The 1153433-nt window shown below is 42.6% G+C and overlaps 7 protein-coding genes and 2 long non-coding RNA genes across 19 annotated transcripts in view; 4 read left to right on the top strand and 5 right to left on the bottom strand.

Moving 5' to 3' along the window:
- Window positions 1–54562, bottom strand: part of ST6GAL1 (ST6 beta-galactoside alpha-2,6-sialyltransferase 1) — a 140711-nt gene extending 86149 nt beyond the window's left edge. For 3 of the 8 annotated variants that reach the window (XM_050964085.1, XM_050964084.1, XM_050964081.1), the window contains exon 1: window positions 54155–54562. The gene's annotated coding sequence lies outside the window, so the exon portion shown is untranslated. The other 5 variants (XM_050964087.1, XM_050964083.1, XM_050964086.1 and 2 more) reach the window with 3 other exon arrangements.
- LOC127056380 (uncharacterized) lies at window positions 7655–9989 on the top strand. 2 transcript variants are annotated; one of them, XM_050964172.1, is made up of 2 exons: window positions 7655–8664; window positions 9431–9989. In XM_050964172.1, exons 1-2 carry the CDS (start codon window positions 8472–8474, stop codon window positions 9901–9903), a joined length of 666 nt encoding a protein of 221 aa, XP_050820129.1. In that variant the 5' UTR covers window positions 7655–8471; the 3' UTR covers window positions 9904–9989. The 2 variants fall into 2 exon arrangements, with proteins under 2 accessions (XP_050820129.1, XP_050820128.1); XM_050964171.1 differs by having other exon boundaries at window positions 9428–9989.
- A 19710-nt stretch (window positions 54563–74272) lies between the features above and the next one.
- On the bottom strand, window positions 74273–85163 carry LOC127056401 (uncharacterized). The gene is made up of 3 exons (XR_007775801.1): window positions 85056–85163; window positions 75491–75587; window positions 74273–74577 (listed from the first exon to the last, which is right to left on the bottom strand). It is a non-coding gene; the product is annotated as an uncharacterized LOC127056401 (long non-coding RNA).
- ADIPOQ (adiponectin, C1Q and collagen domain containing) lies at window positions 75036–91194 on the top strand. The gene is made up of 3 exons (XM_050964153.1): window positions 75036–75111; window positions 84250–84465; window positions 89062–91194. The coding sequence occupies exons 1-3, from the start codon at window positions 75045–75047 to the stop codon at window positions 89592–89594; spliced, it is 816 nt and encodes a 271-aa protein (XP_050820110.1). The 5' UTR covers window positions 75036–75044; the 3' UTR covers window positions 89595–91194.
- Window positions 91195–113285: 22091 nt separating this feature from the next.
- On the bottom strand, window positions 113286–118476 carry COPS9 (COP9 signalosome subunit 9). The gene is made up of 3 exons (XM_050964188.1): window positions 118327–118476; window positions 115850–115922; window positions 113286–114026 (listed from the first exon to the last, which is right to left on the bottom strand). The coding sequence occupies exons 1-3, from the start codon at window positions 118387–118389 to the stop codon at window positions 113989–113991; spliced, it is 174 nt and encodes a 57-aa protein (XP_050820145.1). The 5' UTR covers window positions 118390–118476; the 3' UTR covers window positions 113286–113988.
- Window positions 118477–121405: 2929 nt separating this feature from the next.
- Window positions 121406–139011, bottom strand: OTOS (otospiralin). Its single transcript, XM_050964186.1, has 4 exons — window positions 138968–139011; window positions 125092–125188; window positions 124734–124760; window positions 121406–121757 (listed from the first exon to the last, which is right to left on the bottom strand). The coding sequence occupies exons 2-4, from the start codon at window positions 125147–125149 to the stop codon at window positions 121573–121575; spliced, it is 270 nt and encodes an 89-aa protein (XP_050820143.1). The 5' UTR covers window positions 125150–125188; window positions 138968–139011; the 3' UTR covers window positions 121406–121572.
- A 109674-nt stretch (window positions 139012–248685) lies between these two features.
- Window positions 248686–893408, top strand: LOC127056332 (glypican-5-like). 2 transcript variants are annotated; one of them, XM_050964045.1, is made up of 9 exons: window positions 248686–249277; window positions 289944–290105; window positions 415333–416027; window positions 484217–484350; window positions 493017–493076; window positions 495420–495545; window positions 621626–621746; window positions 735924–736074; window positions 884648–893408. In XM_050964045.1, the coding sequence occupies exons 1-9, from the start codon at window positions 249085–249087 to the stop codon at window positions 884848–884850; spliced, it is 1845 nt and encodes a 614-aa protein (XP_050820002.1). In that variant the 5' UTR covers window positions 248686–249084; the 3' UTR covers window positions 884851–893408. The 2 variants fall into 2 exon arrangements, with proteins under 2 accessions (XP_050820002.1, XP_050820004.1); XM_050964047.1 differs by lacking the exon at window positions 493017–493076.
- Window positions 893409–1076113: 182705 nt separating this feature from the next.
- The window catches only part of LOC127056387 (glypican-1-like), a 240525-nt gene continuing 163205 nt past the window's right edge, over window positions 1076114–1153433 (top strand). For both annotated transcript variants that reach the window (XM_050964180.1, XM_050964179.1), the window contains exon 1: window positions 1076114–1076989. In XM_050964180.1, the coding sequence (XP_050820137.1) occupies window positions 1076833–1076989 (157 nt within the window). In that variant the 5' untranslated portion in view covers window positions 1076114–1076832. The remainder of the gene's footprint in view (window positions 1076990–1153433) is intronic.
- Window positions 1137029–1143036, bottom strand: LOC127056396 (uncharacterized). The gene is made up of 2 exons (XR_007775794.1): window positions 1142940–1143036; window positions 1137029–1137166 (listed from the first exon to the last, which is right to left on the bottom strand). It is a non-coding gene; the product is annotated as an uncharacterized LOC127056396 (long non-coding RNA).

Below are 1153433 nucleotides of genomic sequence, written 5' to 3'. Positions count from 1 at the left end.
ATTCTCTGCAACATGCTGGCCTCCACAGGCCAAGGATATGTTCCTGCCAACACTTTGGGAGTGCTACATAAAAAAAAGGAAATAGGTTATTTAACTTAGGCTCAGCACATGTGTCTCCCGTGAAGTAGCAGCTTCTGATGGGCCAAGTAGCTGTGTTGCCAGTGAGGAGGAGAACCCAGGAGAAAAGCAGAGGGCTGCTCCTCCACGACTGGAGCTTCCCTTTTCTGTTTATTCCCAAAGTCTGTAGGGTAAGGAGATAAAAACCCACTCCACAGTCCCATAAACCCTCCCGCTTCTCAGGGAAAGGGATGTTCACCTCCGAAGAATTTCATGGGCCGTTCTCCCAAATATTTCCTTGGGAGGATACAAAATGATCCCATGTCTTTAAGAAATCCTTACCTCTGTTATTTAAGACCTTGGAAATACTATAGTTTCTGCAAAAGGCTACTCTATTAAGAACTGCTGTAGCACTGTAAGTATGGTGCTTTATTTCTTCCTGGACTAGAACAGATGAATTCCAATCCATTGGGACCCAGTAGCAGTTAAAGGAATTAAGCCCCCACCACATTTTAGGCATGTCTACACATACAGTGCTCAGCGTATCTGGTAAAGAGGCTCTATGCCAATGGGAGAGAGCACTCCCATGGGCATAATAAACCCCCTCTGCGAGAAGCAGAAGCTATGTCAGCAGGAGAAGTTCTCCCACCAACATAGCGCTGTCCACACCGGCACTTATGTCAGTGTAACTTATGTCACTCGTGAGCTTGGTTTATTCATACTCCTGAGGAACATAAGTGCTGCATACATAAGCTGTAGTGTAGACATAGCCTTAGAGGTAGGGTGACCATACATCCCATTTTGGCCAGGACAGTCCTATTTTTAAGCCCTGTCCTGGCTGTTCTGACTTTTTTGGCAAAACTGGGTGCGACACTGCATCCCCTATTCTTCAGAGATATTATTACACGAATATGACATAATCGTAATGTACCTAATGCAAGATAAGTCATGTGAGGTATCATTGGAAAGGTTATGATTTACTGAATATGATTGTCCTATTTATATGCATGTATCATTTTTGTATCTGAAGTTGAAAATATTGACTATATATCCGTATTATAAATCAGTTTATACCTGCAGAACACCTACTAGGTAGAATGCACTCAGTCTAGATGGCTGGCTGGGAAAGGAAACCATTAGACCATTAGAGAAAAAAATAGGCCTTAGAAGAAGTTTATCTCCCAGGGGGCCAGGGCCTCCTAAGGATGCTACAAATAGCCTCTGACTCATGGCTGCCATGACACTACAGGCACACGTGACTAGGTCTCCATCTTGGAATACCAGTGTTTTTCCACTGACTGGCATGGGAACCAAGCTTTGAAACAAAGGGTTCCCATCATATGCAAAAGCTATATAAGGCAGGGGAGTGACATGATCAGGGTTCTTCACTGATTCCCCACCCAAAGAGACTCCTGGAAACAACTGATGAACAAAGACTGAACTGGGGGGAAGTGCTGGACCCAGGTTAAAGGGATTTTTTTAGCCTGTCAATGAAACACCTGGGGATTCCAAGCTGTAAGTTAGTGCAATCTGCCCCTTAAGAGCCTGCAGCCTGCTTGCATCATATTTTGAGTGAGAATTTGCTATTCATATCTGATCTACGTAGTATATTAAGCTTAGTTTGTGTGTTTTATTTGCTAGATAATCTGCTTTGATGCATTTGCTATCTCTTATAATCACTTAAAATCTATCTTTTTGTAGTTAATAAACTTAAACTTGCAGTGCAAGATGGTATAATTTTGGGTTTACACTCCAGAGAGGTGATGCGTGCCTTAGGAACTGGGAGGTGCCCTAGCTGTGCCTCCCCATACTGAGCTGATCACAGCATCTGTATGTATCCTCACCTGTATGTGTGCTGGTAAAGTGAAGGCTGTACAGCATACAGTGTAAAAGAAGCCCAGGCTGGTGGGTCGGAGGGCTCAGTACTACCCCAGTTCCAGGTGGCACTCCAGGGGGAACCCATCACACTGGGCATTTGTCCCATTTGTTCTTGCCAACTGATCAACTGAAAAAGAGCAAACTGGACAAATGCATAGTTTTCCCAAAAAAGTGGGGTTTGAGCAGCAACACCAGCTCTGCATTGGAGGGAGGGCTCAGGAGAGCAGCTCAGGCTGAGCCAGCCCTGTGGGCAAGGGGAGAGAAAGGGGGTCGGGCCAGCCCCATGCAGGCAGGCATTGGGGAGTTTGGGCCAGCTCTGGGCATGGGAGGGCTAGGGGAGCAAGGGAGCCTTGGGCCAACCCCACGGGCAAGACGCATGGAGGATTTGGGGGGCAGGCGGGGACCTCGGGCTGGCCCCGGGTGGTGTCCCATTTTCCTTTGGAGAAAATATGGTCACCATACTTAGATGTCCCCCTTCCTAGTTAAGCTTGTGCACTGGAAATAGCCAGTCTCTCTTTGCATTTGCTCCACTGTAATAATTTTCACTTAGCCTTGGGCCTACCCTGTACAAAGTTAGACAATAATCTGAAAAATGTGGAAGGGGACGGGAAAAAGTGTTAGGGACAGAAAAAAAAACTATATTTTTGGAAAAATAATAATTATATAATAATTGTGTAAAATCATCAATATCCATGCTTCCTGCTCAATTTATGAGGGATTCCTTTCATTGACTAACATCCTCTTCTACTGTGCTAAGCAAAAGGAAAATGTTTGAGGGGAAACTAGAGAGTATATCAGGTGTAGAGCATAATACTCCCAAATATTTAGTGCAGGTCCAGCAAAATGGGAAAGTTGGGTGCAATCTTTTTGTAAACTGGCTTGTGATATGCGCATTACAGCACAGATAAGCGAGTGAGTAACTCACATTATTTAACCCTCTTTTAGCCATAAGTATAACACATGTGGAAGGACAGAAAAGGAATATGTGCATTAGAAGTTATATCTATTTTTCAGCCATCCGAACTCATTTTCTGTAATCTGCATCTTCCACCCTTTAGTAATGCCGATGCAACTCCACTGCTATTTTTGGACAAGATGACATGGTGCTGAATTATTTAAACAAGCAAAGATTTAAGCTGCTGCTTAAATGTGTCTTAAATTATGAAAATACACAGTTTATGCAAGGATACTTATAAAATGGAGGGCTTGCACCTTATGCTAGAAAATCTTATTTCAACAGGCAGGAAGGCTTTTCACAACATTTAACAATAAGATCTTTTGAAATCCTCTTTTTCACCCAGAGCTCAGAAACAATCTTTACTCTATTATGGTCAACAGCTATGGGATTTTTCTGACACTTGTCCCTATCAGATGTTTTGTTTTTAATGCTAGCAGTGATTATATCAGTTTACAGTAAACAGTTATGTGAGATTATCAAAAACACTCCCTCTAATGAAACCACTAATTCCAGTAATTTATCTTTCATTTTCCCAATTTGTATTCTGTTGTGACTTCCCTTAAAATAGGTATGTGAGTAATGTGAACTGGATTTGGCCTGCCCCCCAAAAGTGACAAAGAATGGAGAAGATTTTTTTTTAAAATGTTTTAAATGGGTAAACTGATGTTTCTCCTAACTCTAGTCTGATTTTTAAAATAAACATATAAAAAAAATTGTCTAACAATGAAGTATCTACAGGCTACTGCAAATTGAACTATACTAGGAATTAAATAATCAAATACATAATTAACTCAAACGAGTGGCTTCATCTGAAAACAAATTACGCTTCTAGGAAGGTGTGGAAGAGAACAAAGAACCAAACACACTTCCAGGAAACTTCCAGGTCCCTCATTTGACCTTCTTTAATACTACTATAATTCTGGAGGGTGGAAAAATCCTAGATTATCTGCTCCTTTGCTAAATGCAAAAATAAAAAGCAACACAGATTAATCCTTCCTCTACTGGTTCTGCAGCACCTAACTAAAACCCTATTCCCAGAGTAGTATTGACATCAATAGATGAGACCTGTGTGCAAAGATGTTTTGGCAGGTTGAGGCAATTACCAGTTTGGGCTCCATTCAACATCAGGGGAAAATGGACTCAACATATGGCACTGCCAGAGGCCCCTAATCCTCCCCTTCTGTTGCTCTCCCAAAAATAATACAAAAAGAGGAATAAAAAAGATAGTGTTAGAGGTTGTGCTAGTGATGCGAAGGGTGGAACGTTACAAATAGGCATATACAGAAGATGGGGGGAGGGCAAGAAAGAGGTAGCAAAGCCACAGGAATACATAAGCATAGCTTCATTTACAAGCTGACATTCTGCCCCTTCATGTTTATGCTTTTACAAAGGGGGGGGCGGAGATAGAGAAAATTTAATATATAAAATTAATTGAAAATATTCTTTTCTGAAACTGAGATAGAACACTTCAAGATCAGACTACCATCTCTGTCTAGTACAGTCACACAGGTTCTTCTGGTGACTTTTGCCATCAAAACAACATCATCACCTTCACATTATAGAGTACAGTTTAACCCAATCGTTCTTTTCATTAATGTTATGGCAGCAATTTAAACCAGGGCCAAAGTCTGTGCTCCTCAGTTGAGCAGAAAGCCCATGGGACTTTTGTTTAACCAACAATGGAAGAATTTGGTCCAGAGGTGAAGACTTTCAAAAATCCACAAGCAGTAGCGTACTTAAACCCTCAAGTTCAACAAATTCAAAAATTCAGTCCACCTGCTGTCTGGCAACATCAAATGTTCCATCTGTCAGTTTCAAAACAAAATATCTGGAGTATACTTGTGAAGTGAAGTATTTGTAGGTAGCATTCTACTAACGTGAAATCTGCAAACAAAATCCAAAACTGTATACAAGCTTGGTAGCTGAGACCTGCTAGCAATGCATGCAATATGAAAATTAGAATCCCTATTGGTCTTCTTTAAGGTAACACACACACAGAGCATATTTTTAAAAGGAAACTGCTCCAGTACTAACAGCAGTACATAACCATTAAAATGTTCTTCAGAGAAAGAGAGAGAGAGAACATTTATATTCAAAAGGAGAAAATTACATGGAGATTATAGAAATGCAGTATTGATTTTTACATTATCTCAGTAGGTTGCTCTTTCTACATATTGAACTGATGGTCAACATTTGTCAACTTATTCAGCACATCAAATTTCATGGGAGTTTTTGCAACAGGAACAGGAGTTAGCATACAAGAAAGGACCCACGGATAAATACCAAACCCCTTTATTTAGGAAGTGTTTTGAGCAAAGTTTAAAGATTCAAAATCAAACAACATACATAACCAGAAAGATCAGGCTTTCACAGCAAAAATTCGTAAGAAACCACTTTCTTTGGATGTGCAAGTTGAAATGTCTATCTCAACTCTTGAAGATTATCTACAGTTAGCCCTTTATTAGTTTCCAAGTGGAAACTTGCAACTATACAACAAACGGCATCTTCTGTTTCTTTTGTTTTAATTCTTCATCTTTAAAAAATAAAAGAATTGCATTATTTTTAAAAAGCGCACACTTCTGCCACTAAAATCTACAGGGAAAATAACTGCTGGTTTTTTGGAAAAGCAACAGGTGATTACTCATTCCTTTTTTAGACTCTGTTGCAGCGGACCTCCTGATAGAATGGACTTTTTAATTTATTTATAGCAACATTTTATTTAAAAAGTACTTGATAACAACTAGGATTTCTCTCTAGGGAACTGCATGAGCTTTTGGGGGTGGGGGAGAGAGCAATGCAGTATCCAGAGTTGAACCTGAAGCGCAATTAAATGTTTGCTTACAAAAAATAAATCCCCTAGCAATTTCAGTGCCCTCCTTCCACCTCTGCAGAGAGGAAACAGCTCAGAATCAGACTCAACGTTGTGCCCAGAGATGTGCCCACTCTCTTCCCAGCCCCAACACCCTCGAGTCCAGGTCGGGTTCCCTCGGGTGTGCCAACCACACGCCTCCAGCAGACCCAGAAGTTGCTAGTGCTACTCACTTGGGGTTGCAGCTGCTGCGCTAAGCACGGCCTGGGCAGCTCAGCCGCTGGTCTCCGGGGTCCCTTTGTTACCGCCCGGCCACTTCGCAGCTATTCACAAGCCACAGTCCTCGCCGGCTGCTTGCCAGCGAGGGGTGGGGGGCCCGGGAGAGGAGACGAGATCATCCCCAAACCGACAGCCCGGCCCAGGGGGAGGAGGATGTTATGCGAAACTCGGAGGCCAGGTTGCTGTACAGCAACCCCGCGAGTCCCGGGGGGGAGGGGGGCCGGCGCTGAGCCTACCTGGTGAGGGGAGAGGTGCCCCACCGCTGCCCCCTCCCCACGAGCCGGGGTGGCCGGGCTCCCCGGCCGCTCCCGGGCGCTGCCCTCCCCGCAGCCCCGGCTCCCCGTCCCCGTGCGGAGAGGCACGACGGCCCCCAGCAGGGGGCTGGCGGCGGCAGAGCCCCCACGTGTGTCCCTCCCCGCCCCCCGTGGGCCGGCCGCCGAAATCAGAGCGAGTCCCAACGAGCCCGGGGAGCCAGCGCCCAGCCAGCCTCCGAGCCCCGGCCGAGCTCCCCCCCAAGCCCTGCCAGTGCGCGCGCGGAGAGACGGGCCGCGGGGCTCTGCAGCCTTTGTCTGAGCCGCTGCACACAGCGCGCCTAGAGAGCCGGGCGCGGGCTGAGGAGGGGAGTCCGCGCCGCCGGCGTGTGCTGCTCGTTCCGACCCCCCTCACAGGAGCCCAGCGCCGCCTGCCCCGCCGGAATTCCACCGCCCGGCTGCAGCCTGAGTCCTGACCTACCGCCTCAGTGCTGTGCGGTGGGGCTCCGGCTCCTCCTGCCCCATCCCCGGCCCCTGGGCTCTCCCCGCAACACTGCCCAGCCGCTGGGCACGGGCTGGGAGCACACGGCTAGCAGCGTGGTGCGGATCCGCTCCCCCGGCATAGCGGAAACCAGGGGGAGGAAGGCTGCAAACAGCAGCGGCTCCACGCTCCCGCGCACCGAAGCCTCGGGACCGGCAGATTTCCCGCAGGGGCTCAGCCAAGGCTGCCCTGCATGAGGCAGCAAAAGAGCTAGAGCCGCCCCTGGCTGCCAAGACTCCAGTGCCAATAACAAGGGGAGGCTTTGTGTGTGTCCGAGAGTCCAGGGTCGTGAAAGAAGGCGATGAAGACTAAAAGCTGCTAATAAGAGCTCAGAGTGTACTGAGGAGCCTTGAATGAAACAGATCTCCCTCAACTTCCCTTTCAGCGCTAACATAAACCCCCCCAGCCACGCTCTCATCATTCCCCCCTCCTCCGCCCGGACTGTTCGGGGTCTGGGGGCTGATTCTCCACTGCCCTGGCCCTTGACGTCTGTCACGATGGCAGCATTTTACTCCGCAGAAGTGTAATGGCTACACGAGGTGCAAGGGGGAGGGGGCGACATTGGAGGACTGATAATGCTTTTGTTACAAATGTACCTTCCAAGCCTTGCAGGAAAGAAGCTGTATCATGTGCAAAGTACTGAACTAGTACTTTCAGTACAATGCATTGAAACAAATAGCAGACTTGCACTACTTTTTATGAATCACCGTTCCCAGTTGGGGGGCAAGATACACACAGAATTGCACTGAGAATATTTTTTAAAATTCAGACTTTTCCTCCCTCTTCATCTTGTCCCTCAGACTTTTGTATCAACTATAGATACAGAGAGGGAACAGAAAACCCACTGTTCTGTTCCCTGCTTGGGGAGCAGGGAGTGTACTCATGCTATGAACTGGATTGTTATTGATAATGAAAACCCTGGTCTACACTACAGAGTTAGTTCAATATAAGGCTACTTACATCGACCTAACTCTGTAAGGCCTGGTCTACACTACGACTTTAGGTCAAATTTAGCAGCATTACCTCAATTTAAGCCTGGACCAAGAGCAACGAAGCCCTTTTTTTCGACTGAAAGGGCTCTTTAAATCAATTACTGCACCTCCGACAAGGGGATTAGCACTGAAATCGGCTTTGCTGGGTCAAATTTGGGGTAGTGTGGGCACAATTTGATGATATTGGCCTCCGGGAGCTATCCCAGAGTGCTCCATTGTGACTGCTGTGGACAGCGCTCTCAACTCAGATGCACTGGCCAGGTAGACAGGAAAAGGCCCGTGAACTTTTGAATCTCATTTCCTGTTTGGCCAGCGTGGCAAGGTGCAGGTGAGTGCAGATCTCATCAGCACAGGTAACCATGATGGAGTCCCAGGATTGCAAAAGAGCTCCGGCCTGGACCAGACAGGAGGTACGGGATCTGCTCGCCATATGGGGAGATGAATCCGTGCTAGCTGAACTCCGTTCCAGTAAACGAAATGCCAAAACATTAGAAAAAGTCTCAAAGGGTATGAAGGACAGAGGCCATAACAGGGATGCATAGCAGTTCCGCATGAAAATTAAGAGCTAAGGCAAGCCTACCACAAAACCAGAGAGACAAACAGAAGGTCCGGGGCAGAGCCACAGCCATGCTGCTTCTACTCTGAGCTGCATGCCTTGCTAGGGGGTGCAGCCAGCGCTACTCCAACCTGTACTTTGACTCCATCAATGGAAAATCATGTAACAAGGAAGCGGGTTTGGGGGACAAGGAAGTTGATGATGAAAAGATCTAAGCAAGGAAGCGAAGAAACCGGTTTCCCCAACGGCCAAGATATGTTTCTCACCCTGGACCTGGAGCCAGTCCCCCCCAGGCTCACCCAAGGCATGCTCACAGATCCTGTAGGCGGAGAAGGGCCCTCTGGTGAGTGTACCTTTGTAAATTATCACACATAGTTTAAAGGCAAGCAGGTTTAATGATTAATCTGCCCTGGAATTTGCGGCCAGTACAGCAACTGTAAAAGTCTGTTAACATATGGGGATGGAGCGGAAATCCCAGTGTTTGCTGGCATTCAGACAACATCCATTCCTTATCTCTGTGTTATCCTCAGGACAGTAATATAATTCATGGTCACCAGGTTGAAATAGGGTGCTTTTATTAAGGGGACATTCAAAGGTGCCCGTTCCTGCTGGGCTGTTTGCCTGTGGCTGAACAGAAATGTTCCCTACTATTAGCCACGCGGTGCGGGGAGGGATGAAGTGATCATCCCAGAGAATAGCGTAGTGGTGCAGGAGGTTATTTGGGTTTGCGCTGCATGCTAACCCGCAAACTGCAGCCCCTCCTTTTAAATTGCAAACCCATTTTAAATGGCCAAACCAATGGCCACTTGGTATTGGAAATGAGGACGCTGCTGTTTGAAACCATTCCAACATGTTATGAAAGTTAAAGAAGCCAAAAGGCTGTGGCTTACCATGGCTGCCTGCAAGCCAAATTCTGTTGCCTGGCACTGCGGGAGTGATCTCTCACACCACACCGGCAGGCCCTCAATATAATTCGAGGCAAAATGCTACCTTGTAACAAAAGCACATGTGCTGTGTAATGTGAACAGCAATGTTTAACAGGAAAGAGTGATCCTATTGTTCTCTAAAATGTGTCTTTTTCACCACCAATCTCCCTTTCCCCCCAGCAGCTGCAAATGTTTCTCCTTCGCAGAGGCTAGTGAAGATTAGAAGGCGAAAAAAATGCACTCGGGATGAGATGTTCTCAGAGCTATTGACGCTAGCCTCCCAGACTGACAGAGCACACCAGAATGCGTGGAGGCAGACGATGTCAGAGTGCAGGAAAGCACAACAGGAACGCGAGGAGAGCTGGCAGGCTGAAGAGGATAGGTGGTGTAAGCTTGCTGAGAGAAGGCAAGAGTTGATGCTCCGAATGCTGGAGCATCAAACTGATATGCTCCAGCGTATGGTTGAGCTGCAGGAAAGGCAGCAGAAGCACAGACTGCTGCTACAGCCCCTGTGTAACCAACCACCCTCCTCCCCAAGTTCCATAGCCTCCTCACCCAGACACCCAAGAACGTGGGGGGGGACCCTCCGGTCACCCAGGCACTCCACTCCAGAGGATTGCCCAAGCAACAGAAGTCTGGCCTTCAATAAGTTTTAAAGTTTTTAAGTTTAAGCTTTAAAGTGCAGTGTGGCCTTGTCCTTCCCTCCTCCCTCACCCCACCTTGCACTTCCCTCCGCCCTCACCCCTCCTGGGCTACCTTGGCAGTTATCCCCCGATTTGTGTGATGAATTAATAAAGAATGCATGAATGTGAAGCAACAATGACTTTATTGTCTGCAAGCGGTGATGAAGGTGGGAGAGGAGGGTGTTTAGCTTACAGGAAAGAAGAGTGAACCATGGAGGGTGGGGGTGTTCATCATGGAGAAACAAACAGAACTTTCAACCATAGCAGGCCATTCATGAAACTGGTTTTCAAAGCTTCTCTGATGCACAGCGCATCCTGCTATGCTCTTCTAACCACCCTGGTGTCTGGCTGCACGAAATCAGTGGCCAGGTGATTTGCCTCAACCTCCCACCCTGCCATAAACATCTCCCTGGTACTCTTACAGATATTGTGGAGCGCACAGCAAGCAGTAATAACAATGGGAATATTGGTTTCACTGAGGTCTGAGTGAGTCAATAAACTGCGCCAGTGCGCTTTTAAACGTCCAAATGCACATTCTACCACCATTCTGCACTTGCTCAGCCTATAGTTGAACAACTCCTGACTACTGTCCAGGCTGCCTGTGTATGGCTTCATGAGCCATGGCATTAAGGAGTAGGCTGGGTCCCCAAGGATAACTATAAGCATTTGAATATTCCCAATGGTTATTTTCTGGTCTTGGAAGAAAGTCCTTTCCTGCAGCTTTTGAAACAGACCAGAGTTCCTGAAGACACAAGTGTCATGTACCTTTCCCAGCCATCCCACATTGATGTTGGTGAAACATCCCTTGTGATTCACCAGTGCTTGCAGCAGCATTGAAAAGTACCCCTTTTGGTTTATGTACTCACTGGCTTGGTGGTCCGGTCCCAAGATAGGGATATGGGTTCTGTCTATTGCCCCACCACAGTTAGGGAATCCCATTGCAGCAAAGCCATCGACTATGACCTACACATTTCCCAGAGTCACTACCCTTAATATCAGCAGATCTTCTATTGCGTGGGCTACTTGGATCACAGCAGCTCCAACAGGAGATTTGCCCACTCCAAATTGATGCCCGACTGACTGGTAGTTGCCTGGCATTGCAAGCTTCCACAGAGCTATAGCCACTCGCTTCTCAACTCTGAGGGCTGCTCTCAGCTTGGTATTCTGGTGCTTCAGGGCAGGGGAAAGCAAGTCACAAAGTTCCATGAAAGTGCCCTTATGCATGCAAAAGTTTAACAGCCACTGGGGGGAATCATCCCAGACCTGCAACACTATGCGGTCCCACCAGTCTGTGCTTGTTTCCCGGGCCCAGAATCGGCATTTAATGGCTAGAACCTGCCCTATTAACAGCATGATGTGCACATTTCCAGGGCCCGTACTTTGCGAGAAGTCTCTGTCCATGTCTATGTCTTCATCAGTCTCGTCAGCGTGCTGCCGTCACCTCCTCGCCTGGTTTTCCTTTGACAGGTTCTGGTTCTGCATATACTCCAGGATACTGCGCGTAGTGTTAACAGTGCTCATAATTGCCGGAGTGATCTCAGTGGGTTCCATGATCCCAGTGCTATGGCGTCTGGGCTGAAAAAAGGCACAAAATGATTGTCTGCTCTGACGGAGGGAGGGGCGACTGACGACATGGCTTACAGGGAATTACAGTCCACAAAGGGGGTGGCTTTGCATCAAGGAGAAACACAAACAACTGCCACACACAGAATGGCCCCCTCAAGGATCGAACTCAAAACCCTGGGTTTAGCAGGCTGTTGATTTCACGGAGGGTGGGAGGAAGCAAATGAACACAAAACAAATCGGGTCTATTTCTTGTTTTGATCCACTCCATCTATCTTTTACATCTTTAGGGTGGCAGCAGATGGTGCAGTTTGACTGCTAGCCATTGTCAGCTCCTGGGTGCTCGGCAGAAAATGCTGCATTATGACTGCTAGCCATTGTTGTCTCCTGGGTGCTCGGCAGAAGGAGTCTGCCCAGGCACCTGTGACTGACCTCACCAAGGTCGATTAAAAGAGCACCCAGGAATATGACAATGATGGCTACTAGTCGTAACACACTGTCTGCTGCCAAAAGGCAAGGAGCTGCTTCTGTGTAGCAATGCTGTCCCACGTCTGCCATTTGCCCAGATGCCCCTCACTGAGGTCGGTTAAAAGAGCACCCAGGAATATGGCAACGATGGCTACTAGTAATAATGCAGTGTCTGCTGCCAAAAGGCAATGAGCTGCTGCTGTGTAGCAATGCAGTCCCACGTCTGCCAGCACCCAGGAAAGTTATGGTGACTGTCAGCTGTGCGGGTTCCATGCTTGCCATGGTATGGCGTCTGCACAGGTAACCCAGGAAAAAGGGCATGAAACCATTATCTGCCATTACTTTCACGGAGGGAGGAAGGGAGGGAGGGAGATGGGAACCTGACGACATTTACCCAGAACCACCTATGACACTGTTTTTCCCCATAAGGCATTGGGATCTGAACCCAGAATCCCAATGGGTTGCGGGAACTGTGGGATAGCTACTCACAGCTACCCACAGTGCAACTCCCCAGAAGTTGATGCTAGCCTCGGTACTGTGGACACAGTCCGCCGACTTAATGCATTTAGAGTATTTTTTGTGAGACACACACAGTCTACTGTATAAAAACGATTTCTGAAAAACCGACTTCTATAAATGCGAACTTATTTCGTAGTGTAGACATATCCTAAGTTCTACACTAAGGGTGTGTCTACACTACAAAATTACTCCAATTTTACAAAAGTCGAATTTTGGGAACAGATTGTATAAAGTCAAGTGCATGCATCCACACTAAACACATTAATTCGGCAGTGTGCGTCCATTGTACCGTAGTAAGCGCTGACTTTCGGAACGTTGCACTGTGGTAGCTATCCCACAGTTCCCACAGTCTCCGCTGCCCATTGGAATTCTGGGTTGAGCTCCCAATGCCTGATGGGGCCAAAAATTTGTCATGGGTGGTTATGGGTAAATGTCATCAGCCAACCCTCCCTCTGTGAAAACAACAGCAGACAATCATTTTGCGCCCTTTTCCCTGGATTACCCGAGCAGACGCCATAGAACGGCAAGCGTGGAGCCCGTTCAGCTCACCGCAGCAGTTATGAGCACTGTAAACACCTCACGCATTATCATGAAGTTTATGCAGAACCAGAAGCTGAAAAACCAGGCGAGGAGGCAATGGCAGCGTGGTGACAAGAGTGATGAGGACATGGACATAGAATTCTCTCAAAGCATGGGTCCCGGCAATGTGAACATCATGGTGTTAATGGGGCAGGTTCATGCTGTGGAACGCCGATTCTGGGCCCGGGAAAAAAGCACAGACTGGTGATCCAAGTAGCCCACGCAATAAAAGATCTGCTGATATTAAGGATAGTGACTCTGGGAAATGTGCAGGTCATAGTCGATGGCTTTGCTGCAATGGGATTCCCTAACTGTGGTGGGGTGATAGACGGAACCCATATCCCTATCTTGGCACCTGACCACCAAGGCAGCCAGTACAAAAACCACAAGGGATACTTTTCAGTGGTGTTACAAGCACTGGTGGATCACCTGCCCCCACATCCTTTTTTTCTGGGATGACCGCTTTAACCCTCCCACCACTGCACCGCGTGGCTTGTATCAGGGAAGATCCCTGCTAGCCAAATGCAAACAGCTCAGTGCCAATGCCCCCTGCCCACCGCTTGACTAACTCCAGGAAGGATTTCTTTTCAGCCACAGGCAAACAGCCCAGTAGGAACGGCCACCTATGAATGTTCCCTTAATTAAATTTCCGTATTTCAACCAGGTTACCATGAACAATATCACTCTCCTGAGGATAACACAGATAGATAAAGAACGAATGTTGCTTGAATGCCAGCAAACACTGGGACCATACGCTGCCAGGTTTTGTCATGCAATGATACCAGATTACTTGCTACTAGCATGGCATGGTAAAGTGTCCTATCATAAGGACTGCTCTCCCCAGAAACATTCTGCAAAGACTTTTAGAAGACCTTCAGGCAAGCTTCATGGAAATGTCCCTGGAGGATTTCCGCTCCATCCCCAAACACGTTAACAGACTTTTCCAGTAGCTGTACTGGCCACGAATGCATCCCAAGTCCTCAGCGCAAATTCATCATTAAAAAATGCTTGCTTTTAAACCATGTTTTATATTTACAAAGGTACACTCACCAGAGCTCCCTTCTATGGCTTCATGGTCTGGGTTACTGCCTTGGGAGGGTTGGGAGGGTATTTCAGTCAGAGTGAGAAAAAGATCCTGACTGTCAGGGAGAATGGTGTGATGTGTGCTCTCCTCAACCTCCTCCTCCTCCTCCTTCTCCTCATCTTCCCTGTCTGCAAAATCCTCAGGCATGGCGACTGAGAGTACCCCATCATCAGAGTCCATGGACAAGGGTGGGGTAGTGGTTGTGGCCCCCCCTAGAATTGCCTGCAGCTCAGCGTAGAAGCAGCATGTCTGCGGCTCTGTCCCAGAGCGTCTGTTTGATTCTTTGGCTTTCTGGTACGCTTGTCTCAGCTCCTTAAGTTTCACGTGGCAGTGTGTTGAGTCCCTGTTGTGGCCTCTGTCCATCATGGCCTTGGAGAGTCTTTCAAATGTTTTGGCATTCCATCTTTTGGAACAGAGTTCTGCTCCCTGGCTGGAGCGCTAGAGTGAGGCAAGCCTCAAATCCCACTCCTTGGCGGGAGCTCGAAGGCCGGATTAAAACATCTGAAGGGCCAGATACAGTCCCCAGGCCATAGTTTGCTCATGCCTGGGTTATTAGAACTGGTATTTAACTATGAAGAGCCAGGCCATTCTACTTACTGTTCCAACAATAAATGTAATTATTCCCTTGCAAGTATGTACTATAATAGGGTCTTTCTAGACGGTAATGAGGTTATTTAGGGTGTCTATTGTGGTGCAAAAGTTTGCCCCTCCCCTTCCATAGCAGCAGTCTTGGATCAATCCATTAAGCCTCCACTCCTGTCCCCCACAGGAAGACTTTTTGAAAAAGACTCTGCACCATTTCCCCCAGTTAAAGTGACCTTGTGTATACGACAAATACAACCATGTCAGGGAAACATTACAGCACAGTTGTCCTCTTACTTGATTGCAACTTGATTCTGTTTTGAAGTGTACCTTAACAGTATTTTGTAATCAGACTGCAGCCAAAAAACTTCCCTTGGCTTGTTAGTTTAGTGTGGACAGCCCCTTTTGTGGAGCTTTTCTGGCTCCCCTCTCTGCCAGCAGTGCTGGCTGTTTTGGCTGATGTTGGAACTGACAGTTCATGGTGTGGCAGAAGCTGTGGAAGTGGAATGCACAACAGGCACCCAAGAGCAAAATATAGCCTACACATAGCTTCATAAAGTGCTACTCTCTCAGAAGTGGAGAAAGAGGACAAAGCTGGTCTGAATCACATGTCATATGTCTTCCTCTATCAAGGTTGATACAAGCACAACTAAATATTATGATTATCTGCATAAATATATTTCCTAACCTATACATAAATTAGCCTCCAAACAAGCTGCTAATGGAGCAACTGTTGTCACAAAAACTTCAACTCTGGAACACAAGAGATCCTTGGCACATGATCAAAATAATGCCCTCACTCAGGCCTGTGCAATTCTTTCGAAATCTGCATTTTGCTGGAGGCAGAATTTGACTTGCTCTACAGCATGTCACCTCTATTAGAGAAGTGCTAGAAAAGAGGTACAGAACCTATGACATCCCACTGCCAAAAGTGAAGGGGGAAGTGTTAACAACCAATCGTAACCTAAAAAATGGGATAATTGAAAGGTTGAGTCTGTGCAGTTCTTCTGGCAGAAGTGCTTTTGCCTATCCCTAACTGCGTTGCAGATCTGCTATGAAAGCATCAAGGTCAGAATGAGATCCTTAACTGAATATTTTCCGAAACTCTTCTGTGCTTAAATCTCTGTGTTTTAGTAGCTCTGAGCCATAGCCTTCCTCCTATGAAAAGAGATGAGATATGACACACAGTTAATAGATGGCTCTGCACAATTTCACTGTTCATTCACTCTAGTCTCTCCTATGGCACCACTCACCATGCTCCACCAAGTATGCCAGTCTCAATAATGCAATTACCTGCTTCTTCCACAATTACACCATGCATTCCTACTCATCCATACATGGAATGCTCTCCTATCTCCAGACCACCACTACCTTTTCATCTTTCAAATTCTCCTCCTTCTATGCTGCTCAAAGAAAATGAGACAATGTACATGGCAGAGGGGTTATGAGTTATAAAAAAGTCTTGAAAAAGCTTTCGTGGGTAAAAACTCACTTCTTCAGATGCATGGAGACATCTCCATGCTTCTGAAGAAGTGGGTTTTTACCCACGAAAGCTTATGCCCAGATAAATCTGTTAGTTTTTAAGGTGCCACCAGATTCCTCGTTTTTGTGGATACAGACTAACACGGCTACCCCTCTGATAAAAAAAAGTCTTGAACTATGAAGAGGTTTGTAAGCCTAAACTGAGACACTGAATGATCACATTAGAGGTTACAGCAATGTACTAGTATTATTATTCATTGTCCTGCCACACCCCCTACTTTCCCTGTTGCTGCAGAGAGGCATTTGGGGAAAATATGGACTGCTATGGCATGTAGTTCACCTGCATCCCTTGCTGAGATGATGCCTATTTCTGATAGCAGAAATCTGTGCACAGGGGCTGTGGATGGGTCTATGGGCAGACAGAATGAGAGCAAGTATGAGTATTGATTTTGCAGAGTTAATTTGTATATAGCTTGTTAGCAAAGGGGAAAAGCTCTGAACTATGGTATTGCTTCTTAGCAGGGCCACATGGTGTTGGGCAAAGCTACCTAAGCACACAATTCATTATGCATTTATATTTCCTGTTTGTGGTTAGAAAGAAATTAAAAACAAGATATTTTGCAGGTTGCAGTAGCAGTAACTGATAGATAGTAACCTGATGTCACTCTGGTGCTGAATTATTCACATTATACACTCAGCAACCTGAGAGGATTAAATTGTCTCTGATTGCAGTTACAGATAGCACTACCTGATGGCGAGGCAGGAGGAACCCATCTATTGTTTATAAAATCTGTGTCAGTGAGTTGCAACACATTCATGGATGTCTACATCAGATGAACAGGCAGGGAGCATGATGCCAAGGTGTTCTGAAGGTCCAGCCTGTCTCAACATGGGCAAGGTGGTACACTGTCCGTCCCCCCCAATACAGTTATCAATGGGCTGACCTTCTCCACTGATTTTAGCTGACTCAGCATACCCTCTGCTGCCCTGGTTGACAAAGGGTTATTCTGATTTACACTAATAGGACAAGAGGAAGTTCACTGCACACTGAGCAATTGGTGGAATGTGCCATTGGCCAATACAGGATCTGTTACAGCAATAGTCAAGAAGGACGCCTTGTGTGGTCACATTCTCAGTCTGCATGGGAATACACTGGTTAATGGATGTGTTTGGCACACTAGGGCTGGTGCTACAGATAAAATATGTTTATGCATGCATTAAAGAAATAAACATTTCTTTAACTTACTTAAAACTTTATTGAAGCTAAACGTGGAGAGACCAGCTAATCTAGTATGGTTCAAAGATTATAGGCAGTATATTTCCTGTATTAACTTTAAGTGTGCAGGTTGATAAATTACTGTTAACAAGAGAAATCATTAGCTGCTGTAAAGCAGCACAACTCAACTGAAATCAGTCAGTTGTCACCACATGAAGAGCTCACCCTATGTTTTTAAGTATATGCCAAAATCCTCAAATGTGCCATGAGTTAACAGGGCTGTAGGAACTTTTTATTTTATTTTCTTACTTTAAAACACCTGTTTGAGTTAAGCTTTCATTTTAAAAAAATATCAGTTGAATAATATTTTGCAGTACCACACCAGAAAAAAATGTAGAAATATCCAAAGACAGTAGGACCATTGTTCTTCTGTCTAATGGAAAGACAGTGTTTTTTGGGAGGATTTTATTATTTGTTTCAGTAAGACATTAACAATCACCCATATGATATTTTAGTATTCAATAGTTAGCATTAACTAGTTAACTTTATACATTTCCAACACACTCAACAAATTCTAATATTGAATTCATATGTAAGATAGTCAAGTAGCTGAAATTTCATTTGCAAATTGCAAACTGTGAAAGTTTAGAGACAAATTCTGCAATCTTTACTCCTATTGAGTAACTTATTCATGCAAGACAGGTTTCAGAGTGGTAGCCATGTTAGTCTGTATCAGCAAAAACAACAAGTTTATTTGGGCATCAGCTTTCATGCACTAAAACCCACTTCATCAGATGCATGGAGTGGAACATACAGCAGGGAGGTAAAAATACATAACATAGGAAAAGATGGGAGTTGCCTTACCAAGTGAGGGGTCAGTGCTAACAAGCCAATTCAGTTAGCGTGGAAGTAAGCTATTCTCAACAGTTGACAAGAAAGGGTGGAAATCACTTTTGTAGTGCTAATGAGGCCAATGTAAACAAGGTGGCCCATTTCAAACAGTTGACAAGAAGGTATGAGTATCAGCAGGGGAAAATTAGTTTTTGTAGTGACCCATCCACTCCCAGTATTTATTCACGCCTAATTTGATGGTGTCCAGTTTGCAAATTAATTCCAGTCCTAAAGTTTCTCATTGGAGTCTGTTTTTGAAGTTTTTTTGTTGAAGAATTGCCACTTTTAAGTCTGTTTTTGAGTGTCGAGGAAGATTGAAGTGTTCTCCTACTGGTTTTTGAATGTTATAATTCCTGATGTCAGATTTCTTTTGCATAGAGACTGTCTGGTTTGGCCAATGTACATGGCAGAGGGGCATTGCTGGCACATCTACCAATGTGATATATGTCATCCTGTGCCAGCAATGCCCCTCTGCCATGTACATTGTCCAACCCCGGACTTGGTAAGGCAACTCCCATCTTTTCCCATGTTTTAAAAAAAGACACAGTTCAAAGTTATGACTGCACCAAGGCAGTCAAAACCAGAATGGGAAAAGATTCTGGATTTGGTTTTTGGTAACAAAATAGCAGATAAGGGATGTATAGTAAAAGAGAGAAAGACAGTGCCCAACACTGAGCCTTAAGGTGGCCTTGTGTAATTAAACTGTCACTTTGCTAAGGGTACATAAAAACTCTGTGAGCACAAAAGAAACAGTAACACCTTACGTAAAAATGGATATGGCTAATGTTATAGAAGTTAAACTATGAAAGGAATGTGCATTTTACCCAGAAAATGTGCAGTGTATACTGTAGAAGAGGTAAAAGAAATGCAAAAACTTATAAACTTGGTCTGCTGTATAAAAAGGGGAAACTGAGGCACAAACTCAAACATTAACAGAAAAAGTTTTGGCACTAATTCAGGAAACGGGGTTCAAAGTATCCTTAGACAAGGTTCAGTTGGTGCTACCTCACATTACACACCTGGGCATAGTCATTAGACAAGAAGGGGGACAAGCAGATCAGAGGAAGGTAAGGGCACTAGTAGAAATGCCAGCCCCTACCGAGGCCCACTTTTTAAGAGTACTGCTAAGATGATACAATTTTCTTAGCTCACACATTTATAAATATGCTGCAATAACTCATCCATTGTGGAAACTGCTAAAGAAAAAGACAAAATGGGAATGGGAAAAAGAGCAGGACTCTGCTTTAGCCCTGCTAAAACAGAAGGCTCTCAGAGCCCCGGTCCTGCATTTCCCTGAAGAATCACAGCCTTTTGTTATTCATTTGGTGGCTAATAATATGGCCTTGGCTTCCACACTATTACAAAATAGTAATGTAAATAGAAAATCAGGCATGTAAAAGCCCACAACAAGGGAGCAGGCAAGGAAGCCATTTGGGACAGTCGGGTAGATACAATAGCCCAGCAACATAGTATAGCAATTGTAACTAGAAGCCAAGCTAAAGGCACCCCCACCCAGGCTGATAATGGGGGGGGGGCTTTGCAGGGGAATTTTATACATCAATGTTACAAGCTTTAGGAATTGAACAAAAATTCCATATATCATACCGACCACAATCCTTAGAAAGCATTACGGGAAGTAGTAAGCCATACTGGAAAGGATTGACCAGACAAGCTGCCTCTGATTCAAGCAGCTGTCCGCAGCAGGGACAGGCTGAAAACCAAAATCCAGCCTTATTAAATCATGTTTAGACACTCAATGCACCTTATGATTGACCCTAGCCACCTAATACAAGATCAAGGAGAGACCTCTAATGTAACACAGCATGAATATTTGCAGTGGCTTAAACAACTGCAAGAAGATAAAACCACTCTTCAATATAGGGTCAATCAAGCTATCGAACAAATGAATAAAAAAATCCATGCAAAAAAGCATACCAAAACAGCCCTAGGAGAACAGGTGATCAAGTCATGTATCTCAAATTGGGGAAAAGGGGCCACTCCCTGGAATTAAAATGGACCGAACCCTATTCCATAGTGGACTACCTCAGCCCATTGGTATACCATATTGAAAAGAATGGAAAGTTGAAATAAGTACATGTTTCACAAATTAAACCTTTTGCATGAATAATAACACCTTGGACTTTTTACAAGAAAGAACTCCTGGCATTCGGAACATAAGATGCTGCTTAACCCCTACTACCCTCCAAATCCATGAAACCTCAGTATAAGGTTTGGCAGTCCCTGTTCTTGGGGCCTGTATGTCCCAGATATTTAAAAATATCAGGGGGGAGCACACCACAATCTCTTCCCTGGTCAAAGATAATTTCTTCCTAACTAATCAATCGTGGATCCCCTTCAGGAACCAGGAATCCTATTAGAATGGTAAGATAAATATAAAAATTGAATCCTGAGGCCGCTAGGAAATACCAATATTTATACCTGGGATGGGGAAGTGGGACTTAAGGTTCACCGTATGAACATCACAGGAACAGCTGGAATTGGGAAATAAAACTGCCTTAGCCATTGGATGCACTGAAATGCAGATTCTCAGGTTAGCATCACTTGAACATGAAATGTTCTGGATAATATCAGGAAATGTTAAAGTATTGGAACACCTTTTAAAACAATGAAAAATATCTTTGTTTGATGCATATAAGCATGAATGGATATAGTATGTCTCCAGCATGGTTAAGCCTGGACTATTACTAGGAAAAAATATCGTCAAAATTGCCCATCAACAATCTATGAAGGCGGAGCTTTGGAAAATCAGTCCACTATCAAAACTGGCCATGAGATCTTTCTGGTTACCTAGCATTATGAGTCAGTGGGCTTGGAAAGAGAAAATATTATTGGACACATGACAGTGTACAGAGTGGGACCCTCACAACTGGGTATGCCTCTCCCTGACAGCCAGCACAGAACCATGCAGTAGGGATACATCGCTAGGCACATGTGTCTGGGATGAACTAGAAAATATAACTTGTGTGGTATATAATGGACAATATGTATGTGTTGTGTCATGGAAAACAATATTTTGAGAGGTTTATAGTATTAGCCAGCCACCAGTGGATGAGGGTAGATGGTATGTAAGCATTTTATATACTAAACATCAGATTTATTACCTTCCCAAGCTAGAGAAAGTCCAAAGTACTATGATTGCCCCCTTGGTGAATTTCTTCATATCTCTCAGATTGGATTGGCAGAGTTAGCTGATCATTTGCTTTTAGGAGCCAAAGTAACACATTTTTTGCAAAAAGCTCAAAAAGATGTAGGAAAGCAAATTCTCCAAATAACACATACAAATGGAGATATGATTAAAATTGCTGACTCTGAAAGGGTCACATTATTGGTATGATGTTTTTAAATCCTGTTTGCCCACTTCCAAAGGCATATTGTCAATTATGCTTCATCTATTGTTAATTGTATTGGTACTACCCTGTATCTGCCTAATTGTGATGTTCTGTATGTGCTGTTGGACAAAAAGAATGTTTGTTATATTGCAACCGCAAGCTCGAATTGCCTCTCAATATGTGGCTATGAAACAATTATATAAGATATGGCCCATTCAAGAATTGTTATTGAAGGGTCTAAAGGGGCTATGAAGGAGCAGGATTTTATAATTGTACTATGAGAATTAATGTATGATTTGATTTCACCCTGCCATCCACTCTTTTTGAATAGCAGAAAGGAATGACCCTCTGGGACTATGGGATTCCATCTCCCATATGCATTACAAATTGGGACCATTTAGTTTTTTGTTTTAAGGTTTAGTTAGTAAGAGACAGGATCCTGTACTGTGTCTATGTTAAGTAAATTAGAGGAACTTTGAAGGCTTGGGCCTCAGTGTGAATTGTTTTGGTTATAAAATTTAGCAAGGTTTAATATGCAATGTCTTTTCACTTGATATGAAATCCTGATGTTTGTATTCTCACAGGTCTCTGTAAAAGACTGTTTGTGCGAATGAGGAATGCATGCATCAGGAAAAGATAAGGTGTGAAGGCCATTATTAGCCAGATGGTCAAGAAAGGAGGAGCGAAGACACTTATCGAGACTTATTGACACCAGAGAACCATCAACATGATTGAGGAAGGGCAGATTGACAAACCTGAGGTGGAGGCTGGCACCCCTAAAGACAATTGATTAAATAAAATCTGGGACAGAATGACCCTCTCAGAGATGTTTTGGAATGTTAACATCAAAAGAGAACACCAATTAAGGAGTAACCAGTCATAAACGGACACAGCAAAATCCATAGACTTCAACTGAGAAAAAGGACTATAAGAGCAGGGTGCTTTGCCATGGGGCTTTGGGTTCATCTTGCCAATACTCCAGGAGCATTGTATTGCAACCAACAGAGCCCGGCTCCCCTCTGAGACCAATCTGGCTGGCCACTAGATTGATCCAGTCTCTGGACTGGTAACTATAAACATTGACTGGCGGGACTGTGTGCATGGTGTGTGTGTGTGTGTGTGACTGCAAAGCATATGCTAACTGCTGCATTCTCAATAAATGTGGTGTGTTGCCTCCTCCCCTATAAAAGATCTTGTGTGCTTTCTTTAAGCATAACAGGGCCAGGAGTCCTGGGGTAGACTACAGGGCTTGTTACGCCTGTGGGAGGCAGGGACATTTGAGAGGGGACTGTCCCTACTGGGTTGGGGGCAAGGAGCCTCACCCAGAACAGGGGAAGGGACAAGACCCTGGGAAGGCCCGTTGGGTGAAGAAACCCAAGAGGAGATGGACGTGTTGGACATGTTGGACCTGTGGGCAGTGAGGTCACTTATGGAGGGATTGCCCACACTCAGGGAGCACAGCCCAGGGCAGCCTAGGGAGGGCTAGGCCTAGGAAGGAGTTGGAAAGGTCCGAGGCCAGGAGGAAGCAAGGAGTTTGCTTCTTGTCCCAGGGGAGGGGACATATTAAGAGGCACTGCCCCCATCCAGGGATGAAGAGTGCAGGGGAAGATACCTAAGGACCCCAGGAGGGTCGAAGGCTGGCAGGATTGATGCTGCAGTAATGGCAGTAGACCTGCATGAGAGTCCCCAACAGGGGAGGGCAGAAAAGGAGACTGGGACAGAGTGAGCCCAGCAAGAGGCCACGACCTAGACTGTCATGGAGCACGTTGCAGTAGGAACCCAGACTCCAAAGGAAGAGGGCCCGGGGGACTCTGGCCTGCGTGTGTGGCTGAAGGCTTCAGAGCAGACCCACTGCGAGGCTGAGGCATATGCCCTGGACCTCGCTAAAGAGTATGCGGCCATTGTAGAGGAGGAGACCCATCTGCATAAGCAGCTGGAGGAGTTGGAAAAGAAATGAGCCGCTCTGGAGGCACATGTGCGACTAGCCCAGGCGAGGAGACCCCCTTACCCTCAGAGGTGGTGATCTTGAGCGGGGGGGAAGGATTTAGTGGGGCAAGAGAACCCTACTTTGGGTGAAAAGGAGTTAAAACCAGTTCTGGGAAAGGTCTGCCCCGAGGAGCCAATCAGGCAAAGGCAGGTAGCAGCCAATCCAGGCCCGGTAGGGCTGGTATAAAAAGGGCTGTAAGATAGGAGACAGAGAGTCTCACTCCAGCCTTGGGATGGAAAGGACTGAGCTGCCTGGGAGCACAGGGTACCTTCAACACAGCAGGGCTAGGGAAGGGGCAGGCTGAGCTGTGGAGCTCAGGCCTGGTGACCTCCTAGGCTGAGGCCTGACAGGAAGGCCTAAGGAGGTACTGGGGCTGCAGGGAAAGGCAGCAGGTTTAACCCTCTAGCCAATGATGAGTGGCTACTTCAGACTGCAGTTTTCCCAGAGGGACAGGGCTAGATGAAGACTGGCAGTGGGTCACTGAGGCGAGATGGGCTCTGGCGAATGGGGTTCACTGGGTGAGGGACAACACTTCAAGGTAAGGGGCACCATAGTCTGTGAGGTACACGAGGCCTACACAGGGTGGAGAGAAAGGGACTGCAGAGGGGCAGGTAACAGCAGGGAGAAACCAGCCAGAAGAGGGTGCTCCTGAGCTAGATAAGTTAATTCCGGGACAGACCAGCAGGAGGCACTGCGCTGGTGAGTCAGCAGCCTTGCTACAGAGCTGCTTACATTCTCATGTCAACACATGGTTGTCATATCTGATGCACGTTCTCATGTAAAAGTAAGGTCTGATACTCAGATACTGAGTGCCTGCAGCTCCTATTGACTTTGAGCAGACCTATGGAGCTCAACAACTTTAAAAACCAGGCCTTAAACCCACTGATATTTTAGTGGGGGAGGGAGCAGACAACTCGTGTTGATGTATGGTTATTTTCTAGTCCCACAAATGAGAAATTGAATGTACTTAAGGTACAAAACAGAACTATTTGTGTTCCTTTTCTGCCTTCGCAGCTGGCTCTAATGGAAGAATTTGTCAAGTATATAGACTAGTGTATGAAAGCAAAGTATGCTCTGTAGACTGAGCACCAGGAGCACTTACTATAAAACACTGCACTACTACAGGTACTATAATTGCTTTTGAAACACATAGTACATTGGAAAAACATACAGCTGAGGCAAAAGAGAAGAAATGTTTGTTGCTAAAGGAAAAGTATGTAGGATTCTTGTCTGGGATCCTGGATAAACAAATAAGTAAAGATAATTAAAAAGTTACCAACAGATAAATATATATTTAGGAATTTCTTGGCCAAATTCAATACAATTACATGGACTTCAGTGGAAGTTTGCCTGAGTAACAATGAAGTTGTCACTCAACAGTGGGCTCAGGATTTGGATGTATAGCCCATATACATGGTTTGCTTTAACTGAGTTATAAGTGTTCAAATAATAAAGCTTATGCAGGCCTACTGCTCTTTAACAATAAGTGTCTGTTTCAAGTACCAATCTCTCATTGACCAGATTGCTCTGTGAACAGTGCTTAAGAAACCTGAGGAGAACTTTTCATTCAGTGTTCATAGGTTGATCTAACAGGAATATGCAATGAGGCAGGGCTCCAAGGAAGAAAAACAACAGGCCTTAACCAAAAGCAAACCAAACTGCCATTATAGTTGTAATAAATGAAGGGGTGGGGGGAGCGCTCCCTTTTGTGGACAGCCAGCCAGCCAGTTAGCTATAAAATCCCTCTTAGTAGTTGTTCTCTGCTTGCTTTACCTATAAAGGGTTAAAAAGTCTCCCTGCATAGGTAAAAGGAAGGGAGTGGGCACTTGAGCAAAAGAGCCAATGAGAAGGCTAGAACTTTTTAAAATTGGGGGGAAAACTTCCCCTTTGTCTGTCTATCTATTGTTCTCGGGAAGAAGAAGGGACAGAGCAGTGATGCTGTAAGGAGCTTTGGGCCAGGTCTGAAAAATCATCAGATCATAGCTAGAAACTACTCATTTAAAACCTCAGATATGTAAGTAGATCAGGAAATGTCTAAGACGACATGATTAGGTTTATCTCTGTTTATTTCTTTATGGCTTGTGGACTCCTCTCTGCTAACCCTAAATGCTTTTGTTTTCCTTGTAACCTTTAAGCTGGACCTCAAGAAGGTTATTCTTGATGTTTAATTCTTGTAAGTGGGTTTTTAAAATCTAGCAATAGCCTGAGTTTTCAAATGTATTTTCTTTCTTTTTTTTTTAAATAAAATTTTTAAGACCAGGATTGGATTTTGTGTCCTAAGATGTTTGTGCATGTGTTGTTTAATTAGCTGGTGGCAATGGCAGATTTCCTTTGTTTCCTTTCTCAGCTCTTCCCCAGAGCGGAGGTGAAAGGGTGTGAGGGTACTCCACAACTTCTTGGTTTCTCAAAGGGGTTTTTGCACTTGGGTGGCGGCAGCATGTACTGATCCAAGGTTGGAGAAAAGCTGTAACCTTGGGAGTTTAATAAAAGCCTGGAGTGGCCAGTATTAATTTTTAGAATCCTTGTTGGCCCCACCTTCTGCACTCAGTGCCAGAGCAGGGAATCAGCCTTGACAACAATATAGCCACAACCTGCCATTCTGTCAGGGTAAGGCAGCCACACCTCAGTTTCCCTCTCTAGTAGGATAATCTAGCCTTCTGGTCAAACCAAACCACATGTTCCAGGGTTTTAAGAACCCCATAGTACAAGAGCTGTCCCCTCAGCAATTCTCCACCCAGTTCCTCACTCTGGGCCACCAGCTTCCCTCCAAAACTCTGTGCACCCTCACACGGAGTCACAGTCCTCTGTCAAGGGTGTATCAGCCTTCTTCTCTCTCCAGGGTACAGTAGTAATACTCTTTCTCCACCAAAGCCAATGTAGAGCTCACTTACTCCTTTCTATGACTCCAGCACAGTGGAACAGTTGTCTGGTCTGACCTCAAACTACCCCAATACACTTTGCCCCTCCGCAGGGTATTCCAGGAAACCCTCCAGTTGCTATCCCCAGCCAAGCTCAGTACTCAAACATCACACAGTTTTCTCCGCCTAAGCATTTATTTTCCTTATGTGTGTGCACATCCTGGGCCTCCTTCTAGGCCCTTTTCACAGGCTTCTTCCAAAGTTGACAAAACTCAGAGCACTTGCCCATTTCCCAGTTTTCCCTTCAGTAGATTGTCCACAGCCAGTTCCTTCCTGGCTTATCGCAACACACAGCCAAGAGCAGGTCTTTCTTCCTCCCTAGTGATTGCCCTCACACAGCAGAAACAGACCTGCCTTTATAGTTTCCCTTCCCATTATGCCTGTCTTATAGGTCTATAGCGCTCATGTGGCCTGGGAACTACAACTCCCAGAATCCCCCTGTTCTGGATGTAACCAGAACCAGTATCATGCTCAGCCTGTAGTCTGCCTCAAAAGGCAGGCAATGTGCTATTATAGGCAACATATTAAAACAAGGAAGAGAGCTAGTGGTTCCAGGTGAGTCTTAATGTTAAATGATACTCAGTCCATTGACATGTATTTATATAAAAAAGAGCTATATTATGATTACACTGAACCTCTGCAAAAATATACAGTATTGGTGGTAAAGATGCAGATATTTGTTCTATTTAGATTGTAAGGTCTTTGGGGAAGGCACCATCATTTTGTTCTATGTTTGTACAATACCTAGCACAATGGTGCCTGACTGGAGTGCCTACACATTACCACGTATTAAAAAGATATTTCTGAGGCCAGATACGCAGCAGTATCTGTATGCACATTTTTATATTTAGATGACTGGGAATTCCCATGCAACATATGCTGGTGACCTCTGTGCCCAACACATCAAACAAGTTAAAATTGATTATTATTATTTGTATTCTGAGTTAAATGATGCATAGAGAAGTTCAAACCAACAACCCCTGGACTGGACCTTATCTACAGCCATATGATAAAGCACTTGGGCAAGCAGGCTAAAACCAGGTTATTGGACATCATTAACTAATTGTGGACAAAAGGGAGATATCTAAATGGTGGAAGTAAGCACTTATTGTTTGTCTTCATAAGACAGGCACAGATTCCTGTTCACTGGGTAGCTATTGACCTGTATCTTTAACTCGTCACCTCTGTAAGATATTCTGCATGAGAGATTTCCTATAGTACAGGAAAATAACAGTAAGAGTAAGGGGTACTTTTCTGAAGATAAGGCCGCTCAGGACAGAAGTTCCTCAGGGCTCAGTTTTAAGTTCTCTTCTTTTCTGGCTGAACTCCTCCAGGCTATTAGGCCACTTGAAATCATTTGTATGCACACATGCAGATGATACTGCACTGCCTATCACAGATCACGAAACAGATGTATTGAAGAATTAATTGAATGAGGCCTTGGGAATTGTAATTAGATGGGCAAAGAAACAAATTCCAGCTGAATCTAACAAAAACAAAGTCCATCTACCTAACCACAAACTGTAAGAGATGCAACTACAGTCTGAAATTGACATTGGCTGGAGAAGGCATTGCCAGTGAGAGGAACCTGGGATGCACAGAACTAAGGTTTGGACCAGAAGTGATAAAAATGGCAGCCATAGCAAAGAAGAGACTGAATCTTCTTCAATGTATTGCCAGCATCAGTTGGGGTTCGTGTGTTAGGGCACTGAAAACAACATAGTGCTTGATAGTTTGCTACATACTTGAATATGCTTCATCTCCCTGATCACATACTACTGTTCAGGAATTGGAAAACCAAATCAAGCCTGAGACATTCATCTTATTTCAAAAGGTGTGTAATGTCTACTGAAGAAATGGAAGCCTCTGAAGATGTTAGGGAGGTAGAGTGCATGAAGAAGCTTGTCTGGCATGTAACTCCTCCACATGAACATATTTACTTTAGTAAATCTCTCCCCCTTTTGGAATCTTGCACCAAGAGCATTTGGACTTGGCTACAATAAGGAAAATTGAGGAAAAGACCATCCGACAGTATCAGTCACAAGGTAAATAGATTCATGTGTACACTGATGTTTTGTCAGACAAATCTTTCAAGAATGGTGTGTGTGTATATATATAAATACTCCAAATGCTTGTACCTCCTTTGCATCATTAACAGCTTTACATATACATACATACACATACACACACAACATATATATATTGAGCTGTTAATGATGCAAAGCAGGTACAAGTGTTTTGAGTATTTACAACAGTTGGGACTGATCCCCTTTCTTTTCCAGCTACTGTTTCCTGCTCTTTCTGCTCTCTTCTTCCTGTAGGAGCCCACTCTCTTCCTTTAAAGTCACCATGTACTCCTTGCTTAATTCTGCCAACAGTATTGACAACAAGAAAAACACTGAAAATATTTAACTTTTCCTCTGAAGGTACTCAACAAAGGAAGGTATCATTATTCCTATTTTACAGATGAGGAAACTGAGGCATGTTAAATAAAGGGATGTGTCTTCATATAAGTTTATCTTTTAAAGTATTTATTCCTTTACAGAACTTAATATAACTTTCACTTGTATTTGTTAAAAAGCAGGTGAAGAAGCAGCCTTCTTATCTCTAATACACTGCTTTACAAAGGCCGTTTTTGCTAACAGTGGCTTTGCTGAAAAAGCACACTGCTTCAAATTGTCCTTACTGAAAAATGACCAATGTTCATCTCAAACTTTGGGGGAAACTTTTTTATCACTATAAGTTACTTTTATAAACCAGTTCTCTATGGTTTTAGTCTAAAACATGGGGGGAAACTTCTAAAAATTGTTTGTTACTAAGGGCTTATGGTTTTAACCTTTATTAAAGTACCTATGTAAAAGGGCTATATAGCAGGAAAGATGCTTGGGGTCTTTTTTTTTTTATAAGAATAAGGCACTTAGAGTGGCAGGGGGAAGGTAGGGGAGAGAGATGGCACTTGTTTAAAAATCTTGGGGCTATAGGACTGGTTCAGAAAAATGTATTCTATGATGCTGCCGTAGAACAGCATCTGATTGATCTGATCCGAAGGTGGAGATAACTAGCCTGAGGGGCTGTGAACCTGGGAAGTAGCCTCTTTCCCCAGGAACAGTTGGAAGGGTAAGCTCGATCTCTCTCTCTCTCTCTCTCTCTCTCTTTCTTAACCACGTGCTGTCTATCTTTGCCAGTTGCAAAGGGGCTTTCTTTTCCCTTTACTTGCCCTGTTCTCTCTTTTAACCTGTCTTTATATGTTTCTCTTTTATTTAATTCTTTTTAAATGCTCTTTTCTTAACCTACTTTTATATTTAATGGTTTAAATGCTTTTCTATTAACCTCCCTTTATACTTTTTACCATGTGCTTACTAAACAGTCTCTGCTTTAGTAAATTCCCTTTTTTGGCCAGATGTGTTCTTTTTTAGCCTATTTTTCAATATTATTTAACATTTTTAAATGCTCTTTTCTTCACCTACACTTATAAAAAGGGACCTTACCTTGATGGCAACCTCACAGTCCCTGCCTTCTTTCAAATGACCATTTTGACAGATTGGTTGAGGGTTATCAACCGTCTGCACTCTAGATCTCATGCTGCATGAAACAACTCTCCACACACCTTTTGAGCCCTCTCTCCACCATTTCTACCTGCTTGGGAACTCATCACATCCTATAGGTGGTTTCAATGGAATAGTCCATCCAATTCCATTTCATTCACTCCCTTCCATCTTGCTTTCCTATCCCTTTTCAGGGAACCTTCTCACAAGTGTCTCCTAAGGCAAGAGGTTCTATCTCGCCTCTTTCTGGGGGCAATCAAGCCAGTCCCCATACCAGATTCACTGGAGGAGGGTTCTGCTCCAGGTACTTCCTGGTTCCCAAGAGGAAGGGAGGATTGCACTCACCAGGGAATTGGTGGGAGAAAGGAAAAGGATAGGGGGTTCATGCAGGTACCCCATCTGGACTTCATACCTTTATCCTTTTGCAGCATTTTAGTATGATAACTTTAGCAATGATAATTCCATCCTTAGGTCTTGGGGATTGGTTCATTGCCCTCCAGGATGTGTACTTTCATATAGCTATGCATGCATCCCACAGATGCTGCTTACATTTCAGCAGCAGCACAGAGCATAATCAGTATCCTGTCCTCCTGTCAAGGTATGAACCCCCACTCTGAACCTTAGCGTCCAAAAGATGGGGTACCTGCATGAACCCCCTATGCTTAATTACTAGCTTAGAAATGGTAGAGCTGCCACCACCCAAAAATATAGTGTTTGGGGGCACTTTCTGGCCCCCAAACCCTTCTCTGGGGACCCCAAGACCCAAACCCCTTGGATCTCAAAACAAAGGGAAATAAACCATTCCCCTCCTTTCTTCCTCCCAGATTCTCCCCTCCCTGGGTAGCACTGGGAGATCCCTGTGATTCAACTCCTTGAATCTTAAAACAGAGAGGAAATTCACCTTCCCCCCCTTCTCTCCCCCTCCCAGACTCTCCCTGAGAGAGACACAGTAATCCTAACACAGAGAGAAATCAGCCTTTTCCTTTCTCCCACCAATTCCCTGGTGAGTGCAGACTCCCTCCCCTTGGGTCTCACACAAGAATAAAAAAAACAATCAGGTTCTTAAAAAGGAAAACTTTTAATAAAAGAAAGAAAAAAAGTAAAAATTGTCTCTGTAAAATCAAGATGGAAAATGTTACAGGGTCTTTCAACTTATAGACACTAGAGAGAATCCTCCCCCCAGCACAAGTACAAGTTGAAGCAACAGAGATACAACCCTTCCAGCAAAATACACACTTGCAAAATAAGAAAACAATTAAAAGACTAAACCACCTTTCTAACTGGTATTTACTAAATTGAACAGAAGAGGCTGTTTCAGAAACTTGGAGATATCTGCTTACATGTCTGGTCCCTCTCAGAACCCAGAGAGTACAAACAAAAAACCCAGAAAGCACAAACAAATGCTTCTCTCCACCAAGATTTGAAAGTATCTTGTCTCCTGATTGGTCCTCTGGTCAGGTGTTCCAGGTTTACTGCTAGTTAACCCTTTACAGGAAAAAGAGACATTAACCCTTAACCATCTGTTTATGACACCTCCACATTGGCCTTTCAACTTCCCTGCAGGTCTTTACAAAGGTCCTCTCTGTCATTGTAGCTCACCTGCATCAGTGGGAAATAACTGTCTTCCCCTTTCTGGACAATTGGCTGCTCAAACATCATTCTTTCCTCAAAGTCCAGTTGGCAGCCAGAAAGGCCCTCGCCTTCTTTCACTCCCTGGATCTTCAGCTAAACCTGGAGAAATCTACAATAACACCGGTACAGCACATAGACTTCATCGAAGCCACTCTGGACTCCTCAGCTGCCAGAGCCTACATACCTGAGGGCAGATTCACCACAATGGCCAGTCTCACCTCACAATCCACAGCAAGGGCTTGCCTTCAGCTAACAGGCCACATATTGCCCTGCACATTTGTAACACCCATGCAAGACTACACCTTCAGTGCCTTCAGGCCTGGCTCATGTCTGTTTATACCCCTAGCCAACACATTCTTTCCAAGTAAGTGACCGTACCTGAGAGTTCTCAACTGGTGGAAGGATCCTCACAAGATTTGTGTGGAAGTTCCCTTTTTGCATCTGCTGCCATTAAGGGTCACCACCCCAGACACCTCCTCCTGAGCTGGGGATCCCGTTCCCAAGACTCCACTGGGCAAATAGACTCCAATGCATCTCTCAATGTCAACATTCTGGAATGCAGGGCAGCTTGCTACAGGTATCAGTACTTCCTTTGCAACATCAAGGGCTGCTCAACAACAGGGCAACAATGCACTATGTAAATCATCAAGAGGGAGCAAGATTCCAATCCTTATGTGCAGAATCACTAAAACTGTGGAATTGGTATGTTTCCCACTGCATAGGCATCTTGGTAGTCTACCTTCCAGGTCTGCAAAGCAGCATAGCAGATTCCCTTAGCTTGATCTTTCAGAACATTTGCCTGTCATGGAGGTCTCCCAGAGATAGATCTCTTTGCATTGCCATCCAATGGTAAGTGCCCATGGTTCTGCTCAAGCAGGTGTTATGATTTAACTCTGTGGGGGATGCCTGCTCATCCCAAGGCCTTGCACCTCCTTGTACACCTACCCTTTACCATAGATTCTCAAGGTCCTGAACAAACTGAAACAAGAGCAAGCAGTAGCTATTCTCTTAGCATCACCCTGGCTAAGACAAGCATGGTGCTCAGATTTAATTCACCTCCCCCTGCAAATGACTCTCTGCCTTCCTCTCAGAGCAGATCTCCTGACACCAGCACTATAATCCATCCCAACCTCTGCACCTCCAGGCCTAGCTACTCAGTGGTTCTCAGTTATAGAATTGGACTTCTCTCACAAATTCAAATACTTTCTCCTGGGCAGTAGAAAACTGCCTCAGGGAAACTTACCAGCAAAAGTGGAAACATTTCCAGACCTTGTGTACCCAAAGATCCACATCACCTTCTGAGTCCCGCTTCACAAATATACTTGACTACCTGCTGAATTTAAAGATGCAAGGGTTGTCAGACAGCTCAGTTAGCTGGCTGCCACTACAGCATCCACCCACCCACTGAAGAGTGTTCTGTTTTCATGCACCCCACAACAACTCGGTCCCTTAAGGTCTTATCTACCTGTTTCCTCAAATCAAAGAACCTACCCTTCCTTGGAAACTTAACCTAACTCTTAATCCCTTAAGGAATCCTCCATTGGAACCTATGTGTAGCTATTCATTCCTCCATGTGTCCTTCCAGAGTTTGTTCCCTGTAGCCATATCTTTGGCCAGAAAGGTAGAAGAGCTAGAGGGTGTTCATGGCTGACCCTCCGCACACTCTATGACGTGCACTGATAAAGTGATCTTATATCCCCATCCTCACTTTCTGCCTCAGGTCTCCTTAGAATTCCGTCTCAATCAGGACATTCGACTGCCAGCATTTTATCCCAAGCTTCATTCCTCAAGGGAAGAGGCTATCCTCCATACCCTTGCCTCTCACCTCAATGGAACTAGAGTCCTTCGGGGCTTCCCCCAGATTCTATCTCCTTCGCTGACAGAATGAAGAATCAACTGATTTCAACTAAAAAACTCTATGTGGATTTCTGGATGCATTTCAGCTTGTTACAAAGCTTCTGGGGTGCATCCTCCTCCAACAGTAACTGTCCATTCCACCAGGGGTTAGTCCCCTTCAGTAGCCCTTTTTAAAGGCATACCCATCACAGACATCTGCAGGGCTGTGAACTGGTCCTCTGTTCACATGTTCTACAAGCACTATGCTATCCTACCTACTTCCAAGATGGATATGGTCTTTGGTGATGCTGTTCTCTAAACAGTGCTGCATCCAATTTTTCAGCACTTCCCTTTATGTTGAAATACTGCTTGGGTGTTCCCTACCATGGAGCTCTCATAGAGATAACAACTCAGAGGAAAAGGATGGGTTCCTTGCCGTCCACCCTTCCCTACATACATTTGCAGTGGAGCATGATGATATATAGAACACAGGCATGGCCACTGATGAAAATCTCCAATCAGGAGTGCATAGGTGCGCACACATCTTAGTGGTGGAGCACCCATAAGGACAAAAGATGTTGAACTGCAGTTGCTGTACATGTATGTAACCTCTCCTTTTGTGGCGCTGAGTAAAAATGTGAGGGCATCCAACCTCAGTAGCCATATCAGCAATCAGTCTTAAAGATTCTGTAATCACAGTAGGCCATCTGCTCAGCTGGTGTAAAATGGTAGAGCTTCATTGATTCTGGCCCTGTATTTGTGAAATTGATGAGGATCAATTCCTTCATTACTAGCTGGGCAGTCCAGATTACTGAGAGTTCTACTTTGGATATTCTTTTCCACAGATTTGCATTTGATGTTCAGATATTCATGGGGCTGATTCTCCTCTTACAATGGTAAGAAACATAAGTAACTACTTTGAAGTCAATGGGCCAGATCCTGAGCTGAAGCCAATGGAGCCAATTTACATCAGTTGGGGATTTGGCTCAAAGGAGCATAAATTCATAGATTCCAAGGACAGATGGGACTATTGTGATCATCTAGTCTGAACTCCTGGATAACACAAGCCATAGAACTTCCCCCAAATAATTCCTGTTGGAACTAGAGCATATCTTTAAACTAAACAAACCCCACAAGATTTACCAAGGTAAAACCTACTTAAATGATGGGTATTGGGTACATTATCTTTCATCTCAAATATATATTTATAAGACTCAGCCTCTCTAACACGCAAGCATTTTCTAATTAGGCTCTTCCAATCTCCATGTTTTTGGTTGATAGATATCATTTTACAAAACAACAACCTATTTTTTCATTCAAGCTTTTAGAAACAAGGCTTCATTTCCACATGTCTAGATGGCCACAGGGGCACAGCTTTATCTAAACCCTTGGTTTTATCAGCCGCAGGAGGTTCTCTTAACTGAAGGACGGATAACATGGCTTCTTCAGTTCCAGAGACCCTGAAAATCAGGGTCAAGGGAGAATTCCCTTGTCCCTTATATAATAAACACACAGGCCAAGAAGATACCTGTAAATATTGACAGGGAAGAAATAAAAAAGGTTAGATCAATACCGCTTGTCTCCTCAACCCACAAGGTATTTGTTTTCTGAAGATAAAACTTGAGTCCAACAAGGTAGCATTCTGACAAGTGCTGCTTCTCAGAAGACTCTTTTCCAGCCCCTATCCTTGAGCATCCTAGCAAAAAGTAGAGTTCATCTTCAGTGCTCAGATACACAGTCAGAACAGGAGCTGGTATCTACCCATTATGGAGCAGCACCTGTATCAAACCAAAAGTTATTAATGCTAGTGAACAGCTCATCAACTGAGCACTCCAACCAGCAGCAATCTCTGGGCTCATCAGAAGCACATCATACTAAGTGTATCCCTCCACAACACAGCAACAACTTTCTTATATTGCAACAGAGATCGTTTTAGTGATCATAGGCAAGGTCCTCAGCTGGCATAAATTGATGTCACTCCATTGACTTCATTGAAGCTACACTGACTAACACCAGGTGACGTTCCGGCCTCCAAACCTGTCAAATCCAAACCCCGAAGACTTCTGAGTAGACTAACAGATCTTACAAAATCTTACATATTAATTATCTTTGACATCTATGCTGGGGTTTGAGTCTTCTCTCTCTCTCTTTTGCTGGTTTGGCACTTGTGACTCCAATGATTTCAAGGGAGTTGCTCCTGATTCAGACAACTGTGAAAAGAGAATCAGCCTCAATGCTCCTTCTTTTAACTTTGGGCAAATAAAACTTTTGAAACACGATGCAGTTAAAAAGCTGATTACTAATGGGGGGAAAGACAGATTATAACAAGAAGCAATGGAAGTGAGATTAGCTTGAGAAGCATATTGGTGTATAAACAGAAATGACACAGGAAACCAGGGAGTGTGAGCTATGATGAGAAGCAGAGATGTCTTTTTATTTTCTTCATATACAATACTATGTCACCACTTCCTGTGTTAAAATAATTGCATCTTCGGCTTGCTTTTGGCAACAGATACAAGAAACTGTTTTACACATGGTTGTTCATCATGTCTGGAAAAGTGAACGTTATCAGCTAGAGAATTTCAGATCAATTGACTTGGTCAGAAAGCCCACTGTGAGCTGAATAATCAAGCCTGTTGAACAGATCTGTTCAAAATGAGGGCAATTCCATAGCAAAGCTGTGGGGTTCCTTTAAAGTTGAAGCAGCAAATTAAAGGGAAATCTCAACTTCTTCTCATTGTCCTAATAATTTATTAGCAAGTGGCCACCTGAAATTATTGACTTCACTCCTTCAAGCATTTGTGGATGTACATAAATTTACTCACACAAATACATTGGCACTACATCCACAAGGAAAGATACACACACACACACACACACACACAAGTGTTATTAGGATTGTGACAGTTGTTTGTATCTATAACTCTGCTTTGGGATGCCTATCTCACTTAATTTTCTTTGTTACAGCAACTGTACACAATTAAGAGAACTAAGTTTCGAGAATGCATTTGTTTTGAGGAGACAGCTACTCGATACAACTGCCATGGCTCTAACAGGAAACTTGAGATAGGGGAACTCATGTTGCATTCCCCCTAACAAAACAATATGTTTGACAGCGGGATTCGGGCTTAGCTGTTATTGGGTTCATGTTCTGCTTGGGAGAGACGCTGATAAAAAAAGGAAAAAGAAAAAGAATAAGCAGAGAGGGAAAAATCCACTGTGACTATAGGGTGAACAGTGTAGCAGACTGCAAGCAGAATGACAGCAAATACAGAGAAGCTGTGGAAAGTGAGCAGTGCAGGAAGGGAGAAAGAAACGTAATGTAAAAATAGCTACATTGGGGTCATTCTCTCACTTCTGCTGGTGTAAATGAAAAATCACTCCACTGAAGACAACAGAGTCACATTGGTGTAACACCAATGAAAGAAAGATGAAAATCAGACTCAGTTAAGCTACCAATATATAAAGGACTCACATGTGCCACTTTTGATGTTGAGGGTGTTCTGAGGCAATAAAGAAGAGATACACACCATTTAAGTTAGTGAATATAATTGTATTTATGTATGCAGCTTTAATGGCAGGTGTCTCTGCATGGGGGATAAGAGAGAAATGGCTGTTATGAACACTTATAATTATGGTTACTCTGGATTTTAGAGTGAAGTAATTAAGAAAAATGGATAAATATGCTAAACTTTGAAGGTTACTAAAGATGCAGACTGATTGTGCTGTCCCTGAAGGGAATGTCTGTTACTAATACATTGCAATCAAGATTTTTTTTTAATAGCTAAGGTGAGTAAGTTGTTAATAAAGGGAGAAAACAGTTTGTTGGGACAGCAGTAGACTCCTTTATTAAATTGCACCATAACACAATACTAAATATGAAACACCTGCTAAGGCGGAGGGGGCTACTTTTCTGTTTCAAAAGAAACAAAGAGTGACCAAACCCAGTTATTTTTCATAACCCCATTTCACAAAATTCCACACTTTGAGAGGAAAGTGGGAAACAATAAAAACAAAACTAATAAATGGAAAAAGGAGAGAGAGAGAGAAAGAGACAAGGCTGCGACCACAGAAGCTTCCTCATTATCTTTTGCAAACCTATGTCAATATTTCATCACAAATTGAAATGACAAATCCTTAAACAATTATTATGTTTCAAAGTCTACTGAAGATAATTGGAGAGCCAAAGCAAATGACAGGAAACAAACAATGATTTCAGAGCCAGATTCTCTCCTGAACAGCTCTCATAATTTGCTATCTGTCAATCTTTGCCATGGAAGTCAACGGAGAAATGTAGATTGACAGCTGCTGGGGACAGGGGTGAGGGTGTCTCCTTCAATGGCTTGCTCATGTACTATTTCTTTTGACTATTCAGTGGTGCATGGTTGGTTGCCTGCAGGAAATCAGATGGTATTATTGCTGACCCCTGATTGGATAACTGAAACAACAACAACAACAAAAGGGAGAATAACAATGAATCATGCACTTCCAGACTGACTTTCTAGGATTTGAGGACATTTTACTGAACACTCAGTGGTGGTCTGGAAGGGAGTGGGGCTGCATGGGCATAGAGATGAGTGGGAGTAAACAAATAAGGCAGTGGTTTGGCATGTGGCATGGACAGAAAGGTTGAGGAGGCGTAAAAAGCAAAGTTCATAGAGGAGTAGACAGAAGCTAGCACGAACAGAGCCTTGCAGGACAAGGAACATGAAATGGATTTGGAAGACAAGCTAAGCAGAAGCCAACAGAGGGATTCCAAGAAGAAGTGGAGCTGGTTGGAGTGGCAAGTGAAAGAGATGGTTTGCCCAGCATTGTCGTACACAGACTGAAGAGGGAGTGCACAGGAAGCGGTTCAGACAAGGCTTGACAGGCCTGCTCAGTGACTGCTCAGAGAGTCTCACCAACTACAGAAAATACTACGATGATTTCACTGCTCACACTGCAGTGCTGTGAGTTGTGGCAAATGAGCTTCATGCCAACTGAGAGCTCTGTGGTGATACTGAAGCAGATCATCTCTGCGGTTCAGATCCCTTTACACCTACATAAGAGTGCTGCTCTGACATACATTGTGAGAAGGCCTGTGGGCACAGAACTGGCAGTGCTGGCTCTGTGGCATTCCCCTCACAGCCCTCAGTGGGGAAGATGTCAGAGAAAGGGGCGTGGCCAGAGTGCTGTGTTTATTGGCATTATGGTTCAGTGGAAGCAGAGACAATTCACTCACTGTGGCTTTGATCCTTTAAGAATCGATGCTACAAGGGCCATAAGTACTTTGATGAGAACATAAGTGCTTTGCTAGATTGGGGCCAGGGAGGGCAGCTGCTTGCAGGGTCAAGTCCAAGATGTGCAGCTGGGCAGGTTTTGGTGAGTAGAGAGCACACATGGGTGCCACAAAAATTAACTATTAGTAGGCAGTGCACTCTCTAGTCAACCTCCATCCACAATCATTCCTTTACTGTCAGTAGTCCAAGGTTTAAAAAACAAAACTGTGGGCTGTAGGCATAGAACTTAGCTCCACATGCCTCTCTGCAGCCTTCCTCATGCTACTAGGCTAGAACAACTTGGTGATCCCAGAGTGGCATGCTCATTAAAATTTGAGGTCCCCAGAGCAGCATGTCCTGCTAATCCCTTTTGACATTGCATGTATCTATGCAGTGCTCTGCACCTGCACTGCATAGTGATCAAAACCTGGGTAGAATGGTTTTGTCTTTAATTTTTAAAAAAGGCAAAACACTGTGTAGTTCCCGAACCTGGTGATAGGTATATAATTTCGAAGGACTTTCCCAACTACACCTTCAAGATCTGTGGATGTGTCAATCATGTGCAGATGGAGTAACTGCATTTAGCTGCCTGTTGCACATGCATTTACCCAGTGCCTACATGCAAACATACACTCATCTGTAAATAGGGCCTTTGCAAACACAAACAGATGCAACTGTATGCCTTGTAGGTGAATTTTTAGAAGGCTTTCTAAATATAGGACCCTAAATGAAGTAACCTTAAGCACAGGCCAAATATCAGAGGGGTAGCCGTGTTAGTCTGGATCTGTAAAAGCAGCGAAGAGTCCTGTGGCACCTTATAGACTAACAGACGTATTGAAGCATAAGCTTTCGTGGGTGAATACTCACTTCATCAGACACAAAGCTTATGCTCCAATACTTCTGTTAATCTATAAGGTGTCATAGGACTCTTTGTTGCTTAAGCACATGTTGTGCAACAACAGGAGAGCAACCCCACTGACGAAAATTTTATTTTTTTCAATTGGAAACTCACAAATGGGTCACTTTGCTACTTCTCACTAGAAAATGCAGTAGGGCTCCTTCCTTCGAACTGTTGCTGCCAGGAATGGTCAATTACAGAAAGCACTGTGAGCTTGATGCACTGCTTATTGAAGTCAATGGAATCTCTTTCATGGATGCCAAAGGAGATTGGACGAGAACTTATGCTTGTCAGCGTTTGCAAAATCTGGTCTTTAGCTTTTAATTAAAAATCTTTTTGTCAGACCACAATGAGATTATGAAACAGTCAGAAATATGGATGATGTGCTCAGGCTATCTGTCTTGCTAAGAGACTGAAAAGCCTGCTTTCCAAAGCTAGTCAGATATACTATATTAGCATAGGCTGTTATGGGATTGGCAGTCCATTGGCTCCCCTTGTATGAAATTCTGTAACATGGACACAATAAAGGTTAGTTTAATTCCAGAAACAAAAACTTTGTAATTTAAATGCCTAAATTACAAAATCCAATCACTTAAAAAACAAGGACATAAATACTTAAGGGCATCATAAATCTTGCACAACCCACAGCCATAAACACAATCTTATTAAGCAAAAAGAAACGTTTTTAACATGGATTGTGTTTATATATATTTATATTATATTGTATATATATTATATATATATTTCTTTTTCATTAAATATGTATTCCTTATTCTTGATAAGAATTACTTACTAAGTGGGCAGTGTAAGATTTATGATGCCTTTTGCTTCATTTCCTTGTTTGAGCTACTGGATTTTGTAAGTGATGACATCCATAACAAAGCTCTTTGTCATTCAGCAGCTCACTTGATTTTTGGTTCTAGACACAGTTTTAAATAAATTGAATGGGACATGTCAGCAGATTATTACACTATAAAGGAGTGAGTAATACTGGTCAACCTAGTAGTGGCTCCTGCAGAATCCTGACAAGATACACATGTCCACATAGCTAAATTAACCACCCATGCTCACAGATCAGAGCCTCAACTTCACACTACAAAGAAGGTAAAAATCATTCAAAGTCTTGGGAAATTAAGTGTCAGACTCAAACTACAACATACATCACTTAATTTCACGGCCAATGCCCAGCCCAGTACTGCTTCTCCATAATTAAGATGCAGAAGAATCCCATTCTGTGAAAACATCACTGAAATCCCATAGTATATCACAGGTCAGACCTTAATATGCTACACATATTTTCTGAGGTTTTTTTGAAACCTTGTAAAAGAATTGAATAAAGCTGAAGTAAAATCTGAAACAAAGTCAGAGTCAAAATGTTTTGACTTTTATGAAATTTTGGATTTTTTGACCAAAACGATTTGACACATTTGACACAAATGGTGAAATATTTTGGTTGACCCAAAATCTGCATTTTTGGCACACAAAAAAGGTTGCATTTGAAAAGTTTTTCCCAGCTGTACTTGGGATGGCAGAGACCTGGCAAACTGGATCATTTGAGTGGGCTGTAACAATAAACGGCTGAGAGAAGGCCACTAAGGTGGCTCTTGTTGGACGGTTACTTCACGCCCAAGCCCTGGTGGTATTTGAAGATGGTGGATCCCCTTGTGAGTTTCACACAGAAGCCAGGACACATCCTTTTCAGAGGGGAGTGCAGTGTGGTGAATCCATAGGGAGTGAATCTGTGGCTGCTCTGTTCCTACCACTCAGGAGGCTCAGAGGGAGAGAAAAGCTGTGTGGCAGTTGGGGGCCACAGGAGTAGAGTGTGTGGGGCTCTGGAAGGGATCTGTGTGGGGCACTTGGGGAATGCATATAGGGACCACTAGGTGTTAGTGCCCATACAGCCTTAGTAGCAGAAGTGCTAGCCTAGCTGTGTGAGCCTGCATGCTACCAAGGAGTTTGTCACACTGGGACTAGTGAACTGCAGCATTCCAGGCGCCTCACAGAAGACTGTTTATTAGAGCTGAGTGAATTGATTCTTGTGAATCAACAGAATTGGCTTGTAAATGTCAAATCAGTTGCATGTGTGCAAACCCACTGAAAACAATGAGTTAATTTGTTCTGCAGATCATTAGTTACTGGTAGTGATCCAAGACAAGGAATAAGCCCAGCTTGACTCAGAGGAGCTAGAAAATACATGTTTTATTGGTAAAGTAAGCACATCAGATATGGAAATCAGAGGCTAGAGACATGGAACCTCACCATGACATTTTTACAGAGTAGAACTGTAATTACGTGCATAATTGTTTTTCTCTTTCATGTGAGTTTTTGGTTGATTGTTCAGTGCATATTGGGGAAGGGATGCTGAGTATTTGCTCTTGTTCTCAGATGCATTTAGACACATTCCCTTAGTTATGAATGATTTAATGATTTATTATACCCTTGTTCACCATTTACCAAGGCTTCCCAAGGCTTTCTGGCCTGGAAGCATTAATGCTAATAAGGATGCTAATGGGGGTGAAGGTCAGTCCGTCATGGAACATCATGGGATTAGCTTTTGAAAGACAGATTTAGCTGCATTTTCTTTTCGTGGGCCTTTCCTTGCTGTGGTGCCTGGGGTCAAATCTTAACATGAAAATACCTTGGATGGTCTCCTCTTAGTACAGTGCGCACATGTTCAAATCAATAAAGTACTACAGAAGCTGTCACAGACATTTCTATCAATCATTAAATGCCCTGAATAAGGGAGAGGAATGGCACAGCAAGACTGAGGTGCATTGGCCAAACTATCTTTGAGGTTGGGATAAAGGGTGGTCGGGGGTGGCTCTAGGAATTTTGCCGCCCCAAGCACGTGCCTGCGGGAGGTCCTCCGAAGCTGCGGGACCAGCAGTCCCTCTGCAGGCAAGCCGCTGAGGGCAGACTGCCTGCCGCCCTCGCGGCGCTGGCAGAGCACCCCCCGCAGCTTGCCGCCCCAAGCACGCGCTTGGTGTGCTGGGGCCTGGAGCCACCCCTGAGTGTGGTAAAAACAGGATTGAAACAGCTTTACTGAGCTAGGGGTGAGGACAGAAGATCCAGCCAGAGATCAAGTTGTGTGGGAGCCAGGGCTGAAAGTCAAGATGGAGGTTTTTGTAGAACATCTTCCCTCATGTGATGAGTCCTGTATTTTGATGAATAATTCATCCGACTTTATCCACTATTTGGTGGAGATGAAAGACCAGTGGCTTCTTGCCCTTTACAAATAGAAAAGAAATTAATCTTGTTTATTCTGTTGATAAAGGAGTCCAAAAAGCTATGGAGGGTGAGCTGATCATGTTCTTTTCCTAGTACATTAGTACACTGCAAGTGTAAAAGAAAAAGAAGCATTAGAAAGGAGATGTTCCTCCTTAAAATAAAAAGAATTTGATACCTATTCTTGCACTGACTGGGACATTCTTCACTAAAAGCTACAGAGTCTTGTACAATTTCAACAGAATCCGGTTATACAATACATGAGATCATTGCAGCAGATCTGAGTTTTGCAGCCATGTTACACAACTATGATACAGTAATTTATGAGGAGAAACTTAGAGAGAGACCAGTTCACTTAGTTTATTTTCAAAAGGCACCTTTTGGCACCTTTACCTGTTAATCTTGAATTTAGAGGTCATATTCAACTTCTGGAAAAGTCTTGTGGCCTAAAGTGGAGCTCAAATACAGAAATATATACTGGTTTTATATTAAAATGTATCACACTTTGAGGATATTTATTGATGTGACTGGGACTTTGATAAGATATTTAGCTTAAGGAGCAATATCACAATGCTTCATTGAATAAAATGTTCATCTCCCATATAAAAAAAATCACAGCCATTTTCCTCCAATATAGCTTATGCACCACCACAACCATAAGCTCTTCTACCTCTACAAGTGGAGACTTGGTGGTTTCGGACAACAGACTAAACAAAATCATATCCTCATTGTTTATTATTGATTCTCTCAGAGGGGAGTTTCAGCTTTGAACATTTCCTGCAGTATTTATCTATAGGTTGTTGGTTGCCCTTGCTCATTTTGCAGCTCAGGCATTATTGTTTCAATCATTTGGTGCCTTTGGTTCTCTGGGTACCTGAGATATTGTTGTTCCAGCTGTCATCTACTTTGTATTATTCAGTGATTGGCTTTATCTCCTTCATGGGATTCTTCCCACACTTCCTTCCCTCTGAAGGAGTTTGAGAATTGCCTTTTATGACACCTCCATGGAGACACCCCCCGCCCCAACAAGGCAGCAAAGCTCAGGAAATAACAAGCTCTTTCCAGGAGAACCATGGGATCATTAGAGGTAGTTCTGACTGCCACCAGAGAGTCCCTATCCAACCCCAAGCCATCTGAAACAAGCATGCTCTTCTCCAAAATTCAGCTGCATTTTCCTTTCCCATGCGTCTTTCCTTTCTGAGGGCTCAGTTCAAATCCTATCTGAAATCCCAATGAAAATGACTTTTATAGTCCTGTGCTTGCTCTATTATGGGCAAATGTTCATATTAATATGGCATTACAAAGGAGAGCAAATTTAGAAATTGTTATGCCCTGGTTAAGGCAGAGGGATGGACAATCAGGTCTGGGGTGTATTGACCAAATTGTCATTAAGGATGGGATTTGGTGATTGGGTGAGGGGAAAGATATACAATTGGAATTTCAGTATTAAGTTACAGATGAGGACAGAAGAGTCAGCCAGAGCAGAGCTATATGGGAAACAGGACTGCAATAGCAGATGTACTGTAGGTCAAGATGGAATTACTTGTATAAATATCTGCCCATGCTTGACAAATCCCTTACTTTCATGAACACTAAGTTCATCTGATCATAGCTCTTTCTGGGTACCTGTTCTGGAAGTGAATGAGCAGTGGCTCCAAGCTCTTTCCGGAGAGAAGACAAGTGAATCCTAGTTCTCCTACTGGTAAATATAATGAGGCATGCAGGCTGCTGTCCTGCATGTGCAAAGAGCACAGAAGCATTAGAAGGGAGCGATTAACTCTCCTTAGACAAAGGAGTTTCAAGACTAGCTAGCCAAAACCTCAAAAGGTATTAACAAAATGTTTTTTAAGTACATCAGAAGCAGGAAACCTGCTAAACAACCAGTGGGCCCCTGGATGATCGAGATACAAAAGGAGCACTTAAAGACAACGAAGTAATTACAGAGAAACTAAATTAATTTTTTGCTTCAGTCTTCACAGCTGAGGATGTTAGGGAGATTAAAAAACCTGAGCTGGCTTTTGTAGGTGACAAATCTTTGAGGAATTGTCACAGATTGAGGTGTCACTAGAGGAGGTTTTGGAATTAATTGATAGACTTAACATTAACAAGCCACTGGAACCAGAGGGCATTCACCCAAGAGTTCTGAAAGAACTCACATGTGAAATTGCGGAACTACTAACTATGGTTTGTAACCTGTCCTTTAAATCGGCTTCTGTACCCATGACTGGAAGATAGCTAATGTAACGCCAATATTTAAAAAGGGCTCTAGAGGTGATCCCGGCAATTACAGACCGGTAAGTCTTATGTTGGTACTGCGCAAATTAGCTGAAACTATCATAAAGAATAAAATTGTCAGACACACAGAACAACATAAATTGTTGGGCAAAAGTCAACATAGTTTCTGTAAAGGAAAATCACGTCTTACTAAACAATTAGAGCTCTTTGAAGGGGTCAGTAAACATGTGGACAAGGGGGATCCAGTGGACATAGTGCACTTAGATTTCTAGAAAGCCTTTGACAAGGTCCCTCACCAAAGGCTCTTACGGAAACTAAGTTGTCATGGGATAAGAGAGAAGATCCTTTCATGGATTGAGAACTGGTTCAAAGACAGGGACCAAAGTGTAGGAATAAATGGTAAATTTTCAAAATGGAGAGGAGTAACTAGTGGTATTCCCCAAGGGTCAGTCCTCAGACCAATCCTATTCAACTTATTCATAAATGATCTGGAGAAAGGGTTAAAAAGTGAGGCGGCAAAGTTTGTAGATGATACTAAACTGCTCAAGTTAAGACCAAAGCAGACTGAAGAACTTCTAAAAGATCTCACAAAACTAAGTGATTGGGCAACAAAATGGCAAATTAAATTTAATGTGGATGAATGTAAAGTAATGCACATTGGGAAAAATAACCCCAACTATACATACAATATGATGGGGGCTAATTTAGCTACAACTAATCAGAAAAAGATCTTGGAGTCATCGTGGATAGTTCTCTGAAGACGTCCACACAGTGTGCAGTGGCAGTCAAAAAAGCAAACAGGATGTTAGGAATCATTAAAAAGGGGATAGAGAAGAAGACGGAGAATATCTTATTGCCCTTATATGAATCCATGGTGTCATAAACAGATGGTTAAGGGTTAATGCCTCTTTTACCTGTAAAGGGTTAAAAAGTTCACCTAGCCTAGCTAACACCTGACCAGAGGAACCAACAGGGGAACAAGATGTTTAAAAGGAAGGAGGGAAGTTTTTCCTTTGTTTAGAGTTTCAGTTTCAGCCGGAGTGAAAAAGATCAAGGAACCAGCCTCTTATCAGAGTAGTAAGTTTTAGAAAGGAATAAATAGGTTTATGTTTATTTCTTTATAACCTGTCTTATGCAATTAGAGGTAGAATCAAATTGGGTATTTTTTGTGTAACTAAATTTGTGCCCAGGGGAACATCCTCTGTGTTTTGAATCTGTTGTCTGTGAGTGTAGCTGGTATGCTAATCTCTCCCAGAGGGTTTTCTTTTACCTTTCTTTTCTTTAATTAAAAGCCTTTTTCTTAATACCTGATTGATTTTTCCTTGTTTTTAGATCCAAGGGGATTGGATCTGGACCCACCATGGATTGGTGGGAGAAAGGAGGGGGGATGGTTAATTTCTCCTTGTTTTAAGATCCAAGGGATTGGATCTGGACTCACCAGGGAATTGGTGAAGGAGTATCTCAAGGCTACCCAGGGAGGGGAAGGTTCTGGGGGGAAAGGGAGCGATCCAGACACTGAAAATTCTGAATGGTGGCAGCGATACTAGATCTAAGCTAGTAATTAAGTTTAGAAGTGTCCATGCAGGTCCCCACATCTGTATCCTAAAGTTCAGAGTGGGGAAGGAAGCTTGACATGGTGAGCAGTGGTGAGGGATTTTTTAGGAACCAAAAGGCAGATTTTTTTTTCCTCCTTTGAGATGCTGGGGAAGCAGTGAAGGAGAAATACCCTGAAGGCAAACAGATAAAGGTTTTTCTAACAAGGCTTTGTTAGAAAGGATTTCCAGCTGGGCTTAGCTGAAGGGTAATTAACAGTTTGCAAAAGACAAGTTACAAACCAGTTTTTGTGGTTTCTTCTCATTCTGAGAAGTCCAGTTAAAAGCTGTGGGATGGTTTTTTTGGTTTCTTTTTTTGCCTCACAAACCAAGATAGCTCAGGCACAGCAGGGAAAAATGTCAGGCAAAGAGAAAAAAACCATACAACAACAACTGGAATTAGCCAAACTCCAGGCTGAGGAGATCCAAAAGGAACATGACAGACAGATGGCCAGAGAAGAGGCTGCCCACCAAAGAGAGAGAAAGAAAGAGAAGAGAAAGCCAAAGAGACTGACCACCAGAGGGTTATGGAGATCCAGAGAGAGGCCCAAAAGCATGCCCTGGAATTAGCAAGGGCTAGGCAGGAGTTACCAGCCAACCCTAACAACCCTTCTCCAGGTACTGTTTCCCATCCCAGAAAATTCCCCACCTACAAGGCAGGTGATGATACTGAGGCCTTCTTGGAAAATTTCGAAATGGCCTGCCATGGGTACAGCATCCCTACAGACCAGTACATGATAGAGCTGAAGCCACAGCTCAGTGGACCCTTAGCAGAAGTGGCAGCTGAAATGCCTAAGGAACACATGAACGATTATAAACTTTTTCAAACCAAGGCTAGACTCAGAATGGGGCTAACACCTGAGCATGCCCGTCGGCAGTTCAGAGCCCTAAGGTGGAAACCAGATGTGTCATTTACCCGACACGCCTACCACATTGGAAAGAATTGGGATATCAAGAGCAAGTGCTAACTCTCTGGAAGAGCTGTCCTTCCTAATGCAAATGTAGCAGTTCTTAGAGGGTGTTCTTGAGGAAATAGAAAGGTACATCCTAGATGGGAAGCCCAAAACTGTAACCAAGGCGGGGGAGATTGGAGCCAAATGGATGGAAGTGGCAGAAAAGAAATAAACTACTAGCAGTTGTAGCAAATATCAGAGGGGGCAAACCGAAACTAAACCCTATCACTGAGGGCAACCCAAGGCCCCACCGACAACCCAAGGAAAGCCTCAAGCACCTTATTGTCCCACCTCACCAGTCTCCAGCAACCCACCTCATCCCAGTGACCAGTCAGCTGGGCGATGTTTTAAATGTAATGAACTGGGACACATAAAGGCCCACTGCCCCAAGAACCCCAAACAATTACAGTTCATTACACCACAATCACACTAAAGATGCCCAGGCACAGATGCCTCTCAAATACCCTTGGAGAGAAGGGAAAACTTGAGAGTGGGCGGAAAGAAGGTTATCACGTGGAAAGACACTGGGGCACAAGTGTCAGCTATCCACCAGTCCTTAGTGGACCCCAAATTCATCAACCCAGAGGCCCAAGTGACAATTCACCCATTCATGTCAAAATCTGTAAACTTGCCTACAGCTGAGTTCCCTGTCCAGTACAAGGGCTGGTCAGGAATGTGGACTTTTGCAGTCTATGACAATTATCCCATCCCAATGCTACTGCGGGAAGACTTGGCCAACCATGTGAAGCTGGCCTAGAGGGTGGGAATGGTCACACACAGCCAGGTCAAGCAAACTTCCACACCCATCCCTGTTCCTGAGCCGTCCACCAAGGCCCCGTCTGTGTTACCAGAGACACAAACAGAGGTGGTGGAACCGGATCTTCTACCCATGAATGCTACAGCCATATGAATCCAGTCCCAGAACCGGAGCTGGCAAAGCAACCAGCACCAGAACCGTTGCCAGCACTGACTCCAGCGCTTGCAAACCCATCTACAACTCCAATGCCAGAGGGCACCAGCAGGCCTGAACTGGCAGAACCAGTGGACAACCCTACCGAAGAGGCTCAGCCAGAGTCTGAAATATCACATAGTGCACCAGCAGAAAGCGGTTCACAATCAACGAAAACAACCCCATCACCTGCATCGCTTCCAGAGAGACCAAGCCCAAGTCCGCAGTCTAAGGAGGAACTGATGTCTCCAGCCTCAAGGGAACAGTTACAGGCTGAGCAGGAAGCAGATGACAGCCTTCAGAAAGCTTGGGTGGCGGCACGGAACACCCAATCGCCTCTCCGCTCTTCTAACCTATCCCGGTTTGTTGTAGAACAAGGACTTCTATACAAGGAGACTCTTTCTGGTGGACACCAGGAAGACTGGTGTCCTCAAAGACAGTTGGTAGTTCCAACTAAGTACCGGGTAAAGCTCTTGAGCTTATCCCATGATCATCCCAGTGGTCATTCCGGGGTGAACAGAACCAAGGACTGATTGGGGAAGTCTTTCCACTGGGAGGGAATGGGCAAGGACGTTGCTAATTATGTCCAGTCTTGTGAGGTGTGCCAACGAGAGGAAAAGCCCCAAGACCAGGTCAAAGCCCCTCTCCAGCCACTCCCCATAATTGAGGTCCCATTTCAGCGAGTAGCGGTGGATATTCTGGGTCCTTTCCCAAAAAAGACCTCCAGAGGAAAGCAGTACATACTGACTTTCATGGATTTTGCTACCCGACGGCCGGAAGCAGTAGCTCTAAGCAACACCAGGACTAAAACTGTGTGCCAGGCCTTAGCAGACATTTTTGCCTGAGTAGGTTGGCCCTCCGACATCCTTACAGATTCGGGAACTAATTTCCTGGCAGGGATCATAAAAAACCTGTGGGAAGCTCATGGGGTGAATCACTTGGTTGCCACCCCTTACCACCATCAAACCAATGGCCTGGTGGAGAGGTTTAATGGCACTTTGGGGGCCATGATACATAAATTCATCAATGAACACTCCAATGATTGGGACCTAGTGTTGCAGCAGTTGCTTTTTGCCTACAGGGCTGTCCAACATCCCAGTTTAGGGTTTTCACCATTCTAACTTGTGTATGGCCACAAGGTTAAGGGGCCATTACAGTTGGTGAAGCAGCAATGGGAGGGGTTTACGCCTTCTCCAGGAACTAACATTCTAGACTTTGTAAGCAACCTACAAAGCACCCTCCGACACTCTTTAGCCCTTGCTAAAGAAAACCTAAAGGATACTCAGGAAGAGCAAAAGGCCTGGTATGATAAATATACCAGAGAGTGTTCCTTCAAGGTAGGGGACCAGGTTATGGTCTTGAAGGCGCAATAGGCCCATAAGATGGAAGCATCATGGGAAGGGCCATTCACGGTCCAAGAGCGCCTGGGAGCTGTTAACTATCTCATAGCATTCCCCACCTCAACCCTAAATCCTAAAGTGTACCATGTTAATTCTCTAAAGCCCTTTTATTCCAGAGAATTAAAGGTTTGTCAGTTTATAGCCCCAGGGAGGAGATGACACTGAGTGGCCTGAAGGTGTCTACTGCAAAGGAAAAAGTGACAGTGGCGTGGAAGAGGTGAACCTCTCTACAACCCTGCAGCGGCAACAGATCAAGGAGCTGTGCACTAGCTTCACACCAATGTTCTCAGACACCCCAAGATGGACTGAACGGGCATACCACTCCATTGACACAGGTAATGCTTACCCAATTAGAACCCCACCCTCCCGAGTGTCTCCTCATGCCCAAGCTGCTATAGAACGGAAGATCCAAAACATGATACAGATGGGTATAATCCGCCCCTCTAACATGCATGGGCATCTCCTGTGGTTCTAGTTCCCAAACCAGATGGGGAAATATGCTTTTGCATGGACTACCGTAAGCTAAATGCTGTAACTCATCCCGACAACTATGCAATGCCACGCACCGATGAGCTATTGGAGAAACTGAGATGTGCCAAGTTCATCTCTACATTAGACTTAACCAAGGGGTACTGGCAAGTACTGCTAGATGAACCTGCCAAGGAAAGGTCAGCCTTCATCACCCATGCAGGAGTGTATGAATTTAATGTGCTTCCCTTCGGGCTGCGAAATGCACCCACCACCTTCCAAAGACTTGTAGATGGTCTCCTAGCAGGACTGGGAGAATCTGCAGTTGCCTAGCTCAATGATGTGGCCATTTTTTCTGATTCATGGGCAGAACACCTGGAGCACCTGGAAAAGTCTTTGAGCGCATCAGGCAGGCAGGACTAACTGTTAAGACCAAAAAGTGTCAAATAGGCCAAAACAGAGTGACTTACCTTGGACACCAGGTGGGTCAAGAAATGATAAATCCCCTACAGGCCAAGGTGGATGCTATCCAAAAGTGGCCTGTCCCAAAGTCAAGGAAACAGGTCCAATTCTTCTTAGGCTTGGCCGGATATTACAGGCTATTTGTACCACACTACAGCCAAATTGCTGCCCCGCTAACAAACCTGACCAGAAAGACCCAGCCAAATGCAGTTAAGTGGACTGATGAGTTTCAGAAGGCCTTTAATCAGCTTAAGGCAACACTCATGTCTGACCCTGTGCTAAGGGCCCCAGACTTTGACAAACCATTCCTAGTAACCACAGATGCGTCTGAGCGTGGTGTAGGAGCAGTTTTAATGCAGGAAGGACCGGATCAAGAATTTCATCCTGTCGTGTTTCTCAGCAAGAAACTGTCTGAAAGGGAAAGCCACTGGTCAATCAGTGAAAAAGAATGCTACGCCATTGTGTATGCCCTGGAAAAGCTACACCCATACGTTTGGGGACAGCAGTTCCAGCTACAAACCGCCCATGCTGCGCTAAAGTGGCTTCATACTGCCAAGGGAAACAATAAAAAACTGCTTCGATGGAGTTTAGCTCTCCAAGATTTTGATTTTGAAATTCAACACATTTCAGGAGCTTCTAACAAAGTAGCTGATGCACTCTCCCATGAAAGTGTCCCGGAATTAACTGATTAAATTGTGCTTGGAATGTGAAAAATCTTGTAGTTTTACATAATTAGTAGTATATGTAAAGGTGTATATGTTTTATTAATCTGTTTATTCTAAAGTTCTAGGAAGAAATCACCGCCAGTGTGGTTCCACACTGTCTGAGATTTGGGGGGCGTGTCATAAACAGATGGTTACGGGTTAATGCCTCTTTTACCTGTAAAGGGTTAAAAAGTTCACCTCGCCTAGCTAACACCTGACCAGAGGAACCAATAGAGGAACAAGATGTTTCAAAAGGAAGGAGGGAAGCTTTTCCTTTGTTTAGAGTTTCAGTTTCAGCCGGAGTGAAAAAGATCAAGGAAACAGCCTCTTATCAGAGTAGTAAGTTTTAGAAAGGAATAAATAGGTTTATGTTTATTTCTTTGTAACCTGTCTTATGCAATTAGAGGTAGAATCAAATTGGGTATTTTTTGTGTAACTAAATTTGTGCCCAGGGGAACATCCTCTGTGTTTTGAATCTGTTGTCTGTGAGAGTAGCTGGTATGCTAATCTCTCCCAGAGGGTTTTCTTTTACCTTTCTTTTCTTTAATTAAAAGCCTTTTTCTTAATACCTGATTGATTTTTCCTTGTTTTAGATCCAAGGGGATTGGATCTGGACCCACCATGGATTGGTGGGAGATAGGAGGGTGGATGGTTAATTTCTCCTTATTTAAGATCCAAGGAATTGGATCTGGACTCACCACGGAATTGGTGAAGGAGTCTCTCAAGGCTACCCAGGGAGGGGAATGTTTTTGGGGGAAAGGGAGTGATCCAGACACTGAAAATTCTGGATGGTGGCAGCGATACCAGATCTAAGCTAGTAATTAAGCTTAGAAGTGTCCATGCAGGTCCCCACGTCTGTATCCTAAAGTTCAGAGTGGGGAAGGAACCTTGACACATGGTATGCCCACATCTTGAATACTGCATATAGATGTGGTCTCCTCATCTCAAAAAAGATATACTGGCATTAGAAAAGGTTCAGAGAAAGGCAACTAAAATGATTAGGGGTTTGGAACGGGTCCCATATGAGGAGAGATTAAAGAGGTTAGGACTTTTCAGCTTGGAAAAGAGGAGACTAAGGGGGGATATGATAGAGGTATATAAAATCATGAGTGATGTGGAGAAAGTGAATAAGGAGACGTTATTTACTTGTTCCCATAAGATAAGAACTAGGGGACACCAAATGAAATTAATGGGCAGCAGGTTTAAAAGAAATAAAAGGAAGTTCTTCTTCACACAGCACACAGTCAACTTGTGGAGTTCCTTGCCTCAGGAGGTTGTGAAGGCTAGGACTATAACAGGGTTTAAAAGAGAACTGGATAAATTCATGGAAATTAAGTCCATTAATGGCTATTAGCCAGGATGGGTAAGAATGGTGTCCCTAGCCTCTGTTTGTCAGAGGGTGGAGATGGACGGCAGGAGAGAGATCTCTTGATCATTACCTGTTAAGTTCACTCCCTCTGTGGCACCTGGCATTGGCCACTGTCTGTAGACAAGATACTGGGCTGGATGGATCTTTGGTCTCACCCAGTATGGCCGTTCTTATGTTCTTACACAGAAGTCTGTGGCCCCTAGACTTCTTAGGCTATACATGTGAGCCCCCTACTTCTGCATTCAAATCATCCCCACACACACACTTCTGCTTTCAAATCACCTTGCGATCAGGCTTCTAGGTGCTGTGCTGTTGAGATTGGGAATTCTCAATATGTGAGATGATCAAGCCTGTTCACTATAGTTATTTATAATCTCTGAGGAAATCATTACATATTTTTGGGACTTCCTGACAGAAAATTCAATTTCTACTTGCTCTATAATGTACTTGGGACTCTGATGTATGAATAAGATCTGTCATCAGCTTTTTGACTGTATACTATGAACTATGACATTTGGAACACAATACTGCAGAGTCACATCCACTCGCAAGAGGATCAACAAACTCAAAAGTGTACAGAACAAGTTTCCAGAGTTTCAGCAGCATTACACAACTATGATATGTTCATCTATAAAGATGAATTGGAAACAGGTTCAGTTAATTTATTTAAAAAAGGAGTTAAGGAGATTCTAACTAACATTGCTGCCTGTGACAATCTTGAATATGGGTGGGAGGATACATTCACAATATTTATTGGCCTGAGTGGGACTTTTGCTAAAATCTGTGGCTTAAGGGGCAAGATCCCAATGGATCTTTGACTAACATGGTCTTTCCCCATATCAAGATTACAGCCATTTTCCTCTGGTCAGGTTCACACATTGGCCAGCTCATGCATCACCAGGAGCAATAGTTCTTAAATACAGATCAGTGTCTCAGTTATCTCCATGAGTTAAAATCACAGGCACATTGTCCATGACTCAGTCTCCCAGAGGTGAGTTTTCACTTGTTACCATTTCCTGGAGACAGTTTGTCTGTAAATCATTAGTTGCTCTTACTCACGTTGCAGCTTGGGGCACTGGAGATCCAGTCTGCATCTTTTTCCTCAGCAATTTGGATTTTCTCTTCAGTGGGATTCTTTCCACAACTCCTTTTCTCCAGACTGTCCTAGAGTTGGATTTTAAGGCACCTTGATGTGCACATCACAGGGAGCAATGCTGAGATGAATGTGGATGGTGCCTGAAGAAACAAGAGGCTGCTGCCCTCCCCAGCAGTCCCATGATGGGACCACTGGTAGCCACCACTGAGTGTCTGCCCAGCCCCCAGAGATGAGAAGTCATAGAAAATGTTCCCTCTAAACAATATTCCCTCTAAACAGATACTAAATATCAACATCCACTGTTCCCCCAGTGCCTCCCTAAGGAGCTAGAACCATTCCATAGGAGAGCAAAGTACTGGTACAAGGGCTAACTCTCCTCTGTAATGTGGTGGCTTCAGAGGAATTGTAGGAGTCTAAACAAGGACAGAATTTGGCCCAGTGACATACAGCTTTGCAGCTGCTCTATATCCTCAGTCATCCACTGCTTCTCAGTTACATACTCCAAGAAGCAACATAAGTAGGAGCCAGGAAAGAAGGATCTGTCTTTATCAACCACATTTGAATGTTCTTATTTTTAAGAAGAGCTGGGGAAGATTTAATGGAGATCTAATGACTACTCAGGAGGGAAGATGGTTGAAGTACAGCAATTTGCCTTTGCCATCCTGATTCATAAGGGCTCTGAAACATGCACCAAAGGGCCATTAAAGACCATAACACTTAATACTAGATAGTATTTAGATCCCTGCATGTGAAAGCCTTTCACAAAAAGAGGCTAAGTTTAATAATCACCATTTTCTACTGTGGAAACTATTTCAAGGAAGCTCAGTGCTTCTCCAGTTCACACCATACAGAAGTGAAAGACCTGGGAAAACAATTCAGTTCAGCTTAAACCTGATCTAACAGACAAAGTAAAGTGAAAAAGGCCACTCAAACGAAATTAAGAGCATACACTCCAGGGTTTGCACTGGTTTAAATGCACACTTTAGTTAAGCTGGTGCAACACTCCACATAGACAAGGCCAACCTCTACGACTGTGCAGCTAACTGTGTGCAATATACATTGCTTCCTTGCATAGGATCTCTCTATGGAGAGAGGGGATGGATAATACTAGAGACAGGAAAGATGGACCCATCCAAAGTCCAGGCCTACATATCAGCAGCCTTGATGTTAATAAGGAGGTGGCAGTGGCAAAGAGTAGATGATGGAGCATATTGTGTAATCCTGAACCTGGGAAACAAAACACCACCAGTTATACCAAGGCCATATTTACTGTGCCTTTAAACTCTACAGTCAGCACTTGCAAACCTAGGGTGTCTAAAGTTAGGCTCTTAAATCCATATTTAGGCATCTGAATTAAACTACCTGATTGCCAAAGGTTTCCAGTTCCCACTGAAGTCAGTGACATAGGTAGAGGCTCAACATCTTGAAAAATCAGGCGGTTTACTTAGTTTCTTAGATGTAGATTTGAGTGTCTGACTTTCAGTACCCAAGTTTGAAAATATTGACCAACACCCTGTGTTGCCCTGTTCCTCCATGTGGCTCTACCTGGTCAGAAGGGAATTAGCAACATGGACCTATAATTCTGAGTATTTCAGGCTGCATGCACATCAATTGACCTTTAACACACAATGGAGAATGGAGGGCTCTTCATAGTGTAATGCAGACTGTTTGCCTACAGACCTGAAAACATCCAGTATGAACTGAAGCACTGACGAGTACCATACTGTAGATACTCAGGACTGGGTCTTCCTCTCAGCTGATATTGGAAAGGGATTTAAATCACTGGAAAACTCCCCAGCAGCAGGGACATCCAAATGGAGTTTAATACATTTAATTAAAGTTAATGTTTAAAATCAAATTTACACAAGTTAAGAAGGAAGGTACTGTACATTTGGGGTCAGGCTTGGGTTACGAGGGATTACACGTGTCGGTTACAAGATTCATAAGATATATACATAGTACATAACCATCATAGACCCAGACTGGGGTGCGTGAGTTTTTAAAATGTCAGTGGATAAGTGATCTCAGGTACGCCACCCATACAATGTATTTAGAGTCCAAGTCAGTATTGGGGTAGTGAATAAGTGGGATGTGTCACTTGGTTTGTCAGGGAAGGGAGGAAGTGGGTTATTTCCCTGACCGGTGTTCTCGATTATTTGACCTGGTATTGATAGTGTCCCATGATGTGCTCCGTGTATATGTCTCTGGACCACCTGATGGTGTCAGAGGCCATGAGCAGTCTCATGAGCCGGGCATAGCATCGACCGGTTCTGCATGCTTTCTGCACCGGCTTGTTGTGGGGGTCCCATGCGCCCAGGGGTCCCACAACCAGGGCATGGATCTGGACCTCATAGCCCTGGGCTCTCAGGGTGTTGGCCAGCAGGGTGTATTTCAGCATCTTCCGAGCTTGGGCCTCGTGGAAGGCCGGTGACCTGTTTTCAAATGGCACCGTGACGTCCACCATGAGTTGCAACAATTCAATCTGGCAGAATCCTTTATTTACATCCCATATTGAAATGACATTGCTGGTGGATTTGATCAGCAGTAACCACTAAGGGCCTGATCCAAAGCCCACTGGAGTTCCAAGTTTCCCATTGACTTCAAGGGGCTTTGGGTCACACCCTAAAAGAGGAGAGAAAAGAAACTGGAGCTGGTGAGGGCACTAAGCATTGTGCTAAAGATACTATTTACAAGTGGAATTCACTTTATAAATGAAAGAGACTAAGAATGGCATGACAGGAAGTGCATGCCCTGAAAAGGGCTGTTACACTGCAGACAGTCTTGCCCTGCTGTCCCCTACCTGTTCCAGGTGCAATCCATGAGAAAGGTCTTAGCCAAAACCTGACAGCTAGTTTTCACTGTAGCATTCCCGCTCTGTTGCCAGCTCAATAGCACCTGGAAGGCCTCAGAGATTTCACAATCATAGCTGTCCTTTAGGATTGTCAGAGCTGGTCCTTGATCTCATGTGTCTAGATAGGTTCTGATGTACACACTGCACTGCTGGAGAGCTATGGCACAAACAGGGGCAAAGAGAGAAAGAGGGAAAGATAACAGTGCTGATAAGATCTACTGATAACCCTCCATGATGCAACAAGGGAGATGAAATACAGTCACTGCACCCACAGATTACAATCCACCCTACCCTCAAGGAGGACTTCTATCTGATTGTAGAATATCCACAGCATGGGGAAAATATACAGCACTATGTGAACCAGGATCTAGCACTGCCCTTTCAAAGGCAGCCCTGCATGGCACCAACCCCACAGCAGAACTAGGGAAGTTCTGTTGCCAAGATGACGATGATAACAGCACAGCAGCTGGGAGCTGCCTAAACAATCAGATCTCAGCTTATCCAAATCAAACTACCTGCCACTTCATTACAGGAGTCTCCTGCCAGACCTCATGCGCAAGTCTCTACATTTCTTCTGCAGGATTATTTGGTCTTAAAGGTCCCATAAATCTCATCCTGGCTTTGGAAAAGAAGACCCAGCAGTATCCCAGTTAGTGTTTCTAAATGCATGGGAAAATCCATTACCAAGGAACCCACTACTGAGTAGGCACAAGCCTGTGGCTCAATGAATATTTATTTCCAGAGAATTGGAAAGAAAAATGAGTGGGATGGACATAAATCTCTCTCCAGTGCAACAGGAGACACCCTACTATCTGCAGACACCTGAGGCAACCAATATATACTACTGGATAGTTGCTGTTAGAAGAACAAGAATTAAACCGATTCCTTCATCAGGGACAACCCAGAACTTGTGGTGTCTCTTTGTGCTCATTGAACCAGCCCTAGCTGGGGTGCTGAGAAACTTGCCAGCTTGGTGAGGAGCCTCTGTAGCAGCAAGGTCCCTAATGGACTGTTGCCGCTGCTGTAGCTTAGAGCAGCTCTCTGTAGCCCCAGGACTGCAGGAGCTGAAAGCTGGTGTAAACTCAGCACAGCTGAGGATCTGTCCTCTGTGCAGTGTCCACAGTGAAGAAAGTTGTACACTAATTTTAAAATCCCCCACAGACCTGGTGTTGGCCCCAGGCTGGTAAAAATGACTCCTCCCAATGTCTGTCTATCTCAGTTAACCTGGCAAATGGGCATGGTATAAACGGCAAGAATTGTGAAATCCTGGTATTCACATAAACCAGCTGAACCCAACTCAGTGGTGCTACACTGATACCAGTCAGCTCTGTGTTCTTGGGAAACCAGTGTGCAGTATCCAGTCTGATTCATGAAAGAAACCCCCCCACCCCCTAGCCTCTGCTTAAACCAAAACCCATCAGAGGAAAAAACTTGCAGAGAGCAGTGAAGGGCATTGGGAGACACACCTAGACCCCTCCTGACAAGGGGGGACAAGATTAAGACATCTCCATTAGCATAGAGAATGAAGAACAGACACATGAAAGATGCATGAAAGATGGGACAGGGAGACATCTCAATTTGCATACCCAATGGAGAACAGAGAACCGCACTGAACTCTGGGACCAGAAAAAGCAGGGAAGTACTGGGAATCTCTGTTCCAGATGCTAATGAACCTATGCTTGCACACACCCAGCTCAGCAATTATCAGGTAATTAATGAATCACTGATTGATATCCAAAATACTGAAGCTGCCTAGTTGCATTGTGAGCTCCCTGGAAGAAAACATCACCCATAGCCAAGAGTGCTCAGCTCCTATTGTCTAGCCTAAAGAAAACCCTTGAGTCATCAGTTTACCCATAAACAAATCTAGTGTTCTCCCTTGAACCATTGTATTTTCTCAACAACACTCAGGATCAATTGAGCCCCATGAGTCACAAAATCTAGTTGGGAGCAAAGTCAGGCCTAACACTCAACTCAATGGGATTTTTCTGTTTGTCTGTCTGTCTGTAACATGAGACTTTGGGGGCTATTTCAGATCAGGAACAATACTGGCTGAATAGCAGTAAGGCAGGAGATTTGCACTGTGGCTCCTTCCACTCTATGCCTGGCACAGGAAAGATCATGCACCTTAGCATCTCTGATGCTAAGGGCTTGAGCTGAAGCCCACTGAAATTGGTGGGAATCTTTTCATTGATTTACAATGGACTTTGGATCTGGACCAAGTTTATACAGGGTCTAGCATACAGGGTCCCCAGCCTTGATTGGAGTCTGTACATGATACTATAATACAAATAAATAATATTTATCTGTGGTTATTCTAGCAATCTGACTGCTCAAGAAAAAAAACAACAACGAGGAGTCCTTGTGGCACTTTAGAGACTAACAAATTTATTTGGGCATAAGCTTTCGTGGGCTAGAACCCACTTCATCAGATGCATGGAGTGAAAAATACAGGAGCAGGTATAAATACATGAAAGGATGGGGGTTGCTTTACCAAGTGTGAGGCCATTCTAATGAGATAAATCAATTAACAGCAGCATACCAAGAGAGGAAAAATAACTTTTAAAGTGGTAAGAGAGTGGCCCATTACAGACAGTTGAGAAGAAGGTGTGAGTAACAGTAGGGAGAAATCAGTATTGGGGAAATTAAGTTTAGGTTTTGTAATGACCCAACCAGTCCCAGTCTTTATTCAGGCCTAATCTGATGGTATCCAGTTTGCAAATTAATTCCAGTTCTGCAGCTCCACATGTTTTTGAAGTTTTTTTGTTGAAGAATTGCCACTTGTAGGTCTGTTATTGAGTGACCAGAGAGACTGAAGTGTTCTCCTACTGGTGAATGTTATGATTCCTGATGTCAGATTTGCATCCATTTATTCTTTTGCGTAGAAACTGTCCGGTTTGGCTAATGTACATGGCAGAGGGGCATTGCTGGCACATGATGGCATATATCACATTGGTAGATGTGCAGGTGAACGAGCCCAGGATTGTGTGGCTGATGTGGTTAGGTCCTATGATGGTGTCCCTTTAATAGATACGTGGACAGAGTTGGCACCATGGTTTGTAGCAGGGTTTGGTTCCCAAGTTGGTGTTTTTGTTGTGTGGTGCGTAGTTGCTGATGAGTATTTGCTTCAGGTTGGGGAGCTGTCTGTAAGCGAGGACTGGCCTATCTCCCAAGGTCTGTGAGAGTGAGGGATCATCCTTCAGGATAGGCTGTAGATCCTTGATAATGCACTGGAGAGGTTTTAATTGGAGGCTGTAGCTGACAGCTAGGTGGCAATGTTACTTTCTTTGTTGGGCCTGTCTTACAGTAGGTGACTTCTCGGTACCCTTCTGGCTCTGTCAATCTGTTTCTTCACTTCACCAGGTGGGTATTGCAGTTTTAAGAACACTTGACAGAGATTCTGTAGGTGTTTGTCTCTGTCTGAGGGATTGGCGCAAATATGATTGTATCTTAGAGCTTGGCTGTAGACAATGGATCATGTGATGTGGTCTGGATGAAAGCTGGAGACATGTAGATAAGTATAGCAGTCAGTAGGTTTCCGATATAGGGTATTGTTTATGTGACCATCACTTATTAGCTCTGTAGTGTCTAGGAAGTGGACCTTTTGTGTGGACTGGTCAAGGCTGAGGTTGATGGTAGGGTGGAAATTGTTGAAAACCTGGTGGAATTCCTCAAGGGAATTCCTCCTTCCCATGGGTTCAGATGATGAAGACGTCATCAATGTAGAGCAAGTAGAGTAGGGATGTTAGGAGATGAGAGCTGAGGAAGCATTGTTCTAAGTCAGCCATAAAAATGTTGGCATACTGTGGGGCCATGTGGGTACCCATAGCAGTCCCACTGACTTGAAGGTATAAATTGTCCCCATATGTGAAATAGTTGTGGGTGAGGATGAAGTCACAAAGTTCAGCCACCAGATTTGCCGTGATGGTGTTGGGGATGCTATTCCTGATGGCTTGTAGTCCATCTTTGTGTGTAATGTTGGTGTAGAGGGCTTCTACATCTATAGTGGCCAGGATGGTGTTTTTGGAAGATCACCAAAGTATTGCAGCTTCCTCAGGAAGTCAGTGGTGTCTCAAAAATAGCTGGGAGTGCTGGTAGCGTAGTGTCTAAGGAGAGAGTCTACAGAGCCAGATGATCCTGCTGTCAGGGTGCCAATGCCTGAGATGATGGGCCCTCCAGGATTTCCAGGTTTATGGATTTTGGGTGGCAGGTAGAATACCCCTGGTCGGAGCTCTAGGGTTGTGTGTGTGTAGATTTGTTGCTGTGCTTCTTCAGGGAGTTTCTTGAGCAGATGGTATAGTTTCTTTTGGTAATCCTCAATGGGGTCAGAAGATAATGGCCTGTAGAATGTGGTGTCAGAGAGTTGTCTAGCAGCCTCTTGTTCATATTCCGAACCCTGACAGCAGGATTATCTGGCTATGTAGGCTCTCTCCAGAAGGACTCCTCGTTGTTTTTGCTGATACCGACTAACACGCCTACCACTCTAAAACCTAACTGCTCAAGATTTACCATAGAGCTGTGATTTGGAGGTCAGCCAGCAAGCAATCTGATTGGTTGACCCAGATTCCATGTGGTATACATAGAATAGGATTGTAATATTTAAATAATTTCAGATTTTCAAAAATGGATACTTGTGATTCCGAGAACACTCAAGGCCAGTTGCCACACTTGTCATGATATATACAAAAAAGGTAGCATGTGACATATCATTGGAAAACTAATAACTCACTAATGATTAATATTCTTGGTGTGATGTATGTACAATACATCCACAAAGGACTTTGAAGATATGTGCTGGAAAGATGTTCCTAAAACGTATCTGGCAAGCAATGCCTAAGTCACGCCTGCTCCAGACAAAGGCACGTAGTTCCGCCTGCTTCAATGGGTCTCAATGTAAATTAAGCAAGGTGTGACCAATGAAAGAAAAGCACATTTACATGCAAGGAAAACAAAGCCATCAGGAGAGCATGTGGGGAATGATGTCAACTCAATCTCAATGGGGGATGGAGACTCCATCCCCTGACCTCCAAAGCCTTCCTGCCTCTTGAAGCAGGGTCAGTGAACTTGGGGAAGATATAAGGAGAGAGAAAAAGCCATTTTGGCATCAATCACCTGAAGAGACAAAGGATCCGAGCACTTGGAGCTCTGTGAAGGGGCCTGGCGAGAGAGTCTGGTTAGCCATGCTGGAAAAAAGACTTGGTAAGAAACACTTCTTTGAACAAGAGACTCGTTTCTGAGCACAGAAGAGTATTGTTATGTTTGTTTGCTTGGAACCCTGTCTATCTTCATTCCTTATCCTTGGTGTCACTTAAACCTATTACTTTTTGTTTAATAAACTTGTTTGCCTGTACTACAAACAAGTTCAGAGCTTTGACCAAAACAGAGGGTTTGTTAAGGTAATAAACTGCTGGATACTGTCTCTTTAAGGGAGCAGCAAACTTAATAAAATCTGTAAGTGTTCAGGAAGAGGGCTGGACACTACAGGGCAGATGGTGTTGGGGAAATTCAGGAATGGCAGGATGTTTGAGTCAGCCTGCAAAAAAGTATCTGCACAGTGGAAGCCAGGGTGAGACCTGCATGCTTGCATGTTGGCTGTTGGTGTCACGTCTGTGTGCCACAGTACTAGAGCATTTAAAGCACCCAGATTTGCAGAGCAGGTGGTGACACAACCACTTACCATTCTGGGCTGAACCCCACAGTGTCACAATACTTTCAAACATACACCCAGTATTCCTGATATAACACAAGGAAATAGTTTCAGATGACCATGGCTGGGGCTGAGAGAAGTAGAGGTTCCCTCAGAAGTGTCGCCTAGAGGAGCTAATATTGCAGTGGCACTTCAAAGGAAAGCTAACATTTTTTCCGCCACCTTAGCTATGGTGAAAAGTAACTCCAATCTCCCTAGTAACTTGCTCCCTACCCATGAAACATCATGAGCCAAATACAAGGAGGTGCAGCCACTGATGCCAGTGGAGCTGCAAGTGCTCACATTATTGCTGAATGTGGCCAACAGTCATTGGGGTTTTTCTCTTGTTTTCAGTGATGAGGACTGGGCACCAGTGGTGCGTGGTGGTGTGTGGCTGTGACATGACCACAAGGGCCAGCGGGCCAGGTGGTATGTGGCAGGGCACACTCGGCAATCACAGCCAGAAACTAAGAACCCCCAGCAACCCTATGGCATGTCTCAGTTTGTTTCCATTTAGAGAGACAAGGTAGGTGAGGTAATATCTTTTGTTGGACCAACTTCTCTTGGGGAAAGAAACAAGCTTGCAAGCCACACAGGCTTCTTAGCATCCCTTTTATCTTGTACACAGAATTATATCCCTAGCGGTAAGGAGGATTTGTCCTTGTTACATTAGGAGCCATGTTTCTAAGGGTCTCAAACTTAGTCATGCAAGTTTGATCATGCCTTATAATTAGAACAGAATAATAATTAATAAAAATCTGTTTGGACATTATTGAATTCTAGGAGCAGACTCTACACTGGGCCTGCTTCCCAAATCCACTCAGTTTGCGGTGTTAGTGGTCCACACAGGATCCTACCTGCTGCAGGTATAGGGACTATTGCTGGAATCAGAAACACTCTTACAAACTCAAGGAGTTCTAGCAGTATGCCCACTGCAGAGATGCTCAGGCAGTGTAAAAAGAGCTTTTACAAACATGCCTGGCCTGATCAATTTTTACTTATGTGGGAGGAAAATGTGTAATGACCACTATCTGAATAGGAGTTTTTCTGCTGTTGTTGATTAATTCCCTCAGCTTAGACATCTGGAAATCTGAAGTCACTGCAAACCTAGCTTAGATAGGTCTAGTGAAAAGGACTGGCTGGATTCTCTGCTCCTTCGTCCCCATCATCACAATCACAATTTATTCCAGTGCAGAACAGCCACAACCACTTGATTGCCGAGGAGAGCCAGCACAGGCCAAAAAGTGAGTGGCATTAGCCAGAGAGGGGAAATGGCCTAAGTGGCCAGCGTTGCACTGATTCAGCAAATCCCCTCAGCAGCTTCAGTGGGTTGCTATGGAGATTTTACATCTGTCCCAGAAGGTAGAAAACCCAGGGATGGGCAGGCAGTGCCCTCTGCAGAGGGGAATCCTCCCTGTTTGCTGGGACCAGCCCAGCCTGGGGAAGTATAATATAAAGTGTCTCCCACCAGAGTCAGTGGCCCTGGAAACTTTTGCCAATAACAAGGCATCTCTAACATACCGATATTAAAAAAATCAAAGGCCAAATTCCCCCTTTCCTGATGTCAGTGGAATTACACCAGTGATGATTTAGGCTCCATGTAGACAGAGTATAGATGACATTGAAAGCAGTTTCATAGACTCATAGACTCATAGGTCAGAAGGGACCAATATGATCATCTAGTCTGACCTCTTGCACAAGGCAGGCCACAGAACCCTACCCATCCACTTTTATAACAACCTTAACCCAGGACTGAGTTATTGAAATCCTCAAAATTGGTTTGAAGACCTCAAGCTGCAGAGAATCCACCAGCAAGCGACCCATGCCCCACACTGCAGGGGAAGGCGAAAAACCTCCAGGGCCCTTGCCAATCCGCCCTGGAGGAAAATTCCTTCCCGACCCCAAATATGGCGATCAGCTAAACCCTGAGCATGTGGGCAAGACTCACCAGCCAGCACCCAAGAAGGAATTCTCTGCAGTAACTCAGTTCCCATCCCATCCAACATCTCCCCGCAGACCATTGAGCAGACTTATCTGGTGATAATCCAAGATCAATTGCCCAAATTAAACTATCCTATCATAACATCCCCTCCATATACTTATCAAGCTTAGTCTTAAAGCCAGATAAGTCTTTTGCCCCCACTACTTCCCTCGGAAGGCTGTTCCAGAACTTCACTCCCCTAATGGTTAGAAACCTTCGTCTAATTTCAAGTCTAAACTTCCTAATATCCAGTTTGTACCCATTCGTCCTCGTGCCTACATTAGTACTAAACTTAAATAATTCCTCTCCCTCCCTAACGTTAACCCCCCTGATATATTTATATAGAGCAAGCATATCCCCCCGCAGCCTTCTTTTGGCCAGGCTAAACAAGCCAAGCTCTTTGAGTCTCCTTTCATAAGGCAGGTTTTCCATTCCTCGGATCATCCTAGTAGCCCGTCTCTGGACCTGTTCCAGTTTGAATTCATCCTTCTTGAACATGGGACACCAGAACTGCACACAATATTCCAGATGGGGTCTCACCAGCGCCTTATATAACGGTACTAACGCCTCCTTATCCTTGCTGGAAATACCTCGCCTGATGCATCCTAAAATCGCATTTGCTTTTTTAGCAGCCGTATCACATTGGCGGCTCATAGTCATCCTGCTATTAACCAATACCCCAAGGTACTTCTCCTCCTCTGTCGCTTCCAACTGATGCGTCCCCAACGTATATCTAAAATTCTTATTATTAATCCCTAAGTGCATGACCTTGCACTTTTCACTATTGTATTTCATCCTATTACTATTACTCCAGTTTACAAGGTGGTCCAGATCTTCCTGAATAGTATCCCTGTCCTTCTCCGTGTTAGCAATACCCCCCAGCTTTGTGTCATCCGCAAACTTTATTAGCACATTCCCGCTCTTTGTGCCAAGGTCAGTAATAAAAAGGTTAAATAAGATCGGTCCCAAAACCGATCCTTGAGGGACTCCACTAGTGACCTCCTTCCAGCCTGACAGTTCACCCTTCAATACGACCCGCTGGAGTCTCCCCTTTAACCAGTTCCTTATCCACCTTACAACTTTCATATTCATCCCCATCTTTTCCAATTTAACTAACAGTTTCCCATGTGGAACCGTGTCAAACGCCTTACTGAAATCGAGGTAAATTATATCTACCGCATTTCCTTTATCTAAGTAATCCGTCACCTTCTCAAAGAAGGAGATCAGATTGGTTTGGCACGATCTACCTTTAGTAAATCCATGTTGCAATTCATCCCAATTACCATTGACCTCTATGTCCTTAACTACTTTCTCCCTTAAAATTTTTTCCAAGACCTTACATACTACAGACGTCAAGCTAACAGGCCTATAATTACCCGGATCACTTTTATTCCCTTTCTTAAAAATAGGAACTACATTAGCAATCCTCCAGTCATACGGCACAACCCCCGAGTTTATCAATTGCTTACAAATTCTCGCTAACGGGCTCGCAATTTCATGCGCCCGTTCCTTTAATATCCTCGGATGGAGATTGTCCGGGCCCTCCGATTTGTCCCATTAAGCTGTTCAAGTTTGGCCTCTACCTCAGTTGCAGTAATATCCACCTTCATATCCACATTCCCGTTTATCATCCCTCCATCATCGCTAAACTCCTCACTAGTCTTATTAAAAACTGAGGCAAAGTACTTGTTTAGATATTGGGCCATGCCTATCCTTAACCTCCATTCCATCCTCAGTGTATAGTGGCCCCACTTCTTCTTTCTTTGTTTTCTTCTTATTTATGTGGCTGTAGAACCTTTTACTATTGGTTTTGATTCCCTTTGCAAGGTCCAGTTCAATGCGGCTTTTAGCCTTCCTCACTTTATCCCTACATGTTCTGACCTCACCAAGGTAGCTTCCCTTGCTAATCCCGCCTTTCTTCCACTCCCTGTAAGCTTTCTGCTTTTTCCTAATCCCCTCTCTGAGTTGCTTGCTCATCCAGCTTGGCCTACAACTCCTGCCCATGGTTTTTTTCCCCTTTCTTGGGATGCAGGCTTCCGACAATTTCCGCAGCTGCGACTTAAAGTAATTCCAGGCCTCCTCCGCATTTAAATCCACAAGTTCCTCCGTCCAATCCACTTCCCTAACTAATTTCCTTAACTCTTTAAAATTAGCCCTCGAGAAGTCGAAAACCCTAATCCCAGATCTACATTTGTTTATCCTTCCATCTAGTTTGAACTGAATCAGCTCATGATCACTCGAACCAAGGTTGTCCCCTACCACCATTTCTTCTACGAGGTCCTCACTGTTCACCAAAACCAAATCTAAAATGGCATCCCCTCTCGTAGGTACTTCAACTACTTGGTGAAGAAATCCATCCGCTATCACATCCAGAAAAATCTGACCCCTATTATTCTTGCAAGCACTCGTCCTCCAGTCTATATCTCCCATAATCACACATTTCCCCTTTGTGTTTACTTCATTAAAGACATTAAAGAGGTCTCTATCCATTTCCAAATCAGATCCCGGTGGTCTATAGCACACCCCAAGCACTATCTCAGGGGAAGCTCTAGTTGCTTTTTTACCCAGTGTGATTTTTGCCCAGACAGACTCTGTTTTATCCATTCCATCGCTTCTTATTTCATTACAGTTAATCTCATCATTGATGTACAAGGCTACTCCACCACCTTTGCCTTTCTTCCTGTCTTTTCTAAACAGCATATAGCCTTCAATACCTGTACTCCAGTCATGAGTACTATTCCACCAGGTTTCTGTTATCCACTATATTTTTATTCACGTTCACATGACTTTAAAAATAACTTGCTGCTTAGTTTTTGTTTGTAAGGAATGGTCCAATCCAAAGCCCATGAAGTCAATGGGCATCTTTCAATTATTGCCACTGGGCTTTGAATCAGGCGCTAAGAGAGAAAATAGCATTAGAACCATACTGGGATCCCTAGCTCTGTTACTGTAGTGGGACCACTCTCCTGTGCTGCTGAATACATTGAAAGCAGAAAGTGCACTGAAAGAATACAGTTGGCTCATGGGCTCCGCCATTATCTCTGCATTGAAAAGACATAGCAACCCCAACCGGACCAGATGCCTCTGAGTAACATCTTACCATATGACACCACTGTTCTAGTTCTAATTTGGTGGAGTGATTTTTGCTTGTCACCAGGCAGAATGCAGAGCATTTCAAGTGCTTTCGCATCATGTAGCCAAATATAACTTACTGGATCATATAACATTTCACTTGGCTGATGAAAACAAGGGCTGGCTGGGTTAAGATCTGCACTGATTTGAAAATCAAGTGTATATAAAACGTAAATAATTGCAAATGTCAAAGGCTGCAGGAGGCTTGATCTGTTGATTGTTTCTCCAGACTCAAAACAGTCACACTGCTTTCTGCACGTCTTCTGCAAATTGGTGATAATATTCTGCAAGCTGCTGATAGCGTTTGATTTGTCACCACTGTGTTTTGCAAACAGCTGAATCCAAATGCCATTCCTTAAAAGAAAAACCAGGAATTAAACATATTGGGACCACTTTTAAGTATGGGTGCCTTAGTAAGATGTCCAGATCTGGCATTTCAGAGTTGAGTTTGACTTGTAGGCACAGAAAACAGGCCTTACTGTCAAACTGACCTGTGACATTGCACCCCATAAGGCTCTATGGAAATATGCTTATGAATGTATATATGACATAACTGGAATATGGTTTATGCTACATATGTCATGTAACATATCTATGTAAAGGTTATGATCTACTGAATCTATTCCTCCCATTTGTATGCATGCATCATTTTTGTGTTCAAAGTTATGAATACTGGCTGTGTACTTGCTTGATTTCTAAATAGCCTTAAGTAAAGCATTTAGTCAGCTTCTTGAGAAAGGAATGTGCAAGTTAAGTGCCTAGTCAAGAAGCACTTAATGGACAATGGATCTTGGAAGGCTTCAATCCACATAAGAAGTCTACTTGAGACGTTCAAGGCACCGTATGAACCGTATGACTGCTACCTGTAAGTAAGAAAGCAAGAAAGCTACTGTCAAGGGGAACGAATACCCCAGGGGGCACGCCGACCATAAACCCTACAACCGAGGACAGCCAAAGACCCCACATACAACCCAAGTAAAGCCCCAGACGCCCTATACTTCCACCTCACCAGTCTCCAGTAACTCACCTCGACCCAGTGACCCATCAGATGGAAGATGCTTTAAGTGTAATGAACTGGGACATATCAAGGCCAACTGTCCAAAGAACGCCATCCGAGTGCAGTTCATTACACCACCATCACCCACAAGATCCCCAGGCCCAGATGCCTCTCAAATACCCTTGGAGCGAAGGGAAAATTTGAGAGTGGGTGGAAAGAAGGTTACTGCGTGGAGAGACACGGGGGCACAAGTGTCAGCTATCCACCAATCCTTCGTAGACCCCAAATTCATCAACCCAAAGGCCCAAGTGACAATTTACCCCTTCATGTCACAAGCTGTAGACTTGCCTACAGCTGAACTACCTGTCCAGTACAAAGGCTGGTCAGGAATGTGGATTTTTGCAGTCTATGACAATTATCCTATCCCCATGCTACTGGGGGAAGACTTGGCCAACCAGGTGAAGCGGACTAAGAGAGTGGGAATGGTTACACGTAGCCAAACCAGGCAAGCTTCCAGATCCATTCCTGTTCCTGAGCCGTCCACAGACGCCCCGTCTGTGTTACCAGAGACCCAGACAGAGGTAGTGGACCCGGATTCCATGCCAACCACTGAAACAGCCACAGCGCCTCCAGTCCCAGGCCCGGAACTGGAACAGCAACCAGCACCAGCAATTGCAACCACATCTTCAAACTCAACACCAGAGGGCGCCAGCGAGCCAGAACTGGCAGAAGCAACAGACAACCATACCCAAAAGGCTCAGCCAGAGCCTGAAATACCCTCAGGTGCACCAGAGGAGAGCGGTTCACCAGCAACGGAAACAACCCCATCACCTACATCGCTTCCAGAGGGACCAAGCCCAAGTCCACAGTCTGAGGAAGAACTGGTGACCCCAGCCTTAAGGGAACAGTTCCAGACTGAGCAGGAAGCAGATGACAGCCTTCAGAAAGCTTGGGCAGCGGCACGAAGCACCCCACCGCCTCTCAGCTCTTCTAATCGATCCTGGTTTGTTATAGACCAAGGACTTTTATACAAGGAGATTCTTTCTGGTGGACACCGGGAAGAATGGCAAGCGCAAAAACAGTTGGTGGTTCCAACTAAGTACCGGGGGAAGCTCTTAAGCTTAGCCCATGATCATCCCAGTGGCCATGCTGGGGTGAACAGAACCAAGGACCGGTTGGGGAAGTCCTTCCACTGGGAGGGGATGGGCAAGGACGTTGCCAAGTATGTCCGGTCTTGTGAGGTATGCCAAAGAGTGGGAAAACCCCAAGACCAGGTCAAGGCCCCTCTCCAGCCACTCCCCATAACTGAGGTCCCATTTCAGCGAGTAGCTGTGGATATTCTGGGTCCTTTCCCAAAAAAGACGCCCAGAGGAAAGCAGTACATACTGACTTTCGTGGACTTTGCTACCCGATGGCCGGAAGCTGTAGCTCTAGGCAACACCAGGGCTAACACTGTGTGCCTGGCCCTAACAGACATTTTTGCCAGGGTAGGTTGGCCCTCCAACATCCTTACTGATTCAGGATCTATTTTCCTGGCAGGGACCATGCAAAAACTGTGGGAAACTCATGGGGTGAACCACTTGGTTGCCACCCCGTACCACCATCAAACCAATGGCCTGGTGGAAAGGTTTAATGGAACTTTGGAGGCCATGATACGTAAATTCGTCAACGAATACTCCAATAATTGGGACCTAGTGTTGCAGCAGTTGCTGTTTGCCTACAGGGCTGTACCACATCCCAGTTTAGGGTTTTCACCGTTTGAACTTGTGTATGGTCACGAGGTTAAGGGGCCATTACAGTTGGTAAAGCAGCAAGAAGAGGGGTTTACGCCTTCTCCAGGAACTAACATTCTGGACTTTGTAAGCAACCTACAAAGCACCCTCCGACACTCCTTAGCCCTTGCTAAAGAGAACCTAAAGGATGCTCAGGAAGAGCAAAAGGCCTGGTATGACAGACATGCCAGAGAACGTTCCTTCAAGATAGGAGACCAGGTTATGGTCTTGAAGGCGCAACAGGCCCATAAGATGGAAGCATCATGGGAAGGGCCATTCATGGTCCAAGAGCGCCTGGGAACTGTGAACTACCTCATAGCATTTCCCAATTCCTCACTAAAGCCCAGAGTGTACCATGTTAATTCTCTCAAGCCTTTCCATTCCAGAGACTTACAGGTTTGTCAGTTTACAGTCCAGGGAGATGATGCTGAGTGTCCTGACGGTGTCTACAACGAAGGGAAAAAAGACAGTGGCGTGGAAGAGGTGAACCTCTCAACCACTCTGGAACGTCTGCAGCGGCGACAAATCAAGGAGCTGTGCACTAGCTTCGCCCAATTGTTCTCAGCCACCCCAGGACGGACTGAACGGGCATACCACTCCATTGACACAGGTAATGCTCACCCCATTAGAACCCCACCCTACCGGGTGTCTCCTCATGCCCAAGCTGCTATAGAACGGGAGATCCAGAACATGCTACAGATGGGTATAATCCGCTCATCTACCAGTGCATCGGCATCTCCAGTGGTTCTGGTACCCAAACCAGATGGGGAAATACGCTTTTGTGTGGACTACCGTAAGCTAAATGCGGTAACTCGTCCGGACAACTATCCAATGCCACGCACCGATGAGCTATTGGAGAAGTTGGGACGTGCCCAGTTCATCTCTACAATAGACTTAACCAAGGGGTACTGGCAAGTACCGCTAGATGACCCTGCCAAGGAGAGGTCAGCATTCATCACCCATGCGGAGGTGTATGAATTTAATGTCCTTCCTTTCGGCCTTCAAAATGCACCCGCCACCTTCCAGAGGCTGGTAGATGATCTACTAGCAGGACTGGGAGATTATGCAGTTGCCTACCTCGATGATGTGGCCATTTTTTCGGACTCCTGGCCCGAACACCTACTACACCTGGAAAAGGTCTTTGAGCGCATCAGGCAGGCCGGATTAACTGTTAAGGCCAAAAAGTGTCAAATAGGCCAAAACAGAGTGACTTACCTGGGGCACCAGGTGGGTCGAGGAACCATAAACCCCCTACAGGCCAAGGTGGATGCTATCCAAAAGTGGCCTGTCCCAAGGTCCAAGAAGCAGGTCCAATCCTTCTTAGGCTTGGCCGGATACTACAGGCGATTTGTACCACACTACAGCCAAATCGCTGCCCCACTGACCGACCTGACCAAAAAGACCCAGCCAAATGCAGTTAACTGGACTGATGAGTGTCAAAAGGCCTTTACCCAACTTAAGGCAACGCTCATGTCTGACCCTGTGCTCCGGGCCCCGGACTTTGACAAGCCATTCCTAGTAACCACGGATGCATCTGAGCGTGGTATAGGAGCAGTTCTCATGCAGGAAGCAACGGATCACAACTTCCATCCTGTCGTGTTTCTCAGCAAGAAACTGTCTGAGAGGGAAAGTCACTGGTCAGTCAGTGAAAAGGAATGCTATGCCATTGTGTACGCCCTGGAAAAGCTACGCCCATATGTTTGGGGACGGCGGGTCCAGCTACAAACTGACCATGCTGCACTAAAATGGCTTCTTACTGCCAAGGGGAACAACAAGAAACTTCTTCGTTGGAGTTTAGCTCTCCAAGATTTTGATTTTGAAATTCAGCGCATCTCAGGAGCTTCTAACAAAGTAGCGGAGGCACTCTCCCGTGAGAGTTTCCCAGAATCCAGTAGTTAAAAAGTGTTCTTAAAATGTAGAAGTCTGTTAGTTATATACTTAGTGGTATATGTAAAGGTGCATGTGTTGTATTAATCTGTTCATTTTAAAGTTCTAGGAGGAAATTGCCGCCAGTGAGCTTCCCCACAGTCTGCAATTTGGGAGGCGTGTCATAAACAGATAGCTAAGGGTTAATGTCTCTTACACCTGGAAAGAGGTAACCTGAAGCACCTGACCAGAGGACCAATCAGGAAACCAGACTTTTTCAGGTCTGGGTGGAGGAAAGTTTGTGTCTGAGTTCTTTGTCTTCTGCCTGTCTCTCTGTCGGCTATGGGAGGATTTCTGTCTCTTGCTTTCTAATCTTCTGTTTCCAAGTTGTAAGTACCAATATAGTAAAGCAGTAAGGTTTCTATTGTTTTCTTTTGTATTTACATGGGTATAGTTGCTGAAATGTTTTGAATTGTATTCTTTTTGAATAAGGCTGTTTATTCATATTTCTTTTAAGCAAATGACCCTGTATTTGTCACCTTAATACAGAGAGACCATTTTTTATGTATTTTTCTTTCTTTTTACATAAAGCTTTCTTTTTAAGACCTGTTGGAGTTTTTCTTTAGTAGGGAACTCCAGGGAATTGAGTCTGTGCTCACCAGGGAATTGGTGGGAGGAAGAAGTCAGGGGGAAATCTGTGTGTGTTAGATTTACTAGCCTGACTTTGCATTCCCTCTGGGTGAGGGGGGAAGAGAGATTAGCTCTCGGTACTTCTGTTTTCCAAGTTTGGAAACGGGGAGGTTGGAATCCCTCTGTTTAGATTCACGGAGCTTGTTTCTGTGTATCTCTCCAGGAACACCTGGAGGAGGGAAGGGAAAAGGTTTATTTCCCTTTGTTGTGAGACTCAAGGGATTTGGGTCTTGGGGTCCCCAGGGAAGGTTTTTGGGGGGACCAGAGTGTCCCAAAACACTCTAATTTTTTGGGTGGTGGCAGCTTTACCAGGTCCAAGCTGGTAACTAAGCTTGGAGGTTTTCATGCTAACCCCCATATTTTGGACGTTAAGGTCCAAATCTGGGACTAGGTTATGATACTGGGGCACTGCCCCCTGGCAGTAACATTTCAGTCTTAGGGTCTCCCCCCCCCAGGGAACCCCCACACACTATCCCCACCTCACCTCAGTATAAGGCTACTGCTAGTCATTGTCTAGCCCCCACACCCTGGGGCAGACTGCAGTATCAACCTACTCATCACTGGCTAGGTTGGGTTTGGACCTGCTGCCTTGCCTACCCCTGGGCTGCCCTCTGCAACCCCTAGTACCTATTAGCCCAATGCTAGGCCACAGCCTGGGGCTTTCCAGGCTGGAATTCCCCAGCTCCTCTGCCTTTCCCCAGCCCTGCTCCACTCAGGTACCCTGCGTCTAACTCCCTGCAGCCAGGCCCATCTCCCTCTACAGCCAGGGAGAGACTGTCTGGGCTTCTGGCTCACAGCCTCTTATAGGGGCCAGCTGGGCCTGACTGGGACATGGCCACAGCTAAGCCTACTTTTCCTAATCAACCCAGGCTTCTTGACCCAGCCACAGCCCTCTCCTGGGCTGTGTTAAGCCCTTGAGGGCAGGAGCGGGGGACCACCCTGCTACAGGCACCTTTGAGGTCCTGGACCTTGCTGTTCAGCTACATCCAATTCCAACAGCACATGTATAATATTTGTCCTCATTCATTTTTATCAGTCTCCTAATTTACATTTAAGGAAGTTTTTGGCTGCATTCTGATGATGATAGAAGAAAGCCTAAGATCTCTTAGGCTTGAGATCTCTTAACTTCTCATCCTTTAAGAAAGGCCACATAGGACAAAGACTTATTTGTACCTCCAAGGCTGGTAGCAAGTTTCTGACATGTTGACCCATAAGCAGCTGCACTGTAATTACTCTGGTGACTGATGATGGGTTGGGTTGCCATATAGCTCAGGGTCTTTTTGTTGTCAAATTCTCTTAGCAACCCACACTGCTCTCTTCATCAGTCCATTCCCTCGTTGGTGGGGGGGGGGGTACAAATAATAAATTTGACATCACAGTGTATGTATTCCAGAAGATTTGAATGCCTTTTCTGTTAAAAAGCAAAAGAAACAAATGTCACACAGCCATTCATTAAGTAATACTATTGGAAACATAGAATTCCCATTCAGGATGTATTAATCAGAATCTGTGAACATATTTTCTCCCTGGACTACTAACAATTCTTCCTACTTGACATTATGCTGCAGATGTTGATAGTAGATTATAAAAGCCAAGCCTTTGACAGATGAAAACTTAAAATATAGACTTTTCTACCAAACAGTGAATTAATCAGTATAAATTGCAGTTGGCTTGAAAATTCTAAACATCAGCTGATTTTTTTTAATAAAGCATATCACTTTGTGATTACTATTTAGAAAAGTGGCCCAAAATTGAGCTGCAGAGAGGAAAACTGATGAGAAATACCACACATTAAATCAGCATGCTCAATAGCAAATAGAAAGGAGAGCATCTTAACTGACAGTTCCACATGCCCCCTGGAGATAATGATGTGGTGGCATGACTATTCTCTCGACTGCATTTCTAAACGGACTGCAGCGAACCATCCAGGACTCTAAAGCTGCTGGTAAGACCCATTTTTATTAAGGTTCTGGGTTTTATTTCTTCTGGACTGAATCATTCATACAGATTTTTATGTTTTAAGGAAACTCCATTTATTGCCATTAAGGTTAGGTATTGTTATTGTTGGTAAACCAAGTGATCATTTTAAAACCAAAATAACACATCTCTTTTAGGCAGTGAGTGATCTTTGCTTTCAAAAGCACTGCATTGAGTTAGCAACCAAAAAACTAATTCTAAGCAAATCTGGAGCAACAGAGAAAACAATGGAGCATTTAGGGTAATTACTACATTTAGATTTCACTCCTTTTTCTTAGAAGAATCATGAAAAGCTTGATTTTGCTCCAGTGATCTGTAAACTATGAGTAGTTCACATACTTACTTACCATACAGAAATGTAATGATTTACATAGTACAGCTTTGGGTTGTAAGGTCATTGGGGCAGTCACTGCAAATGTAGTTTGTCTTGTATATTCAGTCTGTCTGCATTTAATTCAAATAAATAATAATAATACCCACATCATTGGCCAGACTCCTCTGAAAGAAAATGTTTGAGTTTGATAATATAACATGACATTATTTCTAGGCATTGTGCAATATGCAACAAGGCTTTTTGATACAGTTTTAGCAGGGTTCAAAAATAATTATTTAACCACGGAATAATGGCATTGTTTCTATTAATGTTATCCAGACCAATGCAGATAAACAAATGCACTTTGTAAAATGTATTTTAATTTAAATTCTCTTGATAGCTACTAAATTAACTGAGACCCACTAAAATTAACTCATCCATTAGTTACCAATATTTATCAGCTCAGCCTTTCAAACTGAACCCCCAATATATTTCATATATCTCTGTATGGTTTTATATTATGCTGATACATGCTAGGATCAAAGAGGAATGGAAATGCAGACAGTGTAAATGTTTTATACCTAATTCAGAGTTCTGTTCTTCTTCATAACTGTTTGCAAATGTGCAACACACCCTAGAAATGTTTCTTTTGTGCAGCATAGGACATAGAAACATAGGACACCTGGAAGGAAGGAACATCCTAGGTCATCAAATCCAATCCATGCTATTGCAGGCAACCTCATCATATAACCCCATTCATAAATGTATCAAGCTCCATTTTCAAACTCGTTAGGTTGTGTGCTCCCACAACTCCAATTTACAGAACCAGTGATTCGTAGAAAGCTGCTTCTAATTTCCAGCCGAAATCTATTCATGCACAGGTTATATCCATTTGTTCTTGTGCCAACCTTGCCCTTTAGCAACATATTTACGGCCAACAAATTGGCATCTTTGAGAAGTAATGTACAAAGGATTTGGGACTAGAGTCAAGCATAGAATAGCTTTGTATCCAGTTGCCATGAATCTTCACTAACACATTGTGGCATAATGTTGCTTTTCATATCAGAGAGGCGAAAACCATAAAAATGTAGCCAGCAAAAATAGTTTTAACTACAATTGACTCTGCATGCTGGCTGCCAAATGCATACTTAATGCTCTAATCTTTCCATTTTATTTTTATATACTCATCCTTCTACGCTTCTATGTGACTCAACAGGGATGTCATCTGCACTGTGATTTGCCTTTCTGACAAGGAAAATAGATACCGTTCCCTGGGTTCTGCGGTTGGTGGTGTTTTGCTGTTAAATTATAGGACTTGCAACTGATTTCCTGTCCCCTCACTATAATCAGAAGGATCCTTGAAAGTCATTTGATTTCATTTATCTCAGAGTACCATTTTGGTGTAGTTTCAACAAAAGGATCCAGACCCTCAGCGGGTATAAGTGAGTGTTGCTCCATTGAAGTCAAATTGCCCCCACTGAGGAACTGGCCCAAGGGTTGTATACTATGACCAGCTTGTTAATATCACACAGAAATTTCAGACACATGAGGCTTGTGTGATACCAGAATATGGCCCCAATAAGATCATCAAAACATACTGCTTAAAATATTTAATTTTTTAAAACCTTGCTGTATTGAATTATATCATATTTAACAATAAAGCTGTGCAAGACAAGTGTCAGCAAAGCCGTTACTGATAGGTTGGACAGAGTACTTAGTTGGCATGCTGAAGATGCATGTGTTCTGAGCCTAGCCGGATCCTGAATATGTATTCCTGAAATAGCAAGCATACCAGCACTCCTTTGCTTATCTCAGTCCCCTGGGTACAGCGAAGAAGTGTTGCTAGACCATGCCCAGATATGTACCCCACCATTTGCCAAACATTCTCAGAGATGCCTTCACCCTGAAGATAATATTTTTTTGGCATTTACAGGCATCAGTTTCACTTGTCCGCACCTGCTCAGAAACCATTGCTGCGTCCCTTGTTCCAGTGGAACAGCAGACTTCTCTGAGAGAGGGACAAAGACACTTCTAACAAATGTTTAATTGTTTTTAATTCCCGTAGACCTGTCTAGCCACTGAGAGCTAGCTCATGTTATATAGTGCCTTACTCCTTGAAGAGGCCCATAAAAATCAATGGGATTGCTGGCAGAGCAAAATACTATTACTGTACTACTTCTGCTACTACAGCATGGCAGGATCTGGCCTTGAGTAAAAAAGCTTTAGAGCTTGCAAGTCTTGTTTGGTCCTTACAGGCCTTCAGTATAGAACTCTGAATGTTTGTTTAAACATCCCAGTTCCTACAACTGCACTATCCATGGTTTCTTTTATTTTTTCCCCTTTAAACCACGTAAACATATTTGTATCATAGCCGATAACATGTCATTCAAAATACGACATTTACATTTCATAAGAAAATCTATCCTGAAATGTGGAAGCAACTTTTATTTTTAGCAAGGAGAAAATGAGATGATTTATTGTAATGACCATCTGTGATGGGGTGGACTGGCCCCGCACTGGAGCAGAAGGGGTTAAATCAGTGCTCTCAGCAGCCAAAGCCATGCCTCCTCGACCCTGCTGGGCATGCTCCAACTGCTGCTGCAGTATAAAAGGGAGACAAGGGAAGTCAGGGGCACAAGTCACCAAAAAAATGATGCTAGAGCAATTCACCCAGATCCTCCCCAGTGGAGGGAAGGAAGTGGTCCAGCGGCATAGGCCAGCAACCCTCGTTGACACCGTCGAGTTAATGGAGGACTACCTGGTGGCAGATATCCCGGGGCCACAAGCCAGCTACCCTGAAGATGAAGGATGGTTCAGCTGGAGGGATCCCTCATCGCAATGAACTGGGGAGAGCACAGCGCCTATCCTGAACCTCAGCTACTAGCATGGGCCCCCAAGAAAGGCGACTAGCAGGCCAAGGACCAGCCTAGAAGGAAGGAGACCCATCGGAGGGAGTACCCCCACCGAAGACAGGTGCACCCTTGGGGGAGGCTGGGACCAGTGCTATGAGTGCAGGCAAGAGGGACACTTTCACCAAGATTGCCCATATGTGGATTGCAGTTATGGCTAAGTATGGGGGGTCAGCCCCCAGGCCCGAAGGAAGGGCTCAGAGAAACTTGTAGTCCCCATGAGGGTAAATGGGGCCCGACACTGGCCCTGGTGGACACTGGATGCAGCCAGACCCTCGTCCATGATGGGGTGGTACCTAACTCTGAGCCTACAGGGAAGGAGATACAGTTACAATGTATCCATGGGGACATACGGCTCTATCTCGCGGCTAGGGTTAAATTGGAGATCATCCCGCATGACGCAGTCCTCCAGGTTGCAGTCACTCCCCAGACTAACATGTCCTGTGATCCTTGGGCATGACTGACTTTGGTTCAAGGAGCTCCTAAGGGGCTACAGGCACTGAAACCCGGGCAGGGAGCAGGCAGCGACCCCGTGGGGAGGGCTACTTGGCCACTCGGTGGATCCTGACCCGGGGGAGGGCCCTTCTGACACCTCCCCAGCCTGAGATGGACCACCGCCCTAAGCAGAGACTTCCACAGAGGAGGCCCCGAGGAAACTGGAGACCAACAGGGACTTTTTCTGGGAGCAAAAGGAAGACCCAGCCCTAAGCCACACCTGGGAACAAGCAACAACCCCAGGCCCTGAAGTTGGGGCCTGTACCCGCCACCCACAAGAGCCACACTTTGAGATCCGGCAGGACCGTCTGTACTGGGTGGTCAAAGACCCTTAGGCATAGGAAGACCTCTGACAGCTGCTGGTTCCACACAGGCTGCGGCGTGACCTCCTTCACTTGGCCCATGCGGTGCCATGGGCAGGGCTCCTGGGGAGAGAGAAGACCCTCCAAAGGGTGGACCAATGACTTTTCTGGCCAGGCATCCACCAGAAGGTAAAGGATTTCTGTGCCTCTTGCCCAGAGTGTCAGCATGCCGGACCAAAGAGGGTACCCAAAGCACCTCTCATCCCATTACCTGTGAAGGGGTTCCCTTTGAATGTATTAGTCTCAACCTGGTGGGGCTGCTGGAAAGGAGTGCGGCGGGGAACTGCTACAACCTGGTGATAATGGACTAAGCCATCCCATTGTGAATGGCCAAGGCACCTATGATTGCCACCGAGCTAGTTAAAGTCTTCACCAGGGTGGGGATACCACAGGAAATCCTGATTGATCAAAGTGCCAATCTGATGTCCTGTCTGATGGCTGAACTCTGCCACTTACTCAACATCCGGGCTCTCAAGTTGTCAAGGTACCATGCTCAGACGGATGGGCTGGTAGAGCATTTCAGTCAGACGCTGAAACTGATGTTGTGTAAGTTTCTGGAAGAGGACCCCCGACACTGGAACACATTACTTCCAGCCCTGCTGTTCTCTGTATGGGAGGTACGCTAGGCATCAACCGGCTTCTCCCCTTTGAACTCCTCTACGGGCAGCAACCTCAGGCCATCCTTGACCTCGTTTGGGAGGAGTGGGAAGAGCAAATGACCCGAGTCACAGGGGTGATCCACTACGTGTTGCAGCTGCAGGAATGGCTCCATACTCTGGGAGCTTTTGCCCAGAAGAATCTGTTACAGGCTCAGCACATACAAGAACAGCACTACAACAAGGGAGGGCAGACTCTGAAAGTTTGAGCCAGGAGATAACGTCCTGCTCTTATTACTCTCCACAGACTCCAAACTGATGGCCAAGTGGCAGGGACCCTATGAGGTAACCTGACGGGTGGGACCAGTGGACTTATGAGATCTGGCTACTGGAGAGAGGGAAAGAAACACGCATATACCATGTTAACCTGCTGAAGGCATGGAAGGCCAGGGAAGACCATTACTTCTTTCCCTCCTGAGCCCAAACTGGGACCGCTGGTCGACAGAACCCTAGAGTCTGGGCCGGCCATAACGAGTGCCGAGCTGAGCCCTGAGCAGTGGGGACAGCTGCAGCGTGTCTTGCAGGCCTTTCCAGAAGTCTTATCAGCTTGCCCTTGGCGGACGGAAGTCATACACCAGCATATAGCCACTATACCAGGCCAAAAGGTCTGTGACGCCCAACGACCCCTCCCGAGGAAGATGTGGGAGGCCATCAGGAGGGAACTAGACAGCATGCTGGAGCTGTGGGTAGTGGAAGAATCAAGGAGTGAATGGCGTAGCCTGATTGTCCTAGTCCCAAAGTCGGATGGGACCACCCACTGTTGTATCGACTTTAGGAAAGTCAACACCATCTCCTGCTTTGATGCATGCCCCAGATGGAGGAACTCTTGAAGAGGCAAGGAGGAACTGTGTTCTTGTCCAGGCCTGATTTGACAAAAGGGTATTTGCAAATACCCCTTATGTCAAACTTGAGGGTGAAGACAGCTTTCCCTACTCCATTTGACCTATTTCACTTTGTGAGAATGCCTTTTGGACTGCACAGTGCCACTGCCATCTTCCAGTGTCTTATGAACTCCATCCTGCAGCCCCACAACCAGTACGCTGCGGCGTATATTGATGACATTGTGATATATAGCGCCAACTGGGAGGACCATCTCCAGCATGTCACCAATGTACTAGGAGCCCTAAAAGAGTCCAGGCTCATGGCAAACCCAGCAAAATATCACCTTGGTCAACAGGAGGTGACCTATCTAGGGTACATAGTGGGTGGGGCAAGCTGAGGCCCCCTAGTGGATAAGGTTCAAGCCCTAAAAGACTGGCTTGCACCCATGACAAAGAAGCAAGTGAGGCAGTTCCTAGGACTGGCGGGGTACCACTGCTGATCTGTACCCAATTTCAGAATACTGGCAGCCCCTCTCTCGGACCTGACAAAGAACTTGCAACCACAGAAAGTCCGGTGGTCCGAGATATACGAGGTGGCCTTCCAGATGCTGAAGGAATGGCTAGCTCAGGGGCTAGTTTTAACCCACCCAGACTTTATGAGGTCATTCATCCTACAGACAGATGCCTCACAAACGGGGTCAGGGCAGTCCTCTCCCAGCAAGTCAATGGGGAAGAACACCTGGTCCGATATCTAAGCCAGAAACTGTAACCCAGCGAGACTCAATATTTGACCATCGAGAAAGAGGCGCTAGCCGTGAAGTGGGTAGTGGACACCCTGCGTTATTACTTACTGGGGAACTCTTTCCAACTAATTACTGACCACGCATCCCTTTGCTGGCTTAATAGCATGAAAGATCATGCGTTGGTACCTCTCCCTACAGCCATATAATTTCCAGGTCTTCCATCGACCGGGTAAGGCACACGCCAACACAGATTTATTTTTGAGGTGGGATAGGGAAGAGGACAAGGAAGGACACCAGACAGGTGCCCTCTTCAGGGGGAGAGTGTGTGACAGCGTGGACTGGCTCACATTGGAGCAGAAGGGGTTAAAGCAGCACTCTCAGCAGCCAAAGCCATGCACCCTAGACCCTGCTGAGCATGCTCCAATTGCTGCTGCAGTATAAAAGCGAGCAGCATCGCTCAGTCTGGGTGCTCTTCCGAGGAGGAAGGACACTTGGTAGGGGCTCTTGTCCAGGAGCCGTTACAGCCATTACCTGTGGGAGCCAAAGAGCCAAAGACCTGCCGCTATCAGAACCCCAGGGAGCATCCAGTGCCGAGGAGCCTGGAGACCCTGACACCCTATGGACCACTGCTGCAGGAAAGCCAGTAGGAAGTGACCCAGGGAGGTTAAGGGAGTGATACCTCCCACTCTCATGAGGTTAGTGTGTTTCAGTGGGATTCCCCACTGACTCAGTGGTGGACCACTCCAATGCTGTTAGGGCCCTGGGTCGGGGCCTGTTGGGCTCGGCTGGGCCTGAGCCCTGCTACTGGGGCTGCCACCTCCGTGGTGATGGCTCCCAGGCACCAGCCACTAGGCCACCCTACCCTGCCTCCGAGGGTGGTTGTATTGACTCTGGCCATTAGGTCACCGTAACCTGCCTCCAAGGGTGATTATATTGACTGTGCCCACTAGACCATACTACCCTATAGTCAAGGGTGGTTGTATTTACTCTGGCCATTGGGCCACACTCCCTTACAGTTAAGGGGAGTCCTACTGACTCCGGCCTTTGGGCCATGCTTTCCTGCAGACAAGGGAAGCCCTATTGACTCTGGAAATTGTGCCACACTCCCCTGCAGTTAAGGGGAGTCCTACTGACTACGCAGCCCAGTGGCTGAGTGCAACCGTATTGATTTAACCACGTGGCCGCACAACACCATCCCTTTATTAAAATTTATTATCTGTCATGCCTCGTGATCATCAGATCAGGGATTACTTTTTGTTTCATTGTATAATCCAATGTCGCACTGCATAGAGATGAATTTGACCCTCAAATAGTGAATTTAGGATTTTTATTCTGTAAACCTGATCTTAAATACTACCCCAGGAGCTAATCTGAGAAGTCATACTGTTTGCTTCTAATATAAAAGCAACCAGTTTGAAAGAGCAAAAGTCTGGTAATACAACTCCCAGATATTTAGTGCATCAGATTCCATTTCCACATTGACAGATCTCAATGGAAAACAAAAAAAGCATTAAAATCTGATAGGATCACCTATAGGGCCTGGAAATCTGAATGTAGATTGCTGACAGTAGATGCTCCAAGGTTAGTGTACTGTATCTGTAACAATATATTGCATGGTGGCATATGAGATTTTGTTATGAGTTCTGCCAGACTGTATTTTGCATCAGCTGTTCACTCAACCAAGCAGAAAGTTGGATTGTGTCATCATCTAGTTGACTGGAACATTGCAAAAGAAGCTACACACTTGATGGCATGGCATCACCATATTTAACATAAAAATCTAAGGTCAAGATTCTGACCTCAGCTACACTGGTGTTAATCCAAAAAAACTCCATTAATGTCATTGGAGTTACTGGAGACTCTGTTGATTTCAATGGCATTAGTCTGGATTTACACCAGTAGTAAAGTCAGAATCTGTCCCGGAGGGTTTGGTTTTGGATTTCACAGTAGTTTTGCACCAGAAAAACTCCTTCGTCTAATTTAGAATAGGATAAGAGGGTCAGAATTAGGACTGTTTCTGATTAGTCATTGCTTTAAAACACTGAAGATACCATAAAGAGTGTGGGAAAATATATAAAAGTTATTGCCACTTGGTAAGTGACAGAAGACAAGTGAAATTTCCCCTGATGTTAACAAAATGTTTGCAGTGTTGTTGTAGCTGTGTTAGTCCTGCGATATTAGAGGGACTAACTGGGTGACGTAATATCTTCTATTGCACCAACTCCTGTTGGCAAAAAAGACAAGCTTTTGAGTTGACCTGGAGCTTAGAGAGGTCATGCATTGAGGGACAAATCCTGCTCACATCTCTTCCCCCACTCCATCTCAGGGTGCAAAGAGCCCCCTAGCAGGAAAAGAGTTCTGCAGCATAAAGCAGGAAAGGGCTTGGGAATGGCCATGCAAGGTCATCTTCTGTTTAGTGCAGAACCCAACTATGCAGGGGGCTCCGTGTGTAGCAGTGCATGGGAGTGGGGGTGGCCCAGATTAGGAGCAGGGACCATAGCCAGCATCATTCCAGCACTTAATCAAGATACTCAACCAGGCATTGGTGGGTACATTTGCTTCTGAGGGCCTGATCCTGGGATTTCAATGGGAGCTGAGGGTGCCCAACTCTTGAGTTGAGAAGAGGCATTTAAATGAATAGAATTATACCCTATTAACGTGTCAATCTCGAGTGGAATGGAGTTTCCCCAGGGAAGAATTTATGCATTCAATTGTTGTCCTCTGTCTCTGTTGGCTCAATGACCATCGCCACTTCGGCATTCAGGTTCCTTGGACTAAAATGCTAATAGAGTCATTGTCCATTTCAGAGTTCACAATGAAACTGGTGCCAAACCTCCTTCTTTGCTTGCTGCTACTGGTGAAACTGTATCATACTGAAACAGCAGATGAAGAACCACAGCCACCTAAAGAGCCTTGTGCAAATTGGATGGGAGGAGCACCAGGATACCCAGGCCACAACGGCGTCCCAGGCAGAGATGGAAAGGATGGGAAAGACGGGCAAAAGGGAGAGAATGGAGAGCCAGGTCTGTGTGAGGCTTTAATATTCTATATCATTTCAATCAAACATGACCTGACTTCTGCGGGAAGGAAGCCTCAGTAGGGACAGGATTCAAAGTTCATGGAGGTCATTGGAAAATTTCCACTGACTTCCATGGGCTTTGAATCAGGCCTAAAGTTCTTAGAGCTATTTGGAGGTAAATAATGTGTCATCCCATATTTAACAAATGAGAGCATAATGCACAGAATGTGTATATAGAAGAGGGGACAATGTCCTTTGGCTGGAAAGTTCTGAAATGTTAGGAGCCAGGTAACAGTTTAGAGGAAAGAATTTCCCTGGCTTCTTCCCTATAAACAAACCACTGATTCTGTGTCTATGTAATTATCTGCTCCTTTTGGTATCAGAATGGTAAATGAATGTTTAAGGATCTGATTGTTGTTTTTATTTCAATGCAGTGTGTAGTTATTTTGCAATACAGAGAAAGCTAGTCAAATTTGCCAATATTTGTTTGTATTTGAAGTCACTGTATGTTATTCAGCAGCAACAGCTATAAACATTGCCAGCATTTCCATTTTCAGCAACTATTTTATGTCATTTATAAAATGTAGTTCTCACCTAAAATTTGGCTTAGAAGGTCTCTTCCCAAACAGCTGAGAAGATGTTGAGGTTATCATTGGTTAACTTTTTGGTTAACTTTGTTTTTTTCCATGAAAAACTGCAGTTTATGCTTTTGAGGATTCTAGAAATAAAATGAAAAAATGACAATTATTTCAATTACCATGCACGTGCATTAACATTTCTAACAGCTATCACTAATTCAAAACTTCAGATCAATATCTGCTTACAAAATAAACTGGGAAAAATCAGAACTACTGGAAATCTCCTGGTTGGCAGCTAATGGGGCTTTCTCTCAATGGAATTTCCATAGGCAAATTGATGCACATGAGTACCTAGGTATAAAAGTACCAAGAAATATTAACAAATTAGTGAAAATAATTTTAGATTCTGTACTCTTCCAAATAGTTAGTGATACAAATAGGGGCCATCATCCATCCCTCAGACTGTGGGGAAGGGTTCACACAATTAAAATGTATATCCTGCCTAAACTCCTCTATCGTTAAAGGGTATGTCTATACTGTTTGGGCTCTAGGACCCTGCAATGTGGGAGGCTCCTAGAGCCCAGAAGACTACAATGCAATGAAACAGCTCCACAGCCCAAGCCCTGCAAGCCTGAGTCAGCTGGCATGGGCCAGCCACAGGTGTCTAATTGCAGACAACATACCCTAAGCGGCATATCTGTATATAGCCCTCTGGCTTATCTATATATATCTGTCCAACTTATTTTAGAAAATGTAATAGCATTATTAGAACCTTCCTGTAAGGCTCTGATCAGAGACCATGACTACCACCTCAAATTCCTTAAAGCCAACAAGCTTTGATCCTCCAGACCTACAAAATTAATATTATGCTTTTATCATAGAAAATGGGGAAGAAAATGGCAGATGAAATTCAGTGTTGATTAAATGCAAAGTAATGCACAGTGGAAAACATCATCCCAATTATCAATACAAAATGATGGAGTCTAAATTAGCTGTTACCACGTGAGAAAGAGATCTTGGAATCATCAAGGATAGTTCTCTGAAAAATTTGCTCAATGTGCAGCAGCAGTCAAAAAAGCTAACAGAATGTTAGGAACCATTAGGAAAGCGATAGATAATGAGACAGAAAATATCATAATGCCACCTTATAAATCCATGGGATGCCCACACCTTGAATATTGTGTGCAGTTCTGGTCACTGTATCTCAAAAAAGATATGTGAGAATAAGAAAAAGTACAGAGAAAGGCAAAAAAAAAATTAGGAATATGGAACAGCTTCCATATAAGGAGAGATTTAAAAGACTGTTCAGCTTCAAAAAGAGATGACTGAGGGGGGATATAATAGAGATCTATAAAATCATGAACAGTGTACAGAAAGTAAATAAGGAAGTGTTATTTGCCCATTCACGTAATACACAAACCAGGGGTCACTCAATGAAATTAATAAGCAGCAGGTTTAAAACAAAAGGAAGTGTTTCATTACATAATGTACAGTCAACCTGTGGAACACATTGCCATGGGGATGTTGTGAAGGCCAGAAGTATAACTAGGTTCAAAAAAGAATTATATAACTTCATGGAGGATAGGTCCATCAATGGCTATTAGCCTGGAGGGTGAGAGACACAACCCTATGCTCCGGATGTCCCGGAACCTCTGACTTCCAGAAGCTGGGATTGGCTGATAGGGAATGGATCACTCAATAAATTCCCCAGTTCTGTTACTTTCCTCTGAAATACCTGGCATGGGCCATTCGTCAGAAGACAGGATACTGAGCTAAATGAACCATTGGACTGACCGAGTATGGGCACTCTGATGTTCTTATCATGTCACAGATGCCAAAATGGTTCAGCATGCCAACATCCTTATACTCACATGGGTGGAAACTGACAGGGGCGGCTCCAGGCACCAGCACACCAAGCGCATGCCTGGGGCGGCAAGCCACGGGGGCGTTCTGCCAGTCTCCACGAGGGCGGCAGGCAGGCTGCCTTTGGTGACTTGCCTGCGGAGGGTCTGCTGCTCCTGTGGCTTCGGCGGACCTCCCGCAGGCATGCCACCGAATCTGCAGGACCAGGGACCTCCCGCAGGCAAGCCACCAAAGGCAGCCTGCCTGCCGTGCTTGGGGCAGAAAAATACCTAGAGTCGCCCCTGCTCTCATGGGTGGAAACTGAGCAGATATTAATGCATCTAATTCCCCAACAGGTCTCCTCTTTTTGTCCAATGGAAAAAAAAAGGTGCCTACAGTGATGGCTGCATAAAGGGTCAGGGCTATCCTAGCTGAGAGGTTCCAATTTACCATCATTCAAAAGCACTTATTTGGGACAACCGAGACATGCAAATTGGGAACAAACCTACAATTTGGAAGTACTAGCTGGGTATCGTATGGATTTCCAAATTAGTTAGTTATGAGGGCTTTGTCCCTTTTCTTACACTAAAACAAAGTTATAATCTGCTGATCTCAGCGGAGTGGCAGTACTTTCAGTTCAGACATTTGCTAACGTATCAATTTGGTCCAGATGACCTAAGACTGCCCGAGGCCCAGAAGTACTGAGAACCTTAAAACTACTCCAAAAACTCCCCAGGACCATGTCCATTATGCATACTTTGTTAATGAAGAGGAACTTGATTAGTCTGAAGCTCTTTGAGAAAGTGTGGGAAGGGGATTTATCACTGCCCTTAAAAGAACCCCAATGGCAGAGCATATTACAAAAAAATTAAAAATGCTTCGGTGGATTACAGGTGGCCCTTGCTGCAACAAAACACAGGTTGCGAAAGGCCGTATCCTCTGATGTTTGTGGGTGCTGTAATAAAGAAAAAGGAACTCTGATGCATATACAATGGGATTGTCCAACAGTCAGGCAGCTGTGGAAAGAGGCAGCCACAAGAGTTAAAATAATGCTCAGCTTCAGCTGAAAATGATATCCTAGGTTATTTATCTGCTAAGCTGGGTTTAACTGTGCCATAAAGTCATTGAGTTTTGAGGGCAGCAGTGATCATCAAGTGCATGATTTTACAAAAATGGAAGAATAGTCTTATGCCCAACATAAAGCAGTGGTGTTTGAATCTGTCTGAGTTAGCAGCCAAAGAAAGAATAGCTTATGGCCGTAGAGAGCAATTATATTGTTTTGAAAAAAATGTAGATCCCCCCACCTTTTTGGATAAAAATGTTGTGATGGCTCAAAATATGGCAGATCTTCATTCCGCCTAACCCCTCCTCTCCTGTGTGCCCTGCCCTTGTCCGGTCCCCTCCTTCCCTCTCCTTATTTATGCTTGGCTTCTCCTGTTTTATTACTGTTACCCCCACCTAACACGTTATGTCTATGCAGAATTGTCTGGTCAGGTCTTGCAGCTTTGATAGCTTGTAAAACTGTGTAATTCCATCATTCTATTGGCGATCCCATGACGCATGCGGTATTTGGAAACATACACTAGCTGTAAGTCATTCCCTTTTTGTCCTTTTCATTGTCTGTTTCTTTATGAAAACCAGTAAAATAATTAAACATAAAAAATTGTAACAGCAAAAACTTCAAAGTGGATTTTATGATGGGACTAAAAGTGTGCCATATATGTCCATGGAGGGTGCAAATAATAGTCCCAAAGAACACCAACCGACCACTGCAGCAGTATCCACTGCAACCAGAGGAGACGACTCAATGAAGCTAAGCATCAGATTTGAAATAGCTACACTCCATTGAAGTATGGGTGTGAATTCCGGCAGGGTTGAGTCAACCCTTTGTTTGTCTGAGATAAATTGAGCTCCATGCTGGAGGGGTTGTTTTTTTTTTGGAAGCCTTTTGAATAAGGATTTAAAATCTCATGGGCCTGTTTTCAATAGGCATTAGTAAGCCTATTAAAAATTGCCCAACTGGCCACCACTCAACCTCTCCCACTGTTCTCAAACAGGGATTTTATCATCTCCTACTATAGAACTATTATATCAGCACATATGCTGACATGAATCTGATTTGGTTTATTGTTGGAAATTCCCAATATGGTCATTCTAATCAAAATAATTTTCTCTTATAGGTGAGCCAGGCCCCAAAGGGGATACTGGAGAGGTAGGAGCTCCTGGCACTGAAGGCCCAAGAGGATTTCCAGGAATCCCAGGGATGAAAGGGGAGAAGGGAGAAGGTGCTTATGTTTACCGATCGGCTTTCAGTGTTGGGCTCACCAGCAGAGCCCCTGTCCCCAACATTCCCATCAGATTCACAAAAATCTTCTACAACGAACAAAATCACTACGATGAAACCACGGGGAAGTTCCGCTGCAGCATCCCAGGCCTGTACTATTTCACATACCACCTCACTGTGTATTTAACAGATGTGAAAGTCAGTCTGTACAAGAAGGACAAGGCAGTGCTATTCACCTATGATCAGTTCCAGAAAAACAATGTCGACCAAGCTTCTGGGTCTGTTTTGCTTCACCTGAGTGCCGGAGAAGAAGTTTGGCTTCAAGTGTATGGAGAAGAAGAAAAAGAAAACAATGGTGTCTATGCTGATAATATCAATGATTCTACTTTCACAGGTTTCCTCCTTTATCCAGACTTGGATCTTCATTAAAGTGTGAGTCCAGTACATGAGGGAGGAAAGGAAGGATTAGCCAAGGAATTGATTTGCGAACACTCTAGGTTTTCCTAAGCACTATTTCCACACTGTGATTACTAGCAAACAGTGTTTTGTAGGGCTTTAGACTAGGTATTATAATGACCATGAATGAAATCCTGGCCCCATTGAAATCAATGGGAGTTTTTCCATTGACTTCAGTGGGGCTATAATTTCACCCCACATCACCACTTCTGCCCTCTTTCCAAACTCTGAGCCCAAATATCAATACATTCACTAAAGAAATAGACAGAGATAACATAGCGTCTAGTCCACTGGGCTCCTGTTCCATGACAGAGGCTCCTAAGTGCTATGATAATTCAAATAATAAATATAATCATAAATAATACAGCTCCTTGAAATATTTTTGAAATTCACAGTTTTGACAAATTTTGAATGTCAATGACAAAATTCACAATTTAGAGCTGGCTGAAATTTTTCAAAATGTTGAACTTTTCAGTCAAAATTTCAATTTTTTATCAAAATAAGGAAGAAAGTATTTCATGAAAATTATATGAAACTTGTTCCTGCTTTCCACTCAGCTCCAATAAACACATCCCATTGCCATTGTAATCCTGCAGTTTACTCGGGCCTTTTAACTCCTCCCATTGTTTAGTGTTTTTCCTAGTAATGTTATGTCTAATTTAGATTGCAAGCTCTGTGGGCAGGTGGTGTGTCTTTTTTTATTTATCTGGAAAGCATTACATACACCCATCGGGCTACATAAATAACCATGAAAACAACTCATAGCTACTACCATCCTGAATATTAGATTGTTCCAGAAGCTTCACTTCTTTAGAGACCATATTTCTGTGACTGTTCTAAAATCATGGCATCCCCCTGCAAACAACATACAGTACCAGATATTTGGAGAATGGGAGGCACCAACAGGCAGCTGGGAAGATATTTAAATGAAAACACATCTCTAATTAAAACACTGGATCTGCACTGTATTTAAAGATGTAGCAGTTCAGCACTCATGCTGTAATGTGTGTTTGGTTTGACAGTATCATAGCTTTAATTTCAGCTGGAGGTCAGGAATGAATTGTTAATTCACCTAGAATCTTCTGTGCCTTCTTCTCTATGAAAAAGCCAGTAGTGCCTTCAGTTTAGCAATCACCTTTCCATCCTATAAATATACATCCATTAATGATTAGAACACCTGTGGGAGAGATCCTCATCTGGTGTAAATGAGCATAGCTCCATTGACATCAATAGAGCAACACTGATTCATGCCAGCAGAGGAATCGGCCCACTTATCTGCAAGACTAGTTCTATGTTGCTATGATTATTAGGATTGGTGATCTTAGTAACATTCCTACCATGAGCTGATCTCTCTCATAGTTTCTTGTTTGATTTTATCTAAAAGAAAATCAGCTTCTCTGATAGATTTAGAGATGAAGAATCTAGTTTTGCTTTGATAGGTTGGTTGTTTTGGTTGGTTCCTAAACTGACACATTACTCTAAATGTAAAATAGTATCACTGCTTCCACTAAAAATTGTTTTCATAGCAGTATTTTCTGCACTCCAATGAATTAATATATTATAAATAAAAATATTTGGCTCTCTCACTAAGATCTCCCTGTGGCTTTTTTATTGTTGTTGTTGTCATCGTGTTATTATTTGGGGAGAGGTTGACAAAGGACATTTTTTTCCTAACACAAATGGGCAGCCCAAAAGCCAGATGCTGAACCATTAGAAAAAATCTAGGAGGAAAACTGAAAGATTCTTAAGCTGTTTAAAAATAACATAAAGAAGGTACTCAGTCTTTTTTTGATGCACACTTGTTTTCCCCAGGAATTGAAATGGAGGGTGGGGAGGTTCGAATTTACAGGAGGGCGATGAGGGCCAAGAAATGAGACCATGAGGGCAAAGGTGGGCTTTATGGCACAATAGTAAAAACAGAAAAATGTTTCATGACCATTTTATTAGATTTAACTGATATTTTTAAATCATCACACAAATTAAAGTTGGCTACTCAAGCCTTTTATGAAATACTACACCTATATTCTTCTTGGTTTTTTTGGTTGTAATTTTGCACAACTCTGTTAATGCAATGCAGTACTTCCAAATGCAATGCAATACTTCCAGTCCTTCAGTTGACATGTTCATTAGTTCATTCACATGATCAGGCAGAAGGTGACTTCTTTCAGAACACAAAAATATATTTTGATGAAAAAGAATGTTCAGCTGTAGCTGTTGTGACTGGAAGTAGCAAGAGAAGAATTCCTCCTTCTTGCATCACAGGAAACATAGCACAAAGATCAGGTCAAGCCACTAGTAATGACAAAAAAGAAGCTGACGTCAAATTTTAATTCATTCTTCTTACGACATTCCACTCTATGCTTAAATTCTCTATTCTGCCCTAATCACGTGGCAGCCCCATTGCTGGTAGTACCTCCCTCCACTCAACTGTCGACGCTTTATAAGACAGGCGTTTGAAAAAGATACATCCAGAAGTCACGGTTGTAGTTTTGTGAGTGTTGGTTTAACAAACACTTCTTGTCCTCTTTATTTAAGGAATCAATATAAATTCCTTCATTAGTCAACTTCAAGGAGTGAAGTCCTTGCTTTTTCCAGTATGTTTTCAATGGATATCTCTCTGATTGATCCAAGTATATCTTTTATTGCTCGACAAAGATCTACTACTACTGTAGCAGATGCCTGGATGGCATTGTTTAATGACCCAAGTGGTTTCAACAGTAGACTTACATGAGACAGAATGGTGATTGTCTTCTCCAAACATAGAAGCAAAAGTAGTCAACCAGCCTCACTACCTAGATTCATCCCATCTGGGTAGATACTTTTCAAAGCCAGCAATAATGGTTGCAGTAACTTTAAGACATCAGCCAAGGATCGCTCATGAGAAAGCCAATGGGTATTCCCATGTTGGACTAATTTGAACTTCAGTCCCAGAGCATCTTCTATTTTTTCCAAGACGTTCAGTTTCTTTGGACTCTTTTTGAAAAAAGGAGTATAATATAATGAAGACATTAAATTTATGGCTTTTTTAATGTCTTTTGAAGATTCTGCAGCTCATACTAGTGCTAGTTGAGTAGATCGTAGAATCATAGGACTGGAAGGGACCTTGAGAGGTCGTCCAGTCCAGTCCTCTGCACTCAAGTCAGGACTAAATATTATTTAGACCATCCCTGACAGGTGATTTTCTAACCTGCTCTTAAAAACCTTTAATGATGAAGATTCCACAATCTCCCTAGGCAATTTATTCCCATGCTTAACAACCTCATAGTTAGGAACTTTTTCCTAATGTCCAACATAAACCACCCCTGCTTCAATTTAAGCCCATTGCCTCTTATAGTAAGATGAGGCCCTGAAACATAAACCCTTATTAGAGGCCCGGTATGAGGCCTAAGGCCTGAAGTAAAGTAATGGTCAAGACTTTGCTAACATAAAGCAAAGTTAAGCTGTGAGCCAGAGGCCGGCCCTGCTCACAGAAACTGGCAAGGAAAGGGCTGATACTGCAAAAAGAGACATACCTAAAAGGTACTGGACACCAGATATCAGAACATTTGCATACTTGTATACTCCACACAGATAACAAGGAACAAGCTGACTCAACCCAATGACAGGGCCAAAAGGGCAATATGATGGATAGAGTTGTTTTGTTCGAACCAACATGTACAAGGTGAGAGGCGGCCAGGGCTGGCTCTAGGTTTTTTGCCGCACCAAGCAAAGAAATGTTGGCTTCCCCCTGTCCCAGCCCTGGGCTCCCCCCCACACACCCCTGCTGTCCCAGCGCTGGCCTTCCCCCTTTTGTCCCCCACCAGTAGTGCTTAGATAGGGGGTGGAGTCCCAAGGGGCAGTTGGGGCAGGGGTCCCGGGAGGAGGCAATCAGGGGACAAGGACCAGCGGTGCTTAGATAGGGGGTGGGGTTCTGGGGGGCAGTTATTGGCAGGGGTCCCAGGAGGGGGTGATCAGGGGACAAGGAGCAGGGGGGGGTTGGATGGGTTGGGGTTTCTGTGGGAGGCAGTTGGAGGGAGTGGATGGTGGCAGGCTGGGACTACCCTCCCTCCCAATGGAGTGTCCTGTTTTTTGAATGTTAAAATATGGTATTCCTACCCTTCACAGTGCAACTCTCCACTCACAGCACACTGCAGCATGAGGTCCCTCTCCTTTCTTTCCAGTTGGTAGTGGCCAAGGGAATGCTGGGAAATGTAGTTCTTTCCCTGCTCCAGGGCTGGCTTTATAGGCAGGGAGGTAACCAAGGCACTACAGCTCCCAAAGCCCCCTGTTGGTTCTCAGCTCCCATGCTGGATCCCTGCTGCCCCTGCAAATGGGCTGCCCCAAGCAGGTTCTTCCTTTGCTGGTGCCTAGAGCTGTCCCTGGAGGCAGCACCTTACTACATAGAGAGGTTGCACCTCAATATATCAGGAGCAATGTGTAACTTGTTTCTACCTCTGTATAAGAATGCACCCTGCAGTGGATGACTTTGTCCAGCCTAGGGAGCAGTGGAAAGTCCTGCCACTGACTGAGCTGAGTCCATTGTCAGGGAGCACAGCTGTACTAGCTAGCAGCACCTCAGCAGTACTTCGGACATCTATGCCCGGGAAAGCTGGAGACTGTGTTTCTCTTCAACAATAAACCTGGCCCGACGTGCCTTCGTACCTTACTAAATCCTGTGGTCATTGGGGGTTCTCTCAGGGTCTGCTGTGTCAGGTATCTGTGCAGAGCCGGGGCAGCACACAGGGGGAACACGCATGCAGCCAATTGATATCAACATTGAACAGAGCAGAGCACCACAGCGGTAGCATCTGATGACACCTCTTGTCCTATCCTCAGAGGTTAATGGAAACAATTTTTTTCCCTCCTCCTTGTAACAAGCTTTTATGTACTTAAGACTGAAGGGGTACATGATAACAGTTTTCATCTTCTCCAGACTAAACAAACCCAATATTTTCAATCTTTCTTCACAGGTCATGTTTTCTAGACCTTTAATCATTGATCTCCTCTCCAACTATACACTCACACTTCCTATCTCGGGGACTCTTTTTCTGCCCTGCCACCTCCACTAACATGATACAGTTCTGCAGCGATCTGGAAGCCTACTTTCGCCGTCTCCGACTCAAAGAATACTTTCAGGACAACACTGAACAGCGCACTGATACACAGGTACCCTCCCACCAACAGCACAAGAAGAAGAACGCCACATGGACTCTTCCTGAGGGTCGAAATGACAGTCTGGACCTATACATTGAATGCTTCCGCCGACGTGCACAGGCAGAAATTGTGGAAAAACAACATCGCTTGCCTCATAATCTAAGTCGTGCAGAACGCAATGCCATCCACAGCCTCAGAAACCACCCTGACATTATCATCAAAGAGGCTGATAAAGGAGGTGCTGTTGTCATCATGAACAGGTCTGACTACCAAAAGGAGGCCGCCAGACAACTCTCCAATACCAAATTCTACAGGCCACTTCCCTCAGATCCCACTGAGGAATACACTAAGAAACTGCACCATCTACTCAGGACACTCCCTACACTAACACTGGAACAAATCAACATACCCTTAGAGCCCCGACCAGGGTTATTCTATCTACTACCCAAGATCCACAAACCCGGAAATCCTGGACGCCCCATCATCTCAGGCATTGGCACTCTCACTGAAGGACTGTCTGGATATGTGGACTCTCTACTCAGACCCTATGCCACCAGCACTCCCAGCTATCTCCGTGACACCACTGATTTCCTGAGGAAACTACAATGCATTGGTGACCTTCCAGAAAACACCATCCTAGCCACTATGGATGTAGAGGCTCTCTACACAAACATCCCACACACAGATGGAATACAAGCTGTCAGGAACAGTATCCCTGATGATGCCACAGCTCAACTGGCTGCTGAGCTCTGTGCCTTTATCCTCACACACAACTATTTCAAATTTGATGACAATATATATCTCCAGATCAGTGGCACCACTATGGACACCCGCATGGCCCCACAATATGCCAATATTTTTATGACTGACCTGGAACAACGCTTCCTCAGCTCTCGTCCACTCACGCCCCTTCTCTACCTACGCTACATTGATGACATCTTCATCATCTGGACCCATGGGAAGGAGACTCTGGAAAAATTCCACCACGATTTCAACAGCTTCCACCCCACCATCAACCTCAGCCTGGACCAATCTACACGGGAGGTCCACTTTCTAGACACCACGGTGCAAATAAGTGATGGTCACATTAACACCACCCTATACCGAAAACCTACCAACCGCTATGCCTACCTTCATGCCTCCAGCTTCCATCCTGGGCGCATCACATGATCTATTGTCTACATCCAAGCACTGAGGTACAACCGCATCTGCTCTAACCCCTCAGACAGAGACCAACACCTACAAAATCTCCACCAAGCATTCTCAAAACTACAATACCCGCACGAGGAAATAAGGAAACAGATCAACAGAGCCAGATGTGTACCCAGAAGCCTCCTACTGCAAGACAACCCCAAGAAAGAAACCAAGAGGACTTCACTGGCCATCACATACAGTCCCCAGCGAAAACCCCTCCAACACATCATCAGGGATCTACAACCCATCCTGGACAATGATCCCGCACTTTCCCAGGCCCTGGGTGGCAGGCCAGTCCTCACCCACCGACAATCTGCCAACCTGAAACATATTCTCACCAGTAACTGCACACCGCACCACAGTAACTCTAGCTCAGGAATCAATCCATGCAACAAACCTCGATGCCAACTCCGCCCACATATCTACACCAGCAACACCATCACAGGACCTAACCAGATCAGCCACACCATCACCGGTTCGTTCATCCACCAATGTAATATACGCCATCATATGCCAGCAATGCCTCTCTGCTATGTACATCGGCCAAACTGGACAGTCTCTAAGGAAAAGGATAAATGGACACAAATCAGATGTTAGGAACAGCAATATACAAAAACCTGTAGGAGAACACTATAGCTCTATCTAAGTTGTATTTCTCTAGTTTGTTTATGAGATTATGCGAGACAGCATCAAAAGCCTTATTAAAGTCAAGATATACCACGTCTACTGCTCCTGCCCCCCAGCCACAAGGCTTGTTACCCTGTCCAAGAAAGCTATTAGTTTGATTTGACACAATTTGTTCTTCACAAATCCATGGTGACTGTTACTTATCACCTTATTATCTTTTTGTTGTTTGCAAATTGATTGTTTAATTATTTGCTCTATTATCTTTCCAGGTACTGAAATTAAGATGGTCTCTGCAATGTGTAGAGGAGAGATTAGGGTTACACTTTTCATTGAGAAAAGCTTGTACTCCACCATGTCTTCCAGAGAAGTTTTCAGCTCCATCAAATGTACAAGCAGCCATTTGTTTGGGGTCCAATTTACAAGCATTTAACTCTTCTAAAATGTGGGTTGTCACAGCTGCAGCCAATATGTCTTCTATAACCTGAATATCTAGAAATGCGTCTATTGCCCTACTTCTTAGGATGTACAGTGTCATAAATTAATAATTCATCATTTTCTTGCACTAACAAATGACAGTGAGACATGTCTCCTAGGAGAAAGAATGGTCCTGCAGCAGACTGGACAACAGAGACCCGCCTCTTCTGTACCAGCAGCTGTAGGAAGTAGAAACTCTGATCAAGAGCGTCATGGGCCCAAGACAACAGCTCTATCAGGTGAATTGAAAGGGTGACTCCTTTTCAATGAACCATTAAGAGGAATATTAAGCTAAGTTCATGGGAAGTTGCTCTTTGCTTCCTGTAAGACAGGATTCTTCTCATCAAATCCGAAGGAGATTTACTATCCATCTGCCCACCCACCCTATCTAATCCAACCATACCTTACATCCAGGTTTTTATATCTCATGCACCATTGTAGTCTCTGTGCACCTTACAATGTATTTCTTCTTCTTCTCAAATGAGACAACCTTTAGCAACTCTATGATATGTTGTCCTATGATCAGGGGTGGTTCTAGGCATTTTGCCGCCTCAAGCATGGCAGGTAGGCTGCCTTCGGTGGCTTGCCTGAGGGAGGTCCCCAGTCCTGCGAATTCGGCGGCAGCCTGCGAGAGGTCCGCCGAAGCCGCGGGACCAGCAGACCCTCCGCATGCATGCCGCCGAAGGCAACCTGCCTGCCACCCTCGCGGCAACCGGCAGAGCGCCCCCCGTGGCTTGCCGCCCCAGGCACACGCTTGGCATACTGGTGCCTGGAGCCGCCCCTGCCTATGATTAGAAAATATTTCCAATGCTTCACTCGTTTCCACTAAGCACTTTTGTGTGGCATATGCAAAAAAAATTGGCTCTGTCTCTCTGCCCTGCCGCACACAGAGACCTCTGGTTACCTGCTTGATAGCCTTCTCATAAGATAATGAGAACAACTAGTGGAAATATTTATTTCCAGACTGTTTGTCCTAAGCTAACAATGAATCGAAATCCATCATGAATGGCCTCCCTAAGAAAGAATCCCCTAAGGGCCATGAGATTTAAACAGGGAAATGTCAATGATGGATTTAGTAACAATCAATCTGATGCTAGATCTGATGATGTTTAATGCAGCCAGCTTGAGAAGGGCCCCCTCTACTCCTCACTGCGAGGTATATTAATATAAAAAGAAAGGAAAAACAAACTAGTCTGTAAGCAAGAAAGGGGACAGAAATGTAGTGACTGCTGTATCTAACTGTATAAGAGGCTTAGACCAAATGCACCTAGGTTAGACCTTTTATAGCATTATTAAATTTTGAGGATCTAAAGTTTCTGAAAGGCATGAAAGTAGAAATGAATACGGTGCTTACAGATAACTGGACTAAGCACTGGGAGTAAAACCAAATTTAAAGATTCCCAAGCTGGTTTCCTAGAAGGAAACCAATGTCAAAAACCGCGTCAGGGCTGCCTACACAGCAGGTACAAATGTGCTTCTAGTATTGCCCCATATATCAGGAATGGATTGCATGCACTTCCAATAAGGAAGGTAGGATCATTCTGCAGTTCAGGCAGTAGACTAGGACTCAGAAGACCTGGGTCCAGTTCTTAACAGTGCCACAGACTACTTCTTTACAGATTTTAATGTTGTGTGCTTAAAATTTGGGGGACAAAATTCCCAACTCCCAGCCACACTGCAGATTTCTTATCCACACTGTGAATGTCAATTGCATATTCTGCACTTCTTCCACCTGCAGAACTTTTACTGAAGCTCGTGACAATTTGCATCCAAAACTACAGTAGCACATGTGATAGATCAATGCTACAGTGTGGATCCAAGGATAATTTTGCCCCTAATCAAAGACTGGTTTAAAAGCCTGAACCTTCCCATCAGCTACTTTCATCCTTTCATCTTTTCACTGTCACTAGTCTGCAAGAATTTACATCATTACGCACTTCTAAACTGTAGGGAAGAGCACAGGATTGGGAGTCAGGAGGCACTGATTTTAATCCTTGCTCAGCCACTGGCTCACGTTGTAGGCTTTCTGTTTCCTTATTTGTGTTCATGTATAATATCACTGGGGTATCGTGCGAGTTGATCAGTTAATGTCTCTGCAATACTCTGAACATATCAAGCACTATAATAACAACACATTTTATTAAATATAATCTCTTTTTACCCATCACTGTGTTTCATCACTTTTTTATTTTGTACATCCCTTGTCCATGTGTCACTTCTCTCTGAGCGGTTGTAACCAACTTTGTAAAGTTTAAGCTTTATTTTGCCTCATTACAAATTGTTTGAAGATAGTTAGTAATGAAGAGCACTATAATTTGCATCATGATGAACACATGAAGGAGCCACAGACAGCAGGCCCTAAACATAGACGCCACAGCTGAGCTATTTAGGTTTTGTTGGGTCTGAGAAGGGAGTTGACAGGCAGAATCATTTGCTGTAAAGATGTGAGGCAATCCTAAACAGATGAATTGGAGGCAAAATGTCAACAATTCCAAAACAACTTAGAAATTAAGCTGCAAAACAGAGGGATAAGTGTCGAAAACCGATTTCCCACTAGATGGCACTGCTGCTGCACTGGAACAATTCGACTCTTGAGCGTGATACACCAGAACGCCTGTCAGAGACAGAAGGCTTGCTTAAACCTGGTGTAAAGGGGTGCAACTTCACTGAGCACATCTGCTTACATAAAATTTTAAATTTGGCCCTTAGACCTATTAAAAGATTTCTGAGCTCCCTACAGAGAGGAATTACAAAGAAAATAAATTTGAACAATAGCACACAGGGCAAAAAAGACATATGAATTCAGAGCTGTTGGAGCTATGGTGATCCCAGGGTATTAGAGAGACAAGGATGGCAAGGTAATATCTTTTATTGGACCAACCTCTGTTGGTGGGAGAGACAAGTTTTCAAGCTTTACACAGAGCTCTTCTTCAGGCTTGAGACCTGTGTAAGCTCAAAAGCTTGTCTCTCTCACCAACAGAAGTTGGTCCAATAAAAGATATTACTGTGACCAAGAATTTGGCCTTAGTTGCCTGAAACACCTTGTAGAACTTTAAATGAAATGTTTGCAGAAAAGCCTCAGAAGGGGGTTAAATTTGGAGAACTTATAACTTGTTTAATTGGACGTAAAAAGAGTGGTGATAGTGCCAGAACCCTTTAGAATGCGTAGATTAGTAATTTATTTTAAAAATACAGACTTAATTTAATAATAATTTAAATTAGAAAATTCAGTAAGGATGGCCATAGGGTGATGTAATTTCACTTCCTGTGGGGAATGACTAAGCAAAACCCCATAGAAATACATTAGAGCCCTTAGGAGTATATGAGGATCTCACGCAAAAAGCAACTAGGGGTCATCTACAGGTCAGCTAAGAGAAACCCCATAGGAATACATTGCAGCCCATAAAAATTCATGGAACTTCTGGTAAAGTCCTAGGATGGTCTAGAACCTTGTAGATGGTCCTAGAACCCAAGATGGGGGCAGGGGAGGAGTTAACTTTGATGGACATATGCTAATACAGGAAAGCTGATTGGCTGAATTACAATTATAAATTATGTTAATAGCTAAGCTTGCAAAAGCAAACAGTATCTAAGCGAGAGCCAACAGGGTAACCTGTAGTTGGAGACAGTAGTGGGACCAGACCATAAAGAAGAACAGAAGCTCTAGTAGCAGGGGATCACAATGGGACCAAGACCTGAAAGGAGACTAGAAGATACACTTACACAGAAGAAAGCATCTGAGAAGCACCAACAAAACCCTTCAAGGCAGAGAGCTGCTTGAAGAGTGGCTATGGCAGCAGCAGCAGTAGCAGCAGCTCAGGGTTACTGGGGCAATGACTGCTTCTGCCACCCAACCAGGAGAGGGCTGCCATGGCAGCTCACAGGCCTCTGTTTTTCTCTCACTTGAGGAGCCATTTTACATCAGAAGCAGCCAACAACCGTAAGCAGATGGCGCTCACTAAGTACTAATCTGACATCAGAAGAACCAATCCAGAGATGAATCAGAGGGACTTTAGGAAGCCTCTGTAAGTTTAACCTTCTTCTGTTTAATATCCTAGACTGTATGGGTTACAAGTGTAAATAAAGCTGAATGTCTGTGGTCTGAGTGAGATCTTCCCCCTACCCATCTAGTAATTGCCCGGCCAGTGCTTACTGGATGTATAGTATTAAGTGTCTAGTGTTAAGTATTTAATGTTGAAAGTTTATATATTTAATGGCTATCTTGTTATATGTCATAAATTGAAAAGTTTAATGGTTGTATTGTTATATTGTTGTAAGGTTGTATTGTTAATCGGAGGGCTGTATCCGCGTCCTTTCAAGGGTCCTTTCAAGGTTAGCTTGATTTTCTGGAGATTCCCTTAGGGCGGTTCAACACCTTGATTACCAGGTTAGAAAAATTCACAGAGCAGCTGAATACAAATTCTTCTGGTAACCTTATCTCTCCCACCTTGTCTGTCTAATATGAATTCAGAGACAGTCATCAAATTGTGATTGCTATAGCAAGCAGCCTAAACTCTTGTTTTCTGCAAGTTCTAATTCAATCATTGAATATTTTACTTTTCATCTTGGGTTTGGGGTTTAATAGTGTTAGAGACATCAAGATTTTGTAGCCTAATTCAAGGGCTATCATTTGCATCTGAAACTCTGTAGAATGCCCCTAATGGATGGCGCAGGTAGCACTGCCTATAGTTAAGGTTGCCTGACACTTTCTGTCTGAAACTCCAGTTTTCAGTTGCTCGTAACTTTGTGGAACTTTAATTGTTTGGAATAAAATCTTAGCTATGTATATACTGAAGACTCTAAAGAGAGAAAAATATATTTTTAAATGTGAAAAATTTAACTCAATTTAAAAGTACTCCACAATTACTCATCAGCTCTGCCTAAGCAAACGTCTATGCATCTGTCCAGGTTAGAATAACACAATTCATTGGATTTCATTTGTTCCTATACTCCCCTTTTCTAATAGACATACTTTATTCACACGTTCTCATGACACATTTCTGCTAACTTATTGTACAATGCATTGTTTCCAATTTGCAATGCGGTTCTTCACTGTAGTCATGTTTATCAATGGCTTTCTGCCAAGTAGTGTTAGAGGACACTTAAAATACACTTGCAGCAAGTAACAATACTATAAAAAATACTTCATACAACCAAAAATAGCTTTCCCAGAAATCTAACACAATTGCAGGCGAGAAGAAGTGGTCTGAATGATGCAGGAGCGGATGCTCTTCAGGACAATCGCTGTATTAACATGCAGTCCACCCTATGAAAAGGTTAAAGAACCAGTGTCCTATTCAGTAGTTCGGAGTGCAATTACCATGTATGTCCACTAGATGGTGCAGAGAAATGAATCATTAGAGGGCCCACTTTTATTTAAGCGCTTAAAAGTGATCACAACAAATGTCACATTAAGAATTCCTGGGTGCTGCTGAGCTCATTTCAAAATCTGGCTCATATAGTGCACTATGACAGGCCTGTGGCATGGGGGAACTGGGAGGTGGTGAAGTGAGGGTGTTCTTTTCCTAATGAATCAAGATGCTTCCATTCTGGCTAAATCTCTGCCTCCCGTCCCAAGTTAGCATGATTTTATATGTATATTACACTTGACACTGCAGATTGTGCATGCTGTATGGTAAATATTTCAGATACACTATTGCCATGTCACAGATCTCCACTCCTGTAGCCATGTATTTTGGTAGTTTGTCCAAGAATAGGCCATTGGTCCCAATAATACTTTTCCTTTATATAGCCCCTCTTTCATCCAAAGGTTTTATGAACTGTGCTTAATTCATTGTTGCCCCACAGCTGCTTTGTACAGGCTGTGCGGGCACAAAGAGGCTGTAGAGCAGACATAAGCCCTCTGAGGAATAACAAGGTCTCAGGAGGCTTTTCTACTAAAGGAGCCACTGGTGCGGGGGCATGATAAGAAGTTTCCGGCTCAGTCAGAGACTGAGAAGAAGTGAACAGAAGGCTGGAGATGTAGGAAAGGCATAGCAGTGATTAGGGCAATGACAGTGGGTCTGAGGGACCCCCTACTCTTTGTCAAGGGTTGAAACAGCTTCCAGCCACCCCAAATAGGAAAGACACAAGTCACCTCCGATCAGTCCTTGCACTGGTCCTAGCACCCGGGACTGCAAAAGTGCCACAACTGAGTATTCCCCAGATGTGGAACTACTTTTACAGGAATACTCACAGGCTTGAAACCCAGCACATCCTTCAGTGCTTTGCTAAACTGGGGTCTCAGCAACTTGCCTGGACAGAGAGCCCATTAGCAATATATCTCCAGCTAGCAAAGATACATAGAGACAGGCCACATCTGGCAAAATTACATCCAGGCGGGGTCCATCCAGGATTTCTTTGTAGATTTTTAAAATGGTGAAAAATAAACTAGGAATCATTCACATATGTTTGCTGCACAATGATACAATGGTTTGTTAGCTAAGCGTAGGGCTTTATCCCAATCCCTTTGTTTTCTTTCATGCCTACAGTCCCTTTATAACAGTTTTAAAGAAAAACCAGCAGTGACTTTTCACTGTAGAGTATTTCCAAAGTAGCACAGCTCCTAGTCCCATTCCAAATAACTAGTGAGATCAGTGGTTGGCTGGAACTGATTGAGGGACAGTAATGATCAGTGAAAAAGAGCTTCCCCTACAAGAGGCACAAGCAATTTCACAGGTAGTTTCCTCACTGGAATGAAGAAGCAATTTGTGGCATTCTCCTTCCTTCTCATGCCATGTGTGACCTTGCTGCTTTTCAGTGGTTGCCACTACAATAGCTTTAATCTTGCCCCGGTAGGTGTTATTGCAAAAAAATTCGAATTGCTGCCTTAATCTCTATGTACTGTGGGCATCATACACCTAATAAGTGTGCAGTTCAATGAATGGATCCCTGATCCTTAGGGTACTTTTCAGGGCAGCTGCCCTGCAGCACAACCCATCATTAAAAACAGCCACAGAAAAGTGTGGTGACCAAATGGGCAGTGAAGCTAAAGGGGGAAAATGCCACTTTTTACAAGGAGGGTGGGAGACAGAGTCCCATGCCTGGTGCCTTCCCCTTTAGCTGTGATTTGTTTGGCAGTCGGAGCTACTCATAGGACATGGACCCAGGAAGTTCTGACTCCTGCTCCTGTAGCAATACATTAATTTCAACTGTAAGAGCATCCATTTTTAAACCTGATAACATCGGGAACTATAGAAAATGGGAGGGACTTATTTTTAATTGGCATCCATTGTAAGCAGAATTTGAATCCGGCATTACTTGGGCAGCACATGGTTACAGGTCCTTTCAGTATGCAAACACCATTCATAGAATAATGCTTGATTCTGATATAGCACTTTCCATGTTCAAAGCGCTGGATCAACATGAACTAATTAACTCTCTTGCATAGGAAAGGGTTACCCTATTGTACAGATAGGGAAATGGAGACATAAAAATGTCCCTAACTCACCTCCTCTTCCTCTTCCAGGTCCTCGGCTGGATTGTGGCCTCTTGCAGTAAACCCCGTGTGAGGGGAGCAAGGAGGGAAGAGGGCCCAGATCCTCAGCAGTATTTAGGTGCCAGACTCCCACAGAAATCAATGGGAGTTAGGCACTTAAATACCTTTGAGGATCTGGCCCAAAATCTCTGAGAGATTCAGCTCAAAGAGTTTCTCCAAATTCTTCTACTTGGAGCTTGCTCCAAACCCAGTGGAAGAAACCAGGGGTTGGCTCCAAGCTCTGACATTCCTCCAGGTTACCTCTGATCCATGGGATCCACTGGAAGCACAATGCTAGCCTTAGTGAAGTTGTATGCTTCTGTACAGGATCCAGGCCCCCATGCAGCTTTCTCCAGCTCATGGAGAGTGAAGTTCCCATTAAGCCATATTACTATGGTTTCCCCACCTGCTGCAGCTGTTTTAATAAACAGGTTTGTGTTCTGTCAATGAAGTGTCACATCTCCACTAGTGCAAAGCAGCCCTATAGATGGCACAGGTGGCCAGGCATAGATCTATCACCTCCGTGTAGGAGCAAATTCCAGGGGCTCCTACACTGCCCCCCTCCCTGCAGTCTGTGTTGGGGGCAGTGCCAGGGGGAAGTGAGTGTGGCTTGGGATTCCCTGCATCCAACAATTCCTGTATGGATCCCTTGGACCAATGTGCAGCTGTCTAAGCTGAAGGTGGCTGAAAGGAGAGCTGGCTGGAAATTTTCTAAATAGGAAATCCAGTACTTTAAAAAGGAACATGTTCTTCACAAGAAAGGGGCCTATTTGCCAATCTGCTGGACTAAAAACTGCTTTTAAAAACCACTGCCCCTTTGTCCCTAAGTCAGGCTCTGCCCACCTTGTCTGTAGCTGGCGCCAAGAGCTACAGCGGTGTTTAGGGAATTTTCACAATGCCGCCTGGCAAAGGTGAGATAAATTATACAAACTACAAACTTGGAAGATGAAAAACAGAAATACTCACATATTTTCTGCAAATCCTCCCCTGCTTAGAGAACTTCAGTCTAAACTGTACCTGTTTTTTCCAGGGACAGTGCTGACTTTACTTGAACATTTCACCTCACTTCCCTGATAACTGGGATTTTCAAAGAATAGTGCCACTGTGTGTGTTTTGATATGCTGAATAAATTTGTATTTAGAATGTGTGAGAAGGTAATTACCAGATTCCTCACAGACTGAGGAAGCTAGATTAAGTCAATTGATACATTTAGGCTTGGAAGCGTTGGATTTTCATTGGTAAATGTCGATAAACATTCACTGTACCCTCACATAGTGATGAAAAAATATGTCAATCAATAATAATCAAAATATACAGAAAAAGAAAAATGCTGCTTGAGATCCTTGAGCTCAAATCCCGTGATTTAGGCTTTTGAATTAGGCTTGTTACAAATGGATTAGAGAACAAATAGTAAAAACAGGTATAATTCGTTGATATAAGGATATTTACTTTATACATTTGGCATATTGATAATTTATGTTGACAGTTTATGAAGCTTTAGCTTTTTGAACAGCAATGTCTACTGTAATTCAATAATTGGCTGGACAACCCCCCACCAATCCCAAAATTTCACACAGCTATCAACATTTAAAACAATAAAAATCTAAAACAAAGATTAAAAGTAAACATTGATATTATCCATCAAAATTATAAACAAATGCAAGTCAAATTCTGCCAAGCCTTGATATATTGATCCAGATCAATTCCTTCTTCATTGAGAAACTACTGTGAAATTCCATTATTCATATGCAATATTTATGGCACAGCCTTTTCTTTTCAGCTTCAGAAATACTAACTTCAGCATAAAAGAACCAAACAAAGCTAAAACCATGACAAATCTAAAATAGATCTTGTTTATTAATCCTATGAGAGCTTGTCTACAGCCCTGGAACTTTAGGTTCCCCTGCTAAGCTGGTAGTCAGTTCAGAAGAGGTACTGCAGAAATACTGTACACAGAGTAGAGAGCAAACTCCCTGCAGCCTTATAACTGCTGCTTTCAAGTAGATCCTCACAATTATTTGACAAGATGTAGCCTGGCTTTTTTGTCTCTTTAATAGAAATGGAACTGTTAAATTTGAACCATATACATATTTACATTTTTCTCTAACATAACATATATTAGGTGAGAAATCAGATTCTTGGGAAGGGGCATATCACAGGACAAGCTGGATTTAGTTCTTTGCAATGATTTGTTTTTATCTCTGCACTACACTATCCTGCTATAGAGCATTAGCACTTTGGACCCAATCTGACCTAGACTTATGTATACGATGAATGTGCCCCATGCATACTTCCTTTGAAGTCAATGGGATAACTCACAGTGCATAAAGTTTAGCACCTGCGTAAGTCTTTTGATGAGCAGGACCTTTATTTGGAAACTGAGACCAAGATCCTCAAAGGTATCAGGGCACTTAACTCCCATCGAAATCGGTATCTCTGACTGGGCCCGACGCCTGACTTTCTACTGCCCCGCAGCCTGTAAAGTCATTTATACTGGTGCAAAATGAGTGTAAAATGCTACCTAATCAGATTCACCCTTTCATTCAGATACAGTTCGTTTGTACTGCCGTAAATAACTTCACAAGGTGCAAGACAGAGACTCAAATTGCAGGTAATTAAATGGTTGAGGCAGACAAAATGCCCTTTTAAACCAACCTCTGTTGGACAAGCTTGGACTCCACAATTATTTCCTGACAACAGGAAATTGCCTGCAGACTAACTAGACCAACAGTTCTCACACTGGGGGTTGGGACCCCTCGGGGGTCACGAGATTATTACATGTGGGGGTCATGAGCTGTCAGCCTCCAACCTAAACCCCGCTTTGCCTCCAGCATTTATAATGGTGGTAAATATAAAAAAAAGTGTTTTTCATTTATAAGGGGGGGTCGCACTCAGAGGTTTGCTATGTGAAAGGGGTCACCAGTAAAAAAGTTTGAGAGCCACTGAACTAGACTGAAAGGAGTCTCACCATGGGTTCACTTAGGATCAAGTGCATGGGGATCAAGTGCATTCTGTGCTTAAGTTAACCGATGCTTTTTAATATTATCCCCAAATGAATCTAAACAATAGGTTATAGTTCCTGATGAGAAATTTCACTGAAGAGTCTATAACCTTCCTGAAGAGCAGAAACTGTATTCCATTCTCACCCTAATAGGAGAGAGAAATTTTCACTCTAAAGTCAGCTTACAAAGGAGACTAAGTATAGATAGCATGTGTTTCAAGCCTTGGATAGCTTTAAGCCGGCTCTTGGTTTTAATCTTTGAACATGTTGTTGCGTAGAGAAGGAGCTGGAAAGGATAGCGGACAATTCATGTGATTCAGATTAACTACTGACATAGTGGGATGCACTGCTTTTTGACAGCATCCGTGTGCAAATATGGGAATACCTAGACATGCCACAGCTCTTTGCTGATATAAGAAAGACAGAAAATAACCTCAGAAGCATCAGGAAAAGTTACACAATCTAGATGAAGCTGGCGCCAACAGTTCCTTAGGTGAAGCAAGTGGCTAAAATGGCTGCCCCAAGAGCCAGCCAGCCACACACACACACCATCTCAATATTTGCTACCTCCTTACAACCCAGCAGCCTTTATCAGACTTGGAATTAGTTACATCCTGTAAACTAACACTTGGACTATCAGTATGATTGCAACAGCGGCTACTACTAACACACGTGCAGCAACTGAAGTCAATGAGGTATGTCTACATTGCACCCTAAGCCTGGGCTCTGACTCAGGTTTAAGCCTAAGCCCCCATTCCGTCCACACACAAACGTCTGACATGGGTCAGCAAATATTCAGGACTCAGGTCCTAGGACCTTGCTGCAGGGAGCAGGTCAGACCCCAAGTTCCAATTGGACTCGGGTCCAAGCCCTGTTATTTTGCAGTGTGGATGCAGCTCAAGCTGCAGACCTGAGTCAGGTCTGTGGCGGGCAGCATGGACATGTTAGCATGGCTGCGAGACCCAGCTCCAGAAATTGTAAGCCCAATTTCATAATGCTGTGTTGATGCTTGAGTGCAGGTTTAGAAACACTGAGTTCACCAGCCTGGGTCCTACTGCGCAGTAGTGTGCAGTGTAGACATACCCTGAGAGATTTCCTGTTGTTTTCAGTGAGGACAGGATTTGACCCTTCATCTTTAACCAGGGTGTGCAGGAGAGGAAGAAGAGAAGACACACTGGGTACGTCTACACTACAGGATTATTCCGATTTTACATAAACTGGTTTTGTAAAACAGATTGTATAAAGTCGAGTGCACACGGCCACACTAAGCACATTAATTCGGTAGTATGCGTCCATGTACCAAGGCTAGCGTCGATTTCTGGAGCGTTGCACTGTGGGTAGCTATCCCGTAGCTATCCCATAGTTCCCGCAGTCTCCCCCGCCCATTGAAATTCTAGGTTGAGATCCCAATGCATGATGGTGCAAAAATAGTGTCGCGGTGATTCTGGGTAAATGTCATCACTCATTCCTACCTTCGTGAAAGCAATGGCAGACAATCATTTCGCGCCCTTTTCCCCTGGATTGGTCTGGGAGATGCCATAGCATCGCAGCCATGGAGCCCGTTTTGCCTTTTGTCACTGTCACTGTATGTGTACTGGATGCCGCTGACAGAGGCGATACTGCAGTGCTACACAGCAGCATTCATTTGCCTTTGCAAGATAGCAGAGATGGTTATCAGTTGTCCTGTACTGTCTGCCATGCCATTGTAAATTGGCGATGAGATGATGGTTATCAGTCATTCTGTACCGTCTGCTGCTGTCATGGGTGCTCCTGGCTGAGGTCGGCTGGGGGCGCAAAGACAAAAATGGGAATGACCCCCCGGGTCATTCCCTCCTTTATGTTGTATCTAAAAATAGTCAGTCCTGCCTAGAATATGGGTCAAGTGTGCTAGAGAACCAGTGTACTAGAGAGCACAGCCGCTCCGTGTCAGATCCCACAGAAATGATGAGCTGCATGCCATTCTAGGGGGTGCCCCTGCAACAACCCCACCCGTTGCTTCCCTGCTCCCCCAACCCTCCTGGGCTACCGTTGTAGTGTCCCCCCCATTTGTGTGATGAAGTAATAAAGAATGCAGGAATAAGAAACACTGACTTGTTAGTGAGGTAAAATGAGGGGGAGGCAGCCTCCAGCTGCTATGATAGTCCAGGCAGGACATTAAACGATGCGGCGGAGAGGAGCCCAGCATCCCGCTGCTATGATAGTCCAGGCAGTACAGAATCTTTTCTTTAGACATGAAAGGAGGGGGCTGATGGAGCTCAGCCCCCAGTTGCTATGATGAAGACGGTTACCAGCCGTTCTGTACCATCTACTGGGAATGACCGGGAGTCATTCCTATTTTTACCCAGGCGCCCCCGGCCGACCTCACCTGAGGCCAGCCAGGAGCACTCACGGGCTGATGATGACGATGGATAGCAATCATATTGTACCATCTGCCACCGGGGAGGAGAGAGGGTGCTGCTGTTCAGTGCCGCAGCATCGCGTCTACTGGCAGCATGCAGTAGATATAGGGTGACATATAAAAAAGTCAGGAAACTATTTTTTTCCCTTTTCTTTCACGGGGGGAAGGGGGGGGTAAATTGACGAGCTATACCCTGAACCACCCCGGACAATGTGTTTGACCCTACAGGCATTTGGAGCTCAGCCAAGAATGCAAATGCTTTTCAGAGACTGCGGGGACTGTGGGATAGCTGGAGTCCTCAGTACCCCCTCCCTCCCTCCATGAGCATCCATTTGATTCTTTGGCTTTCCGTTGCGCTTGTCACGCAGCACTATGCTGAGTCCCTGCTGTGGCCTCTGTCTGGAGATTTTTTTCAAATGCTTTGGCATTTCGTCTTCTGGAACGGAGCTCTGATAGAACAGATTTGCCTCCCCATACAGCAATCAGATCCAGTATCTCCCTTATGGTCCATGCTGGAGCTCTTTTTGGATTTGGGACTGCATCGCCACCCGTGCTGATCAGAGCTCCATGCTGGGCAAACAGGAAATGAAATTCAAAAGTTTGCGGGGGTTTTCCTGTCTACTTGGCCAGTGCATCCGAGTTCAGATTGCTGTCCAGAGCAGTCACAATGGTGCACTGTGGGATACCGCCTGGAGGCCAATACCGTCGATTTGCAGCCACGCTAACCCTAATCCGATATGGTAATACCAATTTCAGCGCCACTCCTCTCATCGGGGAGGAGTACAAAAACCAGTTTAAAGAGCCCTTTATATCAATATAAAGGGCCTCTTTGTGTGGACGGGTGCAGCGTTAAATCGGTTTAACGCTGCTAAAATCGGTATAAACGTGTAGTGTAGACCAGGCCACTGTTAGTAATATCATTAGCTAAAAGAAACACTATAGTGACAGTGTGCAGCGCAGACGCTGGAACGTTCCTGTCATGCAGCGCAAGTGATGATCCAAAGGAACCTACTATGTCTGTGGGAATATGACAGAAGTGGCAGCCACAGAAATTTCTCCCCCATTTTCATCACATAAAGCTTGTCTGAGTACGAGCTTTATTTTAGAGTAGCTGACTCTACACATAAGCAAAGGAAAGGGAGAGAGACAGAGGGAGTACTTTATACCTGAGACTATTCTGCACCAAAAAATTAAGAATTCTGTGCAAATATTTTAAAATTCTTCAAGTTTTATTTGTCAATAAATAAATGCAGAGCCTCCAGTATGGCAGTGGGGAGCACAGGCCACTGGCTGTGTGAAGGTGGGAGATCACCCTGCAGACCCTCTTGCTCCCCAGACTCAGCAGTGAAACTGCACCTGATCTTGGCAACACAAGGCCTGGGCCTGCTCCAGAAATACCCTGGGGCCCTGCCCCTCTGCACCAGGTGTTGGGCAGGCACGCTCAACCAGGAATGATCTAAGTGTAGAGGGGATCAGTTGGGGAGGGGGAATTCAGGTGTTGTGAGAGGATTCTATGTGGGACAATCTGGGTGCAGGCAGCTCAGTGTGGGAGAATCTGGATGCACAGAGGCTCATTCAGGGGGTTTACAGGTGCAGAGGCAATGGGACTCTGCAGGGGCTTCCAAGTGAAGGTGATTGGGGCTCAACGGAGGGGTCTGAATGTGGGGGGCTCAGCAGACAAGCCTGGGTGCTGGGGGAGTGGGGCTTGATAGGGTGGGGGCCTGAGTGCAGCTAGTTGGGAGTCAGTGGCATGGGGGTCTGGATGTGGGGGCTCAGTCTGGTGCATGGGGTGGGGTTTGAGTTCAGGGAGCTCAATGGGGGGTTGTCTGCATGCAGGGGTGAGAGTCCAGAGGCAGGGAATCTGAGTGAAGGGAGGTGGTTCGGAGGCAGAGGGTCTGGGTGAAGGAAGGTTCCAGATGCAAGGGTTGAGGTTCATTGGGTTGGTGTTCAGGTATGGAAGGCTATGGGGTTCTGGATGTACTGGGTGAGGCTTGGCAGGAGTGTCTGGATGTATGGGAGGCTGTGTGGATGGGGGAGCAGCTCCCCATAGTGAACCCTTCTCCCCACCGTTGAGAAGCAGTGGGGGCAGGAAGCAGGGGAGGTTTCTAGGGGTGGGCATGTCACAGCCCCAGCAATTCCTTGCAGGGGAAGAGGAAGTTCCAGCCTCTCCTGCCTCCAGCCAAGAGGAAACTAGCAGCAGATCTTGGCTCAGGGCAGGAGCCATGGGCTGGGGTGTCCCTACCCCCGTGGTGATTTACCTCTCCGTTGGTTGCTCCGGGTTCCTGAAATGATGAACCTGCGCTGCTAGGGAGTGGTGCTCTTACAGCTTCCCTGTCAGAAAGTCATTTTTCTGCAGGGAAGCAAAGAAATCTGCAGGGGACATGAATTCTGCACACCTGCAGTGATGCAGAATTACCCCAGAAGTAGTACTTCAAGATAAAAATAATCAAACCATGCACAGAATAATGTGTGAAAAGCTGGAAAGACAGAATTAAGTAAACTGAAGCTTTATTATACAGTATGGTAAAATATCAGCACTTCTCAGTGATATAGGTGAAATTTAGGAAGTGTGGGGCCTTTAGTTCAACCTCCTCAAATCTTGTAAACAAGTGTCACATGTGAAAAGGAAATGAAAGTCAATAGCTGTGTAGGGCCCAAAGGTCCAGCTACAAAGGCCAGATAGGAAATTACAGCTGACATTTATACTTTCTTCATTCTGAATTGACAGCAGTATCAAAGAAGAGATGCCCAAAGGAGAATTTGAACTTACATGGTTTGGACATGCAAATGGAGCCAGAGAAGGCAAAGACACTAACTAGCTCTTCACTTTTTTTTAAACAAAGATAGCATGCTCTGTGAGAGTTTTGCTCAATTAAGGGCAAATATAAAGAGCAAGGTCTCACTGTAATAAAACGGGCACTGTCCTAGTCAGAGTGTGGGAATGTGAAATACAACAATTAGGGTCAAAATCCTGGTTACAATTAGGCCATGGGCAGTTATAACGGAGCAGCCTGGACATAATTTAGTCCAGAATAAGGATAACAGTCAAAGGTTAGTTCTTCTGATGAAAAATTATGGAATATAGTCAAATCTAAGATTAAATTAGGTAGCATTGAAACCACATATACCAATTATAAACTTCCAGTATACACTGAACTTAATTGGAAAACTCTGTATTTGAACACTGGGAGGAGAAGGCACACAAAAACATGCCTTTCTTAACTATAAATTGTACTAAGAGGTGGGAAATAAAACACATGCCCGGTACAGTCCACTTTAGCATACTTTGTACTCTTCAATAGGTTATATGCACATCAACTGCTTCAAGAGAGACAAAATATTACAATATACTCTGGCACATCAGTGAAGGAAGAATTTATTTTCTAACATTAAAATAGATCTGGGTATTTTAAATCAATATTCCTACAGTATGATCCAGGATCACAAAATGTGTTTCATTTTAGTATTTTAAGATTACATTATTGCTGTATTTATTGTTATTGAAAAAAATGTCCTGGACGGAAGCTAAAATAGCTATAGAAATTGGATATTATTAAAACCTGAAATTGTAAAATGCACACTCCCTTCATAGCGCCATGTGTAAAAACACAAATATATTCAATGTTTTACTCAGAGAAAGACTGGATAGCTTAATCCCACACAATGAGAAACAAAACTCATCCAGCAGATGGTAAATCTTGCAGTTTGTCTTTGCCTAATAAATAAAAGTAATGGTGAATGATTTTACAAAATTATGGCTCATCAGGGAATTTCAGTCCGTGACAACATCTATTAAACTGAAAGTACATCACAGGGAGAGATTTTGTTCATATTTTATTCAACACGCACATCAGCAAATAAAATTGAAGAAAATCTACACGTAACCTAGTGATAACAGTTCGCAACTTCTTTCTTCTGTCATCTTTACCAATCTTCTAGTTTCCAATGGCTCTTTAGAGATAACATACAGATTCTCTCTGGGTTTCTTTTTTAAAAAAGCAAACAAGCAACAATCCTACAGGAGGATTCCACACCTTAGCATTGCATAGCTGAACGAGTAATTTCATTGAATGTCATCATCATCAAAAAGATCTTCAAAATCTATTCAGAAAACAAAAGAAAATTAATATAGTACCCATGCATATGCTATTTACATACAGTTTTTCATCACTCTGGACTCAAGGCACATAAATTTTAAACTAAATTAATCTGAGGTATAAAAATTACAGCAAGTAATTTACTGTAGGAAAAGAGGAGGAAAAAAAAAGACAGACCCAAGATGTCAGCTGAGGTCCTTATCCCGCATCAGAGAACTCAGTGGGAGTTTTGCCACTTACTTTAATGGGAGCAGGATCAAGCCCTGAAGTTCTTTAGAGATCAACTGACTGAGCACTGTGTTCAAGAGGGCTCAATCCTGCCAAGTACAGAGCACTCTGACCCTACTCAGCAAAACAATTAAGTATTTAATTTTAAGCATGTAACTAGTCTCATATGCATGCATATACATTTTGGCAGGATTGGGGCGTTAGTTGATAATATACAACTCATTCAAGCTGAACTTGACACACGCTTAAGAGCTTTGCAGATTCATGACCCTGGGTTTCAGGTCATAGCTATGTCTGCTACTCCCATGTTCCTTTTTCTAAGAATACACTGTAATCTCACCACAATATGCTTCTGAACCCCCTAGCACTCTTTGTTCTGTTAAGAACTCTGGGGTTTTTTTTTATGATGTGCATTGAAATCTGGGGTTTGTACCTTGTCAAGGTTTCAGATACAGATGAACCTTGTCATTGAAACCTAGTCCTTGTTGGACACTTGCTTATGTGAGAATATTGTCATACAATTTGCTATTACTCACAATCTCTGTTTAGGAGAGGTCCAAGGTTAGACCCCCTTGCTATTCCAATGTCGTGACTTAAATGCACTGGGGGAACCTTATGGAGATGCTTGCATGGCACTTGTGCTTGGCTCTACTCTATGCAGTCACTCTTTCAGCTGTAAGACATATGCACTAAAAAACTAGGTCATTCCAAGTAAAACCACTTTAATTTATGGGTTGACTAACCAAATGTAAAAACTTAAACACTATGGACACAGGAACCCTAAATAGTCTCAAGACATTTTTGAGATCAACCATTTTCCATAGTTTGTGACAAGGATGCCTCAACCACAGCAAGTTTTAGTAGTATCATGGGTTTCTGTCAGTTCTTTGCTGTATAGCTGTCAAAGCTGTATTATTTACCAAACATGGAAAATGCATATTGCCCAGGCATACGTTGTATTTCCTGTCCAAAACTGGCCAAATATGAAGTTATGTTATTCCTCAACTATGCAACTGGCTATTCTTGAAAACAGTAACATCCATCCATTTTACCATGTAAAGGATTTGAAATACTGATATGACACAATCTCTTGTAAATAATAACTTGGTACACAATTTCCATATACTACTAAAGTTACTAACACAGAGTCAGTCATGCAACTATGATTGGGCAATTTCATTTGGAATGACCAAATCTGATAAATAAATTGATTTTGAGATGGTGGAGGCAGGCAAGCAATTTTTATACATTGCTCAGTTTTCTATTTAATGTGATTTAATTATTACAAATGTGACAAAGTACAAACTGAAATATCACAAAATGTAATTTTTCCATTCAAAAAACTGAAGTTCAAGACATGTAAAGATCACAACAACCTAAAAGCAGGTTTATCTCAAATATGGCAGAAGCTGTAATGCTACATTACTCGAGATAAAATCAAAGGTAGGCTGGTCTTGGCTATTCTTGCTTCCCAAACTAATGATTTTGCTTGTTAATTTCTAGTACCAAATACTGTAAACTATTAATAACTAAAATATAAAATAACTAAAATATAAAAATAAAGTAGCATTGGAACTGAAGTATGTTGAATTGCCTTACCATTAAAGAAATCTGCATGAACTGCCTTTTCATTAGCTGCTAAGTCCATCAATAAACCTGTACTTCCTCCTGCCTAAGAAAGAACAGTGTTTTGTCATCTACTGTTAATAGTTTAGTGGCAAATCATAATATTCACTATTTAAAGCTTTGTATATGTTTAATTATCTTGCTCATTCATATAAATATTTACATACCGATCAAATTAACATGTGAGGTATAGTACATTGCCCCATCTTCTTCCCACTTCTGTTGCCATCTGTACAACTCATTTGAGTGGCATGATTGTTTCTCCTGCTTCTGGAGAGCTTGAACTTAGCTTGTTTCATCGGCAATAACCTTCATTTTCTCCCAGCCTGTCATATGCTAAACTTCTTAGTGGAAGTGTGACAGAGATAACCAAGATCCCAATCCTGCAGTAAATTCTAGGCAAACACTGTGATGCCTACATAGAACACCACAGTAATGTACTGTTGGGGGGTGAAAAAAACAAAACAAACAGCTTTCTGGGATGTATTGGCAAGAGTGTTGTAAGCAAGACTCAAGAAGTAATTCTTCCACTCTACTCAGCATTTTACATAAAAAGAGTTACATAAAAGGTTGTTATAAAGAGGAAGGTAATAAATTTTTAACCACTGGCACGCAGAACAAGAAGTAATGGTCTTAAATTGCGGCAAGAGAGACTTGGGTTAGACATCAGGAAAAACTTACTAACTGTAAGGGTAGTTAAGCACTAGAACAAAGTGCTGTCTAATAACAAAATAAATACACTGATAATAGAGAAATGTTTTCTCTCCCAGTTGCAGGGATCTCTGGGGATCAGCTAACACTGTAGATGTAACACTCTAAATCACAGTTGTGTGGTTTCGGTCGAGGGTTCAGCCTTAGGCCAGATGCTTCAGAGGGAATGAACATAACAGGGCAATTTTTCAGTTAGCCATCCCCTGTTGTCCAGTCCCAGATTCTGGCAGTCAAAGGCTTAGGGATACAAAGAGCCTGGGACTGCATCCCTGACCATCTTGGCTAATAGCTATTAATTGACCTATTCTTTTTTACCCCATTTATACTTTGGCCTTCACATCTCCAGGCAAGGAGTTCTACAGGTTGACTGTGAATTGTGTGAAAATGTACGTCTTTAATTTTATCGTGTGACCCCTGATTTGTATGGTATGTGAAGGGGTAAATAACACTTCCTTATTCACTGTCTCCACACAGTTTATGATTTTATAGACCTCTATCATATTCTTCCCTCCTGCCCCCATCTCTTTTGTAAACTGAATAGTCCCCGTCTTTTTCATCTCTCCTCATAAAATGCTGTTCCCTAGTCCTAATAATTTTTGTGCCCTTCTCTCTACTTTTTTCCAATTCTAATACATCTTTTTTGAGATAAGGAGACCAGAACTACACACAGTATCCCATGGTGTGGGCATACCATGGATTTATCTAGTAGCATTGTATTTTCTGTTTTCTTCTCAATGCCTTTTCTAATGGTTCCAAACATTATTAGTTTTTTTGAGCCACTGAACATTGAGCAGATGTTTTCAGAAAAAGACTTCAAGATCAATCTGAGTGGTAACAGCTAATTCACACCCCATCATATTTTATGTATAACTCTTTTCCACTGTGCATTACTTTGCACTTATTAACACTGAACTTCATCTGTCATTTTGTTGCCCAGTCACCCAGTTTTGTGGGATCCCTTTGTAACTCTTCAGTCAGCTTCAGACTTAACTAACTTGAGTAATTTAATATCAGCTGCAAACATTTCCTATCTCACTATTTATCCATTTTCTGATGACCTACAAATATGCTGACAAGTACAGACAGTTGGAGGACCCCCGCAATTTACCCTTATCCATTTCAGCTGAGCGTTCAGCGCTAGGCCAGGGAGTATAGGGCTCTGAGGAGCAGGATCCCTTTATTGACCACGCAACAAGCAGGTGAACAGGACTGTCACTGGGCATCGCTTAATACTGGGGACATAAGGCTTCCCGCCAAAAGCACGTGGTGTCAGCTCAGGGCTCGGCCTTAGGTCAGGGATTGGGGGGGGGGCGCTTGGAGCAGGGCCCTGCATTTAACTGTCGCTGGGGAGCCCCCACGCTACGCGGGCCAGGTCTGGTCTCTCAGCGGCCCAGGGAGACGCACGGATCGAGCGCAGCTGGAGGGGCCACAGCATGCACCAGGCCAGCACAGCCGCCAGCGCCCCGCGGGGGGAAGAAGTGGGAGGGTTCCCGCGGAGCACAGATGGGCCGAGGAGGAGAACTGCCACCCCCCGGGGTGCCCCGCCCTGTAGGAGCCGCTAGAAACCAGCCAATCAGAGATCTGGGACCGCTGCCCAGACTCGCATCCTGTCAACACGTAACGCAACGCGAGCTCCTCGTCCGCCGCTCCCCCAGCGCCAGCCAATAACCGCCAGCTCAGCCCGCGGCATCCCCAAGCGGCGGGGCTCCGCGCGCCGCCTCCCCCGCTAGCATCGTCACCTCGTCCAGGTCCACGTAGGGCCCCGCGCCCTCGGGGAACATCTCGTCCACGGCTGGCTTCATCGCCTTGTCAGGTCCCCGGCTGGCGAGCGGCCCCGGCCGGTAGCGCCTTCCCCTTCGAACCACTTCCGGTCTGAGCCCAAGCCGCCACTTCCGGTGTAAGGAGAGTCTGCGCCGCTCCACTCTCGTGGCCCTTCTGGAAGGTGGGAGGACCGATCGCTCTGTGGTGCCGGGGTGGCCTCCTCAGGCGCCGCCCTGGTTGCCCCTGTAGCTCTGTCCCGCCCCCCAGCACTACCTTGCTGTCCCGGGGAGAGCAGGAGCTGAGGGCTCGTGCCCTCTGAGGGGAGGCAGCGATCAGGGCTCCTGTTGGCGCGAGTTGGGGCAGGGACTCCCTAGGAGGCCTAAGCTATGATCAGTCCAGGCGCTTGGCGACTGCTTGCACTATACAGGATTTCCCATGACCCTTTGCAGTGTGGCTAAGGCTTCCAGTGCACCTTACATGGCCTGGGGGAGTCGCTGTCAATAGCAGCATTTGCCAGATGCACACTTTCCCCCTGGGTCATCAGGCCAGAACCAGAGCCTAATTCCTGCCACTTCTTAGTTACCCCTCTGCCCACCAGCAATAGGGTTAGAAAAAATCCCCCCTTCACGTTGAACAGAAGAGCCACAGCAACATTTTCGAAAGCACTGAAGTGATTTAGACCTTCTTGGCACACCAAAGCTGTACCACTTTAACTGCCCTGGCATAACGCAGTATGATCTCTTGGTGTGGCTGCCATTATACAAGAGCACTAGGTTAATACCAGTATAACTGTTCCCATACAGGAACGGGGATAAGCTACACTGGTATGAGCAGTTTATATTGACATAACTGCACCCTCATTAGGGGCTGTGCCAATATAACTATACGGGGGAAAAGATCACACTCCTAACTAACAGTCCTATTTTCAAAAGTGACTTAGACATTTAGGTCCCAAAGATGTTCAGTGACACATAGATTCCTTAAGTGCCTAGGTCACTTTTGAAAATGGGCCTTTATTTTCTAAGAGTACGTCTACACTATAAGTGCTATGACTGCAGTGCTGCCACTACACCTCTGTAGTGTCGGCACTTGCTACAGTTGCAGAAGGGGTTTTTCCATCACTGTAGTAAATCCACGTCCTCAAAAGGCAGTAACTAGGTAGATGGGCTGTCACAGACTTCCTGTGTGATGTTGAGTGAAGTACTTAGTCTTTCTGTTTCTCATCAGTAAAATGGGAATAATAGCAATTCACTGCCTCATGGGTTTTAGTAGGGATACATATACTAATGATTGTGAGACACCAAGATGTTACAGTAATGGGTATATAAGGACCTAAAATAGGATAATCCTTATTGTTGAACTACCATAAATAATTTGCTGTGCTAGGCAGCTTCTGTTTAGGAGATACTTATACTGTGATATTCTGGTGATAGAGGTTCTATTTCTCCATTGCCCTGTAACTTTGTCAAGTCATTTACACCTGTGCAGGGTGGCTGTAAAAGGTAACCAAATCAGAATGGTAGCACTTTATGTCCATTCTGCCAAGGTGTAAATGACTACACAAGATGCAAAGCATTAGAGAACCAAGCCTTAAACTGTTTTTTGCCTCTAGAAAGGTTATTCTCAGTTTGCAGCTAATAGAGCGAAGCACTAATGCAAAGATAAGTAGAAGACTGGTTCAACTAGTGGTGAGAGTGTCTTCAAAACATCATTTATGGAAAAATACATTAATAGAAAAAGGAAGGGGATGAAGATGAATAAGAAATATAGATAGAAGGCACTCAGAATGCCTTTGGATTCCAGCCACCTGCAAGACTGCCTCCCTCTCTAGCTGCCAGCGTGACACTTGAGATTAATGGAGACTCGAACTAACAGTCCTAGATTGTCCATTCTGCTAAGGCCATTGCTATGCAGTCCAAAGTGGCCTTGACTTGGCTCGAGATTCCTAGCAGAGCATTCCCCCTGTGTAGGGGGGCTCTCTGCTTGTGTACAGCAAGTGGAGGAAGTGTATCTGTGTGACAAAGTGGGAATAGCCTTGGGTTAGGTCCCACTCTGCACACTTTGTAAGCGCTCTTGCAAAAGCCAAATTGGGAGATAATTCATAGAATATCACAGGGTTGGAAAGGACCTCAGGAGATCATCTAGTTGAACCCCCTGCTCAGATTTTTAAGGATTGAACTTATAACCCTGGGTTTAGCAGGCCAATGCTCAAACCATTGAGCTATCCCCAGTTAACAGCAATCAGCTCATCAGCTGGGGACTGTTAAATAGGAGACAGGAAGGGTGAGAGCAGGGCTAAAACTGGACAGAAGACACAGAAGTCCAGAGAAATGAGATCTCTATCCCCAGCCTCTCATCCTGTGGCTAGAGAATACACTGACTTGAGAAAAGCCTTATGGTACTGGGACATGAAGCTGCCTAAAATGTTGTCAAAAGTGTATAGTTTGAATTTATGTAAGAGCATGTGCCAACTGCTTGCAGAGAAAAATCCAGGGTGAGGAAGCACAGCCTGGGATAATCCCTCCCACTAGTGCCAAGAAGTATCCCCTGCCCAACGTTTGGTCCTCTGCTGGTGTAAAGGACTTTGTGTCATCAGTAGCAATAGCATAAATTAGAGTGGGATCTCTTCTGCACTAACTTGCACTGAATGAGGGAGCCAAGATCAACTCTTTGCTGTTGCGGTCAAACATAGTGGAGAATTGGGACCACAAATTCTCAATTTAAAAGTAGGAGCAGGTGGCAAAGCATTCTCAGTGGAGGCCCTTGGTGTAGAATTCTGTGTCCAAGATGGGTTATCAGAACCCAAGTGTACTGGTCAACAAGACTAAGACTAATCTCTTCTCTTGGTTTTTGCAAAAAGGGAGAGATTATGGGGTTGGAGGATTCTTATGGTGATTTGGGTCAACAAGTTTTTGATATTACTCTTTATATATTGGTCAAAGTCCAGAGACTACCCAATGGGCACTTTTATACATTTTAAAATACAAACAGCCAAAAACAGGATTGAAATCAATGAATTTTTAATTTTTGCACAAAAGAATACACTGTATTGAAAGAAAAAGCCAGACTAATTATCTGCCGTTTTACAAACATGGAAATGCTATACAATATGTTTAAAAACATTGAAACAACATAGACTGAATGGGCAATTCAGGCTTGTTTACTGGCAGCAGTAAATTCCTTTAAAGGTCTCAGCACTAGCTTTAGCAAAATGAGCAAAATTATTAGTGCTCATGGTAGGGAACATCATAACCAAGGTTATTTCCAAAAGGGTATTGAGCAAACAGGGTTCTGGCCATTTTGTTGATTCTGTTGTATGCTCTCAGGGTCCGGAAATACTCCACGTACGACCAAAAATCACTGGACCAGAAAGGCCAATATGGCAGGGCTGCAGGTTCCTCATATGGGTCTACAATAAAAATTGCAGAATTAGATTAACATAACATGAAATGTGTTGGTTAGAGCATGACCGGGAGCCTAGACTCCTGGGTTCTAGTCCTAGGTCTCACTATGAAGCAGGTCACTTATCCTCACACAGGCCTTGATTCTCTCTAGGGCTATGGCCTGGCTAACAGTGAATGTAAAAGCCCTACACTACCCACTCCTTTGCCCTTTGTGCGTGGGACATGATAAGTAGAGCAGGGAGGAGGTGGAAGAAGGCATGGTCCTAGTACACTGTGGTCTGGTATAATGGCCCACAGAGGGCTGTTAGAAGCTGGCACAACTTAGAACTGCGGCTGCTCTACTTTGTGTTGTGGGCTGGTTGGGGACTAGGCCTCATCCAAAATTAGGTCAGCCAAAAGTGACTTTAAGTCACCTTTTCCATCCCTCTCAACCACTTTTCCTCTGCCTGGGACAGGAAAGGAATATATCGTTAAAGGTATAGTCCTTGTGAACTATTTTACAGGGGTGTTGAAGTGCTTACCCACTTAGTGAATGTAAAGTAAAGTACGGCTATTATTAACCTAGCTAGAAGTACTCCAAATTGAGTAGGGTGTAACTGAAAATGCTGTGCTCAATATTAGGACATTTCATAGAGAAATGAAACCAATGGGAGCTTTGCATGAAAATTGATGGCCTTGTATGGCTTTATACAGCAAAGCCTTCCAAGACCCTCCCACCTTGAATTAATTATTCTGCAAATAAAGATGGCTTCTCCTATACACATTGCAAATGATTTTTATGGAATACTTTTCAGCAGTGCCCTGTCCTTCCTGCTGGGATGCCAGTCAAGTTTGATTCTTGATATCAGCTAAGAGGATCCCAAACTGGAACCATTTCTCCTTAAACTGTGAATAGCAGAGAACTCTTCTATACTTTTCCATGATAACATTATTGACATTTATTTGGCTACAGCTTCCAGCCTCGGGTACAGGCCACATTCTGAGACTTCTCATACACAGTGGGAGTACCAGCAGACCCACTCTGAGAGGTGATCATGCAAGTGGATTCATGCAGATTGACTCTTGCATCAATAGGGCTCTGCTGGGAGGGGGGCAGGGCGCGGGGGGGAGGCTTCAAATATCACCATCGGGGTCTAAGGTGCCTTGTGAAAGTCTGAAGCCTCAGAATTATGTCTCTTCCCTGTAGATAGTAGAAATCAAAGGCTAAAGAGATGGAAAAAGAGATCCAAGTAGGAAGTGTCCAGCAGCTGCAGACACTTCCAACTTGGCAAACAGCCGGTTTTTGGCTTGATTTTAAAGAGGACATAAAAAATAATCTGGATTTGAGTTGCCAATTCAATGAGCTCAGGGCCTGATGCTGCCAGGTTCTGAGCACCCTCAGGCCTTGATCCAACAAATCACTTCAGCATATGTGGAATTTAGCTGAAGAAGTACTTACAAAGGTAAAGTTAAATGTGTGCTTCAGTGCTTTGCTGGATGAAGACCACTGCTCCCCTAGTGTTTGGGCTACATCCAAACCCCAATGAAATCAGTGGTGAGCGTTTCTATTGACTTTGATGAGCTTCAGATTAGACCCTTTAATGGGAATTAGCAATTCTCTCCAATCCGGGATCAGGCCCTAATTTCATAAGAGAATTTGCAGTGCATAGTCACAGATGGTAACAAAACAAAATCAAATTAATTAGCCACTGTTGTCTGTGGAATAGAATATTAGCTGATCTCCCAGTTCATGCTGCAGTCTGCTCCTTGGCACAATGTGAAACAAAAAAACATTTGCTGTAAAATATTACCCCTGCTAGGTTTTTATATTGTAAAATACACACCGAGAAGAGATGTGTGGTTATTTAATTGTGATGTTGCATCAAAAAATATTTCCTGTGTTCAAATAAATTATTGCACACACATTTGTTAAAGCACAGAAAAAATTATCAAAAAAATTTGAGTTGTGAGGTATAATTAAAGCAAGCTAATGAGGCTTGTTGCATGGAGTTAAAAAAAGTGTTTGTTTTCAATTAACATGGTCAAATTCTTTCCATGCCACCTTCCCATTGTCCACTTAGGTTGATGTTTTGATAGGCACTGCTGTTTCTAGTGGAATGTTACGTTACTGGATATCAGCAGATCCAAGACAGTCTTCACTCTCATGCCAGTACACATCTCAGTGAACACCGTATAGTGTTTGTGTTCAGCATTTTTCTAGCAGTGCTAGAAAAATTGTCTAGCATTGCTGCTCTTTGCTCTCAATAAGAAATTAAGCAAATATATGGTCGTCACAATTTTCCCATGCTGTCCTCAGGAATAACTAGCTACCATCCAAAGCACCAAAACCTATCAATAAGACAACTGAAATGTTGTTAGGATGACTTTTTTAAAGCAAAAGCAAACATTGCATACTATGGATCAGATCCTCAGCTGATGTAAATCTGCATAGCTCCATAGATTATACTGATATTTACCAGCTGAGGATGTGTTCCTATTTTTTATTTTTTTTAATTGGCTGGCTGCTCATTTGTAGATTTTAAGCTTTTTATCTTGGAAGTTGGGATTTCTCACCAATGAGTAGACATGCATCCTGTAGTTCCTGCAAGTCTAATGTATTTAAAAGTCTGGTGTTTCTTAACTTATGATAGCACTGTAAAACACACAGTTTGGTGATCATCTAAGGACATGCCTTAGCTATCAGTTTTGCTGTTTTTATTTTAACTTTGCTAACACATCCTCTTTCTTTGTAAAGTTTATATTTTTAATCAATTGCCTACCAGCACTTCATGTATTTATTTATTTATTTCTTCTTTCATACTCTATCAGCAACAGATGAAAACATTTATATCAGGGGCTGATGCAAAGCCCACTGAGTCAGTGGGAGTCTCCCCACTGACTATAATGCACTTTGGAGAGGGCCCGCCAGTTACAAGTGGCTCTTCCAATTTTTAGGAATGGTGAGGGAGTGGAGGAAGGAGAAAAAGTCTGAAAAGCATTACCGTCTTTATGCTGTACTGGCCGGGCATCTGTAAATAAATAAGAAATAATCAGTAGTAGGTCTCAGATGGAAGGGTTTGCAGTGTACAAAGAGGTGCTGCGTAGCCCAGAAGCCGACTAGCTCTGCAATGCATTGATAGGAGACAACTGACAGCTCAACTTCTGTGTTTGAAACAGCAGAATAAAGAATTCTCTGTTTCCAGTCACTCCATGATACAATTTGAATACTGTTTGCTAATAATGAAGGCAAATGTGACCGGTGTATTAATAACATTTGATATCAAATGCAAGTCAACAGATCTAGATTAAAATATTTAAGGCAGATGGAAAAAAAAAGGATAAATATAAAAGTTAACTTACCTGTTAATGCATTCATCAGCATGCAGAGGGCAATTAAGCCAATAAAGATAAACCTCATGGTCTCTGCAAATTATTATTCCTGTTTCTGAAATAGAATCTATAAAATGAAATAGAGCAGAATATATCAAAATACATTTTTCTTCTATACTAAAAAGTTGGAATCATCTATTTTTCACTAAAGTGGCAATAAGATTTTTATATGTCTCTAACCCTCCAACTGCTAGAAGCACCTGGCACTGGCCACTGCCAGAGACAGGATATTGCATCTGAGGGACTATTGTTTTGACCAAGCATGGCTGTTCTTATCAAATTTGTTAATTGCAAAAAACTTTCAGTATATTAAAAGAACTGCAGTACTCAGGTTTGATGTACTGGATTAAAAAAAATTATAAAAGTTCACCTGCACTGACATGAAATTAAATGTCTTGGAACTATTTTGTTTTGTCGCTACTTTAGTTGCACTTTAGAAATTACTTTTTTCCCCACCTTTCTCTTAAATGAGTAGAGGTCTGTAGCTCTGAATCAGCTGCAAAAATCTGAATGGGTTTCTATTGCTATAAAATAGTACCACTGTTTAGAGAAGGGTGGGGAATAAGGAAAGGAACGTCACTTACTTAATACACCAATCTGATTTTTTCAGCCTAATCTAAAAGTGTGTAGTTGCACACATCTATAATATACTGCAGTGCCATCCACGGTCAGAAATGTCTAGATAAACTGGGAATAAAATCCCTATAGTATAAAACTAGAGAAAAAAATCCAGCAGCTAATTCAATAATTGCTTCTTACAATATCTCTCTAATTTGTATGCTTTTCTCTATGGGAGAAGGTCTTCTCAGGTTATTTTGGCTGGCACTTGTTGTAAATTTTGAGGTAATAACTCCGAGCCCCAACCTCCTGCCCCAGCCTGAGCCCCCCAAAACCTGGAGCTCCCTCTTTCACCCCAAACCCTGCACTCCCAGCCCAGAGCCTTCACCCCCTCTGCACCCCAACCTCCTGCCCCAGCCCACAGACCCCTCCCACACCCTGGACCCATCATCCCCAACCTCACCTCAGAGCCCACACCCATAGGCACACTCCAGGGCTGGAGCACCCACGGAAAAAAATTAGTGGGTGCTCAGCACCCGCTGGCAGCTCCCTGTGGCCTGCCCCCCTGCTTCGGCTCACCTCTGCCTCGGCCTCCTCCGTGAGCACGCTGCCGTGTCCTGCTTCTCCCCCTTCCCTCCCAGTGCTTGTGCTGCAAAAGAACTGATTGGCAGGGCAGGGAGGGAAGGGGGAGGAAGGAGAGCACGGTGTGCTAGGGGAAGAGGCGGGCCGGGGTGGGGATTTGGGGAAGGGATCGAATAGGGGCAGGGAGGGGGTGGAGTTAGGATGAGGGCTTTAGGGATGGGGTTGGAATTGGGGGAGGGCCAGGGGCGAGGATGGGTTGGAGTGGGGGCAGGGCCAGGGGCAGGGGGCATGGGCACCCACCAGCACCATAGAAAGTTGGCGCCTATGCCCATACCCGCAGCCCAAAGCCCACACCCCCTCCTGCACCCCAACCCCCTGCTTCAACCCACAACCCCCTCCCGTACTCTGAATCCCTCAGCTCCATTCCCCAGCCTGGAGCCCCGTCCTGCACCTCAAAGCCTTCATCTCTGGCCCCACCCCAAAGTCCGCACCCCCAGCTCAGAACTCTCATCCCCCCCACACCCAACTCCCTGCCCTAGCCCAGAACCTCCTCCCACACCCCGAATCCCTCATTTCTGGCCCCACCCCTGAGCCTGCACCTCCAGCTAGAGACCTCACCCTCCCTACACCCCAGCCCCCTTTCCCGGTCCACTGAAAGTGAGTTAGAGAGGGGGAGAGGGAGCCACCAAGAGAGGGGGAGTGTAGTGAGTGGGGGGTGGGGCCTCAGGGAAGGGGCGGGGCTAGGGTGTTCAGTTTTGTGTGATTAGAAAGTTGGCAGGCCTATTCACAACTCATGTTCCAGCCCCGCAGTCGTGGAGTGCAAGCTCCTTCTTACAGACTGAGAAAGCTATGACCATCATAACACGAGCTCTCCTTGCATTGGGGTCATCGTAGATTTACCTTCCTGCTGCTTAACAGAGAGCTTCCATCCACTGCGCCTCTCACTCTCTGCAGAAAAACACACCCACCAGTTCTGGGCATACTTGCTATCATGTCCCTTATCCCTCCATATGTGGGACTGGTCCATGCCCCCACTCTGAACCTGCTTAGGTGGAACAAGAGCACAGTTTGGGAAAAGTGGGGATGGAGAAGGCTGCATACTCAATCTTGGACCTAGTGTGTGTGGGCTCAATCAAATGGCTTTGCAGGAGGCCCCCACTTTGCTCATATGGGTCTTGCTACTGGAAATCATCCCCATCTATGCACAACATTAAGTCATTCCTGCTGGGAATGATTCTGTGGCCTTTGCAACAGGGTAGCTTGCTCTGTAAGTAAGGGCTGGAGGACCTAACCAACACGTATTACTGAAAGAGGTATACCTGAGAGGATCAGGTAATTTCCCTTCTAAAAGGCAGCTGGAAGTGGCAGTGAGGAGGAGTTTTCTTTGCAACCTGTATCAAGAACCCAAGGTAAAGGTGCAAGACTCTAAGTCATGACCAAGACACAAAGCACAGTGCATAGCGGTCATAGACTGTATCTTGAAGTGAGTCTGCTATGCCACAAAGCCCAAGAAGAAGAAGGGGGATGCTCAGGAATCAGAGACTGATAGGAGAGAATAGGCTCTAGCAGAGAGTCAGGACGTTGACCCCAGTCATGTAGGGCCTCAGAGTGGCCTGCCAAAGAAGGAAAGGCCCAAGGCAGGGAGGCATAGAAGGAGGAAGAGAAATGTTGTTGACTGGGCTTTAATTTGGGCATATGTTGTATTTTGAGTTTATCTTCTATGAATAAACCCAAGCCCTAAGAAGTGGTACTTTGACCACTGAAAAAGTGTTTGGAGTCTGTGTAAGGGACCCTGAACAGGGAGGAAACAGGCAGGGTGCTGCAGAGTGACCTCTGGCATGAGAGAGTACATAGGTGATGGCTGACCCTGTTACAGCCTTGACTCACAAAGGCACCTCTGAAAGGAAAAATCTCTGTGGCTTTAGACTACACCAAGCAGTTCCAAATATTGTGGATCTTGAAAAACAATCCTGAGGTAGAAGGCCCCTAATACACCCCATAAAGACATTAATCCTCTTTTTTAGTGGCCCTAAACCCAACAGATCCAGCCTTCAGGTGATCTCTTCTACATGGCAGCATCCTCAGGTGGCCGGGACCTGCTGGAGTGCTCTATGTGGCCAGCATACAGGACATGATTGAAAAGGGAGTATGGCCAGAGTATTGTGGTCCTTTGTGATCCCTGAGTCCCATAATGGCACCTTCCGTGCAACAGTGCCCTTTCTCACTTGGTCAGCTCTGCAGATGTGAGTCCATAAATTCAACACATTCGGTAAACTCACAAATGATAATGCTTTTCCCTTTGCCATCCAGTCAGTGTATTTCACTAGCAGAAGCCTCTAGCAGCTCTGACATTTACTAATGTATCCTTGGACTCAATAAGGGTTGAAATGTGTAGTTCTAATTAAATAAATAGCATATTATTGCTTCTGTATATATCCCTGTGATGGGTGTGTAGCCCCCGTCCCCTCCGGCATGGAAGGGGTTAAACCCAGGAGAGAGCAGTGGAGATGAGTCCTCTGAGCAGCCTAGAGTGGCTGCACTGGTTGCAACCAATCAGAGAGAGGTTGCAGGGACCATTCTGGACTTAGCAGGGCTCTTGTAAAAAAAAAAGGAGCTGCGTGGGCAGAGCCAGGCAGTTGTGGCCTTGGGCTTCAGGGGTAAAGCCTGGCTTCCTAGCTGGTAAAAGAGGTGCCAGCACCATGGACAGAGCAGTTGCTGGCAGGGATTAAGGGAGCAGAGGCCCTGAAGTAAGGGTGAAGCAGGTGCTGGACTTGTGGGGAAGTGGCCCAGGGAAATGTGCTGAACAGTTAGAAGGGATGGAGCAAGAGGCTGCCCATAGTGGGTCCCTGGGTTGGCACCTGGAGTAGTGGACAGGCCCAGGTCCTCCCCTCTTAACCACTGAGAGAAGTGACTGGGCAAATGGACTGCAATGTACTGACCCCCAGAAGGGGGAGAAACAGACAGTGACGTGGCTGAAGGACTGAGTCATAAAGAGCGTGCAGTGTTTCCTGGAGAGACTGCCGGTGGAGACAGAGCGATGGGGTGCAAACTATGGATGTGGGGCATTGTCCTTGAGCTAATACCCACAGCAACTAGGAGAAGGACCCAGTTCAGTGGTGAGTGTTGTGCCTTGTGACAACCCCAAAATATATCTTTTTATTCCAGAACACAATAAAAGAGTTTGGGTTAGGTGAGGAGATATAACTAGTATGAGATTATGAGAAGGCAGCATAATAGCATAGCTGAAGTAGCCATATACCTTAACTGTTCCTTTCCAGACTCTCACTTTTGAGTTATTTTTATTTTTAAGATAGAAGAATTATTATATGAAAATTGTAATACATTGTCTGGGTTTTAGGTAGACACCACAGTTAGTGTGGAACTCATTGCCACAGGATGTGGTTTGAGTTAAGATATTGGCAAGATTCAAAGAGGGATTGGGCACTTATATGGGTAACAAGAATATCCAGAGTTAAAAGAGCTAATGCTAACAAGAATGGGATTGGAAGAGTGACAAAAACACATTTCAGGTTTTAAATTAATCTCTAACAATTAGGGATTAGGATGAGACCTTCACTGGGGGCAGACTACCCCATATCTGCCTACAGTGGGGTTTCTCATATCTTCCTCTGAAGCATCTAGTGTCCACCAATGTTGGAGACAGGATAGTGGACTAGATGGACCTGATAACTGTGTTCTAGTAATACATGCTTTCAATCTTAACTATCTTATAAAGCTTTTCTCTTTACTAACAACAAATTGAAAATGCAAATAAATGTTAAGGATTTCCATTCTGTAACATTAAATGGAACCGGGGCAATTATAAACAGAGAACTAATAGAAAATTTAAAACAACTGTGTCTGCTGTAGATCAACCGAACAAGTGCTCTGAGTTGCTATAATTCCTGCTTCCTGACTGTGCCTGTCTCGGACTAAAAATGACATTGGAATACAGAAATATTTAGGAGTTTGATCTGATTTTTTAATTCAGAAGCTGTTGGATGGGAGAGGCTGCTTACTTGCTGGAGTAGAATAAATTGCATTCCTAGCACTGCATGCCAAACCAAATTCCACATTTTCAGGAATCTGCCCAACACATTCACTGTGGACTATCTTGCAGCATTTTTAATATGCTGCATGCCTTCTTATTTGGTTGTCCTCCCTTTGTCAAAGTTCATTCGTGACAATACTGCGGAAGCAATGATGCACTGTGCTCAATACAAATGCTTATACAGATCAATTAGCAGAACATTTTATTAATGGTCACTGGCATGCGTTTTTTCACACTACTGAGCAGTAATTGAAAATTCCATGTTGCACACAAATGCAAATTTGTTATAGCAGTGACTACCCTTTCCTGCAGATACCATAGCATTTAACAGCACAGCATCTGCTGAAAGAGACCAGTATTTTCTCTTCTGCGACTCTGGAATAAACAAGTATTTTATTTTTAAGTTACTTTCAAATATTTGTGCTCCTTTGTCAGGGAGGGTCATTAATTCAAAGGGCTTGTATGGTGCAAAGAGCAAGGCTCAGTTCTTCAAAGTCCACATTCCAAAGTTTGCTAAAGAATTTTTGCAGTAACAAAGTTTTCTGTGAATTAATGGCCTTTTTATTGCATTATAGAAGGGGCATGTGCTAAAGAGTCTATTCCCCTAACCTATCCTAAGAAGGTCGAATCAGTAAGTGCTTTTTGTAAATATCTCTCTGGGAAGCAAAAGCAGGGACATCAGTCATCTCTGTCTGAGGCCAGAATCAAAGGTAGCATTCCTGAGCTTCCCTTGGGAATAGGGGAAATACAGTTTGGACTGCATACTTGTTTATGTGAGTTGCTTCCTGATGGGGAATAGTTCTGGAACTGGCAGCACCTGGTGCCTGTCCCAGGGTGGTCCCATTTGGTGGCCAAGCAATCAATTTTGCACAGACCTAAGCACTGTGTGGTGTTCTTTAGAACAAACCGGGTCTCTTTTTTATTACTGACTAGTAATAAAGGTACATTAATAAGAATGCACATGTGGATGCTTTTGCCTTAACAATAGCACTGTTTGGATGGAATTACAATCCAAAACACAAAAAAAATGGGATGAACCCCTAGGGCAATGCAATAACCTGGACAGTTTGTTTCTGAGAGAGAGAATGTTTCTCATTTAATCAATAAAGAAACATTCCCCCATATAGTCATATAATATCCATTTATTGAAAAATAAATTGCATTTGTACTTTTACCATCACATCTAATTTAAAGTTTCTTGTTCTTTTTGACGATGTGGGGAAACTGCTTATTTACAACTTAAGAATTCCACTTTGATTTTATGAACTATCTGCATCTTTATGTCTTGTGGCTGTCTTCTACTGTGTTCTTACCTCACGCTCCTTGTGCTAAGGGACAAGGGAATGGCACCTACATGTCTGTCTATGAATAGGTTGGTTATTAAAGAATATTAGCACCTGAACAGATCTTGATAAGACAGAACAGAGGAAGACTGCATCCTAGATAAACCCAATTTTCTTCAATTTCTCTGCAGAGGGCTAGGGTTTGAAGGAATGGAATTTTCCCAGGAGAGAGAACAAAAGGCATAATTAGTGCCAGCCTTTAAAACCACAGAGGCTGAGCGAGAGGGGAATAAAAATGCACAGGTTTGGGGAGGAAAACATTTTTGCCAGGTGGACCAACTAGAGAGGGAAGAAGGAAGGACTGCAGAGGTCCAAGAGTGACTCCGTGATTTGGAGGAGAAACCAGAAAAGGAAGGAGCTGGGACTTCTTAGGGTACGTCTACACTACGGGATAATTCCGATTTTACATAAACTGGTTTTATAAAACAGATTGTATAAAGTCAAGTGCACATGACCACACTAAGCACATTAATTCGGCGGTGTGCGTCCATGGTCCGAGGCTAGCGTCGATTTCCAGAGCGTTGCACTATCCCATTTTTCCCGCAGTCTCCCCCACCCCTTAGAATTCTGGGTTGAGAGCCCAGTGGCTGATGGGGCAAAAATCATTGTCGCGGGTGGTTCTGTGTAAATGTCATCACTCATTCCTTCCTCCGGGAAAGCAACGGCAGACAATCATTTCGCGCCGTTTTTCCCTGGATTGCCCTGGCAGACGCCATAGCACGGCAACCATGGAGCCCGTTCAGCTTTTTTTTTTTACAGTCACCGTATGTGTACTGGATGCTGCGGACAGAGGCGATACTCCAGCACTACACAGCAGCATTCATTTGCTTTTGCATGATAGCAGAGACGGTTACCAGTCGTTCTGTACTGTCTCCTGCCAGTGTAATTTGGCAATGAGATGACGGTTATCTGTCCTGTGCTGTCTGCTGCTATCATGGGTGCCCCTGGCTGAAATCGGCTGGGGGCGCAAAAGCAAAACTGGGAATGACTCCCTGAGTCAATCCCTCCTTTATGGTTTCTAAAAATAGAGTCAGTCCTGCCTAGAATATGGGGCAAATGTACTAGAGAAGCAGTGTATCAGAGAGCACAGCTGCTCCATGTCAGATCCCACAGAAATGGTGAGCTACATGCCATTCATGGGGGTGCCCCTGCTACAACACCACCTGTTGCTTCCCTCCTCCCCCAACCTTCCTGGGCTACCGTGGCAGTGTCCCCCCCATTTGTGTCATGAAGTTATAAAGAATGCAGGAATAAGAAACAGTGACTTGTTAGTGAGATAAAATGAGGGGGAGGCAGCCTCCCTGTGCTATGACAGTCCAGGCAGGACATTAAGCGGTGCGGGGGAGAGGAGCCCAGCATGCCGCTGCTATGATAGTCCAGGCAGTACAGAATCTTTTCTTTACACAGGAAAGGGAGGGGGCTGATGGAGCTCAGCCCCCAGTTGCTATGATGAAGATGGTTACCAGCCGTTCTGTCCTATCTACTGGGAATGACCAGGAATCATTGCTATTTTTACCCAGGCGCCCCTGAGGCCAGCCAGGTGTATTCAGCAGTTATCAAGCATGTTGTACCATCTGCCACCGGGGAGGGAAGAGGAGCGGATACTGCTCTTTACTGCCGCAGCATCGCGTCTACCAGCAGCATTCAGTAGACATAGGGTAACATTAAAAAAAGTCAAGAAATGATTTTTTCCCTTTTCTTTCACGTGGTGTGGGAGAGGGGATACATTGACGAGCTATTCCCTGAACCACGCCGGACAATGTGTTTGAACCTACAGGCATTGGGAGCACAACCAAGAATGCAAATACTTTTCGGAGACTGCTGGGGACTATGGGATAGCTGGAGTCCTCAGTATCTCCTCCCTCCCTCCATGAGCGTCCATTTGAGTCTCTGGCTTCCTGTTACGCTTGTCACGCAGCACTGTGTAGCCTGGAGATTTTTTTTTCAAACGCTTTGGCATTTCGTCTTCTGTAACGGAGCTCTAATAGAACAGGTTTGTTTCCCCATACAGCGATCAGATCCAGTATCTCCCGTACAGTCCATGCTGGAGCTCTTTTTGGATTTGAGACTGCATTGCCACCCATGCTCATCAGAGCTCCACGCTGGGCAAACAGGAAATGAAAATCAAAATTTCGCAGGGCTTTTCCTGTTTACCTGGCCACTGCATCCGAGTTGAGATTGCTGTCCAGAGCGGTCACAGTGGTGCACTGTGGGATACCGCCCGGAGGCCGATACCGTCGATTTGCAGCCACACTAACCCTAATCTGATATGGTAATACCGATTTTAGCGCTACTCCTCTCATCGGGGAGGAGTACAGAAACCAATTTAAAGAGCCCTTTATATCGATATAAAGGGCCTCGTAGTGTGGACGGGTACAGCGTTGAATCGGTTTAACGCTGCTAAAATCGGTTTAAACGCATAGTATAGACCAGGCCTTAGACACTGACCCAAACCCCAAAGAATGCTGAAGACTGATAAAGAAACTGAAACGGGATGGTGTTTAGTTGTGTCTGACTTTACTTGGATCTGTATATCTCTTGTGCTTAGTAAATGTTTTAAGAAACCCCCTGCAAAGCCTACGTTTGTTCATGTCAACTATTACATGTCCCTGAAGTGGTAAACTGTAAACCAGAGAGCCCACAAGGTTGGAGCTCTAGAAATGATTGTGCTGGAGAGTCTGGGGGAGCTGGTACTATTCTCAGAGCCTAGGCAGTTGAATGACAGGGTCTCAGATCTCAGAAGGGAGTGTTAGATGGAGAATATGAACCCTGAGAATGTGCCAAGAAAGACAGAGGCAGTGCCTGGACTTGTCTCAAACTCAGTAAAGTGTGGAAGCACACTGGCCCAGTCCTGGGATCTGGACACAGCAAACTGGTGAGCATCCAACAAGGGAAACCTGATGAGGACTGTGACACCCTGAGCTTAAATAGACAAATCATTCTCCAAAGGGCTTTTTGCACAGTAAAAACACATAACAAAACTGATATATACAGAACTATCACAGAAAGCATGAATATCTGAGTACCGCCACCAGGAATACAGCCCAAATGCTACAGATGTAAAGGATACACAGGTGAATAGAGTCGTACTTATACTTACAAAATCTGAATTTGGCCACAAGGAATTATATATACACTTCTTTAAAAATAGCTATTTCCTTTTCAGTAGTTTCACAGCAACATTTTTCTTTGCTTTGGGGCTTTTCTTCCCTTTCGTGAAAATGTTGTACCTTTCCAGCTCAAATTGGGGCGATCTCTTTGTTGTTGGCAAATTGGCTACCGTACTCGAAAATTTCAAGCAATCAGGGCAGAGGAATTTTTACAGCCAGAGTGGATACATGTGAATACTTAGAGAAATAACTGCATAGCTATTAGAAATAACTAAATTGCAATTATTCAAATTCCTGTATGTTGATTGGCTAATAATGGTCGGGGTGATCCTGTAATTTGTGTAATGATCATGCTAATTAGCAGGACTCAATCAAAGGGCAGGAAAAGATAGAACTGTACACAGTATCCTTGTGAGGAGAAAAATAGAGGATCTGGTTCTACCTTTAATTACAATGGTTTTACACTACATTACATGGAATTCAGGGGAGTTACTTGGATTTATGTCATCGTAAGTGATTAGAGTCTAGCCTGGAATCTCTATAGTATTTCTCTCAGGGCAAAATTCATCGCTGTACAGAGAGCCCACACAGGGCCTATGAATAGGTCTGGTTTAAAAATTTTCTTTGAAACTGTTTTTTGACAGAAAATTGGGATTTTGAGGTACAAGTTTGTGGGGTTTTGTTGTTGTTTTTAAGAAAAAATGCCTGATTTCTGTGGAAATTCTTGACTTTATCTAAAAAAATAATATCTAAAAACAGAAAACTTTCAACCAAAAAAATTAAAATTTTGATTGGTAAATGTCATTGTGGTGCCTTATGAGAGGTGTAGTTTGGATACCCCATGCCTTTATTCACCTTTTTTTGGGCCAGGCTTCCCAGCTAGACTACATCTCCTATGAGCCCCCATGCTAGATCAGTGGTGGATCATAGTGCATCATGGTAAATGTATTCTGGTCAGAGAACCCAGCCCATAGAGGAGAATGAGGAACCTGAACTACAACACACATGAAGCACCATGGTAACATTTCCCAATCGAAAGATTTCAGTCAAAGTGTTTTTGGCTTTGGCTGAAAGTTCTTGGTTTATTTATTTTTGGGGGGGTCGAAAGTAATTTTCTGCAGGAAAAAAGTCAGTTTTCTGACCACTTTATCTATGTGTTGAACCAGTCTAGAGGAATGTCCCCCTACACACATCTATCATTGGGTGGTTGTTGTTAGCCCTTTAAAAAAAAAGGTAAACCAAAAAGGATCTGTGGGTGTAAACAACCAAAGTGTTTATTAAACCATCAACAGTTCTAAAGAAGGTAAACCAGAGGTAAACCAAATTAATAGGAACACAGGTAAAGCAAGGACCACCACACAGATGATAATAAAGGTAAGTAAAGAACTGGTAATCTGCTGACTGTGACTGAGGATAAGTTCCCTCCTTCACCTAGGACAGTACCTAAGTAACAGGATGAGGATCAATGAACCACTACCGTGTCTTGCAGCTCTGAGGACCCTCGCGATGACAGGACAGCTCCGAATCCCATCCAAGTAGGTGGAATCCACAGGTAGGGAGTGGACCTCAGTATCAGGCAATGACAGCTCTGCCCCAGCAATGACTTGGCTTGAGCTCCCCCTGTGATGTTGTGGGTGGGTGTTTGTCCTCAGTGAAAGAGTGGCAGCTGATGACACATTCTCTGTATGCAAGTGAGAATTACCCTCCCACAACCAGGTGAATGAGCATGGTGTTCAGCATACTCCACTGAGGCAATCTAGAGAGCTGAGGTGTCTGTTGTGCTTTCCAACAGCAGCAGCACCCCCAGACTCTGTCACTCGGAAGGGCAGCCCCTTCCCTCTGCTCTCCAGGCCCGTATAGGCCCTGCTGTTACTAGGCAGATCACAGGTCACATGATTTGCTTGGTTTCCCACCTTGTGGTAGAAAGGGTGGGAAACTACACCCGAGGAGGGGGGAGAAGGGCAGTCAAGATGGATTCTTAGTTGTTGTTTGGGCATTCCAAGATGGCACACCTATGATGTTAATCACAAAATTTTTCCCCCTACATATGAAGCATGTAAATCTACTTAAATGTTTAAAGGTTTAAGCCACCTTTGACCTCACCCTGATCCCAGGGCTATGCAGCACCAGTTTGGTCTCCAGGCTAAAGCTAGGGCAGCTTTGTGCTAGCAAGCAATGAAGCCTAAAAGGCCACCAAGGATTGTATGGCACAGATTGCTTTGACCACGCTACTTTTTCCCCAGCCATGCCCCTTTCAGTGACCACTGGAAGTGCTGTAGCAGCTCTATGCCACCCCAAGATCCTCTATGGGCTAGGTAAGCAGGTGTTAGGGCAGCTTTGCACCAGAGGTCAGTGCAAACTTTCCCTCATGTAATGCAGTTTGGGATCCGGCCCAGTAGCATCAACCCTTGATTTGCCCACATGGAACAGAAGTGCCAAGGACCAGTATTAACACTGTCATCCAGCCTTCACAAAGTAATGCCACTTCCATTGTCCATAGAGACTGATTGTAGCTCCCAAAGGAGAAGATATTTTCTGTAACATCACAGTAAGCTCCTTGCAGCAAAAGCTGAATGAAACCTTATTCATTTGATGTTCAGCCATTTAGTGTCAACCTGACATGGTCTTGCAGCTCCATTCTGCCAGTGCACAGACTTGTCTCCTCATGTCACTATTTGGGAGACCGGTTAATGAGGAACCATATATTGGCACTCTGTCTTGAATGTCAATGGGCCATAAAGATGGGAGATACCAATGGCTGTGTGCTCTGTGCAATCCCCTCTGGCAAAGCCTTTCTAAAGCCAGAGGACAAAGCAGAGGCATCTGCCATGCCGGTGGCCATTTTGGAAATACTCAGAATTGCCAGCATTGCACTTCTCATGTGCAGATTCTGGGACTGGCAGCCAGCCTCCCAGAAATAGATGCATGTGTCCAAAATCCAAACCTCACTTTTTGGATTTGGCCTCTCTTTATAATGGGCCAAACCAAAACTCAAGATCTGAATATCCCATATTTTCAAGGGATTGAAATCCAGACAGTTTTGCAGTTCAGGTTCATCTCTACTTAGAATGCACTGTGCATCAGAAGATGTTGAATGGGTGTTGGATTGCTGTCAGATTCTTATTGTACACATTTGGACATGGCTTTGAAGCATCGTGTGTGGACAGATTGATCGATATTTACTAAACTCACATTAATACCTGGCAACAAATCATAGTTGAGCCTAGCCCAGATGTAGTTAGTTGAGTAGTCGAGCCCTTAGAGATCAGGGCTAAAGCATAGTTTTTAAATTGGATATAACATAGCCTATGTCTACACTAGCACTTCTATTGGTAAAACTCTTATTGACCAGGGGTGTGGAAAAAACACCCCCTGACCAACAGAAATTTCACCGACATAAGTGCTGGTGTGGACAGCACTATGTCGGCTGGAGACTCTCTCCCACCGACAAAGCTACCGCCACTCACTGGAGATGGTTTAATTATGCTGACAGGAGAGCTCTCTCCCGTGGGCATAGAATGGCTACACAGAAGACCTTACAGCGGCACAAGTTCTGTAATGCAGACATAGCCATAGTTTGGCCCTTTCTATGCAGGCCAAACAACATCACAACCCCGTTCAACACCAGAAGACGTGGGCCAGATCCCAAGCTATGCCAACATACACCAGCATCATCTCTTCAGCTCTTGCTAATTTTGGTTGTTTTGGATGTGTAGACAGGCCCCACATTGCTTTCATAGCTGTCATCACTGGTAGCATTTGCACACCTAAAGAATCTGCAGCAGATGAAACAAGAGGCAGTGGTATTTGGAATTCTGGTGGGAAAGCTCTCATGAGATGTTCCTCCTTTCTGCATCTACATTAAAGCCTTAATCAAAGTTTTTTTCAGTTGGGCAATCCTGCACCTCATCCCTACTTAGTTATTCATCGCAGCAATGTCCCAAGGTGAAGTTAAGTCAATAATCTGAGAAACTGGCCACATAGCACTTTCAGACCTTTTTGAGTAAGATGTATTTCCATGTTCATATTACAGGTAAATGTGTCATAGCAATAATCTCCACTGCTTTGTAATATATTCCAATATGTTGTTTTTCAGATTGATTGAATGCTCCAGGTGCACTCTAGCTATTAAGCAATCAGCAGCTGTTCATTGTTTTCATGCCTCAAGACAATACAGATCATCCTTTAAATATAAGACTTACCATAATTACATCTTTGATGCTATCAAAGAGTGGACAGAATTTAGCAGCATGAACAAAAGTTTTCAAATACTCCAGCATCTCTTTTCCCCTTGATTCATGAACCTAGGTTCCTTCAATGCCAATGGGAGTTGTTCATCTTCATTGATAGCTCCATCTTTATACAGCAGCCAGCTACAATAAAATTGACCATAAAATGACTGGTAAAAAGAGAACACATAAAATGGCTTATATCTCAGAGGTCTGAGGAGGCAGTAGGTGCACTTAATGTCAGCAATAGCACACTTCAGAGGAAAATGTATCCGTGAATGTGCCGTGCATCAGTTTCAATATTGTGAGCCCTGGAGGCAAAATCTTGATTAGTCCAATGTTTACTCTTGTTGAATAGCACCTTGCTCCACTGGACTCAATGGGAGTACTCAGGCAGTCAAGGTGGCAGAATTAGGGCCTGCGTTATCAGCACATGGGAAGTGCTAGTATGGCATTCTAAAGCAGACTCCTAAAAGGGGTAATGGCTCTTCTAAAATCAAATGTAGTGTTCTAGGGTTGTATTTGCAAAAGTGCCTAGATGATTTAGGAGCACAAGCCCCATGGAGTTCAGTGCAGTAAGGACCATAGGGGACATAAGTGGGGATCTGTCCAAAGACTTTCCTTTCTGTAGAACTTGTGTTTGTAAATAACTTAAGCACTTTTGTAAATCCCACCCCTTAACCTTTAAACATTTTTGTTTTCAAATACATGTAGATGTTGAGAAGGTTTTTAATGAATTAATGAAATGGTAAAAAGCCTCTATTAATGCAGAGTTACGTTTGGCCAGGGGTATCCTTGTGCCCTTCCAGAATGTTGACTTCAGCAAAACTCAAACTTGTGAAAACATGGAAATACAGAGCTAAGGCACATGCCCACACAACCTTAACTCTTCCCCCCTGGAGCTGGCAATAACCACTGGGAATTAATAAAGTGAATACAGCTGGAGTTCATGCAGATAAATATAGCTGTACTGGACGGTGGAGGAATAAGTTGGAGCACTTGGAAGGCCTGAAATGAGATACCAGGTGGCCCTCTTGGTGTGTGTGTGTGCGCGCAAGCCTCTCCTCCTGACTCCTGTGTATATGGTCAAAGGAACAAGGTGCATGTGACTGTTGGGAGATCCAGTATGCCTCATGTCAGTGCTGCATTGCATAGGCTGAGTACAGGTCTTTTTGCCACAGGGATTGTGAACAGATAGGTGGGAGATGAGTGTCGTCTGTGAGTTTAATGAAGGGTAAGTGAACTATAATGTGAGTTGACATCATACACATAAGGATGAAGGTTTTATAAAAGGGGAGGACAGGGTTGTAAAATTCAGCAGATGTGGTATGTTCTGTGTGGCACTTAAGGATCTGGGGCAAAAGATCAGTACCTGGTCCTGCTAGTGAAGGCAGGGAGCTGGATTTGATGACCTTTAGGGGTCCCTTCAAGTTCTATGAGATTTGCAGGGGGAGGCATAGTTCAGTAGTTTGAGCCTGCTAAATCCCAGGCTATGAGTTCAATCCTGGAGGGGGCCATTTAGGGAACTGGGGTAAAAATCTGTCTGGGGATTGGTCCTACTTTGAGTAGGGGGTTGGACTAGATGATCTCCTGAGGTCCCTTCAAATCCTAATATTCTATTGTACAGACACCACATGGCCACTGAAGAATTTGTCATACACCCATCTGAATAACTAGCTTCCCCCTTCATGTTTTCTCAGTAGAGCTTTCACTTTTGTTGTTGTTCTGTTTGGTTAGATGCAGGAGATGGAACTTTCCTAATTGAATGAGTTGCTTCCAAAAGGCTATAAAGATCAGCATTTTTGCAGTTCAAAACCAAGGTTGTTGATCACCCTGTTCAGTCAATTTGTCTTCATTGAAAGGGAACTAGCTCCCTCTGCTGTCTGTGTCTGGCACGCATTCTTACTCTTTCCCTGTCCTCAAGGTAACATTCTCTCAACACCTAAGAAAGAATGGAGAAACAAATCAGACAAACTGACAATTCTGTTTGCCTAAAACCTATATCTGATGGGAAGAAGCTATTGGAAGTGGGCAAGGGGCCATTATCTCAAAATATATATATTTTTCCCCTTTAAAGCTGACGCTTCTGTTTGGCTAGCAGAAGGAAAAAGATTGGCACTCACGGTTTTCTTTATCTCAAAGCTACATTAACATACCGTGATGGTCATGCTGCAGACTGGAATTCAGAACAGTTTTTTCTTCCTGAGATAGGGCACATCTTTATCTTTGTCTTCACTGCAGTGTTAACTCAAGTTATCTAAACTGAGTTAACTCCTCTCAAGTTGGCCTAGCTCAAGTGAGAGCAATCACTCTGAAAAATAACATCAATCTGCAAAGCATGATTGTATCAGCAGCACAGGGCTTGTCTTCACTGCTAAAAAAGGTGAGTATGGTTTTTTTTTTAAACCTCAGGTGACTAATTCCTGTGAGCTATTGCAAGGGAAAAACACAGTGAAGACAGGCACTGCAGTTTTGCCACAAGTGACGTTTGAGGTCAGCCTCAACCTTGGTACATCTACATATGGCAAGACTACAGTGCCTGGTCTTCATGTTTTGGTTTCATATTTTTTTTAAGCAGTGAAGACAAGCTCTGAGTGGTCATGTTAGCAGCAGACAGCTGTACCAACTCAAGAATTGGCCTGTATCCCTTGTCTGGCCAGCTAGCTTGAGCTAAAAACACCATGATGCTCAGGTTAAGGGTTTCTCTGTGTGTGGACAGAACTCAAGTTAGGAGCAACACTCAAGTTATAACTCGAGTTAACTCTGCAGTGAAGACAAGTTCAGTCATCCTGTGCCTGTAACATGTAATTCATATCTGCATTCTCTGAAACTGACCATGCACCACTGAAGTTACTGGGAGCTTTTGCCTTTGAGTTCAGTGGATGAAGACTCAACCCACTGGGTAGGAAGGAGAAGGTGGGCACATTTTTATGTATTGAAGAGGCTGCAGGTGAGACAAAAGGAGCTCTGTGGTCCCTCTTTTGGCCACAGAGCGGTAAGACTAGCAGGGTCACAGAGAAGGCCAGGGAGATAGCTGGTCTTGAGATCTTCTCCTGAGTAATGTCTGGCAAGAAACCAGGAGCAACATGGAACTGCTCACTGAGGTGGAGCACACTCTGTTTGATGAACCTTGATTAAAGGGCAGGATCTGGACTTCTATGGAGAGAGTCCTGGGAAGTGTTCATCTAAGGAACAGAGCATGGGAAACTTAAGAGGAAGGGCAGAAGTTGGTTTAAGTTTGTACTTTTTGTTTGAGAATTTGTTGAGGGATTCCAGATGAAGGATGGAGGGGGGGGAATTAGAGGTTGTGGGAAGGGAGCCTGAAAAAAGGCTACAGTAGAAAGAAATCTAAGGAGGCGGCAGCAGCAAGGAGATGGAAAGAACAGGCCTTGGCTGCTGCTTATAGGGTCGCTGGACTGGAACTTTGTGTAGCAGGTGGGCCTGGATTCCCCCAGCAGCCACTGACACAAAGGGAAGCCTCCTAACATAAAGGGATGAGGAAGATTTAAAGCCCCAAGGGAAAAGGGTATAAGGACCTTGAGTTGGAGCAGAAAAGCAGGTGTTAGGACACTAGGGACAGAACTAAAACGTGACTGGCTGGTGGGCTATTTTGTAAGACCCCACCACAGGACCAGAGTGACCAGCCACAGGAGGTGCTAGAGAGGAAAGAGCTGCTACTCCATCCCCAGGCATGCCAGCAGTGAGTTCACTTTTCTACAGGAAGCACATTTAATATAAACTCTTTAAAACATTTTCAGTGGGCTGTCCATATTTCTCTGATATAGACACTGTAGGAGAAGTCTAATGGATAGCAAGTCTTAAATGTGAGTGGGAACATGTCTCTGGAGGACTAGCTCAGAGCAGATGGAATGTTAAGAAACTGAAATATCTGAAGAGGAAGAATTGTCAAGTCATTAGAGCGCTAGTCTGGGACTTAGAGGTTCAAATCTCTGTTCCACCACAGACCTCTTGTGTGATGTCGAGAGAATCGCTTAGTTTTTCTGGGCTTTAGTTCCCCATCTGTAAAATAGGGATAATACTTCCCTACCTCAGGGTGTTGTGAGGCTAAATACACTGAAGATGTGCAACTGCTACAGTAAAGAGGGTCCTATAAATACCTAGCACAGATACACATACATGCTTACCTTGATATTATCAAGAAAAATAAAATCAGGCTTTGATCTAAGCAGAAAAATAAGTTGCATACTGTATAAATGACCTGATCCTGAAATCAACAGCCAAACTTTCAATGGCTTCCCTTAAATCTGCACTAGGTGGTTTTGCTGGTCAATTAGAAGTAAGATTGTCTTTGCATGTACACACAACATTTCTATACCAGAACAAGCCCAGTGCACTTCCTTGTAAAACTTATTTCAGTTGAGAAACTGGGATAAGCTGCATCTGTACTAGGAGGGCCTGCAAGTGCAGCTATACAGTACCAGAAAACCTTTTCTAGTGTAGGACTGGCTTTCAATAGGAGCAGGAGAAGTCCCTATTAAGTGTGTAATTTGCATACAGAAGCTACTTCCTACATTCAAACTGAAATTCAAAGCTACATTCAGAACGTTAATCACCAACTGCTTTCATAGTCATGGTGGGCTAGGTGTCTTTGAAAGAGTGGGAATCAGAAATCCTTATTAATTAGAATGGCAGGCTTAAAGAAAACCCTGGAATTCCCAGGTTACCTACCAAGACATGCTTTAGGCAACAAGATTGTTCTAAAGATGTGTTTCTATCACAGGGAAAAGATGGTAACCAACTTACTTAGGTCTTTCTTCACCTAAGGCACTGGAGAAGGTCTGAGGAATGGTCATGAACATGTTAGAAGAAGATGGATGGTCTTGTGACTACAGCCCTACAGTGGCACTTGAAAAACTTGACTTGAATTCCTGCTTCTGCCACAGACTTCTTCTGTGACCCGGGAAAAGTACCTATCGCCCTGATACAGCTACACATGTTGCACTTAAGCCCTGTTGATTTTGATGAGACTTCAGCACATCTATAAATGCTTGGCTGAATCAAGGCCTGTATCACTGGGACTTCTTCATGAGAATGAAGGCAAAATACAGCCACCAAAGGCAGGTTCAAAGTAAGAGGAAAGAGTATTTCCTATGCTGCCAATAGCATCCATGTTTCCTGTTGTAAGCTTCTGTAGGTAACTGCCCAGTTAGTCTAGTAAAAGACACAGGCTATAAAGTAAGCATGGGTATCTGTGTAAACTACAATTATCCCTGCAATCTCTCACACAAAGCCCCCTGAATCTTTCCATTAACTTCAATGGGCTTGGAATCAGGCCTTTAGACTAAAACTACTTGTGGTTCCATTTTTATTTTCCATCTGCTTTTCAGAATTTTAAGGAGTGCTCATGGTGAGCCTCTTTCCTCATTGCTGGGATGAGATGGTAAGAATTTCCTTCTCTTGTGGCCTTCTTGCTTGTTCTTTGGCCATTGTATGAGGCTTTCCCACTCCACACCTAACACTGGGCAGCTCTAACCGGGGAAACTTTGTCTCCAATTTCCTTTGGCATCAAATGTTAAAAAAATAAGGGACTTCAAATTCCAACGCAAAAGGCCAAGATTTGTAGACAATAGGCTGGATTCACTCCTGCCTCTGTACGGGCAGTTGTGCTGAAGAAGGCGTACACAAATGCCAGGTACTACAACTCGCCTCCCCTGTGGATTCTGCCAGAGAGAGCAGTTTAATGTTCTAGACACAGATGGGGGATGCACTGGCCCCATTCTCTCTTCACCTGACCCCATCATTTTCTGTCTTGGGAGCCTTCTCCCCACAATCACACTGTGGCACTGTGTCCCCCTCTAGTGGTGGCTGCACCACATACAGAGATTGAAGCAATGACTGCCTTTGCTAGCCTTATTGGGGCCTTCAATTCAGGCAGCAGAGGCTTGTGCTTTAAGATCCCGAGTTCTCAGGTTCAATCCCAGCAGCTGACGACACATCTAGGAGCACAGCATTACATGCGCAATTGTGCAGCTGTACATCCACTCTGTGTACCACCCAGGAATTACATCTACCACATAAATGTCTTGTGATGCTGGCTACAACAGTGACATGTAAACACCTGTTCTCATTTTCAGGTGACAATGCAAACAAGAAGCAGGCAGCATTATCTCCTGCAAATGTAAACAAACTTGTTTGTCTGAGTGACTGACTGAACAAGCAGTAGGATTGAATGGACTTTAGGCTCTAAAGTTTTCCATTGTTTTGTTTTTGAATGCAGTTTTTTTTGTATATAATTCTACATTTGTAAGTTCAGCTTTCATGATAGAGATTGCATTACAGTACTTATATGAGGTGAAGTGAAAAATACTATTTCTTTTTTATAGCACAAATATTTGTAATAAAAATAAATATAAAGTGAGCACTGTACATTTCGTGTTCTGTGTTGTAATTGAAATCAATACATTTGAAAATATAGAAAATATCCAAAAATATTTAAATAAATGGCATTCTATTGTTTAACAGTGAGATTAGTCGCAATTAATTTTTTAAATTGCTTGACAGCCCTATTTAAGATCAATCAGTAGATGGGGACTGTCCTGCCAAAATGTCAGTCTTCAAACATATTGCTCTGTTGCTAAGTGGTTGCTATATGCTTCAGCACCAAATCATTCTTAGGACTGGATAAATACAGTTTTAACTACATAGTGGGAAGGAAAAGAATATGAGAAGTCTGCACTGTTATCTGTAACCAGGGCTGGCACTACCATTTAGGCAACCTAGGCAATGGCCTAGGGCGCCAGAATTTTGGGGGGGGGGGCTATTTTGTCGGAGGGTGGCACGCGGCTCCGGTGGACCTACTGCAGTCATGCCAGCGGACGGTCCACTGCTGGAAAGGCTCCGGTGGAGCAGTCGCAGTCATGCCGGCGGACGGTGTGCTGGTCTAAAGGCTCCAGTGGACCTACCGCAGTGCCTGCGGCAGGTCTGCCAGAGCCTTTAGACCAGCGGACCATCCGCCGGCATGACTGCAGCAGCTCCACCGGAGCCACGGGGGGCGGCGAAACGACCGTCCGCTTAGGGCGTCAGAAACCCTGGTGCCGCTCCTGTCTGTAACCCAGTGGGAAGAAGAACACTTCTGGCTAAGGTCTCTGGGGCAGTCCCTCTATGAGACTTGTCTAGTAATCTTGACTGTCCATCAAGTCCTTTACTAATAGATTGTTTTCTAAATGACAATTCCTCCCCCCTGGAAACTACATAGTTCTCAATGGATGTTCCCCATAGAAGGTGAAAGGCTGAACTGATGGTACTGGGATTTGAACCTTAGCTCCATAGAGAATGGAGACCAAAATCTCTGCTGATGTTAACTGGCACATCTCCTTGAACTTCACCAACTGCCACTTGCAGAAAATTTTGACCCCAGGTTTTTCAAACCTTCTATTTAGACTATTAAACCATCTTCTTTGGCTTAATTCCAGCTTCTAATTGCGAATAGTAGTTTACTACTCCCCCTGAACAATGCATCAGAAAATTCTTCACCCTTATCAAAAATGTACTCACTTATCCCAGTTTGTTTATTAACTTGGCTCTGGTTTAGAGGCAAAGATCCATGCTTTCCCTTCCAACACAGTGTCATTTATTTCCTTGTTATGTGAATTGCACATACAGGAGATAACAGAAGTCCCACAACACATTCTGAAAGCTTAAGACAGCACAATTTCTAATCCCTTTGAAACTGACATAGAAACATAAGCCCGACATGCATAATCAACTACAGGCCTAATCAAAACACTGTAAACATGATTTACTATTCCTATCAAGCACCTCCCTCCCATGCTCCTTTATAGCCAGCAATATTTCTTAACAAGCAACTCCCATTTCTGTAACTATCTGAGCCACTATCTCATTAATGTGAGACCACCTTCATATTAGTATTTCTCCTCTAATCTCTTTCTCTGTTGCCCTCCCCTCATCTCTCGCATACTTCCAAGTGTCCCTATGACAATGAGAAATTCGTATAGCTAATAGCGAATGCCCATTTTTATATAGGTTACACAAGAGAGTCCTGATATAAAGGCTAAAAATCCTTCTAGGTAACTTATTTTTCACTTTTCCGATGCAACCTGAAATGACCATAGCAGCTGTTTTTATATCTGGCTCCCAAAGCATCTAATATTTTAAATATTTGTTAGGAAAATGACACTTTTTCCCCTCAAACTGAAGAGTAATAGACTATCCATTGTGGCGAACCCAGGGCAAATAGCTACAAAGGGAGGGGTAGTAATTAGTCCCAGGGGGTTAAAAGGCCTATCCCTATCCACTGAGGAGAGAGAGCCAGGGGGAAATAAGGTTCAGCTGGAAAAGGAGTTACCAGGGAACTAATTAGGTTCAGCTGGCCCTAACTGCTAGAGACCTTTCTAAACCCTCCCTGGCATGGAAGCAGGGGGAGAGTGGCAGTGGCACTAAGGCTAAAGGCTCTGGCCTTGGCCCCTTCCAGCAGGGAAGAAAACCAGCACAAGGGACTGACTGAGGGAAGGATCAGCCAGACCCTGTGCTACCTGGAAGGATTTGCTTTGCCCAAACTGGTGTCTCTGAGGAGAAGCAGGTACTTTGCCACATGATTAGTCTTTTAGTTACATTTTGAAGTTAGGGCCTCTGAAAATCAGTTCTTCTGTCACACATCTGCAAGGGCATCTGTTTAGGAATCTGTTTAATAAATGTATTTATTTCTATTTTACATTTATATTTATATATTGCAGTGCCTTCCGTAGGGGGAGCTCAAATCACTTTATAGGCAGCAGGGGCTCAATCCTTAAGGAGGCTGAGTACTCTGATGCCGATCCAGCAAACACTTAGGCATGTGCCTAATTTTAAGCCTATGCATAGGGAGTCCCATTGAAGTCAATGAGACTACTCCTAAGAACAGTCTTACTGGGTAAGACCAATGGTCCATCTAGTTCAGTGTGCTGTCTTCTGACAGTGGGTGGTGCCAGATGCTTCAGAGGAAATAAACAAAACAGGGCAATTAGCTTCTGTCAGTCAGAAGTTTAGGGACAACAGAGCATGGGGTTGTGTCTCTGAACCTCTTGGCTAATAGGTCCATCAGTGGCTATCTTCCATGAATTTATCTAATTCTTTTTCAAACCCGGTTATCCTATTGGCCTTCACAACATAACCTGGCGATGAGTTCTACTCATAAGCTTACAGATAAATGTGCTGAAGTGCTTTTGCTAGATTGAGGTCACAGCGGGGGTCAGAGAGTGTCTCCCATTAGCTTTAATGGACTCTGGACCGTCATTGAGGTCCTGGTTCATCAAAGCACTTAAGCATGTGCTTAATTATAAGCATATGAGCAATCTCCCTCCCTAATAAGCAAAGCACTTAAAGTCATGCTTAACTTGCTTTGTACACTAGACAAGATCACTTCCCATTTGATGATGGAAATAGCTGTTGGCCCCACAATTATCTGATGCAGAGGGTTTCTTGTGCTCTCCTCACTGCTGTAGGTGGTGCTGGTGCCATCATTTATCACTGGCTTCTTCCACTTGAACAGCTACCATTAATTACTGGCCTGCTGGGTGACCTTGGGCAAGTCATGTCACCTCCCCATGCCTCAGTTTCCCCATCTAGAAAAATGGCGATAATAATACTGACCTCCTTTTGTAAAATGCAAAGTACTACCTAAGGGCTAAGACTTATTATTAAGACAAACATACACTAAATGGGAGTAGGGGAAGGAGGTATCCAGACTATGCTAGTCCAAGCAAACCTTGCAGGATTGTTTTGCTTAGGACACAAAACTGATGAACTACTGAGGGAAGCTCCTCTGAAGTTATGCAAGGGCACAAAAAGCAAACACTAATATGAGAGAAGGCCATGGCAGGCCCAGTCTATGTCCAAGCACCTTGTTGGCTTTAAATGTCAACTCATCTATATAAAAATAAGGCTGTTTCCTCGTAAGCACAATATGCAGGAAGTTTGTTTTTATAAGTAGAAAATAGAACCTTGTCTTAATGAAAAACACTTGTCCCTGGTCAAACATCTAGTCAGAGATAATAATTCTTTTGAACTCCTCAGTGCTTGAGACATCCCAAAAGAATTACCCTCTAAGAAACATGATCAAAAACTCCATAAAAATCATGCAAGGAATTTACTGGATGGGATTCAAAGAGCAGGGAAGTTAAAAAATGAAAATACAGTAAAGAGAAACCAATCATAAACTCTGCTAAGATATAGCAGGAAAAGCAGTATATTGATTCTGACATCAATTACTTAGGAAAGACTTGGAAAATGTTCACAATAGGAAGCCGTATGCTTTTCATTAGGTGGATCAGCCACTGGACAGCTGGAATGCCACCATGATTGCTTCTGTCAATGCTGATGTGAGCCTCTTTAGGAAGAGATGTGAAATAATCTGAATGTGTAACAAGCATTCAAAGTGAGAGACCCAGGACAGTGTGCTTCTCATTATGACTGGGGGACAGAAGGATCAAGTTTTCCTGACAGGTTTAGGATTTGATTGAGTTTGTATCCTAAAATCTTTCTGCACCAAAGCCTGTAACTGAAGTCAAATGGGAGGTTGGAATCAACAAGAAATCCAAGGCTGAAAGCTCTCTCTGGGTACTCACATGATCTAATCACTGTATTATCTGAGCAACTCACAATCATTCAGGCTTGTATCCTCACAACATCCCAGTGAGGGAGGGAAGTAGTGACTTGCCTGAGGTCACAGCTGGAGGGTATAGCAGAGCCAGGAATTGAACCCAGGTTTCCCAAGTCCCAGTGCAATACTTCATCCAAAAGTTCTACTTTGTATTTTGGCAGATCTCCTAATTCAGCCTGATAAGCTGTCTTTCCCCTTAGTAGCTATGCAGCCAGACCACTTGGAAAAGAGAAGTTTCATCCCATCCAGTCAGTTTCTAGTTTCATTCTTCACTCAGCCTCAGGGCACCTAAGCATAGAGCATCCCATCTGCATGTGGTCCTTTTGCCCATCACAGACAGGCATTTAGGCCACCTAGCTATGTTGGCGAATACTGTCACTGACCCCACAGCAAGGCATTGCTGTGGCTTGTCAGTCACCAGAGTGCGCTGGCTGTACTTCATGCTCAGAGGTAAGTGCTGTGAGCTCTCCAAGCACAAGACCCTTCAGGCTCTAGCCCTCAGGGGTTCCCAGGAACACTCACACTTCATACACAACAGAGGATTCCTTTGCTATGGCTGCCAGAACACAAAAGCTGCAAGCATGATGAACATTTCTAACATCCCCATGCCAGCCCCTCAGGGCAGTGCAGTCCAGAGAGAATAGGTGACAATATTCCATTGTAAACCTTCTGCATCATCTTCTTTACAGACCTCTATCTTCCCACTGCAGACACTGCTGCCCCCTGCCAGCAACAGGTGCATCTCAGCTGAGCTCTCAGGCTATGCAAACCCAGCTCGCAGGTGGCCTGCCATGAGGCCTCCCTTCTGCAGTCAGCTCCCAGGCTGCTGTCTCCTGCCTGCTGCTCTGGTGTCTTCTGAACGCTGGCAGTACTATCCTTTCCTGTGCTGGAGGGATTAAGGAGGCCTCTGCTGGCTGCATGTTGCACTGAGGGTTAAACTTCGAGTCCACTAAGGAGCCAATGGGTTCTTTGCAATACAGGGGCAGAAGTACCTGCACTGTTGGCTCTTCTGTGGAAGGATAGGGTGGAGGCCCAGTTAGTAGGAAATTCCCTATGTTTCCCTTTAGTGAGTTCTCTCCGACTTCCCAGGGGCCAGAAGGACAGTTGCAGGCCTGCAGAACTGGCCCAAGTCACTACCTCCTAAGGTAGTCTGGATGTCTGGAGATCTGCATAGATTCAAGATGGATGTCTGAAGATCTGCATAGATATAAGATACCCTTCATGTAGTCCAATGGCCACCATGCTGCTCCCTTGCCTCCCCCACCCCCAGTAGCTGCTTGGTTCCTAGTCTCCACCAACAGCTCCAATGAAATACCCTCTCAGGGAGGCTGCAACTGTGCAGAGTTTGTTACTGTGGGTTAAAACAGCAGTAACGTTGTGGTAGATTTCTCCCCAAGGAGAGAATATTGTGGGCAGAGTTGCTCCCTCTCTATTCTCCAAAGTGTGGAGCCCTAGTCTATGGGGTAGGAAGCAGAATATAGTGAAGATGTTGCTCTACTCCCTCTAGTGCTTCAGTCTCTACTGTATCTCATTATCATTCTCTGCATAGCAGAGCGTAGCTATAACTCAACTTCATAGCCATCTCCAGTCAGGTATTTTCTTGAACTCAAGTTGACCTGAATGGGGTTTGAGGAAACAAAAGTGCTGAATGTCCCAATCAATGGCTCTTAAATAATAAAATGTCAGTTTAAAGTTAGCAGACAGTACTGAATCAGTTTTTAAGTCCTCCATCGATTAAGGCCAATGACACAAGGCTGATGAAAAATTGGTTTGGCTAACTTAGCAGGTAGCATCTGGTTCTGCAAAGGGGCTGGACCCAATAGGGCAGCACATCAGACTAAAGGGAACCAGATGGAAAGTGCATCAGACGTGGAAAATTCTTCATTGGTTCATGCAGCTCCAGATGAGACATATATACTGGCTTGTAGGATTACAAGGATAAGAGATGCTGGCACCCCATAAATTTCTCTTACGAGTTTTAGAGATAAGACAAGAACTGAGTCCAACACTGAAGTTTATATAGATTGGCAGAAGAACTAGAAGACTTGGGGGCTGGGAGGAAGGAGGTAACAGCTGATGGTCTAGGAATCAATTGCATGACCCTTACTTGTGTGTTGCTTCCTGGATTCCTGTAGATGCCAAAGATATTCCAAAGAGCAAAGAGAAAAAATAGATTTTTTTCTCTCCAGATAAAAGCCATGGGCTTGTTTTTCAAAAGTACTGAGCTCTCCCAACCCCTGCTGATTTCAGCTAGAGAACTGAGCACTCAATACTTTGGGAAAAAACAGGCTCCATATTTTAAAAATAATGTTTTTATCTGTGTTGTTATTAATATCTTAGGGCTTCATTCTGCAAATGTATCCACTTGAGCAGATCCCCATGCCTCTGCGGAGCCCCTTTAACGTCAGTGAATCACAGATTGGGGCCTTAGATTGTTAGAACTACAAGAATCTCCAAAATGGAATGTACAGTCCACCACTGGAATTGCTGCTACCACTTGGCTGACTACATTTGTAAATAGTGCACACAGCTAGTCTCTACTAAAACACCCAGTTAGAGTTGTTGCCTCATCCTCCCTTCCTCTCGCCACCTTGTATTTTCACTCACTATGTTTTGTCTAGCTAAACTGTAAGCTATTTGGGACAAGGATTGTCATTTACTAGGGGTGAAATACTGGCCATATTTAGATGAGTGGGAATTTTGCCAGGATTATACAATGTATGTTTACACGGTGCTTAACGCAATGTGCCCCTCACCTGGTTAAGGCCCCTATATCCTCATAGTCTATATTTACATAAATTCATTACATAAGTAATGTAAATTAGCTACATATATTAATGGAGGAGGAGCTCATTGGTTTAAAGTTTTCAGTAACTGATTTGGCTCAGCTATAGCTATGACAAATAGCCCCACCATGGTAGGACATGACTTGGAATGATAATGAAACTGCAGTTCCCGCTGTGTCACAGTGGAACAGCCTCATTATTATTTCATAACTTACTCTGCTACACTGTCAATCAGTTTAGATAAACAAATACATGAAAATCAATCTGACTGCCGCTCAGACTCCTACACTGTGAAACATTTTAAAACGTAAATATCAAAGGGTGGGAAAACCATCAAAGGTTCTGACCTTTACTTCCAGGACCTGGGATCTGGCTAGGTCTGGTTAGACAGGGAGAAATGAGAAACTTCGACAACATGGCTTTAAAAATATTTTAAAAATATACATCTCTTTCCTGTTATGAACTAGATCAGAAGAGAAATGAACCTAAGCTGCAAAATTCATATTAGAATAAAAAAACTCTCAAAGTTTGGGGGGTGGAGGGATATGCACCAAGATCTTGGTTTAGAACTAATAATAAAACATAGTTAGTATGTTTTCAGATCTTAGTCTGGGTCCAATACTTAAAACACTTCTGCACATAAATAACTTTACACAGGAACTTAAAATGGCTTCATTGTGCCCCTGTATTTTCTGCATCCCACCACTCTGTCTCCTTATGTCTTCATGCTTCTCTTTCCCATTTGACCCTCTGCTGCCTAGCTGAAGTGCTCAGCAGAGACAGAGCTATTACAGCTAGCTGCTAAACACAGGAATGCAGTTGCTAAGTCATATCAAAGGCAATAATTCGAGCTCCCTAGTTTCATAATAACAGTATTTCAGAAGAACAGTTTAAAATCACTTGTTTTCAACAGTTACAGGAAAAAACTTCAGTGCCATGCAACAGGTAAACACGTAACATACATAGTGATTTGGAGCCTGAGGGACAAATCCAGACATGTCCTAAACACCCATGTTATGCTGGACTTAAGTGCTGTCCTGAATAGGAATGGACTTAACCACATGCTTAAGTGTTTTCTTGAATGGGGACCTCATGCTGCGGTTCAATTTGGTTTCTGGTTTTGGCAATATATTTAGGGTCTCTATGTGTCTCAAGTTATCATCTTTGTTTAAAAATTGAGGCCCTGATCCTGCAATGATTTAAGCACATGCTTAATATTATGAACTATGAATAAAATTGACTTTAATGGAAATATTTGCAGTGAAGAAGTCTTTGTAGGATCAGGCCCTGAATGATTATCCCATCCTGCAAGATGGATTTCTGAGTATTTCTCTTTGGATTTTTCATCTTTTCTATTTGGATATCTGATCAGCCTTCATTTTTGTCATGAAACAGGCCAGTAATGTAAAGAGTCTTCCAGATGGTGAAAGGCTATTCATTGAAGAAGCCAGATACCATGTTAATATATATCTATCGGCCTCTCTAGCTTCCAAATCTGTCATCTATTGAACTCATACGGGATGAACACGAGAGAAAAATGGGAGCTCTGCTGCAGTATAATACTGAACAGCTGTGGTCAGAGTCTGTAATTACTGTTCCATGTTAAGAAAATGGTCAGTTACAGTCTCTCACCTAAGCAGTTTTATTCCTTAGTGAGGATTATTTTATGGATGACAATATTCCAGAGCAAATTCAGTTAATACTGGATAATAGCAGTGTGTAATCTTTGTATGTGCTCCAGGTTGCAATGGGTTTCCAATAAGGTACCAAAGGTCAGTTGCTGAAAGTGCTTTTCTCTGTTTCATGCTGTTCCAAAACTTTACAGCTCTGTTACTTTAATTATGTTCTTACATGACAGTTCATCTGTGCAACGTATTGTACACATGAGTTGGAGGCCTGAGGCTTGATTCTCCTCTCACATACTCTTGTTTTTTACTCCAGTGTTACTCCCATGTAGTGATTAAGCAGGCTGCCGCAAATCCTTGTTCTTTTGTGCAGTTCAAGTAACCAGTATTCTCCTCCTCAGGAGCAAGAAGGGACCATTCACTGCAGGCCATTCCATGTCTGCTGCTTTAGGGCTACAAGTGCCACCATATCTGTCCTTCTTTGTGGAGGGAATGATATAAAGATCTGCTAGTTGCCCCATCCCCCGCACTGCAGAACTCTTCTAATGCAGAACAGGGAGCACCACAAGGTACAGCTGTTTTGTGGTCTCCCAGCATACTACGAGTGCTCTTATTTGTGCAGGGAAACTGGACTGGTTCCACTACTTTCTGGGCCTTCTGCAATCAGAGAATTTTCCCTATCATATATGTGCAAAGGTCAAGATCCTCAAAGGTATTTAGGCACTTGATTCCCAGCTGCTCCAGGCTGAGATCTTTTGAAAGCCCTTTAACTTTTGGCACCTAACTCTCTTGGGGCCCTTTGAAAATCTCCTCCTACCGTGTCCTTAGTTAGAAAGGAATGTTATGTCCATGTCCAAATACTTGTCCATTGCAACATGTCTGAAGTCAGTTGTCTTTCAGCTTCCAATGGCTCCGATCCCATGTGGAGCTCACTGCAGGATTGGTGATCCCCCTCCAATCCTTATTTCAGCATTAATGTTGCTTTGATCATGAGACAAGAGCAATTAGATCAGTGCTGAACTATGAAAGCTGTAAAAAATAACTTTTAATAAGAACTTATTTAAAATATACTAATCTGCTTTACTGGTATCATTTTATTGAACTGCTAAATCAGGTTAATTTAACAAACATAAAACTATAAATAGTTCCTATTCAAAAAATGTGCAAATCAGATAAATTGTTTTAACATAAAAGTACTTGCAAAGGTTGGGCCCATTCCCAGGCCTGAGTGATGTCAATGAGAGTTTTGCCCAAGTAAAAGCTGCAGGATGAAGCCATTTCAACAGATACGTCCTTGTTTAAAATCTTGTATTAACAAAACCAAACCAACAACAAATTTTCCAATGGAACTACTTACAAGCATAAAGAAAAGTAAGACCATATGTAAGTCTTTGCAGGATTGGGACCTTAGACCCATAAGGTTTTTGGAGCAGGGATTTGACCTCAGTGGGATTACTCAAGTGTGTGCAGTAAGGACTCTGCAGAAGTTTTTGGCGGATCAGGGCCTATATAGATAAAAGGTAGAAAACAAAGTAGTGTTGTCCCCATTTTATACCTGGGGAACTGGGATCTAGAGGAAGTGACTCATCCAAAGTCAACCAGGAAGCCTAGGGTAGAGCTGGGAATTCGGCCCAGATCCTCCCAGCCTCAGCCCCACTGCCTTGTTGACCACAAGAGGCAGGATAGGCTAGTGAATTTTGAACTAGCCTAGCACTTGAGAGACCTAGATTCATTTCCTTGCTCTGCCAGAGACTTCCTGTGTGACCTCAGACTTAGCATCTTTGTGCCTCAGTTTCCCATCAGTAAACTAGTAGCACTTTCCTATTCCTCTGGTGTGTTGTGAGGATAAATACATTACAGACAGTGGGATGCTGAGACGGGGGCCACCACAGAGAGAGAAAACCATTCTTACTTACATTCATTTCCTTTATTTATGATCTCTGTTCACTTTTTGCCCAATAAGATCCACTTTGCCAACCAGGTCTGCACCTAAGTACCTATGCACTTTAGGTGTCTGACTCTGACTCTCAGGTCATTTAGGGCCCAGTGTCAATGGGATGACTCACAAGCTTAAAGCTAAACGCGTGCCTAAGTGTTTGCAGGATCAGGGTCATCATTCAGCAAGAAGGGGATGAAGGACACAGATCACGCTGAAGGCTATTATATATAAAACTAATATATTTTTAAAGTTTCAAAATAAATTAACTCCTGATTAAACATCTTTACATAACTTCAGGAAATATCAGTTCAGGTTGAAATTATCCCTTCCAAGGAAATTCAGCCCTTAGAGGAGGCCTGAAGCCTGCTAAAGGTGCTGAAGATCAGGTCCACAATCTTGAAAATGGTTCCATGCATGCAGACAGACCCTTGTGTCTATGCAGAGCCCCACTGAGGTCAATAGAGGTCCACCCACATGGAGCAGTTTGCAAGCTCAGGGCTCCAATTTATAGCATCTTAACTATGTTTGCCTTTGATTTCAGCCAACCAGTCCTCTCCATGCTGCCTTTTAACACCACCTTTTTCTTTTTGTTTTCCTTTGTAGCATGTGTGTTTGGTTTTAATCATTAAAGCAATCTGCCACCTTAGCCCTCTCTGGTCAGTAGGAAGGAAAGAGGCCACCAACCGCAGCCACCTGTGTCAAGGCAACAGCAACAAACAAAAGGCAAATAAAAATAAACCAGATTTTTGCTGTTCTCCCCTCCCACACACACACTCACTCAACTCAATGAAAAGCTGCAGTGCTGCACCTCTCCATTGTATGCTGTTCTGTGATGCTATAAATTTAGCACTCCCGCCTTGCAAGTGATCCCAACCTGGCATCTTTCAGTGAGTACTGGTGACCTCTCTTGAATCACTAGAAGCAGAACCCTACAGGTGAGAGGTCCAGTCATAAGGGCAGCAGAACTCTGCAATGTGTGGCTAGGCGCTGCTTCCTTCTTTCTTTCTTCCATTGGGGTTTCTAAGTACCTTGCAGGGCAGGATGTTAATATACATAGTTTACCTTTCAGGGTTAATCATTTTAATGTCTTTCCTCTGCTTGCCTTCTGATCATCTTTTGTGGATTGATGGTACAACAGCCATGGCGTGCTTTTTTGATTGTGTATTATTTTGGTAGTCTCTGTCAAAACCGCAGGCAAACAGGAAGTGATGGACCTAATATTGGTGCTTATCTGTGCCCTGCTGTAGCACTTTCCCTTGATTCTGTTAGTTTTCTAGAAGTCTTATCTCATAGGCATATTAACTTGAAAGAACTGCTTATCTCCCAACCCTGCTTCACATCTGTATTTGTACATACGCCAGAAGAGTTGGTTCGGGGCTCATTTCTTTTACAATCTGTATTTCACAGGCCACAGAAATCATTAGGGCACTAGAATTGTTGTATGATGTTTCAACATCCTCACTCTGTCTTTATCATATACATATGAGATATTTACTTTTCCATACATTTTTCTCCTCCAAAGTGGATGTACATTAAGGTACCTGTAACTTTAATTACAACCAAAGAACAGCCATACTAGGTCAGACCAAAGGTCCATCTAGCCCAGTATCCTATCTTCTGAGTGGCCAATGCCAGGTGCCACAGAGGGAATGAACAGAACAAGTAATGATCAAGTGATCTATCCAGTCACCCGTTTCCAGCTTCTGGCAAACAGAGGCTAGGGACACTATTCCTGCCCATCCTGGCTAATAGCCATTGATGGACCTATCCTCCATGAATTTATTTAGTTCTTTTTGGAACCCTGTTATAGTCTTGGCCTTCACAACATCCTCTGGCAAAGAGTTCCACAAGTTGACTGTGTGTTGCATGAAGAAATATTTCCTTTTGCTTGTTTTAAACCTGCTGCCTATTAATTTCATTTGGTGACCCCGTAGTTCTTGTGTTATGAGAAGAAGTAAATAACACTTCCTTATTTACTTTCCCCACACCAGTCATGATTTAATAGATCTCTATCATATCCCCCCTTAGTCGTCTGTTTTCAAAGCTGAAAAGTCCCATTCTTATTAATCTCTCCTCAGACGGAAGCTGTTCCATACCCTAATAATTTTTGTTGCTCTATTCTGAACCTTTTCTAATTCCAGTTTCTTTTTTGAGATGGGGCAACCACAGCTGCATCAAGATGTGGGCGCACCATGGATTTATATGGAGGCAATATGATATTTTCTGTCTTCTTATCTATCCCTTTCTTAATGATTCCCAACATTCTGTTCGCTTTTTTGACTGCCGCTGCACACTGAGTGAATGTTTTCAGAGAACTATCTACAATGACTCCAACATCCCTCTCCTGAGTGGTAACAGCTAATTTAGACCCCATCATTTTATAAGTATAGTTGGGATTATGTTTTCCAATGTGCATTACGTTGCATTTATCAACATTTAATTTCATCTGCCATTTTGCTTCCCAGTTACCCAGTTTTGTGAAATCCCTTTGTAGCTCATCACAGTCTGCTTTAGACTTAACTATCTTGAGTAGTTTTGTATCATCTGCAGATTTTGCCACCTCACTGTTTACCCATTTTTCCAGATCATTTATGAATATGTTGAATAGTACTGGTCCAAGTACAGACCCTTGGGAGACGCCACTATTTACTCTCTCCATGTCTACCCTTTGTTTACTATCTTTTAACCAGTTACCAACCCATGGGAGGACCTTCCCTCTTATCCCATGATTTGGTGAGGGACCTTGTCACAGGCTTTCTGAAAATCAAAGTACACTATATTCACTGGATTCCCTCTCGTCCACATGCTTATTGACCCCCGCAAAGAATTCTAGTAGATTGGAGAGGCATGATTCCCCTTTACAAAAACTATGTTGACTCTTCCCTAACAAATTATGTTCATCTATGTGTCTGACAATTCTGTTCTTTACTATAGTTTCAACCAGTTTTCCCGGTACTCAGGTTAGGGTGACCAGACAGCAAGTGTGAAAAATCGGGACGGGGGTGGGGGATAATAGAGGCCAATATAAGTAAAAGACCCAAAAATCGGGGTTACCCTAACTCAAGTTAAGCTTACCGACCTGTAATTGCTGATATCATCTTTGGAGCCCTTTTAAAAAATTGGCATCACATTCACTATCCTCCAGTCATTTGGTACAGAAGCTGATTTAAATGATAGGTTATAAACCACAGTTAGTAGTTCTGCAATTTCACATTTGAGTTCCTTCAGAACTCATGGGTGAATACCATCTGGTCCTGGTGACTTATTACTGTTTAATTTATCAACTTGTTCCAAAACCTCCTCCAATGACACCTTGGTCTGGAACAGTTCCTCAGATTTGCCACCTAAAAAGAATGGCTCAGGTTTGGGAATCTCCCTCATATCCTCAGCCATGAAGACAGATGCAAAGAATTCAATTAGTTTCTCTGCAATGGTCTTATTGTCGTTAAGTGATCCTTTAGCATTTCGATCGTCCAGTGGCCTGAGTGGTTGTTTAGCAGGCTTCCTGCTTCTGATGTACATAGCATATTTTTTGCTATTACTTTTTGAGTTTTTGGCTAGCTGTTCTTCAAATTCTTTTTTGGCCTTCTTAATTATATTTTTACACTTCATTTGAGAACCAAGAGAAGAGAGACCAGAAGAGAACCAAGCCAGTTCTCTTCAAACCTAGTCACTGTATGCTTACTAGGATTGATTAATTACATGCAATTATGTAAAGGGTGCTGTGTGATGAATAACCTCTGAAAGAAATATTAGGGAAGTGATTTAGATTTTAAACTAATTTTAGATTTTAAAGACTTCATTTATGTCCATGAAACTTCAGTAGAGTCAATATAAGATTCATCTTAAAAGAGGGGAGAGGAGAGAGAAATAATTGAACAGCAAAAGGATCCAAAGCCTTTATTTTTCATTCCTTTGTTTTCTACTGTGGAAACAGTCTCCATATTTTATTACAAAGTCTGCAATGCCCACTCCCAGCAAGCAGCAACTCTCCAATATTTCTGCAGCCATTCCCTAGGAGAGCCTGCTCTTTAAGTCAATTGAAATGTAATGCTACAGTGTCACTTTTAATGTACCTAGTCTGACTGCAATTCCCCCGCCCCATTCTCAATGTCTTGAACGAAAGCAACGTATAACAAGGAATTTGCCCATTATCTGGGTGTGTCTCTGTTAGTGAAAACTTGTGGGTGTGATTTAATTTTCAGAATTTTTAACTGTGGATAAACAGTGTTTACACTGGTTTTACATGCATGAAACTCTGTTGACTTCGCTGGAGTTGCTCTTGATTTATACCAGGGTAAAAATCAGGCCCACTATGAGGCAAATTGTGCAATCCACTGGATCAAACTATTGCTAAAGTTTTCTGTGATCCTATGTATTTGCTTCATAACTTGACTTTTTAAAAAAGGTAGTGGAAAGATTATTCTTAATTGTCATATCAGCCAGAATGTATCTGTTTTAAAGGGGAGAAGGAATTACTTTCATTGAAGTCAAATCTAATATTAGAGCAGCCAACTTTCTTTGACTTGCTGACTCACAAGAACTGAGCAGCCAGGCTGAACAGATGGAAAGCATAACATATATAATGCAAGCACGCATACACATAACCTCACAGTTTGAAGAAACACAGAATGTTGGGTAAGATGTTGGAAAACTGCTCCTCAGAGCAGTTAATAGAGCTGGTTGAAATTTTTCAAATGAAATTTTTTTCCTGTAAAAAATAGTCTTTTTTTCCAAAACCAATTTTTTCCCCAACAATATTTACTTTTTCAAAATGTTCTTCCCTTTTCATAAGAAAATCATTGTTTTGCTTTGTTTTTCCTTTTCCTATTGTCTTGTTTGTTTTTTGACTTTTTTAACTTGTCCCCTCTTTTTCAGTGGCAAAACAGGGAGGCAGTAGGGAAAACTAGAACGCAAAAACTTACAGTAAAAACATATTTTTTTAAATTTTTTTTAGAAAATTCCAAAATTAAAAAAAATCACCATTTTTGAAAAATTGCATGCTTTTTTGTTTGTTCACTCCACTCTAGTAGTTAAATTTAGAGTCTGCAAATACTTATACATGTGCCTAACTTTACTAGCTGTAGCGATTCCAAAGGGACTTCTCACAGTAGTAAATTTAAGCATGTACATAAGTGCTTACAGTCATGGTTTTTGGGGAGCTTGTTAGATGTTTTAGGATCACAGAGCCAGCTGAAAAGATTACATTTGCAGCCTGTTAAAAATGACCATGTCCCTTTAATTATTGTTAAAGGAGATGAAGAAATAGGTTTGCAATTACATTGTATTACAGTAGAACCTCAGAGCTACGAACACCAGAGTAACGAACTGACTGGTCAACCACACAACTCATTTAGAACCAGAAGTACACAATCAGCCAGCAGAGACAAAAACAAAACAAATACTGTACAGTAGTGTGTTAAATGTGAATTACTAAAAAAAAGAAAAAGTTTAAAAAACTTATTTAAAAAAGATTTGACAAGGTAAGGAAACTGTGTTTGTTTCATTGAAATTCAAATGGTTAAAAGCAGCATTTTTCTTCTGCTTATTAAAGTTTCAAAGCTGTATTAAGTCAATGTTCCATTGTAAACTTTCAAAAGAACAACCATAAAATTTTGTTACGAATAACCTCCCTTCCCAAGGTGTTCATAACTTTGGGGTTCTACTATGATAAGAAATGTTTTCATTGATGACTTTCTATGCTTGACACCTTTTTGGTTAGTCATATGTTAAGTTAATACAAACCCTACCACCTACTTAAATTCCAGCGTGATTAGTTTCCAGTGAGGATGTATTGAGGATTCCCTCGGATGTTGTTAAATTTAGAGAAGTAAGGATACAGACAGAAATGTTTTTCAGTAGAGAATGACAGAGTAACTTGCCTTATAGAAACATGGGATGTCTGGCATTTCATATTCTCAGATCTGTGTCTATAACCCTCATTCTGATATTTTAATCTCTTCACCAAACTGCAGCTCTTGGTAGACTTACCATATTTCTTCCTATTCTCTAATACATATCCCCAGGTCTGTTGCTCAGGGAGGGTGGTCTTGATAGGATCTGCAGGAATTTCAAGGTGTGTTTTGTGGCGTGGCTTCTAGGAAAATGGAGAACAGACTTTGTCTTCCAGCTGGCTCTCTGAATTGCAGTTCCTCTCTCTCACTCAGGAATTGCTACTGTGTGACTGCTTAAATCTCTCCAGCCAGGAATGTTCCTTGCTTGTCAGTTGGCACCAAAGTCATCTCAGTTGGCATGCTGACAGGTGTTCCTCTTGACTCCCACCCTGTGTTGTGCAGCGTATGGCCAGACTGCTGTGCCCATTCACTTCAGTTGGGCTCCATGTGGGAGCAGCAGTGCACTCAGCCACTGTACAATGCAGGAGCAGGGCCTGGAGCATTAGGATATGTCCACACTTCGAGCTAAAGGTGTAATTCCAAGCACAAGGAGACAGTCACGCTACCTCTAAGATGCTCAAAGTAGTGTAGCTGCTGTGGTGTGAGTGGTGAGAGGGGCCAACTTCCCAGAGTACATACCTGTCTGAGATGCTAGGGGCCAACCATCCCGACTGCATACCTATCCAAGATGCTAGGCACGTACTTAGGACAGCTAGCACCTCCTGATGCTTGCATCATGGCTACACTATCTTTAGTGCTAGATCAGAGCTAGTGTGAGAGATTTCCTCAAAGCTGGAATTTACACCTCCAGCTCCAAGTGCAGACATATCCTTCATGTCCATTGCTGATGACCAAATACTCTTGATTGATGCTGTCTGATGCTGTGGCCCTGTAGCCAGATCTAGACTAATGTCCTATGAAACCCTGTTCTTGGACTTGCCATCTGCTAATGGGTACTCAGCACAGGACTGGGACATCATTCTCTGGGTATGTCTCTACTGAAATTAGAGATGTGACTGCAGCACATGTTGACATACCCAATCTAGCTTTGATATCGCTAGCTCGACTATCAAGAGCAGTGAAGCTGCAGCAGCACAGGCTTGCCACTCAGGTACATACCCAAGATCTCAAGCATGGCTGTGGCTTTGCTGCTATTGTTAAGATAAAGTGCTGAGAAGGTCTGACCTCCACCTTCTAAATTTTGGGTGTGGGAGGGTTTGCATCCAAATACCTAGATATGAATTCACTTCTCCCCATCTACTCCTTTGAAATTTCTGTGCCATCCCACCTGAACTCAAACACTAGCTATATTCCAGTCTCAAACCTGAACTCCCAACCTTAGCCTAAGCCTAATATGGATCTGAACATTGCCTTCTCAGCTCATCCTTGTATTTATTGTGCATCTAAAAAGATTTCTCTCCTCCTTTGCTGTAGTTTGCTATGGTTGGTTCTGCATAGAAGGCAGACCTCACTGACCTTGAGCACAGTCAGTTTAATGTTGGAGCTCAGAGAACATCTGGATGTTTCATAAGGTGTCTTACATCTGTGACTTGTGAAACAACACCTTCCTAAACAAAGGCCAGTTGTGCTGTCTATAGGCAGGGTCAGCTCCAGGCACCAGCATTCCAAGCTGGTGCTTGGGGCAGCAATCTTCAAGGGGCGGCTGTCCCTGTTGTTTTGCCCCCCAGCAGCGTGCTGAATTGCTGCTGCAGATGGCGGGGGGCAGTCCATGTGCCCTTAGGGCGGCAGGTGCCTTTCCGCAGAGGTGGCAATTTGGTGGCAGCTTCTATGTTTAGCTGTCCGTGGCGGCTTCAGCTAAACATAGAAGCTGCCGCCGAATTGCCACTGCTGCGGAAACTCACCTGCTGCCCTAAGGGCACATGGATTGCCCCCGCCGCCAGAGGCGCGCTGCTTGGGGCAGTGAAAACTATAGAGCTGGCCCTATCTATAGGGCTGGCCAAAGTCCATTGAAATCAATGGAAAACTTTTTCATTCACTTCACCAGACTTTGGATCAGACCTTTCACTACACTGTGTCAGCTAGACTTGGAGTCAGAATCTCGGATTTGATTCTATATGTGAACATAGGGTGACTGTTAATATTTCTGCGTAGTCAGAGGTAGGTGTCTGTGTGTGTGTGTGTGTGTGGGGCTGGGGGGGCTGATTAGTGGGCAGAGGAATGGGAATTAAAGGAGGATTCTTCCTTGAAATATTTCCTTCAGTTTTATGCCAATGGGGAGAGGTGGGTTTAGGAGCTCAGATTTCTAAAACCTCTGCGATGTAGGACAGAGTGAAGGGATGAGGCACTCAGCCATGATACTCCAACAGTGTAATCCACACAGCCAAAACTGGCATCTACTGCAAAGGGAGGAGCTGCTCACATATGCTCTTGGCCACAGGACAGGTATCTGAGTGGCAGTTATGTCTGAAAGAAGAGGGGGGCCGGGAACCAGTGAAAACAGGAACAATATGTGGGAGGAGAAAGAGCACTTCAGTTCCAAAGAGGAGAAAGATAATGCCTGCCTTGGTTCTGCATTTATATAGCACCTGGCATAGCGGGGTCCTGGTCCAGGATTAGGGCTCCTAAGTGCTAATACAATTCAAATAATAAATAATAGCCTGTAAGCTTAAGGAAAAACGTGAACTTGATTTCCCCAGCACTGGCATACTGGATCAGACCCAAGATCCACCTAGGGCAGTATCCTGTCTTGGACAGTAGCTGGTACCAGATGCTTCAGAGGATGAAACCATGCAGGTGACTCTTTTAGAATAACCCATCCAGAAAAGGAAAAGTTTCTTCCTAAGCCTCTGTAGTTAAAAGTTGACTCATGCCCTGAAAGAGGAATGTTTATATCCCTTCCAAAACTCTTGCTGGTGTCCTTAATAGTTATAATAATAACTCTCTATATATATATATTATCTTCATAAACATCTGATCCCTTCTGAGTCCTGTCAAGCTCTTGGCCTCAATAATAACTTGTGCCAGTAAGTTCCATTGGCTAACTGTGGGTTTATGTGAAAAAAAATATTTCCTTTTATTAGTTTTGAATTTGCCTCCTTTCAGTTTCATAGAATGGCCTCTCGTTCTTGTATTATATATTTTAAAGAAAGTCACCATAGAGTGGCAATTTAGAAAATTAGAATAGTTTTTGAAACACTTTAACAAGTGAGTAATATTTAATGTTGAATTGCTGTGAAAACCTACCTATGATCTCCATGTTAATTATTGTTGTAGCATTCACTGTAACTGTGCCACTCAGAGTTAATTGGTAATGAATATTTGTACAGCGCGTACAAAAAGGACTAATGATGATTAAGCCAATTGTTTTAAAGTGTTGCCAAGTTTTTAAATGAGTTATTTTAAAATGAACACAGATGTAGCTCTTTTTAAGCCATCTTTGTAATCAGTAGCTGGACACACGAAGCAGAGTTGAATACATCTCATGTCTGTTTCCCTACCTCACTGTCCAAGGCATGGCCAATTTTCAGGACACATTGTACCAATCATATCTTAATTTTACACTGTCAGAGTGAAGAACCTCATAATAGAGAATGAAGCTGGGGGGTGGGAGGGGGAATTAAAATAACATATTTTTTTTAATTCAACAGAATATCCTCTCTTTTGCACTTCTCTAATTTTGTAATATCCCAGTTGGTCCAGGTCTCTCCTCTCTGCCAATTTGGTTTAACAGCCAGCCACTCTAGGATCTTATTCAACACATTTTAGCATTGAGCAAATCTTTGGGGCTAAGCTTAGAAGTCCTGATTGAGTGATTATAAATACACGTTCTAAAAATGAACCTAATAGTGTTGCTATATTAATACCAGTAGAGGGCACCAAACATCAGTAACAACACCAGAGCTGAGGCCATTATTCTTTCATTGTAGAAATTATGCTTCCCCTCTCATAATAACCTCTAAAAATGAAAACAATAAACATTCTTATTACAACATAACTTGGCAGAGAACAAACTATGGTTCATTCAGAAGACCTCTCTTGTTTTGATATGTTTAAGCAATGGAACATAGGAACTCAGTATTCACGTACTAAGGGACAATATGTGCACCATAGAATTTAAGGCTGGAATTTTCAGAGGCATCTCAGATAGTTAAGAGTCAAGATCCTTGTGAAGTTCAATGGGAGTTGAGTGTCTAATTCCCTTAGGCTCATTTGAAAATCTCAGGGATGCACAGGCACAATACTATGTTGTAGCATCAATATTCATGTGACATTACAATGACTCCTGGGCAGATGCCTATATGCTGCGTAAGTGGTGCTGGCAACTTCTGTGCAGGGTTCTGTTTCACCGATTGATTATTTGAAACAGTGGGAAACAACTTACAGTGTATGAGATTGTGGAGTAGTTTTCCAAGCGGAAATGAGGGAAACCCTGTAACTTGAGGCAGTTAAAACTAGACTGGACAATGCTAGAATATCTACCGTAGGGAATGATCTACTGTGGCAGAATGGAGGAAAACAAGATCTCTTGCGCTTCTTCTTTGTGTGATTGGGCTTTTTAAAACTTTTTACTGTTCAGATGTGACCCTGCTCTGCAGTTTTCTCATTTAGCCTCAGTGAGGTACAGAAAATATAAATGTTTCTATACATAGTGATCAAGGGGTACCACAGTTTGAGAGGAAGAATGATCTCAGGAACAAGGCATGGGGGACTCAGGAGATTTTCGCCAGCTTGGTGAACTTTTTGCATATTTCAATCAGTGTCTTTATGGATGAGACAGAATGGAACTTAGAAACTTAATATTAAACTTTGTCATTCTGGATGCGCTCTCATTAATGAAGAGGGAGAGTGGCTCTCCTCAGAGACATATGCCATAATTAACCTTTAATTGTTTCATCTGAATGTTTATCTCATATCCTTCTGGTATTTTTTTTTCTAGACATTATAAACTGGAGCCTACTATTAACAATATTCACTAGGCTTCAGTAACTGTCATAGAGTTTACAACATCCTCTACTTTTATTTTTACTCCCCACCACCAAGCTACTAAACAGCAGCATTCACTGCCCTCTCAACTTCCTCTATGGTGTAGAAGTATTTACCAGCTAACTGCAGTGGGAGTACTGCATTGCAGGAATGTTTCTTTCCATTTGTGTAGAACCTGATCCTGTGAGTTTAGAAATGCTCCAACTCTCATCAGCGTCACTGGGAATTTATAATGCACAGCACTCCACAGAATTGGCCCCACCATTAATAGTTTATGCACTAAAATCCACACTTAGATCCTTAAAATCTACCTAGATGCCTAAATATGGATTTAGGTGTCCAAGGCTCTGACCCTGTAATGAAGTGGTTCTCAAACTTTTTGTACTGGCGACTTCTTTCATACTGCAAGCCTCTGAGTGCGATTGCCCCCATAAATTAAAAACACATTGATATTAACACTATTTTAAAGTGGTGTTTGTTTGTTTGTTAATATCACTTTTCACAGCAGATTTAGAGTCCCATTGCCAGCCTTATTTCTGTGCTGCTGCTAGCTGCGGTGCTGTCTTCAGAGCTGGGCAGCTCTACAAGAAAGGCATGTACTTGCAACCCACATGTAACAACCTCGTGACTCCCTGATTGGTCATGACCAATTGTTTGAGAACCCCTGCAAATGGCTTCTGCACGGGAACAAAGATCTGCTCACACTGAATCAGGTGCAGGGTGGGAGCTGGACTTGAACGTCCACATTCAAAAATTGCTCCCAAAAATATTTTGCACTTGCACAGAAGTCTTACTCCAAAAATCTCAGATCACACCTCGTTGCCAGGTTGCTATTCTAAAGGTATTGGTATATTGCCAACTATTTTGTCTGAATAGCAATACATTTTTTAAAAAAAAAAGGTTTTTGCCTTTATTAAATATTTTGAAATCTTTATGTTGCCCTTGTTGATAGGCTCAGATGTAATACACATTTCAGTTAGTTGCCTCATATTTACAATTGTGCTTCTGGGCTGGGTCTTTTGCAGCCAACAATCTCAAAGCGCTCTACATGCTTCACAGTTTCACTTTGTGGCAGGTTGTTGATGTTGTTTGCCCATCTCTGCTAGAACTGGGCCTAAATCAAAGCCCTCATCCTGCAAAAACTTAACATACTGAAGTTCACATAAGGAAATAGCCCTTGCCATGGGATTACAGCTTGTTAGGGGTCCCCCTCACCCTCCCTTATTTTTTGTCCTGAAGACAGAAAGCAGAAGGTCAGAGTTCAAAGTGCAGACAATGTGATGTTTATTGGGGTTAACAAGCAAGCATAACCACAGCTTTTTATACCAGTAGAGCTTCCTCCCTCACTCTAGTAGAGCTTCCTTCCTCACTTCCTTCTTAGTAGGCTTAATTATACCTGTAGTGCTTTCCCCTGGTACTATCCATTATAATTAATAGTCATAGTCTGTTTTGGAGGGTCTTGATTCTGGGGGCTTCAGTGCCTCCTCTTTTGTACCCCATGGGAGGGGTAGGGAGTGAGGTTGTGTTTTGGCCAAGGTCATTTTTTCTTTGGCTTGTAGTGTTTCTTATGCATCCCCTACTATCTCTCTTGCCCTTCCCAACTGGTGGCTTGACCTTGTCTTGGGAGAGGAGTTGGGGAAGAACTGTCGTTCAATTGTACATTCATATATTAAACTCCCACCCATAGCCAGCAACACTTTAACTCTATTTCTTATCTTTTCTTATTGTACTAAAAAAAACCATCTGGCTGTAGGCAGAAGCAACACACAGTGTCTTTGTTCCTTGTTCACATATGTCAATAAAGATATAAGACACAAACAATTGCATTTCTAAAAATTCTCAAAATTCAAATGGGCAAACAAAACCCAAAATTCTATCTCAGATAAATAAACAGGCCTAAATATTATATTGCAATCACTAACACTCCTGAGTGTAAAATTAAGCATGTATCTAAGTGGTTGCAGCAAACCCTGACTCCAAGCACCCACAGCTATGAGAGAAGCTGGGGTCCAGATCTGAGCTGTGCACTTCAGGCCACCTTTTACTTTTCCAGCTGGTTAGGCAGCAGGATACTGTTTTTTGGGTTGCTGTAGAATCTTAACTTCTGTCTTCCCCCCCCCCCCACCTACATCTTAGAGGAGCCATATGTCTTTGTGGCTGCTATGTCTTTAAGTGGGGACTTTTAGTCAATGTATTAAATGTATTTTGTGCCCGCTGTAATTAAGAACCTACATCTTCCCTCTGTTCTATATAAATTAAACTCAAACTTAGTGCAGGAGGCAGTATTTTCTAGCCACTGGAACTGTCCCATTCCCTAAAGACCAGTGGTAAATCTCTATTTCCCTGTTTCTCAGAACAACCAGGCAATTGTAAGGAGGCCTTTTCCTCACATAAACAGTCTGGTTCTGCATCTCTCTGGCCCCATGATTACAAAGTTCTGGTGCCACTTTTCTTACCCTGAGAGGGCTCTGGCTACATACTGCCCCAGCTTTAAAACAAGAGATAACTACCCTGATTTTAAATGAAAGTTCTGTCTCCACTCACCTTCTGACACTAAAATAAAGGGGTGGACCCATTCCTGACACCCCTGCTTCTCCCTTTGAGCTGGGATTTGTCATGTAGCTTGATCTTACCTACACTAAATAATAACATCAGTCATCAACCGTATAGTCTGCAACTAATAAAATATTCTTGGCTACAAGTTGCATGAAATACTGTGGAGCATCAGATGAAGGAATTAAATGAGCCCCCTGATTTGAAGTCCCTCTGTGAGTCTTTACATCAGGCATATATCTATAGAATATATAATTTATACAGGGTGACAGCAATTGTAGGAAATGGGAGGAAAATTAGGATTTCAACTGGATATAATTTTCCTAAAGAGGAGTAGAGCCAGATTCTGGAAGTCACCTAGTCTCTGATTTGTTACAGGTCAGAACTTTTCTCAGTGAGCTTTACGGCCCCTTTGACAAACCTGACCCAGGTTTTGCTCCACTCTTGTTTCCCCATGGGAACCCCCTTTCTCCAGCAGACCCCACACTCCCTCTCCCTCCCCCAGCTTTTGCTTGAGGGCTTCAGGAGAACACCAACATATTGGTGCCTTTTACTTCCCCAGCCTGTATCTCCTTTGGGGTGGGTAGCTCCCTCCTCTGTCCTAGGATCTTTAGGAACAGCTGCCTAGCATTTTCTTCCATTGCTTCAGATCCTTCAATGCTCTTCCTGACCTTCCCCCTGCTTGCTCTCCATGACCTCTTTGGGAGAGCATAAGGAATCCACCAAGTCCCAGTGCTGTCTCTGGACTGCACCCTTAACTGTTCCAGGGCTGAAGCACTGCAGAATGTACCAAGGTGGTAGGGGGAGATCCCCTCTTTGCTGTGTACTCTTTGGCAGAGGGGGTTCTCAGCCCCAGTGTAGGGCTAAAGGACCAATCGAGAAGCAGCAGTAAGGCCTGGCAAAATGTTTTTGGTGTTGCTCAGGGGCTGCTCTAGGCACCAGCAAAACAAACAGCTGCTTGGGGCAGCCCATCTGCAGGGGCTGTAGCTGGCAGGGATCCAGCGGTGGAGCTGAGAACTGACGGGGGGCCCTGGGAGCTGTAGCTCTTTGGTTCCTATAAAGCCAGCCCTGGAACAGGGAACAAACTACATTTCCCAGCATTCCCTTGACCGCTATCAACCGGAAAGGGAGGGGGAGGGAGTATGGTAGCTGAAACCTCATGCCGCCCTTGCTGTGAATGGAGAGCTCACTGCTAGAGCAGGGTGGCACTGTGAATGGGGAACAAGTGTACCCAAGGAGTAGAAGGCTTTGGCCCAGATAGCCCCTTCAGAAGACATCCCCAGACTGGAGTAGGGATACTGGTGTGACCTCACCTTGCAGCCCCCAAAGAAGGAACTGGATGGACTAAATAGACAGTGCCCCTCTCTATCTGAAGCCTAGCATGGGAGGTATGTGGATCCCACTAGAATTTAAAATGAAAAGTAAAGGAGGGGAGGCTCTGGATCTGGACAGCTTTAGATACAGTACCAGGCATATAGGAGGATTTCCACTTCTGAGCCATGGAAGCAGAAATTGACTTTTTTTGTCCAGATTTAGCTAATATTCAGAAAGGGAATCTAGCACCTGCCTTCCAGATTTGAACACCTCAAAATTCAGGAGTGCTCAAGCTCAATTTGGGCAGCTGTTACTTCATTTCTCCCAAATCAAATATACTGATCCACTGTAATTTGCTGTAGAAAAAGTAGGATAAATTGAGCAAGAAATGCTTCCCGGTGGTTTTTAGGACTGGAATTGTTATTTTCAACAGCCATTGCCTTTTTTTTTTAGTTTTATTTGTTTAAAAGGAAGACAGTGATATTGCACTGGCAAATTCCCCATAGGAACAAAGAGTGGAACAAAAGAATAATAAAGGTACCTCAACTTTTCCTCATTTATGGAGAACAGTTTTATAATATGCATCCAGATATCCTCCAATCACAGAAGCTGAAAATTGTTCCACTTTATTGCAGTTCTGTAACCATATGGGAACCAGTCCTGTCTGTGTTCTGTGCACATCCAAAATTCCTGCTGAATGACCTGCCCTAGGAGCAAGTTACCAGTGACTCAGGGATGGGGCGGAAGGAGGGTGCAGGTGGTGGTGGGGGAATCCAAGGCTGGGGTGTCAGGGGGTGCAGGTGGAGGGGGCAGAGCCCAGGGCTGGGGCGGCAGGGTGTGGATGGGTGGGGGGAGAGACGGAGCCCAGGGCTGGGACAGCAGGGGGGTGCAGGTGGGGGGGAGATCCCAGGGCTGGGGCAGCAGAGAGGTGCAGGGTGGGGGAACCCAGGGCTGGGGTGGGGGCGGACAAATTTTTTTTTTTTTGCTTGAGGTGGCAAGAAACCTAGAGCCAGCCCTGGTGTTGCTGGATAGATAAAGTGGGAGAAGGCAGCCTGTCTACCTCTTTCTAGCAAAAGAAATAATATATGATCCAAACCCACTGAAGTCAATTGGAGTAGTCTTTCCGTTAGATCCCGGAAGCATTAGAGGAGAACTGTGGAAGGTAATCAAAGTGACTGTGAATTCGGGTGTGTTGCTAGACAGCTAGGTTGTCACTGGTGGGTTTTATGTCAGAATATCAGTTATCCACTGTTTTAATACAGTAAGCCTATTTAAAATGGTAGATCGCTGAAGTGTAGGAGGAAAATGGATGATGAAAAGAGAAAGTTATGCTAAACCCTGGGTCAGTGCATTATCTGTCTAAGTGCTGATGTGGCCCTTGTCACTGTTACATGAGCGACTCACCATCATTAATAGATTTATCCTCACAACATCTCTATAAGGTAGATAAGTGCTATTCCTGTTATACAGATGGAGAACTTAGATAGAAGGTGGATTAAAATACACCATCCTTCTACATCAGGATATTCATGGATCCTATCATACCTCCACATAAGGGTCTGCAGTTTCATTTTTGTCCTCAACTGTTAAACTGTTTTCCACAGTCAGTTTAAAATCTCCTTGCATCAAAAAAGAGGGATGCTGTCACTCTAAGTTATCCGGGGTGGAGAGGGGAGAGGAAAGTCAGTTAAGCCATAACAAAGTAAATGTGGAATACGTTGTCTGAGGCCTCTAGTTGAGCTTTCTGATAGTATGTCCAGCAGCATTGCACAGCTATAGGCAACAGCTATTGGGGTGGGCAGGGCAGGATAACGGGGTGTCAAAGTCCAAGGCTTTAGTATCAATGGCAGATTCCAAGAGTGACACGAAAGACTGTTTTGCAGTTCCCTTCTCCTAACAACAGTCCTGCAGCGTGCACTCAGACTGTCTGCAGGCTCGCTGGAAGAATATTTTAAGTATGTTGCCCTTGGTATTAGTTTCATGGATAATTTTAGAAAGCATATGTCTGGATCTTTAATTTCCACACTCCTTCTGTTGTTCCATGTGTCAGACAGTATCTGACTCTTTCCCAGCAAAACCTTCTCATCATCATTACTGACACTAAATACTTTTGTTCCAATGTTACTACATTTAGTTGACAGGAAAGTTACAGTACTTTGTATTACACCACCAATTCTGATATGTGCTTAGTAACTAACATGGCAGTTAAAGAGGAAGCATTTCTTGCTATGTTCATCGCTTTTCTTGTCATTTCCACTTGATGAGAGCCAGGCTCAAACCTCAGAACCTAATAGCAGTGGACTTTGGGGGGTTTTCTAAAATTGAACCCAGATTTGGATCCAAATTTTGCAAATGGTCCTTAGATTTATAATGGGCAAAACCAACACTTGAGAGCTGAGTACTATTGAACCTTCAGGCTGTTCCAAATCCACATCCAGATGTTACAGTTTCAGCCTGTCTCTTATTTTCAATAATAATTAATCAAGCTGTTTGTTTGAACTGGGGGTTTCTTCCTTGCAATCCCATCTTGTTGCTGCCTTTCATCTTACATTAAAGTTGTAAGGTTGACATCATAATCACTTCCATAGCAACAGACTGTGGTGTTGTAAACAAAGGCTTATGGCTCCCCTTGTAAAAATGAACTGATGGAGAAAACTTTTTGCTAATAGTAATCTCTGATAATATGGGGAACAGCAAGAAGAATGCAGTGAAAGCCTTTTGCTTTTAGTTACTCTTTCTAAATGTGAGGGATATTAGGTGCTCTCTTTAAACCACTTTTCTTCAGAATTATAGGTGGAGCTGCTATTGCTGCCTATGGGTAAGGTGGCCCAAACTTCCCCATGATAAGACTTGTTTTCAGTTGCTTATATCTTTGTCAAACTTGAACTTTTTGGACTACATTTTCCATGGCAGGTGTCTGCCTTAGGCTGACTGTGTTTGGGAAGTTTCCGAAAAAATCAATTCAGCCACTTCCAGGAACGAGACTGGGCAAAATACATTGTTTTGTCCATGTTCAAAAAATTCTTACAATCTTTTCTTTGAGGAGCCCTAGTGCCTCCATGCTTTGGAGCAGGGACTTCAGATTTGGCAAGGGGTTGCCTTAGTAACAGCAAACATGACTCTCTCTGTCTCTGTGAAAAGCCACCCACATTTTGCCAGGTTATTTTCCCTTGAAAAATCTAAGTTTGCACATGCTCAGTAGAGAATTGTTAGCTTGATAGCTAAATTTTCAAGTTAATCCATCTGCACTGGACACACTACAGGCTAGGGCTAAGCAGGACTTTCCCTGTAATTGTTGCACCTGTTTGCAGTGAGCAGCAGTGGTGCCGGGAACTGAGAACAGGGAGAAGTCTCTCCTGTGTTCCCTATGCTGATGCCTAGGCAGTGTAAAGTAGGAGGCTGCATGACTGAAATGCAGAGAGGACAAGAGTTGTATCAGAAGACAGGGAGGGAATAGATTGGGACTAAGAACCAGGGAGGAGAGACACTGGCACTAGATGATCATGGATCTTGGATCTGGGAGGGAGGAAACTGGATTGGAACAGAGGATAGCCTGGAGGGGACACAAGCAGGACTGGCAGAACTTGGGGCAGACAGGTCTGTGATCACTAGAAACACTCCTCCAGAAATTTAGACTTGAGCCCACGATTCCCAAGTCTCGCCCTTCCTCTGCTGTCAGCAATTATCTGTGAAACCCTCTGGCAAAGTGCATCTCTTTCCCCTCCACTCTTGGCCTGCCTGGAAGATGACAGCTTACTATTGCCATCATTGCTCAAGTGGCAGAGGTCCATGCTGAGGCTCTAAAGGTTCCAGTTCTGTAGGGAAGAAATAATATACGAGCACGGAATGAAAGACTATATCCTAGTGCATGGTACAAGGGGGCTGAATGAAGAAGTCAGCCCTAGTTTTTGGAAGTTCCTACCTTTATAGAATGCTTGATTGGTGCAGCCTTAACCTTTAAATCTAGTTTTATGTTTAATATCTTTTAGCTCTAGCTGTGAGATTCATTTTTCATTTCTTAAAAGCTCCTGCACTAGTCAAATGTCTGTTTTTTCTACAGAAAGATTAAAATAGATTAATGGGTTGTCAAAGGGTGTGCCTGCCCTCTAGCACTCTCTTCTGACCAACCATGGCTTAGAAGACCTTGCCTCAATTCCCCTTGTACTCCTCAAAAACTCTCTTCCAGTAATATCCTGGTTTGTTATCATAAACTTTTCCAATCAAAATAAAATCATCAAAGTCCAAATTTCATTCTTCCCAGTCCTATCTAGCTGGAGTCATCTGCTCCCTTGGCATCTGCTCTCTGCTCCAGCCCCAACTCTCCTCCTTGGATCTGGAGTTGTACTTTAGGCCAGCTGTAGAACCTCAGCCAGCTTAGTCTCCAGCTGATCCTTTCCCCGAATCAGTCCTTCATTCTCAAGTTGAGGGTTCACCAGGCAGACCTCTCTTGTTTTCAGGGAAGAAATAGAATATGTATAGTCTTCTTCCGAAAACTTGTCCTGTTTCTCTGGGAGAGAGGGCAGTCCTACCTTGCTCTCTTGACAAGGATCCTGGTCCCAGGACCTTAACGACAGTAGCCAGGTCTTTCTCCAAGCCTTGACTATTCTGCTGGTACCATCTTCCCCTCTCCCTAGCTCTGCTTTCCTTAAGTCTTCAGTCACAGTTAAAGTTGAAGGGATGCATCTTTAACACAGAACAGGTATTGACTGATCACTAGTCCTTACTACCTTTAAGCAACACTCACCCTGTTACAGAGGGATTGTGACCGTATGCCTGGATGGGCCACGCTGAGAATGCTATATGCAGGACAGACTGCAAGGAAGAGGGCAGCCAATCCCCCAGACTGGTGGTTTATTCTATAATTAGATTTACCACACCAGTAGCAAAACAGCTTCTATAACACCACATTGATTAACAAGAAGCTATATACCATCCCCTTTAGATGGGGGCCAAGGGCTGGAATGCTTAGACAGTCAAGTCTTAATATAGTGAGGGGTTACTAAAAACCAGATTCACCATATGTGAGGTTCACCAATCCCAAAGGACCTGACACTTACCCCACATCAATATTAGTCTCAGATCTTACCCAATAATCACACAGATGCCAGTCCTTTAGTAACTAGTGGACTAAAGTTTTAATAATAAAAGGAAAAACAAGAAAGAGAATTGCAGTGGTTAAGAGATCACTATACATACAGATATATGTAAAGTTCTTAAGTCAGTTTCATATCAGAGATGGTGAGGCTGTTCATTTGTAAAAGTCTTTCTGGAATCAATTTAAAAGGTTATAGTCCAATAGGCAGTCCAGGTGTAGAGTCTGTTCAAGTTCTTTCGTGAGAATTTTGGGTAAACCTGGAGACCTCAGTCTTATAAGTTAGACCAGGGGTCGGCAACCTTTCAGAAGTGCTGTGCCGAGTCTTCATTTAGTCACTCTAATTTAAGGTTTTGCGTGCCAGTAATACATTTTAATGGTTTTGGAAGGTCTCCTTCTATAACTCTATAATATATAACTAAACTATTGTTGTATGTAAAGTAAATAAGGTTTTTAAAATGTTCTAGAAGCTTCATTTAACATTAAATTAAAATGCAGAGCCTCCCAGACCGATGGCCTAGACCTGGGCATTGTGAGTGCCACTGAAAATCAGTTTGCTTGCCATCTTTGGCACACATGCCATAGGTTGCCTATCCCTGACATAGACCTTCCCTGCTAAAGTTTAAGGAGACCTGAGATGGCAGGATCAGGCCTGGGACTTTCCTTTATGGCTCCCTAGCAAGCTGACAAGCCTCTTGTCACAGCAGGACCTCCCCCAAGGAAGAATCCGCAGTGCAGATTGTTGTTTTGACACTAATGTTCTATTTCCTATGCATACACAGATAAACAAGTTGCATTCATTTCCATAAGGCAACTAGCTGGTACTTCATTACAGCATAGATAATTAAATTGAATACAATATTGCTAATATTATTAGTTTCCTGCAATATCTTACATCTTTGATGTTAAGGTTTACGGAACCATCTACAAGCGTAATATTAAGACATGAAAGGGAATTAGCATCTACAAGCTAATCTGGTTACATTGTTAAACTTCTAACAAGATATAGGTAAACACAGACAAATACACTATCCTTTATTTCTGTTACTACATATAAATGGGTTAATGATTGCTGGTCCAGTACATCTCTTTGAAATTCACATACAAGTAGATTGTCTTGAATACATTTCAATGCCAGTTGTTATGAGTCATATCCAATGTGGCTGTTTTGCAAGGGTCACAGGGATATTTTCCAAAGGGCATTAGGAACATAAATCCCACTGAAATTCATTGGGACTTGTGCTCCTAAATCCCTGGAGTGCTCCTAAACTCCCTGTGTTTTCTGTTTGAGGTATCTATCAGGCCCTGTGGGTCTTGAGCGTGGATTTGTGTGAGTCCTGAGAGTCATCACATGTGGCCTGAGTCCATGAAGCTCAGCTGGGGCACAAGCCTCACCCCCTACTCTGATTGGGAGAGATCCAAGGCTCGTATTAGGCCGCAGCCCCTATTTCAGCCAGGGGAGGCAACACCAAGCTGTCTGTTAAACTGAGCTGCACCCTGCTGGGCTGGTGTTCACCTGCTCCTGCCTTCTGATCCTGACCTGTTGATACGGCCTGACCCTTGATAACTGGTTCCTGATTCCTGCCCTCCAGTTTGTCTGTTTATTCTGATCTCCTGGCATTCCAGCCTGGGCTGATTCCTGGTAATTTGCTCCTGGACCCAGCCTGTGCCCAACACTAACCTATAGGCGAAGCTGCCTGTGCTCCAGCCCTGACAGTATCCTGGTTCCACGGCCGCACGGGAAGGAGGGGGGCAAGTGGGGCAATTTGCCCCAGGCCCTGCAGGGGCCCCCACGAGAGAGTTCTGGGGCCCCTGGAGCAGGGTCCTTCACTCGCTCCAGGGGCCCTGGAAAACTTTCATGGTGCTCGAACCCCCAGAGCTGCTTCTGCTCCGAGTCTTTGGTGGCAAGTCAGTGGCGGGGGGTCCTTCCGCTGTGGGACCTGCCGCTGTTGTGCCAGGTCTTTGGCGGCAATTTGGCAGTGGAGGGCCCTCGCCACCGAGGACCCCAGGTCCCCTGAATCCTCTGGGCAGCCCTGCCTATTTCAACTCTATGCTATAGAATGATTAAGCACAAAGACTTACACTGAGCTAACAGAATGTCAGGATGAAATCTGCTTGCCTTCTCCTTCAAGCAACCTGCTGTGGTTACAAGGACAAGCTTTACTGCCAGTCTGCCACCCTACAGGGAGGGCAATGAAGGGCGTCTTGGCTAACAGAGCCTGTGCATGTGTCTCCACTGTCTCTGAACCCAGGCAAATTTGCCTTTCCCCAACCTCTTCCTCACTTGCCAATAACTCATGCAGCCCATACTGAAAAATGCCAAACCCCAAAATGACCCTCCCTGAGGCTCCCAGGCCACCTCCTCATTTGGTCTCTGGCTAATCAGTCTCTGTTCCTTTAATAGTGTTGCATATGTCTGAGAATGAATACACAGAAAGGGGAAGAAAACAGGACCACTTCTCTCAATACCCCCAAAATTAATGGGGATGCCACTCCTACTTTGGGTTTCATAAAAACAAAAGCCCAAGTAAAGGAGGGTTTGCAATACCAGCCACTCTGCAAAATCAAGGAAATTTCTAAAGTTGCATGGAATGTGCATAATTATTTTCCTTTTATTTAAACCAACAACAACATGCTATTGGGTGGTACATGTGCATATGCATGATTAAATCTCCTCAAGAAATAAAAAAAGTTGCACTAAAAATGAGCATTTTAAAGAAATGACACCAGCTGCTGCCTCTATTATAATCACAGAAAACCAATCATTTCTATGTTTCCATCCAGTCCCTTTGGTGAAATTGTAGCTAATGTTGCAATCTAATACCATTGTCGTTGTAACAGTTTCCTTTGCCTATCTGTCTCTCTTGAGAGACTCCACGCTTGTTCCAGAGCAATAAATCTCAATGATGCTGCTGAGCCATAATTAGCCTTACTATAATGTTTGGTGATGGGATAAGTTATATTGCCTACTGTTTTGGCTCAATGATGCAATTGGTCAATGGTCTGCTGACCACGGGACTGGGAATCAGCAACTCTTGAGATCTAGTTCAGCTTTGGGCAGATAACCTACTCTCTTCAGGCCTGATAATCATAGAATCATGGAACTGGAAGGGACCTCGAGAAGTCATCTAGTCCTGTCCCCTGCACTTGTGTCAGGACTAATTATATAGACCATTCCTGACAAGTGTTTGTCTAACATGTTCTTAAAAATCTCCAATGATAGAGATTCCACAACCTTCCAAGGCAATTTATTCCAGTGCTTAATCACCCTGACAGTTAGGAAGTTTTTCCTAATGTCCAACCTAAAGCTCCCTTGCTGCAACTTAAGCCCATTACTTCTTGTCCTATCCTCAGAGATTAAAGAGAACAAATTTTCTTTCTCCTCCTTATAACACCCTTTTATATACTTGAAAACTGTTATCATGTCCCCTCTCAATCTTCTCCAGACTAAACAAACCCATTTTTTTCAGTCTTCCCTCATAGTTCATGTTTTCTAGACCTTTAATAATTTAAGTTACTCTTCTCTGGACTCTCTCCAATTTGTCCACATCCTTCCTGAAATGTGGCACCCAGAACTGAACACAATACTTCAGTTCAGGCCTAATCAGAACAGAGTAGAGCGAAAGAATTACATCTCGTGTCTTGCTTACAACACTCCTGGTAATACATCTCAGAATGGTGTTCACTTTTTTTGCAACAGCACTGTTACACTGTTGACTCATATTTAGCTTGTGGTCCACAATGACTCCTAGATCCCTTTCCACAGTACTCCTTCCTAGGCAGTCATTTCCCATTTTGTATGTGTGCAACTGATTCTTCCTTTCTAAATTGAGCACTTTGCATTTGTCCGTATTGAATTTCATCCTGTTTACTTCAGACCATTTCTCCAGTTTATCCAGATCATTCTGAATTTTAATCCTATCCTCCAAAGCATTTGCAACTCCTCCCAGCTTGGTATGGTCCACAAATTTTATAAGTGTACTCTGTATGCCATTATCTAAATCATTGATGAAGATACTGAACAGAACCGGATCCAGAACTGATCCCTTTGTGACCCAACTCATTATGCCCTTCCAGCATGACTGTGAAACCACTGATAACTACTCTCTGGGAATGGTTTTCCAACTAGTTTTGTACCCACCTTATAATAGCTCAATTTAGGTTGCATTTCCCTAGTTTGTTTATGAGAAGGTCATGTGAAACCATATCAAAAGCTTTACTAAAGTCAAGATATACCATGTCTACCACTTTCCCCCATCCACAAGGCTTGTTCCCCTGTCAAAGAAAGCTATCAGGTTGGTTTGACTTTATTTGTTCTTGACAAATCCATGCTGACTGTTACTTATTATCTTATCTTCTACATGTTTGCAAATTGATTGCTTAACTATTTGTTCCATTATCTTTCCAGGTACAGAAGTTAAGCTGACTGATCTGTAATCTCCTGAATTGTCCTTATTTCCCTTTTTATAGATGGGCGGTATATTTGCCCTTTTCCAGTTTTCTGGAATCTCGCCCATCTTCCATGATTTCTCAAAGATGATCATGAATGGCTCAGATATCTCCTTAGTCAGCTCCAGAAGTATTCATTTCATCAGGCCCTGGTGACTTGAAGACATCAGATTTGTCCAAATAATTTTTAACTTGTTCTTTCCCTATTTTAGCCTCTTCTGTTCCCTACCTTATTTTCACTGGCATTCCCTATGTTAGATGTCCAATCACCACCAATCTTCCTGGTGAAAATGAAAACAAAGAAGTCATTAAGCACCTCTGCCATTTTCACATTTTCTGTTGTTATTTTTCCCTCCTCATTGAGTAACGGGCTTACCTTGTCCTTGGTCTTTTTCTTGCTTCTAATGTATTTGTAGAATGTTTCTTGTTATATTTTATGTCTCTGGCTGGTTTGTTCTCATTTTGTGCCTTGGCCTTTCTAATTTCGTTCCTACATACTTCTGTTATAGACTCATAGACTTTAGGGTCAGAAGGGACCAATATGATCATCTAGTCTGACCTCCTGCACAAAGCAGGCCACAGAACCCTACCCATCCACTTCTATAACAAACCCCTAACCTATGTCCGAGTTATTGAAGTCTTCAAATTGTGGTTTGAAGACCTCAAGCTGCAGAGAATCCACCAGCAAGTGACCCATGCCCCACGCTGCAGAGGAAGGCAAAAAATCTCCAGGGCCTCTGCCAATCTGCCCCGGAGGAAAATTCCTTCCTGACCCCAAATATGGCAATCAGCTAAACCCTGAGCATGTGGGCAAGACTCACCAGCCAGCACTCAGGAAAGAATTCTTCGCAGTAACTCAGATCCCATCCCATCCAACATCTCATCACAGACCACTGGACATACTTATCTGCTGATAATCAAAGATCAATTGCCAAAATTAAGCTATCCCATCATACCATCCCTTCCATAAACATATCAAGCTTAGTCTTAAAGCCAGATATGTCTTTTGCCCCCACTACTCCCCTTGGAAGGCTGTTCCAAAACTTCACTCCTCTAATGGTTAGAAACCTTCGTCTAATTTCAAGTCTAAACTTCCTAGTGTCCAGTTTATACCCATTTGTTCTTGTGTCTACATTGGTACTAAGCTTAAACAATTCCTCTCCCTCCCTAATATTAATCCCTCTGATATATTTATAAAGAGCAAGCATATCCCCCGTCAGCCTTCTTTTGGCTAGGCTAAACAAGACAAGCTCTTTGAGTCTCCTTTTATAAGGCAGGTTTTCCATTCCTCGGATCATCCTAGTAGTCCTAGTGTTGTTTGTTTATATTCATCCTTTTTAATTTGACCTAGTTTCCACTTTTTGTAGGATTTTTATTTTTTATTTTTACATCATTGAAGATCTCCTGCTTAAGCCAGGGTGGTCTCTTGCCACATTTCCTATCTTTCCTATGCAATGGGATAGTTTTCTCTTGTGTCTCTTTGAAAAACTGCCAGCTCTCTTGAACTGTTTTTCCCCTTAGAGTTGCTTCCCATGGGATCTTACCTACCAACTCCCTGATTTGCTAAAGTCTGCCTTCTTGAAATCCATTGTCTTTATTTTGTGGTTCTCCCTCCTATCATTCCTTAGAATCATGAACTCTACCATTTCATGATCACTTTCATCCAAGCTGCCTTCTACTTTCAAATTTTCAACCAGTTCCTACCTATTTGTCAAAATCAAATCTAGAAAACCCTCTCTCCTGGTAGCTACCTCCATCTTCTGAAATAAAAAATTGTCTCCAATGCATTCCAAGAATTTATTGGATAATCTGTGTCCTCCTGTGTTATTTTCCCAACAGACGTCTGGGTAGTTGAAGTCCCCCATCACCACCAAGTCCTTATGATCTCACTTCCTGTGGTGTAAGGCAGGATTAAGTTTGTTAAAGTTTATGGTATACTGGTGTACAACTGCTGTAAGCAAGAGCAGAATCAGGTCCATTGGACCTAATTTTCCACAGCCTTGTGCCTTCTATAGTCACTTACAACAATGCAAAGAGGGCATGAGATGCTACCAAATCAGAACTTTGCCTTCACTTTGTCCAGCTGTAAATGTCTCCAGAAGGTGCAAGGTAGGGGAGAATAAAATTCTCAATGTTTCATTTTCCATCTATAAGGAGGGGAGAGTTAAACTTACGTGAAGTCGATGGGAATTACATACATTTATCAGGAGTAGGGCCTGGTGGTGATCATAGTCTTGAATTCCTTCCTTAGTTTTTATGTGGCCTTCATTCAGTCAAATTTCCATTCACTCCACTGGATTGTGATGGGCTGTTCACCCCACACCAACTCTGAAAGGGTTAAAATGGTGTAGCTAGGACCAATTAACCTTATAGGCCACACCTGGTGGAGAATCTGGCTTGATTGAAAATGACTTATGGCTGATAAAGCCTAGCTGGAGAAGAAGTTGGCTAAGGTAATAGGCCAGGAAGTTTGCCCAGAAAGGGGCTTAGGAGGGAAAAGGAAGAAACCCAGTGAGAAGCCCTGGGATTATGGACCTGATGGAGGGATATACCCAGAAGGGTGGAGAAGAAAGTCTGTAGGAGGTGGAGTAAGAAGCTGCCCGGAGAAAAAGATGGGAGGCCAGAAGATAGATTGCACAATCAGGTGATTGTAGGATCCCTGGGCGGGAGCCTGGAGTAGCGGGTAGGCCTGGGTTCCCCTATCAAACACTGGGAAGTGGCACAGGATTGTGGGAGTTGCCTGCTGATCTGGAGGGACTTTGATACCCTGGAAGAGGAAAAACACATAGTAAGATGGCCAGAAGTCCAAGCCATGAAGAGGTAGCACCTTGTGTGATGAAGAGGGAGTAAACTGACTTGAGAGAGAGGGAGACTACAAGGTGAGAACCAAAGGAGGGAGGGTCAAACTGGTTGTGAGCTCATTCCCACATGTGATGCAAGGAAGTGTCCTAGCAATGAGTGAACCCTGTTACAGGGGAGTTTACCTGAATAAAAACTAGAGTGACAATCATTCCCTCCCCAAAGGAAGCCTGATGATGTGACTAAGGGACAGGAAAACTTTGTCCCAAACAATTCTGTTGGGTGGAACAGGTTTAGTGTCACCTGGGAAACTAGTTGTGGGGCCAGCCCCAAACACTGCCAAGCTCCTGGGATCTTCCTGACTCTCAGAGGATCAGCAGGAGGTCAGAGCCATCTGTGCAGAGACCCCATGCCTGGCACCAGTTCTGCCTGGGGATCTTCACCATGGAGGAAGGGCTCAAGGAATGGAATACCACCTGGACTATCCCATTAGCTCAGCAGAGCAGGTGGGAAATCCATATTTGCCCTACCCTAAACAGATCCACAGAACTCTACGTCCTTAGCAGGATCTGGAAGAAGGAGGAAGGATGTGTTCATGGAGGAGTCTGAACCCCGTTTACAGGTGTGGGAGAGAGGACAGCACACAGACAGACTTACCTAAGTAAGGACATTGGGATTTGGCCTGTTGTCAAGTGTTTGCTAAATACTGATTGCAGTACAGATTTTTTTTCTTTAGAAACTAAAGATGCTAGATTTTTAACAAATGTCACATATCTCTACTTGAAATAGAAAGCTGATCACTTGAAATCTCTTATTTAGTTAGTCTTTTATGCCTTTCTTTCTGCTGAGACATCCTGTATGAATGCGTTCCATTTCCAAATGATGTGGCTGGCTTGGCAAGGGCTCTGTAGTGTGGAAGGCTACAATGCTACTCTATCAGCCAGGATGAGCACATCAGAAAACATGGTAGGAGAAGAGAGCATTCTTAGTATTCTAGATTGCAGGGGTATCATAACTCTAGTCCCAGATTTGGACCTTAGCGTCCAAAATATGGGGGTTAGCATGAAAACCTCCAAGCTTAGTTACCAGCTTGGACCTGGTACTTACTGCCACCACCCAAAAAATTAGAGTGTTTTGGGGCACTCTGGTCCCCCCTGAAAAACCTTCCCTGGGGACCCCCAAGACCCAAATCCCTTGAGTCTCACAACAAAGGGAAATAATCCTTTTTCCCTTCCCCCCTCCAGGTGCTCCTAGAGAGATACACAGACACAAGCTCTGTGAATCCAAACAGAGTGACTCCCCCTCTCCGTTCCCAGTCCTGGAAACAAAAGCACTTTCCTTTTCACCCAGAGGGAATGCAAAATCAGGCTAGCAAATCCAATACACACACAGATCTCCCCCTGATTTCTTCCTCTCACCAATTCCCTGGTGAGTACAGACTCAATTTCCCTGAAATTTCCCAGAAAAGAAAACTCCAACAGGTCTTAAAAGAAAGCTTTATATAAAAAAGAAAGAAAAAATACATACAAATGGTCTCTCTGTATTAAGGTGACAAAATACAGGGTTAATTGCTTAAAAGAATATTGAATAAACAGCCTTATTTAAAAAGAATACAAATTAAAGCACTCCAGCACTTATATTCATGCAAATACCAAAGAAAAGAAACCATATAACTTACTATCTGATCTCTTTGTCCTTACACTTAGAAACAGAAGATTAGAAAGCAGAAACTACTTCTCCAAAGCTTAGAGAAAGCAGGCAGACAGAAAACAAAGACTCAGACACAAACTTCCCTCCACCCAGAGTTGAAAAAATCCGGTTTCCTGATTGGTCCTCTGGTCAGGTGCTTCAGGTGAAGAGACATTAACCCTTAGCTATCTGTTTATGACAAGGGGGAAGAGCAGTTAAATTGACAAGTGATGATGTCTCATCCCTCCACGTATATACCTTATGCACCAGAGATGGGCTTAATCCAAGCTACTCCAAACTTTAAGCAGACTCCAATATGACTCTTGCAGCTCTGCTGACTCTTGCAGCTGGCCCCTACCTTTATAAGGGCCAAACCACAGCCCAGATTGCAACACCTCTGATATTGGAAGTGTTTTGCAAGCCAGATCTGATTCTGAACCTTCAGCTAATGTCTAGCTTCCAGATAACATACTTGTGGGGCCTGATGCTCTTCTTATCCTGCTGTGAAAATTTGTATGTGAGAGAGGAGAATCAAATACATCGCTTGACATCCTCACCCCTGCTCTGGCTCCTTTACACTGGGTACAAGGGCTGGAGCAGTGTAAAGGGACTGTACACATCTGGCCAGGGCAAGGTTCCTCCAGAGCAGGCACTGCAGAGACAGTCATAAGGCTGTCCTCTGAAGAGCCCTGCACCAGCACTGGTGTTGGAGCTGGGCCCACAGTGCTTTGGAGTTGCTAGGCAATGCTGCGGCAGATAGAGCAGTCTGGCAAGGCTGCTCTAATTTAGGCCACCAGAGAAGTCTGTTACAATGGTGGGGGCTATTGCAGGCTGGCTGGCTCTTTAAGGCAAGCTGGGCTCAGCCTTGTCTGTGAGGTAGCAGCTGTTCCCCAGCTAATCCTGGTCTGGTGGCTTTGCCATAAAATATCTTTGCTGCAAAAGAGTCAGGTAGGACATAAAGAGAGACAGGTGAGATCAATGAGGGAGGAGACTCGGCAGAGAGGAACAAGGGTTGTTCCCAGTGAAGGCAGGCTGGAGAGAATCACAGGGAGCAGGTTAGGTTCCTGTGGGATGCTCTGAAATATGGCCTGTAAGAAGCAGGGAGGTCCTTGGGAGAAGCTGCCAGAGTCTCTGGATTGGGGAGACAGCAAGGAAGAAGGGCCTTCAGGGAAGCAAGACTCGGCTAAAGGAGCAAGGAAGGAACTCTGCGGTCCCTGGGAGGTCCAGTGAAGAGCAGGGAACTTCAGTGCAGCTCGAGAGGGAAAGAAGGAGCATTTATTTGGATTTTTGTCACACAGGAAGCAGGCTGAACTGAAATGTTCCCAGGCCCAAGGGCTGGGCCACAGAAGATGTAAACAAAGACAGACCATCATGGGCCCAAAGAACTGGTCACAAGAGGACGGTAGAGATGAAAACCTGTGTAACACCCTAACCTGATGCCAGGTGGCACTATGGCAGCCCATGGAACTACAGACTGCGCCTCTGCTGCCAGTATCAGGAGGGCACAAATGTGGCTTAAAGTCATCATAGCTTTCTTTTCCCTGGGCTGTGGGTTCTGTGCTGCACCTCTGAGTCACAGCCCTGAATCTCATCCGGGAAATCCAGAATGAGAACAAATCATGCTGACAGCAAAAAGGGAGAAGTTGCTAAACCCTAGCAGTGCATGTGGTAAAAATGGCTAGGATGAGGGCTTACAGGCTTTAGCATTTATTCGCTAAAAATGTTATCAATCTTGTTAAGGAAATTACATACATAGCTGAAAAGGCCAATTTTTGTGCCTGTTTTTCTGTGCTGCTCCCAGTAAGTGAAGTTCTGGATATCGGAGCTAAACTGCTCTCCAGTTTGAAATTGTCTGAGTGGCATGAAGCTGACCTGGAGTGCTTAAACCTGGTGCATCTGGAAAAAAGGGCTTTTTTCCAATATGATGAATATTTGCCAGTCTGTTTCTGACAGGTTTTTATTACCAGTAAATATAAGTTTAAACCTCATACTGGAATCCTTGACTACAATAACATAAAGACATGGATATAAAAGCATCTGTAAGGTCCAAGTCCAGACGTAATAAGTCCTTAAAAGTAATATGAAGTTGTATAATACAAGTAGTGTGTGCTGAGAATGGACTTAGCACTGTCTGGAGAACGATGATTTATATATTTTATTTTGCAAGCTTGTGTCTGCTCAGGAACCTAAGCAAGACCAGTAACCAGCACACACCTACCATGAGATGGTCAGTGGGAGCAGAAGTATCTATCACTAGCACAGTGAATCAATCCCTTGGATATGTATATCCAGGAATCTCATCTCTGTATAATTACTTGAACTTTTGTCACGTACCATGTACCTCTACTTTGCTCCCCATGCTTACCCCATTTCTCCACTTCTCCCCACAAATCCCCACCTAGCATGGCTCACTCCTTTGGGTAGTCTGAGGAAAATAGTAGTATCAGAATCATGAAGAATGGTCTGGGGAGTGGGACTCAGGAAATCTGGGATCAAGTTCCAGGCTCTGCCACAGACTTCCTGGGCAACCTCGTTCAAGTCTACTCTTTTTGTGCCTAAGGGGTCACTGATAGTAAAATGGAGATGATAATGCTTTCTTCCTCCCACGCTTTGTCTGTGACTACAGTGCCTAGCACTGCGGGTCCGTGACCTTGGCTGAGGCATTTAGGTGCTGTTGCGATATGATGAATAATATCAAACTCCTGCATTCTGAAACACAGTGCAAAACAGCAAGTTAAAATTAGAGGCCTTTAAACACCACAACCCTTATAAATATGAACTGGGTGGGGCACAATACCAGTCCACATTTTTGGAAGCAATACACTCATCTAATATCCTTTTCCTCTAGCCTTATTTTATCACAGCTGCAACTGTATCTGCTTAACCTCTGCCTATGGAGGTTGCTGCCTGAACTAAGATGAGCCTCGCTGCTTTATCATGGAAGAGTTCTTTGAAGTTTCTCTTCTGTCCATGTCTCAAGGTGATTACCAGTGAAATATAGCCAGCAGAAATAGACATCAGAGAACAAAGAACTGTGCAAATAACCTGATTTTACTCTCTGTATCTGGTTTTGGACCATAGCGCCTGCTCTAGATAATGCTCAATATTCTGTGGCCGCAAGTGTTTCATTAGAGATTAACTTTGAGCTGGCCTGGCTCATGCATCTAAAATATTTAGAAAGGAATATATTATTTTTAAAGACAAACTTCCAAAATCCAAGAGCTAAAAGAACTTCAGTGATTTATTGAGCTTCATTGGTGTACAGCACAGAGAGAATTCCTGTCCCAAGGAGCTCACAATCTAAATCAGACGTGCACGGTTCAGTTTAGACACTGAGAATAACATTATTTATCATTTTATATTTTAATGGTGCCTATAGGCCAATCAGGTTGGTACCCTATTGTGCCAGGTACTGCACAAACATATATAAAATGACAATCCCTGTCCCATTGAGCCTACAATGTAAAAGATAAGACATAACACGGGGGAGTAATTAGTAACAAAAATAATGGGTTGTGTGTAATTCTTAGCCCATCAAGGGAGGAATTGTAATACATATTTTGAAAGTCAAGCCTGCAAGTGACCCAAGCTTGTTAGGTATTCTGAAAATAAACATAAGAAAAATACCTCTGATTATGATCTCACAACATATGAATTTAAATTTCTTCCAGGTTTACACTCATGAACTGAGATCAGAATTCAGCCTCATGGATTCACACTGTTTTTACATCTGTGTTAATGCTGTAAGAATCTGGCCTTTTATTTCTAGGGTTGGGTTATTGCTGCAAGGCCTCCCAGGTGCAGTGTGTTTTTAAGGGGGGATTTTAATGAAGAGGAGGGGCTGATCTGGCACACAAGTCTCAGAGCAAAGGGGAAGGCACGAGGATGGGAGTGGGGCCTTATGGAGGGAGAATAGACAGGAGGAGGAGGCAATGGGGACAGAGGCTGGTGTCAGGGTAGGCAGGGATGGAGCAGTGGTGAGGAAATTACATTTGGAGTTGACACAGAAGGTGAGAGGACATCACTGTCAGGATTTGAAAAAGGACATGATCGTTCAGAAAAATTGCCACTTTGACAAATAATGGTCCAATTAGTGTTGCCTTACAGTGGAAAGCACTTACAAGAGCCGGCATTGGCATTATTACCAATTAAGGTTATCAAGATTAATGATATTATGCTAGAGACCCAAGGAGTTTAATATTAAGAGCCCAAGAAGCAACTAGTTCTTAGCATATGCACAATGTACCTCAGATGGCACGTGACCAGGATTCATCACCGAATTTGGTCTGCTGGTTAGCTTCCCCGGCCCAGGCTGGGTATTGACAGGGAGCACGACATGAACACTGATTCATGTCCCCAGCATCTAGTTGAGATCAGGGATCAGTGTCCATAAGAGTCATTTTTATCCTTAGATCCTCAGACCCTCTGTGATATTTCAGAGCCGAGCACTCTCATAACTTCAGCTGGAACATTCTGCACGCACAAATGTTACTAATTTTTTTTTAAACTTCTGCAGTGAGGGAAAAATTCAGCTTAACATTTTACCATGTAATCATTATTATTGTTGCTGTTAGAAGCCAACCAGACGAGGTGCCATTTGTGCTAGGTGCTGTACAAACAGAAGAGGAGATCAAAGCTGCCATCAACTTTAATAAAACTAGGGTTTCACCCATAGAATCTACATTGTGAGGAAACAAAGGAGACCTCAATGAAGAATATTAGACAAAGTTTGTTTTTAAGAGACTTTTGGCCCACAGTATTTTATTTGTGATACAAAATCGTGTTTGTATCACAACCTACAATCCTTTGCATAATTATTTCTGAACTATGGCATGGGTATCAGAGGGGTAGCCGTGTTAGTCTGGATCTGTAAAAGCAGCAAAGAGTCTTGAAAGGAGACATAGTCAATCAGTCACTGAGTCAGGGGCATGCCTGAAAATAAATGATGGGCAAACTCCTTGTGCTTAGCATTTCATTGTTATTTAGACTACAACATATTTGTATTTTGTAGGGTTTCATGTTTTAGAAATTCATCACTTCAGGCCTGATTCTGTATTCTATGGCAAATTCTATAACTCCTCTCCTGCCTGCAGAAAGACCTGTCTGCAATGATGATGCACTGGTCCCTGCACAGGTAGGGCAGACTTAGGTAAACTCAGAGGGTCTGTGGTGCACACAACTTGTATTTGGTGGAGCCCAGCATTGAGGTAGAACTGTGGGAGCTGTTACTTTCACTGCGAGCTACTGATTTCTTTCCCAAACACCTGTGGACCTCCTGGCTACTCAGATAGTGAATTGAGAGAAAGATTTGCCCCTCCTTGTATACCCAAAATTCTGACTGAAATGCCTAGGAGTTTTGGGAGCAGAGGGAATGCTGGATGAGACTGACAGCATCTCTTCTCACTAATCTGCTGAATGTATCCACAAATGTATTTGTTATACTGGGAGTGAGGTGAGGAGAGGAGAGGAAGGGATTATTTCTCTGTTTATGGGATTAAAAACATTGTAAGTTTTCTTCACTGGATCTGAAAGTTTTTAAAAGATACATGATGTCATAGTATGAGCGTCACTAGATGGCACTATTACAGCTGGAGTTCTGTTTAACCAAATGTATAGGCAATAGATCAAGAGAAATGCTTGTATTTGTTGTGATGCAGTTCTCATGTAAGACATTAGTAAATTGTTCACTGCCTGAAATTCCTCTAGCAATCTTTGTTTAAGTGCATGGAGTTGCCCATGTGAACTAAAAGTTTACATGATGCCACAATATTTCAGTTCAAAATATTTTAAGCATGAGCTGGAAGTGCCCTCTTCATTCTGGTCATGTGTTTTAAGGACATGTTGTGCCATTGTGCCTTCAACACCCATAATAGCCCTGTAGTGGGGGCAATACAGAGTTGCATAGGGGTTCTCAAACTGGGGGACGGGACCTCTCAGGGGTTGTGAGGTTATTACATTGGGGGGTCGTGAGCTGTCAGCCTCCACCGAAACCCCACTTTGCATCCAGCATTTATAATGGTGTTAAATATATTAAAAAGTGTTTTTTAATTTATAAGGGGGGGTTGCACTCAGAGGCTTGCTATGTGAAAGGGGTCACCAGTACAAAAGTTTGAGAACCACTGTAGTAGAAGTTCTGGGATCAAGCAGGTGCAATGCCTGCTGAAGGGTGCAGCTGCTCTCACCCCTTTAAAGGATGCCACCTGTATTGTCCTTCAAGCCCAGCCAGCTCTCTGAGCCAGTGCAGAAGGGCTGGGGAGTCATAATTCTGCTAGTGATGGTAGCCACAAGCAGAGACTGACTACAGTTGAATAGGGATTCTAGCACATCTGTCCAGGGGTTAGGCCCAATCCAGGCCTGAAGTCATTTAAATCAATATATTATTTTCTCTTTTAAAAAAACATACAAAAATGGTAACTTTAACTGAAACTTTGCCATCACCCCTGCCATGTTAAATGCTACTATGTACCAAGAGTCCTTCACCTTCAGATCTCAAATGTCTCTGAAAAATGGCTGAAGTGAGGTATTTTTAGGGAACTGAAATGCTTAATTTAGGCTCTGTGGGATTCTGCCATCCAGTAGCCCTGCTGCACAATGAATACCAGACCTGAGAAATAATCCACTCTCTTTTCAAAATTGCTGTGAAGAAATATACAGCTCAGAAGAAAAAAAGTTGTTTTTTTTTTCAAGCATATAACAATAGATAACATTAATATGTGACATTTGAATCCAGGCTGTTGTGTAGCTGTACATTTCATGGTATCTGGACTAAATGATGATAAAGCAACCAAACTGAATGTGGCTTGGAAGATTTTGCCTGCATCTGTAATTCATCTACAGTTTCCTTCTTCAGTATAAAGAAAGAAGGAACAACAAATGCTATAAGATCAGCCCACTAAGTATAGTGGGTCAGATCCTCAGCAGCTGTAAATTGGCATAGCTTCTTTGCAGTCAGTGGAGCTAGGCTGCTATACACTAGCTGAGGATATGGCCCAGACTGTTAATATCTCGAAAAACACATTGCTTATTAGTAAATTACATTGAAGTTTCTTCCCGAGTTAATTGTAGAATCAGCTAACCTGTTTTTGATATGGCAAAACTCACTGGAGGAAAATAAATGACAATTCTCAATAGTACCTGAGAGGCATGAAGTAGTATAATGGGCACCATTAAATTCTTGACATTTCCTGCACCACACTATTTACCTTTTCTACACTATTTGTGGTGTTCATTATACTTGGAGTGGGGAAATACCACAAAATCCACTGTAAGTTTAATGACTGTCAGTGGTAAGATGTCAAGATTATAATGGCACTGACTGCATAGAAATGTAAATCCATCCAACCTGTAGCACTTTGTAAATAGGTATTTCAGTTAAAGGACAATGTTGGAACATCTGTTTTTCCACCTGTTGAAGTCTAATGCTAACCCCCAGCTATTGGACCTGAATAACAATAATACAGAAAGTATCATTCATGTGTCAGAAGCTTAAGGAAGAGGCTAGGACTATGTCTGCTTAAAACTTCAGAGATACTGTTGGCTTAGCTGGAGAGAGGGATTGTGGACAAAGATGAGTGCTGGACTATAAGGAAAAGTGGAAACTGGACAATGCACAGTCTTGGCTTAGTATAATTCAGGACCGCTGGTATTCGAGGCTCCTGTCATGGAAGTGAGCCTTACTTGCATATGTGTGGTTAGGGCAGCAAAAAGATGTGGATGGTTGCAGAAAATGATGTTTATATAATATTCCTTTTCAAATATTTCCTTTCCAATAGTTAAATTGCTCCAAGCACGTAGAGTTGAGAAACCTGAACATTCCTTGCAGTTTCTCCACAACTATGTATTAGTGGCTCCAGATAGACTCAAGGTCTGTGGGTTTTCTTCAGTTCACTGTGCTAAGGCAGGAAGTTTGATCATTGCCATAGTTCTGAGGACAGAACTATTATATTATAAACTACATTCTTCTCTTGGTTAGAGCAGTCTAGTCCTACTGAAGCTAGTGAGGTTACACCAGTGTGACTGAGAGCAGAATTCATCTCGTATGCCTCTGTACAACACATCCCAGGTAGTAGCTTAGAATACGGGAATCTAAGAAGCAAAATGTTTCTATGTTCATTTGTATACCAGTACCCAGAATGCTTCTCTAGCTTACTCAGCTGTGTTATGATGACTCTCCTGGATCTGTATTCTTGAAACAAACTAATGAGCCTAGTTGGGATGGGTATTTAAGTTCCTCCTGAAAAACTGCTCAAAATTACTATATTTTCACTGCACCACTTCAATTCCCCCTAAAGCGTCGAGCAGTATGCGAAATGTTACATCCTTAAAATAGCAGAACTTCAAATATTTTCTGAAGTTTCACTCTCTTCATAGTCCTATTTAGAATAAAGTGTTTATCCATTATATATGCCTTCAGCAGAAGCCCATTTTACTCTTTTTTTTCCACCGAGTACACAATCCTTGCTATTTACACACAGCTGACTTTCAGCTCCTATGGTAACTGTTAAAGGAAGAGAAAGAAACTGACAGAGATGTTTGTGCTGGGAATACAGACTCCTGCTGCTTTCAGTTGCAGTCTTAGGCACACACAATGACAGTCAACAGTGTATAATAATAAAATCTTACAAAAGCAATAGTAATTTTTCAAAGTGAATTGTGCACACTTCCGTTTTTTTGGTCTATAAAATACTGGTGTTAGGATCCTTCGTTGCTGGAGAAAATTCCATCCCTTTGAACTAAAGAAAGGGTGGGATGTGAGAAAACAGAGAATGCTGGTAACTATCTACTGGGAGTGAAGAATAGGCTAGTAATTATTTTCACTGAGTGGCTGCTTGGATTGGTACAGAGCACACGGACGTTTTCATTGTAGTTTAGATGGCATACTTCTTTAAAACTCCCTGGTGCTTTTGCAACCTTGGTTAAGGGAACTAAGTTTACTAGTCACATCATCAGACCAAACACTTGACACTCTGGATATATGCTCTCCAAATGCGCTGATGCAGCTGTAGGATGCCTGGGATGCATTTGCCACTGACTTAATGCCCAAACCACCCAGCACCGAGTGAAATCCTGGGAATGAAAATACTGTCACAACATAGCAACGTCCAGTAATGACATTGACTAGGTTGCAGATGATTCCTTGAAGCTGTAGATAGGTTTAAGTCAGCAGCAGATGAACCACTTCTCAATCTGACCCCTTCCCCTTTATAAATAGTGCACCAGTTATCAGGTATGGCTTCCAAATAAAACATTCAGTTTGAATTGCCAAATCCCGAGTGGTGCCCAGAAACAGCAGCTCCCATGCAAGCCAGTCCTGCTGGAGAGCATCACTCACGATGGAATCACTCACAAATAATGGACAGATCCTGAATAGGGTGTCTTCATAATGCTTTATTTTAAGACCTGGGGTCTGATTGTTGCATCCTTTCTGCAGCGTGCCCTGCCAATTAAAGTGACTAATGGATCATCTAGCCAAAAAGGGGTTAAGCTGCTCAGAAGAGGCACTGGTGCTACTGGACACCTGCTATGCACAGAGAGCACATTCCTATGATATTCTAAGAAACTAGGGAGCATGGTCATAGAGAAAGTAGGCATGTGGAAAGAGGGCATGCCCACAGGAGCTGGGCCCTTGCCAGCATGCTCTTCCCATCATGCCGCATGTACCACAGGCCTGCAGTGAAGTAAATCAATGTCAGAAAATGTCACAATGCTGGGAGACAGGGGAGCATGTGCAGTACCAGCAAACCAGATATGGTTCTGGCACACAGAGGAAGTCGCTTGATTAGCTTACATGCTGCTGGACAGCCGTTCATCTGGACTGTGCTGGCTCCTCAGTGCTTTTGCTTGCCCTAGCAACTCATTGCCCCTGCACTGCTGGGACCAGTGCCAGATGGACAGCAGCATCTTGTTAGTTAGGGAAGTAGTCAGATCTGTGTGGCCACTATGAAGATTTTTATTGCACTTGGCAATCAAGATGGGATTACCTGTTCCATCCAGTCACTGCAGAGACTACCTGCAGTCATTGAACTGTAGAGGGAGGGGGGTTGGTGTGTATGTGGCAGGAGGGAAGCCCAAGAGAAAAATTAGTATGTGAAGAGAAAGGCAGTTTGCATGTAGGAGAGATCCAGAGGGTGGGGGTGGGGTGCACACAGGGGCTGAGCCAAAAGATCCCAGACAGCTAAATAGAATGGGACTTTGGAGAAGGACCTAGGGGATGGAGAGAAAAATGGTTAGAGAGAGAGAGAAAATGGAGTGGATATACAAGTAAATAATGAATAGGGGAAATGGAAAAAGCAAATAAGGAAATATTTATTGTAATAATGTATATTAAAGACACGTTACACTGATGCGTTTTATAGATTTCCCTTTTTTTGTTAGGGGAAAAAAGTCACACTGGACAATTCTCCTCAGACCGGCATCAGTCTTAGTGAAGTTAGCCTGGATTGACATTGTGAATCTAGAAGCAGAATTTAGCCCATAGCCTATAGTGCTGATCTATCAGTCACCTTTTGATGTCAAGCCAGCGGCGGGGTGTATGTGAAAGTATCACCAAAATATTGGAGGCCAACCTTCTTTTAGCCTGCTTCAGTTGTGGAAAGTACAGAGGGCTATAGTCTGAGTTACACACCGTCTCTGTAAATGAGGGAGCAGATATTCATGTTTATAGTTCCATATAATGGTTGGCAAGTGACGCCCACTAATGTATTAATTATTTTAGACGTAGTTGCCATTTTTCTAGCACAATAACCAGCAGCTTATTCATAGATATCTAACTTTAAATTGGCATAAAGCACTGTACCTCATAAATGGGAAAAATTCAGCCAGTCACTTTTTGTACAATAATAAAGATTTAAAATCCTATTACATCAAGATGTTATATGGAATGCATGCCAAGAAGTTATTTCAGTTCCTTGGGACTGCAAATATAGAGATTGGTATATATTTCCTAGTTTTAAATATCCTGTGAATTAAATACAAAAACTTAGATGAATGACATATTAAGGCTGCAGATTTAAACACTCAAGCCCAGGAATGAAAAGGTCAAGGTTCTTATTGTGTTGTTTTTAATAATTGTTTGTATTACAGTAGCACTTAGATGCTCCACCTGAGGCTGGGGTTCAGTTGTGCTAGGTGTACAAGCAAGATTATAAAAGACAGGCTCTACGCTGTAGAGTTTCTAATCTAAATAGATCAGACAGAGTGGGAGAAAGGAAATAATATTCCCATTTCACAGATGGGGAAATGAGGCACAACGATTAGGGGCCAGGTTTTCAATTGCTCAGCACCACTAGCTGGGTTCCGATTTTCAAAAGAGTTCAGCTCCTGTTTAGGCATCGAAACATAAGCCAAATTTTAAAATGTTCTTAGTTCTCACTGAGATGCTGATTCAAAAGTTGTGCGTTGCGCAGCCCTGGTCTAGTGCTTCTGACCACAGTAACCTGCCACAACACAACATCCCCACCCTTGTTTCAACCAGCTTTGGTTATACCTGCCACAATGACACCAACACACTTCCAGTCCCAAATTTTTCCTGATTTTCCATAATCATCTGCCCTGAAGAGTCCAGCCCTCTCCTGGACCACATTGAGAAATAATATGGTTAGTTTGCTCTTTAAAGAGACAGTACCCAGCAGCTTGCCACATTAACTGGCGTTAACAATTACTTCCATTCAAACACAGCTCTGTGTTGGCTTGGATTAAAATAAAACAAGTTTATTAGCAACAGGACATAGGTCGAGTGAAGCCAAGTAAAAGAACTAAATGAAGAGATGGCTACAAGCAAATAAAAGTGAAAACACACATCTAAAAGTCTCCAAAGTAATCTAGCAAGGTACAGACTTTGTTTTAAGACTCACTAGTTATTTTTGGTGCAGCATGGCTGGCTGGCTCTTGGTCAGTGCCTTCCACAGAAGGTCTCTGGGGTGCAGGAGCAGCCATGTTAATTTTCTGACTCCTAGACTTCAAGGTTAGAAAGGACTATCATGATCATCTAGTCTGACCTAGAGGCCACAGAACCTCACCCACTTACTCCTGTAATGACCCCTAGCCTCTGAGTGAGTTACTGAAGTCCTCAAATCATGATTTAAAGACCTCTCTCAAGTTCAGGATCAGGAAAACCCCCTCTGGTTTGCCTGATAGCTTTGATTACGGCTGATATATAAATTGAGGTAAACCCACGTTTCTTTGTCTAGGACAGACCTTTTTATCATGTTTACTTAGGCTAGGCTATCTTCTTAACACTCATTCTAATAACGCTATACAGAAGGAATTCATAACTTCACATATAAGTTTAACACGTGCATTTTACAATGATATTAAATGATCAGTGTGCTATTCATTTTCAAATGATACCCTACAAGGCAAATTTTGTACAATTATCTTTGCAGTAGTGTGTCCTGTGAACTGTAGGGATGCTTAGGATCACAGACCCCCCTACTTGCATGACCACATGTAAAGAATCATCAAAACAAACAAGGGACAGAATAATCTGGCATCAATTACAGATAAATGTATCGTTCTGCTTTTTAATGTTTTTTTTTAATTGGGTGACAGTGGATATGATAATGAACTGAGAGGGGAAAGGGTAGCACAAACATTTGCTAGCTTATATTTTCAGAAATGTAAGTCAGCTAAAGTAAATGTCTTTGTTCTCAAGTCCTTATCAAAGTATTTTTTCTAATTAATATGGTGCACGCGTTGAATTGTCTATGAAGTTATTATACCAGTGTACTCGTGTGCTAAGCAGTACAAGATACCTGTGGAACATAATGGCCTCTCCACAGTGCCTTTTGGTTTGAATTTTTGCCTTTATTTGTCTTTTACTTCCAAGAAGTTGGATGTATCCAATAAGAAATTAAGCCAGAATCCCCTAAGGAAAATTCCCACCCAGAAACAGTCCAGCTGCACTTGCTTTAGAACTCTGTCAAGAGGCTGCATTGTGGGCAGGCAGTACAACATAGCCAAGGATATTTTCAATCCTTTTTTAAAAGATATGCAGTGGTTACAATACCAAACAAATGTGGCAGATGCAGGTTGGAGAGAATCTGCCTAAATTTAAGAAAGGAAAAGATGATATAGTAATATTGAAAAGAGATGGAGGGGGAATGACCTCTGAATTCTGGAGCTTGTCAAAGCGCTTTGTTCCCTTCACTCAGGCGACTTGTCTAGTGATTATTCTTTAGTTGGCTCTGGGCCTCAGGCCAGACAAGGAAAGTTCTTTGCAAAATGTAGATCATTGCAAAATTCCAGATTTAGACCCCGACCCAGCAAACTGCTTAAGCATGAGCATGAAATTAAGCATGCGGCTGGTTCTGTTGACTTTCATGCGAGTGACACCTGTCACTTCAGTTGGATTACTCGCATGCTGATGTGTTTTCCTGTAGAGGGCTTTAATCAGGTGATAAATAGAAACTTAAAAAGCTCCTGGAGGGCATCTGCTTGGGAAGGGGGATTCAACAGTGCTCCATCCTCTGTTTTCCTCCCTAACCTTGGCCTGCAACAGTCTTACTGTTACAGGGTGGTGCATCCCTTTAAGATCCAGGAAGCCTGGGCCTAGCCAGTCCTGCTCATGTATCAGACTCAGCTGGGAAGGCTGCAAATGATTCCTATAAAGAACTGAAAGAGCTGCATGCAAAGGGAAGCTGCAGCCAGGAGATTGACTCCTGTGGCTGGCCCTGGAGCAGAGTGAAAGGCCTCTGGGCTCCTGCAGCCTGTACTGGTGAGGGGAAAAGCTTTTGTGTTGTGTTACTTTGTGAGTTTATTTGAATTAGAAAACCATGCCCTGAGGAAGGGCCTTAAAGAGACTTTGGAGGTGGTGTTAGTTCTTCCTAGGCTGAGGGACAGGCCAGGAGCCCTACACTCGCCCACTCTCTCCTGGCCTGTAGCGAGCATTTGCAGCTTTTCCCCATCACTGATTCCTGCCAGGCTCCTCAGAATCAGAGCCCCCAGACAGGACCGGCACTTCCATTTAGGCTACCTAGGCGGTCGCCTAGGACACTAGGATTTGGGGGGGCATCATTTTGCCACCCTTGGCGTCAATTCGGCGGCGGGGGGTCCTTCCGTGCTCCGGGTCTTCAGCAGCAATTCTGCAGCAGGTCCTTCACTCGCTCCGGGACCCGCCGCCAAAGTGCCCCGAACTCCGGGAGCCACGGAAGGACCCCCCCGCCGCTGAATTGCCGCCAACGACTGGGAGCGCGGAAGGACCCCCGCCTAGGGCACCAAAAACCCTGGTGCCGCTCCTGTCCCCAGATATCATGGAAGTTGTGGAGCCAGCTGTTCTGCCCTGCTCAGAGAATCTGTCTGGGCTAGGATATTATGAAGTACATCTTTGAGCACCAAACAGCCTTCTTCCTGAGAGACTGCTCTGTTACCATGGAAAATGGCCTCACAAGCAATAGAGGTAATGGAAAATGATCTTTAGAAGTAAACCTCTGTGATTTAGTTTTAGGAAGATGAGACATAAATAGTGCATGATAATAATTTGCATATTCCTGCAGAATGAGGTATAATTAGTATTAGCACCTTACAGTTCTTATGGCTGGTATCCTTCTTGGTTCAGGGGTAAAACTCTGCTGCAGCACCCTTGTCTATTTAATTTATATGCTCAACTGGTGGATAGTTCCATTGACTTCAGTGGGCTGGCTATTTCATAAGTCCAACTGCGGAGTTTCTTGGAAACAAACTAAATGTTTATAAATATAAGAAGCAGGTTGATTTTATACTGGCTGAAGAGCTGGCCCTTTAGAGAGCATATACAGTAGTTGTCCAAAATAGCACTGAGCAATATCTAGGACATTTAAATTTCCTTTTATTTGTTCTAGAATAGAAATGGTTTATTCCATTTTTCTTATCTTTAAATTCTTTCTTCTTTTCTATTTACATTGTGGGTTCCTTCCAGAAAGGATGAAATCATCTCATTTTTCTTTAATGCTAGAGATTAAGTAGTCTTGGATTATATATTATTATTTTGTATTGTGGTAGCACCTATGGGCTGTTGCTTCATTGTGCTAGACACATAATAAGAGACAGCCCCAGCTACAAAGGACTCACAATCTAAGTAATAGGAAGTATCAGTAGATTCCCCACACAGAGACCCCTCCCGCCCCCAATAACTGGTCACAAGGTTCAGCCCCAAATATCAGAGGTTCCCTGGGATCCTTGTGATTCCTGAGAACCAGAGGGAGGCCCAGCCAATTCCAAAAGAGACCTTTGTGTGTCTGCAGCAGCTCTGGCTCCAGCATCTGCAACCCTAGTGGTGTTGCCATGTTACCAGGCATTGTTCATGATCCTGGCTGACCATGGAACACATGCCCCAGCTCTATTAAAAAAGTATCCTTGCTGTGGAGGGGGCTCCACATAAAAGATATTGCAATCCCAGTCTGTGTTATCTTTCCTTGTAAGCTCTGCTGGGCACATAGAGGAAAGGGAGCACGGCTGGGGGCTTGTCTATGCCCTAGTCATCCCCAGCTGCTGTATTTGTTCCTCAGGCTCATTAGCAGCTGGTGCAAGGTAAGGCAGTTGCCCAGTATAGGCTGGGGACCAGAGCAGAATACATCCATCCCAGAACTGAAGAAATGCAAAAGGGGTTTAGAGCCACCTTTGCACCCCTCCCTCCCAAGAGACATTGTGCACTTACATAAGAATGGCCGTACTGGGTCAGACCAATGGTCCATCTAGCCCAGTACCCTGTCTACTGACAGTGGCCAATGCCAGGTGCCACAGAGGGAGTGAACCTAACAGGTAATGATCAAGTGATCTCTCTCCTGCCATCCATCCCCACCCTCTGACAAACAGTGGCTAGGGACACCATACTTCTCAGCTGCAGTTCAGGATCTAGAGCCTCGTTGAAACTCTCAGACCCAGCAAGGTGTCTGTTGCTGTGAGTGAGAGATAAGTGTGCTTATCAGTGCTGGAAGGAAAGGAGCAGACTGGGTCAAGGAGAATCCCAAAGATCTATCCTCTATGTGTGTTCTACAGTTAATCCAAAATATCTTGGTGCATCAGATTGGGTTATCAGGGCCACATCTTCCAGGTTTCTGCTGAACTTCATTTGCATATTTTCAACTATGTCCATTTAGATGTGATAAAAACATTTAATGATATGTGTAAATGGACTTTTTCTGTTCTATTCAGGCTAATACACTACATCCATCATCAGTGTATTTAGCACATTCTCATTGTAATTGCATGTATTAACGACTGCATGTAGTAGCATGTACACATGCAAACTTTCATGTATTAGCAGTTGTATTCACAAATACCGTAGATACAGTCAAATTTGGCCTTTGATAGCCAAAAATTGGCTCAGTCTCCAAATGATTTTAAGGCATAGCCCCATACAGAGCACATCATAGTAGTCTAACCCAGAGGTGACAAAAGCATGGATGCACTCAAAGCAGACTGTGGAGAAAAGTCTGCTTCCATTTAAGAACCCTGGCCTGCAGTGATTTGGTCACTTGTCCTCTGGAGAGCTCGCTTTGCAATGTACATAATATCTCTTGCAATACCTGTTCACTTCAGTACTGACAATAATATGCCGCCTTGGTGGGTTTTCTGTGTCTGGGCTTTGTCTAAATAAATCCATCTGTTTGGTCAAAGTTTTGGTTGAAAGTCTCACCTGTGTGTGTTTAAAAAAAAAAAAAAAAAAAAAAAAAAAAAGCACCACAGTACTCTGAATTGAACTCTTGCACTTCCAAAATGGGGGCAGTTTGACCAGAGATGGCTGGAACAGAATGGATTTGCTATGAGCAGCATTTCTAAGGATTTTGAACTGGTCTAGATACTACTAGCAATGCTATCGTTAATGAACCTCTAATCTGGTTCCTGAATGTTTGCAAACCTTGAACAGAATTGGATTACTAGTGGCAGAATGTGAAACATTAAACATAAATAAATAGGTCCTCATTTTTACCTCCACTTTCATGAGTAAGGACACTGTGACCACACATATCTTACCTATGAGTCATGGGGCAGAGGAGTATGATCCCAGAGCACAGAGGGAAGGCTGCACTGCAGAATTGGACTCCATAGGGCTGCAGTGCCTAGAAAGGTAGGAGCTGAAGGATAGGGAGGTGTTCTTTCTGGATCTGAAAGATCTCTCAGCAGCTGTAAGAATGGACATTAGTGGATTGGTATAGGGCCCAATTCTGCTCTTAGTTACACCAGCTTAAATACAAATTCACTGTGGATCACTTGCTCCAGCTTTCCCTGTGGCTCAATCCTGCACCATTGAAGCTACTGGGAGTTTTGCCATTGACTTCAATAGAGCAGAAGAAAGTTTCATGGCCAAGATTTTCAAAAGGGGGCTGATTTTCAGAAAGTGTTCAGCATCCACTCTAAGGAATCAGGCCCCTTAAGGTGCCTTAACTAGGGCACCCAAAAGTGATCCACAGAGAAGTATGAAAGATATATTTTGTTGTTGTTCCTTATTTCTCATTTACTGTTTGCAGGTGTTGACATACTGAAGGCCCAGAGAAACTTTAGGTAGAGCTTTCAGAAACCGAGAATGGTATCTTTTGGTTGCAGGAGAATATCTCATATAAAATCAAAATACATGGCATTCCATAATCAAGATTTGAGTTTGCATAGTCAATATCTTTGTTAAGCTGGAGATATGATAACAGTAACAGAAATTCTATTCTGATTTTTTTTGGTACACTGATAAATTAAATCTTGGCATGGCTCATTAAGTTCTCCGATGATTACCTCAGATGGTGCCACAAAGAATGTTTCCTGTCCCTGTCATGTGCATGCTTAGAGCCAAAGTTTAAATGGGCAAAATTCCCATTGACACCAGTGGCAGTTTTGTGTGAATTATAAGTATGGCAAGATTTATCACTTGCTGTAAGGAATAGAGACTCTGAGCTGCAGAAAAAAAGGTGCCATTGGGGAACTTCAATATTATATCTCTGTATGTGTTTCTACTCTCTTTTCCTCCCAATGTCTTTACACCTCCTACCCAAATATCCCTGTGTCTCTTTCTCCTGCTCTCATCTTCCTGTTCCCTTGCAGGGCCATTCCCCAGATTTCCACCCACGTCCCCTGGGGCTATCAGCAATGATCCAACCCTGGAGTTGGCCCCTTATCCTCTTCTCTCTTTTTACAGCATACTGTTGACACTCATAACTTTAAAAAAGGGGGGAAAATGTGTGTGCTGAAATCTAACCAGGCTGACTTGAAGGAGCATTTTCTTTCATTCAAAAAGGCCAATGAAAATGTTTCTGGTTTGTTCTAAGATGATAAGTGGGTTAGTTTGTTTCTTCATCTGAAATACGATCTATAAATCACAAATTCAGTCAGATAGCTCTTTCAGCAAAGGATGATCACATCCTAAATCAGTGTTCCAACAGGTTGAGCAGTGTCTGCATTCTAAATCTCAGTGCTTTAGCTAATCTGATTTCATTGATATGGCAACAGTTACTAATATTTATGGGAGGAAATTTAAAAAATGCAGAATCAAGCACATACTTTTCCAAATAATGTTTTGAAACATGCCTTTCATTGCTTAATTTTTCAAGTTGAAAACTTCTGGGGTATTTTTCTTTAGTTCTATGTAAGACAAGTACATTTCCAAAATTGCTCTATTTTATATTCTTGCCAAAATGAAGTTGATTACATCGACTGATAAAAATGTTGCAGGAGTTTATCTTAAAAGGCCAGAAGTTGCTGAAGATCTAGACATGCCAGATGATTAGCATTTGCCATTAGTTTGAGACAATTTCTTACCGTTAAAATGAATAAAACATTTTGAATCTGACTTTTACATGGTTGGAATGACATGCTTGATTCCTTTATAAACGGATGTTAAGCAGGTGTCTATATTAGTCATTTGGTAGTTTTTTAAGGAAACCCAAAGTGGAAAAGGAACCTTGATTGATGTGTAAAGGATTTTTCTCATCACTGAATACAAGCCCTGTTTTTAAAGTGGAGGGTCTGATCCAGTGAAGCATTTTAAGTTTAAGCTTGGTTGACTTTAAGCATGAGTCTAGTGCCATTGAGCTCAACTACCCCAAGGAGAACACAAATCTATTGAAAGTAGACAGCATTATTTCCCATGATATTACAGATGTTATGCTCTTTTCAGGACTGGATTAGGCAGTCAAGGTGTACACCATGACACCAGTCCCTGTGGCCTTTACCCATCTTGGAGTAGCAATGACAGGAAGGTGGTCCATCCCCCCCCACAAAGAGTTAGGGGCAGCAGCATGGGTCCCCTTTCTTCCCACCAGGAATGGCAACAAAGAGGCTCAGTATCTGCTTCTGTGGCTGGGCCAGCCCTTGCTGGCACTTTTCTCCTGCCACAGTCAACTTGTAGTAGTGTTGATAGGGTTCCTCAGAGCAGTGGGCATTAATGTTAACACCCCATTGAGATGCATGGGGCAGTTCCCCTTTCAGAGTTTTGTTTGAAGTGCTCTACAAACTCAGGTAGTGCTCTGCAAACTCACTGCACTGGTTACTCTCAGATCATGTGTTCAAGCTTTTTTTTTTTTTTTTTTTTTTGCAATCATAAGAGCTAGCAATGCACCTACTGAGAGCTAAGATTCTGAGGTAATCAGATGACTCCAAGAGCTTGATGCCTGGACATGGGGCTATATTGTCTATACCTTAATCTGTTCCTGGCTATAGTTACTGTAACCCTACCAAAAGTCTAATGCAAGTAAATTAAATAAACCCCAATATTTTTATATTTAATTTTCCTTAAATGTGAAAGTTCAGCAGACTTTAAAAGCTTAATTGCCCCTAATCAGAGTTTAAACTTTTGTCTAATATTCATGGTTGCTCCAAGTCATTGGAAGTGTAACAGAAGAAATGTTAATTGCTTATCCCCCTCAAGCTGTTCATCATTATCCTTATTCTCTTCTAATGGGACTTACTCCCCGTCATTCCATTCAAAGTCATGTGGTAATGGCTTCTTACAACCTTTTCTCTTTTAATAATGAGTAATGGCATGATAACAGAACACAGGTACATTGCAAATTCACCCAACATTAATTTTCTCCAACTATCGTTCTTTTTTGACCTTTTTTCCTATCTTCTTATATTCAACTCAGTGAGCAGAGAGAATGCATTTGATCATTAATTAACATTGCCTGTTCAGACAATTTTGTCTACATGTTAGGTTAAACCCTAAAAATTACCTTGTGAAATCTACAGCTTCTACATTTGTTAGGCTTTCATTGGCCCTTCCTGGGACAAATTCATCCCTGGAGACCATGCAATGCACCTTCTAACACCAGAGCTGAATCTGAGCTCCTATATTTATGTTGTTCAGTCTTACTGAGTGATAATGGGGTGTTATTAAAAGGCAATTTGAAATATTAAAATAAACGCTTATTTCAAGTAAATTATTGTTAATTTGTATCCTTGTATATTTAATAGAAAAGAAATGTCAGAGTGAAAGCTTTACAAACTAAAGTCCTTATCCACCAAATAGAACAGAACTGCCCTGGTAGTGAATGCTGCATATGTTTCTTTATATTGCCCCTCAACTCTGAGCTGAAGGGACCAGCTCTAGTGTCTATTTCCATTATGTTCTTGACCTTCTTATTGAGCTTGAAAACAAGCATGCCAGTTAGTGTCAAATGTAATGATACCTGCTCATTAAGAATTGGATTGAGACAACCAACTTGTTTCTTAAGGATGACCACCCAAGCAGCCATCAAATGGCAATAAATATTATCAGCCTGGGTCAAATTCAAATCAGTGACTCATAAGTAAAACTGAGTGCCCTATTACCAATTCCTTGAGCTGGCTAGTGCTTTTCATTTAATTAATATTTGAGTTAAGATGAGACACTATTCAGAAGCTGGGATCATTTTCAATGTTATTTTTCAATTTAGTAGTAAACTCAGAATTCTTTGGTGGTTATTGCAGGCAAAGAAATAGGAGGCAGTGCTTTAACTGATGTATCACACTGTTGAGTATTAAGGTCATACAGACATACAAAGCTTCAGCAAGGTTGTCCAAAGGTTGTACATCTGAGCAAATCCCTCCAGTCTGGTGATGTTCATCAGCAAGAGTCCTTAATTTTGGTCCCGATCAAGGCATTTGAGGAAACGCATATAGCAAAACAAACAACAAAAACTTCAGGCCTAATTCTGATTTTCATACTGCCCAAGTTTAACTGCATTGATTTTAATGGGCTTGCTCCTGATTTACTCCAGTGTGAGACGTGAATTGGAACCTTCATCATCTTGACTTGCCTGATCAGCCTAAACAATCTGCTTAAAATAATACCAGCAAGAGGAGAGACTGGCAGCAGGTTGGTTGACCTCCCTTATCTGGAAATCCCAATTTGCTTGGTATTATGATTGATTTCTGCACAGTTTTTAGTTTTCATTTAGTTCTCCATAGAGGGGTTTGTTTTCAGTCTGGATTTTACAGCACTAGGGCAGCTAGAAGATTAACAAGACAGATAAATCAAATCAAACTTTTAGAAGCTTCAGATATAAACAGTGTTTGAGTCAATGGCAGATGTTGTCAGATGTTAAGCTGTGTGTGCTGTGACACAGTTCCTCCTCTAGCTTGGTGGGGCCTGCACTTATTGGCAGATATGCTCACCTCAGTGATCTTCCCCACAGCCTGGGTCAACTTCTCCTGTGTCTGATCAGGAGTTGGGAGATTTGGGGGAGAACCCAGGCCCGCCCTCTACTCTGGGTTCCAGCCCAGGGCCCTGTGAATTGCAGCTGTGTATAGTGCCTCCTGTAACAGCTGCATGACAGCTACAACTCCCTGGGCTACTTCCCATGGCCTCCTCCAAACACCTTCTTTATCCTCACCACAGGACCTTCCTCCTGGTGTCTGATAACGCTCATACTCCTTAGTCCTCCAGCAGCACACCCTCTCACTCTCAGCTCCTTGCACCTCTTGCTCCCAGCTCCTCACACACACTTCCTCTCCTCTAACTCCCCCTTGCCTGATTGGAGTGAGCTCCTTTTTAAACCCAGGTGCCCTGATTAGCCTGCCTTGATTGGCTGCAGGTGTTCTAATCAGCCTGTCTGCCTTAATTGGTTCTAGCAGGTTCCTGATTACTCTAGTGCAGCCCCTGCTCTGGTCACTCAGGAAACAGAAAACTACTCATCCAGTGACCAGTATATTTGCCCTCTACCAGACTCCTGTATCCCACTGGTTTGGGTCTGTCACAGTGCATTCTCCCTGTGTGTTGTCCCAGCTCTGCTCAGACAGCTGACCCAGCAGATCTTGAGTGAACCGCCCAAAGACCACAAAATCCATTAAGGTTTGGTCAGGCTTATTGTCAGCAAAGCACAGTCCTTGCTCCCAGGATCAATGTCTACAGTGACACTAGCACATATATGCCCGTGACAATGGATACAGCTCAGTCAGTGGCAGGACTTTCCCCTGCCTCCTCAGCTGGACAAAAACACTCCCTCTGAGATACAACTTTATACACCAATACAGACAAGCTACCTATCACCTTTGATGTATCAGGGCACCACCCTCTGATGTATTAGAGTGCCACCCATTGCTTTGTACCTGTAGGTTTGATCAATACATCTCTATCCATCATGCTGTCATCCTGACCTTATCCTTAAGATGGGTCAGCATGTTCCTGTTATCTTTGGGGAATGTGTTTATCAGGGTGTTCTGGTACCACCCTTCTGCTTGTGTGAGTGTTTTGTGTCTAGCACTTCTTAGGAATATGTGTTTTTACAATAGCAACCCTATGCTCACCAAATTCTGTGAGCAGGGCCTGCCTCATGCTCACAACTTAACTTTGCTTTATGTCAGCAAGGTTTTGACTACTTTAGCCCAGGCCTCAGTCCTCATACCAGGCCTCTGATAGATGGGCTTATGTTTCAGGCCCTCTTTCTACTACAGCAGATATACTGCACGTTTTCCCATCTCCACAGGAGCTCAGCAAGGCTGTGTTCTGTCACCATCACTCGTCACTATTGGTACTGATCGGCAGCTATTGTGATGATGTTTAGCTGAACACCATTCTGCTTCAAGATCTCAAACGTGCAGATGAAATTGTCTTCTTGACTCAGTTTGGTGAATCCTAATGGCTGATGGCCAATCTGGTTGGGCAGGAAGCAGAATGCTTTAGTCTGGTTATTAATCTGGATAAAAAATTGAATTCCTGGCCATACCATCAAGTAGCCACCAACTCCAGATTACTACCAGTCTGGTATTAACCTCTCCAGATGGGACATCAAGGAGGTGGCAACTCTCAAATATTTAGACAGAATCACAGACAGTGCACGAGGATGCTCAAAAGATTTGGACGCTCATATAGAAGCAGCTGCTGCCATGTTTTGTGTGTCCATCAGCAGTCTTTGTGGGGGATAGCATTACATGAAGCTTACTATGAAGCTGTGGCTCTGTAGAACCACTATTATCCCAACTGTGTTGGACAGAAGTGAAACATGGATGCTCAGGAAGGCTGAAGAGCACTGGATTGAAGTTTGCAGTTCTCATCATCTTCATCAGTTGCTCTATATCAAGTGGCAGAAGATCAGCAATGAGGATATCTGAAACCAAACCCAGCAGCTGCCTCCATCGGCATTGGTTGAGTTTAGGAACTGTTTTCAGTATGGACATGTTATTACAATGGAAGAATGGCAAATTCCAGAGTGTGTGTACTAAGTAATGCCACTACATGGCCAGCAATTGTGGGGGCACCAAAAGCTTCAATGGCACAATAAGATTTCCAGCGATGAACATAAACTGAATATACTGTCAGACCATTTGAAAACCTAGCCAGAGAGAGAGAGAGAGAGATATCTCAACCTCTCTGGCGCTTGAGCTGAAAGGAGGCCATGTCCTTTTGGGATCTCCCATGATGATGATCATGATAAGTGGCTAGATCACACATAGAGGTTTGAGTCAGCTACTGTCTTTGAGCTAATGGACTGGGGGCCAGTTTTTTAAATGTATTTAGGTGCCTAAAGATGCAGATAGATACCTACTGAGATTTTAGAAAGTGCCTAAACTGGTTAGACACCTATCTCCCATTGACTTTCAGTGGAAGTTAGGCTCCTAACGTAGGTGTTTTTGTGAATCCTACAAGGTGCCTAAATATCTTTGTAAATCTGGCCCCTGGCCCTTGAGTTCAGGCAGTACGTGTTCATCCTTTTCTGTCTAGGGGTAGTGGATTCAATCCTTGCAGATGACCCATCTGGAGACATTGCTACAAGAGGGCCAGATTTTCAAAAGAGCTCAGCATCCAACAGCTCCCATGTAGGTGCTTAAATTAATGTCCAGATTTTCTAAAGAGTTTCTTTTCCATTTAGTCACCTACTTGATGGAGTCAGATTTTCAAACATGCTCTGCATCCACCACATGCCACCTATGACAATTATCTGAAGCACTTTTGAAAAAGTTGGTGTACAGCATTTGAAGGAGTGTGTGGAAAAATGTGGAACCTAATTGGAAAACCTAGCCACTGACCTTGGGATACCAGAGGTCTGAGCCGTACTGAATTGGTAGAAGAAGTGATTGCAGAAATTCTGGATCTGGATGTGGTAGATCCCATCATACAAGTGATAATACTAGGAATCCTGTGGCTGGAAGGCAACAGAAGAATAGTAATAATATTCCACTTATAATTTTATTATTGAGTTATAGGACACAGAATCTTGTGAGGGAAAAGTAGGAGCAGAGGAACAAAAAGCTCAAGAACGATAACTAAGGGGAAAAGTCTGGTTTGAACTAAGAAAGCATTTCTATATGACTGTACCACAGCAGCCATCAGTGATATATTGAATGCTTAGGTGTAAGCATATACAACTCATGACTGTACCTGTTATGGGACAGTATAACATTATATTACCTTGCCAAGTTTTTGTCTCACATATACAATAGGATAGACTTTCTGGAGGAAGGATTTTGCTAGTGATTTCTGGAAAGGACTCAGTATAGCAGACCCCAAAGTATGCATGCAGTAACTATAAAGAATATTATAGCAGTGGGCTCAATGTTTGGTAATAATAGCTGAGGCCTGGAATCTACATATATATGTAAGGTTATATCTCATTAAAATTTGTGGCAAAGTTAAATGTAAGTATTATATTTCTGAGGTTTCTGAATGTTTTTATTGGTGGAACATCCACATTATTTTCTTCTTGATGCAGTGGGTGAAATACAGACATAGACAAACTTAAATGGATCATAAATTGTGATGCTGACTCTTGTTTGAATTGGGGCATCTGTTTTCTTTCTTTTTGTTTGTAAAATACATTGCTTCATTTCTTGTTTTCAGATGTTAATGCTGTTTCTTATGCAGCATATTAGGTATATATCTGTATGAAATAAAGTGCCAAATTCGCCTTAGTGTAGCTCTGTTGACTGCCCTGGAACTGCACCAAGGATTAATTTGGTCCAAAACTTTTTTGTTTTTTTGTTTTCTTTTCTTAAATTGGGCCGCTGAGCTTCTGGAAAACTTAAACTGCTTCCAACGTGGAAGCCAACAAAACTTCTAAAACCATATGGTAATATTCAGACTGAGTCATTGTGACATGATCTCACCCTGAATATAATTTTTTGATGTTTGTATGTCAGCAAGAAAACAGAAAAGTAAGAGGAGGGGGAGAGAGGTGAAGATTCTGCATATTTTCCCAATTACTGACAACAGTTTGTACTGTGGAGAAACCCTGCAGCTTCTTCCTTTTCCCATCAGTGACATGCACAACAAAAAACAGATTTTGGATAAAATAAGCCTGTTCAGAATTTCTCAATTATTGCTGGTGATAATCTACCTAAGACTGTGCAATCACCAAGCCTAGCCCTAGGAGAAGACAAAGTAGAGAATTTATGAGCACAGGACAAATGCAGCATATTCAAGTGCATTGTTTTTTTGTTGTGTTTGGTCTCTATATGGGAAAGGGACTTTTTCATTTTCTACAGCAGTCGCAACTTGCCACACTGATTCCAAACAGTCACAAAATTGTATACTTAACTCACATTAGCATGTTCACTCTGAGTTCCATCCTAGGGGGCTACCACATGACTTGGAGGCAACCTAGTGTTACCGTATCCAGCTGGTTTGTACAGTATTACTTGCTTTCATTTCCTAGTGCTGTAAGTTGATTCCCTGCAACAGACATTAGCTGGTCTTTAGAAAGATGTTCGAAGGTTTAAGCATGACCTAACCCTGGTTTCAGTCCAGGGCGGCTCCAGGCCCCAGCACACCAAGCACGTACTTGGGGCGGCAAGCTGCGGGGGACGCTCTGCCGGCGCCGTGGGGGCGGCAGGCAGGGTGCCTTCGGCTGCTTGCCTGTGGGAGGTCCACTGGTCCCACGGCTTCAGTGGACCTCCTGCAGCCATGGGACCAGCGGACCTCTCGCAGGCAAGCCGCCGAACGCAGTCTGCCTGCCGTGCTTGGGGCGGCGAAATGCCTAGAGCCGCCCCTGTTTCAGTCATGTCCAAAGATATTTGCAGATTTTCTGTAACTGTCAAGTACCTAAGCTTGTTGCAGAATTACAGCTAGAGATACATATCATAAATTCAGCTTGTGCCTTACACCCGCCCTTCTGCCTTCTACAGATCTTTGCTAGTGTTTCTCAGGGTCCTTCTGTCAATGCTTTTTAGCTGCTCTTCTAGGCAGTTCTACTGGGGACCACTATTTATAGCCTCCAGTTGGCTTTCCCTGTTGGCCATTCCATTGGTTTAGCTCTGGCTTCCTTAAGCAGATAGATTTTAAGCAAATACAGTATTCAGCAGCATTTGCATTCCCAGCTGGCCATTCATTGGTCTATTTACAATCTATTTGGGGAAGCATCATTTCTCTCCCTGCTCAGAGAGCTCCTACCCTATCACTGTGCCCCAGACCAGAATTTATGAGCTGCCAGAAGAATTAAGGGCTGGGCAGAGCTTGCAGTTGACTCTCTCTGGACCTACCTTAACTGGCAAAACACAGGATGTTCTGTTTTTGGCCCTTCTTGCCAGACTGTTTTGAAGTTTTAAATAATGAGACAGGAATTTCATCACTACTAAGGGTTTGCGTCTTGGTGGAAGCTCAGACTCTAAATTTTCATATGGAAAGCACCTCCTATTCTCGATGTTAACTGCTGTTGGAATAGTCCCCACTTAACATATTGAAAACCATTTTATTGTCTCATTGATTTTTATTTAGGTGACATGTACTGCTCATGAAGGTGCTGGGGACAAATCCCACCTCCTCAATTACGCTGGTGCCACTTCAGTGACTTCAGTGGGGCTGCACCAGTGTTAATGAGAGGAGAATTTGGCACATGAGGGCAGATTTTTAACTGGCGTAAATCAATGTAGCTCCACTGACTGTAAGCTGAGGATCTATCCCTTGGAGTTTAAAATCCTCTGCAGCTGAAGTCTGTAGAACAGATAGAGCATGCCTGCTAGCTCTTTCAGATGAATCTCTTTGTTGTTTCTTCTTTCTTTCAGTTGTTAATTTTTATTTACATTAGTTCTTCAGCAGGAGTGAGTAAAGGGAAGCCATTGGCATATCCAGCATCTGTTACCTTGGTGTCTTTTGTCCACTATAGAGCACAACTTCAATTCATTCCTTTTTTTTTCCATCATAAAAACCTAGTCCTGTGTAATCTCTCTAAGGCTGGTTTGTGCTGTCAGCGGCTAATTGACTTTATCTCTTACAGTGAGACAGGCCACAACGTGTCTCTGTTATTGGGTGGAAACCCAGTCCAAGTCCATTCCCCAAAAACTGCAGCTAAAGTATTTTGAAAAACAAAGCTGTACATCAGCTGTTTCAAAAGAGAGTATTGGTTCTGAGTATCAGGGAAATGTATCTTTTCAAAGGTTTTAAACTATAGTGGATGGTAAAGCAAAGCGAGGGCAAATGGGGCTTATAATAAAACAAAATAAAGTTCCTAATCCTTAATTTAGTGCTTACTCATTGGACATGGTGTATTTATTGTGGGAGGGATTCTCGGAAGTCTAACTCTGCTCCCATTGAGGTCAAATGGGAGCTTTGTAGTGACTTCAGTGAGAGCTGAATTAGACCAATGCTGAGCACTTTGGAGGAAATCCTACCTTGTATTGATGGGTTCTTTTGGCTGTCTCCTCCCCCACACAGCAATACATGGATAAATAACAAGACAGTTGAAAACCACCTACTTGCCCGGTGAGGAGTTACTTACATGAGAAACCCTGCTGCCTCCAATGGGCCTGTTTGCGTGGGAATAAGCCTGTCTCAGTATGGCCTTAACTCTGCAAGCTAGCTTGTTTCCCCTGTATCTTCTCAGTGATTTGCCATGCCTGGGGAAGCTCTTACACAAATGTTAGACATCATGACAACATACATAAGCATAAAGAGGCAGAGAATCTCCAATTACACATGAAAGTGCACCAGAAAGTAAGGATAGCATGACCCCCATAGCACTCACACACATAGCATCCTGCTTTTGTGCACATGTAGGTAACACAAGCCATATGGTTCAATCATATTTCCCCTTTCATCCTTTCTCTGTTTAAATAAGGGGGAAAGGAACCACAACACAAATTGAAAGTGACACTAAATGCTGAGTCATATTAATTGAGGTAACTACAGCTTTCAGCTCACATAATGTTTCAGCATATGTAGTACATAGCATCTGTCCAGATTGCAGTTAGCCTTATGTTTGCTGATATGTTCTGAGTCATGTGTTAAATCCAGGAACTCTGAGCAAAGAAACTTAATAGTAAATATTTAGCATCCTTCTCACTTCAGCAGTTGGTGTGTTGGTTCAATCCAGAAGGAAAAGTGGTCTGCACACTGTCACTCTGTCTCTGCTTCCATCTACAGCTCTTCTCTCGGTTTCCGGAACTGCTGCATCTTCTTTGCGACTCAGCTCTCCGGTTAGGTCGCCATCTGTGTTTCCCCTTTCCAAGGGTGCGTACCACAGTCCTATTGTCCAGCCACTTCCCCAGTGGTGAGTGGGGGTGGAGACCTGGGCCCACCCACTAGTCCAGATCCCAACCTAGGGACCGTCTAAATAGCAGCCTCCTGCTGCGTCTCTTTAACTTCCGACAATTCTGCTATATTTCCCTGGGCCACTTCCCTGTGGCCCCAGCATCTTTTTCACTCTCACTTCAGGGCACTCAGTGGCTCAGTCCCGCAGCCAGCCAGGAGCTCCCCTGGTCCCTGCCAGCAGCTGCTCTGTCCAAGGTGCTTACAGTTCTCCCTGCCCTCCAGGGACACAGTCCATACTCCCTGAGCTCCCAGCAGCAACTGATCCTATGCTGCCTTGCAACTCTCTTTTATCTGAGCCTGCTGGGCCTACCTTGGTTGCTCCCTGCAACTCCTCCCTGATTGCTTGTGCTCCACACAGCGTCTCTGGGCCGCTTGGAGTACTCACCTCCGTTGTTCCTTCCAGGGCAGGGCATGGTTAACCCCATCTATGCCTGTGTGGGTTATGCACCTTCTCACGAGGCCATAGACAGTTTTCTGCATGTTCGGCAGCCACCTGGCTCTATGTAAAGTCCTTGCAACTGCAACTGTCTTCACTGGCATGATGACAAATCAAGCTCAGGGCTATTGTGCAGATGAAACTGACCTCTTGCAGAGTCTTGGAGTGACATTTTTAAAAGTACTCACCCCTATTGGTTTAATTCTGCTCCCATTAAAGTCCATGGGAATTTTACCATTTAATTTGATAGAGGCTGGATTATGGCAGTGCTGAGCACTGCTGAAAATTGCAAACATGAACAGTGTTATATTCTGCTCTTATGTACTCTTGGGTAATTCTGATAAGTCAACAGAGTTACTCAGGATGTAGGACAGTCAGATCAACACCTCCCCCTGGAGCTCGTGAAATAAAGGCAACTTTATACATGGCACTTGGACTCTAAAACACAAAAGCACAACTCAGAATGCCTTTATGCTGAGAGTTCTGCTGCACACGTAAGATGAAAGGTTTCAAATTCAGCCCTACATTTCTATCAAAGCTTATTATTCATGAAATTAAGTTTCATTGGGGGCCCAATGAGTCTTGTAAAAGAGCTTGTATTTGAACTCCTAGCTCTGGCAGACTGTGAAGTTGTGTTGTCACCCTCCCTATTTTTCTGCCGTCATCCTCAGTTAAACAAAAGCCAAAATCCCTTTGGCAATTCACCACCTGCTGCCCTGACAGCTTAATGTACTATATATATATTTATTATTATTTATTTATTATTTCTGGACAAAGTCTCCTGTCAAGTACCATGCCTAAAAACAAACCCTGTTTCAATTAAAATAAAAAAGATTTAATATGCATTTTTTGTGTTCCATTTAGTGCACAATAAAACCTTAATTTGAAAGCAGGGTATACAACACGCAATCAATCTAATCCGGAACTGCTGTTGAGAGAGAAAAGATCCTCACTAAAAAAGATGAGCCAATTTGATCTAGCCTACCACTTCCACATTTAAATCTAAGTTAGCTAATTCCTTCTCAAGTAAAATGGACTATGTTGACATAAAAGTGGAGAAAGTCAGTGGACATCAGTCTCTTAATTTTGATTTAATTAGTCCCCTGATTTTTTTTAGGCTACTTTTAGAGTACCAGCTCAGCAAATTCTTAAACAAAGGAAGAGTGATCAGATTTCAGACAGCTGCAGCATATCTCTTATGGGAGACACTAAGTGACACTGATTAGGGTTGGAATATCGATAAGGTTGTGCTCTCAGATCTGCAGGGCTAACAATAAAGCCTAAATCCAGGCCATTAGAGTTGGACAAATACTGAAAAAAAAATTCCCAAAACATTGTTCATTCAAATAATCAGCATGAATTTGCTTCAGTGATATTTGTAACATCTCATTCACTGCACCTCTGCTATCTCCAAGTGGAGATTCTCCTGACTGGAGAAGAGCTGAAAATTCCATAAAAGCCAGTGGAGACCTTCAGATGCCATGGTGACAAGTGCCAGTATAAAACCCTAAGAATGACAGACTCTCTTTTCAAATGTTTATTTGCACTAGTGAAATTTTGTCCAGAGGAATGTGTCACAAGTATTTGCACACACATGCTCGTGAGTATGTGTGTTCTCATGAGTTATTCATGCCAGAAGCATTCACTGGTCTATGTGGGTTTGGGAGTCCTCCAGTTAGGAAGCAGAAATAAAAGTATATGTTACAGGTGATCAGTTACACAACAGGAAAAGCAAATAGCAACTCCTCAAAGCAATAGTCATGGCACATAGTTCTCTATCAGCCCATTGCCTGGAATACCTTCAGTTTAAACAGTCAGCTAGCTTCAAATGACAAGAAGTTGGATAAGATGTTTGCTATGAATAATGCACTCAAGGTTTTCAGGCAATGAGGAAGACTTCAAGCTCAGCTAGCTTATTCCTTACAAAGACAAAAAACCTTTGTGATCTTGCTCTCAAGAAAACATCAGTTGGCCTGAAGGACATAAACCTGACTGGGCAATGGCTTGTAGTACAGTGACACCCAACTGAGGTGGGGGGACCATATATCCATGGCACCATATGTCAGTGTAGTAAGAGACAATCCCCTGACTCAAAGAGCTTAACGTTTAAACAGACAAGGCAGACAATGGTTGGAGGAAATTAGAGTATTAGCTCCATGTTGCTGATGGAGAACTGAGGCATAGAGAGTAGTCCAAAGACACAGAGGAAGTCTGTGGCAGAGTTAGGAGTTCAACTCAGGCTGAGATTCAGCCTAGGGCCTTAACCTCAGAACCACCCTTCCCTTCAAGAACAGTATTTCAAATATATAGCATGTGGGAGAAGTGAATGAACATTTGTACTGATAGCAGTATGGTGGACCCATTAAATGAGCTGAGTGGTTGCTTTCCAATTCCTAGTGATTTCTTGTCCAGACCCAGTCACCACCTGGGGAGTGCTGAGAAAAAAGCACAGGGGAGTTTGAATCACTGCTGACTATGTGGTACTTAGTCTATACAGATTGATAACCGCATTCTCTAGGGCTGAGTGTGGAGTAGCTCCATTGGAATCAACGTAATTACAGCAATATAAGTGAGATCAGAATCAAGCCTCACTCCCACTTAGAGCTGGCTGGGAATTTTTCTATGACTGTTTTTGTCTGAACTCTTAGTGGGAAAGCGTAGTTTTTGAAAAACTTCCTGATTTTTTTTTAATTATCAAAACATCCCACTCCAATATTTTTGAAATGAAGGGTTTTGGTTTGAATTGATTTTATATTTTGAAATTTAGTTAATTTATACTAAAAAAAAAAGTAAAAAGTAAAAATTGATTGAAAATTTGAGTGATCAGATCTGAAATTTTGTTTGAATTATCAGTTTGTAATTATTATAATTTTTTTTGAGATTTTGACTTTTTGTCATGATTTCACATGGGATATAGTTTTGAAATCTCAAAAATTCTCATGGAATGAGAAAAACATTTCCCACCCTGCTCTATTCCCATTCTTGGCTTCATGCTTTCTAACATCTTACCTCCTCTGCCTGCATCACTTTCCATGGCCACATCCACCAAGCAGCCTTTCTGTCCTCCTTCAAATCACTCCTTTAAACTCTGCCTCCTCAAGTAGTCCCTCCTTATTAGTCTCCACAACCTCCTTCTCCTGGATGGTGCTCCTGTGGCTTGTCATGTGTTTATTTGCCTCATCTTATTTAGATAGATAGCTCAAAGGGGAAGGACACAATAATAAATCACATTCTTTCCCCACAGTATGAACCACTAAACAGTCTCTTCTTCTAATAAGAATCCTTGGCTCCACCTCCTCCTTCTCACTCTTCTCTGACAAGATAAACCATGCTCAATATATTTTTCTCCAACACAATGTAAATAAAGTCAAAGGAATCTTGCTAATTTTTCACCACCTGAATCTTCAGGGGTGGATCCCTGTAAGAACAGCTTTTCCCTGGTGAGTCTTAATCAGCAGATCACATGGGTGACAATCAGCTCATGAAAACATGTCCTGGTGAGCAGAATATGCCCTTTTGATTTTCAGCTCATATTGTCGTCCTCCCTGCTGTGACACACACATCTTATTTTGGCCAAGCTAAGAACAGTTTGCACTTAAATGAAAACGAGTGAAATTGCCATGGCGGAGAGACAAAACTGGTTGTTTCTGCTTTTCCTGCAATAACATGGCACATAGTTGCGTTCTGGGGTCTAAGGAAACCGATGGGAACAATAGCACAACTGTATCCAGAAAGAGATACATCTTGCTAAGTGATCGAAGAAGAGGAGGAAATCATTTATGCAAAACTTATCATAAAAACAAATAAGTATTTTTAATATAGGCACATGAGAATTACATGGTTGCAAGAGGATAAATACATTAAAAGACTGAAATGCTTTGAGATCTATTAATGAAAAGCACTATGTAAACTAGGTATGACTATTATAAAACTGAATTATAAAAATGACAAAATATCATCATAAATGGTACAGTTAGACTGTCTAGCACAGTCTAGTAAATAATATTTAAACTGTCTTTGTGACTGGTGAACATATTAGCTAATACATTATTTAACGTTTCTGAATACTACATTATTCTGTGTAGACACAGAAAATAGTGGTTAAAAACATATTAGTTGGTCATGGTCAGACCTATTTTTAAAAACTATGAAAAACAGCTATTCCAAAAGCTTGTTTTGTTACCTAAATGTGCCAAGTTTTAACTAAGAAGGTCTCTTCAGTCTCCACCTGCCCTACCTGCAGATTTAAGCTATTTTACTAGCCATGCAGAACTCTCAATATAAATGTATGGGCCAAATTCTACCCAGACACATACCTTATACACCCTCATTGATGTCAGTGTGTTCCTAGGGACACCATTTGGCCTTATGGATAAGATTTTCAAATGTACCAAAGGCCCAGTCAGAGATATGACTGTAGTAGGTATAGACATACACGAGCTAGCGTATAGCTAGCTGGCTGGATAACCACAGCAGTGAAGCCACGTGATTGTAGGTGGCAGCACGGACTGTACAAGCTTGCTTGGGACCCCGGGTACGTAGTCATGCAGCTAGTTCGTGCTGTTACCCATGCTGCCGCAGATTCACTGTATTGTTATTCCAGCTAGCTCGTGTATGTCTCCATGTGCTGCAGTCACACCTCTGATTGCCATGTACAGTACACTTAGGCTCCTAAATCAGTTAGGTACTTTTGAAAATTTACCGTATGCTTTCACCGGGGATTAATACCCTGCAAAGGACTAGACACATATCTAAAAAACCTATTGACTAGAATATACACTGGGTGCCAGTATGTCAGCATTTACTTACAGTGACCCCCCCAGAGATGTCTGAGATGCCATGGTTGTTCTCTATTCTAAATCTTGGGGGGATATCGTGGTGTCTCAGAGGCTACTGCATGGTCACTTTCCATGACATTTTAGTGGCAATCACTGTAATAAAAATGTGCCTGATCATATCCCCAAATTCTATGCATTGAGAAGACTTTCCTTGCTTGGAGTCCTATGTGTAAAGAAAGAGGGCAAACACTATCTTCATCAGCAGTTCTTCTGTCCATGGACCAGGGATCTCTGGCGGATTGGTTGGATGTCGAGGGCTGCAGTGGATCCTCAACCTCAAAGTGGCTTTTTGTCCTGGACTCATACCTGTGATGGAATAATTTGGTGAAGAGATCTTCCATTCTTGTGATCAGCTCCAAGGTGACACTATAAGGCAGTTGTATAAGGGAAGGGATTCTACAGAAGAAAAAAAGTAAGATTGGCCAAAAAATTATTGATGGGAGTATCTCAAAGGGTTCAGATATGGACTGGATAAGGCCCAAATAGTGACTTTTCTGCCAGATGGGCACGGCCCCACTCAGGAAAATTAGAAGAAAATACCTTGGTCCCGATTCTATGTGCCCTTCAGAGCTGTTACTAGAATATGGTTGTGGTTATACTCTTTGATTTACTTTTCTGTACTTTTCCCCACTAATCCATCTCCACCAGGACTACATCTAACGTTTCATATGTACCCGAGAAACTTTCAGACAGCTGCCATTTTGAAAAATCAACCTCTAGAGAAATGCCTCCTCCTTTCCCATCAGATGTTGATTTCTCTCCCAAAATTATCCTGGCCTGTGGCCTATGATAGACAGTGTACAGCACCGATCCAGTGACTGTTTTTAAAATCCAACATCTCATGATGTGTCAGGGCTAGAAATGGGAACCACTAGACAGGCTATTTGTGTTTGTGTACCTGCAAGTGTGCAAGTGAGTGAATATTCATGTAGAGACAAACACACTCAGAATCACTTCATTCCCCACTGGAACACAGCAGTGAGCTGAGTTCCCTTGGGTATAGTATAAAAGCCTGCCTCTCTCTATCTAGAGGTGACCTCTTTAAATATTGTTTCTCATTTAGAACGATGAATTATTTCCTTCAAAAGTTCCATCCTGAATTGCACAGGCCACCTGGAGAATTGTCACAAATCAGATGAAGATATTAATCTAATGCTCCCAGCTGTTACTTCAGATATGGGTTTCCTTCCCTCATTGTAAACCTAAGGTGGACCCTATTTGGAATCATCTTTAATGTTTAACTTAAGTTCTGTGGGAAGCATATTATCCATGAATGTGAGCAAATCAGAATTTCCTTGATTTTCTGGGATGACAAACCTCGCGCACCATTCGTGGGTTTTCCAAATATTCAGTATAATGATTCTCCGCTAATCCACCTTTCATCAGTTTTCTGATTTAAAGGGTTTGCTCACAACAAATATTCTTTGTGGCCTCCAGTGATTTCATGTGTTGATTTGTTTTCTCGAGTTTGCCTTCTAGCTTACTTCACTTGGAAGTCAATGATACCTTGTGTTTTTGTTCTCCAGGGAAATGATTCTTATGTGTGATCACATTCGTATTACTGAGAATTTCAGACACCTCCTTTCATGGAATCCTTTCTCTCGATGACAAAGAGGAAGCTGCAGAAAAGGGAAAGCCCTTTTTTTTTCCATCTGGGAGATACGGGACTTAATAAAGTCTTTTTTCTCTGGTTTGTTATTTGCTTTGAACATTTTATGCTTATTTCAAGATATCCCTGCTCTGTGCATCATTACTACTGTTACCATGATTGATAATTGAAAAAACTGCTTTGCAATCATAGCTGTAGCAAAGGGGAATGAATTTTCCATAGGGCTCAGCTTTGCTGAGGTTACCACAACAGGGCTCATACCTTTTAACCTACCCTAGCATTGTTTACTTTATGGTAGCCTCAACTGGGGTTCAGGGCCATTTGTACTAAGTACTTTACTCAGAGATATAACAAAAAGTTACCCCCAAAACTACCCCAAATAATTTACAGTTTAAATATAAGATGAGAGACAATGGGTGGATACAACAGCACACAAGGTAACTGTGAGGTGATTAGTGTAAAAAACAGCAGTCATGGTGGGCCCACCCATTGTCAAATATTTTGACATCAGTGCTGCTTTGCTGTGTTAAATGATGTATCGGTGGTGTGTTGTGTAGTCAGGACTCGATCCAGTTTTTACTGAAGTAAATGGGAAGACTCCCATTGACTCACTGGGCTATGGCTCATACCTTTAGTTTGTAAAAACCAGACTCATAGACAAAGCTCCCAGAGAACAAGCCATTCTGTGCCCAGGCCCCTCAAGCCCAAACCTCCTTTATTTTTGGCTACATGAGAATGGTGTGTTGCTGACATTGAGCGGATTTTCTATACTTTTTTGCTTATTGTTGGATCCATCATCTCTGAACAGAGGATCCTGTAGATCCTTGGCTGGTGGGAGCTTGGAAGAAGGAGCCACTTTTGCTGCATAATACTGTCCTTTAGCTCCATCCTGCAAAATCCCCTTCGTGAGTGCTTGTAGCTTTGTAGCAGGTAGGGGGCAGACACAAGCAGGTACATGTTATCAGATTTGCCTGTTATTTTGGGGTACACTCATTTATTAGGGTTACTCTTTGGGGGGGAGGCTGTCTGTAATTCTATCAATGTACTGCTTGTGTCACTTGTGTTCCCTTCTGCAAGTCCCCTCCTAATGGAGCTATCCTGCAGGACCTAGGTTCCCCAGAGGTGGGTTCCTCCGGCCGCAGAACACACACACACATATTAACAGGGCAAGTCTGAGTGGACTGGGTCAATCAGCACTCTCAGGCTGACCCCTTATATGTCCCTGGATTCAGTGGGCTGGGTCAAGCAGGATTTCCAAGCTGCCACCCTTATATGCCACAGGTACCACCCTGGAACAGAGTAAGCCTGAGCAGGCTGGGTCAAACAGCACTTCCAGGCTGCCATACTTATATGCCCCTGGACTCAGTGGACTGGGTCAAGTAGCACTTTCAAGCTGCCACCCTTATATGCCCTTGGACTCAGCAGGCAGGGTCGAACAGCACTTCCAAGCTGCCATCCTCGTATGCCACAGGTTCAGCACGTCCCTATCCCCACTTTCACATTACAATTGTTCAGGTAGTAACCCACTTGATGAGGAAATCCCACAGTATTTTTGGACACTACAGGGATCTTTAGCTTAGGGAGGAGGAGCATTGCTGCAGAGTAAATGGGGAAGCCAAAACCACAAAAGAGTAAAGTTCAGAGAGAGAGGGAGGGAAGCAACCATCTTAATCATAAAAGTTATGTATTGAATAATAGCGATAACCACACAAGGAGAGCCTACACAAACATAACAGTTACATTATAAAGATTACAAAAGTCATATATAGAAAACTATACCTGATCAAACAAGTCAAGTCAGGGTTAAAAAGTTATATCTGTGTCATAACCTTAGTCCCAGATTTGGACCTTAGCGTCCAAAATATGGGAGTTAGCATGAAAACCTCCAAGCTTAGTTACCAGCTTGGACCTGGTACTTGCTGCCACCACCCAAAAAATTAGAGTGTTTTGGGGCACTCTGGTCCCCCTGAAAAACCTTCCCTGGGGACCCCAAGACCCAAATCCCTTGAGTCTCACAACAAAGGGAAATAATCCTTTTTCCCTTCCCCCCTCCAGGTGCTCCTGGAGAGATACACAGACACAAGCTCTGTGAATCCAAACAGAATGACTCCCCCTCTCCGTTCCCAGTCCTGGAAACCAAAAGCACTTTCCTATTCCCCCAGAGGGAATGCAAAATCAGGCTAGCAAATCCAACACACAGATCTCCCCGATTTCTTCCTCCCACCAATTCCCTGGTGAGTACAGACTCAATTTCCCTGAAATTTCCCAGTAAAGAAAACTTCAACAGGTCTTAAAAGAAAGCTTTATATATAAAAAAAAGGAAAAATACATACAAATGGTCTCTCTGTATTAAGGTGATAAAATACAGGGTCGATTGCTTAAAAGAATATTGAATAAACAGCCTTATTCAAAAGAATACAAATCAAAGCACTCCAGCACTTATATTCATGCAAATACCAAAGAAAAGAAACCATATAACTTACTATCTGATCTCTTTGTCCTTACACTTAGAAACAGAAGACTAGAAAGTAGAAACTACTTCTCCAAAGCTCAGAGAAAGCAGGCAGACAGAAAACAAAGACTCAGACACAAACTTCCCTCCACCCAGAGTTGAAAAAATCCGGTTTTCTGATTGGTCCTTTGGTCAGGTGCTTCAGGTGGAAGAGACATTAACCCTTAGCTATCTGTTTATGACAATCTGAGGTAGAAAAGAAAACAAAGAGAGAGAGAGAGGGTTCACCACTCCCTGAAGCTTGCACTGGTTGGGGTTCCCAGGTGATGGTGTTAGCTCACGGTCCTGAGTGCTGGAGACAGGCAGAGCCCCCCAGCATGATCAGGCAGGAGAAGATGAAGTCTCAGTAGAACTGATGCAGAGTTTGGATCCAGGCATCAGAACACTTACTTGAGCATGGGTAGGGTTTTTTTTGTAGGGAAACAACAATGGTTCAAGGGAGAACACTAGATTTGTTTATGGGTAAACTGATGACTCAAGGGTTTTCTTTAGGCTAGGCAGTAGGAACTGATCATTCCTGGCTTTGGGTGGTGTTCCTTCAAGGGAGCTCAAAATGCAATTAGGCAGCTTCAGTATTTTGGATATCAATCAAAGATTCATTACTAGAATTGGTCTGATAACTGCTGAGCTGGGTGTGTGCAGGCGTAGGTTCATTAACATCTGGAGCAGAGATCCCCCATCATGCAGTGCTTCCCTGCTTTTCTGGTCCCAGAGGTCAGTGCGGTTCTTGCCTTAGAATATCTGTTCTTCATTCTGTATGCCAATAGAGATGTCTCCCTGTCCCATATTTGATGCAGATGAGGCTAGGGCAGTTGCCTTGTCAGGAGGGGTTTAGGTGTGTCTCTCATCATTGCTTTCTGTAAGTTTTTCCTCTGATTGGTTTTGGTTCAAGCAGAGGCTGGGGAGGGGTGTCCATGAGTCAGACAGGCTGGATACTGCGCCCTGGTTCCCTAAGAACACAGAGCTGACTGGTATCAGACTGGCTGCGGGGTGGCCACACTCTGCTGGGTTCTGCCTGCCCCCACTCTTGTTGACACCACAGTGCAAGTTGCTGCAAGTAGCATCTGCGGCAACTTGTGAGGGTTCCTTCTCCCTTCTGTGGACCCTCCCCACTCCAGGGCCACATGGATTCTGGGAGAAACTACTCATTGGATTGTTTTAAAGTGACACTGCCCCCTATCAAGTGGCAGCAGGAAGATGGGGCAGTGTGGTTGTGTGAAGACACAGCATCTCTGGGTGAAATCCAGTCACCTCTAGGGAAGTGCTCAAGATCTGTGTGAATCTGAAGGATTCACAGAGTCTGGTGTGCATGCTACCTGGGAAAATTAGGAGCATGGAGAGCTGTGGTAAGAACTTGAATGATGACAATAAAGATGTACAGCTGATTTTAAGTGACAGTGAAGAGGATAGATCTGCATATGGGCTTGGAAAGTGTGAGACTCCTTTTGTGAAGTTTGAAGCATGGAGTTTGCCTCTCCCCAAGCAGGGAGTTTGAATCCTGAATCCACTGTGTTCCCTAGATCAGTTTACTTGTGTTTTGGTGCATCATCCTAGCCCCTTGCCAGTGAGGGCTTTCCACTGTGTGGCAGGGCTCCATTAGCTGCATTAACTCCTGAGTGGGTTTGCCAGAAGGCAAGGAAGGGGGAAAGATAACTGTCCCTTCCCACTCACCGATCTCCAGCCTTAATAAGGGTCATCTGCAGGGCCAAGGGAAGAAGGTACAGTCACAGAAGGAGCTGGCTAAGACGCAGGCAGTTAGAGAGCCATGGTTGAAAGATTCCCCTGTGTGTGAGCATTCTCAGGGAGCGATCTGACCCCAAGTTGTTTCAATGTGGAAGTGATTAGACTGACAAAGGTACAGTTGTTTGCAGTGATATTGTAGCCTTGCTGATCCCAAGAGATGAGAGGGGCAACATGGGTGATGTAATATCTTTTATTGGACCAATGGCTGTTGGTGAAAGAGACAATCTCTCAAGCTTCAGAGAGTTCTTCAGATCTGGGGAAGGTAACCAGTGTCCAAACTAAATACAAGTTGAGACAGAAGCATAAGGGGTTCAAGGAGATCACTTAAAATTAAGTGGACAATGAAGGGTTAGCAGGCAATAGGATGTGTTACAAAATGTTGCAATTTCTAACGAGTGTCTCTGTTAAATCCATGGTTTTTAGTGTTTTAACAGTTGTGAATGTAAGCTCCCAGGCTCATCATTTGAAGGATGTGCAGTTTTCCTTTGTGGATGAGGAGTGAGAAATCAGATATGTTTGCCCACAGGTGATATGGTGTTTTTGTCTTTTATCATTTTGCTGAGTGAGTTCATTCAAGAACATAGTGGTTGTGTAGTTTCAACCAAATAAAAGTACAGTTGTGTTAAAGGAACACAGAAAATATTTGAAATGACAAACCATCTAAATGTCTGCACCCCTTAAAAAAGGAAAAAAACCAAACAATTAATCCAACTTATAACAACTTCGGTTTTAAAAAAATATTGCTTGAGCACATATGTCAAATTTTAGTCCAAAGCCAATATTTATAAGCAAGTTATAAATCTTGAAAGTAAGGTTTTATTAAAAAAATGATATACCCTCTCAACCACAGCAATCCTAGCGGTGGCTGCTGCTGTGGTATGGCTTGAAAAAATAATGTATATAGACTATTAGAGGGGTAGCCGTGTTAGTCTGTATCCACAAAAACAACAAGGAGTCCTTACATCTGAAGAAGTGGGTCCTTTACCCACAAAAACTTGTGCCCAAATAAATCTGTCAGTCTTTAAGGTGCCACTGGACTCCTTCTTGTTTTTGTGTATAGAATAGTTTGTGTTAATTACACTTAAACCTGTTAGTATGTTATACCTGGCAAAATGTTTAGAATTCAGCTTTCTGCAACAGAAAAATGGTGCTTAGTTTTTTTGTCGGGGATGGGTTTCTGAAAAAAGAAAAGAAAGATTAGACAGTATAATGATTTCATGGTTTAAAATCTCTGTGCTGGAAACAACCCAATTAAATTCCTGACATCATCAGTTTTGTTAGTAAATAGTAACCATAGAAGCAGAAGAGTCTTGCATCTCATTATATCCAGCATAGGGTTTCAATGCAAGAGCCATTTGCCTTAGTGTGGAAGTCTAAAAACAAAGGAAAAGTGTGGGACACAGATTTCCCCCCGCCCCCCAAGCCACAACATGGTACTGTAAGAATATCTTTAATTCATTAGCAGGACTTTAGTGGAGAGCAGGGGTTTCTTTTACTGATTTTAATAAATAGCAGCATAGTACACAGGAGAAATTTAACCAGGAAAAGGTGAGAGAATATATAAATATTAACATAGAACTCCAGGAAATATACTATTATACATAGTATCTAAAACCAAATGCATATTTGAGATGTAGTCTGATTTGTGACCCTGAATAAAAATTGCAGGAACAGTGAGATCCAGCTGTGTAAATCATTTGCTACACCTGTTTCAGACTGTTAAAAAAAAAACAAGATTTATTTGGGTATATCCTGGTAGTGAGGCAGATTTAGAAAAGTGTGGATTAGCATGCAGACAGCAAATATGGACATAAAGGAAACAGACTCTCTCTTGCAAAAAACTTCTCTAAATTACTCTATGCCACTCTTTATTTAATATGAGATGTACAAGTTTGTTCTTTATTTAAAAACAAACAGAATGCCAACAAATGAACCATACTCTGTTTTTATATACATATATATATATATACACACACACATAACATTTCTGTTTTTAAAGGAAATAGGAAAGAATCAATGAAAGAAAGCAAAATCTGCTCATAAAAGGAGAGCAACCAGTTTTAGGATTTTGAATAAGACAGATAAATGTATTGCATGATAGATATAAAATACACTGGACCCAATTGTCCTTTGACTTAGATTCTGATTCTGCAAACACTTAACTTTTCCAAGTAGTGAGTTAGAATGACTCTAAATTAAGCACATGTGTAAGTGCTGGCAGCATTGGGGCCTTACACTGTTGATTTGAGTGAGTTTTTGTACATGTCACTAATAAATTTTAATTAATCAAATCATCATGAGTTTGTTTACAGTGACATAAACATGAAAATCCACCAATCTTGGTTTGGGGGGAAGGAATTATCCTTCAGTAATTGAATCAAATAATGTTGGGTCATATTATGACATCAGTTTCAATGGGGAGTTCAGCTGTAAAATCAATGGCACAGTATGGATCATTGTTTTTATTACATTACTCATAATGCTCTACTAGTTGCATAATAATATAGTCTCTAGGGTACAGAGACATAGCACAGAGGGCTCAGAAACCCCAACAAATTTCAGTCAGCACTGAAGATAATCATTCCACAGAGAAGGAGTAAAATTAAGCCATTTTTTGATAAAGTGGCCACCTCTAAATGATTTTCTTTAGCTATATGGACCTGATCCAAAGCCCATAGTTTTCAGTGGCCTTTGGGTCAGAGGCTATATTTAGCAGTTCTTTGTATAAACTGGTTTCAGAAGACTTTACATTTAGGCTTTTCCCATTGGGCCAGATTCTGCTACACATACTCAGAGTGAGTAGCCCGTAGATCAGTGGAAATACATGAATACGGTATTACTTAATGTGAGCATGGGTGTCAGAAGCTGGCTCTTATAATTTAGACAGCATTTTTAAAAGCAAGTATCCATGTTCTTAACTCTGCATGCAAAGAAAAAAAGCAAGCAAACAAACCCCTTTAATGTAATAATGAAATAAGTTAGGGAATAAAGGAGTCTGAATTGGAAATTACTATCAATCAGTGAGTATCTAGCAGATAATACGCTCTGGAGACCTCTTAACTGTGCTGTTTTGATGTGCAGTAATTTTACTACTGCAACATGTCCATTCCTTTGTTACACATTTTGAGGAAGGAGAGATTTCATTGCATATACTATTGATATATATGCTGATGTATAAAACATTATTTTCCAGCTGTATATATTTAACCTGTTTAATCATCAGTACAATTATTTGTTTGGGTTTATTTTTCTTTTTAAATGATTTAGAGTTGTATAGTAATTAGTAGTCATTGTATATAGTTTATAGAACTTATTCGCGGGTTGGGCCGTTGCCCTTCCCGGCGCCCGGCACCGGGCCCATGCCTGGTTCGCCGGGCTTCAAGCAGTGCTCGGCCTGCAAGAGGCCGATGCCAACTAGCGATCTCCATGACGCGTGCCTGAAGTGCCTCGGGGAATTGCATATCGCCGAGAAGTGTCACATCTGCAAGGCCTTTAAGCCTCGAACAAAGAAAGAGAGAGATCAAAGACTGCGGACTCTCTTGATGGAAGCGGCACTGAATCCGGTACCGTCAGCGCAGCCGGCCACCTCTACACCAGCACCGGACCGCGCCGGCACCAGAAAGACACCCCGGCACCGCCCATCCCCGGCACCGAGATCCGATCAAAGACCCTTGACGTCTGCGACATCATCTCGGCAGGCTCGAGTGGAGCGCCTGGCACCTACCTCTGCCGCGGCACCGCCTGCAGGGTTGCCATTGACTCCGGGCCCGGAAGGTCCGTCGAGTCCGGCCCCTCTTAGCTCCCCCTTAAGATCTGGGGTCGAGCCATTAGTCCCATCCACACCAGAGACCTTCGCTTCGGCGCGGGACTTGATAGCTCTGACTGAGCCATCCCAGCCTCAACCCCCGGTACCCCCAGTGTGGGTCATCTCCAGAGGCAAGCCGACGTTGAGAGTGCCGTCTCTGGAATCCAGGCATCGATCGCCTTCGAGGCCCCAATGACGTGGACGCTCACGCTCTCGGCGCCGCTCGCAGTCCCGGCACCGCTCTCCTAGGTGGTACCGGTCGCACTCGCGGCGCAGGTCGACATCGGTATGGTCCCAGTCTGGCTCTTCTCCATACCGGCACTGGGACTCTAGGAGTCGTTCGCGTCGGCAATCAACTCCCCGGTCGACCTCCCGGCACCGAGCCGGTGGCAGGTCCCGGTCCCGGTCGACCTCCCAGCACCGCGTCGGTGGTAGGTCCCGGTCCCCAGCGCCATCCTGGCACCGCATCAGACATAGATTGTGGTCCCAATCCCGGCACCGAGCTGGAGGCAGGTCCCGGTCCGGATCCCGGCACCAAGTACCAGACCGATCCCGGTCCCGGTCCCGGTCCCAGCACCAGTATGGCTCCCGGTACCGATCCTCGGCACCGAGAGGATCGTCGGCGTCGGGACTGAGGGATGCCTCTCAGCCGAGTTCGGCACCTCCATGGCCTTCGAGGCAGCCATCGGTCTCCTCTCAGGCGGACAGCGTTTATACGCTGGGCCCGGACAGACACGTGGCCCTCTTCCAGGACCCTCCGCCTCAAGACCAAGGGCCACAGCAGTGGGAACCCCCTGTGGAAGCTTAAATTTACAAGCGGAGGAGGTCGCTGAGATCGAGGATCCGGTGGTCAGCATCCTCTCCGCAGATGCTTTCACCAGGGTTGCCCTGCCTTTCATTAGGACCATTCAGGCCAACGCCACCACTATCTGGCAGTCACCGGCCTCCATCCCTCCTACTGCACGAGGCGTGGAGAAAGTACATGGCCCCCTCCAAGGGCTATGAATTCCTGCACATCCACCCGACACCGTGCTCCCTCGTGGTACAGTCGGTGAACGAGAGGGAGCACCATGGACAAGAGGCCCCGGCGCCCAAATCTAAGGAGGCTAGGCGGATGGACCTCCTAGGCCGTAAAGTCTATTCGGCGGGGGCGCTACAGCTCAGGGTCTCCAACCAACAGGCCCTCCTTAGCCGCTACTTGTTTAACTCCTTGGTAGCGGCGGACAAGTTTAAGGAGCTGTTGCCGCAGGAGGCACGTCAAGAATTTGTGGCGATTCTTGACGAGGGCAAGAAAGTCGCAAGGACCTCGCTGCAGGCCTCATTGGACGCTGCAGACTCAGCCGCTCGGACCCGTGCCTCAGGGCTTACGATGCGCTGCATATCCTGGCTTCAGGTCTCTGGCCTTCCACCAGAGCTCCAGTATACCATCCAGGACCTCCCCTTCGAAGGCCAGGGCCTGTTTTCAGACAAGACAGACCCCAGGCTAAAGAGCCTTAAAGACAATCGCGTCATCATGCGCTCTTTGGGGATGCATGCGCCCGTGACGCAGCGCAGACCCTTCCGGCCGCAGAACCAGCAGCAACAATGCCGGCCGTATCCCCAGTTCCGCCCACAGCAGGACCTTAATAGGCGCCGGGGCAGGAACAGTAGGCGCAGACAGTCGGGTGGCCAAGGGGGGCAGAACCAAGGCTCCTCCAAGGCCCCACCCGGACCCAAGCCTTCATTTTGAAGGTGCGCCCGAGGGCGCAGTACCAGTTTCCCCTTCGGATCCTTCCCCACAGTTTTCCAACCGTCTTTCGTTTTTCCTTCAGGCGTGGACCTGAATGACATCAGACCACTGGGTCTTATGCACTGTACAGGCCGGTTACCGCCTGCAGTTTTCATCGCCCCTCCCCTCCCACCCCCCACCCTCGTCCCTCTTCAGGGACCCCTCTCACGAGCAAGTCCTCCGTCAGGAGGTACAGATGCTCCTCGACAAGGGAGCCATAGAAGAGGTTCCAGAGAGCGAGAAGGGCAAGGGGTTTTATTCCCATTACTTTCTGATCCCCAAGGCCAAGGGGGGCCTCAGGCCTATCCTCGACCTGCGAGAACTCAACAAGCATATGGTGCAATCCCTGGGGACCATCATCCTGTCGCTGGATCCTGGAGACTGGTATGCCGCCCTCGACATGCAGGATGCTTACTTTCATATCGCCATATTTCCACAGCACAGGCGTTTCCTTCGCTTTGTGGTCGACCGCCAGCATTATCAATTTGCGGTCCTCCCATTTGGCCTTTATACGGCCCCGAGGGTATTCACGAAATGCATGGCAGTCGTCGTTGCACATCTTCGGCGCAGCCGCATTCACGTGTTCCCCTACCTCAATGACTGGTTGGTCCGAGGCACATCAGAGCTGCAGGTCCGCGACCACGTCCGCAGGATCAGCAACCTCTTTGCTGCCCTAGGCCTCATTGTCAACGTGGACAAGTCCATTCTGCTCCCCACGCAGAGAATAGAGTTCATCGGGGCGGTTCTGGATTCCACCTTGGCCAGGGCCTTGCTACTATTGCCCAGGTTCCAGTCGCTATCGGCCATCATTCTGCGCTTGCAGGCGGCCCCTGACCTCCATAAAAACATGTCTGACCCTCCTGGGCCATATGGCGGCCTGTGCGTTCGTGACAGCGTATGCTCGACTCCGCATGAGGCCCCTCCAATCTTGGCTCATCGCGCAGTACCGGCCGGCCAGACATTCGTTAGACACAGTTGTCACCATCCCCCAGGGGGTACTGGACTCCCTCCGGTGGTGGCTAGACCAGTCCGTCATGTGTGCAGGGCTCCCGTTCCATCCGCCTCAACCCTCGGCATCCCTGACAACGGACGCCTCAGATCTGGGCTGGGGGGCGCACAGTGGAACCCTGAGGACTCAGGGCCTGTGGTCCCCCCAGGAACTGGACCTCCACATCAACATACGGGAGTTGAGAGCGGTCCGTCTTGCTTGTCAAGCGTTCGTCCATCACCTTCAAGGTCGCTGTGTCGCGGTGTTCACCGACAACACGACGACCATGTACTATATCAACAAGCAGGGCGGCACCAGATCCTCTCCCCTATGTCAGGAGGCGACGCAGCTCTGGGAATTTTGTATAGCCCATGCCATTCACCTCACGGCCTCCTACCTCCCTGGAGTACGAAACACACTGGCGGATCGCCTGAGCAGATCCTTCCGCTCACATGAGTGGTCCCTTCGCCCGGACATCGCCCTCTTACTCTTCCAGAGGTGGGGTCGTCCCCGGATGGACCTCTTCGCGTCCAGGGAGAACAGGAAATGCCAAGCATTCTGCTCCTTTCAGGGTCGGGAGCCCGGGTCATTAGCGGACGCCTTCCTTATCCCATGGGCGACCCATCTATTTTATGCGTTCCCTCCGTTTCCGCTGGTCCACAAGGTCCTCCTCAAGGTGCACAGGGACAGAGCTCGCGTGATTCTGATAGCCCCAGCGTGGGCCAGGCAACATTGGTACCCCATGTTGCTGGACCTCTCAATAACCAACTAAGTTCCCCTGCCCCTTCACCTGGATCTGATCACCCAGGACCACGGCAGACTCTGTCACCCAGACCTTCGGTCTCTGCATCTCACAGTGTGGCTCCTGCATGGCTGACCAGCTCCGAGTTACGCTGCTCTACCCCGGTTCGAGAGGTTCTCCTGGGCAGTAGGAAGCCTTCCACTAGAGCTACGTATTCAGCCAAGTGGAAGTGTTTTTTCTGCTGGTGCTCGGAGAAGGGTTTTCTCCCTATAGAGGTTTCCATCGCCAATATTCTGAACTACATCTGGTCCCTCAAGGTCCAGGGTCTGGCGATATCATCCCTTCGGGTTCACCTAGCGGCCATCTCCACCTTTCATCCGGGAGGAGATGGCCGTTCTGTCTTCTCCCACCCTATGGTGGCAAGATTCCTGAAGGGGCTGGAACGTCTCTACCCACAGGTCCGTCCCCCTGCCCCTTCATGGGATCTCAACCTCGTTCTGGCTTGGCTCATGGGCCCTCCATTTGAGCCGTTAGCGACTTGCTCCCTGCTCTACCTCTCCTGGAAGACCGCCTTTCTAGTGGCCATCACCTCAGCTAGACGGGTGTCGGAACTCTGGGCCCTCACGGTAGACCCCCCGTATACGGTCTTCCATAAGGACAAAGTGCAGCTGAGACCGCACCTTGCCTTTCTCCCTAAGGTGGTCTCAGCCTTTCACATTAACCAGGAGATCTTCCTTCCCGTCTTTTTCCCAAAGCCCCATTCATCCCGCAGGGAGCAACAACTCCACTCGCTGGATGTCCGTCGGGCACTAGCGTTTTATGTGGAGAGGACCAAACCGTTCCGCAAGTCCCCCCAACTCTTCGTGGCGATAGCGGACCGTGTCAAGGGCCTTCCTATTTCCTCACAGAGGATATCCTCGTGGGTAATGTCCTGTATCAGGACCTGTTATGACTTGGCTCACATCCCTACGGGCCGTGTGACTGCACACTCTACCAGGGCGCAGGCGTCATCACTGGCTTTCCTTGCCCGAATGCCGATCCAAGAGATCTGTAGGGCAGCGACCTGGTCATCGGTCCACACTTTCGCTTCCCATTACGCCCTGGTCCAGCAGTCCAGAGATGACGCGGCCTTCGGCTCAGCAGTGCTTCATGCCGCGACTTCTCACTCCGACCCCACCGCCTAGGTAAGGCTTGGGATTCACCTAACTGGAATGGATATGAGCAATCACTCGAAGAAGAAAAGACGGTTATTCACCTTTGTAACTGTTGTTCTTCGAGATGTGTTGCTCATATCCATTCCACACCCGCCCTCCTTCCCCACTGTCAGAGTAGCCGGCAAGAAGGAACTGAGGAGCGGGCGGGCTGGCAGGGGTATATATCAAGCGCCATGGCGGCGCCACTCTAGGGGACGACCTGCCGGCCCACTGGAGTTGCTAGGGTAAAAAGTTTCCGGCAGACGTGCATGCGTGGCGCGCACACCTAACTGGAATGGATATGAGCAACACATCTCGAAGAACAACAGTTACAAAGGTGAGTAACCGTCTTTTATTTAGGCAGTCTTGTTGGAATCTATGAAAGGATTACGGTTAGATCTAATGGAAGAATTTTATTACTGTACTGTCAACATCAGCTATTTGTGTTTTTATTAAAAAAAAGATAATCTTAAGAGATTTTTTTTTATAACTATTGTTTACTTGGGAAAACTGCATTTTTAACAGAGGAAATACTAATTGGTTTCTAGAACCTTAACTAAACTATACCAAAATTCCTTTGATCAAAAATATGAAATAACACTTTCAGATAGAGCTGGTCTTTCTAATACATTGTCATCAGTTCATTTGCTACAGTTGTGCCTCCATCTGGAGGAAATCTTTTCTTTTAAAATAAAGCTCCGATTTACATCACATCTACCAAAATAAATAAATAAACCCAATCACCCTGCAGCCATAGTAATATTTGGAGTGGAAAATAAAGAGATTCTCTGAATAAGAGATGCTCAAAAAAGTGCAGATGACATTCCACTAGTACAGTGGTTTTCAACCTTTTTTCATTTGCGGATTCTTAAAAAAATTCAAATGGAGGTGCAGACCCCTTTGGAAATCTTAAACATAGCTTGTGGATCCCCTTGGGTCAGACCCCTGGCTGAAAACCACTCTTCTATGGTAATGATAACCTTTCATGGACCCCTTAGACATAGTCTGAGGACCCCCAGGGGTCCGTGGACCACAGGTTAAAAACTACTGCATTAGGACAAAGTAATTCACCGTTCTAAAATATTTAGGTACTGCTGTATAAACAGTGGGGGGGCATATTCTGTTCTCAGTTACACCAGCAAAAAGCCAAATTTACATTTGCAGTGTTTCCCAGAAAGGGAGGTGTGGGCTCTCTTACATTGTCAGTGCCTAAATAGCAAGGTGGTGAGTGACTATGATGGAGAGAAAAATGCCATCTCTGCCATGAGAAACCATTCAAGAAGAAGAAATGTGGAAGGAAGGCTCAGTAGCACAGGTTGCTTCTATCCATGTTTTTATGGAGAGGTTTCTCCAAAGAGACTTTTCTTGGTTGACGTTTACAGTATTACTCTTCTGTTTTCCATCACTCCCTACCCCCATGCTCCAAGGCCCACTGCTCCATTGTTTCTTTCCTCCAGAACAATCATACTAAACAAGAAGTGCCCTACTGCTGATGTCCACCTAAAAGGAACAGAGTAAACCTGGTGAAGTACCTTTCTGACCATGGGGCTGATGCAGAATCCAAGTGTCAGAGGGAAAACAAAGGATTTGTCAAGCTGTTTTTTTTTTTTCTAATCTAGAGGATGGGTATTCTGCAGTGCAGCCACAATTCCATTAAGAAATGGTTTCCTTATATTCCTGACCCTATGAATGCTTTGTGGCGCTATTGCTTAGTGTTGTCTAACCTATCACCACACTGGGTGCAGCATTCCATCCCCAGCTCTGAACCACTGTGCAGGTATCTGCTCAAAGCCTGTCTACCGAGTGACAGAGGGAGTTCCCCGAAAAACTCCTGGTAGAGGAGCCCAGTGCACCATCCCATTAATGGTTAACATCAGGGGTGAAAGTAATTTACAGGACTTACTGGTACTGCCAGAGTCCTGAGGGGGTGTGTGGCCTCAACTGGAAGAGGCGGGGCCTCTCAAGATTTAAAGGCCCTGACGCACGGGCTGTGGCTGGGAGACCCAGGGTCTTTAAATCATCCCGGGGCTGCACAGGTGGCTGGGAGCCCCCATGGCGAATTAAAGGGCCCTGGGCTTCGGCCACCGTGGAGCCCCGAGCCCTTTAAATCCCCGCCTCAGCTCCAGCAGCCGAGCTGGGGTGGGGATTCAAAGGGCCTGGAGCTCCCACGGCTGTGGGAAGCCACAAGCTCTTTAAATCTCGGCCCCAGCCCAGCTGCCGGAGTTGTGTTGGGGATTTAAAGGGTTCGGGACTCCTCGCAGCCGTGGGAGCTCCGGGTCCTTTGAATCCCTGCCTGAGCCTGGCTGCCGGAGCTGTGTGTGTGTGGTGGGGAGTGGTTAAAGGGCCTGGGGCTCCCCGCAGTGGCCGGAGCACCGGGCCCTTTAAATCCCCATCACGGAAGCTGGTGCAGTCCAGCACGGCGTACTGGCTCTTGCTGGTGCGTTGGACTGTACCGTACCGTACCGGCTTATTTTCACCTCTGGTTAACACCCGCCTATATCTTAGTAGTAGTCAGGTCAGTGGAAGAGGTGGGAATAAGACTCCTGCACTTGTGGCTTGCAGCTCAGTGCACATTCTCCTAAGCTACAGGGCATTTTGTGGAGGTGGTTCTCTAACTCACCCTTATTCAGTAGCTCTTGGTTAAGGCTGGCTCACCAGGCACATCCCCATCACTCCTGCAGCCAAATTCCATAGCTCCCTGGTTGCTATGGCAGAGTGTCCCTCCACAGCACATTTGAGGTTTAACTGCCCCCACTTGAAAGGGTGGACAAGTCCCTTTGTGCAGCCTGTCTCCTGCATAGTGGAACTGCAAAAGTTCTTCTTTTGCTTTGCACAAAGCAGGGGGCAGGATCTGGCCAGAAAGAGAGAGCGCTCTGGACTTACTTAGGTAAGGATTGCATGTGTCATAGGTAGATTATCCAAAATTTTGGCCTCATTGTTGGATCTATCATCTCTGTACTGTTTCAAACAGCACTACATTAAAGCACACTTGGGAACTGTTAGTTCCCCCCACCAGAGTCTACACAGACCAATTATTCGCAATACATTAGTGCACCTTAGAAATCACACCCCCATTGTCCTCATTACTGCAGCCTGCAGACAAGGCCTTAGATATAAGCCAGACAGCAGGGACATTGCCGGTATGAACAAACTGCACCAGGAAACTGGTGAAGTCAGTACAAACTGAGTAACCTTTTCCGAAGTTTGTTGGATAAACACCCATCCCTTTTTGTATGGGGGTGTTTGTATCAATTAAAACCTAAAATCAGCATGCAACAAGTATCCCTATCTTGAAAGTAATGTATCAGGAAAATAGTTAATGAGCTCAGCATATTCCATTTTGTTGCTGGCATAAACAAAGTATGTGATGCCTGGTTATAGGAGATTTACGTATGATCTTAGGCATCTTTCAGCCAGTGCACATATCCAAGTATAAAATCTAGCACACGGGGACATGAGATGGATTTGTATTGCTCTCCTAAGGTCTTTGACTCCATAAACCAGTTAATGGATTACACGCAGCCATGGGCAGCATTTCCATTTCTTACGGCTATAGGGTAATAGTTTGCATTTAATAACAAACATGTCAAATTCTGCAACTCTAAGTGCAAAATGTTGCAATGCTGGTCAGGCATATGGTAATACCAAGTTATGTATTATGTGTGACTGTGATGAGGGAATATTTAACATAGAATTTATTGCTGATGTGGATATTGACTAATGCTTTGGGCCAGTAGTTTCTGACAAAGATTATATATTCTTCATGCAGTCTTTACCTAAGGGCTGTATTCTGATATCCTTATGTAATGAGCAGTCCCACTGAAGTCAGCGGGATTATTTGCGGTGCGAGATATTATTCAGTGTCAGCATGTGACTCAAAATCTGACCTTAAATTACTATTATAGTTGTTGTATGTTGATGGATGTGCAATAAAAAAATGGCTGGATTGCACAGCTAGAACAGAGACAGGTCCTAGGTACTTGCAGACCATGTAGACATTTTCATTGTGGCCCAGCTGTGAAAGCAGGGCTGTCATTCTCATGGGCCCCAGTTTGACATAGGAAAGTCCCATCTTTAGCCACATGAAAGCATATGGGGCCTAATCCAAAGTCTAAGTCTTTCCATTGACTTTAATGGGACATGGATCAGGCCCATAATAAACATTTAAAAAAGCACTCACTGAATTTCAGTTTTCCTGTGTAGGGAAGAATGGGGGAAAGATTTGTTGGTGTAAATTTTGGCCCCAGGTCTAACCCGCCCCTCCCCCCCAAACCCTGTTAATTTTAGTGGTGTTGCATAGGGTGGATACCAGCATGCGGTCCGTCCCATAGCTTCCATTTTCGAAGAAAAGCCCAAACTTTGTGTAAGAATTGTACTGTTGCCACCACAGCAATCTGTACTTCAAAGTAAAACAAACCTCTGTTACATCAGGAAGTACTGGTAAAGGTTCCTCTCAGTTTGTCACTCGCCATTCTCTCTAAGAAGTCTTGCAAGTCAACAGGAAGAATAGATTATGTGTAATCTGTTCATAGCTTTATGGCCCCATGGTCCTGCAGAGTGCATTGTAAATCTCAACAATGTCTTCCAAGTGCTTGATTTGTGCAGTAGATGCTCTGATTTAGATATATATAAAAACTTACTTCACCAGGCAGCTCCCTATTGCCATCATGGAGACAAAGGCTCATGTCAGCATTAATTTACACTCACTAAGGGCCTCCACATTTTCTTGCAGTGTCAGAGGAGAGGGGATTACTTCCATACACTAGAAAAATTCTGTACTGGTAATAAGCCTTGTGTCTGTTCAGAACCCTAGACTGAAGAGTAAGCTCTGGAAGGAGTTAGAGGGGATAGTGGGAAGAGGACTTAGGCAGGAGGAGTTATCATCATATTTGTTATTTCTCCAGGGTCATAGATGTATCATGGAACTCTGGAGACAGATAGAAGAAATTAAGGTACTTGCTCCAATGAGCTTACAATTTAAGGCCCTGTTCCTAAGTCAAGATCCACTTGCATGGACCCCTGCAATGATGCAAAGTCTCATTAAAGTCAGTAGGACTCCATGGGAGTCTGTGATGAGATAGTGGATCCCAATGCAGGATTGGGGCTTACGGGTCAGTACTTTACTTCTGTGAAGAATCCCATTGACATCTCTGGCTTTACTGCTGTGAGCAAGCCCAGAAGGAAAATATAGGTTGAGTACATAGATTTAAAAATATCACGGGACTTGCATTTCACTTTGGCTAACATTTTTCAGTTCCAGGTTTTTAATAGTGGGTTTATAGCATCATTTTGTGCTGTCTGTTTTATATTTGTGTGGAAGGCAAGAAAGCAGGAGATAATGGTTAGTGGAAGGCTAGCCAGAAGAATTAAGTTGTAAAGTGCAATTCTTCTCAATACAAATGACATTATGGGGTTCCAGTATGATACACTGTTTCTCACTGATTTCTGAATCACATTTTCTCAGGTTGCAAGTAAAAAGATATAATTTTGAACTGGCAGTTGTGGAAACTCACCCCAGGGCTGTGACAGTCATGCTGGAACATTTTCATCTTGTGCATCGTAACCAATAGTAAAGGTTCTGCAGGCCAAATCATGGCCTAAAATACACACTTTCAGATTTATCTGTGTTAAACCTATTGTCTGCAGGTTATGCTTTCAGTGACACTTGTGCAAGCTCATTTAAGGCTAATGGGGTTAGCACTGGTGTGACTAGAGGAAAAATGTGAAGACAGTGAAGTTACACCAGTATTAAAGAATTTGATTTTTATTTAGTGAAAATAAAAGTATTCACTGGTTTCCCCAAAGGTGCAGATTTCTCCCCCAATAAGTACTTTTGCAAATATTGCGTGTTTTAAATGAAGCAGTACTTTGTTTAAAATCAACAAAACTGAATACTAATTAGAACAAACTCTTCCCAACATGCATATTTTACAAGGATTGTATTTTTGACAACTATGTGTTAATATTTGACTAGCACATTTCCTGGGCATTTTTCAGCATTTATTTGTGCCAGTCCTGCTCTGAGCACTCCCACATCCAGGCCATCAATCTGTCACTGCCCTTCATTATGTAATTAACTAGAGGTATCATGAAACAAACAGCTTGAAGTTTGATCAACTTTGTAAAGCACTGCATGTTTCTACATGTGAATCAGTATGATTTCATTTTTTTCAGTAGACTGCAACAAGTAAACACTGATCTAAAACTAAAACTAGCATTCTTTATTGTAATGCAACCCACCACCCTAAAAGAATAAAGCAATTCACAGGCTAAGTTCTTGGGTATCCCTACACTAAGCTTGGGTGTTTTGCCCAAGTGATCTCTGTGGAGGCCAGTTGAAACAGAATCATCCTCTACCCGTGGAGTGCAAACAAAACTTGTAGGAAGAGCTGGCGTCCCAATCCCTACGTGGTGGTTTTGGTCAATAGATACACTTACTGTTCATGTTATGTCCTCCCATGCCTTTCCATTTTGTGCTGCTACAGAGAAAGCTAAAGTACAGCTCTGTTTCCTGGCATGCACAGTGTCTAAAACACTCTGTGCAGCCTCTCTTTGTTTTGGTCACCTTCCCTTGCACAGTGGAATGGGTATGGGCAAAATTTGACCCCTGGAAACTGGACTAGTGTAGATAATATGGGATAACTTATAATGACATGTCCTCATGCCAAAAAATATAATCACTTAGGCAGATATAAGGTGTTTAAATATACTGACTTGAGCCCCCAGCAATCCTAGAAACCTGGCATTAAATCCTTCCCAGATGTAAAAGAAGAAAACTAGAAAGGAGAGCAAACTCATACCCACTAATGCTCATGGGCTTGTGATAGGATTCTGCCACTGCATACAAGAGTGCACTGGCAACTAACCTGGTAGTGTCATGATGTTCATTCCCTCTCTCTCCTCTCTTTCTCTCTTGCTCTCTCTGTTTCCTTCTAGTGGTTGAATCACATCCATGCTAACAGATCTACTACTACTTTCCGCAGACAGAGATCTACTTTAGCACAAGTCATATGCTAATGATGACGCACAACACACTACCATTCACGAGGTACATTCATTTGGAATGGTAGAAAAGTACTATTTTGCTAAGAATCAAAATGAGAGCAGAAAGTTGGTTTCTAGTATGAGCAGGAATATGAAATTTCAAGTGAGCTTATTTATCTTGACAACCTAGTTTTCTCATAGGAAGAGTTTCCATCATATGTTGATAATAAAGTGTTGATCCTAACTATGAACTGGCAGTACTGATGACCTTCTGCATAATGTAACAAGCTAGAGGAAGGACAAACAACTCAAACAATACAACTAAGGCAAAAAAAAAGAATTCAGCATGGGAGCCATCAGCACTGAGTAAATCCATCCCATGGTAACAGAGCTATTTGAAAATTCAGTGCATCACTTACAGTACACTGAGCAATTAATTTTAATTAAGTTCAAATTTTGACACATTGTTAAAAATCCTCTTTTGTGAGTGTCCAGCTTGACAAATGAAAGTTAGAGCACTTTGTTCTGCCAGAAAAAGCTATTACAAATATTATGAAGCTTTTTGCACTTCTGTTGTGTTATGCCATCTTTTAATTTTTTTAGGAATTAGTAATTTAGACGGTGAATTTCCTTAATGCAACAGACATCTGGTTTAGAAGCAATATTTTCTTTAGACAAATAGATTGGTTTTAGATGCTTAACTACTTCATAAACAACTTCAAACAAACTAATCCCAATGTGCTGCAATTTGCCTGTAAAAGGAACCAATTATTTTATTATATTATGGGGGGTTGCGGGGGGGGGGAGGGCGGTAAAAGGCAGTTCATTTGTTTTATAGGCTATCAGAAATTTCAGACAGATTTTTATCAGGTACATTTAGGGTTAAATTGTCCTGTGTTTTAAAAATGACATATTCAATATGGTACCATATGTCAGTATGTGTGGAAGTCCCTTCCTGAGATCAATGAACAACACAGATGTATATTTCTGTTTACATTTTTTAGGTCAGTTAAATATTGAATTTGGAGCTCACGAGAGGTGAATCCATCAATAACTGTGTCTTGGAGGAGGATGCACTTAAAATGAAAATACAGTATTCACTACTAATATACCAATTTCCACTATCTATAATACCATTCTCAGCAATGGTGTCTTTAGGAGGGGGAATTTCTGGCAGATCTTGGTGGGTCAGTGTTTTATCTGCTTATGAGGCCAATTCATATGATTAGTCCCATTGAAGTAAATGAAAATAAACATGGGTCAGATTCAGATACTTTTACTCATGTTGTATAGCCCCATATTCTACAAGTACAGTACTCTCAGTGGCTTCAGTAGGACTATTCAACCAATAAGGTGCTAATTAACAGAAGGAAAGGGATCAGCATCTAGGCCATGTTAATAAATGGTGTAGGATAAGGCCCATGGTTGTATTAATGCTTATTGGTGCTTGGAGACCACAGAATCAGGGGCAGCATAAGAACCTGAATAGAACAGACCGGTAGCACTTGTGACTGAACTCCTATTTATCTACTATACTCACTTTCCAAACCTATACATGCATTGCAGCTCAGCTCTGACTGAGACCCATGTTTTGGCTGAGAAGGTGGTTCAGTACCCATGGCCATTCAGAGCCTGGCATCTCTGGTGAGACTTACAACCAGAGTACCACTTGGGATGGTGTTTTTATGAAATAAGTATTCTTCTGCTGGTGGCCAGACTCAGATCCCCAACTTGTTTCACACAGGCCACCCATAGACCATCAGGTGATAAAGTCCTTTAGTCACTAGCAACCGGGGAGAGATAAGAAGTGGTCACCCAGAGGTGAAGGACTTCGTATACATACATTCTCCTTGTCTATCTCACCTTTGCCTGTTTGCGATCAAGACAGTAAGTCTTCATGGCTGTCACAAACACTTCCCTCCACCACATGGAGTACCCAGGCCCTTTGCTTGTCTCAGTACATGCCAACCTAATGCGATTCAGACTGTTCCAGGAAAAGTCTTATTCCTCTCTTGCTTTGTATCCCTTCCTTCTTTCTCAGCATCCACCACCCAATCGCCCCAATTGCTTGGCACTGTGGGACCAGGGAGGAAATGTTTGGGCAGCAAGTAGGAGAATTTGGCACACGAAAGCTGAGTTTTCATGTTCACCTTTGAGGATATGTGTGTGGAGGGTCACACAGGAGGAGCTAATAGGTGAGACTTAAGCTTAATAAGAGGATGTCCTGGCTGCTGGGTTTTTATGCTGTTAGAATTTCTTTCATAGATTTTTGTTGATGGTGCTCTAAATAGGACAGATAAGCCTTACTGAATAGCTAAGAGCTGTGCTTTTCAGGCATTGATTTTTCTTAACCTCAAAAAAGTGTAAATGCAAAAGCTGCTTTTCGTGCAAGCATTTGGCCAGGTTGGTCTGGTAATGCCCAGTAAAGGGAAATATCCCCAGAATAATATGAGAACAGAGTAACACTATGTTTTGACCATCAAAAAGAACTGTGCACATTTTTCCATGTGGAATTCATACAGCACAGGAAACAATTCATGTTATGGAAACACTTATTTCCATTATGCTCACAGAAGTATTGAAGGTAAATGAGAAGAGAAGGCAATGGAATCCCTAGCCAAAAGAGCACGACAGTTTTTCTGTTCTTTTAGAATTTCATGACATTCATCGTTTTTGACAGGATAGAAAACTTCTAATAAAATTACCAGACACAACATTTTGAGCAGTGCTTGCTAGCCTTGATATAGTTAAGGGTGGTTTTATGGATGAGTGAGTGCTTTTAATATTGAAAAGTCCATTTTGAGAAGTTTAGAACTCAGTCTTAAAATTTATCCTTAATTGAAACATGGCACTCTGATTCACTTCCAGAAAATATATATAACTTTGGGGGGTTTTCCCCTAAAAATCCTTGCTTACCGTAAATTATAGAAATGCAAAAAGAAAAATGTATCAAGCTTACTGATTGCTATAAACAGAGGTTTTTGGACTTCTTTTTGGTCAAAGGGCTTGTTTAAACAGAGACTTAATGTGCAGCAAGCCGGAGTGTGCATCTACAGTGCACCAGTTTGCTTCACACTAACTGGCCGTATGGACCTTGCTCTGACTCACTGCAAGTTCCATAGTGAGCTTTGATGTATGCATATTTTTAGTGTGGTTGCAGGGCCCAACTGGGCAGTTAGTGCACTGAAAAATCACGCTCAGGCTTGCCGTGCATTAACTCTCCACGTAGATGAGCCCAAAGACAACAGCTGTTTTTATATGAAAATTTTCCTGTGGTGTTCGCTCTCTTGGCGTTCAAGCCCTGATTCAGCAAGTTACTTCTGCAGGTGCTTTACTTTTAGTGTGTGAATAATCTCACTGAAGTCAGTGAGACCACTTCCATGCTCATCCTTTTTGAAATGGGGGTCTCTAAAAATAAAATAAGTTTATAATGGTTAGGTTATTCAGTTTTATGGACTGGCTAATGGACATGCACATTGAGGGCCTGATTCCCCAACTGAACCAGCATGGACAGACTCCTGTGCCCATTCAGAACCCATCCCACTGAAGATTCAGAGGTCCACCACAGTTGGATCCTGTCTCAGAATTGAGGCCTACTTCTAATGTTTTTAATGTATGGGAACCCATCCTGCTTTCATTGAAATCCTTGATAAAACTCCCAGTATAGTCAATAGGAGTACAACTGAGTCCATGGACATGCAGAACCTGATCCTGATTCTGCCTTGCATATTCAAAGTTCCCAATGAGATCACTAGTCATCTTAGATGCTCAGGCAATTCAGGATCAGGGCCACAGTGGACTGTTTTCATATATTCATATTGCTGTTCTAAGGGTTGATCTGATACTCTATGCTGTAATGCTTTGTGGTTAACTTAGTAAATATGCATTACACAAAAAACAAGAATGCCCATTGACAAGGTGGATTGTGATGGTTCCAAGCAAATGGCTGCGAAGTGACAGAATGTTATGTAAATTGGTTGGTTAAATATCTGTTTATAGTGTCTATGGCTCTAATCCAGAAAAGCACCTAGCTTCAAGCACCTGACTACTGAGGCAGTGTCACTACTCCTGTGTTCAAAGGTAAGCAGGTGCTTAAGTGCTTTGCTGGATCAGAACCTTATGTAGGCTTTATCCTGAAACACCTATGAAGTGTTGAGCATCCTCAGTCCACCCTCAGAGTCAGTGAAAACTGAGGTTCCTCAGCATCTCACAGGAAAGATTAGCAAATTACAGAGTCAAACCCCTGATTTGTAAGGCATTAATCACTTCAGTATTTAAGCACCAATATGATAGACTATTGTTGTAAACACTCATTGAGACTTATTGTTAGACTATCAACAAAATAATATCACATGGAGCATATAAACCTGGCTGTTCCACTGACATAAATTTAGTGGCTTTAATGGTGCTGCATCAGTGTAAATGAAAGCAAAAATTAAACTATATCAGCGCATATTACATGATAGTATTTATTATGCTGGTGATTATCACATCTCACTAGTATGCACATAGACTAATGACGTATATTTGTTTTCAATTTGTCAATTACATAGTTATATGTCTTCAAACAGTTAACCTAATGATGGTCTATGAGGTCTAAATATTGTCTAGGAAATGTTCATCTAGTATAAAAATCATCATACAATTTAAACTATTCTATTGTTTAAAAATACAATTTAAATCAGTGGCAAAAAGCTACATTCATATAATGTGTGTGAACTGTTTTTATCTGCAAAGAAAAGAAATTCAGATGTAAAACTAAATATATATATCTCCAAACGGACCATCTTTAATTCACCTTCTCCTGCTTAGTTATTATAAAGCTGTCAGAAACTTGAATGGTTTTTCATAATTTATGTACTGTAATAACCCAGATGACATATAGTTGTAACTCCAGCTCTGAATTTTCTTTGTCTTTATGTGTGTAATTCAGGCTTTTAACAGTATTTTCTGTGGTTTAATAGTAATGTTATGATGGGATGGCTTTATTATAACAAAAAGAGAATGTGTTTAGAAAATATATATCTAGACCAAGCTATTTGACACACCCAGAAAAAGACCATAAAACAGCCTCAACATATGAATATATGGCATTTTTTGATTAACAGCCATGTTAGAAAAGGATTAGTAATTTCTGTCACTGACCCCCTTTGAAGACAATGGCAAAAATTCCATGGAATTAGATGCCTCAGGCCCTTAAATAGAAAGGATCAGACGCTATTCATAGAGTATGTATATGGCACATAACGCTGTTATTTGTCAAGTAAATTATTGGACAGATCCATCATTCTGTCATCTTTTTTTTTCTGGGAGAACTCCCATTGAAATCAATGTGAACATTTCAGAATAAGGGTTCTAGGGATCAGTCCCAAAGTTAAGCAAAATGTAACTGTGGTTAACTCATTGCTTTTTCTTTGGGTTCATAAACCCACACACTTGATGATAACCATGCGGATGGGATTCTGTGACCTCAGGTTATTATGCTAATAATTATTTCACTGTTACTTCCAGCTCTGCTGCTTTTTGTTTTTTGTATGCACCTGTTGTCTCTCATCTTATATCTAGGCCCTGATCCTGCAAGCATTTAAGCATGAGAGCAATTCCGTTGAAAGCAATGGAACTACTCCCATGTTAAAATTAAGCATGTGCATATGTGTTTACAGCCCTGGGGCCTTAGATTGCCAATTCTTTTCATAATATGAGGTCCTGATCCCCAACTGGGGCCTCTTAGAGCTACTACAATTCAAATAAACAATTGGAGCTCAGAACTGAGGGGTAACCTATGCTTTTGTAATATGGCTGGCGTCATTTAAGTGGTTGAGCCATTCTTATTCTTACTTGATTTTAGTTTGTATGATAAATGTTTTAAATGAAATTGGATTTTACTTTACAAAAGTGGTAAGAATTAATCTATAACTGACAATGGGAAAAGTGAATAAAGGCAAAAAACTCAGACGATCTGCACTCCTCACCTTTGAAATATAACAAAGACAACTGATTTAGAGTATTAAGCTGCTCAGTCTTTCATTACCACCTGTGGAAATTTATACAGGTTAAATTAGCTACAGGTGGGCTACTCTATTGTTCCTTCAGAGCATTAAAAGCTTATTGAGAGTTACAAGTAATTTAAAAAAAAAAATCAAATATAATGGCCTCAAACAAAGCTAGTTCTTCTACTTTATAACATGCTCTGCGTGCATGGTCATGCAAATTAGCTCAATTTACTGGCTTTTTTTTTTTAATGCTTTGGGAATACCTATACATTTTCATGGGTGCAGAACACTGTGGGGCAATTCCTGCAACCTGACCAAAGCCTGCAGAAAACCTCAATGGCAGTGGAACTTGCTACTGCACACTAGGGACCCAGGTACAGAGAAGTCATGTATGGAAATGTACAGCCCCAATACTCTCCAGTGGGGCATAGGGGCCACAAGGGGCTGGGGGAAAGTCCCCCAGCCCACGAGCAGCAAAGGGGTAACAGGTTCAATGCTGCATCACATTACAAGACCCAGACTAGGGAGTGAGAAGGGGAGTAGCTGCAATGCTTGACTAGGGCTTCTCTGACTTATGCTAGGGACTCTTTCACACAGTAGCCACCTTCTCACTGCACCTGGGCTGCACCTTTGGTAGTGCAGCTCTTCAGAAACACACAGAATCTTTCTCAGCGTGTTTGGTGAATAGCAAGTTTCTAAACACAGAGGGCCAGATTCTAATCTCAATTACTCCATATTTACAAATATTTCTAATTCCACTGAAGTCAATAGTTACTCTAGATTCACTCCAGTAGGACCAATCCTATATTTGATACACTGGCAAAATTCCCATGGGGAATGGAAGTTTTCTGCCTATGTAGGTAATATGGGATCAGGACCTCAAACAGAAAAATTGCTTATTTTGGTAACATAGTCAGCATGTAAACTCTGTTCTAAAGAATTTATAAATGGATATGTACCTTTAGCAGGCAGAGCCCTTCCTGACATTTGATACATTTGCAGGCAGATTTATTGGTTTATGTGTTTTTAATACCTTCAGGCATAATCTAAAGCACCAACATTGCAATGTATTCTCAACGTTGTTTCGCTTGAGAAACTATATACGGTAATTGCAACAGAATTTAATTGCTGAGTTATTGCAAGAACTGACTATTAACAGTAGAAAGAAATGTATGGATTTCCTGGGTGTGAAAATAAAGGTACTCCTGTTTACAGTAGTATCTGTTGGTCATTTTTGTAAAGGACTCTCCTTTGACATTCGATGTCCTCTATATGGATTTTTGGAATATAAAACAAGCAAACCTGCCCAGGATTTTCCAGTGCAGTGTGCTTAGGTTTTCCTTCTTGTTGTTGTTTTTAAATCTAGTGATGTCATTAAACATGATTTCCTCCCTCATCTTTACATCTATTTTCTTTGGGAACCAGGCATTACTTTCCCCTGGGTAACTTGTCCCTTTTAGTATGGATTTCCCCCTCTGGAAGCCCTGCTGTAAATTGATCCTACTCAAAGGTCCCTGATACCTGTGTAGCTGGGGTTTTATAAACCACAGGGACTGTCAGATGTTATTCCATGTATCACTTCGCAATTTTTTTTAAAAGTTCCAGTGACTCTGAAGACCAGAAAGCCTTCCTCTTTCCCCCACCCATTTTTTTTTGTCTGTTCAGGGGTAGAGATTTGTGCCCCCCTGAACTCTGAGTTAAATTAAAGTGGAACTCAGCAGGAGTCAGACTTTGCCTGGTTTTAAGTGGAGCTATCTAGATGGTTATATGGCCCTGTTCTTGTATCTGAGTGCCATTCACTTTGCATGGGATCCAGCAAAACTCATACATAAACAATACTAAATATTTTGGTTTTTTTTCAGAGTTCCTTCCAGCTGAGGCTCTTAGAGTGCTTGGCACAGATTTTACGTTTCAAGTCGATTATGGTAATTCTGGAAGCTGAGGCAGAAAGCGCTGAAGTGGCGAACTGAGGGCTACCCAGGAAGTCAGTGGCAGCGCCAGGACACGTGGGTTCCCTTTCCCTACTCAAAGTCCCATGGCTTACACAGGATCAGGCTGCCTTGCCAAAGCGCTCCTTAATCCTGTGGTATCTGAAACTCTACCCAGTGTACAGAGGGCTTTACAAGCCTGGCCTGAGTGCGTTTCCTTTCTCCTAGTGTTGGGTTTGGTGCTGTCCCTTTCGCACAGATTCTACCCAGGCAGGAAAGCCCCAGGAGTGGGATCCTAGCCGCACTGAAGCCCAGCAGATCTCCCTTGGATTTTAGGGGGGCAGGAGTTCCTCTCTAGTGCTTCCTCTCCCCATGGCCCGCGTTTGGGTACCCTGGCTTTCGGACAGACCTGAGCCAACTGCAGGGCAGGGCGTGTCGCTCAGCCTTGAGTCGCCCAGCGGCCCACTGTGCACGCTCAGTGGGGGCTCCCCGCGGTGGCTAACACAGCGAGCGGGCTAGGCTGCGCTAGCGGCGAGCTTGCCTACTAGCTGCAGACAGTGCGGCTTTAAAGGAGACTCCCTCCAGATTTTTTTTAGTCTAATTATAGCACAAGCCAATGAGCAGATCGGCTCCTGCTCCCCTCCCAGACCCTGCCTAGTGAGCGGGGCTAGGCGGCAACAGCAAGAGCGCCCGGCGCCCTCCCTGAAGGCAGCCCGGCAGGAACCGAGCTCAGCTGGCCGCAGGATCGGACGTGCGAGGCTGCTCAGCTGGTGCCGGCGTTGGGAGGCTGCAGCGCTCGGTGCCCGAGCAGACTAAGACCCCCCCCCCCCGTCTCCTGCAGCTCGCAGCTTCGCCCAGGGGCCAGTCCCGCTCCTGCTCCTGGGCACTGATTAGCGGGGGGCGTGCTGCGGTCCCTGGCTTGGCTCTGCCCCCGGGGGGGAATGTGGAAATGGCCGGTGACAGGAGCCCTGGGGTCTTGAGCCGGCAGCGTTTCGGGTTCTTGCTGCTAGCTGCGGCGGCGGCAACTGGGCTGTGCGGCGGGGTCTCTGCAGTCAAGTCTCCCAGCTGCCACGAAGTGAGGACGGCGTTTCAGATCCGGCAGATCGGTCCCCTCAAGCTGGTTCCCGATGTGCCCACTGCCGGTCAGTACTGTCCCCTTAACCCTTTCCCCCTCCCCAGCCACCCCGCATTTGCACCAGGCTCCTTTGGGAGCAGGGACTCTCAAGTTTTCCCGCCTGGATACACTTTAAAACCTAAAGGAAACGTCTTTGGAAATCTGGACAGAGGCTAACCAGCATCCAGATCAACATCAAGACAAGGGGGAGACCTAAAGACCTCAAGCCAGAGAGAAGGAGGGTGGGAGGATGCAATGGAGTTTAAATAGATGCAGACAACAGCAGATGAACTTTCCTGTAAATAGTTCAGAGACATGAACGCATTCGGGGGTAGTGTCCCCTTTAAGAACTGGTTGAACTTTCCTCTTACTAGCCCTTGCACAGGTTAGGGGCAAAGTTGGGCAGATGATGCCAGTCCCATGCATTTTTCTCAGTGGAGGAAAGGGCAGAGATCACAGGCCAAATAGGGGAGACAGTGCCAACTAAAACTTAAATATACATACTTTTTTGCTACAAAGTTTCCTGAAAGTTCAGGAGTCATTTTCACTGTGAAGAGATCTTTACCCAAATCCTTTAGAAAGTTCCCTTGAGAAGAGTGTCTGACTGTTGTGGTCCATGTGGCTTTTAAATAAAAAAACAAAAACATCAACTTTTTTGGATGTCTGAGAAAGATTGAAGACCGGGAACAAAACAGAAATGTTTTCAAAATTGCCTCATAGCTAATAATACTAGATCCTCTTTATCCTTGACAAGTCTTAGTGTTCTGATATTTCCAGTTCCATTTTACACTCCTGTGTTTACTTCCAATAAGTTGTTATTGCAACAAATCTCAGAACTCAGTAAATCGCTGTGGCTCTCTGGATCTGAAAAGACTTCCAAAGTCTCTTGGGTCCCTGCCACAGAAGAGGACATACATTGCTCTATGCTGTATGGCTAGGAGCAGTTTAGGTTTATAGGGCCCATTTATTTCCTGACCTAACTTCATTGGAAAATTTGACCCATAGAGTTTTGTGGCTACGCTAATGCAAAGTGGAACATTTTATAGCACCAGATTTTAACTAGATCGCAAGTAGGACAAAATTGGATACATTTGGCACATATTAAAATCAAAAGAAACTTTTTTATATAATTAGAAGTCGCAGCTGTGCTTTTGGTAGTACTTTTTTTTTAAAGGTGTGCTAATATAGTTCATTGATTGTCTCCATATATCTGATTTCATTGAAATGTGTGAAAACAAGATCTGAGAATTTACTGTTCCTTACCATGTTTTTTAACTTAAAAAAAATGTTATAATGTCTGGGAAAACTTAAGACTGCAACATTTTCCATAATCCATTACCTAGAAAATGGATTAATACTTGAGTCAATAGGGAGCTCTTTTAAGGATAAATTATAGTTTGATTTTTTGTCTTTGCTTTCTCTAAGCAGATGTACTGTAATTTTCTAATTCAGAGGAAAGATGAATTAGGGAAAAGGTTAGGACTGTTCTGTTTAGAGAGGTGAATAAGAGGCAACATGGAAATATAGAATAATAAACTGAACCTAGCTTTTACATAGCTAATATTGTATCTAATATTTGTAACATGTAAATTAATGAATGGTGTGGAAAATATTGGTCAGGTGTTGCTATTTAGCTTTGCACACAATTCAAGAGCAAACCTATTAAAAGATGCTTTTTTTTACACAGTCCATAATTAACCTGTGGAACTCATCATCACCAGATATTGCAGAGGCAAAGAGTTTTGTAGTGTTCAATGATTAAACACTTAGATGAATTATCGTCTATCTATCTAGACACTTATCATATCCATGTCTATAGTATGCCTGTGTCTTAAGAATATAATACAAAGAGGTAGGATCAAAAGGCATAAGGACTATCAACCCTTATATTTCAGGTCGTCGGTCAACTATTAACTGCCTATGGTTAAGAAGTGTCTAAGGCTATAGACATGCAACTGTGTAAATGGCCATTGAAGTGGAAAGACTCCCATAATCTTAACTAGGGTTTGGATCAGGCCTCTGGGGCTGGCACTCTCCTAGTGAGAAGGCTAGACTAAATGGACTTTTCTGTTATTGCAACTCCTGTGTTGTATCCCACTGTGGAATCAGTGCAGATAATCATTTCCTTCTCCTTTGTAAAGCACTTTGAGATCTGTGGATAAAAGTTCTTGTGACACAAAGAGATTCATAGGAGCAGCGTTTTGAAAACCTGAGCTATTTTAGTAGTCTCTTGTGCTATAAAATAGTAGATACCAGGAGCAGGAAGGTGTTACAAAAGAGTCTGAGGGATACATATAAAAGCTGATAAAATGTGTGCTGAGACTTGTTTGGACACGACCTGTTTTCTTGCTTTCTAAAATATGCCAGGTTAGCTTTGCAAAAGAAGCATTTCTTATACCTCTGTTTCCCTAGTGCTAGATTGTGACTTTCCAGTCTGCCCCGTATAAAGGGTGGCTCACATCTGCTCCACCCCAGTAGTAGACCAATGAATGAATTGTGATCCGAAACACTCTAATTCTTCCCTTACTCCCTGCATGCTCTAGGGAGGAGAATATGTTACTTCACCCCATTCTGTGGAGCATCTTCTTCCCCCTGTGTGATACGAAGCTACTCTTTGGCTGGTGGGCACAGTGTCAGGGCTCCCCACCCAATTGTCTGCAATGGGAAGTATCAGCCAAGTAGCACCTGTTCTTCATGCTGTTGCCAGACATCTTACAACCTGGGAGGAGCCAGAATGGTAAGGGGTGGGATGTCTTGCATCTCAGCCATGCATGGGACTATCTAACCCCTAAGTATTTCAGAAAGTTTACAGGTTGGTGGATGACTGTCTCTGTGGGTAGAAATCAAAAAGCTGTTTCTGAAAGAAACTCTCCAAACTTAATGGAAAGCTTGCCTGTGAGTGTTCCATTCCCCCACGAAACTCCTATTATCATAGGCAAAACGGGAGAAAGGACATATGTTCAGAAGGAAGAGATGGCCTGTTGCTGTGCCTGTGCATGGCGAAGTTAGATTTCTCAGTGTAATGTCAAGTAGCAATCTGTTGTGATTTTTCAGAGGAGAGGTAGTCTCCTTAGTGTGCTAGTTGCACATAGAATGTTGCTATTGACTAGCAAACTGTCTCAAAAATAAGCGACATACAGAAGAGAATAGCTACAGATGTTTAAAAGTTAATGTGCTTTTAAACTTTGGCTGACATGGAGGTTTCTCTTTAATTAAGTAGGGGAGGGAAGAAGTGCACAAAGGGCAATATTGATATTCTCTGTGCATTAAGTGTTCCCAACTCCCCCAGAAGTCTAACTCTGAACCGCTTAGCAATACCTATTGTCAGGCTATAATGCCTTCTATCTTGTGTCTTTTTAATTAAGTATTAAACTATTTTTCAGTACATCAGTTCTTCAACCCCTTTATGGTTGTGGGGTTTTCTTCCCCCTGGCAGGAAACCACAAATTATTTTTACAGTGACCAGCTCTTTCTTCTATTATTTGACATTCATATTGTGGTAGCACTTTCAGGCCTCAGTGAGAATTGCGGGCCTCATTGTATTAGTGCCGTATGAACATACAGGATGACAGTCCCTTTTGCAAAGAGTTTACAATCTAATTAGACTGTACACAGCAGAGGATAACACACACTAGGAGGGAAAGGGGTGAGGTGAGAGGAACAGTAAGCTGGTCATGCAGTCATAGAGGCTTGCTGAGGGCCTGATCCAACATGTATTGAAACCAATGGAAAGAGTCCCCTCTGGCTTCAGTGGCTTTGGATCGTGCCCTGTGTGCACAGCTGGATAGTTCTGAATCATCTGAATTGGTTTTTGTTTGGTTTTGCATTTTAAAATAAATGCTGTCTCCCTTTTGGGCAGCTGTAGTTGGCTGATTTCTTGTAGGCAGCACTAAAGAGGTATGATGTGTTGGACTTTACAGTTCAGTTCAGGGAAGGTTCATCTCAATTATCTCCTCTTAGTAAGAGACAACCGTGTCATTTTTACTGGTACATATTTTTTATGAAGCTTGTAAAGAGATGTAAAATATGGGCCCAGTCCTGCCATATTCGGGTTGTCAAACATTCCCTACCAGTAGAAGGGAGAACCCTATCTGCCCATAGAAGTGTGATGTCAACACTCCTCCTTTTTACCCCTAGATCCCACCACCAAAACAAAACATTTCACTGTACGCACAATTTACTCCCTGTGGGGAAGATAAGAGAAGGAATAAGACCCATGTAACAGATGTTAGTCACATTGCTTAACCTACGATTGGAAGGTGCTCAGATACTACAGTGCTGAGGGCAGTGCAAGAACCTGAACAGACTAGAATAGCACTTAAAAATCTGGGATGCACCTTTGCATATCAGGCTAAGGGAAGGTGTGGGATGCCTAGGGGGAGCTATTTTCCCTCTACAGGTGGTGCCTGTTAAACTAATAATAAAACCAATTTTTTATATCTTAAAGCACTTTCCAGACTATGGGCCATATCCTCATGTAGTATAAATGGGTGTAGCTCCACTGAAGTCACTAACTGTAGTCCCTGTTAATGACTTCAGTGGAACTCTGCAGGCTTACACCAGCTGAGGATCTGGCCTTATACAGTATATGCAGTACACACGCGAGTTGTTTCCTGACTGAAATTCAGTTACATGTAGATTGTTGTGCAGCCTTGCAGGCTCCCTTCCTCTAGTGTGGAGAAGGGAAATTTTTGGCCAGGGACATCTGAGCAAACCAGTACCTTACGAAAAAGTGTCTTGAACTCCTTAAGGGCCATTCACTGCAGAGAGGGCTTCTGTTTTTAAGTTGTCATCTGAAAGACTCACTTGCAATGATCTATAGTAGTCATATTCTAAAGGGAGCTGTTGGGGATTTTCAGGAGCTTCTTATTCAAATTACTCCAAACTGAGGGAAGGTTGGGATGTTTTCCCTGCTACCAGTGGAATCCACTCACTTTGCTCCTAAAATTTGAATGAAGAGCCTATGATTCCAGGGCATCAAGATATTTCAAATCTGATACTTAGACCCCACAAAGTACCCATACCCTCCACATCTGGGGCTGCTAGTAAGTGATGTATTGTGAGACTAGGAATTTATTTTTAAATTCCATTTGCATGCATGCTGTTTTTTACATTCCCATATTTTATAAGCTTTTCTGTGGAGCTAAGAATCATAGTCTCTGAATGTCACCTGAACATTAATATCTTTAGTCTTATGAGGTGATATCCTTCCAGTTTTACAGGTGGGAAAACTGAGGCAAAAGATAAGCAACATGTCTACTTTCACATAATGAGTTGATGGCACAGTCAGAAACAGAAGCGAGATCTCCTAATTTCCAGTTCAGTCCCTTAGCCACAAGAACATCCTTCCTCTCTAAAGGCTCCCTTTTGTCTCCTTTAATCCTGTTGACTAGCATGTTATTATGGAAATAGTCCCATTGATTTCACTGGGGTGATTCCCAGAAAAAAGTACCGCACAGTGTGAGTAATGATGGAAGAAATGGGATCTAAATCTATATACTATTTATGAAAAGTACCTTTGGAGGTAATTTGTTACCTCCCAAATGGCTGTCTTGCTGCATGTTGTGAAGGAATATCTAAATATCTTCCTTGTCATGCTCACTCTTATTTCTCTATTACTTGTAACACACATAGGTTGCACAGCCCATGCTCATGGACTGATATTTGTCCTGATTACAACTTCTTTACCCTTCTGAGCCTGATCTTGCACCTTTAAATTGGTAAATTAGTCTATTACCATGGATATACACTGAGTATCCAATAGCAAGATCAGGCATGAGTTAACAATTTACTTTATGCATTCACATGAAAATTGATTCTCTTTCTGAATAGCTATAAGAAATACATAGATTTCTATCAATAACTGCTTGCTGCTACAGTACACACATTGGGCTGGAACAGCTTCAAGTGAAATCTGTGACAAAGCTTCCATTCAGTTAAGTGGGAGCAGGAGCTGTCTGAAAATATCCATTAAATGTACCTTTTTTTAAATTATAAAATGGGGCATGCACTGCTTTATTTTCCTGTTTGCTCCTTTTATTACTGCTCAACTCTTTATTTCTCTCATCTTAAGGAGAACTGTGTAATTTCCACTGCTAAAGGCACGGTACTGAAACACAGTTTGCTCACAGCAGCATTCTGCCAGTCACTTACAACTCTGGCATGTTCCAGATGCAAAATGTACTCATTTCATTGGCCCTGGAAAGCTTTGCCACATCAGAATGAGTGACTGAAATTATCATTTCTGGATCATAATTTATATTCAAGTTTATTCTTAACTCTGATATTTGATCCTAGTTGGGGTTGGTCCTGCTTTGAGGAGGGGGTTGGACTAGATGACCTCCTGAGGTCTCTTCCAACCCAAAACTTCTATGATCCTGTATGTCCAAATTCATCAATGATGTAGTGCCACTGAAATCAATAGCTTTGTACCAGGGATATATATGAGGAATTGTGGCTGGTGCTGAAGCCTGATTCCATTAATGCTTAGAAATGATGCAGACGTTTTAGGTGAATTTTATAAATCTTTCCTTTCTGTTTACTTACATGATCTCATAGTTTTCTGGAGAAAATCTCTGCAATTGCAGTTGACTAGCCAATGCTCCCAGCTGGTGCTTTGCTGTACAGTATGTCACCTTTTCCTAAAGTATGTAAAATTAATGTATACACTAGATACACAATTGGCTTCTTCCTAGTGGTTTAAGGCACGGATTCTGGCCCATACTCGTACCATAGTTGATAAAGCTCTGAACTGTGTCTCACCAGACCTGGTTTCTATTCTCAGCTCTGCTGCTGTCCTGCTGGGTGACTGTGAGCAAGTTGCTCTGTGCTTCAGTTTTCCCCACTGTAAAATGAGGGTAATGATACTTCTTTGGTGAAGTGCTCTGAGCTCTGCAGAGGAAAGCAGCTATAAAAGATCAAGATAGAGCTAGCTGGCAGGCAGGGTGTCTCCTGAGGTCTCTTCATTCCTCCAGCAAAATCCTTCTTTGTGCCCCATCTCCATAGCAGCCAGAGATTAGACTAGATCCCTGATCAATGGGAGGATGAATCTGAGGTCCTCCCATCCCCCAACTTTTCCACTTAGGTGGGAAAACAGCTCAGGTAAGGCAGCAATTATTCCAGAGGCCTCAGCAGTCAGCTTCAGATTACTGCTACTGCACCTGCTTCCCTGCTGCTTCAGAATGACTGCCCTTCAGCAGCCTAACGGACGTTTTGGAGTATGAGCCTTCGTGGGTGAATACCCGCTTCGTCGGATGCATGTAGTGGAAATTTCCAGGGGCAGGTATATATATGCAAGCAAGAAGCAGGCTAGAGATAACAAGGTTAGTTCAATCAGGGAGGATGAGGCCCTCTTCTAGCAGCTGAGGTGTGAAAACCAAGAGAGGAGAACCTGGTTCTGTAGTTGGCAAGCCATTCACAGTCTTTGTTTAATCCTGAGCTGATGGTATCAAATTTGCAGATGAACTGAAGCTCAGCAGTTTCTCTTTGAAGTCTGGTCCTGACGTTTTTTTGGTGCAGGATGGCCACCTTAAGATCTGCTATACTGTGGCCAGGGAGGTTGAAGTGCTCTCCTACAGGTTTCTGTATATTGCCATTCCTAATATCTGTGTATATCTGCCTGCAGCTCCTAGGATCCGTGATGCTCCTTCCATTACTCTTCTCAGCTAGCATTCCAACCTTCCACTAGAATTGCGAAGCTCACCAGGTTTGTTGTAGAAACAGGCAGGACTCCTGCCAGTGACAATATTTTCCTTTCTCTCTCTCTTCTTCCCCAACCCCTTAATAAATCTCCTAGCTGACCTGGGACCAGCTGCCCACTCTGTAATGTCTCCCCCCTAGCAACCCATGTGCAGTCCATAAGCAGAGAATCTGTTTGTATTTGCTTAGTTCCTCATCAAGATGGAATTGTTGTGCCACAGACAGATAAACATCTCCAGCCTCCTATCCCTGAGCCTCAGAAAAACAGCAATATCCTCAGTGATTTGTATGAACATTTGGTTCAGGTGAACAAAAAGTGACTCTGTTTTAGTGATTCAGATCAGATTCTCCTCTAAACATAATAAAGGAAATAAATCCAATATAAGACTGGATTTCAATCCTCTTTTATACTCAGGTTCAATCTTCCTCAACTTCAGCAGAAGCTGAGGAATTTGACAAGTTCCCAGTGTTACAGGAAGGAAAGAGCAAATGGTCCTATAGTTCAAGTCCATAATCCAAGAGTTATGAAAATTCCTCAAATTCTATAAAATTAAGTAATTTGGCTTTATTTATTTATTGCCTTTTGATGGAGTTGGGATCCCATCAAGGATGTTAATCAATTGGAGAGGATTCAGAGCCGAGCCATGAAAATTATCAAAAGATTAGAAAACATGCCTAAGAGGCTCAATCTATTTAGTTTAACACATAGAAGGTTAAGGAGTGACTTCACTATAGTCTATAAATACCTGCATGGGGAACAGATACTTTAAAATGGGCTCTTCACTCATTCTAGCAGAGAAACATTTAACATGATTCAATGTCTGTAAGCTGAAGCTAGACTAATGTAGTCTAGAAATGGAGTGTGCATTTTTAACAGTGAGTATAATTTAACCACTGGGACATGTTACCAATGGTCATGGTGGATTCTCCATCACTGACAATTTTTAAATTAAGATTGGATGCTTTTCTATAAGACCAGCTCCTAGGAATTTTTCTGGGTAAGTTCTATGGCGGTTTATACAGGAGGCTAGATGATCACAATGATCTGTTCTAGCCTTGGAATCTATAAACTTCCTTAATTCCTTTGAAATTTCCTCTCAAAACCAGTAAGAAAGCAAGTTCCTCATTCTGCAGCAGGTATACTTTGGATTTTAAGAAAGGAGCACTTTCTGAATTTAAGCGTGACTGTTCAGGGGACGATATCTGTAGCATCCATCCATATCCTCATTAATATTTGGAGTTTATCATTTAAAAATAGATCAGCAGCCTGGACATTCAACCTGAGCAAGAGCAACTGAAAGGAAAAAGGGTAAGAAAACCAAGGAAAGCAGCTGAATGGCTAGATAGTATTTCTCTTCATGTTCAGAAAAGGGACTTTGTATCCCTTTATATTCAACACTTCAAGCAGACCTAGAGGCTGTGTCGGATTGCTCAGTTAGTAGGGAAACCCAGAGGTTCTAGTCAGTGCTTGAAAGCTAATCAAGTGGTCTCTCTCTTTTACTAACCAGGGGTTGGAGTTGAGAAGTGCTGTTCTTACCTTTCTACTGAAAGATGTGATAGTCCCTTCTGTGGGACATTTCTAGCCAAAAACCTAAGGGATGGAAGGATGCATTTCGTAATGTCAAAATATGTGAAAGCACTGTAACTTACTGCTTTCACACCAGCAATATGCCTCACAAGAGCCAATTTCTCATGTATAGATAAACTTGCACAGAAGGTCCACATCCATTTTGCAGAAAATATCACTCGTTGTGCCCTTTGTTTCTGAAGCCTCTGTCTTTTCCAGTTTGCAGCTAGATTTTCTGCTTAGGCTCAAGTCATGGAAGGCTGATTCTCAAGCCAAGCAGTTAATGGCTTCACCTATCTACTGTGGAAGAAAGCCTCTGGTTAAGGCAGTTGTTGAAATGGTGGGAAAAGAACAGATTCCCTGCTTACCTCCAGAAAGTCACAAGGGGGAATGTAGAAAGTTCTGTAGAGGGAGGTAGACCTTTTAGGTTTGCAAATTTCTTGAGCCAAATTTCTCTGCTTCTTCAGATGAAGATTGGACATATATAGGCTTCATGTCTTTGATTAGATGGAACTTCTCTGTCAGATCCAGCTTCTTCTCCAGGAACAGTTACAGCAGATAACTTCAAGTCCATCCTGTCCAAGAATGACATGTCCATAGGCACTGGACTCCAGTCCTTTGTTCTAGATACTTAGCAACTACTTAAAACTGGTAGGTACTGGATATTGTCCAGATGTGGGAAGAATTCCTACAGTGTCTTTAATAACAATTTGGTAGGATCAGCTCAACATATGAAGAAATCTGTCTAGCACATACAGGAGATAGAAGCTACAGAACCACTATCTCAGCTGGGAAGATTTGGTGGAGCTTATTTATTTTGATTCTCCTAAGATCTAGTGGTTCCAACAGTGTACTGTATCGCAGACTCAAAACAGGTTTACTAAAAACCAGGGTTGAACAGCATGGTCCTTTAAAATGCTGGTAACTATCTAGAGTTCTTTCTACACTATCGTTCCCATGCCGAAGTTGAACCAGTGGTAACAATGGTAGGAAATGTTAGGGTTTTTGTTGTTGTTGTTGTTGTTGTTTGGTTTTTTTTTTATCTACAGACAGTACAGTAAGATGTTAGCCCTCTTTCTATTTATAGTAATAGGTTCTCTACAAAAGGGCAGAGCTAATAACAAGACATTAACATGATAAATGGAAACAAAGCTCCCATGGTAATAGGCGGTATGTAAATCAATAAAAGCAAAATTAGTAAGACCTTTTATAAGAATTAATCATGTAAGCTGGCATGAAGCTGAGGATCATAGAAATGCAAAGCTGTATGTAAAATGTACCCTATACAACAGAGCAGATTTTTCTCTTATCTGTACAAATGTGTATAAAACCCATAGACAACATTCAGTGTATTGCAAAGACTTTGTAATTAGATCCCCCTTACATGAAAGCATAAAATGACATAAAAAAAGGAATATGCTTAATAATACTTCATTAGGTACTCATCATTTATCAGTATCTAACACAGCATCTGCTTCTATGGGGAAAATGTGTTTTGATGGATCAGAATTAATTTCCTAACAGCAGCCAAGTCTGTGACACACTGAGAATTTATGCCGTCTTTCACTCTTGTCAGTCAGTTTGATTAACTATCCTCCTTTAATGTGATTGAATCATCCTGGTTTACATATATGTTCTCTAAATACCTCTTAAGATGTAATATGTTTCTTTCATATTATATAGAGTACTTCTGTAGGAAGCACCACTAGATGAAATTATATGCATGCCTCACCTAATATATAACAAGTTATCTTTTCTGTGTATAAAGACAACTGGAAGCAACAGATTGGCACCACTTCCTGCTAAGCAGTTGTGGCCACTTGCTATTTTTGGAGTGGGGGAAGGGCTTAAATTAAAATTGCAAAATGTTTCTGCATAATATTTTATATTTTGATTTTTTTTAAAGCAGCGATAGCACCAGTCCAAGAGCTCAGTCCAGAAGATTAGCTAATTGAGGCATCAGTGTGATGACACTACTCTGTTCATGTGCCATTTATGAACATTGGTCTCCCACTGCAGCTCCAGTAATGGAAGGGATGTATGGTAGTTTGTAAATCATTTAGGAAAACATGGTCATTTTTCATCCAATAGTTAGGTTCACCCTGGGCTAGATTTAAACATTCTTGTAATAATGATACTCAGATTAGCACTTTACATGTCCTCAGTATTTAGCAACCATTGATCTTTAAAACTGTGTGAGGCAGGTAAGGAAAGTATTGTTGTTCCCATTTTACAGAGAAGAAAGTAGAGCCAGGGAGGTGAATACAGTAACTCCTCACTTAACGTTGTAGTTATGTTCCTGAAAAATGCGACTTTAAGCGAAATGATGTCAAGCGAATCCAATTTCCCCATACAAATTAATGTAAATAGTGGGGGTTAGGTTCCAGGGACATTTTTTTTGCCAGACAAAAGGCGTTATATACATTTTAAACAAGCAATTTAATACAAGTATTAAACAGGCTGGCAGCCCCCATCAGCTCCCATATGCCCTCCCCTGCAGCGCCTCTCGCCTGCCAGCAGACCCCGTGGATGAGCGCCTGCTCCTCCTGCCTGTGGCCAGGGGCGGCTCTAGACATTTCACTGCCCCAAGCCACGACGGCATGTCGCAGGGGGCGCTCTGCCGGTCGCCGGTCCCGCGGCTCCGGTGGACCTCCCGCAGGCATGCCTGTGGAGGGTCCGCTGGTCCCGTGGCTCCACCGAAGCTGCGGGACCAGCGGACCCTCCGCAGGCATGCCGCCGAAGGCAGCCTGCCTGCTGCCCTCCCAGGGACCGGCAGAGTGCCCCCCGCGGCATGCTGCCCCAAGCACACACTTGGCATGCTGGGGCCTGGAGCCACCCCTGCTTGTGGCATTCAGGGGGCTGGGGGGAGGAGTGAAGACACGGCGCGCAGCCTCCCCTCTCCCTCCCCCCAGCCTCCTGTATGCCTTAAGACAGCTGATTGCCACAGGCAGGGGGAACAGGAGCTGCTGGCAGGTGGGAGGCACTGGTGGGGGGCAGTGTAGGGGAGCTAATGGGGGGCTGTCAGCCGTGGATCAAAGCAGGCAGCCAAATGACGTTATAGCAGAGCATTGCACACTTTAAATGAGCATGTTCTGTAATGGAACAAGGACGTAGCATCGAAACAAAATTAAACAAGAGGACGTGAAGTGGGGAGTTACTGTATTTGTTTAAGGCCACACAGTGAGTCACACAGTCCATTTGCCTAACCATTGCGTCACAGGGCTATAAATTGTGAAGCTCAGAGGTGCAATATACAAGACTTGATTGCATTGTAGTAATAGAGGTTTCAGCTTTTTGTGGCAAATGTATCATTAAAATGAGAAGCTTATCATTCTTATGCTTTTTGGCCATGGAAAGTCAGATGGGGTATTCCATGGCACTATTATTTTATTATTCAACATTGTAATATCACTCAAAGGCCCAATCAGTTGGAGACCCCATCATGTTAGGTGCTATACAAACACACAAGATGACATGATCCCTGACCCAGTGATCTTACGCATGGTATGGCATGCTAAATTGAAGCTACTTTGGGGCAGGAAGTGCCTTTATTTCTTGTATTGTACAGCACTAAGCTCATTGTCGGTGTTTGACAAAGTAGTAATAAAAAATGCTGCAACCCCATTTCACATTTTGGGTAAGCACTGTCCACTGGGTGTGTTAATTAAAATAAGACTGCATCTAATTTGCTCATTTAGGAAGATCAGTTTTAAAAGAGGGTGCCAAATTAATTATATTTTCAGTTTATTCATGCATGTGTAATTCATGTATAGAGAAGCTTCTCATTTCAAATTTTAGAGTACTTGTTTGAAGACTACACAAAGCACTCAAAATATTGGAAGAATTCTAGATTCTCATAGATGATGCTAGTAAATATATTCATTATTTTATGGACTCTGAACCCTTCAGGAAGTGTCTGTAATATTTGTAATGTTTCATCTCTGATTTAGCTGACACATGTAGTCAGGCAATTCCATTGTGACTCCACAGCTGCAGCAGAGAGCAAGTTGTTCCGGTAAAAGTCTTCATTAACTAGCATTCACGCTTTGCTGTTTGAACTACCGTTTTTCTGAGTGTATAGTATGACTTCTATTTGGTCTTTTTATATTTCCATGGGGTTTCCATTGAAATCAATGGAGACTGTATATATGAATTCGGCCCTTCTTGATGTTGTATTTCTCCAATTATTCCCTGACCACTGCTTTTCTAGGGTTCTTTCAGCACAAAATACATATGACAAAGCATTCTGGAGAGCCATTCTTTTCAGGGAAGAGGAGTGTAGCGCAGGGCCCTCATTTTGGTGTACCTGTGTTGAGTCCTTGTAAAAACAAACAAAAGACAAATTTGAGAAATCCACATTCACAATCTCACAGTATCAGATAGGTCATGGTAGCTATGCAGGATAGTTCGGCACATCCCTATCAACAAGGGCCCTATTTGTGGAAGGTCTATTTTCCACTCATTATGCATGCATAATTCCCATTAATGCTACTGGGGGTTAAGTGTGCATAGTGAGAAGGAGAATAAAGCTTATGTTTACACATCCATGTTTGCAATTAGGAAAGATGTTTTGTGTACCATGCACAAGAAATGGATCAAATTCTCACAAATTCCCTAACTTCTACAGTCCTTTTTTATTTAACTGAGTATTGGCTTATCATGGCAAACTTTGAAAGATGCAGTATTCGAGAGGGTATCCTGAGAGTCAGTAAATATAAATGTTGCTATGATGCTGTTAATAGGAGACCCACGTGGGAGTTGTTGGGTGTCCAGCACTATAAATAAGTGGCCTGTATTTCCAAATACCAAAATAAGTACCCAGGAGCCTAGCTTTAGGCACCCAGGTTTGAAAAATCTTAGAGAATATTAATAAAGGTAAAGTCTAGCAAGATTTTCCAGTTTATATACATTAGGGATACTTCCATATTAAAAACCTCACACATGCCTACATATTAAGATTCCTCATTCTTAGGGGCACATCAAAACAGCATACAGAAGCTACATGTTGCCTGAGAGAGCCTTTCAGGTCCCCCAAAGTGCTTGAATTCCTAAGGAGTTTCAAGTGCTCTAACTCTGACATGGGTGATGTGCAAAGACAGCTTTTTTTGTTGTTGGTGTTTGTTGCAAACATCCATACACATAGCATGTAGGAACCCTGACAAAGTAATTTTGCTTTTGAAAAGGGTTGCTTCTACAGCTACATGTTCATTTCCACTTAGTTCAAGTCTAAGTAGCAGGACATTGATACAGTCTTCCCTTTGTTCTCTATAAATAAGGAGCTAAGTCAGTGCTGTGAAATGAAAATGCTACACTCAAAAAAGTGTAAGGACCAGGTCCTCAGTAGATATACCTCAGTGTAGCTCCAGTGAAATCTATCTCCAGAGCTGTTTGCCATATACGTTCATGCTGGTAGATGCCTGGAAAAGAAGGGTAATCTGGCAAAAAGGAAGTGTGAGTAGAAACTTACAACTTTAAGGCCATTGGAAATCAATGGACCTTTGTTAATTTACACTAGCTGAGGATCTGGCCCTAAGGCTTTTTTTGATGATTAATATTAGACTATCTCTTCTTCATACCTTTTTAACATTGTAGATAGGGTATAGAACCATATACAAAAATGGTATATGAAATACCAGTAGAGCAGCCTTTCTCTTCACTCTAGGAAAAAGGAAAGATGGGGGTTCTATAGCTGGGGAGGACATAATGCCTCAGGTATGTGGTATTCTGGCAGCTGACTCTTCCCCCCCCCCCCCAGCGCTCAGCAAATGATAACTGGTGTTTTGTGTGGCTGAGCTATGGTTAGTAGTAGAAGTATCCCCTCACACAGTATACCTTTGCAGGATGAGCCAGAATATATCTGTCCCAAATGGAGCAACTTCACATTAAGGCTGCCTCCATCCAGAGTGACATATGGTCCTAGAGATACATGACATAGACTCTAGGACTGGAAGGGACTTCGAGAGGTCATTGAGTCCAGTCCCCTGCCCTCATGGCAGGACCAAATACTGTCTAGACCATCCCTGATAGACATTTATCTAACCTACTCTTAAATATCTCCAGAGATGGAGATTCCACAACCTCCCGAGGCAATTTATTCCAGTGTTTAACTACCAGACAGTTAGGAACTTTTTCCTAATGTCCAGCCTAAACCTCCCTTGCTGCAGTTTAAGCCCATTGCTTCGTGTTCTATCATTAGAGGCTAAGGTGAACAAGTTTTCTCCTTCCTCCTGATGACACCCTTTTAGATACCTGAAAACTTCTATCATGTCCCCCCTCAGTCTTCTCTTTTCCAAACTAAATAAACCCAATTCTTTCAGCCTTCCTTCGTAGGTCATGTTCTTAAGACCTTTAATCATTCTTGTTGCTCTTCTCTGGACCCTCTCCAATTTCTCCACATCTTTCTTGAAATGCGGTGCCCAGAACTGGACACAATACTCCAGTTGAGGCCTAACCAGCGCAGAGTAGAGCGGAAGAATGACTTCTCGTGTCTTGCTCACAACACACCTGTTAATGCATCCAAGAATCACGTTTGCTTTTTTTTGCAACAGCATCACACTGTTGACTCATATTTAGCTTGTGGTCCACTATAACCCCTAGATCCCTTTCTGCCATACTCCTTCCTACACAGTCTTTTCCCATTCTGTATGTGTTAAACTGATTGTTCCTTCCTAAGTGGAGCACTTTGCATTTGTCTTTATTAAACTTCATCCGGTTTACCTCAGACCATTTCTCCAATTTGTCCAGATCATTTTGAATTTTGACCCTGTCCTCCAAAGCAGTTGCAATCCCTCCCAGTTTGGTATCATCTGCAAACTTAATAAGCATACTTTCTATGCCAACATCTAAGTCGTTGATGAAGATATTGAACAGAGCTGGTCCCAAAACAGACCCCTGCGAAACCCCACTTGTTATACCTTTCCAGCAGGATTGGGAACCATTAATAACTACTCTCTGAGTACGGTTATCCAGCCAGTTATGCACCCACCTTATAGTAGCCCCATCTAAACTGTATTTGCCTAGTTTATCGACAAGAATATCATGCGAGACTGTATCAAATGCCTTACTAAAGTCTAGGTATACCACATCCACCGCTTCTCCCTTATCCACAAGACTCGTCATCCTATCAAAGAAATCTGTCAGATTGGTTTGACACAATTTGTTCTTTACAAATCCATGCTGGCTATTCTCTATCACCTTACCACTTTCCAAGTGTTTGTAGATGATTTCCTTAATTACTTGCTCCATTACCCATTACATTTACATGGGCAATCTAGAATAACTCTATAACAAGTCTGAAGGTCAGAGAGCCAAATGAAGAAATGGAACAGAATTCTGGAAGCTAAGAACTGTTAAAGATCATTGCCTTCAAATGAACCAGTCAAAGGAGTGTCTTCAAATTAGTGTTCTCAGAAGTGTTAGACTTTGGACTCTAAAAGTTCTTTGTTTTATTGAAATCTAAGGAAATGTATTTATTGCCGTTCAAAGTAGTTCATAGTTTAGTGGGCTAAAATATCACCTTCTTCGTTTTCAAGCTTTATGGATTCAAGCTTCAATAAATCAATTTTTCCCTTCCTAATCTGGGTTGCCCTAGATAAGTCAGGAAACATAAAAATATGCCTTCCTAAAAAAATAACTGTGACTTGACTGTACCTAGTTGTGAATTTAAAGCTTCTGGTATATTTTTCTGTCACTGAACACTAATCTACCATTCCCTGTATCCCTCCTTCACAGAAATAACCCCTCTTGGGAGGAGTTAATTAAAATGCTAATGTCCTTTCCTCTTAAAGGGCTGTTGATTGTAGACAAGAATCCAAAAGTTCATTCTTGGGATACTATCAGAGATGCTGATATTTTAGATCAATAGCGGAGGTGAAATTACGTCAACTTATGTCAATTTGGCACATTCGTATGTTTTTCTGGAGGCTGCAATATTGTGTTGGAAATGGAAGCAGAGTACAAGTCTCTAGCTTTTATGGCTGTGAAGACACCTCCCAAATGGGAATAGAGTGTAACCAATACATTGTCCTCTGCCTGAGTCTACAGACAGCTTAAAACAACAGCACTGAGAGGTTTGAACTGTCCCATCCACCTCCATGGTGTGTTAAGTCTGAAGCATAATAACAATAATCTAAACGTCAGTGTTGTTCGTTAGTTGACAAATAAACAAAGCAGGCAAGAAAGGAGACATGATGATCCGAAGATCAGCACAATGTATTGAGTGGTGTTTTGTTTTAGTGTCTCAGGTGGGAGAAGCATGGCTTATTAATATAAATTAATTATGTATATGATGCCTCACGGCCCCATTGTGTTAGGCACTGTAAAGAGATGCACACAATAATGGACAGCACCAGCTCTGAATTGCTGGCAATCTACATAATGAAAACAGATAAAGTATCAGAGAGAGGAAATATTATCCTCATTTTACAGATGAGGAACCGAGGCCCAGAGACATCATGACTTGCCAGAGGGTAATAGAGTCTTTTCCATCAGCACACCTGAAAGTGTTTCACAGATTTCCATGCTGGACTCCACATTTTTCTGATCTGTAGTCAGGGTGTGAAGGTTATTGGAACTATCTGAAGAACCCTTCATTTCTCCTATTCTTAGGATGAGGACATCTGTTAATTCAAGTCATCTCAGAAGACTCCCTCTCTTCAGAAATAGATCCTATTGCTAAACTCACGCAGTAGGGGCAGGAACCTACATTGGATACATTTAACTGTGTTGGCCCCAAGCTGGCTACTCCTAGCCCTGACTTTTGGAAGTGTGTAAGAGGCCTCTTCTGATGTCATTTCACTGTGGACTTTCTCTTACCCAGTCATAATTACTATGTTCTCATTACAACTGTCGTGAAGAAAATGCCAGTTTGTATCCAGAACAACCAAACAATTATCCACGGTCAAGGTGTACAGAAGAAAGGAGTGGGGAGGGGGAAGTGCAAAGACCTCCCCCATCACGCATTCAAAGAGCACTGCCAAAGAAAGTGGAAGTGCTCTCACTTAGTCTTCGTCTCATGTAATACAGTCTTCTCATGGGACCATGCTGCTTCCTGGACAGCTTGAAATGAGGTTAAATGAAAAGTCTCCTTTGCCCATCAACACTAATTGTTAGCCCCAAAGCCTACAAATTCTCATGGGGCCTTAGCCTATCTTCCATGAGGAGACTAAAAGAACTTGGCTTGTTCAGCCTAACAAAGTGAAGGCTGAGAGGGGATGTGATTGCTCTCTGTGAATACATCTGTGGGATAAATGCCAGGGAGGGAGAATAGCTATTTAAACTGAAGGAAAATGTTGGTGCAAGAACATATGGGTATGAACTGGTCATGAATAAACTTAGGCTGGAAATTAGTTTTCTAAGCATCAGAGGATCTGGAACAGAGGATCTGGGGGAGGGGAGGAGGCAGATAGCCTAGCTAGTTTTAAGACTTAACTTAATAAGTTTATGAACAGGATTGTATCACAGGGTTCCCTGTGATAGCAGGGGATCGGAATTGACCCACAAGGTCTCTGTCAGTCCTATGTCTTATGTGACCGCTCAGTGACTTTAATGGGTTCCATGCTGCTAAAATCCCAATCAACTCTGTGAAAGTATATGGGCGGATGTCATGTATTGTATCTTCTAAGTGACTGAAGAGATACTGAATCATAATTCTTAGCAGATTTTTTTTTAACAGTAACTTGGATTCTGTATGCCTAGGGTCTGTCCTATCGGTTTTCAGGGCCCTGATGATCTAATCCTCATTAATAGCCTGATCCAGACCCACTGAATTCAGGGCCATAGTAACCTGAAGTTACCTCTTCCTTATGGTTATAAATCTCAGAATTATATATAGCTAGAAATAGAATTATGAGTCTGATATAATGACTAATGAAAGTCAATGAGTCTTTCCGTTGACTTGAATGCTTGTTGGGTTAAGACCTGTGCTTCCAAAACCTCAGAAGATAAGAATATACCTCCCTCCTGTCCTTCATGTGAAATGTGTCTCTTACAACTGCTACAACACAGAGCAGGGGTTCTCAAACTGAGGGTTGGGAGGTTATTACATGGGGGTCGTGAGCTGTCAGCCTCCACCCCAAACCCTGCTTTGCCTCCAGCATTTATAATGGTGTTATATAAAAACGTGTTTTTAATTTATAAGGGGGGGGGGTCACACTCAGCGGCTTGCTATGTGAAAGGGGTCACCAGTACAAAGGTTTGAGAACCACTGGCGTAACGGCAACTGAGAACTGTGGTGGTTGCATAGTCATTCCTAAGAAACTACCAGGCTAAGTGGTGTTTCTAGGCAGTGGTTTATGATATTGTAGCAAACTTTATGGCTTTGCTTACACAGTAGTCTTCTGCAGTTGTACAGCACCTTTCAACATATCACAACCAAGAGCAAGGCGTTTTGCTCTGTCATCTCTACTCTTCATTTACCAGAGCTCTAAGGTGTAGATTAAGGTGGTGTGTCAAATTGCTGAGACAAGATTTGCAAGCATTTATTTATGTATTGTGTAGCCATTTTGAATGTCCTTAATCTCTAAACAACTCTACTTAGACTGTAAACTCTTGGGAGCAGAGACCATCTTTTTGTTCTGTGTTTGTAAAGCATGTAGCAGAAGGGAGGCTTGGTCTACAACTGGGGCTCTTAAGAGTTGTGATATTAATAAATTTATTAATATCATGAATGATCAAATTTATGCATGTTTGGGTGTGTGTTCACACATTTTTGTCTGATGTGGGCTTATGTTATCTTATCCACAACAGGCCCAACTCACCACTGCGTTACTTTAGTTTTACCTCATTGATTCCATCTGATCTCAGTGGAATTACACTAGGAAAACACTGAAATGATGCGGTGGTAAATCAAGCCCAGAGAGTTTGTCACACTGAGCCATTGTTACCTGCTATTCTAAGTAGTTACAGTGGCATGATCAACTAATTTTCAGAATCAGCCACATACAGAGAGAGTCCTTGAAACTTGTTTGTAATCAGCTGTGGATTTTTAGTTCAGTACTGTGTGATCGCTGATGTTATTGGTGTAGAAAGGTCCTGATTAGGCTCATTGGAAATCTGTGGAAATGCCCCCAGATTTTGCAGAATTTCCTCCTCCTTCCCCTCTTCCAAAAAACCCAAACAAACAGATGACCCCTAGAATTTAATTTCCAACTTTGGAAAATCTGGATTCTTTTTTTAAAGTATATTCCATCCAAATAAAACACGTGATTAAATTGTTCAATACATTATATATATCTTCGGTGACTAGCTTCAAATAACAAATGGCCAAGGTCTTCAAAAGTGGCTAGTGATTTGAGGTGTCTCAAATTTTGGGTGTCAAACTTAATCCCTTCAAAGGGGCCTCATTTTCAGAAGGCAGGTGCACAGCATTTTCTGAATATTATGCCTCTTTAAGGTTTTCACCAAAAGCTGAGGCCCCCAAAATTGCTAGCTAATTTTGAAAATCCTATCCTTAGACTTAACATCAGTGAGCTTTACCTTTTCTGGAAAAAATAGTCTTCCATCACTTCCCTAAGATCTGTCCTTTCCCCCTAGAGATCATTCTCCCCCGCTCCCCCGCGATATTCCAGTTGCTTTAGAATCATCTTCTGTGTTCACCTCCCTTTTAGTCCTGACTCTTCTCATAGATTTCCTATGCCGAGGACCAAAAGGAGAAAAAATGACATATATGATAGAACTTCAACTCATATGTAGCTTTAAAATTATTTTCCACCTCGTGCCCCCTCAAATGAATTCTATCACAGCAAGTTATGTTATTAGCATGGAGAGCCTGCTGAAATGATTGTCTGTCAGTGTTAAAACAGTGTTAACATCTGAATTATTATTTGGCTTCAGAGTTGAGATGAATGAAGCAGTTCACACCTCTCAGAGCTATTTCATTTTGTCTCCCTGTTGCACTAGAAAGACATACCTTCATTGATTTGCACTTGAGAATTTTCTTTGGAAGTAGAGGGACTAGAAATCTACTTCTTTTATTTAAAAATCAAAGCTTCGACTCTGCTATGAACACTAATCTGTGGAAAGAGACGTGTGTGCTTCAGTTTAGAATTTCCACTGCATGTATTTCCTGTGACACTTTTCTTAGTGCACTGTGATGGTGATATGCTTCCCACATTGGAGAGAGGAAATATAATGCCATTAGTTGACTGCAGTCCTAAAAAGCATAGAGAGAAAGAGATTTATTGTGCTGCTGTAAGAAACAGTGTGTGTGCTTTTTAAATATGTCAAAGGATAGGATTTCTGCTGTGGATACAGAGGGACATAGAGTAGCAAGAATGAAATTAGACTTTTTCAGTTGATTTGTCACAGTTCTGGGAATTTATCTCAAAACTTGTTATGGGAAAGTTAAAGAAACAACATCTTGTTATAATAATTAACATGCTGCTTTTTCTACTCACTTTGCACATGATTCCTGTTGCAATGCTTGTGTACATGGGGAGGGGTCTGCTCCTCAGCTGGAGTAAGTCACTGTAACTCCATCCAAGTCTCTCATGAGATCTAGGGTTGATAAGCCCTTCATCATCCACACAATCTTATCACTAATGAGTCACTTTAATTGCTCTGCACCACAAACGTTTGGCTGGCTGGCCCTGGTATTAACTCCTCTCAACTAGCCAGGGTGAAGCTATTCAGTACCAGTCTCTGGAGGTGGACTAACCCTCCCATTCCCCCTCAGGCTCACATGTAGGGAAACTCACTGGAGTGAAAATCCTTTGACTCTGTTTATAGGCAGCACTACCTATATTTCAAGGCTGTCCCACACTTCCCATTATAAAATACTCTTTTCAGATGCTTATAACTTCATCAAATGTTAACCATTCAGTGTGAGATTTTCTATGCCAGGTGTCTGCCTCAGGCTGCTGTTTTTTATTTTATTTTATTTTGGGGGGGGAGGGTGATTGTGAGGGGGGCGGGGCAGGATGGAATTTCAGCAAAAATGGTTCAGCCAATTCTGAGACCAAAGCTAAGGGAAAATGCATTGTTTTGCCCATGTTAAAAACAATTCTTATAAACCACTTCAATGAACAGCTCTAGGTGCTCCATGCCTTGGAGCTGGGAATTGAAATTTGGCAGGAAATGCAAAGATCCCAGCTCTGCTGCTGACCCATGTGGGGGTCCAGATTCCACATGATATGGGGTTTTGGTCCCCCCCCCCCAATTTTAAAGCTTTAGAGAATACAGAAGAAATCAGATCCAAAAACTTCCATTAGAAGAAAGTTAAGTGTGTGAAGCCAAGTGCTCAAAAATTAGAAATTCCATCATTAATGTCACATAGAGTGTGATGAGTCCTGTGGGAAAAAATAGTATGTGATCATGTCCTTTCAGACTGTGTGATAATGCCTATGTACAAGGGTACCTGAATAGCACAGGAAACCTTAATTCTGCCACTTCCCAGCTCTTGAATGCTGGCTTTTGCAACTTGTTCTTTTAATGTATTAATGTAATCTTTATATTGATCAGGTTAATATAGGAATTGCTTTTGCACAATGGTGGAAGTAGGTTGAAACAGATCTGAGAGCTCTCTGTACTGGTCCAGGAGAAGGAGGATCCATGGAAGAGCAGGCACCCCACTCTAATTGCCCTTCCTTTATTCTCTGCTTCGCTCATGTGTGAAATTTTACAGGTTTAGATCCATTTTGCTAACAGCAGTTCACAATGGATTTTCCACTCATTTTGCAAATAAAGAAGGTTGTCCAGTAATTAATCTGTTGTAATGACTGTTGAGTTTCCCTGATTACTTGTGGCACAGTGGATCCTCACAGAAATCACTGTGTGCATTTTAAACATTGGTAAGTCAACCATTGACTGTTAGATAATACAAACATGCAATTTGGCAGGCTTAATTTACTTTGAGAGCCTTGTCTACTTGAAAATATTGTTAAAATCCTTTTAAAAATTCATTAGTTCCAACTTTCCTAATTTGATTAAGAGTCTGATGATATTTGCTTTTTTTTCATAGAGCCCCAGCTCCTGGAGTCATGTGATTTACATGAAAATCACAGCATTTATCTTTTAAATTTGTACGTTTCTAGCTTTTGTGGAGGAAAACGTGAAAACATGAATGAGGCCTCAAAAAGCAAATAAAACTAACCCAAATTTATTATTATTATTTTTATTTTTAATTAATGATTTTTAAGTCAATATGGTATTTTGAGGAGTGAGCCTGCCTCATGATTTTTGATTACTGAGGGTTGGCAATGCTGAAAGTTCTAAGAATCTTTAAGGCTGATAGAAGAGTCTACTAAGATTGCAAAAGTGTTTCCACTTGCTTCTCTTATCTGCCTGCTTCGTGTACTCTTCAGACTTTAAATTGGGAGGCAGGGACTGCCATTTTCTGTATATTTGTACAGTACTTCTCACAATGGATCCTGGACTTGGCTGACTGGCTTGTAGGTCCTATCACAATACAAATGCTTAAATAAAAACCCTTAAGCAAGCTTTCCCTACAGTTCAGCCTGAAAAAGGCTGATCTTTCCACCTCCAGATTTGTTCTTCATAAGTCTGTGTGTCTGATGAATATTCCGGGGGGGCAAGGGGAAGAGAGAGCACACTAACATCAGTCCTTGGTGTCAACCAACTAGGTTTCTGTGATGCAGTCCAGGTCAAGCAAGTCATGGATGGCAAAGGGGCTTACTGATTTTAGATCTTGTGTTGATCAGCATGAGACTGAGATCCTGGGGTGGTGGGTGTTTTGGGACCATCAGAGGTAGCTGTTGATGGATTGGCATTTCCTGCTGGCTGATTAGCATATCCTATTTGTTTCTTATTGTTATGTCTAAATTGACCATGCATCCTGGTTTTTCCTGGGACAGACCCAATTTTTCATATCGTGTCTCAGGAATTTTTTCTAGGACACATTAAATATCCCATGTTTTATAACTACAGAACAGTTGTTCTAGGCATTTTGCTATATGGGTGCAATTTGTTCTTTGTTTACCAGGAACAAGCAGTCCAGTGGAATAAGTGTCCAGTGTAAAAACGTGTTTGTACTGAAGCAATAAGTTAAATGAGTATAGATGCTATCAAAGCTGTTTTGTTGCTCAGAGTGGCTGTTAATGGTACATGTTCAGTATTTCATAATAAACTGGGAGTAGTGACACTATTGGTATGCAGCTGATTTTTTTTAATGTACTTTTGTATAATTTGTTTCACAGCCCTAAAAAATACCTTCACAAAAGCATCCTGGTTGTGTTTTTGAAAATATGGTATGCTATGAGATGCCTGGGTGAGGCTGAGAGGTGTGGTGTTGCCTAATTGGCTGTCATGGTGATTTCATGATGTGACAGATATACTGTACAGAGAGTGAGTGGCAAGACTGCTCAATTTCCTGAGTGACTTTGTGGTGGTGAATTGTATGTGAAATGCACCAGATGTGTGTCACAGGGCTGGTTCAGGGTCCTGTGCCTGAAAGGGTAAACCCTCTCCCTCCCTCAGGGAAGTTTAGGTAAAAAGGAACAGGACCCATGAAAGGACTGATGAAATGGAGAGGTTCTTTGTTAAGACAGCCTTGCAAAACCTGGGAAAGTGTTATGCTCATACAAAGCACATGGTATCTTTATAGAGGAAGGTAAATACACAGCATTTATTGAGAATACAACAGTTAGCATATGCATTTTAGTCTCTCTCTCTCTCTCCCTCTCCCTCTCTCTCACACACACACACTCCTGCCAGTGATGTTCATAGTTACCAGTCTGTTGTAGCTCGAGGCAATCTAATGGCCAGTTAGATTGAGCACGAGTGTGGAGCTGTGCTCTTGTCGGTCGTGATCCGAAGCTCCTGGAATGTGGCAAGGCGAACCCAAAGTCCCATGGCCAAGCACCCTGCTCTTATAGGTTTTTTTCCTTCGTTGAAGTCTATGGATTTTGCTGTGTCAGTTTGTGACTGGTTACTTCTTAATTGCTGTAAACATCCCAATACATCTCCGAGAGGGTCATCCTGTCCTTTGTTCTAATTTAATCAATTGTCCTTAGGAGTGCCAGCCTTCACCTCAGGGTCGTCAACCTGCCCTTCATTATGGGTGTGCCTTGATGATTCTTTGATGTCCTTTAAGTCTCTTCACTCCTTCCTTGACTCTGGGTATAACAGTGGCCTTCACGCCTTATCTTTTCCTGATGCATGCATTCCTCATTCACACAAACAGATTGAGAATACAAACAGTAGTAGTTTATATGGAGCAAAAAGGCATCGCAAATTAAACCTTAATAAGTTTCAGTCAATAACCAAGACAATTTACACTGAGACCCGGGTCTTCAATGTTCCTCTAATCTACTTAGGATTCTCTATTGTGTCTATGTTATCTCTTATTTACTAAACCTTAAAACAAATAAATGTATGTTTAACTAGAGTGCCTAATTTGTAATACATATAGGAAACCATAGCAGACATTTATAACTTATCCTAAAACAAAAGGGTGACCATAATCACTCATAAGGATTGTTCTGGTCTGTCATTCCTTTCTGCGATTCAAAAAGGGTAGCTGGCAGGATGAAATCAAATCATACATGAATTCTCATAGTACATTATAGAATCCAGCTCCTACAAAAGGAGTGTTTATGGTCTTCATTGGGATTGGCCTTGGTACACCTGGGAAAGAGAGCAGAGTTATAAAGGAGGAAGTCCTCAGGGAGGAACAGACAGGCAGGCTGGGAAATGGGAGATTCGTGTGGAAGCAGGCTGAGGCTCCTGGCTCAGCAGAAAGCCTGAGGTGGGACAGCAGGAGGATTTAGAGCCCCAAAAAGAACCAGGAAGGAACTGAGAGACTCTCTCTCTGAGCAGCCTAAAATAGGCCCTGGAAGGGACTAAGTAAGAGATGGGAACAGGACTTTGGTGGGGTTACTCAGAGTGGGAAATGATTGAGTGAGGGGTTTATGTTGTGGGAAGCCCAGGAGGGAAAGCCTGTAGGCAGTGTGAGTACAGTGGTTGATATATATATTTTGGATGTGGGACTTAGGTACCATGAAAGAGGTGCAACAGTGTGCAACCTGGTTGTAGGGCCAAGTGTCCAGAAGAAGGGGACCACTGAATATCTAGAAGGCACACTAGCAAGGCAGAAACTTGGCTTACTCACACTTGGGAGCTAGGGGGCTCTCTAACTGGTGGGTGGCCCCATGACCTTGCCCCAAGTATGGCAAATTTCCACCACACCTTTGCTGTGGCTATGCTCTGGGACAGGAGAAAGCTAGTAAAGCTCTACTCTAGGGTAGTGGGAAGTGGAGTTGCAAATAGGGAGTCCTTTCCCCCCATCTTTTAAAGGCATGTTATGATGTTTTGGAGGCAGGGAGGTTCAGCCTATGTCTTGGAGCTTGTCTTCATGGCAGACTTAATTTGGGCTCAACCATGGGTTTGCCCTTAACATGCTCCATGGTCACACATCCGCACACCTCTGTCCATGCTACGTGGAAAGGTAGCCACCGCTTCGTGAGCTATAGCTGATAGGACAGACCTAGCAATAGTTGTGAAGGTGTATTGCTATCTCAGGGTACTTATGAAGATGTGCGGTCACGCTAGCTGGGACCTGATGGTCCTCCAATCTCTTCTCATAGCTCTCTGACTGGAAGTGGACTATAAGTGGCTCTTAGAGGGTTGGGAGACTGACTGGGCTTTACCCTCACCACCACAGACCTGTAGGGAAAAGAAGAATATGGGGGAAGAAGGGACATTCCCAGAGTTGGGCATCACTAATCTGGAATTTCCCAGGTCCTAGTGTCTGGAAAATAAGGGGTACTATTGGTTCCTTGGCAGCCATGCATGGGTGTGGGATTGGGATGAGAACATCAGTCAGAGTGTGGGTTTCTCCAGTAGGCAGAATGTTACAATTCAAACACCTTTGATCCAACGCTGATAGGGAACGTAGGGACAGGAGCCAAGGGCCATTGAAAGTGGGGAAGCAGAGGCACAGATCAGTGTTGTTATGGCCAGGATCCCGGCTGAAACTTGAGAAACTGAGGCATGACTTAATGTCACTGTGGCTCAGATCCCAGCTGAAAGTGGGGAAACTGAGGCAGATAATGAATACCACCATGTATTCTTATTTAATTTCACACCCTGGGTAGTGCCTTCAAGACGAGTATTTTGCAGTTTGCAGTCATCTGCCTCCTCAGTCCTGGCCGACCCAATTTATTGTTAACAGCAAAGTCTGAGATGGAGTTGTTTTGTGGGGCAGTCCTTGAATCTGTGCAATAGGGTGTCCGTGAAAGGAAGAGAATCGGATCTGAAAACTGACTTCAGTGCTTTGGTGGGAGGCGTTGCATCTAGCATGAAAAAGAATCATTGTCTCCACAAAAGGCTGCAGCTGTCAGTCCCAGTTATCGGGGTAAGTGGGATCCATCCCTAGGGCACATAACAGCATGCCAGCTTGGGTCCTGTCAGGAAATCATCTCCTCCCACAGTTCCTAGAGTGAGCAGCCAAGCTATCCCACAATACCCTGTGAATGTGAGCAGCGGCGCAGTGCAGTATTGTTCTAGAAATCTTGGGATATGTGCCCAATTGCCTGTATTGCTTGTCGTAGCCAGGTACAGCATCAGCGTGGACATGGGGTGTGAGAGCACCCCAATGTGGTCATGCTGGAATGGGTTAGGCTACCCCGGGTTTGCTTACCCTGTGATTGCTTCACCTGTGCTTAGCGTGCAGTGAAGACATAGGTTTGATGTGTGCTGGTTCCTCGCAGTGGAGTTGGGGAGGACACTGCTCTGCTTCTTTCTTTGGATGCAGGAGGAGTAGCAGAGAAAGTTTAAATCAGGGTTTCAAAGTTCCTAGACCCACAAAGTGCAGTGTCTGAGCTAGTGGCTGGGGAAGGACCCTGCTTCCTGTTGGGGGCGGGGGGGGGGAATTTGTTCCTCTGTGTGTTGGGTGCATCTCATGGGTGGAGTTGTAGTAGTTTGTGATGCCTCTGCCCATACCTTTGTGCAATTCCTTTGTCCAGTTTAACCTTTCTGCAGGCTCTAGTATGGGATGGTGGGGGTTGCACTTTCCATAGTGCTGCTGTATTAATTTGGGCTTTGTTCCTGTAGGAGGTAATCAGTTGAGGAGCTGTGTTTGGAAACTCTTTTTTTGTTTGGGTTTAGCCTCCTAATCTAAACTGGTTTCTCCTGATTGCTGACCTTTCCTGGAGCTGAGGCAACAGCTGCCCCACATGGATGAGTCCCAAGAAAGACACAACGCTGGCTGTTGTTCAGCCCAGCCAGATTTGAATGCAAGGTTCTTAGTTCACACCTTCCTGTATTACTAATCTTAGTCATTCTAGGAGTCTTTGGGGAAGTTTGCACAATATTAAAAGTTAGGCTTTGGATTAGGGTTTTGTTTGGAAATACTGCTTAAAAAGCCTGTCAAAATATAGCAGAACAGAGAAGTTACACTGAGCTTGCTTTTTGATACTGACGACACAGGAGTACTTTACACTGTAAAAACTATAGGTCTGAGCCTCAACTTGTGTAAATTGGCGTATCTCCATTGAAATCAGTAGAGCTAGGTCAGTTTACACCAACTGACGATCTGGCCTTTGACTTAAGAACACAGTTTTGCAGTATCCTCGCAGAGCACTGGCCGTTTCTCTCCTGTTGATGTTAATGAAAATTGTGTGATTAAACTCTTGTGCACCAAAATGAATATTCATATACCTTTCAGAGAGGGTGTATTTTGATTTAGATTCATGGAGATTTCATTCATAACTACGAGCCTTATTTTAGCATTCATGGACCTATTCATATACCTCTTAAAAACTGTTTCTGCTCATGCCAGTGGCAAAAATCTCTTCGAGTTCAGTTGACCTTTGGTCCAACTCCTCAACTGACATAAATGGTCACAACTCCTCCGGTTTCAATAAAGCTATGTTGATTTACACCAACTGAAGATCTGGTTATATAGCTTTAGTCTGCTGCTGCTGGGGTGTATTTTATAATAGCAGTTGCACATTTGTGCATGCTAAGTATTTTTAAGATTGCAGAAAAATGTCCAATAGGAGCCCTTGGTTTCATGACTTTCCAAAACATTCATATTTGGGGTTGAAATTTACCATAACTAGTCTCTGCCTGAAAGTGATTTGTTTTTCTTAAAGTTTGAGCAAAATCTTTTGAGCTATTTTTTATTTTTTTAGTTCAGCAAATGTGAGAAAAATGCTTTTCCCTTCCAAAAAAAAAACAAAAAAAAAAACAACCCCAAAAACAATCTAACCACACTTTTTTTTTACCCTGAATTGCTGCAAACCAGCTGTAGTTTGACATTTGAAGTATAGCATGTACATGGCACCCTGAGGACTAGTCACTCTGCTTGACTTGCAATACTGTACAAAACTGGTTTGTTTTTGGGAAGCTCTGAGCCCTTGACATCTGCAGCCTATGCGTGCGCAGTAGAACTGCCCTGTTCTATGGATAAGTGCACACCTCAGGAAGTGAGCACTGTGCATGCTTGCAATGTGCATGCTTTCCATTTTCTGTGGTAGAGTCAAATGCTGGCCTGGCACTTTCACCCACTTTCCTTCCACCTCGCATTCTGCTCACAGTAGAGATGAAGAGACAGGAACAGGCATGTGACGGTCTGGCTGGTTCCTGTTCAGCAGGATTGTCATGGTGTTTGGCATGGACGTGGTCCTCAAAGAGGGCCATGTGATATGTTTTAAATGAACTAAGTGTCTGAATGCTAAAATGTAAGGCAGTGATTAGAAAACAGTTCTGTCAAGCTGGGAATGGTGCGTATAAAGTGGTTAGAAGTACATGTATAGCTAGTAAGATGCTCAATTCCAAAAGCTGATTCCAAGATACTGAGGTTCTGTGATAGCATGGTGATCAGTGACCCTACAGAAAACTAGATGGGTAAGGAGATGAATTGCTATATTACTAGCTCTGTAGCACTCCTATTGTCCCTCTCTCAAGTGCATTTTCAGAATGGCTTTTGTGGATTGTACTGATCAAAGGTCTGCTGGCTACTGCTCAGCTCCTCAGACTCTGTTGAACAGCCTGACGGTGTATTGCCATGATGTGAGGGTAGCTCGAAGGTTTGTTGAAGGAGAATTGTGGTGCGGCTGGGCCGCACCTCGCTACAAATAGTCTTAAGCCCGGCCCTAGATCAGGGCGGGCAACAAACGCTGAGTTCGTATGCTCAGGCCCTCAGGCAGGGCTGAGCAGCGATAGCCTTAAGCCCAGCCTTAGGGCAGGGCGGGGCAACGAGCACTGAGTCTGTATGCTCAGGCCCCCAGGCAGGGCTGAGCAGCTATAGCAGATTTCGGCCTCTCCAGGCCAGGGAAAAGGGGGAGTCTGCCACCCTTGGAAGAGTGGCAGGGGGGACGCAGGCCCTCCCACTCCACTGCGTCCCAGCCCTTAGCCCTAGCAGCGACAGAGACTCGCTGCTGTCGGTAGGGATCCTGGCTGCAACCCACTGACATTGGTTCTGGCAGTGCTGCAGCCAGACTGGGATCGGCAGCCCCCGGGCTACTTCCAGTCTCCCCCTCGTCAGGTACCTGAGTTGTCAAGGCGTCACCCGCGGTCTCAAACACCATCGGCCCTCTGGGTAAGTGTTCGAGGGTGGGCTCAGTGGCTCCTCGGGGTAGCTGGCGCAGGGCAGGTTCGGCTAGTCGTCCTCGGGGAGCGGGCAAGCGGCAGGCTCGGCTCCTCCTCAGGGTAGCGGGCAAGTGGCAGGCTCGGCCAGGCCTCCCCGGGGGAGTGAGCAAGGGCTAGGCTTGGCCGGCCTGGTGCTGTCTCCCCAGAGGGAGTTCGGTCGCAGACGTCCAGCCTCTCTGGTGGCTGGGCCTCGATTGAGCTCTGCCAGTGAGCTTTTATTCTTCCGGGTCTGCGCCATGACCTCTGAGGGGCTGGCACAGGACCCAGTGACTCCGCCCATGCTGGTGTTAGGGGAGGTTTGTCCCTCAGCGGGGCTGTGGGGTATCCCACCGCCTTGCTACAAGAATCTATACACTCAATGAACACTGTTACACTGAAATTCAAAAATAGCTTTCAACAAATATTTTCTGAGAAATGTTTCGCATGGCTCTCCTGGGTCAGTGACTGTGCAGTATCCCAGATTGACTGACTGACAGACCATTTCAGAAGGATATTACCAACCATTGAGCAGCCCTGAAGAATCCATGCCGTAAGTGTAGCACAAGGCATGGTCTTTCTCTGTTCCACAGTGGTATGCAAGATGGTAGAGTAAATACACTAAGTATAGAGAAAGCATATATACCATCTAGAGAGAATTTAATGGGTGCTTGTCACTGAAATATCATCACTGATCAATTTTCTTCCTTTCTTTTACCTCCATAATTTGAAAAGAGCATCTTTATTTTAGTGACTGTTCACGATGCACTTGGAGGAGATTTTTTTAAGGAAGGCTTAGCCACCTCAGCTCTAGGAACAATCATGTGGCTGTGATGTCCCTTATCAAACAGAACAGATTGCTGTGTTTAGTAAGTCACCTGCCCAGCACCCTTGGCAGCTTTGGGTCTTAAATCTGATACGTATTCCTGAGCCTGTCTCAGCGGTGTTAATGCAGTTTGCCACTCAGTCACCAGGGTGTCAGTGCTTTCTTTCCCCACACATATGCCTTATTGATGGAGACTGTGTTTTGCATTAAGATGTAATGGGATGAATTTATTATCATATTTCCAGCATTATTAAAGTCTTCAGGACCGTGCTAATCATCTCTAATTAATCTCTGCACCAAGGAATGTAGAGTACAGAAAGCTTATATTAGAGTTCTATAACTGGGCTAAAGGTTCTCCCCTAAGGCTAATACTAAATAAGAGAGAGCTGCCAAGCTTGCTATATAACAATACTGACTTTAAAGTATCATTAGAAGACTAAAGGATCGTTTTGTTGATCTTTTAATACTCTGTGTTCTACATCAAATTCTTAACTTTCAGGGTCCTTGTGCTGTTGCTTTTTAAGAATCCCTTTTATATCCTTTCAGCTCTGAATCAGCAGACCTAATCATCAGCTTCCCGCAGCATTCATCCAGGAAGTTTACTGAGTCAGAAATTCCAGGAGAGCAGTTTCCCTTGGAGCTTCCTACAGCTTTCTTAAGGAGACATTAGATTCTTCCAGATAGCTGCTTTGGTTCAAATCCTCCGGCCTTTTGCATGGGCCTGTAAGGTGCATAACCTACAGAAATGCCATGTTTCAGTTTTATGAGATGGGCACAGAGGTGGCATGAAGGGTTTTAGTTCTCAAACTCCATACACTGTCAATCTGAGCCCTTCCAGGGCTCTCAGAGCAGGGGTTCAGAACACCTTTGCGTGGAGGGGCTATGGGAGCTAAGGGGAAGAGTCCAGAATCCTGAGTAACAACAGCTTGGAGCTAAGGATATTAGGTACAATTTTCAAAAGAACCCAAGTCCTGTTTTCAAAAGTGACTTACACCATGGCTACACTGGCGCTTTACAGCACTGCAACTTTCGCGCTCAGGGGTGCGAAAAAACACCCCCCTGAGCGCTGCAAGATACAGCGCTGTAAAGCCTCAGTGTAATCAGTGCCGCAGTGCTGGGGGCGCGGCTCCCAGCGCTGCAAGCTACACCCGTAAGGGATGTGGTTTACATGCAGCGCTGGGAGAGCTCTCTCCCAGCGCTGGCGCTCCGACCACACTCGCGGCAGCGCTTTGAAGTGTCAAGTGTAGTCATACCCTTAGTCACATAGGAACCTAAGTCCTATTGACTTTCAATGAGCCTTAAAGTTTGTCTATACAAACACTTAGGCCTGTTCTATACTGGTGGGTATCGATCTAAGATACACAACTTCAGCTACATGAATAACGTAGCTGAAGTTGACGTACTTAGATCAGGGCCGGCACTTCCATTAGGCAACCTTAGGCGATCGCCTAGGGCAACAGGATCTGGGGGGCGGCATTTTGTATGCTCCCCACAGAGCTCATGGGAGCTTCTGGTTCCGCTCCCTTCGCGCCACCGAAGAAGGACCTTCTGCCGACGTGCTGCAGAAAACAGCGGCAGGCAATTGAGCAGCTCAATGACTGCCGCTGTCACCTGCGGCATTTCGGCGGAGGGTCCTTCTTCGGCGGTGCGACGGGAGTGGAACCAGAAGCTCCCGCTCGCCCCGTGGGGAGCGCACAAAATGGTGCCCCCCTAATTCTGCCTAGGGCACCAGAAATCCTGGCACCGCTTCTGACTTAGATCTACTCACCACAGTGTCTTCACTACAGTGAGTTGACTGCTGCCGCTCCCTTGTCGACTCTGCCTGCGCCTTTCGCAGAAGTGGAGTACAGGGGTCAATGGAAGAGCGCTGGGGGGTTGATTTATTGCGTCTAGACTAGATTGCCTGCTGCCTGCCAATCCAGCGGGTAGTATAGATATATCATTGGTGCTCAGCAAGTAGGGATGTAAATCTACCCCACACTAGCTGGCTGCACACTGACAGCATGGACCTTGCTGCATGCAGTTAAAGTTTCCTGGTGATTTTTGATCTACCCCACTTTGAAGTGGAAGGAGATTAAAGTCCACTATGGGATTTTTAATGCAGAGTGGCAGGGTCCGCATGGATGCTAACTGCGTGGCAGCTAGAGCAGGATAGATTTATATGCCAGCCTGTTGCAAACTAAGTTTTTTTTTGTATGGACAAGCCCTCATGCTCCTAAGTAGTGCTGGGCAGCAAACACTTTTCCTGTCCCCAAGAATTGTTGAGATTTAAAAAAAAAAAATTCTCATCCCAAATAAGTACAAAAAGTCAAAATCTTAAACTTTTTTGCAAATTGATAATTCCCAAAACATTTACGCTCCTGTCAATTGAAATGTTTAATTTCAATAATTTCAAGCTTTTGTTTCAACCTAAATTTTTTAATTTTATTTTACCTTTTTAGTATAATCTAGACAATTTCAAAACAAAGTCATTTCAGACAGAAAAAAACAAATATTTTCATTCTGAAAATGCAGTAATGAGTTATTTCAACAGTTTCAAAATCTTTATTTCATTTTTTTTTTTTCAATTTGGGGGAGTCCTCAGAACCAGTTCTTTCCTGGAAATGGTTTTGGTTTCAATGAACTAGCATTTTCTGATGGAAAAAACATTGGAAAATTCCCAGCCAGATCTACTCCTATGTCACTTAGATATTTTGGAAAATGTTACCCAACTCTCATTCCTCAACCCTGCTTCCAATTACCTGTGTGCACAGCTGATTTTCTTGGCATCAGTATGAAGAATTGGCCCATAAATTAGTCATGTTGTTCATGAAATATGTGTAATCCATGTGTATGTGAACATGGGAGTGCAAAACAGATTTATTTTCTAAAATGATGGGAGTCACTCAATGGACTTTAGTATCAGAGGGGTAGCCGTGTTAGTCTGGATCTCTGAAAGCAGCAAAGAATCCTGTGGCATCTTATAGACTAACAGACATTTTGGAGCATGTATAGTGAATGCTTATGAGAAGAGGGTAGGTTTAGAAGAGAAAATAAGAAAAGAGCAAGTAAAAAATCACTTAGAAAAGTTAGATGCCTGCAAGTCACCAGGGCCTGATGAAATGCATCCTAGAATACTCAAGGAGTTAATGGAAGAGGTATCTGAGCCTCTAGCTATTATCTTTGGGAAATCATGGGAGACAGGGGAGATTCCAGAAGACTGGAAGGGGGCAAATATAGTGCCCATCTATAAAAAGGGAAATAAAAACAACCCAGGAAACTACAGACCAGTTAGTTTAACTTCTGTGCCAGGGAAGATAATGGAGCAGGTAATCAAAGAAATCATCTGCAAACACTTGGAAGGTGGTAAGGTGATAGGGAATAGCCAGCATGGATTTGTAAAGAACAAATCGTGTCAAACTAATCTGATAGCGTTCTTTGATAGGATAACGAGCCTTGTGGATAAGGGAGAAGCGGTGGATGTGATATACCTAGACTTTAGTAAGGCATTTGATACGGTCTCGCATGATATTCTTATAGATAAACTAGGAAAGTACAATTTAGATGGTGCTACTATAAGGTGGGTGCATAACTGGCTGGATAACCGTACTCAGAGAGTAGTTGTTAATGGCTCCCAATCCTGCTGGAAAGGTATAACGAGTGGGGTTCCCCAGGGGTCTGTTTTGGGACCGGTTCTGTTCAATATCTTCATCAACGATTTAGATGTTGGCATAGAAAGTACGCTTATTAAGTTTGCGGATGATACCAAACTGGGAGGGATTGCAACTGCTTTGGAGGACAGGGTCAAAATTCAAAATGATCTGGACAAGTTGGAGAAATGGTCTGAGGTAAACAGGATGAAGTTCAATAAAGATAAATGCAAAGTGCTCCACTTAGGAAGGAACAATCAGTTTCACACATACAGAATGGGAAGAGACTGTCTAGGAAGGAGTATGGCAGAAAGAGATCTAGGGGTCATAGTGGACCACAACCTTAATATGAGTCAACAGTGTGATACTGTTGCAAAAAAAGCAAACATGATTCTGGGATGCATTAACAGATGTGTTGTAAACAAGACACGAGAAGTCATTCTTCCGCTTTACTCTGCGCTGGTTAGGCCTCAACTGGAGTATTGTGTCCAGTTCTGGGCACTGCATTTCAAGAAAGATGTGGAGAAATTGGAGAGGGTCCAGAGAAGAGCAACAAGAATGATTAAAGGTCTTGAGAACATGACCTATGAAGGAAGGCTGAAGGAATTGGGTTTGTTTAGTTTGGAAAAGAGAAGACTGAGAGGGGACATGATAGCAGTTTTCAGGTATCTAAAAGGGTGTCATCAGGAGGAGGGAGAAAACTTGTTCATCTTAGCCTCCAATGATAGAACAAGAAGCAATGGGCTTAAACTGCAGCAAGGGAGATTTAGGTTGGACATTAGGAAAAAGTTCCTAACTGTCAGGGTAGTTAAACACTGGAATAGATTGCCTAGGGAAGTTGTGGAATCTCCATCTCTGGAGATATTTAAGAGTAGGTTAGATAAATGTCTATCAGGGATGGTCTAGACAGTATTTGGTCCTGCCATGAGGGCAGGGGACTGGACTCGATGACCTCTCGAGGTCCCTTCCAGTCCTAGAGTCTATGAGTCTATGAGCTTTTGTGGGTGAATACCCACTTCCTCAGGTGCATGTAGTGGAAATTTCCAGGGGCAGGTGTATATATGCAAGCAAGCTAGAGATAATGAGGTTAGTTCAGTCAGGGAGGATGAGGCCCTGTTCTAGCAGTTGAAGTGTGAAAACCAAGGGAGGAGAAACTGGTTCTGTAGTTGGCAAGCCATTCACAGTCTTTGTTTAATCCTGAGCTGATGGTGTAAAAATTGCAGATGAATTGAAGCTCTGCAGTTTCTCTTTGAAGTCTGGTCCTGAAGTTTTTTTTGCTACAGAATGGCCACCTTAAGGTCTGCTATAGTGTGGCCAGGGAGATTGAAGTGTTCTCCTACAGGTTTTTGTATATTGCCATTCCTAATATCTGATTTGTGTCCATTTATCCTTTTCCGTAGAGACTGTCTAGTTTGGCCGATGTTCATAGCAGAGAGGCATTGCTGGCACATGATGGCATATATTACATTGGTGGACGTGCAGGTGAATGAATCGGTGATGGTGTGGCTGATCTGGTTAGGTCCTGTGATGGTGTCGCTGGTGGAGATATGTGGGCAGAGTTGGCATCGAGGTTTGTTGCATGGATTGGTTCCTGAGCTAGCTAGCCAACTCTGCCCACATATCTACACCAGCGACACCATCACAGGACCTAACCAGATCAGCCATACTATCACCGATTCATTCACCTGCACGTCCACCAATGTAATATATGCCATCATGTGCCAGCAATGCCTCTCTGCTATGAACATCGGCCAAACTAGACAGTCTCTACGGAAAAGGATAAATGGACACAAATCAGATATTAGGAATGGCAATATACAAAAACCTGTAGGAGAACACTTCAACCTCCCTGGCCACACTATAGCAGACCTTAAGGTGGCCATCCTGTAGCAAAAAAAACTTCAGGACCAGACTTCAAAGAGAAACTGCTGAGCTTCAGTTCATCTGCAAATTTGACACCATCAGCTCAGGAATAAACAAAGACTGTGAAAGGCTTGCCAACTACAGATCCAGTTTCTCCTCCCTTGGTTTTCACACTTCAACTGCTAGAACAGGGCCTCATCCTCCCTGATTGAACTAACCTCATTATCTCTAGCTTGCTTGCATATATATATAACTGCCCCTGGAAATTTCCACTACATGCATCTGAGGAAGTGAGTATTCACCCATGAAAGCTCATGCTCCAAAACGTCTGTTAGTCTATAAGGTGCCACAGGATTCTTTGCTGCTTTCAATGGACTTTCAATTTAAATGAGCACCAAAAAAACATGTATTCCTGCAGACATGCTTCTGTATACTATGCACTTTTTATGTTTCTCATATTCATATCCATGCACTAATTAGTCTGTGAAATACTAACAAGTATTGCTTTCATTGGGCCTGATTCTCTAAAGGGATCCAGATGCACAGCATCCCACTTGAAATCTGTGCATATGGCTGGCTCCCTTTGGCAAATTGGAGTCCTATTCATTCATTATTTGTCAGATGAAATGTTAGTTACCCAGGGAGGGATTTCAAAAAGTGTGTAAATGAATTAGAAGCAAAAATCTTAGTGCCTTTTGGTCAACAATGGGTATGTCTATGCCACAAAGAGAAACCTGTGGTGCCAAGTCTCAGGTCAACTAACTCGCTGTGGTGGGGCTCGGACTGCAGGGCTAAGCGTAGATTTTCACACTCATGCTGGAGCCTTGGCTCTGAAGCCCAGCAAGGGGGAGGGGCTCCGAGCCTGGACTCTAGCCTGAGTGGGAATATTTACGCTGCTACTTTTAGCCCTGCAGCCCAAGCCAGAGTGAATTGACTTAGGCTCTGACACTTGGTGCCCAAGTTCTTCCTGGCAGGGTTGACATACCCTTAGGCACTTTTGAAAATCCCTACTAACTGTAGTTAATGACACAAATCTTCTTTTTTAATCTTTCTTTTTGTTCACTTGCTGTACTTTTAAAGTTAAACCATATTTATATTTCTCAAACAAGGTATGTATTGAAAATAATGCAGATGTTAAAGAGATCTGTCTTAAGGGTGTATCCTGCTGTTTACCACCATAGTAGCTAAGTGCCTTCTGTCACAATTTCAGGCCAAATGCACCTGTATTCCCTTTCATAGTCTTTCAAAGGTACCCACTCTAGTCTCTGGCTCCCAGCTGTCACTTCTCTTGAGCAGAAGCCTGCGTCTCACTCCCTGCAGAGCAGGATTTTAAGGCCACACAGCTCCCTGGATTTACGCTGTGATGGCCCCAGTAAACCAGGCAACCTCAATGCTCATCTGCACTTTGCTTTCTCCCCAGAGGCTGTGACCACTGTATTCCTCACAGTTCGAAGTTAATGCAGGCACAGTTATTCTTAGGTGAAAGCATATTTAAAACCTACGTACATGCTAATAAACTTACCGAAGGTCACCCTAACTGCTGTCTCTGGCTCTGAGAGGTGTCTGGTCTTGAAAACCTACAACTGGTTTTGCCCCGGCTACAAGTTCATGACTGTCTCAAAGTCAGGACCAGAACTGAGGCTGGACAGTTTGGCTGTCACCTTATACAGCTTGAGCCTTTGATCTCTGGTGTAAATCCACAGACAATGATCCAGTCCTCCTCATGTAGCTGGAAAATGCTGGGGTTTTGCATAACCAGGTGCGGGGACTTTGCATTCACCTGCCCCTGCGTATTCCCCAGGAAATCCACTTCACATGTATTTTCCCAAAAGTCCATTCTTGTCTGGAACATTTTCAATATAGCCCTTTGAACTCCCAGCACTCACTTCACATCTCTCCCCTAGAGAGGTTACATGCGATCCTGGCCCACAGTATTACATAAACTTTACATTTAATACAGCGGAGCCCAAAGGTACTTAATCTTAATTCAATAATGTCTCCCAAGGATATGCAGGAAATTGCCATATCTATCACACCTTCCAAGTAAAATCAATCGCAATAGCCAAGTCTTAATGGACTGGATGGAGTCTCAGGCACTTCTTCCTTTTGAGGTCAAAACTCTGCTTGGGATACAGTGGTGGTGGAGTGTTGTTGTTGTTTTTTTTTTTATTTTTTTTTTTAAAGATTTTTATAAATTTCATTTTTTTTTTTGGTTGGGGGTAAGACTAGGAAGGAGGAGTCAGTTTTGTGAGTGTCATTTTTATGGTGAAAAGGTGTTTTTTTTGAAAAAAGATTTTTTGCAACATTTCCTAAAGTTGGTCACACTCAGGATTTGCCTGATCTCCAGAAGTTTTATTTTTGCATTGAAAGATTACTTTTTGGTGGGGTGGGGGTTAATGCCTAAAACCACTCATTTTAGGCAGTTTTTCTTCTAGGGACTTTCTTAACCTTTTGAATTTACTTAAAAATTGCATACTTGAGAGGGAGAATGCGTCTCTCTTCGTAAAATGTTTTGTCTATGCACCAGTATTTTCTCTGTGTTTAGTTATTCCTCTTTTCTTTGTTCTTCCTTGCTTTTCCTTTGGAAAAATATATTTTATGAATCACCAAGATATTTTTATCTGTATTCTATTACCATTCCTTTTATTGACCTTTATGGCACCTGCTATCGCTATTAATACAATACATAAACTGTGAATATCCATCATGACTGTATATAGTGCAAATTCCATAATCAGGAATACTGAACTTGCATAAAATACACATAAAAGGATTAAAAAAATTCAGACAGATCTCATTCAGAAAAACCGGTATTTTTATACAAAATTTAATGAGTCATTTTCTCTGTGGTTGCAAAGCAAAATGCGACTTCAGTTTTGTTGCATTGTAAGGCAGGGCAAAATTTGTCCCTCAGTATTTAAAGTTACATTTTATTTAAATAAAACTCCCCCAAATTTATTATTTTATTAGTAAGGAGGCTTCTGAATGTAAGGCTGAGAGTAAAAAACAGGTTGTTTTATTTGTATTACAGTAGCACCTATGGGCCACATAACTCCTCCTCCAGCCTAGCAGAATTTGACACACACATTTCACACTTCTGGGCTGACACTTTGTTTCATGGTTTCGAGCGGAAATACTGCTCCTTTAAATATAGTGGGTTTAAGGTATTGCTGTACTATAATCTAGCTCTTAATATTTTAGTTCAGGTGATTTTTGTGCCTATTGTCTGTGCTGTTCTAGCTTGTTGTGATTTTTAGTGCTTCATCATGACACTCAGCATCAACCGATGATGGAATAAGTGACAAGCTTTTAACAGTGATATGACATAAGAGTGGGAGCACATGACACTGTGAAGTTATTCAGATCTAGCAGACACAGACATAAAATATAATAAATTAGAGCCCTTAAAGTGCTAATTCAATTTCAATGTTTCATTCCTTATGGGTTTTGTCTATTGTAGGACATCCACCTCCTAGGTTGTAATTTGACTGTAAGAAAATGCATTTTCTTTTACTTCTATGGTGTATGTATCTAGAAAGTAGTTTTAATTTCTTCCATTTCTGGTTTTGTTTTTGTTTTCCAAAAGAATCAGATTTGCAGATCTGCCAGCACAGAGCACCAACCTGTTGCACTAAAAAGATGGAAGAAAGCTACCAGACAGCTGTTCGGAGAGAGAGGACTCAGAACATCCAGGCCTTGAACTTTGAACTGAAATATATGATAGTTGGTCATATCACAGCTTTTCAAGGTAGGAAACACATGAAGCTTCATGACCCCACAAAATAAGTATGATGATGATGTAGACATTTATTTAATTTCTACTATATAATTGCAGGCAAGCTTCTCTCACTTGTGTTTTTATCATTTCTGCTAGATGTTGAGTCATTGTTTGTGCCTCAGCTTTCTATGGCCTTGATTCAGGAAAACATCCCTATTCAGGAGAGCACTTGAGCACGTGTGTTACTTTATGTGCATGTTTAAATTCTCTACTAACTAGACATGGATTTAAGCAAATGCCTAAGTGTTTAACTGAACTTGGGCCTACCTTCTAGGCTTGAAAAAGACAGACTGGGATTTTCCAAGGCACAAATGGCAGATGGACACTAAGACCTGAAAAGGAGCTGTGTAGCTCAGAAGCTTGTCTCTCTCAAGACATCGATCCAGTAAAAGATATTAGAGCAGTAAAGTGGGTGAGGTAATATCCTGGGACCAACACAGCTACAACAACACTGCAAACGTTTTTACCTACATTCTCCCACTCAATGTCAAGGGACGTAGAGACACAGAAAGTAGAATAAAATGTTTTTCTTCCTGATCACTGATACAGCTCAGAAAGAGAATTCTTATGTGACTAATGCCTTAAAATGTTTCACAAACTACTGAGTCACTTGAAGCCTGATTCCTTTTTGAAGAGTCGTGGCACGCAGTTAAATGTGAGTGCATGAAGGAAGATTATCCTCTGAGCTCTGAAGGGAGTGACAGTTATCTTAATAACAAGTAGATTTGTCTTTCATCTGGAGATTGCAATATAAATCCTATACAAGCATTTGATTTTCTTTAGTAATACTGTGACCAGAAGACACCAGCCCGAATAAAGCAAAGTGCTGAACACTGTTGGCAGTCCAGCAAAACACTTACGCGTATGCTTAACTTTAAATGTGTGAGTGGTCCCATTGATTTCTATGGCTCCATTGATTTCTATGGGACTACTTGTGCTTAAAAAAGAGTCTGTAATTAAGTGCTTTGTTGTATTTGGGCCCGAGTGCTCAGCATCTTGCAGGATTAAGCCTTTAAAAGAACTTAAAATATGCTAAACTAGACCAGGATTCATCTGATTAATAGAATGAGCATCATCCTATACTCAATGTTATCAGCAGATCTGTAGATCTCTTGTCTAGATGCTGCCTTTGGAGGGAAAAAAGATGATGTAAAATATATAGAAATTAGTAAATGGCTTAAAGCAGTGTGTTTCAACCAGTGGTCCATGAACTCTGGGGTCAACAGACTATCTAAGATTTCCTAAGGGGTCCGCACTCCATAAAAATTTGTAAGAGTCCTCAAATGAAAAAAGCTTGAAAACCAGTGGCTTAAAGTATGACCATAACAAATGCTGAAAGCTTAAAAAGACAGTCAAATTACAAACTAAAAGTTTGCTTTTACTTTTGGATGTTACAAGCTGGAGGGAGGTGAGAGCAGGACAGGGACCGCTTGAGAGACATGGTATTTTGCTTTATTTCACAGTTAATCTTGAAAAATCCTTCAAAATCGCACATGGCTTTAAAATCCAGTAGCAAGGCCCTTTTGAGCAGCCCTAAATCGGGGAAATACGTCGGCATTGTTAAATGCTGGTGAGTGATTCAAGTGATCTTTCAGTATCGTTTTAGAATAAAGATATGGTCAGAACAGATTAACCTATCAACCCCTTAAGTCAAGCCAGGAGTTTTATTCCTTGATGCTGATGCATCCTTTTGAGGAAAGGAAAAGAGTCTTTGGACATTTCAAGTAGCTTAAATTTCCAATCGTTTCTTAGAAATGGGCAAATATGTTGTTTATTGTAAATTATGGACTGTCTTCTATCTAGGTTAGGTGAGAACTTTTGATAATGTAACTTTGCTTTGTTGCACCGAGAGCTTCATTTGTTCTTTAGGCTTTCCTTTGCACAAAACCAAAGTTCCTTTCTTCACGTGACATTCTGTTGCTAAGAGTGGTATAATACAGGACGCTTACCAGGAGAGATCTTTGTATTGAATTAGTTCAGTCCTTTTTTCCATTTTGTTCTGCTGCTGTTTTGCATTATTATAAAAAGGTAGGGTTGCAAACAGATGAATCAACTTAGTCTCAACAAACCTTGTTTTAAAGGGCCTTGGGTCTTCCTCAGGCTTGGTGCTGTAGAAGCAATAGAGCATCAGTCAAGATAGAATTGCCACTTCTCCGGTTGCTTATTTTTGAGGGTGTCTACTGTTTGTGAAAGTTTCTTTGCCTTCTTCAGTGTTTTACAAGATCTCCCCCTTTTAGAGGGTAGCTTGCTAGTAGGCCTTGTTGCCTACTGTCAGGGAAAAATAAGCCTCAGATGCTTTTATACACTCCCACAAGTCAAAACCATTGTATCATGCACACTTTGTTAGCGTGATTCTTAAAACTATAATACAGCTTTTAGGATGAGATTTTCAAAAGGGCTCAGTGTTGGACGAACTCTGCTCCTGTTGGGAGTCAGTGGGAGTTGGACTTTAATGCAAGACTAGTTCAGCCAATGCTGAGCACATATATGAGAGCTAGACCCAAAAGTGATGTGCTGGGTTAAAATGATAAATGCATGTTTAAAAACCCTCCCAGTTGGGCAATGTCGTTTCTCATTTTGCTATGTGGAGGCTAAATCCCATTTACTTAGATGGCCATAATTGGGTTCTAAGAGTATTAATGGGAAGGCTTGGATATTTGATTAGAGAGGAGATTTTGATGCAAGCAGGGCAATATGAAGAGGGTTCAACTGAATACTCTCTCTGACATGCGTGTGAATCCCGAAAGGTTGTCTATATTTTGGACAGAGGAGACTTCATTTTATTTTTATTAAAAAAAACATACACACACACACAGGTATTTAAATTATTCTGCAGTCAAAGCTGAACTAGAACTATTTTTAACAGCTGCCAGAGTCACGCAAAATGATTAGTGTATAAAACTCAATTAAATGTATTACATCTGTGGACAGATCTGTTATTTTTGGATTAGTGCCCATTTCAGACATATGGACAGCTTTAGCACTACTGCTGAAGCCTTTTTTTCTTTAAATTTTGCAATATGAGCAAACCTGTGCTAGTGCAAACACTTAATAAATCAAACTTTCACATTCTGCAAATGTCTTAGCTTGTGTTCCTGCCTCTTATGTTGTTGCTGTAATACCTGAGTGGAACAGGAAAAGGGACCACTTGGCCTTGGCTACAGGTCTGGCAGACACCTCTCCTGGTAATGTTGGAGATGGATGGATGCTGGTAGGCTGATGTCAACTGGCCAATTGGATCATGAAAGGCACCACCAGTAATTGGATTCTACAGTGATAAAAGAGACAGACACCCTGTCATCTGAATCAGGCCCTGAGTATCTAAGATGATGCAAAATCAAAAAGTCTTTGTGTATATGGCATCCTGGATTTACTATTTAACATGTTATATCATGGAAAAGTCTAAAAGCCACGACTGCTGTGCAGACATATTGTTAATGATGGTCCCAGCCACAGTTCCTGGCTTACAGTCTAAAAGAGAAGATGTAGAAGGTGGATAGGACAAGCAAGTGGGCCAGAGTGGAGAAAACAGTGTAACAAATAAATAGAATAGAAAGTTTACAGGTCTGAGTTGTCCAGGTATAGGGATCACAGCATGCCAACTTCCTAGCCACTATCAGGTTGTACTTTACCATATGCAATATGAGAGAGTTCAGTCCATCCCATCTCTCAACCCCACTGTCCAGCAGATCCTCTTTCCCCAGCCTGAGATGACCAACTAGTCCTTTTCTTATTTTTAAATTGAACAGAATCTCAAATGCAACCTTATGACTAACAAAGCCTTTCATTCTTTAATTTATGCTGATAACAGAATATCCTTCCTTGAGCTAAGCATTCCTTTCTTCAATTTGCAACTCAACAGCTGAATTGCTGTAGGTTAGAGTACAATAGGTTTTGATTGTGGTGATACTACACATTATTTGACACCTTCCTGGCCACCACTACACTCCCCGCACTCAAACAAGATGACTTGGATTCATTGTTAATGGATTAAAAGCAGTGCGAGTGTGAAGACTGAAAGTTGCTGTCAGAAGAGGTATCAATAGTCTGACAATAAAGCTTTGTTGTGTGCAGACAGCAGAGAGAAACCTGCCCTCCCTCCTCAGTGCCTTTTCAATGGAGTGCTAGCAGGTGCTCTGTATGAGACCACAGAAGATTGGCTCTGCTCCTGTCATCTTACGGTGAGGCTAATTTGTGGTAATGAGAATCCAACTGCTAGTAATTTATTCATTTGGCTGATGATATCTGGGGAGAGGCAGGACAATGTACTTTGAAACCTCTACCAATTTTCAGCCCCCAAATTAGCAGGTGTTAGAGCTGCCAGAAAATGCTTTGTATGAGTTTAACGGTTTCTGACAAATTTGGTTTCTCACTGGCATATTTCTCTCATATTTTATTTACTTTTCCCAACAGACTATAGGAAATAGATATTTACAGGCGCTGAATGAAACCCTGTTGTTTGAACAAAAGGATATTGGCCGTAAAGCAACATTTTTATTCTGTGGGTCATAGTGTTAAAGCAGCCCTACTACTTAACATTTGGGTCCCCCCCCTCCAGATTTTGTGTGTCCCCCTTAGGGCTCAGTTGTCCTATCAGACACAGCTGTAAAGAAGGAGCCATTTGAGTCAACAGGTACAGTTCTTTCCATGGTGCCCTGACACACAGGGAATTCACAGCTGGTGCCATTCCCTGGCCCTTCCTCCCCTTTACCCCTGAGATGTCTGGAGGGGCTGTGAGGATAGCTTGCCCTACACAAAGTAGGGAAATGCAAGGTGGAGTGATTCACTGTAACTATTGTATTGCTAATACTAAGAGTGCCTAGATTCCCCACTGAGACTGTATGCATATTAAGGGACAGTCCCTGTCCCCTCCTCCCCCCCTCGGGTTTGTGATCTAAACAGGCAATAAGTGGGAGGGAAAATGGAGGCACAGACAGGTGGAGTGACTTGCCCAAGATCACCCAGCAGGTCTGTGGCAAACCAGGCTCAGACCTAAGGACTGCTGACTCCCAGGCTAGCGCTCTGCCCACTTAGACCCACTCTGCCTCCCACTTTATGCCCTTATTACAAAAGCCAGGTCTAGTCTGGCCTTTTCTCAGTGCAGATAGTAAAATGACTGACAGTGCAGTAATCAATGGGCACTGGATCTTCATGTCACTGTCGTCCCTGCCTGCATGACAGCTGGCATCCTAAGAAAGAAGTAATGTAACTAGCCAGCACCGCCAGCCTCCTGGCTGGCCTATGAAATGAGCATTCTACATATGAGTTTACTGAGTCACAGGGCTGCTGACACATATTTTACTGAACTTGGAAATACTAGCTTGAAATGTGGGCAACTGGTTAGCAAAGCTGACATGCAATGAAATTTACAAAACAAAAGAAGACTTGGCTGCAGAAATACATTCTGGTTTGTAGTTAATTACTATATGAAATGTAGGCACAGTGTGGTGAATGGATGCCATCCAAAATCAATGAGCTGTTTAAAAAAAAATCCTGCCTGTGGTTTCCATTATTTACTGCTGGATAATAGAGAAGTAGGAGTCTTGTTTTTAAATAGTTTTGTAATCTCATAATACTTGGTCTTTTATCCAGACAAACTGTTGCATGCCCCTTTCCACATGCATGACCCTGCTAAGCAGAGTCCTGTACCCTACTGGCCTACTGAGCTGAAAGTTGGACAGGATGTATAATTTTGTTTTGGCTTGTTGAACAAAGGACTCCCTACAGAGAGAGACCAGGGAGAGGCTCCATTGGAGTGTTTCTCTTCCCCTCCTGTACATGGTTCAATCCCATTCAAATGGGCCAAATTATCTCTGTTTGTAGCTGTGAAAGTTCTTATTTTTTTAAAAAATATTTGTCTAAAAGGAAGATTGGAATAGTCCTTTTAGCCTTGGCATCTTATGCATGATGAGCATACATAGTCTTTTGTCTCCTGTTGCCTTTGTGGTGTTCTCATGTTTACCAGTTGGGATGGCACTATATCTTCACAGGTATAAGATACATTTGCTTACATCAAACATCATATTGCCACTACTGTTTGTTTTATTATTAATAATAACACCTAGTTCTTTATAGCACTTTTAATTCATAGATCTCCCTTGACAAATATTAGTATCATTTCCCCATTTTAAAGATTGAGAGATGAGATGAAGTAACTTGCCCAAGGTTACCTACCCAGCAGGCCAGTAGCAGAGCCAAGAACAGACTCTAGGTCTCCTGAGTCCCAGTCTTGTCCATTATGAGACGCAGTGTATTACAATGGATTAGACACTGGCTTGGGATTCTGAATGAAGGATCATCTTCATTGAAGTTATTCATCCTCAGCGTTATGACTGTACCCCTCCTTTCTTCATTTCCTCCATTGGCTCCCTCTCATCCTGTGCATCAAGAAACAGACAGGGAATACATAAGCATTATGAACTTCCCATTACAGCTTCACTAACACTTTCAATTTAGTCTACATATGGAGAGTAAAAGTTCAAACTTCTTTCTGATCAGTGTCCTTTTCTCTGCAAAGTATAATTTGTTATGTTGCTGTGTCCAATATTCCCTGAAGTTCTAACCTTTTTATCTTCTGAACATGTAAAATTAAAAAACCTTTGAGCTGTGCCAGGGAGCATCACATTGTGAACGAATGATTATTGAGCTTGCCCTGCAGTGTGCATCTTGTGCATACTTGACCTCCAAACTCTTCAAATGGAATGAGGTGTTTGTTTGGCTGTGGAATGCAATAGGATTATTTTCTTGGAGCCTATGCAATACAGTACATTGTCAGAAGTTGTACATGACTCTCTTTCTGAGTTTTTTTTAAATTCAAACTGACAGATTTTCATATGAAAAACAATTGCAACTTCTGATGCCATAGAAGAAAAGTGTGGCTTGTCTACTCTGTGTTGCTTATTTTACAATGGATGCTGTGTCAGTGTGGTAATTTACTACACACAAATGAATGCAAGGAAAGTGTTTTAAAATACTGCATCCAGCGCTACTGAATATAGTGATATAAATCTTCAAGTAATAGGGAGGGACAATAACAAAACTGTAGTCTAGTACAGAGCAATAACATGTATTTAGATGGCTTATATGTAGTCCAAACTGGAAGAACTGAATATTTTATATGGTTTGGATGGTATTTTTTTATTTATTGGGGGAAAAAAAAGAATAAGTTAACACTACAAGTTGACACTCAACCAGTCAGGTTGTGTGTTGATAGTCCAGATCCAGAGAGCAGTGGCATTTCCAGAGCTCTGCTACAGTGGCTGGTAGAATATTTAATCTTCGGATAAAACAAATGAGCCTGGGTTTCCAACAAGACATGCTTCCCAAGCAGTTTGGCCACTCATTTTCTACATGATTCAGCACAAGACTCCCTACATATTTTAGCATGCAGTAAGGCTATCCGAACTGTGGCTAGAAGATCACTTGTATTGCTGAGGTCCTGATCTTCTTTTGTGAATATAAAATCGAAACTAATTTTGGGAAATCCATCAGCACCCGTGTAAAGTGGAGGGAGAGCAGAGATCCTCAGCTGATGTAAATTATCATAGCTCTACTGATGTTACTTACACTAGTTCTGAATTAGGCCCAACAAGCAGGATAAATGCCTGTATTAGTCAAACCTGCTACTTTTCACCATTCTAGTTTATTTTCCCCAGGCTTCGAGGAGCTGGAAGTCAGGTTCTCTTTTTAATTTTGTTTTCATTGACTACTTTCTAACTTTGACTCTTTTTGAACCTTGTTTTTCCTGAAGTTGTTGCCAGTCTGAAGAAGTTTTCTAGAATCTAACAGATTCTACTTAATTTTAAAAACCCAGAAAACACCAGCAAATCGTCTCTTTTCTAATATGAACAATTACAGCTTTCCTGATAGTTCATGTCCGAGTGGGATAGCATGTATCACATTATCATCATCAGACTGTCTCTCGCTATGAAAAAGTTCCTCTTGACTCAACTGTAAACATAAAATGGCACTGCAGGCAACTAGCGACTTATATCCCAAAATGTATAGGATGATTGATTTGTAGAAACGGGACACTATATAACTGCAGGAAAAGTGATATTTTAAGTTAAACTGAGGAACATTCATCAAGTCAATTTTTTCATGTGATGCTTCAAAATCCTCTTTCACAGTAATACTTGCTTTCCAAGCACATATCTTGGTCCAGTTGAATAACTGTCAGGAGACCTCTGTTCTGTGTCTGACTCTACCCCTGAGTTGCTGTGTGACCTTAGGCAAGAGCCTTTACCTTTCTGCCTCTGTTTTCCTCATCTGGACAATTGGGATAATGGCACCCTGATGCTTTGAGCTCTGTGGAGGAAAAACACGACACAAGAGTTAAATATTATCAAGCTGTCTCTTGGAACTTAAAGATCTGGATAGAGCAGGTGAATAAGGATGTGCAATAAGGAAAGCATGATGACATCTTGTGGCTGTGTAGCCATCGGATCAAGCTCACCGTGGCTAAGACACAGTTCTTAAGTTTTCCCTCCCCCACCTCATTTTTTGATCACTATGGACAACACCACCATCTTGACCTGATGCTCAGCCCAGTAACCTGAGAGATTTCTTTGACTCCAATCCCTCTCTAGGTCCTCACATCCAGATTATGTCCAAATATTTCTGTTCTTTAAGCATCACATAACTAAGAGGTGACCTTTCCTATCCATGCACATAGCTAAAACGCTCTCGCAGCTCTCGCCTTGCGTCTTGATTACTGCAACATCCTTTTCTCTGCCCATAACAGATGCAGTCTTGCCTATCTCATGTCCCTTCAGAATGGTGCTGCAAAGATCATTTCACTAGCCTGTTGTTTTCCTCATGTCACCCCTCTCTCAGAATCTTTGCACTGGCTCCCACTTCTCTATCAAATATAAGCTGCTTGTCTTCATTTTCAAACCCTTCATGGTCTATCCCCAGCCTACCTATCCTCTCTCATTCTCTATCAAAATGTTGACTCCTGATTCCATTTGGCCATGATGATGCTACCCTCCACAGCCCACTAGTTAAATTTTCAAACAAGCACTTTTTTGTGTTTTCTCCTATGCTGCCTCTTGCATTTGGGAGGCGTACCCCATAAACATCTGCAAAGCTACCTCACGATCGTCCTTCAGATCCCTCTTATAACTCTCCTCTGCCTTGATGCCTACAAAACACTTGGTAATGGTTATGGTGCAGATGTAGGGTGACCAGATGTCCCAATTTTATAGGGATAGTCAAGATATTAAAGGTTTTGCCTAATGAAGGCACCTATTACACCCCACCCCCATTCCGATTTTTCACACTTGCTATCTGGTCACCCTATTTGTTGTGTGCTGACACCAGTATGCTGGTCATGATGACCAATCTCATTGTTTCCTTGTACTTTCCTTTTGTTTCTGCCCACTGTCTTGTATTACACTTGGATTGTAAGCTTTTTAGTGCAGAGACCATCTTTTTGTTCAGTGTTCGTACAGCGACTAGCACAATGGGGTCCTGGTCCTGGATCCTAGTTGTTATGGTAATACTAATAATTAATAAGCTGTTGTTAGCCTTGGTATTTGTCTTCTGAGTTTTGTGGGGGTTTTCTGGATGTACTAGGAAAGAGCTATTTTTTTCTTTTTGGCATTTTGTTATGTTGACTGTGTGATTAAGAGAGAGAGAGAGATTTAAAAAACTGAAAAATCAAGAGGGGTAAAGGGAGGAAAAGGTATCCTAAAAATTCAGCTGATTTTCAGATAAGCATTCAAAATAGCAGCCTCAGATGAAAAATTGAACAAAAACCTAATGGGAACACTTAATCCTAGCTCTCGATTATAAATCACTGTCTTGCAAACCAGGTCCACTGACATAAATCATGTCCAAAGAAGTCATTACATGATCACTAAAACTGGTAACTGACTGCATTGCAAACATAATCTATTTCCTTTTAAATGTAGAGAAGACCCTTGTATCAGGTCTTACAATTAATTACACTGAAATAGGCTTATCTCAGCCAATCAGAGTACAGGGATGCTGTAGCAGTACTAGTGGATAATAGTACAGTGAGTCCTCTGTTACACTGTTTCATGAATCCTGTGTGCAAGTCTGCTTTGTGACCTCACTATGTGGTTATTTTTCAACTGTATGGTTTGCAGAACAGTGTACTCGGGTTGACTGACAACCATTGTAAGCCACGGAGAATCCAGGGACTTGCATAATAATTGCACTGTTATTTCTTAATAGCAGTGCTATGAATATGAAAATATTTCTCCTCTGATTGATTACTAGAAATGCACTGCTTGGACTCCTATACTGAGAGATTTGATTTTGATAACATCTGCATGTATTGGTAGGCTTCTTTTAAATATTCTAAATGTAAGTATTGAGAAAGTACACATTTAGGATCAGGACACTTAGAGGATTTGGTGACCTTGATTTTTAAAATTATATGTCAAAAGGTAAAACCCAATTCCATTAAAAACTAATTTTAGTTTAAAGTAAAAACAAATAAGATAAGATCAATTTAACCCATGTAGTTGTATGATTGTTGTTGGGCTTCCTTAGTCTGTCTGTCTAACTCCATATGTTGGTTCTCATCAGATTCCTAGATTGTAAGCAATTTGGTGCAGGGACTCTCTTCATTATCTACTTATCCAGTGCCTAACACAATGGGGATGGCAGTGGGACCTTTGCACATTACTGCAGTACAACTAATATGTGACATAATGTGTTGTTTATTCATTTTAAATGTTTGGGTTTCCCTATTTCAATCACCTATCATCACAATTACCATCTTGATTAATATTTCTGTGGGAAAACAGGAAAGAGTTAACTCTTGAAATCTGCTGACTGCTAAATTTGCAGAACAGTTTAATGGGGATCTATTGATCAGTGTGCGTGCCAATATTTTTAATGTAACTGGCTTTAAATGACTGCAGTGCATTTCTTCAACACTGTGAAAGTGCCCTGGCTGGTCATTGCCTCCTCCTGCCCAGTGTATGAATGCACAATGGAGGATTAAGTCGATAGGTAATGGATGGATAAGTCCCAAAAGAAGGGAAGCACAGAGATAAATGAGCAAACTGTCTATTAATAAAAAGAAAATGTGGAAAACCTACAAAGAGCAAAGCAAGCAAATAAGATTGAGGGCTTGTCTATGTGGGGAAATTGACTGGAATAGCTATTGCGAAGTGAGATATTCTAGAATAGTTCCCTTAGTGGACATTCTATTCTGGAATAATTAATACACTTTCAAAATAGGTCAGTTATTCTGGAATAAAATCACATTTCTTCTACAATAGTGTCTCTACATGGGAAGATATTCTGGTCACTTTCCTCTTGTAAACCACCCCAAAATCCTCTAGGCTTCACTGGGATACTAGCAAGTGCTTGCTGAATGGGGGCATTGACAAACACATTGTTCCTGAATGCTTTTATGAGTATATTAATAATGTAGTCCAGATTGCAATGGGCCTAATCGAAGTTTGTGTTCAGATTGAAGATCTTAGATCTGGCAGGGTTTTAGTATACTCCAGTTTTTATAATTGATTAAATCTCCTCCATGCCAAAAGTAGAAATTCATCCCAGTAATGGAAACTGGGGGCAAAATTTTTAAAAAGGGCTTTAGGCAGCTGCCAAAGACAACGTGCAATATATAACTAATAATATTTTAATAATGATTCAGGATTAAATTACACATCCCCTTCCCTGCCTCCTAAAGAAAAGTGATTAATTGGTAACTTGATTTTGATGTCTTATTAGTCTGTTATGAAATTGAAAACTGATCAAGCAAGCTCTTATACACGTTTTACATGCACAATTTAACATGTCCTTTGAGGAAGAATATATGTTATTGTTATGTATTATTACTGTTGGGCAATTCAATAAAAGTAGCCGTTAGAGGTAATCAACTAAAGATGAAAGATTTGGTTTGCAGGCAATTGTCACTTTACTCTCATTGTCACATTTTTATGCTTTTAAAAGAAAGTGAGTAAGTGAGACTGACAGGGTTAAGAGAGCAGCTATCTGAAAGGGAATGTGTTCTGCAGAAAATAATAGAAGCAAATCTTCGCCCTATAGCCCGGTAATAACAATGTTCCATTTCAGCTTGTGGCATTATATCATCTGCCCATTGCAAAGTGTAGATGAATGACTTGTAAAAGAGTAAAAACAACTTTTCAGGATAAAATGGCATTAGGAAGTATTTTTTTCATCACATCGAATATGTTCCAGGAGGGAAATGCACAGTGGTGGTTTAGATACTTCTAAATCCTTTTAGAGGACGAGTGTATTATTTGGCATTCCTTCTCTTAAGAACAGATAAGCAACAAATGAATTTTTTCTAGGATGTTTTTGTACTTTTTTAATACTTTTTTTTATAGGTTTTACTGATTGGAAGTATTGAGAGCATGTTCTCGGAGGATAGATTTTTTTTTTAACTGTTTGGAAAAACTGTTTTAAATTACAAGTTGTTAACAGAAACAGGTTATTTATTTGTTATGGGACCCCTATCACGGTAGGCACTGTACACAAATAGAATAAAAAGACAGTCCCTGCCCCTAGATACTTTGCAGACTAAGTATCACACAAGAGATATCGGCTACAGATAGATGGGAGAGTACAAGGAAAAAATGAGACAATACTGGTCAGCACACTAGGTAGAGGTCTCGGCACTTAAAATTACATTTTTTCCCAAACTTAAAACAAGGTAACGTTTACCTCCCCAGATCCAAGTTCGGAGTTCTGGGCTTGGGTTGCGACACTTAACATCATCTCCACAAAAAGCTTGTGCCCTTCAGGACACACTGTATGACCTGTTTGTTCCCAGGTAGGGGGGTAAGATTGAAGAGATGAACATGTTTGGGAATGTTTTCATTTAGAAAGGGACCAAGGCAGATCTAGGAAGGTTCACACTTGTGGACATTGGTCCCTAGATTAATGCATTTTAAAAGTTGTATGAATTAAAGGAAGTGGTGAAGCTTGTTCTGAAAGGAAGAAAGGCAAAACTGATTCTTTATAGATTTGAGCTGTAATTGTATATTTTACATGCAAAGCACATACAACATGTTGGGATATATGTGGTTTATTATTTATTTATTTATTTATTTATTTGTCTCCTTATTCCTTCTACTTCTCTCTTCTTTTATGCTTGTTCTCGAGATGCTCCTCTTGGAGGTGATGGAGAGAGCATATCTGCCTAGGGGCAACCCCCCCCACCCCAGTCCTGTGGAGGGTCAGCCTATTTTAATGGTCCTTGTGCCACGAAAATAACCTAATTCCTCTGGGTCTTACACTACTCTTACTGCAGTGTAAACTGGGAGGAGCACTACTGCTGCCAGCTGAGTTAAACAGGAGTGAATGAGAGAGACTCAGTCCCTTAAAACTTCCTTCCTTTGCTAACGTTTTCATCATTTAACAAAGATATATAAATATAAAATATTTTGAACGTGTATTGTGGCACATCATTAACACCTGGGTGTCATAAACAGATAGCTAAGGGTTAATGTTCTTTTACCTGTAAAGGGTTAACACAGGGAACCAAACACCTGACCAGAGGACCAATCAGGAAACAAGACTTTTTCAAATCTGGGTGGAGGGAAGTTTTGGGTGTGAGTCCTTTGTTCTCGGTCTGTTCTTTTCTCGGCTCTGAGAGTGACCACAGGAATCTCCAGGCTTTCTAATCTTCTGTTTCCAAGTTGTAAGTACAAGGATAGTAAGACAATAGGTTTATATTGTTTTTTTGTATTTACATGTGTGTAGTTGCTGGAATGTGTTAAATTGTATTCTTTTTGAATAAGGCTGTTTATTCATTTTTTCCTTTAAGCAATTGACCCTGTATATTGTCACCTTAATACAGAAACCATTTTTTGTCTTTTTTCTTGCTTTTTATATAAAGCTTTCTTTTTAAGACCTGTTGGAGTTTTTCTTTAGTGGGGACTCCAGGGAACTGAGTCTGCAGCTCACCAGGGAATTGGTGGGAGGAAGAAGTCAGGGGAAAAATCTCTTTGTGTTAGATTTACTAAGCCTGACTTGGCATACCCTCTGGGTGAGGGGGGAGAGAGGTTAGATCTCTCGGTGCTTGTGTTTCTAGGACTTGAAGCAGGGAGGGTGGAATCCCTTTGTTTAGATTCACGGAGCTTGCTTCTGTATATCTCTCCAGGAACCCAGGGAGGGAACACCTGGAGGGGAGGAGGAGAAAGGGAAATGTTTTATTCCCCTTTGTTGTGAGACTCAAGCAATCTGAGTCTTGGGGTCCCCCAGGGAAGGTTTTGGGGAGACCACAGTGAGCTAGGCACTGTATAATTCCTGGCTGGTGGCAGCAATTACCAGGTCCAAGTTGGTAACTAAGCTTTGAGGTTTTCATGCTAACACCCATATTTTGGACGCTAAGGTCCAGATCTGGGAAGAAATGTTATGACACTGGGGTTAGCTGGTCAAACACAGGTTTGCCCAGGCCTGTTGCCAAATGAGTATGTTAATATATGTAAACACAGTTGTCAGCAAAAAGTTACTCTAGATCAGACTCCAAACCATTTTGCTCATTTTTCCCCAGGTACAAAAATGTCCATACATTTATTTATGTGCAAGCTTGCACTAGTGTGAAACTAACATGGACTTCTACTTCTGTGCCTGTCTAGCTGTTGGATTACATTTCCATGTTTTTAGCCTTGCATATGGAGTGCAAATTCTTGGAAATGTAGCTATTTGAATGCAAACCTTCTTTTTATTTCTGTTTTGTTTCCTTTGGGCATTTGGATTTATTCAGTGTAATATTACATCCACAATTACCACCATCCCTACATAAAGCTTAAGATGTGCACTCTAAAATCAGATGTTTGACTATAACTACAAAAGAAGTTGGTAAGTAATCTGAAATACTTTGTAATTTATACTTAACTATTTTTGCATAAGGGAGTATCAAACTCTACATCAGCAGATGCAGAATGTGGCTATCCATGTATTAAATGGAGCTAACAACTGCTTCAAGCTCTACTGTGGGTTAATGTTCATTTCCAGTGTACATCAGGGTGTCAGTGATTTTATATTAAGTTCTATTGGCTGTCTCTGAGATTGTCTCCTCCCCTGTACTCCACCATGCCAGATATGATTGGTTGGAATGTTTTTGCTATCTGTCTCCAGGATGGAGCATATGTGATTTGTTTGAAGGAGTGGGTTGATTCTGTAGCCCTATTGATTGGGCTTTGAAATTTTGTATAGATATTCTGATAGGCATATTACAAATTAATGTATAAATAAATATGGGATAGCTTTAATCTCTATTTATCATCCTCTCTCTTAAATATCTGCCAGGTTGTGCTGCAAGAAAGTTACATGGTTTGGGGTCTGGATGAGTTAATAGCACACAATACTGCTTCGCTGCAAACTGCATTCCTTAACAGAGTGCTCTTGATGCAATTCCCTCCTCCTCTTCTCCCCAACAGGAGCTTTGTTGAGTGAAGAAGGCAGAGATGCACTAATGCATCCTTTTCTCTCACGCACAACCTTCTTGCACCCTGAAATGATGCTGAGTTCTCAGTCATCAGGTCTCTGGTGGAGAAGTTAGAGGGGTGGAACCGTGGTCGCAGGAGAAGAGCAATTCTATGGAAAAAGAGCATGGTGAGGAAGAGGGACTTTTGGGGGCAGAAGGATAATGAGGGGAATAAGAGTTCTTGCTGAGGCCAGAGGAAGGATGACAAGAGCAGATAGCATGCTCAGGTGCAGTTCAGAGGTGCAGCAGGAGGAATGAAAGAGAGGGACACTAGTAAAACAGTGCTGCTGCTTCCTCACTTCTCCACCCAATGTTCCTTTCTATGACTCAACAGAGGAGAGCTCTCTGGTTTGCTGCAGTGGATGTCCACAGGGAGCCACAAGGCTGGTGAGACCAGGGTTTGGAGGTGAAGAATTCGGGGGTATTCCCCACCCCACTTTCTGTGAACATTTTCCTATCTGCAGGAGAGGAGGGCCCCTAGCAAGTTGGAAGGGCACTCATCAGCCCCCACACTTGTGAGGCTAGTAACTGAGGTTCACATTTGAAAGGAAAAGGGCTAGAGAGACTGACTGACTAATGGATAAAAGCTTGCCTCTCTAGGAGTCACTTGACAGGTCATGCTAAATTCAGGATCCAAAGGGGTCTGCAGAAGCGCATTTTATGGTTTCATTTAAGTCATTCTCTGGTTGAAATGGGGAAAATAATGCAAATCGATCATGGTGATTCGATAACATAAATCAACATGGACTTTTACTGGAAGCAATAGGCATCAAAGAGCCATTAATTTAGTATCCTTGGTATTGCTCATTTGCATTCAATGGCTGCTGTTTCTATTTTGCACTTAAAAATCCTTGGGCTAATTATCTATGTCTACCAGAAACATGCTGACTGTAACTAATGTCAGATGGCAGGGGAGGGGCGTCGGGGGATCTTCTAATTTCTCTACCCATTCTTGTATTGGTGACTTTGAAGTCTGTTACTATACATAACTTTCAGTTTACAAAAGTGGAGGTTTACTATACAATCAACAGCCTCTCCCTGCTTTGTGGATTTCAGAGGAGAGAGGGGCCAAGCAAAGCAGGCTGCTTATGAGAGTCTCCTTTTTTGTGTCCCTGGCACTCTGTGCCATACATGAGGAGACAGATGTTGCACCGATATTGATGACTTATTCAAGGTTTAGGAGGCTACAGATTTTGGAGGATATGCTCCCTCTTGAGCATATGGATATTTGCTGCTGCTTCATTAGTCATACTACCTTCTGGCAGCAAAAACCCAGCAGGATCCAGGCTGTTCATTGATTGTGGCTGCTCAGTAGTAGCAGCGTTGGGACCTGGAGAAAGGTAATAATGAGTTGATGCTTCTGGCCTAAATTTATGGGTGGAAAGCATGGCAGAAAGAAGGGGATAATGTCTTTTGGGAGAAGCATCCCCGTTCCTCCATTTGCTCCCACCATCTGGACCTCCCTGAGGAAGGAACATCAGCATGGGGAAGGGGAGAAGGTGCCCTAAAGTTGTTGCTCCTTACTTCCCCTGCTTAAGGGGAGAGATACACATGGCGTCTCCTTTCATGCATGGCTCCGCAAGGGGACAATCCAGGCTATTCTGATAAGGTACTCCATTCATGTAACACACAAATGTTGATGATTTTCTGTCTAATAACTAAGAGGACAATCAACAGTCATCCTGAGTGTACAGATTATTTCCTTTGAAAGAGGACCTTGGAGTCGAACTCTCACCTGGTGTAGCTCCACCAGCTTCTGGGGTGATATGCCAATTTATACTAGTGGGGAAACCCATTAGACTCAAAGATTCTGATTCAGCAAGTCACTTATAAGGGCCAGATTTTTGAAGGTATTTGGGCATTGCTGATATTAAGAGTTCTATCTCATCTGCAAGAGGAACCTAAATTCTATTCACTTTCATTGAGACTTAGGTTCCTAAGTGCCTAAATTGCTTTTGAAAATGAGTTCAGTTACATGTTGCAATGCTGAGTGGATCAGCACCTAACCACCTCTATAAACCTGGACCATAAGCACTTGCTTAACTTTTAAACATGTATATAACTGCCATTGTCTTCATTGGGAATAAGCCCATGCTTATGTGCTTTGCTGCACAGGGGCCTATGGGCCCAGGACTGCAAGCCGTTACACATGTGAGTAATCCATATGTACAAGTATTATCCCATCCGACTGCATGATTGAGTTAAGATTTGCAGAATTGGGCCCTTTAATGGTATTTCTAGAAAAAGAAATGTCTAGAACTCCCATCTCTCAATTGTATTTCTAAAACTCCAGGAAGCAAGGCATGTTTTGAATTTTTTTTAGCTACTGCAACACAGTGTACCTTCTTCAGATTTCTTTTTAATGGAAAAAAAACGAATTGAATGTATTTCTACATAGTAAAATTTTAACCCTGCGGTCAAAACACCAGTCTTCAAAAGCAAAAGTGGATGTAAATGTACAGATACCAAGGACATTTGAGGAATGTTGCTTTTTACCTAATCCTTTAAATACTCCATAAAGATCTCATTCAACTACAGTCACCTATAAAACAGTACTTAGAAAAGATAATCTTGCCTAAATAAATGACCAACAAAGGGAAGTTTTAGGGGTACTACTAGATGAGTTTGAAATTAAAAAGACAATAAAACAACTGCAGGAAAAGAAATCCTCTAGCCCAAATTGCTTTGCTATTGATGTCTGCCAGACTTCTGCAGATCAATTCATTATCCTTTAAAAATGTGTAAGGTCTCTTAATGAAAGCAAAATACTTCCCTTGAGTAATTCATAAACTTGGAAAATAACTTTCTCTCTCCTCTTTTTCAGATGTGCATGAAAGCTAATCTCAGAGATAAATTCACATGCAACATTTATCTAAAATATTGACTGTCAGGTTAGACAGTATGTGGAACAACAAAACAGGCTTTGTGGAAGAGAGATGAGCCTCAGGAAATGCTATTTGTGCAGCAAAACCGAACATTGAAACAAAGATGATTTTGTTAGATGCAGAGCAGGTGCTTGACAATATGCTGTTGCTGTTCATATTTCAAGTTGTTGCCAGATTTAGCCTAGGTATGGAATTTCATTGTGGCTCAAAATACTCGATTTGATTGTCTGCTATTGCTATTAATGGAAATATTCCTTCTTCATTTAACTTAACCAGAATAACCAGACAGGGATGTCCCTTGTTGACCCTGTTTATTGTTACTGTTCTGAAACCCTTCACTGCTCCTCTTGGAGCAAATAATGAGATGAAAGGGGAAAAGACAGCTACCAAAGAACACAAAACAGCTTTATATACAGCTGACTTGGTGTCTTTATTCGTGATGGAGACAATTATTCCAGATTCTGATTGGATTAATAAAGGTGTCAGCACATAATCTGGTGGTAAAATAAATTTAATAAATCAGGATGGATTGCAGGAGAAGCGCCTTTTTAGCCCCAGTTTGCCTGTTCTGGGTTTCACTTGGGGATTCACATATAGGAATTAAAATTCTTTCCAACCTTAAGAAAATATGAACATTAAATATCAGATCCTCAACAGGTGTAAACTGTTAGACCTCCATTGACTTCAATGGAGGTCTATGTCAATGACACCAGCTGAGGGTTTTCCTTTACATATCAAGCCACTTATTCATGGAAAGAAGGCAGATATGGATAGATGCCTTGTCAGCACGGATCAGAGTAGCTCTTACCAAAATGAATATTCTTCCTCACCTGGTATAACAAATGAACATGTTCCCCTATGATTTAAAACTATTAAAAATAGTCTTTACACAACTGAATGAAGCATTCACCCAAGGCCTGAATCAAAGCCCATTAAAGCCAGTGGGAGTCTGTCCGTGACTTTGCATCGACCTTCTGGCTCCTCATCGGCATGAAACAAACGTGTTCCTCCTTTAAAAAATGACTAAGAAAACGAAAGGAGAGGCTTTAATTTCCCCAAACATAGATATGTTATTGTGAAGCTGAATGAAATATATATTTCTAAATGGCAAATGTGTGAATCATAGTTAGCGTGAGTCCTAATAGGCCAGTATTACTGAGAAACCTCCTCTTTGCAACCTGCTGCGTGACCCAAAAAAGCAGATTCTTGAGAGTAGAATTACTCACCCGCTCATGCAGGGGGCCCGCAAGAAAGCAAGAAGTATTAAAATAAAGTGCAGCATGTTGATGAGATTTTTTTTGTCCTTTGTGAAACTTCTGATATTTCATTTGAGTTTAATAATCATTTGAGTTTAATAATTTGCAGGAACTGTAATTATAAGAAGAACTAAAATCTAGCCTTGTGAAGGTTTAGTCCAAAATCAAATGAGATTATGATGCTATATATTTTATCACATACAAGCTAGAAATGTTAATTAAAAATACTTGTTTCACAATTCTAAGACTATAGGGTTGGATCCTCACCTGTAGTAAATTGGTGTTATTGCATGGAATGGGGCTATACTGATGTATAGTAGTTGAGGATCTGGCCCACATTGTCATTGACCAGGAATCAATTATATGAAATACTGGGAGGAAACCAGTACTACTTTGATACCAAAATGTAAGCACAGAAATTTACAAAGACTTTTGTGTATTGAATGATACTAACAAGTGTTGTCAGGAAACAATTAAGGTTGTAGCATCTGTGACGTAAAACTGATCTGCACAGTGGCCCCACTTTTTCATGGGGCCTTTGTGCAGAGAGCTCTGATCCTTAGCACCCATCGACTGCCAGAATTGGTTGAAAAACATTGTTTAGAAATTTTTCAATTGGAAAAGAAACGCACATTTTTAGTAAAAATGTTACAAACTTTCCAGGTTTTTTTATTTTGTTATTTTTTACTGGCTCTGATTTTTATTTCTGTACTGAATCTCCTTGATGCAAATTTATCCTCAGCAATATTTTAATGAATTTCGTATTTCAAGTAGGAATACTTAAGAATTCAAGGACAAGTACCAGAGAAATATAGGAAAATGTTAAGTATTTGGATATTTTTTTTAATCTACATATCTGAGAACAGCATGTTTCAAAATAGTCAGCTGATGCATGGCAAAGGTAGAATAAGACCAGAATGGCATAGGTTGAAGGAAATCGCAAAATAAATTTAATGAAGTTTCCTGAAACTTCTTAGTTATCTGTCATTCTCTAGAGCCTGAATCTGTTCTTACTCACATTGGTATGAATCTGGAGTAACTTGGCTGAAGTCCATCAAGTTACATCTGCTTATAGCTGGTATAAACAAGAGAAGAGTGAGGCCCGTCATAATTTATCCCGTAAAGGTTGACACAAATCTTATCTGAAATCTTTTGCCACTGCGCAGGGGAAAACGTTCATTTCCCTGTCATCACTCAAGGCAGTTAGTTTTATCTAATTTTATAATCCATCTGAAGGGAGTAGTCTTAGGGCTATAAACATTATTTAAGGATGTGCTTTTCTGTGAGTTTCTGAGTTATCATCAAGGTTTGCTTCTCATGCCAACATCTTGTCTTTGTTTGTGTTTGATCTTGGTTTATGATGGTTGTGGGTTTTGTCCCCACATTTTTTTGTCCCCACATTTTTCAGCTTATTTTGAAATCCGTGAAACATAAAAAGCCAGTTGCGGAGGGGCACAGAGCAGCTGGAGAATCCCCCCGCAATACCACTGGGCTTGTTTCCACTGCAAGTGGCGAAGCACCCAATGGGGCAGGAGTAGGAGTAGGTTTGAATGGCAGGCAGAGGGACACAACACCTTTCAGGGCTTGGGATTTGGTTAGAGGAAATGTAGCAATCTGATATTCCTGGGGGAGGTAGGAAATATTTCCTAACAAATATTCATGTATCCATCTTTATTGCTTTAAAGCCTGATAAGACCAAAATCATGTGAGATGGATAGGGAGACCACAAACCTTGTGCAAAGTGACCCATGCACACTTTCCTTTCAATCTGCCTTGTTGGGAGAGGGGATGGGGTGGGAGTTGGGACTCACTGGAACCCTCCAGCCCCAAGGAAGGCCTTCCCCTTTATGCCACTGCCCTCCTCCTCTTCTCCCATGCTGATGTTACTCAGCACTTAGCCAAATCCACCTTCTAATAGAGTTTCAGATGCAGACTCGCTTAATGCTGCTTCTGGGAGAGATGACTTAGCCACAGCTGTTCACCTGGATGTCTGCTGCCACAGGAGTGGTGGGGCATGTGTACGTGCTGAAGAATGTGTCTTCTGCAGACTACCCCCAAACACCAGAGGAGCCTGATCCCTGGAAAATCCATTGGGAAATAAGGAATTATGCCTAGAAGCCAACTGTTTCCTCTGTTCTATGCCCCTGCAGTTGAGAGCCATCCTTTTAGTTTCTCCTCAGGTCAAGGAAATGAAGTTTTGTCTCTTTCCTTGAGTCACCTCCCATTGCTCTCTTCCTGCTGATTTTTGCAGAGATGACAATGTTTTGAGTGTGTCAAATTTGAAATAACACTTCTGAAGATCAAAAGAATGTATGAGGAACAATTATTCCTGATGTGTTTATGAGAACCCCAAAGTGAAACAGAACCATCTAATTTTGGGGCAGATCCTCCACTGTGTTGAGGGTGGGGACCAAATGGGAAATAAGTTACAACTCCTTGATCTTCAGGTGGGGGGCAAAGTCTACTCACAGAGCTGTGACAGCATGACTAGGACCAAAGTGAATAAGATTCCTAACCGCAGAACCATCTTTCTTTCCCTAGGGCATGTTCCTATACTTTTTAATTTATGAAGGGAACAGCCATTTTATAACTAATGTGTGTCTATTGCAATATATCACCAATCAGTTGTACATCCTTGCTGCATTTACTGCTAGTCACACGCTAATATGACGAGTGTAACAGGTGCACTTTGGCCATGCTCTTTGGTGGTCTGGGCCACCATTCACCACAACTTGGTAACAGCCAAATTTTTGCTTTCTTGATTCATAGTTGAAGTAGTACCTTCCTCTGCAAGTAATCCCACTGTTTTCTGTGTAACTGCTCCTGTAATAAGCTACTACTCAGTATGGCAGAACTAGACCCTGTATGTTTTCCACAGATTTTTGCAGGTTAAACAGGAAAGGAATATATTTCTTAAATCTACAAAGCAGCTTATCTGCTGCCTATCTTCTGCAGTACAGTAATGCACTAAACTCTGTGTACATCTTATTTATTCTGCTGTTTTGAGTTCTTTGAGCCCTCAGCTCAACCGTTCTAGGCTGGTTTCCTTCTGCAGGAGATCCTCTGGAGGGTGATTTTACACAGCTGGGATGCAATCTTGACTTCACTGGGACTCTTCGTGTGCTTAAAGATATGGCTGGTTTGGAGTAAGATTGGTCCGTTTCCTCTTTCGTACACTTTTTAGTTTATTGTCCAGGAAATCAATTTTAACTGTTTTAGGGCATTTAAGATTTACAGATTAACCATTAGTTTTCTCAGATTCTTGTATATGATGATTTGTTTGATTAGTGATTTGGTTCAAAAAACGGAACAAAACCTTTATGGTGATGTTTAGAGTTATTTGGACAAGTTTTCATCTTGGCTTGTTTCAAACCTATGAGCAGCTACCAACCCATGCTTCAGATAGTGCCATTATGATCTAGTGGTATCTGGGTCTGCTTTAATGTTTGGATCATAATAATGTAAAGGCCCTCCACTCATTAGTCCTATTTTTGGCTTGCCTTTAACCCTGCTTGCAAGCATCAAGCACTGGTTTGTGTGGGTTTTTAAATCTGATTTCATTCACATTCCATCTGCGGATGTGTCGCCGGTCTTTTTCTGGAAAAAAGGGGACTTCTCACATTCTTATATATTTCCTCAAATTTATATAAAATTAATTCACTGAATATCTGTTTTATATGTTGGGCAAAGAACAATTGTGAAGGTTTTTTTTCCATTTTCCACAGAGAAAAAATAATTGTACCACTTGAAATACCATCCATTTATCTAGGTATTGACACTGTGTTTGTCGCCATGGTATCTAAGCACCTTTGGTTGGTTGGTTAAGATCCATTTAACTGAAGCACTCTTCTATAGAGGTGGCACGTCAGAAGCAGCTATTTAAAAGAAATATCTCCTTTATTATGGAGAGGTATAGTTTCTCCATGGCTGAAGCTAGCTTTGTACTATAAGCCTGATTGATGATTGATTGATTGTACCTCACCTCTCACTTCAGCAAAATCAAGACCATCCGCCTCAAATTTCACATGCTGAATTTCGTTCCAGGATAGATTTTTTTTTTTTCTGGAAAGCTTGGAACAAATCACACAAGGGGTGAAATAGGCCCCTGAGTCCCACCTTTATGCACTACTGGCATTCACAAAACCACTGCTCAGCTGCCGCCCAACTCTGTACACACTTAAAGTTCCCGCGGTGTCTAAGTTTCCACCATTTAAGTGCTCAAAGTGCCTGTGTTTGGCAGCTGGGCACGCCACAGCCATCTCATTCCTGCCATCACCTAGCAGCTCGGCACCTAAGTCCCAGCACAACTCACAAGTTAGGCATCCCAGTATCTATCTTGCCTTTTGTGCCTGATCTGGTAGGAGTGCTCTGAACATGCCTAAATCATACAAAAGTGGGGGTGGTCCCCTTATAACCTTTATCCCAGTGGTTAGGGCACTCACCTGGGAAATGGAAGACCCAGGTTCAATACCCTCCTCTGCTTGATGTGGAGAGAGGATTTTAAGTTGGGTCACTCACTTTCCAGTGCCCTTACTACTGGGCTATGATATATTCTGGGGTGAGTCTCTCTCTCTCTCTCTCCCCCCCCCCCATTGAAGCTGTTCTGGTGTGCATAAATAATTAACTATTCACTGAGGCAGACAGAGTGAGAGTGACACTATTACCCAGTGGTCAGAGCACTCATCTAGGAGGTGGGGAGATAGGCACCTAACTCCCTTGGGCCATGCTTCTCTCCTTGGCATTTTCTATTAGCTAGCTTAGACAGCTCCCCATTCAGTGTGCTGGTTTTTGAGAGTTCCATTCTTAGATGCCGAATTCTCCCCATGCATTGTACTGGGGGCCTAGGTCAGGGTGCTGAATTCCACGAAGTAACAGGGTACTGTCTTCCTCTTGTGAATCCTCAAGGATTTTTAGAGACAAGTGTACTTAAAATGTTCTCTCATTCACTTTTCATGGACTTTTTTCTAAGCCTTTTCAGCTTAGCATATTTTATTGTTTAATTAGCAGCAATATGTTTCCAGTGTTCTGTTCTGTACTGTTCTCGTACCACGCTTATCATGGTAGTACTTTTGCACTATCCAGTAGTCCATTTAGCAATGTGATTAACGTCTGTCGTGTGGCTTGTTCTCTCCAATCACTCCCTAGAAGGAGGATTGTGTGTTTGCAGTGGAGTGTTTTGTTTCAGTAGGGTTTTATTTTGTTTGTATGTATGAGTTGCTGTGTGTGTGTGTTAGAGAAGGCAGGTAGAAGATGCACGCCTTACATTTGGAGTTGAAGTTGATGAGGTTTGTGATGGTCCTCAATTCCTTTAATCCATGGTCTCAGACAAGCTTCTAAGACAGTTCTGTCTCCCGCACTGCTTTATTCTTGTAGGGTTCCAATGGGCCAGAGGAGCAGAGTTGTTGATCCCAGTCTTCATCCTGTGGTTTAGGTTCTTTTAGATATCCTGGGCCCAGGGCACTGAGTACCTTGAAGATAAGAGTCAAGACTTTGAATTTGCCTCAGTATTCTATTGTGTTGTGTGTGGATCCTCAAATTAAAATCCAAGGTGTCCCTTAGAATTATATTTCCATGACTGATGAAGACAAGTGTTTATTTCCACTAGTTGTTTCAAAGTTTCAACACTTATCTGATCAAAGCTAGCTCTTGCCATTAACACTTTTTAGAAAATGTGAGTGGGTCACATGTAAAGGGTTAACGAGTAAGGCCCCTGATCCTGAAAATCTTTAATTTCTATTCAGGTGCCGTAAGTTAAGCAGTTGTATAAGTGTTTGCAGGATCAGGGATAAATTTGTTTTAAAATATTGCAACTGAGAAATGACATTTTGTTAAAATCTGAAAGTTGATAAATGGGAAATAGTTCTATACTTATTTATCTGGATTTTGTATCTTTCTGTACATTGTAAAGACATCAACATATAAAGCAGGATTACAACTCCACTGTACAGTGGTAGGTCTGGATTCAGCTTGTGCTTAAGCATATGCTTAAATTGTATAAAAGTCAATGAGATTTAAAGTTGTGATTAAATGTTTAGTTTAATAGATGTGGACTTAATGTTGTTAAAGTTAAGCACATACTTAAGTGATTTGTTGAATCTGGGTCTCACTGAATATATTATGTTGAAAAAATGCATATAACTTTTCAATGCAAACCAAATGGTGATATGCATACTAAAACCAGAATGAAATGAAAAACCCAGAATTTAAATGTTTTTCCTACCACTGTTGTGGAAAATTATACAATAGCAGTTCAACAAAGGGTTCCAGGGCTGCTTAAGGAGATACAGTGCAAGCAGAGATACTTGCTAAGTTTACCAAAATGTTGGCATATCCCCTTTCCAGGCAAGTGAACCCATGATAAATACAGAGCAGAGAATATTAATCTCTATCCAGAGTATGTTAAATATAAAAGTTTTATAACATCAGTGCAGCTCTGACTCTTTGCATCCCTTGAAAATTAGGTTGCTGGCATCAATCATTTGTGCAGATGTGAAGAGGGTTTTCATAGAGTTTAAGATCAGCAGAGACCATTAGATCATCTAGTCTGACCGCCTGTATTTCACAGGCCATAAATTTCACCCAGTTACCCTTGTATTGAGCCCAATAACTTAACAGCTTGTGTTTGACTAAAGCATAACATGTGACTAGCTAAAGCATAACTTTCAGAAAGACATCTAGTCTTGATCTGAGGACATCAAGAGGTGACGAATCCACCGCTTCTTTTGATAGTTGGTTCCAGTCATTAATCACTCTCACTGTTAAAATATCTGTGCCTTATTTCCCATTTCAATTTGTCTGGCTTCAGCTTCCAGCCATTGGTTCTTGTATTAACCTTTCTCTGATAGATTAAAGAGTCCTGTAAAAGTCAGTATTTTCTCTCTCTGAAGATACTTATACATTGAAATCAAGACACCTCCTTATCTTCTTTTTCATTCAGCTAAACAGGTTCATTTCTGCACCCTTTCCAATTTTTCCACATTTTTTTTTAAATGTGGTCATCTGAACTGTATGCGGTATTCTAGCATTGGTCTCACCAATGCCACATAGAGCTAAAATGACTTCCCTGCTCATACTCATTACTCCCTGTAGATGAGCGGACTCACCCCTGCGGCACCTCCTGCTGGTGACTTCCGGGAATTAGCTCGATTCAGCTCTGGAGCGCCCTCTGCAGGCTGGTGATCTGCCTGTCCTCTGGACCCCGTGTCCCTCCCTGGACCCGGTGCCCTTTTACATGGGATGCTGCCCCCTGGCAGTAACCCCTTTCTCTCAGAGTCTCCCCTCCTCAGGGAACCCCCACCCTCTATCACCACCTTGCCTCAGTATATGGCTACTGCCAGTCATTGTCTAGCCCCACGCCCTGGGGCAGACTGCAGTATCACCCTACTCATCACTGGCAAGGAGGGTTTGGACCTGCTGCCTTGGCCTACCCCTGGGCTCCCCTCTGCAACCCCCAGTACCTATTAGCCCAATGCTAGGCTGCAGCCTGGGGCTTTCCAGGTGAGAGCTCCTCTGCCTTTCCCCAGACCTGCTTCACTCAGGTATCTTATGTCCAGCTCCCAGCAGCCAGGCCCATCTCCCTCTATAACTAGATAGAGACTGTCTTGGCTTCTGGCTCACAGCCTCTTATAGGGGCCAGCTGGGCCTGACTGGAGTATGGCCACAGCTGAGCCTACTTTCCCCAATCAGCCCAGGCTTCTTGCCTCAGCCTAAAGGCTGCTTTCTCCAGCCACAGCCCCTTCCCAGGGCTGTTTTTAACCCCTTCAGTGCAAGTGCAGGGGTCCACCCTGCTACACTCCCCTATTTATCCAGCCACAGATCGCATTAGCCTGTTTTGCCACAGAATCGCACTGGGAGTCATGGTGAGTTCTTTGTCCACTATGATCCCTGGATCATTTTTAGAGTTGTTGCTTGCCCAGGATGTAGTCCCCTATTTGTAGCTCTGACCTGTATTCTTTATTCCTAAATGTATGACCTTGCATTTGACTGCATTAAAATGTATTTTGTTTGAATTGGCCCAACTTACCAAGCGATCTGGATCACTCTGAATGAATGACTGTCCCCCATCATTATTTACTGTTCTGACATTCTTTGTGTCATCTTCAGATTTTATCAGCCGTGATTTTGTATTTACTTCCAGATCATTGATGAAAATATTGAATAGTGTTGGGCCTAGTACCAGTCCCTGGAACCTGACTAGAAACACCTGCATTCAATGATGATTCCCCATTGATGACTACTTTTTGAGATCTGTGAGTTAGTTGGTATGGTATGAAATTTGTTGACCTGCAATTGAATACTGGTATGTCACAGGAGTGATGAAGTTAACACAGACAGAGTGGCTCTCCATCCTCATGCATATCTTACCAACATCCTTCTGAAGAGAAGCAGAAATAATATGTTAGTACAATTGTGCAATAATGAACATAGCATAGATTAATATAATTTGTGAGGAAGAGTCAACATGGTTTTTGTAAAGGGAAATTATCCCTCACCAATCTACTAGAATATTTTGAGGGACTCCACAAGCATGTGGACAAAGGGGGGATCCAGTGGATATGGTGTACTTATATTTTCAGACAGCCTTTGACAAGGTCCCTCACCAAAGGCTCTTAAGCAAAGTAAGCTGTCACTGGATAACATGGAAGATCATCAGCTCACTATCATAACCTTAGTCCCAGATTTGGACCTTAGCGTCCAAAATATGGGGGTTAGCATGAAAACCTCCAAGCTTAGTTACCAGCTTGGACCTGGTACTTGCTGCCACCACCCAAAAAATTAGAGTGTTTTGGGGCACTCTGGTCCCTCTGAAAAACCTTCCCTGGGGACCCCAAGACCCAAATCCCTTGAGTCTCACAACAAAGGGAAATAATCCTTTTTCCCTTCCCCCCTCCAGGTGCTCCTGGAGAGATATACAGACACAAGCTCTGTGAAACTACACAGGAGTGACTTCCCCTCTCTGTCTCAATCCTGGAAACAAAAAGTACTTTCCTATTCCCCCAGAGGGAATGCAAATCAGGCTAGCAAATCCAACACACACAGATCTCCCCCCCTGATTTCTTCCTCCCACCAATTCCCTGGTGAGTACAGACTCAATTTCCCTGAAGTAAAGAAAAACTCCAACAGGTCTTAAAAGAAAGCTTTATATAAAAAGAAAGAAAATACATACAAATGATCTCTCTGTATTAAGATGATACAATACAGGTTCAATTGCTTAAAAGAATATTGAATAAACAGCCTTATTCAAAGAATACAAATCAAAGCACTCCAGCACTTATATTCATGCAAATACCAAAGAAAAGAAACCATAGAACTTACTATCTGATCTCTTTGTCCTTACACTTAGAAACAGAAAATTAGAAAGTAGAACTACTTCTCCAAAGCTCAGAGAAAGCAGGCAGGCAGAAAGCAAAAACTTAGACACAAACTTCCCTCCACCCAAAGTTGAAAAAATCCGGTTTCCTGATTGGTCCTCTGGTCAGGTGCTTCAGGTGAAAGAGACATTAACCCTTAGCTATCTGTTTATGACACGCCCCCCAAATTGCAGACGTGGGGAAGCTCACTGGCGGCGTATTTCCTTCTAGAACTTGAAAATAAACAGATTAATACAACACATACACCTTTACATATACTCCTAAGTATATAACTAACAGACTTTTACATTTTAAGAACACTGTTTAACTACTGAATTCTGGGAAAACTCTCACGGCGGAGAGTGCATCAGCAACTTTGTTAGAAGCTCCTGTGATGTGTTGAATTTCAAAATCAAAATCTTGGAGAGCTAAACTCACAACGAAGAAGTTTCTTGTTGTTCCCCTTGGCAGTATGAAGCCACTTTAGTGCAAGCATGGTCAGTTTGTAGTTGGAACCGGCCGTCCCCAAACATATGGGCGTAGCTTTTCCAGGGCGTACACAATGGCATAGCATTCCTTTTCACTGACTGACCAGTGACTTTCCCTTTCAGACAGTTTCTTGCTGAGAAACACGACAGGATGGAAGCTGTGATCTGTTGCTTCCTGCATGAGCACCGCTCCTATACCACGCTCAGATGCATCTGTGGTTACTAGGAATGGCTTGTCAAAGTCCGGGGCCCTGAGCACAGGGTCAGACATGAGCGTTGCCTTAAGTTGGGTAAAGGCCTTTTGACACTCATCAGTCCACTTAACGGCATTTGGCTGGGTCTTTTTGGTCAGGTCAGTCAATGGGGCAGCGATTTGGCTGTAGTGTGGTACAAATCGCCTGTAGTATCCGGCCAAGCCTAAGAAGGATTGGACCTGCTTCTTTGACTTTGGGACAGGCCACTTTTGGATAGCATCCACCTTGGCCTGTAGGGGGTTTATTGTTCCTCGACCCACCTGGTGCCCCAGGTAAGTCACTCTGTTTTGGCCTATTTGACACTTTTTGGCCTTAACAGTTAGTCCGGCCTGCCTGATGCGCTCAAAGACCTTGTCCAGGTGTAGTAGGTGTTCGGGGCCAGGAGTCTGAAAAAAATGGCCACATCATCGAGGTAGGCAACTGCAAATTCTCCCAGTCCAGCTAGTAGACCATCTACCAGCCTCTGGAAGGTGGCGGGTGCATTTCGAAGGCCGAAAGGAAGGACATTGAATTCATACACCCCCGCATGGGTGACGAATGCTGACCTCTCCTTGGCAGGTTCATCTAGCGGTACTTGCCATTACCCCTTGGTTAAGTCTATTGTAGAGATGAACTGGGCATGTCCCAAACTTCTCCAATAGCTCATCGGTGCGTGGCATTGGATAGTTGTCCGGAACGAGTTACCGCATTAGCTTACGGTATTCCACGCAAAAGCGTATTTCCCATCTGGTTTGGGTACCAGAACCACTGGAGATGCCCATGCACTGGTAGATGGGGCGGATTATACCCATCTGTAGCATGTTCTGGATCTCCCGTTCTATAGCAGCTTGGGCATGAGGAGACACTCGGTAGGGTGGGGTTCTGATTGGGTGAGCATTACCTGTATCAATGGAGTGGTATGCCCGTTCAGTCCGTCCTGGGGTGGCTGAGAACAATGGGGCGAAGCTAGTGCACAGCTCCTTGATTTGTTGCCGCTGCAGATGTTCCAGGGTGGTTGAGAGGTTCACCTCTTCCACGCCACCGTCTTTTTTCCCGTCGTAGTAGACACCGTCAGGCCACTCAGCATCATCTCCCTGGACTGTAAACTGACAAACCTGTAAATCTCTGGAATAGAAAGGCTTGAGAGAATTAACATGGTACACTTTAGGCTTTAGTGAGGAATTGGGAAATGCTATGAGGTAGTTTACAGCTCCCAGGCGCTCTTGGACCGTGAATGGCCCTTCCCATGATGCTTCCATCTTATGGGCCTGTTGCGCCTTCAAGACCATAACCTGGTCTCCTACCTTGAAGGAACGTTCTCTGGCATGTCTGTCATACCAGGCCTTTTGCTCTTCTTGAGCATCCTTTAGGTTCCCTCTAGCAAGGGCTAAAGAGTGTCGGAGGGTGCTTTGTAGGTTGCTTACAAAGTCCAGAATGTTAGTTCCTGGAGAAGGCGTAAACCCCTCCCATTGCTGCTTCACCAACTGTAATAGTCCCTTAACCTCGTGACCATACACAAGTTCAAATGGTGAAAACCCTAAACTGGGATGTGGTACAGCCCTGTAGGCAAACAGCAACTGCTGCAACACTAGGTCCCAATTATTGGAGAATTCGTTGATGAATTTTGGTATCATGGCCCCCAAAGTTCCATTGAACCTTTCCACCAGGCCATTGGTTTGATGGTGGTACGGGGTGGCAACCAAGTGATTCACCCCATGAGTTTCCCACAGTTTTTCCATGGTCCCTGCCAGGAAATTAGACCCTGAATCTGTAAGGATGTCGCAGGGCCAACCTACCCTGGCAAAGATGTCTGTTAAGGCCAGGCACACAGTGTTAGCCCTGGTGTTGCCTAGAGCTACTGCTTCTGGCCATCGGGTAGCAAAGTCCACTAAAGTCAGTACGTACTGCTTTCCTCTGGGCGTCTTTTTTGGGAAAGGGCCCAGAATATCCACAGCTACTCGCTGAAATGGGACCTCAATTATGGGGAGTGGCTGGAGAGGGGCCTTGACCTGGTCTTGAGGCTTTCCCACTCTTTGGCATACCTCACAAGACCGGACATACTTGGCAACGTCCTTGCCCATCCCCTCCCAGTGGAAGGACTTCCCCAACCGGTCCTTGGTTCTGTTCACCCCAGCATGGCCACTGGGATGATCATGGGCTAAGCTTAAGAGCTTCCCCCGGTACTTAGTTGGAACCACCAACTGTTTTTTGCGGCTGCCATTCTTCCCGGTGTCCCACCAGAAAGAATTTCCTTGTATAAAAGTCCTTGGTTTATAACAAACCGGGATCGATTAGAAGAGCTGAGAGGCGGTGGGGTGCTCCGTGCCGCCGCCCAAGCTTTCTGAAGGCTGTCATCTGCTTCCTGCTCAGTCTGGAACTGTTCCCTTGAGGCTGGGGTCACCAGTTCTTCCTCAGACTGTGGACTTGGGCTTGGTCCCTCTGGAAGCAATGTAGGTGATGGGGTTGTTTCCGTTGCTTGTGAACCGCTCTCCGCTGGTGCACCTGAGGGTATTTCAGGCTCTGGCTGAGCCTTTTGGGTATGGCTGTCTGTTGCTTCTGCCAGTTGTGGCTCGCTGGCGCCCACTGGCGTTGAGTTTGAAGATGGGGTTGCACTTGCTGGTGCTGGTTGCTGTTCCAGTTCCGGGCCTGGGACTGGAGATGCTGTGGCTGTTTCAGTGGTAGGCATGGAATCCGGGTCCACTACCTCTGTCTGGGTCTCTGGTAACACAGACGGGGCCTCTGTGGACGGCTCAGGAACAGGAATGGGTCTGGAAGCTTGCCTGGTTTGGCTACGTGTAACCATTCCCACTCTCTTGGCCCGCCTCACCTGGTTGGCCAAGTCTTCCCCCAGTAGCATGGGGATAGGATAATTGTCATAGACTGCGAAAGTCCACATTCCTGACCAGCCTTTGTACTGGACAGGCAGTTGAGCTGTAGGCAAGTCTACAGCTTGTGACATGAAGGGGTAAATTGTAACTTTGGCCTTTGGGTTGATGAATTTGGGGTCAACGAAGGATTGGTGGATAGCTGACACTTGTGCCCCCGTGTCTCTCCACGCAGTAACCTTCTTTCCGCCCACTCTCAAATTTTCCCTTCGCTCCAAGGGTATTTGAGAGGCATCCGGGCCTGGGGATCTTTGGTGTGATGGTGGTGTAATGAATTGCACTCGCATGGTGTTCTTGGGACAGTTGGCCTTGATATGTCCCAGTTCATTACACTTAAAGCATCTTCCATCTGATGGGTCACTGGGCCGAGGTGAGTTACTGGAGACTGGTGAGGTTGAAGGGTAGGGTATCTGTGGCTTTACTTGGGTGGTATGTGGGGTCTTTGGCTGTCCTCGGTTGTAGGGTTTATGGTCTGTGTGCCCCCTGGGGTAATCGTTCCCCTTGACAGTAGCTTTCTTGCTTTCTGCCAGTTCCATCCATTTGGCTCCAATCTCCCCCCGCCTCAGCGATATCTTTGGGATTTCCATCTTGTATGTACCGTGTGATGTCTTCAGGAACACCATCCAAGAACTGCTCTATTTGTATGAGGAGGTGCAGTTCTTCCAAGGTTTGAATGTTGTTTCCTGTTATCCAGGCCTCATAGTTTTTTGCAATGTAGTAGGCGTGTTTGGGAAATGACACCTCTGGTTTCCACTTTTGGGTTCTGAAACGCCGACGGGCATGATCTGGGGTTATCCCCATTCTGTATCTGGCCTTGGTTTGAAAAAGTTTATAGTCATTCATTTGCTGCTTAGGCATTTCAGCTGCCACCTCTGCTAAAGGTCCACTGAGCTGTGACCTCAATTCTACCATGTACTGGTCTTCGGGAATGCTGTACCCAAGACAGGCTCTTTCAAAATTTTCCAAGAAGGCCTCGGTGTCATCACCTGCCTTGTAGGTGGGAAATTTCCTGTGCTGTGGAGCAATAATTGGCGCCGGGTTGTTAGGGCTGGCTGGCACATGCAGCCCAGCTTTTGCCAACTCCAGTTCATGTTTTCTCTGTTTTTCCTTCTCTTCATTCTCTTTTTGTTGTTTTTCCATTTCTTTTTGTTGTTTTTCCATTTCTCGGCGGTGGGCCAACTCTTCTTCTGCTTGTTTCCTTCGGTAGGCCACCTCTTCTTCTTCTAGTTTTCTTTTGTGTGCTGCCTCTTGGGCTGCCTGTTCTCTTTGGAAGGCTGCCAGTTTCATGCTTTCTTCCTTTTCTTTCATCTCCATCTCTCGCCTGTGTTCAGCTTCTTTGATTTGTTCTTCGGCCTCAATTTTTGCCTTAGAAGTCATGGTTCCTGTTTTCTTGTGTTGGGGTGCCCTCCGGTGTTTATCTTCTGAACTGCAGGTTCTCTGTTGCCTCCTGAAGTCTGCCTAGCAACAGTGCCTTTAGCTAATTTTCAATGTTAAGTAAACCTGAAAAAACCACTTTATTTGCATTCATATAGTGCTGGTAATGACTCTCAATGGGAGTGCTATTGTGTGACAAAAGACCCTCAACAGTCTCTTAATGGCTTCTCGCTTAACATGCAAGCCACAAACTGCCAGAGAGAGCAGAAAAAAAATTCTCTCTGGTTCCCTTTTAAAACCAAACTGTTTCTCTCTGCTGAAAAGCCCTTAGCAGAGAAAAGAAAAATATAATATTCCTACTGGCTTCTGGATTCTGTCTATATCCCACCGCTGCTACACCATATCATAACCTTAGTCCCAGATTTGGACCTTAGCGTCCAAAATATGGGGGTTAGCATGAAAACCTCCAAGCTTAGTTACCAGCTTGGACCTGGTACTTTGCTGCCACCACCCAAAAAATTAGAGTGTTTTGGGGCACTCTGGTCCCTCTGAAAAAACCTTCCCTGGGGACCCCAAGACCCAAATCCCTTGAGTCTCACAACAAAGGGAAATAATCCTTTTTCCCTTCCCCCCTCCAGGTGCTCCTGGAGAGATATACAGACACAAGCTCTGTGAAACTACACAGAGTGACTTCCCCTCTCTGTTCTCAATCCTGGAAACAAAAAGTACTTTCCTATTCCCCCAGAGGGAATGCAAAATCAGGCTAGCAAATCCAACACACACAGATCTCCCCCCTTGATTTCTTCCTCCCACCAATTCCCTGGTGAGTACAGACTCAATTTCCCTGAAGTAAAGAAAAACTCCAACAGGTCTTAAAAGAAAGCTTTATATAAAAAGAAAGAAAAATACATACAAATGATCTCTCTGTATTAAGATGATACAATACAGGGTCAATTGCTTAAAAGAATATTGAATAAACAGCCTTATTCAAAAGAATACAAATCAAAGCACTCCAGCACTTATATTCATGCAAATACCAAAGAAAAGAAACCATAGAACTTACTATCTGATCTCTTTGTCCTTACACTTAGAAACAGAAAATTAGAAAGTAGAACTACTTCTCCAAAGCTCAGAGAAAGCAGGCAGGCAGAAAGCAAAAACTTAGACACAAACTTCCCTCCACCCAAAGTTGAAAAAATCCGGTTTCCTGATTGGTCCTCTGGTCAGGTGCTTCAGGTGAAAGAGACATTAACCCTTAGCTATCTGTTTATGACACTCACGGATCGGTAACTGGTTAAAAGAGGAAACAAAGGGTAGGAATAAATAGTCAGTTTTCAGAATGGAGAGAGATAAATAGTGGAGTCCCCAGGGGTTTGTATTGAGACCAGTCCTATTCAACATATTCATTGAATCATAGAACTGGAAGAGACCTCAAGAGGTCATCTAGTCCAGTCCCCTGCACTCAGGGCAGGACTAAGTATTATGTAGACCATCCCTGAAAGGTGTTTGTCCAACCTGCTCTTAAAAATCCCCAATGATGGAGATTCCACCACCTCCCTAGCCAATTTATTCCAGTGCTTAACCACTCTGACAATTAGGAAGTTTTTCCTAATGTCCAACCTAAACTGCCCTTGCTGCAATTAAGCCCATTGCTTCTTGTCCTATCCTTAGAGGTTAAGAACAACAATTCTTCTCCCTCCTCCTTGTAACAACCTTTTATGTACTTGAAAACTTACAATGTCTCCTCTCAGTCTTATCTTCTCTAGACTAAACTAACCCATTTTTTTCAATCTTCCCTCATCGGTCATGTTTTCTAGACCTTTAATCATATTTGTTGCTCTTCTCTGGACTTTCTCCAATTTGTTCACATCTTTCCTGAAATGTGGCACTCAGAACTGGACACAATACTCCAGTTCAGGCCTAATTGGCGCAGAGTAGAGTGGAAGAATTACTGCTTGTGTGTTGCTTACAATACTCCTGCTAATACACTCCAGAATGATGTTTGCTTTTTATGCAACAGCGTTGCATTATTGACTTATATTTAGCTTGTGATCCACTATGAGCCCCAGATCCCTTTTCACAGTACTCTTTCCTAGGCAGTCATTTCCCATTTTGTATGTATGCAACTGATTGTTCCTTCCTAAGTGGAGTACTTTGCATTTGTCCTTATTAAATTTCACCCTATTTACTTCAGACCATTTCTCCAGTTTGTCAGATCATTTTGAATTTTATTCCTATCATCCAAAGCACTTGCAACCCCTCCTAGCTTGGTATTATCTGCAAACTTTATAAGTCAATGACATTATCTAAATCATTGATGAAGATACTGAACAGAACCAGACCCAGAACTGATCCCTGCACGACCCCACTCATTAGGCCCTTCCAGCATGACACTGAATGAGTGATAACTACTATCTGGGAATGATTTTCCAACCAGTTATGCACCCACCTTATAGTAGCTCCATCTGATTGTGTTTCCTAGTTTGTTTCCCTAGTTTATTCATAAATGATCTGGAAAAAGGTGTAAACAGTGAGGTGGCAAAATTTACAGATGATACAAAACTACTCAAGATAGATATGTCCCAAGCAGACTGTGAAGTGCTATAAAGGGATCTCACAAAATTGGGTGACGGGGCAACAAAATGGCAGATGAAATTAAATGTTGATAAATGCAAAGTAATGCACAATGGAAAACCTAATCCTAACAAAAATATGAAATGATAGGGTCTAAATTAGCTGTTACCACTCAAGAAAGAGATCTTGGAATCATTGTGGATAGTTCTCTGAAAACATCCCCTCAATGTGCAGCGGCGGTCAAAAAAGAATATTGGGAATCATTAGATAATAAGACAGAAAATATCATATTGCCTTTATATAAATCTGTGGTATGCCCAAATCTTGATTACTGCGTGCAGATGTGGTTGCCCCATCTCAAAAAAGAGGTACTGAAATTGGAAAAGGTTCAGAAAAGGGCAACAAAAATTATTAATGTTATGGAATAGCTTCCATATGAGGAGAGAGTAATAAGATTGGGACTTTTCAGCTGGGAAAAGAGATAACTAATGGGGGACATGATAGAGGTCTATGAAATCATGACTGGTGTGGAGAAAGTAAATAAGGAAGAGTTATTTACTCCTTTTCATAACACAAGAACTAGGGGTCACCAAATGAAATTAATAGGTATCAGGTTTGAAACAAACAAAAGCAAGTATTTCTTCACACAATGCACAGTCAACCTGTGGAACTCCTTGCCAGAGGATGTTGTGAAGGCCAAGACTATAACAGGGTTCAAAGAATGAACTAGATGAATTCATGGTGGAGACTGTGGCGAAAACAGCGGGGCCAAGAATCAAGACCTGATCACAGATCCTACAGACTAACCACCTAGCTTTACCTTTCCACTTAAGAGATGGATCTCAGTGAATCCCATTAGAACCTCGCACAGGTATTGCAATTACCTACTATGCAAATGGAGGACAGCTCGATATGCGACTGTATAGAAGACACCATGTCCGCCCTATGCAGGACCAGAAGGGGTTAAGGTGGCCAGGTAGGCCTATTAACTCCACAGGCTGCACCTGGGGGAAGAGCCAGGGAGCAGGGATTGATCACAAGGCGTTTCAGATGGGAAGGAAGAGGTGGGACCTATAAAGCCAGGAAGTTACTACAGACAAGGGTAGCAGTCACTGCATTGGGGGGGAGGGGTTGGAGTTGGTACACCCAGAGAAAGGGAGCGGAACCAGAAGTTGTAGGAAGCTGTTCAGAGAAGGAGCAGTGAGGGCTGGGAGAATAAAGCCCAGAACTGCTGGGTTGAGGGTCCCTGGACTGGAACACTGAGTAGTGGGTGGGCCTGGGTTTCCCTATGGCCACTGGGGAAGTGACACCATCAGCGTGGTACTGGAGAAGACTGCCTGGGATTACTGGAGGAAGACTTTGGAACCTCGGAAGCGGGAAACACAGATAGATAATGACCGGCCCAGAGGGTCAAGTCATGAAGAAAATGCTGCAGTTCCCAGAATGAGAGAGGGGCTGCTGATCAGAGAGAGAGACAGGGTGACTGCATGCAACCACAGGAGGGGGCTTGAGCTAATCCCCAGAGTGACAAGGAGGCGCATCCTCCTAGCGGTGAGTGGAGCACCCCATCACACAGACAAACCTTGGAACATCTTGAGAATTGCTGCCTATCTCCAGAGGGGCAGCCTAGATTTATTCCAGGTCACCAGAAGCTATCAAGATGACAAACTTGGACATAGACCTTTAATGTTGCTTTCAAATTGTCATCTGAAAGAAGCAGTAGATAGTTCTTAATCAATTTAATAGATGCTTTAATGATATTGTATAGTATTTTTTTAATCATAATGTCATGAGGTACTAAGTCAAATGCCTTGTAAAAGTCTAAGTATATTACATCTATGCAGTTTCCTTTAACAACCAAACTTATAATCTCCTGACAAGACCTATTTTCCATAAAAGCCATGTTGACTGACATTAATTATATTCCATCCCTTAATTATTTATTAATTGAATCCTCTGTCAGCGCTTCTTTTATTTTGCCTGGAATTGATCTCAAAGTAACTGGCCTATAGTTAGTCAGGTCATCTAGCATGGCATTTTTGAATATTGGTACATATTGGAACGTTAGCCGAATAAATAACCGAAGGAATACTATACTGTTGGTATTATTTCTTTTTATGTTTAATTAGGTAAAAACCTCCTGTGATATCAGTGCAGTCACTTAAATCAATAAAATTATGCTTGGGCTTGAGTTTGCAGGATCAAAGGCCTTGGTGTACAAACTCATGTTGGCTAATTATAATCCTGATAGTTACGTGAATTGAGTGAACTTGCAAAAATATCTCTGGGAGTGTAACAGGTGAGATAGTTAGACTATACTCTGCCTCCTTTGACATGTACAGCCCATGGCCACATATTGCTTTGTTGGTTGTAAATGTCTAGGGCAATTTTATTACCTATAATCAGGTTTTGCTTTATAGTCCCTAATCCGTTTTCTTAAATCCTGTTCCTCCAAATCTGATCTGTGCTTTAGGTAAATTATACCGGGCAGCATTTGTTAGTGCTTTATTGCCTAGTTCTTCTGTTAGTGTTCTTGAGAGCCAGTCTTATCTTTGACAAGTTTCAGAGTAGCAGCCATGTTAGTCTGTATCAGCCAAAAAAACAGGAGTACTTGTGGCACCTTAGAGACTAACATTTATTTGAGCATAAGCTTTCGTGGGCTACAGCATCCGATGAAGTGGGCTGTAGCCCACGAAAGCTTATGCTCAAATTTGTTTGTCTTTAAAGTACCACAAGCACTCCTGTTCTTTTAGTCTTATCTTTAACCATTTAACATTGGAAAAAAATCTTTTATTGATATTTGAGCCACTCCACTACAGTGGATGGGTTTTTCCTCCATTCCTGTGGTCCCTCAGTGTTTTACCTTCAGTTCTTTTTAAATCTGGTCAGCCTTTTAAATATTTTAATTGTATTGCTTTATGCCTGAACCTAAGAGGTCTGTTTTTGATACTTGCATATTATCCTTGTAATATAGAGCAAACCACAGGGTTTAGTTCAGAAATATGCTAATCTGGGATTCTCTGCCACCAATACAAAAAAAAAGGGGGAGGGAGGGTAAAATGGGAAATTTTAAAGGATAATGGCCAAGTCTAATGGAACAAAAACATTGTAATGAAATAAGGCTAATCACAGTAAAACACAAGCAACACTAAGGAGAAGTGCTAGCAGCAGATATAATGAGTCCTTCCTCTTGGAAGGGAATAGCACAAGGCTTATGAACCATTTATGTCCTGTTTATTTGTTTTGAGGACTTGAGTGGGATTTAAGAGGTGCAATGGCTTTTGTGCTGGTCATATGTGGAGGTCTGAATTTAACCCTAAGCTGCTTGAGGCCATGATTCAGGAAATAAGCATCCTTTCAGAATAGGAATAAACTTTAAGCATGTGCGTAAGTGATTTCCTGCGTTGGGATCTTAATGGATTTCAGTTTGGCTCTGATTCAGCAAAGCATGTGCTCAGCTTTTAGTGTGTGAGTAATTTTGTCTCTGCTTCGAACGCATTCTTCAGCATATGTCTATGTGCTTTGCTGAACCAGGGCCTATGGGAGTCCTCTCGGCCTCAAGCCCTGCCCATGTTTGTGCTGGACTTTTAACATTTCTGCATTACGCTTCTATAAATAATCTTGGAACTTTGTCTTCCTTGCATTTTTTTTCTTCCTTCTCTTTTTTCCTTCACACCATTTTTTCTTTCCTTGCTTTATCTTTTCCTTTGTCTTTTTCAGCATCCTATTCCCTTTATTCATCTTATTCTGCGTTGTGTAATAACAGTTTCTGCTGTCCTCATCCGAGTTCTTCCCAGTCCTGTTTTCCTGAGTTCTACACTCCCACGGCCACCAGTCATGATGGACTAGATAACATCCATCGTGTAAACATAGCTCAAACAGATTAGTGTTGTCCAGAAATATGTAATGACTGACACTCATGGCAACTTGACTGTAAATGAATAGGGAGTGGACAGCTGTCTAACGTGCAGAATGAATACCGCCAACATGCCCCTAGGGATATGGTAAATAGCTTTATTCTGGCCAAGGTAAATACAAAGAAATTTTGATGCCTAGGTAGAGCTTTGGAAATACTAAGAGGTACATTGACTATGGAGCTTTAATTTGGCCCTCTTGTGTGTATGCATTATGACAGTCTTTGGTTACAAGATCACATACTATTTTTTCCATGGAATATCCCATCTCATTCACTGCACAGGATGAACCTGCTCCGGGGATGAATCAGGATTGTGTAGTGAATGACGCTGTTGTTTGTAGGATCGTTTCCTCATTCGTTGCAGAATTTGGAAGGTACATAGTGACTTGGGCAAGGATTGAAGGAAGGGAAAGTATTGTCTCACGGTTTAGCTCATTGAATGCTGCCCTGGAGAACTGGATTCTACCCCTGCCTCTGCCACAGAGTTCCTGTGCGATGCTGGTCAAGTCCCTGAACCAAGCTTTTCCCAGGTGGCCACTAACTGTGTGTTCTTCATTTTCTGGGGGCGAATTTGATACCATGAGGGCTGATTTATGTACAGAAGTGCTGACCACTGACATCGGCAATAGAAATCAATGGGAGAGCTGTGCTTTGAACATGTGAAATGTCATATAATACTAGATACTTAGAAAAATTAGGCCTTGGGTGTCTCGTGTTGGGCCCCCAAAATTAGAGGATACTTTTGACCTTAATCTCTGTGTCTCAATTCACCATTTGTAAAGTGGGGATAAATCCCCCTCACCTCCAAGTGGTGTTGTGAAGATAAATTCATTAACGTTTGTGAAGCACTCAGATACTGAAGTCATGAGTGCCATGCAAAAGCGCACGAGGAAATTAATAATTCTGTCTTCAGAGCAGGGTTGAACAGTGATCAGAAATAAGGCCTGGGACTACACATCAAACAGTGAAGGGAAAACAAAATACTGATGGTTGTTCTTTAAATGAGCCCCCTCCATCCTATGCACTGAATTGGGCAGGGGTCCTAGTATTGGGCAGGGAAAAATAGTATGTGATTGTGTAATTGAAGACTGCATCATGATACACATGCACAGGAGGGCCACATTAAGGTTTCAGAGGCAATTTTAATTCTTACATTTCATAACTTTTGATTTCTTGACTTGCAACTGTAATGCTCTTTTAATCGGTTTTAGTGTGTAATAGAAAGAGTTAGAGTGGGTACTGTATATTGTACATAATGGATGTTGCACCAGAGACACAACAGAGATTAACTCAATCCAAACTACTGCACCTGAGCAAACGTTGCCTCAGTGGGACAGGAGACTACGATTAGGTCCTGGATACAGTCCCACTCTCTAGATTAAGTCTTATGTAACTTTTCCGTTTAGTGTCTCTTTTCCTTACGTACATAGAAAATTTTATAGATAGTATTTGGTTTTAATCAAAGCGAACATTATTATGTATTATTTGCATGACTGTAGTACCTGGGAGCCCCAGACATGAACCATGACCCACAGTGCTAGGAACTGTACAAACAGAACAAAAAGATGGCACTGAACTCACAATCCAAGCATATAGAAAGTAAAATTGTAGTGAAATATTGGGGAGGGGAGTAGGGAGCTACGATGAAATCTTTGTGATTCAAAAATCTTTCAGATAGGGAACCCCTATTGCTGCAGTTTAGTTTTGAGGCCTACGAACCAGTGTCTGACTTCTTTGTTTGTTTTTGTTTTTATTCCAGAGTTGTCAGTTGATTTTTTAAAGTTTTTCAAAATTCAAAATGCATAAGGCTAGATTTTCAAAAGGCTCATTCTCCCAGGTTGCTGGTGCAATTTTCACCTACAAAATGTGAACCTGCAAAACACGTGCCCACAATTAGTGTTTTTGCACCAACATTTGAACTGTGAGTACAAACTGCAAAATGCAACCCATTAACTACAGACACCCAATGGAAAAGTATCCAACTTTTGATGATTTGTGCTACAGCTGGAAAAATACATCACTCTATGGCCCATAGGTTGAAGAGCAGAACTGGTTGAAAAGTTTTCATCAATTCTTTTTTTGTGGCTTTCATCATAAAATGAAACACCAAAAATGTTCTTTTGTTGTTTTTTTTGATGAAAACCCAAAACATTTTAGGACAAAATTTCATCAAAACTTTTTGGTGGAAGATTCAGTATATTCTCTGATCAGCTTTCTTGAAGAGTTTAATCCTTATGACAGATTCTACCTGACATGTCACAAGGGTATTGGGAGCTTCTTCTTGCCACTGTGTGGGATTAGGATGTTTACAGTTCATGGCCTAGAGTCAAATCTGGGAAAAATCAGTACACTTTGCCATGAATCTCCAACTCTGTTTCTGCTCTTGAACACCACTATCTCTGACAGGGGCGGCTCCAGGCACCAGTGCAGTAAGCATGTGCCTGGGGCGGCAAGCCACAAGGAGTGGCCTGCCGGTTGCTCTGAGGGCTGTAGTCAGGCAGCCTTTGGCGGCATTTCTGTGGGAGGTCCGCCAGTCCCACGGCTTCAGCAGCAATCCAGTGGCAAGTACACCGAAGGTGCTGGACTGGCAGATCACCCGCATCACTGGCGGACCTCCCACAGAAACGCCGCCGAAGGCTGCCTGACTGCCATGCTTGGGGCGGCAAAAAACATAGAGCCGCCCCTGATCTCTGTTTAGAATTGCATTGAGTGGGCCTATTGTTCCCTGTGGTAAGAACAGCATTTAGTACAGTTATATCTCACTTCAAAAGCAACCCTTTGTTATGCCAGAATTACAGATTAATATAATTGAAGAACCCACATGGGTCAGTGCTGGCAAAATTCAAGAGAGATTCAGTGGTTCATTCCAGTTTCAAATAGAAATTTCTTTATTCGGTACAGTAACAAGTGGCAAGCATTGCTTGCTAGCTCATTACCAGGATAAATGCAGTAGCAACTACATGTCTCAGCACCCTTTCAACAAGGTCAAAGGACAAATGTAAAATGTCACAAACTTTAATAAAGCTTTTCACTTTAGATGCAGCCTTGCAGGTGAAAAATATTTTTCCCTGTCACATTATTTATTAACCCCTCCAACCAGGATGTGTCTATCCAGAAAAGTATGAATTGACTCTAGCTATACAGCGTAACAATGAACTGTGCTAAAAATGTTTGTTAGTATTAGCAAAGGAAGCCAGACGCTGACTTCATCATAATTATAAAAATAAGTGTAAATGCAATGCTTTCATTTTGTCCCATTGGTGTAACTGTATCCAGCGTTTTGATCCAATACAAATCTCATAGTAGATCACTCTTTTAGCTTGAGGGACTCCTTGTTCTTTCCAGACCAATAAATCTCAGTAATGCTGCAGAACTAGCTTAGCATTCAGTATAATATTTGGCAATAGGAAAAAATCATATTGCCTACTGACAGTTGCTTTGTGTAGTCTAATACAGTTTGACAAAATGTTCTGTTTATTGGTTCAGTGTGAATTCTAATGAAAACAAGGGCAGAAGTTGCTGCTTGTTGATTTTAAACATCCATACATTACTAATCTGCCTTTCTGCAAACTTTTAGGTCTCAATGAAATCTAGCATACAAGTCAAGCAGGAAGAAGCTTGGAATAATTGTATTAAATTATAGGTCTTTGAAAACGGTAAATTGGCAGTGAAAAGTGTGCATTTAGGGCCTGCTCCAAATCCCACTGAAGTCAATGGAGAAACTACCATTGACTCCAGTAGAATATGGATCAGCCCTTAAGCCTCAATCCTGCAAAGACTTTAGAGGTGTATGCCTTTATGCACATGAGTAATTCCATCTGAATTCAAAGCAAAGTAGTGCTTGAGTGAATGCAGGATCAAGCCCTTTGCTAGCTACATGTGTAAATCTATTGCACGTATTCAGCATGCAATTTTTAAATGCTTGTAACTCAAACCATTTTTCCTCCTAATCAAGCAAAGTGACCAGACATCAGTGAGGATTCTGTCACATCTTGGCCAGATGTCATACCTCTGCTTTTTCTATGTAGCCCTCTTCCTAGTGTGGGTGATTTGGCATTTCTTTTTGTAAAAAAAAGTGTAGCCTTCACTCTTACTCAGCTCAAAAATAGCTGGTAGAACTTTGTCAGCATTTTGCACTCTTGGGGAAGAGTTGTCATATGCTGTGTGACTCTTAAGTTTGGTCCAGAGTACGGTGCCTTTAGGGCCTGAGCTGTACAACCAGTTGGAACAGGTCACAGAATAGAGCAGAGCTCTTACAAGCACCTTAAACACTGAGTGATCGCTGAGCACTGCAGTAAGCAGCTTTTGCCCTTTCTGGACCAAATTTTCTGATAGTGAAAATGCATTGACTTCAAAGGAGTTATACCAGCAGGAAGTGTGGTCAAAGGAAGTATACCAGCAGGAAGTGTGGTCTTCTGTTCTTAAGTGCCTTTGTTGAGGCTGGGTGGATACATTCTCTGGCAAATGGATGAGGAGAGCATCACAGTCCAGACAGGATATTTGAAATAATTTTTATCCTAGAAAACACTCAGCACTGGTAGTGAGTCTTAGCATTCACAGCCCTACAGGTAATGGCTCCAAAGGAGCTGAACAATTAGAGGCTTTGCTTCTGCTTAGTGAATGATGCAGAAATCTAAAGATCCCAAAGTGCAGTCTTACATGAAATAGGTGAAATGAAATCTCCAGTAGACAATGATGGCTGCCTTTAAAATCAGAATAGAGAATATGGAGGACCCAGAGAACATGAGAGCTTAGGAATTTAGAGATCTTAGAAAACTGGCACAAATCTCCTTTTACAGATGCAGGGATCTTGAAAAGAGGGGCAAGAGATCCAATATGTATGCTATTGGTGTCCCTGAACAGCAAGCAGGTGGCAAGCCCACCTTCTTCATTCAGAAACTTATTACTTAGAAGTTGTTAGAGCCACCTGGCAAGGAGACAGAGCACTGAAACCAGCACCTAAAGAACTCTGAGACTGGGGTTTTCAAAGGTGTGTAAAGGAGTTAGTCACTCAACTCTCATTCACTCTCCATGGAAGTGGGACATTTAACTCCCCTAAGCCCCTTTTGAAAATCCCACCCAGATTTCAAGACAAAGTTGACTAGAACACAGTTTTGTAGTTCTGGATGATGAGGGCAAAATGTTAGCAGAAGCTATTTCCTTATTGTTGGCAAACGCCACTATCATGTAATGGCCACTCAGGCAAACTGTCTTCAGTTTGATCTATCCACCTTTATTTTGTTGCTCATTTTATCATTTGGAATTTCTTGTATTCTTAATTTGACTGCTTTGCAGACCCCTTTGTATCATAAATTACCTGACTCTGCTTCTCCTCTTAGATTTATCCCTCTCTTATTGATTTGTCTGGAATTATTTATGGACAAACTTCTAAAAAGAATAAGGAATAGCCACTAGTCTGTTGAAGTGGTGATTTTTTTCTTTGTATAATTTTGCATTTATCAGCATTACAAATATCAGATGATAAAGCTAAGAAAGCTGATCTTATTAGCATAATCAATGTAACTGTGTGTGTTAAAAGTACTTTAAGAGTTTGCAATAGGACTCGCTACCAAGGAAAGTGAAAATCACTATAAATAAATTTCTTTATGTGAAACAGTTTCTGACAGTGACAGATGATCTTCAGTTATACAGCAGCAGATGGGAAACATTGATAGTACTGTGGTAAACACTAATGCACCAAAATGTGAAAGCTGATGTTGTCTTTTATAATAAAGACCACCCCAAAACTTGCTGCTTGACATCATGAATTAGCTGTTAACTTACTTGACTTTGTGGTTTTATCAGTAGCAGTGCCAGGAAATCCTGGCAGGGTGGCTGGAGCACTGGTCTGTTTGTTCAGTCACAGTAAATCTAAGCACTGCAGCAACCATGAGAGATTGTTCAATTATAGGATCTTGGAAGAGCTTTGTCTAGTCTTAGTTTATTGCCATGTTCAAACATGTTCAGAAGTACAAGGTGTTTGGGATTTGGATGAGGTTTGCAATATTGTGTGAGTTTATTTTTTGAAGCTGATTGATAGATTAAGCCAAGAGCTTTTCAGTAGACTATTCCTAAAACAAGATACATGCATTTACTTGACTACATATACTCTGGGTTTGGTGGACAGATTAAGCTTTCAGATGCTTTGTTACAGTAGAAAAAGACAATTTGTCACAAAATGACTTTTTATTTAATGCTGCTAGGAATAAACCCTATTTAGAGAGTGGTAAGTTAATTTTGGCCATTTTAACCTGTAGTGCCATGATAAAACGTTAAATATTTGACCTCACAAGAACTGATAACGTCTTTGTTACAACTGTAATGACCCTTCAACGTATCAGAGTAGGAAGGGACACTGTCAGTGCTGGTATTCCTCTATACTTTCCTCATACTTGGGGTCAAACTCTGATTCCCCTTACTCATATTGATTAGTACTTTACTCCATAAATTGTCTTACTCATTTTCAGTCAGCTTGCTCAAAGGGTAAAGGGGCAGAATCTCTTTATTGGTGTCTCTTTTTATTTTTATATTTTGATGAGCATTTCAAAAGAGTTGAAAATAGAAAATGTATAAAGGGAAGCACTTTCTGGACAAACTTTCTTAAGCTGACTACAGTCACCAGTACCCATTGTCATCACAAGCTGTATATATCATGTAGAGAAGCCAACACCAGTTTTATTCTTGACTCTAAGACTAGTTGCAAGGGCTCCAATTCTGCTGTGGCAGACCTTTATGCTCATAAGTCTCAATGAATCATTTCAATCAGACTATTGTCCATACCCTCCTATGAACATTGCCTACCTCACAACCAAAGACACTTACTGGAATATTTGGAGGGAAATATTTATACCCTTCAATACAGCCAGTATGCAGTATACAGTAGTATCACACTTTACTCTGTTACTGCCCCCCTCAAGGGCAAAAATATTTGAGCTGAGGGAATTTTGCCAAACTTGCACTGAGGAGCTCAGATCAGGATCCTGTTTGGAATAATATATTCAGTGAAGAAGAATTACAGGGTATTAATTTTTCTCTTTTTGTCTTTCCACTAACTGTTCCCTGCCTGTGTTCGTAGCGCCATTCTTGGTAATACTGTGAAGTAGGAAAGCAGAGGTCAGGCAATTAGACTTGCCTGTGCAGCACTAAATCTGATCCTGAGAGCAAATTAATTAGCAAATTGAACAGGCAGGAGATCGCATTAAAACACAGAGCTTGTTTCAAGATGCTGTGCTATCCCACTTACTGCTCACCCTGTAGTTTAAATCCTGCAAAAGGTCATGAGTTTTGTTTTGTTTTGTTTTTATTTTTTAAAAAGGTGGTTTCTCTCACTCTAATATTGAACAGCTAGTGGAGTAGTCATTGCAACATAACTTCCCAGCATGACTGGGCACTGCCAACTGTCCTTGCTCATGCCCAGGACTCTACACCTATAGTGAAGATGGATTCTGTATCTTGAAAGGGTTGTCTGTCAAACTCATTCTTGGTGCCTGAGTGGACTGTGAGGTGGCTTTTGTAGGATGCCTGACCATGCACCAAGAACACTCTCTGAAGTCAATGGAGAAAGCAAAGAACGCAGGACTGCGCATTGGATATTAGCATTAACAATGAACATTATTTCCACATTTCTCCATTGCAATAAATTGTCTCATTGAACAGAAAAAACTATAGGTTTGTATTATTCTCCACTTATTCACTCTATGATGTTATGAATGTGCTTAGAAAATCATAAGTATCTGCATATTAGAACCCCCCAATGTTACCTCTGTGTGATGTGTGAGGGGTGGGTTGGTTGGTTGTTTTTGGAGGGGAGAGGAGAGGAGGAGGGGGATTAGTTTAGGGAATAACTTAAAGGACTTTAACAAGAGCTGGTAATATAATTGGGGGTTATTTCCATGGAAGATTTAAACTTTTATTGAAAGACTAGAAAGTCAAAAGCCAAACTGGTTGGGTGGGTCGGGGAGGAAGTGGCCTCCAAATTGGCCCCAAAACAAAACATTTCAGCTGAAAACCTGAATATTTTTGGCTTTTAGGTTCTTGGTTTTCCAACAAAAAAATCAAAAATTTTCAAGGATAGCAGACATCTTGAAGAAAATTTTCATTTAATTGAAAACCCGATTTTCTGACTCCCCCCCTCCCCCCAAAAAATCAGCATAAAGTTTTCGACCAGCCCTAGGACTAACACTGACACGAATGGAGTTTATATTAGTATGCACACACACATGCACAGAAAATTACAAGTTAAGTTCTTTTCCTTCTACTCTCTCAGTGTTGGATTCAGAGTATAAGCATGATTATTCTTTGTGCTATTACTGACAAGTAGCTAGGACTTAGAGCTTAACACAAAATGAACTACCTAGTCTGGCATTTTCATTTTTAAAGAGTTCAATATTTTATATAGTTTGTGAAAAATATTTCCCTTTCCTCATGATACTGAGGGTATGTGTACACTACAGGATTATTCTGATTTACATAAACCGGTTTTGTAAAACAGATTGTATAAAGTCGAGTGCACGCGGCCACACTAAGCACATTAATTCGGCGGTGTGCGTCTATGGTCCGAGGCTAGCGTCGATTTCCTGAGCGTTGCACTGTGGGTAGCTATTCTGTAGCTATCCCATGGTTCTCACGGTCTGCCCCGCCCTTTGGAATTCTGGATTGAGATCCCAGTGCCTGATGGGGCAAAAATCATTGTCACGGGTGGTTCTGGGTAAATGTTGTCACTCATTCCTTCCTCTGGGAAAACAACGGCAGACAATCATTTCGCGCCCTTTCCTCCTGGATTGCCCTGGCAGACGCCATAGCATGGCAACCATGGAGCCCGTTCAGCTTTTTTTTAAACTGTCACCGTATGTGTACTGGATGCAGCTAACGGAGGCATTACTGCAGCGCTACACAGCAGCATTTGTTTGCTTTTGCATGATAGCAGAGACGGTTATCAGTCGTTCTGTACCGTCTGCTGCCATAGTAAATTGGCAGTAAGATGTCGGTTATCTGTCGTTCTGTACTGTCTGCTGCTATCATGGGTGCCCCTGGCTGAGGTCGGCCGGGGGCGCAAAGGCAAAACTGGGAATGACTCCCCGAGTCAATCCCTCCTTTATGGTTTCTAAAAATAGAGTCAGTCCTGCGTAGAATATGGGGCAAGTGTACTAGAGAAGCAGTGTATCAGAGAGCACAGCTGCTCCGTGTCAGATCCCGCAGAAATGATGGGGTTGTTGCGGGGGGTGCCCCTGCAACAACCCCACCCATTGCTTCCCTCCACCCCCAACCTTCCTGGGCTACCATGGCAGTGTCCCCCCCATTTGTGTCATGAAATTATAAAGAATGCAGGAATAAGAAACAGTGACTTGTTAGTGAGATAAAATGAGGAGGAGACAGCCTCCTGCTGCTATGACAGGCAGAACATTAAGCGGTGTGGGGGAGAGGAGCCCAGCATGCCATTGCTATGATAGTCCAGGCAGGACATTAAGCCGTGCGGGGGAGAGGAGCCCAGCATCCTGCTGCTATGATGGTCCAGGCAGTACAGAATCTTTTCTTTACACAGGAAAGGGAGGGGGCTGATGGAGCTCAGCCCCCAGTTGCTATGATGAGGACGGTTACCAGCCGTTCTGTACCATCTACTGAGAGTGACCGGGAATCATTCCTATTTTTACCCAGGCGCCCCTGGCCAGCCTAACCTGAGGCCAGCCAGGAGCACTCACGGGCTGGTGACAAGGACGGCTAGCAGTCCTACTGCACCATCTGCCACTGGGGAGGGGAGAGGAGCGGATACTGCTCTTCACTCCCACAGCATCGTGTCTACCAGCAGCATTCAGTAGACATAGGGTGACATTGAAAAAAGTCAAGAAACTATTTCTTTCCCTTTTCTTTCATGTGGGGGGGGAGGGAGTAAATTGTCGAGCTATACCCTGAACCACGCCGGACAATGTGTTTGAACCGACAGGCATTGGGAGCTCAGCCAAGAATGCAAATATTTTTCGGAGACTGCTGTGGACTGTGGGATAACTGGAGTCCTCAGTACCCCCTCCCTCCATGAGTGTCCATTTGATTCTTTGGCTTTCCATTACGCTTGTCACGCAGCACTGTGTAGCCTGGAGACTTTTTTCAAATGCTTTGGCATTTCATCTTCTGTAACGGAACTCTGATGGAACAGATTTATCTCCCCATACAGCGATCAGATCCAGTATCTCCTGTACGGTCCATGCTGGAGCTCTTTTTGGATTTGGGACTGCATCGCCACCCGTGCTGATCAGAGCTCCACACTGAGCAAACAGGAAATGAAAATCAAAAGTTCGCGGGGCTTTTCCTGTTTACCTGGCCACTGCATCCGAGTTGAGATTGCTGTCCAGAGTGGTCACAGTGGTGCACTATGGGATACCGTCGATTTGCAGCCAATACCGTCGATTTGCGGCCACACTAACCCTAATCAGATATGGTAATACTGATTTTAGCGCTACTCCTCTCGTTGGGGAGGAGTACAGAAACCGATTTAAAGAGCCCTTATATCAATATAAAGGGCCTCTTAGTGTGGACAGGTACAGCGTTAAATTGGTTTAACGCTGCTAAAATCAGTTTAAACGCGTAGTGTAGACTAGGCCTAAGATAAGAGGTTGTTCAATGATATTGAAAAGCAGCTAATTTAAAATAGAACAAAAGGAAATACTTTTTTACACAAAATAGTTAACCTGTGGAATTCACTGCCACAAGATATCATCATGGCCAGGAGCTTAGTACAGTCAAAAAAAGGATTTAACATTTTCTATAGTGAATGAGAACAGCCTCAGTTATATTAGTTAGGACTCTTAAAAATTAGAGTTAACAAATTTCTAATTGATAGGGGTTCTCCTGTGGGTAGCTTATTGTGTAATTGTTTGCTGCAGGGTTCCCTACACATTTTTCTAAAGCAATTGGTACTGGCCACTCTCAGACTGTCTGGACACAGAGACAGGAGACTGATGTAAATGGATCATTGTTCTGAGTTGATACGTGTGACGGTTTGGACCCTTCCCATCCGGGGTGCCACCTGATATACTGGGGTCCGACTGAGCCCACCCATTCCACCAGCCTGGGCTCCCTCACCCTGTCCTTGCTGTGCTAGGCCTTCAAGCCTTATCTAGCACATGCGCGCACATGCACACACAGGTAAGGCCACGCCCAGCTGCAGACACATAGTGAAATCAGCTCTGTGTGGGAGGATTCAGCTCAGGGATTTACCCAGCACTCATGTGCACATCTCCTTTGGGGTGTAAAGAGAGATCTGTACAGTGCAAGCTCATAAAAATCGCCCCCTTCCTCAATGTGGAGGGAGATATGCACAGCTCCCCCCCCAGATATGAATTGCACAAACTGGGTTTTGAAATCAACAAAAAATAAGTTTACTAACTACAAAAGATAAATGTTAAGTGATTATAAGGGATAGCAAACAGAACAAAGCAGATTACTGAGGAAATAAAACAAAACATGCAAACTAAGCTTAATGCACTAAAGAAACAGGTTACACATAATAATTTCTCAACCTAAGTGTTATTTTAGGCAAGTTGCAGAGTTTCTGCAGCTCAGAGTTCCAGGTATTTCTCTTCATAAGGTAGACCCCATCTCAGCCTGGACTCAGCCCTTGCCTTTCCCCAGCTTAGTTTCTTCGCTTCTTCTGTTGTTTTCAGCAATCTTCCTTCTTTGGTGGGGAGGCAGTGGAGAAGACTCCTTATTGACTCACTTCCCAACCTTAAATAGGATTTACATAAGGTGGAAATCCTTTGTTTCCAGTGGAAAACTACCAGCAGTGCCCAAGGGGTACTCTGTACCAGGTGACATTATCACATGACCTCACAGTGTTAAAGCAACCATGAGAAAAATGTATTTGTAATGTCCACAGGAAGGAGCGCTGGGAAAATGAGAGATCAGCATAATCAAAGACCCATTGTCTTTCCTAATGTTTCATCCAGGCTGATTGAATAGTGTCTGGTGGGCATTTCCCGGGTGTAACAGTTGTAATTGTTATATAATCTATTCCTTACTTCACATACAGAAATGATACCTGTGTCTTCGGCTATCCCTCAATGTGAGGATGATGTCTGCCAAGGGGGTTCATTAGCAGATCCCGGAGTTTTTAAGTGGCTGAGGAGCCCAATTCTTGCCCTGTAGATTTTCCCACAGAAGTGACAGGTGTAATCTTGGAGGAGACATAGTTGTTGGCTGGAGTGTTGTACCCTTTCTTTCCTCCTTGGTCGCTTCTCTGTCTTGTGAGCACATCTGTTCTCCTCAAAGTGAGCTATGGCTTGGCATATTGTGTGGCGCCACAGTGTTCTGTTCTGTGCCAAGTCCTCCCAGTTTTTTGGCTTGTTGCCTCCCTTTTTAAGATGTACTTTCGGTACGTCTTTGAAATGCTTCTGCTGCTCACCACTCACCCTTCTTTCCTGTCTTAGAGAAGAGTACTTGCTTCGGGAGGTGAGTGTCAGGCATACCTATGCAGTGGCCAGCCCAGCAGAGTTGGTATTTCATGACCTGCGCTTCTGTACTGCTGATGTTGGCTGCAAAGATAATGCTGATGTTAGTGCTTTGATCTTCCCAGCTGAACCTGAGAATCCTCCTGAGGCTGAACTGCTGGAACCACTCCAGCTGCTTGAGATGTCGTCTGTAGGTTACCCAGGTCTCACACCCATAGAGAAGGATGGGGATGACAACTGGCTTGTAAACCATGATCTTGGTACCAGTTTGTAGATCCCTGTCATTGACTCATTTGAGCAGTCTTCCAAAAGATGTGCTAGCACAGTGGATCCTGTATTCAATTTCTGTGTCAATGCTGGCTGTTTGGGAGAGGTGGCTGTCAAAGTACAGAAAATGGTCCACATTTTCCAGGGATTCTCTGCTGATGGTGATCTGTGCAGTATGAAGAGTAGTTTGTGCAGGTGAGGGCTGGTACAGTACCTTGGTTTTCCCAATGTTGAGAGAGAGACCCAGGCTGTGATAGGCATCTGCACAAAAAATGTAGGGTACTTTGCAGGGGTGTGTGTGCGCGAACGCAAGAATGACAGTCATCTGCATTCTGAAGGACAGTGATGACTATTTTCATGATCTTTGATTTTGTTTGGAGATGTCGAAGATTGAGGAGTTGGCCATTCATACGATACTCAATCCTGATTCTGTCGGGAAGGTGGTTGCAAATGAGAATCAGGATCATGGCAAGGTGCATGGAGAAGAGTGTTGCATCAGTGACAGTGCTGCTTGAGACGGGGGTGAATGGTGAATTGTTCGGTCTCTGAGCCCTTTGCACAAAATGGTGGCAGTCATCCCATCATGGAGTAGTCTGATGATGGAAATGCATTTCTGTGGACAGCCAAACCTACACAGCACCTTCCATAAGGCATCACGGCTAATAGTCAAAGGCCTTGGTTAGGTTGATGAATGCATGAACAGTTTCTGGTGTTGCTCTCTGCACTTCTCCTGAATCTGTCATGCCAGAAAGATCACATTGGTTGTGCTTCAGGATGGCTTGAAGCCACACTGTGACATCGTGTGTATACAAATAGGATAATCGTATTCAGTAAAACATAACCTTTCCAGTGATATCTTACATGACCCATCTTGCATAAAACATCTGAGTTGTGCCATATTCATATCATAACAATATTTCTATGAAGACTATGGAGTGTAGTGCTACAATATAATTCTTTTTGTTCTCAAGTTTCTGTTTTAAAAACCTGTGGAAGTTGAACTGTTCACTCTACATGTATTATTGAAATTATGTGGTGAAAAGTCTGAAAGCAAAAAGTCTGAAATCAAAGAATACAAAGAGTAATGAGCCACTGAGGTGATTTTATTAAAATAAATGACTTCAGCATCATACTTCTTAGCTTTCTGTGATAGTACTTCAGTGCTTTCTGATTAGGAAAATAGTGATGAACCAGTCAGGCAGGAAAAGGACAATGAAAATGCATATATGTACAGGGGAAAGGAGCTGAAGTAATATACCATCCTTCTGCAGACCTAATTGATCAGTAGATGAGTAATTATGGATGAATTCTTAAAGACATTGATAGACAGTCCCTGCCAGTGCTTTCCAAGTGCGCACCTTCTCATGTGAAAGCAAGTTCTACTGGATTGATAGGGATTGCATTACAATCCCTAAGAGATGTCTGAGATTTAGCAGAGATTATCAGTTGTACACATACATTTGGAAAGCTGCTGTCCTTAAAAGCTATGGCTTCTAACCAAGTCACGTACAGTATTGATCAAATGCAGAGAGAGTGCACAGGAAAGCACTTGCCTTGCACAGTAATTCCAGTAGCCTTTAAGGGACTAACAGTTTTTGAACAACCTTTCTTTAAAAAAAAGGAAAAAAAAAAAAAGCGGCCCTGGGCTGTCACCTAGAATGACCCCACCCCTGTGGGTGAAAAGTCTGAACCCCTGTGGGAGTTCATGTTGTACTCTGCATTTCTTTAGGGCCTAGTCCTCCTCTCTTTTAAGTTAGTAGAAGTTTTGTCATTAACCTGTAATTCCAACCCCAAACATTTCCAAAAAAATTGAGACCTACATTTCTTTTTAATAAATGGGTAATGTGAATAAATGAATATAATACTGGGTTAATGTGCATCTTCACAAACATAGAACTCAAGCATGCAAACATTTTAATAGATGCTCAACTTTAAACACATACATAGTCCCATGGACAACTTGAAATCTTAAAGTAAAGCATGAATAAATGTTTGCAGGATTAGTGTGTTAGATATGTAGCAAGCCTGTTCTGTAACACCCCCAGGTTAAACTTGTATTTTTCAGATCTCAGGAAAGTTGAAAATCCCAGACTTAATATGTTAAGAATTAAAAACAAATGAAAACAAAGATTTAGCTATAGAAGAGTGTGTGAACTGTATTGGCACAGAGAAATTAATTCCTTTTCATTTGAATTTAACATATTTGGATGAAAGTGTTTTGCATTATATGCAGTTTAATTCCGGTTGGGTTCCAGCTCAGGAAGATCTTTGATATATGATCAATTTTTATCACATTTGTCAAGTAACGTATCTTTTAGTTTCTATTCAGATTTGACCAGCAGATAAACTGCATGAAACCATTAATTGAGTGGATATAATATCTACAAGAATTTGCAATGATTTTACCATTTTAGTATGTGGTTTTCAGAGCACAGGATTTGTGAATTATCAGGCTGGTGGTGGTGATTGATTAGCCTAGTTGTTGAAAGGAAGCAGGTAATAGTATTATCCTGTACCAGAAAGTGGAATCAGGTTGCAAGGATTGTAGATACAGAGACATACACACAAAGTTATGTACTGAATATGTCAAAATGTTCTCTTAAAGCAATGTAGGGCTGAATTCTTTGATTGCCAGGTGTCACCAATTCAGCAAGACCATTTATAGGATTCTATTTGAACTGTTCAGCAGGCAGAAATTAAGTTTCCAAATATTGTCTTTTTTCCCCTGGTAAAAGTCTCTAATAGTGTAGTGACTAATGTTTTGATCTTGTACAGACTTCCGCACGTGCTTAACTAAGCACTGTGAGTGGTTCCATTGTTCTCAGTGGGGCTATTCAGTGCATAAACGTAAGCATATCTAAATCTCATCAGGATCAAGTCCTTATTTAAAAAGTTATTGGGAAGCATGAAATAACATCAGATCTAAAGGAATGACAATGAAATTTTGATAGAATAGCCAACGGTCATCCTCTTAGTAATCTAAACAACACCAAATGAATTCTTTGAAATAATCAATGTATGGCAGATGGCTCAACCTGGCTTCTTTTATCAAGTACCATTATCTTTTATAAACAATATCAATGCCTTTTGATATTGCTCTGCAAGCAGAGAAAACAGTAATTCAGTAATACTCTTATTCATAGTTCCATGGTACATGTGTTACAGCTGACATGGAAATATCCTGTTGTGTAGAGAAGCTTCTAATAGTAGTAAAAATCTGGTTCTGGAATGTGATTTATATCTCTATATCTATATCTCTTGTGACAAAGTTCCTCCTCTACCTTAGTGGGTCCTGTGCTTATTGGCGGATTTGTTCACCTTAGTGATCTTCCCCTCTTGAGGAACCCACAGTCCGGGTCAGATCCTCCTGTGTCTGATCAGGTTTGGGGGGAACCCGGGCCCGCCCTCTATTCCGGGTTCCAGCCCAGGGCCCTGTGGATCGCAGCTGTCTATAGTGCCTCCTGTACCAGCTGCATGACAGCTACAACTCCCTGGGCTACTTCCCCATGGCCTCCTCCAAACATCTTCTTTATCCTCACCACAGGACCTTCCTCCTGGTATCTGATAACACTTGTCCTCCTCAATCCTCCAGCAGTACACTCTCTCACTCTCAGCTCCTTGCCTTCTTGCTCCCAGCTCCTCACACACGCTCCTTCTCCTCTGGCTTCTCCCTGCCTGACTGGAGTGAGCTCCTTTTTAAACCCAGGTGCCCCGATTAGCTTGCCTTGATTGGCTACAGGTGTTCTAATTAAAGTAGCTATCTCTACTGCCTTTTAGAAAGATCTTAATTGGCCCCAGGTGCCTTGATTAACCTGGAGCAACTGCCATTTGGTTACCAGGGTACTAGGGATTTGTTTAGCCTGGGGCTAACATACCTGTTTCTCAGTACTTGACTGTAGCCATCTGGCCTTGCCCCATCATACTCTATATTGACTTTTCAACTTGCTTGGCATTGTAAACTATGCAAGTATACTTTATTTATTTATTTGTACTACCCCACAAGGTAGATTAAGCCCAGAGGCCCCTTGTTGGAGGCCTCAGGGTCCTTTCAGAACCCTCCCAGGAAAGGAGCAGTAGAGCTATGTCCTCCAAGTGGTCTAGAGAGACTGTGCAGAAAAGCAGTCAATCAGAGGAGGCTGCAAGGGGCTAGCTAATCAAAGGGTTGCAGGCTAGTATAAAAAGGAGCTGCAGTGCATAACAGATTCAGTTCCTTGTTGGAACCAGAGAAGTGCAGTTTTTGCTCCTGGCTGGCCAGAAGGAACTGTAGCACCACGGACAGCTCAGTGCTGGCAGGGACCAGGGGAGCAAGGAAAAGCTCCTGACTGGCTGCTGGGCCTGCAAATAGAAGAGCCCTGAGGCAAGAGTGAAGCACTGATGAAGACTGGGGCCACGGAGAATTGGTCCAGGAAACTGAAATCAGTTTCATTAAAGGGACAGTGGCTGCTATTCTTAGGGTCCCAGGGCTGCAACCTGAGTAGTGAGAGGGCCCGGGTTCCCCCCTAACCACACACACAGGCCACTGGGGAAGTGGCCTACAATTGAACAGCGATTAAATCCCCAGAAGGGGATCTGGACTGCTTAATGGTCCAGCTGGAGTGCTGGGGCCAGAAGAGCCCAGAGAGGATGAAAACATTGCCTCCAGGGAGTAAGGCCTGGGGGGTATCATCCAATACAAGGACTGGGACTGCTTAAGGACTGCAAACACACCCAACCAGAAAAGAGCACTTGTGAGAGGTGTCTGCCATGCTATTACATACACACATTGTGCTAGATGCTGTACGTACATACAATAAGAAACAATGCTTACTCCAGAGAGTTGACAGTCCGTTTCTGCAAACACAAAGCATGTGCTTAATTTATGCCTCTAAGTATTTGCAGAATCAGGGCACAAGTAGGTGAAACAAAGGAAGAATTGTCCTCATTTTACAGATAGAGACCACAGAGATATTAAGTGATTTGTCCAGGGAGGTCTGTGAGACTGTTGGGAATTGGATCTGGATCATCTGAGTCCCAGCCTGGTGCCATAACCACAAAATCGTCCCTCCTTCTACTTGCCTCAATGAGCTTCCAAACAATCTTTTTTTTTAGGACTGAGAGAGAAGTATTACAGTTGACTCTCTTCAGTGTCAGTAAGTTCTCTAGAAGCCCTGTTGTCAGCAGTGGTGTAGGTAGCAGAGAAAACTCTACTATTTCAGTGTGACAGCAACAGGAGAGGTCGTCCTTAGGAGGAAGCCAGCATTTATTAATGATGAACTTGAAATGGATTTTAAATTAATACAAAATTCTGTGTTAATATGCCTGGGTCACTAACATAATGCACCTATAGACTTAAAACTTTACAAACAAACATCTGTTTACATTAATCTATGCGGGGAGATAGAATGGCTTATGATGTTAGTAGTGAAAGATTTATGTCAAATCTTTTTTAAAATGACTAGTGATTTTTGAATATTTCAATTTCTAGATGCCGAGCCTCTGTGACACTTTGAAAGGGCCTGATTTGTAGAAGGCAGGCTCACAGCCCTATCTGGAAATCATGTCTTTTTAAAGTTTTCTCAAAGTTGGGTGTCCAGAGTCACTGGTCACTTTTGAAAATAGAGGCACATAGTCTCTAGGTTGCTGATTCAAATACAGCTGAGCTAGATAGTGACCTAAATATGTTCCTATATGATGACTTTTTGATGGCCTATGCAAAATGGCAAATATTTCAGTCTAGTTCCCAGAGGGTAACCACTAAATCCATCACCACATGGTTCTGTCTGAGAACCTGGCTTACTAGTTCAAGCTGTAGGGACTCATGCTTTCAGCTGTGGAGGTCCTCTGCTTAGTCCCCAGTGTCTGCCAAAATGGCAATTGTCACGTTTACATACATGATGGAATGCAGCATGTGGTCAGACTAGGGACTTTCCTATCCATTGCATGGTGTAGAAGGGAAATGCAACTGATAATCCCAATGACGAAGAGTGAGGAGGGCAAGGTGGCTGTATGGTATAGTTCCCCCAATACATAGCTGCAGTTAAACTCTTTGCAAGAATAAATGGTGAGCTTGGTAAGCTATAGAATTGGAAGGGACCTTGAGAGATCATCTAGTCCAGTCCCCTGCACTCATGGCAGGACTAAGTATTATCTAGACTAGCCCTGACTGATATTTTGAGATTTTTAAGAGCAAGTTAGACAATGACAGAGATGTGGTGAGGCCAGCAGAAAGGAGGCTGGAATCAAGAAGCAGTCACTCTACATTAATGTCAAATGGTTCCTGCATTGACACCATCTCTGTAACTTCCTGAACCAGCGCAGGGTGTGACATTCTGCTCAAGACACCCAGAACTATAAGCTGTTGTGTTGTCCTTCTACTGCAGCAGATGTGAGCTTTGCTGGTGATTTAGACTGTGTTCCATCTTCCTGCCACACCAGTCTGTCTGCTTCACCACTAATCTCTTTGAGACTCTGCCAGCATAAACCTGGCCTTGCTGGTAACATACAGTGAACCTTAGTTATCTCTGCAGTGTCCAGTCCCTCCTGCTGTGGCGCTCACAGTAATTAAGTTCGTTGCTTCCAAAGAGACAGGGCACACATCAACTTCAGTTTTATATGCAATGCTGAGATGGTTTTGTAATTAAACAAGGATAAGTTTATTAACAGTGAACGCAGATTTAAGTGATACTAAGCAAGAGGAAAAGACAGGTACGATTACGAACAAAATCATAACATGCTTTCTAGTGGTTAAAACTTTATTCTGGCAACTTATATCTTTGTCTGAAACCACCTCGCATGTTCAGCAAGTTAGCAGCAGCTCATGCCCTTCAGGCCAAAAGACTCCAACTTTCACAGGCTCGCAAGGAACATAAGGAACAGCACCTGAAGTGATAGATAGCTAAATGTCTTTTTGCTCACTTTATATTACCCAAAGTCCATTGTGTCTACCTCGAGCCAGGAAGGATTCCTGGGGTGCAGACTTGTCCCCTGGGTTGCTCACCAAGCAGCTGCTTGTTAGCTTGATGACTTTGTTTACCTTATATGTAAATGTACTTTCATTGACCTGTGCCTGTAATCAAGGTGGTAAAAAGGTGAAGCCCTGTTCTTTTGTCTAGGGCAGGCTGGGTATATGCACTGCCTTGTAAACACATTTTAATGACCTATTTCCAGTCCATATCTATAAACTTGGTACACAACCTGTACACACACAGCACAATGATTTTCAGGATCAGCATGTCACCAGGTACGATATGCCTTTAGATGTGTGTTATGACAACAGTATGATTGAGTGAGTGAGTGTGTAAGGCCTGGTATAAGTTACAGTATGGTGGGCCCCGTGCCAGTGGGCTCTGAGGGTCACAGAGGGTTCAGCACAATGGAACAGGTAAGATTCAGCCAATGACTACAAGGTTTGTTAGTTAGGGTTGGAAATGCTGGGAGGTGCATGAAGCAAAATCATTGTGAGAATCTGGCCACATGGTTTCAGCCGCAAGTCCCTGGCCTGTGCCCCTTTCGTAATCATGCCTCATGTGCAGCACAGGGAGAAAACTGCACCAGGCATTACAGGCTTTAATGCAGTGCAAGTGTAATAAATGAAACAGCATTGCCTTGAGGAAACCAATCAAATTTTAAATTTAAAAATGAACATTACGTAGTGATCTGAAGGAATTCAAGCTCTCTGTACTGTAGTAATAACACCCCACTTGTAGCGTGCCACTTAGAGCGCTGTACAAAGACAGAAAGCAGGTTTATCAGTGAATTGTTTATGGTCATACAGTGACCCAGTGGTAGAATATCGGTGTGCTGTAATCTACTCCTGTTTCAAAGCGGGATAGACCAAAGTGCATTAGTGAGTTGTTAGTGCATGTCCATGTAGATAGCAGGGTTGTGGCAGGCTAGTGCAGGGTAGATTCACACCCCGGCTTGCTGTGAACTAAATGTTTATGTAAACAAGCCTTCAGCTGTCTAAGTCAAAATTATCCCTGACTATTGCCAGATAATGTGGTGGAGATCACATCCTGGAAATTGGATTACAAATAAATTAGAAATAGATACTATTGCAAGACATTTTGACCTGTTTAATGGACAGATAATTTTGGAGGAAGCATCTGAAAAAGAAAGCCTTGAAATTAAACTCTTTGCCTCAATGCAGACAATGACAGAATAAGATCCAGTGTCTGTCTGGAAACTGAAGCAAGACAAATTCAGACTGGGAATAAGGTACACAGCAAGGGTTGTTAACCATTGGAATAATTTATCTATATGTGTATTCTCCATCACTTGAAATCTTTAAATCAAGATTAGATGTCTAAAAGATGCATGGTCTAATTCAACTGCAAGTCATTGGACTTGATACAATTTCATACAGTTATTCCTGTATAGTCTGTGTTATGGAACAGGTCCGAATATGTTCTCATAACTGTCCCTTTTGGCCTTAAATGTGTGAGATGCTCAGCTGATATAAATCATCATCATGGTTCCATTGAAATAGTCAATGAAGCTACATCAATTTACACCTGCTGAGGATCTGGCCCTACTGAGCAAACAATATAGTCTAAAAAAGATGAATTACAGACATGATTAGCAATGTGACATAACTAATTTATTCAACAGCAGAACATTTGTGGTAAATTGAATTGCTGAGGTGAAATTCCTTATCTTTTCATGAGTTTGAAAATTCATGTTCTCTTTCTAAAAATCTCTTATGCAAAACTGGCCTTATGAAAGTACGGGGTATCTCAGCATCACTTTCTAGGGCTCATTAAATAGGAGGAACTATTTTTTGTATTATCAAATGGGTCAGCTATATCAGATCAGTTTTACCCGGGGTTCTTTCAACCCAAAGCTCTTGGTAACAATTACTCTGTGCGAGGAGGTGTCTGGAAATAAATCAGGGGAGACATGGCCGTCCAACCGATAGATGGCTGGCATAAACAGGACAACACAAGAGTGCTTTCACTTAAAGCTAAACTTTACTAGTCTCAAGCACTTACACACGTCTGCAACAAGATTAGTAAAACACCCCCATCCCTTGATAATTACCAGAGCTGAGTGTGGCTTTCAAGTGACACAGCAGCAGCCCATCTGCCAGGTGGGGAAGACAAGATGCATCCAGAGGGAGAGACCAGTCCCGAAGAGTCCCCATATGAGTCCCACTATCTCAAGCTTTTTTCCCTTATTTATACATTTGTAATTGAATGACATGTCCCTTAAAGAAACCTTGTTAAGTAAGCATTTTAGTGATCAAGCAAGAAGTTCCTTCTGATTATTGATTAACCAGGGGTGGGTTTTTCCAGAGTCTGCAGCCTTGAGATCCCAATAGACATTCCTGGGGCATATCCTACTCTTTTAAAATGCATATATCAGCAATTTCAACACAATTCTTTCAGTGGCACCCAACCTCCTTCCCCTCCTGCCTTGGTCAAGCTGAGATTGCTGAAAGGCCAATTTACAGCTTGCTGACTAGACCGCCTTTAACAATAAGCCACAGTGGTTTGAAGCACTTTATTGGTTTGCCAGAGTCTCTCCATACAAATATTGTAAATCGAATTCGGCCAAATTATCCTTAGAATCTGTCAGATCCTCAAACTTTTCCTTGCAATCTCTCATATTGAACTCACGAAAGATAAATGTGAGAATCATTCCGAGTTGACTGAACGTAAGGGCACCATGTTCTTTACAGTTCCATGATAATGATGAATAGTCAACTCATCTCTGAGTTCCAGTAGATATATTTGTTTTATGTAAACTTAAAGAAAATGAAACACACATAATATACCTCTTTTCACACTCTTTTTTTCCATTTGCAAGGAAGGAAGCCAACTATCAGAAAGTCTGGCAATTCAAAGTGTCTTTGAACATGCACTGTCAGTGAGTGTTCTACATTTTAGCTTGTTCTTGGTTTCATAAAGTGAATAAAAACAGTGTCCTCTTCTTTGATTATATAAAAGGGACCAATTCAAGAGACATCCATCTGATGAATTTTGATCTCAGTCAAGCTAACAATGGAGCTTGTTAGTCACCTATATATATCCTTTTATGTCTGTGTTTCAGTGCTTTCCTTTGTACAATTTCAAACCTTGCCAAGCCAATGGTAGTGCTGTGCACTTGTCATATGGGAGATCAGAGTTCAGGTGTAATGCTAGCTCCCTGTATGACGATTTGCATGTTGCATTACACTTCAGTATAAATAGGAAACTAACTGAGGAACGGATTGCAGGTGTGTTGACAGGATCCCTCCTGGTCTCCGTGGCTGGGTAGAGTAGCACAGGTTGCAGTAATATTACTGGAAGCAGAAGCGACTAGTGGGAGGGACACAAAGGGGTCATCAGCTAAAGGTGGGCATGTGACCCTCCAGCATGACCCCTTCATGACTCCTCCACACGTGCCCCCCCATGCAACTCATCCCCAGCCTGGGGGACCCGCACTCTCCCTGTCCCCTCCCCATCCCATGTTACCTAGCAGGGGGTGTGGCTCTGCTCCAGTCTCCCTGGCATGTGGAGCCACTAATGCATGTCCCAGGCAGCCTCTACCATGCTGCTTGCCTGGGACTCTGCCCATGGTATGGCACACAGTGGAGTGACTGCACTCTCCTGGGTAGCCTCTGGCCATGCTGCATACCTGGGACACTGCCCATGGTGCAACACGCAGCAGTTGCTCTCTCCTAAGCAACCTCCGGCCGTACTGCATGCTGCACCAGGCAGCATGGCCGGAAGAGGAGAGGCTCTGGCCACGCTTCTTCCCTTCTGGCTGAAGCCTTGTCCCTGCATCTCCCTGGCCTTGCCCGTCCCTCTCTTCCCTGGCATTTTGGGGAGGGTCATGTGACCCTTCGTGGCCTCCTGCCCACGGGTCACCATTGCTTGGAAGGGAACCCCTTGGGAAATGTTATGTTGTTAAGTGTCTGAGGCTCAATCCAGATTAAAAAAGTGATGTTGGGGAAAGTGATTGGAAAATATGGCACAAATTATTTCCACCCTCTGAGGGTGTGTTGCTCATGTTCGCAACCGATTAGATTCCAGTATGGCTGGATGCTCACCTTTCAAGCAGTAGCCAATGTGTGTTTTTTCCAAATATGTCTGACCTTGAGCTTCTGAATTTCTTGCTGACATGGTCCTCCTATCCACCATGACTGTTACTAAGTTACCTCTAGATTGAACTACCCAAAGACACTTTACCTGGGGTTAGACCTTACATCCATTTGGCAACTTAAGTGAAAGCAGAATGTGGCAGCCTGCTGGTTAAGCAGAGTTTTCCACCATGAGTGTATTACACCATTGTTTTGTAATCTGTACTGGCTACGAGTGGGCTTCTGAGTGAAGCATATGATGCTGATATTGATCTACAAAGTCCTAAATGGCCTGAGATGTCTCTAGTTGTGAGATCTCCTCTCTCTCTCTCTCTCTCTCTCAACCATGCTGCTATGGGTCAGATGCATAGCCCGCTTGATATAGAAGATGGAGCAGTGGGCAGGGTATTTCATGCAGGGGTCTCTTTCCTTTGGATTACATCCCCCCGTCCCTCCCTTTGCCCTTCAGGGCACAAATCTTTTTAAGGGAGCTTTTTGGAGATGGAATTGCTGCTTGAAGGGTGGCGATTAGGAAGGGTGCAACATTTCTTTTATGTTATCTGCACAGTGCAGTTTGTTTAACTACTGTTTTGTCGGGATCCTACTGGCTGTCTCCTTTTTTATTGCTTGTGATTTTAAATAATTGTCAGGGACACAGAGAGGGTAACTAAAATAAACTCAAATGACACTGCTTAATATTGACACAGTGTGAGGCCAGAATTAATTCTAAAACTGCTGGTGAACAGGCTATTTTCAAGAAATGCATCTTTCTCAACTGGTACTAGGATGTATGCACTGCTGCTAAATTACAGGTGACAAAAATGTGGTGAATGCTTGCGTATATGGGGACCAATATCCTAAGTAAATGCTTGTGCTTGATTTTATATAACATGATAACAGCAATTAAGAGAGCAATTCCTTAAAACCTGTGGTCAGAGCTCTGCCCCTCAGGCAGTTAGTTAAAGGAGATGCACAAAGGTAAGTGACTGCATCTTTTGGAAAAGGGGACTGACAATGCAAACGTGACTACTAAATTGTTGGTGATTGTGGTGAGCAAAAATTGGAGACTGCAAATTCAATAGCACGGGATGTAAAATATGGCATTGTGTGGGATGGGCTACTTAGCACAGCAGTAAGACAATATTCCCAAGACCCCAGGAAGAGAGAGGAGTTGCACCAATATGGTCTGTACAGTGGGTGCGTGACCACTTCCTTTGCACTAAGAACAAGCATGTATGTGCAGTTAATGACTATAGTAAATTGCTTGATACAAAATAGAGCCCACTGGATTCAATCCACCACTCTTTAGTCATGAAGAATCCCAGGTATTCTGAAAAAGCTGGAGTCCATGTATGGAGCTGTAGTAGAGCGGTGCCAGGGCTCAACCCTCCTTGAGTGGGAAGGGGAGCCACACCGGCTCGCCTCACTCCTTCTGCCTCGGGCCCGTCCCTTGCTGCGGGGTTGAGCACGAGAGAACAGTATATAAGTACGCCCCGGCCCTTGGGCGGGGTGGGGCAACACACACAGTCTAGGCTCAGGCCTTTCAGCAGGGGCTGAGTGAATACAAAGTCTATAGTCCAGGCCCTTGGGCAGGATGGGGCAACAAGTGATTAGGCTCAGGCCTTTCAGCAGGGGCTGAGCAACAAGATAACAATATCTATATAAGCCCAGGCCCTTAGGCAGGGCGGGGCAGCACACAGTCTATGCTCAGGCCTTTCAGCAGGGGCTGAGCAACAAGGTAGCTGAGACGGCCTCCTCAGATCAGGGGAGGGGGAGTCTGCCACCCTTGGAGGGGTGGCAGGGGGAACGCAGGCCCTCCCACTCCACTGCGTTCCAGCCCGGGGCCCTAGCAGCTGTTAACACTGCTGACGGTCAGTGAGGAATCCTGACCAAAACACGCTGCTATTGGCTCAGGAGAGCCTGCAGCCTGACTGGGGTCGGCTGCCCCTGGGCCACTTCCAACCTCCCCCCCGCTGGGCACCTGCCCTCTGCCAGCATCGTCCGGGGCGTCCCAGACCATGGGTTCCTCAGGGTTTCTGCCATTGGGAGGTCCAGTCCACTCCTCGGGGTACTGGGCGTCGGGAGGTCCGATCCACTCCTCGGGGTACCGGGTGTCTGGAGGTCCAGGCAGCTCCTCCACAAGCCGAGCGTCGGACCGCTCAGTCAGCTCCTCTGAGTGCTGGCCCCAGGGGAGGTCAGGCCAGTACCCCTCCGGGTACCGGGCACGGGGTAGGCCGGGCCCAGCTGGAGCTCGGGCCCTAGCGTCTGATCTATCTGGCCGCCTCCCTCTAACTGGGCCCTGGGGCCGGGCTTTTGTACTTCCTGTCCCGCCCCTTGACTTCCAGGGGGCGGGGACAGGCAGCGGGGGCTCCGCCCACGGCCACGCCCTTTCTGGCCTGTTCTCCTCAGGAGCGCGGGGGAGTGGGGCCCCCTCGCTACAGGAGCCACATACAATACAGGAAAATGTTTTTAAATTTCTAGAAGTCCTTAAACCTACTCATCTTCTGCTCTCTCTTCCCCGTGCCCCTGAAATTATCATCATTCTTTCCCTGAGAATATCAGTGCCCAGTGATTCTTTAGGCACTTCTGTTTGTTCAGGTTAAGTGCAAAAGCAATCCATTGTGACAGGGATGGCCAATCACATAGCATGAGTATGGAGCACTCTAATGCATATTCACATTGAATAGTGTGCAAGCAATTCATAGGCTGAAAACTATCTTCCCCTGAGATAACACATAAGAAAAACTACCAAGGTTCTGATACAGCAGAATAGTTAAACATGTGAATAGTTCCACCGGCTAATCAGCTACTCACATGCTTAAAATTGAGCATATGCTTAAGCACTTTGCTAAATGAAGGCTCAAATTAGGAAATATCACAGACTATTCTTGGATTAGTCATTAAAAGAAAAAAGGGCTAAATTCTTCTCATGAAAGATTCATTCTGCAGTGTTCTCTCAGCTTTGTGTGAGAGACTTGCCACTTACAGTAGCTGAAATGAAGAAGTACATATGGGTTTGATAAAGGCACTTGAATAAATGAAGCATTCATTCCAAAGTATCTGTTCTCTATAATATTTTCCCAGTGAGTTTCAGACCATGATGTGACTTAGTTCAAACATCCAAAGGTTTCCCATAACAAATAAACATTGTTTCCTCTTCCAAATGTTCTTATTATAGTGTTGTTTTCCATCACAGAGACTGGCACAGCAAATGTTTAAGAAAATGACCTAAATTCCGCTTGGCGGAATTCTATTTTTTAATTTTTTTTTTAATCATTGTGATGGATGACAGTGATGTTTGGTTTTTTTAAGCTTTTTTTTTTTTAACTTAAATTTTCACAGTTGCAGGAAATTTATCAGAGAGGTTAGACAATTATTTAATAACAGTAGATGCTGCGATTAAAATAATTAAAGCTTTCTACCTGTTAAAACACACATTGTCAACATCACTTGTCAAAATATGCGAAGTAAACTGCCTCTAATCAAATTCTGATAAGTTCTCAGGCAGCATTTTTCTTTTTTTGCCAATCTGTAAAGTTCAATTATCATTACTAGAAATATTTTTTGTTGGTTATTACATGTATGGTGAAATAGACATTTACTGATTAAAAAAAAATTGACCCTTTCATGGCTACCTAAAAAAAAGTAACTCATTGCTCGCAATACGTTGCAAATCAGTTTTGGTTACAAACATCTTAAACAACACTTATGCAATATAACTCAAACAAGGGAACATGACTATTAATTGAGATTTTTGTTATTTGATCAAGGCTGAAGCATAAACCTATTAAAATATTTGTAATGGTCCATTTAAAAAAATCCAAACCAGAGGTAATCCCAAAAGCAGGGCCCAACTAGCAAATCTTCTTTAATCTGATGCCTTGGCTCTTATGCTGTTCCTCGGTCTCTCTTTTGGGGATACCGCCCGTATTATTCATGGACAGGCATAGAACTACCAATCTTATTAGGGCTGACACCTGTGTTTGGCCCAGCGTGGGGGGGGGGAAGGATCTTTGCAGAGGTGGTATATGAGGATCAGTTTATTTCAGCGTGTTGTCGTGTGTGAATCTAAACCAATAAGAGATCCACAGATGCTTGCATATATTGGGTGAATGTGGCCACACGTTTTTGCCAGAGTCTGCTTTCTTCACTCACGCTTCTCTTTAGCTGTTTCTGTTTGGCTGTTTCCAGTGGCTTCAGCTGCCAGCCAACAGGACCACTGCTATTGTGATCTGTTAGCGCATGTGGTTGACTTGGCCGGCTTTTAGGTGATCTTTGAGAGTGTCCTTGTCATTTCTGTTGTCCTGTCAGTGTACATGCTCCCATTTTCAGCTGTTCTTATAAAATATGGCTTTGAGGAGATCCATATGAACCAGGTTGACCAGTCCAGCAAAGTTGCTCCTTTATGATTAGAGATTCAACACTAGTCACGTAGCACTGCTTCAGGACTCTGATGTTTGGTATCCTGTCCAACCACTTGATGTTACAGAAATTTAATTCTACAAGTCCGTCCCTTCCAATGCACTAATGCCGGGAGGCTGATAATCCCTCCCTCAGAGAGAGTGAAACACAATACATGATGACAAATGCAAACATTATTTCTTAAAAAACGAGATGGCATATGTGAAAATTCTCTGGTTGCTTCAAGTGCCTGCTGTAGAGTGTCCATGTTCATGGATAGATTTGAAAATATGGATCACTGGTGTTGGCTGGGCAATGAATAAGGTGAGAGTTTCTTTGGCATTGTATTCACCTAGGTATTTGTGAATGGAAAATCACCTGGCTAATGAATTCTAACTTGGCATCTACTCTAAAGAAAAACAAAATATGCTTTACTGTACTATAGTACATGCATACATATTGTGAAATTACTGTAGAGTTCTGGACACAATTAGAGCTTTCTGATTGGTTGCCAAATATATGCCATGTATGATATGTTTGTCATATCCACAAAACGACTAACTTTGTTTCCCTTTCGATGTATAATTAGCAAGAAGGGACCATAAACAGTGCATTCCAAGGGGATGAACTAAAGTTCTTGGGTGGTTGAAGTGTCCATCAGCATTGCCTGCCTTTTGCCTCTTTCAGACACAAGCTGAGACTGTTTAAATCAACCATGACCTGGGTGGATAAAAATCATGATTTTTTTTTTAGGTTGTTTAAATGTAAATCACATTTACCTCTAAATCAGACTTTTTATTTATATGTTGCTGGTTCTTTCCTTTCTTCCCATTTAATAGTTGTAAATTGCTGAAGTGGATGTTTTGGGGTTCACCCAGATCAGTGGGGGGTTCTTTCGCCACCAGCCCTGTAACTTTGAGTGTCTCAATGCAGACCTTTTATGGCTCAGAGCCCTGGCACCAGTAGCCAGTCCTCAAGCACACAGGTATCACCCTGACTTCCACCAGCCTCGTTACTCTTCTCAGGATGATACCAAGAGTCCCGCCAGTCCAGAGTCTCCCCAGATCTGTCTACCTTAAGTTGCTCACTACCAGACACTCAGACCCCTCCTCCTTGATTTGTCACCCCTGAAGGTGTGAAAACAGTCCCTGGTTATCATTCACTGTGGCACGTGCATTCTATACAGTTTGCACACCAGAGACCTGCTTGGTGTAAAAATAAACTAAATTAATTTAATAGTAAAATCACAGATTCAAAGATGAACTAGTAAGGAAAAGTGAACGCAGACAAGTTACACAGAAAACAAACAGAATGACACAACTTCAGGTTCTGGCATGTCCCCAGTCATAGAGGGAATCCAGCGTTTCCCACACAGCTTCCTCTGAGAGGCTGCCCCTCATTTTCTGGTTCCCTCCCACTTTGATCACCTTTTAACTAGGTTTTCAAGATGTTTTTCTTTCTCAGATTATGGTTATTCAGTGTGTGTTGGTGGGGGGGACTCCTTCTGACCTTGATAGCTGGGGCAACTGTCTTCTCATTCACTGTAATGGCTCATCATTGGTCTTTTCCTGGGTTGTACCATGGTGTTTCTTTTCATCTGCTTTTGTGTAAAGCACCTGACTTGGGAGGAGTCCCTCCCTGCTGTGAAGTGTATTTGAAATTGTAGTACAGATCATGAGCATCGTGTTCTAAACACACAGATTCATAAGCACAGTCTGTTTACAGATCTCATAATGACCAAGTTCAGAACATTACAACCCTTCATAAAAGATCTTACTCTACATATTTGTATATACAATAACATTGTTTACAACCAGTTGATTCTATTACTTACTATTTGGGGGTCAGATCGCCTGTTCTCCCCTTGGGGTGTCTAGACCCTGATTGTCACAATTTTGTACTTTTTTTCTCTAATTAGTTTCCTCGTTGTTAGTAGAATATCGTCGTTAGTAGTTTTTTTTAAAGTTTCACACTTGAATTTCACATCTTTGCTGAAAAAGACAAGTGTAAGTCTTCGCTAACATCCTTTCTATGAGAACAAGACAAAATGAAATGCAAGACTGATAAGCAAGTAGGCTGTGCTCTATCTGTAGCTGACATTTGCTTCTGATATATTGATCTTCCACAAATCTAGAAAACTGGAATGCCGTAGCCAGGTTGTATTTCTTCATCAGCATTTGTTGTCTGAAGTCAATGAGGCAATTTTGATTTGAATTGACAAAGATTTTATGCCACAAAGAGAATGTTTTCAATAAAAAGTAATTTTAACCCCTGATTCTTCAGATTTCATGTACATGCCTAACTTTAAGCACATGGGTGAGCACAGTGCCTGCTTACAGGTTTAAGCATTATTTTTTTAATATTTTGTTTATCTACAGAAGTTTTATCAACTTCAGAGAAGATATCTTATCAATAGTGGCATTGAAAACAAACTATTTAGTTCATTATACATTTAAATAAAAAAATCACAATAGTACAGATTTTCAAATCAGTTTTCCAAAGACTCAACCTGTCTTAAATCAATTATTATTTTAAAAAGTCAAGTGATTTTGAAATTAATGTTTTACATCACCTTGATTTAACTCATGCCACCCTGACCAAGATGTGCATTGCACATAAAGCGGGTCACCTCAGGATAAGCAAGTACGGTTACAATGATTGTAGGGACCCCTTAGTGTAGACAGATTATGGAGCAGGTATGCAGCTGCAGTCTGCAACTTATATCCTATATGCAGAAGTGTTGTGGATGTTTTGAACTGGAACCTCATTGCTTAAGTTAGGGGTGTCAGACTCTTTTGGGGAGAGAGTGGACTTCCATGTTGAACTGTAGTCCATGGGTTAGAGTATAAATGTATATATCAATTTATTAATGCATTCACCGTCAGTATGATGTTTGCACGGAGATCACAGGGAGAGTATGGCCTTTATGTAGTAACTAAATGTTGTTGTTTATTACGTGGTATTTTCTCATTCATCACTTAGTGAGAAAATATGCTCCATTTTAGACCATCATTATTTCTGTCCTTTGTTTTTCTTCCTTCCCCAATCTTCTTTTTTCTCCCCATTCTCTCTGTGTGAGTCTCCTCCATTGTTTTTTTTCCTGCATTTCTTTCCTGCTGCAATTTCCAACCCAGAGTGTTTCAGTCCTGCCCCTTACCCCAGCAGCGTGATCAGTGATTAAATTGCTAATGTTGATATTGAAGTGTCATTGCTGGGTTTATAGATTTCAGAGAGTGAGGGAGTTCACACCTCTGAGTCATTGTTTCAGACATCAGTGCATCAGTTACATAGTTGATGTTTGGAAAGTTATTTCTGCAGTCATGAGGATTAGAAACTTACTTTAAAAATGCTTAGATTCTGGAAAATCTGGGTATGTTGCACAGGCCCCATTAATGTATCATAAGGGCCATATATTTGACATCTCTCTCATGAGTGAATTGTCAGTAGACAGCAGGAATCATCACAGAGATGCCAGCTTGGTCGATGCATATCTCACCAATTGCCTTTTTCAAAAGGATCAGTTACTTGTAACACAGTTTCTGCTACACTCCACCTAGGACTCTGGGCTTCTTTGAAGGCCCTTTCCCCTAGATCACTGTCAGGAAGGCTCCCTTCCTGGGGTTCTCCTGTGGGCTACTGATTCTTAAAAGCAGTCACATAACATGGAGGGGCTCTATTCTGAACTGAATATTGTTGCTAATATTCAGTACTATACCACAGTACTTACAATCCAAACGTGCACAAGATGATTTCACTAGATCAAAGTTGTATATAAAATTTAGTATACTACATACATGGAGGAAATGATGTTTGAATGCTATGAGCAATATAGCATATGAGGAGATCCTCCACAGTCCATCTGCTGTGTATCCTGAGTTATGTATTATAGCACTCCCTTGATAATGGCTAATGCCTTGTGTTATACAGGGAGCTAAACTAATTTTTATGTATTAAAATGTTGAATTGAGCAATTAATATGTCTCTTGAATATTACATCTATGAATCTTGTTCAGACAAATTTCTTCTGAAACCTCCCTCCTCTCCCCTCCCCCAAAAGCCCTCTAAAAGGAAATATCATACTGTGCTGAGCTATTTTATGCCAAGCTAATGGAGCTGCTGGCAAAGGGCCAGATCTCAGCTGGTGTAAATCAGTATAGCTCCTGCGAAGTCAATGGAGCTACACTGCTTTGGACCAGATGAGGATCTGGACCAAAGATTCTAAATGCATTACGTACATTTTGCTTCTGGTGTAATTATAGAGTGAAAAGATAAAATTATGATTCATAAATAGGTCTCATATTTGAAAAAAATATGGCTGAAATAACTTTGTATTATTAATCTAATCAATTTCATTTAGGAAAACTGATTTGTTTTTATTATACTTTAGCACAAAAGAAACAAATCTTTAAAAAACTGGACCTGTTTCCAATATATTTTTATTTCATAGTTTCATCTTCCAAATTTCCATTTCCATTTTTCAGTCTAAACACTACTTTTTACTGTATTTAATACTTTTATTTGCAGTCTGTATCAAGTGTTTTTTGAATTGTTCCCTTTATTACTATTTCTGTGCATTTTCCAGTCTAAGCACTGAGGTGTGGAAAATCCCCTGAGAAATCTAAGTTAGACATTTTAAAACCTTTTAAAAAATAAATTTAACATACTGTTCTCCAGACACTTGTAAATTTAAACATTTTTATTAAGTAATATAGAACAAATGTTGTAGAACCCTCTGGGTCATTTGTTATAGATTTCCTGTACCAGTGTTGGTGATGGGAAAAAATGATATGATGCTGAGAAATGTTGGAGGAGGAAATTAAAAATTTATTGTTTTATGTGAATCTTTTGGAAGTCTGAATTGGGTCATACTACTTTTGAGACTTTTGAAATCACTTTGGGAAATAGTTGCACGATATTTCAGAAAGGAATATTTCTTTATTTTTTCTCCAGCAATAATTGGATATCTATGCTAAGTGTGGATACTCTGGATTAACCTAATGTTAAGTTTGCACAGATGATATTTCAGAAGGCAAGGAAAGAAATGCAAAAGCCAATGTCCTCACAAGAAGGTTAACTCAGCAATATCTGTAAGAAAGCAGAGGGAGTGATGGAATTCATTGCAAGAGACTGGAAGCCTGGAGCAGGCTTGCTAAATAAGTCAACCAGAGACCCCTGGCACTGGGAAGGAACCTCAAGGAGCTGGTTCCCTATAAGAACTGATTCTGGGAAATCTGCAAGGGAGTCAACTCTGAGCAGGGCAGCAGCAAGCCAAACTCCAGAGTGGGTCATACCCTGAGAATGAATAAAAAGATCCTGTGAGGGCACTCTTTCACTTACCTAGGCTCTGAGATAGGAGCCATGCCCTGGGACAGACTTTGGGGACTTTGAGTTTACTCTTGAGGTCATTTTCTCTGAATAATCCCTGCCCAAGTAAGGGTGGTGATTGGATGAGCAGGCGAGTGGATTCTGTCTGAAAGGGCTTGAAACAGGGAGAATAAAGAGCAAGGTGATGCAGAGGCACCCTGGCCACAAGAGGGTGCAGGAGGGGCAGCCAGCTCATTTACAATCTGACATCCTGCATGTATTGCTATATTAATTTTGCAACATAGCCAGAATCTATCAAACTACATATTTATAAGATGATGCAGTGTACACACTCCTTGAGCAACGCCTGAGAAACTTTGTGGTTCTGCATTGTACAGCTGGTTGGAAAATGATCACGTTTTCTGTCAGCAAATACCGTTTTGATGGAACCACAAATTTTGTGAAGTATAGATTTTGATGAAACTCCAGCAAGAGGGGGAATAAAACTGAAACACAAAAAATGTAGTTGGTTTATGGAAAAGTTTCAAATGAAATTTTCATTTTGAAATTAATTCTATTTCATGTTTGTCACCATTATTATTATTTACTTTATAACATGACCCTGACATGTCATGAAATAGATGCCTATTACTGAAAAATGATTCCAGATTAACACAAGTTTATTGAATACTGTCGCTCCTCTAAATTAGTACGGGGAATTTTTATTCAAAGGGTCAGATTGTTTCATTACAACAGAAACAAAGGACACATTGAACTAGAAAATGAGAGTATAGGTTGAAATGCCTTATAAGTGGCAGCAGCTGCCCTTAAGTTAAAAAAAAATAACAGCCAAAATATTCCAATATTCTGTCATAATATGACATATTATGGCCCAACTTGACATATTATATGTAATATTGTGCCATGCTACTACTGACATGTCATGAAATAATATAAAAATTAAAAATAAATAAAAATTAAAAATAACATTTTAAACAAAAATTCATTTTGAGATTAATTTTCAAAAATGTTCCCAAGTGTAACATTCCAAATGGATTTTTTTCCCTCAGAATTTCCATTTCATAGGAAATTTTGAACCTATTTGTTTCCATTTTGGTTTGGAACAACTACAAATTTTGAAATATCATTCAAAATGGAAATTCTGAGTTTTAACCAGCTTGACTGCATTGCCTCCCTACTTGGGGCTCTGCCTAAGTGGCACAATAAAGCTCTCATAGAGGTCCTTGATTTTCCTCTGAATGTTGACTGGAGCCTTCAAGGCTCAGCTCTGCTATGCTGTTCCTCCCTGTACACCCATGGGAGATCTACAGTCATCAGATAACTAACTCTCAGGCTGTTGCTAATAGGATAGAGGCTCTGCATTGTCACACAGGGCTCTGAGGCAATTTTGATGTACATTGTGATTATATTTACAAAGGAAAATGATAGTTCTCAGAGCAAAGGGGTGTTTGGAGTAAGGGCCAGGGCACAGTGCCCAAAAATACGTGTTGGGTTTTTTATATGCATGTTGGGAATTTGCAGAAAAGGAATGAAGTTACAAAAGACCCTAAATGCCTAGATATGGTTATATTTTTAAAAATCTCTCTGATATTCCCCTATCTCTGATGCAATAGCTGGGGGTTGAGAGGATTTCCTCATGTATTTCAGTGATACATTTACAGTTACATGCAAATAACTACATTAAAAGGATGATAAAGTTGCGAAGTCAAGCACTCAAAAGTTAGGCAAGACCAGAAGTAAGTTGCCTGTGCAACCTCAATTAGCCCCCTTGTGCTTATGCATTACGATAAAGTCCTTAATTACATGATCAAAAGCTATTTTTTTTCCTTACGAACTTTCCCTCCTTCAGTGCACAAGATAAATAGTGCTGACTGACAAAGCAGCTATTTACTATTTTGTGGTGGTGTCATTGTTCAAAGTATGGCCCCATTATTTATATACTGTACCCCATCCAAACGCTACAGTGAATACAGAATTCTTCATTTCCTCCTGGATTTCCATGCCATTCATCACTATAGTGTAGTGTTTCACCAATATTCATGTATTTGTTTTCATAACACCTCTTTGAGGTGAGATGGTATAATTATCCCCATTTTATACATGATGATGCACAGAGACAGGAGTGGTAAAAGTATAAGCTAATTTTAGGTGCCCAGTATGAGATGTCTGTCATGATATTTTAGAAAACTTAGCATTTTAGAGCACTTATGTTCAAAGCAGAATTTTCATTGATTTCAGTTGCAGCAGTGAGCACTCATCACTTCTTCAAATGAGAAGCTGGGCTCCCAGAAAATGAACACACATTAGTAGCTACCTTCCAGTGTTGTTTCCTATGGGAAAGCAAAGTATAATACATTTAGTACTGTACTGTCCCTTTGATAGTGATTGGGTGACATTCACTATCACCTCATAGTGACATTCACAATAACAACAGCAGGCAAACAGTGATTGTGACCGCTACTCTAAGAGATAGTGAACATGAGATGCTGCCAAAGAAGGAGGCTGCACAGAAGAAATTATTTAATGCTGGGGTTTACAAAAAGTCCTAAGAGACTTGGGTACTTAACTCCCTCAGGCTCTTTTGAAGATCCCAGCTTAAATGGTTCCCTGCCATTTGGTTTAAATTCCCTTTGAAGTTTTTTAATGCATTTGTAAAGTAATGTGCAGTTTCAAAGGGTGACAGCTTTCCTTTATTCATGTCTTCCATTGTACTTACTGTGGGGTGTTATTTTCAAGGAGCAGTTGGTTTGCTGAATAAAACATTTAATAATTATAAATAAAGACCTATATGCTTTTCTATTAATTTTGGTTGTACAAAGGGATCTTGTTAAAAGGGTTCTAAAAAAAATTATACTTCCAGATTGGAAAGTAAGAATGATAAAGCCAGGTTGAAATGAAAAAAATATTTTCACTGCCACAGACACTCTTCGTAGTGTGAAATAGTAATAGTCATTGGTGTGAAATCATGGATGACTTATCTTTACTGAAGTCAGTGGAGTTACACAAGGGGTGACTCTGGTGTGATATTTTAAATGCAAAGGAGTTAGGTGCAGATTTACTGTGTAGAATTTGAATGAATACTTAACCATGGACATTTAACAAATTCATGCAGAGTTTACTGAAGCAGTTTCAATTTCTATATATGCAATTAATGCTTCGTACCATATGAACAGGTTGAGCCTTTTGGAATGTGCATTGTTCATTGCATTCCTTTGACCAATCATTTATTTTCCATCATTCTGTATAAGAGTAGTGTGCTTAGCTACAATAGCATATGACTTAAGATGTCTGCTTCCTGCTTGGTTGGCTTTTCTTTTATAAACTATTATCATGTCCAACTTTATTCATAAATTGAATTTTGTTTCATGATTAAATGCATCTTGTCTCTGGACCCAGAATTCATGTTTTCTCAACATTCGTATGAACAAATTTTCACTCAGCCAGATGCTCGTGAAAAAGTGAATAAAGAAAATGTGAAGATGGACAAAGGGAAATTCTGCTGAAAAGTCACCTAAATGGGTACCAATATCTTTCCTCGTTGTTTCCCCAGTATTTTGTCCATGACAAATATTGAGCAGAGCAGCTACAGATGGAGGGGCTTTCCATCAGTCCACTTTGCAGGTTCTTTAGGGTTAAAGACCTACCAGAATTGGGGAATCCATATGGTCGCATATAATCAGGCAGCAAGTATCAATAGGGGAGTTAAGGACATCTGCTGTACAATGCTAAAGCCTACATGGTGCTACATGGCTGATGATAGATCCACTGTTATATTGTGTACTCGTTATATACGTCCATTATAGTCAACTCCCCCATATAAATATATTTAGAATTAGGTGCTGATGTTTCACAGATGAGGAAACCTTGGATGCCATTTTTAATCTCATGCATTGTTTCTGTTGCAAAGTAGATATAAGGTGGCAGTTTTAACTTTACCACTCTTGAGCCAAATATTTCACTAGAAACGGGGGGGGAAGATGTTTATCTTACCAAAGAATTACATGTTTAGTGATAAATATTGCTGCTTTACTTGGTAGTTGTTCCGTTTCGATAAGTGTGTGACAATTTTTGGAACACTTTTTCTCCAGCAAGTGATCTAGTGTTGACCATAAGGAATAAAAATGAAGAAGGAAGTAATGAAAACACATATAGTATTGGTATTTGGATTTTGTTAGAACATCAGATACCTCCTGTTTAATTAATCCAGTCTAACTCAATAGTGATTAGAAAAGATTAGACATTGTTTTGTTCCTCTAATGAATTAATCTGGCCAATCAAGGACGATCAGATTAGACACCTTCCTTCTAATTGGTTGTCCAGCTTCATAACAGATGGCTTATATTCACCTTAATTAGGAACATGGCCATTTGTTTATTATTTTTGAGTTTCAGTAGCAGTTGTACTCTTGTCTGCTTGTTCTTGGACAGAAAAGATGACAAAAGCTATGTGAAGTTTTCATAACTGCAGGCTCATAATTTTTCATGAGTGACAGACTACATTTAGCATTCTGTTTTTTTTGTTTTTGTTGTTTTTTTTTTTGGAGGGAGTGACCCTAATTCTCTTACAACTTCCTTATCCTCAGAAAAATGTATACTGTGCTGGTACATGAAGATTTTTAGTTCACATTTTAACGAAAAGTCACTGTATGTCTGTGTTTCATGTGATATCCCAAAATTTACTTTTGGAATACCTGAAAGTTCCCAATTTTTCATTTAGCAGTCAAAATGTTGGGTCTTTTATAACTAAAAAAATGTTTGTTGAATGCACATTGTTATTCCAAATAGAATTTGCTACAAACAGTTCAGTGGAATGAGTGTTAAGTGTAATGAACAGTGTTTGGAGTGAGCAGTCAAATAAGTATAGACACAGTCAAAGCTGTTGTGTTCAAAGTGAATGTTAATGACTTCTGCTGACCAGAAAATGGAAATCCTTCCTGTAAAAAAATTAATTTTGGGGCAAAGAAGGGAGTTGGAAAAAAATTTCAGGAAGAGTTCTCAAGAAAAAATCTGTGTTGGGGATTTTTCAGCTTCATCTCTGCCAGCCCGGAAGGTGAAACTGACAAGAGCCTTGCAGCTCCAGTGTTGAGAGAGGCAGAGTCCAGCTGTTCCCCCTTCAAGTCGGGGACCCTGAGCACTCAGTCTCTGCACCTCCTCCCTCCCACAGTCTAACCCAGCTGCAGGAGCTGGAGTGCTCTGCTTTGGCAGCCCTCTTGGGAAAACTTTTGTCAAATTCCTGGTGGAAAGCACTGTGGAGAGGTGAAAATTGCATCTCTTTGCCTCAGTATGGCCTGCTTTGTCCTGGGGAGGATTCACTTGCCTGCCTGGTTTTCTACCCTGGAGGAGGACAGCTTTAATCTGCACATGATCCCTGCTGATGGAATCTGCCTGCTGGTTGAACTGAGTAAGAGCATAGGTCCTGCCCCAGCCAGTGCTGCCCAGTTTTTGTGCAATGCTGCTGGCAGCTGTGGATCTCCCAGGAGAGGAGCATGTTTGAGGATTCCTTGCTCCACTTCAGAACTCACTTCCAGATAGACTTTCTGTTGCTGGGGTCCCTCTGCTAGTGTCTGTCCTGGCCGAATCTAACCTATTGCAGTCAATACCTATGGGGCCAATATCTGCTCTCACTTATCCAGGTGTAAATCTGTTGGTTTCAGAGAAGTTAGTGTGGATTTACAAAAGTGTAAGATTATTTAATTACATGTCTTAGTGGTAGATGCTTATAAAGGTTTGCAGAATCCCTTTTATAATTCTCATATTGCACAAATTAAACCAGTAGTTTTCGCTAGGGACTGAAAATCTTGTATACCCAAGGCCAATTTCAAAGTGACCTCAAGACACCGCATAATGGTGACCTGGCACTCTTCACAGAGATATGTCCATGTGCTTCACAGTTGGTTTATGAATGTACCTACTGGTCTGAATTTCTTACTCTCTTCCTCAGGCAGAACTTTCCACAGAAGTCAGTAGAAGGTGTTGCCTGAGTCAAGAGAGACCATAATTGTATGTGGCCTACATTCTGTAGTGAAATTGATCCAAGAATGTTACTTTAAAGCAAAATATATTTGTTTTCAATAGGGAGAGACACTTCAAAGACACTTTTGTATTTATTGTATATACTTCCTACCAAAAGCTCTCTGCTTGCTAAATAGCCCAACTGTTGACAATAAGCACAAACATCAGGGGGAAAAAAATTCAGTCTATTATTTTAATAGTCTAACTGACTTTTGTTAAATCAAAGGAAGATAAAATCTTAGACATGGTCATTTTGTTGATTGGTCTCAATGCCCTCAAAGGCCTCATGCAGCCTGGTGCACAGGGCAGAAAAAGGAGCAGTAATGGGATGAATGTGATTTGTGGGTTGAGGAATGTGGACATGTTCCAAATACCTAATATATGATCAGGGTACAGGCAGAGAGAGGGGGTTGCGTGTGAGAGAGACTTATAGAGTACGTATTGCAATAACTCAATATCTGCTTTATTTTGCAACGGTTTAAAACCTATTGTAAATATAACTCATATTAATTTATAGAGTTCACTTATTTGCTCTGCGACTCACACACTTCTGAAGAACCATTAATACATCATTACCATACTATAAACCTTCAATGTACTTTTTTTTGGATGGGGCTTAATTTTTAGAATACAGATAAATTCATTTAAAAACTTTTTCTGTGCTTTTCCAAGTTTGTCACATAAGCAGTTTTTTCTAGATAATGACAAGTGTAATTTCTTTTGTACAGTGTAAGATTTTTTTCTTAATTTCCTTGAAACCTTTAAAAATGGTGAAAGATTTCAATTTCTGAGGACTAGTGTTCATACACCCTAGCTATTCATCTTTGGAGACCTGAGATGAAAATGTTGACTTGAGTCACAACTGGGAATGATTTTAGTGATCTTATCTTGTCTGTGCTGCAAAACTATCACACAATTTGATATTTATTTTGTATTTATACAGATGCTAGACAGAGAATCATGGAATATCTGAGTTGGAAGGGACCTCAGGAAGTCATCTAGTCCACCCCCCTGCTCAAAGCAGGACCAATCCCCAACTAAAGTCAGGGCTTTGTCGAGCCAGACCTTAAAAATTTCTAAGGAAGGAGATTCCACCACCTCCCTAGGTAACCCATTCCAGTGCTTCACCACCCTCCTAGTGAAAAAGCTTTTCCTAATATCCAACCTAAACCTGCCCCACTGCAACTTGTTCTGTCATCTGCTACCACTGAGAACAGTCTAGATCCATCCTCTTTGGAACCCCCATTCAGTAGTTGAAAGCAGCTATCAAATCCCCCCTCATTCTTCTCTTCTGCAGACTAAATACAGTAACTCCCCACTTAATGTCCTCTCGGTTAATGTTGTTTCGATGTTACATCCCTTCTCCATTACAGAACATGCTCATTTTAGGTTGTGCAATGCTCCGCTATAACGTCATTTTGCCCCCTGCTTTGTACACGGCTGGCAGCCTCCCTATCATCTCCCCTACTCCCCCCAGCACCTCCCACCTGCCTGCTGACCCCGCGAATCAGTGCCTTCTCCCTGCTCCCCCTGTCTCCTGCCCGTGGCAAGCAGTTGATTTGTGGTATTCAGGAGGCTCGGGCGGAAGAGCGAGGACATGGCGTGCAGCCTCCCTCCTCCCTCCCCTGCCTCCTGCCTTCAGCAATCAGCTGGTTATACAGCCCAAAATTCTGTTAGCCTTCTTGGCAGCAAGGGCACACTGTTGACTCATATCCAGTTTCTCATCCACTATAATGTCCTCTGTCACTAGGTTGCCTCCCCCATTCAGTAAGGGGCCCAAACTTTCCTTGATCACCTTCTTATTGCTAACATACCTGTAGAAACCCTTCTTGTTACTCTTAACACCTCTTGCTAGCTGCAACTCCAAGTGTGATTTGATCTTCCTGATTTCACTCCTGCATGCCTGAGTAATATTTTTATATGCCTCCCTAGTCACTTGTCCAAGCTTCCACTTCTTGTAAACTTCTTTTTCGTGTTTAAGATCAGCAAGGATTTCACTGTTAAGCCAAACCATATTTACTATTCTTTCTACACATTGTGATTTTTTTTCCTGCAACCTCAATAAGGATTCTTCAAAATATAGCCAGCTCTCCTGGACTCCTTTCCCCCTCATGCTATTCTCCCAGGGGATCCTGTCCATCAGTTCACTGAGGGAGTCAAAGTCTGCTTTTCTGAAGTCCAGGGTCCATATTCTGCTGCGCTCCTTTCTTCCTTATGTCAGGATCCTGAACTTGATCATCTCATGGTGACTGTCTCCTAGGTTCCCATCCACGTTTGCTTTCCCTACTAATTCTTCCCTGTTGCAAGTCAAGAAGAGCTCTGCCCCTAGTTGGTTCCTCCAGCATTTTCACCAGGAAGTCTGTCCACATGCTCTGGTAATCTTGAAATCACTTTCAAATTCAACAAAAATACTGCCCCAACATTAACTGGAGCTCAGTAGTCCAACAGTTCCAGGTAACTCACCATCAACCAACCAGATAACTTAACTTAAAAATTCAAACCACCACCATCCTACAGCTATTTCCCAGTCTGGCCATTTTTCTCACTTTTACAACATGCTTGAAAGTCGTCATATTTGGGCTATTTTGGATTAAGAGGAGGAAATTCCAAAGCCATCCATCTTCCTTTGTCTGTGAATACTCCTTTGTCTTTTATACCAGCTGAAGTCTGCTGATTTCATCTGTAGCAATTTGTCCCAGGGAGATAGAAGGTCCTAAATTTAGATCCTAAAGCCATTTTGGGGTATGACTGCTGCAAAAAGACCCAAAATAAAAGAGAGGTGTTTCATATTATTTCTATTCCGGTAACGCCCAGAGGCACCAGTCAAAACTAGAGCCCCAAAGTTCCCTGCCATAAGGAGTTTACAGTCTGAGAGAGATCAGGATTGAAGTGTATTAGCGGAGTTCTTTGGGGTTCTGAATAACTGTTTCCTCATCTAATTGGCAGAGTTCTTTGGGATTCTGAATAACTGTTTCCTCATCTAAGAGCACTACATTATCACATTCTGAAAAGAAAAGAAAAGTAGAGAAGAGAAAAAAATAGAAATGCCTTTTTCTAGCTCATATCCCATTTCTGTATTGAACACTAGAGAACCAAAATTCTGCGAAAAGTGGATTTGTGCCAAGTACACAAAGATTTATGCACTATACATTTTTACAGGTCATTTATTCACCATAGCAGTTTTATCAGGGGAATGATAAATTGATAAATGGAAAAATAAGGTGACAAAACAAAGAAATTGTCCATATAGCAGTAATGTTGAAGGAGATACCACTTCAGCATGGGGAATGCTCCCAGTGGCTATTATGGAAACATATCTAGGGGCTAAAATGGAAGATGAGAATTTGAGAGTTTTGGGGATCTCTTCCTGGGTTTGCCACAGACTTGCTGAATGGCCTTTGCCATGTCATTTATCTTCTCTTGATGCACCAGTTTCCTCACCTGTGAAGCAAGGATAACAATACTTACAGTAGAACCTCAGAGTTATAAACTTGATCGGTCACCCACACACCTCATTGGAACCACAAGTATGCAGTTGGGCAGCAGCAGAATTGTGTTAAACCTAAACTACAAAAAAAAAAAAAAAGGGAAAGTTTAAGTTTTTTTTGACAAAGGTAAGGAAACTGTTTCTATGCTTATTTCATTTAAATTCAGATGGTTAAAATCGGTATATTTCTTCTACATATAGTAGTAAAGTTTCAAAGCTGTGTTAAGTCAAAGTTCAGTTGTAAGCTTTCGAAAGAACAAACATAATGTTTTTTTCAACATTGCGAACATTTCCAAATAACAAACAACCTCCATTCCTGAGGTGCTCTTAACTCTGAGGTTCAACTGTACTTCGAAGGGTGTTGAATTCATTCACAGGTCAATATTTGGGATGTAGATGGGTGGAGTGTGAAGTAACTGGGAAAGTGAAATGCACCCGAACCACCCAAAACCAGAGTTCAGGCTACTTCACGGAACTTACTCGTAGGCCTCTAATAATGGCCACGGTATTTCTGTAGCTCACTTGATGTGTAGCCCCTGCCATTGCCCATCCTCCTGGTGGCCTACCATGATAGTATCTATGGTCTCTTCCTCAGTTTGAGGAAAGGCTTTTTAGGCTCCTGTGTGTGGGGACTCTGCCACTGGTCACCTCTACCATCCCATGAAAGTCTTAAGTTGATATAGACAGCTGTGCATTGGCATCTCCGTACCATGGCAAATATTACCCTAATGTCAGGAATGTGCTTTGTGACTTGTGGATAGCAAGTCCTAAAAAATAATGTTGTCATTCCCAGAATTAACATGTCTTGGAGAGTATGATAAATGTCAGGATTGATGGTTTTGAGTACAGCTGGTAGAATTTTTTCACTGAAATATTTTTTCAATCAAAAATGGCATTTTGATTTTAAAAAAAGGATATTGTATGGAAATTTTAAATTTTGGTTGAAAAATTCTAGTTTTTTTATGAAACAGTTTTTTCTGTTTTTTCTTTTAAATCAAACATTCTTACCAACTCCCAAACATTTCTAGTATAAATAGTTGTAGAAAATGTTTCTGGTTTTGTTTTTCATTGAAGAACCAAAACATTTTAGTGGTCTGTTTAGAAATAATATACTGAAATGTTCCGAAAAAAATTGGAATATTGCAAACAGCTCTAGTTGTCAGTGTCATTTTTCCATTTGAGTACTAAGTGGTTTAAACTCTTGCAGCTCTAGATTAGAGTTATTTGCTTTATTAGATCTTTTAAAGCTAAGTAGAGATTTTCATGGTGATCTCTTTTAATTTTTCATTCTCTTTTGCTTTCCTTTCCTGTTTTCCCACATTTCAAATGCCCAGGGGAAAATAAAATACTGAAGCTGAAATAATAACTGAAAAGATGCATATTTTGAAGTGAGAGTCTACATGACCGGGAGGGGAGAAGAATCCCAAACAGAAATTCTGCTGTTTCTAGACTTATCTCTGACACCAGGGATTAATCTTTCATATCTCACATTTTATTGTTTTATCCTTTGTTACTTTTTTATGGCAGCAGGTTAATTGCTAGCCTGTCAGTTTAAAAAAAAGCAATCTTAGCTGTCACTGTATGTCAGAGGAGCAGTCTTAGGGGGAAAGGAAAGAAAAAGCTTAGAGTCCTTTCTCGTAGCTATATGGAAATTTGAATAAAGGGTTAAATTCTGCTCTGAGTTCCAGTAGTGTAAATGAGGCATGCTCCCTTGAGTTAGTGAAGTGACTCTGGATTTGCATTGGTGTCAGAGGGCAGAAATTGGCTCACAATTCCACATCACAGTTAAACATTACAAATATAGCCCCAGACCTGCAAAAACTTAAGCACATACTTAATTTTATGTCTATGGGACTAATCATGTAAAATTAAGCATGTGCTTTTAGGACTGGGTCACGGATGTTTTTCCAGAAAGTAAACATTATAAAGTCTTAAGTTTTTAATTAAATTGGCGAGTGAGAAGCCCATATTTATGGCCAGCTCCTCAACCAGGCACACAGCCTTAGCAAATTATCTGTGTACTGGGAGGGTCCAGGTTGAAGGATGAGAAAGAAATACATCTCTCTCAGGTTGTGAAGTGGTGGTCATTTAAGGTCGGTGGCTCAGGGAACAGGATTAGTCCTATGATGAAAAATCTCAACTGTTGATCTGTTCAGTTTTCTATATATCCAAGGAAGTATACACAAATGATAATAGAACAGTATACACAAGCAAACCAATACTATAACTGCATTTTCAGAAGTATTATAGATATCAACAGTGTGTAATGCTGTTCAAATTCTAGATTATGCAGGCCCAGAAAAAGATAGCTTATTCTCAGTGCAACATAGCTATTGAGTGATTGGCATATGTTTTATACGCCTGTGTGGCTAGATATAAATTTCATGTTTGCTCTAAAAATCATCTATTCCACTACAGCTGACTTTTGGAATCATATTTCAAGTAAGTCAAGCTCCTTTCTGCATGTGTGGCTACGCTAATGATGATTTATATGGATGCACACTAAGGGGCATCGCCTTCTCTTGGTGCATTTACTTAACTCCCATTAATGTAAAAAGAGCTGTGAACTTGCATTGAGATGAGAATATACTACTGAGTGGGCACTTAACTTTTGACTTATCTATATTACAGTTTCTCATCTGAGAATACTTGCTTTTCTTTTAGTGCCATTTGTAGGTATTTTGCCCTTCTCTGTTTTCATCATCGTAATCTCTTGCAGTCAGCAGATACTGAATAACTCGTCTTTTTGGTTCCCGGTACTGCCTGTACCCTAAAAGCCAAGGAATTGTTAAAAGTCTCAAGGCTGCTAATGTTTGTGTTTTGAGACCAACCTTGGCAAGCAGCCTTCATTTATATTGTGCAGCAGCCTAGGTCTTGCTGCTTAGGAAGCCTACAGGATAATGGCCCAATTAATCCCCAGTGCAACTGCTTTAACTTAAGTCAGTGGTTCTCAACCATAGGTACATGTACCCCAGGGGGTACTTAGAAGTCTTAAAGGTCTTCCTATCTACTCATCTAGATATTTGCCTAGTTTTACAGCAGTCTACATAAAAAACGCTAGCAAAGTCAGTACAAATTAAAATTTCATACGGACAATGACTTGTTTATACTGAAATGTAAGAACAGTACTTATATTCCAATTGATTTATTTTAGTAAAAATGAGAGAATCAGCAATTTTTCCGTAACAGCGTGACTGTGACACTTGTGTTTTTATGTCTGATTTTGTAAGCAAGTAGTTTTAAAGTGAGGTGAAACTTGAGGGTATGCAAGACGAATCAGACTCTTTAAGGGCTACAGTAGTCTGGGAAGTTTGAGAGCCACTGATTTAAGTGTTTGTTTCATTGGAGGGTGAATTTTGTCCTTTTTTTTTTTTATTTTATTTTTTTAAATTTAGATCTCAAGGGTTTGCAGGATCAACCTAATGCCAATTTAGAAACCACATTGAGACATTAGGAAGTCAATGTATCTTTTTTCAAAGCTGATTTTAACATGGCTATTCCTGAGAATAACATTTACTTGTGTGAAATAGCGGGCCAGATCCAAAGCCCATTGAAGTCAACAAGAATCTCTTCATTGGCTTCATGAACTTTGGATCAGATTCCTATAGGAAGTTGAAACACAGTGCTCTGTTGGTTAACTTATTTTTGTAAATGTGTGCAGTGGCTGCTCCTCCTGTTGTGCCCTCCCTCTTCCCCCATCCACGTAACAGTCATGGAAAGAAGAGACCAGACAAGCATCGTGGGCACTTAGCCATGCAGAGCAATTTTCAGTATTAAAGGGACCTTTATAATACTTCTCATTAACACCATAACTGAGCAGTACACTGGACCAAAATGGAGCATGCTTGTTTCAGATACTACAATCCCGAGTAGAGAACTTATAGAAGTCTATTATGAAGTAGATGTGCATGCTGCCCTTGGAACATAAAACCAGCTTATGTAGACCCAGGCACGAAGTAATAGGCTGCAGACAAAAGAAGGGCCCAAGCAAAACAAATAAAATAGCTAGAATGTGTGGAGTAATTCTTAGGCTTGCATGGAAAGTGAGTTGATTTGAAGTCTGTTATGGAAGACTAAGTGGATCATGGAAAGGAATCACGTAATCTGTATTTACAGTGTTCCATCTTGAATGATCAGTCTGGATATTTGCTCTGGTCCCACTTAAACTGAATTGTTTTCATTATCGAAGTCATGGGTCTAAATTCGGCATTAACTGGTGGCATAAGTTACATGTGTTGGGTGAATGATCAGCAAGTGTGCACAAGTGCCAAAGTGCTCTAAATTGTGCCAGTTTGGGACTTATGGATGTCATAAACAGATAGCTAAGGGTTAATGTCTCTTTCACCTGGAAAGGGGTAACAAACAACACCTGACCAGAGGACCAATCAGGAAATAAGACTTTTTCAAATCTGGGTGGAGGGAAGTTTTGGGTGTGAGTCCTTTGTCTTTGGTCTGTTCTCTTTCTCGGCTCTGAGAGTGACCACAGGAATCTCCAGGCTTTCTAATCTTCTGTTTCCAAGTTGTAAGTACAAGGATAGTAAGACAATAGGTTTATATTGTTTTTTTTATATTTACATGTGTGTAGTTGCTGGAGTGTGTTCTTTTTGGATAAGGCTGTTTATTCATTTTTCTTTTAAGCAATTGACCCTGTATATTGTCACCTGGATACAGAGACCCTTTTATGTCCTTTTTCATTCTTTTATATAAAGCTTTCTTTTTAAGACCTGTTTGAGTGTTTTTCACTGGTTAAGGATAAGAAACGAAGTCAGGGGAAAAATCTTTGTGTTAGATTTACTAAGCCTGATTTTGCACACCCTCTGGGTGAGAGGGGAGAGAGGTTAGATCTCTCGGTACTTGTGGTTCAAGGACTTGAAGCAGGGAGGGTGGAATCCCTTTGTTTAGATTCACGGAGCTTGAATCTGTATATCTCTCCGGGAACCCAGGGAGGGAACACCTGGAGGGGAAGAGGGAGAAGGGAAGTGGGTTATTTCCCTTTGTGGTGAGACTCAAGGAATCTTGGTTTTGGGGTCCCCTGGGAAGGTTTTGGGGAGACCACAGTGCGCCAGGCACTATATAATTCCTGGCTGGTGGCAGCTAATTACCAGGTCCAAGCTGGTAACTAAGCTTGGAGGTTTTCATGCTAACACCCATATTTTGGATGCTAAGGTCCAGATCTGGGAAGAAATGTTATGAGAATGGAAAAGTAATGTAATTCCACGTAAAACACCCAGCAGTTCAGAAGAGGAGTCGTCCTCATCAATCAAAAAGACAGAGTCCCAGGGATGTCAGGGGAGAGGTTGCATTAAGACACACCTGCAGCGATGTTCGTGGTCAAAAGATGATAGCAGGAGGAAATAAGATAAAGCAGCTTCTCCATGTTATAGTCACACCAGTATTCCCACCAGCTGTTGTACACTGACCCACTCGAGCCTTTGAGTGTTCTGGGGATGTCTTTTGGACCAAATAGCACTGGAAATTATGTATTCTGAAAAGGTGCCTTTTAAAGTATGCAGTATGCTATATATTGAAATTATAAGAGGAATATATTCATAGCCAGATACGATGTAATTTGTGCATGTGTGATTTACATCAATACCATGCAGTATTAATTGGTTGACAATGCATTGTAACTCTTAATTATGAGGGAAATTCTCCAAAGCACCTGAGCAATTCTGGACTATAAGTCCCAGTAACTTTCAGTGAGAACTGTGTTCCTAACACCATTAGACAGTTTGGAAATCTACCCCTTGTATTCACAAGTCAAGATGTATTTTACAAAACAGGTGGCTCTGAATATTACTTCTCATATTTTGAATATATTGCATAATGCTTTGTGCCTTGAAAGATCAGGCCCTCAATGAAACAACTTTAAACATGGCAGAAGCAAGTAACATCCCAAAAACCTTGCAGCTGAGCATCTTGTCCCTGGCATTCCCCACCTGTCCGAGATGGTCTTCGGAATGAGCTTAACAGTGCAGTTCAGATGGAGCTCCACTTCCGGGGAGTTGGGGCTGGGGACCGCTGAGGTAGAGCTGGTGCAGCAACAGAGGGCCTCTGGCAGATAGCTCTAGTCCTCCTGCTGATCTGCCAGGTTTTCCATAGAGGGGACCCTGCTCCCTCCAACAGGACAACGTGGGGGTGTCTCTGTGAGGGACTCCTTATGCAGGAGACTTACCGTCTTTAACACCTCTACTTTGGGTGTTTCCATGGCAGAGGCTAGGCCAGGTCAGGGGAGTTTCCCTTAATGCCTGTGTGTATATTAGGAATATTTTACAGAGAAGCACAGTTTATTTCTTACCATCAAAGAACAAATCTGACTCTTGTGATTTTTAGATTGAGATTTATTTTTAAAGCAGTAAGTCTTTGCCTGGTTTTAATAGCACAAAACACTGTAGTGGCAGTAGCTGGCATAGGTCCCAATGAGCCATACATCAGCTAGAAATAGCCAGAAGACATCATGCTCCAGCCACTCCTCCTCCCCACTCTGGTGCCCTCTGTACCAGGCACTCCAGAGAAGGAGCTTGCTATGCTGGCTCAGTGCCTGCCTGTGTCTTCCCCCTGCCATGGCAATTGCCAGCAGGGGACATGTGGGTGATTTCTAGTCTTTTTGTGCCCCTGAGTGTTCCAAAAGGAGGAGAACAGGGCAGAGAATCTGCCATACAGTATCAATTGTTACCTTGTCCTTTAGATATAATGCCTTCTGCACACAGCTGGAATAAGTCAGACATCAGTGCTGTGACCAGTCAGTCTTTACTGTGCAGTTTTATTTAGCAGAGATGTATTATGATATTTTATTAGGTTAAAAGTCCTGAGTCACTGGAGAATTAAATGGTCAGAGGTGGTGTAAATGGATGTTGATGCTGATAAATGAATATAGAAAAAATAGAATGTAATGGGGGAAATTCTGCCTTCAGCTATGTCAGTGGAGCCTTGCTTGCTTAAAGGGGTTTGGATGAGTGTGAGGAGAGCAGAACAGGACTCGTTCTTTTTTCATTATGTTTCCGAAACTGGCCACTGAAATCATTTTGTTGTTCTTCTGTCAATATGGTATTGAAACTGACTGTCAAATGTTAAGTGCTGCTTATTTTTATGTAAAATATCTGATGGTAATGTGAAGCAGAGAGGCTATTTTTAGGAAGCACCCTAAAAGAAAATGGGGTTCTACAAAATTTACGATTTGAAGCTATTTTTGCAAACATTTTTGCAGGCAGTTGCTGTCACTGAATGACATGTGAAATGTCTGACACTTTGAGAATTCCTTTCAAAATGCTACTGGCATTTGAAGACAGCAACACAGTAAATTAAATCTATATTTGCATTTGTCATACAAACATGCCTATGCCCTACCCAACCAGTCACAATCTGCTATGGGCCAGATCCTCATCTGATGTAAATAAGTATAGTTCCATTCACTGTGCTGATTTTCACCGGTGGGAGTATCTGTCCCTAGAAATGCAAATCTGAGTTTGGAGTTTATGTGAGCATCGGTAAATACCATGGGCTAGATACGAAGGGAGTCGGACAATGACGAAATTTAGGAACAATGATGCAAGGAAAACAGAGGTGCAGGGAGTAGGATTTAATTTGATTCCAAAGAGATTTGAAATTGAATGCCAGAAAAAAAGAGTTCTTGAGATGAGACTTAACAGAGTCAGGGAGGCTGTTCCAAATTGTGACTGCAGCAGAGATGGAAGATACCATGGGCTATGAAGAGAGGGGGAGGAAGAAGTCAGGCTTTTGAGGAGCGTGATGAAAGGGCTGGAACACAGAAGACAATAATTCTGAGAGGTTGTATGAGGCAAATCCACAGAGGCTCTTGAAGGGGGATGACATACTGAGATTTACTTCTGTCATCAGTCAAGGGGTAATCGATCTATTGGTGAGGGAGACATCTGATACTGAATACAACGAATCTAGGGCCAGACTCTGATACCTTAACTCATGCTGAGGGGTTACCTTAATTTCAGAGTAACCCCATTGAAATGAATGAGATTGCTTGTCTAATAAGGTCCTACTCATTATGAGTAAGGGAATCAGAATCTGGATCTTCCTTATTGTTTATTGACAAAAGAGAAACAAATCTGAGATTCCCAACCCAAGTTCCTTGTATTTAGACACATTCAGTGGTTTATCAAACCATTTTTTAGTAGAGTTCAACTTTTTATACAAATTCCTAGCATCCCACTGGTGGCATCCTCATTTTATCAAAAAGTGTTTCTGAAAGTGTCACAGAGCTTTCCATGTCAGCCCCTTTATAAAATTCTGGTTTTGGTTTTCTGAGTGCAGGTCTATGGCTAAGACAATATGTTGCTGATCTTCACAGTGCTGATAGCCTTTGCAGGAGCTCTCACTTGCTCTCAACTCATAGCTCCAATACCTTTCTTCTTCTTTGGTTAATTTGAGGCTGAACCTGGATTATGAAGTCATATTGAAATGTGCAAATCCTCTCACACCCGCAGGACAGACAACTCTTTTACACTCGAAGTATAAACTTTTCAAACTCTTCTCATTCTATTTAGGCACCAGAGAAAACAACTGTGAGCCTATTTTTAGAGTAGCCGCCTGTTTAGCAGAGCGATATAAACTCTGCCAAAAATTCGCAGCATTTGCTTCAGTTTTAAATGAATTATCTTTGGCCTAGCTGGAGCCCTGCCTGGGTGACATTAACAGCCTATTGCCTTCTTCTGTGCAAATTTTATTTTTCCTTTTGCTCTTCAAAATGAGGGAGACCCTTGCTGTCACATTATCCATCCTGAAAGGATCTGGAGGTCTATAGCCATTTACCCTAGCAGGAGATGGTCACATGGTCTCACATGTGCTACAAGTGGCTAGAATGGGGATGTGGCAGTCATTGTCCCCTGCAATTTATCTGAAGTCTCAGTAGATACTGTTTTGTTGTTATACCTTCACAAAGACCCAATCTTTTATAAAAATTAAGGAGTAGAAGACTGATCTTGGATCTGAGCTTGGATCTCTTGCTTTCTGTCTGCCCATATGCAGATGCCTAGTTGCTGTTTTGAGAAGCTAATTTTGGTCTGAGTGGCCTGCTTAAGGCACTTACAGGAGGTGGTTTAAATGTGACTAAACCAAGAAATTAAAGTCCCTTAGATTTGGCATGGAGGCTGCTTCAGTGTACACAGCAGAGTCAGAGCAGATAAAAGAAGCAGAAAAGCAAGTTAATCCATATGGCTAAATGGCAAAGTTCAAGAGGTTATTTGAGCCAAAGAGGCATCCTTCAGAAAATGGACATTCAACCCTATTGAATCCAGTAGACAGGGACGTAATCTATGCTGATTGATGTGTGAAAAGAATATTAGGAGGGCTTAAATGGAATTTGAAGAGCAAACAGCCAAAGACACAAAAATAAACAACAAGGAATTCTTGCAGTATAAAAGGAGCAGGAAACCTGTGAGAAATTGGATAGGTCCCTACAAGCAAGTTACTCTATACCCCAGAATTGCTGTCTGCAGGGGGTTTTGTGCCGCCTTCTGAGGCAGCTGGTGCCAGCCACTCTCTGCTATAGGATGCTGGACTAGATGAATCTCTGCTCTGATCCAGTATGGTAATTCCTGTGTTTTGCATGTGACAATTACAATGGGCTGCAAAATCCCCATCCCCAAATCCTAATGCAAAGTGGTCAAATTCCCTGCAAATTTCATGACACTTCTGTGGTCTCAAGCTGAATCAAATCCCAAGTTTCGGGCCCAGTGCTGTATGCTTTGTGCACCCCAAACTCTTATTGCCGCCTGAGGCCTTTGGCAGGGGCGGCTCCAGGCCCCAGCATGCCAAGCGAAGCCACGGGACCAGCAGACCCTCCGCAGGCAAGCTGCCAAAGGCAGCCTGCCTGCCGTGCTTGGGGCAGCAAAATGCCTAGAGCCACCCCTGGCCTTTGGTCTCCTCTGCTGTTGTCAATAGTCTAATAACAGCAGCATGGTACTTGCTTTTGCAGCCTGAAAGGCTGCTTATGTACAGTATCCAAATAGAGTGTAACCAGGACTTGTAAATGGAAGGATCTGTCATTGCCAGGAATGTACCATGTTTCTGGACCTGCTGGAAGTTACCAGCAATACACAGAGAATATTAAACAAATCCAGGAACTTTATAAAGCTTTTAAATATTAACTCTTTCTGCACTGTTCAGAATCTGATTAGTGGTTGTGATCAAATGCTTTTCTGTGATTCTCCCCACTCCGCTTCCTTCATCAGGATGAAATTCTCCAAGTACCAAATCTCTCCCCTACTCTCTGACTAGTCCCCAAGGTCACCCTCTCCATAAACATGGAAACCTTCTCACCTGCCACTTTCTTTTTTAATGACTTGTGTCTGTGGGCTCACTCTGTTAGTTTCTGCTGAATTACTGTTTGGAGAATTCTCTCGAGCCCTGCCTCTCGAAATTTGCTTTTCAGCATTGATGAATGCCCATTTCAAGGTTGTTTTGACACTATCGTGAAATGGGAAGCTCTTGATTCTAAGAGAACCTCTTTGTATGGAAGTGTAGAAAGGCAGGGAAGATTTCCAACTTGTATCTCTCTGAGCATGTCAGTTAAAAGCTTGTGCTGAGGGGGACATCTGGCCTTCAACAGCACGACCATTGCCCTGGCATCAGAACCTGTGCAGTTCTATTCCTGGAGGGAAGGTGGGATTTGAGGGGATGCGTATGGGGCATCCATAGTCCAAAGCTCCATTGCACAGAGCTTCCGTTATGACAGAGTAATGGGAGGTGGAAGAGGGACAGAGTCAGAGCAAGGGTTAAATTAAATTCCCTCTCCTCTCCTGGGCTTGGGTAGGCAACCTTCTGCCCTACAGCTCTGTCTCCTCCTTAGTTGGTTCAAAGAGAGCTCTCCCTCCCTGTTTCAGTTTACTTTAATCACTGGGCAAGAGGATGTGTGTCTGAGGGCTTGTCTACATCACAAAGTTGCAGCGCTGGTGAGGGGGTTACAGCGCTGCAACTTAGGAGGTGTACACATCTGCAGGGCATCACCAGCGCTGCAACTCCTTGTTTGCAGCGCTGGCCGTACTCCCGTTTTGTCTCGGGTGTAGAGGATCCAGCGCTGGTGATCCAGCGCTGGTAATCAAGTGTAGACACTTACCAGCGCTTTTCTTGACCTCCGTGGAATAAGCAGGTATCCCAGCATACCTGAGGAAGCCTCTCCTTCAAGCAGGTCTCTTTCCCTGCGGTTTGCAGGGGGGTCCGGGGAACGCGAGAGCAAACCGCGGGGAGGCTGGTCTCCTTCCCCGGTTTGCTCTCGCGTTCCCCGAACCCCCCGTGCAAGCAGGTCTCCTTCCCTGCGGTTTGCTCTCGCGTTCTCCAAACCCCCAAGCAAGCAGTTCTCCTTCCCTGCGGTTTGCTCTTGCGTTCCCCGAACCCCCGTGCAAGCAGGTCTCCTTCCCTGCGGTTTGCTCTCGCGTTCCCCGAACCCCCGAGCAAGCAGGTCTCCTTCCCTGCGGTTTGCAGGGGGGTTCGGGGAACGCGAGAGCAAACCGCGGGGAAGCAGGTCTCCTTCCCCGGTTTGCTCTCGCGTTCCCCGAACCCCCCTTGAAGCTGCCCAACAGTGCTGCAGTGTGGCCACATCTAACACCACTTGCAGCGCTGGTTGCTGTAAGTGTGGCCACTCTGCAGCGCTGGTCCTATACAGCTGTACTAATACAGCTGTAACAACCAGCGCTGCAAAATTGTAGATGTAGACATACCCTGAGAGGATCCTCTGGTCTCACAAATGCCAAATGGGCATAGAGCTACACCAGTCAATAGGTGAAGTAGCCTCTTCTAGAGTTTCCTTTTGTAGCTCTTTGCAGTCTGCCTAGGTCTTAACTATCTTTAGTAATTTTGTATCATCTGCAAATTTTGCCACCTCACTGTTTACCTCTTTTTCCAGATCATTTATGAATATGTTGAATAGGACTGGTCCCAGAACAGACGCCTGGGGGACACCACTATTTACCCCTCTCCATTCCGAAAACTGACCATTTATACCTACCTTTTGTTTCCTATCTTTTAACCAGTTACCAATCCATGAGAGCACCTTCCCTCTTTTCCCGTGCCAGCTTACTTTGCATAAGAGCTTTTGGTGAGGAACCTTGTCAAAGACTTTCTGAAAATCTAAGTACACTATATCCACTGGATCTCCCTTGTCTGCATGATTCTTGACCCCCTCAAAGAATTCTAGTAGATTGGTGAGGCATGATTTCTCTTTATTAAAACCATATTGACTCTTCCTCAACAAATTATGTTCATCTATGTGTCTGATAACATTGTTCTTTATTATAGTTTCAGCCAGTTTGCCTGGTACTAAAGTCAGGCCTGTAATTGCCGGGATCACCTCTGCAGCCCTTTTTTAAAAATTGGCGTCACATTAGCTATCTTCCAGTCATCTGGTACAGAAGCTGATTTAAATGATAAGTTACAGACTACAGTTAGTAGTTCTGCAGTTTCACATTTGAGTTCCTTGAGAACTCTTGGGTGAATACCATCTGGTCCTGGTGATTTATTGCTCTATAATTTATCAGTTTGTTCCAAAACCTCTTCTAATGATACCTCAATCTGGGACAGTGCCTCAGATCTGTCACCTAAAAAGAATGGCTCAGGTTTGGGAATCTCCTGCACATCCTCAGCCGTGAAGACCAATGCAAAGAATTCATTTAGTTTCTCCGTAATGGCTTATCATCCTTGAGTGCTCCGTTAGCACCTTCGATCATCCAGTGGGCCCCACTGGTTGTTTAGCAGGCTTCCTGCTTCTGATGTACTTAAAAAAAAAATTGCTATTACTTTTTGAGTTTTTGGCTAACTGTTCCTCAAATTCTTTTTTGGTTTTCCTAATTGTATTTTTGCATTTCATTTGCCAGAGTTTATGTTCCTTTCTATTCTCCTCACTAGGATTTAACTTCCACTTTTTAAAGGCTGTCTTTTTGCCTCTCACTGCTTCTTTGAAGGAAATTTCAAAATGAGAAGTTGTTTGAATCAAAATGTTTTTTGTTTTGAAAATATTGAAGTGACATGTTTGGACTCTTTTTACATAAGCTTCTTTTACTTTGTTTAGCCATGGTGGCTCTTTTTTGGTTTTCTTACAATTTTTTTTTAATTTGGAGTATACATTTAAGTTGAGCCTCTGTTATGGTGTCTTTAAAATGTTTCCACACTGCTTGCAGAGATTTCACTTTTGCAATTTTACCCTTTAATTTCTGTTTAACTAACCTCCTCATTTTGTGTGGTTCCTCTTTCTGAAATTAAATGCTACAGTGTTGGGCCATTGTTATGTTTTTCCTGCCACAGTGATATTAAATTTAATTATATTATGGTCACTATTACCAAGCGGTCCAGCTATATTCACCTCTTGGACGAGATCTTCTGCTCCACTAAATCAAGAGTTGCGTCTCCTCTGGTGAGTTCCAGGACCAGCTGCTCCAAGAAGCAGTCATGTAAGGTGTCAAGAAACTTTTATCTCTGCATCCCATCCTGAGGTGACATGTATCCAGTCAATATGAGGATAATTGAAATCCCCCATTATTATTACTGTTGAGTTTTTTACTTCAATAGCCTCTCTAATCTCCCTGACCGTTTCACAGTCAGTATCACCATCCTGGTCGGGTGGTTGGTAATATATCTCTACAGCTATCGTCTTATTATTCAAGCATGGAATTTCTATCCATAGAGATTCTATGGTACAGTTTGATTCATTTAAGATTTTTTACTTCATTTGATTCTACGCTTTCATCCACATATAATGCCACTCCTACACCAGCATTACCTGTTCTGTCCTTCTGATATATTTTATATCCTGGTATTACTGTATCCCATTGATTATCCTCATTCCACCAAGTTTCTGTGATGCCTATTATATCAATATCCTCATTTAATACGAGGCACTCTAGTTCACCCATCTTATTATTTAGACTTCTAGCATTGGTATATAAGCACTTTAAAAACTTGTCTCCCTTTAGCTATCTGCTATTAGATCTCTTGCTTCAGCTGATCATTTTACACATGTAGTGTATTGAAGCATCCCATTATCCTTCCCCTTTTCTTTTCCTTCTGCATCTTTTGAGACCTAAGAATCCAGAATTTCTCATCTATGGATTTTTTCTCTTGGTCTTGTAGAAGTCATTTCTTTATTTGGTTTGATGAAGGAGTTGAGCTCATTACAGGTTACGTGGATGAGATTTCACACCGACTGATCTCTAAAGTGAACAGCTGCCTCTGGGGCTGCAGTGAGTGAAAGTTTTTATTCATGTGAGGTTTTTATTCAAATTAACTGAAAAATCCAGAAGGAGGAAAATATGAAGTTGACCATAAAAGAGTCTATACATTGTGGCTTCTTGTGAAAGCAAAGCAATGTGATCGCTGCCAGGTGTTGTATGATTCCTCTCTTCCTTCCTCACTCCAAAAGAACAAACAAAAGAAAAACCAATCCCACTACTTGTGCTTGCTCTTTGGGATTTTATTAGGGGCTAAACATGTGGTATCTAAACTATGTGTAGAAAAGTCAGTATATTTGTATTGATGTAATATAGATTGAAAATCAGGCTAAAGCATTTTAGGAGGCTTAATTGCTGCCTGTAAAAGATGTTAAATATTTTAGCAGTGTATGTGCACTGTTGCACATTACACACAATTTAACATACTATAATATTAGGTCAAAAAGGAATAGTCAAGTTCTTCTCCATGAAGTTGCTGTAATGTTGAAAAGATATCTGTACTATCCAGGCAACCCCACAGTGAGCATTAATCATTGTTTCTTATAAGAGTGAGAACAAATGTGATCCCCCAGGACAGACTTTACCATGTTGAATCACTGCATACATTGAAGTTCACGTTTGTATTGTCATGTGAAATTGGAAAGCTGGCATGTTTGAAACAATGTCTTGGCTATCTACATCTTTGAGATGATGGACTAAGATTCCTCCACAGCTCCGAGCTGTCAGGGAAGTTTGGACTTCAGTGACAGGTTATTTCCTGGCTGAGAAAGAAATGAGTTGGCACAGATTCCAGATACTGTATCCTAGTGATTTATGTGCAAGTATGTACACTATTGAACAGGGATATTAGATGGCAAAATCAAAATGCAGTTTATCAGTGAAAAATGAAACACCACCATTTCACCTCCTGTAAATGGATCAGTCACATTTCAGCCAGGCTGCTGCTGCTCATATTTCTCACAAATCTGTTCCAACTCTCTTCTAATTTTGAAAGATCCCCAAACTCTTTTCAGATGAGGATACCTAATAACATCAGATAGGTGAGTAAATTAGGTAATTCGTGAAGGGCATTCCATAGAGACAGAGCATCTTTGTAGAAATCTGTTTTGGGAATCTCTCTAGATTTTAGTTTGTGGAGAATCTCCAAAAGCCAATAAATAGGAGGAAAGCAGTGTCTAACCTGCTAAGAATAGCACCAGAGGGGTTTTGCAGTTTGTATTCCATTGTAGATCGTACCCCCTGCATCTACACTGTACATGATACCTCTGACAGACCAGGTCACGATATCCCCACTAAAGCAGTGCAAATAACTGATATTTTAGTTGCTGGCCATTGCAAAACTTTGAAGGAAAAATTCATGTTGGGTGGCCACAAAAAAAAAAAAAGAAATATTAGTAAACAAAACATACATTGTTTTTGTTTTGATTGCCAGCATTTTAAAAATAGTTTTCTTTATTCTTTAATAAAATGGAAGGAAATTTCAAAATGAAAAGTTGTTTGAATCAAAATGTTTTTTGTTTTGAAAATATTGAAGCAACATGTTCAGACTTTTTTTACATAAGCAATTTGGCGAAACAGACACAAACTTACAAAATGTTTTGGTGTCACTGAATCTGCATTTTCCTCCCAATGTTTCAGCCAAACAATTTCACCCAGCTTTCATTCTTACTCACTGTGAATACTACCTTACATTGGGGCATCCCATTTAGATCAATGGGACCACTGGTGGAAGAAGGTTCTACTTAAAGTGAGTGTCATGATATCTGAATCTAGCTATCAACAGTTCAGCATGTTAATCTGGTTTGAGTTCAATCTCTCAGCCAATTTTTAAAATCTTTGCTCTTTTGCTGCCTTTTATTCATTTATTTACTTTTGGGGCTTGTTCAAGCCCTTAACCTTTAATCTAACCCTTGTCGACCAATCCCTCTTCCTATATGGAGTGCTACTGACAATTAGGATACATCTACACTGGGATAAAAGGCCCGTGGTATGACTGCGGCTGGCCCGGGTCAACTGACTCGGGCTCTCAGGGCTCAGGCTGTGGAGCCCAAACATCTACACAGCAATTTTTTGCCCCTGGAGCCAGAGCCCGGGAGCCTAAGTCGGCTGACCCGGGTCTGCCATGAGTTTCTTATCTCTGTCTAGACATACCCTAAGGGCCGACTTGCCAAAATCAGATTGAGGAATTGGAGCTTTATTTAGGAATACTCATTAGCTTAAGTTTCATTAAAGCTACCTGCAAAATAGGTTCTGAACTGTAATTAGAATACAGTATTATCTTTCTGCAGTCAGTCACCCTCCAGTTCAATAATTCATGTTGGAAGTTTACTGGAACAAAATGTCTAATTTACTTCTATTGTCGAATTGATTTATCAGCAACTCTTATTTTTCATTAGATCATTGATTAAGTGAACAGAAAACATTAAACATGAACATAAAAACTACATGCAAATGAGAGACTTTAAAACTTACATATTAATGCCTCTGTTGTGACACGCATATTTGATATAGCCTCAATTCATAGGAGTATAGTAATATTTCTATAATTGAGTCTCTATCTCTGGTAACCCATAACTGAACTAAACAAATCAAATATAGGATGTGATCTGCAAAACGCTTCTAAGTAATAGAGAAGAAATGCATGGGGGACTTCTACCACACAGCTTGAGAAAGAAGGAGAGGAAATTATGCCCCAGATAAGCTGTTACCCCTGCTACCAAAGCTATCTACTGCTTATCTTTCTTTAGACCCAGATTCAGTGAGTTAGCATATGTCTACCTTTAAGCACATGAAGAGTCCCCTTGAAGTTAGGCTCATGCTGAAGTATCTTGCTTAATCAGGACCTTAAAAATTAAAAAAAAACCTTTTATTGAGAAGTGGGGAATCACTCCTTTCTGTGGGAAGAGGCTTGGAGGAAGGAAAAAATCCATGAGGTTTTCCCTTAGAGACGCTGTCCTACCTTCCCAGAGTCCAGAGGAAGACAGAGAAGTAGGTTCGGTGATGCCCCCTACCCAGCTTGCAATGAACCTGGAGATAGGAGCGTTGGTTTTAGGGAAGAAGAGTTTGGGGGAGGCATCAGAAAATCAGTCTGTGTACAAATGCTATGCTGCAACTGGAGAAGCTCAGAGCTTCAAGATCTGGTTAATAAAGAGTTTGCTCAATTTAATGCAAATGGAGGGATCTTGTGCTGTTGCCCAGAATGCTGCACATGCCAGTGTGGTGGCTAAGGTGACCAGACAGCAAATGTGAAAAATGGGGATGGGGGTGGGAAGTAGTAGAAACCTATATAAGAAAAAGACCCCAAAATTGAGACTGTCCCTATAAAATAAGGACATCTGGTCACCCTAGTGGTGGCTGCCTGTGGGGCTTCTTATACCGAGGCTTTCCACAGTGCAGAATGGGGGCTAAGAACAAGTAGTCTCAGGTTGGATTACCTTTCCTCTGGATTCTCTGCTGTGCTTCCCCCTCAGACTCCATTCAGATCTCCTGCTCCTGGAGAGGTCCAGGGGCGGGGAAGTATCATGGAGAGGCAGGGTGGGTACCACAAAAACAGCTGACTCCCACTCTGCCCCCGCCTAAACACATAATACAGCTTTTCACCTAGGAATGAAGAGGTAACACACAGGGAGGGTCCCCTCTGTGCCCAGTCCTGGGAGAACAATCCTGCACTACTACATCTGTATCGAAAATGTCAATCACATTCTCTAGAATGAAAGTACATAGTAAAGCTACTTAAATGAAAACACATCATTGACTCAGTGGTATCTCAAGAGAACTCAAAAGCCTCCCCAAACCAAAGAACCTCCAGCTCCCCTTTACGCTGGCCCTTCAGCCAGAAGCCTGAATAAATAGATAGCCTTTCAGCATACCTAGGAGGTCGACAAGCTTGAGCTCTATTGGACTAATGGGAAAATTCCAGCGTTAAGGGCCTTCCTCTGATATTGCCTTGCCGCTAGACTCTAGATCAGGAGTTGTCAACCTATGGCACGTGTGCCAAAGGTGGCACATGAGCCGATTTTTGATGGCACACAGCCACAGGCTGAGCTGCTCAGCCCCCCGCCACTCTGGGGTTTCCGCCGCCGGCTCCTACCAGCCGAGGTCCTGCCGCCAGTCCCACTCAGCGCCCGCTGCTGGCCTGTGTGAAGGAACCCAGGCTGACAGCGGGCTGAGACTGTGGCTGGCAGGAGCCAGTGGCCGAAACCCCAAAGCGGGGGGCAGGCTGAGCCGCTCAGGTCACCTCCGCTCTGGAGTTCCTGCTACTGGCCCCTTGCCAGCCGGGGTCCAGCCGCCGGTACCACTCACCTTCCGGTTGGAGTTCCAGCGCAGGTCCCCTGCCAGACAGGCCTCCGGCCCTGCTCAGCCCTACGAGCTGCCAGCTCCACTCACCTCAGCTGCTGATCTGGGGTTCCAGCTATGCACCTCCTGCCAGCTGGGGTCTGAATCTCCAGCCTTGCTCAGCCTGCTTTCCAGCCTGGAGTCCCAGCAGGCCACTCTGGGCTCTGCTCCTGGCCTTGGATCAGTGCTCTTCAGCCTCCCCGCTGTGGCCCACTGTCCCCAGCCTGGGACTGTGAGGGTTGCACATGAGGCAAGAGCGGGTGCAGCTCAGCACCCCTATCTTAAAATTGCTTATATCAGACGATGCTGCATTTGATCTTGTGCCTGCCTTCTATCGCCATTTTTTTTCCCACTGAGAGCAGAAGCGAACATTTTGAGAAAATGGCAGCTCCTAGGAAAGCAAAACTAGATGTCCAATCATTTCAGCCTGCTTGGACAGAAGCATTTGGGTTTATTGAAAAGAAGGACTGTGCTATTTGTACTTTCTGTTATGAAAGTGTTGTTTGTCACACATCAAGTGTTCGACATTTTGAAACGAAGCACAAGAAACCCTTTCTTGATAAGCAGACAGGATTGAATTGATCAAAAAAGCAATAGTAGCCTATGAGAAGCAAAGCAGTGTTTTAAAAGCGTAACTGTAAGTAAAAATCAAGCTACAGAAGGAAGTTACAAGACTGCAGAATGCATTGCAAAAAATGGAAAACCGTTTACAGATGGGGAATATATAAAAGAAGTTTTTCTCAGCAGTTCAGAGATTTTGTTCAATGATTTGCCAAGTAAAGATACAATCTAATCTAGAATAAAAGAATTCCCCATCTCTGCGAGAACACTTGAGAGACGCATAAGTGAAATGGCAGAAAATATTAAGGAAAAGCAGACAACTACATTGAAAGACCCAGCAGTGCTTACTGTTGCAGTTGATGAGAGCGTGGATATAAACGACATTCCACGTTTGGCAGTTGTTGCAAGACATTGTGCTTCTGATGAAATCCAAGAGGAACTTTGTTGCCTAAAACCCCTGCATGGCACAACAAAGAGGGAAGATATACTGGAAAGTTTTGTAAACCATTTTGAACAACGAGGAGTTGACATCAGAAAAATATTTGTGTGACGACAGATGGTGCTCCTGCCATGGTCAGAAAACAGAAGGGATTTGTATAGTTGCCTGAAGATCAAATTGGCCGTCCGACAGTCAAATTTCACTGTATCATCCATCAAGAAACCTGTGTACTAAAATTTCTAATTCAGAGCGTAATAATGTGATGAATACACTGGTGTGAATTGTGAATTTCCTTGTTGCTTGATCTGCTTTGACAGACAGACAATTTCAAGCACTGCTAGAAGAGATGGACAGTGCTTATAATGACATCCCACTTCACAGCAGCATTCAGTGGCTAAGTTGTGGCAAGATTTTGGTGAGCTTTGTAAACTGTTTTGATGCAATCAAGGCCTTTTTGTTGGAAAAAGAACAAAAGTACCCTGAACTGGATGATGACAAATGTATAAGCTCATATTTCTAACTGTTATCACTGCTCACCTAAACGAACTCAACCTCTGTCTCCAGGGTGCAGGTCAAACAGTTCTGGATCTTTATGAAGCCTGGAAAGCATTTGTTGTGAAACTAGCAGTTTTTTCCAGGGATATTCAAACTTCTACTTTCTGTTACTTCCAACTCATAAAGGAGCTATCAACACATTGCACTGTCAATGTCGATGAGATTGGAAAGTACATGGAAGAACTGGAATCAGAATTTTCTGACATTTCAAGATTTCCAATGATTTTGCCCAATGCTTTCTTTTCTAATTAAACCTGAAAAGTTCAACGAAAGTGACTTGGATTTGTCTGTATTTCAGTGGATGGGTGTTGAAGACTTCAAAATGCAACTCATTCAGTTAAAAAGCTCAGAATTGTGGACATCAAAGTTTGTGGATCTGTGGAGTGCACTTGAAGCTACCAAGAGAGATCATGGGGCCTCTATTCTGACCTGCTGGATGTCCCTGCCAGTGAAATTTAACTGAAGAAAATTGTGTTTGCAATGCTTTCAGCATTTGGATCCACATACCTGTATGAACAGGTATTTTCACACAGGAAATGTGTCCTCTGTCCCTCTCGGAACCAGTTAACAAGTGATCACTCAGAAGCCTGTGTGCAGCTTAAAGTATCCAAATACGTGCCAGACATTGGAAAACTCATCAAGGAAATGCAAGGGCAAGGATCACACTAAATTAATAAGATCTGCATTTTAATTTAATTTTAAAAAAGCTCCTGAAACATTTTGAAAACATTGTTTACTTTACATATACCAGTAGTTTGGTTCTATAATATATAGACTTATAGAAAGACCTTCTGAAAATGTTAAAATGTATTACTGGCCTTAAAGTAGAGTGTAAAAATGAAGACTCGGCACAGCACTTCTGAAAGGTTGCTGACCTCTGCTCTCGATGTACAAATCTAAGGATACCCAATGAGAACGTCTCAACTGATCTCATTGGTCACGATGGAGCGTGAATCAACTCGCTTAGACCTAAACCCTATGAGTTTGTTTTTGGCAGGGAAAAGTTAAACAAGAATTAATCAAAAGCCAGTTTTATATATCAAAATGTTGACAAAGCTTTTCTTTATGTTCCTCTCCCTCTGCTCTTTCAAAATTCATCCGCTGTGGTGGTCAGTTACTCAACTGTGGCATCAACAACAACAGAGTGTTGCTTAAGTATATGACAAATGAATAAGCATAGGCCATGGTCCTGCAAATTCTTGCCATTAGGCAAACTTCTGTGACCTTGTGGAACCCTGCTGGCTTCACTGGGGTTCTGGCTTGTGATAGAAGTATGTAGCATGCTGTTGTGATGATTTTATTATTTTAAAGTGTTGGGGGTTATTTTGTGTGTCTGAGAAAAACCCTATAATTGTTTTTTGACTGTGTTGTTATTGCTCTTGTCCTATGCTATCCTCCAGTAGTCAGTGAGATTGGAAAACCTACTCTAAACTCATCTCTCTCTCTCTATACATACTGTGATGGGGCAAGGACAGATGGCTACAGTAAAGTAGTAAGGATCAGGTATGCTCCAGGTTAATCAAGAGACCTGAGGCCAATTAAGATCCTTCTAGAAGGCAGTGGAGATAGCTACATTGATTGGGACACCTGAAGCCAATCAAGGGCTGGCTGGAACTAGTTAAAAGCCTCCCAGTTAGTCAATGAGGTGCGCGTGTGAGGAACTGAGATCAAGAGGCGCAAGGAACTGAGAGTGAGAGGGTGTGCTGATAGAGGACTGATGAGTACAAGCATTATCAGACACCAGGAGGAAGGTCCTGTGGTGAGGACAAAGAAGGTGTTTGGAGGAGGCCATGGGGAAGTAGTCCAGGGGATTGTCGCTGTAGCTGTCATGCAGCTGTGACAGGAGGCAGTTTAGACAGCTGCAATCCACATGCCCCTGGGCTGGAACCCGGAGTAGAGGGCTTGCCCAGCTTCCCGCCCAAACCTCCCAACTCCTGATCAGACACAGGAGGAGTTGACCCAGACTGTGGGTTCCACCAGAGGGGAAGATCACTGAGATGAGCAAATCCACCAATACACTCATGACCTATCAAGGTAGAGGAGGAACTTTGTCACAATACATATATAGGCAAAATTATAATAGAGAACTATAAGTTCATTGATTTATTAGCACTAATGGACTGTGCATTCTCTCTGTGGAATAACTGTAGCTGATTTCTCAAAAACATCTGGCTAACTATAAAATCACCAACACCTGTACCTCTGCCAGTGCAGATCCATATGCTGAACACATGCCAGTCGTTTTACTCAAAGGGAGTTGAAGATAAATTAAGGAGGAAATCTTTACCATAAGAAAAAACCACATAGAAAAACATATTAAATTTATCTGCAACGTCGTTCAACTTTTAATCTCTCTACTGAGTTTAATTACATTCTCCCTAGGCTTGTGAACATGTCACGCTTTTAAAAGGCAAAGCCAGTCATGCTTTCCCATATTCATGATGGACCTGATCCAACACCCATTTAAGTCTATGCGAGTCTTTCCATTGACTTCAGTGGCCACTGGATCAAGTCCTTAGGGCTGACTGAAAACAAAATTAATGGATACCTGCTGTTTTTAAAGCAGAGAAACCTGCTGGTGCTGGAAATTCCTTTTAACTTTCTTGTGGTAGTTTGACAGCAAACAAGTTCTGATAAATATGTGTGGGTGAATGTAGTGAACTCTCAGTAGGGAGCGTCCACTTCATATTAGCCAATTCAGAACCAGGAGAAATGGTCAAAAAGCATTTGTGGTCTACACTTTTGAAGAGATGAGGAACACAGTGATTGTGAAAACTGCCATTCAGTGTCTAGCTGCCATGGTGAATGATGATCCTTTTTCCTCTTGCAGCTGAGAGCTGAAATCTTGGCATGTGGGCACAGAGTTCAGTTTCCAAGCCAGCTGGCAGTTCTGGGTTAGAAACTCTCCATTGTGGAGCACGCAGGGTTGCGTTATTGCTGTTCCCTACATAAAAGATTGTTTTCTTCAGCTTAAAGTTGTTGATAAATGTGCACTTAATCTTTTTTTTTTTTTTAAGTTGTGGGGTTTTTTTTATTGTCCATCCCCATCATGGCCCCAGTACTCAAACAGGACTCAAAAATATATGGCATATTTCTATTTCGGGAAATAAACAATGGCGCAAAACCCACTTTTTTTTTAAAAAAAACCTTTAGCTTAGTTAAACTTAGTACTGTCTCGGGTGGTTATTATTTTTCTCATAGATTTTAGGAATAGGTCAATGACCTAACCAATTCAGCTGGAAATCATGAAACAGTTCATGACCTTCTGAAGCAAACGTATTAATTTTCCTACTGCCAGTTGAACTGTCTAATCAGAGGGTCAAGAAAAGTCTCTCTCTAGAGACTCGTGTCTGGCTGCTAATCTCTTAATGAAAAAGTTCCCAGAAGTATTTAGAAAGTCTTATATCTGTGCAGATCAAATTCCTGCTTTGCCTTGATGGGCTTTACAAGGAAAAAACATCATTTTAAACCAACTATAACCTTTTAAAATACTTGCCATTCCCTTTTTAATAGCTTACAATACACCAGAGGTATACAAATAAAATACCTCACTTTCTGCTTTGCCCCAAAGTTATTGACAGCTGTAAAGAATTTCCCACTAGAAAACACACAAATATATCATGTCACAATGTGTCAGACAGCAATTATATAAAGATTACTCAATACTGTGGTGGAGGATGCGTTCAGATACTAAAAGACTCTAGAGGTATAATTTAGACTCACTACTTCTCCTTTTATCCATCTGCAACCAATACGATGCTCAGTTCCTTGAGGTTCTTCATCAATGCCTTCTGTGAATCGGACAACAGAGAGCACTCTGCAGTGCCTCTGGAAATCCCAGCTTGCTCTCTCTCCAAACTGAAATGTGTCAAATTTGCAGTGCCTTTGAGCTCTCTCTTGAATGGTAGCATCTTTTCCTGTCCACTATTAGTACCTGGCACTGTGTGTAGTTAGCATAATTTTTACTTTCTCCATAGTTTTCATTTGAATGAAAGCTGCATAAGCAATTTCAGGCATTCCCCATCCCCCACTTTGTTTTTGGAATATTGCCCACCTTCAGAATAGTATGGTGCAATAGTGCCATAATATGTTTACATTTTACCTACTTCTTGATGTAGCCCCGGCTTATCACATTTTTCTTTACATTGCTTGTATTTACATTGATGTAACTCACGGTGAAGTTGGAATGGAATTCGGCCCAGAATCTCTATCAGTTCTCTCTGTTGCACTACAGAGCTCACGATTAACCATTGTGGACTTCGATAATGCACTGTCTTGTCTATAGAGATTGTAAGCACTTCAGAGCAAGGACTGCCTTGTACTCTGTGAAGGGCCTAGCACAGTGGGGCCTGGACAGTGGTTGGGGTTGTAAAGTGAGATTACAATACTAACAATTAGGGATGCACAAAAGAGGCAAAATTTAAAAAAATGGTTGTGATTCATTTTATTATGCACATTTCAAAGAACTGGGATGAATGACCAAACTACATCTGGTCTTCAATGTGTGTCCATATTGTACTGGAAAATATCTACAAAGGTTCAGGGGTGAATGCTCCGTGCTATGTCTCTGAAATATTTTAAAAACTCTAAGTGTGTATACTCTATAGAAGGATAAGATGGGTGAGGTAATATCTTTTATTGGAACAACTTCTGTTGGTCCCCTGTATCCTCAAATCTAGCTCTCCCCTTGGGTTTCTCACCAAATGGAAATCCCTTAGAGCTGCACCTTTGAAAAGTTTTTTTGGCAGCAACTGAGTAAAGTTCTTAACAGTGTGTTAGAATTTAATAGTCAGACTGTTAGAGTCTAGAAAAGCAATGGGAAAACTGTGCAAAGCCACTGGAAGCTGTGTTCACTCAAATGAATTACAGCTGTAGATATTTAAATTCACCATCAAGCCATCTCAGATGTGATGACACAACAACCCATTCTAACTCCAAAACACCGTGACCTTCAAGAAGAGCAGTCAGGGCAGACTTAGTTCTTCTAGGGCCTGATCTAACACAATGAAATTCATTCCATTGTTGGATCAAGGACTTAATCTTTCTAACTAATTTTTAAACATTCTACCCCACCTTACCTAGAACCTCAGCCAGGACCTGATTTAAAGAGTGACTGGGAATGATGTGCTGGTCTAATCCCATGGAGTAAAATTGCCTTGGGCTAATTTTTATTTTTAAAAATATTCTGTAGGTTGTTGCATTTTTTTTTTACCAGAATTTGTATTTCTAAAGTCAATGGACATTTTCTTCACTTCCCCATGCAAACATGCATCTGTTCATATAGTTTTAGTCTTGGGGTCCAGTTAGCTCAAATGCTGCCCTTTGCAAAAACTTCCCTATCTCTGAAAATATGCCACCTCATGCTCCCATATGATGGCAAAAAGGGAAGGATAGCAGCATCCCTCCCTCAGTTCCCTTTTATTGATGGTGGCAGAGAGACAGAACCCAGTGAAGGTTCAACTCATTAGTCTGTTCAGAGACTCTAAACTGGTTCTCTTTCAATCTATTTGATGAAATTTTATTTTCATACTTTTTTCTCATAATGGACATTCCTTAAAATAAAAAGAAATTGATCATTTGACCATCCCCGGATACCTCTCTGTACAACAGTACTTTATGCCATCCTCCATGCCTCATGGTGGAGTCCAAACCCTTAGCGTTCAAATCCTGAAACAGACTGATCTCCACCAAGTATGTGTTATGCTTATAAGAAGCATACAGGATCTTTTTCAGGGGAAAAGGCAATATGCTACATTTATTGAAGATAGAACAATTAGCATATGCATTTAATTACAACACACAACACACACACACACAGACTATTGGAACTAATGAGTTTTGCACCATCATTCTGTAATTAATAATTGTTTGAGTGCTTGTTTTTTTTTAGTTGTTTTCATTTTTTTTAATTATTTTTTTAGGGAGTTATTTTATGCTGGTTTTGATTACAGCTATTTTGGTACCATTGATAGGTGCCTGTTTTATTGTTAGAGTCATTAATTTGCGTATTGCAGCCTCCTGGCACCCTTGCGTCTGTCTCTGGTTCCACCCTGATACATCTGGTTCAGCGATGGCCTTTACACTTATTTTTTAACACATATATTCCTCGTTCACATACAAAATAGAATTAATTTACACAGAACATTTTGAACAGAAACAACAAATTGCAAAGCAAAAGAAAACAATTATGGCATTTTTTTACTTATTTGAAAATGCTAAAACTACAATGAATTGGTGACCCTCAAAAGTCTGTTAGTGCTTTGAAATCAGTCCAGACACAGATTCTGGCTGATGTATTTTTTACCCATTGGCCCATTAGGCTATTCCTTTGTATTATTCAAAAAGGGTGGCTGTCAGGATACGATCAAAGTCTACACCAATACGTTTAATACATGCTACATTATTATTTTTATTCTTTATTTTAAATTATATAAAATACAAACATAAAATTTTACTACATATGGAGCTAGGTGAACTCTTTCAGCAACCTGTCTATTCAATGCATTCTGCCTGTTAAATTAATTTATCTGCAAACAGACTTTGATTGTTACAGATTTGCTCATCAAAGTTATTGGACAAATGATTTGTGTCAATGTATTTCAGCCAGTGGATAGCTCACAGATTACTCACTGCTTCAGATATTTGCTATCTGTGTTGTGTGGTTGGTCAGCTAAATCAAATGGTATTGTGTCCGCTTCCTGACTTGAATGGCTACCAAACCCACAAAGAACTTCCATCCTAGCCACATGAACAGAACAGATGCCTCTGAATACATGTATACAGGACTATTTGTGTGCAAATATGTATTTACAGCATTTTCCTTTTCTTGCACATTCTTGAGAACATATTTTTCTAACACAGACATTCTCAAGGAGTAAATAATAATGCTCGCAAATACCGTTGAAGCACATTTGTAGTTTTTATTTGATTGCACTTGCCCAGCTTTGGTTAATACTAATGAGCTGAGAGCATAAAATAGTAGCTACCTGGCTCAAATTCAGCTGGTTTAGATCATGTGAATATTTTGATTGATGAAATAATATGGATAGCTGCACAGTCCTCAAGGCTTTCGGTTCATCTAGCTCATCGTCCCATTGGAACATTAGAAGTCCCTCTGACTCCTACTGAAATAGGAGAACCATTTGTTTTATTTTTCTGTCAGCAGAAGCACACTAGTGTCATTAAAGGTTACAGCACATCTGGACTTAAGCTTTTTCACCACTCTCATGAACTAGTTGTACTCTTATCTGCTCACCTTAAAAGGAATAGACAAGTACCATCTCCAATTACAGCATATAAGAATAATATACAATTATATAGAAATGCCTTGTAGCAAAATAATACAGTTCCAATTTAATTGTTTAGATAAGCAGTCTTGGTCAGTGTTTGTATTTATCAGAAAAATGAAGATTGGCTAAATAGTGAACAGTTTTTAAAAAAAAAATTGCCCTAAGCGCATAATCTTAGAGAAGAGTTTTTGGATAAACTCTTCCATCCAGTGTTTTCTTTAGAAATGATGATCACGACATAGCAAAAAACGCTGGCAGACAAAGCTTGGCACTGAAGTATATGCAGTTTCCCTTGACTGTGTCTTTGATTAATATTTTTGCAGCCAATAGTGACTTCATTGTATATTGCTGTTTTATTAATCGTCAAGCAAGAGGACTCCTAAAATTGGCAATGATGTATTATGATGACTATATGCAGCAGTGCAGAAATATTTCCAAAATATGGACTGCAGAAATTACCATTCGATTTCACGTGAAATGGTTAAGTCAGCACCAAAGAAGCTATATATCTGGATCCAAATTGTTTTTGTAACACGAGTGCCTCCTATATCTATATGTCTAGCCAATTGTTTCTCATTGTGCTGCCAACCTGGAAGGCGATGGATCTGTCTTTGGCTGGGTAATATCGCTTCTGTCACTGTCATGTGCCAGCGTCAAATACAGAAAAAACAAAATAATCTAACGCTAATTGTTTCAAATGTTTGTCAGTTTCACCAGAAATTGAACCATATGTTTTTCCTCCCAGCACCATTTGTTTGATTTCATATTAAACCCACAATTAAAGTTAGAGTTGAAGAAAACCTGCAAATTGACTGACTGAAAAAGAGATGTGTCCCCCCATATCCAAAAATACATGGAGATTTATATGCCTAAACTGGGCTTTTCCGTTGCCTAATGGAATTGCTATCCAACTCCTGTTGAAAATCGGTCCCCTTACAATCCTGCTGAAAACTCACTTCAGCTGAAGAGCCTGGGCATTCACTGGGGAATCATCAGATATCACAGAACTACTGTAGCAGTGCCCCCACATCCAGGTGCTGGTGCAAGGGACATCCCTAAGGAAAGGGGACAAGACGGGGTGTGTCTGTGATCTGGCTATCTCTGGTTGCCAGAACTTTTAAAGAACTTGGGCAGCTGGTTATAAGTCACAGCAGCCTCAGGGCTAGTCTAACTTAGGCTGGGGACCAACTGCAAAGTAAATGGAGCATAGGAGTAGCTTTATTTTATTAAGTATTAAGCACTGTAAAACTTCCACCCCTTGGTGCTGTACTGAGTACAGGTTGGCCAGACTAGAGAATCCAAGGGCCAATGTCTATTGAAAGGAGTTACCACATTCTGATGTGCTCTTATGAAGAGCAATATTGGCCATTTCATCACAGGGACTTTGGCTGATGTTAGAGGTAAAGATGGAATCCTAGAGCAGTTAATGGTATTACCTATAAATTCAACAGCAGATTCCTGATTTGTTTTTTGTTTTGTTTTTTTTCTCCCAGGCCATCTGTAATTGAGTCATACAAGATGGTCTGCTGTATAGGTTTATTAGCTCCTGGTGATTGAGCACTGGATTGCTGTTTTGTGCAATAGGTATGTTTATGGCCAGCTGTCACACCCTGGCTTTGTCTGTCTATGCAGGATATGGCTGTCATTAAAGTTCAGAAGACACTCTCTTGGCATAACTTCAAAGTGTGTTGCCTTCATTTAATCCCTTTTGCTAGCTGATGCCAATATATTTTGGTTTTAGCTTTGCTCCTTTTGAAGCAACTCAAGACCCCCAATATGGTAACAGCCTGTTTGGAAGGAGCAAGTTGGTATGTATGGAGCCAAATAAAGTGATCTTGGGGATCAGATGCAGTCACCAGTTGCCCATCCCTGAGGGAAGCAATAGTGTCCTTTTAAATGCCCAGACCAAACATCCACAAACCATTAAAAAAAACAAAACAACCTAGCTGCAGAGAATATATTCAAATGAATTGATTTTACAGCTAGAATAAACTCATGTATATCACTAAATCTGGCCTAATTCTGATCTCCCTTCTAATGAATTTATACCAGTTTAACTATTGACTTCATTAAAATTACTCCTCATTTAGCCAAGTGTGTGAAAAGAATCAGACCATCAGTATCCTGGCTAAATAGCTGAACTGATGGTAAATTAATAATGAATAACAAGATAAAGTGCCCATTAACTCCTGTTTTCCTTGTACTCTCAAGGGGTGTCTGCACTGCATTGTAAGCTCATGGTTCGAACTCAGGCTCAAGTCTAACCTCCCTTCCACCTACACACAAATTGCACTAACTCAGGGCTCAGACCCAAAGTCCCTGGACCCCATAGAGGTGAACGATCCGAGCCTGAGTCAAACTAGGACCTAGGATTCTAGCCTTGTTGCTTTGCAGCATAGATGCAGTCCCACTGGTCTTGTGGTCTGGGAATCCTCCAAAAGTATTCTACAATCTCACAGGCCAATTGTCTTTGTCCTCTGGAAAGTCAAGCTTCATGGACAGACAAGTTTTTTCCCACACTGCACCACTAACAAAAGGCGTTAGGAATTCTGGGATGTGAGTGGTGAGACTCAGGCCTGCATAATGCAGTGTAGATGCTGGAGTCCCAGGTTGGGACCGAGGGGTATCAACAATTCCTAACCTGGGGTTACAAATGAGTGTAGGCACTCAAGGTTAACACACCCAAGGTCTGCTAACTTGAGTTCTACTAATCCTGGGCTCACACTACAGTGTGGACATACCTGAGGGCTGGATTCTGCACTCTGTAACACTCTGATTTATGGCAGTGTAATTCCATTGTAATCATTACAGTGTAGTTGCACTGATGTAAAACTGGTGTAAAAGTATGATGAGTTGAGATATATGAGAAGATTGTCATATACCAGAATATCCATTTCTAAACTTGTGACCTTTGAAAAGAGACTTGTAACTACGCATTGTCCAGGGGCAATGCTGACCTCCTGTAAGAAGCCATTTTTTTTCTCCAAACGATTATTAGAAGTACTAGGCCATATCCTCAGTGCTGTAAACTACACAGTTCCAGTGGTTTCAGTAAAGCGACACTAATTTACACAGCTGAGGATCTAGCCATTCGGCTTATGGCCCCTAGTTTATGCTATTAGAAAATTCAGGCTGATAACTAAACTTGTTTTAAATAAAGAAAAATGAGGATATGATTTCTCTACATTTTTTCTCTTCTATCTTGTTCGAGTCCCTATTTTCCCTACTTAAGTGACCTGAGTTGTGGTCACTTTCCCGGCAGCAGAAGAGATTGGATGTAGCACCTGTCAGGGTATGTCTACGCAGCAATTAAACAGCCACAGCTGGCATGTGCTGGCTGACTTGCATTTGCAGGGCTAGGGATGCGTGACTATAAAATCACAGTATAGATGTTAGGGCTTGTGCTGGAGCCCAGTCTCTGGGACTCTCATTCTTCACATGATCCCAGAGCTCAGGCTCTAACCCAAGACCACAACTTTACAGCCCTGCAGCCTGAGCCCTGCAAGCCCAAGTCAACTGACCTGGTCTGGCCATAGGAGTTTAAATACAGTGTACACATACCCTTAGAGTCTCTTAGCTCCATTCAATATATGCCAGAGGAGGTCACTAGAGAGCAACATAAGGGCCTTCCTCTTGTGGAGTGTGTGTGTGGGGGGGAATGGGGTAGGGCCGAATGTTCGCAGTTCCTATTGGCCTCAGGGCTTTGGGAGCACACTTGCAACTTGAATTTCCTGCCTTATGGGCATTTTGCTGCCACAAGATTGCTGATATAACCCTGTTCTTTACATATGTTAATTGTTTCTGCTGTCAGCTTCATCAAGAGCAACTACATCCATATGGTCCATATGGCCTGCCAGTGTAAAACTAATAACATACATGATGATTTAACGTGAATAAAGAGCTTTCATCCTTCACTCAAGATAGAAAATCAGGCAAAACTTGAAATTAAAATTCCATTTTTTTTTTAGATTTATTGCTGTTAGCAAAAGTTCTGTAAGTCTCAAGTGAGAGCCTGATCTCTTGAGATTTCCAAACGATAGCTATCCATATACATTTGGATGACACCCCCGTGAACTTGGATAGACTGATTTACATCAAGGAAATTTAAATAATGATGTAAATTGCCAAGTGAAAAGCCTCAATTTAAATAAAAGCAGCAAAGAATCCTGTGGCACCCTATAGACTAGCAGACATTTTGGGGCATGAGCTTTCGTGGGTGAATACCCACTTCATCAGATGCAATTTAAATAATTGATTTTAATCAACTTTGCCATTTGCACTTCAGTTATTTTCTACAGGAAGATGCATTCTCATTGGTTGATATAACCATTAAATCATTGATTTACAACTAAATAGAGCTTTACACTAGATTTGGTACATCTTTTTGCTATCCAGGAGGATACACTATAACTATATACATTTATTTAAGCAATTATGGAGCTTAATATTTTCAGATTCTTATTAATTGTACATTTTTATTATGTTAGGAAAAGATGAATGATATATTGCTTATTTACTACATATTTAACTTTTTGCTCATGATTTGTGTCAAGCTTCATTAGGATGGGGGCAGGGATAGCTCAGTGGTTTGAGCATTGGTCTGTTAAGCCTCAGGTTGTGAGTTCAATCCTTGAGGGGGCCATTTGGGGAACCAGGGTAAAAATCTAGGGATTGATCCTGCTTTGAGCAGGGGGTTGGACTAGATGACCTCTTGAGGTCCCTTCCAACCCTATGATTCTATGGTAACTGGAGTTTGCACATAGCAGCATATAACATTTATTTTAATAAAACAAAACAGCCCCTAATACAGTATATGACCTATTGTGTCATATTTATAAAGCTTGACCACAAAAGTTACACATTTGTGCCCTGATTCTCCCTTTCTGTAGAAAAGCAGCTTTTAACTCAAAAGGTTGTGATAAAGACTCATGAATTCAAAATATTTATTGTTTATTTGACTGTTTTAAAAGATTATATGAAGTGTAGGCCTTAGCATATTTTGTATTAGATTCAGATTTAATTTTAAAGATGTTTATTTTTAAAAGAAAAACATGTTATAAATAACAAAATACAAAAATCTGATTTAAAAAAAAAACCCAATTTTTTTAAATGTCAAAAAAATCATTGATTTTTATCTACCTTGCTGTGAACCAAATCGAACATCCAAACTTCAAGAGGTTGGCTCATCCTTTATTCTTATCAGTAATTCTCATTGCCAGATAACTGAGGGTTGTAGGTGTAACTCCACTAGCTGAATTTGTCTTGCATACAAAAAGCTCTGTGTAAAATCAAGAACAACATTTTGACTTGTAATCCTGTTGCTGAAGGATGTCTAGATGTTGTACTGTAACTTAGTAAACATTGTAAGGATCACAGAGAAAGCTTGAAGGACCTAAAAGAATTCCAGAGCACCTAGTCTACATATTGTGGTTTCTGTCAGCTTGCAGCTTTGTAATCAGTGCAAAGACTCAAAGGCTAAAAAGCCAAATATTAGTGTGGCTTTAAGAGACTATATATTAGAGCTAAACAAATAACAGTGCTACTTGAATTTGTCACATTTGCTTCTTTATGCTACACTGTATGTACATTTTACATTTATAAGTATTTCTGTATTCTGTTGTTGCTTGTGTTTTTGCTTCTGATGGCTACTAAATATGCTTACTAGAGTTAGTAACATGGCTTGGTGGTTAAAAGGATTGTTTTTTAAATAACTTTGCTTAAATGCAACATCTGTTCAGTTAATGCATCGTATAATGAATTATCAGTGTTGTGGAGAGCAGCATGCACTGAAACACTGATACATCATTTTAAAAATAACACGAGAAATCACAACAATGGGTCAGATCCCCAGCCTGAGTAAATCACCATAGGCCCGTTGTTTTTAGTGGTGCAACACTGATTTATACCAATTGGGGATCTGGCTCAATTTGTGTAAATGATACATTTTGTTTACATCGTTACTGAGGGCCCAATTGCCCCCTTCCACAGGAAACTGACAGAAGAGGGTTAGGGTGTTCTCTGGAAGGTGGTAGCTCTGCAGTGATGAGTGGGTTGGTACACATTTCCTGAATCTGCCTCAGCCATCTCGTGCAAATTCCAAGACTGGCAAGTGCATTCTGCACAAACAGCTGAACCCTCATTGCTCCCTTTGTACTTGAAGACTAAACAGAGATCCCAAGATATGTGGACCTGATTGTGATTTTGCTGTGGAATAAATCAGTAGTAGCGCCACCAAAGTGAATGGAGTTACACCAGCATACAGCTGGCTTGAGGTCGGAATCAGACCTACTCTTACAGCATTTGATGTGTGGAATCTACCCCAGTGCAGAGGACCCATGTGAGGTCCTTTGCATGTCTTAAATAGTGAATTTCCTTCTATCAGAAGTAATGCCTGACTCTAGAATGCAGTGTTTATTGCTAAAGAATGGGCCCCTGGGATGGACCTGCCTCTCCAGGTGCTGCATGCTGCTGAGGCAACAAGTGGGGAGGCACGCAGGGTCACATGCCCTCCTCCCCAGATTTCTGCCAGTGTTCACACCGGTATGTGGCCAACAGCAGCCTTTCAACACTGTGCGGGAGGGAAGGGACGGGAACTGATTCCAGCCACAGGGGGGAAAGGGATGACCTGGCCCGTGTCTTTGCAGAACTCATCTCTTTCCCCCCACTCTGTGACCGGAAGCAGCTTGTCCCTTCCTGCCCACACAGTGTCAAAAGGCAGCTAACATCTCAGGCTGATGCTGGCTACCGACTATAGCACGGGTAGGAAGGAGTTAAGCCCTATGGGTCCATTGTGCACCAGGGCCAAGGGAACCTGACTGCAGGGGCTTCAGCAAACTCGGCCAAGAGGTGGTTCAGCAGGGGAGGGTGCCTAGGAGATGGAGCAGCCCAGGGCAGGCAGGGGAAGAGGGTGCTAAGCAGGGGGCTGCTGTGGAGCCTGCAGATTTGGGGCATGAAGAGGCTGGAAATAACTTCTCTGCCGCCACTCCAGGGCTTAGCCTAGGCTTCCCTGTGCCAGCGCTGTGTGGGGCTTTGGCACATGCAGAGCTCAATCCTCATGGCCAGCACCCTGGTTGGGAGGATCTTAGGCTTTCCAGAGGCATCGGCCCAGCCAGAGGCAGAGAGGGAAGAAAAGAGCCTGCCGGCCAGGTTGTTGGTGAGCTGAGCACTCCGACCATGGGCTGGTTCTCTGCACAGCTCTGAGAGAGGGACGTGCCGTGCCGGGGGATATGTGGGAGCAGCAGAGCTGGAGATGGTGAAGGGACAAAGCATGGAGATGACAGCAAGAGGGGGAACACGTAAAAGGCTGGGTGGGCAGCAGGGGTGATACATAACTGGCTGCTGCCTGGCGCCTGCCCACACTCACCAGCCACCGCAGCTCCCTGCACGCAGCCAGCACCGGCCAGAAACAGGATGGGGGTTGGGGCCCTGCTGTCCGAGAGCTGACATGCAGAGGGGGCTGAGCTAATGGACCAGCAGGGGGGAGCAGCTGGCTTTGTGTGCTGCATCTTCACCCTGCCACCAGTCTTGCGCTCTCACCCCCTTGTCAGCCACTGGATCCCCTCCCCCCCACTCACCGCTGGTGGGTGGGGGCAGCTGGCGAGCAGGGATCTAACCAGCAGCAGGACCGCCACAACTGATTGAAGGTGGAGAGACAGCAAATACGGGACAATTTGCCTGTTTTTAAAAAAAGTCAGGACACCTGTAAGAAGGCTTAAATATGGGACTGTCCCTTTAAAAATGGGACATCTGGTCACCCTAGTATGCAGTGTAGTTGCAGCCATGTCAGTTACAGAATATTAGCGAGACAAGGTGGGTGAGGGTACTGTGTGGCTTGAAAGTGTCTCTTTCACCAACTGAAGTTGGCCCCATAAAAGATATTACCTTGTCCCTTTCAGTAAAAGTTTGTTCTTTTTTGTGCCATGCATCAAGTGTTATTTCTTATTGTGCATTAACACTAAGAACCAGCGGAGAACCCTAGTGTACAAAATAATCAGCTGCTCAGCATTGAGTTTCTATACCGACAGTGCACAAGCAGAGACAGTCTGGAATCTGTAATGACTTGGCCGATCTCCAGAAGCTAATTTTAAAGGACCAGCAATTCAGATGGGAAGTTTCCAGAGGTGAGCTGTGTTTGATCAGCTGTGTTGGGCCATCACAGACACAACGTCAACCCCCACTGTCAAGTACATTCTGAGCATGATAAACAACTTGAGCAAAACTCTCCCCATGGAAGATGTCATTGCTTGGCTTTCATTAAATAGTCACCAGTGAGCTCATATAGTTTTAAAATTCAAAAGTTGGCTGAAAACATCCTGAGTTTCACATTTCACATGGGCTCAAATTGAAATGTGCAGGTAATGAACCTGAAAATAAAGCTAATTTCCCCTGCATATTTTAGAATGAGAGAGAGGCCCAAGATACAAAATTTGAGTCAATTTGAATGTCCCCCAAATTCAGGGGCATTCCATTCCAGGAGTCTGCGTCAGGCTCATCTCTTGTCATAATAGAAACGACTAGTAAAATTGTGCTGAACTAGACATTGCTATTAAAGGGCTGGATCCAAAGTCTGATAGTGTCCGTCTTTCTGTTGACTTGAATGAGCTTTGGATCAGGCTTAGAATGATCTTTTGCAAATCTATAAATGTCTCCAACACTTTCTATTAGTCTCCACAAATGAGTATCCGCTGCTTCAGATAAGGGGAAAGCTTTGTAGTAATTTTTAAACGTCATACAACAAACTTCACAAAGTGAATTCAAAGTATATCATTAAAAACTTTTCAAACAAGATGGTCAGCTTGCTTCCTTTGTTCAATCCGAGTGGAAACTGTCCATTGTCACAGAACCCATTCAACTGCATGAGGCCCCATTATTCTTAATTAGAGAGCTAAGGCTATTCAGCCACTCTAAGTGCTTTCACAGTGTTTTATAACAATGGAAAAAAGCATGCAGATTTCCTTCCTTCAAGATTCTTGAGTGCCTGAAAGTGACAGTTTTCATTTTTGTTGTTGTTGTTGTTGAATCAAATGTCATTTCATATACTTATAGCCCTTCACCACAAATCTAAAATGAACAAAAATATTCTTTTCATACTGTGAACTTGGCACATTTCAGTTTAGTTTCCAGGAGGTGTGATCTACAATTGACTTTCTTCCCATCACACTAGGAAACAAGTGGCATTGTCAGAAACATTTCTGTTTTATTACATTTTAATTTTTGTTTTTATGGAGTGCAGAATTTTCACAATAAAATAATTAGAAACAAAGTGTATTGTCATCTGCTAACAACCTACTGTCCAAATAAAGCTGGTGAAAGCTATTTTATTAGTTGAGACCCTTGGGGCAGGCATTATCATTTGCTGTCTATACAGCACCTTGTACAATGTGGCCTCTAGTCAACATGGTAATTTCAGTGTTAAATAAGCTCAGTTTCAGAAGAATGAGACTGTATGGCAATAATGATGTGAACATTAGAAGCAGATTGATAGTCATAGCACAGTGTCAACATATTCCACTACTAACCTTGATCATAAACTTATCTTTAAAGTGCAAATGCAGGGGGAGATTTGAGGAGTTACGTGCTCAAATCCCATTGACTTTTAATGGGATTTAGATGCCATTTTGCCCTTTCTGACTTTGAAAATCTCCCTCTACTCACTGCTGTCATTTTTCATACACTGTCGTTTTAACAGAGGCTTAACCGCTTGAGCTACAAAAACTGCAACTTAGTCCTAGATATTTTTAAAACAACATTGTTGTGATCTTGTAGCATAGTGGGTATGGCCCGGATCATTCAGTGCCTTAGACACATGCTTAATTTTAAGCCCATGAGCAATTTCTTTGACTTGAATGAGCCTGCTTATATGCTTAGTTAAGCACTTGCATAAAAGGTTGCTGGGTCAGTACTTGTGTTGTGAAGTGTCCATGCTGGATGCTTGATTTTTGGTTTCAGTCCTTTGTTCTTCATGCTGGAAAGGCCAAGGGTATGATATAGAGGTGAGGGGGCAGGAAAGGTGCTATTTCATTCAACTGTAACTTCTTAGAGATGCCTTAGACTGGCTCTTAAGCATGTCTCATTCAGTCCTGTTTGGAGAATGGTTGCAATACATGATTAAGGGTTAGATATGTAAAGTGACAGTGTGGGAATCTATTGGTGCTGCTATGACATGGGAGAACAAGCCTTTTTCCCCCATACTGCAGATATAAGGCTCAATATCATTAATAGAAAAGAACACAAATGGGCCTTAATGCTTTCCACATTTTCTTTTATTAACATATTTGTTTTGAATGTTTTCAGTCAAATAAAAACTGTTCAGATTTCCACTAGAATAAAATAAAGCAAACAAAACACATTAAATAGGGGTGTCTTGGCAAAGAAAATATATTTTATTAGCACAGTGCTATGTAGTTAACTATGTTAGAGTTAAGATTGTGTCAGTATTTCCATTATAAACCCCACTTGTAGAATTTGGTAACATAGCTGTAAAAATCTGCTTCAGGCTGAAACTTGGCAAACCAGGGCTCTGCCTGAGAGCGGACTTTTTCTTTTTAAACCAAATTCTAGCTGGATTCTTAAGTTCTAGGATTTAAAAAAAACAACAACCTTCCATGATATTAGTTGCTGTAATACCATGAAGATGGCTGGAGTGATTCTGATGCAGTTGTTCCAATCTGTCAGATGAAAGACAAGCCCATGTTTAAAAAATAGTGGCTAAAATACTGATTTACACAGTGTACTGTGGGACACCTTGAGTTAGCAGCCTAGTTAAATTGTACCCTTTGCTGTCATGAGCATTCAAATCCAATCACCGAGGGAGTAGTAGCACAGGCAGCCATAATACGGAAAGGCACTGTGCAAGCTTTTCAACATAGTTCTGCAAATGCATGTTAATCCTGGCCTATACCACCTCGGCTACACCTCTACCAGGCCCCCCATAAGAGAAAGTGCAGTTTGTTCCAAATGTTACCAGACTACATGGCGCTGCTATGATGAGGCCAATAAACTTGTTAAGGCGAGAGCCTCAGCCCTGGTGTAAAGTGATGTAGGGAAAAGATCAACTATAGAGTGTTTTAATTGGATGTAATTTTGTTTCCTTGGTTGTGATGTGCAGCAAACTTCTCCCCAAATCCTTCCTCATCCCCCTCCCAAACAGCAGCTAAAAGGCAAGTCAAACAGAGGTTAATATTGAGAAAGTAATTGTCAGAGTGATAGCTGCACCTACATTACTCCACTACTCGTCTGCTGGGGCCCTCTGTAAGCCCTGGTCTACAATGCGGGAGGGGAGGGATCAATCTAAGTTATACAACTTCAGCTATGTGAATAATGTAGCTGAAGTCGACGTACTTAGATTGACTTACCGTGGTGTCTTCACCATGGTGAGTCGACGGCTGCTGCTCCCCCATCGACTCTGCCTGCGCCTGTTGTGGCGGTGGAGTACAAGAGTCAACGGGAGAGGGCTTGGGGGGTCGATTTATAGTGTCTAGACTAGAAACGATAAATTGATCCCCACTGAATCGATCGCTGCCCACCGATCTGGTGGGTAGTGTAGCCATACCGTAAGAGCAGTTTGTGCTTTGATTTTATTCTTTAACCCTCCCGTGAAGTGTTGTTCTGCAAGAAGCAGCACGCTAGTCATTGCGAAATAGAAGCTTTAACATTTACCTCTCAAACGCTCTTTGAGCTACTGCCCAGGCTTATCCAAAGTTGTTTTTTATATGCCAAGCTTCATTCAGTTTTCAGAGTGGAGAGAGGTAAATAGTGGTGTCCTCCAGGGACCAGTACTATTCAGCATATTCATAAATGATCTGGAAAAAAGGGTCAACAGGGAGGTGGCAAAACTTGCAGATGATACAAAACTACTCAGGATTGTTAAGTTCAAAGCAGACTGTGCAGAGCTACAAAGGGATCTCACAAAACCTGGTGACTGGGCAACAAAATGGCAGATGAAATTCAGTGTTGATAAATGCAAAATAATGCACATTGGAAAACATAATCCCAACTACACATATAAAATGATGGAGTCTAAATTAGCTGTTACCACTCAGAAAGAGATCTTGGGGTATGTCTTCACTACTGGCTGGATTGGCGGGCAGCGATGGATCTAACGGGGATTGATTTATTACATCTAGTCTAGATGCAATAAATCAATCCCCGAGCACTCTCCCGTCAACTCCTGTTCTCCAGCTCCGTGAGAGGTGCAGGCTGAGTCAACAGGGGAGCGGCAGCAGTCAACTCACTGTAGTGAAGACACCACAGTAAATAGATCTAAGTACATCAACTTCAACTACATTATTCACGTAGCTGCCCCACTAGTGTAGACCAGGCCTTGGAGTCATTGTGGAGAGTTCTCTGAAAACATCCACTCAATGAGCAGCAGCAATCAAAAAAGGGAAAAGAATGCTGGGACTAATTAAGAAAGGGATAGATAATAAGGTAGAAAATATCATATTACCTCTATATAAATTCCATGGTATGCCCACATCTTGAATACTTGTGCAGATGTGGGTGCCCCATCTCAAAAAAGATATATTGGAATTGGAAAAGGTTCAGAAAAGGGTAACAACAATGATTAGGAGTATGGAACAGCTTCCATATGAGGAGAGATGTATAAGACTGGGACTTTTCATCTTGGAAAAGAGATGAATAAAGGGGGATATGATAGAGGTCTATAAAATCATGACTGGTGTGGAGAAAGTAAATAAGGAAGTATTATTTACTCCTCATAACACAAGAACTAGGAGTCACCAAATGAAATTAATAGGCATCAGGTTTAAAACAAGCAAAAGCAAGTATTTCTTGCACAATGCACATTCAACCTGTGGAACTCTTTGTCAGAGGATGTTGTGAAGGCCAAGACTATGGCACGGTTCCTCAATGGCTGTTAGCCAGGATGGGCAGGGATGGTGTCCCTAGCCTCTGTTTGCCAGAAACTGGGAATGGGAACAGGGGATGGACTGCTTAATTATTATCTGTTCTAATCGTTCCCTCTGGGGTACCTGGCATTGGCCACTGTCAGAAAATAGGATACTGGGCAAGATGGACTTTTGGTCTAATCCAGTATGGCCATTCTTATGTTCTTATTTAATCTTCATTCTAGTACATATTCACTTTCCACATCAATAGTCCAAATTATTACAAGTGTATGTTTTATAAACCTGAATAGTGTTTAGAAGGATGTAAATGGCTTGTTTTTCTGTCTTTTTAATGTATGATTTCAATAGTAGCAGCTAGATTATGTGAGATGGGAAGCAATTTAAACACTAGCCCAGCGATTGGCAACCTTTGGCACATGGCTCACTAGGGTAAGCACCCTGGCGGGCCAGTCCTGTTTGTTTACCTGCTGTGTCCACAAGTTCGTCCGATCGTGGCTTCCACTGGCCACAGTTCGCCACTCCAGGCCAATGGGGGCGGTGGGAAGCAGCGGCCAGCACATCCCTCGGCCCGCATCGCTTCCCGCAATCCCCATTGGCCTAGAGTGGCAAACCGCAGCCAATGGGAGCTGCGATCTGCCGAACCTGAGGATGCGGCAGGTAAACAAACCAGCCCAGACCCTGACAGGCTGCGTGCCAAAGGTTGCTGATCCCTGCACTAGCCAATGGTTATGTATCAAGGAGTGCATTAGTCACATGGCATAGAGTTCTTAAGTTATTTGTCAAGTCATTTCAATATGGTAATATTTGAGAAGTGAAGATGTGGTCTAAGATGGGAGTCTCTATAGACTGAAATATTTAGTCTTTTAAGTGATTCTTACTATCAACTTGGTTTTTTAGACTTAATATTATAAAGCTTCATCACTGAGTCTGATAATGATACAGAATGCTGAATGACAAGACTGAGAGCGAAGTGTGAACAAAGATACTATGAATTAGTGAACAAGAATATTCCCTCTTATTAAATGAAAATATTATAAAATTTCTTATATTGCATGGTAAAGCAATTATTGTAGAACAGGGTTCTTACAATTGCAGTGCATTTCATCATAAAGCAATCCTACCAGCTTGCCTTACTGTCACATAACAGCAAGACATAGGTTGCATTGAAAGGTGTTTTGCTGATTCAGGAATTTGATGCTTAATTTCTTGGTTCACTTGTACTTGTTACTAGAATGTCAGACTGTTCATTGTAAGGTGGAGATATGTCATTTATTGGTCAAAAAGAGTGTTGCTTTGGAAATGTGCCAAATGGACCTGCCCATGTACAATAGCAGCTACTAATACTGTGTGGGTTTGCCCTGCCAAGTATTGCCCACAGGCCTGAAACCAAAGCCCATTGAAATCAACGGGAATATTTCCATTGACTTCAATTGTCTGCGGATCAGGCACTAAAGAGTCAGAATCTGGTAATCTTGTTGGGGAAATCTGCGAGAGTCATATAATTTTATTATCTGTGTCCCTGTGCATCAGTAAGTTATAAACTACTTTTCTATCAACCTCTAACGTGTCTGTTTTGCAGAGGCCTTTGAGTCATTGCTTCGCTTTGCAGAGAATCATACAACCTCCCTGTTTGAGACGGCTTACAGAGCCATGGCAAAAGAAGCTGCAGAGCCTGTCAAAGAACTTTTTACAGACCTCTCTCTGTATATTTTGGGTGCTGAGACTACAGTGGAAAATGCAGTTTTACGGTTCTTCGACAGTCTCTTTCCTTTGGTTTACAGTCGGCTAATAAACCCTGGAATTATAGATTTATCAGAGGAATATACCGAGTGTCTACGACTAACAAGACAAGACATAAATCCCTTTGGACGTTATTCTAAAGAAGTGGTTACAGAGCTGTCAAAATCTCTTTGGGCAAGTAGGATGCTAAACCAGGCCCTCAATATGGGCATTGAAGTGATAAACACAACTGAACATGCCGCTCTTACAAAGGAATGTAGCAGAGCACTAGTGAAGATGCAGTACTGTCCACATTGCCAAGGACTGACACTAATCAGACCTTGTGTGGGATATTGTCTAAATGTAATGCGAGGCTGTTTGGCCAGTGTGTCAGAGCTGGATACTCAATGGAGGGAGTATATCTCCACACTGGAATATTTGACTAATGAAATGGCTGGGTCACATGATCTTGAACTTGCACTTCTGGGAATCAGGAATTCAATCAATGAAGCCATCCTGCATGCACAATTGAATGGGCCACAACTCTCTGCCACAGTAAGTACTCCTTAATTGTTCTGAAGTTCACTTTTTGACTTTCCTTATTTGATGAATAAACATCTGATCATTTGATGTTTTTGTGTCAATTGGCAGTCAACAAGAACGTTGTCAATAGTACATGCATATATCACAGATAATGACTATGGGATTTAGTAGCGACTCACTTACAATGAAATTAAGACAATTGTAAACTTTCTGTGGAATTTGCTAAATAGAGAATTTAGAGTACTTTACAAATCTGGTCAATGTGTGCTGGGACTTCAGCTGCACATTTGCATGCTAGAACTCCTAGCAACATTTGCAGAAGTTACATATCAACTGAGGACTTTTTAACAAAAAGACAGGGAGATTACAGTGTGGGGTATTTAGGAAAGTAGGATTGTGAGTGTAACTATCTCTTTTTGCTAAGAATTCCTAAAAGCACTTTCTTTAGTGCTAAATATCAAGCTATCAGTAGAAAAAACCCAAGAAAGATGGGGGTTGGGGGTGGGGGAAACAGTAACATGGTATGATGACAATGAATAGAAAATGGATGGAGAATGGAAGAGTAGTGAGATTATTAAAAACGCTATTTAATGTACAACATTTACATGAGTGAGGCTAAAAATATGCTGACAGTGGATCCATCTTGTATGGCTGGTAGGATTAGGGAGGCGGAGCTAGGGTGTTAGAATTACACAATAAATAATGGCAACACATAACTGACAAGCCTTCTGATAAATTGTTGAAAACTGGGCCAGAAATTATTGAAATGACTAATGATGCAGCTGGCTACGCTTGTATGAAGCCCAACATCACCGTCAATAAAGAATCATGGCAACTGTGCTCAAAACAGGGTTGAGACTAAACTAGGAAAATTCAGATTGATCCCCTTGACTTAGAAGAAAAGGAAACCATACTGAGGACAAGTGAGAAGGAAATGAGTTGCAGAGCTTTAGAAGGTTAATTCCTGTGCTGAACTTGGCTTACCATATGATTTAGGGGGAAAATACTTGAGAGATTAAAGAAAGGGGAGGCATAAAGAATGCAATTCCAAACCAGGAAAATTTGTGCCAGATGGACATGTCAATGTGGCAAAGCTAAGTGTTTATAGTTTAGCGCAATAGTAAAGATATCAAATTCAGCAACATTTTCAATTTTGAGCAGATGATAAGGCAAGACAGGGAGCACAAATGAAAATGTAAAAAATAAGAATATACTATATGATTAAAACATTTCTTTAATATATACTTCGAGGCATTGTTATGGTTCATGTTGTCTTAGGCTCAAGAATGTTCTTTCTTCAGTCATACTTGAATTTGTGGAGACATTTGCTGCTCTGTTTGGCATAAAAGGATAAGCTCAGAACATTAGGACAAGGTTGTGTGGTTTCATGAAATGATCCATGATGGTGCTTTCATAGGCATCTTGTGCAGTGTGCATGAGCCATGGCACTTCCTTCCATTTGATGATGAGTCCATGGTAGCACCATAGGGCATTGTATGCTTAAAAGAACCCCACCCATACCCCAGATACTTGAAGAACAAATTATCCGTGTTAGATACTCATTCCACTCCTCCATCCTGATGCCATTGTTGTGATACATTAGAGGTAGATATGGTGATCAAGATAATTTGTATATTTCTATGTATTGTATAAGAGGCGCATCTGGTTGCTAGGAGAACTACAGTACATAGACCAAAATCTTCCCTCAATCAGATCCATACATCAACACTGACTTCCAAGGGGGAAATGAGAGCAAACTTAGGCTTTCTAACTATTGCAGAAAAAATGACTTGACACATACATTGCATTTGTTGTAGGAACTATTATATTTTAGCATGCATTTTTATGTCATATTGCATTGCATTCATCAGCACAATAATCAGCATGCTATAATTTTGATGTTTAATGTTGGGGAGGGGGAAATACATAATGCAGGTGAATATCAGATGATCTAGGGTCTTATCTTGCACCTTGAAGTCAATGAGAATTTTACCTTTGATTTCAGTGGAAGCACAGTTGGGCCTTCTGTTAATCCTTATGTTAGTGTCTCATCTGAGTCATACATGATTCCCTTTCATTAAATTTAAACATTTTCCTTCAACTTTCCAGATGACCTCAGCTAGATAACTACATGGAATTCTTTATTCTGCTTTTCGAAGATCTTCTCATTTGCTTTCACTAGGGGAATCTCAGTGTACAAAGAAGACTGTGTATTCTTTTTCTTTATTATTTTGTGGACTGATCTTTAGGCTAGCAGAAGAAATGTTGTGTTTTGAAGATAAAAAGTATACTGCAGTTCGTGTTATCCTTAGTCATCCACTCGTTTTAGTTGTCAGTAGGGTGACCAGATGTCCCAATTTTATAGGGACAGTCCTGATTTTGGGGTCTTTTTCTTATATAAGCTCCTATTACCACCTACCCCCATCCTGATTTTTCACACTTGCTGTCTGGTCACCCTAGTTGTCAGATTTCTGTAGAGTAAGATAATATTTCTGTGACAGAGCACATTCTGGTATTTTGAGTAAGCATGCAGTCTGATATTGGTTTAAAACTTTCACGATGAGTTACAGGGGATAACCATTATTTAGAGGATTAAGCCCAGTTATGCTCTGTTTCCTTTAGTCAGGCTAGCTTCTCTGAAGAAGACATGGACGAGAGTTCTGGCTACGATTTTAGAACTTCCAGCTGGGTGATGGCTGATTAGAATCCTGGGGCCTGATCCTCAAATACACTCATTCCCCTTGACGCTGCTCTGACAGTATTTGTATCTGTTATATTGATTTATTTGAAACATGCTTTCACATACATACATGAACTACCCATTCCTTTTTATATCACAATGTAGTGATCATTTCATATTTAAGCAGTTTATTTTTCAGCTTCAGGAAACCAGGAGATGTAGATCTTTTATGACAGCAGTGTCTGTAACAAGCACAGTACTTCATTCAATAGTAAATACTCTAACCATGGAAAACTCAATCCAGAAGCAGAGCGCTACTAGTCAGTTTCACTTATCCTGAGCCAGCCTTAATTAATTCACCTTCTCTTTTAGGAAACATTTACAATTTTTGAAATAGCCCCATGGAGCTTACATGCTAAAAAATAAAGTTTCATATTAGTGGATTGGCTAATTTACAATGAATAATGGAAAGCTGGCTATTTTTTACCATGTGAGGAAAGGGTTAAGTAAACCAATAAAGTGCTTACTATACTTTTTGCTCAAGAGAAACTTATTTCATACGTGTAAGAAAAAAAATCTCTTTTCATGAATGGTGCATAACTTTCTTGAGAGTGGCCTATAGTGATCTGGTTCATTACAGCTGAAAGACTTGTCGGATTCACCTGGATGGCATGTGTGACAGGTCACCGTTAAGCTATTCGTACTCTCTTTCTCTTCAGATTCCTACAGAACAGGCAGTGCCATTTGTGCAATGAGGCTGGCATACACCCAGCTACTTAAACTATTGCGAGTCTGCCATGGGCTTCAGCATCAGCAATCATAACCATTATTTTCTGTTTCGTCTGCTGGAATCTAATTGTGTGTCATATTGAAAGGAATGCTGACTGCCTCATGGTGCCAGATATGTAGCCCTAGCTTGTACTCTTGATATCACTTTGAGTGAGGGTTTCCTCTTCTCCCTCTCCCTCCCTTTTGTTTTTGCATTCTAAAGCTAGACACTTTTTTTTTAATACATAAGATCAACCTTAGTTTTGTGGTCCAGTCCTTGTATTTCATGCATCAGTAAATTTTTATTATTTCCTGCAAGGTGGAAGAAAGGTACCCCTGAACAAAATGCTAATTAAGGTGAAGCAGGACTGAAATGCATGCTACCACTGGCACCTGTGAGAACTGTACACACATTGCTTATCCAGGGATAAGTCAAATTCCCATATTCACTGACAGTAAAAGGTCACTGTCCCTAAAAGATGATGATTAAAGAAATAATGGCTTTCAACAAAGCATTTAAAATGTGCTTTTAGTCTATTCCTATTCAGCAAAGTGCATAAGCACATACTTTAATTTTAAGCACGTGCATAGTTCTGTTTACTCCAGTGAAACTTAAGCACGTTTGTGCATTGCTGAATGGATGCCACAGTCACAGCTGTATATCCATTTTGAGGTTAGTAATTCTTGGAAATAAATCAAACTAAGGTGGTATTGCAGCTGTTTGTGGGGGACTGATAGGGGCTTGGTTGTGGAATCCTTCCTCACATTGGTGAACAGTTACTCATGCAAATCAATATGTACATTTCATACCTGCAAATGATGCCACCAGAATGACTCATGAGTAAATGCTTACCGAGGTGAATGAGGGTTCTGCAGTTGGGGCCAATGAGATTAAAATCTCATGGAACAAATTCATCCCTAGTGCATCTTCACTGATTTAGAGTGAATTCAACCTTATGCCTTTTTTTTGATCTTTCTGCACATCACCTTTGGAGTGTTCAGTCTGATATAATATTTTTGGCAGGGAAGAGAATATTTGCTAAAGGCTTATAAATTGAAAGTGTAAAGTAGTAGGGTAGTAATAATTCAAAGGTTCTCTCCTTTTGAGGTATAAGGAGAACATCAGCATTTGCTTTTCTCTTGAGTCTGCTCACTTTCGTTCCAGATTACCACTACTTATCCTTCTCTCATTTGCAGCTGGGTCTGAATGGAAGGATGGTCCAGTGGCTAGAATACTAGTTTGGGGCTTGAGAGAGCCAGGTTCAATTCCTTGTTCCTCCTTAGACTTCCTGTGTGACCTTGGGCAAGCCACTTCGTTTCACTGTGCCTCAGTTCCCCATTTGTACAAAGGGAATAATAGCTCATAGGAATGCTGAAAGGATAAATACTATGAGGATTGTGGAGCGTTCAGATACTACAGTGATAGAGACCGTATAGTATAGATAGATTTTTGCCCAGATGAACATGCTGTGCGTTTGCTTCCTGTAGAACCACTATGGAAGGAGGAGGTTGGGATGGGGCTGCCCAGGTGGGTCCCAGGATCAATCACTCATGAAGCTGATGGGACCTACCATATGCTGTCTCATACAAAGGGATTTTAGGGATGGGATGGACTTAGGCTACACAGGTTAATGCAGTATGTGGACATGGGAGAACTTGCCCAGCTAGAGGTTTGACCTGGAGTTCTGAAAGATGGTACTGTCTTTCTCTGTCATTGCTCAAAGTTAATAGAATCTGTGTAGATTATAAACAGAAACAGATATATCCTTCATCTGCATCCATTCATGTATTGCCCAAGAAAGTATTAACTCTGACCAGGAGTCAGACTTCCTCCTGCAGGTGCAGGATGTGGGGATCATTGGGCCAGGGGAGGTCAAGATTCTGTGGAGTTAAGGCTCCTTGTATTCTTTGTCCCCCACATATGTCCTTCTGCAGGGCTAAATGCAATCTGGCCCTTTTGAGTATGGCTGGACAGTTTAATGGAGAGTTCTGATAATATTCAGGAGTTGAAAATAGAAGTAGAAAATATTTGACAGCCTTTAGAACTGTAAAATTTGTCTAGGGCAAAGTTCTGCAGTCTCTGCACAGGCAAAACTCCCACTGATCTCAGGCAAAACACCTATTGACGTCAACAGAAGCTTTGCCTGACAGCTTGATCCTGTGTGAATGCTGATAAGTAATGTGTTGTAGCATTCATGGGTCAGGCTACTGAGCCATGGTGGCTTTTCTGTTCACAGTCCAATAAGGTGGGCATTGCAGGCTGGTGGGCTGGCAAGGACTCTGTGTCTCATCGATCTTGGGAAGCATTGAGCTGCTTGCTGTGAATATAATGTTTTCTTAGAGCCTTTGGACACATTTCTGTGCCAGTGGCTGGCTCTCATGGCTGGCTGCCCAATTCTCAGATTTTTCTAAGTGCAGCCATTAAGCACATTTGAGTGAACCAGCCAAGCAAGTTAAAACAGGCTGGTCAGTGCATCATTTGCAATCACTGGATTGCATGTAAGTGCTTAAGATTGCAAAGTTGCCAACTGTTATGTTTGGTGATTTTCTTAAAGCTGCAACTGCTGGAGTCATATAACTACATGAAAATATCAGCTTTCATTTAAAATAATAATAAAAAACTCTACAACTTCTAATGCTGCTACTCATCACTGCTCATTTCATTGGTGCAAAGACACAAATGAGTTAGGAACCCAACTCCCATTGATTTTCAATGGGATTTGGACACCTAATGCTCTTTATGCCTTTTGAGAAGCTTGCCAGTGAGGTCAACAGGTTGTCACATTGCTGAGCACCAAGCATGTTTCCCTATGCTATCTACAAACCTCTCTGCGTAAGTGTTGGGCAAATGCTGAGTGCTGGTGTCACAGGATCCTCTCACCACTATGGACACCTTCTCTTGGCTGCTCTGAGGATTAACTCCTTCCAGGGGCTGTGCCGTCCTCTGATGGTCTAGTCCCCCCATTGTCCTCGCTCACTCTGCGGCCCCTCTCACTCCACTATGGTCCTACCCTTCCAGGGTATCAAAGTCTTTTGGAAGAAACTTTCTCAGGCAGTCCACTCTCCTCTGCCTGGCCTGTGCTACTTCACCAGTGGCTAGTAGGGAAACCCAGGCGCACCCTCTACTCCAGGTTCCAGCTCAGGGATCCTCTGATCAGCAGCCACGGTCTGCACTATCCTGTGCTTCACTGCTTTTCCCCTGAGCCTTTCCTACCTTCCTGGCTTCCCCACTCTCTGAGTTTGCCAGTCCAAACTCCCTCTTCTCAGGGAGTGACTCCATAGTCCCAAACAGCTCCCTTCACCTATCTACTTCCCTTCAGCCCTCAGCTGCTCTCAGATACTGGGCTTTATGCGGGCACCTCCTGTTCCTGTCCACCTGAGCATCTGCTATAATTAATCTCTGCTGCCTGGGACCTCCTCAAGGTGGAGGCCACCTTAACCCCTTCAGATCTTGTGTGAGGTGGCCACAGCTGGGTGTCAGTGCTTTGGCTCTTCACTTCTTGCAAAAGCATTCAGTAGCATGGAAGACCAAGCCCTTCATAAGGAGTGCAGGTTTTTGCCCATAGAATGTCATTGTAAAATTGAAATAATGTGGATTTATTGGATCTAGTTATTCATTTCAGTAGACCTGTGCATAGGCTCATGGGTCCACCCTTAAGGTTTTCTTTGTAGGATCAGGGTCTTAAAATCCAAGATTCAAAAGTGTTGATTTGTACAGCTATATTAGGTTTATTTTTAGAAAGGGGAAGTTGATAGAATGTGGGAAAGACACATATTCCTATGTCTGGATTGTTCTTTGTGCTTCATAAAGATTTTATATGGATACTTGGGTATTTTCTTCTTATCACTACTTTAATACCTGAAATTGGTGTATAGGAGAGAGATTGGATGAGATTCTAAGGCGACACAAAGAGCCATAGCTCCATTGACTTCAGTGTAGCTCTACTGATTTAGTCCCTCTGAGGATCTGCCAAATTGTATTTGCTGTGTTGTAGTAAAGAAAACAGCAGCTGACAGAGAGCCTGATGGAGTGTGATCATAATATCTTAGGTCAAATATTGTGAGAAGGCAGAGGGATCTCTGTGACCTGAGTTAATTAATCACCTGGAGAAGGACAGGCACAATTAGAGGCGCTGAGAGTGGTTAGGGAGGTTATGCTGGGAGAGTTGTGAGAAAAGAGCTAACCTTGCTGGGGGGAAAAAATGAGAATGGAGATAGGATGGTAGTTAGCAAATGAGAGATTCTTCTGAAATGTAAGTGACAATTTTAAGGTGTCAGGGAAAGGTCCAGTGAAAAAAGGAGTAGTTGATAGTGGTGATATAGGAGTCGATTCAATGTCAACGGGAAACTTTTCACTGGCGTCAGTAGGAGTTAGGTCAGGTGCATAGTGAACAAGAGTAAGAAAGTAGGAAGGGTGGATAATGGAGGTTGACAAGGGATCTAGTGAAGACTGGGTGTATTTTAGATGAGATTGGGTTGACTTCAGCAATGACAGAAGGGGAGAAGTAAAGATCTTGTAGTGAAACAAGGATGTGCCTGGTTTGGACTAATCATTTCAGTAGTGTTTCTTTACTTTCTTGAAAGGGAAGTTAACAATCTTCTCCTGTTGCTCCAAGCAAGGGTGGGAGGTGAAAGTTGTTTTAGGCATCGGTTCCTGAGGTCGTGATTAAGGAAAGAAAGTAAAGTGAGCATTTAGCTAGTGAGCTGGGCTTTCCATGTTCCCCAGTGGACATTCATTCCCATTGTACTCCCCATCTCTCCAGTCACTTGCAGGTGGACATCAGTTCATAGAGGTGGTGGCCCAGTCAGCAGATTGTGCAATTGAGCGTGTGAGATCAGAGACTGTGAACTGATCGCAGGCTGAGCAAAGTATAGCCTTGAAATGATGGATAGATAAATCTGAGCAAATAATGTCAATGAGAATCAACAGCAAGATATAATTTATAGGAGAACAACAAGGGGTGGTGGTGGTGGGTTCCTTAGTCTCCTTCCCTTCTACGTAGTTTTAAAAGTGGCATTCATCCTACGGATGAGGTAGAATGTCAACCCAAGATACATGTGCATCAGTCTTCTCTTTTTCTAAAAACTTATCCATAAGGGTTTTAAAAAATATTTACCTGGCTGTTTATATGACATCATCGCTAATGTTTCACTTTTGAAATTGCCATAGATGGATGTAGCGTAGCATTGGCACTAAGGTTCTAATACATAGGAAACAGAAATACCTTGGCACAGAGTCAATGATACCATTAAGGGACAGGCATGGGAGATTAGTGATGCATGAGGCTGATAACAAAGAGAACCCAAATAAAAATAAATCTTTGCCTTCTGCTATGCAGTCACCTCCCAAAATCTGTGATACGTTTTCCTGAAGGTGAAAGGGAATTTAATTACCCCAGAGAATAGAAGCCAGATAGAATTTGTACAAGTGAGCAAGGCATTTAAGATCAGATTAATTACTTCCCAAAATATTAAAGGGAAAATAAGGGCTTGTTAGATTGGAAATCACTAGGGAGAATGCCTGATATACAGGGCTGTATGTGAAAGGTGATAATCATTTTTGGATTTAAATCCAAAAGTCACGCACACAAAAAAAGAATTTGTCCATGGATGATACTTCATCTACAGTCTAAAAGAATTACACAGGATCTGGGTTGTAAAAACTTTACATGTCAGCCACCCTTCAAGGAAGAATTTAGAAATTTTAGAACATACATAAAGTACATCATTATGCCATTTCCATTCTGGGGTTTCTGAAAGAAAACTAGAACTGTGTAGATGCACACTTCATTTACTGCAGTGGTATAAGAGCCCCATCTTTCAAACACGTATTAGTGGGTGTAATGTTTACCACCATGATGACTTAACTTTGCATCATCATTACCCATAGAAAAGAGAATGTAGACCAAGATATATTCTTACTGAAAGAAACTATATTGCCATATGTGCCCTTAGAGCTATGTAAGTTATGTCAGTTTCCCCCCAATACCAATCATACTAAAGTTGATCAAGGAAAAAATAAGTATGTTTTAATAATGGCATATGCAGATTTATATGTGGAGGCATTATTATTGCTTTCAGTCAGTTAATTCTGCTCTTCTTGGCCAAATTAATATTTTGAGAGTTTCTTCTTGCAAGGTGATCTCAATAGTCCCTTCTGGCCCTGAGTCTCCCCAAATCCATCTTCCTGAGTTCTTAACTACCAGCCACATTGACTTTCTACCTCTGGTTCATCACCACCAAAGGAATGAAATCTGCACCCAATTATGAGTTCACTTTGGCACACACACTCCACATAGTTTGCACAACAGATACCTGCTTGGGATAAAAAAACAAAGTTTATTTCATAAAACAATCATGGATTCAAAGATGAACTAGTAAGGAAAAGCAAATGCAGACAAGTGAAACAGAAAAAAACCCCCATAAAGATGCCTCTCAGGCTTAACACTTCTCCAGTAGCTAAATTCCCTTCTCCAGTGCAAGTTGCCTATTGCCTCTGAATAGTTTCCCAGCATGTCTCTGTCCTAGAGGGAATCCAGTGCTTTATAGATAGCACCCCGCTTAGATGCTGACTCTCAGTTTCTGGATAGCTTTCACTTCAAACTCTTTCTCTTTTAACAGGGTTTGCAGGTTTTTTCCTTTTTCTCAGGCTATGACCTGGTCTGCATTCCAGGGTTAGGTCAACGTAAGCTGTCTTGTGTCAGCCTCGCTGTGGAAGAGTTGTCACTTAAATTCAATTCCTGCCAACATAAGCGCCTCCCTATGCTGATTAAATAAGACCACCTCCCCGAGAGGCATAGCGTCAATGTAATTAGGTTGACACAGTGTCAGTATAGACACGGCATTGTATACACTTACTGTTACTGGCTTTCAGGAGCTGTCCCACCATGCCCCACGCTGACAGTACAATCAATACAAGTGCTCCTGGTGAGGATGCAAACTGCCGGCGTAAGGAGCCCAGTATGTGCACACTAAACAATTTAATAACTGTGCTGGCTGCATGGCGAAGTGAGTTAGGTCGACCTACTTTTTTATTGTAGACATGGCCTGTGGTAATTCATGGCTACAACAGAGCAGGGGGTTTTCCCAAACTGGGGTTTTCTTTTCAGTTTCAAGTTGTTTCAGTGTTTTCCCATTAACTTGAATGGTCTACCATCGTCTCTTCCTGGTTGCACAGTGCTAGCTGCTTGGGGCCAGTTTTGTGTGAACATCTGCCTGGGAGGTGCCCTTAATGCCTGATTTTCTCACAACACTGCTACGAGGTGATGGTGTAGTTAAACTGTAGATTCAATTACAATTTTCTATACGTATTCACATTCCTATATTCATAACCATAACCTGTATACAGATCTCCTAGTGACGATCAAGTTCAGGCCATTACAAGCTGTCATAGAAGATCTTCCTTAACATATTTTTATACACAATAACGTTATCTACAGGCAGTTGATTCAGACCTGCTTGTTCTCCCATTGGAGTGTCTGATCCTTGATTGTCACAAACCCACCCCCGGGCTGCAGAGGAAGGTGAAAAACTCCCAGTGTCCTGACAATCTGACCAGGGAGAAAATTCTTTCCCAGGCAATCAATTAGACCCTGAGTATGTGAGCAGGGGACACCAGCCAGGCATCTAGAATGGATTCTCAGTTTGTAAGGTGTCAGGGGAAGAAAAAAACGAGGAAAAATGATGGGCCTTGCAGCTTTCTTAATGGTTTAAAGAGATATATAAACTGAAAGAAACTATAGAGAGAGCTGGCTTCATTGCTGTTAGCACATAGCTAAGCATATGAATTCCATTAAGTCTTCTTACTGATCATGGCCTGAGAATTATCATCTTGATAATATTTAGCATTTCCACACTCATTATTAGCAGTATAATAGCACCTGGAAGACTCCACAAAGATCAGGGCCCCATTGTGCATGGCACTGTACAAACACACAGTCAGGGTACGTCTACACAGCAGCCGGGAGGTGTAATTCCCAGTGCAGATACATGTACATGGGCTAGCTGTGGTCAAGCTGGTGCCTGAAAACAGCAGTGTGACTGCAGAGGCACGGGCAGTGGCTTAAGCTAGCCACCCATGTACAATCCCACCCAACCATCTGGTGGCTTCACACCCTTGTGAAGTACTTACTGTAGATAGGTTTCAGAGTGGTAGCCATGTTAGTCTGTATCAACAAAAACAGCAAGGAGTCCTTGTGACACCTTAGTGACTAACAAATTTATTTGGGCATAAGCTTTCATGGGCTAGAACCCACTTCATCCGATGCATGGGTTCTAGCCCACAAAAGCTTATGCCCAAATAAATGTGTTAGTCTCTAAGGTGCCACAAGGACTCCTCATTGTTTTTACTGTAGATAGGTATTATCACCAGTTTACAGATGGAAAGACAAACCCAGAGAGACAAAGTGACTTGTCCAAGGCCACACAGTGAGACAGCTGCAAAGATGGAATTTGAACTCAGGAACTCTTCCTGGTTTCCAGCAATGTCCTCAAGGGACATGTTCTTTTCAAAGAGACTGAAATGCCTGAATTAGAGAACTGGTTTTAGTTTGGCTGCAGAATCAGAACCTGCTAGAGGGCAGAAAGTTGGAGGTAAAAATGAAATAAATTTCTTAAAGCAAATTCAGCAAAGGACCCAACGTTTTTGGAGACAGTTATTTGGAAGGTCTGAAAGCAGTCAGGGACAGAAAAGAAGAAACAATTGTAGGAGAAGATAGTGTTGTCAAAATAGTCACTTTTAGGATAATGAGTGTAGAGAAAAAGCTACCAAACATTCAGCAGCAGGAGATGACTGCACAGTACCTTTATACATTTGAAGAGGAAATGGCAGTACTGTGAATAAAGTAACTTTGTGCTGAGTAAATTCGTAATAATGAAGGGTAATTGGCAGTCAGTAACTAACTGCTTGGGTAAGTAGATTGAGCAGTGTCATAAAACAACTTGTGGAGACTGTGGAGAACACCAGGAACTGACCCCAGGTGCTTCCTTCCTGAAAGTTTACCAGTGTCATAGGATCAACACCAGCTGTCAACAAGTGTAAAACCACACTGTATGTAGTTTAAAATATCAGATTTAATTTCTTGTCGCTAGATTGCTGAAAAGGACAATAGAAACATGCAGGGAATGATATGTTAATGCAATACCACAGGGAGGACACCCACTACGGATACCGTAAAAGAACTAATGTTGTAATTCTTTGAGGCCTTTCTTTCTGAGGAACAACCCGAGAACCCAGGAAATAGAAGCAATGTCCAGCTCCGAGTGAGGAACCCACATGTGAGTTATGAGGAACCAGAATTTTTTCCCTGTAAGTTCTGCCTATTAAAATGAAATAACTTATTTAAATGAATTTGTGACAGCTACCAGCTTGGCTGACGCACCAGGGATGTCCAGAACTGAAAGCATGAGCTGCTACATCTTGAGCTAAAGGGCCAAGACTAAATGAGCCTTTTACAACCTGAAATTCTCTGCAGATCAGGTGCAGAGAGGGGACGTGTGAGACACTCACCAGTGGGTTACACAGTGAAGGCTCTTTTGCACGGGTACTGCATGAACCCCTCAGAATGGAATGATTGAACTTTTTACTAAAGGTCAGGGATAGTATTCACCCTGCATGCAAACCAGTCTTCTAAATCAACATTAAGCTTTTTGTTTGTTTTTGTGTTACATACTTGTTAAGACACTATTCTACTGTGATAGTCAAATAATGAAGAGTGAGATTTTCAAAAGGCCCCAAGGGAATTAGGTGTCCAACACATACTGGGATTTGTTGGTAGCGGTCACCTAATTTCCATTATTTTCTTGGTTTACAAGCATTTTGAACCCTGAATACTCCGGAAACTTTTCTGGAAATTAGTCATCTGAATGGTTTGGTATATTTGCTCCATTCATTTCGCTCCATTTTCAGAAACATTAATTGAACCAGGAGTTACTGCCACAAATGTTTGCAGAATGTGAATTATGAGTTTTCACAAAAAAAAATTTTGAATTTGTAAGTGGGAGAGTTCTCATCAAAATTGTTTGGATGCTTATCCAATCGGAAAATAGATGCAGTTTTATTTGATTTACCTGACCAATCACAATTAAGCAGCATGACTCAAATGTGCCTGCTATTTCCAGAAAACTGCATCTGCTCTATTCTTTGCTTCTGTATTTTGTTTGGTGGTGGTGTTATAAAATTCACATTCATTCTATATGTGGTCCACTAAAAATATATGAGTGTTCCTCTATATTACAGAGGATCAATTGACACACAAAAAAAGAAGTATGCATCTTTTATGGAGCTGACCCTTTTTTTTCTTTTTAAGGCTGCTGTAGTTTATTAAAAATGATGGATTTCTGTGGCTGCAGTAGTTTGGAATTTTTGGCACTTCTGCTTGTTGTGGTTAATTGTTGGTCTTATAAATTAACAAGGCCTCAGACAATGAAGGTAGAGTGTTGCTGGGTTTGGGTCCAGTCCCTGGTGAAAAATGCAGTTCCAGCATATTGGCAGCTAGACTGCTTGTTATTCATTGTAAGGCGTCTAGCTATGGGAGTGTTAGATGTTTGACAGCATTGAATAGATTCCAGTCCGCCATACAAACTACCTCCACTGAAGTGGAAAGGACCATAAAATTGTTTTAGCAACAGCTAATTCTCTTGGGTCTTTTAGGGCTTTTTTTAACTGTTTGGTTGCCTGTAGATGATTTGCCAATTCATATAGTAAACATTCTCAGGTTGTTTGTATGGGCTTGTCATTGACCTCACATCTAATCTATCTTAGATTTTTTTGCAGGAGCAAAACCTATATTTAAGCATATTTCCCCCTCTTTTATTTTTTCTATTCTTGATTCTCTAATTATGTAGCATTAAAAACTAGAGTATTTTTTTGTTTTTGTTTTTTTTTTAATTGTCCTGGTATGAATAGCTCTCAATCTCGTTGTAATCAAGGAAAGATTCAAGCAATGTGGATATGCTATTTTTCTCACTTGTAGGTATATAACAGGGGTTCTCAAACTGGGGGTCGGGACCCCTTAGTAGGTCGTGAGGTTATTCCAGGGGGTTTGCGAGCTGTCAGCTTCCACCCGAAACCTCGCTTTGCCTCCAGCATTTATAATGGTCTTAAATATATAAAAAGTGTTTTTAATTTATAAGGAGGGGGTCGACTCAAAGGCTTGCTATGTGAAAGGGGTCACCAGTAAAAAAAAGTTTGAGAACCACGGGTATATAACTTCCTGCCTCTGCTTGTTTCCTGGCCATTGAAAACCCAACTAAGCCAGATGCCCCAGGACCTTTTAAAATCAGACCTGGGGAGAAATTTTATCCTCTTCGACCACTGGCTAGAGGTATAGATGAGTCCTGTTGTTGTCCTGACTTACTTGAGAGTCTAGAATGGTATAGGCGCTAGATGTAAGGTAAAAAGGAGACCTGGAAGGAGCAGCCTATCATAGACTGAGATGAAAGCTGAGGACAGCAAAATCTATAATAGCCAAAACTATAAGAAGGAGCACTAGGAAGAATCAGGGTGAAATAGTCTTGTGGCTGCTGGAGCAAACTATAAGGCTGGTAGCAAGGACCTTAGAGAGGACAAGCACATGCTAGAAGCAAGAGAATCCAGGCCTCAGGGATGTTATTGCAGGGATGGAGAATGAAAATGGTCCAGACAGCCATCCAGATCCTCAGCTGATGTAAAACGGTATAATCCACTGAAACACCAGCTGAAGATCTGGGTTAAGGAAGTAAAAGGAGGCCAAAGGCCAATAATGAATCTATGGGTGCAAGATTTGTATCTGCTGGGGTAAGGTGACCAAGTAAGCTTGGGACCATAAGCAGCATGAGGTGATTCTTCCCCCATCTGCCCCAGCTAACATTGTCACCTGTACCAAATTTTTCTTCCATGTAACGAAAAATATTTTAATTATTCTATATTTGGTCAGAAATTGGTTTCCCTCCTGTTTTTTATTTCATTATGTCAACATCAAGTTGATTAACTGAAAGAAAAATGGTCTTCACCAGCAACTAGCCTGAAGGTAAAAATACTAGCTGCGCCAGCAAGACCTCAGCCAGCTGACAGAATCACCCCATCCTCTGTGTGCTGCTGGAACTGAACAAGTAAAATAAAGATGGGTACTAGAAAGTGTTTTAACTTAACAAACTATATTACATTCAGGCAAAATTTCTCACCACACGCTTTCAGCAAGATGACTGACCAAACTCTTCAGGTCAGCTCAGGAGGAACAGCTGTTTCCTTTTGTCTTCTCAGGTACAGCGAATGCAATGTGCAGTGCGGGAGGGAGTCTTGAAATGTTTGCCTGCCTTTTTTATAGTTTCAGTCCACCTCTTGAAAAATATTTCTAGCTGAGAACCAGGAGACAGAGTCTATGTGGAAGGATGTTCACAGCTGTCTTTTTTTCCCACATGCTTCCTTTGTTTTTCCTTCCTGCTTCGTGACTCTGTTTACTGCTTAAATGAAAATTCAGGCACATATTCCTTTGTTTAGAACACACCTGTTTGCAGACATCTGCTTGGGTGGGGCTGTGGGATTTGGAACATGTATTAATGACATCATACAGGGGAGGCTTATAACTTCACATGCAAAGTTCCCACACACATTTTATCAGGACAATACTGACCAGAAAATTATGAGTTTGCAAATGCTACCTTACAAGGCCTATCTTGTACAAGGATTATTACAATAGTGTGTAGAGTGTGAATATGGGCAGTGTATTCTGTCACACATGCCCACCAAAGCATCCCAGTCTTTTTGCGTAGAAATGGCATAAGGATTATTCAAATATTTTCCCCTAGCAACCTCCCTGAGATCTCACTTCAAAGCACAGCTATTATCTCTGTTAAAACTCAATGGAATTTCATCAGTGGGACTTGCAGTGTAAGTAAATTAAGCTGGATTTGACCCTTATGGTGTGGCCACATCTTTTTTTGATGTTCAGCTCTTCATTGTCAGCCACAGATTCTAAGAGTATTAGAATCTGACTAAACAAAGACATTTCTTTCAGAATCTGCGCCGAATGCTGACTATTCTGATCTTTTAGTTTCCATGTCTGGTCAGGGATTCCTCCCCTGAACATGAGCAGATCTTCAAGTTGGCATTGCTGTGTCTTTCCTGTCTGAGAATGGGGTATCAGTCAAACAGAGGTGTAATAGGTTGGTTTTATCTGTGAGAGCCCTCTGGACAGACTTAACAGAATCTCATCGAAGGTCTCGTGGAACTATTCACACTGGCAAATACAAACTGGAGGTGAGTGTATAATTCCAGCAGCCATTAATAATATGAATGGCTGAATTCACCTCTGTGTCAAAAATCTGTGGCACTGGACTGCCCAGACCACAGAACAGTATTCATCTGGCACAAACACCAGTGCTAATACAGATGTATGAAGACCGAAGGGTCTACTCCCCTATAGTATTTGATTCAAGGCGGTATAGGGAAAAGATCTTCATTTTCAAGTGTTCCAGGTGCTATATTAGGCTATCGTTAAATACTCCCAAGTACTGTATGTGACAACTGGCTGGAATGGCAGTAACAGTCATACATGGATCAAGATGGGATAATTGTCAAGACAGTTATTTAGCTGGAAAGGTTGACACTGTCTTGGTTTCATTAAGAATTAATTCCTGCAATGGAGACTAAGTGGTCAAAGTATGCATGTCTTGGCTGAGATTCCCTTCATTCCTATGGAAATCACTCCCTTTGTCAAAAATACAGATGTCATCAGCATATACTTCTTGGACTGCATTTCAGGAAGGTCATGTGTGTATATATTGAACAAAAGGAGAGCCACTGAGAAGAGATTTAAGGTGACTAATTTTCTCCCAGCTTGCAGGATGAAGCCTCAGTTGCTAATCACTTCTCAGATGAACCACATCACTGGCATTCAGCCCAATGTGCCACTCACTGTTATAGGCTGCCATCAGATCAATAAGGACTGCATCAATAGTCAAATGTATTATCTGTGTCTTGAGTCGAGGTACCTAATCTTGAGTTCATTATCCCATCCTGAATCCAGCCGAAATGTGAGGCATCCGAGCATTGGCTGGCTCATTAATCTGCATCAGGATTAGTCTGTCTGCAAGTTTATAGGTAATATACAGTAGGGAAATTTGGTCAGTAGCTTTTTGGGTCTGACAGTGGTTTCTCTGGCTTGGGAACAGCTAAGACCTTTACTCTCACCAGACATTTGGAATGCAACAATCCTGGGTACAATGATTCAGAAATCAAAGCTGCCAGCTTTTGATGATTGGCCCAAAATGAGATACAAACTTGGTTGTGGATGTTACCTAGATCAGGAGGAGCCTTGTTCGGTTGCAATTGATGTATAAAAAGGAGACATTAGATTCATGTACACCCTTGTTCACTGCCATCTTTCAGCAGCAATCATTTTAACTGCACAACTGAAAATTTTATCTCGGTTAGGAGCTCTGTGTTAGTTACCAGCTGGGATGTGATGGAGTTTCTGTGATTGTGTATTTCCTCTTGCCCAGATTAGAATCTCTGCTTAACCTCTTAATTGTTGGTCAGACTTTGCAACTGGAGTGTGTGAAATTCAATTTGGAGGTAGTTTCTTTCCATCATTCTTGCCTGAAAGTGAAAAAGGTCTCTGTTTCTGTTGGTCATTCTTGGAGAATTTAAATTCCTGATATTGTGTGGTTGCATCAGATACTATCCAGAAATGAATTGATGAAATCCCCAAGATATAGATTTCTTTGCATTGGCTACAACTTTATTGCAGAAAGCTTGGTAGATGATGTTGATATTGTTCGGAATATCTGATTCCGAGTCTTTAGCCACAAGAGACTCTAACCTGGATTGGAACAGATCCTATCTTGCCTTCTGGAAATTCCATGGACATTTCTGGAAGCCTGCTGTAGTTGGAATTTGCATGCCTGTTGTGATCAGGCATGGCCGATGCTGAGATCAAGGAAATATTTCAAAAACTTTATTCTCTGTGATCACCAGATGGTGTAGTCCAGTTGGAAAAAAGGGAAAGTCAGAAAAAGAACCCAAGGTCCATCTTTGCTGTGGAAAGTGGGTGGCTGCTTAAGATCATACAGAAGCTGCAGGTTGACTGTCAACACCCACTCCTCCAGTCTTACTTCATTTACAGCATCATCAGGGTATCATCGGTGAGAGTGGTGTGACCACAGTAGATTAAAGATTCTGAGAAGAAGGGTAGGATAGGAGTTGGCCAGTTGGTAGATGGAGGATTGCAGACATTGATCAGAGTCAGGTCCTTCACTTTTATAGCCTGCCATTCATGAACATCATTTAGACCAGATGATGAAACAGTGAGTAGGCTGAGAAGGATAAGAACACAGAAAAGATCCAGGATAGCAGCAGCAGCCTGGGGTCCGACAGCAGTTTAAAGGGCCCAGGGCTCGGCCCCCGCTACTGCCCCGGGCCCTTTAAACCGCTGCCAGAGCGCCTAGCTGCCACTGCTACCCCAGGGCTCTGGCAGCAGCGCTCCAGGGGGTATTTAAAGGGCCGGGGGATCCCCTGCCTCTACTGCCTTGGGCCCTTTAAATAGCCGCTGGAGCCCTGGGATAGTGGCAGCAAGGCTCCGGCGGCTATTTAAAGGGCTCAGGGCAGTAGAGGCAGCGGGAGCCCCAACCCTTTAAATAACCCCCAGAGTCCCGCTGCCGCTACCCCAGGACTCCAGATGGAGGGCTCTGGCAGCAATTTAAAGGGTCTGGAGCTCCAACCGCTGCTGGGATCCCCAGGCCCTTTAAATTGCTGCTTGCGGAAGCCGGCTTATTTTCACCTCTGGGTAATCCTCAGAAGAAGAACCCATTTCAAAGAGGGACTGGACTATAAAAGTGAGGTACACAACCACCCAAGTCTACCTATTTGTTTCTCTCTCTCTTTCCCCGAAGAAGACAAAGGAACCAGCCTTTTTTAGTTTGAGGGCAGATCCTGACTTGAAAATTTGCTCAGCTATGTTGTTGGAAATATGTAGTAAGATTTTTACCTTGAACCAAATCCAGTATGTTAAGTCTTAGCTACGAGGAAGTGTTTTATCTTTATTTCTCTTGAGCAAGCAACCAGGGAGCTTTGCGAACAGGGGCCGCTAACACGGAGTTTCGGGAGGGAGTGCTCCAGGTGAAGGAGGAGCAAATACAAGACTCTTGGGGTAAGTAGCTGTCTGTAGCGTGTGTTTGTGTTTGAGGGTTACTTGCTCTGTGCTGAGCTTGTGTTTGTCTGTCTGTCTGTTTGTTTGTTTGAAGGACTGTATACTGTGGTTGGCAGTTGGAAGCTGTGAGCTTCTAACCAAGGTTTGAAATCTAGAAGCCTCTGTTAATTGGCTGAGCCTTAGTCAGAGGGTGGGGCTGTCAGGAAGGCCAGGGCTTTATAAAGCAGGGACAAGTGACCAGGGAGCTTTGCGACCAGGGGCTGCTAACAGGGAGTTTTGAGAGGGAGTTTGGAAGGGGAGTGGGAAGGGGCAAGGTACACTTGCCATTCTTTAAAACCTTTAACCTAAACTACAATCAGATCTTCTTGATTTAAACAAAAACCCTATCATTAACCTAGGTAGCTGTAGGAGAGAATGCAGGCAGAAGCCCAGTAGCAGCAGATTGGGGACTATCCAGTTTATTGCGCTGAGTGCAGCATGTATGATTATCTGCCCGGTGGGTGGGTGGCGTATGTATGCAGTCGGTGCAAGGAGCTCCTGGCCCTCAGAGACCGCGTACGGGCTGTGGAGGCCAGGGTGGTGGAACTGGAGGAGCTAAGGGAGGCAGAGAGGTATGTTGATGAGGCTTTCCGGGACACTGTAGAATTGTCCCACTTCTGGTCAGACAGCTCCTGCGCTGTTGAGGAGGATGAAAGGCTCAGGGAAGGAGAGCAGTCAACGGGAGCAGAGGGAAAGCGTCCCATAGTTGGGACCCTCCTTCCAGATGATGTTGGGGTATCCTCTCACCCTGAGGTTACCTCTCAGGGGAAGGGAACTCCAGTCATTAGGAAAAGGCAGGTGTTAGTAATGGGAGATTTGATAATTAGAAAGATATATAGCTGGGTTTGCGATGACCGGGAGAACCGTATGGTGACTTGCCTGCCTGGTGCAAAGGTTGCGGATCTCTCGAGGCATCTAGATAGACTTGTTTGCAGTGCTGGGTGGAACTGGTGGTTGTGGTACATGTAGGTACCAATAACAAAAGGAAGGGTAGAAGAAACGTCCTGGAGGCCAAATTTAGGTTGCTAGGGAAGAGACTGAAATCCAGGACCACTGTGGTAGCATTCTCAGAAATTCTTCTAGTTCCATGCGCAGGGCCAGGTAGGCAGGCAGAGCTTCAGTGTGTCAGTATGTGGATGAGACAATGGTGTAGAGAGGAGGGGTTTAGATTTATTAGGAACTGGGGAAACTTTGGGATGGGGGGGCCTATACAGGAAGAATGGGCTCCACCTAAACCAAAGTGGATCCAGAGTGCTGGCACTTAACATTAAAAAGGTCGCAGAGCAGTTTTTAAACTAAGAGATGGGGAAAAGCCGATTGCTGCAGCGGAGCACGTGGATCGGACAGAGAATTCTCTTAGAGGAAAGTCTATTGATGGAGATTCTCTAGGTTCTAGTCAAGAGGAGAGGATGGAAGAGGATAAAGTATGGGCCAGATCAGACGAGAAACATTCACATTAAAGAATCTGACACATCAGAAAAGGGCAGACAAATAAACAGGGACAAGTTTTTCAAGTGCTTGTACACAAATGCTAGAAGTCTAAATAATAAGATGGGTGAACTAGAGTGCATCATGTTAAAGGAGGATATTGATATAATAGGCATCACAGAAACCTGGTGGAGTGGGGACAGTCAATGGGACACAATCATTCTGGGGTATAAAATATATTGGAAGGACAGAACAGGTCGTGTGGGGGAGTGGCAGTATATGTGAAAGAAAATGTAGAATCAAATGAAGTAAAAATCTCAAATGAATCCACATGTTCCATAGAATCTCTATGGATAGTAATTCCATGCTCTAATAAGAATATAACAGTAGGGATCTATTGATCACCTGACCAGGACAGTGATAGTGACGATGAAATACTAAGGGAGATTAGAGAGGCAATCAAAATAAAGAACCCAATAATAGTAGGGGATTTCAATTATCCCCATATTGGCTGGGTACATGTCACCTCAGGACGAGATGCAGAGACAAAATTTCTCACTACTTTAAATGACTGCTTCTTGGAGCAGCTGGTACAGGAACCCACAAGGGGAGAGGCAATTCTTGATTTAGTCCTGAGTGGAGCGCAGGATCTGGTCCAAGAGGTAACTATAACAGGACCGCTTGGAAATAGTGACCATAATATAATAACGTTAAATATTCCTATGGTGGGAAGAACACCTCAACAGCCCAACACTGTGACATTTAATTTCAGGAAGGGGAAACTATGCAAAAATGAGGAGATTAGTTAAACAGAAATCAAAAGGTACAGCAACTAGAGTGAAATCCTTGCAAGTTGCATGGACACTTTTCAAAGACACCATAATAGAGGCCCCACTTAAATGTATACTCCAAATTAAAAAACACAGTAAAAGAACTAAAAAAGCGCCACCGTGGCTTAACAACCATATAAAAGAAGCAGTGAGAGATAAAAAGGCATCTTTTAAAAAGTGGAAGTTAAATCCTAGTGAGGTAAATAGAAAGGAGCATAAACACTGCCAAATTAAGTGTAAAAGTCTAATAAGAAATGCCAAAAAGGAGTTTGAAGAACAGCTAGCCAAAAACTCAAAAGGTAATAACAAAATGTTTTTTAAGTACATCAGTAGCAGGAAGCCTGCTAAACAACCAGTGGGGCCCCTGGACAATTGAGATACAAAAGGAGCACTTAAAGACAATAAAGCCATTGTGGAGAAACTAAATGAATTCCTTGCTTCAGTCTTCATGGCTGAGGATGTTAGGGAGATTCCCAAACCTGAGCCGTGCTTTGTAGGTGACAAATCTGAGGAATAGTTATAGATTGAAGTGTCATTAGAGGAGGTTTTGGAATTAATTGATAAACTTAATAGTAACAAGTCAAAGGGACCAGATGGCATTCACACAAGAGTTCTGAAAGAACTCAAATGTGAAATTGCGGAACTATTAACTATGGTTTGTAACCTGTCCTTTAAATCGGCTTCTCTACCTGGTGACTGGAAGATAGCTAATGTAACGTCAATATTTAAAATGGGCTTTAGAGGTGATACCGGCAATTACAGACCAGTAAGTGTAATGTCAGTACCGGCAAATAACTTGTTGCAAACGTCAATATGGTTTCTGAAAAGGGAAATCATGTCTTACTAACCTATTAGCATTCTTTGAAGGGTCAACAAACGTGGACAAGGTGGATCCAGTGGACATAGTGTACTTAGATTTCCAGAAAGCTCTTGACAAGGTCCCTCACCAAAGGCTCTTACGTAAATTAAGTTGTCATGGGATAAGAGGGAGCATTCTTTCATGGATTGAGAACTGGTAAAAAGACAGAGACAAAAGGTAGGAATAAATGGTAAATTTTCAGAATGGAGAGGGGTAACTAGTGGTGTTCCCTAAGGGTCAGTCCTAGAACCAGTCCTATTCAACTTATTCATAAATGATCTGGAGAAAGGGGTAAAGAGTGAGGTGACAAAGTTTGCAGATAATACTAAACTGCTTAGGATAGTTAAGACCAAAGCAGACTGTGAAGAACTTCAAAAAGATCTGACAAGACTAAGTGATTGGGCAACAAAATGGCAAATGAAAATTAATGTGGATAAAGGTAAAGTAATGCACACTGGGAAAAATAACACAACTATACATACTATATGATGGGGGCTAATTTAGCTGCAAGATCTTGGAGTCATTGTGGATAGCAGTGTGCAGCAGCAGTCAAAAAAGCAAACAGGATGTTAGGAATCATTAAAAAAAGGATAGAGAATAAGACGGAGAATATCTTATTGCCCTTATATAAATCCGTGGTATGTCCACAGCTTAAATACTGCATACAGATGTGATCTCCTCATCTCAAAAAAAGATATATGGGCATTAGAAAAAGTTCACGAAAGGGCAATTAAAATGATTAGGGGTTTGGAACGGGTCCCATATGAGGAGAAATTAAAGAGGCTAGGACTTTTCAGCTTGGATAAGAGGAGACTAAGAGGGGATATGATAGAAGTATATAAAATCATGAGTGGTGTGGAGAAAGTGAATAAGGAAAAGTTATTTACTTGTTCCCATAATATAAGAACTAGGAGCCACCAAATGAAATTAATGGGCAGCAGGTTTAAAACAAATAAAAGGGAGTTCTTTTTCACACAGCATATAGTCAACCTATGGAACTCCTTTCCTGAGGAGGTTGTGAAGGCTAGGACTATAACAGGGTTTAAAAGAGAACTACATAAATTCATGGAGGTTAAGCCCATTAATGGCTATTCGCCAGGATGGGTAAGGAATGGTGTCCCTAGCCTCTGTTTGTCAGAGAGTGGAGATGGATGGCAGGAGATGGATCACTTGATCATTACCTGTCAGGTTCACTCCCTTTGGGGCACCTGGCATTCGCCACTGTTGGCAGACAGGTTACTGAACTAGATGGACCTTTGGTCTGACCCAGTATGGCCGTTCTTATGTTCTTAATCATTTCTGACTTTAATACCTTGTACTTGTACTCACTTAAAACCTATCTCCTTGTAGTTAAATAAAATTGTTTTATTCTTTAATCAATACTGATCCAGTGCTCTGTTTCAACTGAACTGTTTGCTGCTTTAACAGGAATTACCCAAACTGTTGGATATTGACCCCTTTCAGGAGCAATGGACTTATAGTAATATCTGAACTGTCCAGGAGAGGGCTGAACAGTGCAGAACATATGTTTTGGGGAAAATTTGGAATTAGGAGTGTGTTGGGATTATCCTGAAACGCAGGCTGCTGGATGCCAGTGTGTGGCAAGTGTGTTGCTCACAGGTTGCTGGGGTCAGAGCTGCTGGACTAGGACTGCAGCTATACACAGACAATCAGGATGTGACCTGCATGCTCTTTGTGAGCACCCCAGCGCGGTAGCTACAACAGCAAAGCATTGTTGGGCACCCAAGGTTGTGGGGTAGTGTGGTCTGGATTGTGCCCTGGAATATGACAGTCCCACCTCACTCCCTTCTAATTGGTCCAAAATCACGCTGCAAAAAGTAATTTTACTTTTCTGCTACTCATATTTTCTACTCATATTTGCATCTCTCCATTTGTGAAGCAAAGTCACTGTACCTCTTTTGTCATCTAAAACTACCATATTTTGACCTACCTTGGGGCTCCATCCTCAGTAGAATTTAGAGTATGTACTTAGCACCTAGCAGGGTCTGGCCGTGACTGCTGCCTGTTGCTGCACTAGATATTTCAGTCTTAACTCAATTCTTCATAAAGATTTAGATTTAATGTTCTTCCATGGTTTGAAAGTAATACTGAATGATTTGTTAATGTTATTGAAATTTGAAAATATATAGTCAGTGAATCCATGAACCGGCATTGAAACTACACTTAGTGGCCCAGCATTCTTTTCTTGTAAGAAATGTAATGCATTTAGAAGTCTTATAGGTGTGAGCCTCCTCCATCATAGCATATGCATTTACATGTGTATTGCTAACTGCTTTTCTACAGCGTAGCTAAGCTATATTTAGCCCCACCGACTCAAGTGGATTTGTGTTACAAATAACATTGAAGTCAGTGGCTAAATTCTTCGTAGTAGGTTAACCTGAGTCTTCCATTGTGTTCATGCTGAAAGCTTTAATATTTTTTAATATGGAAATTCATGGCAGCAGTGGGAACTAGTCAAAGAATGTATAAATGCTATGGGATAGATCCTTAGCTGGTATAAATCCTCTTAGCTTCACTGACTTCAGTACAGCTATGCTGACTTAAACCACCTGAAGATCAGGCCAAATAGTTTTATTTGTAACCTCTTGTGTACAGCCCCTGCCTTCTGAATCTTACAAAATAGATAATACCAGGAATATAATTAGTAGATTCAGCTTTAGCATTGTGTCAAGTATCGGAGGGGTAGCCGTGTTAGTCTGGATCTGTAAAAGCAGCAAAGAATCCTGTGGTACCTTATAGACTAACAGACGTTTTCACTCACGAAAGCTCATGCTCCAAAACGTCTGTTAATCTATAAGATGCCACAGGATTCTTTGCAGCTTTAGCATTGTGCAGTGGGCCTGTGAAACAATTTTTTTTTTCAGTATCGGTTTCCTGACTCAGCAATCTATCTGCCTATTTTTAATATATCTGCCTTATCTTCCAGTTCTTCTAAAGTGACTTGGATCACAAAACCGAAAACAAACAATGCCTGAGATTGTAAATGCCCCTATGTTTTTTGTACTTCGTAATTTTATGTATACAGTGTTCTAAAGAATGCTAGGTGTTTCTAATGCTTCTCTCTTGACATTTTGAATCTGGTAGGTTAGGAAAAGGTTAAGAGATTTAAATAAATGATCTTCAACTTCTTACTCTAAATACAACACTTCTCTCCATATTTATAGAGGACTGTGGTTATTGACCACATAATATTAATGGTACATTTTTTAATGCAAGTTCAGAACAGGACTTGTGGTGTCAAAGCTGGTGATTGTGGCAAGGAAGCAGGTTAAAAAGGATGAAGGGAAAGTGACCTCTATATGGGGATTCTGCTTTTTTGGGTAGGAATGGCTTCAAGGATGGCAAGAGATGGCAGTGGAAGAGAAAGGAGTATTTCCAATTTTTCAATCAGACATGAAGAAAAATTATGTAAAAAATGTTGGTAGAACTATCACCATCGCCAGTTTTCTTTTTCATGTTTTGCTGAAAATACTTTCCCACTTTCTATCTGACTCTTCTCTAGAGAATACATTCTCCTTATCCCAGATTTATGATGAAGGTTAGTTCTAAAAGGGTTAGTTGGATTAATGTGGGGCACAGTACTCAACCCTTTAGATCTATGCACGGGGAATGTCCCTGTGGGTCTTTGGTCCATGCTAGGGGACAGATGAGAGACTGGGAATGAGCAGGGCTACTGAGGGAGCAGGGCTACAAACACCATCCACTCCCCACTTGCGGCCCCACAGAGACCCCCCAGAAAAAGAAAATGCAGCCCACTGGTGTTGCACTACTGAGAACTAGAAGGAGTAGAGCCACTGCCAAGGGTTTAGTGGACAGGCCAGATAGCCTATTCCATGGGGTTTCCCATCTCTCTCCACAGCACCAACAGAACTGAGTGCAAGCATCATTATGGAGATTTCTTCCCCTAAAATCCTCTCCCATGAGTTCCCTAAGGAGGCAGGAGTATCCCTCAGGAAGGGGTGACCCACATTATGACACCTTACAATTGCTTTACAGTAATATTACTGAACAAAGAAAGATATTGTAGCAGGTGAAATCTGCAGGGACAGTAAATTGATGCTAAGAATAGAGTTACAATGCAGTAAACAATAACTGAAGGAAAGGCGTATTTTAAGAATACCTAATTTTAAGTAGTGTGGATGTTAATCCAAGTCTCAGTTTTCATCTTCTTTTATATCTTAGGGATGTGAAGATATAAATGGTGATAACATAAAAACAGTCTAGGAATAGAGAAGATGTACTTGTTCATGAGATAATTATGAATGTTTTATGGCATACCAGACAAAAAGAGTTTATGGAAGAACCTGGGTCATTGTAAATATAGTTGTAGAATACCAATGGAATTTTGATACACTTGTATAATAATAAATTGTAACTGTACTTTACACGTTCACATATTTTAACACTGTTTATTTTCAAATGTGTTCTAATTGAGTCCCCAAAAGCAGTTGGTGCTTTGGGTATATATTATTCCAGCTGTGTGCAAGCAGTCTCCTAGTCAGTAATGAATTCTATTTCTTGTCTTGGGGTAGACTTCATGTACAATTGCCTTTTGGTATTGTTGCTATCTTGTTCCATATGAGCATAGAATAAATAATGTGTGAAAACGTGACTGTTGTTTAAATAGCCCAGTTACATTTACTTTTGTTGGTTTAGATTTACTGGAAAGTTTCATGCATCCTTCATCTCTATGACCCTCTCTGCTTTAAGTTCTCTTCACTCACAATTATTCAGCTGTCTCGATCGACAAAGAAACATTTTGAATGATAAAAAAGCACACCTTACAGTAGGATTCAAGTTGGAAATTTTGTCAAAGGCCATATTGTATCTCTTTATCATGATCTTAATATTAGGTTCATTGATTGGTTAGGTCCCTGCGTTTTTCCTGGTCAGTGAGTTCTATGAGTAGACTAAAGCCAGCTGCCTTCCTGAATCTGTCATAAACCGCATAAATCACTAATGATTTAAGTAGAATTCTTATTGCTTTTTCCTGATTTATCTTCATGAATTTCCTAGTCCTTGGTTTAAACTTAAAACTTTTAAATATGTTTATATATTAAAGTCCAAAAATACCTGAAGATTTTGGGACTACAAAGAAACAGGTTAATCCATCCCCTGAGATTTCTAAAATATGACAGATTGCAGAGTGCTTGTGTTCAGGACATGAGTGGTTTCTCAATGGAATACCTTCTGGGAGTTTGATTTAATACAACTTTTTGGGACTTATCGCCTGCAGAGGATTTCCACTGGCAGCTTTATCCTCCTTAACCTATTCTACAACTCATTTGGCAGGATTTATCATCCTCCAAGTATCTAAACTATGTTGAATTCTCATTGCCTATTTTAGAGGTGGATCAAGGATCTGCCTTGCAAACCGGTGGGTTAGAATAAGACTGCTTATTGGAATATAATCATACAGGTTTTACCCAGAGAGTCTACATGACTCTCACCTCTGGACATTCTTGAATTGTATCTTCTTCCTATGAACAAAAGGAAGGTAAATAAGCAGTTTCTAATTAGATCAATTTTAAACATTGATAACATGCAGTGCATGGTTCTGCTCTGAATAGTGGCTGTGTAAAAATGGTAACATTTGACTCTACAGCGTCCAGTTTACTGACATTAGTTACAAAATAAGTTTTTGCTCCTTTTAGTTTTTAAAACTCTTTTTGCCCTGCTGGGGCCAACACAGATGTGGCAGAATGAGCTGAATTCTATTTCTTCTAGTAAATCAGCCGTGGATTTTTTTCTAAGTTCCAATCGGTTACACATGTGCAATACCAATTAAATCAAGAGTGTAGTACAGATGCCAGTGAGACAATGGCTTGTAGACTATGGTGTTGTACAAATGTTGCTGACTTGACTTGAAGGATCTTTGTTACTGGCTATGGGTAGGAAGGAGGTCTAGTGGATTAGGCAATAAATTGGGGTTTACTGCCACACTTTGTGACCTTGGAAAATAGCCTAATCTACTCTATGCTTTAGGGTATGTCTACGGCCTTGTCTACACCACAAAGTTGCAGCGCTGGTGAGGGGGTTACAGCGCTGCAACTTAGGAGGTGTACACATCTGCAGGGCATTACCAGCGCTGCAACTCCCTGTCGAACCTCTGGTGTAGAGGATCCAGCGCTGGATCACCAGCGCTGGTCATCAGGTGTAGACACTCACCAGCGTTTTTCTTGACCTCCGTGGAATAAGCAGGTATCCCAGCATATCTGAGGAAGCCTCTCTGGTAATCAAGCAGGTATCCTTCCCCGCGGTTTGCTCTCGCGTTCCCCAAACCCCCCCCGCAAGCAGGTCTCCTTCCCCGCGGTTTGCTCTCGCGTTCCCCGAACCCCCCTGCAAGCCGCCCAACAGCGCTGCAGTGTGGCCACATCTAACACCACTTGCAGCGCTGGTTGCTGTAAGTGTGGCCACTCTGCAGCGCTGGCCCTATACAGCTGTACTAATACAGCTGTAACAACCAGCGCTGCAAAATTGTAGATGTAGACATACCCTTGATCTACAATTTTGCAGCGCTGGTTGTTACAGCTGTGTTAGTACAGCTGTATAGGGCCAGCGCTGCAGAGTGGCCACACTTACAGCAACCAGCGCTGCAAGTGGTGTTAGATGTGGCCACACTGCAGCACTGTTGGGAGTGGTGCATTGTGGGCGGCTATCCCACAGAGCACCTCATCCCATATCGGCGCTGTGGCTTGTGGGAAGGGGAAGGAAGTGTGATTGTCTTTCCGCTTCCTGTTCCTGTTCCAACGCCCCGTGTTGCTTTGGTAGACATTCGGAGTAGTGTGGCAGCATTGTGATTGTACAGCGCTTTTTCTGCGATTTTTTTTAATGAATGGATCCTGAGCAGCTGATGACCTTATTGATGAATGTTGCCCGCACTGTGTGCTGAGCTCGCCCCTACCCTGCGGCGCAGGGACACCGCGTGGCTGCCTCCGTGCTGGGGGGGGTGGGAAACACCGGAGCACACCGCGGGGAAGGAGACCTGCTTGGAGGGGGGGTCGGGGAACACCAGAGCACACCGCGGGGAAGGAGACCAGCTTGGAGGGGGGGTCGGGGAACACCGGAGCACACCGCGGGGAAGGAGACCTGCTTGGAGGGGGGGTCGGGGAACACCGGAGCACACCGCGGGGAAGGAGACCTGCTTGGAGGGGGGTCGGGGAACACCGGAGCAAACCACGGGGAAGGAGACCTGCTTGGAGGGGGGGTCGGGGAACACCGGAGCACACCGCGGGGAAGGAGACCTGCTTGGAGGGGAGGTCGGGGAACACCGGAGCACACCGCGGGGAAGGAGACCTGCTTGGACGGGGGGTCGGGGAACACCAGAGCAAACTGCGGGGAAGGAGACCTGCTTGGAGGGGAGGTCGGGGAACACCGGAGCACACCGCGGGGAAGGAGACTACACTACAGCTGAGCATTTAAAGGAGGGGTCAGGTGAGCACAGGGCAGTGGAGTTTTCTTGATTACCGGAGAGGCTTCCTCAGGTATGCTGGGATACCTGCTTATTCCACGGAGGTCAAGAAAAACGCTGGTGAGTGTCTACACCTGATGACCAGCGCTGGCGATCCAGCGCTGGATCCTCTACACCCGAGGTTCGACCGGGTGTACGGCCAGCGCTGCAAACAGGGAGTTGCAGCGCTGGTAATGCCCTGCAGGTGTGTACACCTCCTAAGTTGCAGCGCTGTAAACCCCTCACCAGCGCTGCAACTTTGTGGTGTAGACAAGGCCTTAGTTTACTATCTGTAAAATGGGGATAATGCCTCCCTGTCTCACAGGCATATTGAGGATAAAAATCCATTTGATGGACTGCATCCAGTGATGAGGGCTATATAAGTACCTGGATAGATGAATGAGCAGGAAACAAGCCAACTTGACTTTTAGAGCCTAGACTGAATTTTTTTAAAATGTAAACTGAGCTCACTTGGTCTGGAAATCATTGCGAGATGATAAACATAGAAACTAATGCTGGCTGAAATTTTTTTAATTTTTTAGTTTTTTCTGGAGAAAAAAAAATTCTAGGTCCAGTAACCACACCAAAACACACCAAGAAATTGTTATCTACAGCCAGGCACTCAGACATCACAGAATATGCTCTGAGGAGGAAGTCAAGGATATACACTTTTAACACATTCAAAACCACTTTCACCAAAGAAACTCAACCAGACAGGTAGATCGTATCATGGAACGGGCCTCCTAAATGCCCTGAGAAACTGCTTCAATACAGAAATAAAGCCCCCTAGTTGTCACCTACCACCTCATGCTCGAATCTCTATGGGGTATCATCAAACAACTACAGCCCATACTCAATGAGGACCCCATTCAGAAAGAAATATTTTCTGAACCCCCCCTTTTTGGCCTTCAAACAACCCTACAGCCTCTCCAAGCTCATCATCAGAAGCAAGCTCCCTGCAGACCAGGACACAACAACTGAAAGTCACACCAGACCCTGCCAGAACAACAGATGGAAAACCTGCAAACATATCTCCACTGCTACAGTGGTCAGTACTCCTCATAACACACTTTTCAAGATCCATGCCTACACATGGCTAACACAACACGTTGTGTACCTCATCCAGTGCACTGAATGCCCCAATAGCAACTATGTGGGTGAAACCAGACAATCTGTATGCTTGCAAATTAACTCTCATAGGAAAATGATAAAAGATAAAAAGACCATATCACCTGTGAGAGAACGCTTTTCACAAGTGATCACTCTATATCTGACCTATCAGTCCTCATCCTCAAAGGAAACCTCCACAGCACTTTCTAAAGATGAGCCGGGGAGCTTAAATTCCTAACTTTGCTAGACACTGAAAATCATGGTCTTAATCAAGACACTGGATTTATGGCCTATTACTACAATCTGTAATTCGCTAACCCTCCTTTTTTCCCTATGACTACAGCGTTGTTAAAAGGTCACTTCACCTTGAATAGTCCCTAAGGTAGGAAAGCCTTCTGTAGTGTCCGTTACATGAGGAAAAACAACAGATGCCTGAGTGAAAACTTTGTTGAGCTTTTAAAGCTTGTCTTCAGCATGAGGAATGTTGGCTGAGGGAGGAGAGATTTCTTGACCACAATGAGTAATATCATATCCTTTTCAATATACCCTGAACATCTGAATTTTCAGCAGAGCTTCATTGAGCTCAGGTGTACTCAGCTTAGCAGGTGAACATACAAAAGTGTTGAGTCTGTAGCTTCTGGTCTCAAAAGATTTCTACATTAGTGTTACTCCATTGATTTCAGTGGCATTACTTCAAATATACACTAGTATGGATGAGATCAGAATCAGACACACTATCAGATGTTCTGCAAATTGAAGCAAAGCAATCATTACTTCTCAGTTCATATCCCTAAATCCTATTCTTTGTTCCCTGCTGAAATGTACTGTGATCTGTTTGCTGTTGTAGTAGCAAATAATGTAATGAGACTCCTCTTTGGGTCAAAGTTCCCTGTTTAGAGGAAAGTGATATACACAGAAATCACCAGTTTGAGAGTAAAACAGAAGTGGCTGCAGAACATACCAGTACAAGAAACATCTTATCCTTCAGTGGGTGTGGTTAACTCACTATATGTCACAACCAACAGCAGCAGAAATACTGCTGGGAAGGACATGTAGCAATGTGTAAAGCACAACACCAGATCCCTATACAAAAGGAGCAGGAGGGCACTTGCGCAGAGTAGAGAGAGACTTCTGGCCATGCAGCATCACCCCTCACTGAGTACTAACTCTGCTGTAACCCAACCACCTGGGCTTTTGTGTTGTGGAATGGTAGGTGAGAAGAACTTACTTTTGTTCCATTCCAAAGTCAGTGCTCTTTGAGTGGGGACATGTGGAGCAAGTTAAAGTTACGTGTTCAACCATGACTTGGTCTCTCAAACTGAATGCAATGCCAGGTTTGTGAGGGCTTTTATGGCACGTAATTTCCCACTGCAAGTTTATCTGAAGCTGAATCGCAGTTGTTTCACTTTATAGTATTTCAACCTTTTAGAGACATGCCCAAAGACAGTAAATTTATTCTATAATAAATCAATAGTTTCTCATCATTTTCCTTAATTTAATTTCTGAGAGCAATCCTTCAAGGATATGTGTATGCTTTAATACGAGGAGGGGACCAATAGTTATTAAGTTTACTTATGCCATGACACTTTTTTAAATACCCAGCATAACCATTGGGTGGAGGGGGAGGGTTGGCGAGGGAGAATTAAAGATAAGATGGCTTATTGATTAAATTTCACAATATAGAATAATTTGTCCACTTGGTTACTTCTAAAGTGATAATGTCTGAGGTATAAAGGTGACAGAAAAGGCATATTCACTTTTGGCATATTCCTCATATTTTATTTTTATTTGGATATATAAATAAGCTAGTGCTTTTTTAATCTTTTATCCCAACATTTCTGAAACATTTGTTCACTGCAGATTTGTATCCATTCCATTTTAATTTTAGTAAAGAATATAAAAAAATTTAAAACAGCACAACACAATCTCTCAAGTCCTGTTATTCTGTTACAGAAATAAGTGTCTGTAATTCGAGTTAAGATTATGGCCCATTCAGTCAGAAACGGAGGACCTGATTCTCATGTACATCAATGCAGCTTTGCATCACTCAGACAGTGAAAAGGGACCTTAAAGTGGATGTAAGTTACAGTTATACCCACTTGATAGACACTTTGCTGGCAGAGCAGTGTAAAATGGCCTCCGCATATAGGAGAATCCAACCGAGCATGTATAGCCTTTAAAAGAAATTGGCTCAATCCTGAAAAAGTAAGCACACCTTAAGTTAAAGAGCTTTGCTTGCATGAAAGTCTCAGCTAACACTGTGGAGGCAAGGCCCAGTCTGTATGGTGCTGATCATTCTGGCCTAGATCCAGCAGAGCACTTACACAGGTGCTTAGCTTTACAGCATCTGAGTTGTTCCATTGGCACCTGGCAGGCTCAAGCTGATAATCCTCAGCACTACAATGGGAGTCAGGTATATGTCACTTACCCTGCTGGGCCACAGCCAGTTTTTGCTTCTAGCTGGAGAAGGCAGGGGTAGCAGCCCTAAGGACTGCTCTACATCACAGAGGCTAGCCTGGTCCCCTCGTGACTGTCCAACTGGCAGGAGATTGCTCAAGTACGGTGTAGTCCAGCTATGCTCCTCAGCCTGCCTAGGAAACACCTTATATACAGGGAGGCAAAGGGGAAAATGAGCGGCAATGGTGTTTTTACCTGACACAGGTATTTCTCTTCACCTGGAGAATCCCTACATGTCCTATTGGGGCAGTTTTATACTCCTTTTGTGTCAGATGCAGCCCTCTGTTTCCCTAGATAAAGTCCAGTCAATAACCACTTTTTGTAGATATATGCCCATGGGGAATAACCATGTTGTATCAAAGAGTTTCTCCTACTCTTTGGGAGAGGAGGAAGGGCTAGCCTGTGGAAGGGCTAGCCTGTCAATCAGCTGTCAGACATCCAGGCATTTTCATGATGAATTAGGCTCTGTGGATGCTTTGTGGCTTGGCTGATGAAAAAGCAGATTTTTTTTCTTTACCAGATTCCCCAGTGTCACTCTTCCAGTACACCACTTTACCAGTTGTGTTTTTTTAATTAAATAAAAGTCATATGAAACCATTTTGGAAAAACAAAGTTTTAAGCTTAATTTATGCAAAGTTTTAAGTCTTTAGTTCAAAATTATAAAAATTATACTCTTGTTATATAAACTAAGTTTGATTTTTTTTCCACTTATATGCCTAGTGTTGTATGTAAGTTCTATTCAGAGACCAAGATGTAGCAGTGGTTTTTTTGCTTTACATGGTAATCTGCACGTGTATTTTATGGTTTCATATGTATATGCAATATATAGAGAGAACAAAACATAATTCTCTGTCATTCACATTATGGATGTTCATCCCCCCAAGAAATATTTCTTTATTCATAGAGTAAAACTAGTAGCCTGATCTTCAATCTTTCTTTGTTTCTCTTCATATGTTTTGTGCTATCATGAATACGCTGATGTTTAATATGTTAATTTTTTAGAAATTGATTTAGTTTTGGCATCTACTATAGTTGTGCCATGCTACTATATTTATAAGCAATGGGAATCTGTCTTCTAGTCTGTGATTTTATACTAGTCTGCAGTATAATTTTTCAATTACATTATCTTAGATGCTTTGTTTTCTTTATATATTACTGTATATCTAGCACTCATAAAGCATATGTGACAAAATAAGGCTACATTGTTCTGCCTCACATGATAAGTCCTGAATCATCTTCCATAAAATGATGAATCTTTATTGGCCCTGAACCAGCATGGAAGTGAATTATCTAAAAGACACCAAGGCTTCAAATGTATAAAAGTATATTTTCCTGGAGTGTGTCCCTATGGGCAAAAGTTGCAAAGAAAATATTTGGAACAAAAGGTTAGTTCTGATTCGATAGACATGTTTAGCATTGCAAGTACACTTACCTCCCACGCTGCATAGCAATGAGAAGAGAACTTGGTGAGAAAGTTCAAACTGCTGAAGATTATCCTTTCACAAATAAACTTTTCTAATAGGTCACTGGTGAAAATTGTCAGATTATACCTCTGAGGAGAACTGCTTTTTCCACGTAGACATTTTGGAAACTTCTACATTCTCTCAAATAAAAGTAACAACCTTTTAAATAAGATACACATTTTATGTCAAGATAATGTCTTCTAATGTAAATTACTTGGAGAAATAATAGCCTTTGGAAAAGGAAAACAACATTACTGTGAGTCGCATAGTAAAATATTAGCTTTTCTTTTCTTTGTTATTACTGTTAGCGTTGACGTCTGCCTCCCTTTTCCCTCCAATCTTGAATTTTCTGCAGCTTCTAACCCACAATCTAGAATCCCTTTTGAATTCTCCCTACATCTTTTGAAAATAAACTTGCAGGCTGCATTCCTGTGTCAAAAAAAACATGTGGTGTTATGAAGTTCAAATTGTCAACAACTTTCTCATTTGGAATTTCCAAAATAAATTGCTTTAGCTCATGAAGATGATCTGTCTGCTAATCCAATGTAAATGTATACACTTTTTATTTGTCTTCTCTTTCTGAAAAAATTAAAAACACATGTAGTTTTTCAGGATTGTTAGCATATCAGTTACTACATTAACAAGATCCAAAAAAAAATCACAAAACATGGTGGTTTTGTAATCCTCCATCTTTGGCTTAATATGAACACAGTATCAAGAGTAATTAGTAGATTTTTTTCAAAAACTGTTCTAGATGGTTCTTCCAGGAATGTAGTTACAGTGCCAGAGTGATACACTGGAAATTGACTAGTATTAACTTCCCATGTAGCCAGTTAAAACAGGGCCCAGTTCTGCTCCAAATTATGTCAGTAGCAAAAGTCCCATTAACTTCAGTGGCTCAGGATTTGGATCCTTAGGGGTTGTCTACACTACCGCTTAAGTGGATGCAACTTCCATAGCTCATGGATGTGAAAACGCATGAGCGATGTAAGTTACATCGACTGAGGGCTTGGCTACACTCACACTTTACAGCGCTGCAACTGGGGTGTGAAAAAACACCCCCCTGAGCACTGCAAGATACAGCGCTGTAAAGCGTCAGTGTAATCAGGGCAGCAGCACTGGGAGCGCGGCTCCCAGCGCTGCACGCTACACCCGTAAGGGATGTGGTTTACATGCAGCGCTGGGAGAGCTCTCTCCCAGCGCTGCCGCTCTGACTACACTCACACTTCCAAATGTAGCCATACCCTTAAAGTGCTGGGAGAGCATCTAGCTTCCATTTCTTATTGAGGTGGAGTAATTAAATCGATGGGAGAGTGCTCTCCCATTGGCATGGTGCATCTTTACCAGACACGCTACATCGGCACAGCTGCATTGATGCAGCTGTGCCGATGTAGCGTGGTAGTGAAGATAAGCCATTGGAGGGGAACATATTTCCTCGTACATTCAATTTGGAAAGGAACTTGCGTTCTTCCTTGTGGGTATGTGATGGGCATTAAGGAGTGTATAGGGGGGTCAAAGAGCATCTATATTTGTAAGTAACCAATTATTTGTGTATATATCAGTGACTTTTTCATGTCCATGTTTATAAAACAGTGTCTTTGGGAGATATGACACTAATTCCCTATAGATGAGGTGAGATGGTTGAGAGGTTTCCATAAAAAGATTTTTATGTTGAAAAGTTTCCTCTTTTCAACAATGAATTTTTATTACGAGAAACTGTCAACATTTAATCTTTTGTGACAGATTTGTGTGCCTTTAAAAATGGTATTGAAAACATTATCAACGTACTTTTCAATTTGTTTTATTTACTGAAAACTGTTTTGCTTAGGCTTTTCATACAAGGCCTACAGTCTCTCAAAAAGTTCCCAAGCCAGATTCCTGGAAGCTTTGACGTTGTTTTGAAATAATTTAGTAAATAAACCCTGACAAAGCAGGTTAAGTAAAGTTTTCATAAACCTTTTTTAATGAAAACTCTTGAAAAACCTGGGAAAGCCTGCTGAATATTCCATTAACCAAGCTGCTTCAGAGTCAAGAGTGCTTCCCACATGTCTGCAAAGAGTAAAGCAATAATCAGTCAAGAACCACTGTTACCTCTGTGGGGATCAGGGAACACTGATTACATTATGATTATCTTAGGTCTAATTGCCTAAGTTTCTTTTTAATGATACTCAATTTGCAAGTGAAATGGATGCAAGTCATGGGTGGCAGGGATGGAGGGGGTGAATTTTGTGCAATATAACGAAGGAATAACTCTACTGCTAAATGGTATCAGTGAGGAAGAACAGGAAATCTTTGAGAGAAGTCTGTCTGGATCCTGAACTGGATGTTCATTCTTATACTAGTGAATTCTTTCCTCTTCTGACTTTCTTTCCAAAACCAAATATCAGTGAAGAACACTGATCCGCTAGTATTTATCCTCTTTCAGCTTTGTAATTTGTTTGGACCACATTAAAAAAGAGTATCTTAAATTATATTTTTGGTCTTGTTTTGTTTTAAATTTTGTTTGAGCACATTTCTCAGTGGTAATCTTCTCATTTTGTTTTCATACGGAATAGTAACTAAGGTACTAGTTATAAATGGGCAATTTGTTGGATCTAACGTAAATAACTATTTTGCTTTGTCCAGCTGAAAATTGATCTACCATTTTTCCAGTATTAGCCATCATTTTAGCTATCTATCTTTTAGGTCACATAGCTGGGAGAATTAAGGTGTATTGCCCATGTTTTGTAAATAACTGCATCCTCCCTCATTGTCTCCTTAATGACAAATCTCTGTCTTTCCATTGCAAAGTGTTGCAGTGATGTGCTAGATGTGCAGATGTTAAGATGACATTAAAACAGAAAGCAGGGACTGTGTGATTTCATGGGAATAATCTTTGCAAAGGTTGAAGGGAACAAATATCAAACCTGTTCAGGCAAATGTGATGATGATAAGGTAGCTTTCATTCATTTGCAGAAGAGCGTGCTATATTTGAAAATAATTTTATTGCAGCAGTATTTGTGCATTATAAACATAACAGGCCATATCCTCCGCCGATGCAAAGCTGTGTAATTCCAGAGACTTTGATAGAAATAAACCAATTTACACCACCTGAGGATCTGACCCCATAAATCTTCCTCCAGTGTTTTTACAAAAAATTGTTTGAAGTTACATTTTGCTGCTTCTATAACTGGTGTCACTCTGCATACATGCCTAAAAGAAGGTCCCTTAATGTGGGATGAAGGATAACTTTTAGTCATGTATTCTACAAAGGAATGTTTTAAATTTTGTGTTGTCACTCGAGTAACTACAAAAGAATCACTCAGAATGATGATTTAAGATTTTGATAGATACAAAAACATTACATGAATGAAAATTATTGCAAGATCAAAACTCTCTAGAGTACATTTTGTTTCATATCTCTTGTTGAATTTCTCCTAAATCCTACAGTAGTGTTGGACCAGAGAATACTAGGTCAGACGCCCAACGAAACAGCATTTAAAAGTTTATTCAGTTATAAGCATTTCCACTCTGACATGGACAGCCTTTGCCTCATAATCAGATTCCTAAATGGAAGCAAAGTCTATACTTTTTTGTACACTCTGGCTTGCACTAACGTATATGAGCAAGAATATCCCAGTAGGGTAAGTGGAGATTACTCCTCCTGCATATTTCTCCTGTCTATTAAATGTGTCACGACTGATTACATGCTACTTGTTGAAGGGATGTACGTGAATCCTTCAAAATGGGAAAATTCAGTTTCAGGATATAGCATATTTTGTAGTTTCAGATTGATCCTGGGCTATGGGAAGAATAATGTGCATCTTGGTTAATGGGTCCTTCTTCCCTTGGCGGTTAGGTACAGGGAGTGGATTAACCTAGTTAACCTCAGTGACTACTGCATGTCTCTAAGCTCCATTTCATTGCACAAATGCAGCTACAACAAACAAAGCATTTATTGGGCAGTTTAAACTTTGATGTTGGTGGGATTGGCAGGATGAGAGTGTAATTTTGAATTGTTTGACAAATGTCTATAAAATCACGTTGGCTTAGATGAACACCAGTAAGAGCTACTGTAAATTGCTTTATATTGAAATTAAATCTACTGAATGCCAAGGAAGTTTTAGAATAAGCTGAAACAAAATAGCCAAAAGCAGCACATATTCAGATGGAATTTTTTCATGCATGTTTTCCAACAGCTGTTTTTATTTTGGGTTTAATTTAAAATATATTCAACTTAATTCCATGTTCAGTTTCATCAAAGCCCGCCAAAAATCCTCAGATTTTGTTTCACAAAGATCATTATCAGGTTCTGAGCAATTGTATGCTTATTAGTTTCATATTTTACATTTCTGGGGTTTCATATACTACCCAAGGGCATGTCCTTACTCAAAAAGTAACATGAGTTGGCATGCTTTTCATTTACCCTTTTTCATTATTACAGACATACTATATTAAGACCAGTTTTAGAAATGAGCCCATTTTATTTTTTAACCTACCATGTTTTATGTTTGTCTGCTGAAAGAAAAAACAGGCTTTTTGGTTAAGAGAGAGAGTGTGTGTGTGTGTGTGTGTGTGTGTGTGTGTGTGTGTGTGTGTGTGTGTGTGTGTGTATAAAATATAATTTTGAGGTCGGTTCTCACTTTCATGAAGGCCGTTTTCCAGTGTGCTGTCAGTGTAAAGGGAGACTTCAAAGTAGGTATAAACCGGTCCCTTTACATGGCTAGAACAGCATAAATCAGAATCAGGCCTTTTGTGTCTGAATGTATACCTTAGACTTTTTCTTTTGAGGGTGCTGGGGCACTCTCTGCAAACAGCTATACACCTTCAACTCACATTGATTTCACCACTCGTTCATGGCACATCGTGTATCTCATTAATCATTTAATATCTTGTATGATAAGGATTTTATTGCTCTGAATTGACAGCTCAGAATACTGAAGACCATATGGACAGCACACGTGTAGTGGCAGTACACATTTTACATGACAGTCTACCCTCACTCTATTCCCAAATAGTTCTTAACTCTGAACAGGAGGGATCACATCTAGGATACAAAAAGCATTCAGTCTTCATAACCATTCAGTACATGGTCTCTCTGGTAAGGCTGAGTTTGATGGTGATGGATTTTGTAATGTCAACGCATATCTCTTGGGAACTAGGCTAACATCATCTCCTTTCATATAGATAACTGAATAGCCATCTAATAATATCCATTTCCAGTCACTAGTGCTGGATTTGAATGAATGACCTGGGTGAAAGTCTCTGGATCTCATTACCAGTCCCCTGAGCCAGCCAGTCCCTGCACTCTAATATCTAACCTCTGTTTGTTTGCTCACTGAATGTCCATTTTAATATTTGCAACAATTAGGCGTATTCTGTATATTTTAACATTGTTCCCAAAATTTATGATGATAAACTGAGTTCTGTTACATTGGTGCATTGGTATCAATGGGGCAACATCAGTGGAAATGCAGGATTTGCCCCGGTGTCTAGAAGAAATTAACGACCTTGTACAGATAGCAATAAAAATAAATAAAATCTGAGTGCAGGGAATTGAAAATGGGAAATAAATAGTATTGTATTATTATTATTATTTCTTGGTAGAACATTGCGTGTTTTTACAACTAAGCTACTTGCTTATGTCTAGTACTGCCTTGCAGGATACTGACATTGAAAATGGAATTAAAATGACAGTGTCTTCTTTATACAGCTGTGAGAGGTTTAAAATGTATGTATCATTTGCAGGAGATAATGCTGCCTGCTTCTTGTTTCCAATGTCACCTGAAAATGAGAACAGGCATTCTCATAGCATTCTTGTAGCGTAGCAAGATATTTACATGTCAGATGCGCTAAAGCTTCATGTGTCTTCATGCTTCTACCACCATTCCAGGGGACACGTGTCCATGCTGATGGTGGGTTCTGCTCTATAACAATCCAAAGCAGTGCAAACTGACATATGTTCATATTCATCATCTGAGTCAGATGCCACCAGCAGAAGGTTGATTTTCTTTTTTTGGTGGTTTGGGTTCTGTAGTTTCTGCATTGGAGTGTTGCTCTTTTAAGACTTCTGAAAGCATGCTCCACACGTCGTGCCTCAGATTTTGGAAAGCACTTCAGATTCTTAAACCTTGGGTCGAGTGCTATCTTTAGAAATCTCACATTGGTGCCTTCTTTGCAGTTTGTGAAATCTGCAGTGAATGTGTTCTTAAAATGCACAACGTGTTCTGGGTCATCATCCAGAACTATTATAACATGAAATATATGGCAGAATGCAGGTAAAACAGAGCAAGGGACATATAGTTCTCCCCCAAGGAGTCCAGTAACAAATCTAATTAACACATTATTTTTTTAATGAATGTCATCAGCATGGAAGCATGTCCTCTGGAATGGTAGCATGAAGAGGCGTACAAATGTTTAGCGTATCTGGCACGTAATACCTTACAATGCCAGCTACAAAAGTGCCATGCAAACGCCTGTTTTCACTTTCTGGTGACAAATAAGAAGAGGGCAGTATTATCTCCTGCAACTGTAAACTAACTTGTTTGTCTTAGTGATTGGCAGAACTAGAAGTAAGACTGAGTGGACTTGTAGGCTCTGAAGTTTGATGTTGTTTTGGTTTTGAGTGCAGTTATGTAACAAAAAAAAAATCTACATTTTTAAGTTGCACTTTCATGAAAAGAGATTGCACTACAGTACCTGTACAAGGTGAATTGAAAAATACTATTTATTTTGTTTATTATTTTTACAGAGTAAATATTTGTAATAAAAATAATATACACTTTTTGATTTAAATTACAACACAGAATACAATATATAATAAAATGTAGAAAAACATCCAAATATTTAATAAATTTCAATTGGTATTACATTGTTTAACAGTGTGATTAAAACGGTGATTTTTTAATCATGATTAATTTTTTGAATTAATCGCATGAGTTAACTGCGATTAATCAACAGCTCTAGTGGTTGGTGGTTTATACTTAAATAAAGCATGAGAGAGCGAGAGGACAAAACAATAAACCCTACACACATTTTCTGACTCGATTTACTTACCGCTCCAGGGCATTCGATGAGGTGGAGTCAAAGTCCCTTGGGAGTCCTTGCGGCCATCTCTCTTGGAAGTCAGGCAGGGACCATTCCTCATGCAGACGTTACATGCTGGGTGGCTTCTCCCTCGTGGAACATCCTTTCCAGCTTGTGTGACCTTGCTATCTCCTACCCACTTCTGCTTCTCCTACCTGGGTCCTTATTTAAACCCTTCTGGTCACTTGGCTGCTTTTTGTTCTGCCTTTTGGTAACTTTCCACTGCTTTCCCCTTCCTTGCTCCCCACTCTCTCCGAGAGGGTAAGAGAAAACTGGTTTTCCAAGGATGTAGGAACTCTGGGATTCAGGAACTCAGAGGCTTGGATTCCCCTCAGAGCATTATGGTGGGTAGCCATCGAGGGGGCACCAGACCAAATCTGTGACAGACTCCTGCTCTAACCACTAGGAATAACCTGCCAGATCATAGTCTCTGACAACAGGTGGTCAGAATGCTTTACTATTAGCATCATGTGCCAGCAATAAATTGACTTGTCAATGGATTCTATCATATGGTGGTATATATAGGAATGAGGTGTAGCTGCTGATCTGGCCAGAGTTGCAAGATCTGAAGCTCAGGTAGGAATTACACTAGTCAAGGATATTAATGCCCCATCAAGAAAAGTGTTAGCTGAAATAAATGGTCAAAAGTTCCTCAGATTCTCATAACATCCACTGTTGTGAGATTGCAAACAGGGCATAACACAGCAATGAATATCAACAGACATGAGACCAAGATATCTGCTCTGTAAGTGGTGTTCAGAGCAGGCTTAAACACCTGTCCATGCTTTTGACTGTCATATGGTAAGAAAAGTGTTACTCTTTGAGTTTGACACCTTGGATTGGTGCCTTACAAAGGATCTTATAAGAGTCGCCAAATTCATTCTCAAACTTTGTGGCCTGGCCTGATCTGATCTGATTATCACGGGATAAGGTGACAACAACAATATTAACATTGGGGCGAAGAAGAAATGCATTCTTTCTATTTTTAATAAAATGTCATTTTTGTACTTAGCAATAAACAGAAAATAGCCTTCAGGTTGAATATGTGTTGAATCTCGCATGAAGCAAAAGAAACCAAGGACAGAATTATAAAAAAGCAAGAAATACAAAACCCAGAGTGAAATCGTAGCATGTATTTATTGAGCTTGAAGGGCTTTACCGCAGCTACAAAATAAAATAAAACCTCTCTCCCTCCTCCTCCTCTTCCCTCCGGGTTCTTGGTTAGTGTGAGCGCCAGTTTGTCAACTCAGGGAGGAGATCACAGACCGGAGATTGGGGTTTCACGATAAGCCAGGGAACAATAAATTGCTCTTTGTTTGCCTGTGTTTTACATTACTGTGGACCTGTACTTTGAGGGCAGGAACTCTTGGCATTGGTGCCGAAAGGCCAGTGGTTTAATTAGCATAAATTTAAGCCAGGGGGTGTGTTTCAGCTGCTGGCGAGAAAGAGAGAAATTAAACGCTTCTTTGTGTGTTGTTGCTGGAGGAAGTGTAGGGATATCTGTTATTCATGAAGAATTCCACTTACATGTTTTACAAAGTAAAATGGCTGCAGAGCATATAAAGGTGGCTGGGGAGGCTATTCTGAAATGGATCACTTTTAAATCCATGAAGTGCTTTCAACTCCTATTTCAATGCAAGGAAAACAAATACTGAGGAAAACAAGTTTGTGTATTCAGAAAACTTTAATTACAATCAGCAGTGACAATGCTTGCTGTTACACTATGCTGATGGGTGGCCATGGGCATTAATTGGGTACATTACGCCTTGAGAGGGAGGTTGGTTGTTGGAAGGAGAGCTTTTGACTCACAAGAAATTTGCGAGCACTTTTTGTTGTGAGATTTGTTCTGACTGTTTCTCTATCTGTAAAATGGGGATGATATAAATGCTTACCTATGTGATATGGGGTGTGAGAGGTAGTTATAATAATTAATGTTGTTGTAAACCACTGAGAGATCTTTCCATGAAAGACCATAGGACTGGAGGATAGTGGTATTACTAATTGCCAGTGGAGATTGTTGCAAAAAGAGGTAAGGAGTGGGCTCCTTTCCTCTCCGCCACCCCAAAAAGCTACAACAGGAGCCTAATTATCCTATAATGCAATTAGATAATGTACACCTGTGATGGGATAGTAAAGTTTGTACTTGGAACCTTAACTGAGCATTTTCTGGACTCTCTATCTTTAAATAAGCCACCTTAACTTTCCATTAATCAAGTTTTTTTGCTCTGGGAATTTTCTTCTTTGTTTTTGTTATGCATATTAACACTATATAAATATATTAAACAATAGCACTTGGGGACTTGCATTTATTTACTGAGGAGTATAAAATATTTACTAGCTGCAGTGATTATAAATACAGTGATGCAAAATTTCTGTTGATTTAGGTACTTTGATGACCTCTGAGCCATACCTGGTACCCGAGTACCTCACAAACATGAACAGATTTTAGGTAGGAAATACTATCCCCATTTTACAGATGGGGAATTGAGGCACAGAGGGCTCGATCCTGAACCATTCACTTCAACGGGAGCTGAATCAGGCTCCTAGAGGTTAAGTGATGTGCTTTAAGATCACACAGGATGCCTGTGGCTAAGCCAGGAAGAGGAAATAAGATCTTCTCCTAAGTCCCAATCTATACCCACCAGAGCGTTCTTCCTTGCAAGCTTAGGTTCCCCTCTGCACAGTACATATCAGACATATATCTTGTTCTCCACAGCTTGTTAGGGCCTATCTAACTCTCCTGTAGGCTCCACACATTTACTTTGCCACTTTGTAAATGATTGTGTGTTGTGTAATGTGTTTACTGTGTGCTTGGTTGCTGATGCATAATCAATGCCTCTCAAAGCTATTGACACATATTTAACATATTGCCAGAGCTGGTGGCTCATACCCTGTCAGTTTGCACTGAAATGTTCTAACAATTATTGAATTTTTATACTATTTTTTTTGGGGGGGGAACTATCACTAGTTCTTGGGAAGGACTGAGACACGCATATAACTTTAACATACGTTCATTATCGACTCAGTGCCTGATTTCAATAGGACTATTCACATGCTTACAGTTATGCAAGTGCTTTGCTGGATTGGGGTCTAAAAGCGTTTATCTGAGGTATGATTTGCTCCCAATGATATACATGTAATTTTTAAGTCCAACATTATTTTTTTTATAACCTCTAACTCTGAAACAGCCTGTCTGATCTGCATCACATTTTCCACAACAGTTTTTCTCAGCTTTTTGACTGAGCATGAGAATTTTCAGGTCAAAAGGAAGAGTCTCCCTTCCCCCCATCCCTGTACACAACTTTACCAGAAATTGGCCAGACAAGTACATGAATGGACTTAAGAAATGTCTCAGTGTGCTACCAGTGAAGAAATGGTGTATAGACTGAGAAATAATGACAGGACTTGGCTAGATACAATGGTGTGAAGTGGACCCTTTTGTTGTTTTTGTGTTAACAAAGAATGGGTCAGAGATAGAGCTTGGAATGGAATAGACCTGACAGTCACAACTATGGAACCACAGTCATGGCTCCATAATAGACATTTTCCTTCCTTGTTTCCTGCTCTGTTGGTTTTCATACTGTTTCTTTCTTCTATCACCAAACTTTGCCATACTAACAACAGTGCCTTATAGCTCTTCCAGCACAATCAATCAGAGTTCTGCAGGAAGCAGACAATTTAACAAGACACCTCTGTTAGCCTGTTTTTCTTAACCCTGGGTTTCTAAAATTAAAGTAGGAAAAATACACAAAAATGCCTTTTGCTTAATATATTACCAGGGCGAGCTTTTGCATGATGAAGTCTAAATGTACACTATTACAAATTAAAGGCCTGATCTATAGTTCAGGTTTTAACAGCAATATTATATCCTTTTTTGTTCGTTTGTCTAGCCAGTGTATCAACTATTAAAGAGAAGGTCAAGCAAGATAAGGCAGATTATCAGAGCTCCCTAAACAACAGCAAAGCTGGTAGGGGAAGGCAGGGATGGATCTTTCCACAGTTGCCCTGTTCTGTACACTCCCCTGGTCTGTGACTGGATACAGGGCTAGATGGACCATTTGTCTTACTCAGGATGGCTGTTCATATGTTCTTACCAGATTATTTAACAAACAATAATAATCCTGAAATAGAGGCATCCTCTCACCACATATAGAGTTAGTGACTTCCGGTTAGGAATGGGAGCTGCCAGGACCATGTACATTTGGAAACCAGAAGCCTGATCAAAATGCCAATGTTTCCATTGACTTCATTGGGGTTTGGATCTAACCCCCAAAAGAGGTCAGGCTTTACTTTCTGTGCCATGGCCCAAACCTCTTCTAATGAAGTCAGTGACACAACACCCATTGACAACAATGGGAGTAGGATCAGGCTGGCAGTAAAGAAAGTAAGAGTGCTTTCTTTGCTCCATTGTCGCCAACACAAGGATAGTACATTGGAAGAGAAACAGTGCATTTTGTTTAGGAGAAACTAGAGGAATCTTAGAATTAGCTTTAGAATACATTGTATCTTGTCACCACTTTAGAAATGGCTTGTAAGAATATTGATCACCACCTGAATTTCAGCTGCTGCTCTGCTTCTTCATATTACTGCTGTAAGTTGTTATAATACCTCTGACAGTTCTTGAGTAAGTTATGCTTTTAGTAGTGTTACCCTAAAATGGCTTAATTTGTGTTCAGACAAAATAAAAGAAAGAGGAAACTCACTAAATATGTTTGCTGTCAACAAGTAGTAGTAACTGAAAAAAAATACAATTTCATAGAAAAAACTTAACAAATGTCTTAATAGTTTTCTACGAAAAAGGAAGATCATACTGACTTTGAGGGAGCTGAGACCTGGTTGTTACTGACATGTTTATTTAGCAACCGCAAAAACTTCTAGGGTTATTTCAGCTAATTTGATGTCTGAGCTTAATATCGCCCCTTCTTTACCTCCTGCACAAATTGTCTTTACTAGGCAGTGTTCATGACACTTGGTGGAACAGAGGGTTTAGGGATTGGTACTTTGTGTCTTTCAGTGCTTCTCAGCCAGGGGTGTGTTTACCCCTGGGGGTATACAGAGGGCTTCCAGCAGGGACATCAACTCATCTAGATATTTGCCTGGTTTTGCAACAGGCTACATAAAAAGCACTAGCAAAGTTAGTACAAACTAAAATTTCACACTGACAATGACTTGTTTATACTGCAATATATAATACACACTGAAATGTAAGTATAATATTTTTATCCCAATCAATTTATTTTATAATTATATGGTAAAAATGAGAAAATAAGCAATTTTTCAGTAATAGTGTGCTGTGACTTTTGTATTTTTATATCTGATTTTGTAAGCAAATAGTTTTTAAGTGAAGTGAAACTTGAGGGTACACAAGCAAAATCAGACTCCTAAAAGGGGTACAGTAGTCTGGAAAGGTTGAGAGCCACTGTTTCGAGTGATTGAGTGGATCCTGTGAGCAGAAAGACACTGTTTTCATTGTCTAAGGGAGCTGTCATTGTGCTGCTGTACAGGGCCAGTGCAACCATTTAGGCGACCTAGGCGGTCGCCTAGGGCACTGACATTTGGGGGGCACCATTTTCTTCTGCAGTGACTGTGGCGGCTGGATCTTCAGCCGCCCCAGTCGCCGCCGGCATTTAGGCGGAGGGAGCTGGGGCAGGGGGGTGCGGGGAGGGCCGCCTGCAGCAAGTAAGGAGGAGAGGTGGCACGCAGGGGAACTCCCCGCCCCAGCACACCCCTGCCCACCCTCCTCCCCAAGCACCCCGTGGCTGCTTCACTTCTCCCGCCTCCCAGTCTTGCGGCGCCTAAGCTGATTGGCGCCACAAGCCTGGGAGGCGGGAGAAGTGAAGCAGCCATGGTGTGCTCGGGGAGGAGGCAGGCCAGAGGTGAGCTGCTTCACTTCTCTCGCCTCCCAGGCTTGCAGCGCCAATCCATTTAGGCGCCACAAGCCTGGGAGGCGGGAGACGTGAAGCAGCCATGGCGTGCTCGGGGAGGAGGCGGGAGAAGTGAAGCAGCGATGGCGTGCTCGGGGTGCTCATGCTCGTGTGCGGAGCAAGGGTGAGCTGGGGCGGGAGGTGCCTCAGGGTAGAGGGTGGGAGATGGGGAATTGCCGCAAGGGGAGCGCCTCAGGGCGGAGCGGAGGGAGCTGCTGGGGGGGCGCCTCAGGACGGGGGCGCGGGGGGAGTGCGCAAGGTGGAAGTTTCACCTAGGGTGCGAAACATCCTTGCACCGGCCCTGCTGCTATAAAGCCAATTAGAAACACTTTGTTAAAAAGAGAGATGAAAATTTTGGAATCTCAGTAACGCTGCCCTTTGTATTCTGTTAGAATTTCAGGTAAAAGCTTGTACTTTATCTGAACTAGTTAACAGCTCAGGAATGGCAGTTCCTGCTGGAGAAATGTTAGGCTAGATGTTTTGGTCCTTAGTCTTCTTGAGGAATATTCCCCCCATTTATTTTCCTGAAAGTTGCTTCTTAGTTAAGAAAGTTGCTTCCATAATGAAAAGTTCTGGGGTATTTTTTTTCATTGTCTGCTCTGTGAAGGGCAGCCCACCAGTTATGCTGTGTCTTGCCTTCCCTTACCATCTGGAGACCAGAACTTTGCCTAAATAGATTAACAAATTCCCATGTGAAAATAGGCCAAGCATGCAGTACCCTGTGGTTTACCAATCCTACCCTGCTTCCTCTTCCAGTGCGATAGCTGAAAAGTGCTTTATCTGAGCTCATCAGCTGACCAATGTATAATTCCTCTAGCAAATATGGCAATCACATGAGGATTGTAGGTGCTCATAATATTGCTGTTCTGTCTTCAGTTGGCTCAAGGTAAAAGGGTTATGTCGAACATATGAAAGGTCAGAGTCTGCCTTTTTCTGTGTACCGCATGGTGAGGCCTCTCTCAGGACATTTATAGTAGGACGCTTTGATCTGATTTTTGTGGGGAAGGTTGCAGCACCCTTTTAACAGGTTACTGTATTGGCTTCCAGGGTGTCATTTGACTCCACTGGGGATGATGAAGGCAGTTCTTTCCTTGTGAGACTCCCTCTCATCAGAGTTTAGCCCCCATTTCCTCTGATCAGTAGACATGACTAGCATCTCTTCTGTTGATCCTGAGGGAGATTTCCTTCTGCCAGGAATCTTGTTAATCTGTGGTCCGGCTCTTTAAGAGAGATGGTCTGGCCTCACTTAGCTCAAGTAACTTGATTTATAGAGTGAATTGTATTATAACAACATAATTCACATCATAGGATGTACTATGTTTATGCATTTGCGTCAGTGCATCCATACAATGTATTATCAAACATTTTTTACTGCATTATCTGATATGTTGTCCTTAAATGTAGGGCCAGATCCTCAGCTGAGATAATTTGATATAGATGGTTTACGTGGAATTATGCTGATTTACACCAGGTGAAATTTTGGCCAACAATGGACATTTTGAATATGGTGCTGTATAATTTAGCACAGACTTATGATGATCTGATTCTGGGCAAAGTTAAGAATGGGGAATTGCCTTGTAACCTCTGCATTGTATATCTTCACTGGGGATACACAATTGGATTTCATTCTCTAGACGCTCCTGTGATTTAATCTTGAGAAACACAAATAGTCCTTTCAGATCAAACCAGAAGGGAGTCCCTTGCAGATTATATAAACCATTCTGAGAGGCGTGATGGGTCGGACCCCCCTTCTGGGATTCCACTGGGATTTCACTGAGCCTCTCCTGCTCGACCAGCCTAGGTTCCCTCTCCATGCTTTGCTGAATTAGGCTCTCTGGCTTCTTGCAACACACACAGAGGTAGGGCCACACCCCACTGCAGACACAGACTGAATTCAGCTCTGCATGAAAGGATTCCCCCAGCACTTACGTGCATACCCCTTTTGGGAGATAAACCCAAAATAATACATCTTGCACTGTATAGAAAAATCTGCACAGCTCAAGCTCATAAAAATCTGCCCTCTTCCTCAATGTGAAGAGAGATGTGCATGACTTCCTGCCTCCCCCTCCCCCAGTTAGAAATTACACAGACTGGGTTTAATAATAAACAAAATAAGTTTATTAACTACAAATGGTAGAATTTAAGTGGTTAAAGGGATAGCAAACAACACAGCAGATTACATCAGTAAATAAACAAAAGCCACAAACTGAGCTTAACACACTAGCTAGGTAGGATACAAATTAGAAAATTCTCAACCTGCGTGATAGACAGGTTGGTGGATTCTTAAGGCACAAGTTGCCTTGGCTTTCCCAGGTTTTCTTACACAAGCTAAAAATCCTTCCAGCCTGGGACCATCACTTCCCACAGTTCAGTCTTTGTTCCTCAGGTGATTTCAGATGTGTTGTTGTAGGGAGAGTGAGGTCCCCTCATCCCCTCAAGTTGTCATTGTCCTCTTTTATACCTTCCCCCCACTTGCTGGAAAGCATTTTTGCTGTGACCTGGGTCCAACAGTTTCCATTGAATAGAGCTATTTCTGAGAGGTTTCTATTGCCCATAGTTCTTGGGGTAATCCTTGTGCTTGTGTGCATTTCTTCAATATGCGACCAACATTGTTTGGCCTCATCCAATGTAGCACATTTGAAATAGAGATACATAGTCAATATTCTCAGCTTCCCATACAAAAATGATACATGCATACAAATTAGATAAACACATTCAGTAAATTATAACCTTTCCAGTGATATCTTACAACAGCCATCTTGCATAAAGTATATCTTAGTTATATCTTATTCATATCATAACCATATTTACATATAGAATATGGAGTGTAACATCACCAGAGGCATTTCCAATTACCTATAGTTTTACAAAACAAGAAAAAGTACAGTAGTGTTGTTACAGTGGCAATAATGTAACGGATGAGCAGTAGTTTTCATTTTAAGCTCCACGGTGCAGTGTGTGTAAAGAGAGACATATATTCAGCTAAACCAATTTCAAAGCTTGAAGGTGAGAGCAAGTTGTTCAAAAGCAGATAACAATTACCATAGTAATACGCGGACAGTGAAAGTAATGCAAGTCAAGGAGTGAGCTAGCAAACCCTGATCCAAGTGCTATTGCTTATCGCCTTCAGTTAGGTGTATTGTATAGCACTGAGCATGTTGCTGCTGCTTACGGAATAATTCTCATGAGTGTGCTCTGGATGCCAGACCTAAAAAGTGGTGACAAGATGCATCAATTTAGAGGTATCTTTGGACTAATCAGTGCAACAATATTGGCATCAGTCTTGCCAGTGAAATAATTGCTTGTCTACTCTCATAACCAAATGCAAATCGGCATAGGCTTTGATGGTATCCACAATGTGTGGGTGTGTTTTGGGCAGAGAATTAAGCAAATATTGAAACTTTTGCTTCTAAATCACCTTTGGGTCAAATCCAGATCAGGTTCACAATGAGCCGTTATAAACTGTTAACTGTTTATGTGTGAAGTTGTGGCTGCAGTCCACTTATCTGATTCACAGAAATCACAACTGCATTGTCGCTAATTGGCACCCTTGTTGGTGGTCCCAGAGAGGCCAAGAAATGAACAACAGTGAAGACTCCACCATAAAGGTTTCACATTCAAATTAGTATTTCTGAGACCACGTGGGTAAGCTTTTAATGGTACTGTCCAAGCTGCAGCTGTTCTGTAGATAAATACAGGAATTTAAGTCTTCAGGTCTCATTGAAAGAGCTATCAAAAACAAGCCTCAGGGAAGGGGAAATATTTTAATAACAGAAAACATCTTGCATGTAAATAAACTGCCCAGCTTCCCAGTGGTGATCTCTGGGTCAAATCTATAAGGTATTAGTATCACAGGGCTCTAACCCCAGCATAATTGCAGGAAACCATCCCCTTAGTATACTTATACTCTATCAGTAATACGGGGTCTACCTTTAGAACCACATTCTGTCTGAATTTCTCACTTTTGAGGGGTACCTTATTCTTCAAGTGGGTCCATTGTTTTCCATGAACTAGACTGGAAACCCTTTGCTCACATTGATGCGCCGTTAGTGCCATGACTAGTCCACTGAAGTTAATGGGACTGATCATGTGGGTGTGGGATCACACATTTGATGGAGGGGTTAACAGTCTGTCTCACTGAAATCAGTGTACCTACTTAAGAACTAAGGTACTATGCAACATGAGTAAGTGTGGCGGAACCAGAGGCTTATCTATGTGGGAAATTATATCAGTGTAGTTAAACCACTATAGTTACACTAGTATAACTTCCTTGTGGGGGCACTTTTATTCTGGAAGAAGAGTGGCTTTTATCATTTTCACTTAAACCCCTTCCAAAGTCACAGAATCTAAACTGAGAAGAGGCACTGAATTAGGACTGTCCATGTGAGGAGTTATATTGTATAACCATAGCGGTTTAAAGTCGCGCCTTTTTATACCAGTATAACTTTCCAAGCAGACAAGCCCAATGTGTATGTGTGTGTGTTTCTGATGTTTAGTTTTAAAAAGTTCTGCAATATGCATTTTATTTTTCTTGAGAGCATTTTACTCTAATACAGTTACTAGACTGGCCTGTTGGAAGAACAAGCTTTTATGAATTTTATCCACATTAATATTTAAGTTTGGCATGATAGGAGAAACTTAAGTAATATTTTTAAAAGGTTTTCATTTCAGAATGAAAATGAATAATAAAAACGCCATGTACCATTACATTTCTGGTTTAATGAAATTAATTTCATAAGCGATAAAAGGAAATCAAATGAAATTGAAATCTTTTAATAGATTCCTTCTTATGTTAACTTTAGAGAATTATCTAATTTTTTGGAGAGCTTTTAAAGTGATTCACTTGGATTGATTCCCAATAGAATTCCCTTTCATTACTAGATTATTGTAATTAATTATAAAATTAGCCTTCTCCTTTCCAGGTTGTCAATATCTAAGCACAAATGTCATCACTAACAAGGGCTGACTGTCAGAAATGATCAGTATGTGATCTTCGGTGCATTAGTAGGGAGAAATCAATCATTGTCCTCTTCTGGTACTTGTATATTGTTTTATTTTTATACTAGATAAGTATTTATCAGTCAGGGTTACTGAATAGCAATAATTTTTTAAATCACTAAAGAAATGCTGAAAAACTGACCAGTGAAATGTGTGCATTCAGATATCTTGTAAGTTGTTTGATACACTGATCTATGTGCAATTTGAAAAGCAAATGAAGGAAAAAAAGAATTGACTGTCAGATTACATGAAGTGCCATAAAAGTATTTTGTTTAGATGAATGTGCCTTTTACCAGTCCACAGTTCTGCTGTTGAAAAGTCAGAATAATATACAGCTGGTTTCTTAAATGTTCATATAAATAAGTGTCACAGTGACTTTACATGAAATTTCCAAAATATATGCTAAGGCCCAGTTCAGCAAACTATACTTATTCAGTGACGAATACGAGTATGAGCTTCACTTTCAGTATATGTTTAAATCCGAAATCAATGGTACTTCAGTTGCATTCGAGCATGTACTTACCTGCTTTGCTTAATAGAAATAAACAAAAGCACATTCTGAAGTGTGTGGCTGATTCTGGTCTTAAATCCTCTCCCAAATCACTGTGGGGTAAATTTTGCATTCTTTACTTGAGCAAAATACCTGTGGAAAATGTTGGGAATTTTGTTCAAGTAGCAACTGCGGAATCTGACTCACTGTTTGTGTATGAAAGGGTGTCATTGAGTGTGTGTCTTTTCTGCCATAGGAAGGACATGCAAAGGAAAACAATATATATTCATATAAGCCTAAAAAGCCCTAACTGGGCATTTACTTTTTAATAAGCAATTTCATGGCAGATTTGCAAACTACACTTTGCTGTCATACTTTGTGAAGTGCTCATCTTTTCCAATAAATAGACTAGCTTGAAAGCTTGACCCTTTTCTCCAAAAGGAAGATAGATTAAACCTTTTTTGGATAGATGGACAGATTCATTACGTGATACTTTCCACAGAGATATCCAGAAACATAACTTGACCTCAACGTTCATCAGGTTAAACTGTTTTTAATATATATACACACACACACTGTAATAGTGGTCATTAAAGTTTTCACTTTTCGTTAGAGTTCATTAAAGATTTATTCACAGAGAAGTTCTAAATACTTGAAACCTGTTCCTTTGGAGTTCATGGAGCTTGCATTTCTTGTGCAAGGTTAATATTGCAACTAAATTGGGAACTGATTCCCCCCCCCCCCCCCGCATTATCTGTGTATCTGTAAAAATTTCAGTGCAGCTTTTTGCAAAACATTTTTTAGTTTCAAGATAGATTAGTTAGTGCTGGTCACAATGCTATTAGTTCTGATTCCCTGACTGGCTGAGCCTGTCCCACACAGTTAGGAGCATCACTAGAGGCTATTTTGGCTCTGTTTTGCTAATGGAGAGGCAATAGTTAGTTTACAGTTTGTGAACTTGAAATAATAAGAAGACTTTGTCTTTTAATTTTTCCAATTCAAACAGTTTAGGAAATGCTCAACTATTGTTTGATAGGCTAGATTTGCCCAGTCTATTACTGGATCCTACAAGGCAACTTCCTTCTGAATTTCTCTTCTCTTGAATCTGTGTAATTAATAGTTTCCTAGCACATCTGTCAAAGGCTTGAGGTCTAACTACTGCTTTCATGTAATCTTCCCATAACCTTAAAGGAAATGACTGCCTGAAATTACTGCCCCATTTTTAGCCAGGGAATTTAGTTGTGCTTTCTTTGATTTACTGATAATGTTCCAGTATTTTGAGATTATAAATAGCACTCATTTATTATGATTCCATTTTATATATGAGACATAGTCCCCTGAGAGGAAGACAAGGAGCCTGGATTGTAAGTCTGGGGCATCTCTGTGACCCTAACAGCATCCCAGTGCAAGAGGGGAAGGGGCTCACTGGCATCTGCTGTTTCAGCTGGCCTGACCATTCAGTTTACCCCAATTCAGTAATGTCATAAACTGTATCAGATATGTATCATGTAAGGTATCATTGGAAAACTAATAACACACTGATCATTAATATTCTTTCATGGTGCATGTATCATAAACTCCCAAGGGACCATTCAAATATGAAGGAAATGCGGAACTAAAATGTGTTCACCAGACAAGCCTGGGTAGTGAGTAAATAGGTTTCTCCCAAAGGACAAGCCAGTGCCTCCTGCCACATTTCACCAGAGTTGATTAGCAATCACATATCAAGTGGCAGTTCATTTACATTGGAGAGGGCAGGAACAGATCAATTTGCATTCAGCAAACCCCAGGGAAGAAGAAACCATCATGGAACTTCCTTTACTGCCAGACTCCATGTCCAGGACTGGATCTAGGCACCAACAAAGCAAGCACAATTCCAGGGGCCACCTCACTGTTTACCCCTTTCTTTAGATCATTTATGAATAAGTTGAAAAGGTTTTTTTTCTTGGGCAGTTGCGCTCTCGGAGCTTGAGGGCGGCACATTTTTTGCTTGGGGTTGCGGAAAACCTAGAGCTGGCCCTGTCCATGTCTCCTTCACAACTTGAATGAACTTTATTTAGGGGGTGTAACTTTCAGAAGAATCCATTTTAAAGGTTCACTAGACTATAGAAGAGAGGTGCAAAGAATCCCTAGTTTTCTTTGACCTAGGAAGAAAAGGGGAACTAGCACCCTGTACTTTGGTTGTCGGTCCTGACTAAGAGACAATTGGCCATTCTGGGCAAAGTTTGATTGATGAGAGAAACCATCTGAAAGGCTTACACCTTGCTAGATTAATTTTTGTACTTTTAGATGCATGTTTTCACTTTTATTTGCTTGCAACCATCTCCACCTTTGTTTCTTTTACTTGGCATCATTTAGCCTAGTTCCTGTTGTTAATAAATTTGTTTTATTTTAATCTAAACCAACCCAGTGCTGTGTTTGAATCAAAGTGATTGTTAACTCCAGTTAATGTGGCAAGCTGATAGGTGCTGACTCTTTAAAGGAGTAAACGAATCTTATTATTCCTCTCAATGGCCCAGGAAACGGCTGGACATTGCAATGATCAGGTTTTTGGGCAATTTGGGACTAGGAGTGTGTTGCGGTCACTTGGCCAGTAGTAACTAAGACTGGTGGGTATCAGAGAGTGGCTGGGACGCAACAAGCCGGCTGCTGGCTCCAGGCTGTGAGCCACAGTAGCAAAGTACTGAAGGCACTCAGGGTACAGAGCATGCAGTGACATGGTCCCTCACTGGTCTGGATTGCATTCCAGAATGTGACAGCCTCCCGAGACATTCTGCCTTCATACCTTAGACACCTGATGCCCAAAAGCTCACAGTACAACTCACTTGCCAAACATCAGTGAGAGGACTGAGCACCAAGCAGGGAGCTAGAGCCAGGTTTCCCTGAGCAGCAAGGTACTGACAAAAGAGAAATCAGCCAGTGTTTTAGCAGCCAGGAGGAGACTTTGGGTGATAGTAAAAGTACCTTATGCCTCTGGATTTTCTCAGGGTCAGTGGTTCTGTTGCTCTGAGTACAAAGCAGTAGCGTCATAAGCACCAAAAAATTGCTGTAACCCATAGGGGCCCTTTTCAGTGAATGGGGTTCAATGAGAATGAGTCGGGGAGGATTTAGCATAAAATAATCCAATTATTCGAGGTTTAAAACAGCCTCTGGTGGATGTTAGCACTCTCAGTAAAATGGTATTTTATTGTTTGCTGGGAAGGAAGGGAAATTAATAGAAGAGTATCATGTGAAATCATATGAAATTGTGGAACTATTAACTATGGTTTGTAACTTGTCCTTTAAATCAGCTTCTGTACCCAATGACTGGAAGATAGCTAATGTAATGCCAATATTTAAAAGGGCTCTAGAGGTGATCCCAGCAATTACAGACCGATAAGTCTAACGTCAGTACCGGGCAAATTAGTTGAAACAGTAGTAAAGAATAAAATTGTCAGGCACATAGAAGAACATAACTAGTTGGGCAAAAGTCAACATGGTTTCTGTAAAGGGAAGTAATGTCTTACTAATGTATTAGAGTTCTTTGAAGGGGTCAACAAACATGTGGACAAGGGGGAATCCAGTGGACATAGTGTACTTAGATTTCCAGAAAGCCTTTGATAAGGTTCCTCACCAAAGGCTCTTACGTAAATTAAGTTGTCATGGGATAAGAGGGAAGATTCTTTCATGGATTGAGAACTGGTCAAAAGACAGGGAACAAAGGGTAGGAATAAATGGTAAATTTTCAGAATGGAGAGGGGTAGCTAGTGGTATTCCCCAAGGGTCAGTCCTAGGACCAATCCTATTCAATTTATTCATAAATGATCTGGAGAAAGGGGTAAAGAGTGAAGTGGCAAAGTTTGCAGATGATACTAAACTGCTCAAGATAGTTAAGACCAAAGCAGACTGTGAAGAACTTCAAAAAGATCGCACAAAACTAAGCGATTGGGCAACAAAATGGCAAATGAAATTTAATGTGGATAAATGTAAAGTAATGCACATTGGGAAAAATAACACCAGCTGTACATACAATATGATGGGGGCTTATTTAGCTGCAACTAATCAGGAAAGAGATCTTGGAGTCATCGTGGATAGTTGTCTGAAGACATCCACGCAGTGTGCAGCAGCAGTCAAAAAAGCAAACAGGATGTTAGGAATCATTAAAAAAGGGATAGAGAATAAGATGGAGAATATCTTATTGCTCTTATATAAATCCGTGGTACGCCCACATCTTGAATACTGCATACATATGTGGTCTCCTCATCTCAAAAAAGATATACTGGCATTAGAAAAAGTTCAGGAAAGGGCAACTAAAATGATTAGGGGTTTGGAATGGGTCCCATATGAGGAGAGATTAAAGAAGCTAGGACTTTTCAGCTTGGATAAGAGGAGACTAAGAGGGGATATGATAGAAGTATATAAAATCATGAGTGGTATGGAGAAAGTGAATAAGGATAAGTTATTTACTTGTTCCCATAATATAAGAATGAGGGGCCACCAAATGAAATTAATGGGCAGCAGGTTTAAAAGAAATTAAAGGAAGTTCTTCACACAGCACACAGTCAATTTTGGAACTCCTTTCCTGAGGAGGTTGTGAAGGCTAGGACTATAACAGGGTTTAAAAGAGAACTAGATAAATTCATGGAGGTTAAGTCCATTAACGGCTGTTAACCAGGATGGAGTAAGGAATGGTGTCCCTAGTCTCCATTTGTCAGAGTGTGGAGATGGATGGCAGGAGAGAGATCACTTGATTATTACCTATTAGGTTCATTCCCTCAGGAGCACCTGGTATTGGCCACTGTCAGTAGACAGGACACTGGGCTGAATGGACCTTTGGTTGACCCAGTATGACTGTTCTTATGTACAAAGGATTGTTTCAAGAGCATAATCATCTCTCTTGTCTTGATTTCCCCTGTCTGTTTATTGTATCCACCAATTATCTCTTCTCTTAAAATTAGATTGTAAACTCTTTGGTGGAGGGACTTTGTTGTTTGCTTGTACAACGCTTAGCACAATGGGGTCCTGATCCCTGACTGCAGTCTCTAGACACTACCACAGTGCAAATAATTAAGTTAAAATAATCCCATAGTTAACATATACATTAACAGCCAAATTTTCCCCTATAAGATCTATAGTTATGCTTTTGTGTTTTTCCAAAAATGGACTGATTGTTTTTAATGGCTTGTTTATAATGGATCAAATTTAAAGGGCACATTTGCTCTGTTGAATTTTAAATATTAGCTTCAGTGCTGTTTAAATATTTGCAAAATAGAAAGAAAAACTAGATAGGGAAAATGTAGTTTTCATTTTTACTTCAATTTTTTTCCACAGTGAAACTCAGGATGAAAACTGTTAAGAACTTTGTTACAGTTGTTACTATTATGTATTTCTATTACAATAGCACCCATAGGCCCAACAGAGGTTTTGCGAGGCATTGCACAGACACATAGTGAGAAGCTGTCTCTGCCCCAAAGAGTTTACATGCTAAATAAACAAGGCAGAGAGACTGATTTGCCCAAGTCACATAATTGGTCAGTAACACCGGTGGGAATGGAACCCAGATCTTCTGACTCCCAGCCTATTGCCATAGCTACAGGACACTGCTGCTTCCTGAGAGATATAATAATAACAATAAGTTTTTACCTCCAGATCAGCAGTTACCCTTTAGGGGAGCTGGCAGTTCCTTTACTGAATGAACTTTTGTTATAGAAGTGCAGTCATTTAATTTAATTAAAATAATTTCCTCATACAAACTGTGGACTAAATCTTGTTATCCTATAACTGTGGACTAAATCTTGTTCCCATAGAGGTGAATGACTATATTGCATAGGAACATAGGAATTGCCATAGTTGATCAGACCTGTGATCCATCTAGTCCAATATTCTAGTGGCCAGTACCAGATGTTACAAAAACAAAAAGCAAGAAATTCTATAGTGGACTATTATTGAATAATTTGCCAGAGGGGGAAGTTGCTTCTGCTGGTTTATGCCTTGGAGCATATCAGTTTTTATCCCTTTATTTAAAAAAAAATCCTAATATAACAGCAGATGTTCTGATTATCCATATAAATGTATAATACTTTTTAGTACTAAACTCTTGACTTCAATGATATCTAGTGGCAATGACTTCACAATTAATTTATGCATTTAGTTATGACATTTCACCTCTCCCCTGTGCCTCAGTTTTACCATCTGTAAAATGGGGGCAATGATACATACCAACCTCCTTTGTAAAGTGCTTTGAGATTTACTTATAAAAAATATCAATAATTTATATAAACCATTGTAATTTTCAATATTATTTTCTATTCCATTCCTTATCCACCCTATATTTTGTTTGCTTTTTAATTTTTTTTTATTTCTGCTTCACATTGAGCAGTGGTTTTCATTAGCTGAGCTGTCCACAATGTCCTGTTCCTGAGAAGTCATAATGAGTAAGGATTTGCAGGATTTGGCTCTAGCTTACCTAATGTGAAAATTGATCTCACACATCTCTTTTGAAGGGAGAACAGTATTTTAACCTGCAATTCAGCTAAAGCTGAATGTCTTTATGATTTTTAGCACTTGGGTGGGGGGCACTCCCTGTTGTTTCTGAGACAAGTTTAGGATTCTGTGTCAGGCACCATCGGAGTAGCAGAGAAATAGATGGATATAGTGATTGAGTGTGGGCAAGACATGCAAGGCAAGGTTTAGGTAGGAAAAAAAGACAGCTGAATGGTCTTGAACCAATCAATGACCTCTGAGTCAGCTTGGGAAGACCTCCAGGGAGCCCAGCATGAAAAGAGTAACTCTACCCTTATCACCATGTGACCATACTAGTCAAAGCTGTGCTCTTGTTTATACCTGGTCAACCCCCTGGAAGTCACTGGGATTGTGAAATTTGTCAGGGCAGACATTGGACTTGATTTCACAGGGTCTGCGTGGCTACAGCTAAAGGCAGAAAGCTGTTTGAAGGGGCATAAGGGCTTTACTAGTAACTCCAGTACTAATCACATGAAAATCTCGTATTTTAAAATTTCAAAGCTTCCCTCTGTGGAATCAGAGACCGCGGTGTTCTGAAATGGGAAAGGTCTCCTGACTTAGGGAAATAATAATCCCTCCAAGTCTAGAAGGGCATGACATTTTCTCCTTGTTTGATTATATTAAGTATATTAAATATGACCTAATTTTTTAAGGTTGCTCAAGCTGAGAGAGTTCAAAGGATTTTGAATGACATTTTTTCAATTTATTTTTGTTAAGCCTTTGCAATAATTGTAAATAATCACTCTTATAAAGGACACATGGCAGCGGTCAAGTAATCCTTCATGTACATGAGTATATGTTTCCGTGCTAAGGAAATGCACAAAAGAGAAAGCAAGACAGACAGTTAGATCAAAACTTAGCTAACATTTTTCAGATAAACTAGGATTTAACAGTCCTTGGCGTTTAAAGCAAAAAGCCCAAGAAAAATATATGGCATCATAAAAGGTTATTGATATTCAGGTGGCAACAACTTATCAGGAATATCAGCTTCTCAATGTAGTTCTTCACCATTAGAAAATAGGGTTCCGTTTTTATTTTTATTATTATTAAAATGAGACAATAGGAAGGGCTTAGCACTATCATAGGTGACAGAGACGTAACTTTTCATCTATTAGTAACTGAAGTTTGGCAGGCTTAATGCTGAGGTCTGGAAATTTAAAGAAGCAAATTTGAAAGACTAGATTGTTAATAGTCTGTGTTGACTATGAGATTATTACACAAATATCTGAGGTAACTGAAAAATTAGTTGTGTAAAATCCCAAGCTTGCTTTATCCTCCAGCCTTCCTGATGATTGGTTCTTATTGCAAGTGTTGCCAACTCTCGCGATTTTATCCCATCTCACAAAAATTGATGTTTTCTTTAAAGATCCTGCTCCTAGAGTCAGGTGATTAGTTGTTTGTTTGTTTGTTTTTTAAAGCATACAAGCGCTCCCAACCCCCTCCATGTTTCTAGCCCTTATAGTGGACCAGAAGATCTTGAAATTATGAAACATAAAGTCTCAAAAACCAGAAAACAAATATCAATATTTTTTGTTTGTTTTAGAACCTAATTTTTAAGCCAATTTCATTGTATTTTATAACTTGAGGTTGGCAATACTGTTGTATGTTATGAAAGTGACACCAGAGAATTAAGCTCTCAACTTTTTTAGCCTCTTTGACAGAAAAATCATCTCTACTAGTAAATTTCAGGTGTTCTAAAACCTGAATGTCTGTTTTTTATGTTTTTTAATTTACACTCTTTATCTTGTTATTTTTAGTGGTGTTCTGAAAGTGAACATCCTTAATCTTACCATCAATCTCACTAGATTGTTTTTGGTTTTTATGCCAAATTTTTATTGGTTGATAAATGTATTATTTTGTATGAAACAATATGATTTTTTACTCCCAGGAGTCAAATATAATTTATTGGAGAAACAACTCAATAAAAACTAGATGTTGACTGCAGAAAAATGTCTCATCCAATGGACATTAGATACAGATGTAGAAATTAAAGAATTAAAATCAGATTACTGGCCAACTAATCCAAATGTTCCTATTATAGAGATCAAGTATCAGAGGGGTAGCCGTGTTAGTCTGGATCTGCAAAAGCAGCAAAGAATCCTGTGGCACCTTATAGACTAACAGACGTTTTGGAGCATGAGCTTTCGTGGGTGAATACCCACTTCGTCAGATGCATGTAGTGGAAATTTCCAGGTGCAGGAGCTTCAGTTCATCTGCAAATTTGACACTATCAGCTCAGGATTAAACAAAGACTGTGAATGGCTTGCCAACTACAAAACCAGTTTCTCCTCCCTTGGTTTTCACACCTCAACTGCTAGAACAGGGCCTCATCCTCCCTGATTGAACTACCTCATTATCTCTAGCTTGCCTGCATATATATACACCTGTCCCTGGAAATTTCCACTACATGCATCTGACGAAGTGGGTATTCACCCACGAAAGCTCATGCTCCAAAACGTCTGTTAGTCTATAAGGTGCCACAGGATTCTTTGCTGCTATTATAGAGATGGCTAACAGGAATCATGGAAGGGCCTGAGGATAGAGTCAGGGGGGTGGTCTACACTGGGGGAGGGGATCGATCTAAGATATGCAACTTCAGCTACGTGAAGTTGAAGTATCTTAGATCGATTTACCTCTCATCCTCACGGCGTGGGATCGACATCCACTGCTCCCCCTGTCAACTCCACTACCGTCGTACGCGCTGGTGGAGTTCCGGAGTCGACGGGAGCGCTTTCGGGGATCGATACATTGATCCCCGAGAAATCGATCGCTACCCGCTGATACGGTGGATAGTCTAGACGTACTCAAAGATACAATAGGTCTAGTAGATAGGGAACTAAACAGGGACTTGTAGAGATTATGGAAGGAGGAGGCACACATCAGAGCCCTGGGGGGGCTCCTGTTAGGGCCTTAGTGGGGCTCTGGGTGATCGCTACTTCTCACCACCCAACACAGATGTAATGATGTTGAGTAGTGTCGGCAAAAGAGAAACTAACAACTAATTATTCCTCAAGAAAAGTTTTTAATGACTTATGACTATAAAGGCAACACAGACAGAATGTGCCTAATGACAATGTGCCTAATGACTTTACGTGTACTGTAACCATCCCCAACCAACACAAGTTCATATGCAGTACTAATACATTGATTAACTATATTTTAGTAGCCTTAACCTATTTATAACTTTATCTAATCAATTTATAAACTCTTATTGACTTTTATGATAGCTTGATGGTAACTTATACTGAAGACAGGCACAGCGGCTTACAAAGGTACTATGATTTATAAACTACTAACTTTACCAATGACGTACCTGTTTCCAGCAAGGCACAAACATATACAGTTACTATATATTGATTAAACCTATAGTTTTAATACAGACTTAAGATTAACCAGCTCCAGCATCACCAGACCGTTTTAGTTCATATCTCACCCTGCATTTGTCCAAAGATGCATTACCTTTCAGTTGACCATTTCCTGCGCTGGCCAGGCACAAATTGTCAGTGAAGCTATGTCCCTTTGGTTCAGGGGGTGTATCTGAGCCTGACAAAGAGTGATTTTTTTTAGGTCCACACACACACACATACACACACGCCTCTGCATCTTATTTACACGGTGTTTGCTGGCTGTGCTTCAAAACAAGTCAACCAATCAAGGTGGCCAAATATTCCAGAGTGGCAATTGCGGTTGTTTTGAGCTAATGAACTGTGAACCAGTGCTCAGCTCAGCTCTTCTCTATTTGGCTAATAGTGGTCAATTTGCTAGACTCAAATATGCTCGATTCAGCTTAAAGAGGTGTCTGGTTGCAGAGCATCGTAACCGCAAACCTGTATCAACCTTTACAGAGTTTCCTTCTTAGTCTATAAAGCTTCCTAGATAGATTATGCTTATGCTTACAAGATTCTACTGTACTCACTTCTTACAGCTTCTGGAAGTTTGAGGCCTGACAGTACTTAGCCTGATACTACTTGACAAGGCTTATGCACATTAATCACAGGACTGAAGACCAAGATTCTCTTCTTGGTTCTGCCACTAACCTGCTGCGTGATCTTGAGCAAGTCATTCACCTCTTGGTGCCTGTTTCCTTTTGCCTATCTGATCTATTTAGGTGGCAAACTCTTCAGGGAAGTGGCTGTCTCCTACTCTGTGTGTATTCAGTGCCTAACACAATGGAGCCCAATCTCAGTTGAGGCCTCCAGGCACTACTGTTATACAAATAATAAATGATTATAATGTTCCTCATCTTGTTCGTCCCACTTGGAGTCATGGTAAGAGCTGTGTAATATGCTGATTTATGTAACATTCCTCCCCTTTGGTGCCAGAGTGGTGATGAGAGAGAGAGAGAATAACCCCCTCACCCCGAACCAATAAACTATCAGTGAGATTTACCATCTCACTGCACAACCTATCAACTCATTAGTAGAGTTGCTCAAAATATTTCATGGGAAAGTTCTCCTGCTGAAAAATACTCTTTTGACAAAGCTGATTTTTTTTTTAAATTTTGGCAAAAAAATATAGGCTTCAATGTGATGATTTAAGTTTTTCCTTAGGAAATTTTGGAAAAAAAAAGTCACTTTGATTTAAAAAGTCATTTTGATTTTTTGAAATGGAAATGTTTTAAGTAAAAACAAAGTGAAATTTTTTGTTTTGTTTTCTCAAAATGTCGATTCACAGACAAGGTTTTGTTTGGGTTTGAAACTTCTCAGGGGCAAACCAAAAAACCTCAAAGAAAGATTTTTTTTTTCAACTGAAATTTCGCAGAGGAAAAGTTTCAGGTTTCCCATTAATTCTGCTCGTTAGTTAAGAACCGCCTTAAAACTAATCCACAGTCAGAAACTAGCTCAGTGGTTTGAGCATTGGCCTGCTAAACCCAGGGTTGTGAGTTCAATCGCTGAGGAGGCCATTTGGGAAACTGGGGTAAAAAATCTGGTGATTGGTCCTGCTTTGAGCAAGGGGTTGGACTAGATGACCCCCTGAGGTCCCTTCCAACCCTAATATTCTATGACATTTCTGAATCTATGACTTGATTTGGCAGGTCTAATCTTTAAAGGAAGTGTCTCCTAGCTCTTCTGATGTAGTGTAGTTAGAGAGGTGTTTGCAGTAGCTTGTACTGGGATGTTGGAATTTTGCAGTGTCTGAGACCTGAGGTACAGAGCAAAGGATGCAAGAAACACTTTGCCAGAATGTGACTTAGCTGCTTTTACACCCATCTGCCTAGTCTCCTATAGGTTTAAATGGGATTTTTGGTTTATGTTTCCAATTATGTGGTTTTAATTTTTTGCTCTCTCAAAGGATTGGAAGAGACTGAAATAAAATATTTAATTCACAAAGCTCTGCCTTGAGCATATTTAAAGCTATGCCCCACACGCAGTGAGGCCAAAGCATATGCCACTGCTGAGCCAGGTGCATGGCTCCACCTCCCGTTGCCATGTGAAATGTTAGGATTAATCCAGTGCATTTAAATCAGATTGCCGTAATACAAATTCACTGCAGTACGTTACACTGGAACAGGCAGTAACTTGTATTCCTAGCGCTGTTGGTCGGCATCTTGCATGTGGCCTCCCAAGTGTTCATTTTCAATATCTACAGTGTGCGTACTTCTCAACTGAAAGTGTCCCTTCGGCTTATGTAGCAGTAACTGTCCTGGAGTGAGCAAACGGAGGTGGATTTATCTGTTCTGCACCTGTGCTGAGGAGAGAGAGACATAGCTCACTGGTGTGAAGAGATGAAAGATGGAATATCTGAAGTTATCTCTGGTCAGGAATGCTCAGCAAGTGGCAGAGAGAAAGACATGGCTCAGCAGGGTTTTTATAAGTGCAGCAGAATGCACATTACAGCAAGAATCCATATAATCAAATGGCATAAGCAAGGAGACAGAGGCAATGGCCCCCAATACCAAATTAAATGCTATGCTGAATGATGGATTTTTCAGTATTGCTTTTCATGTATATTTAAAGTTTTTACTGTAGAAATAAATAAATATTGAAAGACGCTAATTTTCACCTTATAAAGTGAGGGCTGTTGCCCTATTATTAATAGTTATCTGTAGTATAGTATTGAAGTATATTAGTGTGATAACATGTAGGGGCAGTACTTGGACCCCAGTACACAAGGAGTTAACACCAACTTCACTTTCCCCTCCCCTTGGAAAATCCTCCTGGGAAGGGCTGCTGGAAAAAGAGCAGAGGCGAATGTTTATGGGTCGGCCTGGGAACTGAGTGATTCCCCAAGGTTATTTTACTTATGGAAACGTGCACTGATTTTTATCGACAGAGATTTACTCCTGCTGATTCCTACTTGTTTAGTCCTGCTGTGACACCCTCAGCATACAATGGTGTTGTGTTCACAGCGTATACACAGAGAAGTTAGTTAAAAAACAGAAATACTCTTGCTGGAAGGATACAGTTAACACTGCTTTTTTCCTTAGAAATCAAAACAATAATGCACAAGAACCCCCAAACAGAGGGAAAAAACAGGCTGTTCCCTAAGGCAGAGAGACACAACTCACCCCGCCTTGCTTTAATTGGCTCTCTTCAGACTGACTCTGCTTGTACGCACCACACTTTGCAAGCAGGACTAGTATCTACCCCCGCTTCCCCTTCCACACTCTTAAAGTGATAGTTTCCAATTCCAACAAACTCTTCCTTCCTGGAAGAAGCTAGTTTACAATAAGCAGTTTAATTTGGGTCAAATTCAGATGTTGGCTATTTTAATTGGGAGGGAATAATCTGGAGACAAAAAAATATATGGAGACTAAAACTTTGAAACTCGAGTGCCCAATAGAGCCTAGGCACTGAACTGAGAACCTGTGACAGCTGTGAGGGCTCACTAAAAGTCAGGCTGCCTTTACTTAAATCTCTAAATGTGGATTTAGCTGTCTAAACTTTAGGTAGCCAAAATTGAAAATTTGTCCATAAATCCCAGACAAACCTTAGTTAAGACTGAGTTACTATTGGAAATATCACCCTTAAAAATTATGTTAACAGAACACTGTGCAGCAGTTAAAAGAAACAAAATGTTTAAAAGTCAAGAAATTAATTGAAGATTCATTATCATCCTTAACTCTGACCCCTGTATCACACCCTATGCCAGCTGCATTTTCTTTGTGGGCCACAGGCATCACTAGACTCACCTACTTCCTGTGTCTTGACTGGTAAACAACACCCGTGTATGGGCTAGAGGCTCAATCCTCCCCCAGTTCAACCAGCAATTCTGAACACAGACACCAATACACTTCTTACTATCTCATACAGGCCAGATGTACAACTGTCCCTCCACCCATCCTTCTGCTACAGACTAGAGCCTACATAATTTTGCACCTTAAGTTTTAACGCCCAGTAAGGTCCGAGGACCCCAATTTTACCCCATCCACCCTCCTGATACAGGCTAGAAAAGCTTCTGTAACTAGCCTGTTCAGCCTCCAAATAGGGGTCTGAGCCTCTAGATACAGCCCAGAGATCCACCTTACTCCATATACCCTATACCTGCTGGCCAGATTGCCGGGCAAACACAAGTGAGTGTGGAAACATTTTCTTCAGCCCCTGTCCTTTGGAAAGGCCCCGCACCAATGTGTAGTTCCTGCTAGGCAGCTTCCTAATGCCCACTGTCCAGACACATTGCACTTCAGGTTGGTCACCAAGTAAAGTGAAATTGTAATGTGGGAAGAGGGGATTGAGGCTCACTCTTGGAGTCCATCTCCAGGTGTGACACAGTTGGGACACTGCATGATGTCCTAATAGCTGGTAAATTGTTGGTAGCAATCATCTATGCCATGCCTGTTGACATTAAAACTCTAGTGCAGGGGTTTGATCCCAAGAAAGCAAGGATCCATCCTTACTCTGCCTCGGACAGCCTCTTGTGTGTGGTGCAGAGATTCCCTCTTACACCACGTCAGCCAAAAGGGACAAACTTGCTCCTGTGCTATTTATAATCTTCTTTTTATTTCAAACAACAGAATTACATTTGTTTTTTCCCCTCCCTCTTTGTTACAGGTTGACAAAGTGTGTGGCCAGCCCCAAGAAAGAGAAGCAAAACCTTCACCAGATAATATAGTGCAAGCAAAGGACATGTCTGAAACACAGGCCCTCACGATGGCTCACTCTGCTAATCTAAACAATAAAAGGAGGTAACCCTATGTAAAACATATCTCTAAGTGCATTGAAATAAATCTTATTCCTCATAGTTTGCCCTAACTATTTCTCATACAGGAGTGTTTAAACCCAATTATGTCTTCTGATATCCACCCACAACAGCCCTAGGCTTTCCTCAGAGGCGGTGCTAGTCCATTGGGGGCCCTAAACAGGAATCTTTTGGGGCTCCCCCCCACAACACATAATAAAAAGCAAATAAGGGGCCCACTTGAGCTGCTCGGAGGCCTAATCAATTGTTTAGTCTGTTTAGGCCTAGCACTGGCTCTAGCTTTCCTGGTAGTTGCGTAGATGTATTTGAGGGAATAATTGGTCCCTGTAGTGCTTTCCAGTTGAAGCCTGACAGTATTTGTTGCAGGCCAGTCCTGATGTCATTACTCAGTATTGACTCAGTCTTTAATTTGGCAAACTCTTACTGTAAATAATGGGAGCATGGTCAGAGTAAAAACTGGGTGACTTCAGGACATTGCCCTATAGGAGTTTGTTTGCTCCAGGTCTTTAAGGAGGAGCAAATGGAGGAAAGATTTTTGGCATACCTCTCCCAGTGGATTAGACAGTGGGCTTCTGGTGAATTTTCAGGGATTAGAGCAAGGCCAGGTCCATCTGCACATAGGCCCTGTGCCTCCACATTGGCTCTAGCCTTCCAGCCACCTGTCAGTGCAGCTACAAAGGAGCTGTGCTATTAAGGTGTTCCTCTGCCATGATTCTCTTGTGCCTAAATTATGTGGTGGGGAGAGGGAATTTTGTGGTGCACATCCTCTCTGGCCCCTCCCGGCCTATGCACTCCTGCCCCCAAGTTGCCTGGTCTTCACTCCTTCCTCCACATGGACCTTAGATTAGGGTTTGGGTGGGGAAGGAGGATGTGCCACAGAAGGGAGTGCATCTCTCTGTGGAGTGTCTCTTCCATCTGTGCCTTAGGGAAGCTGATCCTACCCAGGGTTCGTTTAAGTGAATTTCATTATCAGTGTACAAAAGAATTCCAATTGCTTATTACTGGCTAAGTTAAATCCTGCTACATCAGTATAAATCTGGAATAACTTCGCTGAAGTTAGTGGAGATGGCTCTGGATTTACACTGATGTGACTAAGAGCAGAGTTTGGCTTTATTCCATCTGGGTGTCTGCATAGATGAGTTCAGGCTGTAAGATTTGCACCCACATCTATTTTGATTCTTGTCCAATTCTACATACTTTCTGAAAACCAAATATACTGTTTAAAAAAAAAAGTTGAGACCACAGTGTACTTATCTATCACATTCTTCTGCAGTTTGCAACCAAAGCACAACATTTTGTGCTGGTGTTTGGGGATAATTGAGTTTCATTGTACAAACTGCATGAGATGTAAAAAAGCAAGTAGCATGGCTGGTAAAAAGTAAATTGGATTTAAAAAAATCAGTGGTAATAATCTGAAGTATAAACTGAAATACAGTTAACAGAATTTGTTTTTTAAATGTACGGGTCCGGTTCTGTCCCCAATGAGATCTATCGCACTATCTTCACTCAGAATTGCATTTTAGCAGAATTGACTATGAGCCAGATCCTGAGCTGGTGTAAATGAGCAATGGAGTCACACCAATTTGTACAGCTGAGGATCTGGCCCTGAGACTTTTAATTAACCAGAGAGCAGCTGTTTGATGTTTAGTAGTATAGATACCAAAGAAAATATAATAAAACGAATATGCCACTAATTATAAAATGTTGCCAAAAGCTGGTGTATGCATCATAACATCAACTGAGCAGAGCACATCCTTACATTTCACGAGTTAGTGTGATGTTTTATGGAAATGTAGTGAGAAAGGTGTGATGAAGACCCAGCATACTAGGAGTTAATGTGTGAGCTGGTGTTGGTAAATATGTGGGAGATGAACTTCATCTTTCCAAGACCTGTGGGAAAACGGTCATATAAAATTTGTGCTTTGCTTTTGGAAATAACTGGAGAGCTATAAATATCAAGAAATATACAGTGATGGACTTACTATCCTTCATATGTCATTTAATCGCATATGTTATCAATAAAAAGCAATTTTAGCTAGTATAAAATTTTATAACTGATGTATGAAATCCTAAGTGCAGTGAGTTATGTTAAAATATATTTAGACAGGCAGATATCTTAACTGTTATGGAGAATCTAGATTATGGGATTAATTAATTATAATGCTATGTGGTGCCATGACTTCTGGAAATTTAGAATACAAGGAGCAAGATTTTCAGTAGATATAGTGATTTGCTGAGCCAGGAATAGGATCCAGGTCTCCCGAGTCCCAGTCTATTGCTCAGCAAATGAGACTATCCATCCTACTCATCCTGAATTCAATGGAGATACATCCACCAGTGTACATCAGCTGTGGATCAGGCCCGTAACCTTTGCAGAATTATCCTGAGTTCAAAGACAAGAATTAATGTAGTTTCCCATGTTTCTTTTCCCAACACACTGTGGGAATCACAGTGATCTCTGGTACAGCTCCTATTCAGACAGCCTGTATTTAAAAAAAAAATAGAGAGTGAGTATCTAACAGTTGTTTGCCTAGCCCACCATTCTGTAGTAAGCTCCACAGGGGTCTATCTATGCAGAGCCATATACAGAATCATGATTTTCAAAAGATGCTGCACCGCAACTCGCTTCAGTGGGAGCTGAGGGTGCTTAGCATCTTTGAAAATCAGGCCATAAAATGATTGATGAATGGCTAGTGGATTGAGTGAACATTTCCCCCCCCTCTGTTCCTCTGAGACAGTTACTTATCAGCCTAGCTGCTCTGCCTTTCCATTCTCATTCTGGTAGGATCTGGTTGGGAACAGGACCTTCTCAGTTCAACGTTCCTTTTCATGGAACTCCCAGGCTGTCCGCTCCTTGCTGCTTTATGATCGCCAAATGGCCCTCTTGTGTGCCAGTGACATCCCTTGCTACGCTGTTTAAAGAATCTGTGACCACTTAAATTTAAGTTCCCTTTCCCCAGCTCTGGATATTCCCTCTCCCACTCCCCTTTCCCCGTAAACTTCTCTCTTGTTTTTGTATGCTCCATCTTCTTTTGTTTGTTCAGGGAGTGACTCTCTCTGCTTTGTTCTGTCTCTGGCTCCTCCCTTCTCATGCTCTACAGAGCTAGAAGCAGAACAGTGAGTTTCCCAGCTCATCAGCCATGACAGGTTGCTTATTGGTTGTCCCCATAACTTGTTCATGTTGAGAGAAGAGAGTCAGTGGGGATTCTGCACAGCTGTGGCTCTCTTAATGCAAACACACGCTGTTCCATGATTCTTCCCCTCTCTCCACCCCAGCCTAGGGCCTGTTCCTTCTCTCTCCCTCCCACAGGGACCAATTCTGTGTAGCTTGTAACCTGCACACATCCTCTGTATTGATTCTTTTGCTTTAAATCCCACCATGACCTAAGCCTCAGCAGGCAGAACACCCACAGCCTCTTCCTCTTCCTTGGGGTTTCCCTGTGACCAGTAAAGCAAACTATATTACATCACATACCACAGTATGAGACTTCTGGCTAAACAGTACCTTTTAACAGAGGCCACACTACTTTTACTATGTCAAAGTGAAAATAGCAAGTTTTATTGATACGGATTTGACTTAGTGGTCCAAAGAGAGGTTTTCCAGTAGAGTATCTACTGAAGCTGCTTCAGATGCATGGAAAGTTCTGAAGACAAATATGTACAATGTGGCAATCAAGAGCTTTGGAAAGAATACTAAAAAAAAGTCAGCTGGTTCATAGATCATTTAGAGATACTGTTGAGAGGAAAAGATCTGCCCTGATCACCTACAAGTATACTCCTACTACTGATTTGCACAACAACCTAAAAGAAGCTCATAAGGTTATTCAAATAGTTTCCAGGAGATGTGCTCAAGAATTTTGGCTGGGTCTCTGTGACAGCATCCAACAGGCAGCTGATGCAGGTGACAGTAGATGGTTATATGAGGGCATCAGAAAGGCCATTAGTCCGATAAATAACAAGACAGCTCCGCTGAAAGATCTGGATGGCAATATCATAGCTGATAAAGGGAAGCAACTGGAGAGGTGGATTGAGCATTATGGACTGATACACTCAAGGGAGTCTGTAGTAGACCAACATGTGTGAGCAAAATTGCCTGGGTTTGAAGTTATGACTTTGCTGGATGCCAAACCTACTCTAAAGGAACTTGAATAAAGCATCAAAAAGATTCTCAACCACAAAGCTTCAGGACCTGACTGTTTACCTGCTGAAATCTATAAATGTGCAAACAAAGACTTGCTGCAAAGATTGCACAAGGTACTGCTACTCTACTGGAAGGAAGAAACTGTTCTGCAAGATTTTAAGGATTCTTGTTTCATCCAACTCTATAAAATTAAAGGAGCCAGAAGTGATTGTAATAACCACAGAGGTATATCTCTTCTGAACATTGTGGGAAAAATCTTAAGCCATGTTCTTTTACCTAGACTTCAAACTTTAGCTGAGAGAATCTCTCCTGAGAGCCAGTGTGGCTTCAGTTTGGGAAGGTCCACCATAAACATGATCTCCTCTGTAAGACAACTGCAAGAAAAATGCAGAGAGAAGTGTATTCCACTGTAGATGGCTTTTATAGATTTAACAAAAGCCTTTGACAGGGTTAGTTGGTCAGGGCTTTACAGTGTTCTGAAGAAGCTTACATAATGAAACCCTTACACAATGGCATGAAGGCAACTGTAATGTATGAAAACCAAAAATCGGACTCGTTTAACATCAATAATGGAGTGAAGCAGGGTAGCATACAGGCTTCTACATAGTTTAACATTTACTTTTCTTTCCTGCTTCCACATGCATTCTGTGATGTTCAAGAGGGTGTCTATCTTAGCACCAGACATGATCGAGGTTTGTTTAACATTGCAAGGATCAGAACTAAGATGAAGGTGAAGGAGATCATCATAAGGGACCTGTTTGCAGATGATGCCATCCTTGTGGCTCAGAGTGTTTATATGCCCCACAACATCTTATTACCAAGTTCTCTGAGTCATGCAAAATCTTTGGGCTATCAATAAGCTTGAAAAAGCATATCATGCATCAAGGCTCTTCAGAACAAGTTCTAGATATCACCTTAGATCAGGGATAGACAACCTATGGCACGGCTGCCGAAGGCGGCACGCGAGCTGATTTTCAGTGGCACTCACACTGCCTGGGTCCTGGCAATCTGTCCGAGGAACTCTGCATTTTAATTTTAAATGAAACTTCTTAAACATTTTAAAAGCCTTATTTACCTTACATAGAATAATAGTTTAGTTATATATTATAGACTTATAGAAGGAGACCTTCTAAAAACGTTAAAATGTATTACTGGCACGTGAAACTTTAAATTAGAATGAATAAATGAAGATTCGGCACACCACTTCTGAAAGGTTGCCGACCCCTGCCTTAAATGGTATTCATCTGGATGTTATTTACCAGTTTTGCTACTTTGAGTCGACTGTTACCAGCAGTGTAGATCTTGATGCTGAGCTCACTAGTAGAATCAGCAAAGCATCCAAGAACTTTGATCTTTTGCAAGACAGAGCCTAGAACAATAACAAATTGTCAACTAAAGTGAAAATCAGTATTTATGACTGACACCAAATATGCCATAAGACTAAACAGCTTTCATATAGATGCCTGCATAAAATTATTTGAATAAGAAAGGTGACAAATGTGGAAATGTTAATTTGGGCTGGTATGTCATTCGTGGGAACATTTGATTTGTAAGAAAAGACTAAGGAGGCTTGGACATGTCAAGTGAATGCTGGATTACTGGATCCCAAAGAGTGTGCTATACTCTGAAGCTCGCAAAGGGACTGGGAAGAGACCCAGACTACTGCACAGATTTTGGGATGCTTGCAAAGATCACTTAGTATCTGAGAATGATTGGAAAAAGAATGCAGAATGCTGCTCTGTTTGCTGGAATCAGTTTGTAGATGGATCAAGGCAGACTGGATCAAGCTTTTGTGATGACCAGGGACAGAAGAGGAAAGAATCTGTTGCTTGGATTCAGATTATTGCTAGTGCATAGGTGTGCCCTACCTGTGGACTGGATTGTCACGCATTGGACTCAGCAGTCATCAAAAAACTGATCAGCACATACATCATGCTCTGTAAAGAGCGTCAGTGCCATTAATCTACTGAGGGATGCCAGTATACTGTAAAATAGAGTAGATGTTACTCAGTTAACTAATTCAAAATGCTGATACTCCATTCCTGATCTGGCAACCTCCTCAAGTACATACTTAAGTAAAGCACAGGACTTCAGCAGGTGTCTTACTATAAACACGTGCTTTAATCCCTTTGAGTGCAATGGATTTAAAGATGTGTTTCAAGTTCAGCATAGGACTTAGACATGTGCTTAATAGAGAAGTAATGCTGAATTAAATCTGTAATCACATGCTCAGCTCTGGGACTACTCATGTACTTAAAATTAAGCTCATGTTCTAAGTGCTTTCCTGATATAACATGTTTGTGTTTTGCTAAACTTTATCTCTCACTAAAATAGATTCCCTAATTCATCTGCATCTAAATTCAGTTCCTGCACCTTTTTTTCTTAATTCTGCTAAATCTGTCTGCTTTGGGACAATGCACGATAACTGAAATTTGTACAAATGCTGCATGGTCTTAGTAAATTTCTAACTCTGAATGTATTTACAGCAATACATCATGAAGGAGATTTATAGATTTAATTACCTTTTTTTAATTGCACAACACTCTTCAGAGATTAACTGAAACTGGCAACATTGCTGTTGTAGTCGTTTTTAACCTGGAGGTTACTGTGATGTATAGCAGGAATGTCAGGAAAAGTGAAGCTCCATGGTGATGTAGGAATGCAAACAGCATATATCTCAATCAGTAAATTGGGATTTTATTGCTGATTTCAGCACAAAACACTCTTCGGGCTTGGATCAGAACACTTGGCAAAGCCAAAATACCCTTCTTTAATATCTGTTCTGTAATATATTTTTCACTCCACTAAACACAAACTGGATACAGATCTACCTACAAATATAGAAATACATTCTGCTTAGCAAGGAAATAAAACACGGCATTTGGTCTCTGATTGGAGAAGGCAGCAATTGAAATCTTACTATGTTAAGGTTTCATTGTTATTTTGTGACCTGACGGTCTTTTATTCTTATTAAAATAACTAATTTTGAGTTTCTTAAGAAATGAATGAAATCAATTCCACCTATTTGATTTGAATTAAATGCATCTGTTGGATCCAACTGTAGGTGCTCGAATTTAATCAAAGAGGAAGTACAAAACATGTTAATGCCAACTGCAAAGCAAATGGCTATGGAGAAGATTAAAACATTTCAGACCAAGTGTTGGTAGTCTGACCATGCACATAGTCCCCATTGGCCGTTGTTCCCCAGCGTAAGGTCTGCTTTGTGTTTAGCTGGCCCTCTAGGAGCATCACCCCAGCGCAGGGGGGACCCTGTAGTGGCCAGCATGGAACTGGCGTAGCAGTACTCCCATGCCACCATCCCTCCATGTGGTCAGTATGGGGGCATGGTGGGTTAAAGAGGAAGTGATCAGGGCATCTCTGCATGTTGACAATCCATAGCTTTTTGGGGCCATTAGCAGCCTTAGTAATTTAGAGCAGCCTTCCTCTGCCATCTTTTCCCCCCATTCTCTGACTTCTGCTTTGTGCTGCTCAGTGCTGTTGAAAATATAGTCCATTTTCTTCAGTAAAGCTTCACTAGGTATGTAAGGTGCACGAGGGTCTGTGTTGCCTTTTACATGCATGTATAGCTCCTAATGAAGCCATTGCATTATGCAGAAGTATTGAGGGGAGATTAGCCATCCAGAGACTGCTCTCACATTGACTACTCCTGATTTATTCTGGTGTAAATGAGAGCATAATCACGCTCCCCACCATACGAGAAATATTAAGCCAAATGTTTCTATACAGCTCAGGATGGCAGAACCACAAAACACATATGTTTACTTGAATCTGGACTGCTAAAAGAGCCATTATCTTGTGGAAATGAGGGCTTTCCTAGAGCGATCTGTTTGAGCTGTTTCCTCTGGCATGATCCTGTGATCTGGCTTTTCTTCTTTGGAAGGTTCTTCTTATGCACATGAACCTGTCTCATTCAATGCTATCAGTTGTTGGGTCCCAGAACTGAACAGCACAAAAATCTGTACTTGCATAACCATGAAGAGATTAAACAAATTGCTCATTACTCTGAAAAACAAAGACTTTCCACTTGTACTCCCTTTTTATGTGGTGCACATTCAAAGCCATTTTCCTATTGTTTTCTCACATACATGACAGCTGACCTGTATTCACAACTTTTCATTCTGTATATGAATATGGTAGATTTCAAGTCCATAGAATTTATTTTTAGCATGTTGTTGTATTTGCTGTATTTGTAATTGTAATTTTTGTTTGAAGCTATCTTAGGAAAAAGCTCTTCAACCACCAACCTGTGATGTTTTTCAGTAATGCATTGACATATTTTTAATTGCATTTATACTTTGGAAAATCTCGTGATAGTTTTCCTCATTTGTTTTCTGAGATAATCCTATGCATGTGCTTGGTGACCTTTTCTTTCAAATAATTTTTACTTTTTTCTTTGTTTCTCATTTCTTTCCCTCATTTGCCTGAATTCCTGCTTCTCCCCCACCCCCAACCTCTTCTGATTGATGCTTATTCTCCCCGGCCTATTCCAGTTCTCTGCCTCTGAAAGCTTCAAAGAATGACAAATCCAGAAGTTTGAAAAAAATCTCTCGGTAAGAATGAAAACAAGGTGACATATTTTGTTGTCTCTTTGTGTAGCTCATCCAAATTATAAGGCTCTTGGTTCCATTACTAACTCTGATCTAGGAAAGACAGACGTTTGAATACAGCTACTTTAGAAATCAATAATGGTTTATTATTGGAAAATACATTTTTCCTATTAAAATTTAAATAGTGTGCTTTTGTAAGAAATGAAAACAGTAGAAATCACACATCATTTTATATTTGCTAAGATATTATTTTGAGACTTTCTGTTTATGTATGTACATACATAACTGAAATCTTCCAAGAATACCAAAGGACTTTACAGCTTTGGGAAAACAGGGTAAGATGAACAGCACACTCTTAGAAGAGTGCATTTTGAGAGAACAGTATGTTTGGTAGCCTGGCCAGCCTTAAAGCTAGGCATCTCTGCAACCTCCATAGAATGGATAGCCCATAAGGCGATCCCGTGGGGGCAGGTAGTGATGTATAAGTCATAGGTTTACTACTTAATTAATTACTGCACCAAGCAGAGAGAAAATTTGGGAGGAGGAAAGAGAGAGGCAATTGTGGTCATTCCATGCTTGTGAACACAGAGTAGCTGCACAGTTCTGCTGAAATGACATGAATAAGGTCAATTCACACCTTCCTTAGGATGGCCATCATGTTAAAACTACAACAGCTGTGTCCACACTAGGATTTAACCATGTGTTAATTACCACATAGTAGCTAAAACTTGGTGATAAAACGCCTTATTACCTAATGAAAACGAGGCCTAAGAAGGGCTAGAGGAAAAGGAATCCATCCCCCAACCCATGGTTTGACAGGAGTGGGTGTCTAGCTGCTCTGCTGTGTTTGCTACATCCTAGGGAGATGAGTATTGCTAAGGGCCCCCTTTGTCCCCAACATAGTAACAAGTACATTGGCAACTCCCCTGCAGCACTCCCTACCGTATCACCAAACCCCTCCTCCATGGAATGTCCCCCTTTACAGCCTGCACCCTGGAAGCAATTGAACCAGAATGGTTTCATTGCCTTTCTATACTGCAGTGTTGATGGCATGGGAGAGCAGGAATAGCAACAACTGACTTTTTTAGAGCTCTAGTTTCAGTCTTTGTGCATGGCTTTGCTTCATGTCCAGAATAGTATCTTCATAGCACCAAGGCTTAGGGCTAGTCTACACTGGCAACGCCAAAGTGCTGCCGCGGCAGTGCTTTAACATGCCTTGTGTGGTCATGGAGCAGTGCTGGGAGAGAGCTCTCCCAGTGCTCTAAAAAAAAACCCCCAAAAGCGGTGTAGCTCCCTGTGCTGGAATTATGGCTCCAGCACTGGGGCACTGTTTACATTGGTGCTTTACAGCTCTGCAACTTCCTGTGCTCAGGGGGGTGTTTTTTCACCCCCCGAGTGAGAAATTTGCAGCACTGTTTATTGCCAGTGTAGACAAGCCCGTAGACATCATGGGTACCAGTTAGGAGTACCTAAGGTTACAGAAATACTCCCTATAATCTCACTCCTTGGTATTCTAAATACAGAGAAGTACTCTGGTATCTGAGGTAAAGCTGTGATCATGTTGGTAATTATTTATTTTATATGGTCACCTCAGTAAAACAGGTGTAATCATGTATTAGGACATCAGCTGGTTGCCCCGGGAAGGAATTTTTCCCTCCATGCAACATCAAACAGGCTATTTGCGCTGTCCAGACTTTTTATTTTCCCTCCAAAACATGAAGCACGGGCCATTACTACAGGCAGGGTACCAGACTTGATGAGAGGGTGCATCCTATTTAAGACAAACCTTACATGGATGGTGATGGTGGGGTGGTGCTAACCCCCTCACAACTCAAAGAGGTTGGCTTTTCTACACTCGACTTGTATGCTTAAGTCACTGAATGGAGGATTGCATGGTTGGTTATAGGTAGCCTTTTCCATCCAGTAACAGCACTGACAGCATCTTTAATTAATCTCCCCCTGGCTTGGGGAGGGGGGAGGTAAAAATATTGACTTTTAGTTATAGACAGAACACATCCATTTAACAGTAGAACCCCCAAATAATGCTTTCTTTGCTGATACAAAAGCTTTAAATGAAGAATTTTTCAATCCGTGTGGGATGCACTAAGGCTGTTTGTTAACACTACCTTTTAAACACAATTTAATCTATTAATGCTGTGGTGAATAGGGACAGAGGATACATCAACAATAGGAATCCACTTTAAACAAGAGCAAATTAACTTTGCTAGATTTTTTCTTTTTGAAAGAGATGCAAACTTTTAATTTTACAGAACCATGAACCAAAGATTTAACTTACCCCAGGAATTCACTGCTCTGCTGTTAATTTCTTCTCTTCCTAATTTATAGAGAGTTCATCAGCTACATGAAACGATCCCGAACCTTTTATGCCTCTATAGCAGAAAGGCTGTGTGATGGAGACCTGGTGATGCGGGACAGCTCGACTTGTTGGAATGGAGAGGATGTTGTGGAAAGGTAATTGTGAGAGTCAAATTTTGTACTGAAGATGGACATATCTGGGTACACAAAACTGGCTTTCCAGATTCTCCTGGTGCTTTAAAAAGTGTTGTATTAGATATGATGTATTGTCTTGAAATGTCATATTACTTTATATGCTATAAACAGTTTAATGACCTTCATGATCTTAAATATCTGATCATTTTTAAACACATGAGATTACGATAATGGGATCTTCAAGTAGTGTTGTATAATCTCTATAAGGAAAAAAAACATTTTGAATTATAAAGAATTCTACAGTGAACTGAAACACTTTCTAAAGAAGACTAAGTAACGCTAATTTTGCACCCACTTTTCACACACTAAAGCCCCACAGTAACTTGCTGACCCACTCGCAGATCCTCCTTGCTGGAAGAATAAGGGTCATGCTTTTAACAGTAAGGTGGGGACACTCTAGGTCCAGAAGTACCAGATCATGCTGTCTTGATCTTTTTTTAACCTGCATACCAGTAAAGTTTTTCAGTGATGTTAAGTTGGTTGCTTTGCGTTTTGAAAGAAGGAAATGGAGCAGCTATGGAATAGGTCGTTCTGAGTGTGCAGACTCCTTAGTTTTATAAGCAAAATGAGAGGGCAAAGAGCATGTACCACAATTGTTAATTAGACTCCCAAAGTATGTCTACACAACAATAAAACACATGGAACTGGCTCAGGTCAGGTGTCTCAGACTCACAGGGCTCAGGCTGCAGGGCTGTAGAATTGCAGTGTAAACATTCAGGCTTGGAGTAGAGCCTGCGTTTTGAGACCCTCTGCCCTCATAGGATCCCAGGGTTCCAGAATGTCTACACTGCCATTTTATGGCCCCACAACCCAAGCCCCGAGGGCCTTAGTCTACTGACATGGGCCAGCTCTGGGTGTTTCATTGCAGTGTAGACATACCCCTAGAGTTTAATGAAGTTGATAGAGTAGGAATGGAACTTTCAGTTGGATGCTCTATTTCTCACCTTGGATCCTTTCATACTCAACCTGCCCCCTTCTGGAGACTAAGTATGTGCTGGTTTGACCTCATAAATACTATGGCCCCATGAGTTTGTGTAAAACAAAACAAAACAATACAAAAGCCTTATCAGCAGACAACAATGTTCATTTCCTAGGCACAATAATTGCTATAATTGCTGAAGCCTGCACTGGCTTCTAGGAAATGGTGGATCCAAGACTTTTGTTCACACTACAGAGAGGACATGAACAGTTTTAGAGGTAATGAGGGTCCAGATGGAGGCCCCAACCCTGCAATATGTTGCGCCTAGTCATTTTTCTGCACCCCTGCAGACTATGTTGAAGCCGGTCATAAAAGTCAATTCATCCATGTGCTTCACACTGCAGGATTGGGGTTCACAGGCTCTATTTTGCCACTGTGCTAGGGAGGCAGTGCAGCTCCAGGCAAGATGCAGCTCGAAGAGTTACTGTGCCTATAGCAGTCAGTGTTAACTGGAGCTTCCAGGGAATGCAGAGGGAAGAGCAGCTGCTTCATCACCCATGAAGAGAATGCAGTGTCTGGCCCTCTTTGTGCTTGGCTAGTGCTAGTGCTACTGGTGTGTGTGTGTGTGTGTGTGTGTGTGTGTAGAAGGAGGCAATGCATGGTCACTCTGGACTGGCTTCAGCTCTAGCTCTGTGTAGTAATTGAGGTCGGGAGTATGAAAGGACCATACTTTGCCCTGTTGCTGCGTGTGTGCACAAAGCAGAGGTCCTGTGTGCCATCTTCTCCTCGCTCTTCCCAGTCCATGCAGGGCTGGGTGTAAACTTGCCCACACATTTAGTGAAAAAACTTCCAAACCAATGAAAGCAAATAACCTGAGCATTACAGAGACTGGTTGATTGAAAGCATAAAACCAGTTTCATTTTGGGTACTCTGTGAGCAACTGCGTAACTAAAGTAAGAGGAGGCCATGTTATGTTTCAGATGAAGCTGAGATACTGGTATCACCAGCTACTGTCAGGGGACAGGCAGACTAATGAAGATGGACTATTTGTTTCTTTGGTGTATTTGACATTGCATGACATGGTTTGGTTTTAATCTGAAATATGAGTGGTCCAACCCGCAATATGACAAATGTGACAAATTCAGTTATAGAAATCTAACAAGCATCTCACACTGAACAAAATGACTTGCTATGGTTGTAAAGCACTTTTCTGTGCTGCTCTCTGATGGCATTTCTGTACACACACAAATTCAGCATGTTGATATATGGTACCTTAAAGACATGTTTTCTTGCTTTTTTTTTTTTTTTTTTGCGCTTCGGCAGTTCGGGCAGCAGTCCAAGCAATGTTTTTTGTTTTGTTTTTTTTGCTTGGGGCAGCAAAAATGGTAGAGCTGGCCCTGATTAGGAATTTGTAGTTCTTTAATGCTCTTCATTTGTTCCTCAGGTAATATGAACCAGTCTTTGTACTGAAATTCAGAGTTGGAGATTTAGTTGAATACTGCATTCAGATGTGGTTGCCACATCTCAAAAAAGATTGGAATTGGAAAATATTCAGAAAAGGACAATAAAAATGATTAGGGGTATGGAATGGCTTCCGTATGAAGAGAGATTAATAGGACTGGGACTTTTTAGCTTGGAAAAGAGATGATTAAGGAGGGATATGATAGAGGTCTATAAAATCATAACTGGTATGGAGAAAGTAAATAAACATCATCATGTTCCTATTACACCTCTGGCATTTAGGGCAGCAACAAAGCTCCTCCACTTCTGTCTGTTTCTGGAAAGTCTTTCAGTGGCTCCCCAGCTGTGCCCCAGGTTTTTCAGGTCAGCTTCCACAGTTCTTCGTCATGTTGTTTTCAAGCGGTCTCGTTTTCACTTGCCTTCAGGTATCCATCTTATTGCTAATCTGGTGATGGAGTCAGTTTCCATCCGAAGCACATGACTGATCCATCTGCAATGCCTCTTGGCAATGATGGTGCTCATGTCCTCTTGGCTGCACTGTGTCAGTAGATCTTGGTTTGAGATTGTTCTGGGCCAAAAGATATGGAGGATTTTTCTGAGGCAGGTTGTATGGAATGAAGACAGTTTGGACATGTCATACTTTCTCATTCCCCAGCATTCTGCATTATAAAGTAGTGTTGAAAGTATGCAGCTCTGATAAATCTTCAGTTTGTTTTTGGTGATGTATTTCAGTGATTTCCAGACTGTATTTAAACTCCTGAAAGTGTTTCTGGCTTTATTGATTTTGTTACGGATGTCCTGGCTTGTTCCACCATCCTGGCTGATGGTGCTGCCCGAGTATGTGAATGTTTCTCCATTGGTGAGAACATAATCCTCTATCCGTACTGGTGATGGTGAGGCAATATTAAGGGACATGATATCTCACTTATTGCAGTTGATTTTCCGTCCAATTTGCTGGCTGAAAGCGTTGAGTCGAGTTGTTTTTTCTTGTATATGGTGTTGGGTATGTGACATCATCTGCGAAGTCCAGGTCTTCAAGAGATGCGAAGTGTCCATTTAATGCCTCTTGGTATGTCTTCTGTTGTACGCTGCATAACCCAGTTGATGATAATGTTGAAGAGGATTGCAGACATAACACACCCCTGACATACTCCTGTTTTGACTTCAAAACTCAGCTCACTGTGATCAACACTACATATGAAGTTGAAATAGAAGCTTTTGATGATGTTGATTATACAGAAAGAAATTCCATTTGTCTGCAGAATGCATCATAGGCTGGTCCTGTGAATGCTATCAAAAGCCTTTGCAAAGTCTTTGAAATGTATTGTGACAAAGTTCCTCCTCTACCTTGGTGGGTCCTGCGCTTATTGGCGGATTTGCTCGCCTCAGAGATCTTCCTCTCTGGTGGAACCCACAGTTCGGGTCAACTCTTCCTGTGTCTGATCAGGAGTTGGGAGGTTTCAGGGGAACCCGGGCCTGCCCTCTACTCCGGGTTCCAGCCCAGGGCCCTGTGGACTGCAGCTGTCTATAGTGCCCCTGTAATAGCTGACTGACAGCTACAACTCCCTGGGCTACTTTCTCATGGCCTCCTCCAAACACCTTCTTTATCCTTACCACAGGATCTTCTTCCTGATGTCTGATAACGCTCGTACTCCTCAGTCCTCCAGCAGCATACCCTCTCACTCTCAGCTCCTTGCGCCTCTTGCTCCCAGCTCCTCACACATGCCCCACAAACTGATGTGAGCAACCTTTTAAACCCTGGTGCCCTGGTTAGCCTGCTTAATTGATTCTAGCAGCTTCTTGATTGGCTGCAGGTGTTCTAATCAGCCTGTCTGCCTTAATTGTTTCCAGAAAGCTCCTGATTTTTCCGGAACCTTCCCTGTTACCTTACCCAGGGAAAGGGGACCTACTTAACCTGGTGCTAATATATCTGCCTTCTATCACTCTCCTGTAGCTATCTGGTCTGACCCTGTCACAGTATGTGGAGTTGCCGTTGCCATTCTAAGCACTGTTCTGTTATGTTTTGTAGAGTGAAGGACTGGTCTGTGCATCCACACCCTTTCTGAAAACCAGCTTGCTCTTTTCTGAGAATGCTATTAAATAAGGAGGTGTTATTTATTCCTTCTCATAACACAAGAACTAGGGAGGCACCAAATGAAATTAATAGGCAGCAGCTTTAAAACAAACAAAAGGAAGTATTTCTTCCCAAAGCATACAATTAACCTATGGAACACTTTGCCAGAGGATGTTGTGAAGGCCAAAACTATACAGGGTTAAAGAAAGAACTAGATAAATTCACGGAGAATAGGTCCAGCAAGGGCTTTTAGCCAGAATGGGCCAGGATGGTGTCCCTAGCCTCTGTTTGTCAGAAGCTTGGAATGGGCAAAAGGGGAAAGGATCACTTGATGATTACACATTCTGTTCATTCCCTCTGGGTCACCTGGCACTGACCACTGTCGGAAGAGAGGATACTTGGCTAGAGGGACCTTTGGTCTGACCAAGTGTGACCGTTCTTATGTTCTAGTTTGGTTTTTGCACTGCTCAGCCATTACTAGAAATATGCGAGTCTGCACACAAAAGTGTCATAAAAGTAAAGTGATTGGGATACAGTTTTTTAAAGGAGCTCATGAAAGCACTTTTTAATTCCAGAAAGAAAGAATCAGGTGAGCCCATTTAAAGATCTCATCCAGCATGGAAACAGGCAGAGAGCTATGTCACATGACAGTGTATTTACTTTTGTTAACTGACAAAGAGATGATAAAAAAAATAGTTATTTTAGTCTTTCCCACCTTGTCCCAGCCCAGTGAAATCAATGCTGCAGAATGTGCTTCACTCTCTCTGTGGGACTCTTTCCAATGTCATTTCTAGTGCTCTGTGTATGAAGATTTTACAGCAGAAGATAACATCTACTCTAGGGACAGAAGAGGGTCTTAGAGTCTAGCTGTGTCCAATACTGTTATTGACAAAATGTGTTCCAGTGCATTATAATTCAGGCAGACCAAAAATTTTCCAGATTAATGTTTCTTCCATCGGAAAATGCCAGTCCACTGAAATCAAAACATTCAGTGGGAATGTGTAGATTTTGACAAAATTATGTTTTGAGCTGTGTTTTATTTTATATTGTATCATAGATTACAGTGATATATTGTTTTATCAAAACAATACAATTCAGTTGAACTGAAACAATTTTTTTTGTGTGGACATTTCATTTCATTGGAAATTTCAAAATGAGATATTTTTGGTCCAATCTGGAACAAAAACAAAATTTGAAATCACCATGTTTCCCATAAAACAGACATTCCAGGTTCTCAACAGCTCTATTTATAACATTATGTGTAAATAGCTTCAACGTAACTGAATAAAAAACTATGTTATCTGGAGATAACCTGGAAAGTTAATATTTAAAGAGCTCCATGTATAACAAATGATTGCATGCAGGCTAATTTTGGAGATGTCAGCAACAGTGTAATATTCTAAACAGTAGTTTATAGTGATATAAAAAGAGTCATGCTCTTCACTGATTAGCACTGGTAGGGTTATAGAAACAGAAACGTAGGAGTAGAAGAGAATTCAAGAAGTCAACAACTCAAGACAGTCTATCCATCTGTGATTCTGGCCAGTGCTGCTGTTCCAGGATCTTGCAGTGCATGAGGCATACTGCAGGGTGCACATTAAGTACCTGTCAAAATTTTTCAAACAAAATAATTTTCTGCCCCCAAAGTGAGGCCTCATAGAAAATTGTTAAAGGAAAACTTTGTATTCAATTACTTGTTTTTCAGTTTTTAGTGGAGGGTTTGTAAAATAAATGAATTGTTTTGTTTGATTTTAAATCTGAATTTTTCCTTTGGTTTTTGATAACCCCTCCAAAGGTTCCAAATACTGGAGGATAAGAACATTTGGAAAAGTTATATGGTGTAAAGGTGCCGTGATTCATTTTTCCTCTTGCCACTCTCTAAATTTTGAAAAGTTGAAAGGGGGGAGAAAAGAGGAATAAGTGGGGGTCAAAATGGGAAAAGAAAAATCTGAAATATTGAAAACATTTCCTTTTCAAAAGCCCAAGTACAATGGAAATTTTGATTCATATCTAAAATGTCCGCCCCAAAATGGAAAAATTTCAAATGAAAATTGTTAATTCAAACATTTTTTCCCTGCCAAAAATAGTTTTTCAACCAGCCCTGTGATGCTGACAGTGTGTGCTGCTGACAATGCTACATGTAATAGCTGGTTGGGGGGTTGATATGCCCCCTTGCTGGCAAATACAGCTTCTTTGATAACCTGTTTAACAGCCTAGTGTAGTAGCCAGTTCTTCCTCCTCATGCCCTTTTCAGCCATGAGTAGAAATATTGCCTTGCTACTTGCCTAAAGATTCATTTCTCTAATGCTCTTTCTCCCTTCCCAGTACACCAGAACTCCCAGGGTAAGATTTCTTCAATAATAAATAGCACTGATCCCAAAATATAGACTTACTGCTGTGTCAGAAAATAGAGCTCCAGTATTAATATGGTGGGATCTCTTGTGAACCTTAGCTTGAGGTTACTCAGCCTATGAAAGCGGCAGCCATCCCAGTTTTTATTTCCTTGTCCCTTCTTGTATTTCATATGGCTATCTGGAAACTGAGCAATATTTATTTATGGCATACACTAATTGACATTCAGGCTCTTTAGGAAAAACAAATACAATGCTTACATTATTTATAACACACAAATGCAACATAAAACGCCACGAGACAGTCTTCAAAAATAGGCTTGTACTGTACATCAGTCAGCAGATATAGCTGATTGTTAAGTTCTGCCAAATGATCTGGTGTGCAACATTCGCACTGTAATGTCTCATTCTATTGTAGCTTTCTAAATCATGTCTGAGACTTGCAATGACCATACCATGATGGAATACGAGGGCAATGTAAAAAAATTGATGTTGTGTCGATATTTTTTCTTTGATTTTTTTATGAAGAAAAATTTTTGAAACTGAGTGTTTTGTGACTAGGCAAGGACATGCCGTTCAGAGGAGCAACAAAAGAGATCCCCACAAATGACCTCCAAATCAATGCACTAGGGCTTCATGGACTATGGAACGACACCAGTGGCAATAAGCTTTCCTGCCCTCACTTGCCACTAACACTGTCCTGCCTGTGAATAGAGGTGTTTGTTGTGGGAAGGAAGGTTTCACTATTATTTCATGAAACTTTGTAGGGGAAAAGAGTCATAGGGTATTTGTATGCCTCCTGACCCTTAGTGTAGTACCTCACAACACCCCTAGGAGGAACATTCTGTGATGTGCAAATGCTTCTTCGTTGCTGCTGTTTGAAACACAATCCCTTTGTTCTTTTTAGGTATGGCCTCTAATCAATCACTAGAAGAGTCTGCTTCTCCTTGCCCCACTTACCAACCAGCAGAGTAAAAAGTCTCAATACATCTTGAAGTGGATTGTAAAGGCCCAGTGCTGCAAAGGGGCTGGCTTCCTTGGGAACTGAGGGCGTAGATTATCAGGCTGTGTGTATAGGCCTTGTTATTGTTAGTGAAGAGAGGGGATCAGAAACTTGAGCAATGATTTTCAGCACTGGATGCCTAAAGTTCAGCTCTTGAGTCCATGGGCATTCACAGGGAACTGCCATGTGCTCATCTGTTATGAAAATTGTATTTGTGTAGGTCCCTAAGGGCCTTATCTAAAGACTCAGTGGGAGGTTTTCCATTGACCCCAGTGGTATTTGGATCAGATCCCAAGAGAAAAACCTAGGTTCCTATGGCCTTGATACATAGCAGAACAATCTTTTCTGATGCAGTCTCTTTCCTGTGGCTGGCAAAAGGAAAAGTAGTCCAGCTGCTACGCTCTTGGTCCAGGTGTACTGTAGAGATTCTCTGGTGATACTCACTGAGGAATTCAGCTTTTTAGCAAGAGATGTACAGGTACTTAGAATAGGTTCACTATACTGAAATTAAACAGTCTGTAACCTGATCTTAGATTATGTGTTAATTATATTGATTACTTAAGAATCTCCAGTTATCACTTTGAGAGTTGGCAGGTTCTTGCCCCAAGATCATGCCCAGCATTATTTAAATTATTATATAGTTAGGAACCCTGATGTGCACAGTTGCAACACTCACAATGTAGGAGCTCTTTTATATTTACAAATATAGTTTATTAATACATTTAGCACAGTCACAAAGACCCCAGCTTAGTAAGATAGATAGAGATACTACAGAACATACATCCACCCACCCATATACTCACACCATCCCTTGTAGAGCAACTGAAATGTTAGCCATCATCTTCCTCGTCACCTTCCCCATCATCACCAGTGGCCATCATTCTGACATCTCCCAAGGACTACATCTCTCTCTCCTACTGTCCCTAGGCTGGGATGCCACTTCTATAATATGTTACGCTGATGCCATTGTGTTCAATGCATACTCAGTAGGGGATTTTTCTCTTCTCCTTATTTGTATTTCCTCACCTCTCTAATGTTGGAGTGTCTTTTTCCTAAAGGTTAGTATTTCAATTATCTCAATTTATTATATACATCAATTCGTTACCATGGCCCTTTTGTGGTTAGATATCACATTTATTATTTCTGTCCTAACTGGTTATTTCGGTTCTTTCCAAGTTCTAAGTTGTGGTGTACCTGTTAAGTTTAAAAGGGTATGAACTTAGGAAAGCCCCTATGCCAATCTGCTTTAATGCATCCTCTATGTTACAGGTCACAGTCTGTGACAAAGTTCCTCCTCTACCTTGGTGGGTCCTGTGCTTATTGGCAGATTCTCACCTCAGTGACCTTCCCCACAGTCTGGGTCAACTTCTCCTGTGTCTGATCAGGAGTTGGAAGGTTTGGGGGGAACCCAGGCCCGTCCTCTACTCTGGGTTCCAGCCCAGGGCCCTGTGGATTGTAGCTGTCTATAGTGCCTCCTGTAACAGCTGCATAACGGCTACAACTCCCTGGGCTACTTCCCCGTGGCCTCCTCCAAACACCTTCTTTATCCTCACCACAGGACCTTCCTCCTAGTGTCTGATAACACTTGTACTTCTTAGTTCTCCAGCAGCACACCCTCTCACTCTCAGCTCGTGTGCCTCTTGCTCCCAGCTCCTCACACGCACTTCCTCTCCTCTGGCTCCCCCCTGCCTGACTGGAGTGAGCTCCTTTTTAAATCCAGGTGCCCTGATTAGCTTGTCTTGATTGGCTGCAGGTATTCTAATCAGCCTGTCTGCCTTAATTGGTTCTAGCAGGTTCCTGATTACTCTAGTGCAGCCCCTGCTGTGGTCACTCAGGGAACAGAAAACTACTCATCCAGTGACCAGTATATTTGCCCTCTACCAGACTCCTGTACCCCACTGGTTTGGGTCTGTCACAAGTCATACATGGACCTTATGCTTTAGCTCCATTTATCTAGGTGAAAGAGCCCAGACACATGTATGCTAACTTGCTGAAGCTAATGTCTTACAGGATACAGGCCCGGTGGTTTCTTCCATTACTACTGAATATAATGCAAAGCCGTGAGTATAATGAAGACAAGCTAGCCCACTGGGCTACAAGTCATTTTAGCAATGTGTGTGCAGTTTCCATTGATGAAGCAGTAATAAATAGTAATCAAACACAATTAATCTAAATCTAGAGCATTTGAACAATTGTGAATAAATTTGGTGTTCATTAAAGTGAGGTACTAATACAGCTGACTGAGCCAAGCATAATACAGCGGGCCTCAAAATGTCTCTGATTCTAGGGCCAGACCTATGTAGAATAATGAATCATGCAATGTTGTAACTAATCGTGCCATGTCTTTGATGTGATGAATTGCTCCGAGGAGGATACAACCTGCCTCTTTTTCACAACTGATCTAAACTGATTAATACACTGTTGATATTCATTGTTATTACTTAAATATTGCAGTCTCGTGGATTAAAATGCAGGATTTGACAGGAACCAATGAGAGCTGTGAAATTACTGCTGACATATTGGATTTCCAGCTTTCACTGAACAAGTCCTTGTGGCTGCTTTTACAATTAAAAAACCCACCACGTAATTACCATTTTCTTATAGTGACATTGCAATAAGCTAAAGAACAGCGTTATTGTTCCTATGCAGAAAGAAAACAGGAGTAGGAAAAAAAACTAATGTAATTGGCTTCAATGGCAGCTGCAGATACTCAGCACTGCTGAAAATTAGGCCACTTGTATTTAGGTGCCTAAATATGTCTTTAAATCCCTAACTTAGGCACCCAAATTTGAAAATTTTAGCTTTAATTGCTTCATGCTTCAGATAATACAGATTTCACAAGGGTGTTGTGAAGCTATAATTAGTGTTTGCCAGGCATACAGAAATCCTGTATCAGATGCTGTGTAAATTAGTTCGTATTATACCCTGGTAGAACTCCAGCAGCACAGTGTCTCCTAATGCCATGTTTGTGCAATGATTCCATGGCACTCTGCCTCTGAGACAGCAAGGCATCATGGACAGCCCTCCCGGCAGCCCCTAAGTACTCCTTGGAAATCTCCCATCCCAGTACGGATGCATCTTGACACTGCTCAATTTGTGAGCTCTAGTGGGATCACAGCATGTATTGGCATGGCTGCAGGTTGTAACCTAGATCTAGACTACCTCTGTGGCTGCTTTTGAAGCTACTTTTTCAGTTACAAAAGCTTATTTGAAAATAGTCAACCTTCAGATAGGTCTGGGTAGTAGAAATGAAAGCTTTAAAGTTCTACAGGGAATTGTTGCTCAGAAAAAGAAAATCCATAATCATGGGCATGATGTAGAGTCGTTTTGTATGGCCTTTACTGATCAAAGTGATGTGGTATTTCTGTGTCAAACCCATTTTTAAACTAATGTCCCAGTAGGAGAGTCATGACTGTTAAGGTGTACATGATTAAAGTTCAAAATGAACTGGAGAAATAGTCCAAAGTAAATAGGATGAAATTCAATAAGGACAAATGCAAAGTATTCCACTTAGGAAGGAACCATCAGTTGCACACATACAAAATGTGAAATAACTGCCTAGGAAGGAGTACTGCGGAAAGGGATTTGGGGCTCATAGTGAATCACAAGCTAAATATGAGTGAACAGCATAACACTGTTGCAACAAAAGCAAACATCATTCTCAGATGTATTAACAGGAGTGTTGTAAGCAAGACACTTTGACATTTTGCAGAAGTCTCAAGTAAATGAAAGGGAATTTTATGGCTTTACTAAAGTTTATGTTTTTAGTTAAAGATTAAGAGTAATTACGATCCTGGATCCTGCGATTGTTTCCACTAAGGCAGAGCAGGTATCTGCCTGCACTCTGTGCTAGTGGCTCCAACTGCAGGATCAGGGCCATAATCCAACTTGGGATATAAAGTCCTGCTACCTCTGAATCATGGCAAAACTCCCATTGACTTCAATAGGAATAGGCATGGCCATCATTTAGGAAAATTTGCTGTTTAACTTGTTGTACCCTTCTGATGATGTCAGATCTTGCTTACATTAGTGAGGAATGAAACTTAAAAGATCCCAGCAACTTGATTCAATTTGCTTCTCTTTTTTTTTTAGTGTGGAAATTGGGTTGGAAAAAAACAGGTTCACTCAAGATTTTTCAGGGCTTCCAAGTTTCAACAAGGTCAGAAATACCCAGAGAATCGTCTTTCGATATTTTCATGTGTCTGCCTCTAGGTCAAGAGAAGACAAGGGAGTGCAGATGGGTTTTGTTTTTTTGGTTTTTTTTTTAATGAGTTTCTTTATATCAACTTTACACATGGTTTGATTTTGGACAAAACTTAGGCCAGTTTGAACCAGTTTGCCCACATCATGGGCATATGAATCCCACCCTGGAAGTGACAGGGTAAGGGGGAGCCAGAGAGCCATTCTCTGAAGGCACCTGGAGGGGAAGAAGACAAGTAATTAAGGATGAGACCCAGCTGGAGAGAAACAGACTGGGTAGTTGGTACAAAGGAAGTGTTGCAGGTCCAATAAGGGACGACTGAGAGCAGAGAGAGCTTGCAATATAAGTTCATACTGGTTCCAAGTGGTGGCCCAGCAGGCCAGAGCCACCCTGAGAAAGCTTCTCAGCCACAAAGTGAGAAAAGGGGCACAGAAAGACAAAAGTACAGTGAGGGGGGCAGGACAGCACAGCTCCATGACAGATGGTGAATACAGGCAAAGGTAAGAAACAGCCATGGGAAAGATCATAAGAAACAGACTCTACTTGCTTATCACAAGGGCTTCAGGCTGGAACCTGAGGCGAAGGCAGGCCTGGGTTCCTCTTATGACCCTCCTAATGATGAGGGTGGTATAAGCCTCTGGAGTAAGGGGACAAGGGCTCTGAAGCCCAGATCAGGGCTGAAGTCCTGGTGCATAGTCACTAAGACATCCTGCTCTGTTTGGAGTTTTTGCTACCGTGGAGGGGATGAGGCTCTGAACACCCAGTCCAGAGGACTGTCAGTGGTGAGAAGGAACAGAGTAGCTGCCAGCAGGGGCGACAGACACAGAAGGGCTGCTACACTATGCCTAGCCACGGGAGGGCACACTAGCTAGTGAGTGAACCTTCTGCAGTCCATCTCTGATTTAAAGGGACACTGTCAACTTGACATGTAGTCAATTAAAAAGTGTTTAAAGCATACTATTTTCTAGGTAGTGCACCCGCCTGCCCTGCAATCTCCTTGCCAATCATATTTTCCTAATATTTTTCAAATTCTCTCCCCTGTTGCGGTGTGAAAGACAGACACCATCAAGACAAACAGTGAAACTGACTATATACAAAGGATGGTCAAATAAACAAAGCGAACCAAATGAAAAAGTGAAGAAAATGTGAATCTCCTCCCACCATCTCTCGCCCCGTCCCCCAGTAATCTCTTTCTGTTCTAGGGATCTTAGGTGCTACTCATAACAATAGCAGGTAAAATCCTTTCAGACGTGCTTTCTGAGTTGCCCATTTCCAGTTAAATCCACCAGGAACAACTAGCTTCATTACTGTTTTTATCCTGAGATCAGTTCATGTGTATGCTACAGAGCTAGGTAGTGTGCCTAAAGTATAAATAACCTTTGTAAAAATGCTTAAAGCTTATATATTGTTTTGGTTGTTTTTCTGTCTATTTCTCCAGGCTCCTTTCATCTGCCAGGCTCAACAGAAGTTTCAAGTTGAAGCATCTGTTTAAATAGCTAAATCAGGAGCTTAAAGTTTGTCTCTACTCAGAAAAGTGATTATTGAATAATGGCTTGGGGGTAGGGGAAATCCACATTTGTTGCTCCTCAATAATTTCAAGGTGAAATTTCCCGAGTTCATAGTTTAAGTGATGTCTTTTCTAACAGCCAAGCCCATGCACACTCAGCCTGGAATCTAAAAGTTAAATTGAGCTTTTACAAAATTATGCATCATCACCAGTCATAAAGATTATGCAGGCCAAATTCTGTGTTGACTTAAAACATATGTCAATGCCACTATGTCTCTCCGGGGTGTGAAAAAATGACACCCCTGAGAGACATACTTATGCCAACCTAAGACCCAGTGTAAACACTGTGAGGTAGATGGAAGAATTAGTCTGTCAACCTAGCTACTTCTTCTTGAGGTGGTGGTTTTGCTACAGCAACTGAGAAACCCCCCTCCGTCACTGTAACAAGTGTCTACACTACAGCAGTGTAGCTGCAGGCCTGGTAGTGTAGAAATGCTCTTAGTTACACCTGTGCAACCCTTCAGCCTTCAGTGATGTAGTGACCCTGTCACTGGAACCTATTTAACAATGTACAAGCCTGGCTAGTATTCTGCTTCTCATTCTTCCATCTCTCTATTAGCCCTGTAGTGCAATCAGGAGTGAAAAGTAGTAAAAATGTATTTGTCACTTCAGTCAGCAGTTTTGACTCTTAATACCTCTGAATTGTAGGCAGAAAAGAGGCTATTTCTACATAGCCATTTTTCAGAGTAGACTCACCTTCAATGTGCTCCAGATGTAACCACTGGAATAAAAATTCACAGAAAAACAGCCTTGCTGCCCAGTCACTGATGATAAATGGAGGGGAGCAATATACCATCATGATGGCTTCTGATTGCTCTTTCCTTTTCACATACTCTCTCCCCTCACTTTAGTCCCTCTCTTTGGAATTTTGTATGTCATGGAGCCCTTGAGGTTTTCCTGATTACAGCTGTCTATGGATCATTGCATGGGCTATTAGAACCCTTGTGGGGGAAGAGGGCATGATGCATGCGAGAGAAGGAACTGACAAATCAGGGTGACTTTCTTTTCAAAGATTCTGCTTTTAAAAATGCTGTGATTTTTTTTGTGATCTTAGAACTTGCCTTGCCCCTCCTGTAATTTTTCTAAGGCACTAGCAAGCAGTTGCCTGCATAGAGAAAAGGGAGACAAAATCCTTTTAAGCCTCCGTAGCATCACAATATTTAAAATGTGTTAAGCCTGTTCTGCTCTTCAATGCTAGCAATTTCTGGTGATTGCCTATTGGTGGAAGCTGCAAAATACTTTATTTATACTTTATTTATTTATAATGTTGCTACCTTGTATAGCAGAAAGAAGCTACCGCACAGCCTGTGTTGGAAATGAACACTGAGGAATACATTTGCCTAATCAGACTGAGAGAATGATGCAGAGCTGTGTAATTCCAATATTCCTTGGACAGAATGCTGTGCTACCTTTATACTAATCCTTCCATAGAGATAAACAAGGAGCTGGAGAAAATATATGCACTTTATTTTAAATAGCCAAAATTGGATTGGAGCTCTAATATACCATGGTTTAACCACATTTTCAAGGTAGTTAAGGGACATCACAGTTTCTCCACTCCCATTTTATCAGCCTTTATTGGTTTTAAGAGGCAAATCCTCAACTTGTGTAAATCAGTGGACTTCCATGGGCTTCAGTGGGCCGGAACTGGTTTACACTAACTGAGGATCTGGCCCTGAAATTCCAAAGAAACTGAGGAGAATGGCTAATAGTATTTTGTGCTACTGTGCTTGTCTTTAACCAGTATGGTGCAGAGCAAAGCTGAGACCAGGGCAGGAACTACTACTGAATTACAGTTTGTTCTCTGGCCTGCTCCTGGGGTAGTGGAACTGTGCGCTGCCCCTGAATCAGGGCAGATGATACAGTTACAATCTAGCCCTTTATGTATGATTATAGCCTTTAAAATGTACAGTCAGTCCCAGTTAGGAATAATTAATACAGTTTATGTGACAACCTCTGACTTATTACAGTTTATTAAATATAACTTTGCATTCTCTTTGGGCAGGCCAAATTCAGATCTGATGCTAGTGAGAGGTACTCCAGGGAAGTCAAACCCGCTAATGCCAGATCTGAATTGGACCCTGTCCCCCGCACCCTCCTCCCTCCCACACTCTCTGTTAGAAATTAATCTTCCTTGAGCGTGTTTTAAATATGAAATTTATATGTATATAAAGAAGTTTTTAGTCATGGGCACATTTTTTTTGAAGAGAGAATGTGATAATTTGCTCTTGGCAAAGCAGATCTTTTAGAATAAGGGATCAGATGCTGTGTGTCTTGGCTCTGAAGGGCAGCTTGTCAGTGGAGGCATATTAGAATTGTCAGGGTCACTTAAGTATCTAGAGAATACTGCTTTCTCTTCTGCCTGAACTGATTTTTTCACTGATCACTGCAGTGGATCATTTAAGTAGCAAAAGACAACACAGGGCCCTGTTCTTTCTTTCTCTGCATGAGTAATGAAGGAATACAGGCTTTCACTTGTTGTTTGATTGTATTTTCTGTTTTTAAGCGTGAATATTTGTTCGTGGTTGTACAGCACCTAGCACAATGTGGTCCTGCTCCATCACTGAGGCTGCTGGATGCTGCCACAATGCAAATAATTAATAATCATCATAATAAAAATAAATAATTCTATCAATTTGAATGAGAATTTCTTTGTAAAAAATATTGGAGCTTTCAGGTGGCCTATTTGTTGTCAAAATATAACTTTAAAAAGTAAGAGCCAGGTCCTAAAGATTGTCCCACCAAGGTTTTCAGGCAAGTGTACGTGTGGGAATGTACTGTCTGCACTATAGTTCAATCTGTTTGGCCCTCTACGCCCTGCAGTGATGCGTGTCCTTAAGGGCACATGGAGAGAGCACAAGGACTGCAGTTGCCCCTGGTCCTTGCTTGGGGTGCACTGAAGGTAGTAGTGGAAGGCTCCTTGTGGCCTTTCCCCCGTGCATCTGCATAAGAGCAAAAGAGAGTCTGATCCCAAATTAGCCAGATACATAGGAAAGTTGCACCAGTTTAACTTGAATTGATTTTTAAATCACTATGATGAAACCAGGGCAAACCACTGTGTGGACAGTATTATTCCAGTTTGAGAGGCTTTGTTTTTCAGTTTAGTTTAAACCTGTTCTCAATTGACTTAAGCTATATTGAAAAACCCCACTCATAAACTGAAAGAAGAGCATCCATACAGGGGTTTGCATCGCTTTATCTGAACGGGTTTAAATTCACACCTAAGGCTATACCAGCAAACTTTCCCATGAAGACAAAACCCTACAATGTGAAGAAAACAGAGAAAGGAACAGGGTTGAGAAGAAAGTTTTCAAATAAATATAAAGAATGTCATATTACAGAGGGAAGAAACCTCCTGAGTTGTGATATGTGCACATGGAGACTGAGGTAAGGCAAGAGGAACTGGGAATCAGTATAGGGACGGAAGCTATTGGTGAAAAGCAAACCATTAAGGTGGGTTTTGAGGTAGTCTTGAGCAGTGCATGCTGAGATGCCATATACTGGGAGCCAGCTCATCTGGGCCAAATTCTGATGTCAGTTACACTGGGGGTAAATCCACAGTTACTCCAGTGAAGTTACTCTGGATTTACACTGATGTAACTGAGACCAGAAATCTAGCTTGGGGAGTTTAGGACCATTTTGACAAGATGACCAGGGTTAAATTAAGGATATGTTGAATGTCCCTCTTACCTTCCTTATGTGGGGCATTTGGCAAATTATTCCGAAATGGCATACTTTAAAATGATGTATATTTTCTGGTGACCTTTAAGCTTTTGAAGATCATGCTGCCAGCAAGCTACCAAGTTTCAGTGCATAGTTGAATTACTTAATAGCTGTCAGATGCACTGGAAAAAGTAGAAGCCTGCATTATATTCCATTTTTACAAGGCAAGAGACTTCACTGATGCCAGAAAGCGACAATTACATTTTAAACCCAGAGCTTTATGCACAGTGTGGGATTCATCCTATTCCTTACTTTGGATTAATAAACTACAGTACTTTCATTAAAATACATGTGGTATAAATACTGCCATCACAGAGCGCTGTTTTAATTTGCATCTCCTTTTAAAAGAAGATACTTACAAAGTCAGCACTCATCTAAAATATAACTTTTCCAAATAATCGTATCAACACTAGGAAATAGATATGTGGACAATGTGATATATGTGTCTGTACTTTTTTCCAGCACAATAGAATGTGCCAAGTCCAAACCGAAACAGGATTTAATAGAAAGGCATGTTGCAGCTTCAGGTTAGGAACAGAAAATATGGTCCAAAATGTTATTTTAAAATCACAAAAAAAGAAACTGTTCCTATACATTTCACTTACAAACATATAAAGAAAACAATCAATTAGCAGAGGATGTTTATATATAGCACCTACAGTAAATAAAGTCTTACTTATAAACAGGGGCGGCTCCAGGCCCCAGCACGCCAGGCGTGTGCTTGGAGCAGCATGCCATGGGGGGTGCTCTGCCGGTCACCAGGAGGGTGGCAGGTGGCTCCGGTGGAGCTCCCACAGGTGTACCTGAGGAGGGTCCGCTGGTCCCACGGCTCCAGTGGACCTCCCGCAGGCGTGCCCCCCTTGGGGCGGCGAAAAGTCTAGAGCCACCCCTGCTTATAAAAAGAAAGCACAATGACTTCAACTAACAAACCACATTCAACATACAAGTTATTAAAAATCCATGTACTGACTCCAAAGCTGTCATCCTTTCCACAAGCTCAGAAAGACAAATACAATAGACTGATGTAAACTGAAGGATTTAGGTCCTTATGTTTAAAAGAGAGTATCCTGAGAAATGGGGTTTGAAATCTCCCAGAGAATTATACTGACCTTCGGACAACTATGTAAGGTGAAAGGTCTCTGGTCTTTTGAGCTTTGTGTCAAGGTAGGGATCTGTGATATTTGCTTATAGAAATAAATAGATTTATTAGGACACTGTAAGTAACAACTCCAGTACACAGGAAGGACTCAATTTTTTTCCTAGCCTCCCCCAACCAAGACAACACAGTATCAAAACAAAGCAATCACTTAACACTAAGATAAAGATACAGCACCACCTGGTGGATGCGCTGCCTGCTTTGATTACTACAGATCCTCACTTCAACTGTGTTTTGATTGCTCTGTTGCCTATAGTTTAAAGCCTTTAAAATGAATAAAACCATGTGTAACTATGATAAGAAATGTTGTATGGTTTTGACATTTGACAGCTGAGTTTTGCTACAAGAGTTTAGGTTCATTTGAACTCCAAATCATAAGAAAACTTGGGGGACATAACTCCGTAAGCACCCAAGCAGAAAAAATGCTTAAATGAAACTGTCATAAACAGATAAGAAACGTTAATAGCACAGAAGTACTTTATATCTCTTTGACTGTAAAGGGTTAACAAGTTCAGTAAGCCTGGCTGTCACCTGACCAGAGGACCAATCAGAGGACAGGATACTTTCAAATCTTGAGGGAGGGAAGTTTTTGTGCTGTGCTGTTAGTTTTGGTGGTTGTTCACTCTGAGGGCTCAGCGGGATCAGACGTGCAACCAGGTTTCTCTCCAATCTCCCTGATGCAGGTTCTTACAGATCCAGAATAGTGAGTACTAGGTAGCTAAAGCGAGTTAGGCTTATGTTTGTTTTCTTTATTTGCAAATGTGCATTTGGCTGGAAGGAGTTAATTGTGTATTTGGCTGGAAGGAGTTAATTGTGTATTTGGCTGGAAGGAGTTCAAATTTGTATTTTTGCTGAAAGGATTTTAATTTGTACTTGAATACTTAGGCTGGGAGAGTATTCCCAGTGTCTATAGCTGAAAGACCCTGTACTTATTCTATTTTAAATTTACAAAGATAATTTTTACTGTTTTTTCTTTCTTTAATTAAAAGCTTTTCTTGGTTAAGAACCTGATTGTTTTTTTTTATTCTGGTGAGACCCCAGGGGACTGGGTCTGGATTCACCAGGGAATTGGTGGGGAGAAAGGAGGGAAGAGGGAGAGAGAGGCTGATTTCTCTCTGTGCCAGGATTACTTTCTCTCAGGAAGAGTCTGGGAGGGGGAAAGAGAAGGAGGGAGGAAGGTGAATTGTCCTCTCTGTTTTGTGATTCAAGGAGTTTGAATCACAGTGATCTTCCAGGGTAACCCAGGGAGGGGAAGCCTGGGAGAGGCAACGGTGAGGGAAAGGGTTTACTTTCCTTCTGTTAAGATCCAGAGGGTCTGGGTCTTGGGGGTCCCCGGGCAAGGTTTTGTGGGGACCGGAGTGTACCAGGCACTGGAATTCCTGGTTGGTGGCAGTGCTACAGGTTCTAAGCTGGTAATTGAGCTTAGAGGAATTCATGCTGGTACCCCATCGTTTGGACGCTAAGGTTCAAAGTGGGGAATTGTACCATGACAGAAACCCTTGATAATCATAAGCCGTTGAGTTTTGTGCAAGTGTAATTAACAACCACAGCAACTCCTTTTGGCTAGATCAGGCTTGCAAATATTATTTCAGGCTGGTATCTTAAGACTAGATAAATATATGAAGGAGAGGGATTAGGGTGGGGAGTTATGTCAGTATGAATTAATACAAAAAGATGTTGCAGACATTGGCAAGAATACTACAGAAAAATATGCCCTAAGATCTGTACTGGTTTCTTTTGAGTTCTGCTTTTGAAGTTCTGATTTATATTTAAGACCAGATGTTCCAATGTGCACCCACAATTGGGGCCAGATTTTCAGAAGAGCCCAACCTATTGGGTTGCAGTAGGAGATGCTCAGTACTGAGCACTTTTGCAAATCTAGTCCTGAGCTCTGTTAAAAATCTGTCCCTTATTGGTAAGAATGTGTATCTAAATCATGCGCTGTATTTGTCTCTGGTGTTTCATTTAAAATCTCTTTTCCTTCATCTTTAGCATTATTTTATTTCATTTGTTTATTTGCTGTTTAGCATATTTATAATACTGAGAGTGCAACAGAGGTTCACTGTGGGAGTGGGAAAGACATTTGCAGCCAGGTCCTCAGCTGAAAAGCAACTGCTTTACATCAGACACAACCACACTCTGCTTCTGACCCTAAAGCTGGCACCTCTAGCCCTGGTAAGATCATTCCTGTACAAGGGGACACAAAGCCAGCATAGAGGTGCCTATGTCACTATCGCCCAACTTGCAATGGGCATCAGTGAATGGCCAGATGGGGCATTGCAGAGCACGTCATTTCTCCTGGCGGGGGGAAAGAGGGATAACAACAGTATTGGCTTGTTGGAATGTTAGCAGATACCATCATCCAGAGTAGCCCTTAGCCTGCACTACCTTACAGTGCGGATGCAGTCAGCTCTACATGCAACAGCCTCAGGATCAGGTGAGGGCAAAACGAGTTGTGGGGGCTTTACCCCGGCTTTGTGCCCTGTCCCCTGATCTGTGTTGGGTGTAGCTTGAAACTGACCCAAGGAACTTTACCTCTTAACCCTCAAGGCTTCAGAAAAAGAAGTTTCTATGAACTGCATAAAAGTAATCACGAGTTTCAAGATGTAACCAACTTTCAGTCCAAGCAGAGAGAGCATTAGACATGTAAGGAGCATTTATCATTTTGTTCAAACTTCTGAGTCAAAGAAAGCAGGTTCTCTTTGAAGAATGTTATTCTTCCAAGAAATGTGCTTCATCCAGACATCTATAGCTACAGACTCCCTATAACTACTTCCTAGCCAACATCTGCTCCTGATCAAAAGAGTGTACAGGTTCACAGTATGTGCTCCTGGCCATGGGCATGCATAAGATTACTTGAGATCTAGTTTCCTCTTCTCACAGAGGCAACAGTTTTCATGAGCATGGTCATTGCAATTGAGATCCAGAAACTCACTGTGATAACATTGTCATTACTGCCTACTGGGACTTGAGCTAATTGAAGTGAAGTGAACTGAAGTGAAAGCAAAGGCTTGACATTCTAGCACAAAGGTGCATTGAGCCAATGTGCTAGTCTACCTACACGGCTTTCATTGTTTTGTTCTTGGCTGGGAACAAGCTGTGCCCCAAACCTACTGGAGCTCACTATTGTACATTCAAGAAGAATGATCAGCAAAGTTAAACAGGACTATTTGTTATAGTTTTGGTCTAGCTGATTCTTTCCTTTGTTTAGTAAATGAACTGGGGTGGGATATCTGAGGGGTTGCAAGGCTGGAAACTGTACATAGAATAGAATTATCTTCTGTGAAAGGAATTTTTATTTTTTTAACCAGAATTTCTTGCCAATACTTGAGAGAGATGAGCGAGCGGAGAGAAGGAATGAAATGCTTAATTACTCTTTGCCAGGTGTAAAGTGGCACTAGCAGGAGAGGATGCAGTTCACATGATGTGTAATTCAGAAGGTTTGCAAACAGAGTACCAAAGGTTTGATTCTGCAAACACTTAGGCACATCAGTAACTTTACCCAACTGAATAGTGCCTCTGAGGTGAGGTGAGCAGAATTACTTGTGGGCACAAATATTTGCAGGATCAGGCCACAAGAAAGTGCAAGGGAGTTTGTTGTTGCCTTGGGAATTGATGAGGAGAGATGGCATCTGCTACTCCATTCATTATGTGCATGATGCCTGCACGAGTGACCAACCGCTGCACTCCTCAGTCCGGTATTGGGTCACTTGAAGGAATGGCTTGGCAGCCTCACCAAGCCACTTGGATCTCATCTTCTGCAGGCAGTTGGGCAGCCTCCTCCCAAGGTTTAATAATCCTACCAATGGGTCTTTCTCATCTGCCACTTTAGGATTTAAGAGAGTAATGTAGCTTACACTGCACAATGCAATGTAAAATAATGAAATCCATCCTTGCACATTATTTGAGGGTGCTATGTGTGGACAGTTGAGCTAGTATCCACTATTAAGGAGTGCTCCATTCTTTGACTAAAAATGATCTAGCTGTTGACAGCAGGAAACATATCTATCATTCATGTAGTGCTGTAGAAAGCTTTTATCCTGCTTTATGAATATTACTATCATGAGATGCCTACATGGTATATGCTGATGGCACAAATCAATAATTGTGATGTGCATTCTTTCTACTAACTCCGAATCATGGTTCAAGTAGCAAAGGCCTCCTTAAGACATTTTTTTTAATACATCAGTGCTTGCCATTTTTATGACGTTGTGAGGATTGACTAAGCCATGGGACAGGGTTTGAAAACAGTTTGGAGAAAAGTAAACCTATGTGGGCAAATCCCAAATCCACTAAGTCAATAGAATGGCTCTCATTGATTTAAGTGTTGTGTGGGTCAGGTCCATCCTGAACAGAATGTATTATAGAATAAGTCTTGCTGTGCAATCCTATACATAGCTGCACTGCAGAAATATACTGTAGATGCAACTGTAATAAGTGCTATTTTGATATCGCTGTGTGATACATTTCGTTCTGGCAACTGCAGGGCCATCTCTGCTGGAGGGTGGTGAAGAGGAATGACTAGCAGGTTTGCTTTTATTTTATATAACATTTTTCCTACACATTCTTTTGCTCAGAAGAAATAAAGAACAGCCCTTGTTTTGTAAGAAAAATGAAACTTCCCAATTAAAATAATGCAGTAATAATATAGCAATGTTCCAGTCATTGAAACTCCTCTAAGAAAAACAACATCGGCATGGCTAAAATCAACATTTTATTTTTCAATGGAAAACATTCAAGCTAAAGTTTATTTTCTTGCTCTTAATTCAACATAATGACTTTCCACTCATTCCCATTAGAAAGGTCAAAGTCAAATTTCCATTAGAAAGGTGCATGGAAAGGGAGAGCATTATTTGATTTCTGAGGCTGCCTAGTATATTTGCTTTCTTAATCGATGGCTTTTCCAGTCAGGAGATTTAATTTTATTTTCATTTATTTGCAATAGCTATGTGCATATGGTGACATCAACAAGAAAAGGCAAATCTTACTTTAATCCAGGGCTGTGGAGTTGAAAACTCATAAAATCTGCAGCATATCAGTCAAGTTAAACAAGCATATTAAAATAAGGTTTAATATTCTACCCAATACTCATACCTAATTTACCAGTCTGCTCCAGTTTGCCAATTAAAATGGGCTTACTGCTGATCTGCATCACCTGAAAGGTCCAAAGCAGCTGGAACATGCAGATGAATCAGTTATGTGCTTTTATCATGCAATTGAAATGGCAGGAATATCTCCAGAAACTTTAGAATCATTCTTATGACGATTGTGTTCTAAGCGAAGAATCCATGAATTAAAATCCTGGTTAAACAATGCAAATTTGACACATTAGAATGAGTCCTTACCTCTTCAGGTGATAGCTGGGTACTATGCCCAGAGATGCAACCTGTTACCAGCCATACTACCTTGGGGTGAAATTCCATCAGATTCTCAAGAGAGTGTGATATTCCCAACTGATGACCCAGAATGGTGTTAGGTGCACCTGTACCTTTGAAGAGGCTGTGATGGCAGAAGTAACTGGTATCTGCCTACACAGAGGAATAGAATTTCCAGTTTTATGCACACATCTGCTAGGAACAAATATTGGAAGAGTGAATGTAGGATGTAGGACGAGGAATGCATGTTAAGTAACTTTCAGATGGGTTCCCTTTCTTGGAAAGCCACATCTATGTTCTAGTCTGATTAGGGTGACCTTTTATATTTTCAGCTTTGCATCAAGAGATGACCTAAACTAAAGCAATTTAGCTGAATCTCTGTGTGTAAAAACAGAATTGAATATGTACTTGCCTATAATATTATACTTGGGTTTGCCACAGTTGGGAAAAGTTACTTGGAAGGAAGGAAAAGCAGGGGATGTTTATTAAAGTTTTGCTGTAGCAATGGGAAGTATTAAGACAATTAGAAAAAATCACTGAGTAAGAGAAAGAAGCTGTCTCTTAAGCCAGGTTTTAAAAACAAAAGCAGCAAGTATACAAGTGCCATTTCAAAGAAGGAACTAAGTTCTTGGAAGAGTGTGCTCATGCTCTCTCTTTTTCAAAAGTTTGATAGAAAAATATCTGGGCCCAGATCCTAGAAGTGTGTAGCCACCTAACTCCCAGTACTTTTGAGGGTCTGGGCCTTAGCCCATTCAGGTCAATGACAAGGTGTTCATTGGGCTTTGGGTCTGGACCTTGGAGAGCATCCAGGCAACATTTTAGTATGACCTGCCAAGTAAAATCAAAGATAATCAGTTTGACATTTTTCAAAATAAGGAAAGATATTATCCAAGAGAAGACCTGTTGGGCCAAGTTTCATTTCAATGCAAATTAAATATGATTATTTATAAATGTGGCAATAAAGTAATGTTAATAGAAATGCCAGTACTCTCACTAATCACTAAGCCAGCAAATGCTACCTAAAACATTTCCATTGGTTGTATGAATTGTAATTGTGTTTTTGACAGTCTCATCTTGGTGCTTGGCTCAGGTAGTCAGTTCCACGTGTGTCACAACATGGTGGTTTCCATTCAATCTCCTCCAAAACACACAGTGTAAAGCAACATGTACCACTTGCTATTTAAGACTGATTCAACAACCTCCTTGAGCATGTGCCTGACTTTAATAACATGAGTAATCCCCCTGAAGTCAGTAGAACTGCTCATGTGCCCTGAAGTTAGGCACATCCAGTGACTCTTCCTAGGGGTACTCTAGACAGTGAGCCACATGGCTACCATCTGCCTTTACAATGAGGAAGCCTTCTCTGTGCCTGTCTTGGGTAGGGTGACCAGATAGCAAGTGTGAAAAATCAGGACAGGGAATGGGGGCATTATAGATGCCTATATAAGAAAAAGCCCCAAATAGCGGGACTGAACCTATAAAATTGGGACATCTGGTCACCCTAGCCCTGGGTCAGCTCCCCATCTCAACCATTAGGCCTATATGGACCCCACTTTTTCTCCACAGGTCAGCCAGTAGCACCCTGCAACCCCTGAGCCCTCCAAGCATATCCTGGAACATCCAACCCCTATTCCACTGGGACACTCACCATATTTATAGATTCACTGCTTCCAAAGAAATGGTAAATACCAGTTTACCAGTTCTCCCTCAGATCACCACTCTGCTCAATACACCACACATAGATAAGGTGAAAGCAAGTAAAAGTTTATTTAAGGAAGAATAGAGATTCCAGTGATAGAAGTATTGGTAACAAATGAGAGCAACATATAAAATCTAGAGCCTAGCAACAGTGTATCCCATCTGGTATTTAGCTCTTACACTCTGGTTACCTTTACCAGACCTGAAAAAGAGTTCTGTGAAGCTTGAAAGGTTGTCTCTTCCACCAACAGAAGTTGGTCCAATAAAATATATTACCTCACCCACCTTGTCTATCTCAGATCCTGGGACCAATATGGCTACAACACTGCAAACAATATACTTTCATGTCCCGTGCTTTCCAACCAAGGATGCTGGGATCCCTTTTTCCGGAGACAAGGTATATTGTCAGCACCTCTGCTAGGTGAAGGATACAGGGTATATCTCTGCACCCTAAGATATACCTTTGCAATCCCGGATCTTTACTTATAAAAAGAATCCCCTCTTGCTGTTCATTTCTACCTGTACATTTTGTCTCTTGGAGATTTCACAATCTTTTGACTGGTATCAGGCTCAGTATGCAAACAGGCATACATTGTGAGACATATCATTCCCAATACAAACATGAGCAGACAGAAATAAGCATCTGTTACCTTCTGCTTGAAAGAAACCAGTCTAGGACATGTCACCTCCTAGTGACCTGCCTTAACTCCAAGACTTTGGGTACATGATTTCCAGGATAGATGGATATATAGCTCCTTGAATATTAGCCATACATACATTTTGAAATGATTATGATGGCCAGGGGGCTATTGGCTTTTGATTGAGACCTCACATGCCATCCTTTGGTGAACTATTATGTACGTATCTGACCTAGGGGATCCCCTGTAAAACTCTATATGCCCCCTGTGCCCTCTGTCAGTTGGCACTAAGTCGTCCCTGGATCATATGTGCATAAGTAGATTGCTGAATTGGGATCAAAATGATTAGAAAGAGGCCTCTTGACATTCAAATATCCTCAGTCAGTATGACCCAAGTCCTACTGCCTCAGAAATCTGATAGAGGGAATATTATTTTGCTGTAAAGTATACCCATTATAAAGCTTCATCAGGCATTCACACTGCTTCGATTTGTTCATCAGGTATTATAGTTTCCAGGGTAGGCTGGAAATCTGTCCCATACTTTCCAATCTAGAGGGCCAAAATATAGGGTTTTTTTTTCTCATTTTGCTGCTTTGTTCCCTCTGTAAGTTTATTTTCATTTTCATGGCATGGCAGTGGCTTTAAATGAAAAGCTTGCTTTGATTGACGTCATTGACAAAACTCAGCATCGCTATATGTGAGACTGAACCATGGAAGAGTGAAGCTTTTTTTTTCCATTCATTTTCTGTTGTCAATCTTGAATCCTGTGAGGTGAAAGATTCAAGAGGCGTAGATGTTATTTGAATCCTAGTGGTAATTTAGCGAAGTGGTTACATTGATGACACTGAGCAATTATTTCACAGCACAGTTGTGAGCAGATGCACGTATTTTTGCTTACTATAATGAATCTGTGGTTGCCCATCATAATCATGAGCTAAATTGAACATTTGCAACATCAGGGATAGAACCCACGTTATTCCATTCCAAATACACAGTCCTCTTTTACTTGAGCTAAAGGACAATTTCTGTTAGCTGTCATAGTATTCAGGATCATATCCTCTATAGCTCAGCCATTAGAAGATGACGCACCCTCACACAGATAAGTGGGTCTGACATTCCATCCACTAGAAGGCAGGGGTAACACAATGCTGGACTAGCAAGTACATTAAACATCAGTAAAAGAAACTTAAGCTATATGTTGTTCATTCTACAACCTCAGTAAACTACCGCTGTATAAACATCTTGTTTTAACTTTGAGTATCCTCTGTGTACTTTTACTGACCTTTTTTGATTGATTTTAAAAAAAAAAAAATCAGATCTGTTTTTGTTCTGGAACCACTCAGTTTGAAATGCAAACATTTCAATATAGCTACTTAAAGTACCATATGGATTCCCAATGAAAACCTGAACTCTATGTTAAAGGGGTGAGAAAATGCAAAATATGTTTTTATTTTCAGTTTTATGGAATTAAGCCAATGTCTCCAACGAACTGATGTGAAATATTTGATTCACGGTAATTATGTGGATATGCTGTATTCCATAGTACTTCAAGATTGCACAACAGATTTTCCCCTCCCTCTACTTTGCATTGCACAAGTGGTGAAAGGGGGCTTGAATCTGGTCCTGACTGCCCATCTGAGAACATCCCTGCCATGGTGGGAGTTCTCAGCTCTCATGTAGCTGGCAAACTCTGGGGAAGGTGTCATGGGTGGGAGGAGGTGAACTGAGGAGAAGACGGTGTTACAGTTGCCCTTGTGTATGATCCTTTGGGTTTGACTGGGAGACTGATTTAACTGTGTTGGAGGTCTGTGATACAACTTCACTGGAGGAAACCAAGTTTTGGTGACTTACATAGAGTTGCAGCAGTGTGAGCCCCTAATGGGTTTGTCCTTCTGCCTCTATTTAAAAGATGTAATAATGGGCTTTTATCTTCTTAGTAACTCTTTATTTCGGGAGGGAGAACAGCTGTGGGTATGTCCAGATAGACATGCATGTTTATGTGTAGCAAGAGCAGGGCTGAGCTTCAAAGTGAACTCTTAATTGCTATTGGAGGGAAGGCTGTTCAAGTATGTCTACACTGTGGAAGGAGAAAAGTCTTTGTGTGAGCTTCTCTAGAGGGAAATTGCTGAGTTTATATATAGGACTTCATAAATGCTTTTCTCTTAATTATAAAGGACACAGGCTGACTCAAGGGGAAAAGAGGAAGATATAGGGCTTTTTATAGTCTTTTTTTCATTCCATTTAAATATCCCATATAATAATGACCTCCCTGCCTCACAATGAGATTTATTTACCCACCTGTGTTTCTGTTATGTTATCTTTGTGGTACTTTTTAGAGATGCAAAACAGCAGGGAACATTATTCATGAGTAGCCATGACTGCTGGCTATTGTACCAAACATGATCCCTTCAGTTCTACTTTGTCGTCCCCGTTTCCTTGTTTGTTATACTCCACATGTTGCATCTAATCATATCTTTAGATTGTAAGCACTTTGGTGCAGGGGACTAACTTCTGTATTATATGTGAATGCAATGGCTAGCCCGTTAGGTCCCTCAGCTGAGCCCCTCTCTGTGCTATCGTAATACAAATAACAAAGAATAATAATAAAAATAACACCACTGCCACCATCATATGGGGGTAATTAGAGGATATGTTGGAAATAGATCATACATACAAAGCAAACCAAAATGACAAAGAAGATTACCCAAAACAACTGAAACATGGGACTAACAAGTGGCAGTCATCACCCTGATCGTTCTGCTTGTGTGTTGAATCCTGTTCCCCACCCTTTGTAGAAATGTGTCTTCTAGATTGTACTTTATTCTGCTCAGGGGCTACACTTTTCTGTGTGTCTGTACAGTCTTACGACAGATCTGGGATTGGCAGAGAAAGGACAGGATTCCCCAGTTAGCAGGTGTTAGAACTCTGCAGAGAGCCTCAGATTGATGATTGCTAACTCAGGGGAGCAGATGTGGCTCCTCAGACTTGACTCTAAATATAAGGGAAGTGAGAGTAGCCTTCTTGAGAGAGGGCTCTGGGACAGATACGTCCATAGAGAAAGAAACCCTAGGAACAACCAAGCATGAGGGAAAAGATTTATGCTGCAAGCTCTTAGGAGCAGCCAGGCATGGAGAAAAGAACCTTCAGGGTAGCACACCTGGACACAAGACCCAGGCCAGGATTCATGTTTACTCACATGGAATTGCCCTTTATCATCAGTAAAATGAAGCCCAAGAAGTGGGTGACTTTTTGACCAACTCTTTACAAGAAGTGCCTAGTCTGCTGGAATTACCTGGGGGCTCTTGTCAGATGACAAACATGCTGCTCATTTTGACCAGATCCTAACAGAAATAAATCAGAGAAATCAAACTTATTTCTGGCCAGTAGTTGACAAGCCGTTTGTAACTGAGTAAAGTAGTCAGGTTATGAGAGGGTGGGAGCAGTAGGCTTCCTACCTTTGGTATTCAGTTCATAGAGACGATTTATCTTTCTTTGTGGCACATCTCCTTGGTTGGCTATTAGCCAAAATGTCTGGAGCAACAATGAAGCTGTTAGTGGTGCCCCAGTTAAGAATGTCCCCCCCCCACAACATCTACACAAGGCTTTTTGCACAGCCTTTTCTCCAGCTACTGCTACCTTTCTGGTTCATTGTCTATGCTGATGTCCAGAAAAATCAGTTACAAATACAGCAGTGTTTCATTAGCCCAACAGAGCGGTGCTTTCCAAGATGTTCCCCAATCCCCTGCCCAGCGTGCTGACAAAGGGCTTTCTTTAGAAGGAAACTTAATCATGTTCAGACATGATTTTTAACAGTCGAGTTAGCTGACACAGTGATGATTGCTCAGTGCTGTCAAGGACAGATCATGTCAACTAACTGTGATTAAACCTTGTTCTCAGTGGGTTTGCTCCATGTCTGCCTGGCCTGATGTTGAACATGACCAGTCAGCATCATGTCAACGAACTCAATTGTTAAAAATGGAACTGAAGAATGATTACATTTCCTTGTGAAGACAAGGCTTTAGAGGCTACAAGAAACATTTAACATATAAGAAACAGAACCTTAAGGGCCACATTTTTGAAGGTATTTAGGTGTTGCTGCGCATAGCATTACAATACATAAATCCTTATTTTCAAAAAGGATCTTGGTGCTTAGGAGCCAAAATCCCACTGGCAGTTACCACATGCCTAAATCGCTTTTGAAAACGATTTAGGCCCCTAAATTACTTAGATGATGCGATGCTGAGTGCAACAACACCTAAATATCTTCAAAAATCTGGGTCTTAGAGAGCAATTCATGAACAGAAAAAGTCTCATTTGTCAACTTGTTTACTACAAATAGTTCACCTGCTCTAGCAATTATCCAGTTCATATACTAATGTTGACCATTTAAATATATATGGGTTTCAAGTGTTTTGAATGTACACTAAAAACTTGAAAATATATAAGTGCTCTGATCCTTTTTACTGACCATATTCAGTCTTTTATCTGACATGGATGCTACTATAGACTATATTAATTTTTTAAAATTTTTTTTGCATTTTTTGATTAAATTTGTTGCCTTTTGACATAGCTTTATATTTATTTTTAAGAATAATTGAAAAGCTCAATTTAGAATAGATTCAATGTTGTGAGGTATTTTTGGCAGCCCTTCCAATTTCTGTGTGTGAGAATTATGATTAGATCAGGAATAGGGGACCTTGAGCTTACAAATGTCCCAGAACTTATTCTCTTGGCAGCTGTGGGTGCAGTAGCAGTTGAAACACTGTTGAAAGCTGTTCCAGTGCTGAAAAAATGTCTAGTGCAGGAGCAAAATTTACTGAAAAGCAATTCCATCCCGTGTGGTTGTGCTGATACTAGAGCTGGATTTAAAAACAAACAAAACAGACAAACGAAAAAAGGTAGCTTCCTTTCCAAGCCACAGTAGCCGGACATCCACTTTTTTGAATACGACCCAAGAAATCTTGGTGTTGAGCATTTACCTGCTGCGTCCACAGGTCTGGCTGATCACGACTCCCACGGTCTGCAGTTTGCTGCTCCAGGCCAATGGGAGCTGCTGGAAGTGGTGGCCAGTGCGTCCCTCGGCCTGCACCGCTTCCAGCAGCTCCCATTGGCCTGGAACAGCAAACTGCAGCCAGTGGGAGCCACGATTGGCCAGGCCTGAGGGTGCAGCAAGTAAACAAACCAGCCCGGCCTGCCGGGGGCTTTCCCTACACAAGCAACGTCCCAAGTTTGGGAAACACTGCTGTAGACGGATTGGTTCTTACAAAGTGACCAAGCCAAACCCCAAATGTGTGATGCAATATATAGTTAATGTATACAAAGAAAACGTTTGCTGTGTGACTTTGGGTGTGTGGTATGCCCTAAACCCAACTTCTATGCTTGAGTCTGATCAATTTAGTATAGCTTTGCTCTATGCCAAAAAAAGGAGCCTGAGTGATGATACTGGAGTAGGAGTAAGTTCTTAGGAAACTAGATGGAAGAGGTTAGGAGAAACCCCAACGTAGTTGTGCTATGACATAGATCCACTCATCTGTAGCAGGTAATATATAGAACTGGAGGGTTAGAAGGGACCACAAGGGTTATCTAGTCTAACCCCCCGTCAAGGTGCAGGATTAGTTGTGTCTAAACCATCCAAAACAAATGGCTATCCAGCCTCCTTTTGAAAACATCCAGTGAAGGAGCTTCCACAATCTCCCTAGGCAGTCTGGTCCATTGTCCTACTGTTCTTACAGTTAGGGACTTTTTCCTGAGATTTAACCTAAATCTGCTGTGCTATAGTTTGAACCCATTGCCTCTTGTCCTGCCCTCTGTGGCAAGAGAGAACATTTCTCCATCTTTTTTTATGGCAGCCTTTCAAGTATTTGAAGACCACTACCCTGTCCTCCTCTCAATCTCCTCTTTTCCAAGCTAAACATCCCCAGTACCTTCAGCCTTTGCTCATATGGCTTGGATTCCATCCCTTTGGTCATGTTTGTCACTCGCTTCTGGATCCTGTCCAGTTTCTCCACATCCTTTCTATATATTGGTGACCAAAACTGGACAGAGAACTCCAGCACCAAGCAGAGTGGTACTATCACCTCCCATCACAGGCGTGCTGTGCCTCTGTTAATGCAACCAAATATTGCATTTGCTTTTTTTTTTTTTTTTTGCAACAGCATCCCACTGCTGACTCATGTTGAAATTGTGATCCACAAGTCCCAGATCCTTCTCAGCAATGCTGCTGCCAAGCCAGTTACCCTCCAGGATGTATTTGTGCATTTGATTTATTTTCATTAAGTGTAACGCCTTACTTTTTTTTTTTTTTTTTTGCTACTTTTCATTTTGTTGACTATAGCCCAGTTCTCCAATTTATCAAGTTCCCTCTGAATTTTAGCTCAATCCTCCAAAGTGTTGGCAGGCCCCTTTAGCTTAGTCTCATCTGCAAATTTGATTACTATGCTCTCTATTCCTATATCCAGGTCATTAATAAAGATGTTAAACAGCACTGGACCCAGAATAGATCCCAGGGGAACCCCACTTGAAACCTCCCTCCAATCTGACATTGTTCCATTAATAATTACTCTGTTTGCAGTTGTTTAATGGTTTATATATCCACCTCATGGTAGTTCTGCTGAGCCAGCATTTCTCCAGCTTACTTATCAAAATATACACTCTTATTGCCAAGGTCACAACCTAACATTAAGAGGAGTGACACTGGAAAGGTTTAAGGGTTTAATTAGGAGGAATATAGTATGTTTAGAATGTTGGAGAAGTGAGTTAAATCTAAAGGCGGACCTTATGGACTCCCCAGAGAAGTATTAGGTGGAGTCTGAGATCAGGTGAAAAAGGAACTCCACAAAGTAGTATTAGATTTTTTTTTTAAAAAAAGCCCCCTCAATACCCTCTCACCCCTAAATCAAAACCAAAGAATTCTTGGGACATTGGTAAAGTAAAAACTGCCTATACTGGTGATAAGTATAGTGTAGGGTCTGAAAAGGACCACTTCTGGTATGGACCCAGGAAATGTTATTTTAACTGGCCTATGTTCGGTTTCACACCTAAATTTCCTGTGCTGATAAATGGGAAGATTTTTATATTTTCTGCTAGTTTTTTATAACATAACTAAAATAAAAACAAAGTTAAAATTGCAGACAGTTGCTTTAAAGCAAAGCAAGTTTATAACATGGGATTATACCCTGGTGAGCTATATCAGAGGAGGTGAGCTTGCACCCCATGGTTTGTACTTTGAGCCTAATATTAATGGTGGTTCAAATGATTACAGCTTCCGTGATCTTGGGACCATGTGCTTAAAAAGAGCACAGAGAGACAGGAATATAATGCCAATGAATTAACGTTAATATAAAAAAAGAAAAAGAAAAGTGGTATGTAGGCCTGGCTTGACATGATTTAAGCAGATATGGGTGAGGTCTTACTTTTTATAAGACTGTATTATGGAGGTAAGCGGGCCAGCACTGGAAACAGAATGTCTGTACTAGGTAAAATAAGGGGAGACACCCAGGGAACCATTTACGATGGACAAGATAATAATGAAGAAGATACGATTGGAACACAGGATGAGAGAAAGAGTAGGCTGTGCATGGACAGTGCACGGACAGTGAGTGCAGTACAGGGATTGGTCCCTACAAAGCGACTAAGCAAATTCCAAAACATGTAATGCCATGAATAGTAAATGAAATGTAATGTGTAAATGTATATAAGGGAAGAGTTTTTCTGTGTATCTTTTTATGTATGGTACACCCTCGACCCACCCCCTATGCTTGAGTCTGATCAATTCAGCATAGCATTGCTGTATGCCAAATAAAGGAATCTGAGCAACAAGGCTGGACTGAGTTCTGAGGGAACCAAGTGGAAGAGATCTCTGGGGAACCCCAAAAGGTGGGGTCCCCAAACCCCTAAGGGTCCCCTGTATGTTATGCATGAGTCTATCCCTCGAACCAGGACCAGAACAGCCTTCTGGTGCTTTTGCCACATGGAGGACACCATTTTGTTCTCAATACTTAATGTGCATAGCGCACTGTATGCGAAAGGTCATGCAGGCCAGGATATTCCCATTCTGGAGAGAGTGTTCCTGTAGTACTGTAAATGAAAGGCGTCTGAGATGTCTAGTCAGATGCCAGAGGAGATCTGGGGGGGGGGGGTTGAAAACCAGTGCCCTATTGTTTCATCTTGGCCTGTGGGATCTCCAATACCCACTGCACAGTAACAGTTGGCAAATGCTGCTTTTTAATTGTTAGCACTGTATCTAGCATTTATGAGAACACAGAGCTGTCTTCATGGTAATATCTTTTTAAAAATGTGTCTGCTCTACTAATTCAAACTAGATGTGGAACTCCTTTAACTTTGTTTGATCAAAAGCATTGAAAAAAACTTTGTTCCTGACTTGGTACAGCTATACTTCTAAGAAGACTGTCTCATATTTTTCAACATGAAGATAAAGGAATGTTCAAACGATTTTTCAGTTTTGATAAGCAGGCTTTTGCAAGTAAGAATTCAAGTTTAATTATGAACTATATCCATGCTTTAATCACTTCATTTTTAATTCTGGGGACTTCATTAAATAGTGTAGTCTCTTGGGTTCCTTTGTTACTTTTTTCCCTCAGCAATAAGTAATGTTCATAAAGCCTGTCAAATAGGATTCAAAATTATATGCAGTGTGCTTCAAAAATGCAAAGTGAGAGGGCTGTATAATGAATGAACTCCTCAAAATCCCCAAGATTTTCAAAACTGGCACGATGGTGTTAGCCACATAACAAAATTTAAAAGGAAGATGCTCTTTGATGAAATATTCTGTAACTTTAAGAAACCTGAACATCAGTAATCTTTTTAGATAAATGCAAAATAGCACACAATCAATGGATATATTTTAGTGAAGTGATGGTTTCCCATTATCCCTTTATCTTTTGCATTTGTTAAGATTGGGATTTCTAAAGGAGCCTAAGGGTGCTCTGCTCTCATTTCAATTCACTGGGAGTTGGGGGCTAAAATGCCAACCGAAATTAAATGTTGTTCATATGATTATGTTGTATTTTTTGTATCACAGTAGCACATAGAGCCCTCAACTACCTTTGATGCTCCATTGTGCTTGTAGCTGTACAAACACTGAGCAAGGCGCAGCCTCTGCCCTAAAAAGCTTACATTTAAGGTAGACAAAACAGACAAAGTATTATACTGCAGAAACTGAGGCACTGAGAGATTAGCAGAGTTGGGAGCTGAACTGAGGTCATCTCAGTTCCAGCCCTTTGCTTTAATCACAATATCAACCTTCTTTATCCATTAATGTTATGAGAAGCTGAATATTATCTGAAATTCCAAATAATTTATCTTCAATTTTGTTAAGTGCATTTACTGCTGCTGAGCGAGGGGCAGGAGGGCTGGAGGTGTTTTCCTCCAGACAAGTGTTATGCATAGGCCTGGATTGGATGTGTGAGGAGTCAGATGTGGAGAACGTGAAGAACACAACCAGACAGAGGAGTGGGAGAGTTTTGTGGGTTAAAGTGACGTGGGTCTCTTCTTTCTCCTGCCAGCACCCTCCCAGGTCCACCCTATGAGCTAGGGGTCCGATTCCCACGCTCGTGTACACATAGTCTTGCTAGCTTTCATCGAGCTGGGGTGAGCATAAATAGCAGAATAGCTGCAGTACTCAGGATAGCAGCGGCGGAGGCATGGATGAGCTGTCTCGAGTACATACCCACTGGTTTCAGATGGGTTTGTCCTCAGTATGGCTCAGAGATGCCTCTGCTGCCGCTAGCAGTGTTGCCTCAGTTACTCTGCAATTTTATGTGTGTGCTGGCTCAATGAGAGCTAGGGTGAGTTTGTGTACATGAGCAGGGGAATCACTCGCCAGCTAGTAGTGTAGACAGAGCCTTAGCGTATCTAGTACTGCTGAGAGTGCCAGCGCTCCCCTCTTGTACAAGGGCCAGGACTGTAAGAATCAGGGGTTTGCCCACCCCTCTGTGCAGGCAGGGCCAGCCTTAGACCAAATGCACCCAGGCAAGGAGCGTCTTCGGCACCCCCCTACATTAGTTAAACTTTTGAATACCTTACAACACCTAGAGCCCAGTGCCCCCAGTCCCGGCACTGCAGGCGGTTGCCTGGGTCACCTACTCCTAAAACCGACCCAGTGTGCAGGTGCTCCAAAGAGGTTAGGAACAGGGCTTTCAAAAGCCTTAACAGACAGCAAAGTAAACTGTCTAGTATTTGCAATAGATTCCATATGAACTGAGCTGAGTGCCAAAAGCTACTGACTGATCCTAATCAGTTTAGCCCTGCAGCACGAGCAGAATGGAAGGAATTAGAAGTTAGATTCTTAGTGCCTGTCTACATTAGGGATATTTGTACTGGTCTAGATGCATCAGTATAGCTACCCTAGTCCAAAGCCCCTGAGCATAAATGTTGCACCAGAGTAATGGGGGGTTGCACAAGTGCAGTTTTCCCCTGCCAGTTCAAGCTCCACTTTAAGCCACTGAGGTACATCTGCAAAGAGGAGTTGGGATGGTTCTAGCTATGTTATCAGGCCCTTCATTAACAGTTTAATTGTTTGGTTTTTTTAATTGAAAAATTCCCAGGTTTTACAAAAGCTGCTATTTGGTTTTTGCTGATTTTTTTTCATCTGAATTTTGAAGCACTCAAGTATATCAAAATACTGATTATGTTAAGAAAATCCAATACATTTTAGTAGGTAGGTGTGTTTGTGTTAATAACAAATTAGTCTAATGTAAATACAAGGCTGTCTGTTAAAGAAAGGTAATGTAGTAGAAGATAGACAAATATGTATGTGTGTGCATATATGTACCTACTGTTAATGTACAGTGCGACGGGATCCCCAGGTGCGGCCTGGAACTGTGGAACTGCTGTGCTCCTCAGAACTCTCCTCAGCCTGGGCTGTCTCTCACAATATCTTGCTAGTGACAAGCAGCAAGCCCCTCCAGGCGCTGTTATCACTCAGCACAATAGCACATGAAGCCCCACACCCAGCTAGATTGCATAAATGCCCCAGAGCCACTCATGAATCACACAGAGAAAGGCACCAGCCAAATCCCCCTCCAGTTCCCAGCACTGTATCTCAGGAACATACCATCTTGCACTGCTCAAGACAAGCAGTGCAAATCTATTGATTGGTTCACCACTTCATCAATGGAAAGTGGACATACACCATCTTTTGCTAACCTGAGCAGATTTACCACACACTTCAGGCAAGCTCACTGGTAAAGATAAACAGTTAAACATATTTATTGACTTCGAAAGATGGATTTTAAGTGATATTAAGTAATAGGCAAAAAGTGAGTTACTTCTCAAAATAAAATAAAATATCTAAACACGCAGTCTAAACTCTCAACCCTATTAGACTGGGCAACAACTAGACTAAGCAGTTTCTCACTCCACTGGATATTGCAGTTCATAATGCACAGATTTCGCCCTTGACTCTGGGCCGGGCTAGTCCCCTCAGTTGGAGTCTTCAGAGTGTCCTTGTTGCTTGCAGTGTAGGTGGGTGATGGGGAAAGGCCCAGCATGTGGCCACTGTGTCTATTTTATACCTTCAGTCCTATGTGCTTGGGGAGCACAAGTCCAGGCATGTCTGGGGGCACTGCTGAGACCCCAGCCAAAGTTGAGCAATTCCCCTGGTGTGGCCTCATGCAGGCGAGTCATTGAATTGTAGCTCCCTTGCTAGACAATGGTTGTTGATGGGTTGTTTGAAACCCCATCCGGGTATTGGTTACATTCCTTGCTGTTGCCTATGGAGAGCTAATATCTGGTTGATTCCCCAACTTACAGCATGTTTTAGTGACCACCATCCAACACAATTCTCATAACTTCATATGCATTAATGATATACCTATATGGATAGAGAAATGACTCTCAGCAGATTATAACCTTTCCCCTGATATCTTACAAGGCATGTGTTATATGTAAAATCATGATTATAGGAAAATGAGGAATATGGGTGTTACGGTATGCTCCCCCAAGGTATAAAATGTTGCATACAAGTTTCTGTAATAGACCACAGCATTTAACTGCCTTTTCTTTCACTACTCTTATTTTTCTCTGTTTGCTGCCTTTTTCTGTCCTCTCACCTTCCAGTATTAACCCCAATATTTATCCAGAAAACTTATTTTTTTGGTACTGATTTTCACCCAATTTTAATTTTTTATAATAAACACTGATACATTCATGGGAAATTTTAAACAAAAGAACAGAAAAAGGGTCCTACTATGCTGATACAAAAATTCCTAGTCTAGACAACCCCTGGAGTGTGTTTTTCTGGAGGCTGTATTCTTTGCACATTTTAAACTGCATCTGGTGCTGACCCCATACAGTCTATGAAAGAAAAGTAGAATGTGCAAGAAAAAAAAAAGCCACCCCAAATGACACAAACAGGGTAAAAATAGCTAAAAATACAGCAACTGCAAAAAAAGAGAAAGAAGAGAGGAAAAATAGCAACAGTCAGGAAAAGAGATTTAAAAGGCGATCAAAAGAAGAAAAATGCAAAGAAGGAAAGAAACATTGAAACAAGGAGCAGGAAAGACAAACTCAGATTCACCCCAGGATCTTTTTTGCTAGCTGCAATGGCACACACCAGCCTTCGTGTAGTGTATTTGGGTAAGGGGCACAAAATCCTATTTTCACGAAGGGCACCAGCATACCACGTTTGTGAAAGGTGCAGGACTGATTTTACTCTGCTGTTCCACTGGACAGGTACTGTGAGCTTCTTGGAGTGCGAGCTTCCACGGACTACCCACCAGTGTGCCTCAGCCTCGGGACCCCCACTTCATTCTCCATAGCCATCCACTCCTTCGCTTGTCTGAGTCCACTAGACATCAGCTGCTCAAGTGCTGAAAAACAGCTTTTTGAATTGAACCCGTGTTTATTCACTCTTTGCGAACCTGCATTCAAAGAGGCTTGTGTCTGTTTGAATGTTTGGGGAATGGCTGTTTTAATTTAAACATGTTCACATACAAAAACATACATAGGTGCTAAAACTGCGGGTGCTGGGGTTGCAATAGCACCCCTGGCTTGAAGTGGTTTCCATTGTATGCAGGGTTTACCGTTTGGTTTAATAGCTCTCAGCACCCCTGAAAAAGTGTATTTGTTTGTGAACGTGCATCTTTCTTATTCACTATTTGTTATACTGTACTTGTTTCAGGGAGCAGAAGCAAAACAATGTAATTTACGTGGCTACTCACATATCCCAAGTAGAGAACTGCCTGCGAGCGCTCTCTGGGATGCAAATTCTTTGATCAGAATGTTTGATAGATACTTACAGCTAACAGCTACATTCACATTCACAGAAAGCCAGGTCAGTTTGCAAACAATTCTTAGAAGAAAAGAACACTACATTTGCCAGACAATCACAGAAAGTAACTTGACTAGCATTGTCTCTCAAACCACCTAGCAGCCTTCAGATAATAACTTTTAGCCATTACCAGGCTGTACTAAATTTGAACTAGAGATTTAATTATTTTATGCAGGTAGTTTCCTTTCAAACCAGTGATGGAATTAACACTGAGCAAAATTGTCTTTCAGGACTTAAATGTGAATTGAATTAAGTTAAATTAAATTAAATCTATAATCCAAGAGAAATGTAAATTAATGTGACAGGGTTTTTTTGTTTTTTTTTAAACTTTGTTTCCTTATCCAACAAGTTCCTTGGAAAATGAGGCATCTTGTGAATTCCAAGGGCACTGAGTCAGTTTCATCCACTGGCCACACATTGAGATTTGGCAAAGGATGCTGAGCCTTGTGCCTACAGAGGACTGCTGATTGCAAACAGACTTAGAACATAAAAAGGATTCCTTACTAATAGGAAGATTTTTTTCAATTACATCCTCACAGACTGACATGAACTGTTTACAAAGCCTGTATACCCTATATGTACAAGGACTTGTATCAAAAACAGGCCCTCATCCAGCTTAAGAATATAAACATCCTTCCAATTTCTATACTATGGAAACCTTGGCATTTTCTGTGTGGTTTCTACAGATTTACAAAGGGATCTACACTATCTAAATCAAAATTTTAAATTAATTGAATTTCTCCCTTTGTATTTACAGACTGTTTTTTACAATGCTACTGTCAATACTGTATGGTATTTTTTGTTAAGTTACAAGAACAATTAGCAATAAAATAAGCATCAGATATGGATTTTCTATGAAATTTTCCTCTAGATAGTAGTATTTGTGTCAGTAATAAAAGAGGAGAGAATTTGGGATTTATAGGGGCTCAGTTCTGGGAATAAGCAATGCCACATTTGAGCAGAACACCCACAGGGATAAAAAGGTTTAAATACTTCAGGTACTTCATGCTGACTGGCCGTAACACAAAGTGGGAGTGTGAAATTTCATTGTTCGATTGTGGCAATGGAAAATTGAACATCTGTTATGCAATACCAAAAATAAAAAACATGCTATTTAAATGCCATGACTTGAGTGTAAGTTTTGATGTACTAATTAACTCATGCCATTTAGAACATAGTGTGATCCAGGACACCGACCAGCTAGTGATGATTTAGGCCACAATTTAGTAAGGTACTTAAGCATGTGCTGAACTTCAAGCTACTACTTAAAGGGATAAATCATGTGCTTAAAGTTTGACACATGCTTAAGTGTCTTTACTGAATTGGTGCCTTAGTGACTTGTAATATTTGTGAATATCTGGGGGAAATGACCATTTATATAACCAGCCAATTAGAATTTGTCAAAAGCAGGCTAAGGGTTTGTCTTCACAGGGAGTTATTCAGGATTAGCTGTTTGTGTAGATTAAGCTACACAGGAACAAAGCACTGCCTCTCCAGAATAATAAGAGCGTCTACAATTGGAATGGTTGTTGTGCTTTTAATACCCACCATACCTTCATCTGAATCTTAATCTGAAAAATAGAAAACTCAGTAATAATGAGGGATTTCAATTATTCTCATATTGACTTAGATAGAGGCACCTCAGTACAGGGTGCAGAGATAAAATTTCTAGATACCACTTATGACTACTGCTTGGTGCAGCTAGTCCTGAATCCCACAAAGGGAGAGGCAATTCTTGATTTAGTCCTAAGTGGCACGCAGGATCTGGTCCAAAAAGTGAATATAACTGAACCGCTTGGTAATAGCAACCATAGTATAATTAAATTTAGCATCCTTGTAAGGGGGAAAATGCCAAAGAAGCCCACCACAGTAGCATCTAATTTAAAAAAGGGGAACTAGTTAAACAGAAATTAAAAGGAACCATCACAAGAGTGAAATGCCTGCAAGCTGCATGAAAAATATTTTAAACATCTTAATAGAGGCTCAAATTAAATGTATACCCTAAATTAAAAAAACAGTAAGAGGACCAAAAAAATGCCATCATAGCTAAATAACAGAATAAAAGGCAGTTAGAGGCAAAAAAAAGCATCTTTTAAAAATTTGAAGTCAAATCCTAGTGAGGAAAATAGAAAGAAGCATAAATTCTGGCAAGTCAAGTGTAACAGTATAATTAGGCAGGCCAAAAAAGAATTTGAAGAACAAGTAACAAAAGAGACACTAACAGCAAAAACACATTAAGTACACGAGAAGCAAGAAGCCTGCCAAAACATCAGTGGAGCCACTGGACAATCTATATGCCAAATGGACACTCAAGGAAGGCAAGGTCATTGTGGAGAAGCTAAGTAAATTCTTTGCGGTGGTCTTCACTACAGAGAATGTGAGGGAAATTCCCACACCCAAGCCATTCTTTTTAGGTAACAAATCTCAGGAACTGTCCCACATTAAGGTGTCGATAGAGGAGGTTTTGGAACAAATCAATAAATAAAACAAGAAGTCACCAGGACCTGAAGGTATTCACACAGGAGCTCTGAAGGAAATGAGATATGAAATTGCAGAACTACTAAATGTGGTATGTAACCTGTCACTTAAATCAGCCTCTGTACCAGATGACTGGAGGACAGCTAATGTAATATAGATTTTTTTAAAAGGCTCCCAGTTACAGGCCGGTAAGCCTAACTTCAGGACCAGACAAATTGGTTGAAACTAAAGTAAAAAAACAGATCTATCAGACACGTAGATGAGCACTCTTTGTTGAGGAAGAGTTAACACAGCTTTTATAAAGGGAAATCATGTCTGACCAATACATTAGAATCCTTTGAGGTGGGTCAGCAACCATGTGGACAAGGGTCAACCCATGGATATAGTGTGCTTGGGCTGTCAGAAAGCCTGTGACGAGGTCACTCACCAAAGACTCTTAAACAAAGTAAGCAGTCATGGAATAGAAAGAAAGGATCTCTCGTGGATCAGTAACTGGTTAAAAGATAGGAAACAAAGGGTAGGAATAAATGATAAATTTTCACAATGCAAAGAGGTAAATAGTGGGGTCCCCCAAAATTCTGTACTTGGACCAGTCATGTTCAACATATTCATAAATGAAATGAAATAGGGTAGGATCAGTGAGGTGGTAAAATCTGCAGATGATACAGAATTAGTTAAGTCCAAAGCTGGCTGCAAAGTATTACAAAAAGTCTCTCACAAAAGTGGGTAACTGGGCAATAAAATGGCAGTTGAAATTCAATGTTGTTAAGTGCAAAGTCATGCACATTGGAAAACATCATCCCAACTATACATACAAAATGGTCTAAATTAACTGTTACCACTCAGGAAAGAGATCTTGGAGTCACTGTGGCTAGTTTTCTGAAAACATCTGCTCGGTGTGTCATGGCAGTCAAAAAAGCTAACCTAATGATTGGTACCATTAGGAAAGAGAGAGAAAATAAGAGAGTAAATATCTTAATACCACTATATAAATCCATGGTACCCACACACCTTGAGTACTGTGTGTGCTGTTCTGGTTGCCTCATCTCAGAAAAGATGTATTAGAATTGGGTATAGGGAAGGGCAACAAAAATGATTAGGGTTAAGGAACAGCTTCCAATGAGAAGAGATTTAAAAGACTGGAACTGTTCAGCTTGGAAAAGAGATGAATAAAGGGTGATATGATAGAGGTCTATAAAATCATGAATGGTGTGGAGAAAATGAATAAAGAAGTGTTATTTACCCCTTTGCTTAACACAAGAGCTGTGGGTCACCTGATTAAATTAATAGGCAGCAGGTTTAAACCAAACAAAAGGTAGTACTCCTTCACATGACACACAGTCAACCTGTGGAACTCATTGCTAGGGGCTGTTGTGAAGGCCAAAAAGTTATAACTAGGTTCAAAATTAAAATTAGAGAAGTTCATGGAGGATAGGTCCATCAATGGCTATTAGCTCCATGCTCTTGGTGTCGCTAAGCCTCTAATTGCCAGAAGCTGAGAGTGAACAGTAGTGCATGGATCACCCAGTAATTGCCCTATTCTGTTCATTCCCCCTGAAGCAGCTGGCAATTGCTATACAGGGCTAGATGGACCATTGGTCTGACCTAGTATGGTCATTGTTATGTTCTTAATTTACAAGTGTAGACAAGCCCCAAAACAAGACTAGCACCTCTAAATTCAGGAGTGTCTGTGTTTGCCCATTGAAACTGCTTTTTCCAAATCATATTGTTGGGATATGGATGCCATTTTAGACTTGCCTAGTTCAATCATGACTTTAGTGGAAAAATTAAAATGTCAGCATTTATTAAAGAAGTTGGTGACATTGCTTCTGTATTCAGTCATTCACAGCAAACAGTTTTTGTAACTACAGGGTTTCTGAATACATACGTGGCATAACGTTTCATCTCCTGTATTTTACAAGTTTCATCTCCTGTATTTTATTACAAAGAGTTTAAAGACACTTGTTTGGGATGCAGCTTTGTATCACTGTAAACATGTGGACTCACCCCCACGGCGCCTCCTGCTGGTGACTTCAGGGAATTAGCTCGATTCCAGCTACGGAGCGCTCTTTGCAGGCCAGTGATCCACCTGTCCTCTCCTGGCCCCAGGCCCCTCCCTGGACCTCAGTGCCCCTTTAACTGGGTCTCCCCTTCTATCCCCACTTTGCCTCAGTATTGGCTACTGCCCAGTCATTGTCTAGCCCCCACACCCTGGGGCAGACTGCAGTATCAGCCACTCATCATAGGCAAAGGGGTTTTGGCCTGGCTGCCTTTACCCACCCTCTGGCTGCCCCTCTGCAAGCCCAGTACCTTGGAGGCCTAGAACCAGCTCTGCAGCCTGGGGAGTTGCTGGCCTAGGGCTTCCCAGCTCCTAAGGCCTTTCCCTAGCCCTGCCTTCCTCTAGGTCCCCCAGGTGAGTTCCCAAGCAGCCAGGCCTATCTCCCTCTCCAGTCAGAGAGAGAGACTCTCTGCCACTTCTGGCTTCTCTGCCTTCTTATGAGGACCCGTTGCTCAGTTTGGGGCATGGCCCCAGCTGCCGCCACTTCCCCCAATCAGCCCAGCCTAAAAGGCTGCTTTCTCCAGCCCCAGCCCTTATCCAGGGCTGTGTTAACCCTTTCAGGGCCGGAGCAGGGGTCCACCCTGCTACAACCACATAGTGGAACACATTTACTATGTGAAGAAACTCAGTTTGGTAAAACTAATAGGTATAGTTCCCTTAGGGATAGCAGAATTCCCAGGGTTAGTTATCTTCATTGCAGCAACATCTAAGTTATCTTCATTGCAGCATGAAACTGACAGGACGTATTCCACTGTAAAAGTGTCGTCTTTTGCCAGAAGACCTCAAAGAAATTAATTTCTCAATCTCAAATTTTCGACAAAGCCTGGTAAGGGGCAATTGGTTTTCAGTAGAAATGCTGGGCCAGGTTCTCATCTCAGTTACATTGGTATAAACCCAGAGTATCTTCTCATTTTTTTCGTCCTCTCCATGCACCGTTCACTTTTGGTCATCACCACTCATAACTCCATAATCCTTCCTGTCTCTGAAACTTGCAGATGTAAGGTTATAGTTGATTCTTCCCCCTCAGGTACTCATTCATAGAATTTAGTTACTTCTCCCTGTGTACTATTTCTAAAATCCATCTTCTTGTCTCCATCCCCATTCTTAACACTCTGCTTCATGCTGTGGTTATATCTCATCTGGGGTATTGCTACATTGACCTCAATAGCTGCACTGATTCACACTAGCAGATAAATATGCCCTTTTTAATAAGTGATTATAGTTACTTAGTAGCTGTTTATTTGACAAAATGTAGCTTGTTTTATTCCCCACCTCCCAAGTATTCCAATGTTTGTAGTTCACTACAAATGCTCATGGCCTAAAATTTTTCATTTCGATAACCCAAACACTTCATGTTAAAAGAGTTCTGAAATGCACCTGAGACCCCAAACATCTCTTTTAGTGTTTTGGCGCTCCTGATAAATTAAAAATGGACAAACCAAACGCTTTTCTTCAAATGCAGCTCATTCTTGGTGGTCCTTTCCAACTCCCCCCTAAATCTCTGCTGTATGCTATTCGGAGTCACTCTGAATGTTTCTAGGTTATCTGCCTCTGTTCTTGAACCTTACAGTGAAGCTACAAAAAATAGCAGCCTGGTAAATGGTTTTTAATTTCTTGTCTCTAGACACCACCAAACCCTACATAGTAAACTTTGAGAAGTTTTTGGTGAAGTCACACACAATGTAAACTCATGGTTAGATTTGTGGAGCAGTTTGTTGGGGAGTACAAACATAGCTGAAATGGTGCTATTATCCAAGTAACTATACCTAACTTCAGTGGTACTAATTAAACTTCTCAAAATGTTTTTTAAAGAAATGAAACAAAGTCAAAGTCTGCATCAGTTTATCTAAAATGTAAAATGGCCCAGCATATGATGGAAACATTGTGTGACAGAGGAGGGGGGCTTATTTTTCATAACCTCAAGTTATATCTTTGGGCTGCCACACTGAAAGGAATACCATACTGTCACAGCATGCCCTTCCCACCAAGCACAATGCCACCAGGGCAGCAATGGAAGAAAAGTGGCTAGACGTGTCACCAATGAATAATGCATAGCTGAATGATTCAGTGAAGCCATCATAGATAACAGCTGGCTCACAATTCAGTGATACTTTGAAATGAAATTTGCCAGAAAGGGGATATATGAGGCCTATTATTTTCACCGTCTCTTCCCCTCACTTGTGCCCAGTCTTGGACTTCAGTGAAGGAGGGCTACTGTCTAAAGGGGAGCAGCTCCTTCTCCCTGCCTCCTGCAGCTTGAGTGGCTGGGTTCTGCAGCCCAAATGGGGGCTCGGTTCCAGCAATCAGTCTTGCTGCTCCATGCTGACAGCTTTGCTGTGATTGAGGTATTAGGGTTTTAAAATAGTGGCAGGAGCCAATGACTGGATTCCCTCCCGCAGAGATCTCATATGTTAGGATGAGATTGGGACTGCCTTATGGGGGAAGATGTCATCCTGATGGCTATGCAATAGTCTCAGAAAGGATGGGAAATCTTGCTTCTTAAAGACTTTCACAAATACCAAAATAATTATGATTGTGACACTTGCTGGATAAAACCTTTTCGATAAGGGTTTGCAGCAAGGGTCCACTGGCGTAGTCAGTCTTTAATATTACTTTTCAGAGCTAAGTAACAGCTTTTTTAATCTCATATCAGGATCTCACAATTATTTACCCGGCTAACATTTCTGAGTCTAATTATAGACATTGTCTTCTAAACCAATAGTTGGTTTGACTTGTTTTTGCTTTGCTATATTTTACCTGCACTGTACTCTGTCAGAATTATCCTTTTTCATTTTCCCTTCTTTCCTTGCTAGCAGAGTCATTGTGTAAAACATGATAAAATCTATGTGTACTCTTCCTCTACAAGTTGCTTTGTTGTCAGAGAAACCCAAAAGCTCATTCTGTAGTGCACACAACAAATGTTTTAATGCATAATTTACAAATTGTTAATCGGTGCCTATTCCCTTATGGTCAGTTCTGTGATTGCAGCAATAATGCTCAGCCAGACATCAATCTAAGAGGGAGCTAGTCACATTTAGTGTCTGGGGTACAGACACTATGACCTGAAGTTGATATTGGCTGTTTGGGATTTCCTAGATTTAAAACCCTGCACCTCAATATAGACCATACAGACTTCCTTGGGCGCTCTTTACAATGATGTTCAGAAACCAGTATTACCCAATTACAGTGATCAGCATACATTGTGTGTGGCATTTTTAATGTTTGCAGTGCTGTGATCTTTCCAAACAGAGACATGTCAACCCCTGTCTGTGGGGACTTACAGTCTAAAGATAGACAACTACAGAAACATAAACATTGTCAGCCAGTGTGGCTGTGTGACGGAGATGGCTCCTTGGGTGGGATTTGAATGTGAAGAGGGCTGGGAGCTTGTGGATAAATTCAGAAAGAACATCTCATGCCTAGGGGAACAGCATGGAAGAAAGCAATAGAGAGGCTTGTGTGAGAAGCTGATGGACGAGGCTGGAATCAATGAAGTACTAGAGCTAGTGGAGGTCAATGGAGAGGGGTGGGGAGTAGAATTGTGCAGAGCTGTGAAGCTGTGCACAATGTTCTTAGAGGAAGGAGAGCCAGTAGAGGAACTCCAGTGTGGGTGGGGCAACATGGCCAATATAAGGACATGGGCAAGGAAGACTATCTTAATGGTAGTTTTGTGTATGAAATGGAGTGGGGCATGTGGGTGTCAGGGAGGCCAGAGAGGAAGAAGTTGCATCTGTCAAGCAGGGCTTGGGAGAAAGCTTCCATGGGATGGAGAGAAAAAATCAGATCCTAGAACTGTTGAGGTGGAAGAAAGTGCAGGATTTGGATGTGCTGTGTGTCCTGGGGCAAGGGGGAGAGAGAAGAATCTAAGATGACCCCCACATTACAGGCCTGGGGAATGGGAAGATGGTGGTGGTATTGAGGGCGAGGGCTTGAGAAAGAAGATCAGGAACTTATTTTGGCCACGTTGAGTTCAAGTTGTCGGTGAGACATCCAAGAGGAAATGCAAGTGTCTTCAAGAGACAGGTCAGGATATGAGATTGGATATATGGAAACAAGACAAGAGTACAGAGATTTGTAAGTCATTGTAGACACGATAGTTGGAACCAGAAAGTATATTAAACTATTCAAATAAAGTATGTAGAACGGTAGAAAAAGGGAGCCAACGTAGAGCAGTTTGGGACATCAATGGTCATTGCCAGAAATAAAGGATTTTCAGACCCTCCTAAATGCATTTATCTTACCTCCTATTCGTTTTTTCCTGTCATCTGTAAAGCATCCACATATACCCAGTTAAGTGTCAATAGTGACAATGTTATTTTTAACAATGAGATTTTGGAGTGTTTGATTTTCATTTATAAGATGACAGTTGTGTAGCAGTCTTCACAAGAACTCCTAGCTGTGACTATGCTATGCTAAAGTTTATTCTGTGTTTGTTAGAACTTCAACAACTCCATGTAGTTAATTGGCCCCCCGAGTCATTGATTTTCACTTGCTCAAATAACAGTGAAGCTGAACATTGTTGTAGGTTCTTGCACTGCATGAAATCTATAGCTGCTTCTATCTAGCATTTCCTACCCCAGCAAGGGCCCCTAAATCTCATCCTTTGCTGGCAACCCTTGCCCTGTATTCCTCAAAAAGAAACTATTGAAAAAGATACATTTCTTCCTCCCCCCCAGCCCCAGCACAGATTTACTTCCTATGGGAACTGCTGACTGTAGATCATGAATAGCTGGTTAAAATGATCAATGGTTTCCTTCATTGAAATGAAAATCTAGTTATAGGAATGAAGAGTATTATTGTTAGATTTACTATGGTGATAACCCACAGAAATGTTTAAGAGATTGTTATACCAATTCATTTTCCTTTAAAGCACAACCTTGTGTAAGTTGACAGTTACCATGGCTTCACATTGCTCAACATTAGTTCCCCTGGAAAAAAAAAAACTTGTCTTGTTTTTTTCACTCTGAAAGAAGTATTGTTGTGTAAATTGAAATTTACACAGACAAAGGAATTTGAATTTAAAAGGAATTTCAATAAAAGCATTAAAAACCTCAAGAAGGAAAAAAACATGTCAATTTGTAGAAACAAACACTCTGAGGGAACTGAGAAATCTAAACGTCAATAAATTCCTCAGAGTAGCGCAGATGTGTTTACAATGATGGGGCTTTCCCACCCACTAGCTGTCAGGTTTGAGAGCGCTTCTGACTGAGGTATGACATTCGAGGGGAAATTAGTGCTGCAAGGAATTACTTGATTGAAAAGACTGCAGTGTGTTTGATGTCTTCATTGGAACTTTCTTCCATAAGAGAATAGATGTTCCACCACATGCAGATATGCGATTATTTATATACTTAAAAAAAAAACCCTACTCAGAGAGAAAATGCTTTACTATGTGTGGGGTCCATTGCCTGGCTAGCCAATACATTATGCAGCTGGTTGGTTGCTGTTTGTCTTCTATCATCTGATCTAGAAGACTCAGGGCCTGTCCTGTAATTTCATAGAGAGATGTGGGTGCCCACCATTGTATTGGATGAGGCTCTTCATAAGTTCATAAGGTTTAGATCTGCTGAGAAGGAAACTGTCTTCCTCTGTTTTATCCAGCACTGAATATGTTGATAGCTGGCAGGGAGCAGATGAGGCCTTGGCTCCATTCCCAGTGCACACATATGTCAGGGTGGAGGGGAGTTAGTTATCTGCTACAGGCAATGGTCAAGTTTTCCTTGCACTGATATCCTTGATAGATGCAGTTTATCACTTGGGGCAAGAGGTAGCTCTCCTAATAGAATTCCTGACTGGGCTTATTCAGGGTGATGGGTGATATGTGCAATGTTCTAATGAGGGCACTAATGGCTCAGCCAAAGGGAGTGAACTGCGCCCCACCTTAAAGAATCACCTGTTTTTTTTCCCTCTTAGACATTGTTTTCTTTACAGGCTATGCCTCACAGAACCTTACAGCAGATTTTTGCTGTCAAATGATAAAGTTGGACTGACAAGAATGTCTCATCATCCATCCACCATGATGAACAGCCCGATTCCCCTTCCCAACCTTATTAAAAATATTATATTAAATACAGTTTGTTTTCATTTATATATTAGATTTAGATGCACATCAATGTTAAAGGCTGATTTTTGTGTGGACAGATCTGCGTCAGCACTGTTTTGATGCCATTTACACATAACTGTGACTGCAAATTAGGTAATTAAAAGTCTAAATGACATCAGATATGCTTGTGTACTGTGTAGTTGTAGCTGTGTTGGTCCCAGGATATTAATGAGACAAGATGGGTGAAGCAATATCTTTTGTTGGACCAACTTCTGTTGGTGAGAGAGACAAGCTTGTCTTATTTGTACTGGTCTTATTCACCTTCACAGCATTAATACAAGATATTATCTCACCCAGCTCATCTATCAGATGTGCTTGTAATTATGGGAGGGCTGGCGAAGCGCCTGTCAAAATCAGGCCTCTACTCTATTTATTGTCATTCATTCAGATGGTTTTTATTATACATTTCCTTAGCATAGGTAGCTAATTCAGTTTAATTATTTGACTAAATTACTGTGTGTATGGGTTCTATTTTTTATCTGTGCTAGTTTTTCCAAGGGATTTTAAAATCCATTTATTTATTTTAAAGGAGCATAGGTAGATAGATATACAAGTTAGTTGATGTGTAGCTAGGTAGGTCAATGTAAACATACATTCTGAGTGCTAATTTGTTCAATATCAGTTGGTTCACAAGAACATGATTTAGTTGGGGCTTGGTCCTGCTTTGAGCAGTGGGTTGGACTAGATGACCTCCTGAGGTCCCTGCCAACCCTGATATTCTATGATTCTATGACAGTTGTAGGGAGTATCATTTGTAATTGATACTGCAATATCATTTGCAAGCATATGTCCAGTTACTGATGTACCATTATACATGGCTCTAGGTGTCTTCGGTTTGGTATATGTTTCATGTAGCGTGGTCATGCATGAGTAGGATGGTTTATGTATGGATTCATGTTCCTTTGTATAGGTATAAGTAGTTGGCAAAGCAGGATACAGTAACAGATAGCAACACGTGTTGTGTATACAGTGTGAATTCCATTTACAGTTAAGTCCCTGGTTGCTGCAATTGTTTTTGTAGGAGTGTTCTAGTTCAGGCCTGAACTTGTTTGGTTTGTTTTTCACATACCATCAGTGTCTTAAGGCCCATGTTTAATGCCTCAGGAAGCAGTATTTGAGACTGAAGTAATACAGTATTTCAGCTCCTAGAGAGTAGAAATACCTTCTGAAAACCAGCTCTTACATTTTTTCAACCCCATAAGCTATTCCTGAAGGCCAAAAAGCCCATAAGAAATAAAAACACAAATATAGACACATATTGTGGTATATCCTTGAATAGGGATTGTTCAAGTTCTCATAGCCCAGTCCTAAAGCTAATTTTAATTTAGAGGACAACTAGTTTGTCTTGATAATCTTTGTGAAAACATAGGCAGAAAATGTGCTGTCTTTGCTCATTACTACCCACATAATCTCAGTGCAACAGTAGAACAGGGATTGCACATATATATTGTAAATGTAAAATAACTAAAAGAATTTACTGTATCTGTGTCCTCTCATTTCTCTCCAAAAAGGAATAAATTCATTTCTTGGTTAAGAACATGCTTGAATGCTGTTCTGAACAGAAATGCTGTCCTGAGTCAGGGCCTTAGTCAGTATGAACAGATCTTGAGAAAGACATTCTCTCTTTCTCAGGAACACTCTTCTATGAAACTAACCAGCTCTTGTCGAATTATGAAGGCTGTGCTGTTCCCCCAGATGGTTACAAAAGGGATCTGTTTGTCAATATTTTAAAACTGCATTCAGGATACAATCTGGATGGCTAAATGCTGCCAAGGTACAAGTGACTGATGACATATTTTGAAGGACATCTGGCATCCATCCTTGTGCTCTTAAATCAGTCTAGAAAAATTCTTCTCACCTGGCAGGACTTTTATAATTTGCTATTTTGAAAAGTGAGTAAAATATTATTAGGGTTTTTTCATTTTTTTTTCATTTATTAAATGTATCTGGGATGGTAAACTTTGGTAATCATTTTACAAGACTGGCTAAACTAAAAGCTAGAAGAGAGTTTTGACAGTTTTTTACTGCAGACCCACGATATCCTCTGACTGATGCTTTTCAACACTGCACTGAAGGAGTAGGCCTGAAGTACAGAACTGACGGGAAACTATTCAGTCTGAGACGACTGCGTGCCATCACCAAGGTGAAGGAAACTGTACTTCGAGACTTTCTCTTTGCCGATGATTGTGCTCTGAATGCTAGTACAGAGCCAGAAATGCAAGCCAGTATGGACAAGTTTTCATCTGCATGCGACAACTTTGGTCTTACCATTAACATCAAGAAGACTGAGGTCATGCACCAGCCAGCTCCCCACGCTCCGTACTCAGAACCGTTCATCACTGTAAAAGGACAGAGACTTCAGGCAGTGGACCACTTCATGTACCTGGGCAGTACCCTTTCCCGAGCGGTGTCAGTCGATGATGAAGTAAACGGCAGAATTGCTAAAGCCAGCTCTGCATTTGGCCGATTGCACTCCAAAGTCTGGGAACGTCAAGGGATCAGCCTGCCAACGAAGCTGAAGGTCTACTGAGCAGTGGTGCTTCCAACTCTGCTGTATGCCTGCGAGACGTGGACTATCTATCGGAGTCATGTACAAAGGTTCAATCACTTCCACATTTCCTGTCTGCGAAAGCTTCTAAAAATCAGATGTCAGGACAAAGTGCCCGATACTGAAGTCCTTACGAGCCAGTCTGCTGTCAGTTCACACACTGCTGATGAGAGCCCAGAACAGATGAGACGGACATGTCATGAGAATGTCAGACAAGTGCATTCCTAAACAGCTCTTCTACGGAGAACTCACCCAAGGAAAGCGCTCCCATGGAGGACAAAAGAAGCGGTTCAAGGACACACTGAAGACCTCTCTGAAGTTCCTCGAGATCAACATCGCCACATGGGAAACCCTCACACTGAACCGTCCAGCCTCATTCATACAGGCAGTAATACCTCTGAGGTGAGGCGTACTGCTGAGGCTGAAAGAAAGCGTGAGCTGTGCAAGTCCAGAGCTGCCCGCACATCATCGACAGTGCCATCACATGTCTGCCTGACGTGTGACAGGACGTTCCACACCCGAATCGGACTGATCAGTCATCTTCGGATGCACAGAGTCCAGTCATCGAACGAATGAGTTGTTGAGGTCTTCATCGACAACGATGGATGAACATCACAGAAGCATTTGTTCTGCAAGGCTATTTGCAAATTCTTTCAGGTTCTTTAATTCTTTTAATCCTTGTTATACCAATTCTGTCTTTTTCTATCCTGCTGGGAGCCAGTTATTGACAGCTTTGTTGGTTTACTTCGTTGGCTTTATCTAATGCTATGTAGATCCAGATTTCCACTCCGGCATTTTATGTATGTAAATGCACACAAAGATGCACGCTTCTGCCTGAAGAGGTCCTAAGAGTACATGCGTATGGGACAACCAACAGGTTCTCTCATTAAAGTTCTTGTCCTTGCTCAGATAATGCAATGCCTAAATGCAGCCTCTCCCACTATGCGTTCAACTTGCTTGCTCTATCCCAATGTTAATGTTGCTACATCCATGCTAGATTGCAATGTCTGCTTTATATAGATAGTAAATTCTTTGAGACAGGGACTGTATTATTATGTGTGTGGACAGGGCATTGAACAGTGGGGCCCTGATTCCAACTTGGGGTCTTTAGGTGCTATAATAGTATAAATGTAAATCTCAGACATCAAGTTAGCTGTGTTCCTTTCTTTTCTTTTTAAGACTAAATATTGAATTAATGTTGCAAACTGTGTGACTATAATACTCTGGAGAGTATGGTAACAGTATTAAAAATCTAAAGTCTGTTATCAACTATAGCATATTTACACAGTGAAAATTTATGCAAACAAACACAGCTGAGTATAAAATTGACGAATTTGAAGTAACATGCTTTATCGACCCTATGCACTTTGAAAGTAGGCATGCATTTTCCTTTCTTTATTTTCCTTAGGGAGAACTGTAAAATATAGTACTCAGTGTTTCCAAGGCTGACTTCTCTTAAAATTTAATTGAGGAAACAGTGATCCTGTAAAAGAATTTCCCGCATTAGTCGGTCATTAAAACTAAATTTTATACATCTGGAGAGTACTATTCAGTTTTTGTATTCCACAAAATTAACACATCATCTTGTTGGAAAAGAAAACAAGGGGTGATAGAGTCTGTCAATCGTATTTTTATTTTACTACTTGTATCAAATATAAGGAAGAGAACTTGTACGAATATGACAAATGCAAGAGTAATAGACCATAAAAACTGCTCTAACTGCATTCATTGCTGGAATCTGTTCTGGAAAATATCAGATTTCCCAGCAAAGGGTATTCCCTTTCTGACTCACATTCCTTCAGAAGTTATGGCTATTTGTGTGTAAATCTTTTCACATGTCTCACCCAACAGGTGCGTGTTGCAGTGGAGGTATTTATAACATGATTTCCATTAAGTGAGCATCATCTGCTTGTGTTGCCTATTGTTTATTTTAATGCAGTGAAGCTGAATAAGGAGACCAGTACGAATAAGCCTGGCATGAGAATTACTCAGCACAATCCTAGCATCTGCAATTCCTGTTATATTGTTAAAAAAGGGAGGGCAATTTTTTTCATCTAGCTAATTCCATATAGCTAATTTAAAATAATTAAGCCAGACCCTCAGCTAGTGCAAATTAATTTCAACAATGTGATGCCAGTTTATACTTGTTGAAATTCTGTGTCACGTGTGTAAAAGATCATAAAATTGAAGTCACATTCCTATAACTTAGGGGATAAGTTAGACTTTAGTGGGTGGTGGGTACAGCTCACCAGGGGTTTTCATCTTTGTTCCTCTGTGCAAAACCAACTGCATCTTGGTCCATGGGCTCTTGGGGCACTCAGATTCTGACTGCAGTGTTAGAAACCTCATGCAGAGCAGTTGCTGCCTTTGCATGTGCTCCCCCATTGGTCCTAGAGGCCTCAGGCACACCGCCTCCTGGCGCCGGAGTTAGGAGATAGCTGTTTCTTACCCAAGTCCCGCATGGGCAGTGGCACACAGAATGCCAAAGTGTACCAATGTAGTTTGAAGCAGGGGTTTAAAATGAATGTGGTTTCTCTAGAGAGGAGAAAACAAAACAAAAAAAAATATGATTGAGTGATTCGTTCTGTTAGTTTCTGCAGTTCCTAAATCTAATTGCCCTATGAGCAGTGGTGAAGTCAGACTAAACGAGTCTCCAATCCAATGCACTTTACAGGGTGTCTTCCTGCAAAAGTGCTCCTGATGCTTCTGCCTTGTCAAAACTATTAGACTTGAGAGACCTGGATTTCTGTTTCTGGCTCTGCCATAGATCTGCTGGGTGACCTTGGACAAATCGGTCACCTTTGGGCCTCTTTCCCTCCCAACCTTTGTTTATTTAAATTGTAAGCTTTTCCAAGGACTCTGTGTGTGTGTGTGTCTGTGTCTGTGTCTGTGTCTGAACGTGTACAGTGCCTAGCACAACTAGGGGTTGGAGCCTCTTGGCACTGCCATAATTCTAATACTATTGCTGTTACTACTTCTAATAATAATGTTGCATGATCGCAGAAGTTTAGCTATTTTTTCCATCCTTGCTTCTAAATCAGAAACTGCAAAAATGTCAGTCAGCTGCTTAAATGAATGTTTCCTGCTCCTGTGATGAATAGTAATTTCAAAGTTATCAAAGAAATTATCACAAACCTGCATCAGAAGGTGTCAACATAAATCTCTCAAGATACCACAAGGTAAATGCTATTGCTATGACAGTATGACATCCCTGTATTCACAGCAGTGATATTTCAAAGGGAAAAAAATTATATAGAAGGGAAGTACTTAATTTTCTATTAAAGTTGATGAATTTCAAAGGAATGAAATAAAAACTGTAAGAATTGGTAATGGTGTTTAATATCTCATGTTTTACTGTAACATAAGGAGTATGAGAGAGCTTGAGGGTGGAATTTAATAAAATATTGGAAGTGTCAGTCTTTCATTCAAATTTGTGATTGCCTTGAAGAAAAGAAATGTGTACTGCTTTGTGACACTTCACTCTATCTGAAAACACCCTTTGTGTCAATGGATGAGAAAAACATAATTTTATTAGTGGAATTGTTGTGTAACAGAATAGAATTCTCAAAGGATGGGGTGTTCTGATTTCCAGCAGGGATTCTGCTGAGTGATTTTAGGAACCCTGCTGGTCCTTTGCTACTCAACAAATGCTGACAGTGAGAAGGGAGTCAGCATGGCATAATTAAAAGACTTCTCAGAGTCCTTTAGCAAAAGCAGAGAATACTAGACTTACTGTAACACAAGAACAGTGCAGAAAGATGTTTGCCATTCTGTTGCACTTCAGCTGTGTCTCTTTGTAAGAGATTAATTTTATTTCACACAGAGAGGCCTCATGAATGTTCCTATTATTTTTTCATTTTATAGGGGCACCTGCAAGGGAGGCACAATTTATAATGCAATCCATAGTGAAATGTAAGAATGAATGCCTGGGAACATTTGGCAGGAAATGTTTGAACTAACATCTCATCATATACATTATGCTAAGAGTTTACTTACTCTCTCTCTCTTCCCCCTCCCCACTTTGTTCCTTACCACTAGTGTAGTTTCTCCTGTATCAGTCTAATCCCAGTTGAGAAAAGAGGATATTGAAATGACAGAGTAAACCGGATTCATCTCTTAAAGGCAGTGTGCTCTTGTCCTATAGCTAAGGCTGAAGTACTTTAGTACAGTGTCTAGCATCGTGTTCCTCAGAGACCAAGCAGGTCACCCCATGTCTACCTAGGAGTTACAGGGCATGAACCTCTGCTGTCACCCTACCAAACCAACAAAAACGAGTGAAACAGATGAGAGCCTTTCAGCAAAAAAGAAGGTGTATTATTTGCTCTTCTTATGTCAGTCAAATCTCTGTGAATATAAAAAGTAGTCCTATTATAAAGAAAGATTAGGGCAAAATGCCACAAAAGCCAAAAAATGTAGAATTAAGGTATTGTCTAGTATAGACAGAGTGCTGATTAAATGTTGTCACTGCGGCATTATTCATTGGGGAAAATAATTTTGTTGTTTCCGAGCTTATGAAATGTCTGCAAAATGCAGCATCTTTGCAAAATATTTTGCATTTCCAATTTTTGTTTTCAGTAAAATAGTTTTCCAGTGTCTGGATGTATCTGAAATGCCAAAAGTTCCTTTGGCTCAAAAAACCGCACTTAGAGTGTGCCTGCATAGCTACTGGGAGTGAGTTTCACAGCCAGGTCAAGAGACTTGTGCTAGCGCACTAAAAATAGCAATGTGGATGTTCCAGCTTGGACATCTGAAGCCTAGGCAAAGGGGTAGGCTTCAGAACCTGAGCTCCAGCCTAAGCCCAACATCAAAGCAATGTCTACAGTGCTATTTTTAGCTTGCTAGTGTGAGCCCCATTAGCATAAGGCTGTGAGACTTGCTCCATGTAGCTGTGTAGACATACCCTATAGGTAAGTGTGTGTGTGTGTGTGCGCGTGTGTGCGTGCATGCACCTGGTGTGTCCTCAGCAGGAAATCTGTCCCCTCTCTTGCAGCTATGCACCTGACTAGCCTTGTTAATACTTAGCACTTTATAAACTTTAGGAATGCACCTCAAGATTCCTATGAGGTAAATAACTATAATTTGCCTCCATTTTATAGATGGGCAAATTGAGGCTTACAGATGTGTGTATTAAGGACTGTTGTCTAGTAGTATGCCTTGATCTAATCCTATTTCCAGCAATGATTTTTATATGGCCCTGCTGACTCTGTTTCCCTATAAACTCAGTTAATTATTTTTACCTGCCTCATGGATGTGTTGTGAAGTATAATTAAATAGTCTCAGTGCAAAGCTAATTAAGGGCAAAGTGTTAAGAACAGTCAATGGCAGTCATGAGACTAAAATTCAGAAATGCCTGGCCCACAATTTAATCCACTAGAATTCATTGCCACTCTGCAGATGTCTCCACCACCGAAAAGGATTGCTTTCACTTCAAGTGTTTGACCACAACCAGCAAAACTAGTGTGAAAAAAAAATCATATTCTCTTGAAATTTCATGAAAAATAAAAACTTTCTGTATGCAAAAATCTGGTAATATGAACTGGTGAAAAAGTGTGCAATTTTTTTCATCACTTTCATACAGCTAATGAACAAATACTGTTCTTCAAATTCATGGTCCGCCTGAGAGGGGTTCACATGAACTACAATTCCCACCAGCTGTTCTTACCCGGGAGTACTTCTCAAATGAACCAGAAAATCTTTAGCCTCTGAAAGGACAAAATAAAATTAGCTAGTAGAACTCTGCATTAGTTTTAAAGACACTGGAAAGTTATTTTTTCATTATAACTTTGTGTTTTATCAATACATGTGACTACTTTTAATAAAAGTATGCTTCAGGCAATATATTTTATCAGAAATCTTTTAGGCATGATATGGGTGCTAATAATGTGCTAAGTTCAACAAGAAAAAAAAAACTGACCTTGGACTGCAGGAGGTAGATGAGATCTGCCAGGGAAAAGATTGACAGTTTATTTGTTGCTAATGAGAAGTCCCTTGGAATATCCTAACCAAAATAGTGAAGTGAAGTTTTGAAATTGTAGCTATGCAAATTTTGCATCTAATTATCAACCTGATGTTGCAATGGTTATTTAACATGCAGAAGAGCTGGAAAGCCCAGCAACACAACCCTGCTGCAGATTGTCAAATTCTCACAGTAGGAAAGAAAAAGGCTCTACTCAGTGGATCTTCTGGCAACCTTTCCTTCTCAACTCTACCTTCATGGGGTTAGGGCTTGCACTGCCAAAAAGAAAAAAAAATTAGTGCTACTATGACATTGGGGCCATTAGTTAATCCTTTTTGCTTGTTAGCATGACCATCTTCCCATTTTCATTCTCAATTAAGTACACTTTTTATTTAAGCAATGTGCACTTCATGTTTCTGTGCTAAAGCTCTGAATAAGAAATCCTATCACTGTCAAAGCTCCTTATGAACAATAGTTCCAAAAATTTTGCTCTCGCTTGTAAATGTCAAGTAACTCCATTGGCTTCAGCTACTTTGATTGATATCAGTGACATTGATGTGGCTTTACACCACCATAAGTTGGAGCCGAATTTTTGACTGTTGGAGATATTAACACTTGATTTGTTGACCATCTTACTGATTCTTCTTTTCTCAATGACGATTTTGATTCAGGGTATCCATTGGTCATTTCTGTGCTGAATGGTGTACTGGGTACAGCTATCAAGTGTGCTTGTCCAGGGCTGCTGGTAATAAGTTGTACATCCTGCTGTCCTCTTCATTTGAATAGATGCTCAATTTAAGACTTAAAAAGTGTATTTTTCAGTGGCAGTGAAAAAGTTAAATTACACAATTATGTCTCATGTGAAGTAGGATTTGCTATGTGGAAGGCAAATGTTTTTCTTGATCTAAGGACATATACAGGTACTAATAGACATACAGACTTATTTCACCATTCACTATTCTCCATGATCAGCTGCCTCTTGCAACTTCGAGGGGCAATGACTGGCTAGTGCCAAAGATAGTTCCTTGAACTTCTTACTCATTTAATCCTCTTCTGAAAACTTAGGAAATTGGCCAGAAGAACATAAGGTCCATCTAGCCCAGTATCCTGTCTTCCAACAGTGATTAATGCCAGGTACCCCAAAGGGAATGAACAGAACAGGTGATTATCAAGTGATCCATCCCCTGTCTCCCATTCCCAGCTTCTGGCAAACAGAGACTAGAGACACCATTTGGCTAGTGCTGTAATTAACCAACCTCCAACAACACTTTAGGAGGCCCTGCTGTGATATAACATCCTCCAGGTCAGCTTCTACACATCACACATGAGCAATAAGGTCCTTATCCAGAAGTGAGTGGACCTTCTCTTCAAATTATTAGTTAGATATTACTTATAAGCGCTCTGGATATGAAAAACCATTATATATGTAGCCCACTGTAATGCAGTGTGGCTATCTGGCCCTCACAATGCCACACATGCACCGATCCAATAGAAATTCAATCTTATATATTCACCAGACCACCAAAGGGCACATCTGTGGTCTAGGGACTCTGCTCAGTTACACATCTGTAAACTCAGAGTAATGCGTTCAAGTCAATGGTGTTACTCTGAATTTACACTGATGTAATAGGTTGTGGAATGTAGCACTATCTCTGCCAAATTTCCAGTTTCTACAACCTTCCACTGAACCACTAAAGATCTTAATTAAAAAGTTGCAAAAAATAGTTAATAGTGTGTGTTAGAGAGTTAAAGCAATTTTTCTTATGCTTTCCAAAAATATAAGCTTTTCGGCTGACAACCCCTGGGCAAAATTTTAGCCTTCAAGGTAATATTTGAGAAAATGCTAAGCCACTGAAAAAGGCCTTTTAAATGGAAATACTTGTGCAACTTCAACTCTCTCTGCATTTATTAAGTTGCAACCTACTGACCAACGCACTGAAACAGAGTAGTTTCTTATGAGCCAAGGAAGGTATATGACGTTCATAAATCTGCAGAACAGCATTTGCACTAAAGGAGTTTTACAGGAACCAAGACTTTTTGGGATCTTTAGCTTCAGCGGTGTCTGACTTGTCCAACATGATAGATCACACAACTGACTTGCCAGAAGCCAGAGAGCCACTTTGGTTTATTACAACACAAAGAGCACAACAGTGTGATGTGAGAAAATTAGAAAATGTCAGATGACTTCTCCTGTATTAATACAAAACTGGAGAAGTCTTTGCTTTTTTTTTACTTTCATATTTCTGGTATGTGTTGATTTTCTCTCTGTTACCATGCGTGAAAGGGAAAGTTTACACTGAAACACTGTGTTGAGGAACACAAGAAGGGAGAAAATGCAACACGGTTTGATATCTTTAGAGCTTGTTCTCCACCTTCGTCAGCCAACATCCATTCTTGACTCTCTCTGAAAGGGATGAGGTGGTTAAAAGAAAGGCCCTTGAATCTTTTCCACCCTTCTACACCTGGTATTTCTCTGTGAAGGCTGGATTATAATTAACATTCCGTATATTAGCTCCCTGGTTCTCATTTGTACATACAGGAACATTTTATTGTAATATCTATATAAACAAACAAATACATACTGCTGATAGAAATCAACTTATTTAATCAGCTTCAAAGGGATCTTCAAAACACATAACTGTCCCATATGTAATTTTTTTTTTTCTTTATTACTGGCACTTTCACATGCTTTCAAGTGTCTCCTGAGTGTGTAATGCAATTGGACTGTGTCATATTACCATTTACAGTTTTCTTGTATATTTAGAAAACAAATCAATGTCTTATTCATGGTTTTCACTTTCTTATAGCCTTTAAACACATTATCTTTGAATTTTCTTCACCTCCATTTTTTCATCACCTCATACTGTCAACAATTAACATAGCACATTTCTCAGTTCCAGAAATGGGTCAGTTTTTCAGATACACACGGAAGAAGCTTGAATAGAAGCATTCAGTTCTCTTTTGTCTTTTAACCTTTTCTTTCTGATCAGTTCAATTCCCATGAGTGTGGTAGAGAGAGAAATAGATAGTTCTTTACAGCACTAAATCAAGTTGTTCAGAGGAAAAAAGTGCTAAGGCATTAGCTTGTCCAAAATTTTATTTAACAGATTAAAAAGAAAGTTATAAATTTAATACTGTATTTCATCATGTTTTGCAGAGTTTTCCATTGAAAATATGAATAGAGGCAAAGACTTTTTAAATAAAAGAATATGAAAGTAGGTTCTCGTTTTAGATTACACAGTATATGCTAATTCTGCAAAAGATGCAAAATCATCATTTTCTACATGTGTTTAATATGAGGTTATCATCTGGTTTAAAGATTTTTATCAACAGAGTTTGAGATGATTGCATTATTCACTAGTGGAGAAGCCAAATGAGTGTTGAATAAACCTTTATGCCACAGTGCTATCTGCATCCTGCCAAAAAAAAAAGAATAGAAAAAGAAAAGAGTGTTTCAGAGAATTCTAGTGAGGCTGTATCTTGTACTGACTTTAAAGCCGGATGCTTTAGTTTTCCTAGACTAGATCCTGAGCTAGTGTAAATTAGCAGAGCTCTACTGACTGCATGCTGAGAACCTGGCCCAGTTAGCCCAATTAGGCAGAGAGCAGGTGAAGCTAGAAATGAAAATTAAGTCTATATCACTTTTAAATAATGACATTACACGACTTTTCTATCTATGAAAATGCTATGACATTTTTCAAAGTCTAATATCATAGGCCCTTCCAGAGCTGGGAGTCCATTCTGGTTCCAGTAGGAAGTCAAGGAATCACCTTTCCTGACAGAATCAAACTCAGATTTCTAACCAGGCAGGGCCGTGGGGTTTTGGACTTAAGGTTGTGATATTTTTCTAGATAAGCTGGCAGTGGGTTTGGACTAAGTCTTTTCCCTTGACTGAAGCCATGGAAATTTGGGAAGAAATCCCACATTTTTTGCTGGGGAAAGGCAGACATTATTTAGTAGGTTAGTTACTATTAGGAAAAAACATTGGCTATTTAAAGGTACGTCAGGGTTTGGAATGTTGGAAAGAATCAGTGGGAGATGGATTAATGGGCATGTGATAAATTACCTGTGCAATTTATCACATGATTATCACCTCCGGATATGGAGTGTATGTACAGAATATATTACTGGAGCTTGCTAATCACTCTGTAGGTATGGTTGCATTGAGATTTGCACTTTAAGCAGGACTGACTTGTCTCTATTAACTTCCACTTTAATCATTTAATTTAGTATCAGAGTTTGACTCAATAACTCTTCGAGGGCAGAAGGGGAAGGGAGACGTATGTGTGTGGAAGGGGGGACCAGCAATATGTCCGGAGGTGGCAGGCATGGTATGGGTGGAGATAGGGGGCCAAAGTGAGAGAGATTGCTCTTGAAGAGCTCCACCCTTACACACGGTTTTGGAGGGAGATATGTAATGTGTGTCTGTGATATATGCATATAATGTACATGTATGTATATATTGTACATGCATATGTCCCCTGGATCTTGCTTTAGAAACCTGAATCAAACATATTTCAGGGCTTAGCACTGCAGCTTATTTTGAGGTAGATAAAAGATAGACCTATTCAAATAGCTTATTCAGAACTCTCCAAATGGCAGGTGCTCAACAACTAGTTTATCAAATATAGATTAGGACTGAAAATGTGATGTCTTTACAACTCCATTGATCAGTTTTTCTACTGATAAAGTATATTGCAAAAGTAAGAAAGTAATTAAAAATCCATAAACTAGTATAATTTTTGTAAAAGAAGGATATAATACAAGGAAACTACTAATAAAACACTTCCAGTTGACAGACCACTGATTCATGCAACTTTGTAATGTATTTCCCAGGTTTCCAGAAAAGTTTTGATAGACCTTTAGTTAGAGCACATCTGCTAGGTAAATGATTTTTGCTGGTTCACTGAATGGTTGCTTTAGACAGATTTCACCGTGTAAGAAAATAGTAATACTCATGGCTCTCATGTTTATATCCAAAGTTATCTCATATTTGTAACAAATTTATTTTTTAGTTAGACTGTTTTTGTCTATGGGGACCATTCACTTGTTGAGTTAATGCTGACCCTTTTGGAAAACTTCAGTAGACTGGCTGAATTCTTTAATCAGACCCTGGAATTGCTTTTTCAAAACTGAGGTGCTTCATGGACTTGAATACTTGGCTAGAAATCCACTGGATTTTGCTCTCATAACAAATGGTGTTTTATATCAGAATGGTACCTCCTTCTAACTGAGGGTAATGAATTCTCCACACAGAAAGTGAGTTTGCCAAACAGGGTACTGGTAGCTCACTGCACCATTGAATCAAATTCTGCCTTGTTTAAAGGAAAGAACAATGTAAGTGGAAAAAGTCATTCTAGCTTTCAGGTAGAATAATTGGTGCATGGCAGCCTGCAGAGATGGAGCTACTAGTGAGACATAAAACTTACAAGTATTTTCACATATACTTGCAAAGTGGAACAGGGATATTAGAGGGGAGCCTACTATTATTAATGTCATGGAAGACACCTACAAGTCTCAAGAAAATTAGACACCCATTTCCAATTGACATTCATTGGGGTTTGAACACCTAACTCCCTTAAGCCTCTTTGAAAATCCCTCCTTTCATGACTACCCCAAACAAGGGAGCTCAGCAGAGGAGAGTGAAGAGAGCTCTCTCCTCTGGTGCTCAATTGATCCTGATCACAGGACTGAAGCTCTACTTCTCCTTTGGGACCCTTAAGCTTCTGGTATCAGAGTTGCAGAAAAGTTTTGCATGGAAGCTCTGCAGTCCTCTGTTTTCCAGAAATGGCCAACCTTGTTGAAGCCCCACCTAGCTGGCAATCTCACTGCACTGTTGTGGCACTGCCACCAGAAAGCTCTTGAGAAGAAAAACTGCAGTCACACTGCTACCCTGTGGTTTGTAAGTGACTGTTAAGTTTTACCTCCCACTATATATACAAGAACAGAACGCAAATGATTTAACTGTCATGTGAGGGAAAGAGGCAGACTGTTATGGTTTGCGTGTCAAAGAAAAGCAAAACAACTGTCATTTTTTTTGGCTTCTAACATGACAAAAAGCAAATGTATGGCATGCCTTTTCCTTCACAGACATGTATGCCAAATGAGGAAAAATTCTAAAATCGTTACCACTTTCTGTTGTATCTAAGCTCTTCCTGAGTAAACAGCATGTGACAATGAATTCATTCATGGGGGTTGCATGCTCTGATTTTTTTTGGTCACTTTTTGGAAGAGAATTAATTTATATTTATTGGGGGGGCTAATCTATTTTGGAACAAGCTCTCTGATAATCTCCTATGACCTTAGGTCCTCCAACAAAAGTACTTCAAGTAACATTAGTCTGAGTATGAAAGTATTATGTATATATGTAAGTAGGAAAATAATAAAAATTCTGCTCTGTGTTGGGCAGCAACAAGGCTTGGTTTAATTTAACAATACAAGACCAAAGCCCTGTGAAATCTTTTGTAGAAGTTAGTCACAGGCCCATGCTTGCATTTAGATTTAAATATGGCTACTTGGAAACAACCAAATTGTCATATCTGGATCAGACCAGTGGTCCACCCAGTCCAGTGTTCTATCACTCACAGTGATAGGGGGAGATGCAGGAAGCAATCATGGGGGAGACCCTCCAACTCCTAAGTACTGTAGCAAACATTCTGAGGTGTAGACAATTTTTGCAGTGCTCATGAAGAGACCTTCACTTTAATAATATAAAGCTTGGTAATTAACTTTCTAATAATTGTTGTCAATGCAGGAGACTTCTGTTGTGTGCTAGTTAAACGACAGGCACCTGATTTTAAAATATCCAAAACAGACTTGTAAAATGGTTATACAATTGCAGAGCATAGTCTAAGCTTAAACCATGCTTCCTATTAAAATGGTCTTTGCATACACAATATGTATAACCACCCAGGGCTGGCCAACAACATTTTGGCACCTGAGGCGGGGAGCTCAAATGACGCCCCCATATCCTCTTGCTTGGGCCAAAACTTTGAAAAGTCTCAATTCTACCTTCTTCCTGTTCTTCTCCTCTCATGGTACTGCTCTGCTACCTACCCAATAAAGGAGAACTAACAACTTAAAATGCCTTGTTCAAAATTTGTAAGTAACACTTAACTTTCAAATGCCTGAACAGCAAATGTAACTTTTCTTGTCTGCATAGTGAACACTGGTGTTTTTATCTGTTTGAATAATCAAAGTGGTGCTTTCTGTACCTTCTTGGTTGCAAAGATTTGAACTGCTTCCTGCTGAAGGTCCACAGTCTGGGCCAGCTCATGCTCTATTGAGATGGTTGCAAGGCCAACCAGCCTCTCCTGTGTCATTGTGGAGCGTAGATGTGTTTTTATTAACTTCAGCTTGGAGAAGCTGCGTTCTCCACTGGCAACTGTTACAGGAAGTGTTAGAAGTATGTGCAGAGCAACAAAAGCATGTGGAAAGAGGGTGCTCCTCTTATTTGTGCACATATATTCCAGAACAGCCTTGAAATCCCTCATCTGACCAGTAAGACTGTAGATATGACAATTGTTCCATTGCTCCAGATATATCAAGGTCAACACCTTGGAGTCTCTTGCTTACAACATTTATTTCAAACAGTATGTCATGCCACAATGCTAAGCCTCACAAAAATTTGAAGTTATGTATGTTTCTGGTGATTCCATTTAGGAGGTGCCACACAGTGCTAGGTTTTGGGTAGCAAGTATTCTCAGAATGGCAATGAGCCTTTTCAGGACATTTTGCCAGTAAAGAGACTGATGCAATCTTCTCTTGATGCTGATCATCTATGGTGGCCTTTAACCTTAGTCTCATCTCAAGCTCTTTCCACCTATGGAATGCTCTCTGGCGATTTGCTGCCTTCTCATGGCATGCCAGATTTCTAGCCAGATTTTTCCAGTCCTTTATTCCTATAGAATCCAATGTGGGTGGAACATTAGACTGGAAGAGTTTTTGCAACAAAAACAGTATGCAGCATTCTGGATTTGTAGTACATAAGCCATGGCCTCTCCACTTTGTCACCATTGGGAATTTCACGTCAGTAATATGTTGGATGGAAACTTCTATTTTCATTGTCTTTGAGGAACATGAAGTTTTTCACTTGCTGTGGCCCAAGCAGTACAAGGAAGTCCCTCGGGCTACTGCTCAAGTGGGTCCACAGTCCTGGATCATCTAGACTTAAGGAACTGAATTCAGCAGCAGCTGTTTCTTGCACCTCCACCACACTCTTCTCTGATCTACACTTTTCTTCAGGAATGTGCATGGTTACATCCATTTGAGATGGAGATATGGATGCTGCAGTAGCTGCCAGGTCACCTGCATTCTGACTAACAGAAAGATCAGGCATCTCCTCACCACTCACATCCTTACAGGGACTGGAAGGCTCACTGTGAACATTGTGTCTATGTATCTCAGGAGAGCTCCTTCCTGCTTAGATAGAAAAGCTTCCTTTGCTTTCTTTCTTTTTCTGAATGCTGCCCCAGAGGGGCGTTTTCTTCTTTCACTCATGACTGCTGTTCTGTGCCAGCTTTAGTGGCTCTCAAAACTCAATTAAAGGGGACAAATAAGCAGGCTAGTATCAGGGCCTGAGTGAGGGAAGATATCAGCATCTTAAGGGCCTAACTGGCTCCTAGTACTTCAGTTGACTGCCTCTTCTCCGCAAGTGGGCTCAGGGAAACAACAGGAAACAGAAGCTCCCTGAGAAGCTGGTGTTAATCAGTGAAGGCTCCTGGGGGTGCTAGAGAAGTACATAAGAGGTTCCTCCTCCTCTTTCTCCCTGTAGCTCTTGCTGCTTTCTGTTATTCCCTCTCACCTTTTCTCCTGCCTGCCTCTCGTGCCCTTCTTCCTCCAGCACAGCACTCCACCATCTCTAGAGCAGAGCTAATACATATACACCAGCATCAGACACAATTTTCTACACTCTGGGTCCTAGTTGCACCCCCCCACAGTCTGGCACCTGAGGCGGCAGCCTCAGTTTGCCTCATGGTAAGGCCAGCCTTGTAACCACCACACCCTGATGTGTGTCTAATTGTACTGGGTAGAAAAAGAGGGCTGCAATTCCAGAGGGGTGGTGATGTTTTGTTGTTGCTTCCATGATTGTTTCCAATTATATGGGAGGTCAGACCAGATGATCATAATGGTCCCTTCTGGCCTTATAATCTATGGATCTCAAGCAGGAGAGGCTACTGGCATTGCTTAATACCCAAGAAGGGGTATACCTGAGTGGATGTGTGGGGGGGAGGAAAATTCACATTATTCCAAAGGTATAATAGGGCTGTTGCTCCATGTGATCTTCCAAGCACACCGGGAAGCATGATGTCTATTCTTGGTCTCTAGCCAATGCTTAACATATGCTAGATGGTATTAGAATTCATTTTTAGTAAGATTTGCATTTTCTGGCTTTTCTCTAAGCCAAACATACTGACCTGATGAGCAGCATATGACAATCTAGAGAAGTTTGAGAGGTGGGGTGCACCTGCCAGGAGTCAGGGCTTCAGCAACTTGGGAGGCGCTTGCTGGGGCTCGAGGTTTCAGTCCTGCTCCTGCTGCTGAAGCCTTGGCAGGTGCACCCTGAGGGGCTGAAGCCCAGAGACCCCCCTTCCTGCTGGGCAGAAGCCCCTACCCCACCACCCCACGACAAGGCAGAGGTCCTGGTTTCCTCTCCCATCAATCTGGTAGGTGGAGAATGGGGGAGGGAGGAATGGGGGCTGGGGCAGGCAGGGAGCCTGCCTTAACCCCACTGTACCACCGACTAACAGCCGCCCAAGGTAAGTGCCGCCCAGCAGGAGCCTGCACTCTAACCCCTTGCCCCAGCCCTGAGCCCTCTCCTGGAGCCAGCACCACGTACCCCATCCTGCACCCCAACACTCTGTCCCAGCCTGGAGCCCCCTCCTGCACCCAAATTCCCTCCCAGAGCCCACATTCCATACCCCCTCCTGCACCCCAACGCCCTGCCCCAGGCTCAGCCCAGAGCCTCCTTCCACACTCCAAACTCCTTGGCCCTAGCCCAGAGCCTGCATCCCCTCCTGAACCCAACCCCCTGCTCCAGCCCAGTGAAAGTGAGTGAGGGTGGGGGAGAGCAAGCGACAGAGGGAGGGGGGATGGAGTGAGCAGGGTGGGGCCTCAGGGAAGGGGCGGGGGGCAGATCCTGGTTTGCACTTACATTCAAAAAGTGATCTTGTGCATAAAAAGGTTGGAGAACACTGTGCTAGTGTATTCCGCTGACACACTTGAGTCCTGGTTAAAAAAAGTTTTTTTGTTTTGGAATAACAGCTTGAAAGTGATATACTAAGCAGTTATTTAAATTGAGGGCAAGTTAGGATTTGAGCTACGTTCTTGCAGAAATGTTAATCAGGATTTTGTATTCCTAGTTCTAACACAGAAACAGAGAAATTACAGCTTTTCTTTTTGAGAAACCCAGAAGAACTGCCTACAAACTCCCACAGGAAAGAAAAAGATTACATATTAGTCCTGTGCTTATTGCCTCTGTAGCAACTCAACAATCCCACCAGGACTGCTAGGTATGAAAATGATATGGAAATTAGGCAGCTGGTAATATTTCACAGAGATGTTAAGCACTAGTTTAATAGTAAGTATTCAGACCTGAATTGTGTGAATGTGCCATCTCAAATCAAGTAAGCCGTTTCTGAAGAGTCAGTGTGGAAGATGTTTGGAGGAGTTAGTATAACATTCTGCAGAAGTTCCCTCCCCCCCGCACGTTACTCCCTCCAGTAAGCTTGCCATTTGGTATTAGCAGTGTTGCTTCTTGTCAAGGGAATGCACAAATGAGGACAGACCATCTGAACTTTCAAATAGCATTTGGAAAAATTTCCCAGCTCTGTTGGTCTCTAAAGAGTCATGGGAGATGTTGCAGGCAGGGAGGTGATGGCCTGCCCCTTTAATTGTCACATCCTTGATCCTTTTCCCATACCAGCGATCAGTCCCCTATGCCACATGGGGCTACGTTAATTGAAGTTCATGGGAGACGATGGTGCTATACACCTGACAGAAATGCCCATCATCTATAATCCAGATGCTCTCAAGGTTTGAATGTGGAACTGCAGTCCTGGGGCCAGATATGACACCAGCATATCACTTTCACATGTAGCCTGGTTTATGGATTGGGCAGCAGCATTTCTTGCCAGTCCCTCATCCTGATAAAGCTGTGTGGAATTGCCTTGCAAACAGGCTGGGAGAACACCATGACTACTTGGAAGCTGTATGGCTCTTTTTGCAGGACCTCGGCAAGCCACAGGCTTGAAGGCTGAAGCAAATTCTATTAAGTTTTCTTGTGCTTTGTTGGGAAAATGACAGCGTATTTGAACAGAAATCCTAGTTCAGCAGTGCATCTCCCTATAGCCTCTTTGAACATTGCAATTTAAATCTGAAGGCAGTATTTCTTTCTGTCAGTTGCTCCAAAGAATAAATATACACAGCAAGCATATAACCATGGCAGAGAAATGGCAATGGAAATAATTTCTGAATAGCCTCCTTGTTGTTTTTGTTTTCAGTAATTTAAGTTTAATATCTTTGGCAGATTGACTTAATATGCATTTTTATTTTTATCTTTTTTTGTAAACGGATGTTAGGTAGCACCAGTGGATCTTTCATCCATAATGCACAGTTAAAGTCCGTTTTTCATAAAAGCTCAGTATCCACCTTCCGTTGGTTGCATTGCAGAGCTTGCCTTTCTGTTTTATTTCCAGGTTTTTGCCTGTCTCTGAAAAGCTTAGGCCAGGATTTAAGAGTCAATATTCAGTTGTGGTGGGGTGTAGAAATCTCACACCAAGCAAGAAGGGGTTAAAGAGCAGCTTTGGGCTCAGGCAGCCCCACCCACCACACCTGTAAGGCGTGCCAGTCTTGGAGGGGGAGCCTTAAAAAAGAATGAAGCTCAGTTCAGAAGGCTCGAGCCTGGGGAGGTGGACAGACCTCTCATGCTCAGCTCCCAGAGAGAAGCACAGCAGAGAGACAGGCTACCTTCAGAAGTTTGTGAGCACAGAGCAGTAGGACAGACAGGTGGAGGATCCTGCTAGGAATGAGAAATTCCTACCACTCTTTATTTCTCTTAATTCCCTTTCCTTTCTTAAGTTGAGAAATGGAACAAGTGGCTTGACCCTAGGACAGAACCACACTGAGAATACGAACCCCCGAGGAGGAGATCGACCAGCATAGGAAGTAATCCAGGGAAGAAAACAAGCTGTCTGATCAGACAGACCTTAACCACTTGGGTTTCAGCCCAGGGACCCCCTTGGTATTGCAGGCACTACAATATCAAGACGTTAGAACTCAAGGCAGTCCTCAGAGCCCTGTTAGTTTTCACAGATCAAATTCCCAACCTTGTAATCTGGACAGACCATTCTGCAGTCATGATCTACATCGACAAACAGGGAAGGACACAGAGCAAGAGCTTGGCATGGGAAAATAATGAAACAGGTCTTTTTCATGCATCCTAACATCCTATTTGCTTTTCTGACCACAACTGCACACTGAGCAGAGGTCTTTACTGAGTCTATCCGCAGCAATGCCAAGCAGTGTCTCTTTCCAGTCAGTACAATTAATATAGAACTCTGCAAGATGTATGAGTAGTTCAGTTGTTCCACTTCAGCATGCATGACTTTGCATTTATCATCATTGAACCTCATCTGCCGTCATATTGCACATTCACCTACCTGGGTGCATTTCATTACACTCTTCCTGGGCTGAATAAGAATTTTCTTCAGTTCTAAAACCTTACCAGAAGCACATGTGACATTCAGTTACTATTTTCTCAAACCACTATAAGTGCCTCCTCCAACTCTGCTTTCTGTCAAAGGATTTAGCGTGCTGTGGTCTGTTGCAAATGAAATTAAGGGTGTTTAGCTAGTTGTCAGGAGCCTGTCCCGTGTTGCTGGACAGACCCCATTAGTTCTAGATTAGGACATCTTTCCCAGAAACTGAAATGTTGTTCCTTGCTATTGTTTTAACAATACTTCAAAATATGCTACACTCCTCCATGAAAAATGTAAGAACACTTGGTTCTTACCCTTATCTGCAAAAGGCTAAAACATACTATTTCGTTTATCAGCAAGAAAATCTGTCTGCTCAATTAAGATGTACCCAGTTACTAGTTTTTGTAGGGGGTCATTTTATTTTAAGTTTACTAAGAAAGAATCATTTGTTGCTCTGAAGCCACTTTCAGCCCAATTAGCACACATCTGCAGCCCATGTGACATCCTCAGAGCCATACTGGTAGTATTTGTATTGTGCGGATATGGCCCACATAACACACCCAGAGCTGCATATGCAGCTCACAGTGTTAAACGGGTCTGAAGGGTGAGCTGCTCCCAGTGTGGATGATTCTGCCACAAAATCCTTCTCTCTGGAGGGCTCCAGCTATCTTTAGAGGGCAGAGAAAAAACAGCCATTAATTTTGCATACTTGAAGTCTCTTGCATGAATCCAAGGAACTCCATATTTTTTCTTTGACTATATACTTTTTCATGAAAATATAATGGGTAGGTGTCGTACATAGCATCCTACTTCACAAACAAGCAAACTAGATAAATATGCAGCCTAAGCTATTGGTAGCTAATTATACAGCATATATAAATGACACACACAGGAATTTTGGACCAGTTTTAACACTTTTTTTAAAGCAATTTCTATTTGTAGTTTGCAGTTCTCTCTTTCAATATGGATTGCTTCAGACATCTAACACCACTGTTAATGTGAAGGCTCCAGTATTTCATCAGTGTGTGTGTCTTTGAATGGTCATTGAATAAATGAAACCAATTGTCCATTTCCCATGTGAAAAATTCATGTCCCACACTCTTCAACTGTGCCTTGAAATTACAACTACACTCTTGCCATTTACATAGAGTCTTCTCCCCTGATGTACAGCAAAAATATAGTGTAGAAATCATTCCACTAGGGTCTGTAACTCTTGTTGCACTAAATTCATTAAGTATTCCAAAAGAGCAACTCATTTCAAAACCCATAGACTCCATCTGACGCTTGGCTGTCCCGGTCGTTAGGTTACTGCTGAATCAGAAATTCCACATTACTGTTATGGTAGGACATTCAAACATCCCTTAACAGGGCTTTGGTCTGACAAATTGGCAAACAGCCTGCTGTTTTTACTTCTTGAGATACATTCCACTCCCCTCTCAGAGGAAAGGGAGCCCAATATCTTGTCAGTGACTGGATTTATGATTAATTGTTAAAGGACCAAATTTTCTGCAATAACATAAAACTTGGGAGCAGAGTTATAAATTGCTGTATTGTTTTCTTTGACAGAAATAGCTACTTTGACTTCAGAGAGTTGTATCTTGCAGTGTTTTACGCCTTTTAATCATACTAGCAGGCATTTTTTTCTTCAGAAGAATTATTATTTTCTCAATGATGTAAAAGATGACAAAAGTTTAAAGGAAAAGCAAACCTCACTTCTGTTTTCATTGGGGTTTCAAGCATTATTTCAAACAATACTCTGGAAATCTGCATTGAGGAGTTGTGAAAGCTGATGCCGCTGTTGAAGTTTTACACACAAACTACTGTGATAACAGTTTTAAATTACTTCCATTTTAAAGATTAGCATCGTCTAATTGACAGTGATTTCTTGTTTTACTTAAGCACTCAAATTGGGGGAAATGCACAGTGAAATGGTACATTGGACAGATGGAGAAATTGCTGCAAGATTCTCTTTCTCACACTGAGTAGCATTTTACTCAGCGAGTAGTGAATAGAATAAAGTCCTACTCGGAAGGGTATCAGAATCAGCCCTCAAATAAGAACTGACCCAGACTTCTTTCAACATTCAGAAAAATGAATATAAATATTTTGCACCCTTCTTGGGATCTTTCAGTTATTTCAATGGATGCAGCATTTGAGCCTCTACTATTTCTTTTAACTTATAACCATTGCATATGAGATACTTTTGAAGTGTCAACAGTAGGAACTATGACTGTTAATATTAAGAAGGCTTCATTTTAAAGAAAGTCTGGAAGGCTGTGCTGAAGGGCATGTCCAGAAGGATAATGGAAAGTGCTATTGACAGAGCTAAATTACTGTTTGTGCCTGTTTTCGGCATCTCTCGCTATTTGACATCATCTTAAGGAATTTTGTTCAGCTTCATGCGTTGAAGAATTATTAATAATTGCTTTCTATGGCAAGTGTCAGAATGTAGCAAAATTCAGTGCCTTCTGGATGTGCCATGAGTAAAAATGTGAGGAGGAAAATTTACCAAATGCAAGGATTAAGCCGATTCATTCTACCTGATGAAACAGGATTATTTTGATAAATTAATCAGGAGTGACAGACTCCTTCCTCAGGGATATTCATAGTCCAAGTCCTGTATAACTTCTTTGAAACAATCCCAGAAAATGTTTGGCTGTTGGCTTCATCACACTTCCTGCCAATCAGCAGATTTCATTCCAATACATTAATTCCAAACACTCCTCATTGGCTAGGTTGTTCTCTTTGAAGCAAGAAGCTAAGATCAGTATTTGAATATTAAGATTGTTTCAAATGTGCAAATCTCTGTTCAGCATGGACAGATGTGCTGGATTTTAAGTTTATTTGGTTGTGTTTGAATTCATCTATGTTCCTTTTTAAGAGAACCCTTCTTTAACATATTTGTAAACTGCTGAACATTTTAAAACTTAAGAAGGATGCTTAATTAGATACTCTTTCATGACCAAATATTATTCCACTATAATGTGTAATCTAATTTCTTTTCCATGTGTTAATGCATAGAGAACAAAGAACTCCCAGCAAACTAAAATGTCCTTAGAACACTCAAGCAAAGGAAAGATGGGATGAGTTTTTATCATCTTTTGTTAAATATTTAGTTACTTCCTCACATAATGACATTTTCAGTTTTACTAGTGGCCCAGAACATGGATTTAAACAGAATTCCACCTTTAGCCAAAGAAATCAGTTTTACATACTTAAGGGAAAATTAGCCTGGGTCATATGCTTTTTTCAGACTAGCGAAGAGAGCACCTCAAAAGGTTTACCATTATGATGTGCCATAGGCGTAGGTGTTCTTTCCACCACCAATGCTCAACTTCTTATGCTGCATCCATTTTCTGTCACAGGCTGTCAAAGAACTCTAACAATTTGGGGGGGCACTGGCATTGGATGATTAGATATTTGAGTCACATATCTCTACAGTAGTTATCAGGGAGAGGTCATGGTGCTTCATTAATTCTTCTCCTTTACATACTGGTTGGGTGCAATTAGCTGTAAGTAATTTTTGGATTTTGACAGAGAATAAAGTTTTATGTCCAGTTGGAGAGAGAAAGTGGTCTGACCAGGATTGGAGGTATATGGCTAGCTCTGTGTGTGAGTCCAGAGATTGCCTATGGGGAGTCTAAAATGAAGAGGTCACATTTTGGGCTATTACATCAAAGCAGTAATTCATGTGAATGACCTCGTATCAGATCGTGTCTCACTCAGTTACTCTGAGAAGACTTTGGTGTCCAGGGTTTTATGTCTTAGCAGGGCAGGAAGGATGATCTAGTGCACTGCTTCTCAACTGGTGGATCACAAAAGGCAGTTGGGGGTTGTGAGGAATTGAAAATGTTATTACAGCTAAGCAAAGAAAATCTTGCTCCTGCGCATATATATGCCCTTCAACGTCAGGTATTCTCTCAACCTCTCGCAATACACACACCAAAAATTATATAGACTTACCACTGATACTGTAAAAGTAAGAGTAAGAAAATGTGCATGGCAGAGGGCCACCAAAAAGTTTTTTTTTTTAATAAGGTAGTCACTGAGCTGAAAAGATTTAAAAACACTGGTGGTGTGGACAGGGCACTGGGCTTGCAGTCTGGAGAGCTGTGTTCAACTCCTAGCTCAGCCACAAGCTTCATGTTTGACTTTGGGCAAGTGACTCAATCTGCCCTGTGCCTCAGCTTCCCCTCTGTAACACGGCAAAAATAGTTCCCTGCTTCACAGGGTTTTTGTGACGATCAAATCCATCAACCATTCAGAAGAGCTCCGATGCCAGGTTGCTCTTCCCTCGGCTTTCTGCTCAGGCAACCCTACCTTTACACAAAGTATTTTATCTTAATTGACTTCTAGGCTTTTGACATTTAAATTAAGTTGAATTATGTTTTTCTTTTTAGATTATAGTAACTATCAATTCCTTTGAATGTTACAGATCCTAACAATATTTCTAGATCAAAGTACAGGTGTTAAAATCCCATCAATAAATTTGTATTAAAAGATGTTAACTGCAGTTAGGACCAAAAGGCCAGAAAAGGGACGATATGGTCTACCTGATTTATATAATTGATTCCATAATGGTGGATGGCCTGATTACCCAGTAAAAGGATTTGATTCTGCTCCCATTGACAGCAGTGATGCAGAAGCAAACTCTATACCAGGAATGGCATCACTGAAGTCAATGGTGTAAACTAATGGAGAATAAGGCCCATAAAGCCAGATCTCCCACAGGTGTAAATCAGCATAGCTCCATGAAAGTCATTTGAGCTACACCACTATTCAGCAACTGAGGATCTGGTTCTAAGCTCAAGATTTTAAGCAAAGCTATAGATTAAATAATGACAATTTAAAAGAACCTAATGTTTTCTTTCTTCTTACTATTACAGTAAGAAATGATCTATTATATTGAAGTGAAGCTCTCAATTAAAAATTAAAACCTGGATTTTCTTTTGTATATATAAGGGACATTTCTGAGCTCTTCATGATTTTATTTGACTGTCCAATGACTTATTGAATGGAAAATTCTGTTCCTCCTCTATAGCTGTAAATGTGCCCAGATGCAGCAGAACTTATTTTAATGTAATTGTTTCAGAACACTGTCTCTGAGAGCAGACCACAAGAAGAAGGTTGATTAGACATAATGGGCAATATTGAGCTATACTTTCGTACAGTGAATAACACCTTAATCCACACAAGCAGTGCCATTGGCCTCAGTGGAACTACTTGAACTACTTGGGCAAATAATAACATAAAGACTTAACATAGGAAATAACTGGGGTTTCATAAGCACTCAAGAAAAAGATCTTGGAGTCATTGAGGATAGTTCTCTGAAAACATCCACTCAGTGTGCAGCAGTGGTCAAAAAAGTTAACGGAATATTAGGAACCATTAAAAAGGGATAAATAATAAGACATAAAATATCATAAGCCATTATATAAAGCTATGGTAAGCCCACACCTTGAATATTTCAGGTGGTTCTGGTCACCCCATCTCAAAAAAGGTGTATTAGAATTGGAAAAAGCACAGAGAAGGGCAACAAAAGTGATTAGGTATATGGAACAGCTTCCATACCAGAAGAGATTAAAAAAGACTAGGACTGTTCATTTTAGAAAAGAGATGGAGAAGGGAGAATATGATAGAGGTTTATAAAATCATGCATGGTGTGGATAAAGTGAATAAGGAAGTGTTATTTACCCCTTCACATAACACAAGAATCAGAGGTCACCCAATTAAATTAATAGGCAGCAGGTTTCAAATAAAATGAAGAACTTCTTCACAGATTGCACAGTTAATCTGTTAAACTCATTGCCAGAGAATGTTGTGAAGACCAAAAAGTATAACTGGATTCCAAAAAGAATGAGATAAGTTCATAGAGGATAGGTCCATCAATGGCTATTAGCTAAGATGGCCAGGGATGCAATCCCATGCTCTGGGTGTCCCTAAACCTCCAAATGCCAGAAGCTGGGACTGGATGGCAGGAGATGGACCATTCAATAATTTCCCTGTTCTGTTCATTCCCTCTAAAGCATCTGGCACCAGACACTTTCAGAAGACAGGCCCCTGGGCTAGATGGACCATTGGTATAACCCCAGTATGGCCGTTCTTATGTTATAACTGTATCATATCTATTTGTAATCATTGGATTTTTAATGGCAAACCCTATGCATTAGCTACATTAAGTTCATCCCTACCCAAAAATATTTCAGCATAAATATTCAAAAGGCAAAGCGTTGCCTGATAACAGGTTACCTACACTTACGTAATTATCTGAATCAGCACATACTTGCTACACATCATATAGTTTAATCCCAGAAGCAAAGATTTTTCTAAAAGGGAATTTCTCTTTGAAGCCAGTAAATTTGTTTTGCTTAGTTGCAAACATGGACATTTTTTGCAGTTAGTAACATAGTATTATTTATACTCTGTGAAGGTTAATTTATCGTTATTTATTGTCCCCTAATATAGAAGTAAAGACACAGTATATTTTTGGGTAGACAGATTTTGAAATTATGGTGTTTGACTTTTCTAAGGTCTGTGAAAAATTATAGTAACACTGTCTTCTGGAACAAGCAGTAGAGAAATAAATGGTGCCTGATAATGGCCTGTATCTTTGATCCTATTAATATATCTCCAGGGCAGAGGAGCAAGAGAACCAAAACTCTTAACGACATTGCCTTACAGGCAATAGTTCTGTCCCCAACTCTGTGTATCCTTTGGAATCCACAAAAAGATCAAAACCATGTGAGCCCTGTGCTTCTGCACCAACTCTAGGCCCTGCTAGGTCTGTTCCAGTTCATATCCAGCATGATTCTATCAAAACCAGGTGTCAGAGGCTTTCAAGTCAGGAGCTTATGCTGCCAGAGATGCTTGAGCTGCCACTGGCCCAAAAACCACCCCATACATGGTTGTCCAAAAGCAGAGGGGGCACATTACTAAAGGAATACACCAGAAAGCTGTACTTTCGGTGGTGTGCATTTCCCTCAGGGCTGCAGGGAAGTGGATATGGTCACCCACCCTTCTCAGCCTGTGGTCCTCTCCTGCTGTGCTCTGCACATGCAACACTTGGATATTTCATTGAAGGCTTTCCTTGAGGTGCTAGCAAGGTAATGTTGAGTGGGTGACTGGTACACCTCTACTTCCTTGAGTGATTGCCAAAACTATGTGCAGTAGGTCCCCTCCAAACATAGATCAGAGGAGCTTCCATGTGTGGTTTACTTTAACAAAGAGAGCTGGCATAGAAGAGTAATGGAAAGATAATGACAGAGTATAAACTGAAGGGAGAACAAGAAATAATGGGCTTAAGCTGCAGCAAGGGAGATTTAGATTTGATATTAGAAAAATATTCTAACTGTAAGGATAGGTAAGCACTGGAATAGGCTAAGAGAGATTGCGGAATCCCTATCATTGGAGGTTTTTAAGAATAGGTTAGATCAACACCTGTCAGGTAGGGTCTAAGTATACTTGGTCCTGCCTCAGTGCGGGGAGCTGGACAAAATGACCTCTCAAAGTCCCTTCACCCCCTGCTCTTCTATGATTTATTGCTCACTCCAGGGACCTGAGAGACCAGTGCTGCTTGTATGAAGTCTAGGTAGAAATTTCAGCTACACACATGGAAAATATGATTCATGTGGTGTAAAGAATAACAGAACATGAAAATAACTGATTATTCTTGCAAAACCAGCTCAAGTGCTCTGGTTACACACACTTATCTTCATGGGCTGGTTTGCAGTTGCTTTATGATGATGTCTAAACACTGTCCTTTTGTCAAACTTAACAAGTAAAAGCAATAGCCCATTAATAATTTGCCATTTATCAGCTCTATAAAGTACTAACACATGTCACCGTTCCTCAGCCTGATCTGCTTCTTCATGTTGAACATTTAGTTTAAAACAAATGCTCCCATAGGAAAATATGGGCTTTTCACAGCCTCTTGAAAACGGATATGAGAACATTTCCCAAAACTCCCCTTAATGAGTTGTAAAAATGTTTTTTATTTACCAGATCCCAGCAACCTAACCACAGACTGAACAATGTAACCAACTCCCTTCTCTCTAGAGCTTTGATGTTTGCACTGTGTGTAAGAAACAGGTTCTTCAGAGAGAACTTTTCACCTTCTGCTCACTCAGGGCTAAACCCTTCTCCTGCCCCTAATCCTATGCAAACGCAAATATCTGGGCTTTAGTGCAAAGGGGCTCTGTAGGGTCAGAAGAAGGATAATGTGTTACCTTGGACACTGAGCACTAGTGGGTCTGTTGTGCAGTTGCTACTTTGACCCTGAGCCAAAACATTTAACTGAGCTAAACAAAAGTTGATCCCTCACTTTGATTCCAAGCTCCTACTTGCAGCTTTAGGAAGAAATTTGCAACAAATTGTGCCTTGATATACATCAGTGTCTCATGAGAGTTGCATGACTGTAAGTCACAATGGAACAGAACCCTTGTTTCTGGCTTAACTTGGCCATTCACATGAGCAGCTCTTTCTTAATGCCACTCTTTTGGAATATATGAATATCCCCTGCTCTGCTTCTTCTGTAATCACTTAAACCTGTGTAAAGTGAGTGTGCAAGATTACCCACTTCATACCAGTGTAAATGACCATAAGGCAGTGGAGAAGCAGACCCATCACCTTGATGTATCAGAACTGTTGTGTTTCTAACTTGGCTATATATTTTTACACTTGAAATGTTTTATCAGACACTTCAGGGTCTGGTGCTTCTTCATAAATATGCTGTATAAATACATGGTGTTACTTTTATGGATCATGAAGGTTGCTCTGCTGGTGAGATGTGTGTGCCAGATGCAAATATGTTTTCTTTCTTCTCAAACATAAGTGATCTTCTAGTTCTCACAAGTCTACTTGAAATTCAAGATGCCTTCTCCTCCCTCTACCTCCTCCAGCATCTCTTGAAGAGAGGGCTCTTGTCTGATTTGAGCTGTTTATTTAATACAGTCTCCAAAGTAAAATGCTGAAAACAAATAATTTTTCAGTGAAGCAACAGGGCTGTGGAAGCTTGCAGCTCTTATGGCTCTGATCAGTCTAGGGGGGGGAAGAGTCCCATTGTTAAGCTGGAAAGAGTTCAATTTATAATGAAGTATAAAAGGGTTTAGACTAAAAAGACTCTTTAATACAATTGTGCTTGTGATTGCAGTTGCTCACCTGCTTTTGGCTTTAGTTTATAATGTGCAACTGCCTATGAATTGCTAAACTTCTAATCACTGATGATTCCTTTGTATCCATTGACACCTTCTTCCTCACGCCCTCTGCCCAACAATCTGTTTGAAATGGTTATGACAAGCTGTCACTGTGAGGATGACGGAAGCACTAAGGAGCATGTACAAGTGGGAAGCAGAGAGAGGAGGTGAGGGAAAACTGTTTTGCATATGTGGCTTAGCAAAGGTGGGGAAGCAGTGATAGAAAGCTGCTGCATTCCTGTGGAAAAGGTAGGCACAGAACAAACAAAAAGGGGTGTGGGCTTTTTTCCCCTTCCTTCTATTTTTCTTATTCAAATGAAAGAAACCCTAGGCTGGCCAGCAACAGGGCTTGCGCTATCATTTAGGCAGCCTAGGCAATCGCCTAGGGCGCCAGGATGATTCGGGGGGCGGCATTTTGCCGGGGGGGCGGCAGGCGGCTCCGGTTGACCTGACGCAGTGGTGCCTGCGGAGGGTCCGCTGGTCCACTGGTCCGCAGCAGCTCCACCTGAGCCATGGACCAACGGACCCTCCGCAGGAATGACTGCGGCAGCTCCACCGGAGCCGCGGGATCAGCGTGGGGGGCGACGAAATGGCCGTGTGCCTAGAGCGCGAGAAACCCTGGCGCCGGTCCTGGCCAGCAGTCCAGGCTGACTGTAAAGGTGGGCCAACCGCTGCCAGCACCAGCACCCTGTGAGTTTTTCAGACCCTTTAAATGTCGTGGGTAATCTCTGAGGTATCTGACCTCACTTGCTGCAGTCATTTTAAATCAGTACTCAGAAAGCATGGGACTAAACTACAGGCCAGAGAAAGGAGGGCCTTGTGGTTAAGGTGCCAGGCCAGGTTTTAGGAGATCTGGGTTCAGTTCCCAGCTCTTCTACAAACTCAGTGAAGACAGTTCATTTAGCCTCTCTCTGCCCCACTTCTACATCTGTGAAATGGGGATAATGATCCTTCCTTTGTCTTATCATTTTAGATGTTAAGGTCTTTGAAACAGGGACTGTCTCTTACTATTTGTACAGTGCCTAGCACAACAAGGTCCTTATCTCATTTGTGTCCCCTAAGTGCCACTGATACACATACAAAGAGAGATTTTCATACGTATCTAAATGAGTTAGGCACCCAACTCCACTAGAATTAATTAGGAGTTGGGCACCTAATTCTCTTAGATCCTTTTGAAAATCCCACCCGTAATAACGATAATAATCCCACTGAAATTAGTTGTGTCACATCAGTGTAAAACCTGTGGCAGGGTCAGAATCTGGCATTTTTCATTAAGGAGTGGTTAGGGGAGAGAAATGGAAATATGGTTGTAACAGAGAGAACAGACTAAAAGAAACGAAAGGGGAGGAGTCAGCCTAACATTGGAGAGATCAAGGGGGATGAATAAAATCACAGGTAATGATGGTCTTAGAGACAACTGAGATGGAAAGTGTAGGAAAAACAAGACTAGCTAGATGGATGGACAGATGGAAACAGAGGCGCTGACTTCTGTTTTTGCCAGTGAGTACTTTTCTCTGCCCTCTTCCCCCGCCCCCCGTGCGAGCAGCAGGCGGGGCTTCAGAGGGAAAAGACTGAGCAGAGGCAGGGCCTGGGGACAGAGCATGGGTGAAGCCACAAACTGAGCACCGGGGGCCCACAAAAGATTAATCTGGCCCTGCAAGTGCTGAGCACCCCCTATTTTTTTTTCAGTGGGTGCTTGAGCCCTGGAGCTCCCACAGAGTCAGTGCCTAGGGATGGTAAATTTAGAGAGGGAGTGAAAGGCAGCCAACCCAGAAACTTCTCTCTAGCTGTTTTCTTTGTTTGCAAAGCCTCCCCTCCGCGGACACTTCTGGTTTCTGAGTCCTAAAAGAGCCTCAGTTTGGTGCTGCCAGCTCTGAGAGCTGTGTATTTTTTTTCCCAGCACAGGGATACATTACTGAAGTAAAACTATCTATGCTGTCTGAGCCATTACACAGCACATATTAGCCAGTAGACTTGCTCCAGCAATTCACACTTCTTTTGAATTGCTCTAAATGACTCTGTTCATCATTTAAGGGACTTATTCTTGGAACTAACAGATGGCCTCTTCCTAATTTAGTAGAGGGCTGAATTAGCAGCTCTGAACTTTGCTGTAGTTTTTTTTTTCTTTCTTTCTCCGAGTCTTGCCATCAGTTAATTTTTCTCCTGTGCATTTGAGTAGGTTGAACTGCTCACTCTTTTTGGTGTGACCTCTGCCAACATAATCAACAAATGTTTTCAAACACTCACTCCTGCACCTTTACTTGGAAAAGAGCCACAGAGTGATCTGCTTAAGAGAGTAGAGTACCCCAGAGCATCTCGCATTTCCCGTGGACACACTCTTCATGCCAGCCGTTCATCTGTGCTTGAGCAAGAGACTGTGAAATATTTGCATTTGGATCACTGATCTTGCCTGTCTCTGACTGGGGAGACAGTTTTTTTCAAGGAGAAATGGGATGTTAAAGTTCTGAGAATAAGAGCTAGTTCTAGAATCTAGGGGCAAATTCCTCTTTCTCTCTCCATTGCCCTTTCAAAACAAAGATGCTAACATCTGAAGGGCTTGATTCTCTGTTGTAATACAGTCATTTCTGCCAGTGCAATGTGAGGATAAGGTGCTGCTATTCTGCTTTACACCTTTTTCTCACTAGGACCAGCATAAATTACTAAATGTGGTACAGGCCAATGGAGAATTGGGCCCAGGATTTACCCTGGTGTAACTGAGCCTTCAAACTTCATCTTTTAACTAATGCCTCCTAAAAGTCAATGTCACCAATTCAGAAATTCACAACTACAGAACAATAGGAAAAGACAGGGGTTCTTCCTTTTGTAATACCAACGGTACAGGCAGATTGAGGCTACCCTAGGTGTGGATCAACCAAATGTTTGCACCCTGAAAATTCAGGCCCCTCAAGCAGACATTTTCTCCCAGGTGAGCCCCCTTGCCCTGCCACAGAGACAGGGACAGTTCCTAAGTAAAGTTCCATTGAAGCTAATTTACTCCACTTTAGGACCTGACCTGATAACTTTCCCTACCAAACCCAGAAGCCCCCTCACTTCATCAACTCTGGTCCACGCTTCTCTTTCAGACCCCTTTTGTCTTCCTAAGCCTCCACATTGCCCATCAACCTCCCCCATCATCCTTCCAAGTGAAGGGGAGCAAAATCAATTGGCTTTAAAGTCACTTCCCTCCATTCTGTCTGCTCCTTGCTGCTGCTTCTACTCACATCAACTAAATGAGGGATGTCTTGTGTGTGAAGGGAAGTGACAGGCTCAGTGCCTGCACTTGGCCTAAAGCAGTGAGGGGTTTGGAGAGTGTGGGAGGGCTTGGGGGGGGTGAAAAATAGGAGGAGGGAGGGAAGTTGTGGCAAGGGAGGGTTGGGGTTTAATTTGGAAGTTGGGGCTTTTTCCCTCTTATTCTATAGCTGTATTTCTTTTTCCCTCTCTGCTGTCAGTGCCTCCTCTCTCTATGTTGCACATACAACTTAGTAACAATTGATTGTGTGGCACATTAGTAGTACTTAAATGGATTACATTATAGGGGCATTTCCATCCTATTAATTCTCTTCCTTTTGTCTTCATAGACTGAATGTTAGTTAATGTCCCAATTGATGAAGTAAGGGAGAAACTTTTTCAAAAATGCTAATACATTCTCGCTGCTACTAAACGTATGGAACAAACATACTTTAAAGTACACGCGGAAGCAGCGAGGTGTGTGAAGTGCCCACAGAGTGGTCTAGCCTTTGCCTCATAAGAAAAAACATGTTTCTGTATTAAAAGTTGTCTGTTAGCTATTCTGAGTTTCTGTGCCTAGCTATGATGCAGCTATTCAGGGAAGTAGGAAAAAGTAAGGATCTGATTGGTGCATGTACACAGCCTGGATTACAACTCCTGGGCTCAGGAAGTGCAGGGACTGCACTGGAAATGCTCCCCCTTTTCCCATAGGAGCTAGTGAATGGGGAATGGGCAGAGAGCCAAGGTTCCATACTCCCTTTGCACTGACCAGAAGTGCTTGATAGACATACAGGGTTAGGAGCTGCACCTTGCAAAGGAACACTGCAAATTCAGTTTTCCTCCTCATAACAGGAGATTCCTGGAAGGAATTGGATCTCCCAGTGCTCATGATGCTTTCTGGTGCACCTCCTTGGCAGGGGGGTCTATTCATCACTGCCCACTGAAGCCTGTGCCCAATGGCCTCATCTGGTTCTCAGTTTGGAACAGGATCTGCCACCTTTCCTCATATTGAGTCCCACCCTGTTGCACAAATCCTTGCGGAGTAACCTTTTCCTATTTTCTAAATCAAAGTACCTCCTGGTTGCGTTGGAACAAAACGGTCTGAGACTTCATAAAATCTAGATAAGAGAAGATGTTTCAATCAGCACTAAGTGGCAGCTGCCTATAACAATTTTAAAAATAATAGACTATTTCAGCTACTATATGTCACATTATGACATGTCCTGTGAAGTGGACATTATGCACCACATGTCATGAATAAGAGGAAAATAAACAAACAAAAATTAAATAAAATTTAAAGGGAATTTGAAAACAATTTAAAAATTTTCAAAACCAAATTTTTTCCAAAATGTGCATTTCCCCCCTGTGAAATATTTTTTTGCCATGGGAATTTTTATCAAAATATACATGGTTTTTCAAAACATTTCAATTTAGACAAAAATGGCATTTTTCATTGAGAAAGGGTTTAGATGAAAAATTTCCAAGCAGCGATATTAGCAGTGACAATAACCGTATATATATACGGATAAATCTTACCCACAAATGTGTATTGCCCTCTTATTTGTAACTGCAGTTCTCACAATCCAAGACATTTGGGTTAGCTTGCATCTGGACAGAAAGACTGTCTCTATAAATGCCTTTCTAGTTCTGGGAAAAGCCCTTCAGTTTTCATGGTCTTCTCTGTGGACTTGTGTAGCAGGACAGCAGACATGCTCTACTTGGGAAAGGAGCTTTATTTTATTTTGCTGTTTACTTAAAAAGTGTTTCCCTTGGCCAAGGGACCATACAGCATAATCAAAACATCATTAAGAAAACAGGCACTTAAAATTCAAGGGAAAGGTATTTGGGGAAGATGATAAATACAGGGTCAGCCAACAATGTTCATGAGTTACCAAAAATAAAACTTTGAACAAATAAAGTAATAGGCTAAGATTTTCAGTGCTGCATAAAGTATTTTGATGCTCCGTTCCCATAAAATTAGCAGAAATTGAGTGTCCAATATTGATAGGTGGCTTTGAAAATCCTACCCAGAAAGTCTTTGAAGAGAGGAGATGGACACAGGGGAGCAAGGTCCACACTCAAGAGGCCATCACAGAAAAAAATGCACACAAGGCCCTCAGTTTAATTGGATTTGATTGAAAGAATGAACTAGAATTTTATTACTTAGCCAGCTGCTTGTGTGGAGAGATGGATTTAAATTGCGTGGAGTTGTCAACTGAATATCTAATCAATAACTTTTAATAGGATGTTCTTGTAGAGACAGTTAAGTATAGAATTCCTGTCAATCAAAAATTTATAGATTCTGTATAGTTCTGCAGAGAGCCAAGGAAAACCTACGTTCACAAAGCATTGTTTCCTGACCACAGCAGGGTACGGTGCTGTGCATGTTGCTACATTATATTCTCCATGAAGAAGCAGGTCAGCAGGTGTTCTGACTGAACCCAATCAGCACTAGAGTAGTGCAGGATTCTTGGTGCTGTTATAATTTTTTGTAGCTTCCTTAATCATTCAAGACAAAGATATAGAGAGCTAAATTTTGCTCTCTTTAACACCCTTGGAATGCCATTGATTTCATTGAGGGCAGATATAAACAGGAGCAGAATTTAGCCCAGAATACCAAATGGAAATGCTGCTATTTTTTCCATTTCCCAGAAACAAGCTCAACACAGGATTATATTTACACACCTGAAGAAATGGGATTACCATTGTTGTTTTTACTGTGTTACTCTCTGAGTCTGCAGTCAGATAGCGATTCAAAGAGCTGTCATAATTCAGTGTAAATTAGTTGCTTGATGTTTGACATTTGAGGGGTCAGCATTGCAGTCCTTCCTCAGGCAGAGCTCCTGTTGACTTCAGTGGGAGTTTTGCCTGAACATCAACTGCAGAACTTGGCCCTAGGGTAATACAACTGGAAAAACATCTGAAAGAAAATGTGTAATCTCCTCTTCTAAAATTCCTGTCAGTTACATAAGATCTCTTTTATTTCCTTTATCAGGGGGTTAGTGCCTCAGAGGTCAAATCCATACACACTGCACAGGTTGAGTTTGGCCCTGAGTTGTCACCCTCTGACCCTAAAATACTCCCAAACACATAACTGGGTTGCAAGCCAAGTTCCTGGGTGGCTATCTCCTCCTTTCTGGAACAAGAGATGTCCTTTGATTCATCAGGGATCTCCCACATAGTTTTTTATTTTTCAAACTCGTTCCTTCTGACTGCCTTTTGACCATAGCTAAGCAAGTGCCTTTTGAAGCGCATGAAACAATTTTCTGTGTGTAATCAAAGATTCGTATATTTCATGATTTTTCTCCCCCCTATGTATCACGCCCTATGGAAATATTTTTCCCCAGAAGGGATCTTTCCCTTTTAATAGCACAAAGGTTTTTTAGATTAGTTTTAAGGCTTCACAGATCACATCAGAATAAGACAGGAGTATTGTTTTTGGTTCCCAGAGTGCCTTAGTGGAAATCTTTTTTCAGAGTACTTGAAGGCTCCTTCTGTAAAACTTGTATGTTTTAAAGACACAGGAAAGAAATGAAAACACAAGTAGCCAGGAGAAAATTCTTCTACAGAAACAAAAATATATTATTGAATGCTATTATGTGCAACTATTTTGAACGACAGGGTTTTTTCTTCTTTTACTGGTAGGTAGACAGATGTATTATAAAGAGAGAAGGAAGAGCATAACTAACCATCACAGTGAGTTTAATTGTGCTAAAGTATAAGCAGGATGTCCCAGTGTGTGAGAATCTATTAGTAAAGTGAGAGACTCCAGATAATTCTTCCATGCCCACAAGTTTTCTTATAATACTAGGTTTGCTGTCATTCCCTTGGTAGTTGGGTAAATATAATAGGTCAAATCCTGAGAGCCTCACTCAGCTTTTATTTAGCCTTTTCTCAGATAAATTTCATGAGGATCCAATCTACACATGGAGGCGATACTTTGTGACAATGTTCCCCAAGACTCCATGGAAAGATCTTGTGGGGTCCCGGGGTTCTTAAATTCTTTATATGATAGTGGGAGGAGCCCCCATTGGCCCTATGGAAATTTCTCCCGAAATGTAGCACAATCAGGTTTTTTGTTAAATTTCTACTTTCTCCTTCCCACATATGATGGGTTTCCTCTTTAGGAAGAGTCCTGGGGTCGGATGCCCAATATAGAAGCCAGTGAATGGGGAGGGAAGGTTCCTGCTGGAGGCACAGATGTGAGGCACAGCACTTGTCTCCATTTATCTCCTGGCACGCTGATCCTCCCCCCACAGAATAATTGGCAAGATTAGATCTAGAGTACAGTGCTAGGATTTGGTCATTACTTCTAAGGAGGTTGAATGTGATAGACCATGTTACTATAATGCTTGTACTTTAGGGTTTCTTTGGTAACATATAAAGTAAGTTAGCACAATTGAAATGGTGTTGTTTGATAGGCAAACATCTTAGTAGCTCTTCTATCTTATTTTCAAAACTGCCATCTTCCCCGCCATCTCTTCTCTGCCTGTCCCAAGTGCTCTAATAAAGTCTACGTAAACAGTCAGAAAGTGTCCATTAAAGCTGCCACTTCTGTGCCTCGTATCCAATGATAAACATATTGAATTTAATGTACTTGGTTGGAACATCTCTTTTTTCACTTCTATAACCATATCTTTATACTAATAATGTCTGGTTAAGCAAAGTTCACTATATTTATGTGACTAGGGCAAATTTGCCCTGTTCCTAAGATTTTCAGTAGCTTGTTCGTTTTTGAGCAAAAATGCTCAAAATACTTTTGTTGACATTTATGTGGGAATGGCTTTTGTTTAGGATACCTTGAGAGATATTATGAGATTGTAAATCCAGGCTTTTGTTTTAAAGTGGACCAGACTCATTCTTTGGCAGCCTCCTTTAGTTACAGATCCGGACTGAAATCAAATTTATTCTCATTAGAGAATTCTTTCTTGAAACTTTGCTGAAACCAACATTGAAAGAATGAATAGATCTTAAAGGGGTCATCATTTATAGTATGAGACTAGTCCTGTGGTGTTCCTGTAGAGACCTCAGTTCTCATGATCTCAAATATTTTCACTCATTTTGCAGGTTCCAGAAAAATCATTGGTGTTCTGTATGATGTAAGGGAACCTCACATGGCAGCCAGGTATTAATACACCTTCCCTAGAATGAGTTATCTTGAATAATAACACTGCAACATGTTTTCCCATCCCTCAGATACCCTAGTCACTAGATTATAGTGTAGCATTGCTGCTGACCTGTAATTCTAATGAATACAATCATATAGCACTAGCAGGCGTCCAAACTGCATAAACCAGCTAGTATCTCTTTATAAATAATATTAATATTTTGAAATACTGCCATCTTCTGTCTGTGGGGGGAGAGAATATTCAGACCTATTCTTGGTGAGAGCCATTATTGGAGATCTGTGGAATGAAAAAGACAACTCTTGCAAGTTAACTTTGAAATTCACTTTCAAGTCCTTGTCTACAGGGACTTTGATTTCAAAGAATCGTAGCTACAGGTTCCTAGCCATGTGTTCACATCACAGAATATTGTTTTGTGCCGGCACCATTTCATTTTCCAGCTTTCCACCAAAGTCATTTGGTTTAACAGCTGCCTTGAGTTCTCACCAGTGTAATTTGGAAGGTATCTCCTCCTGTCCAATGCTATAAAGACAGATATCATTCATGTATATAATCTTTTAAATGTAGCCTGAGCTCAAGAATTAGCAGTTATAACTCCTTTCCAATTGTACCAGTCTATTAACTTGAATTAAGTAATAATATAATCAGCCATTGGTTTAAATCCTAAAATCATCCCTGAGACATGTTTCCAGTTGTTAGATGTCTTCAAGGTGCAGACTGACTGGCCTTTGCACAGGTGTGCAAAGAAGTAAGGGATGAGGATTCAGTGTTAATGTCTCCTCCCCATTCTTCTGCTTCTTTATCCAACTTGTTATTCCCTAAAGGGGGTCTGTTGCCTTATGGGTGCTAGCTGCCCCAAAGTGGGTGGAAAGAAGGTGGAGCCATAGCTCTCTTCCCCCCACCCCAGTGGCCACATGCTGCACCCCTTGATATACAGTAAATAACCAGAGCTGGCTGAAAATGTTTACATTTGATGAAATAACTAAACAAACATTTTAGCAAAAGTTCCTCTTTTTTTGACCAGAACAGCTCTATAAATAGAACACTTTAATGCTGTTTGGATCAAAGTTCATACTCTAATGAAGGATTATTTTGGAGGAAAGCTAACACAAAAACTCTCTGTATCTCAGTGTACCATAGTCATATTAATATTTAGCCCTTAAATAGCTACTTTTTCTCCACAGGGTCAAACTGTGTCATTATCCCAATTCACAACAAGGAACCTGAGATATGTCGAAGTTAAGTAACATGCCCTAGGTCATATAGAAAGTCCCTGGCAGAGGTGACAATAAAACAGATGTTCTGACTCGCAGCCTGGCACTCTATACACTGTGTCATATGGTCTCTGTGTAGTTTAATATTAGTTCAGTACAGTAATAATATGTCTGCTCAAAACATGGTGGTATCTTATTTTATTGTATTTTAATAAAATATGGAAGCATCCATCTGCACATAGAATGCACAGTTACATTCCTAACTATTTAAACACAGAGATTTTTCTAATTCTGAAAGATTGTGCAACATTTTAATATTAGTTGGACTGGAGATTTTGCCTACACACTTGAACATGAATGTTTACTGTGTAGCAATCTGCTGTATTTTAATAATCTTGCTGTCATCATCGCCACATAATAATATATCCACTGAACTAATAAAATTTGGATGATTAAGTTAACTTTCAGTGCTGTTTAGGCATCTTATCAAAGATGTTTAATATTTTCTCAAAGAGAGATTGAGTAATGACATTTGGATCCTGTAAATGTGCTGACTCTGTAAAAGGTGCAGGTCCCTACATGGATAATTAACAGCTAAAGAAAAAGACATACAGTAGGAAACTAATTATCTTTATTCTTCTCTGACAATGATTAATACATAGTTGTACACATGCTACACAACATTAAACTGTAATAAATTCCATCCTGAGCTGAGGGCCAGCAAGTGACCGAGACAGATACAAAGTGAGTCCAAGTGAAAAAGGAGTGTGATCTCTTTTAAAATCCAGTGCCTGTGAATTTGTGAGAGTCATGGTTCAAGCAAGCTGAGATTCAGCACTAGACAGAAACCCAGAAAAGCGGCTCCATGAGCTGATTCAAATACACAAAAAGCAGAAGGGCTTATTTTAGCCACAAGGCCAAATTCTTCCCTGACTTACACAGGTGTAACTTCTGAGTGACTCCATGCATGGATGCTGAATTTACATCAGTGGGACCAAGAGCAAAATCATTCCCATCCTCTCTCCTTATCCCAGAATCAGTCTGGTTCCTAGATTCTTCCAAGCCCCCAAAAGAAGAGAGAGAGTGAATTACAAACACATTCCCTCTTTGTAATTCCTGGTTTTCCTTCCCTTCTTAATCGAGCAGTTAGCCCCAGTTGAACAGACACATAAAGCCATCAGCGCTCACAGGTTTTGATTTGGTTTTGAAGAGATTTTTTTATTCAGAATCTGGCCACAATTCAACAAGATACTTAAGCATGTGCCTAACTTTTAGCACATTCATAGTCTCACTGAAGTCAATGAGACTATTCACAGGCATATGATGAAGTGTTTTGCTGAAATGAGGTCTGTCAGAACAGTTTGAATGAACGGTTTAAATGAGACTCGCTGTACTGTACACACAGATGAGTTCTGAATTAGTTATAACTTCCCAAAAACAGGTCTTGTGAGTAGCTATTAGTATTTAGTTGAGATTATTTACATTGCACTATAAATTTACAATGTATCTTGTTTTGTTTGCAAAAGCACATTCTGGTGCATCTAGTTTAAGATGTATCAGACAAGCCAACATGAGGAGAAAGAAGACAAGGGAGAGGTTATTTCTGAGGGGTGCAAGGTAGGAAGAGATGGCTGAAGTTGAGGTAAGAGCAGCAGAGAGAGCCAGAGAAATAAGAATGGTAATGTTCTTGTGGTACTGAGCAGAGCAAATGTAACCATAGTCAAAGTGGACACCAGAACCACAATCAGGTACTCATTGGTTTCCACATAATTTGTCTCTGAGTGAGGGTTTGACCTCATGGATATCTCACTTGCAGGCAGGGGCCTCTCTAATTTTTCTCATTGCAGCTGCGCAGGCCCTTTGAAACACCATCGAACAAGAACAAATCTGTGAGTAGTGTCTGCCAACTCTGCTCTGAACCCAGGCCCCATCAGAGTGAAAAATTCCTTCTGAAGGTGACTGAGAAGAGGCGGGGAAGAGAGTAAAACAAACCTGGACCCTCTCTGTGGGGGTAGAATAGGTTATAAATTGGGCTTTGTGAATAGGTTCAATATCTCAAGAACAACAGATTTCCCAAAAGAAAAGCATCCTGTCATTCACATGTAGTGGAAATATAGATACTGTATGAATGACCCGCAGTTGAGCATCCCCTTCATTTGTAAATCCACTGTTCACTGCTGCCCTGTTACCAGTGGTGGCTCCAGGCACCAGCGCTCCAAGTGTGTGCCTGGGACGGCAAGCCACAGGGGGTGCCCTGCCAGTCGCTGCAAGGGCAGCAGTCAGGCAGCCTTCAGCAGCTTGCCTGTGGAAGGTCCCCAGTCCCGTGGATTCAGCGGCAATTTGGCGGCAGGTATGCCGAATCCATGGGACCGGCGGACCTCCCACAGGCAAGCAGCCAAAGGCAGCCTGCCTGCCATGGTTGGGGCAGCAAAAAAGAGCCACCCCTGCCTGTTACATTGGGTTTGTTTATATAGAGCGACCAGAAAAGAGAGGTGGGAGCACATGGTTTTTCAATACTGAAATGAAAGCAAAAATCTAATGATAAAAAAAACTCTTGAGAATGAAATCTGTCTGAAATCAGCTCCACCTTTTTTAATAAAACTCTGACTCTGCCCTTGGGACAAAGGAGAAGGCTTATTCTTCTTTTGATAGATTGACTTTTAGGGATTGTCCGTAAGTGAGATTGCATTATTGAGCCAACATACCAGTTGCTAGCAGGACTCTACTTTATCACTGCCTGCAATTATTAACAGATATCACTGAGAGCAACAGTAGAGAGGAGCTCAGAAAAGGGAGCGAGAGATAGACAAGAACAATACAGGAGAAGGCTTATAGAAGATGAATAAATCATAGCTAGAATATTTTATTTTAAGTTTGAGTTTTTCAGATGTCAATTTCCTGGTGGAATTTTGTCCTTTTTTTCTGCTGTTCCAGTAACTTCTTTTTAACTTCATACTAAAACTATTTATAGTACTGCCTAGCATAAAATAGCAGGACATCATGTAAAGAATCATACAAACCTTAGACTCCACACTCTCCATTCATTCATTATTAAAGTGTGCAGGGTAAAGATTCTGTTCAAACTTCTCTATTTTCCATTTATTTTCACTGTAGATCCTGGCTTCGCTTAGACAAACTATGTAGGATTAGCTACCCAAGAGTAAGCATTCTGCGCACTAGCAGTTCAAACTGATCAATAATTGTTTTCTGAGACAATGAGCACCTAATAAATTCAGACATTCACCAGCTGCAGTAGATTTAATGTAGAATGGTGGTATTTTCCCTTTTAAAGTATAAAGAACACTCTGATAAAAGGTGAAAGTATCATGGAGCAGTAAAAACATGTTTTAGTAGCACCCGTTGTATGACTGCATGTTTAAAAAAAACTCATCACAATCTCAGATACAAAATGTAAAATATGTAACATAAGAGTGAGCTACCAAACTTACATTTGAAAGGAATATTCTCTGCCCAGCACTGTGGGATTTAATAATGCATCTTTCATTATTCTTCTTTTGAAATCTATGACTAGAGCTGTGTGCACTGAGCTGAGAATATATTTCATAAATCATATTTTTGGTAGTGATCCCTCACAATCAAGCTTTGGGAGATGTATTCTTTTACTTAACAGGAATGATTTTCCAACTGCTCTATTTGTGTGGTAAATTGTGGTGTTCAGTCGAAGTGGGTTAGCAAAATTAAGAGAGATGACAAATCAACTCTGCTTTATTACAACATGTACTTTTCTCTTGCACACACTCAAAACTAAGTTTCCTCAATTTAATTTTCCTGCAGTTCATTCATAGGTGGTGATGACATAATTTTTAAAACAAAACATGATTAATTTGAGGTCCATCTGAATCACAGTGCAGATTTAAGGACCCCTTGACCCTGATGAGCCACAGTCACACCGCCCTGCACTCCTTTACCTCGAAAGGAACAGAAATGGAGATGAAAAGAAGCAACAGCAAGACAGAGGGTACAGATGGAAAGAATAAAAGAGGAATAACAGGGTTTTAGGGAATTGTCCAAAATATTTTAAGTAAATTGAAAAATTCCTACCGTGTTTCAGCTCTTTTTATCCCCTTGTTCGCTCATTTCTCTTTTTTTCCTCCTGTTTTTTCCTGTATTCTCTCTCTCTTGCTGGTTTGTACATTCCTGCTCTTTTCTCCTCCTTGTGTTCAATTCTCGTCTGTTCCCCTTTTCTCTCTTGCAGACAATTCCTCCTCTTCCACCTTCCCCTCAATCCTTAAGTTCCTCTTTTCCCTTCTTAAGTACCAATGTCCTTCCTGGGTGTCCCTTTCCTCTCTACATCTCCTGAGTTCCCAACCCCACTCCTCTTAGCATGCCCTTCCATCTCTGGCTGCAGCCTACTTATCTCTTCCTCCCTATCTCCAGAGACAAGGACTCTTCTCTTCTTCTAGTCCCAGCTTCCTCTGCCAAAGAGTCTTCTTCTGCTCCCTCCAGCACTAGTTCTCTTAGTTCAAGAATACCCTTTCCCTTCTCCCTTAGCCAGCCAGAATCCAGAACTCATGTTCTGTTTCTAGAAAGCTAGACCTGTTGGAGAAACAGTAGCAGTAAAAGGGGAGGAAAGAGAAGTTCTGACAGCCAGAGAAGTAGTCAGTTGGGATGGACAGTGCAAGATGGGAGGAGGAGACTGGAGCCAAAATTCTTGTAGTTTATGTGTAGACTGTCAATTTTCAGTACTTCTCCCATTGAGGCAGACACAGCTGATTCTGGGCAGCTCTACCCTGCTTCAGTAACCTAAGAGAATCAGGCATCAGAGCAGGGGAGAGGGGCAAAAACAACAAGAAGCCAGGAGCCCTGTGATCTGAGCCCACTAGCAGTTCTGTTTTTGCTACCAATGGTGGAGCTGAACCTCTCCAAGAGGAACAGTGGGAGGGTGCTAGTCTACCAAGGCCAAAGTGAACCTGAACTACATTCACAGGACTGTGATTTTATCTTTATATTAGAGTAAATACAGCAGGGTCAAGGGGTCTTTAAATCTGCACCCTGATTCAGATGGACCCAAATTAATCATATTTTGTTTTAAAAATTATGTCAACATGTTTGACAAGAGTTTATCCCCAAAGCATCACCCCTATAAAGGTGTGTTTATCCATTTTGAGATGTTGGTGCACTCATTTACACTGGAGGTGCCCAGACACCTGAGGACCATATCACCTGGGAACCCAGGTGAGAGAGAGGCCACATTGTGCCAGACACTGTACAAACATAGAATAAGAGAGAATCCTGCTCCAAAACAATTGGTTGGGTTATTTTTATGTTTTGGGTGGAATTGTGTTGGGAGGGGAGGAGCTAAACAGAGGGAGGGAGAGGAAAGAGTGAAGAAAGGGGCTAAGAGTAAAGGAGAGATATGAGGGGAGATGGGGATAGGTGAAGTGAGGGCAAAGTGAGGAGACTGTTAGGGAGGGGGCAGGAAGGAACAGCAGAAGAGACAATGTCCGGGATAAAAAATTGTAGAAAGTCACAGGGAACTGATGATATAATCAGAGGCTGAAGGTCCCTGCTACAGCTGCTTCTCTCTGCTCGAACTGGCTGAGTTTCTGGCTGGCTGCTCCCAGAAGTTTTTCTTCTTCTATCTGGCTGGGAACAGGGCTGAGGCCACATGATCTCTGGTGCCCCTGCAAGGTTCTGGGCCCAGTGGAGGGAGAACTCGGGCTGGATCTCAGTTTCCCGTTTCCCTTGAAATACCTAGATAGCTATTGCAAGCCCGTATTGATGGCTGGGTCTATCAGTCATGCGTATCAACAGAATTGGTTTCTGAACTTCCCAATCAATTACTTCTGTGTGAACCCACTAAAGACAATGGGGGTCGTACAGGGCCCAGGGTCACTGAGGACCTAATTTAGCTTCCAACACCTTTATTACTGGTAAAGATGTGTGAGAAGGAATGAATTCAGCTCTGCTTATAGATCCCAATCATATTTTCAGAGTTTGCCAGTTCAATCATCACTTTTTACTTGCAAATGGAATGCATTTACTAGATAAATCATAAGTAAGACAGTAAACATGAAACCCCAAGATGCCAGTTTCAGAGTAGAACTGAACTTTAAGGTACTAAGGAATGTCATGACAGTTTTTAATGACATATTTTATTATAAATAGAAAAAAAAAGAAAAAAATTACAGGGGCTTATCCCATTAATGGATCTTCCAAAATGCCTGCACTTTTAACATATGTGATACATGCCCGTTTGTCACGCTGTATCTTAGACGCTGCATCTTAAAACACTTATGCATATCACTGCGATTCTCTACAGGAGTGCAAACTTTTGGTCGTATCTTGCTCTCATTGAAGTCAAATTTCCTCATTGGCTTCAGTAGAAGCAGTACTAGGCACAAGATAGCCTATGTCCATGTGCAGGAGTGATTACTAATACATTTTGTGGGATTTTATCATAGCATTTTGTGCACACGTTCATTTGATTTCAAAGAGAGGTCATTTTTAGTAGGCTTTTATTTGCATATGAGCAAAATTCAGTTACCAGTGCAGCTTTTCTCCAGGGGAATTTTGTCTTCCTTTCTCCTGGGGAAATTTTATTTATTTTTCAGAAATGTTTCTCTGTTAACTAAATAGAAAGCTGCCATTTCTGCAGTGCTCAGCTGTCCATTTTAATAGACCCCTGTATTCTAGTCACAGTGCTAACCAAATTCTTTCATTCAGACTTTACATGTGGGCTAGTATGACAGGATCGAGCTCAAGGAAATGCCTGCTATTTTGGTATGGAAGGGGAAGGCCTGAAAGATGGAATACAATAGTTGAAATGAAACACTCTCCTTAGAACTGGCTTAGCTTAGTGACTAGAAAATTTGGTCTGCAGTTTTTGCTGCATGTAAAGCATGCAATATATATTCTGATTTTCAGAGCCAAATTATCACTTTGGGACTGAGGCAGCAGCAGATTATGTTGCATTTCCATCTTTGTGAGGATTTTTTTTTAAACGGTACCTATCAATCTAAATCAAACCAGGAAGATGTTGAGGTCTTGGTCCTACAACTCTGTGTGGAATGTACAATATGAACCCCAAGAATGATCTGTTTGAATGGAAGTGTGAATGATAGATTCACAAGAGGGCCAATAAAGTTGATCTCTAGTTAAAATCCATAAACAAAAAGGAAACCTCGTGCACCAGTTGCCTTTATCTCAAGAACAAAGGGGAAAAATGGGACAAGTGCAGGCATGTCTAAAGAGACAGAAATCTGATTCAGGCTTCAGCATGTGAATGAAGACAGTGTTGCCAACTCTTGCAATTTTATTGAAAGTCTCACGGTATTTGGTGTTTTCTTATAGCCCCAGCTTCTGAATTACATCAGGATCTCAGCTTTAGTTTTTTAAAAAGTAAGTTTCTAGGCTTCATTAAGTGCAGAGAAAATCCTGAAAATATGAATCCTAAAGTCTCAAAAACCAGAAGGCAAAGAAAAAGAATACAATGTATTAATTATAACAAATCCCATGATTTTAAGGCAATCCCATGTGGTATTTTGTTTGGGGGAGGGGAGCTGCTAGTCCATTGTTTTGGGGTTTAGCAATACTATGCATCGAATACTATGCATGCTCGCCTCTTTGGTCTGATTTCTGCTTTTGTATGGGAGTAACGGGCCACGCAGCAGGGGTCTAATTCATGTAGTTTGGTCCCACTGTGTTTCCTATTTGGCTCATCAATTTTTACTTTGTACTGACACGCACAATGCTCCACAGTTGCACTGGATAGAACCAGCTACAGAAATGAATGCTTGCATCCACTGACCGACGGAAAATCCAATAAACTTACTGGTAGTTAGGTTACTTGACACAAGGGGGAGCTCGAGGTTCAAAAAGTTGCTAAATACTCATTGCAATAGTTTATTTGCCAAACTCAAGTTTTGTAAACTGTTTAGTGCATTAGAATCCACTATAAATGGAGATTTTTCTAGAATCTGGTACTTGAAATATTATAGGTTAATGCTATTGAGTGTAACTATATGACTACTTTGTTTTTTCAACATAAATGGCACTAAAATAGGCTTTTCAATCATGCATTTTCTTTCGTTGCATACACATTATTCGTATGCACATATAACAATTGTGCCATCAAAACAGAGTTACTAACCACACTATAATATCTACATTACAGCATCCTTTGAGAGTCAGTAGAGCACCCTTAGGAGCTTTGTAATATAAGTGAACTGATACAATGCTGCTTCTGTGGCGGCAGTTCTGAATTGTACCACTAACTTTTCATGGTAACTTGGCAGTAATTGTTCTTTTGCAATGGATATGCCATTATCCTCAATTATATTAAAATTGAAGCGCAGTTCTTAGAGGATCACTTTTGTGACTGGACTGTCCTATGAGCACATTGAAATGATAGAAAATGACTGCACAGTCTTTTAAATTAGAAATGAAAATTCTTAAACTCATTTTCTACAGAAAGTCAGAATTTAGTACAACTATAATTAAAACCTACACTGGTTTCAGCATGTTAAAATAACTCCCCCACACTTGCAGTACCTCAGATGCCATGGTGATGGGCATGATATAAGAACCTAATAGAACAGAATCATGGACCCACGTATTCAAAGTTCTGTCAGTGCAGTTTTCAAAATTATGCTGATGCCCTGCCAAAACTTGCTAGAGGTGGCTGTATCTTTTATTTCAAATGTTTGCCAAATTTCCTTGTTGATTTGTGATGCTCAGAAACAGGAATGAACAAGCTTTTTCTCTGCCTGTACTAAAAATAAAAATATAATACACACTTAAGGAATAAAAAAAGTTTAAATTAACTCTTCAGTAGATAACAACAGTGCTATGTAGAAATTTAGGTAGACATGCTGTGCCTCTGCTTTGAATCTGTGCATAGCTGCAGTAACTCCTGGGGTGGAATCCTGGCCCCAGTGAAGTCAATGGAATGATCAGTGGATTTCACCCCTGGTTCTGATTTGGGTAATTCTCTCATCCTTTTATAGGGTAAGAGGTTGCTTTCCCCTCCTGGAGTGAAAGTATGTTTGTGGGGATGGGATGGGATAAGAAATCCTCCTTTACAAATAAATCTTAGATGATGATAGTCCACTTGGAGTAAAAGCGTAAAGATGCAAACTAAAATAATCTCATGCTTGAGGCTACAGGTTGGTAACTGTGATTGAGGACAGCACCTTTTGCTTTTCTTTATTTATTTTGCTTTCCTGTGAAGCATCAAGTCTTGGCTTGCTGTAGAGGCAGGAATCCAGGATAACTGCTTTGCTGAGCTATGGCAATTCTTATGTGCCTCCTGCAATTGTAGAAACTAGAAATGAGGCAGGTAGCACTGCAGGAGACCAGCACTGAAAAATTGCAAGAACAAGTTAGGCAGCTAAAACCTCACACATTTTGTATGTAAGAGATTGCTTTTGCCCGGTGTTATAGGGACACCGCTATGCCATTGCATTTCCAGCTTGCTATTCATTTAGGGTCTGATTTAACAGATTTTAAAACAGCTGTAGGAAAAGCAATGAATTTGCCTCCTATTTGTAAAATAAAAATTGGGGGCAGTTATGTCACACCCGAGCCTAATTATCATTAAACAATGAGGATGCCAGTAAAAGGCTTTTCATTTCTGCTCCGCTAGTGTACAGCTGTGAGATTAATTACTCCTCTTACTGAACATACAGCACTCTTAGTCCTGAGGTCCTCCATGGGAACAATGGAATGAAAGCAAGCACTGATATTCACTGTGGGGGAAATTCACGCTGCCACAGAGAGACTACATGCAGAACATAACCCTTGTGTTTGTCCTGCAGAAGTTAGTCTTGGCCAAGCAGCCACCATTGGGTGTTTTTTGTACCAATTACCTGCCAGAGGGAGTGGGCTCTGCACTGCCCCAAACAGGTGGCACTAGGAAAGGGTAGGGAATATTGGCTCTGTCTTTACGTGGCTCTACCAGCCTTAACAACCTACACAAGTAGAGCAGAGAGGCTGTGGCCACTATTTCAGCTAGGATGCTGGAATAGCAGACACAGAAGGGGATTATATTGGTACAGCTCGTGGTGGATTGTTTTAATACAAACCGTAAGTTTTTCCACAAAGGAGAACTGAACTGCACAACTGTTAATATCAACTTGCAATAATGCCCCCCTCCCTGCCTTGGAGCCATTGATAACACTGCCCCACAAAAGGAAATAATATGGGAAGGCAGTGCTCATTGCATTACTGGGGAGGCGCTTCCATCTGAGGTTTAGAAAAAAAATCAGATTTCTAGGATGAATTTATCACCTCTACTCTGGCCTCTGTATGTTGGGTAAAGGGACACGAGCACCATAAAGGGGTGATAAACACACAGATTCTTTCTGGGGAAGCAGTCCCCACTCAGGAAATGAGAGAGGCAGCTGCAGGCCATCCACCAAGGGCCTCTTTATGTAGGGGCATGCCAGGGGCTGGGCTGGTGGTGGAAGGGGTTGGAACTGCAGCGCACTGAGCTGTGGAGATTCTGGGAAATGCTGCTGCCCTAGGGCAGCTGGAGACAGGCTGCCATAACTGTGGAAATAATCCAGGGCTGTCTATATTATGCCTGGAGCATCCCAGAAGTAGCAGGTGGTGCTTCTTACAGGCACAGCACAGAACCTCAGCCGCTTGGCTGCTTATTAATGTGGATCATGAGCTGAAAGTCTGTGCTTTATAACAAAGTCTGATAATTTCTGATCACTGTGTGTTCATCAATAGCATTTACTGGATTACTGTGCTAATGGATTTCATGTAACTGTGACTGCTTGCTAACTAAGATTCCAATCTTGCAAACACTTATGTATGTGCAACTTTAAACACGAGTAGCCTCATTGATTTATGTAGTCCCAAGCATAATTGTTTGTAGAATTGAGGCCTAATGCATCCTCTAGTCTGGACATCTGGATCTGTGTCAAGCCCAAAAACTGAACCGCAGGGCGCTTCCAGGATCCGCAGCGGCAAAAGGAGCAGAACGTGGCGCCGCCACCCCAGGAGGCAGCTCCCCATGCTGGCAGCATCTCTGGCACGGCTGTACCGGTACCACCCCCAGCCCTGTCCTCTGGCGGGGCTCTACAGACCCCACCCCAGACAGGAGATGCAGCTGTATGGAAGGCCTAGGGGTGGTACCGTTGTGCTGGAAAAGCTGCTGTCAGGGGGCTGCTCGATGGCCTCATGCTCTTCTCCTTTCGCTGCTGCTGGTCCCATGCAGCAGGAGGACAGGACACCCCCCCCCCCCGGTAACATGGGGATGGGGAGAACGCGGGGCTCCCTGGGCTGGGGGCAGGGTGGGGAGGAGTCATGAGGGGGTCACGTGCCCCCTTTAGCTGGTTCCCCCCTTTGTGTCCCTCCCATGAGTCGCCCAAGTGGGCTAGTCATTCTGATTGCAGGATTAGAGCCTGAATACGTTCTGATAAATTTGCTGACTTGAATACATGGGTGCATGCAGTTAAGGAAATATGATTGGCTTTAATTCTTGGTGAAAAATTGAAAGTTTGGATGCAGTTACAGTTTATGTGTAAGACTTGTATGGACTTGTTCTCACTTCTCTGCAAAAGGAGCACAGACATTCAGCTACATAGCTTTGATCATCTAGCCTGCTGAAGTTTTGTACTGGGTATAAGTAATCATCCAGTAATTTCATCTATTTCTATACCTTTCCTTTTGATGTGAGTACTGTATTGCTCCTTTCGAAATGAAAACTAATAAAAAATTGATTAAATTTTTTTTCCCCACAAGCAGTTCCCTCTGCTTGCACTATATGCCTGAAGGAGAGCTGTCATGAAGGTTTTCAGCAATGCTTTGGAGAAATGTTTTTAGAGATCATTATTGCTGACCATAAGTGGTTATATGGAGGCTATTAATTTTTGATAATAATTACTCTCGTGCAGGGCAAGATCCAACTCAGGAGTTTCTAATGTACATAGAGCTATATGGATGCAAATGTGCTGACCTCAAAATTAATAATGCAAACTCTGCATTCTGTGCATTTTTTGAAATATCTGGATCCCAATGGTTGGATTTAAAAGCTGAGTTCCTAATGCTTAGGCATCAGTGTAGAAGTTATTTTTCTGTCCTGATTAAGGTCTGGAGCTTTTGGAAGCCTGGCAGCCCAACCTAAAGGCCGCAGGTAAAAATTTCAAAAATACTGAATTAATGTAGGAGCCTCATTGACTTTCAATGGGACTTAGGTTCCTAAATCACTATCGGACTTTTGAATATTTTACCAAGTTCCAAATGGAATAGGAACAATCAAGGACAAAAAAAAGTTTTCTCTAGTCTTTAAGCAGAGCCGTCTACTATGAGTTTAAAGAAGAGAGATTCCAATAGTAATACCACCTGTATTTTCATTTTAATAAGACCTAAGATAAAAGGCAGCACAACATGAAGTGGGGCCATATTCTGCTCCTAGACACACTTCATGAAATCTGAGGTAGCTTCTTTGACTTCAGTGGAGTGAATTGAAGCCAGTGTAACCGAGAGCCGAAATTAGCCCATTATAATGTATAGATTTCCTACCTTCTTTTTCCTTGCCATTTAAGTGAAAGGACTGTTGTAGGGGACCCCGGAAGACATTGTTACGGTTTAAGCTAGGGCCTACGCTTTCTCAAGGAGAGGTTATTAGCGGACAGAAGTTGCTAGCAGCTGCTGCTTCTAACCGGTTAAAACTGCCCTGTGTGGGAAGCCTCGGTTTTGGGGAACTGCAGAAAGTCTGCAGAAAGTCCCTGGCCCGAGGCCAGGGGAGGCGGCCATTTCTGATGGAAAGTCCTTTATTGCATATGTAAAGGCTAGTTTGCATGCTATTAGCATGACGGTATAATTGCTGAGGGCTAGAGCTTGCGCATTGAACTTCGCACCTGACCGAGCTGTTCAGATGTTGGACTCCCCAAGCCAGTGGCAGGAACGCGTGGAGTTCCCATTGCGGGTGTGTCACTTAACCTTCATTAAAGCCACTTAATTCACCTGTGTGTGTGGGCCTCGTCCTTGCAGAGCATCCAGGCACGCAACAACTATTGAGGACAGTCACCAAAGTTGATAAACAGCATGTTGGTCCTTCCCTGCCTCCTCTTTTTATTTCTGCATAGCTGCGCAGGTAGTGGGACTGGTGTGTAGAGATTTTTTTCTCTCCCCATGAATCAGAGCAAAACAGCTTCAGATATCATTTCCTGGCCACATCTCCAGAGAAGAGTCCTCAACCAGGGAAAATGTTTTGTTAATGGTAGCAACCCTGTTAGACTTTTGAATTTCAGCTGCCTACTGAAGAAAATATCATTGGCTGTGCCACTGCTGTATGCCATTTGGAGGCCTTTTGCTGTCAGCTTTGGCAGGAAAACCATAGTGGTTAAGGTGGTTCCTCCCCCACCCCCAGGTAAATGTCATTCAAATAAAAATAGTGATTCATGATACAGAGGCCACTCTTAAAAAATTGCCAATCTGCCTTTAATAACTAAATAGTGTTGCCACAGTATTTAGAGTATTCCCTAAAGTAAATATATGGAAGCACAGGCCATGTCTACACTACCGGCTAAAGCAGCACCGCTGCCATCGATCCAGCAGTGTTGATTTACCAGGTCAATTGCTAAGTCAATGGGAGAGGGTTCTTCCGTCAATAAGTGCAGTATAGACACCACTGTAAATTGACCTAAGTTACATCTACTTCTGTTACGTAACTTACATAATTGAACAAGCGTAACTTAGATCGACTTACAACGTTAGTGTAGACCAGCCCATAGATATTAAATGGGACCTGATTCAAAGCCTACTGAAGTCAATGGAAAGATTCCCACTGACTTCAGTGAGCTTTGGGTCAAACCCTTATTGAGTTAACTGTATGTATCTAAGGTGATGATGGATTGGGGAAGCAGCCCAAGGAGAGGGTGGGGGTAATGTCAGTCTCCTTGATGCTGGGGGCATGTCTCTTAGTTACCAAGGTTTGCTACGTAGAGGTGATTCTAGACCCCCAGCTATGTGGGGTCAATCATATTACGGCAATGACCAGTCAGTTAGTTACCATCTGAACTGGACCAGAAGATTGCAACCTTTTCTCTTGGTCATTATTACCCATGTCTGTGTCATCTAGGGTATGTCTACATGGTACAAGGTCTCATGGGATAACCTACCCAAGGTAGCTTGAAGGCAGCTAGTGTGGGTAACAGTAGCAGTGAAGACAGCAAAGTCAGGCTTCTAAGTGGACTTGAAAACTGAATATGTACCCAGAGTCTGTGCTTGGCTTATGCTATCTGTACTGCACTGCCTTCGCTGCTACTGTTACCCATATTAGCTGGATTCAAACTAGCTTTGGTAGACATCACATACCCTAAAACTACTGCAGTGTGATTTACATGGGGCTGCACTTTAAGGCCATTCAGAGACTGAAACAGGTGCTGAATGTAATAGCTTGCTTACTGAGTGGGGCATCTCACTGGTAACACATGACACCAGTGCTCTAGAATCTGCACTAGCTTCCTGTTGGTCTCTTGGTGAGTTTAAGATATTGGTCGTGACCTATAGAGCCCCAAATGTCCTGGGATTGGCTTACCTGAGGAATGATCTCTCTTCCTGTGCCATACTGCCATAGCTGCAGTCAGAGGGGGCTGCTGGCAGGGCATTCTCTGAGGATATGTCTACACTACAATTAAAAATCTGTGGCTGGCCCATGCCAGCTGACTCAGGCTTGGGCTAAGGAGCCATTTAATTGGATGCAGATGTTCGGGCTGGGGCTGCAGCCTGAGCTCTGGTACTCTCCCACCTTGCAGGGTCCTGGAGCCCATGCTCCGGCCCAGGGCCAAATGTCTACACCGCAATTAAACAGCCCCCTTGGGCTGAGCCCCATAAGTCTGAGTCAGCTGGCATGGGCCAGTCACGGGTTTGGGTTTTGAATTGTAGTGTAGACATACCCTGAGAGCTCCAGGACCCTGGAGCTTGCTTTGCCCAGTATGGTCCAAAATAGCCCATTTGTCTGACAGGGTTTTTGCAGAGGGGTCTTTTTGGCTGGCTAGCCGAGCTGAGTTATTTGCTCCTGTTGGGAGGTTTGTTTTTAACGTTGCTGCAAGTGTTTTATGATTGCAATACTGAGTGAACGTCAGGGCACCTCCTGCTTTTGGATAGGTGTTGTTTTTACTATTTACATCTAAATAAATAAATAAGGCAAAACCGGTACATTTTGAGAATGACCAGTGTAGGCTTCAATAAGATAATTTCACCATTTAACACAAGGCAGTTTACTACATTTAGGCTTATGATTTTTATCATATAAGAATCATAATGTGAATCTATAACATTATCAGTAGGTCAGCAAAGGAAGCGTCATAGATGCCTGTCACTGCTATTACTTGAATTGTTCCTGCTGGCACATGTCTCTCTCAGAACGAGGTGCAGAACTGGTAGCACTTTTACCTCAGATCCAGAAAGGGATGAGTTCAAATACCATATCACATCCAAACTTACATCCACTGCTGACAGAGTACAGCGCTTGCAGCTGCTGGTCTGTCAGAGATACCGTCCTTTGAACAAAAGTTCTTTGTCTCTCAGTAGTTGCCATTTAAGTTTAATTTTAAATTAATTTAGTTTCCTGAAGGAAACAATTGTGCTCTGTTTGTCTTTCAAAAGTTACAAACTTCCCCACAGAACTGCATCACTGCCCTACCAGGCTGCTTGAGGAATGGTGAGGCAGCTCACTGACCATGTCCATTCAGTCGCTAGGCATTTAGCATTGACTGCCAATAGGCATACCTTATGGACAGGGCCTAAATCTTCAAAAGTGACTTGTGATTTTGGCTCCCTCAATGTTTGGCTGCTGCGATGGGGTGTCTATCCCACACAAGGCCTGAATAGGTTGAAAGGGCCAATTAACCCTGTGACAGTTGCACCTGGAGTAGAGTCAGGGCTGCTAAGCTCTAACTGATGATGATGCGCAGCTGGGCAGAGACAGACTGAGCAGGTAGAAAACCAGGAAGTGGTGAGGAAGAAGGGGTGGTAGAAAGGAAGGCTGCAGTCATTCCCTGGAGAGGAGAGGCCCAAGTAAGAGGTGAAGAAGAGTCATCCTAGGGAGTAAACTCTCTGGCAGGAACCCAAGAGAGGGTGAAATAGCCACAGGGAATGGAGGATGTTCCAGTGGTAACCCAGAGATGGGCTGGAAGACAGAGAAAGGAAGGCAGGAAAGAGCCCAGGGAAACTGTGACAGTGTCTGGGATTTCTTAGATTATGTTGTCTGGACATAGAGTCCCTGGACTGGAATTTGAAGTAGAGGGCAGGCCCGGGTTTCCCTGCCAGCCATTGGGGAAGTGGCATAGTCTGGGCAGTGGTATGGCAGACTGCCGGGGATAGTTTGTCCAGTGGGATTTTGATACCCAGAAGGGGAAAGCTACAATGATCTGGTTGGAGGGCCAAGCTATGATGAGGGAGCACCTTCAGTTACAAAGAGGGAGAAATCAAGTCCAGAGAGGGGGAGAGGCAGGGTGAGAAATCAAAGGAGAAGGTACCAGATTGGACAAGAGCTAATCCTCAGACATGGCCACAAGGCAGTTCCACTGCAGTGAGTAGCAAATCCTATTACAGGTGCCCAACTTGAGATACTTTAATATTTATTTAAGGTCTTGATATATAGAAAGTGCCTCTCTGTCAGATGACTCCAGTTGGACACCCAAAAAATGGGACTCCTAAAATCACTAGTCTGTTTTGAAAAGTTTAACGCAAGATGTCCACAAGGAAATGAAACCTTTAACATGGACTGCTGAATAACCATTGAGTAGTATTGGTACTCTAACATAGATATAGGAAAATTTGAACCAATGACTTCAAGGGAATGGTAGCCTATTCCCAACTTCCTTGTACGATCCAGTCACACTTGTTCAAGGTGGCAATTAATGTTCCTGTGGAATCTTTGGGAGGAATTGTGTGATAGCTGCAGAACATGCAAGTTTTTTTTCTTTATATTGAAAACAGATTCTAACGTCTTTGGCTGTTTGTGAGCAGCTGCTTCAGGAATAGTGGTTGCTCCAGCAGACTGTGCAGTCACTGCACTACCAGACTTCAACACATTGCTTTGTAAAGCTCTTCAAGATCTCTCCAAGATGAATGATGCTATAGAAAACCAAAGTCAGTTCAAATCTTATTGTAAATGTTGAAATGTCACAAGTTTTCTATTTTTGTTTTAGTGTCTCTACATCATTCATTCTCTCATCTTTTATTTCGTTTTTCCTTCTTCCTTGACATTAATCATAAATTGTTTTTTTGTGAGTGGATAACAAATGCTGCTTTGTAGCTGACTACTGTGGCACAACAAACTGCCTGCTATTCTTTCATTCCTTTTGTCTTGTGTTTGGAAAGATTTCAGTTTGCTGTGTTCATTTATTATCGCACACATTAAAAATCTGACTTCCTGTCAGTGTCAAAGTGGCCTCTTTATTGCTGGTTTTAGCAGGAAATCAGATTCACTCCTCCACTTGGTTTCTTTTCTTTCTGATGTTCACAGACCTTTCCTTACAGCTGAGTGCAGCCACATACATTTTCACCGTCCTGAGTCCCATGGCCTCCAATGTGTGTTTTGGTGTCAACAATTCTCCGAATCTCTAGGAAGGCTTGAAATAATCCTCTCCATCCAGAAAGCAGCTGTGATCTATGAAAGGTTCCTGTTGCCCCTAGATCATCAGAGTAGCTTAAAACTTCCAGTTCCTTTTTGATATGCATTGCCATCTTCTATTTGTGAAATACTCTGGATTGCACCTTAACATTAAATATCCAACAATGAGATGTTACTGGATAGTTTAAGGCAAGATTATAGTCTAAAGCTATGGTTTGCATTGGAGAAAGGCAGCCAGAGCTAAACTCCTGAGCATTTTGTATGGAGTGCCAGTGCAGGAAAGCCCTGTGCTGCACTCTAACAGGTTATTGTGTGCATTTTTTGCCCCATTCAGCTCAACTCCCTACCAGAAGGGCATGTTCTGTTTGGGCAACCTATCGCTACTATCCAGGCCTTGTGTGCTGGGAGTGTGCAGGCAGAGAATTTCCCTGGCACTTGCCATGGCCACCCAGGGGGGTGGGGGTGGGGGCAAGTGGGGCAATTTGCCCCAGGCCCCGTAGGGGCCCCCACGAGAATATTGTATTTTATAGTATTGCAACTTTTTTTATGGAAGGGGCCCCCAAAATTGCTTTGCCCCAGGCCGTCTGCATCCTCTGGGCAGCCCTGGCACCTGCACAAGGGTGTAAATGCCCAGGGAAGAAAGCTTGAATATGAGCCTACTCCTTTGGAAGTAAATAACAAAAAGTCCATTGACTTCAGTGGAGGCAGGAAGGTAGGCCTTTTGTGCCTGCTCCCCTGCGGTGAAACTGTGGTGCCATTGACATGAATGCTAATTTTGTCATTGACTGTAAGCAGGGCCAGGATTTCACTCTTAATGTTCACCCATGCAGGGCTATCCACCAGGTAGCCGTATAAATTTGAGAACACTTTCCCTTTCTAATTGCTGTCTTTGTTCCGGTTAGTGGTATTTCTAGCTAGGGTTTTTTCTTTTTTCCTATTGCATTTTTCAGGTTGTTTTCCCATCTGCTTCCAGGTGTGTTTTCTTGGGGCAGAGTCTGTGGGCATGCACTGTAAGAAGTTCATTTTAGTTTATCTATTTTTTGTTGAGACAGTTTTGCTGCTTGGTAGCTTATTTACTTGTCAGCACATAGGGATTGTTGTCAGAGCATTTTGACTGTATCTAAAGTGAAACTGACTAAGATCTTAATGCTCTTATGGTGTGCAAAAAGAAGTAGATTAAAAAAGTGGAGAAACACTAGGCATTGGAAGTCAAGGCTATCAGGAAATGTGCCATAAGGGTTAACACTATATGTGATTATAAACTGAGGCTATCATGGAACCAGCAAGTAAAGCCTGTGACTATCAGGAGATACCAATGGGTGATGTCAGTCCAATGATATTCTGGACAGAAATACCAGTTAAGAACCACATTCTGCCAGTCCTGCTCATGTTGAAAGGATCTTCTTCACTGAGTAGGGATGGCGGAATTTAGCCCTAAACTACATGAATCTTAAGGAGGGTTTTCATAGTAAAAAAAACTAGTCTTCATTATACTTTAATCCATTTTCTTCTACCTGATTTTCTTAATTTTTCCTGTAAATATGTTAACAATTAATGGCATTGTATTTAAATAAGAGTTTTCTCCCTAGCAATCCAAACGTTGCCCTACTTAATCCTGCAATGAAATTATAGTGTTGAATTTGTGACACCAATCATGTTGTGCCAGCAGACTGTGAAATCATAAACCTAGGATTATTACTTTACTTCAGGTAGAAGTAGAAGCTGAATTGTGATGGAAAACAAACTAAATCAGACATAAATCTTCAACAATATCATCAGGAGAACTGAAAAGTACAGGCTAAGTAAATTGATGTTTGTATAAATGTTCTTGCTTTCAAATTTGTCGTAGCACAAAAGTCACTTTGTCGGACCTCTCTTTTTTTTAGTAAATTTAGTGGTTGTGAATGAAGCCCTTTATTTACACAAAACAGCTGCAGTGTGGACAGGGCAAGCTTCCCCTCAAGCAGTGATACTCAGACTGAGGCTTACAAGTCACAAGTGACTCTTTAATATATCTCCTCCTCTTTGCAGCACATGATATTAAAACACTGTGATTTAATTATTAACCAGTCATGATGCTTTTACTAATTATTAACCAATTGTAGTTGATAAAATAATAATACTGGGTCAGTCATTTTGCTATGAGAATAATATATAAATCGTAACTGAAACAATGAATTCACACTACTGTGGCTTCTTTGGGTAATGTTGATCACTAATTTGGCTCCTGAACCACTGAGGTCAGTATCACTGCTCTGAAGTATTTCAACCATGAACTGGATGGTCACCCACGTTAGAGAGAAGAATCTCTATATACTTACATAATCCTTGCCTTACACTGAGATTGCCAAAAGGAGGTAAGAACAACCTTTTCCTAGATGCTGGACAGAGGATAGTTTATTTCACACAGGATATCAGACATCACCTGGCTACAAATTTCAGTCATGGCTTACCTGAGTTGGACCTAAACCTTTAAACTAATCCTGAAAGTATCCATATTCAGTCCACAGTCCCTCTGAGCTTGTTATGGAAAAGGTTGGGATGTCTGTAAGGAATTCTAGCAATACAGGGTGCCTATGGGATTATTCTAATAGTCATGGACCTGATCCAAACCCCGTTGAAATCAACCAAAGATGTTTGAGTACCATAACAGAATTTTTCCTGTTTTGATCCCTCAACTAGTAGATCACACAAATGCTGATTTTTTTCCTGATCTATGCCCAGTAAAAAAAGGAATCAGATGTATTTTACAAAATAATTGTAGAATACATGCCACTCCCGCTTTCCCAGCAAAGTGTCACTTTCTCTACATTGAGAGAACTTCATTGCTGTAGGGTGACGTTGCTCAATGTCTGCTGAAAAGGATTTAAGAAGAGTAAGAGGCTGAAGAACTGTAACTCAACGAGATTTCAAAGTGAGCATGCCTAATCTTTCTTTTTTGTTTGTTTTTTGGGCAACCTTTAGCTGTCTTGTTTAAGCATTTGGGTTTTTTTCTTATTATAGAAGTGTGTGACACAGTCTTGATGAGAATACATTTGACCAAAATCTAATAAATTTTCAGGTTAAATATGGCATATGGAAAATACATACCAGTTTTGAATACAAATGGTCTTCTTAATTAACTTGCTTTAAGCTTTTGTGTATATGAATGAAAAGACTATACATTTTTAATTCAGGCCTTTATCATTATTATAATAGCTATGCTGTTATATAACAAATGGCTTCCCTCTAATGTTATAGCTGGTCCTGTCAGAATTCCAGTATTTTGATTTGTTTTAAAATGTATTTCTTCAAATTTGTTACAAAATGTGGGAAAATATAAAAAAGATTATAGTCAGAACCTTAACTAATACCTTAAGTCTTAAAGGTCCATCTTGGTAAAAGTAGTAGTAATATTTAAGGTTCTCTTACTTCTGGCTATTCTAAAGGGTTGATTCTGTGAAGGTACCTATCACAGTGAGCTCACAGTTTAAGTCAAGCAATGCAAGTGGGTGAAGAAAAAGGATAAAACAAAAGATTGTTTTCCTCTAATAAGTATCAACTATTCCCATCAGCCCATCACAAACCATTATCAGTTGGCAATTTTGTCTGGACATCATGATAAAAGAAGGTCTTCTGAGTGATCTGTAGGAAGCGGTCATGACTGAACTTAGCGACTAGGTCAGGGAGGGTATTTTGTGAGTGTGAGATGGAGTGGAAGAAAGCAAGGAAGTGTCTGTGAGAGAAGTAGACAGAAGCACAGCTGTGGTCACAAATGGCAGAGTGGAGGGGGTGACACAGTGAGAGAGTGAAGCAGAAAAGTAGAGTTGGTCACAGTTATGAGGAGCTTGGAAGAGGAGAACAAGAGGCTTGAACTTGATGCAGCAGAGGAATTTTAGTCCTTGATCCTACCCCATTGAGAATAGTGGGGGCTTTGACTGCAATGAGCAGAGGATCAAGCCCAAAAAGAAAGATAATCTGTTGTGTTTGTGTTGGTTAGAGGAGATGGGGATGATGTGAGAGTTGTGGAGGCTAGAGCATGCATGAAGGGCCCGATCCAAAGACCACTGAAGTCAATGGGATCAATCCCTGAGTGCACAGAATATTGCAGTTCATATATTCCCTGTTGATAGCTCTTACTTAATTCCAAAAGTTTAACCATGGTCTCTTTTGAGCAACTGACTTCTAGAAAAAGCAGGTGTTTTGACCTCTCAGAACAAATGTCTGTTTTGTTTTTGTTTTGTTTCTGTATGAAGTGTAGCCAATATCCTATCCCTACGCCATATATCTGATGATATAAAAATTCTGATGGTCCCCATTATGCTTTCTAACTGATTCTGCATTGGGATCATAAAATATCTTTCTGTACATCATAGGTCACCTTTAAAGCCTATTTTTAAAATTTCTGCAACTACGGCTTTCTATAAAGGGAGTTGGATCCCTGCCCTCGTTCCATGCCAAAAGTCCTATCAGCCAAGTATTATGGGATCTCACTTGATCTTTCAGTATTTTTCCACTGTTGTGAAGTTTATTGCTAGTTTGTTTCTATTTTCAGAGAGTTCAAGAACTCTAGTCTCCTGAGGTTGCATCTGCTTGTATATTGCATCAATCCTGTTTTCTACCATTGTCATCCAGCTGCCCAGGTTAAAAATTTAGGCTGTCAAGTGTTCCAGTTTGTGTCCAACATTCCACATTTTTGTCTACAACTGTTGAGAAGGTTTACATGATGTCAGGCTTCAAATGTAAAGTCTCCTGGAGATTTTGAATAGAATTCTGTGTCTAGCTTTAGCTCTTTTGTGATCTTACTTGTCCTAGTACTTGAAAGAATTCCATCTCGAGGTCTAGGAAACCAGTAGGGTCTTTGAGGAAAACGGTATTCCTTTTCTGTTTTGAACTGTCCCTTGGCATTGCTGCAAATGTTTCCTTGACAGATGTTTGCTGTGTGTGTTTGTTTTGTCCTGTTTCCTGGCTTATTTTTCAATAATCTTTTAAAAGGGAAGCATATCTGAGCCAGATCTCCAAGTCAGTGCATCATCCTTTCATTTTGTATCACATTCATATCCTGACCCCATTATTTTGGCTTTGATGCATTAAATGTGTATATGGAAATATCAGAACTCATTTTCAGTCCCCTTGAAAAGGCCATATAACTTTAAATGGAAGATGCATCCCAACTGATGTTGTTCTAAGAAAATACATTCCTTCGCTCAACACAATACAACCTACTTGGTTAACATCTACAGTTCTTTTTGGCAATCTACCTGACAGCAGTTTTTCACATACCTAGAAGAAGGTAAGCATTATTAAGGGCACATCTCAAGCATTTTTCAAATGCATTTCATAGCCCAAATCAATATTCTCCTAGTAACACCAATGAATTGATTTGGCGGATGGTAGAATAGTAGGTTTGCTTTAATCAGTTGTATACAAATGCCAGTGACAGAGTTGCATTGCATTAAAGTTTTCAAAGTGTACTTTGTATGGTATGTGCATCCAAAATGTCTTTAGAAGGTGGTGTCATCAAACCACTTAAGTCTGTCTGCCAACATGCCTTTATACCAATTTTTGAGAGGCCTTCCATTATAAACTAGACTGTAAAAAGTCCCTTGAGTTCTACATGAAGTGGATAAAGATAATTAAAAAGGATATTTAGTTCTGTGTTCCTTTTGACACCATCAACTTAGTCCTGTCAAAGAACATTAGCAAACTGTATTTCTCCTTGCATTTCCCTTTGTTATTTTTGAGTAAGGCTATTTTGTGGAAATCAAAGCCTGTTATAGCAGTTCTGCCAGAGACAGTATCCACCTCAAGTCATTTCTGCCTCAAGAGATCTGTAGGGCAACCACATGTGCTTCACTCACTTTTATTTTCATTTACTAGATGTGGTTCCCTAGACATTGCATTATGTACTGAAGCTAGAACTGGACTGTCTGTGCTGCAGTCTCTCAGGCATATCACTTAAATTTGCATTCATTATCCCTTGTCCAAAGTTCTCTTTTTTTATATATAGTTATTTGCTCTTAGAGAATATTTTTAAGGGTTTGTGCCTAGTTGTGTTAAATATTTAGCTCATGTTAAGATTTTCTTTGGTGCCCAATGGTCTGAATGTCTTATCACACACCCTGCTTTTACCCCCAGTGTAACTCCACTGATTTCAGTGGAATTACGACTGCTTTACAAGGTAGAAAAGAGAGAATTGGGGGCAGAGGGCTTGGTCTTCTATATACTCCTCTAGCTCTAGTGTCAGGGATGATATTATCATCCTTTTCCTCTAGAGAAAGTGTAAATTATGTGTAAATACCTAAGTAGAGTACCCACCATTATTTTTTTTTTAATTTCATTATTTTGCAGGTACCCAGCAGCGTGCTAGGTGCCTTGCCAAACAAATGGAAAAAATACATTCCCTGCCCTGAACAATGCCATCTAGACTCAACATGACTCAGTGAAAGTCATAAACAGACAGCAAGTGTGTCCCTACTAGGCTGACAGATAGTAGTGAATACTAGTAAAATCTTAGCATGGACAAGGCAGTTGTAGTTTTAATATGTTAACAAGTAAATATCCTTTTTCCTGATCAAGTCTCCCAAAGGGAGGGTAGGCAAGGACAGAGATGGGGAAACTGCAACTTTTGCAAGATCACACATTTATTCTGTAGGATGAGTACAAATTCTGAAGGTACCATTAAGTTTTACTGTGTTACCACCTTTCCATGCCTATTAATTCTCTTAGGCGGGATGGCAAACGTGCGCTTTAAAGAAAAGATTTGAACACACTGAGGGTGGCAGCTCTGCACAAAGGTTTAGGGAAGGCCATCCTAACAGCAAGGAGTAAAGTGATATGTATGAAAGCAGAAGAGTTTTCTGACATGAAGGCATAAAAAGAGTATGAGGCTGGCATCATTACCACAGCAGAGAGGGCTGGGTTGCACCCTACTCTGAGATGCAATTGGGCTGCATGATATAGGATCTTGAAAAAAAGAACAGGGCTTTTTGAGCTTGCAGTGCAACAGAGAGCCAATGAAATGAAGGTGGCGGTGCCTTGCACAGATCCACACCCACACACTTGAGAACTGAGGCAAGTTAGGCTAACTCACTTAGTACGATAAGCCAAAAGGAGGCTGTGGAATGTGGTTTATTCCTTTCCATGCACACACAATGGCTTCTGTGACATCCTAAAAATGTCTGGAACTTTTCAGCCTTCCAAGTGCCATGTGCCAGTATGTGCACAAACCAAGACCATGAATCTTTGCAGGAAGGTCCCACTAGAGAACAACTTTGCCAGCTAATTATTGGAATTTGACTCTTTTCATTGCAAGTTTCGTATTAGAAATGTGGGGTTTGGGTGTCCTTTCATTTTTACGCTGGCATAAATCAGGAATATATTAATTTAAGTCAGTGGAGTTACACTGATGTAAGTGAGAGGAGAATCAGGCCCAACTAATAAAATGTATAGTCTGAAGTTCTAAAAAAATTTACTTTAGCAAGCATTTGTATCATGGGAAGTGTTAAGAGTTTGGCAAAAGAGAATAGGTTGGTTAAATATATATATACACAAACTGGTGCATTATTTTATATCTCTGTTTGCTGGAGCTCAGACAACAAATTTATCAAGATGTATTTCTTGTTTTTTATTAATTATTTTTTAATAAACTTTTCTTGAACATTTCATCTTAATGAAAGGTGATACAGCTGCTTGCTAAGTGTCAGTAGATTAATCATTCCTCTCTTGGAGACGTCTCAATTGTCTTGCACAATGGCTCAGTAATCCAGGTAATAAAGAAATGAGAGAGATCTTTGCACCAAGAAAAAAATATAACACAAGGCAAAAAAAGTACATAACAGGTTTCACTGGATAATAGTACTGATGGAATTGTTATTGCATGAAGCACAGTTCTGTCAGTCACAGTCATGAATCTGTCATTCCAAAAGGATCACTGAGGGCCACCAGCTGGTAGTGTCATCCTGCGGATCAGTAGATGGTAGCCAAGGAACTGGTGTTTTAGTAATTGGTACCACATTAAGTAGAAGGTCTTCACTGTGACGCCATGATGTTGGTTGGTGAACAGCCAGTAGGATACCGTGATCGCCATCCAGGTGGTATAAAATACCTCTCCATTTGGTATTCCTGCCCATTTTTCAAAGGCAAGTATTCAAGGTTGTTAAGACATAAGTTGATAAGGCTGATGGCTTATTTCACTGCACTCTTTAGCAATACAGTTTTCTTGCTTTTGTGCATATTGTACTATGTACCAACTTTATGACATCTGCCTGGAGGGAAAAATCACTCATTATACTGTCCTACGGTTCATAAGGCCAGATGTGCTGAGATTTGCATTGATAAAACACAGAAGAGACGGTTAAAATGGAAAATTTGGGGCATAATGGTGTGGGTTAATGGTTAAGGGTAATTGCATTTTAGGCTAGTCATAGGAGCAATGGAAGGAAAATGAGTGAGGGAATTTGCTCAGCATATTAGCTGTCTATATTCGAATTGAAGGAGTATGGAGAATAAACAGGAAGAACAGGAAGTATTAGTACGTAAGCTAAATTATAACTTAATTTGCACCACAGAGACTTGGTGGGATAAGTCTCATGAGTGGGAATATTGTTATAGATGGACTTAGCTTGTTCAAGAAGGAAAGGGTAAAAAGGGAGGATGGGTGCATTACACAAGAATATTTACACGTGTTCTGAGGGCCAGAAAAAGGTAGGAGGCAGACCAGCTGGGAGACTCTGGGAAAAGGTAAAAGGGGTAAAAGTTAGGAGTGATGTAGGAGAGGGTCTATTATAGACCATGGCATCAGGAAGAGGAGACAGACTAGGCATTTCTAGAACAAATGACAGACATATACAAAACACAAGACCTGATAGTAATGAGGAACTTTAATTACCCAGACATCTGCTGGAAAACTAATATGGTAAAAAACAAAATTTCCAAACCATTCTTGGCATGTATAGGAGACAGCATTTTGTTCCAGAAAGTGGAAGAAATAACCAACCATTTTAGACTTGATTCTTATGATCAGGAAGGAAATGGTAACGAATCTGAAGGTGGAAGGCAATTGGGGTGAAAGTGATCATGAAATGATAGATTTCATGATTCTAAGGGAAGGAAGGAGTTAGAGCAGCAGCAGAAGGACAACAGACTTCAAAAACACAGACTTTTACATACTCCGACAATGGCTAGGTAAGGTCACATGGGAAGAAAATCTAAGGGGAAAAGAAGTTTAGGAGAGCTGGCAGTTTCTCAAGGATTTGCTATTAAAGGCACACCTGCAAACTATTCTGATGCAAAAGAAAGAAAAAAAGTAGTAAGAGGTCAAAATGGCTCCATCAGGATGTGAAAATCAAAAAGGAATCCTATAAAAAAGTGGAGACATGGACAAATTGCTAAGAAGAGCACAAAAGAATAGCACAAGCATACAGGAACAAAATCGTAAAGGCTAACACACAAAATGAGTTACTCCTAGCAAGGGACATAAAAGGCAGGAAGAAGAGGTCCCTTAAATAAATTAGGAACAAGAGAAAGGTGAAGGAAAGTGTAGGTCTCCTACTTAGCGAGTCAGCCAATAACTGATGGTAACAAGGAAGTTGAACTGTTTAATGCCTAGTTTGGTTCAATCTTCACTAACAAAGGTTAATGGTAACTAGATACACAATATTAACAACAGTGGGAGAGGAATGCAAGGGAAATATCAGGTTGAACAATATTTAGGTAAGTTAGGTATATATTCAAGTCAGCAGAGTCTTATGAAATTCATCCTAGGGTATTTAAGGAATTAGCTGAAGCAATCCTGAAAATTTTGCTATTAGCTTTGAGAACTCTTGGAGGATGGGTGAAGTCCCAGAAGACTACAGAATGGCAAACATAGTACCTATATTTAAATGGAGAACAAAGAGACCCATGGGAATATAGACCACTCATCCTAACTTCAATAGAGGGAAAGATACTAGAACAAATTATTAAACAATGAATTTGTAAGTAGCTGGAGGACAAAAAGGTTATAGGGAATAGCCAGCTTGTATATGTCAAGAACAAATCATGCCAAATCAACCTACATTTCTTCTTTGACAAGGTTACAGGCCTGGTGGTTAGGGGGAAGCAGCAGATGTGATGTATCTTGATGTTTTGTAAAGCTTTTGTCATGTGGGAGTGTGTCATTCTCGTAAGCAAACTAGGGTAATGTGGTCAAGATGAAATTACTATAAGGTAGGTGCATGATTGATTGAAAGACCAAACTCAAAGAGTAATTATCAGTGGTTTGCTATCAAACCAGAGTTTTGAGGGGCATATCTAGTGCAGTCCCACAGGGTCGTCCTGGGCCCACTATTGTTCAATATTTTCGTTAATGACTTGGATAATGGAGTGGGGTGTATGCTTATAAATTTGCAGATGACACCAGGCTGGGAGAGGTTGCAAGCGCTTTGGAAGACAAACTTAGAATTCAATCAACTTGACAAATTGGAGATGTCAATAAAGACAAGTGCAAAGTACTTCACATAGGAAGGAAAAATCAAATGCCTACTGCAGAACTACTTTTGAGAAGAAAATGAGGGCTTAGTTTTTCAAAGTGGCCTAATGCAGTGGTCCTCAACCCAGGGTATGTGTACCTCTGGGGTTATGTAAAGGTCTTCCAGGGGGGTACATCAAGTCATCTAGATATTTGTCTAGTTTTATAATGGCTACAAAAAATTCACTACTGAAGTCAGTATAAACTAAAATTTCATACAGACAATAACTTGTTTATATTGCTCTATAAACTATACACTGAAATGTAAGTACAATATTTATGTTCCAACTGATTTATTATATAATTATGTGATAAAAATGAGAGTAAGCCATTTTTCAGTAACAGTGTGGCTGTGACACTCTTGTATTTGTATGTCTGATTTTGTAAGTAAGTAGTTTTTAAGTGAGATGAAACTTGGGCGTACACAAGACAAATCAGACTCCTGAAAGGGATACAGTAGTCTGGAAAGGTTGAGAGCTACTGACTTAAAGAATGTAGACATCCAATTTCCACTATAAATTAATAAGAATTGGGCCCCTGAATCCTGTAAGCAGCTTTGAAAGTCCTAACAGAGATAGTTTACATCAGCTTCTGAGGTTTAGATATATTCAGCCAAATCCTCAGACAGAGCAAAATAGGACTGAAGTCAATAGAACTAGACTGATTTACACCAGGTGAGTTCAGTGTATTCCTTGAAAAGACCTTGCTATAATATCAAGTTTGCAGTACACTAATACACCTCTACCCCAATATAACACTGTCCTCCGAAGCCAAAAAATCTTACCGTGTTATAGGTGAAACCGCGTTATATCGAACTTGCTTTGATCCACCGGAGCATGCAGCCCCGCCCCCCAGAGCTTTACCACGTTATATCTGAATTTGCGTTATATGGATCACGTTATATCGAGGTAGACGTGTATTATTTTAAAAAGAAATTGAGAAATTCAGCGTACGAGACTGTGCATATGAATTTTGATGAGGTTTCCATGTTGCTCTCTAATCCCCACTTTAAGTATATGTGGAAGCTGACTTCCTTATTCAGACTGAGTTCATTCAGGCTGGTCATCTGAGTGCAGAGTTTCTTTTTGATCCTCGGAAGAGCATAGATCATTAGCCACCACAGATCAGAGCACTGGGGTGCTTAATGGCATATAGTGGCCCTACTCAGAGTAATAGCATCCTGAGGGAAATGGAGCAATGGAAATGGTCTCCCAGCTGGACATGATCAATAATACATGGAACTGCTGCCTATAAGAGCTTTGATCAGATGCTTGTAACCAAACTAGTACTGTCTCCTGTAGGGAACAGGGAAGGGAATGGTGTGATAATGCCACCCCCATTTCCCAGTCTCATGTGGCTAAATATCATTACTACTGTATCTAATGCAGCTTCTGCAGCTGTCTATCTGGAATCTTTTAGTTTTAATGTTTGTTCTCTGAAACCTTTAGCTATCTAAAGAGCCTGTGGAAACACTGGGTTAGTTTTGGACATTGCATAGGCAGCATCTTTCATCTCCGTTTTTCTTCAGTTGTTTGGGAGCATCTTATATTTTGTCCCCTTTCAGATTACAAATGAAAAATAATACAGTGTGTTTCAAAATCACTTGTAGAGTTCTGACTTTAAAAAGAACTTCTAAAGGTAAAATATTTTTTTAAAAATAAGGGAAGAAATGTATATTTATATTCAAAATATTATCCTTGCTGGTGTCTAGGCAACAGTTTGTTTCTGACTCATTTCAAGCTTAGGATAATTGTGTGAGCTAAAAATCATCTAAACTATACTTCTGGAAAGCTGTTAAGATTTTTTTAAATAACATTTTTAGCTTTTCCCAGTAGGTCAGTAGAATAATGTTACTATTAAACCCACAGTTTTGAAATCGATTAGTAATTCTTCCTGTATTTGCTATTCATTGCATGCTAGGAGAATGGTTAGTTCAGAATTGCTGCATATAGATGATGTTTTAATACACATCTCCTGGTCTTTTTAACCTGTAGGTTGTTGATACAGACATTTCAGGGTCTAGTATGAATAAAGTACTGCAGGAAATAGAGTGTAACTTTTTAATAATTAGAGTAATTAACTGTTGGAACAATTTACCAAGAGACATGGTGGATTCTCCGCAACTGACAATTTTTAAATCAAGATTGGATGTTTTTCTAAAAGCTCTGCTCTAGGAATTGTTTTTGGGTAAGTTCTTTGGCCTGTGTTACACAGGAGGTCAGACTAGATGATCACACTAGTCTCCCTTCTGGCCTTGGAATCTATGAATCACTGGCATTAACAATTCTGTGCTACTATTTTTCAGATTATTAGATAAAGTCAGCCAATTTCTGACTATTCTTAATGTATATTCTCAGTAATTCAGGATCTGTTGTCAGCACACAAAAAATGTGTTACATAGTGCAAAGAAGTAAACAAATCAAATTACCTTTCAGGAAATGCATTGTTTATTCAAAAGTACACCTCTACCTCAACATAATGCAACCCGATAGAACACGGGTTCGCATACAACACAGTAAAGCTCTGACACGTTGCTCTGAGCAGTGTCTTAAGGGTGTTGGGCCAGGCCGGGGCTGAGGGGTTTGATAAGGGGCAGAGGGTCTCGGGGGCGGTCAGGGGCTCCTGGGGGCAGGACCTGTGGGGTGGCACTTTGGGGGACCCCGCAGTCCCAGAGTGGCCCTGGGGATTAGCAGGGGGCTGGGAGCAGCCAGTTCTGCTTCTCTCACCCCAGCCATGTCACTCGGGGGAGGGGGCTGGGGGGAAAGGATTTCCCCGCCCTCACCGGCAGCAGCGGAAGCGGAGCAGTCCAGCCCCAGCCCACTCCACTCTGCCACCTCCCAGCCACGGCGCTCTGCTTCCCGCCGCAGGTGAGTGCAGGGGCCGTCCTTTCCCCAACCTCCCTGCACTCACCAGCGGCAAGAAGCGGAGCAGCCCAGCCCCAGCCAGCTCCACTCTGCCAGGTCCCAGCTGCAGCACTCCACTTCCCTCCGCAGGTGAGTGCAGGAACTTTCCTCAGCCCCCTTCAGCAACATGGCTGGGGCCGGGGCAAGGAAAGTGGAGCAGGCTGGGGCCGCGTCGCTCTGCTTCCCACCACGGGTGAGTGCAGGGGGACGTCCTTTCCCCAACCTCCCTGCACTCACCGACAGCGGGAAGCAGAGCACCGTGGCTGGGAGGTGGCGGAGTGGAGGCTGGGGCCAGGCTTCTCCACTTCCTGCCGCTGCCAGTGAGTGCCTGTCAGGGTGTGGAGGATGTGGATAGAGGTCGGAGCACTCAGGGAGGTTGGGTAGGGGATGGGGTTCTGGGGGTGATTAAGGATGGGGGTCTTTGGAGGGGGAGGTCAGGGAGCAAGGAACAGGGAGGGCCAAAGCAAGTTCCATATAATGTGGTCTCACCTATAATGCAGTGAGATTTTTTGTTTCTTGAGGACCGTGTTATATCGGGGTAGAGGTGTATATTAGACCTGATACAGAGCCAACAGGTTAATTCTGTGCTTACAGGATAGGATTTCAAGTAAGATGTATGTATAGCTGCCTCCTGGAACAAGTTATCTCCAGTTGTGGCAGCCTGCACGTAGTCCTCCCTCCTCAGTGGCTCTGTGACTCACTTTGAGTTGTTAGCGTGCCTTCTCTCTGTTATGTTTGACAACATACACAGAGAAGTTAAATAAAAATACACAATACTCTTGCTGGAAGGTTGTAACATAACACCGTGTCTTAGAATTGAGAACAATAGTGCACAAGACCTAAGAGAGAGACAGCAAGTTGCTCCTTAAAACAGAGGCACAATTCAACCCGCAGTACTTTAGGCTGGTGCTCTGCACTCTGACTCTGATCACACGCATCCCTACTTAGCCTCTTCACCTGCAAGTTGGTCCAGGAAACCCCTTATAAGTTCAAGTGATAGTTTATCATGTTAACATGGTTTTCAATACTCCCCATTCTCCTTCCCCTCAAGAGCAACCAAGGGGGCCATATCTTCTCTTATTGCTGGAACCCACCTCCCTACAGCTAATGGATTGAACTCAGTCCATTCTCTCTGGAGTGAGTCTCTGTGGACTCAGTGTTGTTGTAGTCATGTCAGTTCCAGGCTATTAGAGAGAGAAGGTGGGTGAAATAATATCTTTTACTGGACCAGTTTCTGTGAGTGAGAGACAAGAATTCACATCTCAGGTCAGCTGCATGTAAGCTTGAAAACTTGTCTCTCTCACTGGCAGAAGTTGGCCCAATAAAAGATATTACCTCACCCACCTTTTCTCTCTGGACTCAGTTTGTTAGAGAAGTGTTCTATATGTAAGCAGTTAATGGATAGGGTGCCAGTAAGTGACACACAAGAAGATGGACTAAAGTTCTTGGGTTTTCTAGAACCAATAGTTGTTGTGCTCTGCAAATGGCTTCCTCTGGCTGCACTTAACATCAGCTCCTGTCACAGTTCATATGTCTGGGTAGTCCCAGCCACTTTTGGGGGCAGCAGTTGGCTGTCCAGGCATGTCAGCCATGCTATTTGTATGACCCCTACAGCCATTCATGTATCAAGCATGTGAGTAAGCAGACCCTGGAGGTCCTGTGGGTCCTGCCCTCTCTCCAGAGAGCAGTTGGCTATAAGTGTAACAGATTGAATATGAATATAAATAGCCCTAGAAGATAGAGCCACCAAATTTGATGTATGCTTTCCCTGATTCCAAGATTAAATGATGGGAAATGACAAAAAGGGAACTGACTGCCTAGGAACAAGTACTGTGGAAAGGGATCTGGGGGTCAGAGTGGATCACAAGCTAAATATGAGTCAGCAGTGCAATGCTGTTGCAGAAAAAAGCAAACATTATTCTGGGATGTATTAGCAGGAGTATTATAAGCAAGACACAAGAAGTAATTCTTCCACTCTACTCTGCACTGATTAGGTCTCAACTGGAGTATTGTGTCCAGTTCTGGGTGCCACATTTCAGGAAAGATGTGGAGAAAGTCCAGAGAATAGCAGCAAATATGATTAAAGGTCTAGAAAACATGACCTATGAGGGAAGATTGAAAAAACTGCGTTTGTTTCATCTGGAGAAAATAAGACTGAAGGGGGTTATGATAACAGTTATCAAGTACATGAAAGGTTGTTACAAGAAGGAGGGAGAAGAATTGTTCCCATTAACCTCTGAGGATGGGAGAAGAGGCAATGGGCTTAAAATGCAGCAAGGGCAGTTTAGGGTGGACATCAAGAAAAGCTTCCAAATGATCAGGGTGGTTAAGCACTGGAATAAATTGCAGAGGGAGGTTGTGGAATCTCCATCATTGGGGAATTTTAAGAGCAGGTTGGACAAAGACCTGTCAGGGATGGTCTAGATAATATGTAGTCCTGCCTTGAGCACAGGGGGCTGGACTAGATGACCTCTCGTGGTCCCTTCCACTTCTGTGGTTCTATGATATCTAAATATCAAACACTAATAATGACTTCGGCAGCAGACGGATTTGAACGTTGTCGTGGTGTCTAGGGGCTCAGTCCTACAAACACTAACATACGTGCTTATATTTAAGCACACAAATAGCCCCATTGATCTGAATGGACTTTGGACTCAACCAAATATAGATAATGATGGTTATGCCATTTTTCTTTATCTAAATTAAGTAAAAGAGGGTGCCCATGTAGCAACAAGCAATATAATAACATTGGGTGAGATTTGTACCTCCAGGCATTGGAATCCATCAGGGGATCATTGGCATAGAAAATGAATAAGGCTCACTGGATGGGGTGGCTAAAGGCATTGCTTCTGGTTGGATCATATTTACACAAAATCTGTATAATGCTATTTGCCTTTAATGCTGCTGAAAAGCATTGAATGGAGGCTTGTGATTTGCAGAGTTAAAGCAATATCATTTGTAGGTGGAAAAAAAGCTTTTTTACCTTCTTTATCATTGTGATGCCTTGAGTATCTGGAGAAACTCTGATAGCTATAGCAAGTGATAAAAAGCATAGAGCAATGAGAATAGGTAGCAAAGCATTCTCTTGCCTTGTGCTGCTGTTTGTGATGGGAAGATGTTCAGCCAAAGGAATGCCCATGGAGAATTGTAGAACAGTTTGATGGAGGCTGTAAATTGATGTCCATAACTGAATTCCTCCTGTACTGCAGGATGATCCCGAAGAGTTGCATCAAATGCATTCTCTGCATCTAATACAAGGAGACAGGCTGCTGTTGGTTGTGTATTTTAACACAATGAATGTTTTTGCTTTTTTTTAAAATCCATTATTTTGCACTTTTTATTCTTATCATCTTTCCTTTCTCTGCAAGATTAAAGTCATTGATAATTTTCCTTAAAAACTGACCATGCCACCTCTTCTATTCTTCACCAGAATTTCAAGCATACCCTTGAACTGAAATGTTAAACAGCAGTATGTAATGTTTTTATTGTCAGGTTTACTTGAAGTCTAACTTTATTCACTTGTTTGGTTTTAATTAAGATAGGACAAACATCCTAGTAAAGGTCCAATTATAATTTGCAATTCTGTTTGTCACTGAGAGAAGAGAGAATTTATGCTGCCATTTCCAAAGGGTATTAGGTGCCTGACTCTAATTGAAAGCCAATACAAGTTGAACGCCTAATTCTCTTAGCCCCTTGTGAAAGCCCCATCCTTAGTTTTCCAGTCTTAAAAAGCTATCAAGGGAAGATTGCTGACAGACTGAAAGAAAATCTGAGTTATCATGTAGAGAATGTAGCTGTGGCTAAGGAGAAAATTGTAACAGGACCTTTCTCTTTGAGTTCCAATCCAGAAGAATGCAACCTCCCTCTGCTAGAGTTTACAAAGGCATACATTTGGTATGATGATTCACAGTTCCCAAGCAGATATGGGTGCATAGGAGAAGCCAGTTGTTGAGTGACCTTCCCCATCAGTCCCACTGCCTACCTGGGCCATGAATACCTCCTTGTCCAGTTTTGCTGCAGAGGAGGTGCAGGAAAATCAAAGTAGTTTGCATAGGATCCCCAGAAAAATGGGGACCCAATTCGTTCCTTGTATTTAAGGATGCAAAAACAAGTAGAAAGAACAATATCTTGGTGCTGAAACAGAACTACAGCAATGACTGAATGATCAGTTGGTGTGTCGCTATAACTTTGTCCATGGTGATAGGATGAGGATGCTGATAGAGGCAGGCATTTACTGTTTTAGAACAGCTGATGTTTTTCAGATCCAAAGGTCTAAGGTGAGATTGCCTAGAGGCGTGCTCTATGTATGTATATATCTGAACTGCTCCTAACAAAGTCATAATGATAAAGATAATGCATGACTGAGATGAAGACTGCTGATGTATCAGATTGTGCCGCTTGAAGGAGTTCTTACAGTACATCTAAGGCTGAAGCCCAGCAGGCAATCTCATCTTCTCAATTGCTGACCTCTCCTGAAAAACCTCATTTCACTGAGTGGAACATTTCCCCTGATGATTGAGAAATTGTACAGCATTGCCAACTGTTGCGATTTTACTGCAAGTCTCGCGATATTTGTTGTCTTCCTTAAAGCCCCTGGATTCCAGTGATTATCTGAGAATCTCAAATTTGATTTTTAAAGCAAGTTTCCAGCCCTTAGAGTTGTGCAGAAAAGCTTGAAACATAAACCTGAAAGGTTCAAACACCAAAATACAAATAAGAAACCTGAAATGTTGGGTTTTTTTAAATCTCTCATGATTTTTTTGGGTACTGACTTGTGATATTGGAATGGTTGGAGTTGATAATACTGCAAGAAATCATGTCATTTTATGCAGATTTGGGGTGATGAAAGAATTGTTTGCACTAATTACACTATTTACAAACGTGTTTGCTTTGTAATATGTTTATTGACCCTGACACATTGAGGAAAACTTGTGTATGTTCATTATTCTAATGAAAATAGCCTGTAAAATGTTACCCTCTCACTTTCAGTGTAAATATTTTCTCCCTGGTTGATCTTTTGTTCCCTTTTTTTAGTTACACCAGCAGAGTTGTTTCCAATGGACTGAAGGCACAAATTAATAACCCAGAATTGAAAGTCAAAGGATTAGACCCTCTCATCAGTCATTTAATTGACAAACTTCATCATTTTAACCAAGTAAGTAAGTCTCACAATTAAAAGCTTTTCCACGTTGGGTCTTAGAAGGGATCTGAAGATGAAAACACTGGGGTACAGTAATTCCTCGCTTAATGTTGTAGTTATGTTCCTGAAAAATGCTACTTTAAGTGAAATGATGTTAAGCAAATCCATTTCCCCATAAGAATGGGGGGTTTAGGTTCCAGGGAATTTTTTTCACCAGACAAAAAATATATATATTATATAGATATACACACAGTATATGTTTTAAACAAACAATTTAATACTGTTCAGAGCTGTGATGATCGTGAAGCTTGGTTGAGGTGGTGAAGTTAGAGGGTGGAAGAGAGAGGGATATTTCCCAGGGAATGTCTTGCTGCGAAATGATGAACTAGCACTCGGCTGAGCCCTCAAGGGTTAACACGTTGTTAATGTAGCTTCTCATCAAGGCATCACGAACAGGAGGAAGGGGAGACAGCATAGCAGACAGACACACACCGTGTGTGTGTGTGTGTGTGTGTGTGTGTGAAAGAGAGATGCACACTCCCCTTTAAGTAAGCTGACCCATTCTTAAGTCCATTGTCTTTTTAAGTGGATCAGGAAGTTGAGACAGCAGCTGCTGCCCCAGGCTCTCTGTCTCTCTCCATCAGTGTCCGCTCCCTGCTCTATATGGAGAAGGGGTAAGCGGGGTGCAGGACCAGGGGGAGGGGGATGCCCTGACATTAGCCTGCCCCTTCCTCCCCCCCTGCACAGCAAGCAGGAGTCTCTGGGAGCAGCTCCCAGGCAAAGGGCAGGAGCAGCACATGGCAGTGGGGGGAAGGACAGCTGAACTGCCCAGCAATTGATAGCCTGCTGGGCGGAACTTAGGGAAGCGGGGAGCTGATAGGGTGGCTGCCGGTCCACCCTCATTCCAAGCCCCCACCAGCTACCTCCAACAGGCTGCTCTTCCTGCAAGCAGTGGACAAAGCAGGTGGCTGCTAAACGACATTAGAAGGGAGCATTGCACAACTTTAAATGAGTATTTTCCCTAATTGATCAGCAATGTAACAATGAAACAATGTTAACTGGAACAGCTTTAAATGAGGAGTTACTGTATATTGTATACTATACTGAAGCACAGAACCAAAAGAACAGCACTGTGGGATGGTGGCATAACTGGGCTATAAACTACTTTTGTGCCTCAGGAACTGGTCCAATTTATGGCAGCCTTCCCACAGCTGTCAATGGGCTGCTCTACAACCCAGAGTCACTGAGGGCTGGGGAGATGCCTCCTTATCCGCAGCCCCATTCATTACACAGGGGTCTGTGACGAGTGTGAAGCTGCCTATGCCATCCTATGATGTTCCTAGGCTGGTGGAATTTTCCCTCAGCCTGGAGCAGACTTGTTTTCTGCTAGAGTGGATCCCCAAATCTGTGGTGGTTGAATTCCATAGAATACCATAGTTAGAATACAGAGTTTGACTAGGTCAATTAACCTTGTGTGCAACTTTCAAAATGTTTCCTTGCCTGAGTGTGATTTCTAACCTTTCCAGCCATAAAAGGAAAGATGATCTGCCAACAGGTTTACCAGAAACATGGTTAACCTAGTCTGCGTAAACTCTCAGCTCATGCTCCCTTGGTTATACTTGCTGTCCAACCCAAACTGCTGTGTTTCAGTGCTGAATCCATCATGATTCTATTGTACTATTGCTTCAGCACAACTCAATGCAAGTTGCAGAAATAGCATCAGTCTAAATTAGCTAGAGCTAACAGATTTAACAGCAATGATTTTCATGTAAAGTAGACATGTTTTCTTGTCCAGTTGAAAGAATGTTTACAGCTTGTGTCTTTGGAGTCTGCAGTGTTTATACATGAACTCATCCCTAATTTTTCACCATAAGAGAATGGTATAGCACGAGACTGAAAATAGGCAGTTTATAGGCAATGGTTATTGAACCTAACCTCATCTGCTCTGGAAGGTATGTAGGAGAAAGTAATCTGCACCAGATAATGTGCAAGGGTGAATTATTTTCTTCCTGGGTCCCAGAGGAAGCAAGGAACTGAGTAGCTATGACTCTGTGTCAACAGTTTGTTCTTAAGAAGCACAACTTTGTACTGCTCCTTACCTAGGGCTTGTGGCAAATCCACAATCTAGCCATCAATTAGTACTACTATTAAATTTAAGATGGTTCTAATATTTCTGTAGGCTGAAGATTTAGAGATTCTGTGTATTGATTTAACTTGCCATTGGGAATTATAACTTCCAACAGAAAGTGTTATTTAATATTGCAGTGAAATAAATATTATTAAGCCAGATTGGGTAAAGTGATTATTCATTATTTATTGGCTTTTGCATGTTATCAAATAGTGTTAATTTACTTTATAAATAGTAATTATAATTGATCTGTGTAATAGTTTTCTATAAACTCTGACAATTAAATGTAATTAGAAATAGATTGTCTGAGTGTCTGTGTATAACCACAATGCTGGTCACGCAGCTCTGACCCCAGCAGCCTGTCAGCAAACTCCAGACATGCTCTGGCTTCCAGCAGCCTTGGTTCCTACTTAGAGAGTAATTCCAATACACTGCCATTCCTGGATTTCTCCTCCTCAGCCCCTGAAAAAAAAACAGAGTACTCTGCACTGTCTAGCCCTTTCCTGAGCAGCCCAGATATGAGGTCCACTGCCCCTTTAAAGAGATCAACATAGAATCGTAGGAATGGAACGGACCTCAAGAGGTCATCGAGTCCAGTCCCCTACATTCATGACAGGAGCAAGTATTATCTGCACCATCCCTGACAAGTGTTTGTCTAACCTGCTTTTAAAAATCTCCAATGATGGAGCTTCCACAACCTTCCAAGGCAATTTATTCCAGTGCTTAACCACCTTGACAGTTAGGAAGTTTTTCCTAATGGCCAACTTAAACTGCCCTTGCTGCAATTTAAGCCCATTACTTCTTGCCCTATCCTCAGAGGTTAAGGAGAACAATTTTTGTCCCTTCTCCTTGTAACAACCTTTTATGTACTTGATAACTGTTATGTCCCCCATCAGTCTTTTCTTCTCCAGACTAAACAAACCCAGTTTTTTTCAATCTTCCTCATAGGTCATGTTTTCTAGACCTTTAATCATCTCTCTAGTTTATCCACATCCTTCCTGAAATGTGGCACCCAGAACTGGACACAATACTCCAGTTGAGACCTAATCAGTGCAGAGTAGAGCGGAAGAATTACTGCTTGTGTCTTGCTTACAACACTCCTGTGAATACATGCGTTTTTTTTTGCAGCCGTGTTACATTGTTAACTCCTATTTAGCTTGTGATTCACTATGACCCCTTGATCCATTTCCACAGTACTCCTTCCTAGGAAGCCATTTTCCATTTTGTATGTGTGCAACTGATTTTTCCTTCCTAAGTAGGTTACTTTGCATTTGTCCTGATTGAATTTCATCCTATTTACTTCAGACCGTTTCTCCAGATCATTTTGAATTGTAATCCACCAAAGCACTTGCAACCTCTCCCAGCGTGGTATTGTCTGCAAACTTTGTAATTGTACTCTCTTTGCTATTATCTAAATCATTGATGAAGATATTGACCAGAACCAGACCCAAAACTGGTCCCGGCAGGAACCCACTCATTATGCCCTTCCAGCTTGACTGTGAACCACTGATAACTACTCTCTCGAAATGGTTTTTCAACCAGTTATGCACCCACCTTATAATAGCTCCATCAAGGTTGTATTTCCCTAGTTGGTTTATGAGATAGTCATGCAAGACAGTATCAAAAGCCTTACAAAATTTAAGATATACCACATTTACACCCGCCCTGCCACAAGGCTCGTTAACCTGTCAAAGAAAGCTATAAGTTGGTTTGACATGATTTCTTGGCAAATCCCTGCTGATTGTCACTTATCTTATCGTCTTCAAGGTGTTTGCAAATTGATTGCTTAATTATTTGCTCCATTATCTTTCCCGGTACAGACGTTAAGATGACTGGTCTGTAATTCCCCAGATTGTCCTTATTTTCCTTTTTTATAGATTTGCACAATATTTGCCCTTTTTCAGGCCTCTGGAATCTCTCCCATCTTCCATGACTTTTCGAAGATAATCACTAATGGCTCAGATATCTCCTCAGTCAGCTCCTTGAGTATTCTAAGATGTATTTCAGGTACTGGTGACTTGAAGACATCTAAGTTGTCTAGGTAATTTTTAACTTGTTTCCTGTTTTAGCCTCTGAGCCTTCCTCATTTTCACTGGCATTCACTATGTTAGATTTCGAATTCCACTTACCTTTTTTGTGAAAACTGAAACAAAAAGTCATTTAGCATTTCTGCCATTTCCACATTTTCTGTTATTGTGTCTCCCACTTATTGACTAATGGGCCTACCCTGTCTTTGGTCTTCCTCTTGCTTCTAATGTATTTGTAAAATGTTTTCTTGCTACCCTTTATGTCTTTAGCTAATTTAATCTCATTTTGTGCCCTGGTCTTTCTAATTTTATCCCTACATACTTGTGTTATTTGTTTATATTCATCCTTTGTAATTTGACTTTGTAGCAGTGCGCAGTGCCTCCTGCTGGTCATCCTGGGAATTAACTCTTCCAGCCCAGAGCGCCCTCTGTAGGCTGGAGTCTCATCTGTCATTGTCCCCTGTGTCTCTGCTGGACTCCAGTGCCCCTTTATCTTGGGATGTTGCCCCTTGGCAGTGCCCCACTCTCTGGATCTCCCCTCCCAGGGAAACCCCCACTCTCTATCCCCATCTTGCCACAGTGGCTACTGCCAGTCATCATCTAGCTCCCGCTCACTGGGGCACACTGCAGTCTGTAAACTTTTCATCATCAGCAAGGGGGTTTGGACCTGCTGCCTTTGCCTATCTCAGGACTGCCCCTCAGCAGCCCCAGTACCCTTTTTGGTCTTCTAGCAAAGCCTGCAGCCTGAGGTTTTACTAGGCTGGAGCTCCCTCTGCCCTTCCCCAGCACTGCTCCACCTCAGGTACCCTTCTCAGCATCCAGGCAGCCAAGTCCTTCTCTCTCAGGAGCTAGAGAGAGTCTCTTTCTCAACTCCTGGCCCCCAGCCCTCTTATAAGGGCCAGCTGGGCCCTGATTGAGCTGGCCACAGCTGTGGCTGCTTCCCCAATCAGCCCAGCCTTTCACAACTGCAGCCCTTTCCAGGGCTGCTTTTACCCTCATTCTGCAGGAATGGAGCAGCCACCCCATTGCAGACCTAGTTTCCACTCTTTGTAGGACTCCTTTTTGAGTTTCAGATCACTGAAGATCTCCTGGTCAAGCCAGGGTGGCCTCTTGCCATTCTTCCGATCTTTCCTACACATTGGGATAGTTTGCTCTTGTGCCCTTAATAATGTTTCTTTGAAAAACTGGCAACTCTCTTGAACTGTTTTTCCCCTCAGACTTGCTTCCCAGGGGATATTACCTACCAGCCCCTGAATTTGCTAAAGTGAGCCTTCTTGAAATCCACTATCTATATTGTGCTGTCTTCCCTTGTACCATTCCTTAGAACCTTTGTTTAGGAGCTGCTTGCCCAGTCCTACCAAATCAGGGCTACGTAGGTTTGAACATGTGTCACCAACACCATTCAGGGCAAATTCACAGCTTCACTTATCATGGGAAAATGTTATATTACTGATCAGCAAGTTACTCATTTTCAAATGATACCTCACAAGGCATATTTTGTACAAAGATTATTACAATGGTTTGTAGGGTGTGAATACAGGGGTGCATTCAGTCACACAGGTGAATTGAATTTAAAGAATAATAATTCTCTTTTATTTTTTTCCACAGACAATATAAAGGGTGGAATTTAAAATGTGACAAATAATATTATCTTTGTTTGTTCTTAACTATATGAAATTTGCTACCTTGCTGTGTGTAGTAACTTCAGGTTTTCTTTACAGAAGGGATTCTGGAGGAGGATGGGGTTCGGAGGGGAAAGGGGAAAGGAGGAATGTGTTTTGTCATGAGTGATTTGAAACAGTGACAATGGTAAGCGAGCACCTGTTTGAATGATATTGCTTAACTGTAGAAACACAAGTTCCTCCATGGAAGGGGAAGTGACATAGATTTTAAGAGCGCGAAAGAAGCAGGCTGTGTGTCTGAAGGATCAGTTAGGGAACACGTAGGGGAGAGAGAATAAGCTCTGACATGTAAGACCTAAATTGGGCAACGAAGGAGATATTTAGCCTCTATAGAGGAAGAGAAAGTAGGTGGAGTCTGCTGACCAAATGATGCCCACAGTCACCAATAGAGTTAAGGGGCTAAAGTCCCTGACCTAAACAGCATCACCTAGAGATTTGCATTGGTGCTGTACCACAACAAGTCCATGTTCATGCAGAATGTGTGGATGCCTGTGTACTCTCTGACTCATTGATTCTGCTCTGTTGAGGTGCAAATTTTTAACCGTGAGGGTAATCAACCATTGGAACTACTACCCAAGAGTTGTGGTGGATTTTTCATAAGTGGAAATGTTTAAATCAAGAGAGGATTTTTTTTGTAAATAATATGCTCTAGGTGAAATAAAAATTAATTCAGGGAAGTTCTGTGGGCTGCGTTATGTAGCGGGGTCCGGGGGGGTGGGGGTCACACTAGTTGATCACAGTGGTCTCTTCTGGCTTTAAATTCTCCCACTCTGAACATGTGAGGCTCTTTGATGTAAAATCGTTATTCCTTTGTAAGTCCTTGGGGGGTGATTTTAACCTCCAATGCTAAAGAGGAGGCCAGTGTTTATATCCTCTTGGTTCCTAAACCTTTCATGTTTGCTATTAGTTTCAGGTGTAGAAGCTGGGCTCATTGTAAAACTGCTGTGGTGGTATATCTCAGCCGGTACTTCACAAACAATCTCTACTGTACAACTTGTTCACTTGTAACCTGCATGTAGGGTGAAATCCTGTCCCCACTGAAGTCAAGGGAAGCTTGTCCATTTTCTTCAAGTGGAGTCAGTATTTCACCTCTAATATTTTTGAATAGCAAATAGAGTTGCAAATAAAACGGATTCACAAATGCTTCCCAGAACCAAAATTCACTAAATTTTGCGTTCAGTTAATACATTCAGCCCATGCTATTGTTTGCTTGACTGACATTTACTATTTTAATACTCTTTACTCCAGTTATAGAAGCAGCCTCACATATCAACAGAATTATTAATTGAGTTACAATTGCAAAATCCTTATTACTCTTGATAATGCACAGGCATCAGATCAGATGAAACCCCAGATTGATTTTGAAGAAATAGCAGTAAGAAATAACGTTTTCCACTCTTTTGTAAACAAAGCTGACGTGATCTGGGATTCACTGAGAAATGATAACATGAAATCCCACATGCCTATTTTTAGAGCCACTTTTCAGCAAATAGTGATACTTAGATATTTTTAATGTATTTTTTCACTATAGCACATTTGCCAAGTTCAAACATGACAGACTTTGATACTAGAAATCCTAAAGGATCAATTACACTGGAAAGTTGATGAGAATGTTAGGAAACTGACAAAGCATTTACTGTTGGCATTCTCTAAGATTATATGCTCTCCAGTTTAACTCTCCACTCTTTTTGTCACGCTTGTCCTGTGTAATAAAACATAACTTGAGCCCTCTGACATTTCTGAGACTACAAAGATTGTAAATGTTGCCTGGAAAAGATGTGAATATTCGAAAGTCTGGTCCTAATTCAGCAAGGCAATGGGACTTAGGTTAACTAAGAAATGCATAGACTGTAAATGAGACAATTTTAGCAAAGATTGAAGTAATGACACTGAAAGATTTGTTAGAACTAGTGTGAGCCAGCAATAGCTGAATCTTCAAAATGTATTAAATCAGGTTAAGTACAGGACAATTCAGTAAATTAGCTTACCTAGTGCTTAACTGAAATGTAGGTACTGTATATGCAACATTTTCAGGCTCACATAAAATTGGCCACCTCGGCATGTGTGTTTTGGGATTTTTTCTATTACATATCAGTGTAGAATTGCATGGCAGGCTGACGATTGTGGAATTTACTCCCATAGAAACTAAGGGTGACAACAAACCTCATCACTTTCAGATCCAAATATAAACTATAGAGGAAACAATACACAGAAACTATATGCATGCAAATCTCACTAGTAGTTTCATAAATACTAGCAGGAAACTTACACTGCCAGTGAGAGCTAAAGATAGACTTAATGAAATCTTACATCTATTCTTTCAAGTTCTGATAACATCAAGAAGCTTGAGAGAGATTATGTGACTTTTTCTGTTTATTCTTTCTGTGCTCATTTCCACTACCACCACAGGGAGTAATGATGGCTGATCTCTCACTCCAGATAAACCAATAAGCGGGTTACCAAATTACCTAATCAATTTTGCATAGTCATTTCCGCCTCCCCTTCTCCTCCCCACGTGCCCCAGTGCTGGAAGTCAGACATCTCTCTGTTTATGGGATGGAAACTTAATGCTCCCAGCCCTGAGATAATGTATGACCCTTTTTCATAACCCACTTGAAATGAAGAGATTCATCTCAACACTTAACGCCGTCCAGCCCCCTTAGAGACAAAGACTCCCAGGTTCACATGTAATTTTCAGTTTCTCAAGAAATATACATGCACAAGTATAATTAATATTTCATAACACGTACTTGAGGAATCAGATCTTGTCATGTCTGTCTCAGAAAAGATGCCACCATCAGTTTGACCCCAGTATAAAAAACAGTCTAGCTGTAATTTAGCACTCTTTGGTTTCTTTGTGGAAGCAAGCACGTTTCTGTCATATACAGTTCTCAATGAGGCATCTTTGTTTTCATTGCTTTTGGCTTATCTAATGTATTGTTACATTGCCCTGTCAATCAAAGCTGAGACAAAGTGCCCTGCATTCTGTTGTTGGACACCTTTGACTATCCCACAGGAATTTTTTTCAACACTCTTTCTCTGTTAAGCAGTGTATTACATAGCAGTGCTGCCTTGAAGTGGCAGACTTGAGGCTTTGTGGTGGCACTTAACTGCAATACTGTCCATATATGAGCGGTAATGCCTGTAGATTTCAGATGAGAATACTCACTGTTTACCTATCAGTGTTACTTAGCACCTTATATTTAACTCAAATGTTCCAGTGGGAAGTGAAAATAAAATCACAGGAAACCTGATGCATACATTGGGTTGGGCCACATAGAGACCTACCCATACAATGTAGTCATGTTAGTCTCTAAAATGCCCTGAGAGAGGAACAAATTTATTTGAGCATAAGCTTTTGTGGGCTAAAACCCACTTCATCAGTTGCTTGCAGTGGAAAATACAGTAGGAAGATATATATACACACACAGACACAGAGGACATGAAAAAATGAGTGTTGCCATACTAACTATAACAAGAGTAATCAGTTAAGGTGGGCTATTATCTGCAGGAGGAAAAAAAATTTTTGTAGTGATAATCAGGATGGCCCATTTCCCACAGTTGAGAAGAAGGTGTGAGTAAGAGTAGTGGGAAAAAAATTAGCATGGGGAAATAGGTTTTACTTTGTGTAATGACCCATCCACTCCCAGTCTTTATTCAAGCCTAATTTAATGGTGTCCAGTTTGCAAATAATTCAAATTCTGCAGTTTCTCATTGGACTCTGTTTTTGAAGTTTTTTTTCTTGGAGTATTGTGACTTTGAGGTCTGTAATAGAGTGACCAGGGAGATTGAAGTGTTCTCAGACTGGTTTTTGAATGTTATAATTCTTGATTTGGTCCATTTATTCTTTTGCGTAGAGACTGTCCAGTTTGGCACACCAATCAGATGTCAAGAATTATAAAATTCAGAAGGACATTTTCTAGATGAAATGACATGGTCCATTTAGAGACCAAATTTTGACATTCCCCAGTTGGGATTTTTCCATACCTCAGATAGGATATGCATCAGCTACGGGTGGGAGCCCTAACAATGGTAGGAGACCATGTTACTGGGGTTCTGCAATGTAGGGAACATGGAGAGATGTAGATCCTCAGGAATGAGGAACTGGGCCCAGGCCTCCTGCAGATCTCTGCCTTTCATAAGAACTAGTGGTCCTGCCCATTGTTCTCTGCTACACATCCAGCCCTCCTCAGAGGTAGAGCAGCAGCTGACTGTGAGTTGCTTTCCTCCTTTAGTGAGTCCTCTTTTTTGTGGCTTTTAATGTCAGAAGGGAGTGTCTTTATTCTCTGACAGGTAAACCCAACATGTCAATTTTTTAATCACTGTGATATCTATATTTATGATTTCTGCTGCTGTATGTCTCCTCTGAGCCTTACAGCTACTTTAAACAATTGAGCTATGCTATATGACAATGACCTATCTTCATTTTATTGTTAATGAATTTCAACAAAAAGTGTATCTGTGAACCTCTCCTGGAGGCAATACAGAAAGCCAGCAGCTTTGTTTAGCAAAAATATCTGGTCTCCTTTGAAATGAACAAAAAATGATTATGTAGATTTAGAAATATACTGTTACAGATTGTTATGCAATTTCAAAGCACTGTATACCAGGAAGAAGGAAACTATAAGAAGGATTTTTTTTATATGAAGGAAGGGATGGTTGCCCCATAACTGTTGTTTCAGCACTGTTTATGGGAGCCAATCTATCCCTGAAGTTCATGAGTATCTTTCCACTGGTACATTAGGACCTGGATTGATTCATAATTATGGTTTGTAAAAACTGACAGCTCTACATCAAAACCATAGGTTTCCATATAGCTCTCTGGAGATGTAACAGTAGGAGGTTTCAGTGATAGTCATGTGTGCTGATCCCTTTTCCTGATATTATTGTATTACTAAAACTATTTATTCAAAGCCCATCATCATGGTATCTGGATGCCTTGCAATTTTTAAGTTAAGACAATGAGCATCTCACTAATAGAGACTACTCTGCCTGCTGCTTTACCAGTCAGGTATGAAACCAGGAGTTAAGCGATTGGGAAGACCTGTGCAATCAAGGTGCTTGTGGTGACTTGGTTTAATAGTGACGGTTTAATAGTGACACTCTAATAGTGACTAGGTTTGCACTTAGTCTGTAGTCCCACACAGAGGAAATTCTAAGTATGTATATTGCTTTTAACTTCCTTTCTATGTAACTAAAGGTTAGGGCAGGGGTGACCCTAGACTAGCTACCAGCAACTGGCACCCTAGGCGAATCATGCAGTCGGAGCCCCCACCCCCAATCCCCAAGGGCAGATCTAGGCTGAGCTTTTTGGTAAACTGGGAAACATTTTGCCCTTCTTTTTTTCCTTTTAATGTTTTTTAAGCTCTTTTAAAAAAAAATAGAGGCTTAATTATTCAGTTTGTCTATCCATCCGTCTGTCCAACCAATGTTTCTGAGATCAGATAAAATAAAGACACAAATTTTTCAGAATAGATTTGTACACAACAGCTAGATGATATTTCAGTCTGATTTCAAATAAAAATGCATTTAAAAAGTTAATTATAATTTTTACTATTGCCAATCCAAAACCATCCATTACACTATCCTGCTCTAACTGCCATTACCACCACATCCAATATAGAAAGAAATAAGAAAACTCTTCAATAAACTTTAAACCTGTATTTACAAAACACTCAGAATAAAAAATACTTTGTGCTCTTAAAACATGACTTTTCTTGCTTTAAGTTTTGAAAATTCAGTCACTAGTTCTTTTAGATCCAGTTTTCCAGCTATTTTTTGCTCTATTGACATTGTGGCAAGTCCAAGAAGTCTCTCTTGCACCATTGTTGAAGGCAGATATATGTTTTTATCAATTTTAACTTTGAGAAGCTACATTCCCCATTAGCTACGGAAACTGGCAAAGTTAAAAGAATGTGTAGAGCTATAAAAATGTTAGGAAAACTGTCCGTGAATTTATTTTCACAAACAAACTTCAGCACTTCTTCAGGAACGGAATGTTTCTTAAGTCTTCTTGAAAAAGCCTGAAGCTCACTACACAAATCTGTAGCATCAATGTCTTCTGAATTTTCATGAGTCAGTGCTGACTCGTTTTATACAAAATTCTCTTATCTGTTTTGCTGTTTTCTTTTGCAAGCTGTGGATATCATATAGAGAGCCAAATACTGTCTCTAGCTGCTGCATCTGTTGAAATCTTTCGTCAACTGAGTGAACAGCAGTATCAAGGACTGTGAAGTAGAAATTCACTTTGAACCTTTGTTTTGGGTTCTGAAAGGGTGTGTCTCATCCTTCATAGGAAAGCTGCTGTTTCTTTTACCAAATGTGAACTGGCTGTGGTTCAAATTCTGTCGGAAAGTCTATTTCTTCAGCAATCTCGAGGAATCTACCAGTGTTCTTTCGAACCCTTCGTCACTTCTGAATTCCTCCAGAATATTTTTAGCTTGCTGCAGTTTTTGAATAGCAGAATGTATGTTCAAGTTCTTTTCCTGAAGCTGCTTACTAGTGAGGTTAATCTCGAAAAGGATATTATACCACAAAATGAGTGAAGTCACAAATTTGAACTTGCAAAGGCCATTTGCAAGAGCTTCTGCATCTGAAAGTGCTGTATTGCCAGATGATCTTGTAAAGGTAATATCATCAGAAATTTCAATTAGGGCATCATAAATATTTCCAAGTTCATAATGAAGAGGCTTCAAAGCATCAATGCAACTCTTCTATCTTGTCTGACTAAGTGGTTTCACAGTTAGAGAATTCACATAGCGAGTCAGAATCTCCCAATGGCATGTTGAGCCTGAGAAAAACACGTGAACGTGTTGCACCAAGTAAAAAAAATTACTTGCCTCCAAACGGCATCTAGCAGCATCATTGACAACCAAATCCAGAGAATGCGCACTGCAAGGAACGAAAAAGGCCCTAAGATTGATTTCCATCATTCTTCTTTGCACACCATTGTCTTTACCCTTCATATTACTCCCACTATCATAGCGTTGGCCACTTAAGTTTTCAACAGATAATGACATTGTTTCAAGCTCTTGTAGAATAGTTTCAGTCATAAATGCTCTAGTCGTCTCCTTCTGTGGTATGAAACCCAAAAAATGTTCCTTTATGAGCACTTCAACATTATCTTCATCTGCAGACTCTTCCATAACCACAAAATGAATGATTATCGTCATTTGTTCTACATGACTCAAGTCTGGTGTACAGTCCAGTATTATTGAAAACTATTTTGCAGAATTGGTAGCTTCTACAATTTTCTTTTTAATGGCATTCACTAGAATTTGAATTAGTTAATTCTGCATCTTTTTTTCCCTAAGTAATGAACATGTGTTTCATGATCAGTTATTTTATGCAGATGCTCCTTCATGACGGGATCAAACAAAGCTAGGTAGTCAACAATTTTTTAAAAGTTTCCATTATCTAGAGTGTATAACTTTTCATTTCTGCCACGGAATGCTAAATTTTGTCCACCGAGAACTCTCACTAAAGCAATTTAAACCACATTGCAGCCATCTCAACACATCTTTTCACTGCTTAAAGGTTCAGTGATTAGTAACATACGCTCACTTACCTATTAAAATAGTTACAGCGTTTACACGGAAACAAAGTGACCTTTTTCGACATTATAACCTGACACCAGTTGTTTGGAAAGTAATCCCATTCCCCACAGTTACCCGCTTGGAGTGTGACATCATAACTTTCATAGTCATTGACAACCAATGCTGTTACTTTTCTTTTATGCACCTTATTTACTACATGTGAACCAGTTATAACAAAGAAAAGTTCATAATTTTACAGCCCGATAATAATCCTAAGGTTTAATAATGCTTAAAGATACTCACATTTTGGATTTATAATGCTTAAAGACGTTATTCTTTATTCTTTGGCACCAAGAAACACAATTTTCCATAGTATTCACTTGATTCTTAACCATCTACCTGCAATGTGTGTTAAAATGACCATTTGACATATATCAACTCGCGATATCTCTGCTCTACATGAATTTCCGGCTGTGCAACCTTGATGTATATTCGAGTTAAGTGTCACTAGCATTGCAGTTCTTGCCACTAGCAGATGTGTTTAATTGTGGCTGAGTTATTGCGTATCAAAATTGCGGAGTGGGTCATCTTGATGTTGCAAATTGAAAAATAAATTGCTAAAATATTATTTATTTTTGCAGTAAATAAAAGATTTGACATATTAATACATTCTCAGAAATGTAGAGAAATTAATTATAAATCATAATCCCTCTGTGTACACACAGGAATTCAAATAATGACATCTTTGTTATTTTGTGGGGTTTTTTCATCTTTTCCATTTCATTTTTTTTAAATTTGATTTTTTTTTCCTCGAATTTGGTGCCCCATTTAACTTGGCACCCTAAGTGACGGCCTAGTTCGCCTATATGGACGGGTCGCCCCTGGGTTAGGGCCACTAAAGGGAAATTCTCATTGTATTCATTCTCATGCATTTAAAAGAGAACTTTTATTTTCCTTTTCCACAAGTCCATGAAAAAAAGGTGTGTGTGTGTTTGTTTAATGCATATTGAATTGAGTTTTGATGGTTATTTGTTTGAGTAATTTATTTACTGATGCCCTATAAAAGACTGTAATCTCTCCAGAAGAGAGGCAGAGACCTGGGAATGTGGCAGCCTATGTATTCGTCAAAGGCATTGTCAAGGCTTGTGTCTTTTCTGTTTGGGCACAGCAGCAAACAACTTCAAAAGTACAAGCCACAGTGGCTCTTAAAGAAGTCCAAATTAGTTAGAATAAGTTAGAAATGTAGCTGGTTTTACATGTATTAAGATTGCTGTACGTACAGTATTTTGGTATAACCAACAGTCTCAACTGGGGACCAACACACCCTTTACAAAACCTGCACAGGGGATCATGAAGGGAGGAAAACTCCATGAGAAGTAATCCAAAAGTAAAACCCCAGCAAAAGGGGTCGGTGTATGTGATGGAAACTGCCTAACATTGCATCTCCGGGATATCTGTCAAGGAGACACTCTAGAAATGTTAGCAGTTTGCATTTCAAATCCAGATTTCTCACATTCCCTTTGAATCTTGATCAAGCTTCTAGGGACAGATAGTCATTCACATGGTTGTGCACAGATACTGAAGGAACAGCATCCAAATTCACTAAGAAACTGTACTAGTGACATTAATTAGACCAATGCAAACCCCTGTGCAGGCACAGAATGGGACTTCTACTGGTGTAGCTAAATTTAGAATGTACAAAAAATAAGCTGCACCAGTGCAGCCCATCCCATCAATGGAGTGAAACTGGTGCAAATTTCCTTAAAGTAAACAGACCTCAGAAGTCATGTGTAGTAAACACACAGTTGAACTGTGTGAAGATTTATTTAATCTCTGTTTAATGTCCCACTGGGCCCAGTTATAATTGGTTACTTTTTTAGTTTTTTCTAAACATTTTCAAAGGTTGTCCAGTTTTTCCCCCTCAGAGATGTGTTCAGTTGCAAAAACACCCCTGGAGCAAAATTTTAGGGAGAGTATCTGATAACATTATAATTTATAGTTAATTTAGGACCTGAGCCAACAGGTATTCACAAGTCCCACTGAAATCAATGGAGTTTTGTTTATTTAAGGACTGCAGCTTCAAGGCTGCTGTTTTTTGTAAAATGCATTGACTTGAGATATAATTAAACAGCTAATTATGAATTAGGAACATTCTTCAGAATTAAAATAGTATAAAGATTTACCAGAGACAGAGATCATGTACTGACTCAATTAAAAACTACTAAAACAGGGTTTAAATAAGACAACTCTTAATCTCTACTAAATCCTGCATATCTTATGTGCTGGCAAATATATAATTCTAAAATGCCCATTTATTATTCATGTGTTGTGTCCTAGTATACCATTTTTCTCGCAAGTATTGTCAATAAATTATATGCCCAGGCAGGTCATTGTGTACATTTTGTTTTGTTCATTATGGAAAACTAATCGTAAATCAAAATCATGTACTGTACTAACTTATTGTAGTGACTTGAGCCAAATGCTGGAAAAAGTACTACTGTTTCCATCTATAGCAGAGCCAAAACATTTTACATATATGAAAAACACAGAAAAGGAATATCTCATCCTTGTAAAGAGACAGTCTGCCCTAGGATGTGCATGTGTGGCAGTACTCAACACTAATTAGCTGGATCCTGAGCTGGTGTTAGTTGGCATAGCCTCATTGAAATGAATTGTGTTTCTTGTGTGATGAGCGGAAGTGGAGAAGAAGGGGCAGGTTTCCAAAGGGATCTAATTTGTTGTGACACCAGAAGCCCAGGAATGGAAAACAGGCCTGGGCTGGTATCTCTGAAGCTCTAGGAATTCATATGTAACACTGGGGCCACTCAGGATGGTTACTGATGATTGCTTTCCTATAAATCTGCCTTCCACTTAGCTTATAGACAACGAAACAGAACTGGCTGCAGAGAGTTGTACAGAAGCATTTGTCATACCAATGCCATTTGTATTAAACCATCCATGTTAGGAAAGGGTTAGAAAAGCACTCTGAGTTAAGCAAGGCCTGCAGTTAGGGACAATTCTTTAAGGGGCTCATAAACCTCCACTTGGGAGCTCTGAATTAAGTCATACTAACTAAATCTTCATCAACGATTTAGATGTTGGCATAGAAAGTACGCTTATTAAGTTTGCGGACGATACCAAACTGGGAGGGATTGCAACTGCTTTGGAGGACAGGGTCAAAATTCAAAATGATCTGGACAAATTGGAGAAATGGTCTGAGGTAAACAGGATGAAGTTCAATAAAGATAAATGCAAAGTGCTCCACCTAGGAAGGAACAATCAGTTTCACACATACAGAATGGGAAGAGACTGTCTAGGAAGGACTATGGCAGAAAGAGATCTAGGGGTCATAGTGGACCACAAGCTTAATATGAGTCAACAGTGTGATACTGTTGCAAAAAAAGCAAACATGATTCTGGGATGCATTAACAGGTGTGTTGTAAACAAGACACGAGAAGTCATTCTTCCGCTTTACTCTGCGCTGGTTAGGCCTCAACTGGAGTATTGTGTCCAGTTCTGGGCACCGCATTTCAAGAAAGATGTGGAGAAATTGGAGAGGGTCCAGAGAAGAGCAACAAGAATGATTAAAGGTCTTGAAAACATGACCTATGAAGGAAGGCTGAAGGAATTGGGATTGTTTAGTTTGGAAAAGAGAAGACTGAGAGGGGACATGATAGCAGTTTTCAGGTATCTAAAAGGGTGTCATCAGGAGGTGGGAGAAAACTTGTTCACCTTAGCCTCCAATGATAGAACAAGAAGCAATGGGCTTAAACTGCAGCAAGGGAGATTTAGATTGGACGTTAGGAAAAAGTTCCTAACTGTCAGAGTAGTTAAACACTGGAATAGATTGCCTAGGGAAGTTGTGGAATCTCCATCTCTGGAGATATTTAAGAGTAGGTTAGATAAATGTCTATTAGGGATGGTCTAGACAGTATTTGGTCCTGCCATGAGGGCAGGGGACTGGACTCGATGATCTCTTGAGGTCCCTTCCAGTCCTAGAGTCTGTGAGGGCATGGAACAGGTAATTGTGTTAGCTCTAATTGACACTGACCATGTAACTTCTAACCTCCTTCTGGTACATCTGCTTTTTTGGGTATCACATTTGTGTAAAGAAGCAGCATTCACTTTCTCATGGGTGCTTTAACTTGTGAGCTATTTTCAGTAAAATCTGTATGGCCAGTACAGGCTTTTTTCCTTTCCTTTGATAATGCTGCTGTTCCATTCCTGCAGCAGCACAACACTCCCCGTTTTGGGGAGTGGGGTCAGAAGTGAAGACACAGCCTTTTTGAGGTGATGAAAGGAATGTGGCCCTGCTCTCTCTGCCCCAACTTATTACCACCTTGTTGTTGACTCCCTCAAAGCAGACGCATGCATTTGCACTCCTGTTTTGTTTTCAAACACGGTTTATGTGGTTGCATTTCTACCTGGGAGCTCTGGTCTGTCTACCAAAGGATGGTGTTTGCTACTATGGAAGAATGGACAGAGGCAGGAGCCAGGAGGGAGGAAACTGCTGTAGGATGAGACAGTGATGGAGACCAGTTATAATTCCCCCCTGTGAATAAGGGGGAAGGGAACTTGTTGTGGGAAACTTGACTGTGGGTATCAGAAGATAGCTGGCTCTGTGTGTTGAGGAGAACTATCTGTGTGAGGAGGAAAGAGCTAGGGAGAACCTTCTTTCACTAAGGGCCAGACTGTGACACCTTTCCCGCACTGACTATTACTCCATAAGCAGTCCTTTGTGATGTAAGGTATTATCCAACCTGTGTTAAGGGGCATCAATCTCAACTTGTCGGAGGACATCATTGTCCTTGACCAGAAATCTCATATGAGGTGGAAAAGGAGGGCATATCTTTCACAGCTGTATTAATTTATTTTTAATTGTAATTAATGATTTTTTTAATATGTAGAGTATGGAACAATTATAACCTACATAGGGACATGTGGAGGTTTATTAAAGTTACGAAGTATTTCATTATTTTTATTTCATGGTTGAAATTATTGCATTAACCCAGGGTAATGTTCTTGTCACTTTAACACATGACAGTGGTATGTGACATATTGGAATATTGCCACTTCTTGGGTGGTTGTGGCTGCCAGTGTTTGATCTCATTCTGAGCAATGCATCCGAGGTATGGCCATATATTTATTTTGGGAGTTGACTTAGATCAGAGTATTAACATGGAAAAGTGGAAGGGAGAATTTTGTGGAAGATCATAGTTCATTTGGGGCAGAGAAAGGGCCATCAGACTGATCATGGCCCAAATGTCGGGTTCAAGCCAGGCTACCAATTTCCTTGTTCCCAGTTCAATCACTGAATGAAAAGGATTAATAACCCCCCTCCACAAGCACCACTCAAGTATTTGGTTATTTCATACACTTTCAGAAAAGATGTTCTAAGCAAACAATGTAAAACACATTTTAATGAAAACAAATTACAAGTTATTCAGAGCCCGAAGTTTTAGTGTCCAAAGCTCAAACCATTAGATATTAGCTATGTATAGTGAATGGATTATCATTATTTATCATTTGTGTTCCAGTAGCACCTGGAGACTCCAGCTGAGATCAAGACCTCCTTATGAAAAATGCTGCACACATATAGAGTGAGAGATGGTCCCTACCCAGAAAGGCTTATAACTAAATTCCTAATCTTGCAAACTGTAATGGTCTGCCTGTGCAGCATCCCACTGAAGCCAGTTACAGGCATTACAACTTGCAGGATCACCACCTAAATAGATAAAACTGACATGGTGTGACAGAAAGGATGTACCATACAAACAGAGCAGTGGTTTAAAGACTCAGGGGAGTTCCATGATAATCTTTGGGTGGGTTTTATTTTAATGTATTTGTATGTATTTATTATACATTAAATGCATTGCAGGGCAGAGTGGATGAGGAGAGGGGATGATAGAGAAGATTCTGGGGGCCATTGTACTCCACAAGACTGGAATACAAATAACTATCTGGATAAACTTAGCTGTATGGTAATGAGTGCTTGTTACTTTTTACTATTTCTGATCCAGGAGTGTAACTAGAAACTGAGCACCAGATGTGATACTCTTATTTTCACAGCCTTATCCCACAATAGTCCCATTGATATTAATATGACTACTCTTTACATAAGATGCTACTGAACATGAGCAAGAGTGTCTGAATCTGGATGTGAATCAGTGAATTTCAGGAGGTGTATATGTGCCAGGAATGCAGTATCCAGCCCCAAACTGGCATGGATACTGGCAAATGGAGGAAGTCATGGTGCCATTTAGCAGAGACTCCTCTATGACAATATAATATAAAATAAGTTTGAGTTCTCTACCTACCCAAATATCCTTTTTAAATGTCTCATAACTATAGCTAGAGGATATAGAGAAGCTAAAAGCTATGAATCAGTTTCATGCACTTTGTATTTGGGTAATAAATCATGTATTCCTTTTTTAAAAAGCATATGATGTAGGTGCAAGAAAAACTCAAATAGACATCCTAATATCATAGTCTAAAATCTCTAAAAGAAACTAAGGTCCAAGAGCAGGCTTCAGAGGAGTGCTTGATCTACATGTTTTTTATCAAAGTTACTTATCGTTGGATTTCAGAAAGAAAAGCCTGATTTTGAAGAGTAATAGTACCTGGAACAAACATGGCAGTCTTTCATTTTCACTTCAGGAAATAGTCACATGTTATTCTTATATGGTAGGAGCAATTCCTCCTGTTTTTTAGAGACAGAATCACTCCAGTGCACTTGTGTCATTTGTCAGTTTAGCAAATACTGTCCTATAAGACAGGTTTCAGAGTGGTAGCCGTGTTAGTCTGTATCCGCAAAAAGAACAGGAGTACTTGTGGCACCTTAGAGACTAACAGATTTGTTTCTGCATAAGCTTTCGGATGCAAGAAGCGAGCCCATGAAAGCTTATGCTGAAATAAAGGATATAAGGACTTCAGGAACTTTGTCTTGCAAATGCTGACATTAGTTTTTGGATGACCTTTGCCAGCAAAGTGTGTACACATATAGCCAAGTCAATATACCTGAAGAAATAATGGACTATGATGATGTATGAGTTTCTTTTCTAGAAAAAGAAATCTGTGACTACCCACTGTCAGGATCTGTCAGGTAGCTTTGTAGAGGGTAATGGTCCTGGTGATTGATTGATTGTTTGTTTGTTTTTCCCTTGCTACACATGTTGCAGCTGGTTAAGGTCTGAATTTGTCTACTCAGACCAGACCACCATACAGTTTGTTGGGCTCATACCCTGCATTTGTCCCACATGAATTTTGGAGACCATCCCTTTCTGAAGAACTGCAGGGATAAGAATGCGTCATCCTTTCAGAATTAGGCCATTGGCCATTTGAAGGTCATTTTGGTCCTGCCAATATGGTAGCAGGTCTGTTGGAAGTTGACTCCTTTGACTCCGCCCTCTTTGGCAAAGCTGAGTCAGTTTCTGGCAAGTTTCATCCTTCAGTTGTTTGTCTCTAATTTGCTGAACTCAGCTGGCAGATGCTGGAATTGCTGCCAGAACAAGGTCATTGTAGATTTTGACATCTTTCTTTAAAATCTTTTTTTCTTCCATTGGTAGCTGCTCAACTGGGGATCTAGACAGAGTGTCTGTTGCTATAGGTGCTTTCCCTAGTATGCATTCAGTGTTGAAAGAATATCAAATCAGCTGGTGTCTAAATCTGTGAATCCTAGGTTGAAGGTCCCAAATTGGGTTTTGAACCCAATAGTGCCACTAAGGCCTTGTGCTCTGTTTCTGTGTTAAAATTCAAGTCAAACTGAAATGCACTGAGCCATTCACAGACCCAAGTGACTGCTAGAGCTTGATTTTCCCACCTGAGCATACCACTGTTTAGTTTCTATGAGACTACTTGATATGAATGCAATAGATCTCTAGTCTACTTCTGGCTGCTTTTATTGTGAACACTGCTCCTAAACCATATGAAGATGCATCTGCTGATACTGTTGTTGGATAGTTTCCTGAAGAGTGTTTTAAAGGTGGAGATGCCAGTAGTTCTTTTATTAAATGTGTATTGTTGTGAGCTACCCCAGATCCATATATCTCATGAGGAAATCTCATAAGGGTTTTTTTTATGATGAGTTAACTTTTGGAAAAATTCCCAGAATGGTTTGTTATGCCCAAGAATCTTTTTACAGCAGAAACATCTTTGGGTTTCTGCATGTAAAGTGAGTAATGCCTTGACTTTGTCTGCATCCAGCTGAATTCCTTGTTTGCTAATTATGTATCCTACAGATTTTATCTGCTCCTTTACAAATTCACATTTCTCTTTCCAAGTGAGGCCAGTCTGTTGGAAGCATATCTAAACTGCATATGGTCACTCATCATGTTCATTTGTATTTCTACCAGATACCAGCATAACATCTGCACGGCCAAGGATGCCAGGCAAATCTAACATGATGTGAGAGATTCTTTTTGGGAAGTGTTCTGGTGCAGAAGGTGTACTGAATAGGAGTCAACTGAAACAGTACCTTCCAAATGGTGTGATGAATGTAGTTAATGGTATAGCTTCTTTAGCAAGGAGGGTTTGCTAGAAGCCTGCTGTAACTTTAAGTGGTCTTTGGCTTCTGATCATTGATAATTGAGCTAATGTCCAGTCAGCTCCAGGAAGCAATGTGTCTTTCTCTGCACACACTTTTATTAAGTTGTGTCAGGTCCACACAAATCCAGAGCAAGGGCTTGGAAAGCAAAGAGGGTAACTGATGGCACCAACTTTATTTTGTACTCCCCTGACAGCTCTTCTAGCCCTGTGAAGACATGGTCATATATCTCATGTATAGTTTGTTTTTTTGCTATTAATGCATTCCAGTCTCTCAAGTAGGTGCAGTCCTTATATTACTGGCAACTCTACTAGGGGAGTGGTCAGTCCTTTTATTACATATATTATTTGTTGAAGAACTTTCTGTCCTTTCTCCAGTTTCCCAAAGAACTGGCCACAAACATCCAATGTATTGTTACTAGCTCCATGTAGAAGTTTATTAAGTCTTTGCAAATATGAACATCTTTTTTTGGAGTTTCAGCGATTGCTGCCTGTAGCGAAGCAAGACTCACTGGTGTGGCGCCTCCTGCTGGTTGTCCTGGGAATTAGCTCGATTCCAGCTTGGACCACCCTCTGCTGACCGGTGGTTCACCTGCCTCAGGCCCCTGTGTCCCTCCCAGACCCCAGTGCCCCTTACCCTGGAGTTCTGCCCTCTGCAGTACCCCTGCTCTGGGTCTCCCCTCCCAGGAGAACCCCCATCCCTCTTACCCACTTTGCTTCAGTGGCTACTGCCAGTTGTCATCTAGCCCCCACTCACTGGGGCAAACTGCTGTCTGTAAAGGCCACTTATCATTGGCAATGGGGTTAGACCAGCTGCCTCTGCCTAACCCCGGGCTGCACCTCTGCAACCCCAGTACCTGCTTTGGCCTTTCACAAGGCCTGCAGCCTAGGGAGTTGCCAGGCCAGAGCTCTCCAGCTCCTCCTCTCTTTCCCCAGCACTGCTCTGTTTCTGGTACACTGAGCTCCCAGGCAGCCAGGTACTTCTCTCTCCAGAGCAAGAGAGAGACTGCCTCAGCTCCTGGTTCACAGCCCTTTTAAAGGGTCGGATGTGGCCGCAGCTGTGGCTGCTTCCCCAATCAGCCTAGCCTTTTTCAGGAGCGAGACAACTGCCTCACTACACTGCCCTAATATTAGTTTTAAATTTAGGGGTTTTTTTACCATTGAGATTCATGTTTGTATACCAAGAGTGTTGTCTGTTCAGTTGAGGTTAACGTCCATAGAAGTATGGTCTCATTGTTATCTGATGATAACACTCCCTCTTAGACTGTTTCCACTACTCTTGGTGTCCTGCTTTAGGCCAATTCCCCCAAGAGGGCCCTGCGCCGTAAAGAAGAGTGCCTAACTTTTTAATTTTTACTCACCCGGCAGTGCTCCGGCGGCGGGTCCTTCACTCACTCTGGGTCTTCGGCAGCATTTCGGCGGTAGGTTCTTCAGTGCCACGGAAGACCTGGAGCACCGCCAAGTGAATCATCCCTGCCATGGCCCCTCTGCAACTATTTGAATCGGGCCCCACACTTCCTAAAGCCGGCCCTGCCTGCACAGTACTGCAAAATATCCCATTTTGTGGTATTTCCTACATTCTCCTTCTTCATTGGTGTCAGCTGCAGCTTGGTGTCTTGCTACATCTTCCACAGCTTTTCCAAGCTTCCCTCCTTTTAAGGTTGTTTGGTCTCCCACTCTCTAGTTGTGCACTGCTCTTATGTTGGAAATTTTGTCTGACTGCTTCTGTCACATTCTCTTCACTGTGTCGGTATCGTCTGATGCAGTCTCCCTTATTCTGCTAGCATGTAAATCACACTGCTGTTGCCTTATGGTTGCTTGCAATCTTACTTTTCCTATAGCTTTTGTTACTGTGAGATCTGGGTGTAACTGATGCTGTGCTGAAAAATTGGTGTCTCTTATGCCAACAACTGTCCCCTCTCTTATTAGTTCTTCTTTTAGCATTCCATATTTATAATGTTCAGCACAACTGTAAATTCCAGTAATAATAGTCTCAGTTGTTTCCCCTTGTTCCTGTACCTCTTATTAAGTTTGGTCCTTTTATATATAATATTCTATCTGCCTATTACATGGGATCAAAAGCCTCTTTCACTTTGGAGTAGTCTGTCTTTTCCTCAGTAGTGTGCGGTTACAGTATATAGGATGTCAGCAGAGCATCACCAATGGCACGGATCAAGGTGTGTATTGGGTGTTCTTGTGCTTTCTCTGTTAAATCAGAAGGCATCCAGAATCCTCAGATGTATGGATCCAGCAAGGCCAGCTGCCTGAGTTAACAAAATCAAACTTCTTTAACAGAGACATTGGTGCTATGGGCTCCGTTGCAGCAGGCAGAGCCCTGTCTCAGTGCAGCATCTTTCACTGGTCTCCTTCCTGATTTTCCACTTACCTCACTCACTCACCACTCTGGCAGTCTGGGGGTCTCTCTTCTTCCCTTCACTCCTTATTTAGAAAGAGGGATCCACTCACTTCTGACCCCATGTGGTAAGAGGACATAAGTACAAAGAGTCATGCCTTAAGCAGTAATTAGAGACCTCCAGTCCCTATCCAGGAAGTTCCTACATTTATTACATCCCGGTTATCTCTGGTGTCTGTGGAGACCCAGGGATGCACACCACATAAGGGCTTGGGATCTGTCTCTGTGAAAACACCTAGGCCCTAGCCTCATGCTTCCAAAACACTTCTGTGGTTATTATAATTGATGATTCCTTCCTGTTGCCAGCACTGCAAATATCAGGTGTTTACAATGGACTGTATAGGGACACCTACAATCCACTCTGCATGCTGAGGTTGCACGCATGTAAATAGGATGATGTTGCATTTATTTGTCTTGCCCTTTCATGTGCATCTGAAGTCAAAGGTTCCCTCAGTGCAATCGTCTTGGGAAGGGGGACTATTTGGGTTTGAGTGCACAGGGATCAAGAAACAAAGGGTGCCCTTTAAATTATGCAGAACATCATTTTGCCCAGAAACTGATAGATTTTGCACTACATCAAAACTAATAGCTAAACTGAAAAAATGAGAGGTAGTCAGTAACAACAGGGCTGCTTCATCTACAGAGATTTTAGGTTTTCATTGCAGCTTTCCCTACTTCACCTTAGAACCGTGCAAAAATGCCAATGTTCACACAGGATGAAAGTCATCTCAGTGCTGTGGATCTATGCACCATTTAAGTCTCACTAACGTCCTATAAGTACTGACTCTCTGTACAGAATGAATTTCACCCAATGTCAATAATTATGTATGAAATCTGAGCTTTTCACAAGTTGTTCCAGATGGAATTTCACTATTGTATAATTTTAACATTTCTTCAGAAAGAAGATTTTTTTGTTAGGAAAGTGATCGAAACTGGTTTTTGTCTCCTCCAAAAATCCAAACAGTTCCCACAAAACTATTCATATATTCCCAGAAACATAATCTGTTCTCCTATTTGGTTCTGACTGAGGCCTTGATTCAGCAAGGTACTTAAACATGTGCCTAACCATGAGCATGTGAGTAGCCAATGAGACTATTCGAGTATTTAAAATTATGCACATACTTACGTGCATTGCTGATTTCTGGCGGGCCACAGGCCAAAGGTTGCCGATCCCTGCTCTATACAATCAGCATTCTTCTAATAACTAATTCAAATGGATTATGTTTAAATGCAGCTTTTTAATGTCCAGAAGCAAATAGATTTCAGTACAGACTTTTGATAGGTACCATACAGTGTTTCAGGTGCAGCCATATGTCCCATTCCATCTCAAACTTGCAGACATAACCAAAGGGTGTTCACAGTGTCATTTCAATAGTCTGTGCCTTACTTTGTTTGTTCCTCCTGGTATCTCTTAGAAGAGCCTCTCCCGGTAGAGTTTTTCAAAATGACATGTTTATGGGAGTGAACTAGCAGACAAACAATGTAATGATTGGATAATATAGTGAAATATGATTTGTGCTTCACTGCAATAAAATGATGCAGGACCATATTTGATGTGGCATTTGAAATAGGAGAATCTAATCATACAAAATGGATTTCAGAATGGTAATTGGAAAGTTTTTAGAGTTGGCTGTCTTAGATGATATAATTGGGCCTGGATGAAATCATAAAGTGAGGTCTCAGTGCCTTGTGGAGATGAAGCCTCTTTGAAATTCTGTATAAAAATGACCATTTGTGCCAGGGACTTGAATAAAACTTTTATATTAAGGCGCTTTGTTGCATGAAGTTTTAGTCTCAAAGGTAATGTTGAGTCATGTAGCATGATAAAGGAATTTTAACTGAGGTGCTTAAAAATGAAGCTCTTTAAGTATAAAAATCAAATTTTGGACTTCATTTAGAATGTTTATGAACCATACAAATGATATTATACTTTCTTATCTAAGGAGTATCTCAATTATTGGTTAGAACACTTTTTTTAAAGGATTTTTTTCCATTCAATTTTACTAATCACCTCCAATTACTTTGTATACTGAAAAATTACAAAATGTCTACCACATGTGGAATTTACCTTTGGCCTAGTAATTTGATATATTACTGAATAATCCAAGCGAAAGATGACAAATGGCTATTCATTTCGGAGGTACTCAAGCACAGCTAATATATTAAGTTTATTTTGGAAAACTGAATAATTATGGTTTGCAGTAAGAAGTCTTAATTTAGCACTGCAATGTTCTAATAATTTAAGATACAAACTAAGTTTGAAGGCCCAGAATTGGATCTATAATACACTAAAATAACTATAATTTGATAGGGGAAAGTCCCTTTGGATTTTGAATATCTAACTGATGCCTTAAAAAAGCTGCTTCTTATTATGACCTATAACTTTTTATTTTATGCTCTTTTTACTTCTAATCATCTAGTGACACTTCCAATGCTGTGCTAAGAACAATGATGTTGGTGCATTCATATTTTTAGTGTGTGTGCAAATTGGTGCAACTATAATTGAAATAGCTTTTTATGGATCATTAAATTAACTTCAATATCCTACAAAATGCCACACTTTGCACAAGAGTAAGAGGGTATGAGAGAATAAAAAAACCTCTCTCTCAGAAGACAGGTTCAGGTTCCTGGTGCAACCCACTGGTGTGTGTGTGTGAGAGAGAAAGGGAGAGAGAGAGAGAGAGAGATGTCTCCTGTAACCCACTGGTGAGTGTGTGTGTGTGTGTGTGTGTGTTACTGATCCACAGGGGGTATGAGTCTGTTATATCCCCAGCTAGAGAATTTTGCCTCTTTAGTTCAAGCTGTAGCAGCTCATGCTTTTAGCTCTGGAGTCTCTGGGATCTTTCTGTGCCATCCTCCCCTCTTGTGAAAATAATATTGATCACTTCCTCTCCCCTGCCCTCCTCTACAATTTCTCTGGCTTTTGAGGAGAGGAGGAAGAGCTGGACCTGATTCTTGCAGCAACCTTGATGGGCTGTTTTTTCCTAGGGTGACCAGACAGCAAATGTGAAAAATCAGGACGTGGAGTGGGGGAGGTAATAGGAGCCTATATAAAAAAAAAGACCCAAAAATCGGGACTGTCCCTAAAAAATTGGGACATCTGATCACCCTAGCTTTTCCCTAGGTGACACATAGGAAAGAGAGCCAGTCAGAGGGGGGAAAGGCTAATAACCATGTGCCATCTCCAGCAGAGCTGAGTTGGCAGCACTGGTCCCATCCATATTATGGCCACTTCCCTGGGCTGTCTATAGACCAGAGCACTGTATGGAACCTCTGCAGCATGTGTACCATGGCCCACTCCATCTCTGCCCTTCCTGATCCAAGCCCTTTTTCCTGCCTGTCCCTTGCACCAGGTTTGCAAAGAGATCCTTGGGAGCTAGCATAGCATTCCACCATGTCTGTACTGGGAAGATCTTCCCCTGGCTGGATATGGGGCTTTTAGGGCCTGTCATAACATATTCTCAGATTTGGACCTTAGCGTCCAAAGTATGGGTGTTAGCTTGAAAACCTCCAAGCTTAGTTACCAGCTTGGACCTGGTAAAGCTGCCGCCACCCAAAAAATTAGAGTGTTTTGGGGCACTCTGGTCCCCCCAACAACTTTCCCTGGGGACCCCAAGACCCAAATTCCTTGAGTCTTACAACAAAGGGGAATAAACCATTTCCCCCCCCTTCTCCCTTCCAGGTGTTCCCTCCCTGGGTTCCTGGAGAGATACACAGAAGCAAGCTCCGTGAATCTAAGCAGAGGGATTCCACCCTCCCTATTTCCAGTCCTGGAAACACAAGTACTTCCCTCTTCACCCAGAGGGTATGCAAAGTCAGGCTTGTAAATCTAACACACACAGATTTCCCCCTGACTTCTTCCTCCCACCAATTCCCTGGTGAGCTACAGACTCAATTCCCTGGAGTTCCCCACTAAAGAAAAACTCCAACAGGTCTTAAAAAGAAAGCTTTATGTAAAAAGAAAGAAAAATACATAAAAATGGTCTCTCTATATTAAGGTGACAAATACAGGGTCGATTGCTTAAAAGAAATATGAATAAACAGCCTTATCCACAAAGAATACAATTTAACACATTCCAGCAACTACACACATGTAAATACAAAAAAGCAAACCTATGGTCTTCCTATCTTTGTACTTACAACTTGGAAACAGAAGATTAGAAAAGTAGGAGGCAGAAAAATCTTCTCATAGCCGAGAGAGTACAGGCAGAAGACAAGAACAAAGGACTCGCACACAAACTTCCCTCCACCCAGATTTGAAAAAGTCTTGTTTCCTGATTGGTCCTCTGGTCAGGTGTTTCAGGTTACTCCTTTCCAGGTAGAAGAACATTAACCCTTAGCTATCTGTTTATGACAGGGCCCCTTTACATGGTGAAAATAGCTGGATTTGGGGTAAGGATCTCATCCCTGCTAATTTACATAGGCTGCACAGCCTGCACATGGATGGACACAGATTAAGGGCCACGTGCACTCTGCTTTTGTACGCTGAGGGGAGCTGAAACCTCTGGGTCTGGCAGCAGGAGACAGGGAGAAGCTGGGTGAGCTGGATAGTGCACAGTTAGCCCCTTATTCCAACCTAAACTCAATCTCTTCAGGGAGATCCACGAGTGAAGCTGGCTATGCTTTGACAGACACTCAATTCATCTCCCTGTGCAAATCAGTGTATGTTACTGCAGTGACTCTCACATGTTTCCTCCGTGCCATGAGCACCCCAGAGATGAGCTGCAGGAGAGATGGCAACTGATAGGGGAGGTCTCTTATCAGGGTGGCTCCTGTGGGGGAAAATGCAGTCAAGGCTGAGAAGGAGGCAGACGGCAGTGATTCGCCAATGAAGAGGAAATGTGGTGGATTTAACTCTGCATTTCCACTTCCCAACACAGGAATAATCAGCGAGCAGTAGCATAGGGTGCAAGAGACAGTGAGCTGAGGAATAAGGGGTTCGGTGAATTCATTTGCAAGAGCTCTCTGCCGTCCCTATCTCCAAGTAGCTCTGCAGTATCCATGCACACAGGGCTCTGTGGTTGTGGTTTGGCTTCTTGATGTGATGTTTCTCAAGTTGTTTGGCCTGCGTATGCTGTTCTGAGTATGGCTTAAAGAGCAAAATAATATCACAAAATGACCTGAAAGTGTACTTTTAATAATTGTGATTCCCACTTTATCTAGATTTTAGTGTCCTTCAGAAAACTTATCAACTGAAACTCTGTGTGGTGATGGGGAGTGAGGGGTTGGGTGGCTAATTACCATCATTACTATTTGCACATATTGCTTTTGTAGGCATCAGGTTCAAAGGCTGTGAATCTGTCAGAGATAACCATCTGCCTCTCTCAGCTATTTCAGCTGATTGTTCTGCTGTGTTTGTCATATTGGTACTTGTCTTTGCCCCCCTCCCCTCCTAATCTGTCATGTTGGACTGACATTTTGGTGGTCATCCATAAAATGAAACTATCCTGTCCTCCTCATTACCAGTGGCATCAGCTTCCTACATGGAGGATTTAGTGCTGACAGCAGCATTTTCATGATGAATTTTAAGGGACAGATGGACTCTCTGAACTGAAATTCAAGTAAAGGATTCCTCCTATGGATGAGGCCTGTCTAATCGATTGTCATTCCTCATGTCCGGACTAGCAATGCCCTTCTCTTCAAACTTTGAATGAAACTTTCTGTCTGGCATGGAAGAGCTCACCCAGATGTTTTCACTGGACACCAGCTTTTGGAGCAGCAGGGTTGGTATTTGGGGATAAGGAGCTGTGACTAATGTCTTTCCCTGTGTCCATTACCTGTCAGACTGCAGATGAGGGCCATGTCCTGGCACTCACTCTGAGACAGTGGCAAGATTGTCAGTCTGAGGTTTGGACTGAATCATTATTGGCCTAGTGGTATTTTATTCAATATTGATTCTGTTTAACGTCTGTCTGCAGGCAAGGCGTCTGAGCACTCTGTATTTGTGTTGCTCTACATTTCCAGGATGAGGGTTTCTAAATTCACCTATTCCTTCAATTTGTCCTTGGTTAAGGATGATCATTTCAGGGAGGCAGATGTGAAAAGGTTCTGTGTCCTTGAAGTTTAGTTCCTTCATGTCTCTGAGAAGTTTTTAGATACCTAAGTTTTGAGGGGGGTAAAACACAGAAGGACCATTTTTCTTTGTTGACTTACTCTTTTCACTGTTTATTCCACAATAGGATTGCACTCTTTAAATTCTGTTTTATACAGTGTCCTTCAAGTTGTCCCCTCTGCAAAAGTAAATATCTTGGGAGTGGGGAGATCTCTAAATAATGGCTGTCTTGTCATTTATCTTTTTTGAAGATTTCCATGCACAGGATTTCCACCCACCTCTCTTCAGAAGTTAAGGTACTATCTTTTGCTGTGTGTTGCTTTCAAATGGGGGGAGGGGGAGTTCTTCACACCATTGGTGAATACTTGTAGATTCTGTGGATTTTGGAAAATTGACAGTCGTGGGTGTTAGGGGAGCTCTTGCTAGCTGCTCATTCAGGAACTGACTGAGAAGATTCTAAAAGGAGCTGAGGTAGAGGCATTTGGATTGGAAGACGGGTGAAGGACATTTTTTTCAACTGCTAATCCCTCAAGGGACCAAAATATTCTAAGAGTTTTAGCTAGTTCTTACGTCTTTTATGCTAGGTAGATGAAATTCAGGAATGGAAAATGCTACCTTCAATGAAGCAGATTTACAGATGATTTTCCAACCTTTCCTCCATAAGGTTTTGTAATTAATTTGATTAAATGTGTTGTTTCCATATATTGTCACATGGAGGATAATTACAGGCCCTGTGCTCCCTCATTTCTACTAGCAGTGCTCTGTCTGCTTTTCGGGTCTAAAGTGGAGATCAGATTACCACTAAAATGATTTAGGCACCTCTGATTGTTGATACCTGCATTCCACACTTGTCTGGCTGCTTTTGGGGCTACCAGGTTTTTAGCCTCTTTCCTGGAAATTCTGCCTTTCAAGGCCAAGTGCCTTGAAGAATGGCATCTGATCACAGGTTGTGCACCACACAGTTAGTACCAGCGTTGAAAGACATAGATGTGAATACAAGGTAGTACAGTGACAGCCAGCTCAGCTGTCAGTAATGAAACAAGTTAATCTGTGATTCAGTAAATTTTAACATAACCATCTTAAATGGCTTATGCTGTATCTGCGTTTAATATGTGCTGTAATGATAATGCTGTCATCTACAGTAAATACTAAAATTAAGGCTGCTGTGCTGTAAGGCATGGAGTGGAGCAAAACTGAGCAATACATGGTTGAGAGGCCCCTGAATCCATGGAAGAGGGGACCTGCAGAGCAGAGCCAACATAGTAAGTTCCCCCTTTCTGGGGCCTGCAGAGTTGGGTGTGGCATGATATGGCTAAGAGGTGGCCCAGGAAGGAAGAATAGCCATTTTATGCTGCAGACTCACCATAGGACCCAACAGAAATACCATCAGCGGAACATAGAGTTGTCTCCAGCATCTTCTCAGTAGACTTCTGCCCTGTAGATTGGTCACAGCACAGGAGAGCAGAGGTGACGTTCATCTCCTAGCACTCCCAGGGGCCACCTTTGTCCTTCTATTCTTCCTCCCCTGCCTTTTTTCACCTCTCTTCACTTTGTATTTATGTTTACAGTGTATTCTGTTTTGTTTTCCCATCCCCAGCCTCTCCCTATTCCTACTGGGTTGGTCCTTGGGAGTGTAGCTCATACTGAAGCCCAAAGGATGGAAGATAAAATCAAACTTATATTATTAGGATATTTGCATAATAAGCTAACGTAATTATGAGTGAGAAGAAGGATAGATTGAAGACATTGTTTTATTTTAAAGAAAAGAGAGGATGAGCATGAACACATTCCAGTTCTGCCTCACCCCCCCCCCCACCCCCCGCATGCCCACACAAGAAGAAAAAGCAGAATTTAAGCTAGGTTCATGCACGGTACACAGTGGCCAGTATGTGATCTCAGCTCAGTGCTGTGGTTAATAACTAGTTGCTGAAAGTTAGTGCCATTTCAGACGGGCCTTGCTGTGCTGAGAACTGCAATACCCCATGCGTCCAGAGAGTATAAATTAAGTGCTCAGGAGTGACATTTATACTGGCTGTCACCATTAAGTTTCAGTGTTAATTTCATCTTGGATGTTTACTTTATTACTGAACGTTTCATTAAATCAGAAACAATTAAATGGTATAATTGAGGGGTAAATCACAAAGTTGACAGCTTTCAATCACATGATGTGTGTTTGGACTGAATAACTCCAAATAAATGTCACACACGTGAAGGAGCTTTGTTTTTAAAGAAACTTAAAATCTCCAACTATAGTTGCTGTATCTGGAACAGGTCAACAGTGTGACCATGACTAACTATGCTTAATTGTTACTATAGCTACTTAAGTAAGACCTATAAAGCTGCCGCTGATTAATTGCAGGCTTGTAATAAACCAGAGCCAAGGTGTTTAGAAGGAAAAAAATGTGTCTAGTTAAAGCATGCTATTGAAAACCTTATGTAGCTAAATGGGCCCAGACACTGAGCTGAGCTTCTGTTCCAGGAGTTAGTTATTATGGTTCTCTGATTCTCAGGGTAGATTCGTACTGCAATGAGCCAAAACAGATTTTAGAGCAGCCTGGGGGCTGCTCTATCTTCTGCCATCTGGCTGTGGTCACCAAGAGGCCATATACCAGCTGAGCATAGCTGGCGTGCAAAGTGTTCCAGCTACATCCTTGCCCTGACATGCTTCTTGCAACAACCCCAAGTAGGGAGATGGTACACAGGCTAGCTATATTAACTCTGTGTCAACTGAGAGCTCCCCCATGCTGAACAAATTCTCAGCCATGCAGATCTGGCTGCTTTTCAGCCTATTTGTGCCATTCAGGTAGCTCCATCTTCTAGCAGTGCTGGGTGTTTGTCTGAACAAAGAAAAGTCCATTTTGACATCCACACAGATGATAAACTTTATCAGAACAGCACGGGACTCCCATTCAGCAAGAGCATTCCTCCCCAGGAAAAGATTTCAGATACAAGCAATCTGATAGCACAGGTTACTCACAGATGAAAGAACTATGGTCAAGGTGGGCCTTTCTCTTCTAGGTCACATGGCTTCATGCACTGATGTGACACCATTCACCACTGCATACAGGCCTGGCTCTGGTCTGACTAGTCACCAGACAAAGATCATATCAACACCAGAGTGACTGTTCCCATCAGGGCCATGTCATGGTATAATTAATTCCCCACTCTGAACCTTAGCGTCCAAAAGATGGGGTACCAGCATGAATTCCTTTAAGCTTAATTACCAGCTTAGAACCTGTAGCGCTGCCACCCGCCAGGAATTACAGTGCCTGGTACACTCTGGTCCCCCCAAAACCTTGCCCGGGGACCCCCAAGACCCAGACCCTCTGGATCTTAACACAAGGAAAGTAAACCCTTTCCCCCACTGTTGTCTCTTCCAGGCTTCCCCTCCCTGGCTTACCCTGGAAGATCACTGTGATTCAAACTCCTTGAATCTTTAAACAGAGAGGAAAATTCACATTCCCCCCCTCCTTCTCTCTCCCCCTCCCAGACTCTCCCTGAGAGAGAAAGTAATCCTGATGCAGAGAGAAATTAACCTTTCGCTCCCCCATCCCTCCTTTCTCCCCACCAATTCCCTGGTGAATCCAGACCCCATCCCCTGGGGTCTCACACCAGAATAAAAAAAACAATCAGGTTCTTAAACAACAAAAACTTTTAATTGAAGAAAGAACAAAGGTAAAAATTATCTTTGTAAATTTAAGATGGAATAGGTACAGGGTCTTTCAGCTATAGACACTGGGAATACCCTCCCAGCCTAAGTATACAAGTACAAATTAAAATCCTTTCAGCAAAATACAAATTTGAACTCCTTCCAGCCAAATACACATTTGAACTCCTCCCAGCCAAATACACATTTGCAAATAAAGAAAACAAACATAAGCCTAACTCACCTTATCTACCTAGTACTTACTATTCTGAGCACATAAGAGCTTGTATCAGAGAGATTGGAGAGAAACCTGGTTGCACATCTGGTCACTCTCAGAATCCAGAGAGAACAACAACCAAAATCTAACAGAACACACAAAAACTTCCCTCCCTCAAGATTTGAGAGTATCCTGTCCCCTGATTGGTCCTCTGGTCAGGTGACAGCCAGGCTCACTGATCTTGTTAACCCTTTACAGGCAAAAGAGATATGAAGTACTTCTGTTCTATTAACTCTTACTTATCTGTTTATGACAGACCATCACCTCTCTTACCTAGTGGTCGAACCCAGATCAAGTAAGAGTTGGTGTCCCCTTCATTACTCCCACCTTCAGTGCCACCATTGTAACAGATTCATCTTTTAGGGCTGGGGTGCTCACCTGAACTTCTATACCATACAAACTCCCTGGACCTCACCGGAGGCCAGACTGCCTCCGGTGTATGCTAGAGTATACTAGAACTAATGGTTGGCATGCAGGGCTTTTCTCCCACTCATAATTCTCTCCATGTCCAACTGATGTCAGAAAATATCACCGATGGTCCTTTACTTAAACAAACAGGGTGAAACAAGATCTCTTCCCCTATGCCTAGAATCAGTCAGGCTCTGGAACTGGTGCATCAGAAACCGGATCACCATCCAAGCCACAGCTTTCCAGGTGCTCAAAACTCTTTAGCAGACAACCTGAGCAAACATTTCTCTGCAGACGACAAGTGGGAGATACACAGCTCTGTCCTGAGTGAGATGTTCACTCAATGGAGAACATTTCAATGGCATTGTGACAGGCTGGATCCCCTGGGATGTCACCTGGTGTGCTGGGACACTACTCAGCCAGACTGTTCTGCCAGCCTGGGTCCCCTTTACCTGGCCTTTCTGGGTTAGGGTCCTCAGCCTTTTCCAGACAAGCACACAGGCAGGGCCACACCCAGCTGCACAGAGAGACAGAGATCCGCTCTGGGAAGGCTCAGCTTAAGGGGCTTGCCACAGCACCCAGATGTCCACCCCTCTCCCCTTGGAGTACAAACCCAAAACTATATGAAATTTGCCTCTTCCCTCAATGTTGCGGAGGGTGTACACAACTTCTCGCTCTCCCACCCGCAGTCAGGAAATCACATAATCATTGTAAACCAGAAACAAGTTTATTAACTATAAAAAGTGTATTTTAGGTGGTTAACAAGGTTGCAAACAGAACAAAGCAGATTACTAGGAAAATAATACAAAGCAGGCAATCTAAACCAGATTCACTAAAGAACTCATGACAAATAATAATTTCTCACCCTAGTTCTTGTTCCAGGTAGAGTCCTTCACAGGCCAGGTAACTCTTAGCCTGGGTCCAGCAGTTCTTTTCCCCAGTTCAGTCATAGTTGTTTCCAGCAGTCATCTTGGGTGGGGTAGCAGGGGAGAACTGATGACCTGGATTATCTCACTCCCCACCCTTAAATAAGATTTGCATAAGGCGGGAGTACTTTGTTTCCCTAGTTTGACTCCTCCCCTTCCCTTACAGTGGAAACTTACAAGAAGTCCCAGGTAATATTTTAGTATCAGGTGACAAGGCCACCTTACTCTGTAGGATTACAGCATCCATGAGTCAGGGGCAGTACGGAGGTTCCACAGGAAGGCCAAGCATTTCACAGTCCATTGTCCTCGCTGATGGGCCATCCGCTCTTTCTGTCTTTTCCATTGTTGAACCTGAAGTGTTAGCATTGGGCGTCACCCAAAGTAGCATTCTTGAAATACAGATACATAGTCAATGTTCCTAACTTCAGATACAGAAACAATACAGCCATACAAATTGGATAATCACATTCAGTAAATCATAACCATTCCAATGATATCTCACATGAGACGTCTGGCATAAAGTATATCTCAGTTATGTCATATTCATATCATAAGCATATTTTCATAAAGAATATGGAATGACACATCACAGGGATCTCTTCGTTTCACAAACAAACAAACAAATTTCTTTTGACCTGCTCCAGAGGGGCTATGGGTCATGACTCCAGGGCGATGCTCTCTTATTGTCATGGACAAATAAACTCCAGTTTGCCTTTCCTCCTATTCCCCTGTGGATCTGTCATGATAGGGCCAGTGTCACTCTCCTAGCACCCAACTAGCTCAAACAGTTTTGGTTTCTCGAGTTCCTTAGGAGCCTCTTAGAAAAATTCACCCTCCTCAGGTCTCCTTGTTCAGAAAGGGGGAAGAATCAGACACCCCAATCCAGACCCACTCCACCTCATGGCATGGTGTTTGGATGAGATTCAGAAATAGAATGTTCTTGCTCAGCACATGTCCAAGCTACTCCTACTCAAAGTAGGAAAGACTCAGCTAGTATCTGCTACCTAGCTAGGTGCAAATGTGTCTTTCCTGGGCTCAGCATCATCAACCTTCTGCAGGTATCATTTTAGATTGTCTCCTGTTTTTAAAAACTCATGTCTTTTCATTAGCTCACTGCAGGTCCATCTTGCAGCAATCAAGGCCTTCCTTTCTCCAGTAGAAGGATGTTCTATTTTTGCTCACCGCCCTATGACAGTGAGATTCATGAATGGCCTAGCCAGGGTTTCTCTGCATGTGATCAAACCTACAGCTCAACGGGGACCTCAGTCTTGTCCTGTCAATGCTCACCAGAGTATCATTTAAATCCTTTAAAAGTAAAAATGCTCCAGTCCCACCTATCCATGAAAGTTTCATTTTTATTTGCTATCACCGCAGCCAGAAGGGTGAACAACATAGGAACTTTCGTGGCAGACCCATTGTATACTATTTTTCACAAGGAAAAGCTGTCCCTTCACCTCCATCCTAAATTCCTCCCTAAAGGTTATTTCTGAATTCCACTACCCACTTACCTGTTTTCTTCCCAAAATACCATGACTATGCTGAGGAGAGGAGACTTCATTTCCTTGATATCAGATTTACCTTGGCATTTTAACTGCAGAGGACCAAACTTATCAGAATCTCACCCAGGCTATTTCTAGCAGAAAGGTCACAGGGACAAGCTGTATCTTCTCAGAGAATCTCACCCAGGCTATTTCTTGTCATAGCAGAAAGGTCACAGGGACAAGCTCTATCTTCTCAGAGAATCTCACCCAGGCTATTTCTTGTCATAGCAGAAAGGTCACAGGGACAAGCTGTATCTTCTCAGAGAATCTCTAAATAGATTTCTGGGTGGATCATTATGTGTTACCACTTAGTGCCTATCCCTCCACCTGACAGGTTAAGGGCATATTTCCCCAGAGCACAAGCTGCCTCTACAGCATCTCTGCAGGAAGTACCGATACCAAATACATGCAGAATGGCTACCTGGAATTTCATTCACATGATCACAAACCATTGTGCACTAGGTCAGCATGCAGCAGTGGGAACTGCAGTACTACGAGCATCTTTGTTGCTGGCATCTTTGGACCCCTCTGCAATCTGAATATTGCTTGTCAGTCACCTACCTGTGGAATGCACATAAGGACCAGCACTCGAAGAAGACATGGAGGTGACTTACCTATAACTGGCAGTTCTTTGAAATGTGTGGTCCCTATCTGTATTCCACTATGTACCCTGAATTCCCTCTGCTCGATTTGTGGTAAGAAATGGAACTGGAGAAGCATTGGGTCACACTGCCTCTTATGCCCTCGGTCTGCAACACAAGGACAACTATTGCACATATGCAGGCCAGCGGACACTACTTGCTAGAATTTCCAGACTTGATCATGTGCTGTTCATGTGCAGCCACCTGCAGAATACAGATGGGGACCACTCGTCTCAAAGAACTGCCAGTTACTGGTGTGTAAGCTCCATTTATCAAACGTGGTATGCGAGACTGACTATAGGAGCTAGAAGACGCTGCAAAAAGCAGAATGCTGTCAATTCAACTGTTTTTAGGTTTAAATTGTATTTATTTAGAAAAGAAATGTTTTCAATCAAGCTGGAAGACAGAGTCCTGTGTTCTATGAAATAAAATTTAAAAAGGAAAACTGAACTTGGCTATAATTACATTTTAGGGTGCCTGGCATTTGACAAGGTTGCCTACCAGAGCCTAATGGCAAAGATACAGTCATAGGACTAGAACATAGGTAAAATAGAGATAGAAAACTAGCTTAGAAACAGGAGGCAAAAAAAAAGCAAGCTTTTTCATGTGTGGGGGAGAGTTCTGAGCTCTAATGAATGAGCATTGCAGGAGTTCAGTTAAGATAAACACTCCAATTTTGCAAGTGTGTCTAAGGTTTCTAACCCTTTTGAATCTAAAAGATTGCATTAGAAATCTTTGCAAGAATAGATGTCTTTGTGCTTCTGCCAGCACTGGGAATTGTGAGGCATGTAATGATGATATATACATTAATACATTTTTAACCTTTAAGAAAAGTTTTCACTTTGGTTTGGCCTGAGTTTTAGGTGGCTCTGGTCTGCCTTTGAAAAAAAAAATCTGGCTCTGTTTGCCCATCTTTTGTTCTGAATGGAATAGGAATCAATTTTAGGACCAACCTTTCTGAAGCCTTGTAACTGAACCTATCTCACAGGAGACATTCTTCTTGCAGGGTGCATACTATTGACTAACATTGAGTACTATTTTTAAACGAGGATTTAAGGAGGTTCCCCATTTCTTTCCCAGGACATTGCTACTTAAAGTGTGAATCCAGCCTTGGTGTGGAGCACAGGAGACTACTTGCCAGATAAGTCCCCCAGGGGGAAGAGGTTAGGGGCGGGAAGGACCCAGTTCTGCTTTCCCTTACTGATTAGTCAGCACAAGAGGGAGTGAGCTGCTATGGTGGGACATGCCCAATCCCACTGATAGGAAGGCTAATGAGTGTTTTGAGACTCAGGCATTGCCAATTAGCTGCACCTGCAGAACATGCTCCACCTGAAGAAGGGGAGCTTGAAAAGGTGACACTGGCTGCCCAAAAGGGGGAGGTTTGCCCAGGAGGAGAGGTTGCTAGGGCCTGCCAGTGAGCTCCAACAGCAAGGGGAGCCCAGCTCCGAGTAGTGGTTTGTGTTTTCTCCCCATCCTTGTTTGTGGGGTAGACTGACACTGCAGCCTGATATGGGCGAGGGCCATGGGGGACTGCTCCCAACCAACAACTGGTGGCAAGACCTTTGGAATGCCACCAGGAACTAGAAGCAATTGGACTCAAAAGGGACCCCCTGGAGTGAGCTGAATCCCTGCCAGGAACAGTGAGATTCACCAGGGGCAAGAGACTGAAAGAGACCAATGGTGCTGGAACAATTTGTGTAGTGCAGGTGCTGAGAGCCATTGAACCAAAGTGTAAACCCTGTATATGATGGAAACCACTTCAAGCCAGCACCAAGTTACACCTAGATCACCCCGACAAGTGTTTGTCTAAGCTATTCTTAAAAACCTTCAATAACAGAGATTCCACAACTCCTCTTGGAGGCCTATTCTAGTGCTTAACTATCTTTATAGTTAAAAAGTATTTCCTAATATCTAAACTAAATCTCCCTTGCTGAAGATGAAGCCCATTATTCCTTGTCCTTCTTCAGTGGACCTGGAGAACAACTGATCACAGTCTTCTTTATCACAGCCTTTATGTTTGAAGATTATCAGATTCCCCTCAGTCTACTTTTCTCAGGACTAAACAGGTCCAGTTTTTTTAACCTTTACTCATAGGTCATATTTTTGTTGCTCTCCTCTGGACTCTCTCCAGTTTGTCCACATCTTTCTTAAGTGTGACACCCAGAACTGGACACAGTATTCCAGTTGAGGCCTCACCAGTGTTAAGTAAAGAGGGAAAATTACCTCCCATGTATTACGTACAACACTTCTATTAATACACCTCAAAATTACATTAGCCTTTTTTGCAACTGCATTGTGCTGTTGCCTCATCCAATTTGTTATCCATCATAAACCCCAGATCCTTTTCAGCAGTATTGCTGCTGAGACAGTTATTCCCAATTTTGTAGCTGTGCATTTGAGTTTTCCTTCCTATCTGTAGCACTTTGCACTTGTCTTTATTGAATTTCATCTTGTTGATTTCAGACCAATTCTCCAGTTTGTCAAGGCCATTTTGAATGCTAAGCCTGTCCTCCAAAGTGCTTTCAACCCCTCCAGCTTGATGTCATCTGCAAATTTTATAAGCATACTCCACCCCCTTATCCAAGTCTTTAATGAAAATATTGAATAGTCCCAGGCCTAGCACTGACTCCTGCGGGACTGCACTAGATACGTCCTCCCAACTTGACAGCAAACCGCTAGTAACTACTATCTGAGTACAATCTTTCAAGGGATTGTGCACCCACCTTATAGAAATTTCATCTAGACTACATTTCACTAGTTTTCCTAGAAGAATGTCATGTGGGAATGTCAAATGCCTTACTATAGTCAAGATACATCACATCTGCTGTTTCCCCCTAACTATGACCAGTAACCTTGTCAAAGAAGGAAATTAGGTTGCTTAGGCATGATTTGTTCTTGACAATTCCATGTTGGTTATTACTTATTACCCTATTATTCTCTAGGGCAGGGGTCAGCAACCTATGGCACGTGTGCCAAAGACGGCACATGAGCCAATTTTTAATGGCACACTGCTGCCTGCCACAGTCCCAGCAGGCAGCAGCATGCCATTAAAAGTCCTGCCCAGCCTGGCCCGGCTTGTTCTTCTCCGCCCTCCTCTCCCCCCGTGGGGGCAGGGCGCAGAAACATAGGCGTGTGCATGGGATAGGCACACCCTAATGCAGGAGTGGACATATGGCCCTACTCTCCCGGTGTGGCAAGCCGTGGGGTCCACGCTCCTGGGCCAGAGCGCCGAGCCGAGCGCAGCAAGCCACCAGTCCCTCCCCCGTCTTCCGCCCTCTCTGGAGCCATGCCACCTTGCGCGCTCCTGCGAGGTAGTGTTTGGCTCTGTGAAGAGATGCTTCCTGCTCATCTGGAGCCATGTCGCCGCGCGTGCAGCATTCTGAGGGGCGGGGCTGCCCACTCCTGCAGGGCAGCATGCCTGGCTCCGCAAGGAGCAGAACATGCTGCAAGGAGCCTCATGGTAAGGGGTCCAGGGCCGGGGGGGTTGGATAAGGGGTGGGGGCAGTGAGGGGACAGAGGGCAGAGTAGGTTGGATAGGGGGTGGGATCCCGGGTAGGGTGGTTAGGGGTGGTGCGGGTCTCTGGAGGGGGCAGTCGGGGCAGAGGAGGTTGGATGGGGCATGGGAGTCCCAGGGTCTGTCAAGGGGTGGGGAGGTAGATAGGGATCAGGGCAGTCAGGGCACAGGGAGCAAGGAGGGTCCTGGGGGAGGCAGTTAGAGTGAGGGGTCTCTGGAGGGGGGTGTTCAGGGGACAAGGAGCCGGGGGAGGTGGATGAATTGGGAGTTCAGGGGCGGGTGTCAGGAGGCAGGAGTATGGAGAGGGGTTGGGGCAGGCAGGGAGCGGGAGAGGTTGTATGGGTTGGGAGTTCTAGGGGTCCTGTCAGGGGGCGGGAGCAGTTGGATAGGCATGGGAGTCCCAGGAGTCTGTCTGAGGGTGGGGGTGTGGATAAGGGTCGGGACAGTCAGGGGACAGATAGGGGGTAGGATCCTAGGGGGGCAGTCAGGGGACAAGGATCAGGGAGGCTTAGATAGAGGGTGGGATCCTGGAGGTAGTCAGGGGCAGGGGTCCCGGGAGGGAGTAGTCAGGGGACAAGGAGCGGGAGGGTTGGGCATTCTGAGGGCGGCAGTAAGGGGGCGGGAAGTAGGAGGGAATGGGTGGGGGCAGGGCTATGCAGGGCTCCCTGAGTGCACACCCTAATGAAATGTGCTGCGCATACCTATGGGCAGAAGCTTGGTCCTGCCAGCTCACCTGCCCCAACCCTGAGCCCCTTCCCTCATTCTAGCTCCTGGCCAGACCCTTCATCCCTAGCCTGTGCTCAGTACACTCCCACCCTCAGCTCAGTGCAGAGAGAGGAAGAGAATGGGCCATAACCAGGAAGAAGGTAGGTACCCACTGTATGTGGGCAGGGCGAGGACCCCAGACCGGCAGCAGTCTGAGCAGATCTGGCAGCCAGGATCCCGGCTGGCAAGAACCAGCGGATGGAACCCCTGAGCGGCAGTGGGCTGAGCCACTCAGCCCACTACCGGTCTAGGGTCCCAGCTGCTAACCCCGCACAGCCCGCTGCCGGTCTGGGGTTCTGACTGCCGGACCCTTGCCCGCCTGGGTCCTGGCCACAGGCCCTGCCTAGCCCGCTGCCGGCTTAGGTGAACAGAACCCCAGACCAGCAGTGGGCTGAGCGGGCCGGTGGCATAAGATCAACATTTTAATTTAATTTTAAATGAAGCTTCTTAAACATTTTGAAAACCTTGTTTATTTTACAAGGCAACACTAGTTTAGTTATATAATATATAGACTTATAGAGAGAGAGAGACCCTTCTAAAAAACATTAAAATGTATTACCGGCATGCGAAACCTTAAATTAAAGTGAATAAATGAAGACTCGGCACACCACTTCTGAAAGGTTGCCAACCCCTGCTCTAGGGGCTTACAAATTGAGTATTTAATCACTTGTCCCAATATCTTTGCAGGTATTAAAATTAGGCTGACTGGTGTATAATTCCCTGGGTCCTCTTTGTTCACCATTTTTAAGGCTAGGTGCTAAGTTTGCTCTTCTCCAGTCCTCTGGGACCTCACCCATCCTCCTCCATGAGTTCTCAACTTTTACTTGTAATTTTAGTACAAGGAAAAAAATTAAACTAAAAGGCATCTATCAGCATGGTCTACTATAGAAAACAGACAGAGTTGATGAAAATGATTGCTTTTTACAAGAAATTGTAAGATGAAGAATTTTTAAGTAAAACCTTTTGATATTTTTCTGTTATAGGTAGAAAGGAGCTGTTGCTAAATAGTGACATCTTTGAAACCACCATTAAAAGCCGTTTGTCTTTGTAAATGTGCTGTGTATCAGCAAAAAATAGTTAGATATCTGTACTGTAAGAATATAAATTAGCAAATATATATTTGTTAGTGAAAAAATCTTATTTAGCCAAAAAAACCTGAGCTTTGATAATGTTCTACATTGCATACGATATTTTTGTCTACCTTAAAATTTTCTCCTGATTTACTTTTTCTCAATCAGCCTTATCCATGGCGGTGATAATAATACTTAGCATTTCTATAGTCCTTTTCATGGTCAAAGCTCTTCATATAGGCAAATATTATAGTCTTCACAACAGCCCTGCAAGGTATCTATTGTTCCTCAGTTCTATGGCAATCATCCTCTTCAGAAAACATTTGATTTAAATAGGCAGAGCATAAAAGGTTCTGATTAGTTCTCTCTAAAGTGTTGTACTAGATGACTTAGGTCCTCATCTGAAGTCCATTGAAGTCAGTCAACAGGAATCTTTCTGTTTACTTTGGGGAGCTTTGGATCAGGCCCTTGCAGAGAAATCACTCTTTGGTTGGGAATTAATTAAGTTTGTCAGTTCTTCCAGCATCATAGGTTAATCCCATTTGACATTCATGTGCTCCTCCAGACAGTATAATTGTAGCTGAGAAACTGGAGCTATCTCACATTGCTTCCTTTAATCAAGACCAGTTTCATCATAATTGTTCCTGTAGTTGGCAGCTTAATTCTATGAGATTTTTTTCCCTGATGGACTGATCCTGTTTCTACCGAAAGCAGTGGCTAAGCTCTCACTGACTTCAGTGGTGGAGGATCGGGGCCTGAAACCACATTGATAATACCAGCTGAGGAAATTTTGGCTGACAGACTTGATTGAAATGTGCTGCAGAGTATGTGGTGCTTGCCCTTCAGCCTAATCTATTACAGCAATGCCCAGTAAGTTACCTTGGAGTCAAATTGCTAAATTTAATGGCATTCACATTGAAAAAGCCAGGGCCATCCGCCATTACAGTATTATCTGGACATAGTCAACATTTTTCTAGATCAAGGGAACTTAATTACATATGGTTAGTAGAATTAGAAGGAACATGAATTTATTTATTAATTTTATTCTATATATATAATATTATTGTAGCATCCACAGGTAGAGATGGGCAAAAAAAATTTGAATGCAGATTCAGGAAGGCCAAAATGATTTTCAAATTTGTATCAAATTTTCTGAATTGTTATTGTGGGAGGGGGGAAGGCACAATTTTTGTTTTGACATTTTCAAAATGAACTGTTTCAATTTTTTTATTCAGAATGACTTTTTATTTTGAATTTTACTTCAATTTTATTTTTAAAAGGTTAAAACTCTGGGGAAACTAAATGTGGTTTCTAGTCAAACAAAACATTTCATTTCACCTGAAATTAAATTTATTAATATTTTTGGTTTTCAAAAAAAATCGAAAGAACATTGTTTCAGGTTGACCCCCCACCGCCACCCCCACCCCTCCACTTTTTGGTTTGGCCAGTAAACTGAAAAAGTAAGTTGTTCACACAACTCTAATTGCAGGCCCTACTCAGGATCGGGACTCAATTTTGGAAGTTGCCTTTTAAACAGACATGAAGATTTAGTCCTTGAAATGATGAAATCTAAAACAATTTTGACTGTGTGTTTTTATTTTTCATCCATATGTGATTGTGTTCTTAAAAATATTAAATTTAAGACCATCGCATACAAACATAATTAGAGGTAGGTTTACCATGTTTCAGGTTCCCCAAAAGAGGACACTGTCAGAGGGTGGGAAGCTTATTTAAGCATGTGCTTAAAAGTTAATCAGATGGCTAGAATTACAGCTGTTTACTAGTAACCTCATACAAAATGCACTAAAGTCAATTGAAAAATATTGACTTCAAAGGGCTTTGAATCACGTCCTTTACCTGCAAAGATGAAAGTAAGCCTAATGTCAAATGCATAAACCAGATTGATGAATATAGTGAATGGAAGAAAAATTATTTAAGTTTGAAGCTCTGCATAATATTTTAGAATTTGAATTTTGATTGATATTAAGGATCTAACGTAATTTAAAATGTTTCCTAACTCAAAAAAATTGACTAATCTTTTAAAGTTCCTAACAAAACATAAATGTAGCCTAAGAGCAAACAATTTATCTCTGTTATAAACCTAGTTTGTTAGCTAATACTTTCTATCACATTCCATGCTATCAGTCTTACAAGTTGCCTGCACTTCAAAAGGAAGTTATTTCTCTGTTCAACTTCCTGAATGACCTGTCTATGTCTTAAAAAACAAAAAAAGTCAAAGTCTGCAAATATTTCATGTTTCAAATAAATTAATATCGGAAAACAGCTCTAATATCTTTCAGGGATATTCTCTTTACGTCAGTTACCATCAGCCATGGTTTGCATCACTTTGAACTGTTACCTTGATAAAATTGAAGCATTTATCATTCTTCTGTCAGGTTCAAGTTCATTTTTCATATAGCAGTTTTAGTTAAATGCTAATATTTGTTACATCCAATTTCATTCTTCCCATCCATGCAATGAGAATAATATTTACTTACAGTGCCTATCTCACAGGGATAGCTTTTGGATTAATTAATTAATATTTGTAAAACACTTAGATAGGGCCTAATTCAATTTTCAGCTTTTATTATATTGGTGTAAACTGGGAAGAGACAGAACATAAGATTGTAACATAAGAACGGCCGAACTTGATCAGAACAATAGTCCATCTAGCCCAGTGTCCTGTCTTCCGACAGTAGCAAATGCCACATGCTTCAGAGGGAATGAACAGAATAGGCAATTAGCTAGTGATCCATTCCCTGTCATCCATTCCCAACTTCAGGCAGTCAGAGGCTAGGGACAGCGAGAGCATGGGGTTGCATCCCTGACCATCTTGGCTAATAGCCATTGACGGACTTATCCTCCATGAACTTATGTAGTTCTTTTTGGAACTCAGTTATACTTTTGGCCTTCACAACATCCTCTGACAAAAAGTTCCACAGGTTGAATGCGTTGTATGAAGAGGTACTTCCTTTTGTTTGTTTTAAATATGCTGCCTATTAATTTGGGTGTGTCATAAACAGATAGCTAACGGTTAATGTCTCTTTTACCTGGAAAGGAGTAACCTGAAACACCTGACCAGAGGACCAATCAGGAAACAAGATTTTTTCAAATCTGGGTGGAGGGAAGTTTGGGTGTGAGTTCTTTGTTCTTTGTCTTGTGTCTGACCCTGTCGGCTATGAGAGTGATTTTTTTATCTTCAGCTTTCTAATCTTCTGTTTCCAAGTTGTAAGTACAAAGATAGGAAGACCATAGGTTTATATTGTTTTCTTTTGTATTTACATGTGTGTAGTTGCTGGAATGTGTTAAATTGTATTCTTTTTGGATAAGGCTGTTTATTCATTTTTCTTTTAAGCAATTGACCCTGTATTTGTCACCTTAATACAGAGAGACCATTTTTATGTATTTTTCTTTCTTTTTACATAAAGCTTTCTTTTTAAGACCTGTTGGAGTTTTTCTTTAGTGAGGACTCCAGGGAATTGAGTCTGCAGCTCACCAGGGAATTGGTGGGAGGAAGAAGTCAGGGGGGAAAATCTCTTTGTGTTAGATTTATTAACCTGACTTTGCATACCCTCTGGGTGAGGGAGGAAGAGGAGAGATTAGCTCTCTCTCGGTACTTGTGTTTTCCAGGACTGGAAATTGGGAGGGTGTAGTCCCTCTGTTTAGATTCACGGAGCTTGCTTCTGTATATCTCTCCAGGAACCCAGGGAGGGAACACCCGGAGGGGGGAAGGAAAATGGTTTATTCCCCTTTGTTGTGAGACTCAAGGAATCTGAGTCTGGGGGTCCCCCAGGAAAGGTTTTGGGGAGACCACAGTGTGCCAGGCACTGTATAGATTCCTGGCTGGTGGCAGCTTTACCAGGTCCAAGCTGGTAACTAAGCTTGGAGGTTTTCATGCTAACACCCATATTTTGGACACTAAGGTCCAAATCTGGGGAAAATGTTATGTCAGGGTGACCCCTAGATCTTGTGTTATATGAAGGAGTAAATAACGCTTCTGTATTCACTTCCTCCATACCATTCATGATTTTATAGACTTCTGTCATATCTCCCCTTAGTTGTCTCTTTTCCAAGCTGAAAAGTCCCAGTCTTTTTAATCTCTCCTACTATGGAAGCTGTTCCACACCCTTAATCATTTTTGTTTCTCTTCTCATACCTTTTCCAATTCTAACATCTTTTTTGAAATGGGGCCCACCACAACACACCATGCAGTACTCAAGGTGTGGGTGTATCATGGATTTAGATAGTAGTAGTATTATATCTTCTGTCTTATTTATCTCTTTCCTAATGGTTCCTAAATTCTGTTAACTTTTTTGATTGCTGCTGCAAATTGAGTGATTGTTTTCAGAGAACTATCCACAATTACTTCAAGATCTCTTTCTTGAGTGGTAACAGCTAATTTAGATCCTATTATTTTGTATGTGTAGTTGGGATTATGTTTTCCAATGTGTATCACTTTGCATTTATCAACATTGACTTTCATCTGCCATTTTGTTGCCCAGTCACCCAGTTTTATGAAATCCTGTTGTAATTCTTCGTAGTCTGCGTTGGACTCAACTATCTTGAGTAATTTTGTATTGTCTGCAAATTTTGCCACCTCACTGTTCACTCCTTTTTTCCAAATCATTTATGAATATGTTGACTAAACCTGGTCCCAGTACAGATCCCTGAGTTACACCCCTGTTTACCTCTGTCCCATTCTGAAAACTGACCATTTATTCCTGTCTTTCAGTCAGTTACTGATCCATAAGAGAGCCTCCCTCTTATCCCAGTGTGGCCTAGTAGATAGAGTGCTGGCCTTGCACTTAGGAGACTTGTGTTCTATTCCCAGCTCTGCCACAGGCTTGTTGGGTGACCTTGAGCAAGTCACTTCCCCACTCTGTGCCTTTGTCTGTAAAATGACCTCCTTTGTAAAGCACTTTGAGGTATGCTAATGAAAAGTGTTGCGTAGTAGCTAGCTGGCATTAATATTATTATTCAGATGTGTTTCTACAGCATCTAACACAATGGGTTCTGATCCTGACTGAGGCCTCTGGGCACTTCTATAATGAAAAATATTTATAATGTTCAGAAATCGGGGGTGGGGGAACAATACCAAAAAACCCTAGGCTGGGTTCTTTTCCTGAAAAAAAAAAACAACTTATTTTTCTTAACCCATTGGAAGCTACATTAATTAGAATGTGCTAAAACCAGACTGGAGAAACTTGAGGAAGAGATGGATTATGTGCAGGGCCGGTGCAACCATTTAGGCAAACTAGGCGGCCGCCTAGGGTGCCTAGTGGTTGGGGGCACCTAAAAGTCCCCTCAGGCGAGGAGGTGGAGTGGAGGTGAGCTGGGGGGGGCAGAGTGCGGGGAGGGCCACCCACAGTAGCGGGGGGGAGGCACAGGGGAACAGCTCCCTGCACCAGCTTACCTCTGCTCTGCCTCCTCCGGTGAGCACACAGCCCAGCTCTAAGTCTCCTCCAATCAGCGCCGTAAGCCTGGGCGGGGAGGAGAATTAGAGAGTGGAGGAGACGGAGCCAAGGTGAGCTGGGGCGGGTTACCCAGGCAGAGTTAGCTTCCAGGGAAGGGGGGAAGTCTCCCCAGGCAAAGTTAGCTGCCATGGCGGGTGGGGAGAGGGGGGAAGTGTCCCCAGGCAGGGTTAGCTGCCGTGGCAGGGTGGGGAGAGGGGGTAAGTGTTCCCAGGCAGGGTTAGCTGCCGTGGCAGGGTGGGGAGAGGGGGTAAGTGTCCCCAGGCAGGGTTAGCTGCCGTGGCAGGGTGGGGAGAGGGGGTAAGTGTCCCCAGGCAGGGTTAGCTGCCGTGGCAGGGTGGGGAGAGGGGGTAAGTGTCCCCAGGCAGGGTTAGCTGCCGTGGCAGGGTGGGGAGGGGGGGAAGTGTCCCCAGGCAGGGTTAGCTGCCGTGGCAGAGTGGGGAGAGGGGGGAAGTGTCCCCAGGCAGGGTTAGCTGCCGTGGCGGGGTGGGGAGAGGGGGGAAGTGTCCCCAGGCAGGGTTAGCTGCCGTGGCGGGGTGGGGAGAGGGGGGAAGTGTCCCCAGGCAGGGTTAGCTGCCGTGGCGGGGTGGGGAGAGGGGGGAAGTGTCCCCAGGCAGGGTTAGCTACCGTGGCCGGGGGGGAGAGGGGGAAGTCTCCCCAGGCAGGGTTAGCTGCCATGGCGGACGGGGGGAGAGTCTCCCTGGGCAGGGTTAGTTGCCGTGGGGGGAGGACGGGGGGAGAGGGGTTAGCTCTTGCAGTGTGGGGGGTAGCTGCTGCGGGAGGGGCTCCCCAGGTCAGATGCTGAGTTAGCTGCCATGAGGGGGGTGGGGTTAACTGGGTGGGGGGTGCAAGGTGGAAGTTTCGCCTAGAGTGCAAAACTTCCTTGCACCGGCCCTGATTATGTGAGCGAATAAAGACATTCAAAATCCAGATTAAAAACAAAAAGTAAGGGCAAAGCCACATCTATGTCATAGTATTTAAAGGGAAACAATATTTCTGCATAATGGTGAGTAGTGTTCTGATTCCTACAAGTGTGTGATAATTAATTGATTTCCTTGGGACTCCTCCTGGAATAAAATACCACTCAGAATCTGGTCCTAACTGATTTGGGGCATTTATCCTACAACAGAGCAGATTTTAAAATGTAATTTTAGTGTTTAGTTTTAGAACACTACCATGATGCTTTCCAACTGCAGAAGCATGAAAAGCTGTTCTGTGGAAGTTATTTAGAAACAGTTCATTTGGCTGTATAAAAGCTGGATATTATTATTGTATTATAAATTATGTTTACAATACATTGTCTAGTGACACTCAACATTCCCTGAAATTACATGGTGTCGGTCTTCTTTTTAATGAAATAAAATACACTTCTTGTAGAGCAAATTAATTGGGAGCCTAATTTTCAAACTAACAAAAGTCTATATCCAACATTTGACAGATACAGAAATGCCCATTTATGTGTCTGAATTTTGATATGAGCAACTAGAAGTCCTATCTAGGCACCAATGATTTCAAATTAGGCCTTAAAATTGATTATTGAATTAAGCAGAATGTCAACATTTATTTAAATCTTTGAATTGTGCACTCAGTCATATGAAGTTTACCTCTTATTTCAGTGGGGCCATGATTTCACCCATAATGGCTTATTTTTTATTTTGTGACTCTTGGACTCAAATATTGATAGACCATAACTGAAAACTAGTCAAATGTGCTCATTGTGGTCTGTAATGGACATTTGTTCCCATCACAGAACTTCCATACAATTTGACCTAATTTCTGGTGTCATCTAAAGAGAAGATCAGGGTGGAGATGCAGTGGCAGAACAGTGTGGGAAAATTTATACAATGCATACCCCCCCCATGATATGTTTAGATCTAGCCAGTGCTATTAATTCTTGAGGTTCAGGAGCTGAAACGACAGAATACTTGAAGAAAAAATAATGTATCTTATGAGAACAGCCTTCCATAACTTTCTCACGGTTCTAGATTGGAATTAGGAAGCATTTACTTTGGAGATTGGATTAGCTGAACGTATCAAAAATGCCCCCTCTCTGTTTTTCTTTCTTTCTCTATCAAGATCCTGATGCTGAATTGTCAAGGTTTTTTTTTCCCCTCCAAGGGCTGCGTGCATTTAAAAAAAAATACTGAACACCAATTAATTTGTCTAATTTACATGAAAAAGTGCAGAAGATGTCTTTTTCCATAATTAACTATATTTTGCAATTCATTAAAATTCTACAGCCCTTCACATAATGGAGCCCTATTCACTACATGAGAGATGAGTGCTTAATTCCAAAAGGGGCAGACGGAGAAGGCAGAAAGGAAATGGAGGAGGGCAAGATTAGCATTTTATACATTAGTTATGCATATTCATGAGGGAAAATAAAGCAGTGCCGATTCATGTTGGTTTTCAGGTTATTTCAGAGTAATTCACAACAGTTACCTCAGCAAATGGTTTATATGGACCTTTGCTATTTTAATTGAGCAGGAACAGGGTCCTTAACAGACCAAAAGCACAGAGAAAAGGCTGAAGTTCCATATCAAGGCTTGGACCACTCCCCAGTGCTTAAGCTACTGTTGTGTACTACAGTGATGCTGCACTCTTAGATGTGTCATCAGACAAATGAACCCTACAAAGCAATTTGGTAGAATGCCACATGCAGATGAAGACCAACTATTTTCTGGAAATACTTTCTGTCAGATTAGCAGTGGTTTTAATACGTGCTTTTGTAGCTCATTTACAATATACTATAAGCAAAATTTAAATAGGCATAGATTCTATTTTTTTTTCACAAAACTGTCAGATAAGTATTTCCTTTTTTCTGACAAAAGTGATCTTGATTTAATTAAGAATCTACAGCCTATGCAAAACAAAACACCTATTGGTTCCACCTCTAAGGGTTGTGTGTTCCCAGAAAAGGTAGAGAAGCCAACAGATAATTCATGTGACTCGTTTGACTCATAAAATATACAAACTCCAGGGGAAATGTGTCACTACATTTAACGGAAGATGCATATGCTAAAATTTGAATAATATTAAAGACACATGTAATTCATTTTAATCATAGAGTCAGTAACAGTAACATGTCTGCATTAACATATACCCATTTCAAGCAAGTCAAAATAGTATCTAAAGTCTCATACAAGAGTTCTCAAACTTTTTCCTTGTGTGGGCCACATCTTAGATAGGCAGACTGTCTCATGAACCACTCATGCTACAGGATTTTTTCTACCAAAAATTCAACCAGTTGTTGTTGAATTTCCAAAATTCAGAAAATTTTAACCAACAAATCAGATTTTTTTAATTTAATTTTTGCAAAAAAAGATTCCTTTTTTTGGTGGTGGTATGGGTGAGAGAGAATGAGGGAGGGTGTAAAAAAAAGCCCTGTGTTTCTATGTTTTTGTTATTCTCAGTGGCAAAGTATTTGTCCTTTTAGCTGGTTTTGGTGCAAGAAGAGTCTTGTGTTTGAAAAAGTTAGTCACACCATCTATTTCAGCTGTTCCTTTCACATCTGTTCTGTTTTTTTCATTTGTAAACCAAAAGAAGAGCCAGTGCTATGGACACCAGTTTGGGAAGCACAGATGTAATTGATCTATATGAGTTATTCGTTTTGTTTCCAGAACCAGAGTTTCTACATTCCAATATCAAAATGTTAATATAAAAGAGAATCCAATATGAAACAGTTCTGATTATCTTCAAAACATAAAACGTGGATGATAGAAGTTCATACTTTGACCTTACAAAGAATCATAAAGCCACATATTACTGCACATCCACCCTACAACATCTGCAGGCATGAGCGCACGTGGCAGTGAATGTATAGTTCTTTGTCATTAACACAAACACTTAAAAGTTGTAATTAAAAAATTCTCCATCAAGACACCTATGTTCAGAAGGGTCAAGATGTAAATAGAGCTACAAAGTTCTGCTCTAGAAATGAAAGCTTCTTATGTTTGGGCTTGTATGAAGCCAGGGTTTTGGTTCAGGGCCATTTCTAATGGAAAACAAGACATCACAAACACAGTAATTAGAAAACATAGGTTTAATCCTGAGTCCTACTTAGAGCAGTGAAAAGGAGCTAGAAAGTTTCCCAGTTGGAGTTTGCCTGGTGTGAGGGACTCTGGATGGTGAAGAACTGGCATAGCCAGCTTCTAGGCTACCCCTTTCTCAGCAAACAATATAGGGTGCTGGCTAGGACCATTCCCATTGGGAGGAGGCATGTTCAGAGCACTGCTTCACTCTGTTGTCCCCAGCTGGCAGACAGAACCTTGGGAGCATTAGCCAATCAGATATAGTTTAGAGGAGCCTTGAGGCTGCTCTTAATTACATGGGGGTTGAGCTGGTTCCCAGCTGACCCCAAGATTGAAAAGCTGTAAATATCTGATTTGTGCCTCCCCACATCTTGACTGCAACCCAGCGGATACCTGAAGCTGCTGAGGTCAAAGCCTAGTGTCAACCACTCTTATGTAGTTCTTTTGTCCCAGTATTCCTTGTTCCTCTTAGAACCTTAAAAGTAATATTGACTTCCCTGCGTGTTTGTCCTGTCTGCATAGCCAACATTTATTTTTCCCCACCTCTGTTTCTTATGGAGCACAAACCAGCAAGCCTATGTGTTTACTTCCTTCTTTTTGTAAAGAGCAGGGATGTCATTAACAGTGCTAGTACAGTGCTGGACATAGGGTTTCTTCTTTAACTTGTGCTCACTCTGTTGATGAGGAGGTTGAATTTCCTATATGAATCACTGAAGTGCCAGAGGTCAAATGTACATGCATTTATGGAGTCATCTACAAGTACTTAAGTCTTTAAAGTTTGATTGAGCTGGTTTGGGCCCTGATTCTGTATCCATTTCCACACACAGGTACCCAGGCATACAGAAAAAATCCCTCTCAGTCCCTGAGGGTATGTCTACACTATGAAATTAAGTTGATTAAGTTGATCTTTAGAAAGCTATTTTATACAGTCAATCTTGTGTGTCCCCTCTAAGCACACTAGGCAGAGTGCATCCTCAATACCATGGCTAGCATCAACTCACAGAGTGGTGCGCTGTGGGTAGCTATCCCACAGTCCCCGCTGCCCATTGGAATTCTGGGTTAAACTCCCAGTGCCTGATCAGACAAAAACATTGTTGTGGGTGGTTTTGGGTACATGTCATTAGCCTCCCCTCCCTCCCTCCTTGAAAGCAATGGCAGACAATCGTTTTGTGCCTTTTTTCCTGGGTTATCCGTGCTGACTCCATAACACAGCAAGCATGGAGCCTGCTCAGCTCAGCCCTGCTGTTGTGAGCATTGTAAACACTTCGCATATTATCCTGCAGTATGTGCAGAGGCTGGCTAGAGCCACCAACACAAGGACGATTGTGAGGAGGACATGGACACAGACATTCCTGAAAGCACGGGATGTAGCAATTGGGACATCATGGCAGCAGTGGGGCAGGTTGATACAGTGTAATGCCGATTCTGGGCCCGGCAAACAAGTGCAAACTGGTGGGACCGCATAGGGTTGCAGGTATGGGATGATTCCCAGTGACTGCAAAACTTTCACATGCTTAAGGCCACTTTCCTGGAACTTTGTGAGTTGCTTTCCCCTGCCCTGATACACCAGAATACAAGATGAGACCTACCCTGACAGTTGAGAATCGAGTGGTGATAGCCTTGTGGAAGCTTGCAATGTCTTGACTGCTACCGGTCAGTTGGGAATCAATTTGGAGTGGGTAAATCTACTGTGGCGGGCTGCTGTGATCCAAGTAGCCAACGCAATCACTGCGCTGCTGCTATCAAGGGTAGTGACTCTGGGAAATGTGCAGGTCATACTGGATGGCTTTGCTGCAATGGGATTCCCTAACTGTGGTGGGGAGACAGACAGAACACATATCCCTATTTTGGGACCGGACCACCTTGGCATCCAGTTCGTAAACCACAAGGGGTATTTCTCAGTGGTGCTGCAAACACTGGTGGATCACAAGTGACATTTCACCAACACCAATGTGGGATGGCTGGGAAAGGTGTATGACACTCACATCTTCAGGAACTCTCGTCTGTTTGAACAGCTGCAGGAAGGAACTTACTTCCCAGACCAGAAAATTACTGTTGGGGATGTTGAAATGCCTATAGTTATCCTTGGGGACCCAGCTTACCCCTTAATGCCATGGCTCATGAAGCTGTACACAGGCACCCTGGACAGTAGTAAGAAGCTGTTCTACTATAGGCTGAGTAAGTGCAGAATGGTGGTAGAATGTGCCTTTGGACCTTTAAAAACTCGCTGGCACAGTTTACTGCCTAGGTTAGACCTCAGCAAAACCAATATTCCCATTGTTTTGCAGCTTGCTGTGTGCTCCACAATCTCTGTAAGAGTAAGGGGGAGACATTTATGGCAGAGTGGGAGGTTGAGGCAAATCACCTGGCAGCCGATTACGCACAGCCAGACACCGGGGCAATTAGAAGAGCACAGCTTGCTGCGCTGCACAGCAGAGAAGCTTTGAAAACCAGTTTCATGACTGGCCAGGCTACGGTGTGAAAGTTCTGTTTGTTTCTCCTTGATGAAAACCCACCCCCTTGGTTGACTATACTTCCCTGTAAGCCAACTGACCTCCCCCCTTCGATCACTGCTTGCAGAGGCAATAAAGTCATTACTGTTTCCAAATCATGCATTTTTAATTAATTCATCACACAAATAGGGGGAAGACTCACAAGGTAGCCCGGGAAGGGTGGGTAAGGAGGGAAGCACTGGGTGGAGTGATGCATGAGGGGAGGAGGGAAGGACAAGGCTACACTACAGTTCAAAACTTATTGAAAGCCAGCCTTCTGTTGCTTGGGCAATCCTCTGGGGTGGAGTGGCTGGGTGCCTGTAGCAGCACCACCCCATCCCCACATTCTTGGGCATCTGGGTGAGGAGGATATGGAACTTGGGGAGGAGAGAAGGTGGTTATGCAAGGGCTGCAGCGGTGGTCTGTGCCTTTCCTGCAGCTCCACCGGACTCCTGAGTATGTAGGCCTCAGCATTGCATCCTGCCTCCTCTCAGCATGCTCCTCCCTCTCATCGCATTCATTTAACACTTTCCTGGACTCTGCCATTGTTTGCCTCCACACATTCTGCTGAGCTCTTTCAGTGCGGGAGGACTGCCATGAGCTCCAAGAACATGTCGTCGCAAGTGCATTTTTTTCACCTTCTAATCTGCGCTAGCCTCTAGGACAGAGATGATAGGGGAGCGTAGAAACATTTGCAGCTATGGGAAGAAAAAAAAGGAGAGTAGTATTCAGAAAGATACATTTTAGAGAACAAAGGGAAGACTGTTTCACACTGAATCATGTGATTCACATTACACAGCACATGTGCTTTTGGTGCAAGGTCACATTTTGCCTCTTATATTGAGTTCCTGCCGGTTTAGTGTGAGAAATCACACACGCTCGGCTGAGCAACAGAATTCAGCTTACAGGCAGCCATGGTAAGGGAAAGGGTTTCGGCTTCTTCAGCCTTCATAACATGAGGGAATGGTTTCAAACAGCAGCACCCTTATTTCCCATACCAAGCAAAGCCCATTGAGTTGGCCATTTAAAAGGAGGGGCTGTGGTTTTAGGGCAAATGTGCAGTCCAACAATCCAACCCCTGCCCCCAATTCTCTGGAATGATCGCTTCACCACCACCTCACTCCCCACTGCATGGCTAGTATCAGGGAAGATCCCTGTCAGACAAACGCAAACAGCTTAGCATGAATGGGCCTCCCCCCACCGCACAGCTAACAACGGGGATGTTGCTTGAATGCCATCAAAGCCTGGGCCCATTCGCTGCAATGTTTTGTTCTTCAGTGATTCCAGACTACTTGCTACTGGCTTGGCATGGTAAATTAATCATTAAACATGGTTGCTTTTAAACCCTGTATTATATTTACAAAGGTACACTCACCAGAGGTGCCTTCTCCGGCTTCATGGTCCAGGAGCCCGCCTTGGCAGGGTTCGGAGGGTATTGACTCCAGGGTGATGAACAATTCCTGGCTTCTGGGAAGAAGAGATTCTCCGCTTGCCTGCTGTGCGCTGTGCTCAACCACCTCCTCCTCCTCCTCATCCACAAATTCCTCATCCCTGTTACATGAGACTCCCCCCTTGCAGGTGCCCACAGGCAGTGGTGGGTAGTGGTAGGGGCCACACCTAGAATTGCATGCAGCTTATCATAGAACCATCATGTATGGGGCTCTGACCCGGAGCGACTGTTTGCATTCTTTGTTTTTTGGTAGGCTTGCCTCAGCTCCTTACTTTCACGTGGCACTGGTGTGTGTCCCTGGTGTTGCCTCTGTCCATCATGCCCTTGCAGATTTTGGCAAATATATTGGCATTTTGTCTTTTGGAATGGAGTATTGCCTACACAGATTCTTCTTTCCATACAGCGATCAGATCCAGTACCTCCTGTACAGTCCATGTTGGAGCTCTTTTGCGATTCTGGGACTCCATGGTCACCTGTGCCGATGAGCTCTGCATGGTCACCTGTGCTGATCAGCTCTCCACACTGGCCAAACAGGAAATGAAATTCCCAGAGCTTTTCTTGTGTACCTGGCCAATGAATCTGAGTTCAGATTGCTGTCCAGATCATTCACAGTGGAGCACTCTGGGATAGCTCCCGCAGGCCAATACCATCAAATCGCGTCCACAGTACCTCAAATTCGACCCAGCCAGGTAGATTTTAGCACTAAACCCCTTGCTGAGGAGGAGTACAGAAATCAATTTTAAGATCCCTTTAGGGCGACAAACCAGGCTTGGTTGTGTGGACGGGTGCAGGGTTAAATTTACCTAACGCTGCTAAATTTGACATAAACTCATAGTGTAGACCAGGGCTCCCCCATTAGCCTCAGCATCTCCTCCTGCGTGTTCTGATCACGCTCACTGTATGCTTTCCTGGCCTCTGCCACCGAATGCCCCCATGCATTAAGCTGTGCCCTATCAGTGTGGGAGGACTGCATGAGCTCAGAAAACATGTCATTGCGAGTGTGTTTTTTTCGCCTTCTAATCTGCGATAACCTCAGGGACAGAGTTGATACGGGGCGCATAGAAACATTTGTACCTGCAGGGGGGATAAAAAGAGAGAGTAAAATTTAAGAAGATACATTTCTGAGAACAAAAGGGAGACTCTTTCACAGTGAATCAAGCAATCCACAGCAGACAGCACATGTGTTTTAGGTACAAGGTCGCATTTTGCCTTTTATATTGAGCACTTGCTGTTATGGTAACACATCACACATGGCTGGGCAACAGAATTTGGTTTCCAGGCAGACATGATAAGCCTTTTGGTACGCAGGGTTGGCTTCTTCTGCCTTCATAAAATGTGGGAATGTTTTCAAACTGCAGCGCCTTCCTTTCCCATAGAAAGAAATGCCAGTTGGGTTTGCCATTTAAAAGGAGGGGCTGTGGTTTTGGGGTGGATGTGCAGCACACCTCTCTCCCCACCGCGTAACTCTTCTCTGGGATGATGCCTTTCAGCCAAGTGAAACAGCCCGGCATGAACAGGGTCCTTTTACTGTTCCCTTGCCGTAAAGGATGAAATAAGGCAAAGGCTTTCAGAATACCTCGAGGAGAGCTTCATGGAGATGTCTCTGGAGGACTCCTGCTCCATCCCCAGACACATTAACAGACTTTTCCAGTAGCTGTACTGGCCGCGAATGCATTCCAATGCTTGAAAATCAAACATTAAACACATTTGCTTTTAATCTCTGTAGTGTAGTTACAAATGTGCACTCGCCAGAGGTGCCTTCTCCACCTTCAGGATCCAGGAACCCGCCTTGGGGAGGGTATTGGCTCTAGGGTGATGAAAAGGTCCTGGCTGCTGGGGAGAACAGATTCTCCACTTGCCTGCTACGCATTCTCCTCCTCCTCTTCCTGATCCACAAAATCCTCCTCCGTGTTGCATGAGATTCCTCCCTTGCAGGTGTCCATGGGCAGTGGTGGGGTACTGGTAGGGTACCCCCTAGGATGGCATGCAGCTGATTATAAAAGCGGCATGTATGGGGCTCTGACCTGGAGTGACTGTTTGCCTCTTTTGTCTTGTAGTAGACTTGCCTGATCTTGACTTTCACGCTGCACTGACTTTCACTCTGCACTGCTGTATGTCCCTGGGGTAGCCTCTCTCCACCATGCCCTGTGCGATATTGGCATATATATCAGCATTTCTTCTGCTGGATTGGAGTTCTGCCTGCATAGATTCTTTGTCCCATACAGCAATCAGATCAAGTGTCTCCCGTTCACTCCATGATGACACTCATTTGCGATTCTGGGACTGCATGGTTACCTGTGCTGCTGAACTCACCACGCTGATAAAACAGAAAATGAAATTCAGAAGTTCCCGGGGCTTTTCCTGTGTGCCTGGCTAGTGGATCGTAGTTGAAAGTGCTGTCCAGAGCGGTCACATTGGAGCACTCTGGGATAGCTCCCTGAGGCCAATACTATCAAATTGCCAATGCTGCATCTGCACTACCCCAAATTCGACCCAAGAAAGTCGATTTTAGCGCTACTCCCCTTGTCAAGGAGGAGTACAGCAGTCAATTTTAAGAGCCCTTTAGCTCGATGGAACGGGGTTGGTTGTGTAGCCACATTGCTTATAAAATCGACCTAATCTCGTAGTATAAACCAGCCCTGAGACTACTCCCATACACTGGGATTTGCTTACAGGCAAATTGCAACTCTCTTACTAAATGTATGATCTAAAATTAATTTTAGTTAAATCAGTGCATATCGACCTCTCATATTAATGTAGCTCAAGTCAGTTAGGAACTAATTTAATCTAAACCCAGCTGAGACACTCCTAAGTCAAAATGAAGAGTGTCTATGAAGGTTAGGCACTGATTTAACCAAATGGGTTTTGAAATAGATTTAAGTTAAACCAGCGTAACTTCTATGTGTAGATAAGGCCTGAATGTTTGTGGAAAAGTGTCTTTATGTAGCAACATGCACATTATTTAATTTGGGCCCAAAGTGGGCATCTGCTGCAAAATTGCGGGGGGCAAAATTAAAGAACCCTCCAAAAATGTGGCGGTCAGTGTTGCTCAAGGTATCCACTGCAAGAGAAACCGGTTATTCATGGAAAGTTACTAGAGCTCTCATAATTTCACTGTTTGTTTTACTGTACATTTTGCAATAAAATCAAAGTAAACTTAAAAAAAAATTGCAAGCCCAGGGACTGATTTAGGAAGTGTTAACTACTGAAAAGGCTGATTGCCTTAAAGGCAGCTACCCTTCTGTATTAGTTGGAGCTGATGGATGACACCGTAGGGAGTCCTGCATAAATTAATTGCAATAATGAAATAACATGACAAAGGGACCCACCAATATGTCTTGTTAAACAGTATTCTCAGCCCAGGCAATTACTCAGAGGAAGGGTGGTCCAGGGGTCAGGACACAAGCCTATGACTTGGCAGACCTGGCTTCAATTCCCTGCTTTGCTGCAGACTTCCTGTGTGAAACTGGTCAAGCGACTTAAAGTCAGAGCCTCATATTTTGGCTCCATTCGTTTCAGTGGAAGTTAGCCCTAAGTACCTCTGAGTATCTGGGCCTGAGTCTTTCTGGGCCTCAGCTTCCCATCTGTAAAAGGAGAATAATAGCACTTCCCTACATCACAGACGTGTTGTGAAAATAAATGCGTTAAAGAGGAGATGCTCAGCTGCTACAGTAGTGGAGGCCATATATGCACCTAAGATAGGTAGGGTTGTGACTTCAAGCACATCCTTAAACTGCACAAGAAGGGTGGCCCAGGAGGTAACTCTGAGACACAGTTTCCTTGCTTGGAGGAGGAATATCGGGAAGGGTTACTTCACCTCCTTTTGTGGAGCAGCATACTTCTCCCTATGGACCCAGCCAGCTGCTCTTGCTAGCGGGGAGATGTGGAGCAAAGATTTTTCCTCCTCCCACTCCCATCCCCTCACCATAGGAAATACCAGACAAGTTCCTGCTTTCTCTACGGTAACCAGAGGGCTATACTCCCTCTTACTCCACTGCACAGGCAAGTAAAGGCTGTGACAACTTAGCCCTATGTGACTAAAATCTGTGATTATATTATATAGAGATGATCTTCAGAAAAGTGATTGGACTTCAAAAAGACACCAAGATTTCTAATAACCTGGACAGATATGACTAGTATCAAGAGACGTGGATTGAGCCAACAGCAAAGCCATAGCATTAGATTACAGTCTGAGGTACTCAAACAGAAGAAGGACTGCACATTGATATTTGGTAGGAAGAATCTGGCAGGCCTGGGTATCAATCACCTACTTATCAGTGAAAACATGGGCCGTTCTGATCTGAAGTGATTCCAGATTGCAGCATGTAAACACAGCAAGATAAATGGAAATTAAATGATAACCTGTACCATTACACCGAACAAAGTATGGGGAAATCAAAATGTTCTCTCAGGCCTGGTCTACACTGGGGGTGGGGACCGATCTAAGATACTCAACTTCAACTTTGAGATTAATGTAGTTGAAGTTGATGTATCTTAGATCCAATTAAAATTACTTACTTTGCATCCTTGCAGCACTGGATCAACGGCCACGGCTGCCCCGTCAATTTTAGTTCCGCCTCTCTCACTGCTGGAATTCAGCAGTCAACGGGAGAGTGATCGGGGATCGATTTATCACGTCTATACTACACGCAATAAATTGATCCCCAATAGATTGCTACCTGCCAATCCGGCAGGTAATGTAGACATACCTCCAGAGATCTGTACAGATCATTTGGATTACCCACGTTCATTTCCCACAGCATAAGGAAGCAGATTTATTTGGTGCTTGCTGGTTAGCTCCATCATGAAATATTAACCAGATATTGACTTGCATTGAGGAGAACATCAAGACTTATTGACCCAAGAATTAAATACTGACTGAGACAAAAGCAAGTTCAATATTTACGACCTGGGGCAGTGTTTTGACCACTGAAACATTAATTTAGTGCATGTGACCTACATTCTGAATATCTTCAGAATTAAATATCTTAAAAACTCTCCACTACAACCAGCAATTGAAAGGTGTTTTGAAAGCACAGCCATGCACACAAAGTAGCACTGGTGCTGGGGGTGCTACTGCACCCTCTGCCTTGAAGTGGTTATAGTTTGGTTGAATGGCTCTCAGCACCTCTGCAGTGTAGGGTAAGATGACATTGATGGTCTTGAAAAAAAAATATTATTCCATAAACAAAGGGCACAAGAAGAAAAATAGGTTTCAGAGTAGCAGCCGTGTTAGTCTGTATCCGTAAAAAGAACAGGCATACTTGTGGCACCTTAGAGACTAACACATTTATTTGAGCAGAAGCTTTTGTGGGCTACAGCCCACTTCATCGGATGCATAGAATGGAACATAGAAGAATAGTATATATATACATACAGAGAAGATGCCATACCAGCTCTAAGAGGCTAATTAATTAAGATAACCTGTTATCAGCAGGAAAAAACTTTTGTAGTGATAATCAAGATGGTTAATTACAGACAGTTGACAAGAGGTGTAAGGATAGTTATCATAAGGAAATAGATTCAAGTAGTGTAATGACTCAGCCATTCCCAGTCTCTATTCAAGCCACAGTAAATGGTATCTGATTTGCAAATAGAGACTGGGAATGGCTGAGTCATTACACTACTTTGAGAACATACCAGAAAGCCTTGCATAAATAACTCAACTTTTGCATAAGTCAGAAATGTATACCTGTACGTTACGCAAAAATTTCCTCAACTCGAAAATTCTATTTCTGGCTTATGAAACTTTTTCCATAAGTGCGAATTTGCATAAGTCGGGTCTTGCATAGCCCGGGGAGCATTTATACTATAAAGTTTGTGGATTCTTTGTTCTCAATGGCTCTTTGTAACTCAGTTTTCTAGATACTGAATTCAAAGGGATTCCATCACAGTCATTTAAATGGCCTTGTGACTTTCACTTGGTTATTTTCTCTCTAGTATAGCTTCCTTTATGTTTTAGTTCAGGCCGGAACGGTTGGTAGAATCTTTGTCTCTAGATATTAATATATATTTTGTTTTGCTAAGGAATGAGCCACGTTTACAATGTACTAATGTAGCTATCCGTTTTACTGTTTTTTAACGAATGCTCAATACATTACACATGATCTTATGCTTTATCATCTGTGATGTACAGTATGCATTAATGTCTCAAGCCAGCATCCTGTGAGTTTTGAACATGCTCAGAGCGCATCCAAAAGTTCTTTCTGTGTGACATCTGTAGCACTGATAAATGTGGCTTGTATTTGTGATGACAAATTACTTTTCATTTGGCTTGCCCAAAAAACAAGAAGTAGCTGTGCCTTTTCTGTTTGGAACTTCCTGCTCCAAGTGCTTTACAATTCAACTGTCAAATCTCACTCAAAGCAGAAATTAAAGATACCAGGTGTTAACAACATTTGAGGTGCTTATTTCTCATCAGCAAGCCTACTTCTTAAGTGGAGTAACTTTCTTTCGGAATATGACTTTCATTTCCACAAATTCTGAGACACTGCTTAAAAAAAACAACCTTTGTTACCTTAAAGGCGCATCCACTAGTCTCCTACATTAATGCAAAATCAAACTGTTCTTGCCCTTTTCTAACCCTTCATGTTTGTTCTTTGTCTTCATTTAGGGTTACATTCAGACTAACCCTTATATGGCTGCATTAGGGCTGCTCAGATCACTCCTCTCAGCACCCAGAACTAAAAAGCTCCTCCCAGATGCTCCTCCTACAGGGAGAAATTGGGCCAGGAGTAGGTGGAATCTGGGATGCATGCCCTCTTTGCCAAGGGCACCAATTGTGGGGGGGGGGGGCAGGGGATGGCAGGATTCTTCCTCCCGCACCCACCCCGAAGTTTCACACAGGAGGTGTGCAAGCTTCCACGTGGAGCTCTTAACTACAGCAAATGTAAGTGTGAAATGTAAGTTCTACAGAGGAGAAGTGCCCCTGGGGCAGGGAGTCAGTATTTTGTTTACAAACAGAGGCAAGGTAATTAAGATAAGAAACTTAACTTAAGGATATGGAACTTTAGCCTGTTAAAGAGGAATCCCTCTGTGGAGGGGGGAAAGGGAGGAGGGGTTGTTTTAGAGCAGGGGTCCCCAACGCCGGGCTATCTAAACGCACCCGCGTACTGGCCGGTGGACGAGCATCATCCAGAGTCGTCACTGCCGAAACAAGCATCATCATCCAGAGGCAGTGCATTTCGGCGGTGATGCCTCTGGATAACGCTGCTTGTCAGCAGCATTTCGGCAGATGCTGGTCCACTACCATGGTCCTCCATAGCTCGTTGTCTGGCACCCGCCAGTTGAGGACCACTGTTTTAGAGAGAACACAAAGGGGACTCAGAAAAAATACAGCAAAGCACTGAGCCTAGGTTAATTTCAGAAAAGGGGGAGTTTGGGAACATAGGTGAAAAGAAACTGTCATAACCAGGGAAGGGCAAGCAGTGTATAGAAAAGTTCCCACTCTTACTGTGTACTTATGTGGCCCCATTATCATGATATCTGAGGCTGAGCCTCACAATATCTAACCTATTTCTCCTCCCAGCCCTTCAGTGAGATAGAGCAGTGCTGTTATACCCAGTGTACAGATGGGGCACTGAGGCATACACAGACTAAAGACCATATTTTCAATAGTATTTAGGCACCTAGTGAGATTTTCAAATGCATTTAGAAGGTTTGGTGCTTTGTAAACCCCACTAGATATCTAGCTGCATCTTTGGGTGCCTAAAAATCTTTGAAATTCTGTCCTTAAAGCACAGGCCGGGGATCAGAGAGGAAGTCTATGGTGGGAGTAGAACCCAGGTCTTTCAGGGATAGCTCCCTATCCAGCAGACCAGCCTTTCTCTCTCTCTGCTGCATGCTGCAAAAAAAAAGAGAACTCTGATAGGTGGGAGCACAACCAAAGTGGCCAGTTCTCTGAGTTTCCAGCAAGCGCTCCAGTCCTAGGATGGATGTCATTGTTGACAGCATGAAAAGCAGCACAGAATTTAGGAAGGATGAAGAATGAGAGTCAGATGAGAGGAGATTATTGTCATGATTTGTATTATTCACTGTGCACCATGTGTGTACTCAGGACTGTTCAGAATATGCCAGAAAATCCAGTCCCTGAGCCAATGCATATAAGATGTGTAACTCTGGATAAGATGGCTCAGATATTTAAGTATGACCTGTATAGTTATTGACCTCACATGTGATGTGTATATCTATGAGTAGAGGCATTGATGGCAATAGAAGTTTTAGTTGACTAAAGACTAGAAGATTTGACCCTCCAACTTTCTTTCTAAAGGAAGAGCTGCCCAGAGCTGCTGTGCCTGTTTATTTTCCTTTCCTGCCTGCAGTGGCCCTGATATATCTCAGAAGTCTCTGTTTTTTTTTCTCAACTTTAAAATATATAATGTTCTTGATGTTTGGTTTTAAATATTCTCCTGTGAGAACTGCAACTCAATTGCTGTAGAGTTGTGTTTACGATCCTTCTGAAAAGTAACTAGCCTTTAAACAGAAGTAAAAGCAGTGTTGCCAGCTTTCATGATTTTGTCTTGAGTCTCTCATAATTGTTTTCCTTAAAGCCTCAGCTCTTGGAGTCAAATGGATATGTGATGATTTCAGCCTTCAGTCTTAAATTAAAAATGAAGTTTCTAGTCCTTGTGGCTGTGAGGAAAGCTTCAAAATGTGTACCTCAGTGCACCCTAAAGGCTCAAAAAGCGGAAGGCAAATAAAAAGAACCCCAAATTTGTTATTTTTACATAATCTCGTGATTTTTGGTGAGCCTGATTCATGATTTCTGAACATTTGGGATTGGCAATACTATGAAAGTGACCTGAAAGTGTCAGTTTTGCTCCTGTTTAATAACCTTTCTAGTATATTATTTGTCCTGAGGTAACACCTCTAGAGCCCCAGGCAGGTGCAGTATAAACTCATGGGGCCTTGCCATAGTAGGAAGTTTTTAAAGTTAAATGATCTATTCCAAGCTTGGTGAACTGCAAAAAAGTGATAGAAAGTAATCTAGATTTTTCTACAATTGTTTCAATTGTTATAATCAAGAGTTAGCAACAAAGAATATACATTAACATTTTAAACTTAACCAGTGTTCCTTAAGTGACTTGGCACAAGATGTGAGAACATGTTACTATTAGAGCTGAGTGGATCTAATATTTATTAAATCCTCTTTTTTTAATATAAGAATTAGATACAGTGCTCCTATCAGCTACTTTCTAAATTATCTGAAAAAAAAACCCCAAAGAGTTTTTAGGTACCTAAGTAGACCTTGGAATCTTGGTTAAAATTGCCACCCACACCACCAAAATCTGAAATGGTGCCCCTGCTCTTTACCCCCCTCCCCTGTGCAGAAGGGAATAAGGACTGTAGCAAGTTATTGTCTTCTCTAGTGTACTCAGAGTGCCTCAGCCTCACTATGCTTCTCTAAATCCCAATGCCTCTTAGGGTGTTGCAGCTACGCTGTGCCTCTGACTCAGGGCTGTGCAACCACATAAGCATATGTTTTGACTTCAGTAGGACTACTCACATGCTTAAGACGAAGCACACACAGACTTTGCTAGAACAGAGCTGAACTACACAATCTCGCCCTTATTACGTACAGTCTTTGGGACAGGAAATCCAGCTTCGTTTGTTATGCATATTTATGGCACTATAAAAATAAATAATAATAGGAACCATCTTTGCTCTATTTGAAAATGTTGTTACAATGACCATTGTAACCACAGGCTGCAAAATTCCTGTTTAGAGCATGGAAGTAACCAGAGAAGTTATATTGTTTGCTCAAACAGAGGTAATTCATCCTTTCTACTGCTCATCTTCTATATGCTCCATAGAGCTGATTAGAAGCTTTTACACTGAGAGAAATCACTGTTAATATAATTAAAATTGATTTATATTTTAAAAAGTAACCCAATGATATGTATACATAACAGTACCATGCGATAGCAGCATAAACCCTACAGAAGGCCCAGAAGAGCAAGTTGAAAAGAAACTCTATACATCAGAAAGGAAAAACTCACTTAATGTCCCTGTGAATAGGCTTCATCTTACAGGAGCTCTAGTATATGGATAATTCTCATGATCATTCTAAATAGATGCACTCCGCTTTGAGGCTTATAGATGCTCTAATCAATTGAAAATTACACTATTATTTGTCAGCATAATGAATTCTTAAATCTGGATGTATCCTGCATGCCAAACTTTCCTGGCCATAACCTCCTTTCCCCATTCATAACACTCATGGTGCTGAGCATGTGGACATAGATATACAGCTAGTACATTATTTTCTACCTTACTAAAATATAAGTGAAGGCCTACTCAGTGATGTTCACCCAGAAGGGTGCTTACAGGACATTTTCACTCTGCCTTGATGATGTATTCTGAATTCAAGATTCGTTTCATGCACTCTGATTTAGAATTTCCTCCCACTTTGTTACAGTTTACTGTGTAAATCAGATGGGTGGTCCCACAGATACAGATTAAAATGAGATTTGGGGAAGAAACTGAAAAGCAACAAAATCTCACAGTTGCTTTTAACAGTCAGCTGTATTCCAATGAGGTCCAGTGTGGGGAAAAAATGTGTATGGTTAAGATTTAGCCACTCAGCAACTGGGAAAGGCAACTCTTTAAATATTTAATGCTTACAGCTGTGCTGCAGCTGGCAAAGCATCTAGTTGTAAAATATGTTTAATATTTAGAGTCACTCAGCAACTTGTTAAGTAACTTTATATTAGAGCCCTGAGAACCTTGAAATGCCTTCTTTGGTGAGCATGCTCTTCCTACTTAGAAAAAGAATCCTGCAGGCTCACAAGCCTAGGACAGTTTTAAAAAACACTCAAGGCTTTCAGGCCCAAATGTTGTATTCCCTTATGGAAAAATCCTATAGAATATAATAGGGATGAAACTTACATGGTGCTGTGGTATAGGATTCTATAGGAATTCTTCTGAGCAAACTGTATAACTCTGGAGAGAATTATAATCTTGCTATAGAATTGCATAGGCTGGTTTAAGGATCCTGTAGAAAGGTTATCATTCTGTATTAAATTGTTTGATTTTTCCATGAGGAGTACTGTAAAAGATGTTTTACATTTATGGGGAAAGGCATTTGGATTGTAAATATGTAGGGCTGGATCATGTGCTGGTGAAATAAATGGTGCTATATTGATACCAGCTAAGGTTCTGGGCCCTAGTTTTCGCCTTCTTTTAATCTACTATTTCATCATTGAAAGATTAAAGCTATATGTTTTGTTTTGTTTTTATCAGAAGGAGGGGGAAAAAGGAGGCTCGCCCAAACTAACACTGTTTTGATCTCTGTTAGCAGACAGCATGTTGTTTTGTACTGTCTTTGCACCAGTGATAGTTAACAATCAGCATTCCCATAACTGACCCGACAGCTAGTGATGTTGATGCAAAAAAGGTAGTTGCATCCCTGGCCACGTATTCCTGGTCTCACCTCACATGGAAGGTGGCCTTCCTTGTAGCGATCACGTTGGCCTGACGTATCTTGGAATTTAGGACTTTAATCTCGGAACCCCCCATACGGACTTCCACAGGGATAAAGTCCAGCTTCACCCACACCCAGCGTTCCTCTCGAAGGTGGTCTCTGCCTTCCATATGGAACAGAGCATCTTTCTTCCCATGCTGTGTCCTAAGCCCCATTCCTTGAACAAGGAACGCTGCCTCCACACACTTGATGTGCATAGGGTGCTCGCTTTTTATCTGGATCATTCCAAGCCGTTCCGGAAATCCTCGCAACTCTTTATTGCCTTAGCCGAGCGGGTGAAGGGGCAGCCTATCTCCACCCAGCGGCTTTCCCGCTGGATCACTTCATGCATTTGCACGTGCTATGATCAAGCAGGGGTGCCCCCGGCACTGATCATTAGGGTTCACTCTACGAGGGCTCAGGCCTCATCAGCGGCCTATGTAGCCTATGTCCCTATCCAAGACATTGATAGAGCGGCCACTTGGGCCTCAGTTCACACATTTACTTCATATTACGCAATTGTCTCCCAGTTTAGGGATGACGCTGGGTTCAGCAGGGCAGTACTTTATCCCAAGCTATCATGAACTCCTAGCCACCTCCTGCAGATATTGCTTGGAATCACCTACTGTGGAATACACAGGAGCAATCACTCGAAGAAGAAAGGACAGTTACCTGTTCCATAACTGGCATTCTTCGAGATGTGTTGCTCATGTCTATTCCACACCCTGCCCTCCTTCCCCTCTGTTGGAGTTGTCCAGCAAGAAGGAACCGAGGGTGGGGGGAGCCCGTGGCTCCCCTTATAGCACGATATACAAGTGCCACTGCAGGGGTTGCCGCTGTGCTCCCCCAGTATGGATATTGCTAAGGGAAAAACTTCCAGAACCGGTGCATGTGGTGAGCACACACATCTACTGTGGAATAGACATATATTCATAGATTCATAGACTCTAGGACTGGAAGGGACCTCCAGAGGTCATCGAGTCCAGTCCTCTGCCCTCATGGCAGGACCAAATACTGTCTAGACCATCCCTGATAGACATTTATCTAACCTACTCTTAAATATCTCCAGAGATGGAGATTCCACAACCTCCCGAGGCAATTTATTCCAGTGTTTAACTATCCTGACAGTTAGGAACTTTTTCCTAATGTCCAACGTAAATCTCCCTTGCTGCAGTTTAAGCCCATTGCTTCTTGTTCTGTCATCAGAGGCTAAGGTGAACAAGGTTTCTCCCTCCTCCTGATGACACCCTTTTAGATATCTGAAATCTGCTATCATGTCCCCTCTCAGTCTTCTCTTTTCCAAACTAAATAAACCCAATTCTTTCAGCCTTCCTTCATAGGTCATGTTCTCAAGATCTTTAATCATTCTTGTTGCTCTTCTCTGGAACCTCTCCAATTTCTCCACAGCTTTCTTGAAATGCGGTGCCCAGAACTGGACACAATACTCCAGTTGAGGCCTAACCAGCACAGAGTAGAGTGGAAAAATGACTTCTCGTGTCTTGTTTACAACCCATCTGTTAATGCATCCCAGAATCACGTTTTCTTTTTTTGCAACAGTATCACACTGTTAACTCATATTTAGGCTGTGGTCCACTGTGACCCCTAGATCTCTTTCTGCCATACTCCTTCCTACACAGTCTGTTCCCATTCTGTATGTGTGAAACTGATTGTTCCTTCCTAAGTGGAGCACTTTGCATTTGTCTTTATTGAACTTCCTCTGGTTTACCTCAGACCATTTCTCCAATTTGTCCAGATCATTTTGAATTTTGACCCTGTCCTCCAAAGCAGTTGCAATCCCTCCCAGTTTGGTATCGTCTGCAAACGTAATAAGCGTACTTTCTATGCCAACATCTAAGTCGTTGATGAAGATATTGAACAGAGCTGGTCCCAAAATAGACCACTGCGGAACCCCACTTGTTATACCTTTCCAGCAGGATTGGGAGCCATTAATAGCTACTCTCTGAGTACGGTTATCCAGCCAGTTATGCACCCACCTTATAGTAGCCCCATCTAAATTGTATTTGCCTAGTTTATCGATAAGGATATCATGCGAGACCATATCAAATGCCTTACTAAAGTCTAGGTATACCACATCCATCGCTTCTCCCTTATCCACAAGGCTTGTTATCCTATCAAAGAAAGCTATCAGTTTGGTTTGACACGATTTGTTCTTTACAAATCCATGCTGGCTATTCCCTATCACCTTACCACCTTCCAAGTGTTTGCAGATGATTTCCTTAATTACTTGCTCCATTATCTTCCCCGGCACAGAAGTAAAACTAACTGGTCTGTAGTTTCCTGGGTTGTTTTTATTTCCCTTTTTATAGATAGGCACTATATTTGCCCTTTTCCAGTCTTCTGGAATCTCTCCCGTCTCCCATGACTTTCCAAAGATAATAGTTAGAGGCTCAGATACCTCCTCTATTAACTCCTTGAGTATTCTAGGATGCATTTCATTAGCCTGGTGACTTGCAGGCATCTAACTTTTCTAAGTGATTTTTAACTTGCTCTTTTTTTATTTTATCTTCTAAACCTACCCCCTTCCCATAAGCATTTACTATGTTAGACCTTCCTTCAGACTTCTCAGTGAAGACCGAAACAAAGAAGTCATTAAGCATCTCTGCCATTTCCAAGTTTCCTGTTACTGTTTCTCCCTCCTCACTGAGCAGTGGGCCTACCCTGTCCTTGGTCTTCCTCTTGCTTCTAAATTGATAAAAAGTCTTCTTGTTTCACTTTATTCCCATAGTTAGTTTGAGCTCATTTTGTGCCTTTGCCTTTCTAATCTTGCCCCTGCATTCCTGTGTTGTTTGCCTATATTCATCCTTTGTAATCTGACCTAGTTTCCATTTTTTATATGACTCCTTTTTATTTTGTAGGTCATGCAAGATCTCGTGGTTAAGCCAAGGTGGTCTTTTGCCACATTTTCTATCTTTCCTACCCATTGGAATAGCTTGCTTTTGGGCCCTTAATAGCGTCCCTTTGAAAAACTGCCAACTCTCCTCAGTTGTTTTTCCCCTCAGTCTTGATTCCCATGGGACCTTACCTATCAGCTCTCTGAGCTTACCAAAATCTGCCTTCCTGAAATCCATTGTCTCTATTTTGCTGTACTCCCTTCTACCCGTCCTTAGAATTGCAAACTCTATGATTTCATGATCACTTTCACCCAAGCTTCCTTCTACTTTCAAATTCTCAACGAGTTCCTCCCTATTTGTTAAAATAAAGTCTAGAACAGCTTCCCTCCAGTAGCTTTTTCAACCTTCTGAAATAAAAAGTTGTCTGCAATGCAGTCCAGGAACTTATTGGATAGTCTGCGCCCCGCGGTGTTATTTTCCCAACATATATCTGGATAGTTGAAGTCCTCCATCACCACCAAATCTTGGGCTTTGGATGATTTTATTGGTTGTTTAAAAAAAGCCTCATCCAACTCTTCCACCTGGTTAGGTGTCCTGTAGTAGACTCCTAGCACGACATCACCCTGGTTTTTTACCCCTTTTATCCTAACCCAGAGACTCTCAACACTTCCGTCTCCTATGTCCATCTCCACCTCAGTCCAAGTGTGTACATTTTTAATATATAAGGCAACACCTCCTCCTTTTTCCCCGTCTATCCTTCCTGAGCAAACTATACCCATCCACACCAACATTCCAATCATGTGTATTTTCCCACCAAGTTTCAGTGATGCCAACAATGTCATAGTTGTATTTATTTATTAGCACTTCCAGTTGTTCCTGCTTATTACCCATACTTCTTGCATTTGTATATAGGCATCTAAGATACATGAACAACACATCTCGAAGAACGCCAGTTATGGAACAGCTAACTGTCCTTTTGCCATCAGAAATTACTTCATATCAACTGAGACTATTACATAACACAGCCATTCAAATACAGGGAGGCTCCTCAGCAATTTCCAAATCCTCAGGGGAAAAATCAGAAAGTAGGGAGGCCAATTCTGTACCTTCATGTGATGCCATTGCATGCAATGGATATTAATTTAGACTCACAGTGGTTCTCAAATTTTTTGTATTCGCAACCCCTTTCACACAGCAAGCCTCTGAGTGCATTCCCCCTTATAAATTAAAAACACATTTTTTATATTTAATACTATTTTAAATGCTAAATTTATAATCCTATTGTTTTAAATGAATTTACCTTTTCCCATTTATTGATTTGTTGTTATAAGCAGAAAAATTATTTTATTAAAAAGTTACTGGGGAGGGGCACATGAAACTTTGTCAATGTCACTTTTTCACAGGCGACCTAGCGCCACATTGCCACCCTTACTTCTGCGCTGCTGCTGGCTGCAGCACTGCCTTCAGAGCTGGGCGGCTGGAGAGCCACCCTTACGTCTGCTTAACGTTTGATCTTTGCGCTGGGAGGGTTGGCAACATGGTGTGCTAAGGCAAATTTTGGGGTGGCTATAGCCTCCATGATCCCTCCCTTAGTGCCACCCCTGCCTGTGTGTCTGACTGTTAAATTATAAATTTCTTTTTTTTTTTGACCCATATCAGTGTTCTGATTGGTCTGCGGTTTAATGCAGCTCTTCAGCTGCTGAGCAATCAAGCCCTCTAATGTTATCTCAGTCCCAGGGCCAGCCTTAGGGAAAATGGCACCTTGGGCAAACTTCTGTTTTGGCACCCTTTCTTTGGAGGCAAAGTGGGCTGGACAGGCTCAGGCTGCCAGACAGGCTCAGGCTGTCAGCGCCACCAGGCGCGGAGCCCTGCCATTCGTGGGGCTGACAGCTCATGACCCCCACATAATAACCTCTCAATCTCCTCAGTTGATTGTAGACCAAATTAAAATCACAGCAGTTTTCAAAGTGAGTAAACTTTTTGCAGCATATTGTTTGCCAGTAGTGAAATTCTACGTGCTTCCTCACTCTTTCATTTGCCAAACTGCCTCTTCAATCTTCAAATAAATGATGAAGATAAAAAAAAATGAAGCTGATCCTGAAAAACTAAATGATCCTTTCAACCCCACAACAGCTTGAAAGTGCTGGACCCTTTTTTCCCCTGAAAGAGCTAGACACTAAGTTTATAAGCAAATAATTTTACCAACAAATGTGTGCTTCAAACACAGTTGCAAACACCTAAGAAAGTGCCATATCTTCAAATGATGTAACCAGCATGAAGTGAATGATGAGAATCTGTCTGCCAGCACAAATGCACAAATTTACATGACCACTTACCCTATCATCCAGGCATTTCCTGCACTACTATTTTTTTTTAAAATGGGAATGTAAGGAGGCGCCCTGGCTCCCCGCCGCGCCTGAGAGGGACGAGCCAGAGCAGGTGCCTCAGTGGGCGGAGTCAGCACGGCCTGTCCCCGCCCCTCGGAAGTCAAGGGGCGGGACAGGAAGTATAAAAGCCCGGCCCCAGCGCTCAGTTGGAGACAGGCTGCCGGAGAGGACAGACACTGGTGCCCGGGCTCCCGCCGGGCCCAGCCTGCCCCGCGCCCACTATCCAGAGGAGCGCTGGCCAGACCTGCCCCGCGCCCACTATCCAGAGGAGCGCTGGCCGGACCTGCCCCGCGCCCACTACCCAGAGGAGCGCTGGCTGGACTTGCCTCAGACCCGGTACCCGGAGGAACGTTGGCCTGACCTGCTGTGTGCCCGATACCCCAAGGAGTGGCCTGAGCTTCCCCACGACCGGTACCCGGAGGAGCCCATGGTCTGGGACCCCCCAGACGACGCTGGCAAGGACCAGGTACCCAGAGAGGGGGAGGTTGGAAGTGGCCCGGGGGTAGCCGACCCTGGTTTGGCTCCTGAAGAGCCCGAACCCATGTCAGTGTGTTGTGGCCAGGATCCCCACTGACCGCAGCGGGTCTTGACCGCTGCTAGGGCCCCGGGCTGGAACGCAGTGGAGTGGGAGGGCCTGTGTTCCCCCTGCCACCCGTAACCGGGTGGCAGACTCCCCCTCTTCCCGCCTATTGCCACTGCTCTGTCCTGATCCAGAGGGCCAGAGCTAACTAGGCTTGTGTTTGGTGCCCCGCCCGAACCAAGGGCTGGGCCCCCTTTGACTTTGTCACTGTTCTGTCCTGATCCAGAGGGCCAGAGCTAACTAGACTTGTGTTTGGTGCCCCGCCCGAACCAAGGGCTGGGCCCTGTTGACTTTGCCACTGCTCTGCCCTGATCCAGAGGCCCAGAGCTAACTAGACTTGTGTTTGGTGCCCCGCCCGAACCAAGGGCTGGGCCCCGTTGACTTTGCCACTGCTCTGTCCTGATCCAGAGGGCCAGAGCTAACTAGACTTGTGTTTGGTGCCCCGCCCGAGCCAAGGGCCCGAGCTGATACTGTGTTTGCTCAGCCCCTGCTAGAGGTCTGAGCTTGAACTGCTACTGCCCCGCCCGAGCCAAGGGTCCGGGCTGATACTGTGTTTGCTCAGCCCCTGCTAGAGGTCTGAGCTTGAACTGCTACTGCCCCGCCCGAGCCAAGGGCCCGGTCTGATACTGTGTTTGCTCAGCCCCTGCTAGAGGCCTGAGCCTGAACTGTTACTGCCCGCCCTGTCCAAGGGCTGGGGCTTATTTACTTTGAGAGCCTCGACCCCGGCTAGAGGGCCGGGGCTCTACCTTGTTTGCAGACCCTGTACCCCCCTCAACACCTGCGGAGGGGCTAAGCCTACCCGGACTGCAGCGTGCTAGGAGGCACCCTGGCTCCCTGTCGCGCCTGAGAGGGATGAGCCCCGACATGACCGGCTTACAGGGAACCATCAAGGATTACTAATGGACAGTGTCAGTTGCACTTCCTCTCAGCTCACAGCAGCATGCTCCCTAAGAAGTCATTAGCATATCTAAGGAATCACTTTCACTGGTGCTCAGTGCATGCTCACAGTGTCCTGTGGAGGGTTCTTTGTAAGATCATACATGGGGTTATTTATGTGTCATGAATTCACAGAACTGTGGTGGGGAGGGAGTTGTTTTCCCCCCATGATTATTGCTCATGGCATTATTATTCACACATTCAGACTCACCAACATTTAAAATCACAGCACTTGACTCTTAAATGATTGTCTTATCTAGGCGTGTATCCTTTCAGGGTTGAGCAAGTTATCCAAGCCCTCACTCTGCAGCTCCTAGGACTCTTAACGTATTACCTTGTCCTCTAAAATCGACCCAGAGAGGATGTGGTATTGCAACTGTAAATCAGAAGATGCTGTTGGTTTTCCTTAGAAGCTGATGGCATGTTGAATAAGCTTCCTACCTGAAAAGTTGTGTTATATGACTCTTTTTCCCTCCCCAGGTGCAGATAATGTCTCCTGTGTGTTTTACAGTTCCAGTCACTTGCTGCGATCCAAACTGGGTTTTGTGTTGTACACTTTGGGCCAGATCCTAGGCTCTATGAAGGTCACTTTGCACTACTGGAAAGTGATCTCAAAGGTGCCATATAGGGGTTTCCAAGGGATTCCCCTAGGCACCAGGCCTTCCTCATTGATCCCTCCTCCCCAGTGCTTCAATTATGTGGGGAGGGGTTGAAGGGCTTGGCCTCCTTAGGGGCTACCTCACGTCTGTCTTTATTCAAAGTGGGGAAGGGAGTGTTTTTCCTTTATATTTACTTAGGCCATGTCTACATCTAAAATTTTGCAGCGCTGGTTGTTACAGCTGTATTAGTACAGCTGTATAGGGCCAGCGCTGCAGAGTGGCCACACTTACAGCAACCAGCGCTGCAAGTGGTGTTAGATGTGGCCACACTGCAGCGCTGTTGGGCGGCTTCAAGGGAGGTTCGGGGAACGCGAGAGCAAACCGCGGCGAAGCTGGTCTCCTTTCCCGGTTTGCTCTCTCGTTCCCCGAACCCCCGAACAAGCAGGTCTCCTTCCCTGCGGTTTGCTGGGTGGTTCGGGGAACGCGAGAGCAAACCCGGGAAAGGAGACCAGCTTCGCCGCGGTTTGCTCTCGCGTTCCCCGAACAAGCAGGTCTCCTTCCCTGAGGTTTGCTGGGTGGTTCCGGGAACGCGAGAGCAAACCGCGGCGAAGCTGGTCTCCTTCCCCGGTTTGCTCTCGCGTTCCCCGAACCCCGAACAAGCAGGTCTCCTTCCCTGCGGTTTGCAGGGTGGTTCCGGGAAACGCGAGAGCAAACCGCGGCGAAGCTGGTCTCCTTTCCCGGGTTTGCTCTCGCGTTCCCGGAACCACCCAGCAAACCTCAGGGAAGGAGACCTGCTTGCTCGGGGTTCGGGGAACGCGAGAGCAAACCGCGGCGAAGCTGGTCTCCTTTCCCGGTTTGCTCTCGCGTTCCCGGAACCACCCAGCAAACCTCAGGGAAGGAGACCTGCTTGCTCGGGGTTCGGGGAACGCGAGAGCAAGCCGGGGAAGGAGACCAGCTTGATTACCAGAGGCTTCCTCAGGTATGCTGGGATACCTGCTTATTCCACGGAGGTCAAGAAAAGCGCTGGTAAGCGTCTATACTTGATTACCAGCGCTGGATCACCAGCGCTGGATCCTCTACACCCGAGACAAAACGGGAGTACGGCCAGCGCTGCAAACAGGGAGTTGCAGCGCTGGTGGTGCCCTGCAGATGTGTACACCTCCTAAGTTGCAGCGCTGTAACTCCCTCACCAGCGCTGCAACTTTCTGATGTAGACAAGCCCTTACTGTCATTAAGCCCCCCTTTTTCCCCATAATTCAAGCATTGCCTGCCTCCCTGCAACACAGGAGCTTGTCCAGGCTGCTGGGGTTAAGGAAGGGGCTTTCTGGGGCAGGGAGGGTACATTACAGGAACTGGAGAGGGTGGTGGTGGAGCAAAATGTTATGTGCTGAAGCCTAACTGATGGACCAGTCTATAGGGAGCTGGTCTAGACAGAGTAAGCTAGAGCAGCACCCTGGCTATGGGGAAGGAGAAGGGAGAAGAGGACACAGAGGAGAGGTGTGGTAAATTCATTTGGGTGGTTTATCAGATTGTCTGAGAGAGAACAACTAAACCTCTTGGCCCTGCCAGAGCCATTCTGTGTGGCAGTGCAAAATGTAACATAAGTAAATGGTTTAGCATGTTCAGACTTTGAAACTGTCAGACGCTGATGACAGGAGTAGAGGCCAATGGTGTTCTGCAGTACATTAGTTCCTCTCAGAGCAATATGAAATATTAATCTTATTAAGTCATGTATCAGAAGTGCAAAGATTAATGCTGTAATAAGGGACCAAGTGCTTGTAAAGGTAATTCACTGAACAGCAATGCATCTTTTGTATTGTAGTAGAGTCCCCTAAGAGTGGTTCTTTCCTAATAGTCCTCCTTGGTTGCCTTATTAAATCTTTCTTACCAATTTACAACCTATAAATATAGAACATATTTTAAAATGAAATGTTGAGTTTTTCAGAATTGTCTCATATGCAAGATATTAGTCAAGCTTAAGTGTATATTGTCAGCAAAATACCAATGCTCTGATATCACAAATACAAATAAATACTGTTACATATATGTTTCATTGGAAGATCATGGCTGTAAATTATAGAGTAGAGTAAAGGAATCTTTCTTTGTTTCTTTTTAATAGAGATCCTACTAACCCACTCTCTAATTGTGACATGCTACACAAAACTGTTCATTCACTGGGACATTGTAGAATTTCTGGGTTGGTATGACCCAGTTTATTCACTAAGACTTGCAAGAGTATCACTGGTTACTAAGATCTCTTTAAATTAGGGCATTGAGACTTGATAGTAGGATGCATTACTACTGTGGGAGTGTTATTGATTGTCTGGCATACTTAAGAGTCCCACTGGCTTCTAGGTTGCTTCCTGTGATCATGATATCCTTATCAGAGACACCCATGCCTGCCTGTAGTGGAGGGGCAGAGTGAGGGCAGTTGGCTTCAGCAGTGTTACTGAGCATGCTCAGTCCATGCGAGCATGCTCTGTACAAGCCAAGCAGCAAATCCGGGCTGCATCCAGCATCCCTTCCCTCCCCTGCCCCCACCGCCCATGCATCATCTCTGATCCTTATATGTAACTAGCATCCTATTTACCCCAATCCTGCTCTGTGGAATCCTGGCAGGAGAGTTGCAGAAGATAAAGTCTGGCTGGGCTCTTGCAGCACCAGCCACAGTAGTATCTATAACAAAGACTTAATATCCATATAACTCATTGAGGGCAAGTTTGATATGTTTGAAGACAAAGGCCTGGACTCATTAGAGTCAATGGCCTATTGATTTCAGTAAATGCAGGATTAAGCCCCAAATGGAATGATTGAAAATGACATACTGGCAACATACGATCCACCTAATGATGTTCAAGCCTTGTATATCTACTAGCTGAAAATTATCTGGAACATTTAAATAACATATTGTATACGGTTTCTTGACTGATCAAAGGTTTAGAAATTTCATATGAAGAGTTTTTGTTTGCATTGGAAATGTGTTATCCAAATGTCAGGTGTTAACAAGATCCCCATAATCAAATCAAGAGGGTCCATCTCTTTGTAGACAGCAAGTTGGGCCCCATGACATTTTTACAGATATGTCATTTTGCATATGTTTGTTACAGTCCATGGTATAATTTATTCTGAAGAACTGCAGTTGGACATCAGAAGGAAGCCATGCCTGCATGTGTTGCTGGAATATATGAATTGCTTTTGATGGGAAGAACAGAGTTAAATATAATGTGCAAAACTGTGAGAAACAAATCTGACATCTCAATAGAGGATTAATGGTTCCTATTAAGCTTGCTAAATCTGTCTCTCTCAGAATACCCAACATAACCTCATGCACTTTTCATATTAACAGACTTTATACTCCATCCCAGCTCTGTAAATATAAGGCTAAAATATTTAAAATATTTAACAGATGTGGAACAGTAGAGAAACCTCTATTGCATGCAATATGGGATTGCTCCAAATTAAATACTGATCAGAGGTTTTTAAATATTAAACACAGATCTGGAGGGAGACCATTATCCCTCATCCTGTATTGGGCATCCTGGCAATTCAATCAGAAACATAAAGATGAGGAATTCTTGGCTAAAATAATTGCATATGGTCATACATGGGAGTGGTATACAATTTATCTTCAGAGCACTCAGTTCTCATCTTGCAAACAGTGGTTAATGCCATTGTGTGAGATCAGAATCATGCTCCAAATATCAATAAATACCTGTGCAAATACCAGGCATACCTCCATTTTGAGGAGATTAGAAGGGGCACAAAATACTTCCTTTTTTATCGTTGATATGGCAGAATAAAAGGACGGGGGACTTCCAGTTAATACAGCAATTAAACTGCGGTAGTGGTGGGTTTTCAGAGTGCCTGACCTAAGCAATCACCTATGATTGAGTTTGAGCAGGCTAAGAGATTTGTATGAGATCAGTCTGAGTAAGGATACCAACATCAGCCCCAGGAAGTACAGGGGCAGGCAGAGTTGGTCAGCAGAATGAAGAAGAATCTGATTAGGAAGCAGTAGGGAAGAGGAGGAGAAGGGAGACTGCATAAGCGTTACATAAGCGTTCTAATTATGAAGCTACTGAATTTCACCCACCACTACTTAGAAACAATGAGGAGTATAAAATAATAACTACTTGCTGATCTGGACTTGCCACTTTATGTGATTATTGCTGCTGCTATGAAAATAATAGATAATGCCATTAATATCGAAGTATAGTTTTCACAGTGGAGTTCTGTGCTCCAAAGATATTCGCATCCATATGGAGAGATGATTGGTAATTTTTAGTAGTGGATTTTAAAAGAATAGAATAGCTACATTTGGAAAGAAAATCAAAGAGAGTAGACCATTATTACTGAAGATCCTACTGTGTTTACAACATTTAGAGAAATGTTAGAAAGAGGCCACTAATATAAATCATCTATTGCAGAACCAAAGAATATACTTATCTATTTCTAGAGTGAGTTAAAAATAACACACACATGCATGTGTGCGCACCCATATACACAGCACAGTTTACTTGGCTGCTGTCATAAACTGACTTTATCCTTGAAAACTGTTATATGGGTAATTCCTAAAAGACAAATTCCTAAGTCCCAGTTATTGTAAGGAAAAGAGTTAAATAAAATAAATTAATGTCACATATTATCACATCTAATGGCCATTGTCTCATCCACTTTTCTTCTTTTGTTAGTATTCAGACTTCTTCCTTTCATGTCCCATTCTTAAACATTTAAATATCAGCAACTCTACCATCTGACACAAGACAAAACATTTCTGCATTAGAAGACATAGAAGAGCTCATCAGGAAAACGCCTACCATGCCGAATACCTTCACAAATAGATCCAAGAGGCACAACAGATTGTGGCAATTAAAAGAGTCTCTCAAGCACTTCAAAACACAGATACCTCAGCTGTGTTTCATGTTAATGCAAGCCTCCTAGAAGATAAATTTGACAAGGAGATCCTTTATTATGGTTCCATATTACCATCTCCTAGCAAAAAACACCTGAAGCAAATGAGAATTAGTGGGTAGCTATATTTAAATATTCATGATAAGATTCTCAGAGTGTATAGTTATGATATAACTCTTCTGGGGTTGTAAAACCTGTCAAATTAGAAGGACTTGACCGTAAAAATGGGCAGAATTTTAAGCATTGTTCCCTTGTGAAAATAGAGTGATTCGTTAACTGCTGTATATACACTGTAATGTAGAAGTAGTTAAATCAGACTTTTAAAATAAAAATATACCATCTGTACTTTATTGAAAGAACAAAAAGGAAAGGAGATTCATAATAATAAAAACAATCATGTTTGTTACAGTAGGACCTAGGGACTGACCCAGAACAGAGCCCCAGTGTACTAGGTATTGCACAAACACAGGTTATGTCTACACTGCAATCAAATGTGGCAGCGTGGGCCGTACAAGTGCACCTGAACCTTTGGTAGGTAGTCTCGTTCCTAGTCCATGCTGGGGTCTGTGCAGCCTTGTCTTCACTGCTATTTTTAGGCACACCAGCTAGATTAAAGCTAGTGTGCGTGTGCCTAGCCGAGTGCAAATCACACCTCCAATTGCAGTGTAGACATCCCCACAGAGTACTAGATAGTCCCTGCCTCAGAAAGTTTACAATCTAAATAGACATAGCCATACAAAGGGTAGGGGAAAGGGATATGACACACAAGCAGTGAGCTCAATGTAATGGTGGTAAAACTCATGTTAGTGCCACAATTTTTTAAAGTGTATTCTGGAGTGTGCATTGGGTGGACATTCCATGTTTCAGATTTGGATGAGAGTGAGGAAGTTAAGATATAATTTACTCCATTCCTATGACTTCAATGAGCATCAGTACCCTCCCCCCCAAAATCCAGACTTCCCTGTCATTAAGAAGACTTTAGCATGTGTTTTACCTGGGGCAAGGCTAATCTATTCCAATAACACATTTCTGAAACTTCCCAGTGAGATGCATAATTCATTTTGTGGGGGCTTCATAAGGAAATCCCACAGTAGTCCATGGGTTGGACAGATTGGTAGTCCCAGGCAGCAGACCTAGTGCTGAAGTCCTGATCATACGGAAGTGAATGGCAAAACTCCCATTAACTGTGGTAGTGTCAGAATTTCACCCCAGATGTATAACATGGAAGCCATTGACCACAACAGCAGAATGATCTGAACAAGTTAGCAACAGCCTGTCACCTAGAGGCCATTAGAGGAGCAATAAGGAAGCTAAACATTACCATTCTTGATCCTTGCTAATCTCTTAGATTTCCCATGGTAAACGTGATGCTGCTGTAGCTACTTCTCTTGTAGGTCTAATCACAGAAATGTCTCTTCCATTACCAAAAATGTGCTGAAATCTTGATCGCAAGAGAGAGGCTATGCTACCCTGGTCATTATCCTGAAGACTGATTATTTCTTTCCATAGGTTAATGTACAATTAGTGTCAGATGACAGTATCTGAGGGCAGTGTTATTGCTGTTGATCATGTTATGCTACAGCTGTAGTACCTCAAGAATTCCTAAAAACAAATGTAGCAATCATGCTAATGGTTCTTTGAGCGATCTCGGCACCTTCAATTTCTAGGATAGTCAGAGCTTCTATGTTTGGCTACAGTGAGAATAGAGTCTCATTCATGGGTGCCAGGTTTGTATAACTTTTGGTGGTGCTCAGAATGGGTCCAAGCAGAGTTGTCCCATCCATAGGATGCACCGGGGCAACCACGCCGGGCCCCGCACTTTCAGGGGCCCCACATTTCAGGGGAATGCGGGGTCCAGGCAGAGCTGTCCCGGTGTAACGTTCCCCTCTGGGATTACCTGGACTGGTGAACTGCTAGGCCTCTCCAATCCTTGACTCTGGGAGCCAGCCTTACCCTGCTCTGCTGTGAGAACCCTCACTAGCCAAAATCTCCGGTCTCAGACACAACCTAGGAACCTCCATCTTGCAGTGTCCAATTATGCCAGCTGGACACTGCAGGCTTATATGAGTTTGTCAATTTAACAAATATATTGATATGTACCAGGCTTGTTATCCCAAGAGGAGCCTCTGACACACTTCAAACCAAACGCACTGTTTCAGGTAGAATAAATAAACAAATTTATTAACTATAAAGGTAGATTTTAAATCAAAGCATAACAAGTCAGATTTGGTCAAATGAAATAAAAGCAAAATGCATTCTAAGCTGATCTTAACACTTTCAGTGTCCTTACAAACTTAGAGGCTTCTCATCACTGGCTGACTGGTTGCTCTTCAGTTAGGCTCTCCCCTTTGATCAGTGCTTCAGTCGCTTGGTGGCAGGGCCGTCCTTAGCCATAGGCAGAATAGGCAGCTGCCTAGGGCACCACTAGGTCTGGGGGCACCGCTCTGCCGGGAGCCCGGACAGACGGGAAGCAGTGGAGCATGTAAGAGCAGGGCTGTTGGGTCCTAGAGAGACGAATGCAGCACAGTCTGAGGCAGTATCCTTTGTTGTCCTCCATAACATCTGTTCTTCTTCGAGTGCTTGCTCATATCCATTCCAGTTAGGTGTGCGCGCGCCGCGTGCACGTTCGTCGGAGACTTTTTACCCTAGCAACACTCAGTGGGCCAGCAGGTCGCCCCCTGGAGTGGCGCCGGCATGGCGCCCGATATATACCCCTGCTGGCCCGCCCGCTCCTCAGTTCCTTCTTACCGCCCGTGTCGGTCGTTGGAACTGTGGAGCACGCCTAGCCGTTCTCCACCTCCCTAGCGTTTCACTCTTCTGTAGTTTAGTGTATATAGTTTAGTTATTATAGTGTTAGTTGTAGTTATAAAGTTAAGTAAGTATAGTGTAAATAGTATTCTGAGGATCGGGGGTTCGCCCCTTTTTTCTCCCCGCGGTGCCGGGGCCCATGCCCGGTTCACCCGGCTTTAAGCCTTGTGCGGCCTGTCATCGGCCGATGCCAACAGGAGACCCGCACGACTCCTGTCTGAAGTGCCTAGGCGAGTCCCACCTTGTGGACAAGTGTCGGATCTGCAAGGCGTTCAAGCCCCGAACTAAGAAGGAGCGGGACAGTCGCCTGAAGCAGATCCTGATGGAGGCAGCGCTGACTCCCCCGCCGTCGGCACCGACTCCGGCACCGGGACCAAGTGTCGCCTCCGCTCCGGACCGCCCGGCGCCGACGAGGGCTCCAACTTCCCGCTCGGCACCGGCCCGGCACCCTAGCCGGCACCGCTCCCTCTCCCCGAGGAGCAAAAAGCACAGGGCTCCTGCGGTGCCTGCAACTGCACCACAGTCAGAGCATGCCTCAAAATCGGACCGCCCGGCACCGTCATCTGCCGCGGCACTGAGCGTCGCTGCACCGTCGACTCCGGCCCCTCAGAGGCAATTGAGTCCGGTACCATTCAGCTCCCCAGTGAGGACAGGGGTCGAGCTCGTCGCGCCCTCCACGCCGGAGGCCTTCTCAGCGGCACGCGACATCATTGCATTGACAGAGCCCGAGCTGCCCCAACCCCCGGCACCGCCAGTGCGGGTTATACAATCGCTGGGCAAGCCCGCCATGGTACGGCCGCATTCGCCAGGTACTACCGAGCAGCAGTCCCGATCTAAATCGAGGGACCACTCACAGCGTCGCCGCTCGAGATCTAGACGCCGCTCGCAGTCCCGGGACCGCTACCTGCGGCACCGGTCCTACTCGCGGCACCGTTCCAGATCCAGGTCGCCGTCGTACTACTCTCGGCACCGGTCTAGATCGCGGCACCGACGTTCATACCGCAGCCGATCCAGGCACGGCAGTGGCCGGCACCGGTCGACCTCCCGGCACCGAGCCGGTAGCAGGTCCCGGTCTAGATCACGGTACCGCCATGACTCCCGGTACCGTTCACCGGCACCGCGCAGCGACGTCAGGATGCGCAGAGGCCTGCCACAGTCATCGGCGGCTCCTCCCTGGCCTTCGAGGCACTCGTCTGCTTCGTCCCATATGGACAGCGCCTCTTACGGGGGTTCAGATGTGCACACCCGCACGGACCAGGGTCCACCTCAATGGTCCTTTTGGACGCCCTGGGCATACCACCAAGCCCAGGGCGAACCCTCGGGACAAGCTCGCTCCAACCCACCGGAGCGTCGTGCACCAGAGGCCACACTCAGTCGGCCCCCCCCCCTCAGGTACGGCGGAAGACCCCACGGACACCATGGGGCAGCAGGATTCCCAGGAAACGGAGGCCCCTCTGGAGGAGGCTTCAGTGCAAGAACCGCTTCTCCCTGGGGTGTCTTCATCCTCATCCCCGGATGAGGCGGTAGTGGGCACGTCTTCATCAGGGCCCCCGCCGATCGATCTCCGGGCACATCAGGACCTGTTGAGGCGAGTGGCCCAAAACATAAACCTTCCCGTAGAGGAAGTCCCGGAAGTAGAGGACCCGGTAGTAAGCATCCTCTCCGTGGAGGCACCGACCAGGGTAGCCCTCCCCTTCATTAAGTCGATCCAGGCCAAGGCGGATACCATCTGGCAGTCTCCGGCCTCCATTCCACCCACTGCCCGCGGCATGGAAAGGAAGTATATGGTACCATCCAAGGGGTATGAGTACCTCTACGTACACCCAGCTCCCTGCTCCTTGGTGGTACAGTCAGTCAATGACCGGGAACGCCACGGCCAACAGGCTCCTGCCCCAAAATCCAGGGAAGCCAGACGCATGGACTTACTGGGACGTAAAATCTATTCTGCTGGAGGCCTTCAGCTCCGTGTGGCGAACCAGCAGGCCCTCCTGAGCCGTTACAGCCACAACACCTGGGAGGCTGTCGGCAAATTTGCAGAGCTGCTCCCTCAGGACTCAAGCCAGGAATTTTCATCTCTCCTGGAAGAGGGCAGGAGGGTCGCCAGAACCTCGCTACAGGCGTCATTAGATGCCGCAGATTCAGCAGCGAGGACTCTGGCGTCGGGCGTAGCCATGCGCCGTATATCGTGGCTGCAGTCTTCCGGACTACCGCCGGAGCTGCAATACACGATCCAGGACCTGCCATTCGACCAGCAGGGCCTCTTCTCTGAGAAGACGGATCCCAGGCTACAGAGCCTAAAGGATAACCGAGTCATCATGCGTTCTCTGGGAATGCACACGCCCCAAACTCAGAGAAGGCCATTCCGCCCCTACCATCAGTGCACTTACCCCCCGCCTCGCCCCAGACAAGACTTCAACTGGAGGCGAGGCCTGCCAAGTCGCAGACGACAGTCAGGCCCTCAAAGGGTTAACACTTCTGGGTCCAAAAAGCCACCGCAGGGACCCAAGGCGAACTTTTTAAGGTGCGCCCGAGAGCAGCTTACCAATCCCCTCCCTGGATCCACTTCATTTCCTCAACTGCCTCTGCCATTTCCTACCGGCATGGTCCCAGCTGACTTCGGATCGTTGGGTCCTGAGCACGGTGCAGTTTGGTTACCATCTTCAGTTTGTTTCTCCACCCCCCTCCCATCCTCCCTCCTCGTCCCTCTTCAGGGACCCCTCTCACGAGCAACTTATCGTCCAGGAGGTTCACAAGCTCCTGTCCATTGGGGCTATAGAGGAAGTACCAAGGGAGCTAAGGGGCAAGGGGTTTTATTCCCGGTACTTCTTAATCCCCAAATCAAAAGGGGGTCTACGACCCATCCTGGACCTGCGAGGCCTGAACAAATTCATCAAAAAGTTCAAGTTCCGCATGGTATCATTAGGAACCATCATTCCTTCCCTGGATTCAGGAGATTGGAACGCTGCTCTCAACATGAAGGATGCGTACTTCCACATTGAGATCTTCCCCCCGCACAGACGGTATCTCCGCTTTGTGGTGAATCAGGACCACTACCAGTTCACGGTCCTCCCCTTTGGGCTCTCCTCAGCCCCCCGGGTGTTCACCAAATGTATGGCGGTCATCGCTGCTGCCCTGCGACGTCGTCGTATCCATGTCTTCCCTTACCTCGACGACTGGCTCATCCGAGGCACGTCGGAAGAGCAGGTGACCGGACACATCGCCATCATCACGGGGCTGTTTGCGAGCCTAGGCCTGACCATCAATCCGGACAAGTCCACTCTGGTGCCTACGCGGAGCATAGAATTCATAGGGGCAGTGCTGGACTCCAACCTCGCGACGGCCAGCCTCCCCCGGCACCGATTCCAAGCCATAGTGTCCATGGTCGCAAGCCTGCGGGCCTTCCCAACCACATCTGCTCGAACATGCCTCACTCTCCTGGGGCACATGGCAGCATGCACCTTCGTCACCAGACACGCAAGACTCCGCATGCGCCCGTTGCAGACCTGGCTAGCGTCGGTCTATCGACCACACAGGGATGCCATAGACACAGTTGTAACGATTCCACCGAATGTTCTAGGCTCCCTAGGCTGGTGGACAATGCCCTCCCAAGTGTGTGCGGGCCTCCCGTTTCTCGCCCCACAGCCCTCAGCGTCCCTGACAACGGACTCATCATCTCTGGGCTGGGGGGCGCACCTGGGGACCCTGCGTACACAGGGCCTGTGGTCTCAGAGAGAGTTGACTCTTCACATCAATGTGCGGGAGCTACGGGCCGTTCGCCTAGCATGCCAGACATTCCAACGCCATTTGCACGGTCGTTGTGTTGCAGTATTCACGGACAACACAACGGCCATGTATTACATCAACAAGCAGGGCGGGACCCGGTCCTCCCCGCTGTGTCAGGAAGCAATACGTCTGTGGGACTTTTGCATAGCCCACTCTATTCATCTAGTGGCCTCCTTTCTCCCGGGAGTGCGGAACACCCTGGTGGATCACCTGAGCAGATCCTTCCTGTCCCACGAATGGTCCATCCGTCCGGACGTCCTCTATGTCATTTTCCGGAGGTGGGGGTTTCCCCAGATAGACCTGTTCGCCTCCAGATCGAACAGGAAATGCCAGGTGTTCTGCTCTCTGCAGGGCCGCTCCCCGGGCTCCCTGTCGGACGCATTTCTCATACCGTGGACGGGTCGACTTTGCTACGCCTTCCCACCCTTCCCTCTCGTCCATCGAGTACTGATCAAGGTCCGGAGAGACAAGGCCCGCCTCATCCTGATCGCTCCGGCGTGGCCGCGGCAGCCTTGGTACACCATGCTGCTCGATCTCTCCCTGGCAAATCCGCTTGCCCTACCTCTTTGGCCGGACCTGATCACACAGGACTTCGGCAGGATGCGCCATCCGGATCTACAATCCCTCCATCTGTCTGCATGGCTCCTGGCTGGTTAAGCCAATCCGAGTTACGCTGTTCCGATGCAGTACAGCAAGTGTTGTTGGGCAGCAGGAAGCCTTCCACGCGTTCAACCTACCTAGCGAAATGGAAACGCTTCTGCTGCTGGTGCAGTCAGCACAACCACGATCCACTCGCCTTGCTAGTCCCCACCATCTTGGACTACGTGTGGTCTCTCAAGCAGCAAGGCTTGGCGATCTCCTCTCTACGCGTCCACCTCGCGGCTATATCCACCTTCCACCCAGGCGAGGCTGGCAAGTCTGTCTTTTCTCACCCAATGGTGTCAAGATTTATCAAGGGCCTGGAGCGGCTATACCCCCAGGTCAGACGGCCTACCCCTACTTGGGACCTGAACCTGGTTCTATCCAGGCTCACGGCGCCCCCCTTCGAGCCCTTAGCCACATGCTCGCTGCTGTACCTGTCCTGGAAGGTGGCCTTCCTAGTCGCTATTACATCGGCCCGGTGAGTCTCCGAGCTTCGGGCTCTGACCGTGGACCCTCCGTACACGGTGTTCCATAAGGACAAGGTACAGCTGCGACCGCACCCGGCGTTCCTCCCTAAGGTCGTGTCCTCCTTCCATATTAACCAAGACGTCTTCCTGCCAGTCTTTTACCCAAAGCCGCATTCCTCCCGAAGAGAGCAACAGCTCCACTCCTTGGATGTCCGAAGAGCTCTCGCGTTCTACATTGAGAAAACAAAACCCTTCCGGCGTTCACCACAATTGTTTGTGGCAGTAGCAGAACGCATGAGAGGCATGGCAATCTCCTCCCAGCGTATCGCATCCTGGGTCACGTCCTGCATCAGGACATGTTACGACTTAGCCGGTGTGCCAACGGGACCCCTGACCGCCCATTCTACCAGGGCTCAGGCTTCATCGGCCGCGTTTCTGGCTCATGTCCCCATACAGGAAATCTGCCGTGCGGCCACATGGTCTTCTGTGCACACCTTTGCATCACACTATGTGCTGGTACAGCAAGCTAGAGATGATGCCGCTTTTGGCGCAGCGGTTTTGCAGTCCGCAACGTCTCACTCCGACCCCACCGCCTAGGTAAGGCTTGAGAATCACCTAACTGGAATGGATATGAGCAAGCACTCGAAGAAGAAAAGACGGTTACTCACCTTTGTAACTGTTGTTCTTCGAGATGTGTTGCTCATATCCATTCCACACCCGCCCTCCTTCCCCACTGTCAGAGTAGCCGGCAAGAAGGAACTGAGGAGCGGGCGGGCCAGCAGGGGTATATATCGGGCGCCATGCCGGCGCCACTCCAGGGGGCGACCTGCTGGCCCACCGAGTGTTGCTGGGGTAAAAAGTCTCCGACGAACGTGCACGCGGCACGTGCACACCTAACTGGAATGGATATGAGCAACACATCTCGAAGAACAACAGTTACAAAGGTGAGTAACCGTCTTTTCTTCTATCCCCTGCCCCACGGAGCACCCCTCTCTCCCCCCTCCCCTCCCTGGCTGCCTACTGAGGAATGAAAGTGAAAGTAACTCACTTCCTTGGCAGGCAGCCAGGATTGGAATGGTCACACAAGACTGGGCTGGGGATAGCCAGATAGCATGTGCAAAAAATCAGGACAGGGGGTTGGGGTAGGGTGAGCAGATGTCCCACTTTTATAGGGCATGTCCCAATTTTGGGGTCTTTTTCTTATATAGGCTCCTGGTGCCTATATAAGACAAAGCCCCAAATATCGGGACTGGCCCTATAAAATCAGGATCTCTGGATCTGGTCACCCTAGCTGGGGAGCGCATCTCTCCCCCAGGTGGAGCTGCACAGGGCAGGATGAGCTGCTGTGGCTCCATGGGTGCCCCGTCCCTGAGATCAGATGCGGTGCTAACTTCACCATGGTCCGTTGGGCTGGCGGTGGTGCCCATTGGCGTATGATCGGATCTGAGTGTTTGCTGCTGCTGTTGCCACTCTGCATCCCAAGAGGTGGATTTTGGGGTCCTGCAGTTTTCCACCTATCTCCTCCTCCTGCAGCTGTTGGACCAACAGGCTGAGGGGTGAGCCAAGCATGAAAGCAGTGCTGTGTTGCCATTTAGATTGTCATTTAACAAATTTGTTTGCCAAAAATGCTTGCTAACAATCCTGAATTCAATTTCAATTTTTAAAAAAAAAAAATCAGTATCTTAGCCAAAAACAGAAAGTTAAGTTGTTGACAATTATTTGTGACAAGTTTGGTATGGGGAAGGGAGCGGGTCAGTTTTCATCAGAGAAACAAAAAATGTTGACTGACTTTCCTATATCTCTGTTACTGCTAAATAGAGCCCTCCAACAACTGTAATATGCTCCTCTCCTTACTAGTGTATAGAGCAGCGGTTCCCAAACTTTAACAGCTTGCGAACCCCTTTCACTAAATTGTGAAATGTCATGAACCCCTCCTAAAAATGAATATTTTCAGGGATTTAAGTTTAAATTTCCTCAGTGTGATGGATGCCCCAACTGCCCGCCCCATTCTTCCTGGGGATCAGGGTGTCTACCCTGCAACCGGGTCCCACCTGCTGTCTCCAGCGCCCAGGGTCCTCTGGCCACCATTAGTGAAATTTTTCTGGCGAACCCCCTGTAACGTTCTGCAAACCCCCAGGGGTTCACGAACCGCAGTTTGGGAACCAGTGGTATAGAACAGGGGTCAGCAACCTACGGCACACATGCCAAAGGTGGCATGCCAGCTGATTTTTGATGCTCTGGGGTTCCGACTGCTGCCCCATTGCCAGCCGTGGTCGCAGCCACCAGCCCCACTTAGCACCCGCTGCTGGCCTGGGGACCCCCAAGGAACCTCAGACTGGCAGTAGGCTAAGCAGGCCAGTGGCTGAGACCCCGGCTGAGCCACTCAACCCACTGTCGGCCTGGGGTTCCATTCACTCAGCTGGCAGCAGGCTGAGCGGGACTAAATTCAACGAAATAGGAAAACAAGAGCAACTAAAGACAAAGTGCAAGAACCTAGAGAGCCTCCTGAAGCACAGTGATAGTTTTGATTTAAATGGACTTGAACTGTACATTGAGGACACTGTCATTAGTGTTGCCACATGCAAAATCGATGATGGACACTGTACAGTTTATTCATACCAGCAAACTTGTTGATATATATATATATATATATCCCTAATGTGTGCATTGCCACTCGTATTCTACTGACAGTTTCTGTAACAGTAGCATCAGGAGAACAGAGTTTCTCAAAACTAAAGCTCATTAAAAACTGTCTCCGCTCTACAATGAGCCAGGAACGCTTGACTGATCTTGCTATTCTTGCAATCAAACAAGACATCACTTTGTCTTTGTCATACGATGACATTATTACTGATTTTGCAGCCAAAAAGCCAGAAAGATTGCTCTTAATTAAAAACAAATCCTTGTTTCAATACCTCTTCATATAAATTTCCAATAAAATGGTGACAAATTAAAAAAATTATTTTATTTGCATCATTCTGTCAAATCAGAATTTTTTCTATAGTGCTACTTCTTTAGTGCTAGTCCATCAGCATTACAGTGTGCTTAATTAAGTTAAACTGGTTTTAATAACATGCATGTGGCAAGTTTTCCAATACTGTAAGCTTATGTTTGTGTTGCTCAGAGCAAGTAAGGCACAGGAGCGCCAGTTTAATAATCCCGCCTAGGGCACCATAAATCCTAAGGACAGCCCTGCTTGGTGGTGGTACTGTCTGTACATGTAGGTGGAAGAGAGAGAGAGCATGGCAAATGTCTCTCCATTTTATCGTGTCCTCTCTTCCCTCTTGGCTTTATCCCCCCACCTTCAGAGAGAGATAAGCATTACTGAGGGCTAGTGTACACTAGTGATGCTAAAGCGCTGCCGCAGCAGCTCTTTAACATACCTTGTGTGGTCGTGGCGCAGCACTGGGAGAGAGCCTCCTCCATGAGGGGAGAGCCACCTCCACTTGCTGCGCTCAGGGGGGTGTTTGTTCACACCCTTGACCCAGAAAGTTGCAGCACTGTTAATTGCCAGTGTAGACAAACCCTGTGTCTCTCCAAGCAAGGTTCCGCTATTCCTCTGGTGTGACCTCATGCAGGTGAGTCATTGCATTGTAGCTCCCTTGCTGGACAATAGTTGTTGATGGGTTGATTGACACCCCACCCCGGCGTTGGTTACTTTCCTTGCTGTTGCTTCTGGGGAGCTAATATCTGGCTGATTTCCCAACTTACAGCATGTTTTAGTGACAACCATCCAACACAATTCTCATAACTCCATATGCATTAATGGATAGAGAATACATATGGATAGAGTTTATGGACAGAGAAATGAATTTCAGCAGATCATAATCTTTCCCCTGATACCTTACAAGGCATACTTTATACATAAGCAGGGCCGGCTCTGGCTTTTTTTTTTTGCCAGAGCGGCAAAGCGGGGGGGGGAGGAGGGGGGAAGCTGCAGCGCAGCTGGAGCGGCGAAGCAGGGGGAAAAAAAATGGTGCGGCCAGAGCAGCAAAGCAGGGGAAAAAAACCAAAAAACTATACCTGCAGCGTGGCCGGAGCCAGGGTGCATGGGGACTCCCTGCTCTGCAAACGTGCCCTGGCTAGCGGAGGGGAGGGGGAGGGAGTGGGGGGGGAGAGAGAGAAGTAGGGGCCAGGGCTTCAGTGGGGCGCTCACCACGCGGCCCCAGCCACTGTGCCGCCTGCCGGAAGGGCTCTGCACCACTCTGGTCGGCTGGGAGGAAAGGACACGGGCTGCCCTGCGGAGTTTGCTGCAGGGCGCTGCCCTCCTCCGTGCCACCACCCCCTACAGGGCAGCTGGATCAGCGAACCAAAAAGAAAGAAAACAAAAAAACATGGCTGTGCCGCCCTAGGTTTGGGCAGAATGCCGCCCCGTAGAATCTGCCGCCCCAAGCACAAGCTTACTCGGCTGGTACCTGGAGCTGGCCCTGTACGTAAGATCATGATTATATGAAAATGAGGAATATGGGGGTTACAGCATGCTCCCCCAAGATATTGAATGTCACACCTGGCCATAGGATAGACCAGGGCAACTGCCCTAGGCCCCATGCTTTGGGGTGCCCCATGCTTCAGGGGGACGCGGGGTCCAGGGCACCATGGGGTGTTAGTGGGGGGCCTGGCACTAGCAGCAGCGAGTGACCCGGCCCCAGCCTGCCCCTGCAATAACAGTTGATATTGAGTACCCCAGGAACTGACAAACTCTGATCCATGAAGCACTTACTAATGGACCATGGAGAGCTAGCTGGTCTCGTGGTGCTTGCTGCTCCTCCTTGCTTCCAGGTGCCTGCTCAAGCAACTCAGTATAAAGGAGAGGCTAGAGGCATGTGAAAGCAACTACAAACAAGGATGGGGAAACAGCTGAGCTTCCTTCATTAGAGGCCTCACCTGTATAAGAGAACTGAGTGAAATTCCATGAGCTGTATTATGCAGGTCAGATTAGATGATCATAATCGTGTCTTCTCACTTTAAAAACTATTAATCTATGAAAGAATGAGTGGAGTCACCTAAGGCCTGGCCTATGAGTGGTACTGGAAGCCACCAACAGAAGAGGAACATTCACAGGTAATAGCTAACTGTCCAGGGGAGCTGGGGAAGGAGAACATCAGGTGGCTGTGCAACATGTCCAGGGGCATAGAGGACCAGGGAACTATGTTCAGGAGGGGAACGGGATGGACCAATAGAAGCATGAGACAGGTGACAGAGGAGCAGGATGGGAGAAACAGACAGAGGGGAGATGAAATGAAGAGCAAACGTATCTTGCTGAAAAGAGGAAAAGATTGAATATCAATTGATCGTTTTATATCTAAACTGAGTATTCCTCAGGCCTGGTCTACATGGGAGGGGGAAAGGGGTGGGAATCAATCTAAGTTATGCAGCTTCAGCTACGTGAATAACGTAGTTGAAGTTGACGTTCTCAACTCAAGTTAGATCTACTCACCACGGTGTCTTCACTGCAGAGTCAACTGCTGCCGCTCCCCCATTGACTCTGCCTGTGCCTCTCATGGCGGTGGAGTATATGAGTCAACAGGAGAGCGCTAGAGGGTTGATTTACCGCGTCTAGATTAGACGCGATAAATCGACCCCCGCTGGATCGATCGCTGCCTGCTGATCTGGGGTAGACATACCCTCAGTATTAGTAGTAAAGTCTTTTGCTGGGAACACTTGGAATCGTTGTCATTTGCCCATTCCAAACTAAATCTCATTACTCTAACAGAAGGTGTCTCAAATGGGACTCTCTCTCCTGTCACTAGTAGAGTTGACCATTATTCTTTGCTCATCTCCAGCATTGCTTGTAACCTAGTTAAAATCTGCAACACTATTCAAGAGTGGAATCCAACTCAGGCCCATCATCAAAAAGGAGAGGGAATTTGTTTTAAATGTTGTGATGACAGATAAAAATACAGAAATGGAAAACTTCAGAAGTCTCAGTAAGCATGTTTCAGTGAAGGTATTGATTTATTTAATGGGAATTTTAACTGTAGAGCAAATGATCTGAAATAAAATATACAGCAGTAGACAAAACAGCAGAAGCGATGAATGTTGCATATATACACTAAGGCTGCTTGAATGAGTTCCCTGTGCTAAGTGCTGGTAGTGCAGCCAGTGCACTATACTCGAGGTTTCAATCCTCTTCTTTAGTGCAGTAGCTCAATTAAGCAGCTTGAATGAGATACAAAGATGATAATTGTTGGCTTTCAAAACATTTTATATATATTGCAATTTGGGTTAATTTCCATCTACTGCTGTATAGCCACATTCTGCCTTGTATGGTATATGGCTGTCGTTTTTCTTGAGTATATCATCTGATAGCTTTCGATCTTTGTAGCCAGATAATCTTGTTAGTGGTTTTCTGAAAAGGTAATAGGATAGGATGATAGACTGTGTGCTAAAAGAAAGATTGAAGCATCAGAGCTCATTTCACATACCGTGCTTGTTTTAGGCAAGAAAAGAACCCAAATATTTGATGTGAAAGGCAAAGGTGATAACTATTTCAACATGTACTCTTGCTCTCTTTAATGATCTATTATGGGAGTGTGTGGTTGAGCCCTCAACCTGCCTGTTCTCTCTCCAGACCCACACACGTGTATTATTTTAATGAAACTGATTTGGCAAAGAAGTTCTTCATCATGTGTCCTGGAAAGTTAGAATGCAGTCATGATGGTACAACACAGAGGAAATGTGGTTTTTATATATATATATATATATATATATATATATATTATATATATATATATATATATATATTATATATATATATCTATATATCAAACCCATAGCAAATTAGAAAGACTTCTCTGTTGTACCAAATCCTCTGTGATTTAGCCTACTAAATATTCTGGCCACAATCTTCAGCTGGTGACAATTGGAGTAGCTCCATTCTAGTCAATATGCTGATTTACGTCAGTGGAGGATTGGGCCTTCTGATCTGGCACATTAGTGTGATGGAATCATGGAAGGATGGGTTGAAAGGGATCTCAAGAATTCATGAAGTCCAGCCCCCTGCACTGAGGCAGGACCAAGTAAACCTAGATCATCCCTGACAGGTGTTTATTCAATCTAATCTTAAAAACCTCTGATGACGGGGATTCTACAGACTCCATTAGAAGCGTATTCCAAAATTTAACTACCCTTATATTTAGATGGTGTTTTCTAATATCTAACTTGAATCTCCCTTGCTGCAGATTAAGCCCATTACTTTTTGTCCGACCTTTGGTGGGGAATAGTAGATCACCATTCTCTTTGTAGCAGCACTTACCATATTTGAAGATGTATTGGATCCACTCTCAGTCTTTTCTCAAGACTAAACATGAATAGCTTTGTTAACCTTTCCTCATAGGGCAGGGTTTTCTAACACTTGCCATTTTTGTTGCTCTCCTCTGGACTCTCTCCAAGTTAGCCACATCTTTCCCAAAGTGTGGTACCCAGAACTGGACATGATACTCCAGCTGAGGCCTCACCAGTGCTGAGAAGAGCAGAGCAATTATCTACACCCCTCTCCACATCTTACATACAACATTCCTATTTTTGCACCCCAGAATATTTTTTTCACAACTGTATCACATTACTGACTCATTCAGTTTTTCATCCACTATACACCCTCCCCATCCTTTTCAGCAGTACTACTGCCTACCCAGTCATTCCCCATTTTGTAGTTGTGCAATTGATTTTTTTGCCTTCCTGTGTGTAGTACTTTGCACTTGCCTTTATTGCATTTAATCATGTTGATTTCAGACCAATTCTGTAATTTGTCAGTGTCATTTTAAATTCTAACCGTATCCTCCCAAAGTGCTTGCAGCCCCTCTCAGCTAGGTGTTATATGCTAATTTTATAAGTATACTTTCCACTCCATTATCCAAATCATTAATGAAAGTATTGAATTGTACTGGACCCAGGATTGATCCCCAAAAGGGCGCACTAGATATGCCCTCCTATTTAACAATGAGCCATTGATAACTATTCTTTGAATACAGATTTTCAATCAGTTGTGCAACCACTAGTAATTTCATGTAGACCGCATTTCCCTAGTTTGTTTAAAAGAATGTCATGAGGGACTGTGTGAAATCCCCTCGTGGATTTATGCACCATAGAACATATTTGTAAACCTGTTTCTTTAGATGTCTTAGCAGCCAAGTGGCACAGGGATGTTATGATTGATTTTAGATTTTTCCTTAAGTGCAATTGTAACGCCAACAGATTCTGGTTGTCGATGGGTGGGATCGAACCTGGGGCCTCTGGAATTTAGTGCATGAGCCTCTGCTTCATGAGCTAAAAGCCATCTGACTCTTAGCTAAGGATGTAGAGCAGACTCATTAATTGCTCTTTCTAAGTGGTCTCAGTGCCACTAGATGGACACAACACCACACCCAGAAGGTGTGTGGGTTACATACTTCCCGTAGCTGAGGAAGCGTGTCCCAAGTTTCAGCAACTTCCCAGTTGAAATCCCGGATGAGCCCCCACTTGTAATGGCAACAGACCCTGTTCATCGGTGGATGGGATCGAACCAGGGATCTCTATAAATTAGTGCATGAGCCTCTACAGCATGAGCTAAAAGCCTTCTGACTCTTAGCTAAGGCTGTAGAGCAGACTCAGTTTATATCTCTCTCTAAGGCCACGTCCAGACTAGGTATTAAAATCGATTTTAGATACGCAACTTCAGCTACGTGAATAACGTAGCTGAAGTCGAATTTCTAAAATAGAGGTACTCACCCGTCTGGACGGCTTGGCATCGATGTCCGCGGCTCTCCCTGTCGATTCCGGAACTCCGTTCGGGTTGATGGAGTTCCGGAATCGATGTAAGCGCGCTCGGGGATCGATACATCGCGTCCAGACTAGACGCGATATATCGATCCCCGAGCAATCGATTTTAACCTGCCGATGCCGCGGGTTAGTCTGGACGTGGGCTAAGTGGTTTCGTTGCCACTAGATGGGACAGCACACTACACCCAGAAGGTGTGTGGGTTACACAATACTAACTTTTTGTACTTCGCTTGAAGTGAGCGGTAGCTGTATTACAGCTAGTTAGCTTGGATAATTAATACATAAGGTTGTTTGTGTTAAAAAACCACAAACACATCTTTCTTACTGCTATTTTTCCACAGTCATATGCATAGAATGAGATGAATATTGCAACTGAAGGACTCAGTTGATGGCATTTATTTCGAGGAAGCTATTTCAAGCCCTATGTATGTTTTAACATTTGAGACATCACATTCAAAACCTGAGCACAGTGAATGGCAGCTTGTAGTGAGATGTTTGGATTGTTCTCTAGTCTTCCCAATGAAACATCCAACTTTTCATACTGTGATGAAAATGATCTTCACTAACAGAGAGCTTGAAACTAGATAATTATCCAAGAACATGGAACAGAATTAACATGCAGTGGAGCATGGCATGAACATTTCCTTCAGCAAATAAAAAAGGTAATTGCTGTCTGTGTATAAAGCAGCAAAAAAGGTTTGGCTCAGTTCCTTCAGCCAATTTAGAGAGGCCACTGTTTACTTACTTAACCCATAAAAACATGCAGCTTATCAAAAGGGTGCCATTCAAGGATTGATGGAGTGCAACCAGCCTGCTGATTGCAGGCACTTCTTATTTCACACTTCCTAAGTCTGATCAAATAGAATGTTCTCGTCCTATTATTAGAACTCTAAAACCTAACAAGTCTGAGCTTTTAGTTAAACAGGGCAGCCATATCCGAGGTTAAATGTGAACAATAATTAATAAATGTTGAGTAAAATTCTGCCCTCCTGTGAAATCCTACTTATTGCAGTAGGGTTACACAGATGTAACTGTGGACATAATTTGGTCCTGCCCACACAGAAATTAGGCAGTCTTGAAAATATCGTTCCAGTAGATTAAGCTAATCTGAATGGTTCTGGTTTGTGATTTTAGAGGTTAAAAACAGTTGCAGAATAATAAAATCTAGCAAAATATGGAACAGATGTTAAAGAAAATGAAAATTGTAAAATAAACATAAAAAAACAGTTCAGTCAGGAACAAGGAATTGGCAAGTGTCACCTTCCAGGATGACATGAAATAAATACACTACACTTGTCCCTGTACTGAAGTTGTCAGTTTACAATTTTATCACAAATGTTACCCAAACATAACAGCTGATACCCAGCTGCAGCAGTTCCTCCAGTTTTCTCTCAATCAGTGCAGGGTAGAGTGTCTCTGTGTCCCAATCATCCAACATGGTAAGCTGATCAGGCATTCTCTGGGGTGCCTGATTGGGGTTGCCAGATGTTCAGTACTGAACAAACATCAAAAGTCCAGTTGCCGCCTGGAGGGTACTAGAATGGGAGTTGCTACCTGCAAATGCCACCACCAGCCTGTCCCCCGTCTCTTACAAGCCTGGCCCAGGACATGGAGACTGGGAGGCGCCAGTGCAGGAGGCAGAGCAGCATGAGGCGGAGCGCTGGAACCTATGCCAGCCCCTTCTCTGCCAAAGCTACTTCCCAACTGCATCTCATGGGCAGTCAGGTTCTGCATCAGCTCCAAGTTCGGCTCTGAAGGTGGCAGGTGAGTCCTGAGGGAGTGGAGAGTAGGTGACGATCAGGGGCATGGGGGGGAGGGGGCTGTAATGTCTAGTTTTAAGCAATTGGAACGTTGGCAACCTTATGCCTCACACTTGCACCCAGGAATAAGAGCTACCTCAGCCAGTGATATCAACAACATCTGTCTAGCACAGACAGGCATTTTCTCTCTCTCTCTTACACGTGCGCACTCACTCACAAATTGGAGATGCTAACACCCTAGTTTTGAAGTCTTTAATCCTGTAATGCATTTTTGTATGACCTATAGCAGTCTGAGCACCATCCACCAGTAGCCTGGATTTTGGTGCACTGTCACGGGGACTTCTGCTCACAACTTGGTGGTGCCTCCTCTTGGCCACTCTAGGGATTGGCTCTTTTAGTCTGATGCCCTTCTTGTGGTTCCTCATCCTGTCATCTCACTCTCCTGGTCTGTGGCTCCCTTTCTTGCTTCTCAGGAGCTGCAGCTCCTCATCTTCATGGCTTAGCCCTCCAGCCAAGTCACAAGAGTCCTCCCCTCCTAGGGTAATAACATCTTCCTTGCCGTCCCAGGCAGTCCTTAAGTCCACTACCCTGGCTGGTTCACGCCCTCAGTGGCTAAAACACATTGTCCCAGACAGCCTTCAAGTTCACTGCCCAGATTATGCCACTCACCCAGTGATTGGTGGGGGGAACACAGGCTTGCCCTCTACTCTCGGTTCCAGTCCAGGGCCCTATCTCCAGCAGCAAAGGTCTGGGCAACCACAAACCTCCCTGCCACTCCCCTGGACTACTTCCTACCTTGCCTATTCCAGGCTCCCGTTCTCCACCCTTCTAACCAACCCCTTTCCTCTGAGTCTGCTACACCAGTGGTTCTCAAAGTCAGTCCGCTGCTTGTTCAGGGAAAGCCCCTGGCGGGTCAGGCCGGTTTGTTTACCTACCACGTCCGCAGGTTCGGCCAATCATGGCTCCCACTGGTCACGATTTACTGCTCCAGGCCAATGGGGGCTGCAGGAAGTGGTGCAGGCCAAAGGATGTGCTGGCCGCCACTTCCCGCCATCCTCCTTGGCCTGGAGCAGCAAACCGTGGCCAGTGGGAGCTGCAATCGGATGAACCTGCGGACATGGCAGGTAAACAAACCAGCCAGATCCACCAGGGGCTTTCCCTGAACAAGCGGCAGACCGGCTTTGAGAACCACTGTGCTAGACAAACCCTTTCTCTTGGGTCCAAATCTCTTTCTCTCTCTTGTCCTGGGGGAGTGACTGCAGCTGTCCTCTGTGCAGCCTCCTTTCTGCTACCAGCTCACGTTGTTCCTGCACAGGTGAGCTTCCCTTGATTAGTGTTTTCTCTCAGCCTAAATGTCCTCAGGTTTGTAGCCTAACAGGTTAATTGGCCCATCTGGCCTATGTTAACCCTTTCAGGATGTGTTTGGGGAGCACGCCCCATTGCATACATGCACCCTTATCATCGCTACTGAGGTGATAGCATCGATCCTAAAGGAATATGCTCGATGCACCCCCTTTGCTCCCTTCAGAGTTCTCCCTGGTACAGAGCACACTCTTGTGCCAACACAACTCAAGCACCTTGATGACCCAGAATTCCCAATAAAAATGGTATTGTGGGTATGGCCAACAAATAATGGGCACATATGCACAACCTGACACATAGTATCAGCATCTGTACATCAAGGGACCTAGCTGGATTATCCCTCAGGGAAGAGCTCTTAGCCCAACTAGCATCTTCTCACAGGCATCTTTTGCCAGGATCAGGGGACCAGGCTAGCTGTCATCAAAATGTTGTATCTGTGACATGAATCAAGGCCACTGAGTGGGACAGTCACAGCTAAAAGCAAATACTGAATGGTCTCCTCTTGGAAGGAAGAAGGATATGTCTTATTTCTTTTCTGAGAATCCCCGTTCTCATTTCACCAACACTCTGGTTCTTTTCCCAAGTTCTGTCACACTTACAGAAAAGTGGAATCACAAGATCATAGTTTTCTGTGTCTTTTAATATTGGATGAATTTCACCCTCTACAGATGTAATCTATGAGTAGCTAAGATGTAAAAAAGTATATCAGGTGCTTATTTCTTCTTTTGAGACATGACTATTAAACTACCAACCAAATCAACCAAAATATGCCAGGTCTTTTCAAACTCATAGACTTTAAGGTCAGAAGGGACCATTATGATCATCTAGTCTGACTTCCTGCACAATGCAAACCACAGAATTTCACTCCCGCCCCCCAACTCCTGTAACAAACCCCTAACCTATGTCTGAGTTATTGAAGTCCTCAAAATATGGTTTAAAGACCTCAAGGTGCAGAGAATCCTCCAGCAAGTGACCAGTGTCCCACACTGCAGAGGAACGCAAAAAACCTCCAGGACCTCTGCCAGTCTGCCCTGGAAGAAAATTCCTTCCCAACCCCCAATATGGCGATCAGCTAAACCTTGAGCATGTGGGCAAGACTCGCCAGCCAGCTCCCAGGAAAGAATTCTCTGTAGTAACTCAGATCCCACCCCATCTAACATCCCATCACAGGCCATTGGACATATTTACTGCTAATAATCAAAGATCAATTAATTGCCAAAATTAGGCTATCCCATCATACCATCCCCTCCATAAACTTATCAAGCTTAGTCTTGAAGCCAGATATGTCTTTTGACCTCACTACTCCCATTTTTCCTGCTCATCTAGAACTAGTGATTGTTTAGAATGAATAGTAAAGTAACAGGAGATAAAATGTTCACTTCAGAATTAGTGAATTACAGGTGATAGTTTGTAGTAATGGAGAGCACAGCTATTACAGAGCTTTTGTTAATAACTCAAGAGATGCACAGAATTCACATTTCTATTTGTCTTCCACAGTGTAATCTATACATTTGAGTAAATATATTTCAAGGGCATCCCAAGATTTTTAGCTCATTAAGCTAATGATACTATAAACACTCTGCAAAAACATAGCATAAACATGGCCACGTTTAATAATGATCTGAGAGGAAAAAATTATAAAGCTAACCTCAAAAATAGAACTATCCTGAACTGTAGAACCAGGTAAAACTTCAAAAGCCAGTTTAGATTCCTAATGAAATACGCCTATTACATCTGATCGAAAAAGTAATTTTTATTTAACCTGTTTTACTCTGGGATGTAGGTCTCCCAGGGTACATCTACACTACCTGCCGGATCGGCAGGTAGCGATCGATCTATCGGAGATCCATTTATCACGTGTAGTGTAGACACAATAAATCAATCCCCGATTGCTCTCCTGTCAACTGTTGAACTCCAGCAGTGCAAGAGGCGGAAGCAAAGTCAACGGGGGAGCCGCGGCTCCCCAGTGTAGACCAGACTCCATTGACTATGCATATTCTAGAAGACTTTGGGAAGTGAAGTAAAATGAATGGACAAAAAGCAAAATTAAAGGAAGGACATGGGGTAAATGGAAAATATTCAAAGATAAATTAATGTTGCCACAGTGGTAAGTGTTTTCTCTAGCAATCAACATACCAGAAAGTCCATTTGCATACCCCGGGAAGTGCAAAAGACTAATCACAGGTAAGAAAGACATGAAAGTCCAAAACCTTAAGTACAAAGGATTGAATAGATTGCAAAGTGACTTTAAAGTTGTAAAACAGCAAGGAAGCAGTTATATGTGGAGAATGAAAGAGAGATTACAAGAGAGATTTGAAAAATGATTAGGAGCTAAAATTAGTTGAAGGAATCAGAATGTCCTTTAAAACATGAGAAGAGTAATTTAAGGACTTATGATAGACATAGTTAAGCAAAAACAAGAACATCAAAAAAAGCACCACAACTAACTGAATCCATTATTTGTCCTGAAAATGGGGAGAGAAATGCAAGAAAGATAACAAATTTCCCAGGAGGTGAATAAATAGTGTTGAAGGGACTCAGAATCACAGCAGAAGAGTTGATCAAGTCATAAAAACACTTAAAATTGACAAAAATTCTTAGCGCAGATTGGACCCTTTCTAGAATTCTTATACGGGAGTAAGCAAAAAGATGGGAAGAAGAAATACACAATATACTTTAGGAACATGTCTTGTGGTGTTTTACTGGTAAATAAGAGACAGGCAAGAGAGAAATAATTTCAGGCCCGTAACCTTCACTTAAGTACTGAGAAAAATGTTGGTTTACAAATCAAGACAAAAATGCCAATCTACTGCAAAATAATGAATGTATTTACAAAAGGGCTGAGACCAAGCCTTCCTTTTTTTCATTTATGTCCCGGCAATATCAAATCTAGGTGTAAATGTAGGAGTTGTTTGGTCACTAACATGCAGATTGTACCTACAATTAGATAAAGATACACAATTGCCACCATAATTCAACTGAGGGTACAGGTTGGATTCCCTTTTGAAAGTTTATCCTTAATTCCTAATTAAAATTCATTACCATACATTTACAGAAGGACAACCATTGACATAAAATTCTTTAGAATTGTTTAAAGCAATAACAAAAACATGAATTGGTTGAAGCCAAAATTATGAATTATCTATAGCTTAGTAAAATGTGGTCACATGCAATGTTAGTAAATAGGTGAAGGAGGAAAGATAAGAATATAAGAATATAATATTGTGTCAGACCAAAGGCCCATCTAGCCCAGTATCCTGTCTTCTGACTTTGTCCTCATCCACAACTATTTCACGTTTGGGGACTATATATACCTTCAAGTCAGCGGCACTGCTGTGAGTACCCTCATGGCCCCACAGTATGCCAACATCTTTATGGCTGACTTAGAACAACGCTTCCTTAGCTGTCGTTCCTTAACGCCCCTACTCTACTTACGCTACATTGATGACATCTTTATCATCTGGACTCATGGAAAAGAAGCCCTCGAGGAATTCCACCGTGATTTTAACAATTTCCATCCCACTATCAACCTCAGCCTAGACCAATCCACACAAGCGGTCCATTTCCTAGACACTACTGTGCTAATAAGGATGGTCACATAAACACCACCCTATATCGGAAACCCACTGACCGCTATGCTTACCTACATGCCTCCAGCTTCCATCCAGGACATACCACACAATCCATTGTCTACAGCCCAGGTCTAAGATACAACTGTATTTGCTCCAATCATTCAGACAGAGATAAACACCTACAAGGTCTCTATCAATACCCACCTGCTGAAGTGAAAAAACAGATTGACAGAGTCAGAAGAGTACCCAGAAGCCACCTACTACAGGACAGGCCCAACAAAGAAAATAACAGAACTCCACTAGCCATCACCTACAGCCCCCAACTAAAACCTCTCCAGCACATCATCAAAGATCTACAACCTATCTTAAAGATGATCCCTCACTCTCACAGATCTTGGGAGACAGGCCAGTCCTTGCTTATAGACAGCCTCCCAACCTGAAGCAAATACTCCCCAGCAACCGCACACCCAGGAACACTAACCCAGGAACCTATCCTTGCAACAGAGCCCGATGCCAGCTCTGTCCACATATCTATTCAAGTGACACCATCATAGGACCTAATCACATCAACCACACCATCAGGGGCTCATTCACCTGCACATCTACCAATGTGATATATGCCATCATGTGCCAGCAGTGTCCCTCTGCAATGTACATTGCCAAACTGGATAGTCTCTACGCAAAAGAATAAATGGACACAAATCTGACATCAGGAATCATAACATTCAAAAACCAGTGGGAGAACACTTCAACCTCTCTAACCACTCAGTGACAGACTTGAAGGTGGCAATTTTGCAACAAAAAAACTTCAAAAACAGACTCCAAAGAGAGACTGCTGAACTCGAATTAATATGCAAATTAGATACAATTAACTCAGGCTTAAACAGAGACTGGGAATGGTTGGGTCATTACACTAATTGAATCTATTTCCCTATGTTAAGTTCTCCTCACGTCTTCTATGGGTCATCTTAATTATCACTTCAAAAGTTTTTTTTCTCCTGCTGATGCTAGCTCATCTCGGTTGATTAGACTCTTCCTGTTGGTATGCATACTTCCACCTTTTCATGTTCTCTGTATGTATAAATATCTCCTGTCTGTGTGTTCCATTCTATGCATCCGAAGGTGTGGGCTGTAGCTCATGAAAGCTCATGCTGAAATAAATTTGTTAGTCTCTAAGCTGCCACAACTACTCCTGTTCTTTTTGCGGATACAGACTAACACGGCTGCTACCCTGAAACCTGTCTTCTGACAGTGGCCAATGCCAGGTGCCCCAGAAGGAATGAACAGAACAGTGATCCATCCCATTGCCCATTCCCAGCTTCTGGCAAACCAAGACTAAGGACACCATCCCAGCCCATCCTGGCTAATAGCCATTGATGGACCTATCCTCCATTAATTTATCTAGGTTTTTTTTTAAATCATGTTATAGTCTTGGCCATCCCAACATCTCTGGCATAGAGTTCCACAGGTTGACTGTGTGTGTGTTGTGTAAAGAAATACTTGCTTTTGTTTGTTTTAAACCTGCTGCCTATTAATTTCATTTGGTGACCCCCTAGGTCTTCTGTTATGAGAAGGAATAAATAACACTACCTTATTTACTTTCTCCCCACTAGTCATGATTTTATAAACTTGTATCATATACTCCCTTAGTTGCAGGCCCCCCAGGGGAGGGCAAGTGGTGCAATTTGCCCCAGGCTCCGCAGGGACCTCCATGAGAATATAGTATTCTATAGTATTGCAACTTTTTTTTATGGAAGGGTCCCCTGAAATTCCTTTGCCCCAGGCCCCCTGAATACTCTGGGCAGCGCTGCTTAGTTGTCTATTTTCCTAACTGAAAAGTCCGAGTCTTATTAATCTCTCCTCATACGGCAGCCATTCCATATCCCTAATCATTTTTGTTGCCCTTTTCTGAACCTTTTCCAAATCCAATATATCTTTTTTGAGCTGGGATGACCACATCTGCACACAATATTCAAGATGTGGGCATACCATGGATTTATATAGAGATAATACGATCTTTTCTGCCTTATTATCGATCCCTTTTTTAAAGATTCCCAACATTCTGTTCGTTTTTTGTTTCGTTTTTTAATTGCTGCTGCACATTGAGTTGATGTTTTCAGAGAACTATCCTCAATGACTCCAAGATCTCTTTGTTGAGTGGTAACAGCTAAGTTAGACCCTATCATTTGATATGTATAGTTGGGATTATGTTTTCCAATGTGCATTACTTTGCATTTATCAACATTGAATTTCATTTGCCATTTTGTTGCCCAGTCACCCAGTTTTGAGAGATCCTTTTGTAGCAATTCGCAGTCAGCCTGGGACTTAACTATTTTGAACAGTTTTGTATTATCTGCAAATTTTGCCACCTCACTCTTCACCTCTTTTTCCAGATCATTTATGAATATGTTAAATAGGACTGGGCCCAGTACAGACTCCTGGGGGACACCACTATTTACCTCTCTCCGTTTTGAAAACTGAGCATTTATTCATACCCTTTGTTTCCTATCTTTTAACCAGTTACCAATCCATGAGAGAACCTTTCCTCTTACCTCATTACTGCTTACTTTGCTTAAGAGCCTTTTGTGACAGACTTTTGTCAAAAGCTTTCTGAAAATCTAAGTCTAAAGATGCTTGAATAGATAAAGAATTGGGTTTGTTATTGAAGACTCAGGTCAACTTGTAAGTGGAGCAATTCAGGGTGAATTGAGGTGAATAATGGAGCCCACAAAGATCAGCACTAGAACCAGTTTTGTTCACATTTATCATCCTAAATTGCCTAGAAGAGGGAACATTTGATGAAATTTGCTGATGAAACAAAACTAGTGGGGAAAAAGTTAAATAGAAAGGAAGAGGGATCAAAATGCAAAATTACTTGCATGAACTAGGAACACTGGAAGATAATTGACTTACAAAATTTGCCATAAACAAATGAAGGTGATTAAACTGGGATAAAAGCTAAGAAAAGAATATCAACTCACAGTGGTCAAAACACTAAGCAGAAGGGCTTTGTGGGGAGTGGGGAGAAGACATGAATGAAATTCTAAAACCACTGAACATGCTCAACCAAATTTCATGAAGTATGCATAACAATTTGACTAGATTAGTATAGTATCATATAGGTGAAGCCAGATTTGTTTTGTCAGGGTTATTGTAAGGAATTGGGTAAATAGAGCAGAAGGAAACCAGAATGGTACTTAGGAGTCTCCGTTGTTCAAAAAAGTTATACATTTTTATTCTTTAGGTAAAAATGAACATAAAAGGGCCCCTTATTGAGGTATTCTCATCTCTGAAGGGATTAGAGATGGGAAATGCAACAAACCCTTTGGAGTTAGTGTGAAATACAAGCATGAGGGAAGCAGACTGAAGAAAATGCCTGACGAGATGGAAGAAAAAGAAGAGTTTTGCTTCTTTATGCCGAAAGAAAGAAAAGGACCACACGGAGTGAATGTGAAGGGCAGAAACAAAAGCAAACAGTTTTAAGAGTGGATTAAGTGCACATATGGAGGGAAATTGACTATAAATGTCATCTCAAAGGAAAAGGCGCACTTAGAATAAGTATATGTGGCTGTTATGTCCTAAAATTTCTTAGGTTCCTATTGTTTTGTGAATTGACTGAGCATCTGCTTAGTCACGAGGCACCAGTAAAATCCAGCCCTTTATGTACAGCACTAATTTTGTCAGTTCTTATGAAAAAATACAATTGTCTAAGGAAGCAGAGTATGGTTTCATTCTGCTGTAGTCATTTCTGACCTAATAAGCGTTTAGAAAGGACTATTTTTAAACACTGAGCAGGCTGAGAAAAAATACTTGTATTCTAACGGGAAGGATTGAGTCATTTGTGACTTTATTTTCCAGAGTAGGCTTTTTTACATTGTTCATGCATAATCCATTGTCTCTGAAGATAATAATACGTATTTCATCAGAGCAGTTTTGAAAGAAAATTGTTCGTCAGCCTCTTTAGAAAGGATCATGTTTTGCCTTCAGTTACTAAATGCATATCTTATGTCTGTCTTGATGTCTATGAAAACATTGCAAGTGAGAGATGTCTCAACTCATGCTCTTTGTAATTGACTAACAGGTGGACTACTCTCAAGTGATTCAGTTCATAGCAATGGCTATCTTTTTGGAATATAAAAATATTCATACTGAAGTACATTATAGAGGAAACTAACAGACCACTTGGGAAACAATTAGCATATAGGAGTCATCTTTGAATATTCCAAGCACTCACTTTTAGGAGACTTAATCCTGTGATATCCATATGGTATCCTCGTAGCTTTTCCATTGCAATGTTCACTGGTCTGATAAACTTGAAAGTATGGTGCAAAATATAATGTAAAAAAACCCCCTATTTTCTGATAAAATGAACTCTTGTTATTCTATTTTGCTGAATTCTTAGCTTGGATACAGTAGTTGCACTTTTACAGAATAGTATCTCAAGGAGCTATACAGCTATTAATTAATTAATCTGAAGGGGCATTCACAAAATTGATGCTCAACTGGGAATGCTGCTGTTGTACAAAAAGTATATGAGAGTAAATTTGTATTCAACCATGCCCTATGGTCAAAGATCAAGAGAATGAATTAAGGTTTGGCCCATAATGGGAGATTTGGGCCCTATGTGTCACATAGCATTTGGACAAGCGTAGTGAACCACATTTCCTGCATATAATATACTTCAGACGTTTGCTGGAATAAATAGTATGCGTGCACCTTGTCAGCAGTGTGTTTAATTCAGAGCTGTGTGGTTACATGTGATTTTACACACATTTCAGCTAAATCAAATGCAAAGCAATCTATTCAGGAATTTTGTGTATGTTCTCTACACTCTTTAGAAGACCATGGGCTTGGTCCAAAGCCTACTTCAATCAGTGGAAAGACTCCCATTAATGTCAAGGAGTTTTGGATTAGGCCTTATGTTGCCTTTTAATGAGTAAAAGATATTATATGGATGTTTGTACCTACCCGGTGGTGGTCAGTCTGTCAATTCTCATAAAGCAAGCAGGACTGTTTATTACAGCTTTGGTCTATTAATTAAATCAGTACCGAACCAGTGGCCCAGCATAGCATTAGAGAGCACTATGCTTTTGGAAGTGCTATCTTTTGGGTGAAAAAATTGAAGTCCTAAAGTCCTATGCTCCTGTTAAAACTCCCATGACGTTTTATACAAGGGTAAAGATATTAGCTCCAGTGCTCTGGCACAAATACAAAGGGGTTATTGCATTTCTTCTACCAAAAATCCAGTTCTGCTGTTTCAGTTGGATAAGGTACTGCATTCTTCTCTTCCTAACTACAGTGCAGGGCTCCTGTTCACTGTTTAAGTGGCCAGAGGTGGAAGTGGTTGTGTTTCTGTGATGAATGAATTGATCTGCAGGTGTATTGATAGATAGCTAGTACAGTCAGTAAAGTTATACTGCATTGAACTTTTTTGTTGAAAGTGTGAAATAAATGCCAGTTATTGATCCAGATCAGTCTCTTCCATGGTAACATATGGGAAGGAGACTATGGCGGAGCATCCATTTGGAGAAGTTCTCTCTCTGCTTGTCCATACAAAAAAAATGGGAGTTTGTGCCTCAAAATTTGCAGGATTCATCAGGTTCCATTGCATGTCAGGACCATCAGTGCAATAGCCTTAGTCCTTCATATTAGCTCTAGCCCCTAGTGGAAGCTCCTCTCACAGCCTGGCAGCACAGCTCCATTGGAACAAAGTGCAAGTGACCACCCCTGACCTGGCTGCCTCCAGGACCGACAAAAACACACAAAAAGATAATAAGACTGTATAATCCTTTTTGCATAAGATCCAAAAGGAGGATAATGTCGGGGCTGGACTAGATGACCTCCCAAAGTCCCTTCCAACCTTATATTTCTATTATTTCTATGGAAAGTATAACAAGTGGGGTTCCGCAGGGGTCTGTTTTGGGACCGGCTCTGTTCAATATCTTCATCAATGACTTAGATATTGGCATAGAAAGTACGCTTGTTAAGTTTGCAGATGATACCAAACTGGGAGGAATTGCAACTGCTTTGGAGGACAGGGTCATAATTCAAAATGATCTGGACAAATTGGAGAAATGGTCTGAGGTAAACAAGATGAAGTTTAACAAAGACAAATGCAAAGTGCTCCACTTAGGAAGGAACAATCAGTTTCACTCATACAAAATGGGAAGAGACTGTCTAGGAAGGAGTACGGCAGAAAGAGATCTAGGGGTTATAGTGGACCACAAGCTAAATATGAGTCAACAGTATGATGCTGTTGCAAAAAAAAAGCAAACATGATTCTGGGATGCATTAACAGGTGTGTTGTGAGCAAGACACGAGAAGTCATTCTTCCACTCTACTCTGTGCTGGTTAGGCCTCAACTGGAGTATTGTGTCCAGTTCTGGGCACAGCATTTCAAGAAAGATGTGGAGAAATTGGAGAGGGTCCAGAGAAGAGCTATAAGAATGATTAAAGGTTTTGAGAACATGACCTATGAAGGAAGGCTGAAAGAATTAGGTTTGTTTAGTTTGGAAAAGAGAAGACTGAGAGAGGACATGATAGCAGTTTTCAGGTACCTAAAGGGTATCAGAAAGAGGAGGGAGAAAACTCATTCACCTTAGCCTCTAAAGATAGAACAAGAAGCAATGGGCTTAAACTGCAGCAAAGGAGGTTTAGGTTGGACATTAGGAAAAAGTTCCTAACCGTCAGGGTGGTTAAACACTGGAATAAATTGCCTTGGGAGATTGTGGAATCTCCATCTCTGGAGATATTTAAGAGTAGGTTAGATAAATGTCTATCAGGGATAGTCTAGACAGTATTTGGTCCTGCCATGAGGGCAGGGGACTGGACTCGATGACCTCTGGAGGTCCCTTCCAGTCCTAGAATCTATGAATCTATTGCCACCCCCATCCCAGCCTGTCAGTTCCCCCCAGACTCTGCCTCCTTCCATTTCTCTTTGCATATTCTCAAACCTCTGAAGGAGATGGACTGGCACTGCAGAAGCAGCTAAGACCACTTCTTTGCAGTAGGGGAGACCTGCATACAGAAGAGGCCCTACATGCATGCATCTAGGGGAGATAATCTGAGTCTTTATTATGTAATAAGTATTTCGGGAGTAATTAAAGTTGCTACTGCTGTACAAGTTAAACCTATTCTTAATTTTAGTTAACTGTGCCAGTACACCAACCATAGTCCAGTAATATTCAATATTTTCATTAATGACGTGGATAATGAAGTGAGGGGAGTATTTTTATAATATTTGTGGATGATATCAGGTTGAAAGAGGTTGTAAACACTTTGGAAGACAGACTTAGAATTCATGGGCAGCGTGTGGCTCTGGCATTTGGGGGCGTTGGTGCGAGCGATGGAAGCTCCCCTGGCACCCGGACTGTGGCCCCACCCCTCTCAGCCTCCTCTGCCTGAGGCCCCATCCATGCTCCGCCCCAGGTCCCACATCTACTCCACCACAGATCCCGTTCCCACTCAACCCTCTCCCCACTCGGCCCCCCTGCCTGATGCTGTTACTCGCTCCTCTCCTCTGCTCCAGATGGGGCCATGGGAGAAGAGTGAGAATGGGGCCATGGCCTAGATGTACCCTCCACACTCTCAAAGGTGGTGGGTTGGTGGCTGTTTGAGGAGTCTTAGCCTCCCCCTGGCCTATTATACCCATGTTAGAATTCAAGAAGACCTTAATAAATGGTCTGAAATCAACAAGATAAATATAGTGCTTTGTATTTGTCTTTACTGAATTGTCAAAAAGAAAAAAAAGCAATTGCCCAACCTCAACATAGAGAATAACTGGCTAGGCAGTAGTCCTGCCAAAGAGGATCTGGAGTTATGGTAGATCATAAATTGAACATGAGCCAACAATATAATGCAGTTGCACAAAAGGCTAATGTCATTGTGGAGTGTATTAACAGAAGCGTAATTGTTCCACTCCACTTGACACTAGTGACATAATTGTTCTGCTATACTTGACACTGGTGAGACCTCAGTTGGAGTATAATGTCCAGCTTTGTGTGCCACTCTTTAAGAAAGAGGTGGACAAATTGGAGAGAATCCAGGGGCGAGCAACACAAATGATAAAAGGTTGGAAAACCTGACATATGAGGAAAAATTAAAAAAATAACAATTGGGCACGTATAGTATTGAGAGAAGAAGACTGAGGGAGGGACCTGGTAACAAGCTTCAAATATATTAAGGGCTGTTATACGGACATTGATGATCAATTGATTTCTGTGCCCCCTGAAGGTAGGACAAGAAGTAATGGATTTAATTTGCAGCAAAGAGATTTGGGTTAGATATTATGGGGAAAAAATTTGTATAAGCTAGTTAAGCTCTGGAATAGGCTTCTAAGGGAGTCTGTGGAACCCTCATCATTGGAGGTTTTTAAGAACTGACTGGACAAACACCTGCCAGGAATGGTCTAGGTTTATTTGGTCCTGCTTTAGCATTCGGGACTGGACTAATGACCTCTCAAAGTCCCTTCCAACCTTATATTTCTATGATTTCCCAAAGCATGGGACATGCAATTGATAGGTAGGGGCCAGGGCCATGAAAATGTCCTTGGGTATATGCATGTTTCCTAGTGCCCAGTTTCAAGGCACTGAGTCAGGGGACCAAAGGTCACATGGCAACAGCCCAGAGGTGGGGCTTACTATAAGAGGGATCCTCTTCAGCCAAAGGAAAAGGAGACTTGGCTGGGGTCCTTGCTACACCAGCTGGGAGATACTGTAGGTGTAGAAGTCTTTGCTGGGAAAGACTTTAGGAAAGAGGAGGTTTAGGGGAGGAACTGTAGAATGTGGGGAAAAGGGCTAATAGATGTGTATATAAGTTGCCATTGAGCTGTTGTCAGTAGTCTGGGAAATGCTGCAGTGCGCCCATGTTTGAACACAGAGCTCATTTCTCTGGCCTTTTCCAAGACAGCTGAACACACATTGTTTGGTTATTCACTTTTGAGTCATGAGTGATGAATGAAATCAATTTGAAAAAGAGTTATTACCTTAACAGGCAGTAAACATTTCTGCCTTGACTGGCAAACAATCATTAAAAGCCTTTATTAAATTTTGCATCTGTTCTGTTCACCACTTAGCCATTTCTTTTCATTCTGAAGGATTATAACGAAGAATGAATGAGTCTCCTCCAAGACAGTCAGGACACAATAAATCTATGAAGTAACCGAGTAATCCTTTCCTCCACATACACAAATTTATTTTTTACGTTTGCTAAAAATACTTGCTCTCTTACTTCCCCATGACATCAGGCTTTCAGCCTGTGAATAATGATGCTCAACACCAGGCAGCTTGTTAAAAAACAGCAACCCACCAACTGGACAGTGTTCAATGCCTTTCCCAACTAAAATCCATATTCCTCTCCCTCACAAACTCATCTTCCCGCTGCAGTGCAGTGATGTGTGCATCTTCCAAATGACCAAAACAGACAATTTCAGATAAAGGGTAAATTAGCCAGGTTCTCCCCAGTACGAGTTAGCAACTATTGTTCAATAGAACAGGACCCCTAGGCACAGTGAGACATGCATTTGTCATCTTCAGACTGCATTATTATGGAAGCTCACTGTATTTGAGGAGGAATGTGAAAGCAATTCATGAATTTCTGGTGGTGCAAAACTTTGCTGCCTGCCTCTTCTACCATTTAGGTCTCTGTTAGTGTATCAAGCCTGAGCTCCAGTTTCTCGGCTGGCTCTCACTCCATTTCTTCTGTCAGATTGATCTGTCCTGATCTTCAAAACTGTAAATATGTTGGATCAGGTCCCAGCTATATTAGCTGTTCCATCTTCAAACTGCCAAAACCACAACCCAGAATGATGTATGTGAGCGCTAAGGACAAGGCATTCTCAGTTGAGGGGATCCCACCATGGAATTAACTAACTTCCAAGAGGAGATTAGAGAAATCTAGAGTAGCCAAGTTTAGGAAATTCTCCCAAACTTTCTTATTGTGAGAGCTTTTCCAACATAACCAGAATGACATACACAGCATCATCTATAACCTTTTTCCCCTCTAACTACCAGTGAAAAAGCCCACCCCCAAACAGGGAGAAGAGCCAGCCACTTAGTCTGCCATTGAAAACAAGTTTTAATGGTGGTCTGGACCTCTGTGATGATACATTTGTGTTTCTTACATTGTAAAGTATGACAGCTCACCATCAACCACTGCATACAAAAAATGGGGATGGCATATAAAGCTCAAAAAAGATTTATTTCATAGCAAATACAGTACTTCAGCTAGCGTAAGCTAATGCCGTGAATTCAGAGTGACTCCAGAAACATCTTGTTCTTATTCTATAGTAATTCCAAGAAATTTGTTTCAGTCAAATGTTTTGCTGATTCAAGTTAAAGTGAAATGCACAACTTGCAGCCTGCACAGGCTTTGGCCCTGATCTTGTCAACTGCTCAATGCCCTAAAAATCCTGCCTTAAGGCCTGATCCTGTAAGATACTAGGGCCATCATGTATACCTGAAACACCTCTCTGATGACACCCTCCCCCTCCTCATCCAGGAAGCTTTACTGTTGACTTCATATGAAAATAACCCGAAACATTGCACTAACCATATGGTGAAATATAACATTTTGAACAACAGGATCAGACCCACAGTATTTCAGAACCAAGGGTCCTAGGCCCCCTAGAACCAGGCTCTTTGTCACTTGCATCTTGAATTGTTTGAAGACACTACATTTCATTGTGACTTGTTTTCTTGTCTTTTAGCTGGATACAGAGAAGACAAAATTGAAATTGGAACGATGGGCTTCAAGGGAAAGTGGCAGTGGGGGCGGGAAAAGTGAAGCAATGGAATCAAGTGGGGACTGTGATGATGAGGATGGATGTCAAGGATCTGGTGACAGAATTCACACAACAGGTAAATGCAGGGGAAATGTTCTCTGAATATTCATTCACATTTTAAAGCAGGTTTCAGCTGAGAGATGTTTTGGAGCCTTTCCATGAACATGGGTTAAAGAAAACATAATGCTTGTGGAAAGTGAATTTAAACTTATATCTCAAATATTTACTGAAAGTGAATTTCAAAATTCCATATTGGATTGTAAATCTGAAATTTGCATTGTGTTGGTGACAAGTTTTTTTAAAAAAAGAAGAGGCATTAGGCAACTAACCAAAACAACATAACTTGCAAAGTTGAAATACCGAACATTTGCAACTGCAGCAGGTTGAAAAAATGTCAACTTTTTTTCTGTGGAAACTAAAACCTTTAGCAGAAATGTATTGATTTTGACAAAATAAGGGTTTTCATGCCTGGAGAGGGAGCTGGAGGGGAGACGAGAGAGACCTCAAAAAAGTCAATAACCTAGCATTTAGAAAACTCGCCTGAGATGTAGAAGACCCAGATTCAAGTCCTTGCTCTGGTGGGTTGGTTGTGTCTGTGTGTGTTTCTCATGTCTTTTCACAAAGAAATTTCAAAAGGTCTCATTTTTGTTCGTCAGAATGAAAATAAATTTCAAAACCTTTAATTTTTTCCTGATACAAAAATTGATGCTTTTAGCCAGCCTTATTTCCAACAAATGTTTGTGAGGTATTCAGACGTGGAGAAAAGTGTGTTTATGAAAATCAGAAATAATTTTGAATAACACATAAATTTAGAAATTTTCCACATTCTTCTCACAAACATTGTATAAACAAAGGTTGGGAAACATAGAGGAATACATTATCAATTAAAAATTATTTGCTCATCAATTAATATTTCATTGTTTGTGTATTGTATCTGACTTGTGAAAAGACTTCTTCTAGATGCCCCAGACGCAGGAGATTACAGCGATGCAAGTTTTAAGTAATATGTTTTTTGTCTTCATGTGGTACATTATAAACAATAGCCAGGTGCTAAATCATTTTCAACTGACAATTAAATGATTTATATATTGTAGTATTATACTGCCAAAATATACAATGGCTCTTTTGTAGTTAGATTTCAAAAAAGAAAAAATAGAAGAAGTTTTTGAAATTTGTTTTATTGTTAACTTTAGTAATGTGAAATAAGGAAGCAACATAGTGTTGCCTCCTTCTTTTTTGCAGTCGGTTGAAATAAAATTATTTATGATGAGACGGTTGTGGATTAAAAAGAATTACATTTGCATAATTAGCACTTCCATTGATTTAGCTGGGATTATATCAACTAAAAATATAATTACAATTAATTTGACCAAATGCTTTGGATTCAGAACAGTAAGAGTAGCTATTCCTTCTTGTGAAAATTGTAATAGTGTTTTATAATTAATATATTATATTGTATGCAGGTTACTAGCAGTAAATTTGTTTTGTATATCTAGATGCAATTAAGAGATAAAATGAGATTACTCTCATTACAAAATGCCTTTGCTTTAGTAGAATGTTAAAATATAACAACACTTCAATTTCATTTAATTTCTTCTTGGTATGTGTCTATAAACTATGGTGCTTTTTAATTGCAAAGTTACATTACACAATTTGAGATCTGCCAAGGGTGCTCTGATTATTGCTTTGTAGATATGCAATGCAAGAAATTTAGCTTACTTGAAGTGAGAACTTCTGAAACTAGTGGCTAAGCACTAAATAGGACTCTAATCCAAAGCCCACTGCACTCAGTGGAGATCTTTCAATTGACTTCAGTGGGCTTTGGATCAGACCTTAAATGACAAGTCTAAAGTATCAGGCTCCATGAGTGTTGTTGCATGTGATTAAATGTAATAAAAAGGCTTTCAAAGGGTAAACATCTTTGGCATAGCAATAACAATAATGATGATGATTTTAACACCAGGACTATGCAGATTCTCCCTAAAGAGGACATGGCTAAATATCTGACTCTGAAATGATGAAACCAGAATCCAGCACCGTACACTAAAATAGTCATCATTTATTTAAAATTGATATGAAAATAATTTACAAACATTGTGCTTACAGTCATGCTCTATGGATTGAGAAGCATTGCTGCTGTGAAGCATAATGTATGGACTGTTCTCAGTGGTAGCAGGTGACAGAACAAGGAGTAATGGTCTCAAGTTGCAGTGGGGGAGGTTTAGGTTGGATATAAGGAAAAGCTTTTTCACTAGGAGAGTGGTGAAGCACTGGAATGGGTTACCTAGGGAGCTGGTGGAATCTCCTTCCTTAGGGGTCTTTAAGGTCAGGTTTGACAAAGCCCTGGCTGGGATGATTTAGTTGGGGTTGGTCCTGCTTTGAGCAGGGGGTTGGACTAGATGACCTCCTGAGGTCCCTTCCAACGCTGATATTCTATGATTCTATGATTACTTGCAACTATTTTTTTCAATATTATTGAACCATCCTTCTCTAACTTCCTCCCAACAAAAACAATAAATCTCCAAAGCAGATGGATTTCACCAGCATCTAGATTACCTGCTTCAACATATTTAACTATAGGCCCATTAAAAGTCTTCCTGACCAAAAGTCATTATCTTCCCCAGTTTCCACTTTCTCTAGAAAGAGCGTTAGAGACAAGATCCTGATCTGGTTTAAATCAGTGTATTTATATTGATTTTGATTTACAATAACTGAGGATCTGATCCCATGCTTGTATATTCCAACACTGCACTCAGATATTCATACACAGCTCCTCAATCTTTTACTCACAACCAATATCAATATATTTCACAATAGTCTGTCCGCACTTTTCAAATCTTGAAGTTTTGTTTGCCATTTTCCAGCTATCTAGAATATTTTCTGAATATCAATTAAATTCACCAGTTCCCTTCATCTCTTCCATTAAGATCTGTACCTGAATACAGTAGTATGTTGTCTTGTGTTTTGTTTTTGGCAGTTGCATATAAGTCTTTTATAGTCAAATCCACTAGTAGCTCTAAAGACCACTACTTATACATTTAAGCATACTGTACTTAATTATAGAGCCTGTGCCACATGTGTTTATTCAGATGATTTCATACCACTGAGATAAATAAGTTCTGAAGAATTATATATGGTTATGAAGGTGAACACTGACCACAGGTGCCACCTAGGTGTCAGGCAGGGTGTGGCAGGTTCTCTCTTTCCTGTCACCGCATATTAACAGCTGCTTTGATCCTGCAGTGTCCTGCCTCTTCTGTGACTCAGCCCTCTGAGCAGGTCCTGTGGTTATGCCCACCCCTTTTAGGGTATATAAAAAGTCCAGCAACAGGGTAGCCCTTTGGGTTAGGCAAGGGGTCTCTGTGTCTCCGCCTAGATTGAGGTCTCAGGATTTTGAACCTTCTGTCTTCAGGGCCTTCTCTCCTCTAGACTCCCAGTATGAGGGATAGGCTTCTGCCTTCGGCACCTCCTAAGGATTAGTAGGGGAACCTGGTCCCACCCTCTCCTTTGGGTTCCAATCCACCAAAGTGCCGCACTGCTGCCTCCGTGGAACACTTCCTACCAGACCCTCTTCCCCAACTGGAAAAGTAAAGACATTAAATAGCTGGAATCAAAGAAAGCCTCAGACCTTCTGAGAATCACCAGTCTCTTCTCTGTGGGTTTGGCAACATCACGACAGCCAGGACTCCGGAGCTCAGGGTGCAGGTCAGTTCATCTCCATTAGAAGCAGCAAAGAGTCCTGTGACACCTTATAGACTAACAGACATTTTGGAGCACGAGCTTTCGTGGGTGAATACCCACTTCGTCGGATGCATGTAGTGGAAATTTCCAGGGGCAGGTATATATAGCTGCTTGCATATATATATCTGCCCCTGGAAATTTCCACTACATGCATCCAACGAAGTGGGTATTCACCCACAAAAGCTGATGCTCCAAAACATCTGTTAGTCTATAAGGTGCCACAGGACTCTTTGCTGCTTTTACAGATCCAGACTAACACAGCTACTCCTCTGATATTCATCTCCATTGTCTGCTGCCAAGCCACATTGACCTGTTCGTCTTTTGAACTCTTCCTCCAAGCCAGGCATGCTTTTCAAGTGGGTGGGGTAGGGCTGCCTGGGTTCACAGGAGCTGCTTAACCTCTTAACCCCCCTTGACCTCCTTACTGGTGCAGGATCACAATGATGAAAGCCATTAAAAAGTTAACATTTTCCAACTGTTACCACTTACCACAGGTATCTCAGATTCCAAGTATAGGGGAATGCTGTGGAAATAGCACTGTGACTCAGATAACACCATATAGTAACTGTTGGCATGTACTGACACTTTAAAGACAATGCCTATTGATCGTTTGTGACCAAGACTTTGTAAAGAAAGAATTAGAAAGAAGAAAGTAAGCCATGTAAATGTCTGATAGGGAGGGGAAAACTTACTGTCAGGTATGAGACGATTCAGATTATGTCGGTTTCTAGGTGTAGGTGTGAACCAACATCCATCTGACAGGTGTTCGGCACTCTGTCCCCAGTCCAGCAGTGCAGTGAGCTTTAAGCATGTGAGTAGTCCTATTGATTTCAATGCAACTACTAATAAGGTTGTAGTTCGCACATCTTTAAATGCTTTGCTGCATTGGGGAGAGAGCTTGGCACCTTGTAGAACTGAGTTACAAAAGTGCATATCAGAGGCTGGACTAGCCCCTGGCAGTCCAGCCCGAGTAAGGGACACAAGAGTGACTATGCAAGTCGCAGTCTGGTCCTTCTTTTCCCTTACTTTGGGGAGAAAGAAAGATGTGTCTTTCCTTGTGCTAGTGGAGCTGGGCTGGCCAGCACATTCTGGGGATCAGTCAGCCAAGGCTCCACCTATTCTCTGCACACCTGCTTGGATGGGGAGTAACAGCTGGTGGTGGTTGCTCTCTCCTGTGTGCAGGGTCTGGCAATGCAGGGGACTGAGGGGACATAAGGAGACCCTCTCACTCCCCTAAATAGGAATCTGAGCAAGCTCTCAATTGAGTCTTACAGGAGCATATAAACTCTAGTCAGAGTATTCATCAGCTTGTTACCCATGAAATAAGACTAACCTGTTCAGTCCCTGCACATTGGAGCCTTTGGGTCAGATTGCTCCCTGCATGGAAATAACCCACATCAGGGCCTGGGAATGCCGGTCCCAAACAGAACAAGCTAGATGTTCACTTCCACCTCCCAAAAAGCCTTGAAACACTGGATCTCAGAAATGAAGTCATATTGTGCCTTTGCACTAGCTGTATGCACCCCACAGACCCCTCTTCCAGAACTGTGCTTCCCCATCAATTGCTACCGCTGGAGCTCCTCCCCAAAAATGAGGGGGTCATGAAGTGCAAGGGGAGGAAGAGCCTGAATAATGCTGTCTCATAGGAATGACAAATGTTCATCAATAAGCTAAAATTGTATCTGATACAGCAAGCTTTGAACAAGTGAGCAAATGCTTCAATATCTGGATGGTCAGCAGGCTTTCAACAGTGAATAGAGAGTGTTCAATGAGTTTTTTCACCCAGCAGTCTATTTAAATGATTTTGACAAACATTTATCAATCCAATACTAACCATTTTCTTTCACAACTCTTTCTTACTAACTACTTGTGATACTGCTACACTTCTCTTCTTCTCTTCTCCTGGTGGTATATCCTGCCTGTTGTCACATTTTTTCTTGTCATCTTAAAGATACCTGGCATTTGACTTCATTATAGCATTCAGGCTGGGTTATTATCTTGTGATGTAATTCCAGTCTTTGCTTCCTACATGACTGTTTAGATGGAGGCACCTTGCTCTCTCCCTTCCAACACTCACTCTCTCTCTCTCTCTGTCTTCTCCAAGTATTACAACCAGGTAGCTTATCTGGCTATATATTTCCTCCTGAGGGCACATGAGCAGGTTTTTCCCCCTGAGAGCATCTTTTCTTTTTAAATGCAGAGAAAAGAACTTGCTTTTTCTCTTTAACTTCTGCCTGATTTGTATCAGATCTCAACAGCTGTTGAAGGTTAATGTATTTTTCTCATTGTTCATGAATTCTCTCATCATCAGATTTTCTTTTGCATATCAGGATCCTTTTGTCCTTTATGATGTCCTTATCCTCCTTGTTTATCTCTTTTCTAAATATCAGTGTACTGTACAAATTGTCATCTTAATCATACTTCATTCCCATTCACCACATTATACTTGTATTTATCTAAATACGTAATTCTACAGCTACTGATTTGTGTAATTATTATGATCATCTTAGAATATTGATGAAATATCTACTGGCAGCCAGCCCACACATCAAATACTCATCTTCACGTCTTCAGTTCCATTCCTGATTATCCCAGATGGTGTCAATATTGCATTTTCTAAGCTCTTCTGTTCTCCTGTCCTTTGAATCCTCTACATTACATACCATCCCTATGTTAATGGCTTTCTTTATCCATTTTAGGTATTCTTTATTACATGAGATATTGTGTTTCCTACCTGAGTTTTTACTACACTCACTAATTCCTTTATTGTTATACCATTCTAAGTGGCTCATCCGGTTCAAAAAACAACAATTTAATTCTCCACTTAATATTTATTTTGAGGAAGGCTCACTGGTTTCAAACTTTTATTTTTGTCATCTTCGTGTGTTGGTAAAGAGGGTTACCTGTTTCTAACTACAGCATAAGCAGGGCCCACCAGTTGGCCTTTATAACACCATGTATTGAAATGTTTGTCAGAAGGTCAAACACAACTGAGTCTGTATTCTGCTTAGGAGAGACTTGAGAGAAGGGGGAGGAACAAGAAGACGCAGAGAAAAAATGCATTAAAAATAGTGTGAAAAAAATGAGCCAAGATGAAGGGAAATAAACAAATACAGAAGATCAGATTCTGATTCCAGTTACTTTGGATTGACACTGTTATAACTTCATTATCTCAGTGGTGTTCATCAGAGAGCAATTCTGAGAAAAGGAATGGAAAAGAGAAATGAAAAATTCTAATGAAAAATCATTTTCACATACAAGCTTTCCCCAGGCCTATTTGTGAAATCTATGTTAAAGTCTGCTAAATTATAGTAAAGATAATTTGTTGTCATTAGGGAAACATTCATAAGAGCCTGATTTATACTGAAAAGCATGAGAATGGCGGTGATCATTCTTAACTCCTTTTCCTATGTTAACATTCACATAACTAGGGATTTGGAGACACTGGGAAATGAAAGTAATAGTGTCTGATTCACTTGCTTTGGATTTACAATGGTGTAACTGAGATCAGAGTTTGCCCCATAATAGCCCCTTTCATATCTGGACCAATAAGAGAGACATGAATAGTTGCCAGGCCAAATAAATTGAGTTACTGAGTGATTTAGATCCTCTTCTCTAATAATATCCCATGTTGCAGCTGATTGAGTGACCATGTCTTCTCATAGTTTTCTCCTAACTTTAGTTATAACAGTGGGTAGAATGAGCTGAGCCAAAAAGGACTAAAGCTGCTACTGTTAAATAACTTTGGCATCATCTTTGTTCAAAAAGGCACAAAGGTAAATAATGAAGTTTAATTTTCCATCTCATCATATAAATATAAATCACAGCAAATTTGTGCTCACTTTAGCTGGGTTTAGGAATAAATAAAAGGTAAGAAGATCTCAGGTACTTACAGTGTAAACCTTCAAATGCACTGTAGAACAAGGGTGAAGTAAGCACAGGGGAGACTGAGGTCAGGATATTTGGGGTTTGTCTATTTGGAATAACTCTGTATAACCAAACAGTGATCAGAGGCAACACGGTAGGTCATTTTGAAGACTTTCTGTCTGAAAATAGTACCATTAATCCTGAGTCCATTGAAGACTTTATATTGCAATACATTTTACTAACTTTAGCTTGTCACTGATACTTGATTTGATTACTTTACACGGAAATGATTATTTAAGTATATACATGTCAGGGGGTTGTTTTGTAAATAGCCCTATGTTGGAAGCTCCCCAAACTAATTTTCTGCTCAACTCCCTATCACACATTTTTTACAGTGCTCTTTTGCAAATACTCATTTTTAAAAGAAAAGTCATCTTGACACTGAGCTATGAAGCTACTGATAGAAATGATGGAGCCAGAGTGAGAAGGCGCATGCACTGAGAAGGCGCAGCCTGTAGCTAGAGATGTGTGGAAGCCAAACTCTATAGTAAACTAATATTACTAAACATCAGAGGCTGTATTTTCTGCTTCAGGTCAATAGAGTTAGGTCAGCAGAGAGTTTAACCCTAGTTATTGAGAGTGTCTACTCCCATAGAAGTCATTTGCAAGTGACTTGAGTGGAGGAAGTACCAGCCCCAGAGTTTGAAAGGCAGAGTATGCAAGAGTGAAAACTCTGTTCCTTGAATAACTTCAGTAAGCTGTATGTGATTTAGCTCCCTCTGACAATAGCTGTAATAGCTCAGTCATGCTGAGTAGCAATGGGATAAATGTGAAGGCTAAGGCAATTTGCCTCCAAAAACACCATAAAGCCAGAATTAATTAGGAAGAGCTAACAATACAAGGGCCTTAGAATTACTCCCAAATAGATAACCATATAACTTAATGGAAGCTGAATCTAAAATGTTAATGGCATTGTGCTATACTGTACATGTAAAAAAAAAAAACCTTCCTGCTTAAGGAAAGTGTTTTCCATTATGAATTAGGCCTGATTCCACACAAAGGTATGCTGATCTGGTGAACAAGCAGGCAAGCAGCATCTTAGTGCTTACTCCATGTGCTGCACTACATTGCTCATAGCCTGTGCACCCCTTAGCCTTGTCCAGCAATCCTTGCAGAGCAGGTAAAGAGGGCATGTTACAGGTAGAGGGAGACAGAGTTAGGACCAAACCAGAGTTAAGAAGCATGACAGCTTGTCTTAGTAGAACCCAGAAGTCAGGCAATTGTTGCTGTTTAAACCCCTGCCCCACTGGCCATTTGTAACTGCCTTGATTCACTTAATTCTGATGGAGGCCCCTGCAGCTGTGGGAGGCAATGTATATGTACATGTGGCTCTCTACAGTAGTCCCTCTCCCTGAACAGAAAGATGGCAAAATCAGATCCAGAGGTCTTATAGAAACTATCAGTTTGAGTTTCTCTAGCCAAACTGAGACAGGTTCCTAAATGATAGGTGGCAGATGACCTTAGATTGACCTAAGTTCTGAGTCAAATTATGTTGACAGCTAGACAGTATCACTAGTCAGATGGTATCACAGGGAGTCTGTCACCGGCTTGGCACTGGGCATCCAAGAACTTGAAAAACAAGTAGAACCCCTGTTTGGAGTGTCCCATAAATAGAACTTACCTTACCCCCTCATTACTATGCAATATATTAGACCTAGCTACAGAAAGAACTTCTGTATGTACTTAAGGCTTCCTTGGATCCATAGACAAACACTGAAAACAAATCAAATTTGTGACTGGAAGATGACAAAGGCTGTAAACTTTGTAATGTCCCTATTAAAACCTCCTTCATCTACAGTTCCTCTGACATGCAAGAAGTGATAGCCATGCAGAATGGAAGGTTGGTGGTAGAGGTAGAGTTGAGCTGCCAATGAAAGAAAACTGTGGCTTTTTTTTCTTGTTTTATTATTTATAAATATGGCCAAAAGATTTTTTGTTGTTTTTAAAGCAGGGGAAGGGTAATCTTTGCTTATTCTCCCCGCTCCACAAGCTCTCCGCTAGGAGCTTTTTCCTAATGTCCAACTTAAACCTCCCTTGCTGCAATTTAAGCCCATTGCTTCTTGTTCTATCATTAGAGGCTAAGATGAACGAGTTTTCTCCCTCCTCCTTGTGACACCCTTTCAGATACCTGAAAACTGCTATCATGTCCTCTCTCAGTCTTCTCTTTTCCAAACTAAATAAACCCAGTTTTTTCAGCCTTCCTTCATAGGTCATGTTCTCTAGACAGTTAATCATTCTTGTTGCTCTTCTCTGGACCCTCTCCAATTTCTCCACATCTTTCTTGAAATGACCAGAACTGGACACAATACTCCAGTTGAGGCCTAACCAGTGCAGAGTAGAGCGGAAGAATGACTTATTGTGTCTTGCTCACAACACACCTGTTAATGCATCCCAGAATCATGTTTGCTTTTTTTTTTGCAACAGCATCATACTGTTGACTCATATTTAGCTTGTGGTCCACTATAACCCCTAGATCCCTTTCTGCCATACTCCTTCCTAGATAGTCACTTCCAATTCTGTATGTGTGAAACTGATTGTTCCTTCCTAAGTGAAGCACTTTGCATTTGTCTTTATTAAACTTCATCCTGTTTACCTCAGACCATTTCTCCAATTTGTCCAGATCATTTTCAGTTATGACCCTATCCTTCAAAGCCGTTGCAATCCCTTCTAGTTTGGTATCATCTGCAAACTTAATAAGCATACTTTCTATGTCAATATCTAAGTAATTGATGAAGATATTAAACAGAGCCAGTTCCAAAATAGACCCCTGCGGAACCCCACTTGTTATACCTTTCCAGCAGGATTGGGAACCATTAATAACTACTCTCTGAGTATGGTTTCCAGCCAGTTATGCACCCACCTTATATTAGCCCCATCTAAATTGTATTTGCCTAGTTTATCGATAAGAATATCATGCAAGACCGTATCAAATGCCTTACTAAGTCTAGGTATAGACATCTACCGCTTCTCCCTTATCCACAAGACTTGTTATCCGATCAAAGAAAACTATCAGATTGGTTTGACACGATTTGTTCTTTGCAAATCCATACTGGCTATTCCCTGTCACCTTACTACCTTCCAAGTGTTTGCAGATGATTTCCTTAATTACTTGCTCCATTATTTTCCCTGGCACAGATGTTAAACTAACTGGTCTGTAGTTTCCTGGGTTGTTTTTATTTTCCTTTTTATAGATGGGGATGATATTTGCCCTTTTCCAGTCTTCTGGAATCTCTCCTGTCTCCCATGATTTTCCAAAGATAATAGCTAGAGGCTCAGATACCTCCTCTATTAGCTCCTTGAGTATTCTAGGCTGCATTTCATCAGGCCCTGGTGACTTGCAGGCATCTAACTTTTCTAAGTGATTTTTAACTTGTTCTTTTTTTAATTTTATCTTCCAAACCTACCCCCTTCCCATAAGCATTCACTATGTTAGGCATTCCTTCAGACTTCTCAGTGAAGACAGAAACAAAGAAGTCATTAAGCATCTCTGCCGTTTCCAGGTTTCCTGTTACTGTTTCTCCCTCCTCACCGAGCAGTGGGCCTACCCTGTCCTTGGTCTTCCTCTTGCTTCTAATGTATTGGTAACAAGACTTCTTGTTTCTCTTTATTCCTGTAGGTAGTTTGAGCTCATTTTGTGCCTTTGCCTTTCTAATCTTGGCCCTGCATGCCTGTGTTGTTTGCCTATATTCATCCTTTGTAATTTGTCCTAGTTTCCATTTTTTATGTGACTCCTTTTTATTTTTTAGATCATGCAAGATCTTGTGATTAAGCCAAGCTGGTCTTTTGCCACATTTTCTATCTTTCCTACCCAGCAGAATAACTTGCTTTTGGGCCCTTAATAGTGTCCCTTTGAAATACTGCCAACTCTCCTCAGTTGTTTTTCCCCTCAGTCTTGATTCCCATAGGACCTTACCTACCAGCTCTTTGAGCTTATCAGAATCCGCCTTCCTGAAATCCATTATCTCTACTTTGCTGTACTCCTTTCTACCCTTCCTTATAATTGTGAACTCTTTGATTTCATGATCTCTTTTACCCAAGCTGCCTTCCACTTTCAAATTCTCAACGAGTTCCTCCCGGTAGCTTTTTCAACCTTCTGAAATAAAAAGTTGTCTGCAATGCAGTCCAGGAACTTATTGGATAGTCTGTGCCCTGCTGTGTTATTTTCCCAACATATATCTGGATAGTTGAAGTCCCCCATCACCACCAAATCTTGGGCTTTGGATGATTTTGTTAGTTGTTTAAAAAAAGCCTCATCCACCTCTTCCACCTAGTTAGGTGGCTGTAGTAGACTCTTAGCATAACATCACCCTTGTTTTTACCCATTTTAGCCTAACCCAGAGACTCTCATCACTTCTGTCTCCTACGTCCATCTCCACCTCAGTCCAAGTGTGTACATTATTAATATATAAGGCAATTACTTCCTCCCCTTTTCCCCTGTCTATCCTTCCTGAGCAAGCTGTACCCATCCATAACAACATTCCAATTGTGTATTATCCCACCAAGTTTTGTTGATGCCAACAATGTCATAGTTGTATTTATTTATTAGCACTTCCAGTTCTTCCTGCTTATTACCCATACTTCTTGCATTTGTATATAGGCATCTAAGGTACTGATTTGATCTTGCTTCCCAGTTTTTCCCTGACCCTCCTTTCTCTCTGCCATTATAGCCCACACTTCCTCCTATTTCCGACCCATCTCCCAGGTCTCCATGTTCTCCACGTACCTGTGGGCTTTGCTCACCTGTCCCTGTCGAACCTAGTTTAAAGCCCTCCTCACTAGGTTAGCCAGTTTGTGTCCAAATAGGGTCTTTCCCCTCCTCAAAAGGTGAATGCCTTCTCTGCCTAGCAGTCCTTCCTCGAATAACATCCCGTGGTTGAGGAAGCCAAAGCCCTCCTGGCAACACCATCTTCACAGCTAGGCATTCACCTCCACGATGCACATGTCTCTGCCTGGGCCCCTACCTCTGACAGGAAGGATTGAAGAGAATATCACCTGCGCTCCAAACTCCTTCACCCGTACTCCCAGAGCCCTGTAGTCACTCTTGAGCCACTCAGGGTCACACCCCTCAGTTTCATTTGTGCTCACATGGATGAGTAGCCTGGGGTACTAGTCAGAGGGCTGAATAATCCTTGACAATGCCTCCATAACATCTCGGATACGGGCCCCCGGCAGGCAGCATACCTCCCAAGATGAAATGTCAGGGCGACAGATGGGCGCCTCCGTCCCCCTCTGTGTTATAAGCTTTCATAGCCCTTACCTCACCACAAATTTGTACTACTCTGAGATCATTTAGGAATGCAATGATATCCCAAAAGAAATCACATTTTGATTTGTCATTTTTCCTGTGGAACTAACGTATTGCTTATATATTATATTCTCTGGTCACCTGGGAAGAACAGAGGCTGAGGCATGCAACTTAATAACGGTGAGCATAATCTTACTGGGTCAGATCCACTTGTGTCAATCATCATAGGTCAGTTGAGATCCATGTACTTAAGACAGCTTAAACCAGCTGAGGGTCTGGCTCACTGTTGGGTACCTTTCCTGCAAGGAAGTCAGAGATACGGCACTTTTTTCGCCCAAAAGAGGATTTTTACATCATATTTCTGATTTGATCCACAATGCCCATATGTGTCTTGTTTTAAAACTGCTTACTTGCCTTCCTCCATCTTGAAAGCAGGAGTTAAATAATATTTTTCTGTAAATATATATTTTGGAAAGATTCTCTGACAGCAAAGCTGTATTTTTGCTTCCATCATCCAGTCTTTGCCCAGATTCCCAAGGATCATGAAGGAGTTTTTTAGGAGTAAAAGTCTAGTGTAAATGGCTCATAAAAAGATTCGGGGCATATTTACACCTGTCCACCATAATTTATGGCAGTGCTACTTATGTATTAGGGGAGCAGAAAACAGGTAAAGAAACTGAACTGCAAAGTTCCTTGATCAGAAATTCTGTAGCAGCTTCATTTATAATGAAAAATAGAGGGTTTAATTAATAAAATACAGAAATAAATAATGCAGTTGGTACAGTAGCCCCTGCATTATTTATTTTGATGCTAAATTCAGTTTATTTTAGGCTGTTCCTACATTTTTTTTTAAGATGCTGCAGATGTGTTGTGCTGAGAATGCAGAATTGCACTGGAGCAGTTGTTGGGGGAAGCCGGAAGTTTTAACAGCTGAGTAGGACGTAGCTAGGAGTTTTGGCCCCTGAGAAGGCATAAGGAAGGCTGGGGAAATTGCAGGATAAGCACATTATCTGGATATTTCTGCTAAAATTATCATCAGTGAAATAATTAACAATGTGAGCATTTAAATTTCCATCATTAGGTTTCAGACTGAGATGTTATTGAGATAAACGGGGTAGTTCACATCTATCAGAGCTGTTATTTCAGGATGTGTGCAGACTCAAGAAGGCAACAGTGCATCTGTTTACATTCCATTCATGTTTTCAAGGTTCTCTTTAAACCATGAGAGAGAAAAGCACAGTATTTATATAAAAACTAGGATTCTATAATATAATTCCATGGGTGGTGGTGAAGTCCATAGCCACAGAATTATGGAACACATAGTGCCTTAATCATAAACATTAAGGATGGAAAAGAGCTGATGGATCATTCGGTCTGGATGCAGGATTGCTTCTAATGGTATCTCTCATACTGTCATGTAGTCTAGTTTTACAGTGCTCAAAAGATTGAGTTTCTACCACTTCCAGTGGGAGGTTGTTACATGGATCACCTGGCAGGCTGCTGGATAGAGTCCATGGCTTCTAGGGTCCATGGCTGTGGAGCAGCCCCGCCAGCCAGACTGCCCTGTGCTAGGGATTCTAGGCCTTCCCTGCTATAGAACCAGCAGCCTATAAACCCTGAGGTTTCTCAGGCTATCTAGGTTATCTGCTGCTGAGTTGGGGGCATAGAAGTTCTTGGGCGCCTGGCTCAGTTTCATTTTGAAGCTTTTGAAACAAAATGTTTTGATTATTTTCAAAACTAACTTTTCTGGATTTTCCCTTCCATGAGAAATTTTGAAATTTCTCCTCTTTGTGCCAGAACTGAATGAATTTTCAGAATTTCAGAATGTCCCATGGAATGGAAATTCTGATGTTTGATGAACTCTGTATCTCACATGAAATATTTTTTTTCCATCGTTTAGACTCTCAGTATGGTCCCCCGCCCCATAGTCATTTTAACTTTTAGCCTTTTCTCTCAAGTAAATTCTTCCAGTCCCTAATTAGTTTGTTGTACTTTTCTAAACTTTGTGAAGTTAGTAGAACCATGTGAGAACTGAAAAACTTTGAACTTGATTCAATTACTCCACAATATCAAGATAAATCCTGTTTTATTACGTCCAAGTGTACTATGTGAACTTAAAGTTTGTTCATCTCCCAAATGAACATCTCTCTAAAAGTTTACAAGCTGGTCTTCACTTCGGGTAAATAAATGGCTGCTTCCCATTTTTATATGTGTTCTGAGAACACAACACATTTTCTTTATCTACACAGTGCTTTTACTAGCAGATATTACCTGGTTAGCATCCCTGCACAGTAGTGAGATCTAGTTCTATTTTAAAAAGAATAACTGTATAGGTAGGACTTAGCAAGAGGTGAGAGCAATAAATGTAATTCTGGTGAAAGAACTTCAGGTTCTGAACAAGCGTATAGTAGGATTTCTGGCAGCTCTCAGATCATAAGCTCTTATGAGAAATAAAGTCAAGATGTCAGCAGTGATAAAACAAGCCTTGAAGCATGAATGTTAAACAGAGATGATCGAGAAAGCATTCAAGGGTAATAACTAGTCTTTCACTTTATTCAATGTACTTGTAAAAATCATTAAACATTCTCAAAAAGGAAGTTTTAGCCCATTTACCAGTGATTTCTTGTCCACAGCTGGCAGTTCATTCAAAAAGATAAGCAGGATTAGATCTGCATGGGGTTGAAGAAATCCTTTGAATCACTAAAAAGTAGATAGATTGAAGTGAATAGATTAAGGGGAGAAATTCTCCATTGTGCTTGCCCATAAGTTATCCATTCTTTGCATAGAGAACTTCAACTTTTCTCACCTTTCAAAACCATTTTCTTCTTATCCCAGATTAAAGAGACATGAGTTAGCCATTGCAGTGTAGAAATTGCCAGGTAATAAATTATTGTCTGGTATTTATAGACCAAAAATAAGTTTAGTGACTCAGACATGCTACTGTCCATTCAATAGTGAAGTTCTAATCATCCGATCTGTGGCAATGTGGAAGGGAAAAGCTTGCTGATGTGAAGTCAAACAAGTAATTTCCTATTTAAAATTTGATTAAATAAAAATATTTTGAAAGATGCTTGTAAAAGACCAGACTTTAAATATGCATACTGCTGCAGTACGTACTGTACAATCCTATAGATTATAGCCAGGGCAGAGAATTAGCTTTATTAACCTGACAGTGTTATGGGATCTGACTCTCTCAGGTTAAAACAATAGCAACATGAGTCTGTCATGCAATAAAATCATTAGAACTGGTTGAAAAATAGTCAGTGCCCTGTGAAAAGTTTCAGTGTCAATGAAAATGTATCATTTTCAATTAAAAAAAAACAGCAAAAAATAAAATCAGAAAAATTGAGGAATTTCAGTTTGAGTTTTCAGTTTTTGTATGAAAACCTAAAAACATTAGATGAAAGTAGAAATTCTCAAGTTCTATCCAAAAGACACTGTTCATCAGGTAAAATGTCTGGCTAGTTCCAATAAGCATAATACATTCATGCACAAGCCATTCTCTATTTAACAACAATTGTGTAATAGTATATGAAATAAGTATGTGAAATGTCATTCATGCCCCTGAAGACTCAGACCGGTTTGAAAGGGAGTTTAAGAGCTCAATTCTGGTCCCAATAACATTGATGAGAGGTTTTGCCTTTGCCTTCAGTGTAATGACTATTTGGCTCAACAAATTAAAGGTCAGAATCTGTCTCCCCTTATAATAATAATAATGAGGACCTCACTCAGTAAGTTGTTGTGTTGATGTCAAGAAAGCTCCTTGCAAAGTAAGGTATGACTCAGCATAAGTAGTAATGATGGAATCTGTCCCTGATATACGAATGATATTGTTTGTTCCATGTTAAAGACTAGTGAAGACATGATACTGTATTTATCACATTATTATTTATAAATCCATTGAGCTGATGGCAGCATTTCAAGATTAGCTGTTGGTGATAGAACAAGTGTACAGTCAAGACTGAGATATTGTCCCATCCCATGGAAAACTATGAAATCCCATTACAACAATATAGTATTATGTCAGCCGAGTTAGAACATTTTTAACACTCATCATAAAAAAAGACTTGCATAGTACATCTGGAGACTGAAAAAATTCTTCTTATGTTCACACACCATTTTTATTATTTCTCTGGAAGATGCCCAAGTATCCAGATTCATTGGGAGTAGGTTGTCTTTCTTTCACCTCTTCAGTTATATTAAGGTGTATCTGTATGCATGTTAAAGATACGAGTGCCACATACTTTGGAGCAATAATCTTCTTTAATGACTTTTGAACAAAATTAAAAAATCTCTAGGGATGCTAGAGATGAAATGATTTATTTTATGTTTAATCTAAAGAGATACTGACACCATCTTTCTTGCCACTGTACCTATTCCTGCTAAGTGGCAGCAGGGAAATGGCAATTCTGCATATTGTTTGTCACTGGAAACTAATAAAAATAAATTTTAGGGAGACCAAGGTTTGAAAAATGTAGTCTATCTTCTAGCCTCTTGCCAGTAGTTGGCTGATAAATCTGAAGCCCCAACCGCAGATCTTGGAAAAGAAACACTGTGTTTTAGTTTTTAGTTTTTTCTTTTTAAATGAAGTTGATTCCTCAGAAATTGACATCACTTCCCTGGGAAAACTTTGTGCTCAACAAGTTTTAAGGAAACTCACTGTCCTCTAAACATACCCATTGCATACCTAGAGTAAGTGATAGTGCATCTGAAGAACACACATACCCACACCAATGCAGGTTGGGTGGATGCAGTTAAAATTGTCCTAAATGTGGCCCTATATTATCTTGAGTTTGAGGCTTTGGAATGTGGCAGCTGAGTAGAATGAGAACATTTCCTGTTACTATAAGGATGGGATTCCCAGTCTGTGGGATGCATGCCAGACGCCTCTGGGAATAGGGTGTCATGACCTATGTTAACGGGGCTTGGGGGAAAGTGGGGAAGCAGCAGAGTTATCACTCGCAGGTATTCTCTCAGCATTCTCTTCGGTAAAAGGCAGCTTGCACTGTGTAAAGCTGACAGCTAGAGGAGGTTGCACAAGAATGTACATTGACAGTAGTGGCCGCAACAGAGGAAGGACAGAAATTGGTGGGATGTGAGGGAAAGAACGGTATGTTGTGAGACACAGGGATGGGAGATCTGGGAAAAGTGTAGGGAGGGAGACCTAGAAGGTAGAGCAGAAGAGGAGGAACAAATAAAGACACCTATAAACATAAGCCAAAAGAAGAGAAAAAGTAGAAAGCAGAAACGAGGGAAAGTACCTGGACAAGAAAAACAAACAAGAAATCAAAGAGAAAGTAGCCTGTAAACAAATGAAACTAGGCAAGCTCACCTGGGCATGGGCACAGATGAAAGTATTGCATTGAGTCCAGAGAAGGGCAATGAAAATGATCAGGGGGCTGGGGCACATGACTTATGAGGAGAGGCTGAGGGAACTGGGCTTATTTAGTCTGCAGAAGAGAAGAGTGAGGGGGGATTTGATAGCAGCCTTCAACTACCTGAAGGGGGGTTCCAGAGAGGATGGAGCTAGGCTGTTCTTAGTAGTGGCAGGTGACAGAACAAGGAGCATGGTTTCAAGTGGCAGTGGGGGAGGTCTAGGTTGGATTTTAGGAAACACTATTTAACTAGGAGGGTGGTGAAGCACTGGAATGGGTTACCTAGGGACATGGTAGAATCTCCATCTTTAGAGGTTTTTAAGGCCTGGCTTGACAAAGCCCTGGCTGGGATGATTTAGTTGGGGTTGGTCCTGGTTTGAGCAGGGGATTGGACTAGATGACCTCCTGAGATCCCTTCCAAACCTAATCTTCTGTGATTCTATGAAAGGGACTGGTACAAATGCAGTTGGAAAGGGCATGTCTCCTACCAGAAAAGGTTGGGAGACACTGGTATGAAGGGAAAGGATGTCTGCAAGAAGAACATACATATAGAAGGATCCTGTAATGGCTCATGCTGGCAAATACATGGCTGGATTTCTTTTCTGAATTGTAGTTGGTATTGGTACCAGATACATCCATGTCATTTGGCAATAAATTAGTGTGAATCGATCCAGTCTACAGGTATTCTGGTGTGTATGCAGCTCTATCTAATTGAGTAGGAAAATGCAGACTGTTCTAAGATCTTTGACTCTCTCTCATCTGATATCAGCTCTGGTTGTATATTAAGATAGGGCAGGGTTTAATCAAAAAACCTCTTTCATCATATTCCATGATCTTGTGACATCTCAACAGGCCCTTGACAAGCTGTCAGTAAATTACAAAGATGCATGACAGTAATGGGGACATACTGTGGTTCAGCAGCATCATACCCAAATACATCACCAAGAAATGCCCAGTGGGAATCTCCTTAATAGTCTCTGACAAAGAGTTATCTATGCTTATACATAGGAATTTAAAAAATCCAAAATCCTGTGATTTAATACACAGAACTAGATACAGTCAACTAAACTTTGTAGCTAAATCCCTACTTTATAATCAACTTGCATATACTCTTTTGTCAAGACAATTTGCATAATCTGTGGATTGGAATTACTTGGTACTCAAGAAGATTTGAAATTAATTTTATATATTTATATATATTGTATATATTGTATATATATAATATATATATATATATATATAATATATATTATATATTGTAGATAAAGCAAACTTATTTTGCAAAATATCTGAAAATATATTGCCAACTAGGAAGAAGTCTGTGCTGCAAAAGAGCAAATATGCAACCAACAATAAATATTTATTTACACAGAGAGAGAGAAAAGCCATCAATCTACAGAATGTCAAATGAAGGTTTCGTAAGAGAGATGCAAATTATAAATTGCTAGAACAATAATTTTCTCCAAAAGATTATGCAAACATAATTCATATGGCTTGAGTGCAGTTGCATTTTTAATAAAATGCAACTTTGGATAAAAAGAGAAAAAATGAATTGAACTAGCGCAAGTGTATTCAATATGCATGAAATTTCTACTTAGTCTGTAAAATGCAGAACAGATAGATAATAACCATTTGCTGGAATTATAATTACTGTGTCACCATTTGTAAAGCATTTACGTAAAATACTACACTATTGACTAGCCATGTGCGAACTCTCTGCATTTTATTAAAAATCAAATCATCAATTTAAAATTCTTCACACAGTGCCAGTCATGAATGCTACCTTAACCCATTACTGCATTTCTTATTTGTGTTTGTTCTTCTTGCATAGAATTGTATCAAATGTACACTACCTAGATTTTGCAATTTCCTTAAAGATGATCTGCAAATTATTTTTTAATTAGAATTGTGCTTATTTTTGTTTCTTTATGACTTAAAGGATGCCTGAAACTTGTACTGTGTGTTTGTTTGCTTACGTGTTCTTTCTGCTTAAAAGTATCAGTAATGTACTCATGCGTCTCTGGATATCTTTCTAGATGTTTATTGAGCACTTGCAAAAGAGCCAGGGTGTTGGATTTTAACAAAGAAGTCCCTTATCCAAAATGTTCATTAGTTATTGAAGTTAGCTAGGTGTTAACAAAACACAGGATCCTTTCCTTTCCCAATGAGCTTTCAGTCTCTTTGGCCTTGTGTGCTTGCTATGTCTCCCTTCAGTGGTACAGAATCTGGCCCTGAAAGAACTTCTAAGGCATAGGGCCCTGTTCTGCAAACCATCACCATGTGAATGGTCCCATTGGTTTGGAGGATCAGGCTATTAGTTTGGTTGGGAAGGTTTATTTTGTTTCTCTATATTTATAATAATCTGCAGTTCTCAGCACAGATGCTGCAGGCAGGTCTTTGCATCCACACAGAGCCTCAGTGAAGTCAGTGAGCACATGCTGTAAGGAGTAGTAGCTCAAAGGCTCATGGCAAAATACACATTAATGGTAATTCTCACATCACTTCTAAAATGTATAAAATGTTTCTCTTGGGGTTGTGTACAATATATAGTAACAATAGACGTGTTACATGTCGAGTAGGTTAACATTAAAGTTTCATGATGTAAGGTCTTTATTCTTGCAAAGTTTTAAGATATTATGTGCTTAAGGAGATTTATACTGAAAAGAAATTAGAGAAAATTGTCAGTGTTAATGCCATCTGCATGACTGCTAAATTCTCAAGTAATATAAGGCAAGGGATAGTAATAATTGGTGAACCAGTAGGAAGCCCACATCTTTTTTCTAAAATTATCTTTTTAGATAATGTGCATGCATTATCACAGACTTCAGTAGCCTGTGATAATGCATGCACATTATATACTGCTAAGCAAAACTCATTTCCATATCTTACATATATGCTAAGTAAGATTTCAAGTATTATGTTAATTTAGTATCTTTTGATACAGAAACAAACATTCAAATTAAATGACTGCAAGCTAATATGTTGCACCAAAAATATTTTTGTTGGGCTTTTTTTGCTTATATTTATCATTTTATGATATAAATAAGTAGCTGATCTAAACAAATGTATCACATCAAAACAGACAATAAGATTTCTTTCTCCAAAATCTTAATGGCGTCTATAAACCAGGGGTAGGCAACCTATGGCACACGTGCCAAAGGCAGCACACGAGCTGATTTTCAGTGGCACTCACACTGCCTGGGTCCTGGCCGCCAGTCCTGGGGAGCTCTGCATTTTAATTTAATTTTAAATGAAGCTTCTTAAACATTTTAAAAACCCTTATTTACTTTACATACCACAATAGTTTAGTTATATATTACAGACTTATAGACAGAGACCTTCTAAAAACATTAAAATATATTACTAGCATGCGAAACCTTAAATCAGAGTGAATAAATGAATACTCGGCACAGCACTTCTGAAGGGTTGCTGACCCCTGCTATAAACAAACAAAGCTCCAACATCAATAGAATCACTTTAGATGCTAAAACAATCTGCTATATAGCTAATGGATTTCTTTATTACTTTCCAATCTAAATATGGCCTGTGAAGTTACTCTGGGCAAATGCTAAAAACTGCAGAGGTGTGTTTTTAGAGGGGCTCTTGGGGAACCTTGGATTAGAGAGTTTTATTTTCTCTGTAGGAGGAGCAGAATTTGGGATCTGTTGCAATTTTTCTTTTCCTTTATTGTATTGAGACCAACTGAACACTGAATATTTTCCTCAAGGCACTGAAAGCTCTTTGTATACAAAATAAGTCTGCTCTCATGAGTTAACTCATAGGAGTTGCCTGTTAGTTCTCCATGGGAATTGCAAGTGCTAAGCAGGCCTCAGGATTTGGCCTTTGGGCCCAGTTCTGATCCAGTATCAAAATGGTCCCCCCATAGTCACAGGTTCAGAGGGCCAGCACCAGCCATATTCACAGTCCCTTAATGTATGATCCCTTCCCAAAATTACTCCCCTACTCCCGCACAGAATCTGCCACAGGTCGTGTGGCAGAGCCTCTCTGTGGATTTTGGAGGGAGCTAGAGTTAGGATGGAAAACTTCTCTGAGTGCTTCTCTTCTTCCTGCCAGAAGACACTCCTATACTGTGTATTATCAATAAAAACAGAGTCCATATCCTCAGCTGATGTATATCTGCATAGCTCCACAAAGTTCACCCATGCAAATTTACAGTCTCAGAGAAGGTGCTCCTTAATATTCACTTCATCTGTTTCTTCTGCACATATATTACAAAGGATCACCATGTTAGATTGTGGACTCAGTACCGTAACTTAGCAATAAAACTATTTACAGTGTGCAACCAAGAATCCTCCTTTTCTTTAAATGTTGTATTAAATTGAAAAAAAAACTCCAATTTTAAAATAAATATTTGTAAAGGAAAAACAGGCAATGTTTGACCATGAACAGAAAATAGTCTCTTGCCAAAAGAACAATTAGGTTTTATGTTACAGAATATGTTTTGAACTATAACAAATTTATTAATTATCAATTAACACTGCTGAGGGGGGTCCCCCGGCATCTCAGCTGTTTTGAGATTAACAAATTGCATTGTGTCCTCTGATTAAAATGTGAAACCTTCAGACTTGCTGAAATTAAAATATAATTCTATTAAAAAAACTAGAGACAATTTTAACAGGCCTACTTTCTTTCATTGCTGAGGAAGTATATAGTAATATTTTCTACATTAAAATCTAACATCAAAATAATTTTATTACCATAAAAGTTCAACTTTTAATGTCATTTCTCAGGCTACATGAATAAATGCAGTTATAAATTTGCTATTCTCCCCACTGCTCTAGTCTGTTCATCTCTCAGAATTAAGGTGATTAGCTTTAGACAAATCTCACATTCTGTTTGTAATAAACTTATTTACATGATCCTTTTTCACATTTTGTAGTAAACCCATCACCTGCACATTATTCAGACCTATTTTATTGTTTCTTGCTACTTCATGCCACCTAGGGGTATGATCTTATCAGATCTTAAGAGCTAAGTAGCATCAAGCTTTGTTTCTCTTCCATTAGAGACTTCTGAGGAAAACAGGGGTGGTGCAGGGAGCACTCCTGGCGAATCAATAGGTGCAATATTTTCTTTCCAGTCAACACTTGGCAAATATTCTATCATGATATTGGCTCTAGCATTGCACTCAGTGGGAAGGACTCTCTTTTGGTTGGGAAATGTAAAACCAAAATCTCAATCTCTCTTGCTCATTGAAGATCCCATGGCACTTTTTGCAACAATAGATATGTTAATCTTAGTGTCCTGACCATATGTTAGAAGCCATGGGTCTCACATGGTTTTTGATGCTGGTGCATGCAGCAGGCAGGCAAACTATTGTCAATCAGGGCACAACATGAAAAGGGGGTGGGGAGATGGGGGAAATGACTAGCATGCTCCTGTTGATCCTCACAAATATAAAGAGATACTGTTGTCCCCGACACGCACACACACACACACCCTTATCCAGGCCATCATCAGCTTGGCAATTCTGCCCTTTCCCTTCCTGATTTTCCCAAAATTTCTTTCAGCTTCCTTTTTTCTGCTCCCCTCCTGTTCAAAGTATCTCTGCAGGAAACATGCCTTCCTCCTCCTTGCTCCACTTGACACATCAGCTGAACTTTCCCAGTGTCCTGAGAGTCTGCCCATTCTACCTAGTAAACCTGTAGTGGGATTCTGTCCCTTGGGTTTGCTAAGAACTCTTTCGTGGTTTAGACACTTTCTTGACAATTTCTACGTGATCACAAATAGGACCATTTACAACTATAGCACAATTCAATTTAAGCCTACATTTCAAGTGGCTATTTATACGCTTCTAGTCTCGATCAGAACTACCTTCCAAATGTCCTCAGTTGAGAGACGTCAGCAATTTAAAAATGTCTAACATGTCAGCAGCAAATCAAACCCTCCCATCAGCAACACTGCATTCCAACTCCACCATTTTCTACCAGGCTGGCTTGTTCTGCAGCTACTCCTGCCAAAGCTCAGTTGTAAAGAGCACTGTCAAAGGGATCTGACTAGTGTAGCAGACTTAGATTGATACAGGCTTAATCCCTCTAACATAATAGCATTGTGTCATTTTCTCATCATGATGGTAATATAAAATAAGAGTAATAGCAGCAAATTTGTGTAGGGGAGAAGGTAAGGAGCCAGTCTTGAAATGGATGAGAGGGATCAGAATAGCTCAGTGGGATGAAGTAATTCATGTGCGTAAGTGTTTATAGAATCAGAGCCTACATTTGGATATAAATGGGGGATGGCCTTCAAAGGCCGAATTCCAGGAAAACACTTAAGCATGTGCTTAATTACATTAGAGCAAATCGTGTTTAAAGTTAAGCATGTGCTGAAGTGCTTTGCTGGAGCAGGACCATTGTTAGGGATTATCCTTTTCTATTCTGATTTTTCCTGGCATTCAGATTTTCAAAATATCTCTCTCTCATTCAGTGAAAACAACCCAGGTTGTTTTCTCCAGCTCCCACCTTCCTCCAGCCCCTGGCACTATGCCAGGTCTTCTAGAACATACTGTCCACCACAGACCTGATTCTTCTCTCACTGACACTGGTTTAAATCAGGAATAAGGACAGAGGAGAGAGAGAAGTTATTTTATTCAAGATTTCGGAAGCACTCAGAATCGTACAACTATAAGTAGAGTCTCTTAGTCAGTGCCAATCTTGTGTGCATCCATTATGGTCCACGTATAAGACCAGAAATCAAATTATCTGTGCAAACAACCTGTTTTTCTGACTTCTGGTGAAGCTGCTCCACTTCGGTGACTTCAGCTGCAGCTACAAGCCTCTTAGGTTGCAACCCCACAACTCTGACTTTTGCTCCCCCATTTATTCAAAAACTACCATTCCAAAGAAAATAAAATCCATCCCCCACTTCTATTCAGGTGCCCCATTTCGTGCCCCATTTGGCCACTTCTACCAACTATTCCCAGCTGTGTCCTCCAGTTGATTCACATCATCCTTGCTTTCTTAAACCCATGCCATGCCCTCTGGCTTCTGTAACTTTAAAATAAAAAGTTATACTTGCTTTAGTTAAAGAAAGCTTCCAAACTCTAAACTTTAAGAGCCAGAAGTTCTTAAAAACTCCTTTACAACAAATCTCTATATAAGTAATCTATATAAGAGAGTCACATCTCTTTTCTTTTCTCTTCTGTAAAAGCATCCAACAGTGACCAAGAGAAAAATTAGAAACAATAAGCCTCTGGGGAAAAAAAAAGTTCGGAAAAAGAAGCATTGACAAATATGTCAGCCTCCGTAGGAGATGGCATAAAAAGTCATAAGTATAACTGTAAACCAGGTGGATATAAGTGCTGAGTGTCATATTTATTGCTCTGTCATATATGAGACTATTATTAATATTGAGAAAGCTATCATAAAAGCCATTTCAGTACACAGCAACCAAGGTAAAATACTTAAACATGGCTATGAAAGTCAAAAATTGATTTTCCATAAAAGTTGATTCTCGGAGGAATTATGGCCCTTGTGAAAATGGAATACATTTCAGCATGCTAAAAGTGTGTTACCTGGTAATGTGCTAATATCATATTTAGAATGCATTTTCTTCAAGCAGTGGACAGAAGCCTTTAGGCAAGCAGGTATCAGATTGCTATATGTAAGAAATATCCCTTGTGTAGGCTTCTGTGTAGTAGGATAAAATAAACTCACTTCACCACATTCAATTTATCTACTTATCCCAACACTGAAGTAGTAGCAGGCATTTTTGATCTCAAGAGACGATGGCTATGTGCCCCTGAGAGGTGAAGTTTTACGGCAGTTGCAGCTGTGACTGAATAGACCCACTTGAGAGAGATAATCTCTGCCATATCTGTCACATTTAAAGGTGGTGTTTTGACCCTTTGGGCTCTGCCTTCTGTGAGCTCTTCTCTCCTCTGCTAAGCTAAATTGCTTCCTCTTGTAACTCCGGACACCTTTGTTAACCTCTTGTTTCCAAAGGATGCAGTCCTGAGTGTGATCTTCCCAGTTATCCATATCCAGGTCCATTTATTTGGGGTTGTGCTTGTACACATCTTTGAAATGCAATTTTGGGCATCCTTTGGGTCTTTTTCCAGATGTCAGTTCACCACAGAGAATGTCCTTTGGGATGTGCTATCATTCAGTCGGCACACATGCCCAAGTCCGCGGAGATATCTCTGTTTGAGGAGCGTTTGCATGCTGGGTATGCTGGCCCACTTGAGCACCTCAATGTTGTTGACTCTGTCCCTTCAGGAAATTCCAAAGATTTGATGAAGGCAACACATGTGAAAGCTGTTGAGCCTTTTTTCCTGATGAGAGTATAAGGTCTCACTCCCGTACAAAAGTGTGCTGATAACACTTGCACAGGAAACACCGATCTTTGTGTGTGCTATCAATTTGTTGTTTTGCCATACCCTCTTGCTCAGTCTAGATATTGTTGTGGCAGCTTTTCAGATGCGGGTGTTGAGTTCCATTAAAAGTGTGAGGTGTACTGCGATAGTGGACCCCAGGTATGTGAACTCATTCACCACTTCAAGTTCATAGATGTTGATCTTGATGAAGGGTGCTTCCTCAACTCCCTGGCATATTATGTTCATCGTTTTTAGGCTTATGGAAAGTCCAAAGTCTTGAGAGGCTTTGGAAAAACTGTCCATTAGACTTTGGAAATGGGTTTCTGTGTCGATTGTCACTTCTACATCATCAGCAAAGAGGAGGTGTTGGATAAGGGCCTCCCAAGTCTTGGTTTTAGATCTGAGTCTTGCAACATTGAACAGCTTTCCATCTGATCTTGTGTGCAAGTAGATTCCTCCAGCTGAGGAACCAAAAGTTTGTTTCAGTAGCAAGGAGAAGAAGATTCCAAACAGAGTAGGGGCAAGTACACAGCCTTGCTTAACTCCACTACGAATCTGGAAAGCATCAGAGACTGAGCTGTTGTATGAACCAGACTGTACGTGTTTTCATGGAAGGACAGAATCATGCTTAAGAGCTTGGGGGGACATCCAATCTTTTCTAGAAGCTGTTATAGTCCACTTCTATTGACAAGGTCAAAAGCCTTTGTGAGATCGATGAAGGCTATGTAAAGGCTATGCATTTTACTTGGACAACTAATATTTCAACTTCTTTGCATCGAATTCAGCACAACAGATGTCTAGCAAATTTGGGGACGATTCCAGGATCCAGCACAGTAACTCACCATGTTTTTGTTATGTGTCTCTTCTCATCTAAGCTGGGCAAGGGAAGAGATGGATGCTAAGAAAAAATAATGCTAATATTGCTGTAGGGGAGCAGGACTCCTTGTGTTAGATACAATATAAAAGGTACATGGTAGTTCTGGGCATTAACTCTGTCACTATCCTGTAATTCATACACACTGTTAGTTGTGTCTTCAATAAGCTCTTGTTTGCCAAATATAATTTGACAGTTAACTTTTTGTGTTAATTGAGCTTGGGATGCTGTAATTACAGTGAGGACCTGAAAAAAGAAATTTCTACACTGCTTAGATCAACCTGAAAAAAGCATCCCCCGGTACTGGAAATTGCCTCATCTTATCCCTCTATCAATCTGTCAGGGGATGGCATTAGAGCTGCACTCAGCAGCATTCCTGGCATGCAAGAAGTGACTCAAACCAGAGAAATATGTAGCAATATGATCTGTCTCTAGTGACCTGACCTCTCGAGAAACCCATTTAAATAAATCCAATTCTTAGAGCTATATACTCTCCTTGGTCTACAGCAGAAATCCCTCTGGTATCTACCAGAGTTTTGCCATTAGCTTAAATTCAAGTAGGATCAGGCCAATAGTTTGAATTCTTTTGGTTTATCATTCAGTTAGCAAATGCATTAGTATAGATTGCCATTGATGGGAATCACTATCTCCTAATGTTCTCAATAGACAGGGCATGTTACTTCGGGCCTTTCCATTGCATGCTGCCTACTAACACATTTCCATCCCCAGTTACTCAATTATGCATATGTACTAGAGTTACAGCAGCATAAACCTGGTGTAACAAGAGTGAAGTATCAGGCTCCATGAGTGCAAACATAGGCTGATATCCTGATTCCATTGAAGTTAATGGTAAACGCTCCCAGTGATCTCAGTAGGGCCAGGATTTCATCCATGATGGTTTGAGGGTCATTGTGGGAAGGATGATTAAGGCACTGGCCTGGGACACAGGAACTCAGGAGTCAGTTGCTTACTCTGCTGCAGACTTTCCTGTGTGACCTTGGGCAAGTCACTTAATCTCTCCAGGCCTCATTTCCCTGTTTTTTAAATGAGCATGATAAAACTTACCCACCTCACAGGAGTCTTGTGAGGATAAATCCATTAATGTTTGTGGAACTCAGATAGTAAGTTTATGGGTGCATATGAGTAGAGGAGTATACATTGCTTCTTTAGCCCTTCTAATATGATGAGAATTCCAGCCCCAGCTTAAACAAAGTTCATGTACAGTGCTAGATGTTGTCCTGGAACACTGCTTTTCTTGCTGTCCAGAAGCCAATAAAAACAATTGGGTTTTTATTGTACAGGGGCTTGAGAATTTGGGTGAAAGTCCAGCATATTTCTTCTCAAGATTCTGACTCCCTTACCACACCTAGAATCATAGGACTGGAAGATTTCATTTCAGTCCAGTTTAGGTCTTATATAATCCTCCCCATCTCCCATTGGACAGAAAGGCAGATTTTTCCCCCCTGAAAAAAACTGTATTTGTTTCATGAACGTAATTTGAGTTTTATCTGAAAACATTTCGCATTTCACAAAGCTGCTGGAAGAGAATGGGGGGAGGGGGGCGGTGAGAGATGGGAATTTGCTAAGTTTTCCAGTAGTGTGATTTCCCCCCACACACACACCTCCTGCTGCTGTCAATTAGATAGTTATTATTACTGAAATATATTTATCATGTTAAAAGCATAATAGCCTTAAAAGAAAAACGTTTTGGTTCTCTTAAAAAGGCTGTTTCAACCTGATAATAACAGCAGTGGAGTTTTAGTGCATTTGAGAAACAAAGTGCAGTACTGTATCAAAGAGAAAAAAAACAAAAATAATTTTCTGATTTTGTAGACAATGGGAGATTTTCCTTTGTAAAGTCGCAGAATGTGACCTAGCTCTGAAAAGGAATCCTTCATCTGATATGCACTGAATTTAAAAGAAAACAAACACGAAAAAACAAAACAAAAAATAATTTAAATAGCTCTTTCACAAAGATCTATTTGATCTATTTAGTAGAGTGGACTGGAAAACTGTTTTCCTAACTTGTGAAACATTTTGAGATATCAAAAAAGGTTTCTGAATTGATATGGAAAGTCAAAATTTTGAAAATTTTCACCAATCAGAAATCTGAAAGTAAATTTGGTTTAGGTCAAACAAAAATATTTTGTTTTGATTTCAACCATTTTTTTCCTTTTTCTTTTTGTTTTTACTGTTAACTTTTCTTTTTGAAATTTAAACTTATTCTGAACTGGAAAACTGGATTTTTTGTTGCGAAAATGGCAAAATGAAAGGTCAATTTAAAAGAAATCAAGTGACCCCTTCAGTTTTGACAAATCAGCTTTCTGGCAGAGAAACATTTTGTTCAAGACTTCCCAGCTAGCTCTAGTATTTAACCATCTTTGTTTCTTTTTTTCATGCCATTGGTGATAGAGACCAAAAAATAGTATAGTTCACCTCAAGCTACGGTGCGTTCAGTCCTTGCAAGCAATATCTGTCAGTGGCACATTCTTTCATAAGAATGAATTTCAGGAGAGAGATGCACCTTCATTCCTGCAGGGTGTCTCATCAATCTAATAGCTTCTCCTGTTATAAACTAAAGATGAGTGAAGTGGTGTAATGGACTGTATTTATGTAGCGTAGCTGACAGTAAACAATGACAGCCTCTCTTGTTGGCACTGAGAACCAGCAGTCACCTGCCAAGTTTTACCCCATTATATTTGAAAGAGTCTTTGATTCATATGCGTTTCAGAGCCATACTGCAGTAAAGAACCTAGCCAACTTGCTTGATAAAATGTGTACAAAATGTTTGCAAGGGTGGTTCTTCCAGCAATTTGATATGCTTCAGGATCTGAACACTGAAGAATATGGCCTCTTCCCCTAATTACCTTAATTAACAAATTACCTTGCAAAACAGTACGACTTGAAAATATGTCACTGTCTTGCTATTACAAATTGTTTAGCAAACAGAATGCTTGCAGTTTCTAGCGAGTATGGCAATCACGAATAACCTATATTTGTTGGTATAGCTATATATTTTTAGATATAAAATACACAATGTGCTCCCACATCAGGTTTCAACCTTCAGTCCCAACCATTGTGGCATTTCTTTTCAAACTAGAACAAATCCTGTTATCTCAACTGTCTGTCTGTCTAAGGTACTTATATAGCCCCCCTTATGAAGTATCTGAGTGCCTCATAGTCTTCAATTTGTTTATCCTCACAACACCCCTATAAGCTATGCCTGCTCTGTTATCCCTATTTTACAGATGGGGAACTGAGGCAGGGAGACTCTAACTGACTTGACGAAGTCACACAGAAAGTCTGTGGCAGAAAGGGGATTTGAACCCAGGTGTCCAGAGTCACACACTAACTATTGCACATACCTTGATGTCACACTGTGCTGTAAGGACACTTCTGTGCCAAGTTGAGCTCACACCACGGCCCTCTTAAAGTTAACAGCACTGTTTGTATGTGTAACCAGTGTATTTTTAACCTAACTTCAGTTGCTATACTCATTCATATACATGTGTAATCTTTTTTTAAATTTACTAAATTGCTTGACTAACTACATTCCGTTGGTGAATCATATTACATAATACTGTTCTTATATCTGTTTTAAATTCATAGCTTTTTAATATAAATAGGTGCTATATTATTCCTAGATTAATTTATCCATTTAATTATATAATGGTTTTATCTTTTCTGTATTATTGCCTGCGCCAGTGGTTCTTAAACTTCATTGTACCACAACCCCCTTCTGACAACTAAAATGACTACACAACACTAAGGCAGGGGGTGATTTCAGGATTCAGCTTCAGCCCCAGGCCCCAGCAAGTCTAGCCCTGGTGGCCCCATTAAAATGGCATCATGACCCACTTTGGAGTCTCAACCCACAGTTTGAGAACCCCTTTCTGACTACACTTTTCTATTATATTTATTTGGTAACTACTGCTGGACACTGAGCATGTGTCTTCATTGAGCTGTTATTTACTATTTGTATTACAGTTGCTTCTAAAGGGCTCCAGCCATGACTGGGGCCCCTTTATCCTTGGCTTCATACAGTTGAGAGAGAATCCCTGCCCTGAAGAGCTTCCAGTCTAAACAGACAAAGGAGAAGATGGGAACCAGAAGCACGGAGAGGGGTCACTCAGCAGATCAACACCTGAGTCAGAAATAGAACCCAGGTCACCTGACTTCCTGTACACTGTGCCCTGTCCATTAGACCATGATGCCACCCCTAGGTACCTAGGATTTGGGGGGACGGGAGGGAGTGGCAGAGAGGTTAAAGTTTGCAGAGGACAAGGGCATAATAGGGAGCCAGAGTGTGCCAACTCATCAAGTCTGGGTAGGCTGTTAGGATTCCATGGAAGAAGAGAAGGGGGTCAGGAGGCGTGAATGTGCTAATTCAGTCTCTTAGAACTCTGATTGCAGGTGAGTAACCTCCATGTATACTTGTGTAGGATACAAGTACTTAAACTACCTTGCTCTAGCCATGGTTGCCCAGTTTTAGATTTGTTAAATTCTTCGGGAGTTCCTCACACAATCCTCCCTTGTTTTAACCAAGCCGAGCAAGCAATTTTGCCCATCTTGTTATTTAGCCTCCTTGATAAATTACCGATTCATGGGATTGTGTCTCAGCCAGTTGGACTGTGTTTGGTAATCTAAAGCAGTAATAGATCTATTTTAAAAGTACATTTGCACTGTACTTTAAATAAATATATATCAGTTTGAATTAACAGAAATAAATGTGAATACTAATACACATTTCAGGCTAGGATTTCAGCTGATGTAAACTGGCATGGCTCCACTGGAGTCAATGACCAATTGTGAATCAGGTCCATATACTGTTGCTGAAAGATTATACTGTACAGTGTAAACATTGATTTAGGTGTATATTCATACAGTAGATGTCAGGTTACATTGCACTACTGTTTCTGGAGAATAGCCAACATATGGAGCACTCTCTGGCTTAGTGACTCTTACTTTAAACTTGGTGTACCTGGTTTTGTGTTAGGGGGTTGATTTTTGTGCACATTTGATGAGTGAGGGTTTAACTACTAGGTAAAGATGCTGACGAACAGATCAGTTTCCTCTATAGATTCTTTCTGTAAACCTTAGGTTCTGACCCCCCAAAACAAAGAACCCTAACATAACTGCTTCATCTGTTTGGAGCGGGGGATAGGACTGCAGTCTGAAGGATTTGTAACATGTGGTTATTAAGGATCTTTTAAAGAAGAGACTAAACAAATCACTCTTCCCCTAAGACACTCCATGTCCCATCATTTTTTTCCCCGAACAACCACCATTTTTTATATTTTCTCCTCTTCGCACTGTTTTAATAGGCTGTGGGCTAACTTGTGGCATTAGTATGAGCCTGGTATATAGGGAGCCAAGTAGCTGCAAAGCCCCTGAGGTAGCTGTGAAGTCAATTATAACTGCTCCTGAGGTGAACTCTGCACCAGCCTGCCATGTAGCACTACATAGGTCCCCAAGCATGCAGGCACAGCTGAGGCTCGTGCATTGTGGAGGTGTAGCCAACTCTGTCCATTCTCCACCCACTTTGTGGGAAGGAATGTAGAGGTCCCACAGAGTCTATTCTCCCCTTCAGGCAGGTACCCACTATGGCAGCATAATGGAGGAAAGGGGCATCTTATGCCCTTTTGCTGCCCTGGATGGGTACACAGAATGAGCCAAATATTTTATTTGCAAAAGACAATTTCCCCAGCTCTTTTTTTTTTTTTTGTGGTGGTGGGTGTCACGCTGTCTGGAATAGCTCACAAGTGTGAGTGCCAGCCTCAGGGCTGACTGTATAGAAGCAGGCCACAAACCTCAATTTGGCTATGCTTAGATTTCACCAACCAAATAACAAGTGTGAATGCCTCAAGCACTATAGCAGCCTAACCATGGAGTCACAGACAGTCCTTTCGGGCACTCTGGTCTATCTTGCCACTACAGTTACCCCCTTTCAAATGCAGAAAAAAATGGCACACACACACACACACGGAAAGCCCATGGCAACCCCAACCACAAGGCAACTCCACAATCCCTGACTTCAACAGCCACTTATAATATGTAGAGAGATAACACATATAGATAAGATTCATAAGATTGCACATCTCCTCACTCTCCCATGACTCAAACCACACACATGGAGTCAGGGATGTCCCTAGCGAGGTACAGGGCCCGGGACTTAGGCACCGAGTTTCTAATCTGCTGGGGGGGTGATGCCCTCTCGGCCCAGGCCCCGCCCCCACTCCACCGCTTTCCCCAAGGCCCCACCTCTTCCCACCCTGCTCTACCCCTGCCCCACCTCTTCCCGTCCCTGCCCCACCTCTTCCCTGTCCAGTTCTACTCCCTCCCCCGAGCACACTGCACCTTTGCTCCTCTTCCCCTCCCCCACCAGCGCCTCCTGATGTCATGGGCAAAACATCTGATCCATGGTAGGCACTGAGAGGGAGGGGAAGTGCTGATTGGTGGGGTCCACTGGCAGGCAAGAGGTGTTGGGGGAAGGGGGAGGTTCTGGTGGAAGGTTTCTCCTTGCACCACCCACCCATCTGCCAGCCTGCCGCTCATCTCTCCATTCGTCTCCTCACTTTGCTCACCCTCACACCTCACCTCCCCACCTGCCTCCTGTGGGGAGCCCCCAAAGCGCAGGGCCCGGGGCGGTCACCCTGATTCGCTGTACCTTAGGCACAGCTCCACGTGCGATGTACTTGTGTGTTTGGTGGGCACACAGCTGCTGTATTTTCAACAATTTTGATCTGTTATCACTTAAACTGGCGAAGTGAGACCACTGCAGCATCTTTAGTTGGACATAGAAATATGTAACATTAGATATCCCAGTGTATTGTGATAATAATGCAAATTTTAGACCCACATGAAAAAAAATAGTAGATTAATTTATTTTTCTTGCAACTGGCAAATTCATACAAAAAACGGCCAGGGCACTCAAATACTGGCCAGGTGGTAACCTACTTGCCACCCAGGCAAACTTGCCTTTGTGATAGATGGTCCCTTACACCAAAAATCACAACAATATTCAGGTTACTTCCAGTCCCAAAGGATCAGTCACTTACCGCAGGTCAATTGCACCTTAGACTTCACACCAAAGACAACACTTGTAGCCAATCCTATAAAAAACTAAGTGTTTATTAACTAAGAAAAACAAAAAGGAGAGTGATATACAAGGTTAAAGCAGGTAATATACATACAAAATTGAGTTACAATCTTAGGTAATGCAACCATTTTTATATTGCAGCAGTTTCTTTCTTTGTCCTCTATAGCTAAGCCAAACAGTTTGGAGATCCCTTGCTTATGCTTGGAAATGCCTTCTCAAATTTCAAGCAGCATAATGACATTATGACAAAATCCCTTCTGCTCAGGGATTTTTATTCCCTTCCCCTGGAGTTCAAACTGATGTGATAAGTGTTTGTGTCCCACCCCTTTGTGACGGGTTGGATCACAGAAACCTCTTTGGGACTGCCACCTGATGTGCTGAGACTACCTCTAAGCCCATTTTCCCTGGCAGTTTGGGACTTCAGTGTCCTGCCTGGTTTGAGCCAGACATGCTAGCCTGCTACAAACATAGACCCAGGTTTGAACTATGTCAGGCTTAACTGAAAACAGCTTAAGAAGTGCTACTGTCTCCAGCACTCAGATACCCAAACCCCAAATAAATCCATTTTACCCTGTATAAAGCTTATACAGGGTAAACTCAAATTGTTCGCTGTCCATAACACTGATAGAGAGAGATGTACAACTGTTTGCGCCCCCCCTCCAGATATTAATACATACTCTGGGTTAATAAGTAAAATGTTATTTTATTAAATACAAAAAGTAGGATTTAAGTGGTTCCAGTAATAACAGACAAAACAAAGTGAATTACCAAGCAAAATAAAATAAAGCACACAAGTCTAAACCTAATACAGTAAGAAAGTGATTACAGATGAAATCTCACCCTCAGAGATGTTCCAGTAAGCTTCTTTTACAGACTAGCCTCCTTCTAGTCTGGGTCCAGCAATCACTCACACCCCTGTGGTTACTGTCCTATGTTCCTGTTTCTTTCAGGTTTCCTTTGGGGGTGGAGAGGCTCTCTCTTGAGCCAGCTGAAGACAAAATGGAGGGGTACCCAGGGGTTTATATAGTTTCTCTCTTGTGGATGGAAACCCCCCTGTCCCCTGTGTAGAATCCAGCTACAAAATGGAGTTTTGGAGTTACATGGGCAAGTCACATGCATGACTCAGTTTTCTACAAGATGTTCACAGGAAAGCTCAGATGTAGATTGGTGTCTATCGAGGTCCATTGTTAACCAAATACTCCCAATTACTTGAATAACCCCTTCACACTATGCATCCGACTATGACATACATCCAATGAAGTGGGTATTCACCCACGAAAGCTCATTCTTCAATACGTTAGTCTATAAGATGCCACAGAACTCTTTACCCCCTTCACACTAGGTTGACCACATCTGCATTAGGTGCTTTCTACAGCAAACACTTTAAATATAAGCATAGAGCCAACACTCATAACTTCAGATATAAAAATGATACATGCATATGAATAAGGTGAATATATGCAGACGAACATAACTTTTGCAAAGATATGTTACAGGGCATATCTAGCATAAAACACATTCCAGTTATGTTATATTTACACTCATAAGCATATTTCCATAAAGCATTATGGGGTGCAATGTCATGGGTGTACAAGAGAGGGGGAAGGAGGTGTAAATCAAAGAAGTCTTTGTCCTTTGATCTTTCACGGTGGCTTATTTGGTTTCATTGGGCCTTCTTGTGTGCAGTACCAGCCCTTTACATTAATTAATACTTCTTTCCTGTTTGAGTTACGCAGTTACAGTGGTTTACGAGGCGCACACTCAATATAACTTTATACCATGGAATACAGAGATTGTAAGTAAGATCAATACATGCAGCCTCCTACAAGCATTTTATGAAGTCTAAACACATGTTTATAACTTAACATCTATTTTTAGAATGATAACACATAGGTGAGTCAGACTAGTTTCCAGCTAAGCATTTGTCAGTGTCCAATGAGACCTAGGGGCTTCGGCATGCGCTGGCATCTGGTCTGCCAGCATCACAGGGAGTGTCAAAATAATGTTTTAAAAAATGAAAATAGGGCTACAGGTTGTGGCAAATTATCACCACAATGAGTGACAGAAGTGTGTGCCTTGCCCCTTATTGCTTTGTTTCTCTAGCCTGTGTCAGAAAGTGTGGAGAGATCCTTTAGCAATGATGAGATCTGAATAGACAAGGACCATCAATGCTTTGTAGACATAGGTGGAAAATGTTACACTAGATTAAAAGCTGCATTCATTTGCATGCCTGCAGCCCTTTGCTCACACTTGGGTTGTGTAGGGTTAATGAGGGTACCATGTGAACTTTTGGTTTATTATAAATTAATAAATGGGTTGTGGAACCCAGTGGGTATGTTTTTAATATGCTGTTTGGTCAGAACAGTTCTGTCTGGACTCAATTGCTGTGAAGTAACAGCAGCACTAAAACTGTTATATGTGTAAATATTTTCCAGATATCAAATAACCCTTGATGGCTGAGAGAAGGTGTTTTTCTTTTTTGAACTAATATCCTGGAGATAATGTGATAAAGTGCACATCAGTCTTTTTTGTTGTTGATGATCTACTAAAACCATCCCTTTGAAACCAGTTCAAAATTATTAACTGACCTAACCATTCAAGATTCTTTTCCTAACAACTCTTACATAATTCTTTGTATTGGATTTGAATAAAATCTCAGCTGAACTAGACTGCTGTTTAAGATTAGTGTTGTGCAAAGTATCTTGCTAAAGCAGAAGTGTCAGTTCATTTTAAGCAATATAGGGGAGAAGATTCTAATTTCTGTTTTCAAAAGACTTTTGATGCTACTCGCATTTGTTACTAATTGTTAGGCATTGAGTTATCTTTAGCAGCTCTGAATGTTATCTTTTATTTTTGTTTCTTTCTATAGTATATGCACGAATGCACCAACTTTCTTGACTTGTGTTGCAGTTTTTCTGGGGATTTGTCAATACAGGAATTTAAGCTACTGTGTTTTGGATGCTATAGATGAGGATTGAACATGCAACCAGTCAGGACTGGAGTCCTTATCTCTGACTCAGACAATGAATGAGAGTACTTTTACCACTCATCCACATACTCAATTTGGCTATCAGTCATTGACAACAAATGCAAAGTGTTGATGGGTTCATGCTCAGTCTTCAGTCTAGATTTCTAGTCAGAGACCGAACTTTACTGACTCAGGAACGAAAATACACACAGACAGCTTCAGAGAGAGTTTGGAGAAAAGAAACAACTTAAGAGTAAGCTGGAGAAGTAACTCCAAACTAAGTTATCGCAACTGCTGAGTTAATTTCTGATTAATGTATAAACCTATATATAGTTACAGGGGGCGCCATTTAAAACTGGATGTTTACCACCAGAAATAGTTTAAGTTGCTATAATATTTCCCATTCTACATATGGAGGAAATTGCAAATATCTCTGTAGACAGGTTCCGCCGGGGCTCGACTCTCCCTGAGGGGGAGGGGAGCCATCCCGGCCTCACCGTCGTCCCTGCAGTTACAATCAGCTCTGGCCCTTTGGGGCAGGGCAGAGCAGTGGCAAAGTCAAAAGGGCCCAGCCCCTGGTTCGAGCGGGGCACCAAACACAGTACAATCAGCTCTGGCCCTTTGGAGCAGGGCAGAGCAGTGGCAAAGTCAAAAGGGGCCCAGCCCTAGGTTCGGGCGGGACACCAAACGCACTACAATCAGCTCTGGCCCTTTGGAGCAGGGCAGAACAGTGGCAAAGTCAAAAGAGGCCCAGCCCTTGGTTCGGGCGGGGCACCAAACACAGTTACAATTAGTTCTGGCCCTTTGGGGCAGGGGAGAGGGGGAGTCTGCCACCCGGATATGGGTGGCAGGGGGAACGCAGGCCCACCCACTCCTCTGCGTTCCAGCCCGGGGCCCTGGTAGCGGCTGTCACCGCTGCCGGTGGTCAGTGGGGGTCCTGACCGAAACACACTGACATCGGCAAGGTTAGCTCTACAGCCTGACTGGAGTCAGGTGCCCCCGGGCTACTTCCTAGCTCCCACTCTACTCCTACCTGGTCCGGGGCCTCTGTTCCGGGGACGTCCAGGACCATCGGTTCCTCCCAGTCTGGGCTGGGCGGCGGGTCCGGTAATGTTTCGGGGAATGCGGGCCAAGCCTGGTCTGGGGGCTCCTCGGGGCCGTAGTAGGGGCGAGGCGGCTCTGGCGGCTCCTCGTCGTAGTAGGGACGAGGCAGCTCTGGCAGCTCCTCGTCGTAGCGGCCTCGAGAATGCTCCGGCGGCTCCTCGTCGTAGTAGGGGCGAGGCAGCTCTGGCAGCTCCTGGTCTCGGCCTCTGGCTTAGGCAGTCTCCCAGTTACGGGCGTTGGCAGACACATCTGCTCCTGCCGGTGACAGACCTGCAACTGAAGGCTGGGGCCCGGCTTTTATTCTTCCCGGTTGCCGCCTGACCCTCTGAAGGGCGGGACTTCCGCTCAGCGGCCCCGCCCCCGTGGATGACTGATAGGGCTCGACCCTCCCTGAGGGGGAGGGGAGCCACACCGCCTCGCTACAACCTCACTAAAGTTAATTACCACAGCGAGATAAATATGCATTTAGGCATTGATGGCAATCTTCTCTCAGATCTCCAAAGCAGCATTCATCTTTGGTATTCTGTTCTTCCTAGATGTGCAGGTCACCTGTTGACATCAAACAAAATCACTCACGTGGAATATTCTCTTTTCCCTGTGGAGTGTATCTAGTTGAGAGCTGTTGGGGAGGTCTGAGGGAAGAATCTTGCCATTTGTAATTTGAGCACTGGTAATTGGAATGTAATGAATAACTATATTCAGAAGCTAGGTATTCATTCTTTATGCAGTACAGTATATTCTACCCTATTTTATTCTCCATGTCTGAGGTTTCCGAAGTGTGATCCGTGGTCCGCAGAGCACTTTTTAGTGGCCATGGAGAACTGGCTAGCCATATGGTGCTGGCTCCAAGTTTCCAGCTGCTGAATTACATTTCAAGAAGCTAAAAATGCATTAGATAATTTAACATTCTTTGGCATGCTGAAGTTGCCAGAGGGATGTCATATGACTGTTAGTGGGAAGGGAAGGGATTCATGCAATTGTGAATCAGAGGGGTGCAGGTCTTCAACATAACTTCTCTACTGAAGCTGTGATCCATCTTATTATGAGAACCAGGACCGGCACTAGGGGTTTGAGCGCCCTAGGCAGATGGGAATTTCACCACCCCGCGCGCTGGTCCGCGGCTCCGGTGGAGCTGCCGCAGTGGTGCCTGCGGAGGGTATGATGCTTCGCGGCTCCGCCACAGTCGTGCCTGCGGGAGGTCCACTGGAGCCACGCGAGCAGCTGACTGTCCGCAGGCACCTCTGCGGCAGCTCCACCGGAGCCGCAGAGCACCGGACCCTCCGCAGGCACCACTGTGGCAGCTCCACCGGAGCCGCCTGCCGCCCCCTCTGGCAAAACGATGCCCACCATTTATTCTGGCGCCCTAGGCGATTGCTTAGGCTGCCTAAATGGTAGCGCCATCCCTGATGAGAACCAATGTGTGTATTATACTTACATTAGCAAATTACTCTTCAGCTGCAGCAATCCAGTACCCTGCCTACAGTGTGGATTGGAGAGAACTCTGGTGTGCCTACGGGTGCTCTAATTTAGTGCTAAGCCCATATTCAGCCCTGCCAATATATCACTGTTTAAAGAATAGGTCCTTGGTGGTTTTTAAAGTTGTAACTTTTATTGATTTCAATGGGAGGCATCATTCTGAGTGCAGAATTGTGCCCTTTGAAATTAGAGTACCAATACAACTTTTAAGTGGGAGTTGAAATCAAGGTCCATGGTACCAGAAGCCGCAGTCCTGAAAGCCACAGCTGTAAGACAGATGCAGCCTCAGAAACCCAGGATCCTCTTGGGATTCAGATGGGAAAGAAAGAACAATTAGGGACAGTGGGTGTGATTTTCAAAAGCACCTGAGTGAGGTAGGGGCAAATACAAGTCCCATTGCCTTGAACTGGTGACTCAAAGAAGACAGTAGAAGTTCATCATGTGATGCAACCATTGGGCAGATTCCTAACCAAACAAAATCAACAAACAAACATACATAGAAATATGGTTAATTTTGCACTGCTAAGATATTTTGAATGCTGGCAAAGGTTGCTCTGGAAATGAGCTATTCCTGCATAGTCTTCTGTATGATTTTCCTTATTTAGACCTTTGTACTGAACAAGTTTGATTATTGCCTGAGGAAACATTTAGTCTTATTAGTTTAGGTCACTTAGTTGCAATTATATATTATGATGCAGCTCAGTCCTTGTCCTGGTCTGAGGCATTAAGTTACATCTCATCTTTTAACGCATGAAGTGCTTTTTAGATGCAACAATAGATATGACTGGAAAAAGGCACTCATAACCAGGTGGGCTTAAAATATACAATGAAGGAGAGACTGTAACGTACAATAGCCACACAGATGCCTTATCATTAATCTTACATCAGTGGAGAATATTGTTGCTGTGCAGCCTTGTCAGCTTGCCAAAGGGTGGGATTTTTGTAAAGGTATGAACAGGGTCAGATTAAGGGCATGTGCCTCGGGCCCAAGCTCCTAGGGTGACCAGACATCTTGATATTAGGGGCTTTTCCATATATATTACACTATATCCACCCCTCCCCACTCCCCCAAAAAGTACTGATTTTTCACACTTGCCATCTGGTCACCCTACCAGCTCCTGGAGTGAAGTGAGGATCTCAAAATCTCAGCTTTCATGGTTGTTTCTAGCTCTCCTGTTTGTGAAATTGACCTTGGAAACATAAATCAAGTGATGCAGTCATATCCGCCTGAGTCTGCAGACAGCTTGAAACAGTAACTGAGAGGTGTGAATGGTCCCATTCATCTCAGTGAGTTGTTAACTCTGAGACCCACTTTTCTGATACGGTCTACACCAAGACCACCCCAGCACAGCTCTCTGTGGGTGAATTCCTGGCATTGTTGCAATCAATAACAAAACTCCCCCTGACTTAAATGGGCTATGATTTCATCCTGGGTGTGGGTTTGTGCAGGGGACCTTTGCTTCCGCAGCTCCATTATGGCTCTGCTAAGGTGGTGCTGTAATGCCCCATTCCCCCCCATACAGAGACCTATGCTCACTTGGGTGGGAGCTAAGTCTTCTCTCCTGTGGACAGATGGCAGCTTATCTGAAAACAGTGATGGTCTAGGGAGCAGGATAGACCTATGTGTGCCTGAAAAGGAATGGTAACAGCTCCCAGAAGCAGCTGAGCAGGCAACTCTTCAGTGGATGACCTCTGCCACTTCCACTTCAATGATGTGGTGTGGAGGGGGGAGACACCTTGGGGTCCCCATGTGTAGCGCTCCATACTTAAAGCAATACGGTCTTCCTAGTGTGGCTGCAATTATACCAGCATAAAGGCACTTCTGTTAGGATCACTTATTCCAGCACAGGATGGAGAATAAGATAGACCAGTCTAAGGCACTTTTATACCATATAACTGCATCCACGCTAGAGCTGCAAAAGTGTAGATATTTTGGTATAAAAAAAATCACCGCCAACTGACATAGTTATACCAGTACAAAAACCGTGTCAAGACCAGGCCTGAGAAACTCCCAAAGCCAATAGACAGAATCTTCCCTTCCTGATGCAATATGTGCACTGTGGGGGGAAAAAATCTCCATTCTGTCACAATTACTGCATTTTACAATAATTTAAAAGCTCAAATTACTTACATGTGGAGTTAAAATCACTCTAAGTGCATTTTTATTGCCTGACTCTGCAGCTGCCGTTTACAGGTTAACAGCCCTAATGGTTTTACATAATAAGAGAAGTAGTATACGCACCACACGCTGTTAGAAAAATGATATATGCCCTGTTATTTGGACACAAATAAAGCACTAAAAGCCCTGTTATGTTTTGTACCTGATGTTTTGTTTTGAAGTTTCCTTGTTTTTCTAAGAAACAGCCTGTTGGACTAGTCACCATTAAAAGGCTGTCAATGTGTTAAAAGGCTGTCATTGAAATTTTACGATGAAGAAAATCAAGCTCGTTGCAAGTGGTTATGTTTACAGTGGATTGGCAGATGGGTATGATGGACTATAATGTCCAGTGTCACAATTTTTACACAGTGTAACTCTTCTCTGTTTTCTTCCTCCCAGAAAATAACCAGCTGTTTTAGGATTTAAGGATGTATTGAAGTCCTGCAGTAGAAAGTCCACCTGTCTGAGGTGAACAGAAAGTGCTCTTTAGGAGATGTTCTAAAAGAGCATAGGTGGCAGAGTGACAAGGAACAGGCTTTTCAGATCGTTGAGCAAATAGAGAGCAAAGTCATACCGGTGAAATTCATCCTCATATGAAGAAACGATGTCCTCTGTGAATAAGCTTTTCCACAGTCATTTTTACTCATAGATCTCAAAGTGCTTTATAAAGAGGCTCACCCATCTTTCCTTAGAACTTTTCATCTGTATTTTTCAATTGCAAGCATCGCTTCCTACCTGGCATTGATCAGAAAAATCAGTGGGGAGGAGGGGTTTCTATGGAAACTTCTGATGAAGAATCAAAAGTTAGAATATTTCTGCCAAACCCCAAGATATTTCAGCCCAAAACTTTGTGTAAACTTGAACATTTTGATGTGGAAGTGTTTCTATAGTGCCTTGTGGCTGTTGTAGCTTGAGGGCCCACAGCATCCCAACATTGCCCTCCTATTGACTTGAGAGCATTTAGATGAGTTAGAGCAGGTGTCTCAAACTCAGTTTACCTTAGGGCCAGTGCCAGTCCTCAAATCCTCCCAGCAGGCCAATAATGTCATGCATGCCACCCAAAACTCCGCCCCCCTCCGCCTAAGCTTCTGGGAGGGAGTTTGGGTGGGAGAGGAGGTCTGGGGTAGGGGATTGAGGTGCATGGTGCAGGCTCAGGGAAGGAGATTGTGTGCAGAAGGGGTGAGAGGTTGGGCTCTGGGAGGAGGTCTGAGGTGCAGGCTCTAGGATGGAGTTTGGGTGCTGGGTGCAGGCTCTGGGCTGGGGCAGGAGGAGGGGGGAGGAGTGCAGGCTCTGGGAGGGAGTTTGGAGTCAGGAGGGGGTATGTGGGGAGGGGGTGGGGTGCAGCGCTTATCTGGGGCTCCAAGGCGGAATGGGACGGGGGGCCTCCATGTGCTGCTGCCCCCAGGCACCGCTTCTGCAGCTTCTCATTGGCCGCAGGGGCGCTCGGGGCGGGGACAACATGCGGAGGCACAGCCCCGCCCTGCTCCAGGGCCATGGGGTGGGCTGGTAGCCACATGTAGTGAGCGCGCAGGAAGCTGCTCAGCTCCACTGTGCTGCCGGTGGTGGGTGGGGCCCCAGGCCATTTCAAATCACCCAAGGGATGCATGGGGGGGCGGGAGGAGAAAGTGTCCAGGGGCAGCAGGTGGGGCCAAGGGAGAGACCTAGCACCAAAATTGCTGGAGCCCCACAGGCCACATTGGGGAGGTTCTCGGGCTGCAGATGGCCCGCAGGCTGGGAGTTTGAGACCCCTGAGTTAGAGGGTTATCCGGCATCTCTACCAATTCAGTCCTTGCTGAGATTATCAGGTAGTGTGCCAGCAGTGGTAGAGAGTGGAATTATTTCTGTCCAATAGTGACTTTTGATTCCCAAACCATTTAGGAAAATGTACTTACATGTCATAAGGGCACCCACAAACTCTAGCCTCCTTAGGAGATGCTGGAATCCTTGTAGTTTGATATTATATTATTGTGGCACTATGAAAGCTTGATTTTGCTTTGCACACGCATGCACTTGAGTCCATGCTCTCCCTTTTGTCAAACATTGCTGCTTAGCAAGTATGCCAAGACCGAAAAACATATTTGCTCTCAACTGTAGGTTCTTTCTCAGTTTATGATCGATCAAATTTGAGAAAATGGAGGGCCAAATATTCTACTCGCTTACATCCTTTGCAACCCTAATGGAGTCAGCGAGCTTAAACTGTTCCTGCTGGTTTTGGTGGAGCCAATGAGATTGCATTAGGTGTAAGTCAGGAAATAATTTGACTCCCGGTGTTTAATATTTAATTTCTATGAGCATTTCCTAGTATGCTCAGAGAGAGCGAGAGCATGCATGCGCTCAAGCTAAAATTAGCATTATGTGTGCAATCACTTTTGACCAAAGAAATGAAAAGGCTTCCAAAATCTTTGATTTTTTTTCCAGACCAGCTTCATACTATTCACAACATTGAAGAACAAAATAATAGATACATTTAGTGAAAGTCTCAGCTCCTCAAAATTTTCACTTTCTAAGGGGAAGAAGCAATGGCAAATCAGGTATCAAGGTTACCTGTAAGAAGCTATTTCATTACAAACAGAAGTGGTTGGAAAGAGTCTTATTTCATCTCTACTCTCTTCACCCTGTGATCCACCCCCAATGCACTACACACATACCCTTAACCCTAGGAACTCTCACAAATATAATTCCCCACAAGCCTATGATGTACCACCAACATACCTCCAATTTCAGTATGGATGTCGGGCATTTATGCGTAAATGCTTTATTATTTTCAGACAAGAAAGTGATCTGAATCCAATTGTTAATTTCTCAAATGATAAGTCACTGTGCAAGAATACACATTTGCATTTTACAGACTTGTACAGAGAGGATACGTGATGGGCTAAATTAAGATGTCATATTCATGCCTTAAGTGAACACAGGTAAGAATTCACAAGGGGCAAAGTCCACTCAATGTATATTTTATTTATGCACTACCTATGCTGTGCTGAGCAGAACAGATTGGAATTCTATTCTCTACTTTGTACTTTTAAATCTTATTGCAGCCATTACTGTGCAATGAGGTAGTGTAGCGATTGCAGGCTGGGCCAAATTTATGTTGAGTGTAAGCAGGTGCAATTTAGTTAGCTTCAGTTAAGTTTCATCTGTTCATGCTGAGTTTGAACTTAGTTTGTTTTCCATTAGATTTCTTCATTAACCCCTGTTTTTTTCTGAGACACAATTTTTCAAGCCTTGACCCTTTCTCAAAGCCTTTTTTTTTTCTGGCCCTCCTGCCTTTCACTCACTAGTTAGTACTTTAAAAATCCTTCCTTCCCCGCTTGGCTCTGTCTGTACTATGACAGCAATTAAGTTCAATAACCATTAAAATCAGAGAGAGATAATTTTGGCCTGAGTAGAGTGAGCATAATGCATGATAACATGTTTGACCCACAATCATATTTCATACCATCATGTGCCAGCAATGCCCTTCTGCCATGTACATTGTCCAAACCGGACAGTCTCTGTGCAAAAGAATAAACGGACACAAATCTGGCATCAGGAATCATAACATTCAAAAACCAGTAGGAGAACACTTCAACCTCTCTGGCCACTCAGTAACAGACTGTAAGGTGGCAATTTTGCAACAGAAAGACTTCAAAAACAGACTCCAAGGAGACACTGCTGAGCTTGAATTGATTTGCAAATTAGATACCATTAACTCTGGCTTGAATAGAGACTAGGGGTATGGCTACATTTGGAATTTCAAAGCGCTGCCCCGGCAGCGCTGCGGGAGCGCTGCCGGGGCAGCACTTTGAAGTGTGAGTGTAGTCAGAGCGGCAGCGCTGGGAGAGAGCTCTCCCAGCGCTGCATGTAAACCACATCCTTTACGGGTGTAGCGTGCAGCGCTGGGAGCCGCGCTCCCAGCGCTGCTGCCCTGATTACACTGACGCTTTACAGTGCTGTATCTTGCAGTGCTCAGGGGGGTGTTTTTTCACACCCCTGAGCGCGAAAGTTGCAGCGCTGTAAAGTGTGAGTGTAGCCATGGCCTAGGAATGGCTGAGTCATTACACTACTTGAATCTATTTCCTTATCATAACTATCCTTACACCTCTTGTCAACTGTCTGTAATTGACCATCTTGATTATCACTACAAAAGTTTTTTTCCTGCTTATAACAGATCATCTTAATTAAGTAGCCTCTTAGAGCTGGTATGGCATCTTCTCTATATGTGTATATATACTTTTCTTATATGTTCCATTCTATGCATCTGATGAAGTGGGCTGTAGCCCACGAAAGCTTATGCTCAAATAAATTTGTTAGTCTCGAAGGTGCCACAAGTATGCCTGTTCTTTTTACGGATACAGACTAACACGGCTGCTACTCTGAAATCAGTTTTTATAGTGCTGATGGGATCTTCAAGAACTGATTTCCTTGGTTCCCCCTTAAGCAGCCAGTTTTTTAGGTTCCCTTCAACATTCCCCAGTCCCACTCCTGATAGGTGATTTCTGAAGATTCCTCCACCATGGAATGCTGATTCCACAGCATTTTATTCTCTGCTCCTCCTTGTCTCCCCTGCTACTCACATAGATAACAACTCAAGCTCTCACCCATCACCTGCAACTGTCATTTCTGAACCTTACCTTTGTCTGAATCAGGTAACTACTTTCTTTGCCCCAGTTTACATCTTTACAGATGGTAGAAGAAACCTCCTATAAAACAGTCCTCTTTTCATCACTCAGGTTGTGGGCTGTTGCTTGTGTATGGTGGTCTTACTCTGGCAAAACATGACTTCAGTAGGTAAGCTGTCTAAGTTAAAGGGAAGAACGTGCAGGAATTTAATGTTGGTTTATGAGCAGCAGCATTAAACAGCAGGAGGGGCACACGCCTAGTTTATATGCATATATTAAACACAAAATGAACTCTCATTCCAGTAATCCCAAACTTTTCGTCTATACAAATGTAAACTCTCAGGTTGTTATAACACCTTGGAAAACAGACTGTAATGTGGAAAGTGGAACAAACCTTTCTCTCTGTAGCACGGATTGTATATACTGTCTGTGATTTAAGACAGCAGGCTTTTTGTTTTCCATTCTCGGTTAAATGTTAAAAAAACAAGTTCTGAATTACCTTTACCTAGGGATTACCTGCAGCTTTAGTTAATGCCGTGTTCTGTTGTAATAAATGTGCACTCAGTTTTGCAAGGTGTTTTAAAAATTCCATAAAGAGCACAGTGATGGAGAGGCAATCCTTACTGTACCATATGCTATAAAAATGTAATCACAGGACTGATTACAGAGTAGTATTTGTAATGTACAAAGATGTTCTTTTCAGTCCACTTCTGAATGGAAAATGTTAGAATTATGTCCTGGTGCTTCAGAAGAGCTGCAGACATTATGTCCTCAGCCTAAAACACCTTCCCTCACTTCCATAGGCTCTAATTCATTCAAGAAACTGTTGGTTCACAGAGCAGAAGAAAAAACATTCACAAATACTCTGTGACCTTAGCACTCATTTTATTTGAGCTATTGTACAGGAAAGCAAATATTCTCACCTCTTCACATCCTGTGGCCAAAACAGATGATGCAAATTTAACTGAATATTTTCTGTTCTATAACTATATGGGTTTATAATGATATAAGAATCTGCCCAGAAAAGTTGATTCCAAGATCGAGGTCTTAATTTAGATTTCCAAGAACTTAGCATTTGTTTCACTGGGTCAATAGCAGTTTTAAAAGAACCCCATGGAAGATTCAGATATTCATTGTTCAGTTAAGTTTCACACTGCTTCTTTCCTTTGTAACTGTTGCCTTGAGACAGCAGGAAAGGATACTCAGGATACTTGGCCGCAGGATTGAGCAGCAGGGTAGAAAGGCAGCAAAATGCTGCCTAGGGTCTTCTGCAGCTGCAGCCCACCTGAATATTTGGTCCACAGACTCTGATTCTTCTCTTATATGCAATGTGTAAATTAGACAAACTCCATTTAAACCAGTGGAATTAGCTGTAAAACCACTGTTTAAAGAATCACGCACACATAGAGACCCACAGTATTTGAATGCAGCAGATTCAATGAGCAAAACAATCCATTTCTTCACAAGGTCTCATTTTTAATGTCTTCAGAATTTGTGTGAGGGAGCAGTTTTTGGTGGCTGATATGAAAGTAGTGCTATGCACATCCTTGCAGCTAGCTTTTTTTTCTATTTTGGAAACTGGAATGTTTGCAGAACTTAAGTTATATTGCACTTGAAAATTATCTCCAAAAAGCTTTCATTTCTGGAAACCCTATTTCACATGGAAAGCTCTATGTGTATTTCAGGAGCTGTCACTCTCAGAAGTCCTGTAGTTCTTTCATATACACATTCAACTATGGGCTTGTGAATACTCAGAAATAAAGGGTTTGGGGTGAATTGTTTCATCTTTGAAGTAGTTCACTACTGCTGAGCCCTCTGGGGAAAATGAACATATAATTTTCATGCTATTTTAAACTACATGAGGGCTAAGCAAGATAATGATTCATTTATTGTGCAATAAGTTGACTAACAAGCAATTAAAGTTTTATAGCATTCTCTCTTTTATGGAGTAACAAAGGCGAATTTAACCCTTTTATATTAGTTTATGCTAAGTGGGCCAAATTCATCCTTGGCATAGACAGGTATAATGCTGTTGAAGCATAGAGTTGTACCTGTTTATGCCAGGGCTGAGTTTAGCCCAGTTAGCTCAAAAATTGGAAAGTTGGAATGATTCAAAGCAGCTGGCTGCATTATAGTCAATCCATTCAGACTAATAGGAAATTAAAAGTTGGATAAAATTAAGTGTTAATTTCAAAGTATTTTACCAACATGTATTTACATTATTATGATCATGATAGCTGTCTGTGACCTGGAGCAGAATCATAAGAGAAATACTACAGTAAGCATTTGTTCAGGACAGAGGATATTAATTGAGTATAAATCTATGCAAAATGCCCTTAAATTGTTCCATATAAAAGAGTGGATGCATTTGAAAATGGACTTGGAACCATTTCATTTATCTAAAGTGTATTTCCTTTTCAGTTTAAAAACTACCACAGCTCTATAAAATTGTATTTGCTGAACTGCAAAATACCCTGAAGAAAAAGAGTTCCATCATACCAGTTAAGATCATAAAGGAAACAATATTGAAGGAACTTGAAAAGCACTATGATATAGGGCACAAATAGGAGGTGCCTTATTTTCTTTTCCAGCATTTTATATTTTGGGCCTGGACCGAGCTACCATTCCACAAGGTACATGTGGGCTTATTTGTAACAGAATGTGGGAGTATTTGAATTAATACAGGAACTTCCCCTGCAATGTGAAGGTGAACACCATGTTTTCTACATTGCACATCTGATTTAACATCCCTAGGATATAATTGAAAATTGCCTTGTGTTTGTAACTCCTTTAAGTTTACTAAACATCTGCATACATGTATTTATTGTGACTAGCCTTGCGTAAGTGCACAAAGTGGAGGAGAGTGAGCAAGATGTCTTTCCTCTCCCTTTCTGCAGCAGTTAGTTACAACATATTGCAGTTGGATCTGATTGGCTCTTCTGCATGAAGGCACTTCTCCACAGCAGCTCCGAGGTGTATTTCTCAGCTCGGGTAGATATACATGAGCTAGTTCTGCTCAAGTTAGTGGCTAGCTATAGCAGAGTGTCCATGGCAGCATGGGCAGTGGCTCAGGCTAGCTGCCAGAGAGGATACACAGTAGGTTGCCTGGGGCTGTCCTCAGCTAACCCAAGCCACCACCTGTGCTGCTGTGGGTACACTGTTAGCTTGGTCAGAGCCTGCCACATGTATGTCTACCAGAGCTGAGACTTGCACACACACACCCAGCTCCTGTGTAGATATCCCCTATCAGGAAGTCCATTTACAATGTTTTTCCCATGAGTGTGTGCCCGCCCGTGTATGAGCTTATCACCATGATCAGTCCAAGGACCATGGCCATATCTAGACTCCTCCACAGGAGAGGAGCAAATGCCGGGCCATGGCTAGGCCAGCATGATGAGCAGCACATAGTGCAGCCTTTGAAAAGAGGGCAGGCCTGGAGCCCTGGAGCACCCCATGGTTGTATCTCTGCTCCAGTTTCCGTTAGCATGCTTTCAATAAGTTCAGTGAGACAGAGAGAGAGAGAAAGAGAACTGTACCACTTAAGGCTTCCTTCATACAAATAAGCCTCCACCCCTGAATCCTAGCTGGAGTGGAGTCAAAGGAGAGATGGGTGCCAAGTTAACCTTAGTCCATCAACCGCACTGAAGTCCATCTACCTCCTCATCCAGGTACCTTACCAGGACCAGAGGAGACGGGGCCTCTTGTCAGTAGGTGAGGAAGGATTCCTCATCTGGGTTCAAAGTGCCTGCAGAGTTTAACCGTGGCAACCTTTCTCGGGAACATCATACAATTTCTCTGTGAGATGGAGCTTTTGCTCTACTCAGTGAGGGCCTCCCACAGGCACTGGTTTTAACTAGGGCTTGGCATTCACAGCTCTTCCTCAGTTTCCTTTCCTGGTGAGCTCCCCTGAGAAGCCCTCACCTTTAGGAGCTCTCTCCATGCTGTGCTCCCTGTCTGAGCACTCATAACCCTTTCTAATACCCAGGTGTTCCTTAACTTGTTCACTGACAGGCAATTAATCATCCACATTTGGCTCTGAGATGGCTCATTCTCCTTAGTGGAGTATATCAAACGTAGGCTGGATGCCTGACCTCCCTCCACAGGGCCAGCTACCCTGTGGCAAACTATCTTGGTTAGTGCCCCTGGCAGCATTACTGGTATAGATGGCACTGTGCCTCTCTGCACCTTCTTTCTCATGTGCCAGCAACCAATAATGGATCAGAAATTTTCCAGTGAAACATGTCAGAATTTTTTTGTTGGAAAATGCTGATTCATCAAGCCCAAAATGTGTCACCTGAAACATCAGGGTTAAATGAACTTTGGATGAATCCAAAGCAGGGTCCCTGGTGGGCTTCTGTGAATATTGGTACTTCCAGGGTCTGCAGTTTGGGGCAGAAAACCTGCCAGGGTTTCCAGGCTCCTAGCTGTGGAGCTGGGAGCCTGGAAACGCTGGGAACCCTAACCCTACCTGGGGCTCAGCTCCTGGCTCTGCAACAGGGAGTCTGGAAACCTTGAGAACCCTGACAGGAGGGCTCAGGCACCCAGGGTCTGCACCTCTGAGGCAGCCATGCCATGCAGACTGCCCCAGGGCCGCTGTTGGGTAAAATTGGCTTTCTTCTGCACTTCACCTGGCAGCTGCTCGTCTCCAGGCAGCAAGTTTCATTTTGGAAACATGCCAAAACAAAGTTTGTGTTTCTAGATTTCTCATTTCAACAAGAAAACCTGAAACATTTTAATTTTGGTTTGATCCTAAACTGATCCAAAGTACATTTCTGTTGTTGTTCACCCAGCTCCTGAACAAAACCACACCAATTATTCACTCATTCTGTCCCTATTCTGCCTGTGCATAATTTACAGAATTTGCACAGAAAAGGATAGATTCTAACTCCTGTTGACATGGTTCATGCCAACATATAGCTCAAGGTGCAAGTAGGCTGGCAGATATATTTAAACCTACTTGTTTATCTATACCAAACATTGGAGCATAGAATCTGGCCAGAAATATTACACACTACTACCAGATGCATGATGTGCTTTATACTAAGCAATGGGTTGACTATAGGTCTTTAATAAATTAATTTCTTTTGTGCCATCATTATTTTCATCTTTATCCCCATTTCATGTGAAGTATTAACTTGGCACTGCAGCATATGCAGTAGTTTAACATAACCTCTATAAAGTAATATAACTGTTTAGGTCCTTTTTCAATTCTGTTTAGGCAATAGGCCACCGACAGTTTAATTACTGTGCCACAAGTACTCCTCGTTCTTTTTTCTCATAGTAGTTTCCAGATCAAACACAGGTTATGAAAATAGCTGTCTTCTGGGAATGTTAGGTGTGCAAAAAAGACTAGTGAAACTCTAAGGACACTGATGAGGCTAACGGCAATGCAAGCAAAAACTATTAGGATACCAGTACCATTTCTGAGGCTAGAAAGCATACAGCCTTCATTCTTCAGAGGTACCGATAATACTTTGCAGATATATGAACTTTTTCATCCATAGTTTCAAAGCATTTTTACAGAGCGGGTGAAGTATTGTTAGTTGCATTTTAGAAGCAAGGTAACTGAGCACAGGTAAGTTAAGCAACTTGCCCAAGATAGGCCTGCAAGTCAGTGATGGAGTCTGGGAACAAATCCAGGTCTTTTTCCCCCATGTTCAACCCCCTACAATGATTGCAGCAGAGAAAACACACTCTATTCAATTTGTTTAAATCATTCATTTGCTTTAATTATAAACTACACTACTCATCATTTGCATTGATCACCAGCACCCACACCCATTGTAATTTCTATTTATACTCAGTCATTAATTATTCACCTGCAGTGGTTTTATCCTCACACAACTCCTCTGTAGCTTTTAACCAACTCTCTAGGGCTTTTAGAACAGTAGGGGTAGGGAATGGTTGTACTATTATTATTACCACAGGCCTTTTCTCAGCAGCCATGGGTTAGGTGGTAGATGAAGTGCCCCAGAGTATATAAAATTCCTTGATGTTCTCCCCCGGCTTGTGGAGGCCAAGGACAGCCTTGTTGAATCAGGCCTGAGTGGAAACGTTACGCCATTATAATAAATGAAGAAAGGATTTCAGCACGTAGGAAAATAAGATAATGGTTGCAGGAATGTCTCTCAAGATGGTTGGTTGGGCTTCTTCCTTGTGGTAACGGTAGTTGGCTATTTGTATCTCTGAGTGCATTAGAACACACTATTTATTTTTCTAGGTTAGTAGGTAAGATCCCAGCAAATTGCACATGAGAATATGCATGCACTCCCCATGCAGGAACAGAGTGCTTTTTCATGTCTATATTTAGCTTTTCTTTTTTTTTTTTTTTTTTTTTACAAACCCAGGCAGTTCCTAAAACCCAGCATGTTTCTCTTTATACAGCCAGTGCTGCTGGTAAGGTGTCCAGAGAAAGCACTTTCATTTACCACAGTGTTTCTCTAGCCATAATATTTCTAGAGACATTTTTTAAAGGCAAATGCACAGAAAGCTGCAGCTACTTCAGACAGCCTCATTTTAAAAAAGATTCTGTAATGTGAGTTCAAGAATGAATTTTACAGTATACTACTTTTACTGTCACACCTAAAGTGAACAATTGAACTGAGGACTATAATTTACATCAAAATATTGCAGGAATCATTTAGAAAAACTTGGATGAAATTTAAATTAGAAATAAATCTAGATTAAAACTCTGAACCTTATGTTCCAATGCTAATTTTCAAAATAATGAACATATTTCATCTTGTTATGCATGTTACACAACATTAATCCCCAAGGCAGAGTACATTGTGTCAGCACGGCTCTGCTAATTCTGACAAGGCTACCTCTTCTGTCATTTTTATAGATAATGGGCACTTTTCCAATGCAGATTTCTGTGTGAATGTAATCTACCCTGCATGTATACATAATTAAATAGGCCTTTTCTCATATGCATAACTACCTGTGCAGTTAAGAGAGAGACTGGGGCTCTGAGACTAGATCAACAAAATAATAAGACATGGGGCAAAGAAGCTAGACTGTAGTTTGTATATCAATAATAACTGTGCAGAGGAACACTGTAGACAAAACATAGAGCTGCTACCCAAGGTCAATCCCTATTTCTTACACAAAAAACAACACAGCAAAGCTGATTGAATTATTGTTGAATTGAGGCAAAAATAATCTTGTCACAGTGATTTGTTCCTGTTGGTGTGGTTCTCTGCATAGCAGCAGATGCCATTTCCAGTCCTCCTTTGCTTGCCAAAAACATCTGAGTGGCCTGGATCTCTCTGAGAGGGATTTTCCAGTTTCACAATCACCCCTCACAGCTGCTGTTAGGCTGGAGTTTCTTCTTGATTCAAAGTGTCCTGTGGTGACCAAATGCAGATCTCATGTCACTCATCCTAATGATCTGTTCACTGACTAGTCACCTTTATGTTTGGTCAGGTAGACTTGAGCCACAAGAATTAACCTGAAATATTGTTCTGCAGTGAATGATCCGTGACAATGTTTTCCCAAGAATGTTCTAAATAACATCCAGGAAACAAATTGGCCATTGGCCCCTCTGTCAAATTGTGTTTACTTTCACTTGGTTCCCAAAGAAAACAGTATGAAGTGCTGCATTTTGGGTTGTGTTGCATATTCATGTGAGTGAAGTGTAAAGAATGTAATACAGCAGGTGTGTATTTGTGATTTGGCAACCAGCTGTAGTGTGCCTGGGAAGGGAGACTCACTCACCACAGGCACCTCCTCATGGGAAGGCAAGGTTGTAGCAGGCTCTCCTTTTCAAGCATCTGCTGTTGACAGTTGCTCCAGCCCTGAAGTGGTCTGCTCCTTCAGTGACTCAGCCCTCCAGCCAGGCCACAAATTGTGTCAACTCCTTTTGTGTTATAGAAAGAGTAGCCTCACTGTCAGGCAAGGGGTTCCAGGCCTCACCAGGCCAAAGTCCCAGAGTCCTGGCCCCTGCTCTTCCTGGTTCATGTTGCCCATATCAGGCATAGGTTTTCCACCTTCTGCCCCCATCTAAGGGCTGGTAGGGGAACACAGTTTCCGGTACAGGGACCTGTGGTAAACAGCAAGTTTCTGCATCCCCAAAGGTGCTGTGGAGCTGTTCCCATGGATTGTTTCCTATCAGCTTCATTTCACAAAAGGGCAAAGCAAAAATATATAAATAAAATAAATAATGAATAAAGCCCAGACCTTGAAAGTATCCAGAATCCTTTTTCTCTCAGCAGATCAGGTAGGTTCTCAATAGTCAGGGGCCCCAGGTAGCAAGGCCTCCCAGAGTACTCCCTCCAAGGAGCTAAATGTTGTGGATCCATTCACCTTCACTGTCTGTCTGCTCCTCAGTTGCTCTCCTCTCCCTTTTAAAATTCTCCTCTAGCCCATGTAAGCCTTGCAGGTGTGGCAGGGTGGCGCTCACTGGGCCCAAAGTATGTTTTTAACTCCTTCCTTTCCAATGGATGGTACACTCCATCACAGTGCCACAGGGTGACTATAACTTGGTGAGTGTAACAACTAGTTGCATGTGGAAGTCACAGATCAGTTATTTTTTTCTTTCACTTTCCTATATACCTGCCACATTTACCACCAGTGTGTCAAGTAGTGATCCCAGTTTGGATGAACTTTGAAATTAGGTGGTTTCCTTCACAGATAACTTTTGACCATGCTTATTGATGATGGAGATTTGGCTCATCATTGAAGCTTACATTTGTAAAGGATGAGAAGTCATTTCACTCTGTTTCTAAGTCTCTTCATGCTGACAGAGGAGACTTAGATCTTTCCTGAGTTCTGCTTCAGGGAACAAGGGTATTATTTCCTATGGTTCTACATGACCTAGGGCTTGTCTGCATGGGGAAATTGCTATAACTGTGGTTGATTACTCCTCTTCAGAAATCACTTTTATTCCAGAATAGTGTGTCCAGAGGGGGAGTTGTCTGGCATAGCAATAGCTGAATAGATTATTCTGCTATAGCTATGCTGCTCGATTTCCCCATGTAGGAGAACCCTCAGGTGGAAGTATGTCACCTCTTCATAAGCATCACTCTGGTTTTTAGGGTAGCAGATCACATGTCTGCATGCAGATAGCATCCACAAGCAGTCTGATATATTTGGATGGCTAACGTTAGTGTTGTGGCTTTTACATTAACAGATCATTATGTTTGGATGCATATATGTCCGTCCATTTACTAATTGTCTTGCATCTTAGGCTACTACTGTGATCAGCCTAAAGAGTGGAATATTTTTTCAGTCTCATAAGTCAGAAGGGCTGCTGTCCTTGTGCTATCTGGAAGCTGTCCGAGACACAGGTTATATAAAGGGTTGCCATGCTCTGTTCTGTCATTCTTTGGCTTGATTAAAAGAACAATGTTGATTTATTTAGGCTCAGTCTTTGTCAGACGCTGTACAGGTTAATTGTCAATAGTTCTCAGTTGCTGTTTTACAGAGGGTATTGGGCAGGCTCATGGAGAACTCAGCTTGGGGGCTCAATGCCTTGGCTAGAACTTGTGGCTCTCACTCCCTTTGGTTACAAAGGGGAAGAGGAAGGCAGAGGTGGAAGAAAAATGTTTCTTTGGTGTTGTCCGGGGTGACATGCTGGAAAAAGATAAACTGAAGATTACCAGATGGATTTTTAAGTACTCCTGAGCATTGGGGGCTACACAGTAGGGTCTGATTTCTCATCAGAGAGTGCCGTGCCAGCGGGATTGGTATTTACAATGAGCAGGAGAGGCTTGTTGGGTTTCGAAATGCAAAAATAATGTTTAGTAAAAAGAGCCAAATTGAGACCAGCTTCTGCCAGGAGGGAACCAGGATGCTCTTCCCCCGTGTATCCCTGCACAGCAGTGACACACAGTTGCAGCTCATATGCTCTTAGAGTGCAGGGATTGCTTCATCTCTGCACCCCATCCAAAGACAATGAGGAGGGAAAGGTTGGAACAGCCTGAAGGGGCTGAGCTGGGAGCCCAGGCAGAATTCCTCCCTGAGCTGGCTCCACATCACCCCCGAATTCTGGACTGGGCCTTAAAGGCACAACTGTCCCCTCAATCAGTGCAAGGAGGGAAAGGGGTGACATGTGTCCTGGGATGCAAAAGGGATCAAGAATCCTGCAAAGTCTGACAAGTTGAGCTGCAAAAAAAGCCTGGCGAGTCACCCAAGTGAAACAAACAAAGCATCTGTCCAAGCCAGTGGGTGGGTCAGGCCCTAACAGCACAATCTAATGGTAAATCAGAAGGGGGTGGCTACCATAACCCACTAACAAAACAGCACACCTTTCAGTTTAACTTCAATGGAAGTTTTTAAAGTAGCCATATTGGCAGTGCTAAGTCCTTGTTTCACCTGCTAGCGCTGATGCAGCCCTTAGCCAGTTTTATTATGCAAAGCCCTGGATGGAAGTGTGAGTCCCACCTTCAGAATGAAAGCCTTTTTACTTTAGAGGGGAAATATATACAGAGAGATTAACCCTAAATTATCTGAGAGAAATCTTAAACTGGTAGAAGGAGGCTCCCAAACAATAGACTTTTAAAAAAAAGGCTAAAATCTATTTCTTTAATTTGTATTTAAAATGTATCCAAATCAAAAGCACATTTGTTTCCCTTGGGCTATGCAGCAGTATTATTATTAAAAAGGAAAAAAGGCTGAACACGGCTAGGACAGAAAACTCGGCAACATCACAAAACCCCAGTAATTTCAAATATAAAGTCTCCCCTGTGGGAAAGGTAACTAAGGATCCAAAAGAGATCAAACAGGCTTTCATGGACTTTGGTAAAAAGCTGTCTGCCTCATCCTCTCCTTATAACCCATAGTTGATTAGGGAGTTCTTGTAAGATATCAAATTGCTGCACTTGGATGATACAGAGAGACATGAAAAACCCAGTCCCAGAAGAATGTGAGCTTGCTCTAAAAGGCTGGTAAAGGCAGATCTGGAGACCATGGGTACAGGTATGAATTCTATTGCCAGGATCAGCAGCCAGACCCTATGTTCCTAAAACTCCTTAATCGTTCCCTGGAAACAAGATCTCTGCTGCAGCAGTTAATTCAGAAAGCTGTTAGAAGACTCAGGGTATGGCTACACTTACAGTTGTACAGCGCTGGGAGTTACAGCTGTCTTCGTACAGCGGTGTAGGGAAAGCGCTGCAGAGTGGCCACACTGACAGCTACCAGCGCTGCAGTGTGGCCACATTTGCAGCATTTGCAGCGCTGTTGGGAGTGGTGCATTGTGGGCAGCTATCCCAGCATTCAAGTGGCTGCAACGTGCTTTTCAAAAGGGGGGTGAGGGGCAACGTGGGGAAGAGAGAGAGAGTGGATTTTTATGTGTCAGCTCCCTGCCTTGCAAGTTCTAAGGACTGAAACATACACATCACCAACCTGCAATCAATTTTAAAGTTTTGAGCCCTTCCCCCACCCCTCTCTTATTCACTAATGCAAATTATGCACTCCTAAATAGCCTTCAGACCACATAAGCAGCTGCTCAACACAGACTCCCCCCTCCCCCTCTGCCGTGTGACTCCTCTCTTCAAGCAAACAGCTGTGAACCTCCAAAGCAATTCCCCTGCCTGCCTCCGCTCAATCAAGCAAACAGGAGCTGTGTTTGTTTTTTAGATAAGCAGCTCGGGGGAGCTCGGAGTTCAGCCATTTTTCCAGTTTGTTGTGAGCAGGCATTCTGGGATACCTCCTAATACCCTGGAGGCCAATAACAGCCCTTTTGGTGGCCACACCTGCAGAGCAGCGCTGCATCACCAGCGCTGCAATCGTTACACCCCAAGCAGACCAGGTGTACAGCCAGCGCTGCAGCCAGGGAGTTGCAGCGCCGGATGTGTCTTGCAGGTGTGAACAGTTACTAAGTTGCAGCGCTGTAAACCCACCACCAGCGCTGCAACTCTCCAGTGTAGCCAAGCCCTCAGAGACCTGTAGGGGTTAGTCTGGTGTCCTTGCTTAATGCAGATTGCAGGTGTGTGGCCACACTGCAGGCTAGCAGGGGAAGCTTCAGAAATTAGTTAACCCTGGCCACATGGGCTTTGTCAAGGGGCACCTATTAATAGACAACACAAGAAAAATTTGGAAAATGCTGTAATTCAACAAGTAACTCTGCGCGTCTCCAAGGACTGCTTTTGTTCTCGATGTAGGAAATGTATTGGATATGATTGAAGGCATTCTGCGTACTCCAGATCTGAGGTGAATCAAAATTCATTCATCGGATTGAGCAGATAGAAATGTCCCACAGTGGCTGTGTTTGTAAATGGTTCCTCCTAGGCAGCTTTTCAGCTGTGGAAGATGTGGCAGAGCTGCCTGCCAGGCACTACCTCTTTATCCTCTTATGTTTCCCTTAGATATTGCTACATCGGAAAATTCAAGTGTGTAGAGAAACTCCAGGAATCCTGTGCAAGGATAAACCAGTCGCTCACGGTATATAACCTGTACTGACCCATCCGGTGTTTGTTAAAGAAATGATTGGTTTTAAGACAAACACTGAGATATCTGAAGAGTTCAATGAAGTGCAGAAAGGCATTGTCTTAAAAGCTGCAATTTAAAGCATTGAAACACTCCTTGCTATATTTGGGGGCTAATATAGATCATAATTTCAACAAATTGCACTTCCCCCATGTTGCTCCTTTGGCCATGCTTCAGCTGTCCATCCCTGGGCAGCAAGCACTGAAATACATGCTTGATTCCCATTGACTTCAGTGGGACTTAATCACATGCTGAATTGGAGCCTTGGTGAGAAATCTCAAAGGGGGATATAGACCCATATACTCTCTTCTCCACTTGTTCTAATTGAAATGGGAGTTTTAGCAAAGATGTGATTGTTTCTGTGTAATTGTTACCCAGATTACCATCAAAACAGTTTGAAGATTGAGTGTGTTTCCACTCCTCATTTAGGGCCTGGGGTTCCAGGGTGCTGTACACATCAACTACCAATTGAACTGGAATTTAAAGGCACTTGGAAACAGATTTTTAAAGATATTTAGATACCTAAAGATGCAGATAGGCATCTGGTGGTATTCTCAAAAGTACCCAGGTGTCTAATTCCCAACAGGAGTGAGGTGCCTACATGCTTTTCAAAATCTCATTGTGCCCCTAAAAATCTGGCCTTTGGTACTTTGCAAGATCAGGCTCTTATTTGATAATATGAAAAACAAATAAGAAGTTTGCCAAAGAGCTTTAGTAGCGTAGAGAGGAATAGTATTAAATTGTCAAACCAGGAACACTGTTACCTGGGATCCAGCTGGAAATTTCCCATGGAGTTAGACCTTCAGTACTGATGCAAAGCTTTTCCCATGGTTGCTGTATCCTTCCATACTCCAAGTGTAACCATGTAATTACAGTTTGTATGACTTGTATTTTAGATGAATGAAAAAGAAGAAAAAAAGAACAAAATCAAATCTCTGTGAGGTTACGCAGTCTGTGTGTTCCCCTGTGGCAGGCTGCATCCAGCAGAAAGCAAAATGGTTGCTTCCCTCTTTCGAGAGCAAATTGCTTAGAAATTTAAAGGCATTGTTGATAGAGAGGTGGTAGAGAATATTGGGGCAAAACATGTTTCATCAAGAAACGGTGATTTGTCTTAAACAAAAATGCTCATGAAACAAATTACCCAACTTGAAAAATGCAGAGAAAAAATGTTTTGAAATTGTAGAAACATTTCAATTTGTCACTTTTGACAACTCTTGAAACAAGAGAGAGAAACAACTCTTTTCTGGTTTGAAATGACTGTTTGTTTTGAAATTTAAGCTAATGAGACTGACAGAAGGTTAAAGAAAAAAGAAAAAGGTTGAAATTGAAACAAAACATTTCAGAATTACCAAAATGAAACGTTTCAATTGACCTGAATGGGGAAAAAAGGGGGGGGCAGTTTGTTTTTGTTTTTATTCCAGTTTGAGATGGGGAAAAATGAAACTCTCAAAAATATTTGCGGGAAAGAAAAACCATTTCCTACCGAGCCCTGAGTATGTAGTACAATGGTCTGAAAGGGACAGATATGTATTGATTGAGTAGTTAAATATTTCACAAGGGATATTTTAAAAAGCTTAAACACACTGTGCAAATTGAGAAACATAGAGGCTGATTTTGAATTTTTTCAATGTTGTTAATAAAATAAGAACAAGCATCCTTCTGTGTTTATCATATTTTTTTACATAAAATGGTGATAATGGAACACAGCCCTTTTTATTCTATCTAACCTCAGGAGTATCATACAGTTTATAATCTTACACATGGAAATTAGGGAAACATTCATTTTTAAAACCATCAGCAAAGAAAGAACTTGTTTTCTAATCAAGCTATTATATGTCCCTCTGAATTTATGGCTGCTAAAACAATTCCATTACCTTGCAGATTAGATTAGAATTGTAAAAATGAAATAAAATGTCCTCTAGGTAAATGATCCATTACCACAGGTATTGAAAAACAATCCTGAGCAAAAATGGGCTTGGCACCAAATAAATTAAATTACAATGATAAAGGAGAGTTTAATAAGGTGATACTTATGAGGCTGCTCTGTAGCTTGCAATTTAGAGTATTCGCTGGCAACGTTTTGAGGGAGACGATTGATATGCAGGAGGTAAAATGTGACTTCCACTGGGCTGCTGTCAGTAATCCATGTCAAATAGTGTCATTTGCTCTCTGTAATATACTATGTGAAGTCATCTGGTTTATCTGTCTTTATTTACTTTCTGATTTCCTTACAATCTGAAATCTTAGTTTTTGCAAATTGTCATCGTTGCTTGTGAGGAAGATGGGAGAGGGGGAGAGTTAACATTGTAGAGGGTTTAATAGTATCTTGTTTTATCCTTCATTGATATTCAGATTTTAATATGTAGAAAGGCTCATGCTGGGAAATCAAATCCTGGTTCAGACTCTCATTTTGGCTATCTATGGAAGTTGGCAGATTGACAACTTTAGGGACTGATCCAAAGTCCACTGAAGGACTCAGGGGAAAGACTACATTCCTTTATTTATCCCCAGAAACACTCCTGGTGAATAGCCGACGTAATCAACATCCCACGCTGAGCCTTTAACTCTGAATTAGAGGATTTGACGTAGAAGTAAGAGGGTGATCCAGCTATTGGCCTTGGGGCTGGGAAGGGTACCCTGCCAACAGGGACCCATTGTGATGATGGAAGTTTTGTGGCATGGATCCTTGTTCCCTAGAAATTGGGTTTAGACTAGAGCACCAATCCATTTTACACAGGGTACTGAATACCCATCAGATAGTAACAGCCATCGGACACTAGCAAGCTGGGCCAACATCAGACTGACCGTCTGAAAGAGAGAGATTCCCTGACCCACCATAGGTCCCTGAACTGAATTGTCTCCGGTTGCTGTATGAGACCACGTGGCAAGGAAAGTAAAGAGGCTTATTTTCAACACAGGAGACATTGGTCCTGTGATGATTTTCTATTGGAAAAAGGCCAAGATTTTCAAAAGTGACTAATGATTTGTGGTCCCTGACATTTATATCCAAAGCATCACCTATAGTCATGGATATTGGTTTGTGTGAATGGGTGAGAACATGATACAGCGGAGACAGTTGTGTTTGCATGAATTGATCATAACAGTGGCCTCAGGAGTCACAAGTGGTTTTCAGATGGTGGTGAGTTAGAGACATCACAGCAGAGGCAGGTTTGTGTTTGTGAAACGTGGCTTCACTGCTTTGCTTTGCTTTACTTTTGGAGGAGAATTTCTCTGGGCTGATGTATGGCTCTGCTTGATATGATTGTAACAGGCAGAAGCACAGAGCCCTGAACATTAAGGCAAATGTTGCAAGCACTGAGAGCCATCTGTAAGGTGATACAGTAATTATCACTGATTTTCATGAGATATATCGCCTCAAGTATTGAACATATCAGTAGGTATCTCAAACACACTGGATGTTAAAATATATCAATACAGGTCTCAAATGCCACTATGTAATAGCAGCTGCTGCTATAATTTTGGGAATCTTTATTATGTCTATTTAGTAAATTGGCTGCCATCAGTGTTAATGTTTAAAAGGTGAATTAGTGCATCCGCCATCAGTAAAAGGGGAGTGAGACAGCAAGATATAAATTCAGTAAATATGATCTAAATACCTTGAAGCCTGCAATTCAAAATATCCCATATGCAAGCAGTTGATTACTATGGGTTTTCTATAAATATAAAATTGAGCCTTGATGTGGGAGGGATGGCTCAGTGGTTTGAGCACTGGCCTGCTAAACCCAGACTTGTGAGTTCAATCCTTGAGGGGGCCATTTGGGGATTGGTCTTTCTTTGAGCAGGAGATTGGACTAGATGATCTACTGATGTCCCTTCCAACCCTAATAATCTATGATTCTATTACTTTTTAGAGGATGGGATGTAAAATGGGGAAATTCATCATGAAAAATAATTTTGTGGGGAAAAAAGTAAAAGGGATAGGAGTGGATGACAGCAGGGAAGACTATGGACAAATCTGTGTATCTCCTAATGCTGTAGTCCACCAAGATGCTACAGTAATGAATACTTGGAAAATATACATAGTTTAGTTAAGAAGAAAATTCTAAATCATGAACATGAGGTGGTAACAGCTATGGATATTTTTTACTTTGGCCAAAAATTTCAATATTTAAGCACCTAACGGTGGGAATTTCAAAAGCACCTAAATCCTATTTTAATAATGACATAAGCAGTGCCTCTTTATGCTCACTATGCTGGTGTTCAGAGATCATTAGCTCCTCTTTCAGAGTTTGCTCTAGTTTGTTCCAGTGACTGCCATGAGACAGCAGTGGTGAGGGCCAACACCCCTGCTCCTATTCAGCAGCAATAATGTCCTGCTGCTCTTCTCCCCAGTTCTGATGCTGACACTCACATCAATGGCTCAGCTTGGCCCACTGCCTTTCCAGGACTGATGCGGGATCTAATGGATGTGGGAGAGGTTCAAAGCGCTGCTGGTCCAAAAGTTGGGATGAGGCAGTGTCTTCCTTTCCCTGCAGGGCTAGGATACCAAGTTCTCTGGCACAGTCCCACTACCATGGCCTCTCCAGGAAAGTGTTACCAGGCAAGAGGCCAATTATAATTTTTTGCACTCCCCTATACCTCTGTCTTCTGTGTTACAAACCAAAACTACCAAAAATGCCACAATGTTTCCACATGACATCTGGCAAGTACAAGATTTCAGATTGGAAGTGGAATTGTCACACTAATAATTTGGGGAAAATATGAGCAAAAGGAATTGACAAAAAATGAATGAACAATGTTGCACCTATTTTGCACCATTCTAAAATAGTATATTCTTCTTCCCTTAACACACAGCAGCAGGGATTGTTGAAGGTGATCAGAAAAGAAAGAAACATGCCCAAAATGTTAATAATAAAAAGATTGATTATGCTTCTTTTGACTTCTGTAGTATTCAGCTTCCCTTCTTCCCAAGCTTCATTTAAACTGGCCTCCTGAAATAGAACTCTATTATTACAGAAGTCTGGTAGCATGGGTGAAAATCCTGGTGTAGATTCTATGGTCCTATCTTCTCTAGGGACATTTTCTAAACTATTCCCTGCCATTTCTGACTGGTGGTGGTGATGCTAGCTGCATTGGGAACCTTAGAGTAGATGGAACACCAATGTGTGGAGCAGATCAGCATGATGTTAAAAATTGCTGCTGCAGCCTGTCAACACTAGGGCTCGCACAATTGCTAAAAGATAGGTGGATCTAAACCAGTGTAAGCAATGGATAGACGGAATTTATCTTATTGTGAGGTTAAACAGTACCAAGATATCCACTGAATGCCGCAGGTGAGAAAAAGCAGCTCCACATAAACTCCTTTGAAAACTCCAGCCTCAAGGCTTTGAGTGTCAGTCAATAAAACAGTTGTAACTATTAGCTCTGTGGTTAGACACTTGGAGTGTTTCCTCTAAAGTCGTTTGTTAACCGAAAGGTCAACAATTTTGAATATACCCATCTGAGTGAAAAAACAAAACAAAAAACCCTCAATACAATGAAAGTTTCTCTGTCTGGTCTAGAGGTCATAATTACTAACATCTTACCACTTCCGAGTGTCAACAATTTCCAAAAGCAAAACCTTTGTTTAGATGAAAGCTGAAACGCAGAAAATCTATAGTTTGTAAGAAGCTGAAATAATGTTTCCCTGAGTACTAACCCACCTTTTGTCATTGTTAATACTGGTTTTGCTTGCCTGACACATGTAGTGGGTGTGTGTAGATTTTTCCCATCTGTTAAAGTCACAGTACAGGGACTCTCACTCTTTCATCACGATGTGGCTAGCACAGAGACACGCGTCATTTTGACTGAGTTTTGCCAAACATGCTTACTATATCACAGTGGGAAGCCACGCAATTTACCAGACCTTTAGTCACTCATGAAGTAACCATCATTCAGTTTTCAGGCAGAGATCAAGGGGCTCGCAAAACTTATTCTCGTACTTTGATGAAAGACTCAAAACATCTACCCTGTTACTACAGGCCATGTTTATTTCTTTTTTAAGAAGCACTGACATTTAAACTAAGCCATTTTGTTGAGCCACTGCATCATAGACCTATGGACTTTAAAGCCAGAAGAGACTATCATGATCATGTCATCTGGACTCCTGCACATTGCAGGTCACAGAACCTCACCCACCCACTCCTGTAATAAACCCATAACCTCTGGCTGAGTTACAGAAGTCCTCAAATTATGATTTAAGGACTTCAAGTTACAGAGAAGCCACCGTTTACTCAACTTAAAACTTGCAAGTGACCCAGGCCTCACACTGCAGAGGAAGGTGAAAAACTTCCAGAGTGCCAATCTGACCTGGGAACAAAATTCCTTCCAGAGCCCAGATATGGCAGTCAGTTGGACCCTAAGCACATGGGCAAGACCCAACAGCCAGACACCTGGGAAAGAATTCTCTGTAGTAACTCAGATCCTTCCTCATCTAGTGTCCCATCACCAATGGTTGGGGATATTTACTGCTAGCAGTCACACATCGGCTACATGCCATTCTAGGCAGTCTCTCCATACCATCCCCTCCATAAACGTATCAAACTCAGTCTTAAAACCAGTTAGGTTTTTTGCCCCCCGGCTCTGCTTGGAAGGCTGTCCGAAAACTTCACTCGTCTGATGGTTAGAAATCTTCATCTAATTTCAAGGCTAAACTTGTTATAGCCAGTTTATATCCATTTATTTTTGTGTCCACATTGACTAGGGTGACCAGATGTCCCAATTTTATAGGGGCAGTCCTGATATTTCGGGCTTTTTTTTTATGTAGGCTCCTACTACCCCCCACCCTCTGTCCCGATTTTTCACATTTGCTATCTGGTCACCGTAACATTGGCACTTAATTTAAATAACTCCTCTCCCTCCCTGGTATTTGTCACTCTGATGTTTTTATAAAGAGCAATCATATCTCCCCTCAGCTTTCTTTTGGTTAGGCTAAACAAGCCAATGTCCTTGAGTCTCCTCACATAAAGTAGGTTTTCCATTCCTCTGATCACCCTAATAGGCCTTCTCTGCACCTGTCCCAGTTTCAATTAATCTCTCTCAAACATGCGAGGCCAGAATTGCACACAGTATTCCAGATGAGGGCTTGCCTGATGCAGACTAGGATTGCATTAGTCTTTTTCACAGCCACTTCACATTGGCAGCTCATAGCATCAGTTCAATTGCAATATGTACAGTATTCTGCATTTCCCTGAGCCATTTAGGTATGATGCACTCTACTATAGTTGCTGCCATCCTAATCTTTTACCATTCTCTCCCATAAAAAGACTGGCATAACATAGGTTCTGTCTCTTCCAAATTCAATAAACAGTGCTAAGAATAATTCAATGTATCTAGCTTTTTCTGTTATTTGAAAATAACACTGTGATATGTCCACTCTTTGGGCCTTCCTGCTACTGTTTCTATTATTTCTTTTAATGTAAGAGAACATATAGACATTGGCTATAGGATGTCACTCAGTTTGCACAAATGTATTTATGCAAGAGGCTTGGTCACAGTAAAAGGTATCCCCCAGTCAAGAATTAAAGTATGCCTCAATCTTTTCCACACCTTGACCCCAGTTAAAGTGGAAGAATATTTCAGGACCCTTCGCCCTCCCCACATCTAACCATAAAGAAAGGAAAGGTGGTCACGTCTTCCTGAAAATTGGTTGTGACTTCCCCGCCACTCCCAGGTTGAGAACCCAGGGCTTAAATGGCCTTTTATTCATCTTCAAATGGACCTCTCCATATTCCCACTGACAAAATATATGTCAGTGGTTGGTACATATCCCAATAATAGGATGTACAGAGGCTCATCCCAAAGAATTCTGGCTACTAATAAGTAACCTTCATCTACCTTTAGCCCTATCCCAAAAAAAGTATTTCGAAGAAATGGAGTTACATGCTATTCTTTTCTTGAAAAGTAGTTGTATATAGTCCTTTATATTGCAGCAGCATCACCAAAATTATTTATACTAAATTAGAGCCTAAAAGTACTTTAGCAAATGTATTTCCCCAAAGTGCTTGAAAAGATCATTGCATTGAACAGCCAAAGAAGTGCTAAAGGGGCTTATCATCATTGATTCATTTCCAAATACCGTGTTTCTAACATATCTTTTGAAGTGTAAACTCATTTGTATAATTATGTAAAACTCAGTTGAGAAAAAAAACATTCCTTTCTTTTATTTAATTCTTCTTCAAGAAAAAGTGTAACCATGTGCCCCTGAGGCAAAATCACAGCATATTATATGGAAACGCTAGTTCAAGTGATATATTTTATACCAGTAAACAATCCAGTTATAATTTTAATATGAGCATCAGATTAATAAGGGTTTTGCTTCCAAAAATATCTGCTCAGTTAATTAAATTTAGACTCTTAAAACTCTCATAATAATTCAAGCATCTGTAGTTCTCTCTTTCTCCCCCTCCTCCATTCTGTTTGCCCAACCCAGTTGGCAGTCTTTCCTTGGTTCTCTGGTGACTAAACTTTCTGTAAGTGGTATGAAATGACTGTAGCTCTGTCTGTTTTCTCATCCTTGAAGGTTGGGAGGGACATCTCACATTGTGACTAAGTGACATTTACCACATCACATATAATCCATCTTATCTTTTTGAGCTGGCATCACTAGAGATAAGAAGTCCCCATTGTACAAAGTGTCTTTCCCACAACAATATGCTACCTAGAAACATTGAATTGGGCTTTATTTAATATATCTGCTTTAAAATGACATTGTTAGTAAATGAGATTCTTGTTTGAATTGCAGGTTGTGTAAAAAGTCTTTGTCGGTTCTGCTCCATGGCACTGCAGATTTTTGTTACGGGTACTGCAGGAATAAAGTTATTACTGGCAGCTCACACATCTCAAAGGAAATAGAGTGGGCTGTGCTCTCATGAGACCTTTAACAGTTCTTCCCACACCCTGCAGGCACCAATCAATACCTACTTCTCTACTCTTGGTAGAGGGTACTGCACAGGATATTGGCAGCTTCTCTTGCAGCAAGTGCTCATTAAGGAGATATACAACCCTTTCCTAATCAGGCTTCCATTCACACAGCATATTGTGGTCTGATTAATTCATCCTACTTAGCATTTTCTAGGAGGAAAAATAAGGTTGCAGTATCAGTCAGTTGGACCTGTGTACTCACCAGTAAATTTACCCAGGAGACAACAGGTATCAACTAAACCCAACTCATATCACGAGTGATGTTTATGATTTATTATTCACATAGTGCATATGTGTAAAGGTCCCTTTCCAGCTGGTAAAATATACAACAGAGAATGAAATGAAGCTCTTCTTCAAAGGTATAGCTAAGGCAGTACAAGATAATGGACTGGGGGTGACGTGTGGATTAGTGGGATTTCAGAAATTATTTAGAGGAGAAGGAGATAGTAGAATCAAGTCCATCCTCTGTATCTCAAAACATTTTGAGCCCTGTACTGCTCTCAGTTACACCAGTTTCAATCCAGTAAACTCCATTAAAGTCAACTGAGAGCAGCTTGTGACCTTCTACAGTGATAAACTATCCAGTTGGAGAGCTAAAATAACAGAAGGTATGAGTCTTCTTTAGCTGCTAGAGCTAGAAATGGGTAGATCTTTGCTATCAAAGTGTCTATGTCCACTCCTAAGTGAGGTACCAGTATTTTGGTGGACAGAATCAAGGACCTTTTCTTGACATTTACAATAAAGCCATGTGCCAGCAGGAGATTTAGCATCAAGAACACGGCTGTTACAGGGGTTGAGCCTCTGATTAAGATATCATCATGTGGCAGGACAAGATCAGCAATGAAGATATTCATTGCCGAATCCACCAATAGCCTCCATCTGCCCTGGTTCAAATTTTGCAACTTTCTCTGTATGGATATATTAGCATGGAAGACCAATGAATTCTGAAGCATGTTTACCAAGTAATGCCACTACGCAGCTGCACCAAAACTTCAGTGGTGTGATAAGATCACAAAAAAAGGGACATAACCCTAATATCCAGTCAGACCATCTTACGGACCTTGCTAGAGATCGATCTGGGAGGTACTCACTATGCAAGGAGGCTATGGAATTTGCCATGATGATGATAATGAAGAAGGAATAAAGAACTGTGCATGGGGGAAAATCACATTTTCAGGTAAAATTTTAATGAGGATGGAGAATCACGGAGGCCGACAAGAAGATTCTTCCATGTGGTTCCGAACCTCGCAGTCACAATATGTAATTTAGCACAGTGCAGCTTTCCATGACAGGTAATCCTAAAAATAAGCTGAATTGTGCTCTTGGTGTTAGGAGCCGGCATAATCCCTGAAGCTTAGAGATTTCTAAATGAGTCAGGAACACGTAACATTGGGATCAAGAGATATTAAAACATGTTCAAAGTCAGAGTACAAACTATTTTTCTGCAGCCCAGCATCTCCCAGAATTCTGGAGGTCTGAGCTCTTCCCTTCATCTCAGCAGCTCGTGGATCCAAGTCTTGGTGTGGCGAGTTCTGGACTTGCCTGTGCTCTCACTTGTCAACAGGGTCTTTGCCTCTACAGCAGCATGTGGACAGGGATTCCGTTGCTTCCGTCTGTTTTCTTCATTTCAGCAAGTTATGAGCTACTTGGTGGGGAACAGTTGTGATCAGTGTTTGCCCTCTCTAGCCCTTTTATCCTCCCTGGATTGGTTTACAGGCAGGTGACTTAACCCCTATGAGCTTCCGTTACAGAATCTCCCTGCTGACTTCTCTCCACCACCCAGGCATGGCAGAGCAGCCTAAAAAACTGCAAAGAAAACCCAAGCGGTGCTCTATCTGTGAGAGAACCCCCGCGTGTGCTCAGCAGACAGTGAGTTGTGCCCAGCCTGCACTCAGCTTTCTGTCCCTACTTCTGTTAGGTACCGGGGCTATGAGTCAGACAGGCATGCGAGGTTCCCTACCCACTGCAGCAGCCATGTACCAGTCAATCAATTTGGGGGATAAATCCCAAGGAGTCCCTGGAGAACAGAGACTTGTGGGGCCACAAATTCACCACCACCACCACCACCACCATGTCTTAAAGTGGGTCCTGAGTGCCCTGGGGAAAGAAGCAGGGCTCATAAACATCCCATCTTCTTCCCAATTCAGCTATGAGTTCTCTGGAATCCTGTTGCCTTTCTCCCTTCCAAGGGGAGTGGAACCCAACCAGGAGGACTCATAGAGAAATCTCTCCAGAGGGTTTCTGGCCCTAAAGAAGACTAGCCACACAAGCCCTTACCAAAGTGGCAACAGAGCTCACACAATCTCAAAGTATACAAAAACATCAGAGAGAGGAAAAAAGCCGAAGAAAAAGCACAAAAGATCTCAGAGATATGAATCTTCCTCCTCCACTAAGAACAGTGCATTGTTGGACTCTGAATCCATACAGGACTGGGAAAAACTCCGTAAAGATATTTTTCCCCTGAGAAATTTGAGACCAGGTGCAGCAAGGTTGTCTCCACAATTCAGATTCAACATGAACAGACCCCTGAGAGTAAGCTCTAGAGTAAATTCTCTCCCTTCAAATCATCCCCTGAGGTTGCCATTCCCCTACACTTCTTCAAGTGGGCACACTTAGTGCCATCAGGAGAGAGTTAAGACCAGCCTTCACACATAGGTGCTCTTTTCGGCTTTCCTTTTTGCAGAGATACCAGCTAAGGGGCAGCAGGCTCGCCAAAGGAAAGCCATGGAACAGAGGTTTGGCGGGGAAGTACAGGAAGTACAAAGCCTCTTCCAGACAAAGACCACATGGGCTTCCATCTGGAGTTGAAGAAAGGGGGCAGAATTTCCCACTTCCTGGAAGAGCGGGTTGCATTGTCCATTTATAAGTGGACCAAGGAGATGGTGGGTCAGGGATACACCCTCAAATGACAAGCTGCACCCTGTCCATTCTTCATCTTGTCCCCCGTCTTCAACGACCATGTGAAGTGCAATCTGATCTAAAATGAAAGGATCTCATCTTTTAGTTATGGGGGTAATAGAGAGAAGATTCTCAAGATTCCACTTCATCTTCTTCATTGTTCAGAAATACAAGGAGTGAATCTGAGCCATTCTCTGCCTCAAAAGGATCAACAAGTGGATGAAGAAAACAAAGTTTTAGATGGAGACCATGGCCTCTGTGGTGTTGTCCTTGTCCCAGGGGATTTTATGACATCAATACATCTGGCAGATGCATACCTCCATATCCTCCTCATACCATGGCACCGCAAATTTCCAAGCTTTGCTTGAAGCAGGAAGCAATATAGTACTGAATGTTCCCATTTAATTTGCCCTTGGCCCCCAGAGTCTTTACGGAGACGGTGGTGGTAATCACAGCCAGACTCACAGGGTCGGCCCACAATATTTTGACACCTGAGGCGGAGAGCTCAAGTGATGCCCCAATGCCCCCTCACTTGGGCCAAAACTTTGAAAGGTCTCAGTTCTGCCTTCTTCCTGTTCTGCTTCTCTCATGGTACTGCTCTGCTACCTACCCCAATAAATGAGAACTAACAACTTAAAATGCCTTACTTAAAATTTTTAATCAACACTTAACTTTCAAATGCCTGAACAGCACGTTTAAGTTTTCTTGTCTGCATAGTAAACACTGGCATTTTTTTTTGTTTGAATAATCAAAGTGGTGCTTTCCATGCTTTCTTGGTTGCAAAGATTTGAACTGCTTCCTGAAGGTTCACACTCTGGGCCAACTCATGCTCTATTGAGATGGTTGCAAGGCTGACCAGCATCTCCTGTGTCATTGTGGAGCGTAGATGTGTTTTTATTAACGTAGCTTGGAGAAGCTGCGTTCTCCACTGGCAACTGTTACAGGAAGTGTTAGAAGTATGTGCAGAGCAACAAAAGCATTTGGAAAGAGGATGGTCATCTTATTTGTGCACATATATTCCAGAACAGCCTTTGGAGTTGATCCTGCTGAAATATATCTTGAAAGGGCTTCAGTCCATCACCTAAATCACTCGCATCAATATCACACATGTCATCATGTGTCAACACTGTCTCTAGTGCCCTGCATTGCTGGTGCAGGTCTTCTTCAGATATAGTCAGGAGTTTTGGAATATCATACAACATCCCAAATATACTGCTGCGTTCCTTGAGCTGCATGAAACATTCTTCATCTGACTGTATTGCACAATCTAGCACCTGGTTAAAGAATTCAACTTTGAATTGTTGTTTGGGATCTCTTATGGGATTATCCCATGCCTCGCAATAAAAATGTCATCTTCTTTGGTGACTCTTGTATTCTTGAATGGGTGGGAAAATAGCTTCAGTGTGAAGTTCCTCTGCCAACTTCTGTGCACTCTTCAGATCGTTTTGAAATCCCTCATCTGACCGGTAATACTGTAGGTATGACTTTGCTTTGTCTAGTTGTTCCATTGCTCCAGATTTATCAAGGTCAACACCTTGGAGTCTCTTGCTTACAACATTTATTTCAAACAGTATGTCATGCCACAACACTAAGCCACACAGAAATTTGAAGTTATATGCATTTCTGGTGATTCATTTCCCTCTGCCACTGTTCTCCCACAAACAGTTCCTGTCTAGCTTGGGGGATGGGGTTGGTGGCATGCTTGAAAGCATTGGTTGCCACCAGTTCGGACAATAATTTTAAGCAGATAGTGATGCAAAACTTTCTATGTACTTCAAGAACAAGCTTATAAATGTATCAGTTACATGACTCCAGTCCAGCTGAACAAGAGTCGGAACAGAAAATTTCTCCCTGATAATTTCCTTTCTGCTAGCAGCATCTCCCACAATTCTGGATTCCTGGGCTGCTGCCATCTTCTAGGCAGTTTACGGAGGCCGATCAAAGTCTCGGTGACACGTGCTCTGGACACGCCCGTGTGCTTGCTGCCAGATGATTTATTCCAAAGCTGTAAAAACTTGTATAATAATATTAGTAACAAATGTGGAAATTAGACTAACTATGTAGAGTATACCCAAAATGGTCATATAGTAAAGACCCCACTCAGCATTTGAGCTTCTGGCTTGTAACCCATCCAGGATGGGTAGAACTGTGGGAGATGCTGCCTGCAGAAAGGAAATTATCAGTAAGAAATTTTCTATTCTGCTGCCCAGCATCTCCCACAATTCTGAACATCTGGGAAGTTACAAGCAATGAACAGATGTAGAGAAGGTTATAGAAAAGGTAAGAAAGAGAGAAAAATATGGTGCCCCTCTCCATTGATAAGATTTGCTCAAAGGAAAATATTCTTTCTTGGCCTCTGCCTGGAGCACCTTCTTGCCAAAGGAAGCCTCTACAGGTGACAGGAAGGCCACCTTATAGTGCTTGATAAAGATAGTAGCTGTTGACCTGGTCACCACCTTACAAATTGCTGATGTGGATGCATTTGCTCTTTCTGGCCACAGGGTGGCCAGGGATCTTGGGAAGTGTGCCTTGATGCCTTCTTGTATCAGCATCTCCAAAGCCGTGTATGCCGCCACAGTGTATTGGAGTACCTGGACACTGATTCCTTGTCATTTTGGGTGAAAAGATATGAATAGAGTGCCAATCTTCTCGTGAATTCTGTATGTTTGAGGTAGATTTTCACAGCTCTTATGACATCTAAGTTGTGTCAGCTTTTCTCAGTGGAGTGTTGGAGAGAATGAAGGAAGAAGCAAGGAAGAGTTCACCTTAGGAATAAATAGTTCTGAGCACCACCTGGTCCTCAAGGAACATAAAGTAATGCTTCTGCATAGTAAGGCTGCCAGCTCTGACACTTGCCTGGCAGACAAGATAGCTACCAGAAAGCAAGTTTAGATGGGCAAATAGAATGCTGACACTAACATCAGTGGTTCAAAAGGATGACTTGTCAGGGCTGTCAGTGAGAGCGGTAGGTCCCATTTTGGAAAAAGCAGCCTAACTGCCGGTTTGGCTAATCAGATTGCTCTAATAAATCTGCCTACCTGGGGTTTCTCTGCCAGGCAACCCAAGGATTCTGCAAACATTATACCACTAAAGGCAGACACCTGATGTGCTATGGCACAGGGTTGGAGACATTTGTAAAAACCTTCTTGAAGAAAGTCCAAAATAATCAGAAACCCTGGTTTCCTGGGATTTGCCTTGTATTCCAGGCATCAGTCACAGAACCTGGTCCAGATGGAGTGCGCTTTTAGTGTTGGTATTCTTACAGATGAAAGAAGTCTTGTTACTTTGGAGAACAAACCCAGAGATACTAGCACTTCCCTTTCAATAGCCAGGCTGTTAGATTCATCTGGTTTGGGTCCAGATGATGAAGAGTATCATACAAAAGACTGTCCTGTTGCTTTCAAAGTGAAAAATAGGGTCTCCTTAAACAATATGGAATTATCAGCATCACTGTTGCTTGCTTTTGCTTAATGTTCTGGACCATTGTCTTTCGTAATGGGAAAGTGGAAACGTGCAGAGGAGACCCTGCTGGCATTTGTGCAATAAGGTATCTGGACCACAGATCTGGGGTCCACCTCCCTGGCAAAGTATTTTGGTCCCTTTGCATTCTTATGGTTCATGAATAGGTCGACTGAAGGAAGGCTGAATGGTTGGTTGATTCAGACACCACTCAGAGGTTGTGGCTGGCCTTAGGCCTGCTGAGCCAGTTCACTTTTCAGTTCAGGTCTCCTTTTATTTGAATCATTCTGAGGAATAGGAGAATGGTCCATCCACTGCTTGATTTCTCTTGTTTCATCTGCAGTGGTGGGTTCCTTGTTCGCTCTTGGTTGTTCATGTTATCTGATTGAATCAGCACATGGTTCCTCTCTAGACAGGACTGGAACATCACAGCACCCACTTGACCACTCTTAGCTCCGGGAGCTTTACGCTGTGAGTCCTTTTCTCTGTGCTCCAGATGCCTTGAGCTGTTTGGGACCGAGAGTCTGAGCTCTACCTGACCATATACCTGAGTCTGCAGGGCTGGCCTTACCATGAGGCGAACTGACGCGGCCACCTCAGGTGCCAGACTGTGGGGGAGGGGGATGCCACTAGGACCCACAGTGTAGAAAATTGTGTCTGCTGCTGGTTATAGGTATGCGCAGCACATTTCATTAGGGTGTGCACCCAAGGACCCCTGCCCTAGCCCGCCCCTGCCATGCCCTAGCCCTGCCCCCACCCTCCCCCATCCACTTCCTCCTACTTCTTGCCCCCTGACTGCCCCCCTCAGAATCCGCAACCCCCTCGCTACTTGTCCCCCAACAGCCTCCTCCTGGCACCCCTGCCCCTAACTGCCTCCCAGGACCCCACCCCCTAGCTAAGCCTCCCTGCTCCTTGTCCCCTGACTGCCCCACTAGGACCCTACCCCATACCTGTCCCCTGACTGCCCTGACCCTTATCCACAACCCCGCCCCCAGACAGACCCCCAGGACTCCCATACCTAGCTAACCGCTCCCTGTCTGCTAACAGGACCCCCAGAACTCCTGACTCATACAACCCCACCCTGCTCCCTGCCTTCCCCAACCCCTTTCCATACCCCTGTGGCATGGCTCTGGATGAGTGGGGAGCATCTCCCCGCGGAGCCAAACACTGCCCCATGGGATCACACAGGGCGGCATGGCTCCAGGGGAGGGGAGAAGGCGGGGAAGGGGTGGGCCGCTTGCTGTGCTCAGCCGGGCGCTCTGACCTGGGAGTGTGGACCCTGTGGCTTGCCGCGCCTGGAAAGTGGAGCCATTTGCCTACCCCTGCATTAGGGGATGCCTGAGCACACCCAGCATACCCTGTGTGCACACACCTATGCTGCTGGTGCATATGTATTCTCTCTGCTCTAGATGCACAGAGATGGTGGAGTGCTGTGCTGGAGGAAGAAGGGCACAAGAGACGTAACATACAGGCAGGAGAAAAGGTGAGAGGGAATAACAGAAAGCAGCAGGAGCTGAAGGGGGAGAGAGGAGGAGGAGCCTCTTATGTACTTCTCTAGCACCCCCAAGAGCCTGGAATGATTAACACCAGCTTCTCAAGGAGCTTTCTGTTTCCTGCTGCTTTCCTGAACCCACTTGAGGAGAACTGAAGTAATAAGAGCCAGTTAGGCCCTTAAGACCAGGGCTGCCCAGAGGATTCAGGGGGCCTCGGACAAAGTGGGGGAGCTGTGGCGCTTGTACTCACCCAGTGGCGGTCCGGGTCTTCAGCGGCATTTCGTCGGCGGGGGGCCCTTCAGTCGCTCCGCGTCTTCAGCGGCACTGAAGGGCCCACCACCACCGAAATGCCGCCGAAGACCCGGGCAACCGCCCCACTTGCCCCCACCTCTGGGCAACCCTTCTTAAGATGCTGATATCTTCCTGCTACCAGCCTGCTTATTTGTCCCCTTCAACTGAGTCTTGAGAGCCACTATAGGTGGCACAGAACAGCAGTCATGAATGAAAGAAGAAAACGCCCCTCTGAGGCAGCATTCAGAAAAAGAAAGAAAGCATAGGGAGCTTTTCTGTCTAAGCAGGAAGGAGCTCTCCTGAGATACATAGATACAAATGTTCCCAGTGAGCCTTCCTGCCTTAGTGAGGATGTGAGTGGTGAGGAGATGCCTGATCTTCCAGTTAGTCAGAGTGCAGGTGACCTGGCAGCTACTGCAGCATCCGTATCTCCATCTCAAATGGATGTAACCATGCACATTCCTGAAGAAAAGAGTAGATCAGAGAAGAGTGTGGTAGAGGCGCAAGAAACAGCTGCTGCTGAGTTTTGTTCCTTAAGTCTAGATGATCCAGGACTGTGGACCCACTTGAGCAGTAGCCTGAGGGACTTCCATGTACTGCATGGGGCACAGCAAGTGAAAAACTTCATGTTCCCCAAAGACAATGAAAATAGAAGTTTCCATCCAACGTATTACTGGCATGAAATCCCCAATGGTGATAAAGTGGAGAGGCCGTGGTTTATGTACTCAAAGACCCAGAATGCTGCAAACTCTTCCAGTCTAATGTTCCAGCCACACTGGGTTCTACAGGAACAAAGAACTGGAAAAGTCTGGCTAGAAATCTGGCATGCCATGAGAAGGCAGCAAATCGCCAGAGAGCATTCCATAGGTGGAAAGAGCTTGAGATGAGACTAAGGTTAAAGGCCACTATAGATGATCAGCATTAAGAGAAGATTGCATCAGAGTCTCTTTACTGGCAAAATATTCTGAAAAGGCTCATTGCCATTGTGAGAATACTTGCTACCCAAAACCTACCACTGCGTGGCACTCCCGAACAGCTGTATGTGCCCTTCCCCCCCCATGTGTCCCAATATTTTCTTCATCTCATCTGGTCACCCTACTATGAACCCACTTCCTGTAGGATATATGTATAGTCCAAAATATACTTAAGATACTGTAGGACGCTTGTGTAGTAACATTGTTCCTTTGCCTCCTGACAACTATCTAATTCAGTACATTAACCTTAAGCCATGATGAACTGGTAAAAAGGAAATTCCATTCACATTTTGTATTGAAAAAAGATATTCTCATTTGACAACATGAATGTGCCTTCTTATTCTGTCTTTGTCATGGAGTGTGAGACATCCCATATCAAAACTTAATGTGAACTTTTTCTGTAGTTCTTCCTAACTTTTTATTTCTTCCTTAGTGCTTATACAATTATATTGATAACATCTTTTAGCCTGTATTGTGCTTTTTGTACATGTCAAATATAAAGTCAGAACCAAATAAAGTGTAATAAAAAGAAGCCATGAGCACATTTTGAGCCATTAAGTATTTTTTGCAGTACATGTTTTATAGTATCCTCAATTAGAGTAATATCTCCAGACCCTAACACAACACTGGTGTTCATGGTTTCTCTGAGCTTCCACTGCCCAGAAGATGGGTAGGATTTGCATTGATCTGGCCCTTTTTACTGATGCATTGTAACAACTCAATGCACTTTCAATATCTTGAACAATTTCCTATATTGCATTTGATTTGGGTTTGGGTTTAGTGGCTGTATATTGAGCTACCACATCTAGAGCCACAGACGTTTTTTTAACACAACCTGCAAAGTACACTTGCATTTATTTGTAAATCAATATATATTTATTTGGGTTTCCAACTTATGTTACATCCAACCTTGGTCCAAAATAGTCAGGGATTGTTGATCTTCAAGGTATGCTGCAAAGCCCATATTTTTGTCCAAACGGCTGTAAAGGTCGAGGCCTTACATGGATGATTGTTTAAGAAAGGTGGAGTTTGGTAAGGAAAGTATCACCCACTGGCTTGTGTCGGGGTGGAGTTTTGCTGGAGTGTTTCCAAAGACTGGGGCTTCTGGCAATTTTGTTTTGTTGTATTGTTCTTTTAAATATCTAGGGCTTCCAGTGTAGCAGAAGGTGCTGATTTATAGGTTGTGTTAAATTTAAAGGAGCAAAAACAAAGATATATAATTTGTGGATGCAAATATGAGACTTTAGATGGAAAACTTGAGCTGATTATTTCCACAGTGGGGCTCACCTGGGTTGTAAGCATATGTAATATTGTCACAGGGATTGAGGACATCATTTTAGACTCTGACACATCTTCTTCCAGGTCCCCAAGCTTCAACTCATTTTTAGACCTGAATTCAAACTAGTACTTTTTTCTTCTTCATTTTTGAACTCCTTTAATATTCAGGGTTCAGATATGAGCTGCGACTGCCTTATATATCTGCACAAGTGAGTAAGGGGGCATAGGACCACCCCTTTTCTCTCTTGTCCAGGCTGCATCACAGGTAGCAGGGTTGCAGGGGTGGGAGAACAGCTTTTCTCAAAGCTGCAACTCTCTTTCTTGCACCTTGGCTCATTCCCTCCCATCTCTGCCATAGTGTTGGCCCGCTGTTTTGTCCGGAGCCCCAGAGGATGCAATCTACCCCAGGCAGAGGGCTGTTGTAGATTACTTCGCCCTCCTCCAGGAGTGGGGGGAAACAAACATGAACGTTTTGATCTGGAGACTCTGAACTCCCTCTTGGCGCTCCGATGTGAGCCACTATAGAAGGAGCAAGGCACTGGAGAATCAAGGCCCACGATGTTTAAGCAAGTGAACCTCCACATATGGAATCTGATTCTGATTCTGTTGTCTTTCCATGAGCAGAACTCTCTTCAAAATCAATGGGATTCTCATGTGGAATGTCCCCTAATTAAGTGCTATCAAGAGAGCCATCCACGGATTGCCACAAGATATAAAAAAGAATTTGGGAGGCCTTCTGAGAATAAGGGAATCCCACATTCTAGACATATAAACCCATACTCAATAATCCCTACTCACAAATTGAGTTCCACTGAAGTCACTATTATTCACCTCAATCAGGCATACTCCTCTGAGATGAGGATTGTCAAGATCAGGCTCCTTATATGATTATGAAACACCTGCATCAAAACCTTGCAAGTTATTAGTAGGTTGGGCTACCTGAGGAAAAGCAGGTGGTTCACTGCCTACATATTTCTAATATTAGTCTAAGGTAGGTTTGTAAATCACAAACAAACCCTATGTTTGAGAAAAAAAAAAGGCAGTGTAAATAACAACTCTTCATACTTGCAAAACCAGTGGATTTTTTGGTGTGATTTCCAAAAAGCTCCAAACAATTTTTAATCTCATCTCAATTTTTTTTTCTTTGCTTCTGTTGGAGAAAACAGCTGGTAACTTCTGCAGGTGGAAATGTGGTATTTTGTACACACAAAGGAAGTTTGTTTCACTGTGAAATGCTTCCTTTAATCGCTGAGGCAAATTTGTGATTAGCAACTTCCAGAATGTACTGTACTCACAGCCATAGCTGTGTCTAGTGATGAAATGTGATCTCATATCAGTGGTTTTCAGCCTGTGGTCCATGGACCCCTGGAGGTCTGCAGAAGGTCGTTGTTACCATAGATGACTGGTTTTCAACCTGTGGTTCGTGGCTCCCTGGGGGTTTGCAGACTATGTCTAAGATTCCCAAGGAGGTCTGCATGTCCATTCAAATTTTTTAGGGGTCCACACAAGAAAAAAGGTTGAAAACCACTGGCAAAGATCATTTGCAAAGTATTTATTTTTTCACACATGCATACAGGCAAAACAAAAGATACTTGGTTTGTACAGTTCTGTTTCAAAACTTCCCTGTGTTTCCAAAGGTAGTATAGTGCAGTTAAGTGTCAAAGTATGGGACTAGACCTTTCATTATTTCTTATTCCTGCTGTTTTGTATTCTGACCTAGAAGTGGGTAACATGTTACAGTGGGATATTTCACACTTCATTGCTGACCATATTAAGATGTTTTAACACTCTTTAATTCCTTAATGAATATTAATGTATAGTATTCAGCATTATCTGTCCTTATTCATTTACTTGCCCAGTCTTTCTCCTTGTAGTTCAGCTGCTTCCCTTTGTCATATGGTGTTATAATCAGAGGCAAATCCAGTTGTTTTAATAATCAGTTTTTTATTATTCCTCCAGGGAAACTGCACTGCAGAGATATGTCATTTGAGCCAAATATTAATATGCTTCTATAGCAATGATTAATTTAACCTTTTTATAGAGTGCAAGAATTAAAAACCTATAATAAATCAGCAGAGGTTTATTATACTGACTGATGTATGTAACCATTAGCTGCTTCAGTTTGTTTTATTTGTACAGTGTTAGCCACAATTTCTTAAAGTCATTATTTATGGGCGTGATCCTAAATCAATGGATCAGTCCCCATGAGTTGCATAACAGACCAGAGTGGATAAAAATAAATGTTTCAATGGAATTTTATTTAAATCAAATAATTATTATGTAATCCTTATTATTATTATAATTATTTAAAATTAAATTTGAAATTGATGATCTATGATAAGCCCTAAAATTATTATGATCTATTATAATTATTTAAATACAAAAAATATTATTAAGCAGTATATATTTGCTGCCAAGTTTTAAAGAAAGTCAAACCACTGAACTGATGGAAGTCACTGGCTAAGTATCTGGAACCAGGACTTGATGAAGTGCTAAACCAGCTTCTAACTTGCAGTAGCCTCTTCTACAGTTGCAGAGGGAATTTTTTCTTCACTTCAGTTTTTTCAGTGACAAGTTCATTCAAAGTTGAGAAACTGACTGGGAGTTGAAAAGCAGGAAACCTTGTTTTCTTCTTCTGATCTGTGAATAAAGACTAGGTGTGAGAGGATGAGATCTACTAATTCTAAAATCATGGAGGATATGGTGAGCAAAAACAATCAGTTCAAGTTACTAAGTACAGATAATACTTTCTTTGTTTAATAAATCAGTTTGTTTTAAAGGCAAAGCTTTTGGATAAACTTTTTTTTCTTATATATCCAGCACATTTAAGGTAGTTCCCTGGTGTGTACTGACATACTCCCATTTCAAAACAGAGTTAGATCAGAGTGCACTAGGAAGCTTTTAGTGCACAATAGCAGGGTCCACATGGATTGTGTGTGACAGGCTAGTGCAGTGTAGTTTACACCCCAGCTTGCCACTCACTAATTGGACAAGCCGACATGGAACTACTAAACTGTTGAAACTGTGCCATTGGGGAATAGTGTTCGCAGTGCTAAAAAAAATGGAGACCAGTACCTAGAAACAATGCACTTGGCAAATATATGGACTAGAGTTCTTATTTATGAGCAGGGGTGGGGCACAGTTATAAGCTGGGAGTGAGACAAGCCTCCGGAGCCAAAGTTCTTGCTCTGAAGTAGTTAGTCATATGGGACACACACAAACAGGTGACTGCAACCCTCATAACTGGGTCTAAACACACACATGTGACTACTGAATTGTTGGTGACTGTCAGTGATTATAGAAAATAGTGACAGAAAATGGGAGTTTGGAAAATCCAGTAAAACAGTTGGTAGATATATGAAAAATAGCCGTATAAGGGACACTTAAATGGCAGTAAGATAGTGTGTGAATTTGAACCTGAACATATGGGACCTCGCACTAACACAGCCAATACAATGAAACTGATAAGAGTATGTGATCATAGTCTTTGCAAATATTGTTGTGCACATACACATGACTGGTCATTCTGGTGAATGGTTGATGGTAGTGTGATGTAAAACGAAGACCAGTGGCCCCAGTTAATAAACTTAGCAGATGCATATAATAGCATGTGTTGTATGTGAGATGGGGATATACACAGCAAGTCCCTGAGGGCATCTTTGGCATGGAAATTGAGCCAGATGAGGATCTGTCCCAACTCTCAGTAGATGTTTTATAGTAGAGCAGGTGGAGAAAATGGAATTTCCAGCCTGCGAAAAATGTTGAGTTTTCAAAACAAAAATTCCAATCCTGAATCCGGATTAAGTCAATTCATGAAAATTATCAGGGGACTGAAATTCCAAAATATTTCATACAAAAAATACTGAAACAAAATACGGTCTCCAGAATTTCTGGCATCCCAATGGCCTACCTGGTGGGCTAACTTGCTGCCAGACTCCTGGGGCTGCCTGCTGCTCACCAGGCAGCTGGAGAGCTGGGAAGTCCAGGAAGCAGGGCAGACCAGGCAGGTAGAGGCAGGGAGGCAGAGAGCATATAGAACTAACTGAAAAATTTCCAACAGACCACTTTTCCTTTGGAAAATGCTGATTCCCCAGAATTGAAACATTCTGCAGGATTGTGTTGATTCCATCAAAAGTTTTGATGGAAACTAGGCAGGGAGGTTGGCTAACTAGGCTGCTTGGTTTCCTGCCAGTCAGTGAGTGGGCTGCCTGGTTCCTCAGGCTCCCCAAGCTCTCTGAATTCCCAATTCTCTATCTGGTGGACTCCTTCTCTCCCTGGCTAGCCAGCTCCCCAGCTGCCAGGCTTCCCAAGTTGCCCACCTGGCAGGCAGGTGATTGGGTTCTGTTGCGGCCCAGATAGATTGCTGCCTGGCTGGCTTCCTGCCCAGATTTTTTTTTTAAATCTGTTCCATGTAAAACTTCACATTTCTGACCCTTTGTTCCAACTCAGAAAATTCCAACCTTCCGAATTGTGAAATTTTCCACAGAATGGACATTCCAATTCATGTACAACTCTATCAGTGTAGGACCAAGGACCACTCCCCGTGGGGGACCCTACAGTAATAATTCCCCAGTTTGTGATCTGTCAGTTAGCTAGTTTGTGATCCATTTAATTTGTGCTATACGGATTTTATATTGTTCCAGTTTCTTTATCAAAATGTCATGCAGTATCAAGTTAATGCGATATATAAGTCTATTACATGAATGCTATTACCTTTATGAATCAAACTTGTAGTCTCATAAAAATATCAAGTTAGTTTGACGAGATCTACTTTCCATAAACCCGTGTTATCTGGCATTAATTATATTACCATCTTTAATTCTTTATTAATGAAGCCCTGTATCAGCCATTCCTTTATTGTGCCCAGGATATCCATTAGGCTAGCAGGCCTATAATTACTCTGGTCATCTCATTTATCTTTTTAAAATATTAGCACAACATTAGCTGTTTTCCAATCCCAGTAACATTTCCAGTTTTTCATAACTTTTTAAAAATCAGCATTAATGATCCAGAGGGCTTCTTGGCCAGCTCTTTTAAAACTCTGGGATGCAAGTTTTCTGGACCTACTGATTTAGCAGTGTCTACCTTTAGTAGCTTGCATTTAACATCTGAGAGTTACTTTTGGAACATCATCATATGTTATGAGTACATCATCTGGATTTTTCCCGAATACAGAGCAGAAATATTTATGTAACATATCTGCCTTTTCTGTATTACTCTTGACAATTCTACCATTTCCATCTAGTAATGGACATCTAGACATGCATGTACATGCACACAAGCACTTGGTGTGAATGTGACAAAAGAACACTGAATGTAAATTTTCCTAGACAGACAATAAGTATGACACTTCTCTCTTTCTCAAAGAAACCAGCTATTTTCAAATCTGGGATTCACTTATGTAGCCAACCTAATATTCCTCTTTGTCCAAATGAGAATAGAAAAGATGCTAAATATTTTCTTATCATCTCCTATCTCTCTCTCACCAAATTTCTCCTTTTCCCCGTCCCTGCTCTGTCTGAGAGAATCAAAGTCCCAATTATTTGTTCAGGCTCATTTCCTGTTTGAGACTTTTGTTCTTCCAGCCTGGAGTGAGAAACAATAGCAAGTTACTTATGAGACCGATCCCATATCTTGAATAGCAAATAATGATACATTACTGTGCATGTTCACAAACATACCATAGGTTACATTTGTTCATAGAAATGATTCGTCAATCAACTTCAGCTTTGGACAGATCTGAGCACAGATAATTTGCAAACAGAAAAAAAGGACTAAATTTACCAAACATAGTAGTTGTTGTGAATTGTTTTCCCATTTCTGAGTATGTCAAAAAGACTGATTGTAAAAATAATGCAGTTTTTTTCTGAAATAATGAAGGCTTTGCTCTACTTCCAGTTTCTAAAGACTCATTTTATTTCCTCTTTATATTAGTCTCAAGGTGTCCAAATAGGCCAGGTAAAATATGCCCACATTAATAATTATTCTGAATTACATTGCCACAGATGTCACAGGAGTTCCCACTGGTTTGCTTAAAAATCCGTTCCCCAGGTTCTTTACTGTGTTGGAAAAAAAGAAAGGGGGGTAGGTTTGTTTAGGATTTAGTTAGGAGGTGCTGGGGGTGGTGAGGAGAGGGAGTTTGGTGTTTGAACTTTTAGGTTAAGAGCTAATTATGTCAGTAACAGAATTAAAATCCTGAAACACATTGAACTGATTTCTAATACAAACAAGATCAACATTAAAGGATTTAAAGGATTGCTATTATCATTTTAGGACCAAAATGTGATTTAAACTGTAATAGATATTGATTTCTATATTAGTTTTCTTGCTCCTTGTATTGTATTTCTGCTGCCATCTGCTAAAACAGGAATGGCATTTTTTATTTTATTGACTAACAATGACTTGAAATACTGTATTCCTGTACTCTCTGGATCTTTGAAATTATTATAAGCTTACAGGGGAAAGGAAGGTTCAGAACAACTTAGTTCTTGTGAGCTGTGTGTTTTTAAAATAATATATGTCAATTATTAGACGTGTAGAATGATTTGGGGAAAAAGTAGGGGCTCTCGAACATGAAGCTCTGGAGTTACCTGTGGAACATAAAATTTCACTAATTGTGTTGCAGGCATCCCAGGCTTCCTCAGAGGGCACTCCTTGTTTTAAAAGAAAAATAAATACCTACAGTATTCTGCACTCGTGGTCAAATAGTAGGGTGGGATTTTCAGAAGTACTCAGCATTGATGTAATTCTGCCCCCACTGGAGTCAATGGGAGTTTTACTCTCTGCATCATCTCATCCACTAACACAAATTCAGCTACCATCCCTGTACTGACTCATGGATCTAACTCTTTTTTTCCAGATCTGTCTCCCTCTGTCCAAATGAAAATTCTGGCCTGTCTCTCTGGCATCTCCTCATGGATGTCAGCTAACCAGCTCAAGCTCAATATAGCTAAAACAGAGCTCTTAATCTTTCCCCCCAAGGCCTCCCCTATGCCACGCTTCCCAATCACTGTGGACAACACCACCATCCTGCTAGTCACTCAGGCCTGTAACCTGGGTGTCACCTTCAACTCGGACTTCTCTCAAGGTCCTCACATCCAGGCTATGTCTAAATCTTGCAGATTCTTTCTGCATATTCACCCTAAGATATGGCCTTTCCTATCCATCCATATAGCTAAAACTCTCATTCAGGCTGTCCTCATCTCGCCTCTTGATTATTATAATATCCTTCTCTCTGGCCTTGACAAACGCAAACTTGCCCTGCGCATGACTACTCAGAATACTGCTGCAAAGATCTTTCTCCTAGCCCGTCACTTTGATCGTCACCTATCTCTTTCCATCCCTCCACTGGTTGCCCCTTCTCTTATCAAACATAAGTTACTTCTCTTCACTTTCACAGTCTATTCCCCCCCCCCCCCGCCTCTCATCTCCTATTCACTACTGAAGTGCCAATTCCCACCTCCAGTTGACCCATGGTGCCAGCCTCCATTGCCCACTTGTTAAATTTTCAAGTAAGCACCTTCATGCTTTCTACCATGCATAGGTGCTAGAAATACGGGTGCTGGGGTGCAGCACTAGGTAGGGTTTCCAGGTGTCTGGTTTTCGACTGGAACACCTGGTCGAAAAGTGATCCTGGTGGCTCCGGTCAGCACTGCTGATCGGTCTGTTAAAAGTCCAGTTGGTGCAGAGCTGGCAGGCTTCCTACTTGCTCCATACAGCTCCCCGGAAGTGGCAACATGTCCCTCGGCTTCTAGGCGGAAGGATGGCCGGGGGCTCCATGTTCTGCCCCCGCCCCAAGCTCTGCAGTACCCATTGGCTGTGAACTGTGGCCAATGGGAGCAGAGGCTGTGAGTACGCACTGCGCAGAGCTGTCTGGCCGCCCCTACACCTAGGAGCTGAGGGACATCTCACCCCTTCTGGGGAGCCCTCCGAGGTAAGTGCCACCCAGAGCCCACACCCTCTCTCATGCGCCAATCCCCTGCCCCAGCTCTGAGCCCCCTACCACACACAAACCCCCTCCCAAAGCCCGCAGCCTGCACCCCCACCTGCACCTCACCACCCTGCCCCAGCCTGGAGCCACCTCCCACAACCTGAATCCCTCTTTTCTGTCCCCACCCCAGAACCCACACTCCCAGCTGAGATCCTGTACCCAAACCCACACCTCAACCACCTGCCTCAGCCCAGAGCCCCCTCCTGCACCCCAACCCCCGCCCTAGACTGGTGAGCGATTAAGGGTGGAGAGAGCAAGTGACAGTGGAAGGGGAGATGGAGTGAGCAGGGAGAGGGCCTCGGAAAAGAGGCAGGGGAGGGGGAAGAGTGCTTGGTTTTGTGCAATTAGAAAGTTGGCAACCTTAGCACTAGGGTTGCCAGGTGTCCAGTTTTTGACTGGAACGCCCATTTGAAAAGGGACCCTGGCAGCTCCAGTCAGCACTGCTGACTGGGCCATTAAAAGTCCGGTCGGTGGTGCAGTGGGGCTAAGGCAGGCTCCCTGACTGCCCTGGCTCCCCACGGCTTCCAGAAGCAGCGATGTGTCCCTGCAGTCTCTAGGTGCAGGGGTGGCCAGGGAGACTCTGCACACTGCCCCTGCCCCGAGCACCAGCTCAATGGTTCCCATTGCTTGGGAACCATGTCCAAAGCAGGTGAGGGCAGGCCTCCCTGGCTGCCCCTCTGCCTGGGAGCCAGAGGACATGTCACCGCTTCCGGGAGCTGCCTCAGGTAAGTGCTGCCCAGAGCCCACTCCACACCCTGAGCCCCCTGCCCTGAGCCCCCTCCTGCACCCCAGCTCCCTCACAGAGCCCATACCCCACACTCCTCCTACACCCTAACCCCCTGCCCCAGCCCGGAGCCCCCTCCTGCATTCTAAACCCCTTGTCCCCAGCCTGGAACCCCTTCCTGCACCCCAAACCCCTCATCCCCAGCTCCACCCCAGAGCCCTCACCCCCTCCCACATCCCTGCCCCAGCCCGGTGAAAAATGAGTGAGTGAGCGAGGGTCGGGGAGAGTGAGCGATGGAGGGAGGGGGGTAGAGTGAGCGGAGACAGTGGCGGGCCCCAGAGAAGAGGCGGGGCAGGGGGCGGGGCAAGAGTGTTCAGTTTTCTGCAATCAGAAAGTTGGCAACCCTATGCAGGAACACCCCTTGGCTTGAAGTGGTTTCCATCATATATAGGGTCTACAGCAGGGGTCGGCAACCCTTCAGAAGTGGTGTGCCAAGTCTTCATTTATTTACTCTGATTTAAGGTTTCGCGTGCCAGTAATACATTTTAACGTTTTTAGAAGGTCTCTTTCTATAAGTCTATAATATATAACTAAACTATTGGTATGTAAAGTAAATAAGGTTTTTAAAATGTTTAAGAAGCTTCATTTAAAATTAAATTAAAATGCAGAGCCTCCCGGACCGGTGGCCAGGACCCGGGCAGCGTGAGTGCCACTGAAAATCAGCTTGCGTGCCGCCTTCGGCACCGTGTCATAGGTTGCCTACCCCTGGTCTACAGTTTGGTTCAATGGCTCTCAGCATCCCGACTATACAAATTGTTCCAGCTCCCCTGTTCCCATCCTGCCCCTCATGCTAGGGAGGAGCTCCCTATAAACATCCACAAAGCTACTTCATTCTCCTCCTTCAAATCCCTCCTTAAAACTCACCTTTGCTGTGATGTCTGCTAAACACTTGACAGTTAGGCCACTGGTGCTCTGATATCCCTGCCTATTATGCTGACCAATATTGTCTCATTGTTTCCTTGTGCTCCCCTCTGTAAGTCTTTATCCATCCGTTTTCTCTTCTCTAATAATTAGATTGTAAACTGTTTGGGATGGAACTATCTTTTTGTGATTCTACAGTGTCGAGCACAGTGGCCCATGATTCAAATTGCTAGATGCTATGGTTATACAAATGATAAATGATAATAATAATAATGGGCAATGCTCAGTGCTTTTGAAAATCCCATGCTACATCTGTTTCATTCTTCTTGTTTTCTTTCCTTTTAGTTCCTTCATTCTGTTCTGCCTCCTGAGTCTCCTTCTTTCTTTTCTTTTATCTCTGTTTCATTTCCTTTTATTCCTCTGCCCTTTTTCAGTGTATATAAGTTAAGAGGCATGGATGGGAATGATCAGCAGAAGAACTTTCTGCAGTGAAGCAGATTTTAAAAAGAAAGAGAAACAAAACACAAACAGTAGCCCTTGAGCTTTTAGACTCTGCTTGAGGTGTAACTCAGGATATGTCTACTCTGCCATTAAAAACCTCCAGCTGACCCATGCCAGCTGACTCAGGCTTGCAGGGCTTGGGCTAAGGGATTGTTTGACTGCAGCATAGACATTCAGGCTTGGCCAGAGCCCAGACTGTAGGATCCTGTGAGGTAGGAAGGTTCCAGAGACTGGGCTGCAGCCTGGCCAAAACATCTACAATGCAATTAAACAGCCCCTTCGCCCAAGGCCCATGGCCCCGAGGCAGCTGGCACAGACCAGCCGCAGGTGTCTAAATGCAGTGTAGACATACCCTTTGTGGTCTAAGCATCAGGTCTGAAATCTTTAGGCTTCCTGGATTCACGTGTTCAAATCTGGTCAGGGGCAGCTGAGCTCTTCGATGTGACGATAGCTATAGTGAGTTCAGTGTAGTTTACTGGGTGGTGTTTTCCCAGCCAAAAGCTTACAAAATGAAGCTCTTTGATTTTTCAGTTCCTGTAATGCATTTTGTAAAAGTAGGTGTTTACACCCATAAACGTCCTTTTCTTCCTGTCACTGTTATGCAGCATCCTGTGTGTTGATTGGCTTCTTCCCTCCATCCCAGAGGCTGCACTTGTCCATTGGGGCTGTACATGTGTCATTGGTAAAATGCGCGGAGCTGAAAGAGGCGCTAGATAAATGTGCATTATTGCAGTATACTCTACAAAACTGTGATTTGCTGAATGGAGGTGACCTCTTTATTGGATTTTTTTCTATAAAACTGTATTAGCCTAATGGTAATGAATGATATTGACTGCTAATTAGCATAAATTCAGTTTAAGAATAACAATTTAGCTAGTACCAAATGGTTAAGTAGTGTTAAACAGAAGTTAAATTCTAAGAGTTGGTCTTTTAATGCATAAGTTGCCAAGTGAAATATAAGGGGAATATTTTCCTGGGTAGTCAGGGAGCCTGTTGTAGCCCTGAGGATTAATCTGTTGGTATATATAAAGTGTCTTTTTGATAAATTTAAGTATGTAAAAGGCTTATAGATTTATAAAGCAATAGCTGAAGTGCAAGCTACATCCTGTATGACGCTATGGCAACTTTAGCACATTTTGAGACCCTTACTCAGAAAAGTTATAATAAGACAAAATACCTACTCAGATGTCTGGAGACCTTTTAACTGAACCAATAACAGTAAAGGGTGGAAAAAGAGATTTTTGCCCACAAATCTAACAAGTACACCACAAATGTGTACATACCTGTCATTCATACGCACAGACATCTTAGCCTATAAGACAAGTGTACCCTAACATTTCCGTGGGGGAAAGATGAAATTTGGGCATAAGAGGAAGGATTTCCGATAAATGCTCTATAAAAGGTGAAATAAATCACCATTAGACAGGTGATACACCCATCTGTCTGTTCCTGTCTACTCTTCATCGCCTCCGCCCCCATCTACGTATCAATGCTACCCCTCTGTGATGGCTATTAACTATTAATAGGCCATAGGATTATTTCTTTTCAAAACAGTAAGTGAAAAGGGATTTAATCTCCCGCAAATTTCATTTTAGTTAAAGCATTTAGTATATATAGTGTTAAACCAGAATGCATACAATAACTTCCTCTGTCAGAGGTGTGGAAAACGCCCAAAGTGCTGCTGCAGTACACAGAGTGAGCTTATAACAGTATATTATCATAAATATATCTCTTAAAGAACTGTGATATTTTGTAACTTTGTAATCTTGAACTGTTTTAACGTTTGCTTATTATTTCATTGATTTTAATAAACGGTCTTTATGACTATATCTGTCTCAGTGTAAGTTCCTGTCATATACCCCAAAGTTTCTTTTATAAACTCTGTGAAGCCTGATTCAGGACGAACTTTATCTTCTGATCAAATATATTGGCGAGCCAAACCCATACTAACTAATATCCAATTATTATTATTATTATTTATCAATTAATTAAAATTAATTAATCAAATTAAATTAAATTAAATGGATAAATTACACCAACCCTACTAACCCACCCCAAATCAGGCACACTGTCAAGAGCAGCTAGGTTTTGATGGCCTCTGTTGAGGTAAATTAGGTCCCAAGATGCAACAATCTAAATACTTATTGTTCATGAAATTTACTCATTGCGTTTGTAGTGTTATTCCTTCTTTTTCTTTAAATAATTGTTTTGAAAAAGAGCACAGAAATGCCATGCAAAACATAGTGTTTACATGACATGACAATGAGAAATCAAGCACTCAAAAGTCAGAAAAACTCAAACCACAAACTTAATCCTGCCTCTTGTGTTTATGCTTTAAAATACGGCCTAAATAAACTGATTTTCTTCGCAATAGCTTTGTTTTATTGATCTCATTGAGGATTAAAAATCAAGCACGGTCTCAATAATGCAAACCATACACCGTCTGTACTGTACATAAGATTAGATGAGAAATCTAGTTCATATTGAATTAATTGACAAAGAATGTATAAAATATAAAGACAGAGAACAATTTACAGCAAAAGCACAAAGAGGAAAGAGTTAAGGTTGAGGTTTTCATCTTGTCTTTAACTTCCCTGTTTTCTGAGGATTTGATTTCTCAACCTTACTGTTGCATTATTGCTATTTATTGTATGGAATTAATTATGAAGATGAAATGTGTCAGTGTTTCTCTTTAGTATTATGTGTAGTGAGATTGGTTAATAAGATCTGTTCTTCATTGTTGAAGACTGGCTTTGGGGGTATTTTATTATTCACAGGTGGAATATAAACTAACAGGTTTGCCCCCACATCTGAACTGTCCATACGCACAGGGATATACAGTATGTCACCTTGACATTATGCTCAATATGAGTTGTATAAAGCCTGGCCACAGATGTTATGAAAGACAGTAACCAACAGGAAAACAAACAGATAACTGATTCAGCCTAAAATACAGAGCAAAGAGGTTCAAAGCAGTCATGGCTAATGTTGCACCTGACTCCAAGGAAATCTCCAAAGTAAGGGACAGATTCTCAGCTGAAGTAAATTAGCATAACTTTTTAGAAATCAGTGGAGCTATGTCAATTTACAGCAACTCAGATTCTGGCCTAAATTTCCACATGGTTGTTTTTGCCCCTCTCATTTCACAATCTGACATTAGGCTTAATAAGGATTTAGTAGACATGAAAGGCTTCTTCACATGAATTTCCTTCAACTAGGTCAACAAAAAGTTGATTGTTACATTCCAGTGGAAGTCACTATAATCTATCGAATGGCAAAAAACTACATTAACACAGAGTCATCCCCTTGCAGAACATTGATTTGAGCAAAACTCAAACATCTGTAAACTCCAAAATGCAGAGTTAAGGTTGCATAGGCAACCTTAACTGTGCCCTCTTTCGCCAGTACCCCAAAACACCCTGAACACACATTCCTTTACACTGCCAACCCCACAGTCGCTGAAATATACACGTTTTTCACCTGCTTTTACAACCTATTCACTTTCATCCACAGGATTCCGTTTTACACTATTAAAGGTAAAGTAGCTTTCTATTGTGGTTACCTCCCCTCTCCTGTAACCCGACTTTCCATGCAGTGTCTAGAGCAAAAGACAACTATTTTACCGTGGAATAGTGTTGGGGTTCAGGATGGTTGCAGTACCTGGGCAGAGCTGTGGAGTGCATGAGGGTTGGGGTACATTTGCAGTACTGGGAGTGCAGAGGGGTTGGGGTACACTGGCAGAGCTCAGTGTGTAAGGTTGGGTGCAGGAAGCTTGGGGAGCACTGGCAGAGCGGTAGAGTGCATGGGAGATGGGATGGTCTGACAGAGCTGAGGCTGCAGAGTGGTTAGGGAACAGGGGGCTTGGGGTCCGCTGATAGAACGGGGGGGGTGCATGAGGCTTGGGTACAGGGTTGAGGTGCACTGGTAGAACTATAAGAGTGGAGGAAGGTTCTAGTTCAGGGGGTTGGGTCCAGGGTTGGGGTACACTTTCAGAGCTGGGGATGCAGTGGGGTTGGGGAGCATGGGAGTTTGGATGCTACCGCAGAGTTGAGGCTTCAGAGTGGTTGGGGAACAGAGGGTTTGGGGTGCATTGGCAGAGCTGGAGGGTGCAGTGCCTGCATCACCTGAGCCTCCCTCCCCTGAGCCCATAGGCGCTGACTCCATGGGTGCATTCAAGTACATTAGTACACTTTTTAGGAATCTGTTTAATAATTAATTTTATATGATTTCAAAGAAAATCATTCAATGTTTCTTTATATGTATACATATGTGTGTGGATGTGTGTGCATATATCTATATATAGAACAGAGAGAACATTTTAAAGTTCAGGCTATTTGATTATTTTTAATGTCTTCTGTGTTATTTTAAATAATGTCTTAAATGAATCTATATTAAGTATCTATTATTGCACCGAGGTAGAATCCAATTATAGGACTTGGATATATAGGGCTCTTTGGACAAATGCATAAAGATTAATTTCATCTCTAATTTATTCTAATTTCCTTCTGCTTTAAGTTTAAAGAATGATATTCTTTATTGGTGCATGGACTAATAGTAGTGTAGATCATACAACTATTGCCTGGGTTGTTCTTTGCAGCATAACACACATTTTTTCACACAATATGGGGGGGGGTCAGTGAGTGTGTGAAATTTTTAATCTAAACCAACCAAATTAGTTAATATTTCAGAGACTTTTAGGCTGATGTTTTTAAATGTGGATGCCTAAAGTAGGGCACCTAAATTGGGATTTATGGCCAGATTTTTAAAGGTGTTTAGGTGACTAGTGGGATTTTCAAATGTACCCAGGCATCGAAAGCATTTGTGCAACCCTACTACTATGTGCCTATCTGCATCTGTAGGCACCTAGGGTATGACTACACAGCAAAGAAAACCCTGCAGCTGGCCTGTGCCAGCCAACTCAGGCTTGTGGGGCGTGGGCTGAGGGCAGGGCCGGCTCCAGGCACCAACATTCCAAGCTTGTGCTTGGGGCAGCATTCTGCAAGGGGTGGCAGTCCCTGTTTTGCCCCCAAGCAGCATGCCGAATTGCCGCCGCAGGCGGCGGGGGCAGTCCGCGTGCCCTTAGGGCGGCAGGTGTGTTTCCACGGTGGCAGCAATTTGGCAGCAGCTTCTATGTTTAGCTGTCAGGGCGGCTTCAGCTAAACATAGAAGCTGCCGCCGAATTGCCACCCCTGCGGAATCGCACCTGCCACCTCAACGGCACATGGACTGCCCCCACCACCTGCGGCGGCAATTTGGCATGCTGCTTGGTGCGGTGAAAACTATAGAGCCGGCCCTGGCTGAGGGGCTGTTTCCTTGCTGTGTAGACTTCTGGGCCTAGGCTGGAGCCCTGGGACCCTCCCACCTTGCAGGGTCCTAGAATTCAGGCTCCAGCCCAAGCTTAGAATTCTACACAGCAATGAAACAGCGCTACAGCCCAAGTTGGCTGGTGTGATAAATGAAGGGGAGGAGCTCCCTTTTATGGACCCAGACAGCCAGTCAGCTATAAAATCCCTCTTAGTAGCTGTTCTCTACTTGCTTTTTCTGTAAAGGGTTAAAAAGTCTCACTGCAGCCATAGGTAAAAGGAAGTGAGTGGGCACCTGACCAAAAGAACCAATTGGAAGACTAGAACTTTTTAAAATTGAAACAAGACTCCCCTTTTGTCTGTCTGTGTCGTTCTCCTGGAGAGAAGGGATAGAGCAGTGATGCTGTAAGAAGCTTTGGGCCACGTATGAAAAATCATCAGATCATACCTAGAAACTACTCATTTAAAACCCCAAATATGTAAGTAGATAAGGAAATGTCTAGGAAGACACGATTAGGTTTATCTCTGTTTATTTTTTTGTCCTGTGGATTTCTCTCTGCTAACCCCAGGTGCTTTTGTTTTGCTTGTAACCTTTAAGCTAGACCTCAAGAAAGTTATTCTTGATGCTTAATCCTTGTAAGTGTTTTTTTAATCTAGCAATAGCCTGAGTTTCCAGATTTATTTTCTTTTTTTCTCAGGCTGTGGCTCAGTCTCAGGCTGAAGAGCTCCCTCCACAAGGAGCAGATTCAGTTTCCTGTTTTTTTCAGGGTCTGGCCTTCAGCTGCTGACAAAAGGTACACTTCTGTGGAATGTGGCCCTTGCTAAGGCAACAGACACAATGGGAATGCCTGTCCGTTAGCGGAATGGCCTCCCTGCAGGAGACGCACCTCTTAAACCTAGGAGACCCAGGCATGCCCCTTGCTGGGGGCAATCCCCAGAATAGGAGAAAAAAGGGTTAAAGACCTTTTTTTAAAGACGGCAAGAAAAAAACAAAGAAATCTCTATGAGACTAGGAAAAGAACAAAAGCAGTAAAAACAGCTAAGAACGCATTTCTAAAGAAGTAAAGTATCCATGAAGGGACTGCTAATCCCTCCGTCTCTAGCCAGGGGCAGTTAAGAAGAAACTGAGAGTGGTCTGTTGACCCAGCACTAATTAGCCTCAAAGCAGAGCATGAGGAGGGGAGAGCACATGTGTGGGGCAAACGGACACTGCTACCAAAGATCTCTGATCAGAAGCACAGGGATGCATGTACACCTACAATGGAGTACCCATAGGTACACTACTCGAAGAAGAATCTCAATGTGCTCAGCCATAGGGCAGTTTGCATGGTGGTGCTACCCTGGAGCCATGGATCCTGGAAGTCCTAAAGTCCTAGGGTCTCTTACACAGTTCACATATGAAGCTTACCCAAAGCCATGGACCCTGGAAGATCACGGAAACCTGCTTGTGATTTATTGATAATTTGTTGAAACAGGTATATTTTCACAAAAATACCTGACTGTGCCATTCCTGTGGACATCATGTGGCTTTGGACCCAGCCCTCTACGTTGTTGCAAGCTGGAATTATCTGGTACCAGGTACTTGAGCAAGCTTCCTTTTCAGAAGGCCACCCCCTCTTTGCCTCATAGAAAAGCCAGGCTGGGAGGGACCTTGAGAGGTCACCTAGCCCAGCCCTCTACACTGAGGAGGGACCATATATACCTATCCTGATAGTTAGAAAGATTTTCCTAATATCAAACCTAAATCTCCCTTGCTGCAGATTAAGCCCATTATTTCTTGTCCTACCTTCAATGAACATGGAGAACACCATCTTTGTAACTGCCCTTCACATATTTGAAAACTGTTATCAGGTCCCTGCCTCAGTCTTCTATTCTCAAGCTAAACATACCCAGTTTTTCAAACCTTTCCTCTTAGGTCAGGTTTTCTAAAACTTTTATCATTTTTGTTGCTCTCTTCTAGTTTGTCCACCTCTTTCTTAAAGTGTGGCTCCTAAAACTGAACACAATTACCTCCTGTGTCTTACATACAACACTCCTGTTAATACACCTCAGAATTATATTAGCATTTTAGACAACAAGATCACATTGTTGGCTCATGTTCAATTTGTGATCCACTATAACCCCCAGCTCCTTTCCAGCAGACTATCACCTAGCCAGTTATTCCCCGTTTTGTAGTTATGCATTTGATTTTTCCTTACAAAGTGCAGTTTGTACTTGTCTTTACTAAATTCCATCTTGTTGATCAATTCTACAATGCATCGAGGTTTCTAATCCTGTCTGCCAAAGTGCTTGCAGCTCCTCCCAGCTTGGTGTCATCTGCACATTTTATAAGGATACTGTCTATTCCATTATCCAAGTCATTAATAAAAATATTGAATAGTACTGAACCCAGGACAGACCTCTGCAGGGCCCCACTAGATACATCCTCCACGTTGGGCAGCATATCACTGATAACTACTTCGAATATGGTTTTGTAATTCAAGCAAGAAATCGACAATTGTGTTCCACCGTCACTGCTGTACACATGAAAGCAGCAAGGGACCCTGTTTTTGGAGGTGCATTTTGCACTTTTTTCTAATGGTTCAGGTAACTTTCACTTTGCACCTGTACCTGAGAAGTGAATGAACCTTTGCAATTATCAGTGTAGTCAGTTGGAGTTGCAGGAACTTAGCATCTGTCAGGATCAGGACTCTTCTTTGTGAAATGTCCCTGAAACATCAGCAACATGTCACCCTTTTTTGTCGGTCTCTACTGACCAAGGAAGCAGGAGTTCAGAGTTCACTCAGAAACTTGACAGAATAAGCAGATGCTGACTGACCAGACTGTTTTAGGAAATAGATAAGTTTTTAAGCCCATAATAATGAAGATGAAGAATCCATTTGGCCTAAAAGACAGAAGAGCTATTGTTGCTTATTTATGTAACCTATATTAAAATAGAAATGTAGCCTCAGTTGAAAAGAATCCACCGAAAACACCCACCACAATTTCTCTATCATTTATCTTCAGTCTAAATGTATTCTTCTGCATTCAGCTGCAATGCACAGCATGAACTAATTTTCAGTTACTGTAGAAGCCTTCAGATAAGCAAAAGTTGTCTCAAATTCATAGCACTGTCCTTGTCTTGGTATTTTGGAAAGGACTATCTTGTGTACGTCTCACCATGGTAAAATACTAGACAGAATGGCTCACTAAAGATTAATTGCATTCTTCTTGACTGCGGATTCTTCACCAAATGTGTTTTTCCCATCATTTTGTCTTGCTGAAATGACAGTATTCTGATAAACATACAGACTTTGTATAATTCATCAAAAATTTAAATAAACATTGTCTCAACTTTCTAATTCCCTCTTCTTAACCCCAGTGGCATGTTCCAAAATAATAACTTCTGGCATATGGAAACACAAGACCAAGTTTTGCTACGCTAAGCTCCAAGGAAGTCCCTCTGCACATTTATATACGAACTTTTAAACAGACACAGCGTATCTGAGTTTTCTAGTCTGAGGTCATATTACTGTAGGACCACAGCTCAAAGTTTACATAATCTGCTAGTTTGTTTATCAAAGTATGTGACAGTGACTAATTTTGTTTTACATGGCCGGGAGAAGTCGAGGTGGGGTGAAGTCAGCTGGAGAAGAATGCATAGGGATGGGGATGCAGTCTATACTGGCAGTCAGGAGGCAGAGAGGAGAGATGGAGTAGCCTGGGAAAGGTGCAGCTCGAAAGCTTAGGGAAGGGGAAAGACCAAATGGGGAAGACAGTCTTAAAGCAGGGCTGTGGCTACGTCTACACTACAGGATAAACTCGAATGAGCTTAAACTGATTTTATAAAACAGATATTATAAAGTCGATTGTGCACGTCCACACTAGGCACATTAATTCAGTGGTGTGCGTCCATGGTCCGAGGCGAGCATCGATTTCTGGAGCGGTGCACTGTGGGTAGCTACTGTAAAATAATGAGGCCAATAACGTCGATTTGCGTCCACACTAACCCTAATCCGATATAGTAATATCGATTTTAGCGTTACTCCTCTCATTTTGTAGGAGTACAGAAATCGATTTAAAGAGCCCTTTAAATCGATATAAAGAGCAGTGTAGTGTGGACGGGTGCAGCGTTAAATCGATTTAATGCTGTTAACATCGGTTTAACAGCGTAGTGTAGACCAGGCCTGTGTGTGTGTGAGCACGTGTGTGCACATGCTACTACACAGTAGTATGAGCCTGGGGAGAGAGCTGGATGCTGGGGAAAAGGAATAGGAGCAGAGAGAGAGAACCATGGGAAAGCACAAGGAGGCTGCACTGGAGAGAGAGGAGGAGATCCAGAAGACAAAAGGGGGAGGAGCAAAAAAAGACGATCAGCCAAGTGAGGAGAGAAAGGGGCAGCTAACAATAAGACAGCTATTATCAAAGGGTTACAGCAACACTTCAGCCTTTTGAGCTAATAAGCAGCAAGGCAATCAAAGGAGTATAAGGACAGGTTTACTCTGTGAGCTGGGGTGTGATTCCCTGCTTGTGTACCAGGGCCAGCTATAGGTTTTTTGCCGCCCCAAACAAAAAAAGTTTTGGCTGCCCCCCGCCCCAGCCCTGGGCTTTCTTTCCCCCCCCCCACCAGCTCCCCCTGCTGCCCCAGCACTGGGCTCTCACTCTTACCCCCCCCCGCACCTCGTGCTGCCCCAGCCCTGGGCTTCCCCCTCACCAGTGCATACTCCACCCGCTCCCCCATCACCTCCAGCCAGTCCAGCGATGGCAGGGTCAGGGTAAGCAGCAGGGCTCCTGGGCCGCACCTCAGCCCAGGATCCCTCCAGCCAGGGCTCATGCCTCCAGGACCAGCCGGGACCCAGGAGAGCAGAGCCGGGGAACCACCTTGGCAGGGGCTGAGGAGCCAGGGCAGGGTAGCCCCAGAGGGAGCGGAGTCCCAAAGAGCAGGACACGGGCCCCGCACGGCAGCACCCCGCCTTCTATTTCCCCGCTGCTGCTGCTGCTGCTTATCACTGCCCTGCCGCAGTCCCTGGGTGGCTCAGGCTGCTTCACCCAGCCCCAGCTGTGGCACTGGGGGGTGGCCGCCCTGCAGCACCTGCAGGCAGCTCCATGTGCCCCATGGGGCAGTTCCCAGCCTGTGTCCCCCCAACTCAGAGCCTGCCCGGCCCAGCCACAAGGTGCAGCACTGCTCCCCCACAGCACAAACCGCAGTGGCCCCAGGGCACCCCCCATGCACGACACACTGCTGCTGCCAGGGCTGGCTCTAGGGTTTTGCTGCTGGAAGCAAAAAAAAAAAAAAAAAAAGATGGCCAGAATGTTGCCCTTGAAAATGTGCCGCTCCAAGCACATGCTTGGTTTTCTTGTGCCTAGAGTCAGCCTATTGTATACACAAACTCCTGCTAGCTCTCACTGAGCCTGTGCAAGTACAAATGGCAGTGTAGTCGCTGGTTGGTCCACTCGATGAGAGCTAGCAGGAGTATATGTACACAAGCAGGGGAATCACACCTCTAGCTCATAGCACAGACCTAGCCTAAGAGAAAAAAGTGGAACAGACAGAAATAGGCCAAGGGCTGGTACAGAAACACATTGGTCTGATTTTCAAATATGCTGAGCATCTGCACTGAAAATGAAACTCAGCCCACTGCAGGGGGTCAGGAAAAGCCTCAGGCACCATTTAAGTCTCACTGAAGCCCTGTTCTGAGGGCTTGAGTGGCACATAGCCCTTGTGCTGGTCTTTGCACCCTCACCCTGCCAGAGGTCACCTGTGGAGGGAGCTGCGGGTGCTTAGCACCTCTAAAAATCAGGCTGATTATTTTGGGCCAGATTTTTAAAGCTACCTAAGAGTATATTTACACAGCAACATAAAACCTGGGACTTGCCCATGTCAGCTGTCAAACCTGATTCCTTGCTCTGGCATTTTGAGTGCAGAAGGTAGGGGCCCATAAGGATTTTAAAAAGTAATACTGGCCACTCCACGCCTATATTAAACTCCCAGGGCTTCTCTCTGCCCTTGGATGGGTGGATGCTGCCACCACCGCTGCCACCATCCACGTGCAAAACCCTTATGAGAATTCAGGAAAGTGCACTTGGGAATTCCTTCCTGTGGGGTACCCTCAAGCCCTTTCACCCCCTCTACAGGGAAGACCTGAGAAAGAAAAACAAAGGAAATCAGCTGTTGCCACCAACTAATTAAACAACATGCACAAACCTCTTAGGACACACAGTCTTGAAGGCGATGTGAGTCATTTCTGTGGCTTTCCACCTCCAAGGATGGTGAAGTGAGGAAGAAATCTTGGGATTCCCAATGTAAGACCTCTAAAAAGAGAGCTTCGAGCCCTCACAGTGAGCCCCAAACCAGCCAGAGGAGGTACCTGCCACGTTAGGTCTCCTCAGTACCGATGGTACAAAGATGTCTAAGCACAGTACCCACAGCTTGCATGGGCCCTCTGCAGCAGACACCGCTGGTAAGCCTACAGACCCTATTGGCACAGGCACTGAAGCAGTGCTACTACAGGTCAGGGACAGGAGCGTAGACCATACCACCTCTGGGCAGACGGCGCTGGTATGGATGCCCCTGGCAAAATGTTGAATTTTTCCACTAACTGGAAATTTCATAAATCTTGAAATTTTGCACAAACGAGAAATTCCAAGTATCAGCCAGCTCTGAACAGGAGTCCTTCCACTGACTTCAGCGGTCTTTGATCAGGCCCAAAGTGAATAAAAGTTGAGCAACGTAAAGCTGCCCATGGCTCCTTTTCCTCTCCAAATAAAAAAAAATAGACTAACATTTGGAACAAATACATCTAAATGCCTTTTATTTTTGCCTAACAGTCACTTTGCATAGTAAAAAAGTTTATCTTATGTGTGCAAACAGTTGAGATTGAAGGCAGCAGTGGCTCCAGGCACCAGCGCTCCAAGTGCATGCCTGGGGCGGCAAGCCGCGGGGGGCGCCCTGCCGGTCCCTGCGAGGGCAGCAGTCAGGCTGCTTTTGGCGGCTTGCCTGCGCGAGGTCCGCCGGTCCTGCGGGTTCAGCAGCAATTTGGCAGGAGGTACGCCGAAGCTGCAGGACCAGCAGACCTCCCACAGGCAAGCCACCTAATCCACGGGACCACCAAAGGCAGCCTGCCTGCTATGCTTGGGGCAGCAAAAAAGCTAGAGCCGCCCCTGACTGAAGGTTGTTAATACTGCCAGTATACTGCCCTTCTTGGAGACTGAACTTTTTGTGTGTGTCTATAGACATGATTGCAAATGCTTTCCGCTTCTTTTTGTGTCATTTTTTCAACTGAAGCACCTCTGTTTTAAAGGTCCGGTCTAGCTATGCTGCAGGGTGTCCTATTCGAAATCTAGCAGTGACACAAGAGCCAATGTCTGCCAGTGTTTTCTCATCATTAACAAAACCAAAGTAAACTTTTCTCTGAATTTACTATTTACTCAGATTTAATCAAACCTTGTGTGCCTACAAAAAGTGTGTTGCCAATGGCTACCTGCAGATAAATAACGGATAAACCATGAGGAGTTTTCAACTGGCTTGGTAGCAGTTGTTCCCTCTCAAATATGTCCCCAAGTCACGAAATCATCCCTATTTAGCAAAGCACTTACGCATGTCCCATTGGCATTACAGTAGAACCTCAGAGTTATGGACACCTTGGGAACGTGCGTAACTCTAAACAAGACATTATGGGATGCTGCTCAGAGTGAGGGCTCACAGCTGTGCCTGCGAACTTCACCTCCTACCTGTAAGTGGCTGCCCAGTTAGTCAGGGTGGTGGTAGGCAGCTGTTTTAGCCCCCTGGCTGCAAGGGTGATGAGTGAGGCACCCTGGAGCTGTGGCCCTTTAAAACTGAGCTGCTTCTCCAGAGCTCAGCGTGCAGGCAGGCACTTGGGCTCTAGCTCCAGCATCAAATACTCCAGACCAGATTCCAGCAGGAGCTCAGGAAGTTTATTTCCCGGATGGGAATGCGCATGCAAGTTTGTCCCCCTCCCAGCCAATGGAAAGGGTGTGAGGACTGTGCCTGTGGCTTACAGGAAATCAGTGCAGACCCCAGTGCTATTCCTGCTCTCCCTGCTTGGAGGCTCATAGCTGTGCCTGAGAAATTAACTCAGCGTCTTCATCTCCTACCTGTAAGTGGCTGCCCCCCTATGTGGCTAGCGCGGGGGGGGGGGGGCGGGACGACACGCAGCCCAGATGTGCCTACCTTTAAGATGCAATACAGGCACAGGCACGGGATAGTATTTTCTGCTGCTGGTGGTTTTTTGTCTCTGCTGCTGCCTGATTGGTTACTTCCGGTTCCACATGGTGTCCGGTTGACTGGTCAGTCCGTAACTCTGGTGTTCGTATCTTTGAGGTTCTACTGTAATAGGATTTAAGTGTGGGCTTGACACAAGGTTGTTTGGTGCAGTTTGGGTTTTTAAAGAATCACTCTTTCTTCAGAGATACAGGCCAAATAAAACTGAACAACCTCCGTGGAGAAATGGTACCCACAATATCTATATATATTTGTCAGACTTTGCTTTAGTTTATTGTAGGTTTGACTGCTTGCTTATTTATTGATTTATTTTCATTACAGCAATTGAAGTGTGACAAATTTATTTTAGAACTGTTTTCTATTGCCTTGGCTTATTTATGCATGTTTATCACTGCTTTGAGGTCTGTAAAAAGTAATTATTCCATAGATAAGACTCTTTTAAGCTACCTGGTCTATTTATTTGTACTAAATAGTCTGCCACAATAATTTCCCGCATAATATGAGGTTAGGTAGATCAAAAAAAGCTCCAAGGTACCACAGAATTTCCATGTTATCTTGAAGTTCCTTAAGTTGCTAGAAACTGTTTTTTTTTATCTCGCAAGTTAGGTACAGAGCTGAAAGACCAAAGCATAAATTTCCTCATTCCTAAGTATTATACCCATGGCATTAGCCTTGAATAAGAAAGATAAGGGAGTCAGTCATTCTCCCACTTTCTCCAGCCCAGGAATTGAGATAATGAATCCTTTGATTGACTGGTAACATAAAAACTTGTGAGCAGTGCAGGTGTTTCAATAAGAGACTTGTCTCATCAATAGTATTCAAACAGCATCTCATTATCTTTTCCTGTTTTTCTTGAAGGAGAGAAGGTAACATTTCTCACGTGCATTTGTAATTTCTCTTTTCCATGGATGTGGGATCTAGCTATCTACTTAGGTACTTTTATGGCCTCACAGTCATAAATAGATGATGGCAAAACCCCTGTGAAAGAGGGAAGTACTATCCCCATTTTACTGATGGAGAACTGAAGCTTGGGGTAGATTAAACATGTCCAGGGTCACACAGGAAGCCTATGGCTGAGCTGGGAGTTGAATCCAGGTCTCTTGAACCCCTGCGCACTAGAACATTCTTCCTACCCTGCCTGGAAATTCCTGAGCACAGTGAAACCAGTGCACTTCCATTAAATGGGAAGAGGTAAGGTGTGGAGAGATCACAGAGGAGATCTCTGTGCCCCCGTGTGCTGCAGAGGCCTCCACAGTTGGCCTCTGATGGAAGGGTAATGGGACTGATCAGAGGGCATTGACGCAACCACTGGATTGACAACTTCATGGATTTTCTGGCCTAGCTTCCCATAGAGTGGGTGTGTAGTGAGCATGGGTTACTATTGCAGTCCTAAATCTCTAGTAGCATCAACAGAGGGAATGCCCAGATGCCCTCTACCTACCTGTAAGGGGGAGGATTTCAAGCACTCAGTCATATGCATGGTTTCCCCACATACAGCCCACGTAATCTAGCTATATAAGAAGGGCTCAGGATCTGGCCTTGAATTTCCAGTGATATTCCTTCAGCTGCGGCTAAACAGTACTATCTGTAATGCCCTCATCATGTACATCTTACAGAGACTCTCTAAGGTAAAGTAAACCAGCAGAGAGGATCTGTGTCTCTCCCTGAGCCAGGCGGCCACAGTTAAGATCAGCACAGATGCTTGAGCTGCATCCTTCTTGGTTTCAAGGAAGGATCCTTGTGGATCATTTGCTATGAAGGGCCTTTAGCTTTTTGAAGCTCTTTTCCCCAGCTTTGGTCCGAAGTAGCTCAAACTACACTATTAACTCAGGATCCAGGGCGGGAGGAGGTGTGGTTGTGGGGGTGGGTTTCCATTAGTGGGACGCTATGTTCTGGTTTCGGAGGCTGAGTTTTGTAGGGCGCTGCTAATAGGTTTACTGCTCTGATAGGGCTTTGCCATGAGCCCAGTGACAAGAAGTGTGTAGTTGCGTTGCCCTAAGAGCGGAGACCAGGTTGAGATGGTGGCTACCTTCCCAAGCATGCTTTTCTCATGGCCACTGCATAAAGGTGGTAAAGCTTCCTGAAGTGAGGGTGTTAAGTATAAAGTTTTTATACCTCCACTGGTCCTCTATGATGCTTATTGCTGCTGCTTCTTCCTGCTCTACCTCATCCCAAAGAGAAACAGGGGGAGGGTGGGAGACTGCACGTGGAGACAGGCTTCTTTAGGCAGCAGGAGCAGCTTGTTGAGGGACCCCTGAATATGTGTATCCTCAGATATATAGCCATGTTTCTATTGAAAATCAGGGCTTCTTTAATTCCTATTCATGTCTTACATGAAACATTATTTTTCAAGCATGGATCTTGGATGACATAAATTCAGAGATATTTAGCCGTCAACACTTCTGCCATTCCCAGATAAGATTTGTGAAAGCAGGTGTTGAGAGGTGCTGCTACCCAAATTTCTCTGAGAGCGCTTGCCTGTCCTCCTCTCCACCCACAGACAAGGGACCCAGAGTGCACCTTTTCAAACAGAATCCGATCACGCTAATAATAGTAATAAATAATGAATGGAGTAGGGGGGCTCAGCTGCAACTGTAGCCCTGTTATCTGTTTCATTTTCTCTATTGATGTTTATCTGGTATTAATGTTAATACCATTTCCTGTTTATGGATCAAGCATGCACTTTTTTGCTAAGCAGCAATTAGCAATGTGTATCCCATGTTCTGCTACTGCAACATAAATCATGTCCCTTTAATCTCTGGGACATGGTGACAGTACTTTGTAGAATGCCAATGTGAATCATACCATATCAAATGAAAAGGTCCATTTGAACTGCCATGGAGGGAACAATTGGTGTCAGGTCAAAATGCTGATGAGTTCATTTCTAATGAATGCAACTCATCCAACCAAATTTGCACTAGAGGGAAATGGCAGATCCAGGACAGAATACAATCCCTGCTTATCAAATGGTAATTATTATAGCAAATACCTGTCTATACTCATTTTGAGTAACCGTAGGGTGCAGAATAGGAAATATCACAGTGCAGAATGTGCTCTAGGATATATTTGCAATTTCATTACATGGCAGCCTCTTTACTTGGGGTGGGGATAAAAACAAGAGGTGATATTCTATTTTCTGTTACAAAAATTGTTACAGCTAATGAGGCCAGCTAATAAGCCCATCACAATTGATCAACATACCTGGTTAAGGCAGATAAGAAGTTAGCCATGGCACTTCTAAATATTTGCTTTTCCTGGGGGAGGGGAGTAGTTCAGTCAATTGGTGTTTTTAATAGCTCAAAGCCAAACATAGGCCTGAGTATTCCTACAGAACAGTGGAACTCACTCATTTTTGCCTGAGAACCAATGCTGGAGTATCACTAGCACCTGTAGTCAGTGGCCCCTTCATGTGCTGTTTTCCCCTGTTCTCTCCCTCGTGTTTCTCCACTCTGGTATTTCAAGTCATTTGCAAGGAAAGGTAGAGGGAGGAAAGCCCTTGTCGGGTGGTTTTGGAGGATTATTCCACCCCACAGTAACTACTGCATTTCAAGGGCAAAAAATATTCCCCTCAACATTATTTTATGTAGGGATATTGCAGTAATGAATAGAGACCCCAATCAGGGATCCGGGCCCCTTTGGTCTAGGCACTCTGTACATGGGTAATGAAAAGCCACTCCCTGCCCCAAAGAACTTACAGTTGAAATACAGTAGCTTGACTAGAGAAGTAACATGGTCCGGTGGATAGGCTGAGATTAGACTAAGAGCAGAGAGACCTGGGTGCTGTTCCCAGCTGTGCTGCTAACCTGCTGTGACACCTTGGGCAAACCACTTTGCCTCAGTTTTCCTCCAGACCATTTATCTGTCTTGTCCATTGAGGTAGCAGATCAGTGTGACCATAATACAACTAGTAGTAAGTAAATAGGATAAGTCAGAAAGACCCAGAGAGAATAAGGAGCTCCATCAGAGGCAGGGAAATGATCTTTCCCACTGAGCCCCTTGCTGGGTTCAAACACTGCACCCTCCGTTCTTCCCTTCTCTTGAGTTTCTCTCTTTGTCCTCAGAAGGGAAAGGGATTCTTTCTCCCTCCTGCCTGCTGGGAGGATATGAGGAAGAGGTTGCCGGAGAAGTTCACTTCAGCTTCTGATCTCTCTGTGGCTGTTGGACAGGAAAGAATGCTGGCCTGTTTGAAGCAGCACAAGTAGCCCTTGCAATGCCTGTATCCAGTCAGAGAAGGCACAGCTCACTTCGTGAAAGCACAGGGGTGGTGTTGCTGTGATAGTGCAGGTCATTAACCATGGCTAACCCTGGAGCATAGCCTGGAGGAATGGATAGAAGCACTTCCCCACTGTTCTGCTGTCATAACTCTCCTACTCAGATCTGAACCTTAGAGTTCAGAACATGAGAAGCTAGCATGAAACCTCCAAACTTAATTACCAGCTTGGATCTGATATCGCTGCCACCAGCCAGAAAAATTCCAGTGTCTGGCTCACTCTGGTCTCCCCAAAACCTTCCCTGGGGAACCCCAAGACTCAGATGCCCTGAGTCTCACCACAAAGGGAAATAACCCCCTTCCCTTCCCCCTCTTTACCTCCTCCCAGATTTCCCCGCCCTGGGTACTCTAGGATATTCCCTGCTTCAAGTCCTTGAAACACAAGTACCGAGAGATCAATCTCTCTCTCCCCTCACCCAGAGGGTATGCAAAGTCAGGCTTAGTAAATCTAACACAAAGAGATTCTCTCTTCCCCCCTGTCTTCTTCCTCCCACCAATTCCCTGGTGAGCTGCAGACTCAATCCCCTTGAGCCCCCACTAAAAAAAAAATCCTCAGGTCTTAAAAGGAAAGCTTTATATAAAAAGGAAGAAAAAGACATAAAAATGGTCTCTGTATCAAGGTGACAATATACAGGGTCAATTGCTTAAAAGAAAAAATGAATAAACAGCCTTATCCAAAAAGAATACAATTTAACACATTCCAGCAACTACACACATGTAAATACAAAAAAAAACAATATAAACCTATTGTCTTACTATCCTTGTACTTACAACTTGGAAACAGAAGATTAGAAAGCCTGGAGATAGAAAGATCACTCTCAGAGCCGAGAGGGTCACCGAACCAAGACAAAGAACAAAGAACTCACACCCAAAACTTCCCTCCACCCAGATTTGAAAAAGTCTTGTTTCCTGATTGGTCCTCTGGTCAGGTGTTTGGTTCCCTTTGTTAACCCTTTAGAGGTAAAAGAACATTAACCCTTAGCTATCTGTTTTTGACATCTGCAGACAATGGTTTGGAGACACTGGGTGCAGACCTGCTCTACTGAAATCAATGGCAATTCTTCTTGACTTCAATGGAACCAGGATTTTCACCCATTCTCCAGGACCTCCAGCCAGTGTAGCAGCTTGGGGCTGAGTGCTGCATGTTCACTGCCCCTTAGCTTGGCTAGCCGGGTGTTCAGGAAGGTGGGTCCAGAGCTCCAGCCTTTCCCTCCCCCCATCTCACTGGGAATCAAGCTCTGGCAGGGATGTTAGTCTTGAGCACTCATTTACTCTGCAGAACACAAAGCACCACTGAGACTGGGCTCTGCATAGCTATGCTCCTCTCATCTCCCAGACCACACAGGGGTTAGCCACCATCGGGCCCTAAATCTTCCCCATTAATATTGCAGTCACAGATTTATGGGGCAGGATATTAATAATCTTACACCTGCTAATAGTAAGAAGCCCAGTTACCAAAGAAGCCAGACCAAAAGACCACAATAATACAGCACTTTGCCTATTTGATTTACATTAGAACAGGTTCATAATGACTGTCAATGATTATTGTTACAAGAGGTATATAAGCAAGTAAATCTCAAATTACTGCTCTGTATGCCTGGGCACATTCCTAATGCTGTATTGATGTACGTACAAATGAATTCCCTTCACTTCCACTAGCCAATTAGAGCCAGAAAATGGCTGTGACACTGAGGGGAAATGATAATCCCTCCTATAGTATTTGTCTATGGTGGAGCCCATTCCTTTCACTTTTACGCAAAGTAGTTATTGATGTGAGGTTCTCCCTCCCTAAATCTTAACCACCTTTCCCCTGTTAAAAGAGGTGGTGCTTATTTTTTCTGCATAAATCAAGATCAGCCCACAAGTTCTCTCTTGTTTTGGATGCAAGACAACCACAAAAGTATCAAATGGAAGCATTTCTTTGAGACCCACCTCACAATTATACCTGCCAGCTTTGTTTGTGTCATGCCCTAATGTCCCTGTGTTCTGTACAAACACAAACTGAATTTTGTTATCATGATTCCATCCCAGTTTATCACTTGAATTGTGTCACCATGTAAAGCAGGTTGGCGTCACACCACGTCCTCCCTATTTGTCAACTGGTGCTTTTCCCCTCAGGATGTGGCATATCCAGAAATGCTCTAAGGAAGCAGGATAAGCTAGTGCCAGGATTCTAGTAAGCAAGTAGGGAGTTGGAGGAGAACAGAGATGTGAGAAGAGAAAGCAGACTACCTACAGAAGTATTCTGGAGAGTCAGTAGATTTTCTTTCCATTTTCCTTTCATTTGAGGGTGGAGGAGGATTCCTACCTTCAAACTCTCATGGAAAATTTTCCATGATTTCATCCACAGGAAGGATGAAATAGCTCCATCTGAACAGGAACAAAAAGAAGCAAGGCTAACAGCTGATGGCTAGACTGAGTCCAAGGCTTGAGTGGGGGCACACAATGCCTCCCCCCGCCACTGTATGGGGCCAGAACAACTTGCAGTCCCTGTTCATGCCTAGAGTCCAAGCATCTGTACGGGGGCTGGGGAGAAGATGACATTCAATTGTCTTAGGCTACATCTACACTGCACACCACCTGCGGCGCTGTGTAGGGTACGTGTAGAGCCTTGTAAATCCACAGATACAGGTCTGTCTCATCTTACGCAGGAGTTCCGTTCCACAGTTAGCGCGTAAAGCAAAAACCGCATATAGTCAAATTTACATTGAGTTCAATGGTGGGCGGAATTGCCCGCACTACAAGTACAGTATTAAAAATGTTATTTTTCTCTTTTTTTTTGTTATTTTGCCAACCGCGTAAAGCTGAAATCGTAAATGCGACAGACCTGTATCTGCTTCGTAACCATGGATCATTTTGTGTACAGTGGATCGGATGCACATACAACTGCGCAGGGCTCTACTCACCGGCGGCGCCTGGCCCACAGCATCCTGCAGCTTAGGGTGCGCCACACCCCTCCATCCCACTGTGCTGCAACACACACTGCTGCTGCGTGCCATCACTCGAGAGCCCCTGGGAGCAGCACGTGATGCGATGCCCCTTCCTCTAAGCCCCGCCTTCCGTGCCACCCCTTCTCCTCGAGACCCTGCCTCCATGCTGCACCTTACCCCCAGCCCCTATGCTCGTGCTGCCTCTTCCCTGCAAGACCCCGCCCCCCGCTCTCTCCCTTGCTCCCCCTCCTCCCCCCAGGTCGCTAGCCCTTGTGAGACAACTTGCTGCTGCGGGTCCTGATACAGGTAGAAGATGGCTAGCAGGTTGGATCACAGGTTAATCTGGCAGATGCGGATCGGATGCAGATCCACATTTTTGTATCCGCACAGGGATCTAGGTATATGTAGCTACACACCACAATGAAAAGCAGGCTCTGCCCGCTCTGCGGTGTGTGGCTATACATGTCAGTGAAAGGCTCCAGCAGTGGGACCCTACACTGCTAAAAGTAGCAGTGTAGCCAGGGGAGGCACTCCTTGGCATGTAGAGAGCTGGGTATGGCATACACCCTTAGGGGTCAGGAGTGTATTTACTGTACTCACTAAGCCATGCCTCACTGTCTATGCTGCTGTTTAGACCCAGACTAGGGGTGTGTGCAGCATATGTATGCTATACAGCGTGTAAGGAGTATGCAGTGTAGATGTAGCCTTAGGTACTTATATGGCCCTTCATCTCAGTTTCTGCCCCTCACAATCCACTGTATAAAAGACCTGTGGCATGGCTGGCTCAGGTCAGCTGACTCAGGTTCATGGGGCTTGGGCTGCGGGGCTAAAAACTACAGCATAGGTGTTCCAGCTTAGGCTGGAACCCAGGCTCTGAGATCCCACACAGAAGTGGGTCTTAGAGCCCAGCTTCAGCCCAAGTCTGAACATCTACACTTCTCTTTTGAGCCCCACCAGACCAAGTCAGTTGACCTGAGCTCTGTGACATACCATAAGCGACCTACCCAGGATCATGCAGGAAGACTGTAGCAGAGCTGAGAATTTAATCCTCCTGAGACCACTAAGCAGAAGACCAACCTTCCTCAGCAGCTCACAGGATCAGGATAATAATTATGGACCTAATTTCTATATTCATTGCTAACATGCTTTTCATAAGAATACATTTACTGGTTCTGAATGGCCTTTCATTTACACCATGCTGACTCCATTTACTTGAGTGGAATTACTCTGGATTTATGCTGATCTGAAAGAAGGTTCACTCTGTGTTTCAGTGCAGATCCACAGGAAAAATGAATATTAAAAAATACAAGGGAAAAAAGTGCAAAGACAACAATAATAATGGATGTGCACCAAATGGTTTAAAAATGTGAATTACATTTCACACTTGATCAAGCATGCAGTTACCTTTCCATGGTAATTCATTATGTATCAATGATAGAATAATAAAGTAATTCTAAACTAATGGGCAAAAAGCAAGTTAGCCCCTCTACCAGCCTTTGAAAATCAGCTTCACTGCATATGTCCCACATTAATCTAAGAAGTAAGTTGTCATTGGGTAACTTCATTTCTTAGCAGGAAGGTGCTGTTGCCTGGCAACATTTAATAGATGTTGGGAATTTTCTAATGAACTGATAGCTGTCTGGAACAGGACTGTCAAACAGTGCTCCAGGCAGAAATGTTATTTTATTGCAGAAGAAAACTATAATTTTCTTCCCATCCAATTTAGTTTAACAAGTATCCAGTTTTTTTAAAAAAAAACACAAAAGAGCATCCCATGTCTTACAGTGGTGTCAAGTTTTGCTTTAGAAGAATGTAACAGAAGAGCCTAGCACAAAACAATGAGTGCCTGCAATCACTACCAATAACGATATAATAGAATATGGGATTCAACAGACAACGCTGCCATACATAGCAGCAACTGCTCAGGGACGCTGCCGCAGCTGTTGGTATTCCCTGACAACTGATCCCCTGTCAGTATCCATGTGATCAGCTGATAGCATTTGTTTCCATGGAGTCACCAGGACTTGGGATCATAGGAGAGAGGGGTCAAATAAAATGATACGGTCAAACCTTCTCCCCAAACTCATGTCACCCAAACAAGAAACTTCCGTAAGGTTGCATATTGCTTTGTTGTTCAATATACTTATTTCTAGGCCTGTGTGTTTGCTGATGTGGGTCAGAACTGTAAGATAAAATCTCATGATAAGGGAGTTCTATTTTTTTGGCCAAGTCAAAACCAGGAAATCTCATGAGAGTTATTTATCACCAGATTTCTCAACCAGTTTCTAGCCCAGAGAGATTCAGAAAAGCTTGAGATAATACCGATCTGAATTGCAGCAAGGGTCAAACCTGCCAACCTTATTGATATAAATAATCCCCTTGGCTTCATGTTTGCAAGATCAAAAGAGAGATCACCAAGCCACCTGGGATTTGCCTGTCTCTAGATGACACTGTCTCCTGAAGCTGCAGTGCAATAGTAGGGGTTGTTTCACTTGAGGTGCTTCTCTCAAGGGAAGAAATTAAACTGACTCTGTCTCTGTTTACTGTGCGGGTGGAAGCCACTGCCAGGATGACAATTCTCTAAGAGTGTAATCTACCCCCAGGCAGAAGATGTCTACACCACTTAATCCACTCAAGTCCTGTTTTGCTATAAACTTAATCAAGTAAAAATAGAATTTGCAGGATTGGGGCAAAAAGCTGGAGCTGATCCTATAGTACAATGCAGGGGTAGGCAATCTATGGCACGCAAGCCATCTTTGGCACACGAGCTGATTTTCAGTGTCACTCACTGCCTGGGTCCTGGCCAGCAGTCTGGAAGGGGGCTCTGCATTTTAATTTACTTTTAAATAAAGCTTCTTAAACATTTAAAAAACATTATTTACTTTACATACAACAATAATTTAGTTATATATTATAAACTTATAGAAAGAGACCTTCTAAAAACATTAAAATGTATTACTGGCACACACAGCCTTAAATCAGAGTGAATAAATGAAGACTTGGCACACCGCTTCTGAAAGGTTGCCGACCCCTGATATAATGGTTGCTAAATTTATTTACGTCACTGCATTACCTATGAATATCTTACACCTTGTTTTTTGGACATCATGGTAAGCGGGGCATCAAGGTTTACAGAATCAAATTCTTTTCAACTTAGATTAAGCCTGTATGTATCCCACTGATAATGGGTGATTGTTCATCTGCTATTTTACATCCTAATCTGTGGAGGGCAGATACTGCTAAAATGAGAAGGGAGGGATTGCTAACAAATTTAACAAAAGCTGCACTAATAAATACAAGATTTTGCATAGACCATTTCAGTGGCTTGTATCATACACTTCTTACTAGATTTCTACCCTTGCCTGTAAAGATAAGAAAGTAGCATTCTTCTTCGAGTGCTTGCTCATATCCATTCCAGTTAGGTGTGCGCGCGCTGCGTGCACGTTCGTCGGAGACTTTTTACCCTAGCAACACTCGGTGGGCCAGCAGGTCGCCCCCTGGAGTGGCGCCGGCATGGCGCCTGATATATACCCCTGCTGGCCCGCCCGCTCCTCAGTTCCTTCTTACCGCCCGTGTCGGTCGTTGGAACTGTGGAGCACGCCTAGCCGTTCTCCACCTCCCTAGCGTTTCACTCTTCTGTAGTCTAGTGTATATAGTTTAGTTATTATAGTGTTAGTTGTAGTTATAAAGTTAAGTAAGTATAGTTGTAAATAGTTATACTGAGGATCGGGGGTTCGCCCCTTTTTCCTCCCCGCGGTGCCAGGGCCCATGCCCGGTTCACCCGGCTTTAAGCCTTGTGCGGCCTGTCATCGGCCGATGCCAACAGGAGACCCGCACGACTCCTGTCTGAGGTGCCTAGGCGAGTCCCACCTTGTGGACAAGTGTCGGATCTGCAAGGCGTTCAAGCCCCGAACTAAGAAGGAGCGGGACAGTCGCCTGAAGCAGATCCTGATGGAGGCAGCGCTGACTCCCCCACCGTCGGCACCGACTCCGGCACCGGGACCAAGTGTCGCCTCCGCTCCGGACCGCCCGGCGCCGACGAGGGCTCCAACTTCCCGCTCGGCACCGGCCCGGCACCCTAGCCGGCACCGCTCCCTCTCCCCGAGGAGCAAAAAGCACAGGGCTCCTGCGGTGCCTGCAACTGCACCACAGTCAGAGCGTGCCTCAAAATCTGACCGCCCAGCACCGTCATCTGCCGCGGCACCGAGCGTTGCCGCACCGTCGACTCCGGCCCCTCAGAGGCAGTTGAGTCCGGTGCCATTCAGCTCCCCAGTGAGGACAGGGGTCGAGCTCGTCGCGCCCTCCACGCCGGAGACCTTCTCAGCGGCACGCGACATCATTGCGTTGACAGAGCCCGAGCTGCCCCAACCCCCGGCACTGCCGGTGCGGGTTATACAATCACTGGGCAAGCCCGCCATGGTACGGCCGCATTCGCCAGGCACTACCGAGCAGCGGTCCCGATCTAAATCGAGGGACCACTCACAGCATCGCCGCTCGAGATCTAGACGCCGCTCGCAGTCCCGAGACCGCTACCTGCGGCACCGGTCGTACTCACGGCACCGTTCGAGATCCAGGTCGCCATCGTACTACTCTCGGCACCGGTCTAGATCGCGGCACCGACGTTCATACCGCAGCCGATCCCGGCACGGCAGTGGCCAGCACTGGTCGACCTCCCGGCACTGAGCTGGTAGCAGGTCCCGGTCTAGATCACGGTACCGCCATGATTCCCGGTACCGTTCACCGGCACCGCGCAGCGACGTCGGGATGCGCAGAGGCCTGCCACAGTCATCGGTGGCTCCTCCCTGGCCTTCAAGGCACTCGTCCGCTTCGTCCCATATGGACAGCGCCTCTTATCGGGGTTCAGATGTGCACGCCCGCACGGACCAGGGTCCACCTCAATGGTCCTTTTGGACGCCCTGGGCATACCACCAAGCCCAGGGCGAACCTTCGGGACAAGCTCGCTCCAACCCACCGGAGCGTCGTGCACCAGAGGCCACAATCAGTCGGCCCCCCCCCTCAGGTACGGAGGAAGACCCCATGGATACCATGGGGCAGCAGGATTCCCGGGAAACGGAGGCCCCTCTGGAGGAGGCTTCAGTGCAAGAACCGCTTCTCCCTGGGGTGTCTTCGTCCTCGTCCCCGGATGAGGCGGTAGTGGGCACGTCTTCATCAGGGCCCCCGCCGATTGATCTCCGGGCACATCAGGACCTGTTGAGGCGAGTGGCCCAAAACATAAACCTTCCTGTAGAGGAAGTCCCAGAAGTAGAGGACCCGGTAGTAAGCATCCTCTCGGCGGAGGCACCGACCAGGGTAGCCCTCCCCTTCATTAAGTCGATCCAGGCAAAGGCGGATACCATCTGGCAGTCTCCGGCCTCCATTCCACCCACTGCCCGCGGCGTGGAAAGGAAGTATATGGTACCATCCAAGGGGTATGAGTACCTCTACATACACCCCGCTCCCTGCTCCTTGGTGGTACAGTCAGTCAATGACCGGGAACGCCACGGCTAACAGGCTCCTGCCCCAAAATCCAGGGAAGCCAGACGCATGGACTTGCTGGGACGTAAAATTTATTCTGCTGGAGGCCTTCAGCTCCGTGTGGCGAACCAGCAGGCCCTCCTGAGGAGCCGTTACAGCCACAACACCTGGGAGGCTGTCGGCAAATTTGCAGAGCTGCTCCCTCAGGACTCACGCCAGGAATTTTCTTCTCTCCTGGAAGAGGGCAGGAGGGTCGCCAGAACCTCGCTACAGGCGTCCTTAGATGCCGCAGATTCAGCAGCGAGGACTCTGGCGTCGGGCGTAGCCATGCGCCGTATATCGTGGCTGCAGTCTTCCGGACTACCGCCGGAGCTGCAATACACGATCCAGGACCTGCCATTCGACCAGCAGGGCCTCTTCTCTGAAAAGACGGATCCCAGGCTACAGAGCCTAAAGGATAACCGGGTCATCATGCGTTCTCTGGGAATGCACACGCCCCAGACTCAGAGAAGGCCATTCTGCCCCTACCATCAGCGCACTTACCCCCCGCCTCGCCCCAGACAAGACTTCAACCGGAGGCGAGGCCGGCCAAATCGCAGACGACAGTCAGGTCCTCAAAAGGGTAACACTTCCGGGTCCGAAAAGCCACCGCAGGGACCCAAGGTGAACTTTTGAAGGTGCGCCCGAGAGCAGCTTACCAATCCCCTCTCTGGATCCACTTCATTTCCTCAACCGCCTCCGCCACTTCCTACCGTCATAGTCCCAGCTGACTTCGGATCGTTGGGTCCTGAGCACAGTGCAGTTTGGCTACCATCTTCAGTTTGTTTCTCCACCCCCCTCCCATCCTCCCTCCTCGTCCCTCTTCAGGGACCCCTCTCACGAGCAACTTATCGTCCAGGAGGTTCACAAGCTCCTGTCCATTGGGGCTATAGAGGAAGTGCCAAGGGAGCTAAGGGGCAAGGGGTTTTATTCCCGGTACTTCTTAATCCCCAAATCAAAAGGGGGCCTACGACCCATCCTGGACCTGCGAGGCCTGAACAAATTCATAAAAAAGTTCAAGTTCCGCATGGTAACATTAGGAACCATCATTCCTTCCCTGGATTCAGGAGATTGGTACGCCGCTCTCGACATGAAGGATGCGTACTTCCACATTGCGATCTTCCCCCCACACAGACGGTATCTCCACTTTGTGGTGAATCAGGACCACTACCAGTTCACGGTCCTCCCCTTTGGGCTCTCCTCGGCCCCCCAGGTGTTCACCAAATGTATGGCGGTCATCGCTGCTGCCCTGCGACGTCGTCGTATCCATGTCTTCCCTTACCTCGATGACTGGCTCATCCGAGGCACGTCGGAAGAGCAGGTGACCGGACACATCGCCATCATCACGGAGCTGTTTGCGAGCCTAGGCCTGACCATCAATCCGGGCAAGTCCACTCTGGTGCCTACGCGGAGCATAGAATTCATAGGGGCAGTGCTGGACTCCAACCTCGCGACGGCCAGCCTCCCCCGGCACCGATTCCAAGCCATAGTGTCCATGGTCACAAGCCTGCGGGCCTTCCCGACCACATCTGCTCAAACGTGCCTCGCTCTCCTGGGGCACATGGCCGCATGCACCTTCGTCACCAGACACGCAAGACTCCGCATGCGCCCGTTGCAGACCTGGCTAGCGTCGGTCTATCGACCACGCAGGGATGCCATAGACACAATTGTAACGATTCCACCGAATGTTCTAGGCTCCCTAGGCTGGTGGACAATGCCCTCCCAAGTGTGTGCGGGCCTCCCGTTTCACGCCCCACAGCCATCAGCGTCCCTGACAACGGACGCATCATCGCTGGGCTGGGGGGCGCACCTGGGGACCCTGCGTACACAGGGCCTGTGGTCACAGAGAGAGTTGACTCTTCACATCAATGTGCGGGAGCTACGGGCCGTTCGCCTAGCATGCCAGACATTCCAACGCCATTTGCACGGTCGTTGTGTTGCGGTATTCACGGACAACACAACGGCCATGTATTACATCAACAAGCAGGGCGGGACCCGGTCCTCCCCGCTGTGTCAGGAAGCAATACGTCTGTGGGACTTTTGCATAGCCCACTCTATTCATCTAGTGGCCTCCTTTCTCCCGGGAGTGCGGAACACCCTGGCGGATCACCTGAGCAGATCCTTCCTGTCCCACGAATGGTCCATCCGTCCGGACGTCCTCTATGTCATTTTCCAGAGGTGGGGGTTTCCCCAGATAGACCTGTTCGCCTCCAGATCGAACAGGAAATGCCAGGTGTTCTGCTCTCTGCAGGGCCGCTCCCCGGGCTCCCTGTCGGACGCGTTTCTCATACCGTGGACGGGTCGCCTTTTCTACGCCTTCCCACCCTTCCCTCTCATCCATCGAGTCCTGATCAAGGTCCGGAGAGACAAGGCCCGCCTCATCCTGATCGCTCCGGCGTGGCCGCGGCAGCCTTGGTACACCATGCTGCTCGATCTCTCCCTGGCAAATCCGATTGCCCTACCTCTTTGGCCGGACCTGATCACACAGGACTTCGGCAGGATGCGCCATCCGGATCTTCAACCCCTCCATCTGTCTGCATGGCTCCTGGCTGGTTAAGCCAATCCGAGTTGCGCTGTTCCGATGCAGTACAACAAGTGTTGTTGGGCAGCAGGAAGCCTTCCACGCGTTCAACCTACCTAGCGAAATGGAAACGCTTCTGCTGCTGGTGCAGTCAGCACAACCACGATCCACTCGCCGTGCTAGTCCCCACCATCTTGGACTACGTGTGGTCTCTCAAGCAGCACGGCTTGGCGATCTCCTCTCTACGCGTCCACCTCGCGGCTATATCCACCTTCCACCCAGGCGAGGCTGGCAAGTCCGTCTTTTCTCACCCAATGGTGTCAAGATTTATCAAGGGCCTGGAGCGGCTATACCCCCAGGTCAGATGGCCTACCCCTACTTGGGACCTGAACCTAGTTCTAACCAGGCTCATGGCGCCCCCCTTCGAGCCCTTAGCCACATGCTCGCTGCTGTACCTATCCTGGAAGGTGGCCTTCCTAGTTGCTATTACATCGGCCCGGCGAGTCTCCGAGCTTCAGGCTCTGACCGTGGACCCTCCGTACACGGTGTTCCATAAGGACAAGGTACAGCTGCGACCGCACCCGGCCTTCCTCCCTAAGGTCGTTTCCGCCTTCCATATTAACCAAGACGTCTTCCTGCCAGTCTTTTACCCAAAGCCGCATTCATCCCGAAGAGAGCAAGAGCTCCACTCCTTGGATGTCCAAAGAGCTCTCGCGTTCTACATTGAGAGAACAAAACCCTTCCGGCGTTCACCACAATTGTTTGTGGCAGTAGCAGAACGCATGAGAGGCATGGCAATCTCCTCCCAGCGTATCGCATCCTGGGTCACGTCTTGCATCAGGACATGTTACGACTTGGCCAGTGTGCCAACGGGACCCCTGACCGCCCATTCTACCAGGGCTCAGGCTTCATCGGCCGCGTTTTTGGCTCATGTCCCCATACAGGAAATCTGCCGTGCGGCCACATGGTCTTCTGTGCACACCTTTGCATCACACTATGCGCTGGTACAGCAAGCTAGAGACGATGCTGCTTTTGGCGCAGCGGTTTTGCAGTCCGCAACGTCTCACTCCGACCCCACCGCCTAGGTAAGGCTTGGGAATCACCTAACTGGAATGGATATGAGCAAGCACTCGAAGAAGAAAAGACGGTTACTCATCTTTGTAACTGTTGTTCTTTGAGATGTGTTGCTCATATCCATTCCACACCCACCCTCCTTCCCCACTGTCGGAGTAGCCGGCAAGAAGGAAATGAGGAGCGGGCCGGCCAGCAGGGGTATATATCAGGCACCATGCCGGCGCCACTCCAGGGGGCGACCTGCTGGCCCACCAAGTGTTGCTAGGGTAAAAAGTCTCCGACGAACGTGCACGCGGCGCGCGCACACCTAACTGGAATGGATATGAGCAACACATCTCGAAGAACAACAGTTACAAAGGTGAGTAACCGTCTTTTTTATCCCGAGCCTCATTGTAACTTCATTTATAAATCATGAATTAATTTACTATTGGACCGAGTTCCCCTGGAACTGAATGTGCATTAAATAGTGATACATATAGTGCTCGCTTTGCATGCAAGAGGTAGTGGGGTCAATGCCCAAATTCTCCAAGCACTTGCCTGAGGGCTTCTGGTAAGCATGGTCAGTCGGTTGGCCAGCCTGCTCTTCACTCACCCATGCAAGTGAGCTGACTGTGTTTGCCGGTGGGACAGTCAGCAGGGATTTGATACAAGTAACAAGGGTTATTGAGTCTGAGATTGTTTCCACAGCATTACATGCCATACAAAGTGTAATTGGTCACCCAGATCCAGGACATTCCACTCAGGTGATTGCAGGAGATGAGAGATGCTGAGGGCAGAGGATCAGGAAGGCCATTCAACAATATGGCCCATTACAGAGGAACAGGTGCTGCGGTACATGCTGTTGTTTGCAACGCATCAACTGGTGTCCTCCACAATCTGGAATCACCTTTCTGCCATTACATTCGTCAGTAGGCTAAATGGTTATCCAGATCCTTGCAGTGTTTTTAAGTTTGCAGGTTTTTGGCAGAGTGGTTGCATACTGGTGGCCCCAGCGAGGATTCCCATTGTCCCATCACAGTTTACATGTTCAGGGATCTCGTGCAGATCCTTGGTGCCATACGTCATAATGGACAGGAGGTGGCCTTGTTGAGGGCAGCATTCTTGATAGCATTTTTTGGTGCTTTCAGGACCAGCGAGCTAATACCTGGGTCCATTAGGGACTCTACAGGTAGGGCTTTGGAACGGCGTGATATACAATGGCATGAGCATTCAGTGACATTACACTTGCAAAGATCAAAGATGGATCAAGTCAGCCAGGGTGAATTTGTTATCCTCCACATGGGTTGTGAGCCTAGGGTAGCCAAATTCCTTGGCACCTCCTTGTGGCGGATGTCCAGTGCAGGTACTCCAAAGAAAAGGTATATAGTGAGCAGATAAATGGCTTGGAAAAGGACTTAAAAAGAGGTGTTCAGTAAAGGAATGAACAGGGGGCAGCTGATTGGTATGTCAGGGAGCCAGCCCTCATTATTATAGCCCACCTGAAGCCTCCTGCGAGAAGGAGGGTGGATGGTAAGGTTCTGGCAATGGATTTGCTGGAGGGATCTGGATGAAAAAAGAGAGGGAGCTGGTAAAGGGTAATTATGAAATAAACATGGGGTTACCTGCACTGTACACTTTTATCTGCTGGGTAGACCCAGACATCTAATAATCAAGTTATTGTGGCCTGATTAAACCCATCTCAATGTCTCCTGTCCTTCTTTCAGTATAGCCAGACAGTGAGAAGGAGGTTTGCTAACAAATTTAACAAAAGCTGCACTAATAATTAAGAGATTTTCCATAGACCATTTCAATGGCTTGTAACATATGCTTCTTACTAGATTCCTACCCTTACTTGTAAAGATAAGAAAGTAGCATTTTATACTGAGCCCCATAGGAACTTCAGTTATATATCATGAATTAATTTGCTATTGGACGGAGTTCCCCTGGAAATGAATGTGAATTAAATAGTGTTACATATGAAAACAGGGAAAGAAATTTCAGATGAGCCATTAGATACATTATCACTGGCCTTTTTAGAGTGGACTGTTTGGGGGTGGGGGTGTATATATACATATACATGCTGGGGCCTTTCACTGCAACAAAGAAAGGCTCTGGCAGAGGAGAGGCAGCAAGAAAGGCTGCAGTTGTGGGGAACTTCTGGAGCCTTTCCCCACTGCCAGAAGCTTTCCACTGTGGAAGGGCAAAGGCTCTGACAGCAGGAGACTCCACTGCTAAAAATAGCAGCACTTGATCATATAGAAAGCCATGTAGAATATATACCCTGGGGGTTCAGTCATGTAGGGCACTCTAATCACCTGAGTGATGCCTCACCATCTATATTACTGTTCATACCTGTGCTAGCTGGGAGTGCAATGTCTGTACTCTACATGCTGCCTGAAGGAGATTCCAATACCTACTATTTATTCCTGAACAAAGATATATTTTTGCAGTGTTCTTTTAAGGTGACCAAGGTCAGGTCTAGATGGATTATGGGCTGGAGTTCCAGAGGTGACGAACCACCACTAAGAACGTAGCAAGGATCTGAGGATAAAGTCCTAGGTGTTTGAATCACTTGAAGTCAGTGGTTTGTACCTTAATTGAGGGGTCTAAGGAGAAGAGTGATGAGCTGCTAGTTACACAAGGCTCTGATATTATACATTTGTATAATTAATCCTTTGTGCTCTTGGCTAAACCAGAATGCCTGCAGCAAATGACTAAGCAGGAGTCCATCCCTAATTAGAAATGGTCTGAATTAAAGTACAAGGCTAGAAGTCAAAGACATGGGCTGTGTTCTTGATTCCATCACAGGCTTCTATGTGAGTTTTGCCAAATCATTCTAACCTCTCTCTGCCTCAGTTTCCTCATGTGAAAAATGAGGAAAATATTTCACAATGACATTGTTAGATTCAGTATTTATAAAGGCTTTGAGAGCCTTACATGGAAAATGCTATAGGAATACAGAGTGTGATCAGTACTTCCACTGGACATTTTGGCCTGGTCTACACTACGCATTTAAACCGATTTTAGCAGCGTTAAACCGATTTAACGGCGCATCGATATAAAGGGCTCTTTAAATCGGTTTCTGTACTCCTCCCCAACGAGAGGAGTAGTGCTAAAATCGGTATTACCATATCGGATTAGGGTTAGTGTGGCCGTAAATCGACGGTATTGGCCTTCGGGCGATATCCCATAGTGCACCACTGTGACCGCTCTGGACAGCAATCTCAACTCGCATGCAGTGGCCAGATAAACAGGAAAAGCCCCGCGAACTTTTGAATTACATTTCCTGTTTGCCCAGCGTGGAGCTCTGATCAGCACGGGTGGCGATGCAGTCCCAAATCCAAAAAGAGCTCCAGCATGGACCGTACGGGAGATACTGGATCTAATCGCTGTATGGGAAGACAAATCTGTTCTAACAGAGCTCCATTACAGAAGACGAAATGCCAAAGCATTTGAAAAAAATCTCCAGGCTACACAGTGCTGCGTGACAAGCGTAACGAAAAGCCAAAGAATCAAATGGACGCTCATGGAGGGAGAGAGGGGGTACTGAGAACTCCAGCTATCCCACAGTCCACAGCAGTCTCTGAAAAGTATTTGCATTCTTGGCTGAGCTCCCAATGCCTGTGGGTTCAAACACATTGTCTGGCGTGGTTCAGGGTATAGCTCATCAATTTATTCCCCCCCCCCACGTGAAAGAAAAGGGAAAGAAATCGTTTCTTGACTTTTTTCAATGTCACTCTATGTCTACTGAATCCTGCTGGTAGACGCGATGCTGCAGCAGTGAAGAGCAGTATCCGCTCTTCTCCCCTCCCTGGTGGCAGACGGTACAATATGACTGCTATCCGTCGTCACCATCAGCCCGTGAGTGCTCCTGGCTGGCCTCAGGTGAGGCTGGCCGGGGGGCGCCTGGGTAAAAATAGGAATGATTCCTGGTCATTCCCAGTAGATGGTACAGAACGGCTGGTAACCGTCCTCATCATAGCAACTGGGGGCTGAGCTCCATCAGCCCCCTCCCTTTCATGTGTAAAGAAAAGATTCTGTACTGCCTGGACTATTATAGCAGCGGGATGCTGGGCTCCTCTCCCCCGCACCACTTAATGTCCTGCCTGGACTGTCATAGCAGCAAGAGGCTGCCTCCCCCTCATTTTATCTCACTAACAAGTCACAGTTTCTTATTCGTGTATTCTTTATAACTTCATGACACAAATGGGGGGGACACTGCCACAGTAGCCCAGGAAGGTTTGGGGAGGAGGGAAGCAATGGGTGGGGTTGTTGCAGGGGCACCCCCCGTGAATGGCATGCAGCTCATCATTTCTGTGGGATCTGACACGAAGCAGCTGTGCTCTCTGATACAGTGGTTCTTTAGTACACTTGCCCCATATTCTAGGCAGGACTGACTCTATTTTTAGAAACCATAAAGGAGGGATTGACTCAGGGAATCATTCCCATTTTTGCCTTTGTGCCGCCGGACGACCTCAGCCAGGGGCACCCATGACAGCAGCAGACAGTACAGAACGACAGATAACCGTCATCTTATTGCCAATTTACAATGGCAGCAGATAGTACAGAACAACTGATAACTGTCTCTGCTATCATGCAAAAGCAAATGAATGCTGCTGTGTAGCGCTGCAGTAACGCCTCTGTCAGCGGCATCCAGTACACATATGGTGACAGTAAAAAAAAAAAGCTGAACGGGCTCCATGGTTGCCGTGCTATGGCGTCTGCCAGGGCAATCCAGGGAAAAAGGGTGTGAAATGATTGTCTGCCTTTGTTTTCCCAGAGGAAGGAATGAGTGACGACATTTACCCAGAACCACCCGCGACAATGATTTTTGCCCCGTCAGGCACTGGGATCTCAACCCAGAATTCCAAGGGGCAAGGAGACTGCGGGAACTATGAGATAGCTACGGAATAGCTACCCACAGTGCAACGCTCCGGAAATCGACGCTAGCCTCGGACCATGGACGCACACCGCCGAATTAATGTGCTTAGTGTGGCTGCGTGCACTTGACTTTATACAATCTGTTTTACAAAACCGGTTTATGTAAAATCGGAATAATCCCGTAGTGTAGACGTACCCTTTGATTATTAGAAAACTAAAGGTGACAAGAGCAATGCTTTACATAGCATGTCTGGTGAATGGGTTCTCCACCTGCCCAAGTCTTTCCGTTTACCATGTGTATTACAGTAATAACTAACTGTGTTCATTTCAGTCTGAATCATCCGACCAGACTGTGCTACCCTTGCAAGCAATAGGTAAAACCTTACTCCACAGGTGTTCTCGTTTACATCAGTGGAGTTTCTCTTGATGTAAACTACCATTCAGCATAGGGGTATCTCAATCTTACCCAAAGCATAGAAAAGGAGAGAAAGGGGATTAATGAATAAAGACACCTTCCTGTAAAAAGTTACAAAGAAAATGTGAGTCACGTGATTATGTTAACACTAAAGAAAAGCTTTGAATGGCAAATGACAGAAGATAGTATAGAAGCTGGCATCCATAATGAAGCAGAATGTAGAAGGCTGAGTCCAGAGGAGGATATAGATTACTTAGCTGCTGCATCAGAAATTGTATTCAAAGAGGCTGTGGGAATTCAGCCAAAGTACAATTGTTTCTGCCACTGAAGTATTACAGCGTTTAAAGTATGTAGTGTTTGCAGGAGGATGGTTTTAGGGAGTGGGGTGCTTCTTTGGGTTTTGTGTTTGTTTATTTGCATTCTTATTTCCATTATGTTTTTCAGGGAGACCATTTAAAAATTATATGGGTGCATTAACAGTATCAATTGCAGCAGCTGTAAAAGGAGGTTTGATTTTAATTGTACTGGCTAAAATAACCCATGAACTGCTTTCATTTTATACCTACTAATGCTGATATATCAACTGCTTAGAATTTTGGTTTTCTACTGCAGTGCTTGTGTTGTGGCACTGTTCTCTTAATACTCCGTTCAACTGAAATTGCACAGCAGTCATGATGGATTTGATTCATCATGCAGCACTAAAGGTCTGATTTTCCCAGAGTACCTTGCACTGTAGGGAAGCATTTAATGGTGGAAGTGAAAGAAAAATTCTGTGGGCTTTATTCACCACTGCTTGGAACCTTACATAGTCATTTACACCTCTGCAAAATAAGTTCTACCAAGTCACAATTCTCCCCACACTTAGATTGGTCAGTAGTGCATTGCACCCATTCTTCACATGTGTAAAATGACAGCAAGGGTCAAGAAAGTGGAGAATCAGGCTTTATATATGCTGTGTGTTTTCCTTTTCAAGCACCAGCCATATTTTTTGAAAAGAGGAGAGCTGAAACTAAGTGTACGATCCTATTCCAATACAGGGTGGCCAGGTGTCTAGTTTTTGACCGGAACACCTGGTTGAAAAGAGACTCTGGCAACTCCAGTCAGCACTGCTGATTGGGCCATTAAAAGTCCAGTCGGTGGCACAAAGGGGCATCCCTGCCTGCCTTGGCTCTGCACAGCTCCCAGAAGCAGCAGCACGTCCCTCCTCCATGGGGCTGTGCAGGCACCACCCCCGCCCCAAGCACCAGTTCCACAGTTCCCACTGGCCATGACCAGTGCTAGTAGTAGCTGTGCCTGCAGACAGGGCAATGCACAGAGCTGCCTGCCCACACCTCCATGTGGGAGAGAAGACATGCCACTGTTTCTGGGAGCTGGAGAGAAGACATGCCACTGTTTCTGGGAGCTGCTTGAGGTAAGCACTGCCCACAGCCTGCACCCCAACCCCCTCTTGCACCCCAAACCCATGTCCCAGCCCTGATCCCTCTCCTGCCCTCCAAACCCCTCAGTCCCAGCCCAGAGCACCCTCCTACACCCCAAACCTCAGCCCAGAGCCTGCACCCTAACCCCCTGAACCAACCTGATGAAAATGAGCAAGGTTAGGGAGAGTGAGCCAGCAATGCTTTCAGTTTTGTGCAAGTAGAAGGTTAGACTATCAGAGTTGGAAGAGACTTCAGGGTCATCTAGTCCAACCTCTTGCTCACTTCAGGGCTAATCCCCAGACAGATTTTTACCCCAGTTCCCTAAATGGCCCCCTCAAGGATTGAACTCACAACCCTGGGTTGAGCAGGCCAATGCTTAAACCACTGAGCTATCCCTCCCCTGGCAACCCTGTTCCAAGATAAGATCCAGGTAGTGCTGGAAACCAGAGGAAAGCAAAGAGAATGGTGAAGGCAATGTCTGTCCCCTCTATTGAAGGGTTTTGTTGTTCACATTTGCAGTTCAATGGTCCTGTTGGATTCTAAAATGCTTATTCATGTTCAGGAATTCGTGTGTTTTTCTAATCTGCACTTGAGCAGCATTCTTTCAGGTATTGGCTTTGACACAGTTAGTGATTTTTTTTATCATCATCTCCATGTTGAAAGTTCTATACCTGAAATACCATTTGGAAACCAGTTAATGCAGAATACAGCTGCATGCTTAGTTTTGTGCTGTATCTTCTAGAGATGCTCTGAATATCGTAATCATTTTGGCCCTCACATTTGAAAATGCTAGCCTTACATTTGAAATGGGATGTTGTCAATGATTTCTACTTTAGACCAGTGAAGAAACAAAGCTGAATAAAATTAAAATTTGAAACACCCATGCATATATTATGTATATTACAGTAATATCCACAGGCACCAGTCAGATCACCTGTAAATATAACTTTAATGAGTTTGATTTCTTATTTTAATATGCTCATGTAGCAATGTGTGACTCACCCCGTGGCACCTCCTGCTGGTTGCCCAGGGAATTGGCTCTTCCAGCCTCTGGAGCGCCCTCTACAGGCCGGTGTCCCACTGCCTCTGGCCCCCAATGTCCCTCCCAGGACCCAGTGTCCCTTGTGTTTGGGGTGCTGCCCCTTGGCAATACCCCCACAGTCTCAGGGTCTCCCTACCCAGGGGAACCCCAACCCCCTATCCCTACCTCACCTCAGTTGTAGGCTACTGCCAGTCACCAGCTCGCCCCAGCACCCTGGAGCAGACTGCAGTGTCAGCCACTCATCATAGACAAGGCTGGGTCTGGACCTGCTGCCTCTGTCTGCAACCCAGTGCCTCTATGGGGCCTTGGACAAGGCCCTCTAGCCTGGGGAGTTGCCAGCTTGGAGCTCCCCAGCCCTGCCTCACTCTAGGCACCCTGAGCTTCCCAGCAGCCAGGCCCCTCTCTTTCTCTTTCTGAAAGCAGAGAGAGACTGTCGGTACTTCTGGCCCACTGTCCTCTTATAGGGGCCAGCTGGGCCCTTATTAAGCCAGCTACAGCTGTGGCTGCTTCCCAATCAGCCCAGCTTTCAGAGCTGCATCCCTTTCCAGGGCTGATTTTACCCTTGCAGCCCTCTGTAAGGGCTGATTTCAAGCCCTTCAGGGCCGGAGCGGGTGCCCACTTCCTGGAACCCAATAGATACAGCCCATGAATGAAATTTAAGTAAATTTCTGAGCAGCCATCTCTGCCCTTGCTTTTGTTTATAGTGGATTCTCTTAAAAGAGTAAGAATCAAAACTTGCTGATCTTCAGATGGACAAACTTTTGATCAGATTGGCAGCTTTTTGCCAAATCTAGCAATTTACCCCAACTGAAGCACAATGTGATCTCCCTGCCCCTCTACTAAATCAATCCTTTTTTGACTGCAGTGAGTCAAATTCAGCTCTCAGACATACTGGTGTAAATCTAAAACAGTTCCAAAGAAGTTATTCCATCTGCACACCAGAGCAGAATTTGACCTGGTGCTTAAATAATACATGGTTTCTGATTCAAAGTGAAAAAGGAAGGTGCTTAGTTATAACAGATGTTCTCCTTTTGAACAAATCTAGGCCCAGTTAGAGTGCACTGGCTTTTCTAAGCCATTTGGTTGTTTTTCAGTTAGAGGATTAAAGGGGAAGGCTTCCATATAATTAAGTAGAAGGAAATAGGATATCTTGAGAAGAAGAGTAAAGAGAGAACTAGCTAAATAACAGAAATTTGCAGAGGAACAGAAACAATTGTCCGTGGCCTTGAGAATGCTGATGACTAATACTCTTGTTGCACATTGCAAATGTGTTGCTATGTACCCAATGTTCAGAAAGTAAAACTACAACAGAAGAGACTCCAAATGTCAGATGTTTAATGTGATAGTGACATATAGCACATCCACCCACAATCCCAGTTGTCCCATGCTAAGGAATGCTGGAGCTGGGCTGCTCAAATCTCACTCTTTAAAATTTCATTCAAGATTACTGAGGTTTTTAAAGGAAGTATTGTACAGAAACAGTTATGGCAGCTCACAATGACATTTCAAATCATCCATCACTATACAACTTTTCACCATTATGGATGCTTGCATCACAGAAACTGCTGTCTTTACTAGATGAGCTGCTTGAATGGGTGCCTGAAAATTAACAGGAACTTGGCCAGCCTTTGAGTTTCCTGCACAGGGACTCCTTAATCAGCACCCATGCCTCTGTACACAATGTCTATGTTTTCGTAATTTGCTTTGCTTCACATATCCTCATTGCATCATCCATATTGGATTTTTACACTATGCAGCAATTCCTCTCGCTGGCTAAAACCATGCCTTGTGTGGCTTCCTTCCATGCGGCTAGCTCTTCTGCAGTAGTGGCTCCCAATGTATATTCCATCTACAAGATGTTCACACTCCGTTTTTAGAGATTATTACAAATTCAGTCACACAAACTAATCTGATATTTCATTTTTCATTTGCCTTTTCAGACTGCAAGTACATGGGATGTGTACACGCATGCACATACCAGAAAGCCAATTTTTGCCATTTCTCAGAACTAGAATCTGAAGAGTATTCAGGGTTTCAAATATCCAGTTTTCTAACTAGAAACACCAAAACAATTGTGGATGAAACTGAAACCCTCTTCACCGCTCAGCTGGAATACTTGACTGTTCCATTGTGATTACTCAGTAGTTACCCACACTCTGCGTATTCTGAATTATGGCTAAGTGGGTCTCCTGTCAAATGCCTGTTGCTTTGCCTGTAACCCAGGGCGTGGGTGGGTGGTTGTGTGTATAGATCCCCCTCTGTGCTGCCTGTCAGAGAATATGAGTTGTTACAGCCCACAGAGAGCGAGTGTTTGCTCTTTATGTCAAGCTGTCATAGCTCCTCTTTCAGCTCTGGAGGTTCCCAGGTCAAGCCCTGCTGTGTCAGTCAAGATGGCTGATCACACATGTATGTAAGAATTAATTTTTCCTGTGGAGATAAGTAGCCAGACCCTCCCCTGTATGCTACTGTCACAAAGCAGGGAGATTCTGGGTGGAATAGAGCTAGGGAGCTCTCACCACCCTCCCTCCCACTCCCTGACATAAGGGGTGGTCCCTAAAGAAATGGGTTACAAAACCCAAATGAAAACTACAGGAGAGTTTACAAAGGAGGAAGCATAGAAGCCAGAGAGAGAAAAAGGTGATCAGGAGGCAGGGAGAGCTGCCTGGTGAGCTGGGTGACTGGCTTGCTTTCTTGTTGGAAGGGTCCTTCCTTAGCCTAACTGATTTAAACTCCTGAAAAGCAGAGTCTAGGAAGAAGGCTCATGTTTAGATCAGTCACAATGTTATGAGCTCATTCATTCTGTCTGTGTGTTGAATTTATGCTGACTCTCATCACCATCATATCTGATCGCCTTCCACATAAAATTAATAGCTAAGGCCCAAGTGGGCTTCATGAAGTCTCTGGCACTTTTCCCTTTTCAAGTTCAAAACTCTGCTTGGGATAGGGCATTTGATTTTTTAACGGGTTTATTAATGTCCTCTCTCTCTCTCTCTCTCTCTCTTATTTGGTAGAGGGTTTAGGTGTAGAAGGAGCCGTGGCGGTGTTGTGAGTGTCATGGTGGAAAAGTTTTCTCAAAAAGGAAGGTATTGCAGCATTTCTTAGACTTCTCTACTAGAGCTCCCTCCTATTGGAAATGCAAACTCAGGGCTATAGAGTTGCTTTTAAAGACACTGGCCTCACCCAGGCACATCCACCTCGCAATATTTGTCTCTGATGGTGGAGCTATACCCTCCCCTCTTGACCTCGCTAAGGAACAGGATTTTGGCACGGGGAGATAAGGGTGAGATGGTCTCCCTATGTGCTCTTATTTCTCCCAGAGGGAGCTAAAAATAGGAACTTTGAGCATTGCCATATCTCAGTTTTATCACATATCATGTGATATTTGATATGTGATGTGTCAGAGTAGAAGACATTTACATTTCCTATCGTAGCAAGCTGTCCAATAATAGAGAGTGTTAACATCCTTGTAAACTCTGAAGATTTAGTAATCATATATTACTGAGTCTATAAAATTTGGGATTGTTGAGAGTTTATTGTCATATATTATTTTAGTGCATATTAATTATAATTCAGTTTAGATGCAGATTGGTTCAGCGAAATGAACAGGCCGATTGCATTTTATAATTATTTTGTAATTCTTTAATTTAAATTCATAATTATGTGGCAGCAGATTTATGGAGGCTTCTGAGTTGAGTTTTAATGCTAATGGATGGTGGATAATTGTGATGTGCACATCAGTGAATGGTTAGTTTGAAATTAAAGCAAAAATTGTGAATTTTATCTTTTTCCTCTTTTCTAATCCTCACAGTACCTATCTTTGATTCATTGTAATTATTTATATGACAGTGATGCCTGGCTGTCTCAACCAGGATCAGGGTCCCATTGTAGGAGGTGCTGCAAATCCATGTAAATTACAGTCCCTGCCCTAAAAAGTTTAGAATCTGTACTGAAAAGGAGAGGCTGTAGGGTTCAGTAAAAGCAATACAATGTAACAGTAGAAAAATCAGAGTGGTGGTCTGCAAATGTCTTGCTGGTTCCATGGTTTTTTTGGAGAGTGGTTCATTCCCAGTTCACACATCCCAGCAAATGCACCAAGACCAAGAGTGGTTAGAACTGTTTCATTGTGTCCCACACCACCTCTGTCGTTCTAGAAAATGATTACCTCCTCTTTGTAGCACGCCTGTCTTTACTAACTTTTGTCTGAGATCTCCAATCTCGTCTCAAATTAAGTCTTTTTTTTTTTAATAACTTGGTATGCAGCTCCTTCACTGTAGGCTGGTTCCAATTAAGTGGTTCTCACATGCTGTCTCTGAATAAATGTTCTTTGAGATTATAAAATGGAATGATGCCCTTGCTAACACTACTTTGATTCAATTGCTTCAAAAAGAAGAGCACTATAGGGATATAAAGGTTAATTTCACTCATCTCAATTTAAGTTAGACAAGGATTTAATAAAGTTCAACAAATGCTGCTTTTACTACTCCTGAAAGACCAGTTCTCCTGCATTCTTTACCAAAGTAGATTTTCTGGAATCTTTTCTAGCAAACTACTGTAGTATTAGGACAAGATTTTCAAAAGACATCCGTTACCAGCAGTTCCCACTGAGAACAATGGAAGATGTTTGATGCTTCAGAACTTGTGAAAAACGTAGTCAGTTCAGCTAAATGCCTAAATGGGAGCTGAGCTCTTTTGAAAATCTGGCTCTTACATGATGAAACAAGAAGGAAGTGCCAGTTAGAAATAGGGTACCAACATTTTTGTGTTTCTTAGATTCCCTGCATCAGGAAAGTTGATATCTGGCTTGCTAGGAATCATCAGCTGATACTCACCTCTGGTAGGTCACTGTACAATCGATTTATAAGCTCAAGAGCAGCTTTCTCTTATACAATTAGCAATTATCTTTAACTGAACTATGAACATAACACTTTCCCGGTTTCCATAGATGTGTAATAAGAGTAAAATCATAAAGACTCAGCTGTTTCACTAAGACCTATTATTTCTCAGTTGCAAAAGCAACAGTTCATGTCTCAGAATCTTGCTGTATCTTGACTTCCCATGCTGATTTTTTTGCTCTTCAGGCCTAATCCTTCACATCTTGGTCTACCTATTATAGATATTTCTTCTGTGTCTTTATCACTCTTAGATAGCGCTAGCCATTTATACTGGTGTTAATAGCTTCCCTCACTCATTTCTGCCTTGTCTTAAGCACAGCGTTTTTCCCCCTTGAGCCGGATTCTCCTTGCACATCAATTTTACATGGTGGACGAAAGTCACTTATATTTGATTTGTGGAGTGTAAAATTTGTTTTGCAAAAAAATACCAGGTCTAGTCTGGGCCAATGGTAGGCCAGTTTTGAAGTCATTAGTACAGGTTAAATGCTCTGTACCCCATTCCCAATCCCCTGTGTTATGTGATGTTACCACTATAGTCTGAAAAACTTTACATGGGCCCAGTCTTTCCCATCTCAAAGGAATTTTGCCTTTGACTTCAGTGGCTATAGGGTTGGGCCCAGTTTTTTAAAAATACTGTAATTACTGCACAGTAACTCTGGCTCTGAATCCCCCACCCCCACAGATGTTTTGATGTTCCTAAAAATATAGGGGTTTAGTATTTAAAAAATTGAAATCGCCCCAGCCCTAAATGAATGACTATCAGAACTGCATATCTGAAGTCAAGACCAGGCCCTTAAAGCACTGGTATAGCAGCTGAATTGAAGGCACGGTTACAATCTAAAGTGTTAATGATATGTGTCTTCTGTAGGTCATGACATCATTGATTTTTACGGCATAAGTCTATCACGGATCTGCATGTTGAGAAGTGTTAGTTAGGCCTTGACATCCTGAGACTGTTACGTAGCAATTCCTAAGTGCAGATTTACATGATAGACATTAATTGTCTCTAAATATCAGGTGAGCAATATGCATTTTTAAAAGTCCCTAAATAGGTATTTACATAATTTGTTTTACGAAATCTGTTGATGCATATTTACATAATAGACCACAACAGTGCCAAAAGATCCATTGAAGCACATTTTGTCAGCACTCATGAAGTTCTAGCAGAGTTTTTCCCCTGATTTAAGCTCTTATGAAAAAGAAAATTGGCAATAACAGATAAGTTTCAGAGATGAGGCTGAGCATATGTCAAAGCCTCTTTGCACTGACCAAAACATGCACAAATCAAGTACCATACTTAGTTACTGAACTAACCACTTTGCATATATACATGTCAGTTTTACTTCACAAACAAGCATTGCTGGTCTCCCATATTTTTAGCGAGCCTGCAAGGATCACCTAGTAGGTCAGCAGCTTCTTCAATTCCCTGCTCAGGAGACTCCAGCTGCTTTCTGCTTGCCTCCTCCATTGAGGCACCTGCTTTTCTCCATCCCTCTAGCTTCTTCCTATTTAAAAACAAAAACACTTTACACTCTCAGCCCCAGGGCATCAGCCATTGGTGGGGTGCTGCAGGTAAGGCAAGGCTGTGGGGAAGCACACAGTTTTTATATCACTAAGACCACCTGCGCAAATACATGAACACACCTAGAGGCCTGCTGAAAGTTTGACCCATTGGTGTCCTCAGTTTTGATTCTTAAAGTGATGTTCATCTGTCACAGGAGTTGTCAACATGGGAGTTACAACCCTCGGCTATTCACTAACAGGTCAGGGGATGGGACCACCCTGCCCTTCCAATATTGCTGAATGGAGGAATGGGGAGTCTCAGACAGCTGCTGTCTAACCCAGAGTGAGGTTTATGGGGAGCTCCTGCTATGAAAAAGGAGGTTTCAGACAAGTTTAGAACCCATTGATCTAATATCACATGTGCCACAATACCTCAGCACAAGAGGAATGGCCAAATTCAACCCCTAGATGTGCCTGGGTGACTCCAGCCAAAGACATTGGTGCAAACTCCCAGAAGTGAAGTTGGGCCATTAGAATGCAGTATCTGCTTTGAATGTGAATTCCCTTTCTCTTGTTTGCTGCACAGCCATATATTGCCTGCAGGTAATTTTCTTACATGCTAATATATTGCAAATGCGCTTCATTTTGTGAGACATTTTATTAGAAAAGTTTACTTTCCATTCTTAGTTCTTTGTCTCCTTTATACTGACGTTGATTTGAATATTCATCCTGTTGAATGAGAAAAGGGTTCATCAGTTTCACAGTATGCTATTAATACAATAATGTTTCTAAACCTTTTGGTATTTCTACATGAAACATGTTCTTCTTGCTATCAATATTCAGTAGTGTGATGGCTCTAATCAACTTCTCCATCAATAACTGTCAGCTACGATAGAACTGAGGTTCTGGTTGCCAGATAAGCCTATCGGTGTGAAATAGAGGGTATGCACGCTGAATATTTCCAGACTAGAGCGTGAGAAAAGGATTATGTAAACTTTCCAGAGCAGAGGAGAAACCAATCTAATACTATGATGTTTTCTCTTTACTGGTTCTGTTAATATGTCTAAAATGTTTAGTTCAAATAATACCTTGCTACAGTTCCGTTCTATTTCACTTCCCACTGAAGGTGAACAGTATCAAAATTCAATGAACAAATAAATGTTTCCTATGAATTTATCTATGGACCAGAACTTTCCCTTGACATTATGACTAACCTCCACTGTCATCTAATTTAACAGGTGCAATAAAAAACTCAGTTAATGTCTGCTTAAATGTGGTTCTGGTGTGTTTATTCTGTAACTGAACATAAATCATGACTCCATCATACCAGAACTTAAAGTCTTTTTTTAATATGATTATTTATTTTCAGTAACACACCCCTCCCCACCCAAAAAAAACCCAGAAATGCAGGAAACATTTCATTTCCTCGTTGCTGTAATCACTAGTGTGGAGGAAACCTGAATTTGGTGAATAGTAGAACATGCTACAAGAATCATGGCTTCTGAAATTTGAGGGGTGAGCTGATGGAAGAAATTGATTGAGGTTTGACTCTTTAGTTGTGAGAGAATTTAGTTTACAGTTAAGCCCCAGTCCTGCAAAGCATGTGAGTAGTTGCATTTACTTCAGTGACACCACTGAAGTCCTTTAAGATAAGCACAGGGGACTAGATCCTTGCTCTAGGTTGGACTTCCTTACTGCTGGTGCAGTATCATAAATACTGTCTGGTTTTAGCAAGATGGGGCTTCATCCGCATTGGCCTGCTAAACCCAGGGTTGTGAGTTCAATCCTTGAGGGGGCCACTTAGGGATCTGGGGCAAAAATTGTTCCTGCTAGTGAAGGCAGGGGGCTGGACTCAGTGACCTTTCAAGGTCCCTTCCAGTTCTAGGACATTGGTATATCTCCAATTATTGTTGTTATTATTATTATCTGCCTCAGAATTTGCCAAGCTTAATTAAAAATGGCATTTATAATTGCAGCTTTGTAAATGCTATTAACTGTTTATAAATGGGCTGAAACACTTATTGCTATGTAAACTTTCAAGTGAAGTAGGCACAGTTTCTCTTTAAGCAAATGATTACCTCAATACAAGCTCTTTTTAGTCTGAAGAAAATGAGGAGTGTGTGGGGGAGAGGAATGAGATGACTTTACTTGGTTTTGCATTCCCCCATCCAAAATAAGTTTATAGTTTCCCTGTATTCAGTTTAATTAAGTCTTTGGTTTGACCTTTGCATTTAGCAATAAAAGTTAACTGGGAAAGATGGGGGTAGTATGAGAACACAAACAAAGCACACGGCATGTCAGCCAATTGAGAGTAATTTCTTTAACCAGAATGAATGAGATCATCAGGATGAATGCAACAGCCAAAGCATTTTCAATTATTACTAATATTTTTCTTTCTTCAGTCTGTTTATGTTTTTTTTAATTACAGCTTTTAGCTGTGGCATGACATTTAGCAGATGCCTTCAGTGCTTGGTGCTGTGATCGCATCCACCCCCTGGACTGGCAGGAATACCTAACCTTTGAAGTTGGGAGCACGCATTTGTCTTTAGCCATAAAGGCAAATCTGGCATTCCTTGCATCCCCCATCTCCAATTAACTTTAATGGGAGTCTTGAGCGTGCAAAGCATGCAGGATCAGAGTCACTCTTAGGGCTTGTCTACATCAGAAAGTTGCAGCGCTGGTGAGGGAGTTACAGCGCTGCAACTTTGAAGGTGTACACATCTGCAGGGCACCACCAGCGCTGCAACTCCCTGTTTGCAGCGCTGGCCGTACTCCCGTTTTGTCTCGGGTGTAGAGGATCCAGCGCTGGTGATCCAGCGCTGGTAATCCAATGTAGACACTTACCAGCGCTTTTCTTGACCTCCGTGGAAGGAGGAAGCCTCTGGTAATCAAGCTGGTCTCCTTTCCCGGTTTGCTCTCTCGTTCCCGGAGCGCAGAGCAAGCAGGTCTCCTTCCCTGCGGTTTGCTGGGTGGCTCCGGGAACGAGAGAGCAAACCGCGGCGAAGCGGGTCTCCTTTCCCGGTTTGCTCTCTCGTTCCCGGAGCCCAGAGCAAGCAGATCTCCTTCCCTGCGGTTTGCTGGGTGGCTCCGGGAACGAGAGAGCAAACCGCGGCGAAGCGGGTCTCCTTTCCCGGTTTGCTCTCTCGTTCCCGGAGCCCCGAGCAAGCAGGTCTCCTTCCCTGCGGTTTGCTGGGTGGCTCCGGGAACGAGAGAGCAAACCGCGGCGAAGCGGGTCTCCTTTCCCGGTTTGCTCTCTCGTTCCCGGAGCCCAGAGCAAGCAGATCTCCTTCCCTGCGGTTTGCTGGGTGGCTCCGGGAACGAGAGAGCAAACCGCGGCGAAGCGGGTCTCCTTTCCCGGTTTGCTCTCTCGTTCCCGGAGCCCCGAGCAAGCAGGTCTCCTTCCCTGCGGTTTGCTGGGTGGCTCCGGGAACGAGAGAGCAAACCGCGGCGAAGCGGGTCTCCTTTCCCGGTTTGCTCTCTCGTTCCCGGAGCCCCGAGCAAGCAGGTCTCCTTCCCTGCGGTTTGCTGGGTGGCTCCGGGAACGAGAGAGCAAACCGCGGCGAAGCGGGTCTCCTTTCCCGGTTTGCTCTCTCGTTCCCGGAGCCCCGAGCAAGCAGGTCTCCTTCCCTGCGGTTTGCTGGGTGGCTCCGGGAACGAGAGTGCAAACCGCGGCGAAGCGGGTCTCCTTTCCCGGTTTGCTCTCTCGTTCCCGGAGCCCCGAGCAAGCAGGTCTCCTTCCCTGCGGTTTGCAGGGGGGTTCGCGGAACGCGAGAGCAAACCGGGAAAGGAGACCCGCTTCGCCGCGGTTTGCTCGGTTTGCAGGGGGGTTCGCGGAACGCGAGAGCAAACCGCGGGGAAGCTGGTCTCCTTTCCCGGTTTGCTCTCGCGTTCCCCGAAACCCCTTGAAGCCGCCCAACAGCGCTGCAGTGTGGCCACATCTAACACCACTTGCAGCGCTGGTTGCTGTAAGTGTGGCCACTCTGCAGCGCTGGCCCTATACAGCTGTACTAATACAGCTGTAACAACCAGCGCTGCAAAATTTTAGATGTAGACATGGCCTTAGACTTTTGTAGGTTAATAGTGAAGTATGTACAGAATTTTTAGGCATAATTAATGAATGGTACCATACAGTGAGGCTGTCACAGAGCTTTTTAATGGCTTCTTTCATTAGAAGAAAACTTACAACAAAAGATAAGCAGATACACCAGGAACATCATGTTTTACAGATACTTCCATATTATGTACCAGAATACAGTATCAGCTGTGCTTCATACACTTGGGGTACTGGGCAAGCTAATTAAGCCTAAACATGAAACCTTGATAAATGCGTCTCCGCTACTGCAATAAAAACAGATGTTTCAAGGAAATGTAAAACATGCTTGGCATGTTTTGAACACATGCTTTCAGCTTGTCTGCATTCGAGTAGGTCCTATATTAATACACCCAATGTTATGAAATCTTTCGTTGTGGATGACTGATTACGGAACTACCACTGATACACCCAGGTTGGATGTTTTAGACGATTTCTTCCCAAGGAAAGGAATGAAGATTGGCCTATCTTGACATTTTTATCATTGTGCAGGCTGAGACAGTTATCTGTGTGGGTTTACTTTTTAGCTCTTGGAACTAATAGAATTTTATTGTGTCTCATGAAAATCATGCCTGGCTTACTGGAGCAGCTGTATATCAAAAGCAAAACAAATATAGGAACAGGCTTCCTTACTACCGTATGGCTCAGTCAATGGGATACTGAATATGTTGCTTGCACATAAGTTTATATACAGTATTGATTGCTGGGAGTGGTGAAAGGAGGCTGCCATAACAGTTTAAGTATGACTTGTGTGTGCCAGACATCTCAGCTTGTCGTACAGTTATCCCACACTCTTGCCTTTCTCTCACACATTTTATTTTTATTACAGCAGTGCCTAGAAGCTCCTGCCAACTTTGGTTCCCCAAGATGCTAGGTACAGTCCCTGCCCTGAAGAGCTTACATTCAAAGTTCACGAAGGGTGGGGAAAAGGAAGAAATATTATCTCCATTGTACCCACAATAAGTGATTTGCCCACAGGCACACAGGAAGTCTGTTACAGAATAAGGATTAAACTCAGGTATTCTGAGCCCCCGTCCAATCCTATACTTACAAGTTCATCCTTCCTCCCATCTAGTTTTTCTAGAACTTGTCCCTCACCTGAGGTCCCAAATGGACTAGATTCATAAATTCCTAGGCCAGAAGGGACCACTGTGATCATCTAGTCTGAGCTCCTGTACAACACATGGCATAGAACACCCCTCAAATAATTCTTAGAGCAGATCTTCTAGAAAAAACATCCAATCTTAATTTAAAAATTGTCAGTGATGGAGAATCTGCCATGACTTTTGTTAAATTGTTCTAATGGTTAATAACCCTTTGTTAAAAATTTACACCTTATTTCCAGTCTGAATTTGCTTAGCTTCAGCTTCTAGCTGTTAGATCATATTATACCTCTTTCTGCTGGATTAAAGAGTCCCTTATCTAATATCTTTTCCCCATGTGGATACTTATAGATCATGATCAAGTCATCCCTTTACTTTCTCTTCGTTAAGCTAAATAGATTGAGTTCCATGAGTCTATTGCTCTAAGGCATGTTTTCTAAACTTAAATGATTTTCCTGGCTGTTCTCTGAACCCTCTCCAGTTTATCAGCATCCTTCTTGAATTGTGGGCATCAGAACTGGTCATGGTATTCCAGCAGTGGTCGCACCAGTGCCAACTATAGAGGTCAGCTAGCCCTCACAAACTTGTCTCCCAAGGTATCTTCCTCTCTCTGACCTAACTCCATTGAGATAACTATTTAAATGAGTAAACTGAGGCAAGTTGGCTGTCATCGATACAATTCTGCATAGTCAGGGACTTCACACATCAAACTTCCCAGAATGGAAAGGAAAGTATCATCAGAAACTTCTTATGAAGTTTTCATTTGTGCATCTACTATGTATTGTATTAACTCCAGAGGGCTTCCTTAAGATTTCTATAACTCCTCATTCACCGCTACCTCGAGCTGCAATCCTACAAGGAGCTTTGTGTGCAAACATCTTATCAGGTACACATTTCTCAAATTCGTATGAAGAATTTGGTAGACTAAGAACATTACATAAATTCGGAGGCCAAAAAGGTATTACTATTTATCTAATTCAGAGGTTGTTTTGGCTCCAAAGCTTGTGTACTAAACTTACCTCTTACTGCTTCAATGAACATCACATTATCTACCCCGTCCTTTTTATCTGCAGAAAGAGTTACACTCAAAACCCCAACATTTTTGGAATTTCATTATGAATTCTCCAATCTTGATTAGGAGGTTTTTTGACAGTCGGAGAGTTCTCAAATTCCCCTCTAAGAGGTATAATCTTTCATTTCTCCCATTTATCTGCTGCAGCTACATTTGAAAATAATTAGTATTGGTCACAATGTCAGGATAATACATCATGTGGAGATTGTTGATGCTGTTGAATAATTATGCATTTTAGGGATATTACATTGTTTTGAGATTTCAGGGCTCCTTCCTTGGGATATGTAAAAGTAATTTCAGCTTGTGCTCCCAGAGGTGATAAAAAGCTAATTATAATACTGCAGCACCTACTCTAATTTAAGAGCCTGTTCCAGCAGGTTGCACCTTGCTTTAATTTTCTCACTAAGACAGAAGTAAAACTCATCAAGTGACTGAGCACTAACATCAAGAGTGACAGCAGGTACTGCACCTCACTTGAAACATATGATAATTCACTCATGACCAAGGCACAAATTGTCCAATATATTCACTGACATCTTTTGTCTTTTCAAAGTACAGCACTTGCAGGAAAGCCTAGGGTGACCCTGACAGGTTTGACTTTGTGCAGTTCATGAGGTGGGGAACAAAACCCAGGAAAGGTCACAGATTTCAGCACAGTGAAAGTTCTCCCCAAAAGCTCACGCTCCTTAAGGTGTTTGGGAACTGACTCAAGCTCCCTATTTTGTTTCATCCTAGCCTAGAGTTGTAGTGGTAGTAGCTGGTCCCCCCAGCTCTCCTCACAACGCGTGAAGCCCATATAATTATGAGTAGACTGGCAAATAGCTCTGTGTTTCATTTTATTCAAAACAAACTCTGTGACTCTCTTCAAAGCAAACCCCACAGGGGTTGTGCGTTTGTCTAGCGTAATGATCCTGGGCCTCAAATGTGCTCACACTCCACAGCTGTCAGCTGATCACACGCAGGCTGCATGCGGAATAGTACTCATAAGTCCATGGCTCACTTCCCGTTCCACAAACGTCACTGTTTTACCTCTTGCACTAAAGTAGAAACAGTTGCCTGTCAGTAACATTCTCCTCACAGTGCAGCCACCAGATGGTGAGACTAAGAAGAGATGGTCTTGTCAATATCCAGTTCAAATGTTCATCTGAAGCTTATCCAAGTGCCCCATACTTTGAGAAGATTGCCCATCTTACCTCTTATCTTTACGGTCCCACTTCATTGACAACAGCATCACTAGCAGTCAGAGGGGACTTGGCAGTCACTCCCTTGCCTCAGCGAAAGCATTATTTTGTAAAGGATTGAGGGAAGCTCAGCAGGTACAGCAGTTTCTGTGAGGGGAGGCACCACAGCACACTGAATGTTTTGTAATGTCAGAGAAAGGTTTGAGCTCAGCTCACTCCAACAGAAGGGCAAAAACTAATAGTTCTCATTTGAATTAAATTTGCTTGCCCATCCCTCAGAGCATCAGTAGAAAACCCTAACACACACTTAAGCAGGACTTCCTGGTTGTGTTCAGTAGAGGGCAGTAGTATTTGTACACTCTAGTAAAGAATTTGATGAACTTGAATTGGCCATGTCAGAGCCATGACCAGGGCAACACTACAGAATAATTACATGAAGGCTATGGAGACACAATACAAGGCCTCACATGTTCAACTTCCCCTAGCATGCTGGCTAGCCTCTCCAAAGGAATGTATTGATTGGTGTGAGTATTTATGAAACTCTCAGTCCCATCTGAGAGGCAGTTACATTACTGTATAGCAATCTGTGGTTAGATCTTTGAGGTGAAGATAACACTAAATGCTCTAAACATCAATGTCAAGTAATTTTCATTAAGTGTTTTGTTTGTGTTGTCAAGAGGCAACTTTAACAGCTGCTAACCAGGATGCAAGATCAGTTAAATGGTGGCCCAGATCTTCTGGTGTAGATGAGCTGTACTCAGTGCAAAATGGGGGGGTCTTAGCAGATTTTGAGCCATCTTTACTGATCAGGGATGGGTCTAGTCCTCAGCAGGAGTCAGAGCAGCCTCAAGGCTGATGTAATTGACATTCAACTGCCCCGGCCCCAAAAAGCTGTTCCAGCAACTGGGGGTCGCTGGGATATATGGATGTTCCAGACGTATCCTTTACACAGGGAATGGCATATGAGCCACTATGGTGGCTATATGCCACCACATATTAATATCACAGGCAGAGGGAATCTTCCACTGCCCATTTAAACTGGCTTTATGGCTGTTTTGTGTCTCTTGAGAGCAGAGCAGGGTCCAGGATCTGGCCCATCATGGTTGTGTGTTACTGTTTTACCATAATAAACCCTAAACGTATTGACTCCATTTTGAATTCTATTTTCCACACTTTCTTCGCCACCCCAGTGATTTTGAATGTACCACCTTTGCTTGCTGTAGGCAGCAGCTAAGACCTAAGAATGAGGTTTAGGCTCTGTTGTTAGAATGGTCAGTTTCTAAAACAAAAGCAGGCCGTAGACTGTCTTCAAAATCTACCTGAAGTAAATTCAGAGAAACAACTAGCAAGAGCATCTGCAACAGTGTCATCTGGTGACTTCCCATAATGTTACACTCCCTGCTTACATAAGAAAAAAAAATCTTATCAAGTTCACTGGTGATTAGTACTAACAAAAGACTTGAATTTATTCTCTGCCAAATATTTCATAACTTAATGTTTGAATATTCATAACAAATCAATGTTTCAGTCTCTCAGGCAGTTTTACAACACAGTCAGCATAATAAATATAATGATTGTCCCGTCTTAGGGTTTCTCTGAGGATCTGGCAACAAATTACTAGGTTTGATCATCAGCACGGTTAGAAAATTGGCATCTGATCTGGAAATAGAGCTTTGCAATTAATCAGAATCACCCGACTGCGACTTGAGAAAAGGTCTGTGGTTACATCTGAACATTCCTCCACTATTCGTGTCTACCTTGGTTAGTGTAATTAGGCTTTGACAGTGCCAGGGTCTCACTGATCATCCCGAATCTATATGCACACCACTCTGTTTCCTGGGAAAGAGGTGAGGCTTTAACATTCCTGTTGTAATATCTGGACTTGTTTTACCCACAAGCTTTTCTTGAGCTGTAGTTCGCCTGATGAGTTAGCTTTAACTGCTGATTTATGAAAGACAAAATGAAATGTAAACAATAAACTCAGTGGTAGTTGAGTACTGTCACCTGTTAGTGTATTTCTGTTCTCCAGCATGAAACGGTAGGGGTCTACCCCACTGCACTTAGCTTTTTACAAACAGGTGTTTCACAATCTGTTCTCTTTTTCAGTTGGCCACTGGGTTGCACATAGTGCAGAGTAGATGTTATGTGAAGGAAAATGTAGTTGTGTGCTAATTGTTGAAATTCTTGTGAACAAATCATGAACTTTTCTTTTTGTACCTACCCAGGGAACTCATAGGGCCTGTCTTCACTGCATAGATAATTTGAGTCACAGCCACATACAAAAACCCTTAACTGGAGTGTGGGGGTATAAGCTAGAGCTCATGTGAGCACAACTGGTTGGCTGCTAACATGAGCACTCTGCAGTGGGGATGCAGGCTGTGTCCTCTGAGTGCCACTAGTCCTCCAATGCCTTCCCACAATTCCCCTCATATGTCCAGAAAGGACAGACAAGTTCTCTCACAATTCACTGGGAAAGAAATACTAGAGTAGCTCAATTTACTACAAGTCTTAGTGCTTCTTATGAGTGAGTGCAGTGTCAGTATGAACCGAGCAGCTTAAGTGTCATTTCACAGTGTGACTGCTCTCACTCATGTGAGGCTAAATTGAGAGGAGTAACTTGAGTGTAGATAACTTGAGTAAGTTCTGCAGTGAAGACATAGCCATATATTCTTGGCATGTGTCTTCCTTGCAAATGCTCTTTCAAATCTGTTATACCCAATAGTTCGATCAGATATAGAGATGACAGATTTTGGAAAGGCTATCTTTCTTAAAGGCACAGTTAGGAACATGAATGTACATCCATCTATTGTTTATTATTTTATTTTAAACTTTTGAATGAAGTCTTTATTTGGATTGTATCTAACAACTGGTTATGTTTCAAAGTAGGAATTTAACATCCTTCATACTATGTCAGTTGTCAACCTTAAGCCATGAGAGAATTCTCTGATTAAAGTGTAGTGTGATTGGATACAACGTTTGGAGGGGAAGGGGGACGAAAAGACACCAAATATCACTGGAAACTGCTACAGTTTAAAAAGGAATGATTAGATTTTATTTGGAATTCTTCAGATGCAAGTATATGTAGAAGACATAAATTGAAAAAATTATATAATGCATCCCTTCAGTAAAATTAATTCAGTGAGCTTTGGCAAAAAGGGAAAGAATCTGTAAATAGCTAACGTGGATTCAGCTTTTATATTGTATTATCAATAAACATTTGAAAAAGTAGAAAAAAATACACTTGCATACCTTAAACATTTACAATGTGCAGGGCAGCTGAGCTGGCTGAATGCTGGGAAATTGTTCACGAGTATTTTCACAAGATCAGAACTGGAATTTGATCTGACCATGCTCAATCTTTCTTCCACCTTTCCAGCAACTCTTGTAGAATCATTTATTGTTTGTACAAATGTTTGTGAAGGAGCTCTTCTTTGTGTAAACACAGGAATGCATGCCCACTCGCTCATCCATCCCCCTAAAATGTGTGTACAAATAAACATATAGTCCCTAGAATCCTATATTCACATTCAAACACTTAGTCAAAGTGTAAGGTCATCACCCAGCAATACTTCTTGTATTGACATGGTGTGTTTGGGAGGAAGAAAGTAAGAGTGTTTTAAAAGTCCTGGCTTTTTCCAACAAAATGAATAAATACAACTTTAAATTAGAGGGAAGACAGACACTCAGAGTCTCTCCACTCTTGGCTTTTGGCCCTTTTTCACCACAAAATGCTTTTCATAAACATCCAACCCTGACTTGCTCGGTTCCTGGTCCTATGACAGCACAATCTTCCTCCGCTATAAATTAATTCTTCCTCCAGTTCTCCCATCTTCCTATCCAAACGGCACTACTTTCCCACCTTCAGATCTCACACCACCTATCTCTCGCCGTGTAACATCTTGCTGATGTCAAAGTGATAGCCAAAGTTCAACCATAATCTCCCATCTCCTCCTCTTCCCCTTCTATCACTTGGAACCTCCTCTGCCATATAACCACCATCACCACCAAGTTTTCTCACTTGCTTCCCTTCCAGCTCCTCTTTTGCCTTGTTCTTTAAATTTATTCATTCTCTTTTGGCTATGACACTGAAGCTATTCTTGCCGACATCTCCAATGACGTCTTCCTAGCCATATTTTGGGGCCACTACTCCATTCTAATCCTCCTTGATTTGTCTGCTGTGCTTCATGCTCTCATTCTGAAAATCTTGTTCTCCACTGTCCTTTTTTATTCCTTCATCATCTGTCTTGGCAGGTCTTCCCCTGAATGAGGACTCACTGTGGACAGCACACAAATAACCAATGGGCTCAACTTTGTTCATAAAATAATATGAATTGAGTGACAAATCAGTAAAAAATTCATGATGTATTCAGATAACTTACCAACAGAAAAAGGGCATATCTGGCCAACAAATGAGGTTATTCACAACAAATAATTCTAAAAGAAAGTAACACACTGAAATTCACCATGCTATGCTAGTGCTGCTTTCAAAGCATTTAGTCCTCTGAAGATCACCTCATGAGAACTGGGATTACTGAAATCCTCCTGTTCATGTGTAGTGGCCACTTTTTAAAATTTTAAAATTTTGCCTTAGACAACATTAATTCAGCATTATTTGTATTATGGTTGTACCTGGAGTCCCAGTCATGGGCTTGGGCCACATTGTGCTAGGTGCTGTACAAACACAGAACACAAAGATGGTCCTGTTCCAAAGAGCTTACAAACTACATTTCCTAATGCTGCATTTCAGAGGTAATCCCTATATTAAATACAGTGAAGTTACCAAAAAATATAATTAATTAATTAACTGAAATGTAATAAATAAATCATAATATAATATCAAGATCCAATGTTGCCAGTTCTCTCAATTTTATCACAAGTCTAGTGTTATTTGGAGTCTTCTTAACGCCTGAGCTCCTGGAGCCATGTGATTACCTGAGACTTGCAGCTTTCAGTTTTTTAAAGTCATGGCTGTGGAGAAAAGCTTTAAAGCATGAACCCTAAAGTCTCAAAAAACAGAAGAACAATGTAAAAAGAATCCAAAGTGTATTTTTAATAGAAATATTATGACTTCTGGGGGCTTGACTCTTGGTTTTTGAAGGTTTGGGGTTGGCAGCACTAGGACTGGGGTTTTTTTTAGCCAGTGGTAACATTGACACATGTTTAGTACAACCACTATTCTTTCCTATGTGAAAGTCAATGCTAAACTGAACATAACCAGACCCAATTCTGAGATGATGAGCGAAAGAGAGACATGAGTAAGCAAACACCAAAACCAAAACACATGGGCAAGCAATGGGCATGCCCATCGAAGTGCAATAAAATGTTAAATACTTATCAGAGTTAAGTTTGTAGAATAAAAAGTAAATATATGTTGAAAAAGAATTTAAACCATGGTAGGTCCTTTTTAAAACCGTGCATCTTAAAATACCAGTTTTGCACAGTTAAACCCCAAATTAGAAATGTATCAGAGAATACCCTTTGCTATAAAGGCAGAGAGAGAGGATTAAAATGTTAGTCCTCCCCCTGTAAATGTTAAAGGCAGAATTTTCTAATGTATTATTTAGCGCTTGTTATGTAGTGCATTAAGCAGTCACTGCTGAGACAAAGGCTTTTAAAAACCAACAGCCTCCCTGATAGCATTAAATCACACCTTAGATTTTTGGTTAAGTCAATATAAAAAAAAATGAATTAATACAGTTCAGCCTGCCTGATTTATAGAGGCCAATCAAGTTACAATGCTAGGCATGGCTAAGTGAACGAGGGGAATAGATTTACCTGAGTGAGGTCTTAATTTAATCAGCTGGCCCAAGAGAGCTGAAGTCAGCAGGCTGGGATGATATAAACCACAGTAAAGAAATAGAAGTACTTTACCACAGTTGAAAAGGAGAATGGTAGTGATGGAAGGGGAAGCTAAGCACTCTCAGAACACACCTATTTTAGTGATTTATTCTTAATTTACTTTAATGACCCTCTGAAGGTTGTCTGTTTTTCCTTGTGTTCTCAGAATACTTTCTAAATGTTTACCACATTTTCCCCCCTCCTTCTATGAACTATGCCACAAAGTTATTATTGAAGAGAAACTATGGCTACTGTATATGCTCTATAGTGGAACTGTGAATGCAGCTGGAGGGGCTAATCTGTTTCCACTGCGTATCTGCCAACATCCCTTCCCTTCATTCAACCTTGGTTCAGTTCTAGACATTATTAGTTCCTCCCAGATTAATGCTGATATTATGAGACAGATGAAGGAATGCTTTGCGTTTATTTTACAGTTTAGATCCGTGAAAGAACAATATGTATTTTCCAATACAATCGCTCATTTTTATTATGAAGTGAGTTTATTGACAGTTGTTGAAAACTACTGACTTGCAGACAATAATCTCAGTTTGCATTTACATTTCTGGAATCTGTTCCAAGAATTTGCTTCTATAATTTGGAGTTATCGTAAAATCGGGCTGTTGCTTAATCCGTATTACAAATCTATGCATTTGTTCTCTGTGCAAATATACATTGCATTCATTGTTTTCACAAAGTATGGACATGAACAATGGCTGCTAATTAATAAGCTGTTGTGATTTTTGCTAGACATTTAGGTGTTTTCAAATGAACTGCACTCAGTATTGGATGAAATGGTAATTTTTCTAACAGCGGTAATAAAAAAACTCAAGGACAGTAGGATTTCAGTACTACACAGAAGTAGATGTCTTTATTTACTTGGACTTTCCAAAACTACCATCATTAGTCATCTCATTGTTTTAAAAGTCCACATTTTATGTAGGAATCCACCAAGGAAATCATTTGTAACAAGTTCCATGCAAGAAGAAAATGGTTTCATATTGACTTCATTTGCACTTACCCTTAGAGATGCTGGGTCAGATTCAGCCTTGGTTTCCACCAGCCGACATCGATGAACTGGATGTAATATGCCTCATGCTCCACTTGTGCACGAACATGCACACGTGTTAATGTGCACCCGTTACAAATTAAGACTTGCACATGATCTAATACTTATTAATCCAAGTACATCCATCTCCACATGGAGAGGCCAGGCAGCAAACATACTCCAAAGCATGTTTGAATAATCCGAATGGAAACAAATAGGATGGCATGCAAGCAGCACAGTAGTGCTAATAAGAGTGAAATATCAAAAAACACACCCTAAGGCAAGATCTGCAGGAAGAAACAGAACCACAGACTGTCACAATGTAACTTCAGGAATGAAAAGGAATTAACGGGTTTGGGTTCTAATAGGAAATTTGTATGGGGAAAAATAACAGTGCTAAATTGTTAATACTTCAATCTTTAAAAAAATGAAACTGATTAATGGCCAGGAAAAGTAATTAAACAAAATGGGAACTGACCCTGCTAAACAAGATATTTGCTTCAACATGGGAATATTTGTAGATGTATCTGATTGGTTTGAGGGGGAAAGGTATTTCAAGTTTACCTTCTGACTCGTTTTTCTCAATGAGCCTGATTATGCACCCATAATGGGGAGCAAAGGGGCATCCCTTTACTGTCCGTGTCATCTACCCCTTCAGTGAGGAGATGCATCGGGGACAAAGCAACTTATGTCAGGCTGCTACATCCCTACTCAATTCACATGAGCAGAAAGGTTGGGGAATAGTAGAACCTTGGCTCCACCTAATACCACACTGATCAACACAGCTATATCAGTGTGTCAAAGGACACACATTGCATTAGGTAAAGGGATGGTGCTGGGTACATTCCCAGGTCCTAGAGAGCAAGGGGAAACCAGGAAGCAGAGAGTGAGTGAGTCAGTCTGCTCCCAGGGCAGCCCACCATCACAGTGCCCCATACAAAGCCACATCTGACCTCTAACATTATGATTTAAAGCATGATTGACCTTACATAGTGCCATCAATTGCTAATCCAGTACCACAGGAGAAAAACATCATTGGCCTATGGCCAGATCCCATTGCACTTGACATTGTGAAGTTGGATGAGGGCAGTAGAAGAAAACAAAGTTTTGGAACCTTCCACTAGAAGGTACTATACATTAGAGCTGGTTGTGAAGTGTTTTGTGGCAACAGTCTCGGTTTCAATGAACTTCCACTGAAACACAATTGTGTTGGAAATGTGCCTCATTTCCTGCCAGTGAGCCCAGGCTCTTGGGGCTTCCAGGCTCCTTGATGTGCAAAGAGAAGGCTGGAAGCCAGCGCTGGAGCACGGGCTCTCAGGATCTCTATGCTCTCAGCTCTGCAGCGGGGGATCCCATCTCCATGGGGAGTTCCCAGGCTGCTCCTGTATTTCAACCAGCTCTGCTATAAGTACTTTTATTCTTATTCCCACATGCTCAGATGAGAGCATCTGTGATACAAGTCAGAATGCTTACGTCAGAAGGTGTTCTAGTAATAGACATTGTACTGAGCCTCCCCTTAAAATGAGCAAGTGACGTCATGTTCTCTTTTCTTGTTTTTTTTTTTGTTTTTTTTCTGTCAGATGTACTCAAAGAAAAGAAGGCCTATTCGGAAGATAGGAATGAACCAAAACCAACTGTGAAAAAGATTGACACCACGGCTACCATAACCACAACCAAGTCATCTTCTAAACACGATCTAGCCGGAAATGCGGGCAATTTAGCCTCTAGTTCCTCATTTTTCATTGTAACAGCACTAGCGATTTTGTGGCACTGTCTGTCGTAGCTGCATTGTATTGCAACAACTGTCCAAGAATTTGTGTCGATTGTCATTTATACCTACAGCCTTACCCAATGGAAAACAAAGTCGAATGGCTCTCTAATATTATATGGTATGTTAGAATGAATGCTTTAAAAAAGTCTGAGATTGGCTGATAGTAATTGTCAGCACTTACACTGTGTCTGAAGAAGGACCTTGATAATATCATATCCACTCAAGATATAAAGGGAATGATGACAGGGGATCTGAGTAGTTTAAGTTATTGGGGTAGAAATAATTAACACTAAAATTGTAAATTACTGTATTGGTATTTTTCCCATTTTACTGGGTAGTTTCACTGGTTGTTTCTGTTTGTTAAATTCTTGCAATAAGTTCAAATGAACGATCATTCTTCTGGTGCAAGTTAATACAAATGGTATTTCTCTAGTGAACAGCTAATAACCTATGTCTACAGTGGTGAACCATGTCAAGTGAAATACTCTCTACTAGTTTCATAAAGTTCCTAAGTGGTCAAGAAGGTAAGAGCATGTTTGACCCTTTTGTTTTCGCTCTTACTGTTTAGATTTTAGGACACAATATAAAAACACATATGGTATGTTTGTAGTGTGTAAGTATAGTTGCCTTTACCATTTAAACAAATTTTTAGAAACACTTAATGTTTTACCGAGGCATATAGACAATGAGTTTCCCTGCCACACAAAACTTCATTATCATATGTTCAGAGCTTACTGGATGAATGTCTGACAAAGGGAAACATAAGTAAACATTATAATGTTTTAATCAGCTGAATGCAGTTATATATGAAAAAAGCTAATTTCGTTCAAACGTATTTTATCTGTTTCCTGTTGGAGAGGACCTTGTTTCCACCTCGGTGTCAGAGATATAAAGTGTTTGGATTCCTCTTGCCCAAAAAGTGGTCTCCATGAATTGTAGATCTCTATAGTACAATATGTTCCATAAACCATGTATTATTTAATTATGTTTACTATTTTAAATTGTGCTATCACAATAGAAGTAAATGTAAAACAATCTGAAATCTAGAACAACCTTATCAGTCATTTCTCACTTTGATTTTCTATACTAGACAGTGTCAGAAATCTTCATTTTATTGTGATGAGAATTTTTGATTTAAGTCAAGGAAACACTGACGTGTTTGGAAACTATGATGGAAAGGTACTATGATGTAATTAGATGCGTTGAGAACTAATATGTGTATTTTCTGACAACTGTATTTATAGTGCCATTGAAAATATATACATACGATACGGTATGAGTACAGTGATTAATGATAAATATATGAAGCATTGGGATTGTTAACATATTTTACTTAATTTCATAACCATTTCCACCATTTAATGGCCATTTTCATGCTGCAGGCTATAATAAGATTTAATGTAAAGACATATGCCTTTAATTTTTTTTGAGGGGAGGGGGAGTAAAACATCTCTTTCAGCACTTAGATTTATACAAGCACTGACATTGATTCAAGAGACAAACCATATATCATATCAACCAAGTTCTGGGTGTGACAGTATAGAATAGGAGGGCAGGATGTCATTGTACTTGTGTGTGTTCATGCGGTGTCAGCAAACATTACTAATTAGCTCTATATTCGCAAAGGAGGAGATTTGACATGTTTGCATTTGGTCTTTAAAAATGTGTAAGTGCACAACTGTATAAGCAAAAGCTTACACATGTGGAAACTGAGAGTGGTCACGTCAAGCAGAGTCGCATTCCAATTCTTTTAATGCTGGAAGAACAATCTGGCACCACCAAGACAAAAAGGAATAAGATGCTTAGAGCATTATCATGAAACATTCAGTGTTAGAATTCTGACTTTTCAACATGTTAATGAGTTAATACCATTAAGTAGTGAGTTCACATTGTATTAATGAGAATGAATCTTGCAGACATAGTATGAAAGTTGCTGTCATACAATTTTTCAGAGTTCACTGATACAGTAAATGAACAGCACCAGCCTATGCAGTCATACAGTAAAATTGCCATTTATGCACATTTTTACAGCCCTTGAGTCCTTTCAGAAAAGTGTACATTCACATGGGCAGTTATGCAAGTTCTTCCTTTTGTACCTTGAAGTGATTTCCTAATTCTTTACCATTTCACAGGACCAGATGAGATACCTGCCTTTAGACAGCTGTATCTATGATTAGGCACCTAAATATGAGCAATGGGTACCCAAATGCTGATTTAGACACCTAGGGTGAAATCCTCAGCTGGTGTTAATCAGCAAAGCTCCATTGAAGTCATTCACAGATGTACACCGGAAGAGGATCTGGCTGTTGTCAGTATTTTCATAGTTGAGAACCTAAAAATCAATATTTAGGTGAATATATCAGCGCTTGAATACCTCAAATGTATATTTAGGTGCCAAAATATGGATCTGGGTCTCTGTGTTTTGAAATTATCTCTCCAGATGTGCAACTTCTAGCTTGTGAGAGAGTTTGAACATCCACAGCATACCCGAGTCTGCTTTTTGAGAATCGTGCTGTAAGAGTCATTGTGCTGGTGGATCAGACTACAGCGATCCATCTATCCTGTATCATATACCCAAGAGTGGCCAGTACCAGTACATCAGAGGAAGGTGCAAGAAACCCTGCAGTAGGCAGTTATGAAATACCCTGCCCAAAGAGAAATTTTCTTCCTAATCCCCATTAGCTGGAGGTTGGTGTAGACCCTGAAACATAGTCTTGCTAAACTGAAAGATTAAATATTTTAATCTTTATTTTGATTTATAAATTTCCACGTGTCTAGTGTATTACACAAGACAATAGTTAATCCAGCCCCTTTCAAATTAACCAGACTAAAATAACACTGCACAAACTGTAGGGAGAAAAATTCATCAACTCACTTCACTGGATTCAACCCATATTTTAATAAATACAGATGGTACAGGGAAGGAAAGGGAGAAAAATTTACTGTGGAGAGCTCATCATCAATACTTTTCACATTAACATAACTAGAACATCTCCTACTGAATTTAACACTTTAAAGAGAGTAAGGGTCAAACTAGCATGTAACATGTTCATAGTGTACGTCAGAAATGTGCTGCAGCTTTAAAGACGTAATAGGATATTATATCTAACACATTACAAAGCATTTTTCTTCACAGGTGAGTTGGAGCTGAATAGAGGAATATTCTTCATTAGGTATCAAATTCACATCCAAATAAGGCAAAAACAGCTAACCATATCCAACAAAGGGAGTACAGTATATCTTTTCAGATTAAAAATGAGATGTGAACATAGTTTTGCCAAGCAATTATAAATTTTATTTAGCCAGTGCTCTTTTATGTTTGTTGTTTTGATATAATCTATTTTTGCAATATCCAATGTTGATGAATGCAAAGACTGGCACATTGAGAACTTGCTCATTTGTGGGTTAAAATGAGTCTGCTGAGGGTTTTGTTTTGTTGGAGTTTTTTTCCATAGTGATGTGTAATTCTTAACAGAGAGAGTGAAATTGTCTGATGTGCTGTCGCCACTTCGCACTGCACCACTAATCTATCCTGGGCCAGAACATAAAGGTTATGCTCCTGTTAGGGAGGATCATCCCTGCATAAGGGAGATGCTCCTGACAGCATTGAGCCAGCAGAGAGAAAAGTGGGTGTGGTTGTTGGAGGAAATGGTGTGTGGCTGAGATGCCTTGCTGATCCCCAGCTGTGTTTTCAACCTCCCTGGGGCTACTGAAGCCTTGCTGAAGTGCGAGCAGCCTGAAGGTACAGGGAGAGTGGCCCTGCGAACAGTTGCAGCAGGATTTGCAGATTGCAAAGGTACTATTAAGGCAGCTTTATGCTTATATGCCATTACTTGCACTCTGTACAATTTACCACACCTCAGCATCTGGCCCATAATTTCTAGCCTACATATTGCAACAGTAAGACGTATTTTCAAGTGCACATGCTATTGTGTCATTGCATAGAGAAATTTAGGACTCTGGCTCAGTAATGAATCTTTAGAGGTACAAATAATATCTGTCTGAGCTCTATAAGGGCTGCACAGCAATTATTATCTACTGCCACATTTATTTCAGAAGATCTGTGTATGGGGATCGGGTAAGATTTCCATCTCTCTCCATGTGCTCCATCTGATCTGTCGGTAACCCAAGTCCATTTTCCCCATGCGTATAGAGCCTTATTTTAACTGTTAACAAGCATTATAACCCTGGTTCAGCAAGCCATCCTTATTTAGCACAGCACATGCTTAAATTTAAGTAGGTCCCATTCATATCAATGGAATGTAAGTATGTGTTTAAGTGTGGTAACTGAATAGGAATGGACAGCAATAAGCAAAGCTCCGAGTTTGGCTGAAATTGGCTGAATTGCACATAACTAATATGTGGGTGAAATTTCACTCGTCAGAGAACCCCCGTAAGGCCTATGCACTGTTCAAATAGCACCCAAGCTGTTCATAAGCCTTTGCTCATCCTCTCTGCACAGAGACAGATTTCACTCGGAATAGGAAATACTATCTGCAGTATAATATATTTGCCATCATCTCTCACAATATCATTGCTGAATTTTCAAATAACCTAGGAATAGTATATGCTCAAGTCATATAGTGTCTACTGCAACACTGTGCTGTTAGGGTTACAGCTTTTAGTGGCACATGGCATGTCTGTCAATGAGCCGTGAAAGGTGGATCAAAATTTGGCTTTTTTAGCTGTGACATGCTCCCATCAAAAAGAGAAACAAAAAAAACCCCAAACCTGCCACAGTGATAATGTTAGATTAGCTATTCCATCTCCACAAAAGTCCAGAATTCTTCCCAATCATGCATTCTCCAGCATTTTGTCCTGTCAATTTCTAATGATTAAATTTTAATTTGCATTAAATATTAAGACACTAAAAAAGTAAAAAATAATATTGCCCAAGATAGAAAATGAGTACACTTAAAATTAATTCTGGTTGTAGAGATTATAGATTTCAGAATGGTTTCCTGGACTTCAAATGGGGAACACTGCTATACTCACTAATATCTCCAGAACTGGACCAAATTTTTTAAATGCACCGAGAGTATATCACAACATAATGTGTATGTGAGAGTCTAATTCACTGGACTCAGAAAGAAGTATAGAAATAATGGGTGCATTAGATTTCTTACTTACGAAAGCTAATATTTCTTACTTCTGATCAAAGTGTGCCCCCTTTTTTGGATTTTAGGGCAGGTATTCACATCCATCTTGTTCAAATGTCTTTTGACAGACAGACTTACCGCAATGCTGCTACAGTTCTGAGAGGAGACTCCAGGACACAGCTGATCAGCCACATTTTCGTGCTGCACCTTTGTGACTGAGATTATATCAAGTCCTTACAATGGCACAGTGTTGAACATTTTGGGCTTTATTAACATATTAGAATGGCTGTTACTCTACAACAGTGTGATTTTCATTTATATATGGATATACACTAACTGAAATCTATTGGTGCTTTTTATGCAATACAGAAAGTACTTCATTAGATAGCAGGTATCAACTGCTAATGTTCTCATATCTGCGCAAAATGCATTAGTACTGCCTTACACAAGTTCTACAGTTTGCACTTTATCATTATAGTTAATCTTTAGTAAATTGGCCAATACTTTGTAATTATAATATTAGCATCTAATTTAACAGCATCTTTAAAAAATCATTTGTTGCATAATATAAGCAATTAACATTTATTCACTTTGTCTGTAACAGGGGGATATATAATTTATCCATGATGGCCTTTCTGTGCACCTAATTAGTACCTGGTTGAATTATTCTACAAGCTATGGACATTTAATTTGACCAGTAATGTACTGCTAGTTTTATAAATTCCTTGCAAATATACACTTGTATAATTACTTTTCAGCTAAGTAGAAAACAATGTTTTCATATATCTTCTGGGTTTACAAGGTAGGCTTTTAGGCTGCAATAGCAAGAATAGGTACTGACATTTTTCATGCACTTTAAAAATGGAATTAGTCAGATACCTCTTTTCCATAATTCATTACAGTATATCAGATTTATAGCCTGCTTTATTCTGTAATGAAAAAGAAAGCAGTGAGACATCAAGAACATATCTCCTAATGAAATTCTGTATCTGCATATTCGTATGTTAGGAATTTCTGCTGATCAGAGACTATATCAAAAGTGTTGCAATACTGGAGTGTCAAGGATATGATGTTAAATTTGTGGAAATTGGATCAGACTGATTAAGTGACATAAGTAAGTTTTTAGTTAGCTACATGTTCTATTTAAATGTGCAGTAAATTGAGCAAGATCACTTGGTCTTTCAAGAAAGGAGATCTGAGACAAACTTTCCAGCAAGAATGCCAACATCAGACATTTGATTTACTTATTTCATAAATGTTGTGGTAGTAGAGGTTCTGAGGCTTTTCCATGTAGTTGTGAGGACGACTGTTAGGAAGGGGCCAGATCCCCTCCACTGGCTTCAGTGGAGCTATGCCAGTTTACACTGGCAAAGGATCTGGCCCAAGAACATAAAATCCTTCCCAAAGAGCAGAATCTTATTTCAGGCACAATTCTGATATTATATTATGGAAATTCAGAGTAACTCCATTGACTACAAATCTCACTGTTCTCGGGTTTTATACTGCCACCCATCACTAGAGTATCTCAGCACCTTCCCCATAAAATCAATAGCAATAGCCCCATGGGGATACTTAGAAAAATTAATCTGAATTATCTAACAGTGTGAATTTAAAATGAATTCAATCTTCTTGCATTAAATGCCTGTTTAGAACCTAAACCAAATTAAGGCCACTTTATTTCTGAACGAGAGTACCCACACAGGGGTTTAATTTAGTTTAACTAATCCACCTTAAATTCACACCTTTAGTTAATTCAGATTAACTTTCCAGAGTACTCTTGTAGACAAGTCCATAGAATCTCTGATACTTCTCCCTTTGGGGGTTAAAACTCAGCTTGGGATAGGAGAAGTAGAGTATTCATATTGTGAGCATCACTCATGGTGGAAAAGTTCTCTCAAAGAAGATTTTGCAGCATTTCCTAAAGACAGTCAGACTGGATTTGCTTGATCTCCTCTGGAAGATTGTTCCATAGCCAGATCTACTCAACAAAGAAAGTTTTGTCCCCAGCGTTCATGTACTTCATTCTGAACTTTGTGACCTGCATTGTCCCATAGGAGCACGGTGGTCACAGATCAAAATCTGGTCTTTGATGTAGCTGGGGCTTGCTCTATTATTGCTTTGAAAAGTCGGACCAAGGTCTCATGCTCAGAGCAGTCTAAATCATGGAGATGGTGGGAATCCGCATTCTGTACCAGTTGGAGCTTGCGTATCTTCACATTCAACTTCAGATACAAGGAGTTACAGTTATCCAGCCTGGTTATAGTAATCCAGCCCTGAGGTAACAAATGCATGGATCGCTGTGGCCAGCTCCTCATCTAGGAGGAAAAGACAAATTTTCCTAGCAAGCTGGAGGTGAAAAAAAAGGCTTTTTGGAAAGTGATACTACCTGGTCCTACAAGTTTAGTGAGGAGTGAAACAAGACCCAGGGCGTGCACTACTTTGACCTGGATTTCACTGGCTACAATGATTTACACTGGTACAACCTGAAATCAGAATCTGGCCTGAAAGAAGATTGTGCATTTTGGGAAGGGTTTCATTTTAATATGAAACTGAGTAGAATTCTGCCCACTTGACCGGAAAGGGAGTGACCATACATGGGCTATTTTCTATTTTTGAAAAGAGCGATGAGACAGCTCATGCCCTATGGATGATGAAACATATATGGGCAAAACACTTAGGCAAGTTTCATAAACAGTACCCAAAAGAAGCAGTAATAAGACTTTTCTTGTTCTCTAATTGGAAAATTAAAAACATTCATTTGACTGGAGCTTTTCTAATTCCATGTTAGCGATGAAGAATGGATGGAACATGTTCCACTACTTTCCAAATGTTTACTGGAAAAGGCTGATATAGCAGCAATACTATATAAAACATTTATTGTAGCTCTTTTATAATATGGGACAATACTAGAATAAAAAATAGAAACCAGTATACTAAACCTGCAATATACCACCATTTATTGTATTTACTGTACTTTAATATATCAAAACTAATATAGTATGAATGTTTACAATACATCAGGAGTAGAAGTTACAATAAAAAATCCTGCTTTGTTATTTAGGCCTTTAAAAAATTAACTTATGGTCTCTTGATCTTCTTTAATTCACCTTCCTTTATGGAAACTAATAGGACATTTACATTTTTATTTTACATTAATTGTATTGTGTGTATTTTAAACTCCAAAGTACATTGTTTTGGCCCTAAGCTATATTCAATCCCTAGTAACTATTCACATCAGCCGAGCACTTGTTTTATTTTCAAAATTTTTACTTGTATTTGATTGAATTAACTTATCAACTTTCTTCAGTTTGTTTTCAGTACTGAACCTGAAAAAGAGTTTTTAAAAAGCAGTCCAGAATCATTGGCTTAATAATAATTAGCAAGGATATTTGAGAAATTGTAATAAATGATGTGATTTGTAAAGGACGGTGATCTGTGAATGGTAATAAAAATACATAATCCACAACAGGATCTTGTGTCCTCTATTTGAATTGTTTGTAACTTTTTTCTGGATATTTTTCATCCTCTTTATTGTAAGTTACAGAACTGATAAAACCTATAATAAAAAGATTTTAACCTCTTTATATTGTACTTTGAATGACGGATACAGAACTTTAGGATTGCTGAGAAAGCCTGTTGGGTCACACTTAGAGTATGTCTGCTCTGCAATCAGGAGGGATGATTGCAGTCTGTGTAGGCATACCTGAGTAAACTTTGATCAAATTTGTTTGGGAATGCCTGACTGCAGCGTACACATACCCGTAGGTTAAGAAATGACCATTTTCTTTAGTATATAGCAGTTTTCTCCTTTCTTGCCATTTATGCCACTAAAGAGATGTACAGGTGCCCATCTGCTATTCTGGGATTCTTTAACATAACACAAAACTGGCAGCAACCTCTCAGGAAAACTCCAGTAAATCTCTACCCTTAAAGCAACCAATAGACAGGACTCCATAAACAGTCACCCCCACCATGTCCCAACCACTTCATTCACCTCAACATAAAGACAGGCCTTGGTATATCTGTGCCCTTTGCCAAATACTGAATTCAGATTTATGAAATGTAGTCCTATCCTATCTTACTATCAGCCAGTGTATGTCCAGAGATAGAAACATCCCACTTTTGTCACCAGTAGGCACTATGGTGCTATCTTTCTGCCTTGGAAAGTGAAACCAATCCTAGATTTTTCCCACCAGGTGGCTGACTATTATTGATCTATCTCAGTCATTGCTTTGCCACAGAAGAGATGACAAAGGCAGACACCTCCATTTTGGAACACAGTTTCAAATTCTTTTAAAGAGTATCTTTTTTACCCGTATGTCAGAACAGTCTCCTTCTTCTGTTAAAGTAGCTGGCTAGACATCATATCTGTTTAATTTATTACCTTTATTTTAATATCTCCATGCTTCCTCTTGTCGTAATTCTTAAACAGGTTGTTTGGCAGAACAGACCAATGAGCCACAACACATTTTTGAGCCTAGTTCTCCAGTTAATGTATGTAAATGACTCCTCATCCTCCTATCAGTCCAAGTCTTTTTGTTCTTATTCAGATTATTTTCCCAGTCGAAGGTGCTTTGAGTTGTGCCTTTTAAAGCATCTCTTGCCTCCATGCATACTTGGTTAAAAATGCTTCCCATTCCAGGTCCTGCGTTATAGGTAAAAGCCTCAGCTTCACAGTCCACACAACACGGTCTCTGCTAAGCTGAAGGTTTTTGACCCACATTCCCAGGCAATAGCAGCTTCTCCTCTTCTGAGGAAAGAAGCTTGCTTGCTCTTTGAAGCACTGGTTTGTAAAAGGCCTTTTAATTTGAAAGCTCTCACATTCATCCTCCAGTTAAGCAGGGGTCTAAATCTGTGGAACTGCCTCATTCTGAAGTCCAGACTCACTTCACTTCAAAGGACATTTTTTCTTGATTACATTAAAAATATGTTTCTTTTTATATTTCAAAATAGAAACGTTATTTTAAAAGCCTGATTCTCTTCTAATTTGATAGTCATTTCCCAAAAAAATATACAAGCCCCCTGCAAGTGTGATCAGAAGGCTAATTCTTCCTAATGGCAGGCCCAAACTCTCCAACACTACAGAGTAACATACCCTCCTGCTATTCTAGTGACAGAAATGATTGTAACACTGTATGAACGGTGTGAGGCCTTTGTCAGCAGTCCCTGTAGGGGCCCGAATAAGTCCTTTTTAACAGAATAGCGACATTTGGCTCAAGGAACTGTCTGGATGTGCAGAAAAGCCTCCCTCACCCTGGAAATTCCACTGTGATACAACTCTAAATGCAGTGAAGGACCTTACCAGAATTAGGGCAAGTAATAGAGGAGCAATCTAGCTTCTTTTCTGTATAAAGATTTCCCTTCAAACTGTGTTTGCCAGCTTCATATCTTGAAGGAAATAGTCACTTTGGAAAGAACTCTCATCTAACGATCTGGAAACCAAAAATTATCTCCTGCCCTCCCCCAAGGACTAAACCAAAAGACTTTCTGCTTCGATGAGCAGAGACTGATTTTATTTACATTTATTGGCTCTCCAGTGAGATTCAAAGTTAACTTTACAAGACACAAATAGGAAGGTTTTGAATGCCACTGGCAACAATAACCCATACCCTAAATGTGCATTTAAACCTATACATTACCACCGTCACTTCTTGCAGCCCCATTTTGAAAAAATGCCATCTCTATGAAAGGATTCATTTTTCCAAAGAAAATAGGAGATTAACCTGGACCAGTGTAGTCTGTCCATTGCCAGTGGCTACTCAGTAACTATTTAAAGTCTTCTCTCACATGTCTCCATTGGGCCCAGATCATATTCTGAAGAGGAAAATATTCACATAGGAGAGAGAAAGCAACTTCCCACAAACAAGGTTACCACTCAGTTGTTCCACTGGGGTTGCCCAGGCTTGCTCCACTGTGGAAATGGCTGGGGTTCATCCAAGTGGGTGGAGTTTGGTTTCACAGATCTTGGGAGATCCATGGGACCATAAAACTGGTTTCCAGACCCTCTAGCTAGCTGTGCTGCTAGTGTTTCCCCAGTGACTATGACCTGCACTGAGGATTGGGGAATGCCACATGGCACAATGCTGTTGCTGCCATGTTAGCCACCGTCCCCAATCCCTGCACTGGAACTAGTGTTCTATAGGATGAAGAGAAAGGGAGATGCTGCTGCCATGGGACCTGCACTTCCCACACTACTGTTGAGTCCCCTGCACCCAGAAGCAGATGGGGCCTAGCTCCTTAGAGACTCCACAGCATTACAATAATCCATTAGAAAAGGGGGAGGGGACTTTTTCAGACATCCCAGCACTTGATTCAGATTTGAACGATATCCCCAGTTCTGAAGCAGCAAGGTAACTCCAGAGACTGATCCCTTTATTTTGTTACACAAAATGCTAAGGAGGCTGCATCCATTTCCCCAATCTGAAGTGGTCAGATTTTCCGTGTTGAAAATTAACATTTTGTTGTAGAGCAATTCAGATCTGCACAACCTGAAAGTGTCCTAGTCTTGTTGGATTTAAATGGGGATTTCTACTCACTTGTCAACAACTAGCCCCCTACTACACCAACACTGCATATTGCTCTCTTTCACTGTATATCACCAAAAAATGATACGAGGTACTAGTAATAGTGATAGCGGTTCTGCCAAAGCACAAGGGCCTTCCCACCTGCATGACTGGTTGATCACAGCTTTTCCCTCCAGCGGATTCAGCTAGCAGTCAGTCATCTCAATTCTTTCAGCTTTGGTTCCATCTTAAATTGAATGTAAAGCTCTTGAGCCACTTTTAGTGCCTCTGTTACATTATGGCCTTTCTTTAAATACAAAGAAAGCTACAGTGGTGACACCACCTGTGGAAAAAGTAACCAACTTCAGAGAAGTGACCACAGGTCATTGTTTGACTGGGAAAATGGATCTCAGAGTATTTTACTCTCACCAAGGTCACACAAATTAGTGTCAGAATCACAATCAGAACTTACGTTAAGTTTCTAGTCCTGTGCATAATTTACTAGAACACAGTGTTCACAGACAAGTTCATTAACTTCTCTGAAACTCTGGTTTCCTGCTTGTAAAGTGGAAATAATATTTACCATAGTTACTATCTGAAAACACGAGGAATTAAAGACTCAGCATGTGCCAAGTTACTATCCATTGGTAGCTGACTACTTGTACTCCAAACAGGAAATCTCAGTGGTAACCGTGTTGTCAAATGTTGACTTTCTAATGTCATCTACGTATTATGTCCACAGCCACAGATATGCAAGTAAGTTGTAATAGCCCCTTTTTTACAGAATAGAAAATTTAAATGCAAAACAACCCTGGCACTGGCAGCAGTCATAGATATATAAAGGGGAAGTATTTGTTCCAGTTTCATTGATGCTGCCGTCCACCCCTCACCCTAGGGCAAAAAAAAATGTGAAATATGTTTCATTCCTACCTAAATACCAGCCAGCCACATAGCCACAGGAACAAGGCAAACAGTGCTTCCAAGCAATGCCCTTTTCACATACTCCATTTTCATCATGGCTTAGGCAAATCATTGCCACCAAACAGGAGCAAATTAGGGAACCTTTTTGTTGTTGAATAGGGAATATCAAACTTCAAATATAAGAGTATGTAGGGCAAGCTTCCCTCTCTAACTTAACAGATATGGCTACTGTGATCTCCGTTGAATGCCAAGACTACAGAATTGATGTAGAGGAGACAGAGTTCAAGAGTACTTTCTTTATAGGACAGGAACTATTTCTCCTGAGGTTTAGAGTTTCTCTGTGAATCTAATTGGCATAGCAGGGGGACATGTAATTGGCCCAGACAATCAACTGAAATGTGCCAATTACTTCCTCATGACAATTACTGGTGATCAAATTTGCAGAGTTAAATAAATGAGTTATAACGACAGCAGAAAGCAAGAATACTCTTAGGAGATGGCTCTGACTGGGAAACCATCACTAGTATCGGCAAACATCGGAAAGGGTCTCGGATTCTATTCTGAGGGGGTGAGCAGCGGGAGACACTTTTTAAGGTATTCTCAAACCCCCTACTATTTAGTCCTGTCTCAGTGCAGGGAACTGGATTAGCTGACCTATGGATGTATATGGCAGCAAATATAGTACAGCTGCTGTTGGCTGGAGGCAATTCCTCCGAATAGGTCTAACGCTTCAACAAAGCAGAATCTACAGCACGTCAGAGTCACTACAACTTAGTGACGTGCAGTATGTTAATGTTAAATATGAACATAAGGCAATAACGAGTGTTATTTCTGTTTATAAGCACACATTCTCCAATTGCTGATAATACTAAAATAGCTGACAACTGGCATGTAATTTGCAAAATATTTTTGATCACACTGATTTTTCAGAAATGAAGGCTAACGCTGTACTCCACGTGCAGCCAGAGCATTGTGTTGTAACATTTAACTTGTCAGTCTCTGGATGCAATACCAAATGGAGCTGGTGGAGCCCACGTGCCTGTTTGGGCATAGCTCTGTTTCAGGGATGCTAAGCAGAGGCACTCACCAGTTAAAAACAAAAACGCTTGACTCCTATTCAGGCAGAACATTTCTTATATACACTTGCAGGTTTTTCCCACTGGGAGAAATAAAGTAGGGTGATTAAGTTAGTTAAGAGGCCATTTAAGCACCTCTTCTGCTTAACTTCCAGGCAACAACTTATTTTGGTTGCAAATGAGGGCAGGATAGCAAGGGCTAGTAACAGACTATTGTAAGTGGGAAGGAGGTGTTGTTGTAGTGGTTTTGGTTCCAGGATATTAGCGACAAGAAAGGTGAGATGATATCTTTTATTGGACCAATTTCTGTTGGTGAGAGACAAGCTTTGGAGAAGGCGGACAGGCAGACGCAGAAAGTGAGAGACAGTAACAGTACTAAGGTGAACTCAAACAAGAGTTAGAGCAGAATTATGAACATCAGGCTAATCTTTCTGTTTAGCAAAGGATACAACAGAAGATATCCAGAGCTTATCCCTGACCTTATAATATAATATAATATAATATAATATAATATATAATATAATATAATATAATATATATATATATATAATATAATCCTAAGTAATGGACTGCAGAGGAAATTGTTTTGTGATTGGAAGCAGCCAAAGATTAACACATTGTAGAAAAGCATCCAGCCAAGATGGGAGAGAAGAGGTTTCTTGGCCCAAAATTAAAGCTTCCCAGTTGTCTGCTTCTTGGCAAAACACAGTGAATCCTCCCATCCAAGTCTGAGCAGAGCTTTGGGTAGGAGCCATGATTACTGTGGCCAATCTCTGCGGCTGTAATAAAAGTTTTATCATCTCAAAATAAAAATCAGAGGGGAGCCCTGTTCATTAGGACAATCTGAGCCCTTGAAGTTCCCAAGAACACAACTGCCATGTCTAGTGGAGCTGTGGGTGTGTGATGTAATGGGAATTCTGGAGGATGAGAGAAAGATTTGTCTGGTGGCTAAGGCACGGCTACTCTGGATTTACCCTGTGTGAAGTTAGAATTTGATTACTGATATTCACAAGCAAAAGTATCAAGAGAGAACCCATTCTGCGAACACAACGGAAGAGCATAAGACACTCATCAATACACAGAATGCTTGAAATAACAGAAGAGGAAGCCACTTTTCCTTTGGGATACCTTTCATTTATAGTAACAACCATTCAAACGTCAAGAGTCCAAGGAAATCAAGGACAATTTCTCAGGAAATACTGTAGGGAAGAAGAAAATGACTTGCCAGGAAATTTCTTCAGCTGTGCTGAAGGGAAAACTGTGTCCTGGAGGATTTTATTTTCTACATTGAGTGTTATATTTTCTTGCTGGCCTGTGTGCTCTAATTTCTTTTGTGCGTACTCCCCATCCCATTTTAATTTGGTTTTCTATTAGATAAGGTGAAGAGTGTACACAATGACTTTTTAAATTTTTTTAAGCCAAACTGCTCCTCACTTAAAGTTGCTCAATGAAAATGCATCTCTGTAGTCCAAGGTCTGTGTTTTCAGAAAGGGCATTATGCCTCGGGTTTGGCAAACTTTGTGATGGATGCCTGGGGTTTTGAGAACCTCACACATTATTTTATGGATTCACAAAACAAGTCTGAGATTGCAAACCTTTCTTCCTGTATGTGAAACTGGAGTTGTAGTTAGTTGTCTTTTAAGTGAGTGAAAGAAGAACAAAAAAGTTTTTTTCTAGCTGAAGCCTAATGTTAAGTGTACAGTGTTACAGACAGGGGCGGCTCCAGGCCCCCGCATGCCAAGCGCGTGCTTGGGGCAGCAAGCCGCGGGGGGCGCTCTTCCGGCACCACGGGGGCGGCAGGCAGGGTGCTTTCGGCGGCTTGCCTGCAAGAAGTCCGCTGGTCCCGTGGCTTCGGTGGACCTCCCACAGGCATGCCTGCGGAGGGTCCGCTGGTCCCATGGCTTCTGGACCACCCACAGGCACGGCTGCGGGAGGTCCGCTGAAGCCGCGGGACCAGCGGACCTCCCGCAGGCAAGCCGCCAAACACAGCCTGCCTGCCGTGCTTGGGGTGGCAAAATGCCTAGAGCCACTCCTGGTTACGGATACAAGAACCCACTGTGAAGGAGGTCAAGCCCCTTGACTGAGACTTCAAAGAGGCCAAGAGGATTTGGGTGGTCCAAGGAGTTATGCGGAAAAACAGATTTTTAGCCATATTATATATAACAAATATATATAACAAAACCCTACCTTGTTTCAGGTCAACCTGAAACAATTTTGATTAAAAAAATGCAGTGAATGAAAAGTTAAAAAAAATCATTTGGGGGTCAAACAGTGTTTTCTCATTTTTGAGCTTTTTAAAAAACTAAAATAGAATTTAAGTACAGTTTGAAACAAAGTACTTTCAAATCAAGAAATCAAACTGTTTCCTTTAGAAAATGTCCAAGTGAAGAGTTTCAATTGTCAGAAGTCTGGTGATTTTCTTTTCCAACAGAGACAATTCAGTGAACATGAATTCACAAATGTTTCAGTCAATCCAAATCTTCATTTTCAGTTAAAAAAGGTTTGGCTGAAATATTATATCCAGCTCTAGTGCCTAACTCTAAATGCTCTATAGATTTGCAAAAAATTTATTTTCCCACTTTTAAAAGGTCTTTATAATTTTTGGAGAGGGATTTCTCATGTATGCTTCTCCCATCCGTATCCATCCATATATATATATAGTTTTCCATTATTTTCTCTCCCTCAGCTCATTCTTTTCCTCCTGGGCTCTCTATATTGTTCTTCATTCATTCCAATTTTAGCTCTATTGTTCATCCTGTTGGATTTCTGCTCTCTGCCCATCTTTGCTCCTGCTTCATTGCTGTCTGCTCAGGACGGGACGTTAACTCAATATAGTGCTTAAATCTGAGCGGCACCCATGCTGCTGCTGCCAAAGTGTCCAAAATGAAGGCAAACATTCTCATCTATCACAGTATTTACTTAACCCTCTGCTGCCTCTTTTCCTTTAGGTCTGAAGTTTCTTGGGTTAAATTCCGCCCTATGGTGATTGCCAAAAAAAAAAAATAATAATAATAATAAAAAAAAATCATGTAGCCAGTTTTCACTAGCACATACAGTTGGATGAACATGGGAGATAGAATTCAAGGACACTCCATGTGTGTATAGGATACTTTTCTTTTTACTAGGGCCTGGTCTACACTATGCGTTTAAACCGATTTTAGCAGCGTTAAACCAATTTAACACTGTACTCATCCACACAACGAGGCCCTTTATATCGATATAAAGGGCTCTTTAAATCGGTTTCTGTACTCCTCCCCAACGAAAGGAGTAGCGCTAAAATCGGTATTACCGTATTGGATTAGGGTTAGTGTGGCCGCAAATCGACGGTATTGGCCTCTGGGCGGTATCCCACAGTGCACCATTGTGACTGCTCTGGACAGCAATCCAAACTCAGATGCAGTGGCCAGGTAGACAGGAAAAGCCTCGCGAACTTTTGATTTTCATTTCCTGTTTGCCCAGCGTGGAACTCTGATCAGCACGGGTGGCGATGCAGTCCCAAATCCAAAAAGAGCTCCAGCATGGACCGTACAGGAGATACTGGATCTGATCGCTGTATGGGGAGACAAATCTGTTCTATCACAGCTCCGTTACAGAAGATGAAATGCCAAAGCATTTGAAAAAAATCTCCAGGCTATGATACAGATCCACAGCATAGTGCTGCGTAACAAGCGTAACAGAAAGCCAAAGAATCAAATGGATGCTCATGGAGGGAGGGAGGGGGTACTGAGGACTCCAGCTATCTCACAGTCCCCAGCAGTCTCCGAAAAGCATTTGCATTCTTGGCTGAGCTCCCAATGCCTGTAGGGTCAAACACATTGTCTGGCGTGGTTCAGGGTATAGCTCGTCAATTTACTCCCCCCCACACGTGAAAGAAAAGGGAAAGAAATTGTTTCTTGACTTTTTTCAATGTCACCCTATGTCTACTGAATGCTGCTGGTAGATGCGATGCTGCAGCAGTGAAGAGCAGTATCCGCTCCCCTCCCCACCCCTCCCCAGTGGCAGACAGTACAATATGACTGCTATCCGTCATCATAATCAGCCCGTGAGTGCTCCTGGATGGCCTCAGGTGAGGCTGGCCAGGAGCGCCTGGGTAAAAATAGGAATGATTCCCGGTCATTCCCAGTAGATGGTCATTCCCAGTAGATTTTATTGCTGGTAACCATCCTCATCATAGCAACTGGGGGCTGAGCTCCATCAGCCCCCCCCCCCCTTTCATGTGTAAAGAAAAGATTCTGTACTGCCTGGACTATCATAGCAGCGGGATGCTGGGCTCCTCTCCCTCACACCGCTTAATGTCCTGCCCGGACTCTCATGGCAGCTGGAGGCTGCCTCCCCCTAATTTTATCTCAGTAACAAGTCAGTGTTTCTTATTCCTGCATTCTTTATTATTCATCACACAATGCGGGGGGACACTGCCACAGTAGCCCAGGAAGGTTTGGGGAGGAGGGAAGCAACGGGTGGGGTTGTTGCAGGGACACCCCTTAGAATGGCATGCAGCTCATCATTTCTGCAGGATCTGACACAGAGCGGCTGTGCTCTCTGGTTCTCTGATACACTGGTTCTCTAGTACACTTGCCCCATATTCTAGGCAGGACTGACTCTATTTTTAGATACCATAAAGGAGGGATTGACTCAGGGAGTCATTCCCATTTTTGTCTTTGCACCCCCGGCCGACCTCAGCCAAGGGCACCCATGACAGCAGCAGACAGTACAGAACGACAGATAACCGTCATCTTATTGCCAATTTACAATGGCAGCAGACGGTACAGAATGACTGATAACCATCTCTGCTGTCATGCAAAGGCAAATGAATGCTGCTGTGTAGTGCTGCAGTATCGCCTCTGTCAGCGGCATCCAGTACACATACGGTCACAGTAAAAAAAAGCTGAATGGGCTCCATGGTTGCCATGCTATGGCGTCTGCCAGGGCAATCCAGGGAAAAAGGGCATGAAATGATTGTCTGCCGTTGCTTTCCCGGAGGAAGGAATGACTGACGACATTTACCCAGAACCACCCGCGACAATATTTTTGCCCCATCAGGCACTGGGATCTCAACTCAGAATTCCAAGGGGCGTGGGAGACTGCGGGAACTATGGGATAGCTATGGAATAGCTACCCACAGTGCAACGCTCCAGAAATCGACGCTAGCCTCAGACCATGGACGCACACCACCGAATTAATGTGCTTAGTGTGGCTGCATGCACTCGACTTTATGCAAGCTGTTTTACAAAACCGGTTTATGTAAAATCGGAATAATCCCGTAGTGTAGACATACCCTGTATCTCCAGAGAGCAGCTACATTTGTCCAGTGGTTTGGCTCCAGCACTATCTCTAGTACATATTGCTAGGTATAGATGTCTCAGTAAAAGAAAGACCCTCACTCCAACAGCAGTGTTTTTAAAAGGCGGTGCTACAGGGAGACCATAAAGACTTGGAGGGGACATGAAAGGTTCCAAGGCACGTTAAACCTTCCTCGAAAAGAACTCATAAAATAAGTCTCTTTCCCCCTTGTCTGTCAGACCCAATGGAGCATGGGTTGTTACCAAGAGGAAGTTCTTCAGGAGGACAGTTTCAAAGGGCATGTATGGATGTTTTTTAAAAACAAATTGAGTGTGTATTGGGTTCACATAACTGTAGTGTATGTGCACTGCTTGGCTCTTTCCCCAAGGAAACTCGGCCAACTCTTGTGTTAAAGTCCCCTAAGAGGATTATCTTATCTGTTTTTGGAATGGATGGCAAAATTTTATCAATATTCCTCAGGAACAAGCCTTAAATGATCCAGCCCTCTGTGGCCTGGTTTTTTTTATTCTTCCTGAGATTAATATGAGTCACCATGATAGCTAAATTCTGCCATCAACACTGTATCGTGAAATCCTAGATTCTAAAGCTTTTAAAAATACAGCATACAACTAACTGAAAATACATACATGGTGTTGGGAAAGTAAGTTTCACATTTTTAATCTTATAATAATTCTGTTTGGTGCAAGCATTACTCAAGCAAGTTGGGAACCCTATGTTCATAACTTATTTTCAACTCCTTATCCTGTTAAAATAAAGAGAATTGAATTGCACCAGGTTGAACATCTGCTTCAAGCAAATCTGCCCATTGTAAAAGGAAACAGAATATTAGTGAAAAGGAAGCAGAAGGCAGAATTTCAAAATGATATCCTCAAAGCACTTTCTGCGAATGTCTCACAGGTTCACAGGGTATTATGAAGCATAAGACATCTGGTTGCATTTATATAATCTCATCAGTGTATACATGAAATCTTCTCCCTGTTTACCTCCACTTGTCAAGCCACTGAAAGGATTATATGTTTTTATTTGCTTGTTTGTTTATTTTATTGCATGTTTATTGTGGTGCAAGTGCACCCTCTGATTCTTAATTATCCAAATCACCTTAATGTAATATTAAAGCACCAACATTTCCCACTACATTGCTTGTTTGATTCTGTCCTGCTTGTTCATAGCTCATCACTGAATTGCTTGTAAAATACTAAGTGATTTTTTTTTTTTGTAAAGCTGTATTATGGGAACATGTCGTTCACCTCCAGCTGCTGTGAAATCGCTGGTTTTATACTCAAGATGACTACAGTGCTTTGGTTTGATGTTAACTACACTTCAGTTTGGTCTATGGACATACTTTCTATCTCCCCTTAAGGCTGAGTACTAAATTGACTTTACCCTTGTGAGCACAAATATAGTTTCCAGAATTTCCACATGATGAACTGTTCCTAATGGCATGTTCCTAAAGCTTATCACACGTTGCCCAGCAAGATTCATACATGATTGTGGAATCCTGCATATTCCAAAATGTGCCAAAGAGTCAGTTTTGATCAGCCATCTCAGTAGGCTTTATCTACAGAGATGTGTCATCCTTACCTAGTTTGTGGCCATTTCTTTCACCAGAATTAACTAAAGCAGAAATATGGGGAAACATTCTGGCATTTCTTTTGCCAAGAGAACAAGATATTCTCCTATGTAATTATTGCACCATTGAGCTATATTTTTTGATGCAAGGCTTTTCACTTAGATTGCCAAGCTATTGCCTGATTTATTTTATTCACATCATCTGTGCACTCTATGATCCACATTGGTAGCTCAAGAGACTTGCTTTTTTAACAAAGTGTGCTCCTAGAAGTCACATATTGTCTCTCATATATTTTATCTCTGATGTCTTCTTCTTTCAACCTACCCCTCTAGCCTTGGAGCAGCCGTTGGTTTCCTGTGTGCCAAGCCCTCTCTCCATCCACCTTCAACTCCCCTCCTGAAAATCTGCCCCACACAGAACCTTCTCTTGCAAATGTTTGTACTGGCAGTGTCCCCATACAGCGACAGTTCTCATTCATCTTATATGCATGAGTCGGGCCAAGTGCCAGATATTTAAAGAGATTCAAGCTCCTAACTCTCACTGGTTTCAATATTGCTAAAAATCTGGCGCTATGCTCTGTAGGCAGCAACTCCATCTTCCTATTTGCAGTATTGCTGACCTCGAGAGACCAAACACATGAGATGGACCCCTGTAAGATATCAAAAATCCCAAGACTGACACGACAAATCAGGAGTGTTTATAAATATCAAACCATGGTTTTAGTCTCTTACCTTGTTAACTCCCTCTACTTCTTTGTGAATGTGTGTGATAATTTCAGCTTCAAAAGTTAACCTTATAAGCATGCATCTCCCACTTATCCTTTCCTCACCCCCAGGTTTGGAAATGGCTGGCAGTTCTCTTATTACTGTCTTGACTACTCCACCACCACCGTACTACCCCTGGTGTTCTCCCTGACACCCCACGGACACACACGCACCTTGCTGTCCCTGGAATTCACCCCATCCCCAGACCTGGCCACATCATCTCCCCTTCTCTCCTCCCTTTGCCTTGCTGCCCACCCAGGGTTCTCCCCTTCCTGGGACCTGGGTCCACCACTTCCCTGACTCCCCCCACCCCTTGCTGCAACCCATAGCTTCTCCTCCGCCCAGATCCCATGTAGAGGAGAAGTTCTGCAGCACAGAAGTGTTGCCCTGCGTCTGGGCTCCGGACCCAGCAGCAACTTTCTCCCCACCCCATTGCCTCCTCTTGCCCTGGGACCCTCTCACTGCTATAGGGCCATACTTAAAAAGCAGGGCTCAGTGACAAGGAAGATCTGTGATCTTAGGCCCAAACTTTTGCAGAGAGCTCTGTCCATCCCCAAAATCACAGAATTGGAGGAGCTTCTCACATCATCACAACAGCTCCTGCTGCAGGCTCCAAAATCCCAGGACTCATGGTCAAGTCAGGTGTTGCAATATGGTCAACCTGTCTTCCCCTAGCTGCTCAGAGCTTTCCCCTCCACTACTCCCAGGCTAGGGAAGCTGCCATTCTATCCCCTCTATTTCCCACCACATCACCATCCTCTGCACCCTCTTCAGCCTTCCTCCTGCCCTCTATTCCCCTTTAAACCCTAAATCTGCCTCCTGCTCCCCTTCACTCTCCACACGTGTCTCTTCTGCTCCTCACAGCCCTTGTGTCCTATCTTGCCCCTGAGCCATAGAGTGGCAGCCACTTTTTCTGTGGCCGTGGCTTCAATCTCCTTGAAAACAATTGGACACAACAGCCCACTTTACTAGGGACGATGTGACTTATACATGCAGAAAAACTGGGGAAATGGCAGCTCTCTTGTTGGCTTCAGCCCCACTGACCATAATAGGAGATTCAAAACAGGTGCCCATTTTGAATAAGGGAAAATTGATGAGTTGGCAGCAGCCTTTCAGCATGCTCTCACGATGCAGGTGCATTTGGCAGGATTGTATTTGCTTGGTACAGCTCTGTGTACATGGAAAAAAAATAATGCCTTTAATTACAGTTCGTTGGAGCTCAGAATGTCCTTGTGTTCTTTCTAGCCTAATTCTACTGTCTACCTGTGCAAAGATAGCATCCACAGCGTGTTGCTGAAAGTAAACCAGCCTGCACTGTCCTCTCAAAATCTAAACCATCCTTCTTCCGAGTTTTATAAAGAAACATTTTTCCCAACTCTGAATAGACACAAGGGCCCACAGAAATGGGGATGAGGTTGGGTCAAGATCAGTCCCTGAGCAGAGAATGTTTGCCTGCTTATGGAATGGGCTGTAGCTCCACCCCTCACCCCAAAGGTCCCCTGTCTGGTTTTCTGTAGGGTGTGGTAGAAGGGCAAAGCGTGTCACTCCAGCACTCCCCACATTGACTCCATTTGTGCTGCAGATCCTTGACCCTCCAAGGGGGTGGATTTCATTGGGCAGGAGTGAGGGAACAGTGGTATGGAGGTAAAAACCTGACCCCCTATGTGTGTGTTCCCATTTTGGGGGAAACCCCTGCAAGCTTGATAGAGGTCAGATAAGCTGGCCTAAGAGAAGCCTCTGTATCCCTTTGTGTCAAAGCAGCAGCACTAATGCAGCTTTGGTGAGCTTTAAAACTTGTATTGAGTTGTTTGAATCACCAGTAAAAATCCTATTGTGGGCGCTTCAATTTCTGGGTTAGATAGCTTGAGAATGCACTGAAGTGACCGGAGAAACTGGAGAAAGCAGATTTTGTTTTTTTAAGTTTAAAATAAAAGTAACTCCTCCACTTTCAGTCATGGGATTTATTCTTGTACCAGCCTGTGACTTTAATCCCAGATACTTCCTTGAAAACATAGGGTTTAGCATCTCACTTGAAAAGCCAAAAGCAAGAAGATTTATTTGGGACTGTCACTCCATCCTTAATTCACCCTATTGTGCCTAGAGTATTGCATGAGTCTCAGAGCCGGCTGAGTTTATATAGTATACCTGCTGCAATCTTCAGCCACAAAGACTGATCTATGGCAGAGGCAGCAACAATCAAATCAGAATGACCCTGCTCTTTTGCCAGCAGTGTTTGGCATATGAAACTTAATCATTGTAGATGCTTAAACAAGCTGGACTGCTACAGCGGAGATTTCAGAGCTCTGTTACAATGCAAGACTTTGTTGACTGCCCCACAGCACAGATAACTAATTTAAACAGCCTTGGAGATACTGGCAGAGGATGTGCTGCATTTGGGGTTAGTAAAGCTTCTAACTCTATTACCCCCTTACTCCCCATGGTGAATGGAATGGTGCAACTGCAGATTCATCCCCCAAGGGTGGTGATGTCATCATCTGCAGAGTGTTTTATTCCTAAATGGAAAATAATGGCCCATGTCTCCCCACCCCACCTTGATTCTTCATGCCTGTGTTTTCACTTTCATCTCAAAGGTGTAGTGACCTAGTTTAGTCAGGGTGCCCAATGGGACTGGTTTCCATTCCTGGAAGGATGTATGCTGGAACCAACCCAAGCTGAGTTATTGATATTAAACTTATACTGTATGCGTGTTTTGTCTTGGGGTTTTTCATGTTATGGCTTGAAAAACATTATACTGGAGCAGTGCCATCTGCAGCTCCTAAAAGACCCAGTAACGAAGATGGCAGCTCCTTTCCAAAACAGTGCGAGTGTGCCAGCCCCACCTGTGCAAACAGAACCTAGCGAGATGGCAAACAAGGTTTTTGATATTTTGTTTTTAAATGTGGGATATAAAACAGGCCACCTCAACCGCTTAGAATATATGAATTTGGAAGCTGAATATATTTTTCTTCTTGTGCCGATTTGCAGATTCCACAGTCTATTTTTCTAAGACAATGCACTTTAATGCACAAACAGCCCTAGTTCATCTGGTTTCCAATGTGCAATAGCAGTAAACTTTCCTTTCTGGCTTAGCAGTATGCAGTAAGAATTGTTATTCATATGACCCCATGAGTGCTTTTATTGACATGCATGTACCTTCATGCGGAGTGACTCTAATCTTGTTTCAATTTGATACACCACCAATTATTTTCCATTCCTTTAAGGGCAAGTCACTTAGCACAGGGAGGGAGTTTGTCTTGTAGAGTCGGCAGAGGACAGGACCCACCCCTGCTTCTGCAGGTTATGGCACACTAGCTGAGCTACTGCATCCTTAACGTTGCACAGCATTATGGCCCTCCTATAATGGGGGGCCCTTCTGATGGATCTGTTTAGTTTTGGATCTACTAACTCAAACCAGCCCTACTGCAAGCTTCCTGCAGGCTGTGGTGTCAGGAACCCCGGTGGAACGGAGTTCCAAGCAATGGAGCCTAGAGCTGCCCAGGAAACTGTCTCCCCCCAGTGAAATTTGACAACAATCTTTCCCGTACATTTAAATTCTTCTGTGAGAAATTTTGAGTTTTCACTGAAAAACCAAAATCCATTTTTATTTTTTTGTAGCCAAAAATGTTTTTCTTCAAGCAAACCCCATATATTTTCTTCAAAAAAAGCAGCTTTGGCATGGAAAAGAAAAACTAGTTAGACAAAATTCACTTTTCAGCACAAAAAAAAAACCCCTTTGATTTTGAACAGCTCTAATGGAGCCCATCTGTGGAAGTCCCATACATACCCATTCTCCCATATATATTCCCATATTCTTCCCTCTGGTGGATTTGCCCTTTAGCGCCTCCCATGTGCGCACACAGCTATCGGATACTCCTTAGATTCCTTGACATAAAGAGTTTCATGTACAATTTAAGTAACTAATCTGCTACAATGTACAAAGAAGATACCTTCACACCCAACTACATACAGCAATTTCACAAAGGGCAGCCTTCTACAGAGCAGCACTTCTTTCCACCTGTGCTGGTCACTGGCAACCACAGAGTATTTGACTGTTTAAAATGTGTGTAAGTGCTGTTGAGATATTTTGCAACTGTGTTAAATAGCAGCCTTTTAAAGAGCAAGCCACTCCTTTCCCCCCACCACCAAGTGCTCTCTTGGCAGGTTCCTGGGGGCATAGAGGATTGTCCTTTAACAGGCTTATTTAATGATATGATTAAAATTACAGGCAATACATTTTAAAGGCCCCTGGAATAATAGCTAAGCCCCTTCTCTGTCTATTTTACTGTACATAATGTATTTCATATCTCCTGCTGATTGCAGACTTTATCCTATCGGACATCTTTGAGGGTATGATGTAAAGCCAGGTTGTTGAGTGCTGACTACCAGTGTGGCAAATAAACTCCAATGGCACATTTTGCAAAAGTGGGTGCTAGCCCTAGCACTTGGATGAAATTCCTATAGGGCTTGTTATAGCCTCACTGCCAAAATTCCCCCTGCAATTTCAGTTGCATACAGCAGTTTTCACTCTGTCCTACCCTGTTGTGAAGAGTTGTCATGCACTGTTAAGCAGTTGCTATGTTTCACCCAGTAACTCTCATCCTGAGAGAGAGAAATATAGACTAGGGGACTGATCCTCAGATGTAGGTGATCTGTACAGGGTGGAGGTATGTATACACGAAGATGAATTAAAGCTCACCTTCGCAATGCCCTGATCCTGCTGCAGTTCTGGTAGCAGAATTGGGGAATTATAAAAATAATAATAATAATTTTGTGCCACATATAGGCCTTGCCAGAGGCATCATTTCTAGGAAAATTAGGCTATGTGATGGGGTGTACATCCCCACACTGGCTGTGCAAGGGCTGAATTAGGCCAGGTGGGCCCAATCAGCTAATTAGGCTGCCAACAGGGGAGCTTTTGCCTGAAGGCATCTAATTAGACAGTCTCACCTGTGCAGGAACAGGCAGAGCCTATAAAGCCAGGTAGCAGGCCACAGAGTGGCTGCTAGGGAAGCCCATTAGGAAATTGGGGAGCTGCAGGCAAGAGTCACTCCCAGGAAGGAGAGTTTAGGGAGGGGAGAGTGAGAGTGTGCGCGAGCAGCTCTGGAAAGGAGCAATGTAAGCAGAGGTGGGAAAGCCTAGAACTGCTGAACTGGAACCTGGAGCAGAGGGCAGGCCTGGGTTCCCCTACCAGCCACTGAAGGAATGGTATAGAACTAAGTCAGTGAATGGGAAGGCTGCCTAGCACTGCTGATAGACTGAGCCCTGGAAGGGGGCATGCTGAGTGACCCAGCTGCAGGGCTAAGTCATGAAGTAGATACTGGGGGTCCTGGAGTGAGTGGTGCTGCAGACCAGAGTTGGCATGATGGTGTGCAATCTGCAGAAGAAGGCATCTACCTCAGAGTTAATTCCCAGAGAGACCAGGAGAAGGTGCCAGAACAGTGGTGAGTGGTGTGCCCTGTGACAGGCTCCTAAGTTTATTAGCTTTGTGGAAAGTTTAAATTGACTTGTCTCTCATCAGTCACCTATAAGTGGGGAGTGGAAGGGTATCTGAGAGAGAGAAATCCTTCACTTCCTATTTGACAGCCTTGATACTGGGGCTCTGGTGTGTGATTTGGGAACTCTTTGCCCTCCCCACCCCCATCTCTATGAAATAGTGTCTCCTCACATACTTAAGGTATTCACTAGAGTAGTTGAATAGTCTCTCATCCAGTGTATTTCATGCTGGTACTGGTCTAATTTACTGTCACCCATACCACCCAATACAATAACTGGGAGCGTGTTAGCTGTGAAGGGTATGGTTCTATCCTTGTCTGTCTGTGGGAGGATGGGGGTTGTTTCTTGACTGCTTCTCTGCCAGGTCTCTGGAACCTCTACTGTAGTGTCCCAACCCAATTAATTTATACCACTTCTGACAGGAATACTCAAGTACAGAAGCTTTAAAACTCCCTTTCCATGGAACATTCAACCTGAATAGAACTATGTTTCAAAACCTGTAGAAAGTGAACACAACACATGACAATAGTGAATGCATTCTGAAATCAGAGTGAATACCTAGACTCCCCACACACACCTACACGGATTGACTCAGCACAAATCTTAAAGATACTATGCAGCAGCACAGTTATTTTAGCATGCCTGCAATGGCATTAGCTAGCTATTGTATTCCTTTTAGACAAGTACTCAAGTTTGATGGTGTTCAGTTTATGCTGCTACAGATTTGATTCTTTGGCCAGCCCCTGGCTTCAGTGGGAGTGCTCTGCACTGCCAACAGCAAATACCATAGACTCATAGACTCATAGGTCAGAAGGGACCAATCTGATCATCTAGTCTGACCTCCTGCACAAGGCAGGCCACAGAACCCCACCCATCCAATTTTATAACAACCCCTATCCCAGGACCGAGTTATTGAAATCCTCAAAAATGGTTTGAAGACCTCAAGCTGCAGAGAAACCACCAGCAAGTGACCCGTGCCCCACGCTGCAGGGGAAGGCGAAAAACCAGTATAAGCAAGGTCTGAATGAATGCTTTTCTGACAGCTAGCTGGGAGGGGAAGAGACTTTGGGAGTGCTTATGTAAATTCAGTTTGCTCCTGCTCTGTTTACATATTCATCAGCTACAGCTGTGTCAAAGTGATCAACTTTGGCTGGTGTTGGGTACAAATTACCTTAATACTGAATGCAGGGATTGGTAACCATATTTCACTATGTAATTATTGTAGGAATGCAGGAAAGCAGGATTGTGCTTAACCTGTCCCAAATGAGGAGGCCACCCTCAGTTGAAAGAACCTTGTTAAGCCAGGTTTTTAAATGTCAGAGTGCTGTGAAAGTAAAAGGCATGGGGACAGATATCCCTAGTCAGGAGACTGCATGCCCTTAAACTGATTTAACCTGTTCTTCTCCACTGTTAAAAGAATAGAATTAAATAGGCTTCATTAGGAGCCTTTTTGTTCATTAAATGCTCTGTCAGAGCTGAAATCAGTTGTGGTAGGACTGTTTCTGCCCAGCCTGCAAAGAGCTGAAAATTACTAAGAGACTGAAGTGCAGAGGGACAGCAGAAGGTGACTCTATCAGATTGTGAATGAGTGGCTGGTGCAGTGGAGAGGTGTGATGAGTGGCCAGCAGGGTGGCTGGTGGAGAGGAGCTGTGAGCAGGTGGCCAACAGGGCTGTGGCACAGAAATGCGATGAGCGGCCAATGGGCTGGCTGATGGAGAGGTGCAGTGAGCAGGCTGCCAGCTGAAGCAATGATTGGTGGCTGGCAGGACCAGCTGGGGAGCAGCTGGCAGGGTGGCTAGCAGAGAGGAGCAGCAAGAGAGTGCCTGAGCAGCGGGGTGAGTAAGGTACCTCTTTACCCCACCCGGGGGGGAGATGAACTCTGCAGATGCACCTCTGAACTCTGAGTCTGCACTGACCAAGGACAGCAACTGTGAGTGGGGTGCAAAGAAGCATCAGGCATATGAAAGGGACTTTTCGGTTGCTGGACTTAAGAACCTGAGGGGGAAAGGACACTGCCCAACATACTTGGGGGTGGATCTTTTGCTCATGGTTTATGTTAATGAACCCTGTTCAGTGTTTTCCCAGATTAACACCCAGTTACTTCCCTCCTTTTAGTAAAAGTTTCTTTTCTACACTCTGACTCTGTGCTTGCAAGTGGGGAAGTATTTCCTTTCAGAGGTGCCTAGAATGGTGTGTAAATTTCCCAGGTTACTGGCTGAGGGCTTAAGCTGGTTCTGTGTTGTGTCAATGGAAAGGAACCCTGGGATATTGAACCCAGCCCTGGTGGTTTTGCTTCACCTGGCAGAAGGGTTACACCAGGTTCAGTAACCAATCATAATCTTGTGTCTTGGATAAGCTATTGGTAAACCTAGATTAGGTTTGATTAGTGCTGATAGTGACATGGAGCTTTGCAGGTGAGCAAGATGGACAGGAATGTCTGCAAGACTCTAGCTATGGCCTGGCCAGACTGTATGGAGAGTAAACTGGTCAGGACACTTTTGACATTTTTTATTGGAAAATGCAGATTAATTAAAACTGGAACTTTTCAGGAACCTTCCAGTTTTGACTGAACTACTTGTCAGGAAAGGTTTTTCAGATCCCAGATGACATTTCTGGTCTAAACTGGTGGGTGTTTTTCCTCTTCCTGCTCCCCTAACAGTCCATTGGTTAGGGCACTCAGCTGAGATATGGAAGACTCAAGTTAAATTTCTGCTCTAATAAATCTTTAAGAGGTGGAATAGCTCTACTATGAGTGAGTCACAGCAGGGATTTGAACTTGGATCTCCCACATCACAGATGAGTGCCCCAACCACCAGGCTATTCACTATTTTGGGAGGGGGTGCTCTAGTTTTCTGTAGAAAACTTTGAAAGGTCTGGTTTTGTCCTGATGCAAATCAGGACAAGTTTCAAAATCTTGAAAACATTCATGGGACAGAATTTTTGACCCAGAGCTCCCACACTGTTCCACTATCAGTGGGACAGTTCCATCAGTGGGACTACTCCATAGACAGGATGCTGGTTTTACTTTTCTGCCATCAACCCCTGCTCAGATCAGGTACAGACAGCGATTAAAAATTCCAGCAGCCACCTACACTGTCAGGTCTCAAAAAATGTAATGCAGGCAAGGCCTGTATGGAGCTAAATCACTCATCACCTCACCTTATTATAGCTCCATGGCAAAAACCATGCTGCTTCCATTACTCCACAGATTATAGATGGAGAATCTGCCATCAATGATATTATCTGTGAATAAGGGTATGGTTTTCCTCTGAAATGCTGGTAAAGTCTGCTGTTCTCCTGACCTGTAGCTATTGCTGCTCTGTAACCTTTTTAAAAACTTACTGGTATAATTGCCAATTCTGTCTTACATTTTGAGAAATCATTTCCCCGTTACTAAAATGCAGTTCTTCCTCATAAAAATTATAAAACCTGGTCACAACATTCGTTAGGTTAAAGAGGCAGTTGTTGAATGACAAGTCATGATTCAGGAAGATGTCACTCCTGCCATTATGTATTGATGAACAAAACTGAAAAAGACCAGAGTTCACTGTTGATTTTTAGTAATTCAGCTACTGCACTTCATTTGATTGCAAAGGTGTCATGTGCAGTTTAATCATTAGGTCATTAACCTTAACAGTATCTTCTTGGTATGCAATTCAAGTAGATTACTGCCTGAGGAAAATGTGCTAATGCATTTCTAACTTCAAATGAATGCAACTGCACCCCATAGCACTCAGAAATTTAGAAAGGAGGTGTGATCTAGTGGGGAGAGTGTGAAAGTGAGGGTGAATGTGTATGTGATTTTAGTTTTAAAAAGTTGGTTGTTCCAGACACAAGCTTCACTAATTTAATTTTAAATATCTTAAGGGGAAACTAATACAAACAAGCTGTGACCCTATGCAACACACACAAGTTTACATTTCAGAGTAGTCTGGATGTACTGTAATGTCAAGCTGTGAATGAGAGTGTTCTCAAAAAGGAAGGTAGCGTGCTCTAATTCAGACACAAATGAGGTGGTAAGGTGAGATTTCAGCGAGAAAAAGATGGACAGATGCACAGATCGTGATATGCACAAACAAGATATACTACAGAGACACTGCATCACAGGAGGCTATTGCATACAATTATATATATTAGCACATACAATTAGACTCATTATTTTTGTAGGGATCACACCAGTTAAACTTGCAAAGCTAGCTGATTGAAATGGCATAGTGTGGTCCTATTTTTGTAGTTTAATCTCAAAGCCCTTTGTTTGTGGCTCTGTTTTTTTTCAGAGATACGGGTTTGGCCATCAGTCATGGTTGTGAGTAATATCTATTAAGATCTAATTATCTGCATTAATAGATGGTATCTGTTCCTCTGGGCTCTATGCTCAAGTGCTTTTATAGCTTACTATTTATAAGCCCAAGATTCAAGCCTGAGCATTTAGTCTGAAGTTTAATATTGGAAAAAAGATTTTTTTATTGGTTCTTCCTAGCTTCTGGAGTGTCATCATCTTGGCTATTTTTTTGTCATTCAAGTCAATGGTGGTTTTGCTGAAATCTTCAGCAGAACAAAGATTTGGCCCTACATCTGAGCCAAATTTGTCTCCACTGATGAGACCCAGGTTAGAAATACACATTTTGGTTGGCTTGTTTCTGGGTTTTTCCCCTCAAAATTATCTCAAAAACACCATGAAACACTCAAACTACTTCACATTACCATTTGACATGCACCTCAACATCTGATTCATACCAGGGTCTCACCTAGGCTTAACTATTAGAACACACTAACTGATACTTCTCCTCACTCTTTAAATCACCTTCAGCATGTTAGAATTCATGTAGACAAAACTGTGACAGTCTAAATTCCTTCATCACAGCACGTGTAGTCTAGCCAATCTTACTTTGGCTTCCAGCTGCTATAGGCTGATCTGGTAGTGATACCTATACCTAAGGTTATGTATAGGACACTGCACAAAGTCTCACCTATTATGTAACTGAACATTTGATCTCCTATGTCCTTGGTTTCAGTTTTGCCCGGACTGTTGGGCACCATGCATTTCAACTGCATTATTGATATTGAATTCAGTCTTTATTTATGCCACAAAAATTCCTTTGAGTAATACAGAGGCCTTGAAAAATAAAGCACACTCTTGATGGGGGAAGAGGGGATTGTACAGTGTCCATCTCAAAAACAACATATTTCACCAAAATTGAAAACCACAAAAGTGTCCCCAGCATGTGGCATAAAGATCAGCATTCTCAATTTCCTAGCTAGGTATGCTAGATGCCCAGAGCACATGTAGATTTTGAAATGTCCCTGAGCTTTGAGTGGCCACTTAGCAAATATGCCCTATATGGGAGGATAAATACTCAATGTATGCAACATTAATTGCTTCTGGTAACTGAGGTTTAAAAACGTAATGTTGCCTGTATTACCCTTGATTGACAGCTACACTTCAAAATGTGACTTGATAGCCTCCTTTTCAAATCCTCATAATCCAGCACAAGAAAAAGATGAGTCTCTCTAAAGCCATCAATCACTGATTAAAAATTCCTTTGGTCTCTAGAAATTGAGGAGCAGGTACCTGAAATACGTGGATTCCTCCTTGTAAAGGCTGTCGGGTGTCTGCACTTGTAAAAGATTGCCCATTATGCCCAAGATGTTCAAGAGTGACCAGTGATTTTTGATTGCCTCTGTTTTGGGAGCCGAATTTTCAGGAAGTGCTGAGCACCTGCTCACTGAACGTCACGCCCTTTTTAGGCATCTCAAGTTGGGCTTGAGAACTAAAGCTGCCAAATCACCTTGAAAATCTTAGCCTAACTGGTTCTGTCTACAGGGGGGAAGAATCAGAAGTATGGATAGGTAGGAAAATAAATGGAAGCAATGCAAGGAGAAGATAACTAAATTAAGTAGTCTAAACCAGGGGTCCTCAACCAGGGGTACATGTACTCAAAAGTCTTCTGGGGGTACATCAACGCATCTCGATATTTGCCTAGTTTTACAACAGACTACATAAAAAGCACTAGCAAAGACACTGCAAACTAAAATTTCACCCATACAATGACTTGTTTTCACTGCTCTATATACTATACACTGAAATGTAAATACAATATTTATATTCCATCAATTGATTTTATAATATGGTAAAAATGAGAAGGTAAGCAATTTTTCAGTAATAATGTGCTGTGACACTTCTGTATTTTTATGTCTGATTTTGTAAGCAAGTAGTTTTTATGTGAGGGGAAACATGGGGGTAGGCAAGACAAATCCTGAAAGGAGTCTGGGTGAACAGCTAGTTCTTAACCTGCAAGCGTTACAAAGTTTGTTGGACTCTTGTGTTCTGTAGTCTTTGCTTTAGGTCTGCTGGTTAACTGCTTGCCACATGGGTTCTTTCTCTACTTTCCCTTTACTCTTTATCTAGCAGATTCCCTGGTGATGAGCACATTATAAAAGGTTGGCCTTCTAGGTAGATACTTCATATTTCTGCACTCTAACTTACCTTTATCTTTTACGTATAACTCTAACATACTTTTTGCTTTTCATTTCTCCACTTTGCCTAATTTCCCACCTTTCCGTCATATTTCTTTCAGCCTCTTCTCTCTTCCACTACAATTAGCATTGCAATATTAACTGCTGTATATTTACTTATACTTAATAGGCAGCGTATACAGTGTTTGCGAATACAGCGGGAAGTTAGTCTCAGTTTATTTACCTAAAGCTCAAAAGAGGAAATGCAACTAACGCTTTCAGTTTAAACTTTTTCATATGCTTATTTATTTTTTGGGAAGAATGATTTTTAATGTCTCTCATCCTGTTTCGCATACAGTATATTTTAATAGCTGAAACTTTTACAGACATTTCTGAATAGGTTTTTCAAATCATACTATTTTGTCTAAGAAAATATGTGGAAAATGTTAAACCAATTTTTGATATTGCTTGGGCTTCTGTTTTGTTGCTCAAGGGAGTTTTCATAACTAAACTGTATAACCTAAATGATCCTGACCAAACTGTCATGTTCTGCCCTGGGAAATCTTTCTTGCTGTTTGGTATTTGGTTCTATAAACATCATAAAAGCGTAAACCTACCCATCTGGTAGGTTTATTGTTCTAACCAGTTCTTTTTTTACCCCATTTCCTCGTGGTGCTCTGGCTGTGCTGCCACTTTAAGTTGATTAAAATAATGTGCAGTCCCGCTCTATTTTAAGGCCAATGACAAAAATCTTATTGACTTCAGTGGGGCCAAGGTTAGAAACAATGAGGGCCCCACTCATGCAAATACTTACGCATCTGTTTAACTTTTCACACTTTGAGTAGCTCCATTGAAGTCAAGAATAAAGTTCAGCACAGACAGCTTTGCAGGATCAAGGCTTAATGGAGAGGGTACTGCTGCAGTATAGTGTTGCTTTGTCAATCTATTGGGTTTTTTAAATTTACTCCATAATTGTAACCTTGGTTCAAAAAATCTGTTAAATATGGCAGGCTGAAATGACTATGGTATATGACATACTAAACCAATGACATTCTGATTTGCTAATTTCATGGGTTCTTTCTCTACTGGCAATAACTAAATGTACTGAACTATTTTAGGAAGGCTGATTTAAAGTGGGCTCTTTGTACTTCATGAGCAGTGCATAATATTTAGAAACTAGATGGTGGCTGGCTAGCAGTAGTGGAGGGGACTTAAGAGATTTGGGGCGGAGATCAGAAACAGAAGAGACCAAAGAGGTGGGCTGAAAAATGAGGAAAATGTCCATTTCCTTTCTATAAACTGCCCACAAGAGTCTGAGGTGAGAGGGATGTATTGATCAGGACAGTTTGCTGCTCTTGAGTGAACATCATTTGAAAAACCCATCACCTAGGACTAGGCGAAAGTGATCATTAAGCCAGCTAGGGCCTTGGTTATCAAAGCAGTGTTTGATTCACAAGGGTTAGCTTTTACTTGTTGGAGGAAGCAGAGAAGGGTGTGTAGGGTAACTCAAATCATTTTAATCGATTCACGTTAAATAAAATGCATGACATTTATGTTTGCAGAGCCCAACCCAACTCCCAGTACAGTCAATGGAAATCTGTACCTTTCAGGATCAGGCTGTGTTGAGGGGCTGTATGGACTTGGGGGGTACAGATGATGATGGGTGGCAGTTTGATTTCTTCACAGACTGTGCCAGCATGAAAATGGAAATCCCCACACTGCAGCCTGGCCAGAAGAGCTAGTTCACACCGAGCTCCCAATGCTGCAGCTACCATTGGCTCACCTAGGAGCCCCACTCCATTAGGGACAGGTGGAAGCACTAGTGTGGTGTTTACAGCTGATGCTGCAGAGCCTCATGGTGAGGACTGTGAGCTGTTTTGTGTCAGATTGCTGTGGTAATAACCTAAACCACCCCTCAGGTGTGGGGGAGTAGGATCATCTCTTGCCCCACCCTTATTACAGCCCTGACTGGGCCTTATGGCAGATTCCTTGAAGCTGCAAACCACTGTTCCTTTAGCTCCCTTCACAAACACACACCCTGGTTAGGAGAGGGGACCTATTCACCATCTTAGGATAGGAAACCTCTCGCCTCCCTCCGCGCGCCCACATCTGCATGATGTTTGAGGGGAGGTAGGGGAAAGCACCCTCATTGAGCATGTAGATTTATGCTAGAGCCTTGAATCAAAAGGCTTAGCAGCACTCAGTGTGGAAAATCCCAGTAAGAGAGCAAGTCCATGAAGATCACATCCTCCTTTCGTTTGCTTTCGGTGAATGCCAATGTAGGCCAAAGTATACAGTAACTGACCAAAATGCCAAGAGTCACATCCTGACTCGGTGCAGCCATAGATACAAACATAGGCAAGCACAGAAAAGACCTGCAGCTGTGTATCCTCAAAAGTTGACTCTGGTCCCATTGCAGCTGATGGGAGTTTTTACAGCTCAGTTGCGCCAATGCTAAATGTTCTGAAACTTCCACCCCAAAGGCCTGATCCTGGCCACTCCAGTGCAGAAGTGCTATGTAAGTAGAGGATGATCATAATTAGACTGCAGGGAGGGAAAAGCTTCAGGACAAGATGGTTTATGCCGTTGCTACCGTCAGGTCCCTGAGGCACTATATTCCAGTAAAGCATGCGTGCTCGCTGCTCCCAACATGCTAACAGAGCAACACTTGGAAAGCTCTGCTCCAGCCAGTTATATCGGCGTAGCCAGTGTGCACTACCTACAGTGCCCAGGAGGCATCATTCCTTGTATAGCAATGATGCCTTCAGGCACCCTTGCTTGGGCTGCATATCTTCATTGCTCACTCTGTCTTGTAATAGGCATAACTGAGGCCAAAGCTGCTGTCTTGGTCATTATCTTTTCTCTCATTTTCTATCAAGAGTTTACCAGTCCCCCCTGTATTACATCATAAAAGAAGCATAAGTATTCCACATCAGTCTCTCTGAGAAGCTACAGTTGTGTTTTATTAAAAGGAACATTGCAGTTTCATAAATCCTTAATGAAATGGCAGCCTATACTAGAAATAGTCATTTCAAAGTTGAGCCTTGCTATAGTCAAACGATCAAACTATTTCATGTTAACTACTTCCATCTTCACGTCACTGTGACTATAGCTGACAAACTGGTTAGTAAAGAATTGGAAATATGTCTTCCCAAGTAATGATTGCTTCATTTGTAAGTGATATTATTCCATAGATAATGGATTTGTCAACAGATTGTATTAAAATGTTCCATAACAGAATGAGCAGTGTAACGAGCCCATTATATGTGGTGAAGCCTGAGCCTATATAGGCTCTTGTGTGAAATGTTCATAATGTTTCATTTTATTTCTTTAATCTAATGGTAGCGAGAAATATACAAATCATCTTAACCATTCATATTGTGGTAGCACCTAGAGGACTTAACCGTTGTGGATTCTCATTGTGCTAGGAACTGTACATACAGCAAGCAACAGCCCCTTCTCTAAAGAACTTATGTTCTAAGTATGGCAGACAAATTTATACAGTGTGTCTTCTGCCAAAGGATCAAGCAGTAGGCCACCCCTCAGTTTATGCTCAGTTGTTACTCAGGTAAACATCCATTAAAAAGTCAATGTGAATTTGAGTAAGGATATCGGGGTTTGTCCCTACATTTTAAGAGTCACTTCACCCAGCAGTAAAATGCAACCCTATAAGGTGTTTTAGCAGTACACAGAAATACCTTAACAATTCAGGATGGAAAATGAAGAGTAAATGAGCTGTGCTTTGTTTGACTCTGTAAGTTCATGCCCAAACTACTTCTGTTTCTAATCAAATCATTGGGAGTTTTGTCATTATTTTCAATGGCAGCAGGATCAATCCCTTTGTCAGGAACTTTTCTGGTAAAAATTGTGATACACAGTAACCAGTCCTAATGCACAAAATGAAACATCTGTGCCACAATTTCAGTTGTCCAAACAGCCTCAAAGCCTAATGGGAAGTCATCTTGCTTGTGTCTACTAAATATCAGCTAGTCTCCTACAACCTTTTCTGAATGTGGAACAGAATGATAGAACAAGCTTTGCAATATTTTGCAAATATCCACATACTGTGTAATTCCAAAAATTTTAATGAAATTCCATGCTCTTAGATTCAGGATTCTATATTGGACTAGGGTGCTTAACTCGTTGAGATGAGGATGGAGACTAGTTGAGTTAAACATTCATTATTTCAAGACGATCCTTTGGGTCTGAATGTGCTTGATTTATGGTCATAGTTGCTGCCTCCTATATGGGCTCTACGCAAAGCTAGGGGAAAGCCATCAAACATAAGTTCAAGTAGAGCTTTCTACACAGGAGGATATACTGGTTCAGTAATGAACAAATAAGATGGAATGAGTTGGAACTGGAAGAAGGAGAAACTTTTTCTGTGGATAGGAACCTATCTTATGCTCAAAGCTATGTGTGCACAAGTAAATTAACATATTAAAGACTGGAATGAAATGCTGTACACTCAGGACCTAGTTCCCAGAGTTGCTGAGCACCCTCAACTCCAGAGTAAGTTAGTGGGAGCTGTGTGTGCTTGTGACTGGATGTGTGCCCTAGAGAATAGCTGAGGAGGGTGCCTGATATTAAAAGGTGAAATATAAACCACTCTATCTACAACTTAAATATTTGGGAAGGGAAACTATAAAAAGTCATCCAGATACACTGAAGATATCTAAAAACATGAACTGTAAGCCAGACCCTTGGCCCCACTCCATCTTCTTTGTGCCAGTTAAACAGCCAGCTGAGGATTGCCCTTATGTAGGGGAATCGCAGATGGCACAAAGCTGATGGAAGCATCTCTATACACTACCCACACTTAGCCTCCCTGATGTAGGTGCTGTAATCAGAGGCAAAAAGGGTGTGTGCACAGAATGCCTTGTGCTGTAGTGAGCCTGGCTGGTGCAATAGCCCTAAGAAGCACTGAGCAGCCCTGAAACTGTTCTAAATTGTTTTGGGATCAGTTCCAGGTTTATGCCCAGAATAGAGGAGCCATAAAGGTGACTTAATCCTCCTCAGGTCCTGGAGTTGAGCTCAGCGTGGCCATACCCCAAATCCTGTCCCTAGGAGTCTAGCAAGAAATGAATAGTAGATTCCAGCCTATCTGGGTGCAAGGTCTCAGCTGTGTATACTATTAGCATTTGTTTAATTTCCTCTATTTTTAATTCCTGTGTATCTGGTAGTCTCACTGGAGGGGGATGAAATCCAGATGCTGTGAATCACTATAAGGATGTTGCTCTAGGAGCTGCTGCTGGATTTCTTGCTATGTCAATCATTTCTTTTCCATGCAACACTGCACCGTGCATAAGGGTGCATGGGTAAAACAACCTGAGAGTCACGCTGCAAAGTCACTCCTAGAAACCCATAAAAGTTCATCTTTGCTTTCAGACAGTTTTGCTGACCATCCACTGCTGCCACAAAGTATAATGCCAAGTAAATCAGCATCCTGACTGGGTTGTTTTAAACACTGATCCCAAAAAAAAAAAAGCTGAGTTAGGCAAAGGGGATGAGGTGTGGAATCCTAGAGACCTCAGTTTTGAAAAGCTATTTAGAAGGAAAAAAAAACAACTCCAATAGAAACAGGCCATGAGATCCAGCCCTTTGCTTTACAACTCCAATCCTGGTCCATGCAGAAAATGCTCTTGAATGTATCAAAGTTGTTAGAAAATGTAAAATAGCAGCATAGGACTCTCCTATGGCAGTGAAATGCATATGGCTAGTTCAAGGAAAAGTATGCTCCATCAAGTGCAAGCATGCACCAAATCACCTGGGAATAAGAACACAAGATGATAGCTTGTCTGAAACTATATTAAAAGGAGCTGTCAGCTTATGTATCTCACATGTGCATTCAGTAAGTGTTCCTTAACTCCTTCTCAGAAAAGGTAATTGAGAGTGAAATCACGTGTAAAAAGAGCAGTGTTAAATTTATGAAAATAAACACAGTAGAGATGGTCATCTTCACATTAGATTTCCCAAAGAACTGTAATAATCCAGCTCTGCCATTCCCTGTCTAGTTCTGTATATCAAGATACATGTAGTACTGTGTGTTAAAACTTTGGAAAGAGACCATGGTATAGTCAATTCTATGCTTGGATTACAGCTCTTTAGTTTCTGCTTTCTGAAGTTTTTTTCTTAAATACTACTATTAATTTTTGGAAGGTTAGTCTTGGTTTTGATGAAAGACCTTCTGGATGTTTTGGATGATATGAATTGGGGTCCTCACCTTTAAATGTAGAATTTGGGGAAACTTTAACACAGATGTCCTTTCTCCAGAATGTTAAGCTGCCATTGATATAAAATAACCATAAAAGTCCATGAAAAAGTTAGACGAAAGTCTTTATTAAAAATCACTTCCCTATTTTACTTGTTCCTCCTTCACTCTCAACTGTTATGATGTCAATCACTAGGTTTCCAGGCATCAGTCTCCTAGGCTAAGAGGACTGAATTTTCAGTGTGTAAACTCACAAAGGCTTCTAAAAAAACAAACCCTTTTCAAGTGGCCTTTTTATAGCAAAGATGCAAAATGTTACAAGCTCAGTTTTTTCCCATTTGAAGGTCACCTTGAATTCCGTACTCTGAGATATCTGAATCCTTCAGCCAATACACAGAAAACCTTAACTATATTCTTTACAAAGATTATAATACACCTCTATCTTGATATAACGCTGTCCTTGGGAGCCAAAAAATCTTACCATGTTATACTCGAATTTGTGTTTATATTGGGTTGCGTTATATCGTGGTAGAGGTATAAAACTCATGGACTCAAAACATCCACACTGGTAAATGAACATAGCTCCACTGAAGTCAGTAGAACGCTGCCTATTTACATGGAACTAGGGGGCAGAGCATTAGCTCAAGAACCTAATATTCTATCTGTGCAGTTCTTCAGTTGCAGCCAAAAATGGTCTGATTAAAAACCATTCAAATGAAGCTCCAAAGTACAGAACTTGATTCCAGTGAGACTACACGTGTGCTTCCGTGAAATGGAGAAACACACCTTGATGGCTTCAAAATCATTTTAAAACAAACACTATAAGCTTCCTGGGCCATCCTTTAGTTGATGAGTTCTTACAGCTGTTCCAGTAGCAGTGGGCCTAGCTTAGACATATGGAGGCACAAAATACATTTGTGAAGCCTAGGAAAGCAAGATCAATACAATAGAAATGTTGGAAAGAATCAACAGCTTCACTTCAACGCTTTTCTGCCTGTTACTATTATCACTGAGCTGTGCATGTCTTAATGAACGACTGGAGGATGTAAATCACCGACTTCTAATTCTTGGAAATGCAGAGTAAAAGGAAGTTTGTGTAAACTACAGGCTGATTGAATATAGTAGTCCATGTAAGAAGCACTTATAAAGCAAAGGGCAGTTCAGCTTACATATTGCTTCTACAACTTAAACTGGGGTCGGCAACCTTTCAGCAGTGGTGTGCCAAGTCTTCATTTACTTGTGGTAATTTAAGGCTTTGCAGGCCAGTCATACATTTTACATTTACAGAGGCTGGCGGATGGAACCCAGGCAGGCAGCGGACTGAGCAGACCGGCTGCTGGGACCCCAGGTTGGCAGTGGGCTGAGCCACTCAGCCTGCTGCCTGTCTGGCGTTCCGTCAAGGCCGACAGCGGGCTGACTGAGGCCGGCAGCCGGGACCCCAGGCTGGCAGCAGCGTGCCACAGTAAATCAGCTCGTGGGCTGCCTTTGGCATGTGCCATAGGTTGCTGACCCCGACTTGGACAAAAACTGAACCCACGATCACAGAGCATTAGACTAGGACTCAGGAGGCTGGGCAGGGGACTTCACCTCCCTGTGCCCTAGCTGCCTTTTCAGCACAATGGTAATGATACTGACCCCTTTTGCAAAGTGCTTTGAGGTTTTTGGGTGAAAGCACTCTAAGAACTAGATTTGATCATAAAAGGATCACTACTACGGTGCTGAGTTTGAGGCTTTTCTGCAAGGAAAAGCTTCTTCATATCATTGCTGTAAAGTCACTGCATCATCACTCCTGTTTTCTTTTTTGGCTTATGTGGGACTAAACTCTTTCTGTGCACTTCATCCCTCAGGTGAAACAGTGTGGCCCTTGGGGCTAGAGAGGTGCAATGCAGAAGGAAGTGTAGCTCCTGCTACATCTGCTTGTGTTAATTCTGAAGAAAACTTGGGGGCTTTGGAGGGTAAGGGCTATTTTATTTTCCTTATCCCATGCCCCATATTTTTCCACAATGAACAGGGAGCAGAATAGTGTCAGTAACAGCCAGCCACAAAGCAGCAAGGTTGTTATAGGTGACCCAGTAGGCTAATGGACCTAAATGGGTTCCTTCATACAATTAATGGTAAACAGCACATTCAAAAGAATTCAAAAAAGTTACAATATGCTTTTTAAGGATGGTGTCAGAGGCTGGCTAATCCTTTAAAGGGAGTTGGGCTCAGCTTTGCCTGCGAGACTGCTGCTATCTCCCAGTAATCCTGATTGGGTGGCTTAATTGCCATTAATTGGACACAGCTGGGAAAAGGTCTAGAAGGACCCAGGGCAAAGACACAGCAGAGAGATTGTTAGAGGTCTCACTCTGGGAAAGGAACCATGGGCAGCTGTAGGAAAGGAAGTGCCCAGTAGTAGGCCCTGGGAATGAGACAAGGCTTTGGGGAAGTAGCCCTGGGCAGAGGGAGTCAGTGTCCTGGAACAGGGAGCTGTGGAGAACCCAGAAGGACTAGAAGCTCGAGCTCTGACATGCAGGAGGTTGGGTTTGTTTTGTCTGGGAGGTTTCTGCATTGAGTGTGGGGAGGCTGAAAACCTAGTACTGAGAGAGGAGTGGGAATGCTGCAGAGGAAGCCAGGGTGGGTGAAAGATGCTGTTGATCATGAGAGTTGTGTGGGACACTGTACAGCGCCCTGGAAGGATTGACACTTTAAAGTGAGCTGGTTGGAGGGCTAAGCCATGAGAAGAAGCAGATCATTGCATGACCAGAGTGACTGTTGGCAGGGGGACCAGGTTAAGAGGCTGCTATGGCATGCCCCACCAGCTATGGGTGCATTGGCTGGTGAGTTGCTCCTCTACAGATAAGAGAAATATAGTAGTCTTCAAAGACCTAATTTTTCCTGTAACTAATTAATGCTACTGGAAAACAGCCCACTGGACAGTTGTTAAACACTGTATGCAGAAGTCGTGCTGTTGTTTCATGTTTCACAAGAAGTATCCCTTTAGCCTTTTCCAATGTGTGTTTATAATTAACTTTTTCTGTCTCACATTATGGGTAGTTCTCCTCAGAGGAATGTTAACCAAAAGGTTACTAGTTCATTATAGATTTTCTCTGATCTTATTAGTTGGGTGGGCAGGCGAATGTATTTAGGGGTATGTCTATGCAGCAACCACTAAAAAACCCTCCCACCACAGCAGCAAGTCTCAGTGACAGGATCAGTTGACTCTGGCTTGCAGGTCTCATGCTGCAGGGCTAAAAATGGCTGAGTAGAGGCTGGGGCTTGGGCGGAGCCCAGTCTACGAAAGGCAGCAAGCAGGGAGCATCTTGGAGCCTGGGCTCCAGCCTGAGCGTCTACACTGCTATTTTTAGCCCTGTAGCATGAGCCCTCTGAGCCAAAGTCAGTTGACCTGGGCTCTGACACTTGCTGCAGTGGTTTTTTTTGCAGTATAGATGTGCCAGAACAGACCCATAGAATAGAATAATCCCCAGAACAAAGTGGGGTGTGTGCACGTGTGTGTGCATGTTAAAGCTTCAGGCTGCATCCTGTGGGTTGGTGCAGAATGGACATTCTCAAGACCTATAGGGGGCATGTCTGCATTGCATCTGGGAGCAAGCCGCCTAGCTCTGGTCCAAAGACTTCTTTAGTGGTGCTCAGGCTAATGCTCTAAAAGTAGCTGTGTAGCCTTTGCAGTGCAAGCTGGAGCTTGGACTCTAAGGCCGTGGAGCGTGGCAGGTGGACTTGAGTTCCTGACCCACAACATCAAAGCACCGCCTACATGGCTAGCTTTAGAGCGCAGCTGCGGCCCTGCTAAACACATGTCTAAGGATCCAGAGTGGGACACTTTTTTCCCAGATGCAGTGTAGACTGGAGAGTAGTTTGTTGCATTACGACTAAATACAGTAACCAGGCCCCTAGTGGTACAAGTTGCATCTCAATGTTATGTTTGTCAAGCTAATCTTTAAGCACAAACAATAGACATGACCTCAGGAAATCCACTCATTAAACAAAGTGAATGCAACACAGAGAATCTCTTGTCAAGCCCTAGCATTAAGCACAAAAGAGGTAAGACAAAAAAACACACACTCATAGATTAAGATTGAAAACATAAAATATACTGTATTAAGAGTGTTTGTTCAAGAAATAATGCCCTTGATGTACTTAAACAATCTGCACCAGGAAAAATTTCATTGTTGTGCTCCATTATTCAGAGTTCTCAGAGTATAGAAAAATGTCAAAGCTTTTGTTTAATTTCATTTTTCTCAAACATTCCCCTTCCCCCACCCCAGGGTTTAAAACATGATAAATTATAAGAAGCCCGGTGGGCAGGATGATCTGAAACTGTACATATAAAAGTCTGGTGCTTTGAGGCTGGAAAGTGTGGACACCACACTATAGAAAAATGATTGATGGTCTCTCTGTGAAGAAAGAGGAGAGAGCCACATGCCACCCATGGAGAAATTTTTGTGGTTTTAATGACTTAAATGAGAGCAATGCATGTTTCCCTTAATAGCTAGTTTCTTTTGTGAAGAAAGCTATTTTCTATCTGCAGACTAGTAAACCAGAAATTGAAGACAGGTGTTGCACTCTTTAATAATGGAATGATTTTCCCTTGCTTTCACTTTCCCCATCCCTGACACACATGTAGATATTCTCGAAACAGGCTAGGAAAATGATCTTTGCAGCAGCAGTCTGAATGGATATGACCAAGGTAAGCTTTTCTCTGGCCTTGACACATACAAGAATGTTGCAGTAATAGAAACATGAGCTGATGAAAGCCTGGTCAAGCATTTTGGCTGTGCATGGATAGAAGAGGTCATCTCTTAGACATGTGATGCAAAAAGGACAGGTGAGATTTAGTGACTGCCTGGATATGAGGACCTAGAGAGGTCCACGTCAAAGATGAGGCCCAGGTTGAGAATGGGTGATGGACAGGATGGTGGCAGTAGTTCTCAACCCATTTACCATTATGGGCCACATCTGCAGCTCTGTTATGTGGGCTGCATCCACGCAATATCTATATTACCTGTATGGGCCTGATGTCAATGGGCTGCAGCTGTGTGCTGATTGGTCCACAAGCGGCCCCACAGGTTGAGGACCACTGGTCCATGGTAACTGAGAAGAGGTGGGGAGGAGGGTGTAGATTGAGCTCTGTTTTGTCTAAGTAGAGCTTGACTAATGGGTAGACATCCATGAGGAGAGGTCAGAGAAACAGGCTTGAGGTGTTAGTTTGGACAAAAGGAGAACTGAAAGTTGTCAGCATAGAGATGGTAGCTGAATTTGTTGTTAAATTACCCAGAGACAAGGTGTAGAAGGAACAGAGAAGGGGACCAAGGGCAGAGACCTGTAGAGCCCTCACAGAAAGCAGGAGGGCTGGATCTTCAGCAAGAAGCTATTAAAGAGATGGTTTCTGTGCCTGCCTTCTCCTAAGGGATAACAATTTCAAGGAGAAGAGCATGGTGAACACAGTTGAAGGTGGCTGAGAGGTCAAGGTGGATGCGTGGATGAGACAATGGTGTAGGGAGGAGGGGGTTAGATTTATTGGGAACTGGGGAAGCTTTTGGGAGGCGGGGAGCCTATACAAGAAGGATGGGCTCCACCTAAACCAAAACAGAACCAGATTGCTGGTGCTTAATTAAAAAAGTTATAGAACAGTTTTTAAACTAAGGGCTGGGGGAAAGCTGACAGGTGTGGAGGAGCATGTGTTTCAGACATCCCTTAAAGGAGGATCTGTAAATGGAGATTCTCTATATCCTAATGAGGAGAGGATGGAAAATGATAAAATACAGAGAGGATCTGATGAGAAACAGTCAAATGAAAAAGTCCCCTTCAATTATGTCATGCAATAGGGGATAGCCAAAAAATGACAAGTTTTTAAAATGCTTATACCAATGCTAAAAGTCTAAAGATGGGTGAACTACAGTACCTAATATTAAATGAGGATATTGATATAATAGGCATCACAGAAAGCTGGTGGAATGAGGATAATCAATGGGACACAGTAATACCAGTGTACAAAATATATTGGAAAGACAGAACAGATGGTGCTGGTGGGGGAGTGGCACTATATGTGAAAAAGCGCAGAATCAAATGAAGTAAAAATTTTAAATGAACTAAATTGTACTATAGAATCTTTATTAATAGTAGTTCCATGCTTGGAAAATAAAGAATGTAGCAGTAGGGCTATATTACAGACCACCTGACCAGGATGGTGTTTGTAACTCTGAAATGCTCAGGGAGATTAGAGAGACTATCAAAATAAAACAAACTCAATAATGGGGATTTTTGACTATCCCCATATTGACAGGGTCATATTGACATATCACCTCAGGAAGGGATGCTGAGATAGTTTCTTGACACCTTACATGACTGCTTCTTGGAGCAGCTGGTCCTGGAACCCACAAGAGGAGAGGCAATTCTTGTTTTCGTCCTAAGTGGAGCACAGGATCAGGTCCAAGAGGTGAATATAGCTGGACTGCTTGGTAATAGTGATCATAATATAATTAAATTTAACATGCCTGTGGCAGGGAAAACTCCACAGCGGCCCAACACCGTAGCATTTAATTTCAGAAAGGGGAACTATACAAAAATGAGGACTTTAGTGAAACAGAAGTTAAAAGGTACAGTACCAAAAGTTAAATCCCTGTTGAGGATGTGAGGGAGATTCCCAAACCTGAGCCATTCTTTTTGGGTGACAGATCTGTGGAACTGTCCCAAATTGAGGTATCATTAGAGGAGATTTTGAACAAATTTATGAACTAAACAGTATGTCTCAGGACCTGATAGTATTCACCCAAGAGTTCTAAAGGAACTCAAATGTGAAATTGCAGGACTACTAACGGTCATCTGTAACCTACCATTTAAATCCACTTCTCTACCAAATGTCTGGAGGATAATGTGATGTCAATTTTTAAAAGGGCTCCAGAGGTGACCCTGGCAACTACAGACCAATAAGGCTCACTTCAGTACCGGGCAAATTGGTTGAAACTATCGTAAAGAACAAAATTGTTAGACACATTGATGAACATAATGTGTTGGGAAATAGTCAACATGGTTTTTGTAAAGGGAAATCATGCCTCACCAATCTACTAGAATTCTTTGAGGGGGTCAACAAGCATGTGGACAAAGGAGATCCAGTGGATATAGTGTATTTAGATTTTCAGACAGCCTTTGACAGGGTCCCTCACCAAAGGTTCTTAAGCAAAATAAGCAGTTATGGGATAAGAGGGAAGGTTCTCTCATGGATTGGTTACTGTTTAAAAGATAGGAGACAAAGGGTAGGAATAAATAGTCAGTTTTCAGAATGGAGAGAGGTAAATAGTGGTGTCCCCCAGGGATCTATGCTGTGCCCAGTCCTATTTAACATATTCATAAACGATCTGGAAAAAGGGGTAAACAGTGAATTGACAAAATTTGCAGATACAAAACTACTCAAGATAGTTAAGCCCCAGGCAGACTATCTCACAAAACTGGGTGACTGGGCAACAAAATGGCAGATGAAATTTCATGTTGATAAATGCACAGTTATGCACATTGGAAAACATAATCCTAACTGTACATATACAATGATGGGGTCTAAATTAGCTGTTACCACTCAAGAAAGAGATCTTGGAGTCATTGTAGACAGTTCTCTGAAAATATCCACTCAATGTGCAGCAGCAGTCAAAGCAAACAATGTTGTGAATCATCAAGAAAGGGATAAGACAATAAATATCATGTTGCCTCTACATAAATCGATGGTACGCCCACACCTTGAATACTGCATGCAGATATGGTCACCCCATCTCAAAAAAGATATATTGGAATTGGAAAAGGTTCAGAAAAGGGCAACACAAATTATTAGGGGTAAAGAACGGCTTTTGTATGAAGAGAGATTAATAAGAGTTTTCAGCTTGGAAAAGAGGCAACTGGGGGGGATATGATAGAGGTCTATAAAATCATGAGTGGTATAGAGAAAGTAGATAAGGAAGTGTTATTTACTGTCTCATAATACAAGAACAATGGGCCACCAAATGAAATAGGTTGAAGTTTTACACTAAATACAAGAAAGTGTTTTCTCATGCAATGTACTGTCAATCTCTGGAACTTCTTGCCAGACAGTGTTGTGAAGGCCAGAACTATAACGGGGTTCAAAAAGGAGCTAGCTCGATTCTTGGAATGGCTATTGGCCAGGATGGGCAGGAATGGTGTCCCTAGCCTCTGTTCGCCAGAAGCTGGAATTGGGTGTCAGGGCATGGATCATTTTATGATAACCTGTCTGTTCATTCCTTTTGGGGTAACTGCCAAAGGCCACTGTCAGAGGACAGGATACTGGGCTTGATGGACCTTTGGTCTGACCCAGTATGTCCATTCTTATGTTCTTATGAAGATAGAGTACTGGTTCTGAACTTTGGCTAGAAAAAGGTTGCTAGAGACTGACAAAAGCAGTTTCAGTTGACTGCAAGGGGCAGGCAGAAGCTGGGTTGGAGAGGTTCTAGTATGGAATTGGAAGAGAAACTCCAGAGAGTGCATTCAATCTATCTGCAATGAGCTGAGGGGTGAGAGTGGGTGCCAGATAGGCTCAGTGTAGCAAATGAAGTGATTTTTAGAGGAAGAGAAGATGAGAAACTTCTGGGTCTGACAGTGAAGGAAGGAGCTCTGAGAAGAGGAAGGGGGAGGAGAAGGTCATGTCATATATTTAGTCAGTTTTCTCTCAGAGGATCTCACTGAATTCTTTCGAGAGAAGTGGAAGCAGAGGATTTGAGGAATGGGTCAAAGGTGGCTAGGACTGAGGATGTGGGGTTCACTTAAATTGGAGACGTAGAGTTGCCTAGCTAGAAAGATGGCAGAACTAAAGCAGGAGAGAACACGTTTGTAGTGGAGGAGGTCAGCCTGGTTGTGGGATTTTTCACCAGAGATGCTCTGTAGCCTGAGAGTAGGAGCACAGGAAGCTGACTTTGGGGTTGAGCCAGGGCAGATCTTTGTGGGGGCGGGGGAGGAGAATGTCAACAATGGTACAAAGTAGAGGGCTGAGAGCAGATGAGAAGTAGCCAACACTGATGGACTAGAATTTGTGGATTGTGAATGAGGTGTGAGGGAGCGGCTGATGGATGTTGCCAGATGATGGTCACAAAGGGGGAACTTGGCAACAGAGGGGATCCCATAGAGTAGTGCTTGGCAAAGATTCTTATTTTGGAGCAAGTTATACTCAAAATGAGTTTTATTTTGATGATTAAAAGCTAGTTATTAGAACTTCTGGATTTCCATTCCATAATGTTTTTTACCTTACACAATATCTGCCCTATATTTCCATGTGTCTCTTTTTTCAAACCTATTAGGATGATTCAAATTTGTATTGTCCTCCCTCCTTGGTTTCCCCAGTTTGGAATACATTATTCTTCCATTTTGTCATTTCAAGTTCTCTCCCCCCTCCCCTTTGGCAATTGATATACTTTGAACACATCCTTAATCACTGGACCATCTTTTCTTCCTATTTAGACTTGTATGCCTGCATTAATTTAGTTAAAAAAACTAACCTTCAGTTTGTTTCGACCAGACTACTGTATCCCTTTCCAGAGTCTGGGGATTTCTGCAGTGGCCTGTGAACATCCACCATTACCTATCAGGGGACCCCCACTCCTAGAACCAGGGCCCTCATAACAAGGAAGCCGAGGGAAGAATGCTCTGAGTTAAAAGTTCCAAGTGAGAAGGTTGGTGGTGACGGCAAATATCTGAGACTGGGTTCAAGGAGACCCAGGATTGTGACAAGAAGCGTTTCTGTTTTTGGAGGGTAGGGGTGCAAGTGACAAACTGCTCTTTGTATGTCTCTTGGAGCTCTTCATACTCTAAAGTTCCCCCTTTGAGTCCCCCACGTCTTGCCTACCACCTCCCTTCTACACCCTATGAGACTTCATCAATCCACATGGGTTCAAACAGCAACTCTATGCTGATGATTCAGCTATGCTTTTCCATTCATAACCTGTCTCTTGTATTTCAATCTGGCATCTCTCTCACTTGAGTGTCTCACCCTCACTGGAAGTGACAGCTGCCGTCTTGGCTGACCTCACAGATTGAACAGGGACCCTCCAGAGCGAAGTATGTGTCTCTATAGTTTGAGCTAGAGCTGTGGATCAGGCGGGATTCCGGGGGGGAGAGACAGCACGTTAATCAGTGGGTTACACAAGCTTAAAATAGCATAGAAAACTGAACTCCATTTTTTCCCCCCACGTCCTCTGTTTTCCACTAGTTGATAGCACCACCTTTCTTAAGGCTTACTTATTGGCTATCTATGGTAAATATTACCAGGCAAGGTGAAGCTGACATGACAAGTGGGGGAAATAATTGGTATAAAGAATATTCAAAGAAAAAATAAAATGCAATTAAATAAAATTATTAGTACCTATAAAATTTTTAATAACCTTAATTTTAATGTTGTGGGTGGGGTTGTGGTTAGCTATAAAAATTGGATCACTTTCCGGCTAGGAGTAATGAGATTTTAAGAGAATGGAGTTTGGAGTTTGTAATATCATATCTGCTAATGGAAGATAAAGATCTTTTGTTGAAATCAGTTGCTAAATGCACTCTTGCTGAAGAACTGCAATAGTATCAGTGAGTGTTTTGTTGAAGGAAAACTTAATCAGATGTTAGATCTTACAAGGAATGGTGCAATGGCAAAAGTTCACCCTCTCCCCATGTGTGTGATTAAATGAGAGGCAGTATTGTCTAGTGATCTAAGCAGGCAACTGAGAGGAAATCTTGAGTCTCACTGTCAGCTTTGCTACTACTAGCTATGCAGTTTTGGAAAGTCCAACTCTCCAACCTGAATTTTTAGAAGTCACTAATGACAGTGAAATCCTGGCCTCATTAAAGTCAACTGTTGTTGATGGTGGTTTTTTTAAATACCATTGACAGTGGGGCCAAGATTTCAGAGACTCAAGCCATTGCAGCAGGCACAGAAGCATCAACGGATGTGGAGGTGAGATGATATCCCTTCCCATGCACCCAACACCCTTTTATGGGTTCAACGAGCAAAAGAAATTCCAGAGCAGAACAAGGCTGCCTAGAGGATTCAGCGAGCTCAGGGCAAAGCAATTTTGGGGGCCTCTTCCATAAAAAAAGTTGCAATACTATAGAATACTATATTCTCATAGGAGCCCTGCAGGGCCTGGGGCAAATTGCCCCACTCCCCCCGCCCACTCCCCGGGCAGCCCTGGAGCAGAATCAAAGCTTCAAACCAGTAGAAGCCATAGGAGAGGCACCTGTGGTCACTGATTGTCATCAGCCTGTCTTCTCTGAGAATTGACTCTGAGCATTCTCTCCCCAGTGCCAGCCTCTTCCTTCCCATCCACTGCCTCCAAGTTTCTTCATGTCAGCCTCACTCCACCTGCCTTTCAAACTCCTCTCCTGCCTTCTCGTCCAGTTCTCTCCTCCCCTGTGTCTTTCACCTCCCTCCCTTCAATATCCTCTCCCTTCCTTTGCCTTATCATTTAGCTCATCCTCTAACAAAATTCCTTCCACACTGTTCACAGGGTGCCTCTGTTTAGGGGATCCCTCTTGAAGAACCTTAAAGGGGCCTGATTTTCAGAGTGCTAGGCACTCACCCTTAATCTCAGGTCCCTACAAGGTGTCAAGTTGAGCACCAAAAAATTGAGACACTTAAAAGCACTAGTCACATTTGAACAATGCAGGATAGTGGAAAATTTAGTTAAGATTTGTAGAGCTCTGTGGTAAATATCACTAACATATGTTTCCCTGTCCATAATCTGAGTGTTCTCTCCTCAGACTATGGAATCTTGACTATTTTCTAATATTACTGGAAAAATCATATCCTGTGTTTTAATACTGTTTTACTTTAGCTCAAATAAGCAACTATTATTACTTTAATATTTCCAACCAACGTCCTCCTACCTGCAGTCCTCAAGAATGTGATGATAAAGAAAATGTTAAGTGATTACTTTAGCTGATCAAATTAGCCTAGATAAATATTAGATGCTAATGTAAAATTTTCTTTTTACTCTTAGAACCCTATTTGCTGCAATCAGATTCTTTAAAAGTTTACCAAGCATTTAGATGTCATGTACCTGATACAATTATTCTCGAGTAACATTTTGCTAGCACTGTAATAAGTTCCTTTTGTGAATGTTTACTAAAGCTGTGCAAAATACTTCTGACAAATCTGCTTGAACTGAGCCTTACCCGTGATGTTTGAGGCATTCACAAACCTCATCCCATGCTCACAGAAATTCAGAGATTAAGGACTGAAGTTTCTTGCACTGATGAAAAGCTAACAGACTGTCCTCTACCACAATGACCCTTCCTTGTGCCTGTCAAAATTTCGCAGGCTCTTCTTAAAGGTGTAGGGGGGAGGGAAAGGGATGGGGCCATTGGGGAAGGAGGAGTGAATAGCTAAATAAGGGAAGAAAATAGGCCTCCATTGGGGGAGAGTGAAATGGGAGGTACTGGCAGGACCAGTGTGGTAGAGATTAGCAAGTGATTCAAGTTCAGAGTCTGATCAAATTTTGGTTCAGCTACTCTGTTCTTGACTCAAGTTTTTCATTGAACTTGTACTGTTTTCTGTCAAGACACGCATCCAACAAAGTATTGCGTATTTGAGTTGTATTGTACTTTAGTGCAGTTAATAGAACAGGAGTACTTGTGGCACCTTATAGACTAACAAATTTATTTGAGCATAAGCTTTCATGGGCTACAGCTCACTTCACTGGATGCATGCAGTGAAAGATATATATACACAGAACATGAAACAATGGATGTTACTATTCACACTCTAATGAGAATGATAAGTTAAGGTGAGCTATTACCAGCAGGAGAGGGGGAAAAGAACTTTTTGTGGTGATAATCAAAATGCTCCATTTGCAGCAGTTGACAAGAAGTTGTGAGGAACAATAGTGGTGGTGGGGAAATAAACATGGGGAAATAGTTTTACTTTATGTAGTGACCTATCCACTCAGTCTTTTAATTCCAATTCAGCAGTCTCACTGTTTTTGATGTTTTCCTCTCAACTTCTGGTCAGCTGCTGCAAATGGACCATATTGATTACCACTAAGTTTTTTTTTCTCTCATGCTGGTAATAGCTCACCTTAACTGGTCACTCTTGTTAGTGTGTGTATGGTAACACCCATTGTTTCATGTTCTGTGTGTGTATCTTCCTGCTATATTTTCCACTGCATGCATCCGATGAAGTGAGCTATAGCCCACAAAAGCTTATACTCAACTTTGTTAGTCTCAAAGGTGCCACAAGTACTCCTGTTCTTTTTGTGGATACAGACTAACATGGCCGCTACTCTGAAACCTGTCATTAGTGCAGTTAATGTTTCTTTTTTTAAAAAAAAATGAAATAATTTTCTCAAATTTTTCAGTCCGTTACAATACTGATGTGAAAATGCTACAGAATTCTATAAACTTACTAATTACCAGGAAACGTATATAAATCTGTTTGGCTTATACAACCTTTGAACACACGGTTGCCACTGGAATCCATTTAGAAACGTCAGACAGAGTCCTCTGATTATGATGCAGCTCTGTATTTCTTAAGATTTGTCTGGAGGTGGCCAAAATGTCCAGACTAAATTGAAAATTTCAGAGGCTGTTACCCAGAGTTTTCAGAACCCAAAGCAGTGGTAAATTAACTGTTTAACTCCAGGTGTGTCAGGAATAAATCAATGGGAACACAGCACTTCCAGCTGATGAAAGATTGATACAAGTAAGTGTGCTCGTATCAAAAGCTACTATTGACTGGATTTAAACACACAGAGATGTAAGTAATGGGTTTAGAAAATTAACTAAAATCTGAGATGGTTTTGAGTAATTAGCAGCACGTCAGCAATGGCCGGTCGCTTCCCTGCTGGGGAGTCTGGTGTCAGGATACAGTCTTTCAGATAGCTTCAGATAACTGCTCAAAAGTACACTCTATAGCTAGTCACTATCATAACCTAGTCCCAGATTTGGACCTTAGCGTCCAAAATATGGGGGTTAGCATGAAAACCTCCAAGCTTAGTTACCAGCTTGGACCTGGTAAAGCTGCTACCACCCAAAAAATTAGAGTTTTGGGGCACTCTGGTCCCCCCAGAAACCTTCCCTGGGGACCCCAAGACCCAAAATCCTTGAGTCTTATAACAAAGACTTCTCCCTTCTCCCCTCCAGGTGTTCCCTCCCTGGATTCCTGGAGAGAGACACAGAAGCAAGCTCTGTGAATCTAAACAGAGGGACTCCACCCTCCCCGTTCCCAGTCCTGGAAAACAGAATTACTTCCCTCTTCACCCAGAGAGTATGCAAAGTCAGGCTAGTAAATCTAACACACACAGATTTCCCCCTGACTTCTTCCTCCCACCAATTCCCTGGTGAGCACAGACTCAATTCCCTGGAGTTCCCCACTAAAGAAAAACTCCAACAGGTCTTAAAAAGAAAGCTTTATATAAAAAGAGAGAAAAATACATAAAAATGGTCTCTCTGTATTAAGGTGACAAATACAGGGTCAATTGCTTAAAAGAAATATGAATAAACAGCCTTATTCAAAAAGAATACAATTCAAAACACTCCAGCAACTATACCATGTAAATACAAAAGAAAAAAACAATAACCCCTATTGTTTTATGATCTTTGTACTCACAACTTGGAAACAGAAGATTAGAAAGCAGGAAACAGAAATCCTCTCATAGCCGAGAAAGAGTCAGACAGAAGACCAGAACAAAGGATTCAGACACAAACTTCCCTCCACCCAGATTTGAAAAAGTCCTGTTTCCTGATTGGTCCTCTGGTCAGGTGTTTCAGATTACTTCTTTCCAGGTGAAGGAGACGTTAACCCTTAGCTATCTGTTTATGACAGTCACCTATAACTAATTTTTACAAAATTCGTAGCTCATAGTGACCCCTACTGAGTCATCACTTCTCCTAACTCCACCTACTTATCAACAAAACGTTCAGAACAATCTTATCCATCATAAGCTTCTATATCAAAGGTGTCCAAACTCAAGGTCTCCATCCACTTATTTTCTGTCTCATAATTTGTTGATTTTTCTCCCCTCCTCCCATGCTGATTAGCTGCAGGCTTGCAGTTTCTGTTAGTATTTGACCTTGCCTCCAAAAGCCCTGCTTGTCCAAATTAACCCTTAACTATGTGGTGGTCTATTTTATTAATTCATGGTGGCTGAATGAACACAATATGGATGCAATTAGCTTGATCAGATTCTGGGGTAACACACCCCTCAGTTCCAGGGTACTGGGAGGTTTGTTCTTGACTTCACTGGAAGCTACAGGATCAGGCCCATACTGTGAGCGGAACTAGTGATTTAAGTCAAAGAAAATACTTGACACCATCTGAATTTGAAGACCCAGACCATCTGTGCCCCTCCGCTTCCCTAAGTGGCAGCTGCTTGTTTGAAGAGCTGTTCTGAAAATATGGCCACATTATTTCGGTGCCTATGGGAACAGAGCTCATTTTAAAATATGGACCCAATTGTGGCTTTGAGCAATTGAAAAATTGACTTGAATGAAATAAACAATGGAAATATAGGGCCTGTTATAAGAGGGTGTGAGTGAGATTGTGATGTGCAGGCAATAAACTGTTCAGACAGCTCCATGACAAAGGCAAGAAATGCCAAAAACTGGACAAGACGAGCCGTATCTACTGATTGAGCCTATAAAGCTGTAATATGAGCAATTTGAAAATCCATATTAGTGTAAGAGCATTGTCTTCACATGGCCACTCTGCCAAGAAGTTTGATCTGTACCATATGATTGATAGTTGGGGTTGGGAGGGTAGGACAACATGCTGTATAATTGCTGCTGCAAAATGCGTTCTGTAATTTTTTACACAAGATGCTCAGGAGTCCTCAAAGATCAAAAAGTGATCAGATTCGTCACTACTGATGTGTAGAAGAATAGCAGAATTGCTTGGGAGAATGCCAAGATTGGTTGAACATCATGTTACTATATCTACTACACCCCAATGTTCAGTTCTGAAAAATGTGCAACACATTGTGAAGAACACTCTGCAATCTACTATTTTAAGCCTTAAAGCAAAAGGAATAAGGGTTACATATATCAAATGGCCATTTCTAAATCCTAAATAACAATGGCCATAAACCCATGTGCATTGTTCATAGTTTAGCATTATAATCATTGATGTTTGTAGCACTTCTTCTTGGGAGCATCAAGGTGCTTTACATAATTACAAATTCTATAAACCTGGCAATCACCCTATCCCCCACCAAACCAAAGCCACAGCTTGGATTGGATGCAGCAGCCCCAGTTCTGTTATAAAGGTGCCAACAATACTTTAACACTTTCTAGGGCAGGAAGCAAGGTGAAATACCTTATCCAGTTAAAATATGAGAATTTCAGCAGGCAGGATGTATTCACACATTAATCTAGCTTTCTGCACCATAACAAATGCACTGAAAATATATTCAGGAATGACACATTCAATCAGTGCCCGACTGAGGTTTTGAATAAATCTAATTTAGGGCTAACCTATTTTTTGTAGGTATTTCAAATTATCTATCCTTCATCAGAGGATACAAGTTCCAACTATATGTAAAGCCTAAGTATATGGTATGGTTTAAAACCGTGACCCAGGTCCTGGTCTGCTGCATTATTTGTACATTTTTAGTCCATTTGTATGCATTGCTGATCAGAAGCTGTTGGCTGGGGCTTGTCCCCCTCCGGGGCGGCGGGGAACCCAGACCACCTCACTACGTTGGTGTGGTACGTTGAGGAATTAGCTTGGCTCAGCAGCAAACAATCAGTCAGTAGCTCAGGGGCTGAGCAAACAGTTCAATCTTAGCAGGCCCAGGCCCTAGGTCAGGCCAGGGCAACAAACAGTCAGTTCAATATAAACAGTCACTAGCTCAGGCCTTCAGGCAGGGGCTGAGCAGAAAGGTTCAACAGCAAATGCTAGGCTCTTGGCTTTCAGCAGCCTGGGGGAGGGGGAGATTGCCATCCGTGAGGTGGGTGGCAGGGGGGACGCAGGCCCCCCCACTCGACTGTGTTCCAGCCTGGGGCCCTAGCAGCGACCGAAGACCCGCTGCTGTGTCAGTGGGGATCCTGACTGCAACACACTGACATGGGCTCTGGCAGTGCTCCAGCCAGACTTGGGTTGACTGCCCCTGGGCTACTTCCTTCCTCCCCCTCTAAAGGTACCTGGATCCGGACAGTATCCTCCACAGGGTCACACCTCATAGGCTCCTCGGGGTAACTGGTGCATGGTAGGCCTGGCAGCATTTCTGGACTTAGGCTAGCATCAGGAAGTGTCCAGTCTGGCCAATCCTCAGGTTGGCTGCCAATTGCCGTGGTCTCCTCACTGGGAACTATGCCGCAAGTGTCTGGTCGCTCCAGTGGCTGAGACAAGTGAGCTCTGGGGTCAGGCTTTTATACTTCCTGTCCTGCACCTTGACTGCTGAGGGGTGGGCACAGGGTTTGCTGGCTTTGCCCACTTTGATGTCCAGAGAGGCTCATTCCCTTTGGGGCGGTGGGGAGCCAGACCTCCTCGCTACACTCTCACACCCCTTAAGTCTGGCTCCCGCTCATCAGGGCCAGACTCTGCCATACCTCTCAGGCGGGACAGGAAGTCAGCATTGGCGTGGTCCTTGTCTGCCCTATGGCGAACTGTAAAGGCATAGAGCTGGAGCACTAGGTACCAACTCTGTATCCTCATTATTGTCTTTCATTCTGTTCATCCACCGAAGTGGGGCATGGTCAGTGGCTAAGGTGAATGGGGCTCCCAGAAGGTAATAACATAGGGCATCACAGGCCCATTTCACTGCAAGGGCCTCCTTCACCACCACCGCGTAGTTCTTCTCATGTGGAAGAGGCATCAGTTTGGAGGCTGAAGTCTCAATGGAAATTTGGCCTGTAGAGGACCGGTTCATGGCAGAGACTCCGAGTTGCTGAAAGGCGTCCTCGCATTCCTGGGTCCAAACCACACGTCGAGGGCTGTCCCTCGTTAAAAGGCCGGTCAAAGGGGTGGCTATGGACGTGAAATGGGGGATGAAACACCAATAATAGCTATCAAGGCCCAAGAACTGTTGCACCTGATGCTTTGTGGTGGGAGGCGAGCAGGCCGCCAGGGCCTGGACTTTTCCCATAAGAGGCTTCATTTGTCTATTCCCTATGGTGTAGTCCAGATAAATAGTCTCTTGCCATCCAATGCGGCATTTTTTTGGGTGGACTGTCAGCCCGGCAGCCTACAGGGATCTCAGGACTAGAGGTACTCATACCAAATGATCCTCCCATTGGCGGCTGTAGATGACCACATCATCCAGGTAGGCGGCCACATAGTCTCGATGGAATTGGAGGACACAGTCCATCAGCTGCTGAAATGTGGCTGGGGTGCCATGGAGACTGAAGGCATCCAGGTAAATTGGTACAGACCTGTAGGGGTGGAAAACACGGTCTTCTCCCTCAAAGCGAGGTCAAGGGCGATTTGCCAGTAGACCTTGCTCAGATTGAGCATGGTGAGGAAACAAGCCTCCCCTAACCGGAGAAGCAGCTCATCTACATGTGGCATAGGATGTGCGTCGAATTTGGAAATGGCGTTGATGCATCAGAAGTCAATGCAGAAGCACTGTGTCCCGTCGGGCTTGGGTACAAGCACTATTGGACTATGCCATTCGCTCTGTGAGGGTTCAATTATGCCTAGTTCTCGCATGGCTTGTACCTCTTCCTCAACGATCTGCCGCATGCAGTGCGGCAAGGGCCTGGTTGTTTCTCGGATCACTACCCCAGGTTCTGACTGAATGGTATGATAGACCAGGGTTGTGTAACCTGGATGGATGCTGAAGGTTCATGGGAATACCTGCAGGAGGCACCAGACTTCCTTAGGTTGTTTGTCCGTGAGGGTCTCTGTGCTGGGGCCCCCCGGCATCTTGGGTTAGGGCAGCATGGGGGGCCCAGTTCTGGCTCTAGTGGGTAAGGGTTAATAGGCCCTCATGCTCCTGCCAGGGCTTCAGGAGGCTGACATTTCTGGATTTTCTTATGTCAATCTGGTTGGTTGACCTCATAGGTGACAGGCCCCACCTTCCGGACTACCTCATAGGGGCCCTGCCAATGGGCCAGTAGCTTGGACTCACTCAAGGGCAGGAGAAGCAGAACCCAGTTCCTGGGTTTAAAGTCACAGTCTCGGTTATGTCTCGGTTATGGGTTTGGGCTTGAGCCTCCTGGGTGGCCTTTAAGTTTTCCCAGATGAGGCCCCCGGCCTGTGTGATGCATTCATGGAGCTGGAGGATGTACTTCAGGAGGCCCTGGGTGGGTGATGGAGCTTGTTCCCAGTTTTCATGCATCAGGTCAAGCAACTCTCGTGGGCAGCAGCCATACAACAACTCAAAAGGGGAAAACTTCGTAGAGGCCTGGGGCACCTCCCAGATGGCCAGAAGCAATGGCGGGAGTAGCTGGTCCCACTGGCATAGTTCCTCTGGGGGAAATTTTCACAACATGTCTTTTGAGAGTAGGATTAAACCGTTCAACCAAACCATCAATTTGTGGATGGTAGATGGAGGTGCGCAACTGCTTGATCCCCAGGTGCCTACACACTTGCTGCAGCAGTTGGGAGGTAAAGTTGGTGCCCTGGTCCGTGAGAATCTCCCAGGGCAGGCCTGCCCGAGCAAAGACCTTCACGAACTCGCCCGCAATGGTCCGGGCGGTGATGCTCCGCAGTGGTACCGCTTCCAGGAAACAGGTAGCATAGTCTACTAGGACCAACACACATTGAAATCCCACCACGCTTTTCAGGAGTAGCCCCACCAGGTCCATGGCCACGCATTTGAAGGGCGTTTCTACTATGGGCATGGGGACCAACGGGGCCTTGGGTGTCTGCGGGGGTGCAGCTAGCTGGCACTCTGGGCAGGAGTTACAATGGGTCCTTACTTCCTGATGCAATCCAGGCCAGAAGAAGCATGTCAGTCTCTGGGCTAGAGTCTTCTCATGGCCCAAGTGCCCGGCAGCAGGGATATCATGGATGAGTTTCATTACTGCCCACCGGTGGCATCGGGGCATGCGCAGCTGGCTCTGGGGTTCTCCCGTGCGCGGGTCCTGTTCTACCCGATAGAGCCAATCCTGATGCAGTTCTAAGTGTGGCCACTGCTTGGCCTGGTGCAGGTCAATGATGGCCCCATCGACCGTGGCTAGTTGTTCGTAAGTGTGGATGGGATCTGCCCCTGGGTCCTGACAAAAATCAGTATGAAGCAGGGGTTCCGCCACTGCTTCTGGAGAGGAGTCCTCAGGCTCTTCCTTTGGTCCGTGGAAGTCTGGCGCTTCCTCCCCTTCCGACTGGGTCTCAGGGAAGCTCCTTTCCAGTGCTGCGGTAGTGGTGGGCATCTCGGCAGCCCTGGAGTAGAGGATTTCCAGGAAGTCTGGCCAATCGTGCCCCAGGATCACCGGGTAGGTTGAGCCAAGCCGACCACCATCGATTGCGTGACTCCATCCATGGTCAGTCGGACTTGGGCACTGGGGTAGGGTCGCACATCACTATGGAGGCATTGTAGCCGGATGGTCCCCAGGCATGGGTCAGCCTGGAGACAGAGGCTTTGGGGAACCAGCACACAGTAGGCTTGGCAGTTCCTTAGGGTAACTGGCGCATGATAGGCCTGGCAGTGTTTCTGGGCTTGGGCTAGCATCAGGTGGTGTCCGGTCTGGCCATTCCTCGGGTAAGCCGCCAATCGCTGTGGTCTCCCCACCAGGAGCTACATCGCAAGCATCTGGTCGCTCAAGTGGCTGAGAGACAAGTGAGCTCTGTGGGTGGGCTTTTATACTTCCTGTCCTGCTCCCTGATCTCTGAGGGGCAGGCGCAGGGTTTGCTGGCTCCGCCCACTTTGGTGTCCAGAGAGGCTCATCCCCCTTCAGGGTGGTGGGGAGCCAGACCTCCTCGCTACAGAAGCACAAAGCTGTCATAAAGCCTTCATGTTAATTGTCAAAGAGGATGAGTAGTGTGATTGGTGGCTATCCTTCAACTCATTCCAATACCTAAAAACCCTCTCTACTATGCCTGCTCTCTCTGCCATGCTTCTTGGGGTTTATTTAGCCTAATTTAACTGGGGAATAAGAAGCATCTTATTAAATGCAAGCAAAATGCACATGTTCTCCAATGGAAAGACTAATGCCTGATCTAGGAAAACGTAAGGTAAAAAGAGCTGGTGATGAGCATGTAAGCTATGTTTCCATTCCTACTTGTCATAAACAGATGGTTAAGGGTTAATGCCTCTTTTACCTGTAAAGGGTTAAAAAGTTCACCTAGCCTAGCTAACACCTGACCAGAGGAACCAATGGGGGAACAAGATGTTTCAAAAGGAAGGAGGGAAGTTTTTCCTTTGTTTTGAGTTTGTTTCAGCCGGAGTGAAAAAGATCAAGGAACCAGCCTTTTATCAGAGTAGTAAGTTTTAGAAAGGAATAAATAGGTTTGTTTATTTCTTTGTAACCTGTCTTATGCAATTAGAGGTAGAATCAAATTGGGTAGTTTTTTGTGTAACTAAATTTCTGCCCAGGGGAACATCCTCTGTTTTGAATCTGTTGTCTGTGAGAGTAGCTGGGATGCTAATCTCTCGCAGAGGGTTTTCTTTTACCTTTCTTTTCTTTAATTAAAAGCCTTTTTCTTAATACCTGATTGATTTTTTTTCCTTGTTTTTAGATCCAAGGGGATTGTATCTAGACTCACCAGGGAATTGGTGAAGGAGTCTCTCAAGGCTACCCAGGGAGGGGAAGGTTTTGGGGGGGAAAGGGAGTGATCCAGACATTGAAAATTCTGGATGGTGGCAGTGATACCAGATCTAAGCTAGTAATTAAGCTTAGTGTTCATGCAGGTCCTCACATCTGTACCCTAAAGCTGAGTGGGGAAGGAACCTTGACACTACTATACAGTATATCTAACCTTAAGCATGCAAAAATAAGTTAGACTCAAAGAATCCTATTTAAGCAATGAATTTTGAGATTTTTTTTATTTGCCTTCCCATTTCAAAGTTATCAGTGTGCAATGGGGTCACATTTCCCAGCTTTTTTTTCACTACGCCTAGAAACTTACAGAATTTTTAACTGAAGCTGAGATTCTTACAAATCTGAGAGCAAGAGCTTAAAAAACCCAACTATTGTGACTCACAATAATGAGAATGCATTTTTAATGACAGTTGTATGTATGGTCCCTCAAAAATGTATCCTTGTTAAAAACACAACCTTTCACTACACCATTCCAGATAGAACACTTTAAAATAATGTATTTGTTTCATGGAAAGAGAAGGAAGACACTGAGCTAAGTTTTCAAATACAGATGACTACACTGTACAAACAAATCCTGTCTTCACATGTAAGTGCAGGATCTTGGACTCTGTTACCCATACTGCTGGGACTTCCTGCTTATTTCAGATTGTAGGAGCTGAATTCTTAATTCTGGTGGCCAATAAATATGAACTCAAGCTGCCAAACTTTTAGTTTTAGATCTAGCTCTAGATTTTAATACTTCAAAGTTAAGGAGCATTTAGACCTGTTTATTGACCTGACATGTAGTAGTCACTCTTATAATTGGGCCCTTCATATTAATACAAGTAAACCCAGCTATTCAAATTTCATTTCTGCCCAGTGTCCAAAATTAATATAGGAAAGCAAATTCCTTTTACCCTAAACTCTGGCTAAAGGTTTCAGCTATTCTCCCTGCCCCTCCGCCCCCCAGAGGAGGAACATAATCAGAGTTTACTTGTATTGAGAATTGCAAGCTCAATTTGTAGTGAAGTGACAGGAACTGAAAATGTGGAAGCATGTACTTTTCAGTCTAAATGGAGTTTATTCCAGACTAAAGAAACTAACGAAGTTTCCATAAGAGAGTGAGCTCACACTGTGTTGTGGTTCAGATGCAGTATGTTACATAAAGTGGCAGCTGCCTCTTAGCAGGTAGGGCAACTTGTACATTTAAAAGGTGAAGTATGTAGCTAATGGAATGATGACATCCTTGGTGGATGCTGCTGGGTGCAAAGCACCATCAAAAATTGACTCCCTTAATTAAATGCCTAAATGCAGGAGCCTATATTAAGGTAACCAGTTTTGAAAATGTTGGTCTTAATCTTTTAGCTACAAAACCTGCCCTTAATAGGAATTTTTCTTTGGAGCTGATAAGGATGCTAAAATCACTTAACAGCATTGTCAGGCTAATAGGGGCAGTGCTGCCATTGATGTCTATATATTAGTTCCCAAAATGTTAGCACATGAACATTTATGACTAGCTAAATACTCAGTGAAAAACAGCATTAAAAAATTGGCTAAATCTGCCTCATATCCATTATTCCAGGCCATGTCAGCCCTGAAGAAATTATCCTCTGGAGAATTCAATGGTCTTCAGGCTCATGGAAGCTGAGCAGAAGTTCTTAGGCTTACAACTGCTTGACACTTTTATTAGAAAGATGCACAACTTGTTGTAACCTTTTCAGAAAAACAACCCCAGAAGGTTGATTTTAATTGATGTGCAGTTTCTTATACTAATCTAAGTAAGATGTCAGATGCAATTCCAGACTATTACTTTTTACTGAGCAATCACAATGCAACTGTTGTTGTTTTCTTCCTAAATTTGTATGACCGTGTTAATAAAGAATATCTTTATTCGGCTTTGCTTATCTCAGAGATAATTATTCATACAGGTTCTTAATTTATGATGTATATTCTACATTGCCACTCAGTTTTCAGATAATCCATCTGGGGTATTACAAGCTTCCTAAAATAATTCTTTAGAGACATATTGTGCACTCAGTTACACAGCATTGTAAAGGAGCTGAATTTGATCCTCACTTTATTAGAGCTTCTGCCAAAATATGTACTGTAGAAATATTTAGAGTATGGGTAGTATTTTGTCAGAAATCTGTGCCAATAGCAGTTTTGAATCTGGATAATTTACTTGCCTTTGGTACATATAAAACGGAGCAGAGAGTATATTTACAACATACATGTCTACTACAGTACTCATTTAGAAAGGAGAGGGCCATAGTTAACCAAAGTAGTAACATTGTTTCACTTAATCATCTACAAGTTCACTGATTCCCATGTATTTCAATGAGAACTAGAAGCCCATCCCTACTGTTCCTGTAAATTGCCCAATGTACTGCTTTTGGATATTATCTGTTCAACAGCTTGAGGCTGATTAAGATGCCTTAATCAATTAACACTTCTCTGTAGAAGCGATGGCACTTGACAACATATGGCCCAGACTTAATATGGTAAGAGTGTGTGTATTTTGTGGAGCTACTCCTGAAATTTATAACTGTCCTGGCATGAACTAAAGATTCCAGTCTTCTTTCAAAAATTCTATTGACTTTTCAAAAAAGTCAAGATTCCAGTTTTTCACATCTCTGCTCTCTGGATTCAACAGTGTTTTATTTAAAAACAAAAAAAACTAAGCTCTATTACGAGGCCACAATTTCAAGCTTCTATAATAAAGGCTTAATATTTTTCTGCATATCCCAAGGTGTTTCTTTCACTAGCAGATTTGCATGGAATCCCATGCCTTGAACTTACTCATATATGCAGGCCTCCATTCGCAGGTTGATTGGAGACAAAGCAGCGCTTGGTATTAGTTCTGTAAGAACAACATTAAGGGTGGGATTTTCAAAGCCTAAGTGATTTAGATACTGCATTATAATACAAGGAATGGGAGCTGGGCATCCAAATTCTCTAGGCAGCTTTGAAAACCCCACCCTCAATATTCTTACAGAACTAATACCAACATCATTCCATAGACTACATCAGAACTCCTGAAGCGTTTATCAATGTGTTCACAGGCTTTGCTCGTGGAGCTGCCCACTAATTAGAGGCCTGTGTTTATAGAGCTGAAGGTTATGATTTCTATCCTCCAAGATGCACTGTGATGTGCCTGGCCACCATCATGTCTGTATGTGCTGTGTAGCCATGAATCATTACAAGGGCAGCTGTGAAAATGTAATGACATCTCACCTTCAAGATTAAGAGTACTGTACACCTCTATGATCCTTCAAGTCAATATTAGGCAAAGATCTAAAATGCCAAAGATCCTTCTCCCATGACCTCAGTGTGAATAGCTGGGTTGGGACCCAACTCCACTACTAAAGTAGACTCTTAAAATTGGAAACCTACTGTGTTTAGAACTTCAAATTACTGGCTAAACATAAAAACCATCTAGCCCACCATTTAAAAGTACATGCCTTTAATATACTTTTCTTAGGACATTCTTTCTGCTGCCTGAATGACCATAGTCTTTTTATCTCAACTATGCTGCCCAGTGAGTTAAGTCAATGTAAATTATTCAGCTATGTCTTGCTGTGAATTTTTAATGAACTTTTGTTGCAAAATAAAATCTAAACATGTGACCTTGTCCATCTGCATTGACCTTCCCCAAATCAATAAATTCCTTTGTTTTAATAAAAATGTAACAGTTCATCTAATCAAATGAGATATTAGTTTCTGTATGTTTCACAAACATTAGAAGCATCCATGACCAAAATTATCATTCAGATAATTCTAATTGGAAATTGGAGCACCTTATTACTATGCATGGAACTGTTTCTTAAATAGAAGAAATTCTATTCGAAGTGCAGCAGATTCCTCTGGGGTAGGGAATACTTTGACACACACACACACCAAAGATCATACTATTTTCAAACGTGAAGAAAGGATGCACAATCTAAAATTACAAACATATTTTGCTTTCACATGCATTAAACATCTTAGGTGGGATAACTAGTGATTTTGCTTTTACTTTTTTGCTGCAAATGTTCAGTTAGGAGGTAATTAAGACCATGTTTTTAGAGCAAGCCAATGAATATAAATACTTAAAAGATAAAAGGTATTGAAAGTTTTAAAAAATTAATGTTTAATGGCTACCTTTTATGAAATGTTTAAAATCATTTATTATTCAACACTACTGGCTAAATTATTTAGAATACAAAAAAATATATGTTGGCTTGCTAGCTCTGTAGTACTGTGCTTGATCTTTTTCTTCAACCTTTCAATGCAAATTACATAGCACATGCATTCGATGGTGGCTATTCATACTGTGTATGGATGTTCCATGCACAGGGCACTCTGTTCTGTCACTAGCTATGCCACTGTCTTGCTGTGAGTTTAGCCAAGTCAGTTAACCCCTCTAACTCAATATTCCCTTCGGGATAATTAATATGTAATCACTTTTTGCAAGGGACTTTGAAATTCTGTGGATGTAACCTACTACTTGAGCACTAAGAATTATTATTCAGGCCAGTGGAATCCATCTTTTATAGCACCAATGGCTGTGCTGGCAATGTCTGAGGAGCCCAAGATATGCACCCAATGTGCTTATAATTGTTCAGATTTTAATCGGAGAAACTCTGCCATTGTTACAATGTATGCCTACAGAAATAGGAAGTGTCCTGTAAGAGCAAAGACAAGGTTTGTTCAGAAACAGAAGCACTTCCAACAAGGCTTGCACAAATAACAGCCCTCTATTAACCCTGAATGTCTAGCTCAGCAGCACTTATGGCAATTCAGGATGTTTTCTTGATAAAACTCAGTTCAAAGCAAAATAGAACATTGTAGAGTCATATCGAGACCCTTCATGTCTCTGGATTCTGCTGAAAATGGCTCTGCATAAGATAATGTTGGTTGTGACTTTTTTTTCAAAACTGGGAGGCTAAACTGAAACATCTATGCCCAGGTTTTAGGTACCTAAATAGTGGTCTGGTTTTCAAAAGTGCTAAGCCACCCAAGAATTCCCGTTTCTGGGCACTTCACATTTTTGGAAATCAGGCCAATTATTCAAGTGACTATACATGGCATTAGGTCTCCAGTTTAAAAGTCTCTAAACTGTTGATTCCCCTCAAATTTCTAAGATTAAATTGATCAACGCAAGCTCAAGTGTCATACTCAGGTTTCTGGAGCATTTGCTGCCAAATCAGGAACTGGGAAAGAATACTCCTGAAGCGGCCTATGGAATAGCTTGCAGTTCTAAGCAAACACCAGGACTTCTTTCCATTCCCTCGTTAGCTGAATACAAAGACTCCTCCACTCAGGACACAGCTTCCATCATAAACCTCATTGTCCTGGCAGTTGCAAACAAGTGACTCTACTCCTTGACTCCACTGGTAGCTGCTCCCCTCCAGAGCTTAATATTGTAAGCATCTGAAAACAATATTCTTCCACCTTTTTGGAGGGTGGTTAAGAAGAGACTTTAGACGTACAGCAAGGGGTGAGCTTTACGTAGTTATATGCAGAGTTAGTGTCCTTCCAAAAGCCGTTCTGGCCAGCTCCTTTTAAAAGTCCTGGATCTGCTCATCCTATCACATACATACAGGACTGCTCAGCTCTCCTCTCCCTTCCCACTACTGGTGTTCTACTCTTCTACAGATCCATTCAAGCCAGCACACACCTTGTACACTGCAGACCTAAATATTTTTCCGTCTTTAACTTTCAGCCAAGTTTGTAGATAATGTTTCTATCTGGATGCCTCTGTTAAAATGATCAGCTGTTTGTGTGTAACAATCAGAGTTACAACTGGAATAACTTTGACCTGTGCTACATCAGTATGTTGACACAAGCAGCTGAACTAATTAGGGTGAGGCAGCAATCATATGTTTTAACACTTTTCTGTGTAGATGGTCCCTTAAAATAGTTTGCTTTTGGAGAAGACTCCTATTGCCAATAAGATACCCTGATCCAGCAAAGCAGTTAAGCATGTGCGTCACTTTAAGCACATGACTAGCTCTATTGAAAACAATGGGCTGGACTCAAAGCTCACTGAAGTCAATGGGAGTCCTTAAAGTCATGCATGTGCTTAAATGCTTTGCTGGACCAGGGCCTGCCAGAAGATAGGTATTGTCTCACTGTAGAAATCAAAGGGAGAAGGGAGGCAAGAGAATGGCAATGACTGTTTGAGTCCCACAGTAGAGTGAGTGAAGCAAAGCTGATGTGATTGTAAATTACTTCACTGGAATAAGGGCAACTGATCTTCACGCTGAAAGGTGATGAAGAATGGTGACAACGTGAGGAATGAGAGAGACTTGCTCAGGCAGCAGCACAGCCTTCAGACTTCTGTGAGCCAAGCTGCTGCATTTGAGACCACCTTTCCCCCACACTCCCCCCAAAATAGGCAAAGCATTGGGGGTTTTATTATATGAATTACAGCTATGCAGTGGCTAGATACAGTAGAACATTAGCAGTGACTGGCTGAGTGATACATAACATTAAAATCATTTGCAAGCATTTAATTAAAGGAATTTTATGGCTGGACTTAAACTGTTATTCCAGATGTTTAATGCCAGTTACCAATGCATTACAATGCACAAATAAATGTATCCCTGGGCTTAATCTGTAGCTATTTTATGAGACACTAATATTGTGCTTAGGGCCTTGGCTTCCAAATAACTGTTGCAAGAGCTGTCATCTATCAGGTTTTCCATGTGGTGGTCAGGGTTTCTAACGCTGTGGTTCAATGGCAAATAAGCCATTTATCAGGTTTTCTGAGCAGTTGGGAGGTTGGATCAATTTTTCAACGTTCTTGTTGATAATTTCTGCTCCATTTCCACATTAGTCTAAGACTGAGGGATAGTCTACATTAACAGCCGCACAGCTGCATGGTGCACTGATGTAGATGTGCCCCTATAGCACGTCTGGTGAAGACGTTCCTGGCCAACAGGAGAGCTCTCCCATCAACTTTATTGCTCCTACCTCTGCAAGAGGCGGTAGCAATGTTGGCAGGAGAAGCTCTGTCTACACTAGTGCTTAGGTCAGTGTAACTTACATCACTCAGGGGTGTGGATTATACGCAACCCTGAGCAATGTAAGTTATGATGAAGTAAGTGTAGTATAGTCACTCGAAGAAGAGTTTCTGGATTCTTGGTTCAAGGAGTTCATTTTTAGTCTGACAATTTTTATTGTAACAAAATAAATGTGTCTGACTATGCTGTTGTGGAATTCACTGAAGGCAGAACTCGGCAGAATGTCCCCTTTTTTTTTTTTTTTTTTCCTGGCATCATAGAAACGTAGGAACCACCATGCTGGATTAGAACCATGATCTGTCTAGTCCTGTATCCTTCCTCTAACAGTGGCCAGTACCAGATGCTTCAGATGAAAGTGCATGAAAACTTCCTGGTTGTTACCAGCTTTGCCTGTTACTTTGGGGTACACTCATTTATTAGGGTTACTCTTCTGGAGGAGGGGTTCTGTACTTCTCATAGACTCATAGACTTTAGGGTCTGAAGGGACCAATATGATCATCTAGTCTGACCTCCTGCACAAAGCAGGCCACAGAACCCTACCCATCCACTTCTATAACAAACCCCTAACCTATGTCCGAGTTATTGAAGTCTTCAAATTATGGTTTGAAGACCTCAAGCTGCAGAGAATCCACCAGCAAGTGACCCATGCCCCACGCTGCAGAGGAAGGCGAAAAACCTCCAGGGCTTCTGCCAATCTGCCCCAGAGGAAAATTCCTTCCCGACCCCAAATATGGCGATTAGCTAAACCCTGAGCATGTGAGCAAGACTCACCAGCCAGCACTCAGGAAAGAATTCTCTGCAGTAACTCAGATCCCATCCCATCCAACATCCCATCACAGACCACTGGGCATACTTATCTGCTGATAATCAAAGATCAGTTGCCAAAATTAAGCTATCCCATCATACCATCCCTTCCATAAACTTATCAAGCTTAGTCTTAAAGCCAGATATGTCTTTTGCCTCCACTACCCCCCTTGGAAGGCTATTCCAGAACTTCACTCCTCTAATGGTTATCATTGTACTGCTTGTGTCACTTGTGTTCTCATAGGGAGCTCTACTTCTCCCTGCTACAAGCTTCCTCCCAGTGGAGGACTGGGTAAATCAGCACTCCCAAGCTGACCCCTTATATGTCCCTGGACTCAGTAAGCTGGGTCGAGCAGCACTTCCAAGCTGTCGTCGTCATATGCCCCTGGTTCAGCAGGTCTCTATCCCCACTTTCATGTTATAAAATCTGGTAGTAACCCACTTGATGAGCAAACCCCACAGGATTTTTGGTGCTGCAGGAATCTTTTAGCTTATGTATGAGAAGTGTTGCTGCAGAGCGAATGAGGAAACCAAAAAACCCCCACAATCAAGAAAAAGAGGGAAGCAACTAGCTTAATCATGAGTTATTTATTGCCAGGTAATAACCATACGGGAGCTAAACAAAACAGTTATAATATTAAAACTAATTTAAACTTAATTGTAAAAGTCAGGTTTAGAAAACTATAACTGATCACATAAGTCAGGGTCAGAAGGCTGTATCTAGAGAGAGAGAGAGAGAGAGAGAGAGCTGGGTTCTCATCAGTCTATGAAGCTTGAATCGATCAAGGGTCCCAGGTGGTGGTGCTAGCTGAGAGTCCAGAGTGCTGGAGACAGGCAGAGCCCTCAGCAGTCAGGAGAAGATGAAGTCTCAATGAAACTGATGCAGATTGTGGATCCAGGCATCAGAACACTTACCTGAGCGTGAATGGGAGTTTCTGCAGAGAAATAACAATGGTTCAAGGGAGAACACTAGATTTGTTTGTGTAAACAAGGGAGAATACCAAAGCTGTTTTGTTCAAGCTAGACATGGGAGCTGATCATTCCTGGCTCTGGGCAATGTTCCTTGGAGGTAGCTCACAATGCAGTTAGGGAGCTTCACTATTTTGGATACCAATAAAGGATTTATTACTAGAATTGGTCTGATAACTACTGAGCTGGGTGTGTGCAAGTGTGCTTCACTGCTTTTCTGGTCCAAGTTCCATACGGTTCTTGCCTTGGAATCTGTTCTCCATTAGCATACAGAATGGAGATGCCTCCTTGTTCCCATCTTTGATGCAAATGAGGCTAGGGGAGTTTTCTTAATCCTGTCATCCTTATCCCAGGGGGTTAGGTGTGTCTCCCACCACCTTTTCACTGCTTTTTGTCACTCTTTCTTCTGATGCAGATTTGGTTCAAGAAGAGGCTGGGTGCAGGGGGTCTTTCATGGATACTGCCCCTTGTTCCCCAAGAACACAGAGCTGCTAGTTAATAAGTCCCCCCCCCATTGATGGGGTGCTTGCATTGAGCGAGTATCCCCATCACATCCTTACTCCATGGTACTGGGTCTGATTTTCAGTCCGTTGCAGCCACCACATCAGTCGCTGGATCCAGCAAACCAGCAGAACCAGACCAATTGCTAGTGTAATTTGGAAACCAATAATCACCACAATGGGGTGAAGCATGATATTTAAAAGACCTGTTCACTGGGGCTCCACCCAAGCAAAGTATCCCACCAATAGTGATGGCCTGTGTCTTTAACTGTAGCTGCTAGCCTGGAGAACTACTGGTTGTGGTGTTGAATCTTGAGTTTGCCATTCTCGTCCAAAGTTCGGAGCTTCTGCAGCTCAGTTTGTAAGGAGGGATGAGTTAATAGTCCCTTAATGGCAGTGAGACCAACTCCCAGGGAAATGGGGGAAACATCCTTGTAGAACTCAGGATAGGCTTTCAAATGTCCATATAGGCACAATAAACTTAATATTACAACTAACAATAGTGGTTACATTACAGAAACAGTGATTAACATAAGGCACCATAGGTTGAATCCAGTGTCCATTAATCAATACAATATTACATCTGTTCTTACACACACACATGCTTTACCAACATAAAAACAGACCCCTTTTCTTGGATAATGTCAAAGGAACAGTGAGACTTATTCCCAGGTTGTGGGAAGAAGCATTCATCATGTTCCTTAGACACTTGGTGTTCACAGATATAGCCCAAACCTTCTTTTCTCCTACACCCCTTTACATTTACTGTGTTCCACAGATTCTTTCTGCCAGGCCCAAGTGTTAGGGTCTCTGGAGTACATTACTGAGTTATCATTAATCTGTAATTTCATTGGGACTAGTGGGTGGATTACTCTAATTTCTTTGCCTGCCACAGCTACCAAGAATAACCACAAGTTTTGCTGATGGTGATTGTATGAAGTTTTAACTAGTCTCCACCAGGGCCAGAGGACTAATTTTTCCTCTGTTACATGGGACTGAATTAAGTTGATTGCCTCTATGGGAATTTGTCCTGCTATGGCATGCTGAATCATTCCCATGATTATGTTTTGGGTGAGAGCCTGAGTTTGCTCATGCACTGAGATCAATGAGACATTCTGGAGGGACTGTACACCAGACATCAACTCTTCATCTTTTTCCACCCAGGAAATACCTTACTTAATAACTGCTGTTCCTCACTTAACTGTTTCAACGATGCTGTTAATGCGGTTCCCATCTTTCCTATATTTTTGGTGGCATATGAGTTCATTAGCAGAATGTCTGTTTGCGGCATCAACTAAAGAGATTCCTGTTTCTCCAGGTGCAATCCAGTCACTTAATTCCCTTTTTACTCTATTTACATGGCTGGCCCCATGCCACATTCTTACCCATTCATCACAACCCTTATGGCTGGTTCCAGTCAAGGGAGTGGTTACAGGTGCTAAAACAATGAGGAGTCCTTGTGGCACCTTAGGGACTAACACATTTATTTAGCATAAACTTTCATGGGCCACAGCCCACTTCATCAGATTCATGGAGTGAAGAATACAGTAAGTAGTATATATATTACAGCACATGAAAAAATGAGTTGCCTTACCAAATGGGAGATCAGTGCTAACGAGGCCAATTCAGTTAAGGTGGAAGTGGCCTATTCTTGACAGTTGACAAGGAATGAATATCAAGAGGGAAAACTACTGTTGTAGTGCTAACAAGGCCAATGCGATCAAGGTGGACGTTGGCCATTTCCAACAGTTGACAAGAAGGTGTGCTTACCCTGATGTTAAGGCAGGAAAAGGCCAGAGAAGTCCTTGACTTCTTATGGCTACCCTCATGTAGGTCACTGCTTCATGTCCACCCTGCAATATTGGTCCCAGACTCTCCCAGTATATATGGATGGAGTGTGGGAGTTTGTTCTTTCATCTCTACCCCCTCACTGGTCCCGAACAAGAACCATGACATCCTACCGTTGCATTAGTCCCCTGCTGTTCATAAGTGTTTGGAGTCTGATGCTGTCCAGGCTCTGTGCTGAACCTGTGATACCTCTGGAGGTGCTTGCCAGCTGGAGCTCAGGAAGTAAAATTGCTGTGCCACATGCATGGATTCTATGAGAATGGAAGCACCCCAGGCCCTGCAGTGTCACTACCAGTTCTACACTGTCGGCAACTCCTCGGGTTGCCCTGGGAAAGTGTTGCCAATTGCACGCAGACTGCCACGGGGGAGTCACTCAAGTTTTGTTATTAAACTAAGACCACACCAGACTCGGTCCCATTCTTCTGTAAGCTATTGTGGTTTCGAAAGGGTTGTACACCATCAAATGTAACCAGTGACAGCCTCCTGGGTTGCAGAAGGTGCAGGATAGTCCTGGTTTCCTCCACTGTTTGGAGAGCAACCATGCCCAAACGTGTCATCACAGAGCTGCTAGGTAACATGGTAGGCAAATGCAGGAGAATATGTTCCCTAAGAGATTTGATTTATAGTCAGGTGTAGGGAAGAGGTGCACCAAACTCCTGTGCAGAAAGGCCTCATTATAACCTCATACTGAACTGAGTTCCTAGAAGGACAGCACCAAGACTTGCGGGATGAAGAAAGTTTGGCCTCCTTAACTGCTAAGCCCCCCGCCTATCATGCTGACCAATATTGTCTCATTGTTGCTTTGTACTCCCCCTATTTGTATCCATCTGTTGTAGAATCCTAGAAATGTAAGACTGGAATGGACCTCGAGAGGTCATCAAATCCATCACCCTGCACTGAGGCAGGACCAAGTATCCCTGACAGGTGTTTGTCCAACCTGTTATAAGTTTGCTTTGGCATAATGTGTTCTGGACAAATCCATGTTGGCTATTTACTTATACCTCTATTATCCTTTAGGTGCCTAGGTGGGCTTGTCCTCCAGTCCTTTGGGGTACTGCACAAGTGGGATAGGACCCACTAATGTTTAGTTTGTTTAATCCTCCTCCTATGTCCTGTTTTCTTTGCGTAGCCCAGTTAAGTTTGCTGAGACAGTCTTTGAAATGGACATAGGAAATACGCTGAACGAATCAAATTCTTATTGACACAAATGTTCATTCTACTTACAAAGTTATTAACATGCAAATCTCGTTGTTGCTGACTGACTATTCTTCTGAATCTTGAAATCTTAAATTGCCCGAAAGGGGTGAAATGTGGTAGAAAGGTCATTTTAGCCTCTAAATGTGACCTGTAAAATGGTTGAGCGAGAGCACAGAATGGGACCAAAGGTGACCTAAACAGTTTGTCTGAATAAAATAAAAGCTCGATTGATTGGATAAATAAGGAGGAGTTGAAGGTTTCTGGAGAAATTACAAAAATGTTTTATTAGGCTTGTAAGATGGAAGGGGGGGCATTTGTGGGCCACGGGACATTTGTCTTAATTGACAAGTTTGATGGGACATAGTTGCCACCTCTATTGGACATTTCCTTTCTGGAGAAAATGTGGCAGTGAACTCTGAACATGACAAGGAAACTGCAGCAACATTACCATCACTACTACCACATGCCTAGTGTTTTTCACTTCCTTACAGTGAGCTGCCTTTTTCCTGATCCTCAGAGGTGTTCTGACCAGACAAGTTGAGGAGAAGGAAACAGATGATATCACTATCTTCCTGGCTGTATCTTGAGTAACTACTGAGGTGTATCTCCAGAACTGTATCTTGAGTAACTACTGAGGTATATCTTCAGCTGAGGAAAATCTGAAATCCTCTTACTTGATAACTACAGATTCCAAGACACTTTGTGCAAGGGCAGGATTATGAACTCTAGCAGCCTGGCCATATTCCAACTCTGTATTACACTGTTCCCAGCTAAATTCCTGACTTTTTTTTTGTATGTGGTATTTGATAGATCCTGCCAAAAACTGTGATGCAGCATTGCTGTGTGTTAAACACTCGCTGTATTTCAATGCAGAGCTGATTGTGCTTCAGTTATACACTAAGAGCAATATATATAGTTTGATAAAAAAAAATCCTTCAAAATAGAAGAGACTGTATACATGCTAGTTCTTATGTATGGATGCCAGATTTATGCATCTCTTATTTCTACCCCGTCATCAGCTCAAGATTTCATATATTAAAAATAGTGCTCAGGACAGAGAAAACTAACAGCTGCTGGTATGAACATTGTCTAGGTTGGACCCCAGACAGAATGTCTGGCGCTGCTTACCCTTGCGTTGTAAGGAAGCCTTCATTCTAGTAAGCACAGTAAGGCTATAATTATGGTGCCTGCTGAATTTCTGCCTTCTTTAAACCAAGTCTTGCACTATCATACAGACCTAGAGACAGAAGAATTCATGGGAGTAAATGTAAGCAGCTTGCTCTGGATACCTTTCAGAAAGCCAATGGAGTCAGAGAAAACGAAGGTGAATAGCTTTAAAGCAATTCATTATTATTCCTTAGGCTTATTCAAGACTTTGTAAGTGACTAGCCAAGCTCAATGGCATTAGTTGACATTATGACAACAGGGAATGCTCCACAGGCGCCTATGAGAATTAGAGATGCTAAGTTAACTGAAATAAATGTTGGTAGAAAAACCACTTCAGATTAGCCTGTCATTCTTTCCTTCCTTCCACTTCTGGGACTTGATTATCCTGACACACGAACTCTGATCAACTTCAGCTAGAGAGAGGGATGTAAAAGACTGATGGGATGGTCAGGCCCCTATATTAAATACTGTAACTTTTTGGATTTGACATGCCACAGATGATATTCATATAACTTCTGTCATGGTGTATCATTTTACTGCTGAACAATGAGATATAATTTAATGTGACTTGAACTGACACAGTAGCTGAAAATGCTATCGGTAGAAAGATAAGTTGAAAGAGGGATATGAGTGATCAAAACACACTGACTTTGTACCGGGGTAGCCAGTCTGCCTGTGCTTAGAGTTATAATTAGGCACTGAACTTCTCCATCTGACACCTCCCTTCACCACCTTTGGAGTTCTTGTGATTGAAGGTTACTGCTTCATTTCACCAGCCTTTGACAGTGACCAGACAACAGACTGCCTGGGAAAGTAGAAGGCTATAGGGGGGATCAGCAAGGCCATAGGTGATCAGATATCATGATTAAGCTTGTGTGCTCAGAGCATTCTCGCTTGCTATAGAATTTTCTTCCTTTCCTTTCAAAGGGGAGCTTGACAAAAATATGATACTGGATAATCTTGTCCTGAGGAGTCAGTCCTGCCTCTTCCCTGCCAAGAATGGCCCTTCTCTTCTATACAGCCTTCTCCTAAATCTCCTTCTGATGCTTTCACCCCATTCCACTCTGGGAAGCAGACAGAGCAGAATGAGCATAAAGCTAGGTAGTATCTCCATGTTCAAACACCAGCCAGCAGGGCAGGTTAGAGGTGGGGAGATAGATGCTTTCTGCCTGGTCGGTTGGCTCTTTTCAGTGCTCCTGGAGGAATCCAGGAAGGTCTGTACAAGGAGAGGTTCAGTAAGGTGCTGGGAGGGAGGTTAAGGAAGAGTGGGGACAGGGTGAGGTTGTTTCAGATAAGCAGAGAAGAGACAGAGATAGGAGCTTTTTCAGCTTGTGTTCTGCATGTTTGAACCCCAAAGATGAGAGAGAGTTTATTACTTAGGATTCTAAGAGTTAACCCTAATTATTTTAATCATTTATTGTTAACAGCAATGAATAGTATCTCTAAAGAGTAATTGCCATCTGTTGCTTTGGGGTCAATGTAATTCATTGCCAGGTACTACCTCCTGGTCTAGTCTTTCACTTCACCAGCTATCTAGAACTGCATGCATTGCAGATGTTCTATCTCAAATGAGGGTTCATGTTCTGAGTCAACCCTGGTAACAAGCAAGAAGCAAGGTGGTGTGTCCTAAAAGGAATCCAATCTAGGCCTTGAGCAATAAGCAATATCCTGAAAATAAGGTCGGGTGCAGCTTTTTCTGGGGCTTAAACAACAATTCTGGCAGCTAGGATGAGGTGCAGGGCTTCCCATGTTGCAGGACTTTGGCAGCTTGGTCGGAGTCAGATGAGTGTGTGTGAAGATTGAGATTTAATTCCTGGAGATGTGAGTTTTGGAAGCCAAGGTCTTGTCTTGGAAGCATAGCAGGGTGTGCGGTCACCTGTCCCATGCAGGAGAGAACTTGGCAGGTAGGAAAGGGCATGGGGTCATATGTAGAAGAAACAGACTTACCAATTCCCCCCCCCGCGACTCCCTCATCCCATTGCCTCTCTCTTCCAGCTTCTCTTGCTATATACAATGATAAGAGTAGAATAGTATTACCATGCACCTAGCAGTTTCTTTATTTTAGAAACATCTACGCAACATCAGGATTAGTCTCAAGAGAGGCCCATTAGAATACCAAGCCATAAGTATGCTCAGGTGCCAGATCACTCACTCCCCAAGTCATTTTCCCCCACTCTGTGACTCTCTTAGAAAAAGTAATAGAATTCTGTAATAGTGATTCACTTACTGGTTACAGGGCCAAAATTGTAAATATAGGTACAAATAAACACAAGGAGCATAAGTTCAGGATTTGTCATTCCACATCAGACCAGTGAGGTGCTATGTTTCTATACAACACTAATTCACACACTCATTACTTGTTTTATGGGAAGACCTCCACATCAGGTCCTACTGCACTTGGCAGTATGCAATAGCAGAACAAAGAAACAGTCTCTGCCTCAAAGATCTTGCATTCTATTTTCTTGTCACAATCTCTGGTTCATAATGGTGCTCTATAGTTGCCAATGTTGTTACTGCTTGCACTGTAAGCTCTGTGAAGCATGGACCATCTTTTTGTTTGGTGTTCGTACAGCCCTTGTCCATGACTGGGGGTCCTAGGCATTACAGAAGTACAAACAATAAATACTGAATAGTGTAGTGGTGCCTAGAGATCAGAGCTGGGATCAAGGCATTATACATAGTCAGACAGTCCCTGCCCAGGGCAGCCTGCAATCTATATAGACAAGGCAAGCAAACAGAAATAAACAGATGGAAAGCAATAACCAAGCAATAACTCACTGATTTGGCACAACTTGATTGCACTGGGGAACATCTGTGCTGTAAGTAGTAACATTGACAATAAAACTAATAAGACCCTTATAGTGCATTAAGCAAGCATCATAGTCTGTGAAATTTTCCCATCAGATAGCTTTGTTATGTAGTGAATCATTGTGTCCTGAAGTTTGAGAAGAAGCACTAAACGACTGTCCTGTTCTTAAAAAAAGCAAATCTGGATTTTATTTTATTTATTTAATATTTGGTTTGTATTGAGCATGCTCAGTAACACTGCTGAAGTCAGCTGCCCTCACTCTGCTGCCCTCCCCACTCCCAATCAGCAGTAGTGAATGTTTACAAAAATACCACCAGGGAACTCAGAATACTTTGCACTATGACACCTGGATTAGAAAACCATCCGTGATCAGCTTGGGAGGAAAAGTTATACTCCAATGTAAATACTAGCAGCTTCACATTCTGCTTGAGAGAGAGGAAGGGGAGCTGGAAAAAAAGACAATGAGAAAATAGTGTGCAAAACAGAGGTTAGGGTTGGGCAACGATTTAAGACAAGATTTCTGTGACTTTGTTTATTTTTTTTAGTATGAAACTTGTGCAGCTTGATACCTGTGATACAGCAAGGAAGAATACAGAAAAGTCATCAAGAGCTGCCTGTATTGAAACACCTTACTATTTTTGTGTAAAATGACAAGGGAAAATAAAAACAGACTCCATCTGCAGAGCTGGCTTCGACTAATTGCCCTTAACTTTATTACAAATACCAAAAAAAACCCCACCACACCACTCTCACTACTGGCATTTTCTGCAGAAGCAGTGTTTGCTGCTGGCTGTTAGACTCCAGGGTGGGTCATGGCGGAGTGTTTTTGAATGGTATTTGCTCTGGTGTTAGAAATGCAGCACAGCAGCTTTCCATTTAAACTGAGTGGGAGTGGCTGATTGGTTAAAACTGATAAGGGGGAGGAGCTGAAAGCCTCTAAAGCTGATATCCTGGGGTAGGAATTAATTTTAGCTTGAAGTTTACCTAGTAGAGCAGCTTGCCACAGCTTAGAAGCTACCTCAGAGCTGCTTAGATTTTGGCCAGAAGCCTTCTTGTCCTTAAAAGATGGATTTTTCTAAAAGGGTATTTATTTTGTATGAGTGTTGTTACTGGAGTCTTGTAAGTTAAACTAAAATGTTTTTATGGGACATTAGACTAAAAATTTTTTTTTGTTTAAAATGCAGTCTTCTGTTCATCTCTTCACTCCTTCTGGTTATCACCCATGTTTCGAAGGTGACACCCTCTATAGCTAATAATTTTTCAAACCACCCAGTGGGTGTTTGGCATCATGCTACGGTTCCGATTCCTCCTCTGAGCACAGTAATGATGTCTGCTAAAACAAAACTGGGCAAAAAGTGCCTGAAATATTCCAAACCAGGCAGACACCCCCAAAAGTAGTATCTAGCAGAGTATGTTTGTGACCCAGTAACCCCTAGTAGCTGTATAGGGAGCGGCACTATTCGTTTTGAGGCTAATGAAAGAGTGGGCTTTCAATGAAGGTTGGGGTGGGGAAATCTTAAAACCATAGGCTTCTGCACTAACTAGGCTGAATCAGTGCATTAGTCACTGTCTAGGATAAATGAGTCTCTTTTGCTGGAATCAATGGAGTGAGATGCAGTCCTTGCATGGACACCCATGCTGTGAAGATAAGAACAGTAAAGCAAGAGAGTAGTTATCAAGCTATATAACGATGCTTTACATCCAGTTCTCCAATATCTGAATGATGTAGGGAGCCTCACAGACTTTGCTCTTAAATTCCTGGCAACTGGCATGCAACTAAATATCTGACAACGATAACTATAATTTAATTTAACTTGCTGTAATTTATCAGCCAAAAATGTTCGTCTACAGAAACGATCATGCCTTATGCTTTCTGATCAGTTAATTGCAGTGGCAGCCCCTAAGAAGAAACTACGCAACCAGTCTGAAATGTCAAATGATGTCAGATTATTCAAGGTTCAAAACAAATAGAAATTGTACTTTATTCCTGAGAAGAACCTTTCAAGTGTATCCAAGAATTCCATAGACCAATGCCAAGTTTATGCATCTGTGTCTCTAATTTATCGTGTCAATTCTCTCCCCCTCCCCTTCCTTTTTGCCTTCAGGGATCCATCAGCCATTGTGTATCTGAATTGATTGCTCACCACCTGAATCATCTGCATCTTGAGATATCTTTTGGTACTTGTGGATCATCCCTTGCAGCAATGTCTGAGGTAAGGCATTAATTCAGGACTGCTGTTTTCCCTCCTGAAAGCTGATACTTTCACTTTGCTCTGAGATTTACCGGCTAATGTCAAGGACTGGGCAAACTGTTCAAAACTTCTTGTTGGCAGCATTTCTTTTGGAAGTTTAACTAGCAATTACAGAAGATGGACACAGTTTTGAAATAACTAAACTAACAGTCTGATCCCACAAGGTGCTTAGCTTGTTAGTAGTTAGACTCTTCGGCCTTACTTCTCCTAGATTGGTACAGGCTTGAGACTGCAGAACTCTGTAATAAATAGGTCCCTCCTCCCCGACTCTGCTTTTTCCGTATGTATGCATAAAATGTGGATATAAAAATATACAATGTGCACAGCATATGCTTCTGTTATGTGTCTTACTTACCCAGACTCTGCTATATTGGTGAAATCGCTATACTTTTAATAGTGTGCTTTTCATGAAAACAAAATTGCTTCATTATTGTGTTTTCCAAACACCTTTTATTGGGGGTGCAAGTAGGGCGTACCCTCCAGTATGCAGTACTGGCAAGAGATTTTTAGTGGGTACAGGGTACCGGAAAGACTTGGGGCTAGCCCCACTCCCTCCAGAGGGTGGAGTGGGGCTGTGCTCTGCTCTGCTCCTTAGAGAATCAGAACATTCATTCTTTAAATGGCTTTAACAGCACAATACATATGCTAACAAATGTAAACAAAGCCTTTGTTTACATGCTTGCTAGCATATGTATTGTTCTGTTACATTGGTCAGGAGTCCTCAAAGGGGACGGGGAACAGAAGGTGTTTAAACAGTGTTTTTGATTTTTCTCACCATTGGTCTGAATTATCCACAACATTCATAGTGCATCACATCAAGTCCAAATCATGAGAGGAATACCTCTGCTTGCACTGATCAGAGGATGTTTAGATTGTGATATCAGCCCAGTTCTGGAGCCTTATGGGAATCAGGTGTTGTCCCCAGTGTACCTAGAATTCTTTGCAGCCTGTCATGGTATAATCCCCACTCTGAACCTTAGCGTCCAAAAAGATGGGGTACCAGCATGAATTCCTCTAAGCTTAATTACCAGCTTAGAACCTGTAGCGCTGCCACCAACCAGGAAGTACAGCGCCTGGTACACTCTGGTCCCCCCAAAACCTGGACCGGGGACCCCCAAGACCCAGACCCTCTGGATCTTAACACAAGGAAAGTAAACCCTTTCTTTCACCGTTGCCTCTCCCAGATTTCCCCTTCCTGGGTTACCCTGGAAGACCACTGTGATTCAAACCCCTTGAATCCTGAAACAGAGAGGAAAATGCACCTTCCCCCTTCCTTCTCTCTTCCCCTCCCAGATTCTTCCTGAGAGAGAGTAATCCTGGCACAGAGAGAAATCAGCCTCTCTCTCCCTCTTCCCTCCTTTCTCTCCACCAATTCCCTGGTGAATCCAGACCCAGTCCCCTGGGATCTCACCAGAATAAAAAAACAATTAGGTTCTTAAACAAGAAAAGCTTTTAATTAAAGAGAGAAAAACAGTAAAAATTATCTTTGTAAATTTAAAATGGAATAGGTACAGGGTCTTTCAGCTGTAGACACTGGGAGTATTCTCCCAGCCTAAGTATACAAATACAAATTAAAATCTTTTCAGCAAAATACCAATTTGAACTCTTTTCAGCCAAATACACATTTGAACTCCTTCCAACCAAATACACATTTGCAAATAAAGAAAACAAACACAAGCCTAACTCGCTTTATCTGTCTAGTACTCACTATTCTGAACTTATAAGAGCCTGTATCAGGGAGATTGGAGATAAACCTGTTTGCACGTCTGGTCCCTCTGGGCCCCCAGAGTGAACAACAACCAAAAACTAACAGCACACACAGAAACTTCCCTCCTTTAAGATTTGAAAGTATCCTGTCCTCTGATTGGTCCTCTGGTCAGGTGACAGCCAGGCTTACTGAACTTGTTAACCCTTTACAGTCAGAGATATAAAGTACTTCTGTGCTATTAACTTTTCTTATCTGTTTATGACACGCCCCCCAAATCGCTGACAGTGTGGAACCACACTGGCAGTGATTTCTCCCTAGAACTTTAAAATAAACAGATCAATAACCACATGCACCCTTACATATGCTACTAATTATGTTCAACTACAAGATTCTTTACATTGTAAGGACAATGTTTAACCAGTTGATTGTGGGAAACTTTCACAGGAGAGTGCATCAACTTCTTGATCTGTTGCCACTGCAGACCTTTCCCGGTTGTGGAGAGGGTCACCTCTCCCACGCCACCGTTACTTTTCCCTTTATCGTAGACACCGTCAGGCTACTCAGCGTTATCTCCTCCCTGGGCTGTGAACTGACAAACCTGTAAGTCTCTATAATAACAGGGCTTGAGAGAATTAACGTGGTACACTCGGGACTTTAGGGAGGAATTGGGAAATGCTATGAGGTAGTTAACAGCTCCCAGGCGCTCTTGGACCGTGAATGGCCCTTCCCATGATGCTTCCATTTTATGGGCCTGTTGCACCTTTAAGACCATAACCTGGTCTCCCACCTTGAAGGAATGCTCTCTGGTATGTCTATCATACCAGGCCTTTTGCTCTTTTTGAGCATCCTTTAGGTTTTCTTTAGCAAGGGCTAAAGAGTGTCGGAGGGTATCCTGTAGGTTGCTCACAAAGTCCAGAATGTTAGTTCCTGGAGTGGGTGTAAACCCCTCCCATTGCTGCTTTACCAGCTGTATTGGCCCTTTAACCTCGTGGCCATACACAAGCTCAAATGGTGAGAACCCTAAACTGGGATGTGGTACAGCCCTGTAAGCAAAGAGCAACTGCTGCAACACTAGATCCCAGTCATTGGAGTGTTCATTCACAAATTTACGTATCATGGCCCCCAAAGTTCCATTAAACCTTTCCACCAGGCCATTGGTTTGATGGTGGTACGGGGTGGCAACCAAGTGATTCACCCCATGAGTTTCCCACAGTTCTTTCATGGTCCCTGCTAGGAAATTTGTCCCTGAATCCGTAAGGACATCGGAGGGCCAACCTACCCTGGCAAAAATGTCTATTAGGGCCTGGCACACAGTTTTAGCCCTAGTGTTGCCTAGAGCTACTGCTTCTGGCCATTGGGTAGCAAAGTCCACGAAAGTCAGTATGTACAGCTTTCCTCTGGGGGTCTTTTTTGGGAAAGGACCCAGAATATCCACAGCTACTCGCTGAAATGGGACCTCTATTATGGGGAGTGGCTGGAGAGGGGCCTTGACCTGGTCTTGGGGCTTTCCCACTCTTTGGCACACCTCACAAGACCGGACATACTTGGCAACATCCTTGCCCACCCCATCCCAGTGGAAGGACTTCCCCAACCTGTCTTTGGTTCTGTTCACCCCAGCATGGCCACTGGGATGATCATGGGCTAAGCTTAAGAGCTTCCCCCGGTACTTAGTTGGAACCACCAACTGTTTTTGTGGATGCCAGTCTTCCCGGTGTCCACCAGAAAGAGTCTCCCTATATAAAAGTCCTTGTTCTATAACAAACCGAGATCTGTTAGAAGAACTGAGAGGCGGTGAGGTGCTCTGTGCCGCCGCCCAAGCTTTCTGAAGGCTGTCATCTGCTTCCTGCTCAGTCTGGAACTGTTTCCTGGAGGTTTGAGACACCAGTTCCTCCTCAGACTGTGGACTTCGGCTTGGTCCTTCGGGAAGTGATGTAGGTGATGGGATTGTTTTCGTGGCTGGTGAACCGCTCTCCGCTGATGCACCAGGTGGTATTTCAGGCTCTGGCTGAGCCTCTTGGGTCTGGTTGTTTGCTGCTTCTGCCAGTTCAGGCTCGCTGGCGCCCTCTGGCGTTGGGGTTGAAGATGTGCTTGCTAGCGCTGGCGTCAGTGCTGGCAATGGTTCTGGTGCTGGTTGTGTTTCCAGGTCCGGGTCTGGGACTGGAAGTACTGTGGCTGTTGCAGTCGTTGGCAGGGAATCCGGGTCCACTACCTCTGTCTGGGTCTCTGCTAACACAGACGGGGCCTTTGTGGACGGTTCGGGAACAGGGATGGGTCTGGAAGCTTGCCTGGCTTGGCTGCGTGTAACCATTCCCACCCTCTTGGCCCACTTTACCTGGTTGGCCAAGTCTTCCCCCAGTAGCATGGGGATGTGATAATTGTTATAGACTGCAAAAGTCCACATTTCTGACCAGCCTTTGTACTGGACAGGCAGTTTAGCTGTAGGCAAGTTTACCGCTTGTGACATGAAGGGGTAAATTGTCACTTGGGCCTTTGGGTTGATGAATTTGGGGTCCACCAAGGATTGGTGGATAGCTGACACTTGTGCCCCCGTGTCTCTCCACGCGATAACCTTCTTTCCGCCCACTCTCAACATTTCCCTTCGCTCCGGGGGTATTTGAGAGGCATCTGGGCCTGGAGATCTTTGGTGTGATGGTGGTGTAACAAACTGCACTCGGTTGGGGTTCTTGGGGCAGTTGGCCTTTATATGTCCCAGTTCATTACACTTAAAGCCTCTTCCAGCCAAGGTGGGTTACTGGAGATTGGTGAGGTGAGAGAATAGGGAGTCGGCGGCTTTCCTTGGCTTGTAGGTGGGGTCTTGGGTTGCCCTCGGTTATGGGGTTTATTGTCGGTGTGACCCCTGTGATATTTGCTCCCCTTGATAGTAGCTCTTTTCTTTTCTGCCACTTCCACCCATCTGGCTCCAATCTCCCCCGCCTCAGTTACAGTTTTGGGCTTCCCATCTAGGATGTACCTTTCTATTTCTTCAGGAACACCCTCTAAGAACTGCTCCAATTGTATTAGGAGGTGCATGTCGTCCAGAGAGTTAACATTGGCTCCTGATATCCAGGCATTATAATTCTTTCCAATGTGATAGGCGTGTCGGGTGAATGACACTTCTGGTTTCCACCTTAGGGCTCTAAACCTCCGACGGGCATGCTCAGGTGTTAGCCCCATTCTGATTCTGGCCTTGGTTTGAAAAAATTTATAATCGTTCATGTTCTCCTTAGGCATTTCAGCCGCCACCTCTGCTAGGGGTCCACTAAGCAGTGGCCTCAGCTCTATCATGTACTGGTCTTCAGAGATGCTGTACCCATGGCAGGTCCTTTCAAAATTTTCTAGGAAGGCCTCAATGTCATCACCTGCCTTGTAGGTGGGAAATTTCTTGGGATGTGGAACAATAACTGGAGAAGGGTTGTTAGGGTTGACTGGAGCATGCTGCCTAGCCTGCACTAATTCCAGTTCATGCTTTCTCTCTCGTTCCTTCTCTTCCCTCTCTCTGTCTTTTATCTCCAGCTCTCTCCTGTGAGCAGCCTCTCTTTCTCTTTCTCTCAGCTCCATTTCTTTTGTTTTATTTCTAGTTCTTGTTGTTTCTTTTCCATGTCTCGCCTGTGGTCTGCGTCTTTCATTTGTTCTTCTGCCTCCGGTTTTGCTCGTTCCTGTTTCAGGGTGTCTTTAGTAGTCATGGTTTCTGCTTTCTTGTGCTGGGGCGCCCTCTGCTTTTTACTGCCTGAAACGCTGCTTCTCTGTTGCCTCCTTAGGTTTGCTTAGCAACAGAGTCGTTCTTTTAACTCCTTCTACCTAGCTATTCCCGACAGAGTTAGAAAGAAAAAAAACCATTCATTTGCAAATGTGTTTTGCTGGTGTATGGTGACTCACAACTGGAGTCCCTTTGTTTAACAAAGATCCTTGTTAAACCCTAATGCCTTTGCCTTCAGAGTACTCAGAAGGGAGAGACCAAAAAAACTTGCAGACCTTTGCTTTTAAAAACAATCTCCTCTAGCCTGCTTTATGCACAGCTAGCAGGGAAAGAAAAAGAAAAAAGTCCTACTGGCTTTTGCTCCTAAACCCAAACCTCTCAGTCTGCCTGCAGATAGCTAGCAGGGAGAGAAATAAAAAACTCACTGGCTTTTGGATTCTATCTGATCTATCTATCCCACATGCTGCACACCATGTCATGGTATAATCCCCACTCTGAACCTTAGCGTCCAAAAATATGGGGTACCAGCATGAATTCCTCTAAGCTTAATTACCAGCTTAGAACCTGTAGCGCTGCCACCAACCAGGAATTACAGTGCCTGGTACACTCTGGTCCCCCCAAAACCTGGACCAGGGACCCCCAAGACCCAGACCCTCTGGATCTTAACACAAGGAAAGTAAACCCTTTCTTTCACCGTTGCCTCTCCCAGATTTCCCCTTCCTGGGTTACCCTGGAAGACCACTGTGATTCAAACCCCTTGAATCCTGAAACAGAAAGGAAAATGCACCTTCCCCCCTCCTTCTCTCTTCCCCTCCCAGATTCTTCCTGAGAGAGAGTAATCCTGGCACAGAGAGAAATCAGCCTCTCTCTCCCTCTTCCCTCCTTTCTCTCCACCAATTCCCTGGTGAATCCAGACCCAGTCCCCTGGGATCTCACCAGAATAAAAAAACAATTAGGTTCTTAAACAAGAAAAGCTTTTAATTAAAGAGAGAAAAACAGTAAAAATTATCTTTGTAAATTTAAAATGGAATAGGTACAGGGTCTTTCAGCTGTAGACACTGGGAATACCCTCCCAGCCTAAGTATACAAGTACAAATTAAAATCTTTTCAGCCAAATACACATTTGAACTCCTTTCAGCCAAATACACATTTGAACTCCTTTCAGCCAAATACACATTTGCAAATAAAGAAAACAAACATAAGCCTAACTTGCTTTCTGTCTAGTACTCACTATTCTGAACTTATAAGAGCCTGTATCAGGGAGATTGGAGAGAAACCTGGTTGCACATCTGGTCCCTCTGAGCCCCCAGAGTGAACAACAACCAAAAACTAACAGCACACACAGAAACTTCTCTCCCTCAAGATTTGAAAGTATCCTGTCCTCTGATTGGTCCTCTGGTCAGGTGACAGCCAGGCTTACTGAACTTGTTAACCCTTTACAGTCAGAGATATAAAGTACTTCTGTGCTATTAACTTTTCTTATCTGTTTATGACACAGCCCAACTAGTCTAAGATGCATTTTGCTAACTGGAACTGGAGCAGCAAAACAAAGAAAACAAATGCCTCATTTTCCAGCTTTGTGAGTGAGAGAACTATAAGTAAAGATTATAATGCTAGACACTGATGGCCTTAAACCAGCAGCCTCAGGAATCTGCCAAGAACTTTGCTGAAAATGATCCTCATCTTAGCAATGGAGCTAAGACTTATCACATGTCTGCCCACCTTTATTCAAATGAAGCTTCTTCTGATCTGACAGCTCAGGCATTGTCAGTTTCATCCAGAACAATTTACAAACTTGGAACCTAATCTTATAAACCCTTAATCATTTGATCAATTCCACTGAAGACAATAAGACTATTTGCATGACTATAGACCACTTTTGTGGGCTGGTAAGAGTTTCAGGAGTCTGTTTCTAAAGGAAGTTGAATCCCCCATTGAAATGCAATGTTTGGGAACAACACCATAAAGCAGTTAGATACAGTTCTACTTAAAATATGCCTTTTAATAAGTCACACTTATGCTGAAATGGCTCCTCACCCAACTCCTATATTCCATATAAACAGACTGAATGCTACATATATGGGGGGAAAGTGAGTAGTTAAGCATGTTGATCTTTGTATATACAAAGGGAGGTGTCAGAGGGGGTGGGGAGAGCATGAGGGGTCATGTGGGGAGGTCACATGCCCCCCCATGTGTCCCTCCCATGAGTGCAGTACTGGCAAGAAATGATTTCTACTTGCACTTCTGTTTACAATCCATACTATGGAGCTAGTGTTGGAATTCTTAAGGGCTTGGCTACACTGGCACTTTACAGCGCTGCAACTTTCGCGCTCAAGAGTGTGAAAAAACACCCCCCTGAGCACTGCAAGATACAGCGCTGTAAAGCCTCAGTGTAATCAGTGCCGCAGCACCTGTAAGGGATGTGGTTTACGTGCAGCGCTGGGAGAGCTCTCTCCCAGCGCTGGCGCTCTGACCACACTCTCACACTTCAAAGCGCTGCCGGCAGTGCTTTGAAATTTCAAGTGTAGCCATACCCTAAGACAGGAATAGGCTCCTCCAATGCATTAAGACTCCCTTCTGTGTTTGAACTGCCAGAGCCCCTCAGCATTTGTAGGTAATAGCATAACTACAGCAATGCAGACTGCTCATCTAGACACATCTTTGACCATATGGCTTCCACCTTTTATTCAATCCCAAAAGCAGAAACAGAGACTTAGGGTATGGCTACATTTGGAATTTCAAAGCGCTGCCCCGGCAGCGCTGCGGGAGCGCTGCCGCGGAAGCGCTTTGAAGTGTGAGTGTAGTCAGAGCGGCAGCGCTGGGAGAGAGCTCTCCCAGCGCTGCATGTAAACCACATCCCTTACGGGTGTAGCATGCAGCGCTGGGAGCCGCGCTCCAAGCGCTGCTGCCCTGATTACACTGACGCTTTACAGCGCTGTATCTTGCAGCGCTCAGGGGGGTGTTTTTTCACACCCCAGTTGCAGCGCTGTAAAGTGTGAGTGTAGCCAAGGCCTGAGTTCGGAAGAAGAGATTAAGTTATTGCTTCACCTTTCTCTTTTCTCCCTTCTCCTACAGTGCTTTTTCCTCTTTCCCTAGATGTCCCTGTCTCAGATGTGCTCTTAATATACTGAGCTCTTTTGCAGCACAGGATAAAGATGACACTGAATCAGAAGAGTATTAGGCATTGAGTCTGCTAAAGCTTGTGTATTTTTAACATAGCACATTCTAGAAGAAAGTTAAGGCCCATTGGCTGGTAATCATAGAGCTGCTTAGAATGCCCTTGCCCATCCTGTGTGTATTCTGTGGATAATAATTCTGGTCTGCAGTGCTATCAATCCAGCACCTTTCATGAGCACTAAGTCCTTTAAATTTTTAAATTGAAAAGGGTCCCCTTCATTCAGACACATAATTTTGTAAATGACCTCAAATTAAAGATGGTAAGTGCTTCTCTAGCCATCTGTAGGTGACCTATGTAGATGATTCAGTGAACTCCTTTGTATTGCTCTTTAACAATACAATGCAAAAAAGGAATAGTAGTATCAGATTCTCCAAATCACCGTGGTGAAAATCAACCACACTGAACATGCAGTGCAAGCCTTTAAAAATTGTAAAAGAAAAGCTCATGTGCAAACCCCATACACTGCCTCAAGACAATCTATCAGGGAAGCCATCTTGCTGCTTAGAAGGGTGGCTTGGGATATTTGGGAAGTGCTGTCCCAGAAGTCTACAAATTCAGGCACAAAATATTCTTGTGTTTCATGGCAGCTATGGCTAGAGATTATTTGATTGTAAAAGTGTTTTCTGGTATTTATCAGTGGGTCATTAACCTCAACAACATCAACATGTCAATTGTCAGGAAGATAAAAAAGGTAGTTATAGCAAAATGAGCACATTGTACATACAGAACTGGATTCCTGGTGAGTTATTAGCTCTGTACAAGCACAGCCATCAGTGTAGTGAGGAATTACAAAGGAATTAATTGCTATATTACAAGTAATGATGAAGAACTAGAAGCAAACTAAATTAGATGGTTAAGCACATGCAAAGACCTACAGATTTGGTTCATAAAAAGAATAATGTACATCAACTTTTATTTTCTATGACTTGTGCCCACTGTGTGAGTGGGAAGAGGGAGCCTAGGTCAGTGAAAGAAACTACAAGCTTGTGTCATGCAGTCTGGGTGGGATCTAGGCACTTATCCATTTAAATACGGGAAAAGGGAGGGGAACCCATTTTCCGCTATGAGATAAAACACGTGGAATTCCATATACAGAATGAATAGATTAAAGGATCTAAAGAGATGGCAATGACTATGAAATAAGGGATTGACTACCAATACCATATCTACAAGCCCTCTGTTTTGTTACTTGACACACAGGTGGTTCCAGGGAAGGACAACCAAAATAGCAACTGCCACTGAATTTTGGCAATGAAATTCAGTGAGAAGTGCAGAAATTAGAGTCCGCATGGCAGACCTATTGTGACTTAGCAATAAATCCTGAGTGTGACATGAGGGCTGATATGTCATTGCAATAAAGATGCAAATCATGACAGGGCAAAGAAGACTGGAGGATTGCTCCCAGTCTCAAAGTACAATATGAGAAGGTGCCAGTGAGTTCAACTGGTTACAACATAAAGGAAAGCTGTGTCCAGACCATGAGTTTGCAGAGTGGTGGTGTTTGAGACATGAGATGTGTATGGAAGATGCAACATGCTGAAATCTGAGGCTTTAGTAAGTCAAGGTAGAAAGGGGGAGTTTAAAACTCCAGGTGACAGATCTATTACATTGATCTGGGAGATTGTGGGACAATGTCAGGTTTGATAGAAAAGAAAAAACCTTGGGACAGGGCTTGAAACAAACTGCCTGTTCTCTGTGTCAGATTCCATCAGCACTTGCATCTTGTTATCCCAAAGGGTGTCCTCGTTTAGAAAAACATTAAACATCTGCATAGAATTCAAAAAGTATCATTTTGACATACACACACCCCCAAAACCACTGACTGCCTGGATGTTGTAGTGTAAACAGGGTAGGTGGCTGCAACATAGGGGTGAGGAGCCTCTCCTCCAGTAGCTTGGCCTCTGCTACTGAGTGTCCTACTCTTTTTAACATTGCTTTTATAAACATAAAAATTAAGATAAAACTAGAGTATTAAAGTAGCTTTATGTAGCCCTCCTCCTCTCTGAGCCGATTATGTCTCAAGTATGTCTGTACTGCTAGAGGATTCATTTATTCCTGTCAAATGACTTTCATTACTCTAGTAAAATCCTGCAATCCAGAAGCTTTTATGAAGTGTGTCTGGATTCTGAATTGCCTTGCTTTTCTGAGGTTCATTTCTGACCCATAACACATTTCAGGTGGGTGGGAGGGTCGTCTATCATTTGTGCATGTCTCAGAACAGTGGAATTCAAAAAGCCTGGCAATTCCCATCTGGTAAATCTAATTTCAAGCCCTAGTAAGATGATGGAGAGTTTGGTATATCAGCCTCTGGGGCAGAACAAGCAGCAGGCTGTTGCTACTTTATACTACACCATCAATCAAAATAAGAAAGTTGGAGTGGCGCTCCGCCCAGGATAAAGGGAAAGGTGAAGGAACTGGCCTGTTCAGGCAGGTTGGGATAAGAACTGCCTTGAAGAGGTGGAGGGTGAAAACAAGGAGGAAATGGCTTCTTGAGGGATTAGGTGCAGCTGGCAGAATGCAGCTCCCTTCCAAACTGCCTCCCACTTCTCCAACAGAGATTGTAGCCTCTGACCCAACAGTCTACTCTTCTCTCCTGTGTGGCCCTTTGGACTGCTACCAACAAGTGTCCCACTCTGTCTCATGCAAGGGTGAGGACAAACACCTGCTCTGATAAGGAAGCTTAGGGCAGTGTTTTTCAGCTAGGGGTCCAGGGTCCCATGGGAGGCTGCAAGCAGGTTTCAGAGGGTCCACCAAGCAGGGCCAGCATTAGACTCACTGGGGCCTAGGGCAGAAAGCCGAAGCCTCACAGCATGAGGCTGAAGCCCAGGGCCCTGAGCCTCACCATCCAGAACTGAAGCCAAAGCCTGAGCAATGTAGCTTCGCAGGGGCCCTGTGGCATGGGGCCCCAGGCAACTGCCCTGCTTGTTACTCCCCAATGCCAGCCCTGGTTTTGTATATAGAAAATCAGTTACTGTGCCACAGATGGGCCATGAACTTTTTATAGCATGTTTGGAGAGGGGAGGCTTAGAAAGAAAAAGTTTAAGAATCTCTGGCTTAGGGAAAGGATAGATAGTGGCGCTGTCTCTCCTGGTAGACAATCAAAGGGCTGCCCTGAGGGGATGTCATACAGGGAAGCTGCTACAATCTGCGCAGGGTAGCAAAAGGGAGGACAGTGGCTGTCCAGGAAGATTCCCTTTCTGCCAACTGCCTCATTCCTACCAAGCCGCCTTGTCTGTCATGTAAACCCACGTGCCTGTGTGCGCAGCCTTGTATGTCTAACATGAATTGTATCTGACAGTGAGTGTAATATTTCAGTGTTCTATAGATTGCTATGCAACAATTAGTCTGAAAGGGGGAGTTCCCTGAATGGTTAATTGCCATGCAAATGAAGGTGAGTCAGCCCAGGGTTTGGACCTGCAAGGCTTTGAGGAATTAAGCAGAAAGAGGATAAACCACCAGAATGTTACAGTGGCTCAGACAAGCAGGAGAGTTCCTGATGGATTCAACTAGGCAATGAGGTAGATAAAAAGGTCAAATTAATTCTCTATGTAAGCAGCGGCATCATATCCAAGCAAGGAGGTGATTGTCCTTTCCCAGAAGTGAGAATGGCTGTCCTAGGCATATTAATACAAGAAAGATTCAAGCAAATTTAAGTAATGCTGGAGACCAGAATCAACAATGGAAAGATTTCAGAGTGGGGGGATTAAAATGGAGCGTGGGTAAGCAATCACTATCTTCTCCAAAAATATGAGAGGGGGAGGAATTACTTAGTAGGTTGATGCAAGAGAGGTATACCAAGGTGTAATGGGATGCAATAAAGGAAAATAAATCTTAGACTAAACATCAGAACGTCAAATAAGAACGGCCATACTGGGTCAGACAAATGGTCCATCTAGCCCAGTATCCTGTCTTCCAACAGTAGCCAATGCCAGATGCTCAGAGGGAATGAACAGAACAGGGCAATTATCAAGTGACCCCTGTTATCTAGTCCCAGCTTCTGGCAATCGGAGGCTTAGGGACACCCTGAACATGGGGTTGCATCCCTGACCATCTTGCCTAATGGCCACTAATGGACCTGTCCTCCATGAACTTACCTAATTCTTTTGTGAACCCAGTTACAGTTTTGGTGTTCATAGTATTCCCTGGCCATGGGTTCCACAGGTTGACAGTGCATTCTGTGAAGAAGCACTTCCTTTTTTGTTTGTTTTAAACCTTTGCCTATTAATTTCATTGGGTGACCCCAGGTTCTTGTGTTAAGTGAAGGAGTAATTATTCACTTTTTACCCATACCATTCATGATTTCATTGACCTCTATTATATCAATACTTGGTCATCTCTTTTCCAAGCTGAACATTAAATATTATGCCACTATATAAATCTATGGTATTCCCATGCCTTGAATACTGTGTGCAATTCTAGTTGTTATACCAATTATATTAGACCAGTAAAAAACCAGCAGGATCTTATTAAAGGGGACAAGACAAAGATGCCACATTTATTATGATAACAATTTATGACTAATAACTAATATCTTAATTCTTATACACACACACACATTATACCTAATACCTATACACACACACACACACACATATTCACACACACACCCACATTCATCAGGTGTTCTGCAGCTGTTGCATAGTAACCAGTCCTGAAGATAGCTTAAGTTCATGGCTTGATTTTGCAGCTTGGGTTCGTAGCTTGTGGCGGCTAACTGGCCAGGAAAGTCGGGCACAAGGCCGAGCTGGATCTCTGTTGGGCAGGCACCGATGTTCTTCCATGTTGGCATCAGAATGTTACCCAGAGTCTCTCATCTCACCCTTCTTCTTTATAGGCTTTTAGTTTGGATTCAAAGTCTATAGGTCTCGCTGTGTCACGCTGCCTCTGGGTTTAGATTGATCACTCATCAATTGGAGGCGTGACTTTCAGCCTTGAACCTGGCTTTGATCTTCCTTCTGTTGTTCTGTTGTCCTTTTCTTTTTAGGGTGGATGCTTCTTACTTTGTTTAGGGCTGTTGTCTAGGTCTTCAGCCCTTGGTATTTGAACTTTATCTCATCAGGACAGGCTGGGGCTGGAGGTTGATTCCATCATCCATACATACCTCATTCACACATCTAAACTAAACCAATAAGATTACAGCAGGATTTGCAAAAATGAAGGTTGGAGGAAGCTTTTACAAAATGGAGTGAGTGTTTTAAAATGGGGTTTGAATTACAATATGGAACAGAAGTTACAGTGTAGGCAAGTGTAGTGTGGATGGTGAACAGAAGTTACATTAATAAATTAAAAACAATTTCATTTATCAGTTCTACATGGTTGCTCCATATAAAAAATGATACATTAGAACTGAAAAAGTTAGAGGAGGGCAACAAAGATGATTAGTAGTATAGAACAGTTTCCATATGAGGAGAGATAAAAAAGACTGTTCTATGCTCCTAATCATCTTTGTTGCCCTCCTCTAACTTTTCCAGTTCTAATGTATCATTTTTTATATGGGGCAACCAAAACTGCACACAGTATACAAGGCATGGGAATACTATGGATTTATATAGTGGCATTATATTTACTGTCTCATCTCTCCCTTTCCTCATGGTTCCTAACCTTCTACTAGCCTTTTTGACTGCTGCTGCACATTGAGTGAACTAGCCAAAATTATTCCAAGATCTTTCCTGAGGAGTAACAGTTTACTTAGACCCCATCATTTTGCATGTATAGTTGGGATTATGTTTTCCAATGTGCATGACTTTGCACTTATCACAGTCACCTAGTTTTGCGAGATCCCTCTGCAACGCTTTGAATTTTGCATTGGACTTAATTGTCTTTTTAGTAATTTTGTATCATCTGCAGACTTTGCCACCTCACTGCTTAACCCTTTTTCTAAATCCTTTGAGTATGTTGAAGAGCTTTGGTCCCAATACAGAACCCTGGGGGGACCTTGCTGTTTACCTCTCTCCATTCTGAAAACTGATCATTTATTCCTACCCTTTGTTTCCAATCTTTTAACCAGTTACTGATCCATGCCTGCTTACTTTGCTTAATAACCTTTGGTGAGGGACCTTGTCAAAAACTTTCTAAAAGTCCAAATACACTATATCAGTTGGACCACCCTTGCCCCCATGTTTGTCTACTCCTTCAAAGGATTCTAATAGATTTGAGGTGTGACATTCATCTTTGTGTCTGATAATTCTGTTCTTTACTGTCATTTTCCACCAAATTTCCTAGTACTGCCTAATGCTAGTTAGGCTTACCCCAAGCCTATAATTCCAGGGTTGCTTCTGAAGCCGCTTTTTAAAAAAATGTAATCACATTAGCTAACCTTCAGTCATCTGATACAGAAGCTGTTTTAAGTGATAGGTTACATACCCCAGTTAACAGTTCTGCAATATCATATTTGAGTTCCTTTGGAACTTTTGGGTAAATACCATCTGGTCCTGGGGACTTATTGCTGTTTAATTTATCAATTTGTTCGAAAACCTCATCTGATGACACCTCAATCTGAGACAGTTTCTCAGATCTGTCACCTTAAAAAAAGGCTCTGGTGTAGGAATCTCGCTGACATCCTCTGCAGTAAAGACTGACGTAAAGAATTCATTTAGCTTCTCCGCAATGACCTTGTCTTCCCTGAGTGATCCTTTAGAACTTCAGTCATCCAGTGGCCCCACTGATTGTTTGGCAAGCTTCCTGCTTCTGATGTACTTAAAAAAAAATTGCTATTAGTTTCTGAGTCTTTGGCTAGTTGCTCTTCAAATTCTTTTTTGGCTTGCTCTTTTCTGTTTTCCTCAGTAGAATTTGACTTCCATTTTTGCCTCTTTTACTCTGTTTATCCAGGGTGGCATTTTTGGTCTTCTTACCCCCAAATTAACAGAAATGGTATATATTTAATTTGAGCCTCTATTATCATTTTTAAGTTTCCAAGCAGTTTGCAGGCATTTCACTTTTGTGACTGTTCCTTTTAATTTAGCTTCCTCATTTTTGTGTAGTTCCCCTTTCTGAAGTTAAACACTACTGTGGTGTGCTTCTTTGGTATTCTCCCTCCCACTTCCACCCTCCACAAGGATGTTAAATTTATTATAATATGGTTGCTATTACCAAACAGTTCAGCTATATCCACCACTTGGACCATATCCTGTGCTCCACTTAGGACTAAATCAAGAATTGCCTCTACCTTTGTGGATTCCGGGACTAGCTGCCTAAGAAGCAGTCATTAGTGGTGTCTAGAAACTTTTTCTCTGCATCCGTCCTAAGGTGACATGTACCCAGCCAATATGGGGATAGTTGATATCCACCATTATTACTGAGTTTTCTATTTTTATAATCTCTCTAAGCTCCTGGAGCATTCTGCCATCCACCTGGTGAGGTGGTTGGTACTATATCCCTGCTGCTATACAGTACTTTTATTACTCAAGCATGGAATTTCTATCCATAGAGATTCTATGGTACAGTTTGATTCATTTAAGGTTTTTACTATCTTTGACTCTATCCTTTCTTTCATATATAGTGCCACTCCCCCATCAGCATGATCTACTCTGTCAAGCCTATATATTTTGTACACTTTTATATCCTCATTTAATACCAGACTTTAGAATTCTAGCATTTGTATACAAGCACTTTATAAAACTGCTCAATATTTAGTTGTCTGCCTTCACGTGATTGTAATTAAATGGAGATTCTTTTCATTTTACTATTTCTCTTCTTAACAGTGCTTCAGAACAATGAATATTTTTAGTCTCCCAGAGGAAATGGTGACTGCCATTACTTGGGATATTTAACACAAAGCTGGAGAAAACACTTGAAAATATACTGTTGAGAGCAGTTTAACTAGGTAAAGCTCTACCACTGCTGAATTGTATAGAACAAATTCTTTCCTTATTTACACCTATGCAATCCCACTGAAGTAAATTTGCCCAGATAGATATTAATAGCTACTTCAATATAATATACAAGGCACCTGCTCTAGACATCTCTTCCCTCAATTAAAACATAGTCACATAAAAAGAGATCAAGCCAACAGTAATATTGCAATACATTGTTTCCTTTATGGCAACCTCTGTATAAGTGATAATTGAGAAATTCATATCTGCTTTGTGTGTAAATATATTTTATGCTTAGCAGTATAATATACGTGGTACAATCTCAGCAATCCACAGCAAACTACGTGCTATCCAAAACATTCATATGCTGAAAATATTATTCAGTGTCCTCCATGATGTTTCAGTAACAAAGGTTGGATTCAAATATGTTTTACCCTCATGTCTCTGGGAGATAAGTCAGAATTATTACAATAAGGCTACTTTGTAGTGAAGATGCACAAATTCAAACATTTTTAAAACAGTTTTCTGAAAGCAAAAACTAGCTTAAGGAATGCATTTAACTAGACAGGAATGCATTTAACCAGACAGTGACTTGGGGGAAGACTGATTCTCATAATTTTTCTTGCTATCTTTTGTTGACTGGAAACAAAGAGAGGGACAAAATATCAGAACAAAGATAACTGAGAGGTGTGAATAGGAGTTGCTCTGTTACTGTATGTTGTTTGATACCACCTTCTGAATAAATGGGTCTTTGTTTTGAGGACTCAAACAGCAGATGTTTGGCACTATCTGATATCTACTTTGGCAACATGTTTCACTTCCCTCCTTTGTTTTACATGGCACTGAATCCATGTTTTACATTTCATCAAGGTTCTTTGAGGAATATGGACCTGATCCAAGGCCTATGGGAGGTGATGGAAAGACTCACGTTGATTTCAGTAAAAAGGCCTGATCCAAAGCCCACTGAAATCAGGACCAACTTCAGGTATAGAGAGCAGATTCTGATGATTAAAGGGGACAAATGCTAGCTATTCTGGCTTGTCAAAGTTAGACAAATAATCATGCTTTTAATCTTTATCTTCTTTCAAATTGTAAATTATTCTAGTGTGACAGATCCAGACCAGTGGGGTACAGGAGTCTGGTAGAGGGCAAATATACTGGTCACTGGATGAGTAGTTTTCTGTTCCCTGAGTGACCAGAGCAGCGGCTGCACTAGAGTAATCAGGAACCTGCTAGAACCAGTTAAGGCAGACAGGCTGATGAGAACACCTGCAGCCAATCAAAGCAGGCTAATCAGGGCACCTGGGTTTAAAAAGGAGCTCACTTCAGTTTGTGGTGGGCGTGTGAGGAGCTGGGAGCCAGAGGCGCAAGGAGCTGAGAGTGAGAGGGTGTACTGCTGGAGGACTAAGGAGTACAAGCATTATCAGACACCAGGAGGAAGGTCTTGTGGTGAGGTTAAAGAAGGTGTTTGGAGGAGGCCATGGGAAGTAGCTCAGGGAGTTGTAGCTGTCATGCAGTTGTTATAGGAGGCACAATAGACAGCTGCAATCCACAGGGCCCTGGGCTGGAACCTGGAATAGAGGGCAGACCCGGGTTTCCCCCAAACCTCCCAACTCCTTATCAGAGACAGGAGGAGTTGACTCAGACTGTGGGTTCCACCAGAGAGGAAGATCACTGAGGTGAGCAAATCTGCCAATAAGCGCAGGACCCACCAAGGTAGAGGAGGAACTTTGTCACACTAGCTATAATTACTGAATTTCTATATTTAGAGTAAAATGTTTCAGAAATGCTGAACTGCACTATTATCAATTTTGTGATTAAAATATACAGAGCACTATAACTAGAATTATCCTTATAGTGGATATTATTGGATTGCTTTATTGCACAGTGGCATCACATCAGGGATCAGGGCCCTGCTGTGCTGGGCATTGTATATGCATAATGAAGAAATGGCCTCAACCACATCAAGCTCTGTAATTTACAAGGTCACTTAGCATGAATATGCTCGTGCCCACAAAGTGTTAGGTGCTGATATTGATATACGGTGGTCCCTATTCAGGGAAACTTTAAATCTAGAAATATCTTCCTGTTATCCAAATGAATCTGGGCTAAAGTGTTCACATTCTTTATGGGCTCATTTTAATTTTTTTTTTTTTTTGGAGGGGGGGATATTTCAATGCACCAAATGCATCATGGGCCAATTTCAATGCACTAATTTGTATCAGCAGAGAAGCTGGAGCTGTCAGTTCACATCAGTCGTGAACTTGACCATCATACTTCTATAGACTTACCATTTTCCCATATAGAGTATTGTACTAAAGTGACTATGCTAATATGAGGATGGTAACAGAAGTACTTGCTACGGTAGCAGTTCTTTCTTGATGCTTCTTAGTCTTCTTCAGGCTTCCCCTGGCTACTTCAGTGTGAGTTTACTTAAAAGGGGAGAGCTGGCAGCAAATGAGGCAGTCACTTGCTGCTTTTCTCTCCTGACCTTGAAAAGTCCTAAAGCTACATAATCCATGAAAAATAACTCTTGCTTAGTGCTGAGCATGTGTATTTCTACCCAGACAAATAACAATGTGAGCACGTGCCCTGATCATTTATTCTCCTCAGAGGCCCATAAACCATGGGCAAATGTAACAAAAGCAGAAGATTAACTACAGTCGTATAAAGCTTTACATTTTTCATAATGTTTTCTCTACACAGAGAATTAGTAAATGTCACTAATTGCTAAACATTCTGTAAGCGATGGGGGCAGGAGGTGGCAATTGTGCCTCCACTGAAGTCAGAGGCAAATCTACCATTGACTTCAGTGAAAGCAGGAGCAGCCTGTTTGGAAATGATTCAGTAAGGCTGGTCTCTAACAAACCCATCATTCAGATGAAGGCTGTATGAACTCATGCATTCTGCAAAGACAGTACCAGATAGCATGCCTGGTATAGAGGCAGCACTCTCAGCAGTCCCATAGGTAGTTATCCATCCTCCAGGCGAAATGGAGGAAAAAACCTGTTCTCCCCAAAGAGAGGTACAAGCCAATAGCTAAATTTAATACATCCTTAGCTGAACAACTAGGCTTGAATAATAATACTGCAGTATGCTGTTGATCTCTTTTTATATCTCTATCTTGATCTGTGGCTTGCAGCACAGGGCAACACAATAATACAGAACAGGAAATTGGGCAAAAACCCACAGACACAGCAGCCTGTCCAAAAATGCACTGAAATATTCTCTGAACTGCTTCAAAAAGCGCTATTTGGCCACAAGTTGTGTCCTCATAGGGGAAAGGAACCATGTGAATCTTTCTAGAGCCCTTCACTGATCACATCCAGTTCCCCAGATGGGTTTGTTTTTTTTTTAAATGGTGTATGAAGAAGAAGACCAAAAGCCCATGGTTACTTGTCCAGTGCTCTGACTCTGAAAATCCATTCTCTTAGACTGGAATTACATTTAGGTGATATGAGAGGCAGTGTGATACAACCCCAGACATCCCAAGATTGAGATTGGCCCAAAAACAATTCCTTTTTTGTTAAGTGCTTTTTGGTGGCTTTCCGTTTCTTCCCTCCCGCCCCCCCCCACCGTGTGTGTGTGTGCGCGTGTGTGTGTGTGTGCGTGCACATGCACAATTAGTAGTGCCAACACTGCAGAAGTTCTCACTAGGAGACCCAACTGAGATGAAATTACACAGGTTTGCATGAAATGCTACCTGTTGGTGTGGAACATCCAGCTTCTCGCCACACCTCTCACTTTTAATTCATTGTGGTCCCTTCCCCTCCCAAATCTCCTCATTCAGCCCCAATCTAGCCAGGGCTGGCTCCAGGCGCCAGCAAAGGAAGCAGGTGCCTGGCATGGCCAATACAAAGGGGCGGCACTCCATCCGTTTTTGTGGCAGCATGTCCTGGTCTGTGGCAGCAATTTGGCAGTGGGTCCTTCGCTCCCTCTCTTCCTCTTCGGCAGCAGCTCAATCAGGTTTTTCTTCTTTTTTTTTTTCCTGCCGCTTGGGGGGCAAAAAAGCTGAAGCTGGCCCTGCATCTACCTATTGCCCTCACCACACCTCTGCTCCTCCTGCAGCTCCAGGAGTTCTTCACTCTCCCAGGCCTGGGGGAACAGCTGCAGTGAGGTGGTCTTCTTCCAAGTTGCAGGGATGGAGAGAGGAGTGGGAAGAGGAGCAGACTGCCCCATTTTAAACTGGAGGAGACTGTACAGCCACCCTGAGCTGGTGGACGCTTTCTGCTCCCTTTTTTCTGCACTTTCCTCCTGTAAAAATGGTTTTGTCCACTTCCTCTCCCCCCACTCCTACCTAAAAGCTCTTCTTTACTTCTGAAGGAAGCAGGGAGAGCTCTGTTTGTTTCCTGGGGCAGCCATGGTTGGCTGCTCTTCCCCAGAAGGTGGAAAAGGGAGAAAGTCAACCTGTCAGTGGGGCAGGGCTGCAAAGAGCACCACGACTGGAGCTTCCCCCCTCATTGACAGATGACCTCCAGCAGCGGCCAAAATCATACGATACAAGAGCTAGCGGTGCTGTGGATAGAGCACTAGACTGGGATTCAAGAGAGCGGGATTCTATACCTGGCTCTTCTACTGGCCTGTGCTGAGAGCCTGCGAAAGTTTCTTCCTCTTTTGGTATCTTTTCCCTTTGTCTGTTTTGATTTCAGGCTCTATTTGTACAATGCCATGAGCAAACCCAGAGGGTTCCTTTCTCAGATTTGGTTACAATAATAAAAATACAGTTGCTTCGTTTAGAACAAACAGAATCCAGCTGATGCAAGGGAGAACACCACCTGTAGCCAATTTCAGACAAAAAAACAAAATAGTGGCTTCATCCTTCTGACTTACAGCTCATCAATTAGTGCCAAAAATCTATATCCTGTCAACATATCTGACTGACTCTAGGATGCTTTTAAAAAGCATCCAAGATCCATAGAGTATCTGTTGACATGATATGGATTTTCATAGTGTTTACACTGCAGTTTTCAGGCAAGTCAATTTGGAACTCATCAGCCTAACTTAATTAACTTTATCTGCTATGGTAACGCATGATCACCAGCAAGGCTATATTCCTAGTGTGAAATGAAGCTTTGAGAGAAAAACACAAAAAGTCATGAAATCCTATTCGCTAAACCTGAGGAGTGTTACTCTTTATATTCACTGTCGCTATTTCCGGGCTAAATTGTGGCCCGGTTGCCCTTCAGCGGTTCTTGACTCCCTTCTAGGATCTCTAGGAGGTTCTCTGCCTTGAAAGAGAAACTGTGCTTCCCAGAATGACCAAGCACTTGGAGGGAATGAAGCCCCTCTACTGCCCATTGAGGGGGCACAGCATACTCTTCTCCATGGCTCGATATGGAGAGGTGGCAGGGCTTTTCATGCCTCTGACTACAAGGACAGCCTTTAAGCTGGAGCCTGAGCATGTGACACAAAGGGAGGACAGACTTATCACCCTCTAGCTCATAATTCTGCTGAGTATCTTAAACATACAGATGAGTGGGAAATGTTTGGGGCTTTTTGCCTTGTCTGCCATATATAATGTGGGGCCAAACTGATATAAAACTTTTATTAAAATTATGTATAAATGGCACATAGGTATACATTTTGGGAGTCATTTGAGGCTGCTAAGGAAGACCTGCACTTCTGTGGACATCCACAAAGAGGTTAATTTTTAATGTCAGGTCAGTAATACCCTTTGAAGCAAGGGAGTTTGAGCCCACTTCTACAAGAACAAATGCTCAACCCACACATCTGGTGTTCCAAAATAGACACTAAGTGCCAGATCCTGCAGACCATCATGCTTGCACAGTGACTATAAAAGGCACTATTCAAGTGTGTAAGGATTACTCATGTGAATAAGTCTTTGCAGAATCAAACTCTGAAATAGGAGCCTGATTTTTACTGGTGTACTCAACTTAAAGATCTATTCTTTATTATTTTTGTTTGTTTTCTGGCTTGCTAGCAAATCTATACTTTATTTCATGATAGGACTTGCTTAGAATCAAAGGCATGTTGTTGAAGCAGAGCTCAGCTGGTTTACCTAATCTGTATAAAGTTCCTTGATATGAAGTTCAGATAATCTTAAGGTTAGTTATGCCTTCAACCAAGATAGGTTGGTTTTTGAATATTAAAAACAGTAGCAGTTTCACACAGCTTTCAGAGCTTTGATTTTAGAAAATTCTGGTCACTGAAGCTGCCCTATTCTATACGTTTCCCTTGAGGCTCTAGTACGGGCCCTTTTTGGAGACAGGATACTGGGCAAGATGGACCATGGACTGACCCAGGATAGCAGCTCCTATGTTTTTAAACGTCTGCTTATTTTCCTTGGGTGATTTTTTTTTTTTCTTTTTTTAGAAGAGCGTATGTCCCCATTGAAAATAAATAGGATTTATTCCCTTTAGGTGCTTTTGAAAATGATACACTTCTGCAATCACAACCATTAATTATGGTTAGGATTTTCAAAAAATACAAATAAGATAAGCACCTAACTCCCATGGTCTTTCAGTGAGAATTAAGGTTTCTAATTCCATTAGGTGCTTTTGAAAATCCAACGCTAAAACATTAGTCTTGACATATGAGGAAATTAACTGAGCAATAAAATACCAAGCCAAACAGATCACGTGATTAATATACAACCAGGTTTTACAAAAGGTAGATCATGCCAACTCAACTTGAGCTCTTTCTTTGAGAACATAACCAATTTTCTTAGACAAAGGAAATGCAGTAGATCTAATCTACCTGGATTTCAGTAAGAAAGACAAGGTAGGTGAGTAGAGAGAGAGCGAACGGACCAACTTCTGTTGCTGAGAGAGAAGTTTTCAAGCCACACACAGCTCTTCTTCAGGTCTGGGAAAGGTGTTCCAAGTGTCACAGCTAAATGCAAGGTGGAACAGATTGTTTAGCATAAGCAGTTAGTGCACATTCTAAGGCAGAGTGGGCCGTTAACAGCTCTGCAGTCATAGGACAGAAAAAGGAGGTTAGTGGGTTACAAATAGTTGAATTTATGGCTTATTACAACAATCTGAAGGGGGGGATGGTCCCAAACAGGATGGAGCTAGGCTGTTCTCAGTGGTGGCAGATGACAGAACAAGGAGCAATGGTTTCAAGTTGCAGTGGGGGAGATCTAGGTTGGATATTAGGAAACACTGTTTCACTAGGAGGGTGGTGAAGCACTGGAATGGGTTACCTAGGGAGGTTTTTAAGGTCAGGCTTGACAAAGCCCTGCCTGGAATGATTTAGTTGGGGTTGGTTCTGCTTTGAGCAGGGGGCTGGACTTGATGATCTCCTGAGGTCTCTTCCAACACTAATCTTCTATTATTCTAAATCTGAACAGTGTCTGTTTAATCCATGATTTTTAGTGTCTAGCAGAGTTATGAATTTCAGCTCCCAGGCTTTTTGAAAGCATTGTGTAGATTTCCTTTTGAGGATAAGGACTGAGAGTCAGATATAGAGTGATGGCTTTGTGAAAAATGTTCACCCACAGGTGACAGGCTGTTTTGTCTCATCATTTTCCTATATGAGTTCATTTGAGTGTGTCGTGATTGCCTGGTTTCACCCACATAGCTGTTACTGGGGCATTTAGTGCACTGGATGAGGTATACGGCATGTTGTGAAAGACATATGTAGGACCCATGGATCTAGAAGGGTGCATTTTGAGGGGTACTGATCATTGTAGCAGTGGAGATATGTCTGCAGGTTTTGCATCTATTGTTCTAGCAGGGTCTGGTGCTGCTTTGAGTCCATGTGTCCTGGCCTGCAGCGAGTTTGCTTCTGATGATGAGCTTGGAGAGGTTGGGGGTGGTGTTTGAAGGCCAGAAGAGAGGGTTCAGGAAAGATTTCTTTCAGGGAAGGGTCCCTATTGACTATGGGTTGTAGTTTAATGATGCCTCATATGGTTCCAGTGTAAAGTGCTAGGCGTGCGGTCAGAAAGGGTTTTATTTCTGTATTGAAGTAGGTTCTCTTAGCTTATTTCAGTGGCCCGTTCCATGATGCATTCTTCTCTGGTGGAGCGTTCTTGTTTAAGGTAGTTTTAAGCATGTTAAGGTGTATCTCCTGGACTTTCTCCTTGGAGCATATTCTGTGGTATCGAACTGCTGGGCTGTAGATAGATTTCTTGGTATGTTTGGTGTGGTTACTGGCTCTGTGACGGTATGTGTGGTGATCTTGTATATGGTTGTCTGTAGGGTTCCATTGTTGAAGTTGATTGTGGTGTCCTGGAAGTTGATGCTAGTGTGGGAGTATTCCAGAGTGATTTTAATGGATGGGTGGTAGTTGTTGAAGTTGTGGTAGAAATCTATGGGGGAGTTTAATACCAATAAATCTGTTATCTACAGCCAAGCAGATATTTGTTCTTTACAGCTGGGACACATCAGTTGGAAACAACAGAGGAGGTGAAAGACCTGGGTATGTTGTCTGATCACAGGATGACTCTGAGACACCAATATGATGCAGCCATGAAAAAGGCTAAAGCAATCCTAGGATACACCAGGTGATGCATTTCCATTGAAGATAGGGACCTGTTATTGCCATTATACACTGATGAGACCTCATCTGGTATACTGTGTGCAAATCTAGTCTCCCATGTTTAAGAAAGATTAATTCAAATTGGGACAGGTGCAGAGAAGGGCTACTAGGATGACCAGAGGAATGAAGAACCTACCTTACAAGAGAAGACATAAGGAGGCTGGCTTGTTTAGCCTAACCAAAGAAATGCTGAGGGGAGATATGATTATTCTCCATAAATATATCAGAGGGATAAACACCAAGCTGGGAGAGGAGTTATTTATGTTAAGGGTGAGTCCTGACACAACAAATAGATGTGAACTGGCCATCAATAAGTTTAGGTTTGAAATTAGATGAGGGTTTCTAACCATCAGAGGGATGTTCTGAAGCAGCCTTTAAAGGGGAGCAGTGGGAGCAAAAATCCTCACTGGCTTCAAGAATGAGCTGGATAAGTTTATGGAGGGGATAGTATGAGATTGCTGAGCTCTCTCTGCTATTAGCAAATATCCTCAATGGCCAGAGATGGAACCCTAAATAGAGAGGGCTCTGAGTTACTACAGAGAATTCTTTCCCAGGCATAGGCATCAACTCCATTGGTGCTCCAGGACTGGACCACCCCCAGAAAAAAAAATAGTGGGTGCTTAGCACCCACCAGCCACAGATGAATGGAGGCACCTCTCTGTTGAGCTGAATGGAGGCACTGCCAAACAGTGGTTTGGTGGCTGTGGGAGGGGCTTGGGGAAGGGCAGAGAGCAAGTGAGGGCTTTAGGAAGGGGGCAGAGCAGGACAGGATGAGGCAAAGTGAGGGCAGGGTCTTGGGGAAGGAGTGGTGCAAGAACAGGAAGAGGCAGAGTGAGGGCGGGGCCTCGATGGAGAGCATAGAGTGGGGTGGGGGTCTCAGGGCAGAGTGGGACTGGAGCACTGCTGGGGAAAAGAAACTTAGCACCTATGTTCCCAGGTGTCTGGCTGATGGGTCTTGCTCAGAGTCTAACTGATCTCCATATTTGGGATTGGTTGCCCCGGGTCAGATTGCCAGAGACCCTTGTTTGTTTTTCCATTTTCCTCTGTAGCTGGAGTATGAGTCACTTGCTGGTTTGAACTAGAGTAAATGATGGATTCTCTGTAACTTGAAGTCTTTAAATCAAGATTTGAGGACTTCAGTAACTCTGCCAGAGGTTTTGGGTCTATTATAGTAGTGACTGGGTGAGGTTCTCTGCCCTGCAATGTGAATGAAGTCTGACTAGGTGATTATGATGGTCCCTTCTGGCCTTAAAATTTGAGTCAACATGATAGGCTGAACATTCCCATCCTAATACTGCTCAAGAAGTGCTGCCCTGTGCAACGGAATGGGTTCTGCAATAGTGTCTTCATGCTGTAACTCTGATGTGAAACCAGAGTTAGATATCTGCTTTGTAACAGGCTCCATCACATTTATGGATTAGGAATCCCAAAGTGTTGGCTCACAATGACTGTCCTCTAGCACAATATCTAAACTAGTCATAAGCACACTTCAACCACAAAGTATAATTAATAACTAAGAAATTTTCAGGTCACAACCTGATGTTCCAAACACTGGGGAAAGTTTGTGGTTTTGTTTCCAGTAGAAAAGTAGCTGTAGCTGTACTATATGAAATCAGTCGGGGTTTGACAGGTTAAATGGAGAGCAAAATTTGCCCTTGAATATTTATATAAAATCTAGGAAATAGAGTGAATACTGTATGGAGAGCACCCACAAAAAGAAAATAAGGTGATGTCTTAAAGAAAACTTAATTCCTTTTACTAAATCATTTGATATAAACAAATCTGTGTGAAGATGTGTACTGTTTAAATCTGTGGCAGGAAGTCGGGGTGGATAGGACAGCTTGGCAAGAGTTCTACAGTGAAGCAGAGAGAGACATATTAAGTTTAGGAATTATAAAATTTTCTTCATTCATTGTTAGGAAGAAAGTGACTGAGTCTGTAGTCCCACAGTCCTTTGCAGGTTGATGCAATGGAAAAGGTACATGAGGGGCTTCAGTGGTTCCCAAGCAGCGGTAGCTCCAGGCACCAGTCCTCCAAGCGCATGCCTGAGGCGGCAAGCTGTGGGGGGTGCCCTGATGGTCCCTGCGAGGGCAGCGCGCCTGCGGGAGGTCCGCCGGTCCCGTGGCTTCGGACACAATTTGGCTGCAGGTATGCTGAAGCTGCAGGACCGGCGGACCTCTCGCAGGCAAGCCACCAAATCCGCAGGACCGGGGACCTCCCGCAGGCGCGCCACCGAAGGCTGCCTGACAGCCTGCTTGGGGTGGCAAAAAATCTAGAGCCGCCCCTGTTCCCAAGATGAGTGGGCCAGAATGTGAGTATGGTGAGGAAATGGGAGACGAGAGCTGAATGAAAGGTGGAGTCCTACAAAATGATCAAAAAGACACAACTCGGCTTCATAATGCAAGTGAATCAACTAGACCAAACTGACCTTGAGGCAAGACATTGACCAGGCTTTCTGGGATTCTTTACTACTATCACATGATCGAGTCCACATGTACACCTGGAACAGGAAAGTCAGGCAAGTGTTATAGCCTATCTAAGTAGGATGAGCCAGACCCATAACAATAGATCCAGATTGTATACTACTCGCAATCTGGCTGAGTTTGGATTAAGAGTGTTCAGCCCGTTATAGAGAGAGAAATGCTAGCTGTGAGACTGGGATGTGGTTCCCATAGTGTCCCCCAATTCAAAGGTTCTGGAACTGGGTCTTTTTATTTTAGACCTATCTCTTTACTCTTAGGAATATGGCTTATAAAAACAAGTATCATGAAGACTTTTGTGGGAAAGTACATGGTGTAATTGTGAAGGTTTCTTTCTTCTCTGAAGTGGGCTTTTCTTGAATATTGATACATCTTAAAACTAATTAAAAACTTTGAAAATGAATTATTAGAAGTATAATTAGGATTAAAAGTTAGAATTTTATTAAGCAATTAGCACTGCCTTCATAAACCCATGGCCATATTAAAAATGCAGTTTGAGAAAAGCACAGCTGCAGTTCTTTTCATTGAACACGTTGACATTTCACTATACACCATAGAAAGTTTGCAAGCTGAACATTTGATGAGCAAGTGATGATCATGTGATGAGCAAGAGGGAATTCTGTAGCCCAGATACAGAGGAGAGCTTGGTAAGTGCAGTATAACACTAATCACCAGCAGAGAGTTTAAAAAAAAAATTAAGATAGTCTCCTTAGAAGAGGGGAGTGTTAAAACCCACGCATAGGCCCTGACCCTATCCAATGGTCAATATCTTCCTCTAAAAGGGCAAAGTGAGAAGTAGCTCTGAATGTCTTTCTTACAAGTAAGACATGTAGGCCCAACCTTTTGAAAGTGCACACACCTGACCCGTTCATGCAAATATCCCAGTGAACATGCACCAGTTACCTGTATTACAGTCGTGGCTAGAGGCTCCAGCCAGGGCCCAATGGGCCTAGGCACTATAAATGCACATCATAAGACAGTCTTTGACCCAAATAGACAAGGCAGGGGAGTGTTCATTTCCTTTCTGTTAAATGGGGATAATGTAGCACAGAGATTACAGGGTTACCACAAGATCTCACAGTCTGATAGAACTAGGAATTTAGCCTAGCTCATCTAAATCCAATACAGTGTCTTAACCACAAGATCACCTTTAAAAAAAAATATATATATATATATATAGAGAGAGAGAGATACCTATCTCATAGAACTAGAAGGGACCCTTAAAAGTCATCCAGTCCAGCCCCCCTGCCTTCACTAGCAGGACCAAGTACTGATTTTGCCCCAGATCCCTAAGTAGCCCTCTTAAGGATTGAACTCACAACCTAGATTTAGCAGGCCAATGTTCAAACCACTGAGCTATCCCTCCCCCTTTAGAATTAGAGGGGTAGCTGTGTTAGTCTGGATCTGTAAAAAGCAACAAAGAGTCCTGTGGCTCCTTAGAGACTAGCAAATGTATCAGAGCATAATGAAGTGAGTATTCATCCATGAAAGCTTATGCTCCTATACATTTGTTAGTATATAACAGGGGTCGGCAACCTTTCAGATGTGGTGTGCCGAGTCTTCATTTATTCACTCTAATTTAAGGTTTCACGTGCCAGTAATACCTTCTAAAAATGTTAAAAGGTCTCTTTCTACCCGTCTATAACATATAACTAAACTACTGTTGTATGTAAAGTAAATAAGGTTATTAAAATGTTTAATTTTCAATAAAACTTCTTAAATTAAAATGCAGAGCTCCCTGGACCAGTGGCCAGGACCTGGGCAGTGTGAGTGCCACTGAAAATCAGCTTCTGTGCCGCCTTCGGCGCACGTGACATAGGTTGCCTACCCCTGGTCTATATGATGCCATGGGACTCCTCTCCCTTTAGCTGAAGCTGCATAAATAGATCCTAATTTGTGTGCTCACGGGGGCAGAGTGAATGGGGCAGCTGCCCAGGGCACAAAGCCATAGGGGTGGAAAAACGGTCATGTGCCCCCTAGATTTCTGCCTTCCATTTCAAACAAAAGTTTTCAAAGTATTTGACACTCTGGGGTGTATTGCTGGCTGGCACCCGGCTCCTTTGGAAGAGAAGCAAAAGCATGTCATGGGCAGAGCTCAGAGCTGTGCTTCCCTCTGCCACTCCTGGCAAGCACCCAGCCATGCCGAGACAGCCTAGTTTGGGGAGCAGGGCAGGGGGGTTGCTGGGCAGGTAGCCAGCCAGGGGCCGAGCGGGCTGGTCGGCTCCCACTAGCTTCTGACTCGACCACACCTGGTAGGAATATGATGGTTTTCAAACTCTGGGGTCTGCATCCCTATGGGATATGCCCAACAGTTTGAAAAGCACTGTGCTAAGTGGAAGGCATAAATCTAGGGGGCCTCATGAGCCCACAAGCCCCCATTGCACTGTCTCTAGGGGGTGTAAATATGCTTGCTTGTCCCAGGTGCTAAACTCCCTAGTTATGGCTCTGGTGCTCACCACAAATTTCAGCTATCTCCAGCCTCCCTCCCCTCTGCTATCTTAGCATGTGCACTAGTCAGGCCTACAATGAGAAGTTAGCTACTTACATACTCTTAAAAAATTATCAGCTTAGATTACACCATTTATACTTTAAACTATTACACCATGCCCCAATAAATGGGGATACACTCATGCCTCAGATTAGAGAGCGCTGACAATTAATTGCCTTCTCTAACTTCCTCCTACACTCGGGGCTGGTTTCCTAATGCAAAAAGTTAACTTTCAGGGGGCTTTGTCCCATATAACATGTTTTGTTTATGAAGCAGCAGGAGACAATAAAATCGGTATGGCTCATCTGTGCAGTCACCCTAAATCTTCACATGAAGAGGTTGATTCTCCATCCCTTGGTCTCCCTCATCCTGCACTTATGCTTAAACTGAGACCTTTTAAAGAGACCTGACTTTCCAAAAGGACTGAAAACACACCTTCTGAAAATAAGGCCTCTTTAAGATGTTTTCAGAGGTGGGCATTCAGAAATTGAAGCACTCAAAATCACTAGTCACTTTTGAGAATATAGCCTTGTATCTTTTCCTTCATGGACAGTTTCCAGCAGCAAGACCCATGTTTATAAAAACAACACAGGATTGAAGTCTACAAGGTGGCAATAAATGTGGTTCCTTGTAATGAGGTATATTTTTGCTAATGTGGCATTGAAAACAGGAAGGGTAATTGACTCACTTTCTGATCTCTAGGTTTTCCTTCTAAAGTTGACCATTTGGCTTTCCATGGAAATGGGGAGCAGTTGTCTAGCTGAGTGTGTATCTAGCCATTGGCAATCATAGTTCTTAGTCAAAAACATTCCTCACCTTTTATCAAGTTTTCAAGGTTTCAGAAACCAGATCTACAGCCTGGAAATCACATTACTTCTGCACAACACAGCTCGCAGCTGGCTGAAGTTGAGAGGGAGAAAGTTCTGCAGCGTAAAGACTGAGAAGAAAATTCAGAGTGTTTTAAATACTTTAGGTTTTTTGGTTACCATTACATTTTCAACTATGACCACCCATTGCAGAAAATTGCTTCTCTTACGCTCAAACTCAGGAGGATGTTATTGTTCAGTATGTGTGCGCCACAGGAATGGCTTCTCAAGCAATAATAATCTTCTGAAAGTAGATGAATGCTTTCAAGTTTTAGAGTTAGTTTTCTGCAGTGCAAATACTGTTACTCCAAGTGTGTAATCTACTGCTACCCAAAGCGATAGCAGCAGGTAATCAAAAGGAGGTGAAGAGGTATGTTGTTATCCACAGTATGAGCTAGATTGTGGTTTTAATTCACTGAGTGGAGTGGGGGAACTCTGTACAGCAAGACACTAGATGGGGACTCAGCAGGTGTGGTTTCAGTTCCCTGTTCTGGTACAGATTTCCTATGTGACTTTGACCAAGTCCTTAAATCTTTTTGTACCTAGGTTCCCCATCTTCTTGTACTGTAGGTTGTATCCCACCCTGCCAGCTTTGGCTGTCATGTAATCTATTCATGGTAGGGACAGTCTCTTACTATATATTTACAGTACCAAGCAAAATGGGGCCCTGTACTTGGTTGGGGCTTCCACCTGGTAAGATTGGAAGTAGATAGCTGTACTGTCCCTAACTACCAAACATGTGGTGGTTGTCTCCTAATAATTGACACCCAACCAGCCACTAGAGAATTTCTTTATGTTGCAGACAAACTCTGTTAATTTGAGTGATTACACTTGTTTGATATGAACAAGCAAATGAAAGGTTTAAATGGGTGTAAATATTCTGTTGAGAGAGAAAAATTGTCAGTGATAGAATCACCACTCAAGAGCCTGTGATGATCTAAATAGTAATAGAAAGCTAAATAGAAATATCAATGGCCCAAAATATTACTTGACTAACTCTTTCTTGAATCCCGTTTCTAAGTCCTTCAGACTTCACTGGGGTGGCTTTAGATCATCTTCAATCATTCATGCTTCTGAACCTCCTCTGCAATTTTGGCAACACCACAAAGGAAATATGAAAAGAAAATAGTAGAATAAGGACAGCTCTTTTCTTGACTCAAAAATGACTTCCTATGGGTTTCATTACCACAAAACATCAGGAAAGCAGGGGACAATGTGACCTTATTTCAAACTGTATTCAAAACAATGCAGTGGTGTCTACTAAACTGCAACATGACCACAGCAATATTGATGGAGGTTTGATTTGTTTTGCCATCAGAGCAGTGCTTTTTTATGGCTCCCTTAACATTTTTTCTCTCTCTCAAAAAAAAAAAAAAAATCATGGAGTAACTCCATGTAAACTATAGTCTTTAATTATTAAATCCCTTAACTGTCCCAAGTTCTTTCTATCAGAAATTAATAAAATGTAGAATTAACCAGGGCTCTTTCAGTAGCTTTTCTGAGGCAATCCATTTTTCAGTCACTTATTTCTACCACAATATATATGTATTTTTCAGAGGAGGGACGAGATGGTGGATCTATACAAACGAAGTCGAATTCTGTGCAAAGCTAAAATCTCATCTGGCAATAGCATCTCTATTGTTGGTTTCATCAGTGCATTGTGGGTGTGATGTTTATGCAGCAATGCTAAGACTACACACTTTTTGGAGTCATACCAGGTTCCTATGCTATCATAGCTCTTCTAGATCCATCAGTGTAAAATAAATAATGTGGAATACATCTTTCAGGCTTTACATAATAAAATGGAAGAGGTATTGGAAAAACAACAAGCCATTATGCTGTCTCTGCAACTACTTAAACAAACCGAGCTGCAGAAAATCATGGAAGCTGTTTATTTCTGGTTCTGTTTGTTCTTTTATCTAAAACTTTCACAGCATATTCACAGGTAATATGTTATATACCAGCGATGCTGACAATACTGTGCTGTATGTTAAATTATTCTTATATATGCAGAGTTGGATACCTTTAGGGTAGTCAGTGTATATTAAGACTTTATTTAACATTTAGATGCAACTGAGACTTAGGGTGGCATGTCTTGCCTACAGGGTTCTCAGTAAATTAATTTTATTGGAAAATATTTATCAGCTGTAAAATAAACTACAATTTATAATCTGAGTGAAAAAGAACCTGGTTAACAAGAAAGATGGTACCTAATGAAAAAACAAAATCCTAGTTAACAAGAAAGATGGTAACTTAATTTATATGAATTAAGTTACCATCTTTCTTGTTAACTAGGATTTTGTTAATTGGAAATTTTATAAAAAAGGGATTATACTTTGCACTGACACTGTACCTTTCATCAGGAGGAGCTCCCAAAATTGGGCAAATAATATCCCTATTTTACAGGTGGGAAAGCTGAGGCATAGGGCCAAATTTGCAAAGGTGTTTAGGCACTGTTGAGGATTTACAAATGTGCCTAAACAGATTAGGCACCTAATTCCCACCAAAGTCAATGGGACTTAAATTCCTAAGTCCTTATGTCACTTTTAAAAGGAGGATTTAGAAGCTGAAGTCACTTGGGTAGGATTTTCAAAACCACCTAAGTGCACCATTACTCAATGTCATATGTGAGTCAGTGGCAGTCATGGGAGTGGAATCCTTGACTCCCAAACACCTACACTGTCCACAAGACCATGCACCCTCTAAATTTGATATATCTTTATATATTTATATCTACACACACACACGAGTATATAGGGTGTGAGCCAGCATGCCTGAGGCAGTCATCACTGGAAATCTCAAGGTCAGTGCAGGCCCCAAAAGGGAGAGCAGATACGTCCAAGACTGGTGGGTAACACTGAAGTTAAACTCCCCGACCAGTCACAAACTGTGCTTCTGATTCTCCCACACTGGTTGTCAAGAAGCAAAAAAAAGAAATCGCCCAGCTCCCTTACTGTGTTTCAGTTCTCTGGCTCCCAATCAGTACCTAGGCCCAGTACACTGAGAAGTTATTTTAAATAGCTCTGCTCACATATACAGAGGGTCAACCATGTTACCAGGCCAGAATAGGTTTGGCTCTTACCCAAAATACCACACTGCCAACCACTCCTTTAGTGTCTAAAGCTAAAGGTTTATTATAAAGAAAAAAGAACAAGAAGAGAGGTGCTAAATGGTAAAACAGTCACATACCTACAATGATTTCAAAGTCCATATTTCAGATTTCTAGCAGTAGTGGTGAGTTTGCTGGCCTGAACGGCCTTCTGGAATACATCCATAGCTTGGATGGGTCATTCAGTCCTTTGTTCAGAGCTTCAGTTTGTAGCAAAGTTCCTCCACACGTGAGAAGCAGGATTGAAGACACAGTGGAGAAGATGCAGCTGCCTTTTATAGTCTTTTGCCATGCAGCCTGTGCTTCCTTTGTTTCCAACACAAGCTGCCCAGAACATGGCTTAGAAGCCTTTTCTGTCCATAGACATGCCCCTGCATGCCTTGCTGAGTCATAAGGTGTATCCTCTGCCTTCTCTCAGTGGGTTCATTGTATAGCTGATGGTCCTTAATGGACCATCAAGCAGGCTAGGCAGAGCTGATGGCAAACTGTCTGGGGCTGTCACCCAGAAGCATAGCACAAGTTTCAAATACAGACATATATACATAACTATAACTCATCATAAAGGTGATACAAACATAAATGAGATTATCATATCTGGCAATTTTTGTAGATCTCTTACATGGCATATGTCAAGGCTCATTCCCTGCTCAGGCACTCCAAGTGCAGAATGTGGGGCCCACCAGGATTCTAAAAATTAATACCGGCCATTCCAGATTTGTATTAAACTCCCAAGGTTACAGCTTCTTGCTGTAACCACCCAAGTGCAAAAACCCCCTTTTGAGAACCCAGAAAGGAGCACTTGGGAATTCCTTCCTGTGGGGTATCCTCAAGCCCTTTCACCACCCCTCTGAGGAAGGGCTAAGAAAGAAAAACAAAGGAAATCTGCTGTTGCCACCAGCTAATTAAACAACACGCACAAACCTCTGAAGACACAAAAAATCAAATCCTGTTCTTTAGAAAGGTAAATTTTATTAAAAACAACAAGAAAATACACCTGGAACTTAAGCTTTTGCTAGATTTTAAAAACCCACTTACAAAAATTTAACATCAAGAATAACCTTCTTGAGGTCCAGCTTAATCGTTACAAGCAAAACAAAAGCATTTGGGGGTTAGCACAGAGGAGTCCATAAGCCAATAAGAAATAACCCTAATTGCATCTTCCTAGACATTCCCTGATTTACTTACGTATATGAAGTTTCAGATAAGTAGTCTCTAGGTATGATCTGATGGCTTTTCAGACCTGGCTTAAAGCTTTCTACGGCATGGTTTAGCCCTGTTCCTGCTCTGCATCTCCTCTCTCTGGAGAACAACAGACAGACAGACAAAGAGGAGTCTGGTTTCAATTTTAAAAAGTTCTACACTTCCCATTGGCTCTTTTAGCCAGGTGCCCACTCACTTCCTTTTACCTATGCTTTCAGTGAGATTTTAACACTTTACAGGTAAAGTAAGTAGAGAACAGTTACAAAGAAGGATTTTACAGCTAGCTGGCTTGGTATCCATAAAAGGAAGCTTACCCGCCCCTATCACAGCATATCTGGCATAACTCATTGCAATTTTACAATATTGATATTCATAATATCCTCAAGTGTCCCCCAGATTCTGTACGGTGTCACATAGAGTGCAGTAGAAAAGGTGCAAAACTCTGTTAATGCATGGTTAAGATTGATTATTCCAACTTTAGTGTAATGAAAGCATTAGAGTTCTGGTTTCCCCACAATATCCTCAGCTCTACCACTGGCTTCCTTTTTCCCGACCTCATTGCATAGTATTCATTGTATAATGGCAAAAGTCACATGCACAAGGGGCAAGATTAAGACCATTTGGGAACTTAATCTCTGAACTTGCTGGCCTTTGTGTTGTTAATATCTTAGCCTCCATGTGGTACTAATGTATTTCTTTACATTTAATTTGGTTACATTTTTAATGAAGTTAAAAGAGAAACTTAAAGCTTTAAGGTAACAAACAGGGCCAGATTCACCACCACCACCACCCCCAATGCAGGGAGGTGTAAATTGCATCCCTCAGACCAGATATGCCCACTGCTTTCCAAGTGGATTTACCTGCCATAAAAGGAACATTCCACTGTCTCCCTCAAGAATTTTGCCCAATGCAACTTTAGTTTTTGCTGGGGGCTCCAAAAATGCTCAACTGGGGGGGAGACTGTAACAAGGACATGCTGAATCATCCCACTCTCTGACTGCCTTGGTCACACTGGCAGGTCACACCTGCCACAGGGCTCAAATTGGCACCAGGTTGATGACTCAGTTCTTCATCTTTCAATCTCTCAAGAACCCGAGCTTGACTTAAGTCTCTAGCCATGAGGTTTGTGAAGATAACCTTGAAAATGTGAGCCAAGGACAACCAAGTATCTTGACTCATGTGCCATATGGGTCCAAGCGTCTACTTGCACAGAACAAAGTGTACAGTCAGGGTTTACATTTCCAAATGAACTTACACAGATTTATGCCCCCAGTAAGGCTCTTCCGGAAGGCAATGGTGAAACTCCCACTGATTTCAGTCAGGAGGAGGCTTGTGCTCTCTGTATTTTATAGATTTGTTTGGATTTCTGCTGTAATAAGGAGCACTTAGCCAGAGCTCTGGATAAAATAAAACCAAAATGATTCGCATCTTACATCACCCCGGCAGCCAGCGGAATTGAACTATCTATAAACTGCCCTCCCTGTGCTGCTGTAACCCACATCAAAACCCCCTATCCACATATGTGCAAAGTGTGGGTGTTTACCTGAAAGAACCTTGCATATAAACTACTTGTTACTCAATGCAGTGATAGAACTTCATTCGCTCTTTAGCCTGCTTAAAACAGCCACAAATGATTTATGGAAAGTATAAAACTATGCTGAGGAATACTGTTCAATCACATTATTTCCACTACAATCAGGCATTTCTGAATGTCCTTGCTCTGGGCATTCATGCAGGCCAGATGACTGCTGCTGACCCAATTCTCTTCCTGCATTCGATGTCCATTTCAAGCACATGTAACAGAAGGTCTCTCCCAGGGCAGGCTCTAGCCATTTCGCTGCCCCAAGCATGGCGGCACACTGCGAGGGGCGCTCTGCTGCTCGCCGGTCCTGCGGCTCCAGTGGATCTCCCGCAGACATGGCTGCAGAGGGTCCGCTGGTCCCGTGGCTCCGGTGGACCTCCCACAGGCGTGCCTGCGGATGCTCCACTGGAGCCGCGGGACCAGCGGACCCTCCGCAGGCGCACCTGCGGGAGGTCCACCGGAGCCACGTGCCGCCCTCTCGGCAACCAGCAGAGCGCCCCCTGTGGCATGCCGCCCCAAGCACACGCTTGGCGTGCTGGGGCCTGGAGCCAGCCCTGGTCTCTCCCATGCTTGCACTCCATTGGCTGTCAGACTTAAACATAAACTGGACATTTACGGTGATATTAAATATTAGTGCTGGTCCAAATTTTTCATTTGAGCTCGTTTAGACAAAGCCCTCACTCCCCATCCCTGAGAATGTTCATGGAAACTTTTTTAATTTTTCCAATTTTGACATATGTAAAAATCTTTCCCTTTTCAGTTTGCCCCTTAATTGTACTCCCCCCCCTTTTTTTCTTTCTCCAGTTTTCCACTGAAAAAAAGAAAAATCTCTGAAAAGCCAACTTTATCAGTTTTCTCAAAGTATTTCAAAAACACTTTTCAAAAAATTCTGGCCTTCTTCCGCTAAGTATTCTTTCTGTGCTTTCACTAGACAGTCTCCTTTCTAGTAATCTATTTTAGTCTTTTAAAATGCATGTCTGTACTCTTGATGTAGGCACAGTAAAATAAGCCCTAATTTTACCAAAGCTTTTTGTATTTTTAAACAAGTAAAATATGAGTCAATTCTTTACTGATAACCAGCTCACTGAGACTATCAATACTCAACCAGACTATTAAGACCTTCACCGCTCAAAATCACACACCTTCCAGCTTGTCCCTTCTCCTCCAAGACTGCAGGATAACAGATGGGCCTTACAACATGACCTGAAGATCCAAAGACTTCTCGGGTCATTTGCTAGCATAAACTGCCATAGCTCTATTAAAGTCAGTGGAGTTATGCAGTTTACACCAGCTGAGGATCTGGCCCCTGGGTTCTGTTGGACCAAGGGAGAAGCAAATCAGATAGTTGGGTATGGAATTATACGTCTGGGCATGACTTTCTAAACAGCAAATTCTTGCTTGGGAAGGAAGTTTTTCAATGTTTTCTTTCTGGGGAAGAGCTTCCACTCAGCAAATCATAGCAGACTCAGCATCTGGTAGTTTAACAGCAAGTAAAACAAAAAGACTGAAATCAACAGACATCTGGAAATCCAAAAATAGCCTTCCAATAGCTGTTTGCTGGTATGCAATAAACACATTATACTTGGTTAACTTGACCACATGAGCCCCTAGATTTTATAATACACAGTGAATTTTCTGGTCACAACACATGGTTCCGCACATCTGGGCTGTCCTAGCCAACCACTCCATGTTTATGAGTTTATTGTAATCAATGGCAGACTTGGGGTTGTTTTTGTGTCTCTTGATCTCAACAGAGAACCATGGTAGTGGGAAGAAAGTGTTGGTGCAGCCTTTCTGGTTTTAGAAAAATGATGGGTAGGCTGGCTAAAATAAGATCCAGCCCAAACTCACTGTTGACAACACTTGGAAAAAATTCCCAGGAACCAAATTCAAATAAGCGAGAGTTTGCGGGCTATCAGAGGGCTGTGTGTGCTCTAGTGAAGGGTATCAATATCCTCAGGCTAAAGATGCAGCATTCAGCATCTTCATAAAGATCTCATTTCTGAACTGACTGACCACCACTCCTGCTTCTTCAGGGGCATCTTCTCCATCCAACATTGCTGTGGGACATCTCTTCCCTCTTCCTCTCCTAAGCTTCCCCCGACCCCTTCTGCTAGTTGTCATGTCTTCCCAAGAGTATCTCCTGTCTCTCTCTTTACTCACCTCCCTGAAGGGAGAAGAAGCAGCTTCTACTGCAAAGGGTGACAGACGAGCAAGGCAGCTTCCTCCTCTTCCTCCAGTGAAGTTGGCTGGGGAGGACAACAAACACAGCAGTGGAGCACCAGGAGCTTCAGGCTCCAGTAGCCACAGTGACAGGTTCTCCTAACTAGTCCAGGGCAAGAATTGTGAATAAAATACTTTCCCACTCAGGTCCCAGCTTCCTAAAAAACACAGGAAGATCTAGGACCAAGGGCAAAACTCAGTATTGTCTGGGCTAAATTGGGATGATTAGTAGCCCAGTCTGTGATCACATTCAAACCCGTGCCTCTTTATGGTTCAGACCATTTCACATAAAGGAAGTACCTTCATCCAAGGCCCCAGTACTGTTGTAAAGTGTCAGTGAAGCTGTAGCAGTCTGCTGCTAAACTGTACTCTTTATGATATGCAATGTGCTTTGTGTGCCCAGGATAGGAGAGACCTTGATGTATGGAAAATCTGAAGAGAAAGCCATCAGCCTGAGGGGAAAGGCTTCTCTGACAGCTGAGCCTTCAGCTTCATTAAGAATGGCTGGGATGTCTGAGTGTGAGGGGCTAGGAATTTGGAGTTTGTCATGAAGGTAGAGAGCAAGGTGGCCAGGACTCAGACACTGATGGAAAGAGATTAGTAGGTGCTGGGGATCTGGGAGATCAAAGAAGTTTTCAGGTGTCTTGACAGCAGAATTAATGGGCTTATTATGGGATGTCAAGTAGATGTTAGTGGCAACAAGCTCCAGAAAAAGTCACAAGAAGTAACAGAAAGCCTCAAACATTTCAGGTTTGTGTTAGCAGCCCAACTGTTCAGTGCTTGTCGCAACCAAACTTTTGACCTTTTTGCAGTCTGCCCATCAGCACAGCAGACCTAGCTGCTAGAGCTCCAGATTCATGCAAAGCATTGGTCTCCTCTGACATCTGCATTTTTACAGCTAATTCTTCTGAGCAGCCTTTTTCCTTATATGTTTGATGCACATGCTGCCATGTCAAAGTAAACACAGGGTCTCAATAAAGAATCCCTGCTGGAACAATTTTCCACAGACTAAATAAGTGACAACTAAGTTGAACAGGAGAGACTGGTAGTAATTTCATTGGCACCTAGACATGGAAGAAACAACTGTGAAGAGGACAAAGACTCCTTTCCACTATGCTAAGCAGTCTATATACATGGTATACCTGGAAGATCTCCCTTAGAGCACTTAATATAACATTGTGTGGGTTTCTTTCATGCCCTTGTCATGTACAAAAATAACTTTACAATTAAGGATACCCAAAACTGATTATCAGCGTAACTATCTTCCAGGTATGCAGGGTTGCTGAAACATTGTAGATAAATGATCAAAAAAAGCTAATCTAGCTCACCAAGAAAGATTTAAGTAATCAGCAGTCAGACAAACATGCATAAAATCATATCACAATTATTATTTATATGACTGCAGCACCTAGGAGTCCTAGTCATGGACCAGGATCCAGTTGTGCTAGGTGCTGCGCAAACACGACCTGGACCATGTTTTCCATTAGAAAGGAATTCAGTTCACATGCTGGTATTTTGTTGGAGTACAAGAGTAAACCTACCCTGTGTCTTCCCTTGTATTTTCTGAAATCAGGCTTTGTGTTAGGCCTGGTCTATACTAGTCAGTTATTTCGGAATTAGCCAAGTTAATTCTAAAAAAATGATTTGGTCCACACAACCAAACCATTTTTTTCAATTTAAAGGGCTCTTTAATCTGATTTCTGTACTCCACCTCATCAAGTGGAGTAGCCCTTAAATCAAGATCACAATCCCGGGTTAAAGGTATTGTGGATGCAATTCGACGTTATTGGCCTCCGGAAGCTATCCCAGAATGCTCCCTTGTGACCACTCTGGACAACACTCTCAACTCGATGCACTAGCCAGGTGGGCAGGAAAAGCCCCGGGAACTTTTGAATTTCATTTCCTGTTTGGTCACCATCAGCACAGGTGACCATCAGCATAGTCCACCATCACAAGAGATCATGCAGTCCCGGATTCACAGACGAGCTCCAGCATGGTCCGAACGGGAGGTACTGGATCTCATCGCATGTTGGGGAGACGAGTCTGTTATGGCAGAACTACGTTCCAAAAAAAGAATGCAAATACATAAGCTAAAGTCTCCAGGTCCATGACGGAAGAGGCTACTCCAGGGACACAGAGCAGTGTTGTACAAAAATCAAGGAGCTCAGGCAAAAGTACCAAAAAGCAAGGGAGGCGAACGGGCACTCTGGGTCATAGCTCCATACATTCCGCTTCTACTGTGAGCTGCATGCAATTATGGGGGGTGACGCCACCACTACCTCACCACTGTCCATGGACACCTGCAAGGAGGGAGTTGCACAGAGTGAGGAGGAATAGTCACTGGAGGATGAAGAGGAGGAGTAGACAGTGCACAGGTGGCGAATGGGGAATCCGTTTTCCCCCCCTAGCCAGGAACTATTCTTGACTCTGGAGCCAATAGCCTCCCCCCACTCCCAAGGCGGGCTCCTGGACCATGACCCTGGAGATGGTATTGCTGGTGAGTGAGAGCCTGATCGGAGCCACGTGGTGGGTGCGGGGGAGACGGATGTTGTGTGAAGCGATCATCCCAAAGAGCCCGCAGGCCCTCCTTTATATGGCAAACCCACCAGGCATTGCTTGCTATGGGAAAGGGGGCCCAGCAGCTTGAAAGCATTGAAATGAATGTGGAAGAAGCAGAACCCCATGTGCCTCTAAGCTGCCTGCAAGCTGAATTCTGTTGCCCAGCCATGTGTGATGGCTTACTCACACCAAAGTGTCCCCTTTGTTCTCTGAAATGAATCTTTTAAAATACTACCCTTTCTCTCCCCCGCAGATGCAAATGTTTCAACGTGGCCCCTATCTACTCCATCCCAGAGGCTGGTCCAGATTAGAAGATGGAAAAAACGAATTTGGGACGACATGTTCGCCAAGCTCATGCAGTCCTCCTGCACTGATAGTGCCTAGCTCAATGCATGGAGGCAAACAATTGCAGAGTCCCGTAAAGCATTACAGGAACCCGAAGAGAGGAGGGGCGCGCGCGATGAGAGCAGGCAGGACGCTATGGTCAAGCTCATGGGGAAGCAAATGGACATGCTCTGCTGTATGGTGGATCTAATGTGGGAAAGGCAGCAAGACCACAGACTGCCGCTGCAGGCCCTGTATAACCGCCCTCCCTCCTCCCCAAGTTCCGTAGTCTCCTAACCCAGACGCCCAAGAACATGAGGGGAGAGGCTACGGGGACCCACACACTCAACCCCAGAGGATTGCCCAAGCAGCAGAAAGCTGGCATATGCGAACTTTTGATTTGGTTTCTGGACTTTGTCCTTCCCTCCTCCTCCACCCCTATAACCCAATACCCCCTGCCTCGGTCTTCCTTCTGATTTCTCTCAATGTGTCATGCAACAAATAATAAAGAACAGTTTTTAAACAATTTTGACTTTATTTCCTTTCATGTATATAGGGGGCGGGTAACTTCAAGAGAAACAAACACAACTGTCACACCGTACCCTGGCCAGTCATGAAACTGGCTTTCAAAGCTTCTCTGATGCGCAGCATGCCCTGCTGCGCTCTTCTAATCGCCTTGTTGTCCAGCTGTGCGAAATTGGCTGCCAGGCGAGTTGCCTCAACTTCCCACCTGCCATAAACATCTCCCCCTTACTTTGACAGATATTGTGGCGCACACAACAAGTAGCAATTACAATTAGATCCCAGTACAACCAATATTCCAACTGAGTCAGTAAACTCCGCCAGCGTGCTTTCAAATGTCCAAAAGCAAATTCTACCACCATTCTGCACTTGCTCAGCCTATAGTTGAACTGCTCCTTACTACTGTCCAGGGTGCCTGTGTACGGCTTCATAAGCCATGGCATTAAGGTTTAGGCTGGGTCCCCGAGGATAACTGTAGGCATTTCAACATCCCCAACACTAATTTTCTGGTCTGGGAAGTAAATCCCTTCCTGCAGCTGTTCAAACAGACCAGAGTTCCTGAAGATGCAAGTGTCATGCACCTTTCCCAGCCATCCCATGTTGATGTCAGTGAAACGTCCTTGTGATCCACCAGTGCTTGCAGCACCATTGAAAAGTACCCCTCGCAGTTTACATAATGGCCACCCCAGTGTTCCGGGGCCAAGATAGGGATATGCGTTCCATCTATCGCCCTGCCACAGTTAGGGAACCCCAGAGCATTAAAGCCATCTACAACTGTCTGCACATTTCCCAGAGTCACTACCCTTGATAGCAGCTGATCAATGATTGCATTGGCTACTTACAGCACTGCAGCCCCTACAGTAGATTTGCCCACTCCAAACTGATCCCCGACTGACCGGTAGCTGTTGGGTGTTGCAAGTTTCCACAGTGCTATGGCCACTCACTTGTCAACTGTGAGGGCTGCTCTCATTTTGATGTCTTTGCACTTCAGGGCAGGGGACAGCAAGTCACAAAGTTCCATGAAAGTGGCCCTATGCATACGAAAGTTTCACAGCCACTGGGAATCATCCCTGACCTGCAACACTATGTGGTCCCACCTTTCTGTGCTTGCTTCCTGGGCCCAGAATCAGCGTTCCACAGCATGAAACTGTCCCAATGCCACCATGATCTCCCAATCGCCACGTGCCATGCTTTTAGGAATGTCTGTGTCCATGTCCTCATCAGTATAGTAATCACACTGCATCACTGCACATACTGCTGGATAATGCACAAGGTATTTACAATGGTCAAAACTGCAGCAAAGATCTGAGCGGGCTCCATGCTTGCCGTGCTATGGTGCCTGCTCGGGTAATCCTGGAAAAAGGGCACGAAAAGTAGGATAGCTGTTTGGTTCAAGATGGCCGATAAAAGGTGGTAAATGGTTGTCTTCTGTAGCTTTCATGGGAGCCCAGGACAGACAACATGGAAAAAGCGGTGAAAGCTGTGCAGCTCAGTTCACGATGGCCGATAAATGGTAGGGAATTGTTGCATTCTGTAGCTTGCACACGAGCCCAGGACAGACAACATGGAAAAATTAGCTAGCAATTCAAGAGCAGGAGAGCAGAGTTTGCCGCAGAAGCTGTACTGCTCAGTTCACGGTGGCCGAGAAAAGGCGGGAAATGGTTATATAAGAGTAGATAGAAAGATGAGAGGACATGAGGGTGGATTCATAGTACCAGGAGATAGGCGTTGCACCACGGTGCACCATACTGCACCATCTGCTGGCAGTATGGCGTCTACCATAGCTATCACGGAGGGAGGAGCAAGTGATGGCACAAACCCAGAAACACTCGCAGGAATGTTTTTGCCCCATCATGCACTGGGAGCTTAACCCACAATTCCAATGGGCAGCGGGGACTGCGGGAACTGTGGGATAGCTTCCCACAGTGCACCACTCCGACATTCGATGCTAGCCTCAGTACTGTGGACACACTCTGCCAAATTCACATGGTTTAGTGGGGACATACAGTACCGAATGTATAAAATCGCTTCCAAAAATTTGAATAGAATAAGTTTGAATTAATTTCGTATTGTAAACGTACCCTTAGTCTCCTCATCACCACCAATGGCTCAGCCCTGTTCCCTGGGGTTGTAGTCAGTCTCTAATCCTGTGTCACAAAATCACTGTCTGAATCTGACCCTTTCAGGAGCTCAGTAGCACTCAACCGTCTGGAAACTCCCTATAAAATCTACAGCCCTAATCTAATGCTCATAAATTTATATTGTGTGCTGAATGCCTACATCCTCTGCTTAACTACATTGTAACCCTTCACCAAGAAATTCTACATACATTATTGTACACCTTAAATTTTATTTTATGATATTAGTATAAAGATTATGATACCAAATAAATTATTATCTGTAGGGTATTCTAATTTAATGTGTATATACACACCTACATAGTTGTAGAGCTCTACATTCTAATTTAAAACCTACACAAAAATTTTATATACACGTATATATCATACATATAGTCTATATGTAAATGTGTGTGTGCCTATAGTGAATGTATTGTAAAACTGAAATTAGAACGTAGAACAGATGTTTTCTTCTGTAGTATAGGTAGGGTATTAAGTAAGGATACAACAAATAGGAAATGAAGGTATAAATTAATATAGAGCGTATACAGAGATTTTTTTTCTATAGATTTGACAGTACCCTATCTAGAGCCTTTAGGTGCCTCTGACACACAAGCAGCAACCTCATACCAATACTAAAGAGCTAGGCAGTACAAAAAATAAATCAAAATCTCCATGTTCCTTTAAATTGTAAGTTTCTGTGGCTATATGTACACACACACTTATCTAAAATCTAATCCTAAAACGCAAAGTAACCATATTTAGGTGAAATGACCCCCTTTTTGTGTCAGGTTTGTTCTGAATGGAGATAGATAATAAAAGAATGATTATCTAAGTTATTTGAAATCAATATGCTTTTTCCTCTGATAGCCTGAGATGCCTTCAGCCAACAAACTGACACATCTTCCTGCATGAGGGTTGTCACAGAGGGCCAATGGAGGTTGTGTCACTTTCATGGAAAATAACCCTAGCTTGACTCATGCTGCCCCTCAGACTGGAAACTTGTCAAGCAAAGGAGACCCCTTACCCTCTATTAATCATTCATACTGTCCACACTGGGGAAAATACACATCAAAATGACCTCAATCTAAAAGGTGGATCCACACTAATGAAAGTAACAGGATTGAGGGAATGCCCAGTGCTTTTGTAAAAGAGCAATGAGCTAAGAGAGTTAGAAAATGGACTGTTTCTGCCAAAAAATAAGAAATTATTTTTCTTTGTTTTTCTTGAGAACATTTTAAAAACCAGACCATATCAAAAGAAATGAAACATTCTGTCTTTCACACCCTGTCATCATTTTGTTCCAGCAAAACATTTTGACCAGCTCTGATCCTGGGTATGGGAATTCAAATATTCCCTTTGTTATATTTCCAGATGGGCTAAATTCATTAATGTTAGGTAATGCTGGAGGAAAAAAAACAATAATTCTTTCTGAAAGATAAACTCTAACCACTGGATACATTAGCAAACATCAAGTGATAATAGACTTGTGTGTTCAAATAGCAATTGAGTTTGTTGTAACCAGTTCTTATTTCATATGGGGTAGTGTAACTCTGCATTAAATTAATGGACATATTTGTGTATGTTAGTTTTTGCTGTAATTAACAGTGTAACATAAGCATAAACAAGTTTGTTCTATGTGGGAAAGAACAGAGGCTTTTGTTATGGGCTGTCAAAGAAAATCTCTCTGAATAATTTTTACTACTTGCAGGTACTGCATGATCGTCAGAGAACTGGGACAGATAAGTACTTTGCTGAACATTTCCCAGGAGGAACAGGGAGAAAATTGACACCCATTTAGCCAGAGGTGCAAAAAGCAGGCAGAGAGCGACAAACACCGTCAGGAGACAATAAAAGGACAGACAGACAAGAAGATAAAATAGATGTAGTGTATGGCTAAGGACCACATGTATGAAGTGGCAGAGCAGCTTTCGAGCACCCACATCGGAAAGACTTACTGCTACTAATTTTAAAGACAGAGAGGTGACGAAAGCCAAAATAAAGAGGACTGAAACAGCTCACTGGAGAAGGGAGAGGGCATTTTACAGGCGTTTTATTCTGTTTCAGCTAGAGATGAGAGGCACTGAAATAAAATAGAGGGAAGGGACCTCAAATGGAGAATTCAGTTCAGTTTGGACAAGCACCTAAAGTTCAGTTGCTTACCAAATTCTTCCACCCTTGTGGGGCTGGTGACCTCTTCAAACTGGGGTTTGTTGAAGACATATCCTGCTTCCAGTGGACTGCCAATGTCCTGAGACCAGCCTTTCGGCAAGTGTCATACTTCAGCACGTCTGCTTCCTGCCCTGGTTGGAACCATTAATTCAATGCACTAAACCCCTAGACTGTTCTGAAAATCTCAACCTGTATCTTTCATTGGACACCATGAGTACCTGCAGGTGCTCTACATTTTCATTCCTCCCAGAAGCACAGCCCATAAGCAGGTGAATTACATTTGCTACATACACTGAAATGGAAATGGTGGGCTTGAAGTCATCCCGCTGTGGGTGCAGGGAGGTGAAATTTGCACCCTTCTTGTGCCCAAGTAAGGAATTGCCCTGAGGGAGAGCAGCTGTCCTCCACTAGGGGAGGGTAGTTTTAAGCTCTAGCTTTGGCATTTGTGAGGCTCCATGGAGATATTCAGATCCTGCAGGAGGTGTTCAGATTTTCTGACAGTGGCTATATAGGCAGGGCTGGATTAACTCTCTTGTGGACCCGGGGCATCCATTACACTGAAAATGGTCACTGCCAGCTCCAGAAACCACATGAACAACATCACTAGAGGGCCAGAGTTAAAGTTTTTTAGGAGTCGCTGCCTGTTCCATATTTTCAAATATTTGAGCTTCTGGTACATGAAACTTAACTCTGAATTTCTTGGATTTCTGAGAGTTTTTCTAAAGGTCACTACACTCTGGTAACATTCTTTACTCTTATGTTACTGATACTTATTTTCAGTTTTCCCTCCAGTTTAATAATCTGCATCTAAATAACTAGCTGGCTGCCAGTATTGTATCTAATATGATGCCCTTCCTTGGAATGATATGGAGAAATGTAAAACAAATACCACACAAATGTTTGCAATACCAGAATCTCTGATCAGTTTGGACAGGCCTGAGTTGTTTTTAGATCTGGGCAAATACAAAACCTCAAAAATGTTTCCACAGATACCCACTTGGATAAAGCATGTTTCAATATATGGAGGAATATTTTTAATATGATATTTAGAATACCTTTAACAGGATAGTTTCTTTTTACCTTCTTGCTACTAAGACAACTTAGTAATATCCAGTTTTTCTCTACATTTCAGTCGCTCATCACTTAATCATGTACAGCAGGATACAAAAAATTCAAGAACTACTGCAATTCTGCTATTCCCAACTACCTAATTAGAGATTTATAGGAATACTTAAAGTTTAAAGTAGATAATCAATTAATTATGCCTTTTAGTTTTTCTGTGTAAAATGAAGCATGAAGCAAAACTACTTTCCCAGAAATTCCGCATACAAAAATAATTTCTACATACTGTCCTGACAGAGAAGCAAAATAGATGAGCGGGTCTTTTAGAACAGTTTTAGCAATTTACAGTGGAGAATGTGACTACAAGGATCTGAACTATATAGCGGCCAACCAAAGACTGATGATGTTTGAGTAACAAACCTCACCACTGGAAGCTCGATTTAATGACTATAGTTGCTTACACAATGGGTCTGATCCTGCAAAGCTTACTCTGGCCCTAAGAGTTTTGCCTGAGTGAGGACTGCAGTGTTTGATCCATTGTGTGTAATGCTTGGCTCCAAACTGCTCCCACATCAATATATTATCAATGTGTTAATTATGGCTGGCTAAGAAATATGATCTTGACCCTGCAGTTCCTTTTGTGGTGCACAAAGGCTGTGCACTGAGGAAATAAAGTCGAGCACAGATTTGTTCCTTCACAATGCATGGAAGTCAGTCTCAAGTTCCTTGCACTCGCACTCACTCAATCTCAAGGAAATGTAGAGATGTAGGTGGAGAATAGACAAGTGTCAGGAGACATGGGCTTCAGTGTGATCCTCAGTATCCTAGTGCAATGCATAGCTACATGTTCTTGTCTTTGATCTGCTCAATAGCAACCCCCCATCATCTTTCCCAGTACACAGTATCACCACTCTTACCTTGCACTCACATGCACAACAGTTCACCCCTGCACTGTGCAGGATCAAGCCGTTAGTGTTTAGGCCGGATTCCTCCATGGTGTATGGTTTCAGTGGAGTTCTAACAGTGATATGTTCCGCCCCGGTTTTGTTGTTGTTCACCTTCATCAAGGTAGGGCAACTTAATGACCCAAGACTTTGAAAGAACATATTTTCTCTCTCATTCATATTCTTTTCCAGGGCTGGAAAAAAAATTAGAAATAGCATTCCGTCATGCTAATGGATATAAATAGCCTTGGCAGACTGACGTGGCCAAAGACTATAATGAGCCATTGACTCCCATCTTGAACTCAGTTAACAAGATATACTTTCTTCCAGTGTGTTGTAAGGAGACACAAGCCTCCTTCCAGAAGTAACATTCTCATGGTATGTAAGAGGTGCAGGGGACTGATGTTTCCCTAATAATTGTTTACATTGGGTGACTGCGTCTATAATTCATTCCCATGGTGAATAACTTAGAGGTGGAAGAAACCCATGTGGCTATCTAGTCTGTCCTTTCCAGCATTGAACATATGACCATAATTATCCTGCTCTTCAGTTTTTACCTCACACTTATACATGCAACATTTCATACCTTTACTAGGTAGAGTCAAGCCTTTTCATCTATGGCATCTGATTTAATTGGCATTATACCAGCTCCATCCCAGGTGGGATGTATCCGGACATGTTGGGAACACATTTGTTTTCACTATGGAAGTTCAAAACTAGCCTTTTAGTTTTGCCATTCACATTACATCTGTTCCCATTTCCACCACTCTCGATATTTGTGTATGGTGGAACTATTTTACAGATTAATGCTTATTTGCTCCTGCTTCTCCAGATGTAAAAATGTAATCTGGAGCAATGTGATAAGTAACAGTGTGTTTTTTAACACAATCGCAAGTTTAGGACAAATTGACATGATGATGTCCCTTTACATTGTATGTAACAAATTATTTACAGTACAATGTACATATATGAATTTGATAGAATGAAAACTTCCCTGTTGGTTCATATAATAAGAGCATATGTAGAGCAGCTTCCAAGGCATTTACTGTGGCTCATTCATCCTTGGTGTAATTCCATTATATATAGGCAAATACATTAAAAAAGTGATCTTTTCCCACTATAATAAGCCTAACTGCTGCTTGTAGTGGGCAGGCCTTTTCAAAGCATCTTCTCACTTGCCCTTCTTGACTGTGCACCTTTACGTGCAAAGTTGTCATTATTGGAATTGAACAGTAGAGTTTTCTGTTAGCAAAAACTCATGAAGTTTGTTACTTTTCCATGTACCAGAATCCATTTAAGGGAATTGACATACCACTCTCATGACTCAGGCTGACTGATTCCAGTATCTTCACTGTCATCTCAGGTGGCTCAGGAGGAGACAATGGCATTTGTGAGACTCCATGAGATGTTCAGATACTGCAGGAGGTGTTCAGATTCTCCGACAGTGGCTACATAGGCAGGACTGGATTAACTCTCTTGAGGACCTGGGGCTACTAGATTTTATGGAGCCCCTGCATACAAGTCTTTTTCCTGCGAGGGGGTTTGGTGCAGGGTGGGGCTTGGGCAGGGGAATTGGGGTGCAGGAGGGAGTTCAGGGTCTGGGAGGGAGTTTGGGTGCAGGAGGGGGTTCTGATCTGGGGCAGGAAATTGAGGTGGAGGAGGGGGTGTGAGGTGCAGGCTCTGGCCGGGAGGCGCTTACCAGAGGTGTCTTCCAGCCAGCAGTGTAGCAGGGCTTTGGCAGACTGCTTGCATACCATGGCTCCACACTGCTCCTGAAAGCGGCTGGCTGCTAACATGTCTCTGCAGCCCCTGGGGGTAGGGAGACTGCGTGTCTCTGTGTGCTGCCCATGCCTGCAAGTTATACCCCTGTAGCTCCCATTGACCAGGAACCAGCCAATGACAGCTGCAGGGACAGTGCTGGGGGCAGGGGCAGCGCATAGAGCCAGTGGCTTCCGGGAGCGGCATGGGGCCACAGCATGCAGGCAGCCTGCCTGAGCGCTCCGCTGCACCACGGGACTTTAGCAGCCCAGAGTTAGAGATCGCTGCCTATGATTTATTTTTGAGGGGCTCCACCTGGATTGCATCCACTAAAGCCCCTGCCTTAATCCGAACCTGTACATAGGTACCTAAACAGACAGATCATAGGTTTCATTGGCAAGGTACAGCCCAGAATTTGACATATGAGGAATAAATTGTGCTAGGGAAATGATTGTGGACCTTTTTTGCAGGATCTCAGCTGCAGGAGGCAGAAGTAGTGCAATAAAAAGAGGGTAAATTATGGGTCCTAAATAACCGCAGTTATTCTTAAGAGCACTGACTGTAGCCACTACTGTTTTCTCTCTCTCAGTCCTAGAGAGGGATAGGAGCTCTACAATTAAAATCCAAAATGCAAGTTACTTTAGTAACAATGGCACAGTTTGTGCTGCTCTGGTTATTGAGTCTGGCAGCATTATCTTTTATTATGAATTCCCATTCAGAGGGCTTATGTGTACCTCAGTCGAAAGGACTTCAAGGCTCAGCTCAAGCCTGGGGCAAACATTCTTTTTTCTTGTTTTACACACGTTGAACAAAAAGTACTGGCCTGGCTAGGTCTTTCTGTAAATTACATGAGAGCAAAATATTACCTAAATAAACAAACAGCTCAATTTTAGGGTTCTGGGTTTTACAATTACATTTAATCTCTAGCTCAGGGGTCTCAAACATGTGGTCTGTGGGCTGCGTGCGACCCACGGAGTTTTTTCCTGCACCCAGGGCTGGCTCCAGGCCCCAGCGCGCCAAGCGCGTGCTTGGGGCGGCATGCTGCGGGGGGCGCTCTGCCGGTTGCCAGGAGGGCGGCAGGCGGCTCTGGTGGACCTCCCGCAGGCATGCCTGCAGCAGGTCCACCAGAGCCACAGGACCAGCTGACCGTCCGTGAAAACGCCTGCGGCAGGTCCACCGGAGCCGCGGGACCAGCTGACCATCCACAGAAACGCCTGCGGCAGGTCCACCGGAGCCGCGGGACTGGCAAGCAGCAGAGCGCCCCCCGACGGCATGCCGCCGTGCTTGGGGCAGCGAAATGGCTAGAGTTGGCCCTGCCTGCACCCCACCATAGGTGCCGACTCCATGGGTGCTCCAGAGCTGGAGCACCTACAGGGAAAATTTAGTGGGTGCTCGGCACTCACCAGCAGCCAATCTCTCCTCCATCGCAGTGCGCCATGTCACCGCTCCTCCGTCTACCTCCCAGCACTTCCCCCCATCAAATGGCTGTCTGACAGCGCTTAGGACTTTCCAGGAGGGAGGCGGGAGGATCGAGGACACAGCATGCTCAGGGGAAGAGGTGGAGAAGAGGCAGGTCAGGGCGGGGATTTGGGGAAGGGGTTGGAATAGGGGCAGGGAGAGGGCAGAGTTGGAGTGGGGACTCTGGGGAAGGGGTTGGAATGTGGGCGGGGAAGAGGTGGGGTGGGGCCTCATGGAAGGGGTGGAGTAGGGGTTCTGCAGTCTGTTACCATCCAATTTTGAAGTTCTCAGCTACTTTGACTTGACAATTCGTGTACAACTACAGAAAGGTGTGTATCTGTGCTGTGCCGAGAGTACTAGACCATGGTGATATCAGAGATAACTCAACCAATCACCACCCTTACTCAATAGCTAATTTGCATGCTACAGTTTTATTGGTTGTATGAGGGAGACTTTACAAATGGTGGATTATTTGGCCCAACTGTCACACCCTTGTACCTAGCTGCCGCCTCACATATCAGCACAACCACCTACACAACACAACCAGCAAGTCCAAATACAGACACTCTCCAACTTACGCAAGTGTTCCATTCCAGAACACCTTGCGTAAGTTGAATTTTGGTAAGTCGGGGACGTATATCCAACAATTACGCTCAAAAAATATATATATACCGCTTACAGAACTTTTTCCATAAGTGCGGGTTTGCGTAATTTGGGGTTTGTGTAACCCGGGGAGCGTCTGTACAGATAGCCCCTCACCCCAGCACACACCCCTTATTTGCCACCAACACAAATCAACCAAAATCTCCCAGCACAACACAACCCAGGCGCAAATCAACACAGCTTCCCACACATTTGCCCACCCTCATTCATACTTACCATAAACTTGAGTGGCTAAGTGACAAGTCCTTTGCTAGTAAGCATATTTTGGGCAACTGTGACAAGGCAATAAAAGTCAGTAGAAAAATCATTGTAAGATGCTACACAATTTCAGGATGTAGAAAAAAGGTATATATTATATGAAAAACAGTATGTGACCCTGTAATTAAAAGATTACATGACAACACACAGTCTCAAAGGGGCAGAGAAAAAGTTGTGTGTGCAACCCTAATTTTGGCACATGTGCTTAACTGTGCAGTCTTAACATTGTAGTATTTTGTATGGAATGTGATACAATTTGCAAGCAACACTGAGATTGGTTTAGTCTCAGGATATCAAACCTAGTGTTGATGCTCTGGTTGATGCAAAATGCTGCCAGCTAAGTGGCCAAAAATGAAATGACTGTCAAAACTTGCACTGACTTTTCACATTACTGTTTTTAAAAAGTTAATACATAGACTTTTAATAGCCTACTATATTACTCTTCATTTTTTTCATTTTTGACTATACCTTTGTGTCATTATATGAAAAGGTTTCAGTGATGTGGTCCTCGGGCCAATGTACTAGTCCTCATCTGGCCTTCATGGTGATTTGAGTTTGAGACCCCTGCTCTGGCCTCCTCTCACACTCTCTCTAGGTCTTTATAAGGCACGTATTGTCATCCTCAGTTCTGCAGTAAGTTCCATGCCAACAAACTCCAGCAACCATATGGAGCCCCACTGACGTCAATTGCTCTTGTGGGGTCACAGCCACATAGAGCTCATTGCAGGCCTGGAACCTTAAGATGTCACTGAGGCCAAGAATTTAGCAACATTCAAAGGAGGATCAGATATTTATATGAAAAGCAATATCCAGAGTTATAAAAGTTAATGCTAACAAATTTTGGAAGGGATATAAAACCTCATGGTAGTGAGCCATATGAGTACTTCATAGATTAGCCCACATCAGCTTGCTGTGGGGTTTCTTGTATTGTCTCCTGAAGCATCTGGTGCTGGCCCCTATTGGGGGCAGGGTACTAGACTAGATGGACCATGGGTCTGATCCAGTCTGACAGTTCCTGTGTTCTTAAATGCTCTGTAGTGTACAGGCAGTCAGATCAGATCTCCATTAAGTTCTACAATGTAATGCAGGTTCCTGACTTTGAATGCAGTGTTAGTTCTTGTTCCTACTCCAGGTTCAATCATGTGTAGTTACTAAGCACAATCGTCTGGTTTTCTTCCATTCTGGCTTTTGGGGGAATTTATAGAGCAAAGAGGTGTGTTTTACAATGAGTGCTCTTTAGGGAAAATAAGGCTTTGTGGAATATGGAAATTACATTAATAAAACTGATAGTATCAATAGTTGTGAGTAAATCAGACTTCAGACATCACTATTCAATCTAGCACTAAATTCACTATAAAGCCTTTTCAAGACATGTCTAAGTTAAGTGGCCAATAAGACTGAGAAGCTTGTACCTTAGCTTTGATCTGCACTCTACTAGCTGCCTCTTTACTAAGTGTCCTGGCTGTGTGGGACTTCTAATTCCTTTCAAACGTCATTTCCTGAAAACATGTGAACAACACATGGATGGCAACTTGAACAAATAAAACAGGCCATTTATTAAGTGTGCCCAGCAAAGAATTACCATTGACTCCAGAGGCTGTTGAATGAGGCCTGGAGTGCTGTGTGATGTGACAGATGTTCATGAAAGGGACGAATGAGGACATAGAAATCTACCAGCATGGAGAAAACATGGATACAATGCGACAATGGAGTGTGAGTACCTAGCCTGGCCACATTTTGGAGAAACAAGTTGAAGAGAAAGGAGAACAACTTAACCACATTCAGACAATGTCAACTTCAAATATTTTGATTGACTTACCACGTGTATTTCATGTGAAGTTGCAAGACACATCTTTGCCATGCTTGCTTTTTCCTAAAGTAATTTAAATGATTTTTTGCTTAAAACCCTATACTGAATGTTTATCTTAAACTCAATGGGCTTCAAAGACTTACACCTAGATCATCATCTTCCACAGAAACACCTGCAGGAGAGGAGGATGAAGGCAGAGGGACAAAAATATTGAGGTTTATGATGTAATGTTTCCCTCGTATCATCCTCCATTTACTGATATGAATTCAAATTATCACCCAGTGTTATGAAAGGTACCCATAAAATTAAAACATCAACACTAACTGGCACTCCTTGGCAGAAAAGACAGGGAATGAAGAGACATGGAGATGGATCAACTCTGGCTCCTGCAGTTGGACATTGAGGCAACATTCAAAGAGCAGTGTGGGGACACATTCACTGCCTCTGGCTGGGAGGCACCTGTTCTGTGGACAGAGGATTTCAAGTGCAGATATCCAGTGATATCTCTCCAGTCCCTTCTATTAACCCTAAATTTGCAATGGTTAAAAGAAATAAATGATGATCCAGCACCTGATGTGACAACTGTAACCTGGTTTTCCATCGTTAGCCCTGATGGTATATCTACACTGCAAAGTTGTCAATAAATCTTTTGGTTTTTACGGGTACTTAAAAAAGCACCCCACAAAAGACAAATGTTTTGCCGATGCAAGTGGCAGTGTGAACACTGCTTGCAGGGCTGGAAGTATTTTTTTGGCAAAAGTGCCGACAAAGAGCGTTGATACACACTGACTTTTAGCAACAAGGCTATGTTGACACAGCCTTGTCGCTAAAAGCTGAGTGGTATAGACAAGCCCACAACAGCTATAGCTTCTTAATTGATTGTAATTGGCATTTAATTAAGAAATACGACTCGCCTATGGCCATTTCATATTTTACACTATTCTCAGGTATCTCATCAGTCTTTTCCTCTGTGACATCCTGGTCTCAGCTTAGGTAAAACAGAATTACTCATCTTTCACAGCTGGTCTTTTCTGGTCTCCCCTATACTGATCTATGAAGTTAATCTGTTACCAGCTCTATGAGCTGTAAAACCCTGAGAGTCACCAGCAGCTGTCTTGGTGAAGGCCCCCATTTCCTACCTCAGCTCTCCTGCTGAAGTGGATTTATTTTAGATGCCAAAGCACCGCATAGACCATTGCACTGGTCTTGCCTGTGCCACCACTGTTGAAGTGCTATTTTAGGAAATAGTCCAAAGGATTCTGGAATTCATCTAAGTAGAATTGTTTGCAAGCAGCTGAATGAAAGATGTATGTGAAAGAATGAGAATACCTATGAGCCCACATACTGAAAGGACAATTAAAAACACCAAAAGAAGTGCTTTTTTTGTTTCAGCCCTGGAAAGGAAGATTTAAAATAGGAAGGAAAGGATATTCTACTACCTACATGAATAATAAAAAGAAATCCCTGGACTAGCATGATATGAAAGTCTTACTGTATTCAGGGTTTTCAATCATACTGTATTAAGTCATATTAATATTTGATTTTTCTAGGACAATCAAAAATCTTTGGTACATGATGATGAATTTTTCATTTTCATGAGCACCAGACAATCAGCCTTAGGCTCCAAGGTGAGTAAATCACTCAGCTCTGGTGGGATGTTTCTGCCTTTAAAGCAAATGGAACTTTTCCCTCTACACATCAAGTGCTTAATGCATATTGGGCCAAATTCATCCTCCACCAATTTCATGGAGTTACACCAGGAATGAATCATGTCAGGGTGTGCATCAATGCTAGAGCTGTATGATCCATCACTGGGTCTAATATTAAGAGTTATTTCCATTGGAGGGAGTGGAGAAGAAGTGTGAATAGCATTATGATGTGTTGAATGAAGGTTCTGTAATAAACTGGATTAAGATCTCTCTCCAGCCTGAACCTCTCTATGGCTTGCTAGCGGATAAAAGCACCATTGGGAACATTGCCCACTGGAGTCAGTGGAAAGATTCTTTCTGTGGCTTGGGAACAGGCACTAGCATTGGTTTAAAAATCAAAACATGGATTTGGATGTTCCAATGAAGATTATGTAGCCATTGCTTTTTGCAACCATTGCAAATGTACTGGTTTGGCCAGACTGCATTGTAGGCTGTTTTCAGTACTTAATTGTGGCTTACACTGGAAAGTGTCCAGAGCAGTATTATTTCCACCAATGTCTGAGTAGCCACTGAGTCATCATCTGAGTTCATCACTATGTTGTTTTAATGCATAATCAGAAAAGCACTTAACCAATTCTCCTTTTAGAAATTAATTTTAATTTATTTTGTAATACAAGCATAAGACTTTATTGCCTAAATTGTGGTTTTGCCACAAGCCCTGTCTGTGGGACAGATTTCTCAGAGAAATTTGCCCAAGTAAAGTACTGGGGTATCTGACCCTAAGGAAGTGACTACCATTAAACTCCTCTGTTTACAATGTTCGTGAAGAAGAGAGTCTGAGCTTAGTTTCTTGTTTCTGTTCAGCAGAGCAGAGTAAACTCAAGGAATTTTTCAACAATATTCACTCATTTGATTTCATTCTTGTAATATCGCCTTGATGTGATTCATCATAGGCTGAACCTTCATTAATGATTTTCATCACTGCAGTGTATTTAGACTTACAATACAATATTCCTTTCTTTGCTCCGTTAGTTTTTTCATTGCTTGTGTTCTGAAGTCTTTGCATTCTGCCCTGAGACTCGAGACTGACAGCTGTTAGTTTCTAAAAGGTAAAAAGACTAGACACTAAATCAACGTTTGTTTGCAAATTAGAAAGAATTTGGTTACATTAGGAAGCTCCCATTTTCCTTTCTGCTTCATAACCATTCTTCAACTCTGAACCTTTGCTAATCCTCCACTTCTCTTCTTTCTTTACCACACTTCTCTTTTTCTGCTTCTTCCTGCTCACCCCACCTTCTTTTGCATCTGTTTTAACTATCCCTTCACTTTCTACCTTTCGCTTGGCCTCATACATCTCATTTCTATAATTCTTCACAAGGTATCTACCACCTTGAAGATGGTCACTTCTGAGGAGATGTACCCACATACAAACAAAAAACTCTAAAAAACAATAGCCTTACTCTCATTGACTAGTATCTTACTTCTTGAGCAGTCCCATTGATTTCTATCATTTTCTGTGTCTGTGGTAGATACCAAATCCCACCAAAAGCTCCTCGAGTATCCCATTGCAATCAATAATCCAGGAATAAGGCACTACTCAAAGTAAATTAAGGTATTAGAATTCGGACCTGTAGCATTTTGTAAAGGGGACTAGAATAAGCTCTTCCCATATGTTGGCTGTCTGGCCTTTCACAATAAGATACCAGACAGTATGATATACTTTTTGTGCTCACCCTTTCTCCCAAGCTTTTGTGGAGCTGGGATTGTCTGAATGTGTACAGAGGTTTTATTTGCTATGTTAAGATGTCTATAGATTTACTGTGGTAGAACAAGAAATCTTATTATATTAATACAAATTACCAAGGGTCATGGTGGATTCTCCATCACTGACAATTTTTAAATCAAGGTTGTAAGTTTTTCTAAAATCTGCTCTCGGAATTATTTTGAGGAGATTCTATGGCCTGTGTTATACATGAGGTCAGACTAGATGATCACTGAGGTCCCTTCTGGTCATGGATTTTTTTATCTATATCTCTATGAATGTGTGCAAAGTAACGCATCATTGGCCGAAAACTGCTCCTACTAAAGTCAGTAGTAAAACTTACATTGACAATGCGTCCGTGGGAGCAAAGTTAGGCCAATGCTGAGTGCTTTTGAAAATCCTGACCTAAGTGTTCAAGGGTTATTCGGATCCTGGTACAGCTGTCTCCTGAGAGGTTAGCATTCCCTTTTAATCTGGAAATCTTTATTTATAAAGATGTAAAAGCACTACTTCAACAATCACTTTCAATTTTTCTCCTCCCATAGTGAGGATTATTGCTAGTGTCCAAAGTCATGGCTGGAGAACAAGCATTACAGGACACATGCTAAATAATCTGCCTCTGCAAGATCTTGGGTACAATTTAATCTGAAAATATCTTTTGATGTATAAGTAGCATGGGTGTTAATGTTACTGTTGCATTACCAAGCATGGGAAACTTCAATAACTCTAACTCATGGGCCAAGTGTGTGTAAATGTAGGTCCTAATCCTCCACTCCATATTCAGGTAAAATACTTGCTGACATCAGTAGATCTTTTGCTTGAGTAAGGTGTGCAAGATGCTGGCTCATGAAAATATGAGCTGAGATCATCAGCTGGTGTAAATCAGCATGGCTCCATTGAAATCAGTATAGAGACATCAGTTTACACCAGCTGAAGACCTGACTCATACTGTTAGAAAACAGAACTTAAATAATTCTGTTGTAAAAAAGGCACACCTTCTAAATACAATTCTATGGTGCATCCATACCAGGAAGAGTTAGGATGCTACATACACAGGAGTCTTTAAATTAAAGAGGAACAGATGTTTGAAGCACATGGAGTCAAATAAAAATGGACTGACTGAATCTGATATTGTGACAAACTTTTACAAAGCATTGCTCACCTCACTAACACAAAATCTATGTACTTTACAAACCTGAAGTAGGAGAAACATATTGTGTTTTCATGTAATAAAATATACCAGTACTTTTCTTTGAAAATATCTATTTATAGGCCTTGCTAAGGGCAGCAGTCAACCTACTGACTAACTGCAAAATTGCCAATTTTACCCTTTACACTTCTATTAACTGGAGCTTCAGGATTCACAGTTTCCTTTCATTTGTTCTTAATACTAGCAAGCCCAAGTCTCTTGTGTCATTATTTGTAGGATGCACTGAAGTGCTGCAGTCTGTTTCCTTACTGCTATAGCTTGTATATGATTAGATAAGTTTGATTTTGTACAGCGTTGCAGTTAAGATTATTCAGTATAGTGTGTTCAGTTACAGAAGTGCTTTAATTCTAGTTGCCTTGGAGCACTGTGGAACTTTTTTGTTATGATTAACTTCTTTAGGCCTCAGGGCCCCATTCCCTTAATCTCTTCAGTTTAAGCTTAAAGATACAGCAGTGTACATTTTTACCAAAGGTCACCTATGTGAGGTGACAATACACAGTTCGGTTTGTTAAACTCACAGTCATTTCCTTTTGTTTTACTTTTGTCCAGAGATGTTCTAGACAAACATGTTTTGTGCCACGTGTCATGATGGTGACCTGTATATCACTTGCACACCATTTGCCTCCCCAGGGTTGTCTGTACATCTGTTTTTAACTGAATTTAGAGCCTGATGTGGAGCCCTTCTAGATCGATGGACAGACTGCAAATGACTTCAGAGAGCTTTGGCCAGATTTTTAGTGTTCACATGGGACAGGAAGACATTGCTACTGAAATGGCATTTTCCATCACCTATCCACTAGCCAGTGCTCACACCTATTGTCCATGTGGTTTTCATTAGATTGTTTTATTCATGCCAGTTCTAGTTTATTTCAGCAGTTTTAACAAACTTGACCACAATTCCTCCAAGAAGTCAAGATACAAAAACTGTAACAAGATGCAGCCATCCAGGGATTTCCCTACACCCCGCCACAGCCCGAATTTCCCCAACTCCCCCTAGTTTTGTGAACTAGTTACATGCTGTGATGCCAATTTAGTGATTGTTTGGAAATTTTAATTGAAATTGAACATTAATACACACTTTAAAAGCATATACAGTGTATGATAAAATAAGTGTATCTGAAAAAGTATAATAGATTTTAAAAGTATGAACATGGACTAGCTTCTGTATACAGCTGTTTTATATGACAATGTCAGTGCATTGGCCAGCCTAATAATTTCAAATGATGATTTGTAAGCAAAGTTTAAATGAGCTCTCCCTGACAGCTAGTGGTGAGCTGGGGGCTGGAGAGAAAGGCTTCAGGACCAGATTGTATTTACATTCACACCTAATCTACCCAGGTAAACAGCAAATAGAGCTGTGAGGCCCAAGTGATAGATTTTGGCTGGGATTGGGTTACAAATCACTTAAATGAGGGGGAATGGGGGTAATGTTGTTGTTCTTATTGTATGAGTAAAGGGCAGTAGAACTGTACTTACCCTGTGCTGATTGAGGGCATCAAGAGAGAGGGTGGGGACAGATGTTTTGCTTGAGTCAAAAGTACTAGTTGACCTGTCCCTCTCCACTGTTTAAAGACAGAGTTGATTAGGCTCCATAAATAGTCTTTTGTTTTGTTAAGTGACCACTACAGCTGAAATCACTGATAATCAGGTCTAAGGCCTGGGCTACACTGGCGCTTTACAGCGCTGCAACTTTCTCGCTCAGGGGTGTGAAAAAACACCCCCCTGAGCACAGCAAGTTACAGCGCTGTAAAGTGCCAGTGTAAGCAGTGCCCCCCAGCGCTGTAAGCTAATCCTCACGAGGAGGTGGAGCACCTGCAGCGCTGGGAGAGCTCTCTCCCAACGCTGGCGCCGCGACCACACTCACACTTCAAAGCACTGCCGTGGGAGCACTCCCATGGCAGCGCTTTGGAGTTTTGAATGTAACCAAGCCCTAAGTGCTTAGACCTGCTGTGGAACAATGTTTTTGTGGAAGAGACAGCCCAGACTGCACTAGCAGCAAGGTTCCCCCACTGATACAGGGCCACCCAGAGGGTGGGGCAAGTGGGGCAATTTGCCCCGGACCCCGCAGGGGCCCCCACGAGAGTTCTTCAGGGCCCCTGGAGTGGGGTTCTTCACTTGCTCTGGGGGCCCTACAAAACTCTTGTGGGGTTCGGGCCCCCGGAGTGTCTTCCACTCCGGGATTTGGCAGTAATTCAGCAGCGGGGGATCCTTCTGCTCCGGGACTCATCGCTGAAGTGCCTCGAAGACCCGCGGCAGGGGGTCTTTCCGCCCCAGACCTGCCACCAAAGAGCTGGGTCTTCGGCAGTAATTTGGCGGCAGGGGCCCTCCACCAAGAGTCTTCTGGGCACTTCGGTGGCGGGTCCCGGAGCAGAAGTACTCCCCGCCGCCAAATTACCACCGAAGCAGGGGCCCCCCTGCTGCTAAGGATCCCAGGCCCCCTGAATCCTCTGGGTGGCTCTGCACTGAGAGCTCAGCTGAAATCACTAAAAGCTGAATAGAACCTCAAGAGACCAGCTCGCAGAGGTCACAGTGACAAGGGGTAGCAGAAGGTGACAGTGCAAGGCCATTGGGGCGGAACAACAGAGTGACTTTGGCATGCCAAACAACAGCAGCCAGAGAATCAGACTATGTTTAGTGACTTCACTCCAGAATGCTAGATTTGTGACTGGGAAACTTATATAAATATACATTTCCTAGTAGGCCAAGGTTTTTAAAATGCATTATTTGCCAAGGTTATTATCTCAAGAGGTCATTATCTTGGGGAGTTGCTGTACTAAACTTTTTGGTTATTATAATTATTTTTTATGTAAGAACGGCTATACTGGGTCAGACCGATGGTCCATCTATCCCAGTATCCTGTCTTCCAACAGTGACTATTCCAGGTGCTTCAGAGGGAATGAACAGAACAGGGAATCATCGAGTGATCCATCCCCTGTCATCCACTCCCAGCTTCTGGCAAACAGAGGCTAGGGACACTAAGAGCATTGTGTTGCATCCTTGCTCACCCTGGCTATTAGTCATTGATGGACCTAACCTTTATGAACTTATCTAGTTCTTTTTTGAATCCTGTTATAACTTTGGCCTTCACAACATCCATGGAAAAAGTTCCACAGGTGACTGTGCATTGTATGAAGAAATACTTCCTTTTGTTTGTTTTAAACTTGCTGCCCATTAATTTCATTGGTTGACCCCTGGTTCTTGTGTTAAGTGAAGGGGTAAATAACACTTCCTTATTCATTTTCTCCACACCAGTTAAGATTTTGTAAGCCTCTATCATATACCCTCTTAGTCGTCTCTTTTCCAAGGTGAAAAGTCCCAGTCTTTTTAATGTCTCCTTATATGGAATCAGTTTCATACCTCTAATAATTTTGTTGCCCTTCTCTGAACCTTTTCCAATTCCAATATTTTTTTTTTGAGAAGGAGTGACCAGAACTGCATGCAGTATTCAAGATGTGGGCATATCATGGATTTATATAGTAAAAGTGGAGGAACTTGGTTTGCCAGACTGATCAGCTAAGCCAATACTGACAACCTATATGAAAAGGCTGCAAAACACCATGCCTCTTGACTGCATCAACATGCAGAAAGCCTTATAAGCCAGTCACTGTCAAAGCCAATTTTAAAAGAACTTAATGAGGCTGTCAAGAGTGCTGGAGACCCAACTCAGTTTATGTGAACCAACATGGTTGTTGCATCATACTTTCTATTTAAGCAAGAGATACTACAAACTGGAGGCCAATGGTAAGTGCATTGTCATTTGTTAATCCTGAAGCTGGAGACTGGTTTAGAACAAGACTGGCAAATGCTCGCTCTTTCTGAAAAAACTCAGCTGACTCTCTAGAAACATGTGGTGCAACAGTGAAAGACTCAGCAGTTGAAAAAGTGAAGAAATCTCTCACTATATTCAAAATATGCGCATACAAGGCTGATGAACGCACCAATGGAAATAGGCATCAAGTATTAAGTCTTGTGTGTGTTATCTTGATGTCCATGATAGGCCAGTACGTGCATTCTAGATTTTCAGGTTATAGAAGACACATCAGCTGCATCTTTGACATTTTAGAAGAGTTAAATGCTTGTAAATTGACCCCCAGACAGATGCCTGCTTGTGCATTTGATGGAGCTACGAACTTATCTGGAAGACATAGTGAAGTGCAAGCTTTTCTCAGAGAAAAGTGTAACCCTAATCTCTCCTGTACATACTGCAGAGGCCATCTACTCCAGCTAGCACTAGTACAAGCTGCAGAATCTTCAAAAAACATTAAAAAGCCATAAATTTAATGGCTTTTTATACTCTTTGTTTTCAGCAAGAGTCCAAAAAGACTGGACATCATGGAAACAAATAGAAGATACACTGGGATTGAAGTTCAAATTAGTCCAATGTTGGAAAACCCGCTGGCTATCTCACGAGTGATTCTTGGCTATTGTCTTGAAATTATTGCAGCCATTATTACTGGCTTTGGAAAGTATCCACCAAGATAGGACAGATCTAACTAGTGAGGCTGGACTACTTTTGTTACTAAGTTCAGAGAAGACTATTTCCATTCTCTCTCTTGAAAGTCTACTGTTGAAACTACTTGGGTCATTAAACAATGCCATCCAGGCACCTACTACAACAGTAGTTGATCTTTGTCCAGCAATAGAAGCTATTCTTGGATCTATCAGAGAGCTATCCATTGAAAATGTACTGGAAGAAGCAAAGATTTCAATCCAGAAGTTGACTTATGAAGGTACTTATATTGACTCCTTAAGTGAAGAGGACAAAAACTGTTTCTTAAGACAGCTGAAAAAGTACACAGACTTGATTCTTACAAATCTACAATAGCAATTTCTGGATTCTACTCAACCTCCACGTAGCTTTTACAGATGCCTGTCTTATAAAACATCTATAGTTGAGTGGAGTGAGGCACTACCAGGAATGGGGCTGCTATGTGATCAGGACAAAATAGAAAATTTTGAACACAAAGAGGAATATCGTACGATGAATGAAGATTTAACTTCAACTTCTTTATCATCACCTGCGGTTCGACCACATCTTTGTGCTATGTTTACTGGGATGAAAGAAGTAGGAATTCATCTTTTGCTACTCCCAGTCACAACAGCTACAGTTGAGTGGTTTTTTTCCTCATTGAATAGAATTTTGTGTTCTGAAAGAAGTCGCCTTCTGCCTGATCATGAACATATCATGAAGGACTGGAAGTACCGGACACACAAGAAGACACCAAAGAGTGCAAAATTACAACAAGAAACCAAGAAAGCTGTAGATATAGCGCTTCATAGAAGGCTTGAGTAGACAACTTTAATTTTTCTAATGATTTTAAAACATGAGTTAAAACTAATAAAATGGTCATGAAACCATTTTTACTCTGGTGCCGTACAGCCCAGCTTTGTCCTCACAGTCTCAACCCGCATTGGCCCTCACCCTCCCTGAATATTCCAACACCTGCCCCTAATTTCAATTCCTGGGGGAAACACTGCAGCCAGCCATCATTTTCTAAGTCTAAATTTGGGGAGAGATGCAAATCATGAGATGACTAAGACCTGAGAATCAGCATTATTGACCCAATTGAGCAGAACAATGAAATGAAGGTTCAAAATGAACAAATTAATATACTTCATCATGGCAGAACCTGATGCCTAGCCCTCTGATTGGCCTTATAAATTAACTAAGGATGTAGGGCATTGATGTCGACAATGTAGGGTCAAATTTAGCCCTGGCATAACTGGGTGTAACTTGCTTTGATTTCAGTGGGAGTTGTATCTATTTCTGTCAGGACTGACTTAAATACATAATCGTTTTAGTGTGTTGTGCAAGTATACAGACAAACATGATAATAGAAGATTGTAAGAGAATTTACAGTACAATTATCTGTGAATATCAAGGCTACACAATCTCCCTTGTATAGAGCACATTACTCTAGGGCAGCCAGAGAAATATGAAAACTGTAAAGCAAACATACAGCTGCTAGAGCAATGACTACTATAATATCCAGCTTCAGTTTGTGATAGAAATGTGCAAATTACTAAATATTCAAAAGACCTGGAAAAGCACCACTTCATATTGCCCCCAATGAACAGATACAATGGCAAGAAAAAACGTGAAGGGCTCAAACACTTAGAGAAATTGAAGTGAGGGTCTAGAAAATAAACCTAGATTAAGGAATCACTGACTTTTGAGCATCCCGGAAGACAGAAAATGTTCAACAGTTCTTCTTCAAATAGATAAAGAAGGCACTGGGAGTGGGATAGATTTATTTGTTTGTTTTGGGTGGTGGCATTATTCTGCAATGCAGTGCAGGGATAAATGGGACAGCAACAAAAATACGTGTGTAATGGAGAGACTGATTAATGAGGGCAAATTATCTATTTTAGGGTTTTATACTCCCGCCTATCACCATTATATCTGAGCCCCTTCCACGTGACATCTATAGCAATAGCAAAGTCACAAGTTACAGTTAATAGCCTTAATGGTGATCCTATTTTGGAGTGTGTAAACTGAGATGCCTTGAAGTGACTTGATTGTCAGAGGTTTGGTGCTCAGCATTTGAGAATCATGTCCTTTAAGCTGTCACCAGCTAGGCACCCAGGTTGATTTTGGGTTAATGCAAGCAACATTTGCAAACTTGGGTGCCTGGGGTTGGGCACCCTAGGCCCCAATCCTGCAAAGACATATGCACGCACTTGAGTTCTGCAAGTTACTCATAAGTTAAGTTATATACAATTTGTTTTAATCAGTTTTAAATTTGTTGTCATTTAATTTCTTTGTATGTCCCCCATTCTTGTGTTTTGAGACAGTAAATAAGCAAAGTGGTTTACCTTCTCTGCACCTTTCATTATTTTATATACCTCTACAATATCAGATTCATCTCAGTCTAAGCTTTATAAGCATGGTTCCCATTATGGGTTCCACTATAGATCAAATAGATTAGATAGCTACGGCTGTAAATTCTACTTTTACTTCGTTCTGTTCATGTTTGTGATGGGGTGTACAAACCCCACACTGAGCCACATGGGGTTAAGGAACTACTTTGGACTCAGCCAGCACCCAACGCCATGCCTGTGACAAATGTACCCACTGAAGAAGGAGCTGAAAGGTAGGAGAGCAGCTTATCTGGGGGCAGACCAGGCAAGATAGCAGACCTGCAACCTGCAGCTTCGGGAAGATGAGTTGAGGGAAGGCAGAATCTCTCTCAAAACAATTGCCCAAAGGCTCCTCCCTGAGGGAAGGAGGGGCATGCTGCAGAGGCACACTGAGAGGGAAGCATTGCCCTCTCCTATGAACCCTGGACTGGATTGGTCTCCTTTATATTTTTTTGGACTACCCCAGCAGGGGAAAGCCTTGGACTGAGCTGCCCCAGGAGGAGGCAGTTGCCCTCATGCTGCCTTACCCACAGATGGCGTCTTTGGGACAATTGCCAGGAGGTGGTAGGATGTGGCCCAGGAAGGGCAGCCTAAAGCCTCCCCAGCTGTCAGAGCACTCATATCCCTCAAAAGACACTGGGTTAGAGTCCAGTGGAGTGGGAGGATCTGCACTCCTTGTATGTCACCAGTCTAAGCTCTAACCATTAGGCAGTGCTCTGCTACCAATCCTGAGTGAGGGCTGTCACAAGTTATATACTATGGACCAGATTCTCAGCTGATGCAAATTGGTGTAGCTCCATTTCAGTTAATGGAGGTGTGTCAATTTACATTACCTGAGGATCTGACCCATATATTTTTCATGAAAGAATTGGTGAACAAAACAGTGTGCAAGAATACACATTAAAGAGTTGTTGTGAAGATGAATGGTTATGTGCAGTAGAATAATTTGAAGAAACAGGTCTATTTTTTCGTATTTAAAAAAAATACTCCAAATCAGAGCTGAAGTAACTGGCAGGGTCATCAGAGTGACAATAAATGGTAGACCAGAAATTGTATACATCCGTCCTTGAGAAAACGATGTCTTCTGGCAACCAACCCTCCCATCTAAAGAGCAGTGAGGGCCAAAGGAAATGAGTTTTCTTGAGTGCATGTGTAAACTGAATTGGATATAGAGTATATACAACAAATGGGTCTTGTAAAAGGTAACAAGCACATGTTATGAATGAGATTTGTTAGTATATCTTCCCCTATATACAGTAAAAGCTGTTTTATCTGGCATGCTGGGGGAATGGGGGGTCCTGGTAAGTGAAAAATGCCAGTTAACCAAGTGGGAGGAAGTTTGGGTGCAGGAGGAGGTGTGGAGCTGGAGGTTGGGGCACAGGAGGGAGTGCAGGCTCTGGGAGAGAGTTTGGGTGCTGGAGGGGGCTTGGGATGCAAGAAGGGGTGCCAGGTACTGGATCCAGGGGGGTGGGTGCTCACCTCAGGTGGCTCCACGCAAGCGGCCACCTGTCCCAGCTGCTCCTAGGTGGTGGCGCGGCAGGTGGCTCTGCTCGCTGCCTATGTCCCAAGTACTGGCTCCGCAGCTCCCATTGGCCAGGAACAGCGGCCAATGGGAGCTGCAGGGGTGGCACTTGCAGATGGATGCAGAGCGCAGAGCAGCCTGCCTCGCCTCCACCTAAGAGCAGCCAGGACAAGTTGCTGCTTGAGGGGAGCCATCCAAGGTAAGCACCCTCCAGATCCAGCACCCCACACCTCCTCCCATGCCCCAAGCTCCCTTCTGCACCCAAACTGCCTCTTAGAGCTTGCATTCTGCACCCTCTCCCACACCCCAACCGCCTGCTGGCCCTGAGCCAATCGGACTATAAACCAGATTTTCAATGAAGATCAGAAATGCCAGTTTATAGAGCTTTCCAGTTGGTGAAGTGGATGAAACAGTTTTTACTGTATTTGAATTTCAAAACAAAATCATATCAACTGTACAATACACAGGACCATAAACAAATATTAAAAATATACACAAACATATTAAATAGTATGTATTAATGATGTGCTATATTACAAAATAAATGAACAGGTCAGAGTTTTGAAACTTTGACTTATGTATTTTACTATATCAGTATACACTAGCTTTATTTTTCTCCCCTATATAATGTAAATTTTACAGTATGACACAACCAGAAGTCCCTCAGCAGGGATTTCAGGGAGTCTGTGCTGCTGTTCTTTCCTAATCCATACATGAAGTGGAGATGAATTGGAAATGCAGCAAACAGTTATTTTCAAAGCCATGTTTTCATTTCCTGTGCTGGAATGCTGTCAGATTTCTTATGCTTTTTAGTACATCTACCCAGTATCACACAACACCTGCTGAAAGAAATTACAATAGAGCATTCATTGACTCAAGCACTGGTATTTAATACTTGAGATATATAGGACTATGGCCGAGATCGTCAACTGGTGTAAATTGGCAAGGTTCCATTGGCACTACAACAATTTACACCTTTTGAGTATCTGGCCCTGTGACTTAAATTGATCAACTATTTACAATCTGAACATTATTTTAAAACATAGATGAAAGTTGATATCAGTAGATATCTCCCTTTCCATTTTGTGACGTGCAGAACATGATTCAGGCCTTTCCTAAAAAAAGAAAAGTCAGGTCAGCATTTCTGGTTTGCAGTTGTTGTTCTGTTGAAAGTAATTGCAGTTTCCATGATAGAATGTTGCATATAGCAATATAGTACCATATTAAATCTCTATTATAGTTTCATCCTAGCAACACTGTAGTTAAGGATCTGTCAAATTTCCATTAAAAAACAACCACCTATTTTCAAGAGTTTATAACATAGCCTTAAAAGTGAATTATGTATTGAAACTTAGTGTGCAAAAAGATCTGAGAGAGTCTTTCTTTAGAAGATGTGAAGGATATTTGTATATAATGGGTTATAAACGTCTCCTTTCAAAATCTGATAACACTGAAGGGAAACGAAAAAGAAAGTACTCAAGAATCCACTTAACTGATATGCTGAATACCCTCAATAACTGAGCTTAAAGGATCAAGTAAAAACAAGTAAAAAAAAATCCTTTTGGGAGGTGCAGGGGGAAGTAATCACAGCTGTAAGAAAACCCTGCCATTCCAGTCCAGTTTTAACAAAAACAGCATTTTTAAAGTTTATTTTATTATGTTTATAATGCCATACTGCATGGAATGAATATTTCCACCATTTTGCATACATGAATTTTCTTTCTGAGCATTTGTTGCATGCTAGCTGATAGTCAGATATCACAGAAGTAGGCACCATATAGCAGAAACCATTTGATGGCAGGATTCAATTGACAGGCAATGTGTGAAGGTGACATAAATTAGGTCTAGTCTCCCCAAGCGTGATGTGTATAAACCCCACACTTGAACTGAAAGGGTTCAGGAGCAATGCTGGGCCCGAGTGACCCCACCTGCACAGCAGGTTCCAGTTGGAGGTGAAGCTTACAGGGAGCCAGACAGCTCAGAAAGGGCCTGAAAGGGCAGGGAGAGAGACATACCCTACAAGATACTGAAGAAGGGCTCTGCAGAGTAGGGGTGAGCTGGGGTGGGGGGGTGCCTCAGGGCAGAGGGTGGGGAGATGCTATGGGGGGTACCTCAGGGCAGAGGGGGGGAGCTGTTTTGGGGGGATGCGCCTCAGGGCGGGGGCTCAGGAACGGGGGAGGGCACAAGGTGGAAGTTTCGCTTAAGGCGCGAAACATCCTTGCACTGGCCCTGCTGTTAGCCTGACATCAATCCCAGGCAAAATTATGGAAAAGCTGATACAGGATTTAGTTGTTAAAAAAATTAATGAATGGGAATATGATTAATATTGGTCAGCATAGTTTATGGAAAAATAGTATTTTAAAAAAACAACTTGATTTCATTTTTTGATGCTATTACAAGTTTGGTTGACAAAAGTAACCTTGTAGATGTACTGTACATATAGACTTTCATAAGGTCTTAGTACCATACGTCTTTTTCATTAAAAAAAATTAGTGCTATACACTATCAGTAAAGCACATGTTAAATGTATTAAGAGGTAGCTGACAGATCTTAAAGTAGTCGTTAATGGGAATCGAACATGGGTGTTTCTAGTGGGCTTCTGCTACAATGTCTGATGCTATTCAATATTTTCATCAATGATCTGGCAGTAAATATGAAATTATCCCTGATAAAATGTGTGGATGTGAAAAATGCTGATGATGGGGCAGTCATACATAGTGATCTGGAATATGGCAAGCTTGGACCCATTCAAACAAGATGTATTTTAATACAGACAAACATCAGGTCATACATCTAAGAACAAAGAATGCAGGTGATGGGGCTGAAAGCAGTGACTCTGAAAATGACTTGTGGGTCGTAGTGGATGAGCAATTTACTCCCAGCATGATGCTGTGGCAAAGAAGGCTAATGTGATTCTTGGATGTATAAACAAGGGTGTAGAGTAGGAGAAGGGAAGTAATTTTTACATCTGTGTATGGCCTTGATGAGACTAATCTAGGGTGACCAGATGTCCTGATTTTAAAGGGACAGTCCTGATTTTTAGGTCTTTTTCTTATGTAGACTCCTATTACCCCCCACCCCCGTCCCGATTTTTCACATTTGCTGTCTGGTCACCGTAGACTAACTTTGGATTACTGCATCTAGTTCTGCTATCTGCATGTTGAAAAATGGGAGACAATGATCTAATGGTCCCTGCTAGTCTATATATTATTATATTATATATATTAATCTAGACACGTTTAAGATTTAGGGTAGTTTAGAATTGCCTCAGAATTTGGGCAGTGCATTGGCATACATAACCCTCCCTGTAGCTCTCAGCTGGAAGGGGCTCTTTATGTATCATACAGCATCCTTTGTGTGCTTCAACTTCTCCTCTAGGAATATTTTACCAGAGTTTAGTTCAAAAACTAACATTTTCTGCCCATAGATTTAACTTCAGAACATGAACAAAAACCCAAACGAACTGACAGCACAGATAGGAAGACCAGCTGAAAAGGGGCAGCATAGTGCACATTTCTTAAATGATGTTGAACTTTTGTTATTCCAATCTAGCCGGCCTGGAAATAAGACCTTCCTGTTACCAACCCTGGTTACGTTAATTGACACTGCTGTGCAGAGCTAACTACAGCATTCCTAGCATCTGTAGGCTGCATATACACCATCTGCTTCCCCCTCTGAGCCAGTCAGTGGATGCAACCAGAGGGAGCAGAAGCAGTGACTCTGTGGCTGCTGGTGCTAGCAAAATGTGGTGGCTAATTTCTGTTAAACCCTTGACAGTCATGGTCTGAGTTCAGTGGGGATCTGCATGGTCACAGGAAAACAGCCATACATTATAAATTGCAGGATTAGGGACCAAATGTGCAAGGACCAGAAGTGACTCTATCTCCCTATATTTCTAAAGTGCCTACCATTATAGTAACCAAGAATGATACAAGGATATGAAAGCACAGCACCAACTGCCCAGAAGGCCAATCAAGTTCTCCCCTCTCTTCTAGGTGTAATGATTACTGGGGCCATCTTGAGCATAATGCCTGCTCTCCTTCCTGTCCTAAGTTTTACTCCTGAGGGAATCTGCACCAAAAAGATAAAAATTCTCTACACAGTATTTTAAAATTCTGCAAATGTTATTTGTCAATAAATGTGAAGGCTCCAGCATGGCAATGGGGAGTGCAGGCCACTGGCTGTACGGAAGTGGGAGATCACCCTATAGCATCCCCCCACTCCTCTGGAATATGGACTCAGTGGTGAGGCTGCACCCAACCTTGACACAGCTCAAGGCCTTCCCCAGAATCCAGGTGTGAACAGGCAGGTTCAGCCTGGCAGGATCCAAGTGTGGAAGGGCTTAGTGTAGGGGGATCCAGGTGTGGGGTGAGAGGGTTCTGTGTGGTGCAGTCTGCATGCAGGCAGCTCAGAGGCGGGTATGGGTGTGGGGAGTTCTGGATACATGGGTTCATTGAGAGATTCCAGGTGCAGGGGCATTGGGACTCTAGAGGGGAGTCCAGGTGAAAGTGGTTGGGGGTCTTGGTGGGGGGATGAAGCTCAGTAGAAGAGGTCTGGATGTGGGAGGACTCAACGAGGGTGCAGGTGCTGTGGGAGTGGGGCTTGATGTGGTGGGGGTTGGGGTTCAGTGGAGTGGGGGTCTGGGTGCAGTGGGGTGCAGCTTCTCAGGGTGGGATTTGATTGCAGGGGGAGTGAGGCTCGGTGGGGTGCTGGGTATGAGAGGTCCAGATTCATGGTGGTTGAGCGGAGAGGGAAGCAGATCCCCACACAGTGAACCCCAGCCCCGGGCTGAGGATCAATGGGGGCAGGAAGCAGGGGCGGGGATGTGGAGCTTCCTGCAGCCACGGAAGGTTTCTGGGGTGAGGTCTCACCCATCCCGGCCTCTCCTTGCAGGAGTAGAGCAAGTCCTGTCCTCCCCAGCCCAGCCAGAACTAGTAGCTGAGCTAGACACAAGGTAAGAGCCACCAGCTGGAGTGTCCCCAGCCCCAGCCTTCCCTGCCTCCCATGGTGATTTACCTCTCTGCTGGCTGCTCCAGGCACCTTGATTTGGAGTTGGAAAAGGTTCAGAAAAGAGCAACAAAAATTATTAGGAGTATAGAACAGTTTCCATATGAGGAGAGATTTATAAGACTGGGACTTTTCAGCTTGGAAAAAAGAAAACTAAGAGGGAATATGACTGAGGTCTATAAAATCATGACTGGTGTGGAGAAGGTAAATAAGGAAGTGTTATTTACTCCTTCTCGTAACAAGAACTAGGGTATCACCAAATTAAATTAATAGGCAGCAGGTTTAAAAGAAAGAAACAAAAGGAAGTATTTCTTCACACAATTCACAGCTAACCTGTGGAAATCTTTGCCAGAGGATGTTGTGAAGGCCAAGACTACAACAGGGTTCACAAAAGAACTAGATAAATTCATGGAGGATAGGTCCATTGATAGCATTTAGCCAGGATGGGCAGGGATGGTGTCCCTAGCCTCTGTTTTCCAGAAGCTGGGAATGGGTGACAAACAGGGGTTGGATCACTTGATTACCTGTTCTGTTCATTCCCTCTGGGTACCTGGCATTGGCCACTGTCAGAAGACAGGATACTGAGCTAGATAGACCTTTTTTCTGACCCAGTATGGCCATTCTTAAGTTCTTACGAAACAAAACACCCACACTGCTGTGGAGGGGCACAGGACCACTCTTGCGGCTTCCCTTTGCTTCCCTTTCAGAAAGTAATTTTCTGTGGAGAAGCAAAGAAATCTGCAGGGGACGTGAATTCTGCATATGTGCAATGGTGCAGAATTCCCCCAGGAACTAAGTTTGATTCTGGCTATTAATTTTGAGCTTGATGTCAATTTTCTCTCACTCTTTGAGGAATGTCAGCAATGGTTCAATTTGGGAACACAACTGTAATAATTATGCATGTAAATTGGGCCTGCTTTTTAAAAAAAATCAGATCCTTTGTTTCCTTTTCATGTAGGATTCACTCGGCGAATTAAGGAATATTTCAGAATATGGACAAGAGAAAACAATAGATGGTTTCAGTTATAAAACTTTGCTCATTAATTCTCTTTATGCGGGGGAGTAGAGTCTCAAAATACAATTGCTTTATGATTCTGAGCACACAGATAATTTTCAATCACTATTAATTTAACACTACTTTGAGAGGACTCATTAAGTATATTGCAGTAGTGGCTAAAGAGCCAAACTGGGCTACATTGTCCTAGGCAATGTACAAACACACAGCAAAAGACAGTCCCTGCCCTGAAGAACTTACCATCTGGGTGGACAGGATGGACAGAGGGAGGCAGAGGGAGTATAGTTATCCCCAGGTAACAGCTGGGGAACCAAGAGGCAGAGCTAGAATGACTTGTCCGAGGTCACGCAAGAGTCTGTGGCAGAACCAGGAATTGAATCCAGAATCTTCTCAGTGCCAGTCCTGGTGGGTTAACCAGTGTCAAGGATACATTTCCATAGCCTTTATATTCTATACATGTGATTTTATTTTATCCTGGGTTCCAAGCCTCCTAACAAGGGCAGCAAAAGTCTCCATTCAGAGAACATTTCCTCTGCAAGGTGTAATCAGAGACAACACCACAATTAACAAACAACACAAAGGAATTACAGTATGTCCTTGTTTAACCAAATCCATTGCTAAACTTCAGCTTTGTGGAATCTTTCCTTCTTAGTTGTTAATGGTATTAGATCAGGCTGATGGCATTCACTTAATTACCATAGTTTACACAGGGCATATCTCTGGTGCTGTTAAAAACCAACCAAACACCAGAACTGCAAATAGCATTATTTGTTCTTAGTATAACAGCAAATGTTTTCTATCTGCTTTAACATCAGGAATAAGCCTGTACCCGGTGACACAAAATCTAAAATATACTAGAAATAAGTTACTGATTGATTGATTTTTGCTATTTGTACCTTACTTTTGGGTAATGAAAGTACTCCCTAGTACAGAACAGGTAACAGGTCCCAGCTATGGTTGTGACGGAGTATATAAATGCTGCGCCAGAATGGAAGGGGTTAAAGGGAGCCGCTTTGGGCTGGAGTGGCCCCCCCCCCTGCACCTGAAAATCATGCCAGAAATAGAGGAGGAGTTAAAAGACGGGAACTCTATTAAGAAGGGGGCAACTCTAGGAAGGGCATGTGCTGTTGAGCTTTCTCAGAGAGGGCTGGCAGCTAACACAGCTTCTATCCTAGCAGAGGAAGGACAAAGATCCCCTGGGCTGAGAAAGAGATAGAGACTGAGTTGTTATATTAGAGACCCAGCAAACTCTGGGGCAGACGGTGACACTGCCACGGCCCTCAGAAGTGAGAGACACTAATATCCTCGTGAAAGCTGCCTACAGATTTCCTTCATACTTCTGCTGAACTCCTGATGGTGGGACGTTGCGTTTGTTTCCCCTGGGACCCTGAGAGGGGAAGGAACAGCCAGAAGGGCTCAGCTGGAGGGCTGAGAGCTGGCCCTGCCAGACTGCCACACCCCCTAGTGCATGCAACTGGATGGGGCAACTGGACCCACACACTTGTGCTTCCGTTGTAGCTCCTAAAGGGGGTGCTCTGCAAAGGACAGTCATGTAATGACACTTAGTACTCTGGTATAGAGGCCTTTCGGTCTCTGGGTCCAGATGCTTTTGGCATGGCACCCAGACACGGAGGCAAAATTACCCTCCACTGTTCCAGAACGGTTTTGCAATTGTCATTGTAAAATGGTCACTTAAAAAAAAATCTATGTTTGAAAGACAAGTGTAGCAAAATATCTCCTCCTGATCTGATACATTAAGTGAAAGTTAAAAGCGCACATCTTGCTAATAGTGGGGTCAGTCGTAGTCAGGTCTAATGCAGCCACAATGGGGAGTGCATGGGAGTAAACCCTCTGTTGTGTTAGTGCTTTGCGGATTGTGATTCTGAGCTTGGTGTGGGAGAACGGGGGTGGGGGTGAGGGGGCTACAGTCCTCCTTCAAGCAGATGGGTGGAAGAACAAGCAAGGAGTGGGCAGAGCTGTGCTTCACCCTTAACACACTGCCCAGCAGAGCTGGCTAGGCATGGGGACAAGTAGAGGTGAGGAGGAAGAGTGCTGTGCCCTGAAAAAGGCTGTAGCAAAGTACTTTTACCTCCTGGAGCAGTAGGCAGTGTAGGGGGGTTTGGTTGGGATTCATCCCTCAGCAGGGTGGTGGGGTATCCCACCACCTCACTCTACCTCGTCATCCGTCAGCTCTGAGATCGTGGAGAATAACGCACACTCAGTTAGGGGCTCAGGCCCTTGGAGCGGGGGTTGAGTCAATAGTCAAATGGTGGCCCAGGCCCTAGGTCAGGGTGGGGCAAATTGTTCTAGCCTCTCCAGGCAGAAAAGGACAAGGGGGAGCCTGTCACCCAGGAGTGAGGGGCGGGACGCAGGCCCTCCCTCTCCACTGCGTCCCAGCCCGGGGCCCTAGCAGCAGCAAAGACTTGCTGCTGTCAGTGGGGATCCTGGCCATAACACACTGACATAGGTTCAGGCAGTGCTGCAGCCAGATTTGGGTCGGCTGCCCCCGGGCTACTTCCACACTCCCCCTTGTAGGGTAGCTGGGTCATGCTACCATCCTCGGCTGTCTCAAACACCATCGGTTCCTCGGGGTACGCAGCGAAGGGCAGGCTCAGCTCCTCCCCGGGGTAGCTGGCATGGGGCAGGCTTGGCTCCTCCTCAGGGTAGCTAGGAAGGGGCAGGCTCGGCCAGTCCTCCTCGGGGTAGCGAGCAAGGGGTAGGCACGGCTGGCCAGGTGCGAGCTCGGGTCAGATGCGGGCTGCTGCTGTCTCCCAAGAGGGAGCTCGGTCGCAGACGTCTGGTCTCTGCGGTGGCTGGTTCTCCACTGAGCTCTGCAGTGAGCTTTTATACTTTTGGGTCTGCGCCATGACCTCTGAGGGGTGGGCGCAGGACCCAGTGGCTCTGTCCACGTTGGTGTTAGGGGAGGTTCGTCCCTCGGTGGGGCTGTGGGGTATCCCACTGCCTCGCTACAGGACGGATTATACTTGCCTGAGCTTCCTCCTCCAGCTACTCTTGAGGGGCAGCAGAGGGGCAGCATCACCATCTAGGGGCCTGAGCCTAAAGGCTCCAATCCCACACAAAGCAATCACAGTTCTTGGAATGCAGTAGCCCTCCCTGGGTTCTTGTTACTATGCACTTTGTCTTATTTCATTTATTGTGATATTCATCCCAGCAGAAAGGGCGAACACAATGGGCTATCCACCACTTCATCCCAATTTATGTTCTCCTGCTTTGATGACTTAAATGGAGCTTGTTTGGTCTTTCTGCACTGGGGTGAATTTTATACCTGGCCCTAGTCCTACAAACCAATTGCCATGGGAAGATGCCTACACCAATATGAAATCCCACTTACTTTCATAGAGATCTGATGTAGATTAGAATGCAGGACTGGGGATTTATTAAGCAAGATATTGGAGGGGAAAATGTATTAATTTCTCAGTGAGCTAAAGGCATAACAGAAATTCCCTTCCAGTGAAACTAATGGTATAGTTATGATGGGTTAGGTCACAGAGACTCCCCTTTGGGACTGTCACCTGACGTGCTGAGAGTACCTCTGACCACATTTTCTCTGCCAGTTTGGGCTTTCAGAACTCTTCCTTATTGAGCCGGACACGCCAGTCTGCTCCAACACAGACCCAGAGTCTGAACCACACGCCCCAAAGCTGCAGACTTAACTGAAAACAGCGTAAGAAGTGCTCCTGTTTCTAGCACCCAGACACCCAGCTCCCAGTGGGTTCCAAAACCTAAATAAATCTGTTTTACTCTGTATAAAGCTTATACAGGGTAAACTCATAACTTGTCTGCCCTCTGTAACACTGAGAGAGAGAGATTCACAGCTCTTTGCTCCCCCAGGTATTAATTATTTATGCTGGGTCAATTAATAAGCAAAAGTGATTTTATTAAGTATAAAAAGTAGGATTGAAGTGGTTCCAAGTTGTAGCAGACAGAACAAGGAAAATCAAACAAAACATACAAGTCTAAGCCTAATACATTAAGAAACTGATTACGGATGAAATCTCACCCACACAGAGATGTTCCAATAAGCTTCTTTCACAGACTGGATTCCTTCCTAATCTGTGTCCAGCAATCAGTCACACCCCCATAGTTACTGTCCTTTGTTCCAGTTTTTTTCAGGCATCTCTTAGGGCCAGCTGAAGACAAAATGGAGGAGTTTCCAGGGCCTTTTATATTCTCTGTCTTGTGGGCAGAAACCCCTTTGTTCTTCTGTGCAAAATCACAGCCACAAGATGGAGTTTTTAGCCACCAGGGCAAGTCACATGTACATGAATGACTCAGGTTTTTGCAGGTCGATGCCATTGTTTACATGTTAGTTTGAACGTTCCCAGGAAAGCTCAGATGTGGATTGGTATCTCCCAAATTCCACCGTCAGTTAAGTGTTTCTTGATTGGGCATTTACCCAGAATAGTCCTTTCTCAAGAAGCTGACCAAATGATTCACTGAGACTACTTAGAATCAAACGCATTGAGATACAAGTACATAGCCAATATTCATAACTTCAAATACAAAAATGATACACACATACAGATAGCATAATCATAACCAGCAAACAACAACCTTTCCATACACACCCCAATTGACTCCTCTGTACAAGACCTGGTACAACCATAGGACCCTGGTTGCGACCATGATCTATATGGTTGCAGTTCATGTAATAATGTCACAATGGTGTTATATGTGTATGGAACAGATTTGATTATCTAAGTGTCATGGGGAACGTGGGATAAATTCAGATAGATGAGGTTTAAAATGACTGAAGGAATTTCTAGCATAATTTATTGATTTCAGTGACCTGACCCTATTTCAGTCTGGATATTCACTGAAGTTAATGTTCAATATGTGCAATCCTCCTGTTAAAATAGAGGAGAGAATTGTTTGGGGGTTCTTAATTAGTATTCCATTAATACTACCGAGCTATACTAAGCTCGGCCAGTGGATATTTCATTATAACATTTAAACTGAAAAATATTGGTCTATTAGCCTTTGCTCTACTTGAAGGATACAAAGATTTTCCTAGCACAATTGTGTTTCTAGATGTTGATTTTAGATTCAAATCAAATTTCAAAAATTACATCTCCCAGATTTACTCTAGCCCCCTTCTCTGACAATTAGACTCTAATTTCCATTTTCATTTGTTTAACAGACAACTAGATTGGCTGTTATCTTTATCTAAAGTGGATGTTAATTAATGCTAAATTATAGTTCTTAAAGAGCTACATATTGCATCCACTTGAATACTAATAATTAACCACCAATCACCTTATTACAAAGAATAAGGAAAGAAATCCAGGAAGGTCAATTTACCATCAGCTGTGAAGTCGTGGCTACTTACCGTAACTGAGTTTTAAAATTTGGGCTCTAATTTTTCAACAGATGTATAATTTAGCTTTTTAAAGCATATTTAGAGTGGTATGACCTCAAATTCTCTGAGGAATTAATATATAATGACACCGTACTTCGAAGCTAGAGTTTAGTGTGAAGAAGGGAAATTTGTTTAGCTCATGATTTCTCTGAAATGAATGTGACATGGAATAAATCTCTCTGAATGGTGCTTGAATTCTGCTGTTCTCTGAAATGTCACTTTTCTGATCCATGTATACAAAATACACAGCTTGCCTTGGGTGACCGGCAATGGAACCTCATGATGATTGTTGTTTGGATTTCATTAGTGCCTAGTGACTCCAACAAAGATCAGGCCCTTAATGAGCTAGGTGCCCATAGAGGAAAATTCCTGCCCCAAAAAGCTTACAAACCAGGGGCCTGATTCAAAGCACACTGGAGTCAAGGGAAAGACTCCCACTGATTTCCCTGGGCTTTGGATCAGGCCCTAAGTACATTTTATATGCTTTTTTTTTTAAACGAGACTTTAGCTTCTGTATGGTACAGCACTTTTCTTCATACATTTCTCTCTCTCCCTTCTTTGGCTTCTGTTTGCTGTAAGAAAAATGCAATACCTCCCGCTATCCAAACCAAAATGTTGGAAGAAATCTTCCTGTGGCTTTAAGGATTCACCATACAAGAATCTCTAAGAGTAAGCTAGCGCTAACAGCAACACTAATACAAGAAGTAATAATAAAACTACTAAATGGTGAATCACCCCAAACCTGATTTTAGGTTAATACTGGATTAGGCCCTCCCCCACAAAAAAACTTAACTGTTCACAACAGTAAGATCTCTTTGGTGATATCTCACACAATTGTCCTGCATAGGTAACCCCTGGATACAGCAGCACTTCTGCTTCTCCTGGCATAACATGAGCATTTATGCCTAGTTCCTGCATATTCCAGTCAGTACTTTGATTAAGACCCTGGAATATGGTTTCTGAGCCATTCTCAAAAATAAATGTAATCCTGGCATTTCTAAAGTGTGAATTTCTGAGAAATATCCATTGATTTTTTTCAGTAAATATAGTTTAGCTCTTCCATGTAACCTTTTTATGTGAGGTCTGTATCTTCATAAAGGCAAGTAATCCTGTTTAGTTCCTAGTATCCATTGGGAAGTATATTTGCAGTTTCCTTCATTTTTACAGGATAAAGAATAAGATTAGAGGTTAAATAAATACCAAAATTTCATAGCTGGGCAGAAGATATTACGGTGAGCAAATCAAGATACTTGTCCTGTTTTCATAGGATTTATACAGTTTTTTATGCTGAGAAATGATGGCATGAAGACTTCTGCACAGTTTCTACACAAATCACTTCAAAAAATATTTTCTGTCCTTTTCTTTCTTCTTGCATAAGTTCTCAGTTCTCATTCTGACACAAGGGGATACACAAAGCTCCAAAGAGGGATTGAGCTCTGTTGAAAATATGGGTGCCCTGCACAGTTCAACAAGTTCAATACACACTGCCAACAGCAATTAATATACAAATATCTATGCATATTTTGTAAGTGGACTTCCAGCCCACTGCCATTCATTTAAAATCTGTCACCATACCAGCATAATTCAGACTGAAACACCTTGGGCATCACCAATACAAAATCTCTTCTGTATACAGAGGCTACTGCACAGATAACAGCTGTAAGCCTTTAGAAAATGGGCATTTTGTGAACTTCTGCTTTTAAACAGTTAACCATACACTGCTTGTAACATACATTTCTGCAGTTATATCTGTGTCGGACACAAGAGCCCCTCAGACTTCCCAGCTGCTGCACACCCTTTCCCAGAGCTCCACTATGTGGATTTACTCTTCAGGGGCATGTGATAGTGAGAGGCACACTGCATACAAAAAGTAGGAAGTATGGCAGGAGACCACTCTTGTTTATCTAGGAAATCTTCAATGATCTGAAACTCAAAAGAGAGCCCTACAAAAAGTGGAAACTAGGTCAAATTTTGAAGGATAAATATAAAAAACCCATAAGAATATAGGGACAAAATTAGAAAGGCCAAGGCACAAATGAGATTAAACTAGGGTTGAAAAGAGAGTACCCGTAGTTATCAGTGGTTCACAGGCAAGCTGGAAGCCCGTACTGAGTGGGGTCTCCCAGAGATCTGTCTTGGGTCTGGTTCTGTTCAATATCTTCATAAATGATTTAGATAATGGCATAGAGAGTACATTTACAAAGTTTGTGGCTGATACCAAGCTGGGTGAGGTGGTAAGTGTTTTGGAGGATATGATTAAAATTCAAAATGATCTGGACAATCTGAAGAAAATAGGATGAAATTTAATAAGAATAAATGCAAGAACAATCAATTGCATACATAGTAAATGGGAAACAACTGCTTAGGAAGGAGCACTGAGAAAAGGGAACTGGAGGTTATAGTGGATCATAAGCTAAATATGAGTGAACAGTGTTAACAGTGCTGCAGAAAAAGCAAACATCATTCTGAGATGTATCAGCCAGAGTATTGTAAGCAAGACATGAGACAGTCTTCTACTCTAGTCTGCGCAGATAAGGTGTCAGCTGGAGTATTGTGTCCAGTGCTGGGCAACACATTTCAGGAAAGTTGTGGACCAATTGAGGAAAGTCCAGAGGAGAAAAACAAAAGTGATTAAAGATCTAGAAAACATGACCTGTGAGGGAAGATTGAAAAAATTGGATTTGTTTAGTTCGGAGAAGAGAAGACTGAGGGGGGACATAAGTTTTCAAGTACATAAAAGGTTGTTACAAGGAGGAGGGTGAAAAATTGTTCTTGTTAATCTCTGAGGATAGGACAAGAAGCAATGGGCTTAAATTGCAGCAAGTGAGGTTTAGGTTGGACATTAGGAAAAACTTCCTAACTGTCACAGTAGTTAAGCACTGGAACAAATTGCCTAGGGAGGTTGTGGAATCTCTGGAGTTTTTAAGAACAGGTTAGACACACACCTGTCAGGAATGGTCTAGTTATTTGGTCCTGCCTTGAATGCAGGGGACTGGACTAGATGAACCATCAAAGTCCCTTCCCATCCTTCACTTGTGTGATTTTATATCCAACCCCACATTCATACACACATAGATAGGTGTGTGCATATGCACCTAAAACAGTGCTTTGCAAAAGCACCACACACAGCTGCATGTGCTTGTGTAATGTGATGTTGTCACATACAGTTCCCTGGTTGAGCTTCCCCAGCTGGACACTCACCAAGGCAGTGTTTGGAGTCACCTCCCTGAGCCCCTGTCGGCTTAAAGAACCCTTTGCTTCAAGTAGGCTACAGCACTCTTTCTTCCTGTGGCAACTCTGGCACATGAGCACTGTCTGTCACTTCTTCACCAAAATGGGACCACACAGCCCAGCTGTCCCAAGGCCTCCAGAACCAGTGCTGACCCCCCACACACACACACACACCCCTCAGACTTCCCAGCTGCTGCACACCCTTTCCCAGAGCTCCACTATGTGGGTTTACTCTTCAGGGGCATGTGATAGTGAGAAGCAGAGACACACGGGCTTTGTCAGGATTTCTAAACACAGTTACTCAGAGCCAGGCAAAAATAACACACACACACACACGTTGTGACAGGGTCAGGCCAGATGGCTACAAGAGAGTGGTAGAAGGTAGATACATTAGCTCCAGGTTAAGCAGGTCCCTTTTCTCTGGGTAAGATAACAGGGACTATTCCAGAACACTCTGGAACTTTCTAGAACTAATTAAGGCAGGCAGGCTAATTAGGACACCTGTAGCCAACTGGGAAGTTACTAGAATTAATTAAGGGTAATCAGTATACCTGGTATAAAAAGGCTCTCACTCCATTAGTGAGGTGTGTGTAAGGAGCTGCGAGTGAGAGGATGTGCTGCTGGAGGACTGAGGAGTACAAGTGTTATCAGACATCAGGAGGAAGGTCCTGTGGTGAGGACAAAAAAGGTGTTCGGAGGAGGCCATGGGGAAGTAGCCCAGGGAGTTGTAGCTGTTGTGCAGCTGTTCCAGAAGGCACTCTAGACAGTTGCAGTCCACAGGACCCTGCACTGGAACCCAGGGTAGAGGGCGGGCCCGGGTTCCCCCCAAAACCTCTCAACTCCTGATCCAACACAGGAAGATCTCTGAGGTTAGCAAAATCCACCAATAAGCGCAGGACCCACCAGGGTAAAGGAGGAACTTTGTCACAATGTGCATTTCCTTGCTTTTGTTGACTTGTCACTCTACGGTGTTCTTTGGGCTTAGGGCAGAGTCTGCTGGAGTCCAGGTACCCACTCTTGCATGTGGCTGCTCCTCTGAATCATGGAGTGTCTCTCTCTCTCTCCTCCTCCTGCAACCCTCTGCATGCTCCCCTGGCCCTCCATTCTACCCAAAAGCTTCCTGTGCATGCTCTGAGAGTTTATATGACCCATCACCAACACCTGCTGCTGTGGGTTTTCCACTCTACACTTCCCTCTCTCTGTAGAGTATTTAGAGGAACCAGTTCTCCTAGCTTTTGCCACCTCTGGGTCCCAAGCTGTTGCCACTTGACTAGGCAACCCCTAAAATGTAATGACCAACCATTGTCCCTGGCCTGGCAGGTATGTGACACACCCCTTGTCAGCAAGTGGTGGGTTCCATACACATGGAGGCATTTATTTTACTGCAGTTCCAAGACCTCAACCAGAATGCATAAGCTGCACACAGATCCCCCACTCATAACAGATGTACTGTCCATATACATATATATGCACTGTCCGTATACACGTTGCAGATGCACTGTCCGTATACACACTGCAGCATACTGTCCGTAAACATATATGTAATTCCTATGCAAAAAGCTTCCCTAACTGAGAATTTAAGCACTCTGACTGGCTGCCTGCTCCACTTGCCCACCTTCTGGGGTAGAACTACCAATCAGAGCAGATGTGAGCAGCTCTCTCCCCCCCTCTTCATGTTGCTGAGGGGCCATTCTTGCAAGAGGGAATTAGTCCACCAGCAAACTGCACTTTCACTCCCCTCTGATGAGCAACAGAGACAGATCCTCTGTTTCTCTTCCTCCCCCTGCAGCACTCAGGCTGGGAAGGAGGAGGGGGTAAAGATCCCCTGGAGCTGCCTCCCAGCCTGGAAGAGAGAGAATGTGGCCCTGCTGCAGCCCCCCAGAGAGGGGGTGAAGAACCCCTGCAAGAGCAGAGATGAGGCTGGGGGTGGGGCTGAACTGAGAGGGACTTGGGGGAAGGTGAAGGGGGCTGAACTGCTAGTGAGCTGAGCTCATTTAGGGGTGGGGGGCACCAACCAGAACTTATGCAGGAGCAGAAATGACGTGAGGGCTGGGGGGAGGGGGAACTGATACAGGGGAGAGGATGGAGAAGGAGAATTAATTGCTGAGGAAGTGACAGGCAGGTGTCGGGGGTGAGAGACCTTGCAGCAGTGGCCACACATACACTCTGTGGGGATGGGCTGGGTCTCCGTGCTGAGCAAAGCTAGTTAGCTAGATGACCATGTCAGAAGAGAGAAATAGCCTAGAGGTCTGCATGGTTCCATCAGCTGATCTTGGTGAAACTCAGGTTATTCTGAATAATGGGCATGATGTAAAAGTTCAAGAGGGGCCTCAGTCTGGGATATTATCAGGGTGTAGATGTGTGAGTTTTTTGAGGACTGTGATTGTTTAACCCAAGAAACGCAAGAAATATGAGGAAATAGGGCAACACTTCCAAAAAGAAGAAAATATTAACATTTTGCAAAGGACACTAAACAAATATTTTGTTAAAAATAACATCATAAATTCTATTGTCCCATTTATATTGCCAGATTTGGATATTAAATTATATGGTCAAATTGTAGAACAGAGGTGGCTTACTCCAGATCTTAATGCAGTCTTAACTCTGGAGTCACTACTCACCCTTCATAATATACATCACAAAAGAGGAAAACTGTAATATCTGTTTATTCAGACACAGTCTCATATAACATTAAATGTGAAAGGAGATCTCAGGGTTAAAACCTGGTCACTGCCGCTAGTTCCACTGCCACTTGTCAATTTCATACCACTCACGCATGATCTCTGTGCCTCTTCATGTCACTTTTACTGTGCTCCTTGTCAATTTCACACCAAGGAGTGGGAGGAAATTGGCAACTAGTACACAGAGATCAGAAACAGAATAAATTGACAAGGAGTGGCAGAAAACTGTGAGCATCTTGGAGCTCAAGAACGCTGAAAACCTAGAGAGAGGTAAAAAAAAAATCGAGTGTTATTAAATGGACACAAACTCTGAATCAGGAGTAGTACTAAATTATAGTGAGAGGTGAAGAGATCAGGAATAATGCCAAATTACAGCAAAAGACTAGGCATGGGGCTAAATTGCGCCAAAGGGGTTCAAAATTGGGAGAGGCAAAGAGGACTTTATTAAAATTGAGAACCAATTAGATTAGAGCTTGTAAATCAGCAGCACTGATTCACACTTGAATATGTGCTATGTGAAGGTGTGAGGTTTAATAGAACTATTCCTGTAGCCTAGTGATAGTAATGCAGAAAGATGGGCCAAGATTTTCCAAAGTCATCGTTGGTACCCACTAAAAAGATGATGCACATTAAAAGAGACCCTGATTGTAAGTGCCTTGTATCCATTCTAGACCCATTTCTGGATTTTTGGTCAGCTGCTGGTATGAAAGCATCATTAAATTAATAATGATTCCTCTGGTTAATTAATGAGCAGCTCCAAAGAATCCCATCCAGTCCTTGTCCAAAACGATGATGGCTGTGATACAGGGTATTGAGTCCTCTGTTTGAGAATGTTTCTCTCCATGTAGGCACTTGTAGACTTTGACCAAGACATTTCTTAATCTTCTCTTGGATAAACTAAATAAATGTAGTCTTTTTTTTCTCTCACTGCAAGGCAGGTTTTCCAGACCTTGAATCATTCTTGTAGCTGTTTTCTGAATCCTTTCCAACTTATCAACTTCCTCCTTAAAGACTGGATGGCAGAACTGGGCATCATATTCCAGTAACAGTCTGGATAATGTTCTATATCTCTTGGGCAACAACTACCATGGCTCCACCAGCACATTTGGTCAGGAAAAAAGTACCTTTAAGGCCCAATCCTACAAGATGCTGAGCCCCTTCTGAGATGTTTTCAGCATCCAATGGCTCCATTGACTTCAGTTGGAGTTGAGAACACTGATCACATTCAGGAGTGGGCGCTTCATACATTAAACAACCAACATTTTATGTAGGACAGGTATCGAGATGTGATCAGGCTGGTTTTAATTTCCTCTCCCCTAGGACCTCTCTCTAGAAACAACTCTCTGCTTGATAAAATCCACATCTTCAAACAAGAGGCAAAAAGTTAAAATGGACTGTCAATGAGCTGGCTTCTTGGCTGAACAAACCTTTTCTTTTGTCTTAGTTACATTAATAGCATACTAAGATTTTCCTTCTTGTTCATGTAAAAATATACAGCATCAGTTTCTTGAAGATAATTATATTATCTAAAAATGTGGGCTAGTCTCACATTTTAGAATAGAGATGTTAGGATCTTACTACCTGGCTAGAATCACAACTACAGTAAGACTACATACAGTGCAGCATTTTAATGACTGCTGATGGACTAGCTGTGCACAAAAATAAGCAAGCTGTATATTTTGGAAGGTGTGGAGCTTAGTTTTGTAAAAGATAGTTCACCTTCAGTACAGTTACAGAATAGGACGTTGTTCTGCTCTGGAACCCCTCACTCACCTAAGTTGTTCCTTTATGTTCAGTTGCATTATTCATGTGAGTAAGAGCTGCAGGATTGGGTCCCATGCTTGCAACTGTAAACTGGCTGTCATATTTTGAGCATCTAAACAAATGCAATGAAGAAAAACAAAATGAAGGTTACTTACCTGTCACTGAAGTTCTTCACAATGGGCTCTGCATATTCATACTCATGGGATGTCCCAGCTGGGTACAGCTGACATGGAGGAACTCTTATTAGCAGTGAACTTAAGACCACCTTATCTTTATGAAAAACTGTAAGTAGGGGATCTGTCATTAAAGCCTGTAACTCGCTAACTCTTTTTGCTGAGGTAATGTTTATGAGAAAAAACTTTCTGAGAGTGAGGTGAAACAGTGAACATTTGACCAGTGGTTCAAATGGTGGCAACATGAGCTTTTAAAGAGCCAGGTTAAGATCCCAGGTTGATATGGAGAGCTAACAAATGGATATAAATTAGTTAAGCCTTTGAGAAACTTTTTAACTAAATTATACACAAACAATGATTTGCCATTAACCTCTTAATGAAAGGCAGATATTGCTGCTATGTGAACTCTTATAGGTGATGATAGCCCAGCTGATTTAAAAAATATAGATATTACAAAACCTGAAGAACCTGAGCAGTACAGGGAGCATAGTTCTGATCTGACCACATTAAGCATCTTTTCCGAACTTCAGAGCTCCAGATCTGAGGAGTTTGGGTATGAGAACAAAAGCTGTTGTTAAGGGCAAGACTTCTTCTATTGTACATGACACTTTTTCTGAAAAAGAGGAACCAGAGCTGACTGAAACTGAGCAAGAAATGGAGCCTAATTCAGAATGACAAACATCTGCTAATGCTGGGGTGAACTTGGTTCTGTCTTCTTCAAAGAATGTGGATGTGTTTCAAGATCTGGTTGAGAAAATGGTGAAAGCTTTAGGGTTGCCTTCAGTTCCAGTCTTTCACCGAGTCTTTCACAAACTGAGCTCCTCAGCTAGAGTGAGAGTGATTTACCATTTTAGATGGCTTATCACAGCCAGAAAAGTCAATCTGGTCCACAGCATCAACCACTCAACACATGTCGAGAAAGCCTAACAAGCTATATCAGTTCCCTCAGGAGAGTTTGGGGTTGTTTCATAATCACTGAGTCCCAAATTCATTTATAGTTGTAGTGTCAATTCAGTGATCGAAGAGTGGTAATCTGTACTCTATACCCACTGATAAAGAAGATAAAACAATGGATGATAAAACAGAGGAAGAAAATCTTTTCCTCAGCAACCCCAGGAATGAGGATAGCTGTCATGCCACATTATCATTATCATCTTTGGAATAAGGTGACTTCCCTTATTGACAATCTTTTAGATGATCAGAGGAAGCTGGCTAATGCCGTTCTGATGGAGGGCCAAAATGTGACCAAACATGAACATAAGACAGCATTTGATGCCTCAGATATTTCTGCTAGAGTAACAACTTTGGCTGTATCCTTTTGACAACACGCATGACCGTGGTTTCTGTAATGCTTCCTGATACGAGAGCAAAATTTTATCTTCCACTGGAGGGAGATGGATTTTTTAAATTCTTCCACTGGAGGTACTGGAGACATCCTCTTGGAATAGTCTTGTAGGAAAATGCCTAGGAGAAGGCCAATAAGGCTGTCTTATCTCTGGAAGAATTTGCCAGTCTTGCCAGCATAGAAACCTCAGATCTGGAGGATCCCCCATAACAACCACCATCCATCCATTAAACACACTCTAGAACATTCTCACACTAGCATCAACTTCCTGGATACCATGATCAGCTTCAGCAATAGCCTCCAGCCAACGATATACAAGAAACCCACAGATCACCAGACCTACCTTCACAGATCCAATAACCACCCCAAACACACCAAGAAATCTATTATCTACAGCCAGATATGCAAATACCACAGAATATGCCCCGAGGAGAAAATCTGGAGTATGCACCTTAACACGCTTAAAACTTCTGGTGGAATGTCCTTGTTTGGAGAAGGCAAAGTAGATCACATCATGGAATGGGGCACATAAATACCCTAGAGAACCTGCTTCAATACAAAAAAAAAACCCACCTCTGCATATCCCTAGTTGTCACCTACTACCCCACACTAGAACCTATATTGGGTATCATCAAACATATCACAACCCATATTCCATGGGGACCCCATACTGAGAGAAATCTTTCCTGATCCCCCTCTTCTGGCATCTCCAAGCTCATCATAAGAAGCAAGCTCCTCACAGACCAGGACACACCCACTCAAAGCAGCACCAGGCCCTGCCAGAACAACAGATGCAAAACCTGTAGACATATCTCCAATACTATGATGATTAACACCCGCACAACACACCTTTCAAGATCCATGGATCCTACACATGCCTATCACAACATGTGATGTACCTCATCCAGTGCACTAAATACCCCAATAACAACTATGTGGGTAAAATAAGACAATCACTACAGTTTTGAAAGAACACACACCGAAAAATGATAAGAGAATGCACCTTATCACTTATGAGTGAACACTTTTCACAAAACAGTCACTTTATATGTCACCTCTCCGTTCTCATTCTCAAAAGAAATGTGTATAAAACCTTCAGAAGATGAGCCTGGGAGCATAAATTCATAACTTTGCTGAACACTGGAAATCACAGACTGAATAGGGACACTGGATTTATAATTTATTATAACAGTTTATAACCGACTTACCCTCCCCACCCCAGCTTTTCTTTTCCTTTCCTTTCCCCCTATGACTTGAGAGGTGTTCACAGACCACTTCACTTTGAATGGTACCTTGAAATATACGTTAACTACTTATGCCTCACTATCTGTTCTACCTCGTATTTAGCTGTGACACTCAAGAGTACATTTTCCAGACCTGAAGAAGAGCTCCACGAATGCTCAAAAGCGTGTCTCTCTCACCAACAGAAGTTGATCCAATAAAAGATATTACCTCACTCACCACCTCTGTGATATCATGAGCATTTAAGGACTGATTCTGTCGGGTGCTTCTCACCTTCAACTTCTTTTGATGTTAGCAGGATATAAGGGAGATCAGCACTTCTCAGGTGGTGCTCATCACAATTCTAAAATTCATCCTGCACATTTATTGTTTGGGGATTTTTCCACACACCATGGCAAAACAAAAAAAGTGTAATAAGTGCTAAAAACCTTATCCCTAAGGAATGCGCCTAAAATGTATTGGGGTCAGTCCTCTGCTGGTATAACTCTACTGAAGTGGCATTACATCAGCAGAGAATTTGGTGTATTAGCTATTGCTTGAATGTGAATTTTATAATATAGGTAGCATGGGAAGGGAACGTCTGACTAGCTGCAAAGGAAACACTAGGAGACAATTATTTTACTTTGGATCATATGACCTGCTCTTAAGACAAATGATTGTGTCTGGCAATACAAAATGTGTTATACCCATGTGCTGCATGCCAGCTCCCTCTCTGGAGCATTAATGTTCTTAGAAACAGATCCTTATGGTCAGTGAAAAATGTATTGAGCTTAATATTGTTGGCATAGGAAAGCCATTTGTATTGCCCTATCGCTGAAAGCCTATGCTAGTAATACTGGCTATAAGTGGAGAGCATTTTATTATTTATCATATTTAAGCATGTTCTTCTCAGTAGAAGTGCTTCTTTTAATGATGGATTTTTGGTGATGTGAATATAAAATACATCATAACTCCAATATCTTTTAATTTTATGGATGGCACAGCTTAAAATCAGGAACATCAAATAAAATTACTACTACTGAGAGTGAATAAAAGTTGGCAGGTCTGGCAGTTAAAATAACTCTATTTTCACCCTAAATACAGGCTTGTTTTAATTGAAATCTAGTAGTACCTTTGAGACAGCTGCTATATCAAAAGCTAGTGACAGCCTGCTGAGGTTAAAAGAATACAGGCTGTCTATATCTCCGCTCAGCTCAAGTGGCATCACAGCGTGCAGAGCAATAGAGAGCTGGATTAACAAAACTGAGGTTTAAAACACTAATAAGCAAAACCCTTGTGTAGTTTTATCCCTGGGGTGTTTGTCTTTGTCATAGTAAAACATGTTTCTGCCTTAATCAAAAAGTGTAATGTAAAAATGTAGAGGGACTGTTTTCCCCTTAGCATGTGTACCCTCCGTAGGCTGATATCATATGGCTGCATCCCAGCTGGGAACAAAGCCACAGATAGTGTGGCAAGGACAAGAATGCTGAAGTAAGTCAGCTGTCTCCATGCAGTTTGTGCCAATGCACAGGGCCGGCTCTACTGTTTTTGTCCCCAAGCAGTGCGCCGAATTGCCGCCGCGGATGGCGGGGGCAGTCCATGTGCGGTTAGGGCAGCAGGCGCTTTTCCGTGGCAGCGGCAATTCGGTGGCAGCTTCTGTCTTCAGCTGGAAGACAGAAGTTGCGCTGCCACGGACAGATGAACATAGAAGCTGCCACCGAATTGCCTCCGTTGCGGAAACGCGTGAGCCACCCTAACGGCACACAGACTGCTCTTGCCGTCTGCGGCAGCAATTTGGCACGCTACTCGGGGGCAAAAACACACAGACTGCCGCCCCTTGCAGATTGCCACCCCAAGCCACCTGCTTGGGATGCTGGTACCTGGAGCCGGCCCTGCCAATGCAAGAGATACAGTAGAAGATTCTACACAACACTGATTCTCAACCTTTGCCATACCAAGACCCTCTGCCTATTTAGCAATATCGGAAGGGCAAGGTGACTGCAACTCCTTGAGACCTGTTCATAACCTCTAGCTTGAGAACCTGTTATACATCTGCAGAAACCTTAGTGCACGTATAAATATACAATAGGGGATAATCCTGCACTGGCAGAAGATGGACTAGATGACCAAAGTGGGTCTTTTCCATCACTTCTGTTCTCCCCATGTCTTGCAAGATAGTAACAGGATCCCATAGCAGAGAATCAGATATGTAACTCCAATAGGAGATTTATCTGTGGTTATCACAGGTGTTACACTTGGCGGCATTTCTCAATATTTTGCTGCCTTCGATATTCTCCAGTGAATCATAGGACTGGAAGGGACCTTGTGAGGTCTTCCAATCCAGTCCCCAGCACTCAAGGCAGGACTAAGTATTATCTAGAACATCCCTGACAGGTGCTGCCTTAATTTCCATGCCTTCTGATTTATTTTTTTCAGTCCCACCCAATCTAAAACTAAAGATTTCTGACTTATCCTCCTTGGCAACTATTGTAGCTCTAGTGCTTCTTTCTTTTTAATTACTATTTGAAGAATTCTTATTAAGTTAAGTCCATGCATTCTGATTATATGAAACTAAAAGCAGGCAGACTTAGTTCCCAACCAATGAACTACAGAGATACCTAGTAATCTGGCTTTATTTTTTGTTTTTGTGGGGTATCCCCAGGAATTTTTGTTGGAGTTGAATCAAACCTGTAGATGTAGAGGACCTTGAGTAGAAGTGTTAAAAATGGGAAGCCAATCTGGCTTTACTGAGAGCCCTTGATTTTCTTGTACCAACCCTGACTATTGTTGTAAACAAACAAAAGACCCTCCACAGTTAAACCAGAGGGGTTACACTGCAAAATGAATATAAAACAGGTTAACTAAAAGGTCATCTGTCACAGTGCTCTTCATTGTCATTCAGAAGCTCCGAGCTCAGTTCCTTTGGCCCGTCTCATGCTCCCTCGATAGCAGGGTCTGCAGGCGTGTTAGGGAGGCAAAGCATTCTGCCCTCAAAAGGAAAAGGAGTGTCTTACAGCTAACCCCTCCAGCTGAATAAAGATCATTGCTGACAGGCTGTGAAAGCAGTTGCATTCATGGAAGATGAGAACTGAGGAGGATAAAGCATCAAGAAAAATGGATGACTCTCAGAGCTCCAGCAAAGATGTTTAAGGGCAGGGCGGTGACAGGGGAGATTAGGGCACCCACCTGATCTCCTTCAGTATCTCTGACTTTAGACTATTTAATAGTATCATGATAGGTTTATAATGTGTAGCACTAAGGACAGTTTTGGAAAGGTTCCCCATAAACAGTATTAATATGTCTCACTTTCCCTTGTATCCATGGTTGTGTGATGTTTATCACTAGCTCTTCCAGGGCCTGAGTGCCCTCTACTCCCACCAAGGTCCACAACAGTTGACCACACAGAAGGCAGTTGGCACATTTCAGGACAGGCGCTGAAATAGCTTTAAGGAGCCCTGAGCCTATTGCCTAGCGGTACTGAACACCTGCTACACTTGGAGGTGTGCAGCACTGGGAGTTACAGCTGTGTTCGTACAGCTGTGTAGGGACAGTGCTGCAGTGTGTCCACACTGACAGCTACCAGCGCTGCAGTGTGGCTACATTTGCAGCACTGTTGGGAGTGGTGCATTGTGGGCAGCTATCCCACAGAGCACCTTGTCCCATTTTGGTGCCATGGGTTGTGGGAAGGGGACGAAAGGGTGCGGGTCATTCCGCTTCCTGCCCCAATGCCCCGTGGTGCATCGCTTCACATCCCAGCAGTTTGGCGCCATTGTGAGTCTCTGTGCAGCATGATTTATGTGGGAAATGGAGCCCGAGCTGCTGAGGACTTTGCTGATGAATGTCACCAGCACATCACGTTTGGCAGTTGAGCTATTCCTTCAGTTCCAAAGTGACAGTGAGGATTCTGACGATGATATCGAGTCGCCTGACGCGTGTGACACTAAATTGCTTATGGCAGTAACGGACATGCTCAGCACCGTGGAACACCACCTTTGGGCTCGGGAAACAAGCACTGAGTGGTGGGATCACATCGTCCTGCAAGTCTGGGATGACGAGCAGCGGCTGCAGAACTTTCGGATGAGAAAAGCCACTTTCATGGGACTGTGTGAGGAGCTCACCCCCACCCTGCGGCGCAAGGACACGAGATTGAGAGCTGCCCTGTCAGTGGAGTAGCAGGTGGCTATTGCAGTCTGGAAGCTGGCAATGCCAGACAGCTACCGATCGGTCGCGAACCAGTTTGGAGTGGGAAAGTCGACCGTTGGAATAGTGTTGATGCAAGTTTGCAGGGCCATTAATCACATCCTGCTAAGAAGAACCGTGACTCTGGAGAACGTGCAGGACATTCTGGATGGCTTTGCACAAATGGGTTTCCCTAACTGTGGAGGGGCGATAGATGGGACGCATATTCCTATTCTGGCACCACCTCACCTGGCATCCGAGTACATTAATCGGAAGGGGTATTTCTCTATGGTTCTCCAGGCGCTTGTGGATCACCGTGGGCATTTCATTGACATTTACACAGGCTGGCCTGGAAAGGTGCATGATGCACGCATCTTTCAGAACAGTGGCCTGTTCAGGAAGCTGCAGGCCAGGACTTTTTTCCCAGACCGGAAGATCACAGTAGGGGACGTCGAAATGCCCACTGTGATCCTTGAAGACCCCGCTTACCTGTTAATGCCTTGGCTCATGAAACCGTATACAGGGAAGCTTGACAGGAGCAAGGACCGGTTCAACTACAGGCTGAGCCGGTGCAGAATGACTGTGGAGTGTGCTTTCGGCCATTTAAAGGGACGCTGGAGATCTCTTTATGGGAAGCTAGACTTGGGGGAAAGCAGCATCCCTGCGGTTATATCCGCTTACCCTCCATAATATTTGTGAAGGGAAGGGTGAAACATTCAGTCAGGAATGGACCTCCGAGGTTCAATGCCTGGATGCTGAATTTGCACAGCCAGAGAGCAGGGCTACTAGAGAGACCCAGCACAAGGCTACAAGGATTAGGGATGCCTTAAGGGAGCAATTTGAGGCTGAAAGCCAACAGTAATGTTTGCTGCTTTGCACGGGAGTGAAGTGCAGTGGTTACAATGATTTGCAGTGCCTGTTCTTTCCTTGGGGTACGGTATCTCACTTTCTGCAATAATAAAAACTGTTTTAAAAGCAAAGAAATCATTTATTGAAAACAAAGTAAGTAAAAGGGCAGGGGGGTAGGGTGGTGAACTGTACAGTCAGAGGTTTGAATATGTCCTGCCTGGAGTGTTGTGCAATGACTGCTGCACTTCAGGATGAAAATGCTGCATGGTGATGGGGGTTGAGTGCAGAGGGCAAGGGTCATAGTTCTCAGGGCTGGTAGGTGAACGTACAGGTGTTGGGGGCAGCTGGTGGTGGTAAGAACCTGGATGCTGGAGAAGGGGGTTTTGAGCTGACATTGGGGCACAAGGGAGAGAGCTTTGGGACGGGGGAGGCAGCACGGTAGTGCTCTGCCTGCATGGCTACCAATGACTGCATACAGTCTGTTTGGCGCAGCAGGAGGCTTATCAGCTGTTTAGTGCTTTTCTTGGTAGCCAATTCCTTTCTCCTGCTTTGTGTTTCCCTCCACTGCTGAATCTTTTCTCTCCAGTCCTGAAGCCTCTTGCTCTCTCTGGTAGACTGATTCATAACTGCTTTCACCAAATTTTCTTTGCTTTTTCTTGGTTTCCTCCTCAGGTTTTGTAGCTTTTCAGCAGTCTGTGGTAGGGCCGGTATGTTACTAGTACTAGTCAAGGACACTGTCATTAGAAAAAATACAAAAATGGAAACATTTATTACAGAGGCTGCATTGTGTATAATCACAGTGAAGGAGTTTTTAGTCTCATTGTAGCACACTTTACACATAGCAAGCACAGCACAGAGAGGCCACAGCAGCGAAGACATGATGAGTAATGGGAAATGAGTGCAGGAGTTAAGTAATCGTGGAAGCCATCTCGCTGCCGCGGCTCACCTGGGAAGGGGGATTTCTTGGTTCAGGGCTGCACTGGGGTTTCTGTGCATTGGGGAAGGCAGAGAGCAGCGTGGTGGGAACTGCACTGAACACTATCCCTACATTTTACACAGGAGTTAATCCTGCAAGATATCTCACTACCGCGGCTCACCTGGGAAGGGGAACTGCTTGGGTCAGGGCTGCACTGGGGTTTCTGTTCATTGGGGAAGGCAGAGAGCAGCATGGGGGGAACTGCACTGAACACTATCCGTACATTTTACACAGGAGTTAATCCTGCAAGATATCTCGCTGCTGTGGGTTACCTGGGAAGAGCAGGAGGGTCTTCTACAGCAATGCGGATTCCGCCCTGGTCCCTATGCAGCTTGCCTGTGTGCAGCAATGGTCCCCCCACCCCTCGCGGCACAGTGGTGCGGACGTGTTAGCCTGACTGGGACAAGGACCACAGTGGCTCTCCCTATAAACTTGCGCAAGCGCATTGCCCACGCTCTGGCAGAAACTTTTGAAGAGATTACAGACACCGATTACCAAGACGTGATAGACCACATCAATGGGCTATTCCACATCTAGGCATGCATGCATGCAGTCATAACCCCCGCTCCTCTCCCGAAACATTTCATCCTGAAAATAAAAGCTGCTTACCGGGAACACACTCCTCTGCTTCTTCTTCACCAACAAGTTCCAGCTGCTGCGACTGGCTAGCTTCCTCCTGGCTTGAGAAGAGCTCCTGGCTGCATGCCTCCTGGGACTCTGGGGTGTCTCCCCCGCCCCCAGTACCCTCACTCTTGGTTTCCTCCCCCCCTCCACCTCCCTCTCCTCTCTCTGCTCTGAACTGTCCATCATGGTCCTCGGATTGGCGGTGGGGTCACCCCCAAGTATCGCATCCAGCTCCTTGTAAAAATGGCAGGTCGTGGGAGCAGCACCTGAGCGGCGGTTTCCCTCATGGGCTTTGCAATAGGCACTCCACAGCTCCTTTACTTTAACCCTGCACTGCACCGCGTCCCGCTCATGGCCCCTTTCCAGCATGGACTTTGATATCTGCCCATAAGTATCATAATTCCTACGGCTGGAGCGCAGCTGTGACTGCACAGCTTCCTCACCCCAAACACTGATGAGGTCCAGTAACTCGCCCGTGCTCCATGCTGGGGCTCGTTTGGCGTGTGGAGGCATGGTTACTGATTGATTGATAGATTGATTGCACTCCACACCTGGCTGAGCAAACAGGAAGGGGATTTTTAAAATTCCTGGGGTATTTAAAGGGCGGGTCACCTGAGCTCAGGGCAGTAGAGTCCGAACTGATGAGCAGAGTGGCTGAAAAGGTATTCTGGGATACCTCCTAATACCCTGGAGGCCAATAAAAGCACTTTCGGTGGCCACACTTGACGAGCAGCGCTGCATCACCAGCGCTGCAATCGTTACACCCCAAGCAGACCAGGTGTGCAGCCAGCGCTGCAGCCAGGGAGATGCAGTGCTGGCTGTGCCTTGCAAGTGTGGACACAGAGTAAGTTGCGGCGCTGTAAACCCACCACCAGCGCTGCAACTCTCCAGTGTAGCCATGGCCTTAGAATGGTCAAGGTGCTCATCATCTCTGGAAATCAGGACACTTCCACTGAGGCACTTAAATATGGAGTTAGGTGCCTAACTGTGTGCTCCTGGGCTGTAAAATGTGAACCCAATAATTTATGGCTAACCTTACAGGGTTTAAGGTGACGAGTTTATAACTGTATACTCTATAAAGTTTAGGGAAGCAGTCTTGCACTTCTTACTCAGGCAAAATTCCCATTTTGGGCATTTTGCATAAGAAAAGAGTTTGCAATCAGTCTCTATTGTCTGTAACCTGAACAAGGAACAATTTTTGTCCTGTTTGTTTCATATTCTGTCCACTTCTCATTCTTCTTTCCTGGAATAAAAGCCACCGTTAAAAGTATGAAGGCAAAAAGGAAAAAGAAAGCTGCAAAGTAAGTCCATGTGAATGCATAATGGATGTCTGCAAAATCTATGTATTAAGAAACAGAACTCACGTTCTCATAGGCTACACTACACATCCCATGAGGAACCAGCCGTGCATTTATTATGCCACTTCTAGAGGACAAGGAGGAAGACTTTCAGTTCTTTCTCAGATGGATAGTCTTGAACAGTTCATTTCACAAAACATTAGTAAACGGGGATTTGGGGAAAATTTCATTTTTCCACTTTAAAAATGAGTTATGAGCTCTGTAGTTCACCAGATCATTCTTCTTGTTTAGGTGAAACAGACATTTGTGAGATGCAGAAAATGAGAGGAAAATTGCCTTAAGCATGTGTAAGGAGATTAGTTAGCATGTCATTATAATTTATTAATACTTTATAGGCATTGGTATTCTTGGTCTGAATATCTGAGGTGCATTGTTAGGGCATTGTGCAGTTTTAGCTATAAGGCTTTTAGACTGTTCCTACGCTACCGCCTATGTTGGCAAAATGTATGTCACTCAGGAGTGTGAATATTCCACCCCGCGGAGCAACATAAGAGCTATTGTGCACACTGCTATGTCAGCGGGAGAAGCTATGCCACTCTCCCGTCGGCATAGAGCTGTCATAAACAGATAGTTAAGGGTTAATGTCTCTTTTACCTGTAAAGGGTTAACAAACAGGGAACCAAACACATGACCAGGGGACCAATCAGGAGACAAGATACTTTCAAATCTCGGTGGAGGGAAGCCTTTGATTGTGTTTTTTGGGTTTTGCTTTGTTCTCTCTGGGCTCTGAGAGTGACGACACGTACCTACAGGCTCTTTAATCTTCTATTCCAATGTTGTGAGTATAAAGGTAGAAAGGCGCTATAGTCTTTTTATTTGTTTTCCTTTATTTGCAATGTGCAGTTTGCTGGAAGTATTTTAAATTGTATTTTGCTGGGGGGGAGGCTTCTTTCTAGTTTCTATAAGCTGACAGACCCTGTAACTTTTTACCATCTAAATTGCAGAGATAAACTTTTACTTTTTTTCTTTCTTTTTATTAAAAGCTTTGCTTTAAGACCTGTATGATTTCTTTCTCCTAGTTAAGACTCAAAGGAACTGAGTCTGTGTACACCAGGAAATTGGTGGGGAGAAGGGAAAGAGAGCAGGAGGAAGAAAGGAGAAGGGGGAATCCCTTTGTTTAGATTCACGGAGCTTGAATCTGTGTCTCTCTCCAGGAGTCCAGGGAGGGAACACCTGGAAGGGAGAAGGGGGGGAAATGGTTTATTCCCCTTTGTTGTGAGACTCAAGGAATTTGGGTCTTGGGGTCCCAGGGAAGGTTTTTTGGGGGGACCAGAGTGCCCCAAAACACTATATTTTTGGGTGGTGGCAGCTTAACAAATCTAAGCTGGTAATTAAGCTTAGGGGAATTCATCCTAGTACCCATATTTTGGACGCTAAGGTTCAGAATTGGGAATTATACTATGACAAGAGCGTCTTCATCACACATGCTGCAGAGGCACCAATACAGCTGTGCCACTCTATAAGTGTAGACATGCCCTAAAACAGCTATTAGGAATCAAATCAGGCTAAATTCCCTTCTACCTCCTTGAGGATTTAGGGTGGCCATCTCAGCAGAAGCAGTAGGGAATGCTAAATGACAATATTTTCTTTTCTAAGATAATTCAGTTGTTCATTTACGGCTTAACTCAGAAACAACAAATCTGCCCCAGCTTCAGAAGCTCCCTATCTCTATATTTACCCTCATGCAGTGTAGAGTAGATGCATAGGCTTCCACAAAAATTTCTCAGGCATTGATAGAAAAGTCCCATGTCAGGCGCGGCATGGGAGCCTCTGCTTAGCGAGATAGATAGCATTTATGTGGAGTGTATGGCTTGCTACCATTATTATATCCAGTAATTATCTGGTTCAGGTGGCAGAGTTCCAAAGAAGAGGAAACAAGGATCACTAGCAGTAGATAAATGATGGGTGCTGGGAGGTTGATTCCCTTCACTCTTTTTTTCCGGTTTATTCTTCATGTGTGTAATTAACTGGAGTGATCTTGAAACATGGAGGGAAATAGGGAGATCACAGGGAGAAAAGGGATGTTTAAAATTCCCTGCACTCTCTGAGAGTCAAGAGGTACTTAATGGAGTTTTCACAGGAAAAAAGGAAATACTTATGGAGCAACCCAGGCAATTATCAGGAAAGTACCATATGGGGTTCTTGATTAAGTGTTTAAGTCCGTTAGACCCAGATCCTGAAAGGCAGAGTCAAGTACACTGTAGAATCAAATGTTTAACTTTTCTCTTTTTATTTCTTACACTCAGAAGAGATGAACCTTGAAAATATAATTTCTTCCCTTATCTGTTCCATATTCCATTTGGAAACCATTTATTTTTTCTAATTTAAGTGGAGCTGCAATTGAGGTGTCTGTTTGCCTAATAATTTCAGTTTATATAACATCTTCTTGTGCAAAAGCAACTTGGTTTATGTATATTGCATCAGCAAATAATGTTTGTAAGTTAACTGCTACTGCTGAGAAAACAGGAGAGCACAACACCTCAATCCTATGGTGTTTTTGGAGGTCCCACACCATAGCATGTATTACAATCTGCTTTATTTAGAATCTGAAGGATGTTCTTAATCATATTACAACTATTTTAGATACAATTAATATTAGGTATAAATGACATTAGTGTACTTTTAAAAAATCAGGATGCTTTGTGGCTTAGTGATTATGGAAAGGACTTGACGCATAAAATCTAGCTGAGTTAGTCTCAAATCAGAATCCTAAAATCTAATTGGGATGCTAACAGCAACCCATCTAATACTGGAGAAATATATGTATTTTATTGTAGGCATTGTTTTTCCGCCCTTCTCCCTTGTCTCCACCAGAAAAAAAAATAAAAGGAGACTGAGAAAGGAATAGAAACAAGTGAGGATGGAGCAGAATGCAACAGCCACAAATAATAAAATATTTCATAATTTAATTTCATACTCCCTAGGCTGCAGAGGCATTGCAGATTGTGAGGAGAATAAGTTAAGAAGGTTACTGGGCAGACGAGGCCAATATTGGAGTCTAAAGAAGCCTGACAGCTTTCAAAAAGTGATTGGAAGATTTCCTCTCCCCTCCTTCCATTCAATATAGATTAATGTGACCTCCGGAGGGAAACTCTTCAGAACTCCCTCAGTGGCTTTTGCAGTGAAGTTTATATTTGTACAGTATGTGAAGGAAGAGTTCAAATTCAATTCCTGGCCTTTAGAAAGTTTCTGTTTTTGTTTTTTATGGCTATTATTTATTTTATTTTATTTTATTTTAAAGGTTGTACTTCTTTCATGGTCCCATGATCTCTAAGTTCTTTGGCTGGCCTATAACCTTTCACCTTGCACTACATTTCTCTTTTCTAAATTGGCCAGTGTTGAAACATCACTGGGGAAACATCAATGTTATTATAAAAGGCAGCATTCTCTCCAAAAATTTCACAATGAGTGAGTCACTGCACCTGACTGTTTAGCTTTTGTCATGCAGCAAGGAAGGTTTGAAAGTGAGGTTCCATTTTTTTCCAGCTAACTTCTGTTTAAAGTATTTTTAAAATACATTTTCCTGGCATCCTTTACAACAGAGGCAATGGAGCTAAATTTTGTTTCCTTAGCCACACGAGAGAAGTCCTGGCCTTCAGCAAAAATTGCAAGCAATTTCATATCCATACTGTGCTCAGAAGCAGCATTGTAAAACTTGAAGACAGAAATTAAAAGTGTGCTGGTGAGTTTGACCTATTCTTACTCCTGGATTTCTCTGCTTTTCTCCTGTTCATGCTCTGTGTTCATTAAGAGCTTGGCTAAATGGGAATCAGATTAAGAGCTCTATTTTAATCTCAAGAACATGAATGTGCGTCATCTTGCATCTTGAAAAATCCAGCACCGTGGATGTGTGTTTGGTCCTGGCAGAAGATTTTTTTTCAAGATACACGGCAACACATGTTGGATTAGGAATGAGATCCTCATCTGCAATAAAGCAGCATGGCTCTATTGCAACACTAGTTTACACTCTCTGGGGATCAGGCCCAGGAATAACACCTTAACCTGTTATGTAGCCGTAATGAATTTTCTGTCTCCCTTCATGTGATGTGTTTGCTTCACAATATGCATACATTGAAAAATGAAAAACATACTGGATGAATTCCATCCCAGATACAACTCCATTGACTTGAGAGGGGTTATACCAGATGAATTTGGGCCATTTAAAAAAAATGTGATGTTTAGTAGCCTATACCTTGTATTATTTGCATAGAGAAATCCTATGTGACAAGTCATTTCCAAAATAAAGGTGTATTCAAAACAAGGTTATATCCATGGTATTTGAAATGGCGCTGAGCAATGTTTGTCATTGCTACACTTGCAGCGAACCTATGTTTGGCCATAGTTTAGAATCACAGAATCATAGATTATTAGGGTTGGAAGGGACCTCTGGAGATCATCTAGTCCAACCCCCTGCTCAAAGCAGGACCAATCCCCAAATCCCTAAATGACCCTCTCAAGGATTACTTGTCCTTCATGCTGACACCTACTGTTAGCAACAGGTAATTATCCTAGTGTAGACAAGGCTTGAAGTGTGAAAGTCCATGCTAATGCATTGAAGCCATTTGGAATTTTCATTACATCATAATAGTTTCTTTATAACCAATTTCCCGATATAAACAGGTTCTACTGTATGTAATTGTATTGGGGGAGAGGTAATAAACACTTGAACATAGGATAATTGTTTTAATTACTTATGCTATTTTGGTCTGTAATGTTGAATGTAGCATCAGCTGAAGATAAAGCATCAATTCTGCATTGTTCTACTACACAGTCAAGAGATGCATATGTTGCTACTCTGCAGATTTCCTTATTCAAGGCTTTATTATTCCCTCCTTCCCGCACCCTCCCAAGGAACCAATGTAGGTCTGTCCTGATCCAAGGTTGAAGGAGGATAAAGCATGAGAGCCAACAAAACAAGAATTGGGGAAATGCTGTTCAGTGCTTCACAAATCTCTTTCCAAAAGTATTGGTCTCTGGGACATTGTCCTTCTGAATGATAAAAAGTGGGAGTGGTCTGGTTACATTTTTGTAGCATTTGAGCAAAATCTTCTGCATAGTAATGGAATGCTGAAATCAAGCACTCGTAGCCTATGAACTTCTGTACTGGTCTCAAGCTATTATATACCATCAAGTTAAGCACTGCTTTTAAGGCACATGACCATTCCTGTGTTGTGTCTATATCTCAGACCACGGGAGTACTCTTTTTCAGAGGGAACTTTAGAGAAAGACACACAAAGGATTGATAACAGAATGAAATAAATGTCCTGCATTGCCCTCAATTAATAGCAGTTTCTTCAGTGAATTTACAGCATTTTTTGCCTTCAAAATTTTCTTTTTAGTGGGAAATCTGATTCATATGTAGTAACAGTAGGATAACAGGATGGAGTAACTTTGGTCTTTACAGTGATATATTCCTAAGGGTATGTCTACACTATTAAATTAGGTTGAATTTATAGAAGTCAGTTTTTTAGAAATCGTTTTTATACAGTCGATTGTGCATGTCCCCACACAAAATGCTCTATGTGCATTAAGTCGGCGGACTGCGTCCACAGTACTGAGGCTAGCGTCGACTTCTGGAGCATGGCACTGTGGGTAGCTGTGAGTAGCTATCCCACAGTTCCCGCAGTCTCTGCTGCCCATTGGGATTCTGGATTGAGATCCCAATGTCTGATGGGGCAAAAACAGTGTCGCGGGTGGTTCTGAGTACATGTCGTCAGGCCCCCCTCTCCCTCCCTCCGTGAAAGCAATGGCAGACAATTGTTTTGCACCTTTTTTCTTGGGTTACCTGAGCAGACACCATACCACGGCAAGCAGGGAGCCCTCTCAGCTCACCATCACCGTACGTCTCCTGGGTGCTGCCAGACATGGGACTGCATTGTTACGCAGCAGCAGCTCATTGCCTTTTGGCAGCAGATGGTGCATTATGATTGGTAGCCCTTGTCGTCATATTCCTGGGTGCTCTTTTAGCCGACCTCGGTGAGAACGGTCAGGGGTGCCTGGGCAGACATGGGAGTGACTCATCCAGGTCATTCCGATCTTCTGCCAAGCACCCAGGAGACAACAATGGCTAGCACTTGTACTGCACCATCTTCTGGCGAGCAGCCAGGAGAGGATGATAGCTAGCAATCGTAATGCAGCGTCTTCTGCCGAGCACCCAGGAGATGACGATGGCTTGCAGTCATACTGCACCATCTGCTGCCAGCCTAAGATGTAAAAGATAAATGGATCAAAACAAGAAATTGACCCGATTTGTTTTGTGAAATCAATAGCCTGCTAACCCCGGGGTTTTGAGTTCAATCCTTGAGGGGGCCATTCTGTGTGACAGTTGTTTGTGTTTCTCCTTGATGTAAAGCCATCCCCTTTGTTAATTTTAATTCCCTGTAAGCCATGTTGTCAGAGCAACGGCAGACAATTGTGTCACGCAAAACCAGGCGAGGAGGCGACAGCAGCGCGGTGACGAGAGGGACATGGTCATAGACTTCTCACAAACTACAGGCTGGGCAATGTGCCCTGGCAATGTGCACATCATGCTGATGAGCTCTGCATGAGCTCTGCAAACACGCTGGCCAAACAAGAAATGAAATTTGAAAGTTCACGGACCTTTTCCTGTCTACCTGGCCAATGCATCTGAGTTGAGAGCGCTGTCCAGAGCGGTCACAATGGAGCACTCTGGGATAGCTCCTGGAGGCCAGTACTGTCGAATTGTGTCCACACTATCCAAAATTTGACCTGGCAAGGACGATTTCAGCGCTAATCCCCTCGTCGGAGGTGGAGTAAAGAAATCGATTTAAAGAGCCCTTTCAGTTGAAAAAAAGAGCTTCATCGTGTGGACGGGTCCAGGCTTAAATCGAGGTTACGCTGCTAAATTCGACCTAAAGTCATAGTGTAGACCAGGCCTAAGTCAATGTCAGAGGTGGTGTTCACCCATCGGGGGCCCTAAGCAGGAATTGGGGACCCCTACAATATTATTAATAATAATTATAATAAAAAGTGAATAGGGAGCCCCTTGAACTGCTCAGGTCCCTAAGCAATTGCTTAGTGTGCTTATGCCTAGTGCTGGCTCTGGTCAATGTTGGTAAATTGGGTGGTTGTTTTCCAAGAGAAGAGTGGGATTACCATTGAATGGTGTGATCCAGGATTTTCTACCTGGATTCTTACATTTTTTTTCACAATCTCAGTCTACAGAATTCTACCACGGACAATGGGATTTAACATTGCATTTAAAGGGAAGTGATCTATTGGAAATACTAAAATAGCAATCTGCATCGTGCTACAGACTCATAGAGTTTAAGGCTAGAAGGGACCATCATATTCATCTAGTCTGACCTCCTGCACATTGCAAGCCTCAGAACCTCACCCATCCACTCCTGTAATAACCCCCTAATCTCCAGCTCAGTTACTGAAGTCCTCAAATCATGATTTAAAGACTTCAAATTACAGAGAATCCACCATCTACTCTAGTTTAAACCTGCAAGTGACCTGTGCCCCAAGCTGCAGAGGAAGGTGAAAAAAATCACAGGGTCTCTGCCAATCTGACCTGGGGAAAATTCCTTCCTGACCCCAAATATGGCAATCAGTTAGATTCTGAGCAGGTGGGCAAGACCCACCCACTGGACATCTGGGAAAGAATTCACTGTAGAAAATCAGAGCCCTCCCCATCTAGGGTCCCACCACCGGCCGCTGGAGATATTTGCTGTGGCAGTTGTAGATCAGCTAGATGCCATTATAGGCAGCCTGATCATACCATCCTTTCCCCAGAAACTTATCAAGCTCAGTCTTGAAGTCAGTTACGTTTTTTGTCCCCATTGCTTCCCTTGGAGGCTGTTCCAGAACTTCACTCCCAGATGGTTAGAAACCATCTAATTTCAAGCCTAAACTTCTTGATGGCCAGTTCATATCCATTTGTTTTTGTGTCCACATTGGCACTTAAATAATCCCTCTCCTTCCCTGGTATTTATCCCTCTGATACATTTATAGAGAGCAATTGTATCTTCTTTTGGTTAGGCTAAACAAGCCAAGCTCTTTGAGTCTCATCTCATAAGGTAGGTTTTCCATTCCTCTGATCATCCTAGTAGCCCTTCTCTGCACCTGTCCCAGTTTGACTTCATCTCTCCTAGACATGGGAGACCAGAATTGCAGATATATATACTGTTCTCTTTGCACTCAATGTTACATTGTGTATCTTATGGTCTATCGTGATGCATATTCCATCTGTGAGGCCCACTGCCTCTTTTTTTCTTTACCAGAAGGAAGAAGTATTTATTTTCTTATATCTGGGACCTGACTCTGCACTACTCAAGTCAAAGAGAATTTTGCCATTGACTTTGAAAAGGTGCAGGATCAGACCTCTTGGAATGAGCCCCAGCTCTGCATGTCCTATAGAACAATATCCTTGACTGGGCACACAAATCCTGGAAAGTCTTAGCACTTCAGTAGGACAAACGGCTTCCTTACTTAATTGCTTGAGATCAAGCTCTATTTGTCAGCTGGACATAGATCCTCTTACAACCTAAGGAGACTGTTTGATCTTATGTTCTTCCAGCACCAAAATAATCGAGCACACTATTTCTGTGAATGCTCTGATAAAGTTTAGGTTGAGTGGAAAGATCCAGTTCAGAAATAAGCAGGCCCAGAAAGCAGGGTGAAATCTAGTAAATTTGCTAGATACCTGAATTAGACCTGATTCAGGAAGCCACATGTTCAGTTCCTGCTGAGCACGTCAACTTGGTGCGCTTGGTGGGTTTAGTATGGAAGTTGGAGAAGAGAAACAGGAAGAAAAAATACTAAAGGAAGCACTTGACTTTGACTAAGATTTTAAACTGGAGGTGCCTGACTTTCTGCTTTGTACCTCATGCAATAATTTACACTATGAAAAGTGGGTATAAAACTAACAAATCAGAATGGGGCATTTTACATTCACTTTACATGCTGTAAATGGTTTCACAGGAGCAGGGCAGCAGAGAATCAGGCTCAACTTGGAGTAAGATCATCTGATTCTCTTCTCAAATGGCATTTACACTTTTGTGGGTCAGATACTTGGTTGCTCCATTTTTACACCAGCTGAGAATCTGGTCCAGGTAACTCCACTGATGTCTGTGTGGTTGTTCCTGATTTGCATCAGCTGGAGAGAAGAATCAGGTCCAGTGTGTCTCAAAGTATATTCCCATGTAAACTTTTGAAAAATAGATGAAGTTTCCAAGCTTTTAATGCCAATAAGATATAAACTCTATTCTTTTCCTTTCCAACTGTTTTCCCCATTTTTTAATTCTTACCTTGTGCCAGGTGAATTGGCCTTTCTATATCCACCTGCCACCTGAACACCTATACCACAACTCCATGCCTGAATCTGCTTTTCTGGAGGCAGCCCTTGGTCTGTGACTGACAAGAGGCTATCTGTGGCAGGATGGATTTTCTATCTCTCTTTGCCTAAGTTGTTGGCACTCTTTCTCTGCATTCTATCTACATGTCTTATGTTTCACTTTTTCTTTGATCCTCTGGTTCTATTCCGCCCCCCCCCACCTTCTAAATCACTATTCTCCTTAAATGACTGCTGGTTTATGGAATCAACAAATAGGGGATCTGCTGTTTTCCTTTTTCACATTAAGTCACTCACTCTATCTACTTTGTTTAATTCAAAATGTTGAAAAAAAAATCAGTGTTCACAAAGTGAATCTGCCCCTCAGATATGCACGGGGAAGAAGTTAATTTCCTGTATATTTTGTAAGACACATTAAAGTATGTTTTCATCATGTTTTGAAAATTTATTTCAAATTGCTTAAAATGTGCCTATCCCAAATTCTTGGTGCATATTCAAACTTTATCAATAAAAATATATACAATCCCTTATCATTATTATGCATTTACATTTGTTTTCTCAAAGTTGTACAGTATGTAAAGTTAGATGGCTCTTGCCTTAAAGAGCTTATGGTCAAAAATGCATTTGTCTATTTATTTGGCCCTCATCACCATAGTATCTGAGCACTTCACAATCATTTATGTATGTATTAATATACTCTCACAACAGCATGGAGAGATAAGTAAGTATTATCCCCATTTTACAGATGAGTAACTATGCCACAGAGAGTAAGTGACCTGACCAAGGTGACACAGGAAGCCTGTGACAGAGCTGGTAATTAAACTAGTATCTCCTTGAACCAATCTAGTGCTTTAATCACAAGGTAGTAAGCATTGGGCTTTTGTACTCTGATCTTTTACCCAGGAAATAGCAGAGTGGAATCTGCATAAACAGAGTGCATGTTGCAGTCTCTTTCCATTTTCTCATGAGTGACAATGATTTTGTTCCCTGCTACAGGCTTTGTTATCTTTGTCTCAGTTGTCTGTTACCACTAGCCCTCTACCTGTTCTCAGAGCCAGGATGGGAAACCAAGCATAATACTGATGTCCAAAGTTACAATCAAAAGTTCCCTCTAGCCAATGGCTTTCTGCTTTACTTCTCACTAGTTACTCCTATTGCTGAATTAAAGTCTGTGTTGTAGATCTGCAGGTGTTGAGTTCAAAACCTGATGATGCAAAAAGTTAGTGTAAGAATGATGGAGTAACTGTTGATTCTATACTGCAAAATGTATTTAGAATTAAATGTACATGTTATGTTAATGTGTTTTACTGCTACATTTTTAGTGTTTCTATTTTGGTTAATAGAAGCTGTCCCTTCTATTAACAGCAGACAGTGTGTTTGAGACCATGAGTGGGAGATTTTCCATGTTTACAGAATGGAAAACTCTGCCTGTGTAAAGCTCCAAAAAGGTCAAGAAGCGAGCCTCATTTGCAAACATCAAAGAATTCTGTGGCACCTTATAGACTAACGGACGTTTTGGAGCATGAGCTTTCGTGGGTGAATACTCACTTCCTCAGATGCATGCATCTGAGGAAGTGAGTATTCACCCACGAAAGCTCATGCTCCAAAACGTCCGTTAGTCTATAAGGTGCCACAGGATTCTTTGCTGCTTTTACAGATCCAGACTAACACGGCTACCCCTCTGATATTTGCAAACATGTAACACACTAGCATTTATGGGGACTGGATGTCTCAGGATGTTACTAATGAGCTATTGGGCCTTTCACCTGTTAGTCACTAGTTTATATCTTACTCATCTCAGCAGAGATTATAAATTGGTCCCATCTGATGGATGTTTGGCAGTCCCCAGAGTATCTGGCTGACAGATAAGTGTTTCACGGAGGTAAAGATCACCAAATTCAGGCTTCAGGAAGCAAATTCCAAAGTTGAGACCCTATAACTGAAAATGCCCTGCCCTCCCCCACCTCCTTCTTTAACAAGGGGGCTGTTAACTCCCAGTACCTCACTGGGTTTCAGAAAATCACAAGAAGATGGGTTATGTCTCCTCATTGTTGAGACTGGGTTAGCTCCCTCCCAGTGGACATCTACAGGTATATCCACACTGCTGTAGAAGACCTGCAGCTGGCCTGGATCAGCTGACTCGGGTTCACAGAGCTCAGATTGCAGGGCTATAAAACTGCAGTGTACAGGTTTGGGCTTGTGCTGGAGCTGCCCTTGGTCAGCCTGAGTGTCCACACTGAAAATTTATAGTCCCACAGTCTGAACTCATGAGCCTGAGTCAGCTGACCCAGGCCAGGTGTGCGTCTTCTATTGCAGTGTAGATTTACCTATTGCTGTTTACCGTGAGGGAGCTAACCAGATTTCAACAATGAGGAGGCATGACCTGTCTTCTTGTGACAGCCCTGGCACACTGTGAGCCTGAGTCAGCTGACTCAGGTTCTAAGACTTGGTGCCACATGCCTTTTATCACAGTGTAGACATACCCTATGTGGACTGAGACTCAGGTAGGCCTGGGTTCGGCCTCTGGCTCTGCCTCAGACTTACAGCATGATGCTGGGCAACACAACTAGATCTCTCAATTTCCTATTTGTAAAGTGAGATTAATATTACCTCCTTTGTCTGTCTTGTCCAAAAAAGTGGGACAGGGAATATTTCTGCCTGTGTTTGTACAGCGTGTAGCACTGCTGGGTCCTGAACTCAGTTGGCACCTCCAACTCCACCATTCTACAAACGAATAACAACCTTACTAAGGCCAATTTTATTCTGATGTGTGATATATGAATGAATAGAAGAAAACTGGCTCCATTTTTCACACGCAACGTTTCAAATACAGATTTGTCAGGGCAATAGCATAACTTGCAATCTGATAAAAATTATACATATTCTAACCTTGTGATAGCTTGTGTCTTTGCATTTGTGGGCCTATGTTATAAATGAAGTGGGGGTAGCTCCCTTTGATGGACACCCAGCCAGCCGTAAAATCCCTCTTGGTAGCTGTTCTCTACTTGCTTTACCTGTAAAGGGTTAAAACATTTCTCAGGTAAAGAGGAGAAAAAAAAAGTGGGCACCTGACCAAAAAAGCCAAGGGGAAGGCTAGAAGTTTTTAAAATTGGGAAAGAATCTTTCCCTTTGTTCTGTGGTTCTCTCTGGGCTGCAGGGACATGGAGCAGCAATGCTATAAGCAGTAATGTTTTGTAAGGTTTGAACCAGGTATGAAAAATTATCTTCCATATCTAGAAGGAATCATTTGGATAGGGAATCTTTAGATAAATGTGGGGGGTGAAAGGGCTTGAGGGTACCCCACAGGGAGAAATTCCCGAGTGCTACTTGCTGGGTCCATTTTTTAAACTTTTTTTTTGCATTTGGGTGGTGGCAGCGTTTACCAAGCCAAGGTCAGAGAAAAGCTGTAACCTTGGGAGTTTAATACAAGCCTGGAGTGGTCAGTATTAATTTTTAGAATCCTTGCAGGACCCCAGCTTCTGCACTCAAAGTGAAAGAGTGGGGAGTCAGCCTTGACAGTGATATCTTGTGTCTTTGCATTTAAGGGCCCATCTTTGAATATCTTCTTTATAAATGCCCCCCCCAAACAAGTATCCCTTATATATACAATTTTAAAAGAAAATCACTCTGTAGGGACCAGGATTGGAGGAATTCTATGTGCTCAGTTAGTGCCAGTGTTTTCCCAGCCGCTTGAGAGTGGGATCAAGAAGCTGAGATTAATTTATGCGGTTAATCAGCTGCCGCAGCTCTGTGTTTAGGTCAGTGGCTTTCAAACTGTGGGTTGTGACCCAATACTGGGTCGTAGAATGTAAGGCACTGCGTCGTGGCGACTCTGGTCAGCACCGCTGACTAGCCCATTAAAAGTCCCATCAATGGTGCTGCCCTGCTAAGGCAGGCTAGCCCCAATACTGAGCTCTGGCTCCACACTCCCATTGGCTGGGAACTGGCCAATAAGAGCTTGGGAGGGGGCCTGTGGAGCTGGACCTGCTGCTGGCCACTTCGAGGATGCAGCCTGGTCCACGGTGCCAGGACAGGCAGGAAGCCTGCCTTAGCACCACTGCTGCCTGGGAGCTGCCCAAGGTAAGCCCACGTCCCAACTCCCTGACCTAGCCCTGAGCCCCCCCACAAACCAGAGCCCCTTCCTGCACCCAAACCCCTCATCCCCACCCCAGAGCCTGTGTCCCCAACCCAGAGCCCTGACCTGCTCCCACACCTTAACCTCTACCCCAGCCCTGAGCCCCTCATTCCTGGCCCCACCCTGCGGCCCAACCCTCTTCCCCAGCCCTGAGCCTCTCTCACACCCCAAACCCCTCCGCCCCAGCTTCGCTGGGTTGCAGGCATCAACAATTCTTTTCATCTGGGTCACCAGAAAAAAAGTTTGAAAACCACTGGTTTAAGTGATACTGAAACAATGGGTCTTCCTTGCTCCATGACCACCTTTCCTAAAGATGCTTTACAGTTCCTGGTTATTACATAGCTGGGTTGGGTCTTCTGAAAAATACAGGGCAAAGCCTAGCACTCAACCTGCACCACTAACTGTCCAGTACCCTAGGCTCTGTGCCGTAGTTTGCAGAAGGACGCCGCCGGCTGTGTAATGGAGCACAAGGTGCATGCTAGGTGAAGTATGCAATGAACACCCGGGTGCAGGTTGCATGCCGGACTTTGCCTTGCACCGTGCAGAGGACTCCAGCCCGCGGACCTGGCCAGACGGCCCCGAGCGCAGGCAGGGCTTACACCGGCCTGTGGCCGAAGGAGATGCCCGGCGCTGAAGCGAGCCCAAGGTGCGGAGGCTGCGGAACGGTGTCTGGGGCGCGCGCTGACCTGACTTGTGCCAATTAGCAGGTGGCGGCGCCTGCTGTCAACACGCAGGGAGCCGGTGGCATAGCCTCCCCGCAGCAGAGTTTAACTGAGCAACCCCCCGGGTAGGCGTGGGAGGAGCCTGGGGGCAAGGCAGGGGGCGGGCCGCTCCCCGCCCTTGATTGGCGCAGGGGCTGCATGATGCCACGTCCGGCGGGGGAAGCCCTGCCTTGCCGCGGAGCTTCCCCGCCCTCGCCCTCTTTGCAGGTGGTGCGCCGCTGCTGCCGGCCGGGCTCACTGCTCCTGCCTGGGACACGCGGGCTGCTGTGCTGGTGCTCCCGAGGAGAGCCGCGCCGTCTCCCCGCCCCTGCTGCTTCCACGCTCTCCCTTAGCTCCTGGCCTCAAACTTTGCCCATTCCGGGCTGTAATCCGTGTGCATCGCAACCGTCCCCTGCAGCAGCGCCCTGCCGGAGCGTGGGGGGAGATGCGCCCTCTGCTCTAACCAGAGCGTTTACACATATGTGGGATCTGCCTTTGCTGGGATCGGGGCCGGGTTCCATCCCTGGGAGCTCCTGCGTTCTGAGTGGCGGCAGCTGCACCATCCCTGGGAAGTCAGCCCAGAAGAGCCAGGATTTCCCCCGGTCCTTCTTCCCCATCTTCTTGCAATAGCTGTTGGAAGTCACAGGCTCTCTCCGCCTTGCCTAGGTCCCACTGATTTTTGCCTGTGGGTTGAGGACTTTTTATTAACCCTCCCCCTCTTGCCATCTGCTTTCCCCGGAGTGTTGTTTTTTTAGGGGGGCGGAGAGGCAGCGATGCTTGGGGGAAGGTGGGACTGAGCTCCCCCACCCCCTATTCCGTGCACCGTGCCTGCAAACAGCTAGCGAGCGCCGGGCAGAGGGAGAGAGCCCGCTTTGCAGCCCGGGGTCAGCGGGACCTTGGGATTGTCCTTTGCGCTGCAGATTGGGGGGCTCGGCGGAGAAGGAGGATGCAGTTCTTTCCGTGGGGATTTTGGCTTCTGTGTGTCGCCGCCTCCCCGGCTCGGGGTGACAGTGGCAGCAAAGCGAAGAGCTGCACCGAGGTCCGGCAGTTTTATGCGACCAAAGGATTCAGCCTGCACGGGGTACCCCAGGCGGAGATCTCAGGTGAGCCTCTCTGCACCCCCAGACCCTTCCCCCGAAACACCAGGCTGCGCTCTACAAAGGCTCTCCCGTAGAGGGCAACCTCTGCTAGGAGCCCGGCTTCCCAGCTCCCTGTACAAAGAGACTCCGCTTTGTCAGGGTCCATGGCTGGCTGGAAGGTGGGACTCAGGCAGGATGGTGCTTTGCAGGCGTGTGCAAACTGGGGGTGTTTGGGCACCAGCTCCTGAGGTATTGGCAGGGCTTCCCCAAAATAAAGAGGATTTTTCCCCCCCCCCCAACACTCCAGGACGTCTCCGTCTCATCCCGTCAGCTTTCTAGTAAATGAACCCACCAATTCAACAGTGATCCATCCAAATAATGGTGTGATTTCCTCTCTCCTTCTCAGATGACCAGTGCAATTAAGTTGGTGTTTATTGCATGGGAAGGTAGTCTGTTCTGGACTGTTGGGATGAGGAGAAAAACCATTTCTTGTAGCTTTTTTTTTTTTTTAAGGGAGTTAGTTAAAAGTCAGCGAGTGGTGAAAAGTCAGAGCTCAGATTTCTTCAGGAGGAGGGTAACCCCAGATGTGCCACACCTAACCCTTTTTAACAATTGTAAAGTCTCCAGATATGCAAGGTTTTACTTGATTCTCTGTGGTGAAAAAGTGTTTAATGTCAAAAGGCTCTGAGATTTCGGGTGATTCCTTTCATCATTGTACATTGTGTGATCTAGGGGATTTGGGTCAGAACCCAGGATAGTCAAAATCTCATGGGTTTGATTTCAAAGCTAGGAAGAGCTCCAAGGTTACAAGAGAGCAGAGTTGATTTTTTTTTTTTTACCTAATCTTCTTTTGGATGAAAAGCAGTTTAAAAAGCATTTATCAGTTAAAAAATGAAGTGTAAGTAAAATGACCTTTGTCAGGTGTTTGAAACAGGGCAGTAACCCCAGCCACCTTCATCAGAATTTATTCCTGCTATCTTAACACTGGATGTGGAATACAAACTAAATGTGGTTTTTTTGTTTGTTTTTTTTGGCAAATACAGAGTTTTCTTTTCAGAAAATCTCTGAAACATAAATAATATTTAAAGGTCTGGTTAGGTTTTTGAAAAACCTGGGGGAAAATATCTGCTGAGACTTGCTTTTATTGTTGTTTACTTTGTTTATTTTTAAAGCATTGCCTATGTTCTGATTCACAGACTTGTGACCCATATCCAAGAGCTTTCTTGCTCACTTATGGGAACTTCCTAATTCAGACAAAGCATAAGATATGCAAGTGTACATGCCAAAGCCAACCTACAGGGACGTCTCAGCAAGATAGCAGTTTGTAGTTCATTTCTAAGCTGCAGAATTTCTTATGATGAATACTTCAATAGGGTCATTTTATGGGGAACATTCTCATCATCTGACATACAAATGGAGAAGGCTGAACTTTTGTTCACAAATGTGAACTTTTTCTTTGTTGAAAGGTGGATTTTAAAGTAAAATGGGAAGTTTCTGAGAGTGAAATAGTGGAGAATTTCAATGGAGGGCTTTTTTTTTAGGGAGGGCAATGAATCCAGTGAAGCAAAAAAGACCTTTTTCACTTGATTACAAATTATCTGTAAGGGAGAGCTTAAATATGTCATGCAGCTTATAAAGTCTTCAAGGGAGTAAACATTTAAGAAGTATTGTCTTGAAAGAGAGTACATGGGAGTGGATGAAACACTAAATGAAATGATGATAGTACAGGCTTCAGTGTTGTTCATGTTTTAGGATTATGTGAAATGGATTTCGTAAGATATAAGTATCTTGCGTCTTAGGTTCAGTGTGTATAAAACTTCTTGTGCCTAGAAATGCTGAGATGGGTAAAGAAATGAGGCAGATTTCTGTTTATTATTTCTAAAAAGTTACCAGCATTCATGTTTGCAATCTTAAGCAATAATGCTTGAAAATATAGTATCAAACTGTTTACCTTTGACAATATAGTATTGTAAACAGTGAAACTGTACAGATAAATATTGTAAAAACTGGTGAAATGAAGAGAAAATATGGGGAATAGTGTCTTCACATGTGAATGTTCTGCCTATAGCACAGCCAACTGTGTACTTAAAAATACAAAATGAGAATCCTTTGTTTCATCGTTGATGATTGTCATGTGTACTTCAAACTTCTAAGAATTTAGAAACTTTCATCTGTATTTATCAGTATAATAAAGATAAAACACGAATGTATTTTACTGTGAAAATGCACATGGCAATTTTGATTGGGCACAGAGTGTATATTGTGTATGCTTCTGGTTTGACTATCATATACAGTATGTACTTATTGTTTAGATCATTTCAGATTAAAGGTCTTTAAATAGATTTTCAGTTACAACTAAGCAAGAAACGGTAACCGATTTGTTTTAAGAGACCACTTTTTATAGCATTCCCAAAGATACTGGGTAGAATACAGCTCCACCTTTATTAGCAAATCACTTATGTTAAGCACCAAATGTTGTTGTCCCTTTGGGTGGTCACTTAAATACAGTGAAACATGTTTTAGTTACCCACTGTAATGCTTGACAGAAATCTGATCAGCTCAAGATTCCAGTCACTTCTGTAAATGTCTACACAACAACAAACAGTAGGAGCAATTTTAGTTTAGTAAAAAGTGCTGATTGGGGTAGTTAGTAATGAGCAGCCTGGCTCTGCTTTTACTGAGAGTCCCTGTGAGAGAGGTTTTCCAGTGCCAATCTTGTGGCTTGTCAGACATGCATGGATTTCCCTAAAAGTCATCAGTTCTTCACTCTTTGGAGGCAACTACACTTTATCCTCTTCCTCCTCAGGAAGCTCCTACTGTTTTTCCTCCTCCCATAGTCTTCCTCTTTCGCAAAGGAGGAACTTGCTTTATCGCCGCATGGCTTTGGCTGCCAAGAGAGAACTACATGTGGCTGCCTTGCTCCTGGTTTGTTAGGACTGGCTCAGGAGTCTGGTACCATCATTAAAGGGCTCGTGCATCCCCAGACTCCTCTTGACTTCAGAAGAAGTGGAGGGTGTACCAGCCATGCAGGCTGTGACTCAGAATGAGTTAGCTGCATTTATATTCATTTTAGCACACTTCAGATGTTTTAATCTACAATTTTTAATGATTTAAGAGATTATGACTAATATAAAAACTCCTTGGCTCAGCAGACGGTAGTTCCTGTTGTAAGTGTACAGAGCAGCTAGAGAGGCAACTACACAGTTGTTGTTGTTAGCTCAGTAACATATACAGATCTAATTAAGGGAAGAGTCCAGACCCCCTGGCTTTCTCATTAAATGTGGAGGGTGGGTTTCTAACTTTACATTAATATTTGTACAATGCATTGACATGTATAGGCACTCTACATATTTCAAGTACTATTATTAAACGTGCTTTAGGAAGAGACAAGGTGTTAAATCTCATGGCTTTGAAGTCAATGGCAAAACTCCCAAATATTAAAAAAAAAAAAAATCTACCCATATCAGTAATCTCTGCATCCCAACCTGACCCCCTGATTTCCATATAAATATCTGCTTTAGGGAAGACTTATAAACTAAGGGAAGCTACTCCCTCCCCTTGCACTTGGTGTAGTTGGCAACATTCGCCAGGGCCACATCTACTCAGTTGGTAACTGGCTGGGCACAGGCTTCCTGCCATTTGGAGAGTATTCCCAGTGCAGGACTCATTGCCAGAAGACTTATTGTTCTTTTAAACCCCATAAAGACCACAACATTTTGTGAAATATCCACTCCCCCCCCCCCCATCACTAGCCCATTGCCTGGGGTGCTCTGAGTTGAGTTGGGGCCCTTTACACAGATTCTTGAGCAGGGTTGTGTGTTTAAATGTGCCTGCTGTGAGAGGGCAGTATGCTGTTTGAATTCATTTACCCCAAGCATCGCTTCTCAAAACTTGGTTCCCTCTCATGCTGAGCCGGAGATTCTATGAGATGGGAGGTAGTATGGGCAAACGGTGCATTTTGAGCTAGCGTGGGTATCCACTTTTCAAGGCAATTCCGCTACTCACCCGTGTAAGTATCACTTAACCCTGTGCATTACTGGCTGCTTAGTTTGCCTGAGTCAGAACCACTTGCTTTCATCTCTCAGCTCTTCTAGCCTCCCACAAACTGATCCTGTGACTACATTATGCTCTTTGTGAGAGAGACATTGCCAATTGTATGTATGGGAGCCATTGTAGGGATCTTAGCTAAATTAAGAATTGAGTAGAACTCTCTGTGCAGGACCTAATTTGATGGGGATTTCAGGATGTTACTGGGTTAATGACAAATATAGGAATTTTATTTTTTGAGTTTTTCTAGAGACCTGCGGTAATAAAGCCACAAGCACAATGACTGGCAAAACTACAGATGAGATATAAAGAATAGAATGTGGGATTTTCTGTTCTCAAACCACAGGTCTCTGCCACTTGATCTAAAAGTGGGTCTCCATTGTCTGCCAGTAGTAGTAGCAGGGTTTATGATATCAGCTTTGTGTTGTAGCCATGCCAGCTAAGTATGTTACAGTACTGGTGGGCTTGTTATGAAGAAATTAGATTAGCTGAAAGATAGAAAAATTCTCCTGGTTCTGCACACTTGGTGGTAGAACTTCCGAAGAAGCAACACGTGCTAAATTTATGTCCTGTTTTTACTAAATTTGGCAATGATCTTGGTATGAATATTGGAACAGGTTTTGGTTGAATGTGATCGTTTTCATGCCAAAGTCCTTTTTGTAAAAAAAAAAAAGATATGTTTACATATTTTTTGCTTTGTGATGGTTCTGTTAGGTTCTCAGTACAATATGTGCACATACATACTTGTCAAAATCACACTTATGGAGCAAAACAAGCTCCCTCTGGTGGCTAATTAGTAGGGCCCTACCAAATTCACGGCCATGGAAAAACATGTCATGGCTCATGAAATCTGGTCTCCCCTGGTAGAATCTGGTCTTTTGTGTGCTTTTACCCTATACTATACCGATTTCATGGGGAGACCAATGTTTTTCAAATTGGGGGTCTTGAACCAAAAGGGAGTTGCGAGGGAGGGGTCACAATATTGTCATCTTTACTTCTGCGCTGCCTTCAAAGCTGGGTGTCCGGAGAGCAGCATCTGTTGGTTGGGCACCTAGCCCTGCAGGCTGCGTCCTGCTAGCAGCAGCGCAGAAGTTGGGCACCTAGCCCTGCAGGCTGCGTCCCGCTAGCAGCAGCACAGAAGTAACGGTGGCAGTACCATGCCATACCACTCTGATTTCTGCATTGCCTTCAGAGCTGGGTGGCTGGAGAGCAGCGGCTGCTGACTGAGGGCCCAGCTCTGTAGGCAGCAGTGCAGGTGTAAGGGTGGCAATACCATACCATGCCATCCTTATGTCTGCGCTGCTGCTGGCAGCAGCTCTGCTTTCAGAGTTGGGCTTCCAGCCAGCAACTACTGCTCTCCAGCTGCCCAGCTCTGAAGGCAGTGCTGCTGCCACCAGCAGCAGAAGTAAGGGTAGCAGTACTGCAACCTCCCCTACAAAAGCTTTGTGACTCCCTCCCCCAACTCCTTTTTGGGTCAGGATCCCTACAATTACACGACCGTGATTTCAACAATTTAAATCTAAAATTTCATGAAAATTATGATTTTTAAAATCCTATGTCTGAAATTGGCAAATGGACCATGAATTTGGTAGGGCCCTACTAATTAGACACCTAGGTCCCATAGGTGTAAGCAAAGTTGGTGTACCCTACTGGGCTGATGCCCAGATTTTGAAAGGTATTTAGGTGTTGCTGTGCTCAGGCTAGTGATTTAGGAGTCATTACACAAAGTAAAACTATTTCCCCATGTTTATTCCCCCCGCCCCCGGCTGTTCCTCACAACTTCTTGTCAACTGCTGCAAATGGACCATTTTGATTATCACTACAAAAAGTTTTTCTCTCCTACTGGTAATAGCTCACCTTAACTGATCACTCTCCTTATAGTGTGTATGGTAACACCCATTGTTTCATGTTCTGTGTCTATATTTTATCTTCCTACTGTATTTTCCACTGCATGCATCCGATGAAGTGGGCTGTAGCCTACGAAAGCTTATGCTCAAATAAATTTGTTAGTCTTGAAGGTGCCACAAGTACTCGTTTTCTTTTTGCGGATACAGACTAACATGACTGCTACTCTGGAACCTGATTTAGGAGTCTCCTTTTAAAAATGAGATTTAGACTAAGACTCAGACCTTCAAAGATATTTATTTAGAGACCGAGCTCCCATTTTAAATCAGTGTGCCTTAAGTGGCTAAGTCCCTTTTGAAAATGAGACCTAGGCCTCTGAAGGTATATCTATATAGCGGCTGGGAGGTGTGATATCCAGCTCAGGTAGACTTGAACTAGCACCCTAAACATAGCAGTGGGGCTGTGGCAGCACAGGTGGCAGCGAGGGCTAGCCACCCAAATACTCTTCTGTCTGTCTGCCTCAGTACATGCTTAGTTGACCAGCCCACCATACATGCTGCCATGGCCACGCTGCTGTTTTTTAGCTCAAGCAAAGCTAGCGCGAGTATATCTACCTGAGCTGCGAATTATACCTCCCAGCTGCTATATAGACATACCCAGAGTCAGTTAGGGTTTGCAATGCTGAACAGAGCAATTCCAAAATACATTTAAAAATCAGGCCCCTAGTGCCTGCCTTGTTTATATTTAAAATCTAGGAGGTTGTATATTAAAATATTCTTCAAGTTTCTTTTAAAAGATTTGCCTTTCTTTCAGTCTGAGATGGATGACTAAGTTCTCACCACATAATTAGCGTTATCAGCTGTGTCTGACAAATATTTCAACAACTCCTTTTGTTGGAGAAGGAAAACATGATTTTTTTTTTTCAGGAAAATTTGAATACATGTGTAGCTTGGTTTCCTTTTGTTTGAAAATCCATAGCCTCTCCTCCTTGTTTCTCTTCCCTCTTGTCTTTCCATGTGATTGTTCAGTTCTCCTGTTTTTATCTAGAGAGTCTAATATCAGTGAAATCTCAAGACCTGCAAATATATTTGATAAGATCAGAGAGGGGCAGCTTTTAGATGATGGAGCTGTTAGGTTTGGCAAGACTGAAGCAGGTAGTTCTCTGTCTTACCAGTTGCATTCAGGGGACCATATAGACTCATTCTTGCAGCTAATTTAAATGACTAGTTGTGGGCTTGTACTTAAAAGTGGTTGACTTCGCTAGGAAAATATTGAGTTCAGAACCAGAGTTTGTTTTCTTAACTCAAAATAGTAATTATTAAAAAGAGAGGGCTTGAAAAATCTGCTCATTTGTAATGACTGAACCTTTCTCTGATGAGTATGGGGGCCTAATCTAACTTGCAGTTGCTGTTGGAGTCAGTGGATTATTACTTGTATTGCAGAAGCACCTAGGACTTCCAGTCATGGACCAGGACCCGTTTGTTTGAAGCACAGAACGAAAAGATTGGCTCTGCCCCAAAAGACCTTAAAGTCTGAGTAGTAATACTGAGCCTGCCATGTGATGGGGTTCTAATGTAATCTAACTGGGGCCAGGGGATGAAGTGCTGTCTCTTGACAACACTCCTGTGTGTCAGTCATTATTGCACTGATCATTTTCTCAGAATTCTTGTAGCTTGCTTCAGAGCTCTCATGTGAGATTATGAAACTGCTCCCGGGGAGAGGGGATGGTCACTGGTAGTGGGGAGCCAGCTGGGATTTAATTGTCATTTAAACTTGGAAATTTTGGCTGGAAATTCCAAAGGAGCTCAAATTCCATTGAAATTCGATGGTATGTAGGTACTGTAGTTCGTTAGGCTGCTTTGAAAACCCAGCTTCTAATTGCCATTTTTTAGCCTGGCTCCTTTATTTTTGATAGCACTCTTATTGGTAGATGTTTTTTCTTCTTCTTTCCAGCATAGCTGCTTTAGGACATTCGGAGTTATAGACCTTGTCCTGAAATGTGCAAATGCAAGTAGAAAAAAGGGGTAGAAAAGGCAAATATCGGGCAAGCAAGTGGCAGCATTATGTGTGATGCAGGTAGCAAGAGGACATTCTGTCCTGGGGCACTCTTAGGCACCATGATGATTAAACAGGGCATGGTTTCCTGGAATAAGGGTGTATCTAGCTTACAAAATTGTGTGTACATGAATTACACCTGCTCAGAGGAGCAATGACAGGGTATCTCTTGTGCTGGAAACACAGCCAGCTACCTGCCATTCCATGTGGTGTGCATCTGTTTGCTTGTAACGTCTTGGTTTACTTCTGTTTTTGATTAGACAAGAAAATATCCTCAGTATTCCTTGAGTCTGTTCCATTGCAATAAGTATTTAGCAAATTTCACAAAAATCACTATTCTTGTGACAGATATGAAAGAATTTCTTCCTGGTAAGGTTTTGGTTCTCCTTAGGAAGAACTGAATTTAACTGAATGTTAATTCCTGTAGGGTGACATTTAATAAAGTTAGGAGATGGTTGTATGATATTGACTTTTCATCCACCTCTCCTAAACTTTATGCATAGGCTGAATCTTCTCAGAAAATTCTATTTTGTGTGACAGTCCTTTAAGAAGAGCAAGCAAGGCTATCCTGTACATTAGCAAACGAATTTCCAAAGTGCAGGCTAATGTGATCAGGGTGAATTTTTTTCCTAAGACTTGACAACAATCCTGTTGTATTTTTAAAAAAAAAAAACCCCTACATTTCCAGGCGTGGTTACGTCACCATCTGTTCTACCCTGCAGTGTTTCCCTTAAGAAGTGCCCACCCCATTTGTTCCTTTGCCTGGGCTAAAACACCCTGAGCTATAAGCATACTCCTTTAAGGACCAAAACACCTCTTGCTTTTTGAACACAGAACCGTACGTTTTTGTCATAAACAGATAAGTAAGAGTTAATAGAACAAAAGTACTTCATATCTCTTTTGCCTGTAAAGGATTAACAAAATCAGTGAGCCTGGCTGTCACCTGACCAGAGGACCAATCAGGGGACAGGATACTTTCAAATCTTGAGGGAGGGAAGTTTTTGTGTGTGCTGTTAGAATTTGGTGGTTGTTCTCTCTGGGTTCTGAGAGTGACCAGACGTGCAACCAGGTTTCTCTCCAATCTCTCTGATACAGTCTCTTATATGTCCAGAATAGTAAGTACTGGGTAGATAAAGCAAGATAGGCTTATGTTTGTTTTCTTTATTTGCAAATGTGTATTTGGCTGGAAGGAGTTCAAATTTGTATTTTGCTGAAAGGATTTTAATTTGTACTTAGGCTGGGAGGGTATTCCCATTGTCTATAGCTGAAATACCCTGTAACATATTCCATCTTAAATTTACAAAGATAATTTTTACTGTTGTTTCTTTCTTTAATTAAAAGCTTTTCTTGTTTAAGAACCTGATTGTTTTTTTATTCTGGTGAGACCCCAGAGGACTGGGTCTGGATCCACCAGGGAATTGGTGGGGAGAAAGGAGGGAAGGGGGGGAGAGAGGTTAATTTTCTCTCTGTGTTAGGATTGCTTTCTCTCTCAGGGAGAGTCTGGGAGGGGGAGAGAGAAGGAGCGGGGAAGGTGAATTTTCCTCTCTGTTTTAAGATTCAAGGAGTTTGAATCACAGTGATCTTCCAGGGTAACCCAGGGAGGGGAAGCCTGGGAGAGGCAACGGTGAGGGAAAGGGTTTACTTTCCTTGTGTTAAGATCCAGAGGGTCTGGGTCCTGGGGGTCCCCGGACAAGGTTTTGGGGGGACCAGAGTGTACCAGGCACTGAAATTCCTGGTTGGTGGCAGTGCTACAAGTACTAAGCTGGTAATTGAGCGTAGAGGAATCCATGCTGGTACCCCATCTTTTGGACGCTAAGGTTCAGAGTGGGGAGTTATACCGTGACAGTTTTAAATTGCTTTCTGCTGTCCTGTACTGAAATCCTGGATGAAGGAGGGATGCTGTCTGTAGAGGCATCAGCTCTGTCTGTTCTCTTATCGTGATTATAGGATGGGGGTATCTCCATTGCGTTCAGTGGAGCCTCTCTGGCTTCACATCGGAGTAAGAAAGATGAGAATCATGCCCATCACTTTCAGCCTTTATGGAAGTCCATCTTGGAGGCCACTCCTGCAGACAGTTAGTATTGGGTGTAGTAATAAGAGGTGAAGGACAGTCCAGTGGGTAGAGGGTGCTAACCTGGGACTTAGGAGACCCAGATGCAGTTCCCTGACTTGGGGCAAGTCTGCTAGTCTCTACATCTTTAGGCACCTGCTCATCTATACCGCCATTCCCCATCTGCGCTATGAGGATAAAAGCACTTACTTACCTTTCCCAGGTGCTGTGAGGATAAATAAATTGGAAGATTGTGAGGTGCTCAGCTACTATGGTAGCCGGGGACATATAAATACCTTACCTAGATAATCTCTAGTATTGTGACTAGTTCCATTTAAATCACTTGAGATCACTCTGTTTGGTTGTTAGTGTTTGCAGGAGTAGCTGCTTGTTTGTTGTCATGTTAGGGTCTCTTCTCTGGTAGTTAACTCTCCCCCGCTCTTCTTCCCCACCCCCCCAAAAAAACCACTCTGATTAAAGCAAAGATTTCTTTTTTAAATCTGATGTCCAACTCCCTTCTCGTCTGATGTCTATATGCACCGACATCCAGCTACTCAGAATATGTTGTGCCTCTGACAGTTGAAACTATGCCTTTAAGTAGCTTTTGATTCCCAGGGGATCAGATTACCTCCATTGACAGTTTGAATTCTGTGAAAAATAATGAAGCTTTAGACTGTAGGCACTTTAAATGCTTGTCTGTACACGACAGAACTGCAGGTTGGGTCAGTGACGGCTACCCAGTAATGGGTTTCCATTTTAGTTCCAATTTTGCAGACATAAAAACTCCTTTGTTTCCTTGTGATTTGAATATGCAGTGTGTGCTGTGCAATGGTTGTCCAAAACACACTAGTTCTGTTTTTTAAAGAAAATACATTAATCACAATTGTGTGAACTGTATTGACATTATAAAACTAATTTTTTTGTCCTTTCATGTACAGTGCAGTCTAAATCAGACAGAATTATCCAACTTTTATAAACTCCTATACTGGCAACATGAACAAACTATTTTTTTTAAAACTACCATGCATTCTACTAAAGCACTTTATTAATAAAATTAGTATGATTTCAATGAGCAACATGATAGCACTTATGCAACATACAGTATTTTAATCATATAAAGTACTGAATGACAGATAGTTTTTGACTTACAAAAATGGTATTTTATAGCTTTGTAAAACTATACTATATAATTCTGTTAAAATATCTCCTAGGTCTTTATTTTACACAAGCTTCTTGTTTTCTGACTGGTGTGGGGGAGGGGACAAGAAAGAACCTGAAAAGCTATTACTTTCATCTTTCAGTCTGTTTCTGGATGGGAGAAAATACAATAGAGGGTGTGTTCGGAGATTAAGTTTAACTGTACAGTTTGTATAAAAACTGAAAGGAACTCGTGTGCTTGAGTCTCTTCTGAGACTCCTAAGTGTTGACAATATTAAGAAAAAGAAACCTGCCCTCAGTTTAACTTGTGTCACTCTAGTAAAGTCTCTGGGGTCGTGCTGGCATAACTGTGGGCTTGAAATGATATTGACTGTCTCAGCATTTCTCTAGTTCCAGCTGTCCCAATAAAGGAGTTCAATTGCAGAAGGAAGGTCTTGTGGTTGCTTGGATAGAAGTGGAAGGAAAGAGATCTGGGTTCTGTTCTGAGGCCCCAGTTTTCACGGGAATGCATGCAAGTCACTTTGCTTCACTTCTCGCCTCCCTGTAACTCAGTTTCCCCATTTGTAAATGTTAAATGGGGATGTTGTTATTTCTTAATTATCTCATGGGAAGTGGGAGGGTTGTGGGGCTTAATTTATTGGATTGTAGCGCACTTTGCTCTTCCATAGTGCCTTCCATCTAGGCATCTCAAAGCGTTGCTCTCTTTCTGACATAGTTGCTTAGCTTTACCCAGCTGTATGAGTTTAAAATGGTTGTATAATTATTTCCCAGTTTACAACCATCTGTTTGGCTTTGCTGCAGAATTCCAAATAATCCCTGCTAAAACTCTTTTTTTTTTCATTTGCGGGAGGTCTCACATAGGCTTCCACATTGTGAGAACGGAGTATCTTTCTTGAATTTGCTCTGTATGGCCAGATGGTAGCTTTAGGACATCCACTGGGAGTTTGCAGAGGGGCTACATTGTATTGGGTGGACGTTCCCCCAACTCATTCAGAATTTTATTGGGGCTGAACCCATGCTGGGGTGGGAGCTTTGCCCACTAGTGCTGTTTCAGCTCTACTGGGAACTGCAGCAGAGTGTAGGAGTGAGTCTTAGTGTATGTTCTTCTGTTTGCCTTTGGCTAAAGCTGCAACCAGCAACAGAGGCCTGGTGAAGTCCTAAATGCTTGACTTTAAGTCTCAGTGAATTAATGTTAGAGTTAAGCACGTGCTTAAGTCTTTGCAGGATGGGCGCCTATAAAGCTGTGGTCCCCAGACGGTGCGGCCCTGCCCCACTGGCGGGGCACGGAAGAAAATTCAGGGCGTCGTACGAAGGGGCCTGGGCCAGCCCCCATGGGGGGCAGGGAGGGAACGCCACCCAGCCCCACTCCAGTCCTAGCCACAGCTGTGCTCCAGCCACATGCCAACTCTGCCTCTGTCTCCAGCTGTTCCCCCATCCCCAGTTCTGCCCCCAGCTCTGCCTTCAGCCCAAGCACCACTGCAGAGCCAACTGTGCAGTAATGGAGGGGGAGCGTGGACAGATTCTATTACTGGTAAAGGTGTATGTGTGTGGAGGGGTGGGGACGTGACAGGAAAAGTTTGGGTACCACTGCTATAGAGTATGGGGATGATGGTGGAGCTCATGCAGAGAGTGCAAGGAGTGGGGAAGGTTCCTTGCATCCTCATCCTGTCCATCTTTGCAGCTGATCTGTACAGGTGCATATCTGCTCTGTCGTGCAAAACATCTTCCTGGGTTCTCTTGTTATCTCTCTTTGTACTTTGCTTTAAGATTTTCACAGCAGTTGTACTTAGATCCAGGCTATGGCATGCAAGTTTATTTGATCATGTAACAAACAGTTTCCATGTGCTTTATTAATATTATTAGAATAATTAATCAGTGACCAGATGATGAGTAAAGGCAGATCTGTTTGTAAATCTCTGCTACATACTGGCAGCAATTAAGCACAGAAGGAGTTTGGATGCTGGAAATGCTAACTAAATTAATTAATTTGGGTACTGTTAATTTGTATTACATGATAATGCATGATTGTTGCTTGTTAAATATACAAATCCAGGCTGAACAAATTGGTAGTGCAGGTCATACTGATATTAAGCTGCAGAATTTTATTAGGTGGCCTAAATGTTTCCAGATTTATCAAGTTGGAGGTGGTAATATGGTACTATAAATTACTTATTTTTCAGGAAAATCAAGTTAAATATGTGATCTGTTATGGATTATAATAGGAGTGGACTTCCCAAAATAGCTTTTTGATAGCCTAATTTATGATGAACAGTGACTTTTATTCTCCTGTGCACATACAGGCATGAACTTTTCTAAGAGAGCTGGTTATAGAGGTTTTATTTATTTATTTTATTTATTTTTAAAGATTATTATACTACATGAGTCTCGCTAATGAAGCCCATACTCTTCGGTTTGGTTTGGTTTTAAAGTCCCATTGGTAGCAATAGTAGTTTTGCTCCCAAAATGGATGGTGAATATGGCTGCTTGGGGCTTCGTGTTTCTATTGTATAAAATAATCCCAAAATAGTAGGTAAAGTCTTAATTGACTATGGGCCAGATGCAGCCCCTGGGTGGTACATAGGCACATGACTTTAGAGCCATGGCTGGGAGTGGAATTATGAGGGCCAGTTTTTGTACCCTAGACTCTGCAGAGCTCATAATCCCAGAGAAATTCCAGAATGAGGGAGAGGGATTTGACCCACATGTTTTAGCATTTGCCTTCTTCCCTATATATATCTTCTGTTGCTGGGATTAATCACACTCATGACAGCTGTACCGGGGGTGATCGCCCACTCCTGAGCTGGCTGTTAACATTGCAGTTCTATTGTTCTGTCTGTGTGAGACATATTCAAAGCTTGAATTTGGTACCTATTGTCTCTTCAAGAAAAGAGTTTTGTAGTAATTAGCTCTGCTTCAAGATGAAGGTGAGCAATTACAAACAAACCAGAACCATGTTCAGCCTGCTGTGTAACCAGGTATCACAGTCTGGGCAATAGTTTAGAGGACATCTTATTTTTCCTCTGTACTTACTGCCCTTTTCAGGCACAGAATCATTTAAAGCCTCAGATGTTTCCACGAAGCAAAAATAATTTTGCTATGGAGATCACTGCCCATTTCTGACTCTGCTGGTTTTTGCTGCTCTTGGCTTTTCCTGGAAAATACAAACTTACAAACCAATGTAGTACTTTTTTCAGGGTTAAAAATGTACTTTTATTTAATTTAAATCTGCATAGGCGCTAGCAAATATAAATGAGCAAAGACTACAGTGAGACTTTGCTCTTATTAAATAGAGTGAATACTTTCAGACTCGGGGCACATTTTAGTATTAAACCAAGAAAGAGAGAGAGCGCCACTGTATTTAATGTGCAATATTGTTTGCTGCAGTATTCTGGGTCAGCTGTCTGGGGGTTTGAGTTGTCCTTATAAGTAACATTGCACTTTATATTGCAGTGAAGCAATCTCCTGCCAGTCATAAATTAAATATTTTTGCCTGTTAGTGATACATTAAATGGTAGTACTTAGGACTGAAATCCCTAAATATATCTGCAATCTGAGTGGTGTATGTGTATCCAGTATAAGTGACACCCCGTATTATGCCATCACTAGTAGATTTTCATCATGTTACGTTACTGAGCATTCATATCCTTTTGCCAACGAGGGGAATAGACTTGTGAAATTACCTTGCTCATGTAGTTTGTATGTACAACACTATTTAAAAAAACAAAAACAAATGAGAGACAATAAAGTGCCAGAAACAAAACCAAACAACATATCGCTTTGTTAATTTGCAGATGATGGTGACTGGTAAAATTTCATAAATGAAATGCAGAAACCCTTCAAAAAAACCCCACGTAATATGTTAGATTAAGTTCAGATTAAGAGAGAGACTGGCAAAATCTGGGACATTGATAGATAAAACTACATCCCTAATGAAGGTCTTTTGGGAGTTTGGAAGAAAGTCCATTCTGTCATTAGTATACAGCATTTTTAGTTAGCAAAATTTAAAATCCTTTTCTCAGTCTTTTTTTTCTGAAATATGACCCATCATGACAACAAAAAAATGATCTTCTGGTTAAAGCACAGACTGGCTGGGACTCAAGATGGGAGTTCAATTTTCTACTCTTGCACAGATTTCAGATGCAAATTGCTTAATTTCGCTGTGCCTCAGTTCCCCATCTGTCAGTGGGGGGTAATAAAACTTCCTTTGTGTTGTCTATTTACATTATAAAGCTCTTTGGGGCAGGATCTGTCTCTTGCTATGTGAATACATGGTTCCACTGTGTGAGGGACTGTAATCTCCTTTGGGGCCTCTAGGTCATACCGTAGTAAAAATAATAAACAATAACAACATTGCTTAGAGCCAGATTCTCCCAGCCTTAGGTATTATGAATAGTCAATGGGGCTACTTACTTGTAGAATAGAATTCCATACCACTCAACCTGAGTGAGCTCTCTGACATTTGTTGAACAGATTTTATGGGCATGTAGTTGGGGCATATTTTTTTTGTTTTATCATTACTCATTGGTTTCAGGTATCCAAACAACTTACTTAGTAAGTGAGAAAAGAATAAATTCTTCTATGTATTTGTTTCTGTCTTCTAATTATCTCCCATTCATTACTCTACATGTAATTCAATGGGTGATGAACTCTGGCTCATGTGAGGTGGGAAGGAACTGTCTCAGAGAGAGCAGAAATCATACATTGAGAGAAAAATAAAACTGGACTCCAGGTATCCCCAGAGACTCTGGTCAGAATCAGCAGCCAAAATTCTAGAATCCTTGAATACTTAACCATGGAATGGAGAGTCAAGTTTAGCCATGAGGAGTGCAGATGTCACCTTTGCAGATCTGAATATAGGTTAATAATTATTTTAGTTGGTTGCATGCTTGGAGTTGCATTACATTTGTTATATTATTTTTAGTGAGTTTTGAAGTCACCGAGTAGTATGTAGTCTGTTGTTTTTATATTGATATAACAGTGTCTAATAGAGTTTCATGTAATTGAATCTTAATTATTACAGACAGCTTTTCAGTATGAGACTATGATAACATTTAATGTGACAAACTACTTCTCACAATGACGTTAAACAGTTTCTTCTTCTCATGTTAAGCAGAGCCAAAGGGATAAATAATTCATTCAGTGGTAGTGGCACTATGGTCTCTGACTCCATGCTGGTAAAAATATATGCCATATTGTATTAGCAACACATGCTATGTGTTTGTCATTGCTTTTTTAAAAAAAATTTCCTTTAATTTTTATTTTACTTTCATCATGAAAAGTCCAGTCAGCCACATGTGACAGATGTTAGTCCTGTTTCTTAAAGCATTACCGGAAGGTGCTCAAATACTGTTTTGATGTATGTTATCAGAATCTGAGCAGAATAGAATATATACAGGTGCCTGGTAGCAGTAGTAATTTTTGTTTTCAAAGCATTAATTCCACTCAACCTTCCAGGCCAAGGTACTTGGGGGGGGTTCTGTGTAACAAAAATTAAAATACAGTAATATTTTTAAACGCTCTACTTACGAATTAACATAATACAACCATCCTCCTTTGACTACAACACAGAAAATTAGAGGAGCTCTAAAACAAACGGAGACAGAGCAATAAATGTGGGTCAAAAATGATTATTCTAAAAGTTAATATCGCCATATTCACCCTTTGCTATCTGCTATTGTGTTTATACATGCTGATTCATAGGTGAATGACTGTGTCTACTCTGAAGCTATTCTCACATACACACAAAGGAGAATGAGAATGATTCCTTGACTTCTCCTTATTACCAATTTTTGCCAGGGTTGAGACACTGAAAGCAGACATTGAGGGCTTGCAAATACATTTGCTGTTGGCAGAAATATAATTTTCCCATCAGTGTATTGATCAGCTTTTTCAGCTAGACTAAAGCAAAGAGAATGGAGACATTTCAATGGACTAACATACCGCACTGTTTCTGAACTGGCAGCATTTAACAAAAAGGTTAGGACGTGTGCATTTGTTGGAGACTTGCATGAAAAGTTTATTATTGCCTTGCTACTGTATGCTGCCCGGTCATCAAAGGAAGACGGCTGAAGGCACTCCAATGTCTGACCCACTCTGAGCATCAAGTTCACGTTATGTTATCCTAGGAACAGCAATGCCAGCACTAGAATGTTAATACTCTAGACATTCTTTCTTTTAGTTCCAGGGAGGGGGTTTTACTTACCCCTTGTTGCCAGCACAGCTTGTCTTAATGATACCAGCCTGTATTTGTATAAAGAAGAGAGGAGAATATAACACTTCCAAATTTCAAATCACATTTGCATTTCTGTCAGCTTTGGCAATTACAGAGTTTCTGGTAACTCTCATGGAGACAATCTGGGTTTAATTTAAAACTCTCCCTGAAGAAACGAAAAGCTGGCAGCTGAGAGATTCAGCAGAGGATCCTTATGTGAAGCTTCTGTCTTTCCTTATTTTCTATGATTGGTGTTAGAAGCAGGAAAAATGATTCTTTTCAAAAAATACCCCTACATTGGCCAAATATGCAGGGCCATACTTCTGCAATTACCCCCTGTATCAGTTCTGCAGTAAATCAGGATTTCTCATTTGATGAGCAGTTCTAATTAAGCAAATAAAGACTGCTTACCTTGTACTTAACACAGTCTCTCTGCTGCTTTTCATCTGATTGAGATAAGCAGAGGACACAGGGTCATGCTCTGATAAGTTTATTTATTCAGCAAGGCAAGGTGCTGTGAGTCTGAGGTTGGGCCTTCAGCTTGCTTGCAGCATTGGGGGCAGAGCTCAGCCTGTCAGTCACTGACCGCAGCCTGTCGCGCTCCGCCTGGAGAGCCTGTCTCATTCTCTCTGCCTGCGCAGCAATAGTAAGGTGGGAAACAGGCTTCACGCTGTAGAGCTTAGGTTTCCCTTTTGTCTTAGATGTTGTTCAACTTGACCTGCCTAAAATGAATATATTGGGCCGTTCGTTGTCTCTTCAGGGCTGGTAGCCCTGCAATTTGGCAAAGAATTCTCTCTTTGGATTGGAACAAAACTTTCTCCTAAAGTAACTCCGCAGTTAGTCTCCCCTCACAATCTTAGGGCTTCTCTTCATTGCAGGAGTTAGCTCTAGTTAGTACCCTTGACCTAGCTTTGCTCAAGTGATGGCAGCCACACTATGAAACAACATTCAAGCTTCATAGAGTGATTGAATCAGCAGAGTGATTGGTTTAGCTGCTCTTGAGTTGTGCTAAATGGAGTTGTAGCTGCATTTGCACTGCATCACTAGCTTGCCTGTCAGCAGCGTGTAAGCTTCAACCATACTTCTTGACAGGCCAGCTAGCTCGAGTTTAAAGCACCATTTAACATGAGCTAGAGATTGCTCTGCTCTGTGTGGATGGGATTTGGGTTAGGTGCAACACTCGTGTTACACCTCAAACTGATGCTGCAGTGAAATCAAACCCTCCCAAGCAAGGGGCTATGGTGAAAAATTTCACTCCTTCTTAGTGGAGACCTCTGCCTTTTCTGCAGCCAAAACCCGGAGTCAGAGACTGCAGCCTTTCCCAGGAAGGATTGTGCGCTAGGCCTCTGTCTCCCAAGAGTGAGGCAAACAGATGAGGGAAAAGCAGCAAAGAATCCTGTGACACCTTATAGACTAACAGACGTTTTGGAGCATGAGCTTTTGTGGGTGAATACCCACTTCGTCAGATGGGCGAAGGCAGAGTTACATAATCTTTCAGGGCCAGTTCGAAGTTGCATGCTTTAGTTCCTAAATTCATCCCAGAATCTTTTGCAGTATCTGTAAAGGAAGTGTGGTGGTAGATGATGCACAGCTTTCTGGAGAACCTCTAAGATCCAGAGACATCCGATGTGTATACAGATGGCCAGAAACCAAGATACCATTTTCGATGTAGAAACCAGGAAGGCCGAGGAATTCAACAGCCAAAGTAGAGTGGCCATAGTTTGACTTGGTGTTGAGTGACTGCTGTGATGCAAGTGCAATATTCCAGCAATACACTATTAGATCAGACATCCTAGACGGCATCCTACTTAGCCGATACCTAAGTTTGTACCAACACCACTTCATTTAATAAAAAAGAGGGAACATCTCCTTCATCATGGCCTGGAGAAATGACATAAGATCTCTAGAGCTGTTATGAACTAATGAGTAATATGTTCACTTTGAAAGATTCCAGATTCCACACTACAAAGAGCTGATAAAAGTATATTTTACTTTATTAGATTGTAGTGGTTTCTTCTGAGTGTTTTTGAATGTGTGGGAAGGGAGGAAAGTTTGTTTGCTTTGGTTTTAAAAAGGTTTTGTAATATTTTAAAAATGTTTTTCTGTTTTTTCGTAGCAAAGTAAAGCATCCTTATGGAAATTATTACTGTACTCATGTAGTATAGGTTCAGTTTTACCCCTTTACAATTTTTAATCCACTCCCGGGTGGAGATTTTCCATGCCTGGAGCAAATTTTGAAGGCTGAGCTCTAAGCCCTGTTTTACAGGGGATGGAGATCTAATGAAAATGCTGACTGTCCTGAACTACAGCAGTGCTGCCCGGGCTCGGTTACAATATAAGTGACTTGTAGGAATAATTTTGGGCCAACTTTTGATCAGTCTTCTACAGACTTAAAGGGACTCTGGAGGGAGTCCTGTCCAGTCCTCCTCAACCAGTGTAATAGTAGATGTGATGTGAGGTCCTGAGGATGGCAATTATAAAATAGCTGAAAAAACAGCGGCAGCTCCAGTGTTCCAAGAGCCACACAGAGGGATGCTGCCCCCTCAACACACACGTGCACACCAGTTTAGGAAAAGAGTACTGGGGGAAAGAGATTCTGTTCATTGCTTCCTGTCCCTATTAGACTGTCTTGGAATTTTGAAGCCTAACCTGCTGAGTCGTCTCTATTTTTAAATTCAGTGTCTGACTAAACAACGGCTGTTGAGATGTGGTGGTCGCTTTCTAAGTGTATTTATAATCTGCCGTCGCATATAAATTTACACAATAACTAGGGGCATTTAGAGCATTATGTATTCAATGTGCTGCACAGCCCTATTACCTGTATATTGTCCTAACACAGGATTTGTTAGCATCATTTGTGTTTGAGAAGTTAAGGCACTAATTAAGATGGAAAGGGAAATTGTTTTTTAATCCACGGGATAATCTAACATTTTGTAAAAGCATTGTACTATGGAATAGCTCACAACACTATAGTAACAGTCTTTGTAAACAGCTGCGTTTTGAACCATTGCTGCAGTATATTGTTGACTATCTTTAAATACAGCAGCAGCGTGGCAGCATGAACTTCCTCATTCTGAATTGCCACTTGCATCTACCCTGGCAACCTTTAGGAGATATTGTACTGCTTAATGATACCGTAAAATTTGTTCTTCTAGCTAGTCCATTCTGGAATTCTCCTAAGTAGAAAGGGCCTGATTTTTTTTTTTAATTAGTTGGGCACATAAAATGCTCATATATTTGCATGCCTACATAGAATGTGCAATTACCACAAATACATGTGCAAACGGGTGGTAATGCATACAAATGGCCATAATTATCCACACTGCTTTTTGCAGTAATTGCACACACAAGTTAAGTGTACAGATGTGCCCTCGTTAGTGTTTTTTTAAGTCATTTGTGTTAAATTACGTATGATATATATTTCACTCTTTTCCCCATCCGCTGTGTTCAGACCACTAATCTCTTTAAACCCAGGTTTCCTAGAATTACTGGGTAAAGCATGTTCCTTGTCTGACAGTACTTTAGATTTTAAAGTGTGTACAAAGAATTCAAACAAGGTGAACAGAAACAATGTTGGAATTCTTTTTGCCATAGTCTATGCCAGTCCGATTGGGTTACTGTTCCTCCCAACCAGCAGGTGGAAGCAGACCACTAGCACTTCTGATAATTTCATATATCTGTTATATAAGAGTCTAGCCAACTCAGATAAGATCAGTTATTTCTCTTTCCAGCAAGTGGAAGACCCATATCCCGCAGCCAGTCCAGTGAATGAAATAGGCCACAGAGGCATAGGAGCCCGGTAGATGTGGTTACTGTTGCATCCTCCATAAGATGCTGATGCTCTGAGCCATCATACCCCAGCTGCTTGTCTCCCCATTCTACCCCCCGAACATGGCTGGAATCCAGGCCCTGCCCCACTTTAAGGAGGGGCTTTTATTACTAGACCCAAGCTTTGTGAATGTTTCAGACTTCAAAGAAGAGGCCAGAGTGGATAAAAATATGCAATTAAAACAATTTTTTTATTTAAATTAATTTTATTTAAAATTAAATTTGACAATTTCTGTTAAGGCCTAAATTTATTTTCATTATTAAAATCAGTTAAATTAAATAAAACTCACTGTTAAGCAGAACAAGTTTGCTGACATTTTAAAGAAATAAACCACTGAACTTGTGGAAGTCTCTGGCTAAGTACCAGGACCCAGAGTTTGCTGTCATGCTAAACCAGCTGTTGACAGTCACCTCTTCTGCATGTGCAGAGAGAGTATTTTCTTCATTTCAATGCATTCTATTAGTTTAGTTCAATGACTTGTTACTTGTAAGTTCTGAAACTGATTGTGAGTTGAAAAAGCAGAAAACCTTGTTTTCCTTTTCCTGTCTGTGAATAAAATCTAAGTATGAGAGGATGAGATCTACTGGTTCTAAAATCTTGAAGGACATGGTGACCAGAAAAAATCAGTTCAGTTCAATTTACTAACTTCAGATAAATAGTTTGGATATATAAATTGTTTAATGAATCAGTTTTGATAATCTTTTTTCTTGTGTATCCAGCACATTTGAGAGCTTTATTTAATACAAATATTAAAATGTTTTTGTTTTTTAATCGAATTGGAATTTCCATCTGAATAGAGCTTCACACAACTTGGAAGTTAATCACCTAGTAAATAAAAAAATACTACATTCACCATTTTCTTGCATAGAAAACTAAAAATTAAGATTGAATAAATGTAAGCTAAGCTTTATAATTGCTTAAGTAAATGTGTTTAGATTTAGTGTTCTCTTCCTTAACAAAAAGAAGCACTAAATTTAGTATAAAGAAAACATTTAGTTGCAAATCAGCATGTTTTAAAGGTTGATTCTCATTGGTTGACAACCATTGTTCAAGAATATAACTGAAGTACAAATGATTTAAATCAAGGTTTCATGCTTGGTGATTTAAATCATGTTGGTTTAAATCAATCCCCCTGGCAGAAGCTAGCAAACAATGACTGTAGATGTGGGGGAATCTCCAGGTGATGTGAAGTCAGTGTAAAACTGGCTCTGTGCTACACCCCCCCCCCCACACACACTTCCCAGGATGCAGGGTAAGGGGTCATTCCCAAAGGAAAAAAGGCAATCTTGGGCTGCCAAAATGGGCTCCCTTAGGGCTGCTGACAGCCTGGTGCAACTCTAGAGCAGCTTCACGACAATTTCTTCAAGTTACACGTGGAATTTGGATGCCCCCTGGGTAGTCTCAGGGTTGTGCAGCAACCCAGGTGCTGCCAGGCCACCTCTGAGCACAGCTTGGCTGAACTAAATGACCTACCTCTTTAGTGTTCTGTCTCCACCTGGTGGATTGGGGAAAACTATAGTGCAAATGTCTGCATTAGTCTAGAAAACTGCAAAGAAAGGAAATGATCAGTTAGGAAATTCCCCCCTGCCCATGCTTTGTGTGTGTTTTGTTGGGCTGTAAAGCCTGGGTCCAGTACTACGAGGTACTAAGCACTGAAAACCATCAGCTCCTGAGATCCTTGGCACTTCATAGGATAAGACCTAGAAATGCCTAGTGCTCTGAGTATCTCAGGTTCCAAACAGGAGCAAACTGGGTACTTTGTGGAACAGAAGATTGTCCCTAGTACCTGGAGTATTCATGCCTCTGCACTTCTCACTGGTTCCTCTATGGCAGTGGTTTTCAAACTTTTTAGGCTGCGTACCGCCACCTGAGATCGGGTTATCATATACCTAGGATTAGATCGCCAAATCTCACTAAATAAAGTGCATTGTCTGCCATTACAGGATTTTTCTCGCATTTTCCCCGACGAGAGCTCACTTGCCCCAGTTTGAAAACCACTGCTCTATGGAGATGCATTAATCTGGCATTAGTAAATGGCTTATCTGTCTCTTAGGGTCAAAACTTGGAGTGCTGTGATGGCAGTTGGATGGGGGTAAGGAGGTACATTTAAAGTAGGAGCTGCGTGAAAGAAATCCACTTCAGCTCAGAATATGAGTAGGCTATGAGGATTCAATGCAATTTAATTGATGAGCCAACCTGAGTTTGATGACTTGAGTATACACAATTGTGCAGAAAGTGAGCAATAAGTACTAACAAACCCTATAATTATCCTTTCTTGCTAAAGAAAATAAGTCTCTTTGGTGGTTGTTCTTTGTCTGCCTCTTAGCAGATGTTGGCTCTGTTTAAATATTTGCTCTTCAACTAACATTTGTCCTGATTAATTAGTTTACTTTAAGACATTTGTTTATTTTTTGTTTGTTTGAAAACAATTTTGTTTGGCTGCTGTGGAAAGCCCTACTCTTTTGACAGTCGTTGATTCTTAAAGGCTTTGTTTTGAAGTTTGCTCAGAAATGTGGATCTGATTTTTATGGTTTATCCCCTTCTGTTTAAAATCAGTTAACAATAGCATGGACCATTAAATACCCATGCAGGCAAACCCTCGGTTTGACAGATCTCTTCCTTATATTTAGGATTTTATATATATATATATTTTTTTTTATATTTTTTTTCCCCCCTCTCACCCCTATGGGTGGTATGTGTCTTCCTCAAACTCGGGTCCTCTACCGGAGGCCTGGGAGTTTGAGGGTTCTGCGCAGTATCTTAGCTGTTCCTAGCACTGCAGTCTTCTGGACAGAGAGCTCTGATGTTGTTCCTGGGATCTGTTGGAGCCACTCACACAGCTTAGGAGTCACAGCCCCGAGTGCTCCTACCACCACTGGGACCACTTTGGCCTTCACTTTCCACATCCTCTCTAGTTCCTCTTTCAGGCCTTGGTACTTCTGCAGCTTCTCATACTCCTTCCTGATGTTGCTGTCACTTGGCACTGCTATATCTATCACCATCGCTGTCTTCTGGTCCTTGTCTATTACCACGATGTCTGGTTGATTGGCCAGTACCTGCTTGTCCGTCTGGATCTGGAAGTCCCACAGAATGTTAGCCCTGCTATTCTCCACAACCTTCTGTGGAATCTCCCATCTGGTCTTGGGAGGATCTAGCCCATACGCTGTGCAGATGTTCCTGTACACAATGCCAGCCACTTGGTTGTGCCGTTCAGTGTATGCTGTTCCTGCCTGCATCTTACATCCTGCCACTATGTGTTGGACTGTCTCTGAAGCCTCTCTGCACAGTCTGCACCTTGGGTCCTCTCTAGTATGGTAGACCCCTGCTTCAATGGATCTGGTGCTCAGTGCCTGTTCCTGTGCTGCTATGATCAGTGCCTCAGTGCTGTCTTTTAGTCCAGCCCTTTCCAGCCACTGGTAGGATTTCCCAATGTCAGCCACCTCAGCTATCTGTCGATGGTACATCCCATGCAGGATCTTGTCTTGCCATGGCACTTCTTCTGCTTGGTCTTCCTCCCATGTCTGTTGCCGCCTCAGGCATTCTCTCAGCAGCTCATCTTTGGGGGCCATCTTACTGATGTACTCCTGGATGCTTCGGGTTTCGTCCAGGACAGTGGCTTTGACACTCACCAAACCCCATCCGCCTTCTTTCCGGCTGGTATACAGTCTCTGGGTGTTGGACTTGGGGTGGAAACCTCCGTGCATTGTGAGGAGCTTCTGGGTCTTCAGATCGGCAGCCTCCATGTCCTCCTTTGGCCAGCTCACTATACCGGCAGGGTATCTGATAACTGGCAGGGCGTATCTGTTAATGGCGTGGATCTTGTTTTTCCCACTGAGCTGGCTCTTCAGGACCTGTCTTATCCTTTGATGATACTTGGATGTTGCTGTCTTCCTTGCCTCCTCATCGTGGTTTCCATGTAACTGTGGGACGCCAAGGTACTTGTAGCTGGTCTGTATGTCTGCTATGTGGCCCGCTGGTAGTTCCACCCCATCAGTCTTGACTACCTTCTCTCTCTTCACTACCATCCGGCCACACTTCTCCAGTCCGAATGACATCCTGATATCCTCACTGTAAATCCGCGTCAGGTGGATTAGCGAGTCAATGTCTCATTCATTCTTAGCATACAGCTTGATGTCATCCATGTAGAGGAAGTGGGTATTCACCCACGAAAGCTCATGCTCCAAAACGTCTGTTAGTCTATAAGGTGCCACAGGATTCTTTGCTGCTTTTACAGATCCAGACTAACACGGCTACCCTCTGATACATGTAGAGGAAGTGGCTGATGGTAGTTCCACTCCTAAACCCATACCTGTATCCAGTCCTTGTAATTATCTGGCTGAGGGGGTTTAAGCCTATGCAGAACAGCAGTGGAGACAGTGCATCACCTTGGTATATGCCGTACTTGATGGCCACTTGTGCAAGCTGCCTTGAGTTGATTTCCAGTGTTGTCTTCCATAGTCCCATTGAGTTCTTGAGGAAAGTCCTTTGTATCCTATTGACTTTGTATAGCAGCAGACATTCACAGATCCACGTGTGCGGCATTGAGTCGTAGGCTTTCCTGTAGTCAATCCAGGCTGTGTTCAGATTGGTCTGTCTAGACCTTGAGTCTTGGGTGACTGCTCTATCTATGAGCAACTGGTGTTTTGAGCTTCTGGTGTTGTTCTCAATGCCCTTCTGATAGGTGACATAGTGTAGTGGTTAAGAATGCCGCCCTTTGATACGGGAGACCGGGGTTCAAATCCTGGTTGGTACCCCTAACGCGTCACCTGCCTACCTCAAATATGAGAGCAACATGAACTAGGAGAGCCATACCGGCTCGGATGTCGCCCGGATTAACAGGGTCCGCACCAGATGTTGAGGAACCAGGACAATCTGATGATAAGTGGGCTACTGGAACAAACCGTTCATGGACGAGACAAGAGAACCTGGAATTGATGGAATGCTAATATATATATATATATATATATATATATATATATATATTATGAATGACAGGGTTTTAAATTAAAGGAAGCTAATTGAAAAGCAAATAAGATTGGAACTGGTCAGAAAGTTGACTCATAAAAATCCTCAGGGGAAAATGGCAAAATAGTGAGAGAGGCACTGGAGAGCTTATAGGTAGAAACTATCATGAGGGTCCCCCCTCCTTCCTGGATTCCTAGTCTCTCTCTTCTACAATAGTGTGAACATGTGCTAATGAAGTAGATCACTTACTAGTAGTAAATTAATGTGCTAGTTGAGTTCCTTTCTTAGGTCCAGATGGGAAGGATGGTCTAGTGCAGCAGTTCTCGGATTATGGGGTGGGCCTCCCAAGGGAGGCATGGGAATGTGTCAAGGGAGGCAGGAGCTGTGTGCTCTTTTTTCATTCTTTTTTTTTTTTTTTTTAAAAAAAGCTCGGTGTCAGCCTAGGGTGGCTGGGGCTCATGCAGAAGGGCTGTGCGCACTCAGGAGCTGGGGATAAAGGGAACAGCTAGACCCCTGCCATCTGAGTTCAGGCCATCTTCCCCCTCCCCTCCCGACCCCACCCGCCATTTCTCATCTGGATGGGCTCCAGCTGTCAGCGCTGAGGTGGCAGCAGCAGCGCAGAAGTAAGGGTGGCAAGGGGGCACTAAGTCCTCTGTGAAAAGTGATATTTGTTGATATTTTTCACATTGCACCTGGCCAACAGCCGCTGGTCTCTGCTCTACTTTCAGAGTTGGGTGGTATTATTCTTTGTATTTGTTTATGCACCCCAGTCACAAAGAAAGGGTGCCTGATTGAATACATTTGAGAACCGCGGATGCAGTGGATGGGGGCATTGAACTGGGACTTATAAGACCTTGTTCAATTTCTGGCTCAGGCTTAGACTCCCAGTGTGACCTGGAGCAAGTAGCTTGATTTACCATGTGCCTGTTGGTTTAAAAAACAATCCGTGAGAAGGATAGTACTTCCCTACCTCAGAGAGGTGTGAGGATAAAATCTGCTCATAACAGTAGGAAGCTCACATGGTACAGTGATGAGGGCTACAGAAATACCAAAGAGAGACAAACATTCCTTCAAGAAAGATGAATGCTGTGTTTATAAGGATAAAAATTATCTAGGGAAACTCACAGTGACAAATTCTATTCAGTTGTCTGTTCCGTGTTTTAACCCAAGCCAGGACGTGAGGGGATCTAGTGTGGAGGCAATAGGCAGCTTTGGCTGTGGTAGTCAAACTGGAAGTTAAGGAGAACTTAAGGTCTCTCTGAGTCCCCAAGCCTCAATGAAGAATCAGTTACCTAAGTGGTACCACTGATACCAGTCTCTTTGGTCCTGTGAGTTTAGTAACCATATCTTTCAATTCATGTAGAAAAACCTCTTAGTTCAGGACTGGAGTGGCAAAATACAACTAGTGCCAATGAAAGGAGTTCAGCTATTTAAAAAAAAAAATAGTCTATTTGTATGTGTGTGTGTGTGTCTATGGGAGATGGGGAGGGAGGGTTAATAAATCTCCTTCTTGTCTCATCTCTGGTCAGCTATTACACAGCAGTGCGAGTGACTGGCAAGAAACAAAAAGGAAACGGTTTTGTAACTAGGAAATATAATAAAATTGGTCTTAAGCGATTACAGGGTTGTAACAGTTGCAACTGACCTCTAAAACCAGAAATAAATATATATATAATATTTTTAATTGATCATACAGAATATAGTGTAATTTTCAAACCTATGTTGTGTGGATAAGTTACCCTTTATTCATTAGATGTAGTTGATGTGCTGTTAAAGCTTAGTTTCTCCAGGAACTTGTCACTATTGGAGGCACTAACAGAGCTGTGAACAGCAGCAGCTGGGCCCAGCATGGCGAGTCTGCAGATTTGACAAGGTAGCTGAGTGTCTTTTAAATCTCAAAGTGTCCAAGAATCCAGACCTTCAATAAATGAGGTTTGTAGCTTTATCCTCAGAAGACCTGCCAAGCTGTTTCACTCCTGCTTCTTTGGTCCCATTTAACCACTTTCTTGCGGGAGATCTCCTATTCACTTTCCACAGTTGTCTGACAGGCCTGCATGGACATCTAGAGAACCAGAGTGTTTGTATGCTGTGATGTAAATCTTTGAGTTACCAAATCCTATTGGATCCTTTTTCCCACCTGGAAGAAAGGGCGCGCTTTTTAACAACATCCACATCACAAAATACCAGGTCAGAAGTGGAAGATGTGGAGTTGCAGGTGAAGATTTCCTACTAGTATCTCCTTTTAGCTCACTTCCTTTTAAAATCTTTTATGCCCAGATTTTCAAAAGTGCTCAGTCCTGAGCAGCTCACATTGGGAGCAGAGTAGCTCCCACAATACAGTGGTTGAATCGAATTGAAGAATCAGGAGCAACAGAGCTTGGCAGGTCGGAAAATAAAAGCTCCCACTTATTGAAGATTTGGATGATGGAACACGTTTCCCTCTCATCTGTCATTGTCAGCTGTTTGTGAACAATAGGAGCTTGCTGTGCTCTGAGCACTTTTCCAAATCCGGGCACTTCAGTTAGATGGCTAAATAGGAGTAGAACTTTTTGAAGATCCAGCCATTTATTTAGGTATCTAAGTGAGAACTGTTGGGTGCTGAGCCTCTTTTGAACGTGTCTGGTCCTTAGCCTCCAAAATCTTTTTGATTATAAAATCACGCCAGATTGACGGGTGAAACATTCCTGGATGTTTTGTCGAGTATCAGGATATTTGGCATTTGCTACAGCGGAAAGCTTATCAGTAATGCATGAATGAATGCATTAGTTAACAGTGCATTTTAAAAGGGTGCTTCGAAGATGCAACCTGATCATAGGTCTTAGCATCTGTTTAATCTTTCTAGGCTGTCACCACTGTGAACTCTGTAATAGCTTTTGTTTACATAAACATTAGCAAGGAAAATAGAAGTCTAGACAGATTAGCCACCTCCTGCACATGAAGAGCTTATTTTATGTGAATTGAGCCTTTTACCCTCCCCATGCAGTTTCACTTTTAGTGGCTTGCTGTGCTCTTGCAACATGTTCTAAGCATGCGTTAGTGCCTGAGATGTGCTGGAGTAATCTTTAAAGTCGTGCAGTCCAGTCGACAGAACCAAAATGGAACTTGCCACACGTAGTTTGGGGGGTTGTGCTTCTTTTTTTTGAAGTGAATTTAGTGATGATGAAAGGGGTTGGACTGACAGTCTTGGAGCCTGAAGTCCTTCTGTTTATCCAAAGAAAAGGCACAACATGGCCTAGATGGCAGCAATACCAGCTTCCCCACTAACACTGTCTTTGGAGTACCGTCTTCAGGCATAAGAGGGTGGTTCTTCCTCAGTCTCTTTCTTATATCTTTGACCACGGCAAAAGCTACCAACAACCAAAGGTATGTACTGAGTTGAGTGTTTCAGTGATGCGAACATGTGTATCATAGCAAATGAGTTGAAACGATCAACTCTTTTCAGATTGGCCAGCCTAGCAGCTTTACGAAGATGAAAGACTTCATGTGGAGATTCTCGAAAGCACAGTGTTGACCAAATTCTGCTTCCATTGACATTAATAGTAAACTCTTACTGACGTCAGTGGGAGCAGTTAAGCCAATGCTGAGTGCTTTTGAAAATGCAAGTCCAACAGGTGACCTAGGAGCGAAGGCCTCCTGTCTGGTTCCAATTACTTGAGTCATCCAGCCTCCCAAATGGTTATCTCTTATTTCCACCATTCTTTTGGTCCTTGAAAAACTATCTGTCCCTGAAAATAAACTCCGCGACATACAGCCGGTAAAATGGAAATCAGTCTGTTGTGCAACCTATATGTAGCAAGTCCAGACAGTTGGGCTTCTCCAGAGTCCCCAGTGTGTGCAGGGTGTCAGCATGGGGCAATGGCACAATGTGCACGAGTCCCTGTAAACCAAAGCAAATCTTGTATGTCTGAGGCTAATGAGGAATCTCACCGGGAGTTGTCAGGATTCTTCAGTAGGAGCAAATTGTTAGTCTGTAGGAGCAAAAGAATCCTAACAAAATGATACTCTCATCCAGAGACCACACAGCTGCTGCCTATGGAACCCTGGTGTCCTGTAGGAACTCTCCCCTTCTGTCTCTCCACAGCCCTGCTGATAATCCTTCCCCTGGGGACATGGGCAAAGTGGAGATGGAATTAGCCTCTTGGATACCGGGGCCCAGGTAGTAGCTGTCAGTCTAATTTGAAACCCAAGTTTACCAGTTTGGACAGCATTGTATTAAATGTGGATCCATGTGGTATTCACTAATAAGAATTGAAACCTAAGAGCTTATTGTTTTACTGGGATGTCACCATTCAGCATCGTGTTGCAACAGAATAAACCGAACCATGGCAGCTTGCCTTGAATTTTACATCAGGCGAAGATTGGCTTTGATACTTTGATTGAGGTATAATGCATTGAAATGAAGCATGGCTGTTTTTCAAACAACGCTGATTGCATGAGCCTTGGTTCTGGTTCTCTGTGTCATCAAGGCACCATCAGCAAGGAAAACCAATCAGCTGTTTGTGTTCTGTTTTTTGTTTGTAATTATCTGCTTACAAGCCAGCCGTGTGATGAATGCACATGGAGTCAGTAGAAAGATGCTTTATGTATCGGAGCGGGGGGTATGTTAAAGGAACAGGATTGAGAAAAGTCCTCTGGATGCTTCCAGGAATGGAATGGCTAGTTGTTGTTAGGAATGAACTGTTCCACAAATGAACTCTCTGTGGTTTGTGTACATCTGTGCATCCTGAACACATTTCCTCCATCTCATTAATAGTGACGGAACAAAAAGTACACATCTCAACTGTTAAGGCCCTTCATTTGACAAGGGTTATGTGGTCTGCAGCTCTTGGCAATGGCATGACTGTTCCTCTCATAGAAATTACTCAGGCAGTTTCCTTGAGTTATTCATGCTCTGGAGAATTTAGCGAGCAGTGCTGGATTCAGCACCAGGTATTTCCTTGTTGTGCTGAGCTGCGCAGTTCAGTTCAACTCTGTAAGCACTAACTGTAACTAGGAAAGTGTTATAGAAACTGTGGGATGCTGTACAATCTGGGAAGTGCTCATACAGGGCCAGCGATGGACATTGTTACTGGAAAAGAAGGCTAGAGTGAAATGTGAGAAATTTCCCTAATCAAGTTGGAGTTTGCAATGTCATTGGGTCAGTAGGTTTTTGCTGTGTGTATATATAACTTTTTTCATCTCCAACGACGCGTTCCTTTTCCCCACAAAATGACGATGGCAACTGATAACTCTAAAATATCAGTTTTCGCTGTGTGGAATTGGGGCCAGCAAGTAGCAATGTAGTTTGTGCATTTCACTTCAATTTACCGTGTCCTTGAATTTCCTCCTTGCTAAAAGATACATCAGTCACTGAAAAGCACAACGTAACTTTCTGAGCAGCAGATCCTGGGAAGTGGGTCTCTGTCCCCTTCTTAATTGTGCACCTTATTCTGGGTTGTGGAGAATCATTGAGTATGGATTTCAGGGAACCAGATCATGTTTGAGTTTAAATGGAAAGCTTGAAGTCATCTGTAGCCTACAGGGGAAATAGTCTTTTCAGGCCAACTTTACTGCATGCTGACCACTTGACTTCTTCACAATTCATGTTTCCTTTATTGAGAAAATGGCTTGTCTGATACACTGTCATCTTGCCCTGCTGCCTGTGATTGATTGCTTTATTCATTTTTTGCAATTGAGACTCCAGTTTGTTGGAATTATTACCCTTCTAATGACTTTCTTTGCTAATTTATTTTTAATTGTTCCCTGGACAGTCAGTGCTACTTGTACGTGGCTTGGCAGTTTGTCAGGGATGTCCCTCTAGGAGGTGCTTAGTAAATGTGCTTGGTTTCATTCCTTTTAAAAACTATCCTGTGTTTTATGCCAACATTATAAATTAATGTTGAAGATTTTTTTTTTTAACTTGTTAATTTCTGTTTGTGGCTCAGATCTGGTGCTTAGAATTAATATGCCGGTGATCTCTAGCGGTGGTGTTTTCAAAGCACTTCAGTGACCTAGGAGCCCAATTTCCACTGAAAGTCGAAAGGACTTGTGCTCCTGTGTCATGCAGGATGGGACTTTCAAAAGCACCTAAAGCAAATGTGTTGTCAGTTATTCACTCTCTTCTAGTGTGTGTGCGACCAATTAGAGTTTTGAATGAAAAGCACTTCTGCATACTCACTCCTCTGAATGTCCAAGATGCATTGAAAGACTTTTGATTTGTGTTTTCCAAAAACTTTTAGATTCTGGTTCTTACGTTCTGTCTATTGATAATGTTTCCACCTTCTGCTCCTCTCCAGCTCCCAAAACCTTCCCTAGTTTTTGAGCTTCCTACACTAATCCTGGCCTCCTGTCTCCCAGGAGTAATAAAAAGTGGGAAAAGTTCTTCTAGAAAACAAATCCAGAATCAACGTTTAAGAAATGTGGGTGGTCCAGATCAAGTGCTTTTATCTGCAGACATTTGTTCTATGGTTGGCAGACTTACTAGGCCCTGCATTGTTTTTCGGTATAACAGTCAGAAGGCTGCTTGTTAGAAAATGTGTTCAAAGGGAGAGAGTAGCAGAACATCTTAACAAAGCTGAGATGACACTTTCTGATATTAGGAACAATGCTGAAGATGAACTAAGCACATCAGATGAAATAGGATCCTATCTGCCCTTGAATTTATAACTGAATTAGAAATGAAACTTTTTTTTTTGAGATTCTGTATTACTTGTTTAGTTTCTTTACTTTTGGTTTCCATGACTGGAATGGGCCAAAACGCAGTGGGAAATGTTCCTCTTGCAAAAGTATTGGATGCCTCTTGACAGAACTTGTCCTTGTGAGATTTCCATCCCAATTTTGTACTCTCATGAAGTAAGGTTCATTTGAATAAACATCCTAGCTTTTGGATGCTCCTCCAAAAGGAACCTGAACTTCATTCAAACGGTTGTGAAGTTTGCTTATCTGGATCATAGTCCAGAGCTTTGGAATGGAGGATGCAGTTTTGTTCCATTTAACCAGTTATTGAGACATTTGGATTTCAATCCCGATCTCTTGTACCCACCCAGCCAAACTCTTTCTGGAGTCGTCATATTACAAATTCCTGAAGAGGCTGGCTTGTTTTGTAGATATTATAGAAGCAGAGTTGGACAGTGTTCTGTTTAAACACATGATTGAAGGCAAAGATGGTGTCTGTTTTCATCTGTAGTCTGTGAAGAGTAATTTGTAATAGTTGGAGAGACACTGTAATGGCAGCTGTTCATAGTACATTGCCGTCTTGTTTTCAAGGGGAAGTTGTGTTGTTATCTTGTGGCCATAACTTGAATGTGTTGAGAAACATGGCTGATCATTGGTTTTGTTTTCTTTCAGTTTGAAACACTGAAAAGGGCCAATATGCCTGCACTGCCCACCTGACAGTTATTTAAAATTATGAAATTAAGTGCAGATTTCAGTCAGCTTCTTGTTCCTTCTACCAAGCAGCAGCTCTAAATACATATACCACCATCACAGTTCTTTGTTCTCCCTTAAATCTCCTCAATTGCCAGTGAAACAAATAGATCCTGCAGTGTGCCCTGAAAGTCTAATTCCCTAGGAATTCTTTTGAGGAAATCTTTAACTGATGGTGAAAAGTATGTTATGGCTTTGTTGCTTCACTGAAATCCATGGTAGATTTGCCATTGACATCAATGGGAACAGGGGAAGGGTCTGTGGGGTAGATTGGCAGGTCCCTGTGGGGATGAGATTGTTGATTCTACATCCCGGAGGGGACATAAGCAGCAGGTTAGAGTCTCATGACAGGTGCTATCTATCGTGACCTGCCACTATAATGTGCATATTCTAAGAGATGAAATGGTGTTTGTGGCCAATCCCTGAGACTGCTGTAAGGATAAGTGCTTCACATTATTATACAGTTAGAGCCACTGCACTAGCCTTAATGTGACTCTCGAGTTAATTATTGCAGTTGCTCTGCTGTCATGTTAGATACTGAGCAGATTGAGGGATAGGAATTACTGATACACTAATATGTATCATCCTGAATTTTGCAGGTACAGTGTCTATCACCAAAGATCTCAAAGCACTTTATATAAATTAGTGGCTAAGCCTTATGATCCCCATTGTATAGATGGGGCAACTGAGGCACAGAGAAGTTAAGTGATTTGGCCAAGGTCACACAATGAGAACAGTGTTTAGAATTACATTTCTTGAGTTCCTTTGCATGGTGTCATTCTTTGTGGTCTCCTCTAACTATGCATATATTGCTTCACAACAGTAATTAGCATGAAATTGCAGTGACAACAAATGGGAAGAGACAGGTAATTGGATCAGCTTGACTAAGTTTTAAAATTAGGATGTTTCTGCTAAAAGAATAGTAGGAAATCTTATTTTCCTTTCCTTTTTCCCTCTGTCTCCTGCAGCAGCACCAGATTTAATTTTGCTTTTAATCTTGTATTAGGGAGGAAGCATAATTTAAATCTGGATGAGTCACTTTACGGCAGGAGGAGAAGGCTGCTTACTTGGGTATGTCTACACTGCAATCAGAAGTCTGACTGCAGGACATGTAGATGTACCTGAGCTGATTCTGATCTTGCTAGTTCAAATAACAATAGCAGTGAAGCTGCAGCAGCACGAATTGTACAAGCCCATCCGGGACCCTGGATATGTAACTTGAGCAGCTAGCCCATGCTGCCATGATTTCACTGTTGTTGTCACTTGAGCTGGCTACATCAAAGCTAGCTTGGGTATATCTATATGTCACACGTCTGATTGCAGTGAAGATGTACCCTTAGTCTAGCTATATTAACCTTTGATCTTGTGATTCCAAAAGTGCTGACTAGACCAGCTAAGCCAAAATTTCCACTGATGCTTCTTGAAGAAAAAGGGCCCCAGCAAGATAAAAGCTGAGCTGTAAATGAACATAACATGACTGCTGAATAATTGGCATGATACAACTAATTAATGTTAAGTGAGCAGCATTCGGTATTACACGAATTGTAGCATAACGTGTTGTTTGTAATAACGCCTAGTACAGGACGTGAATAGCTTCAGAGTTTTGACTTTGAGAAAAGCCTGAGAATCCTGAGATGCCGTGCTGATGGCCAGGAGCCTCCCTGAATTAGGAAGGAACTGGGAGTTCTAATACCAAGGATGGTGGACACTGAGCATTTTGTGGCTGTGACGAATTTTTCATGGTGGTAAAAGATGCTGCTGCAGAGACCAGCAATCCAGCACTGTGTCTTCATCACGATGGGTGTCAGTGGTTTGGGGAAAGCGCTGTGGTTTTTATTTGTGTTTTTAAAATGCTATGCCCATGGCTCTGGATAAAGAATCACAGCTGCTAGTCAACAACACTTTTATGGTAAAGCCTTTTTTCCAAGTAATTTAAAAACAGTGAAAGTCACTGATTAGCAGAAGGACTGCTGAAGGTCTCCAGGGTGCTAAAGTAGTGGAATCACTGTGGGTATGTCTACAGGATGATAGAACACCTGTAGGTGGCCCGTGTCAGATGGGTCGGGTTTGCAAGGTTAGGCCTGTAGGGCTGTAATATTGCACTGTAGATGTCTGGACTTGGCCTGGAGCCCAGGCTCTGGCAGCCTGTGAGGAGGAAAGGTCCCAGAGCCCAGGTTCCCGCCCAGAGCCAGACAGCTATTCTTCAATTTTTTTAGCCCTACAAGCCCTGTCAGCTGACATGGGCCAGCTGCAGGTATTTTATTGCAATGTAGATATACTCTGTTTCCACTGGGGCGGGAGGAAGGGGAGAGGGCTGTAGTAGTCACATGGGGAACTTTGTTCCCTTTCAGCAGGGTGGAATTGGGGGGTTCTGTGACAGCTTTGCATAGCTTTGTACATGGGAGCTTGGAAGCAGGCTCCTGGATGGGAAGGGTACAGGTTGCAGCTACTGAGTCCCTGGTTACATGAAGCTGCATTTACCCTGAAGCCTCATGCTGGATGGGCTCATGTGACAACTTAAAGGTTGGAAGGCTAGCTGCAGAGGCCTATAGAATCCTGCTCATGATCTAAGGGTGGATTCTTTCCCCTAAAAACCGCAGGGGTAGGTAGTGAAATTCCTCTATGATTGAAGAGAAACATAGGAACAATGAAAAAAAAAAAAACTATGCACATGCAGTATGTGGAAAAGAAGAAGAGAAGAAAAGCAATATTAGAGAAATGTAATCCTCATTTCAGTTAGCCTAGAACTGAACAAATAATATATCAAGTAAACCTAGAGCATGAAAGAGGCAGATCGGATATCCAAAAAAATGCCCAATTTGTCATGTATCTTAAGCAGAGAACCTTTCCAATCTAGTCTGGTCACTGAGTTAGTTCTATAGGCCAGCTGCTCTGAGGACAAAACAGTGATTTCCATTTAATAAAATGTGTAGTAAATACATATTTCTAAAATAATGATGTAAAGTGGACCTCTGAGACAGTACGTTGGTGAGGAGGGGGAACTGCTTCGTACATGGACCTAAGGCGGGATGGGCAGACTTTGCAGGGCCATGAATGTAGGGCTGGGGCAGGGGGCTGGGATGTTGGGATGTACGGGGTGTGGTGTGCAGGAAGAGGCTCAGGGCAGGGGGTTGGGGCAGAGGTGGTGTGTGGGGTGTACGAGGGGGCTCAAGGAAGGAGTTTGGGGTGGAGGAAGGGTGCGGTGGGGCTCAGGGCAGGGGGTTGGGATGTCGGCAGGGGACTCAGAGCAGGGAGTTGGGGTGCAGGAGGGGTTCAGAGTGCGAGCTCCAGCCCGGCGCCACTTACTTGGAGCAGCTTCGGGGTGGCAGCGGTGCGTGCCAGGGCCAGGGAAGGCAGTCAGGCATGTCCCCGCGGCCCTTGCAGGAGAGAGAGCAGAGGGCTTCGTGCACTACCCTCGCCTGCAGGTACCTCGCCCGAAGCTCCCATTGGCCGTGGTTCCCCATTTCCGGCCAATGGGAACTGTGGGGGGGGGGCGGTGCCTGCAGGCAAGGGAAGTGCATGGAGCCCTGTGCTCCCCCTTCCCCAGGGGCTGCAGGGATGTGGTGCCAGCTGCTTCTGGGAGTGGCGCAGGGCCGTAGTTTGCCCACCCCGACCTACATAGTAGATAGCCATTTTGATAACAAGGAAAGCTCAGAAGCTCTGTCCATGCATAGTTATATGCTTCAGTGGAACTACTTGTGTGTGTAAAGTTAAGCATGTACATAAATACTCATGGACTGATAGGTGTTAAGGCCAAAGGGACCATGAGAATCCACTCATCTGACCTCCTGTGTTACTGGCCATAGAATACTGTAGGATCAGGACCTGAGTGATCACTTTCATTGAATTGTAGGTGATGCTTGGGAGAGTTCTTAGGTCACCAAAAATAAATAAAATGTGGAGATCCAGAGATAGGTGAATTTGGAATTATTTGAATTGTTTTTTGTGCCCTCCCATAAGCTTTGGACAATTGAAATGTAGGGCATAGACCACATAGACAATGGATTCATTCAGTTGTTGTGACAGTTTCATGTATGTGCTTTCATGCTCATGTCCCTTACATATGGAGAAAATCATTTGGATTAGGGTGTGTGTGTGTGTGTGTGTGTGTGTGTAAAGAATGTGTATGTTGTGAATAAGAAGAAAGTGGAGAATCAGGCCCATATTCTCTGTCTTGTACCTTGTGCAGTTATTTATATCTGGATGGGTGAATACAAAGCATGTGTAAGGCGCTGCTATTCAGACTGGTGGTGATTTACACCCACCCTACATGGGCATATGAGACAAGATGCAAGTCGTGGAGAATCAGACCCCAAAGGTGCTTAATTATACAAATGGAACTGGAGAGCACAGTGGAAGAATTGGTGACAAATAAGAATAAAATAATGTGTTTGTTGTTACAGATAAATCACGTCACCAGGCCTTGGGAGACTTGTTAACGTTTGTCCCATTCACTTGGGCAGAGTTGCATAGATATATAACAGAGTAGAGAAGTGGGGAATCTGGCCCAGGCTGAGATTATGATTTTAAATCTCGGTAAAACCAGATTTATTTAGTAAGGTCTTTAAGGGCCAGTCCTGAGAAGTGCTGATCACTGGTAACTCCCATTGAAGTCCTGTTGCTGGAGTTGAGCATCTCTTAGGATGAGAGATTAATTATACCAATATCCTTTGTATTGTGAATGGTGGTTATGACACATTGGTAATACGGCAGTGTGGCTTACTGGATAGGGCACTGGATCAGGGAATCAGGAGATATGGGTTCTATTCTCAGTTGAGTCTTTGTGCAAGTCCCTTCACCTCTCTGTGCCTGTTTCCCCTCCAACTGTTTGTCTGTTTTGTTTATATAGACTGTGAACTCTTTGGGGCAGGGACTGACGCTTATGAGTTTGCTCAGTACCTAGCATAATACAGGAGTTGTGGCTGTTTTTATGCATTGCACCTATAATCTTTGCTGATTATTATTTTTTAAATGGAGTGTTATAACAGATATCTGCTACATTTAATTGTTTGCCGCTGTAGCTTTTTTAAGCCATGAATAGGTCTACAAAATTCACATAACCCAACAGTGGTGGATAGTGATTGCGGGGACTGAAACTCATGAATGAGTGCTGTGAGGCAGGGATTGTCTTTTTGTTCAGTGTTTGTTTGTACAGTTCCCAGCACAATGGGGTCTTGGTCCATAACTGGTGCTCCTAGGTGCCACAGTAATGCAAATAATAATGACCAGTCATATACAATACTGTACTTTATGTAAGCCCCAGATCCTGAAAAGCAGCATGCAGCACAAACAGCTGAACTGTGTCCAGGGGTTCTCTGCTGGGAAAGGCAGTTGTTTTGAAAGAATGCTTTCCCCTCGAATACTGTATGACTGGTATTTCAGCATGGTGGCTTTGGTAGTTTTTGTGGCTTCTTAAGCCCCTGCTTAGAAAAGGGCAATGGACAGGAGGATGGAGGGTCTGTGGATTCACTATCTCCAATACTGAAGTCCACCATCTGCAGTGATGTTTTACACTCCCCTGGCTGCACAGGTTTCCCAAAATCCTGGCTATCTCATTGAGCAGAACAATACTGGTTCTGCGGCGTCTGTAGGACTTCTGACTTCGTGGAGGCTGGGCAGAATTTGCCCAGTATTTTTTTTTTAAATTGTGCACAGTTGAGGTTTTCCAGAGGTCCTTGTTATATCTGATTTGGAATGTTCTGAGTCAACAGAAGAGAAAAGGTCAATTCACCTATGTTCTAGCAACTGAAGCAAGTAGCCTTACTCCAGTACTTCAGCAACAGTGTTAGTCAGAGCTAGTGATTTTTACCTTTTTGTCTTTTGTGAAATTGTCTGTATTTGGGGGAATAATTGAAGTGTCGCAAACAAGTGACTCAGACCCAAGACAGAGTGAAATTTGGTGAAAGCCATATGTTTCAGCAGGATTATCCAGCAAAACTGTGTCAATCTGTAGATTTTGCATGTTTTTTAGGAAGCAGTAAATAAACTGATTGTATCAAAAACTCAAATCAGAAGAGTTGTTAAGTTTCAGATTTTGTTGTGAGTATTAACACGTTATGTCATCTTATGGCAACTGGAGGCATAACCAGTACCTTTAAAACATCTGAGAATCAGCCAACAAATGCAACTGGTTGCATACCTGAGATGCAGATGTTACCTATGCCCTCTTCTCTAAACCATACCCTTTGACTGGTAATAAAATTGTCAATATACACTGCCTAGCATCAAGTTCACACATTGACTGTCAGTGGGATTTGGACACTTGGCTCTCTCAGGCTCCTTTGAAAATCCCAGCCTTAAATATTTAGGGATGCTGAAGTAATCATTTATACTCCACTTTATACATTTTACAAGCTATATAGGTAAAGTGTGTGCGTTTATAGATAAATACAGATGATCCAGGCATGATACTTGGCTCTGTGCCTTTCAGAAACAGGCCTGTGCTTAGAGTTCATGTGATATCAGCTCTTGTAGCCTTGAGGTTCTCCTTCATCTCTCTTAGCCTCTGCATAACTGCCTTTGTTTTTACAGCTAGGGAGTTTAAAACAGTTCTTACCTCAGATGTTAGGCCTTTCGAGGGCAACTGTCACCGTAGCAATTTAGGACCTAATTAAGTTGATATCCACAATACTCAGTTACATAAAATTTTCTCCTTTTAAACTGAATTTCTTTTAGGAGACTGGGATGGGTGAGGTAGTCTGTCTTACTGAACCAATTTCTCTTGGTGAAAGAGACAAGCTTTTGAACTTACACAGAGATCTTCAGGTCTGGGAACGGTACTCAGGCCTTGGCTACACTGGCACGTTACAGCGCTGCAACTTTCTCGCTCAGGGGTGTGAAAAAACACCCCCCTGAGCACAGCAAGTTACAGCACTGTAAAGCACCAGTGTGAGCAGTGCCCCAGCGCTGGGAGCGTGGCTCCCAGCACTGTAAGCTAATCCCCCCGGGGAGGTGGAGTACTTGCAGCGCTGGCGCTGCTACCACACTCGCACTTCAAAGCGCTGCCGCGGAAGCACTCCCACGGCAGCACTGTACAGCTGCAAGTGTAGCCATACCCTCAGAATGTCACCACTAAATACAAGGTAGAACAGTTTAAGATAAGGAGTTAACACATGTTGCAGGAGACCATTCACAATGAAGTAGGTGATTAATATCTCTGCATTTCTAGGACGAAAGAGGGTTAGTGGGTTACACATTGTAGTAATGAGCCATAAATCCAGTGTCTTGATTGAGTTCATGATTTTTAGTGTCTAGCAAAATTATGGCTTTAAAATTCGTCAGAGACTTTTCGACTTCAGACCACCAGGTATAGTGCAGACAGCTGCAGATACAAAATATTTGTTTTAAGCATAGACATATATAAGCAGATATAGATAAAGGCTGTTCAGATCTATTTTCTTCACTGTATGTTCCCCTGACTGTTCTGTATTGTTTCTGCTTGAGGTAAAATGAAATCTCTCCAGGGAATGAACAATGTTTTCTGCATTTCTACAGTGTAAAGTACACTACTTTGTTCTATAAATAACAATTGTCCATATAGTGATTACCCTTAACATTTCCATTGCCTTTGTAAATAAATAACATTACTGCAGTCTTTTGTAGTTCTCCCAATATTAAGAATAGGGGAACACTGGGTAACAGTATCGTTTGAAAGAGGAAGGTAAATTGTATTATTTTAAGAGTAACCACTGCAGTAGTTTATATCTGCCATTTATATAAGCCAGAGTAGATTTAAAACTAGTGGTGGATGGTTAATAGAATTTCTGCCGTTGCAGGCATCCTGTGGTTAAAAAATACTAGTTTACATAGATCTTTCCATGCTTTTTTCCATATTTGCATTGCAGGAGGTCTTATTACTGTATTTATTTTTACCTAGCATCCTTCATTAGATCATCACAAGATGTTTTGCAGTGAGAATTGCTCATCGGTTCATGACCGCTAGTAAAATGAATAGCAAGTAGCAAGCCTAGCTCCTTGGGCCTGGGAGTATGCTGTACTGTGACGTGTGATAATCTGATATAAGGGAATGTCATTTTGCTTATGATAAAATTATCTTTTTAGACCAGACACCTTCGATGAATTCAAGTAATGGATACTTGACCCCATGTCACAGCAGTAAGGATATGGTACTGGCGAATGACTGTTGTTTTCTCTTCATTGCCTGTTGGCTTTAATTTGGGGTAAATCATTAAGAACATTTACTATGCCCACTGATTTACTGTTAGCTGGCCCTCTAGGTCAACTCTTTATCCTAACACGGGATGTTAAAATCTGTTAATGTATAAGTAGAATCCAGAAGTTTCAAGGACTGCTGAGTAAAAAGTAATGTATTGTGGCAGACATTTACCTTTTTCAGATGCGCATTTTTATATTAAATAGTTTGTTATGTATTTTCTCACAATTTAATTTTTACAGTTTCTAAATCAAGAGTCGCCTTCTAATATCCTGGCTCACATTGAATAGTAACCTAGGTGTTCAGGCATCTAAAGATGCAGATAGATGCCTAGTACGGTTGTCAATGCCTAAGGCATCTAGATGTTTTTGAAAGTTTCACTAGATGCCTATCTGCATCTCGAGGTGCCTGAATCCTTTGGAAACTCTGGCCCTTAGACCCCAGTCTTGAAAGCACTTTAAGTGTGTGAGGCATCCCACTGAGTTTAAATGTTGAGGAGAAACACACCCATTGAGTGTCTGCTCTGTCAGGGTTTTGCTGAAACCGATGGGATTAACCTAGAATAAGGGTGTTGGGGTGTGGCCCTAAATGAATTTGCTGTTTGTGAAAGTTGTTGTATTGACAATACTGGAGACTGGTGAACTGTTCTGGAGACTGGTATTACATGGGCAATGACAGTAGAAGATTTATCTTGCTGAACTGGAGGGACTACTTGTAATAGATGATAGGGTGAGTGGTAGTGCATCTTGCCCCTTAAGGACTAATGGCCTGGGAGCAGCCAACCCTAGTTACTAAGGGGAGTATCTGAGCAGAGATCAGCTGATCCCCTTATAAAGAGCAGCAAGAAGTTGTGGGGAGAGGGATGCTGAGGGGGGAAACACCTAGAGGAAGCTGTGACAGAGACTTTACAACGGCTGCCGTGAGCAGGAGTCTTGCGCAAGGGAGTAGGAGACGTGTCTGGGAGGAAGGGTTTGGGCTTGGAAGCCATAGCCAGAAGGCTGAGGGCTAGAGAGAACAGACAACACAGGTGTAGAAAAAGATTCCAGCCAGGTAGAGGCTGAGCATGGCCTGCCAAAGCAGGGAAGTGCTGGAAAGAGTTAAAGGTGAGAGAAGGGAAAAACCCCAGATCTGAGTATTGTTTTATGTCAGTACAGTATAACCTGGGAGAAGGGGCATTGCTGGAGAGAAAAGCCTGTATGGAGTTTAAGAATCTTCTTGAAGGGGGAAACCGAGAGAGCTGGCCTGTAGAGTGACCTCAGGGAACGAGGGGTGTGCAGGAGGCAGCCGCTCGATGGCACTGATGATTCATTCTCCTTGGTGTTTCAGCTCTTTCTGCTGAGTTCACCAAAATGATGCCACTTAATGCAAAGAGTGCTGGCAACACTTGTGTGTTTAAGACCACTTGTGCACTGGTGGTAGTAATGAGCCAGTGATCTAAATATGTGAGCCACTGAATTTGAGTCTAGTCAGTTGTGCCATCCAGTGTCTCACGCTGAGTATATAAACATCCGTCTACTTGGCATCCACCTCAAAATCCCTAGCTGACCCTGAGAATAAACTGTTGAACAGTGAGCTCTCTGCAGTTATGCACTCTGCAAGATTTCAATCACTTGAGGGCCTAGGAAGAATAGTAAATAGCCCACCCACACTAGTTTCTGTCCTCTCCAGCTTCAGAAGTTGTGCTTAAAATCTTCAGTGCCATTAGATTCCCTGCATGCATCCTGTGCTGAGTACTATAGGAATACTGAAGTAAAGTTAACATGTTACCTTTGACAGAACTAGAAAGTTAATAACTGTAACCAATGTGTAAAGGAAGAGGAGATGCTTATTTCATCATTTTGAAGTGGTGAACTAGAACAAACTTGCTTCTCACTTTTAGAACTTGCCTTTGGCATGGAAAATGAGACGTCTGGACGCTGGCAGTCAGCACTATTGGTTAGTGTGAGAGTTATCCCTGCTCCTGGTGGAATGGTGTGAAGTGACTGTATCATCCCTTTAATACTATACGTGTCTGTAACACTTTAAAATGGGGTTACTTTTGTGTGTATGAATGGGGAGTACCATGGGGATTTTTTTCCATTGCATCACAGCATGCACCATGTGTAACATTACTTACAAACATTTAAATGAAGGTAGAAATTTGGTCATCTGGCAATGTTTGCTTTTGAAGTGCTGAATTTCAGTGAATTGTCACATCTCTGCCTGCATATAGCAATCTCATCCGCTTACGTTGGACTGGCTGAAGAAGGTGATCCCTGGGGTGTCTGCCCAGCAGCTCCAGTGGGGTGCTAGGGGGGAAGAGTGAGGCATACAAAGGTGTCTGTTATTTACCTCAACCCTGACCTCTAGGCATCCTCCATCTCTCAGAAAGAAGCTCATTCATTGAGTTACACATGCATAGCTTCAGCAGGGAGAGCAACCAATTCTAAATTGCCTGGAGCTCTGCAGTGAACTCATTTTGCTAAGCAGGCTGCAGTGCCGTCAGCAGCTAGATGGAGACTTCGAGTTAATTTAAGTGAAACTTTATGAAGGGGCTTGAATCTTTCCCACATAGGTATCAGTCCGTTTTGCTTTAAAGCTGCCCCCAAATAAACCCTGCTGCTTAAACTGTGAAGAGCAGTCCCTTCTAATTGTTCCTGCATTGCTCAGTAACGTCAATAGAAGCTTCAAAAGCACTTTGGGAAGGAAACATGCCACTGTACACTGACTCCTTGGAACAGACATTTAGGATTCGATACTGGGTCGCATAAATACAATACATAGCTTTATTTTGGATAAAGTTTTTCATAAAATGGTATTATTTGTTTGAGTCTCTACAGATAAACAAATCACATAACTACTGTCCTGCAGGTGCCTGTCCCATAAATTAAAATCACCAACTCAGAATAGCAGCAGAAAAGAGAAATTAAGAAGCTGTTTAAGAAAGGGACAAGAGACACGTTTTTGGAGGCAGTTGGAAAATTGGGTGAAAACCGATGATAAGGTTAGTTCTGACTGCAGCAGCTGCAGAGGAAAAGCTCTCCCATGCAAGTGGCAAAAGTACTTGAAGGGACAGAATGAAGGAGTGGAGTGCGAACAAAGAACACATTCTGCATTGGCTATGCTTGTGTGGCTCCCATTGGAGCCAATGAGAGCTGCATGCAGGTTTCCAGAACCTCTGTGTGGGTTCAGCTACTGCAACTGTGTGGAAAAAGTGCAGTGGCAAAGGGCACTATATCATCCTAATCTTTACAATTTCCTTCTACATCAGTCGGAGTTCTTTGTGTGGCTCTAGAGCAGTAGATGGCCTTGAACTTACATTTTAAGATGCTCACAACGTTGAGCGCCTCTTACGGATGGCTTTACCTGAATTAATTAGTCGTCATTTGCACAAAGCTTTGATAATGTGAATACTGAATAGCATTAGTGTGATCCTGTCACAGTTTGCAAGTGCAGTGTCAGGCCAGGTCAGTACTTGGATGGAAGACCTCCCAGAAATTTCCATGAAATATCTAAGGGTGTGTCTACAGTGGAGTCAGAGGTGCAAATGCAGTACCTATGCATGAGCTAGTTGTACTCTAGCTAGTGCCAATACCAATAGCTAGCTGCCCAGGTAGATACCTAGATTCCTGGTAGGCTTGTACAGCCTGTGCCGAAGACCCGGCTGCCATGATTCACTGCTCTTGGTACTCATGCTAGCTAGATTAGAACTACCATGGTATGTCTGCATGTGCTACCTTCGTACCTCCAGTTGCAGCGTACACATACTCTATGGGACAGAAAAGGAGGCAAAGGTGATTATCTTCTCACCCAGTCAATCCCAAATGCTGCACTTTGGGTCCCTAGGCCGCTGATATCTGTGTCTTCCTGATAAGTCTTGTGCCTAACATCACAAACCCTTCAGGCCATTAATGCTTCCATGGCAACTTTTGTAGGATTCCTGGTATCCTGCCTCGGTCTGAATTTCAGTGATTACATTTTATGTACCTTAATACCCTTGCAGTTTCAGGGGAAGGAGTGATACTCACTTCTTGCCGTAAACACTTTCTGTGCACTATTATGCAGTGTCTACAGGTCATCTCTGAATGTTTAAAATGCTGTAGTCTGATTATTTAGAAGATCCAGTAGAAGGCAGCTCCACACATGCTCCATCCACCTCATATATCTGAGGGCAAGTTGGAGCTCACAGGTTATGTCTACGCAGCATCTGGGAAATGCAATTCCTAGCTTGGATAAATGTAGACATGCAAGCTCTGCTTGAGCTAGCACACTAAAAATCGGAGCATGACTGCGGCGGAATGGGTAGTGTCTCAGGTGAGCCACCCCTGTACAGTCCCACCCAACTCCTTGGGTATGTACTTGGTCAGCTAGCCTGAGCTGTCACCACGCCATGCTGTGATTTTTTTTTTTTTAGCATGCTAGCTGGAGCAGAGTTAGCGTGTGTCTGTCTACCTGCCTTGGAAAGCACACACTGTGCTGCAATGTAGACAGACCCTTAGTGACAAAACTTCCAGAGAACACAGTGAGCATGGCAGAACTTAACGTGTGTATTGTGGATGAAGGTAAACTCTAGTACACGTGAAATCTTTGAACTAGTGGTTGTTAAATGAAGTGCTAATTCTTGGTGACCCTATGTGCTGCTCAAGGTACTGAGGGAAAATAACTGTTTGTTTGCAGCAGAAAAGGGAGCACTTGATATAGGTTTTTTATATTTTCCCTGACACAATGAATTCCACCCAACACTTAAGATATGTCTACACTGTAATTACACACTTGTGGCTGGCCCATGCCACTGACTTCAGCTGGGGCTGATTAATTGCAGTGTAGATGTTTGGGCTCTGACTGCAGTCTGAGCTCTGGGACTTTCCCACCTCAGGGGGTCCTAGAGGCCAGGCTCCAGCCTGAGTCCGAATATCTGCACCACAATTAAACAGTCTGTGAGCCTGGACCCTGCCAGTCCAAGTCAAGTGGCATGAGCCAGCCATGGGTGTCTAACTGCAGCGTAGACGTGCACTTAGATGAATGAGAGCTACCAGCAGATGAGAGACTGAAGTACGTTGTTTTTGTATATCTGTTTTCTTCTTAGTTCTTTGTGTCTGGATTAAAGACATGTTAGCAAACTGCAGTCTTGGCAGATTTGAACAGCCCACCTTTCTGTTGTATTTGCTTAGCTGGCCTTGGTTGTGTTCATGCTTTTAGCAATCGCTCTGAAACAGTCCAGTAAAAAGGTAGTTCTTCAGCACTTTGGCTGAGATCAGGTTTTGTTTATTTCTCAAATGCAGTTTTCTTCCAAAAACCCTGCTGCAGCAAATAAACTTTTGATTTTTAAAAATCTGCTTAGATCCAGAAAGCTTTTTGTTTTTAAGATTGGCACTTAAGTGGCAGACAGGAACAGAATGGACGTTAACAGCAAGGGGTAGAGAAGATGGAATTCATTGAACCAGTGACATTTGATGTAACAGCCTTTCTGAACATTGCATTGATTTTCCACTAGCTTCCAAAGCAGAGTGCATTACATATAAGCAGAGCTGGAAACAGAGGTTAATACTACCATATAGTTGTTGTTGTATTATGATTATTTATTATTAGGAGTACAATAGGGTTTGGAGGCCCCGACCAAGATACAGGCATCTTTATGCTCAGTGGTGTACAAACACACGAGAGACAGCCCCTGCCTCAAAGGGTTGGGGGGGGGGGAAGAGAGAGAGAGAGAGAGAGAGACCCTGCTTTACAATGTAAATAGACAAGGTGGACAAAGAGTGGAGGAAGCAGGAGCACAGAAAAGGAAAGTGACTTGCCCAAGGTCTCTCAGCAGGTCAGGTGTCAGAGCTGGGAATAGAACGTGGGTCTCCTGAAGATCAACAAAACTATCTCGGTGAGACTAGTGATATTAAATGAGTCACATATAACAACACACCATCTTAAATATGTTTGCTTATTCAGTGCTATTACAAGACATCATCCAATCTGATACTTTTTAAGGGTTTAATGTCTTTAATCTCCCTGAACATGGGTTTATAGTGAAAGATGGAAATTGCATTAGGCATAAAACAGAAATATGGCAGTCTCTTGAATCTGTCCTAATCCCACAGGTTACAGTAAATTTGTAGTAGAAGCAGACTGCAATATCATGGTGTTATGCACGGCTGATCAGCTCTGTCCTTCAAATGTTATTAACTTCAGGCTGGTTAATCTATATTCGTGAACACTGAACACAGTCATACTGGCAAAAGGATTAGGAAAGAATTAAGTATTTGTTCCCTAATCCTGAATGTTTATAAATCAGTATTAATTATGATAGAAGGAAGCATTCATACTAGGGTGCTTTTAAAGGGTTTACATCCTGGGTTTTTAAAGAATTTGGCAATCCAGATGGCTAATAAATGTAGCTCAGTGCAAAAGAAGAAATAAAAATATGTTGTTGTGCAGCATGAGCAAGCAGCTCTTTTACTTAATGGGAATAATTGCAGTCATTATGGAGTGTTATAAATTAAAAACAATGGAGAGGCTAGCCACATCCTACAGAGCTGTTGATAAATATGCTGCAAAGTGAGCTGTGGAGGCGTGGCTCTGATTTGGGGGCCATAGCGACTCTGGTTCTAGGAGTGAGCATACAACATAGATTTAATCTGTTCCATGTACTTCATGACCTTAGAGTATTCAAGGACGTAATTATTGCAGTCACATAGCAGATGAGATGTAGAGAAGCCCATGGAAGATAAACACCATGGAAATACCGCAGTTCGTCATAATACCAGAGGTGGCGTTAGATCCATTAATGTTGTTGTATAGCAGAGCAAACAAAAGAGAGGTGAGGGTGGAAAAAGGAGAGGTGAAAATCTTACCCTCTTTTTAGTCTATTAAAAAAAAAATCATAAGGCCTTTTCCCTAATAGCAAGGATCTGTCCTCAAGGCAACGAGAACATGAGCTGGCCAGAGCCAGCAAATCTTGCACTAAACATTTGCAGGGCTATTAATCGCCCCAGATTAAACATTTAATCCTTTTTTTAATCACACATCAATCCTACTGTTTACATGAGTTTTTAAAACTTTTCATCCTTGTTCTTTACCGGTTTAGTGCAAACGTGTGTTCTGTGTAGCACATTTGGTGAGTTACAGATCCTGAACAAATTTATATCCTTGCTGCAGTAGTACACCTGAAAGAAAAGGTTACTTTGGGCATTTTGGTCCACCACTCTTTGCCCAGTGTGTATGTTGTCTTCATCTGTTTTAGATTTAGCAAGAAAAATAAACACGTCATTATTTTTCAGTTGCTTCTACATGTACAGGTCCAGTATGGAGACTGAAACCAGCTACAGTTTTTGCCTGTAGGACACAATAGAGTCCTCTCCATAAACAAGAATGCCCAAACCTTTTACTCTCAGTCCCAGAGCTTGCCAGTCAGCACTGCTGAAAAACAGCTGAGGTGAATATACGTGAATCAACGAACCAGGCATACTACTTAGAATTACTGCCTAGAATTCTAGAATTGCCACATTCAGTGCTGCCGCAAGAAGTAGGCTTTTCTGTTTATCACTTACAACTGTTTGCATACCTTTTGCCAGTACAAGTAATTACACTTGGGGGAATTCTGCACCACTGCACAATGCAAAATTTGCATAGAATTAATGTTCTGCGCAGAATTTCCTTTTTCCCTTGCAGAAATGAGCTGCTGGCCACCACTAGGGGCTGCTGGACCTGGCAGAGTCTGGTTTCCCAGCTCGCAAATGCAAGATACTGCTAGAGAGAGAGGGAAGGAAGAGCTGGAGAATTCCCAGAAGCTGCAGTGACTATCCTGATGGAAGGAAGCAGCATGTAGGAAAAGCTGTACAAGCCTGGTACACACATCAGGCTGTTTCTCCTTCTGAATCCCTGGGGTGTGGGTGCAGGTGGCTGGGTTCGGGGGTGCTCTGCAACTGGGCTCTTGGGGGTTAGTGGGTCTGGGTCTGGACTGGGCAGTGCCCTGTGGCTTGGCTCTGGGGGGAGGGAGTAGAGAAACAGGACCTGGATTGTTGTAGGGGTTTCTTTAACTCTCTACTCGTGCGGAAATTTTTTGTTGTTGTGTCTATTATTATAGACAGAGTTGCTGACAGGTATTTTGAAATAAATTACAAAAATAATTGAAACTAGTGTGGTTAGTGTTATTTTGACAAATAAAATATGCAGAAATTTGCAGAATTTTAAAATACTGAGTGCAGAATTTCCAATTTTTTAGCCCAGAATTCCAAGTAATTAAATCCATACTTAGAAAGGGTGAGGGGTCAGGGAAAGAATATGCAGAAAATCAGTAAACCTTGCTTTGTTCTCCATGGTCAGCTCCAGCCATGACACAGTTTTGAGTTGGAATGAGTATGTCTAGTATTAGCAAGCTGGATCTTAGTATCTTGTTCTTTATAATACTTTGGCTAGCTCTTGAATGTCCAATTATTTCCATTACGCATACTGGAAGTTAAATGTACATCACAGTCTATATACATGTCTTGTAAGTATTTCAGATTGTTTGAATAATAGTACCCAACGTGAAGAATTTAAAGATTGAGAAAGTGAGAAGTAAACTGTAAAAGCATTGATGTAATCTGTTCTTATTTAGTACTTGTGTTGTGGTAAGTGTCTTGCGGCCCTAACTGTAGACTAGCGACCCACTGTGTTAGGTGCGGTACAAACCTAGGACAAAAAGGCTGTCCCCCAGAAGTTTATAATCTAAATCAACCTATATCTTTTGAAGTATCCAGGGCTATATTCTGCTATTAGTTACATCAGTTTACATCTGGAGTAACTTCATTCAGTGGAGCAGTAGGAGTCATGGTGATATTCCCACCCCTTCACCCACATCGGCGGAGGGATAGCTCAGTGGTTTGAGCATTGGCCTGCTAAACCCAGGGTTCTGAGTTCAGCCCTTGACGGGGCCACTTAGGAATCTGGGGCAAAAAATCAGTACTTGGCCCTGCTAGTGAAGTCAGGGGACTGGACTCAGTGACCTTTCAGGGTCCCTTCCAGTTCTGTGAGATAGATAGGTATATGCAGGGATTGCCAGCATGCAAGGGAGCATATACTGCTCCCACTGAGAGGGGCAGCAGCAACCTACTCTCCCTCCCCCCTCCCCCCAACAACTTTGGGAAGTAGTAAGCATAGTTCATCCTGGAATGCAAGACTGATATTCAAAGCCACAAAAGAGCCTTGTTTTTCAAAACAACGTTTGAGTGTCCTCCCATCTTCATGTGATTCATTATGCTGTCAGGCTCAATTAAAGCATCTTTTGGATCCACTTTTATTTAATATTCTCAACTCATTTTTCAACATTCTTTTAAAATATGTTTAAAATATTTTCAAATGTTCAGTAAAATATGCATCTGTATCTATACGGAGAGCAAAAGTCAGGGAATGTGTCTGTGTGGGTGTTACAAAGTCTGTTCTGTCATGGTTTTAGCGGTACCGTGTTACCCACAGGAGCCACAGGTGACTTAGTTATTACCATGGCAGTAATCACTCCCAAAACTTTATAGTGCCTCATGCCATCATGTGTTATGTTGAACACGTATACTCTGTCTAATAATTTGTCTACATTTACCTCTTTTAATGTCTTTCTCCAGTCTCCTTCCCTGTTGAAACAGATGGCTTATTAGGCTAATGTTAGTAGTAGTATTGATTGTTTGTATTCTGATAGTACCAAGCAGTCCCATTGTGCTGGGCACTATCAACTCCTGGGAAGAAAAAGTCCTTGCCCCAAAGAATTTACTTTCAACATAAGGCAAACAGATGGCAAGCAGGGGTGCAGAAAGATGATGTGATTTGCCCAAGCTCACTTGAGCAGAACTCCCAACTGCCTGATCTGCCAAGTAAGAGTGCCAACTAAGACTTCTAATGTTTCCTTGTAAAGGAATCTCTCCAGCTTCTTAATTTTGTTGTTCTTGCTTGCTTTCTTTCGGAACTCGTCCAATATCTTTTTGGTGGTAATGTGTCCCATGACCTAGTGGTGAGTTGTCCCCACCATCCTGAGAAGGAAAGAATGGTATGGGGAAGGTCACTTACCCCTTTCCACTAGTGAACAGTAGCTTCTGTTCAAAGAGGGACTCGTCTCCTCCATGCATGAGTCTCAGTGCACAACCTGCCACACTATTACAAATATTTCTTTCCCCTCCCATCCAGTTTCTTCTCTCTCTACTTGGTTACACAGCCAAGTTGTAGCCCTGTGTTTGACATCCTTGTTGTTCGGCACTGGTGTGATTGTTGCCTTGTAAATGTCACCCTTTAGTGAAGGATTGATATGTCCTCCATTAAATTATTCTGCTAGCATGCAGTTCTGGGTAGAAGGACATATAATATATGAAAATACAGTATGCTGAGCACCTGACCTAAGGGCTTCAATTTTGAAGCAGAAAGTTAAGGACCCAAATCCTCTTAAACTTTCATGAGATTTAGGATGTAACTCCTTGGGTAGTGCTTTGGAAATATAATACTTATGGGTGATAGTGGTATATATTCTCTAGGCTAAATTCTGGAACCAAGCATGCAGCCTAAGCAGCCAAACAATGTACTGAGCATGTCTGTGAGCGGGTGTGGAGTAGGGAGCAATTCTTCGCTCCAAGACACAGAACTGCTATGCAGTTACTGCTGTTGCCTCAGTGCTGAAGTAGCTTGTATGGCAGATGAGGCCAGTCTTCTTCATGAGGTAAACTGGCTGGTGGACCTGAGTATTGTCGATCCACTGTCCTCTCCCATGCTGTTCTCCCTCTCACCCACTACGTTCTGGGTCAAGAGGGTCCCCATGGACAGAGCTCTGCAGTTATATGTTATCTTGGAATCCCCAAATCCTTCCCCTGTTTCCATAGCAGAACTAGCGTCTGTATGGGGAATGGGAATATGGTCAGGATTTGGCTCTCTGACTTCAGCTTAACCAGTCAGAATCTTAGATGTCAGTTATCTAAAAAGATACTAGATAAACAACATTTATTTTTACTTTAATTCTCTCTGAAATAGTCAGCCAATAGGTAATATACCAGGTTTTGCTTTTGTTAAAGGGGACACAGCCAACTCTAAAATCATACATTTTGTTAACTCTTTGCATTTCTTTTAGCCACATGCTAATGATGTGTCTGGTCAGGTTCACTCTCTCTGGTTTGCATGAACTGAGCTTGGTTGCAGGATGTAGCAGGAAACCAGTAGCACCCATTCCAATGGTGAAAACACTTCTAGTCCTTAGTAAGCTTTGCACAAGTGCCAAACATTTTGGGGAAGGCTGATGTACCTTACAATATCACTTTAAAACTTTTATTTTAAAGTTTCAATATTTATTAATTTGTTTGACATGAATTGCAGTAACTATAATCCTGATGAACTCAACCTGTTGTAATGCAGATGTCATAAGTACTTACACAGGCTTTCAACTGTAATTTAGCATCCGTTAACTAGACCATTATTTTAAAGTGTCGTCTTTTATTGTAATACATTGCATTTCCCATTGTCCTCAGGCAGTTACTGTAGCTGCTGTTAGTTTCTGTTGCCACTATCTTCATTTTTCATTCTCTCGGTCTTTCTCACTCTTCTTCGCTAGCTCTGTTTTGATGGTGCAATGAAACACTTCAAGAGTGACTGACAGGAATTAACCTGATGGCAGCTGCTCTACTTGAATGATGCTAAAGACATCATCCTAAAAAACAAGTGGCTTTCTGCAATCAGCCTTATTCTGTCCTAGGGGAAAAGGGTGGTCTTGCAGCTAAGGCTCTGGACAGTGACTCGGGAGACCTGGGATCAAATCCTGGCTCCATCACAGTCTTCCTCTGTGACTTGGGGCATATCACTTCATTTCGCTGTGCCTCCATTTCCCATTTGTAAAATGGGGAATGATGATAATTATTCCTTTCTGCCATGCTCTCTTCCTTCTGTAGTGACTCTTGGCTGGTCTGCCGAGGAGGGTGGGCGGAATACATTCTAAAGGGGGAGGAAGGACCTGCAGTCACCTGTGTTAGCAGTTGACTCTGTTTGCACAAGACTCAAAGAATTTCTTAAGAAATCAGGTGTATGAGCTGCAGCTGCCCCCGGCAGTTCTTGTCCATTGAACCATATTTCAGTTCACTCGCAACGTGTTAAGACACATAAAATAGCCATTTGTTGAAATGGCACATAACAAGTATTTCTTTAACCTCTTCCTCCAGTTCTCTGTTCCTCCCTGCCCCTGAGGACAGATATATTTACCTGTTGCCTATTTGGAATCCATTTAGAGTTTGATACAAAGCCCACTGAAGCCAATGGAAAGACTCTGACACCTCAGTGAGATAAGGGTCAAGGCCTTTAATAAAGGGGTCATTCTCTCTTGGCTCTTCTGTGGGGTTTATTTCTCCCTGCCAGGAGATAGAAACAGAGCAGTTGAAGCTTTTTGCTGTGTCATTCTATCTATATTGCCCTGCCTTCCCCAAATACTAGGCTGCATTCCAGTTATTGCCTCTCACTGTTTCTGATATGCTGTATTTTCTACCTTTTGAGCAGCATTCTAGAATTTGTCAGAATTTCTTAGGGCAGGTTGCATTTCCTAAAGCCAAAAGGTTTGGGGTTTCTTGGTTCGCTGTATTCCTCCATAAATATTTTAGATCCAGATGGTATTGAAGCCCTGTCCTAGAGCCTTCCTAATTTCAACACGATTCATTATGCCTGTTCTAGCCTCTGGTCATATAGGCTGCATGACAAAGTGCAAAGGAATCTTACGGTTCCTCTGAAGTGGTGTCCCTTAGGGTTGTTTTGCATAGATATTTTAGTCCATATTTGACTAATTAAGCCCCCATGAAAAATACTCCAGTTTTTCTGTACAAGTTTCTCTTCAGCTTTCGTCCAAGCTGGCTGTGTTGCATTAGCCAAAATATTTGTATTTCTGCAGACCCAATACCATACTTTGCCGATACTGCCGCTCCTCCTCCTCTGGGATTCCTCATAATATAAATCCTCAATCTGACCTGGCCAATGTGATAACTTCTAAAGATTTTGCTAAAGTGAGAACACAACAGATAACTTCAGTCTCTTGCCTTTACATAAAGTAGCTGAAAGTCTCAGTGTTAGGGGCTTTTTCCTTTTAGTCTCAATACTGTAGGATTTAATTTAATTTTCTGATCCTGTGGCAGACAAACAGATTTTTATTTTTCTTGAGCAATTGGTCTCCTAATTCTCCTCTCAATCATCTAAACTAGCCAGCAACTATATTTTGGCTACTTTTTTCCAGTCCTTTTTACCCAGCTTTCTCTGCAGTACACTTCTTGCAGATGGCCTATCTGTGTGTGCCAATGCATCAACCATTACCATGGTTCATCTTATCTAAAGGTAGGAGAAGGGGAAGAACATTAAAAGATGCTAATAGGCTAATGTGAGCTGACAAAAGCAGGGCGCTTCTAAGCTAAAGCTGCTACTTTGACCTTAACCCCAACCAGAAGGGAGTGAGTTTTCAGAAGTGTCTCAGCAGCGCATGATGTCGGATGCTGTGGGCCAAATGCTGCCCTGGCTGACTTACGCAAGAAGTTCTGACCAAATAAACTGTGCCGCTGTAGGTATTGTAGTAACTAAGGCCATCATTATGGTGAGTTAAGGGACAAATTGGGCTTGTTTTTATTGCCTTAAGCCAGAACTTTAATGTTACTGTAAAGTTGATATTTTGATGTGACTTCCTTGTATATCTATGTATTTGAGGTTTTTTCTTTGGCAGACTGTATTATATACTAGAGTCCTCCATGGAGATGGTCTAGGCTAGGGCAGTTTTTCTCAACCCGCAGCCCAGTCAGCACACAGCGGCTAGGGCGACCAGATTGCACAAGTAAAATATGGGGACACATTGGGGCGAGGGAGCAGCCACAGGTTCACAGCCCCTCTCCCCGCCCCCCGGAGACATGGGGAAGAGGGGCGCACAGCCCTAGGAAGCCGCTTGAGGGGGCGTATGGATCCAGCTCCAGGCCCTGCTGCAAGCTGCATGGGGGGGGGTGCACAGCTCCGGCCCCTACCCCAAGCCACAGGTCAGGGGTGCACAGTCCCAGCTCCAGCCCCAACTGCAATGTGGGGCTCAGGGCTGGGGCAGGAGGCTGGGGCACAGGAGGGGGTTTGGGATGTGGGCTTCATGAGGGAGTTTGGGTGGGGGCTGGGGCAGGGGGTTGGGGCATGGGAGGGGGTGCAAGCTCCGGGTGGCGCTCTACCTCAGGCGGCTCCCCAGAAGCAGTAATATCTCCCTCTGGATCTTAGGCAGAGGTGTGACCAGGTGGCTCTGCACGCTGCTGCTGCCTCCGCCCACAGGTGCGCGCTCCCCCACAGCTCCCTTTGTCCGCAGTTCCTGGCCAATGGAAGCTGTGGAGCCAGTGCTCATGATGGGGGCAGCACACAGAGTCCCCTTGGTTGTTCCTGCTCCTATGAGCCAGAGAGAAGTGCCCCCGCTTCTGGGGAGCTGTGCAGTGTCAGGTAGGGAGCTTGCCAGCCCCTTGCCAACCCTACAATATCAGGACTAATGGCGTCCCAATTGTACATCAGTCAGGATGCAGGACAAGGAGTTAAATATCAGGTAAGTTAAATATCAGAACAGTTAAATATCGGGTGTAAAAGACTGAAAAAAGTAGCCAAAATATAGATTTTATTGGGACCTCTGGTCACCTTAGCCATGGCCCATGTGACATCCTCAGGCTATTAAGATTGTGTGTGTGTGTGTATGTATATGTATGTGTGTGTATGTATATGTATGTGTGTGTATGTATGTATGTATGTGTGTATATATATATACACACACACACACTCTTATATATATATATATATATATATAGTATGAATGTGGCCCACAGTGGTAAATAGGTTGAGAACCACTGGTCTAGGCTCTGTTCTGTTCTATTCAGGTTTTTATACTGCCCCTGTTACTGTAGTATCTGAGTGGCTTTGAGTGATACACTAAGAAACTTTACTTGCATATGTCTTGTTTGATTCTTTCTTCTTTCTTTGAAGGTGGGAATTGGTAGTGGGGATTGTTTTTGGTTTTTGTAATAACTTGCTTTTTATTTAATGAACTGCAGATTAGAGATGATGGTAATTAAGCCATTAAAGTTTGATGGATGACCTATCAATGTCAGTAACATTGGTCTTTCTTTGGATATTAAATGTTAACGCTTTTATGGCCTGATGGGAGGTGCTTTCATTTGTTTTGGGAGCAGGTTGAGTGCTGAGCATTGCTCCAGTTCAAGCCCTAACTGTATATTGACCCACAGTGGTTGTTTGCTAAGAGGCTTGCATTATGCCTTATTCCTGATGTGCAAGATTGCATTGTATTGTGAGGACTTGTTGCTGCAGTCCAGTGGGATGAAACAGTCTGTGAACTCTCATCTTTGAAAGACTTGTTAGAGTGGCTATCCTATTAGCCAAACTTAATGGAATTGTGCTTATTCGCATCTTGCAAATAGGACTGTAGCATTGACCTCAACTGTGTGTTTGAAACCATTATTGAAAGCAGTTATTTTATGGGCTTATCCACATCTCAGTTCACTTGTCTGCTCATGCTGTCTTATTTATGACACAATATACCAGCTTTCAAAGTTCCATTATATAAAATGATTATTTTATTTCTGCTTAAAAGCCAAACCTAGTGGACATTGTTTTCGCTCAGCCTTTTCTAGTGAAAATTGGAGAGATTAAAGGGGCATTTTAAGTGCCTACATGATTAACGGGTGGGTTAGACCAACAAGAACCAATATCTCCATGACAAAGTTTGCGTCTTCACCAAACTTGAATAGGAAGATTGTGGTACAGTCACTGATAGGTCTTAATTAAGTTTCAGTGTCAAACATGCTCATAAACAGATATATAAATATACAGGGATGGGTCCTCAGCTGGTGTACATCAGCATAGCCCTGTTGTTTTCAGTGGAGCCACACTGGCTTAAGTCAGCTGAGAATCTGGCCCACAAATGTGTACATTGGCCTTTTCCCTCCCACCCCCAAACATATAGTATTGAAGAGGGGCAAAGCCAAGGTTGTTGTCCATGGATATTTTTATGTGACTTGGAATAAAATATTAAAAAGTAGTGGTGATGGGAGGATTTAAAGTCCAGGACTAACCGTTTGGCTTCTTACCCTGATACATACCCCACCTCCCCACCAGCCAGCCTATTTCTTGATCTCTAGTCACCTTTGTTTTGTTTTTTTTAATTTATTTTGCTGTATTGTCCAGCTGCCAAAAGAAAGGTCACATGCCCGTTTTGTGCTGGCACATACAAATAGATGGTTTCTGGCCCACAGAGCTTACACTTAAAGACTCCTATCTTGGAAACACCCATGTGCTTAACTATATGCACATAAATATCTCTGTTGGGAGTATTCACATGTGTACAGCTAAGCAAGTTTGTAAATATTTGCAGGACTTGAGCCGAAGAAGACAAGTGATACTTTATATAATAAAAAAGTATTTGCTTGTACAAATACAAGTATTGGCACATGATTATTTATTAAATAGATACATGCGAGCTAGCCCATCTGCCCTTTAATGCAGCCATCATGAGTTGGCTGGTCTCGTGTAGGAATAGCAGCAGAAGTGGGCCTGGAGAATGGATGTGAAGGAGGAAAGGACAGCAGTGGTACAGATCAGTTCTGGGACAGCATTCTATGCGTTAGGAGTACTATGGAGGAAAGTTCAGGCACATTTATGTGAGAAGCTGGCAAATGGTCACTCAGAGAAGACTGCCATCATTGGCAGAGCAGAGAAGAAAGGCAATGCAAGAAGAAACACGAGCAGACAAGTAAGGAAGGGCAGTGTTGTGAAGAGCCTTAAAGATGAGGACTGGAAACTTGAACTTTATGTAGTGAGAGGAGGAGGAGATGATTTAAAAAAAAATATTGTATATAATAAAAGTCTCTAGCATTTTATCTGGCCTGTGTAGCTGTGTAAACAGATGGCAGTTTTTCTCTAGAGGCAGCTTTGTTCCTGTGTGAGTTCACTGTTTACTCATGAAGAACCCCAAGAGCAGCCAATAATGCTCTGAATTTAAATCCACCGCGATGACATGCGTATCTGTAGTGAAGTGGATGGGTTCAGAATGTGAAGGTTCTGAACGAAACAGCTTGATAAAAGCAATTGCATATTGAGCTCTTTCAGAAAAGAGAGATCTAGGCTTGCTTTTAAATAGTGTTTTGGGAGTGCTGATTGGATTTCTATGTGCCTAGGTACGTATCTGACCCCATTGCCCCTACCGAACCATATCCCCTAAGCCCTAAAGCCACCGAACTAGATTCCACCATGCGAGGGTCATCCTGTCCCCATTACCCGGCCCGCTTACTTATACCCATGACTGCGTGTAACCCACTGTATGAGCGATGTACCCTCACTGCTTCCTTACTGCTTCTTGATCCCACCCACCATACACCCCGCATTGGGGGACCTTGCAGACTGTATATGTTATGTGCTAACCAATTCCCACATACCAGCGTCCCCCTATACTCTGTATGTTGCCCTCAATGGCCAACAACTGACGCTTTGAACTCTTTGTATCATTTTTATTTAAACATTCTCTAATAAACTTTTAAATCTGAGTGCTTCTCAACCTCCAATGCGTTTTATCCTCCCAACACCCTGTGAGGTACAGCAGTGCTGTTATCCCCACTTTACAGATGGGGAACTCAGGCCCAGAGAGACTAATTAGGGGCAGATTTTTCAAGGGCATAAATAGGTGCCAAACTCCCCTTGAAAGTCCGTGGGTGTTGGTCACTAAACTGCCATTTGCACCTTTGAAAGTCTTCCCCCGGGTGACTTGCCTGAGGTCATGCAGGGAGCCTGAGGCAGAGCAGGAAATTGAAGTCCCATCCCTTGAATCCAAGGCCAGTTCCTTAAACACTTGAACCCAAATTGTTTGGTGGCCATCACAGGAAAAGTAGAAGTGTATGCGTTTCATGTATGTGAGCAGGCTTTGTCTCCCCATCCATCCCTTCTTTTTAGAATAATAGGAATTAATGTGGAAATTTCCATTAGTTCTTCTAGTCTATGCACCCCCAATGCAGGATAGTTTGCTATGGTATGTTTTTGAATGGCTTGGTGAAAGGAAGGCTACTGATATGTTATGGCATGACAGGCCACAGAAATGTCAGCTGTTGACCTTTGCTTGTGACTTCTATACAGGCAAAGAGCCATGTGTCCACATCATGACTGATTCAAAATGACCTTGTCAAATTGGAGAAATAGTCTGAATTCAACAAAATGAAATTCAGTAAAGACACGTGCAAAATGCTTCACTTAAGAAGGAGAAATCAAATGCACAACTGCAACATGGGGAGTAACTGGCTAGGTGACAATACTGCTGAGAAGGATCTGGAAGTTATAGTGGATTGCAAATTAAATATGAGTCGATAATGTGATGCTTTTGCGAAAAAGGCTAATATAATTCTGGAGTGTATTAGAAGCGTTGTATGTAAGACGCAGGAGGTAATTGTCTTGCTTTGCTTGGCATTGGTGAGGCCTCGGCTGGAGTAGTGTGTAAAAATCTGGGTGCCACCCTATAGGAAAGATATGAACAAATTGGAGAGAATCAGAGGAGAGCAAAAAAATGAGATCAGTTTTTTCTAAACCTTTTATCAGGAAAGGACTCAAATCAATTGTTCCCATGTCCACTGAAGATAAGACAAGAAGCAATGGGCTTAATCTGCAGCAAGGAGATTTAGATTAGATATTAAGAAAAACCGGCAAACTATAACAGTAGTTAATCTCTGGAATAGACTTCTAAGGGAGTCTGTGGAATCCCCATCATTGGAGGTTTTTAGTAACAGGTTGCACAGACAAGTGTCAGGATGGGTAAGGCTTACTTGTTCCTGTCTCAGTTCAGGGGGCTAGACTTGATGTTCTCTCAGGATCCCTTCCAGCTGTACAATTCTATGATAGGAATAATAATGTTTCATATAAACCTAGGCTTGCCCAAATCTTCAGACGTGTTGGTGATTCTCACATCCATACAAGGCACCACAGCAGAAATTCCATCAGAAATAATAGGTCGTAACGAGTTTAGAGATACACAGAGCGTAGCAGTTTCAGTACCTAGAATGATAATTAGGAACCGCTTCACAGATTCCTCATTCACCAAGAACTCTGTTTGTCTTCATTGGGAATTGTTCCTAAGTCAAGCTATGGCTCAGACCTTAATTTTGCTATGGAAAGGCTCTGATCCTTCAAAAACTCAGCGGGCCTGGTTCACTGGTGTGTTACTCCAGTTTTACACTGATTTCAGTGGCACAGAATTGGAGTAAAGCAAAGTAAACCAGGCCCATTCTGTACAATTCCCATCAATTTCAGAGGGAGTTTTGTGAACTGACAGCTTGCAAGGTTGGTCCCAAGAACATTAGAAAACCTGCATGACATGAGGGAGGGGGGAAATTGCACAGCTTTGTTTTTAGAGTCTCATCTGCTTAAAAATATTCTTTCTTTTGCTACTCAGTAACTTAAAAAAAAAAAAAAGTACAACAAAGAGAGGCTACGTTGTACTTGTAGATATATCCCTGTATATTGTCATCACCTCTAGTAAACAACTAGATACAGAAAGTCTTACACTTGGAAGCCCAGAAGGAAACAGACAGAATGGTAGAAGTGGTAGATGACTGGGCGACAAAGCATGGTTATGTAACAATTAACTACACGACCAGGGGAGCAAACTGCTTTCTTTGTCAACAGTTTTGACACATACTATATACTCATCCTGCCATTCTCCTTGTATCTGTATCCCAGATTTCCATCCATATCAATGAATGTGAAAAAGCGTAGATTCTGGAACACTGTGCAAGATGCATATTTCACTTAATCTTATTTTACAAATAAATGCTAGATTGTTTGTTTTCTTCTTTTTATTAACTAAACATGGATGTATAGTTATAATGCGTCAAAGACAGACATTTAGCATTTAAACTTGTTCGCCTTGCAGCATCTAGGCCAGAAAGCAGATCAGTTTAATACTGTACATATTGAATGAAAGTTTGGGGAATTTTTTCAAATGGAAGAAATTTTTAACTATAACAGGTGGCTTAGCTACATGCAATAAATCAGAAAAGTAATTTGTTTAGTTTATACAAGCAACTTTGACACAAAGTAAATGTACTGATTGTTGCTCTTGTTTTGGAGCTAACTGCTATGGTTTATTAAAGTTATGAATAATTAGTTAAAATAATAAAAAGTATAAACCCAGTATTATGGCTGTTTTTTCCATGAGCCTGTACTGTAACTATTTGAATGATTTTTTTTTCTTTCCAGTATTGATTTGAGTCCTTTTGTCTAGATGATATTACAAGAGGAGGTCAGATTTCAGAGAATTAATTTGAGCATGTTTTTGGTCCTCTGAAGTAATTAAAATACTACCTCATACAATATCCTAATATGGAACTCCTGTTGGAGGCAGAATAAACATTGCAACAGCCTTGTTAATTTGGACCTGCTTGTCAAAAAACAAGGGGCAGTTATTACAGTTATTTGATTTTAATATAAAGAAATGCCCTTGATGCTCTTGCAGCTGGTGCTGCTAGGAAGACTTACACACATTCTTAACTTTTTGCACTGCAAATAGCTCTGTTGATGTTTTGGCAAAATCAGGTCCCTACTGGGAAATTTGAAGGTCTGATCATGCAGTGAGTTCTGTGAGGGGTGGACCCCAGTATTGTCAACTCTTCAGATTTTATCATAACTCCTTTGGTCGTTAGTGGTTATTCTTAGTCTCAGCTCTGGGAATTATGTGAAGAATGTGAGAAGCTCAGCTTTAATTAAAAACAAAACCCCAAAGCCTCCCATTTAAGGAGAAAAGCTTGAAAATGTGACCCAGGTTACACTGGAGACTCAAAGGCTGCAAGGCAAACACAAAGAACTTTAAAATGTATTGAGGTGACCTGTTTGGCTTAAACATAGTGAGATCTAAACTGATCTCGCGGTTTTTGAGGTGCCTGACTTCTGCTTTTTGAATGTTTGGTTTGGCAGTTCTGGGCCCCTGCATCCATGTAGAACTCATTGAAGTCAGTTGGGCTCCGTGGAGCTGCGAGGACCTGCCTTCATGGAGCTCATTGCAGGATCAGGGGCTTAATACTGTAAGTGAAACTGAAGTGTTTTTCGTGTTCTGGAATCTCAGTGACAGGATTGTTTGTTTGTTTTTCTGAGGTGAGAAAGATGCAGGGAAAATCTGTCCATCCCTTCTAGGACAGATTAACAATTATGAAACAAACATTAAAACCCTCAGCAAACATTTTTGAAAAGCAGAATTAGACATGATCCAGGTGCCCTCCCCCTCTATCTTAGGGTTGTTGTGCAGCACCAGCAATAGACTATGAAACTGAGACTTTATATTTATGCTACAGTGCATCAGAGGTGACAGTCGTGAAAGGAGACACATGGTACCCTGAAGTACCTGCATGTGACGGTAGCGATTCATCTGTGAAGATGCATGGCTAGTCATTTTGCCTTTATGGAAAAACTTCCTTCTGGATGGAAGAAGAATGCTAAATGGGGTAAGATGGTTTTGTGTGAAATTCTTGGTTGTTATATATTTTGGATAAAAACAACTTTTCTTTAAGAAAGTATGTATTTGGAAAGACAGCTGAAAACACTTCCCCTGGCAGATCTTGCTGGTTGTCCATATTTGCTGAATTGGAAAATTCTCGTCATAGTCCCGTATTGGATTGCTGTAGTCAGGTATTGGTAATTTAAGAAAGAAGATGTCTCTCATTTCACATTGCTAAACAAAGAATGGAAGCGATTACTGGGTGGGAATGATTATGCAATGGAAGAAAGATGCCAAAAATGAACCTTGGCATAGGAATTATGTATGTTCTGGGAATGTTTTGTTAAAAATATCTGCTAAAGCTGTAAAGAAAAATAATATAGGATATAAAACAACCAAGAATTTCACATAAAATCCTGTAAAGAAATAGCATGAGACTCCCAGATATTTACTTAGGTTTTGCATTCTTCTTCCACTCAATATGATTTTTGTTTTTATTTTTTAATTCAGGTACCAGTCTTAGAATGAACACCGTGGTGAAGCAGGCATCTGCAGTAGCCCATAGAGCTATTTTAGGATTCTACTTAGCAGTAGTGCAAGAAAGCTACTGGCCTTTATCCTGTAAGGCACTAGCTGAAGCAGTTAGAAATAAGGCTTTGAGGCCTGTGAACTTCAGCAAAAATAAGTGGTCCAACAGTGTCCCCTGAGTTTTGGAGAATTAGGAACATTGTGCTTAGGTTGAGGATTCTCTACAAAGTGACACCAGGTTACCAGGAACACTGAACTGATACTAGGCTTGGATATTTTAGAACAGTAACATTGGCAGATGTTTAACCGCAAGATTGCCTTGGCAGTATATTGATGTCAATGATAATAGGTCAAGGTTATTAATCTACTAGCTGTTGATCTCTGATTACTCTTGCCCCTCGCTCCACCGAAATGGTCACAAGGTGCCTGTTATCTACCAGGTAATGAGCGCTGGGATAGGGCGGAGGCTCGATCACTGGATGTCCTCGGGAGGGGTGACAAGTGTCCCGAAGGTAGCGATGGGGATAACGCAAACAATGAGTCGTGGGGTTAAAATTGAGGGTTTATTGAATGGGTCACAGGTGCGGATAAGGACCAACTTAATACTAGTTACAACTTGGGCCTACAATACAATACTAGAACAAATAATAAAAATACTGCAATCACAAACAGAAGCTGACCCTGGTACCGCTCTAGGTCCCAGTAGTTATTCAGGTCCTTCCAAGGGTTAGTAAAGGTGCTATTGGTGCTATTATTAAGCATAAATGCAATTACTCGTCTAAGTAAAAAAAATGCAGTAAGACAGTTAAAGATTGCCGTGAGACTCCGGCCAATCCCCCTTGCGTTCAAGGTTTCCTGGTTAGTGGGTTTCCCCTCGCAGGAGCCTTGGGGCGGCTAGAATCGGCTTTCGTCTCCGGCTTATGACAGACGATTACAGGCTCAGTTAGTTAGCAGAATTAGCAGCTAGGCATACTTACACACACAAACCACAAAAGTTCCATCACCACCGGCAAACGGGTAGGCTTCTGAGAACACGGAGCCGAGGGAGACCTCGAGTTGATCAGGCTCGGTTATGGGTACAGGTTTCTGCGTTTCTCCCTGCCCACCGCTTGCACGGTGGGCAATTTATAAGGGTAATGACGTGTTCAGCTTTTTGGCCAGGTTTCTCCTAATTTAGGAGATTTACAGATGTCTCGTTACCACCCTCATGGGGGGGGGCTGTCAGGAACTGGCTGACCACAAAATTTGCCTAGCCCCAACGGTTACTTTCGGGGAAATGCTTCTTGTTTGAGAGTACGTGTATGCTCGTTTCCTGAACATGGAGGCCAGGGCAAAACTGCCTAGGGCTGTGGCACTAACATGGGCACTAACACTAGCCTGTAGAATAGAGACACTCCAACATTATTAGGGTGAGGAGGTTACATATGGAAAAAGGAGGCTGGTCGTTTGTAGAATATTCATGGCAGCCCCTAGGCCTTATAATAAGCCAGACCACCACGTAAAGAAAGATATGGAACATCAGACTTATTTGGCATGCCAGGAATACAGCAGGACCTTTGTCTCTTACCACCAAATCCCCAAGAAAGGCTGTGCATATATGGAAAGAATGATACAAGATGTCTTAACTCTATTTTACTGTTCTCTTTTTATGTGGTTTGGAGCGTGTGTCTTTACTTATTGTGCTAATAACTTAAAGCTTTGCTTTGCCTTCAATGTGAGTGTCTTTGTTGTGCACATCGGGGTTCCCAACCAGATATTGAACTCGATCATCCTGATTCTGGGACTAGAACCCTACAATCCCCAACTGTTTGTTTAGTAATTCTTTGGAAATCAATATTAATAAGTAACCGCTAAAGAGTCGAGCAACACTGCCAACACAGAGTTCATTGCACGTTCAGGAGCTAAAGCAGAGTTGGTGTCCTTGCATTTTCATAGCTGAATGTGGAAAAATAACTTCCTTTCCCTTTTGGATCTCTGAAAACTTGTCTGTAATTGGCACAGATAGCCGTTCTTCTGGGTGAAAAATGCTGTCTTTAACATACTGAGGACATTTCTAAAATTAATTTATACTGTGTCCAAATTACATACACCCAAGACTCTGCGAGGCTAACAGTGGAATAACTAAAGTTTTAAAATAAGAAAAAAAGAATATCCCCAACAAGAGTGGGACAATAAATTAATATAAAGCCTTCAGAAGCTATTAATCAGCATTGTAACAGACCTCCACTATCTGTATAACAACCTCTATACAAGGTAGTCTGTCTCAGTTACATTACCTCTGAAATAAACGCTTTGGTCAGGATTGGCAGGCAGTCATCCTCTCTTTAGCTGAAGAATTCCTCAGTTTCTGAAAAACGTGTCAGGGAGTCTGTATTGTACCGATGGCTGAATTCACCATCTGCTCATTACTGATATAAAAGCTTAGTAGGGTGGAGGGGGTAGAAGGGAAGAACTACAAGCAGCCAATAAAATGTTTCAGGAGGTTGGGTAGGTGCATGTGTGGAGAAGAGAGGGAAGAAGATAGAGATTGATCAGTGACCAATAATGAATGTAGACAATGGGTGTGATGATTTTTTTCCCCCCAAAAGTGCTCAGCTTTGGCTTAGCTTTTCCCATTAAGGCAAAAATAAGAGTCAAATTACTTAACACACAATATGAGAAGTGACAATGCAAGTTTACTCATTCTGTCCTCAACTGATCTCACCTCTGACCTGGAGGGATCTGTCCCTGAGGGTGAGGTTAGCCAAGCCTCCGGGCTCATTCAGTACTACCCTGTGCTGAGACTGACCCTAATACAAGACTGATATGTGTCATTCAGTATCAATAGTAGTGGCATCTTTGGCGCCAAGCATTATTAAGACCAAGAATGTTTTTCACACAGGCCACTGTAAGGGCATGAAATGGTTAAGACAGCTGATCACTACCAACCTAGTCTGTTTGCAGACGAGAAATCTAGAAGTGAAAGGCTCCCTAACTTATTAATGTATCCTCTAAGCCATCCCTTCACCCTTTAAAAAACAAGGGACCAGATCCTCAGCTGGTGTAAATTGGTGTAGCTCAGTCGAGCCCTGAGTGTGTTTACTTAAACATGACAGCACACTTTATGGCAAAATTTTAGGATTCATTTATGATCTGTTTAAAGATTTGCTCAGAAGGGTCAAAATAGAATTCCACCAACCTAACCTACTTTTCTACCATTCATAAATGACTGGTCATACTGTGCCACTGGAATACTGCATATTCACTATGATTACAGTTTGTGAATTGTAGACATGGTTGTGTTTGTGCTGTTTTCCTCACTGGCGCTCTCAGCCTTCTGCAAGACAAGCTCAGCTTAAGTAGTGCTCACTTCTGGTTTGTTCATTATGTGCCAAGTTTGGTTTGCGCCCCGCTCCCCAATGTTTCTGTCTAAAGCTCTGCTTCATAGTGTAGGTTTTGTTATATAAAAGATTTTGGTTCCTGTTTTTTTTTTTTTTTTTTGGTGGGATGACCGGGGAGGGAGAAGGGATTTGTGCTGCTTTTGCTGAATCTATGAATGCAAAGCAATGAAGGCAATAATTTCTGTATCTGACTGCTCACGGGGTTCCGGGGTACTTAATAAAAGCTGAACTGTAAAAGGCTCTTGATTTGCTCACTGTCATGCAAAACACTGAAGTTTGGCACTTCACTTTGAAAGAGCTGGCTGACTGTTCCGCTAGTTTTGTTCCACTTGATGTTCCCATAGACTTACAAACTTCTGATTGTCTTGGTTGCATTTAGAAGGAAGAAATTTTGAAAAATTTGCTACGGAATTGCTGTTGGACCTAAAAAAAAAAAAAAAAAAAAAAAAAAAGGGGAGACTCAAGCACTGAGTTTGTTCAAATAGCAAAGGTTAAGCTTGCTGCAGAGAGTTATCCTTCCTGAATCTCATCCTGAGTCCTTGATTATACAACTCTGATTCCTGCCATTTTTGAAGCAGTGATGTTGCACTTTTAGAAAGAAATTTTCAACTGTCTGAACTGTAACGTACAAACAATTAAAAAGAAGCAAAATTTGTGCCTGCAACTACTTTTTTTCCAATGAGCCAATTATGCCTCAATAGGAAAGTACTATGTTAGCCTGGCTGAAAAATACATTGTGATCATAATTAGTTTGTTAGGAATTTAAATTACTGCAAAAAGTGATGTGATGGAAGCAGTTTCTTTATACAAATGACAGAAAAAAGTAAAGGGGGACTAGAAGGTTTTTGTTAAGAGATAACTGTAGGGCAAAAACGCCTCATAAACAGGGGACTTCTCTTATTCTAGCTTTCTTTCCACTATATCAGTTAAAACCATTTTCAGGTTTTAGCAGGAAGATTTGATGTTAAAACAAACAGACAAAAATTCACGTAATAAAATGAAGTACCTGTGTGAGCATTACCATGATTTAAAGAAAGTAACATATATTTCCTACCTGATTCACATAATAGGTGAGATAGAAATTGAATTCGAAGGTGGAGAAACAGCTTAAAGGTTCAAAGCCACTTCTGCTAATGCTAGTCTGAGATTAATGAATGGCTTTCACTCCAGGGTGGTTCTTATTTTTCTGAACTTGAAAGTCTTTGCTGCAATAACATCAGACTATAATTAGATTGACTGGAAAACTGAATTATCTGCAAAGAGTTACGCAGATCATGAATGAGGTACATGAACTTTATTTGTTCATCTTAAGTGTGTGTCACCTTCAACAAGCAGCAAAACAATTTCAACATTTAATAAAATAAAAGGAGTAGATGTCTGAAGTTGTTGGATATAGACCCAGTGACATTAATTATTCTGTCCAGATAGAATCATGGCATTTTTTGGCCGACAAGTTTTCTGGGAACATTCCTGATTTTAATACTTTTGAATGATGTATTAAGCCACCTTGACTTGAAGTGCTGGGGGAGTGGGGTTGATATATACCAGATGAATAAGTTTTCCAATGAAGTTAACTGAGCAATGGTGAACCCACTGAGGTTGCGGGTGTTCAGAAAAACATTTGAGTATTTTTAATGAACGTTTGTTTCTTTTTAATAAGTACATATTTATCTAGGCTTTAGTTTTGTTAAGGTAACACTTCCATAGTTCAGGAACATGGATGATTATGTTGTTAAATTATTATTTAGTATTTGCAAAGGATCTGAGTATCAGTCTGCTTGACTTCCTCCGGAGTTATTGGTGCTCAGTATCTCTCAAACTGAGGCCCATAATTCTCGCCATGTGATGGACACTTTACAGGCAGGTATTAAGAAAAGGGTCCCCATCCTGCTTTCAGTGAACTCATGACAGAACACCTGTTGGCTCCAGCAGAAAGATCAAGCCCAAGGTACATGCTTCCAGAAGCTTTCAGTCCAAGCAATCGATCTTGTAAAGTTACTCATTTAGATAGCCCTTACCAAGGATGAATAGGTTCATTGACTACAGTGTGATTGATTACGTGGTTGGATCTGAAATTCTTCTAACAAAGGTCCCAGTTCTGGGATATTCTCTTTCAACATTTCAGTTTACAGCTAGGTAGGACCCATAATTTACAGCACAGTGTGCTGCCTTGGGGCCAGCTCTCCTCAATGACAGTGCTCTGTTATGTCTCTAGGCCTGGATATCCCATTGGCTATGCAGTGCATTGCATCATTACTACAAAGCTGACTGACATGGGTTCACTTTTCTATGAGATCTGGCAAATAAGGGCAGGAGTTTTATAATGGCTGAATAAAATGTGAAGCCTATGCATTTAATAGGGTTTGCATTTTGAATTACAATGGAATGAATTTCCCTCTTAAAAGGAGACATCGTCTCACTGCTGACTTTGTCCCTTGTGTTTTACAAGGGGATAAAAAGAAAATGCTAAGCATGTTTTGCTGTATTTCACATTCTTTGGCCTAATCCTATATTCTCAAGGTCTCTTTTTCTCTAGAAGAAGCTTTCCCCTGCGAGATCTACCTTTTTGTTTAAGCCCATAGGCATTGGCAACATCCTTATGGAGGTCTGAAAACTTCAAATGTATTGGTAGTAAAGATGCTTGTTGGGGCGTCTGAAGACAATCATCTGTGAAACCATGCTTTACTGGCTTTTCTCTTGAGATCCACCTACTGTCAGATTAAATGGAGAGAAGTCACCCTCAGAAAAAACCCTTTTGAAGACTTTTTCTTTTAGCTGTTCAAATAGGGTGCCTGCAAGAGAAGGAATTAACTTGATAATTGGAAGCCTTGGGTTAGCAGTCATATCATATATGGTTGTGATTGATTGAGGGTGGAGTGCACAAGCAAACTTTTTTTAATGTTGCTTTTGCACTCAGTTCCTCCTGTCTGCTGCTATCACTTAAATGTAACTAGAGTGAGTTAGCCCCAAGGGGAGGTGGGCTGCCCAGACTTTTTCCAACTGAAGACAGCATTGGCAGAATGCCTTAAACCTCAGGCCTGTGGCTAATTTACATAGACTAGAGGCAGACTGCAGCATCCTAATCTTCAGTATAAAGGTACAGGCTGGCATCTCCAAAGATGGCGAGTTGGATGCTCGGAATGGTAGTTGTTGTGGGTTTCTGAATTAAAGGGTGGTCCTGGGCTGTCTTGTCCTACAGAGAAGGAATAGGAAATAGAGTGCAGTATAAATGTATAGTTTAGGGGGCACCACAGCCCACTGCTGAGCAAAGCCTGCCTGCAGAACACAATTATGAATAGTTCCATTCAGTCTTGGCCTTCCTTGTACAGAAAGAGAATAGGAAATGCTAGTGCTACAGGTTCAAATATCAAAGGTCGCCATGAGTTCAAGTTACTGTTTTACCGCAGAGTGTTATATGATTATTGGAAAGTAATAAGAAATACTGGGAATAAATGGGGAAAGCTATTTAGTCACTAACACTTGGTCTTTTTAATACATGATTTTCCACAAGGAGCCATCAATTTGTTTCCAGAATGACTCTGGTGGGTTTGCCTCAGTAACCTTGGCTGGCACATCATTTACACACATTTATTAATCTCCCAGTCAGAGTGCTTTCTAACTTTACTTTCCAGCAGGAGATTAAGGTTTTTTGGGTTTGTTTTTGTTTGTTTGTTTTAAAATTTTATATGATTATTTTTATCTTTTTATTTACCTTGAATCTCCTCTTATGGTGACTCAAATTCCTTGACACACAATGTATTTTAGTTTTTTAAGGATTACAGCTGAGTTAAAGGACACAAAATAAATGTGAATAGCCAGCACCCGCTCTCTGAAGAGACAGCAGTAATATTCTCCTCCTTCCCACATATCCAGTGCCTTTATATGTCTGCTCAAGAACCCCCAAAATACTACAGTTTGAGTATCCCTTCTAATGGCAATGGAGGTTGATCTGTTTCAGCACTGCTTCTATAAGAGCCGAACTACCTTCAGGCCTGGTCTACACTAAGAGGCAAGGTTGATGTAAGATGCGCATCTTCAGCTACGTGAATAGCGTAGCTGAAGTTGAAGTATCTTATTTCGACTTACCTCCCGTCCTCACAGCGCGGGATTAACGGCCGTGGCTCCCCCTGTTGTCTCCATTACTGCTGCTCGCTCTGATGGAGTTCCAGAGTCGACGGGAGTGCATTCGGGGATCGATATATCACATCTAGATGAGACGCGATATATCGATCCCCGAGAAACCGATCGCTACCCACCGAACCTGCTTTCTGTAAAGAAGCTGCATTTCCAACATGCTCTATGAAAGCTCCTTACTTAAGCATGGGAGTCATGTTGTGATTTCTGATACCATCTAGAAAGCAGGAGCCAATATGCAGAAGAAATGCTGTATCTTAGACTGTAGGAGATTCAGAGCATGGACCCTATCTTTTGTTCTCTGTTTGTGGCAGAAGTTGTACGATAGGGTCATGGCCCATAACTGGGGCTTGTAAGCACTGCCGCATCACAAATAATTGATAGTACTTGTTGTTGTTGTGTGTGTTTGTTATATTTGATTTATTATAATCAAGTGGTCTATCATTTCAAGGGACAGAATTAGTATAAAAGACAAATCAAAAGCGGTCTGGGAAAGCAGAAAAAAATCAGAAGTAACAAGATAATGACAAGGACTCAAAAGGGAGTTTATCAACTGGGGTGGGCAGAGAAGGAAAACTAATTAGAGAATGAAAAAAGTGACAAGTGAGAAGAATGGATGAGTGGAAGAGAAGATAGGAAAAGGGGAGAAAACTGGTAAGAGAAGACAAATGACAAAATTAGCGAAGACGTTTAAATGAAAGAAAAGATTGTGCACTTCTTGGGGAACAGATCTTGTTTTCGTGTCTGCCACCAAAGCACCGTGCACATTTCTAAAAAATAAATCCTTTGCTTTAACCTCAAGTTGCTAGAGTTATTTTTAAAGTTTTCTTCACTTTAAGGTGACTTGCCTTGTAAGAGCTGTTTTTTTCCTCTAGTGCTAGGCAAATGGTGTTGATCTGATGAGTATTTGGCTTCTCACCTAATGCGTTGCCTGTTTAGAATTGAGCGAGAGATTTTAGGACCCTGCATATGTTGAATCATCTGAAGTAGGGTGCTTGAACCACTGCATTAACACAGAGTAATTAATACTGAAACATACTAGTAGGTTGATTCTTTGTGCTCCCTAGCGGAGTGAATTAGGACCTGGGCCACAGAAGTCCTGCAGGGACGACTTTTGGAATAGCCAAGTTTTGAGGAAAATGTCAAGGTAAAAAGGATAAGTCTGGATGATGATGTGGTGTTTATTCTGTGGGACCTACGCATCCTCACCTCCTGCTGTAGGGGCGCTGGGGCCAGATTCAGTTCTGGGAAGCTGAATCGGGGCTAAAACTTCTGTTCAAAATTAGCATGGAATATAGGGGGCAATACTGCCTAATTGAAGTCAGTGGGAGTTTTGCCATTGACATGCTACAACCCCCATTTTATTTAAGGGAAATTGAGGCATGGAGAGGTTAGGGGTATGTCTATACAACAGCGAGTCTCAGAGGCCAGGTCTGCAGTCTATACATTCCGCCTCGGGTCCTGAAGTTCAGGGAAGGGGACAGGCTTTGGAGCCCCAGGGGAAGTGTCTACAGAACAATTTTTGTGCTGTAGTACTAGTCCTGTACTCTGAGCCTCACTACTGTGTAACTGTACCCTGAGCAGCCTGCCCACGGTCACAAAGGAAGTTTGCGGTAGAATAAGGAATTGAACCTAGGTCTCCTGAGTTCTAGGCACTTGCTCTGACCACAGGACCATCCTTCCCTGTTTAGTCTTGAATCGGACTCCTTGTTGTTTTTGTGGCTACAGACTAACACAGCTACCCCCGGCATCTTGAACTTGCTTCAAGTTTGCAGCTGCTCTAAATTATTGGCAGCAGCTTGTTAAATGTAACAGCAGCTCTTCACCTAAATCAGGGCTCAGCAACTCTGGCACGCGGCTCGCCAGGGTAAGCACCCTGGCGGGCCAGGCTGGTTTGTTTACCTGCCGTGTCCACAGGTTTGGCTGATCACAGCTCCCACTGGCCGCGGTTTGCTGCTCCAGGCCAATGGAGGTGGTGGGAAGCCACGGCCAGCACATCCCTCGGCCTGTGCCGCTTCCCGCCACCCCCATTGGCCTGGGACGGCGAACTGCGGCCAGTGGGAGCCCCAATCAGCTGAACCTTGGACGCGGCACGTAAACAAATTGGTCCAGCCTGCCAGGGTGCTTACCCTGGCGAGCCGCGTGCCAGAGGTTGCCGACCCCTGACCTAAATGCTTTCTGCCTTTTTTGGTCTTTGTTTTTTGTCTCCTCTCCTTTCAGAGGATAATCAGGGTAGTATAGAATTGTTTTCTATCCTGTCTAGCTCTAATAAATAGGAGAAGGAAAACACGTGCTTTCTTCTATTTAAAGTTCTTAACCAATTTGTCTCTGTTTTCATGGCAGAGCTTTCCCTATCGGCTGCTGTGTGGGCTGGTGACAATATTAACAACTAAACCAATCACTTAGAGATGCGCTGACATTTCTTACAACATTTAAGGGCTGTTAAATTCTGTCTCTTCCTGTCAGCAGTGAGCTAGTGGAGAAGGGAGTGATTCTGGAGCTATTTTTCTTGAGCAGGAAAAATACAGGTTTAGGGGCACTTGGGGGCAGCACATTGAGCTATGCTCCATATAGTTCCTTTTTAAAGAAGATGATGGTGTTCCCTCCAGAGAACCCACTCCTGTATGCCAGTAGATGTCCAAGGATTGCAAGGACCTGTTGCTTTGACCTTAACACTAGTAGCACTGCCAGATTCATGGCACAGCCCCACAGCTTAGTTCTTAAGGCAGTGCTACATCTGAATGCCGACTGGCACCGCACTTGGGATTAAAACCTGACTACACCCTCTATCTCCTTTGATGTACATGGGCAAGGGCAGCTAGAATTTGTGTGTTAGAGGAGGGAAGTGCTGGTTAATCTCTTCCAAAGGTGAATCTCTGTATTTTTTTGAAAGAAAAGAAACTTTGACTTGGGAATAGTGTGAATGTGATGGTAATTGTGATGTTAGTTTGAAAGTGGCAGATGTCACTTAACACATATTACAGTAGCACATAAAAGCCACCGCCAGGTATGGCTTGTAAGAATGTTAATGAAACAGTGTGGGCTGTAACGATGTGCTGCTGCATCACAAAGTGTAGAAAAGTATTTATATGACACACACCCTAAAATCTCTACAGCATCTGGTCCCTTGCCATTCTTTGAACACAGGATATGTCTCATGAAGGAATTATTTAAAATAAAATCTAAACACATTGACAATGACAAACTATCATTCCAATCTTTCTACCTGTAACTGTGGCAAAAGGCCAGAGTCCAGGATAGTCAGAATCATCCATACCTAACGTTTTATCTCTTTACCAGCTCCTGAAAAGAAATGGATTGAAGTTAAAAATACCCTGACATAAAGCATGACATTTCCTGTTAAAGGAAAGTACAGATTTTCTTCTAGGTAGGTTTTCTTTTAAGTTTAGTTTTGGGACAAAAAGAACTGATATGCAGCAGTATTCCCCTTTATTTGAGAAGTCTGTGTTAGAAAATGTGCACTAGTTGAACTAAATGGATTTTAAATCCTTCTGGTTTAAACTGGTGCAAACACCTAAATAGACATATTAAAACGGATGTAACCCTTGCTTAAACCCATTTCACATGCATTAGTAAACTATTGAATGAAGCTAAAGCAATTTAAGCAAGAGTTAATCCAGTATAAATTTGTGTACATTAGGTGTTTGCACTGATTTTAAACTCGATTAGTTTGTTAAAGTCGTTTGGCTTTTCTGCTGTAGACCAGGCTTCCAGCATTACTCTAGCTGAGACTGTTCCATTGAGTTTCCCCTTCAGGTGAGGAAAGCTTGCTAGAGCAGTGTTTCTCAAATACAGCTAACCGGGCACATGTGGTCTTTTCTTGCTGCCACAGCCTCCTGGACTATGGTGGGAGTGGGAGGGTAGACCAGCAGCCCCTCCCCCTCTCTGGTGCTCCTGGGGGCACAACTGTGGTGTTGGTTGCTGGGATCACCAGCGGGGGTTGAGCCCTGCCACCCTCTGGAGACACCTGGGGTATAATGCTGGAGGAGCAGGCAGTTGTTGAGTTCCCCACCTTCCCAGAGGTGATGGGGCTCAGGCTTTGGGCTTCAGCCCTGAGATGGCAGGGCTTCAGGCTCTGGTCCCCTGGTGCCTCCCGTGGCTACCCACCCACTCACCCCCATCACCCCAGCTCCTGCTGCCTCCCACAATCCCTCATCCAGGGCTTAATTTGTTTCCATATTTGCTGGGACTAAGTCTACTGTGAAAAGTAATACTTGTATGTTTGTTAATATCACTTTTCACAACAGACTTACCAGCTAGCAATAAATAAATTACAATTATTTGGATGTGTGTTTGTGCATATTTATTTGTTTTTCCTAAAGCTAATTAAGTATTTTAGGAAAACGTGTGAGAGCGGCCACGAGCAAGAGTTGGTGGCCACACTCTGAGGCCACCAAAAAAATTTGTCCTGAGAACCCCTGTGCTAGAGGAACATCAGTGTGAGTTTGGGATCAGTTTCATTTTTCTCTTCAGAATGTTTGCATAACTGTGTGCCAGGAAAGTTCCATTTTCATTTGGACTGTGAGCTGCTCTGTGTAATCCCTATATTTGCATTTTGTAATATTCGTGCTACATAAAAATGGAGACAGAATCCTAAAGACAAATGTCTCGGTTTAGCACCTTCTCCAGTGTTCTGAATCTTAACTGTGTTGCATGTTCATACCCAAAGGGTGCCTGAAAATGAGAGAGCCCAACCCAATGGCATTTAGAGCCCTGAAGTGAAAAACGAGCCCATAAGGAGTCTGTTCAGAACTGCGGGTTTCTTAATGTGAAGCTCACCCAGAAGTGGACGTTCTGCAGAAGGTCTCCAAACCCAGCAGTTCTGCGACAAAGCATATGTGGGCCTGTGGAATGACTGCAGTCTGGACCACACATCCCCAGTTGATGGTCTGTACCAGCTTCAGATAGGCCACTCTTGGGAATAGGGCTGTGGGGTGGGTCAAACAAAGGACTGGGATCCGGCCAGTCAGTTTGTGATTACAGAGGTCCAGTGGCCACAAATCGCTATGCATGTGGTGAGCAGTGCTGGTCTGACCTGTTTTTAGAGGAAGTTCAAGCCTTTTGTGGGTGGGCACCACTTTCTTCAGATCCTGTCCTTACCCTCCCACTGCACTAGGATGCAGCCCCTCCAGTGCTTTGGTTGCCATGGGCTTGGGCTGTGTACAAGAAGTGCTACATGTGGCCAGAGTGTTTGTTCTGCTTTCCCTAGGATTGGGTCTGGTGGTGAAGTTCTGC

Source organism: Gopherus flavomarginatus, chromosome 8, assembly GCF_025201925.1.
Source record: "Gopherus flavomarginatus isolate rGopFla2 chromosome 8, rGopFla2.mat.asm, whole genome shotgun sequence".
Classification (NCBI taxonomy): domain Eukaryota; kingdom Metazoa; phylum Chordata; order Testudines; family Testudinidae; genus Gopherus; species Gopherus flavomarginatus.
The sequence above is the reverse complement of the archived record's forward strand: the minus strand, read 5'-3'. Positions and strand labels throughout refer to the sequence as shown.

What these genes read in the sequence shown, in the direction of transcription:
- LOC127056380 (XM_050964171.1), top strand. Translation starts at nt 8,472, where the DNA reads ATGGAAAATCATGTAACAAGGAAGCGGGTTTGGGGGACAAGGAAGTTG. An exon ending in AGGCGGAGAAGGGCCCTCTG is followed by an intron (nt 8,665 to 9,427) that starts GTGAGTGTACCT and finishes CTTTCCCCCCAG; the next exon opens with CAGCTGCAAATGTTTCTCCT.
- ADIPOQ (XM_050964153.1), top strand. Translation starts at nt 75,045, where the DNA reads ATGACTATTCTCTCGACTGCATTTCTAAACGGACTGCAGCGAACCATC. An exon ending in CCAGGACTCTAAAGCTGCTG is followed by an intron (nt 75,112 to 84,249) that starts GTAAGACCCATT and finishes TGTCCATTTCAG; the next exon opens with AGTTCACAATGAAACTGGTG. An exon ending in GGGAGAGAATGGAGAGCCAG is followed by an intron (nt 84,466 to 89,061) that starts GTCTGTGTGAGG and finishes TTTCTCTTATAG; the next exon opens with GTGAGCCAGGCCCCAAAGGG.
- COPS9 (XM_050964188.1), bottom strand. Translation starts at nt 118,389, where the DNA reads ATGAAGCCAGCCGTGGACGAGATGTTCCCCGAGGGCGCGGGGCCCTAC. An exon ending in CCTACGTGGACCTGGACGAG is followed by an intron (nt 115,923 to 118,326) that starts GTGACGATGCTA and finishes GTTCTTTCTTAG; the next exon opens with GCAGGAGGAAGTACAGGTTT. An exon ending in TCATGCAGATTTCTTTAATG is followed by an intron (nt 114,027 to 115,849) that starts GTAAGGCAATTC and finishes TTTTCTGAATAG; the next exon opens with ATTTTGAAGATCTTTTTGAT.
- OTOS (XM_050964186.1), bottom strand. Translation starts at nt 125,149, where the DNA reads ATGAGGTTTATCTTTATTGGCTTAATTGCCCTCTGCATGCTGATGAAT. An exon ending in GCTGATGAATGCATTAACAG is followed by an intron (nt 124,761 to 125,091) that starts GTAAGTTAACTT and finishes ATTTATTTACAG; the next exon opens with ATGCCCGGCCAGTACAGCAT. An exon ending in GCCAGTACAGCATAAAGACG is followed by an intron (nt 121,758 to 124,733) that starts GTAATGCTTTTC and finishes TTTTTATTGTAG; the next exon opens with ACCCATATGAGGAACCTGCA.
- LOC127056332 (XM_050964045.1), top strand. Translation starts at nt 249,085, where the DNA reads ATGGCCGGTGACAGGAGCCCTGGGGTCTTGAGCCGGCAGCGTTTCGGG. An exon ending in AACTTCATCATTTTAACCAA is followed by an intron (nt 621,747 to 735,923) that starts GTAAGTAAGTCT and finishes CTTGTCTTTTAG; the next exon opens with CTGGATACAGAGAAGACAAA. An exon ending in TGACAGAATTCACACAACAG is followed by an intron (nt 736,075 to 884,647) that starts GTAAATGCAGGG and finishes TTTTTCTGTCAG; the next exon opens with ATGTACTCAAAGAAAAGAAG.